Source organism: Staurois parvus, unplaced genomic scaffold (assembly GCF_062004578.1).
Source record: "Staurois parvus isolate SC_StPar_1 unplaced genomic scaffold, SC_StPar_1.0 ptg000618l, whole genome shotgun sequence".
NCBI classification, from domain to species: Eukaryota; Metazoa; Chordata; class Amphibia; order Anura; family Ranidae; genus Staurois; species Staurois parvus.
In genome coordinates this window covers 3,607,808-4,761,240 of record NW_028318414.1, presented here as the reverse complement: position 1 = coordinate 4,761,240, position 1,153,433 = coordinate 3,607,808, and the positions used below count along the sequence as shown (strand labels likewise).

The 1,153,433-nt window shown below is 40.4% G+C and overlaps 3 protein-coding genes and 1 pseudogene across 8 annotated transcripts; 2 read left to right on the top strand and 2 right to left on the bottom strand.

The window, feature by feature from the left end:
* Positions 1-59,377: 59,377 nt before the first annotated feature.
* On the bottom strand, positions 59,378-198,572 carry VCAN (versican). Of its 2 annotated transcripts, XM_089693245.1 has the most exons (16): positions 198,156-198,572; positions 185,305-185,380; positions 153,523-153,900; positions 152,490-152,664; positions 147,732-147,859; positions 137,239-137,526; positions 122,535-124,856; positions 104,112-109,871; positions 102,960-103,076; positions 101,755-101,868; positions 98,912-98,962; positions 92,957-93,115; positions 92,770-92,852; positions 63,272-63,416; positions 62,846-63,028; positions 59,378-61,966 (listed from the first exon to the last, which is right to left on the bottom strand). In XM_089693245.1, exons 2-16 carry the CDS (start codon positions 185,372-185,374, stop codon positions 61,836-61,838), a joined length of 10,104 nt encoding a protein of 3,367 aa, XP_089549371.1. In that variant the 5' UTR covers positions 185,375-185,380; positions 198,156-198,572; the 3' UTR covers positions 59,378-61,835. The 2 variants fall into 2 exon arrangements, with proteins under 2 accessions (XP_089549371.1, XP_089549372.1); XM_089693246.1 differs by lacking the exon at positions 98,912-98,962 and having other exon boundaries at positions 198,156-198,563.
* Positions 198,573-364,360: 165,788 nt separating this feature from the next.
* XRCC4 (X-ray repair cross complementing 4) lies at positions 364,361-842,004 on the bottom strand. 5 transcript variants are annotated; one of them, XM_089693241.1, is made up of 8 exons: positions 841,826-841,980; positions 740,564-740,723; positions 726,708-726,898; positions 576,286-576,452; positions 573,553-573,696; positions 565,544-565,653; positions 492,990-493,143; positions 364,361-364,779 (listed from the first exon to the last, which is right to left on the bottom strand). In XM_089693241.1, the coding sequence occupies exons 2-8, from the start codon at positions 740,700-740,702 to the stop codon at positions 364,668-364,670; spliced, it is 1,017 nt and encodes a 338-aa protein (XP_089549367.1). In that variant the 5' UTR covers positions 740,703-740,723; positions 841,826-841,980; the 3' UTR covers positions 364,361-364,667. The 5 variants fall into 5 exon arrangements, with proteins under 5 accessions (XP_089549367.1, XP_089549365.1, XP_089549368.1 ...); XM_089693239.1 differs by having other exon boundaries at positions 565,544-565,656; positions 841,826-841,952; XM_089693240.1 differs by lacking the exon at positions 364,361-364,779 and adding an exon at positions 485,801-486,312 and having other exon boundaries at positions 841,826-842,004.
* A 17-nt stretch (positions 842,005-842,021) lies between these two features.
* On the top strand, positions 842,022-891,224 carry TMEM167A (transmembrane protein 167A). Its single transcript, XM_089693244.1, has 4 exons — positions 842,022-842,169; positions 881,475-881,584; positions 887,825-887,859; positions 890,840-891,224. The coding sequence occupies exons 1-4, from the start codon at positions 842,167-842,169 to the stop codon at positions 890,908-890,910; spliced, it is 219 nt and encodes a 72-aa protein (XP_089549370.1). The 5' UTR covers positions 842,022-842,166; the 3' UTR covers positions 890,911-891,224.
* A 225,004-nt stretch (positions 891,225-1,116,228) lies between these two features.
* Positions 1,116,229-1,119,069, top strand: LOC149449468 (uncharacterized; annotated as a pseudogene).
* Positions 1,119,070-1,153,433: the final 34,364 nt, after the last annotated feature.

Here is a 1,153,433-nt window from a genome sequence, read left to right as displayed (position 1 = left end):
AAACAACACTATGTGAAGGCCTCATCATTCACACAAAAGTAGCCAAAAATACCTGCAATGTTTATAAAATGTCTGTTTCTGTATGCTGTTGTGAATGTAACATTCCCTAACCTTCAATCCTAAGAGAAAAGGCCTTAAGTGCATTCAAGCAGAAGAGCTAAAGAACCTTTGACCAGTAGAGAAAATGGTAAGACATTACAGACATTTGACCAGAAGAAGAAATGATATGAGGGAGACCTCTGTACTGTGTACAAAGTCTATGGAGATTCCTGTGCTCACCACCAACAGTGTAATGTATCAGCAATCAGTGCTATACAGAATTGATATAATGTTGCAGAGATGGATTAGTGGCAGGGGAGTTTACAGGCACTTGTGCATTCGGGAGACATGCTTTGGAGCATAAAAACACTCAAAAGGGCATTAATGCTTAGTATAGCACATTACAGTGCATTGATGCTAGGTGCGTTAATGTGCATCCCTGCATTACTGCATACTGGATAAGTCTGGCTAATAGAATGCATTCAAAGAACAGAGGTATACTGCTCAGGCAAACAATCAAGATCAATCCACGAGAGGTGCAGGCTCTGACTTGCCACCACACACGAGGCAATAGGAAGAAGGGTCAGCCGCACACCGGTACCATTTATTGCTATGATTAAGCACGAGATTGTGTGAAATGTGAGGTCCTGTATTTATGTCTTGGTGTTTTGCGTGTTCTATGGATCAATAATGCACAATATATCCATCAATCCTCCGGTGTGCGGCTGACCCTTCTTCCTGTTGCAATAGAATGCATTAACGCCAGATGCAGGAACACACCTTAACCACCTCCTGTCCGGCCGTTGTATATAAACGTCTGAACGGTGGCAGTGCAGGGTCGGGTGGCCGTTTATAAACGGCCCCTTCGCCCCCTGCTTGTGCACACTCCCTGGGATTGCACAGCACCGCAATCCGATGCCCACTGTGTCCTCCAGACACAGTGGAACACCGATCGTTGGACGGGACCTCTCTGCGAAGTCCCGATCATGTGATCACTGATTGGCCAATCAGTGATCACATGCAGAGTAGTAAGCAAAATGTCACTTCTGACATCATTGCTTACTATGTGTGAAATCTGTGAATGATCACAGAGGTCACATGGTACAAAGCTATTCACAACAGCCTTGTACCATGTGACAAGCTGTCACCAATCACAGCTCACACAGTAATTCTCAATGGCTGCAAGAATGCAGCCAGAGAGAAGGAGAAATTATTGCTTTTACAGCCTTTATGGGTGTAAAAACAAAGTGTAAAAAAAAAGAAAATCTTCATCACCCCCCACAAGTAGTACAGTGTCACCATGGACACTGTACTGCTAGGGTGACAGTATGTGAAAAAAAAAAACATAAATAATAATATAAAAAAATAAAATAAAAATAAAAAAAAATGTTTAAAAATTATCATTTTTGGTTATAAACTAATTTGGGCTATTTTTTTTTTACTAAAAAGATAACGGAATAAATTTTGGCCAAGATTTATGGTGAAATATAATTTATTTGCAAAATTTTATACACTTTTATTTCAAAATTTTTGGACATTTTCATTTACATAGCAAAGAAAATAAAAATCCCAGTGGTGAATAACAACCGCCAAAATAAAGCTTTATCTGTCTCAAAAAAATGCTAAAAAAATTCATATGGTACAGTGTTGCATGACCACACAATTGTCATTCAAAGTGTGATAGCACTGAAAGCTGAAAATTGGCCAGGACAGGAAGGGGGTGAAAGTGTCCGGACTGGAAGTGATTAAAACATGTGAACGCATGTTAGCGCCTAAAACTCAGCTTATTACTGTGTTTTTGATGCTACATACTCCTGAAGGAGAAAAAAAAGTTTTAAAGCTGACCGTGTGCATGAGGCCTTTTATAGTGCGAAAAGCAACAATTAGAAAGTGGCATTTCACAAATATTAGAAAATATTATAAAAAGAGATTATTTGTTCTTCTACGTGAATGTTTAGACATTCATGTAGCAATTTTACTTTATAAATAGATCCCTTAGAGTTATAACAAGAAAAGCTGCAAACCCAGAATACTTTCTCACATAGACTGTGAAAGTTCCTCATTAGAGATGAAACTCCTATTGCAGGAGATGTCTGTTATTTCACACCAAGCTCCGTGCAGACCTGCTGGAGGTATTTAAAAAAAAAAAAAAAAGCAAAACACCAAACACTGCCATTAAGACATTTAAAAAAAAGTCACTGGGAAGGTCTGTATCAAATCTGCCTAACAAATATAGGTTCTGCAATGAAGTTTGTTGAAATAATAAAGGAGCTGAAAGGGATTGATGTTTTTATTTCAAGCAGGAGTTGCTGTAAAAATCCCAGCAGCCTCAGTTCCCATCTAATATACTTATCGCCTACTAAATGCATTACCTATAGGTGTGGCTGCTGTATGGCAGTTCATACAATGTGCAGGATTTCTGTTGGAGATGACCCCTAGCAGCAGATTAGCATGGTCCAACACATGCTCAGAAGTCTTCTTGCACAAAGCAAGTCTTTTGGGTACTGAATGCTAAAATCCACTGTTGATCTTAAATTTAATGTTGAACATTGAGCCCGGAAACAAAGCGACAGAGAAATGGTTATTCTTACGGCTTATTTATTTTGTAATTTCCTGTTTTGCCTGAAGTTCTTTAAAAATCTGCAATATAAAAACATCTGTATTTTAAAAGCTACCCACCACTGACATCTAGTGGTACATTTTTAGAATGACAGACATAAAATATTTCTCCACAGTCAGCCTTGTTGTAGTCCTTGCTTCTAATTTACTAGGTAGAATTTTATGTTGGCATAATTCTGCAGGTCAGATGGCTTAGATATGAAATGGTAGCTATTAGACCTGAAAAGCTATTTCCAGCAAGAATGAGCTAAGGTGATAAAAATGTGATTTTCTATATTTTTTGGAATTCCATTCCATTTTATGTCCTTGCATATTTTCTCATAAAAGCTACATTGAAGCAGTTTTGTGGTAATATAAATAAATAAAAACACTAATTTTGCATACAAAAATTGTTTTTATCCTATAATATGACAATCTTTTTAAAGTTCAATTATGCAGCTGTAGCAGTCTTTTTATTAGTGAAGCTTTAGACTGTACAAAATGAAGGATTTTCTACAATGTCTGATAGTTGTCATTTTAATGTGCAGTTCAGTTAAAGTGGAACTCAGATTATTTATAACAAATCATGTAGCAAACAGGTATTTATTACATCTCACAGAGATCACATTAGTACCCCTTAAAATGCCCCTGTCTGCTATTCTCATGTGTCATCTTTATTCAGGCATCATCTATGGTCATCATCTATTTCTAGACTGCTTGGTCAGTAAATTCTAGTGCCTGTGTAGTAGCGTTGGGACAAGGCTCTTTGGCAATCATGGCATAGGTGCCAAAGTATGGCCCGCTTCCTACGGTGAGATGAACTGGGCTTCCATTTATGCAAATCAAAGCCTAGTACACACTGGGCTGGGTTGAACAGAAAAAGAAGGTGTACAAGAAGGCCTCTCCACCCCTCTATTTTAACTAGGTCTTCTTGTAAAGTTTCTATATGCTGTTGTGAAGTTATTGCATTGCTTAGCTTTGTATCATCATCAAACACAGAGATTGAACTATTTATTTTAACCTCTATATAATTTATTAACAAGTTAAACAGAATTGGTTCCAGGAGAAAGCTCACAAATCCAGACTTTTCAGAGAATATGCCATTAATCACCATCCGCTAGACAAGCTCTTGCAACTAGTTTCCTATCCAGGTACATACCATGTCATTAATGCCACAGAGCTTCATTTGCAGAATAGCTGTTTGTGGGGTTCTGTATCAAAAGCCTTAGTAAAATCTAAATACACTTCATTCAAAGGCCTTCCTCTATTTAATATTACAGCTCACCTCTTCATAGAACGGTTAAGGTTGATCTAGCAAGAATGGTTTTTCATAAATCCATGTTGGTTACAACTAATGACACTAATGATACCTTCTTGGGTATGGTCATTTATTATTCCTTCCAGTAGTTTACATACTATTAATGTTAGGCTGACTGGTGTGCAGTTACCAAGTATATATCTCATCCCTTCTTTTAATATTGGTACCATATTTGCTTTTTGCCAATCAGCTGGTGCCATACCAGTCAGTAAATTGTCCTTAAAATTAGGAATAATGATCTGGCTATGACATGGCTAAGTTCTTTGAGGACTTTCAGCCATCTGGTCCTCCTAATTTATTCGCATTAAGGCTTCATGCACACTATCTTTAACCTCTCTGGAGGTATTCCCGAGTGTAGCTCGGGGTAAAGTTTTTCAGCACCACAAGCGGTAACCCCGAGCTACACTCAGGAATACCTTGCAGCGTAGCTCCGGGATCTCTTCTGCACTTACCTTGTCCTGCGCTCCAGCGATGTCCTCCCTGCAGTGTCCCTGGCAATGTCCTCCGGCCGATGCCAGCATCTGTCTTCCGGGGTTCCGCTTCGGGATGTCAGAACGTCAGGACGTTCAGGGATGGAACTGGCGGGAAATTTTAAAATTTTAAAAGTGACATTCACTAAAATCACATAGTAAAACATTACTGTATCAAACCATTTCACATACATTTTGTCCCTAGTGCTTTGTCCTGTGCCCTGCCTGCATTTTTACTGTTCTTTCTGCCTGGAAACTGAGAAAAGTCCATGGCGTCCAAAAACATCCCTTTAGGTCAAAAGCGGTTTTAGACCAGCTAGAGAACAGCGATAGTAAATTAGAACCACTTGCAGAATTGAGTGATAATGATTTGTGGGGAAATTCGTCATCTGACACTGAAAACAATTTTGCGACTTTGCTCAGTGATGTGCGAACTTGGCGCTATATTTCAGATTTCAGTGTTTTTGTTTGATTATATTATGGAATTAAATTTATTATTATTATATTATTATTATTTTTTATGATTATTTATTAAATTATAATTTATGATTTCGTGTTTCAAATTTTAACATACCCAGAATGTTTACTAGACTCTTGTTCAGACAGATTTCAGTGAGTTATTCCTAAAAATTACACGCCTATAATAAAAAAAATACATATTTCAATGCAACAAAAGTACCGCTTTGAGCACAGAAATATGGACATAATCAGACCACTAGGGAGGCTACACTAAGCTCCTAGCAGCTACTTATGAACTTTTTTTTCTGCTCCTAGAAGCTGCATGTTTGGATAATGGTCTAGTATGAATTTGGAGGGGAACCACACTGGGTTTTTTTCTTCAAATTTTAATTGCCTGCAATTCTTTTGTTTACATTCAGCTGTCAATGGGTTGTTATCTGTTGTTAAGGACACGAGTGGGCCAGCTTGCCACCCGCTCCTTAACAACCAGCTATACACTGCAAAACGCCAGCAAAACACTGACACAAAAACAGAGAAACATTGGAAGAAATGCTCATACAAGAGTTTTTTATCCAGTGTTTTTCTGGTGTTTTTTTAAAGCTGCTAATGTGCATGGAGCCTTATGCAGCTCGCCAATTCTTAGATGGGATGGCTGCATTGTTGTTCTTTTTAAGTTTTCTTTCTTTTATTTTCACCTGGTGATCTAGACAGACTGTTGTTTTTCAACACAACAAGCTCTCCTGCAAATGTATCAATTTAGAGTCTTGGGACAAACCATTTAACATTCAAAGGGGTGCTTTACAATGATCAACATTTATTTAATCATTAACCTCTAACCCAAAAGAAAAAAAAGCTGTTCCTGCAATTGCTTTTAAACTGCAGTGTGAGCTGGATTTTGGTTTCAGTTTGTTAGTGTCTTTAAATTTGCTAATCCATCTAATGCTCCCTTCCTCCCAGAATAACAATGCTGTTGTCTACTGTGCCTCCAGTCCTCCTTTATCCAGAGTGGGGGCACACTAATACAGTAGGTGTGTTACTGGCCAGATCATCAGGTGAAAACAGAGAGAAAAAAGCCTTCAAAAAAAAGAAAACGAATGCAGCCACCACATCTATTGATTGGTACGCTGCAATATATTACATTTTTGGCTTAATACTGCTTTAAGTTTTTCTAGTCTTTTTTGAACACTGGTTTCTGTCCATCACAAGGGTACATTTAATATAATGATATTAACATTACTGTCTTCTTTATTATATCCTTTTCCATCATATAAAGGAGAAGAATATAGTTAATACAGTTGCCCTCTCCCTGTTACATGTGACCAATTTCTCCCATTCATCTTTTTTGTGGCCCATGTGTCTTAACCCAGCCTTTTTACTATTGGTATGATTGAAAACATTTCTGGGATTTTTTTCCTCAGCAATATGTCTTTTGTAATTTAGTTTAGTTACTCTGATCACACACTTGCATTTCTTATTGCACTTCTTGTAATTTGTAATTGAAATGCTGATGGTGACCCTTTGGCCTTATATTTATCAAAGGACTGTGTTTTTCTAATTATTATACCTTTTTAAAGTAGTGTTTAGCCAGCCAGGTTTAACTTTTGTTTTTTTATATTTGTTACCCAGTGGAATGCATTGACGAATGTTGTTTAATATGCCCTTAAATCACTCCTACTTATATTCAGTGTTCTTTCTTGCAATTATTTGATCCCGTTTAGAGTCATGTATGGATCCTAACTTATTAAAGTTGGCTCTTTTAAAATTTAGTGTTCTTGCCCTACCCTCATGTGTTCATTTCCTATAATTTATAGTAAATGTAATTACTCTGTGAGCAGTGTTACCTAAATCTCTTATTTCCACATCTGCAATCAGCTATTTGTTATTTGTAATTAGTTGGTTGGGAAAGCATAATCTCTAGTTGGGGCTGACACCATTTGACTCAAGAAATTGTCTTGCATTACATTCAATAAATTGGGTTCCTTAGTTGTGTGAGCAGTTCTGTCTGCCCAATCAATATCAGGATAATTGAAGTCCCCCATGATTATAGCATGCCTGGCTTCCCACCATCTCAAACTGTGAAAGCCTCCTCCTCCACCTTAATGTCAAGGTGTCTGTAGCATAGACCCACTAATAATTTACTGTTTGTTTTGATCCTTTGAATCTCCAGCCACAAAGATGCCACCTCCTTCACCAGCCCCATTAGCAATGTCCTTCCTTGTATTTACTATCAAATAGCTCTTCACATAAAATCACACTCTCCGCCTTTCCTACCCACCCTGTCCCTCCAATACAGAGAGTACCCCTGGACATGTGAGCTGTCAAACCATATTTTGTTTTGATTGTAACACTTTATGTTTAATTTATAACATTAATTTGTCATAACATTTAGCAGTCTGACCACTGGTGGAGAGGACCAAGGACCACCTGCAGCAGACCAATAACATTATGCCAGTCTAGGTAAATTCACTGGACTGAAGCTCAAAAACATCTTCTTAATGATAAAATGTATAACATTTTGGGAAAAATTATAATGTTTCTTTATTTTGTGACATCAAATCATTATTTTTGTGTCATGAGATTCACTATGCAAACTGCGTAGGCCATTTATTGATGCAAATGTGTGGTTTTAAAAATGTGTCTGAAATAAGTCTTTAGGCACTGGTAACATCCCCTTTAGCTACTGCCCATCCCAGTCAGAGAGATGATTAGGTAATCTTTACTTTAAATGGGTAGGAGGGGCCTGACCTACAGTCAGAATAAGGCAAAAAAGTGACTGGCAGGTTCAACCAAACACTTCATATGGAAGAATACATGAATATCATAGAGACTATGATTTATATAATACACATTTGTGAACATGTACTGTACATAGAAAACATAAATATTTAGGGTAACATACACTTTAAAGTGACACTAAACTCTGGTTTAAAAAAGAAAATTCTGTTCAAGTATGTATTCCTTTGCTCTTAGCCTCCGCCAAATCTCAATTTTTTTTTTCCTTTGATTTGACTTCCTATTAGAGTGGTGGCTACGTTAATTCCACATGGTCCCACTGTATGTAGGAAAATAGCAACCCTCTCCTGAGATAGACTAGAGACTATGGAGCTGATTACTAAAGGCAAATAGCCTGTGTACCTTGCAATGCAGTTGCTCCAGAGCTTAGTAAATGAAGGGAAGCTCTGCTGACCTCCATCATCAAATCATATGCAAAAAAATACTGTTGTTTTTTTTAAGTTTCCCTTGCATGTGATTGGGTATTCTTTGTAAAGTGAAGCTTATCTCATTTACTAAACTCTGGAGCAATTGCACCTGCAAAGTGCACAGCCTATTTGCCTTTAGTAAATCATCCCCTATGGAATATAGGCTAAGAGATTTGTAGAATGCACAGAGCAATGCACATGACTAAAACTGTATGTATTGCATGTTCCTAACAAATATCAGGGGAAAAGGGAGAGGTTTGAGAGCTCAAGGAGGATTTTACAAAGTGACAGAAGAACACAGTAAGAAATTATTTAGTGTTACTAAACCCACAACCGTAAAATCAGTCTGTATATGTAGTAAAGCATGCTTGTTATACTCACTGTGGAACCTAAGGGGTTAATCCTCTGCATTGTGTAAAAAGGCTGTTTTGATTCTTTCTTCTCTGTTCCTCCCCTTTTTCAAGCAACCACCACTTATTTCCAGACTGAACCATAGGCATGCACATGCTCAGTTTGGTGTATATTGATAGAGATTATTTTTTTTTTTGGGAGAGTGCATGTGACACTGTTCAACAAATATTTATTTTTTGCCAGTTTTGGAAACAAAAGGATCCATTTCTTAATGAATTTCTGAGTTCAAATATAACAATGAAATTTGTCAATTGGCTCTAGTTTTTCTGTAAACGGAAAGTTTTCTACTATAGGCGTAATGACTACATAATGCACAATAATTATATAGATAGATGTCTTTCCACAAATATAAAGCAAGTGATATTGACTACATAACAAAGCCTAAATGGCATAATATATTGCATAGGATTACCAAGAAAAATTATAGCCATAAGCTAAGTTGAATCATTTTAATACTTAGGATTCTCACTAGTTTTGTCTTCAGTTTGTGTCGGTTTTGCTTCTCTTGGCTTTTCTCTTGTATTCGAGGAAAGGGCTATCTCTTACAACTGCACGTGACTACACGCTTCAGGTTCTTCCTCACTTGACTCAACCACGAAGGATTCTGGTGCTTTAGGAATTGGTAGCCCCTCTCTATGAGGAACTGGATGTATTGCCGATGGAATATTTGGATAGTGCACAGATAACTTTTTCTTCTTATTTAGCCCTTTTACAATTGGAGGCACCATAAAAAAGTAACAATTACTAACATGATCTGTTGGCTCTCTCCAAATCATTGGCACAGCGAAAGGTATAGATGCCTTTTTTCCATTCAACCATTGCTCCAGTGCCGTCCCACAAGAATTGCAGCATATATGTGGTGCCCAGCTCTTGTCCTGGTCTCCTATCTTGCAGCCAAAATACAAGTTGTAGGCTTTCTTAACCTCCCTGGCGGTATGATTATTTCAGATTTTTGGTGCTGAAAGCGGTACCATTTTTTTGCATGGAAATATGTTTTTTTTTTATTGTAGGCTGTAATTTTTAGGAAAAACTCACTGAAATCTGTCCGAACAAGAGTCTAGTAAACATCCCGGGTATGATAAAATTTGAAACACAAAATCATAAATTATAATTTAATAAATAATCACAAAATAATATAAAAATAATAAAAAATTTAATTCAATAATATAATCAAACCAAAAACACTGAAATGTGAAATATAGCGCCAAGTTCGCACATTGCTGAGCTCAGTCGCAAAATCGTTTTCAGTCTCTGATGACGAATTTCCCCCATGAATCATTATCACTCAATTCTGCAAGTGGTTCTGATTTACTATCGCTGTTCTCTAGCTGATCTAAACCGCTTTTGACCTAAAGGGACACTTTTTGGACGCCATTGACATTTCTCAGTTTCCAGGCAGAAAGAACAGACAAAATGCAGGCAGGGCGCAGGACAAAGCACTAGGGACAAAATGTATGTGAAATTGGTTGAGACAGCAATGTTTTACTATGTAAAATGTAAAAAAAAAAAAATGACATTTTTTAAAATTTTTAAATTTCCCGCCGCCGGCGGCGCCCGTACGTCCCGACGTCACAGGGACAGGACACAGAAGCCGGATGCCAGCATCGGCCGGAGGAGATGGCCGGGGACGCTGCAGGGGACACATTGTGGGAGCGCAGGGTAAGGTAAGTGAAGAACACATGCCGGAGCAGTGCCGCATGGTATTCCCGAGTGTAGCTCGGGGTTACCGCTTTTGGTACTGAAATGTTACCCCGAGCTACACTCGGGAATACCGCCAGGGAGGTTAATCATTCCTGTTATCCTCCTTTTTTGTGAGATAAAAGTTATTTCACCGCAGATATAGCAGAAATTATCTGCTTTATTCACACAAGTTCGAGGCATTACTGAGTAGCCTATATAAGCATAAAACTAAATGTAAAGACGCTGTCGAACTACAATCAGCTACAGATACTGCAGCTTTTATGCAGTGAAGTGATGCAATTAAAGGCTAATATTGCATCATCTCAGTATACATGCAATTTTCTATTGGTCACCAGTATCAATTGCGCAATATGCAGCTGAAGTTGCATCATAATTTTGAATGGCTTACGTCATTAGATGGGTGAATATATCATGGAAACTAGAGCCAATCAACATTTTTTAGGGTCATTTTCGTTTTCAGCACCCCAAAATTATGTAAGATTAGCTAATTTTATGCCCAAAACTTTTTACCTGTTGAACAGTGTGATCAGCACAGGGCCAACCAGCACATTCCAGACAGAGGTCAGGGGATTTCCATCCTCCTAGAGCAGAAAGAAAACTCCTCCTACAAGCTTTAGCTAGTGCTGGACTGGACACAGATAGAAGCCACAAGACTGATCTAACTGCTGATGAGAAGAGGTATTTATCAGTTTATATTTACTAAAATAATTGCATTTCCAGGTTGTGTTTACTGTGGGAGACCAGATATAGTGAATTCAGGGTCCTGGGTTTAGTAATATTTTAATGAAAATTAGATTACAGGATCATTAAGTAGTGGATGTGTATGGATTATTTTTAGAAAATAAGGAAATTGTGTCACTTTAACCATTCAACACTATATCCAATAGGAGAAAATAAAAGGTTGGGGCTTCAAATGTTCTTTAACTTGAATTGCTGAATACCAACATGCCAAAATATTTTTCTTAGTGACAATTTCCCTTTAAATCACAGAGAAAATCTCTTTATATTTTATCTATACCATTATGTAGCCATTATTGTTTTCTGTTCTTTTTTGTTTTGTGTGTTTATTTTCTTTGCACAAAGTTAAGACAAATGAAGAAAGAGTAGATGAGAGAGCCCCACACTTGGTTGTAGCATTGGCATTTTGTTATCATTATCATGCAGCGGTAATGCATGGTAGGCAGCAAACATTGTAATCTCATAAATCAGAGCTCCATACACTGCTTTATGTATTCCACCGTGCTTCTTCTGAATGCAGCATAGAGACAGCTACAGCAATTACATATCAATCAGTTCTGAGTTTGCTGTACACATCTCTGATGAAATATGTAAATAAGACTGGATATATGTTATAACTACAGATATTTGGAAGAGAGCTGAAAAACTGATACAAAAACCAGAGAGACAGAAAAAATAATGTAAGCCTGTTAGGTAATGCAGTATTTGGCCTTTTATTTAATAAGCAACAAAAATGAGTACATGAAACATGAAATTATCTTTTCGTTCTCCATTTATTATGCAGCCAAGATCTGTCATCTGATGAGAGACTTGCCCACTACTGCTCTCTGTACTGGGGTATAGAACATAGTGCATTCTACCTTGTTCCTGTCTAATGACGTTTCAAGCCTTTGTCTTTTCCAGTTCACTGAAATTGTTACATGGATTCTTTAAAGATACTTTTCCCATTCAATGTGAAGTGACAGAGTCTCTGAAAAGCCCACTCCCATCTATTTATACTCATGTTTACAGATCACCCCCACCACTCTTTCTTCTATTGGTGTCAGGAATCAAAACATGTGTGTGCTACCTGTTGGATGGTGTCAGAGCTTACACCCTCCACCTCTTGTGACAGTGTTCAGGCCTGAAGATTGGTCAATCACACTCCAGAATTTCATCCAGGGAGGAAAACATATGCTATCCCATACCCACAAGTATTGTGAATTCCACAAGCATTTATACAGCACATAAAAGCAGTGGGATAGCGCTGTAGAGATAAGCATGAGTGGGTCATGGATGGGCTTTCAAGAGACTCTGTCAGTTTTCCCATTCAGTCTTTTGAAAGAAATCATATTTGTGGGGGACTGGGCTTGTTGTGTGGAGGGAGCTCCAGGAGAGGGATCACGGTGTTAGTGGGAAAGCAGTGCGGACAGGAAGGTGACAATTTTGGTAGTCTGGTGGCTGCGAAGAACCTTCTATGGCTGCTGAGAACCTTCTATGACTAGTTGTATAGTGTGACCTGGAGTGAGAAGGCCTGGGAGTCTGTGTAGGGGGCAAAAGGCAAGTAATCCATTATATGTTCTCTAGCCCTTTTCGCAAACATAGTCCAGTGCCACTGTCAACCTATATGCACATCAACAAGAAAGGTGATATTGTAGACATCAAGGGTACAGGCACAATCCAAAAAGCTACGCCACACAAGTACTACCATGGCAATCCTGACCAGATCTATAATGTCACACAGCATGCTGTTGGTGCAATTTTGAACAAACAATTCAAAGGTAAGATTCTTGCCAAAAAAATCAATGTCTGTGTAGAGCACTGACATCGCAGCACAACTATCAGCTTTTTCTCCTGAAAAACACATAAGTACCGTGTTAATTGTTCTTCAGGATGAACATCTGGGACCAGAGTGGACTTTCAGCTTAGTCAGAGATCAGTTGTGTGTACACACACAGGTTTGTGGTGTATACAGCAGTGGACTCTATGGGGTTTATTTACTAAAGCTGGAGAGTCCAAAATCAGACTCCCTTCTGCATAGAAACCAATCAGCTTCTAACCTCAGCTTGTTCAATGAAGCTTTGACAATGAAACCTGGAAGCTGATTGGTTTCTATGCAGAAGTGAGTCTGATTTGGCACTCTCCAGCTTTAGTAAATACACCCCTATATGTTTTCTTCCCTTCCTCAACTTCATCCACCACATCCCAAGTAGCAGAGCTGCATGGATTGTCTGTACTCAGAGCCACCCAAGAACAGCTTGGCTCATAGATATTATTGGTTAACCCATTGGTTATTTCTACAGTGGTGCTTAAAAAAGGAGTTATAAAAATATGAGTCCACTAATTTATTATTTTAAAGACATACAGTGGTAGGCAAGAGGTAAGGATTTAGGAAAACTGCAGAATTTTGACCTGTAAAATTTTCCATTGTATGTCGAGCTATTAATTTATTGAAAGGTTGTTTTGCCTCCCATATGTACAGGTGTTTTCATTCCTCACTACACTGCACTGCATATACCAAGTTACTTTGCTTGTGTTTGGGTGTTGGGTATTTTCTGTCTTAGTATTGCTGGAAAGACATAGGAATACCGTGTTTAATAAAGATTCCTCTTAGTACTTTTTAGCTTCTAGCAACATAGAGAATGACTATTACTTGATATATCCTACTTTTCCATTCAGTTTTATGGTCACATGTTTTTGCTTGTGAAAATTTTGACAAAAGCTGAGTCTGGTTAGTTACAAACTTTAAAAGAACTTCTGAGATGTCTGCGTCCTTTGTCTTTAGACTCTATTATCATATCAGCTCCATGCTTTTGAGTTTAATAACCCCTAGTTTGTCCAATCACATATGGAATAGAGAACCATTCCCCTCTCACTCTAGAGACAATTGCTTTATATTGAAACTAGCAAGGTATGTTCTTGTGCAATGAACTGTTTCACTTCCATGACATATAGAAACCTCATTTACTGGAACACAGCTATAGAAATCTGGACAGGTAGGACATTTAGTGAATGGACTTCCTACCTTAGCTATTCTTTTTGGAAAACATGCAGGCTCTTCTACTAACATGCAAAGGGAAGCAGTTTGGGTTATTGCATCATATATTATACCATCATTTTATAATTTTCTCACAGCCATCTACTTGTACATAATCAATTTTCCAATAAGTGGATATAAGCTTTTGCCAATTTTCTATTCTAAACTAATAATGCAATTACTAATTTCATCTGATTATAAATACTGAATATCTGATTTTCATAAAATTTTACTACTTTTTTATGACAATATAAAAATTTCTTATATACTTTTCTTCACCTCAGCAGATAAAACACTGTAAATGTGTGACATATTAAGTACATTTTGTCCTCGGGTGCTGGGCATTCAAGTGTTTAGTAATGGAGAACAAAACAATATATTATTCCATTTCAGCAACTTCTCTTCCACACACAGTTATAAAAGCTGAGCTCTTTCAAGGCTGCTGAGCAACAGTCCATTGGCATTTAAACATATTTATATGACTCGAGGATCACAAGCTAATAAATTCAAGATGCCCACAATGGTTTCATTCTAAAATTGATTGTCATTCCATTTGTCATTGTACATTAAAGACTTACCCACAGATAGATGACAAAGTCTACAATCATGCTTCTTAAAGCAAAAATAAATAAATAAACTTTAAGGGGTCTAAGTATAAAAAAAAATTGCTATGCGGTTGTCTTAAGCATTCGAACAAGCACTACAAATTTTTGTTGTATTGTTTGTAATATGACTCTACTACGATCGCCAGCTCTATCTAGAGGCCATAATGAGATTTTTTTTTAAGTACTTTAATTAAATAATGCCACCTTCCTTGAAACTCTGGCCATGCACTTCCTTACTCACATCAATGTGATAAGTGGCTTGAGAAGGCAGGATGGAGTTGAGCCAGGCTCTTGAGCTAAGTATTTTCATGCCTGAGTGCTCCACAATTTGGGGGCCTTCATTCAATGAATATGGAAACTGAATTGATAGACTGATACCTAGAGGTGCTTGCTATGTGCTCTTTAGATGCAATTTTTACTTCAAGTATACATTGGTGCCCATTTACACATCTACATTCCAATAACATGTGCAGTGACGTGTGAATTACCGCATAGCACATCAATACATGTTAAAGGCTCTGCTGCACTGCGTAGTGTAGTGTAAAGTGCGTTGCAGTGCCAAAAACTGTGCATATCCAATTTCTGGCATTTTAGGTACTGCTTTGGCAGTAGATGCATTTCATAATGTGCATTAACACACATGTGTTAGCACACTGCTAATGTGGAAATGGACTCTAAAGCTGCACTCCAGGAAAAAAGCCAAATGCACAGATAAAATATATATATGGGAGCTGTTTTAACAGCAAAACGATAATTATATTTGTCTTCTTATTCCTGAGATTTACATAGTCCTCCCAGATAATGAAATCATACTGGTGCTGAATTTGCGCTACTACAATTAATACTATTAGGTCTTATCCCTGCCTACAGTTATTGAATGGACACTGAAAAAAGAAGCAGCACACTGATGAACTCATCTCTTTTTCATATATCCACCCCCTACCCTCAGTGATTAAGAGGTTACTGATTCACCAAGAAAGTTAAATTGTAAATAAACACACAATGTCTTGACAAAATCCTTTATTAACCATTACAGGACCAAGCATTTTAATTAAACCACTGGTCAGCAATAGTGATTTTTTTTTATGCTTAAAGTGAAATATTAAAAATCCCAATTCCTCTAAATTACATGCCTTAGGTGTCCTCATCCTGCCTGTGAAGGGGTATATATCTGTGATTTACATAAAGTGTTGCAGCAGCACTGACATTTACAAAGAAAAAAAGTGTTTAAAATTGCCAGCTGGCCAGTGGTTGTGGGAGTCTGCAGGCAGAACTTTTTTTTTTGTGCAGGTCGGCGGGTGGAATTCATCGTGATTTAGTTCAAGGGACCTTTTTTTATTTTGCAATAAAGGACTTGTCAAATGCTAACTCTAAGTTTTTATGTACTTTGGCATGTATTTATTTGGTGAATGAGCAAGGGTATAATGTACCCCATACTCATTTGCATGGGAGGGCAGAACCTGGGGTCCCGTTGTTAAAGGGGGTTCCAGATTCCGATAAGTCATCCTCCACACCCTCACAACCACTGGGCTAGGGTTGTGGGAATGAGGGCCTTGTCCTTATCAACATGGGGACAAGGTGTTTTGGGCGGGAGTCCTAATAAAAAGGTGGGGAAAAGGGAGAATTAGCAATCCAAAAAACATGTCTTCTATGCACCTTAGAGGAGTTGAAGGATTCTAGTTAACTACTAACAAGACAAGGGAAAATTATTAATGGACTGTGTGCTGACATAATAAGCTTGATCCAGGTGACCAAAAAAAAACCATGCAAATAACTTCAGAGCAAAGACACCACAAAAAAAGCAATCACCAACCACAGGACCCTGCAGCATTCTATCAGCCACAAAAAAAAAAAGGAATCAGTCTGAGTAGCAAAAAAATGTTATTACATAAACTATGACATAAAATACAAAACATTAAAAACATATTTGGGTTCTATATAAGATGTCTGATATTTGCATTTGTAGGGGGAGGAGGAAAGGAGCAATTAACAGGCCAAAAAACATGACTGATATGTGCCCTAGAGGAGGAGGAAAATTAGGAGCTGTATTAGGAGTTCATAGAAATGGCTTATATGCATGATTTGGTGGGAAAGGACAAGGAGAGAGAGCACATTAGTAACACTTGCGGGCTGGTCTGTTTCCCACTTCAATACCATCTGCACCATCAAAACTGAAAAAAATCAGTTCCCCAAAACCACTCCGCAGTGTGACTCTCGTATATTTTTAACTGTTGAAGGAAGATTTGGGGAAGAGTGGGCAGGCTATGGCCTTCGTTTAAGAAAAGGGACAAGGTAGTATCTAGGCCTAGGCCTTTTTTTGTTATTGTATGGAGTAATTTTTTTTAAGTGTAAATAATGGCCAAAATAAATGTAAATAACAGCCAGAAACAACATCCAGATGAACCTCTTAGGCAGACTGTCACTGCCCCTGTGCCCATCATAGAAAGATTTGGGGATGGGCAGGAGGTCTATGGCCATAGGAGTATACACTTAACTTTTTCTACTGTCTGTCCTTCTCCTGGCCATAACCCCTCCTCCTTCTTTTCCTCCATGTTGTTTGCCCTTTCACCTGTACTGTGAAGGGTAGGCTGCCTTTTAAATTTATGCTAAACTCTTCCTCCTCAATACCAGCACCACATCCCTCCTCATTGCCAGAAATGCAACCTTCCTCCTCCCATGGCAGGATTAGAAGAGGAGGAGCTGCTTGAGTAGAGGGGAAAAGTAAATGGTGCATTAACAGTCCTAAATAAAATGGCACATTAGCAGCACTGTAAAAAAAAGTGTCTGCTGTGAATAATGGGGAGAATGTACCTTTTGTTGCCAACCTATCTTACTGAGATGCTGCCCCCATCTGTAGTGTAAATTAAGGTGTTCCCTCATGCTTGTGGTACCTAAATGGCTGGTACTTTCACCTTGGCTGATACATTGCAGGCAGAAGTTGCAGTCTACAATGTTGGTTGATACATTATTAAAATAGAAGTATAGCCAAAGCTTGTTTGGTCATACTTCTCATGTGGATCACTGGAATGCACTTACTTTTCCACTGTTGTGCCCATAATCAGCCAACAGCATTCCAAAGACCGCTGTCAGCTGACATCACAGAGCTGCTCCAGTCTCTGGATTTATCCCAAAAGTAATGTTGGGATTTAAGCTGGCTTAGCCGCTCAGCCTGCTTCTGGGAACCTGAGTCAGTCACTCATGCCCGCTGCACAGTCCAGAGTTCCAGTGCGCGTTGGAGGGGCAGAGCATAGAGTGGTGACTGACAGTCCTCGATTTGTGCTAAAAGTGGACCCAGGAACTGAGTGATAAGCAATCACATGGTAGCTCAGTTCTTGGGGTTAGAGCCAGCAGAGGACAGCTGCAGCACTGGACCCACACTGCAGCCATATAGGTGAGCACGTATGGCCCACACTTCAGAGCTCTTACTATTTGCTGCCTCTTCAAGTGATTATGTACTGCCCCGCTGCTAGCCAATTAGTGTAACAAACAAATGCCTGAAGTCTAAATTTGGAATATGTAGGGAATACTTCTCCATACAGGGTTTGGAGATGCTTTGGTAATTTTGAGTTGTGGTTTTGAAGTGTTTTTGTGCATTCTGTTTTGACTGTATTAAACATTTAGGACAATGCAGTGTGGTAATACAAAAATGTATTTTGCCACTAGCCAGTTTGTATGCAGTTGTAGGCTTTAGCTTTATTTTTTTTAAGAATAAACTTTCGTAACGGTTTTAGATCTGTTGTGGCCTGTACTTCTTATTACCGCTGGATAAAAGGCAGGTGTTATAGCCAAAACTACCTTAAAAAGTCCTTTTCAAGTTGTAATAAATCAGATTGGGTCACTACTGCTGTATTTAAGGCAAGATAAATGTAAAAGTAAAATCAATTACACAATGAAAAATCTGTGATGACAGAATACAGTATTGCTGATGCTGTCTGTGAGAATCCTGTGAGACTCATACTGTTATGTAACACTAGATCCAATTTAAAGGCTGAAAGGAATGATTTTCTTTTCCCCTCAGAGACCCCCGGTCTGTGGAGAGATTCCTGGTTTATCAGCAGAATTCTGGAAACACCCCTTGAACACGGAAATCACGACAGCTTATGTTCAGAGATGTTCAAAGTTTATTAGACATTAATAAGATTATATAGACTACAGATAATCATAAGGGAGGGGGGGAGCGAGTTTCAAAACTGTAACTTGTAACTTTCCATCATGAGCTAACTACATGAAACATAACATATACATTTCTTGGTACAAATTGTTTTGGCTAACTTTCTGGGAAAACAGACAGACAAAGACATTGTCAGGGTCGTGTTAGCTTCTGTTGATACATCCTTGAACAACCAAAAACAGTTTCATTAAACTTTTAATATCTCTACAAAAACTAACTTAATACTTAATACTTAAAATGGCGTACATAATACAAAATGGAAGTTATCTAGATCCTTTCAATCCCCTCTAAGATCATGAACATGATCTCAATTCTTTACATAGCCAGATAACCTTCATTTGTATTTTGCAGCTTTGTAGCTCTAGCAATGCAATATAATGAGTATTTAAACCATAGATATAAAGATAAAACAAAAAACAATATCATGACTATGCTTACAGCGATACTTTTCTTCCATGAAAAGATGGAACCAAATCCTGATCCTAACCAATCAAAAGGAGTCCATCCATCTTTCCTATAGCTCTAGCTTCTTCCATCAAGCCATCTACCTGTTCCCTGTGTTGCTTTATTATTTCATAATAATCTGGAACAGTCATTGCGGTATTATATATCCAAGTACAACATTCATAATCCTCTGTCATCTCACACAAACCTGTCAGAGCAGCACTCATGCTTTCAATAGCTAATTCTTGCATCTCCAGCTGTTTTCTAATAGCTCTGGTCTCAGTATTTAGCAACCCTATGTCCTTAGAGTTCCTCTCCAGTATATCATCAATAATGTTTGTGTAATTATTTAGAGTTAGTTGGTGTTTTGGGTATGTACTGGCTTTTACCTGGTGTTCCTTTGGGTCTATAGCTGCCATAATTGGCACTAATTGGGCTACATAGCACCAGCCCTGGACATTACTCGGTATCCAAGGGTAACAGATCTTACCACAACAGATATAGGTATTGTTTCCCAAGGAGATCGGCAATTTTTGTATTGCAGAATGAAATTCAGGGGTGACAACAAGTGTAAAATAAAAACTTTTCCAAACATAGTTTTCCCCACATTATCTTGTATCCCTTCTAAACTTTCATTCAGGGTTTTACCATTTACTTGCCAGAGTTTCACAGAAGAAGTTCCATCCCTCCTTCCAGGATCAGATATGTTTAATTTGGACTGAGAGCACATTCCCTTTCCCTTGTGAGAAGTATTCCCCAGTCTAAAACACCAATCGGGGAGTTGAGTGACTCCCAGAGTTGGAAAAGATATGGTGGCATTAGAAGTAATATTGGTCAAACCAATACTTACATTCCCTTTTATTAACAAAAATATTTTGACTGGAGCGGCCAGAAGAGGAATTTCATATGTGCTAGGATGTAACTTACTACAGATCCAACATTTATCATAACCTGACTTTTGAGCATAAGCATATTTAAACTGCATCATCAACATTTTTCCTGAAAAAGGATTGTTCTCTTCAAAACTTTCTTTTTGACTTTCTTTCACTTTTGGTTATCTGGGTCTCATTTAAAACTAGTCCTTGACCACAGATACCTTTTATTAGGCCCAAGTCCTCAGGGTGATAAATACAGTTAGTTAGGATTCATACTGGCAGGAAAAAGAGCACAGTCAGTGTGCCCAATAGGACCCAGAGTTTCAAAGCACCATGAGGGGCAGTAAAAAATTTCATCTTCAGGGCCTTTTTCACTTACTTCACCCACTCTTCGAGGATTTTTCTCTCATACTTCACCTCCTTTTTCCATCTCATGTTTCTCAGGTGTTTGGTTCACCTTCTTCACTCGACTAGCATGGATCCAGGACTGGGAATTCTCCACCAGAACAGCCGTTCTGGTAACCGCTATCACCGTAGTAGGTGGTCCAAAGGGGTAGCCTTGCTTCTTGTCTTTAGCGAGTTGGCGGACCACTACGACATCTCCCACTTGGAAAAGGTGGGTTGGTTCCTGAAAAATAAAAGAAAAAGTGCGAGCAACATTTCTTTCAACCTTATCTAAAATTTGAATCAATTTTCTCACATATTCTTGTTGTACCAGGTCAAGGTCCCCTCTTTCTAACATAAGTGGCTGTCTAGCCCAAGGATTGGGGAACGGTCTTCCCATTAATATTTCAAAAGGAGATAACCCTGTAGTCTTATTAGGTGTCATTCTTACCTCTGCTAGAATTGCAGGTAACATCTTCTTCCAGTGGGTATAGGTTCCTCCAGTGGCCTTCCTCAACTTATCCTTGATTGTCCTGTTTTTGGCATGTGGGTAAAATCTATTTGTAAATGGGTGAAAGGTGTAGTTGGGTACACTAGATGCTGGTGTTGTGATTTCTTTGGGTTCTGTGGATTGTTCCTTATACATGTAATGCACCTAGAAACATATTCTTTCACCAACCTAGATAAACCTGTAATGTAAAAATCCTGCAATAATGTTTCACATGTCGTTTTCCATCCTCTATGTCCTAGACCGTGGTACTGTGCAATGAACAATGGGGCACTTGACATGGGAATGCATGGTTTCCCCTCTAAGCACACTAGACCAGAAGCTGGATCTAGTTGTGCTCCAGAACCATCCCAGTCTGCTAAATCGATTTTCGTAGCAAATTTTTGTAAATCTGCATACATCTGGTTATGTGGGGTGGTTGTGATGCCTGAAGTGGGCATAGACATCTGTTCACTGGCCACCTTTTGTAATGCAGCTTCCTTTGCTACCTTATCTGCTAATGCATTTCCTTTGGCAATATGATCTCTGCGATTTGTATGTGCCCTGCAATGTAGAATGGCTAATGTTTTTGGTAACTGTATGGCTTTGAGTAGATCAGATATCAAAGAAGAGTGAGATATGGTTTTTCCATCAGCAGCAATGAATCCTCTTCTCTCCCAAATGACCCCAAAATCATGTACAGCACCATGGGCGTACTTGGAGTCTGTGTAAATGTTGACATCCTGTCCTGCAAATAATTGACATGCTCTTGTAAGGGCAATCAGTTCGGCTGCTTGGGCTGACTGATATGGGATTGGCTTTGCCTCGAGTATTTTGTCAGGAAGTTGCACAATGCTGTATCCTGCATGGTAAGTACTATCATTTGGCCTAGAACATGAGCCATCTACAAACACATCTGGGGCCCCATCAAGAGCCACAGCTGACATGTCGGACCTAGGGGAAGTGTCTTGCTGTATGTGGGTTATACAATTGTGTTCTGGTGCCACTTCATCCTGTTCCCCCTTTAGCCCCAGTAGGGCATTCAAAATTGGAACAGGACCTGAATTTGCTGAAGAATATTTAATAATCAAGTTGGAATCAGATAGAAGAATCACTTCATATCCGCTCAACCTTTGTGCTGACATGTGTTGAGTGTGTATGTTTTTCAGTAGTAAGGACACTTGGTGTGTGGTGTGTAGGGTAGTTTCATATCCCAATGTGAAAGAAATAGCCATCTCCACCAGAATTGCGCACGATGCAACAGCTCTCAGACAAGCAGGCATGCCCTGAACCTGAGTTGGCACTACTTTGGAAAAAAAAGCTACAGGGCGGAGCTTGCCTCCATGTTCCTGAGCCAGGACCCCCGCCATGGTTGTACAATTTTCCCTAGCATACAGATGAAACATTTTCTTATAATCGGGTAGTCCAAGACCAGGGGCCGTTACCATAGCATTCTTTAGGTACACAAGGCATCAACCATTTCATTTGACCATGTGAGAATGTCAGGTGATTCTGAAAGTGTGGCAGACCTCAGAGTGTGATCATAGAATGAACAATCAGGTATCCATTGGCGGCAGTAACCAATCATACCAAGAAAAGTTAGCATGTCCTTTTTCGTTTGTGGGCGGGGCAGACCCACAAGAGCCGCAGCTCTTTTGTGACTGACAATCCTCTCACCATGACTTAGAATAAAACCAAGGTATTCAACCTGATTTTGGCACCATTGCAATTTCTTTTTAGATGCTTTGTGACAATTCCCTGACAACCATTCTAACAAAGACCAACTATCCTCCTGACTGGCCTCCTGACTTGAACTACAAATCAATAGGTCATCCACATATATAATGAGGACCAAACCATTGGGAGGGGTCCAGGACCTCAGTGTGGTCTGGAGGGCAAGTGAGTAGACTGCAAACAAATCTACATAGCCCTAGGCATTCTACACCAGCTCATCTGGCAATTTTCAGAATATAAATACAAATAGCGCCCTTGTCTGGTGGTCCACAGGAACCGAAAAAAATGCATTTGTTAAATCAATCACTGTAAAGTATTCTGCATCGGACGGAATGGAGGTGAGGAGTGATGGCACATCAGGCACTATTGGGGCTAATGGAACCACCAAATTATTTATGGCCCTCAAATCTTGTACAAACCTGTAAGAGCCATCCGGCTTCTTAACAGAATTGATAGGTGTGTTGTAAGGAGAAACAGTTTCTCCTGCCTTCTGTTTACATGCTGTAGCAATAGGGAGGGAAGCCTTATTCTTGAAAACCCTTTTTAATTCTGTGTCAAGCTCCTCCCACATAGTTTCTCTCCCTTCTGTGGTATTCAATTTATAGGCAGTAGCCTGTGTATTACTTGGTTCTATGTGACTAATGCTTTTTACATTTATCCAATCCCAAGCTGGATTATTTCCCAGAATACCATCAATGATCAATCTCATATCTTCCTGCGTGTAATTTCTTCCTAAACATGCCTTTTTTAAATAAGCAAGTGTACCTCCAGGAGATACTGTAGGCTTGGGACAATGTTTAACAATCTTATTAATATCTTCTAATTCTATGGGTTTTTTTAGAATTCGTTCTCCTGCTGTGAGAAAAGGTAGTGTCAATATAGCCAACTCCTTTCCTCCTACGGCCCCCTCATCTTCTCTTTTTCCCTCTAGTTTCTTATCCATGGATCTAAGCTGCATTCTAAATTCCTCCACCTCTCTCTGCCCTTTCTATGACTGGTGTCACTTCTTCTCCATTGACCATCCTTTTCCTGTAATTTTATTATATTTACCTGTCCCTGTTCTTCGTATTCCAACTCTCCTTCGTTGTCATTATTCTCTGTAAGGATGCCTTGAACTTGGCTACCCTCCTCTGGTGATTTTATACTAATAATCTGTTTGGGTCTAGTGGAGGGGCCTGGCTGTATTGGTTGTAGATCCGGGACGGAAAGTGGCGCAGGGACAGGGGCAGGGACTGGAGGGGCAGGGGCAGGAGCTGGAGCTGCAGAGACAGGAGCAGGGGCTGGAGGGGCATTAGGCTGGGGTGTAATCATCCCCAAACTAATCAAAAAATCATCATCAGCAGCATTTTTAAAACCACTTAATGAAGGATATATATTATACGGAGGGGGTGGGATTGGTGTCTGAACTGTTTTCAGTCCAATCTTGGGTCTGCATGTCTTTTCAGATTGATGCTTTTCCTGGCATACTTTTAATGTATCCAATTTCAACTTCCTCTTTTGTTTTAAAGAGAAAATCAAATTGAACTTTCCCTTGCTATTATCAACCCAATACGGTGACCATTTTAACCAGTTTTCTCCCCCTTTCTTGGGAATGGGTCTGTACTCCCCATAGCTTCTGTCCAGCCTGCCATACAATCCACCCAGGGATTTATTAAATAATAGTCCGTTCCACAAACTCTAGCAACATAATCCTTACAATTTTCTCCCTTTTCTGGGGGACCTGGTGGGTAACTACCTCCTTGACCCATATTTAGACAGTGTATAAAACAATTTTAGCTTAAAATCTTATTTTGTTCTACACAACAAATTATCTTATACTTCTACGCAACAGAAAGAAAAAGCAAAAGACAGATAAACCAGAATCTGCTTCACAGACTTATTAACCTCTTGATAACTTCCCAAAAGTTATCTCTTCACTGTTTTACCAAAAACAGAGAACTGTGTTTACCAAAACACCTTTTTTTTTTATAGTGCACTATTTTGTAACTCTTACCAAAGAGTTAAGTCTGCTTTACCAAAAGCAGCTACAGGTTATCACGGGTCTATATAGACAATACAGAATGATTCAAGACCTTCCCTTCAACACAGGGCAAGAAAGAGCTTTTAGTCATAAAAAGACAAAAGGTTTACTTACCAAGTGAGGTGGGTGGTCATCCCGGACGAGCCCCCAGCTGAAAGGAATGATTTTCTTTTCCCCTCAGAGACCCCCGGTCTGTGGAGAGATTCCTGGTTTATCAGCAGAATTCTGGAAACACCCCTTGAACACGGAAATCACGACAGCTTATGTTCAGAGATGTTCAAAGTTTATTAGACATTAATAAGATTATATAGACTACAGATAATCATAAGGGAGGGGGGGAGCGAGTTTCAAAACTGTAACTTGTAACTTTCCATCATGAGCTAACTACATGAAACATAACATATACATTTCTTGGTACAAATTGTTTTGGCTAACTTTCTGGGAAAACAGACAGACAAAGACATTGTCAGGGTCGTGTTAGCTTCTGTTGATACATCCTTGAACAACCAAAAACAGTTTCATTAAACTTTTAATATCTCTACAAAAACTAACTTAATACTTAATACTTAAAATGGCGTACATAATACAAAATGGAAGTTATCTAGATCCTTTCAAAGGCATCTCCCAAGCATGTAATAGAAAGGACTGGTGTTTTCCCTATGGCACCTGTATCACTACCCCCTTAGGAGTCACTAAAGGTTTGGGTCCCCCTATAGTACTTCACAGCCAGGCAACACGCATTTTCTTCAGACCTTGCACTCCAGAGACAGTATAGAGTCCTTGAGCTTGTTTTTTTGGATTTTTTTTAGGGGATGATAACTTGTTTGGGGATGAGGGATACATGGGTTTCTCAAGGAACTGTAAAACTGAGGACAACTTCCTGGAACTATGTACAAGTAGTCAGAAAGGGCTTTCTCCTCTCTTCTTGGAGAGCTATCCAGCCTGTACCTCCTCAGACCCCAGATGAAATCTTCTCTTCACCCAGCTGCCCGAGGAAATCCCTGGCCAAGAGGTCCCAGAAGCTGCCACCTTAAATGAAAGCAGTCCCAGATTGGGGCTAGTCAGGTTTCCCACCCAAATGTCCTTTCCCTTTATCCGGCCCAGGGGGTGTGGGGTTACTCACTCAGTCTCTCCTGCAAGCTTGTGGGTTGCTGGCTGCCTTCAGGCCTTACACTGGGCTGGTTCCTTCCCTGTTTGACAGGCTGCCCTCTCTCAGGGGACGGTGAGGCTGAGAGATCCTGCCTTCCAGCTCCTCCATCTGTAGGTAGATCCCTCTCCTTGAACCCCTCCCAGGTTCCACACACCATCCTCCTCAGTCCATTTTCCACCCGAACTCTCCTGCTGCTGAGTAGGCTCTCTCTCTTTTAAGGGTTTTCCTGGCCCCATCCTGTTGGGGATTGGCCAGGATCCTTCAAAAGTGCTGATCAGCCACTCCCTACCTCCCCCCACTGCTTCTAGTACTTTCTCTAAAGTTCTAGTGCAGGGGGAAGTCTCAGAGAGTTGATTTGTAGAGCCTTTCAGCTCCTGACTACAATTTGACCCCTCTCACTATCACACCTGGGCTGTTACTCAGCCCTTATCTGTCAGTCGAATTATAGCTCCTCCTAGCTGCCTAGGAGGGTGCTACACACCGTTGGAGCTCTCCCCATTGTGTGGTAGTTTGTTTTTTTTTGGTATGTCCCCCATGACAGTACCCAGCTCCCCTTGTCTTTAATTTGATAACCCCTTGCCTATCAGCCTTGAAAATAGCCAGAAATGATTTTCAGGAATTGTTCTTCAAAGACTTCAGTGGTGTCCAGATTAAAGTCTTCAAATTACTGGCTTCACGATGGACACAACAAACAGCCTGCAAACCAAACTCAGGCTGATTTGCTCATCCCTAATAAACACATACCAGCATGAACTGGTCTTTTTTCTGCCAGAAGTTCAGCTTTAAGTTGTTTCTAGTTATATTTTTAACTTGATATGTACATTAGGACAGCCATATTATTTATGATACATGTAAGCTGTAATTCCTGCTTATTAGTGCAGCACAGTGACTGCATTTTAGTACTCCTCATATATCAGTAAGAGTGGCTTATCATGTAGTGTATTTATTTACAGAAGTCATGCAATTAGGATGCTTACCGCAAGGCCAGATATACAGATAGTCACTAGCAGAATAACCCACAAAGTCGCACATGATATATGACCATGATAACTAACACTGCAAGTAAATAAAAATGTAAAAATAGTAGCAAGATGTCTTTCAAGTGCGCATTCTAATAGTATCCTAAATCTTTTCTCCACTGAAAGTACTTGATTGTTTACCTTTAAAGGAAACCAGAAATTTTTTGAATCTATTTGTTTAACCACTAGCCTACAGGGCACTTATACCGCCTTCCTGCCCAGGCCAATTTCCAGCTTTCAGCGCTGTTGCACTTTGAATGACAATTGCGCTGTCCAACACTGTACCCATATGAAATTTTTATCATTTTTTGTGACAGAGATCTTTCTTTTGGTGGTATTTAATCACCAAAAGAAAAAAAGTTTTTTCTTAGTTTTGTTATAAAATTTTGTAAATAAGTGATTTTTCTCCTTCACTGATGTGCGCTAATGAGGCTGCAGTGGTGGGCACTGATAGGCTGCACTGATGGACACTGATAGGTGGCACTGATGGGCACTGATGAGGAGGCACTGGTAGGGGGCACTGATGGGCATTGACAGGCATCACTGATGGGCACTGAAAGGCAGCACTCATATATGGCACTGATAGGTGGCACTGATAGGCAGCACTAACTGGCACTGATAGGCGGCACTGACTGGCACTGTTAGGTGGTATTGACTGGCACTGTTGGCAGCACTGATGCACACTGATAGGCGGCACTGGCTGGCACTGATAGGCGGCACTGACTGGCACTGATAGGTGGCACTGATTGGCAGCACCGATAGGTGGCACTGACTGGCATTGATAGGTGGCACTGACTGGCACTGATGGGTGACACTGAAAGGCAGCTCAGATGGGCACTGATATGTGGCATTGATGTGCACTGGTAGGCATTGAAATGTGGCACTGATGGGCACTGGCAGGTGGCATGGATGAGCACTGACAGCTGGCACTGATGGACACTGACAGGTGTCACTGCTGGGGCTACACAGATCATCAGAGCGCACTGATCATCAGTGCCCTGATGATCAGTGTACATGTCCCCTCCGAGGAATGCCGATTACCGGCTTTCCTCTCCTCACAAGCTGTCAGTGTGACAGCGCGTGAGGAGAGAAATGCTGATAACCGGCTTTTCCCTATTTACATGTGATCAGCTGTGATTGCACACATCTGATCACATGAGCGAGCCAACATCTTCGGCTCTTTCCGTTGATTGGCGATCCGCTGTGTCCATCGATCACATGCGCGGTTAGAATGGTAGGATGCCATATGACAACCTCCCAGAACGAGAGAACCCCCTTGCACCCGTCATTGTACTATATGGCTGGCGGGAGGCGGTTAAAGAGACCCTGTCACCGCCCCATGCATGTGAGGATTAAAATATCAGGTTAACCACTTGACCCAGTTCTGACATTTCTCACATACATGTAAAATTCAGCATTTTTTTGCTAGAAAATTACTTAAACCCCCCCAAACATTATATTTTTTTTAAGCAGAAACTCTAAACAATAAAATGGTGAGTGTTGCTTTTTTTATGTCACACGATATTAGCGCAAAGTTTTTGGAAAAAATATGCTTTAATGCATTTTAGTGTACACAAAGACATTATACACAATTTTTGATGAAATATAAAAGAATATGTTATGGCAAGTAATTACAGTAGATACAAGACATGTCTTGCTTTAAAATTGCACACACCAGTGGAATGGGAAAAACCATGGTATATTAAATTACCCATAGGCATTGCTTTAAAAGCCTTTATAGGTCACCAATTTAGAGTTACATGGGAGGTTTAGACCTAGAATGTTTGCTCTCAATTTGGCTTTCATTGTGAAACCTCACATGTGTGGTGCGATTTCTGTTTACATAAGCTTGCACAACCTACATGTGAGTTCACCATTGTGCATGAGCACAGGAGGTTAGGCGCACTTCCACCACCTGTAAAAGTGATCCATTGGCTGTATAGCCACTTGGACCACTTTTACATAAAAAAGATATGTCTGATGTAAAAAAAAGTACAGGGATCATAGTTGTAGTCTCAACCATGATCCCAGTATAACCACCTCAATACAAGATTATATATATATATATATATATATGTGTGTATGTACAGCAGTATTACGGTGCTTAATCCAATCTACTCTATACAGAAAAGCCATGACTCCTTTTATTTATTAAATTCAAGCTGCTGGTATGCTGCACACCATTCCTCTACTCCTTATCCCAGATGCTCTGCATTTCAACCTGATGCCTCTGCACTCCCTCCTTGGTACTGATGCCACTCATACTCTTGGCAGTGTTCTGGAAAGCCTGGTGTGATCTCCAAAGGCACTCTTATCCACTCAAGCATAGGGTGGTGATGGGGTCACTTTAAGTTATGCAGGAATAGGAATTTGATCTACAGAATGCTAATATAAATCAATATTATGCACTAGTAGTTTTAAAACATACAGTATCTTCTTTCAATATTGAATAATTTTATGATCTGTGTAGATGAGGGCAGCTATATGTGTTTATTACTAATATTTTAGGTTCAAGGGAAATTCCACAAGCATGCTGTTTCAAGATTTGGTGATGTAGCTCAGGGCAGACTTGTAAACGGCTTTGTATGTTATTGTTAACGTTTTGTATTGCTTGGGTAATGGGAAGCCAGTGGAGGGATTGGCAGAGAGGGGTGGCAGACACTGAATGGTTGGTAAGGTGGATGAGCAGCAGTCCTGATAGACGGAAGAGGGGATAGCCTGTGAAGAGGTAGGTCTGTGAGGAGGGAGTTTCAGTAGTCAAGTCAAGAGATAATAAGGGAGTGAATAAGTTGCTTAGTGGTTTCAACAGTTACAAAGGGGCATATTTTGGAGATGTTACGGAGGTGAAGTCTACAGGATTTGGACAGCTATTGGATTTGGTGCTGAAAGGACAGGTCAGAGTCCAGGATAAATTTAATGTTCTCTGATTAGGTTCTGAGTAGGGGCCATATGTTTAGGAATTTATCATGCTTATCCTCTGAAATGGCAATCAGTTTTTCATTGATCATTGCGCCATTCAGCCAAGTTTTAGCCTGTGAGAAGCCCAACTGAGGTGATGTCCACAAGTGAACTATAGTTTCTTTAGTGGCACCAAATATAAATGCGATCATTTTTACTGTATTATGTCAAATATATTGAATCAGTTTCTACTTTAACTTTTTATCAATACTTTGAAGGTCAATGGAAGGTAATAAGAGTGCAAATCTTCACAATTATGACACAGGCAGGGGCGGACTGACCATTTGGAAACTTGGGCACTGCCCGAGGGCCCGGGGTCAGTAGGGGGCCCCATGTGATGCCCCTGGTACCTTTTTCATAGGTTTTTTTGAGTTTGGGCAAGGACACAGAGGCCAGGGGCCCCATGAGTTGTCAGTCCGCCCCTGGACACAGGTAATGAAACTACAAAGGATCTAACTCTTCTACACTCTATTCAATAACAGTTAATGGTTTGCCACATTGCTGGACTAAGCATGATACAGCACATATAACTTTGCACACCCTTAAAACTAAAATAACTATTTTTCATTGTTTTTCTAATGAAGATGTTTCCTTTCAAGGGAAGGAAAAGAAAGCACATTTCTGCTGTTTTGTTTTTTAGAATATTTAATTGCTTTCACATTAATATAGACCTAACCATAGACCCTGTAAACTGAAATTGACTTTAAGAAGATTTTTTACTGCAATTCAGAGATAGTTATGTACCTGAAATTGTTCAGTGCCAATGTGTCAGACGTTTCACAGAAGTTAAAATAAATGAAACACTCATCTGACAGTTTTATGTTTTTATAATAATCCTTGAAAATGCCTGCAGTTGTTCAATTTAAAAGAAAGATTTCAAACTTTTCTAGCAAATGTAGTATAAAGACTGCACAAAAGATTTGTTAGGGTGCAATAAGTATACTTCAGAAGAATAAAAGTTTTATAGGTTTACTCAATAAACCATAGTTGGAGCAGAATTCAGTAACCCATAGTGACTGATTAGAATTTATTTTATGGGACCAGAACAAGATTTTCAACTGGTTGCTGCAGGCATTTCCTTCTGTTCTTTTTTACCTTAAACTTTTTCATTGACTAAGTCCATAAATGTAATTGAAGGAATCATAATTAAACAAATGTGTATCTGTGTACAATAAAATAGTTTTGAACAGTCAAGACATCTTACTTTACTAATTCAAAAGATGCTTGTTTTAAAATAGAAAAACATTTTAAAGTGTCAAAAAATATTTAGCTTTCCAAATCTTCAAACTCTACCAAGGTCTCGTTATGATATTAGCAGAGAAAATAAATGTTTTATTGCATTATGAAAAATGGCCTTGATTTATAAAAGACAAAACGGAAGTTAATTTATTGCCCACAGCAAGCTGTCATTGTTCTAGCACCAGAGAGAAAATATGACACATCCAACAGATTGTATTAGAACAATCAAATGTTCTTTTAAAATGACTTGATAAACCTAGACCCTTGTGTAAAGTTTCTTTTCCCATAAGCCTTCTTGATAAAAAACCTCTACTGAAAAAATATGGAGGCTGTAAATAAAGAGTGTTTCCTTCATGAAGTACTAGTTGCCTAGTTGTCTTGCTGGTCTAATGGCTTCAATTGTTTTAAGATCATTGACAATTGTCAAACATCATTTCTGAAAAATTATTAGCAATAGCAGTGTCTATAATACTCTCAGTCCAGGTTTACTTTAAAGAAGGTCAACAAAAATATTCACACTGTGCAAAATCCACCTAAAAAAAATCTTGGTTACACTAATCACAATTCATCCTCGCCTGCATGTAAGAGTAATAACTCTCATGTACACCTCCAAATCAGCAAATTGGTGGCAGACTTCACATTACATTATTATGTCTCAATTCTTTGTATGGAGAATTGTGCCACAGTTAGTTTAGTGCTTTTATCCTCCTGGGCTTATCATTTGTACCATACATAGAAAACAGGTGAATATTCAATAGTCACATTGAATTATACTTGTTCTGTAACACTGAGGACTTTTCATAACTTCACCAAGCCATTTCTTTAATTCCAATAAATGACAACATGTACGAAAAGAACTCAATGGTAAAGATCAGAATGTTCAATACATTTGTACTTTTTAAATCATATTGCATTTACTGCCAACAGCATCCTTGTATATTCCTGACCCAGGTTTCACCCAATAGGATTTCCCACCAGTATTGTCTGTAGGGTTCCATATGGGGGTTCCACAAGTTCCCAGAAGCAAGTTACCATGCATTCCCTGCAATATGAATTTCAGTTTTGGTGAGATACTCCCAAAGGGTTAACTACTTCTAATGGAGTGCATTAACTGCAAGTTTCCTCATTGACAGTGCAACCGAAGCTTATAATGAACCAGACCCTCCCATTCATGAATCAGTATGGAAAAAGATGTTGAAACAAACAGAAAAAGGTAGTAATCTGCAACAACCTTTGTTAAAATCCTTACAATGTACATAGATTGCCTAAAGAGGATTATTTTTCCAACAAAAGTGGAGTTACACTTTAAGCTCTAGTATGACTTCCAGACATGGCAACTAGAGATGAGCGAATCGAACCAGGCGAAGTGGAATTCGTTTCGAATTTCAGGAAAAATTCGATTCGTGCCGAATCCGAATATTAGCCAACTTCGGGTGCGCGAATCGGATTTTTCCCGATCAGCCGGAAAAAAGTGTCCCTGCAGAGAGCTCCGCTATTTCTGACAGTTCTCTGACAGTTCCTTCACATTTACAGCGGTTGAAACATTGTATCTATTTGTTTCCATTTAGGATACAGATGTTTTTATTCGGAAACAAATGATACAATGTTTCAACCGCTGTAAATGTGAAGGAACTGTCAGAGAACTGTCAGAAATAGCGGAGCTCTCTACAGATACACTTTTTGCTGTACTGGAATACTTCTTCTTTTCATTCTTCTTTTCATTCTTCTCATTCTTCTTTTCATTCTTCTTTTCATTCTTCTTCTCATTCTTCTTTTCATTCTTCTTCTTCTTCTTTTCATTCTTCTTTTCATTCTTCGTCTTCTTCTTTTCATTCTTCTTCTTCTTTTCATTCTTCTTTTCATTCTTCTTCTTCTTCTTTTCATTATTCTCATTCTTCTTTTCATTCTTCTTCTTCTTCTTTTCATTCTTCTTCTTCTTTTCATTCTTCTTTTCATTCTTCTTCTTCTTCTTTTCATTCTTCTTCTTCTTCTTTTCATTCTTCTTTTCATTCTTCTTCTTCTTCTTTTCATTCTTCTTCTTTTCATTCTTCTTTTCATTCTTCTTCTTCTTCTTTTCATTCTTCTCATTCTTCTTTTCATTCTTCTTTTCATTCTTCTTCTTTTCATTCTTCTTCTTCTTCTTTTCATTCTTCTTCTTCTTTTCATTCTTCTTTTCATTCTACTTCTTCTTTTCATTCTTCTTCTTCTTCTTTTCATTCTTCTTTTCATTCTTCTCATTCTTCTTTTCATTCTTCTCATTCTTCTTCTCATTCTTCTTTTCATTCTTCTTCTCATTCTTCTTTTCATTCTTCTTCTTCTTTTCATTCTTCTTTTCATTCTTCTCATTCTTCTTTTCATTCTTCTTTTTCATTCTTCTTCTTCTTTTCATTCTTCTTTTTCTTTTCATTCTTCTTTTCATTCTTCTTCTTCTTCTTTTCATTCTTCTCATTCTTCTTTTCATTCTTCTTCTTCTTCTTTTCATTCTTCTTCTTCTTCTTTTCATTCTTCTTTTCATTCTTCTTCTTCTTTTCATTCCTCTCATTCTTCTTTTCATTCTTCTTTTCATTCTTCCTCTTCTTCTTTTCATTCTTCTTCTTTTCATTCTTCTTCTTCTTTTCATTCTTCTTCTTTTCATTCTTCTTTTCATTCTTCTCATTCTTCTTTTCATTCTTCTCATTTTTCTTCTCATTCTTCTTTTCATTCTTCTTCTCATTCTTCTTTTCATTCTTCTTCTTCTTTTCATTCTTCTTTTCATTCTTCTCATTCTTCTTTTCATTCTTCTTCTTCTTCTTTTCATTCTTCTTCTTCTTTTCATTCTTCTTTTCATTCTTCTTCTTCTTCTTTTCATTCTTCTCATTCTTCTTTTCATTCTTCTTCTTCTTCTTTTCATTCTTCTTCTTCTTCTTTTCATTCTTCTTTTCATTCTTCTTCTTCTTCTTTTCATTCTTCTTCTTCTTCTTTTCATTCTTCTTTTCATTCTTCTTCTTCTTCTTTTCATTCTTCTCATTCTTCTTTTCATTCTTCTTTTCATTCTTCTTCTTCTTCTTCTTTTTTTCATTCTTCTTTTCATTCTTCTTCTTCTTCTTATCATTCTTCTCATTCTTCTTTTCATTCTTCTTCTTCTTCTTTTCATTCTTCTTCTTCTTCTTCTTTTCATTCTTCTTTTCATTCTTCTTCTTCTTTTCATTCTTCTTCTTCTTTTCATTCTTCTTCTTCTTCTTTTCATTCTTCTTCTTCTTCTTCTTTTCATTCTTCTTTTCATTCTTCTTCTTCTTTTCATTCTTCTTCTTTTCATTCTTCTCATTCTTCTTTTCATTCTTCTTCTTTTCATTCTTCTCATTCTTCTTTTCATTCTTCTCATTCTTCTTCTCATTCTTCTTTTCATTCTTCTTTTCATTCTTCTTCTTCTTTTCATTCTTCTTTTCATTCTTCTCATTCTTCTTTTCATTCTTCTTCTTCTTCTTTTCATTCTTCTCATTCTTCTTTTCATTCTTCTTCTTCTTTTCATTCTTCTCATTCTTCTTTTCATTCTTCTTTTCATTCTTCTTCTTTTCATTCTTCTTCTTTTCATTCTTTTCATTCTTCTTCTTCTTCTTTTCATTCTTCTTCTTCTTCTTCTTCTTTTCATTCTTCTTTTCATTCTTCTTCTTCTTCTTCTTTTCATTCTTCTTCTTCTTCTTTTCATTCTTCTTCTTCTTCGTCGTGCCCCGTGACTGCCCAAATGAGTGAAGTGTGCGGTGATTCTAAGATCGACGGCACTCATCTGCATGTCATACTGACTGACAGTATTATTTCTCTTCCCCAGCAGACTCCAAGGGCATTTAAATTAAAGGTACAGTGTTCTGCACTAATATAAAGGCTCTCTGAAGCCTAGAAACCCTTTTAATTAGTTAAATTCGCAGCGAATAAATTCGCATCGAATCAAATTTCTCCCGCAAATTCGGCGAATCAGCCGAATCGAATTTTTGAATAATTCGCTCATCTCTAATGGCAACCCTCCAAGTCTGAGTAATATATTTAGTATCCTGCCTGTTTTTATCTTCTATCTTTCCATTCCTACACATATAAAACAAATGTTCAGCCTTCACACCACACCAGTCTGCAGGGTATCATGAGATCTCAGCTGGGGAAAACATTCCTGCCAAACAAGTCTCCAACCAATAGGATTTTGCATCTGCATTATACAGACTGACAGGAAGCAGAACTATACGCCTGACTTACATAAGTGTTCTTCTGCAGAGCTCGCACCAGTTAGGCCACAGTGTATGCTTCATTCTAACATCGATAATGTTCAGATACATAATGTTCTTTAACCACTTCCCGTCCACCTACCCACAAAGTACTGCAAACTGGCGGCAGCTGTTTGTTGCCTAGTTTGGAGTGCGCATGTGCGAGCCCCCCGCTGACCCCCGCCGTCTGCAGGACAGGACATGTTTGTCAGTAGGTCCTGGACAGTGATTTTGGATGGAACTCTGGTGATTTACAGTGAATGGAAAAGCAGAGCTGAGCTTGTATTTGTAAATACAGGCATATGATCTAGCTGGATCTTCCCACACCTTAGATAGACACATTTAACCCCATGATTGGCATTTTTAACCCTTTGATTGCCCCCTGTCACCCTGCCAGTGCCATTAGTACAGTGCCAGTGTATAGTATTTTTCACTGATCACTGTATTAGTGCCACTAGCGACATCAGATAGCGTTAGATAGTGTCAGGGTCAGTTAGCACCTCTCCAAGCCAGGGTCAGCTGGTGATTGCACGCACACTATCACGTTCAAGTTACAGGTCGCTGATCATCCCCATTACTAGCATAGTGTTTGTACGAATAAATATATTGATCACGAACAGAACTATACCAGTGCCCCTTAGTATTAGTGTCCCAAAAAACTCAGTGTTAGCAGGGTCAGCCTAGTTTGTTGCCAGCACTTGCTTTTAGCCCCTCCCGCCACCAGTAAGAAGAAGTGCAGAGTCAGTCTAATTTCTGATCACTGTCACCTGTGATACATTGCACACAAAATTGCAGCATTAGCAGAATCAGGCCAGATATCTGCTAGCATTAGCAGGTGAATTTTATTAGTAGCAGTTCAAGTAGTCCCTGACAGCCAGGTGCTCTTTTTCCCATAAGTTGCACTAGGTACCTGTAAATTTCCAAAATGTCCCAAAAGAGGTACACTAGTGAAGAGGCCTACAGGATTCTGGGCATGTCAAATGAGAGCGAAGGGGAAGTCTCTCTGACAGAATCTGCCTCAGAATATGAACCTGTAGAAAGCAGAAGCACCATGACAGGTAGCTTGGATGATGGAGAAGAGGTCCCTGTTAAGATCAGGCATACCCAACCCCATGAATCTGAAGTGCTAGGAACGCATGACTTTTGCTGAACGGGTGAGCACCAGTGACCAAGTGCAACCTGGTCTTTTTCATACCAGCACTGCAGTATCAATTGGTGATGGGCGAGTCCCACAAGTGCAGTACAAGCTGGTGAGGTGGCGAGCACAAGTAGTGTACCGCAATCACCAAGAATTCGAACACAGAGCCCATAGTGTCCTTCCAGACGTGCTTACAAATCCTGATTGGCAGCCCACAGATTCTAAAGCACTTGTGCTTCCCCCACTCACTGCCCAACCCGGAATTTAGGTGGAAACAGAAAATTTTACTACTCCCCTTAATTTTTTTGAGCTGTTTTTCACAGAAGATTTGTGTAATTTGATTGTGGGGAAAAGCAATTTATATCTTGCCAGACACTTTGCATGGAAACCTATCTCTGTTTTTAGATTTAAAACTGTTTTGGGCCTTACCCTCAACATGGGCATTACAAAAAAGAATGGATTGCAGTCATATTGGTCCAGAGACCCAATTCATCATATGCCCATGTTCCTTGCTGCCATGGCCAGGGGTAGATATGAGATGATAATGCGCTTCAGACATTTCAGTGATAACACACTCTGTAGTTCTTGGGATGACCCTGAACATGACTGGCTGTACAAAATTTGGCCCCTCATAAACCACCTCATTGAGAAATTTGCAGATGTGTATATGCCCCAGGAAAACATCTATGTGGATGAGTCCCTCATTCACTTTACTGGCCACCTTGCATTCAAACAGTACCTCCCCAGCAAGTGTGCCAGATCAGGGGTCAAATTGTATAAGCTCTGTGAGAGGACCACAGGCTATACATACAATTGTAGGGTTTACGAGGGAAGAGACAGTGAAGTAGAACCCCCCAACTGCCCAGACTACATGGGTAACCATGGCAAGATAGTTTGGGACTTGGTGTTGTCTATGATCTGCAAGGGGTACCACTTATATATGGACAACTTCTATACAAGATTGCCACAATTTAGACATTACTACAATCTTGGAATTGGCTCATGTGGCACCGTGAGACCTAATCACTGGGACTTTCCCCAATGGCTTGTAAACACCTGACTTAGAAAGGGAAAGAAAGTCTGTTTAAGAAATGATGAATTGCTTGCAGTGAAGTGGAAGGACAAACACAATGTTTTCGCCCTGTCTTCTATTCATGCAAACAAGATGACCAAAATTAGCACAGCATCTGGCATTGTTGATAATCCCCTCTGTGTCCACGACTATAACCTTAAGATGGGAGGGATGGACTTCAACGACCCAATGATGAATTCGTACCTAGTTTCCCACAAAGTTCGACACTGGCACAAAAAATTGTCTATTTGTTTGTTCTAATTGGCTATATATATAACGCTTTTGTAATTTACAAAGCAACTGGACAAAATATCAGGAGGAGATCATCACTGCCCTTTTGTATCCAGAAGGTGCTGTGGCCCAATTTCCAAATTCAGATGCAGTGAGCCGATATGAATGTGGATCGGCAAAATGACGGCGTCAGTTCATCAGATGTGCTAAATACGTATACAGTCTCCAACGCGTGAGGAGCCAGAGATAGTAGATATCAGAAATGATAAAGAATAGCCAAGTAATGCACTAACCAGATAGCGCATGTTAAAGCGCATGGGACATTTAAGACCTGTCCCTGGTACTCAGCCACTGTATCACTGGAGCAAGGCGGTGTCATCTATAGGGTGACCACTGTGTTAATGGATCAGGTGGGTGTCATCTATAGGGTGACCACTAGATGTCATCGGTTCCAGGAGAAGCTGTATCACGGATCCAGGGATGTCACTGCAGATGTGTTCTTGTTAGGCACAGTCCCAGGACCTTCTGGATTTACAGGCTCCCCAGAAATAAAGAGCCCGTGGAAAAAGGCCTCAAATAGTGTGATAACGTTTATTTAAAAATGGACAATCAGAAAAGAACTTACTAGCAAAAGGTACAGCTGCTTATAAACGGCCAGACCGGAGGTACAGTTGTGTCCAAAATTATTCAACCCCCACTGAAATTGAGTGTTTTGGCCAGTTTGACATTGCTTTTGATCATTCAGTCATCTTGCTTACATTTACATTAAAGAGGCACTTGTAGGTCAGACAAATATAACATAACAGTTATAATGAAATAACCACAAATGTCTTTTCTGTGCTCACAGCATTATCAGTTTTATTCAACCCCCAAGTGACATTCAATCTTAGTACTTAGTACAGCATCCTTTTACAGTTATAACAGCTTTTAAACGTGAAGCATAGCTTGACACAAGTGTCTTGCAGCGATCTACGGGTATCTTCGCCCATTCTTCATGGGCAAAGGCCTCCAGTTCAGTCACATTCTTAGGCTTGCGCACTGCAACTGCTTTCTTTAAGTCCCACCAGAGGTTCTCAATCGGATTTAAGTCTGGTGACTGCGATGGCCACTCCAAAATGTTCCAGCCTTTCCTCTGCAACCATGCTCTAGTGGACTTGGAGGTATGCTTGGGATCATTGTCCTGTTGAAAGGTCCAACGTCTCCCAAGCCTCAGGTGTGTGACGGACTGCATCACGTTTCCATCCAATATCTCCTGGTACTGAAGAGAATTCATGGTACCTTGCACACGCTGAAGCTTCCCTGTACCTGCAGAAGCAAAACAGCCCCAAAGCATGATTGACCCTCCACCATGCTTCACAGTAGGCAAGGTGTTCTTTTCATCATAGGCCTTGTTCTTCCTCCTCCAAACATAGCGTTGATCCATGGGCCCAAACAGTTCTAATTTTGTTTCATCAGTCCACAGAACACTATCCCACAACTTTTGTGGTTTGTCCACATGGCTTTTGGCATACTGCAGTCGACTCTTCTTATTCTTTGGAGACAGCAAGGGGGTACGCCTGGGAGTTCTGGCACGGAGGCCTTCATTACGCAGTGTGCGTCTTATTGTCTGGGCTGAAACTTCTGTACCCACATCTGACAAATCTTTTCTCAGTTCCTCAGCAGTCACACGGGGACTTCTCTCCACTCTACGCTTCAGGTAGCGCACAGCAGTCGAAGTCAGCATCTTCTTTCTGCCACGACCAGGTAGCGTTTCAACAGTGCCCTTTGCCTTGAATTTGCGAATGATGCTTCCTAAGGTGTCTCTTGGTATGTTTAACATCTTTGCAATCTTCTTATAGCCATTGCCCTTCCTGTGAAGAGAAATCACCTCTTCTCTTGTCTTCCTGGACCATTCTCTTGCCTTCACCATGTTTGTAACCACACCAGTAAATGTCTAGAAGGAGCTGAGTATCACAGTCATTTTAAAGCTGCCTAATTGGTGCTTATTATGCTTGATTGCTGCTCGGTGACATCCACAGGTGTTTTCAATACCTGATGGAAAGCACCTGTATGAACCTCTGTTCTTCAGAGTGGTAGTCTTTAAGGGGTTGAATAATTGTGGCAATGAAGAAACCACATAAGAACCATTTACTACTGTATTACATAAACAATTGATGTCATTTTAGTTGCATTTGGGTAGTTACAACGTCCTTGTAGGATTTGATTCTGAATACAATTCCAAATGTACACTATAGTCCCTAAACCCCTTTACAGCATTGGGGGTTGAATAATTTTGGACACAACTGTACATGTACATAAGATAGCTTGGCACTTCCCTAACGCGTATCGTGTAAGTACAGTGACATCCCTGGATCCGTGATACAGCTTCTCCTGGAACCGATGACATCTAGTGGTCACCCTATAGATGACACCCACCTGATCCATTAACACAGTGGCTGGATACAGCTTCCATCTGGACAGATGACATCTAGTGGTCACCCTATAGATGACACCGCCTTGCTCCAGTGATACAGTGGCTGAGTACCAGGGACAGGTCTTAAATGTCCCATGCGCTTTAACATGCGCTATCTGGTTAGTGCATTACTTGGCTATTCTTTATCATTTCTGATATCTACTATCTCTGGCTCCTCATGCGTTGGAGACTGTATACGTATTTAGCACATCTGATGAACTGACGCCGTCATTTTGCCGATCCACATTCATATGGGATCTATCATATGTGTAATCATTGTTTTAAGTTAGCGCTGCACTTTCATATTTTACCATTTACTCTGGAGGTTCACGAGGTGCCTTTTTGTGCCAGCAGCTACCCTATCTACATCCACATACTGCGCTCGATTTTATATATATTTTTTATATATAAGTTTATTTTATAGATGCAGTGAGCCGGCTGCATTTTCTGGATGTCCTCTCTGGTTCCCTAACCCAAAGATCACCCAAAAGAAGATGTCAAGTCTGTAGCAGACAAGGAATAAGATGCAACACCCACTTTTTTTTTGTCCCTCCTGAACTGGCCAACTTGGTTTCTGCCTCAAGGACTGCTTCCTTTGCAACCACACACTAGTGGAGTATTAGTATAGGGTACAGCATGGCACAGTCTAGGGCACATATAGTCATTTAGATAGTCAGGAATATGTCTATCACATATTGATACATGCTAAAATCAGAGGCTGTTCTTCAAAGTTACAAAAAAGTAAAAAAAAAAAAAAACATGAAAAAGTCCCCAAAAAATTCAAGTAAATAAACCTAAAAAAAAATTTGAGGTAATGTTCAATTTTTACTTTGTTTTATTGTTATCCATTGTTGTTTGCTTTGCAGTAACACCATTCAGTTGTTGTTTTATTGAGTTAATGTTTTATTGTTACTTTCTTTTATTGTTAATCGTTGTTGTTGTTTTCTTTGCAACAGGGTCTTGCGCTCAGAATATAGACATGCAGTGCTGTTGGATGAACATTTTCATCTGCAGTTAAAAAAACAACATATATGCCCAAGCATGGGGGCCTGGGGTGTTCAGTGGGCAGATTGCTCCAAGGCTTCAGCATATAAACTTGTAAATTGTTTGGCACAGATTTCAATAAAAAAAAGTTTTCTTTTATTGAGTTAATGTTCTATTGTTACGGTGTTTTATTGTTAACTGTTGTTGTTTGCTTTGCAGGAACACCATTCAGCTGCAGAACTGATCTGTTCATTCTGACCGCATTAAATAATACAATACACCAGGATTCCCAGAGCTCTGGGTCTGACAATACAATATTGAAATAATGACACAAATGTAAATAACGCTGACTCACTTAAAAATATATATGTGGTGTCCTCGGGACCCTAATAGTATATTAGATTAAAGAAAGAAAAAAAACACAGTGGGTAAAGAACCCACGGGTCAAGGGGTTCGAGTGAGGACAAACTGCAGCCTATAGTTAAATATAATAGACAAAAAATAATTTATTGCAGTAAAAAATGACACACATAAGGGGACATGTTTGGCATAGGGAGCCAAAACACAAGGGTTACCTCACCTCCACCAGGGGAAGGAATAGAGAAAGAATGGCAAGATCATCCACGGTGACGCTAGGCATTCAAAAGCCCCATAAGAAAATGATAAAAGAAGGATATGAAGTGGATATGGAAGTCAAAAGGATGGAAAAGATGAACATAGAAGAACGAAAAATAATTATATAAATGCAAACAATCCAAAAGAGTATTGATACGTAGCAAGGACAGCTGGGTCATGTAGATGCACCCAAAGGTGCATGATAAGTGATGGAAAAGACATAAAGCCCTAAACATGTCCATAAAAGTAAACCTCTAAACGAGGCAAGGAGGAGGGTTGCGGTAGTTCCTCTGGTAATATGTGGTATATACTAGTATGTATAATATAACAGGTCGCTCATCAAGTAGAGGCAGATAGGCTTGAAGTGAAGACTGGATGATGTAGGTCTCCTGCAGTAGTATAGATGGAACAATATAGTGAAAATATTCCCCTCAGTATTGCAAGGATGATATATGTGTGGCACTGATGGAGTCTACAGCAATCAGTCTTTCAACAGATCAATGGGAACATTATAGTATATAAGTCAGCAGATCTAGTGCTGCTCAACTGACACATTCATCTACCAGAACTTATCCAGTAACTTCTTGGGCAACAGTTGGAAGAAGCATAAAAACGTGTAGCTTATAGTACATAAGGTAATTTAAAGGAAAATACCCAATTGCATACAACAGCTAGTCGAGCACGCAGAACAAGTTGAGAAACCTCCTACATGTAACAATGCACAATCAAAACTGACAAAAAGACCAAGGAGAGGGGGAAACACACACAAAAAAGGGGGGGTTGTGGAAGAAGAGGGGATGGGGGGGTGATGAAGAGGGTGCGATATCTAGGTTCCAGTAGAAAGGAGATACCGTCCTGGAATAACCGAAAAAAAACAAAGTATGCAAATCTACGGCCTACGTCTGCAAACCTACAATGGCTTGGTATCCAGAAAAGCAAGTGAACTCCAGTAAAGAGCAAGTGAAGTCCAATAAAATCATGTTTTATATCAGCATTCTTCCCAATGGTTGGCTGTTACCACTAGCGATTCCATTTGGTGAATTTCACTCACCTTGGTGAACCACAGGCAAATGTATGAATCTGTGGCTTACTTCTAGTATAGCGAGATGCATGCTTTTGCCACATTTACTGGGTGTAATAATAGGGAGAGTTTATACTGGTTCATTGGAATTGGGGTAAATATAAAAGAAAAGCCATTGCCTCCAATGGCATCTGAATATCGGCAATCAACAAGACTCGGGCAGGACCAAAAGACATGAAACCTCCTCTCCGAACCTCCAGCACAAATGAAAACTCTGAGGGAACAGCCTGTGTAAGGTCACTGGGACCCTGTACCATATGATTAAAAAAATATTGTAGCCTGTCTCTTGAATTTCCTGACTTTTCGTCTGTTTCCAATTAAGGGTGCAGATTGGTTAAAGCTAAGCTTGAGGCAGATATAAAAAAATGCAATTTAATACACAACTGTATTTCTTTATAAATCATTATATTTACAGGATATCATTTTCATGCAACTAGTGTAAGTACCTGAATTTGACTTTGTATCAGCTCCTAGCAATCTTCTATACAGCAGCACTCTGACTATAAGAGAAAGTGCCAGGCAGAGCCAGTTCTATAATATTTTAAATATAAGTATAAATAGACCAGCTACTTGCACCCACTCCCCTTCCCCCTCCCCCCCAAAAAAATAAAAACCTGAACCCAGAGCTAATCCTTGCCAGTGTTTGCTGTGTGGAGACTGACTGGAAAGGTGGGAGGAAGTGATATTGCGAGCAACATGGCTTGCTCGGCACCTCATTGGCTGGATACCTCTTCTTCACGAATTGGCTGAAGTTTGCAGGAGACGGCTTTGTCTCCAGCTTACATCATCCAATCCTGTCTGGGGACAGTGACACTAGGACCCAGAAGTGATGTTTTAGACATTCCCTCCGGGTCATATACAAACAGTGGAGATCAGTGGACAGGTGTTCACTGATCTCCCTCCCTTCTACCTCCCTCCCACCACACTTTTACTGTCCCCCAACCACTCCCCATTATGTGGCAAAAGCACTGCCACCTTAGTACGGCAGTGGGGGGGTTTACACAACACCACACTACTATTACCATACTACTGTGGCAGTGCCTTTGCAGCATAATGGGGAGTGGTTGGGGGACAGTAAGAGTGTGGCTCAGCTGCACATTTTTAATGTCCCTCAAACACAAGTGTAGGATCTAACAGGAAGCACCTCACCGTTCTTATGTGATCATTATCGTTATCATGATGATGATCCTACAGTACTGAAAGGGTTGTATGTCTGTCTGTATACAGTGTATTGCTGTATCTCTGTCTGTGCCTTAGAAAACAAAAATTGGGAGCTTGCCTGTGAACTGGGTTCCCATTGCTGCTTGTGCCCTTGGCCACCTCTCTGTTGAATCACCTCCCACCACCAGGCTACAGCCTCGCCTTCTGCCCTTCTCAGCGTGGAAGGGATAGTCACTCCGCCAGTGAAAGAATCACTCCACCAGTGAAAGGCTGTGAGAAGCTGCTGGCAGTAGCCACTGATCAGCATTGCAAAATGCTTTAGCTGCCTGCGCACAAAAAGAAAAGAAGAGCTCATCTCTACTCCATGCCTCCTGGGCCCCTCTGGTGAACTGAAGTCACCCAGGGAAAATATAATTAATGTTGCAGAAAGATCAGCTGTACTACCCTATTGGCCACCCTGGCCATGGCTGCACCCTAGGTGGCAGAAGGGGCAGACTGACCATTTGGGCACTAGGGCACTGCCAGAGGGCCCAGGGTCAGTAGGGGGCCCCATGAGATGCACCTAGTACCTTTCATATGCCTTTTTTAGGTGTGGTTTTGAGTGTGGGTGAGTACACAGGGACCCCATGATCCCCTATTGCCCGAGGGCCCCATGAGTTGTCAGTCCACCCCTGGGTGGCAGTGTGCGTTAGGCAGCTGTCTAGTTTGCCTAGTGGTAGCTCCGGCCCACTACTGCTCGTTTACTGTCAAATCAGTAGGATGAGTGGAGAGAAGACACCATTGTATCCCTTCCATAGTCTAGAACTGTAACAGAGAAAGTAGTGTTATCCAGCTGGCTGTGCTGTGTAGAACAGAGAGCAGCAATGTGTATTTTTTTTTTGTTTTTGCTTTGCAGGGAGAAAAAAACAAACACATAATTTAGTAAAAGCAGCACTCATTACACACATTACACATTGTCAGGCACACAGTTAACCCTTTGATTGCCCCTAGATGTTAACCCCTTCCCAGCCAGTGTCATTAGTACCATGACAGAGTATAGTATAAGCACTGATAACTGTATTAGTATCACTTAGTCAGATGCCATTTAGTCAGTTCCTACCCAGCATCACTTAGTGTCAAAATGCCCACCAAACTATCACGGTCCCGCTATAAGCCAATGATCACCATTACTAGCATAAAAAACCCCGAAAATATCAGTATGTATACCATAGTTTGAAAACACTATAACTTTCATGCAAACCAATCAATATACTCCTATTTGGATTTTTTTTTACCAAAGAGATGTATCAAAATACATTTTGGCCTAAATTTAAGAAGACTTTTTTATTTTTTTAATTGGGTATGTTTTATAGCAGAGAATAAAAAAATTAGTTTTTTTCAGTTTATATATTAATACTACCAAAAGAAAGCTCTACCTGTGTGAAAAACAATTATAATAATTTCATATGGGTACAGTGGTACATGACCATGCAATTGCCAGTTAATTACACACTGCAGAATAGCAAAACATGTCCTGATCATGAAGTTGGTAAAATATTGCAGAGTTTAAGCAGATAATTGCTGTCTATGTCCCTCTGGTGAGATTCACTACTTGTCCACATTGTATCCATAACATTACTCTTCAAGATAAATATATATTTCATTAGGAAAGCTCTCTCATTTCTATCTATACTATATTCAAACAAATCTATATTTCTGCTAAGCTCATTTTGTTTCCTCTCAATTCTATACTTCATTTTTTTTCCATCAATATCAATTACATACAATCTAAAATCTTCCTGGAAAAGTTTCATCCTTTACTTCTCTGATCATATGACTTAATATAGAGAGATGTTTCTGATTTGCTTTGTCTTTTTAAAAATGCCTATTTTACTATCAGTGACCCAATGTTTCTAAGGGGGAAAGAAGTTTAGATAGATATCCAGTAGATATGATGAGCAAATTCAATTTAAAAAAAATCAAAATTATCTTGTTACATTGTAGAATATAATTAAAGAATTAAAAAAAGAAAGGCTGAAGTTGCTCTATAAATTGGATCAGATTCCGATCTTACAGAGTTGTAATAGAAGAATTAAGCTTTAGTAAATGTATAGGAGAAAATGCAGTGACAGATCCACTGATCATGAGTGAAGGGTGGGAGTCTAGTATAGCCCCACATAATCAGCTGCTTGGTACTTGGCAGATCCAGCGTATAACTGGAAATAATGATTGCTTTTTTCCTTCTCCTACTTGTTAGGGGCACAGCCACCAAGCACTTAGCACTTTTTACTTACTCAGCACCCATAGGCCTACCTTGCCAACCTCACCCCCAACTGCCTTTAAAAAAAGCCTTCACTTGCCACTATTCAATTCCAAGCTAGTTGCCTCCTTAGATGGTTGCTTCCTGAATATCCATATTTTCACTATTGTGTTAATGATCATATGCTATTTGATATTTGTGGTTTTTTTAAGTCACTAATATTTGGTTCCATTAACACTTTTGATTTTTTATATTTATTCATGTTTATTGGATATTGATGCATACAGTAGATGGTGGGATTTATTTATATTCACTACATTATACAGAACTGTGTTATAGAATAGTATTGCATATGTACTAATAGCACAGCACAGGTGATTTCATTAAGGCAAAAAATGGGGTCTTTAAGAGCTTTGACCCTACTATCTACATGGTGGTATGGTAACAGAGGTTCTGTTCTCTGATTGCAAATGTTCCTCTTGTTGGGAGAGAGGGTAAATGAGAGGAGTTTCAGGTGGTGTAGTCAGTACAAGAATCACTGACTGCAGGCAGCAAGGTACCATTGGAATATGTAGTCCTTAGAAATTGAAAGTAAACAGCAGATGGGAATCTGAAAAGCATGCAGGGAGTCTAGGAAGCTGTGGAAAGAGATGGCCAGCAGACAGGCAGGACTCACAACATGAAAGGGGATTTACTCAAGTAAGCTTATATTGGATTGTGAGATATAACTTTTATTTGCAATGCTGATGTTATAAGATGAAAGCATATACTGTAACTATATAATTATGTAAGGATAGAGGTGCTATGTGGCTTTATATAAGAGAATTCTTCACCTAGAAATACATAGTTATTGGTTTCCCTTGATTACAGAGGTGTTGGAGTTAAGAAGAGAATACTGATAGGGAAAGAATGAAAGACTAGGTATTATGGTTGGGATGAATAATCATTTTACTGTTTTAGGGAAACTTTGGGACTGTCACTTTGGGGATGTTTACTGTATATCTATTATTCCTTTAGAGCAGTGGTTCTCAACCTTTCTAGCGCCGCGACCCCTTAATACAGTTCCTCATGTTGTGGTGACCCCCAACCATAAAATTATTTTCGTTGCTACTTCATAACTGTAATTTTGCAGTAGGAGGAATAGTGCCACGTCATTGGTGTCATTGGGAGGAATAGTGCCCCATCATTGGTATCAGTGGGAAGAATAGTGCCCCGTCATTGGTGTCAGTGGGAGGAATAGTGCCCCCTTCATTGGTGTCAGTGGGAGGAATAGTGCCCCGTCATTGGTGTCAGTGGGAGGAATAGTGCCCCGTCATTGGTGTCAGTGGGAGGAATAGTGCCCCGTCATTGGTGTCAGTGGGAGGAATAGTGCCCCGTCATTGGTGTCAGTGGGAGGAATAGTGCCCCGTCATTGGTATCAGTGGGAGGAATAGTGCCCCGTCATTGGTATCAGTGGTAGGAATAGTGCCCCGTCATTGGTGTCAGTGTGAGGAATAGTGTCCCATCATTGGTGTCAGTGGGCGGAATAGTGCCCCATCATTGGTATCAGTGGGAGGAATAGTGCCTCATCATTGGTATCAGTGGGAGGAATAGTGCCCCATCATTGGTGTCAGTGGGGGGGAATAGTGCCCCATCATTGGTATCAGTGGGAGGAATAGTGTCCCATCATTGGTATCAGTGGGAGGAATAGTGCCCGATCATTGGTGTCAGTGGGAGGAATAGTGCCCCATCATTGGTATCAGTGGGGGGGAATAGTGTCCCATCATTGGTGTCAGTGGGAGGAATAGTGCCCCGTCATTGGTGTCAGTGGGAGGAATAGTGCCTCGTCATCGGTGTCAGTGTGAGGAATAGTGCCCCGTCATCGGTGTCAGTGGGAGGAGGAATAGTGCCCCATCATAGGTGTCAGTGGGAGGAGGAATAGTGCCCCATCATCGGTATCAGTGGGAGGAATAGTGCCCCATCATAGGTGTCAGTGGGAGGAGGAATAGTGCCCCATCATCGGTGTCAGTGGGAGGAGGAATAGTGCCCCATCATTGGTGTCAGTGGGGGGAGGAATAGTGCCCCATCATTGGTGTCAGTGGGGGGAATAGTGCCCCATCATAGGTGTCAGTGGGAGGAATAGTGCCTCATCATTGGTATCAGTGGGAGGAATAGTGCCCCATCATTGGTATCAGTGGGAGGAATAGTGCCCCATCATTGGTGTCAGTGGGAGGAATAGTGCCCCATCATTGGTATCAGTGGGGGGGAATAGTGTTCCATCATTGGTATCAGTGGGAGGAATAGTGCCCCATCATTGGTATCAGTGGGAGGAATAGTGCCCCATCATTGGTATCAGTGGGGGGAGGAATAGTGCCCCGTCATTGGTATCAGTGGGAGGAGGAATAGTGCCCCGTCATTGGTATCAGTGGGAGGAATAGTGCCCCGTCATTGGTATCAGTGGGAGGAATAGTGCCCCGTCATTGGTGTCAGTGGGAGGAATAGTGCCTCGTCATCGGTGTCAGTGGGAGGAATAGTGCCTCGTCATCGGTATCAGTGTGAGGAATAGTGCCCCGTCATCGGTGTCAGTGGGAGGAATAGTGCCCCGTCATCGGTGTCAGTGGGAGGAACAGTGCCCCATCATCGGTATCAGTGGAAGGAACAGTGCCCCATCATCGGTATCAGTGGGAGGAATAGTGCCCCATCATCGGTGTCAGTGGGAGGAATAGTGCCCCATCATCGGTGTCAGTGGGAGGAATAGTGCCTCATCATTGGTATCAGTGGGAGGAATAGTGCCCCATCATTGGTATCAGTGGGAGGAATAGTGCCCCATCATTGCTGTCAGTGGGAGGAATAGTGCCCCATCATTGGTGTCAGTGGGAGGAGGAATAGTGCCCCATCATTGGTGTCAGTGGGGGGAGGAATAGTGCCCCATCATAGGTGTCAGTGGGGGGAATAGTGCCCCATCATTGGTGTCAGTGGGGGGAATAGTGCCCCATCATAGGTGTCAGTGGGGGGAGGAATAGTGCCCCATCCTTGGTGTCAGTGGGGGGAGGAATAGTGCCCCATCCTTGGTGTCAGTGGGGGGAGGAATAGTGCCCCATCCTTGGTGTCAGTGGGGGGAGGAATAGTGCCCCATCGTTGGTGTCAGTGGGGGGAGGAATAGTGCCCCATCCTTGGTGTCAGTGGGGGGAGGAATTGTGCCCCATCGTTGGTGTCAGTGGGGGGAGGAATCGTGCCCCATCCTTGGTGTCAGTGGGGGAGGAATAGTGCCCCATCGTTGGTGTCATTTGGGGGAGGAATCGTGCCTCATCGTAGGTGTCAGTGGGGGGAATAGTGCCCCATCATAGGTGTCAGTGGGGGGAATAGTGCCCCATCATAGGTGTCAGTGGGGGGAGGAATAGTGCCCCATCCTTGGTGTCAGTGGGGGGAGGAATAGTGCCCCATCCTTGGTGTCAGTGGGGGGAGGAATAGTGCCCCATCCTTGGTGTCAGTGGGGGGAGGAATAGTGCCCCATCGTTGGTGTCAGTGGGGGGAGGAATAGTGCCCCATCCTTGGTGTCAGTGGGGGGAGGAATTGTGCCCCATCGTTGGTGTCAGTGGGGGGAGGAATCGTGCCCCATCCTTGGTGTCAGTGGGGGAGGAATAGTGCCCCATCGTTGGTGTCATTTGGGGGAGGAATCGTGCCTCATCGTTGGTGTCAGTGGGGGGAGGAATAGTGCCCCATCGTTGGTGTCAGTGGGAGGAATAGTGCCCCATCATTGGTGTCAGTGGGAGGAATAGTGCCCCATCATTGGTATTAGTGACACCAATGATGGGGCACTATTCCCACTGACACCAATGATACTTACCTTGCAGACCCCTGCTCCAGCCTGGGCTCGCTCGCTCCCTCCCTCTCCCATGGTACCGACACTTACCTGTCAGATGTCTTCCTTCTCCGGCCGCTCTCCTCCTCTTCACTCGCTCGATCTTCGCGGTGCCGCTCGGCTCCTCCTCTCCAAGCTCCACCTCCTTGCCGGTGATTGGCCGCCTGTGTGCCTCTCCTGAGCTACAGTGCCGGCGGCCAATCACAGGCGAGGATTGATCTCGAGGTGTGTCCAGATGACAGGGGCGGCATGTCATTCCGCCCACACCTGGAGACGGCGGTGGAGGCGGCGGCGGCGGCGAGGAGTGGTGTCTCGGTTCCTAAGACCATCGGAAATATGTGTTTTCCGATGGTCTTAGGTGACCCCTGTGGAAGCGTCGTTCGACCCCCAAAGGGGTCGCGACCCCCAGGTTGAGAACCGCTGCTTTAGAGCAAAACTCTAAACCAGCCTTTCTCAACCTTTTTACCTTAAATAATTTCCAGGTCTTGGGAAACCACGGATAAGTCCATTAGGGTACATTGGGAAAATGCCTCATACAGTGGGGGTGGTAAGTGTAAACAGTGTCCACCTTACAGGGTGGCCAAAATGAGATCCTTGCCGTCATGCTGATGACTCTGCCATGTAATGGTGGACCTGAAACTTTGCATAAGAGAGAAAATCAGTGCCATCTAAGTACAACAATAAAGGCAAATAATGTATTTCCACAAAATTGGCAGTAGTCTAATGAGTGCTTGCCAAACTGGTATCAACCGCTGTGCAACTCCTGGCTGGTCCCGCTGCAGGCAAGTCTCCAAAGCACTGTCCTTGGCTGTGCTGGTGGTTCCTGGTACTTCCTGGATCCTGTGGATCCTCAGGGAAAGAGGGAGTGATGTTAGGGCCAGGTACAGCAGCAGTAGCCGTGACATGCGTTTGGAACATGCATGCTCCTTCATCAGGTTATAGAGGGGGCATATATTGGCAAATAACAGTGGTGGACTATAGGGCCCATACAACTCATGGAGAGACCAAAGTGTCATCAGAGGTTAGTACAAAAAACATATCAAGCCTCCCTCTCTTAAACTAATTAGACTAAGCGCTTTTAAATTAAAATACAATAAATAAAATACAATAAACATATAAGGAGAATATTACGGGACAATTTTGCAAATTAGGCATGTATCTCACTATGCACTATAACATAGAGACCATAAGGGTCCTGTATTGATAAATAAATAGATATGTAAAAATAGAAATGTTTGTACATAAACAGGTGATTTCATATTATTGAAATGTGCATACAAAAATTCTAGATGATAATAATAATAATGCTACCTATGCCATTTGGGGAAATGAAAATAATGTAGAGCAAGAGAAAATAAAGGATATAAATATAATAACAAACTTGGCCAGCTACCAGAAATATTAGGAAATGGATGTAACTATGTAAAAGTACTAGAGGTATCAAGTGAGTAGGTGTAATCCTTGAGTATATGATAATCACTATCCGGCACAAATAAAGCATATGGTGTACAAACAAACATGTAACATGTGGATCAATTATAGTGCCAAGAGACAGACAGGAGGGGCGGTGGAACCCCCCATACAACTCCACCACTAAAAGACTGTCAGTTTGCCTCCCAAAAAAGGGGAGAACAATGGAGGCAATGCCAAGGAGACACATCCATAAAATATTTAGAGAATTGTGCTGACTTCAAGTTCCTCATGCAGTCTGCCAGGGGCCAAAGTGTCCAAGGTATAGATCCAAAATGCCTCTCTTACACAGAGACGTTTAAAATATTCTGCTGTTGGTAGGTCATGAGATATGACTTCAATGACCGAGACCATCAGACCCTGAGAGGATTTTTGGTGAAATTTCAGGAGGTGCCTGGGGATACTGTGTTTGTCAATGCCATCCTTGAAAAAAATGACTGTGTTCCCCAAACCTCTTCCTGAGGGTCTGGATAGTACAATCCACGTACAGCAAGCCACATGGTCAAGAGAGACAGAAGACTTCAGATGAACAGGTGTGAAACTCAGAGATGGGGTTAGTTTTACCCTTCATGGAGAAGTCTTTTTGTCCATGTCAGACATGCTTGCACATAAGACACCTGGGTTTATGGCACTGATACATGTCTTTGATGATAGAGAAGATTAGAGAAGGACCTGTCTTGGCCTGGATACCTTTGACCTTACTTAGGGGCTATTTTACTTTTAATATTTCGGGCCCGTCTATAGGAAACTTTGGGCTTGACTATAAGTGATGATTTTAGATGGGGATCCTCAAGCAGTATGAACCACTGTTTTTGTAATATATGTTCCATATTTATGAACTGCATATGGAACTGAGAGGTTGTGGAGAACAAGTGGGTGTCTTGCTTCAATCTACTTTGGCACCATCAGTGAGATATAAGGAGAAGGGCTCCTCCACAAGTGTGCTGGGGTAATCTTTCTCCAAGAATTTGTCTTCTAAAGAGTTATCATGGGTAATATAGTCTGTATCACAGGTACAATTGTGTCTGAGCCGACAAAACTGGCTTTTCGGTATGTTTTGTACCCAACGAGGATGGTGGAAACTCTTAAAGTATAGATAAGAGTTGCCTGCTGTGGGCTTGGTATAACATTGGGCAACAATTGTATTACCCTCATGACATAGTTCCAACTTCCAAATCTAAAAAAACCATTTTTTCTGCATCACAGACTGAGGTAAAGGACAGCCCCATGTTGTTGTTGTTACAGTGTGCTACTTTGCTTTGCAGATATGGGCCCTTGGCAAAGGTGGGGTTAAAAATGGATCTCGGTCGGAGGCCTGTATGTTGGACCGGGGGGGAGAGGTGGAAAGATGTTGGGAAAGGAACATGTGATAGTCTTCATCATCCTCTATATAAAGGTCCTCCAGATGAGCCAGGGCCTTATCATCTAGTGACATGGTTTCTAGTGAATTATCTGGAAGAGAATTATTACTAGTATCACTACCATTGTTGCTTTTGAGAGCTTGGATGTTGTAATAATGTTTGACTGTGAGGTTCCTCATAAATCTGTTTAAATCATCAAAAAGGGTAAATGGGTTAGGCGGTGCGGAAGGGGCAAAGCTAAGTCTCCGATGTGACAGATTAAATATTTTTACAGTCTGAAAAGCTTTCCTCTCCTTTTTATGTCTTCTAAACTTTCTTTGGTGGACAAGGGTTTTTTTTTTTAAAATACTCTGGCTGTGGAGGTACTGTATGATTAGCTATTGTGATCGATTCTGCACATGTTGTAACACCTATATTGCCCATGGGTGGACCATTACATGTGACATAATTGTTGTCGTGACAAACAAGACTGTTGGCTGTATGTTAGAGTGCATAGTGAGTCACATGCCTAATTTGTATAATTGTCCCTCTATATCCTCCTTATACGTTTATTATATTTTATTTATTGTATTTTAATTTAAGAGCGCTTAGTCTAATTAGTTTAAGAGAGGGAGGCTTGATGTTTTTTGTACTAACCTCTGATGACACTTGGGTCTCTCCATGAGTTGGCTGGGTGCTATAGTCCATCACTATCATTTGGCAATATATGCCCCCTCTATTACCCGATGAAGGAGCATGCGTGCTCCAAACACGTGTCACACCTACTGCTGTATGTGGAGCTGACAACACTCCCTCCTGCTCTGAGGATCCACAGGATCCAGGAAGTAATGGGCACCACCAGCACAGCCAAGGACAGTGCTTAAGAGACTTGCCTGCAGCGGGACCAGCCAGGAGTTGCACAGCGGTTGACACCAGTTTGACACTCATTTGACTACTACTATTGTGAGTTGCCAGTTTTGTGGAAATAAATTATTAGCTTATATTAGTGCACTTAGATGGCGCTGCTTCTCTTTCTTTTGTGGTTCTTTTGAATTGGCTGCCACTGTGTCAAGCATTGTTGGAATATCCCTTAACCACCTTTGAACTTTACTTGTGTGGTTAATGCACAAGCCATCACAGTATACATCTGTTTTTTTCTTCTTAGTGCACCAAAAATGTCTTTTGTTCTTGAAACTATGCATGCATGCACCATCAGATGGAAGCCCAGTTAACCACAGCTCAAGGAACCCCTAGCCACCCCTGGAGGAATCCTAGGGTTCCACAGAACCCTGTTTGAGAATGGCTGCTCTAGAGGCTTAGTATATAATTGAAATGTATGTTGTATATTTACTGTTTTACCTGCTAAATGATTTGTACTCTTGTACAATCAATCTTGTGATTTACACACATATTACACTGCACTCTGTTCAATGAGCAAGACCTAAGAAGCTGTATTGCTGACCCAGGAGTAAGTATTGCTAAACCAGGAAGACTGGCTAGCAGGAGTGTGAATATCACACAATTGGCCGGACAAGATAACAAATTATTTGGTAAGTAAACAGTAAATATATGTGTATTTTACCTGTATACTTAGCTGTTTAACTAGAGTTCAACTTTAACTTGTGAGACACGTCATCTTTTTATATATAGTATGTTTTGTTTACTGTAGTATATTACCATTTGTTGTTAACTGTCATTATATATACATATTCTTTCCATATTACATTTAGCCATTTCGGCCAATTTAAGGCCCTAATCTCATCTCTTTTTGCATTTCTCATGCTGCTCTCTTGCTTAAGTTCTGGGACCAGAGACAGGCATTCAGTTCAAAGCAGCCATCTCCTTGCTAGCTGCAGTGTCATGGAGTTGCCGGGGGGTGCCCTATCTTTTTAAAGTGACATCAGTCAGTACTTCCATGTTTAACAGCCCCAAACAAAAGCTAAATGGTACTTTATAAGCTTCAAAAAAGCTTTTTGAAACTTTTTGAAATCTTCGCAAATGGTGTGCAAATGCTTTCTGAAGGTTTCACAAAAGCTTCTTATACACACTGATCTTATACTTGTTGAAGCTTATGTGAGAAAAGCCCTTGAATTTCAGCTGAATGCTCCAAATCTGTTGGTTAACCCATTAAAATCATGGTAAAAACTTGCTATTTTCATAGACAAAGCAATACACAAATGTTCAAATAAATAAAAATGGTTGCGTAGTAAAAAAAATATATATCTTTTGTAAAATGCGTGTTAGGCATACATCAAGAGCAAAATTTGTAGTGCTTAACATATGTGTTTCACACTGCCAAGCACTACTATGTGTAGCAGTTAAATAAGACATTCCCAACCAGATTGTGGTGGAACCTAGGTTTCCACCAGAGGTTGGAAGGGCTTCCGTGAGCTGTGGGTGATTGACCTTCCTTTTGATGGTGCATTCATAATTCTGGGGCCAAAGCCACTTGGCAGAGTCAGTGGCATGACACCAATGATCTTTTTTTTAACTCTCTGTGAGTGTAGCAATCTGATCACCAATGTAATAGCCATTTTCCCACTGATCCCCAACAAATTACTTTTACCAGGGGCTCCCTAAGGCCTGAAATGTATTTAACCACTTGCCCTCCACAGGATTTACCCTCTTTCCTGACCAGGCCATTTTTTGCATTACGGCGTTGAGTTGCTTTAACTGACAATTGCGTGGTCATGCAATGCTGCATGCAAATGAAATTTACGTCCATTTTTCCCACAAATAAAGCTTTCTTTTGGTGGTATTTGATTGCCTATGCGTTTTTTATTTTTTTGTGCTATAAACACAAAAAAACAACAATTTTGAAAAAAAAAAATATTTTTTTAGTTTTTGCTATTAAACAAACATGTCCAGTAAAAAAATTAAAAAAATCAAATTTCATCATAAATTTAGGCCAAAATGTATTCTGCTACATGTGTTTGCTAACAAAAGTCCCAATACATGTAAATTAATTGGTTTACGTGAAAGTTATAGCATTTACAAATGGTGGTATATGTACTGGAATTTCCTTCTTTTTTTACTAGTAATGGTGGCGATCAGCGACTTATATCGGGACTGCGGCGGGCATTCTGATACTGGGGGGAACTGACTTGGTGTCACTAACATCCCCAGTGACATCAATACAGTGATCACTGCTAATAAAAAGCACAGACATTGTACTAATGGCACTGGGCAGGAAGTTGTTAACATGTGGGGTGATCAAAGGGTTAACTGTGTGCTGTCTCACAGTATACTGTGTGTGCGTTCCACTGTAAGCACACTGCTTTGTATGGCTTTGCTATGCAGAGCCATACAAAGCAGTGTGCTGGAGCTGACAGGGGAGAGAGCTGTATTGTTCTCTCCCCCATCGGTAATGCTTGGCAATCACGGGATGCCAGCTAGTAATCACCGGCCAGGACCCAGTGAGTGACAGCCGAGGTGTGTGCCCACTACCTGGAACTGCAAAGTTACATATATATACGTAATTTTGCACACCCTGCCTCCCTGTAGCAGTATGGCTGCTATAGGGTGGAGGGGAAGTGGTTAAAGAGTTTTCCTGGGGTAAAAAAGGTTGAAAAGGGCTGCATTGGAGGATATTGAGTATAACGGATTATGACACACAAGCTCATTCATAATGAGGTGCGCTAAAATAAACTTTGTCTTCACATCAATTGCCAACAGAAGCTCTAGGACTCGTTGAATTTTTTTCATCAGAACACAGTTACATTATTTTGATATTATTTGATTTTCTTCCCATGAAGTTCCCTAGCAGAATATAGTTTTGTGGAGGACAATTTGCATGGTTTTCCAGCCCTTTATCCCTAAGAAGTGTAACAGGTTTATGACATGTTTGATGCCCTCAATATAACCAATGTGGCTGTTTACTAAATTTTCATTCTCTTTCATTTAAAGCTTGAAATGAGATAAAGGGGTTGATTTACTAAAAGCTATTAGGCTGTTTACTTTTCAAGGATAGTTACACTTGGCAAGGACGTTTTCACAGCTTAGTGAACATGGTGAAATTTTACTTTGCAAAGTATACCCAATCTTGTGCAAGGAAAATAAAGAACACAACATTTTTGCTTGCACATGATTGGATGATGAAAGTCAACAGAGATTCACTTCATTCACCAAGCTCTGGGGAAAATTCCCTTGCAAAGTGCAACCTCCCTTACTAAGTTAGCAGTCTACTTACCTCTGACAAATCAAACCCTATGTCTAAGGACAATAAGAGCAGAATAATGCGTATAATTTTAATAAAAACTATTTTCTAGTTTAGATTTTCACAGTAACTCCAAAATGGATACAGACCTCAGAACTGGTAGGATTTTATAGTGTTCTCTGGGAACACTACATATTATATAATATATATAGTTATATATATTTATATATATATTGTACTTACACGCTAAGAACATATTCACACATTAGATCAAATAAATGTCAGGATAGCTCAGAGGGATGGAAAGGCAAACTATAATAAAACTGTGAAATACAATTTGTGAAAGCTGTTTACCCAAATTCTACATGGATACTAAGAAAGTTAGACTGAAAGGAGCTTCTTAGCTCATCTACCTCTTTTTAATTAACAAATATAAAAGTTAAAACGGGGTTAGGGACTGCACACATAGGCATTACATACAATCAGGAGAGGAAATAATATACTCTTCTGGTCGAATGATTATAGCCTATAGTGCTTGTCTATTTTCTCCAAAATGGTTGAATGTTAACTCTTCTGGTCAATTGTTCTCAAAGCATTTTTTTCTCTTCGGATCAAATGTATGGGAATGTTACATTTGCCCTATGAAAGGCAAAAATGGAAACGACAATTCACACATGTTGCAAACATCACAGGTAGTGTTCATGACTTTCGCATAAAAGCAAAGTCATTCACAAAGCTTATCCCTATGTTCTTGCATTGTTCCTCCTTTGTATGTGAGCAGAGACAAAATGTACCAATACACATATGTGGTTATTTTGATGTCGTCAAGAGGTGGAGGCATTTATACCTGCCAGTGAAGACAATGAGACCTATGCAGAGACTGAACTCTTGTTCTCAGCTGGAAAATGAGTAATACCACACCTGCAAAATTGTTATACATCACATGGCATTATCAGAAATACCATCAATATGAAGCAGAACTTCCAGTTCTTACATTTGCTCTAAATGTTACAGCAAGGCAAAAATATGTCGCTTCTATAATTTTTAAGCTTTAAAGTAGATCTATAGGCAAAACTTTTTTCTATTTTGGATAGATTAAGGAAGGACCATACCCCTGTCTCCATTGGGGAGATTTCTCTTCATTTACTGTCCAGTAGCCAAAACAGGAATTGAGAAGAAATCCCTGCAAATTAAGGGAATCCCTTGGGGACCCCAAGGTCACCAGAATTAGGGTTCCCATTGGATGATTTCCCCCAAAATATGGAATTTTCTTTTACTTTCAATGCTAATGGAATAAAATAGAATGGAATGGAATAGAATAGAATAGAGGGTAACTCTCCCTAACGGGGGCACAGTAAAAACTAAAAAAAGTTGAAAACAGGTGTTCTAATCCATCTTCACTATATCCAAAAGTAACAAAAAAAGCTTTACCTTTAGTTGTACTTTAAAGAGACTAGACTCAATAGAAAGGGGCAACACACTGGGGGTTATTTACTAAAACTACAGAGAGCAGAATTTGGTAAAACTCTGCAGAGAAACCAATCAGCTTCCAGGTTTTATTGCCAAAGCTTAATTAAACAAGCTAAAGTTAGAAGCTGACTGTCTACCATGCACAGCTGCACCAGATTCTGAGTGCACCAGTTTTAGTAAGTCTCCCCCTATGTGTGGTATGAATATTAATTTTGCTTTTTTTGGGAAACTTTGGGACTTTCACTTTGAGCTGTTTACTGTATATCTATTATTCCTTTATAGCAAAACTCTAAACCAGACTTTCTCAACCTTGAAATAATTTTCGGGTCTCGGGGAACCCCTGGTAAGATATGTCCATTGCGGGTCATTGGGAAAATACCCCGTACATTGGTGGTGGTAAGTGTAAACAATGTCCACTTATAGGGTGGCCAGAATGACATCCTTGTAGTCATGCTGATGGCTATGCCATGTGATGTTGAACCACCAAATGAAAGGTCAGTTAACCACAGCTCACAGAACTATAGCTAAATTAGGGAATGTTGAGCTCTAAACCGTTTTGCAGAAGAGAGAATATTTTACACTACAGTTTCACACATCTGTCTCAGTGGCTGGGTGTGTAAGGGAAACCACCGATGAGTGAGCCAAGAAGGTGCAGCAAATCCATTGAGTGATATCAGTAAGTCATATAGCATACTGTGAGCACCGAGGCACTTTCAGTCTCTCCCTACTTAAGAGCTGCATGATACCTGCGGGAGACACATGTACATTTCACTGTTTATTTTTGTTTCTATAATTACATTTTTCTATTTATAAAATGATTCCAAAAAAAATTAGAATAAATAAAACACTATAAACGATAGACTAGCAAACAAAACAAAGTTTCTTTGGTGAAACAAAAGCAGATATAAAAGTTACAAAGATTTAGTCTTTCTTTCACAAATACCCAAAGGTTCACATTATATACTATACAAGTAATAATATAAATACAGAAAAAGTATTATGTGCATTGTAATAGTAGAAAAAAACATACAGGTCAACACTGTGGTGCATTGCTGTCAAGTACAAAGTATAATAACACAAGGTGCAGCAGTCATAGGAATGCATCAATCACACTAGGGCTGTATGTAATAATAACACTGCTATTAACAACAATGTGCAGCCCTTTAAAGCAACCAATAAGATTGTAGCTGTCATTAGTTTGGCACCACCAGATTTATGATAGCTGAATTCTGATTAGTTGCTGAAAGATGCTGCTCCTTTTATTATATTAAATTAAATGGCATAACTTATTAGTACTGTTTGCTGAGAAGCCATACTACCTATTTTTCATTTTATGAAGTGATTATCTGCCATCCATACATCAGTATATTTATATATACAACTCAGTTGGATAATTACAGGAAATTATTTGGTCATCTGAACATTAGCAACTAAAGATGTGCTTCAGCACCCTATAGGTGTGAAACTGTGAATGTTTCAAAAATGTCACCATATTAGCATATAATAAATGTATTAAACAAAACATAAAATTGGATTAATTTTTTACTTGTAACTTTGAAACATACACACAACTGTATTTTTATAGAAATGTTTATTTCTTTTTACATTCATTCATTTCCGCAATAGATTCCACAATTTATTTTTCTTGAATGAAGTAATGTGAACATTACAGACACAATACTTTACGTAGGAAATACAATGCTTCTTTCTCCTCTTTTAAAGTGCACAAATCATCTACACACATAGAAGGCAGCCATTTTAAGGGATAATATTAATATGCAATTTCTGGCTATACCTAGTCATTTCAATGGTTCATAGTAAATGGATAGGCTGAATTTACAAGAGCATTGGCTCACTATAAAATGGCTGCCCACATTGTGGCACACTTCTAAACAAAAGAGAAAATAACTTAAACCTATATATTTTTTTTTATATTTCATTATTACTAAGCCACTACTGAAAGCGAACCATTCCTAAATGTCATGTGCCTTTTGGGATATCACCCTGAAGCTAAATGGATACTACATATTTATTTCAAGTGAACAATTATCCTGAATTTACTTTCTTGTAAACTTACAGTATTTAAAATATATTCCCTACTTGCTCATAAAACAAGAGATGACATACTGATGCTTAAAAAATTATGGTCGGCAAGGAAGCAGCAAACGAAAATCAGTATGGCTTCCTACATTTGTATCTGTACTTTTCACAGCTGCCGCATTTATCAATAAACATTCATAATTTCATTAAAAAAAACTAGAAAATGATTATATACAAAATTATTTACTTTTTTTTTTTTTTTTTTTTACAAAAATTGTAAAATGCACCTTCAAAATACACCATGTAGTGTGTTGAAGACACAGAACAATGTTCCCCCGCTTGTGAAAAAAAGGAGAGTTTTCTGTGATGCAAAATCAAAACTGACTCAGTTTGTGTTCCTTATATCTATTTGTGCAGCAGTCATGACGTCATTGTAAAAAAAACTTGCATCAAAAAAAGTGATGCAGCTGTATGTAGAAAATGATGCAGAAAAATGGTGCATCCAAGTCAGGTCTGAGTTTGCATCTGTGGCTTTTAGCAAAAACAAAAGAAAAAAAACTCTCCATGAATTAGCAGTATAAATTCTAAAAAAGCTACAGACTTACACAATGAAAAACAATTCATCCAACAAGTCCATTTTTTTCTGAGTGGTCATGGATGAATATTAACATTATTGTTATTGCAGTCAACAAATAATTCTTGATCCCCGTAATGTGAAAATTTTGTTCCCTTATTTTTTTTTCCACAACACAAAAATGGTACATGGCACAGATGTTCAAAGGATGTACCTTTGAAAACAATATTTCCATCTGGCACTTTTTAAACCAAGTTTTTCTCCAGCCTCAGCCAACTATTATTTGCATAATTAGTGATTTAGTTTTTAAGCCTTTATTAAATATGCCTGACTTTAGTTTGATTACTTAAATTTTATATACATGATTAGAAAACATATTTAAATCATCTTATTTACAAACAACATCCAAGCTAGGCTCAAGCTGTTTAAATATTAATGAAAGCTTGCATTAATACAATATCTGTTCGCCTTGGTGACATAAACTAAATGTTCTATTTGGCTGGAATTAATTTTATATGCTGCTTTAGTTCCCTATAATTAACACTTGAATTGAAATTTCTCTCTTGTTTTTCTTGGTGGTCTTTAGAATGCCATTGTCCAGTCCTGGATTAAATCAGATACATATTTTTTGTTTAAGTCTAGTGAAAGGCACTGTAATACAGGACTTTGGCAGTTAGGATGTCCATTGATGATAATCTGGGAATACTCAGCGTTGTGAATCTTGCCAAGTCCTGCTCCAACGATGATGATGCTTGGGTGTATATAGTGGAGTCCTCAACTCAGGTGGACTAAATTTGTAGTAATATTTCTTGGAATAAGTCCTTTGGTATGCAGAAGCTAAAAAATATAAAAGAGATTAATGGTAACTTCTGTATGCAATATATGTACCAAAATTAATGGTAACTTCTGTATGCAATAAATGATAAAAAAATCTGTGCTATATTAATGAATGAATTAAAAGAATATTTGACCAATAATATGAATAATAACATTAAATGATATGTAAAACCTTAATTTATGTTTTAGCATGATTGGCATCATACCACACTGTATGCAGTTACAAATATAGTTTTATTTTTATTATTTTTAATTATTGTTATTTTTTTTTTATTTACAATTTCTCACCTTGAAATCCTGCTGGTAATGCTAAACTACTGCTACGCAATTATTAGCACCATTGTCTGCGTTCTGTGTGCGAGGCTTCAGTTGGTCATTGGGCTGTCTATCAGATAGGTAACATAACAGACAACTGAAGGAGTTTGCACAGCAGGCAGAAAAAGCTGTTGCTAATTGAGAGGCAGTGGATAAGCACTGTCAGACAGCAACAGCAAGTGCTGTTACTGGTAGGATCTCCAGGTAAAAAAACTTTGAAACAGATTCTAAAACTATTTACTTAAGAAAACTGTATACAGTGAGGTTTGATGTTAAACATGCTGGAAAATAGATTTTAGGTTTACATATACTTCAATATATCATATTTATGATGCACAGAATATTTATTATATAATAGTATCTGTTATTTTCTCTAGCACTATCAACAAATGCTACTAATTCATAACAAAATTAAAAATGATGAGTTATTAAAATGGCATCAGAAAAATAAGAAATTGTTTCTGCATTCGAGACAGAAAATGTCATCTTATTAGTTTAGTTTATATTTAATATTACTGTATAGTAATCTCCTCAATGTCAATATATAAGTAGGAGAATACTTACGTTTAAGACACATAACTTTAGGAAGGTCCCACCTTCCGTCGCCTCTGCATCGTATGGTTGGCATATGCCTCTGAATGAAGCCATCTTTGCAGTGGTATCGAATCATGGAATTTATTTCATATCGTGGTTTTGCCTTTCCAAAAGTCCTTGCATTTTCAACCAAAGGAGGCTGTCCACAGGCAACTAAAAAAAAGTAAATCACATTATTTCCCTTGCAGTGATATGCCTTTACTTGTATCATTACATTTTCAAAGAATTGTAGCTGGTATAATTAAGAGGATGAATTGCTCCAGAATGTCTGCAGTCATAGAAATTAATGAGGGTTTGTTTTAAAGCTTATGTATTGCTTCATAAAAAGATATAAATATTGGATGCCCACCGCCTGGCCACGGTTCTGTTTAGATATAACAATAGTGAGAAAACTACCTGTTCCCTTCTTGCAGGTGTATGTGAGATGATAGTTGCATGGCACATCATTCCATTGCCCATCCTCATGCCAAATTATTACGACACAATCTTCACCAGCAGAAAAGAAACTGTCTGGTTGGTTTGGTCTCCAGTTTTCATATTGCTGAAACGAAAAGATATACATAGTTTACTGAGTAAGTAAGACATCCTATTATTTAATTTTTTTATTATAGGTACTTAGCACCTTCAATTTAAGCAGAGCTGTACATATATATATATATATATATATATATATATATATAGTACATTCACATCAGTCCCTAACCCTCCAGGACAGTACAATCTAAAGTTGCTAACTCACATTCATACATACACATACTAGGACCAATTTTGACAGCAGGCAATTAACCTACCAACAGATCTTTGGAGTGTGGAAGGAAACCAGTGTACCCAAACAAAATCCAGAAAGGCACAGGGAGAACATGCAAACTCAAGGCAAATGGTGTAATGGTTATGATTACAAACCAATGACCCTAGAACTGCCAGGCAGAAGTGCTAACCATTTATCCACTGTGCTTTGTACTGACTAGTAGTAGTTAGTCACATTCAACTGGACTTAACTTTTTTAACTTTTATTTAACACTTAAGATGCTTTGCAGTTTATTCAAGCAGCTTCTTCAGTTCTGCTATACTTAATAGTATAGTAGAAACAATCAATGCTGGTTCAACCAATCAGAATAATTTAATATCTGATTTCCTGCTTTGACTTTATGCACTAATTTATTATACTGTATAATCTTTACTTGTTCCCATTGATCTAGAATTTATGATGGTGATGCTAATATTGATGTTGACGTTTACTATTAATATTTTTATTATGTCTTCATATATTTCTGTTTACTTCAAGTTTAATAACTGCATGAACTGCATAAAGGCTTCATCAGTATAAGTTAGTAGGGGAAATACTTTGTATTTACTTTCTAGATCCAGTTTTACTTATATGGTTAAGAATTAGTGAGCTCCAGAGTGTTCATGTTTTTTCAGCATGCCCATGAGTGACATTTTATTACTTCAGATGTGATTACATCATCAAACACCTTTATCTTGACTTAACGGCTTTGGTTTTTCTCAAGGTTAATGCCAAAAAGCTTTAAGAACAAGTTTGGTTTCTATTCCGTATTTTTTATCTTCTCTTAGCACCTTGGCAGGGTTCCCAATGTGATACTTAGCCATGATTTCAAAGATAATAACACAAGTACCACATATAATTCAGCTTTTTTTTTTCAGTTTCTAGACTTAATGATTACATTTAGTGTTAGTTTTGTGACTCATACAAAAGTTCAGTAGGTTTGTTATTTTTGTTTTATTATAATTTGTATGGTAAGAACAAATATACTATGGATATGCTACAGATTAAAACAGAGGAAAAAATTCTGCAGAGAAAAATATATCCATATATTCAGCACATCCTTGTAATGGAGGAGACCCCTTTTTGGACACTAGATCTGTCCCTAGTTTGCAAGCTTATAATAATAATAATAATAATAATATCCCTTGTCCAAAATATCTGAGAACCTTGCCATACAATAGCCAAACTTTTTTGCATATTACACCTAAAAATGCTAGTGGCTTACAAAGTTACCTGCTAGTTCTGAATGTAGATCTTACATAATATTTTAAATCTTTTAGGATTTTAGAAAACAAAATCACTACTTTGGGGCACATTTATAATGGAGAGTGAATGTTGTCAATAATTCTCTGCTCTACATTGCAAGACTTTGCAACTTCACATCATGCATTATACAGTCCATTATTTAAAATGTAGAGCAGCAGAAAGAATGTTATTGGAGGAAAGGCTGATCGTAAAACTTTGATAGATCACATGACTATGATCTCCATACTGAGGAAACCAAAGCAGTGAAGAATGGTGCAAAATAACAACTGTGTTTGGTAACTCTATGACAACAATCAACCATTGGTTTTCTATTGACTTTTTTTTATATAATTGTATTTTTATGGTGAGTACAAACATTGCCTATAAGGTCAAACACTATAAATAGTTGAGAAAAACAAAGAATAGGTTTGATAATAAATTCACATGCTCTGGAGATGCCCTAAATTGTACAGGTATAGGAAGGAAGTAGTAGGAACAATAAGATTGGTATTTGGAGTTAATCTTGCAGTAGAACTGAAACTCTGTGTATTGGGCCATATAGTGGGTCATGGGGCTTCATCGTTGATTCAATTGGCATTCTTGAAGTGTCTTTATCAAGCTGGAAATCTAATTGCTAAAAAGTGAATGGCTCCCTTACCATACTCTCATGCAGATTGGTTAAAAGGGGTCAATAATATGTTGATAAGGGAAAAATCTGACAGTGTGGGAAAATTTGAAAAGATGTGGAAACCATGGGATGATGCCTTCAGACTGGTACCCTGATATGGGATAGTATGATGGTGTCTCTGACTTCTTGGGTTTGATATGAATATGGAAATAAGTGTTATGTATTTTGGGATGTGTGTCTTATAGTGGGGGGGGGGGCCATTTTTTTTCTTTTCTTCTCTTGAGAGGGAGGGGTAACAAACAACCAGATGATTAGAAGAGGATAAGGCACTTTCAGAGTATTAGAACTGCCCCATCCACAAAATCCAAGATTTACATGTTTTTTCAAAATTAGGGTAACTGTTACGTCTCATAGCTAATAACTTTTCATACACATAGTGGGTTTTTACTAACTGTACAATTTCTGAAGGATTTGGTGCTAATTATTGTTTACAATATCTAGTAATTGTGATGCTGGCATCTAAAAGGTACCAACTGTGAACATATTAGTATGATATTTGTCAATTCCTAGATTAAGAATTGCTAGAGATGGAGTAGGAGAAGTCGGTTCACCAGTAATTTCTGCCTGTATTTTGAATATTTCTCTCCATAAACTGAGGTGTATGTATTTACAGACCAGCGGATCCACAGTTTCTCCAATAGAGAGGGGACTGTGAAGGATAAAATTTAGGCAGACGAAATGGGGTTGGGTACCACCATAATGCAATTTTTGGGACATTTCCCAATAATTGATAGAGTTTGTCTCCTTATAAATAGAAGTGAAGGCTTGGCACTATTGAGAAATGGTGAAAATGGATAGATCTGGGGTTTTCTATAGATTATTGAACATTAATGCATGTAAATACATTTATGTGTTAGAGCTGTAGTTAGAGAAGTTGTTCTAAAAGACGCCTTTCTATTTCCAATTTCCAACAGATATCTAAGGAAAAAGTGTGGCCTGTTTCAAAACACTGCACATATTTGTATAGATTGCATATTGCAGGTTTGGTTTAAAATGATTATATTTCCCTATGCTAAAATCTGGACCAATGTTCTCTAAAAACCTCCAAAAATTATTTGTAACTACAGCAATGCTAAAAAAAAATTAAAAAATAATGTTTTAGGAGATTATTGCAAATGGCAGTTTTATGGAGTCAGTCATAAATATTCGAAAATGCATCGTTTATCATAGTAATTTCTCCAACTCAGAACAGCAGCTCACAGAATTCTCCTTGACACAGCATTTTTGGTTTGAGGCATAAAGTTATTTGAGTTCCTTAAATGTCAATGCTGAAGCCACTCTGCTCAAAATAGAAAAAAAGTATATTTCATCAAATAGCAGAAAATGTAATATTGAGCTGTTCAGCTCTATTCTTTTTTATCCAGTGTGTTCAAGATTAAATGGCAGTCTTTGCATTTATTGTTAGAGATTAGATGTCAGGAAGCTGAAGGCATTGATCGGAATTCTGGGTGAGCTCCAGGAACTGTTATATTTTATCATGTTTGCCCTTGAAATTACTTTACAATATTGTTTGTTACTAGGTGTAAAGTTTGAAGAAAAGATCAAAGTAAACCCAATGTGGAAAGAAATCTCAAGCCTGAATAGTCAGTGGAACTTCCATTGAACGAAACCACTTACAAATTACACCTACCTTATGGGATAGTTTAATTAATGAAGTAGTTTAAATTATAGTTCTACTCAAAACAAAATGTAGTATTGCAGATAAATTCACTTGGATTCACAAGAGACTTAAGCAAATATAAAGGAACACACTTTAACCTCCCTAGCGGTATGATTATTTCAGATTTTTGGTGCTGAAAGCGGTACCATTATTTTGCATGGAAATATGTAGTTTTTTTTATTGTAGGCTGCAATTTTTAGGAATAACTCACTGAAATCTGTCCGAACAAGAGTCTATTAAACATCCCGGGTATGATAAAATTTGAAACACGAAATTATAAATTATAATTTAATAAATAATCATAAAAAATAATAATATAATAATAATACATTTAATTCAATAATATAATCCAACCGAAAACACTGAAATTTGAAATATAGCGCCAAGTTCGCACATTGCTGAGCAAAGTCGCAAAATCGTTTTCAGTGTCTGATGACGAATTTCCCCACAAATCATTATCACTCAATTCTGCAAGTGGTTCTAATTTACTATCGCTGTTCTCTAGCTGATCTAAACCCACTTTTGACCTAAAGGGACACTTTTTGGACGCCATGGACATTTCTCAGTTTCCAGGCAGAAAGAACAGACAAAACGCAGGCAGGGCACAGGACAAAGCACTAGGGACAATATGTATGTGAAATGGGTTGAAACAGCAATGTATTACTATGAAAAATGTTTTTGAAAAAAATGACATTTTTTAACATTTTCAAATTTCCCAACGTCACAGGGACCGGAACACAGAAGCCGGATGCCGGCATCGACCGGAGGAGATGGCCGGGGATGCTTCAGGGGACACATCGCAGAAGCGAAGGACAAGGTAAGCTCTGCAGGGACTCCCTATGCAGCGCCGCATGGTAAGCCCAAGTGTAGCTCGGGGTTACCGCTTTTGGTACTGACATTTTACCCCGAGCTACACTCGGGAATACTGCTAGGGAGGTTAATTCAGTTACAAATTCCTTTTAAAGTTAAGAAACCATACTTGAATATAGCTATTGAAGTAATCAAAAACCTCCCATTATATTGAGCTTTGCCAGCTGAAAACTGAAATAACGCATGCACTACACTATGGTATTATGATCCAGACACAAATTTATCCAAATGTAAATTCAGATGGAAGACTGTACACAAATCCAACATATTTCAGAGGCAAAGTCTACTAGTACTGTTTCACCAAGGTATTGCTGATGAACATTGCACCAATCTATACAACAGTTTGTATACAAAACAATTTCATTACTATCAAGTCTGGATACATTGTTTCCTATCACTAAAGCCCCGATGGGAAAGGGCAAGGTTTAACCCCCAAGATGTATTGGGTTTGTGTACAGTCTCCCATCTGATTTTACGGTGGAATAAACTTGGAATAATCTGGATCATATCATCACTTTTGTAGATTCACTCCTCCACTCACTACACCAAGGCAAAATGTTCAAAATGTTGCACTTTGCTGACGTCAATAAAGTCAGTTCCTTTTGGATAAGTTTAGGTGTGCTGGCAACATAAATACTTGCTGGAATTAACCTTCCTAGCAGTATGATTATGTTAGTATTTCTGTGCTCAAAGCAGTACATTTTTTTGCATGGAAATATGTATTTTTTTTATTGTAGGCCTGTAATTTTTAGGAATAACTCACTGAAATCTGCACGAACAAGAGTCTAGTAAACATCTCGGGTATGTTAAAATTTGAAACACGAAATCATAAATTATAATTTAATAAATAATCATAGAAAATAATAATATAATAATAAAATTAGTTCAATAATATAATCAAACCAAAAACACTGAAATTTGAAATATAGCGCCAAGTTCGCATATCACTGAGCTTAGTCATAAAATCGTTTTCAGTGTCTGATGATGAATTTCCCCACGAATCATTATCACTCAATTCTGCAAGTAGTTCTAATTTACTATCGCTGTTCTCTAGCTGGTCCGTAAAGGGACATTTTTGGACGCCGTGGACGTTTCTCAGTTTCCAGGCAGAAAGAACAGTAAAAATGCAGGCAGGGCACAGGACAAAGCACTCGGGACAAAATGTATGTGAAATGGTTTGATACAGTAATGTTTTACTATGTGAATTTAGTGTATTGAGTGAATGTCACTTTTTGTCATTTTCAAATTTCCCGCCAGTTCTGTCCCCCATATGTCCCGGCGCTCGCAGGGGACGGAACCCAGATAACAGATGCCGACATCCACCGGAGGACATTACAGGGGACACTGCAGGAGGGACATCACGGGAGCGCAGGACATGGTAAGTGAAGAACAGATCCCGGAACAGCGCCGCATGGTAAGCCCGAGTGTAGCTCGGGGTTACCGCTTGTGGTGCTGAAACTTTACCCCGAGCTACACTCAGGAATACCGTCAGGGAGGTTAAAGAGTATGTAAACCTAGCATTTCATATTCCTGATTTGTGCTTACTATGTACTTGTATGAAAAAGTATCTTGTTCTCTTTACATTGCTTCCTTTTTGTGAAATCAGTGATCATTTTTTTGGCCAATCAGTGATCACATGAATAGTAGTAAGCAAGATGTCACTTCTGACATCATTACTTACTCCTAGTGAAATCTGTGAATGATCACAGAGGTCACATGGTACAAGGCTATTCACAACAGCCTTGTACCATGTGATAAGCTGTGACCAATCACAGCTCACACAGTATTTCTCAATGGCTGCAAGAATTCAGCCAGAGAGAAGGAGAAATGATTGCTTTTACAGCCTTTATGAGTGTAAAAGCAAAAAACAAAAAAATCTTCATCACCCCCCACAAGTAGTACTGTGTCACTATGGTGACACTGTACTGCTAGGGTGACAGTATGTTAAAACAATAAAAAAAAAAAATAATTTAAAAAAAAATTAAAATGTAAAATTTTTTTTACAAAATTATAATTTTTGGTTATAAACTAATTTGAGTTATTTTTTTTTTTACTAAAAAGATAACCGAATAAATTTTGGCCAAGATTTATGAAGAAAGATTATTTATTTGCAACATTTTATAAGAAAAACACTTCTTTTCAAAATTTTTGGACATTTTCATTTATATAGCAAAAAAAAACAAAAATCCCAGTGGTGAATAAATACCACCAAAATAAAGTTTTATCTGTCTCAAAAAAATGCAAAAAAATTCATATGGGTACAGTGTTGCATGACCGCGCAATTGTCATTCAAAGTGTCATAGAGCTGAAAGCTGAAAATTGGCCTGGACAGGAAAGGGGGTAAAAGTGTCTGGACTTGAAGTGTTTAATGGACAAGCTGAAGTTAGAAGCTGATTGTCTACCATGTAGAGCTGTACCAGATTCTGAGTGCCCCAGTTTTAGTAAATTTCCCCCCTGTGTGTCAAATGCTGATTTTGGGGCAGTGATGCTAAACCTATGCACTGCTCAGCAACTAGTTTTCAGTGCATACTGTTTTGTTTTGTATCACAGCCCAATCACACTGATATTATATGTCACTAAGTCTGATTTAAGCAAATGACCTTTAATAACCCAACTGCCACATTAGGAGCTCATAGAACTACACAGAATCAGGGGCGGACTGACCATTTGGAAACTCGGGCACTGCCCGAGGGCCCGGGTCAGTAGGGGGCCCCATGAGATGCCCCTGGTACCTTTTTCATAGACTTTTTTGAGTTTGGGCAAGGACACAGGGGCCCCGTGATCCACTATTGCCCGGGGGCCCCATGAGTTGTCAGTCTGCCCCTGCACAGAATAAGTCTTTTTTTTGCCAGGATACCTTTCACATGTTAAAACAAAAAAATCCTTTTTAAGGTCACTACCTGGTCACCCTGTAGACACAGAGACAATCTACTCTGCAATCACTAAAAGGCAAGTATGAAGTAAATGACACTTGTAGCACAGGTAAAAGCCACTTCATCTAATTACATTATCTACAGTAATAAAGTAATCTCAGAATCTGTCAACCTTTATTAAAAAATGATGCAAAAGCTTTTAAAGCCTTGATTAAAGCATGCCATTTCCTTATATGGCTGTAATGATTTGTGTGCAGATATCTATTCAAAGAGGAAATTAACATTTTGCTTCATGTCATAATGGTATTAAAGTACATTAAATTCTTGTATCTAAAATCTTCTCGTTACTTCTCTTTATGTGAAAGATGCACAAATGACTATTCCCAAAGTCAGTCTGGGAGGGATACTGCCACCTAGTGGTCTCAGTAAAGTTCAAAAAATAAAATAAATGTGTGTACAGTATATAGTATATATATCCGCTTTCCCGCCGCCCTATAGGAGAAATACTGCCACAGGGCAGCAGGGCTGTGCAAAATCACGTATATATACGTGATTTTGCTTTTCCGGGTAGAGGGTACCTGAACCACCATTGGCAAGCCTCACCTGTCTGTCACTGGGTCCCGGCCAGTGATTCCCCGTCGGCACCCTGCGATTGCCGTGTATCACTGACAGGGGAGAGACCTGTATGTAAACAATACAGATCTTTCCCCTGTCAGCTCCTGCACATTGCTTTGTATGGCTCTGCATAAACAGTAAAGCACACACACAGCACACAGTAAAACAGTACACAGCATACAGGTAACCCTTTGATCACCCCAGATGTTAACCCCTACCTGCCCAGTGTCATTAGTACAGTGTCAGTGCATTTTATTAGCACTGATCACTGTATTGGTGTCACTGGGGATGTCAGTGACCCCAAGTCAGTTCCCCCCCAGTGTCAGAATGTCCGCCGCAGTCCCGACATAAGTCGCTGATCGCCGCCATAAGTAGCTGATTGCCGCCATAAGTCGCTGATCGCCACTATTATTAATATATTAATTTAAAAATTCTTTATCTATACGCCATTTGTAAACACTATAACTTTCACGTAAACCAATTATTTTTTTAGCAAAGACATGTCGCAGAATACATTTTGGCAGAAATGTATGATGAAATTAGATTTTAAAATTTTTTTACTGGACATGTTTTATAGCAAAAAGTCCAGAATGCCCTCAGACCCGCTAAAAGTTGCTGATTGCCGCCATTACTAGTATAACAAAAAAAATTCCAGTATCAATACCGCCATTTGTAAACGCTATAACTTTCACGTAAACCAATTAATTTATACATATTGGGATTTTTTTAGCAAAGACATGTCGCAGAATACATTTTGGCCTAAATTTATGACGAAATTTGATGTTTTACATTTTTTTACTGGACATGTTTAATAGCAAAAAGTAGAAAAATATTGTTTTTTTTCTCAAAATTCTTGGTCTTTATATTTTATTGTGCAAAAAATAAACAACTCAGAGGCGATAAAATACCACCGAAAGCAAGCTCTATTTGTGGGAAAAAAAAGGACAGAAATTTAATTTGGGTGCAGTGTTGCATATTCGCAGAATTGTCAGTTAAAATAACGTAGCGCCGTAGCACAAAAACTGACCTGGCCAGGAAGGGAGGTAAATCCTCTGGAGGGAAAATGAGAAATACTGCTACAGGGCAGCAGTACTGTGCAGAATCATGTACATATACACGTGATTTTTCATTTTCGGGTAGAGGGTACCCGCGCCACCATTGGCAAGCCTCACCTGTCGATCACTGGGTCCCAGCCAGTGATTCCCCTTCGCACTCGGCGATCACCATGCATCACCGACAGGGGAGAGACCTGTATATAAACAATACAGATCTTTCCCGTTAGCTCCTGCACACTGCTTTGTATGGCTCTGCATCTTTTAGACATGTTATTATTATTATTATACAGTATTTATAAAGCGCCAATAGTTCGCTCAACGCTGTACATTACAAAGGGGGACAGAACATGTGACAGAACAATACCAATACAATGTGATACACGAGGGGTTCGAGGGCCCTGCTCTTTCGAGCTTACAATCTAGGAGGGAGGGGGTGGTGGCACAGGAGGAGATAGCTGTGGGGGATGGAGTGGTAGGAGGGGTGGAGGAGGTCGGCAAGTTAGCAGGGGGTGGGGTAGGCTTCCCTGAAGAGATGGGTTTTCAGGGTGCGCCTAAAGGAGAGGAGAGTAGGTGATAATCTGATGGGTTGGGGCAGGAAGTTCCAGAGGATGGGTGACACCCTGGAGAAGTCCTGGAGGCGGGCATGGGAGGAGGAGACCAGGGAACTAGAGAGAAGGAGGTCTTGTGAGGAGCGGAGTGTGCGTGTTGGGCGGTACTTGGATATTAGGTCAGTGATGTAGTTCGGGGCAGTATGGTGGACAGCTTTGTACGTCAGTGTTAGGATTTTGAATTTGATCCGTTGTGCAATCGGAAGCCAGTGGAGGGATTGGCAGAGAGGGGTGGCGGAGACAGAGCGGTTGGAAAGGTGAATGAGTCTGGCAGCCGTATTCAGGATCGACTGAAGCGGGGATAGCCAGCGGTGAGGCAGGCCAGTGAGGAGGGAGTTGCAGTAGTCAAGTCGTGATATGATGAGAGAGTGGATGAGCTGTTTAGTGGTTTCTGGGGTTAGGAACATGCGGATTTTGGCGATGTTGCGGAGGTGGAGTCTGCACGAGTTTGTTAAAGATTGGACTTGGGGCTGGAAGGATAGGTTGGAGTCCAGAATGACACCCAGTACTCTGGCCTGCAGGGCGGGTTTGATGGTAGCGTTGTTGGATGTGACGGAGAAATCAATGGGGGGTGGTGTCCGGGCTGGGGGGAAGACAAGAAACTCGGTTTTGGAGAGGTTCAATTTAAGGAAGTGGAGCGACATCCAGTCTGATATCTCACTCAGTAGGTGTGTGATTCGGGCTGAGACCAAGGGGGTGAGGTGGGGGGTTGAGAGATAGATTTGTGTGTCGTCGGCATAGAGGTGGTAGTTGAAGCCGTGAGAGTGTATGAGTTGGCAAAGGGAGGAGGTATAGATGGAGAAGAGAAGGGGCCCAAGGACAGAGCCTTGAGGGACCCCAACAGAGAGGGGGAGTGAGGTGGAGGTGGTAGCATTATAGGTAACGCTGAAGGAGCGTTGTGACAGGTAGGATGAGAGCCAGGAGAGAGCAGAATCTCTGAGGCCGAGGGAGTGTAGTTTTTTGAGGAGGAGGGGGTGGTCGACTGTGTCGAAGGCCGCAGAGAGGTCAAAGAGTAGGAGCACTGAATAGTGGCCATTAGCTTTGGCGGTTACATGTCATGTCTAATCTTTTAGACATTAATGGTTGTGTGCAGGGGCGGACTGGCAACTCATGGGGCCCCGGGCAATAGGGGATCATGGGGCCCCTGTGTCCTTGCCCAAACTCAAAGAGCCTATGAAAAAGGTACCAGAGGCATCTCATGGGGCCCCTTACTGACCCCGAGCCCTTGGGCAGTGCCTGAGTTTCCAAATGGTCACTCCGCCCCTGGCTGTGTGTTGAGTTATTTTTGATGGGACAGCAAATTTACACTGTTATACAAGCTGTACACTCACTACTTTACATTGTAGCAAAGTTTCATTTCTTCAGTGTTGTTACATGAAAAGATAGAATAAAATATTTACAAAAATGTGAGGTGCGTACTCACTTCTGTGAGATACTGTATATATTTTGGCTATACACGCACTTACACCATTTAAATAATTGAATCTATGAAAGTTTTGGTAAAGAAGCACAAAATACACCAATGGAGCAAACATGACAGAAGAGGAAACAGAAGAATATTGGACTGCAGGGGTTAAAGCTAAAAATGGTCCAAATCCCAGGAACTAATTACCATCTTTTAGATTGTAAGCTCTCATGAACAAGGCCTTCTAAAACATCTTGTAAAACTGAGATGTATTGCCGCTATACTGCCTCCCTCTATTTTGTAAAGCACTGTGCAAACTGTTGGCACAAAATAAATGCTGACTAATAATAATTCATTATTAATTAATAATTTATTAATTAAAGATATACTTAAAAAAAATGTACCCTGCCATAAACTGGTGGGTTTTTTACATTGCTAAGTCAGCATTTGCATCAGCTCTAACCTTGTGGTACCTCCCATAGGTAATACGTCAATGCTCCCATTTGATGATATGGGTCATATCTGTACACATCTAATGTGACAGTCACAATGACCAGTGACCCCAGCCAAGGAGACAATGGTGTGTGACATTACTTAGGTGAGGGAGACGGATGGCTGGCTTCTAGGCACATCACAAATAAAAGTGTTAAGCCCAAGCTAGAGACACAGTTTATGAGGATTTTCCTTTGTGTACACAATTCTCTTGCGGGCATCAAGCTCTATTGGAGGGTTATATAAATAGTTTGCTGGACTTGGATATATTTGAAGAGCCATATAAGGTAACTGATTTTCAGAAAGAGACTTAGGTCTATAAACATCTGTTTTATTCATTTAAAATGTAGAAAATGCTTGCTAAAGCAAAAATATATTAAATAACTCAAGTTGGAAAAAAAACTGCCTCCTTTCACTTTTTTTGTATACTTCATCTTTGCATTTTTTTCAATTGTTTTTTATGTTTTTAGTTTTGGATAAATTAGGTAAGAGTTAAAATAATTGTCATGTTTGTATTTATGTCTGTGACTCCATTAAGAAGATCTTCCCTGCTTCCTGTCCTGTCTTACAATCATATTACATATATGCCAGGGCTAAGTGTATTTATTTATTTCAGGTACTTATATAGTGCTGTCAATTCATGCAGTGCTTTACATATATATTGTACATTCACATCAGTCCCTAACCCACAAGGGGTGTACAAACTAAGGTCCCTAACTCACATTCATACATACTAGGGCCAATTTAGACAGGAGCCAATTAACCTACCAGCACGTCTGTGGAGTGTGGGAGGAAACCAGAGTACCTGGAGGAAACCCACGCAGGCACAGGGAGAACATTAAAACTTCAGGCAGGTGGTGCTGTGATTGGGATTTGAACCAACGACCTTAGTCCTGCCAGGCATTTAGCCACTGTGCTGTCTTTATACCATGCTAAAATTGTTCTCAAAAGTGATATGTACAAGTGTAGTGAATGAATATATATGAACTATGTACAATATTAACGTCTTTGTGAATCAAAAACTAATTCTCCAAAAAAAAAACCAAAAATAATCTGCTATTGGGCAGCACAGTGGCTAAATGGTTAGCACGTCCGCCTGGCAGTACTAGCGTCGTTGGTTCGAATCCCAGCCATGGCACCTCCTGCCTGGAGTTTGCATGTTCTCCCTGTGCCTGCGTGGGTTTTCTCTGGGTACTCAGGTTTCCTGCTACACTCCAAAGATATGCTGGTAGGTGAATTGGATCCTGTCTAAATTGTCCCTAGTATGTGTATGAATGAATGTAAGCTAGGGACCTTAGATTGTAAGCTCCTTGAGGGTTAGGGACTGATGTGAATGTATAATATATATGTAAACACTGCGTAAATTGATATAAGTACCTAAAATAAATAAATACATTTGTTCAGTTCTCTGTTGTTCCCGAAATAAAAAGAATCTCCATCATGTGACCAATGATATCTCATATATTGAAGGGAGCTCACCAGTATCAATTGAATCCTTAGAAAGTAGCGACTTAATAACAGCGCCTTCCCAACTGGGTGTCATCAGTATTTGATTCATAAAGACTTTATGATTGGATATAGTTTATTTGAAATATGTTCATTTGTTACACATGTACATGTCACATCTGAAAACAATTTAGCAAATTATAAGTATTCACTTAGCACTGGTATTTGTATAATATAGTAAAAAAAATTGTCAGAGGTTTCAGCCTTTAACTGTAAAATTAGTTTTTGTGCGTGTCCCAGTTGGTCCTAATAATAATTCCTGTAATAGCTCACTTATTGCAATACAGACATCAATAAAAGTCTCAAGGAAGCACTAACCCTTCCCCATTTCATCCAAAACAAATGGAAAGGTTTTTGGATGGAATTGGACTTTGAAATATTTATGAGCATCTGAGCTCATGCAGGCCAGATTTTAGCACTTCACAACATTTCACATATCCTGAACTGTAATGACATTACTGTGATCCTGTCCACAATGGGGTCTATACCATTTCATCATGCTTAAGAACTATCTGACAGCAATCATCTAGAATCATTTATAGAACCATAAATCGCTAATACTAATAAGCTCACATGAGATCCAATTAAATACCTAGTACTCAATTGATCGAGCCACTTTCAAATTACTAATGGACCCTATCGTTTGATACTTGAGACACTGCCATATTTATCAGATGGTACTAGGGGCGGACTGACAACTCATGGGGCCCCCGGGCAATAGGGGATCATGGGGCCCCTGTGTCCTTGCCCAAACTCAAAAAAGCCTATGAAAAAGGTACCAGGGGCATCTCATGGGGCCCCCTACTGACCCCAGGCCCTCGGGCAGTGCCCGAGTTTCCAAATGGTCAGTCCGCTCCTGGATGGTACAAGACAGCTGGGACCTTGAAGAGCAGGTAAGGAAGAGACAGCATATATGTACAGCATTAGAATGTAAAACTCTGGATTAATCCAACTGGAGAACTGGGCTGGGGCTTTTTCTGTTCTTTTCTCTTTTTCTGTAGACTTTTGATTGTTGAACAAAGCAGTATTAAACCCCAAACCAAAAATGTAATATATTGCAGCTTACTAATCATTAGATGTGGTGTCTGTATTTGTTTTCTGTTTTTTAGGCTTTTTTTCCCCTCTGTTTTAACCTGGTAATCTGGCCAGTAACACACCTCCTGTATTAGAGTGCCTCCATCTGAATGAAGGAGCACAGGAGGCACCTTTGGACAGCAGCATTGTCAGTATGGAGGAAGAGGGGTGCTCAATGTATCAGCAGATTTAAATACACTAACAAAATTAAGCTAAACTTCAGCTAACACTTTAAAAGCAGTTACAGCAGACATTTTTTTTTCTTTTAGTGATCAAGGATATACATAAATAAATAAAAATATGATCAATGTAAGCACCCCTGTCAGTGGTAAATAATTTGTCTCATATCCGTAACTGCTACATCTGCAGGATAACTTTTTCTTTTGACTTGCTGGCCAGATCACAGTGTAAAAATAAAGGAAAGAAAGTCAAAAAAAGAAAACTAATGCCCACATCACATCTAAGAATTGGTAAGCTGCAATATAATAAAAATGTTTGCTTTTGGGTTTAATCCTGCTTTAATTAATATTGTAAGAAATATGTAACAATGCAAAAGAAGTGGTGCCTGTGAAGAACTTATCGTTCACATTGGCCATAGCAGCAGGCAATATTTGACCAGATGTAGTGCCAGCTACTAGTGATACAGGAAAACAACTACTGGCTATACATTGCACAAGCTATACAATAAAAAGTATGTACATAGTTAATTATCTCACTATTCAGCATTCAATATCCAAATGTGGATTTTTTTTATTTCTAATCGGACATCATTACAAGAGTTATAGGTACAAGAGCTGTAGAAAGGTATTTGCAAATATAACGTATTTCTAAACTTATTTCATATCATTTTTACATTAGCAAATCTATCCTTTAGATTTTGAATTGCAGTGCTGCATTGTCACCACTCGATGGTGCTGTTTCATAATAAGGAAAATCAAAAATTTGGTATACTGTAGTGAAATGTATGTGACAACCTATTATTAGGCATTTATTTTTACATTTGGGTGCTTTTTTTTTAGCTGTTTATCTACTGAGATATCATATCCAAGAATAGCAAGACCATTTGAGCTTATCTTCATGTCCAAAGAATTCAGCTTAAGTCCACAAAATTAGTGTGATTGTTTGAAGGGGAACTCCAGTGTCAATGTGCTAAATATATATATGATTAAATATACATTATGCCTGCCAAGAATTAGTAATTTGTTTAGAAGGTCTTGAGACACACCGGGGAAGATTTACTAGAACTGGTGCGCACAGGATCTGGTGTAGCTGTGCATAGAAAACTTACTTAAAGAAGCTAAAGTTAGAAGGTTTCTAGACACAGTTGCACCAGATTCTGTGTGCACCAGTGTTAGGGCTCTTTCACACAGGCATTCGGTTTGTCCGTTTTTCATCTGTCCATTTCTATTTGTATTTGTATATTTGTCCCTTGTATTTCTATGGACTAGCAGATGTAAACAGATGATCATCTGTTTATGTCTGTTAATGTTCGCATCCATTAGCATCCACATTGCTGATCAAACCCTTTGGCGCTATATAAATACTGTATAATAATAATAATAATTAACATCCGGATGTTGAACAGAAGAAAAGCCTATTTTTCTTCTGTAAAAAAAACCCAGAATGGACAAAAAACGGATGTAAATGTACAAAAAACGGATGTAAACAGACAAAAAAACTGATGTAAATGGATGTAAACGGATGTCAATGGATGTAAATGGCCATACGGTCCATTTTTACATTGCGGTAAAGGATGTAAACTGATGAAAAATGGATGAAAAATGGATGTGAGCTGATTTGTTTTTTTCTTAGAAAAATGGTGACTGAACCGATGAAAAAAACAGAACGCCTGTGTGAAAGGACCCTAATGCAGGCCATACATGGTCTGAATTCCGAATGATTTTTCGTCAGAAAATCGAAACTTCCTTTGTTCTGTAATCCGATGGTGCCACCAATGAGTTCGAAAATTGGTAGTTTTTCATGAATTTTCCAGCATGCTCGATAAACGAAATGGGGAGGAACCACGAAAATCGGCCGATGCCATTGCCTCATTAACAGAGCGAAAATCGGTCGATTATTCTTAGGCCCGATTTGCGTAGGAAAATCATTCAGAATTCAAAGCATGTATGGCCTGCAATAGTCAATGTCCCCCACCTTATCAAACTCAATAGTAAGCAGAGTGCCACCACTGTATATTGCTGCATTTTTACGGCTTCCTCTGTCACCTGTATGCTAAAATGTAAGTGGAACTGCACTGCATCTGAGCACCACAAACCACAAAGGCTATTTAGTTCATTTTTAATATTCAATGCAAACTCAGCCATTCATCCATGTCTCCATGCTTTATTTTACTAAGAAATCATTTTAAAAAACACTGCCTGGCATTCCTGGCTGTGGCCATCTTGAGTAAGGGCAGATGATTCATGTATCATTTACTACCTGGAATCCATCTGCACTTAGCTCAGGCATCTACCCTCCTGAAGATTCCTGGGATGTATGACATCATTTGCCCAGGCATGGAAACCAGGAACTAACTGAAGAAATGTAAAAAAACATTTAGAAAAAAGTAAATATGATGTACTTTCCTATCTATTTACTAATGCTAGCACCATAAGCAATAGTCAATTCTGATTGAGAGAGTGAAGTTCTGCTTTAAACTATGAATGAGCTTCAGTACACTAGTAAGATTTTCTGCTCCATTGCTGTCTACACACTTTGATTTCCATCCTGGATCACATTGGGAAACTGCTATATTACCGGGCAGCACAGTGGCTAAATGGTTAGCACTTCAGCCTGGCAGCACTAGGGTCATTGGTTTGAATCCCGGCCACGGCACCACCTGCCTGGAGTTTGCATGTTCTCCCTGTGCCTGCGTGGGTTTCCTCTGGGTACTCCGGTTTCCTCCCACACTCCAAAGACATGCTTGTAGGTTAATTGGATCCTGTCTAAATTGGACCTAATATGTGTGTGTATGAATGTGAGTTAGGGACCTTAGATTGTACGCTCCTTGAGGGTTAGGGACTGATGTGAATGTACGATATATATGTAAAGCGCTGTGTAAATTGACAGTGCTATATAAGTACCTGAAATAAAATGTGAATGTGTTAGCCTAAAACCTGCCATATATGATTACATATTTATGTGAACCCTTGTAGAAAAATTGTCAGAACATTCTTCTTGACTTCATTGAGTCAACTAGATTCACTCAAATGCCCTTACAGCTTTATCCAGACCATAAATGGAATCATTACAGCATGTGCGATTGTTCCTGAAATCAAAGTCACTGTTCAGAATTTTGTTTATTCTAAAAAAAATCATCTTTAAATTGTCTTAACACTACAGTCAAAAGCTATCATTGATTTAATCCTACCAACCATTTGAAAATGGAATGGATGTTTAAAAAAAAAAAATTCAAACAAAATTCTTCTGGTGTACAGCCAGCTTTAGCCTCAGCTTCCCCTACCCTCCTCTTCCCTATTGACATGAACTATCTAGATTGGCAGATAAACCTTAAGCTGGCCATAGACAGATCAAAATTTCCATGCATCCATTCAAAGATCCATGTATGGGAAGGCTGGATGTACTAAGGCCTATCAGGTTTTTTTCATTCAATGACTACCGGTGGCTATAGCCCTTGGCAGTGATCATTGTATTCTGATAGCTGGAAAACCTCCCACTGTCAGAATACAATAGGTCCGCAGGTGGGATTCCCTCATCCACACTGACTGTGTTGTTGGGGGAATCAAGCCATTCTCTTTCCTGCGTAATGTGGTTGCAGAACAAAAAATGCTTAATGTATTATTATTATTATTATTTATGGTACTTTATTATTTATGGTAATGTATGGCCTGCTTTACATGTTTATGGATCGCTTTGCCTAACTTGCAGATTTGTAGTTGTGTGGGCAGTTGAATCATGCTTGAACGTATGGCTGCCCATAGATGAATCTCTAGGGGCAGCTTCAGAATAGTAGTAATGTGCAATTGTGCAACGTCATCAAAATGTAAACGGTTTGCAGTCAATAACCCGTCACTCTGATGACTGCCCCTGTCCAGGGAACTGTGGGGAAATAATATACAGTGCAGAGGGATTTAAGCAGTTACGTGGTTCATATAGTGAACTCGGTGTAGAGCTATTCACCTTGAAGTCATCACAGAGGATAAGGGGATACTCTTTACGTCTGGAGGAAAAGAAATTTAATCTCCAAACACGGAAAGGTTTCTTCACAGTAAGAGCTGTGAAAATGTGTAATAGACTCCCTCAAGAGTTGGTTCTGGCCAGCTCAGTGGATTGTTTTAAAAAAGGCCTGGATTATTTCTTAGATACACAGAATATTACTGGATACTAACATTTATAGGTAAAGTTGATCTAGGGAATATCCAATTGCCTCTCAGGGGATCAGGAAGGATTTTTTTTCCCTGCAGGAGCAAATTGGATCATGCTTTGCTGGGTGTTTTGCCTTCCTTTAGATCAACTGTGGGTATAGGATTATAACTTTTATGGTTGAACTGGATGGACTTTTGTCTTTTTTCAGCCAAACTAACTATGTAACTGTGTAACTATGTAGTATTTATCCTGATAATCAGATAATGGCAACTTCTAAAGCTAATCACATGGACAGTAACCCTAGGTTCACACCTAAGTGTTTTCTGCAGCATTTTGCAGAAACGCAGTACAGTCCATTTAGCATGATTTCCTATGGGACATGTTCCCATCTCTGCATTTTCACCCGGTGCATTTTTTAGAAAGGGTCAAGGACTTTTTTGAATGCAAAAAGTTGCATTTTTGGTTATATAGACTTCAATGGAAATGCTGCAGAACAGCATGTATTGCGTTTTTGATGCGTTTTGCATTTTAAATCTGCCTGGAAACAAGAAAAATTAAAAAAAAAACGCAAAATGTGGCAAAAACGCAACTCAAAATGCAATGCAGAAATGGATCAAACGCAACCTGCATAGGTGTAAACCTAGCCTAAATTGGTAAGAGGCTCTTTAAAGAGTACCTGTCATATTTAAACAGAGACACTGACCAGAATGTATCAGGATTATAGAAATTAGAACCGGTTATGAAGTAAACCATGTTAATCCAAATGAGCAGTCTCTCCATGTCTATATTGCTGACCATGTTTCTGTATGTTGTAGTGGAGTTACCATGGCTGGTTAATCTTCATCCTCCACACTTCCTTCCTATAGGCATTCTTTGAGCTATAGACAATGTGGTGTGGGACAGAAACCAGCCCACTTGATAGAAAGCTAATCTTACTGCAGAAAGCAGAAACTTTGCCATATAAGTGGTAATTATCAACAGTGTTTTTAAGTAATATGAATAGCTCTTTGTGTGACTTCTGGCATTTTCTGTTTAATATATTAGCTTGTCCACCAACAATATTAAGCACATAGGTCTGTTCAAACAGTCCCAATAACATGAGGTGGTATTAAAATTACTTACATTAAACAAGTATTATTTTTGACAATGATTTGTATGCTGAAATCATGTATGTTCTCATCAGATCAGAATCCAATGCCTTCACTTTGTCATAGCAGATCCAGCATATAAAACCTGCGCTATACTGGTGGTTGTGTTGTAAAGCTGTATAGGTTTTAATCTTTTCACCTTTTTACATATGTATGACATTGCCAAATACGTGCTTACAAAGTAACAGCTTTCTGATCGAAAATGCATTAACATACTGTTTCCAAATGTCTTCCTCAGAAATGTCCCAGCATCGATCTCAGGCTCCTTGACTGCTATTTTAAGCCAGTTTTGTCATGGCATTTTATTACAGAATGGGGAGAATCTTAGATATGTGACTGTAAATAAACAATGCTGTTCAGTGTTTTGGGGCTTGTTAAATGTGTAAGAGAATGTGAAGCCAGTGATTGATGAGTATGGTAGGTTATGTACATAGCGTAAAGGGGGGCTAATCAGTGAATCAGATTGCTTTTGCCTAAAACACGGGTGTCAAACTCATAGCCCTCCAGTTTGACACCCCTGGCCTAAAAGATGAACTTTGGAATGATAGCTAAATAAACAGCTGACATCCTTATGTGATCTTCCTTGGCACTATGCCAGACAGCATGGCTAAGGTGGTGACCTCACTTTTTTGCATTTTAGGTAACCAAAACAGCTTGGTCACCCCTAGCCCTTCTCAGATCCGACAATAAAGAACACTTCTGGAGTTATCCTCCTACTCTCCTCTTCTATAAGCATTTTTAGGAAGAGAGACTGACAGCATTGTGCAAAGCAATAGAGCCTTCAATAGCTTACAATGCTGCTCCTCCTCCACCTTCCTTTATACTGCTGTTAGATTGAATAAGTCAGATTCTGGAACTTATACGAGTTTTATGTAAAAGCGACTTTAATGATAATTGACTGCCAATAAAATTTTATTTAATGCTGGCTGTTTCTAACTGGCTTGTGTTGAGCTTTAGGTTTAAGCCTTAAAGTCAAAAACACGTCTTCAATTTTCTGCTGAATTGGCTGAAATGTGAGTCATGGTTGCCCTTGTAGGCACCACCTGGTTAGACAAAAGTTGATTGTTCAATTGTATCCAATCAGATGCAGACACTGTTTAGGAAATGTGACAGCCATAGGTACTAGTATACCCATGACTGAAGATTAAGCTTTTTACACTGATTTTAAATGATCATTTTGGTTATCCTTAAATGCTGGTTTACATCCAATCTGCATGACATGTGAAATAACATTGCTTCCTATGGTGCCTGTTAACATATGTCCGGTGCACTGGCAGTGTGGATTTAGTGTGGTTTGAAAAAGAGTTCCGTCTGATTTCTGAGCAGTGCGGTCTGGTTCAGGTGCAAATTACAGGCTATTGACATCTATGGCAACCGTTTCTAAACCGCATATGTGTGAATAGGATAAAATCCTGACCTATTCCTGTCCTGAACCTGATGTAAACCTGACCTTAACCGCTGAACTACTTTGTCAATTAGCTGTGAAACCTGAGCTTCAATCTGCACCGCTCATATGTGAATCAGCTCTAACTCAGCACTTATTTCAAGAACAAAATGGGTGAGAGCTGATCATTATTTTAAAGTGTTACTAAACCCAGGACCCTGCATTCACTATATCTGGTCTCCCACAGTACACACAACATGGAAATACAATTATTTTAGTAAACATAAACTGCTAAATACCTTTTCTCATCAGCATTTAGAGCAATCTTGTGACATCAGCAGAGCACACATTAAAGTTTGTAATAAGAGTTTTCTTTCTGCTCTAGGAGGATGTGAAAGTCCTGACCTCTGTCTGGACAGTGCTGATTGGCCCTGTGCTGATCACATGAACTCTCCCAAGAAAAAGAAAAAAACCTCTCTAGCAATACACACCAACTGAGCTTGTGCATGGGACTACAGATTCAGTCTGTATCAGGTGGTCATTTCAGCAAAAGGAGGGGCAGAGAAGAAAGGATCAAACAGCCTTTTTACACAATACAGAGGATTAACCCCTTAGGTTCCACAGTGAGTATAACAAGCATGCTTTACTGCATATACAGACTGATTTTACTGTTGTGGGTTTAGAAACACTTTAAGTATATATGTGTTTGTTTTAGGGCAGGCTTCTTTTCAGAAGACAGGTGCTGGCTTTACTAAAGACTAATAGACTGTTCACTTTGCAAGTGAAGTTGCACTCTGCAAGGGAATTTGCCCCAGAATTCAGTGAACGAGGTGAAGTTCTACTGGCTTCCAACATTCAATCATGTGCAAGTAAGCATGTTGTTTCTTTTATTTTCCTTGGATATGATCAGGTATTATTTGCAAAGTGAAGTTTCACCACATCCTTTAAGCCAGGGACCAGCAACCAGTAAATCATGATCTACCAGTAGATCTTGGCCAGGTGACTGGTAGATCTCGGTCTGAGCTTGCTGACACGCCATCCCAGAGCATCAGAGTGCAATGCAGAGGAACTACTTGTAAAGTTGGAGCTGTAGGAGGGAGCAAGAGCCACATAAGTTGATGTCTCCTCTGTAGTGCTGGCTCCTATGATGTGTCATGGTTGGTAGGTGTAGCACCTGCCAAGCATGACCCATTCAAATGAATGAGGCCACTCTGCAAGGGCCCTGCAACCTTGTGCAGTACAGCAAGCAAAGGGTTAAACAGACAGTGGTGTGTGTTGCTTTCTCCTCACCTTCTTTAAACCATTGGACCCTGCAGAAGCATGCAGTCACAGGTCACCTGCAGTGTGGCCCATATACTTGAATGGGTCTCGGTTGACAGGTGGTAGCACTCACCAAAAGCAACAGGGAATGTATTTCCTGCTGCAGCATGTGTATACCTTTGGCTGCTGCCTCAGCAGCTAAAGGGGGTAGGGATTGGGGGGTGGTAAAACCATGCAGTTGAATCAACTTTACATGTGAACAAGCTCTTAGGGTGCTGCTGCGGATTACAACTAAGGGCTCATTTGCAGTTGCAGTAGGCACTGCTGTTCCTCTCAAAGCGATCCCAGTGCGTTTGACAGGTGGTGAGGAGACAATATGTTGCCTCCTCATCACCTGATTTAAACCCATGATTGCCATGCAATGCACATGATTGTGACACGGTACTACAGCAATTAGAGGTTTAAGTCGGGTGTGAGGAGGCAACACAGTGCCCGGAGATCTTTGACTTCTCCCATGTTGTTCAGGTAGATCTATACCTCTTTAAGTTGTCTATCCCTGCTCTAAGCTGTGGGGCAAATTCCCTTGCAACATTCCCTGCAAAGTGAACAGTGTATTTGCCTTTAGTAAATCAATCCCCATATTGTTGTTACCTGTGTTGTAGCTGTAAACTTCCATTATAAGAATTTTTTTTCACATTTAGCTTCTTTTTGTAATTTCCAGATGTTAATTTTTATAAAAAATATTATTTGTTATAGCCCTTTCCCTGTTTGTGCTTCTCTGTTTATAAGCCACAGGGCAATTCAGTGGTTTCAATTACGTTGTAATTCTCACCCTAATTCTTATTGGTTGCTCAAAACTAAAAAACAATTGAAACCCTGGGTGGCAAATTGCTGTGATTGAAAGATGATGGGAATCTCCTAAACTGCCAAATGTAAAGGCAGCATTACTGCTTTGTCTACACATGCAGTGTTCTTGAGGCAGATATAGGTTCTGATGGAAATGGCTTTTTAGTTCCAGTGTGGAAAACCTTCAGAAATAATGATGTCATGTGACTGAGCTCCGTCTGTGTGTTGAACACATACAGATGTTTCAGCCAAGGAAAAGAGGTGGTTCCTGCCTTTGGCAAAACACACAGCGAAAATGTTAACAACCTGTTCCATTATATGTGATGGAGTTAGGACATTTAACCCTACTAAATGCAAAAATGTAAAAACAAACACATTAAGCCAAAGCTAAACTTGTTTAGCCAAAACAGCTTCATAACACATCCATTTAAAATGTAGGGCAGGGCCAAAGAAAGTATAAACCTTGTAAAAATGCTCATTACCTAATTTGCTTCATTATGCCTGGACAGATGTTTCAAGTATGGTATATGTTGTGTTCAGTTGGATGTCTATTATTTTGGCTTGTCGCCTTGGAAGTCTGTATGTAACAGTTAGCAATTGTTTATGTATAACCAAAGGCAAAACTTTTTTAGCCTTGGGTAGAGTGGGGAGTGATTAAAAGAACATCAAGTTTTTATTATTCTATGTGTCTCCATTAGGGAGATCAGCTCTCGCTAATTGCCCTGATCACCAATGTCACCGGGAATGAAAGCGAGTGTAAATCCTAAACATTGACTTTCCACCAGAACAGGAATAGAGAAGAAATCTTGCAATAGAGAATATTGTTCCCTCACATTGAAATAAAATTCTCTCACATCCTGTTAATTCGAAATCTCCCGAATCAGAAGAAAAAATGTGGTGTAAACCAGGGCTTAAAATTTCAAGTCCTGAGCTACTAGCCAGGCCTTAGAGTTACTTGCCACCAACAAACACACACAAACAGAGACACCTGTACATACACATACACACACATACACACACAGAAACATGTACACATACGCACAGAGACACATGTACACACACACACATACAGACACATGTATACACACACAGGCACGTACAGACACGCATACTCACAGATACATGTACATACACAGAAATACACACGCACATACACACAGACACATGCACATACATACACAGACACATGTACATACATACACAGACACATGTACACACAGACACATGTACGTACATACAAACACACACAGACACATGTACACACACACCAACATGTACATACATGCAGACACATGTACAGATACACACATGTACAACATGTACATACACACAGACACATGTACACGTACACACACGTACACAAACACACACCACACACACATGTACACGTACACGTATGCACCCCCCCCCCAATAAAATGTTGCAGTACTTCATTGTTCACTCACAGATCCGGGTACTGCACTCTAGGGGGAGGCAGAGAGCACAGCACACACTCCTTGCTTTGCTTTCACTGCGCTCAGCTATTGAGCAGTCTGAAGGCTCCCAATGCCAATGACAGATCCGGCCTGAGCTCTGAGCCTGCTCAGCAAGATGGCCCTGGGGGACACACTCGCCCCCACCATAATTTCCACTTGCCATTGGCGAGCAGGTGAGTGGAAATTTCAAGCCCTGGTGTAAACCTTCTCCTACCCTATCTGAAGTGAAAATGTTGGTTTTAGATATGAGTTAACCGCTTTTCTGACGCACTATAGCAGAAATACTGCTACAGGGCGGCAGGGCTGTGCAAAACCACGTATATATACATGATTTTGCATTGCTGGGTAGGGCTACCCGTGAAGCCATTGGCGGCCTCAGCTGTCGATCACTGGGTCCCGGCCGGTGATTCCCTGCCGGCACCCGGCAAACGCCAAGTATCACTGACAGGGGAAAGACCTATATGTAATCAATACAGATCTCTCCCCTGTCAGCTCCTGCACAGTGAAAGACACACAGCACACAGTAAAACACACACAGTTAACCCTTTAATTGCCCCAGATGTTAACCCCTTCCTGCCAAGTGCCATTAGTACAGTGTCAGTGCTTTTTATTAGCACTGATCACTGTATTACTGTCAATGGGGATGTCAGTGACAGTTATATACCCAGTATATATACCACCATTTGTAAACGCTGTAACTTTCACGTAAACCAATTCATTTACACGTATTGGGATTTTTTTTTAGCAAAGACATGTATCAGACTACATTTTGGTCTAAGTTTATAACAAAATCTGATTTTTTTTAATTTTTTTGCTGGACATGTTTAATAGCAAAAAGGCAAAAATATAGTTTTTTTCTCAGAATTGTCGGTCTTTTTTTTGTTTATAGCCCAAAAAAATTAAAACCACACAGGTGATCAAACACCACCCAAAGAAAGCTCCATTTGTGGGAAAAAAATTTCATTTGGGTGCAGCATTGCATGACCGCACAATTGTCAGTTAAAGTAATGCAGCACTGTATCGCGAAATATGGCCTGGTCAGGAAGGGGGGTAAATCCACTGGAGGGCAAGTGGTTAAAGTATATCTGAAGTAAAGATAGAGTAGAATATTTTTTTCCATCTGTGTCCTTGTGAAGATATTTCTAAGAAACACAACTAAGAAGTAAAAGTAAATCTCTCCAAAGTATAGGAAATCCTCTCTTAGACAGCTGTCACCCAAACAAGTGTCCCCAGAGAAGATTTCCCCTTTGTTCCAGTGGCATCTTGAAATGTAGGATTCTCTGTCAATTTCATTCCTGGTGACAATGGACAATACAGCCAATCGAGATCTTGTGACTGGCTGCGGGATCATGTGACTGGAACGACGTGGATTAAAAATAGTACACACATCTTTGTATACAGGTTAGGCATGGTAGGTAGGAGAAAGGGGAAGGAACGTTTTTAAAGAATAGATAGTGTTAGGTTTTCTTCTACTTTAAGACAGAAAGCCCCCATGAAACTTTAGTCAGAGGGAGTTTCTTAAGTGTGTTCTATGGACAGCAAAAGGTATTTGCTTTCAGACAGTCTCTTTCTAATTGAAAGTCAGTACAAAAACCAACACAGCAGGCAGGGAGAAGGGATGACAAAAGAGGGGGGAGTCTGAGTTAATCCTCTTACTCATTCCATTTTATTATATGCTAGCTGTAAATATAAATATGAGACTTTGTATGCAAAAAAAAAAATTAGTCTAGAACATAAAAAGAAAGTGTGTGTGTGTATATATAGACAGGTAGATACATTCGATAACAATGATTATAGCAAGACAAATATGTCTACTAATGTCCTTAGCCATTATTTTAGGTATCTTGCAATCCTGCTGGAAAGAATCTTGTGTTATGTAGTGATGTTTAGTAACTTTAGCTTTAGCTAGGCAAGTAATTAACTTGAACTGTTTCCAAACCTCAACTCTGTCCTGTTTCCAAATATCTAGATTTTGGTTTCTAAGTGAGTCTGACAAAATGGCAATCATCCCCTGTGTAGTGCATAGGGAAAATGCTGAGCTGTGAAGAACAGTTCAGATGCTGCAATGCCTTTCCATCTGCCAGATAGTGTACCCTGGCACAACATACGCGATGTTCTGTAAAATTTATGTATAATTAAATGCCGGGATCTGCTGTTTATGGAAAAGTGGCACTTGGCTCAGTGGAGGCTACAGCCTCGCTGAAGATTAAGTGATCTCACTGAACAATTTTATGACAGGCAGTTTGAGACTCTCCAGCTGGGACATTGCCTATTATTGCAATACTTCTATTTACTGGTAAAAAAATAATTGTGCCTTGGGAGGAAAGATATTGACTGATACATATCTAAAAAGACCAATTTTAAGGTGCAACAATTTGATAAAAAAAAAGTGAGGTACACTGGTGTGTAAACATGTCCAAAAAAAAATTTGTGTTGTCCAATTGGTCAAATTTTTTCTTTCATTTTCCAGCTGTTCCTGTGGGTTGGGTTATGCAGGTGTATTTTGCTTCTGCCTGAACTCTAGTTATTGGTCCGTCTAACAGACAATCAAAAGTGAAGTGGTATCCTTACTAATCATAAGAGGACCCTGTCATAAGACTCATGATTAGCAACTGGGCAGATCCCACAGCAGACAAAAAAAGCCATGGCCAGTAGATCTCAACCATCAATTACAGAGGGATAGCATAACAAGGTCCAGCACCCAGATTTACCCTTTCCTGCTTATGGACAAAAGCACAGCACTTTCTGATTTTTTTTCTACATAAGACACAATGGGGTTGATTTTTTAGAGTAGTAAAAAGTGTCCACTTTGCAAAGTGAATTTTCACTGAGCTTAGTGAATGAGATGGAGATGTGCTGATTCAATTGTCCAAAGTTAAAATTCACTTTGCAAACTGAACATGTTCTTGGCCACATGCCAAGAACACATGCCAAGAACCAGCTGCCTCAGCTTACCAATAAAAACAAAATATGCTAGGAGGTAGAGTTTTATTAGCAGAAGACAAGTTGCATGTCTTTTCTGCCAAACCATTTTACCATAGCACCAAAGTAATGCGATGAAGAGTCTTTTTGTCATGTGAGTGCCACCCACAGGTAATATCTGGTAGTGAGGCTCCACAGGCCCACCAGTGATTTTCTAGGAGAATGTATTTAAGCAGTGCAAACAACAATGGAATGGGGGTCAATTTTATTGATATTGTGGTTGTGGGAGGAGGAGACCCCTGACTTTTAAACCCCATAGACAGGAAAGAAAAATGGCGTTTGTTTTGATTTAAATTGGTAACTCGCTTGAAGAAGGGTTTTTTTTTTAATGGACCCTTATAGAACATGGACCAGTCATTTAAAGTAATTTAAAATGAACTCCTAGATTGTAAGCTCCAAGGAGCAGGGCCCTCCTTTCCCTCTTGTATTGAACTGTATTGTTGCTGTATTGTCTCCCGTTATATTGTAAAGCGCTGAGCAAACTGTTAGTGTTATATGAATCCTGTAAAATAATATAATAACTGTACAGTGTTCAAACTTTCTAAAACTTAGCTATTGTGACCATCCCTATTGTGTTGCAACAGCCTAAGAGTGGCCACAATAATTGCATCTTCTTTCACATTACATGAGGATTTCCACAGTAACCCAAAACTGGACACCTCATTAATCAACAAGTCCCAGTTTAGCCATCTAGGGCTTTAAGACAAAGTGCACTTATCCTTTGTACCTTTTTTTCCTTGACCTAACCTAACCCATCCACCCCCTCCAAAAATGTATGCTTACCTCAATATAATGGCCAAGGCCTCCAATGTTAGTTTACCTCCAACACCACAATTCTCACTGTCCTGGTCATGCCCATGCATTACAGCTCTACAGACTTCTAAGGGGTCAGGTCCGGCCTCAGGACACAACCTTATATAAGTCTATGAAACCATAATGCATAGGTGCAGACAGGACAGTGAAACTTGTTTCACAGGTTGTAAACATATAGTGGAAGTGGCGCTGTCAGGTCAAAATAAGTATGCATCTGCGGAGGCTGAGAGTAGGTTGAGTTAGGTATGCGAAAAGGAGCAAAAAGTATGTGCGCACTTTGTCTTAATGCCACCATCATGGATTCCTCACCACCATGCCTTTATAGGTAATGTGTCCTCCCTGCAGCACTCGAGATTACAGTTGCAGGTTGAGACACTGTTTATTATACACACTGCAAGATCAGATCAGATCAGTTACTATGACAAGTACTGTTTATATTCCACAGTTTGTTACGGAAATTGCACATGATTATCAACAGACTGAGATGAAAAGGCTAAAGTGTCAAAATGGGATGGATAAAGAGTGGGGTTAGCAGGTCAGACTGACACTGCCACTTGAATGCAAGGACTGTGAAATTCCAGATTGATTTATTGCCCATTGCTGCATTGTTTGGGATCAGGGAGCACTTTGTTTGAGAGCTATGTTAATGCTTGTTAAACATACAATTAGTTTGGTGTCCATAGTTTGGCAACAGGTTCACTTTAAGTTTAAAAAATGCTTATAAATCATATTCCGATGGATTCAGAAAAAGGCAAAACATAATATCAATTTAGTTGGCTTACCAATGTGCTTCCATCAGTCCAGCGGAAATCATGCTCAAACATCTTATCGTTCAGGCCAATCCACTGGTAATCATGGCCCAGCCCTTTTAGAGAGAAGAAGAGGCATAGGGCATAATAAAATTAAAAAGGCCAAAAAAAAGGAAATGATTATGCATCATAAAAAGATATAAACTAATCTAGAACTTACGGTTCACAAAGTTCTGTTCATCCTGTGACAAAATGCTGGTCAGGTGACCTCCTTGCACACGACACTCTCTCTCTGCTGCATCCCAGGTGCGTCGGTGAGCAAAGTATTTATAGCAATGTCCTTGGAATTTGTGCCAACCATAGTCACAGATCTCTGTATCTGTTTTGAAATTTAATAAATTATAACAAGATATTACCCTTTGGAACAAATATTTTTATATAACAATGGATTGGTTATTCAGCACATAGTGGGGACATAATGTTTAGTACCAGTGTTAGTAAATGCCTTTGAATCATAGTCTGTTAATTTGACAAAATACAGCAGCACTTGACAGCTGACCCCAAGGTAGCCTATTAACTCTCATGGTTAAATGTTCTTAAGATATTTTTCTGTTAGAATCAAGTGATAGGGGTTGTTACATTGCCCGGTGAAAGGCAACAGGAAAACTGATACACACATACTACAAACATTACACAAATTATTCAATATGCTCACATGAATGTTGAAACATTCACAAAGCCAATTTTTTTATAAATAGGCCCCTAAGTGTCGTCCAAAACTTCACTTTTATATTTCTTAGATCTCCAACTGAAGCTGAATTGTAATCACAAAGTGTGCGTGATTCATCGCTGCATTCTAGGCATACGCAAGTTCATTCTAATTTAAGAACTAGATATAAGTTAGTATGCCAACTACCTGGTCTATTTAATATCTCACATCCAGCTGGTCAAAAGACTTCTCAAGAGTGATGGTCTATTTCAACATGACAACTAGTATATGATATATTCACTAGCAAGCTTTACACAAGAAAACACTGCCTACATGGAAGATGGAATGTTGTAAAAATGCACAGTATTGCTTCTACTTATTCTTTGTTTCAATGTAAATCGATGGCCTAAGCAATACAGTTATGCAACGTGGCATATAAATTAGCAAGCACAGCACCCATCTGGCTCAAGATGGTCAGATGGTATTGTGTAAAAAATTCTGCAACTATGCACAGAATTTAATAAATGCTAAAACAATGTTTAAGTGCTGTATAGGAAAAATGTAATGAAGACACAGTTGCGAGAGACCGTAAGTGCAGATACCTGACAGAGAATTAAAAAAAACGAATTTCCAAAAAAATGTAGCTTAATTTTTAACAAAACTTAAAAACATCCATGGCTACAAAATGTATTCTCAGGTTAAAGTGGTTGTAAACCCTTACATATACTAAGTGAAGTGACTGGCTTCAGGAGATACAAAGAAATGAAACAAATCCTTCTACATAAGTTGTACCTGTCTATCTGCAGTCCTTTCTTCTTTAGATCATAGAAAGTGCAGAATTTTAAAGCTTGTCTTGGAGGGTTTGTTTCATCTCTGTGTGTCACCTGAGGCTAGTCACTTGATACCTTTCAGCCACATTGAAAATGCAGCTTTCTATGTTTACACTTCAGTGGTCTGTGCTGCCAGAGCTCAGTAACAGTCACTTCCTTTATCACAAGTGTCCTCACACAGACTTGTATTGTAGAGAAGGGGAGGAGGTGTGTCCTACCAAGTCTGTTACTGAGAGATGATTACAGAGGACGCTAGGTCTAACTAGTGTCAGTTGGACTGCACAGTCACATTTAGGTTCATCAAGACTATCAAAATGGAGAAAGAAAGAAAGAAAGAAAGAAAAGTATTATTAATAGACCTATTTGTCCATTCTTTTGCTTTGGTACATTTCTTTTTGAGTGTTTAGTCATATGCGACATTACTAGAATTCATAGTCATAAGCAGTGTAAAGGAAACTTTTAAATGTGCGTAAATACAAGAAGCTGTTTAATGTTTTACCTATTAGATCACTGGAGAAGTTTATAGGTGTGAGTGCATTTTAGAACCTTAAAGCACATATTGTTGTAAGTGAAATGTAGAGTTTGACAAACTGCAAGTAGTAAAAATTAATCTGAGCATTAACCCACACCCATCCTGTGGTACAATGTGGTACACGATCGATCTGCTTGGCAGTTCTTTAAATCCAATGAATTTAGGACTGACGCGGCAAAATGTAGTCTCCTGCCAGACGAGTGTGTCTACATTGCTAATACACTTTTATTTTGTCTGGCAGAATGGAAATTTGGCTAGGGATTCTTTTTCCAGTTCCCAAACCACTGCAGAGCCCTCAGTAAAGGGAAAAAATGAAATCCAGAGACAAGAAACCAAAAATCTGTTACTAACTGATAAAATGGGAAACTTTTAACCAGCTACAGAAGCAGCCTGTCTTGTTTCACTGACTGACCTGGGATAGTGAGTATATTTCAGCTTCCACTATATTTTTTTGCTATTTTATTCTACAGACATAAGGTGCCCTAGAGGTAAAAGTTACATCAACAATAGCTTTTTTTCCACCACTTTAGTGAAATGGTTTTATCCAAAGCTCAGTCAACAGGCTGCGAGTGAAATAAAGACCACAAAATTCCATCCTGATGTTTAATGTTCCATCAGTTTGGAGAATGGAAGACCTGAAAGAAACTGCAGAAGGTTTACTTGCAGTGTTTTTCTTTTCCATAAACAATTTTCTATTTCCTTGCAATATGTCTCTACAGTTGTGAATTTGGCTTTTTCGCGCAGAGTCAATTACCCAGCACAGCCCCCTTCTTCCATGCATGGCATAGCCCTCTGTTGTTCTGGGAGTGTATGATTTCTCACCACTCTACATGATCATTTATGTATCTGCCAAGGGAGGAATGAAAGATACCATAGGTTATCACTTCAGTAACAGTTCTGAGTCTGCTGGGGCTGTTGACATCAGATCCGAGATGACGGACCTCATCAGCAGTTTTGGATTTTAGTTGACTACACAAGGGAGGCTATAGATGATGTGGTTCTCTTTCCTGCAGCCACGGGTTGCCGGAAAGAAAATCGCTCGATTCCCCCATCAACACAGTCAGTGTTGATGGGGGAGTCCCTCCCACAGAGCTATTGTGTTCACCCGATGGGGTCAGGGTGCTGGGAGCCGTCCCTGTAAGGAGAACACAGTTATTATTTCTAGCAGCTTTAGCCACTGGCAATAATGATGTGCTAGAAACCCGAAATGTTGGAGTACCCAAGTTGATCCATCAACTTGGGTAAAATCAGCCTGCCCATAGATTTTATTTTTTTATTTATTACAGGTACTTATACAGTCAGGTCCATAAATATTGGGACATCGACACAATTCTAACATTTTTGGCTCTATACACCACCACAATGGATTTGAAATGAAACGAACAAGATGTACTTTAACTGCAGACTGTCAGCTTTAATTTGAGGGTATTTACAGCCAAATCAGGTGAACGATGTAGGAATTACAACAGTTTGCATATGTGCCTCCCACTTGTTAAGGGGCCAAAAGTAATGGGACAGAATAATAATCATAAATCAAACTTTCACTTTTTAATACTTGGTTGCAAATCCTTTGCAGTCAATTACAGCCTGAAGTCTGGAACACATAGACATCACCAGACACTGGGTTTCATTCCTGGTGATGCTCTGCCAGGCCTCTACTGCAACTGTCTTCAGTTCCTGCTTGTTCTTGGGGCATTTTCCCTTCAGTTTTGTCTTCAGCAAGTGAAATGCATGCTCAATCGGATTCAGGTCAGGTGATTGACTTGGCCATTGCATAACATTCCACTTCTTTCCCATAAAAAACTCTTTGGTTGCTTTTGCAGTATGCTTTGGGTCATTGTCCATCTGCCCTGTGAAGCGGCGTCCAATGAGTTCTGAAGCATTTGGCTGAATAAGAGCAGATAATATTGCCCGAAACACTTCAGAATTCATCCTGCTTCTTTTGTCAGCAGTCACATTATCAATAAATACAAGAGAACCAGTTCCATTGGCAGCCATACATGCCCATGCCATGACACTACCACCACCATGCTTCACTGATGAGGTGGTATGCTTAGGATCATGAGCAGTTCCTTTCCTTCTCCATACTCTTCTCTTCCCATCACTCTGGTACAAGTTGATCTTGGTCTCATCTGTCCATAGGATGTTGTTCCAGAACTGTGAAGGCTTTTTTAGATGTCGTTTGGCAAACTCTAATCTGGCCTTCCTGTTTTTGAGGCTCACCAATGGTTTACATCTTGTGGTGAACCCTCTGTATTCACTCTGGTGAAGTCTTCTCTTGATTGTTGACTTTGACACACATACACCTACCTCCCGGAGAGTGTTCTTGATCTGGCCAACTGTTGTGAATGGTGATTTCTTCACCAGGGAAAGAATTCTTCGGTGATCCACCACAGTTGTTTTCCATGGTCTTCTGGGTCTTTTGGTGTTGCTGAGCTCTCCAGTGCGTTCCTTCTTTTTAAGAATGTTCCAAACAGTTGTTTTGGCCACGCCTAATGTTTCTGCTATCTCTCTGATGGGTTTGTTTTGCTTTTTCAGCCTAATGATGGCTTGCTTCACTGATAGTGACAGCTCTTTGGATCTCATCTTGAGAGTTGACAGCAACAGATTCCAAATGCAAACAGCACACTTGAAATTAACTCTGGACCTTTTATCTGCTCATTGTAATTGGGATAATGAGGGAATAACACACACCTGGCCATGGAACAGCTGAGAAGCCAATTGTCCCATTACTTTTGGTACCTTAACAAGTGGGAGGCACATATGCAAACTGTTGTAATTCCTACACCGTTCACCTGATTTGGATGTAAATACCCTCAAATTAAAGCTGACAGTCTGCAGTTAAAGCACCTTCTGTTCGTTTCATTTCAAATCCATTGTGGTGGTGTATAGAGCCAAAAATGTTAGAATTGTGTCGACGTCCCAATATTTATGGACCTGACTGTATAACGCTGTCAATTTACGCAATGCTTAACATATATATTGTGCATTCACATCAGTCCCTAACCCTCAAGGGGCGTACAATCTAAGGTCCCTAACTTACATTCATACATACACATACTAGGACCAATTTAGACAAGATCCAATTAACCTACCTAATAAAAAGTTTAAACAAGGATCCAATTAACCTACCAGCATGTCTTTGGAGTGTGGGAGGAAACGGGAGCACCTGGAGGAAACCCGCGCAGGCACAGGGAGAACATGCTAACTCCAGGCAGGTGGTGCTATGGTTGGCATTTGAACCAACGACCCTAGTACTGCCAGGCGGAAGAGATGGATCGAATCTCACACTGTCTCTGCTGAACTGGCCAAGATTCAAACCATCTATGATCAGGTTTACTGTTAAATAGCATGCCTAAAATAAGTTAAATGCATATACGTATATTCTCATGCGAAAATTACTATTGAAATGAATAGTCAGGCGAAAGACATGTAAACCCAAAGGGCATGTCTGTCTAAAAGGTTTTATGTAGGAGATAATACTTATAATATATAATTATTATTATTATTATTATACAGGATTTATTTATATAGTGGAAACAGTTTTTGCAGTGCTTTAAATTATAATATAATTTAATCCTATAATATACTAATATAATACTTTTATTGCTTCCTGATTCATGGCATGTATTTTGAATGTTAGTGTCCAAAGCCAAACAGTTGTGCATACAGAAAGGTTAAAACTATAAGCCTGCAGGGTCCATAGCAACCAGCAGCAAAATCTAGTGCAGAAGCTGTCAGTGGTTATATTGCAAATCTTACTGGATTACTACTTACAGTGTACATTGCAGTGCAGACAAATTGCATACATAAATACAGCTTGCAGACAACCAATGAAAACTTCAGTAAATGCAGACAATGTGGACAAATACACAATTCAAACTGCCAGCATTAAAGTGTATGGATTTGCTGAGAGTGTAGCATAGCTGAGTCTTTTACCACCCCGATAAAAATAATGACCTTTACCCGAGAAGCAAATCACCAGGACAAGTAAAGATAGCACACAAAGTATGGAAAAATTAGACACAGTCATCTAAAAGAGATTTACAACTTAAAATAGGGGATTCCACCATCACCACACAAATGAGGGTCTAATGATCTCACTATTGTATGAAGGTCCTGTTGGCTGGCACCTTTCTTGTTGTTTGACTTTCTCTGCATAAAGTATAACAAAAATGCTGACTTACAATAGAGAAAAAAATTATTTAACAACACATCTGTTTTTCTTTATTCAACAGTTTTCAGCACTACAATCCCTGTTGCCTTTATAACCAGTGATGCTCAACAGCACCTGATGAATGCAGGCCACACCTGCAGCTGTCAGTTATTCCACTGGTACTAAAAAAAAGTTTTTTTTACCCTATTGGTAAAAAAAACAATATTTACCCTATTTGTAACCTACCTAATTAAAAAGGATCATCTGGTGAAAACGCACATAAAACGGAACATTTATTGTAAACCTAAAGGGTTAAGTGAGTTTTGTATTAGCAGTAGTGTTAGGCTGAATGTTCGAGTTGAACCTAAGTTTGATCCGAACGTTGACCGAACAATACGGGCTTTCGGCAAGCTGTTCGCCCGCCGTGCCCTAAGTGCACTGCGCCCTGACAGCGTATTTTGATTGGTCAGGTGCAATGCTTTGGCAAATCACAGCACAGAATGACGTCACAAGGGAAGTCATGACAGTATTTAAGAACTGTCATTGTGGCACAGCTGTCAGACGGCTTGAGCCAGCGTCGCAATCAGAGCGGGGTTTTTCTTTTCTTTTTTCGGGAAGAAGCAGCAGGAGGCATTGTGATTGGCTCCCTTGTTAAAGGTGGCTTCCAAATTCCACTAAGCACCCCGCCTGCAGACCCCCGTAACCACAGCCCAGGGTTGAGGGGAAAAGGCCTTTGTCCCCATCAACATGAGGATAAGGTGCTTTGGGGGGGAGGAGACCCCCTGCCCCAAAGCACCCCCCCATGTTTAGGGCATGTGGCCTGGTATGGTTCAGGAGGGGGGCGGGCATTTACTCATCTCCCCCCTTTCCTAAACTGCCGGGCTGCATGCTTGCATAAGGGTCTGGTATGGATTTTGGGGGGGACCCACGCAATATTTTTTTCAATTCCCCTCAAAATCCATACAAAACCTGAAGGGCTTGGTATGGATTGGAGGAGGGACCCAAACCAGTTTTTTTTTTTTTTTTTTTTTTAATTGTCGTGCAATGCCGGCAATTCTTTTTACATTCAGCTGTCAGCGGGGAACCCCACTGACAGCTGAAACAATTATGAATGTTTCATTACTAAAATACTGCATGACTTAATAAAAAATGGTAATATTTAGGAAATGAGAGTGTATGATCAGCTAGTTTCATTCTTACTACGTATGCAAACTGTTATCCTGTGACTCACTACTGCCTAAGCCACCTCCTATGTCTACTCTATAGAAATATCAAATGTGCCAAACAAACTTTTGATACTGAGTTGATACATCACACTGCTGTGTCTTGTGACTCATTATCCTGAGCTCATGGGAGTAACTGATTCAGCAAAAGGGAAACACAGCAGAGTTAAACCATGGGTTATTACTGACTAACCCAACAAGCTTTGGTGGCAGCGCTGGGATTGAAACCCATGCTACCAAAACCACATGTTACAATGATCTATAGGTCCATAAATATAGACAGCTGAAGACATATGGAAAAGTCAATGTTTCCTGTAAAGACTGAACTTTGGCACCAACCCTCTCAGATTCTAAGTTTCCCTATTGGTAAACTAATGCAATAGACAGCCTCCCTGATCAAAAAGGAGGCTTGGGAATCTTGAAGAAAGAGAGTCAAGATTACCTTTTACAGGAAAAATACAAATGGGACTTTAAAATGAAAGCATACAAAATTTAGCCATATGTTTATGTTTTATTGTACAGGCCAATACAAAATTGTAGGCATTGACAATGGACACACTTATTTGTGAGCAAAGTCAAGGTGCCATTGTAAAATTTTATTCTCAATTACCGACAAATATAAAGTACTGTTTTTATTTCCATTTATGGTTTTGGTACATTTCCCTCATTGCTTCATTAGGAAATCACAATATTCAATAGAAACACCTGTTTGCACATGCCTTAACACACCCTGGGGAACTTGTGGACCCCCACGGGATAGAGACCCCCCCCCCAGGCATACAAAACCAACTAAGAGGGAGGAGCCACAAGTGGACTGCAGCCCTCCAGCCCAGGGACGCCTGTACTCATTATGCTTGCAGTGAACATAAATATCTCCTTTGTTCATTCAGATGGCTGGCATTTACTCTTCCCCTTGTTTTGACTTTCAATAACTGGTTTTAATAAAATACACTTCTATATCTCCTCCTGCAGTCCATTTGTGACTCCTCCCTCTTGGTTCGGCATGGGATCTCTCTCCTGTGGGGGTATATGGGTTCCCCGAAGTGTGCTGAGTCGTGTGCAGACAGGTGTTTCTATTACAAACTGTTGCATCCTGATGAAGCAATGAGTGAAACATGTCAAAACCATCAAAAGAAATTTTAAAAATGCTGATAGTACTTCAAATTTGTCTACAACTGAGAATGAAACTTTCCAATAGCACCTGGTATCTGCTCACAAATAGGTGTCTTCTTGCCCAGTTTCCATTGTCACTGTTTTACATTTTGTATTCGTCTGTAAAATAAAAATGTTTTTTTTAATGATTAAAATTTTGCATACTTTCATGACAGCACCTTTAAAGTTCCATTTGTATATTTTTTGTTTTTTTGACTAAATAGTTGGGTATGTAGCGTCTGATTTGGCTCTCCCTCCACTCACTATTGTAATAAATAAATGTTTTACAGGAAAAGTTGATCATGTGAGTTAAGCTTATGCATTTAACATCTTATACTCAGTTTGAATCGTCCATATTTGTAAAAAGATTACTTTAACTCATTCATTCATTTTACTTTCATTCATTTGTCACTTACCTTGTTCACAAAGTGCTCCACTGTAGCTAGGAAGGCAAATACATGCAAATGAGTTTATGCCATCAACACACGCGCCTCCGTTGCGGCATGGATTGGACTGACATTCATCAATATCTGCATAAAACAAGAGTTCAGATAAGGAAGACAGTCATAAAAATGGTATGCAGAAATTCAGAGTCAAGAATTAGGTACATTAGGATTATTCAATAAGACAGTGCAAATAATTTAATATGGTAGAGCAGTAATTTATGACAACCATAATTCTCTTAATCCGCAGTTTAAATTACCATATTCAGTGCTACCCCCACAGGAGCTGCTGTGACTGTCCAAAGGTTCTTTTCCCAATCAGTGCAGGTAGCCAGGCACAAAGCAGCATCTCATCCACACAGGCTCAATAACCAGTCCAGGGGTATATTTTTGTAGTTAATTGCTCAGTACTATGAACTTAGGAGGATAGTAGGGTGTGAGATATTCTAAAATGCTTGAGGCACAAATTACAAAGGCCCTTCTCTACCTTTTAGCAGCAGCTCTACTGTTTTCTCTCCAGCTGGGGACCAGGGGGATTGCTGAATAGGATTTAGGATTCAATAGAAAATGGGCTGAAATGATCTAGCTTCTGGTAGCTGCAGGACCATTAAGCACTGCATACAGAGGGGGTTTGGCTCTACTCACAGATCCCATCAGTCCAGAAATGCATTCTCCAGCAGAGTAGCCCAGCTTTCACTCCAGGAAGGGGGGTCCCAAAGGCAAGCAGTCCCCCTTCACTAGGTACAGTACATCCCCACAGGGGGAGAAGAGAATAGACTCTCCAGGGTTCCAGCCTATTTAACAGTACCTCGTCCACCATCTGGGCACACCTCCCCAGGGATTGGCTAGGATCTCCTAAATATTTAAGCCAGTAATTTGAATCCTCCCTCCCTAAGCTTCTTAAACTTCTTCCAGAAACAGGGGTAAGAAATCAAACTCCCATCCTGTGAAACCTAACCAAACTGTACTAAACAATTCCTGCTTTGGTGTCTATAGCAGAAATTAGCACTAGATTTACCTAACAACCTAGTTATGAGCGTGCTACACATACTTTTTTAACCAAGCTGGCTGTAGGAAACCAAACCTGTTTGGTTGCCTTAGGTTACTCCATGATGAAAATCTTATAATTTTACTTGCACTGTTCCTTTAAATAGGTCAGTAGGTGCTCTTCAACATACCAATTTCACAGAGTTCTCCACTGAAACCAGGCATACAAGTGCACACATATGAAGAGGTTCCACGAGCGTAACATGTTCCACCCTGTTGGCATGGATTCACCTTACATGGGTCTTGAGCTAAAGTAAATCAAAATATGGAAATATTCCTCAAAAATAGGTCAAAATATTGGGAGACAATTGCAGCTTAACTGATACATACATACTGTACAACAAACTCATTCACCTAAATGACTAAGAAAAAAGCATACCAATGGCTAATTTTTCCTAAGCAATAAATATAAATGCTATTAGAAACCTATGTGGAAACTGTTTCTGACTTAATGTTATTGCTTCATTATTTCATGGTGGCCAGGTGCAGCAAAAATGTCTATCTTCTTTAATTCCAGAAGTAAAGATTATTTAAATTGTAGAGATGCATGTTTTAGACTAAAGAAAGCCTTGGGGAGCCTAAAAAGTAATAAGCTTCTTTACAAGAAAATAGTTTCAAATCATGTATTAATAATTATAGGAATTACCCATTCCCAATGTACATATATTACGAGTCTTGCGACATTTTATACGAGTATTTTTTTGTACCGCAGCATAGTTGCATTGTAATCATATTAAGTAATGGTTGGGGGTTATGGTAGATAATAATGCAGAAGGGTGTGGACGTGTGCAATGGCCCCACTAATAAAATGTGCAATGGCCCCACTAATAAAATGTTTGTGAAACCATGGCATGTGTCAGTCCTTTAAACAAAGTCTAAAGTGTAGTTTAATGTCTGTGCCCAAGACAGCTCATGACTTGAGATAAAACATTGCAAATGCACATACATATGATTTCATGAGCTGAAATGAATAACATCAATTGTTACATGTTATTAGTAATACTAAGTTAACAATGAGGTTGAACTGTATACGCCATTAACTACTTTAAATACAATGGTATAATAGGTTATACCAAGGTTAAAAATAGTAATTTAAAAAGTCACATGAATATGGCATATGAATGATGAACACATATGTATGCATACATACAGTACATACACACACACACATAAACAGTGTATATATATATATATATATATATATATATATATATATATATATATATATAGATATCTGTATATATAAAAATAGCTATAACGTAAAAAGCATGATTGGGCCTTACTTGTTATCTGCAGCTCAGTTCCATCAACGTTATTACTGGTGGAGATCTGGATATCAAGTTCTGGTAGTGGTGTTATGCCCCTTGCATACTTTTCTTCTTCACTCTGTGTTGTCTGCTCAGCAGCATGTGAGGGAGCAGTTGATGCCTCTTGTATAATTACAACAGGTTGAGTTTCGGCATGATCTTCATCTGGATCAGCACCAGCTGAAGGTGGTGTTTCAGGCTCGGGAGCAATTGAAGCAACTGTTTCAATAGGTGTTTCATCAGAAAAAATGAGTAGCGCAGGCACCTGTGTAGTGGTGTCATCAAGGTCTGTCTCGGTGTCTGGATCACCTGTGGGTTCAAAGATGTCAGATCTGACTGAAACCACAGCAGGCTGTGGAGAGGAGGAATCAAATATGTCTTTATCAGAGACTTCTGGAGGACTGTCTGTTGCATCAGATGGCTCGGTGCCTGTTGGTTTGTAGGTAGCAGTGATGTCAGCACTAGCTTCCTGTCCTGATACATGATAAGTCTCAGAACCAGCAGAAGGTAAAGTACTTGGAATAATTTTTCCTGTATAGTCATATGCACCATTGACCAGAATCACAGTTACAGGAGCCGTGGGTTCTTCTGTACCCTCCATGACACCTTCCTGCTCTGTTTGTTTGATTATTGAAGATGTCCTATCCTCATAACTTGGAATTATCACATCTGCAGGGGAATACTCAATTTCTTCTGTACCTTCTGTTAAAAATGTTGGTGGCTGGGCTGATGTGCCAACAATGGTGCCTATTTCTTCAGGTGACAATTTTGTACTAAATATCTTAGCTACAGGTTTCTCAGTGGTGTCTTTTGGAAGAGAAGTTGATAATGATAGATCAGGCTGCTTTGTATCAAGCTTTTGTTGTGATGTAGCAGTATCCACATGAATAGAATCTGTTGGCACAAGATCTTTACTGGAGTCTTCAGTAGGAAGAACAACTTCAGTAAATTGATCTTTGTCTTTCACATCAACAATAACAGTTGATGTAAGGTACAGCTCTGGTTCTGTTACTTCATGGCCTGCACTGGGCTCATCTATAGCTAAGATTTTAGTTGTACCTGGTGTACCTACTGCTTTGGGAAGTTCAGTGCCTACTAAATAAGTGGTCACTGAATCACTTAAATCCTTAATCTCAATTAGAGGTGCTGTTACTGTGGACTGGTCAACAGTTATTTTTTCTGTTGTATCATCCACTTTATGTATAGTTACACTGGGTTGACTGACTGACAAAATATCTTCTTGTGTTTGTGGCTGTTGAGAGGATTTGGCTGTATCGGAAAAAATTTCAAATCCGGATCCCTCTCCTGAACCATCAACTATTTTACTGAAAGGTGTTGAAAAAGTGTCTTTCAATGAAACTGTAGCAGTTTCTTTAGTCTTAGGAGGAACTACAGTTGTTACTCCAGATGGTATATCTGAATGCTGTATCTCTTTAGTTGCAGCAGTTTTAGATACTTTGGCAAAAGCATCTTCTGTTTCATCCTCAAAGCTTTTGGAAGTTGTTTCTATGAAAACTTCACTGTGAGGAAGAGTGGAAAATTCAGTTAGAAGCAAAGGTTTTTGTGTCTGTGGAGCTACTGTGTGAAACTCAGCATCTGTTTGAACTGGAATCAATGGAGAAACAGTAGTAATGAATGGTTCATCAGGAAGAGCACTTTCTCCGGAACTTTGACCTGAAAATGATTCTACAAAATCTTTTACTTCTGGCTCAAAAGAAGGTTGTATGGATTTAGAAGTATCTGTAACTTGAGAGGTACTTGCAGAAACAGTTAGAGGAGTGCTATCATCTTCTTCAAGACTTGTCTTGCTGGCCTCAGTAGAAACGTCTTGAGGTCCTAGCAAGATATCTGACACTTGGGTAGAAAATTTAGAATCTATACTTACTGTCTGAGGGCTTTCTGTACCTTGGGCATCTATTAAAAGTTCAGCACTACCTCCTTCCTTAGTAGGTCCAGTAGTGAAAGTGAAAATGCTAGCAAATATATCTCCAGATCCATCCTCTGATATTTTTTCTGCTGTCAAAACTTCCTCCTGAGGTGTAGCAAGAGTTGACTTTATTACCAGCCTTGCCTCTGAGGTTAATGATTTTGGCTCCTCTGAAGTTCCCATCTTTGATTTGTCATCCAAGAAAAATTCTGTAGCAATGGGCGTAGAACTAACAACTTCACTTATGGTATCATTAGGTTGTACCCAGATGCTGCTGCTTGTGCTTTCTTCAATTACTTCAAAACTAGGTGTTTTACCAGTACCAATGATGTAGTCACCTTCATCTTCAACACTTATAGGAGAATCTGTTACCACCTTTGTTTGCAAAACTTCTTCACTAAAGGGTTTTGTTTTATCTGGAAATAGCTGAGATGTACTAAAGATGAAACTAACTTCTGATTGCACTGCTACAGGTATTTGGGTTAAGCTTTCCAGCTCACTGGCTGTTTCTATTTTTTCTGCGGGTGGAAAGATGGTACTAATCTTCTCTTTATGTTGTGCTGAAACAGGAATTATGGTGGTAGATTCTGTGTATGGTTTGTCTTCCTCTCCAGAACCTTGATCAATCAATGGCACATCAGGAATAGTTGTTTTGTGTACTGTATGAGCATCTGTAGCTTCTGTTTCTTCTGTTGAAGTTTCCTTTTGTGTTGTGCTCTCTTCAGATTTGATGGATGGTGGTGAGACAGTAGAAATTGTGACTAGATCTCCTGAGCCCCCCTCAATAAACAGTGATTCGCTAACAGTGAGTTTTTGAGGTGAAGCATCAGTGCTGGTCTCCAAGATGATGGCAGGTTGATCTGTGGTAAGGTAATCTGTTTTAACCACTACATCAGCTGTTTCTGTTGGTACCCCTTCTGAGAATTCTGTAGCTGGTGAACTGCCTTTTATTTCTATTTCTTTGAATTCAGTTCTAAGAACCGGAGTGGTAAACAAAGGTTCTTTGTCTTCTTGATCTCCAGAGCCAAGATCAACAAATGATGATGGGGTACTAATTTCTTCTTTGAGTAGTAGTGCACTAGTCTGGGTCACCACACTGTCTTCAGATTCCTTATCTGAAGAAATTGTTGTAATGTATACCTCTGATGCTACCAAAACTTTTTTAGGAGAAGGTGAAAAAATGTCTTCCTGATCTCCTGAGCTTTGTTCTATAAATGGGAGAATTGTGCTGGTTTTCAGTTCTTCCTTAATGGTTTCCATTTTTATGCTGAATACCAAATCTTTAGCTGGTGAAAGTGTGGTAACAACTCTAGTGGGTTCCACTTCAGTGGAAGAAGTTGTAAACAATCCAACCTCATCACCTGAGCCTTGTTCTGTAAAGTATTTGTCAACTGTATCTTGAGATGTAACCTTTGGTATTGGTTCCTTTGTGCTCAGGATAGGCACTGGTGCTTCCTTTGGAGCCAAAAGTTCAGGTCTAGATATTTCACGTTCATCTGTACTTTCCTGAGGAAGGCTTCCCACATCAGGTTCTAATTCTGTTTTTATTTCTTTTAAACTGTCTGTTATTTCTAAAGCTGGCAAAATAGTAGTAATATTTATAGATTCCTGGTCAGTAGGGGATTCTGGACTGCTCACATATAACAATGTAGATGCTTCACTTTCCTCGCCTGAACCTTGCTCTAAAGATGGCAAAGCAGTGCTAATAAATATTCTGCTGGTATCCAAAATATCTGGGCTTGATGTGGCCTTTCTAACTTCAGCTTTCACAGCCGCAGTGGATACTGGCAGTGGAGGAATACTAAGCTCTTCTTCAACTTTTGATGCATCAGTTTGAAACTGAAGAAGAGCCTTAGATGTACTTGTATCAGTTTCAAAAACAGATCTAGGCTCGCTAGTGCTGGAAATGTCTTCAAGTAAGGGTGTTTTTGTGTCTTTTGCAGAAACTGGAGCTGAGATTACATACAGTTGAGAAGATGACTCACTTTCAGAAGGCTTGGAAATAACTTCTGGCTCATATCCAGAACCTGCTTCTAAGGTAGGTAACAAAGTGCTTATAATTTCTGAGGTAGATACTCTTAGGCTTACAGTTTCCAGAAAGGAGGAAACACTTTCATACTGAGAAGTGAGTTTAGCTGAAGATGTACTAAAGGTTTCTTTACCTTCTGAGCCTTCTGAAGTCTCCTCCCCATCACCTGACCCCAATAAAAAGTATGATTTGTCTTTTTCAGCTGGTAATGGTGAAGTGTATTCAGATGAAATAGAAACAGGTGGTGAGACTGTTGTTGAAATGCTTGGCTCACTTTTATATTCTTTCTCTGTTGTTTTTTTGTCAGGTAATTCTGTACTAATATGCAATGGTGGAACATGGGTTGTAATAAACCAATCAGTGAAAGTATCCTCAAGATCACCTGAACCTCGATCAACAAAACTCTGATCAGTTGTAATAATTTTTTGGGTTGGAACTTCTGAGGCAGCCTCTTCACTAAAGACTTTGGTTGATTCAGTTGCACTTGTTGATTTTGATGTGGCATCTAGCTTCTGTTCCGTAATAACAGGCTCAATGGACTCAGTTTGGATCTCTTTCACTTCTTCTTTAGATTGTGTGCTTGTTATATAATCAGTGACATCTTCCAGACCCGAACTTTCTTCTGCCACCTGAACAGATACAGAACTTTCTGTTGAAACTTCAGGCAATGATTCTGCTTTGGAACCTAATTCAGCCAGTTGTGAAGATTTTGTTACTAGTTCAGTTGCTTCTGTAGAAAATACCTTGATAGTAGAAATAAGTTCACCCAAATCATCTATACCTGAGCTTTCTACTTCATCTTTTTCCAGTTTTTCTGGTGGTTTAGTGTACAAGCTATCTTCATCAGTTACTTCAATAAAAGTAGTAGTGATTTCCATACCCTTTGTCTCAGGGACCAATGGACTAGAAGGAGAAGGTAACTCTTCTACTTGAGGAGACTCTGTAGACACAATAGCTCCAAGTTCCACTGTTTCCAGTGTTGAAGGTAGTTTGCTTTCTTGAAAAACAGTAGCTGTTATGTTAATAATGGGCTCTATTTCTGGCTCACCAGAACCTTCCTGAATATAAAATGCAGTTGAAGGATATTCAAGCTTATAAGGACCTGTGGTTGGTACAACTATTCTTCCACTTGCATCTTGTGTTACTGTTTCGAATACCATGTGACTTGATACTAATTCAGCAGAATCAGTTGCTGCACCTGCTTGAGGGACCTCAGCATATTTTGTGGTTGGTTTAGTGCTGCTAATTACTGTAATATCAGATTTTACATCATCAGATGATTCTATTGTGAACAAAGGAAAGTCTTTTTTTGGTTGAGCAGCACTGGAATGGGATAGTATGGCAGGCTCTTGAGTAGTTGGCTTTTGAGTCACTGACGATGCTTGTGTAGATGGCAGATCCTTAACTGTTACCTCAATGTCTCCACTTGATTCAGGTTCTTCTAATTCAGAAGAAGTGAGATCTGGTTTATCTGTTGACAGTACACCTTGTTCAGGAGCTTCACTCAACTGAGTGACTGATGCATTCACTGATGGTGTAACACTTTCAATTAGTTCCCCTTTAACCTCTTCTGCTTTTGAATCTTTGGGATCTGGAGTAATTTCTTGTTTCCCATTAATAAATTTTAAAGATGGGGAAGTCGGAGCAGCAGTGGAGTTGTCACAGTCACTCTCCTCCTCTGAAGAACTTGGTAAAAAGAGCAAAACTTCTTTGCTAATACCTTCACCGGAATCAGATGTTTGATTTAAACCCAATATTTTAAGCAGGTCATCCACTGGGCCTGATGAAAAACAAATAATGGTTTTAGCTTGTAAATATGTTAATAATTCATTGTACATGTTGGCAGTATTGGCAGTGAACTATAAATTTAGTTCATGTAGTTAATAAACAAGACTTTTACTATGAATGAACATGGCAGACAAAGACAATGGAGCAAAGCAGACAACATTATCAAATGACAGTGGGAAATGTCTGTTGCACCCAGTAAGATTTATGATTCAGAAATTAGTGTTTATTATTTTGCTAATAAGTTGCTTTTATACAGAGTTTTAAATAGGTGTTCTCATTAATAACACTAGAAATCAACCAATAATGCATCACTTTACTACTTAATCACTTACATTTTTTCCATTCCTTTTTATAGAGTCTACATATACAAAAATAAGCACAACATTTTTGAGGAATAGCTTAAAAAACTTACAGTAACAGGACCTCATCTTGGATTACTTATGTAAAATGCACATTGTGTTTTGAATGTATACGACATCAGTGCCAACCCATAGTAACCTATCAAAATCAATTTCAAGTTTTTTAACTATGGTAAACAAATTTTGGTTGGTTGCTATGTATTGCTGCTCATCACTGCTTTGTGCAGCATTATTAAAGAAAGTCAGCAGTGTTCCCTTCCCAATTTTGCACCGCGGTGTGAATATACAGGTATGTACTGTATATAACAGCACACAAACTATGCTATAGAATTAGAATATAACTGTAAAAACAGCCTCCTTTGTCAAATTTTTTGTTTATTGCTTATTAGGATGACAGTGATGTCACTCCAGATCAGTACATGCTTGTCCTCCACAGTTAGCCGCTCATCACATCACTGGCAATCACTGTTATAGGAAAAATGAATAGCAGCACACCATCATGACTACGGTAAGCACCTGCATGTGTGTGAAGCGTGTCAGAAGTCCCTGCTCATCTCCTATTCAATTGATATTATGGATAAATAAAGTAGCCACTTTTGCAAATGTTTGTTTACTACTTCCCATTTTTCCTGTAACAGTAAATATCAGAAACATTTGAGCAAAAAAAACAACTAAAAAATAACTTAAAAATGTTCATCTGTAACGCTTTTTATACATTCCAATACCAACATACATTGCAGACATTAGAAGACTTTAGGAAATCTCATATATTGCACTTTCTCCACTAAGGATCTTTAAATTAAGTATTCCATCACTGAAGCCCTTTTTTCCCTCTAAAACATTTTAGTAACACACTGAAGCAGATTTAATAAAGAATTTCAGAATGAACACACAAAAAATGTGTGAATATTTACTTCAAATATCCAGTCATCTTTAAAGCAAATTCTTGTTTCCTGTGAATGAATGCCTGCGTCAATCATTGCGTCCGATGACTTAAAGCTTTCAATGGCTCTGGTAGTTCATCTTCCTGACCTCTGGTAAGTGCCTGCCAGTACAAGGTATGGGCAGACAGCTATCCTGAGAGTCTGCAGGAGTCTGAGATTGCACCCACAATCAGCAGATGCTCTGTAGGCTTCTTGGAAAAAAAAAATGTACCCACAAAACATGCATTTATTTATTTTATTTTTTTTCAAAAGATAAACGTATCCTTTAAAATCAAATTAATATTTCAACTAAAATCAACAATGTTTGTGAAGTTTTGGAGTGTACTAAGGATTTTTGAAAATCTACTAGTGTATGGAAAGCTTAAGAAAAAAATGTCTTGATGCTCATGGCAACCATTCAGGTTCCAGCTGTCATCTCTAAGGTTCAGGTATGAAAATAAAACAAGAATTTTAATTGGTTGCTAGGTGTAACAAGATATTTTCATTTTGCAAACTTTCCATACATCAGCCCTTGACTTGTTTAAAAATGCATCTTATTGGAAAAGACAAATTACAAGCATGTACTGTATATTGCTCTCAAAAGACATGTACTGGGTGGGCAATCTACTTACTGGAGTGTCTCTATAAAAACCATCAATCCCAAAGCCTCGGATTGCAGAAGGTTTTTTAATTATAATCTTCCCACATATACTTTTTCAAATAGCTTGGAAAGGAGGAAAAAACACCTGTGTAAGTAGGTATAACACATGCAGACATCTGTTTTCCATAGGGCTTTACGACCTGGGAAGTAGTTTATTTAATAGATCTGTGCACAGCCAGGGCACACTAGACCTATCTTCTGTACTGGGAATTCACAATTAAGTGATCATGTTCTGTTCTGTGTGGAGTTTGCTCATGCGTGTCTATAGAATACCTAATTATAAAACGTGAACTTTTCAGTTCTCCAACAAAGACAAGTTTGGGAGATGAAGTGCTACAATAATTCATGGAACATAAACTGACAAGACCTGTCATGTCAGTGCTATTTAACCATTCCTCAAAAAAAACTGAAGAGGAAGCTTTATCTATCTAATATGCACCAAGTATAACATTTTTGCAAGCCCTAATTCAAGACTAATTTTAATAGGCCCCAAGATTTGGCTTGGAAAAATGTGAAAACAAAGCTTCCAGAAGTAATTAAGTACCCATTAAAATACATTTAATAAACTCACAATGAGCCTATGTTTGGTTTCAAAGAGACCTTTATTAAACAATTTCTTGAATGAAAGCTCTTTGCACCATCCTATATTGGATGAATAAACTCACTAGGGGTTCCCAGAGTTGTGATGTTGCTTCATTCTTTGCTAGAATAGTATTATTATTCTAGAAAAATGTATACTCCAATCTAGCAATTTTTCAGGATGATATAGTATCATTCTATAATACTGCTTAAGCTACCTGCACAATATAGGGAACTAGGAGAGCACTAGTACATACACTCTTAATGTTTTAAAAGAATGGGATTTGTTACACAGACAAAAGGTATGGGTTTATAACTCACAATTAATACCACTCAGAAACACAAAATATTTTATTCCGGGTAAAGAAAGTATAGCAGGGAAATGGATAATAAAACAGGAGGCGCAACTGAGAGATATAATGATAGGTGAGGATATCGGGACATATATGGATATGGAGGAAAGAAAAGGAGAAGTCTTTAATAAAAAGGATAGATTAAGATACTACCAACTGAAATACTTTTTTGAGAGCCTTCCAAAGATTATTTGAGTCACGGGGAAATGGTAGACACAGAATAGCAAAAATACACAAGATATTAATGGAATTTGACACTGACACTAAATTAACGCACATAGAGAATTGGGAAAGAGATATGGGAAGAGAAATAGAAGAGGAGGAGCAGAGAAAAATGTTCACATTAATACACAAAAATATTAGTATGAGGGAAGTAGAAATAAATTATAAGTGTTTGAATAGATGGCACATTACACCCAATATAGAGCATAAGATGAATATGGAAATTTCACAGATGTGTTGGAGAGGCTGTGGAGAGGTGGGCACGTGGTTTCATATGTGGTGGGAATGTCCAGAAATACAGATGTTCTGGCGGAGGATAGTGTATTTGATAAGAAAAATTACTAAAATCAATATAGGATTAGACCCAGAATTATGTCTCCTCCATATCTCAGAGCTCTCAGTGAAAGCATATGAGAGTTCTGGAATATGGCATTATTTGACTGCAGCAAAGAGCCTGATACCCAGGTTTTGGAAGAAAAGAGAGGTGCCAACTGAGGAGGATTGGATGGGAAGAGTAAATCAGATCTCTGGGACAGAAAAATTGTACTATATGCACATGGACAAGCTAGAGATGTATAATAAATAATGGAAAGGTTGGGAAGAATATAGGAAACAGGGGAAATACATGAAGATATAATATTCCTGGAAGTGGGTTCAGAATTGGGTTGAGGAACAACAGAACAATAGAGAGCTAAGGAGAGTGAGCGTGGGAGGGGGAGGGGAGGAGGGTGGGGGATGGGGGGGTACGGGAGGGGGGGTAAGAAAATGAAGTTATAATTAAATTATATAAGGAGAAAAGATGGTTATTGATAACTATTTTAATAGAAATGTTGAAATGAAATGTATATGATGTGAAAACTAATAAATATTTCTAAAAAAAAATAAAAAATAATACTGCTTAAGCTGGCATATCCCTAAAAATTCATCAGCCTAACTTTTTGAGTCGATATATCTTTACCAGACCACCATGTGTCTTTTCTTTAGTCTAAATATGTAACTGTGATCAATCTTGATTAAATATTGATATGCTTAAGGAGGACAATACGTGTATAAGATGAACACCATTAAGCACTGTTTATATTTAAGATGGCCACATGACATAATCCCAAATTTAATTTCTAGATAAACAAAAAAAAGTTTAAATCTTTAAAATATTTAAAGAAAGAGTACATTTTTATGTTGTGTCCCTAAGACGGTCCTGAGTATTTCTAGTGATGCTCCCAATTCAAGCTTTTGAAGGTGTTTTCAACTTGTCAAAAGATTGCAGTGCAAGAAGGGCCTAATCCTTCAGAGAAGGAGGGACTGTAGACTCCATATGCACTACATAGTCCATCAGCTAAAAATTGCAGGTTGCTGTCAATACACAAGTGACAAGAGCATGCAAATGTCTTCCATTTCACTTATTACTTTATCCCTACTCTGTAACAGATACATTCCCATCTAAGTGCAACCTCACTGCACAGATCCATTGTCAGAAACACTAGCTCATGTGTGTGACCACTTCTCCTCCTTCTGACCATGTCACAAGTAACTAGGTTTGAACTAGGAAAAATTAGGCTACTGCAACTGGAACCTTTGCTGTTCTGCACTGTGTAAGTGAAATTTTCATCTGGATGATGAAGTCAACTGAGCTGCCATGCTTTGTCCTCTATAAATGTTTACAGCTGGTAAAAATACACAGTGATGAGTGTACAGTAGATGTTGAATGTAAATTTAACAGACAATGACTTGTAAATAGTGTCAGCGCCTTTCTTTACACTATTAACTCAAAGCAGCAGTCAATCCTGTCTTATTATAACTCTCTTATTTCAAAGGGAAGCTCACATCTGTGTTTCCCATCCTCCAGGCTATAGAATGGGATGTATGGTAATTGCTTTTGTGATGCTTACCTTGGAGTCCTCACCTGGGCATGAATACTAATCGGAGCATGTCAAGCATGAAATGCACTAGCACTACTGTGGGAAAATAAGATGAAAGGCCATAAGATTTACTCACACAAAGACCCTAAAATTACTTGAAATAACTCTACTGTTACTTTCTCTAAACTTCTGCCAATGCAATTTCACGCTAATAAGAGATAAACAAAGTACCCACACATTTTTAATTGAAAGATCTAATGATGATCAGTCTGACCAGGTTAGACATGACATGATACATCAGATGGAAGATGTGATCACCACACAATCATCGAATTGATATCCTTACACTGTACAGACAGCTATAGCCTTATTTAGATAGAATTGATTTTGATGGAATGGTACCAGCACAAAATGAGTTCTAATTGATTAGGGGTTTTGCACTTAAAACAACATTAAACCCTCCAATTTTACTATTTCCCAAAACAGTTACATTCAATGTATGCATGTTACAGTTACTAGTGTTATGTTAGCTCTCAATTGGCTGGTGTCATAGTTGATTACATATGCATCATTGTAGCAACTGCAATCAGGCTAAGATGACAGCTTTCTTGGCTGTAAAACATAGGTGGGTTTAGTTCCATTTTAACCACTTGCCCTCCAGAGGATTTACCCCCTTCCTGACCAGGCCATTTTTTGCGATACAGCATTGAGTTACTTTAACTGACAATTGCGCGGTCATGCAACATTGTACATAAATTAAATGTATGTCCTTTTTTCCCACAAATAGAGCTTTCTTTTGGTGGTATTTGATCGCCTCTGCATGTTTTATTTTTTGCACTATAAACAAAAAAATACCAACAATTTTGAAAAAAGATAAATTAATTGGTTTACGTGAAAGTTATAGCGCCTACAAATGGTGATATATACTGGAATTATTTATATTTTTTTCTTTTACTAGTAATGGCGGCGATCAGCAACTTATTGTGGGACTGCAGTGGTATTCTGACACTGGGGGGGGGGTACTGACTAACTGACACTGACATCCCCAGTGACACTAATACAGTGATCAATGCTAATAAAAGGCACTGACACTGTACTAATGACACTGGGCAGGAAGGGGTTAACATCTCGGGTGATCAAAGGGTTAATTGTGTGCTGTGTGTGGGTTACTAAGGAAACAAGCTGCTTTGTATTGCTCTGCTGTGCAGAGCAAGACAAAGCAGCCTGTTCGTGCTGACAGGGGAGAGATCTGTATTGTTTACTTACGGATCTCTCCCCTGTCAGCTCCGCCAACAATCATTGAATCCAGACTGAGAATCGGCAGCCAAGACCTGGTGATTGACATGCTGAGGAGCCAATAGTGGCACAGGAAGGGAGTACACGCACGTACCCCCCCCCCATATATATATATATATATATATACTTTATATATATGAATTTGCACATCCCTGCCACCCTGTAGCAGTACTTCTGCTATAGGACGGTCAGGAAGCTATTAAAAGAGAAGTGTGGGGATTTAAAAATAAACAACCATACTCACCTAGGTGGATGCAGCATTGGTCCAATGCTGCATCTGTACCCTGCCACCTCTAAGATCAAGAACTAAGCAATCAAAGACCACTGATCACTCAGTTCTCAGTCTTCGCTGAGCAAAGAGTGATGATTGCCAGTCACCGCTCTGTGCTCTGCCCCTCCAGTGCTCAATAGAGGCTATGCAGGGGACCAGCTCAGGATCTCAGTGGCATGCTACTCAGGCATCTGGGTGGATCCTGATGTTAAAGTTGGGATCCCTTCAGAGTCTGGACCATCTGAGTGCCGTCAGCCGACAATTGACTTTTTATTATTGCATTACACTATTACATTACATTACATTATTAGATTTTTTTTTTTATTAAAAGGATCACAAAGCACATTGGGGCAACACCGGTCTGAAAGATCTGTACAGCTGTTTTGCAAGCAATCTCTGAAAATTGGAGCACTTACCATGGAAGTCATTTTTGATCCTTTTAATAATAAACACTGATTAAATGGATTTACACTATTGCTGGCCTCTTTTGGGGCATGTTATATGTGAACCTGAAAGGCTAACCACTTCATGCCTGAGAGGATCTTGCTGGAGGATACAGATATGGGGCCATTATGGCACTCATAGAGAAACTGAACAGGCTCAGGCTCTGTGCCTTTGAATTAGTATTTAGTCTGGGAAGTGCAGAATTGTATTGCCAGGGAGGTTCAAAGTTTGTAACACACCAATCAGTATGATAGTGAGTGGTGATATTATATTGTGAGTTATTTCAGTGGACAGGAACTGTTCTGAATGGATCTATGTACTCTGTAAAAGTATATGTCAGCCTTAAATAAATATTGGCAATATGTAAATAGTCAGCAAAATGGGAAATTCCCTTTAACATTTGTATTAGACTTTAAGAAAAAGCACAACAATTTGTTTGTGATGTTTAACTGACAACTTTATAGACAACTCCTAGAAGCTGAACTATGCATTAATGCCTATAGGTCACCCTTCTGGGCCCTCTAATACTTACAAATGTATTTTATTCAAAAGCTCTAAATTTATTGTATTGCAATAGTGACTATAAAGCGATGATTTCCATTGGAGTAGAGGACTTCAAGTGTGTAATCGCAGTGTCAAACACTGAGCTGTCTCCTTGGTAACAAACAAAAGACTGGGAGGATTGCGTATGTTACCTAAGAACTGTATGCGATATAGCAGCAACACATCTTTGTATCTAAGGAAGCCTACAAAGAAGGTAAAATATGGGAACCCATCTAAATGAAACCCCTAAATTATGAATGGATATGGCTGATCTCATAAAAGAGGATTCAGCTTGTTAAGCAGTCTCAATACTGCTAAAGGGAAAGCAGAATACAGAAGTCTATTCAAACAGTTTTATGAAAGTTTTTTTTTCTAAGCTGTAAATCCAATGCAGTGTCGCAGTGAAATCTATTCTTTTGTGAGTCAGTAAAATTCAGTAGTGACAAGTTTTAAAATACCCCTCAGACACCAGGACTATGTGAAGTATGCCAGTAACAAAACACTGCTATGTAAAACCTCTTTTTCACCTTAGCAGCTGTTTCACAGGTTTATTAGCTGCCCTGTTACCAAATGCGAGCATGGCTAATAAGAATAAAAAGTAGACACCTTATAACTTCAGGCTTTTGTCTTGTAAAAACTAAGCCAATTTTATCAAATGCTGAAGGGGGTCTTCATTTACAACAATAAAAGTGTCAAATAGCTTTAATCCTCAACAGGACTTGCCTGACCTTAGGTGATCAAATGATAACAGGTGCTCTGGGACTCATTATGATGAGTAGATATCCAAATTCTTAATTTTTTTGGAGGAAGTAAGCAATTTGATTTAAGTTTATCTAACTAACTCTACCCACCAAAAAAATACCACTAGAAATGAAAAAATGCAGAGTTGGTAAAGAATAGGGATGAGAACTTTTACAGATGCCCAGCTCTTGCAAATATTAAAACTTACCCACACTACCTCAATCAACGCTAAGACCCAGGAAACCAGTTATAAACTTCTAGTACAGAGTGCCTTCCCTTCCCGATGGCTAGCTAGGGTCCTCTCTGTGTTGGAGAGAGATGTGGGATAAACTTTGTTGCATGTGTGGTGAGACTGTCCAGTACTTTGCACTTTTTGGCAAGATATTAAAACACAAAAAACTTGTTAGTATGACAGATTCAGTGGTATATGTGTCCCTCGCATCCACTAACTGCTTATCTCTCAATCTAGGTAAAGTAGCCCACTCTGGGACATTGTGGCCCCTAGGTCCAACCCATCCCTTCCAAGTCTCATGACTTTATTTTCTTTTGGCCAAAGGTATTTATTTATAGAGAATGCAAGGAGATGTTTCATGCTGCAGTAGTTTATTTTCAATTCATCCACCTAATCAGAAATGTATTGGGACAGTGTCACTCATCCTGGTGAAGTTTCTTAAATATATTTTCAATAATATGCAAAATGATGGCACCAACTCAGTTGTATGCATTGTCCAGGTTAACTTTATTTGTTTTCTGCAACCTTGTTCCCTTTTGCCAATGTGCATGTTTGTGCTGTTTCACATTATAATATAAAAACTAAATAATGATATAGATATTAAAAAAATGCAGAGCTGTGAGCAGGCTCTAAGAGATCTAGCTAACTGACATTTGTTTAGAAGAAGGGATGAGCAATATTTCCCCCAATGAAGAGGATTACTCTTAACTTATTTAAATTAGAAAATCTCTTTTCTGTCAAAATCAACCAACATCAAAGATAAATTTAGCTACTTTATTTTTACTTTCCCACACTATTTTCGTCTAATGTACCTCTGTCCTCACGTGTCATATGTCCCTTAGGGAATCAAGTACACTCATCAGCTGAAATATTCTGTCATGTCAGAAATGTTTTGAGCATGTAAAAGGATTCAAGTTGTTCTACTCATTTTGTAAAGCGCTGTGCAAACTGTTGGCTATATAAATCCTGTACAATAATAATAAGTCACTTTTCACTACCCCTGCCCTTGCTTTCTGTGGTTTCATGCACAGGCCACAACACAGCACATACTTAAGTGGACATCAGCTTCTATTCTCAGCTTGTTCAATTAAGGTTTGACAAACAAACCTGGAACTCTTCAGTTTTAGTAAATCAACCTTATAGGACCAATATGGAGTAATTTGACACAGTTGGAGGAGAGCTACAGAACCCGATAAGGTCCCTGACCTACGTTGTATATGTAATAAAACATAGTGAAAATGCAAACAGCAGACAGGTACTGTATATTAGTCATAAGGTGCTAAGGGGTTGTAGAATACTAAGATTCTCAATTGACCCTCTGCATATTGTGATTAAATATCTTTTTTTCCACATTGTCCTGGTTAGAGTGGGTTACTGTTTACATCATGAAAAGGCTTACAATGCTCAGCACAATAATCTTAGGATTCTCTTTAATATTGCTAATACATTAATAGGTAAAGCTATGTGTTAATGTTCTATTGCCCTCAAGATCTAGCTAGACTTTGAAAAATGACTCACTCTGATCAATAGATGACTCATTCAGTCGCCTTTTTTTTCTAGACTTTTAGCAGATGTTCTCTTGAGGATCTTTTATAGTATAAGATGCTTACCTCCAACTTTCCAGCTGTTGTAAAGCTACAGGTCCTAGCATGCTTCCTGAATTTTCTACTCCCAGCACAACTGGCAGTATGTGGATTGTTCTCTTTTCTATGAAAAAAAGTTACATCTCCAGCCATAGTTATTTTAGTGATTGATCCAGGAAGGTATTGAACTTCCTCTGTTATAGTCATGAAAGGGAGGTATAAAATGGTTGTTGTTTCACTGGGGCTTTGCTTTACCTTTCTAAAGGTAGTCTAATTTTGTATTAATATATTGGATCAAATACACACTATTTGGCATAAAACCAAAAATTGAATGCTATTAAATCTAATTTAACCTTAAAGTGCTGAGAGTATGCAAACATGCAGCCTCTCGGTGGGTGGGCCTTGATGCCGAGAGGCCGCGTATTTACGTACCAAAATGTAAACAAACCTGTTCCAAGAGCACGTGCCCTGTGCGCTCCTGGCACAGTTACCAGCGCCTAATACAAAGCTCCTGATAGCTACTTGCGATTGGAAACTTTCCGATCATGTGACCACTGTGACAGCCATTCATGGCGGTCACATAATGATAAACTCTGCCCCGTCTCACAGCAGCAGAAAACCCTTAAAGGGTTGGGAGGCGCTGGCATTAAAGGGTTGAAGGGCTGTGGCAACTTTCTGGACAAAGCAATAGGTTCATTTTGGAAGCTCACCTGACCCACAATTGATTCCCATCTTTGCTACACCCACCTGTTGCTCCATTTCTCTGTGCAAGCCATGGGTCTAAATCCTGTGTAAGCACCAATATAAAGCTTACACAGAGTTTAGTCACATTTTGTTCCAAATGGCCCGCTGCACATGGCCTGCTCCACCACCCTACCTGACAGTATTTGGCCTAGGTGGTAATGGAGCAGCAGGTGAGCCGGTAGAAGGTGAGTATTTGTGTGTGTGTGTTTGTAAGGGGGGTGTACTGGGGGGGTCATTTTTTCTTGATGGGCAAAGTGACATATTCTCTTTAATAACTTGATTCATAAGATCCAGCTTAAAAGTATCAGTATTTCGTAGTGATTTTGTGGGACAATGCTTAAAGACAGGAAAGTATATTATATTTACTTGCTCTTATTTTTTTTTACAAACAGATGTTTTCTTGTTTCTACGCTTATTCAAGATGGCCATGGATATAAATGCTAAGGGGTGTTTTTTAAAATGATTTCTCAACACAATAATTGCTGGAGACATGGATGAATGGGTGACTTTGCTTTCAATATTAAAATTGAAATCAAAACTGGTGATTTCAGTTTGTGGCACTCAGATACAGTTCCGTTATGCTTTACATAAATGCTACAATACACTATTGGTAGCAGTATGTGGTCTTACCCTTATAGTTATCTTTATAGTGCTTTACATGTTGTTAGAGACCAGAGTTAAATTATGACATTCCCCATCCTTCCCCAAGCCATCATTCCAGCTGCCCAACCTTTGGTTTGTATTCTGCTATTTTATAAAGCAGCACATGACTACTACTCCAACTCTGTGGGCTGATAAAACTAGTGTTAAGTGAATAAAAAACCCAATGCATTTATAATAATTTCTGACTTATATAAACTATACAAGTATAATTAATATACACTGTACTCTATAGCACTGTAAGTGGATAATAAAGTAGAAGACACTCTCCAATAGAGCCTGGCTGTAGTATGCACATTTTTTAATACATTTTTACACCTGCAATAGACCTGTTCCTGTCACACTAGAACACTTGTGTCATTTATTTTCCTTATTAGAATATGCACCTGCATCCACTGCCATAATCATGCTCTTATGCAGCGACTATAAATGTACACAGCAAAAAATGCAATTTTTTGGGACTCAGAACACATACACAGAGGTGTTCTTTCATACTTGTTTCTGAACCTGGCTTATAATTAATAAATATGAATAGCATCCTAAAACTAAGTAATGTTGAGGAAAAGCAAACTCTAGTCTAATTAAACAAACAGGATATTGTATTAAAATTAAGAGCTTTCAAAATCACCAATAACAGCCATTTATCACATTTTCAGTTACGTATCTTGCAATAGGAAAGCAGTAATATGTACACATAAACCTGACATCCTCACAGACTAAAGACCAGTGCCTAACTCACTCCACTACATCATACTAACTGACTGTCGTTACCTATACATGGCAAGGAAAGCTGTCTGTGTTTTTCATCATTCAGACTATTCGACTATGAAGTGTACATAGTCCTAGCAGTTAAAAGAATGAAAACATCAGAAGTAGGAGTGCAAAGTTATGTTTACATGATAAACCTGTGCATATTGAGTAAATAGCGTAGTTCTTCTTTAAGCAAAAGTAATCTCGATGTGCATTAAAAATGTAAAATGAAAAGTAAAATAACAAACTAGTTGTTATCGTAGTTACTTTGTATGAATATTAGCCTATTGATCCAAAAGTAAATGTTCTCTCTCTGTTCTTTTGACAGGAAGGTAAAATAAATGAAATTTCACTAATTTCTCCTTGCATCAAAAACACAAACCAACATCTGGTCATATCATTACAAAAAAAATAGCAAGGGATTAGAAGGCATACCTGTTTCGTTTTCAGGAATATTGACGATGATGAAACCGATAGAAGGTATCTGCTGAATATCTTTTTCAGTGGATCCAGTTGAAGATGTAACAGCGGTGTCATCACAAGGTGGTTCTTTTGTTTGTTCTTCTGAACCGCCACTGGTGATATATTCTGAATCAATTTCTGCTACTGGCTTTTTACTTGTCAGATCAGATTCAGTTGTGGTCTTTATAGGAGCAACAGATTCACCAATCACTATTGTTCCTTTGCTTGTCTCCTCATCAGGCTCCCTATCAATCAAAATTGGTTTCTGAGTGCTAGTTGATGGGGGCAATGTCCTAGGTTCTAGTACTATTTCTTTTAGTGGTGTAGTTGCATCTCTATCAGTCACAGCAGATGATGGAACAATAACATCTTCACCAGAACCTTCAGTAACATCTTTAGGTTGATCTGTAACAGCAGCAGGAATTTCTGATGAAGACAAGACAGATGGAGGACTGGATGGGCCTTCTGTTATCTCTATACCTTCTACAGATTTTTCCTCCACTTCTGATGTAGCCTTAGTTTCTGGTTGTACCTCTGTGACTGTTTTTTCAGTTTCATGGTCCACCTCTGCAGAAGAAATGGGTATAGAAGCAGGTGTAGTCTCCTCTTTGATAGCTGTTACCTCATCTTGAACTTTAGGAGCAGCAGTTGTTTGAGGCACCTGTTCTTCTGTCTCATCTATAGTTGGTAATTCAGTCCCTGCAACATATTTAAGCCCATCTTGAGAAATTGTGCTTTCTGTTTCACCTTCATCCATTTTATCAGTGGGAATAGCAGTGATTGCAATCCGTGTGCTTACTGTAGTTTGCTGGCCCTCAGCTGTTACAATTTGCTCAGTTTTTTTATCCTGCTCAACACCACTTCCTTCAAAAACAGAATCTGTTGGCTGAGATGATATAATTTCTGTGAAAGGTACAGATGATTTTGGTGTAACCACTAGCTCTGGTTTGACAGCTGGTATCTCTGATGTTTGGCTTTCCTGGGCTGATGCAGTTTCAGTCAAAACAGTTGCAACATCTTTTGGTGATGCAGTACCATCTTCTGAGGTTTTCTCAAATGATGCTTGCGTAGCTGATGGAAATTGGTCCGTTTTGTCTGGATCTGTCCCTTTAGAAAGCACATCTTCTTCAAGCATTCCTGAGCCCTCTGTTTTATCGGATGGGTAAACTGTACTTATCAAAACTTCATCAGTCACATCATACTTAATTTGAAGTGGTGATCTTGTTGTTAGATCAGTGGATTCTGGTTGATCTGGTTCCAAAGTAGAAACTGTTTCAACTGGCGATGGAGTTTCAATTTTTTTAGTGAAAGTACTTTCTTCTATGGGTAGGCTAGTTGCCTGTGCCTGCTCCTTGACAGTTATAGCTGTATCAGTTGATTCCTTACCTTCAGAAGGCAATTCTGCTTTTTCTACGGGTTCACTGATTGTAGCTTCAGGCTTCTTTTGCAATGTGCCTTCTTCATCAGTGACTTCTGCAAATTTATCAACAGATGTGGATGTTTTGATTGTTTCTGTGACTTCATCTAGTGTAGATTGGGTGCTGGTGTCAGGTTTAAATACTGTGAATACTTCCAGCTTGGTCTGTACACTGAAATCCTCTGGATCTTTTGGTGTGAGTGATTCACTAGAGGTCACAGCAGCCTGCTCATAGCTTTTCCCTGGCACAGTGTTATATGCAAAACTGTCAGTCACCTCTGGAGCAGATGTAGCATCAGTAAAGTCTTGTATAATAACTGTTGGAAAACTTTCTTCACTTTTTGCTTCCATTGTTTCATGGGAAAACTGGGAGGTAAGATCTTTTGGGGAATATGTTGATATTTCTGGTGTTTCTACATGGGCTATGTCAGTAGAAGCAGATGCTTCTTGATCTTGATCTTTGTCGACACTTGGTTGAATACTTGTAGCTTCAAACCTCTGTGGGGGTTCTGGAGAACCTGGAGGAAGAGATGAATCTTCGTCAGCAGTCTTTGAAGGTGAAGTTATAGCTTGTTCTCTTTGACCTTCAGTCTGTTCTATGTCGGTAGCCAATGGAGTCACTGTAATTTGTTCTTTTTCTAACAATGCTGGAGATCTTTCTGAAGGTTCTGATGGTTTGCTGTGAGTATCTTCCACAGCGCTAGACTGTACAGTAGACTGCACTTCAGCTTTTCTCACAGCTGGTGGTTTTGTAGGAACACTTGGCTTTGGAGTAACCTTTACTGGCTGTATTTCCACCTTACTCAGGATGCTTTGAGTCACGGCTTCTGTCGGTAATATCAATTTAACTGAGACTGATTCAGTGATATTTTTTTTATCTGCAAAGTTAAAACAAAAATGTAATTAAAAAATAATCAAAATTGTACTGTTAATGTGCATTATTTTCCAGTCAACTATTTTTATTTAAAATATATGTGGGATCTGTTACAATAAATGTGAAATAAAGTTGTATTTTACGATGTTGTTTCAGTAGCTTGTAAAGGATTTTTGCCAAAATATTACTTAAAAAATAAACAATATTCAATGGTTTCCCTATTTTCAGAAATTATTGCCAAACATTTATACTTTTATATTGCATTTTTTTTTTCATTTTAAACAGCAATTTCCTGTTCTTGTAAACTGTCTCGAATCATGTGGTAAATACCTGTGCCGTCTAAAGACAGACTGATCATGTTTTTAAGCCTATCTGCATTGGGTTATTTTCACAACATACCATAAGTTAGTTGTACCATAAATGTTGTGGTTGTTATTTCAGGTTCCAGCTTAACATACATTTCACCAACAGAACACTTGGTAAGAAAATACTAGTTTGATATACAGTCAACAAGCATACAATTATATTTTAGAAAGGGAGTTTAAAAAGACATTGAGGCAAAAGCTACTTTTAGTTACTGTATGTAATGTGTTGTTTGTTAAAAGCTCTCTATTACAAACCCGATACACAGCAGTGCAGCAGTATAAAAAGCAAAGTGATAACTGCAAAAGGATCAAATTAGAATTCTCATATTACTTAAGCCAGATGAGGCCAGGCAGGGCAAAATTGCATGTGGTAATTTAGCCCATGGTGGAATCATTACAGGTGCCATTCTACTATGGGGTAAACGTTAAAGCAACACATAATCACAGTGTCAGCTATTGTAGGGAGCACCCAATGGTCATTTTGAATATGCCAGCTTCTACCACAGCACAGGCCCCTGCATTGAACTGGTAAGAGGACTAGGAAAAACCTTGGCAAGTTCAGAATATGTTTTTCCTATTTGCAGAACCATAAAATTTATTCTACACCTAATCACAATACACAGGCATGCTAATTACAACTCCAACCCTGAAGTCGACTCATTTAAGATGACTACTCAATAATTGCTATGGATACTGCACTTTGTACACAGTAGTTTGGTACTTCCACTGTGTTACTGAAGAAGTCCTACAATTATATTATATATGAGTACTTAAATATAAGGAAAAATGCTGTTCCCAGTTTGCTGGTTCACATCAGAACACTGTGTGGGAAAGATTAGTTCCTTGCGATTTTCCAGCACCATGTTCAAAACGCACTGCCTTTGTGATCTGTTGCAGGTGCCAGTATATTGTTAATGGCAACCCCAAACAAGGGTTACAAATGTGGTGCATTGGCAGGCACCAGACTACGTGGTACCACAGTACCATGCAATTTGGTGCGGCACGTTTTTCAAAAGTAGTGCGTTCACTACTTTTTCTGCAGTCTGTTGCAATTTTCAGCCCATTCAAATGAATGGGCTGCCAAACTTCACTGCAGGGGAGTGCACAGGAATTTCACAGGAACTCGGAGTGTGCTCCTGTGCGATTCGGGTGTTAACTGGCCCTAAATGATCTATATATAGTTGGGCAGCAGTAAACACACAGTGACCTGGGGTAACCGATGTATTGAAGAACTTGCAAACAGCACAACAACTTGGCAGGGAGCTCACTTGCCCAGAAACTTACAGTCAATGCAGTGGAGAGTCAGCAGTAGTAGGCCTGAACCGAAGACAGTGCTTGGTAAGGGGGTGGGATGCAGCCCGGCCAGTCCAACCCAAAAGGGAGCTTGCTGAGGTACAGATGTTGGCCCTGAGCTGCCCCCCTACTCCTTCGAAACCTGTCACTACCACTAGTGCTGTCCCTGACTTAAAAAGACTCTGTGCGACCCAAGATGGCCACAAGGGTTACCTGGATGCAGGGTAGCCAACCAGAATGCTGTTCCAGTGGACCAAGGGGATCATAGAGAAACCGAGTTTCTCTTGAGTTCCCTCTCCAGATGCACTACAGCTTGGGATGAGATTCACCTACAGTGGAATAACTAGACTGCACTTGCCTATAAACCTACCCAAAAATTAGAGGATTGAAGCATCAACAGAACGTACATAGTAAATACAAATTACACTTACTTTTATGCTAAGTCCTTGTAAGATTCTGGGCATCAAGATGTAGTGGAAAATGTGGGGCAAGAATTCACATATTTGCCTGGTCAGTCCAACCCAAAAGTGAGCTTGCTGAGGTACAGATGTTGGCCCTGAGCTGCCCCCCTACTCCTCCAAAACCTGTCACTACCACTAGTGCTGTCCCTGACTCAAAAAGACTCTGTGCGACCCAAGATGGCCACCAGGTTTACCTGGATGCAGGATAGCCAACCAGAATGCTGTTCCAGTGGACCAAGGGAATCACAAAGAAACCAAGTTTCTCTTGACTTCCCTCTCCAGATGCACTTCCACTCAGGATGAGCGTCACTTATAGTGGAGTAACTAGACTGCACTTGCCTACAAACCTACCCAAAAATTAGAGGATTGAAGCATCAACAGAACGTACATAGTAAATACAAATTACACTTACTTTTATGCTAAGTCCTTGTAAGATTCTGGGCATCAAGATGTAGTGGAAAATGTGGGGCAAGAATTCACATATTTGAATGTATTTGTGTATTTCTTCTCCCACACACTAGTCCAATTTACCAAGATTTGCACAACTTTTAGTTTTAGAGTAAAATGATAGTAAAGGGGAATTTAAAGTAAAAGGAAATCTATATTTATTTATGAACTTTGCTATGTACACATAACAGCTTTACAAAGACCAGGAAATGCATTTCCAGATGTTACCTGGCGCAACACCTGCTTATTAAACATTATTATGATTCCAATTAAGAAGTAAAAAATAAAATATATTGTTCAGCATTAGCAAAGTAATGTTTGGATGGTACCTCTTAATCACTAGTGGCATTCCTCTTGCTTTTTTAGCTATACTGTATAAAAACTGATAAGGACTATAGCAGATGGTTTCCATAAACATTACCAATGCGTTTTCACTGAGATTTCTGTTACATGCCATGTGTATTAATAAATCATTTGATTGAGATATTTAAACCTGAGTGACTTGTCACCGTGTACCTTTTTAGTCAGTGTTTCCCTGCTGAAATCCAGATGTGTGTGATGTCACCCTGAGATTACAAGGCAGCAAAGTATGAGGGTGTGCCACATCCCTACAAGTTCAAAGGAAATAAAGTGCCTTGATTTATCTTAGAACTGGTCAGTTGTGAGTGAAAGCTGACATTTTAATCTATTGCCCTGATCTTCACTAATAACATTATTCTTGACTCAATTACACATATAAAACAATGGATACAATACATTCCTTTGCTATGAGAAGATATATTCCTATTACTGGAAGGAATCACCTAAATATATTTAAATTATTTTAAGGTGACTGGTATGTAGATGGGCAGCACAGTGGCTTAGTGGTTAGCACTTCTGCCTTGCAGTAATTGGGTCATGGGTTCAATTCCCAACCATGGCGCCTCCTGCATGGAGTTTGCATGTTCTCTCTGTGTTTGTGTGGGTTTCCTCCGGGTACTCTGGTTTCCAACCACACTCCAAAGACATGCTGGTAGGTTAATTGGCTCCTGTCTAAATTGTCCTAGTTTCATCCCTGGCCACATGGGATTTCCTGCATGGTAGGGGTTGTGGAAAGACCTGGCAACCTACCCTGTAAAATAATTGCTAAGAGAATTCATGGAAAAAGTTGCTTACAAGTGATGTTCCATGCAATCGTCAAGGGTTGGATATGACTAGATAGATCAGCAATGGGCAAACTAAGGCCCGCGGGCCGTATACAGCCCGGCAGACCTTTTAATCCGGCCCGTGGAGCTAGGCTCCCGCTAGGCTCCTCTCACAGTCCGCCCTGAAGACCGGTGTAGCATGAAAATCTGTCTCCTATGAGGATCTGTCCCCCTCGACGTATCTGTGCATGTGCCGGAGATCGCCGATCGGCTGCTAATGCCTGAAACTGGCACATGCGCAGATACGTCGAGGGGGACAGATCCTCATAGGAGACAGATTTTCATGCTACACCGGAACGGCGCGGGAACACGGCGAGAGGAACGCGCGGAGCAAAGGTAAGTGAATTGACACAGGGGGGACTTGGGGACTTAATATGGGGGATGAATTAATATGGGGAATGAATTACTATATGGGGGATGAATTACTATATCGGGGATGAATTACTATATGGGGGATGAATTATTATATGGGGGATGAATTACTATGGGGGATGAATTACTATGGGGGATGAATTACTATGGGGGATGAATTACTATATGGGGGATGAATTACTATATGGGGAATGAATTACTATGGGGGATGAATTACTATATGGGGGATGAATTACTATGGGGGATGAATTACTATATGGGGGATGAATTACTATATGGGGGATGAATTACTATATGGGGGATTAATTACTATGGGGGATGAATTACTATGGGGGATGAATTACTATGGGGATGAATTACTATATGGGGGATGAATTACTATGGGGGATGAATTACTATATGGGGGATGAATTACTATGGGGGATGAATTACTATATGGGGGATGAATTACTATATGGGGGATTAATTACTATGCTTACTATGGGGGAATATTACTATACTTACTATGGATGACACATACACATCATTCATCTACTCTTGGTCCGGCCCCCGGGTCCAACATATGAACCCATTGCGGCCCTCAAGTCAAAAAGTTTGCCCACCCCTGAGATAGATAGATAGAGGTATGTACAGTAGATAAGAGGATGTATGTTACCTACAATGATGCCTTGAATGTAGGTGTTTTGAACCTGGTGTTCCAAGCCTGCAACTGGTCACATATGTTTGCTTCATGTGAAGTAGAACAAGTAGGTGCACACATTTTGGCTTCTTAGAGCTCATTCACACGGGAAGACAAATGCTGCATTTAGATGCATATAGCAAATTTGTACACATCTAATAGCAGCACTACAGCAATCAATCAGCCCATACCTATATATGAGTGTGTGCGCTGCGTTTAGCTGTGCACAAAAAAAAGTAGGACACAGCTGCAGATTTTACATGTACTGATCTGCCGATTTTACACGCATACAGTGAAGGAAATAAGTATTTGATCCCCTGCTTAATTTATTTCCCTCATGAACATGCAAATCAGTGCATCATTTGTTAGACATGCATTTCTTTTGAATTTGTTGTTGCTATTCTGTCTCTCAGTGTTACAATACATCTACCATTCGATTTTTAGACTGATCATTTATTTGTAAGTGGGCAAACATTCAAAATCAGCAGGGGATCAAATACTTATTTCCTTCACTGTATGTGCATAAACATGCATAAACACAAGTACTTTAGGTGTGTATTTTACACAGGATCTTCTAGCTCTACCAGGCAGAACTCTACCAGGAGAGGAGGCAGATAAGCAGAGCTTCCACTTTTGGGTGGAACTCTGCTTGAAAGTCTGAGTAATGTCCCTCTGCTATGATCATCTTTGCTACACAGAGCACTTATATTGCTTGTTTTCCAGGTGGTAACCTGGCTTAGAATTTTGTGATAAAGTGTTAAGTGTATGTCAAGTCAAAAACTTTTGTTTTAGTTGTCCAGTGGGGACTTTCGTTCTGGTGACCTGGGTGTCCCCAAGGGATTTCCTTAATTTGCAGGGATTTATTTTCACTTCCTGTTTGGCTATAGCACAGGAAGTGAAGGTAAATCTCTTCAATGGGACACAGCTGGCAAAAAAATTTGATGGATTATAACCAAAATGAAAAAAAAATGCCTATAGTTCTGCTTTAAAACCCCTTGTGGGTTTAACTGCTATCTGCAACAGGGACACAGACAGAAGTTAAAGTCTGACAGGTGTTCATTTGTTTTCCTATCTGTGCCGCTTTTGCTGAGCTCTCTTCACTTCCTGCCTGGTAAAATATTGTCAGCAGGACAGGAAGCGAGGATAAATCTGTCTATCAAAACCGTGGAAAGCAGTAAAAGCTCAACATGGGTTTTAAACCTTACATACGCTATTTAAAACACTTTAGCGAACTTATATGAAATTGTTCAGTTGTTGCTGGGAAGGATCTACTGTTGAGGGAGGGGTCCATTGTTGCTGGCTGTTGGGAGATATAGTGTTGCTGGGGGAGATATATTGTTACTGGGGGGGTTGCTGTGGGGGGGGGGCTTTTGTTGCTAAGGGGTCTACAATTGCTGGCTGCGGGGGATATACAATATTTTATTGCTTTTCTTGCTATCAATAGAAAATCCATACAAATTAGTTTGTAGTTTGTATTCACTAATAGGGCCATACTAGCTGGGAGGTGGGTAGGTGGTGGAACCAAGAGACGGTGTTCTGAAGTGGGTTGGTGGTGGAGACAAGGGGTGACTAGGAAGAGGGGGTACCTGTACCTATTCTCTGAGAAAAAAAACATGGATGTGTACAGTATATATTAGGACACATAAATTGAATACTGGTTACAGGGTGGTGCCGTTTTTGGCAGGAGAGCCAAATACATTTAACTTCACTGCTCAAAGTTTTCTTTTTCATAAAAAATAGGCCACTGTAAAATAAAATGAAGTTGACCATCTATCTATGTATCTATCTACTGTATGTAAGTTTGGTGTAGTTTATTTACTTCATTTATATTTGTATAAGGTCAATAGACGTTCCCAGTTTAGAATTTGCAAACAAGTTCTGCGTTTTTCTTAATACATTGTAGCAAAGTGGTGTTTTGAAGCCTAAGACAGAGGGTTCTTTACACTGTCCTCTCCATTCAAAAGCAGCTGACATGATCACTGATAGACCAGATTGGCAACTCTTACAACACTGGGATGTTGCCTACTGAAAATGTGTGTCCCTGTCACATATACAAACAATAATACAAGAAGCTACAAAAGGACAAATTGAAATGGATGTGCCATGCACCTTGATGAAGTATCACACCTTGATGTGTTTGTATCCCCAATATACGCATTTAACTTGCTAATTTTAATTCTCTATATTCAGTCTCTAAAACCATCATAGCTGCTTCAACTACAGCACTCAGAAAGTGACCTAGAAACAAAGAATTTATAAAAAATTATGTGTGTTAGATTATTTTCCTAATATTACAGCTGAACAAAATTTCAAACACGAATAATAAAGGTCACAGGGATTTAGTTGGTTGTCAAGGGAGGAGTAGAAGGTTTTTACTGTTACACAGCTGCAAAAGGTGACATCATTCCTCTTTGTTAACATCTGGTTCACAGACCTTACGTTAAGCTAGTGTAAATGATAGCATAAAACTACTTTTTCCAGATTTGCTCTGAAATCAACATAAAAACACAGAGATCTTATCAGGTCTGAAGAAGGGTATTTTTAAATACTGATTATTTACACTGCCTGTAAATCAATGTGTTCTGTACCACCATTCAGGCATACAACACAATTGAAGATCAAAGACCATCTGACCAAGTGTGAAGAGATGCATGGTCAACTTCCGAACCACAGACAGTGCAAATAAGGATACCGTCTTTGATCCTTCATGTTGTTAACACGTGTTCTGCTTTTATACTATGATTACATGGCCAAGATTGAAAGATAGTACAAATCCTTTTTCATTTTGCTACTATAGGTAAAAAGGTTGTAACCTTTGTATCTGCTCTTGTGTTTAGAAATGTTAACAATAACAGGAAGGATTTGATTTGTATTGAAACAGAATTAAATCAATTATTAAATTAAGTTTATTAACCAGTTCCCACCCGGCCTATAGCCAGATGGCAGCTGGCGAACAGCTCGTCCCTGCGGGTGGACACCGTTTCCGGAACGCACATTGCACACGCCCACAGGGCCGCGCTGTGGCGAGATCTGTCACCGGCCTTGTACCTGGGACACGGCCGATGACAGATCTGTGTACCATCAACTATGAGCCACAAATGAATCCAGCCATGCTGCTAGTAAACATGAGTGGAGAATACTATAAATACACCCTGAAAGGGGAGATCAGCGTACAGGAGCAGAACAACATCCATGACAATGGAATCCCCAAGAAGGCTCCATGGTTAGTGTGCTAACTCGTTGAAACAGTTCTTTCCACACAACCTTCTCTGGGTTTAAAATTATTCCTGGAGGATTTGGGTATTTTCTTTTCTCTAGGTACTTTTGTTGTAGACAATATATCTGGCACCAAACAAAAGGACACTCACCTTGTGGTTATGGGTGAATTCTCAATTGGGACTATATGTGCAAGGTTGAACTTAAGAAAAGATTCTGCCCTTTTGTATTTCTCACAAACCCCAGTCAGAACTGCACCTTTCTTCTTTTGGGTGTGCACTGCTCTTTTGTCTGACAGCAGAAGTATTTTTTCTGCTTTGCAAAGTTTTATGAATCAGTTAGTGCACCTCGTTAGTGCACCTTGTTGTTCCTCCTGATAAAACACCCACCACCACCTTCTCCAGCAGAATCTGGAGCAGAGAAGTTTAATATATTTGATTCTGTCGTAAACCCTCCAGGGGACTCATGGTCAGATTCTGAAGCCCTCCCTTCCAGGGGCAGACTGACAACTCATGGGGCCCCCGAGCAACAGGGGATCATGGGGCCCCTCTATCCTTGCCCACACTCAAAGAACACCCAAAAAAGTCTATAAAAAGGTACATGGGGCATTTCATGGGGCCCCCTACTGACCCTGGGCCCTCAGACAGTGCCAAAGTGCTCAAATGGTCAGTCCGCCCCTGCTCCCTTCTTTAGAGAAGGAGACCCCAACAGCTAAACTTCAGTCAGCAGATGTTTTTTTTTATAATTGAGGCTGTAGGCTCTATCCAATATGGGGAATTTTGTCATGAAATGGTATACTCCGCCTGTAACTGACTCGTGTGTCTTCCAAGAGGCTCTGTCTTTTAAGGTCCCCGCTGAAAAGAAGTTGAAAGCACTTTCTCTATCCATCTACTCCTTGATTACAAGTGACCTTTCACCCATGTTTGCCTCTGCACTCATTTCTAAATCTTGGGCTGACTGGTCTTCACTGGTAATCGAGGATCTGGAGGTTACTGGTGTTGATACTTAACATATTGATTGCATTGGCTAGATGTTTGTCACATTGAACTTTATGTATGACGTGGCACAGGATGACTGGGTCAGGTCTTGCTTTTTTCTTTCTCCTGTCCAATTAGGCGGGGTGTTCTGACTTCATTGTTGATCAGATGAGCAACAGTGTAAGAAGGTTTTGTTAAGACTAACCTTTGTGGGAAACTGACTTTTAGTCTCTTTGCTGGTTGAAATCACTAAAGTGTGATGAGGTAAGTGTACTCAATTACCCCAGGCGCACAAAACTAAGGTTTAACAGTGAAGACTGACACCATTCTATCCTGCATCAAAGCACTTCTCTTGTTCTTACAAGTCAGATTCCAGTTCCCAGAACAAAAAGTCTTCTTCCATCTTCTCGGATTTAGTGATTTTTATACATACTTTGTAACACTAGGGTTCAAAACTGGAGTGTAATCCACCTCAGTGTTAAGGTCCACCCCCACCATCTCTATCAGAGATGAAGAGACCCCTGACGGCTTTTGTGGAGATCTGGGAAGATTGCATAGCAACCACATTGGTATAGGAAAAAATATGGATCTTCTTGTTCCAGAGTTATTCCAGTCATTGGATACCTAGCTGACCGGCCGCTGCAAGTGCAAACTTTTTTTTACCTTGGATTCAAATGTGTCAATAACAATTGGTGGACTATGGATGGGTCCAAAACTTCAAGCAGTTGACTTCTGTTCAAAACATTTGGAGTATTTGTGCCATCTCCTGGATACCTTTTAGACCAAATCTTCATACCAGAAATGGACAAAACTGCAGGATCAGGTTTGGCAACTTTGATCTCGATGTCTCAGTCTTCAACTACAGTGCTCAATGTGAGTGTTGCAGCAGCAACAAAGGAGTCTATTCTGTCCTGGATGAAATGTCATGTTTAGAGCATTTTCCATGGTGCATGTTTCTGGAGAACTGGAAGGCAGATTGTTTCAACAGAACAACATCTGGATGGGGAAAAATATCTCTCCATCCAGAAGTTTTCTGAGACATACATTTGCATTGAACAGCGTCTTGGGGAACACTAGCATCTTGTAGGGATCCTAATTTGATCTTACACAAGATTGTTTGGAGTCCAATAACCCACATTTTATCCAAAGTGTTGTTTTGCCTTTCACCCGAATGAACATATTGTGTCCAGCAACCATTCACCCCAAGGAGATTTATCTTCATTGCCTGGATGTAGTGAGAGCCATCAGGGTTTACCTTTCTGCTATTGCTTCTTTTAAGCAGACTGATTCCCTTTTTGTCATTACAGAAGGTCCTAGAAGAGGTGTTCCAGCTTTCAGATCCACTATCTCTAAGTAGATTCAGCAGGTTATTGTGCAGGCCTATTAGTTACAAGATAAAGTACCTCCTTATATTAAGGTCCAGTCCACTAGGACAGTGAGTGTTTCTTCATCTTTCCATCACCAGGCATAAGTGTTACAGATTTGTGAGGCTGCAATCTGGTCTTCTGCACATATTTCTGTTAAAGTGGTTGTAAAGTCTAATTTAAAAATAAATAAATAAACAGGTTTATACTTATCTGCTCCCCAACCCACCTCCCACTCCTTTGTCACAGGATTTGGCTGACAACAGGGGGAGTCAATGGCTCCTGCTGCCTCAGCAAAGCCTGTGAAAGCGGGATGAGAAGACAGAGTCGTTACAGATGGGCCACAGCACTGGATCCAGTGAGATGGGGAATGCATTACAGTGCAAAATGTTTAGGCTTTAGAACCACTTTAAGCTTTACAAGGTCAATATGTCTGCTTGTGCACATGCTTGTTTCAGGCGAAGGGTTCTGCAAGAGCCTGCTTAATGTTCCTGATTTCACTTTGTGTTTTTTTTCTTGTTGGATTGGTTTATCCAAAAAAAAAAAAAGCAGTCCAAACTAAGGGGTATGAGTGTTTCTGCCTCTAATTAGAATATTTTTTGGACTTCCCTAAGTTGCTCAGTTATCATCAACCTGTGTCCCTCAGAGGGCAATAGAGAAAAGAGGGGTTTTTGTGTACATATTTTATATCAAATCCTTTTCTCAGAGCCATAAGGAGACACAGCTTCCTCCTCTTACGCTACCATTTTCTCTTTGGACTGCTTGCTACAGCTGAGCAGGTGTGAGATAGGAGTGGTCATAGGATTAAGGCAGCTGGCTTTCAGCTTCTTATGTGCACAATATCCTTTTCTCCTGTAGACAGCAGTCTAAACCTAGGCTGCTTAATTATCATCAAGCTGTGTCCCTCACTGGACTCCAAGAAAATAAATATCCTATCGTTATGCATTATAATATTGTAAGTAATATAAAACACTATATAGTACTTAGTTTATGTTTACTTTTATGTTAAGTCATTTGACCCAAGCTTTATATGCAAGTATATGGTTATTTCCAAGCTGAAATCCTAGCAGATGAAAAAAACCAACAATTTATGCAGGTATGGGTTCATTACAATTTTTCAATTAGTGTATTTCTAAAAGCAGCCAGCATATTATTGGAATTTGATATTTAAGCTTCTTATCTGGTTACTAGGTACACTAAAGTCCTGTATCCCCTTTTTTCTTTTGTGCTTTTGTATACTTCAGCCCCAGTCCTCTTCTTCTCGGGTCCCCCGTTGGTGCTCCTGGCCCCTCCTCCTTGACCTGTACCCCCAATAGCAAGCTGCTTGCTATGGGGGCACTGGTGCGTGCTCGCTGCCGAGCCCCCCTCTATGCATCCAAAATAAACATAGAGAACATGTCTCAGCCCTGCCCCCTGCTCTAACCTTATTGGCTCACTGGCTGTGATTGACTGCAGTGGGAGATGACTCCCCCTACTGTGTCTCAGCCAATAAGGAGAGAGAGAAACGGGACAGCCAAGGTTCCCATGCACATCACTGGATCGAGAGGAGGCTCACTTGAGTATTCGGGGGGGCTGTGGGGGGAGCAGTCAGCACACAGAAGGTTTTTTACTTTCATGCATAGAATGCATGATGGTAAAAAACTTTCAGTTGTTACAACCACTGTAATTTAGTATGAGCCTTTTGCAGTTTCCTGTATAGCTGAGCTCAGAGAAAAAGAAGGAAAAGCAGCACAAGGAGACAATTAGGTGTGCTGCAATGCTCACATGCTAACAAGAATCATGCGGACTGGAAGAGAGGTGATCCCATCAGTCTTCTTCTTCACTGTCCAATCACTGTCTGGGGGCAGGGACAAGACCTAATTGTATTACTTAACTGCAGTAGAAAAAGGTCAGGTCTGAAGTCATTTAAACATTTCCCTGGAGTTCAGATTAAAAACTGGAGTTCCACTTAAAATAGAAACAGTTGTCAATATGGGTTAAAAAAATAAAAGTAGGCAAGCAACCCTGCAAAGTAGTAATTTCACTTACTCTGAACACAGTAGACTGTATACTTCTCCTTTGACTGAGGAAAGTATGTCTGATTGCTGAAGCGATATTTAGTCCTCACACCAAGGAGTCCACCACCACACTGGGGTCTTGCAAATGACACAGGATAACGTACACTTCCATCTGCAAGCCAGCCATAGTCGCACTGATCAAAGCCTGTCCTCCAAGCAGCATACAAGTCACCAACAGTTGCTATAGCTGCATTCTTTTTCTCGCATTCTGTTTTAGCTTCCTCAAATGTCAGCCTTTTGGGAACATGGAATAAGTCACCTGAAAAACAGAAAAATATATATACTGTACATGAAAAAAACATATGAAATAAGAAATATGTGAAACTGTTATGCTGAAACACAAATATATAGAATGTATTACAGGATCCTTGCAAGCTACAAGGAATAGCTGTAAGAACAAACTAAAACTAACAATCCCATTTTTGGCTTGATCAGCATGTTATAGTCTTGATAGAAGCTTTCTATAACTAAGCCAAGCCTAACATAACAATAAGATGCTGTACTCAAATACCATTTTATGTAAATTTGTAAATGTTCTCCTGCGTTAAGAATGTAATATATTTTACATTTTAATAACAAACAAAACACAGCTGTGTGCAATCTACTAAGGCCCCTTTATATGTTTTTTATATTTATCTTTTTTTTTTTTTACTTTAATGTACATTTTGTTTTGAATTTCTATATGCTTTGTCACATATTTTAGGAACGTTTAAAAAAAACAAATAAGGAAAAAATATATATTGGCTCAAGCTACACTGCTACAAATTTTGAACTGAAACCCCCAGGTACCAAGTACAAATAACTGCTGCACATACTTCCTTCAATATGAATCTGCTTCAGTCCTACAACAATGATTTTGGCAAGCAAAAAAATTGTATGCAATGCAAAGAAAATGTTATTATATCATTTAGCCATTTAAAAACAATAATACCACATGGCCAAATTTGTGCTAATGCTGCATACGGTATTGCCTGCACAAAAGTGTCCTATGGACCACAACGCAAAGATTCCACAGGTTGCAAGAGTTTTGGAGTGAACACTAAGAATCTGCATAGGTTCCTATATGGATGCCAAAATCCAGTGACATGCCACAAATGAAACTCAGTGAAATCCTAGGACTGTGAACACTGTGAGGCTGATTTACTAAAGGAATTGAGAATGTTCACATGATAAATTGTGTGAAAATTCACTTCCACGATCCAATCATTTGAAAAGCAGACCCGCGCTACATGCTATTTACTAATTGACGTTAAAATGTACATTACGTCCCATTTCCAAGGTTTATTCTTTGATTTTATCAACCATCTCTACTGGCCTTCCTCCTTGTACTACCAAATGGGCCTCCGAGCTTGGCCACTCACTCACTGACATGGACTGGTGGAAAGTTTTTCTTACTACACAAAAACCATCCATGTCTTGTTCCACACAGGAACCCAATTATAAGGTACTCTCATGGTGGTACCTTACTCCATCTAGATTACACTCCATTTAGTCTTCCCATTCGGACTTCATTCATATCTGTTGGTCTTGTTGCCCTATATCTCAGCTCTGGGGCCATGATATTGTCCTTTACAATTTATTTTCCCAGGAATCTATCACTAACTCTTCCCAACTTGCCTTGTTTAACCTGCTACCTTAATTGTTGTCATGGGTGAAAAACGCCCTTCTCCAATTTTGTGCTCTGACATTTGATCCCAAGGCATTGCAAGCCCAATACTGTTCTCTCCATCCCTGAATGGCTAGAGACTCTCAACAACCTTATGCACATGGTAAAATTGATAGCTGTGGATAAGAACACCTATGACAAATTCACACAGATCTGGATGGCTTGGATCTTGTTTGAAGGCTCTCATAAGCAGCAGGAATTTCTAGTGGGTCTTCCCTAGGGCCCTCCTCAATGCTGTGTAGCCCCTTACTACTAAGTTTTTTTCCTGGTCCTGTGTCATTGCACACTATTACAGGATATATTCACTCTTCTTTCCCCTACCATTTTATGCTAAGTACATCCTCTAGCAAGTACAATTTCCAGACCCCCTAACTGGTCTTAGGTTTCTTCTCTTTTATTTTTCTGCTGAATTTTTTTTTCTCTTTTCTATCATTTAGAGAGTACTCTCCTGTGACATATTATCTACCTTAATACTCTGTGTTCACTTTGTAGGAATGAAAGACTCCCTTTATTGTTATGTGTAACTCTCATTGTTCCCAATAAAAATATATTTGCACAAAAACGTACATCTGGGCATAGAAGGCATGGATTGGCTAAACTGCATTTTTACAGAACACAATAAGCTAATTCATAGAAATAAAAAATGTCTCACTGAGCTGAACAAAATGTATGAGAACTCTGTCTGTGCGTTTGAAGACCAAACTGCAAAGGATCAACTGAACCCTTATTTTGCATTATCAGCTATTTCAGGCTCTGAACAAATTATATGACTTGAGAAGTCACTGCAGAAATCTAATTACATTTGTAATCTTATTTCATGCATTTTCATTTTTGATAAATCCTTTTTTTTTCTACAAATATATGTCTAATATAATTCAGTTTGTTCATGTGGCTTTTTATGGTCTTGTATTGGACCCCTTACCAAAGGAATTTCCTGAAACTTGATTCTAATTAAGCCAATACGGCTAGTGAAAAGACTGTTTCCCTGAGTAATCTCATTTCAAAAGTATATGAGAAAGGCAGCTCACCATCTAATAAAGATTTTCTTTTTAAATATTTGCTATGTTGCCTCAAAGCTTTAATTGCTGAATAAGCCACTGCCTCAAAGCTTTTGTGAAACTGCTGCACCAGCCATATATACACCAACAAAGAGGTTTTTTGGTTCTAAGGCATTCTCATTGGGAACTGTTGGTAGTTGTGAGTGGTGCACTGATGTGTGAATGCCAGGCTACACCTTCACCTCATGAAATGAAGAGCCAGACAAAAGGGTCCAATAGTAATAACACATGAATCAAAGAATGTCCTCCAACTGCTTTCCTCTAACTGCTATTTTATTAAGGCTGTTACTGGCAATGTACTCTCTATAAAACAAGACATGGCTAAATGAAGTATTTAGTGGGTTAGCACAAGCCAGTGGTGTCAGACATTCATGGCCTCTGAAACATTGATTTGTTAAGACACCAAGCTATGTAGTTGCTTGTGTGTACATGTGTGCCAGTGTGTGTATATTGTTTCTTATTCGTTATATGAAAGCTGCGAGTGGCCTGCCATTTTAACCATTGAGATAGTAAACTGACCCATAAGTAACTACTGAGAACATAAGAGACTGGATGGAGACAATAGTAGAAAAAAAATCAGTACCAGCAACAATCAAATCCCTCTTCTATTACACAACCCATGCATTAAACAATGCTTAGAATTAACAGCCACAAGAAGGGGTATATCTAGCTGTATTTATTTGAATTATGCATTGGGTCACCCACTACATACAGTAAACCACCAGTCCACCCTTCTACACCAAATAAACCCACCAAAACTGAAAGGTGTGGTTCACAATTTACGTGTTCATTCTATATGTACACTGTACTGCATGCTCAAAATCCAGTGTATGCAACATTTTTGCACACTTCCATGGTTGTGCAAGAAAAGGCATCAATCCACTGATGAACAGCAGCACTCGTGTAAATGAACCCTTAAAATTACGATACAGTGTTTATATAAATTGTATTTCTAATTCAATTGACCTTTAATTAATTAGCATATACTCTAATGATGCATTAGTTATTTTTAAAGAATACCTCCAAAAAAGTTTGAAATAAGGGGCTACTGAAATCACTAAATATTACCAGTAACTTAAGTTTCTACCTTCCTTATAAAGAAAGTGAATCTAATATTTAGCTAAAGTACCTGGCACCCTGGAAATTATTTTATCCATGCCAACCCCTCCACAACTCCATGAAGATTGGCAGCAAATCCATCACAGAGCAGGAGGCAAGAAACTTTAACTGCAGTATGGGGCAGGTTTTTCCTAGACCTTCCTAAATAGGAAATGCTGCAGTAAAAGTTACATTTTTTTTAACAGCTACCAATTGGAACTGATAACGAACCCCTTGGCAATTTACTTTTGCAACTGCAGAATGCCATCAGGGCTCCCTGTTACAGATGGTGATGTCTAATTAAGGAAGTATAGTATATTCTTTCTAAGGGAATCTCACCCCACTATTGCCTGCAGTCCTTGTATATAGACAGTAATGGGATCCCCACTGAAGATGCGAATACATGCTCTTCAAGGAACTGATGAGGGGACAGATGAAGTTGAGTGGACCCCTTCACTAGTTTAAAATATGACTGTCAATGGTAAAAAAGGGACCACACACACATCCTGGGTTTCTACAGACATCTAATTGTAAGATCCCAACTACGGCACCACCTGTCTGGAGTTTGCATGTTCTCCCTGTGCCTGCGTGGGTTTCCTCTGGGTACTCTGGTTTCCTCCCACACTCCAAAGACATGCTGGTAGGTTAATTGGCTCCTGTCTAAATTGGCCCTAGTATGTGTATGCATGAATGTAAGTTAGAGACCTTAGATTGTACACTCTTTGAGGGTTAGGGACTGATTTGAATGTACAATATATATGTAAAGTGCTGCGTAAATTGACAGCCCTATATAAGTACCTGTAATAAATAATAAATAAATAAGAAGCCTTGCTTCTTCCTTTTTTTTTTAAATATCATGTTGTTCTGCTGAAACAGAATTTTAGTTATAATTGGCGGTCAATTTAGATGTAAACAGAGCTCAGCATAGTCGTTTAAAGTGTATCTATTGTTCAAATGTAAAATCATATATTCAAAATTCAAATGTAAATTATTTCTAGCCTACTCTCATTAATCTGAATGAACTTAAACTTACTTTATAGGGATCCTCACACATTTGTTTTCTTAAATTCTGTGACACCTCTTTGGAATGCCCTGTGAGTAGGCACTGCAGTTTCACACATTTCACAGAGCCTGCCTCCTGAACTACAGAGGTGCTGAGAGGAGGAGTTTCAAAGCAGGAATTACAAGGTACCATGAAATATGTAGTCCAGGGGCGGACTGACCATTTGGAAACTCAGGCACTGCCCGAGGGCCTGGGGTCAGTAGGGGGCCCCATGAGATGTCCCTGGTACCTTTTTCATAGGCTTTTTTGAGTTTGGGCAAGGACACCGGGGCCCCATGATCCCCTATTGCCCGGGGGCCCCATGAGTTGTCAGTCCACCCCTGATGTAGTCCTTAAAAAACTGAAAGTAAACAGCATAGGAGAAGCTGCAAAGCATGCCGGGAAACCAAAAGAGATGTCCAGCAAATAGACATGCACTTTGGAAATGTTTGTTTTATTTTGGATGCATTCGTTCATTGAAGAATTTCATTTAGTTATATTTGTTATGTTGAACTGAGTCATTTTTGGAATTGGTTTCGCATCTTCGGCATTTGTTTTGTGTATCAGACGTTAGTCCAATCCACCAAGAGAAATGGCATGAGCTGATTGGACAATATCGACTGGCGTCATGTACATCCGAATTAACGAACGGAACGAAATTCAGATCCATTCATTATCTGAGTCCGAATTATCGAATAAATTTGAAAATTGCAATAATTTCCCCATGGGCCTGAACTACTATTGCATCATGTGATGTCAAACAAATGAAACTAAAGTATTTGTTAATTATGTTACAACTTTTGGATTCATTGACATTTGTTACTATGTCCATTCAGAGATTTGTATATATCCAAATCACTAAAAATGAAATTTTCATCTGAAAAACGAATCAGAACGAACCAAAGCGCACATGTCTACCAGCAGACAGGCAGCACAACATAACATTTTTCAGGTAAGCTTATATTGAATTGTCAAAAAATAACTATTGTTTGTATTGTTATTACAATGCTGAGGTTATGAAATGAAAGTGTATGCTGTGACCATAGATTACCTTTAAATGACTGGGGATGCTAGCTGTCATTTCTGCCACACCTATGGTTAGATCAGCTATTTGCCAATGCGCTTTTAATAAGGAATGTTGTAGCCTGGATACATTTCCTTTGATGAACCACATAAACATATGTTAAGGTTGTAGTTCTATGAAGAATTCAAGCATGCCATTACCATGATGTCACCTCAATGGCTGTTGCAGTTTGTACTTTTACATTTTTAAACAATGTCGTACTTTGCACTAAATAATAAAGGTTACACAATTTTGTTCTCTGAAAAAATAATAGCCAAAAAGAAATAAAATCTGTTTGATATTGCCAAATTATGATTTCCTGGATATCACAGAAAATTAAAAGGGGAGCAAAATGTTAAATGTTTTTATAGCTGGATTATGGAATAATCAGGGAGGTACAATAAAGCTCAGAGCACATATGCAATAGAAGCTCACATTGTAACTCTGTCATTGCAGCCCAGAAAATGGAAACCATGACAGTGTTTATGTTACAGACAATAATGCAGTGTGTGTTAACCTTGGCAGCCTCCTCTAGCCAGGTTGAAGTCAGCAGCGAGAGCGCCCAAAGAATTGACGGGATTTTCCTGTGCTGCTTATGTGCGCGTTACTATTGAAAAAAAAAACACCTGACTATTTAAGGTTTGGTTTTTTTATGGCTGTTAAATACCACAGACTAGACTTATGAGCCAGGTTCTCGACTCCAGACAAAGGCTGATTCAAAATCATCTCTGGAAAGCGCTAGACGCTGTCTTATTAGCCTATTCTTCAAAAGTCTGTCAAACCTTAAGCTTCTGGCATTACATTTCACTTTCATCTTTCCTTATTAATACTGCCCCACCTGTTTAGGTTGCCTCTTTATTTATCCCAAAACATATATGCAGGAATTTTATGGTGCCAGGAGAATATTGCCTAGACAGTTCGCAAACTGAAGGAACTTTGCATGGCCTGCAGTTTATAGATTCATACTTGTTTCCATACAATGTTCATTTTCCGTTATTGCAACTTCTAGGCAAAGAGCTTCATAGGCACTGGCAGACCTATTGCTGTAGAAGCCCATGCAGCTGTCCTTGTCAGAGGTGTAAGTGCAGTATATGTCTTGGGACCACTACAGCAAAACTATTCTAGGGTCACTTGTCTCGCCAGCAGTTATCTTTAAAGCATTTCCACTGCTAAAATCAGTGGAACCAAGACACTTTAGGATAGGCTTTTTAGTAGAAATATGATAGCAATTTCTGAACTGTATCCAGTACATGTTCATTTTGTCCAAAATTATTTATCAGTGTATCATTATTATTGCAGGCAGATATTGTTAGGACACCATTCTGTTCAGTCCATTAAGCAGTTGTTGTGTGCACAAACTTGACCACTAACCAATATATTTACAATGTTTTTAACTGTTGAGTCATGGGTTGTGATACTGACCTCATTAAAGGAACTGGTTGGTCTATATGAAATTGGAGTATGTTAAAAAAAAATGGGAAGACTAGTTGGCTGAATATTTTGTATCCTATTTAATACGCATGTTCAGTAAATTACTTTGGTGTTCTGTCTCACCTTCTTCCACATAGTCTTTCACTCAGCCCCAGCCAAATTAATGCTGCTTGTTTCCTGGCAGAGCTGCATGCTGATGGCTTCATATTTGTCCAACTGTATCTAAGGAATTTACAGACTTTGTGCATACTTTGAGATGTATCTGAGAGATTTACTCATCCTGGTGATCAATGTCATCAGGATAAAAATGAAACTGTACAAAAGAGATACTATGGCTAGCTGACCATAGACTATGCAATTTTCTTCCCTTCAATCATGGCTTGAAGGAAAGAAATTGCACAGTCAGTGTTGTTTGGGGAATCTCTCCTGCAGTGTAATTGTATTCTGACATTGAGAGGCTTCCCCTCTGTCAGAATACAATGATTACTGCTGGCGGCTATATAAAAACTGAACCATGTATGGCCAAATTTAAAGGTTGCAATAGATGATATATCTGGAAATAGCTATATTTGATCCCCTGCAGATTGTGTAAGTGTGCACACTTACAAAGAAATGAAGGGTCTATAATTTTTATCATAGGTGTATTTTAAATGATAGAGACACAATATCAACCAAAAATCCAGAAAAAAACACATGATACAAATGTTATAAATTGGGTTGCAGTTCAGTGAGTAAAATAAGTATTTGATCCCCTACCAACCAACAATAATTCTAGCTCCCATAGAAGGGCTATGTGCTCATATGGTACACAGATTAGTCCTGTCAATTTAAGAAGGTGCTCCTAACGACAACTCGTTATGTGTATGAGAGACACCTGTCCACAGAATATCTTTCTTGGGCACCACCATGGGCAAGACCAAAGAGCTGTCAAAGGACGTCAGGAACAAGGTTGTCGACATGCACAAGGCCGGAAGTGGCTACAAGACCATCAGCAAGAAGCTTTGTGAGAAGGAGCGATTATTCGCAAATGAAAGAACTACAAAATAACCATCAATCGCCCTTGGTCTGGAGCTCCATGCAAGATTTTGCTTCATAGGGTAAGGATGATCATGAGAAAAGTGAGGGATCAGCTGAGAACTACATGGGAGGAACTTATGAATGATCTCAAGGCAGTTGGGACCGCAGTCACCAAACAAACCATTGGTAACACAATACACCACCATGGATTGAAATCCTGGAGCAACTGCAAGGTTCCCATCCTCAAGAAGGCACATGTACAGGGCAGTCTGAAGTTTGCCAATGAACATCTAAATGATTGAGAGAAGGATTGGAGAAAGTGATGTGGTCATACAAGACCACAATTGAGCTCTTTGGAATTAACTTGACTCGCTGTGTTTGGAGGAAGAAAAATACTGACTATGACCCTAAGCACACTATCCCTACAGTCAAGCACTGGTGGAAACATTATGCTTTGCCGCTGTTTTTCTGCTAAAGGTACAGGCCAACTTTACAGCATTCAGGGGCCAATGGATGAGGCCATGTATTGTAAAATATTGGATGAGAACCTTCTTCCCTATAGAAAATTTATGAAGGGAGCTGAAACTTTGAATTGCCATGCAACCGCCAAGAAACCTTAAGGATTTAGAGAAGATTTGCAAAGAAGAGTGGACCAAAAATCCCTGCAAAGATCCCTCCTGAGATGTGTGCAAACCTGGTAACCAACTACAAGAAATGTCTTACCTCTGTGCTTACCAACAAGGGTTTCTCCACCAAATACTAAGTCATGTTTTGCTCAGGGATCAAATACTTATTTTACTCACTGAACTGCAACCCAATTTCATAGCATTTGTATCATGTGTTTTTTCTGGATTCTGTCTCTATTATTTAAAATACACCTATGATATAAATTATATACCATTTGTTTCTTTGTAAATGGGCAACCTTACAAAATCTGCAGGGGATCAAATAATTTTTTTCCCCAATGTAGTTTTAAAATGCACCACTTTTACATTATGTTGCACTGAATGCTCCACTTTTATATTGTGTCACATTGAATGTGCCAAATGTAAAATTGGAGCTAATTAAGGCCAATTCTCTTTTGGAGTACAGAGTGAAAAACTGCCTCAAACATATTTGCGAAAAGTGTCTCCTGTGCATTCTACAATTGGCGCAGCATGAGCCAAATTCAAGTACAAAATCTCTACAGGTATATGAATTTGGCGCATACTTCATCACTTTTAGAATGCATGAGAGACAGTTTTGCTAAATTTGTCTGTGCCAGTTTTTATGAATTGCAGGGACTGTCTCATATAAAAAGCAAATACTAATATGCATAAATGCATATTTAAAATTTACATACATAGAGATATTTAACACTTTAGTAAGGTGTTTTATTGTGGCTAAATGCAAACTGCTTCTTTATGTTTTCACCCATCTAAGACTGAAATTTTTTTTTCTTTCTTAACTGTTGTTCTTCATATGAAATCTTAAACAAAAAAACAGCTGTGTGTTGGAACATATGTCTTTCCATGTAAACTTTTCAAATTCGTGTCTCCTGGAGGTCTTTTTAATGAACTAACCTACCATGTTAACTGCTCCTTTAAGAGCAATCTTTGCAAATTCTTTAGAGGCTCAGTGTGGAATCCGAACATACTAGGCCACAGACAGTTGAAAACCACTATTTAGGTTTGCTACCTTATATAGCACAGGAGAAGGTTCTGCCTTCCTCATTGCAAGTGTTCATTATTGTGCCAAGGTCACACAAAGCCAAGAGCATTGGAACTCTCATAGCCAGCAAGAGAAAACATCACAATATCCACCATGAAAAATTCTTATAGTCTAATACAGGTTACATGTGTTGACGTTAGATTTCACTGTAGCCCCACATTGAGTGAATATGTTATATTAGGTAGCAAACCTGAATAGTCTCTTCTAACCCTCCTACCTCCACACAGAGCTTTAATTGAATCCTCACTAACCACATAACTATAGGGTTGGGTCAGCTGTTGTTTTTTGCTTAACATAAATGAAATACACTAAAAGCAATACTTCCTGAGTTTTGTATCACTTTGGTCTGGAAAAAAAGAACACAGTTTTAGAATCTCACCCTGAAGTTCATCCACAAAACAGTATACATCATATTTTTCTTCTTCTGGACGTCTTCCGTAAGTTCTTATTCCTTCTTTGCCCTTCTTGTCACCATAGCATCCAGCTCTTGGATTGCGGATTGGGTATCTTTAAAACAGACAAGCAGTAGATGATGACTTCTACCTTTTTTTTAGTAGAGATCATAATTACATTCTTCTCTTTAAAAGCACTCAAAAATAAGCAAAAGTGTATGTGTAGCCAAACTTTTTTTCAGTTTTGGATAGAGCAGGGAAAAGTTTAAAACTCCTAACAGGTTTTTTTTGTTTGTTTTTTTTTGCTGCCTATGTACCATTTGTTAATTTTTCTTTAAATTAAATTTTCAGAGGCACAAGAATTTAATGGAAATTGGGAATTCACCTCTTACACAGTTGTCCCCAGAGCAGATGGCTCTACAATTTGGAAAATATAACCTCTGAAATTGTAAATTTCCCCTCAGAATAAAAATAGTCATCACTTCAAATAGAGGGTTGCATTTCCCCAATGAGAACTGAGACCTCATGACGTGAGAGCAATAAAAACTTGACTTGATGGCACTATCCAGAAAAAAAAAAAATGTTTTTCTACAGTTACAATTTAAGATGTACAGTATGTGGCATTAATGAATAATAGTGTCATATATTTAGACTATTATGCAGGTATATATGTGTCCAAGAATGACATGGGACATGGACATATCTGCCCATCTTTGTGTAGCACTGTCGTAGTTAGGCTGCTAGGTAAATTTAGTTCATGGCTCCTAACTATTGAGAAGGGCCTAGTCAATCCCTGGGGGGGGGGGGGTGTACCCAGATGGTGGATGGGATGCTGTTAAGAAGTTTAGAGCCCTGAGGAAATTAGGACCTACAAGCAGAAAGATTTCTCATTCATTTAATTATATGGAGTGCCTCTGACTGCCTGAAGCACTCATTATCATTTAAAATCAGGCTCACCACTTGCTAAAGTCATTTATGATAAACCTTTAAGTGGACCTAATCTTAGTATATGAGGATGTACTATTTAGAAATGGTAATTGTGCGTAAACAGTATACTTTTCCTTCTTGAATTCCTCCTGAAAAACAGTGATGCACTTACTGTGTCTTTAGCCTCATAGCTGTATATCTAAGCTGTACCCGGAGACCTGCAGGGCAAGGATTTCTCTGCTTCTTTCATTATGTGGATTTGTGCTTCCTCTACCTCTCTTGCTGCTGCTTGACTATGCTTCCACTATTTATTCCAATTACTTATATAACACCATCAATTTACACAGTGCTTTACATGTATATTATATATTCCAGGGGTGTGGAAATTCTTTTTAAAACTGCTTGTTTAAGGGACTAAAGCAGGGCCCTTATCTACTTGTGACAATGTTCTTGTCCTGATTAAAAAAAAATATTTTAACCAAAGCTGTATTTAAATAAGGTTTTTAACATTGCGCTGCTTATCTCCTATTCACCTCCCTGCCTGCCTCCAGCACCACACCCAGGGACAAGTAGGGAGGGGAGAGACTTTGCAGTGCGACAAGCACCAATTGTGCTCATCAGGAAAAGGGAGTGTCAAGCTCTCTTTAACGGTCAGCAGATCGCTTCTGCTGAGCGAGTAAATAAGGCGCTAGCCCCAATGAGGAAAAAACAAAAGTCATTCCTTTAGGTTACCCTGCACATGGAAGAGCTTTGATGCTCAGTACAAGTGCATGCTGAGCAGCCATATCAAGCTCCGTGAGGCTCCATTCACACCTGGGCAGAATTGCTCCGATTCTGCCCACGATCTCAAAACAAATTACAATCACAAAACACAGGTTCAGGTGCCATTATTTTAGATGGCATCTAAAACGTGGTATGTTTTTGGCATGATTGTCACATGATTTATCATGTGGCAAATCGCATCACATGGAGGTCCATCTCCTTTTTGGGCAACGAGCTTCACACGATGCAATAAACCGCGTAATAATCTCAGCAAAACTGCTCCGCAGTTTAAGTGCCACTGAAAATAAAGTCACTTGTACCTGCATTTTGTGATTGTAGTGAGTTTTGAGATTACAGGCAATCACAGAGATTCTGCCACAATTCAAAACGCCCAGGTGTGAATGGAGCCTTAGTCCGGGTTCACACTGATGTGAATCTGATGTGGATCAGAAGTCATCCGAAAAGCCTAGATTCGCATGGTATCTGAAAATACTTTGCTTTCAATAAAGGATGTTTGAATCTATGCAGTGAGATTCTGATCTGGTAAAAAAGGGTCCTGTGTGAGTTTGGAGCGATGCCTTCCAAACTCGCACAGCATAGAATATAGTGGCAATCTCAGATAACTTTTCACATAGGATGCAGTTTATAGCTGGGTTTGCATAGAAGTGGCTAGAAGACAGATTTGAATCACACTTGAACAACTACCTTTGACAATTGCACTGAACACTGACATGAAAATTGCATGGCATATTGTAAGCCCTGCTGCTTGTCTACAGAAAGGCTAAGTTTAAAAAAAAAAATCACCTGCCCAGCGTTGCCTGTTCCAGGCCTCATGCAATATGATTTGCACATCCCTGCATTCACATCAGTCACTGCCTTCAAGGAGCTTACAATCTAAGGTCCCTAACTCACAATCATACATACTAGGGACAATTTAGACAGGAGCCAATTAGCCTACCAGCAAGTCTTTGGGAGAAAACCCACACAGGCACAGGGAGAGCAAGCAAACTCCAGGCAGGTAGTGGCGTGGTTGGGATGCAAACCAATCAGGTGGAAGTGCTAACCACTTAGTCACTGGGCTGCCACTAGCAATCAGTTTGCCAGTCGTCAGGGGGACAACACTAACATGACAAAGCAAAGCCCTGCTTCCAAGAAGATGGTCACCTCCATACAGAGGATCAGCACAGAATAAGGCCTGATGCACACAGGCATATTAAAATCTTCCTTTGTACCCTGGATCTTCTGCCAAGAACTGCCAGAAAAATCCAGCTTAAAAAATACTGTGTTCGGCACTTAATTATGTGCTTTTAAACACCTGTATGCGCATAAGCACATTAGCTAACATTTAGCTGCATTCAGAGATTTAAATAAAAGGCCAGATGCCAATATATGTGCATAAGGCCTAAGACATGGTAAATCAATAATAGGGGAGATATTAGCTGCAGAGACAACAGGCTGTACTGTTAACTAGTCCTTTACCCTTTCTTGGCCATAGCATCCACTGTACACATCCTCTTTGGTCACTCAGGATGCTTCTGGTTGAACTATGTTTCCAGCTTAATGCACATCCACGATGTAATAAATAAAAAAGCGCAATCAAATTGGCTCTTTTTAAAACTTTACCCATCAAATAGCAAGAGCAAATCAGCAATTACACAGAAACTGATGCAATTTGGATAAATGTTATGTGCTTTTGTGAAATGCTTCTGAGTATAATATGATTTCTTATTTGTACTTGTCATTTCAAAAATTAAATTTATAAGATTCTTTTGGATATATGTTTGGAGATGCAGTTTTCAAATAGCTGCGTTTTCTTGGGGGAAATATACAAAGTGCCATATGGATACTGCCAATGCAAACATATGATACAATAAAAATGTGTATGACACTGTAAATTTCCCACAGTTACAGCAAAAAATTAAAAAAAGCATTATAATAGTGAAAAAAACAATTATACGTGACTTTGAGGAAAAGTACAGTTCACTGAGGCCTCCAAGTTGATAAGATTTTGGGAACTCTAAACCGGTGTCTCTCAACCTTTTTCTAGTCAAGGCACCCTTTAAATTAATGCTTAAACTCAAGGCACCCCATTCTAAAAAGGAAAAACTAAACTAACAGTTTTACATAATGCAAAAGCCTCTACCCATGCAGGACATCCAACATTAGAGGTAATTTTAAACAAAGCAATCTACCTTTGAACACTGGTGCTGACTAGTATTCTTTCTTCCTTCAGTTTCTCTCCCTCATTCAACTAACATGACCCCAGTGCTAATGTAATAGGGCAGGGGAAGGATATCCTCAGGTGCCCAATGTCCTCCTTATCAACCTTTGATGGCATCAGCTGTTAGGAAGCTGTCGGCTGGCCTGCACGGTGTCAAAGGTTGTAATGCTGCACAATGAAATCCTGTAGCTTTGTGTAAGAAAAAAGGAAAACTTCATCCTCCTGCTGGCTTGATGACAATTTTTGAAAATTTGGGGCAATTTTTAGGCAATTTGCAAAGGCGCCCCTGAAGGCCCAGAAGGCACCCGGGGTGCCATGGCACCCTGGTTGAAAAAGGCTGCTCTAAACATGTAAAGTTGGTATACAATAAATACTGTAAATAATTTTGTTCTGCCAGCTTCGTAAATTCATGCACCCCTACCGCACCGCATAGACAGACAGGTGACATCCTTATTTCCTGATTTAGCCTTGCAACTTTCTGTGCCACCTCTCCATCTCCAACCCACACCCTAAACTGAAAGATCTTTGTCTCTTCTCTCCAATAACCAGTTATGATCACATATCAGTCAGCCTAGAATAAGGAATACGTTAGGACTACGGAACACTCCCTTTCTTCATCTCCATAACATAGATGGATGATGTTCTGTAGTTCACAGAGGTGCACTGGGCAGGGCTGATAACAATGTCTGAGGTTTCAGTGGAACATTGTTAGCTTATTACAGTAATATATTTTTATGCTATTCTTTACATACTGTGAAATTACTATTTCATCACATAATTTGAAAAAACACCAGAATTACATGGACATTTGTCTCTTGAATACCAAAATATTTACCTAACAGTTTGGTCTGACAGCCATCCAGCATCACACTGCTCAAAACCATCTTCGTAGGCAGCTCTCAGTTGTGCTGGGGTTGCAATAGAGGCACCATTTTCTGTACAGGCTTTCTGGGCTCCTTCATAGTCTAAAATGTACTTGTCTACAGATGCACGATAGTGGAACACAACACCTACAAAATAAGGAATTCTCTATTAACACAGTGCTGCAATACAAACCATTGTGACATTTATTACAGTAATTTCCATTAGAAATATCAGTACTTGCAGTAAATCCTTTGTTTTAACTGTGCTCAAAAATGTATTCTGGTCAAGCAGTAAAACTAACTGAAAACACCTCAATCACCTCTGTAGATATAGGCAATGTAGAGGAATTCATCTTCAAAGTTCACAAAGAGGCAACAAAGTCCTAGCTCTTTTCTAATTACTTTCTTTTGCGGCATCATATTGGCAGCCTGCAAGCCCTAATGTATTTACACAGAAGGTTTTTCTAAGCTGATAGAAATTGGTTAAGACCCCATCTTTGGAGTCTTTGAGGATGAACAGTAAAAGCAGCTGGTGAGGTCATAGATAGCTTGTTTTAAGTTTTTTTTATACCGCCTAGAGAGAATATGTGAATACTTATTAATATTCTTATTGCATTTAGACTTTTTTGCTGCCCATTAATCTCCCCAACAGTGACATACAGCACTAAAATACTAGCACAGGGTTTCATCCACCCTCTGTTATGTCATGACATTTTTTTTATATCATTTCACAAAATTGAGAGGTTTGATCATGTCCTGTCCAGAAGCCAGTGGTCACTGGAGCAGAAAGTACAGCAAAATATCCAAAATGGGTAGAGGAGCATCTATGAGAGCTTAAAGCCCAAAGGTGGGCTCAACCCCCCGGCATCCTATCAACTTCACACCTTCACCCTTCCCTCACCCCACCTCAAATTGTAACTTTCCTGACTAACTGAAATCTATTTATTTCGAGCAGACATGCATCTCTGTATTACAAGAAGTATCAAATATGCCAATAAATCTCACCGGAAACATCCAGGGAAATTGTATCTTGAGTATCTTCAATTCCAAACAGCACTTCACATCGGTAAACACCTGCATCACTGGCACGGAGCTTAACCATCGTTAATGATGCATCACCAATGTCTTCTGGGTGGCTGGGCACAGATACTCTGCCCCTGTAATTTTGGCCAATTTTGATACCACCACTTTGGGCAACTAGAACTGTTGTTTCCTTTGGGTCTTTTCCATCTCGGCTTTTCTCAATTTTGGTCCATTTTATCCTCAAAAATTCATTTGTAATGTTGTAGCTTGGTGGTAATGTAGGTATTGTTGAGAAAAAGCACGGTAACGTCACTCTCCCTGACAATGTTCCCTTGACTGGTGGACTCTTTTCCAATTTAACTGAAAAGAAAATAAAGAGAAAGAATAAATATTTCATTTGTTATATCTCAAATATAACTTCATTAAATAAAGGAGTTCTTTCTGTACAGTTATGATACTGTTGGTGGTGGAATAAACCATTTTTTCAAAATGATTTTGATGATGATATGCAATATACCATAACCATCCACTTGGATGTACTGGATTCAATATATACTGTATACATATATACAGTGCAGTATATACTGAATATATATATATATATATATACAGTATATATATATATATATATATATATATATATTCTGAATATACAGTACTGTATACAGCATACTTTATTCAGATTGGCAAGGACATTTTTCTTTGGATGGTTGCTTTGGGTTCTGGTGCACCATCATAGCACCTTCTACTGGTTTAAGTGCTAAAGAAATTAAATCTGACATGCCATCTACGGATCACATGCTTTTCAAATGTTATTCATTCATTCATTCATTCATTGAGTGTGCATTATAAAATTCATTGTTGGGCATCCCTCATGTTACCATCCTTATGTGGACATTGCCAGAGCTCAAAGCATGTTACATGCTTTAGTTGCTATTAATTGAATAAATACTACTAATATTGCTGTAGTTTTTTTTTTAATCGTAAGATTACTCACCCTTTCTTTCTCAAAATAACGTTGTCACAGCTCAGTTTTGTTATTCTTATCCTCAGGTCCTACTAACAGTGATCAGGGACTGATCTGACATGAAGAAGCAATGTCCTCCTTCTACATAGATGGCTGTCGTCACACAGAAACACAATGCAGAAGAAGACATAGAGGAGAGTGCAAACTCTGGTGCATATTTGCATAGTAATCAATCAACTTCCAGGTTTTATTGGCAAAGTATAAATGAACAAGCTTAAGTTAGAAGCTGATTGACTACTATGCACAGTTGCACCAGATTTTGCACTCTCCAGTTTTAGTAAATCAATGAGGAAATATTAGCTACAGGTTGACCAGAGACAATACTAGTGACTAGTCCCTTGCTCTCTGCCTATCTTTTTTTTGGGCTTCCACGGTTCATTTCTGGATTTAACATAAAAAATATGCATGTAAAAATGGCCACAAACATGTCAGTTTTCAAAGTCAGTTACTATATTAATCTGCTCAAAGATTGCATGTTCATATTTCTCTATATATGTACCACTGGCCTGTATGCATGAAGAATCATCCATTCCATATACATAAATAGACTGTGGTTTCATTATTTTACAACTTTCCTTGAACAAATTACATCACACTTGTCTGGAATGTATAGGAAGTAAGGAAGAGCTGCCAAGAGATTTGGATAATGGTTTAACTACTTTGCTCTGCATAATTGCATGAAACAATAATCCCCATTGTCATCTACCAAAATCATTGTGAAAATGATTTCCTATATAGCTGCAGGACCCAGAGAAGTCCTGAAGGAGAACAATGATACTAGCAATACTTCAAGCAAACATTCTGTCCTTTTCCAGCTGAAACTTGTGTCTACAAGGCTTTCTAATAGACTGTGCAACGAGATCCAGATGTGAAGCTGCTATCCTTAGGCGAACCCTTCATATATTTCATGTAATCATTTCATACTTTGGAAAGCATATCACCATTGCAGTAGCAGCATCTTAGTTGATATGTCTGATGTACCTTAAAATACAATATTTTTGCTTTCTTTTTTAATAGGCTAAAATGATTATTTTACTTTAGCCTCATTTACATCTGTGGGTTGGGATGGTGAAAACAATGGGTTGAGCTGTATTCTACTGCCCGCAACCACTACCCCTTAGGCTGAAAAGGCAATGGGTGGGGGTTCATACATGCTGGGATCGTGATGATTTGCATAACAAGGCAACAAAAATGATCCTCTCTGTTGCATTCAAGGCAGTACTGTCCACTGAATGTGACCCATTCAACTGAATGGGCCACACCAGAACTGCATGCAATGCATGTGAGTGTGAAGCAGTATTACAGGTTTTTGGGGTTAAAACAGGTGGGTGAGGAGGTGAAAAGTGCTCGCCACTGCTGATCAACCAACACCACCAGTCATTCATCAGAGGGCAACACCAGTGTAAACAAGCTCTAAAAACAAGCACCACTTCGCCATGTGGTTGCAGCCCCAATCAGTGAATGGATGAGAGAATCCTTTGATTCATCAGGCACTTCCCCATTTGGAGATCATGTTATATGCAGTGTACACTATGAAACAGCTTTTTCCAATGGAGGAGGAGGGGACTGGTTCCCATCAGGAGCTAGTTCACTGCAGCTTCAAGAAAAACGTGGAGCTATTAACTTCCTCAATGCTGGATGTTAAGCAGCAGGAAGAGGACAGGACACCCTGCACAAAATATTATTTTCTGGATAAACTTCAGGGTTACTTTTGGCTGTAAATTGCATTTTTAAAACACAAGTATTCAGTGTTGCTTCACCCTGCTTAAAGTGTTACTAAACCCAGGACCCTGCATTCACTATATCTGGTCTCCCACAATACACAGAACATGGAAGTGCAATTATTTTAGTAAATATAAACTGCTGTATACCTTTTTTCACCAGCAGTTAGAGCAGTCTTGTGACTTCTATCTGTGTCCAGCCCAGCACTAGCTAAAGCTTGTAGGACGAGTTTTATATCTACTCTAGGAGGATACAAATCCCCTGACCTCTGTCTGGACAGTGCTGATTGGCCCTGTGCTGATCACATGCACTCTCCAAAGAAAAAAAAAACCTCCCTAGCAATACACACCAAACTGAGCATGTGCATGCCTATAGTTCAGTCTGGAGAAATGTGGTGGTCGCTTGAAAAAGAGGAGCAACAGAGAAGAAAGGATCAAACAGCCTTTTTACACAATGCAGAGGATTAACCCCTTATGTTCCACTGTGAGTATAAAAAGCATGCTTTTCTGCATATACAGACTAATTGTACTGTTGTGAGTTTAGTAACACTTTAAGGGGAGGAGGTCTTGCCAGACACCGGTGATTGAACCCATGCCATTGTCCATCATGCTTCCTAAGTGCTGGTGCCAAGGAACAGGTGAGAAAGCACATGGATATCAGATGAGCTAAAGCAGGCCATAGACAGTTCAAAATTTGGCCTGTGCAGCAGGGAACAGATGAACTTCAATCAATGTGTGGTCACCCCTGTTTGGCAAAAGTCGATCGTGAGATTAACTTCTGTTTGTGGATGGAGGAATCTGTTTATTTTTTGTCATCTATGGCCAGCTTTAGTCCCAGATCTGTGTTTTATACTGAAAGAAGAATCCAACCCCACAGAATACACCCCACCAGGATCATAATTAATGAGGGAGGGTATGGTTGTCTGAAATATATTTGTAAATATTGGTTAATGTAAAAAAAACCCTAGATATACAGAACCAGAATCCCAGTACTTCTTTCATGCTTACATTTGCAGAAAAGCCATCAGCCTAAACTAGCACATCTGCTTTTGATTCAGCAACACAATTAATGATGTAACATCTTTCAAAATATGTTAAGACAGATCAGAGGGACTTGCTAGCTAAACCCACAATTTTATGTTCATATTACAACTCTATTGTTGAGTGGCTGAGCCTCAAAGAAAATGTTACAATAATGTTTCCACAACAAACACTACACATATGTAATGTAATGATTGGGATTACTATTCGTACTCTTTAATAATTAAAGAAAAACTCCAGGCAAACAGCTAAATACACAAATTAATGAATTCAAAATATCCAGTATCTCCAAATGTTAAAATTCGATACATTGGCATACAAGTGGAATGAAATATCAAAAAATTACAAAAAGTTGTCAAGTTCATGATATGTATTAAACACTCTGATGAATTATTTTGCTGAATTTTCATATGAATGTTCAAACTAAATTCTACTGGTATATGACTAGCTCAAGTTATCCTCCTGTACCATGATCTTTGAATATTTTTATATATTATTTTTCTCAAATTAATCATGCCATTTATCTGGAGCAGTGAAAGAAAAACAAAGTAAGATTTAAGATAAGATGTTATGATAAGATTAAGATAACCAAAGACATCTGTGCAAATCTTGATGGTGCCAAGGCGTTAGTTCAGTGCTCCACTTTATAGTCCAAGTCTTGTTTTGGGCTAACATTAAAAAATGTCAATTTCTGAATCTCAACATTTCCTGTACTGTTCTTTCCTGCCTGAATAACGCTACTACTAGAGCCCTTCTTTCATTGGTCATATAATGCACAAGTTCTTGAAAGTTTTAATAATGAAGCTTGCTGTCAGGAAGTAAAAAAAATGATTTTCTGTATTTTGATATTCAACACCCGCAAAGAAGGCTGCTGCAACCAATCTGCTTGTCTACATTATCATAATTTGGTGCCACTGAAGCATTTTATGATACCGCTGTGTTTTGGATTGGTTCAGATGACAACTGATTAGTCTTCAGGTACCAAGGATTTCTACAGGTATCCTCCCTGAAAAACATTTTTGTTTTCAGTGTCCTTGCAGAGATAAGCAATAGCACTACATGGTACAATAGCACTACATGGTACAGAGTACAACCAATAGGGCTGCATTTTTCATTGTTTCTGTGAATTAAATATGAAACCTGAATATTTGCTGTGAATCATAGCTCCACTGTGTTCCTTTTTTTTTAGTATATGCAGCAAACCTATATCAGCGTATCTCAGGTGACAAAAGAAGATCTTCAAGTAGGTGTATTCTTATTTAGTACCCAATTACCTTTTCCAGTTTTTCCAGAGAACCCTTCACAGTACTCCAATCAGAAGTGATGTTCAAGGAGCATGATCACTGCTGATTGGAGTGCTGTGACGGGGATGTGTTTGACAGCTGGAGACCCGGACCACTGCACTTAGCTTAAAGCAGCGGTTTGGCTCTCCAGCATGCTGCAGATACAGGGCAGATTCCTACATTTAAAAACAAACATACTTTATAAAATAAATAGCCACAAAATAAACCATAACCTGACTCCATATTCTTTATTTGTGCAGATTTAAATTTCTACTTTCCTTTCCTCATTCCTTTTTTCTACCAGAGCCCTGTAATACTTGTTTATATTGTACAGATTTTTAACTTAAAGGGAATACAGTATATTACTTGTATAACAAAACATAGCAACCAATAAGAAACTAGGGTTGCCACCTCATCCCTTTAAAAATGAACACATATTAATTACACAGGTTCTGTAGCTGATTATGGTGGTAATTAAACTCAGTGCCGTATGTGCATTAAATTAGCCCCAGAACCTGTGTAATTAATATATGTTCGGTTTTAAAGGGATGAGGTGGCAACCCTATATGGAACTATATTTTGCTGTTCATACTATTGCAAACTGAAATCCAATTGGTTGCAGAGGGTTGCTACACTGTGCCATTCATTTTTGATTTTAGCTATGCTTTACTGAATAATTACAAAAGAGTAAACTGTTAAAAATAAAGGATTCTGTTGATATAATGAGCACTAAAACAAAGCAGGTATGCTGTAAAACAATAACTTCTACCATAGAGTAGGGAAAATATAATTATTTGCCACATGCTAAAATGTAAATAATAACATTATTCTATCCTTTCACAACAGAGAGAGCAGAGGAATAGAGTTGTTGTAGCTACATTAATTAAAACAGGTATAAAATCTCCCCTAGCAGCTTTGGTTATTAATTATCACAACATCTTCATAAATATTCATGATCATGAAATAACTGGACATACTCTTTGAGATTTCAGTAATTCATATTTTACATCTGACTGATAATCAAGCTCAGCAGGATTAAACTGAGTTTTGTGTACAATGACGAAATGAAAGTGACAAACCAGCATATGATCGATAGCATTCAGCAGGTTAGAAAATACCTGACTGCTTGCTATGGATTATAACGAAGATCCTCCTGCGCTTGAATGGAGTCCTAACCTTGAAGCTGCTGACACTAACCTTATACCCAGTAAGTGAATAAACCAATAAAGTTCCCCCCGCGTACTGACGCGTTGCGTCACGTTTACCACGTGACTTCCTCAGGGTCAGGGCGTTACCCTGAGGAAGTCACGTGGTAAACGTGACGCAACGCGTCGGTACGCGGGGAGGAACTTCTGGGAATGTGGTGACATCATTTCCGGCGTGGGGGCCATATTGGATCACCTTTTGCTGATACCCATGCAGTACACGCATAGCATGTGGTAGATGAGCTGGAAACAAGATGATTGTTATGTGAGTGGGCATTTTTTATTTGGATTATTCATTTAATAAACTGGTTACACTATGGAGGGTCTCTGCTTGTATTTTACTATGATCCTGGGAGGAGCTGGCTGTTAGTGGTTGAAGGCTGGAGACGCTTGCCATCATTAACGGGAACCCTGGGAGGAGTCTGTCCTTGTAGGGTCGGTTGATCCCTAAAGCGAGCTGGCCTTTTGGGGTCTAAGTAAGGAGGTGAGGGGGCATTCTGTCTATTGGAGGATTGTCACTTGTGAATCACCTACACAGCACGACTATTGCATGAGAGTGAAGTGGGAGTACCACTATATGTGTTACTATTTTTGGGACTATTTAACCATTTGTCCACAGTTGGTTTGCACATTTTTTGTGTGTCATTTCACAGTATTGTGTTACGGTTTATATTTTATAATCCCCTATCACTGTGCATTCCCAGTGATAGGGGATTCACTTATTACACAATTATTTATATAATATACAATTATTTATTTATATGTAGATTTCCCTGATGTGGGTATCAAAGGGATTGATTGTTATGTACTTAGTTGGTTTATTTTCATCACCATTTATTTACATATTTCCATATTTATTTATTTATTTATCATTCAATTTTGTCAGCGCTGCACTGTTGTATTTATTGCTATGGATTATACTTTCAGTTTTTTTATAAAGCAGACCCAATGAACAAGAATAAGTCAACAGTAGGCATTCTCAACCAGAGTGCATTGGAAGCCTAGGGTTCCTCCAGAAAGTGCTAAAGGTTTCTTGAACAGTGGCTGATTGACCTCTCATTTGGTGGTGCCATTATAGTTCCAGGACCTCCACTGTAAGAGGGACAATCTTCCTACTTATCGTAAATGTATAGGGGAATTTTACCCATTGGCCCCCAATTAAATGGTTTTAGTAAGGTTCCCCAAGACCTGAAAGTTATTCTAGGGGTTCCCTTTGGGTAAAACAATTGAGAAAGGCTGTTCTACAGTGCCAATACCTCAACCAATATGTCTGTCACTGATACTATTTGCAAGATTGATCTAGGAGATAATCTGAATGCAAAATCTCAGATATTGAACACATTATAACATATCATATTGTAAAGAATATTTTTTCTCTTAACCCACCCTTTCCTCTAGAGAAGGCTTAAAGCAGTTTTCAAGGCATTTTTTTTTAATTAAAATAATTTTATACTCACCAGCACTGTGGGGTTCCCTGGTGATCTTAGCTCCTATTGTTCTTTGTCTGCCCCACAGCAAGCATTTTCTTTGGGACAGATGTGCATGCTCGTTCCCAAACCAGGCTATGTGCATCCATTGACACAGACAGTGTGGCTCAGCCACACCTCCCACTGTTTCCTCCACTGTTGACTGAGAGCAACAGGAGCCAAGTTTGTGACAGCAGATATAGAGGAGAGAAAACCGCCAGACAGGCACTGTGTTGGACTAATAGAGGACTCAATACAGGTATGTATTTTTGGGGGGGGGGGGGGGAGAGCACATGAAGTGGCAAAACATTTTCTACCTTTAGGCTTGGTTGACACTAGTCTGTACGCTGTGGTCTGGTTGCGGGTGTGGGAATCGATGAGATTCCTCTACCTGCATTCACCTGCAGCTGAACTGCGTTTCTCTTGTGAGACGTGGGGCGGTGTCATTCATTCTGGCATCTCCACACATCTAATCCTACAGTGGGATCATGTCTGCAGAAACCGCACGTAAACCGCATAGCCAAAAAGACCAGGCTGTTTCAATGCAGATGCGTTTTGGAAAAGGCACCTTTTCCCTGTGTAAAATGCCGGCACAGCAGCCCTTTCAAATGAATGGGCTGCCATGTCCATGCAAACGCGGGCTCCACGGCCCGTACTAATGTGAACCAGTGGTAATGCAGAGAATGCATCAAGGTAAAAAAAAGTTTTACCTTTAGACGCATTTTAAAGAATGATATATGCGCCTTTAACTTTTTTTTCAGTGAATACGTAAAAAAAAAAGTAACCAAACTCATACATAAAACTAAACATTTAAAACCAACATTACAGTACCAAAGAGAAACCACAAAAGGAGACATTTGTTTTCAATTATTATCATTAGCAATCTGCAAAGCTCCCCCTATAATTTAGCCATCCAGGCAAATTTTTAAGCAAAATGAAACAAGTTTAACTCAACAGAAACAAGTTTTAAGTCTCATTTTAATGTTTGAAGCACTTTGGCAGCAAAATCCTGCTATTGTTAGATAAAGCTGATGAAATACTAAATTCTTTTTAAATGAGAGGGCTGGGTTTTTTTTCGTAACAAACCCAGCTTATAAATCACTTTTCAGTCTGCTAGAGAGGCTGTTAGAATTTCCCAGGCATTAATGGCACTTACTGGCAAAGTAGATGGCTTAATAGAACTTCCCTAGAGACTGCAAATAACTGTTGTTAGGGGCTGTAGCAATAGCTAAACTTATTTCCATAAAAAGTAACATATGGACCTATGATATCTGTGTGGAGTGGATCAAGTGAGCACAAAAGGCTTCATTAAGTGCTTAATGGTGTCATTCCATAATCACAATATCACACATTGACAAGAGGGAAATAGCTGTCAAACTGTCACTCCATTGTATAACATGACCCCAGTCAAAACACTCAGACACAATCAACATCTTCCATGTTAACAGGAACACATGCCTGACTGTAATACCGGACATATTACTTTTCCGATACAATTATATTGTGTTCAGCCATGGAGGTGTTACTCTGATGTTAATGCAATGAACATTTTCTAGCATTACAGCAGCTCTTATATGTTTTATGGTATTGCTCAAAAACAAAGTGAAACTGTTGTAATAAATAAATGATGCAACATACTTTTAGGCAGTTTTCAAATGTAAACTAAAATCTGAAACCAGTCAGCATAGAAAATTGTGTAAGTCTTCAAAAGCACCCAATTTGAAAGTGAAATGTACTGTTTTCTTTTCTGGGTAGAGAATTCCCAGACTTTAAAGTGCAAGGGTTCTTTTACTTTACAAAGTATTTTATTAAGTTTTTAGTATTTTATAGAAAGGAGGTACAAAGCAGACAAATACACTTGAAATCAGCATACAAGGAGCATCGGAGGCAAGAAAAGTGAATATACTTCATCAATCATGAGCTAGTAGCACGTAAGAGTTATGGTTTTACCCAAGGATGATAACAAGCACATTACTGAGACATCAGTATGACTACAAAGAAAAAAAGAAAACTGGTCCAGTGGCAATAAAGGCTACCAGTCTAAACTTTGCCCCATCAAAGGGAAGAAAAGGGAAGAAGAAAGGGAAGGAAAGGTGAAGGGGAAAAAGAAGGGGAGTTCCGGGCCATGGGAGGGAACAACATGAAAAAGAGAAGGGGGAACGGAGTAGATAAGAGCCATCCAGACTCCTCTCGGGCAGCAGAACAGGGAGAAAAGAAAACAGGAGGGAAAGGTTGCCTGGGAAAGGGAGAGGGGACAGGCAGAGTTCCCATGTGTTCCAGCCCCTTACATTGAGTAATGGAAAATCTCCTCAAAGTGTAACAGAAAAAACCTGACACTGCGCTTTAACCATTCTTTACTCCAAAGCTAAAACTATCTGAGCTAGAAAAAAATGGCTTTTGGTTCACTTTAAAGTCTCCTTATATCTGTCCTTAGTGTCCAATAGCAAAGCAATACTTACTTAAAAGTTGATTTGTGAGTGAAAATGAAAATTTGCAAAGGAGTTTGTGCAAGTTTGCTTTAAATATGCCATATTGTATGCAAAGAACAACCCAAGGGGTTAGATCCAACAACGACCCAAAATCACCATTGCGCAAAAACACCATTACAATGGGCTTCATGCAACACTTTAGTTCTTTTATTCAACTACCAATTTAGCCATATAATTCTTTGTATGAACAATCATTTCAGCAATAACATAGTTTCAGATTCAGTTCACTGTTATATCAGGAAGCATGCCAACATCCTCCTATCAGCATGTTTCTTGTAACAAAACAGATTTTGTGCTGCTTTTCCCTCTACCAGTCTGAGCACTGTTGTATGGGGGAGAGGCTGATGCCAAATCGAAATCTGGCACTTACACTTTTACATTATGAATGCAGAGCATTTGCATTTATGTCTTGTGTATCTGCCTAAAGTGCAAGTGTATATTATATCTGTGTAAGGTGTTCTAAAAAGAAAAAATAAACATGACAAATTAACAGTTAGCTACCCTATGACCTGTGCTACCTTATGTCCTTTAGCTTTATATGTATGTTGCTCTATCCATTTCTTAAGTCTAAGACCAGCTGCAGCAACCTTCAATGCACCATGTCTCCTTATAAATTCTGCATTACTCGACAGCGGTCATGGCTAACATGTCCGACTAATATCTGCTCTGTTTAATCAAGAAATCCTTTTTACGCTCATATTTATAGCACTGTGAAAATAAGAAACGACGCCAGTAATGTGTTCTTTCTGGAAATCGTTCAATTTCCCCAGCTAAGCATACAACAGTTCACTATTTTGGAATAATTGGGAATTGAATTTTCACACTTTAGAATGTAACAATTTGTCATTTGCAGTTTGGGAGAGAGAGTACATCCAACAGGAACAGAACTGGGGTTTGGCCATGTAGGCAATAAATAGTGCCGGAACAAAAGCCTCAGTGTTTTCACCAGATGGATTGTGGCGAAGGCTACGATACTATAAGGAGAAGGATGTTAAACAGGCATTAGGTGCTGAGGGATCAATTACTTGATGTAGACTCTCTATAAATCATTGAAAACCAAGCTAATTGAAATTCCATCTGCACACATCATCTTAACTTTATGACCATTAACTAGTCCTAGAAAGACACAGCCTAAGCTGCTACTGTGAGGATTAACTCGGCCGCTACTTCCATGGGCTCTGCTTTAAAGTTCTACTAATAAAGCTCAGACATCATATTAGAAACCTTCAATTTAACAGAAAAAATGCTGCCTGGGACCATTTATTTATTCATTTAAATACTTGTAAAATAAAGGGTTTAGGCAACATGTAGTACCACTACAACTTCCAGCAGGCTTTGCCAAACTGGTGGGCTAGTGGGTGGTCTTTTCCTTCTGCAGGAGTATTGCAAAAGCTGTTTTTATTACTTATTGGTATGATATTAAACTGCCTGTGATGACTGTATTGCCTAATTAACAACACATAATATATCAAAAACATTTTTTTATGTATCAGATTGCAGCATTGCAGCAATACAGTAAGACATATTAAAGCAAAATGAAGCCCTAGGAAAGGTATAAGCTTTGGTTACCCCCAGCCCTTTAACTGACAATAATAAGAATCGCAAGAGACACAAAGAATTCCCAACCTACTGTACAGGCCAGGGGTCTCCAGACTTTTTAAACAAAGGGCCAGTTTAGTGTCCTATAATTGGTATTAGTGGGAGGAATAGTGTCCCACCATTGGTATTAGTGGGAGGAATAGTGTCCCATCATTGATGTAAGTAGAAGGAATAATGTCCCATCATTGGTTAGTGGGAGGAATAGTGTCCCATCATTGGTGTAAGTAGAAGGAATAATGTCCCATCATTGGTATTAGAGAGAGGAATAGTGTCCCATCATTGGTATTAGTGGGAGGGATAGTGTCCCATCATTGGTATTAGTGGGAGGAATAGTGTCCCATCATTGGCATACAGTTGTGTCCAAAATTATTCAACCCCCACTGAAATTGAGTGTTTTGGCCAGTTTGACATTGCTTTTGATCATTCAGTCATCTTGCTTACATTTACATTAAAGAGGCACTTGTAGGTCAGACAAATATAACATAACAGTTATAATGAAATAACCACAAATGTCTTTTCTGTGCTCACAGCATTATCAGTTTTATTCAACCCCCAAGTGACATTCAATCTTAGTACTTAGTACAGCATCCTTTTACAGTTATAACAGCTTTTAAACGTGAAGCATAGCTTGACACAAGTGTCTTGCAGCGATCTACGGGTATCTTCGCCCATTCTTCATGGGCAAAGGCCTCCAGTTCAGTCACATTCTTAGGCTTGCGCACTGCAACTGCTTTCTTTAAGTCCCACCAGAGGTTCTCAATCGGATTTAAGTCTGGTGACTGCGATGGCCACTCCAAAATGTTCCAGCCTTTCCTCTGCAACCATGCTCTAGTGGACTTGGAGGTATGCTTGGGATCATTGTCCTGTTGAAAGGTCCAACGTCTCCCAAGCCTCAGGTGTGTGACGGACTGCATCACGTTTCCATCCAATATCTCCTGGTACTGAAGAGAATTCATGGTACCTTGCACACGCTGAAGCTTCCCTGTACCTGCAGAAGCAAAACAGCCCCAAAGCATGATTGACCCTCCACCATGCTTCACAGTAGGCAAGGTGTTCTTTTCATCATAGGCCTTGTTCTTCCTCCTCCAAACATAGCGTTGATCCATGGGCCCAAACAGTTCTAATTTTGTTTCATCAGTCCACAGAACACTATCCCACAACTTTTGTGGTTTGTCCACATGGCTTTTGGCATACTGCAGTCGACTCTTCTTATTCTTTGGAGACAGCAAGGGGGTACGCCTGGGAGTTCTGGCACGGAGGCCTTCATTACGCAGTGTGCGTCTTATTGTCTGGGCTGAAACTTCTGTACCCACATCTGACAAATCTTTTCTCAGTTCCTCAGCAGTCACACGGGGACTTCTCTCCACTCTACGCTTCAGGTAGCGCACAGCAGTCGAAGTCAGCATCTTCTTTCTGCCACGACCAGGTAGCGTTTCAACAGTGCCCTTTGCCTTGAATTTGCGAATGATGCTTCCTAAGGTGTCTCTTGGTATGTTTAACATCTTTGCAATCTTCTTATAGCCATTGCCCTTCCTGTGAAGAGAAATCACCTCTTCTCTTGTCTTCCTGGACCATTCTCTTGCCTTCACCATGTTTGTAACCACACCAGTAAATGTCTAGAAGGAGCTGAGTATCACAGTCATTTTAAAGCTGCCTAATTGGTGCTTATTATGCTTGATTGCTGCTCGGTGACATCCACAGGTGTTTTCAATACCTGATGGAAAGCACCTGTATGAACCTCTGTTCTTCAGAGTGGTAGTCTTTAAGGGGTTGAATAATTGTGGCAATGAAGAAACCACATAAGAACCATTTACTACTGTATTACATAAACAATTGATGTCATTTTAGTTGCATTTGGGTAGTTACAACGTCCTTGTAGGATTTGATTCTGAATACAATTCCAAATGTACACTATAGTCCCTAAACCCCTTTACAGCATTGGGGGTTGAATAATTTTGGACACAACTGTAAGTGGGAGGAATAGTGTCCCATCATATGGTTGTGGCTGGACCGCATGACATTCACCAGGCACTAGTCTCTTGCCTATGTTGACTTGTGGATGATCTTGCTTTGATATGCATTAATGGTGAAAGTGGACTGGTGACAACAGGATAGTCAATATTGGACTTTTTTAAAGCTACAAACTTCAAGCCTGTCAATCTGATCCTGGCTTCATCCTCAAGTTTCCACTGCCCTGAAATATGCATGCAACCACTGATGTCTGAAAGTCTGAACTCCTTTCCTTGCTGATGGTTTCAGGTTAATGAGGTTTAAAAGCCAAGATCAGGATGAAAGCACTGGAGTATGCACAAGTGAGCAATGGCAGCTCCCATACTTGTAACCTGTTCTAAAGGACAATTAAAGCAAATGACAGAGCTAATGGTGCATGCAGTTTAAAACATAAGCAAAATATTATGGTTATATATATATAATGGTCATCTGCTTCCTTATAATGTGAATGGTTAGCATGTTAGTAAGTCATTTTATACAACTATGAGTGCTTCAATAACTAGAGTATATGATACACATAAAACAGCACTTGGTTTTTCTTTCCAAGGAGTACCGTGGATTTTTCTCTTGTCAGAGCTAAGTGAACAAAGGAGATCAATAATGTCCAGAGTGTGGGGATGAAAATGGTTCTTCACTAATGACTCCTGGGATATTGACACCTGCCACAAATGAAGTGGACTAGGAAATCCAAGACCATAAACAGTTTCCTTGTTTAAAAGAGATAGCAACTGAGAGATAAGACACTGTTGATAGAAAACAGGCAGATTATGACTAACACACTGGGACAAGCTTAGTGGAAGGAAAGGCTATTAAGCAATAAAAAGATCCATACTTGCACAAGCTTAACAATGCCTTTAAATAAGCAATCACTTCAGTATATTAGGCTCATGTTGAAAAGCCACTGAAACAGACCAAACAAGATTTGTTGTGCAGAATAAATATATCTAATACTTAACGGAAGCCAAAATCCATAGAAGTAGAGCACAATTACGCTTAGACGCAAAAAAAATGTGTCCCTTAGGAGCAGTTAATCAGCGTTTATGTCAAAGTTCGTGTGCATGTGTCCTGAAGTCATTTTTGATTGACAGGTTGGAAATGAATAAGTAAAAGCCTGAGGGACTGGGTATGTCCAAATAACTGAGGTTAAAAAAAAAATCTACAAAATATATTCTATTATAATTATTGTTATTTTAAACAGTGCCATGACCTCTTATTACCAATATTCTACTTTTATATCACCCTGTATACTGTTCTCTGTGTTCAGTGTAATTAATGTAATACATGTTCCTTGACATTAACCAGATATCTGATTACTGATTACTAAGAACAAGACCACCTGGAACAATGCTAATGATACACAGGGCTATTATCATGTCTTTCAAAGAGAGATCAGGCTGAAATGTAGAACCTTTATGCCTACAGGTTTTAAATCTAGCTTTAATGATGCTTAGGAAAATACTGTATAGTATACAACACCCATGGATGCCTTTTAAAGTTATGCACTTTTCTTGTCTTGGACCCACTGATATGAAAGCCCTTTCCCATGGATGGCATTTCTACTATGTGTTCTATTATAACTGTGAACAACTAGCAAACCTAAAAGATGGATCAGGTACACTTATGGTAAGCGAAAAAAGGTAATTATGCCCCAAACCATTTATTACTTGGCTGGGTAAGTTGCTTACTGGGCCAAGTAATGAATGGTTTGGGGCATAATTAATACATCTAATAACAGTAAAGTAACAGGCAGAGAGGCCATCAACAAGTCTTGACCATCCCTCTGACTGGATGAATTGCATTCATTACAGCATTCATCTTTCTCAAGGACTGAGTTTTATTGACACATTGCCAATAAAATGCCGTTGATTTGATTTATCTCCACTGCAAGACCAGTGAGCACCTCTATTCTTTATGGATTTATATGCCTATTTCTTTCTAGATGAGCACATGGCCATTTATCTCACACATAGCTTGTGCTGGCTACCCTTTGTTCTATATGCAGTGTGCATATACAGTACAGATATATATATATATATATATATATATAGACTTGTGCCACCTTTGATAGAAATGCAATGCTTAAAGCAGAAATGCACTCTCTCAATCGACATTGAGTGTTTTAATCCTTATGCTTAGCATTAGTAAACAGATAGGAAAGTATATCATATTTGTTTGATTTAAACCTTTGTTTTTACATTGCTTCAGTTACTTCCTGGTTTCCATGCCTAGGCAAATGATGCCATACATTCCAAGTGTCTTCAGGAGGGGAGAAGGGCATTTCTCAGCTAAGCACACCTTCCTGCCTGCATGCCTGAGCTAAGGGCAGATGGACTCCAGGAAGTAAATGTTACACAAATCCTCAGTCCTTATTTAAGACGGAAATGCTAGGGGGGTGTTTCTCCAAGTGATTTCTCAGCAAAATAAATCAGGGAGACATGAATGAGTGACTTTGCTTTGAATATTAAAAATGAATGAAATGCTTTATTGGGATTTGTGGTGCTCAGATGCAGTGTAGTTCCGCTTTAATTATATAATTTTATTTTGTCAGCTGTAAACTGTACATAAAAAATCTACCCACAGTGTCTTAGCAGAGCACTGTTCATTTCAATGAGAAATACAGTGCAATGTATCTTCATGGCAGTAAGATCAATGGTAGTGCCACATGGCTGGAAAAGCTCCCATGCTCACAACATGCTGTTGAAAACTTTTAACAGTGTGTTGTTTTAATTAACAGACCCAATGCTTAATTGGGACTAATAGAATTGTGAGTTAATATTTTAAGATGATGAGCTGGTGAAATCACTTGAAAATACTTTTACATCTTTTCCCATACAAAGCCCTCCACACCATGAAGAATATGTGAATCCATGCCCACCCCTTCCTCCACATCGTAATTACGGATAGCATAGATAACAAAGAACAAGTAGGACTACCTCCTCTTGTTTTAGGAGAGAACAGTTTTTTCCTGGCACAGACTTTCTTAGTTATGGTACAGTATATTGGAGTATTGGTCACATACAAGTTTTATTTTGTTTTCCTCATGTGCCTGACTTTTAGAAGAACATTAACCTACAGAATTTGGGCAGAGTGCTTTTTAAAGTGTTCTACAGGTTGTAATTAAAAAAAACAAAAACAAGTTATACTTATCTGCTCTGTGCAATGGTTTTGCACAGAGCAGCCCTGATCATCTTTTTTTGGGTCTCCTGCCAGCAGTCCTGGCTCCTTCGCTTTGACCTCAATAGAAAGCCTCTTGCTATAGGGGCACTCGAGCAGGCTGTAGCTCCCAAGCTGCACTCCTGTGAATGGACATTGTCTATTCACACACAGAGCATGGCTCGGCCCTGCACCCCGCTCTCTCCTCATTTGCTCACTGGCTACAATTCACAGCAGCAGGAGCCAATGGCTTCCACTGCTGTGTGAGCCAATGAGTGGAGAGAGACCTGAGACAGCTTCGGTTCTCATGCACATTGCTGGATCAAGATGGGGTTCAGGTAAGTATAAGGGGGGCTGAGATGGGACCTGCACCCAGAAGGTTTTTTACCTTAATAAATAGAATGCATTAAGATAAAAAGCCTTGTGCCTTTAGAGCCAAAGAGAGGAAGATAAAATTTCTTAATATTTCTCTATATGTTATTCTTTAAAATGCACCTTTCGGTAACTTTACAGGTCTGCATACATACAGTGAGGGAAATAAGTATTTGATCCCCTGCTGATTTTGAATGTTTCCCACTCACAAAGAAATGATCAGTTTGATAGTTGGGATGGTGTTCTTGGGGTCATAGGCAGCATTCCTCCTCCTCCAAACACGGTGAGTTGAGTTGATGCCAAATAGCTCAATATTGGTCTCATCTGACCACAACATTTTCAACCAGTCCTCCTCTGCATCATTCAGCTGTTCAGTGGCAAACTTCAGAGGGGCCTGGACATGTGCTTTCTTGAGCAGAGGGACCTTGCGGGCACTGCAGGATTTCAGTCCTTGTCGGCATAGTGTGTTACCAATTGTTTTCTTGGTGACTGTGGTCCCAGCTGCCTGGAGATCATTGACAAGATCCTCACGTGTAGTTCTAGGATGATTCCTCACTTTTCTCATGATCATTGACACTCCACGAGGTGATATCTTGCATGGTACACCAGACCTAGGGAGGCTGACAGTTGTTTTGTGTTTCTTACATTTGCAAATTATTGCACCTGTTGTCACCTTCTCACCAAGCTGCTTGGTGATAGTTTTGTAGCCCAGTCCAGCCTTGTGTAGGTCTACAATCTTGTCCCTGACATCCTTGGACAGTTCTTTGGTCTTTGCCATGGTAGAGAGTTTGGACTCTGATTGTTTGATTGCTCCTGTAGACAGGTGTCTTTTATACAGGTAACAAAATGAGAATAGCAGCACTCCCTTTAAGAGACTGCTTCTAATCTCAGCTTGTTACCTGTATGAAAGACACCTGGTAGCTAGAAATCCTGCTGAATGATAGGGGATCAAATACTTATTTCCCTCGTGAACATGTAAATCAGTGCATAATTTGTTAGACATGCATTTCTTTTGAATTTTTTGTTGCTATTCTGTCTCTCAGTGTTACAATACACCTACCATTTGATTTGTAGACTGATCATTTCTGTGAGTGGGCAAACATTCAAAATCAGTAGGGGATCAAATACTTATTTCTTACACTGTATAGCTCTGACGTGCCATAATGCATTAAAATAGTATTATTTTAAAAAAAAATTATCTATAATGTATCAATACAAAGCAGCTGTTGGTTCGATGATGCATTTCTTCAGTCTCCTCGCCCCCAGTGATCAAACATTGTAAAGCTGGCCATACATGTACAGTATATATTTATTTCCGCAGGCTGAATGAACGATTCCTCCATCCAGGCTGGATAGACAAATTCCCCTGGCCACGGTAATGTATTCTGACAGCAAGTGTTTCCGATAGTCAGAATACCCAAACAGTACCTGCATCTGATTAAATGAAGACACCGTTCAGCGCAAAACTTTCCACCAGTCACCTTTGACAGAAGTTGATTGAACGATTGACTTTTAACAAACAGAGTGGTCCTGGCAGGGTAATACAGTGCTTCATTGTTGGCTGAATCAGTAATCAGTGGAATTTGATCAGTGTATGCCCAGCTTATCTTTGTAGCAAGTCACAAGGTGAGAGGCTGCAGCAAAGGGCTAATCTGTGTCAAAAATTGTGAATGCAGCCTAAAACAGCACAAGCAATAGGATTTACATGATTATGTCATCTCTGAGCTTGCTGAATTACTGAGTTGAGAATCTTCACTCAATAAATTGAGCTAAGAATCACTTAAATATTATATGCATGTAAAAAACATATTCCTGTTTATTGATTATGCTTTGAGTGAAGATTCTCAACTCTTTTAATAACTTATCTTATCTTAGTCCAGGAAGTAGATGATGACCCTGGATAATGCCCAAACAATGATGATTCCATCCTTCTGGAAATGGAAGGGGCTAAAGGCACTGTCAGGGGAGTACTGTGATCTCAGGTTACCTAGCTTACCTTCACTTAAAGAATATGTAAACATTAAAATTCTTGATTTGTGCTTGCTGTATCATGTACTTATCTGAAAAAGTATCCTGTTTTCTTTGTATTGCTTCCATTGTGTGAAATCCCTGGTTTTCCTGCCAGTCCCACTGCTTTCCTTTTTTAAAAAAACTGTCCACGCTAGGCCCGAGAGCACACTGTGGTCAGTTTTCTGGCTGTGCTGAGAACACAGTCTGATTTTCTGTAATGGTCAGATTTCTGCTGACAACCCTCCCAGACAGCCATTTACTGGGAAAATCAGTGTGCTGCAGTTTCTCCTCCACCATCTCCTTATGCAGGCAGAGGAGGGAAGGGGAAAAAAATATTTATAATGTTTTTTTATCTATGCACAAATGTTTTGCCTTTCATTTCTATTTAAACTGACCAAGTTGTTTTACAAGGTGAGGGTTTACATATACTTTAACTTAAAAGATATATACAGTGGGGCAAAAAAGTATTTAGTCAGCCACCAATTGTGCAAGTTCTCCCACTTAAAAAGATGAGAGAGGCCTGTAATTGGCATCATAGGTAGACCTCAACTATGAGAGACAAAATGAGAAAAAAAATCCAGACAATCACATTGGCTGATTTGGAAAGAATTTATTTGCAAATTGTGGTGGAAAATAAGTATTTGGTCAATATCAAAAGTTCATCTCAATACTTTGTTATTTATCCTTTGTTGGCAATGACAGAGGTCAAACGTTTCCTGTAAGTCTTCACAAGGTTGGCACACACTGTTGCTGGTATGTTGGCCCATTCCTCCATGCAGATCTCCTCTAGAGCAGTGATGTTTTGGGGTTGTCGCTGGGCAACACGGACTTTCAACTCCCTCCAAAGGTTTTCTATGGGGTTGAGATCTGGAGACTGGCTAGGCCACTCCAGGACCTTGAAATGCTTCTTACGAAGCCACTCCTTCGTTGCCCAGGCGGTATGTTTGGGATCATTGTCATGTTGGAAGACCCAGCCACGTTTCATCTTCAATGCCCTTGCTTTTGGAAGGAGGTTTGCACTCAAAATCTCACGATACATGGCTCCATTCATTCTGTCCTGTACATGGATCAGTCGTCCTGGTCCCTTTGTGGAGAAACAGCCCCAAAGCATGATGTTGCCACCCCCATGCTTCACAGTAGGTATGGTGTTCTTTGGATGCAACTCGGCATTCTCTCTCCTCCAAACATGACGAGTTGTGTTTCTACCAAACAGTTCTATTTTGGTTTCATCTGACCATATGACATTCTCCCAATCCTCTTCTGGATCATCCAAATGCTCTCTAGCAAACTTCAGACGGGCCCGGACATGTACTGGCTTAAGCAGGGGGACACGTCTGGCACTGCAGGATCTGAGTCCCTGGCGGCGTAGTGTGTTACTGATGGTAGCCTTTGTTACGTTGATCCCAGATCTCTGCAGGTCATTCACTAGGTCCCCCCCGTGTGGTCCTGGGATTTTTGCTCACCGTTCTTGTGATCATTTTGACCCCACGGGGTGAGATCTTGTGTGGAGCCCTAGATTGAGGGAGATTATCAGTGGTCTTGTATGTCTTCCATTTTATAATTATTGCTCCCACAGTTGATTTGTTAACACCAAGCTGCTTGCCTATTGCAGATTCAGTCTTCCCAGCCTGGTGCAGGTCTACAATTTTGTTTCTGGTGTCCTTCCACAGCTCTTTGGTCTTCACCATAGTGGAGTTTGGAGTGTGACTGTTTGAGGTTGTGGACAGGTGTCTTTTATACTGATAACAAGTTCAAACAGCTGCCATTGATACAGGTAATGAGTGCAGGACAGAGGAGCCTCTTAACCTCCCTGGCGGTATGATTATTTCAGATTTTTGGTGCTGAAAGCGGTACCATTTTTTTCCATGGAAATATGTATTTTTTTTATTGTAGGCTGTAATTTTTAGGAAAAACTCACTGAAATCTGTCCGAACAAGAGTCTAGTAAACATCCCGGGTATGATAAAATTTGAAACACAAAATCATAAATTATAATTTAATAAATAATCATAAAAATAATATAAAAATAATAAAAAATTTAATTCAATAATATAATCAAACCAAAAACACTGAAATGTGAAATAGAGCGCCAAGTTCGCACATTGCTGAGCTCAGTCGCAAAATCGTTTTCAGTTTCTGATGATGAATTTCCCCCACGAATCATTATCACTCAATTCTGTAAGTGGTTCTGATTTACTATCGCTGTTCTCTAGCTGATCTAAACCGCTTTTGACCTAAAGGGACACTTTATGGACACCATGGACATTTCTCAGTTTCCAGGCAGAAAGAACAGACAAAATGCAGGCAGGGCGCAGGACAAAGCACTAGGGACAATATGTATGTGAAATAGGTTGAAACAGCAATGTTTTACTGTGTAAAATGAAAAAAAAAAAATGACATTTTTTAAAATTTTTAAATTTCCCGCCGCCGGCGGCGCCCGTACGTCCCGACGTCACAGGGACAGGACACAGAAGCCGGATGCCGGCATCGGCCGGAGGAGATGGCAGGGGACGCTGCAGGGGACACATCGTGGGAGCGCAGGGTAAGGTAAGTGAAGAACACATGCCGGAGCAGCGCCGCATGGTATTCCCGAGTGTAGCTCGGGGTTACCGCTTTTGGTACTGAAATGTTACCCCGAGCTACACTCGGGAATACCGCCAAGGAGGTTAAAGAAGAAGGTACAGGTCTGTGAGAGCCAGAAATCTTGCTTGTTTGTAGGTGACCAAATACTTATTTTCCACCATAATTTGCAAATAAATTCTTTCCAAATCAGCCAATGTGATTGTCTGGATTTTTTTTCTCATTTTGTCTCTCATAGTTGAGGTCTACCTATGATGCCAATTACAGGCCTCTCTCATCTTTTTAAGTGGGAGAACTTGCACAATTGGTGGCTGACTAAATACTTTTTTGCCCCACTGTAACTGATGTTAGGATTAATTCAATGACTCCTCAGTCTCTCTTCCCACACTTTCTTTCTGATTTATATTTCTTTTTGCTGTAGTGTATTCATTTGATTTAAGTTAAAACCACTAATTATTAAAAAAAAAAATCTTTGATATGTACCATTTCCTATTCCCTGTCCCAATATGTAGGTCATGTTTAATCCTCATGACCTACTGTGAGTTTAATGAAGGGTAGAAAAATATAAAGCAGCAAACATAAGAATGATATTTTTGCTACCTTTTTGCTTACACAATTATTTTTTTCCTTCAGATAACAAGAGATTTATTTCCACCTGGCACGAACATAAAAAATTTCTATAATTGGCAGCTTTCAAGCCATGGAATAGTTTACTAATTGTCCATTTTCATAGAATAATGACATTTTAATCTTGTTCCATTTGTCACACTAGATCATAATTACTGTATAAGCCATAGTGAAAATATAAAGAATTCTGGGAAAACAAAGCTGAACATCTTAAAATCCTGGAGACCGGTGACCTCAGCTGTAGCCTTAGAGGTATTTCTCAGCTGTAGCCGCAAAATTCTGCATGTTAGCATGAATTAATGGACATTCTGCCAAAATACTTACACGAGGATTAAAACATGACTGACGTTGTTTAACAAGTCAAAGAGCTATGCACCAAGTGCAGTCACATGTACTATACACTTTAGTAGCAGTAGTAGAGTATTTGTTAACCATCGATCAATGTAAAATGTTTGGAGTGTAATTGATAGCTTTAATGGCTATCTTAAAGCTGAAGTATAGCTAAAAAACATTTTTTTCTCTACAGTTTAATGTAAATCCTTACCTGTAAAGAGATATGTCCCTTGATGTGCAGGCTGCTGGATTATGTAGAAATCTTTACTGCAGGACTGTCCTGTCCTCTTCCTGCTGCTGAACTTTCAGTGTTGTGGTGGTTAACACCTTCAAATCTCCGAGCTTAGTTGCATTTAAGAAGACCCAATAGGGACATGCCCCTTCCTGCCCTTCCTCCATTGAAAAAACTTCTCTCACTGATTACACTGCCTGTAACATGATCTGTGAATGGAGGAGAGAATCCTGTAACTATTCAAAATATCTCCATACACAGATAATGTTACAGACAGTGTAATCCATGAAGGATCTTTGTTCAATAGAGCAGAGGTCAGGGGGAAGTCTCCTGATTGGATCATCTTTAGTGCAGCTAAGCCTGAAGACCTGAAAGTGTTAACCCCCACAGCACAAGAAGTGCAACAACAGGAAGAGGACAGGGCAGCCCAGCAGTGAAGATTCCTACAGAATCCAATAGCCTACACACTATGGGACATACTTCATTACAGGTAAGTAAAGTAACTACAGCTGTACAAAAAAAGATGTTTTTTCAGCTAAAAAGATGCAAGCTTTTGGGATAACATAGATTCCTTCTTCAGCCTGAAGAAAGTATCAAAGTTACCCAAATAGCTTGTATCCTTAATAACTTAAGTTAGCCAATAAAGGATGTCACTTAAACACCAAATCTTCTGCATTATACAATTTAGTACAAAGTTACAATCCCACATCAGAAGACTCTTGTTTATATCAGAATCAGGTGATTTTAAGGGTCCATTCACATCAAATATGGTGGGACTGTGGTGGGAAGCTATTCCAGCCCAGTCCAAACACAAGACAGGGGGAAATGCCTTGTCTCCTATGTGCCTGGTTCACACCACCACATTGTGGGCAGTGGTGCATTTAGGTTTTGTGCTGCCCTAAGCAACACAAAAATCGGGTGCCCCCCGATGGAGAGAACCTGACATTGATCAACAACACCCCCCCCCCCTCATCGAGAAAGACACCTTCACAGCTTCAGATATCCACAGGAACAAGTATTGGGTTCTGCATACACCATCAAGCAGCCCACAACCTCTCTCAGATCCCATCTGGTCCCTATGCCGCATGTGTTCCTTCTTCCGTCCCTTCTCCCGGGGGGCAATGCTGCCCCCTCAAAAATGCCGCCCTAGTCAAATGCCTTGTGCTAACTATGCCCCTGATTGTGGGTGTGTGCTAGTATGGCCAGCCATACTTTTTTTTTCAGTGCAGCACAGTGCAAGGCAATCCACTACCTCAATCTGCGTGGCGGGCAATAGAACTTAAAGTGTCACTAACTCCATGACCCTGCATTCACTATATCCAGTCTCTCACAGTACACACAACATGGAAATGCAATTATTTTAGTAAATATAAACTGCTCAATACCTTTTCTCATCAGCAGTTAGAGCAGTCTTGTGACTGCTATCACTGTCCAGCCAAGCATCGGTTAAAGCTTGTACGAGGAGTTTTCTCCCCTGATTGTCCCATGACTCTGCATAACCCCTGACCTCTCTCTGGATAGCACTGATTGGCCCTGTGCTGATCACATGCACTCTCCCAAGAAAAAAGAAAACTCTCTAGCAATACGCACCAAACTGAGCATGTGCAGCTTGCCCCCAAGTCTCTGCTCTATCAGCAGATTGGGGACAGTGGAAGAAGGGGAGGATCAGAGAAGACAGGATCAAAAAGCCTTTTTACAGAATGCGGAGGATTAACCCATTAGGTTCCACAGTGAGTATTACAAGCATGCTTTACCGCATATACAGACTGATTTTACTGTTGTGGGTTTAGTAACACTTTAATAATCTGTGACTGTGTCACATTTCAATAAAGTTTGTTTAAACAACAAAAAAAAAGATTGTGTGATGTGCCACAATCGCACATTGGCACTGCAGTTATCCAATCGGGTAGCACTATACAATAGCCACTGAGATGTAATGCAGCAGCTGGTGTGAATGGACCCTAAAGAAAAATCAAGGGCAAAACCTTTTTTTCATTTTGAACAAAGTAAGTAAGGGTTATTATCATCCCTGTCAAGATTGTTTTGCCATCTGTGTACCATTGAGGAGATTTCTCTTTACTTCATCTCATATAGCCAAAAAAGTAAGTGCGAGGAAATCCCTGCAAAATTAGGGAATCCCTTGGGAACTCCCAGGTCAACAGAACTAGTGTTCCCATTGGAAGGATTTCCCATTTGAAGGCTTCCCCACTATTACATTTCAGAAAGAAGAAATTTCTCCAGAGTGAGGGAATCTCTGATTCTCACCAGAACTAATGTCCCCATTGTAAAACCTTCCTTTTACTCCTGTACTGGCGACAACCCAAAATGTGGGATTTTCACTCTTGGTAATAATGGTAAATAGAGAGGGTGAATCTCCCTAACGGGTACAGGCAGCAATAAAACCTTACAGGGGTTCTAATCCCTCTCCACTCTATCCAAAACAAAAAAAAAGCCTTTTAATTTTCCTTTAATGACACTGTCCAAACTATATTCAAACCTAACATGCTTAAAGTGGATCTAAAGGTTACACATGCATTCCCTGCATTAAATTCACCAGCAATTGTATCACCTCCCTACATACTTACAGTCCTATCTCAATCCAGCACTGTGCCTGTCTGCAGCGACACTGGTGTGTGTTCCTCTCCTCACAGAACACAGGCAGCCATTGGCTCCTGCTGCTGTCAATCAAATCCAGTGAGGAGGGAACAGGGGGTGGGGCTATGTGTGTCTATGGAGGCACACAGCCCAGCTCAGTAGTGAGCCCGCAGATGTGCCCCCATAGCAAGGGACTTGCTATTGAGGCACACACAAAAGAGAAGGAATTAAGAGCACCAGCGGGGGTTCTGCAGAGGAAGAGGTTAGGGGCTGCTCTGTGCAATGCCATTACACAGAGCGGGTAAGTATAACATGTTTATTATTTTAGAAAAAAAGCCTTTATAATTGCTTTATTTAATATGCTACGCATGATCAGATGAAATCAGTGTATGCTGATCTAGCTGTATTTAGGCTTCATTGGATGATGATTTTTTTTTTTTTTGTCTGTGGGTGGCCCAATGTCACAGGCACAGTGGGGGGTGGTCACAATTAGGTCAGAAAAACTAGTCTGGTGCACCCATCCTTTCCTCCCCCCTTCCCTCTCCATAGAAGTAAACATGTTTGCTCAGCTTTTTGTGGAACGTTCTGCAGCACCTTTCCCTAACTGAGATCCGCTACCTTCTAAAAATCAGCAATTCAAGCTGAAAACACTTCAACAGAGGTTACCTGGAGAGTGAAAGTCAAACTACAAAATAGATCCAGAGAAATCGCTAGCTGATATTCTATGTAAATTTCAAACACTCCTGAAAAAGTCAAGCTTGGCCTCTCATCATCTGGTCCTCCTATTGGGTCATCCATCACAATAAAGTAGTAATAAAAATCTCAAGCTCAACTGCTGAAGGCAAAGCTTTGAATGTATCATCAGCCGCCTATATCTCTACAGTAGATCTAGGGATCGCTAGTTTTCACTCCACCTATGTGCATGCGTTGTGTCATTATGTACTAAGATCAAGTATTCGAGTTTTTGTCCAGGTATGCTGACAAATGAATCTGATGTCAGATATAACATTAATGTTAGTTGTTTTCACTACTGCATGGTGACAACCACTAACCCAAAGAAATCAATGGGAAACCCAGCAGCCCCTACAAGGCTAGAACGTTAAAACCATTTTTATATATAAAGCCAATTATGTACATATTGCCAATGCAACTGTATATCTCTTAGACTGTAAGCTCCAAGGAGCAGGGCCCTCCTATCCCTCTTGTATTGAACTGTATCATTGCTGTATTGTCTCCCTTTATATTGTAAAGCGCTGAGCAAACTGTTGGCGCTATATAAATCCTGTATAATAATAATAATATATGTTCATGCAAGGATTGTTCATCTGAATCATTGTTTTGGTAAGATCTTCTTTTTTGTCTATGGCTACCTTAAAGCAAAACTGAAGCCACAGATTTAATGGTTTCCCAAAACAGTTACATTCAAGGCATGTTGTGAATGATAACTGTCACAGTTGCTTGTGCTCTTAACTGAACTGTCAAACATCAAATGGCTGGTGTCGCAACTGATCACATGTGCAGCACCATGGCAACTGCATATCAAACAGTATGTATCAACTTTGTACTTAGCTATTTACCTTGAGTTCTGTTTTAAAGGGAACTGTTACTTAGTATTTCATTTTATTTAACCACTAGCCTACAGGACACTAATGCAGGCCATAGATGGGTCGAAAATCAGCCGATTTTTCGGCCGAAAATAAAATCGGCCGATTTTCGGATTGTTAGTGGGGTATTTGTTCGGCCGTTTTTCGGTATTTTGGCAGATTTTTTTTATCGGTAAAGTTGGAAAAAAATCAACCGATTTTGCCGATCGGCCGATTTTCGCGGCAATGATGGGCAAATCAGCCGATCTTTTTACCGATAAAAAAATCTGCGCATGAGCAGTGACCTGCAAGAGGAAGACAAAAAGAAGAAGAAAAAAGAAGAAGAGGATGAAGAAGAAGAAGGACAAGAAGAAGAAGAAGAGGAAGAAGAAGAGGATGAAGAAGAGGAAGAAGAAGAGGATGAAGAAGAGGAAGAGGAAGAAGTAGAGGAAGAAGAAGAATAGGAAGAAGAAGAGGATGAAGAAGAAGAAGAGGATGAAGAAGAGGATGAGGATGAAGAAGAGGATGAAGAAGAGGAAGAGGAGGAAGAAGAAGAGGAAGAAGAAGAGGATGAAGAAGAGGATGATGAAGAAGAAGAGGATGATGAAGAGGAAGAGGATGAAGAAGAGGAAGAGGATGAAGAAGAGGAAGAGGATGAAGAAGAGGAAGAAGAAGAATAGGAAGAGGAAGAGGAGGAAGAAGAAGAGGATGAAGAAGAAGAATAGGAAGAAGAAGAGGATGAAGAAGAGGATGAAGAAGAGGAAAAAGAAGAGGAAGAAGAAGAGGAAGAAGAAGAGGATGAAGAAGAAGAGGAGGATGAAGAAGAAGAATAGGAAGAAGAAGAGGATGTAGAAGAGGATGATGAAGATGAAGAAGAGGATGAAGAAGAAGAGGAAGAAGAGGAAGATGAAGAAGAGGATGAAGAAGAAGAGGATGAAGAAGAAGAGGATGAAGAAGAAGAGGAATTCCAGTCCGGCAAAAAATCTCCCTGCAGAGAGCTCCGCTATTTCTTTGACAGTTCCTTGACATTTACAGCGGTTGCAACAATGTATCTATTTGTTTCCGAATAAAAACATCTGTATCCTAAATGGATACAAATACATTGTTGCAACCGCTATAAATGTCAAGGAACTGTCAAAGAAATAGCGGAGCTCTCTGCAGGGACACTTTTTGCCGGCTGTAGACAGGATGAAAATCGGGCGATTTTTTTTTACCGTTGCTGGTAACGTCGGCCGCTTGAACGACTGATTTTTCGGTTTTTTTAAAGAAAAATCGGCCGATTTTCGACCCGTCTATGGCCTGCATTATACCCCCTTCCTGTCCAGGCCAATTTCCAGCTTTCAGCGCTGTCACACTTTGAATGACAATTGCACGGTCATGCAACACTGTACCCATATGAAATTTGTATCTTTTTTTGTGACAGATAGAGCTTTATTTTGGTGGTATTTAATCAACTCGGGTTTTTTTATTTTTTCTTAAACAAACCAAAAACCACTGAACATTTTGAAAAAAAAAACACGTTTTTTTCTTAGTTTTTGTTTGTAAATAAGTGATTTTTCTCCTTCACTGATGTGCGCTAATGAGGCTGCAGTGATGGACACTGATAGGTGTCACTGATGGGCACTGATGAGGAGGCACTGGTAGGTGGCACTGATGGGCATTGACAGGCATCACTGATGGGCATTGAAAGGCAGCACTCATATATGGCACTGATAGGCGGCACTGACTGGTACTGATAAGCGGCGCTGACTGGCACTGTTAGGTGGCACTAACTGGCACTGTTAGGTGGCACTGATAGGCAGCACTGACGGGCACTGATAGGCAGCACTGATGCACACTGATAGGTGGCACTGACTGGCATTGATAGGTGGCACTGACTGGCACTGATGGGTGACACTGAAAGGCAGCTCAGATGGGCACTGATATGTGGCATTGATGTGCACTGGTAGGCACTGAAATGTGGCACTGATGTGGCACTGGCAGCTGGCATGGATGAGCACTGACAGCTGGCACTGATGGACACTGACAGGTGGCACTGCTGGGGCTACACAGATCATCAGGGCATACTGATCATCAGTGCTCTGATGATCTGTGTACATGTCCCCTCTGAGGAATGCCGATTACCGACTCTCCTCTCTTCTGTCAGCGTGACAGCTTGTGAGGAGAGAAATGCCGATAACCGGCATTTCCCTGTTTACATGCGATCAGCTGTGATTGGACACAATTGATCACATGACCGAGCCGACATCGTCAGCTCTTTCTGTTGATCGGTGATCCGCAGTGTCCGAGGGACAGCGCACCACCGATCACCGCGCTGCGCGCTCCCGGAGCCACGCATGCATGGTTAGAACAAGAGAACCGCCTTGCGCCCGCATTGTACTATATGGCGGGCGGGAGGCGGTTAAAGGGTAACTCCACTTTCATGGTAAAAAAATAGCAAATGAACAAAAATAATATGGCATATAATAATGTGACTAAAGTCATGTTGTAATTTAATAAAACGTAGCTTTCCTTTTCAGTCTGCAACACTGTAGTTTTCTGTAAAATGCAATGCAACACGGCTACCTGGAGGCATTCTGTATACAGATGTTATACAGAACACCCCCTGAAAATGTCATGTTCTGCTTGTATGATTGGCTTACTGATTTTCCCAGAAATCTGCACTAAGATTAAAGTCAGATTTTTGGCTTCCCCTGCAACAAAAATTTAATTGTTGATAAGATACTCCCAAAGGGAAATCACATCTTAGTCTAAGTTCACACCTATGCGTTTTCCGTTCCGTTTGCAGAAATGCACAGCAGTTCATTTAACATGATTTCCTATGGGTCAGGTTCACATCTCCGCATTTTCCCCCCGGTGCATTTTTCAGAAAGGGTCAGGGACTTTTTTAAATTCAAAACCTTGCATTTTTGGTTCTGTAGAGTTCAATGGAGATGCCGCAGAAAGGCACGTAGTGCCTTTTTGTTGCATTTTAATCTGCCCAGCAACAAGTTGGAAAAAAAAACGCAAAAAGCAAAATGCATCAAAAACGTGGCAAAAGCACATCAAAAACACATGTGCAAAAATGCAAACTGCACCGCAAAAAAGCACTGTAGAAACTAATCAGACGCAAACTGCATAGGTGTGAACATAGCCTTAAGGGATGCAGACACTGCCACTTTCCTCATTAGAGCTCTGCAGGTGCAGCAACTGATTGACAATGATAAAATACAGATTCACTCTGCACATGAACACAGACAAATAGCTATTTCTGAAGAATACCGGAAGGTAGGAATCTGCCCCAAAGTTTGCAATGTACATAGATCACCCAGAGGGGAATGTTTTTTTCTCAACAAAGGTGGAGTTTCTCTTTATTATTCATGTACTCATGGACACGTTTTAGGTCTGGAGGAAAAGAAATTTAATCTCCAAATATGGAAAGGTTTCTTCACAGTGAGAGCTGTGAAAATGTGGAGTAGACTCCCTCAAGAGTTGGTTCAGACCAGATCAGTGGACTGCTTTAAAAAAGGCCTGGATTATTTCTTAGATACACAGAATATAACTGGATACTAACATTTATAGGTAAAGTTGATCCAGGGAATATCTGATTGCCTCTCAGGGGATCAGGAAGGAATTTTTTTCCCTGCAGGAGCAAATTGGATCATGCTTTGCTGGGTTTTTTTGCCTTCCTCTGGATCAACTGTGGGTATAGGATTATAACTTTTTTTTTTTCTATGGTTGAACTGGATGGACTTTTATCTTTTTTTCAGCCAAACTAACTATGCAACTATGTAACTATGAAACTATAATGTTTACTCAGCCAATCTTGTGGTTCCAGAACCCTGCAGACTAAACTGCTGTTGAGCCTGATCCAGGACGCACCCTACCCTGTGAATGGACATAGAATGGGCAGCAGTATACTCATAGGGTCATCTCTATACATATTCACTGCAGTCAATGATCTTATTTAATTATTTCAGGTACTTATATAGTAGCCAGGGGCGGACTGACCATTTGGAAACTCGGGCACTGGGTCAGTAGGGGGATCCATGAGATGCCCCTGGTACCTTTTTCATAGGTTTTTTTGAGTTTTGGCAAGGACACAGGGGCCCCATGATCCCCTATTGCCTGGGGGCCCCATGAGTTGTCAGTCCGCCCCTGATAGCAGCGTCAATTTAAGCATCACTTTACATATGCGTTTTACATTCACATCAGTCCCTAACCCTCAAGGACTTTACAATCTTAAGTCTCTAACTCACATTCATACCTAGGGCCAATTTAAACAGGAGCCAATTAACCTGTGAGCATGTCTTTGAAGTGTGGGAGGAAACCGGAGAACCTGGAGGAAACCCACACATGCACAGAGAGAGCGTGTAAACGAATGGATATACAGTATGACTAAACTACATGGTGTTTTTATTTCCATTTGGGTTTATCATTTCAATAAACAAAATTCTTACCTTCACGGAATGCATAGGAAAGGTGGAATGCTGAGCATATCCAAAATATATATTTTATATCTAACAACATATTGACCTGGAAAAGAAGAAAACATGTATTAACATGTATCAAGTGATGAACTTCAGCATAAATCAACAAACAGCGGTACTTGGCATTAAAGCTGGCATTTGTTTCTTGTACAACCACCCGCCTGTGGGAGACCTAGGCTTACTGACAGTCAGCTGCTCTGGCCTCCTCCCCATGATGATGTCAGAGAAATGAAAATGAGCTCAAGGAGAGACGCCTGGGAACCTGGTGTTCTGCTCATTGACAGTAAACAGATGTCAGGAAAGGAAACACCTTCAAGAAATCCATGTTTTAAGTGAAAGTTGAAGCGAGAAGCTGGGATTCATTAGAAGGTCTGGACGCTAGTCAGTGACAAGTTTATAAACGTCATAGACTTTGTACGAAAATAATTACATGAATCACGGGCTTAGGCTTATCAAACAGACTTAGCAATGTAATGTCTCAATTTTTGGAGATATATCATTGGAGTTTTACTATATACTCTCATAAGGCCTGATATTTTACACTGTATCTAAATTCAGTGATCTTTTTATTTTATTTTGTTCTTGTTGGGGAGATTATCCCATCTATTTAACCTGGTGCCCATTGTCATTGGGACCAAAAGTGATGGGAAATCCAAAATTTTGAGTTGTCGTTGGAACAGAACGTGTTGTATAAACAGAAAATGTCTGATTTATGCCTTTAGATGGAGGGTAAGACAAACAGGCACTGCTGGAGGTGATAACAGAGGTATATGTCTTCTAACCCATTATTCTTCACCCCAAGGGGTTAATCAGTGGGCATTTGCCCACCTCCAAGGAGATTTTACTTAATTTGGCTCAAGTCAGACCACTTTCCTCTCATCTATAGGTAGCAAGGGCGGACTGACCATTTGGAAACTTGGGCACTGCCCGAGGGCCCAGGGTCAGTAGGGGGCCCCATGAGATGCCCCTGGTACCTTTTTCATAGGCTTTTTTGAGTTTGGGCAAGGACACAGGGGCCCCATGATTCCCTATTGCCCGGGGGCCCCATGAGTTGTCAGTCCGCCCCTGATAGGTAGCCTAAAGGAAACCATCTCAAGAGAAATATAAAATACAGGTCATCATTAGCTGACTTCCTTAAATGGTCCTGCTGAATCAGCCAAAATTTAAGCCATGGGTGCCCCTGTTGGCTTCTGATGTGACAGTTCACAGCAGAAGCGATCAGCCGGCAGTGAGCATGCGCTGTCGTGAGGCGGAAGTGCAAAATCACGTATATATACATGATACATATACACATATATATATACACGTATATATGCATGATTTTGCACAGGAGGCTGCCCTGTAGCAGTAAAACTGCTATAGGGCAGTCCATAAGTGGTTAAAGCGGAGCTCCACCCAAAGGGGAAGTTCCACTTTAAGCCTTTGTTCCCTGCTCTCCATTAAGGATTGGTAGAGTGGAGGGGGGGGAGCAAGTACCCGAATTTGACAGGTATGCGCACCCACTTGCACTACGATTGCCTAGGTGATCGGAAGCAGAAGTTGTCCTCCTCCCCATAGTCTTCTGAGTCACGTGACAGGCCCCAGAAAACTACGGGCCATTCACAAAGCGCAGTGCTTCTCGTGCATGCGCAGTGGGCACCCGGCTGTGAAGCCGCAAGCTGTCACAGCTGGGTGCCCACACTGAAGATGCCAGTGCCAGGGAGAGAAGACAGCCGGTGAAACCAGTGGTGGTGAGGACACTGCTGAACCGAGGGACAGATAAGTATCTGTAATTTAAAAGTCAGCAGCTACAGTTTTTGTAGCTACTGACTCTTATTTTTTATTTTTTTTCAGGTGGAAATCCGGTTTAAATCAACTTTTGTCAAAGGAGCTAGGAGGAAATTTTTCAGCTGAACAATGACTGCATCCAAATAATGCAGTCACTGTTTAGGTATTCTGAAAATCACAGGTGACAGTTGTAAAAATACATCAAGCCAGCAGGGAAGGTTCTTCCATCTGCACTGTTTAGGGCTGAACAGAAAAATCAATGTGAGCATGGATAGCTTAAAGTGGTTGTAAACAGGGGCGGACTGACAACTCATGGGGCCCCCGGGCAATAGGGGATCATGGGGCCCCTGTGTCCTTGCCCAAACTCAAAAAAGCCTATGAAAAAGGTACCAGGGGCATCTCATGGGGCCCCCTACTGACCGAGTTTCCAAATGGTCAGTCCGCCCCTGGTTGTAAACCCTCACATATACCCAGTGAAGTGAACTATCCTCAGGTGATACACAGAGATGAAACAAATCTTCCTGCAAACGTACCTTTTTATCTACAGTCTTCTCTACATTCGTTCAAAGTCAAGAATTTATAAAGCCTATGTGAGCTGTCAGAAAAAAGGGGGCGGAGAGCTGAAGTTGCATTCTGCGGAGCTAAGTGAGGAGAGCTCAGAATGCTGATTGGAGGGAAAGGGCTTACCCAACTTCTCACAGTACACAGAAACAGAGCTGAAGCTGTTAATCAGTTGGATCTCCCTCCCCTGTCACCATTTTTCTCTTAGTGTCAGGAAAACATATCCAAAGTGACTTATGCTGATAATAGAGGAACAAGCCATTTGACAGAAATGACATTTAGTGCTCTTAATTGAGACAAATACACACTATAGAGGAACATGCTTTGTTCATGTCTGAGGTTTACAACCACTTTAAAGTGAAACTAAACCCATCATTTTAACAATAACAGTTACAGTGAGGAGGCATTATGTTACCTCCTCATTGCCTGTTTAAGCCCTAAAAACCCACACCACCACCCTGCAACCATGTGCATTGCATTGTGGTTGCAGAGCCACTCCTTTCATTTGAATGAGTTGCGTTCGGCGGGTGGAACTGCTACCAAACATGAGAGGGGGGATAATTTTTGCATGTGTACACCCCCAATCATTGCCTTTGCAGCTTAAGGGGGAGTGGTTGGGGACCTTACACCTGCAGTTGGGGAGGGGTGGTAAAAGCACACAGTTGAATGAAAGCTCTAGTCAAGTGAGTTGAAGCCAAGCGAGTTAAAGCAGAGTTCTAGTCATTTTTGTGTGTATTAAAGTCAGCAGCTATAAAAACTGTAGCTGCTGACTTTTATTAAACACACGCTTACCTGTCCCGGGGTCCAGCGATGTTCTCACCCATACCATCCCTTCTCTCCCCAGCACCGACATCTGAACTGTGGGCACCAGGCTGTGACAGCTTGCAGCTTCACAGCCGGGTGCCCACTGCACATGCGCAAGTCATTCTGCACATCCTGATTGGTCCGGCAGTCTTCTGGGACCTGTGAAATGTCCCAGAAGACTGCGGAGGGAAGGAGGGGGGCTGAACGTCTGGCTCACTTCACCATGCTGAACTGAGCAGGAAGTGGGAATGGGTACCTGTCAAAAACAGATATCTGCTTCCCCTCAAAAAAGTGCCAAATATGGCAGTGGAGGGGGGAAGGAGGGAAACAAGCGGAGCTTCCACTTTTAGGTGAAACTCTGCTTTAAGAACACACTTCCAGGCTGCTGATTGGACAGTAAAAGTGCACAAGCGAGGTGGATGGAGGATGCTCCCCCCCCCCCCCCAGGACATTGTATTTTGACAACGGGACTTTCTGGTGTCAGAAAACACTGATCAGTGGCTGGTTGAAAAAAGCTTTCTAATATTCTTGTTCAACAAAAGTCAATCTAAAATTGTCTTCTATAGAACAGGGATGGGTAAATATGTTTTGAAATTTGTCTGATCCCTACTGAACAGGCTGAATATTGGCAAGGTCTATGTAGGGAAATACAGGATGCTCATATGAAGACAGGTACTTACAGTTGCTGTCTTAAAAAAATATTAAATGCAAAGTGGTTGCAAAACATTATATATATGTAAAGTAACTGGCCTCAGATGATACCCAGAGATGAAACCAATCCTCCTACATAAGTTGTATCAGTTTATCTACAGCCGACTGCCCCCTACATCCATTCAAAGTGCATACATTTACACAGCATCTCTCAGCAATTAAAAGCAGGGGGCGGGGAGCTGAAGATACACACCTACTGAGAAGAGCTCTGAGAGCTGATTGGAAGGAAGGGACACACCCACTTCACACAGCTCACGAGAACGGAGCTGAGGATGTCAATCACAAGCTGTGCCCTCCCCATCATAATTTTTTGCTTAGTGTCAGGAAAACTCATTAGAAGTGACTCGTGCTTATAGCAGACGGCTGAGGCAGCAGAGAGGAATGACACTTAGTGCTCTGGGTTGAGACAAGTACACACTTTAGAGGGATATGTTTTGTTCATATTTCATGTCAGAGGTTTACAAGTACTTATACTACTTTAATTGGTGTTTTTTTTATCTGCATGGAGCTCAGCTTTTACTCAACATCCACAAGAAAATGAACAATTGTGGGCAGAGGTTTTCTTTAAAATGTAGATTTCATGGGCTATACCTACCACACAAAACCTATGATTATTCTTTATTTCCCAGCTTCAAATGTGGCTCCAACTAAGTCATGTATAAATATAAATAAACTAAAGGGCATGCTCTCAGCACATAATAAATTAGGCTACACTTTCTGCCCATTTAAGGGAAAATAACTCCAAGTAAGGAAAAAAAAAGAAAGGCATATTGTGCTGTTTGAATTTGGAAACGTGAGCAGTACACCAAAAGCACTATTAAATATATCTATGAAGCTGAATTGGCAGACTGCCCTAAATCACTTTTTAATTGTGGCTTACAATACATTGCATTTCTATTTCATTACAATAATCAAGCACTTCTAACACAGATCCATCCCTGTTATTATCCATTTTATAGCATCCCAGCTAACAGACAGAGAAAACAGAATTTTAAAGATATTTGGAAGCTCATGTGCATAAATGGGAATTCTTTCTATGTGAAAGGGTCCATATTGTCTTCAATGATAATAAGCTCCGCTGATTTAGGTTGGGCAGTTTGATCTTCTTTTGAGTTCCTTCCTGCTCTTTGAGATCCCAGAAGAACAATTTTCCCCATCCCCAGCACAACACTGGAGCCAAGCTAAACTTTCCAGCTAAGCTACTGTTGTCAGTATCCCAAGTGAATGATCCATGTATTCCTATAGCAATCCACTAGAGGGCACAGTTATTAGGTTCAATGCTGATCACTTCCTAATAGATTATCTATATCTGCCTGGTCTGTCAGAGCCAGGGGCGGACTGACCACTCATAGGGCCCCCGGGCAATAGGGGATCATGGGGCCCCTGTGTCCTTGCCCACACTCAAAAAAGCCTATAAAAAAGGTACCAGGGGCATTTCATGGGGTCCCCTACTGACCCCAGGCCCTCGGGCGGTGCCCGAGTGCTCGAATGGTCAGTCCGCCCCTGGTCAGAGCTGTAATAAACTTAATGGTTAATCTCACTGCTGGGGTCCTCGTAACTTATAAAGACATGGTAAATAAAACTATTATAGTACGGTATGGCGCTTCACATGTATGCTATACAAACAATATTCCAACTAACATACTGTAACATAAACAGAAACATAAAGTGATATGGATCAACAAGTCCAAAAACAAAAGTCCCATACCAAATTGTGGAACAAAAACAGTGCATAATCTTCTAGTGCCCAATAAGTTGCCTCATGCAGATCTTCTGTGCTCCACCACCATATGCCAATACATTGCACTCACCAACCATCCATGACCTCTTAAGCTCTCATGCACTTTGTGTCCCCAAGGCTTTGGACCATCAGTGGATATCCTCTCAATAGTCTCCCAATTTTACTCCATAAGATCATCATAAACCAGAAGGAGAAATTTTGCATAGTATAGTATGTTTATTGTAAAAAATAGATAAAACCAACAAGACTATGCTCACATTAGTTGGTGACCAATCCTCAGCACTAATACACTCAGTTTAAACCGCTAACACCGCTCATGTGATGGAATTGGCGTGTGTTCCTTTGACCGGAAGCGGATGTCACTTTACCGGATCCGGATGTAGGCTGGACACGACACTCTGCCTCTACATGTTTCGCCAATCAGGTATCTTCAGGAAGTTCTCAGATTGGTGAAACATGTAGCTTCCTGCATATGCCTGATTGGCGAAACATGTAGAGGCAGAGTGTCGCATCCAGCCTACATCCAGGTTCGGTAACGTCACATCCACTTCTGGTCAAAGGAACACACGCCAAATCCATTACGTGGGCGGTGTTAGTGGTTTAAACTGAGTGTATTAATGCTGAGGATTGGCCACCAACTAATGTGAGTGTACTCTTGTTGGTTTTATCTATTTTTTACAATAAACATACTGTACTATGAGTAATTTATCCTTCTGATTTATAATGATCTTGGATTATGGAGTAAAATTGGAAGACTATTGAGAGGATATCCACTGATGGTCCAAAGCCTTGGAGACACAAAGCGCATGAGACCTTCTTTTAATTAAGAGGTCATGGACGGTTAGTGAGTGCAATATATTGGCGTATGGTGGTGGAGCACAGAGGATCTGCATGAAGCAACTTATTGGGCACTAGAAGATATGCATTGTTTTGATCCACAATTTGGTGTGGGACTTTTTTGGGGGGATATATATTTTTGCAGGGATAGTATGTATTGCTTGCATGGTAAGAAAAGGTGCTTATTCTTTTAATCTAATGGCAAATAAAACACTACCACAATTCATCTAAAACAGAAAATTCTGTTTTGGGTGGAATTGCTGATTAACAAAAATGGTGACCCATAAAAAAAAAAAAAATTCCAGGTGTATCTAAACCAAAGGTGTGCTAAGTCTTAAAGCGGAACTGAATCCCAGCAGGCAGGCTTTTATTACAAAAGAGACATGCACTGTCTCTTCTGCAATAAAATGCCTCTGCATGCCTGCTTGCCATTGCCTCCAGCACTGTAAACTGAGCTGCACATGAGCAGCTCTCAGCTTACAGTGTTAGGCAGGTCTCCGAGTGCCAGGATGCACGCCTCCTGCCCATACGCAGAAGTGATCTCATCCCCAGAAGGCCAATGAAGAGGCCTGGATCCCAGCACTTAGAAGAAGATGCTGATGCCACTGCAGGACCATTGAACAAGTAAGTATAGAGACTTTAGATCCGCTTTAAGGCTTGTTTTCTTCAGAGACCAGCCACAGCTTAAGTAGAAAAGCCTGTCCCCTGGGAGCATGGTGAGGAGAGGGACCCTTGCTCTTGATGTGATGATATGAAGGAAGCTGTCTCTTGAAGAGGTCTAAACAGAAGAACAAACAGGGTGCTGAATTAAGATTTTCTAAGGGTCATTGAAATTGTCACTGGACACACTGACTTTGGTTCAGCAGCACTCCAAAAATGGGGACAACCCTCAGAAATAAAGGAAAGAACCCAGATTTTGGAATCCACACACATACAATCCTATGAGAGCACCAAACAAACGTCCACATTTCCAAGGTAATTTAATGATAAAAATGTATTCGTAGCAGAATAGAGCCAACACGTTTCGGAGGCCAGACACACTCCTTCATCAGGGAAAACATCTATAGCTACATTCATTAGCATTAGTGCAACCTGCCCTCCTAAGACTTTCCAAGCAGTAAATCACAGCCTTGATGAAGTGTGTCTGCTTCCCAAACATGTTGGCTCTATTTTGCTATGAATTTTATCATTAAATTGCTTTGGACGTTGGGACATTTCTTTGGTGCTCTCATTGGATTGTATGTCTCTGCAGAGGTCCCCATGCTGAATAAAAGCTATAGTTCTCCAATTATATACAGTAATTCAACAGGGAGCATGAGTTTTGTTGATTGCAGAGAGACTGCTGCTTCCACACAAAGAGCTAAGGTCCTTCTGTACAGCATGCTGGCAGGATTTTCTACTCAAGTTGTGGCTGCTTTCTAAAGAAAATAAATAATATGACTGCAAACTTTTTTTTTTAGTTAGCTGATTTAAAATGAAAATTCATTTAGGCATTAAAGGAGATCCCCAGCCTAAAGGGAAAATAAACCCCTACATCAGATCCCACTATGTTGTGAAAGAGGCGAGTGAACATCTCTTAAACCCCCCTCCCAACAGTACAAACTCTGCCTTACCGCTGTTACATCCAATTGGTAGTCTATAAATCCTGTGTTTGGACAAAGGGACATAACATAAGTCTATTACATCTGAAAAGATGAACTGTAATACCAATTTTCTCCTGAACAGGCACTGCTGCTGAAAACGTAGAGGCTCCCTGTTGGAGATAATGAAATAGGGAGGGCAGGCCATGACCTTTCTGCATTGATAAAGAAGTGATCCCTTGCAGTTCACACATAGTAAAAGTGTAAACTCTTTAAAATGGAAAGCACATCATTAAAATAAAAAAAGCAGTCTATGCACTACCTTTTACTAGCCTGTTTGCCTTTAGGGCAAATATAAATATTTAAACACCAATGCCTGATATATTAATGGCTATTGCAGCCCAACAAATAATGCATCCTAACTCTTTGAAGTCAGAATAAATCCAGTGGAAGTTCCCTTTTGTGTCCAGTAAAGAAACTTTAAGCGACAGCTATTTGATTGTGAACCATGACATCACTGTGACTATGGTGCTGCTCCAGTGACCCAGGCTAATCCTTACCTCTCTATGTACTGCTCTGATCCTTTCCCCAGCAACCTCCTCCTCTGAAGTTTGCACATACACCTCCTCCTCTCCCTCCCCCTGACTGGTGCTATTTAACAAAAAGCAGTTGTCAAGCACTGCCGTTTCCTCTAAGTGGGTGGTTGATATTATGGAATTGTATAGGCACTAATTTATTTTATTTCTGAAAAGAAGCTCCTCTAGCTCCCATTCAGTGACTTGAAACAGGCTTGGCTACCAATTGTACATGCTGAGTCCAAAAAAAATTAATACAAGTAAACATATATATATATATATATATATATATATACAGTTATATGCTGTGTGCTCAGCATGTTGATGGCCTTGCATATTTTAGGTCAATGGATGGGAGATGATAGGACTCTTTTTCAGAAACAGTTATAATTAGTTATATATATATATTTATATATATATATACACTGTACATACGACCATAATAATTAAATTGTAAGCTCATAATAATTTGATTGTAAATTGTAGGTTTCCTGAGGGTATGGACTGATGTGGCACTATATAAATGGCTGTAATAATATTCAGGCTGTTCATATGAGTATGATAAAGTATGGAATGGGTGGTTGAATGCCCAGGCTAAGCGCCAGTGGACCTACAGTAGTAACATACGACTAATGTAAAATGGTATTGTATGTAAGACAACATTTGGGACACTAGATTTGATGCCAAGGGGTGAGTTGCATCCCAAGAAAAGCACTACCCTACAGCTGTGGGGGATCAGGTTCTTTATGTACACATTGATTTCAGCTTGTGTAAACTATTTGGATATTCTTATACTAAAATCAGTTAATGACCTGTGTCTTTTGCTGTATAGAAACTCTGGAAGGCTCTTTTTTTTTCATTTTGTTTTTTTTTTCTCAATAAACTTCTTGATGATTAAATAAATATATTTAGAGGAAGGGGTAAAAGTTTCCATTCTATAGCAACTATGCCTTTAGTGGTCAGTCTAATAGACACCTCATTGCACTCTATGCCAACTTGTACAATATTTGATCCGCTATTAAAAAAATATCACAATTCACTGTAAGAACATGTTTTAAATAATTAAATTTTAAGTTGATCATTGAATTAAACTGTAGAAAAATTTTAATTTTGTGCCAAGCCAACAAATGTAAAACCAGGTGGGAAAAATCAGTGCGGGCAGGCGTAAGACACAAGTAAGTGACAAGTGATGTGTTTGCAGCTTTCATGTAAATGATGGCAGTGGGTTTGAGTGAAGGGAATAAAGGCCACGCTGTATTGTATTTCCCTAGTCCACGTGGCGATTGATAAAATGAATATTCCCTGGACATTGTCCGATTGTACACTGCAGCTTCCCTCCCTCCCCTCTTTGCAGTCACCGCCCTAGATGTGGCTCATGGAGACAGCTGGCTTTTGTTAGGAGAGACTCATCTGGGACTACATCCTTCCAGAGGTGAAATCAGATCCCAGCCAGGACTCCCCAGTGCTCCATTCAAAGGACACCAGCGTCCAGTGTGCTTATCCTTCATCCATTCACTGACCTTTATGACACCCAGTAGAACTGTTACTTTTTATATGTATACATCTTCACTAAAATCCATATATATATATATATATATATATATATATATATATATATATATGTATATATATATATATATATTGCAATAGTCATCTGGACTAAATACAACCCAAAAGCAGAGTGCAACTCTTATTTCATTGTCCTCTGTCTCCTCTTGGCACATTACACCCACACCAAGTACACTATGCCCCTACAGACCAAAGCTGGCACAGCTTGCTGGAACATGCACTTTTTCAACAGCTGATTAGGCAGGTAATGGATGCCCTTTGCAGCATTAACCCATCACTGCAGAAAAATAAAAAGGTTGTGGCTCCATTTTGGCGCTAATAAATACAAGCTAAAGCTAGCATTACCACCTGCGCAGGATCATGAATGCCCACTAATGCATTAACACAATCACTGCTAGACTGCATCAGATCAGAAGCCAATATATCTCAAGCAAGAAGCTACACTTTGATTTAAAGGCAACAAAAAAAATGGTTTATAGAAAAATCAAGTCTGCCTATTTTCGACATGGTCCAATTGATATCTGGCAATGGGTAGATGAGGAAAATGAATGATTCTCAGCAGAGTAGACACAAAGGGGGTGTGTGAGAACCTCGTGGACAGGAGCTTTGCAGTGGGGATGCTGCGAAGTGCAGTGCTTTATCCGTCCAGCAGGGGTCACCTTCACCCTCTTTAGTACTCTGCACATTCCTAGACATCGCAGGATCCCCAGCAGCAGCAGTAGAACAATGCAGCGCTGACTCTCATAAAACACATCAGCCTGGCTACAACTGATCAGCAGCAGAATGGGGCACAGCAGGTTCATTTACAGCAACTACCTCACTAAATCTAAGTGACAAGGTGTTGACTGGCTTTTTTTTTAGGATACTCTTTTTTTCTCCTTGGCTGGAGTAAATCCTTAGTCACTCTGTCACACATAAAGTCACTCTGTTACTGGTACCCTTGAATGGGGTGATATTACTTTACACAGAGCTATTGAAATGCAACAATACAGCTTAACATCTGCGAAGTCAATATCTCCTCTTAGGATCTAGAGAGCTCACACAGCATGGGCAGTGTACATAAGCCTTGGGCAGCAACAGGCTTAGGAGAAATGTACTCATTAACTTGGAACAAGAGCTGACCCCTGCACTAGGTGCCATCCATATAGGATTGTGACTGGCAATATTTAACTTGGGGGAGAGGAGCCTGCAATGCTACATAGCAGATTATTGCCGCATGCCATCAGCTTGTCTTCACACTTTGCATGCTTGTGATACATAGTAGTTAGTTTCTATTTAAAGCAAATTGGAGGTCTGTAGACTTTACACATCAGAGATCTACAATCTTGTGTTCTCCTTGCACTAGATGCCATCTGTATGTGGCAATATTTAACTTGGGGAATAGAAGCCAGGGCTCCATTCAAATGACACCAGTGTCCTTATCATTCATCCACTCGCTGATTTGTATGACACCCAATAGAACTGTTACTTTTTATATAAGATTATATATATATATATATATATATATATATATATATATGTATCAATAATATATTCATTGCAGTAATCATCTGGACTAAATAAGCACCAGGTGCCATCCATATGGGATTGTGAGTGGCATATTTAACTTGGGGGTTAGGACGCTCCAGTGCTACATGGAAGATTATTGCAGCATGCCAGCAGCTTGTCTTCACACTCTGCATGCAGTTACTTTTTATTTCAATTGAATTGGAGATCCATGGGTGATCTAAAATGCTGTGTTCTCTCTGCATAAAATGCCACCCATGTGGGATTGTGAATGGCAGAATTTAACTTGGGGGGGTTAGGAGCCTCCAATGCTACATAGTAGATTATTGCTCCATGCCATCAGCTTGTATTCATACTTTGCATGCAGCTATATTTAATGGAATTGGAGATTCCTAGAGAGACTACAATGCTATGTCTCCTAGATTGTAAGCTCTAACGAGCAGGGCCCCCAATTTCTTATTGTACCAAATTGTATTGTAACTGTAATATCTACCTTTGTTTTGTAAAGTGCTGCGCAAACTGTTGGTGCTATATAAATCCTGTATTATAATAATAATATTAACCCTGCATTTTATGCCATCCATATGGGACTTTGAATGGCAATATTTAACTTGGGGAAGAGGAGCCACCCCCCCATGCTAAGCCAACAAATGTATAGAAAAGTATTGCACGTCATCAGCTTGTCTTCAGACTTTGCATGCTTTTAGTTTTTTTTTATTTTAATGGAATTGGAGGTCCATGGACTTAATACATCAGAGATCTACAACGCTGTGCTCCCTCTTCAGTAGAACATGAGCCCCCTTTGTGGTTCCCAAGCTTTGGACAAAGGCAGATAGTCTGCAGCTCCAGAGAAAGGAGTTTGCTTTCCAGGAACACGAGCAGAGTAGTGCCTGATATCAGATAGGATCACACACTGCCAGATGTCATCATCTGTCCTGAAGATCTCTAGCTCCATCCTCACTGTGTGCATCCCTACCACATCTCTACACACCTTCTCTATTGTGCTGCAGAACAATGCACCCCAAAGTTACATGCAGCCTGCAATGGGCTGCATGTGTGTGCCTAGATCCACTCCTAAAAGGATGAGGGGACATCTAAACTACTTTTAGGATGCTTCATTGAATGAATCCATTGTCAAAAAAAGACAAAAGAGCCAGTAAAGTCTATTACCTTTAAGGATGACTTCTTAGTGTCTTGGCTGCATCAAGTCCAGTGTTGTCCAGTGCTGTGTTCTGGTATTCCAGAGTTGCCTGTGGATGATGGCTTAGTATATCCCTGGGTCAGAGGCTGCAGGAGGATGCTGTGGGGTTAGCTTCTGGCTGTGCTTTTATCACCCTAGAGAGTTCCTCCTTGGACAAGGGCAGCTGGTGGCAGACCTCTGTCTCCGGCGTGTGTCTGTAATGAGTCCTTGTGAAAGAAGAACCAGAGTCTTGTTGGCTGCAAGTTCAAATGCGGGATCTGACACCCCTCATGATTATATCATTATACCGTCAGCAGAGTGAGAAGGAGGGGCGCTCTGTACAGAGGAGGGCTCACTCCAAGGAGTCACACATCCCAGCCTCCCACCTATGGATCCCATTATACACACTGCTCCACTTTCCTTACCACCAGCCAGGACAATAGTGCCCTGCCTAGGGCACCTTCCATCTCCTACTCCGCAAACTGCAGGCTGATCATCTTCTATACAATGTCTATAGAATAGGGAGAAAGGGGGGCTGGAGACTCCAAAATCATCTGTCCTCTTATGCTGTCTGCCTACCCACTTGTATCATAGTTATCAAAAACCAGAACTGAGTGGGAGATCTTAAAGTTAATCTATCTATCTATCTATCTATCTATCTATCTATCTACCTATTTATCTATCCATCTACTTATCTTTCTTTCTTTCTTTCTTTCTTTCTTTCTTTCTTTCTTTCTTTCTTTCTTTCTCTCTTTCTTTCTTTCTTTCTTTCCTCTTCTGCTGTCTGCATTTCATAGTTATTAAAAAACATATATGAGTGTGTGATCTTAAAATCACTATCTTCTATACTACGATCTCTATTTATCTCTATTTGCCTGTCTGCTGTCTTCTAGTTATCTAAAAGCTATCTATTCATTAATCTGCATCATTTATATAATCTACATGATATGATATCATCTAATGGATAAATCATATGTGCCTATATGATTTTAACCTATCTTTCTATCTTACTGATACATGATAGTCATTTGTCAAGATAGATAGTTGAAACTACATATCATATGTGTCTGTGTATTCTTTATGTAAATCTCTCTCTCTCTCTCTCTCTCTCTCTCTCTCCCCCAATCTCTCCCAACCCCCCATCTCTCTCTCTCTCTCTCTCTCTCTCTCTCTCTCTCTCTCTCTCTCTCTCTCTCTCTCTCTCTCTCTCTCTCTCTCTCTCTCTCTCTCTCTCTCTCTCTCTCTCTCTCTCTCTCTCTCTCCTTTATTTCTCTCCCTCTCTCTCTTGAATGTATATATCTGCATACCATATATTATAAAATGCATTCATCCCTGTGTTCTGTGCCTATACTTGCACATCGACAAGATGTTAAGTGTATTATGTGTACACAATGATGAAGCCGATGTTACTTTTTATTCAATGTTTGTAAACAGTAAATCCACAAATCCGGTATGTCAGTCTTTGCTGTGAGGATGCAACAAGCTGAGTAGACCGTTGCAGGCTCATCAGATCATCCCCAACCTCAAATACACAGGGAGATCCTCAGATACAATGTAACAAGCTGTGTGGATCTTTGTAGGCTCCTCAGATCATCCCCAGCCTCAACTACAAAGGGAGATCTTCAGATACAATGTAACAAGCTGTGTGTAGCTTTGCAGGCTGATCAGATCATCCCCAGCCTCCAATACAAGGAGAGATCCTCAGTTACAATGTAACAAGCTGTGTGGACCTTTGCAGTCTGATCAGATCATCCCTAACCTCCAATAAACAAGGAGATCCTCAGATGCAATGTAACAAGCTGTGTGGACCTTTGCAGGCTGATCAGATCATCCCCAGCCTCCAATACACAGGGAGATCCTCAGATACAATGTAACAAGCTGTGTGGACCTTTACAGGCTGATCAAATCATACCCAGCCTGCACTACACAGGGAGATCCTCAGACACAATGTAACAACCTGTGTGTATCTTTGCAGGCTGATCAGATCATCCCCAACCTCAAATATACAGGAAGATCCTCAAATACAATGTAACAACCTGTGTGTATCTTTGCAGGCTGATCAGATCATCCCCAGCCTCAACTATACAGGAAGATCCTCAGACTGCTGATAACATTCACAGACTGCTCTAGCTGGGACATCCTCTCTCATGTTCTGTCATCTGCTCCAAGAAAACGCCCAGGACTATCCAGTCCACAGCCAGGACTGTGTCCCCCCACATCCCCTTTGGCCCAGATTTTTCATATTGCAATAAACATTTAGTACATCTGCTGATTACAGCTCCTGGCAGGGAAGACTTCTTCCTGGGAGCAGATCACAAATACACACAAGCACACATTGATGCTGGAAAGGAACATCCCATGATGTCACTATTGTCTTAGCTGGTTTACATGGCATTGGCATCTTTGAAGTGACACCTCCTGCTAGTGGGACAAATCAATGGGATGCTCACCCCTATACTGCACCTAATGTGATTTTAATGAAATATGAGTCTTTTCAGCTGTCACCTAGATAAGCCATGTGCTTGTAGTAAGAAAAAAAGAGATGAGTTTTGTGTAACCACAAAGAGAGGACTGGGAAGGGAGCCAGAATCGCCCTGTAATCGCTTTGGATTCATTCATGAGAGACAGTCAGCCTTTAGTAGATGAAATAAAGGGAAGTGGCTGCAAGAGGTGCATGGAGTCTGTCTCTGATTGGCTGCAAAGTTTTTGCTTTGTGTAGATAATTTCCTTCTTCTCCCCATGGAATGCCTCTTGTAGACGTGTCTTAAGCTAGCCATCCATAGTTTAATTTTTGTTTGAACGTTCATAGAAAAATCATTGGTCAGAACAATTTTTCTTGCCATTGCTGAGTCAACCAATTTTGTTTGAAAACTGTAAAGCAGGCCATACAAGTAACGAAAACTGAACAGATTCCTTCATACACACAATCAAGGCAGATGGGGGAAGTCTCCTGGCTGTGTCATTGTATTCTGACAATAGGACTCCCCTGCCTTCACAATACATGGGTCAGCACTGAAACTGATTGGCTGCGATGCTGATCAAAGCAAAATTTTCCAACAAGCCTTTTCCAGAGCAGATGGTCTTCATATTGACTGCTCTCGAATGGGAACAACCATAAACTGATTGAAATTCGGCTGGTCCCTGCTCAACCAACCAAATTTCGATCCATGGCCAGCTTAACCTCTTGGTGCCGGCACCTCCCGGCCCTTTAAGGCTTTAGGGTCAAGTGACCGCCATGACATGCCGTCACGATTGGGAAAGGTCCCGATCAAAAGAGGAGATCGGGACCTTTCCGTGAATACTGGACAGGTGTGCTGGGAGAGCGCAGGGCGCGCACTCTCAGCACATATGGTTTTTTTAAATAGAACGCAAATGTGCGGCCGCTCGGCGTCTAGGCCCAGATGCCGGGAGGCTGCACATTTGCGTTCAGCCGGCGCCAAGAGGTTAAAGTATATTTAAAGGCAAAACGTTGTTTTTCAGTTTTGGACAAAGTGGAGAAGGATTAGAACCCCTGCCAGTTTTTATTGCTGTCTGTGTCCCTATTCAGGAGATTCACCCTCTCTATTTGCCCTGTTTGCCATTATCATTGAAAGTGAAAGTAATAGAAAATCTAAATTTTGGGTTGTCCCCTGAAAAGTAATAGAGGGGAAACCTTTCAATGGGGACACTAGTTCTGGTGACCTAGGGGTCCCCAAGGGATTTCCTTAATTTGCAGGAATTTCCTCCCATTTCCCATTTTAGCAATGGGACAGGAAGTGAAGAGAAATCTCCACTGGACACAGATGGCAAAAAATAAATGGACAAGGGTTATATCCCTTTCTTACTCTATCCAAAATGGAAAAAAAAATGTTTTGTCTATAGTTCTACTTTAAGTTCACTTTTTTTTACAAAAAATGTAATTAGCTGTCACTACCCTCAAAGACAATGCAGCGGTCCAAGGATTTGATAGATGCAGTCTTCTTCTGGAACAGATCAGAATGATTCTGATTGGTCAGGTGCTGGTATGTGACCATTTTGACCAATCCACCCCAACAAGGGAAGAAGAGGAAGAAGTACAAAGGTGAATATACACTTTAAAGTTTCGTCCAGATCTATTATTTAAATGGAATACAGGTTTCATTACAATATGTACAGTTTTTCTAGAACAAAAACCATATTCACAACATTTTTCTGTCCTGCTACTTAGAATTTGCTCATTACTACAGTGCAAAACAAACATCGATTTGACCCCACTAGCCATTAGAAAATTGAAAAAAAAGTCCAAAAGTAAACATTTTTTCCATGAAATGTTACTGATGTATGGCCAGCTTTAGCTTTCCTCTTTGTACACTTCACTTTAAATACCCCCTGCCTGTCCACACAGGGGATCCTATGTGTTCACACCTGTTGGAGTCAATATACAGCAAACAAATAAATGGATTTAGTGATCCTTGTTAACAGCTAGCCCTAATGTTCGTACAGTAATAAAGCATTCAGTGCCTTGTTGGAGCCCCAAACAGCTATGATTCAGACACAAAGGTTAAGCAAGCAATGCTGGTCACGTATAGATGGAGGTAAACAGACTTGTGCTCTTCCCACCTATTCACCAATGCACAATGCAGTAGACACAGGCAAAGCTTGACTCACCCCTGATCACAGGGGCAGACTAGTTAAGGCTCTCCAGATGTTGAACTTCTGTTTGATGATGGGAACATCATTGTGGAGTAGAATTTCCTGGCTTTGACTGTAAAGGTCCACTAAACAAAAAAGTATGCATTGATTTTTTTTTAATTAAATTGACATTAATGAGGTTGTATTATATTAAAGCCCAATTCCAGGAATTAAAAAAATCTGGCCCCCCCCCTTGCAAGATTCGTTTAGTCTAGGGGTGTAGGAATAAGGAATAATACTTGCCTTAAAGTGTTACTAAACTCACAACAGTAAAATCAGTCTGAATATGCAGCAAAGCATGCTTGTTATACTCACTGTGGAACCTAAGGGGTTAATCCACTGCATTGTGTAAAAAGGCTGTTTGATCCTTACTTCTCTGCCCCTCCTCTTGTTCAAATGTCCATGCTGATAAGACATACTGAACCTGTAACCCTTCTGCACATGCTCAGTTTAGTGTGTATTGCTAGAGAGGTTTTTGTTTTTTTTTCTTGGAGAGTGCATGTGATCAGCACATGGCCAATCAGCACTGTCCAGACAGAGGTTGGGGGTTTTGCATCCTCCTACTCCTACAAGCTTTAACCAGTGCTCTGCTGAAGTCAGAAGACTGCTCTAACTGCTGATGAGAAAAGGTATTTAGCAGTTTATATTTACTAAAACGCTTCCATGTTCTGTGTACTGTGGGAGACTAGATATGGTGAATGCAGGGTCCTGGGTTTAGTAGCACTTTAAACCTTGGTCCTGTATGCTCCATCCATCTGTGTAACCACTGGGAGCCTCTTCTCTAAGGTGACTCCAGCAAGTGCCAGGGAGAATGTCACCAGCACACCAAGGATCACTAATATGGGTCCAAATGTTTTAATGAATGATCACATAGTTACAGCAAGGCAACATTTCTGAGTCTCGCAGGACCCCTTCATCATCATCACATGCCTGATGGAGGGGTCCTCCGAGACTCCGAAACGTTGGCTTGCTGTAACTATGTGATCGTTCATTAAAAACGTTTGGACCCATATTGGTGATCCTTGGTGTGCTGGTGACATTCTCCCTTGCTGCTTCTGTTCGGTTCCAGCCGACGGTCCGTGCAGCACCCACCTATACACACAGCCATTTTTAATGCAGAAACATGTGCATTTGGATTGTACATTTGCATCCCTGCCAGGGCCACACACCTGCACCCTCCATGTACAATGAAGGGTTAATAGCTTTGTATGTAATGATGCTGAGGGACCCCCACAGCCTGGAATGTCAGGGAGAAAAGGATGGCACTGGAGCCTGCTGGAGAGGGGAGCCAGGGTAAGTAATGCAGCTTCTTCAACTCCCCCTAGACCTAATAAGCATTTGACCCCTGCAGTATTTGGGATGGGGGGGGGCAATGCAAGGATAAATCATGTCTAATTCCTTTCCCAATGTTGGACTTTAAAGTAGACCTGTTATTAAAAATATTTTCAGTGCTAAGGGCATCCATGTTAACTAATGTGTAAGTGTAGGTTATTACTACTTAAAATGTATACAGCACCAACAGTTTGAGCAACACGTAACAAGGTTTGGAAGGCCAAGAGGACCTTATTCATAAAGGCTTGCAATCTAAAAGGAGGGGCAAGTGATTCCAAAGGCATTATAATAATACTCACTCTAACAGAGTCTCTTCTCTCCAGAAGGACAGCACTACTTTATTCAGGCATCATCCAGGGTCATCCTTTACTTCCTGGACTGAGATGCTGGCTCATAGGTGACACAATCATGTAAATTCTGTTGCCTGTGGTTTTGCTCACAGATGTCTGAAATGGATCAGCTCTTACTACAGCCTCTCACCTTGTGTCTCGTTACAAAGTTATTATATATATTATAAAGTATATAAGTAAGACAACCCATACTTTTTAAAACAGAAATGAAAGGTAAAACATTTGTGTACAGATATAAAATCCTACTCCCTCTGTTCTCAGCTGCTTAAGGAGCTCAGAGAGCTAGGGGAGGAGAAATAGCACACTGGTTTTCCCAGTGAATGCCTGTGCGGGAGGGGGGGGGGTGTCAGCACAAGTATGATAATGGGAGGAAAGCTGGCTGAGTTCTCACCACAGCTAAAGAACTGACCGCGCTGGGCGCGTATGCATAGTGTGGTCAGTTTTACTAGGAGAGCAGAGGGACTGGCAGGAATGGCAGGGATTTCATACAAAGGGAGCAATACAAAGAGAACAGGCCAGCCAGCCTAAAGCCTCATATACACACTCAGAATATCGGACAAATGATCGTCTGGTTTTTTTTTTGGGGGGGGAGAGTTTGCATGCTAGTCTCATATTATATTGAAAATGAAGAGGTTTATGGTTTAAAGCGGTTTTAAATGCAAAACCAAAAATGTAATATAATGCAGCATTAAAGTTATTAGATGCATTAAGCCTCATACACACAATGAGAAAATTGGACGAACGATTGGCCGTTTTGTTTTGCATGCTACTCTCATATCGAAAATGAACAGGTTACCAAAGTAACGAAAATTCTCATACAACAGAATACAACTTTGTGAAGTGATGTAATATATTGTATTGTAATGTATTCTTCCATTTCTGAGCATGTGTGGTCCTGGTCACTTGATTTTTTTCTGACAAATACTGTACTGATTAAACAAAATTCGTTTGTTTCAGTATTGTACAAGAAAAATGATCATGCATGTTCCTTCAGATAATTTCACTGTCATCATTTGCTCTTGAAAGCTGTGTACTAACGATCAGATTATCAGACGATCGCTCTGAACGCGGTATTTTTTCATCCGATTTTCTCATTGTGTGTGCTAGGCTTAAGGGAGAGGAGACTGAAGGAATGTCTACATTAGAATAATAACATCAGGTCAGCCTAGGCTGTCTTTAGCCTGGAATAAAGAACTACTTTTTTTTTTAATAATAAAGTTTTTTTTTTTATTGTTCCTGCATATTATAGCATTTCAGAAATTTATGGTGGCATCCTTTCAATTAACGCTATAAAAGAATTTTGACATTTGACACTTTTTAAGCCTTTTCTTAGCCTTAAATGACAGCTTACAGTGTTTTGACAACAGAGATTTACAATGTCAAAAATGTCATGATCTGCATTGCAACTTTTACTATACAGTATTTCTGAATGTTACCAGATCCTTTATGGAAAAACCCCTTTGTGTTGCAGTGGGGTCTTAGCCATTGAACCACATCATATGGGATATACCATTTCCCTCCTATGAAATATGGAAGAAGAAGAAAAATGAATGGTAAAACACCACAGTGGGCAGAAGTATTCTTTATTATTAGGGTTTATTGTTCCCAGAATGAAACTTTCCTTATCCATCAGTTTAACAAGCAATAAAGATGTCAAGCCCTGATGCTACTGACAGATGTCAAATACTGGACAAGTGGGTCTTATAAAAACAGATACCTCCCATGTGGAGTCCTAGTGACCAACTGCTTTCCCACAGTCCCCCTTGTTTTTGGAATACATGACAGACCACCAACTTTACTAGACACTCCCCTGACCAACAATGGAAAATGCCAGTCCCCAAAAATAGACTGTCGCAGCAGTGAAAGTGACAGCTAAAAATAGCTGTGATGACGTCACCTGCTACGTGCAGCACTACAGTATAGGTTTGCGATGTGCAAGTCTCTTCATTTCCTTTCGACACTGTTGAGTATCCAGGCTTCTACAGCCAGCTGATATACATACCTTTTATCTTTCACAAGGGTAGTATGACTTTGGCTGTCTTATCCCAGCTTTGATTGCCACAGATCAATGCAGTACAAGAGCTAAATCAATGTGGCTTGTGCTGCAGGGTGATCGGATATCGTAGAAGAGCACTGAAGGAATCCTATGAACCTCTAGATAAGCCTCTGATTTCTGCTTTATCACCAATATCCCTCTGTTAACAACAAGGGCAAGGCTAGGAGCACAAAGAAAAGCCAGACACAGCAGATGTGTACCTATTATTAATGGCACACACATAAAACCCTGGCACAGCAAGTCTATCTTTATCCTGTAGTTTAATGAACACATTTGTGTGCCCACCATAACAGTAGTATCTGCCCTGGATTTATATTTGCAGAGGGGGAAATGCTGGTGTATGCTGAAATGAATGGACAGTATCTTCTAGCTGTGGATGGGGCACAAGAGCAGAATGTTAATCATGGCAACTGAAGTCTTTTTTTTTTTTTTGGAAGTGACTTCTACATGTAAGACCATCAGAGCAGCTTTCAAAGGGCATATTCCTCATTCCAGATCCTTTATATTGCAGCATGAGCTAGACTTCCATCTGAACACAAGGAAGCAGCAGAGATCTTAAAACTGAAGACTTCTTCTGCATTGTAAAACTGCTGATAGGTTACTTGGTTCTCCTTGTACCTAGCAATCACCTGTATTTATATAAATAGAATAGAATTATATTAATAGCCTACAGAACCCTAAATCACCAAAAAGAAAGCCCCCTTTAAATTACTAACAGGGGCTTATATAGTGCTGTTAATTTATACAGTGCTTTACATATATATTATACATTCACATCAGTCCCTAACCCTCAAGGGGTGTACAATCTAAGGTCCCTAACTTACATTCATACATACACATACTAGGGCCAATTTGGACAGGATCCAATTAACCTACCAACATGTCTTTGGAGTGTGGGAGGAAGCTGGAGTGACTGGAGGGAACCCACGCTGGCACAGGGAGAACATGCAGGCTCCAGGCAGGTGGTGCTGTGGTTGGGATTTGAACCAATGACCCTAGTGCTGCCAGGCAGAAGTGCTAACCATTTAGCCACTGTGCTACCCCATATATATTGTACATGCACATCAGTCCCTAACCCTCAAGGAGCTTACAATCTAAGGTCCCTAACCAGTGGCATCCCGAGGCAGGTGCGGGGGGGTGCACGCCGCACCAGGTGACACCTACCGCATGGGGTGACACCGGACCTGCTCCATGAAAAGGTAAGTTGTAAAGCATGCCAATGATCCCTGCAGGATGGATCAGATCTGCGGATTGGGGAGCATAATGGATCGGACTCCGATCCATTATGCCCAATCCGCAGATCCGAACCATCCTGCGGGGATTGGCGGCATGCAACCTATACCAGGTGACACTGGACCAGCTCCACGAAAAGGTATGTTGTAAAGAAAGCCGACAATCCCTGCAGGATGGATCAGATCTGCGGACTGGGGAGCATAATGGATCGGAGTCCATCCATTCTGTGGGGATCGTCAGAGGGGGTGACACCAGCCCTAGGGACACCCCTGTCCCTAACTTACATACACATACTAGGGCCAGTTAAGACAGGAGCCAATTAACCTACCAGCATGTCTTTGGAGTGTGGGAGGAAACTAAAGTACCTGGAGGAAACCCACACAGGTAGAACATGCAAACTCCAGGCAGGTGGTGCTATGGCTGGGATTTAAACCAATGACCCTAGTACTGCCAGGTGGAGGGGCTAACCATTTAGCCACTACGTTGCCCTTGTTAGTATACAGGATTTATATAGTGTGAACAGTTTGTGCAGTGCTGTACAGTAGAAAGGGAGACAGTACAATTACAATACATCTCAGTACAGAAGAAATAGGAGGGCCTTGATCATGGAATTTACAATCTAAAGGACAATACATTTATTTTTAATTTTTTGCACCCCATTAAGACTTGACTTTCATTGTGCTAATAGAAGACAATACCTCTGTCCAATTAAGGGTTAATTTATGGAAATGCTAGTGCCTCCCCATTTCCCTCTCTTTCTCTGCTCATCCTTTGTTGTCTGTTAATCTCCCAATTCCACAAATCCCTACACACCCAGAGCTCAGGGTTTTGTCTTCTCTGTCTCCCATGTAGCATCAAGTCATGGAGTCACATCAATCACACCACTATTGTATCTCCTGAGCACTAATTGCTTCCTATTAAGTGCTGCTGCTGCAGTGGACAATGGCAGAGTGGAAGGAGAAAGGTTGGGCATGGGGCTCTTTGATTTGTAAAAACTTGCTCACATTACAAGGACATTGTTTGACAATCTGCTTGCACCAATGCAGCTTTTGTTTCTGACATTTTTCATGTACTATGTTTTGCAGTGAAGTGGTAAGCAGTGGCATGCATTGCTTATGTAAGGATTATGGCCGCATGCACACTGTATTCTCTATGATGCCTTTTCTCCTACAGGAGTTTAGCAGCAGAAAAAAGCATTAAAAAGTTGCAATTTTGCATGTGCGTTGACGCATGTTTATGTGCATTCACACATTTGGCGTTAAATCATTCCATTGGCCAGAACGTAAATTTATTCTGGGCATTAGAATATATTAACTCACAAATGCACATAAACTCATCTAGCATTACTGCACATTTATGCACATTTAGGCGCTTTTGAGCATTTTTTTTTGCTCAAAATCTCATCTCCTGAATTCAAGTTTGTTATCCATGCACACTGGTTTGAAAATCTCTGCTTCTACAGTTGTTTTGTGTTTTGCCTGTAGAAGCAGCTCAGTGTAAGTCTTCACGCACTCTGGACATTTTGATAACGCTGGTAACGTTAGCTGTGTAAAGTCACGCTAAAAACTTGAGTTTTTCAGCTTCTTTTAGCATTTTTGCATTAGCATTTAGCAACGTTTTTCCATGTTTGCATTTTTAGTGTTTTCTTGACCCCCCCCCCCCCCAAAATTTTTTTTGGGGGGTGGTCAAAAAAACACCCAAAAACGCCGGTTTGCAGCAGTTTTTCAGCATTAGAGTGTTTTTACAGCTAAAAAAACTCCTCTAGAAACCTACTAGTCCTGGATTGTTTTTCTAGCCAAAAAAACCTCCCTGCCAAAAAACGTTGATTACAGTTTATGTGTGTATGGACACATAGGATAACATGCTGGGGGGTTTATCAGCTGTAGAAAAAAACATCTAAAGCCAAAAACAGCAACTGTAAAAACGTCCAGTGTGCATGAGGACTTTCACATGGACGATCCATCCCTATCCTATGTCCTCTTTCATTGCCATCCCATCCAATTTGATAGATGGAAGGGGAATGGATCCCCATCCATCTCTTTTTTGTGGATCAGATCGGATTGGATTTCGGTGGGTGTAAACGGAGACATATCCGTTTACACCTACCACTCCATACAGGAAAACAGAGGTTCCAATCTGGTCCGCCTGGCCATTTTTCAGGTGGACCCGTTTGCAACCTCTGTTCACCTGTATGGAGTGGCGGGTGTAAACCGATATGTGTCCATCTACACACACCAACATCCAATTCCATCTGATCCACCAAAAAGAGATGGATGGAGATCCATTCCTCTTCCGTCCATCGGAATGGATGGGATGGCATGGAATCGGACAGGCAGTTCTTTTCTATCTGACCGCCCATAGAGGACTGTGTCTGTGTTCACTTTGCAGCAGCGGAGAGGACACAGACCTGTCATTCGCTTGCTCAGCGGCGATCAGCGGAGGGATCCCCCGCTGAGCAAGCGGATCCAAGCGCATGTGTCCTGATGTGCCCTGATGATCAGTGTAGCCCCATCAGTGCCACCTGTCAGTGCCCATCGATGCCACCTATCAGTGCCTACCAGTGCACATCAATGCCACATATCAGTGCCCATCAGAGCTGCCTTTCAGTGCCAACTATCAGTGCCAGTCAGTGCCACCTATCAGTGCCAGTGAGTGCCACCTATCAGTGCCAGTCAGTGCCACCTATTGGTGCCAGTCAGTGTCGTTTATCAGTGCCAGTCAGTGCCACCTAACAGTTCCAATCAGTGCTGCCTATCATTGCCAGTCAGTGCAGCCTATCAGTGCCCATCAGTGCCACCTATCAGTGCCATATATGAGTGCTGCCTTTCAGTGCCCATCAGTGATGCCTGTCAATGCCCACCAGTGATGCCTGTTAATGCCAATCAGTGCCACCGACTAGTGCCTCCTCATCAGTGCCGCCTATCAGTGCCCATCAGTGTAGCCTCATTAGCACACATCAGTGAAGTAGAAAAATTACTTATTTACAAAATTTTATAACAAAAACTAATAAAAAAATTTTTTATTTTTTTTTAAATTTCAGTCTTTTTTACTTTTTTTGCAAAAAATAAAAAAACACCAAAGGAAAGCTCTATATGTCTAAAAAAAAAAGGAACAATTTTGTTAGGGTACAGTGTTGTGTTACTGCACACTTGTTATTAAAGTGTGACAGTGCTGAAAGCTGAAAATTAGAGTGGGCAGGAAAGGGGTAAAAGTGCCCAGTAGGCAAGTGGTTACTATGTTACTGTAGCACTGGTCCCCCACACCCCCCGATCCCCTGTTGTGACAGTGAGCGGGTAATCTTCCCATCTCCGGCCTGGCCGCATAATTCATTTACAGGGTTCTGTGAATGGGAAACTACAAGTACAGACAGTCTTTGTGGCTGTCAGCTTGTAATTCTCAATGAACTACCAGGGCGCTCTTGAGCACTCTGGTAGGTCGTCATTGATTCTTCCTATCAGTGTAAAACTGCCTGTCTCTACAATGTATGATGTATGGTCGCTTACACTGACAGTCTGCAGGAGTCCTGCATGGCACCAGCGATCTGCTGATTGTGGGTGCAATGCTTTCCAGGCTCCTATAAAAAAAATAGTAAATGCACATTTTTTTAACTGCAAAAAATATGCATTTATTTATTTTTTTAAAAAGTGAACTTATCCTTTAAAGCAGTAATAAAATTAAAAATTAAAAAAAAAATTCTGACAGGCAGGTTTTCTTCTGCCATAAACACTTCCTCCTGCCTGCCAGCCATCATGTATATTGAGCCATACATGCGCAGCTCAGAGTACATCACAGCAGCTGCTCTGTGCCGAGTTGATGTGACTCCCATGTGCATGCATAAGAGTGATGTCATCACAGCCTGGCCATTCAAGTGGCCGACAAGAGAGCACCCAGAAGGAAGAACGGGTAAAGATGGAAGCATCCTTGCATTGACAGCCTAGCACTGGAGGTCATAACGACAGATAAGTCTGTCGCTATGTGCTAGTATGTGGTGCATATTGGTACATTATGGCATGAAGCTGAAAGTGGCCTGGAAAAAAAATGAAATGTTTACTACCACTTCAAGCTGGCCATACACTGTTATTTTTCTAGCCAGCAGGCAGATTTCTCTATCCACACAAATGAGATGGAAATGCCACAACCATGACCTTGTATTCTAACAGTGGTACCCATCAGTGTCTAAAGTCAATGATTGATGAAAGATTCCCAGCATTAAAATTCATCCGTTCCCTACTGAATCAGGTATGGTCAGCTTTAGACTGTCCCCTACTAGTGCCTGTCATGCAGAATTAGAATTCTTTTTGGCAATTTTCATTTTTGGAATGTTCCTTTGATATGCTAATGGTTAACGGGGTCAGACCAATGTTTGTCTTTGATCACAGTGACAAGAAAATTTGGAGGAGTAGGATGGAAAATTTTTCTCAACCATACCAAATCCTAACTGTGAATGTGGTTTCCATTCGGGAAAAAAATGTTCATATTGTAATAAAACATGTTTAATATGTCTGGTATTCCATTCAGATGGCAGGTCTGGATGAAATTTTATGGCTTTCAAATGTAATTAGTCGACTCAGTGATGGGAAGAAATAATGTTCTGACCAATGATTTTACAGAATTTCAGTTGAATGAACATCTAACCATGTATGGCCAGCCTAATATTTTAGTGTGCTATGTATTGCAATGAATTGATGTGATGTGAGACGTAGCATGCACTGCTTATGCAAGGCTAATTAGACTGTCACTGATTTGTTTGTGTATTGACAGGCATAAACATCCTTTGACATCACCTGAGCTGATAAAATACATAACATTATTAAACTAGGTTTATTGCACTATTGGTGGTCTGGTGCTTATGTTATTGATGTCCCATTTTATTGACATTGTTAATAAACAAGGTTTATTGCACTTATGCTGACACTGTTATTAGTTTTATTGATGTCCCATGTCAGTTTCCAAGCATGGTGTGACATTGGAGTTGATTTACTAATGCTGGCCATACACTCAGTGAATTTCATCCAGTTCTTGATGAACAAGCTGAAACCCTCTTAGTGGGTGTCCCTGCCAGCCCCACCCTGTTCAACTAAAGTTGCTTAAAGTGGTTGTAAACCTCAGACATTTATTATGAACAAAGCATATCCCTCTATAGTGTATACTTGTCTCAATTAAGAGCACTAAGTGCTATTTCTGTCAGCTGCTTTGTTCCTCTGTTATCAGCTTGAATCAATTCTGGCAAGTTTTCCTGACACCAAGAGAAAAATGGTGACAGCAGATTGACAGCCTCAGCTCTGCTCCTGTGTGTTGTGTGGAGGGGGTGTGTCACTTCCCTCCAATCAACTCTCAGAGCTCCTGCAGAATGTAACTTCAGCTCTCCATCCTGTTTTCTGAACTCTCAGACAAGCTTTAACCAGTTGCTGACTGCCCCATAGCAGATGTACTGCTACAGGGTGGCCACACTGCAAAATCACATATGTATACATGATTTTTTATTTCTGGGTAGGGGGACGCGCACTGCTCTACATACACTGTCTTTGGCTCCCGGAAATGTGGCCCAATGGAAAATTTTCATACAAACATCAGCTGTATCCAATCAGATGCAGCCATGGGTTGGATATTCTGAGAGCCACTGCTGGTGGTTATCGGTGGTTATCATCACAAAATATCCCAGGAAAAGAATTCATCCATTAATGCTGTTTAGCGTAAATGGAGGAATCTGGTTTCCTTCATTCAACCCACAGATCCCTCTTATCACACTAACAAGCATAGCTGGATGAATTCTCCTTATGGGCAGGGCTGGTGCTTCTACTAGGCAAACTAGGCAGCCGTCTAGGGCGCACTGCCACCTAAGGGTGCCTGGGCACAGCACAGGCCAGCACTCTCTCTGTGTTTGATGCTGCCATGTTTGATGCTGATCATGAATGATCCTTCAGCTGAGGGGAAGGGCAAGGGAGGGGTGGTAGAGGGGAGGAAGAAAGGGCAGAGAAAGATTCCGGGTGTCTGGGGCCAGTGTAGCAACTGAGCTGCATGTCCTTCCAGTGTTCCTCTCAGACTCAGTCCCTTACTGCAAGCCGGCTCATGGCTGCTGATCACTGTGGAGTTCCAGCCCTTCTCTTCCCATTCATCAGTGGAGGTGGAGCTGCACCTACGGAGGAAGATAATGTCTAACTCTGATGTTTCGAGTCGTGTGAGTGCAACCCAGCCAGCCGGCCATCAATCACATGTGCAATGTGTCAGTGAGTGATGACATCATCATGATCCCACAGCCTGCTCTTCTAGTGCCTGCCGGGCTTGCTGATCTGTGTCAGTGTTGGTGGTGGTGTATTGCGCTGGATCTGTCACTGTGTGGGATCACTCAGTTCAGGTGTGCTCTGTGTGTGTGTGTGTTGGGGGGGGGGGGGCAGGGCTGCCTGCTGTCACAGTGTTTTATCTTCCCCCATTGCCTGGGGATTTCCAGCCTGGGATCTGTCAGAGTGTGCATCCATCATTCTCCACTCACTGCAACTGTCATCCTGCCACTGCCAGCCACAGGTACAGTCCATCCGTGACACTAATTTTGTCTTTAATATTGGTGCTGGCGGCATCTTCTGGCGCTTATTTTTGCAAATGAAAAGAAATCTAGCAGTTTCATGTTTTGCTGATTTAATATTTTCCACTGTTTTTTTTTATTTTTTAAATGTATTTATTTGGGGGAGGGGAAGCAAGTAGCTGGTCTTACCTAGGGTGCAAATTAATCTAGCACCAGCCCTGCCTCTGACATCTGCTGGCAGGGGCTGTCAGAATACTCTAACTGTGGCTATACCTGACTGGATGCAGCTGTTGTTAGAATTGTCTTAATGAACAAGGTAAAAACATACCTTCATCTTTCCTACCCACTTAACACCTTTGCACCCCCCAATTGCACATTTATGTTTTCCCCCTCAATACTTTTTTGGGTCATCTCCCAGCTATTCTGGGATTCTTGTTGAAATGAGAATGACATCCCATTTGCCTGCAGCCTCCAGGGATACTGTTGTCACACATCCCAGGAGGACTCTGGCTACTCTATTGGGGGGGAGCTGCAAGAACCTGGAAGAGACAGCAGTTACCTGATGATGTAAAAAAGATGGTGACACAATGCTGGAATCCCTTGATGAGTGAGTAGGTATTTTGAGTACAACCCAGAAAACCAGGTAAGAGGGGATTTAAATAAAGGGAGGTGTGGGGGGTTTAAATGGGGTGGTGGTGATGAAGTTCCTCCTGAAGTTGTGGCCAATTTAAATACTCAGTCTTGTGTCCGGGAAACTAAAGCAACCCTGTAACTAAAACTGAATTGAAAGCTGGCACCAACACAAGGAACACTTTGCATTAAATGTAAGTACCATCCCTTGTGCTGATTTTATTAAAAACATACCTAAGTTGAGGCTTTAAGACCCATAGTTAGTTATGTCATTTGTTATATGGTCAATATTATTAACACTAATGGCATATTAAAGGAGGTCTTCATGGCCATCTTTCTAGCAGTAGTTTCCCTGGCTCTCCCGCTCTACCAAGCAGTAAATGCAAAAGTGTCTACGGAGTTCAGACCCAGCAGGCAATGTTCAGAGGAATATTATGAAGTGCTGACTAAATTGAGTATTTTACTATGCACTCATGTGTACTGAGCCATTTGTTTCTTTACACTCTTTCAGGCCAGGAACAGGAAACAACATCTATGAGCACCACTGACTGCTATAGACATTCCTGCACTAATGCCTGAGGCAAAGTTCTGATGTTTGGGACAGATTTTTCTGAACGATCAGAATTGGTACCCACTAACAAGGCAGTAGCCAAAGGGGGTCTTATACTTCTGGCTGGTTGGTTCTGGGTGGTGTAACTGTCATCAGATATATTATTCAGTAGTCAAATATTCTGAACACCATCTCATACTATATCTATGGGCCCATATTGAAACACTGCTGTCTTGCCCACATCCACAAAACAATATAGGAATGAGCCTGGGATGCAGAGGATGTTCAGGACCAGCTACAACCTTCATACTCCTGCAGTAAAGGGAGAGTGCAACTGGTCAAAGCTGTGCAACTGCATGCCAACTTAAAAGGAGGATGCACTTGTAGGTAGTTGATGCCTACTGTAAACCTTACAAATTTCAGGTGAAGGGATAGAGGGGGGAGGACAAACCTTCTATCTTATTTAGAGCTCTCTGCACAGGCCAGTGATGATGCCACTGTTACTTTTACAAGGTAATAACTGGGTTTGTAAAGGCCTTTGAGCCACCCAAAGTACATTTAGATCATTTGTGACTGCCGAGCAGTACTGTATATTTGAATTAAAGTTTATGGGTCTGCTGATAAATATATTTTAATGTTAATGCACTTTGTAATATGTGCAAAACTGTAAATATTGGTAAGGAAAGTTCTTCTGGTAATGCAGAGAATACTTGATACTAGTAAGTGCCTAGTAACACCATCTCAAGCAGCCTTAGCAGGTCAGTCAATGCTAAGTATGAATGTTTGTGCAGCCTAGCTAATAGACTTATAGACTCAGCAAGAAATGACATGGCAAATAGGGCCCTTATGGCTTATTTATGAGTGTAATATAGAAAAAATTACAGGCGTGCCTATTTGCATTTACAGTCAGGCCAGCACCTGGTGATTTGTATGATATATAACAAATTGAGGTCAATTCAGGTCAGTCTGAACATGGTTATATAAAAATGAAGGTGATAAGGCATATTTATAAAGCAGAATAAGACCCATAAAGTTGGTGCATTTGCAGTATTAGTCCAATACATAAAGATGAGGTGCTCAGTAACTGAGACACTAAAATTGGGCCCCCAGTATAAGAAAAGTTGAAAAATGGTCTGAATATCCTTATTTTACAACTTGCCCTACGAGTGGATAATGTTTACAGAGCACCTTGATAGGTTAAAAGCCAAATCCCAGAAGCAGTTCTCAGGTATACAGTAATATATATATATATATATATATATATATATATATATATATATATACACACACACACACTATATTGCCAAAAGTATTAGGATGCCTGCCTTTACACACACATGAACTTTAATGGTGTCCCAGTCTTAGTCTGTAGGGTTCAATATTAAGTTGGCCCAATCTTTGCAGCTAAAACAGCTATAACTCTTCTGGGATAGCTATCCACAAGGTTTAGGAGTGTGTCTATGGGAATGTTTGACCATTCTTCCAGAAGAGCATTTGTGAGGTCAGGCATTGATGTTGGACAAGAAGGCCTGGCTCTAATTTATCCCAAAGGTGTTCTATCGGGTTGAGGTCAGGACTCTGTGCAGGCCAGTCAAGTTCACCCCAAACTCACTCATCAATGTCTTTATGGACCTTGCTTTGTGCACTGGTACGCAGTCATGTTGGAACAGGAAGAGGCTATCCCTATCAGAAAGTTGGGAACATGAAATTGTCTAAAATATCTTGGTATTCTGATGCCTTAAGAGTTCCTTTCACTGGAACTAAGGGGCCACGCCCAATCCCTGAAAAACAACCCCACACCATAATCCCCCCTCCACCAAACTTTACACTTGGCACAATGCAGTCAGGCAAGTACTGTTCTCCTGGCAACCACCAAGCCCAGACATGTCCATTGGATTACAAGACAGAGAAGTGTGATTCGTCACTCCAGAGAACACGTCTTTGCTGCTTTAGAGTTCAGTGGTGGCGTGTTTTACACCACTGCATCCAACGCTTTGCATTGCCCTTGGTGCTGTAAGGCTTGGATGCAGCTGCTCGGCCATGGAAACCCATTCCATGAAGCTCTCTATGCACTCTTGTGCTAATCTGAAGGCCACACGAAGTTTGGAGGTCTTTAGTTATTGACTCTGTAGACAGTTGGTGACTTCTGTGCACTGTGTTCTTCAGCATACGCTGACCTCGCTCTGTCATTTTACATGGCCTACAACTTCATGGCTGAGTTGCTGTTTTTCCCAGTTGCTTCTACATTGTTATAATACCACTAACAGCTGACTGTGGATTATTTATTAGCAAGGAAATTTCACGGATGCACTTATTGTATAGGTGGCAACCTACCACGGTACCATGCTTGAATTCACTGAGCTCCTGAGAGCAACCCATTCTTTCACAAATGTTTGTAGAAGCAGCCTGCATGCCTAGGTTGCTTGATTTTATACACCTGTGGCCATGGGGGTGATTGGAACACCTGAATCCAATGATTTGGAGGGGTTTCCCAATACTTTTGGCAATATAGTGTATAGATAGATAGACAGACAGACAGACAGATCTCTGTTCTCCCCACAGTATGAACTTTCTGTCTATATACAATATATACAGTATCTAACTCCTTCCGGTGCATTTCGCGCTCTAGCACATCATCAGGGTTTTTTCACCTCTGATGATGCACTAGAGCGCAAAATGTATTGGGCAGGGTTAGAGTGCTGATGCAACGCCACCGCATGGAGCTTATGTGGTGGCCACATTTGTAAGTGCTGGTGACTGTGCTTATTACTTTTATATTCTATATCGGATGCTGACTGATTCTAAAGAAATACTACAACATAAAAGTAATATTTGGCTCCACGTGGTGGGAATTTATCCTATACAGCTACACTGTTTACTTGTTTACCCTGAGCTGTGGTGACCTTATTCATTTAAAGGGACCGCATCCATAAGAGAATTGCTGTTGTTTGGATGACTACATAGAGCGCTTTTTCTGCGTATAACCTATGCAGCCACATGTTCCAATGAGTGCAAAGTGCTGGTGGTAGTGTTGACACAGTGGATATTTGTAGTTCACTTTTTACAGAAAGGATTAAAGGAGAGATTTTTGCACTTCATTTTTATGAACTGGTGGAATCACTATATATTTTGGCACATGGACTGTTTATTTTATTGTAATTTATTTTATTTTATATATGAATTTATTCTATTTATCTCATTTTATATATGAATTCCTTTTGCTCGTATGTTTATTTATTTATTTACGGATTGAGGAAGCTTATTTATTCATTGCATGTATTTTTGTGATTTATGTATTTACGTTTTCACCCATTCTGTATTGATTTCATTGGGGGATTGGGGATTGGGAGTATTACATAGTTACATAGTTAGTCTGGCTGAAAAAAAACAAAAGTCCATCCAGTTCAACCATTAAAAAAAAAAAATAAAATTATAATCCTATACCCACAGCTGATTCAGAGGAAGACAAAAAAACTGAGCAAAGCATGATGCAATTTGCTCCTGCAGGAAAAAAAAATTCCTTCCTGATTCCCCGAGAGGCAATTGGATATTCCCTGGATCAACTTTACCTATAAATGTTAGTATCCAGTTATATTCTGTGTATCTAAGAAAGAATCCAGGCCTTTTTTAAAGCAATCCACTGAGTTGGCCAGAACCAACTCTTGAGGGAATCTATTCCACAGTTTCATAGCTCTCACTGTGAATATGCTGTTACACAGTTAATATTTATGATAATGTACATGAGAATTCATATAGATTATTTTTTGTACCATTTCCTATGGACATTTCTATAGTTAGTTATGCTGCCATCCAGTGGCCTTATTTGGTAATGCATTTGTTTTATATTACCTCCCTGAGATCTATGACACAATTCCTTTGTATATGAAGCTCCTCCCTTCTTCTTGAGTTCAGCACTTCCTGTGTCTTGGAGGCAGCTAACAGTCCACATGTAACAGAGACACATGTATTCTGCATAGTACGCTACAGAAAGTATCATCTTTTGACCGCATAATACTGGAAACATTCATTCTGCTGTATCCTGTTGTCACATGTACAGAATAAAGCAACTTCTGGATGAACACAGTATTGGTGAGTTCAGCTATCTGATAAGGATTGTCCACAATGATTATATCTGCTTATACAGGCTAGGCAGAGAGGTCTCAAAAGGGATAAATTGCTATCACAACAATCTGAGTCAGAATAGTGAAGAAACCTTTCCGTGTTTGGAGATTACATTTTTTTTCCTCCAGACGTAAAGAGTGCCCCCTTGTCCTCTGTGATGACCTCAGGGTGAATAAGTCTACACCGAGTCCACTATATGAACCACTGATGTATTTATACATGTTGATCATATCCCCGCTAATCTCCTCTTCTCAAGAGAGAATACATTCAGTTCCTCTAATCATTCCTCATAGCTGAGCTCCTCCATGCCTCTTATCAGTTTGGTTGCCCTTCTCTGTACTTTCTCCAGTTCTCCAATGTTCTTTTTGTGAATTGGTGCCCAAAACTGAACTGCATATTCCAGATGAGGTCTTACTAATGATTTGTACAGGGGTAACATGATATCTCTCTCTCTGGAGTCTATACCTCTTTTAATACAAGAGAGGATGTTGCTCGCTTTAGAAACCATAGTTGCCCAATTAAACAGTGCATTGAGGTCAGCATGGAAATTGAAGACATCCTGTAAGGACATTATTCCACTGCACAGCTTGGTGTCATCTGCAAAGACTGAAATGGGATTTTTAATCCCAGACCCTATATGATTTATACATATATTAAAATGTAAGGGTCCCAACACTGAACCTTGGGGTACACCACTGACAACCCTAGACCATGCAGAGTATGAGTCATCAACCACTACTCTCTGAATACAATCTTTTATCCAGTTTTCTATCCATTTACATACAGATTTTTCCAAGCCCGTAGACTTTACCTTACACATTAGCCGTGTGTTTGGGGAACTGTTTCAAACGCTTTTGCAAAATCCAAGTATATCACATCCACTGCCACCTCATTAACCTCTGGTGCCAGCTGCTATTGTCCTCCACTAAGCTTTAACTGAACAGTTTTATTCACAAATCTTTTCTAGATAGACACATTAAGCATTGCATTATAAAAGCTTTGAATTTAATGACAACTACACTGTGATGTCACTATATGGAAACCTAACCCAATTTAAATTTTAGCTATAATTCCCAAATATTAGCATTATGTACTATTATGTCCTTAAACGAATCTTGTGGACAAGCCCATCAGTTATTTTATTTAGATTTCCTTTTCTATTTTGACTGGTGTATACTTTTAAATTGTTGTAAACCCAATCTTAGACTCATCTCCAACTAGAGGACTTCTACCTGAAGTTTGTATGTTCTTCTGATCAACTCCAACAGTGCTAGGTCACTATGATTAATTTGGCAGGGATTCACAGTTCCTTCCTCTGTACTAAGAACTACTAAGCATATCAGGACCATATAAAATGCAATCACTGCTCTACATTTTATTTTCCAGTGAAATGATGGGTTTCTTTGAATTGAAAGCCTTTAAATTGAACTGTCACTAGGGGCGCTGTTCTATTACGAATCAATGTTGGTAAGCTTGTTCTGATTTGCTCCCAGTCCACTGGACCATTCTCACTGGCTCACATGATGTGATATAAGTCTCAGCAGAACAAAGCCAGCATGTAATGATAGCCAGGGGTTTTCCTACAAAATGTCAAACATGTGTCATCATTTCCAGGCGAAAGTTTTAGATTAGGGCCAGACTTTTTTTTTCACATCGCTGAGTGGAGAGCTGCAGTACTGTAATCCTTATTTCACAATCAGTATTGTTCCTGAGCTAATTTATCTTGTATATCAGAACTGCTAAACTGTTCTGGAGGACATATATTAATACAGAATAAAAACTTTAGTACTGATTGAAGGGAATTTGCTATCAACAAAGCAGTACTTTGATATGCAGCAACTCACTGTTTAGTCATTATAACATAGTTTGCTTAATTTATCAGAGCTTCCTTTATGTAGAAACATGATAGAACATCTGCTTTGGTCACTGCCATGTTGGATCATTTACAATATCCTCCTGAAAGATCTAAAATTTATCTCCAAGAAGGTTAAACCTTTCCCCACTCAGCATAAAACTGAACTCTAGGCAGATACAACGTATAAAAGACACAAAAGACTGCAGTTTTGTAATCATTAATAAGCAGTAATCAGTGTAAGTTCCTGAATTTGGCCAGTTATCAGCTTCTTACAGTCAATGTATAGCTGCAGATCCAGAGTGGGAAAGGAAGCAGCAGTATAAGCAGCCTATCAGTTTGTTTGACAACAAGCATGCTGATTGGAGGTGAAAGCAGAGAGACAGAGAGATGCACTCTTCACTATGCTGCTTCTCCTTTCACTGTCCAGTCACAGGTTGGGGAGGTTCCAAGATGACATGGGCTCCAAGGACGTGTTGAATGATATTGGCCATTATACTGCCAGTAGTCTTAAAGAAGAGCTGCAGTCAGTTCATAAAAAAATAAATGTTTGCAGCTACAAATACGGTAGCTGCTGACTTTTAATAAAAGGACACTTACCTGTCCAAGGATCCAGAACTGTACCGAACCGGACCGGCTCTTCACTGGTCTTTGGTTCTCCGGTCTCTTAGATTGTAAGCTCCAAGGAGCAGGGCCCTCCTAACCCTCTTGTATTGAACTGCATTGTTGCTGTATTGTCTCCCTTTCTATTGTAAAGCGCTGAGCAAATTGTTGACGCTATATAAGTCCCGTATAATAATAATAATGTTTACTGTGGGAAGCCAGCTGTGATTCCCTGCAACTTCACAGCCAGATCCCCACTATGCATGTGTAAGCTACACTGTGCTATCTAAATGGTCCCGCAGACTCCTGGGACCTGTGACGTGTCCCAAGAGATTGAGGGCACGGGAGGGGAGAAATTCTGCTTCGATAGTCAAGGTGGTTGGATCAGAAGTGGGAAGCAGGTACCTGTCAAAACTAGGCACACCCTGCTGCAATATAATACATTTTTGGTTTGGGGTTTAATACTACTTTAACCACCTCCCGCCCACCATATAGTAATATGACGGGCGCAAGGCGGTTCTCTCGTTCTGGGAGGACGTCTTATGACGTCCTCCCATTCTCACCACGCATGTGTGGCTCAGGGAGAGCACAGCGATCGGCGGTGCGCCGTGTCCCTTGGACACAGCGGATCACCGATCACGGAAAGAGCCGAAGATGTCGGCTCGGTCATGTGATCAGCTGTGTCCAATCACAGCTGATCACATGTAAACAGGGAAATGTCGGTTATCGGCATTTCTCTCCTCTCGAGCTGTCACGCTGACAGAGGAGAGCCGGTAATCGGCATTCCTCGGAAGGGACATGTACACTGATCATCAGGGCACTGATGATCAGTGTGCCCTGATGATCAGTGTAGCCCCAGAAGTGCCACCTGTCAGTGTCTATCAGTGCCTTATGTCAGTGTTCATCAGTGCCACGTGCCAGCGCCCATCAGTGCCACATCAATGCCACATATCAGTGCCTACCAGTGCACATTAATGCCACATATCAGCGCCCATCTGAGCTGTCTTTCAATGCCGCCTATCAGTGCCAGTCAGTGCCGCCTATCAGTGCCAGTCAGTGCCGCCTATCAGCGCCAGTCAGTGCCGCCTATCAGTGCCAGTCAGTGCCGCCTAACTGTGCCAGTCAGTGCCACCTAACAGTGCCTCCTATCAGTACCATATATCAGTGCTGCCTTTCAGTGCCCATCAGTGATGCCTGTCAATGCCCATCAGTGCCACCTACCAGTGTCTCTTCATCAGTGCTCATCAGTGCCACCTATCAGTGTCCATCAGTGCAGCCTATCAGTGTCCATCACTGCAGCCTCATTAGCGCACATCAGTGAAGGAGAAAAATCACTTATTTACAAAATTTTATAACAAAAACTAATCTTTTTTTTTCAAAATTTTCAGTGGTTTTTGGTTTGTTTAGGAAAAAAAAAAACCCAGAGGTGATTAAATACCACCAAAATAAAGCTCTATCTGTCACAAAAAAAAAATGATAAAAATTTCATATGGGTACAGTGTTGCATGATTGTGCAATTGTCATTCAAAGTGTGACAGTACTGAAAGCAGGAAATTGGCCTGGGCAGGAAGGGGGTATAAGTGTCCTGTAGGCTAGTGGTTAAAGCAACCTGACAAATAGAAAAACATTTTTTTTTTTTTTTTTATAAATAAACTATCTTCCTACTTACTCCTTATTATCCCTTAGGTAATCCAAGTCAGCCCTAGTTAACTCCTTCTTCCGCTTCTGCAGTTATTATTTTCCTGCTGATTTTTTTCAGTGAAATGGAATCTTCCCACAAGGACCAGAGAGAGTAATAAAATTCTGCCAGAAGCTATAAACTTCTGTGATCTACAAAAATATGAAATGTTTTGGTTAGGATTGAGCTTTAAAGTGATCCTTTTGCCAGTACATTGAGTTCAGAAAAAATATTCCCAGAAAATGATATGTACATTTAAGATTATATTTGCATTAGATGTACATTTTATAAGTGTTATTTATCTTTAGAAGCCTACTTTATGTAGACATCCAAATGCCCTGAGGCTGCTGCTGGGAACTGCCTTCTTAGATGTGATGTCAGCAGTCCCAGCAGACACAGAGCTGTCACTCAAGTGACACACTATAGTATTCTCCTTCACTCCTCCCCTGACATCTACATATAAGGTCATGTAGAGAGGTAGAGGCAGGGGCAGAGGAGCTGGCACAGCACAGAATAGGCGAGTTTTATGATACACAGGAAGAAAAGGGGCTATTTTAGGGAGTTGATTGTGCTGAAGTAGTCAAATTTTTGTGAAAGTTTAGAGACATATTATAAGTGAATAGATAATTCCAGGTAAAGGAAAATGCTGCAAGTATGCACTTATAATATTTGATTTTTCATGTTTTACCTGCAATTTTTTAAGTTGATGAAGGGGTCTCTTTAACCACTTCTGCACCATGCTATAGCAGAAATACTGCTACAGGGAGGCACAGGTGCACAGAATCACATATTTACATGATTTTGCAGTTGTATGGGGTGCACCCTGCCGCACTACCTTTCGCGGCCTTGGCTGTCAATCACTGGGTACCGACCGGTGATTTCCCGCCGTCACCCGGCAATCTCCAAGTATTACTGATGGAAGAGAGACCTGTGTATAAACAACACAGATATCTCCCCTGTCAGCTCCTGCACATTGCTTTGTATGACTCTGCATAGCAGTTTAAAGCACACACACAGCACACTGTAAAACAGCACACAGTTAACCCTTTGATCGCCCCAGATGTTAACCCCTTCGTGCCCAGTGCCTTTAGTACAGTGTCAGTGCTTTTTATTAGCACTGATCACTGTATTGGTGTCACTGGGGATTTCAGTGACACCAAGTCAGTTCCCCCCAGTGTCAGAATGCCCACCACAGTCTGCAGTCCCGCTATAAGTCGCTGATCGCTGCCATTACTAGTAAAAATAAAAAAACAAATCCCAGTATACATACAGCCAGTTGTAAACGCTAGAACTTTCACGTAAACCAGGGGCGGACTGACTGTTTGGAAACTCTGGCACTGCCCGAGGGCCCAGGGTCAGTAGGGGGTCCCATGAGATGCCCCTGGTACCTTTTTCATAGGCTTTTTTGAGTTTGGGCAAGGACACAGGGGCCCCATGATCCCCTATTGCCCGGGGGACCCCATGAGTTGTCAGTCCGCTCCTGACGTAAACCAATTCATTTACATGTCTTGGGATTTTTTTTAACAAAGACATGTAGCGGAATATATTTTGGATTAAATTTATGATGAAATTAGATTTTTTTATTTTTTACTGGACATATTTAATAGCAAAAAGTCAAATATATTGTTTTTTTTCACAATTGTCGGTCTTATTTTTTATAGTGCAAAAAATAAAAACTGCAGAGGCAATGAAATACCACTGAAAGAAAGCTCTGTTTGTGGGAAAAAAGGACATAAATTTAATTTGGGTGCAGCTTTGCATGACTGCGCAATTGTCAGTTAAAGTAACGCATTGCCATAACGCAAAAATTGGCCTGGTCAGGACAGGGGGTGAATCCTCTGGAGGACAAGTGGTTAAAGCTGTCTGTCTGTTTACTGAAAGTTGCAAGGCTCATTGTTTCAGGGAAATCCATGCATTCACTTTTATTTATGCAGATTCCTTCTATATACAGTAAATATGTATCAAGAAGAATACACTCTTTTACAACGTTACATTTTAATTTTACTGATTGTTAAACTCAGTAAAGCATAATGATGGATATGCAACATTTTACAGAATTAATGACAGAATGTGATGTGGCAAACTATTTCTATGTAACTATGGTGATGAAACAATGAGCCATTGATGTCGCGCAAGTTATTAATAGAGGATATTAAGGGGTTGGTCACTTAAGTCTCAGTTGCACTAAGCAACACATAGGACTTTATGGGAGCTCAGAAAAGTAATTCCAAATAAACTTAGTGGCATTATTTAAATCAATATAATATACAAACTGGGCTTGCTAAAGCTTTCAGAGGATCATATAGAAATAATAAAGGCCTTTTCACTAATGCCTTGTAAAAATCGTTTCACATGAAAAGTTAAATTGTATTAGTAGTTTGGTTAGAAAGGCTTTAAGGGATGGAAGACGCTGCAAGCTCTTGCCACGGCGGTCATTTTCATGTGTATTTTATGGGTATGGAAACTAATCTGTCCCGTAACTGGAGAAGTATTAAAGCCTAAGGGTGCGTTCACACTAGAAAATGCACCCGAACCATCAGCGATTAGATGCGAGTACCCCAGCGGGGGTTCCCATGATTAGCTGCTAGAGGCAGGCCCATTGGGAGCAAAGGGAGGCTATCAACAACTGCAGCTAATCATGTCCACTCACATGTAATGGCTCGCAACCCATGGGATCACTGCATGAAATTACATGTAAGTGAGCATGATTAGCTGCAGGAGCCAGCAACCTCCCTTTGCTTTCAATGTGGCTGCCTCTTGCATCCAATCATGGGATCCCCCGCTGGAGTCCTAGCATTTAACCAGACTGATTAAAATGGGGCTTTCTCACAGCTAATCCTGGGACCCCCTCATTGGGATTCTTGCACCTAATCGCCAAGCGGATACATTCACAAGTGTGAATGCACCAGTGCCTCTTCACACTAGAATGCGGTGCAGGAATCCTGCATTCTGTGCATGTTTCCCGCACCATTTTCAAAATGCACTGCAGTTGCAATCTGTAGTGGGAGCCAATGTTAAGATAATGCCACACCAATCGCAGGTCACATAGACTATGCATTTACCTGCACCGTATCATATGTTACAGAAATGCAGTGTGTTTTTTAAAGTAGTGTATGCTGCCCTACTTTTTGTACAGCCCAGTGCGATTCAGCCCATTCAAAATGAATGGCATCAAAGTGCACTGCACTGCACTGCATGTGAATGGCATTGCACTACATTCCTGGAGTAAACCAGCCCTTAAAGTGGAGTTCCAGTTGATTTAAAAAAAAAATAAAAGTCAGCAGGTACAAAAACTGTAGCTGCTGACTTTTAAAATACAGCCACTTACCTGTCCCACGATCCAGCGGTGTCCTCACCACAGCTGGTTTCACCAGCCGTCTTCTCTTCCCAGCACCGGCATCTTCAGTGTGGGCACCCGGCTGTGACAGCTTGCAGTCGGGTGCCCACTGTGCATGCGTGAGTAGCGCTGCACTTTGTGAATGGCCCCGTACTCTTTTGGGATCTGTCACGTGTCCCAGAACACTACGGGGAGGGAGGGGGAGGACAACTTCCATTTCCAATTGCCTTAGGCGATCGCAGCAGAAGTGGGAGCGGATACCTGTCAAATTTGGGTGCCCACTTCCCAAAGGTGCCAATCCTTAACGGGGAGCTTAAAAAGGGCTTAAAGCGGAACTTCCCCTTCTGGGTGGAGCTCCGCTTTAAGCCCTGCTCAAATCTAGCGATTTGGGATCACAGCGGAAATCACCGTGATTCTGCCCAACATTCCAAATCACACTGAAAGCTTGTCTCCCAAAAGAAGCTCCTGCTCCTTTTTTAGTGACAATTTTCACACATGCGGTTTGCCGCAATTGCCCTGCAATAAATCACGACAAAATCAAACCGCGATTTAATGTCATTGAAAAGGAATGGCAGAAAAACAAGCATGATGTGTTTTGTCAGCATTGCAGTGCGATTTAGAATCGCGCAGAATTGCATCGATTCTGCAACGATCCCAAATCACTAGATGTGAACGGGGCCTGAGTGTAGCTAAAATAATTTTTTTTTCTCAACAGCTTTGTTTAAATGATTTTCCTGTAATGAGATATGTCCATTATATTATGGGTTTTCTTCTATATAACTTAGATTGTACACCCCTTGAGGGTTAGGGACTGATGTGAATGTACAATATATATATAAAGCGCTGGGTAATTTGATGTCACTATATAAGTACCTGCAATAAATAAATAAATTGTAATTGTCCTTTGCCTATCCAAGTTAATGAGTAATAGGTACAATGATTGCACACAGTAGGCACACAAGAATCCATGTGAAGTCTCCTATCTTAAAGAAATGATCTGCTTTGTGTCTTATTCAATGGGCTGAACTGTGCACAACATTTGGTAGCAGTATCTATTTTTGTACACCCAGATAAACAATTCATGGTGTTGTCTATTCAACATCTTCACTATACTTCACACCACACTGATGGGCTCCATTGTGTCACTTTGTTGTTTGTGTGTATTTCACTTTGAAGTGGGTGGCAACACAAAACAACCCATGTCACCCTAGTGAACAATGCAAGCTCCCTGTCTCAAATATTGACATTGACATGCAGATTCTCATGCCAGTAGCATGGCTAAAAGTGTGTGCAGACCCATCAATGAACTTTTCCTATTTGCTCCCTTTTGGTCTGTTAAATGCCATTGAAAGTATTTTAAATATACCACTGAAAACTGTTTTTAAGGGCAAAAAATACCAGTTGACCATGTCAGAAATATGGAATAGAGCTGTCATGTGTCATGTGCACACTTCATGTATTATCGTATACAGTCTGTTTAGCCTATCAGTTCTTATATTGGAACTGCAAGTCGGGTATTTTTTTTATTATTGTACAGGACTTACAGTATATAGCACCAACAGTTTGTGCATCCCTTTACAATATAAAGGGAGACAGTACAGCTACAATACAATCAAAACAAGATTAGATGGCCCTACTTGTAAGAGCTTACAATCTACTAGAGTAGGGCAAGAAGTTCAAAAAAAGGTTATAACTGTGGGGGATGAGCTGATGGAAGTAAAAAATGTCTATTCGGAGGTACGATAGGCTTCCCTGAAGAGGTGAGTTTTCAGGGATCGCCTAAAGGCAGCCAGAGTAGGAGATAGCTGGGCAGATTGAGGTAGAGAGTTTCAGAGTATGGGAGAGGCTCTGGCAAAGTCCTGGAGATGAGCATGGGAGGAGGAGACAAGGAAGCTTGAGAGCAGGAGGTCATGAGAGGAATGGAGAGGACAGTTTGGGTGTTACTTGGAGACAATATTGGTGATGTAGCTCAGTGCAGAGATGTGAATGGCTTTGTATGTTTTTAGTATTTTGAATTTAATTCCCTGGGCAACTGGAGGCCAGTGGAGGGATTGGCAGAGAGGGGTGTCCAACACTGAGCAGTTGGTAAGGTGGATGATTCTGGCAGCAGCATTCATGAGAGACTGAAGAGGCAATGTCCTATGGAGAGGTAGGCCTATGAGAAGGGAGTTGCAATAGTCAAGGCAAGAGATAACAAGGGAGTGAATGAGTAGCTTGGTGGATTCACTGGTTAAAAAGGGGCACATTTTAGAGATGTTACAGAGGTGAAGTCTACAAGCTTTTGACAGTGATTGGATTTAGGGCCAAAAGGACTGGCTTGAGGGGAGGGACTGATAGTTGTACTATTGATCTTGATGGAAAAGTCATGGAGGAGGGCACAAGCAAGGGGGAATATTATGAGCTCGGATTTAGAGCTCATAATATTCCGCTGCACAGAGTCGTGCTACAGGTTCCTCCAGCGTTCAGTCATTGGCAGATCTTTCCAGTATCCTTGGTGACAGGTTAGGCAGAAGGAGCGCTTCCTATTGGAGAGAGCTGCACTGGATACATCCACCTTATGAATACATCTAGGTGTGAGAAGCTTTTACAGCATTACCACCATGCAGTGGGACATATAAGTGCTGGAACTAGTGGAAGCAAAATTGTGGGTTTGTCTTTAATCCATTGGTTAAGCTGATGGCGTCTGCCATTTATAAAATCGGCCCATGATGCAAGATTATTGCAGTGGATGTATTGAACGTCTGTGAATCCTGAGCGAGTTTGGATAATTCCTGATTTTATGGATATTTGCCACCCTCTAAGTTGTTTTACCAATTTTAGCTGTGGTCGATCACTGGGACTGAGCCCCCTATGGTCCAGGTGAAACGCATCAGCTGGCATCCACAACTCTGCCCCCAGCTACATCACCAACCTGGTCTCAAAATATCAACCAACCCGCTCTCTTTGATCCTCCCTAGACCTTCTGCTCTCTAGTTCCCGTGTCACCTCCTTTCATGCTCACCTCCAGGTCTTCTCCCGAGCTTCTCCCATCCTATGGAACTCTCTACCCCAATCTGTCCAGCTGTCTCCTAATCTATCCACCTTTAGATGATCCCTAAAAACCTTTCTCTGTAAAGAAGTCTATCCTGCTTCTACCTAGTAAACCACCATTTATTTCCTCCATCAGCTCATCCCCCCCACAGCTATTACCTTTTGTATCACGCCACCCTTCCTCCTAGATTGTAAGCTCTAATGAGCAGGGCACTCTGTTTCCTCTTGTACCATATTGTATTGTAACTGCAATGTCTCCCTTCATTTTGTAAAGCGCTGTGCAAACTGTTGGCGCTGTATAAATCCTGTATAATAATAATATAATAATGGCATGGCCAGAGTTACGGCTGAGGTCACTTACTACACACTGTTCCTCTTTGACTCCTGGGGATCGGTCTGAGCGGCGTCCACCTTCCTATACATTGTCAAGTCTCTGGAATTATTTGGGATGCTGCTCCCTATTCTCTCTGTTGACAGGGTGATTACTATTTGCTGTCAGCCTCGAGCGGCACCAGAAGCACACTGATGGAGTCTGCCATTTATAATATTGGTCCCTAAAACAAGATTATTGTAGTGGATGTATTGAAGTTCTGTGAATCCTGAGGGCTTTTTTATTTATTTATTTCAGGTACTTATATAGCACTGTCAATTTATGCAGTGCTTTACATATGTATTGTGCATTCCCATAAGTCCCTAACCCTCAAGGGGTGTACAATCTAAGGTCCCTAACTTACATTCATAAATACACATACTAGGGACAATTTAGACAGGATCCAATTAATCTACCAGCGTGTCTTTGGAGTGTGGGAGGAAACCAGAGTACCTGAAGGAAATCCACACAGGCACAGGGAGAACATGCAAACTCCAGGCAGGTGGTGCTGTGGTTGGGATTTGAACCAATGACCCTAGTACTGCCAGGCGGAAGTGCTGACCATTTAGCCACTGTGCTGCTTTTGGATACTTTCTGATTTTATGGATGTTTGCCACCCTCCAAGTGGTTTTACCTATTTTAGCTGTTTTATTGTATTTTAGCTGTGGTCAATCACTGGAACACCACTTTAGACATTTATGACTGGTCCATTCACACAGACTCTGGTGCCAGATTCTTTAGATGCTACAAATCAATCAGTAGATCGATCCCATATATGGATCAATATTCAGCCGGTCCCTGCTGAACTGGTCAAATTTAAATCCCTCTTTGAGCAGCTTTAACCAGTTGTGATCAGCACAGTTCTCACCATTGGAAGATTTCCCTTCTACCGGCCCTGGTTTCAGCTGTGGATTGTAAGCTCCATGACGGCAGGGACTGATGTGAATGTACAATATTATTATATTATTATTATACAGTATTTATAAAGCGCCGATAGTTCGCTCAGCACTGTACATTACAAAGGGGGACAGAACATGTGACAGAACAATACCAATACAATGCAAAACATGAGGGGATCGAGGGCCCTGCTCTTTCGAGCTTACAATCTAGGAGGGAGGGGGTGGTGGCACAGGAGGAGATAGCTGTGGGGGATGGAGTGGTAGGAAGAGTGGAGGAGGTCGGCAAGTTAGCAGGGGGCGGGGTAGGCTTCCCTAAAGAGATGGGTTTTCAGGGTGCGCCTAAAGGAGAGGAGAGTAGGTGATAATCTGATGGGTTGGGGCAGGGAGTTCCAGAGGATGGGTGACACCCTGGAGAAGTCCTGGAGGCGGGCATGGGAATATATATGAAAAGCTGTGTAAATTATTGGTGCTATGTAAGTAACGATAATAAATAAATCAATAGGCTTCCCCTCATTTCTCTTCTAGTGAGAATAGTCATCAGGACAAAGAGAGAGTGAATCCGCCCAGCAAGGACACAAACAGCCATAAAAACTACCCAATTCTTCTATATCCAAAGCTAAAAAAATAAATACATTTGGGTTTAGATATGTTAATATTTGAATGTACCATTTAGTCAAAAAACCGAATAGTTTACAAGGTCAGGGGACTGTACCATATAAATGAAATGAATCTCATACAATGACCAGTTTCTCTGCTTAGAACAACGAACCAACCATTGAACACAATGTAGTTGCAGCTAACAGCAACCCCTCCCCCACCCACAAAGGATGCCTGGGCATGTGTTTAGAAGTTGTTTGCAATCAATGAGCAGAGATAAAAGCACAGCTGTAGCTCATAAAAGAAAATACACTGAAAATGCACATAGCCCAGCACTGTGAGAGTTGTTAGATCTTCCTATCTATTCTGGAGTTCTCTCCTAACCTCTTGCCAATCACATAGCACAAAGAGGGTGAGCCTTAATACCTACATGCCACACATACACATCCATGGCAGCAAAGCTTTCTGTGCTGAGGGCACGCTTACTGAGCACTCCTAGCACAGTGACTGAGCTGTCGTAGACAGCTCCCGGTCTCTAGCTTTGATCTGAAGCTGGCGGAACAGGCCCCGGATCATTTGACCACTGTGACAGCCAATCACGGTGATCACGGGAAGTCCACCCCTTACATCTTAAGAGTGTAATTTCAGCTCTCCACCTCTTTTTTTCTGAACTCTTAGACAAACTTTATCATTTCAGCTCTTTATTATTATTATACAGGATTTATATAGCACCAACAGTTTGCTCAGCGCTTTAAAATATAACGGGAGACAATACAGCAACAATCCAGTTCAATACAAGAGGGATAGGAGGATGGATGTAAAGAAGAGAATACTACAGATAAACAGGTACAACTTATGTAGGAAGATTTGTTTCATCTCTGTGTATTAGCTGAGGCAAGTCACCTCACTGGGTTTATGTAAGGGTTTACACCCACTAAAGGCAGACCAGGCACGAAGGAGTTACCATATACATATATCTAAGGCCAAATGTTTTTACTGTGGAAATGCTAAAACCCCTGTCAGGTTTTTATGGCTGTCTGTGCGGCCATACTCACTGGGGAACCTAAGTGGTTAATCCTCTGCATTGTGTAAAAATGCTGTTTGATCATGACTTCTCTGATCCTCCTCTTCTTCCAGTATCCCCCTTTTATCTCCTGATAAAACACATCGTGTGGAGTCACTCTGCACATGCTCAGTTTGGTGTGTATTGCTAGAGAGGTTTTTTTTTTCTTGGGAGAGTGCATGTGATCAGCACAGGGCCAATCAGCACTGTCCAGACAGAGGGCTGGGGTTCTGCATCCTCCTAGAACAGAATGAAAACCCCTCCTACAAGCTTTAACCAGTGCTCTGCTGGACACTGATACAAGTCACAAGACTGCTGTAACTTCTGGTGAGAAAAGGTAATTGCAGTTTATATTTGCTAAAATAATTGCACTTCCATGTTGTCTGTACTGTGGGACAATTTACAAGGTAAATTGCACTTTCCAAAAGATTTTTGTTTAGTGAGTGTGATGAAATTTGTATTTTTTCTGGAGAAAATCCCCTGGCAAAGTACGACTTCCTTTGGAAAGTGAACAGTCTATTTGCCTTTAGGAAATAAACCCCATTGTTTTGCGCTGTGAGAATCTGTGCCATCTAATTTATGTAATTCAAACCCCACATCTCATATCTTTAGTTATTATTACTGGTGTTTAGATATTTTATCTTAAAATGCCCATTTGGGGTAGTCTGAAAGAAATTCCTTGCCATACTTTGCAGGTATGACTGCTACTTCAGGGGAACATTATGGCTTCAATTGATGTGTTACACCATGAGCTCCATCAAAAGGTTGTCTGCCAGGGGGTCACTGCGGTATGTATATGGTGGATGCTTAAAGTGGTATTAAACTCAAAGCAAACATCAATTATATTGCAGTTTACCAATTAATGGTGGCTGCTTTAGTTTTCTTTTTTTAGGATTTCTTTCCCTTATTTTCATCTGGTGATCTGGCCAGTAAGTCTGTTGTTTTTCAAGAGACCCAGTTCTCTTGCAGATGTAGCATTATTAGAGGGATAAGACAAATTATTTACCACTGACAGGTGTGCATACAATGATCAGCTTCTATTTATTAATGTAAAACATTTATTCAAAAAGGTTAAAAAAAATTGATGCTATAACTGCTTATAAAATGTGACCTGAAATTTGGCTTCAATTTGTTACAGTATTTGAATCTGCTAGTGCATCTAACACTCCCCTCCCCCCCAGATTAACAATGCTGCTGCCCAAAGGTACCCCCTGTGCTCCTTCATCCAGAGTGTGGGTACTCTAATACAAGAGGTGTGTTACTGGCCAGATCACCAGCTAAACCATAGGGAAAAAATCCTAAAAAAAAAAAAGAAACCTAAGCCCTCATGCACACTGGACGTTGTGATTACACTGGTAATGTTAGCTGTGTAAAGTCAGCTTTTTTTAAGCGCTTTTACATTAGCGTTTAGCAGTGTTTTTCCCCATTTAGCTGTGTTTTCCCACGTTTGCATTTTTAGCGGGTTTTTTTACCCCCAAAAAAACTCTGGTTTGCTGTGTTTTACTGTGTTTTTCAGCTTTAGAACATTTTTACAGCTAAAAAACTCCTCTAGAAACCCACTAGTTCTGTTTTTTTACAGGCAAAAATTTTTGGTTTTGGGTTTACTACCACTTTAAATGTGACTATTCTAAGACTTCTGAGAGTCGTATGCTGTCTTAACAATATGATGCCTGTATTGCTACCAAAGACTTGTTAGGAGTGAACTACCGTATTTGCCGGCGTATAAGACGACCCCCTACTTTTCCTGTTAAAATATAGGGTTTGAGCTATACTCGCTGTATAAGACTACCCCTCTTCCAAGGCACACCAAATAAAAATGAAAAAACATCAGATTTGATTTCAATATGGTATGCTATTTCAGTATGGTATTCCAATGATGGGGTGCTATTCCTCCCACTGACACCAATGATGGGGCACGATTCGTCGCTCTGACACCAATGATGAGGCACTATTCCTCCCACTGATACCAATGATGAGGCACTACTCCTCCCACTGACACCAATGATGGGGCACTATTTCATCCACTGACACCAATGATGGGGCACTATTCCTCCCACTGATACCAATGATGGGACACTATTCCTCCCACTGACACCAATGATGGTGCCCCATCATTAATGTCAGTGTGTGAGGAATAGTGTCCCATCATTAGTGTCAGTGGGAGGAATAGTGCCCCATCATTAGTCAGTGGGAGGAATAGTGCCCCATCATTAGTGTCAGTGGGAAGAATCGTGCCCCATCATTGGTGTCAGTGGGAGAAATAGTGTCCCATCACTAGTGTCAGTGGGAGGAATAGTGCTCCATCATTGGTGTCAGTGGGAGGAATAGCGCCCCATCATTAGTGTCAGTGGGAGGAATACCGCCCCATCATTGGTATCAGTGGGAGGAATAGCACCCCATCATTGGTATCAGTGGCAGGAATTGCGCCCCATCATTGGTGTCAGTGGGAGGAATTGCGCCCCATCATTGGTATCAGTGGAAGGAATAGTGCCCCATCGTTGGTATCAGTGGCGGGAAAAGTGCCCCATCATTGGTATCAGTGGGGAGAATAGTGCCCCATCATTGGTGTCAGTGGGAGGGGGGAATAGTGCCCCATCATTGGTGTCAGTGGGGAGGAGGAATAGTGCCCCATCGTTGGTGTCAGTGGGGGAGGAACAGTGCCTCATCGTTGGTGTCAGTGTGGAGGAGGAATAGTGCCTCATCGTTGGTGTCAGTGGGGGGAGGAATAGTGCCTCATCGTTGGTGTCATTGGGGAGGAGGAATAGTGCCCCATCTTTGGTGTCAGTGGGGGAGGAATAGTGCCCCATCGTTGGTGTCAGTGGGGGAGGAACAGTGCCTCATCGTTGGTGTCAGTGGGGGAGGAACAGTGCCCCATCGTTAGTGTCAGTGGGGGAGGAACAGTGCCCCATCGTTAGTGTCAGTGGGGGAGAGGAATAGTGCCAGGAGTGTCATAGCATGGTGCTGCTGCACACTTACTGGCCGCTCCCTCACTCGATTTTCGTGGGGCCGCTCGGCTCCGCCTCCTCGCCGGTGATTGGTTGCCTGTGTGCCTTTCCAGTGCTGGCGCCCAATCACCGGTGAGGAGGTGGAGCCGAGCGGCCGCGCGACCATCGAGCGGCCGAACTGAAAGAAGGAGCAGCCGCGCTTCCTGGACCGGATCGTCATGGGACCGGGACCGGAGCCAGGTAAGGTACAGCAGCCCCCTGCCCGCCCCTGTACTTAGTGTCCCTTCTGCCACCGCGCCGCCCCTCGAAAAAGTGGCGCCCTGACACCCGCTCTCCGTATACCGGCGTATAAGACGACCCCCGACTTTTCAGAAGATTTTCATGGGTTTAAAAGTTGTCTTATACGCCGGCAAATACGGTATCTCTTATACCCCATCAATACAATATGATATATTATTATTATTATTATTATACAGTATTTATATAGCGCCAACAGTTTGCTCAGCGCTGTACATTATAATGGGAGACAATACACAAGACAGCACAGTAACAATACAATACAATACACGAGGGGTTTGAGGGCCCTGCTCCTTAGAGCTTACAATCTAAGAGGGAGGGGATAGTGGTACAGGAGGAAATAGCTGTGGGGGATGGAGTGGTGGGAAGAGCGGAGGAGATCAGCAAAATTAGGTGAGGGCGGGGTAGTCTTCCCTGAACTGATGGGTTTTCAGGGTGCGCCTAAAGGTGAGGAGGGTAGGTGACAGTCTGATGGATTGGGGTAGTGAGTTCCAGAGGATGGGGGAAGCCCTGGGGAAGTCCTGGAGATGGGCATGGTAGGAGGAGACCAGGGAACTAGAGAGTAGGAGGTCTTGTGAGGAGCCGAGAGTGCGTTTTGGGTGGTATTTGGATATCAGGTCGGTGATGAAGTTTGGGGCAGTGTTATGAACAGCTTTGTACGTCAATGTTAGTAATTTCAATTTTATGCGTTGGACAATCGGAAGCCAGTGGAGGAATTGGCAGAGGGGGGGGGTGGTGGATACGGAGTGGTTAGTAAGGTGGATGAGTCTGGCCGCAGTATACAGGATAGATTGAAGCGGGGATAGCCTGTGATGAGGTAAGTCGGTGAGGAGGGAGTTACAGTAGTCAAGTCGTGATATAATAAGGGAGTGTATGAGTTGCTTTGTAGTATCTGGAGTTAGGAACGAACGTGTTTTGGAGATGTTGTGGAGGTGAAGTCTACATGAGTTTGTCAGCGATTGGACCTGGGGCTGGAAAGACAGATCGGAGTCTAGAATGACTCCTAGTACTCTGGCTTGCGGGGTGGGGCTGATGGTGGCGTTGTTGGTCGTGATGAAGAAGTCGGGGGGGGGGGGCTGGGGGGAAAACTAGGAGCTCGGTTTTGGCACGGTTTAATTTGAGGAAGTGGAGTGACATCCAGTCTGATATGTCGTTCAGAAGGCTAGTGATTCGGGCGGAGACTGAAGGGGTGAGGCGAGGGGTAGAGAGGTAGATTTGAGTGTCATCGGCATTGAGATGGTAGTTAAAGCCGTGGGAGTGTATCAGTTGGCCTGATATACCTCTAAAAGGTATATATACCTCTAATGATCTTACTTTGTCTTCAATTCAGGTTCAGGTTTACTACATTTTTAGCCCCAGTGGGGGGTGTTTTTCCATCTGAAATGCGGGTTTCAGAACTCTGCCACTTATAAATTTTACCTGCACTATAAAAAGGAAACCTTTTGGTCCTCTGATATTTTTCTACTCATAGATTCTGTTACATTTATCTCGTCTAGGACCATGGCACATTGGAGAGCCACCTGGAACCATCAATCATTTAAAGGCCAAGTTGAAATACTTATCTACAACACTGGCCAACCTGTTTCCCTATTCACATTTTAAGATAGCATGTAAAGAAAATCTTTATTGTAAATTTGTAATAATTAGGCCAGCATATCTATTTACAGGTGACCAGTAAACAAAACTGAAATTTCCTTGAGGCCACATTAACTGCCTGACCTCTTAAAGATTTCCACCTTCCCATACACAGATTGATTACTCGTGAACGGCATGTATGTGGTTACCAGCTTAAGCTAATAGGAAACAGAACAGAGATCAGATTTTGACTGTTCTCTTATTCCAGTTATTAAATCCTGGTACAAAATCTGGATGTTTTCTTCTTTTAGTAATTGTCTGATAATTTGACCTCCTCTACTTCAAGCTACTTTTGCATTGTCATGGACTTGAATAGGGAATGATGAAGTTTTGACATGAAAAAGAGCCAATCAACTCTGGCCCTTGTCCAGGGAACCAATCAGAATCCTTCCTTCGCTTAGCCAATGTGGTATATAAAATTCAACATAAGATCTGTCTGGTTGAAATCTACACTCCCTTTCCTTTATTCTAGTATCATTGGTATAATGTTTGCTTTTTGCCTTTTAACATCTGAAAAGTAATTTCTAATACGCTTTTACAAAATGTATTTTTTCTGGGCTATGGTGTTCACACATGACACTTCTTAAGAGTTTGTGCTAGTGCTTTGTTTTCAAATTACTGAGTTGCTAAGGAAGCACAAATGAAAAACCAGTGATTCCTAGGACTGTGGCCATGTTGAAACAAACCATGCCAAGCTGGCTTGACGTTCTGTTAGCCATGCTAATACCACATCAGTAATATCAGCTGTCTAGATGAGAGGAAGAAGGCTATAATGGCCAGGCCTGGGTGTGAAATTTAGGATCTCTTTAGAAATTTGGCTTCTTGCTTTGTCTTTTACCACAAATTATTGGCAGTTTGTGAAATATATGCTCAGCATTCATCCAAATTTGTTCCATAATTGCATTAGACTTATATAAAGAAATCCAAGATTTATAAAGAGATAATAAACAACTGGAATGAAGAGTGTTTTCTTAATCTAATACAGATTTAATATAATGCTGCCTGACAAAAGGTATATATCATGTAGGAGCAGTTGAAAATCAGATCTTTGAGGAATAAAATACTGACAGAGGTCAATGGTTAATTCCAAAAGAGTGCCATTCCTTTAACATTAAATTGGAATTCCAGTTTATACCTCACTAGCCTGAAAACTGTCCCCTCCCCCTTATAACACCTATGCTAACTAACCCATATAAGAAAAATGTAATAAGATAAGATTTAATAATAACTATTTTCAGGCCCCTCTAGTCCGGTCACATGATCTCCCCTGTGTCAGCCAGTGGCGATTGTGGGAAGAGGGGATAGTAAGGTCTGGAGCAGTGACATCACCCATAGGTTTCAATGGTCCATCCACTGTCAGTTCTCCCTCCTTTCCCCTGCAGCCATGCTGGTGGACACAGGAGATCCGGATCACGTGACCAAACCAGAGGGGCCTGAAAATAGGCGTGTATATCTTTCTTACACAGGTTATCTAGTGTGAGCATCTGCTGCCATGTACTGTCTGTATTTATACATTGATGTGTTGTGAGTTGTTTATCTGAATTACTTTCTGTCTCTAGGGCTGAGTTAAAAAAACCTTGAGGGGAGAAGTGCAGAGAGAAACTGGGCCACATGACTTTACACACAGGAGCTGTTGCTGCTGTTGTATTTCACTCAGACCAGAAGCAGAGACTATTATGCAAGTATATCTTTGTTTTAATAGTTTAAGTTTAGCTGCTTATATCTTCTTGAGTGTGTATCTGAATCCTTGTGACAGACATCTCACATGCACAGTGTCAGATTACTAGGTCTGTGCTAATGTATGTGCGTAGTAGTCATCTTCCAGTATATTAGTAGGTGAATCTCTTTATTAAAATAGAGTTTATATGTAGCTCCTGTTTATTTTAACCCTGCCCATTCTGGTCTGGAGTTCTATAGCTAATTTTAGCTCAAGGCTCAATACCCAACATAAGGTAGAGCAAGGTTAGGCATCCAATGACCATTTTTGGTAGTTAGAGGTACGGTTGCATGCCAGGTTAGAAGCTACTAGGGAGTGGATAGGCTGCCTTTGAGTTCCAATGACACACTATGGTTTCTGTTTTGACAATCTACATTCCAGGCTGGTTGGACAATGGCTGGAGTGTCTCCTCATCACCGCAGACCTTGTCTTCAGGTCTCCAACACCAAGAAGAATGGCACATCCTGATCATCCTCAGGGGCTCCTGCAACTGGACTTTGCTGCAACATTCACCTCCGTTTTTATGGAGGTATCTCTATTAACAATTGTATACTATATATCTGGGTATACAGCATGTGCACAATTCTGCTGGGACTCCTATCAGGCCCTTTGCTGATAATACATGTTTTCACATTGGATATACTGTATGTACTATTATTAACCACTTACCCTCCAGAGGATTTACCCCCCTTCCTGACCAGGCCATTTTTTGTTATATGGTGCTGCGTTACTTTAACTGACAATTACGTGGTCATGCAATGCTGCACCCAAATGCAACTTACGTCCTTTTATTTTATTGCCTCTGAGTTTTTTATTTTTTTGCTATAAATAAAAAAAGACCCACAATTTTGAGAAAAAAAAACTATATTTTTGACTTTTTGCTGTTAAACATGTCCAGTAAAAAAAATGTAAAAATCAAATTTCTTCATAACTGTAGGCCAAAATGTATTCTGCTACATGTCTTTCCTAAAAAAAATCCTAATACGTGTAAATTAATTGGTTTACATGAAAGATATAGTGTTTACAAATGGCGGTATGTATACTGTTTTTATTTTTTTTATTTTTTAATAGTAATGGTGACAGTCAGTGAACTATAGCGGGACTGCGCCGGGCATTCTGACTCTGGGGGGAACTGACTTGGTATCACTGACATCCCCAGTGACACCAATACAGTGATCAGTGCTAATAAAAAGCACTGACACTGTACTAATGGCACTGGGCAGGAAGGGGTTAACATCTGGGGCGATCTGGAGTTAACTGTGTGCTGTGTGCCGTTTCGCTATAGGGGCTGTGTGTGCTTCACTGTAAGCACACTGCTTTGTATGGCTTTGCATAGCAGAGCCTTACAAAGCGGCATGCAGGAGCTGACAGGGGAGAGATCTGTATTGTTTACATACAGGTTTCTCTCCTGTTGGAGATACTCGGCGATCGCTGGGTTCCGGCGAGTAATCAGTAAGCATTGGCCGGGACTTGGTGATTGACAGCCAAGGCGACGAATGGCAGCGTGGGTAGGGTGCTCGATCCCCCTACCTGGAACTGCAACATCACATATATAAATATATATGTGTGATTGTGCGCACCTGTGCCACCCTGTAGCAGTATTTCTGCTATAGGGCGGTGCAGAACTGGTTAATCTTTTCTTATATAAAGTTTCTCTTACTTTCCTATTGGTGTGTATCTATATTCTCATGGTTATTGCTGTATGCTGGTTGCAGTAGTTCCTCTGCGCCCAATTGCTTTGATTAGATTACTGGTTCATTTCCTGGGAAGGGAATCCTCTCTGTTCACAGAGGCCCCCATCCTGAATGAAGGCTCAGCCAGCTTTATTAACAAACCCACCCTTGCATTCAGCGAAGGTTCTGGTTTTCTTGTTTTTCTACAGGTTTAGCGCAATAACCTGTTTGGGGAAGGGTATTTATTATAACCCCCCCAAAAAAGAGGTCTACATTAGCATAGGTGTTAGGAGGGGGAGGGGACAGTTTTAAGGCTAATTAGGTGTAAGCTGGATTTTCTGGGCATGGGGCATTTTCATCCATATCACTAAATGTATTTCCCCTACAGGGTTTTCTGCATGGTCACCTTTAGAAATCAGACCACCCTGGTAGTGCTGACTTGTCTATAAACAAGGGTTTATTTGGCTATAAACAGGTGTAGCCTTATCAGTTTAACACCCAAGGTGAATTTATTATGTTTTTATTAACAACAGAAGTGACAATATAAGAACAGCTTAGTCATGCAACCTAAAATAAAAGTAAACCCCAATTGAATGACTTTCAGAGTATTTAGAGCAGAGAGTGGAAAGTACTACTCGATCTCTGCTATATACCACAGAGTTACCCCACAATGCAGCCTGCATTTTACAGCCCATTCATAAAATGCAAGAAATGCAAGAAAACTCTGTGACTGGATGAGAGGCTGGTCACATGACATTTGACATTTTTTAACCTCCTTAGTGGTATGATTCTTTCCGATTTTTTGTGCTGAAAGCGGTACCGTTTTTTTGCATGGAAATATGTAGTTTTTTATTGTAGGCTGTAATTTTTAGGAATAACTCACTGAAATCTGTCCGAACAAGAGTCTATTTAACATTCCGGATATGATAAAATTTGAAACACAAAATCATAAATTATAATTTAATAAATAATCATAAAAAATAATAATATAATAATAATAAATTTAATTCAATAATATAATCAAACCAAAAACACTGAAATTTGAAATACGGAGGCAAATTCGCATATCGCTGAGCAAAGTCGCAAAATCGTTTTCAGTGTCTGATGACGAATTTCCCCACGAATCATTATCACTCAATTCTGCAAGTGGTTCTGATTTACTATCGCTGTTCTAAAACCGCTTTTGACGTAAAGGGACGCTTTTTGGATGCCATGGACTTTTTTAAGTTTCCAGGCAAAAAGAACATTCAAAATGCAGGCAGGGGACAGGACAAAGCAGTAGGGACAAAATGTATGTGAAATGCATTGAAACAGCAATGACAGCAAAAATGACATTTTTAAAAAATTTCAAATTTCCCGCCGTACGCCCGTACGTCCCGACGTCACAGGGACCGGAACACAGAAGCCGGATGCCGGCATCAGCCGGAGGAGATGGCCAGGGATGCTGCAGGGGACACATCGCGGGAGCGAAGGACAAGGTAAGTGCTGCAGGGACCCCCAGAGCAGCACCGCATGGTAAGCCCGAGTGTAGCTCGGGGTTACCGCTCTTGGTATAGAAATTTTACAGAAACAGTAAGGCCATTGTAATGCCACCCTGCTGAGTTATAAATGCAACCTTTAGTTTACCAAAGCACCGTGTATCATACAATGGTAATTTTTTTAAAAAATGAAATATTACTTTCCCCTTTTTTTCCCCTTGTTGCGTCTCAGTGTTGCTAATCTCCAGCAGCCTCTATGAAACCATTTCCTGCCTACATGCACTCCAGCAATACCTGCATGGCACTTCTTAGAATGGGTTCCTCATGACAACAGTAGACCATGCCTGTGTGATGTGTGTTGAAATAACCACTTATAAACTTTAGCAGAAGCTCATATGACAATGCAGATATGAAATTAGGAGAAATCTGCAGATTTAAATATATTGAAATATTTGAAAGTACATTAACATTTTAACAACTTGAAGACCGCCCTATAGCAGCTGCCAATCTAAGAACACAATTCTTCACTCCCCCTCGTACAAGCACCACCTAGTGTACACTAGGCACACATTTAACCCTTTGATTGCCCTAAATGTTAACCCCTTCCCAATCAGTGTCATTAGTAAAGTGATGAGTGCATATTTTTAGTACTGATGACTGTAGTAGTGTCACTGGATCCCACAAAGTGTCAGTTAGTGTAAAAATGTCCATCGCAATATTGCAGTCCTTGATCGCCGCCATTACTAGTGCATTAAATAAATAAATTCCAGTGTATGTCCCATAGTTTGTAGATGATATAAATTTTGCATAGATTAATCAATATACACTTATTGGGATTTTTTTTTACCAAAAATATGTAGCAGAATACAATTTGACCTAAATTTATGAAGAAATTTAATTTTTTAATTTTTTCTTGGATATGTTTTATAGTAGAAAATAAACAATATTGATTTTTTTTGCAAAATTGTTGGTATTTTTTGTTTTATAATGTAAAAAGTAAAAACCGCAGAGGTGATCAAATACCACCAAAAGAAAGGTCTATTTGTGGGAAAAAAAGGACATACATTTCATTTATGTACAGTGTTGCATGACCACGCAATTGTTTTACCACGGTGATGACCGATGAGAATGTGACCTGTTTTGCTTTTGTTCACTAGTACCAAGATTTCCCAATCTTCTAAGGGCTGCACCTCAACATTTGGCGTTTAAAGTTATCCTAGTTTCCATGAAGATTCGAGCTCTGGTTTCATTTGTCTGTTAGTTAAAGAAATGCAACGCTGTATCGCAAAAAAATGGCCTGGTCAGGGCGGCTAATGGTTAAATAGCCCATTTGGCTCCAGCATTAGTGATAGGTGTGTGCGAGTGCGTATGCGACCATGCACATTTGCCTGGCAAGTTTCCGGTCTGCACATGATCATATTTATGCACCGAGAACCTTCATCTGGACTATGGGCAAGCCTTCCTTGACAGCAGGGTTCTTGCAGTGGGGTTTGATGTGTAATCGTTCCTTTGTGCATGAGGCCTTTTCTATGCTTTTTGCCAGCCTACCCAGTCTTGAAGATCATGTAGGGGGTCTTATGATTTATGTGAATTGTACAGACCCCATTTAATTACGAATTCCAGGAGAAAACCAGGATATCATTTTAAAATAAGAATGTGTTTAAACCATATAATTTAAGAAGCAATGTGCTTGTACAACTTCATTTGACTTTGCTGCACAAATCATGTGCAGTCCAAGACCTGTCACTCTCAAAAATGTTGTGTCTGCATCCACTCCATCCATTGTATGTAATCCATTGTATGTATGGTGACAGTAGCTTACACTTTACATACAGCAGAATAGTTGAAGCTCCTTTTCCATGATGTAATCTAATTTTTTTCTCCCTTCAGACCTGTACACCTCTAATATGCTGAGGAGGAGGAGAAGCTGTGAGCCCACTAGTTAGGGACAATGGGGCACTATAAAAGTAACTAGGCACTATAAAAGTAAGGTAACAATAGTACAATAAGTGGGATTGAACTCTTTTGTTAAATGATCCCTATTCTTCTGAGCTCAGCAGTCCTGTAACTGATTATTACACATAATTCAGCATGAATAGAGTGGGTAGTTATGTTTCTTGGTGGTTTAAAAAATGATATATTACACGCACAGTCTTCCCGTTTCACCAAATATAACAAGTTTTATCAGTAAAACAGCATTACATGAAAAGCATGATTTTTCATACAATTATGGCAAAGTTCAAAATTCCAGTACACTATTCAGTAACGTATTGAATAGACATATTTTTTGTTCAGACTTTTCTGATGTGCAATCTTTTCATATTTGAACTGTTAGGCAACCCCTTTCCAGTAATCCCCGCCTCCCCTTCCAGCCAAATTGTAGTGCACATAAATCACTGCCCTCATATTCTGCCAATAGTACATACCAGTGGTGGCCGTCAGGGCTAGCAAGGCCTTCTCTACTGGCCTAAACTAAAGTGCCTAAATTATCAGAAACACAAACTTACATTTTAATATATGTTCCCAATATAGTTGATCTCTTCATTTCATAGCTGTGGTCTTGTTTTTGCTGCTCCCAGAAGTGTACAGTGGCATTGCTATGGGGGTGCGGACCACACCCGGGTGACACCCGCCATACGGGTGAGGACATCAACTAGGAAGGGGCAGACTGACCATTTAGGCACTCTGGCACTGCCAGAGGGTCCAGGGTCAGTGGGGAGCCCCCTTAGAGGTGTTCAATGAAGAGGAAGTTACACTGAGTGCCAATCAGTGTACAGCAGGGGCAGACTGACCATTTGGAAATTCAGGCACTGCCCGAGGGCCCGGGGTCAGTAGGGGGCCCCATGAGATGCCCCTGGTACCTTTTTTTTTTCAAAGGTTTTTTTGAGTTTGGGCAAGGACACAGGGGCCCCATGATCCCCTATTGCCCGGGGGCCCCATGAGTTGTCAGTCCGCCCCTGGTGTACAGATATCAGTGTTATATAAAGGTAATAGCACACAATGCATAGAGATCAGTGTTTTATATATATATATATATTCAGTGTACCAGGGATGGACTGATCAGGCACTACCCGGATGGCAGGGGGAATTGGTGCGGTGAGGAAGGGGGGCTATTACAGAACGATTCTGTGTGTCTTTCCCTGCAGCAGCTGAAAGCTGGTTTCTCCCCCTCTCTCTCCCGTGGCCTTCAACTGCTGCAGGGAGACACACACACAGGGCATCATTCTGCAATTGCCCACCCCCCCTTTCCCCTGCCATCTTTCCTATCCTGCCCATATCTGATTCCCCACTGTGTGCCCAGGCAACCCTTCCGCAGCTCTGGCTGGCTCTCCTGCCTGCTCCTGCGGGTACACAAGGGAAATCCTAATGCTCAGGATGGAAATGGACTTACTGTTGGAACTGAAATGCCTGTCCATTTCCATCTGCCTGTCATCCAATCCACCAAACGGATGGGGAATGGATCCCCATCCATCCGTTTTTAGCGGACAGGATTGGATCGGATGCCTTTTGGGTGTCAACTGACACATGTTTGCTGATATCCGCTGCTCAATAGAGAGCTATGGTCCATCAGTGTGAAAGGGGCCTTAAGTGAAGGTGAGAAGAAATCTTCAAATGGGAACACATGTTTTGGTAACAACTGTCTAAGAAGGGATTTCCCCTCTTTTTGGAAGAATATTTACCCTCACTTGCTATTGTGTCTATGGGGACAAGAAATAAACTACATCTTACCAATAATAAACAAACAGCAAAAAATAAAATTGACCAGAGTTTTGACTATTCCTTACTCTACTCATAACTAGTAAATAATGTTTTGGCTTTAGAGGCACTTTGAGGTAACATAAAAAGCTGAACTTGAAGCAGATATAAAAGACCCATGTAAAGGATGCAGCTCTGTAATCAATAATACATCAATAAATGTGTATTTAATGTTAGCAGTGTAAGTACCTGAATTTGTCCTGGCAACAGTCTCTTGTAGTCTTTGTATAGCAAGGGTGGAGTGTGAGAGGAAGAAGCAGTACAAGTAGTCAGTTCATCTGCTGACAGTAAGTATGCTGAGGTAGGAGAAAGCTGAGTGACAGAGAGATGAGCTGCTCACTGTGGTGCTTTTCCTTTTTACTGTCCACAGGCTGAAGTGGGTCCAAGACAACATGGACTCAGAAGAAGTGGATTGATTGATGCTAGCTATCAGTCTGAGGATATCTAATAACAGAAATATATACCACAAGGGAAATCTCTGGACTGAAGGTGAATATTGCAGCAAAAGCCCTATTTGGTATTTTATCCTTAAATAGGCTATGCATTGCTATGTTGCTGCACTATAGTGCCAAACGTAGTGGGACACCCCTCCAAATCATTGGATTCAGGTGTTCCAATCACCTCTATGGCCACAGGTGTATAAAATCAAGCACCTAGGCATGCAGACTACTTCTACAAACATTTGTGAAAGAATGGGTCGCTCTCAAGAGCTCAGTGAATTCAAGCGTGGTGCTGTTACCACTTGTGTAATAAGGCCATCTGTGAAATTTCCTTGCTACTAAATATTTCATGGTCAACTGTTAGTGGTATTATAACAAAGTGAAAGCAACTGGGAACAACAGCAACTCAGCGACAAAGCGGTAGGCTACGTAAAATGACAGAGCGGGGTCAGCGCATGCTAAAGCGCACAGTGCGCAGAAGTTGCCAGCTGTCTGCAGAGTCAATAGCTAAAAACCTCCAAACTTCTTGTGGCCTTCAGATTAGCATGACAACAGTGCATAGAGAGCTTCATGGAATGGGTTTCCATAGCTGCATCCAAGCTTTACATCACCAAGTGCAATGCAAAGAGTCAGATGCAGTGGTGTAAAGCACTCCGCCACTGGAATCTAGAGCAGTTAAGACGTGTTCTCTGGAGTGATGAATCACGATTCTTTGTCTGGAAATCCGATGGACGTGTTTGGGTTTGGCGGTTGCCAGGAGAATGGTACTTGCCTCACTGCATTGTGCCAAGTGTAAGGTTTGGTGGAGGGAGGATTATTGTGTGGGGTTGTTTTTCAATGGTTGAGCTTGGCCCCTTTCCAGCAAAGGGAACTCATACCAAGACATTTTGGACAATTTCATGCTCCCAACTTTGTGGGAACAGTTTGGGGATGGCCTTTTCCTGTTCCAACATTACTGTGCACCAGTGCACAAAGCAAGGTCCATAAAGATATTGATGAGTGAGTTTGGGGTGGAGGAACCTGACTGTCCTGCACAGAGTCCTGACTTCAACCCAATAGAACACCTTTGGGATGAATTAGAGCAGGGACTGCGAGCCAGGCCTTCTCGTCTGACATCAGTGCCTGACCTCACAAATGCACTTCTGGAAGAATGGTCAGACATTCCCATAGACACACTCCTAAACCTTGTGGACAGCCTTCCAAGAAGAGTTGAAGCTGTTATAGCTACAAAGGGTGGGCCAACTCAATATTGAACCCAATGGACTAAGACTGGTATTCCATTAAAATTCATATGCGTGTAAAGGCAGGCGTCCCAATACTTTTGGCAATATAGTGTATGTTTGGCTGGAATTCTGCTTTAAGCCCATATTCACATATCATTTTAGTGAACTTCAGCTAGCAAGGAATATTTATAGAGTATTTTTTAACATTGTAATTTTGAATATTTCGGTACAAGGCTGTTGTCAAAACATCATTAATAGTAATGAATAATTTCTCCCATAACTGAAAAGTTCATTCACTAATATGGTTTCTTAGTGCTTATAGTATGAATACATAAGGGTGTGATAGAGTGAATGACTAGTACAAAAACTGAAAATAAAGGTTGGCCTCAGACATAACTAAATCCAGACAATTTCAACAGCTTACTCATTGCTATTATACCTTGCCCAGTTCATTAAAGGAAGCTTTCCTGCCAAGCATCACTTTGTATGCCTTCGTCTGCTATAGGTGGGGTTCTGGAATGGCTGAAATATGCAGTCAAACTTCATAAAATTTGAGGGCAACCCATCACACACTGAGTAGCTGGCCGTGACTATGTGAATAAATGCATCTATGACTAGGCTTACTGTAAAAGAGGAGATGATGGTGACCATAGCTATGTTAGCAAGTGTCCAGAAAAATACAAATGTACACATTATTTATCTGACTGTCCAATAAATACAAATGTATTGTTTGTGGCAACAACTCCTTTATTAAATCATCCCTATACTGCCTTACCTCCAGTCTTGTTTTGTTACTTATTATGTCACTGCTCTGCATCTAAATAGTCCCGTAGATTTCCCATAGGATTACTTTTCAGTGGGAATGTGTGGTAACATAGTTCCGGCACCTCCAGCATTGGATGTATGTAATGGCAAGGGGTGCTGGGCTGTGCTGAAGAGGTTATTGATGCTAGCTACTGAGGAATCTATTGTTGCTGGAGAATATCTATTTTTGTGGAGGAGGGTCTATTGTTGCTGATGGGGGATCTATTGTTGCTGGTGGGGGATAGTTGTTGCTGGGGATGTATTGTTGCTGGGGATGTTTCCTTTGTTGCTGGGTGTTCAATTGTTGCTGGGAGGAATCTATTGTGGCTGGAGCGGTATTTTGTTGTGAAGGAGGGGGGACCATTGTTAGTGGGAAGGTCTACTGTTGCTAGGGGGATTTATTCTGCTTTTCTTGCTATCATTACCAAATTCCATACAAATTAATTATCATCACAAAATGATACCTGGATCTGTATTCTATAAAAGGGGCAGTACTGGGAGGTGGGTAGGGGGTTGAACCAAGGAATGGTGCTTGGAGGTAGGTAGGGGGTGGAAGACGTGACTCAGAAAGGGGGATTTTCTGCACTTATGCAGGCCATAGACAGGTCGTTTATCGTCCAAATTTTCGTCCGCACGAAAAATCGGCCGATAATCATGTCGTTAGTGGGGCCAGCCTGTCGGCGATTTTTCGCTGATTTACTCATTTATTTTTATCGGTCATGCTGAAAAATCCGCAAAAAACGGCCATGGCAGCATCAGCAATGGGGCCGACCGATTTTTCGTTTATCGGCCGAAAATTCAGCCAATAAAGGGCCCGTCTGCCTTATTCTCTGACAAAAAAAATCCCTGCCCATAGATATACATGATTGTCATTCAAACAAAATTGACAACGTTGAAGCATAATCTAGAGACCCATAGGGGGTTATTTACAAAAAATGGAGAATGCAAAATCTGGTGCAACTCTGCATAGAAACCAATCAGCTTTCAAGTTTTATTGCCAAAGAGTAATTGAACAAGTAACTTAAAAGCCGATTGGCTACTAAAATTTAGTAAATCCCCCCCAAGTAACACTCTTTAACACGCCATGCGTGCATTAGTGCACTATGATTCCGTTTATTTTGAATGCTCCCCCAACGCATTAAAGAAATGTGCTTGCATTGCTGTACACAACAATATATTGTAACAAAGTGCTGCTTCAAGAAAAATAGTGCAGGTGCTTTTACTGGCCCACTGTGGTGCACAGACCCCTATTCAAATGAATGGGCCGACTTAACTGAACACACCTCTAATGAAGTTCTCTAATCAACACCGCCTTTCCGGCACCAACACCCCCACCTCAGCCTTTTGCTCCTGAAGCAGCATCCCGTAAAACATTTATTCCACTTCCATCAGAAAACCTTTTCAGTGCTGGCCACTCTTGCCCACTGAGGAATTATAGGTATTATAGGGCCATACCACAAGGAACATCAGTTGCCAAATGTTTAAGAGTTTTTTTCCCAATAGGGAAAAAAGGAGTGAAAATAAAAATATGACAGACAGTATGTAAGAATGTGTTAGTGATTTTTTAAATTTTAGTTTACTCTTTTATGCACTACACATTAAATAACAATAAAATAAATGTAAAATGTACACATAAAATGAGAAAGGGGAAACACCAGCACATTTTTGTTTACTGCCTCTTTAAAAATTTTCATGTTACTATTTTGGCACCTTTTTATTTTTCAAATGAAGTCAAAATACACAAAAAATAGGCAAAAGAACACAGAGAAAAACATATAGAATAGTTTATTTGGTGTGGTTCATTGTTCATTATTGTTTGATATTGGTGAATGATCACATATATATTCTTAGAAACAAAGCCACTGAACACCATGTCTTTGTCTGACTTGATGATCATCATTGTCTTTGTGTGATAAACAAAATCCATGTGATCACAATCACCAAATCACTTTGTTCATTCTTACTGCTGCAATAGCTGCTGCAGCAGGGGGAGAAGTGAAATGGTGGCATTTTTAACACACAGGCCATCAAATATTTAAATATGTAGCTTTTTTTAAAGTGAGTTTCTTCTGTACAGGTGACCTTGTGGTGACAGCATCACTTAAGTAATATAATGACTTAAGCCATATCATTTAGACATTTTTTATTGGTAGAGAAAACAGAAGAACTGCGACTGATATTTAAATGTGACCTATTTTTATTTTATTTTTTAGATCTGTTTAAATATTCAGGAGTTCAAATTTCAAGTGACTTACTGTCAAGATTAAATTGCCATCCAAAGCAAACCTGCCCTGCTAGGATCACCTCTTTTACACAGATATTCTTTTTTGGTCTGAAACAATTGAATATTGTGACAAATGTGTAAGGCAGGCCATAGACGGTGCACATTTCTTTCGCACGATTCCCCCATCAACACAGACAGTGCTGACAAGGGAATGCCACCTGCCAAGCAATTATCTTCTCCCAACGGGGGCGAGGAAGAGAGGACAGTGATTATTACTAGTGGTAATAGCAGTCATTAGCAATAATCACAAATGAATCAGGCAAGATGGTTGTACATTCAGCCTGCCCACACTTGGTTCCAATATCGCCCGGTTCCTGCTGAACCAGCTGAGATTCAAAGCATCTATGGCTGGCCTAAGTCCATAAAGAAGTCTATTTCTTCTGATTATGGGAAATAAATATGTGACAAATATGTACAAGACAAAGTCACCCTTATCTCTACCACCTATAAACACAGGCCTACTATGCCTAATGATAAATATGGCCCTGTTTACTTGTAGTGTTGGCTTGCCTATAACAGATTTAGGTGCCTGATATTCTCAAAATTGTTCCAATATGCTAAATATAAAACCTTTAGAAAATATTGAAGCCCCATTGCAGAATAATAAACCACCCCAGTATGTTAAATGAATGTTACATAGTTACATAGTTAGTCTGGCTGAAAAAAGACAAAAGTCCATCCAGTTCAACCATTAAAAAAAATGTATAATCCTATACTCATAGTTGATCCAGAGGAAGGCAAAAAAAACCCAGCAATGCATGATCCAATTTGTTCCTACAGGGAAAAAAAATTCCTTCCTGATCCCCCGAGAGGCAATCTGATATTCCCTGGATCAACTTTACCTACAAATGTTAGTATCCAGTTATATTCTGTGTATCTAAGAAAGAATCCAGGCCTTTTTTAAAGCAATCCACTGAGTTGGCCAGAACCAACTCTTGAGAGAGTCTATTCCACATTTTCACAGCTCTCACTGTGAAGAAACCTTTCCGTGTTTGGAGATTAAATTTCTTTTTCTCCAGTGCCCCCTTGTCCTCTGTAATGACCTCAGGGTGAATAGCTCTACACTGAGTTCACTATATGAACCACTGATGTACTTATACATGTTGATCATATCCCCCTTTAATCCCATCTTCTCAAGAGAGAATAAATTCAGTTCCTCTAATCTTTTCTCATAGGTGAGTTCCTCCATGCCTCTTATACCCACAGTTGATCCAGAGGAAGGCAAAAAAACCAGCAAAGCATGATCCAATTTGCTCTTGCAGGGAAAAAAATTGCTTCCTGATCCACGAGAGGCAATTGGATATTTCCTGGATCAACTTTACCTATAAATGTTAGTATCCAGAATGTACTTCTTTTAAAGTTGCCATGCTTCCAGTTATCACACATATATCGAAGAAATTAAATTGCCTGTATCTGGCTACTTCTCCTTCACCCTACCAACCCAATTTCCTTCATTCCAATCTCATCCCCTCTCACAATCTCATTTTTATAATCACCTTTTTTGGGGGAACGCTTTCTGGATCATTGCCTAGGCAAGAATGATGTAATCAGCTACCCAGCAACTCCTAATATACTTCTGCCATGCATGTCAGGAGGTCTTGGGGTACCCCATAGTGCATGTGCCACAGTGCATCACAAGGAGTCCAGCTGTCTTCTTGCATTTGGCTTCTGATGACATTGGAGAAGGTGGAGGTGTAGTATTGGCTGTGCAGCAGTGAAACACCGGACCACTATGGAACACCACTGCATATGTTGGGCATGTGAGTATATTTTTTGTGGATATGCTGAAAAAGATGGTGGGAGGAACCTGAGGGGTGGAGGGAGGGAGTGAAGGTCTTTAAGCAGGAACTTCTTTAAGCAGATCTGAGCCAAGGTTAAATAGAAAAAACTCAGTAGGAGCTTGACCTATTCTGCTTTGTGTAAGCCTTTCTGTCAGTCTACATTATGCAGTAGGATGGGCACAGGCATAACATTTTTGAGGATGTCAGACACTTAAGTACATATCAGCTATTGTCCCAGGTCAATGGCAATTGTTTTTATTTACTGATTTCAACAGCTCCTTATTCTGAAGAAAAATCTCAAATTTTACTTAGCATAGAGTTTATAGAAACCATTACCAGTAGTATCTGGTATGGGCTGGACACTCTTGGCATGGATTGCACAGGGAAAACAGAATCTCTGACCAGTATATTCCCAGCTTCTCAGGCAGAAAGTCTCTCATAACAGACTGGAGTAGGTGGTCCCTCATATTTATTTTTTCTTCTCATCTACAATATTGGAAGAAAAAATGAAAAGGGAAAATATGAAGTGCTCTTTGTTATATGATATACTGAACTCCAGTCATTAAGAAAAGATATTATAGGCGGAGGGAGGAGGGAGAGGCCGTAAAGAAAACATTATTTGCTCCATATATGCAGATAGAACTTAAGGAAGCCTGGGAATGAGGCAAAGAAGTGCCTGTTGGCAAGAATGGGGAGAGAGCAGGAAATGAGAACAAGTTTTGCTAAACTGTTGTCCTAGTTAAGTGAGCCCATTTCCAGGATAAGATATTTATATTGCTCACTCCCTTTTGGGAATAGTATATTTACAATGGATTACTTCTACCTGTCATTCAGCACAATCTGCAAGTGTTTATTAAATGTATGTTTAGTTGGAATCATTTTGACACAGAAAGAAGATAAAGTGACTTTCCCAAACTTATCACAGCAAGCCAATATGCTTAAAATGTCATTGATAACATAGTATAATTTCTAAGATACAGAGACAAATATGAAAAGGATGGTGTAGGGTTATTATACAGCCTTTATAGTTATAGACATATAGAACTACTCTGAATGAGCTGCTGGTTAAGATGGATACTCTGTTCTCTGCCACAACCTTCCGCAGGCCTCAACCACTCTGATACACCACGTTAACAGAGAGAAAGAGCAAGCAACACACTTGATATCCCTAAAAACCCAGTATTAAGACTAACCTGTGTGAGGCACCAAAGCTGCTGAAAAAAGGTAAACTTGTATATTGTTATTCAGAAATGTTGATAATCAAACAAATGCAAACAGAACATAATTTATGGTTATGCAATCCAGCACACTGAGCAATTAACAAAAGTTAGAGGGTAAGGCATTATTATTATTATTATTATAATACAGGATTTATATAGCGCCAACAGTTTGAGCAGCGCTTTACAATATGAGGGAGACAGTACAATTACAATACATTTCAGTACAGAAGGAATATGAGGGCCCTGCTCATGGAGCTTACAATCTAAAGGAAGGGGGAGATATATTGTGTGATACCCCTAGATCAGCATAAACAGTATCAGTGCCACCCAGGACACCAAACAGGTCATAAACAGATTTTTATTTAACAGTACAGGAACTTTACTTTTTCTATGTTCTAATGGTGACTGTGCTAGTCCTATACCAGCTAAATGAACACAGTCAGCGTTAAACAGCATAAATAGTGTAAAGAATAAGGGAAGGATATATTCAAATTAGTGAAAAAGGCAGTATCTAAGGTGGGTCTTCTGCTGAGTAACGTTGGGGCCCTTTAAAAAACTGTTGGTGCACTAAATAGGTCTACTACTCTGCAAGCAGTAAGAGGTGCAGCTTTAGCCAAGGCAAGGCAGAACCAGAATGAATTAAGAGATGCACAGCAAAGCTGTAGTATAAAGGCAACCCTGAGTTTTCAATGGCATGGTGTGAGCTTAGGTGGCCAAAATATCACATTGCTGTGACTGGATGTGAGTTGAATGCTGTCAGTATCCTGCTCTCAGTGATATGTCTATTGTTATTGATACTGATGGGCTGGAGGTCCTCTCACCAATTTTCCTTCATGGTGGTAAAGTCTCATGATGGAAGGGGCCCCCTCTTGTTCTGGTCCCAGTGAGATTGTGACTTGCATGACAGATCAGCTGGTCTGGTGAAAGCTCTGGTCTCTAGGCAGAAGCCCTGCAGGGTGGACTGAACAGACAGCGATTCCGGTCCCCGCAATCTATGGCCTATGCCCCCCCAAACTTTCTGGATGGTTCTATCTCTCCTTGCATGTTCCAACAGGTCTGGATGCACAGATTCCCATGGCACAAAGAGAGCAGGCTTTTCCCAGGCAACAGCATATAAAGCCCTTCAGGTTCCTCCTGCAGCACACTGGACAGGCTGTTGGGATCTATAGTTCAGAAAGACGGTCATTTAATTACATGGCTACCCTCTTGAACTACACCTTCCAGGATCCCAGACATTCTGCATGAAGTCCATAGGCTGGTTGTGTCTTCACTCTCCTCCAGGTGGCTGGAAGAGAACTGTGCTGGAGCATTAACAGTTCAGTAGAAGGGAGCAGAAAGAAAAATGCATTCAGCGCAGTCTTTATCTCTTAACACTGTTGTCCAGTACCTGGCTACAGATAACAAGCATAGCCATGTAATTAAATATAACCTTGCAAACCTTTGATGGAAAGTTTGGGTTGGCAATGGCAATTTACGGAATTAATTTATGACTCTGGATCCAGCAGTATACTGTATATAAAGGAACGTTGGACTGATGTTAACTACGTGATGCTTGCTATTGCACAAAAAAAACATACTGTAAGAGGCACACACAAGATGGAAATATGTCTGAGCTGCGATTCCCGTGAAAACATTAGAAGCCTTTAATTAAATAAAAGTAAGTGCTTTTCCATCTCTAATGATAAAACTTTTCATATTTATGCAAGTACAAAAATTGAGTAAGAAATGAATGGCTAAAACATCTAGAGCAGTCTTTTTCAACCTATTGGTCATCTAATGATTGCTACTGAGTCACCTCTGCCTCTTAGATATGTAACCACTGACAACAATAATTTTTTAAGCTGCCTGTAAAGCAGCTTAAAAAATAATTTCCAAATGACCACCAATGGAAGGCACATTCTTCCCAAATGACCACCAATGTAAGGAACATTCTTTCATTCTTCCCAATGACCATCAAGCGAATGTACTGTGAGCTATAGATATAGTAATAATTAGCCAGAGTTCAAAAAGTTCCGAAAGACTGATCTAGAGAGTAACAGGAAACCCCCCTCTATGTAACAAATTTTAAGTGAAACTTTAAATCAGAAAATGTAAATAGTCAGAAAATTAAGTCCTGCTAGATCTTGTCAGGCAGGCTCCCTTTTGCAGGTATAACATTAAAGTGGTTGTAAAGGCTGAAGGTTTTTTACCTGCATGCTTTCTATGCAGTGCTCCCAGACCTCTCAATACTTACCTGAGCCCCATCGATGTGCACAACAGCCTCGGCTGTCTCTGCTTCTTCATTGGCTGAGACAGCAAGCAGGAGCCATCGCTGCTGTCAATCACAGCCTTTTAGCCAATGAGGAGAGAGGGGGGCGGGGCCAAGCACTGGCTCCGTCTGTGAATGGACACACAGAGCAGCAGCTTGGGAATAGCTTGCTTTGGTGCCCCCATAGCAAGCTGCTTGCTATGGGGGCACCCAACAGAACGGAAGATCCAGGAGCACCAGCAGGGTACCTGATAAGAGGGGGATTCAGGCTTCACTGTTCACCACTACACAGAGCAGGTAAGTATAACATGTTTATTTTACAAAAAAAAAATTAACCTTTAGTATCACTGTAAAAAGTGCCTATACTGTACAAAATCCTAATACACTAAAACATTGTCTCACTCTGCTCTGCACATGCTCAGTTGCTCTCTATTTTTGGCACTGTGTCAGATTTGTAGAGGCTGAGCTGCTGACAGTCTAAAAATGTAATGCTGCTTGGGATTCTGGACTTCAGCAGCCCCCGGCAAGAAGAAACAGGAACATTGCTGAAGGCAATTTACAGCACACACTCATTTTGGTAGTATAATAATTAATGTGGAATATACAGCATGTTCCTTGCTAAAGAACATTTTTTTATCAAGTTATTTGTTAATGGTAAAGTTCTGCTTTTAGCTAAATAAAATAGATCAGGTGCTCCTAGGGATCAATAAATGCACTGCCAAAGTGATGATGTTGACAAATTAGTTGTCCAAAGCCTGATATCAGAAAAGTTTGCAGGGGAAAAACACATTCAAGCTATTAATGGTGTAAAATATATTTCAAAACTGATACATTTTGGTCAAAAGTCAATTGCTCCCTATGTCAGCGATGCTAAATGCAGATGCATGGCGAGATTGTTACCTAATATCCAAATATTATAAGTTTTAGCTGATAAGGTATATACAGCAGAGTTTCTATAAATGATCAGAAAATGTGTATGCAAGTGCCATTAGTTTATTTCATTAATGAAAGAGCATAAGCTCATTTTTATTTGGTTCCCACATTATTAATTTAGATATAGTATGTTATGTTATTTATCAAGTACTTGACCAAGCCCTCCATTTCTTAGTTTTAATGTGTAAAATGTTTGAACCAAGTTTTTAATAGGGGATTGAAAATGATAACAGAAAAACTAGTTTAGCAAGTGTTTTAAACTTGAAATGTTAATGATTATGTATTTTTCTGTGCTCAGGTTTTGAGGCTTCTTTTAACTATGTATTAACACTGCCAATCACCAAATGAACCCTTTGCTGTGTGATTCTTGCTGCTGGCAATAAGTCCTAAAATCCAAGAAAATGTGTAGCTAGGTGACATATTTGAAGAAATACTTTTATTTCAAAGAGTGACATTACCGAAGAAACAATCTCCACTGAGATGTGAGGCTTCACTTTGGGTACCACTTTCTCCAGTTCTACATTGTCACCTCTCTTTAGCATACAGTATATTTCATCAAATGTAAAAGTAAAACAGTTACATCGCACCATCAATGTAAATTTCTGCCTACTGCCCTGATTATCCACAGTAGTTCCTTGAAAACCCAACATTCTGATATAGGGCAAATGTATTCCAACCCTTATCCCACAATACGGCATTCACTGCCTAAGGGACCAATCGGCAGGTCAAACTAGTACCATCAAATGGAGGTACAATTTGATGGGCTCAGCACGCCATTTAGAAAATCTTAGCATCTTTGGTGGCCTTCCACTGCAATAAGAAAACTCACTAAATGCATGGTGTAATCTGATGTGATGCTTGCTATTCACGATCATTTTGCATCGTGTGACCCCATTACAGATGTGCTTTAGCAGTGTGTATTTCACAGCAGTCCAAGTTATTTATTTACTTTTTTAACCTTCACTTGCCAAAATACCCTTTCAACATAAAGTCAAACTCAATTTGAAGTCTATTTTATTACTTGATTTCAGGGCTAAATTTCTGCACCTTTGGTTCACCAGCAACATTGGAATGAACTTCACAACTGTCCCAATGTCATCAGCATACTCTGCAACACATATTTTTCTAATTTCCCTGTCTTATTCTACATTAGAAGAAATTTTCAATGTCTTACTTAATAAGAAGCAGACACCAGTTGTGATGTACTATATAGCCATTCAGATAATAATACAGCTCAGGGCCACTCTTGATTCTGGAGAGGTGATGGTGATATAGCTGCTCAGCTGTTCACAGAGCGCACAATGGGTGTTGACAGCTAGCTGACAGGCATGTCTTTACACAACACCAATGAAACAACAGCTATCTGGATCAGATTTTAATTTTCAACTTCCTCAGATAATATAACGTTGACAATCATTAGTGTCATTATTTGCTGTGTGCTACAGAGTCCAGCCCTCACTTTCTAATGTCAGAGTGCAACTCACACAAAGAAATTCACCTAAAGCATTTTAATATGTTCTTAAAAACATTTTCAAGATTTTTTTTTAAGAAATGCTGCACAGTTATGAAACCCAGGTTCTGGCTATATTGATAAGCAATATTATTTTGATAACCGTAAAGTAATCAAAGTGCAGCGCTAAGAAAAATATGTATGTGACTGAAAATAGAAGAAAGTCAATAAAGTATCCACAGTGTTTCTCTGGAGTAATGCGAACTTCCACAGCCTTTACTGCCTCAAATAACAGAAATGCGCCTCCCCTCTGATGATGTGCCTATAGCACAAAAGGCCTAAGGAGGAGCTGTGCAGAGCGTGACGTCATCTCACCGCCGGAGCCACGAGGAGGCCCGGCGGCCATCTTTACTGGGGTCAGTACTGCTGCTTTTCCTGTGCATACATGAATTTGAATGTGCATACTGCCCTGCTGTGTTCTTTATAATAAAATTTTCTGGGAAATACTACACTATCTCTGGCATCTGTTTTCTGGGGCTCCTATGTGGAGCTATTACCCCCACAGAGAAAGCATTTTGCCACCCAGAGAAGAGATTTGTGTGGAGTACCTGGCTGACCTTAAGGGAACCCCTGGATCTGATTAAGGAGACTCTGATGACCCACCATGAGGGAGATGCCTGCTGCCTAACCTTTGATGTACCTATCATCTGGAATGTTTGATCATATATGAGCATAACCCATGCGTTTCTGGTGAGTGCGCATTTCTGTTATTTGAGGCTGTAAAGGCTGTGGAAGTTCGCATTACTCCAGAGAAACACTGTGGATACTTTATTGACTTTCTGCTATTTTCAGTCACATACATACTTTTCTTAGCGCTGCACTTTGATTACTTTATGGTTATATTGTGATTTTAGAGGTATTGTGGTTACCTGAAGTGTTCTAGCTGCTGTATATATAAGAGCGCTCACTATCCTTCATGCTGAATATTATTTTGATAGAAGGAATGTTTGAGATATTATGCCAATGTACATGTGAATGGCAGTAGCAATGCAAGGAGGTTATGAGCTTCAAAAAATAGTACAGAGATATCACACAGTAAATAATCACGTGCAAATGTTAGAGATGACAAACAGCATATTTCAACCTAAGGCTGTACAACTAGGGTGGCAGCTATCTTCACTTTATTCAAACCTCCCAAAGGGAAAGGAGAGGAAAATGGGACGGGCACCCTAGAATTCTTTAGTAGTCTTCAGATTTCATAATGCCATGCACACGGTCAAGACATCCAATACCTGATGCAGCAAAGCAACTCCAAAACATCCTACATGGTGAACCTACACCATGTTTGACTGTAGGAACTATATTATTTTCTTTAAAGGCCTCGTTTCTTTTTCTGAAAACAGTAAAATGATGGCCTTTATCAAAAAGCTGTAATTTTGTTTCATCTGTTCACAGCACACTCTCCCAAAAGGATTTTGGCTTCCTCAGGTACATTTTGGCAAACTCCAATCTAGCTTTTTTATGTTTTTATGTCAGCAGTGGGGTCCTCCTGGGTATGCTACCATAGTGTCCCTTTTCATTTTCAGGGATTTTATTCAAGTTTTTAAGAAGATACATATAAACAAATCAGTAGACAGTGACATAAACAATTTACATTCTGGCAAATGGGATTATGTACCCTCCAAGAAATGGGGGTATAGAGGTAGAATGGTTACCTGTTCAAAGGAGTTTGGCTGTATGATGGAATTGTCAGTGGACCGTTCTTTCCTCTCTTTTCCGCTAATACAGTGAATTAAGTTGAACAAGGTGTGTAACAATTGAGAATATACTGAATTTCTGTAGAGCAATAAAAATCAAAAACAGTAACAAAATGTATGCTCATAACATGGAGCGTCAGTCTAAATAAAAAAAAGAGGGGATGGGGAGATCCCAGTATATGCTAGGTCGTAGTCATGGGGGTAGTCCAGATTTCAGATTATGGTATGATAAATGGACAGAGCAGCAAAAAGGACAATTCCCGTATGCCTACTGGTTTTGTGTTGGGGTGTTGTCACCATGACATTAGAGTGGGACAATCAGTAAGAGAAGAAAAGAGAGGAGAGAGAAAAAAAAAGGAGGAGAAGGTATGGGAAAAAGAAAAAGGTAGGGGGGCTCAACCCTCTACTATTTTTTAGTTGTGAGTCTGAGTGAAACATGGGCTCATCAGGTGTTGTGCATAGTCTGGTGAATCCACATACTGGTGCCAGCACGCCCATGTGGCTGCTTATAGTGCGAGCTGACGCAATTGTACGCTGTGCCTGAAGGTCAGCTTGAATTTGTCTGGAAGTTAATCACAGTTCTTTATTACCATTTGAATAATCCTTTGTTGAATTCTTTGATCTTTGGGGGGTTTTTTACGTGGAATGTGTCATATTTGACTTTTTGCTTCACCACTTTTTTGTGTCATACCAATACAAACAAAAGAAATAAATGAGAATGCCTAAACATTTGTAATTGCAACAATTTTCTGGGCAAAGTGGTGTATTATCTGACAGAATTGCAGGGTGCCAATATTTTTGGCCATGACTGCCTGTGGTGGCTGCATTATTTTTTTTTTTTTTCTGGGCTTTATTCCTTTATTTTCACGTGGTGATCATGCCAGAAAAATACCCTAAAAAATCCTTGCACTAAATGCATGATAAAACATAAAAACAGTGCATTAATCATTCGAACACTTGACATAAATATATAAACGAAAACTTTAGGTGACCTATCCCTTTAAATGATTCTTAATAACCTCTCAACTAAACATAAAACATTAAAATGAGTGAATAAATTATTATATCAAATCCATATATAAAATCAATGTGGAAAGTGCTAACAACTAGCAGTGCAAGTCCCATTTATAAAATTAAATAAATCTTGCGATAATCAGATCATCCAATCTTGTGAACGAACCAATGCACCCATGACAACACAACAAACTGATATGAGCTTCGCAGTGTTCAACCACGCTCAAGAGCTCCTTACCAGATGACTTGGATCTCAGGAACAAGAGATCAGTTGTGCATGGTGTCACCTTCTTATCCCTCTGGGATTGGTCATTCCATTTTTTAGCCATTCTATTCATAGGAAAAAATTTTCATATCATAGCGAATACATCTATATCATGATCCATGTATCATATTTTATCACGAGATTGGCTTACAGTCTATTTTATTCATTGATCCATATTCTCATTTCATATATATGGTCTTATTCTTATTATGTTCAGAGCAGTTTTATATTTAGGATCACATTTCATATTTTTTACTCCTATGTTAGGATTAGATTTGTATGTTTTTATATGTATTTTAGTTCTTGCATTGTTATAACCAGCACACATAATGAGACTCATTCTGATCATTATGATTTGATTTTTTATATACGGTTTTCCCTTAATAGATATATGCCTTTTTTTTATATTTACCTAGAGTGCCTGGTTTTGAGGGAAATCTATTTCATATAGATCATTATGATACCCATAATAGGAAAGTTTATATAATAATCTTTTCCTCATTTTTATAAGCACCATTATTGTCATATTATAATGGTGGTTACCAGATGACCATAATTTTGCACATTTTTATAATTTTTCCCGCTTTAAGTACATGGAGTTTTATCTCAATGTAAGAACAATCACCAATCAGTCTTTTGTCATGAAATTATTTTAAGCTACACTATGAGAGCATATCTAGCATATAGCCTTTTCCCATTCCATGCAAAAGTTTTCGAGTATTGCACTGAGGAGTCTTTGTTTGTGTTGCTGGTATGTTGGTCCTCGAGAAAATGGCGCCCGTCTATACATGCAGGCTCTGGGAAAATGGCACCCGCTGTCACATGCATGCTCGTGGTTTAGTCTTTTGTCATATAATCATTGGAAGCTATACTATGAAAGCATATCTAGTACATATCCTTTCCCATTCAATGCAAAAGGTTTCAGGTATTGCTTCTCCCTCCACTGAGGAGTCTCTGCTTTGTGTTGCTGGTATGTTGGTCCCTGGGAAAATGGCACCCGTCCACAAATGTGGGCTCCGGGAAAATGGCACCCTCTGACGATCACATGCTCTGGACTATAAATAAATTTGCATAGACGTCAATTAGCAGGCATATCCCTCTGAAAATGTGAGTGCGCACAAAACGCATCAAGGAAGGAGCCTGCGCATTGACGCCACACCTCCGGGGCTGCACGACGGTCCGGCAACCATCTTAATGAGTTGTTTTATACTGTTTGTTTGTACTCTCCACGTGGATACTCTGAAATAAAGCTGATTTTCTCCAGCTCTTTTGTGAGCTAACTCCTCAGGGTTTCTCATCTCGGTTTGCATTCTCCTTGGTGTCATCATCCCTACCTGAGATCATCCTGGCCTTCATGGTCCTATGACTGATGGGTGTGCTTCCTGACTTACCTGGGGAATTAAACAGCTGTTCATGCGCATTTTATATGCACTTCTGGTGAGTGCATATAAAGGAATACTTTTCACGGATTCACCAACACTGGATGTCACCTGTTCACGGATTTATTTTCTGGACCTTTTTATAACTATTGTTTATTGCAATTGTGTCATTTGATATATGTTCACTATCAGTCACTATTCATTTTATATCACCCAACGCTGACCACTCAGTGTCACAGATACCATCACCACACTTATCAGTATATTAATTATTGTTATATTAATAATTCATGAACTCTCACACTTTAGACTGGTAGCGCTGATCAGAGCGGCTCACTGTGTCTGCTTTTTAATATTGCTGCTATTCATTCTATTGCTGCTTCTATTTACCTTATCATTATTTATTTATGTATATGCACATGTTTTAGAGTTTCATTTGATTCATTCATTACTTTAGCGCTGCACCTTTTATATTTCATTCAATTGTGCATGGCTGCACGCCTATGTTATCTTAAGACTCTTTGGAGATCCATCGCTCCACATAAGTCACACAGAGCATATAGAGAACATAAGGGCAAACCCCATAGTGTAGTAGTTTGAAATAAAATCACATTTATTCAAAATACCACTCACAATTGGAAGATGAAAGACCGTCAGGTACAATAAAGAGCTTTGCTCCAAGTCCACTGGTGAATGTGATGACTTCACAAAGCAAGCCCCATCCAACGTGTTTCGTCTCTACATAAGGCAACACATGGTAAATGTCATGACAACAGTGGACAATGCCTGCATAATGTGTGTTAAGGCTGTCATTTGTAGTCTGCATTAGAGGCCTGTACAACAGGGTGATAATGTAGTAGCACAACATGGGTGACAGGGAATATGGGCCTTAAGGATAGTATAAGCAAGAATGTTTTTGAAATTTGCAAATGTAAAAATATTGAAAACAACTTTTAAATTAGTTTAACATTTTAAAGCTCACATGAGAGGGAAGTTCATTACAATAAGGGAGCCTTTTATTCAAACTGTGATTGCAATTTGTCTAAAATTGTAAAATGTTCACCTAATAAACTAAAGCCCTTAGTTAATGGAAAAGTTCAGTCTATTTCAAAGTGTGTCAATATATGAGGCACTGTGTGAGCTATGAAAAAAAATTGGTGGTGTACTGTCTGAGAAAAGGGTGTAATGGCAAACCATTTATTAGGACAGGAGCAATAAGAGTCCTTTGATTTAGCTGCAAGTGTACCAGTACACATATTAGTCAGAGAAGCCTCAATGGGATTCTGGGAGTGGTGTCCGCACTATGGTCAAACAGGCAATGATGGCATATTATGTGGTTTTAGTGTCTGTGTTTTCACATGGTACGTCTCTAACATAATCTACTCTTTCAGTTGACTTTAGTGATCTCAAACAATATAAAACTATAATAAAATGAGTGATAAAAGTCAATAATTTTAAGGGTTGTGCTAAGGAAGAATTTTTACTTTTCACATGAAATTATGTGCTCACTTTCAAACATACTGTATCTAGTTAATGGAGAAACTCTGTTCCAAAATTAAATTCATCTTAACTTTATTATTAGTGTTTGAGCCAAGCACAGGTGTCCTGTGCTGGTATTTATAGTACCCCTATAATATGGAATATTATTATGAAGGGCAGCTTTGATATTTGTCCTCACCTCATGTTATTGTTTTTAAACATATATTCAAATATGAATTTTCTAACAGGTCGGGTCAGCATAGCCCCTAGAGCTTGATAATTAGCACACATGAGGACTACTCCTCAGATAGGTAATTTATTTTCTTGTTTGGCTGATCTCTTTGCCGAAGCCAGTTGCCAATTTAACCACTTGCCCACCAGAAGATTTATCCCCCTTCATGACCAGGACATTTTTTTCTATACGGCGCTGCCCTACTGTAACTGACAATTACACGGTCATGCAACACTGTACACAAATGAAATTTATATCTTTTTTTTCACACAAATAAAGCTTTTGGTGGAATTTGCTCACCACTGAGTTTTTTATTTTTTGCTGTATAAATGAAAAAAAAATTAAAGTTTAAAAAAATATATTTTTCACGTTTTACTATAAAACATATCCAATAAAACCCAACCCTACAGACTAAGTCTGGAATGCCATTAAAGTCCATGTGCGTGTAAAGACAGGCGTCCCAATACTTTTGACAATATAGTGTGTGTGTATATATATATATATATATATATATATATATATATACACAGTATGTTCGGTGGAATGGTTATGATTTTCTGAGATATCACCCAATGTTATTTTTGATTGGTTGAACAATTGGTAAAGTTTTTGTAAAATTGGTTGATGTGATCCATTTTTTCTTTTTATTGTTCTGCCAGCTGGCTATTGTTACATAAATGTTACATAAAAGGTAGAAAGTTCACTGTTTTAAATGTATTGAAATGTATTTTAACTGAATGGTTTGCAATGGCTATAATTATAAAAATATAGAAAGCATGAGATACTAAGTGGTATTTGATGTCTGTACCCAACTTCGACAGTCTGCACACATATGGTTAATCCAGAATACATTTTCTATTGCATAACGTCATATGAGACATTAGACAAGAAGCAAATGTATTTTGGATTAATTTTCTATTTGTGAAAAACCACTTTCTGCATCATCATACTTCACCTTGAACTCCACAAAAGCACTTGTATAGACAGACTTCAGGTTGAAAAGGAAATTAAAGTGGTATTAAACCCAAAACGAAAAATGTCATATATTGCAGTTTACCAACCTTTAAATGTGGTGGCTTCAGAAGTTTTTTTTTTTTTAGGCTTTTTCCCCTCTGTTTTCCCCTGGTGATCTGACCAGTAACACACTTCCAGTATTACAGTGCCCCCACTCTGGATGGCACAGGGGGCACAGCAGAGAGCAGCATTGCCAGTCTGGAGAGAGGGGAGTGTTAAATGTACTGGCAGATTTAAATACCTAACAAATTGAGGCCAAACTCCAGCTCACACTTTATACTGTTACAGCAAACTTTTTTTTTCCTTTTGGGATCAGTCTCGGTTCATACTACTACAACCTGAAAGTTGCACGTCTTACAGTGCAACTTTGCCAGGCGACTTGAGTACTACTCTGGAGCAACTCTGAAGCATCTTTCAGGGAATGCCTGGATAATCTTCCTGTAATGCTGGATCTAAATCACATCACTATAGATGAGGATCTGACTTGGAGGTGACTTTCATTTAAGTCTATGGGCACAAGTCGGATAGAAGTCACCTTGAAGTAGTACAGGAACCTTTTCTAAAGTCGGAGCAACTTCAGTAGTGCTAATTAAGATAGCTCTCATTGACTAACTTGGGATTTCACATGTCATGTGACTTGGGGGTCTTACAAATCGGATCCCAAGTCGAGGCAGTGTGAACCAATCCTAATTTTACCTGATTAAATCAAAGCTGATCATTGTAGTACCCCCCCCCCCATTCCCCCATCTTCCAGTCAGTAAATGTTTTGTCTCATGCCTGTAAACTGATACATCTGGAAGAGAATTTGTTCTTGAAAAACAGACTTCAGCTGGCCATACATTATACAATTTTCTTGAGAATTTTGCTTTAGATTTACCAAAAACCATAGAATATGAGGTCAAACCTACACAACACTTCCAACCAGGGGCGGACTAACCATTTGGAAACTCGGGCACTGCCCGAGGGCCCGGGGTCTGTAGGGGGCCCCATGAGATGCCCCTGGTACCTTTTTCATAGGCTTTTTTGAGTTTGGGCAAGGACACAGGGGCCCCATGATCCCCTATTGCCCCATGAGCTGTCAGTCCGCCCCTACTTCCAACTGTATACACTTAGGCGGGCCCTTGCACTACATAGTTGAAGGTAAATCTAAAGGAAATTGGACAGTAAATTGTAAGAAAATTGTATAGTGCATGACCAGAGGAAGACAGAAGAAAGAAAGCCAGAAAAAGAAAACAGACATCACTTCTAAGAACTGGTAAGTTGCAATAAAATAAATGTTTACTTTTGGGTTTAATCCTAGGTTCACACCTAAGCATTTTCCGCAGCATTTTGCAGAAACGCACTACAGTCCATTTAACATAATTTCCTATAGGACACATTCACATCTCAGAGTGTAAGGAGCTGCTAAATCAAGCTGCAGGTGTGTGGGGGGACAAATGAGGCTAGGTTCACACCAATGCAGTTTGCATTTGATCCGTTTCTGCAGTGCTTTCTGCAGTGCGTTTTGCACATACATTTTTGACATGTTTTGCTAGGCAGCTTAAAATGCAAAAACACACTACATGCTTTTTTGCAGCATCTCCATTGAAGTCCATAGAACCAAAACTGCAACTTTTTGTATTTAAAAAAGTCCCTGATCCATTCCAAAAAACACACCGGGTGAAAACGCGGAGATGTGATTGTAAGCTCCAAGGAGCAGAGACCTCCAAACTCTCTTGTATTGAACTGTATTGTTGCTGTATTTTCTCCCTTTATATTGTAAAGCGTTGAGCAAATTGTTGGCGCTATATAAATTCTGTATAATAATAATAAGATGTGAACGTGTCCCATAAGAAATCATGTTAAATGGACTGTAGTGCGTGTCTGCAAAACGCTGAGAAAATTGCTTAGGTGTGAACCTATACTAGGGCTAGGTTGCCACCTATGCAGTTTGTGGTTGATCCATTTCTGCAGTGCTGTTTGTGGTGCGTTTCTGCAGCGTTTTTGATACAATTTGAGTTTTGCATTTTTTAATTTTTTTTTATTTTTTTCTTGTTGCTAGGCAGATTAAAACTCCAAACACAAAAAAAGCATTAAAAACGCTCTAAAACACATAAAAAATGCAGCAAAAAATGCACTACATGCTTTTCTGAAGAGTCTCCATTAAAGTCTATAGAACCAAAACTCAATTTTTTGCATTTAAAAAAGTCCCTGACCCTTTCCAAAAAACGCACCAGGTGAAAACGCGGAGATGTGTACGTGTCCCATAGGAAATCATGTTAAATGGATTGTAGTGCGTTTCTGCAAAACACAAAACGCTGTGGAAAATGCTTAGGTGTGAACCTAGACTTAGACACAAGAAGAAACTCTCACACCTTGCTATAAAAGGCAGCATGCATCTATAAACTCACTATAAGCCCAAAGGTCACCATATCTATAAATGAAGAAAGACTTTAACAGTCACTTCTTAATCCTGCTTAGCAAAACTCCTTTATTTGTCTCACCAAGGTTTCCGTTTTAAACAGTGCATATTCCATACCTATAAAGTGTGCTTTACGAAAGTGCTTAGCATCCCAAAGCAAGTGGACAGAAAAAAAAAAGAGAGAGCCTGGTCATGTGACCTACATATTGCCAGCTTCTTCCAATTGCAAAGTTCTCTCTGCTGTTGTAAGCATTAAGAATTTCATAGGATACCATATGCTCCACAATGTTTCCTGTATTTTAGGAATGGGCTTTAAGACTAGGTTCACACTTGTGTGGTGCGTGACACCACAATCGCACCACATTCCTGTGCACATCACATGCAAAGTCTGTGCGCTGCAATCTGAGCCACACATGTTGTATGGCTCAAATCACATTGCATCCTCTCCAAAATTGTTCCAGGTCCTTTTTTTCCTCAAACCTGAATAACATGGGTGTTCATACCCATGCGATCAGATTTCTGGCAATCGCACTGCGTTTTGCAATCTGTTTCAGGATGTCGTTAATTTAACATTTAAATATCAAAATATATGCAGCACTAAAACCAGTAAAGATCAATAAATATCAATAAATAAACTGATAAGTAATATCACAAAAATGTATAAGAAGCATAAAACTGCGCTCCAAGGCGCTATGGACAGTGATGTGAAACAATGTCACAGCTTGACATTAAAGTGCATATAGTGACATAAATAATATCAAAAAGTCAATAATTTCCAAAGTCAACTGACAATATAAGGGTGAAATTCCGTGACTGCAGTGGCTGTGAGAATAGATGTAGATTGCACTAACCAGAAAGCGCAATCTAATGCATAATTTGAGTAAATTAGGACCAACTCCTGGTCATCTGGATCTGGAAACATGTCACACGGGGTCATCTGGCAAGGGAGGTGCCCTATTCGGTGACGTCATTCCGCACGGCCCACGTAAACAACCGGCGGCCATCTTGGTTTCCTGTCATTTCCAGATCCCCCCTTCTAAGGTGAATCCGTGTGACCAGGCATATACCTATGTTAATGGTTCCCCTTGCTGGTTGATGATTGCATCTCTGGAGCCTGGATATCCTCCTATGGTGTGTTACCTGCCTTGCTGACACTTGCCAGATGACCCCCTGTGTGACATGTTTCCAGATCCAGATGACCAGCAGTTGGTCCTAATTTACTCTGGTTAGTGCAATCTACATCTATTTTCACAGCCACTGCAGTCACGGAATTTCACCCTTATATTGTCAGTTGACTTATTGACTTTTTGATATTATTTATGTCACTATATGCACTTTATCGTCAAGCTGTGACATTGTTTCACATCACTGTTCATAGCGCCTTGGAGCGCAGTTTTATGCTTTTTATATGTTTTTATGATATTACTTATCAGTTTATTTATTGATATTTATTGATCTTTACTGGTTTTAGCGCTGCATATATTTAGATATTTAAATGTTAAATCAGTTTATTTATTGATATTTATTGATCTTTACTGGTTTTAGCGCTGCATATATTTAGATATTTACATTTTATGAGTAGGTTCCAGAGGTTTACCTTTTATGCAAGCAGCTTTTTCTCTTTACTTCGTTCTATTTTACCCAGCGCTCGTTTACCAATTCTATTGTTAATTTAACATTGACACCCTCAGCAGATCGCAGGGGCACCGTGTGATTGCAATGCATTGAGGGAATCGCACAGGATTCACTGCATTTTCGCACATCACATCAGTGTTAACCATGCAACTTGTAAAGTGTAACAATATTCATTATTTGATACTGGCTCACTTGTAACTTTAATCCGGCACTGACAGACTATGTTACTTTATCTAATCTTTCTGCATGCCCAAACTCTTATTTCTTGAATTCAGCCACACACAAACTGATTTTCTTAAGAACGTCCTTGCTTATGCTAGTTTCCTGATAAAAATACAGTACAATTTCTGTGATTGATGCTGATTTTTTTTTGGTCTATTTGGACTTGCTGTCTCTTGCTCTATCTACAACACCCCCAATTTTAGAAGCGCTCACAGAACCCAATTTTCACAACCATACAGTAGATGCAAGTTTTGCACTGTAGTGTAAGCATTCCCTAGAGACGAGAACAGGAACATATGTTTTAATCCTAAGGAAATACAATTTTTATGGGACATGGTCTTTCATGAAGCAAACTGAAAGACTAAATGTAAAATGGTCATTCAAAACATATTCCCATCCTGCATAAAGTAATTGTATGCTGATAAAACATAAATGGGGCCCCAGCAAGAAACCTATGTAAGAAATGATACTTCAAAAGAATTCAATTTAATCCAAAAATTAAACGTGAGTTAGAGTCTAAGCTCTTTTGGCCATACTTCTCCTATGGGTCAAAGGAGTGCACTCCTGTGATCTAGATCCAGCCAACAGCAAGTTAGGCTGGCCATACACTATACAATTTTCTGTCCAATTTCTGCCCAATTTCCTTTAGATTTACCTTCAACTATGTAGTGCAAGAGCCTGCCTAATTGGATACAATTGAAAGTGTTGTTAGGTTTGACCTCATATTATATGGTTTTTGGTAAAAAATCTCAAAAGAATTGTATAATGTATGGCCAGCCTTAACCATTTGCCGCCCTCCCTATGGCTGAATGGCGGCCGGCAAATGTCATCAGCATTCCGGGTGGACGCCATATGGCGTCCTCCCGCACATGCGCAGATTGCGCTCCTACAGAGCCACGCAGCGGCGCGATCTTTCACCGGCCGTGTACCTCGGACACGGCCGATGACAGATCTGAGTATCGGCCCTCGTTGCCAGTACCATGTGACCTGCAGGTCACATGACAGTTGTATACAATGGATGGCTTCATTCATGCCATCCATTGTATACTAGTGTCTAGCTGTGAATGGTCACAGCTAATCACATGCACATGTCATGTGATTTGCTGTGGCCAAATCACAGCTAAGCACAAAAAAAAAAAAAAAAAAAAAAAAACCTGAATGAATCGATGTCATTCAGGTAAATGCTTGCTTATAGTAAGTAAATACTGATCACTTCCCCAAAGTAGAACAATGTTACTATGGTAACATTGTACTACTTTGGTCATAGTGAAATATGAAAAAAAAATCTTAAAAAAAAAAAAAGTTTAATAAAAAATAATAAAAAAATATATATATATATATATATTTTTTTTTTTGCATACTGTCACCAGTCAGTGTCCCTGATCACCGCCATGCCAGTTATATGATGACGCTGTACTGCACTGGTGACAATATGTAAAAAAAAAATAGTGAAACTATTTTTTTTCATTTTTTTATTTTCCAAAAAATTATGACAAAAAAAATACAACTTCAAAAAACTCGCCATGCCTCTTATGAAATACATCGGACTGTCTACTCTGCAAAAAGGGGTCATTTGGGGGATATCTATACTGTTCTGACATTCTTGGACCTCAAGAAATTAGATTGGCCGTCAGTACTTCAGGATTGATCAATATTCAGATATATCCCATAGTTTGTGAACTCTATAACTTTCCTACAAACTAAAAAATACATCCTAATTTGGGTTATTTTCACCAAAGACATGTAGTAGAATACATCTCGGCCTAAATTTATGAAGAACAATTATTTATTTGCAAACTTTTATAACAGAAACAAAGAAAAATGTGTATTTTTTTCAAATGTTTTGGTCTTTTTTTGTTAATTTAGTAAAAAATAAAAACCCCAGCGGTGATTAAACACCACCAAAATGAACCTCTAGTTGTGTGAAGAAAATGATAAAATTTTAGTTTGGGTACAATGTTGTATGACGCGCAATTGTCATTCAAAGTGTGAGAGCGCTGAAACCTGAAAAATGGCCTGGGCAGGAAGGTGTAAAATTGCCCGGTATTGAATTGGTTAAAGTCCACTTTCAGCTGACGTCACAGTGCTGGTCCAGTTTCTGCAGGGATCCTGACAGTAATGTTGGGATCTGCTCAAATGCCTGGAATAGCAATTGGCTCAGCCTCAGCACAACTTAAAGCCTAAGCCAGCAGCTTCCTCTCCCATCAAAACATTGTGATCCAGTGAGCGCTGGAGGGGCAAAGCAGAGAGTTGGTGACTGACAGTCACCACTCTGTGCTCAGAGAAGCTCCGTTCTTGGCGTACCAGCACAGGATACCTTTGCTTGTCACAAAAACTAATAAATACATTAAGATGAATTTAAAACAGAGCCTTTTGTCAGACTGTCATATTCTGTGTGCTTTCGATTTATCTTTAATTGTTATCATGACTAACAAAAGCGCTTTGTACTCAAAGGGGAGATTAACTAAAACTGTAGCTTGCAAAATCTGTGGCAGCTCTGCATATAAACCAGTCAGCTTCCAGGTTTTATTGCCAATGCTTAACTACTTGCCCTACAGAGGATTTCCCCCCCTTCCTGGCCAGGCCATTTTTTGCAATACGGCGCTGCGTTACTTTAACCGACAATTGTGCAGTCATGCAACACTGCACCCAAATTAAATTTATGTATTTTTTTTCCACAAATAGAGCTTTCTTTTGGTGGTATTTGATCACCTCTTCGTTTTTTATTGTTTGTGCTATAAACAAAAAAAAGATAGACGATTTTAAAAAAAAACATTTTGACTTTTTGCTATAAAAAATATCCAGTAAAAAAATTTAGAAAATGAAATGTCTTCATAAATGTAGGCCAAAATGTATTCTGCTACATGTCTTTGCTAAAAAAAAAAATCTCAATACGTGTAAATTAATTGGTTTACGTGAAAGTTCTAGCGTCTACAAATGGCGGTATGTACAGTATACTGGATTTTTTTTTCATACTAGTAATGGTGGTGATCAGCAACTTATAGTGGGACTGTGGGACTGAGGTGGGCATTTTGGCACTGGGAGGGAACTGACCAACTGCCAATGACACTAATACAGTGATCAGTGCTAATAAAAAGCACTGACACTGTTCTAATAACACTGGGCAGGAAGGGGTTAACATTTGGGGCATCAAAGGGATAACTGTGTGCTGTTTTACATCATGTACTGTGTGTGTTTTACTAGAGAGACATGCTGCTGTGTATTTCTCTGCTATGCAGAGAAATACAGAGCAGCATGTCCTTGCTGGCAGGAGAGAGACCTGTGTTGTTTACACACAGGTCTCTCCCCTATCAGTTTTACTCAGTGATCGCTGGGTGCTGGTAGAGAATCTACATCCATAGCCGCCAATGGTGGTGCGGGTAGGGCGGCTCGCACACCCCCAACCCAGAAATGCAAATCATGTATATATACGTGATTTTGCACAGCCCTGCCTCCCTGTAGCAGTACTTCTACTATAAGGGTGGCGGACAAGCGGTTAATTGAACAAGCTGAAGTTAGAAGATGATTGGCTACATGCACAGCTGCTCAAGATTCTGAGTGCTCCAGTTTTAGCAACTCTCACCCAAAATGTTGGCTTTACAAGACTTTCTAGTGAGCCATCCAAAGGTATTATTGTAACCATACTCATGCTTTCTTTACCTGCAATTATTCCCAGGTAACATTATAACATATGTTTGATTTTTACCTCTTTACAACATGCTGGTAAAAGTCTTCAGCCAATACATTTACTCCATGGAAAATAGCAGTGGTGGACATAGTCATCAAAGCACCCCTGTGCACCAATAATTTTTTTGCCCCCCCCAATTGATTATTGATCAATTGTAAACACTTATTCACACTTTATAGATATAAATATATAGACATATGCAGGCAGAGCATAGTCTGCCCAGAGCTCTCTGCCTGCAACTGTGGTCAGATAGTGAACACCATCCACATACCAGTGTCAGCTTGGTGAAAAAAAAATGTATAACGGGGCCCCTGTGTCCCAGAGGGTCCTTGTGCAGCTGCACAGTTTGCCTTAGAGCAGGGGAATGTGGGAGAGCTTGAGTAGTTAAAATAGTAGCAAAATATAACTGGGAAGGGCTGACACCTCATTATCCACAAAATCAACATGTGTTGTCGACCAACAACATGACTTAGAAGCTGAGTGCATTTCTGGCAGATGAAATGTATTTATCTGTACCTACAGGGTCCTTAAAGTGCTTGTAAGCCTCAGACATGAAATATGAGCAAAGCATATCCCTCTATAGTGTGTACTCATCTCAGTTAAGAGCACTAAGTGTCATCCCTCCCTCTTAGATTGTAAGATCTAACCAGCAGGGCCCTCTGATTCCTTTTGTACCAAATTGTATTGTAATTGTAATGTCTTCCTTCATTTTGTAATGCGCTGCGCAAACTGTTGGCACTATATAAATCCTGTATAATAATAATTTCTGTCTGCTGCTTCGTTCCTCTGCTATCATCATGAGTCGCTTGACAAATTTTCCTGACACCATAAGAAAAAAGGTGATGGGGAGGGACATCCAGCAGACTGACTGGTGTTTCCATTCCCTCCAATCAGCTGTCAGAGCTCTCCACAATCTCTACAGAGAGTAACTTTAGCTCTTCACCCCCTCTTTTCTGAACTCTTAAGCAAGCTCTATAAATTCAGCACTTTGAAGCGATGGGCAGCACAGTGGCTAAATGGTTAGCACTTCCGCCTGGCAGTACTAGGGTCTTCGGTTCGAATCCCAGCCATGACACCACCTGCCTGGAGTTTGCATGTTCCCCCTGTGCCTGCGTGGGTTTCCTCCAGGTACTCCGGTTTCCTCCCACACTCCAAAGACATGCTGGTAGGTTAATGGGATCCTGTCTAAATTGTCCCTAGTATGTGTATGTATGAATGTGAGTTAGGGACCTTAGATTGTACGCCCCTTGAGGGTTAGGGACTGATATGAATGTACAATATATATATGTGTAAAAGTCCTGCGTAAATGGACGGCGCTATATAATTACCTGAAATAAATAATAAATAAATAAATGTACAGAAGAGAATACACAGATAAACAGATACAACTTGTAGGATGATTTGTTCCATCTCTGTGTATTACCTGAGACCAGTCACTTCATTGAGTATATGTAAGGGTTTACAACCACTTTAAAGAAAAATAATAATATGAGAGATGTGTATGTACTGCAGAGATATACAGCATTTTGTTAAGGTTACTTTGCCCTGATGTACACTTTAAGAACTCCCTGAACACTGGAGAGCCCTGCTACACATTAGCGGTGTTACCACACTGCCTGCATTCTCTCGAGCTTGATGGAGTAACCTGAAAGGCATTTGGCATTTTATCATGTACAAAATTTAAAAGAAATCATTTAAACAAATACTTTCTTTGTTCTCTGAAGCAGCTGATTGTCTACAAAGAGGTTTCCTTCTCAAGATCTATTTTTATTTCACAGCATCTTAAATCCAGGAATATGGCCAACCAGTTCTTAATTATGAGAAGTACCATTAAAGGAAACCACAAAACTTACTCATGTCATGATTCAGCTGAGTCCCACCTAGATATATGGCTGGATACAGAGTGTCAAACTCCCTTATATCGTTGGCTGAACCCTAGATTCCCAGACCATGAAGCTATCATTTTGGAAATGGATAAGTCCCACCAAAACACTGTGTGATGCTGATGCTTGTTCTGTGCTGTGCCAGATAATCAATTGCCTCTGACCCAGGAATCTAAATCACTGCGGAGGATCACCCAGGAGTTTATGCATTGCTAATGCTGTCTGCTGCTATCACTGTTTTAAATGTTGGTGATGCATAAAATCCTCTGTGTGCTCACTCAAACAAGGAAGGAACGCAACAAACCTTTTATGCCTTTTTCCAGTCAGTTAAAATGACCGCACCAATTTTACAATGTGACAGATACACGGGCGCTCCCGTCTAGGATGGAAAAAGCTTGGTGCCTTGTCTTATGGTTTAAAACACCCTTTATAGGAAAAGTAGCTTTGTTTTTTGTTTTATTCCTACGGTATAATTTTTCTACAACCACTGCATACCAATTTTAGAAATCAGGTAAATTTTACATGGAAATGCTTACTAGCAATCAAAATCTATCTATCTATCTATCTATCTATCTATCTATCTATCTATCTATCTATCTATCTACACTATATTGGCAAAAGTATTGGCTTTACACACGCATGGACTTTAATGACATCCCAGTCTTCGTCTATAGGGTTTAATATTGAGTTGGCCCACCCTTTGCAGCTATAAGAGCTTCAACTCTTCTGGGAAGGTTGTCCACAAGGTTTAGGAGTGTGTCTATGGGAATGTTTGACCATTCTTCCAGAAGTGCATTTGTGAGGTCAGGCACTGATGTTGGACGAGAAGACCTGGCTTGCAGTCTCCACGCTAATTCATTCCAAAGGTGTTCTATCGGGTTGAGGTCAGGCTTCTGTGGAGGCCAGTCAAGTGCCTCCACCCCAAAGTCGCTTATCTACGTCTTTACGGACCTTGCTTTGTGCACTGGTGCACAGTCAAGTTGGAACAGGAAGGGGCCATCCCCAAACTGTTCCCACAAAGTTGGGAGCATGAAATTGTCCAAAATGTCTTGGTATGCTGATGCCCTAAGAGTTCCCTTCACTGGAACTAAGGGGCCAAGCCCAACCTCTGAAAAACAACCCCACCTCTACCAAACTTTACACTTGGCACAATGCAGTTAGGCAAGTACCGTTCTGGCAACCGCCAAGCCCAGACACGTCCATCAGATTGCCAGACAGAGAAGCATGATTTGTCACTTCAGAGAACGTCTCCACTGCTCTAGAGTCCAGTGGCAGCATGCTTTACACCACTGCATCCGATGTTTGGAGGTCTTTTGCTATTGACTCTGCATACAGTTGGTGACTTCTGCGCACTGTGCACTTCAGCATGCGCTGACCCTCTCTGTCATTTAACGCAGCCTACCACTTCGTGGCTGAGTTGCTGTTGTTCCCAGTTGCTTCCACTTTGTGGAATACCACTAATAGTCAACCGTGGAATATTTAGTAGGAAGGAAATTTCACAGATGGACTTATTGCACAGCTGGCAACCTATCACGGTACCACGCTTGAATTCACTGAGCTCCTGAGAGCGACCCATTCTCAAATGTTCGTAGAAGCAGTGTGCATGCCTAGGTGTCTGATTTTATTATCCTCTGGCCGTGGAGGTGATTGGAACACCTGAATTCAATGATTTGAAGGGGTGCCCAATACTTTTGGCAATATAGTCTATCTATCTATCTATCTATCTATTTGGCACCTCTGTAACCAAGCAGAGTAATATTTGCTTTTTTAGGTCTGCTCTGGGCTCTATAGGTATGGCTTCAATTAATTCCTCCTGTCTCCCAGGGGATCCTGGGTAGGAGAATCATGACCTCAGTCTGCATGGTAATTTTTCCGCAGCCAATCCCTGGTCCATATGGCAGGTAACCAGCAGGGGGCTGGTATAAATATTCCAGAGTCCAGAGCAGAGGGGGCTCTAGTTCCTGGGGGAGTAAGATACTGCCAGAGGGGTCCCAGCTATAGTCTGGCTGGGGGACCCCTGTCCTCTCCTGGAGCATTCCCCGAAAGCCTCTCAAAGATCCAGGATACAGGCTGTTAGATTACTGAGGTTGACTGACCCTGCACATGGCTGCCTAGGAATCAGGAAACAGTGAGTACCAGCCTTTTGGATATAAAGACTTTCCTTAGCACTCCTGGGAGAACATTAGCTACTACTTTATACATTCAAGACTGCATTCCTGTTTTGGGATTCCTGTTTTTTACTGTTCACCTATACACTTCAAAGGGGGTGCCTTCATCCCGACATCTTACTGCAGCGTTCTTGTCCTCATTTTCAAGTTTTCAGTTACTGAAGTATCCCTAGGCTCACCCTTACCCTATCCAAGTTCTACTCAAAGATCCCATTGGGGGTTTTCCCTTGCCTTCTCTCCCTGTAATACCTGTAGAAGAATATTAGGTGTGGTTATAACTGGAATAGGCATGGACAGCATTAAAAACACTGCCAAGAGCCCAAACTCTTTCTCATGCTGGTTTTGTGTTATATGTGTCCACACTGGACAAATATCCTATTTTGACAGGGAGTAAGGATACATCTCCAGAATAGGAGAAAATTTAACAAAAAAAAATAACAAAGGTTGTAAATATTCCAAGCTCTATCCAAAATTGGAGTTGGGCTTTATCAGACTTGAAAAGAAAATATAAAATGTGGCAATAGCATTTGTTTTTGGAACTTTCTAGTTAATCTGCTTGATTTAGTTTAACTAAAGTTTTTTTTTTTTAGTTTTAAACAGAGTAGAGATGGATTAGAATACCTGTCAAGTTTTTATTGCTGTCTGTGCCCTGTTAGAGAGATTCACCCTCTCTATTTGTCTGTTTACTGTTATAATCAAAAGTGAAAGTAAAAGACAATCCCAAATTGTGTCCCCAGAACAGTAATAGAGGGGAAATCTTCCAATGGGATCAATAGCTCTGGTGACCTTTGGGCCTCAATGGATTCCCTTAACCACATCAAGTCCGGACACTTTTATCCCCTTCCTGCCCAGGCCAATTTTCAGCTTTCAGTGCTGTCACACTTTGAATAACAATTGCACGGTCATGCAACACTGTACCCATATGAATTTTTTAGCATTTTTTTGAGACAGATAAAACTTTATTTTGTTGGTATTTATTCCCCACTGGGATTTTTATTGTTTTTGCTATATAAATGAAAAAGTCCAAAAATGTTTAAAAAGTGTTTTTCTTATAAAATTTTACAAATAAATAATCTTTCTTCATAAACCTTGGCCAAAATTTATTCAGTTATCTTTTTAGTAAAAAAAATAACCTAAATTAGTTTATAACCAAAACATATAATTTTTCTAAATTTCTTTTACATTTTTATTTTTTTTTTAGATTATTATTTATGATTTTTTTTTTTTACACACTGTCACCCTAGCAGTACAGTGTCACCATACTGACACTGTAATACTTGTGGGGGGGGGGGGGTTATGAAGATTTTGTTTTTTACACTGATTGCTTTTACACCCATAAAGGCTGTAAAAGCAATAATTTCTCCTTCTCTCTGGCTGTATTCTTGCAGCCATTGAGAAATACTGTGTGATCTGTGATTGGTCACAGCTTGTCACATGGTACAAGGCTGTTGTGAATAGCCTTGTACTGTGTGACCTCTGTGATCATTCACAGATTTCACAAGTAGAAAGCAATGATGTCAGAAGTGACATCTTGCTTACTATGCTTCATGTGATCATTGATTGGCCAATCAGTGATCACATGATCGGGACCTCACCCCTCCGGAGGACACAGCGGGCACCGGATCGCGGTGCTGCGTGCTCCCAGGTATCACGCACAAGCAGGGGGCGGGCAGGCCGTTTATAAACGGCCACCCACCCCTGCACTGCTTTTGTCCAGCCGTTTATATACATGGGCTAGACGGGAGCAGTGCAGGGGTGGGTGGCCATTTATAAACGGCCTCCCCACCCCCTGCTTGTGTGCGCTCCCTGGGAGCATGCAGCACTGCGATCCGGTGCCCGCTGTGTCCTCTGGAGTGGTTCATTTTCAGAGATTTCATCTCACTTCCTGTTTTGCCTGTGGTACAGGATGTGAAGGTAAATCTTCCCAATGAGACACAGATAGCAAAAAATTGACTCGGGTTTTAACCCTCTTACTCCATTCAATATAAAAAAGACTATAGTTCTACTTTAAAAGTTCTAGAATTGAACTGAATTGTTGGGACTTAATCCTGGTTGGGTTCCAGAGTTTGAAAAATTCTCTGACTTTAGAAGTCGAATTAAATCTGAAAACCAAGACAAATATTCAATAGATTAATCTATAGACTGCTCAGATACTGTATATACTGTAAATCCAAGCCAAGCTTGTGCCTTGTCAAAAAAAAAAACATTTACCTGTATTACATACTCTATCTATCTATCTATCTATCTATCTATCTATCTATCCACACAGTTGTGCTCAAAGTTTGCATACCCTGGCAGAAAGCATAATATTTTGGCATTGATATTGGAAATATGACTCATCATGCCAAAAAACTACCTTTTATTTAAGGATAGTGATCATATGAAGCAATTTATTATCACATACTTTTTTTGCTCCTTTTTAAATCATAATGATAACAGAAATCACCCAAATAGCCCTGATCAAAAGTTTCCATGACTAGTGTAGAAGAGTGTTGTCAAATACTAACACCCCCAAAAACCTACCCAACTTCCGAAAAAAACCCCATTTCCCAACACTCCCTCCACCAATACAAGGAGACCACACTTTGTTGGAGTAAAATGGCCTTCACGGCCTTTATTAACAATTTAACTTAAATATACAGAAAACATTCCCTAAAACAGAGCCTCCATAAACTTACAGAATGAGTTGTTGGTCTAGACAGGCACCCAAAACAATATTGATCTCCCCCTGAGGAACCTTCATCTTAATGTTCCTACTAGGCCTCCAGCCGCAACGCACCAACTCGGAGACAAGGACACACCTTCTGCAGGTAGACCTCCACCTTCCAGTTAAACATCCGTTAACTGGAATTTACCCAGGCACACCATACCACAGATGGGTCCCAACCATACACTTATCACCACAAACCATTAACAACCTACCAAGACCAACAACTGCCACCAAACTAAACAAACCAAACAGAACAAACACCCCAGGGGAGGGTGGGCGGGAACTTCTCTCTTCAGCTGCTAACCAGCATTGGCTCATCCGACCCCCCCACCACTCCCCCAAGATTCAGGATGATCCTACCCAAACCTACTAACACCAATCAGGTAACCTTACTATCTTTTTTAACCCTTCCCCTTTAACTTAACCCTTTCCTGTCTTTTCTCCCTCTTCACCTAGTCATGTCTGCCCTGTGGTATTATTCTCTTTCTTTCTTTTGCTACGGGCACCCCTTACCTTGCAATGTTTGGCCTTGGTGCAGACACAATTAAAGGTTAATTTCCCACATCTGTGACTTTTTAAATTGCAATTAGTGTCTGTGTAAATAGTCAATGAGTTTGTTAGCTTTCACATTGATGCACTGAGCAGGCTAGATACTGAGCCATGGGGAGCATCCTGAGGTGACCTCAGGAGAAATACAGGCTGCTCTGGAAAAAGTTGGTGTGGTTGTTTTTAAAGAGCACAATATGAAGATACTGGTTGAGGTACCATAAAAAAGCCTTTACTGCACCAATACCACAAAAAAAGCCATGATACAATATGCCTGACAACACCTTGACACACCTCACCTCACTTTTTTTAGCATTGGTGCAGTAAAGACTTCTTTCTGGCAACTCAATGTTGCAGCTCATTTTTGTTCAAGTATCATCGTATAGTGCTCCTTGAAACAACCACACCATCTTTTTCAAGAGCAGTCTGTATTTCTCCTGAGGTTACCTGTCGGTTTTTCTTTGTATCCCGAACAATTCTTCTGGCAGTTGTGGCTGCAGTCTTTCTTGGTCTACTAGGCCTTGGTTTGGTATAAAGAGCTCCACAAATTTTCCACTTCTTAATAAGTGATTGAACTGTACTGACTGGCATATTTAAGACTTCGGATATCTTTTTATATACTTTTCAATCCACATAAAGTTCCATTATCTTGTTATGCAGATCTTTTGACAGTTCTTTTCTGCTTCCCTTGGCTCATCCATGCATCCATGTGAGAGCTAACAAACTCATTAACTATTTAAACAGACAGTAATTGCAATTTAAAGTATGGGAAATTAACATTTAATTGTCACCTTATGTGTCTTTAAGAAGGCCAAACATTCCAGGGTATGTAAACTTTTGATCAGAGCCATTTGTGTGATTTCTGTTATTATAATTTAAAAAGGAACCAAACAACCATGTCATAATAAATGGCTTCATATGATCACTACCCTTAAATAAAAGTTTATTGGCATGATCAATCATATTTTCAATATGGATGCCAACATTTTATTGATTTCTGCCAGGGTACCAACTTCAGAATGAGGAAGAAAGGGGATTTAAGTACTTTAAATGTGGCATGATTGTTGGTGCCAGGCGGGCTGGCCTGAGTATTGAAAACAACTGCTGATCTACTGGGATTTTCACACACAACCATCTCTAGGGTTTACAGACAATGGTCTAAAAAAGAGAAAATATCCAGTGAGCGTCAGTTGTCTGGACAAAAATGCCTTGTTGATGTCAGAGATCTGAAGAGAATGGGCAGACTGGTTCGAGATGATAGAAAGGGATGCTATCATGTCAGTATGGATGAAAATCTGTGAGGAATGTTTCCAACACCTTGTTAAATCTATGCCATGAAGAATTAAGGTAGTTCTGAAGGCAAAAGGAGGTCCAACCCCGTACTAGCAAAGTGTACCTAATAAAGTGGCCAGTGAGTGTATATATTGTATATATAGTATATGTACTGTGTATATGTGTGTGTGTGTATATATGTGTATATATATATATATATATATATATATATATCTCAAAACCTCAAATGGACCAGCAGGGGCATTTAGCTGTAATGGGAGCAGTGCTGCACCAGTTCACTGTGCAGCAATGCTTGAGGAATATGATTTCCATAGGAAAGGTAGTCAAAATGAAACTTTACCTTTAAACTCATCGTAAAAGTCAACATTAAGGAAAGCCATTTGGATTTAGGAATCCCATCCTGTGGCCTTGCAAATCAAAAATAGCCATTGGCACATCTGAAGAAATTAAAGATACGCATTTGTATGGGTGTGAATCTCCTATGCTACAGGGTTGTATAGCAGCCAGTAGCACAGGTATAGAGCTGAATGGCTTCTATTAAATAGCAAATTCTAATTTAATGTTATTAAAATCATAAAGCTTAAAGGAGGTTGGGTATTTCATCGATTTGAAAGGAGATTGGGTATTTCAAGGAAATAATTCTAAACACATATGAAAATCAAGCATGGTGTCCTTCAATAAACAAAGTATATAATGGTCATTACAGTCTCCAGACTTGAACATTGAGAAATGATGGGGTTGCTCTCACACATGCAGTATGTGCAAAACAATATTTATGCATATTTCCGAACCAAGAGTGGTTGCCAAGAAAGAGTGTGAAAATTCTAAACCAAGAACTGAAAATGGTTGTACATTTAAGTTTGAACAAAGATGGTAGGGATGTTTTCAATTATTTTCACTATTAAAAGAAACAAAAAATAGACCAGGAGTGTGCATGAGTTATTAAATGTGATCTGCCTTCCTCTCCCTTCCTTACCTCAAAATCCAGTCACATGAAATACTGGGTCCTGATTTGAGATTCTCCTGGTCTGTAGTGTTGGTCTTTCTTTCAGCACCCTCACTGGCTCCCAAGTTACAAGGGTGCTTCCCTTTGGATAATGATGCCCATCACAAAGGTCTTTGCCGGATCCTTATCTTTAAAAGAGTGGCAGAATTTTGTCACAATGTAGTTGGCAACAAGACTGGGGTTGAGCTTGGACTGCAGCATCTCTACTGCCAAAAGAGGAAAACACAAAAGGCCACTTGAAGGTGGACTTGGATAAGTAAAAAAAGTGACTTTGAAGGGTTTTTCAAGTGTGTGAATTGGTAGGAGCTGATGGGGTGGAAGGAAATTTTTGCCTGGAAAGGCCTGAAGATAAATGAGAGGTATCTTCCTGAAGCACTGATATCACTTGTGTTTTATTCAACAAAATATTTTACGTTGATTTAACCCACTGGCCTTGGTTACCCTTATTATCTTTATTTAATTTTAATTCTGCCAAGTTGCGGTGCTGTCATTATCCCTGTTGGGGAGACTCCACCCTCTATTTGACCTGATGACCAGGGAGGGAAAATCCACATTTTTTTAAAGTTGTCTCCAGTACAATAGGTGAGAATAAGTCTCTCAATAGGAACACATGTTCTGGTGATAACTGGACAGAATGGAAATTCCCCTTCCTTTGGAGACATTTTCTCTCACTTCCTGCTGTGTCTATGGGACCCAGACAAAAATACATTTTAAGGTTTCAAATCCTTTCCTATCCAACACAATAAAAAATTGGCTATACATACACTTTAAAAAGGTTGATATTAATTGCATGCAAGCATTGACTTCACATGCCTAATTCTACTTAAAAGAAATGTATAAGGGTCCATTTACATTTTTGTGGAGCGTTATGTTGTGTGTTAACATGTGTTGCGCTAAAGAAACCCACTGAAAATATTGGACTGCCATTCCTCAAGGTGTGGATTCAGTTTGCTCATCCCTCCATGCATACAGAAAGCTATACCTCTCTATAGGGCTTGGGTGTCTTCTGCATTCTCTTCCTCCTTTTTTGTATTTTTGTTGACTACAATATTTACACAAAATTTCCCAGTTCAGCTATTCCACTTTCCATCTACAGAGACTTTACTGCATTGAATTCTGTAGATAGTTTCAGAAAACCTCCTGTATTTTGAGTCACTGCTCTCGTTAATATAGTTACCAATCTGTAGTAGTTACTATAGTTATACTTGGGGGATTTTGACATGAATTTTATTGTTTTGAAAAAAGATCCAAGCAAACAAATGCAAGTACTGATTGATATTAAATTAGTTTGTTGTTAGTAGTAGTTAGGCACATTCTACTGAATGTGATACTCATTAGAACCAAAGACATTGATTGGATAAATAGTTGAACATCTTTGAGAATGCAGAACAAGTTTGGTTAAAGTGGTTCCAAAGGCTCAGGTTTTTTACCTTCATGAATTCTATGCATGAAGGTAAAAAAACCTTCTCTGTGCAGCATCCCCCCAGTCCCCCTAATACTCACCTAAGCCTCCTCTCAATCCAGCAATTTGCACTGGAGACTCGGCAATCCTGGGACTCCCTCACCTTATTAGCTGAGACAGCAGCGGGAGCCATTGGCTCCCACAGCTGTCAATCACAGCCACAGAGCCAAAGAGCAGGGAGAGGGGATGGAGCCAAGCCATGGCTTTGTGTGTGTATGGACACACAGAGCAGCGGGTGCCCGCAAAGCAAGCTCTGGGGGCACCCGACAGGAGGGAGGGGTCAGGAGCGCTAGTGGGAGACCCGAGAAGAGGAGGATCTGGGCTGCTCTGTGCAAAACCACTACACACAGCAGGTAAACATGATGTATTTGTTATTTTAAAAAAAATTAAGCCATTAATATCACTTTAAATGTAGCTAACTACTACTAGCCATACCGTGACCTGAATACATAATTCACAGACAAAAGTTCACCATGTTTTATGAATATTACATTCTGCACAGAAATAAACAGTCCTTGAGCTGTTTTTTCTTTTAATTTTATTATGGGTGTTGAACTTGGATGGGGTAGAAGGGTGTAGAGGACAAATAGCTTAGCAACTATGTACAATTCCGTTAGACAGCAAAGTCTCTTGGTTGAAAGAGCTCTCCAGCTTTCCAAGTGTAACACCCCAGACCCCAGATGAACTCTCCTTTTCACCTAGTTGCCTGAGGCAATCCCTGGGCAAGGGGACCCAGAATCTGCCATCTTTAGATTAGCAGTCCCAGATGGGGGCTAGTCAGGTTTCCCACCAGAATGCCCTCTCCCCTTATCTAGCCCAGGGGTTGAGGGATTACTCACTCAGTCCTTTCCTGCAAGCTTGTGGGTTGGTGGCTGCCTTCAGGCCTTATGCTGGGCTGGCTCCTTCCCTCATTCCCAGGCTGCCCTCTCTCAGGGGACGGTTGAGGCTGATTGAGCTTACTTTCCAACTCCTGCCCGCAGGTAGGCCCTTCCCAGGCTCCACACTCCAGCCTTCTCACTTCATCCTCCACCCGGAATCTCCCTGCTACTGAGCAGGCTCTGCCACACTTAAAGGCTGCCCCGTCCCCATGCTTAAGGATTGGCCAGGATCCTCTAAGTGGCAGGCCAGCTCTTCCTCACCTCTGCCCACTTCTTCTAGGACCTTCTCCAAGTTTCTAGAGCAGGGAGAGGCATCAGGAAACTGACCTGCAGAGCCTCCCAGCCCTGACCTAAAATAACCCTCTAAATCAGCCCACCTAGCTGATAAAAATCTAGCTAGCTCCCCTAGCTACCTAAGAGGGTGCTACATATCAATGGTGTGATCAAAATCATTGGCGGTACTTTGTACAATAACCAGCCAATGCCCAAGTTGTTGAACAAACCTATATGCAACAAAGGGCACACTATTGAGAAAAGCTAATAAAATTTGTGATGAGAGATTTAGGTAAAATCAAATATTAAATGACATTGTAGGAAGCTAAGAATGAAAATGGAAATTAAATAAGTTACAATCAGAGCAAGTGACTCTGATCATATTCAGTATTCGACACAATGGTTTCAGAGCAATTAAAAACATTATAAACCTTCCACCTTGTGTTTTTTACCTGCAAAATATGTACATCAATAATGTAGTTCCATAGTGTCATGTTCTGTCCTTTATATACAACTTATAGAAGCATAAACCTTCACATGACACTGCACAAGTTAATGCATGAACTCTGTCTGTAGTCTAAGAACTGACACTTCCTGTGAAGAAACGACATATCACACAATCCCTGGTTCTCTCTAGTCTAGTGTTCTGCAGGTGGGAGTGGAATTAAACTCTCCTAATCAACATTTACTATTTTTAATCTGTATGCTGCTAGCTTTAGTAAATTGATAGGAAAGTATATCATATATAGTTGGTGCAGATGACCTTTTCTTACCTAACTTGGATAAATGGTTGAATGTGGAATAAGTTTTGGAATAGTTCTAATGAATCCTCCAAGTAGTATGCTTCAACTTGTGATTGAAAATCAGTATGTTGTAAATCACTGTGTTATACATCAATTCCTATAAATATATATTGAAATATGATGTATGCTCACTGCCCCCCATAAAGTGCGAAATCACTGAAATCAAAATAACTGGATGAAGGTCCAGTCACCAGGGTTTATGCTCACAGTAGATTTTTTCTCTATATTCTCCTAATGAATCCACAGTTTCAGATCCACATAAGTCAGAAAAGAGAACTCTTATAGTGTAAATCTACTGTGAGCATAAACCCTGGCGACACCAAGCGCTATTGACCTTCTTTTAATTAAGGGGTCATGGAGGGTTGGTGAGTGCAATATATTGGCACTTGGTGGTGGAGCACTAAGAGATTTCACACAAAGATATATACCAAGCACTAGAAGAGTATTTTTGGCACCAAATTTGGAGTGGGACTTTCGAATATTTATTATTTGTCACATTTTTCTATTAAACTATTATGTCCAATAAAAAAATGTAAATAAAATAATACATTTTGGGCAAAATGTATTCTGCTACATGTCTTTTCTAAAAAAGAATCCCAATACGTGTAAATTAATTGGTTTACGTGAAAGTTATAGCGTTTACAAATGTCAGTATATATACTGGAATTTTTTTTTTACTAGTAATGGCGGCGATCAGCGAATTATAGTGGGACTACGACGGCCATTCTGTCACTGGGGGGGAACTAACTTGGTGTCATTGACATCCCCAGTGACACCAATACAGTGATCAGTGCTAATAAAAAGCACTGACACTGTACTAATGGCACTGGGCAGGAAGGGGTTAACATCTGGGGTGATCAAAGGGTTAACTGTATGCTGTTTTACTATGTGGGCTGTGTGTGCTTTACACTGTAAGCACACTGCTTTGTATGAATGAGGAAAGAACAAAGAGAGGGCACACAGGCCTAGTGCATTACCATAAAAAATGTTTATTAAGAAATAAAATAGGTGTTGTACTCACAAACGACAATAAAGTCAAGGCAAATCATAAAGAACAGCTGGGTCAACACCGCGCTGAGTAACAGTCCGTAATGGGGAATGTAGACATCCAATAGACTGACACGTTTCGAGGACTTGCCTCTTCCTCAGAGCCCTGGGCTCAAAACGCGTCAGCCTATTGGATGTCTACATTCCCCATTAAGGACTGTTACTCAGTGCGGTGTTGACCCAGCTGTTCTTTATGATGTGCCTTGACTTTATTGTCGTTTGTGAGTACAACACCTATTTTATTTCGTATTAAACATTTTTTATGGTAATGCACTAGGCCTGTGCACCCTCTCTTTGTTCTTTCTTCATTCAGTATATTTGGATTCCCCCGGTCTGTTGAGGGCAGCAAGGTGTGCATGTTCCAGGACATTCTTAATGTGGTTGCAGCCTGCATCGAGTCCATCCCCAAGCGCAGGAGCATTTGTGTTTGCTATGCAGAGCCACACAAAGCAGTGTGCAGAAGTTGACAGGGGAGAGATCCGTATTGTTTACAAACCCTCAGAGATCGGCGGGTAGCGGCAGGGATTCACCATGATTGACAGCAGAGGCCGAGAATGGAGGCGTGGTTAGAGTGCGCACGACTCCTACTCGGAAATGCAAATTCACGTATATATACATGATTTTGTGCCCCCGTGACACCCTGTAGTAGTATTTTTGCTATAGGGAGACACAGAAGTGGTTAAGGCTCTTTAAAGCTGGCCAAAGATGGATTGAAACTCAGCCAGTTCAGCAGAGGCAGGCTGAATTTTGATCCATCTATGGCTGTTCCCGTTACAGAGCAGTTGATCTAATGATTGACTTCTCTTGAACTGGCTTGTTGGAAAGATTTCCTTTAATCAGCATTGCAGCCAATCGGCTATGAGGCTGATCAGTGTATTCTAAAAGTTAATGAGCCCTGAATACACACAGCAGGAAGGATTCCTCTATCTAACCTCACCTGTGTAGGTGGAAGGAAACCGACCATACTGATCCATGTATGGCCAGCTTAACCCTGTGTGTACCCAATAACAAATACTACAGAAAGTTTAGTGCAGCTACTGGAACATCTAATTAAATATGGAGGGAATCAGGAGAAGGCAGTACAATATGGAGATGTGTCCTTAAGTTGCTGAGTCAATAATATCCCAGAAAGACTCTGTCTTAATGTTTGCTTTGGCACAAATATTTTTTGTACATCTATACTCACAAATTGGAGAATGTAAAAAGGCCAGGACATCTGACATCTGACCTTTTTTTCATGCATAAGAGAAATTCTGCGTATCTTATAATACAGAATATGACTAAGCCATAGTGATATTGCTGCAATCATTCTGTTTGTATTGGAGTCAGGCATGGCTCTTATTAGTGCTATATAATGAAACTGTTAGTGTGAAAGTAAATGCTTGAAGCTCTTTTTCCCTTTTTTGTAGGCATTTTGCAATTATCTGCTTTCATTGTTTATCACTATAGTATTCATACATTTCTTGAAAAATCCCAGGGTTTTCTGTGATGTTTTCATGGTTACAGTATCCAAGATCCACAAGGCTCATTTTGCTTTGTTTCCTAAGGGTCAAAACAAGGAGATATACTGTATGTTAACAATGAACATTTTCAATGTGAGAGAATTTTACTGATGAAATCCAATTTTATGCTTATATAGTCCACTATAAAAAAATATTGATTTATTTATATAATGAATAATTTACTTACACAATTTCAAATACACAGTATATTTTAGAGGTTTTAATATAAAATAGCAACCCATGAGAATTGAAATGGAGGTTTGAATTTCTACAAACAGTCTGCAAAGCAGCACTATCATTACAAAGCTCAGGGCTGTATTTTCAAGGCATTGTATTTCATTGTAGCTTGTTTCTAACAATATGCAGAGAAATGTGTGCCTGCCAATAGGGAATCCATTTTGTTTACCCTAGTCTGGGATACCTTCAAACCAACTGAAAAGCTGAGAGAATTATTAAAGCATAACAAAATCCAATAACAAAAATGGAATACTGTACGTATATTGCAGTTAAGGCTTTCTGCCCCCCTACCACTTTTGAACATATTTCTTGGGGGGGGGGGGGAGCGGGTATCTGGTTCGAAGTTGCAAGGAGTCACAGCCAGCTTGGCAAACACACTGGCACCGGGGACCCAAAGACTGGAGAAGAACTGGCCTGGGTGGGCCCAGGCAAAGAGCAATTCAGCAAGTATAGAAAATATCTGTTGATTTTGCTAGAAATGCAGTGTCTTTCGTATTTCCTGTGTAAAAACTACTGGACTCATCACCCCCTCTCCCCTTCCCTCCATGTAATGGAGATGAACAAATGTGTGAAGTCCAGACTGCATGGCAACCATTGCTCCCTCCATATACACCCCTCACATTTTTGTAAATATTTTATTATATCTTTTCATGTAACAACACTGAAGAAATGAATTTACATTGTAGCAAATGAAAATTTGCTACAATGTAAAGAAGTAAGTGTACAGCTTGTATAATAGTGTAAATTTGCTGTCCCCTCAAAATAACTCAACACACAGCCAATAATGTCTAAACTACTGGCAACAAAAGTGAGTACACCCCTAATTGAAAATGTCCATATTGGGCCCAAAGTGTCAATATTTTGTGTGGCCACCATTATTTTCCAGCGCTGCCTTAACCTTCTTGAGCATGGAGTTCACCAGAGCTTCACAGGTTGCCACTGGAGTCCTCTTCCACTCCTCCATGATGACATCACGGAGCTGGTGGATGTTAGAGACCTTGCGCTCCTCCACCTTTCATTTGAGGATGCCCCACAGATGTTCAAAAGGGTTTAGGTCAGGGGACATGCTTGGACAGTCCATCACCTTTACCCTCAGCTTCTTTAGCAAGGCAGTGGTCGTCTCAGAGGTGTGTTTGGGGGTCGTTATTATATTGGAATACTGCCCTGTGGCCCAGTCTCCAAAAGGAGGGGATCATGCTCTGCTTCAGTATATCACAATACATGTTGGCATTCATGGTTCCCTCAATGAACTGTAACTCCCCAGTGCCGGCAGCACTCATGCAGCCTCAGGCTATGACACTCCCACCACCATGCTTGACTATAGGCAAGACACACTTGTCTTTGTACTCCTCACCTGGTTGCCTCCACACACACTTGACACCATCTGAACCAAATAAGTTTATCTTGGTTTCTTCAGACCACAGGACATGGTTCCAGTAATCCATGTCCTTAGTCTGCTTGTCTTCAGCAAACTGTTTGCGGGCTTTCTAGTGCATCATCTTTAGAAGAGGCTTCCTTCTGGGACGACACCCATGCAGACCAATTTGATGCCGTGTGCGGCGTATGGTCTGAACACTGACAGGCTGACCCCCCACCCCTTCATCCTCTGCAGCAATGCTGGAAGCTCTCATACATCTATTTCCCAAAGACAACCTCTGGATATGATGCTGAGTACGTGCATTCAACTTCTTTGGTTGATCATGGTGAGGCCTGTTCTGAATGGAACCTGTCCTTGTAAACCACTGTATGGTCTTGGCCATCGTGCTGCAGCTCAGTTTCAGGGTCTTGGCAATCTTCTTATAGCCTAGGCCATCTTTATGTAGAACAACAATTCTTGTTTTCATATCCTCAGAGAGTTCTTTGCCATGAGGTGCCATGTTGAACTTCCAGTGACCAGTATGGGAGAGTGAGAGCGATAACACCAAATTTAAACACACATGCTCCCCATTCACACCTGAGACCTAGTAACACTAGCGAGTCACATGACACCAGGGAGGGAAAATGTCTAATTGGGCCCAATTTGGACATTTTCACTTAGGGGTGTACTCACTTTTGCTGCCAGCGGTTTAGACATTATTGGCTGTGTGTTGAGTTATTTTGAGGGGACAGCAAATTTACACTATTATACAAGCTGTACACTCACTACTTTACAAAGTGTCATTTCTTCAGTGTTGTCACATAAAAAGATATAATAAAATATTTACAAAAATGTGAGGGGTGTACTCACTTCTGTGAGATACTGTAAATGGTGGAGGAGTGTGCATAGACACCCAGGGGCAGAAAGTGTATTTTTATATATATATCTATATTGTACATTCACATCAGTCCCTAACCCTCAAGGGGTGTACAATCTAAGTACTTCTGTTCAATATTAGATATTTCCTGACCTTGTCTTTTTCCTAAATTCTGCTGTGTGCCAGTTTAGGTGGTTGACAATATTATGGTACCCCCCCCCCCCTTTCTTACTGGTGAAGTAATTATATTTTGATTTTGTGATAATAACCAACTGCCCACTCACTTGGCCATGACCAATTGTTCTCTAACAAACAGTACCTACACCAACACTTTGCACATCACTTTACTGATTTGTACCTTTGTACTAATCTTTATATTTGAATGAAGAAATATTAAAATACATATATAAAAAAGTTGGCGTGCACCCAACTACCATCAGCAGCTTTGAGAGAAAACTACTACAATCCTAGTATAAGAGGCCCTACAGAATAAGTATTGGAAGTATTGCTCATTTATCCAGTATATTCATTTATTTATTCATTTATTTAATTGCAGAATTTCCAGTTGCTGTGGATTTGGCTACCACATTCCCCAGTGCTTTCAGTGATAGCAGAGGGGGTTGCCGGTCAAACGAACCGCACTATACTGTTAAATAAGGCCAGACACTGGAGTCACTGTGATGTGGTTTTAAAGCACTTTGTTCCCCTGTGAGTTGTTGGCATGCAGGTACTTTGAGGTTTTTTTGAACAGACCTGCAGTAAAATGGAAATCAGTACACTTTCAGGAAAGTGTCATCTGCTGGAAATCTGACTGTAAATATGCACCACTAAAAATACAGGCAAACTTTGATACATCCACATAAAAAAAACAGATAAGTGTATAGTGGGTGATCTCCTCTAGAAAAACAACATAAAACAGGGTACCATACATGACAAATAGGTATTTAAAATAAACTTCAGTTTTAAGGAAGAGAGAGCAGGTACCTATCAATAAAAGGTACATGCTGCCTGAAAAAAAAAAGCAATTTAGATAGTGGCTGATGGGAAGAGGAAGACAATAAGAACTTTCATTTTCAGGTGAAAGTCTACTTTCAGAAACTCACTTTCTGATACCCCACTATCATTTGAAATATATTTAGTTTTAGCTATTTCCTTTCTGTATGTGTTCATAAAAGCATTTTATGAATCCAATTTCTAATTAACATATAATGGACCTTTAGGCAGAGTATCAAGTACACTGTATTTTATTTTTAACAACACCACTTTGTAATAATTTTACAATCCCCATTTCCACATATAACATTCTCTAGTACAGTCATTGTGACACGCTAGTAAGAAAGTATTAATCACAGGGTGGAGTGGGCAGATGTCCCTCTGTTAACTATGGCCCGTTCAAGAGGAGTGCAGGTGCTTAATTAAAGGAGAACACCTGCAGACCATTAAAGAAGAATAAATGGAGATCCAGACCGCCACGTCAAACAGGATAAGAAGCTGGCACTCAGCCCTAAGTAACTTGTAAGACATACTACCGATGAAAATTGGTAAACCTTCTCACCACAAGTTTCTATTTTATTAACTTTACATGTTAAATTCTGTTTAATAAAGACCCGCATTTTGCTGGCATAAATACAGTAAACTGTACTTTAAATTTCATTCTGCGACACAAATACAAGCTGTATCATACATAGACTTAGTGGGATGTGCAATAGAGTTTGGTAGTAGATAAAGTATAAAGTACTAAATAAAGTAGATAAAAATACTAACTAAATGGCATTTAGCTTGCTAAAGTACTATGAGTAAAAAAAAAAGAAAAATACATCTTTAAAATAAATTACTTGCATTCACCTTTTTGTCATCCTTGGTGCTGCAGATCTCTTGCAACCACTTTCTGTCTATTTGCACTCTATATGCATTTCAGCAATGGCTGCATTAGGTTGCTAAAGCCTTCTTCACGTGAGATTAGGAACGTGGCAAAAACAAGCATTTTAGCTATATATTTAATGCTCCCATACCATCTCCCAACTCGCTAAGTGATTAAAACAGTTGCTGGCAGACTGGACAGTATACACATCACTGCTGCATTGAAAATTTTAGGGCATGACACGTTGTATAGCCTTTTCTGCAGCCTGTTGTCTCCATTGCATTCAACTGCCACACATCAAAAATGCTCCTGTATTTATTGTGTACAGCATGTGATGAAAACTGAAAAAGAGGTGGCATTTGGATAATAGTTATTAATGCACTGTAACACGTGTGAAACGCATCTTGAACTCAGGTTTACACCATAGCCAAGTTTGTCCTTTTGCCACATCTCTAAGCCCATGTGAAAAAAATCTCAAGATGGGTGACAGTTTACCTGTACAATGTATGCTCAATATCTGTTTGATCAGATGCTTTGGGGGATAGAGCAAATGTGAATGCCCATGTAGATCCTGCTCTCCTATGTAAATAGTGATTGCACTACATGTGAGGTATCCCTGCAAATGTCAGAGCAAGAGGAATAATTCTAATTCCAGACCTCCTGTGTAACTCTACACTGTTAAACTGTAAAGGCTTTTAGAGCGTTCCCTTTAGATTTTTAGGTACCGTAGTTTGGTGCCATTCCACAAGTGTAAGCAATTTAAAATAAAGAGTGACATGTTAGGTATCTATTTACTCAGTGTATCATCATTTATGTTGTATCAAAAAATTGGGCATTATATTGTGTTTGTGTGCACTAAATCTCATTAAAGTGTATCTTTTCCTAAAAATTTGCATTCAATAAACCCCTGTGCAAATAACTTGAGACATAAAAAAATTGCAGCAACAACCATTTTATTCTCCAAGGTTTCTGCTTTAAAAATATATATAATGTTTAGGGGTTCTAAGTAATTTTCAAGCAAAAAATTCAACTTTGAGCTCAATGCACTGTTTATTTGGACAACTATGTGGCAAATGAGGTTTAATGTTGATAAATGTAAGGTTATGCTTTTGGGGGCTAAGAATATGCATGCATCATACATACTAGAGGGAATATCCGATTGCCTCTCGGGGGATCAGGAAGGAATTTTTTCCCTGCAGGAGCAAACTGGATCATGCTTTGCTGGGCTTTTTTTTGCCTTCCTCTGGATCAACTGTGGGTATAGGAGTGTAACTATGTACCTTTTTACATGTGTGAGAGAAATGTCAGAATTTGGATGAAATGGAACTGGTTAAATTGGTAGCAAATTTGGATAAATATGTTTTATTTCCTTGTTTTTTGCCCCGTGAAAAATAAAATAAAATGCAATTTTTCCCAATGCAACATTTACATAATTTGCAAATATATTTAACCCAAAATATAAGCCACAAAGTCTGCTGATTACAAATATATCACATTAGTACAATTTATATGTAACATAGTGGAGTGGTACAGCTCAAAGTGAACATATGTGTTTTACTTTATAAAAGCTGGATTCCTCTTTTCAGTCTAAGGACTGGGAGTTCAACATAAGCCATTTCAAAAGCAATATACCAAAATAGACAAAACATAGATCCATAGAGCCCATGGAATGTAAACTCATTCGTCATGGTCAGAGCCTAGATAGCAAGCTAAAGAAAGTATGCTTGCCATCTGTAATTTTACCAAAATAATAACTCAGAAGACAACTTTTCAACATAGAAGGCCAAATTGTCAATAGATAGAAATAAAAGAGACAAGCAAGGAGAGGGATGGGGAAAAGGGAATGCTTTCTCCCACAAGTGCACATTTGATGCATATTTCCTTGAGCAGGTAAAAAAGTCCAATAGAACCATTTATGTCTGAATTTCTCCTTTGTGCCTCAAAGCAACCCTATAGTGCTTTTCACTAAGAGAATTTGTGTTATTTTATTAGACCACATGGAGAGCAATGGGGAGGTCTCCTGTTTCCAGAATAAAGGTATGCAGGCCTGGGCAGCATTCAACAGGTGGACCAACACAGACATTTTACAGCATTTTCTAGAGAGGTCAGAGTGGTGCAGTAAGTACCTGTCTTGGTCTTCCCCTAAGTCAATATCTGTCAGATGTCTGACAGTCTCTCTGACTTGAGACCAAAAGTTGGTCAGCTTGCTACAAGACCAAAAGACATGAAGGATAGTGCCCTCCTCTTCATTGCAGCACCAGCAAATATGCATTGCTTCTAGGTAGAGCTTCCTCAAAAGGGCAGTGACCCTATACCAGTGGGTGAGCAGTTTATATCCCAATTCCTGGTATTTGCTTGTAATGGAGGAATAGTGAGCAAAGTACATAATATGGTCCAGTTGTTTTGCAGAGAATTCCTTACCCAGATGCCTCCCCCATTTAAGTAAATATGGAGGTACAAAAGATTTAGCAGGTTGGCTTAGTAGTTTGTAGGTAGCTGAGAACGCATGGGATGTAGGATCTGGGACCAGACAGAGATCCTCAAAGGAAGTATTGGAGTGAGTGTTAATCCTTCAACAAAATAAAATTGTACGAACATGGATAAGGGGCAATGAAAACAGCTCCCGGATAGCCGATGGAGCTTTTATCTCCGGACCAGACATGAAATTGCAAAGTTGAAAAATGCCTAGAGGTATATGTTGTTTGAATTTCACATCTGTTAACTCCAATAGAAAAGTTGGGTTACCAATCACTGGATATAATCGGGACAGGACAGAGTTTAAGATGCTGGCACCCTTGCAATGTTGCAGGACCCTCAGAGTAGCTCCTATAAGGGGATGACGTCTGATGACATGCAAACTGGGAGGTTCAAGCTATGGTAGACATTGTAGGGAGATATCAGTGGAAGATTGTATAAGATAAAGTCACTGTTTGAGACCTTTGTCTTTGCACCAGGAGAGTGCTCTGGAAAGGTGAACCACTTAAAAATATCAAAGAGGATCTGGGAAGGCCATTCCTCCGTAACTCTTTGGCATGAATAGGCATCCATGTGAAAGACTAGGCACTTTTTTAAGAAAGGACAAAGGAATCACAATAGAAAGCATCTGAATTTAGTAAATGAGCCGAGGTATAATATTCATCTTGGGGATGGAATTTCTTCCCATCCAAGAGTGAGATTGTTGGCCCATTTGTGCAAGTCTTCCATTATACGGTGTAAGATGAAGGAAAATTGACCTTGCAAATCTTGTCAAGGATGGGGGTAACTTAAGTCCCAGATAGGTGATAGAAGAGTTAGACCACTGAAATGGAAAGGAAGAACAAATGGCTCAGGACCTGGTCAAGGACAAGGAGATATTTAAGAGCTTTGATTTGTGTGTATTTATTTTAAAATTTGGGAGAGCACTATATGGTCTAAATTCCTCCAGGAGGTTTGGAAGAATAACCTCCGGGGATGCAACAAAGAACACCAGGTCATCAGCAAAAGTTGCCACCTTATGCTCCATGGGGCCCACCAGGAAACCCCTGATATTCTGATTTCAGTGTACATATCACAGAAAAGACTACAAGGACAAAATAAATATTAGGGCGACAGGCAGCACCCCTAGTGATTACTATTGGACAGTGGGAAATTGGCAGAGGTCACCTCATTGGTTTTCAACGCAGCTGTTGGGTTGGAGTAGATGGCCTCATTCTAAGTAAGAAAGTTGGATCCCACTCCTATGTGGCTAAGGATCACCTTCAGGAAAAGCCAGTCCACCCTGTTAACATGTTCTCAGCATTTGTGGAAAGCAAGCACAGAGGAATATTCCGTGAGTGAGCCAGATGAATGACTCTCAAGACCCTGGCGGTGTTGTCTTTGGCTTCTTTGGTAGGCATAAAGCCCACTTGATCAGGGTGGACAATTTCCTGAAGGAGAGACAACAGAGGAAGTGAAAGGATTTTAGTAAAAATCTGTGTTCAATAGTAAAATCAGTCAATAATTTTATTCTGATATATTTTTACTACGCCCAACAAGTTCAGTAAGAAAATGTTCTACTTTTTTGACTTGAACTGGTAATTTGGCTGAAGTGCTTGTATGCTGAGGGCTACATTCATGCTGGTGAAGTGCTTTATGTAAGAAGCTGCATTATTTTAAACAACAACCTATCACAGCAAAAAACTGCAGAAATATTCCGCATTCCCACGAGCAGTGAGAGGATGAAAATATGCAACTTAAACTAAACAGTTGAGCAGTTACTACAGACAAAACCTTCACTTTTCCATTCCTTACTCTTTATTAAATACTTGACTGGATAGATGACTCCCCTTCTGCACCATCCGTCTCTGTAAATGTGTTATTGGTGGATAGATCTGTGGATATATTTGCATTTCTAAGCTTAGCCTGGAAGACCTTGGAAGAAGAAATGTCATATTCTAGACTCTAACCTGACATCAATAATGCTTAAATAGCACCCAGTATACTTCACTGCGTGACTGTATTTCATTTTCAGTCTAAGTTAGCCTAGATTTAAGTCATAGTTGCTCATAAGTTAATTCAGCCAAGCCTAGTTTTTCCACATCTGCCTCCAAGGCTCTTCTCCATGGTTTGGCATGACATAGTACAGTGTAATCTTAATGAGTACATTGTGGAGGAGAGTTATGAGATTGAAGATATGGCAGAGGTTTGAAATACATTAACGGATTTAGAAAACCACAGGACGGAAGCTCATTTCTTGAAGCAAGCTTGCTTGGATACAAGGTCATGTGGTACAGCTGCAGGTCAAGGGGAAAGTGGATTGAGGGACACCAAAGACAATAGGGGAATTCAAATATGCTTTGGTTTATGTTTATAAAAAAAAAAAAAATCTGGATCCATTTTATATCTTAGCAGCGGCATTGGATTACTGTCATAAAAATCATTTCACAGAAAATGTCATTTTAAAATTGTAATCCTAATAAAGTAGCTCTCGGATATAAGTCAGGCATGTGTATGTGAACATTTCAGGCTTTCATAAAAGTGTGAATCCTTGTAAATTGCAGTAGTATATCTTCCTGTGTCTAAGCATATACCTGTACTAATCTCTCCCAAGTCTATTAGGTTTATACAATAAAATGGGGCAAAAAGGAGTGTAAAAAGTGTTGTAACTCTTCTAACCAATCAGAATCCATCACACTGACTTTGGTAGGCAATGATTGTTTACTATGGATTGCTATAGTGTTTGCATTTTGAGTATGTTCACTTCCTTTCCTATTGAATAAGCCTGGTTATATTACTATTACTTTGTCACTGGCTCTTTTAGAGATAGGCATAAGGGGTCTCTTTGTGTATGCTTTAACGCACACATTATCATACACTGAAGACAGTTTATACATTCTGGAATGTCCCAGCAACACATAAAAAATGCACCTGTAACAATTTTGGCAGCACTCCACAACACATGGTATGTGCATTGTGTTGGGTCTGTTGCACAGGTGCATTAACAGCTGCCATATATGTGAGCATTTGGGTGGTATTCTAAATAAATGCCACTACAACACAATGCACATAGTACTATGCATTAATGTGCATTGTGGTAACAGATGGTAAAATACAAAATGTGAATTACTGCAAGTAGTGATGAACATCAAAGGGCAAATGTTTAATATTCAGAAAATGTTCATCTAGCAGTGAATCATATTGAAGTATAAGGAGGAGCAAATCCTGCTAGTAAATTCTGGTCATTTTTAGGGCTAATAGGTAGGCTATTCACAAACAGGTGGCATTGGAAGGTACTGCTTTTGGGGACATGTACCAAGGCAAAAAGTAATTTAAAAAATACTGTACAGCAAGGAGACAACATTAGAAAACATGAATTTCCAATTTACAGGCTTAGGGAATGCCTTAAAACTGCACAGGGTTTTAAGTAACAGTACAATTTTCACAACAGCGTAGTCTTGGAACACATTTTGCTGTAAAAATATTTTTTTTCCTTTTGCAATTATCTTGACTTACATACAGCAGCACCCCAATCTGATTTGTTTTAGGCTTTTTTGATTAGGGGATAGCAATTGACCAGCGGTTCGCTGAGGCTGTTCCCGTTCTTGCTCATGCAAAATTGTGCTGCTACTAGCCAATTTCTATCAAACTTTCACTAAGAAACACATGATAAAGAAGTGTAATAATAGGTCAGTGACAGGACATTTTTGAAGGCCAAAAATGTAGTAGTGACATAGGGTATAGACAGTTTTCTACTTTCAAGAATTAAGAGCATCAAACCAAACAGCTTATATATCAGCTGTGTGAAGGTGCTGGGAAACTTTTAGACTTGCATGTGTAGTCAGATGAAGGAAAACTTCAAACAAGCTCAATAGGTCTGGTGAGGCAGCACCCAATGGGCACCCAACAGTAAAGTCCAAATTCATTTTCTTTGTTGATAAAAAAGTCATATAAAAATAGCCATCATATTTCGGGGGCAACACCACTTCTCCTTCATCAGGGCTCAACACAAGATAAACTTTGGATGGACTCAGAGAAACTAGTGACTTCATATATCTACAGTATGTTAGAACCAGCAATGAATTCGCCTCATGGAGGAACAACCTGAAAACAGTTGCAGAGCAGAACTAAAAAAATGGGTCACGGTATATTTAATGAGCAAGACTAGGCTGTAATATACTTAAGACACAGGACACAGGGAGGTGTTTTCCAACAAGAATTAAAAGACCATAGGTGATAAAGTGATCTTTTGATTACGAGGTGAAGCAAAGAGAACCCATCAAGCACAGAACTTCTTTACGTCATTGTATATTTGAATGTCATACTATTTAAAGTTTACTTCACTTAACCTCACATTACGACTCAATCAGCCCCTTGGCATTAAATCCACTGTCATCAACAAAATCACACTTGCAAAATATTGTATAGAACTCAGAACTCAGTTTATAAGACACTCAACCACATCATCACACTGCTAATGTCAGATTAGTGGTAATGGTTAAAGTATAGTATATTTATTTATTTTAACAAGAGCTGTAAAGTCAGCAGGCCCGGATCTAGGGGGCTGCTGGGGTGGGCTATGCACCCCAAGATTTAATTGTGCCCCCCCCCAGTTCTCTGGGAATGCATCCACTGGTCCATGAGAACATTTTTTTTTACTTCACCCTCAGATTAGATTAGATCCAGTCCTGATTGTCAGACAGTTCTGTGGTGTCCTGCAGTCACCTTTTTGGCTTCACATTGAAGTCTGCTATGGCTATACCATCTAGTCCTAGAACGGGACTCTAAGTTTCATGCCTCAAATGAAAAGGAAGGTAAGGTTGATCACCTTTTTTCAGTTGCTATCTTCCTTTCAGCATTTGGTGGTTCAGCATAATAACCCTGCATGGACAATTTGTACAGAGATGCTATGTGTGCTCTTTTACTATGCAAAGTTGTTGTGTCTGCCAACCTCCATTTTCAGTACAGAGTGGGAGGAGGACTGAAAGCTGAATTCAAATATTTTAGTGAATGCATACTAATGTTTCTTGCAGGATTGGACTCATTCAGTACAAAAGGTTAAGCCTTTTGAATTGGCACATTTATAAAATGCACATATAATGCATAATGTTGTTCCATTACTGCACATGCTTGATGTCTTAAAGCGATAGGACATTCACAGCATGTTGTGGGACACTTTGTCAGTAATGTCAGAGTTAATATGAATTCTCTGGTTTATGCATTCTAAACAAGCCATACAAGCACTTTAAAACAACAAGCCCTAGTTCACTTCTGAATATATAGGTATTGTGGAAAAATTAATTTTATAAGTCCAGAACACAGGAACTGAATTCTTAGTTTTTCTTTGTGAGAACAGATCTTGACTGCCTTCTAATATTAACAAACTTCTGGTGTTTCTAAGCTGTTGAATTTGACTGAAACCCTACTTTAGTGTCTTTGTTGTGATCGTAGAACATTTTTTAAATTAATAACTTGACCTTAAAAGCAACTAGAGAGGTACAGTATGTATTCATAAAATAGGATAGTATTGTCTTAAAGCTCTTTTATTTCTTATTAAAGCGGAGCTCCACCCAAAAGGGGAAATTCCACTTTAAGGCCTCATACCACCTGCTCCCCATTAAGGATTGGCAGCTTTTGGAAGTGGTGGGGTACCCGATTTTGACAGGTATTGGCTGCCACTTCCGTTGCAGTCATCTAGTTGTCCTCCCTCCCTGTAGTCTTCTGGAACATGTAACAGGTCCCAGAAGACTACAAGACCATTCAGAAAGCGCAGTTCTACCTGCTCGTGCACAGTGAGTAGCCGGCTGTGAAGCTGTCACAACCGGGTGCCCACACTTAAAGTGCCGGCACTGGGGAGAAAGGATGACCGATGAAACCAGCTGCGGTGAGGATACTGCTGGATGGAGGGAAGGTGAGTATCTGTTTTTTAAAAGTCAGCAGCTACAGATTTATACCTGCTGACTTTTATATTTCTACATTTTGACTGGAGCTCTACTTTAAGTAAATAGTTAAGGTCCTGTTAATACCTGTGTAGAATTTTTTAGGTACATTGCATTTTAGTTGTGGTTTACACACGTTTTTGGTAAGTTACCATTGAACTCAATATAATGTGCATTTTGATGAAAGTGTACCAAAGATGCCAGCATTCAGGATTTTTTTTTCATCATACTGCACCTAAAACACACAGGTGTGACACAGGCCCTTAATATTCATAGTATGGGCACAGATGCACTTTAAATTAGATCATAGCAATGTTCCGTATTATATTATTACTTAGTATTATACTCATAGGTATTGATATAATATATTTACTTACCAATGGGAAATTATTTCTATGAATGTTAGCAAATTATTATTATTATTATTAATAATAATAATAATAATAATAATAATAATAATATAATTATATCATTCTTGCCTGAATATTAGAAACATTTTTACTGTTGACTTTCCCTTATTATTTAGTTCATTCATTTAAATGTTGGTAAACCTTTTCCTTTTTTCACTTTAGTTTAAGTTTATTTCTCTATTCTGACCCATCAGTAACACAGAATTACTAATAATGATGACAAATGATAGACTCACCATTTGTTTGCCTAATAGTTAACATTTTCCACTTACGTTTTCATTCTTACAACATAGTTTTGACTTCCTTTTTTTAATTTTTCTCAGTTCCATAGGTCAAATCACATTTTATTGGTTGCTACAATACATTAGGTTAACAATTATCACATTTTTTTCCATTTATAATCATTATCAGTACCACAATGAAGTTCGTTTTTAACACAAAAAGACTGTGATTTTCTTATGTAATTGACATACTTGTGTTAGGTTTTACACATCAAGACGGAATCTAGGCAAATATGCTTAGAATGTGACTGAAGAATGCATGAGTAGATAAAGTCAGCAGGTGTCCTTGCAATACTGACATTAAGGGACCTGAAATGGAAGTCATATGCAAGGCATATTGGGAGAAAACACTGAAGAGTTTTTTTGGATTATAGTAGGCTCCAATTCGTGGGTTGACCACATAGTCTTAAATCAAAGACAGGAGATGATAACTGTAATTTTAGTAGGAAGTTTTTTTCTGTAGAGGTACCTATACACTTACCTATTATTAAGACCTCCTTTTTAAATAATAATCCCACATATGGGCAACTGCATTCTTTCAAGGCTGACACATATTTGCTTGGATATTCAACAAAATAAAGTGCAGCGCTAAATGTTCTTATTATGTTATAAATAGTCCACACAAAAAAATCGATCTGGATATATAGTTCATATAATGAAATCCACTTATTATAGCAGAGATATCAGGATGTTGAGGCGAGAGCAAATAGTAAAAATGTGCACTCACCGGACGCGCATAAATATAGCGCATGTAATCAGTAACCACCGAGATCACTTAGGCAGGCGGAGCGGATGATCTTCCAGAACAGATCATCAAATCTTGGTGATGTGTGGTTATACTGCTAGGTCCAGAGGTCCCCTTAAGGTTGGACAGGAATCAGCCTGGATACAGGGCTCCCTCCCTCTGGTGGTAGTGGATTGAGCGGGGTGTCTTGAAAATTAATAGGCTGACACTCTAGTGAGCAATAACCTGCTTCCCAAGTAACAAGTGGGAAGCAGGTTATTGCTCACTAGAGTGTCAGCCTATTAATTTTCAGGACACCTCGCTCAATCCACTACCACCAGAGGGAGGGAGCCCTGTATCCAGGCTGATTCCTGTCCAACCTTAAGGGGACCTCTGGACCTAGCAGTATAACCACACATCACCAAGATTTTATGATCTGTTCTTGAAGCTCATCCACTCTGCCTGCCTAAGTGATCTCGGTGGATACTGATTACATGTGCTATATTTATGCGCGTCCCGTGAGTGCGCATTTTTACTATTTGCTCTCGCCTCAACATCCTGATATCTCTGCTATAATTAAGTGGATTTTATTATATGAACTATATATCCAGATCGATTTTTTTGTGTGGACTATTTATAACATAATAAGAACATTTAGCGCTGCACTTTATTTTGTTGAATGTTGTTTAAGGTTTGCTGTGATTACCTTTAGTGCATTGGCTGCTGACAGGAGAGCGCTCACTTTGATTTCTATATATTTGCTTGGATAGCCTGTATATAAGATGCAGTTTTAAAAGCATAACATTTATGCAGTTCTCCTAATTTCCCCATTGAGACATGGGTTCCAGTCTGTCAGTGTATAGCCTATATGGTCCAAGGAAATTGCATCAAACAAACTGTAAAAGATGGTAATGGAAATGCTCATGCTCATCTCAACAGTGGACTGCCGACATCAGCAGAAGATGACGCCTCCTAAATAGACCTCTTTGCTTTTGGGATCAACATGAGGCAACTGTGGTTTCAAGCTACTCAGGTGCCTTGGTGGTGCAGCAGTGGATCAGTGCCACCTATATTTTAAAGGAGCAATGTTAACCCTTCCGCACGTGAAGCATCTCCTGAACTTTGGTATGTGTGAGTGGGGCACCTGACCTAAAACACCAGACAACCTTAATGTGCAAGGTCAAGCTAGAAGAGTGACCTCCCAACTAGGCAAATGCACAGATTAAGTGGGGTGATAGGGCAAGTGAGGTAGAAAGCTATTAACCTGAGTTGTAGTGTTTTCATCATTATTATTATTATACAGGATTTATATAGCGCCAACAGTTTGCTCAGTGCTTTACATTATAACGGGAGACAATACGGCAAAAATACAGTTCAATACAAGAGGGAAAGGAGGGCCCTGCTCCTTGGAGCTTACATTCTAGGAGATCTGCTATCTTTAGCTGTATTACCCATTTAGTGGAATATTGTCCAGTTGTGTCAGACCTGGCCAGTTACCAGTTTAACATGAACACCATCACTCATCTTGGTAGAAGTATAGAGCCATTTCCAATACACTTCATGACAGGAATAAGAATTCTGAGGATTTAAGGAAAAAGTAAGCATTTGTGATATCTGTCTGACACTTCAATCATCATTGGGTAAGTGATTTGACTTCTATAATCTTACACAGGATGGGTCTCCTTGCTGGAGCAAAGACCATTAAATTAGAGCTTGTAAACTAAATTCCTTAGCCAATTTACTGTGTGAGTGGTGAAAACAATAGTGCTAAAGATGCCTGTATTACCATTGTATGTGCTCTGGATACAATTCCCTGGCTCATATTATGGACTTTATAGCTGGAGTGGCATGCTGGAGCTTGCAGTTCCATAGTAGATGGTTATCTCTTGTTTGCATGTTACTGCAGCAAACAATGTATATGGGAAATGCGAACATTCTAAAGTCCATAATAGTGTTTAATCCCTAAGCCTCTACAGATAGAATTTCGGCTTATACTCTTTAAAGAGTTGTTGAAGTAATCACAACCAAAGACCATGGCAGATAATAGCAAAGGGAATGCTTTGAGCTCTATACTAAGAAACTGAAGAATGTCCAAATGTAGACACCAGTGGGAAAAGAAGATGAGATCAGGTAACATATATGTTCATTGTAGCCTCCAACTAAATAACTTGCTAAGAGCAATTACAATGGCAAAGAAGAAACATTTCATATTTAGTATTATATGAAATTAAAAAGTAACTTTTAATAAGTTATAAAGAATTTCCTAGAATTACATTTACTGAGGATGCTGGTTGCTTAATTTTAAAGCCTATGTGACTCCTAAAATAACTTATAAGGTGCACTAACTTTTTAAAACTCCAACCAGGGATAGCTCTCCAAAACTGGGAGCCCCAGATTAGGTAAATCAAGTTAACATATAATGTAGGGGTTGATTTACTAAAGGCAAATAAGCTGTTTGCTTTGCAAAAGATTTTCCTTTAGCTTAGTGAATGTGGTAAAAATTAATTTTGCAAAGAGCACCCAATCATGTGCAATGAAATTAAAAAGAGTATTTTTGCTTGAACATGATTGGATGATAGAGGTCAGCAAAGCTTCAACTCATTTACTCAGCTAAGTGAACATTGCCATTCAAAGTCAAAGTAAATCAAACCCATTGGACTTTTTACAAGGTCTTCTCAATACATTTAATCTGTAAGAAGATACCAGATAGCCACATCATGGCTCATTCAATATGCCCATCCAATATGCCCATCAAGTGTTTGTACCACAAATCTTTTCTGGGCCCCAAAGGTCTTTTGCAATGGCCCAACTAAATAACAGCAGGAGTTTACAAAACAAATAACGTAATTTGCGACAATCAATCCATAAATTTTACATTCACTGATACAGATCCTCAGCATAGTGTTGTCCCAAAGAAAGATATATCTTTACCTGGCTAGGTATGGAAGGCATCTGCAGACAAACACCTGGCTACCAGAAACAAGCTGAGTAAATTCAGCAAAATGAATTCAGTCATTGGCAAAATGTTGCTTTATTTAGAGGGTATGGTTTTCTTTTTAGGTGGAAGTTTAGTTGAATATATTTTACTTGCTTATCTGTTCATTTGTTTCTGTGAAAAATGTGAAATAATAAGTCTAAAAGGTAATGGAAAAAAGCTTCTGTAACCTTCAGGGGCTATTTAAAGCCCACTCTTAAAAACCACCAGAAACGACATTGTCTAAACCCAAATACAAAAATGTTATCAAGTAATACTTTGAATATATTTGTTGCTTCCTGTCTATGCTCTTTTTGCTGCAGTAACTACTGAAGGAGCCATGGTTGTCACACAGGCAAGGAGCATCACCAGCACATAATAGTTCCTTTATTAGGCAGACAGTGAATTTGAACATGTCTGCCTTTGTTCCATTACAAGGTAGAATGATGGGACTAGTAGCTTCTCCATTATATGGTTGTTTGAGGGGGGAATAGTAGTTTACAAACTAGCGATAACATGAATTATACACCCTTTTCAGCTCTCTGGAAGTAACAAGGACACTTCTGGCAAAATCAACAGGTAATTTTTTTACTTGAAAAAAATGTTCTAAGCATGAAAAAAAAATAATGTTGCAGCTACCACGTCTAAGGATTGGTAAAATGATTACATGTTTGTTTCCGGGTTTAGATACATTTGAATTTCGCTTTGCCCATTAATTATAAAGTATATTGCTTAAATAAAATCTTTTGATTTTTGTTCGAATATCAGGGTATTTAAAACTCTTAGATTCGCTCAGTTTAATTCATCCGAATTCGCTACAGTACAAATGCCTGATTCTTTGATGACCATCTAAATAGGGCAGCACAGTGGCTCAATGGTTAGCACATCTGCCTTGCAGTACTAGGGTCGTTGGTTTGAATCTCAACCACAGCACCACCTGCCTGGAGTTTGCATGGTCTCCCTGTGCCTGCATGGGTTTCCTCCCACACTCCAAAGACATACTGGTAGATTAATTGGATCCTGTCTAAATTGGCTCTTGTATGTGTATGTACAAATGTGAGTTAGGGACCTTAGATTGTTTGCTCCTTGGGGGTTAGGAACTGATGTGAACGTACAATATATAAATATGTAAAGCACTGTGTAAAAATTGACAGCGCTATATAAGCACCTGAAATAAATAAATAAACAGGAGGCCTAAACTGGGGCCTGGAAATCCCAGAGGAACCCTCTGAACACTGCTAATTACCCTAAACTGGGCCCTGTCCAGTGTGAACTAGCTAAATTCCATTCAGTGGTTTGGCTCCACCATTCTACAAAAGTTGATCTTTTAATCGACTTTTGTCAAAGGGACATGTTGGAAATTTTCCATCAATCAGCAGCTGAAGCCAATCAGCTGTGTGGATGGAGGAACGTGTTATATTATTATATTACATTATATTACACAATGCTCCTTTCACAAGAGACTATCTTGGGAATGGATTGTTCGTAAGCTGGTTGGAAAGTTGAGCTGGGAACTTTCTTTTCTTTTTGACATGCGTTGCCTGTCCATGTGTTCCTTGCTGTAAAAGCCAGTTATAGACCAGGGCAGTGGACATTTTTTGTACTTTTGTATCTTGGGAATGCCACCTATGGGATATCTTGAACTCCTGGACCATGACCTGAGGACCTGTATAGTATATAACCCACTGTGACTGAAGGATACCTCCATGGCAAACAGTAATGTCCAGCTTATGGGATGGGACCTCAAAACTCACTGTATATATTTATAAAGTTTCAAACGGTACTGACAGTATTGTTTGGAATAAAGCCCATCAACAAATGTTCCTAGCATAGACATAGAGTGGAGTGTATAGCTCCCATAAAACAATGTAACCACTGCGGAGTAAGTCTAGTCTGATCAAGCTGTTTTATGTATATCTTGTTTGACCCTCATTTTTTTTTGGCACTCCAGGCCATGACCTTGAACTATTTCCTAAGCTCCTAAAACTGCTGTCAGTTGAAAATCACTTGTGAATTCTCAGTAACCTATTTGTTTTCATATTTGGGAGTTCTTTCTGAATATCTTGCGTTGGATTCTGTAACAAAGTTTACTGTAACATTTCGACACAATCCATTATGTGACCCATTTTTCTAAATACGTTGTGATCGTTTTTTTACATATAAATTGTATATTCACATCATATAAAATTCAAAATACTAACCACAGCTTACAAAGCCATCCACAACACTGCCCCTAGCTACATCACCAACCTCATCCACAGATATCACCCAATTTGCCCACCCCGCTCCTCCCAAGACATCTTTCTCATCATCTCCTCCCACGCTCACCTCCAGGACTTCTCCAGAGCCTCTCCCATCCTCTGGAACTCCCTACCACAGTATATCTGGTCAGCCCCTACCCTGTCTGCCTTTAGGTGATCTTTGAAAACTCACTTATTCAGGGAAAGCCTACCCCACCTCCACCTAAGAACTGTACTTGAATCACCTCCACCAAATCATCCCCCACAGCTATCACCTTTTGTACCACCTCCCCCTTCCTTTAGATTGTAAGCTCTTTGAGCAGGGCCCTCATATTCCTTCTGTACAGAAATGTATTGTAATTGTACTGTCTCCCTTATATTGTAAACTGCTGTGCAAACTGTTGGTGCTATATAAATCCTATATAATAATAATAATAATCAGTCCCTGCCCCCAAGGAGCTTACAATCTAAAGTCCCGAACTCACATTCATACATACACATACTAGGGCCAATTTAGACAGGAGGCAGTTAATATTTCAGCATGTCTTCTTTGGAGTGTGAGAGGAAAACAGAGTACCCGGAGGAAACCCACGCAGGCACAGGAAGAACATCCAAGCTCTGTGCATTTAGTGCTGTGGGTGGGATTCATACTGACAACCCTGGTGCTGTCCAGTGGAAGTGCTGTACAGTATAAAGGAATTGATACAAAAATGTACAAAATATAACATATACCATTTAGGAAATGTATTCATATGATGCTAATACAATACTCTATCCAATAACATGTTTAAATCCGCACTCTGGGAGGCTGTTAAATTTGCCTATGCAGTGGCGTCCCCCACACTGCATAGGATCGATGATTATTTGGCTAGAGGGTAATTAAATAAGTACTTACATTATTCTGCCTTCCAGCAGGCTTCCTCCTTTTTGTGTGACTGGTTCCCCGAAACCATTCAACCTCACTGCCTGGTCAGTCACAGCTCTCTGAAGTCATCACATACAATGCAGGACTGACAGTTCTTCACTGTACATGAGGAGTGTCAGGCAGAGGAGGAGAGTGTCAGCTGCCAGGGGAGCAAGGCATAATAACTATGGTTTGGAATATGGTTTGACTACTGTTTGTGATGTCCAGGGGCGGACTGACAACTCATGGGGCCCCCGGGCAATAGGGGATCATGGGGCCCCTGTGTCCTTGCCCAAACTCAAAAAAGCCTATGAAAAAAGTACCAGGAGCATCTCATGGGGCCCCCTACTGACCCCGGGCCCTCGGCAGTGCCCGAGTTTCCAAATGGTCAGTCCGCCCCTGGTGATGTCTATATGTACACAAATATGTATGGGCTTCTGTTTTTGCATTTATATTTGAACAAATATAGGAAAACAGCTGGAAAGCTGGCAGACCAGGGCCAGAAGGCAGAAGAATCATGAAATTGGGAAGGCAGAGCCAGTGGTGTATTTAGTTTTCGTGCTGCGTTAGGCAACGCAAAATTCGTCTGCCCCCACGGACACTGACCAACACCTCCCCCTTCCCCCTCCCACAGAGAGAGCCTGACAATGACCAACAATACCCCTGCCCCCCATCTGGGAGAGCCTTCTACTACCCCCCCCCCCAGTGATAGAGAGGAATACACCCATCTTCACAGCTCCGTACATTCCCAGGATCAAGAGTCAGGCTATACATACACCATCAAGCAGCCCACAGCTTCTCTCGAATCCCACCTCGTTCCCATGGTGCGTGTCCCTTCTTCTGGGGGGAGGTGCTGTCCCCCTGAAAAATGCTGCCCTAGGCAAGTGCCTTGTTTGCCTTGTGGTAAATACGCCGCTGGGCAGGGCTACAAATGTGACTTCTTATTAGATCTGTTCCTCGGCCTTCTCAGTTAAAGCCAGGTAAATTTCACAGCAGCCTGAAAGTGAGACTGTACTTCAAACAAACCTAGTAATGTGGGAAATGTGAGTTATGATATATATTTAAATCTCTATGATAATTAGTTCAGGAAATATAAAATATTTTCATGGAAAATGAGTTGCAGTTATGTTGAAACAGCTTTTGTGTTGTGTATGTTACTCTATTTTTACCATTTGAATAATCTGGTTCCTTTAACTTTCTTCTATGGTCAAAAAGATCAATTCACCCAAAAAGTACTTTCTTCTTTGGAGAGACTCATTTGCATCAAATATTATTGGACAACACCTTGTAAACAGTAGTTAAAATGTGATGAAACAGATTAAGGAAAAAAAAAATGTCTGGTAATGAAAAAAACTGGAGGTGGAGATTGCAGAGTCCCAAATGCAATGACGGCTGACAGAGCGGGCTTTGTGGCTCTAACACACAGGATGTACCAGCTGCTTTTCTTATCACACGCCTTCTGAATAAATTCAATACACTTTTTGTAATTCACATAAGTTGGGTCACTGTTTCCTTTCCATTTCTCATGCATGTGATTAGATTAGAAATGAGTGCATAATATTATTCTTGAATATAGTGTGAATTGTCGCTTTATTAATTTTCGGGTGATGGTAAGGGCAGACTGGCAGTTTTATGACTAGGAAGAGGGGATCATTAGACTGGCTGGCACACACAGCAATCAGTAGCCTTCACAGTTCACAATCCAGCGTACAACGGGTAGAAAATGAATGGTTTGATGGACTTCTAAAGCTCTCAGTTGCAGCAGAAAATGCTGATTAGGAATAGAAAAACACATTTCCCAGCACAAAAAAGTCTTCATGGCAATGTAGACTAAACACCCACTAATAAATTAGCCATATCTAGTTTTAGACGTGTGAGTGAAAATGAAGTGGCAATACCTTATTTCTTGGCAATCTGAACTTTTGCTACCCTGTCATTTTAAAGTAAAAACTGAAAATGAAGTTCGACTTAAAGCCCAAATGAAGCCACTTTATGTATTACATTAATGCAATCAGGCTGCATATGCAGTATGAATATGCTTTTTTCATCTTTTTTTTAACCTATGCTGTCAGCACTAATAGAGTTGCAGCAGTTCATGTCTCTGACGTGGCATGCCTACCTCTTTTGAGAGCTCTGTGACGGGCACGGCGTCAGACCCTAGTCCTTCTCACCAACTTGTGACTGAAGGGCTAGCCAATCTAAAACCGTGCTGCCACTTGCGTAACAATGCCACTCTCAGCTGCCCTCTGCACAAATATTTTCCAGCTCACTGGACCCCAATCTAGGTGCCAACAGCCAGAGAGCTATTGTTACTGGGTCAGCTTAATTACGCAATTAACCCTTCACACTGCCACCACCACCTTTTTACAGAGAAGGAGGAAAAATCAAATCTTAGCAGTAACACTATGATGTTTGAATAAGCGTCTGTATACACACTGTCACCGCAGACAGATGTATTCAGAGGTTTTAAAACACACAGTAGCACGCTTCAGAGACAGGGATTCTTAGTTTGCATTAAAGAGCTTTAGAAACAATTCAACACTTTTCAGAAAATAGGATTTATTACTAAAAAGCTCAAAATGGTGCAATAAAAATATTTATAGAAAAGATGTAACCAATATATATAAATAGAGAGAGCAATAACACAACAGAGAGATAAAATAAAGAAGTTTAAGAAGGTAGAATACTTGCAGAAGTCCTGGTTTAAGCAGAGTTCAAGTGTCCTGAACAAAAGGGTACCTTTTCTCCCGAAGTTGGTTCCTGATGTTAAAAGGAAGAATCTCTTCATCTTCTCTCTCCAAGCATGACAGCCTGTTTTCTAGGAACCCAGCAGGGTGTCTCCTTAAAGCAGAGAACCAATCACCTCATTTGGGGAGGGTTGTTTAGGCGGAGACCCAGGCTCTGACCCTCCCAAGTTTATACCATGGTCAATAACCTTCCATAGGTGCATGCAGCAGCCTAGCCACTGGCAGGTTAATATGCAGAACCATATTCTGAACGTCCAGACATCAAATATGACATATCTGGCTGTGACGGTTAAAGAGATATCGCTTTCTGCTCTCTGGTAGATGTTATCTAGGGGTGTGAGGTATCAGGTGACTCGTATTAAACTGACCTATCTGAATATATGCTTTGATTTATTGTACCTTATTCCTGCCGGGATTTTATGAAATTGTATGAAAAAGTGGTTTCAAGTGGGATGTATGTTTTACTGCCACTCTAGAATGCTTTCATGTCCAGTGACTGACTGGTTTATAGCTTTACGACCCGGCCAAGGCAAGGGTCTGTCAGACATCATGGAACCAGCTAATTGGGTTTACCACCATGAAGTGTAGCCAGCTGTGCCCGATGCCCTTGTGACCTCAGCATACACACACACCACATGCCATTCAAAAAAAAGGGAGGGGGACTGATTTGGAGTGAGAATGACATTTGCAGAGTTAGATCCAAATTATTAGTCATTGTCCATATCTGTGCGCACAATTATCACAAGCTCTGCTTAGGAAGCATAGAAAATGCTGGTTAAAGTAGTGTTCAGTGTGATGTATCAGAATGCAGGAGAGCTTGTGTGTGAAAGCTGGGGTCTGACTCTCCTATGTGCTGACAGCACAGAGTTTTTTTCCAACCCTTTCTGCATCACCTATCCCATAGAAAAGTAAAACATATGCATATTTTTTACTGTATGTACAGTCTGACTTTATTACAATAATGGGTCAAGAGGGTCCATTCGGGATTTAAGAGCTGGCCTGGTCCTGAGGCTGCCCAGGGTCCCTGGCTACAGAATTCCGTTTATCTATCTATCTATCTATCTATCTATCTATCTATCTATCTATCTATCCATCCATCCATCCATTCAGTCGTCAGTTTATTATAGCAACCAGCTATATCACTAGGCAATTTTAAGAAATGTAACCTTCCCCTCTACTTTGATATCACACACTATTGGGGTCAACATTGTGAACCATGTGAATCAGTCATTCTGCCCTACATAATATGGGATTGATTTACTAATTAGCGCATGCTCACATTAGAAAATATTAGCTTAGTAAATCAGGTGAAGATGTTACTTCAAACATCCAGTCATATGTGAGCAAAAATCCTGTTTTGTTTTTTTTTTTAATTTTCCTTTCTCTTGGATCTACAAAGTATATGTCCACCTGGCTTCACTTTATTCATTAACCGCTTTCCAACCACCCTATAGCAGATATACTGCTACAGGGTGGCAGAGGTGTGCAAAATCACGTGTGTATATATATGTGATTTTACAGGTTTTTGTCTTTAACATTGAAGTGTTACTAAACCCAGCACCCTGCATTCACTATATTTGGTCTCCCACAGTACACAGAACATGGAAATGCAATTATTCTAGTAAATATAAACTGCTAAATACCTCTTCTCATTAGCAGTTAGAGCAGTCTTGTGACTTCAGCAGAGCACTGGTTAAAGCTTGTAGGAGGAGTTTTCTTTCTGCTCTAGGAGGACACAGATTCCCTGACTTCTATCTGGACAGTGCTGATTGGCCCTGTGCTGATCACATGCACCCTCCCAAGAAAAAAAAAGAAAAAAACCTCTCTAGCAATACACACCAAACTGAGCATGTGCATGTGACTACGGATTCAGTCTGTATCAGGTGATCCTTTCAACAAGAAGAGAGGCAGAGAGGAAAGGATCAAACAGCCTGTGTATACCAAGCATGCTTTACTGCATATACAGACTGATTGTACTGTTGTGGGTTTAGTAACACTTTAATAGATTTATTATTGGCAAAGGGGGGGGAGGGGGGGTGACACAGGAAAGTAGAACTCTGGGCAGATACAAAAAACACAAAGATGTGTTTTCCAAATGTGTCCCTGAATTTGACCTGCTTCCAGCCTCTTGCATTTCCTGTACAGTTTTTACAGCTGCTTCTAGGGGCATCAGACATTTTTTTTCCTGCCTCCAAATTCCCGTCCATGTTAGCCTATGTGTCTGTGCACACATAGACTTTTAGCAGCGTTTTGTAGCAGGGGCTTTTAGAGGCAGAAAATGGGCCTAAACTCTACGTGCATTTAATGCTGGAGTGTTAATTCATTTCAATGAATAACTAATTTCAATGGTGAGAATAAATTATTATTCTGGCCAATGATATGAATTAACACTCAAGCGCTTGACGCCTGTAAATGTGCCTAACCACGCCTACACTTTTACAAGCATCAGGCATTTTTTTCTGTCAAAACACTGCTACCAGGGGGACAGTAACATGAGGCCTTAATGTGCTGATAGGAAGAGAAAGCAGAAAGACATAGAGATGAGCTCATCACCATCATCACTTCTCCTTTTATTGTCCTGTCACAGACTGGGGCAGGCCCAGAATGACCTGGGCTCACAGAAAATGAGTTGAATGATGTTGGTCACCAGGACACCTAGTGGCAGAAAAAAAAGTACTGCAGGTGAAATCTCTTGTTCCCATGTGAATTTTGCAGAAAAAAAAGTTTTTTTGACAAGCTATTCATTTCTTATTTTTTGCTGGAGTTCAGCTTTGAAATGTTACTAAACCCAGGACCCTGCATTCACTATCTCCGGTCTCCCACAGTACACAGAATATGGAAATGCAATTATTTTTGTAAATATAAACTGCTAAATACCTTTTTCCATCAGCAATGTATAACAGTCTTGTGATTTATATCAGTGTCTAGCTGAGCACTGGTTAAAGCTTGTAGGAGGAGTTTTCATTCTTCCCTGACTGTCCTATGAGGCTGCAGGACTCCTGACCCTTTGTCTGGACAGTGCTGATTGGGCCTCTGCTGATCACATGCACTTTCCCAAGAAATAAAAAAAACTATCTAGCAATACACAGCAAATTGAGCATGTGCAGCTTGCTCCGTTCTATCAGGAGATGAAATGGGAGCAGTAGAAGAAGGGGAGGATCAGGATCAAACAGCCTTTTAACACAATGCAGAGGATTGACCCCTTAGGTTCCACAGTGAGTATAACACTTTACTGCAGGGCTTAAAATTTCAAGTCCTGAGCTACTAGCCAGGCCTTAGAGTTACTCGCCACCAACAAACACACACAAACAGAGAAACATGTACACACACACAGACATGTACATACACACACAGAGAAACATGTACACATTCAGACACATACACACAGAGACACATGTACACACAGGCACGTACAGACACGCATACACACAGATACATGTACATACATAGAAATACACACGCACAGACACATGTACATACATACACAGATACATGTACATACATACACAGACACATGTACACACAGACACATGTACGTACATACACACACACATGTACATACACGCACAGACACATGTACACACACAGACACCTGTACACACACATACATGTACATACACGCAGACACATGTACAGATACACACATATACATACACACAGACACGTACAATTGTACAGGCATACACAGACACACACAAACATACACACATGTACACACACACACACAACCACTCTCCTCCATAAAAAGTTGCAGTACTTCGTTGTTCACGCACAGATCTGGGTACTGCACTCTAGGGGGAGGCAGAGAGCACAGCAAACTCTCCTTCCTTTGCTTTCACTGAGCTCAGCTATTGAGCAGTCTGACGGCTCCCAGTGCCAATGACAGATCTGGCCTGAGCTCCGAGCCTGCTCTGCAAGACGGCCCTGGGGGACACACTCGCCTCCACCATAATTTCCACTTGCCATTGGAGAGCAGGCGAGTGGAAATTACAAGCCCTGCTTTACTGCGTATACAGACTGATTTTACTGTTGTGGGTTTAGTAACACTTTAAGTGGACTGTGCTTGTTAGTACAAGGGTTGTTTAACACTGGGAACATATCTCACACCAACCGGATCACCTTTACATGTAAAAAAAAAACAAAACCCGTCTATGCCATTTACATTTGTTGTATAGTAGCTGAGGAACGTCTCCACTTAGAACAACTGCTCAATCCCTACAATTTAGGAAAGCTTATTACACGCACAAGGAATTCAAATCACCCGTTTTATATTTTGTTCCAGGCCTTGAAAGTTAAGGGGTGGAGGGGAAGGTGAACATTTTTGTCACTAGATCTATTTCAGAATAATGAACATACCTCCGTGGAAACAGAAAATCCGTAATGCCAATGCAGCAGAATGTCTCGGAATTTTATGACTTATTTTATAGATTTTTATTAAGTTTTGGCTGCAATGTAAGAGATTATTTAAAGCTACAATGTGCCGTGTACTCTGGGAAATCAAGCTTTGCTGAGCTCCTGGAGGGCCCTGCACCATTATCAATATTCAGCCTACGGGAGGATATTAGATCGGCCCAGACTATGGCTTTTATTGACCGGCACCACAGAATGCACAGGATGAGAGGGAGTGAATGTGTCATTTAATGAAAAGGAATAGGATTTTCCCACATGGGCTTTCCTCGGACCTCAACGAGTGTAAATATTTTCTTTTATTTCCAAGAAGGAAACTGAAACACGTTTTGTCAAACAGACCTCCGAGATTCCTTTTTTCACTCGCAGATGTCTCCTACTGTTTATCTTTGTCAGTCCCTTAAGTAAACTGTGTTTTTGTTGTTTGCTTTAAAGGCTCTTATTTACAATGGCCTGCCCCTCCGCTCTGGCAAAAAATGTTGAGAGTGATGAGATCCCCACACCGGAGGCCTGAAAAGCACACAGAGGGAGGAGAGGAGCTGGAGAACATCACATTGCCTACAGAACTGCCCATACATTGTTCGATTTTCATACAAAATATTTTATTTGATCCTACATTCAATAATGCCATCAGAGACGCGGCGAATGTTGTTCGAAGGTACTTCCAAATATCATTTGCTTTTAACATTTGATTTTGGAATGAAGACCACATTCACTGTTAGGCTGCTTTCATACTGCAGCACATTAATTTTTAAATTTCAACACTTAGAAAATGCACTGATCACTGTACAGGACCTCTGTGTGAGGTTCCGATTCATGTGATCACTAATAAAAAATGGGCTTATAAATAGCAGCTGATACACTAAAAGGAAACCACAAACCTTCTAAAATCAAATAGTAAAAATGTAGTGCAGCGCTAAAAATTATAAATGGCATAAACGCATAAAATTACCAATATAAACGCATAACCTGCACAAGGTTAAAATGCAGTATTAAAACCAATAAAACTGCCAGAACGTGTAAGATAAGCAATGGTATATCACGTAGTGCAGTACCACAATGGGTGACATATAATATATGATGATAAATAGTTCAATATAGGTGTAGTTAAATATTCCAGATAGGTGACTCTAATTATCCCAGTAGAGACATATAATCCAGTGACATGCGATGAATAGTAAAATTACACACTCACCAGAAGCGCAATTTATATGTGCATTATATTATATAACAGCTAGAGGTCCCTTCTGTAGTGGAACAGGATGCAGCCTGGTATGAAAACCTCCTCTGTGGATCTGGGCGGTTGAATGTTAATCAGAGGTCCCCTTTAAAAGTGAGCTGCGGTGGGGTCTGGTAATGGATCTCTCTCCTCTGGGCCCTGGGATGGTCATCTGGGATCCTGGGGGGTTAGATGCTCGGTACAGAGCAAAAAATAATGGTGCCCATAGTGTAGTATTCTTAATAAAGGTTTATTAAATTGATAATCCAAATGGAGATGAACACACTTTAAAAGATATCTTCAATGGCTAAATGACATGCAGCTAAAGCTGCTTAGTACACTGACCAGCTGGTTACTAAAGATGGCCGCCGGACCTCCGTGATCCAGCAGCGTGACGTCACGGCGTGCGGGGCTCCTCCTTAATGCGTTTCGTACAAAATGTACGTTCTCAAAAGGGGTGTTGCCTGGACAGGAAGGGGTTGAAAGTGTTCGGACTTGAAGTGATTAAAAGATATAACCAATAGCTACTCACAAAAGTACAAGGAACTAGGGAATAGAAAAACTGTCTTCGAGTTGGCCAGTGGAGAGGCCGGTGGTGTTGGATGGAGCATTGGTCCTGGGAATGGAAAGGAGAGTGAGCTGTCAGCGGAGGACGCCAGAAACTTGTGCCGTAACCAGTGTGGAGCGCATGGAAGTCCGCACCGAGCGGGCGACCAATGGGAGTGCGAAAGGCACCTTACTCAGCGACAGTTAATGTTTGTTGTAAGATGTCACCATTGGTTTTCATCCAATCAAAAACTGCAGACCAGACCAAGCTGTAAAATTAACCAGTCACAGCTTTATTGTAATCATGTTTTTTTGTGTTGGGGGGGGGGGGGTTTATTACAATAAAGCTGTGACCTGTTTCATTTTACAGCTTGGTCTGGTCTGCAGTTTTCTGCATCTGCAGTTTTCTCCATCGGACACCACTGGCCTCTCCACTGGCCAACTCGAGGACAGTTTTTCTACGCCCTATTTCCTTGTACTTTTGTGATTAGCTATTGGCTATATCTTTTAATAAACGCTTTTTAAACTTACTGCACTTAGGTTGGTGCCCCCTTGTGTTTTCTTACTGCATGCAGCACATACAGCCATATGCTGGTTAAGGATACCATCTAGGCCGGCTCCTTAATCACTTGCCCTCCAGAGGATTTACCCCCCTTCCTGCCCAGGCCATTTTTTGCATCACCGCGCTGTGTTACTATGAAATTCATGTCTTTTTTTTTCCACGAATAGAGCTTTCTTTCAGTGGTATTTGATCACCTGTGTGGTTTTTGTTTTGCGCTATTATAAAAAAAAACTTAAATTTCATCATAAATTTAGGCCAAAATGTATTCTGCTGCATGTCTTTGCTAAAAATATCCCAATACGTGTAAATTAATTGCTTTATTAGTTGGAAAGTTATAGTGTTTACCCAGTGATTGACAGCCGTGGCCGCTATAGCGCAGCGCTAAAGCAGTTAACAACGAACTATTTATTGGTTGTTAAGGATGCTGGCAGGTGGTTGTTAAGGAGGCGGAACCTGCCAGGATCCTAAATAACCAGTGATAATGCCTCATGATCAGCATGTTCCAGCTCAGGGGTGATGCTACCACCTGAGGGGGAAGAAGGTGGAGAGACAGCAGGGAGCATCAGCTTCCAGAATCTGAGGGACAAAAGCAGGGAATTCCGGATCTAAGGGGGGAAGGCAAGGGAAGGCTGGACCAAGCTACTTGTGAGTACCAAGGGAACAGGAAGCTGTGCAGGGGGGCACTGTTTACATCTCCGCTGATTGTTAACCACTTGCCCTCCAGAGGATTTACCCCCTTTCCTGACCAGGCCAGTTTTTGCAATATGGCGCTGCATTACTTTAACTGACAATTGCGCGGTCATGCAACACTGCACCCAAATGAAATTTATTTCCTTTTTTCCCACAAATGGAGCTTTCTTTCAGTGGTACATGTCTTTGTTTTTTTTTTATACTAGTAATGGCAACGATCAGCGACTTATAGCGGGACAGTGGGACTGCGGTGGACATTCTGACACTGGGGGAACTAACTAACTGCCACTGAAATCCCCAGTGACACTAATACAGTGATCAGTGCTAATAAAAAGCACCGACACTGTTCTAATGACACTGGATAGGAAGGGGTTAACATCTGGGGCAATCAAAGGGTTAACTGTGTGTGCTGTGTGTGTTTTACTAGGGAAACATGCTGCTTTGTATTGCTCTGCTATGCAGAGCAATAAAAAACAGCATGTCGGTGCTGAGAGGGGAGAGATCTGTGTTGTTTACACACAGACATCTCCCATTTCACTGTTTCTCGACGATTGCTGGGTGCCGGCGGGGAATCTCCAGCCAGGTCCCGGTGATCGACAGCTGTAGCCACCAATAGCGGCCCGGGTAGGACGGCGCATGCGCACTCCCTAACCAGAAATGCAAAAATAAGTATATATATATATATGTGATTTTGCGCAGCCCTGACGCCCTGTAGTAGTAGTTCTATTATAGGGTGGTCGGGGAGCGGTTAAGGAAGCTAGCACGTGCCAACTCTTTAACAATCAGCTATTCACTGGTTGTTAAGGGTGGGTGCATTTTTGGTGCATTTTCGTTGCGGTCCCCATTAACTTCATTGAAAGGTGCATCTTTGGTGCACTTTTTAAAAGTGCACCAAAGATGCAGCATGCGGGACTTTTTTTAAACCGCAGCAAAAATACAGCATAGCAATTTGAAAAGTCTCATAGACTTTAAAGGCAAATAATTTTTGATGTACTTTGTCCCGCTGGAAAGACAAAAGCGCATCATTGGGAAAGGGCCTTGTTCATATATCCATGTGAGGGGCCATGTTTTCCCACATGGGGTCCCTGATGACGTCACCTATGATGGAATGCATTGGGCGGAGCCAGAACACACACTATTGCATATGCACGAACTAGTTGTGGCCATCATGGTTTTGGGAAAACAATTGATACATGTAATTTGAAGTGCCTGTTTACCTTCCTTCCATTGTAAGTGCAGTTACCTTTTTTAAATCTGCATTCTCTACTGGTTTACACTATGGGAAGTGATTTTTTCTTTCTTGTACATGAGTCCATTTGTACACTGACCTATGAGAATACAGCGGTGCAGTTGTTTGACAAACCATCCAGGAGCAGTTGGATATCCTTGTGGATGATATAAAGCGTTGTTTTACCATTCACTACTGTGGGTCACTCAATTCTGGGATGCCCCCCATGTTTTTACACACTTATGTGGTGTGTGGCTTCACTATGTGGAAGTTTAGAGCCAGTTGAGATCCACAACTATCCTTCTCTTGCTATTCATAGAAGACCACTGCATTTACCTTTCGGCTCTTCAGCTGGGACTGAAATTCTCATTTTAGAATGATTGTGTCATATATTTTCATGATTTGATAGTTCACTTTATTGTAATGTTATGGCGCTGCACTGTTGCTTATTATGTTTTGTGGGCACCATGTATTAGGATATTGTGCCAGCTGCTACTTATCGTTTTACACATTGGAGCCCTAGCACAGTTTTTCTTTTAGGTTTTAAGTTGCAATAAACGTCATCTTTGTTTTGGGGTTTAAGACAACACATACTGGAAAGATAAATGTTGTACGGTTACCCAAAACCTCCAATTAGACTTCATTCATCATCAGCACAATGTAACAAAAACTCATTTAAAAAAAATTCTTATTGGCTGCTATTTTCCCTGCTTTCCAGGAGCTATTCCACTGTAGAAACTCATCACTGGAAATGTTTCCCTAGAAAAGATCCTGAATTCGAATACTACTCGTCCTGGCAATAAACTTGTATTTTTGTTTTACATCCAATTTTTTACTATTTGCTGATTTTGGCTTTGATATTTATTGAAAGGGGAAAGTTTGAAAGAAAATCTTATAACTTGTGGATTATGTGGTCCATCTGCAGTGTATCTGGTGCAGTTTGGTGCCAGTGCTTGTTGTCATTGATGGAAGGAGGTATAGAGACCTGGCCTGATCTGTACAACAAAGTGAATCAGGACTTGACCATATGCTGATTCAATTGCTATGCAGCAGATGTGCTGTCACTGTCTTCGGCAGTCTGCTGACTGTCATGGAAGTTAGATGCATTTCTGCAGAGCTACTTCAGATTTTACAGCTACCCCAAGGACAGAGGGGTGAACAAAGGGGAATCAAAGTAAGGCCTCATGCACATGGGCAGAAAAAGCACAGTTTTTAGAGGCTATATTTATTTATTTATTTATTTTTGTGCCTCTGAATGCAGCTCCATGTCAGCCATAGGGGTGAATTTACTAAAGGCAAATAGACTGTGCACTCTGAAAAAGCAGTTGCACAAATTTTCCCTCCAGGCTTAGTAAATGTACTAAAGCTTAATTTTGTAAAGAATATCCAATCAGGTGCAAGGAAAATAAAAAACAGCATTTTTGCTTGCACTTGATCGGGCGTGATTGGATGATGGAGATCAATACATTCACTAAGCTCTGGGGAAAATTGGTGCAACTGCACTTGCAAAGTGCATAGTCTATTTGCCTTTAACCACTTGCCCTCTAGAGGATTTACCCCCCCCCCCCTTCCTGACCAGGCCATTTTTTTCAATACGGTGCTGCGCTACTTTAACTGACAATTGTGCGGTCATGCAAAGCTGCACCCAAATTAAATTTATGTCCTGTTTTCCCCACAAATGGAGCTTTCTTTTGGTGGTATTTGATCGCTTCTGCGGTTTTTATTTTTGCGCTATAAACAAAAAAATACAACAATTTTGAAAAAAAAACCAATTTTTTTTACTTTTTTCTATAAAACATATCAAGTAAAAAGAATGTAAAAAATCTAATTTCATCATAAATGTAGGCCACAATGTCTTTGCTAAAAAAAAATCCCAATACGTGTACATTAATTGGTTCACGTGAAAGTTATAGTATCTACAAATGGTGGTATATATACTGGAATTTTTTTTATTTTTTAATACTAGCAATGGCGGCTATCAGTGACTTATAACGGGACTGCGACAGATATTCTGAAACTGGGGATGAACTGAATAACTGCCACTAACATCCCCAGTGACACGAACACAGTGATCAGTTCTAATAAAAAGCAAGCGCTGACACTGTACTAATGACACTGGGCAGGAAGGGGTTAATCAATGGGAGGCAAAGGGTTAACTGTGTGCTGGGAGTGTTTTACTGTGTGCTGGGAGTGTTTTACTGTGTGCTGTGTGTGTTTTACCATGTAAGCATGCTGCTTTGTATTGCTCTGCTACGCAGAGCAATACAAAGCAGCTCGCTGAAGCTGACAAGGGCAAGATCTGTGTTGTTTACATACAAACCTCTCGCCCGTCAGTGTTCCTCGGGGAATCTCTGACTGGGACCCGGTGATCGACAGCTGTAGCCACCAATGGTGACCCGGAAATACAAGATCACGTTTATATACATGATTTTGCACAGCCCTGCCACCCTGTAGCAGTAGTTCTGCTATTGGGCGGTCGGAAAGTGGTTAATACATCAGTCCGTAAGTGTCCATGCACATTGTGGCATTTAGCTTCGTATTTTAGAGACGTGTTCAGGGGCACTAAAAAAATGTCTAGGGTGACAACACTGTTCTTACATAGGTACAGTATGGGGAGTGTTTTTAGAAGACAAGAAATGTGTTACTAGCAGGATTACAGGTGAAAATAAAGGAAAAAAAAACATTAAAAACAAAAGTCAATGCAGCCACCGCATATATGAATAGATAAGCTACAATATATTACATTTTTATTTTTGGGTTTATATACAAATTTAAAAGACATTTACTGATGATCAAAAGGCAGACAATATGGGGAGATTGACTAAAACTGGAGCACTCAGAACCTGGTGCAGCTGTGTATGGCAGCCAGTGATTTCTGTGTAGCTGCACCAGATTTTGCACTCTCCAGTTTTAATAAATCCCCCCATTGCATATGACACCACATAATCTCCAAACATTATAGCTGGACAAATATTTGACAGAGATCAGGAATTTGTATGCTGTTTTACCATTGATCCGGTTGTAAAGGCATGACGGGATGACCTATATACAGTATATATGAGATCTTTTAGTGTATGTGTGCTTTTTTTTTATAACATTCCACTACCAATTTCATCTAATAAATGAGAAATGCATACACTCATTTCATACATTATTTACAAATGGACTGCAACAGCACATACGTAAACGAACTTAACATTTGTTTTCCACTCATAAATCACACATCTACCCCAATGGACACAATTCTATCTGAAGATACTTTAAAATGCAAAGCAAAACCAGGAATTGTGTCCTAATTCTTTGGGGTCCTGCAATTCAGTTCAACATCTGGGAGCAAGGCTGGAGCCAAATGTGCAGTTCCAGAAAATAAGCGTTAGTCTCTTCTGTCCAGATTAAAGTGGAACTACACTGGATCTGAGTACCACAAACCAAAAGCGATATTTCATTCATTTTTTTTATTATTGAAAGCAAACTCCGTCTTTCATCCATGTCTCCATGCTTTATTTTGCTGAGAAATCATTTAGAAAGACAACCCCTAGCATTTTTGGCTGTGGCCATCTTAGTAAGGGCAAATTCATGTAGCATTTCCGTCCTGGAATCCACCTGCCCTAAGCTCAGGCATGCAGGCAGGAGGGTCTGCTTAGCTGAGAAAGCCTCCTCCTTTCCTGAAGACTCTTGGGATATATGACATAATTTGCCTAGACCTGGAGACCAGGGAGAAACTAAAGGCATGTAAAAAAAAACATGTTTAAAACATGTAAATTTGACATACTTTCCTATCTAATTACTAATGCTAGTAGTATAAGGATTAAAAATAGTCAATATTGATTGAGAGAGTGAAGTTCCACTTTAATTTGGATATGTATGCCTAGGTTCTGCAGCTCTTTGACAGTGTCTGAACTAGCAACAAAGAGAATATAAAGTAACATTTAAAATGTAATCTCTAACTAATATATATCTAAGAAAATTATATTATTACATCATTTTTTTATTACGTGTTTATCCCGTTAGTACATCTGCTATGTTCCTGTTTCCTGTAAGGGCTCATTTACATAAGTGTTACCCTCTCAAGAGCAATCTGCAGTAGATTGATTTTCAGAGGGTGTTTGACAGGCAGTGAGAAGGTGAAATGTTGCCTCCTCACCTCCTGTTTTAACCCCTAAAAACCTGCACTACTGCACCTGCGGATGACGTGCATTGCCACCCACTGAATGTACAGGGCGATAGTTCTTGCCATATTGCAATCAAAACATTGTGTTCATGGCAAATTTGCTGTACAACCCCTCCTGGCTGCCCCCAACCGCAAGTGTAAACATAGCCTTATAGACCAAGCTGTCCAGCATACAGGGGTTGGGACAAACTGTATAACACTGACAGGAGTGCTTATAAGGGTCAGCTTTTATCTGTTTGGTTTTAAAAGTGTTTCCAAAAGGAAACAAACATTTGTTGCTGAAACTGTTGTTTCAATCTGCTGCTGTTATTGCCTCCTGGGGAATCAGGAAGGAATTTATTTCCTGTGCTGGAGCAAATTGGATCATGCTTTTATTGGGGATTTTTTACCTTCCTATGGATCAAGAGTAGGTATAGGGTTGTGTATATGGTAGTTTTCTACATGTGAGGATGGGTTCTTTTTTTCGATTGGTTTAACTTCATGGACTTGGAACCAGACTAACTGGTAACTAACAGGACAACCAGACTAACTGTGTAACTATGGGGTTGATTTACTAAAACCAGAAAGTGTGAAATCTGGTGCAGCTCTGCATATAAACCCATTAGCTTCCAGATTTTTTTAGTCAGAGCTTAATTGAATAAACTGAAGTTAGAAGATAAGTGGCTACCATGTATAGTTGTGCCAGATTCAGAGTGCTCCAGTTTTAGTCAGTCTCCCTCTATGTAACTGCCTAAAAGGTGAGGATCCCCATACAGGGATCGGGTCCAGCATTTGCCTCCCCACTGCTGCACCCATCACCCTCCCAGTGCATCATGCATTTCCCCCTGCTGCCCAGGTCACTTTGTGTGCCTCCACCCCCACAGTGCTTCCGGCTGCCCTCCTCTCCTTCCCACTGGCAACTGCCAGTACACAATGGGATCCTTCAGGATGAAGAGTGGGGGAAAGTCCCGGGAAATTTGTCATAATTACCAGCTCCTTTCTTTCCTGAATGAAATGAATGACTAATCAGTACCGATCACTGGCTGTGTTCTTTCATAACTGAAGCACAGTAAACTGTGTTTTTTGAGGGGGGAGGGGGGCTGTCATGTTGGCTGTATGGGGCACCATGGTTTCTAACAGCAACCCTGAGACCTGGCCCTAGTTTCAAAAACCTACTACTAAAAAGAACATACAAAAAGATTCTAATTCGCTTGACTTTACTAAAGCTTATAGAAATTGAGAGGAGCACCAACAATGTGTTCTATGTGGGAACTCCTCAGAAATGAAATAATTAAATGTGAGCTAAAAGGCATCTTTGAACAAAACACCCAGAACATGAAACCAAACCCGATGGCAAGGCAGAATGCTTCAGTAAATAGTGTTTCAACAGTGGAAGGGTCTGAGCAGAATCAGCAAGTGGCTGTGGGTAAATAGACAGCAATATACAACTAGTTAAAGCAAATTTTTCTGTAGTGGGTACTATGTGTAGTCTTTAGTCTGAATTGCACCAGAAACCTTTTGGGGTCCAGTGTAGATGGGGGAAAGGCTTAGCTTTGCCAAACTTCTACTTAAATAACATAGCAACTAAATTCACTCCAAATCATGACTTTACCATGGCAAAATAATGATGGCACTTGTGGTGGAATTTATTGGTCAGTCAAGCTCTATGTCTTCAGTTTGTATTGGATGGATTTGCAGCATTTGTATTGAGACTAGACTCACTGACCATGTGGTATAGGGGTTAACATAAATTAGAGAGAGCCTTTATTTCCAAAACAAGATGAAAAGTGTTGGCTAGATTTTTGCTTTAATGCTTGGCATTTAAAATGTCATCTCCATGCAAGACTACCCTGTTCACATGGTGACAGTCTTTAAATTTGGGTCCTATTTGATGTTCAGCATTATTGTTCCTCTTATCTTCATTTCAAGCTGCTATCTGATAAGGCTCTTCATTGGTACTTTACATGGCACCTACAGTATATTATATCTACATTATGACTGCCCATCTCCTCATTGACTAACCCATTGTTTCCTGTCCTCGTTGGCATTGCCACCTTGGCTTCTGAACAAATCTCTTTCCCAATCTATAGCACCAGAATAAAGGAGAAATCTAAGCAGTAACAGTACAAAAATAAATTGTGACAGTACAATAAAATCTAGTCACATGATTTAGATGCCCTGCTTCTTTTTTAAAAAGTTTAAAATGGTTAGCGCAGAAGCTCAAGATGGAAGCATGTTATGTAGTCACATGACAATGGGCGGTTTGCTGTGAAATAGGCATTACACAGGGAGGAACTATGCTGTTAATCAGTGTTTCGGGGAAGTATTATGATACAGGAAAGTAGGCTGCCATACTATTCTTTTTGGCCAATTGACAGCAGAGGGAGGGGTATGGAGCCGCTGATGTCTTCTAGATTGTAAGCTCTAACGAGCAGGGCCCTCTGTTTCCTCTTGTACCAAATTGTATTGTAACTGTAATGTCTACATTAATTTTGTAAAGTGCTGCGCAAACTGTTGGCGCTATGTAAATCCTGTATTATAATAATAATAATGTAACTGAAGGATTACTCCTCCAGTCTTAGAAGTCTTAGTCTTGAAGTGGAAGAATCACTGTCATTTTATTGGAGTGCCACAACTACAGTCCAATGGATCTGTTACATGGATTATGATTGACATTTAGTTCTTGACCAATTAGGAATCATAGGAAAGGCTTTCCTAGTTCTTGGACAAGATCCATCATTGCTGTTTCTCTGGACTGATCCTGATAGCTCCATGTGTTTTGGACCTTTGTGAAAAATCATCACAAACTGCCAACTTTTTGTACGCATCAGACAGACTTAAAATGATTTGATTCTTCATGGATTTCAAATATAGCCCAGATTTATGGCTTTATATATGGTATTTTGCAGTAAATAACAGTTGCCAATTATCCTCTTTTTATTTTCCACAAAATAAAATTTAGAAGGGCATCATAATTGACAACCACATATGCCAAAGATTTAAATAACCTACCATGGATTCCAACATATGCCTGATGGATCACTGGTGATTGAATGGGTATGCTGATAAGAATGAATGCATCATTGTTTCATAGTCCATGTTACCACCCAAGGGAGTAATGGAAATGTTAAACTTTTTTTTTTTTTGTTTCCTAACATCTGTTTTAGTGATCCATTTTGGGCGTTGAGCATATACAGTATGACCTGCTCACACACACACAAACACACACACAAACACTGGTGTTTATGTAAGTATATATTGAGAAACGCTCAATAGCAAAATAAACAGAAAGAATGGATTCTTTCAACAAACATGGTCGCGGTCTGATTTCAGTTTGAACCCCTGGGCTGTTTTGCACCATCAGTCAATGTCCAACCAGTTATCTTGTCATACCAAAACAAAAGTTATTATGTGTTAATATTTTAAAATGTGTTATATTTGTGTTGTATGTTTAATAATGCTTTCATCTGGATTATCAACGCATGTCAGCAAAAACACTTGGAACCAGCAACATGTTGGAAAAACTTGACAACCTGCATTTTATTACTGGATCTCTTTGTTCCTTCCTGATGAATTTACCAGTTTTCAATTGTTGCATTTGACTTGGGTGATCCAAATTATTTACATTAGGCTTTTTTTTTAGTTTTGAATAGATTGGAGAAAGGTTAGGATCCCTTGCTGGTTTCTACTGCTACCCAGACTCGGAACAGTTCCCTCATTTTCAGTACTGGTAACAACAGGAAGTGGGGGAAAACTTCTAAAAGGGACATAGACAGCTATAAAAAGTAGCCTACCACAACTCTACTTTAAACAAAAAAATATAAAATGGAAGCTGCATATAAGAAAAGAACAAAATGAGCAGAAAGAATAATTGAAGATTAATCCCACACATGTATTTGAGCTGTATATATACAGTACATGTTTGCCTAAAGGTTAACTTAGACATTTCTGACCTTACTGTTGACCCAGAAAAAGCCAACATGTAACCTCAGTAATTTGGAAACATGCCCTTCTGACCACAGCATCAACCAGATTAATTCCCTCATTTTTGTACTGCACTGATGGATGGTCATACGGTATATCAGCACTGACAGATTGCAGTATTACATTGGGTTAAAAGTTTTTTTGCTCTTAAAAAAATAAAACCTGATGCTCCTCATCTCCCAACCTGGGTGGCCTAGATCACATGGTCTTGAGCTGCCAATCATTTCTGCAGAAACTGTTGTTTTCTGCCTAAACTGAGAAAAGGGAATCAAAAGGCTATTACCAGTTACATAAGAAACCACCTACAGAAACAAGGTTTTCATTAGAGAATCACATGGATAATATTGCTAAACTGTGGCCAGCTTATGGATATCTAAACATATATAAGCTTTACAAACAGCCCTCACTTACCTCTGTAAGTGTAGGCACTGTGCAGCAATTCATCCCTAAAGTTCACAACAGAAGCAGTTGAGCTGTTCAAGTTGGCTGGAAGATTGCAAACCCACTGCTGGGAGGCAGATGCTACTTAAAGTGTGTCTAAAGGCACATTCTTTTTTTTTAGCTTTGGATAGAGTGGTCAAGGCCTAAAATCCCTGTCAGGTTTCTATTGCTTGTTGTGTGCCCCTCTTTTTTTGTTTCTCAAAGTGAGGGAAAGTTCCAAATGTTTAGTTGGGATGATGACATTAGTATGATGAAACATATGTCGAGGCGGGGTTACAGGAAGGAACGTTGGTCCATTGGAGACACCGGCTGTGGTGAGAAATCCAAGCAATCGGAGACACTAACAAGGCTTGCTCTTGTCACAGTGAAACCAGTTTTGTATAACAATGCTGCATAACCCAGGTACAGGGCAGAACGCACGGTCAAAGGTGAGCATGACAGCTTATGGATTTTAAGTTGTATATGTCAGTCGCCTAAATTAAAAAGGTTTTTCACACTATTGGAGTCCTTTATCTCCTCTGTTTTATGGAATCCCTGATTGTGGTGAGAGGAAGGAGTGGTGGTACCTTGGATGATTAACCCCTTGGGGGAAAGCGCTGATTCACCTACTCTAGTAGGGGGTCAGTCCTATCCAGTGGGTTTTCACATGTGGTGGTAGCTCACTGCTGAATACGAGTGCACTTTCTGAAGGACATTTTATGATTAGCATCATTTGGTTTGCACAGTTTGCATGGAGCACTTTTTGAACCGTGTTGCACAAGATAATGGATAGATGCAAGCAGCACTTGAAGGACGTTGTTAATTAATGGACACTTTTATTTAAAGTTGCATTACATGGGATACTATATATTTAATAATTTAGTAAGTTAGTATTGCACAATTGTTGGTTGTTGGTTTAAAGCGCTGTGATTTTGGATGAAACTTGTTCCAGTTCAAAGACATTTCTTCTCATGTTCTTTCTATATAACAGATAAGGAAAATGTAGCCAGTAAGACACAGATGGCAAAAAACTGGATTTAATCTCCCTTCTCAATCCAAAATGAAAAAATGGCATTAGATACACTTTAATTCAGAACTAAACCTTGTCATTTTATCCTCTGTCTGATGTACAGTTGCAGTGGTGCTGCACATGTGATCAGTTATGACACAGCTATTTGATTGCTTGACAGTTTGGTTAAGACCAAACATTAGAAAACTATAAGGCTTCGTTCACACCATACATGTTGAAAAACTGATGGAAACTGATGTGCAGATTTCACTTGCAGAAACATCCATTTACATCAGTTTTCATGCGTACTCAAATGAGTTATTACACCTCTCAGATTTCAGTGCAGAAAAAATCTGCACATGATACTATTGTTGTGGTGTGAACGGGACACATAAAGAACAATTGATTTTACTGTGTCTTTGCAGACGCCTGCAGAAAAACTGACGTCTCTGCACCATAGTGTGAATGAGCCCTAAATGACACTGGAAGTACTTTCTACTGTGGATTTTGAAAATGAATTACTCCTCAGTGTTTGCAACTACAGATATCAGAGAGGGCTTGTCCTAAAGTATATTTCCTGATTGAATATATAAATATTTGAAAGTCCATTGCCTGATTACAGTTTTATTTTAAGTTGATATACTTCACTTGGCTATCTAAAAACATTAAAAGGATTATAGATATATACAGTATATTATTATACAAGATTTATATAGCACCAACAGTTTGCGCAGCGCTTTACAAATTTATATGCTATTGTCCATCACTGCTGCCACTAACAAGCTTGACCCTACTAAAAGAATAAATTATTCTAATGTGCCACTTTAAAGGCATAGACTCTCTGGTCAGCATTTTTTATTCAATTATTACAGTATTTATAAAGTAACTCTTATAATAAGCAGTCATACTCCTCAGTGTAGCTGTATTTATTTGCTTTTCTTAAGAAGTTTAAGGTCCTTTGGACTATAGCCAACCTCCCTGAACATGGCCACAAGAGGGAAACTGACCCCAGATTTAGTAGAAGGATAGTGTAAATGGTAGACAAAGAGCTAAGGAAAACGTGCTACAAGCGGAATTCTTTCAAGGTATATCAGTTTCTGATCACACCATATGTTGCTTTTTGAGCAACAGTGGGCTCAAAGGAAGAGGACCCAGGAGGGTCTTCTTCCTTTAAAAAAAGAAAATTGTAAAAAACACACTGGAATTTGCTAAAATATCTTTTGGCAAGCCCCAATGCTTCTGGGATAATATCCATTGGACATATGGGACATAAGTGAAGCTTTTTAAATAGTAATATCAGCTTTATGTTCACAGAACAAAAAAATAGACTTTCAAAGGAAAGAACACCATAACGACTATGTTTGGAGGCTGCTCTGCTGCATCTGCCATGGGATGCCAATCTCAAGACTATGAAGGCATTCTGGAGTGACATCTACTGCCCCATACCAGAAAGTTCTGTCTGTTTTGCAGGTCATGGGTCCTCCAACAGAAATATAACAAAAAACACACAGCTAAAAGTATTTAAAAATGGCTAAGAACAAAATACTGGATTATTAGAAAGTGGCTTTCTTTTAGCTCTGATCTGAATCCTATTGACCATCCATGAAAAGAGCTGAAGCATGCAGTCTGGAGAAGGAACCAAACCTGAGACATCTGGAGCACTTTTCTCAGGAAGAGTTGGCCAAGCTACCAGTTTGCAGGTGCAGATGTCTAATTGAAAGCTACAGCAATTGCTTGCTCACAGTGATTTCCTCTGATTTAAGTTACGGTTCCCATCACTGGTCATAAAAACAACACGAAAAAAAACAAAACAAAAGCAAATGTTTTAATTTTTGGCATGTTAATGGGGACTTAGATACCCTTTAATAGAGTCATGTCATGTAAATTTTATTACTGATTTATTTTTCATAGTTTTTCCCCATTGTTCTATGAGGGGTGTTCAAATCAAACTGTGACTTTTGAGTTTATATAATAAAAGAACAAATTTAAAGTAGAGGAAACTGCATTCATTTCTCAACATACTCCCCTGCTGCATTCATACAATTATCCCAGTGTTTAACTTATTTAACTAATGCCTGGAAAGCTTCGGCACAGAAAGATTTGTCAGTACACCTGAACCATCCTAGGACAGCCTGCTTCACTTCGTCATCACTGCTGTTTGTCCCAGTAAACACTTGCCATCACTGTACCTGCAGACACAATTGTTTAAAATTTTCTGGTGGTGGTGTGTCCGCATGCTTCCCCTGTTTTGATGCTCATTTTGATTCTAGAGTGAAATGATGTGCCCAGATTTTATCACATGTAATGATGTGATCGAGAAAATCCTGGCCTTCCCTGTCAAAAGGCTCCTTCAATGCAGTGCAGACTTCAACTTCTCTGCCAGTCAAAAGCAGACTTGGTACCCAACGTGCGATAACATTTTGAGACTGCAAATGTTTATGAATAATTGTGTTCATCATTCCCACAGAAAGATTTGCCACTTGTGCAATTTCCCAACAGATTATGTATTGATTATACAGGATCAACCATTCCACACGCTCAATGTTCACAAGAATGACTGCTGTAGGCTGGGAACCACCACAGTCAGGATCTTCACTGATGGATGTTCGGACATCTTTAAAATGTTTACACCATTCATATGTCTTACTGCGGCTGAGTATCTCATCATTGTACCATGCTTGAAGTCTTCTGTAGATATCCATGGGTTTTACGCCTTCGTTCACAAGAAACTTCTTCAGCACATGCTGTTTCATGTATACACTAACACTGTTGTCTGACATCTTGATTAACGGTCTCTGGACTGGCCCACGACATGTGCGGCGCCTATCAGTAATAGGACACACTTGCCACTTACTACTGCATGTAGTACCACTATGCTAGCATCCCTTTATATGCCTGTAAAATTAAAAGCCCCGGTTTGACTTGAATGCCCATTGTACTTTAAAACAATATTATCAGCCATGAGTTTGTTTGAAACGCTTTGATGATTATGATATATCCCACACATCACTATATACTTAGGATAGGGACAGCCAGGATCAATTATATCCATGGCAGTTAAAGAGTTAAAGCACCATATCTTAATGAGTTAGTGTGGACCATCATTATAACCAGCACATAGTGTGGCCTTACCAAAATAACTTAAAAGCAGCCCATGTTCCTCATCAAGGTCCCCCTTAGAGATGTCAAGGTTTTGATTTGTGCTGTTTCCAGATTATAGTGGCATACAAGCAGTAGAAAAGCAAAACTGTATTTTGTAAACAAGCTGTAAACAGGGCAGGGGAGGTTCAAGAAGAGCTGAAACAATGACAGTTGGTCAGATCAGACTGAGTAGAACACACGCCAGGATCAAAATCAAAAGAACAGGCAGTGAGCAGATTTTTCTAATATGATATCAGGACAAAAAAGTGCAGTGTGCCTGGTGAGACATAAGTAGGATATTGGTTGGCCAGGAGGACTGGCCATCCTAGGTTCCACAAGGGGAGAATTCTGGTCAGTGGCCATTGCAGTAGGTCAGTAGGTACTGTGTTGATAGATGAACCTTCCTTATACCTAACCCAAACACATCATTTACTGGAGTAATGTTGGTGAAAAATTACCAAAAGAGAAGGCATACATATCTTCTTCAGTTATCCAGGATTCCGCATTGTAGAATTTTGAAATCTAATTGGGTTTTTGTTTTTTTTGCTTTGGCAGAAGGTTTTAGGGAACGTAAATTAGGCAGTAGGAGATTATATGAAAAGAATTGCCTACAGTATGTAGAAGAAGGAAAGAATCTTGAACTGCCAACAGAGTTAATTCAACAATCTATGTAGTGCAATAAAGCAAGGAACCAACCTGAAGGTAGAACATCCTTAGAATATCATTTCAGTAAACATTTTAGCTCATACTGTCTATTTTATGATTATCATTATAATAAATTGGGTGATGGCAAGAAGGTCAGAGGTATGTGATATTTGTGGTAAAGCCAAGGCAGTAACAACACAATGCAGGTTTTTGAGTTGGATGATATTTTCCGGAGGTATTTCTCATGAGCTCTTCTTCTTTGTAGCAGTGAAGTAAATTATACTATTGTCATTAAAATGAATTAATCAATACATTACATGACGCACTAAATGTGGCCACTACAATCCCAGGGAAACAATGCATGCCATTCTTTCATTTTCAAAGCCCATCCATAGAATATATTTGAAGGTGTCATTTTGCATTGCGCTTCAACTGTTTCTTTAACCACTTGACCCTTTGACCTTGAAGGTTTTACTAGACATGTGCAGAATGAAAAAATGTTGCTTCAGATTGGATCGCATCATTAGTTTAGATTTGTTTTCGGCCGGATTCAAATTTTTTCAATGGATTCAAATTATTCAAATGAAAATATTGAATCCAAATTAATTGGAAAGAATAGCTGGTTCTATTCTATTAAAATTCAAAACACGGTTATATTCTATATTATACTATTCTGTTTTTTCTATTTTATTTTATTATTTTCAATTCTATTATAATTATATTATAGTCTATTCTTTCCTATTCCTTGATGTTCTATTCTATTTCATTCTATTCTTTTATTTTCTATTCTTTTCTGTTTTACGCGATTATTTTCTATTCTATTCTTTTTCACTCTATTCTCTTCTGTTTATTCTATTCTATTTTTTTCGAAAATTTGATTTTCAAAAGACAGCCGTATTCTATTTTATTCTATTCAAATCTCTTCTATTTTTTTTCTATTCTGTTCTGTTTTATTCTGTCCAGATTTATTCTATTGTATTCTTTTCGAAATAAAAATTTCTGAAGCTAGCTATATTCTAACACTAATACACATAGTCTTTGAAGAAAATCAGCAATATTTGGCAATATGTTTTTATATTTTGAATTTGTTTTCAAATTCAATTCAAATTTCGGACTCGTTTTAATGTTCTACCTTTGTAATTCAGAAATTCAGATACATCTGAATCTCAAAATAATGAACATTTTATCAGAATTTCGATTTGGAACAAAACGGATCAAACATGTCTAGGTTTTATCCGCTTCATGGCATTTATTGCATTATGATAAAAAACGTTTAGGTAAAAGTATTGCCCCCTCACCCCCCAATAATTACCTGAGTCCTCACTCAATCCAATGCTGTACCCTTAAGCAGTGGCTCTCCTCTCACTTCTCGGTCTCACCGGCTTTGCTGAGATAGCGAGAGTCATTGGCTTGTGACAAGGGGGTGGGGCAGAGCCACGCTGTCTGTGTCTATGGACACAGGTAGCGCAGGCCAGGATTGAGCCTGCAGGTGTGCCACAATAAGAAGCAGCTTCCTATGTTGGCACACCAGAAAGAGGAGGAGCCAGGAGTGCCAGCAGGGGACTCGAGAAGAGGAGAATAAGGGCTGTGATTCCACAGAGTAAGTAAGTATACCGTATTTTTCGCCGTATAAGACGCACCTGACCATAAGACGCACCTAGGTTTTAGAGGCAGAAAACAGGAAAAAAAAATTCTGAACTAATGGACTGCAGACACAGTACAGGAGATGATCAGAGACTGCGGACAGCACAGGGATGACCAGAGACTGCGGAAAGCACAGGGATGACCAGAGACTGTGGACAGCACAGGGATGACCAGAGACTGCGGACAGCACAGGGATGACCAGAGACTGCGGACAGCACAGGGATGACCAGAGACTGCGGACAGCACAGGAGATGACCAGAGACTGCGGACAGCACAGGAGATGACCAGAGACTGCGGACAGCACAGGGATGACCAGAGACTGCGGACAGCACAGGAGATGACCAGAGACTGCGGAAAGCACAGGGATGACCAGAGACTGCGGACAGCACAGGGATGACCAGAGACTGCGGACAGCACAGGGATGACCAGAGACTGCGGACAGCACAGGGATGACCAGAGACTGCGGACAGTACAGATGACTGCTGACCTTTGAGGAGGTGGGGAGCGGGTACCTGAATTTGACAGGTACCCGCTCTTACTTCCGCAGAGCTTTTGTTTGATCTTACCTGTTCCTCGATCCAGCCGCGCGCTGTCTTCCCGGCTTCTGTAATGGCGCTCGGCATGACAGCTGGGTGCCCAGTGCGCATGAGCGAGAAGCACTTGCGCTTTGTGATTGGTCCGGAGGCTTCTGGGATCTGTCATGTGTCCCAGGTACCGCCTTACCATTCACAAAAAGCACCGCTTCTTGCGCATGTGCACTTGGCACCCGGCTGTCATGCCCAGTGCCCACACTATAGAAGCCGGGAAGACAGCACGCCGCTGGATAGAGGAACAGGTAATTTCCCGCTGCAGAGCTGAGCGGCCGGCCCGGTATTCTGACATGGCCGCGGTGGAAATACCGGACCGGCCGCTCCATATTCGCTGCATAAGACGCACTGACATTTCCCCCCCCAGTTTTGGGGAAGAAAAAGTGCGTCTTATACGGCGAAAAATACGGTACATTTTTTGCTATTTAAAAAAAAAATAATAAGACTTTACAATCACTTTAAACTAAAAACTCCTAAGCATAACTTTAACTCCAGTCCTTAACCCCAAACCCTTGATTCTAACCCTAAAATGTACAGTATGTAAAGCCATATACTGTATTTTTTTTCTTTAGGATAGAGTGATGAAGTGTTTTAAATTCTACAAAGTTTTATAGCTGGCTGCATCTCTGCTGGTTAGGATTCCATTCACAATTTGCCCTTGTGATCATGGTCTTCAGTACTCGAAGTGGTGAGAAATCTAAAATGAAAATTATACAAACAGACTTAAATAAATACACCCAAAGTCCAAAAAAAGTCCAAAGAAAGTCCAGAATTTGGAAAAAATATGCACATAAAGTCCTCAGTCTTGATCAATAGATACACACTGATCCAGATGATTGGTGATGAATCCCCAAACACTCTTCATATACCTCAAAGAAAAAAACCTAGACATAGTGTATTATCTTAGGTTTCAAAGAGGTGCCACACGTGCAGCATGCAAACACTCCAGTGCCACAGCAATAGTGAGGGATTAGCTACAAACCGTTTACACCACAGCAAACAATATAATAAAAGTGCATAATTACCCTAAAGTAAATAAAACCCACATATAATCCATGAATGGAGTTTCCTCAGAAAGACGTCATCTTCTCCAGACACTTCCCATAGACCTCACAAACAGACCAGGGATCAGCGTATGTATCAAACCACATACAAATTTTATTGTAGTAACTTACATTAAAACCGATAAAAACAGCTTCCAGATCATATAGGTTGTATATACAGCGATAATACCCAACGATGGCTCCAAAATGATGGTCCTTAAGCTCTGGAAGGATGCCAGATAGAGACTGAAAGTCCCAGGATATGACCAACCATGTGTTCCAGACTCCAAAATGGCCACCATGGCACTTACGGGAACGTCAATGCGTCACTACGTCACATTCCGAGAAATCTAAAATGTTAAAGTTTCTTCAGGAACAGGTGGTGAAGGGAAATCTTAACTCAATTTGGAATGACTATCTCTTTCTTACTGCTCAGTGAGCTGAAGACCCAGAGTGCTGCAGCCTGGTAAGCAGCGGCCTAGCTTTCCAGCATGCTACTAGCACAGGGAATTACCCCTAGCTGCAGCAAATATAGGTAGAGAAAATGATGGCCACAGTAATAAATGTTTATGTGTGTAGACTACATTACCATAATAATATACAAAGCTTCAGCTGAGACAAATGTAATATAATATATTACAGGGCGAATTCTCTCTGAACTAATCTTTTCACAAGATGCAGGAAAGGAAAGCTGAAGTATAATCATACAATCTGTAATTGTATTGTTATGTTTTATGTCTATGAATAAAGCAAATTGTGAAGAAAAATGTCGATAATTAATGTAAATGTTCCATTTTTTAGTCTGGGACTAATTTAAGGAACACTTTGAAGTTGGGTGAGCCCCAGCTTCCAAACATATGGCTGCCATGCCTTGAGAGTGCACGCAGGTAAACACTTACCATAGTAAAGAAAGATATTTAAACAAATTCATAGGAATAAAAAAGAAATTAATGTTGATCTATAAGGTTTCTATTTTCCTTGCATTATTAAAATAGCCTGATAAAAGTATCATTACAGAATAAACCAAGGTATATAACATATTTATCTCTAGGGGGCAGTTAAACATGATACCCCATGGCTGTCTTTTTTTTTTTTTTTTTTGAAGCTCTTCACAGAAGGCTGGTAGCAACACAGCAGGGTCTTACAGATTAGCATTTCAGTGAATGCTCTAAAAATTTATTATGGCTGTCAACAAACTGTAACATTTCCTATTAATCCAGAGACTACCTATGGCAAAGCAACAGCTTTTAAGAAGAAACATTCCAAGGAGTCTGTTTTGTGTTTCACAACATTTTAACAGCACTTAATACCCCAACCTCTGTAATTTACAGAGTCTATAACTAGTAAAATAAATCTACGGAGATCTTCAATTGAATCATAGTCCAATGGGAGAAGAAAAGCGTTCTTAAATGCGAAGATATTGTTTCTTTTATAGCCATGTGAGTTTTTATAGGGAAGGAGGTTAGGTTATCTTACAAGACAGCATTGGCATTTAACTATTAAGCTGAATTCTAGACAGATATTAAAAAAACGACAATTCACACAGCTATGTTTTTAATTTAAAAAGCATGACATTTATTTAACATGAGTAAGTACCTATATGTATCTTGTAATCAGTCTCTTGTAATCTTCTGCAGATAAGAAAAAGACTGGGGGGGGAGCAACATGAGCCCATCAAGTGTGTTGCCAGCACCTTCTTAGAAGGAACCAGGTCCTGCTGCTCTTTCACTGTCCAGTCACAGTCCAGGAACAGATGACCTAGCTATAAGTGCTTAAAGCTGAAATAAATTGTATCTGAGCACAACAAACTGAAAACACTATTTAATTCACAGGAAACGTACCCATCAATCTTAGTCGCCATGCCTTTTTTTGTTGAGAAATCACTATGATAAACACCCCCCCTTCCCGGGCATCTTGAGTAAGGGCAGATGATTCATGTAGCTATTTACTTTTTGGAATCCAACTGCACTTAGCTCAGGTATACAGACAGGAGGCATTCTTAGCTAAGAATGTCCCTCCTCTGCTCCTCCAGAAGAAAGAAAAAAAATGCCCACGAAGACCATTTTGGCCTAAGCCAGAAGTAATTGAAGAAATTTAAAAACATAAAAAAACTTAAAATAAATATGTTTAATATACCTTCCTCTCTATTTACCAAAGCTAGAAGCACAGGGGATACATTAACCACTTGTGCTCCTGAGGATTCACCCCCCTTCATGACCAGGCGCTGCATTATTTTAACTGACACGCGGTCATGCAACGCTGCACCCAAATAAAATTAAGTCCTTTTTTCCCCACAAATTGAGCTTTCTTTCTGTGGCATTTGCTCACCTGTGTTTTTTATTTTTTGCGCTATAAGCAAAAAAAGACGAACAATTTTGAGAAAAAAAACAATATTTTGGACTTTGCTATTAAACATGTCCAGTAAAAATTTTTAAAAAAATCTAATTTCGGCATACATTTAGGCCAAAATGTATTCTGCTACATGTCTTTGCTAAAAAAAATCCCAATATGTGTAAATTACTTGGTTTACGTGACAGTTGTAGTGTTTACAAATGGCGGTATAGATAATTGGATTTTTTTTCCATATTCTCATACTTCACCAAATGAAATAATTGTCATATGGAGTATATCTTCACCTGAGCACAGGATTTTATCTCATGAGCACAAGATTTCTACTTCACATTAATTAAGGACAATATCACACTCACACTGGACTTTTATTTGATTTATTTAATTATTTATGCATTTATTCATTGCATATTGCCATATTATTTATCCCTTAGCATATACACACTTGGCACTTTAACTTTTTTTCATCATTTGCAATATCATTGGTTGTTTTCTTAGCGCTGCATTTTCTGATTACATTTGTAAATTATTTGGTTTTCGTGAAATTTATAGTATCTACAAATAGCGGTATAGATACTGGAATTTTTTTTTTACACTAGCAATGGCGGCAATCAGCGACTTATAGTGGGACTGCGGCAGGCATTTTGACACTGGGGGGGGGCTGACTGTCACTGACATCCCCAGCAACACCAATACAGTGATCAGTGCTAATAATAAGCACTGACATTGTACTAATGACACTGGGCAGGAAGGGGTTAACATCTAGGGTGATCAAAGGGTTAACTGTGTGCTGTTTCACTGTGTGCTGTGTGTGTGTTTCATTGCTATGCAGAGCAATACAAAGCATAATGCAGGAGCTGACAGGGGAGAGATCTGTGTTGTTTACATACAGGTCTCTCCCCCATCAGTGATACTCGGCAATCGTCAGGTGCCAGTGGGGAATCATCGGCTGGGACCCGGTGATCAACAGCTGAAGCCGCCAATGGCAGTGTGAGTAGGGTGCATGCGCCCCCTACCCAGAAATGCGAAACCATGTGTATATATATATGTGATTTTGTGCAGCCCTGTTACCCTGTAGCAGTATTACTGCTATTAGGCGGTGGGAAAGTGGTTACTATAAACAGTTCAAGTGCTGGAATACAAAAACACTGCATAACTGTCATTCCCTATTAGATTGTAAGCTCCCAGGAGCAGGGCCCTCCTAACCCTCTTATTTTGAATTTGTATTGTCTCACGTTATATTGTAAAGCGCTGCACAAACTGTTGGCGCTATATAAATCCTGTATAATAATAATTCCTTTAGATGTATAAGTATCTTGTCATAGGGATGTGACAGGGATAGAATTCTTCGTTCACAGGTAGATTATATTGCCTATTTTGAAGTGTATTACCCAATTTGATATTTTTCCGTTCATTCTCAGTTTACTAGATTGGGATGCTGGAAGATAAAGACATTACAAAGACCATAAACTAGCAGTGTATTTGTGTGTACAACACTTTTTAAGGATGCCCATGCAGTACGGGTGCCTCACAAATCCAGCTGGTCAAATGATATACTAGACAGAAGTAAGTGGTAATAAAACACAGATGGTCTTAATAAAAGACATGTTCCACAAGGAACGCCAAGGGGATCCTTTTAATGTGAACTGCTTAAATCAAAACTCTGGGCATTTTTTTCCCCCATGCAGTGGGGCTGTGCCTGGACTGCATGGGTTAACTACTTGTTTTGTCTAGAGGGTGAACACAGAGTTCACCTGATCCTTCAATCTCCTGGAAAACGGTGCTACCCCACCTCCAGCAGTGGACTGTTCCTGACGTCCTCATGTCCAGAGCTGTTCTATGTGCATGATGATGTCAGGAACAGTCCACCGCCAGACCACAGGGGGACAAGAGCAGCAGGGACCGGTCTTGTGCTGGGAGGATTGGCAGATTAGTTGAGTATATCTTGGCTCTCCAATCCTCTAGACAAAAACAAGCAGTTAACCCATGCAGTATGGGCACAGCCCCACTGCATGGGGGAAAACAGTTTGCCTGGAATTCAGCTTTAAGATATTAGTATATATTTTCTTTAATGTAAAACTCGAGGGGGGCACAATTAGGATTTTTATTGTTGTCTATGTCACTTCCGCTCTGTGTCTGCTGGCATCTTCCTCTATGTAGAAGGGTAGGGCTGTATCTCTGAGTTGGCTTCATTTGACCAACACACAGACTAACATGATACCAATGAAGGCACCATGCACGTTACACTAAATATTTGCATCAACTATATATCCATCCTTTTCTATATAAGGCTTTACCCATCTGGATTGGGGCAGAGGGTACACTACTTGCTGTCATATTTTTCTTTCACTATCCCTTTGGGCCATGATGTGTTGTGCATGTGAGCAGCCATACCTTGCAACAAATAATAGTCTCTGCTTTGGCTAAAGCAAGAAGAATTGTGAGATCACTTTTTTCAGGACATTCCGTCTTACCTGTAGCACTGATTGCTATTGGCCCATTTATAGATAGGGCAGGGAATTTGCAGACATTACAGATAAATGTTACTGATGGCACATAAGCAAAAATATCAGTTAATTATGATTTGTGTTGGAGTTTTTGCTGGCTTTGTATTCAGTGAAATGTGTATGAATCTGCCCTCACAGTGCATAGGTACTGCTCAATCAGTGCCAAAAACAAGCCAATAGAAAAAGTATTGCCATCAATCTTCACTAGCTTGAGGTTGTTCCTGAAGTTTTTGTAGTTCATTTTTGTGGCCGCATCCCTGCTCCAACGATGATGAAAATATCTTAGGATCAATACAGCAGGAGATTAGATAGAACTGTTGATGGATTTGTTAAAGTAGAGTTCCAGTCAGTAGCTACAAAAACTGTAGCTGCTGACTTTTAATAAAACACACACTTAACTGTCCCGGGGTCAAGCTATGTTTCCACCCGTGTCGTCCCTTCTCTTCCTCTTCTCTCCTCGGCACTGACATCACAGCTGTGGGCACCAGGCTTTGACAGCTTATGGCTTCACAGGCGGGTGCCCACTGCACATGCGCAAGTCGCACTGTGCATTCAGATTGGTAAAGCAGTCTTCTGGGACCTGTGAAGGTTCCCAGGAGACTGCGGGAGGAAGGAGGGGGCCAAATGTCCGGCTCACTTTGCCGCGGCAAACTGAGCCGGAAGTGGGAGCGGGTACCTGTCAAAACCATGTACCTGCTCCCCCCAAAAAGGTGCAAAATATGGCAGTGGTGGAGAGGAGGAGGCAAAAAAGCAGAGCTTCTGCTTTTGAGTGGAAATCTGCTTTAAGCTATTCATATTCTACCCAAAGTTAACTTTTTACAATTTGATGGAAAATACATATTTTGTGAGTACACCTCTTCTGACAGTTTGCTCCTCCATAATCATTTCATAGCAATCTGGCAATGTCTGGAATATTTTTTTCTATTCCAAAACTCTATCAATATTTCAAAGTTCAAAAGATCCTGGAAATGTAAATTCCAAAGCTGGGCAAAGCTTCTGGGTTTGATTAATGTTTGTACTGGTGCAATAGTCATTTTCAGTACCAGTATTCTGCATGTGTGTCTTCATAATATAGGATGGGAACTTGATCACTGTAATTTACATTTTCATATTACAGTTTAGCAATGAGGAATTATATATCTAGTAGAAAGTAAGAACAGTGGGTGGGAGCTTTCATACTAGGGTGCAAAACTTGTGAAGAAAGTTATATTGCATCAGTAAGAATGTACAAAGATCTAGTTATCTTACTTTTGTAGAACAAGCAGAGGCAAACAGCAAATCAACATACATGTATCTAAAATAATTCTTACAGTTTCTGGGTTTCAATTTTATGTCCTTGACTTTAAACATTTGGTGGCTTAGGATTACACTGAAAATCTCATCAAAATCCATTGCCTCTTTAAACGGTGAAAATGTATTTTTCGATAGCTACATAGTTAGTCTGGCTGAAAAAAGACAAAAGTCCATCCAGTTCAACCATTAAAAAAAAAAAGTTATAATCCTATACCCACAGTTGATCCAGAGGAAGGAAAAAAAAACGAGCAAAGCATGATCCAATTTGCTCCTGCAGGGGAAAAACATTCCTTCCTAATCCCACGAGGCAATCTGATATTCCCTGGATCAACTTTACCTATAAATGTTAGTATCCAGTTATATTCTGTGTATCCAAGAAAGAATCCAGGCCTTTTTTAAAGCAATCCATTGAGCTGGCCAGAACCAACTCTTGAGGGAGTCTAGTCCACATTTTCACAGCTCTCACTGTGAAGAATCCTTTCTGTATTTGGAGATTAAATTTCATTTCCTCCAGACGTAAAGAGTGCCCCCTTGTCCTCTGTGATGACCTCAGGGTGAATAGCTCTACACCGAGTTCACTATATGAACCACTGATGTATTTATACATGTTGATCATATCCCCCCTTAATCTCCTCTTCTCAAGAGAGAATAAATTCAGTTCCTCTAATCTCTCCTTATAGCTGAGCTCCTCCATGCCTCTTATCAGTTTAGTTGCCCTTCTCTTCTCCCAAAAGCCATATATAGTGTAGTATTTATTAGATTAAACTTCTGCTACATTAAAATATAAACATCTTCCACATAGAATATTAGAACAAACAAATGCGGTTGGACATACCAAGATGGCTGCCGATCTGGGACTCGGACACAGCGGCGGGACGTCAGCACGTAGGCTCCACCCGATACCAAGATGGCCACCAATCCGGGACTTGGACATGACAGCATGATTTGATTCTCTAGGAAGAATTAATGAACTACCAGAGCACTCCCATGGAAGTTTATTGAGAACTACAAGCTGACATCCGCAAAGGACTTTGGGTGTTGTAGTTAATTCATTCACAGAACATGACATTACAACGTGGGTGGAGCCCTGCATGGCTGTGCTCTTTTCAAAAACTGACAGCTGCTATTAGACATTCTCCCCATAGTGCTGTCACACAGAGGGTTCAGACCGCCAAGCCACTGCAGGAGCAGAAACATGTTACATGTTCCATCCTAAAACAGGTGGAACATGTAACATGTTTCCAAAGGTGAACTTATCCTTTAACTACTTGCCTACCGGGCACTTTTACCCCCTTCCTGCCCAGACCAATTTTCAGCTTTCAGTGCTCTCATACTTTGAATGACAACTGTGCGGTCATGCAAATCTGTACTCAAATTAAATTTTTCTAATTTTTTTGAGACAGATAGAGCTTTCTTTTGGTGATATTTCAGCACCACTGGGGTTTTTACTTTTTGCTAAACAAACTAAAAAACTACCCAAAATTTTTTAAAAAAAGTTTTTTTTAGTTTCTGTTATAAAGTTTTGTAAATAAGTAATTTTTCTCCTTCACTGATGGGCACTGATGAGGAGTTATTGATGGGCACTGACAGACTGCACTGATAGGCGGCACTGATGGGCAATGTTAGGCGGCACTGATGGGCACAGTTAGGCAGCACTGATGGGCACAGTTAGATGGCACTGATTCAACTGAGGGGCACTGATGTTCACTAATTCAACTGATGGGCACTGATTGCCAGCACAGATGGGCACTGATGGACACTATTGGCTGTACTGATAGGGCTACACTGATCACCAGGACACTAATGATCAGTGCCCTGATGATCAGTATAGATGTCCCCCCTGTGAAATGCCACTCACCGGCTCCCCTCTCCACATACACTGTCAGCATGAGGATTGGACACAGCTGGTAAAAGTGGTAAAACATGGTATAAGTGGCTGTGATTGGACCTTTCCTTAGTCATGTGATCAGCTGTGTCCAGAGGAGAATCGCGCGCAGTGCATGCCCCAGGGGGCTCGCAGGGGGTGTGGTTCTGGGAGTTTGTCCATGAACGCCCTCCCAGAACTAGCCAATCGCGTTGTTGCCGTCTTTTGGTTATAGCGAGGTCAGGAACTGATTAAAGCTGGCCATAGGTGGGTGGAATTTAGAACTAAATTTCTTATTAAAAAAAAAGTGTTTTTTAATCATTAGTGAGCCAAATTGACATTCGTTTTCGATGGCATGAAATTCCAAAATAAAATGTTAAAAGAAAACAAAATCTTTTGAATGATGTTCCAATGTTCTGAGAATTTTTGTTAGAAATTCTATCCATTCTTGGCCACCAGGATTTTCCAAATATTTTTGCACTGATTTATATGTACAGTTGGAATAAATTAAAGAATGAGACAGTCACCTCAAAATGCTCTGCACAAAACTAATTTTTTAATAAGGCCACACAAAAGTTTATCAAGAAACTATGAGTGTGAGATTACTGAAACAACCTATTCAAATTTACCAAAAGAAGAAGTACCTTGTACTTCATAGTTGTCAGTAAAGCTGGCCATAGATGGGTAGACTTTCAAGCAAACATTCTTGGGAAAAGAAGGTTCTAAGAAAGTTTGTTAATTTTTTCATTAGTGGGTCAAATTGTTTGTTTTCGATCACAGTGATGGATTTTGATTTTTCTCAAATTATTTTCTAAGGGTGTATGTGATTTTTGTCCAGTAAAGCCCATTTATTTCAAAATCAAATGTTAAAAGCAAACAAGATCTTTCTAACAACAAACTAATGTTTTGAGAATTTTCACACACATTTTCCTAACGCTTTTTTTTTTAAACTCTATCCATCTATGGCCAGCTTAAATCTAAAACTTTTCATACAAATAGATTGTAGTGTGTGATGCCAACCTTAGGTCTAGGTGATGATTTGTTTCAAAGAGCAATAAAAAAGGAATGTTTATAAAACCTAAAATATAGGTACAAATATAGACATAGATTCATCCTCCATTTTCAAGCAATATACTGCAGAAAGATTTCTGGCAGTAGCTGGCAGAAGGAGGATTCCAGTTTATGCAGAATAAAATTTTAACCGGCAATTAAATGATCAAGCACAGCAGGTCTCTATAGGGAATCAGCAATAAACTCGATATTTTTCCTGTTGGGAAAAATATAAAATGTAATTTGTACATGACGATGTGTCCTATACATTTTGATTTCCAATATTTTTTTATAGAAAAGTGTTTTTGATGTATACATTTTAATAATTCATCATGGGCATGAAACCAGGATTGGGTCCTGGAAAGCAGATAGGTTTCCCTGCTATTTGGGTTGTGGTCCTTTTAGAGTACTCAGGGGTTCTGGGGTGGTCTGGTTGCAGAGGAGAAAACAGATTTACATTTCTTTCAGGATTGGTAAGTTTTCAGCCCTGACTACAGGGACTTTGGTCCTAAAAGGGTTAAACCATCTCCAGGAATGTCTAGAAAAGGAACAGAAACCTCCTGCAGGTGTCTGTGAGGTGCAGGGTGCAACAGCAACAGCTGTGTTAGTACTGTAGGCTGTTGGTCAGCTGAGACTGCTAGGCTTTTTTGACTTTTCCAGACCCCTGGAACAGGCAGGGACTTTAAAACAACCCTGTTAAAGGATGAATGTTACTGGAGGCAAGCCATAATTTATTTTTGGCATACCAGAAGTGGATGCACTATTTTGTTTGTTTTCCCAAGCTGAGGATCAGCTGTTTTCTGTTGGCCTGCTTTGAAAATAAGAGGACTGTTTGCTTTTACCAAGTTGCCTGGCTGGTGATCTCAGGCTTCCACATATTACAGCCCACTTTAAGTTATAATTACAGAAATTAATTTTTTACATTTATTTGTTCATTTTCTCAAAATGTTTTATGTTTATTCCTTGCCTATTATCAGCTTTAGTGGTAAATATTTTTACTTTATACAGTAAATGTTTATTTGATACATTAATTTGTGTTTGTCTTTTTATTTAAATTCAATAACCTAAGAAAAAGTATATTTTCTTGTTAAAATGATCATAGGTACTAGCTTCCTAACAGCTAAGGCAGTCTTTGAAGAATGATATATGGCTCTAGCATTCAGTCAAGTTAAAACATCTAGTAAAGAGCACATCTGATTTGACTTTCCAACTTTTCCTGCAGATGGCAGATATGGCTGAATTGCTGTACAACAATTTACAGATCCGTGACTTGGAATCTGGACTCACTAAACTCTTATCTGACCCTAAGGAAGAACTAGACTTCCAGGAGGATGCCTTGTAAAGTTTTCCACCCCCAAGCTGGCATCACACAGAGGGCTGTATATAATTAAATCAGTAAAAAGCCTCTTGGAATATGTTTAGTTCTATGCTTGAGTACTATTGGTTTTCTAATGGTAACATTTATATTAGTGTCTTATTAAAATTTGAGGATTTGATCACAGAATTTTATACTTTGTGCTCCTTTCTTAATTTAATGAATAGAGTTCCAACAGCACTATGTTATGTGCAAATGCATGCTATGCATAAGTGTCATATGTAAAAAAGCAATCTACTAAAGATAGCAACCTCATAGAATCTGTTTTATGTAGTGTTGCTTTACTTATTATGCAGTGCTTTACAGATTTATTGTACATTCACATCAGTCCCTGCCCTCAAGAAGCTTACAATCTAAGGTCCCTAACTTACAGTCATACATACACATACTAAGGCCAATTTAAAAAGGAGCCAATAAACCTACCAGCGTGTCTTTGGAATATGGGAGGAAACCAGAGAAAACCTATGTAGGCACAGGGAAAAATCATGGTTCATTTTTAGGATTTCTGAAGACAGAGGTACAGCAGCAGAGGAAATGGCTTGGTTAAAGATTAATAAAGCAATGAGCCCTGATGGTATTCATCCCAGAGTTCTAAGATAATAAGGTATAGTTGTTGGACCATTAACTGATCTTTTTAATCATTTTGTTCTAACAGGAGAAGTTCCCCATAACTGGTGGACAGCTAATATTGTATCTATCCACAAGAAGGGCAGCAAGGTAGAAGGTGGCAATTACAGGCCAGTGAGTTTAACATCTGTTGTAGTCGAGTTAATGGAATCACTCCTGAAAAGAAGGATCATTGATCAACTAAAAACTCACAACTTGCTGGATCCAAAGCAGCATGGCTTTACTAAGGGTAAATCATGTCAGACTAATCTGATTGGATGTTTTGACTATATTACCAATGTTTTGGACCAGGGGTGTCCTGTGGACATAGCATATCTTGATTCAGCAAGTCATTTGATACAGTTCCACATAATGACCTAATACAAAAGTTGTACAAGCTAGGACTTAACCCTTGGTTGTTTCAGTGGATATGTAGCTGGCTAAAGCATAGATACCAGAGTGTGGTTGTAAATGGGGTTCACTCGGAAAAGAGACCAGTCCCTAGTGGTGTACCAGAAGGCTCTGTACTAGGTCATGTTTTATTTATTCTATATGTAAGTGACATAACTAAAGGTTTGTTGGGTAAGGCTTTTTGCTGATGACACAAAGGTGTGCAATAGGGTTGATATCCCTGGAGGTGTATGCAATATGGAACATGATTTGGCATGGCTGGAAAATTGGTCAAAAAAGTGGAAATTTCAGTTCAGTGTCTCTAAATGTAAAATAATGCACCCAGGGAAAAAGAATCCCTTGGGATTTTAGGGTACTTATTTTAGATGATTGCAAAATAAGCAAAAAGTTTGGCCAGGAAGTGAATTGAATTCTAGGATGCATCACTAGAGGGATCACCAGCAGGAGGAAGGAGGCCCTGATTCCCCTATATAGATCTTTAGTTAGACCTCATTTAGAATACTGTGTCCAGTTCTGGAGACCTCACTTACAAAAAGATATTGATAAGATAGAACGAGTCCAGAGACAGGTAACAAAAATGGTAAAAGGTCTGGGGGGATAAAACATATCAAGAGCGACTTCAGGAGCTTTACATACAGTCTGGGGGAAAGAAGGGGACGGGGATACATGATTGAAACCTTTAAATACATCAAGGGGGTGAATAAGGTTCAGGAGGCAGTATTTTCAACATGAAACCAAAATCAATAACACAGGAACATGACCTTAAACTAACTGGAAGAAACTTCAAAACTAATCTCAGAAAGTACTATTTAAATGAAAGAGTAGTTGATGCTTAGAATAAATTGGTAGTAAAAGAGGTAGTGAGCCAGTCAACAGTAAACAGCCGCAAACATGCTTGGGACAAGCATAGATCTACACTCAGACAAAAAAAGTTAACAAAAACCAAGCAACCCCCCGCCCAAACCCCCCCCAAAAACAAACAAAAAACCCCCCCAAAAAAACAGGCAGACTCGATGGACCACTCGGTCTTTTTTCTGCCATCACTTTTCTATGTTTGTAACTTTTCATATTCAGTGAATACCTCAATATGTATGAATAGTGTTGCATAGTAGTAATCAAAAAATGCTAAATACTTTCATAATGAGCTCAAAAAACGAATATACTTCTTGAAAATAGTGTTTGGAAACAAATAATATCCACATGTACCTATTCAAATATCCACATGTGTCACTTTAAATGTAAAATGCACAACCACAGTACCAGTTGCAATCTCAAACGTGTCAAAAAATGGAAAAATATACTGGAAACAAAATATGCAGTACCTCTTCGAATATCCACATGTGCTACTTTAAATATGAAATGCACAACCACTACGACAGTTGCAATCTCAAATGTGTTCAAATATAAAAGAAAAGAAAATTAAACTATAAACAAAATATCCACGTGTACTTATACAAATAGCCACGTGTACCTCTTTAAGCGTGAAAGTGTACAACTGCAATAACAGTAGCAATATAATCATACAGATATGTTGTCCTCCTATTTTAGATTCATCCGCATGTACCACAACATGTATGAGTATCCAATCTTTTCCACTTATCACCGGTGCTTTAAATTATATATCTCATACCACGTCCCACCATCCCAAAAAGCAGTCACCTTGATCATAGACCTAACATATAGTAGATCATGTGCTCTTGCCCCTTTAAGTGGGGTTCCTATAAATCACAGCACCTAACTCCCCTATAGCTTCCAGGTCCTTTACAGTCTAGCATCATCCTCCAAAATTCTCCAGACCAGAACAAAGATAAACTCAGAAAAGAGAATAGAATATAGTGCACTCTGCTTCCCAAACGTTATTTTTATTAAAAAGTTAACTTAACCACTAGGGGACCGCCCGCAGTAAATATACTGCTAGAAGGTGGCCCCTGTGTGCAGGATCACGTATATAAACGTGATCCTGCTTTCCAGGGTAGGGGGCACGCGCGAGACCGCCCTATCCGCGGCACCGGTCACGTCCACCAATCTCCGGCGATTGCTGGCAATCACTGACAGAGAGGAAGGCTGCATTGTTTTCAATGGAGCTTTCCTCCCTGTCAGCTTTCAGCTCACTGGGATTGCTGGACACAGCCTTCCGGGACAGCTTGTAATAGAGAGGTACACACCCCTGCCCCCTAGGAAACACTGCTCTCACACAGTTAACCCTTTAATTGTCTCCAAAATTTAACCCCTTCCTCCCCAGTGCCATTAGTACAGTGTCAGAGTTTTTTGTTTTTTTTACACTGTTCACTGTATTGGTGTCACTGGGGATGTCAGTGACCCCAAGTCAGTTCCCCCCCAGTGTCAGAATGTCCGCCGCAGTCCCGACATAAGTCGCTGATTGCCGCCATAAGTCGCTGATTGCCACTATTATTAGTATATAAAAAAAAGATTCAGTATCTATACCGCCATTTGTAAACACTATAACTTTCACGTAAACCAATTAATTTACACGTATTGGGATTTTTTTTTCGCAAAGACATGTCGCAGAATACATTTTGGCAGAAATGTATGATGAAATTAGATTTTTACATTTTTTTACTGGACATGTTTTATAGCAAAAAGTCCAAAATACTGTTTTTTTTTCTCAAAATTATTGGGCTTTTTTTTTATAGCGCAAAAAATTAAACGCATAGGCGATCAAAAACCACCAACAGAAAGCCCAATTCCTAGGGGAAAAAAAGCTGTAAATTTATTTTGGTGCAGCGTTGCATGACAGCGCAATTGTCAGTTAAAGTAACGCAGCACCGTAACACAAACCGCTTATGTAACCACTTCCTGACCGCCCTATAGCAGAAATACTGCTACAGGGCAGCACAGGTGCTCAAAATCACACACACACACACACACACACATATACATACGTGATTCATGCTCCTGTGGTTTTAATGCCCCTCCCAGATGGCATCAGATTGCCCCTCAGTACACCAGTCATATTTAACCCCTTGATTGCCAGGAAGACGCTCATACACAATAAACCTCCATTGCTAGTATAGTGTCTGAACGGATCAATATCTTTGATCAGATCAGCACTATATCAGCGTTCACATTAGTATAGCATCCCCAAAAATGCAGCATTAGCGGGATCAGCCCCGGCACGTGCCAGCACCTGCGTTTAGCCCCTACGCTTACCCCCCCCCCTTCTCCCCCAGCAAGTGCAGTGTCAGTAGGTCACTGTCACTTTATACATTGTGCACAAAACCGCAGTGTTCGCAGAATCAGGCCTGATCTCTGTTAGCACTTGCCGGTAAATTTTGATGACTCTCATATGCAGCAGAGTGCCAGTACTAGTGCCACGCTACCTTTTGGTGAACTGGCGAGCATCAGCAGTCTAGCACATCCTGGTCTTTCACATGCCTCTTAGATTGTAAGCTCCCAGGATCAGGCCCCCCTAACCCTCTTGTATTGAACTGAATTGTTGCTGTATTGTCTCCCATTATATTGTAAAGCACTGAGCAAACTGTTGGCGCCATATAAATCCTGTATAATAATAATACCAGCACTGCAGTATGACTTGGCGACGTAGCGAGTCCCATAAGTGTAGTACAAGCTGGTGAGCACAAGTATTGTCCCACAACCACCAAGAATTTGCACACAGGCCCATAGGGCTCCTAGTAGCCTTCCGATTGGCAATCCACAAATTTTGCAGCACCCGTACTTCCCCCATTCACTGCCCAACCTGGAATTCAGATGGAAACAGCAAATGTAACTACCCCCCTTGATTTTTTGGAGCTGTTTTTTATGGAAGATCTGTATGCATTGTTTAGATCAAAGCATTTCATATGCACAACAATGTATCGCTGACAACCAAAATTCAAACCTTGCCAGACCATTCGCATGGAAACCTAGTAAGTTTTTCGAATTTATATTTTTTTGGGGCCTATCCCTCAACATGGGCATTACTAAAAAAAATTAATTGCAGTTGTATTGGTCCACAGACCCAAATTATCATATGCCATGGCCAGGCATAGATATGAGAGTATAATGTGTTTTATGTATTTCAACAACAATACACTCTGTCGTCCTTTCGGTGACCCTTAATTTGACAGGCTCCACAAAATTCAGCCCCTCGTAAATCACCTTAACCAAAAATTTGCAGATGTCTATACTCCCCAGCAAAAATTCTGCGCTGATGAGTCCCTCATTAATTTTTCTGGCCGCCTTGCTTTCAAACAATTTCTCCCCAGCAAGCATGCCAGATATGGGGTCACCATGTAGAAGATCTGTGAGAGGACAACAGGCTAAACTTATAAGTTTCGGATTTACGAGGGAAAAGATAGTCACGTGGACCCCCCTCGGATGCCCAGACTACATGGGGAGCAGTGACAAGATAGTTTGGGACTTGGTGTCATCCTTTTTCCATATGGGGTACCACTTATACGTGGAGAATTTTTATTCAAGCGTGCCACTATTTACACATTTGTACAATCTTGGAACTGGCACATGTGGCAAAGTGTGACGCTGCGTGAGTACTATGTGACAGAAAAAATTGCAGCACCCACCATTTTATTCACTAGGGTGTCTGCTTTAAAAAAATATATAATGTTTGGGGTTTAAATTAATTTCCTAGCAAAAAATACTGATTTTTTTCTTGTGAACAAAAAATGTCAGAAAAGGCTTGATCTTAAGGTGGTTAGAAGAGTGAGTGATGTGAGGCATAAACTTCTAATGCTGGGCATATAACGCCCCCACCCCCCAAAACGACCCCTTTTTGGAAAGTAGACACCCCAAACTATTTGCTGAGAGGCATGTTGAATCAATAGAAGAATTTATTTTTTTACCACAAGTTTTTGGAAAATGACATAAAATTGTTTTTTTTTTTAATACAAAATTGTCACTTATATGATTTATTGCTCACACATGCCATGGGCATATGGGGAATTACTCCCCAAAATACATTCTGCTACTTCTCCCGAGTATGGGGGTACCACATGTGAGAGACGTTTTGGCAGTCTAGCCAAGTACAGGACCCCAAAATCCAATAAGCACCTTCAAGCTTTTAAAAGGACTTTTTTTCCTCATTACACATCCAGACTACCTATCACAGTTTCGGAGGCCCTAAAATGCCAGGATAGCACCAACCCCCCCCCCCTCCCCCAAATGACCCCTTTTTGGAAATTAGACACCCCAAGGAATTTGATAAGAAGCATGGTGAGTATTTTGCAGATCTCATTTGTTGCCACAAGTTTTTGGAAAATGAAAAAAAACAAAAACATATTTTTTCTTTTTTTTTAATATATTTTAAAACCTTGTGAGAAAAAATTATATCTGCAAAATACCCACTATGCCTCTTTTTAAATTCCTTGGGGTGTCTACTTTCCAAAAAGGGGTCATTTTGGGGGATTTGGTGCTATCCTGGCATTTCAGGGCCTTTGAAACTGTGATAGGCAGTGAGGAAGTGAAATGAGGAAGTTACGCATCTTCAGGCTTTCAAAGTGGTCATTGGATTTCAGGCTCCTGTATGTGGCTAGGCTCCCAAAAAGTCTCACACATGTGGTATCCCCATACTCGGTAGAAGTAGCAGAATGTATTTTGGAGTGTAATTCCACATATACCCATGGCTTGTGCGAGAAATATATCATTTAAATTACAACTTTGTGTAAAAAAATATATATATTTTTGTAATTTTCCAGAAACTTGTGGAAAAAAAATAAATCTTCCATGGACTCAATATGCCTCTCAACAGATAGCTTAGGGTGTCTAGTTTCTGAAAAGGGGTCATTTGGAGGTGTTTGTGCTGTCCTGGTATTTTAGCACCTCATGAAATATGATGAGCAGTCAGAAAGAAAAAACTGTGTAAATTCCATTATCTATACCATAGTTTGTAGATGCTATAACTTTCACACAAAGCAATCAATATACACTTATTGGGATTTTTTTAACCAAAAACATGCAGCAGAATACATTTTGGCCTAAATTTATGACAACATTTTATTTTTTTTGGATATTTTTTATACCAGAAATGAGAAAATATATATTATTTTTTTCAAAAAAATTTTTTTTTCTCAATTTTTTTTGTTTATAGCGACAAAAATAAAAAGCGCACCGGTGATCAAATACCACCAACAGAAAGCTCTATTTGTGTGAAAAAAAGGATATAAATTTCATTTATGTACCGTATTGCATGACTGCGCAATTGTTAGTTAAACTAGTGCAGCGCTGTATAGCAAAAAAAGGCGTAAATTGCAGTATCTATACCATAGTTTGTAGACGCTATAACTTTCACACAAAGCAATCAATATACACTACACTACACTATACATTATAACTAACTTTGAGTTTACTATATTTTTCTTTATAGCCGAAAGTAAAAAATATTGTTTTTCTTCAAAATTTTCAGTCTTTTTTTTTTTAGCATGAAAAATAGCACACAGGTGATCAAATACCACCAAAAGAAAGCTCTATTTGTGTGAAAAAAAAGGATGTAAATTTCATTTGGGTACAGCATTGCATGACCGCGCAATTATCAGTTGAATTAGTGCAGCTCCGAGTAGCAAAAACAGGCCTGGTCATTAAGGGGGGTAAATCCTCTAGAGGGCAAGTGGTTAAAAAGTGCACTCCATATCAGTACACTGAAGAAACTGGCATACAATGTATGAAAACCTCCAAGAAAATGGCAGCTCACACACTTCCAGATAGAGGCACAATGTCACCAATTCCACCCTACGCGAGTCGTCAATCATGTGACTTCCTCAGGGGAGTGTATGCAGCAGTATATAGCCTTTCAATATAATTGGTAGGTATATGTGATTGCGCTTGGGTATGTTTAATTGATTTTTTTGGTTCTTTTTCATATTTAGCGGATAGTTACTTCTTTGGGAAATTTCTTTCTTGACTTCCATTTATCTGCCTTCAATTTATCCTAATTAACCATCTAAATGTATGGCACATTGTAAAATGCAGTTAATGCAGAATTCAGCAGCAGACCTCCAAGTGACAGGTTTCTGCATAACCAGTATGTGGCATGCCCTAGGGCAGTGGTCGGCAAGCCGCGGCTCGCGAGCCACATGCGGCTCTTTACACGCTTTAATGCGGCTCTTGTGTGCCGGGCGCCCGCTCCCCTCCCTCCTCTCGGGCGGCAGGAACTCTGCAGCGTGATCCAAAAAAAAAAAACAGCCAGGGCAGCGCGCTCAAATGCAATGATTGGCCAGTCTCGCTACCACTCACATCCTGATAGCCAGTGATTGGCTGTCAGGATGTGTGTAGGCAGGGCAGCGTGATGAACGTGAGAGGAGCTAGGCTCCTCTCACAGTCCGCCCTGAAGACCGGAACGGCGCAGGAACACGGCGAGAGGAACGCGGGGAGCAAAGGTAAGTGAATTGACACAGGGGGGACTTGGCTTACTACTTGCTACTTACTTACTACTACTATATGAGGGATGAATTACTATGGGGGATGAATTACTATGGGGGATGAATTACTATAGGGGGGATGAATTACTATATGGGGGATGAATTACTATAGGGGGGATGAATTACTATGGGGGATGAATTACTATATGGGGGATGAATTACTATATGAGGGATGAATTACTATGGGGGATGAATTACTATAGGGGGGATGAATTACTATAGGGGGGATGAATTACTATGGGGGATGAATTACTATATGGGGGATGAATTACTATGGGGGATGAATTACTATAGGGGGGGATGAATTACTATAGGGGGGGATGAATTACTATAGGGGGGATGAATTACTATATGGGGGATGAATTACTATAGGGGGGATGAATTACTATATGGGGGATGAATTACTATATGAGGGATGAATTACTATGGGGGATGAATTACTATAGGGGGGATGAATTACTATAGGGGGGATGAATTACTATATGGGGGATGAATTACTATGGGGGATGAATTACTATATGGGGGATTAATTACTATATGGGGGATGAATTACTATGGGGGATGAATTACTATATGGGGGATGAATTACTATATGGGGGATGAATTACTATGGGGGATGAATTACTATAAAAACTTATTGAAACTAAAAACAGTGTACCATCCTATGTATTTTCAGTTTTAAAAATGTGGCTCTCAAAATAAATTTCAATCGTGGTTTTGGCAAGATTTGGCTCAGTTGAAAAAAAAAGGTTGCCCACCACTGCCCTAGGGTGATCAGGAGAAAGACACACTACCACGTCATGCTGCTGACAGTTAACAACATTCTGTCATATATAATAAATGGTTCCAGACTTTTGCTATGCCTGCCAGTACCATCAGACTGGATCCATTGTATCCATCACTATGATTTCTGACCTAGAGTGGGAAAACTGTCTCTTCCATCCTCTCTATCCAGGGCCTAAGTATAATGTTTGTGGTTATAGTGTTATACTGTACAGTTGTATTCAAAAGTTTGCATACCCTTGGAGAATTTTGTACTATTTGTACCAATTTTAAAAGAAAACATGAGTCAGCAGCCAAAACACATTTCTTTTATTTCTTATGGGATTCATATTCAACTGTAGATCATAACAGAATGGCACAATCATAAAACAAAACATGGCAACAAGTAAACAAATGAATGACCGCTGGTCAAAAGTCTGAATACCCTTAGTTCTTAATATTGTGTATTGTCCCCTTTAGCATCAATGACAGCATGCACTCTTTTGTAATAGTTGTCTATGAGGCCCCAAATTCTTGCAGGTGGTATAACTGCCCATTCATCTTGGCAAAATGCCTCTAGGGCAAAGTCTTTGGTCGTCTTGTATGAACCACACATCTCAGATCTCTCCAGAGTGCCTGGATGACATTTAGGTCAGGAGACTCTGATGGCCTCTCCACAACCTTCACCTTTTTCTGCTGTTACCACTGGAGGGTCAACTTGGCCTTCTTCTTAGGGTCATTGTGGTGCTGGAAAGTCCAAGAGCGTGCCATGCACAGCTTTCGTGCAGCAGAATACAAATTGTCTGCCGGTATTTTCTGATAACATGCTGCATTCATTTTATGTTGTGAAAAACCTTGTGAGCTGGTATGCAATTTTATCTATTTAAAAGCTGCTAGCACCAAACACAATCCCATGAATTGTATGTGCTAAAATAAATACAAATACAGTATAGTGCTGCGCTCTTAACCTCCCTAGCGGTATTCCCGAGTGTAGCTCGGGGTAAAATGTCAGTACCAAAAGTGGTAACCCCGAGCTACACTCGGGCTTACCATGCGGCGTTGCATAGGGATTCCCTGCAGAGCTTACCTTGTCCTGCGCTCCTGCGATGTGTCCCCTGCAGCGTCCCCGGCCATCTCCTCCGGCTGATGCCGGCATCCGGCTTCTGTGTTCCGGTCCCTGTGACGTCGGGATGTACGGGCGCCGGCGGGAAATTTTTAAATTTTAAAAAATGTCATTTTTTTCCAAACAAATATTACATAGTAAAACATTGCTGTTTCAACCCATTTCACATACATTTTGTCCCTAGTGTTTTGTCCTGTGCCCTGCTTGCATTTTGACTGTTCTTTTTGCCTGGAAACTGAGAAAAGTCCATGGCGTCCAAAAAGTGTCCCTTTAGGTCAAAAGCGGGTTTAGATCAGCTAGAGAACAGCGATAGTAAATCAGAACCACTTGCAGAATTGAGTGATGATTTGTGGGGAAATTCGTCATCAGACACTGAAAACGATTTTGTGACTTTGCTCAGCAATGTGCGAACTTGGTGCTCTATTTCAAATTTCAGTGTTTTTGGTTTGATTATATTATTGAATTAAATGTATTATTATTATATTATTATTTTTTATGATTATTTATTAAATTATAATTTATGATTTTGTTTCAAATTTTATCATACCCGGGATGTTTACTAGACTCTTGTTCGGACAGATTTCAGTCAGTTATTCCTAAAAATTACAGCCTACAGCCTAAGTTTGGTGTGTATTGATAGATTTTTTTTTTTTTTCTTGGGAGAGCACATGTGATCAACACAGGGCCAATCAGTACTGTCCAGACAGAGGTCATGGGTTCTGCATCCTCCTAGAGAAGAATGAAATCTCCTCCTTACAAGCTTTAATCAGCGCTCTGCTGGACACTGATAGAACTCACAAGATTGCTCTAACTGCTGATAAGAAAAGGTATTTAGCAGTTTATATTTACTAAAATAATTGCACTTCCATGTTCTGTGTACTGTGGGAGACTAGGTATAATGAATGCAGGCTCATGGGTTTAGTAACACTTTAATCTCAATTAGGTTTTAAAAGACAGCATGAAAACAAGAAGCGCAGAGTTGGTTTTCAAAGCAAATACTCTGGTGTCTGGAGTCCCTATATAGTTAACGTGATCATTTATTAACCACTTGCTAACCACGCTATAACTGAATTATGGCTACAGCGTGGTTGTCCAGTTCTGGGAGGGTGTCAAATGATGTCCTCTCACACGCCCCCAGAGGCGCGCACCCACCGATCTCTGTGAATGTTGTGTCCTACGGACACAGCTGGTCACGTGATGAGGTAAAAGGCCAATTACAGCGGCCTTTTACCACTTGATCAGCTGTGTCCAAGGACACAGCAGATCACAGAGTAAATACAGTTGCCGGTTATCGGCAGTACTTTCCTCGAACAGCGTGAGAAAAGTACTGCTGATAACCGGCAAATGTGACAGAAAAGATCGGCACTGGTGATCAGTGCCCTGCAGTGCCTCCCACCAGTGCCCATCAGTGCCACCCATTGGTGCTGTACAAGCAGTTACGCCCATCAGTGCCCAGCAGCGCTGCCCATCATTGCTGCATGTCAGTGCAGCATCATCAGTGCCTCCTCATCAATATCAATGCCCACCAGTGCCACGTCATCAGTGCAGCCTATCAGTGCCCACCAGTGCTGCCTATCCGTGTCCATCAGTGCTGCCTTTTAGTGCAGCCTCATCAAAACACATCAGTGGAGAAAAATTACCTGTTTGCAAAATTTTATGATAGAAACAAAGAAAAACTTTTTTTTTCAAATGTTTTGCTGTTTTTTTGTTTATAGTGCAAAAAATAAAACACCCAGTGGTGATTAAATACCACCAAAAGAAAGCTCTATTTGTGTGAAAAAATGATAACAATTTCATACGGGTACAGTGTTGCATGACCGCGCAATTATCATTCAAAGTGCGACAGCACTTAAAGCTGAAAATTGGCCTGGGCACGAAGGGGGTAAAAGTGCCCAGTAGGCAAGTGGTTAATCATGTATGTAAATGATGAATGTATTGTATATAAATCTAATGCAACCACCTGAATATTGTGCTATATTTGCTGTATTTCTCTGTTCAGAGGGATTCACACTGGTACAAGAGGGGCTAGAAATTTGAACTCATTGGTGTTCTATAACTTTGTACAATGCTACTGGTGTAGTACTAGGAACACACCCGCATGAGGAAAAAGCACATCTATGACCTCAATGTGCTTCTGCTCCTTTGTTGTCTAGTTTCTAAGCTATGATAGGAAGAGTTACTTAGGAAGAACTTCAGCAGGCATTTTTTCTTATAGTCCATTACCATGATTTCAAGTGAGAAGGGTGTTAAACTGTGGAAGATACTTGCAACAATAAGTATAAGCTTCTATATATAAGAGATCACAATTTCTTTTTTATGAGTTCTATTTTAAACAAAGCTTAGACATATTAAATTTGTAATTTTACAAAGAGTGTAATTATAATACTAGAGGTTAACTACATAATTCCTGATTGCAAAGCTAACAAGATGTGAGCTCAGTGACTGACAGGTGTGGACATCAGTACAAACCATTCAAGCCCAACAGAGCAATAGTAACTGCCCTGAAGACCTTACATCCAAAGCTTGCATCAGCTGAGGGCTGAACACCTGGTAAAATGTATGCAGAAGACCAGGTGTGGCCTTGCAAATCTGAGGAACAGATGACCAATGATGAAAAAATAGCACTTACAGACTAGTACAGTGAAAGGAAAGGTGGTATCAATAGGTTTGAATGATGATCTGTCTGAGCCACCAAGAGTTGGTGGAGAGATAGGCTGGTTCCCTTCTACAAAGACCATCATGAATGACAAAGCCTTGCTAAAGAAAGTAGAGGCTGAAAGATAAACACAGACAACATGAACCATATTCAAGCAGTTAGGGCAAATCTCCTTTGGATGTATCTGGGGTGGACAGAGGAATGGAAGCAAAATGTCCTAGTTCAGGTGAAAAGCATAAACTACTTTAGGAATAAAGAAGGGTTTGAGCCTCAAGTCAACCTTGTAAGATTATACATTTTTCTTTAGAAAACAAGGCAGTGAGCTCAGACACACACCTTGTAGAGGTGATGGCAACAAGAAAGACATTCTTTTGCTAAATAGAGGAAAGGGGAATAGCCCTCCAATTCAAAGTAAGATCCCATGGAGTCACTGGTGATTGTAGAGTTGAGGCTATATAAGAGAAATCCTGTACAAATGCCTTAACCAAAGGTGTGGCATGCAGTCTTTGGAACAAGATAGCAAGGGCTGACATTTGACCCGTTATGGAACTGATGGGCTAATGCTGATCCAGGACAGATTGCAAAAAAAGTCAAAGCTCTTCCCACAGAGTATTTCCTGGAATGAAGAATTCATACCAAGTGAAGCGTGCCTTCCTTGTGTGATAATATACTTTGTGAGAGATAGACCTAGCTTTTAGCAACATAAGAATCACCAATTCAGAAAGGCCCCTAACTCTGATCTGGAGTTCAACACTGTCACAAGGCTAGTGTCAATGAAGCAGGGTGGTAAACTTGGGTGCTTGGGAGAGAGGGTCTGCTCTTGAACATCACTGCACAGCAGATGAGGAAGGTGTTTCGGAGAAGGAAAGGTAATGATCAGGTTGTACTGATCCCATGGAGCCACCAGAGCATCCACTGCTACCTCCAAAGGATGTTCACTCTTGGAGAAAAACTTGATCAGCTTATTGTTGAATCTGGAGGCCAGAAGATCCACATCTGTTATCCCATATCTACAACACAGGTCTTGAAACACTTTCATGTGGTGTTTGGTGGAGACCATTCTTCAGGGTCCATGTGTTGCTTGCTGGGATAGTCTAATTGCCCACGCCTGGAATGTGAACAGTAGACAAGGCTGGAACATGAAGTTCTACTTAAGACAATTTTTTTCTGTCTTTCTTTCTACAGCAAGACTGATGGTCGATGTATGCCATTGCTGTAGCATGTCCAGTTGAGTCTTGATTAGCAGGCTCTGACTTTAAGCAGTTGAGTATTGAAGGGACAACCATATCCCTCAGATCCAGTATATTGATCAGAAGAATAGCATCTTCTGGAGACCTAATTTCCTTGACTGACAGGGTGTCAAGAACTTAACCCCAGCCTGTCAGGCTAGCATCCGTCAAGAGAATCTTCCAGAATATCAAAAGGAAGGCTTTCATTGATTTCAGGGCTGGATTCCTGAGCCATCAGACAAGTGATAACCCTTGGGTGTCAGGTGCATCGGTTGGTTAAGAGACTGCATCCTCTTGTCCCTGGCAGCCAGAATATTGAGTTTCAATGGTCTGGAGGAGAATTGGGCAAATTGGACTAAAATCAAGCTACCATCAAGCTCAGAACTCTCATGCAAAAGAGAAGAGTTGGATGGCTCTTAGATCGTGAAGTCTGAAGCTGGGAAAAGGAGGGTGTGCAGTTTGTCTGGACTGAACAGTATACACAATGAGACTCAGACACTCCACTTTTTATGCAAATTTCTGAGGGATCAGGATCTAACTAAATGTTTGCATTGTCTGAATAGTCCTCACCACATGACAACAATCCAGACTATTGGTGTCAGTTCCCTGAAGAACGGCAGTGCAAGCTATCCCAGAGCTGTTGATGGATTGAGAGATGGAGGCCAGTGGGACCACTACCTTTGCATTTTAGATCTGGCATGTTACATTTCAACTGAAAAAATTCATGTAAACACACCAAGAGGAAACCGTGGTTACCTACAACCTGTTGCTGTGGGCGGGAAATGTATATAATGGATGGAGGTAATGGAGTCACTCTAGGGGACAGTATGGACAAATGAGGTAATAGCCATGTGTCCCTTGCATTTGGAGCAATAGCAGGAAGAGCTGCCTCATTCTAAATTTGGAAGAGATAGTTTGGAACGTGTATGCAACACTGCAGGCAGTGAAGCAGCGCTAATTTCCCTAACTTGTTAATCCTTTACTTAAGAATGAATGGAATAGAAAGAAAGTCATGGTAGTGCTGAACAGTGAAAGAAAACAGGACAGTTTGCCATGCTCATACATATGTAGGACAAGAGTCCTCAGAGAATTACCATGATCTTGAACCTGAAGAGGAGCTCCACTTGCAGAGCCCAATGCTCGAAGGTCTTTAACCTGTTCATGGGTCTACCCACTAGTGAGTACTCGTGTGTATTTTAAAACCTTGTAAATTTCAGCTTAAGCGTTTGATCTCTGTATACAAATGAAAACATATTTGAAAAGGAACCTAAAGTTCCACCTGCTGGCTGGATATGAACATATAGTGTAAATAAATGTGCAATAACTGATATTAACCTTGATTCATCCATGACCATAAACAATAAAGAAAATATATATCAAACTAGCCTATTCTCCTAAAATCCTCAGATTTAGTTCTGAGGGTGTTTATCATCCCTGCAATATGTCCCATGCTTTGGGAAATATTGTTCTCGGATTAAGGGAATGGAGTACACTGAAAACATTTTATCTTTGAACTCAATTTCCCATGCATCCTAGATGACCTTCTGATAGAGTATGTGATTTGGTCAATGAGTCTTTTTCAATTAGCACTAAGAAAGAACTGTAAATATAAGTTATTAAGCTAATAAATTACCAAATGTTCTCTCTGACAAGTCTTGGAATACAAAAACACCATTCACACCCTGTCCAATATGTAAAAACCCGAGTAATATATTGAAAATGTCTTACTAGCAGTCAGTGTGTTGTATATATGTTGTCATAAATGCAAATCATTCACCCATCTTGGCATCATGTGAGCTCCACATTAGTTAACATTAGTGTTTAATTCTGGCATTGTTACCAGGACCAGGATCATTCAAATAGAATTTAGAGTCCAAAGCAGTACATTCACATTATTTGATGTTTTTACTTTGAGACATGAGCAAAATGCTAGGGAAACTAAAACAACTCATACATTTATTTTAATTTTTGCTGTTTACAAAATTTTTACTCTACATTGAAATAAAAACATATGTTTGAAAAAAAATTTAAACATTTAAAATCCCTACAAAAATATCCTGGAGATCACTCTAACATCACAAAAATGGAGTCTGTCTGTGTCACAAGTGGTCCATTTGTAGAAACATTATATATTTATCACAAAATAATTGCTCCAGGTCTGTTTATTTAAGCAGAAGTGGATTAGGGGTTTAACTAAATGTCACTGAAAAGGTCATCAAGATCTGGAGTGTTTTTTGATGTTGGTAAGGGCAGATTTTCTGATGAAGGATTCTTGCCAGTTGTCTTAGAAGGGGCTGCTTCACATCTGTAAGAACAATGAATGTTAAAACTGTTAGTTTTTTATTCTCTGCATATCTTTTAGTGTCAGTTAATACAATATGAAATATACACAGTATATTAAAGCAGAACTGCAGCCTCTCAGTCAACACTGACTATTTTTAATCCTTATGTTGCTAGTATTAGTAAATACATATGGAAGTGTATCATATTTACTTGGTTTAATTTTTTTTTTACATGTTTTAGTTACTTCCTGGTTTCTATGCCTGGGCAAATGATGTCATACATCCAAAGAGTCTTCAGGAGGGGTTTTCTTAGCTAAAAACACCCCCCTGCCTGCATGCCTGAGCTAGGGGCAGATAGATTCCCAGGAGTAAAAGCTACATGAATCATCTGCCCTCTCTCAAAATGGCCACGGCTAGAAATGCTATGGGGTGCTTTTCAATGTGATTGTTCAGCAAAATAAAGCATGTAGATATGAATGGATGGGGGAGTTTTCTTTGAATATTAAAAATGAATTAAACAGCGTTTTTGGTTTGTGGTGCTCAGATGCAGTGATGTTCCATTTCACTTCTTTCATTTCTCCTGCTGTTTCTTAATTATTGCCATATCAGTCAGGGGAGCAGCTCTGACACAAGGAAGCCAAGCCTTCCCTTTACCAAGATGGCTGCCTCCACACAGAACACCGTGCAGAACAAGGCATAGTAAGTCAGTAATGTGGAAAAGATCAGCTGCAAGGAGACCACAGGAAAAACCACTGCCTAGTATTCTGCACTGCTTACATTTTTCAAGCACAGTTTATACAGTTCAGTTATTTTTCATATGGTCACTTTCTTGGTACTAGAGGTATGATTTTCAATTACTTTTTGATTCCTGGTAGACAGATACCATGATATACAGGCCTACCCCCCCCCCCAAAAAAAAAAAAACCTTTATCTCAAAAGCATTTTTTGAACCTTTGTCATCTTAAACTGTTACCATTATCTGACACTGTAGGGCATATTTATAAAGCAGTGAATCTGACAATAATCAGACATTCATTGCATGTGGATCTTTCAGGTGCATATATGAGGGGGCTTCAAAAAGGTTTTGCACTTTTAATGTTAAAAAAAGTGTGGAAACTTTTTGAAGAAGCCTTGTATTTTAAATGACAGTGATTGATTCACCATCATTGAACTTCAGGGGGAAGTCACGTTAACGGTTTTAAACTATATTCCTTAGATTTCTAAAGTATATTTGCACTGAATTAGAAATATTTACATGTAGTTACCATGTGCAGTATTTACTGGGCAGAATAGTAGGGCCTCAGATACTTTTTATTTGGTGTACAGAACCCCCATCTGAGGTTTGTACCAGCTGCCTATAATAGACAGACCAACAGGCAAACCTGTTTCTTTCAGTTTAAATTTTTTTCTGTTATTTTGTAAATATTCTTTCATAGATTAAAAAACGAGATCCCAATCCCAGGATCTAATCATTGATATGTATTGATACTAGATAGTGACAAAAATATTCCACACAAAATTTAGAGCCACACAGACCCATATATAATATGGAACACAATAATTTCTGGTTTAAAAAATAGCTTGAGGCGATTGTAGACCACACTTTGGGAGACCTCAATATCTTAGTTATTAAAGGAAATTTCAGATCCATTCAGGAAAGAAAAACTTTTGAACTAAGAATGATAATTCTATTTGACACAAGAGATACCGGCCTGAATTTGGACATGGGATTCCTCAATCATTATCCAACAGTTTTATGACTATCACCTCAAGCATGACTGCCTCTGTGAGTGTTGTCTTCCCCCCCCCCCCCCTCAAGACTTTGCTTTTCCTGTGTCTTATCTCTGTTCTCTTCTCTCCCTTTTTTTTTTCCATCCCCTACATTTCTGCTAACATTCTGCTAAACCTTTGTGATCAGTACTGCTTGGACCTTGAAGAAGGGGACACCCCCCGAAAGCTTGTCCTCAAAATTGTTTGTTAGTGCATATAAAAAAAGTATCACGGACAGTACTCAATTGTTTCTGGATTAAAAAAAAAAGCAAACATAATACACAGCTTTAATTTTCTTAAGAGTAAGACATCCAAAACACAAGGAAGGCGTAAACAATAAAATGAATATACTTGTGCTTTTATGCTTTTTATACCAAAGAGAGAATTTAGCATGAATCAAAATAAAGGATAAACAGTCCGACTTTAACAAAGCAGACTGAGTTAGCTAGCGGCACCCTATGCAGATACTAAAAGATAAAATGAAAATGATAAATCACAGAGCACTTAAAAGCTCAAATAGGTTTTGGCACTTGCATACTTCTAATCTGCTTTTAATCTTCTCCTTGGCCAATTTGGAACATGTTTCTGGAAGCAGGCTGAAATCTATCTCTTGGAGACAAGCAGCTTACCAAAACAAGCAAAAAATCTGGCTGCTGTAAGTATATGTTTAGACATATCTCCCTAAATACAGGCCTTTTCATACAAGTGAGCCTATGACACCAATAAAATATGAAAATAATGTCTAGGTATTCCAGTATAATAACATATTTAGCTAATAAACACAAGAGTTGGGGTTGTTTTGCTAATGTGTGGTAAAGCTGTGTTTTCTCAAGAGTTTTTGTACTAAGTTATTAAACAGTAATGTCAGGTTATACCATGTTGCTTTCAAAAAGCATAAAAGTCCCACTTTGTGGTATGTCTAAAGAAACTGTAACCTATTAAATGATTAAGCCATAGTTCCCTTTGTCATAGCTGCCTGCATGCTTGGCATCATCTGCCATTAGCATGAGCCTCTGTAAAGCTATAATACATTAATTGCCAACAACAATGACCTATAGCTGGTTTGTAAAATATAACATTATGATTATTGAGGTAGTCTTGCTGATAAACAAGAGGTAATTAAACACGGCATGCTGAACTGCTTGTATTGCCAACCCCATAACATGTAAGGAAATAGCTACAACGAAATGAGGGCCTAGGCTCCAATCAATTTTGCATGTTTAAAGGATAAGTTCACCTTTTGGACAAAAATAATAAATATTATACTTATACATATAATAATATATAAAAAATAAATAATAAATACATTTCGCAGGTAAAAAAAAAATGTGCATTCATTATTTTTGTCCAAAGGAGCCTGGGGAGCATTGCACCAGCGATCAATAGATCACTGATACCATGCAGGTCTCCTGCAGATCTGTCAGAATGTCTGCTAGCTGTATGGGATGTATGGCCAAGCAGATATACTGACAGGAAGCTTCAATAAACTACCACTGAAAACTACAAGCTGACAGCCGCTAAGGCTGTCAGGACTTGTAGGCACTCATTCACGGAGCCCCGCACGGCCGCAGTGTTTTCAAATCTGACAGATAGTACGAGGAGAAATTCCCCCGTACTATCTGTCAGAGGGAGGTGGGGGGGGGGGGGGGTAGTGTGATAGGTGCAGCTGCAGCTATGGGAACATGTTACATGTTCCACCCTAAAAACGAATGGAACATGTAACATTTGGTGAACTTATCCTTTAAGGTGTAGTTTGCTGCACATTTTAAAGAGGCAGTAAACTCCGCTTTTGAACATGTACCTACAGGTAAGCCTAGGACTTACCTGTAAGTACAGTGAATATCTCTTAAACTTGGGGTGCTTAGGAGATATTCACAGGGGAAGCAGCCAGTGGTGTCACCAGCGCACGTGCTCTTAAGGGATGCATACTCATGCCATCCCTTCAGAGTTCTGTGCTGTGGCTGTGACTCCCACATGCATAAGTGGGAGTGACGTCATCACAGCTCACCCATTCAAGCAGCCACAGCCAACAAACCCAGAAGGAAGACTGGGTGAAGATGGAAACCCTGTCAGCGGTGACAGAATGCCGCTGGATGGCTTTTTTTAAGGTAAGTATGCCATAATGTGCTAGTATGCAGTGCATACTAGCACATTATGGCTTAAACTACCTGGGACCCATTTTTCTAACCGCTTACTACTGCTTTAAGTTTGTTAGCATTGAATTCTTATGTGATGTTAAGATGTGGCAGTTAGGAATTTTTCTAACTCACTACACCTGAACTATACCTAAAACAGCATGTTGCTGGGTTCCTGGGTCAATTTTCTCAAGCAATACAAACTACAATATTTGTTTGTAGTTTGTATGTTCTCCATATATTTTTGTGGTTTTCTTCAAGGTGCTCTGACTGGTTGCCACAATTAGAAAACAAATAAAAGGGTTATTTGCTTTGCACCCAAATGGACTCTAGTATGTTGACTCTAGAAGCACTTAAAAGGTGTTTCAAATATAAATAATCTGAAAATAAGAAAAGTGCGTATACGGACAAAAAGGAGTCACTTGTTGATGAAAAATCAAATGTATAAAACTGTTCTGCAGCTTACAATGCTATCACCTGACCAACTTCTATGGAACTACAAACACCTTAAATAAAGTTGAATAAGAAGAAACAGCAGTGAGCGCTAATCCTGAAAGCGGCTAGGCACTCTAAGCAACCAATAACACTTAAAAGCAATAACATAAAATAGTGCAGCGCTGAATATATCTCCTCGTATATATATCTCCTCGTATAAGAGGGGTGATACCGGGATAATGGCTGCAGCTGTAGCCATGATCCTGCTAACATTCTTTAGAGCAGGCAATGCGCTTTCTGGTAAAAGCATCTCTACAACCACCCAATCACTTTCAAAGGTAATAGAAGGGGGTCTACCCTCCACCTTTCCTGTTCTCTCCTGTCTCTCTGGTGAGCCCAGGACCAAACCTGTAAAATTGGATGCATTGTAAAGAGTAAGATGAACTTCCATTCCTTCCCCTCCTCTGTGACATGAGAAACTGGAAGCAACGAGGATATGGTCACTTTCAGTTTTCTTTTTTTTTTGTTCGTTTACAAGCCGTTACCGGCTTGTAAGCAGCCAATCAAACCATGAAAAGGGCATGTTGCGGCTCATGCTAAGGGATATTGTTCATCCCTTGTGATAGCAATAAAGTTCAATTAACCACTTGCCCTCCTGAGAATTTACCCTCCTTCATGACCAGACCATTACGGTTCTGTTACTTTAAGTGACAATTGTACGGTCATGCAATGTTACACGCAAACAAAATTTACGTCCTTTTTTTCCCCACGAATTGAGCTTTCTTTCAGTGGTATTTGATCACCTGTGCAGTTTTTCTTTTTTGCGCTATAAACAAAAAAAGACTAACAATTTTGAGAAAAAAAAATATTTCTAACAGTAAAAAAATTTAAAAAATCTAATTTCATCATAAATTTAGGCCAAAATGTATTCTGCTACATGTCTTTGCTAAAAAAATATCCCAATACATGTAAATTAATTGGTTTACATGAAAGTTATAGCATTTACAAATTGAGGTATAGTTAATGGGATTTTTGTTTGTTTTTTTTTCTACTAGTAATGGCGGCAATCAGCGACTTTTAGCAGACTGAGGCAGATATTCGGACATTGGGGGGGGGGGGGGACTATCTTGGTTTCACTGACATCTCCTGTAACACCAATACAGTGATTAGTGCTAAAAAAAGCACTGACACTGTACTAATGGCACTGGACAGGAAGGGGTTAATGTGAGGGGCGATCAAAGGGTTAACTGTGTGCTGGGTGTGTTTTACTAGGGGGCGGAGGGTGTGTTCTTCACTGTAAGCAAACTGATTGGGATGGCTGTACTGTGCACAACCATCCAGAGCACTGTGCTCGAGCTGACAGGGAGGAAGATTGTTTGTAAAAACAATCTTCCTCTCGGTAGGAGATGTTTGGTAATCACCCGGTGCCGATGGGTAATTACCGGCCGGGACCCGGTGATTGACATCCGCGGTGCAAATGGCAGCGTGGGTAGGGCGCATGCCCCCTACCAGGAAATGAAAAATCACGTGATTTTGAGCACAGGTGCCACTCTGTAGACAGTGTAAATAAATAATTTTAAATAAAACTAATTTTTTTTAAAGCACCCGTCCCCCCGTGCTCACAGGCAGATGCAAACACACACATAGGTACTAAGCATATGTAAACAGCGATCAAACAACACATATGAAGTATCGCAGAGAACATCAGAGTGAGAGCAATAATTCCAGCAACAGACCTCTTCTGTAACTCTAAACTGGTAACCTGTAAAGGCTTTTAAATTGTTACCTATGTATAATTTAATGTACTATAGTTTGTTGCCATTCCACGGGTAAGCGCGTGACATGTTCGGTATCTATGTACTCGGCATAACATCACCTTTTATATTTTACCAAATAGTTGGGTTCTATATAGTAATTGTGTGCACTAAAAAGCATTAAAGTGTATTTTTTATTCAGTGCTTTACACATTTATATTGTACATTTACATCAGTCCCTGCCCTCAAGAAGCTTACAAAGTCCTTAACTCATATTCACACATACTAGAGCCAGTTCAGACGGGACCCAATTAACCTACCAGCATGTCTTTGGAGTGTTTGGTTTTTGACTTTCCAAAGTCTACCAAAAACTGAAATATAATTTTTTGGACCCTTTCTGACCCTTTAATGAAAAGCCTTTTGAAGACTTTTGCCAATAGGAGGCAAAATAGAAGTCTGCACCAATATACAAGTCTAAATTTAGGCATCACTTGCTATTGAAATGTTAGTTAGTATTATTATACAGAATCAACAGTTTGCGCAGTGCTTTAAAAATAGTACAGTTACAATATAATTCAATACCAGAGGAATCAGATTGCCCTGCTTGTTAGAGATTGCAATTTAAAAGGGAGGGTTAAGTGATGCAAAAGCTATTAATTGTGGGGGAGGAGCTGATGGAGAAAACAAAAATGTAGTTATTAGGTAGAGGCAGGATAGGCTTTTCTAGAGATATGGGGTTTCAGGTGGATACAGTAGAAGATAGCTGGACAGATTGAGGTAAGAAGTTCCAGTGGATGGGAAAGACTCTGCAAAAGTCCTGGAGGCAATCATGGGAGGGGGTGAAGAGGGAGCTAGAGAACAGGAGGTCTTCGTTTTAACTACTTCTAAAGGAATGCTGATACTGCAGCTTTTCTCATCAGAACATGAAGAATGCACCAGCTGAATATAATGAACCAGATCATCCCATTCTAATTAAGTATCCAAAGTACAAAGTGGGACAAACAGCATTTTCTTCAGATTCTGTGGGGTTGATTTACTAAAGGCAAACAGGCTATTCATTTTGCAAGAGAATTTTCCCTTAACTTAGTGAATGAGGTGAAGCTCTGCTGACTTATATCCTACAATCATGTTCAAGTCATTTGCACTCAGCTGAGAAATAACACTTCATTTTCACATAAAGAGCAACACACATTATCAGTTATAGTGGTGTGACCCTCCTGCGCTCCAAGTGTATAAATCAAATAAATATGTGTATAAATCCCAAAGGGAGCTGCTAGCATTAAATCATATACCAGTGATCAAGTAAATATAAAACATAAGGAATGCTGCGCTACATTCAAATCAACCAAATTGTGAATGTGGGATCCCAAAATATCAAATCAAAAAATGTGACAATGTTAACAATATTAACAATGCAAATCTATGCGTGCTTGCTGATAATAACAACAATCAAATAAATCACTCAAAAAATGTAAAAACACAAAAAAACCACAAAAAACCACATCTATATGTATGTGCATGAACCAAAAATACACATACATATAATTAAATCACACGTGCCTATTGTGAAGTGAAAAAATAACCATAATAATGGTGACACAAACTAATATCTCAAAGTCCAAAAAATATAAAATATTGTTGGTGAACAAAACAGTGCTTCCAAATTATACTGTTAGTGACCACAGGTGAAAACTCGTGTAGGTTTCTGGGTGTATATAGATCTACGAATCCAACCACCTTCTGGATTAGCCTCTCACCTCATCCCTTCGACCCTTGCGGATCAAAGAGCAGTAGTGGATCCCTCTCACAGATCCTCCAGGTACCAAAGCACTCCAAGACAGCTTTCAGGATATAATATTCCCACTGTGGCTCTTCTCCAGGAAAGGTTGTAATATCAATCTCTCAGAATAAGACAAAGGAATCCTCCCATAGTGTAGTATATTTAATTATACCATAGGAACATGTAGCATATTTAAATAAAAACTTACGTAGCAGCCAGTCCACACTAAAGCCTCATGCTTTCAGATGAGGATATATCTGTTGGGTGTACAGCTGAATACACAGGTGTACCAAGATGGCCGCCACGCCGGAAATACGTCACCGCGTTAAGCCTATGGTATAATTAAATATACTACACTATGGGAGGATTCCTTTGTCTTATTCTGAGAGATTGATATTACAACCTTTCCTGGAGAAGAGCCACAGTGGGAATATTATATCCTGAAAGCTGTCTTGGAGTGCTTTGGTACCTGGAGGATCTGTGAGAGGGATCCACTACTGCTCTTTGATCCGCAAGGGTCGAAGGGATGAGGTGAGAGGCTAATCCAGAAGGTGGTTGGATTCGTAGATCTATATACACCCAGAAACCTACACGGGTTTTCACCTGTGGTCACTAACAGTATAATTTGGAAGCACTGTTTTGTTCACCAACAATATTTTATATTTTTTGGACTTTGAGATATTAGTTTGTGTCACCATTATTATGGTTATTTTTTCACTTCACAATAGGCACGTGTGATTTAATTATATGTATGTGTATTTTTGGTTCATGCACATACATATAGATATGGTTTTTTGTGTTTTTTTGTGTTTTTACATTTTTTGAGTGATTTATTTGATTGTTGTTATTATCAGCAAGCACGCATAGATTTGCATTGTTAATATTGTTAACATTGTCACATTTTTTGATTTGATATTTTGGGATCCCACATTCACAATTTGGTTGATTTGAATGTAGCGCAGCATTCCTTATGTTTTACACATTATCAGTTTCCCATTTTCTCAGATTCAGCGTGCACAGTGAGGGTCTGCAGTGGAGGGCTTTCTGAAGATAACCCACTATCATGCAGACTAAAAAAAAAGTTTGTATCACACTCCACAGACACTACTGTGAGTAACATACTAACTGATGAAGTGGAATCCCTGAGTCCAGGGATTCTGTGTGTACAAGATGAAATGGGCCTTTCGGAAGTTGTTTGAGCCACAGACACAGATGATGCATCTGCTGCGATTAACTGCTCTGGGACCTGTCTAAGGTCTTGTTGACACTGGCATTAAAAGCAATAGTTCGGGGTGCATTTTAAATCTCCTCAAACTCCTAGTAAAGCAGTCTGCAATTAATACTATGAACAGCACATGCAGCATTGGCAACACATTGCAGCGCTTCAAAAATTAAGCTTCACTTGGAGTTTTTAAGGAGTTGAAGCATCTCAACACCTTCTACTCAAGTCTTTGGCAATGCACCATAAATGCACCTGCATATGTTTGCAGTGAGTTTGCAGCACATTAGACCTTGTTCACAGCAGCCAAGAAAAAAACTTAGGCATCTAGGGTACATTTTTAACGCTCCTAAAATGTGTGTCAAATGCACAAAGGGGATTTGGGTGTGTTAAAGGCAAGGCAAGCTCAACAAACTACTCGCATTAATGTTATAGGTGTGTTTGTTAAGCATCAGTGTGAATAGCCTGTTTGTGCAAGTGTAAACAAGGACTAAGATAGTCAGTGAGTATTGTGGGAGTCCTGTCACACAGAGAAGAATTGGGCTGGATCCTATGATGTTAAATTAAAATGTGAGGGGAAAACAGAGGGGGAGGGGGCAGCACAATTTTCCTCCAAGCACTAGAGGTAGAAGCAGAACTGACAGAAAAAGGTGAGGCTGGAGTTCTGCCTTAACAATTTACTAAATTAAAATTTAATAAAAATAAAAATGTGTGTCTTTTATATCTGCCCATAGTTCTGTTTAGCTGTTATCTCCACTGCGTAACTTCTGCTGTACTATGCTTCTGATTGCAATACAAGGCTTCATGCAACTAGAATGTAAGGGATTTCCGGCAAAGAGAATCGCGATCGGGAACGCGCATGCACGAAAGAGATTCCGCAGAAGAGCTGCGCACATGCACACGCAAGGTCAAAGATTGGCGCCAGACGAGCTATTTAAAGAGGGTCTCTGCTCTGGTTCAGTGCTGACTGGTCTTCAGCTCCCCCTGTGTCCTGCTTACTCCTGTACGATTCCTTTGTTGCAGACCCGGCATGTTCCTGACCCAACTCTGATTACTCTCCTGCTCCTGGTTCCTGACTTCGGCTCTGCTCCTGACTTTGGCTTTTCCTACTGATTCTGTATCGCGCTGCCCGACTGTTGATGACCCTGGCTATCTTATGACCCTGCTCCTGTCCTGTGTCCTGGCTACCTACATTGCTCTGCTGCACATCTGGCATTACCCAGAACCTGCTCTGTCTGCTACTACGGTCCTCAAATCAGAGGAGATTCTGCATTCCAAGGTCATCATCTGCAAGAGCCGCAAGCAACAACTACTGGCGCTCTTGTCCCCCTGGTCCCTAGACTCCCTCTGTTCCAACCTCAGCGGGGTCAGGGCTAGTGACACAAGTGAGGCCGACCTTGTCAATTCAGTTTCCTATCAGGTACATGACATAGAATAGAAGTGATCAGGATGAGTTTCATGCAAAAAAAAAAAATCTTTATTGTTTCATTTCTGAGGCTATATTCACACTCAGCTGAGCATTATAAGCTGTTTTTTTTAAAGCATGTTTTCCAGGCGTTTTTTTTTAGCAGATTTGCAAATATTATAGGTGTTTTTTCAGGCTTTTTTCATTTTGGCAACTTGCTGTGGCCAATAGAAACCTGTGTAGATGTGTTCTAGGCACATACAACAGGAAATCAAGATCAAGCACACGGCTGCTGTACACAGAAGTTCTGTACCTTTCTCCTTTATCTGAGGAGCAGTGTAGCTGTTCCATTTGGGCAGCAAGTTTCGCCCCACTTCCTCCAAGACTTTGGTGGTTCTTGCCTGGCTCCTATAGTGGGGATCCCTGGGATTATAGATGCAAAAGTGGCCAGGAATGAGAGAAATGATTGTCTCAGCTTCCAGAAGCAGACTCTTCTCCATTTTTATCAGAAAGTGTGTGTTTATAAGGTGTGGAGTGGTGCTAGAAAAGGGTAGGGAATCCGCTGTTTGACCTGAAAAAAGCTTTAAAAAACGCTCATTTCTTGCTGTTCAGGCATTTTTCATTGAAGTCTATGGGGAGAAAAACGCTCAAATCTGCCTGAAAAGTAGTGCATGTACTGTTTTGAGCAACAGCCCTTTTGCTACAGGTAAAAAAAGCTCAAATGTGAACAGAGACCATTGAAATGATTGGGATTTTCCTTGTTGAGTATTTCTGAGAATTGAGCTTCGAGCTTAAAACCACTCAAATGTCAAGGTTGCACAGAGAGATGTGTTAAGATAATGAAGGTAAAATCTTACCCATACATTTTTCCACCACAGGCCATGACCTCTTTTGCCTTATCAAAAATCCAGCGAGAAACTGGTATAGGATATGGTAAAATGAATGTCTACTGAACAGATCATAAATAGTTAAACCGACATATTACAGTTCATGGAAATACATATAAGAAACCAGTTACACTACAAATTAAGGTTGGTATTTTCCTGTCTTCATTTACTAAAGCTGAGAACCTGGTTATTCCAAATGTAAATTACAAGTCCTGGTTTATGTTTACTGGACAACTTAAATGACAGGTTATCCCCTGAACTGGTACAGCTGGGCAAAATACTGATGTGATGCCAATTATTATTTGCAGTTCCTAAGTTCAAGACATTAAACACTGTGAATACAGGTGCAAAGTCTGCAGTTCACATGCTTCCATAGACATGTAATTAAAACTATATACTCTGTTCAAATATATAAAAGCCATTGAAAATTAAATATATTTTTAAACAGTACTAGCAGAATGCCCGACTCTGCTCTGGATACAACTTTGTATAATGTCAGTCTTAGCAACACTCAAAGCTGGGAAAGGAACAGTCAACAATCCAAGCCAATCAGAGCTCTGTTGATTTTCATGGTCAGCCAGCAGTGTGAGAATGCTTAAAAAAGAGGAGGGCCCAGGACTGACTTCATTAGTGTGTTGCTTTTCTCACACTAAAGCAAATGTACACATCACAAAACAAACAGTTCACATCACAAAAGAAAACGCAACGGTTTGAAGCTGCAGAGGACCTCTTTGTCAGGCATGCCTGGCGAAGGGGTCCTGCGCGGCTCCAAAATGTTGCTCTTTTTGTGATGTGATCTTTTTGCAATAAAAACCTTTTTTGGACCATATTGGAGATCCGTGGTGTGCTGGTGAATATGTACGTTTGCTTATGCTGTTTACAGTCCCAACTGGTAGGCGCTACAGCACCCGCCATTGATAAGCCATACTTCCAGGAATGGGTGCGAAGGGAATATAGTTAAATCTTTTCTCACACTGTCCACACATTAATGGCTGAGGCCTGGGGGTAGCTTGTTGACCAAGCAGTATTTCTTAGCCATAGCAGAGAAAAGAGGGTCATTAACCTGGCTAGGCTGTCTGGCAGGGGTTCTTGGATCACAGGAATAGATGAGCACAATTAGGGCTCATGTATACTGCAGCTGATAAACTCACGTTTAGGAGCTGTTCAGCATTTTTTACAGCAGCCCCTGAACTCACCCTAATGTTTTCCTATGTGTCAATGTACACATCTTCGGTTACAGTCATTTACAGGCATTTGAGTTTACATTCTTTTTTTGAACGCAGAAAACTTGCGTTCAGCAGTCGATTTTATCAGTGTTTCAAACACTAAACGCATCTAAACAAGGCAAAATCGCATTTATAAGTGTTTGCGTCTGAAAATCTTTTTTAACTCTTCCAGTTCCCAATGCTGTCCAGAGCCTTTTTTCATCATGGAAAATGCATGCAAAGTGTTTTCAATGTACTCAGATGGACAAAACACTTAACACAGGATGTTCCTACCAACCTTGTCACACATTGTAATGACCAATTTACACCTCAGACCTCTCCCACCCTTGGAAACAAAAGATATGTCAATGACCATTTACACCTCAAATTCCTCATGAAGACCCCCTGCCAGGTGACCTTAATGACTCACTCCACCAGACACCTTTCCACCCTTGGAAACAAAAGAAATGTTAATGAGCAACTCACACCTAATTATCTCAACACATACTGTTGGCTCTGCTTCTACTCTCTGTATTCCTCTGAAACAGTCTGAAATAGTTAATAATTTACCATTTTTCAGTGCATTCTGGGCATTTGGGAGGTTCTCCTGTGCTTATCTTTAAAAAATGCTTCTAAACGCAAACGCACATAAACGCGTTATGCAAACATGGCTAAACAGACGTTTTTTAACCTACATTTTCCAGCAGTCAGTTTCCATCGTTCAGAAGTGTCCCGTGTACATGGGGCCTTACAATTCTTGTGCTACGCAAAACAATTAATGAGTATGTTTTAAGCTTAATGTATTTAACTGTTTTCTGAAAATTCGGCTTGAAATATACTTCCCATTTACATAAAATTTTAGTCATAATTAAATACATTTCCAGTTTTGTATTATGTACTGTTTTAGGGTGATGTTTGTGTCAAAATTTGTGGCAAAATTTACAAAGTTTACATTACCAAAGATAAAACAAGTAATTTAAATGCTGTTCAGCCCGTTATACATAAAATCCCCCCCCCCCCCAATTTTTTTTATTTTTTATGAGAGCCCATTTTGATGTATATAGTTTCAACACATGCCATTTTGTAAAAAAAAACAAAAAAACTGCACAAATGTAAAATATACTCTTTTGCAACTATGGCATCCTGGGGGCATCCTCACTATTAATCTTCCTTTGCTTCATTCAGCTGTCTAGAGAGATTAGAAATAGTTACAATCATTCAATCATTGCAACATTCCTTGTTATACAACATTTGGGGGACAGTTTGGTTACATCTACCCTGACCATTCCCTTATTAAGCCAGATTAAACTAAAACCAATACAAATGTCACCCATCTGCTAGTTTAGGGCATTATTTGCAATCAATGCATGCAACACATTACACACTACACAAACATAAATAGAAATATGCACAGCAGTAAATACATTGAATATAAGCCATCGAATGCACACTTATGAGTCCTAAATAAACCTTTTGTCTGGCTTCTGAGAACTCCATAAGTCAAAATTAGCTTGGTGGATTGAAATGGTATGCGATCATAGATATATGTCAGAAACCTAAATGGCATATGTGAATTTGACAAATGAGGCAGAACGCATGAAATGTTTAGTCTCAGAAACATTTTCTTGTTAAAAAAAAAAAGAGGGGGAAAAAATAGAACAGCTTAATGGAAATCTGCCAAGCTGTTGCAAAAGAGTGAGTGACATAATTTTCTCCTTAAACTCACTTTCACGAACACAGATACATGACAGTGAATTGCTGTGCCACCTGGTTTAAAGGACATGAAATGATGGAATATCAAAGCATAGCAATCATTCCAATATAATACTAGTAGAACAGAACAAGTGTGTCAAACTTGGACCCTTTCAATGTTTCTGAAAATGGAAGTGGTCCGAGGAAGAAGGAAAACTTTAACTGGGTGGATTGTTTGTGACAACATATTTACTTAGTGGAAAGTATGAGCTGTTTTAATCCGTGTTCTGATTTTGGGTTAAAAAAAAATATGCCTGAACAGGCTCATGGAAAGAGAAAGGGCCTGACTATACATCTGCTCTACCAGCTTTATTAGGTGAGTGCAGATGTCAATCACGATTCAGGAACCACTGTACACATTGAAACCAGATGCTGCTAATGCAAAATAACCCAGGGTGTTATACAGATGAATCACTGAAAACTTAATTACACTTCAGACTTCACTATTAGTAAAACAGGAGAAGTTTCTTGAAGTCCTTCTGTTATTAACTTCTGGGTTGACTATAAAATCTCAGCAACTGCAAGGCTATCTACTCAGAAGTATGTACTACATGAAATATTTGGTTTACTCAGATACCCAGACTCTCCAGTCTGGGTTATGGTTCTGATGACTCAATGGAGTAACCTATATTATCTTGTGATTACAGTTGATGATTAGACTCAATTGCATGTTATGAGGTCATCCCTTGCGTAAACGGAAGTCTGCTCTTACTGCAATAGAGAAGTGTAAGCTGACCTACAAATAACAAAGTTCAGCAATTTATATCATGTCATGGATATACAGGCTACCCACAGACATAGCATTTCCACAAATGTTATCTAGTTACTGTGTGAATACAGGGTGCAAGTACCAACACAAATCTTGATTGAAATTAGGTTGTAGGAGTTTGACATGGGTGCTCCTACATTGACAAACATTCAATATGATTTGCCACCCCAAGAGAGGGTGTTGATATACAGTTTCTGATTGACAGGGCCACCGGGTACCATAAGAGGAAAAAGCAAGCAAAAATACAGAAAACAAAACCAATACAGTCATCTCAGCTGAAGGGAAAACAACCATTTGCTTAAATTTAATTTGAAAGCCTAGTACACATGGGCTGTCAGGTGGCATTGGCCGGTTCAATATAAACTGGCCGACATTCGGCCTGTGTGTACTGCAGCCAGTCCGACAAAAGACGGCCATTCGCCTGTCTTCTGTCGAAGGGGCATGACTGAATAAGGCCTACCAATCGGTTTCTGTGCTGACTGGAATGTTCTGGGGATGGGGGACACAATAGCACAGTGGGTGAGATCGCTGTACTAACAGTTGATGGAGATAATAAAAGTACAGTTGTTAGGTGGAGGCAGGATAGACTTTTCTTAAGTGAAGGGTAGTCAGGGATCATGTAAAAGTGGCCAGAGTAAGAATAGTTGGACAGATTAGGGTAGGGAGTTTCAGAGGATGGGAGAGGCTTGGTAGAAGTTCTGGAAGCGAGCATGGAAGGAGGTGACAAAGCAACTAGAAAGCAGGAGGTCTTGGGAAGAACGAAGGGAATGATTAGGTTGGTATTTTGAGACCAGATTAGTAATGTAGTTGGGGGCGAGTTGTTGAAGGCTTTGTAAGTTATTGTTAGTATTTTGAATTAAATTAGTTGGGTGAGCAGAAGAAAGTGGAGGGATTGGCAGTGAGGGGTAGCAGGCACTGAACGATTGGCAAGATAGATGAGTCTGGCAGCAACATTCATGATAGACTGAAGGGGGGTAGCCTATGTAAAGGTAATCCAATGTTGCAGTAGTCAAGTCAAGAGTTGACCAGGAACTGAAAGAGGAGCGTTTGCACTGTCATTGGTTAGAGAGAGGCGTATTTTGGAGATGTTACATGGGTTGAGGCAGCAAGCTTTGCATATTTATTGGATGAGGGGCCGAAAGGAGAGTTCAGAGCCCAGGATTACATCTAACACCTTTGCATGCAAGGATGGGTTGATAGCTGAGCTGTCAACCTTGACAGAGAAGTCAGGGGAGGGGGCATGTGGGGGAGGAAATATTATGAGTATATATCATATGTTATTATAGATTGAATTAAACGGTCTTGCGTTCAGATGCTGAAGATTCTTCAGTAAGCTTATCTGATAAAGAGTTATAGGTATTTTATTTTATTGCAGACAAGACAAGTCCAGCAAAAGAGACAGTGACACAGGGAGGGACAAACTGAAGCATAACCATTGTTTACAGCTGCAGCAACCTGTGGTGTATACAAGCACCCTTTAATAAAAGTGTACACCATTCGTAGCACTTTCATTCTAATCTTGCACTGTAATTGGTTGTAGACTGGCCTATTTTTTCTATGGAGCAACTCATTTGCTCTCTGCATTCATTTGTTGCTACCTTAGTAGTACCCATAGCCGCTCCAACAGAGTGCAGCATAACCAAGTTTACCACTCTCCACTCCCCCATGTCTCTTTGCACACAGTGTGTATTCTTGCCCTCTGTATATGTACTGTAATATTATCATTACTCTATAGTAACACAAATGCTCTTAATAAATATAGAACTCGTTTTTAGTCAATAAATGTCAGGCCTAAAACATCTGTATAAAATGTGAAAGTCCACTGAAGCGACATTAAAACGGTATAAAATGCTCGGCATGTGGACAACTTTTCTCAGCTTGGTTCTCCTTGGTCAGAGCCCTTGCTTGGCTAAGCTCAATGTATTCTGACATCACTTGAGCAATGAAGTGTTCTGTTTTGCCTCTAAGCCGGGAAAATTCAACCACAATTGATTCAGTAATTGATTCGTTAGTATTCAGAGCTGGATTTGTGAGTTTGAATAAAACAGTGTTAATATAATCAGATCAAATGTCCATTTTTTTCTGTAAGACAAATATATGTAATTGTGTGGGAACCTGAAAAGCCAAAATGTAGTTGTGAAATTGGGAAAGCACTCTTGAGGTAGAAAGCAATTCTTCAGAACTGAACAATATATAATATTTGAGATTGCAGTACTGTTGCACTTTATGAAAAATGGGATTTAATCTGTTCATTATTCATCGCACACAATAAATAAAGCTATGCAATCATAATTTACAGACAGTATCTTATGAAGAAAATACACACAGATAGGAAAGCAGAAATGTGATGGTTTTTAGTCTTTGTGTATTTTTATAAATAGCTGCCATATTAAAACTATCTACATTATCTACAAGCATGGGTCTGGCTTTCATTTGTGTAAAACAAACTTTTGAGTGTTGATAGCATCACAACATAACATACCAATGCACAAACCAGTTATAAAAAAAATCTGTGCCTTTAAGTAGCCTTTATAGGGCATGCCAGGGTGTGACAATTGAAATGCATTTCATTTGTTCGTGTTTTACAATATTTCTAGCAAATGACCATTTTCTATGTTAAAGAAAAACCCCAAAAACATATTTTTACATTTGCATTCTCTTCTTAGTCTCTACATAAGGCCTGAATCATATATTCTGCTCCCCTAGACTGTCGTGTGTGTCTCCTGAGCTTTATAAACTATGCTGCAGCACTATTTCTTAAAGTGGAAGTTTACTCATAACAACGTGTTAAAAAATAATGTTCTTTAGCAAGGAACATACATTCCACATTAATAATTCTGCTACTAAAATTAGTGTGCACTATAAATTGCCTCCAACATTATTCCTGTTTCTTCTTGCTGGAGGCTGCTATTTTGTTGAAGCCCTGTGCCCCTGAGCAGCAGAAAATCTTTAGGCTGTCAGCAAATTGGCCTTTACATTTTCGGCACGGTGCTGAAAATAGAAAGCAACTGAGCATGTGCAGAACAGGGTGAGACAGTGTATTACTGAATTTTAAACAGTATAAGAACTTATTGTTCAATGTTTTACACAGCTATATGTGCAAAAGGGGCCAGCATGAAGTGATCTACAGGACTTAATTTTCTAACTAAAGTCCCACTTTAACATTACTCTTATGTAGCATAATGTGTTGGATTTTGGCTCCTGTTGGTTTTTAGTTTAGCACTGAAAACAATTGTTAAAATTGAGCCCCACACCCCCTGATCCCTAACTGTAGCATAATTCCTAAGATGACTCTTACACATTTTAAATCTTAACCTAACTCCTGAAACTAACCCTTAGTGCTTAAACTCTCTAAATTCAACCCTGGAACCCAACCCTTAATTTCAACCCTTAACCACTCTTCACACTAATCCATCCCCAGCACTGAAAATTCATTTTTAACACATAGCCTTCACCCTTCTAACCCTAAGATTAACATTTGATTTCAAACCTTTAACACTAAAGCCATACCAGCCTTTGTCAGTTTTGAAATTATCTGGCAACCTTTTGCTCCATTTGGCACACAATGATCCCAAGTGACATCAAGATCCCAGCACTGGAAATCACTACTCAGCTTTTTAGAATACTGTATAACAGCACAGGTGCATTGCACAATTTAACAAAAGTCTAAAAGTAAATCTGAGCATCATTCTCTCTGCAGACGTAACACCCCCTCAACAGCCACTTATACAACCCCAACTATCTAGAAGTCATACATACCTTACCTTCCTACCCAATCATATACTGTATATACTATCCTCCCTTTCTCTCCCCCTATATATACACACTATCCTCTCCATGAACATATATCCCGTCAGCCATATACAGTCAGGTCCATAAATATTGGGACATTGACACAATTATAACATTTTTGGCTCTATACACCACAATGGATTTGAAATGAAACGAACAAGATGTGCTTTAACTGCAGACTGTCAGCTTTAATTTGAGGGTATTTACATCCAAATCAGGTGAACGGTGTAGGAATTACAACAGTTTGCATATGTGCCTCCCACTTGTTAAGGGACCAAAAGAAATGGGACAATTGGCTTCTCAGCTGTTCCATGGCCAGGTGTGTGTTATCCCCACATTATCCCAATTACAATGAGCATATAAAAGGTCCAGAGTTCATTTCAAGTGTGCTATTTGCATTTGGAATCTGTTGCTGTCAACTCTCAAGATGAGATCCAAAGAGCTGTCACTATCAGTGAAGCAAGCCATCATTAGGCTGAAAAAACAAAACAAACCCATCAGAGAGATAGCAAAAACATTAGGCGTGGCCAAAACAACTGTTTGGAACATTCTTAAAAAGAAGGAACGCACCGGTGAGCTCAGCAACACCAAAAGACCCGGAAGACCACGGAAAACAACTGTGGTGGACGACCGAAGAATTCTTTCCCTGGTGAAGAAAACACCCGTCACAACAGTTGGCCAGATCAAGAACACTCTCCAGGAGGTAGGTGTATGTGTGTCAGTCATATATATACACACACACACACACACACACACACACAGTACATACAGTGAGGTCCATATATATTTGGACACAGGCACAATTTAAATTTTTTTCAGGTATTTGCCAAAATATATTCAAGCTATAATTATATAATGGATATGGGCTGAAAGTGCACACTCTCAGATTTAATTTGAGGGTAAGTACATCCAAATTGGAGAAAGGGTTTAGGAATTACCGCTCTTAAGAGTAGCCATCCCCCCTTTTTCAAGGGACCAAAAGTAATTGGACAATTGAATCAAAAGCTGTTTCATGGCCAGGTGTGAGCTACTCCTTCATTTCTTCATCAATTAAGCAGGTAAAAGGTCTGGAGATGATTTTAAGTGGAGTATTTGCATTTGGAATCTATTGCTGTCAACCTACATCATGCATTCAAAGGAGCTGTCCATGCAAGTGAAACAGGCCATTGTAAGGCTTCAAAAACTAAACAAATCCATCAGAGAGATAGCAGCAACATTAGGAGTGGCCAAATCAACAGTTTGGTACATTCTGAGGAAAGAAGAATGCACTGGTGAGCTCAGCAACATAAAAAGGCATGGAAGTCCACGGAAGACAACAGTGGTGGATGATCGCAGGATCCTCTCTATGGTAAAGAAAAACGCATTCACAACATCCACACAAGTGAAGGACACTCTCCAGGAGGTGGGCGTATCATTGCCAAAGTCTACAATCAAGAGTAGACTTCACGAGAGCAAATACAGAGGGTTCACCACAAGGTGCAAACCACTCATAAGCCTGAAGAATAGAAAAGCCAGATTAGACTTTGCCAAAAAACATCTAAAAAAGCCAGACCAGTTCTGGAAAAGCATTCTTTGGACGGATGAAACGAAGATCACTCTGTACCAGAATGACGGGAAGAAAAAAGTGTTGAGAAGGCTTGGAACAGCTCATCATCCAAAGCACACAACGTCATCTGTAAAGCATGGTGGAGGCAGTGTGATGGCATGGGCATGCATGGCTTCCAGTAGCACTGGGTCATTGGTGTTGATGATGTGACAGAAGACAGAAAGCAGCTGGATGAATTCTGCAGTGTTTAAAGATATACTGTCAGCCCAGATTCAGCCAAATGCAGCAAAGTTGATTGGACGGCGCTTCACAGTACAGATGGACAATGATCCAAAATACACTGCAAAAGCAACCCAGGAGCTTTTGAATGAAAAAAAGTGGAATATTTTGCAATGGCCAATCACCTGATTTCAGCCCGGTTGACGATACATTTCTCTTGCTGAAGGCAAAACTAAAGGCAGAAAGACCCACAAACAAAGAACAACTGAACACAGCTGTAGTTAGAGCCTAGCAAAACATCAGAAAGGAGGAAACCCAGTCTTTGGTAATGTCCATGGGTTCCAGACTTCAGGCAGTCATTGCCTGTAAAGGATTCTCAAGAAAATATTAAAAATGAACATTTTATTTATGATTATATTCATTTGTCCAATTACTTTTGGTCCCTTGAAAATAGGGGGGGGGGGAGGGTAAGGGGGTGGCTAATATTAAGAGCTGTAATTCCTAAACCCTTCCTCCAATTTGGATGTACATACCCTCAAATTAAACCTGAGAGTGCGCACTTTCAGCTTATATCAATTATATAACTGTATCTTGAATATGTTTTGGTAAATACCTGAAAAAAACTAAAATTATGCCTGTGTCCAAATATATATGGGCCTAACTGTGTATATATATAGGAACAGAAGTATTTGAACACCCTGCGATTTTGCAAGTTCTCCCACTCAAATCATGGAGGGGTCTGAAATTCACATTGTAGGTGCATTCCCACTCTGAGAGACAGAATTTAAAAAAAAATTCAGGAAATCACATTGTATGATTTTTAAAGAATTTATTTGTCTTGCACTGCTGAACATAAGTATTTGAACACCTAAGAAACAGCAAGAATTCTGGCTCTCAAAGACCTGTTACTGTGCCTTTAAAAAGTCCACCTCTACTCCACTCATTAATCTAACTTAGTAGCACCTGTCTGAGTTCTTTAACCATTAGCCGCCCGGCCAATGGCCGTTTGGTGGCTTCAGATGTGTCTCTTCACTCCGGGTGCACGCCATTTGGCGTGCTCCCGCACATGCGCAGTTTGCGCTAATGCAGAGCGGCGCAGCAGTGCGATCTGTCACCGGCCAAGCACCTCGGACACGGCCGATGACAGATCCGAGTACCGGCTCCCGTTGCTGGTACCATGTGACCTGCTGTGACCAATCACAGCAGGTCACATGACAGTTGTATACAATGGATGGCTTCATTCATGATGCCACCCATTGTATACTAGTGCCTAGCTGTGAATGGTCACAGCTAATCACATGCACATGTCATGTGATTAGCTGTGACCAAATCACAGCTAAGCACAAAAAAAAAAGCTGAATTAATCGATTTCATTCAGGTAAATGCTTGCTTATAGCAAAGTAATTCTTTGCTATAAGCAAATTGTGTAAAAAAAAAAAAAAAAAAAAAAAATACTGATCACTTCCCCAAAGTAGTACAATGTTACTATGGTAACATTGTACTACTTTGGTCATAGTAAAATATGAAAAAAAAAATCTTTAAAAAAATGTAATAAAAAATTAAATATAATAAAAAAATAAAAATTAAAAAAAAATATATATATATATATTTTTTTCATACTGTCACCAGTCAGTGTCCCTGTTAACCGCCATGCCAGTTATATGATGACGCTGTACTGCACTGGTGACAGTATGTAAAAAAAAAAATAGTGAAAATAATTTTTTTAATTTTTTCATTTTCCGAAAAATTATGACAAAAAAATACAACTTCAAAAAACTCGCCATTCCTCTTATGAGGTACGTCGGACTGTCTACTCTGCAAAAAGGGGTCATTTGTGGGATATCTGTACTGTTCTGACATTCTTGGACCTCAAGAAATTAGATTGGCTGTCAGTACTTCAGGACTGATCAATATTCAGATATATCCCATAGTTTGTGAACTCTATAACCTTCCTACAAACTAAAAAATACATCCTAATTTGGGTTATTTTCACCAAAGACATGTAGCAGAATACATCTCGGCCTAAATTTATGAAGAACAATTATTTATTTGTAAACTTTTATAACAGAAACAAAGAAAAATGTGTTTTTTTTTCAAAGTTTTTGGTCTTTTTTTGTTAATTTAGCAAAAAATAAAAACCCCAGCGGTGATTAAATACCACCAAAAGAAAGCTCTAGTTGTGTGAAGAAAATGATAAAATTTTAGTTTGGGTACAGTGTTGTATGACCGCGCAATTGTCATTCAAAATGTGAAAGCGCTGAAACCTGAAAAATGGCCTGGGCAGGAAGGTGTAAAATTGCACGGTATTGAAATGGTTAAACACACCTGTCCACCCCACAGTCAGTCAGACGCCAACTACTACCATGGGCAAGACCAAAGAGCTGTCAAAAGACACCAGAGACAAAATTGTGGACCTCCACAAGGCTGGAAAGGGCTACGGGGCAATTGCCAAGCAGCTTGGTGAAAATAGATCAACTGTTGGAGCAATTGTTAGAAAATGGAAGAGGCTAAAGACGACTGTCAGTCTCCCTCGGACTGGGGCTCCATGCAAGATCTCACCTCGTGGGGTATCACTGATGATAAGAAAGGTGAGGAATCAGCCCAGAACTACAAGGGAGGAGCTGTTTAATGACATGAAGACAGCTGGGACCACAGTTTCAAAGGTCACTGTCGGTAAAACACTATGCTGTCATGGTTTCAAATAATGCATTGCACGGAAGGTTCCCCTGCTCAAGTCATCACATGTCCAGGCCCGTCTGAAGTTTGCCAATGACCATCTGGATGATCCAGAGGAGGCATGGGAGAAAGTCATGTGGTCGGATGAGACCAAAGTAGAACTTTTTGGTCTAAACTTCACTTGTCATGTTTGGAGGAAAAAAAGGATGAGTTGCATCCCAAGAACACCATCCCTACTGTGAAGCATGGGGGTGGTAACATCATGCTTTGGGGGTGCTTTTCTGTGAAGGGGACAGGACGACTGCACTGTATTAAGGAGAGGATGAAATGGGCCATTTATTGTGAGATTTTGACCTTCCCTCATTCAGAGCATTGAAGATGGGTCGTGGCTGGGTCTTCCAACATGACAACGACCCGAAGCACACAGCCAGGATAACCAAGGAGTGGCTCCGTAAAAAGCATATCAAGGTTCTGGAGTGGCCTAGCCAGTCTCCAGACCTAAATCCAATAGAATATCTTTGGAGGGAGCTGAAACTCCGTGTTGCTCAGTGACAGCCCCAAACCCTGACAGATCTAGGAGGAGATCTGTGTGGAGGAGTGGGCCAAAATCCCTGTTGCAGTGTGTGCAAACCTGGTCAAGAACTACAGGAAACGTTTGACCTCTGTAATTGCAAACAAAGGCTTCTGTACCAAATATTAACACTGATTTTCTCAGGTGTTCAAATACTTATGTTCAGCAGTGCAAGACAAATAAATTCTTTAAAAATCACACAATGTGATTTCCTGAATTTTTTTTTAAATTCTGTCTCTCAGAGTGGGAATGAACCTACAATGTGAATTTCAGACCCCTCCATGATTTCTAAGTGGGAGAACTTGCAAAATCGCAGGGTGTTCAAATACTTCTGTTCCTCAATGTATATATATATATATATATATACACACACACACACACATACAGTATATAGCCATATATACACTATGCACCCAGCCATACCCAGCAGCCATAGGTACACACCACCATTCACCTTCCTTCAGTCATATATTGAGAAACTACTTCTTCCCCACCCAGCAACCATACAGCAAGTAAACAGTATCCTACCACCACAGTCATGACCCAGAAGTAATATTACACAGTACTTTTCTGCCCACAACCCCAGCACCCACAATTGCACAAAACATTTGTGCATACTCTCCTCCTGAAACAGCTTTACTTTCTCATCCTCTGGCAGGTGCTTGGGTCGGCATCACAGTGGAGTGCCTTGGCCGGTGACTCACAAAAACTCTCTAAAAGGTGTACTAAAATGAAAAGAACTAAAGAATGACAGGCTCCCACTAGCAATTGGCTGCCTCTGACACCCCTGCTGCCGCAGACTATGGCAAATCTGGCCCTACCTTCTAAAAACATTGCATAAAATCCTACAAATGGCAGAAATGCCCCCTTTGTAAAGGAGCCTTTCTTTGTGGTCAATGCTTGGAGGTGAGGGGGCATTTCTGCCATTTGTAGGATTCTTGTCACCTGAGTGAAGACCACCTAATCACGTGCACAATTGTGTGGGTTTGAAGTCATCAGCTATATGATTTTGGACATTGATATTGATTCATTTATGTGCTTAAATGTTTGTTGGACTTTCATTCGTTTATTATGGACACTGGTCACTTGGACTTGTTTTTCATACCCCTCCTGAGGGGTCACATATTAACCACTTCAAGTCCCATTTGGGGACAGGGGGAGGTTTGTGTTTATTTCCATCAGGAAAAGGGATCCACTTTCTTTGTTACAGGATATCCTGTAAACTTCACCTTAGTTGCACCTATTGGATCCAATTAAATCAGAACACTGAGTGAATATACTGCACTGATTTTTTAATATTTTATGCGATTATTATTATTATTATTACCATTTTATGTGTTTTTTATTAGTGTGGCCACTCTCCATTATCAATATTTATTCCTATATCTGTTATTAGGAGCGCTTCACCATTTATTTTATTATTGCCATTTTACCTATTAAGGCCAGGTTAGGTGATAGCAGCTTGTTTGTAGGTATCCATTTAAGCTCAGGAGTTTTTATATAACATTACTGAACATGTAATGGCTTTAAGTGATGCTAGAAGATGGATGACATCCAAGGCTTCTTGAAAGACTGGATTAAAAGCACTGGAATAATGGAATTTGTTATATACATTTTGTTATTATCCAATAGTATGATATTGGTATGACTATAGGTGACCTGAATATTAGCTTGGCAGTTTATACAAATGGAAGGATTTCCATGGTCACCTTGGGTTATGATGAAGACAAAAAAGTCTAGAATTGAAGCACTACACCATAATATTCAGATCCAGATATAAGTTTATTCTAAAAGTCTTAGATTGTAGGTTCTAATGACCAGGGCCTGCTGAATCCTTCTGTATGAATTTGTATTGTAATTGTACTGTCCTTATTGTACTGCCCTTATGTTGTAAAGCGCTGCGTAAACTGTTGGAGATATATAAATCCTGTATAATAATAATATTAATAAAAACTAATGAGCTGAGCTTCCCCTCTTCATCAGGACTGGAATGTAACATAACATATACAAAAATAAAATGATAATGGTAGGTATCGGGATCAAATACCAGTGGGGGCATTTAAAAACTAGTAAGAATATGTACTGGTGGTGGTAAAATGATAAAGGTGTACTCTTAATGTTAACAGTGAAATAATATTAATATTATTATAATTTTGATAATATAAATTATGGTGTATCAAAATACAATACAAATACCTAGTATGAATTCTGAACAATGAAATATTGGTAACAGGGATAGACATGAAGAAAATATGAGAAACAATGTATGAAATATAATAAAACATGACAATAAAAAGACACTGCTTGACTGAGTTCAGCTTGAATGAGTGGTTGGAAATCTTTGGACAACATTCTAGTCTTGTTTCCTTTATAAGCAAAGATATGTCACACGTTATGCTCTGTGTGAGCTCCAAGCAGATGAGCCTGTCGAGGTTGTGGCTTCTCAAGATTAAGCCAACTTGTAAATTACTAACACACAAAAAAAAGATGTGTATTTCTGCTTACATGCCCTAGAACTTGCACCAGCCAAAAATGGCAACTCACATAGTTTTATTCCAACAGTTTTTCTTTAAACACAAATCTTTCTGACTTTTGGGACAATCCAGTGCAATGACTCAAACTGCAGTACCCTAATTACTTCCATAGCAATATGATAGAGATGCCTGATTTAAATATACGTTAGAATTAATCCAGCATTTTTTGCCAAATGCTACAGCTGCCTGGATAAGGATGACCGCTGATAGCTCAATAAAAGCATTGTGATTATCAGGCTTATTCTGCTCTCTATTCTACAAGCAGTTGGAAGCACTCGTTACTGCACAGAAAGTTTTTCCAACAGGCACATACCTATCCTTGCCTCTCCATGAAAAGACTGACATCTACTCACCAGGTGAACTGCATGACAAAGTCTCTGATAAGAAAATTCAAATTCATTTTATTTTACAATGCACAAAGATGGTGAATATTAAACCTTTGGAAATATCATTTTAAAGAATTTTGGTAAATTAAAGTTTCACTTATTTTAAATCAGGAAGAGAGAATAACATGAAACAGATTCAAGGTTTGTGATTTTATTGCCGCTGTTGTTCACCAATAAAAATGATTTCCAGTCTTTAAAGCATAACAAATACAGTACACGTGCATTCGTAAGACAGTAAGACACTTGGCCTAACCAGCTGTTAACACTTTTCTCCCTTTTGCAACCATGCTTCATGTTTGACTCCCAGAACAGAACATTAAAGCATATTGCCACATTTTATGGTGATCCTGCTGTAACATCCCCATAAAGATTTAGGACAGCAAATAGGAAGCACATGATCCTGAATCAGTCTATTTATTATCTTAGATCTCATATTTTTTATTTTCCTGCAGCATGTTTACGGTTTATTTTTATTGCTCATCATACCGTGGCAATCATTTATTTTTAAGGCAGCCAACTACAGTGCTAAACTGAGCACCATGTAAAGGTACAGGAGTAGAAGGAGTTCCACTTAAAATGATCTCAAATAATTTTTCTAATTAAAGTTATGTAATAGAAACAGTTGCGCCTAATTTGTTTTTGATATTACACTTTCATTATTATTATTATACAGGATGTACAGTGGGGCAAAAAAGTATTTAGTCAGCCACCAATTGTGCAAGTTCTCCCACTTGAAAAGATGAGAGAGGCCTGTAATTGGCATCATAGGTAGACCTCAACTAAGAGACAAAATGAGAAACAAAATCCAGATAATCACATTGGCTGATTTGGAAATAATGTATTTGCAAATTATGGTGGAAAATAAGTATTTGGTCAATATCAAAAGTTCATCTCAATAGTTTGTTATATATCCTTTGTTGGCAATGACAGAGGTCAAACGTTTCCTGTAAGTCTTTACAAGGTTGGCACACACTGTTGCTGGTATGTTGGCCCATTCCTCCATGCAGATCTTCTCTAGAGCAGTGATGTTTTGGGGCTGTCGCTGGGCAACACAGACTTTCAACTCCCTCCAAAGGTTTTCTATGGGGTTGAGATCCGGAGACTGGCTAGGCCACTACAGCACCTTGAAATGCTTCTTACGAAGCCACTCCTTCGTTGCCCGGGCGGTATGTTTGGCATCATTGTCATGTTGGAAGACCCAGCCACGTTTCATCTTCAATGCCCTTGCTGATGGAAGGTTTGCACTCAAAATCTCACAATACATGGCCCCATTCATTCTGTCCTGTACATGGATCAGTCGTCCTGGTCCCTTTGCGGAGAAACAGCCCCAAAGCATGATGTTGCCACCCCCATGCTTCACAGTAGGTATGGTGTTCTTTGGATGCAACTCATCATTCTCTCTCCTCCAAACACGATGAGTTGTGCTTCTACCAAACAGTTCTATTTTGGTTTCATCTGACCATATGACATTCTCCCAATCCTCTTCTGGATCATCCAAATGCTCTCTAGCAAACTTCAGACGGGCCCGGACATGTACTGGCTTAAGCAGGGGGACACGTCTGGCACTGCAGGATCTGAGTTTCTGGCGGCGTAGTGTGTTACTGATGGTAGCCTTTGTTACGTTGGTCCCAGCTATCTGCAGGTCATTCACTAGGTCCCCCCGTGTGGTCCTAGGATTTTTGCTCACCGTTCTTGTGATCATTTTGACCCCACGGGGTGAGATCTTGCGTGGAGCCCCAGATCGAGGGAGATTATCAGTGGTCTTGTATGTCTTCCATTTTCTAATTATTGCTCCCACAGTTGATTTGTTCACACCAAGCTGCTTGCCTATTGCAGATTCAGTCTTCCCAGCCTGGTGCAGGTCTACAATTTTGTTTCTGGTGTCCTTCGACAGCTCTTTAGTCTTCACCATAGTGGAGTTTGGAGTGTGACTGTTTGAGGTTGTGGACAGGTGTCTTTTATACTGATAACAAGTTCAAACAGGTGCCATTTATACAGGTAATGAGTGCAGGACAGAGGAGCCTCTTAAAGAAGAAGGTACAGGTCTGTGAGAGCCAGAAATCTTGCTTGTTTGTAGATGACCAAATACTTATTTTCCACCATAATTTGCAAATAAATTCTTTCCAAATCAGCCAATGTGATTGTCTGGATTTTTTTTTCTCATTTTGTCTCTCATAGTTGAGGTCTACCTATGATGCCAATTACAGGCCTCTCTCATCTTTTTAAGTGGGAGAACTTGCACAATTGGTGGCTGACTAAATACTTTTTTGCCCCACTGTATATAGCGCCAACAGTTTGATCAGAGCTTTACAAAGGGAGACAATACAGCAACAATACAGTTCAATACAAGAGGGTTAGGATGGCCCTGCTCCTTGGAGCTTTCATTTGTTGTTTTTTTTATAATATTATGATATATATTTTTTGGTATATTTAAGCACTGCCCAGTTTTCACTTTTAGACTGGGTTCACTCTAATGCTGTGTGGGAAAAACAGCGAATCCTGCACCGCATTGCAATCCCATGGCGTTCATTCGATCTGGCATGGGTGGCAATGTTAAATTAATCACACCCCGAAACAGATCGCAAAACATGATGTGACTGCCAGATTCTAGTGCAGGTTAAAAAAAAGGGTCCTGTGCCTTTTTGGTGTGGATATGATGCGATTTGAGCCATACAAAATGTATGGCTCAAATCGCACCACACAGACACTGCATGTAATTCACTGTGCGATTTCTGTGCGAATTACATGCGATGTCCCGCACTGCATTGGTGTGAACCCAGACCGAATTATTTAGCTATGAATATAATAAATGTACACATATTGCATGGAAAGGAAAGTGCACCTAATTTATGAGCAAATTGGCATCAGCTACCATGATCAAGCTATAATTTGGTCTCAGACAAGGCCCTAATATAAAATGTTGGTAGGACACTTTAGGAAGTGTGAGGAAGCAGAGTTAATTGGTGTGTGCTGCTGAACAAGTAAGTATTAAACCCTTTCCATTGAACAATCTGTATATTAATGTTCCCCAGCACAATGCCCTGTGCCAAGAATACATGAATATATTTTCCCACTCTTTCAGAACTAGAACTAGCAGCACCTGACACTTCAAATTGCTGCTTGCTCTCAATTCTGCCTGTCATTGACAGCCAGGATGTCCATTGATGATCAGGAACCAATCAGATCATGTGATCACTGTGTCAGCTCTGACACAGAAATTGTATGCAGGCTGAAGGCTCCGTTACAGGGGCGGACTGACCATTTGGAAACTCGGGCACCGCCCGAGGGCCCGAGGTCAGTAGGGGGCCTCATGAAATGCCCCTGGTACCTTTTTCATAGGCTTTTTTGGGCAAGGACACAGGGGCCCCATGATCCCCTATTGCCTGGGGGCCCCATGAGTTGTCAGTCCGCCCCTGCTCCGTTGACAAAAATAAAAGCCTATAGTCCACAGATGAACATTACCACTTTCACGTGGCAATGTTTATCTTCATTACCATCTATTTAGAAGTTTGCCTGTCAGCTATAATAAATTATTTAAAAAATAGGTATAAAAATGCAAGATGGTAGGTAATGCTGCTGAAATTGACCTGGGTATTTAGACATCAATAAACTTTAATCATGGAAGTGACACTAAACGATTTCCCTATTCTCCAAAAATAATCCATACACATCCACTGATGGCCCTGCAAACAATTTTTCATGAAATAGTTTATTATTGTGTTTTCATGCATCCTTTTAACATCCTTTGTGAGCTTCCAAACCTCTCCTTTTCCCCATCACTTCCATTTGTTTGGAACAAGCAGTTTACGTTACTTGCGATCAAGTGCACTGCTCTATACACACTACACATCTCATAGTTCATAGTCCCTAGTGTATTGCAGAAGCAAGTGAGGGTGAGTACGTTTCTACATTCCGATCACAGAAGCAAGAAAAAAATAGGATTTGGAGATTTGAAGGAGGCTGAAAAACAATAGAAGGTACTTTGTCACAACCCCCCCCCCCAAAAAAAAAAAACACAAAGGTGTCCCTGCTGCCTGTGCCACCAAAGAAAATTCTCTGCCTAAAATGTGTGCAGAAACCAAGGGATCCTCTGATCCCTCACTGTACTCAGTAGTTCCTCTCTACATCACTACTGTGTTTCCTACTTTGCCTGCACAGTACCTATGATAGAAACAGATCATTTTATATATAGTATAAAACACAGGGGTGTCAGGAAAAACTTGCTTACCAAGTTATTTAGAATGATATGTAATTTGCTCTTTCTCAAAGCCTTATATATACTGTACTGGCAATGCTGAGAAAAACGTATACATCTGACCCCTGCACAGATCTAATTACAACCCAACAAAGAAAAGCAGACTGAGACCTGAAATTATTTGATTCATTTTAAGTATTCAATAAACCAGGTCTCTCTGTCCTGTATGAATGTAACTGACCAGACATTTTCAGATAGGAATTACAAGACCAGCTGAGTCATTAGGTTATCTCCAGGAGCAGAAGACACCTAATATCCTCCTCAACTGTTGACACACAAGGGCAGTGAAGAGACCATGAAATGGAACTTGGACAATACCAAATATAACATTTTTTACTCCAGCTGACCTTCATTATTAACAAAAATGACCAAAACATTTTAAGTGAGTTTATTACACTGCATTTCTGTGGAAATCAGATGTTGTTTTACGTCTTTGTTGACCTCAGGAGAGTCTATTATATTCTCCTGTAGACTTACAATTCACCTACAGATGAAAGGTAATTTACAATATATCCTACTTAGTATTCATATTTATTAGTGTCCTGGCTTGTGTTTCATTTAAAAATGATATACAACAATAATAATTGAGTCTCTATTTGATGCACTTTATTTGATTAGCTATATTTTGGAATTGTTCTTTGGATTGTCATGTATATTAACAAGGATGAGAAAACCACATTTGATGGTCTAATATTTGATCTGGGTCACCTACACTCAGTCTAACCTTACAATACAGTAAAACAGGAGGCTGTGGTGATCAGGAGGGGCAGAGCAGGGCAGAACCTCAGAGCTTGCAACTTGCATGTTTATCCAATATTGCATGATTTCCAATGAGCTACACTGAGGGTCAATATCAGGCACATAACCATGTGTGGTGGTGCCCATAGCAAATCCATTAAGCCCCCTCCCCCCCCTCTGTAATACCTATTGTGAAGGCAATTACGTGGCAAATTAAAATACTAACTATTTCAATAGAAATCATATAAAAGCATCCAAGTATATTCATTTTATTCAAGTGCTCTGTAGACACAAATCTTGTATGTTAAATTTTCCTACCTAACCTTTAGATGTTAAATTGCCTACAAACATCAGATGGTGGCCAGCCATGCAAGCATGACCCAGCCCTCAATCAATCTTCCTAATGAAGGAATATTGTACAAACATGCACATTCTCCAGCTTTAGCATTAGAAGCAGAAAGGGGGAGCATAATGCAGATCTATCAAAGGGTAATCAATAGCAATTGGTCAGGAAAATCTATTTGCTGACAGTGATCATTGAGGCTTGGTTAGGAGTTGCAGTTAGGGCTTACAAACAAATGTTCTCTGATCTGGCTATAAACAGCTGAATTGGGAGAATGCCAGGTCTGTAGACCTCCTGGAAAAAAGGTTTGCATTGATTTAGATCATGTTGAACTATAACACTATCCACAATTTTCTACAAGCATTGGATCCAGCAATCTGTTCACATGTAGAGCTTCCCTGCATACTGTACACATTCTATTCAATGGAAGTACATGTTTGTGTTGTCTGAAACAAGCCAAGCCTTCACCAGATTTTTACAGCAGGTTCTCACAGTGTTTCTCTATTACCACTTATTATTTTAGTGAAAATTACAGTACATGTGTCAACGGTGACTTGAGATTGTGTGCTGAGAGTGCATTTACTGCATGCTGACAGCACATTGACTAAGCTGCCACTGACAGCTCTCTGTCAGTGATTTTCCTTACACTTTCCAATATTTACCTGTACCAAAATTGCACAGGTAACAATGAAGTCAATGCTTACTTATTAGGCCAACAATACACTGAGAAATCTGGTAATTTTCCAAGTAAGTGGACCTCAGGATATCCTCTCTTCACTTATCCACAGTTCATATACTGTATTTTCCCCATTCATCAGCAGACATGGATAAAAAAAAAAAATCAGATTTTCATGAATGATCTAGATTATTCAAAGAATATGATGAAACAGTAGATTCAATATTAATTCCATGGGGAGAGCAATTTTGTAATTTACACGATAGATATGGCTAAATCTTGCAGCATTTTACTGCAAACAAATGTGTTTTTTTACAAAAAATTAGGTCTTGCAAAACATAAAACAGTCACATAAGTAATTTAGAAAGTCAATAAACTGTTAAAAAAATCCCTTAAGATACATTTTCCAAGAATTTCACACATGGCACACTCTAGAAACCGTAATGGGAGCCATTACATTATTCTATGAAGTGCATACAAGGTACCATGTGTGCATTAAAAGCAGTGAACTTCCAAGAACCTTGCTCACAGTAAGTGTGTGCCATTAAGTTCCAAATGATTTTAAGGGAACGTTACAAATACTTCATTTTTATGACTGAATGAATTTCTGTAGCAGCTAATGTAGTGGATGCTTGTTCTAAAGACCGATGCTAAATTATAGCTGGGCTTCATAAAATAAAGTAAAAAAAAAAAAAAAAAAAAAGATGGTATCAATCCTTGAAAACTATCCTTCAAACACTAGTAAAAACCTGGAGCCTAAGAATACTATTTCTTGTGAGAAATTTCCCTGCAAATTTTAGCTATGTTTATAATAAGGAAAAAGCTAGTAATGAAGTAAAAATAAAAAACAAAATAATATTATGCCAATATCTAATCGTAAGAATGTCTACAGTGATTTCAAACCCAACTCCAGCCAAAACCTTTTGTTTTGTTTAGAGCAGGGAGAGGTTAGAACCTCTGTCGAGTTAATTGCTATGTCCTGTTGGTCAGATTCCTATGTGGAAAATTGTTCCAATGGGGACACAGGCAAAAACACATTATTATTATATTATAATACAGTATTTATATAGCGCCAGAAAGGTTTGCTCAGAGATGTACATTATAGTGGGGGACAGTACATGAGACAATACAGTAACAAAACAAAACATGAGGGGATCAAGGGCCCTGCTCTTTCGAGCTTACAATCTAGGAGGGAGGGGATAGTGGTACAGGAGGAAGTGGCTGTGGGGGATGGAGTGGAAGGAGGAGTGGAGGAGGTCGGCTGTTAGGTGAGGGCGGGGTAGGCTTTCCTGAAGAGATGGGTTTTCAGGGTACATTATTAGTACAGTGAGAAAAGGTTAGGACTTCTGACAATGTTTATATTGCTGCTTATGCCTTCCTATCCTGGTGACACCCACATGTCCTATTTATTGTGCAGGCCTCACAGGGACAGGCAGGGAAGAAAACTCTTGTCAGTGAGACCACAGTCAGAAATACAAATCAGGCAGAACTGTTAAAAAAAAGACTGGTTGGATTTAAGGGCTAGGCTGCCTGAAAAATTTAGTTTTTGTTATGTGAAGTCTAATGAGTTTGGTCCTATAATGACTTTTTTATTTTTAAGAGACTCTAGCACAGTGGTCTCCAAACTGTGGCCCTTGGCTTGCCTTTATCCAGCCCTTGAGGCTTTATTCTTTTCACTGATGCCAACAATGGGGCATAATTCCTACCACTGACACCAACGATGGGGCATGATTCCTGCCACTGACACCAATGGTGGGGCATAATTCCTCCCACTGACACCAACAATGCGCACTATCCCTCCCACTGATATCAACGATGGGGCATTGTTTACTCCCATTGAGCACAGTAAAGCCCCTGCAAAGTGTGAAGGGCAGTAAACTGGCCCTTTGCTTAGAAAGTTTGGAAACCCCTGCTGTAGCAGTAAGATCTTCCACAATTTATAATCTATTATTGTCCACAACACATGTGCAGAAGTGGCAACGCAAATGCAAATACCTCGCTACCAGAGTGCTTAAAAGATATATATATAAAAAAAAGAACATTATATCATGGGTGGACAAATAAATATGGAATTCAGGAGACAGTCTTTCTAATTCAAGAAACAAACAGGACTTGTTTTACGAGCCAGTCCCATTGCAAAAAACCTCTCATTTTTAGGGAGCACTGACTATCAGGCTCCTGGAATTTGAATAGCTCTGCATTAAGTGGCCAAACTTCTCAGTAGTCACCAAAAACCTAAATGCAGTTTTTAGTGGATTGGCAGTTTTAAATATATTTTAACCCCTTCCCACTGCCACCTCATGGCCCTTTAACTAGATTGAAGTGTCGGGAGGTGGAAGCAGGCATTCCAATCATGTGACCTCTGTGATTGACAGTCACATGATTGGAAAGCTCTCGATCGCAAGTATGAATCGGGACCTTTCCATTACATGTTGGTTGCTGTGCACAGTAAATTGTTTACAATAGGAAGCATATATTCAGCTGCTCAGCATTAAAGCCCACACACTGAGAGGCCACGTATATGCGCACGTCAGTGGGAACAGGTTAATTAAAAATACAGTTACTGATGTTGTTCTCATGTTCTTAATTTTACTATCATTTTTCTTAGGAATTCAAGGGCAGAGATCAGTTAATTTGCAAATACTAGGGAAAACAAAAAAACACCTATATGAGTGAGTATAACTTCTCATTTGATTTTTTTAATTATTTATTTTGCTTTTTTTTTATTTTTACACTGTCCCTTTATTTTTTTAGACACTTTTATTGTTATCACAGGGAATGTAAATATCCCCTGTGATAGCAATAGGCAGTGACAGGTACTCTTTTGTCAGATATCTGGGGTATATTAGACTCTAGATCTCTCCTCTGCCCTTTTGCAAATTAAAAGTGGTGCTGTTTATATCCAGTAAAACCGAAATGATGAAATGGTCATGGCTTCCGGTTTCTTAGACCATAAAGATGCTTGGAGCCATTCCAGTCTCTAGTCAGCTCTATGGTCAGCTGGCGGATCTGCCGGCTGCATTCTCAAGTTCCCTGGTAGAACCTGAAAAAGTCATGTAAGGATGCGGGGGGTGTGGAAGTCCGTTCCCGCTGCTTGTAAATGCAATCCAGTGGCTAATTAGTAGCTAGGATTGCTTTTACATGAAAGCCGACCTCCAGCTGAAAAAAACAATATCAGGATGATGCCTGTAGCTGCAGGCATCATCTTGGTATAACTACTCAAAGTCCAGCGATGTACCAGTACGTTGCTGGTCTTTGTTGGACATATATGTAATATTCTTTTTTTATTATGAGAGTGTTATCACTGAAATGCATTAAGAGTATTATCGTCTCATATTAATGCCTGGCCCTGGCAGCAGGGAGCATAGGCATATGATGAATCGGGTCTGTGGACCAATATGACCGCAATTCATTCATTTTTGTAATGCCCATGTTGAGAGTTAGGCCCAAAAAAGTTTTACATTTGGAAATTGTGATAGGTTTCTATGCGAATTGGCAAGAGCTGAATTTAGGTGGGTGGCATTGTATTGTTGTGTGTAAAAATTGCTTTGGCCCACAATCAGCTGATAAAAGGGGGGGGCTAGTGCTGGCAGCAAACAGGGCTGATCCTGCTAACACTGAATTTTTGGGGACATTATTATATGCACGCTCACATCCGTAAATAGAAAGCAGCATAAGGGTACATTGCTTTGCCCAGAGCCGCCGCTTGCTCGCACATTAATTTTTTTTCTTAATTTTCTCAATATTTTAACTTTTTTACATTATTTTTCTTTTTTTCAAAATTTAAAAAATAATACTTTCATCAGAGTAGTTTACTGTTACCATAGTAACATTGTGCTACTCTGGGAAGGTGATCAGGGATTTTTTTTTTGCACACTTTGCATTGAAGGTTCACGACAGTTCAAAATACTAGTGATCTATGATAGGCTACAGCTAATCACATGGTACAGATTGCTGTGATTGACCCATGTACCATGTGAGAGCTGTGGCCAATCACAGCTCACCTGGAAGAGAAGCAGAGCTGTTATGAATCAGATTCAGCTTTGCTGACATTGTGATCAAATTCTGCTGTGTCTGGAGAAGGGGAAGGTGGACCTCCCCCCGACTGTGTTAGTACAGTCAGAGCAACATACCAGTATGCCGCTCTGCCTGTACATGCTGCCCATCAGCAAGTGAAGGGAGAGGTTTCAATTATGGGTGACTTCAACATGCCAGGAACAGGGATGTAATGGAGGCACTGAATGGGGTTTTCCTGAAACAATTAGTAAGAAGCCCATTCCAAGGTGATTACATTCTAGACCTAGGACAAATGGGGATCGATTGTCTAATGTTGAGTTGGGAGAAAATTTGGGTTCTAGTGATCACCAATGTTTTTAGTTAGATATCAAAACAAGAACTGAATAATCATATTCAAAAACAAAGTTTTGTATTTCAAAAGGAGAAATTTTGCTGAAATGGGTGAATTTGTAAAAAAATAATTAAAAGGATGGTGTAAAACAACAGAAGCCAGTATTCGGTGTTAAAGGCTACTATCTTGAAGGCAACTGTTATATGTTAGGCAAATTAAGATAAAACAAAAGAAAAAAAAACAATATGATTCACTAAGGCCCAGTAAGAAGCTAGAAATGCTCTGAGGGGGCGTGTCTAAGATGGCAACGGGACCAGCCGTGTAAATCGGAGCTCCGGCAGAGACCTCGGCAATCCGCTGCCATCCAGGCAACAGCGGACTCGGAGCACCAGCTGGAGGTCCCGCAGCACTTGCGGGTGTGCAGCGGAGGGCAGCCGGGTGACTTTGGATTTAGTGCGGCTTGCTAAAGCCGCAGCGGCTGCCGGAATCGTTCCCGCACAGGAGTCGGGTGAGTGCGGTTTGAGGTGGGAGGGGGCGACTGTGGATCAGCGCCCCCTCCCTCCGGATCATCGAGCAACCCCCCCGAACTATCGGGCCTCCCCCACTCGGACCCAGGGATACGACCTATGATAAAAGCCTTGATGCTCTACCACATCAACAGGCCTTACGGAACCCACACCAGGCCTGTAGGCTATCCCTTACCTGACGCTATACATCTGGGAGTTACTGAGGTGCTCCCTGCACCCCCCCTGCAGGGCCCCGAAGCCAGTAATCTGAGGAGTTTTCTCAAGTGTCAGCCCCTGTGCCCGCTTGCCCCACCACACAGTCTGAGGCCTACACTGGGGCCCCCGGTCTTTCTGAAGATCATACAAGTTTAGATTTACTGGGGGGCAAGGCTTGAGCCCAGAGAAAATGGTAGCTTAGCTCCTGGAGCCCTGACACACGGAGGTAGAAATACGTGATATCAGGAGAGATGCCGCTGAGATGGGGAAGACTGATAGGAGACCCGCCGCCCCACGTTCAAGATACCCCTGCCGGTCAAACGGTCGCAGCATTCGGGAGTTGTTCCGATCCCAGACCCCAGAACACACTGACGCCTCCACCCCTGCTTCTCTCATTCGCCTCCACCCCTGCTTCTCTCATTCGCACTACAGAGCATCCCAATCGCAAAGCAGGAGTCCAAACACAAAGCCCACAGCCTGCCACTTTGAAGCCTCCCCTCTTACTATTGGGGATCTGATAGCAGTAGCATCAGATATCAAAGAAACCGCTGAGTTACATATCGATATGCAGGAAGTGGCTAAAAGTGGAGGTTATCACGCAAGACCTTGCCATCCATGATATGTGCAAACTGGTAGATACACACACCATGCATTTCAGAGAGTTTGATCGTCACATCGAGGACCTGGACAACAGGGGAAGACGACATAATTTAAGGGTACGCGGTGTCCCTGAAGCTATTGAATCGGGCCAACTATCTCAAACACTTTTAGCTATCTTTAATGATCTTTTGGAAAGACCACAGGAGTCTCCTATTGAGAACAAACGCCTCCATAGGGCTCTGCATCCTAGAGGTAGAGACACTGATCCCCCAAGAGATATAATTTGATGCCTAATCGACTTCCGACTTAAGGAAGAAATATTGCGCAAAGCACGAGATCGAAACCGGGTGATATATAATGGAGCAGAAATCAAGTTATTCCAAGACCTCTCCCACCTCACCCTAGAACGCAGAAAACATTTACACCCTTTACTGGATCTATTACGCTCCAGAGGTATAGCATACCGCTGGAGATTCCCGTTCAGTCTTTCAGCAACACACATGGGGCGATCTGCTCTCCTGCGATTCCCAGAAGATGTCGCACCATTCTGTGAGATCTTGGATGTCCCAATGGTGGAAATACCTAACTGGTCCGGTGATTCCAATCTTCCATCTTCGACGGATGAAGATCCAATGGAAGCCCAATCCACTGGACACCATGGTGGAGCAAGGCGCCACAGCCCATCTAACCACACCTTGTCCTCTTCCGTTCGACGACGGCTCATCACTGGAGACAGTCTACCAGCTTCACCAGCTCATCGCAAGGCACGTCATGAATAACTTTTCTCCTTTCCCCCTTCCCCTCTCGTGCATCACACCTGATCTGCTATACAAAGTGACAGAGAAGGAAGGAAAAAAAAAAGAGAAAAAAGAAAAAATTTGGTTTTTTTTAACCTTGGTCCCACCTCCCCGTCAAAGGACAACATTCTACCTGCACTGGAATAAGACACTTGGGTAGGTGTATCACACTAGATATTATAACTCTCAAATATGCTATCCGCTCATTTTATGCTTACACCAATTTTGAATGTATATAATGAGACTATATTAACCTATGCTCTCTGCAGGTTGCATGGTAGTGCTAATAGAGCCGTAGTTCATATCCCTGCTGGCCCTGGAATTTGTTTGGGACGGTATTGGCCTTTTCCACCATACCCGCGGCATCGGCTGAGACCGGAGTCCTTTTTATTAAGATTCAGGGATGCAGTTCGCTCACTCACCCTGACAGGAGCCTGACTCACTGAACCTCATCACACCTTGCTATTGTTGTCCTTAGACAGGAAATTTTTATGTGATTAAGCTCTTGCAGCTGTACTCCTACAATTTATTAAGGCCTTCTCGCATTCGGAACATATTATATGGTCCTTGAACAATCCCAGACCGAGCCTTCTCACTCTTACTTAATGTTTCTATTTTGGTTCTTTAGTACACAGTGACCATGTCATACCTTGATACACATTGTGACCCTAGTATCTCTTCATGAGCTTCTTAACTACACATGAGCTTATAGGGACCTATATCCCAGTGTCAGGCTCTCATGCGCATTCAAGATCATGCCTAGATTGATGCGTGAACACTTGCAATAATATTTGTAATACACTCACACCCTTTGCCTTCACCCCCGCCTTTCGATGCATATCGTCCTTCTCTTCTCCTACATTATGGGTGCCTGTATTTTCTGCTCAGTATAAGGTATGACTTCCTCCGATACCCAGGTTCCTAATCCTCCTCCAATGCCAATCCCCCACTATCCCTGGATGAGGTGTTACGGTATGACCAAGGCATGGGATTCCTTTATTTGTTATTAATATTACCAGTTCACTCTATGATTGTACAAGTTTTATATATATATATATATATATATATATATATATATATATATATGTACATAGCTTGCTATAGATCACGCTCTCGACAGACCACAGCTTCCTGATGCCACTTCATTGATATATCACATCATCACTAATTCTGGGGTTGACAGACTTCCAGTGCTGATGACCTTCCGCACAGCGTGGGGCGCCTCGGTTGGGACTAATATCTCTATTATGTCAGGGTGTCGGAATTGCAGTTTGACCAGATAGTATGCCCTTGCCCTGCATTTCTGAATATTAATGCGTTATGTAACAGTTGTTTCTTTGCAAGATTTCATATAAGGTTAATACTCTCAGTTTTCACTGACACAGTATAAAGGGACCTTTTCGTATTGTCTCTTTTGATAGCATTGTATGGCTCTGGGTTAAACACAAAACGAAATCTATTATTGATGTATACTGCTTATCTGGTGATATTTAAATAATATAAATGTATGACTATGCCACGTCCTATTCTATAGCCGTACCTTGATGTCCTCCCAAGACGACATTACATGACATACAACCAGACACTTAGGAACCATCCTTCAAAACATTGTATCTTCGTATTCCTTAGTGAGCATCCCTAAACTTGCTCTTTATTATCCACATTATTATAGCCAACACACCTCTACATATAAATTCTCCTATTTGCACCCCTTGTTATAAACTGAACACCTCTCCCTATAACAATTTGCTAACATCCACCTATCTCCGTGTGTCATTGCTACCTTCTGTTAGACCCCATCTTATACCCACTTTTTATCCTTCCTACCCATTCCCCTTACCCCCCCCCCTTTTTTTTTTCTTTCTCCCCCCCCCCACTACCTCACGTTACATTCCCATTTTTCTTGCTAGCTATTCTCTTTTCTTTATCTTAAGCCTCCCAAATCCCAACAAATATGGCATTTTATCTCTTATACAAATGTGCCTGATTTCACATTTCACTTTAATTCTGCAGATCACTGGGAATACACTAGGTGTGCTTGGTAAATCATATGCTGTGCAACTGCTTCCTAAATCCGCTAAAACAAGGTTTTTACAGAAAGCCATGTCTCTTGATGATTTGTCCAGATAACAGATAACCCATTATAACTTTATAATGATGATGACTATAATTTAAAGCCCAAGTGAAGTCACTAAAATGGATATGCAGTCAGACAGACATGGTACTAACAATCCTAACTTTCATATTCTTGCCTCTCACTTTCTAGTTTAAGCAATTGTACAGGGTGTCCTAATTTGACTGTGCAGTCCAATAGGCACATGGGTTAAACCCAGTGCCTGCAGTAATGGACACTCAGTAACACATAAATACATATATACTGTCCTGCAAAACAAGGGCACTTGATTTTTGGGGGTTTCACATTACTCAGCTATGTCAACAATAAAAAATGTCAAAAAATATACAGAACAGAAAAATACAGAACTTTTAGGAGGTTTTAAATTATAAGTTGCATTTTAGGTGATTGTTTCATCTTTTACCATAGCAATTTTAACCACTTGTCCTCCTGAGGATTTACCCCCCTTCCTGACCAGATCATTTTTTGCGATACAGCGCTGCGTTACTTCAACTGCCAATTGAGCGGTCATGCAATACTGCACCCAAATTAAATTTACGTCCTTTTTTTCCCATAAACAGAACTTTCTTTTTGTGTTATTTGATCGCCTGTGTTTTAATTTTTTTGCGGTATAAACAAAAAAAGTCAATTTTGAGAAAAAAAACTGTATTTTTGAACATTAAACATGTTCAGTAAAAAAAATTAATAAAATCAAATTTCGTCATAAATTTAGGCCAAAATGTATTCTGTTACATGTCTTTGCTAAAAAAAAATCCCAATACATGTAAATTAATTGGATTACGTGAAAGTTATAGCGTTTACAAATGGCGGTATACTGGAATTTCTTTTCCTTTTTACTAGTAATGGTGGTGATCATCGACTTATAGCGGGACTGTGGTGGGCATTCTGACACTTGGGGGAACTGATTTGGTGTTACTGACTTCCCCAGTGACTCCAATACAGTGATCAGTGCTAATAAAAAGCACTGACACTGGGCAGGAAGGGGTTATCATGTGGTGCGATCAAAGGGTTAACTGTGTGCTGTTTTACTAAGTGGGCTGTGTCTGTGTTTCACTGTAAGCACACTGCTTTGTATGGCTCCGCAATGAAGAGCCATACAAAGCAGTGTGCAGGAGATGACGGGGAGAGATCTGCATTGTTTGCATACAGGTTTCTCCTCTGTTGGAGATACTCTGCAATCACTGGGTGCCGGTGAGTAATCACCGGCTGGGACCCGGTGATCGACAGCGAGGCCACAAATAGCGGCGTGGGTACGGCGCATATACGGCTCGCATGCACCCCTACCTGGAACTGCAAAATCACATATATATATACACGTGATTTTGCACACCCCTGCCACCATGTTGCAGTATTTCTGCTGTAGGGCAGAGGGGAAGCGGTTAATGTCTGTACAGTAGTTCTGCAAAAGTTCCATTCATTACATAAAAAAACTGTGAATCCATGAAGCAATTCTACCCTTCAAATTACCAACTACACTCATGCAGCTAAGTCACAAGAAAAGGTGAGGTCGGCAACAAGAAAAGTAACTCTAAAAACACTCAAGAACAGCATAAAAAAGTCCACGGAAACCAATCTAAATGTCAGCTGTCATTTTAGCTATTGCAGGCTGAAACATGAACTGGGCATATCACACAATACATATCTTATACATTAAAAAGGCAAAAGCAATAAATGATGACACAAAAATCTGTGACAACGCAAACTATATTTTGTTTAAAACCTGAAGATTATGGAAAGTCTACATTTAGTATCAGATCATTTCAAGGACAAAATATTCCAAATCGAATTAGACTTAACATTTCTAGGTGTTAGCTCACTTCTAAGGAAAGTAAATTAAACACGGCAGTGATATAATCTGAAACATCATGTTAGCAATAAAATCATGTCTTCAACCGATGAAAGATGCCATCTGTTCCCATTCAATACCCGTTGTGAAAATTAGGCCTTTTGGGATTTGCCACCATACCTTATGACTTTTAATACATCCTCAAGGTTAAAACTCCTGTCATTTATAAAGGCATTTGTACTCTTTTAAATATACATTTATGGCATCCATATGAGTAGCAACTATTATGCCTGAGAGGTGGTAGCAACAGCAAAAAAAAAAGTTCAATGGTTTCTTTGGAAAAATCCCTAAAAATCAAAAGTTAAATTCTAGAAACGATACACTGAGAGCTACTGTACACTACAATTTACTATGACAATGCATGCTTTTACAAGAGTATAAAGCCATTGCTTTTTTGTTACTTTTGCTAAAGTGCATAAAATATATTGTTTACATACTTGTGAAAGATTTGAGCATCAACTGCATCAGTGAAAATTGCCATTTTGGGAATTTACATCATGAAATTGTTATTAAGTTTACAAGGTTAGTTTCTTTTATCTAGGATGCTTGAGGTGATTGTAGCCGTGTTAGTGCACTTGCGACAGAAACAATTGAGTACTGACATGATACTTTTTTTATTTGCACTAACATACAATTTTGAGGACAAGCTTTCAGGGTATGTCCCCTTCTTCAAGGTCCCAGCAGTACTATTACAAAGTTTTAGCAGAATGTTAGAGGAGATGTGGGGGATGAGAAAAGAAAAAAAAGGCAGAAAGAAACACAAGCCTAGGGTTAGACTAGACATAAGACACAGCAAAGCAAAAGCAAAGACTTAGGGGGGGGGGGAAGGGGGTGAGGGGGAAGAAAAACACTCACAGAGGGAGTCATAAAAATGTTGGATAATGATTGAGGAATCCCATGTCCAAATTAAGGCCCTTATCTCTTCTGTCAAATAGAATTATCATTCTTAGTTCAAAAGTTTTTCTTTCCTGAATGAATTTGAAATTTCCTTTAAGAACTAAAACATTGAGGTCTTCCATAGTGTGGTCTGGTTGTGCGAAATGGTGTCCCGCAGGTGTGCAAAAGTCATCTTCTTTATGTTCCTTGATGGTATGTCTGTGCAAATTCATCCTTGTTTGCAACTTCTGTCCTGTTTTGCCAACATAAGATCCTTTGCTACAATTTCTGCACTGGATAAGGTACACAACATTACTAGAAGTGCAGCTGTATGATCCGGAGATATTGAAGATCCCTTTTGAGTGTCTGACACTTTTTGATGGATTGATTTGGTTGCACGGTTTGCAGCATTTTTTATTGCAGGGTTTGCTTCCATTATTTGTGACCTCATAATCAGAAGGAAGTTTCCTACTGATTAGTTTATTTCTGAGGTTGGGGGGTTGTCTGAAGGCCAGTATTGGTGGTTGCTGAAATATTTCCTTCAGGGTTCCATCCTCTGTTATTATGGGTTGTAAATCTTTGATTATTTTTCTTATTCCTTCTAGTGCGCTGGGTTGTATGTGGTTACTAGAGGTATACAGTTGTTTGTTCTTTTCTCTTTGTACTGAAATAGATTTTCCCTTCGGGTTCTCAAGGTTGTGTTTATGCTGGTGTTGATAGTTTTGTCCTTGTAACCTTTCTTATGGAAGGAGTCTGCTAGTGTCCCAAGATGTGTATCTCTGTCTCTTGGATCAGAACATATTTGGTGGTATTTAATGGCCTGACTGAGTATGATGGCACGTTTCGTGTGTTGGGGGTGGAAGCTAGAACTGTGGAGGTAGTTGCATCTGTCAGTGGGTTTCCTGTATATTGAGATGTGAAGCGTATCATCCCTGATGTATACTGTGGTGTCTAGGAAGTTGACGTGTGTGTTTGAGTATTCCAATTTTAGTTTGATTGATGGATGAAAATTGTTGATCAATGAGTAAAATTGTTTTAGGTTTTCTTCACCTTCTGTCCATATGATGAAAATATCATCAATATAGCGATAGTATCTGTATGGTTTTTGTTCCATGCTGTTCAGGAATTTTTCCTCCAGGTCAGCCATAAATAAATTGGCATATTGGGGTGCCATTTTACTTCCCATCGCAGTACCCATACATTGAAGATACTGTAGATGTCATTATTGAAGGCAAAGTAGTTGTGTGTAAGTATGAATTCAATGAGCTGTGTAACATCCTCAGCAGTGTATTTGTGGTTTGGTGTGGATGATAAGGATCTGTGACATGCAGCTAATCCATCCTTGTGAGGGATATTACTATACAGGGATACTACATCCATAGTCACTAGAGGTGTATTAGATGGTAATTGCTGTATGTTGTTGATCTTGTTCAGAAAGTCAATTGTGTCTTGCAGGAAACTAGCAGTATTCTTGACTAACGGTTTTAAAATTTTTTATGATGGGTCTGCCTGGATTTCCTGGCTTGTGGATTTTGGGTTAGCATTTAGAAGTCCCCGATTTCTGGATGATCCGGAATCGCATTTATAAGTTCTGAATGTAGGTGGGCTGGAAGTGTTTTAATGAGGCCTTTTAATCGCTTTGTAAAGTCCTGAGTCGGATCATAATCCAGTTTTTTATAGTAGATGGCATCTTCCAGCTGCCTCTGGTCTTCTTGTATGTATTTGTTTGTATCCATCACAACAACTGCTCCCCCTTTATCCGCTGGTTTGATGGTGATGACCTGATTATTGCGCAAATCGTATAGTGGTGAAAGATTGTACAGAATTTTCTTTTGCTGGGTGGATATCAGGGATGTAGCTCGCAGTCTGAAGCTATCAATACAGGTGTCCAGTTTGGGGGTGCGTTCTTGTGGGGGTGGGAAGCAGCTGTTCTTTTTGTTTGTGTAGCATTCCATTGTCCTAGGATTCCTTTCATTACTGTGGAAATATTCTTTGAGCCTTAGTTGCAAACAAGGATGAATTTGCACAGACATACCATCAAGGAACATAAAGAAGATGACTTTTGCACACCTGTGGGACACTATTTCGCACAACCAGACCACACTATGGAAGACCTCAATGTTTTAGTTCTTAAAGGAAATTTCAAATCCATTCAGGAAAGAAAAACTTTTGAATGATAATTCTATTTGACAGAAGAGATAAGGGCCTTAATTTGGACATGGGATTCATTATCCAACATTTTTATGACTCCCTCTGTGAGTGTATTTCTTCCCCCTCACCCCCCCCCCCCAAGTCTTTGCTTTTGCATTGCTGTGTCTTATCTCTAGTCTAACCCTAGGCTTGTGTTTCTTTCTGCCTTTTTTTTTTTTCTTTTCTCATCTTCTAACATTCTGCTAAAACTTTGTAATAGTACTACTGGGACCTTGAGGAAGGGGACATACCCCGAAGCTTGCCCTCAAAATTGTATGTTAGTGCAAATAAGAAAAGTATCACGTCAGTACTCAATTGTTTTTATCTAGGATTAAAGAATCTTTTTGACCCCTTCCCCCCCACAATCTGTAAATTAATGTTACCCATGCTGAAGGTACTGTACAACATACAATAATTTCCCATTTGATAGGCAGCAGCTGACATTTTGCATGGTAGCTACCTGTCGGACATAGCCGTCACTGATAGCTAATCTCACCAACAATAGGATACCAGTCAGACCGGTTGCCAATCATGTGATCACTATTTCAGCTATAAAACATGCTAGTAGAAAGCTTCATGCAGTCTGTAGGTGGAAGCAGTCTCTGTTTAATACTGATACAGATAGAATGAACGTATAATAAAAAAGCTTTTTTTTTTCTTTTTACATTTTTTGTGAATTTGTCTACTTTCCTGTAGGAAGTGGGGTTTTCCAATAGGGTCACAGGCAGCAATAAAAACCGAACAGAGGCTGTTACCCTGCCCTTCTCTAAAATGTTTGGACTGAAATTACGCTTTAAACATGTGTCCTGTTGAGTATTAGTAGTTCACTGATTGGTTTGTTTCCTATATTCATATTTAAAGATGAGCTACAGGCAGGTATTAAATAAAAACACATTTTAATGCAGTTGTGTATTTCTATAAAAAATAATTAAAACTATTTAAACATTCAGCTAGCATAAGCATCTAAATCTTTCTTAACTTCAGGCTTCCTATTATTTCCAGTAAAGTAGCAATCAGACTAGAAGAGGAAGAGGGAGAACTAGCATCTAACCAGGCTCTTCTGCATGCACATGTGCTGAATGAAAACATGTTGACAGAAGAATATGGCAGAGTAAAACCTCAAATAAACAATGTCTTACTTGGTCCTTCCTCTCTCCCTTTTCCACAAATGCTGAATATGTTTATTGTACTTGTGAACTGTCTTTTTTTGGTGAATTTTTCACTACATATTATTATTATACACCCTGTTCCAAATTATTATGCAAATTCTATTTAAGTGTCACAAAGATTAAATATTTTGTTTTTCAGTTTAACTCATGGATGGCATTGTGTCTCAGGGCTCTTTTGATCACTGAAAACAATCTCAGACAACTGTGATAATTAGATTGGCCGGTGAGCCCAATTTAAGGAAAAACTACTAAAGGAGGGTGTTCCACATTATTAAGCAGAGCACCATTTTCAAGCAATATGGGGAAGAAAAAGGATCTCTCTGCTGCCGAAAAGAGTGAAATAGTTCAATGCCTTGGACGAGGTATGAAAACATTAGATATTTCACGAAAACTTAAGCGTGATCATCGCACTATTAAGAGATTTGTGACTGATTCAGAGCACAGACAGGTTCGTGCAGATAAAGGCACTTTGAGGAAGATTTCTGCCAGATTCGTGCATCGGATCAAGAGAGCAGCTGCTAAAATACCATTACATAGCAGCAAACAGATATTTGAAGCTGCTGGTGCCTCTGGAGTCCCGCGGACATCAAGGTGTAGAGTCCTCCAGAGTCTTGCAACTGTACATAAACCTTCTATTCGGCCACCACTAACCAATGCTCACAAGCAGAAATGGCTGCAATGGGCAGAAAAATACATGAAGACTAATTTTCAAACAGTCCTGTTCACTGATGAGTGCCGTGCAACCCTGGATGGTCCAGATGGATGGAGTAGTGGATGGTTGGTGGACAGCCACCCTGTTCCAACAAGGCTGCGTCGTCAGCAAGGTAGTGGTGGAGTCATGTTTTGGGCCAGAATCATGGGAACAGAGCTGGTCAGCCCCTTTAGGGTCCCCGAAGGTGTAAAGATGACCTCTGCAAAGTATGTGGAGTTTATGACTGACCACTTTCTTCCCTGGTACAGAAGGAAGAACTATGCTTTCCGTAATAAAATCATCTTCATGCATGACAATGCACCATCTCATGCTGCAAAGAATACCTCTGCATCAATGGCTGCTATGGGGATAAAAGGAGAGAAAGTCATGGTGTGGCCTCCATCCTCCCCTGACCTCAATCCTACTGAGAACCTTTGGAGCATCCTCAAGCAAAAGATTTATGAGGGTGGGAGTTTACATCCAAACAGCAGCTCTGGGATTCTATTCTGACAAATTGCAAACAAATTCAAGCAGAAAGTGTCCAAAAACTCACAAGTTCAATGGATGCAAGACTTGTGAAGCTGCTATCAAATAAGGGGTCCTATGGTAAAATGTAACGTGACCTGTTATAATGTTTAAAAAGTTAAAATGTTGTTAAAAGTTTGACTGAAATAGCTTTTGATTTCAGTAAATATGCTGCAAACACAATAATTGGCAATTTTCAGTTCTTTACAACCTATAAAGTGTTTTGAAACTTACTGTGCGCAATAATTTGGAACAGTGCATTGTAAGCTTTTTATGTTTAAAAAAAATACTGTTATCATTAGGAGGTTTGTTCAGTAAAGTTTGAATTGTACTCTTAATAGTTGATAACATGAGAATTATGCTGACTGTTATTTACATCAATTATTTAGGTAAATGAGAAAAATATAATTTGCATAATAATTTGGAACAGGGTGTTATACAGGATTTATATAGCACCAATAGTATGCGCAGCGCTTTACAAAATTAAGGTACACATTACAGTTACAATACAATTTGGTACAAGAGGAAACAGAGGGCCCTGCTCATTAGAGCTTACAATCTAGGAGGATTTCTGTTTCTTTGCCTAGGCTGGGCCCCAGATGTCCACACATGCACACAAATATATTTGATAATAGTCTTGCGCGTACCCTCTAATATGTGTATTAACCGGTTGCTGACCAGCCACAGTACATATACTGCTGCAGGGCGGCACCGCTGGGCAAAATCATGTTTATAAACCTCATTTTGCAAATCAGGTAGGGGATGCATGCGACCGCCCTAACCGTGCTGCCGATCGCTGCCGCGGGTGTCAATCACCGGGTCCCGGCCGGTCATTACCTGATGGGTCCTGGTGATTGCAGACAAACAGTGACACAGAGCACAGCTACATTGTTTTCAATGCAGCACTGCTCCCTGTCTTTCCGGGACAGCATGCAACACTGAAGTACACCCCCCCCATCCACTAGTAAAACACTCCCCTCACACAGTTAACTCTTTGATTGCCTAACAAAGTTAACCCCTTCCCCCCCAGTGCCATTAGTACAGTGTCAGGGTTTTTTTTTTTGCACTGATCACTGTATTGGTGTCACTGGGGATGTCAGTAACCCCAAGTCAGTTCTCCCCCAGTGTCAGAATGTCCGTTGCAGTCCCGCCATAAGTCGCTGATCGCCGCCTATATTAGTATAAAAAATTTAAAATCCATTATCTATACCGCCATTTGTAAGCGCTATAACTTTCACGTAAACCAATTAATTTACACGCATTGGGGATTTTTTTTAGCAAAGACATGTCGCAGAATACATTTTGACCGAAATTTAAAACGCACAGGCGATCAAATACCACCGAAAGAAAGCTCAATTTGTGGGGAAAAAAAAGGATGTAAATTTAATTTGGGTACAGTGTTGCATGACCGCGCAATTGTTAGTTAAAATAACGCAGCAATGTAACACAAACCGCTTCTGTAACCACTTTCTGACCGCCCTATAGCAGAAATGCTGCTACAGGGCGGCATGGGTGCACAAAATCACATATATATACGTGATTCGCGCTCCCGCGGTGTTCACGTTCAGCACTATACCAGCGTTTACATTAGTATAGTGACCCCAAAAACGCAGCATTAGTGGGATCAGCCCCGGCACCTGCCAGCATCTGCGTTTAGCCCCTACGCTTACCCCCCCTTCTCTCCTAACAAGTGCAGTGTCAGTAGGTCACTGTCACTTGATACATTGCACACAAAACCACAGTGTTGGCAGAATCAGGACTGATCCCTGTTAGCACTTGTCAGTAAATTTTGATGACTCTCATATGCAGCAGAGTGCCAGTACTAGTGCCACGCTACCTTTTGGTAAACTGGCGAGTTTTAGTGGCCTAGTACATCCTGGTCTTTCACATATCTCTTAGATTGTAAGCTCCCAGAATCAGGCCCTCCTAACCCGCTTGTATTGAACTGTATAGTTCTGTACTGTCTCGTTATATTGTAGCGCTGAGCAAACTGTTGGCATTATATAAATCCTGTATTATAATAAAAATACCAGCACTGCAGTATGACTTGGTGACGTGGTAAGTCCCATAAGTGCAGTACAAGCTGGTGCGGTGGCGAGCACAAGTATTGTCCCACAACCACCAAGAATTCGCACACAGGCCTGTAGAGCCCCTAGTATCCTTCCAGATGTGCTTGCAAATCCTGATTGACAGCCCACAAATTTTGCAGCACCCATACTTCCCCCATTTACTGCCCAACCCAGAATTCAGGTGGAAATAGCAAATTTAACTCCTCTCCATTTTTTAGCTGTTTTCATGGAATATCTGTATGTGTTGATTGTGGATCAAAGCAATTTATATGCACAACAATTTATCGCCACCAACCCAAATTCAAACCTTGCCAGACCAGTCACATGGAAACTCATTACGGTTTTCGAATTTACATTTTTTTGGGGCCTAACCCTCAACATGGGCATTACTAAAAAAAATTAATTGCGGTTGTATTGGTCCACAGACCCAATTCATCATATGCCCGTGTTCACTTCTGCCATGGCCAGGCATAGATATGAGAGTATAATGTGTTTTATGCATTTCAACAATACACTCTGTCGTCCTTGAGGTGACCCTGAATTTGACCAGCTCCACAAAATTCAGCCTTATAAGTTTTGTTTTTTACGAGGGAAAAGATAGACACGTGGAGACCCCTGGATGCCCAGACTACATGGGGAGCAGGGGCAAGATAGTTTGGGACTTGGTGTCATTCTTTTTTCATATGGGGTACCACTTATACGTGGACAATATTTATTCAAGTGTGCCACTATTTAGACATTTGTTCAATCTTGGAACTGGTGCTTGTGGCAAAGTGTGACCTAATGTGTGCCCACCATTAGAAGTGGGTGGATGCAGGGTGGTATATTCTAATGGTGGGCATATCGGTACATCACTGGATTTTGAATGGTTATACCAGGATGATACCTACAGCTGCAGGCATCATCCTGGTATCATTTTTTTCAGCCGGCGATCGGCTTTCATGTAAAAGCAATCCTAGTGGCTAATTAGCTGCAGGATTGCTTTTACAAGCAGCGGGAAATGATGATCCCCTCCCCCGCTGCCTTCCACGGCCTTCTGGGGCAGTACCATGCCATCGAGGGAACCTGAGAATGCAGCCGGTGTTTCTGCCAGCTGACCAAAGAGCTGATCGGAGACCAGAGTGGTGCCAATCATCTCTATAGTCTAAGAATTCGGAAGCTATGAGCATTTCATCACTTCAGTTTCGCAGGATATAAACAGCGCCATTTGTAAATTGGGAAAGCATCTGATCACACCAATTTTGGTTTGATTAGATAATGTAAGGGCAGAGGAGATATCCAGAGTCTGATAGACCCCAGATTTCTCAAAAAATAATATAGGACAATGCCCATTGAAGTTATAGGGGATATTTGCATTCCCTGTGATAGCATTAAAAGTGATCAAAAAAAAAAATGAAAGGTACAGTGTAAAAATAATTTAAAAAATCAAAATAACTTAAAAAAAAATAAACTCGCCCCTCCCATGCGCGCAATCTTCTGTGCACAAGCGTTGACCCTGTGCCGATATGTAAACAGCGGATGCACCGTGCATGTGAGGTATCGCCGTGAACGTCAGATCAAGGGCAGTAATTCTAACACTAGACCTCCTCTGTAAATCTGAAATGGTAGCTTTTAAAGGCTTTGAAAGCGTTGCCTATGGATATTAAAAATTTATGCAGTTTGTCGCCATTGCACGGGGCATGCGCAGTTTTAAAGCATGTCATGTTTTGTATCTATTTACTCGGCATACCATTATCTTTTATAGTTTACCAAATAATTGGCCAATATATTGTGTTTTTGTGCATTAAAAGTAAAAAAGTTTATTTTTTTTTTTAAATTTACTTTTGAAAAATCGCTGCGCAAGTACTATGTGCCATAAAAAATTGTAGTACCCACCATTTTATTCACTATATGTTTGGGGGTTTAAATTAATTTCCTAGCAAAAAATACTGAAAAGGCTTGATCTTCAGGTGGTTAGAAGAGTGAATGATGTGTGGCATAAACTTCTAATGCTAGACATAAAACACCCCCACCCCCTAAAATGACCCCTTTTTGGAAAGTAGACACCCCAAGGAATTTGATAAGAAGCACAGTAAGTATTTTGAAGATCTCATTTGTTGCCACAAGTTTTTGGAAAATGAAGAAAAAAAAACAAAAACTTTTGTTTTTTCTAAACAACTAATTTTTTCTAATATTTCAAAACCTTGTGAGAAAAAATGAGAGCTGCAAAATACTCAACATGCCTCTTTTTAAATTCCTTGGGGTGTATCTTTACAGAAAGGGGTCATTTGGGGGGGGGGGGTGGTGCTATCCTGGCATGTCAGGGCCTTCGAAACTGTGATAGGTAGTGAGGAAGTGAAATGAGGAAGTTACGCACCTTCAGGCTTTCAAAGTGATCAATGGATTTCAGGCTCCTGTATGTGGCTAGGCTCCCAAAAAGTCTCACACATGTGGTATTTGCATACTCGGTAGGAGTAGCAGAATGTATTTTGTTGTGTAATTCAAATAATTTAAATGACAACTTTGTGTAAAAAAAAAAAATGTTTTTGTCATTTTCCAGAAACTTGTGGAAAAAAAATAAATCTTCCATGGACTCAATATGCCTCTCAGCAGATAGCGTAGGGTGTCAAAAAGGAGTCATTTGAGGGTGTATGTACTATCCTGGTATTTTAGCACCTCAAGAAATGTGATGGGCAGTCAGAAAGTAAAAGCTGTGTAAATTCCATTATCTATACCATAGTTTGTACATGCTATAACTTTCACACAAGGCAATAAATATACACTTACTGGGATTTTTTAATCAAAAACATGTAGCAGAATACATTTTGGCCTAAATTTATGACGAAATTTTAGTTTTTTTTTTATATTTTTTATAACCGAAATGAGAAAATGTTTTTTTTTTAAATTTTTCTTCAAAAGTTTTTCTGTTTAGAGCGCCAAAAATAAAAAGTTTACAGGTGATCAAATACCACCAAAAAAAAACTATTTGTGTGAAAAAAAGGACATAAATTTTATTTATGTACCGTATTGCATGACTACACAATTGTCCGTTAAACTGGTGCAGTGCTGTATAGCAAAAAAATGGCGTAAATGGCAGTATCTATACCATAGTTTGTAGACGCTATAACTTTCACACAAAGCAATCAATATACACTTCTTGGGATTTTTTTTACCAAAAACATGTAGCAGAATACATTTTGGCCTAAAGTTCTAACTAACTTTGAGTTTACTATATATTTTTTATAGCTGAAAGTAAAAAATATAATTTTTTTTCAAAATTTATGGTGTTTTTTTGTTTATAGCGTTAAAAATAAAAAGCACACAGGTGATAAAATACCACCGAAAGAAGCTCTATTTGTGTGAAAAAAGGACGTAAATTTCGTTTGGGTACAGCATTGCATGACCGCGCAATTATCAGTTGAATTAGTGCAGCGCCGAGTAGCAAAAAAAGGCCTGGTCAGGAAGGGGGGGGGGGGGGGTAAATCCTCTGGAGGGCAAGTGGTTAAGCAAATTAAATGATCTATAAATTCATAAATAAACAGTGGCTGCAAACATAAATTTTTGTACCCACAAGTCAACAATAAATTATATATATATATATATATATATATATATATACACAGTGGGGCAAAAAAGTATTTAGTCAGCCACCAATTGTGCAAGTTCTCCCACTTAAAAAGATGACAGAGGCCTGTAATTGGCATCATAGGTAGACCTCAACTATGAGAGACAAAATGAGAAAAAAAATCCAGACAATCACATTGGCTGATTTGGAAAGAATTTATTTGCAAATTATGGTGGAAAATAAGTATTTGGTCAATATCAAAAGTTCATCTCAATACTTTGTTATATATCCTTTGTTGGCAATGACAGAGGTCAAACGTTTCCTATAAGTCTTCACAGGGTTGGCACACACTATTGCTGGTATGTTGGCCCATTCCTCCATGCAGATCTCCTCTAGAGCAGTGATGTTTTGGGGCTGTCGCTGGGCAACACGGACTTTCAACTCCCTCCAAAGGTTTTCTATGGGGTTGAGATCTGGAGACTGGCTAGCCAACTCCAGGACCTTCAAATGCTTCTTACGAAGCCACTCCTTTGTTGCCCAGGCGGTATGTTTGGGATCATTGTCATGTTGGAAGACCCAGCCACGTTTCATCTTCAATGCCCTTGCTGATGGAAGGAGGTTTGCACTCAAAATCTCACAATACATGGCCCCATTCATTCTGTCCTGTACATGGATCAGTCGCCCTGGTCCCTTTGTGGAGAAACAGCCCCAAAGCATGATGTTGCCACCCCCATGCTTCACAGTAGGTATGGTGTTCTTTGGATGCAACTCAGCATTCTCTCTCCTCCAAACATGACGAGTTGTGTTTCTACCAAACAGTTCTATTTTGGTTTCATCTGACCATTTGACATTCTCCCAATCCTCTTCTGGATCATCCAAATGCTCTCTAGAAAACTTCAGATGGGCCTGGATATGTACTGGCTCAAGCAGGGGGACACGTCTGGCACTGCAGGATCTGAGTCCCTGGCGGCGTAGTGTGTTACTGATGGTAGCCTTTGTTACGTTGGTCCCAGCTCTCTGCAGGTCATTCACTAGGTCCCCCCGTGTGGTTCTGGGATTTTTGCTCACCGTTCTTGTGATCATTTTGACCCCACGGGGTGAGATCTTGCGTGGATTCCCAGATCGAGGGAGATTATCAGTGGTCTTGTATGTCTTCCATTTTCTAATTATTACTCCCACAGTTGATTTGTTCACACCAAGCTGCTTGCCTATTGCAGATTCAGTCTTCCCAGCCTGGTGCAGGTCTACAATTTTGTTTCTGGTGTCCTTCGACAGCTCTTTGGTCTTCACCATAGTGGAGTTTGGAGTGTGACTGTTTGAGGTTGTGGATAGGTGTCTTTTATACTGATAACAAGTTCAAATAGGTGCCATTGATACAGGTAATGAGTGCAGGACAGAGGAGCCTCTTAAAGAAGAAGGTACAGGTCTGTGAGAGCCAGAAATCTTGCTTGTTTGTAGGTGACGAAATACTTATTTTCCACCAAAATTTGCAAATAAATTCTTTCCAAATCAGCTAAAGTGATTGTCTGGATTTTTTTTCTCATTTTGTCTCTCATAGTTGAGGTCTACCTATGATGCCAATTACAGGCCTCTTTCATCTTTTTAAGTAGGAGAACTTGCACAATTGGTGGCTGACTAAATACTTTTTTGCCCCACTGTGTATATATATATATATATATATATATAATAGAATATATAAATATATTCAGCCAAATGTGTATTCAAAGTGCTTAGGGCACACAGGGATTCCAGTCAGATCTCTTAAAGGGACCACACACCTGTTTTTCCTAATGTGACATATGGTAGACCAGACAGCCAGAAAAGGGAACAACACCAGAGTTACTACTGAAGTGGAAACTGGATTGATCCCCAGAGGGGAAAGGCGCATTTGACCTGATTTTCACAGGTACAACGCTTGAGGTGAGCGCACAGGCACAGTGGTGGTGGAAGTCACAACACAAGACAGGATTGCACACGGTGCAAGAAAAGGGACTCATTAAATCCATATACGAGAGACTGTTTTCAATATTGAAATGTTTATTGTTTACATACATATTTGAAATTCAGCACTTTAGTTATTGAAGCACTTTGAATACAGATTTGATTGAAGTTGGCGCAGCATAGATATAAAATTATATGGTATATGCTGTATATGTTATTTACACACACACTCAAATGTCTCGGTCACTAAAATGCCCATTCACCAGAAGCTGGCAGGAAATCTGCCATACATGTGCAGACACACATCTGTCTCTGCAGCTCCCGAATGCCTGGAAGAGAATGACAGCGTATATGCACTTTTTTTTAATAAGAAATGGCGTTCCCAAATGGGGCGGAAGAGGTCATTTGGGAGTGGCCGAGTTCTTTTTTTTTTCTGCTTTAATGACTTAGGGAGGTGTCACGGCTGTACTAATTTACTGTAATCAAGAGAGTGGTGTCACCTTCCTGGATGTACTGTCAGGACTGCATAATGAATTAATGATTTACAAAAGAGGCTTGATAGAATATTTAATATAACATTTCTCATTGGGATAAACGGAACCTTGATGTTTAAAATAAACAATTTATGCGGTAGCCATATTTACTCATAATATACTGTATATAGAAAGTGGCTTCTAAAATTCATAGCATCATATATATTTTTTGATACATGCAGGGCAACCATATATAAGTTGAATAAAGTAATAGGAAGCAGCACTCCCCTTACAATGCCTTTATCTGCTTCTCTCTTCAGAAGGTGGAGTCATCTTTGTTCAGGCATCATCCAGTGTAACTGTATACTCCATGGATTTAAATGCAAGCTCATCAATCACATGTCATGTAAATCCTAATGCCTCTGCAGTTCTTGACTGTGTTCACAAATATCTGACACAAATGAGCCCGTTACAGCCTCTCACCTTTCTTCAAAGTTATAATGTTAAAGTCTGATCACTAAGGCAGCTAAGGAGGAGGAGACCTGGCTGTAGCTGAGTGATGACATAATTTCCGTCTAGGCAAAGTCGTTGGCTTTTAGCTCAACAACTACATTTTAATAATAGAACATATGGATTTTTTGAAACATTATACTATTTCTGTATAAAGTGATAGGTCATGAATTTGAAGGTCCTCTTTAATTTCATCAGCATTATCTACAGTAATTTTTACTTTGACAGAATACTAAAAAATCACTTTGATGAATTATACTTCTCTCATTGATTACTTTCTTATAAACACAGGATCGAATGTCACTGAAGTTTTGTCAAGCAATATTTTATTTATTGTATTGTTTTTATTTTGAGCTTGATAATAATTGCCTTAAACAATGTTATAACATTGTTCTTTTGGTTGAAGTTAGGGTGTACAAACACACATGGATAACATCAAATTGTCTACCCAGCCATTTTAATTAGTCGCTGCTCTTAATTATTTCATGTGCAGTATTGTATTCAAATACAAATTTGCAAATTAGTGTAAGCATGTCTATGCTGTAACTTTCTACAAAAGAAACACTTTGCCTTCTTATTATCATTCCTTTGGTTGACACCTTAAACACAACACCATTTAAGCAGGGAAGAATGCCTGAAACATTGTAATTACTTCCTAAGTGAGAGGATTCCACACCAAATGCTTTCTGTGCCATTCTGTTTTCTCTGGGCCAATTGGATCATTCGCTAAACATATGTTACTACATGTCACTAGAGATGAGCGAAGAAATGAAAAATTCGATTCGACTGATTCGGCGAATTCGTGGACAATATTCGATTCGAGTCGAATAAATTCGCTGTGAATTTAACTTAAAAAAGGGTGTTTCTAGGCTTCAGAGAGACTTAATATTAGTGCAGAACACTGTACCTTTAATTTAAATGCCCTTGGAGTCTGCTGGGGAAGAGAAATAATACTGTCTGTCAGTATGACATGCAGATGAGTGCCGTCGATCTTAGAATCACTGCACACTTCACTCCTTTGGCCAGTCACGGGGCCAAAACCAGTGTTTGGAGCCACAGTGTGGCGGTGGAGGCAGCAGCAATGGGAGGCCATACAGCAACCTATGACAAAATGGAAACCAGCAGGAGCGTGAGGAGACCTGAAAGTGGCACATGGCAGAGTGGGAGCAATGGGAGGCGGTACAGGGACCCAGGTCACACTGTGGGCCCAGCAGCAGCGTGACCAGGCGGTACGGGGGCCCATGGCCGATATGGGGCTTGGTGGCACCTATGGAAGGCCTGTAATCTGCCAGCAACCTATGACAAAATGGACAACCGCAGGAGTGTGAGGAGATTTCAAAGTGGCACATGGCAGAGTGGAAGCAATGGGAGGCCGTACAGGGACCCAGGTCACACTGTGGGCTCAGCAGCAGCGTGACCAGGAGGTACGGGGGCCCATGGTCGATATGGGGCCTGGCGGCACCTATGGAAGGCCGCTAATCTGCCAGCAACCTATGACAAAATGGACAACCGCAGGAGTGTGAGGAGATTTCAAAGAGGTACATGGCAGAGTGGAAGCAATGGGAGGCCGTACAGGGACCCAGGTCACACTGTGGGACCAGCATCAGCGTGAACAGGCGGTACGGGGGCCCATGGCCGATTTGACCTCATTCATCCCATAGTCCTGCCGACTCACGAATAGCGTGGCCTCCTCAAAGGGCCTGAGCAAGCGCAGGTGTCACACATGAGCTGACAATGGCTGACATCTAAGTTACACAGGGAGTACCTTTATCCGCTTTTAACATCAGGAAATCTGTGATGGCCTTTAGCTGTTCGTAAAGGCGGTCTAACATATGTAGGGTTGAATTACACCTTGTTGCAACGTCACAGCATGAGGAGTCGGTACGGGGGCCCATGGCAGATTACATGTCTGGCAGCAGCAATGGGAGGCCCGTAATCTGCCAGCACCCTATGTCAAAAAATTTAACACACCAGCAGTGTGAAGAGACCTGAAAGTGGCACATGGCAGCAGAGTGTGGCGATGGAGACAGCAGCAATGGGAGGCCGTACAGGGACCCATGAGAGACTCTAGACTTGGCAGCAGCATGAGGAGGCGGTATATAGGGGCCCATGGCAGATTAGGGGCCTGGCAGCAGCTATGTGAGGCCCGTAATCTGCCTGCACCCTATGTCAAAAAATTTAACACACCAGCAGTGTGAAGAGACCTGAAAGTGGCACATGGCAGCAGAGTGTGGCGATGGAGACAGCAGCAATGGGAGGCCGTACAGGGACCCATGAGAGACTCTAGACTTGGCAGCAGCATGAGGAGGCGGTTTATAGGGGCCCATGGCAGATTAGGGGCCTGGCAGCAGCTATGTGAGGCCCGTAATCTGCCTGCACCCTATGTCAAAAAATTTAACACACCAGCAGTGTGAAGGAGACCTGAAAGTGGCACATGGCAGCAGAGTGTGGCGATGGAGACAGCAGCAATGGGAGGCCGTACAGGGACCCATGAGAGACTCTGGACTTGGCAGCAGCATGAGGAGGCGGTATATAGGGGCCCATGGCAGATTAGGGGCCTGGCAGCAGCTATGTGAGGCCCGTAATCTGCCTGCACCCTATGTCAAAAAATTTAACACACCAGCAGTGTGAAGAGACCTGAAAGTGGCACATGGCAGCAGAGTGTGGCGATGGAGACAGCAGCAATGGGAGGCCGTACAGGGACCCATGACAGACTCTAGACTTGGCAGCAGCATGAGGAGGCGGTATATAGGGGCCCATGGCAGATTAGGGGCCTGGCAGCAGCTATGTGAGGCCCGTAATCTGCCTGCACCCTATGTCAAAAAATTTAACACACCAGCAGTGTGAAGAGACCTGAAAGTGGCACATGGCAGCAGAGTGTGGCGATGGAGACAGCAGCAATGGGAGGCCGTACAGGGACCCATGAGAGACTCTAGACTTGGCAGCAGCATGAGGAGGCGGTATATAGGGGCCCATGGCAGATTAGGGGCCTGGCAGCAGCTATGTGAGGCCCGTAATCTGCCTGCACCCTATGTCAAAAAATTTAACACACCAGCAGTGTGAAGAGACCTGAAAGTGGCACATGGCAGCAGAGTGTGGCGATGGAGACAGCAGCAATGGGAGGCCGTACAGGGACCCATGAGAGACTCTAGACTTGGCAGCAGCATGAGGAGGCGGTATATAGGGGCCCATGGCAGATTAGGGGCCTGGCAGCAGCTATGTGAGGCCCGTAATCTGCCTGCACCCTATGTCAAAAAATTTAACACACCAGCAGTGTGAAGAGACCTGAAAGTGGCACATGGCAGCAGAGTGTGGCGATGGAGACAGCAGCAATGGGAGGCCGTACAGGGACCCATGAGAGACTCTAGACTTGGCAGCAGCATGAGGAGGCGGTATATAGGGGCCCATGGCAGATTAGGGGCCTGGCAGCAGCTATGTGAGGCCCGTAATCTGCCTGCACCCTATGTCAAAAAATTTAACACACCAGCAGTGTGAAGAGACCTGAAAGTGGCACATGGCAGCAGAGTGTGGCGATGGAGACAGCAGCAATGGGAGGCCGTACAGGGACCCATGAGAGACTCTGGACTTGGCAGCAGCATGAGGAGGCGGTATATAGGGGCCCATGGCAGATTAGGGGCCTGGCAGCAGCTATGTGAGGCCCGTTATCTTGCAGCACCCTATGTCAAAAAATTAAACACACCAGCAGTGTGAAGAGACCTGAAAGTGGCACATGGCAGCAGAGTGTGGCGATGGAGACAGCAGCAATGGGAGGCCGTACAGGGACCCATGAGAGACTCTAGACTTGGCAGCAGCATGAGGAGGCGGTATATAGGGGCCCATGGCAGATTAGGGGCCTGGCAGCAGCTATGTGAGGCCCGTTATCTTGCAGCACCCTATGTCAAAAAATTAAACACACCAGCAGTGTGAAGAGACCTGAAAGTGGCACATGGCAGCAGAGTGTGGCGATGGAGACAGCAGCAATGGGAGGCCGTACAGGGACCCATGAGAGACTCTAGACTTGGCAGCAGCATGAGGAGGCGGTATATAGGGGCCCATGGCAGATTAGGGGCCTGGCAGCAGCTATGTGAGGCCCGTAATCTGCCTGCACCCTATGTCAAAAAATTTAACACACCAGCAGTGTGAAGAGACCTGAAAGTGGCACATGGCAGCAGAGTGTGGCGATGGAGACAGCAGCAATGGGAGGCCGTACAGGGACCCATGAGAGACTCTGGACTTGGCAGCAGCATGAGGAGGCGGTATATAGGGGCCCATGGCAGATTAGGGGCCTGGCAGCAGCTATGTGAGGCCCGTTATCTTGCAGCACCCTATGTCAAAAAATTAAACACACCAGCAGTGTGAAGAGACCTGAAAGTGGCACATGGCAGCAGAGTGTGGCGATGGAGACAGCAGCAATGGGAGGCCGTACAGGGACCCATGAGAGACTCTGGACTTGGCAGCAGCATGAGGAGGCGGTATATAGGGGCCCATGGCAGATTAGGGGCCTGGCAGCAGCTATGTGAGGCCCGTTATCTTGCAGCACCCTATGTCAAAAAATTAAACACACCAGCAGTGTGAAGAGACCTGAAAGTGGCACATGGCAGCAGAGTGTGGCGATGGAGACAGCAGCAATGGGAGGCCGTACAGGGACCCATGAGAGACTCTAGACTTGGCAGCAGCATGAGGAGGCGGTTTATAGGGGCCCATGGCAGATTAGGGGCCTGGCAGCAGCTATGTGAGGCCCGTAATCTGCCTGCACCCTATGTCAAAAAATTAAACACACCAGCAGTGTGAAGAGACCTGAAAGTGGCACATGGCAGCAGAGTGTGGCGATGGAGACAGCAGCAATGGGAGGCCGTACAGGGACCCATGAGAGACTCTAGACTTGGCAGCAGCATGAGGAGGCGGTTTATAGGGGCCCATGGCAGATTAGGGGCCTGGCAGCAGCTATGTGAGGCCCGTAATCTGCCTGCACCCTATGTCAAAAAATTTAACACACCAGCAGTGTGAAGAGACCTGAAAGTGGCACATGGCAGCAGAGTGTGGCGATGGAGACAGCAGCAATGGGAGGCCGTACAGGGACCCATGAGAGACTCTAGACTTGGCAGCAGCATGAGGAGGCGGTATATAGGGGCCCATGGCAGATTAGGGGCCTGGCAGCAGCTATGTGAGGCCCGTAATCTGCCTGCACCCTATGTCAAAAAATTTAACACACCAGCAGTGTGAAGAGACCTGAAAGTGGCACATGGCAGCAGAGTGTGGCGATGGAGACAGCAGCAATGGGAGGCCGTACAGGGACCCATGAGAGACTCTAGACTTGGCAGCAGCATGAGGAGGCGGTATATAGGGGCCCATGGCAGATTAGGGGCCTGGCAGCAGCTATGTGAGGCCCGTAATCTGCCTGCACCCTATGTCAAAAAATTTAACACACCAGCAGTGTGAAGGAGACCTGAAAGTGGCACATGGCAGCAGAGTGTGGCGATGGAGACAGCAGCAATGGGAGGCCGTACAGGGACCCATGAGAGACTCTGGACTTGGCAGCAGCATGAGGAGGCGGTATATAGGGGCCCATGGCAGATTAGGGGCCTGGCAGCAGCTATGTGAGGCCCGTAATCTGCCTGCACCCTATGTCAAAAAATTTAACACACCAGCAGTGTGAAGAGACCTGAAAGTGGCACATGGCAGCAGAGTGTGGCGATGGAGACAGCAGCAATGGGAGGCCGTACAGGGACCCATGAGAGACTCTAGACTTGGCAGCAGCATGAGGAGGCGGTATATAGGGGCCCATGGCAGATTAGGGGCCTGGCAGCAGCTATGTGAGGCCCGTAATCTGCCTGCACCCTATGTCAAAAAATTTAACACACCAGCAGTGTGAAGAGACCTGAAAGTGGCACATGGCAGCAGAGTGTGGCGATGGAGACAGCAGCAATGGGAGGCCGTACAGGGACCCATGAGAGACTCTGGACTTGGCAGCAGCATGAGGAGGCGGTATATAGGGGCCCATGGCAGATTAGGGGCCTGGCAGCAGCTATGTGAGGCCCGTAATCTGCCTGCACCCTATGTCAAAAAATTTAACACACCAGCAGTGTGAAGAGACCTGAAAGTGGCACATGGCAGCAGAGTGTGGCGATGGAGACAGCAGCAATGGGAGGCCGTACAGGGACCCATGAGAGACTCTAGACTTGGCAGCAGCATGAGGAGGCGGTTTATAGGGGCCCATGGCAGATTAGGGGCCTGGCAGCAGCTATGTGAGGCCCGTAATCTGCCTGCACCCTATGTCAAAAAATTTAGCACACCAGCAGTGTGAAGAGACCTGAAAGTGGCACATGGCAGCAGAGTGTGGCGATGGAGACAGCAGCAATGGGAGGCCGTACAGGGACCCATGAGAGACTCTGGACCTAGCAGCAGCATGAGGAGGCGGTATATAGGGGCCTATGGCAGATTAGGAGCCTGGCAGCAGCTATAGGAGGCCCGTAATCTGCCAGCACCCTATGTCAAAAAATTAAACACACCAGCAGTGTGAGGAGACCTGAAAGTGGCACATGTTTGAGGCATGATTCATGGCGGATTTAGTCAGTTGTGTCAGGAACTGGTGGTTTGAAATCCAGACTAATCCACGCCTGATTCATTTTCACAAACGTGAGTCTCTCCACACTTTGGGTGGACAGTCGTGTCCTCCGCGGAGTTACAATACCTCCTGCCGCACTAAACACGCGCTCCGATGCCACGCTACTGGCCGGGCATGACAGCCTTTCAAGGGCAAATTCAGCTAGTTGGGGCCAAAGGTCAAGTTTCGTTGCCCAGTAGTCAAGGGGATTGTCTACCTCGGTTGGCAGGGTGCTGTCCAAGTAGGCCCAAGCCTGTTGTTTGAGCTCCTGCTCCAGGTCCACCTGATGCTGCTGCTGCGGCTGGTTAGTAGTTTCCTCACTGCGCTGGTGAAGAAAGCTACTCATCATCGACTGCAGACTGAGGCAGCCACTGCTGGTGGAGCTGCCACTGCTCCTACCACCCCACCCCTCCCCTGCTGCCATGCCAGCGGAACGCGAGCGCACAGGGCCCACAGTGTCTGAGGATGGACGTTGGCGCACAAAGGCAGAGACCAACTGACTACATAGGTGGTTTTTATAGTACGTAATTTTGGCCTCCCTCTCAGCAGGTGTGAAAAAGGCCACCATTTTGGACCGGTAGCGAGGGTCCAACAAGGTGGACAGCCAAAAGTCATCCCTCTGTCTGATGGTTATTATTCGGCTGTCGCTACGCAAGCAACCGAGCATGCTATGGGCCATTTGTGCCAAGGAATGCGAGGGACTCCCTGCCTCCATCTCCACAGCATACTGCCACGGTGCGTCTGGGTCCTCTGTCTCCTCCTCCTCCTCCTCTACCAGATGCTCCTGCTCCTCCACTCCTGTCCGCTGAGTGGAAAAACCACCCATTTCACTCAATAATTCCTGAGCACAAATGTCCTCCTCTACCTCCTCCTCTTCTTCCTGTCCTGCCCCCACAGGGGTCATGTGGCGTTGAGATCTGTGCGCCACGTCTACCGCACCCTGACCAGCCATTGTTAACAGCATTTGTTCCAGGACGTGCAACAGAGGAATGACGTCGTTCATCCCATAGTCCTGCCGACTCACGAATAGCGTGGCCTCCTCAAAAGGCCTGAGCAAGCGGCAGGTGTCACGCATGAGCTGCCAATGGCTGACATCTAAGTTACACAGGGGAGTACCTTTATCCGCTTGTAACATCAGGAAATCGGTGATGGCCTTTCGCTGCTCGTAAAGGCGGTCTAACATGTGTAGGGTTGAATTCCACCTTGTTGCAACGTCGCAGATCAGGCGATGCTGTGGAATTCCGTTCTGCCGCTGCAGCTCAATGAGGGTGTTCTTTGCGGTGTAGGAATGGCTGAAATGCATGCACAGTTTACGTGACATTTTAAGGATGTCTTGCAGTGGGATGGTGGATTTTAGGAACCGCTTGACAACCAGATTGAACACGTGAGCCATGCATGGCGCATGGCACAACCTTCCTTGACGCAGAGCAGACACCATGTTCTTTCCGTTGTCAGTCAACATGGTTCCGATTTTTAGTTTGCGCGGAGACAGCCATCTGTCGATTTCTCTGTTCATTACACTCAGCAGTTCCTCCCCTGTGTGACTACGTTCGCCAAGGCATACCAGGTGCAGCACAGCGTGACACCGTTGCGCCCTGCACATGTGATATGCCGGTCGGGTAATGGGACTTGGCACGGGGGTGGCGGCTGAGGACACGGCGGAAAAAGAGGTGGTAGAGGCGGACATGCTTGCTGGACCAAGGACGTGCAAACGTGGAGGCAAAAGCGTCGTGACCTGTCCAAGTTGCTGGTGCGGCTGTGCCGGCACCACGTTCACCCAGTGGGCCGTAAATGACATATACTGTCCCTGACCGTAGTTACAGCTCCACACGTCGGCGCTGCCGTGCACTTTGGCAGAGACCGACATGCTCAAAGACTGGCCCACCATCTCTTCTACATGTGAATGCAGGGCTGGCACTGCCTTTTGGGCAAAGAAATGACGGCTTGGCACTCTCCACCGCGGCGCGGCACAAGCCATCATTTCTCGGAAAGGTGCTGAGTCCACCAGTTGGAAAGGGAGGGACTGCAGCACCAGCAACTTGGACAGGAGGACGTTCAGCTTTTGCACCGTCGGGTGCGTGCTCGCAAACTGTTGTCTCTTGGATACGGATTCCAAGAAAGACTGTTGACGGAATCCGAGAAGAGGAGTAGCAGGAGAAGGAGCATCTGAACGAGTGGAAGATGCCAACGAGCGACAACTCCCCTCAGCAGAGGTGTTGGAGCCTTGACTGGCTGATAGAGGGCGATTGACGACGTCGGGTGACGGAGCAAGTAACGGAGCGGGTGATGGAGCGGGGGCTGGGGCAGGCAGAACCGCCGTATGTTTATCACGGTTTTCCCAGGCCACCGAATGGTGACGCTGCATATGCTGACGCAACGCTGTAGTCCCAACATGGGCCCCCTGGCCACGCTTGCATTTCTGGCCACATAGTCGACATACGGCTACGTTTACTTCCTCGGGCGGCTTGAGGAAAAATTGCCACACCACCGAGTAGGAAACTTTGCCCCCGCTACTCTTCACTGGCTGACTGCTACTTCCTCCGTGCGCACCGGCACCACTACTGGCCGTGGTGGTAGGCTGCAGTGGAGCTGGTGCTCTACTCCGTGGACGTTTGGCTCCACTGACACTGATGCGACCCTGCTGCTGTCTCCTGGGCAACCCACCGACTGTTTTGCTCGCTGCCAAGCTGCCACCCTCTTCTCCTGATGATGCGGAAGAAATTGCCTGATGACGACGAGGCTGCCAAGTGCGATCAACCTCCTCATCATCAAGTAGGGTCTCCGCCTCACTACTAGCCCCCTCGGCTGCGTCTGGGTCAGGAGACAGACCTGTCTCTAGACCGGCTACCGAGCCACTCTCCTCGCCAGTACTTGTTCGCTTGGCTGCTGAAAAGGCCGATGTCTCCCCCCGTTCCTGACCGCCCTCTGTTAGCTCTTCCTCACTGTACAGTGGGGCTGAGCCCACAGCATGCGATACTTCGCTTGGTGAGGGAACAGCAAAGGACAGGGGCAGGTAGAGGACACGTGATTTCAGTGGGCTTGCTCCCGGGCCATGCCAACTAACGGTTGTGTCTGACGTACCCACCGACCGTTGGCTGTAGGTGTCAGAGGTGACCTGGGAAGAGGAAGACGACCGAGCCAACCAATCAATGACGGCAGGGTTGTCGGTGGAGACACGACCGCTGGATGACACCGGGAGCACTGGCCTCTGGCTGCGAATACTGCTGCCTCGACCCCTTCCTCTGCTGCCACGTCTGCTCGCTCCTAAAACATTGCCTCCTCTGCCACTCCTCTGCATGTTGTCTGACATACTATTTAATTCAACGATTAGGTGTCCCTGAGTAACAATTCTCTGGCACTCAGTAACAATTCTGTCTGTCCCTGAGTATGAATTCTGTGGCCCTGAGTAACAATTCTGTGTCTGTGCGAGTAACAATTCTGTGTCTGTGCGAGTAACAATTCTGTGTCTGTGCAAGTAACAATTTTGTGTCTGTGCGAGTAACAATTCTCTGGCACTCAGTAACAATTCTGTCTGTCCCTGAGTAACAATTCTCTGGCACTCAGTAACAATTCTGTCTGTCCCTGAGTAACAATTCTCTGGCACTCAGTAACAATTCTGTCTGTCCCTGAGTATGAATTCTGTGGCCCTGAGTAACAATTCTGTGTCTGTGCGAGTAACAATTCTGTGTCTGTGCAAGTAACAATTTTGTGTCTGTGCGAGTAACAATTCTCTGGCACTCAGTAACAATTCTGTCTGTCCCTGAGTAACAATTCTCTGGCACTCAGTAACAATTCTGTCTGTCCCTGAGTAACAATTCTCTGGCACTCAGTAACAATTCTGTCTGTCCCTGAGTATGAATTCTGTGGCCCTGAGTAACAATTCTGTGTCTGTGCGAGTAACAATTCTGTGTCTGTGCAAGTAACAATTTTGTGTCTGTGCGAGTAACAATTCTCTGGCACTCAGTAACAATTCTGTCTGTCCCTGAGTAACAATTCTCTGGCACTCAGTAACAATTCTGTCTGTCCCTGAGTAACAATTCTCTGGCACTCAGTAACAATTCTGTCTGTCCCTGAGTAACAATTCTCTGGCACTCAGTAACAATTCTGTCTGTCCCTGAGTAACAATTCTCTGGCACTCAGTAACAATTCTGTGTCTGTGCGAGTAACAATTCTGTGTCTGTGCAAGTAACAATTTTGTGTCTGTGCGAGTAACAATTCTCTGGCACTCAGTAACAATTCTGTCTGTCCCTGAGTAACAATTCTCTGGCACTCAGTAACAATTCTGTCTGTCCCTGAGTAACAATTCTCTGGCACTCAGTAACAATTCTGTCTGTCCCTGAGTATGAATTCTGTGGCCCTGAGTAACAATTCTGTGTCTGTGCGAGTAACAATTCTGTGTCTGTGCAAGTAACAATTTTGTGTCTGTGCGAGTAACAATTCTCTGGCACTCAGTAACAATTCTGTCTGTCCCTGAGTAACAATTCTCTGGCACTCAGTAACAATTCTGTCTGTCCCTGAGTAACAATTCTCTGGCACTCAGTAACAATTCTGTCTGTCCCTGAGTATGAATTCTGTGGCCCTGAGTAACAATTCTGTGTCTGTGCGAGTAACAATTCTGTGTCTGTGCAAGTAACAATTTTGTGTCTGTGCGAGTAACAATTCTCTGGCACTCAGTAACAATTCTGTCTGTCCCTGAGTAACAATTCTCTGGCACTCAGTAACAATTCTGTCTGTCCCTGAGTAACAATTCTCTGGCACTCAGTAACAATTCTGTCTGTCCCTGAGTAACAATTCTCTGGCACTCAGTAACAATTCTGTCTGTCCCTGAGTAACAATTCTCTGGCACTCAGTAACAATTCTGTGTCTGTGCGAGTAACAATTCTGTGTCTGTGCAAGTAACAATTTTGTGTCTGTGCGAGTAACAATTCTCTGGCACTCAGTAACAATTCTGTCTGTCCCTGAGTAACAATTCTCTGGCACTCAGTAACAATTCTGTCTGTCCCTGAGTAACAATTCTCTGGCACTCAGTAACAATTCTGTCTGTCCCTGAGTAACAATTCTGTCTGTCCCTGAGAATGAATTCTGTGGCCCTGAGTAAGAATTCTCTGGCACTCAGTAACAATTCTGTCTGTCCCTGAGTAACAATTCTCTGGCACTCAGTAACAATTCTGTCTGTCCCTGAGTAAAAATTCTGTGGCCCTAATAACGTTTCTGTGGCCCTAAGTAACAATTCTCTGGCACTGAGTGAAAATTCTGTCTGTCCCTGAGTATGAATTCTGTGGCCCTAACTAGCGTTTCTTTGTCCCTAAATAACGATTCTGTGGCCCTCATTAACAAGTCTGTGTCCCTGAGTAATGGTTCTCTGTCCCTAAGTAACTTCTCTCTGTCCCCAATTCTCGTTTCTGTGGCCCTAACTCTGTCCCTGTCCCTAGTACAGAGCGGTCTGCCTCTGTTCAATGACTGCAGGCAAATGAAGATTTCCAAAATGGCCGCTATATATACCTCGACCATTACACAGTGCTGGCTGGCTGGCTGCTGATTGGCTGATGCGATCACATGTCGTTGAGGAATGCATTATGGGGCAGCGCGCCTTGTCTGCGCGCCTTCCCCGACATCCCCGCTCCGTCGCCGCACATGTCAGCCGCCATTTTCGGAAAAATTTCGATTCGCGCGTCCGAATTAGGCTGTTTTTCGGATTCGGCACGAATCGAAATTTTTCCGATATTCGACTCGAATTCCACTTCGGATACTTCGATTCGCTCATCTCTACATGTCACACTAAAGACAAAAAACTTCTTACTTTCATCCGATGTTTGTTAGTAATGAAAACATGTAATTAAGTTAATTTTCATGATTGACCTGGTTCATGGGAACATTCTTCCATGAGATATTTACTGACTATATCTGAATTTAGTACTTGAAATTCAATTGAAAGGCCTTTATAGTCACACAAAAAAAATCAATGCATCAAGATTTTTATTTCTACTGGTAAATGAAACATACATTGTTTCAAAGAAAACTATGACTGACATGAGAATTTACAAAAAATGGACAAGAGGTATTGTAAATTAATGAATATTCTCTCAAATATAAAAATTAACACAAGGAAAAAAGTGTTTAGTCAAACTAAGCTGAATTTCTTTGTGCTAAAAATACAAATGACCGTATTTGCCGGCGTATAAGACGACTGGGCGTATAAGACGACCCCCCTACTTTTCCTGCTAAAATGTAGTGTTTGGGCTATACTCGCCGTATAAGACTACCCCTCTTCCAATGCACACCAGTGGGAGGAATAGTGCCCCATCATTGATGTCAGTGGGAGGAATAGTGCCCCATCATTGATGTCAGTGGGAGGAATAGTGCCCCATCATTGGTATCAGTGGAAGGAATAGTGCCCCATCATTGGTATCAGTGGGAGGAATAGTGCCCCATCATTGGTATCAGTGGGAGGAATAGTGTCCCATCATTGGTATCAGTGGGAGGAATAGTGCCCCATCATTGGTATCAGTGGGAGGAATAGTGCCCCATCATTGGTATCAGTGGGAGGAATAGTGCCCCATCATTGGTGTCAGTGGGAGGAATAGTGCCCCATCATTGGTATCAGTGGCAGGAATAGTGCCCCATCATTGGTATCAGTGGCAGGAATAGTGCCCCATCATTGGTGTCAGTGGGAGGAATAGTGCCCCATCATTGGTGTCAGTGGGAGGAATAGTGCCCCATCATTGGTGTCAGTGAGGGGTGGAATAGTGCCCCATCATTGGTGTCAGTGGGGGGTGGAATAGTGCCCCATCGTTGGTGTCAGTGGGGGGGGGAATAGTGCCCCATCGTTGGTGTCAGTGGGGGGGAGGAATAGTGCCCCATCATTGGTATCAGTGACACCAATGATGGGGCACTATTCCTCCCACTGAGACTTGCTGACCCTGTTCTCGTATGGTGCTGCTGCAGCCAGCATATGTGGTTGCAGCAGCACCTCTACACAGAACACTTACCTGCTGCTCCGGCACTCAATTTTCGCGGGGCCGCTCGGCTCCGCCCCCTCGCCGGTGATTGGCCGCCTGTGTGCCTTTCCTGAGCTACAGTTCTGGCGGCCAATCACCGGTGAGGAGGCGGAGCCGAGCAGCCGCACGAACATCCAGTGGCCGAACTGAAGGAGACGCTGCGCTTCCTGGACCGGATCGTCGTGGGACTGGATCCAGGTAAGAGACATCAGCCCCTGCAAACCCCTGTACTTAATGCCGCAGCCCCCCTAACATGTGTACCGGCGTATAAGATGACCCCCGACTTTTGAGAAGATTTTCAAGGGTCAAAAAGTCGTCTTATACGCCGGCAAATACGGTACTGAAAGATTTGCTTCTTTCATTGACATCATTGGATGATTAATGATCACATGCATTGCAAGTAAAGTGTATATAAATTCAAGAACAAACATGTATAATATACTGAATCTTACTAATTTGATGTGATGGCTACATTTGTTGTCTGATTTTTTTTCTCTTTATTTTACTTGGTGTTCCTGAAAATTATGCTCTTGCCATTCTATGATGACAATGTGCACTCACTATACTATTACCAAGAAAGAGCAGCATTGCCACCCTAGGTTGCCCCCCCCCCGACCTCCATAACCACTGCTTTAACACAGGCAGAGAACACAGGAAGTTATCAACTCGGGGTTTCCTGCAAAATTAACAGGTATTTTTTGTACTGATTGAACAAATAACAAAAGACTTTTAATAATGTATTAAAGAGGAGCTCCAGTCTCTTCCCAAACAATGAACATTACAAATACTGCTGACTTTTAATATAAGGACACTTTCCTGTCCAGGGATCCAGCGATGTTTTCACCCAAGCTGAGTTTTCAATCAGCTTTGGGTGCAGGTGCCAGCATCTTAGGTAAGAAAAAACAGCAATGAAGCCACCCTACTATGCATGCGCGAGGCACACTGCAGTTTGAGAATGGTCTCACAGTCTTCTGGGGCCTGTGATGTGTCCCAGAAAGCTTCGAAGGTAAGAAGGAGGGGATGAAGGTTGCTGTGGCGAATTGACCGGAAGTGGGAGTGGGTACCTGTCAAAACCAGGTACCCACTCTCCCACCAAGAAAGTGCCAAATGTGGCAGTGGAGGGGGGGGGGTGTGTGTAGACAAGTGGAACTTCCCCTTTTGGGTAAAGTTCCACTTTAAGCAGACCAATAGTGAGCGAATAATAGAATGTGATGTCTTGATTGCCTCACAGACATACATGTTCAAATCAAACTAATTTGTTTATGCCTATATGCTATGCAGATACACCCAGCTCCAGCCTTGTCAACCGGAACAATAGCAATTGCCTGAACAAATACATGAGCCTTTTCCCCTGTGAAAAAAATACTGCTGAAATCATCAGAATAAGCTGACATCAAATATCTTCAGGTAGATTTGGATCCAATCTGTTATCAACAAGTTTGCAATATGGCAAATGGAAAAACGTATGTGGATGTCAAAGGGGCAGAAAAACTTTTTGTTTATATGATAGTCATATTTGATCTTGTTTATGATTTTTGCATGATTAAGAGCACAACTTCCAGATTTATTACATTTATCTATACATGTGTGTTCATGCTTGAATGTTCTTTTACGGAAAAGTAAAAAAAAAAGCAGTCAACAAAATTGAACTGAATATAGAATGGACTATTGAATTCTAGTTGTAGAAGATATAAGACACGTGATATCACTACACATATCTTGTTTCTACACATTTCCTTAACATAATGTACATGGCAAAGTCTGCTGTTGAAATTAAAACAAAGAACATATCAAACTGCGATGTGTAATTGTTACTTGAGCTAGACCAGTGGTGGGCAACCTTTTTTTTCAACTGAGCCAAATCTCGCCAAAACCATGATTGAAATTTATTTTGAGAGCCACATTTTTAAAACTGAAAATACATCTCCCATATAGTAATTCATCCCCCATAGTAATTCATCCCCCATATAGTAATTCATCCCCCATAGTGTAATTCATCCCCCATAGTGTAATTCATCCCCCATAGTGTAATTCATCCCCCATAGTGTAATTCATCCCCCATAGTAATTCATCCCCCATAGTAATTCATCCCCCATAGTAATTCATCCCCCATAGTAATTCATCCCCCATATAGTAATTCATCCCCCATATAGTAATTCATCCTCCATATAGTAATTCATCCCCCATAGTAATTCATCCCCCATATAGTAATTCATCCCCCATAGCAATTCATCCCCCGTATAGTATTTCATCCCTCGTATAGTATTTCATCCCCCGTATAGTATTTCATCCCCCGTATAGTATTTCATCCCCCATATAGTATTTCATCCCTCATATAGTATTTCATCCCCCATATAGTAATTCATCCCTCATATAGTATTTCATCCCTCATATAGTAATTCATCCCTCATATAGTATTTCATCCCCCCATATAGTAATTCATCCCTATATAGTATTTCATCCCCCCATATAGTATTTCATCCCCCCATATAGTAATTCATCCCTCATATAGTATTTCATCCCCCCATATAGTATTTCATCCCCCCATATAGTATTTCATCCCCCCATATAGTATTTCATCCCCCCATATAGTATTTCATCCCTCATATAGTAATTCATCCCTCATATAGTAATTCATCCCTCATATAGTATTTCATCCCTCATATAGTATTTCATCCCCCATATAGTATTTCATCCCCCCATATAGTATTTCATCCCCTCATATAGTATTTCATCCCTCATATAGTATTTCATCCCCCCATATAGTATTTCATCCCTCATACAGTAATTCATCCCTCATATAGTAATTCATCCCCCATATAGTATTTCATCCCTCATATAGTATTTCATCCCCCATATAGTATTTCATCCCTCATATAGTAATTCATCCCCCCATATAGTATTTCATCCCCCCATATAGTATTTCATCCCTCATATAGTAATTCATCCCTGATATAGTAATTCATCCCTCATATAGTATTTCATCCCTCATATAGTATTTCATCCCCCCATATAGTATTTCATCCCCCCATATAGTATTTCATCCCTCATAAAGTAATTCATCCCTCATATAGTATTTCATCCCCCACAGTACTATTCCCCCCCCCCCCCTTCTAGTAAGCCAAGTCCCCCGTGTCAATTCACTTACCTTTTGCGTTCCTCTCGCTGTCTTCCCGCGCCGTTCGGGTCTTCAGGGCGGACTGTGAGAGGAGCCTAGCTCCCCTCCCCTCACGTTCGGCACGCTGCCCCGCCTACACACATCCTGACAGCCACATCCGCAGGCCGGATTAAAAGGTCCGCGCGGACTTTTGGGGCTGCCAACCGAGAGGAGGCAGGGGAGCGGCCGACCGAGAGGAGGGAGGGGAGCAGGCGCCCGGCACACAGAAGAGCCGCATTAGACTGGGTAAAGAGCCGCATGTGGCTCGCGAGCCGCGGCTTGCCGACCACTGAGCTAGACAATCTGAATGGGTTAATTTTCAAGCATTAAAACCTCAATGTGTATATTATTGCCATTTAGCATAAACATTTTCCACAGTATTATTTGTGCAACTTCTTTTGAAGCTACCTGCTCCCAAGATTTATTTGGGATTGGGAAAGCTAATATTTTATGGGTATCCTACATATCAGTTATCAACTTCTTAGTAAACTTAGTATTTTCTTCCTTCAAGATTATACTTGTTTCACTAATTAGTTTTACTGTTTTTGTTGAGTAAAAGAACCAATAAAGCAAAAGCACAAGTTGATGTTGGATGTGCCATTTAGTGTGTTTGCCAATGCATCAACATTCTCTTTTGATTAATTCATGTTCATCATAAGTCACTATAGAGTGCTTTATGTACTAAAGCAATTATTTTATGAGAAAACCTGCTCAATATATCATTACATATTACTTTGAAAGTGTCATAAGTTAAACAAAGTATTACATACTGTTATATAAGAAATGTTTGAAAAACAAGGGACACATTTACAGCATCCTTGGCAAAATGTGATGCAGGAACAATCTCCATGCTGCCTTTCACAATCAGAAAGGCTGGAGTAAGAAAAATATCAATAGTTAATGTGGAACTTTAATTTTAAAAGAATAATTGTGAACACACAGGTTTTTTAATGCAGAAGTTGAATTTCAGCATCTGGAGAGATAAATGAACTCTGGCCCAGCCAATCAAAAACAGAAGATCTGAACACAGAAGAAGACTGGCCCAAGGTGTCAGTGGTTGGAGAGGGAGCTCTAGGACACCACAGTACTAGAGTGGAATGGAGTACAGTTCCGATTTAAGTTGGTTTTCAAAACCAGCCTTGGAAATGTAAAGGTGGAAGTTTGAATGTGATTGGTGATGTAGGAAGTAGAAAAAGAGAGGAAGTTACATAGCACAGGCTTCAAGAAGTACAACTTCCACTTTTCTTGTGATGTCTGTGTGTATTGTGGATGCAGTGAAATAGTTGGATATACAAATTATTTTTTATTTTTAGATTTTTTTTATAATTGGTGGTAACTAAAGAAAACAAATAATTTGTAATTTTTTTTTTAACTGTACATTGTTTAGTCCTGTACCATACTAGAATGCACTAAAGAAAATCTATCAAGCAGCAATAAAATCTGAGCAGTGGATGTTGAAAATTCTTTTCTGTCATTGTTGGCTGTAGCTCCACCCCTCCTATAGCCTAAAAATGTTGATGCCAGAACTGATCCCCATCCCCTCTACATTCTGTAGTTTCTGTCCCCTCATTTTTCCTCTTTATTTTACAGAGTCCATATCTGCAGCCTACTATTCAGGACAAATCGAGAGTGGAAACTGTTACCTTGTGTTGTGAATGATGTCAGCTCAAGAATTGCCCTTTCATTCACAAAAACACAATCAGACAACAGCACAATCTAGGTACTACACAATTTCCAGCCTAATATATTGCACTCCTCTCAAGCTGCAATCATTCACAACACAAGCTGAGAGTTTCCACTTTCTATGTGCCCTGAATAGCAGGCTCCAGACTCAGTGTATACGAAAGATGAGAGAAATGGAGTCAGCACTGCAATGTTCTGTCTAACAGTTTAGGACAAGTGGGGCAGGGGCCCTTCATTTGTCTAACATGGTAGCTAGCATTGTTTTAAACACTTGATTAACAATGAGCAATATTTTGTCCTGGTTCAAACATTATTTTGCATAGGAGCCCAAGATGTTTTTGTGACCATGGAGCTAACAATTGGGTTCCAAACTTTGTTAAACTTTGATAACATTACAGAATGACTGATTGCTCTGGAAGAATATTTCAGAAACATTGCGAAAAATTCGTAAACCGAAATGCGGTTTCCCATAGGAATGTATTGAAAACCAATTCATCCTTTCCAGAGGTCAGAAAAAAGTTAAAAAAAAAAAAAAAGTCTTATCTGTTCGAAACTCTTTATACACTTTAAAGGCATAAATACTGTACAGGGACATGATTAAAATAAATTAGTAAATGCATTGAAAACCAATTAATCCATTCGTATTGTGAAAAAAATTTGTAAACCGAGGCATTATTTTTAATGGATTTTCATTTGTAAACCAAAAATTACGTTAACCTAGGCGTTCGTAAACCGAGGTATGCCTGTAACTGTATTTCAAATACATATTTAGATATTACCTGGAGTAACTTTAGTTCCAAATACCATTGAAGTCTATGTTTAATCACTATGTGATGAAAATAGTGTTCCTAACATTAAAATGCAATTATCTGCAGACAATTAATTCAAATTTATAAATAACCATAAATAATTACCTTTATTTGGCTTTGGAGGGCCAATTCCTTTTTTTGTATGTGATTCTGCATACTTTGAAAATATATCTATAGATGTTATTGTAGTTTCAGTAATATAAATGTTACTATCACTGGCAATATTCCAGCACTAAAACAGGCATCTGAAAAAAATATAAGCCACAAAATAATGTGGCTGCAAAATTTAAGGCTACTAATGATAAACTGGCAAGTGATTCAACCCATTCTACAAGGCTGCTGCAAGTTACCAAAATGATAAAGCCACTATGTGAATGCCGGATACAAAGAGGAAATTGTCTCTTGTTTAAGAACTTCAATTGCACTTAAGCTAAGACAAATAAAGCATTACTGTGTATCCTTTATACTCTCACTGTCTGACCCATTAATACAGCACTGCTGTTTATCTTTTTATTCTTATGCATGTTCACAAAGCCTTTGCATTTGTTTGAAGAGGATTCCAGCTAACAACTCTAGCTTTATAACAAAACACTGTTTTATACCACAGATGTGGTATACAAAATGAGGGAAAGAAGGAGCACCTCTGTCTGACATATTCTATGCTTCAAGTCCTGTATGTACTCCATTATACCTTGACAGGGCCTCCATGTTTGAGAGAAGGTAAACATATGAGCCATTACCATTTCCTTAACCATTTCATCCTGTTAGCTCCTACATCAATTGCAGATTTCACCTTTGTACTTCAGGCTGAGCCATGAATAAAAGGATTACATGGCTTTCAGAAAATGACCTGATTAGTAAACTGCGGACTACTTTCATGTAGTGTGTAGGACGTATTGATGCTGCCATGTGGGGTGAAAGTCCAGCTGATCAGCACAGAAGGCTGATCTTGTGTTCCAGAAAATTACTGTGCAATCAACATTGACCTGCTCTTCCCCTGCTAAACATAAAAGTCAAGTAAATGGTACATGGGAGGAGTTATTTACTAAGACAACATCAACAGAATGGAACTAGTCTGTGGTTTTGAACACATACATTTATTACTCAGACCACCAACTGCACGAATATTTTAGTGGACCACATGTGTTCATTCTTATTTTTCTCACACTTTCAATTGTTATATATTAATGACTTTTACAGCTATAGGAAATTTTGAACAGTAACAGTAATTCTCTCGTATAGCAAACAGGACAGATGGGTCAGATGGGATGTGATTGCTTTACTGATCTAAAGCTTTATAACTGACAGGCACATTGGACCTTACTCACCAATGTCAGAGAAACAATCAATTATAGTCTTTTGTTTAACACTTTGTCCTCAGTCCCGACCTTGAAAAATGGCAATGTTATAAATTCCTATGGACTGTTTGGAAAAAGTTGTATTTATCATAATCTAAAAAAGACCTAAGCTGGCCATATAAAGAATGAATTTAGGCTGGTTCCTGATAAACCAGCCAACATGCACTCTGTAGTTGGCCCTGTCAGCATCCTCCTGCCTGATACCTTTCAATTGAAAAGGAGCCAGTTGGAAACTTGCTGGCTGAACAGCACCATGCTATTCAGCTTGGATGGAGGAATCTGTAAGATTTTTTTTTGTTCATCTCACAGTGTATGGCTAGGTATAGAAACAATTTTCTTTAAATGTAGGTGTAGCACACCCTTGGGTGGAACTTAGCTAGATATATAGGTTTAGCTCTCACCTGAATCTGGTGACACCTCCGATTATACCCAGAACACTCCGACACTCTGAAAATATTTTATATGGGTTTTATTGAAGAAACAAACCCTGAAAAAGAACTAGCTGATTTAACAAAGGTAATGTACATAAAACACAGATACCACTTTGCATAACACAGTTAGTAAGAAGTCACAATTCACTCGCCAAAGGCTCCAAAACTGACTAGTATCACACTGACTAGAGTGACATTGACACATGAAACAATAACTGTTAATGAGATTTAGCAGCTTATTGACATTTGCTATAGCAGTACTATCTAGAGCAGAAATGTCCTACCTAACCACTGGCCAGTGGGATGAAACTTAAAGTCTCTCAACGTTGGGGCCCTTTAATCAATGGAAGTGCGCTCACTCTCTGCATGGGAGAGTATTTGTAATCCAGGGGTAGCAGGATAGCACAGTCTCCTTTAAGCAGAATCTTCCAGTGAACATTGCAATAGAAGAAAAACAACACTTCAGCCAATCTTTACCATACAGGTGAAATCCTGATATACTGATACTTGCTCAGTATATTCACAGCAGCAAGCTTCTGTATGGACTAGTGTGATACTAGTCAGTTTTGGAGCCTTTGGCGAGTGAATTGTGACTTCAAACTAACTGTGTTATGCAAAGTGCTATCTGTGTGGCCTAGCCAGTCTCCCGATCTCAACCCCATAGAAAACCTTTGGAGGGAGTTGAAAGTCCGTGTTGCCCAGCGACAGCCCCAAAACATCACTGCTCTAGAGGAGATCTGCATGGAGGAATGGGCCAACATACCAGCAACAGTGTGTGCCAACCTTGTGAAGACTTACAGGAAACGTTTGACCTCTGTCATTGCCAACAAAGGATATATAACAAAGTATTGAGATGAACTTTTGATATTGACCAAATACTTATTTTCCACCATAATTTGCAAATAAATTCTTTCCAAATCAGCCAATGTGATTGTCTGGATTTTTTTTCTCATTTTTTGTCTCTCATAGTTGAGGTCTACCTATGATGCCAATTACAGGCCTCTCTCATCTTTTTAAGTGGGAGAACTTGCACAATTGGTGGCTGACTAAATACTTTTTTGCCCCACTGTAGGTATGACTCTGGTTGGTTGTTATAGGTAAAACTAAGTTACGATCATTACTTTTTTAGTAAAGTGAACCAGGACATTAGGGTAAAATTTTTGAAAAACAAACTAGAAACCCCTTTAAAGCCTTAATCCAGCCTCATTTTCTTATACTTTTTTATTTTCATTTTACATGTGTGAAAGAGCTGAAATTGAATTTATGTTTTTATTTCTGTCTGCAAACCCATTGGGGAAATTCTTCCTCTCTTCCTGTGACACCCATACACAAAATGGGGGTTAGGCAGGGTAGAGGTGGGTGGGATGCCACAGCTGGAACCTGGTAAAGATGTAATCTAAAGTCTACACCTCTATGTAATTTTCTAATTTTCTTTTAAAAGCATGCTTACATTTTAAACTGAAATACACATACTTGTGGCACAGGCACCAATGTTTTAGCTGACGCAGTGTAGATTCTGATGACAGATGGTCACCATATTGGGAACAGGCAATAGTGCTGTTGAAACCTAGGTATTTCCCAGTTTGATATGTCAAAATTCCAGCAGCATACAATTACAAAAGACAGGTTCCTTATATTGGCTCCTCCAGTATCACATAAATGTTTAATACAAAGGTGAAAAAGCACTCTCATAATATTAGTGCACATTAGCACTATAAATAACAGCATGCTCTGGTTTCTGCTTTACGCCCACATTCACGTTGAGGATCAGCTCACTACACAGCACTCCAGGGGTGGACTGACAACTCATGGGGCCCCCGGGCAATAGGGGATCATGGGGCACCTGTGTCCTTGCCCAAACTGAAAAAAGCCTATGAAAAAGGTACCAGGGGCATCTCATGGGGCCCCCTACTGACCCCGGGCCCTTGGGCAGTGCCCGAGTTTCCAAATGGTCAGTCCTCCCCTGCAGCACTCCTTTTCTGCTTCAGCCGTCCAGGTTCAGCTGCACTGAATATGATAGGACGGGGACCTGCCCCCTCATCCTCCATTGAGAAAAGTTCCTTTAAAGATTACACTACCTGCAACACAAATTATGAACGTGAGAAGGGTCTGATCATTCATAGGATTCTCTCTCCCATTCACAGATTGTGTTACAGACAGTGTAATCAGTGAAAGAACTTGTCTTAGTGGAGAAGAGGGCAGAAGGGTACATGTCCTTGTCAGATCATCTGTTGTGCAGCTGAGCTTGGAGAACAAAAGATGTAAACACCCACAAAGCTGGAAGTTCAGAAGCAGGAGGAGGACAGAGCAGCTCTGCAATGAAGGTTTCTACAGAATCCAGATGCCTGCACACTGTCATTACATTAATTGTAGAGAAAAAAAATGTTTTTTCAACTGCGCTTCAGCTTTAATGGAAAAAACAAAATCTTCCCTCTTTTAAAATCTTCAGACTCTGCAGCACAGAATGATTAAGGTAGAGAGGACAAATTAACTTTTCTGTCCATCACTAACATCATTCAGCAGCTATACCAAAAAGTAATACTTGAAAAGCAGGCCAACGATCAGGAACTTTGCATAAGCCATAGCTACATAAGACTGACCATGATCCATAGCTGAACTTGTTGTAAATATCTGTTACTGGAAATGAACTGACAACATTCAGCAGAAATACTGTCTCCTACATTTTTGACTGAAAGGGCAAACAGATTTCACAAATTTGTATTTTACTAGATACACAAACCTTTTACATTTGCAAGATGATAAATGCCATAAACAAGTAAATATCTGTAAAATATGACAAGAAATCCAGAAGTTTCATAGATTTATAACAATCATGGAGGCTGTGTTTTTAAATCCTCAATTGCTCGGCTCCTATTGTAAATTTTATTTTTCTTAAGGGTTTCCCACAAAATTCAAGTACTCAGTAACGTTGCTCCATTTTACACCAATTCTGACCAACAAGCAACAAATAACAGTAATCTTTAAGAATATGAGGCCAATCTGAGGATCACAAACAGCAATAATGCAAAAAAGGTGTTAATAATTCAGTGGCTACATGTCCATGAAGGAAATGGGCTCATTATGTACATTTACTATTCCTTCCAGCATATGAAAGAATTCTTTGCATTAAAGTGAGACTGCTAGGACAGAAATATGAAATCTGCCAATGTGAATTTGCTATTTTATTGTGCAACCTCTGTTATTGTCAACCTTATCCTTGGTTCACACTAGGATAGGAACAACAGCCCTGCATCATTGCCTGCATCCTATAAAATAAGTCCGCAATGGTAACTTCCATATTTTTCTACTGATAGATTCCTTTTAAGACATGCTCTCTTCACTCCATAGGAAAAAAAAGAAGAAATCGCTCATTTTATTTACTTTTAGAGTAAAGTATCTAGAATCAAGTCAAGAGGTCTTAGTGTTTTCAGCAGCAGAACCATTGTAAAGAGGGCCATCTGTCTTTAAAAGTGATGGCAGATAGGTCTGTTTTGCGAGCCTTAAGAATAAACTACCTCAATGAGACTTACAGATAAATATTTCTTGTTGACCATGTTATAAGACACTATTCAGCTATATGAGACCCTGCATTTCTCAGTAATTCCATATTAGCTGTATGAAATCACCCAGTCATCAGGGAGAAACTATTTATTCTCGTAGAAAGCCTCCACACAAGACTGCTTTGGAAGAGAAGTCATACCTCAACATCAGTGACACCTTCAAATGAGAAACTACCACTGTTCTGCTGACTGTGGACAAGGCTGCTGGATGAAATGTAGAAACGGAATGCAATACTTCCCTTTTCTAATGCTGCATCTTCATTATCTTACCTTGCACATACTTCAATATGTCAAGAAACAGATTTCCTAAAAATGTCAATATTCCCGCATGGCTGTTGGAAACAATGAGTCTTGCTTAGCTTAATGTCTGTACTACAGTTATTTATCTAAGAAAATCTGTGTAGAGACAATATTAGATACTTTTACATATCACTTGTATAAAGGTGTGCTGGGAACAACACATATCCTGTGCCTGAATGTATTTTTATTTCTATAGCAGTGAAACTATAGCAGTATAGACCCAGCCGCAGGGGCTCTGTGCCCCCTACACTGTACCATAAGACTCATATACACCATCCATTAACACTACCACCCCCTTTCCAGTAACAGATATTTACAACACGTTTAGGTTGCAGCTCCTCAACTGCAGCCTAAGTGTCTTTAAAGTGGAACTATAGGCAAAACCTAAAAAAAAAATATTGGATAGAGTAAGGGAAGTTTATAACCCTTGCAAGGTTTATTTTTGCCATCTCTGTCCCATTGGGGAGATTTACCTTCACTTCCTGTCCCATAGCCAAAACAGGAAGTGATAGGAAATTCATACAAATAAAGGGAATCCCTTGGCCTGCTTCCCTCTCCTCAGGTCACCAGAACTAGTGACCCCATTGGAAGATTTCCCCTCTTTTCTGAGGACAACCCAAAATTTGGGATTTTCTTTTTCTTTAATTTTCAATGATAATAGAAATCAGGACAAATAGAGAGCATGAATCTCCCTAACTGATGCACAGACTGCAAAAAAACTGATCCCTCTCCACTCTAGCCATAACAAAAAAAAGCTTGGCATTTAGTTATGCTTTAAATAAAAAGGGCTATGTGTATTTCCGTGGTTATGACTCTTGCAGCAGCGTATGATCCACGATCAATGTCTTTTTTGGGGAGAAGAAGTAGAGAAATCAGGTTCTATATTGCTAGGTTTTCCAACTTGTTGAAAAAAAAAGTAATTAAACTGACTTTTCCTTTTGCCATTGTTTCCAGAAACCACTGCAAAATATTAAATAATCAATTGAAAAACAGCTCTCTGGTGCATAATCAGTGGACAAAAATTAAAGCCCTAGTCTTTCCAGACACCTGCTTTTCTCTTACTGGGTGCTACAGAATTGCCTCTAAATCAGCCTGAAGAAGGCTAATCCAGGTGTCACCTAAACTCACTATTACAGTCACTGCTCTATTACTATGTCAACAGCAGGGGGAGTGGTTAGAATTAGAGATTACGTTTTAGCTCTTGACTCTCAACAAAAGGTCAACAGTTGCATATTATTAGCAGCACTCTGCTTAGTCTGGTTATAGTGTACCTTACGAAGGAAATTGAATGTGGTTGAAGCAGCTTTTGTATTATGCATTTATCAATGTTTCATACTTGGAGAATGCAAAGGTTTACATCAAAACGTATCTTTAGGATTTTTTTAAGTGGTTGTAAAGGCTGAAGGTTTTTTACCTACACAGCCCCCCCCCCCAATACTCACCTAAGCCCCTTCTCAATCCAGCGATGTGCATGGGAACCTTGGCTGTCCTGAGCCTCTCTCTTCTCATTGGCTGTCAATCACAGCCAGTGAGCCAATGAGGAGAGAGCGAGGGGCAGGGCCGAGCTTCGGCTCTATGTGTCTTATGGACGCACACAGTGGGGCTCAGGAATGAGCACACACTAGTGCTCCCAAGCGGCTTGCTATTGGGGGCACTAGTCAAGAGGAAGGAACCGGGAGCACTGGCAGAGGTTTCGAGAAGAAGAGAATAACAAACATGCCATACTTACCAGCTATGTGTAATAAATTTGCACAGAGCAGCCCTGCTCTGTACAAATCCATTACACAGAGCAGGTACTGTAAGCATGACATGTTTGTTATTTGACAAAAAAAAACAAAACAAAAAAAAACCTGAAGCTTTAATATCACTTTAATCTTAGATTTAGTGTGGGTAAAAATTAGAACATTTGTCAAGCTTATATAGTTCTCTGTGTCCCCCATTGGGAAGAGACACCCATCTATTTGTACCACTGATCCTCTAGGTTCCCGTTGTCTCTGGAGAAGTGAAAGAATTTTCTCCGATGGTACACAGACCAAAAAAAAATATATGGGTTTTAACCCTTCCCAAAATTATTTTAAAAAGTGTTGGCTGTACATAAACTTTAAGAGCACTTCAAAAGCAAACACAGTTCATTAGTTTCAAGTCCTTTATAATGGTTTTGGCTGGACATCACAGTTTAGATTGGTTCCAATTCCTGTGAATATGGATTTGTAAGGGTCTAAGGTTTGTACAGACAACATGAGAGTTCAGTAACACAAAGCAGGCGATAACTCCCGAACACGATTGTGCTGAATGCCAAAATTCTATTTGTATCTGACAAAGTTGACAAAATGTAGTATGTTAGGAAAATAGCCTTTATAGGGACGGATGTGTTGGAGACATATTGGAGATGTGTCCCTATTCATGTGGTTTTACAAAGAAAAAGCTGTCTATAACTTCAAACACATATACTAGTAAGAAATTTAACATTGAAGGACATCTCTGCACATATACATCTAAAATGCATTTACCTTGCGTGGTTCAGTCACAATGGAGAAGGTCTCAGTATTGTTGAATTGTCCTTGCTCGTTCATTACATTTTAACAAAATAACTTAAATGCTATTCTCATTTTCAAGGCAAGTCAGACTTGTATACAGGTATTCAGCTGGATCAGAGAAAAAGGTTCACATGACAGAACCTCTGTATGAAGGACAAAACAGCAAGGTCACTAAAAGCAAAAATCTAGATGAGTTGGAAAGACTGTGAATTACATCTTCACTTGTGTAACCATGATTACTTGTTTGTATCTGGGTAAAACAGAAAGAAGGGATGACTCCATGGAACAGATGATTGTCTGGGCCTTCTACCAATTACTAACAACCTGATTCCCTGATAATCGCGGCAGTTGAACTGCTAGGATACACAACGCTCCAAGGATTTAAGATTATTAAATGTATTGCAAATTACCACCCTCTAGTATTTTCAGAATCTGTAGTTGTTTCCCAATTCCCAGTGTCATTTAACTGTTCCTAATTGGATAAATTAATAGTTATAAGGAATACTATATTTAAATTTAGAGAGCAAGTCAGAGCTTAAAGGTGCAGGCAGCTAGCAACAGGGTAAATATACAAACCGTTAGTGAAAATCAGGGCTTAAAATTTCAAGTCCTGAGCTACAAGCCAGGCCTTAAGAGTTACTCGCCACCAACAATACACACAAACAGAGACACCTGTACACACACACACACAGACATGTACTTACACACACAGAGACACATGTACACATACAGACACATGTATACACACACAGGCACATACAGATACGCATACACACAGATACATGCCATACACAAAAATACACACGCACAGACACATGTACACACACACACACACATGTACATCATTGGTGTCTGTGTGTGTGTGTGTGTGTGTGTGGGGGAAATAGTGCCCCACCATTGGTGTCAGTGGGGGGGGGGGGGAATAGTGCCCCATCATTGGTGTCAGTGGGTGGGAATAGTGATCCATCATTGCTGTCAGGGGGGGGGGGGAATAGTGCCCCATCATTGGTGTCAGTGGGGGGGGGGGGGTAAGGGGATAGTGTCCCATCATTGGTGTCAGTGGGGGAGGAATACTGCCCCATTGTTGGTGTCAGTGGGGGGAGGAATAGTGCCCCATCGTTGGTGCCAGTGGGGGGAGGAATAGTGCCCCATTGTTGGTATCAGTGGGGGGGAAATAGTGCCCCAACATTGGTGTTAGTGGGAGGAATAGTGCCCCATCATTGGTATCAGTGACACCAATGACGAGGCACTATTTCTCCCACTGACACCAATGATACTTACCTTGCTGACCCCTGCTCCAACCTGGGCTCGCTCCTTCCCTCTCCCATCCACAGCCAGCATACCTGGCTGCAGCAGCAGAACCATCTGCATGGCACAGACACTTACTGGTCAGCTGTCTTCCTTCTCCGGCCGCTCTCCTCTTCACTTGCGCCGGCTGCTCCCTTACTTCTTTGATCTTCGCACTGCTGCTCGGCTCCTCCTCTCCAAGCTCCGCCTCCTCGCCTGTGATTGGCCGCGTGTGTGCCTTTCCTGAGCTACAGTTCCGGCGGCCAATCATCGGCGAGGAGGCGGAGCTTGCAGAGGGAGGGACACGCTGCCATAGGCTGTTGAGTGATCCGAGAGGTGTGGCAAGATGACAGGGGCAGCATATCATCCCGCCCACACATCACGATCAAGGGAAATGAAGACACCGGACCCGCTGACAACCTCCCTACCCCTCCTCCAGCAGCACCTCGTGGACCGGATCAACGTGGGACTGGGACACGGAGTCGCGGACCCAGGTAAGACACAGCAGCCCACCCCTGAACTAAGTGTCCCTTCCGTGGGAAAGAGGAGGGGGCAGCGTTGCTGCTGCGCCGCCCCCCTGAAAAGCGCAGCCCTAGGCAAACGCCTTGTTTGCCTCGCGGCAAAAACGCCCCTGAGGGACACACTCACCCCCACCATAATTTCCACTCGCTGTTGGTGTGAAGGCGAGTGGAAATTTCAAGGCCTGGTGTAAATCATAAAACAAATGGTGCAGCGCCTCATGCAAACAATCATATACAAACAAAAGATTCTGACAAAAATCAGAAGGGGCGGTGGAAGTTCAGCTTTTTGGGATGGCAGCCATACCAGTGAGTTTGGCTGATTCTTTGTTTGTCAATGTTGGATTAATTTCTGTGCATTTTTGTAAAACATCTGACTTTTAGAATCTTTTATTTAATAAATACTACACTATATTTTATATCTTTGGGGCTCCGTGTGAGCTGTTTTTATACAGCATCCTGCCCAGATGGTTACCCCTTGGTGGTGAGGAGTGAAAACTGTTGGTGATTGCCACAGACAGATTGGAGCTGATTTATATTACATGCTGTCTCTGCTGTGTTTACCTGCAGCTTATTATCTGGTGAGTTCATGTTGGTGGAGGAGTAGTGGAACCAACGGTTATATCTGCATGTGGTACATCCACTTTACTATGGTGGAAGACATCAAAGTATTATTAAGGCTCAGATCATGGACTGGAATTTTGATTGCTTTATTGGTTTATGTTTTTTTGTGTGCACACAGACAAGCTATAATCATTGTTTAAGAAATGTTTTTCATATATAATCTTTTGTTTGTATGATTGTTTGGATAGATTGGTGCATGAGGAGCTGCACCATTTGTTTTATGATATATTTAAATGTACTTTTATGTGTCTTACCTTGAGGAAAGGAATATCAGTTTATTCTAAGAACCTTGTTAATAAGTAAAGTACTGCTTTTTTTAAAATCTGTAGTCAATATTTATTCACTTTTTTGTTGCAAATCATTTTTCAAAGAGTTACGATGATACATAGGATATTACAATAAATATCTCACTACAAGTTATTTTTTTCAGGATATACAGGAGTACAGAAGGGAGAGAGAGTATGAAAGTCAACCCCAGGCTCCTGGAGCTTTTTTAGTTAGGTATTTTTTTACCTAAAAAGCAAGGTGGTTGGTCACTGTCTTTACATCCAAGTCACTGTTTTTTTGCATTCAACTAAGTAGAGTGGGATATCTTTGACCAGCAATTCTGTGTCCTATGGAGGAGCTTGTAGCAAAGGGGGAGGTTAGTAGAGGGTGTGCAAGAAAAAAACCTTAAGCGCTAAGGGGGTGTGGTAAGACAAGGGTACAAGAGAAGGGCAAGGGGTTTTGTGCTTGGATGATGGATAGCTTAGGGGGGTAGTAAGTTGGGCTCTGTGGAAGGGGAGGGGCCATGAAGCCACCCCATTATGGATTTTTGGTATGGCACTAGTGTGGTTAATATTCCTCCACCTATCCTCTATTAGCTTGATTGTGTAAAGGATCTGTAATTGGGTGCATTAGATTGCAGAATGTCTCCATTGATGTGGCAGTAAAGACTTTGCAGTTAGTTATGTATGAGTGTTTATAGTGTGTCATGATCATGTTTGTATGATGGAGAAGAAAAGAAGCAGGTTGGGAAAGAAAGGATAACGTCAGTGATCTCTGTAATAAAATGAACTGACAACCAGATCAACTGAATCAAGGCAATGCCACCATATATGTAAAAGGGAGGCCATTTTGTTATTGCATTGCCAGTGTATGTCAGGTAATGCAGACAAAATGTGGTGCAAAACCACATTGTAGGGGTATAGTTGGGAATGTAGGGAGCCTCAACTCTCTCTATATATGTTTACACCACATTTTGGTTGACAGATTTTACGCCATACCATAGAATTTCTTAACGCTTATTGGCATATATAATTTTTTTTGAAGCTATATTCAATTGAATATAGTAGAAATCTTGCCCGACCCAACAATCCTTCTCAACTCTATTGAACATCTTGAGGTTTTAATGGATCTATTCTCTCCATGCGAGTTTCAGTCATTGGTCATACTGATTTGCTGTTTTTATGATCAACATTCTCATCTATATTAGGTATGATAACTGTTATAAACCTAAGAAATGGATTTATTAAATTAACATCTGAATTATTGGTGTTGATATTCTGTTTAACATTCCATTTCTGTTACTTCATAAATTCCTGATGAAGTGGGCTTTGATCCATGAAACGTGTTGAAGGAATTAAGTAATTATTACTGTAATCCAATACATCAAGTTAAAACTCTTATCTGATGTTCTGTATGAGATAGCAGCTATATATGCTGTATATGATGATACATTTTTGATGTGTTTTAATATAAATGTTTTAAAGTTTGCACCAATAAAATTGGATATTTTTTATACATGGAATTGTGGTTCTGTTAACGTCCTATAGTTTCTTCTTTGTTAGGGTTGGTTTGTTTGAGTGGTGCAAAACCACCGGAATCTGGTAGCAAGCGTGTAGTTAATCTCCTGGGTGTTAATATTGATAGGTCTTTTGAAAGACAGCAGATTTTTTCACTCCCATTCCTCTTCTTTGAAAGACAGATAAGGTTTGTGACCATTTTCACGAGGATGAGATGTCTGTCAGAGAGTTTTTGGAATTGATAGAGATATACCATCGATATGAGATGTGACAATAGCGTGGAGGGGATTGAAAGTAACTTAAAAAGGGTAAGTGCACACGTGTGTTATGATCTGGTATGGGGGTCATTCAAAAAGTGAGAGCTGGAAGTAGGACAGGTTGGCAAACGGTTGCCTGCTCTTGGCATTCAATATGTACCATTCACGAAACATGCCTTTGTTAAATAATATTCAGGCTCTCAGATTTCAGTCAGGGTGTCAGTGAGAAAGAAAGGTCTTGGCCTGACTTGGAGGAAATTCCAAGTTGTCTCATACAGGGGTTAAAGTGCCTGTCAAATGGGAAACTGCAAACTTCTTGCATGCAGAGGAGAACACTGTCAGATTAGCTCCCATGGTGGGTGTGAAACCGCAGAAGAGGGCAGGTATTGTTTCTTTATCCAGGGGGCAAGGGTTCATGGAACTGTTACAAATAGTTCTGAGTATCCAGTCTTTGTAATGGTGAATGTTCTAAACTATGATTCTTGTCATCGTATGCCCAGAAATAACCTTTGGTGACAATAATGCTTTTTTTTTTTTTTTTTTTAACAGAATTCAATAGTAGTACACAGTCTGCAGCTGACCATGTATATCTGTCTGCAGAATTATTCAATTATTCCTCCCCTTTCCACCAGGCATAGACTGTTGACTTGAATGTGCTCCAACTCCTCTCATTCACTTCCCCTCAGTGTAGCACCAGTGTAAAATATATATAAAAAACTCCACATCACATCCACATAAACAACGCCACATCACTTACATATAATGGTCTACTCACAATACAAAGACTACAACAATCTCTCGTTAGAAGGCTCACCAGATATTTATGATCCTCTGGTTATAAGCAAGTCAAAGGCGTACATGTCACATAAACTCAGCAATATATTCAAATTGTTCTCCTCTTTACGGAGTCATTCCTTGTACATACAGGACTGTAATAACCTCCACTCTTATCATCTGCTCAGAGCTGGCATTAAAACATAAACAGACTCATGGTGTAACATTTTATTATCCAAAATAGCAATTCATGAAATGTTACACTCACAAACTATCACCATACCAACCTTTAAGAATACATGCTGCAGGCACTGTAAATGGAAGTCTTAGCGGACATTTGTGAAGTAACGGCAATTAAAAGGACCCTCCAGGTCATCCCTGTCTCCACTAGGAAGCCACCACAGACCACTCAACTCCACTCTCCAGGCACAGTTACCCCCTTGCTTAATAACAAACCAGGATCAGTGTCAGAACAACTTCTGCCCCCTTAAAGCTTCCACTGCTCAGGACATGCATTAAAACAGAGGCATCTCCATAATGTAACCAATTTTAAAACACAAAGTGCTGTATTGCATAATTATACTCACATAATAAAAAACTGACAAATCCTCATTAAAATTGTAGAGACCAGCACTTTCGGTTGTGCTTGATGCCAATTTAGCTCAATGCATTTTGTCACTAGGCTTTCTCAGGATGTTTGATTCATATAGTTTAGTGATTTGTACAATTTCCATAGGTATAGCTGTGGAGCTCCAAGCCACTGTGCCTTGTTGCTAGAACCATAGTCTTCCAAAAACTGTATCCTGTGCAATGGTTATTTTAAACTCATGAACTCACCTGAGTGCCATCCTCTAGCATCAGCTTCATCATTGTAACCACTCCAATAACACATCTGAGATACTCCAGATTTCTCCTGTCCACCATAGCATATTTTCCTTTGGCTCTTGGAAGTGTTCCTAGTCCTCAATACAGTTTGCCAGGTCCTATTTACTTTCACTTAACCCATTATCAAAGACCTAAGCTGCAGCCTTGAAGACATAGGATTGATTCCTTGGTAAGGCAAATTGAAACCGACTTTGCTTAGCACGATTGTAGCAATTTCTTTTTTTCTCACAAGTTCACCAACATACACAGAACACTGAATCGCTATTTAAAATACATTGTCCAGTAATCTACAATAAGGTACACTTAAACTCTGAAATATAATGGTGAAAATAACAGCAACTGGGAATTTCAGCAGTGGGAAATAGATACATGTGATCCACTAAAATAGCCAATATAAATATCTAAAATGTATGAAATATTTCTAGAAAAATATGATTAAAATGAAAACTGAATGAAACATTTGTAATATTTTTTACAATGGTGATGAGCAAAGCTGAACAAAGACTGACACCAGACCTGTAGAGTACAGTTCTCTGTCTTTTACCCTGTAAGGGTCACCATGTACACCATGATCCCTTTGAGTGTCGGTCACAGATTGTTAAATATTTAGGACCCTCACATATCAAAAAGTAAAAAAAGAAATATCTCTTGCCTGGAATGCCATATGCTTATAGGCTGTCATTCAGAATTTTGAACCCTAGTACCAAGAACTGTAAAAGTAGAATTGTAGCGCTGACGGTGGTCCTCTAGGGTTGCCAAATGATCACTTGTAACAGATTAAAACTGTTAAATGTGTGACCCAAAGAAGGAAAAAAATAATAGAACAAAGCTTTATAAGTCAGTACGGGACAAACTGCATATTACTTTTTTAATGTACTTATGTTTATATTTATTGACACAAATTAAAAAAAAAAAGCATAAACTTTGTAAGTCATAGAGCATATTTGTATTAATAGCCATGTGTGGAAGGATGAATGAAACAGATGCAAATGCTTAGAATCTTTGAAGACATGTGCACTGTTTAAAGTGCTATTATATATAAATATGACTACTAAATTAGGCTGATGAAAACAATTGACATCTTTATCTTTGTGGGGTATCTGGAAAAGACCTCTTTGAAAAATTATATCAGGGATACAATTTCAGTGCACATTAGCTGAAATTTGGTGTAACAAGAATCATCTGTTAAATAGCTCCAACTCAGGTCACATGGTCACTGCCCTTTAATATGCTTGTATTCACATTACCTCACATCTTAAGGCCTGGATATAATAATATCAGCACATGCTTGTAATGTTAAGCACTTGAAACACTGCCCAAATTATTTGGTGTTCTCAGGACAAATAACTGCTTTAGCCAAAATGGTTACTAGATATTTATAGAATTTACAACCAGGCTTAGTTATGCTTAGGTACCCATACAAAGATTGAAACTTTCTATCTTCCAACATATTATAATCTGCAACAACAACAGTTTAAAGTAGACCTAGCCTTGCTGGAATTATTAACTAAAGAGTAAGGAGCTGAAATACTTACCTTTCCTGGAAAGTATACTGTTCCAGGTTGATTCCAATGCTGCTCACATAACAAAATGTCTTAGCATGGACCAATTGTCCTCTTCAGCAAATATCACATGAGCAAAGGCTTCTGGTTATATAAACAGCACTGCAAAATCTGGAGAAGTATAATTGTCATGAAAAGGTAACAATTTCAACCTTCTAAGGAATCAATCCAAAGTAAAACACATTTTGTCTGCTATTTTCTGGGGATTGAATGGAAACTTTTGGAAGGCAAGATATTGATGTGCAATTTATCCAATGAATTAGGTGCACAGCAGTGCAAAAGTATTCTACTAAATGGTATATTGACAGACTGCAATGAAGAAGCACAATGTTTGGAAAGTATCTGTAGATTGATCTCTGTTGGTGGTGTACAGATCAGCGCGGTCAATGAGGAGCTTGTTTAACCTCCCTGGCGGTATTCTTGAGTGTAGCTCAGGGTAAAGTTTCAGTACCAAAAGCGGTAACCCCGAGCTACACTCGGGCTTACCATGCGGCGTTGCACAGGGATTCCCTACAGCGCTTACCTTGTCCTTCGCTCCCGCGATGCGTCCCCGGCCATCTCCTTCGGCCGATGCCGGCATCTGGCTTCCGTGTTCCGGTCCCTGTGATGTCGGGACATACGAGCGCCGGAACCGGCGGCAAATTTGAAAATGTAAAAAAAAATGACTTTTTTTAAAAACTATTATTTCATAGCAAAACATTCCTGTATCAAAGCATTTCACATACATTTTGTCCCTACTGCTTTGTCCTGTGCCCTGCCTGCATTTTGACTGTTCTTTCTGCCTGGAAACTTAGAAAAGTCCACGGTGTCCAAAAAGCGTCCCTTTAGGTCAATATCGGTTTTAGACCTAGCTAGAGAACAGCGATAGTAAATCAGAACTACTTGCAGAATTGAGTGATAATGATTCATGGGGGAAATTCCTCATCAGACACTGAAAATGATTTTGCGACTTTGCTCAGTGATGTGCAAACTTGGTGCTATAATTCAAATTTCAGTGTTTTTGGTTTGATTATATTATTGAATTAAATGTATTATTATATTATTATTTTTTATGAGTATTTATTAAATTATAATTTATGATTTTGTGTTTCAAGTTTTATCATATCCGGAATGTTTACCAGACTCTTGTTCGGACAGATTTCAGGGAGTTATTCCTAAATTACAGGCCTACAATAAAAAAAATACATATTTCCATGCAAAAAAAAATCTGAAATAATCATACCGCCAGGGAGGTTAAGATACACTCAATACAAGAACTTTCAAAAAGAATAATCAGAATGTCCTGTGTACAGCAAGGTTTAGTACAACCTGATTAAGGTTGTATATCACATAGCAGTTCAGGTACAGCTTTCATAAATATTGGCTGCAAATAAAAACATAGTGAAGGATTCTGAATAAACTTTACAGTATATATCTTCACTAAGGAGTAGAAGTCACATTTATGTCCTCTGTTGAACCTTTTATCGGCTGTATGTTCATTTGCCAGTGTAGCCAACAGTCTTTTGCCTTTGGATGGATATAGACATAAAAACTATATAAAAACTCCATGGATATACTTTTAAAGAGAAAACCATTGGTAACAGAAACTGCAACATCACTGCAACACTTAAGTTATCACATTACCACTTTCGCTGAAATCATGTCACAGTGCACACAAACATTTCCCCACATGATGCTATTGAACTTTTTTTTTTTTTTACCTTTGCTCATAGCAGACATCACTAGAAGCTTCACCATGGACACCTCTATGGTAAGGAAGCCCACAATTCCTCCCAGTGGCAGACAATATTTGTAGCAACACTGGCCCTATATATCTTCAGCCAGTACAGGAAGTAGTGTGGGAACAATAACTGTCTGACTGGAGTAATGTGCCTTCTAGCCACAGCTGTTTCAGACGCAACTCATCAAGATTTGATTTAGATACAGTAAGGCTTGTGGTCTGCAAGGGAAAAGTACTTCAAAGGTTATGGATTGTATGATAACAGTAAATCTGTATTCCTAATTATGTGCCCAGAGGAATGTATATATATTCCATAAATGCTATTTAAATATTGCATCCTAAGGAATATGGGGTTAAATCCACATACAGCAATATTATCTAATTTATGTGTGGTATGCTTGGGAAATATCATTCTGATAGAAGTATGAAACAATGCATGCAGGGTACAGAAAATCATTTACCGTCAGCAAAGTACATGCCCATGTTACATACTAAACAATCTGGCAACAGTCTTCCTAAATAAGAAGTTTAATTAGATTACATGATAAAAGCTGGTACAGCAGACCATACTTTCTGTTGTGCTCTTCTTAACAAGCAGTGAAATATCCGCAAGCAACCCAACCTCTCTAGCTGCTTTTAATGTGAAAATGAGGAGGTCCAGCGTTGCAGAGACAAGCAAATCACCCTTAGCTCAAGGATGTTGTCCTGAAGCTGGGATTCTGCTGATGGCCAAATCTCAACTGCAGGCTGGCAGGCTGACATCTGTTGTTAGCATCTTCCAAGATAAAGAGAGAAAGGACTTCCCACAATTCCAGCAAATGAGATGATCTAGAGAACGTGTCTGCTTGTCTCACATAACCAGAATGTAGCAATAATATAGCTTGGAGTGAATTTGCACATACAGCACTGCCTCGAAGGAAGCTAGTATTAGGCCAAAGACCCAGATACAAAAATTAATGCTGGAGTATCCCCTGGACTGTAAGAACTAAACATGGGAGTGGAGGGACAGGAGCCTATTCAGAGGAAGAAAAACCTTGGACAGGGCTGTGTGCACAATTTTGATACGCCAAGCAGTTGGTCAGTTCCAGTGCAGACTCCTTGAGATTTAAAATCCACCTGAACCTCTGCAGGATCTGCACCATCCAACAGAGATTGACTGAAATGTTGAGACTGACTCTTGTCACTAGGTCATCTAAGTATACAACCATGAGGACAGCCTGAGCATGTAGCAGACCTAGAACAGGAGCTAATGCTTTCATGAAAACCAAAGGTGCCGCGGACAGGTTAAAGGTAAAGGCAACAAACTGTTAATGTTGCGTGCTTTCAAAGAGTATATTCATGAAACACTTCGAGCATGGAAGTTGTACAGACCAACACTTGAGCCAAAAGATCCTTCACAAAAGCAACGCAAGTGGGCTAATTCTGATGGGACCCTGGACCTGTATAGCATTCCGGGGTTAATTCATGTTGTACTACATGCCCAGGTGGGCATCAGATGCAGGGACCACTGCCTGAAGCAACATTATGGCTGGCCCCGCATTTTCTTGCTGACAAGGTCTAGGGGTCCCTTGAGGTGCAGCAAAGGAATCAACTGATCTGGAAAGCTGCAAGGTGAAAGCTGCAATGGCTATGAGCAGCTAGTAGACTTGCTAGATGAGTATTAATGTAAAAATAGCAAAGAAAAAATAAATTAACAAAAAATAATTTGCTTCCTCAGAGCAGAGAGAAGAAGGCCATCCTTGCATTTATTTCCAGTTTTCAATCACTTGAAAGCAGCAGCAGAACCCATGATCTAAGACCACAACGCTGTTACAAATGCAAATAAGTGATCACCAGGTGAAAATTAAGAAATAAAAGAGAAAAACAATACAGTCAACACTAATAAGCTCCAAAATATTGAATTTTGTTTTTTGAGTTTAGATACATGTTAACAGTTAATTGTTTCAGTTAAACCTCTAAATGATAGGTTGACCAATGACAAGAGACTGAGACTTTTTTTTTTTTGCTTACACAAATCAACTATTATGGCTGTATTTTTAGCCAAATGGCTACCCCAATATAAGTATAATAATAATGATAATAATGGTTTCTAACATTATTTTTACATTACAACTGACTAAACTAGCTAATTGTCAAAGTCAAACTTCGGAGGCAGAACTCCTTCAAATTCTTAGCAGTTAGGCATATGATACAGTGCATTAGATTAGTGGTGTCTTTAAGCACAGTCATGAATCAAAGCAACAGCCTCTTCCTGGGAAAAGCGAGCTCACCATGAAAATTTACAGCAGAAGGTTCATGGAGGTGCTGAGACAAAATATGTTTCAGATGTGGACAAAAATTACAGGCAAGCAATGTCAAAGACAAGCAGCTGCATTTACTGGAGGTATATCCAGGGTCATTTTAATGCTCATTCCCTGAAGTGACAAAACAATTGTGTCAGTCATGAAAACTATAATAAGCAGGGAAGTAGAGCAAGATATTTCATACTTTAAGTTGCTTCACACAATAGAGTATGATTGTACATACAGATACCAAAGATTATAAATTCTCATTAAAATCAAAAGGGTTTCTGTGTCACAACTCTTATTTCTGCTGTTTAGGTAATGGCTCCTGAGATAAGTGTGAATTATTGTGGCAATTTCACTTTGGTGCCAGCTAGAAAGGAAACAGAGAAAACAACTGGCAGCTAGAGGCAAGAGCTGAGCTGAGAATAAAAATGATAAAGTAACTAAAGAAGAATTCAGATATCTGAACTGCATTCATAACATAAGCACATTATAGTGACTTACTATATTTCTTCCTTTTTATGGACTCCTTGTGACTTTATTAAGGCATGAAATGTGGAAAAGCTTGTATTAGTGTGAGCAGCCACTTCCCCTCTTCACCTGAGAAGACCTAAACCTAAATGTCACGGATAGTAGTATAATATCTTTACAGTGTGACTTTTTACTCTTGGATTTGGCACTGCATGGCAGAAAAGTCATAAAGTATACTGGGGCAAAATATATTTATTACCTATCTTGTTCTATTGTTTCTATACAAATGTATTTAAGCATTCAGTGCATCTTATAATGACTAAGCTGTGATTGTTCCATAGAAATAAGTCCAGTCAGTGTTCAGTATTTCAAATACTTGCGTAACAATGCCACTCTCAGCTGCCCCCTGCACAGAGATTTTCCAGCTCACTGGACCACAATCTATATGCCAGCCGCCTGAGAGCAATTGTTACTGGGTCAGGTTAATTACGCAATTAACCCTTTACACTGCCAAGACCACCTTTTTTTTACAGAGAAGGAAGAAACTCACTAATCTTAGCAGTAACACTATGATGCTTGAATAAGCATCTGTATACACACTGTCACCGCAGGAAGATGTATACAGAAGTTTAAAACACACAGTAGCGCTCTCCAGAGACAGGGATTCTTAGTTTGCATTAAAGAGCTTTAGAAACAGTTCAACACTTTTCAGAAAATAGGATTTATTACTAAAAAAGTCAAAATGGTGCAATAAAAATATTTACAGAAAAAGATGTAGCCAATGTATGTATGTATGTATGTATGTATGTATGTATATATATATATATATATATATATATATATATATATATATATATATATATACAGAGAGCAATAACACAACAGAGATAACAGAAAGAAGTTTAGAGAGGTAGAATACTTGCCAGAGTCCTTGGTTTAAGCAGATTCAAGTGTCCTAAACAAAAGGGTATCGTTTCTCCCAAAGTTGGTTCCTGATGTTAAAAAGGGAGGATCTCTTCATCGTACTTCTTTAGGCCTGACAGCCTATTTTCTATTCCCCTAGCAGGGGGTGTCTACTGAAACCAAGGGCCAATCGCCTCATTTGGGAAGGGGGTTTAGGCGGAGACCCAGGCTGTGACCCAAATCCCTCGCAGTTTATACCACGGTCAATAACCTTCCATAGGTACATGTAGCATCCTATCCACTGGTAGAATAATATGCAAAATCATCTGCTGAACGTCCAGACACCAGATATCGCTTTCTGCGCTCGGGTAGACGTTATCTAGAGATGTAAGGTATCAGGTGACTCACATTAAACTGGCCTATCTGAATATATGCTTTGTTTTATTATACCTTTTTCCTGCCGGGAGTTATGAAATTGTATGACAAAGTGGTTTTCAAGTGGGATGTATGTTTTACTGCTATTTCGGAATGCTTTTCAAGTCCAGTGACTGATGGGTTTATAGCTTTACGATCCAGCCAGAGCAAGAGGCTGACAAACACCCTGGAACCAGCTAATTGGGTTTACAACTATGAAGTGTATCCAGCTGTTCCCTGTGCACTCCTGAACTCAGCACACACACGGACCACATGCCATTCAACAAAAAGGGTGGGGGACTGATTTGGAGTGAGAATGACACAAGATGGTGGATCTTTAGCAAAATGGATGTCCGCGTCCATATCTGTACGTATAATTGCTACAGGGTTGTGCTAGGGATTTTAGAAATTCCATGAATGGTCAACTGACAGACTGTATTTTGAGCACTTGGAGGATTCACTGATCAGACTGTGAGTTGTTAAGGTTGAGCAAAAGCCCATTGTATGGATTCTGATGTATTTGCTGAAGCAAGAAGGACTTTGTTTTTGTTTGACTGCTTAAATGAATCATAGTTCTGTAATTTTGGTATACAAAACTAAATGTAGGACCAGTAAATCCCCCAAAAGACTGTTGTATGGAGTTGTACTGTTACAATATGCAGATTGCTTTTCCTGTATCATTAGTAGCAATGCAACACTAGAAGTGGTAAATTGTTTTAAAATAAATGTCTATTTTGTCTTTTTATCACATAGCCAAACAAAGAAAAAGCTAGGGGAGAGAATCTCTCAAAAACCAACATTCAAAAGAGCAGTGACGTGTCCACACTAAAGGTACAATTGTGTTTATGGTCTAAACATAAAATGATATATTAATTTTCACTTTAAATTTTAATTATTTCTATCCTACTCCTATTAATCTGAATGATTTTGAAGTTTGGAATATACTTTTTGAAGAACTACACACAATGACTTCTTTGAATTCTGTAACACATATTCAGGGTTCTTGCATACTAGCTTAAAAAAACGCTGCTCCTAGAGGAGTTTAACATTTTGCCTGTAGAAGCAACTAATGTTATGCTATGGGTCCATGCATATTAGGTTGTTTATAGGCATATTTTAAGCTTGGCGTTTAGAGGCAGAAAAAAAACCCTTCTGTTTTGCGTTTTTGAGAGTGGTTTTTGGCAGAAAAAAATGCTAAACGCTCTTAAACACTAGTACAAATACTCAAAATTATTGTTTTTCTTCTGCAAAGAGCACTGGTGATTTTTTAAACTACTGTGCATGGACCCTTACTATGCCATGTGAATATGCATATCTTGTGTCACACATTTCACAGAGCCTGCTGTGTGAACTACAGACACACTGAAAGGATACATTTTAGGAGACAGTAAGTACAGGATTGACTGCTTGCAGCCAACAAGGTACCATGGGATATAAAGCTCTTCGAAATCAAAATTAAAACCAAAATAATGAGCAGAGGAAAAGCTGCAAAGCATGCAGGAAATATGGGAAGTTGTTGAAATAGAAGCCAGCAGATAAGCTACAATCACAACATGAAAGGAGATTTTTCAAGTAAGCTTATGGTGGACAGTGAAAAATAACTATTATTTCTATTGCTATTACAATGCTGTTGTTATAAAATGAAAGTGCATGCTGTGAATTTAAATTTTCTTCAAACTGTAACAGATTATTAATAACTCCTTCATAAATAACAATAGCAAGTTTACAAAAACTAAGCTTGTGTGCACCAGTCTGGATATCTCAGGGGTCACACTTTATTTACCAAGTAGACCATTAATGATGTACAGCAATCCCTATTAAGAGACCTAGAAAGTCTCAACTGCCTTTGAAATATAACATACAGCATAACCACAGCAGTGTAATTAATTTTCCTTTAGGCAGAAATTTTTATAAAAGCATACCCTGCTTCATAGAGGACCCTGAGGTTCTTAGAAATCAGCAGGCAGCCCATCAGTGAAATAAAATGATCACTTAGCAACATTAACTGATCATTTAACAGCATTAACTTTTTTCTACTTTCTGGATTTTGAATATCCCTAATAAAGGGTTTAATAATGTCCAGTATACTTGTGTAAATTACAAAGTTATTTGGACCCAAAGGGATTCACTGAAAGGACAACCACATACAGCTGCTACAAAGTATTCACCCCCCAAGGTCTGCAGCTACCATATTACCTTAGAATTTGCAGGGGGCATCCAGGCAGGCCAAATATGTCATGGGCTGCTTTGTATTGCACTACAATAGGTAACTGATGATTTAGATGATATTTGGTAGTCTTCTCTGCTGATGCGCTCAGCAGGAGATGAATGATTGCTTCTTATTAACTGATCTACAAGCCCCTGTGATGTCTATGGCTGTCATTGTGTCCTATGTCCCATCACTCCACTATTTCTACAGTAACTTTATGAGACTTGTCTACATGGAATGTACATATGTTCTAACATAAATCATGCTTCTTTACTACAAATGCATGGATTTCACAAATGGAAAAATGTATGGAGAGATAGAGATTTGTGACAGATGTCTCCATTGTGGATCAGAAAATAATAATATGGGATTAAAATAATAGTCACTTCATTTCCCTTTAAATTTTTCTTTGCCCCTGAGGGTGGCCAGATGCAGAAAATCCTAAATATGTGATCTCGACTTATTGTTACTACCAATTTTTGTATCAATATTGGCTACTAACAATTAAGAAAATGCAGACGTGCAAATCAAAAAAGTTGAACCCAATTTTGCTTCTGGTTGTATGATATCAAACAAGACAAACATCTTTAGTAACTAATAAATCCAATGGATCCAAATGACTTTCCTTTTAAAGAACACCTCTTTGACCAAAATCAGAGAGTGGACATTGCTCTCTTGTTTTTAAAAGTGAAGGATGCAGAGTCAACAATCTTATTATTGCTTTACTACATACAATAGTAAGTCATTGGCCTTCAACAAGCATAAAGCCACTGAAATTAGAATCACAGGGTCATTTTTACGTAAAAAGTAACTCCACTTTTGTGAATGAAAAAACAATCTTTTATGGGTGATCTATGTACAATGAAAATATTTTAACAAACTTTGTAGCAGAATCCAACCTTTTTCTTTTCTTAAGAAAAATCTGCAGGTTAAACAATGTCCTTGGAAAGTGTTCATTCCAATCAGCTGACGAACTTACTGTGTTCTACTGGGCAAAGTTGCAGTGTCTGCATTCCTTTAGAAGTAATTAAACCTTAAGGAGTATCTTACCAAAAATATAATTCCTATTGCAGAGGATGCAGTGTGGGAAAAATCAGTGAGCCAATCAGACAAGCAGGAAATTACATTTCTGGGAAAGTTCTGTACCCCAACTGTGTACAGAAGGCCTGCAGGTTGCTATACTGAATTGGACTTTACAGAAATTTACAGGGTTTGAGATTGAAATGAAAGGTAATGTTTATTATCATTGAATTACAAAATGGCTTGTGTAGCAATTATATATATAAAATATTTATTAGATATACTTAACTATATAGTAATATATACTTAACTATATACATATCTATATATACACATTTATTTATTGGGGAGTTACCCCATGTATTAACCACTTTATGACAGCCCAACACATATGAGCAACAGCAAGAGTGGTCTTTAACACCCAAACTCTGCAAATACAGTGGGGATCGAAAGTTTGGGCACCCCAGCTAAAAATTTGTGTTAATGTGCATAAAGAAGCCAAGGAAAGATGGAAAAATCTCCAAAAGGCATCAAATTACAGATTAGACATTCTTATAATATGTCAACAAAAGTTAGATTTTATTTCCATCATTTACACTTTCAAAATAACAGAAAACAAAAAAATGGTGTCTGCAAAAGTTTGGGCACCCTGCAGAATATATAGCATGCACTGCCCCCTTTGCCAAGCTGAGACCTGCCAGTGTCATGGATTGTTCTCAATCATCGTCTGGGAAGACCAGGTGATGTCAATCTCAAAGGTTTTAAATGCCCAGACTCATCTGACCTTGCTCCAACAATCAGCACCATGGGTTCTTCTAAGCAGTTGTCTAGAAAACTGAAACTGAAAATAGTTGACGCTCACAAAGCTGGAGAAGGCTATAAGAAGATAGCAAAGCGTTTTCAGATGTCAATATCCTCTGTTCGGAATGTAATTAAGAAATGGCAGTCATCAGGAACAGTGGAAGTTAAAGCAAGATCTGGAAGACCAAGACAAATATCAGACAGAACAGCTCGCAGGATTGTGAGAAAAACAATTCAAAACCCACGTTTGACTGCACGATCCCTCCAGAAAGATCTGGCAGACACTGGAGTTGTGGTACACTATTCCACTATAAAGAGATACTTGTACAAATATGGTCTTCATGGAAGAGTCATCAGAAGAAAACCTCTTCTACGTCCTCACCACAAAAATCATCGTTTGAACTTTGCAAATGAACATATAGACAAGCCTGTTGCATTTTGGAAACAAGTTCTGTGGACTGATGAAGTTAAAATTGAACTTTTTGGCCGGAATGAGCAAAAGGTACGTTTGGAGAAGAAGGGGCACAGAATTTAATGAAAAGAACCTCTGTCCAACTGTTAAGCATGGGGTTGGATCAATCATGCTTTGGGGTTGTGTTGCAGCCAGTGGCACAGGGAACATCTCACGAGTAGAAGGAAAAATGGATTCAATAAAATTTCAGCAAATTTTGGATGGTAACTTGATGCCATCTGTGAAAAAGCTGAAGTTAAAGAGAGGATGACTTCTACAAATGGATAATGATCCTAAACACACCTCGAAATCCACGGGGGATTACATCAAGAAGCGTAAACTGAAGGTTTTGCCATGGCCTTCACAATCTCCTGACCTCAACATAATTGAAAATCTATGGATAGACCTTAAAAGAGCAGTGCGTGACAGACAGCCCAGAAATCTCAAAGAACTGGAAGACTTTTGTAAGGAAGAATGGGCAAAGATACCTCTAACAAGAATTGAAAGACTCTTGGCTGGCTACAAAAAGCGTTTACAAGCTGTGATACTTGCCAAAGGGGGCAGTACAAGATATTAACTCTGCAGGGTGCCCAAACTTTTGCAGACGCCATTTTTTTGTTTTCTGTTATTTTGAAAGTGTAAATGATGGAAATAAAATCTAACTTTTGTTGACATATTATAAGAATGTCTAATCTGTAATTTGATGCCTTTTGGAGATTTTTCCATCTTTCCTTGGCTTCTTTATGCACATTAATACAAATTTTTAGCTGGGGTGCCCAAACTTTCGATCCCCACTGTATATGTTTCTGAGTGGTCGATGTTTATGTGTTGGGGGCACACTCAAAGATAGCTCTTGATCCGGGTAAAGATCAGTAGCTGGCAGGACTGGTTTCCGATCATGTGAGCAGTGTAACAATGGGATGGGAAGGGGATAAAAACCTTCCACTTGGTTCCCTATCTGCAACATGTTTTCTATACTTCTGGATGTGTAGAACACTTCTCCCTGCTGACCACTGCGGTTCCTCCTGTGGCTTGTATATCAATACAGAAGGTACAAACTGGTAGAAGGAGTCACATCAAGTGAATGGGGGGGGGGCAATATTCTACTCAACTGGCCAGTTAAATACTTGAGCAGGTGGCAGCAGAGAAGCGCTGGCTCTTCAAAGCAAAGGCTGCGGGAGGGGAAGCATGTCCACCCTTATTTTACAGGTGGGCCATTCAGTGTCAGCATATCACAAAGTGGTAGAGTAAGGATAAGAAGTATAGTCTTCATGGCTTCTTTCATATTTCTATTTCAAAGGGTTCCCTTTCATTTTTACTATTCAAAAAATACAGTATTATTATTAACACAAAGACATTCAATGCTTGTGGTTTCATATATTTATGTGGGGAGCCATTTTCTATTTATAGATCAAAGCCCAATTGCAGTTTTTTTGTATTGAGGTCTCACCTTCTGCCATAACCAGTATGGTAAGTTGAGCTATGCATACAAAAGGAGACATTTTCTTATCAGTATACTTTTTGTTATATCCTTCCATGTTTTCAGTATATCCTTTTTAAAGTAAATGACAGATTTAATCTGATCCAATTAAGTTAAGACCTGGGTCCTCTTTTTCTTTGGGCATCCCTTGAAGCAACAATTGCATGTGAGAAACATAGAGGCTGCCATTATTAATCTATCTTTTGGAAAATGCTACTTGCCTAGCTGTCATGGACACCACAGTTGAAACACGTATACAGATCAGGTAGGTCAGAGAAAAGTAAAAACCTGCATGCTGGTTGTGATCATGTGACTCACTGGAGCCAATTTACTAAAGTAGAAGTTAGAGGCTGTTCACGTTGCAAAGCGTAATGTTCGTGAAAATGGTGAAACTGTATTTATTTTGAATACCTAAACAAGTACTAGGGAACTTAGAAAAACAGGATTTTTTTAGAACATGGTTTGCTACTCAAAGTTAATGCAGTTTCAACTTAATCACCAATATTCATTAGGCAAGGTGAACATTAATTTTACAAAGTTAACATTCACTGCACCCTCAGTAAATTAGTCCCAACTGACTTAGAAAGTCAGCCAGCTAACAAGCATTTTCAGAGGGAGATTAGTAATGGCCATCCCAATACTTCTCAACACAGGTTTACTTAAAGTGGACCTTTACCCCCTGAAACACAAAAGTAAATGTTGCATGCAGCACTGCAGCTGCTTAAATATCATGCATTTAATTTGTACAATGAGATAATTTTGGTAAACTTACATTTTATTTTTGTACTTCCTGGTTTCACTTAGACACTGGTGATGTAGCCATGGCCTCACAGGTGCACCCTGGGAAGTCTATGCTACCAGTGCTTTAAAAAGAAATCTTGCCTGATCTTGTACAAGCACTGTACGAGATTGGGGGATGCAATAACAAGCCACCCCTGATCTTGAATGGTGTATTTGCCAGATGCCGTACGGCAAAATTTGTGAGATCAGGTGGGTTGTCACAGAACAAGCAAGAAAAAACTGGTGACATATTCTATTAAAAATTGTGCCACTGTGCATTAGCATGTGGTAACAGCATAAATGAGGCAAACAATTATTTTTAAATGTGGTTATTTAAATATTTAGAGTACATTGATAGTGGCATTATCAGATGGGGGGGGGGGGGGTTTGCGAGATTTAGCTTCAGTGTAACAATAGAGGCGAACTGAGGCTGAGAGCTAAAAAGGCTGCCTGCATTTTTTAAGGGGTGATGCTATCACACATTTAGATCTAAAGCATAAATATACCAGTTATAAGAGGTTTTAATAAAACAGACATGCATGCACTTAAACTAAACTAGAAATTCTGCAAATCTTAAATGATTTACATTTTGACAACAGTACTGTCTCTTTTGTATTCCCAGACCATAATAATGATGTACTTTGAATAACTGGCAAACTGCCCATTTTTTTTCCAAAGGTGCCAGTAGGTTTTTTCACTCTCTTTATTGTCAGAAATATTATTCCAATTACTGGAATCTACTGATAGTCTCTTGCTGTTGTGTCTGCACAGCAACCCAGACAATGTTGTGTACAACACAGCAAACATTTCACAAGTCTCTGATATACTCCAGGTAGACAATTACTAACTTCTTCCTTGTGGAGGAAGATACAGGAGATTCATTTAGGAATATGTCTGAAGGATGATTGAAGTGTCTACAAATAAAGTATAATATGAAACCGTTACACAAAGCAGTAAAACCACAAAGCCCTCTGAGTAATTTCTGTGCAGGAACTGATTATACTATTGCTATACTGATTAAACATACAGTGATGAGCATGTGGAGAGGAATGTAGAAAACCTATATTTCTTAAATGTATTTCCAACAATGTGTTATAATGACTCACATACAGGTGTCTACCCTCAGAGATAACAATGACACTTTCCTTTAGAGATGTGGAGGCTGTCATTGGCAACCTCCATCTGAAATTTCACTTCAATACGGTCTCAGTTACTGACACAGAACAAGCACATAGACAATGTTTGTAGAGAACAACTGTGGGAGAAGTCAGCCTACATATTTCCCTCAGTAAAGATTTCATTTAAAGTGTCACTAAACCCACATTAAAACCTATCGATAAATGCTGTATTATATGCTGTTCATACTCACTCATGCACTATGGGATTAGTTTTCTGTATTCTGCAAAAAAACCTGGTTGATCCTGCTGTTCTCTATATCCCCCTTTTGCCCATGTCCCCAATGCAGTTGGAGATTCTGCAGAGCCGTGTAGGCAGCAGTACACATGTTTAGTTTTCTGTGAGTTTCTACGATGAGCATTTCCTCCCTATCACATCTGAGCAACCCATGTGACTATAGAGTCACACATGTGGGCGGTATACACAGTAATAAATGACAGCCCACTCCCTCCCTCCTCCTCCATGTCACCAACCAGCTAAACAAAATGGGGCTGAAATATTACATCTTGACTGAAGGTGGCTTCACCTCCCTTTTATTCAAGACACAGGCTGGAGGGGCGGGAAACAGCCTGTGACGGGCAGAAATCCGATCACACCATGTTATTGTCAAAAATAGTGAAGATTGCATTTCAAATATATATTTGTATGTTGATTTAAAACAGTTTATTAAAAATGAATTATTAATTTCTACTCTGTATCCCAAAAGCTGTTTTTTTCCCAGCATGTGACAGCTGTATATTGATTAGGAAAAATGTACTTAGCTGTTTTTTTTTTAATAATTACAGTGCCATCATCCACATACAGAAAGAGAAGGGAAAACATACTGTAAATTAAACAGTATGTGTTTAGCATCACTTTGAGGAAAAGAAACACCAATTCAAGTAAAGGCAAAACACAAAATATACCAATAAATATCAAATCTGAAAAACATTTTCCTTTTTTTTTCTTGGAATTGCAGTATGAAAGAAAATATAATGTGTAATGATGCCAAATTTTGTGAGCTGCAGGGGGAAATTAATTTCCCCAATAAATGTCATGATTCTGTAAATTTTAGGGAGCAATCAAGCCATTAATACAATGCACTTAAATGTGGCAATAATTCCTGAACGTGCAGTGTGTTGTGGAGCACTAGGTTTAAAAGAAAATATGCAGATCCAGGTGGTGAGGAGCATTATACCGCCTCTTCACCACATGTATTAACCCCTAAAAGCCCACACCACTACAACAGCATGCACTGCAAGTGGTTGCAAGGAAGTTGTGCCTTGGCCCCATTCACATGATGTAGGGGCCAGGTATTTAAATGGGACCTATAACCAATTTACGTTAACGAGTGATAAGTTGTTCCCATACTGGTGTCTCCCAGCAGAGATAGTGATAAAAACCCAAATAAATTGAACAGTTGAGGATAGAATTACAGGAGCCGTCACTGCTGATATGTATTTACAGATGCAGACTCCAGAGACCTGAAACAAGCTTGGTTCAGGATAATGGCCTCAGAGCCTGCATCATTTTGAACAAATGAACAGTAGCTGTTGATGTGAAGTGTGTTTCACCCATTTTTCTTCAGGGAGTTACTTGTGTGTGAGCTAAGTCATTGTCACACATCACTGGAAATGGGTTTAGAAGATACAGATTTTCATGATTTTAATTATAAAGAACTAGGCTATACAATACATTCCATAGCTGTCAAAAGATCCCAATTTTCAGGTAGTTTACCTAAATTTGGATTTTAAACTAATCTAGCAAAATTATTTTCACTCTGGTAACATAGAAAAGTGATGGCAGAAAAATACTGAGTGGTCCATCAAGTCTGTTCGTTTTTTTGTTTTTTTTTTTTGGGGGGGGGGTTCTTTTGTGTTTTTTGTTAACTTTTTTGTCTGAGTATAGATCTATGCTTGTCCCAAACATGTTTGAAGCTATTTACTATTGACTGGCTCACTACCTCTGCTGGAAGTTTATTCCAAGCATCAACTACTCTTTCAATTAAATAGTACTTCTGAGATTAGTTTTGAACTTTCCTCCAGTTAGTTTCAGGTCATGTCCTTGTGTTCTTGATTTTGGTTTCGTGTTAAAATATTTCCTTCCTGAACTTTATTCACCCCCTTGACGTATTTAAAGGTTTCAGTCATGTATCCCCTTCCCCTTCTTTCCTCCAGACTGTACATGTTAAGCTCCTGAAGTCGCTCTTGATGTTTTATCTCCCAGACCTTTTACCATTTTTGTTACCTGTCTCTGGACTCTTGCTATCGTATCAATATCTTTTTGTAAAGGAGGTCTCCAGAACTGGACATAACTAAAGAGGGAATCAGGACCTTCTTCCTCCTGCTGGTGACCCCTCTGTTGATGCATCCTAGAATTCTATTCACTTTCCCCACTGCTGGCCACACTGTTTGCTTATTTTGCAATCATTTGAAATAAGTACCCCCAAATCCTTTTCCTCTGAAGTACTGACCAACACTGTACCCCCAATGTTGTACTCTCTCAAAGGATTTTTTTTTCACCTAAGTGCATTATTTTACATTGTACTGCAGTTTCCACTTTTTACCATTAGTGATATCACTTACATATAGATTAAATAGAACATGACCTAGTACAGAGCCTTGTGGTACACCACTAGTGACTGGTCTCTGTTCCCACTGAACCCCATTTACAACCACACTCTGGTATCTATCTTTTAGCCAGCTGCATATCCACTGAACCACACAAGGGCTAAGTGGAACTGTATAAAATACCTTGCTGAAATCAAGATATGCTATGTCCACAGCACCACCCTAGTCCAAAACATTGGTAATATAGTCGAAAAATTATCTGCCCTCAGTAAAGCCATGCTGCTTGCAAAGCAAAACTGCTTACAAGAAATGAAAAGTTGTGCTGCACTCAATTTCAGCTGAAATGTAAGTACACTGCTCATCCACATGCACAAAGTTGATGAGGGGGAACTGTCATGGAGACTAATGGCAGTCTGTCGAACTTACAACAGGAACCGCTATTATTTTCTATGCCAGTTCCTCATTATCACCCCATGGGAAGTACTTACCTATGCCCTTCCAGTTTTGACTAGAAGGGAATAAAGCCTGGATTAGCTCCAAGCAAGACACTGAAAATCATAGGTTAACAAGAGCTCTTTACAAAGGGTGACTGCTGCTGAACCCTCAAGAGAAGAATTCTGGGGGGATGTTATCTAATGGAAAATATTATTATTGTCAATATTATTTTCTTTCTTTGAAAGATACAGGACTGCTTTAGTTTTATTGGATGATAGCAAAATGTACTTCAATTGCTGTTTGGGACTCTCTTTAAGGCAAAGTATAAACACTTCCAATTCAGTTCTGGCCTTAAGCTGCAGGGCATCCTGCCAAAAGTTAGCAGTACAGTGCTCCACCTGGTACTGTATTTCCACTATCCTCCTTAACACATGCAGTAATTCTTCCAATGTGCAACAGTTAAAACTAATGCTGTTGTAGCACTACTCCCTTAGGAGTCGCTGAGTTTAGGGTCCCCTAAACCCTGCACAGTCAGGAAACACACATTTTCTTCCACACTGCAGTCAGTAAACAGTCCTTGAGCTTGGTTTTGTGATTTTATTAAGGGGTTTAGAACTTGGATGGGGTTGAGGGGGTATGGGATGTCCAAAAAACTGCAAATTTGAGGACAAACTCCATAGAAACTATTTACAAATGTGGACAAAATAGTCTCTCCTTTAAAAGCATTCTAGCTCTCTGGTGTACCTCCTACGACCGCATATGAATCCCCCTCTTCAACCAGCTGCACTGAGGGTATTTCCTGGGCAATGGGGCCCAAAAACTGCCAATTAGCACAGCAGCCCTGGATGAGAAGCTAGTTGGGTTCTCCACCTGACTGCACTCTCCCCTTATCCGGCCCAGGGGGTGTAAGAGTACTGACACTATCCTTTCCCGATAGCCTAATGGGTTGGTGGGTGCCTTCAGGCCTTTTGGTGGGCTGGCTCCTTCCCTGCTGTTCAGGATCTCCTCCCTTGGAGACGGTGGTACACTGGAGATCCTCTTCTCCAGCACCTGCCTGTAGGTAGGCCCCTTCTCCTCCCAGGCTCCACACTCCAACCTCTCACTAACATCTTTCACCCGACACTGCTGCATTCCACCCAGGCTCTGCGATACTTAAGGGTTGCCTTGGTCACCACAGCCAGCCTGCTGCTAGGGGATTGACCAAGGTCCCTCAAGTATGCATATCTGAGCTTCCTCCCCTCCTCCATCAAGCTCTCAGGTTTCTGGAGAGGTGGGAGGGCTCCAGAAGCTCTGATCTTCAGAACCTCCCTTGTCTGTCCTAAGGTAACCTCTCTACCTCACTCCCAGTCTGACTCATCCCAGGATGCTACTCTGCCTCCGCCTAAAAAATAAAACAACAAACTGCTATCTGGCTAACCTGGAGGGCGTTACACTGTGGTTTTGTGGAGAGTTTCAGTGGACAATGCAGCAGGTCAACAAGAAATCTGACCCCAAAAGATCTTTATAGAATGGCACCCTCTTCAACCACACTGCTCACAAGTTGGTAGGGTATTAGCTATATTCCTATGAGAGTGAGCATCAACAACTCAATTAATGTTGTCATGCTGTACATGATGAAGGCGGTGAGAGCAAACTGTAACCAAAATAAAAATGATGTAATTCCATTAGAGTTACAGAAGTTCTCAAGAAACCACAAGCTATGTAGTAGCCAATTCAACAAACTAGATTGAGATAAAAGCTTGAGGCTCACACTGTTTCAGTTTCCAGAGATGGAATTGCATGCACAAAAGCTTCCATCTAACACTGTCAAAACGTAGCAGCAGATTTTCCTTTGGTGTCCTGTATGCCAAATTATTTTTGGAAATGTTGAAGAAAGCTTAAAAGGGAATAATATTTATCTGGCTATAGCATTTTCTTTAGTCCATAAACAGTGAACTGATATTTCTAGTGCAGAAAAGTACCCTGACAAGTCTATAAGCAAGCTGCCTAAGTAGGAAGAGTCCAGATGCAGATTTTGTCAGGTATGGGCTGATTGTTGAGTGCTGAGAAACACAACATAAAAGCACATTCACAATTCAACAAACATGACCTGGGTAAAACAACTGTACTGTACTAAGAGTGAGTATGAATACAAAAGGTACCTATCAGGATGCTCATAAAGTGCTACACAAAGGTGTCTGATTGTTCATTTTATAACCTTTTTAAAGGCTTATAAAAAACCTTTTCTATTCTAATACTGACCTTCTGGTGGGCATAATAGCCACCCACGTTGAGATTGAAGCTATGAAGTAATATATCCTCCAGATTTTTTTAATGTTGTCCTTTCCCATATAGAGACAAAACAAAAGCTTAGCTGGATGATAAAGTACTGATGCTCTGTGTACTATGTCTATAAACTGAAGATAAAAAAGCTTTTGACTGGTATTATAATGCAGATAATCAAATCCATGATATGTTTTTGAACTTGGGCAGTTTGAAGCAGAAAGCCTACCCAAAAAACAAGATAGCAATTAGCCCATTTAAAGTGACACTAAACTCAAGATTAAAATAATGAAAAAAGTACCGCGTATTTCTCTTAGCCACATCCAAATCTCTACACTTCTTTTCTCTTGCTACTGTGATCTAGCTGCAAGCTAGAGGATAGCTACATTCAACCACCATGGTGTCCCTGTATGTGAGAATGTAACTACACTCTCTTGCTCACTCTCAAGATGGACTACAAACTAATGTGCAGACGCTCTTAACTCTTGACCTCTGTACAAACATATGTGGCCTCGTGGAAATGGATCTCTATCCACGAGGCTGCATATATGCGCACTTCTCTTTGTGGTGGGAGTGCACCACATGGCGCGCTCCCGGCACAGACACTGGTCTCTCACCAAGATCCCTGGGTCTCGTACTAACTATCGGGACCCGAGATTCCCAGTCATCTGATCACTGTGATAGCCTCTGATTGACTATCACAGTGATCAGTCACTGTGTAGCCCATCCTAGTGTTTTCTTTCTTTTCTGAATGGAGAGAAAGATGTAAACAAACAAAATTGTGTAAAAAAAAAATAAAAGAATAAATGGCTAGATCAAGGTTAGTGTAAGGGTCAAGGTAAGGGTCAAAGGTCGGGTCAAAAGTCATGGTCAGTATATTTTGGAAAGGTTGTTTTTTTTAAAAAGTATTTTTAGTATCAGTGTCAGTTAGTGGCATTGTCAGTGTGTTTAGGCAGGAGAAAAAAAACAAAACAAAATGCACATTATTGTTTCCGGGCCGCACTCAGGGGCATATTTACCACAAGGCATTTGCATAGGGCAGCATTCTTTAGGGGGGCAGCACTGCCCCACGGAAGAAGGGACATATGTGTATGCAGAGCCCGACTGTCGCTCCTGGGGATGGCCAGAGCTGTGAAGGTGAGTGTCTTGCTCACTGTTGCCGGGGAGGGGAGGGGTGTGTCAGTGGAAGGCTCCCTCCGCGGGGGGGGCAGGATCTGGTGTTGGTCGGTGTCAGGCTCTCTCTGCCGGAAGGGGGGCGTCCAATTTTTGTGTTGCCTGGGGCAGCACAAAACCTAAATACACCATTGGCTGCACTACTGGTACACACAACAAATAACATACACATACACATTTGTGGTATTGCTGCAATCATCAGGAGCAGAATTTACTTTGGGTTGTTCTTTGGTGGTAAGTTATGGTAATGGCAAGACATATACAGCTAAATTAAAAAATATATATATATTTTTTTTAGTATTTTGGGAGTTTTCTTTTGGTAATAATAATATGGAAAAAAAAAAATCAGGAGATATGTTACTATTTACCTCCAAAAGAATGCCAAATTTGTCCTGAAAAACACAAGTTCTAATCCACCTGGATACACAGAGTAGTTGCAATCATATATACAGTTTTACTAACACATGTTAAAGTTGCAAAATTGTGTTCAGGTATTAACATTTGTTTTACACTTAGTCATGAAGGCACTATGAATTATTGGATTTGTATTGTGCATAGAGCTGTGCACACAACAGGACCTTAAGCGCACTGCTAATTCCAAACAACAAAGGTGAGGGCGGAGACACATTCAGGAGCTGGCAGAGAACATTACAAAAAGACAGAAAAACAAAATAAGCAATGATTTTATGAGAAATATATTACAGCATCATTCAGCTGGTCATGTTTATGGTTCAGTTCATGAGAAAAGGGAAATTGTTTAGTGTCACTTTAAAGCTAAAAAACCCCCACAAAACTTGCTTTAGCCCTAATATCCAGCTTCAACCCGGAGAGAACCTTTTTTTGCCCCTAGATGTCCTTAATCTTATAACCATCATCAACCAAACACTTCCCCTGAGCCCAAGGCCATTTGGGCCCATCCTGTGACTAGACCGTGAAAGGAGAGATAGCAAGGTGATGAGCTGAGCTTTTCAGCACATGAACTGATTGACTTCTGTAAGGTTCTAAAAGGTTGGCTTTATTGTGCCACACCACTAAACAATCAATCAAAAAGAACCTTTTTTTTTTTAAACAAAGCAGGATTTATGAGGCAACTGATTGGCTGTTTGTGCTGCTTCTTTCTCTCTACTCCAGCCCTGCTTTACATAATTCAGGTACTTACACTGTTGTTTTTTTTTAATAAATATGATATATTAACAAATACAGAGCTGCATCAAGTTGTGTCTTTTATATCTGCTTAGAGCTCAACTTTAATTCACTATCATTTAATGTGGATACAAGAACAGAATTTGAAAAAAAAGCATTAATGTTGAAAAGTCTATGTACCCTGCCAATTGTGTCTTTATCTGTTGCTGAACACAGCAAGTCATAAGCGATAGGTCACCTGGGTTCAGTATACCTTGTGATGAATGGAATTCAACTCAGTGAAATGTAGAGCAGAGAAAGCAACACACTAACCCCTTTACTGTCCAGCATGACTAGCCATGCAAGCACATTCTTTTCTGAATTAAAATTGAAACACAATTTAAATGATCAAAAATTGTCCTTCCAAAGTAATGAAATGTTGCTGCCAATATATTTCTCCAAGTTTATTCATGCCTAACTGGCTGTCTATAAGATGTCGAACTAAAGCTCTGGTACACCATATGTGTAGTGATATGGCATCTGGGTGACATCTGGAAGCTGAAGAATAGATGCGCCATACATATGTTTGATAGCCAGCAAGGGACATATGGAGATTCATGTGCTTACAAATAAAAGGTAAGAAAAGTAAGCAGAAGCGGTGAGCATGGCGTAAATGTTATATTCTCTGCGGGTGAAGAAAAGTGATTGTATCACAGAAGACAGGGTCAAGTTTCACCCAAGTGAACTCTTACTGGAAAGAATTATTTCATGCTTCAGACAGTAAAACTTGCATGTGTATGCCAAGTTGGATTTTAAGATAAACATGTTACCTGAATCACCATACCTTCAAAAAGTCTTGCACTAGAACCAGAAAATATGCAAAGCATGACACACTCAGACAGGAGTCAGCTATCAAAGGACTAAAACCGCATTTCCTAATTTAACCTATCTGCATGTAGAGCGCGGATGTATTATGTTTTATATTTTTGTTTCAAGTCTGTACAATTGGTTATGAACACAGAGCTACAACGTGTTTTTATTAAATAAAGTGGTGTTAAACCCAAAAGCAAACATTTATTACATTGCAGCTTACAAATTCTTAGATGTGATGGATGCATTAGTTTTCTTTTTTTTAGTCTTTCTTTTTTCTATTTGTATCTGGTGATCTGACCAGTAAGTCTGTTGTTTTTTAAAAAAACAAGCTCTCCAGCATGTATCAGTTACAGAGATGAAACAAACCGTTTAACACTAGCAGGGGTGTTTACAATGATCAACTTTTATTTAGGTAAAACCTTGATCCCAAAAAGAAAAAAAAGTTTGTTGTGACTTCTTATAAAGTATTAGCTGGAGTTTGGCTTTAATTTTTAGTGTATCTAAATCTGCTAGTACATCTGATAATCCCCTTCCCCCAGACTGACAATGCTGCTGTCCAAAGGTGCCCCTGTGCTCATTCATCCAGAGTGGTGTCACTCTAGTACAGGGGGGGGGGTGTATTACTGGCCAGATCACCAGTTAAAAACAGAAGGAAAAAAGCCTAAGAAAACAAAACTGCTGCAGACACCACTTCTAATGACTGGTAAGCTGCGATATATTACATTTTTGGTTTAATAATGCTTTAATGAATAACTGTTTATTCAGATCCAATTTTTTTTTAATAGAAGAATATTTTTAATTTTTGTGCATTGTATTTACCCTCTTTACCTAATTTAATGTTTGTGTTTTTGTGTTTAAAAGAACTCCACTGAACACAACTGCATCTAAAATGAGCACTAACATAACCCAAATTTAGATACAGTACAGAAAGAAAATATGAAAAGCAAATGTTCATTTTACATACAAGCATATCTAATCTATTCTGCTGTGGAGGGGGATAGAGGCACCAAGTCTGAAAGAGGCCAGCTTGAATGCACTGTACCGCAGCATGTACGTGTTCGTGCCCTGTGATTCCTTTCATTTAGAATTATTATTTTTATTATTCAGGAAGTGCACTTCCTGATGACAATCCATTGATCGAAACCGGTCGAGGTTTCAAGACCCAACTTCTGCTGACGTCATTTCCGCCGTTTTGGTACGCATGCTGGAACACTGCGGCCATCTTGGTCCCTATTCACAGGCAGCAAGGTTGAATACACTGAGTGCCAGGTTATGGGCGCTTTGCTTGTGAGTTTTATTCTTATAATTTCTCTACATCATTAAAGTTTTTTATGGTTTTGCACTATGGGATGTTTGCTTTTGTTTCTGTTCAAATGCTGAAACTTGGTTTACTGCCTGGGAGGAGAGGAGAACGTTTAAAAAGGCTCTTTTGAAACTACACTGTCATTTATATCCACGCTGGTCATCATCCTATTGGTTACTATCAGCCAGATCGCATGATTCCCAGGAATGAATATTGCTGCCATTCTTGCCATCACGCATTGGGCTAGTCCCAAACCAGGCGCTTCAGACCAACCTAGAGATAGGTGGTCCACAGCTAATGGTGAGTGCACATCCATGAGGGGCACTGATTGAGCACAGAGGGGTACCTGTCATTTTTTGCATGAAGTTCACCAATTATTATTCAACACTTGGGCACTTTATTTTTCCAAATTGGGACAGAATGTTACAATTATTCACTTTGTATATGTGAAGCATTATTACTCACACATGGTATTTTGTGTAGAATAATAAACACACCATACCCACCTGCTCTGTGCAATCGTTTTGCACAGAGCAGCCCAGATCCCCCAGTTCTCAAGTCCTCCGCTGGTGCTTTGGCCCCTCCCCCTTGCCAAGTGCACTCATGCCTGCTTGCTCCCGAGCCAGCTGTGAGTGTCTATTGGACAAACAGAGCGTGGCTTTGTCCCACCTCCTGCTCCCTCCTCACTGGCTGTGATTGATAACAGCGGAAGCCAATGGATCCCGCTGCTGTGTCTCAGCCAACAATGAGAGAGATCCTGGAGAACCGTTGCTATCATGCATATCATTGCAATGTGATCAGGCTCAAGAAAGTATTGGAGGGCTGGAGGGGGGAGCTGCACGCTAAAGGTTTTTTCCCTTCATGCATAGAATTCATAAAGGTAAAGCCTTCAGAACCAATTTACCTACAGTAACCCACAGCCTCCGATTGCTTTCAATGGAGCTGCATCCTGCTGCTCATCATTCGAACCCCCCACTGGGGTTCTTGCATTTACATGCTGTTGATTCCTTTCACAGGTGTAAATGTAGCCTAATGAGTTGTGATGGTAAGTGTATTTTTAACTGGTTCCAGAGGATGTTGGCTTGTCAGTTCCCAAGCACATCTCTTTGCCAATGTAAATTACTTGGAAAGAAAGGTTAAATGTATCACTAGACGCTGTTATCTTAACTGCTCTTTAGGTCAATTTCTGACAAAATGTACAATTTACCACTCAATATTGATTATGAACTATTCTTACAGGGAGAGATTGTCTCTTTGTATATTGTTTTAAATTCAATATGTAATGCAGAACAAATGTGTACACATGTGCAAGATTATTGTGTCCATAAACAAAATAGATACATTTATTGATTTTGTTGGCCTGGCTGTAAATGGACCCTGTTAATCATTGGAATTCATCTTCTGACAACTAGTGCAGTTTTCACCTCTTTAATCAGAAACCATTTTAGGCTCATTTATCATTTTTTTGCATGACAAATTTTCCTGAATGGCAATTAGTTTCAGCAAAAATATAGACTAAAATATCAAGTCAGAGACAGTTACATCAGCTCTTTGAACTGCAACATTGTACAAAAGATAAAATAAGGTTAGAAAGATTGCTTTAACAATAGCAGAACTGACAATAATTAGGTAAATGTAGGTAATTTAAATTATTAGGAGTGAGGTCATTACAGATATCCCAGCTGCTTCACAGTAGACCACCATTTTCTAAACCTGATCTGGTCACATAACACCATCACAACCATCACTGCCATGTCCAACTGCCACCTGCAGTCATGCCATTCACACTGCAAGGTATGGTCTTTACAGCACACATGTACAATTTATATTGTTGTACTACATTTTAAAGCGGTATTAAACCAAAAAACAAAAATATTGCATCTTACTATTCTTTAAAGTGGTTGTAAATCTCAGGCAGAACTATGAACAAAGCATATCCTTCTATACTGTGTACTTGTCTCAGTTAAGAGTACTAAGTGCCAATTCTGTCTGCTGCTTCATATCAGCATGAATCACTTCTGAGAAGACAGGGGAGGGAGCTCCAGCAGATGAACCTGTGGAGGAGAGTGTGTACCTCCTCTCCTCTGCAGTATAATGTCAGCTCCCTGCCCTCTTTATAAATTCTGGACTTTGAACGCATGTAGAAAAGAGAATCGTACAGATAAATAGGTACAACTTAAGTATGAAGTTTTGTTTCCTCTCTGTGTATCACCTGAGGCCAGTCACTTCACTGGGTATATGTAAAGGTTTACAACCACTTTAAATGTGGTGGCTGCATTATTATTTTTTTTTTGGTTTTTTCTTTTATTTTCACCTGTAATCCAGAGAGTAACAAACTTCCTGTCTTAACAGTATCTCCACTCTGCATGGAGGAGCGAATGAAGCACTCTTGGATAGAAATATTGTCAGTTTGGGAGGAGGGTTTTGTTAGACTAGCAGAGTTGACTAACAGACTTGACTAACAACTTAAAACTGAACTCCAGCTAGAACTTTATAATCAGTTACAGAAAACAGTTTTTTTTCCTTAGGGATAAATATTTTTTACGTAAATTAATAAAATTGACGTGGTCAGTGGTAAATGGTTTGTCTCAACCATCAAACTGCCCCTTCTGCTGGATAGCTTGGTCTGTTAAAGGAAGTTGGAAAAAACAGACTTCCTGACCAGATCATCAGGTGAAATAAAGTGGGAAAAAGAACGAAAGAAAGAAAACTAATGCAGCTGCCATATCTAAGGATTGGTAAGCTGCACTACAATAAATTTTTGTTTTGGGGTTTTGTACCGCTTTAAGCTACACTATTTAATATTGCCAGCTCTCAGTCATCTATTCACAGTATCTCCTTAATCCCTTGGTGGAATATCCTACTATCACAATAGTAACCACCCTTTTATAAATCAAGCACCTCTTCAGAGTCCACCGCAGAAAATATTGGTGAGACACATTTGGTAGCTGGATATTTAGTAGTTCATAAATAGGATATTGGAAAACCCGTATAGTAGTTTGATCAGAAAGTGGTGCTTATGCACTGACCATTAATTTATAGAGCATAGATACAGTGAGGCAAAAAAGTATTTAGTCAGCCACCAATTGTGCAAGTTCTCCCACTTAAAAAGATGGGAGAGGCCTGTAGTTGGCATCATAGGTAGACCTCAACTATGAAAGACAAAATGAGAAAAAACATACAGACAATCACATTGGCTGATTTGGAAAGAATGTATTTGCAAATTATGGTGGAAAATAAGTATTTGGTCAATATCCAAAGTTCATCTCAATACTTTGTTATATATCCTTTGTTGGCAATGACAGAGGTCAAACGTTTCCTGTAAGTCTTCACAAAGTTGGCACACACTGTGGCTGGTATGTTGGCCCATTCCTCCATGCAGATCTCCTCTAGAGCAGTGATGTTTTGGGGCTGTCGCTGGGCAACACAGACTTTCAACTCCCTCCAAAAGTTTTCTATGGGGTTGAGATCTGGAGACTGGCTAGGCCACTCCAGGACCTTGAAATGCTTCTTACAAAGCCACTCCTTCATTGCCCGGGCGGTATGTTTGGGATCCTTGTCATGTTGGAAGACCCAGCCACGTTTCATCTTCAATGCCCTTGCTGATGGAAGGAGGTTTGCACTCAAAATCTCACGATACATGGCCCCATTCATTCTGTCCTGTACATGGATCAGTCGTCCTGGTCCCTTTGCGGAGAAACAGCCCCAAAGCACGATGTTGCCACCCCCATGCTTTACGGTAGGTATGGTGTTCTTTGGATGCAACTCAGCATTCTCTCTCCTCCAAACACGACGAGTTGTGTTTCTACCAAACAGTTCTATTTTGGTTTCATCTGACCATATGACATTCTCCCAATCCTCTTCTGGATCATCCAAATGCTCTCTAGCAAACTTCAGACGGGCCCGGATATGTACTGGCTTAAGCAAGGGGACACGTCTGGCACTGCAGGATCTGAGTCCCTGGCGGCGTCGTGTTACTGATGGTAGCCTTTGTTACGTTGGTCCCCGCTCTCTGCAGGTCATTCACTAGGTACCCCCGTGTGGTCCTGGGATTTTTGCTCACCGTTCTTGTGATCATTTTGACCCCACGGGGTGAGATCTTGCGTGGACCCCCAGATCGAGGGAGATTATCAGTGGTCTTGTGTGTCTTCCGTTTTCTAATTATTGCTCCCACAGTTGATTGGTTCACACCAAGCTGCTTGCCTATTGCAGATTAAGTCTTCCCAGCCTGGTGCAGGTCTACAATTTTGTTTCTGGTGTCCTTCGACAGCTCTTTGGTCTTCACCATAGTGGAGTTTGGAGTGTGACTGTTTGAGGTTGTGGACAGGTGTCTTTTATACTGATAACAAGTTCAAAAAGGTGCCATTGATACAGGTAATGAGTGCAGGACAGAGGAGCCTCTTAAAGAAGAAGGTACAGGTCTGTGAGAGCCAGAAATCTTGCTTGTTTGTAGGTGACCAAATACTTATTTTCCACCACAATTTGCAAATAAATTCTTTCCAAATCAGCCAATGTGATTGTCTGGATTTTTTTTCTCATTTTGTCTCTCATAGTTGAGGTCTACCTATGATGCCAATTACAGGCCTCTCTCATTTTTTTTAAGTGGGAGAACTTGCACAATTGTTGGCTGACTAAATACTTTTTTGCCCCACTGTAAGTTGATAGCACACTACACTGGAAAGCTGGACATAAATGGATTAAAATCTCTGTTGAATCGGCTGAATTTCGATCCATCTATGGCTGTTCTGGTGATCATCTTCTCATGAATGGGCTTTTTGGAAAATTTTATGTCCAGTCTGCACTGCGGCCAATTGGCTGATCAGTGTATTTTGACAGTGGAGAAGTCCTCCATCCACCTTGCTTGTGTGGATGAGGGAATCCATTCACTGACCCATGTAATATTATTATTATACAGTATTTATAAAGCACCAATAGTTCGCTCAGCGCTCTACATTACAAAGGGGCACAGAACATGTGACAGAACAATACCAATACATTGCAAAACATGAGGGGATCGAGGGCCCTGCTCCTTGGAGCTTACAATCTAGGAATGTGTGCCCAGCTTCAGGTATACCGTTGTGTGACAAAAGTTTCACTTTATTCCAGTCTGTATGGACTTTTGTCTTTTTTCAGCCAGACTAACTATGTACCTATGTAACATGTGAAAACAAAGGGATGCATCTCACTAAAGAAATTCCACCATGAAAATTTGTTCTATAATATTTATTTATATGCAGCTTTGACAGATGTGAAAATACAGAACATTAAGGCTGAACACCAGGCAACTATCCTAATACATAGTCAAAATATTTATAAAGGGAGCTGTTTTAGCTATCAAAGGATTTACATTTTTGTCCATTAAAGTGGTTGTAAACCTCAGACATGAAATATGAACAAAGCATATTCTTCTATAGTGTGTGCTTGTTTCAGTCCAGGGCAGTAAGTCATTTCTGTTCACTGACTCCTTCCTCTGCTGTAAGCATGAGTCACTTCTGATGAGTTTTCCTGACATCAAGAGAAAAATAGTGACAGTGGATTGCACAGCCTGTGATTGACAGCTCAGTTTCTATTTGCTGTGTGAAGGGGTGTGTCCGTTCCCTGCAATCAGCTTTCAGAGCTCTCCTCACTGATGTAACTTGTAGCTCCCCGCCCCTTGCTTTTCGGAGCTGAGAAATCCTGTGTAAATTCTGCACTTTGAATGGATGTAGGGGAAAGGTGGCTAGAGATAAAGAGGTACAACTTATTTTGAGGATTTGCTTCATCTCTGTGTATCACCAGGCTATTCCCTTCACTGGGTATATGGAAGGGTTTACAACTACTTTAATGCTTGAGGTTTGCACAGCTCTGTCCCAATTACTGCCAGGTGGATGATGCCATTTAAACTGTTACAATTACAAAGAATATACTGCTAGCATTGCTCTGCATCCACCCTGCTGATGTCAAGGTGAAGAAGCAGCAGAAGACTGATGAGATCAATCTTCTGTTAACTCTGCTCTCTCCTCCTGTCAGATTGTTCCTTGTCGGCGTCTATGCATGCAGCTCATCGGATTGGCTCCCAGTAATGTCCCACCCCGTCTGTGAGCACCTTTACAGTGGATTAAAAGGGGCTGAAATCAAGTCAAATTTACTTATGCTGGTTACACTTAAAACAATACATTTAATAATGTATTGATGAATTACTTTACTGCATTATTTGTGTATTTTATATCCCCCTGGAGAGTTGAAGAACAAATTGTAGCACATTAAAAACCATCCAAGTTAAGTAGAAAATATCCTTTGAGACACTTTTTCTTTGACAAACACGAGTCATCTCAGAAAAGGAAAAGGTGAGAGGGTCAATGTCTCACATAACAAAACATTATTGCAGTGCATGGTCTCTACACATAACTATTTCTCCAATGTCTCTAACCCATATAAATCATACATTCACAGATACCGGGTTTTTAGGTACAGAAACTGACAACAAAACAGAGAACTAAAGCTGCTAAACATTCATGGCTAACTACCTATAAATTATTTTTAAGGATTACTTGTTATTTTAAAGATGGGCATGCTGGTGCAATATGTCTACTCCTAGGGCAGAAGAAGACAACTGCCAACTGAGTCACAGACTGCTAGTTGGGGGGAGTGGAACTTAAATTAGATACAGAGTTATGCTTTAACCCTTTCGCTGCCAGGCTCCACTTTTAAGCCTCGTCCACACCATACTAAAGTGTACACTCGTGGAGGGCTGTGTTGACCTGCACAGGGATGCCCAGGTGTTCCAAGCATCCCCATGCAGGCAGTCCCATTCATGTCAATTGGGATGCAGTGGTTGCATGGCCACAGCTGATGCTCCCAATCTGAGATCCGTGTGGTTGTGAGTGCAGGTACACAGCCACGAACACAGACAGTTTGAGCTCAGAGACATGCACTCGGACCCACATGGATGTCAAACTGGGAGCAGCGACTGTGCCAGTGCAGTTGCTGCATCCCAACTGACATGAATGTGACGGCTTGAACAGGAATGCATGGAACACCTGGGTATCCCTTTACAGGTAAATATGGTCTTGCAGGGATGTAACTTGTGTATGCCCTGTGTGAACAAGCTATTTTTTTTTTACAACTTTATTATTAATATTTTGTACAATTTTTTTTTTTTGTTTTTTTTTTTTTAGAGGGGGTGGGGATGGGGGGGGCAGTTGGTGAGATATTAGAGGTCTAAACAGACCCCTGATGTCTCTTTCTTGAGACAGAGAAAGAGACTGAAGAAAGAGTTTAGTCCCTTTCTCTGCAGGCTCAGCAGCAATGCATACACATGAATAGAGGTCTCTGCATAGAGGCTGCTATTTATTCATAAACTGAGGCATAGTACACACTGTTGTCACAGTGCTGAATGAAAATATGAGCGATTGATACCGATCACTCACTGTGTTTATCCAGGAAAGTACTAGTGGAGGATAGGGGGGGGAGGAATAACTCTGATCAGTGGATTGTCATCCACTGATCAGAGCTATTGTTTTGCTTAGAGTCTGCTGACCATTTCTGCTATAGGTTCATGATCACTGAAGTGACCATGAGCTTATAGCAGAATGAGGAATGTCAGGTCTGTTTGGTGTACGGACCTGGCCAGCTGCAAGCAGTGCTGTACACCATACAGACCCGGCAGCAAAATGGTTAAAGTAGAACTAAATGTAAAACTTTTTTCTTTATTATTATTATAATTTTGGAAAGAGTAAGGCATGGTTAAAACCCCTGTCAGTTTTAATGTATTTATTTATTGCTATATATTTCCTATTGGAGAGATTTCCCTTCTTGTCCCATAGCCAAAACAGGAATTGAGAGGAAATCCCTCCAAAGTGGGGGAATCTCTGGTTGTTGCCAGGACTCATTGTCCTCACTGGAAGATTTACACACTATTACTGTTCTTTTGGTGATAATGGTAAACAGGACAAAATAGAGAGGAGTGAATCTCCTCAGCAAGGGCACAGAAACCAATAAAAACTGACACGTTTTCTATTCCCTCTCCAATCTATCCCAAACCAAAAAAAGTTCTGCCTTTAGTTATACTTTGATTAAAAATAAAATATCCATAACCATGTTATACTTTTGTGTCACAATACCAGTCAACTCAAAAAGCAATAACTGCTCACAAAGTCTGCACACTGAAGAGTGCGCAAGTCTTAGTCTGCAAAAGTGCCAGCGTCAGCAAAAAAAAAAAATTAAACCGTTTCAGCAGTATCCAAACTGAAAAATCACAGAGAGATTATGTTTTGTGAAAGGTATTACAGGATGAGGTCTGCAGACCCGAAATCTGGCTACAGAAATATTTACTCAAACATCTATGTGGTTAGGAAATGGTCTAATACAACCCTGAAAAGCTGAGAGCTGTCTTGTTTAATCTTCCATCTTTCCATGTACCCTCAGCCCAAAATTACAGCCATAACCACTTTATTCTTCCTCACTTTGGATGCTGATGAATATGTTTCAATTTTGTACTGAAACATCTGGGTGACCGTAACGTACACCAGCCTGACAGACGGGCTTCGAACGAGGCGATGACAAGTCGTTTGATTGACAGTCCATACAAACTGAACTTTGACAGTTTCTAGATTCTACCTTAAATGACACTTGAATGGTACTATACAGAAGACATTGGCTAAACTATGAAACAAAAGGGATTGCAAGTAAGGTTTCATGTTGACATCTGAAATTCACAAAGTTATTAGAAAAATATTAACAACAGAAATTGACATAACTAATACACCTTGAAACAGATAAGGAATATCTATAGTGGACTTTAACATGGTTTATATTTCCACTTCAAACACTCAGCCTTGACCATTTCCTTACAATGGCACTTACTATATAGTTAAATGACAATACTTTAACATTTCTTCTCCACCTGGATGTCTTTTTTTGATTTATGTAGAAGATGTTATAACAGGAAGAGGTACAAAGCTATTACTGGAGCATGTCCTGTAATGTCAAGTGCTACAGGCTTCCTGCCACTTACATTGCTGCTGTTTCATGGTATTCCATGAAATCATATTGTACATCACAAAGTAAACCACACACAAGAATGTGGTTCAGCACGATGCTGCTTTTCATGTTCTGAGAACACTCACTTAGCAGGTCATTATAACTGAAAAAAAAGGATATGAGCACAAAGGGGGAGTTGTTGCCAGGATTAACCAATTAGGTTCATTTCCAGTTGTATACTAAATTTAAACAAAAACTCTGTTTGTTCTCTATGTGAGAAAACTTTTGCGCTGATCTTTTCTCCAGCTTTAAAGAATCACCGCCTTAGCATTAAAGATTTAATTCACATTTACAGAAAGATATGTAAAGAGTTTACCTTTACATCAAACATCCTGCCCATCCCTGCTGTACTTACCTCCAGGACTACTGATTTGATATCCCTGCTCTTCTCTCTCTTCTATGTGCAGTGGTTTCTGGGATGGACCAGATCATTTCTGATTGGTCAGTGCCATCATAGTAAACCTCTGGTCTGGTCTGTCCTGGAAGCTGCTGCACAGGTAACAGGGAGAACAGTAAGGATTGTTTTTCAAATGCCCAGACCACTGGATTGGCTGCAGGGACACTGACAGCTCAGCAGCTCCAGGGGTAAGTACAGCAGTGACCGAGGGAATGGGGGGGGGTTTGGTGTTAGTTCACTTTTACTTTTTTCTTGAAAGGTGAGCCGATTTTTAATGTTCCTGAATATATTGGCATTGTGGTATATTGCCAATATAATCAGGTCAAGTATTTTAACTTAAAAAGAGCACAATTTAGGCACCTCTCACCTGGCCACTAAACATAAACAGCTGGGAGGGAGCCACTTTGGTCCTATCATTTTAGATGCTGGTGGCTGCTCACCTTCGCGATCTGTAATCAATCACAAATCAGGGTACAGGTATGCTGTGATTGGCACCCTGTACGATGTGATAGCTGTGTCCATTCACAGTGGAATACATGTGAACAGACTGCAATGCAATGCAGCATGTCTGGTCTCCCCTCTCACAGAGATCGGCTGTGGGAGAAGAGAGACAGTATGAAGTACAGTGCTGGGAAGTATGGCAGGAGTTTAATTCCTGTTGTGGCATGTATACACCCTCAGTCACTACCTTCCTAGCTAAAGTGGGCGCAATTAAGGGGCAGTAAAATGTGGCTGAAGTACAGGGTTTTTCAAAAGCTTGTTCCAAAAAAATTAAGTCTTCAAAAGACCATGCCTCTAAAAAAAATACCTCGATGTGTTTACTTTTCAAAATGTGGTCATTTTGTGGGTGTTTCTACTGTCCTGGTGCTCCAGGGACTCCAAAAATGTGATAGGTAGTCAGGAAATTAGACACTGATTTTATGCGCTTAGAAATCCTAAAGGTGCTCCTTTGATTTTGGATTCTTCTATGTGGTTAGGCTGTGAAAAAGTCTCACGTGTAGTTTCGCCATACTCAGGAGTAGTAGAATGTGTTTTTCACTCATTGAGAGAAAACATACAAGAGACAGAGATAGATATATAAAAGGTTTTTTTAATTTTTAATAGAATTTGCTGCTGTTAATTATGGGCTATAGGTCAGAACGCCAAAAAGAGGCAATGTCTTTATAAAAGGTTCATAATAGGTCATTCAGATATTCAGAAGGAAGCATAAACATCTCAGACTAGCACATAGACCTTCCTTCGGTTGCAGGATTCAAGGTCACATTCTTTCCTTAAAAGTGCAAATTGATGCCCCAATCAACATCCAAACTGTTTGAGTCACAGATATGTAGCCTTGGCAATAGGGTACATGAGAGGAATGGGTACTGATATGGGGTCCTTTATGATCAATTTCTGTCAATGAACGATCTAGCAGTCTTTCTTAATAATGAGGGGTATGAGGCACATTTGAAATAAAAATCAATGCTTAAACAATGGTGTTCTATGAAGTCTTCCTTGATAGAACATGCTGCTGAATTAGAGTAATAACCATCTGTCATTAGTAAGATTCAGTGAAATTTGTAAAAACAAAAATATATATATATATATTTTTAAATTTACTAAAAGAGTGTGTTGTTTGGAGAGTATATCTAGGCTAGTTCAGTTTATTTAATGTATTTTTGTGCCCTTATTCCTATTATGAGACTTTTTTAAAATTCTTTATTTAGAAGTTTTTGTCAGAATTCAACCCATCGACTGAAGTAACAAAGCACTTAACATCCAGAATGAGTGCAGTCAACTATAAAACTATTAACATACTTGTATTGGTGCACATACTATAAAGGACACCTCCCACTACATTTCAGCAGAATCCGGCAAACACCAATTTTCTTTTCTTTTTTTTTCTTTTTACATAGGTTTAGATTAAGGAGGTTTACTATGGTATAGGGAAGGAAAAATATGGGCATATGGAGTTAGAAATATACCATTCACTGGGGCATTTAGGGAAAAAGGAAAGAGAAAGAAAAACGGAAAAGAAGAGAGCATAGTGGTGGTGAGGTGCCTTTTTTGACATAAGGACAGGTTCTGTCTAGTTGAAATGTGCTACTGTAATTCTCAAAAGCCACAAAAAAACCTATGTCATCCTTAAGGCCCCATGTACACGGGACACTTCTGAATGATGGAAACTGACTGCTGGAAAACGTAGGTTAAAAATCTTCTGTTTAGCCGTGTTTGCATAACGTGTTTATGCGCGATTAGCTTAGGTGTGAGTTGCTCATTAACATTTATTTTGTTTCCAAGAGTGGGAAAGGTGTCTGGTGGAGGGAGTCATTAAGGCCACCTGGCAGGGGGTCTTCATGAGGAATTTGAGGTGTGAATGGTCATTAACATGTCTTTTGTTTCCAAAGGTGGGAGAGGTCTGAGGTGTGAATTGGACATTACAATGTGTGACAAGCTTGGTAGGAACATCCTGTGTTCAGTGTTTTGTCCATTTGAGTACCTTGAAAACGCTTTGCATGCATTTTTCATGATGAAAAAAGGCTCTGGACAGCATCGGGAACTGGAAAAGTTAAAAAAAAAATTTTTTCAAATGCTTATAAAAACGATTTGCTGCATTTACAAGCGTTTTGCGTTTGAAACGCAGATAAAATCGGCTGCTGAACGCAACTTTGCTGCGTTAAAAAAAAATGACTATAAACTCAAATGCCTGTAAATGACTGTAAACGAAGATGTGTACATGGACACATAGGAAAACATTAGGGTGAGTTCAGGGGCTTCTGAAAAAAAAGCTGAACAGCTCCTAAACGTGAGTTTATCAGCTGCAGTGTACATGAGCCCTAAAAACCAATCAATGTTTTTTTGTCAAAACGGAAACATTTCCTGGAGCCTGCTAATTTTTGCAATCATTTTGAAGACATGAAAACTTTCAAGAAAGCTCACAAGCTTGGCATGCTACACACCTTTCCTGGTGTATACATTATACAGTAAAATTATTGTACCTTTGATTCACATCTTCAGGCTGATTAACCTTTTCCTTTACTTCTGTATACAAAATTTTTTGCCCCCGTTGTCTCCGCTTTCTGCTTGGTGCAATATCCGGGGAATCGTCAGGACTGTGCACTAGAGTTCGGCGTCTTGATAAAGGAGGTGGAACTAGAAAATACAAGATAAATGCAACATACATCTATAAATAAACTCAGTAACTGTGTTATATTAAATGTCTTATATTTATTTTTATGTATTTATGTATACATATTTTATATGCCGCAACAGTATACTTTAGGTAGGTATGTGTGGTATGAAACATGCACAGGTACAGTATCTCACAGAAGTGAGTACACCCCTCACATTTTTGTAAATATTTTATTATATCTTTTCATGTGACAACACTGAAGAAATGACACTTTGCTACAATGTAAAGTAGTGAGTGTACATATTGTATAACAGTGTAAATTTGCTGTCCCCTCAAATAACTCAACACACAGCCATTAATGTCTAAACCACTGGCAACAAAAATGAGTACACCCCTAAGTGAAAATGTCCAAAATGGGACCAAAGTGTTAATATTTTGTGTGGCCACCATTATTTTCCAGCACTACTTTAACCCTCTTGGGCATGGAGTTTACCAGAGCTTCACAGGTTGCCACTGGAGTTCTCCTCCACGACGACATCATGGAGCTGGTGGATGTTAGAGACCTTGCGCTCCTCCACCTTCCATTTGAGAATGTCCCACAGATGCTCAATATGGTTTAGGTCTGGAGACATGCTTGGCCAGTCCATCACCTTTACCCTCAGCTTCTTTAGCACGGCAGTGGTTGTCTTGGAGGTGTGCTTGGGATCATTATGTTGAAATACTGCCCTGCGGCCCAGTTTCTGAAAGGGGGGGAACATCCTCTGCTTCAGTATGTCAAAGTACATGTTGGCATTCATGGTTCCCTCAATGAACTGTAGCTCCCCAGTGCCCGCAGCACTCATGCAGTCCCAGACCATGATGCTCCCACCACCATGCTTGACTGTAGGCAAGACACACTTGTCTTTGTACTCATCTGGTTGCTGCCACACACACCTGACACCATCTGAACCAAATAAGTTTGTCTTGGTCTCATCAGACCACAGGACATGGTTCCAGTAGTCCATGTTCTTAGTCTGCTTGTCTTCAACAAACTGTTTGCGGGCTTCTTGTGCATCATCTTTAGAAGAGGCTTTCTTCTTTAGAAGAGGCTATCCACGCAGACCAATTTGATGCAGTGTGTGGCGTATGGTCTGAGCACTGACAGGCCCCTTCAACCTCTGTAGCAATGCTGGCAGCACTCATATGTCTATTTCCCAAAGACAACCTTTGGATAGGACGCTGAGTACACACACTCAACGTTTTTGGTTGACCATGGCGAGGCCTGTTCTAAGTGGAACCTATCCTGTTAAACCACTTTATGGTCTTGGCCACCATGCTGCAGCTCAGTTTCAGGGTCTTGGCAATCTTCTTATAGCCTAGGCCATCTTTATGTAAAACAATTCTTTTTGCAGATCCTCAGAGTTCTTTGCCATGAGGTGCCATGTTGAACTTCCAGTGACCTATGAGAGAAAGAGTGATAACACCAAATTTAACACACCTGCTCCCCATTAACACCTGAGACCTTGAAACACTAATGAGTCACATGACTCCGGGGAGGGGAAATGGCTAATTGGGCCCAATTTGGACATTTTCACTTAGGGGTGTAATCACTTTTGTTTACAGCAGTTTAGACATTAATGGCTGTGTGTTGAGTTATTTTGAGGGGACAGCAAATTTACACTGTTATACAAGCTGTACACTCACTACTGTACATTGTAGCAAAGTGTAATTTCTTCAGTGTTGTCACATGAAAAGATATAATAAAAGATTTACAAAAATGTGAGGGGTGTACTGTATATAGTATGTTTTCAGGATTGTACTGTATAATGATGGGCTGCCAACCCCATAGTAGCTGTCTTAAAAACATACAGGCTCTCTGTTCTATCAGTATTACCCTGTAAAACCTTCATTTTCAGGTGACTGCTTTAAAAGTGAGTCCAATCAACTGGATATCTTACGAAGGTGGTATGGAAAACAGATGGAAATCATGTGCAGTAAACAGGCCCCTAATAAATATAAAAAGTATTTAATGTAAACCAGGCCATCCGTCTTGCTATCCAATCCTAAAGTACCTTGCGTAGAAGCTGTTTTAAACTTCTTCATTGCTCCCTATTTTATGTCACAGCTCTTTAGCAATTCTTAGCAGTTGTGAAACTCTACATTAGTTACTTCCTTCATCTTTCCTTTGCCCATTGTCTGGAATTATACTTTTTTTCTGTTGAAAGATGTCAGCTAATTGGGAAAGAAAAGATAATGTCATCATATTCAGAAAAACTGTGTAAGAATGTTCAAAACTGATTTTTCACAGCAGCTGTCTAGAGATTGCTAGACATTTGTGACATGAGAGGGGGCTCAGTTTAGACCTTACAACAGTATCTATGCACATTTGTTATTAGATATTATTAGGATAGCAAGAGAACTGATAGGATCACTTTAAGATTAACAGAGTAAGAAATGCATTGTGGAAATCTTTCAAAAATGTGTACCCTACTGTAATTAACCTCTGAGACATATATCCAGACTGAGGCTGTAAATCCCTGAAGGAGTTTTATTCCTCTAATTGTAATCCTAGATGTAATTTTTTCATGAAAAAATACCCAGAGCTTACCAGGAAGGGAAAACACCATATATAGTTATTTTTAAAATGGTAATAAACACATTAAATAAACAGTGAAATAAACAGGTAATATTGTGTTTTTCTTTTGTATAAACTTTATATAGCCAGTGTTTGTATTTTCTACTCTAACTAGCAGCAGGGTGAGAAGGCAAAGGGGTCCAATGTAAACCTTAAAAAGTTCAGTGAGGTAGTAGGTAGAAACTTGCTGTGGACAGCATAGTTGCCCATAAATTATCCCCCAATTACTCGTATTAAAAGAGATCAAAACATTTTTAATGCCCAACACTGCAACTGTAACATAACAAGAGAACTGCTGAAAATGAGTTATGCTAGCTTAGCTATATGCACAAGCGGAAAAAGGATCGCTATATCTACTGTTAGAGTTTCTTGCTAGTAATAATAAGTTAACCCCTTCCCACCTGAGGGTAAAACAAATCTTAACGCCTCAGCACAATTTTGCAACTTAGGCATGTGTTAGCAAAACTGTACATATCATTACAACTACTTTGTGTATCCAGGTGGATTATACCTTGTTTTTTTCAGGACACATTGAACTAAATGGTAATGGATATGTCCTGATTTTTTTTTATTATCAAAGGAAAACTGGCCCAAAATAGTAAAACAAAAAAAAACATTTTAGCTGTATATTTCTTGCTACTACCATAAACTACCACCAAGGAATAACCCAAAATAATTTCTCCTGCTCCTGACAATTGCAGCAATACCACATATGTGTATGTTAGTTGTTGTTTGTACTCGTAGTATGGCCCAGAAACAACAGTGCGCATTTTGCTTTTTTTTATCCTGCCACTAACTGACATTGATACTAATTTAAAAATTAATTTTAAAAAATCCTGATCAAAAAAAAAAAATACTGACCCTGACCTCGACCCAAACACTAACCTTGATCTAGGTAATTTTTAAAAAAATGTTTATTATTTTTATTTATTTATTTTACACACACACTTTTTTTTTCTCCCTGGAAGGACAGAGGGAGATACAATGCATCCCTCTCCTCCATTCAGAGAGAGAAAAAACAGGGGCGGGCTTCACAGTGACTGATTACTGTGATAGCCAATCAGAGGCTATAACAGAGAACAATTGGCCCAGAATCGGGAGTTCCAGGTTCCGACCGTTAGAATGGGACCCAGGGCTTTTAGTGAGGCCCTGGTCTTTGTGCTGGGAGCGTGCTGTGCGGCGTGCTCCCAGCACAAAGACAGGTACGCAAAATTAGCGCCCTCATAGAAAAAAGCCCAGTCCAGCGGGGCCGCTAATTTGCGTACGGTTGGTGTGAAGGGGTTAAGTTAAAATGAACACCAAAACGTGGTCATTTTCTGTTTTTATTATTATTATACAGTATTTATAAATAGGGAACATTTAGAAAAGTTAAAGTATAACTATAAGTAAAACTTTTTTTTTTTTAGTTTTGGATAGAGTGCAGAAGGATTAGAACACTTGTCAGTTGTATTGCTGTCTGTGCCCCCTTTAGGGAGATGCACCCTCTCTATTTGTCCTGTTGACCATTATCATTGAAAGTGAAAGTAAAAGAAAATTCCACATTTTGGGTTGTCCCCAGAAAAGTAATAGAGAAATCTTCCAATGGGGACACTAATTCTGGTGAACTGGGGGTCCCCAAGGATTTTCCCTAATTTGCAGGAATTTCCTCTCACTTCCTGTTTGGCTGTGGGACAGGAAGTGAAAGGAAATCTCCGCAATGAGACACAGATGGCAAAAAAAAAAAATCTCACAAGGGTTAGAACCCTACCTTGCTCTATCCATAATTGAAATAAAATAGCCTTTAGTTCTACTTTAATTGTGCATAAACATCACCCTGAAAATGTATCTTTTATCTTTAATTCCTCCTGAAAAATAGCAGTCCACTTATGTGAGGGGGCCTAGTCAATCTTGTGCCTTTATCATCATAGCTGTATATCTGTGGCGTGAAATCATCGAAGGCCCTACTGCATCTGACTGCTTGAATTAGGGGATTTGGAGTCAGATTTAGTATTGTCATGACCGCTCTGCTCACTGTTCTTGTTGGTAGCTCTGAGAGGCTCTAACACAAAGAAGAAAAAACGTCTTCCTCTACCAAGATAATTGCCTTCACACTAAGACACAGTGCAGAAGTGCATGGTAAGTCAGTACTGGGGATAAAATAAGCTGCAGCAAGCCCATGGACAAAACTGCTGACTAGACCCTTGCCCCCTGCCTGCTTTTTTGGGAATTTTAATGGATGACGCAACTTTCATCTTTTCTAAATTTTGACAATCAGTAGATGACATTTACATGGAAAGCTAGAACACACTACCTTGGTGTTGACAGCCCAACACACATACAGTATGTGAGAGCTGACAGAGTGGGAGGACCTACAGATGTGCCCTGCTGTTGTATCCTGATGTTAAATCAAGTAATAGATTTGTTTTATTTTTGGGGGTGACTATCAAGCAAACATGAATTTTCTTCAAAACAGTGCAATATGCAACAAAAATGGATGTGATGGTAATTATGGTCTTATTTGTTCCAGAGTATCCACTTCTGCATGGAGTTTACTTTCCATTTCAATAAATTCCACAGAGGGAGTCAGGATAGTACACAATGAGTGAAACTGACCAATAACTGATGCCAGCAGTCAAAGACAAATCGAAAAGAAATTAGCAAACCTACAGAATACCATTAGGATAGCACAGAAAAAAGCAGGCGTGAAAACATCGTAGGACTTGATAACTTATTTTTTTTTTTAATTCAAATATTTATTAAATTTTCATATTTATAATTAAATATAAAAAGAAAAAAGAGGAACATGAAAGAAGAACATAATACATTTCATCTACATTCTCATATAAAATTCTTACTCTTATTCTCTTTCTATTACCTCCTTTTTCTTCTTTTCCCTTCCCTCTACCCCTATACCCTACCACATCCCTCCACCCTCCCACTCTGCATTTTTCTCTTACTTCCTTCTCTATAAAATTAAGAATCTTCTCTTAGCATTACTTCATATATACTCCTTTGGTGTACAAAATCTTCCCATTTCTCCCATCTCCTATTATATATCTCCATCTTATCTTCCTGGATATAGTATAGTTTCTCCATCCTACTAATCTGATTTACTCTCTCTACCCAGTCCTTCTCTCTCGGAACCTCTAAGCTATGCCAGAATTTAGGTATCAAACCCTTCGCTGCATTCACAAAGTACCATATACCCGAGTTTTTATATTTATTCACTGGTAAATCTGTTTTATGTAATAAACACACTTGTGGGTCTAATCCTATCTTTATTCCTGAGATTTTCTCAATTAAGTTGACCGTTGTCTCCCAAAAGTTTTGTATCCTTGGGCACTCCCACCAAATATGAAACCATGTACCAATCTCTCCACACCCACGCCAACACTCTTGTGTTCTCTCTATACCCATTTTGTGTTCCACAATTGGTGTAATGTGCCATCTTACTAAACTCTTATAGTTTACCTCCACCTCTCTCATGCTAATGTTCTCGTGTGTGAGTCTATATATCTTCCTCTGTTTATCCTCATCTATCTCCACTCCCAAATCCCTTTCCCATTTTTCTATATAGCTTGGTTTTAGTTCCGTGACTAACTCGGTGAGAATTTTATAAATTTTTGCCGTGCCCCGTTTTCCATCTCCCCGTGATTCCAACAACCTCTCAAACAAGTTCCACTCCTTTCTCCCTCTTATGGGTTTCGGAAGACCCTCAACAAAGTGATTTAATTGGTGATATTTCCACTCATCAATCTTAATAAAAAGTTCCCTTCCACCTTTTTTTAAATCTTTCAATGTTTTCAATTTCTTTCCGTCCATAATATCCCTTAGTTGAATGTCTTCCTTTTTGATCCATTTTCCCATATTCCCCTCAATACCTGGTGGAAAATACTCCATATTCCTTAGTGACATTAATTGTGAATTAAAATCCCAATGCATATACTTGTGTAAATTATCCCAAACCTTTAAGACATTCAATGTAAACACACTCGTGGTTTCCTTTAAGCCTCTATATTGTGCTGGTGCCCATATATTTCTACTCAGGTCAACTCCACTCAGATCATTCTCTATCTTCACCCATCTTTTCCCCCTTATATTGTGTGTCCAATCATAAATTCTTGTTAAAATTACAGCATTATAGTATCTCCTAAAATCTGGCACTCCCAGTCCCCCTCTCTCTTTACCTCTACTCATCAAATCATACGATATTCTAGATTTTTTATTTTTCCATATAAATTTTGTTATCATCTTTTTAATTTCTTTAAAAAATGCTTCTGGGAGTTTTATTGGGATCATTTGATATTTATACAAAACTTTGGGTACAATTATCATTTTTATCAGATTTATTCGTCCTAACCAGGAAGGGATTCCTCCTCCCAATTTCTTCAATTCCTCCTTAATCTCGTTTAAAAGGGAAATATAATTTAATTTATACAATTTTGAATATGAAGCATTAAGTTTAACTCCTATATATTTTATCTCTCTATCTCTCCATGTAAAAGGGAATTCTTTTTTATCTTTTCTTTCTCACTATTCGGGAGATTTATATTCAAGATCTCGGTTTTTGTCGGGTTGATTTTTAAATTTGATATTTCTCCATATTCTTTTAAGCTTTTTATTAAGTTCGGGAGTGTTATTTTAGGATTACCCACATAAAACAACAGATCGTCTGCAAAAGCTGCCACCTTATGTTCCGTTTCCCCTATTTGTATTCCCTTTATATCTACGTTCTTCCTAATTGTTTCTAGTAAAGGTTCCAATGTTAACACATACAATAATGGGGACAGTGCGCATCCCTGTCTAGTCCCATTTGACATCCTTATAGGTGCAGATTTTTCACCATTGACCAAAATAACCGCGGATGGCGTTTTGTACAATTTTCCTATCCATTCCCTCATTCTACTACCTACCCCCATGATCTCTAGGGTGTCCATCATAAAGCTCCAGTTTACTCTATCAAAAGCTTTTTCAGCATCGATCGAGAGAACCACTGCCGGGGTTTTCCCTTTCTTAGCTTTCTGGATCAACAACAGAGTTCTAATTCCGTTATCTCTACCCTCCCTCCCTGATACAAAACCAACCTGATCTCCCTGGATCCATTCTGGCATTAAGTCTTTGATCCTATTTGCTAAGACCTTTGCATATAACTTTGTATCTACATTTAGGAGTGCAATTGGTCTATAACTTGAACATTGAGTAGCATCCTTCCCTTCCTTGTGTATAAGTGTTACATGGGCTTGTAGGGATTCCTGTCTAATCTCCATTTCTCCCCCCAGGGCATTCATATATTCCTTCAACTTTGGTATTAATAGTTCGCTATATTTTTTATAATACCTCACGGTGTATCCGTCTGGGCCAGGACTTTTCCCCACCTTAGTATCTTTTAGTGCTATTTTTATTTCCTCCTGTGTGATTTCTATTTCCAGGGATTTCAATAGATCTTCATCTATCTTTGGTAGTCCTGCATTTTTTAAATATGCCTTTCTTTTTTCTCTGTTCTCATTTTCACTATTATTTACTAAGTTTTGAGACTTAATATTATACAGCTTATTGTAATAGTCCTTAAATACCTTCCCAATCTCTTTAGTAGAGTGAGCCATTTCTCCCTTGGGGTTTCTTATTTTTTTCTATGTAATTTCTATTTTTCTTTTTTCTCAGGGCTTTCATTAAATATTTTCCTGGACGATCTCCCCATCTATACCTCTCCGCTGCAACTTTATTGAGTACTCTCCTCCTCTCTTCTTCCATTAATATCTCCAATTCTTTCTTCTTTCCTATTATCTTCTGTCTTATCTCACATGTTATTCTATTTTTATGGATCTGTTCCAGGTCATTTATATCTTTTAAGAGCCCTGTCATTTTCTTACTCCTTTCTCTTTTCTTTTTTGCCCCTAACGCAATCAATATACCCCTAATATATACCTTATGGGACTCCCAGACAGTGGCCATTGAGACATCTCCTGTTTCGTTCTCCTGAAAATATCTTTCCATTTCCCGTCTGATCTGCTGATCAGTCTCTTGATCTAATAGAAGGGCCTCGTTTAACCTCCATCCTACCCCTCCTGTCAGTTGTCTCCCCCATCTTACTTTCATTATAACTGGGGCATGGTCTGAGAGAGTCATTGTCTCTATTTCTACTTTAGCCACCCTCTCAATAAGTTGATGTTCTACCATTATATAGTCCAATCTTGAATAAATCTTGTGTGCATTAGAGAAGAAGGTATAGTCTTTTTCCTTTCCGTGCATTATCCTCCATATATCCACTAGTTGACCCTCATATATCTCCTTCTTCAAGATCCTCATAGACCTACCTCCCTCTCATTGCACACGAGAAGTTGTATCCATCTGTGGATCCAGACATAAATTCAAGTCTCCCGCCATTATCAGTCTTCCTTTTTTAAAGTCCCTCAATTTTCTTAATATCCCTTTCAGGTATACCTCTGGTCTCTTATTTGGGCAATAAATATTCGCTATTGTACACTCTATTTCCTGCAATCTACCTTTCAAAAACAAGAATCTCCCCTCAGGATCTGTCTCTCTCTCCTCCACCTCCCACCTTACATTTTTAGCGAACCCAATTGCCACCCCTTTAGCTCTCTTAATTGGGGAATCTGCATAGAACCATGTTGGATAATTTCTAGTATTTAATTTGATATTTGACTTAATCTCAAAATGCGTCTCCTGTAAAAAAACTACCGAGGCTTCTCTATGTTGCAACTCCTTAAATAGCTTAAATCTCTTCCCAGGACTATTCAACCCTTTTACATTATATGTTATAAATTTTATATCTTCCATAATTCTTGAATACATCTCATCCCTATGCAGAGTATTTTTAAAACCTTCCCCCTATACCATCTTTCACCCCCTCCCCCACCACAACCCTCCCTCTTCTCCTCCCCCCTCCCCAGCATCCCCCTCCCCCCTCGACAACCCTCTTATCCCTCCCCTCTCCCCCCCCAACCCCCCCCCCCCCCAACAGGCCTATTTTTTGCCATCTAATCCTTTGTGAGCTTACTGTCACATTTGGATCTTAGCCCTGAGGTAGAACTCTAACCTTGTACAGTTCACCGTCCCTCCATTTCCCTCAATGTTCCCCTTTCCATCCCTTCTTTATTCTTTCTTCTAACTTGCTGCCATTGCTCTTTTCCCTTGGCGTTTTCCCCTCCCTCTACCTCCCAACCTGGAACCCCTACTCTTTGAATGTTAAGTTTGTCAAAAAAGTCTCTCAAATCCTCAGGAAATCTCAGGTATGCAGTAACTCCATTCTTCCATCCGATTAGACACATTGAGCCGCTCCATCTATACTGTATATTTTGTTTTTTCATCTGTTCTATTAAAGGTCTCAATGATCTCTTTCTCCATAATGTCTCGGGTGTCAAGTCTGCAAAGATTTGTATATTTTTTCCTTCATACTCAATATTATATCTTCCTTTTATCTTCTTCCATATTTCTTCTCTCTCTCCAATTTTATTAAATTGAACCACTACATCTCTCGGTCTCTCTTCCGCCCGATCTCGTTGGGCCTTTCCTGATCTATATATATTATCTAATAGGAATATCTCTGTTCTAGATCTACCCATAATGGAGTTTAAGATTTTTTGTATCGTCTCTCTTAAATCTTTATCTTGTGTAAGCTCCGGAATTCCTTTTATCCTGAGATTATTTTTCCTGTGCCTGTTACCTTGTATCTCCAATTTATATCCCAGTTTTTTCTGTTCTTGCCTAATCTCCATTATCTGATTTTTCAGTTCAGAAAGAATTTGAGCATGTTTATTGATTTTTTCTTCTGTTTCTTCTACTCTAGTCAAGAGATGTCCCAGATCTTTCCGAATAATTCCCATTTCCTGTTTAATTGATTTTTCCAGATTTCTAAACATTTCTGCCATCTCCTTTTTATTTGGGATTTGTAGTTCTCCTTCATTTTCTTTTAACTCTATTTCCCCTGATATTTGTTGGTTATTATCCATTTCCACTGGAGATCTGGCGCTTTTATCCATACTGTTCTCCGTTATACTTTTTTCACCTGCCCCCTGAGTTCTTTCTGGGGTCACATTACCTTGAGATGTAAATTTTCTAATTGTTCCTGATTGGGCGTGTTTGGGGGCATTCCCTTTACTATTTTTGCTCTTCATATTTTTAAATGTATCCAGGTTCTCTTCTTTTAAACTTTAAGATATATGCTGAGAGTAAGTCCTTTAGGTGAGTTCTAATTTCTTCAACCTATTTGGTGGTTCCCCCCTTTTCTCTATATATATTTCTTCTGCCACGCCAAGAAGCTATCCATGAACAAGTTTAATACATAGTCCAGATACTCTCACTCACCCTCCTTCCAGCTGCTTCACTCCAGTGAGGCTGTCAGCATTCTGGTGTGGCTCTGCTCCTTTTCCCTTCAACTGAGGGGGGGGGGAGGGGGGGAGAGGGGGTAGAAGAGGAGGGGGGAGGTGGGGGGGGGCTTCTCCGAGTCCCTTTTCTTCTCTCTCTCTCCGTTTCACTCCTAGATACCGACAATCATGTGGACCACTCTACCACAGCGGCTTCGATTTCAAAGAAAGCCAGCTGTTTTTCTCTCCTTCCTCTCCTGCTGAGTCGGAAAGCCGGCGTCTCCCCCTGATTCAGGAAGCCAGCCGGCTTCTCTGTCTCCCAGTACTGCCCTTCGGCGGGTCACGTGACTGCCTCCCGTCACCCGCACTCCCAGCAATCACAAGCGAGAGGTTCCCAGCCGTCTCGCCGTCCAGGACTCCCGCAGTTCCGTCTCCTCCGCTTCACTCTCGGGACCCCCCCTCATCCGTAAGTTCTTAGCCGGGGACCTTAGCAGCTTCCATGGGGAACATAAAGGGAAGGAGGGCGGTTATCCTGCGGAGAGCGCTCACATCGCCCTCTCTCACACCGCCATGATTAGGCTCCTCCTCCCCAGGACTTGATAACTTATAATCAGATCTTGGAGACAGGCTTGTTTGGACACAGTATAGGTACTCAGTGTTTGGGTCCAAACGAGACCTGAAAAGAGGTTAATAGATAAAGGAGGTCAGGAATGACTGCAATGAAAAATAAAGCATCTAAGAGGCAGTGAGACATTATTGTAAATTATTATAAATTAGTGAGAGGACAAAACCATTTACAAAGCTCACTGGCCCAGGTTATCCTGTTCACCGTAAACAAGGATACCCTCCAGTAGGTGTCCCAGCAGGTTACCAGAATAAAAAAAATACAGTAGAGGAAGGAGAGCTAGACCAAAAGATAAAAAGAGTCCAAATCCATTTATTAGTTTATACTAAAAAAAATCCAATGCATTTTGTGGGTCAAAAAAAACCTCACTCTTCATCAGGACTTCAGTTAAGATAATAACCTTGTATTGAACTCAAATTAATTTATTTTGTGAATCAGTGTAGGGAAGCCAATTTCTGGATCAAGAGACTTATTAACCAGCAGTATCTGCAAGAGCAGCTCTGGAGACGTCCTGGAGGCGATTACTGGGGGTGGTGAAGAGGAAGCTGGAGAGCAGGAGGCCATGGGAGGAGCAAAGAGAACTGCTTTGTTGGTATTTTTAGACAAGGCTGGTGATGTTGCTGGGGAATGAGTTGTAAATGGCTTTCTAAGTTGTTGTTGGCATTCTGAAAATTTGTTGTGGAGTGGAAGCCAGTGGAAGAAATGCCAGAGAGGGGTACCAGACACTAAACGGTTGGTAAGGTGAAAGATTTTGGCAGCAGCATTCATGATGGACTGAAGGGGGAATATCCTGTGTAAATGTAAGCAGATAAGGAGGGAGTTGCAATAGTTGAGGAAAGAGATAACCAGGGAGTGACTAGAAGCTTTGTGGTGTCGTTAGTTAATAAGGGGCGTATTTTAGAAATGTTGGAGGTTGAGGCATTTGGATAGTGATTGGATGTGAAGCTGAAAGGAGAGTTCAGAGTTCAGGATTACATCTAACACCCGGGCATGTGGAGTGTATCCAGAGCAGTGTGTCCACTAATGGAGACCAAGAATTTACTTTCAAGACACACACCCTCTTCTTCTCTTTGTTTAAAATAAAAATTTCACAACAAAGTTTAGCCAATTCAGAATAAGTATGGAATGAAATATATGCAGAATGAGAGGCTGTGATGAGTGAAACACAATAATCTGTACACCTAGTTTTTTTTAGACAACTACCTTATTACTCAATTAGGCTACCCATCACATTAAAGGAATAATGAAGAGGCTCAGGAAGTATGAGGGGTGGGGCACACTTTACAGGAACTTTGAGATTTTTACATATATCTTCTGCTGCCAACACCTACTTATAATTTTTGTGGTTTTAACTGAAGTTAAACTTTGCTGAGCAATTTTTAATTTAAATTTGTGAATTTTTCAGTGTTGTGACAGGTTTACATACTTGTTGTTCACATAAAATAATGTGAATAATTATATGCTATATGTGATTGGTTTACTTTTAGGTGCCAATTCTTCACCAATTTCTGTTATTTTTTTTTTACTAAAGACCCCCCCCCCCTCCCTCACCCACCACACACACTAATTCTTCAATGGTGTGCTCATTGTACACTTTTTACAATATTAATAAAAACCTAGCTAAAAAAAAAAAGTGTCATTTTCTACACATATCACCCCCTATATACTATGCCATTACTATTGGAATGCCTGGTATATTTCTAAGAGAAGGCCTTTGTAGTCATTTATAAGAAAGAACTTTATTCATTTAAAGTGAAAGGATGGGTTGTAAAATTGATTACTCATAAGGGCAGCTTATGTTGAAAATGTCTTCCGCAGAAGGAGTTAACTTTTGAAAATAGACATAATCTTTCAAGTTCACAAGCATCTCCCCCAATCATTAGCTGTCAACTTGTTCTGTTTAATCTCCCTTCCTTATAGATAAGGGCATTCTTAGAGCAGACACATTGATTTCTTGGGTGCCTTGATAAGTGCTCAAATGAACCAAGAACCAAAGAAAAAAAAAGTTGCTGAGATTTGTTGACATAGATGTCAGATCTGCAAAAAGAAACTTCCACTTTTAAAAAACCATGACTGAAATAGACCTCACATATACCCTTCTTATGTAAATGTCTGGACTATAACTCAAAATGATTAAAAATCATCCACATTAGTGACTGAAGTGTACAGTAAGATGAAAGGATTTGATTTAGTGCATATGCTGAGGAATAGTGGCCACCTCCTTGCTCACTTATCTGCTTTTTCATTTCCCCTTGTATATTCTGTTAATTTCTTCTCTCATGATTCTGGCTTGAAGAAGTGCAGAAAGCTCTTAAGAGAAGCAAATAAACAGTGAACATGATCTAGTGAAGAAAGCAGAGGGGCATATGGATTTAATGTTTATTAAAATATTCATTTTCATTATTTTAATTTATTTTTTTAATTTTAGGAGTATATGACAATTGAGGGCAGATCACATGATCCATTCCATTCTCGATTTTTCTTCATCCCTTGTGAAAAGTGAAAACCTGCGCTACACCCAACAAATAATAAAGGTGAAAAAAAAAATCGAATGAATAAATAAATAAATGAAGTGAACTGCCGCTACTCTCTTCCTGAATGCCAGAAGAAAACAAAAATAAAACATGAGTGTGCTGTACACTATATAGACCTGACACAATAATAAAACATAATAAACCAAAAATGGACCACAAATTAACATATACAAATACAAATGTGCAAAAAATACATCTAAAGTGCTATAAATCCATGTTCATGGTATAAATTATCAACAAAGTCCCAAATCGAATGTGAAAGTGCTGCGTGCTGAAAATATTCTCCAACAAAGTGCTATAGTGTCCACAAGTGCTTGCCACAACAAACAGATCAGCCTCTTACCAAACAAATTGATCTCCAATCAAGAGATCAAACAGGCAGATGGTGTCCAGATTCCACACTGACAATTGTGCTAGCAATATCGAGGGAGATGGATGGACAGCAGCGGACTTGCCCAAACGAATTCCTCACAATGAATCACTCTCCATATAGTGTAGAGAAGGATTAAAACAGAAGAGACTTCATAGTGCAACCCGATAGAACTCAAAAATGTATTCAATAAAAGATTGCACTTACATGTGATCAGGGTTGGCAATTGTTAGTACATTTATGGACAGTTTTTAAATTTTTTGGCAATTTCCAAACTGTCCATAAATGTTAATTACAGACAATGTTAATTTGTTGACTAACTGGCAGAGAATATAGCTAAGCTCTGGTCCCTGACTTTCCATGCTAGGGCATGTGTCATGTAGGATGCCCCAGAAGAAGCTAGGAACCAAAGACTTCCTGGTATCTGGTTGCTGAGTACAGCAGAGGTATGAATGGGGTCAAAGGAAATTTGAACAAATCTTTCTTGTAAAATAGTACACATGGAGTTTGGGTGCCAGTACTGCTCTGAAGTCTGCATGAGGGTAATTAATACATCTTAAAGTAGAGGTTTGGGTAAGAGGTTTTTCTGTTGTATCAGTGCGGGGGCGGGGGGGGGGGGCAGTGTTGCTCTGGTGACCAAAGACCCCTTACATCAGAGTTTCTCTTTACAACACAGTCTGCAGCGTTCCCCCTTTACATCAGGTTCCACGGAGTTCTCCCTTGCACTGTAAGGGGGAACTCTGCAGACTCTGATGTAAGGGGGAACTCTATGATGGGTTATATTAACCTGACCTTCATGTAATTTGAGAAATATGTTTTTTGCTTTTTCTTATACCTAAAATACATTGCTAATAGCACTAGCTGTAGCTTAAGCTTAGCAGCTTAAATACCAATATGTGCACTGTTTTTCAGTGAAAACGTTTATTATATAGACTTTTTTGAAGTGAGTGAAAAAAAAATTTGTCAGTAAATTTCATGAGTTTTGTCAGAAAAAAATTAGGTCCCGTCAGTAAATTTCACTTCAGGAGGCTGGCAACACTGCTTCTGATGGTACCCAATGTGGATGTATGGAGAGAGTGAATAGGGAGAGCATGGATAGGGAGCTGTTCCTGGTGCATGGTCTCATAATTGGATGTAAAAGCATGGTGGCAAAAACTGAGAACAAAAGGGAGAGTGGGCTGCTCTAAGTGTAGTGTTATTTATTTATTTTTAAATAAATTATAAAAATGCACTCACATTTAGTAAGTAAAGCAACAGGCAATATGCCAAAAACGTACAGCATTATATCACTGTCCCAATGGATAGTCAGTCCTGGATGGTCATACGTGGATAAGTATGCCAAAAAGCACTATAGTGGCTCATAGGAACCCGGAAGAACCCACATGGTGTGTTTGTTTGGAGGCCACTCCATTGGGTAACATCTGAAAGACGCCACCTGCTGGACACAATGCCTGTGTTACACTATCTTCATGTGAGTGTATCTCCTTATTTTTTTGTACAGTGCCTTTGATTAATACTGCACAGAGTGGTGTGCTTCCCCTCTCTCCTTTTTTTTTTGTTTTATATTCATCTGAGTATTCTTCAGAAATTGCCATCTATTGATGTCTCCACTGAACATACAGATACATTGTGGTTTATCCATATGTATGTGAGTGCAATACTTATCACTTAGTTTTTTTTATTGATTTTCCTATCACTACTACGCTTAGACAGTGGCGCTCTCTGTCTTCCTCTGTTTTTTTGTTTTTACATGACCATTGGCAGGAAAACTCCAGAACTCACTTGAAGGAGAGACTGCTGACACTGTAACAGCATGTTCTTTCTATTGGATTTATTTTATTATAAGGACTTTATTTTCATGTACATTGCCTTGAGATTTAATAATAATCACCCCTTGTGCTGTTACCTCTGAGGGTGGTATACTGGATTTCAAGTAAATCCCCTTGTGGTGCCATATTTGATATTGTTTTTCACCACAGGACGTGGAAGACAGTGAGGATCCATATGCTTCCACAGGGAATAGCCAGATATAGAATATGTATACTTACATTGGTTCAAGCTGGACAAATGTAACTATGCAAAACAATCCATACCTGGAGTTCACCTAAGATTTAAGTATAAGAGTTAAGATTTTTGTATAAACTGCTGCAGAAAGATTTTTTACTTACATCTAACATGCTTTAGTTTGAAGATGGCAAGCTGGCATCAGATGAGATCTGAACATCCACCTGGTGAAACCTAGACAAAAATGTGCACAGACAACCAGGTGGCAGCCTTGCAAATCTCTGACGCCTAATGTTGAAAAGCCCAAGAGGCACTCATTGATCTAGTTGAGTGTGCCTTGGTAGGAAAAGGTGGAAGCCCTGATTCAGGTTAGATATATTGTTTAATATAAATGGTGACATAATTATACAAAATTACATATACAATAACCACAAATAATAGTGCTACCCTTAAGTAGAATAAATAAATACATAAATCATTAAATCCACCACCAAATAAGTGCATAAATGTGATAAGACATATATCAAATTAAGGGTCCTCATAGAGTCCATTCAATAAAGTCCATGCGCATAAAATTGCTTATGAGCCTCAACAAATGAAGCTATGAAGTCTTCCTTCACCAGTCAAAATTCAGTGTGTTAACACCCCATCAAATTGAACACTCACCAAAAGCTGGTGATAAACCAGCATATCAATGTAAACCAGCACTCCTCTGCTCAGCTCCACCTTATGGATATCCAAACAGCTCAAAGCTGGTGATAGACCAGCGTATCTCTATTAGCCCAGCACTCCACAGCTCAGCTCCAGCTTAGAAATATCCAGACAGCTCCATATAGTACATGCAGATATAAAAGATACTCGCCATAGTGCAATAACGTATAACAAAATTTATTCAAATACTCCCCCCATAAAATACACTCACATTGAGTACAAAAATATCCAGCATTTGTATAAAAGTGCAACACAAGAGCTTCCAGCCCTCTCAGCAGCGTCTCACCAGCCTGCCTGCAATCAAGATGGCGTTGTTGCGGTCACGTGATCTGGACACGTGGGTTGGCGTGCGTGGTGAAGTCACTGACAAACCACACCCTAATGCGTTTCGTCATACGACTTCATCAGAGGGAGACTCCTCTTTAGCAGCAAGACTAGTACGGTCACCACCTCTGTATAGTTTTCTTGGGAAATAAGCTGACTTCATTATGTCTGCATTTTGGGGAACTGTGGGTTGTTCCCTTAATACTCCCTTGCAACCTCCTGCTTGTCTTTCCATATGCCCACCCATCTGCTGTCCCTCAACATCAGGCCCTCTCTAAAACTGTGTACATGTCCACCCAAGTAAAGCCCAAAGAGGAACTAACGTCCTAGTGCATGCTGGGATGTGTAGTTTACTGTGAGACAGGTTGTAAATGACATGTGACCCCACTCTGTGCCTGCCCATTTAACCAGGGGAACTGTGAATGAGATGCAGCCACTTATGACATCACAGGAACAGAGTTTTTATGATTTTAGCTATAAAGGTACATCAGATTAAAATATAGGATCAGTATTAGATTTAGGGAACGATTAGTAAGCTTGGGAGAATTTGATCAATAAGCTGTCTGAGCCATCTAAAAGGTGTCAGGTTGTCCCTTATAGGGAACTAATGGAATGAAGAAAAAGGAGTTAGTCAGTCTGAGGAAGATGTAGTTGAGAAATAGCTGAGTGAAATTGTCAATTTAGAAATTTGCTTTGTACAGGTGAGAGCAATAAGAAAGGTACTTGTATAGTAAGAGTTGTTACAGGAATAGCTCAGGTTTATATGGTGGTTTTTGAAAAAAGTCAACAGAACCAGATTGAGATTCCACGGAGTCACAGTTGGATGTACAGGTGGAACTATATATGCCACATCCTGTACAAAGACCTTTAGCAAAGAGTGAGCAGCAAGTGTTTTTTTAAAAAGAATAGAGCTAAGATGTATCCCTTGATGGTGCTCATTGCCAAGTGTTGATCCAGATTAGATTAAATAAAAAGTCAGGATGCATCCCATGCACTATTTCCCTGGATGAAACTGCCTTGCCTTACACCATGCGAACTCTGATTTCCAAGTGCAATTGGTGGATGTCCTAGCTTTTAGGAGTGTAGGAATAGCTAGAAATCCAATATGCTTCTATCCCCTATGACCCAGACCTCAACAGCCAAGCTGTAAAAGCCAGCACTAGTGAAGCAGAGTGGAAAACTGTTTTTTGGGACTGAAGACCTGGATGATCTGGAACAGCCCACAGGGTGTCTGCCAGGAGGAAAGGCATAGAACAGAGTGAACTGATCCCATGAAGTAACAAGAGCATCCACTGTTGTAACTAGAAGATCTCATGACCTAGAAGTAAACTAGCAAACTTGCTCAGCTAGCTTGTTGTTGAATCTGGGTGTGAAACAGGTTTGGCTTCAGTTGTTGACTGAGGTGGCCAATTTTCCATGCCTGCATTATGTACGGGGGACAGTGAATGTGAAGTTCTACCCAAGTCAGAATCTTGTCGGCTTCTCTGTGAGCTGCAAGACCGAAGGTTCCTTCCTAACGATTGATGTATGCCAAATCAAGATTCCGCTGGCAACCAAGTCATTTGTACCATAAGAATGTACAGGACTCCTCCCTAGCCTGTCAGTCTGACATCTGTCATGATAATCCTACAGACCATAGGAAGGAAGGATTCTCTGACTTCTGGATTCATGAGCCCCCATGCTAGAGACAAGCAGGTTCCACACAAGGATGCTGAGTTTCAACAGTCCGGAGTGGAATTGGGCTAATGGGACTGCTACGAAGGAGGTTACCCTCAAACCCAAAACTCTGATGCAAAAGCAAGGAGTTGGATGGCTCAGGGCCTGCAAAGTCTGAGAATCAGAGCAGAGAGTCAGGAATTTGGAAGAAGAAAAACTGTGGACTGAGCAGAATCTAGGAGAAGACTGAGATACTACAAGTAATGAGACACTTCCAGTACTGACTTCTGAAAGTTCAAAATCCATCCTTTGCAGAGTCTGTATAGTATTTTGGACATCAACTTATAGGGTCTGAGCCGACTATTTTTACAGCAAGTGGTCATCCAGATATCCCCTTGTGGGAACACCCTGTGAGCATAAGAGAGCAAGCAGAGGGGTTACACCTTTCTTGAATATGCGAGGTCAAGCAGACAGACCAAATGGGAGTGTTGTATGACCACAGCAAAATGCAGATAGTGTCAATGAACTGGAAAGACAGGAACATGCAATTTAACATCCTTAATGCCTGTAAAGGCCAGAAAATCTTCCATATGGAGGGAAGTAATGACTGAACTGGTGGACTCCATGTGGAATTCTTGTAAAAAGACATACGGAGCTTTTAGATCCAGATTTGGACATATGCCCATTTTGCCTTGGGAACGGTGAATAAATTTGAGTAAGAACCCTGAAATCTTTTCTATTCTGGAGCAATAGCAATGGCTTCCTGAAAGAGGAGCTGTGCCAGAGCAGCATAAGGTGCTTTTTGATCCAGAATGGGACATATGCCCATTTTGCCTTGGGAACAGTGAATAGGTTTGAGTAAAAACCCTGAAATATTTTCTATTCTGGAGCAATAGCGATGACCTCCTGAAAAATGAGAAGTGCCAGAGCAGCATGGAGGTCTGTTAGTCATTCCTGAGACAATGGCAGCATGAACACACAAAAAAAGTGATGGCAGAGACTGAAACTCTAGCTTGTAGCTGTTGATACCACGTCTCGCGCTCGAGATGCTTATGTTTTAGGTGATCACAAAAGCTAACAGACTTTCCTCCATTTGAATAATAGGTGTGTCCTTTCATTGTAAGAAGGCCTTGCTCACAGGCTTGGAAGATTTGGGAGTTCAAGGCTTTTGATACAACTAGGTTCTGGAATTAGAATACATAAAAATAGTGGAGCGCTATAAATGTAGTGAAAATTGATATGCAAAATTATCTAAATGACTATACGTACAGTAAAACAGTCAATATGTAAAGGATAATAAAATATTGAGATATTATTAAATGTTCCATATTGTCACTGTCAGGAATGGGCTCACCTGCCGTGTGGGCTGCAGTACCACTGCTTGTCAGCGGGTGTAGCAAACTTGCTCATCAGAGTTGGACGCGGAGTTCCCCCTTTTCTTTTCTTTTAGTGGAGTATTCCTCGATCATTCACTCCCTACCCCCTCCCTTCCTGAGTGACAGATGGTGGTGGGTCAACCACAGGCTAGGCATTCCTAGTTTGGTGCCAGTCGTCTGCGAAAATGTAACCTTTCTCACCTACACATCATAAAACTGACCAGCAGTAATTGAACATTCCTCAGGTCAACTGTATGTTTCATATCATGGAGTATGAAGCTGTTAGTTTAATTCAGAGTTCCCCTGACCCCTCCCAACACAGCGTAGTTAGAGCAACGCCCCTTTCAGAGGGATTTTTAAATAGGACAGGCTGCAAGCTTGAAAGTTTTAAGTTTTACACAGATCTCCCAGCTAACATCCAAGGAGGAGGTCAAAGAACCTTCCTGCTCTGCACCGTGGATCTGCTCACAAACCAAGGCTTAAATTGGCAAGTAACTTAGCCCTGTAACTTCTTTCCTATTACCTCTTTGCTGTATCTTTATATCCATATATATATATATATATATATATATATATATATATATATTTTTTTTTTTTTTTTTGTGACATCTCTTTGTAAGTATTTTATTGCACCTGTTTGACTCTTTTAGTAATAAATCTTTCTTTCTGAAAGTGTTAAACTGTTTTTAAGCGCTTACCTGCAATTCACAAATTCCTGCCTATTGAAGAGACGCTACTGTGTTTGTTTAATTCTCTGCCCAATTGACCATATTGGACAGGTGACTTTTCAATCATTATAGTGGATAATTGATAACGGGAGTTTCCCAGTCTCCTTTAAAAGTGGTGGTGGCAGTTTGAAAGGGTTATTTGCGTAATTAACCCGACCCAGTAACAAGCGCATTCAGGCTGCAGGCACCGATTGTAGTCCATTAGCTGGGCAATCGCTGTGCAGGGTGCAGCTGGGTGGGGCCTTGTTACACGCGTCACATCGTGGTTTTACATCGGCCGGTCCTTCGGTCACGAGTTTGGTGAGAAGGTCTGGGGTCTGATGCCGCGGGCGAGACGTATGACTGTTGGTCGCGGTCGTGCGATTGTCGCATGTTGGTGGCGGCGACTGTGTGATCGTGACAGCGGGTGCTTTCAGCAGTTTGCGCGTTTGCGCACGCACTTCTTCAGAGGCAGAGGCTGAATGGCGCCATGATCGTGAGGTCAGCTATTTATACGGAAAATGGCGCATGCGCAATTAATCTGCACCATTTTGCCGAAGACCAACGTGCCATTAATATCTGTGAGCGTGCGCTGCACCATTTTACCATAGGTGAAAAAGATCTCATCGAGAAATCGATAGCCAGATGCTCATGTGATAACGCAAATGGTGTTAAAAGTTACCCGAAGGAGATGTTTATGAACTTGGTACTTCATACCCAGCAGGACTCAATGTGGAGATCGATATAAATTGCTTCATTGACAACAGTTGAGTGTTCTCACCCATTTACTTTCCATTTATTTATTATTAATACCTTCTGGGTATATTAATCCCTTTATCCTCCTCCACTATTCATTTTATTCTTATAATATAATGACTTATTTTATTATGGTTTGCATATATTCAGGTTTAGTTGTCTTGTTATTTATTACACCTTCGATATTCAGGGCACCATTGTTATATATTTATTATTAATATTCTTATGACGTCTTTTTGCCTTTTACCATGGAGTTTTTATGCCTATTGATCAATTGTTAGTTTTATATTTTAGTTTTTGATACCTATTATCAGTTGCAAATGTTACCTTTTTATGACTCATTTACATTACTGCCGTTTTCTCCATTATTACTGGCAGTCCTCTGTTCTTCCCCCTTTCTTTTATGATTACATTTGCCATCACCTATACCTCCCTCAGGTATAACTTGTGTCATCACTTGCGTTTTTATATTAGCATTTGTCTATGCACTTTATTATTATACTATTGCCGCTTATGTCATCACTGGCGTTTTTATATTAGCATTTGTCCATGCACTTTATTATTATACTATTGCCACTTGTGTCATCACTGGCGTTTTTATATCAACATTTGGTTATGCACTTTTACTATTACACCATTGCCGTTTTTTACCTCCATTATTGGCAGTTCTTTTCCCTTACGATTACATTTGCCATCTCTTACATCTCCTTCGGGTAACTTTTAACACCATTTGCGTTATCACATGAGCATCTGGCTATCGATTTCTTGATGAGATCTTTTTCACCTATGGTAAAATGGCGTCGCGCACAGATATTCATCGCGCGTCGGTCTTTGGCAAAATGGAGCAGATTCATTGCGCATGCGCCATTTTCCGTATAAATAGCCGACCTCACGATCATGGCGCCATTCAGCCTCTGTCTCTAAAGAAGTGCGTGCGCACAAAATGCGTCAGAAGGGGCTAAGACGCCGTGACGTTAAGCCGCCGAAACCACTTGGAGGCCAGGCGGCCATCTTGCTTTCTGGACGATTAGTCCGATGCACACCGCTGTCATACTCTGCAATGTTCATTGTGCTGCACACTGCTATTTTAATCTGCATTCATTTTAAGTGAATTACATTTGTTTTTTTACCATGGTTACTTTCTTTAATAAATGTTACATTCATTAATTACTACACTATGAGTACTTCCTATACTTCCCCTGGTGGAGTTATTTATTTATAGCACCTGCCTGATCCAGCAACATTAAGGATTCCAGAGAAGGGAGATCGTGTACCCAGGCAAACTGCACCCACCTATCCCTTAAGGGGACCTCTGGCCAGCTGGATCTTCTTCTTATCATCCTGTGTGCCTCCACCACCACCACTATCCACTTAGAGAGAGGATCATCTCCGCATGTTCCTGACCAGACCAACCACCCAGAGGGAGGACATCTTCCCCTATCCCAGACCAGACCCTAAAGGAGGCTTCTGCGGATTTTACTTAATGCACATTTACATTGTGCATCTGGTGAGTGCACAATCTCTCTACATTACTGGGAACACCATCACGGATTATAAGGAGAGCACTATATAGACTATTCAGTAGCCTTTAGTGACAATACGGAACATTTATTAATATCTCAATATTTTATTATCCTTTACATATTGACTGTTTTACTGTACGTATAGTCATTTAGATCATTTTGCATATCAATTTTCACTACATTTATAGCGCTGCACTATTTTTATGTATTCTTTATAAGGCTTTATTTTGGTTTCCTTGAGTGTCCAGCAGCTTACCCCATAGAGTGCTCATGTTTATTGCTATCTTATTTACAGGTTCTGGAATTAGACTTGAATTCCTGGAAAATGAAAGGAACCACTCTGAGCTTCAGAGGTAGGAGTTTATAACACCTGAAGTGTAAATTTCATTAGATACGGCAAAAGGGTGCTGTTTCCCCTAGTGATATCTTTGATAAAGTTACCCTTGGTACATACCAAAAAGACAGTCTCCACCAAAACGCAAATGCAGTGTGCGTTTTTGCACTATTGTTCTGCAGATCAATGTTTCAGCCAAAGAGTCCTCCACATATGCACAGACTGCATATGAGATATTCAACATCCAAGCCAATCAACACAGTGTGTACGGAAACAAGCTGCAAAACCAATCAATAATTTAAGATCCTTTCAGGTGTCGTAGTTATATCCATGGTCCATGCTCGCAAAGGTTTAGCAAATGGGCATGGCAGCAGTAATGGGTTGCAGCGCAGGGCCTGCCAGGAAAAGAGATACTTAGAAGAGTTTCCAGTCCATTGTCAACTGAATCCTGCCCTGGTTCAGAATAAGAAGGGCCCACGTCTTAAAAAATACCTCATTAATTGGGTATTGCTCAGCAAAACACTAGGGAAGAGAAAATAGCTTGTCAGGATTAGACCAGTCACTGTACAAAACAGTTTGTAGTAGGGAGTGTGCTGGGAATGTTTTGACAGGTTGAGAACTTTAGAGAATTCCAAAGCAGTTTGCGCCATATCCAGGCATGTATGTATTGCGTAAAAAAACCCCCAAAATTCGGTGGTTGTAAAGGCAGAAGATTTTTTACCTTAATGCATTCTCTGCATTAAGGTAAAAAACCTTATGCATGCAGCTCTCACCCCAGCTCATCCTTATACTTACTTGAGCCCAGTCTTGATCCAATGGTGTGCACGAAAGAATCAGCTCTGTCCCTCTTCATTGGCTCAGAGACAGCAGGGGGAGCCACTGGCCCCTGCTGCTGTCAATCACAGACAGTGAGGAGGCAGCCAAGCCGACACAGCTCTTGCTGTGTGGGCACTCAGCAGGGGGAGGGTCCAGAAGCATCTGTCCATTCCCCTAGGATCCTAGCAAAAAAAACTGAAGCATGATGGGAGGGAGAGGGGTTATTTCTGGGTGACAAACAACTTGTGTTTGCCAGTGTCCAATTCTCCTGTAAACAGCTGTATAATCCATGCATCTCAAAAGTTCTTCTAACCCTATGTCTTTTAATGAACAATTGAGAAAAATACTTGACAGTGGCTCTAGCTTTTTCCCCACTCTATCCAAAACAAAATAAACAGTTTTTGCTTGACATGGGCTTCAAAAAGCATTCTTGTGTCAGCATACAAGCATATAAAAGCATATTGCTTTAAGTTACATATTTTTATCCATTAAATATAGACAAACTTGGGAACTTTGTGGCTACCAACAATTGTAATCATGCAAAGAAAGATACCATAAAGAAGGTACACCTTATTTAAAATTGCCATTCAGACCAGAGTAATAATTGTGTGCCAGAATATAACATTAACCCGAAAGAAGAATTCTTAGTTTGACTGATTTTTTCTGGTAAGCAAACAAAAACACTGATCATGAGGTAGAGCATGCAAGCAGTTTACTGTACATTGATTGTAGAATGGCAGTGGAATCACTGCCACATATGTTTTGAGCGCTAGACGCAAGTAAACAAATCGTGATTAGAACCACTCTGTTGACTTACATGCTGTTGATATTTTGTAATATGTTATGGTTAAGTTTTGCTGGCCTAGCAGACAATAGGCCACTCAGAACATAAGCAAAGCAGTTATTATGTAACTCATGTTGATGTATTTGAAATAACACATATTGGGCTTAAACATGATCAAACTGTTTGACCTATATAGCGGTTTATTGATTTTAAAGTAAACAAAAATCACTTATTCTTTGCAAATTCTACATATAAGAAGCTGGTTTGTTACCAGCTTCTCTTTCATGGTCCATCTACTTTTTCCCCAGACTTTAAAGTACATTTAAGGCCTCATTCATACAGGAACACTAAAGCATAAACCTGTGCGAAGGGCTGTGTTTGCCCGCACAGGATGCACACATAGCTCCCAACTGTCAATGATTTGGAACAAAGTCCCTCTGTCCTCATCATTTGTCCCCCATTTTGGTCTGATTTATATAGTTGTATATAAAATGCACTATTTATCTCTCAAAAATGTTTTTTCAGTGCTAAACTTTTCATACAATATCTAAATTGCTGCATTTGTAAATTTCCAAAGCCAATATAAAGGAATAGTAGTGGTCAAAAACTAGTGGGTTTAACCGACAATTTGTTTGCATAATCCTCCATTAAGGGGGGCATGTCCTATGCCAGGGGTCTGCAACCTTTAAGACATAAAGAGCCACTTGGACCAGTTTCCGAGAGGGAAAAAAAGACTGGGAGCCGCAAAACCATTGCAACATTTAAAACAAATCCGACACTGCATATATTGCAAAAAGCGCTCTGGTCATGAAGGGGGTTTAAGGGCCCAGTAAGCAAAGGGTTAATCAGGGCCACAGTGTATCGTCATAATCACAATCATAGCCTTAGGTCAGTGGTGGGCAACCTTTTTTTTCAACTGAGCCAAATCTCGCCAAAACCACGATTGAAATTTATTTTGAGAGCCACATTTTAAAAACTGAAAATACATCCCCCATATAGTAATTCATCCCCCATAGTAATTCATCCCCCATATAGTAATTCATCCCCCATAGTAATTCATCCCCCATATAGTAATTCATCCCCCATAGTAATTCATCCCCCATATAGTAATTCATCCCCCATATATAAATTCATCCCCCATAGTAATTCATCCCCCATATAGAAATTCATCCCCCATAGTAATTCATCCCCCACATAGTAATTCATCCCCCATAGTAATTAATCCCCCATATAGTAATTCACCCCCCATAGTAATTCATCCCCCTCTCGCCGTGTTCCCGCGCCGTTCCGGTCTTCAGGGCGGACTGTGAGAGGAGAGGAGTTCGTCACGCTGCCCCGCCTACATCCTGACAGCCAATGTTTGCCACGCTCCGCGGGCCGGATTAAAAGGTCCGCCGGGCCGTAGTTTGCCCATTGCTGGGCTAGCTGCAGAGTCCTGACTTTTGGGGCGGCCGCCCGAGAGGAGGGAGGGGAGCGGGCGCCCGACACACAGAAGAGCCGCATTAAAATGTGTAAAGAGCCGCGGCTTGCCGACCACTGAGATACGGCAACCCTATTGCCTGTCACCTGGTGGGCAGTCTGCTCCGGAGCCGCAGCAAAGGTGAAAAAGAGCCGCATGCGGCTCTGGAGCCGCGGGTTGCCGACACCCGTCCTATGCCTACATATTTTTGCTAATAGGTGTCCCTTATTCCCATCTCAGAAAGTTGGGAGGTATGTGCATAGGTATTCCATGCATCTGCATGCAGGCATTCATGTCAAATGGAACACAGCAGCTGACGGGACATAGCCGCTGCTCCCAATCTGACATCTGTGTGGGGGCAGGTGTGTGTCCATGAGGTCATACTGTCTGTGTTCGAGGACATACACTCAACAAAGGCCTAAAGCCAAACATGTGAACGAGGTCTAAAGCCAAAACATTTTTTTTGCTGTAAATAAGTAGGCAATTGTTGCTCTATTGGGGGGGGGGGGGCATCACTTGCTGTCCCCTATACATGACAGGAAGTAAGTAATATCTCCAAAATAAGGGCGCTTTCCTCTTACATAGTTTGTCTTTTTTTCAGCCAGACTAAGTCCATCCAGTTCAACCATAAAAAAAAAAGTTACAATCCTACACTTACAGTTGATTCAGAGGAAGGCAAAGAACCCCAAAAAACATGATCAAATTTACTCCTGCAGGGGAAGAAATTCCTTCCTGATCCCCCGAGAGGCAATCAGACATTCCCTGGATCAACTTTACCTATAAATGTTAGTAACCAGTTATATTCTGTGTATCCAAGAAAGAATCCAGGCCTTTTTTAAAGCAATTCACTGAGCTGGCCAGAACCAACTCTTGAGGGAGTCTATTCCACATGTTGACAGTTTTTACTGTGAAGAAACCTTTCCATATTTGGAGATTACATTTCTTTTCCTCCAGACATAAAGAGTGCCCCCTTGTCCTCTGTGATGACCTCACGCTGACTAGCTCTACACCGAGTTCACTATATGAACCACTGATGTATTTATACATGTTGATCATATCCCCCCTTAATCTTCTCTTCTCAAGAGAGAATACATTCAGTTCCTCTAATCTTTCCTCATAGCTGAGCTCCTCCATGCCTCTTATCAGTTTGGTTGCCCTTCTCTGTACTTTCTCCAGTTCCCCTATGTTCTTTTTGTGAATTGGTGTCCAAAATTAACCTGCATAATCCAGATGTGGTATTACTAATAATTTGTACAGGGGTAAAATGATATCTTTCTTTCAGGAGTCTATACCTCTTAATGCAAGAGAGGATTTTGCTCGCTTTAGAAACCACAGCTTGGCATTGCATGCCATTATTAAGCTTATGATCTACCAGAACTCCCAGATCCTTCTCCACCATTGATTCCCCCAGTTGTACTCCTCCTAGTATGTATGATGCATGCATATTCTTAGCCCTCAAGTGCATAACCATACATTTATCAACTCTTACTTTTACAACGGTCACAGAAAAAAAGTGCCTGCATTGGAAGATTTCCTCTATATTCCTGTTCTGACAACTTTGGGTTTTTTCCTTACTTTCAGTTTTTTTTTCAGTTTTCCTTACTTTCCCCACCGGGAATAGAGACAGCAGTAAACACCTGACAGACGTTCAAACACTTCCCTACTCTATCCAAAACTTAAAAAAAAAAGAAAAAAAGAAAAAGAAAATAAGAATCATTCTAAAGAGCAAGTTAACTAATTACAGAATTCTTATCGTTTGATGGATATCAGTGGGTAATGAAACCTTTCAGAGTCCCCCAGTGGTGATATCTCTCTAGAGTGGCCTGGCTCTTTTTACTCATAACAGCCATAATGTGCAGAATTTTTATGTACAGTTGGGCAATGTGAATATATATATATATATATATATATATATATATATATATAGTAACCACAAGTGATAAATACAACAGTGGCAAGACTGAGTAGCTATGATTTTCAGGAGCGCTACCCTGCTGAAATCCAATGTGTTTTTAGGCACAATGGGTTGAACTAGCAAGCAGCCAGTCCTGATAGTCTAGACGAAGGGCCTTAGATTTCAATCAGTTTTTAAAGTGGGCTGGCCATATAGTCACACACAGGCTCTGATTTATAGCTCAGAGTTTACAGGTACAGCAGATCCGATGCATTATGCCCCACCTCAGATATAAAAACCTTTTTCCACTATGGCTGCCTTGCATACTACAGATTCTACTCCACAACTTGGTGTACCTTGAGGAAGAATGTGAGTTGAGCAGGAAACACTGGATGTGTCTATATAAACAGTGCAGAGAACTTCTGTGACTGTAATTGCGTCCTCACTCTGTAGAAGAAGGAGCTGCACAAAGTCTGGCGGTACTGGCTGTTAGCACGCAGGCACAAGTTGGATTCAGATTACAAATTACAGCAACACTGCAAGAGGGAAAGATCAGCAATAGTTGTTTGCCGACCAGAAACTTGTTGAAGTGAAAATAGTGTCAAGCTTCTCTGACAGTGGTGCCTATAGGCATGTTTACTATAATACTGGCATTCATGTTACAGCTGACAAGAGATCACATTACCCAACATATTTCATGCTTCTACTTTGCTAATTGACACAGAGATAATATTGTGCGGGTTTTTTTTCTTCATTTTTTAAGGATTTCTTTTCAGTCAAAGCTATAGTTACTAATTCCTGACAAACTGGATTGGGAAACAATATGAAACGTTGACAATCACTCTGAACTTTACAGAGGCACTGTGGCACAATGATTTCAGAGGAAAAAACTTAAAATGATTGCTTACTATTATTCACCTTGTTTGGTTAGTGTATAAACATGAACATTTGGGTAATTACTGCTGAACAATGTTATGAAAACGTTTTGTTTTTTTTCATTTACTTAGCTTTACTTTGTCTAAACCTGACACTACAACTTGACTGCCCAGGGTCAGTTACCACCTAAACCAATTGGCCTCAAACACGGTCTCCAAAATTCCAAGGTAGTTAAGTTGAACATAGACAACTCATATTTGACACTGTTATGTGCTCTGAAGTCGGAAGACTGTGTGTAAGGTCAGGAATCTAACAAAGCAATGTCAGGAGATTTCTGACATTAGAACGGACGTATCATGCTCAAACTAAAAGAAAAAGACTTGTGAAAAAGACTAGCTACAAAATATGCAAATACTCCTTTGCAGGTAATGCTGCATAATTAGCTGCACAGGTACAATATTTTAGGATAAAATAATTACATGCTTGCAAAGGCTTAGTGGTTACTGGTTCTTCTTTAAGAAAATGCATTCATTCCACTGGTTTAGGAACTTTTCCAATGTACAGACAGGTACAGCAGCAAGAACAGCACTGTGATAGAAGGCCAATTCCACAGAAGGGTTACATCAGAGGTGACATTATTACCACTCCATCCCTAAAAGATGGGATTTTCAATGACATTTTAACAGAAATAAAGTAAACTAATTCCATGATGATCTATTCCCTATATTATACGTTGTACAGCAAAAGATGTCAATATGCAAATATGTATGTTGCGTATGGATATTGTTAATATCCGTGACTGCTGCCCCTCTCTGCCAATCTCTTCACTGGCTCCCACTAGCGCAATTTATAAAATTTAAAATACTAACTTCAACGTACAAAGCCATCCACAACATTGCGTCCAGCTATTTCACCAACCTCACCTGCAGATATTGCCCAAATAGTTCTCTCTGCTCCTCCCAAGACGTCTTGCTTTCTAGCTCCCTTGTTACCGCCTCTCATGCTCACCTCCAGGACTTTTTCAAAACCTCTCCCATCCTCTTGAACTCCCTACCCCAGTATGTCCAGTCAGCTCTTACCCTGTCCGCCTTTAGGCGATACTTGAAAACTCATTTATTCAGAGAAGCCTACCCCCGCTCCACCATAAAGCCATACTTCAGTCATCTATATCAGATCATCTCTTGCAGCTATTACCTTTTGTATCATTACCCCCCTGTTTAGATTATAAGCTCCATGAGCAGGGTCCTCTTATTCGTTCTGTATTGAACTGTATTGTAATTGTAATGTACTTTATATTGTAAAGTACTGTGCAAACTGATGGCGCTATATAAATCCTGTATAATAATAATAATATCCTCAAGAAACAAATTACCTTACTTCTCATATAGTATACTGTTTCACCTGCTTTCAGTCCTAAGCAGCAGGACTTTTGGGTGGGAAGGTTTACTTGGTAACCCAGCTAATAAGTGATAACGTTTGAAGCAGTGTATAACTGGATTATCACAATTTATGAAAATGGGCAAATAACGTTACCTAGAACATACTGCAACCTATCACAGCCAATCTGTAACAATAGTTTATTATTCTGACTTCAGCAAAGTGAATTCTGATTGGTCCTTTAATATAATGTTCCTTTCCTGGAATGTTTTGGATTAAAGTGGTAATAAACCTGAAAACAAAAATGTAATATTTTTTCTTCTTTAGAATTTGGCAGCTTATCTTAACTGGCAGTGACCGTACTCACAGATGACAGTTATAGGAAAAATTTTTGTGATTAAAAGGAAAGTTGTAGCCATTTGTTTACAGGTTGTAATCTGCCTAGAATGTTTATTTGTAAAAACTATTGTGTTGGTATAATATATACACTGTATATACTTATATATAGTACAAAACATCTTTGTAAATGAACTTAAAAACAATTTAATACACTTAAAGTGGCATGATAATGAGACGAATTCCCCCAGAAGCTGGGAAACGTTGGAGAGGATAGTGATAGGCAGGGTCACAAGCAGCAGGTGGTTGTCTACAAAGAGCATGCACATGTGTTGTTTTCCTATAGGAATTGCGATTGCTGGCATTTCAATTGAAATTACAAATAATAAGGATGATAATGGGCAAGCCTGTCTGAAGCCCGTTTGTATCTTTATAGGGTCTGACTCTAGCCATTAACATTTATGTTAGCAGGTGGACTCGAGTATAGAGTGTAAATTAGGACGGAAATTCCAATGGTGCAATACGGCAAAGAGGTATGGCCAAGACAGAGAGTCAAAAGCTTTATGCCGATCCAGGGATAGCAACATGCCCTGTTTGGTCTCCGCTCAGTCCCATTTGCACCAAAGCAACAGGGCGATGTTTAACCGACCTTTTAATTTGGTCTCCCGCTTGGTGCTTAGGCACAAATCTGACTTGATCTATGTGAACATAATATTCTAGAAATTGGTCGATTCTGTTGGCATATATTTTTGTTAGTAGTTTTAGACAGTTGTTTATGAAGGAAATGGCCCTGCAATTTGACACATTGCAATGGTCCTTAGGTTTGGGTAGCATACATATGGTAGTTTTATTAGATTCGGATTGGATGCAGGTGGGTGTAAAAGGACACATGTGACTGGCAGAAATCCACCCACACCATGCTATTGCCAAAAAATAATAAAGATTTGATTTCAAATATATATTTATATGACACTTTAAAACTGTTTATTGATAATAATTATTTATTTTTACTCTGTATCCTAAAGACTTTTTCTTTTAACGTGACCAGCAGCAAAGGAGTAGAAGCTCCTCTTGCCACTGTTTCCCAGCAGACAGGATGGGAAAGAGCTGGGTCATGTGACAGTATATCCGTTAAGGAAAAAGGTACATAGATTTTTTTTTTTTAAATTAAAATAATTACAGTGTCATCATCCACACACAGAAAGAGAAGGGATAATGATAATGCAAATAAAACGGTGTGCATCACTTTAATCTACTATAGTAATGGCTGACTAGGCTGTTTAAATAGCCACTGGTTTATGCTGGGAGAAAAAGGGGTGATGGCCTAATTACTGTGGTACTGGTCCTTCATTGTCCAATAAGCAAGTTGGGAGTATGTGACCTAGTAGGTTAACTGACTGCATAAAATTATAAATCGCTCCCCTGTACTTCAAATTTGTATATTGCTGCTTACCTGAAGTACAGTTGTAAAGACCATCTCCAAGCAAAAAGTTACTGTAATTACCTCCTACACAACCTGTCTTTCTTTTTAAAGCAAATAAAAAACACCCAAAACATATTTTTCTTACATGATCCTCTGCAGCGCTTTCCTTAGGGAGTATAGACTGCTGATCCACTGCTGACTGCTCTTGTTGCCACCCCTAGATTCTACTGCTGGAAGTCCTCATGACCCTGGTAAGTCTACACCGCCAGGAAGAAACATGGGCACTAGAAGGAGTTTCCCATACTACAGTTGAGAAAAAAAAAAAATCCCTGTCACAGGAGCACTGATTAAGGCAAGTATTTTTTTATTAAACTGTTCGATTATTCTCCCCAACCCCCCTGAAGATTGCTGTGATATACTGGCCTCCTGGATCCATTTCCCGGTTCTTGGATGACTTTTCCTCCTGGCTACCCTTCTTCCTCTCCTCTGAGCTACCCACCATCATCCTTGGAGATTTCAACATCCCTATCAACCTCAACAACCCGGCCACATCCCATCTCCTCCACTTAACCTCCTCCTTTGCACTTGCACAGTGCATAAACCCACCACCCACTCCGACAGTAATATCCTTGATCTCCTCTTCTCCAACCGCTGCGCTCCCCACAACCTCACTAACACCCCCTTCCTTCTCTCTGACCACAACCTGATTACCTTCTCTATCTCCTCGCCCTCCAACGCCTACCCCTCCAAATGTCACACTACTACCAGTCGTAACCTCCGCAACCTAAAACCTGCCCCCCTCCACTCTGCAGCTGATCAAATCCACAACAGCATCCTCCCCCTGTCCTGCCCTGACTTGGCTATGACTGCCTATAACAACGCGCTGTCAACAGCCCTTGACTCACTAGCGCCATTAACCACACGCAACATCAGACCCCGACCGCTGCAGCCCTGGTAGACTGATCACACCAAAACCCTCAAATGACACAGTCGTGCCCTGGAGCGACTATGGCGCAAAACCAAATCACAAGCAGCCTTCACCCGCTACAAATCTGCCTTCCACACCTACACCTCCTCCCTCCACGCAGCCAAACAAGCCTACTTCCTGACCCTCATCAAGGCCCTCTCCTCCAATCCTCGCCGACTCTTCTCCACCTTCAACTCTCTACTCTCTCCACCTCCACCTCACTCACCGCCCTTGAGATTGCCAATCACTTCAAAAACAAGATTTACACAGTTCGCAAGGACATCGCCGCAACTCACACTCCCTCTCAACCCATCCCCTCTCACACAGATCCCCCCTCTCCCTCGACATAACCCGCAGGGACTTCGTCACTGCTCAAACTCCCTCCAACCCCGTTCCCCCTCACTCAGCTACCCCCTCATCACCCCTCTCCCACGGCCCCACCACTGCTCTGACCTCAACTTCCACCGCCCCCTACATTCCTCATACTGAAGCCCCCTCAACACTCCACACCTTTGACCTTACTACCATCGAGGAAGTCTCCAAGGTCCTCTCTGATGCCCGCCTCACCACCTGCCCCCTCGACCTTATCCCCTCACAACTCCTACAACCTCCTTCCCCCTCCATCCTATGCTCCCTCACCCACATCTTTAATCTCTCCCTCTCCTCCGGCACTTTCCCCTCCCCTCTGAAGCATGCACACATCACCCCCGTACTTAAAAAGCCCTCCCTGGACCCCAATGACCCGAACAACCTCAGACCCATCTCCCTGCTCCCATTCACATCCAAACTCCTCGAGTGCCTAGTCTACACCCGCCTAAGCTCTCACCTCAACGACAACAACCTCCTCGATCCCCTACAGTCTGGCTTCCATCCTCTACACTCCACCGAAACTGCCTTACTCAAACTCTCCAACGACCTGCTAACTGCCAAAGCTAATGGCCACTATTCAGTGCTCCTACTCCTTGACCTCTCCGCGGCCTTCGACACAGTCGACCACCCCCTCTTCCTCAAAAAACAACACTCCCTCGGCCTCAGAGATTCTGCTGTCTCCTGGCTCTCATCCTACCTGTCACAACGCTCTTTCAGCGTTACCTATAATGCTACCACCTCCCCCTCACTCCCCCTCTCTGTTGGGGTCCCTCAAGGCTCCGTCCTCGGGCCCCTTCTCTTCTCCATCTACACCTCCTCCCTTGGCCAACTCATACACTCTCACGGCTTCAACTACCACCTCTATGCCGACGACACACAAATCTATCTCTCGACCCCCCACCTCACCTCCTCAGTCTCCGCCCGAATCACACACCTACTGAGCGACATATCAGACTGGATGTCGCTCCACTTCCTTAAACTGAACCTCTCCAAAACCGAGTTTCTTGTCTTCCCCCCAGCCCGGACCACACCCCACATTGACTTCTCCATCATGTCCAACAGCGCCACCATCAAACCCGCCCCGCAGGCCAGAGTACTTGGTGTCATTCTGGACTCCAACCTATCCTTCCAGCCCCAAGTCCAATCTTTAACTAACTCATGCAGACTCCACCTCCGCAACATCGCCAAAATACGCACGTTCCTAACCCCAGAAACCACTAAACAGCTCATCCACTCCCTCATCATATCACGACTCGATTACTGCAACTCCCTCCTTACTGGCCTGCCTCGCCGCTGACTATCCCCGCTTCAGTCGATCCTGAATACGGCTGCCAGACTCATTCACCTTTCCAAACGCTCCGTTTCCGCCACCCCCCTCTGCCAATCCCTCCACTGGCTTCAGTTTGCGCAACGGATCAAATTCAAAATCCTAACACTGACGTACAAAGCTGTCCACCATACTGCCCCGAACTATATCACCGACCTAATATCCAAGTACCACCCAGCACGCACACTCCGCTCCTCACAAGACCTTCTTCTCTCTAGTTCCCTGGTCTCCTCCTCCCATGCCCAACTCCAGGACTTCTCCAGGGTGTCACCCATCCTCTGGAACTCCCTGCCCCAACCCATCAGATTATCACCTACTCTCCTCTCCTTTAGGCACACCCTGAAAACCCACCTCTTCAGGGAAGCCAACCCCACCCCCTGCTAACTTGCCGACCTCCTCCACTCTTCCTACCACTCCATTCCCCACAGCTTTCTCCTCCTGTGCCACCATCCCCTCCCTCCTAGATTGTAAGCTCGAAAGAGCAGGGCCCTCGAACCCCTCATGTTTTGCATTGTATTGTTATTGTTCTGTCACCCTTTGTAATGTACAGTGCTGAGCGAACTATTGGCGCTTTATAAATACTGTATAATAATAGTAATAATAACAATAGATTGGATACAAGGGTTCTCCTCCCTTCCCCATCAGGAGATCTGGATATTTAACTCCTATACAACCTATTGCTAGCAAAATCCATGATAAACATGAGAAAGCCTTAGTCCACACAAGTGAAGCACAGGTTAGCTAGGTGTAAACCCAATCAAATTTCATATAGTTTTTTAAAAAGTGAAGGTAATTTCAAAAGCCATTTTCAATCCTAAAAGAAGAACTCCAGGAATTAAGTCACTAGTTAAAATGTGCTAGCTTTCAATGGGGCCAACTTGTACATTTTACTCTTTTATTTACTATTTATATTTTTCTGAGTTCCGAAAGTCTAGTTAATAGGGATGTGCATGGGTTCAGCCCAAACTTGCATTTGTACCAAACCCCGAAGGGAGTTGTCTTTTCTGCCCACTGCTGCTCAGTTGCTTCCATGCCCCGCAACTGCACATACACAAAGGTAAACACATGTTTGTGCCAAATTCGTGCTCATCCTTAAATGCTATAGCTATACTTTTGGATGCCCTAAAAAGGACACCTTCGGGTCTCCTACACAGCAGAATAGACTGCCCACCTCTGCTCTTACCCAATCAGAGAAAACGTATTATGTGAGCCCATTCACAATATACAAAGCCTTCTGTGAATGGGCAGGAGCTATATCTCCTGTTAGAGCAATAGCTATACTGCCAGTGCTCAATAAAAATTTAAAAATGAGAACTTCACAAGATGGCATACACCTTGTTGGACTTAACTTATTGTATGCCAACAAATTTTAAATAGTGAGTTAATGTCTGCAATTTTTTTTTAAATCTTCAACTTTCAACTTTTCAATAATGCATGGTAATTATGTCATGAAGGTCCTTGTTGAGGAACTTCCTGTAATGTGCAGAATACATCCTGTCTTCCAATTGCTCTATTGTGTTGTCGATTGTGACCTCCATTGAAGCCATTCACCATCAGAAGGCCCATCCTGAGCACTGATGAAGTTGCTGCTGGAGTGCATGCATGTACATAAAGTCACTGAAAGTTTGGAAAAGATCAGCTACATGGAGAAGCAAAAAAGGATAAAGCAGTTTATTCCTCATCAGTCACTGTCATCTCTCCCTGGCTACATCTGGGTACCAGGCTTTCAGCTTCTTGATTGGCCAGTGGTGGAATGATGTCATTACACGTATGCGTATCGTAGTCAGTCATTCTAGCATGGTCAGAGTTTGGCGGGAATGCACGTTGAGACGCGCATTCAATAGAAGACTTTAAACAGGCAGTGTTTGTTATTGCAGAGACATTGCATGTCTCTTCTGCAATAAAGAGCTGTCTTGTCACAAAATATTAATAGTTAAGCTTAGTTCCACTTTAAATAAGTGACAGATCCAACAGTCTGAATTTCCTGACAATAAATATTTACAACTGCATGCAGGGAAATCAAATTTCTAATTAACAGTAGCAAAAAAACCCCCATTAATATAGAACTTGCTTCTGAGTCCACAGGCTTTCAGAATTTTGCTATATATTAAATGGCACTTGAAGTGACAGTATAAAAGACTCAATGAAGCTGTTCTTGAGCTCCTGACATATGATAAATGGGGTACACATTTATAGGTCTCTAAAAAAAAGTCAAGCTCCACTCACACAGCACAGCTGGGGATAGCTTTTTAATAAACCTAACTATCTAATGTAACCTGAGATATTTGGAGAAATTTAACACTCTCGGTCCTATGGGTAGAGTCATAAAACTGTCAAAATAAACCAAGACTATCAAAAAGCAAAAATGAACAGTGTTTTATGTATATTTAAACAACAATTTATCCTGCACTTCCTGCACTTGACATGCATTTGTTGTAAGTTCATGTCTTGCTTTTCTTATAGCGCCATGTAATGTACTCCCTTTTCTTGTGCCCACAATATTTTTTTTAAACTCTCTATATTTTAATGAGACAACTGAGGTGTCTATGATAAAATAAGAAATGTATTTCTTTTACAGATTTACAGTACAAGTGTCCAAGCAGTACAAGTACCCCAAAATGTACAAGGCGTACCCATGGATCCCATAAAATGTATTATCCGCATCCCTGGATCTCACAGATGAATGAGCAGCTAAACTGGGCAGATGTTCTTACATGTACTAAAATGTATATGTTACAACAAGTAGATATAAAGGGCTCCTGGAAAGGATTTTACTCACTACGCATTTTCTTTCACTACCTATGGTGTCTTCAGATCATGCTGCCCTGACAGAAAATGTTGTACATGGGGAGTACATAATCTAAACTAAGTGGAAATTATGAGAAATGTGTAAACTGATACTAAGTATATTTTGAAGCTATTTATTAATTGCAATTCCATTTTGATATGGAAATAAACCTTACAATGCTCAACTCCCCTCCAGCGATGCAACATCCCCGAAGGTTTCTCAACGACGACTTCTGTTTGGCTTTCTCTGGCTTGAAGGTCTTAACCATCTTAACTGGCCAGGCCAGGATGACATAATTCCAGTTTTTAAAGTCAAGGTCAAATTCCACTGTAAACAATCACAGTCCATGCTGGAAAATTACATGAGCTACAAGCTATCTGCAGCGGTGGATGATGGTACTTGTAGTTCATTTATTATCAGGACATTGTGAATGAATGATGCTGAGGTGTAGGTGGAGCCGCACTGTTTTTGAATTGTGACAGCAGGTGCTGGGCCAATCACATGGTACAGGGTGCTGTGATTGGTCAGGTACCATGTAATAGCTGTGGGCCAATCACAGCATCACTATAGGAAGCACAGCTGTTATGAATAAAATTCATTCATAACAGCTTTCTTGACATTGTGATTAAGCAGCTGGGTACCGGGAACCATAATCCGCTGTGTTTTGTGGACACAGTGCTTACAGGAGCAGTGCACTACAAACCCCAAGGGGAGTACCAGTGCACATTTGCCAGGCAATGTATTTTTACATTGCTGAGACTGGCTGTGTTGCCCATCCACAGTAAAAGTACTGTGGGTGGGCAGCAAATGGTTAAAGCATCTAAACCCAAAAATAAAAAATTATTATATTGCAGCTTACCAATCCTTCGGTGTAAAGGCTGCGTTAGTTTTCTTTTTTTAAGCTTTTTTCCTGGAGATTTGACACAGTAACACAATTCCTGACTCTTCCACTGTATCTATAGAGGAGCAACTTAGCCAGCCTGGAATAGCAGCACTGTTAAACTGTGGAGAGGGTATTAATATTATTATTACTGGTACTTATATAGCGCCGTCAATTTTATGCAGCACTTTACATATATATTATACTGACTAGAAGATTTAAATGTACTATACATAAGTGACTAACACATTAAAGATTTACTCCAGCAAACATTCTTTAATCAGCTACAGAAACAGTTTTGTTTTTTCTACTGGGATAAAGGTTTTAACTAAATTAACAAAAGCAACCCTGCCCGTGTCAAATGATTTTGCTCAGTCATTGCGGTGTGGGGGTTGCCAGCACAGGTCTGAGCACTACAGTACAATACATCTAAGGACTGGTAAACTACAGCATATTTTTGCTTTTGAGTTTAGATATCCTTTCAGGTGAATGAACATCTAGACCTTTGTAAATGCTTCTGTAGCCATTTCCAGCTTTAATCTTCTGATTTTTTTTTAATCAGTGAATGGCACACATGAACAGAGCTTTATTGAGTACACACAGCTCTGTCAGTAACCACATTTTTAATGGAGTGCATCAGGCCACAGCAGCATTCTGAAGGGGCACCTGGCATCTGGAGAGCACCAGGCAGTGCCGTGTTCACAAAGTGGTGTGTCAATGGAGGCAGTGGGTACTTCGGCAGCATATCAGGCATTAGTTGTGTAGAGTTCTGCAGTGCACCTGAACAAAAAAACATTCAGTAAATGAAAAGGATATGTCAAAGCATGTCCAGCTATTTTTTGTTCTGTAGTTTACTTATAGCAGTATTGTAAATTGATTAAGGGAGTCTCACCATGGGCAGGTAAGTTGCAACTAATGTCCCCTCCTCTTTATGTGATTATTACATAAAATTTCAAGTCATCATTGCAGCAGTAGAGCCCAGTGCCTGTCAGTCTTCTGCTTTCAGAGGGAGTTCAGTTTATCATGCATTCTTTGAAAAGCAAGCACCTGATGCATGGATGAATATGGACTAGTATCAACACAGCAGGAATCCCAGCCCTCTTGCTTAGTAACCCTCAGGAACGCTGGCAACACTGTGTTGTAATGAGTGGAATTGTCATCCAGGTAGTAAAGACCACAGAATACATTTTACAGAGTGTCTGGGAGACCCCTAGGCCCCTCAGAAACATTTGTTCAATGTCTTTATAACTAATGCTTCTATGCCTCAGAAGGTTGACAAAATAATTTCTGTAGCTGTAACAGCTAAATTATATGGTTATACAGTAATCAGTAAGATATCAGTTTAATCCAAATAGCATTTTGCACAGTAGTAGTATTGTTAACCACCCAATTCTATGAGTTTTTATGGTTGGCTCTGAAAATACCTACCTTTAAAATCACATTCTGTTTAGTGAAATTCTTCTATACCACTTACCAGTGGACAGTCATAACAATTAAAGTACTAAACAATGGATTCAAATTCTTTGCAAATTAGATATGGGAAACCATTCTGAAAATACAATATGGAACAGTAAAACAACATTTTTAGAAGAAACAATTAGGTGCCGTATCTTGCTAACTAAGAGAGAAGAAAGAATGCAGAAATGCCAACATTACCATTCAATCTGTCAAGATACTATAAATAATAAACTATGGAAAAGCACTTTAGTGGATAATAGGTTTCAGATAACTGAAATACAACTTCTTAGCTTTCACCGGCTGTATAATTGGGGCCTCTATCTCTGACCCATGTCAGAGAGTGTTTTACAACAGTATAATGCAGCCATTGTTGCACTGTAAGTCAGGTAATGTCTTCTGCAGCCCTGTCCACGTTCCTTTATGCTCATAATCACACAATTTCACATAGCAGGACCTGCATGTAAGTAAGGAGAACGTACAAACTGTTTGGCCATTTTATTGTAAGCCATAGTTCTAATTTCTCCCAGTGTTTGTTATTAGCTCTACTAGATGATGCTTTGGATAGTTTGCAAGTTCAAATTATCTCTTATAATATTTTTATATTAATATCACTATAATAATATCTTAAATATCTGAAATCGCATCATATTATGTGGGTTGGATCACTGGTAGACCAAGGATACTCCAGAACTTTTTCAGGATGTAATTTTCACAAGCAGATTAGCAGCCTACTTATATTAACCCTATTGAACATTTTAAATACCATTTTATGTACATGATCTGCTACAACAAGACAATTGCATATTGAGACTATACATTACATAAAAGTAGCAGTGGAAGCATTAGATGAACCAAGATATGCTATGTGATGATATTTCCAATCACCTTGTGTTCTCTTACAGCCATACTATAGGAAGGAACAAATGAACTCTATGTGCCAAGCTTTGAACACCTTGCAGACATGGAGAAAGATATTAGGCAGTGATGCTGGTGTAAGAGCACTGTAAATCTGAGGAACTGTGGATGCAGTGGTCAGGGGACAAAATTGTAGTGTAAGTCTAGGCTTGGCTAGCCTTTTGCTCTGCATATACACTGATCAGCCATGACTTTATGACCACCCACCTAATATTGAGTAGGTCCCCTTTTGCCTCCAAAACAGCTCCCTTGCTGCCAAAACAGGCCTGACCCATCTAGGTACAGACACCACTAGACTTCTGAAGGCATGCTGTGGTATCTGGCACCAAGCCATCAGTAGCAGCAAAAAAGGAAAACAATTACCGTTCCTTTTCAATCGGCAGTGCTGTAATTTTCTGCAAAATGCAATGTGATGTGGCTGCCTGGAGGCATTCTTTACAAATAACGCCCCAAAAATTTAATTTCCCGCTTGTGTGATTGGCTTGCTGATTTTTCTTACTGAAGATACAACTCAGATTTTGGGCATCCTCTGCAACAGACATTTCATTTTTGGTGAGATACTCCCAAAGGGAAATCACATTTAAAGGGATTCAGACCCTGCCACGGTAATTATAAATTCACTCCCATTCACATGGACACAAACAGCTATTTCTTCTGAATAACAAAAGGTAGCACTCTGCAACAAATTGTGTTAAAATCCTTGCAATGTACATAGATCACACAGAGGAAGGTGTTTTTTCTCTACAAAAGTGGAGTTATTTTTTTAAGTCCTGTAACTTGCGAGGTGGGGCCTCCATGGATCCTACTTGTTTTTCCAGCACATCCCACAGATGCTTGATTAGATTGTGATATGAAGAATTTGGAGGCCAACTCAACTTCTTAATATCATTGGTGTGTTCCTCAAGCCATTCTTGAACCATTTTTGCAATGTGCCAGGGTGCATTGCCCTGCTGAAAGAGGCCACCACCATAAGGCTTTTCATGAAGGGGTGTACTTGGTCAGCAACAATATTTAGGTAGGTGATTTGTGTCAATATACCATCCACATGAATAGCAGGACCCAAGGTTTCCCATCAGAACATTTCTTAAAGCATCACACTGCCTTTACTGACTTGCCTTCTTCCCATACTACATCCTGGTTATATTTCTTTTTGCTATGACTGATTACAGGTTTAAATAATGCCTGCTCATGTTGCCTGTATCCTGCCTTTGCTGACTTAACAATAACATATTGTTGTCAGCTATCTCCAAAGACTATAAAACCACAACCCTCTACATTATGAAGAATATAAAAGGGTTGGTGTTCCCTTGTCATATCTTGTTCCTTTTGCCCTGGTATAGAAAGGTGAGTAAAGCTGGCCATAGACTGGCTGTTTTTTTTGGTTCAACCGGTGGGTTCCTGTCCACACATTTAAGATTAATTGGGGAATCCTCCCTCTGTGCCATTGTATTGTGACAGGTAGGAGAAATCCTCATAATACACAGATCAATGCTGATCGAGAAAAAAATTTGTAGCATAGTGGTAGTAGAAAAGTCACAGTGCCCATACATGGATTAAAATTCATACGGTGCCTGCTGAACTGGCCGAATTTCAATCCATCTATGGGCAGGTTAAGTGTTGTCATCCTTGGTCTGGAATTGTGTCATTGGCAGAATCACTAGATGAAAATAAGGGGAAAAAAATTATGAAAAAAAAGAGAAAACCAATACAGCTACCACATCTAAGAACTGGTAAGCTGCAACATAAAAAAAAGTTTGTTTTGGGATTTATATATGCTTTAACCAGTTGAAGTCCCTGACTTCCTGTGCAAAATCACGAATATATATATGTGATCCACGCTCCCGATGTGTCCCCAAGCTGTGGGTGCATGCACCCATCGGCCCAGTGGTGCTGTGATTCAGTACAGCATTGATTACTCACCGGAACCATGCCAATATTTTTCAGATTTTTGGCACAGATTTCAATCAAAAAAAGTTGTTTTATTGAATTAATGAGTTTATTGTTAACCATTGCTGTTTTCTTTGCAGAAACGCCATTCAGCTGCAGCACCGATCTGTTTATTCTGATAGCAACAGGGTGTGCTCTCAGAATATACAGTATGTCAGTGCATGCAGCGCTACTTAATGAGATTTATCATCCACAGTTAAAAGAAGAACATACAGTATATGCCCAAGCATGGGGACCTGGGGTGGTCGGATCGCTCCCATGCTTCTGCATATATATTTTTCACAATTTTGGCACAGATTTCAATAAAAACAATTGTTGTTTTATTGCGTTAATGTTCTATTGTTACTGTGTTTTATTGTTAACTGTTGTTTTCTTTCCAGGAACGCCATTCAGCTGCAGCATCGATCTGTATATTCTGACAGAGTGTGCTCTCAGTATATACGTCAGTGCGTGCTGGATGAGATTTATCATTCGCAGTTTAAAAAAAAAATGTTGGATACAATGTTGCATGACAGTGCAATTACCAGTTAAAGTTGCACAGTGCTGTATAGCAAAAAATGGCCTAGTTATGAAGGGGGGTAAATCTTTTGGAGGTCAAGTGGTTAAAGTCAAGGTCAAGTGGTGAGAAGCCGTACATAGTGGGATGAATGGATCTGGGTATATGTTGGTACATTGGTGGAGTGCAGGCACAGTAAATCTGGGAAGAGACAGAGTCTGGCTGCACACAAAGATAGGGTCAGGCTTTGCTTGGCACACTACAATTATAGTACCTTGTCTTGCTGCTGAATGCTACTGGCTGTAACACATAGGTTTTTATTTTTAGTAAAGTAATTGTTAGGATCAGTAGGATCCTTGGTAAACATTAGGTGCACATGAAAAAGTGGTTATACATCTGGTGGACTTGCCCTAAGGTTAGCAGATTGTGGATTAGGGTTTATGCCCTTCTCCGCACTATGTTTCACGCAGACATTAAGCGTAACCCGTAGGAAGCGCACATATTTAAACCACTGGCGGGCCTTCTCCGCCCTGAACGGCAGCTGGCATCATATTTATTTATGGCTACTAAATTGACAATCGCGAGGGCTTGAAGGACTCCTCCCCTCAGCTTCGAGGCTGTCAAAAACCGGATGAACTTCATAATGGTTAATGAAAAACTGTCGGCTATACTGTTGGATACCCATACAAAATTTCTGCAGATATGGCGTCCCTGGCTGGATACAGCCCAACCTTCGAGATTTGACCGGTCCCTTCTGTCGATATGAGAATCAATTCTGTTGCGGTTGCCCTGGAGCCACTTTGTGATTGGTTTGTTGTTTTTTTTTAAGTTTTGCTTTTGTCTTTGTCTTCCCATGGACTGTCTTTCTCTATCCTTCTGTCCAATCTGTTCTTATGCCAATTGTAATGTTTGTGTTCTTTGCTCTGAGTGCTACATCTGCAATACTACCTAGGCAACCTGGACTCCTTTGTGAGCCCAATGTCTGGGATGTATATTAACCTCTGGGGAGGCTTCACTTCATGCCTCTCCTGTTTTCTGTGTGCTGCTATAGCAAAAAAATTTCTCTTAGAGTTTGCATTGTCATTGACCTCCAAATGTTTGCTCACCATTTCCCCCTTACTCCCCTTTTTTTTCTCTTCCCTTCCCTGTCTTCTCTTCCATGGCACTTAAATATTCAGTTTATACTTATGCTTCTACCAGTACATGCTCTGAAATATTTCTCAAACGCCATGTATGTCTCATATTTGTTGGTCAATGTATTTGTTTCTTGAATGTTGGTTTATCTCTGCATATTCTATAATAAAACCCTTTGTAAAAGAAAAAGTGGTTATAAGTCATCATTTGTGATAAAAGACAACCTTCTGATTGAAAAAAAGAAAACCCTGTATAAAACATAATTTAATTTTGAATCAAACACAACAAACACTTTACTCCTGCACTAGGAAAGGACTCAGTAGATCCAATAAGAATGTTCTGGAATTTTCTGGAATATGCACTGCTTGCTGCCCTCAACAGACCGTGGTGGTCCGAATACACTGGATACAAATGGAGAAACAGAAAAAGGGCGCACCGACCTAGTGCATTATCGTTTAAAATAATTTATTAAAGAAACAAAAATAGGTATCATACTCACAATGGACATAACACAGGCATGTCAAACTGAACAAGGTGTATGATCCAAACAACATCTGAGTCCATACGATGGAACCCTGGATGACCAACTGGCTAACGCGTTTTGAGGACACAACCTCTTCCTCAGAGCCTGTAGTGTTGGCTCTGAGGAAGAGGTTGTGTCCTCGAAACGCGTTAGCCAGTTGGTCATCCAGGGTTCCATCGTATGGAGTCAGATGTTGTTTGGATCATACACCTTGTTCAGTTTGACATGCCTGTGTTATTATGTCCATTGTGAGTATGATACCTATTTTTGTTTCTTTAATAAATTATTTTAAACGATAATGCAGTAGGTCAGTGCGCCCTTTTTCTGTTTCTCTATTTGTATCCATAATTTAATTTTGATCTTCAAACTTTTCAAAATCTCCCAACATGTTACACAAGTAATATTAACCATTTGCCGCCCGCCCTATGGCCGAATGGCGGCCGGCAAATGTCATCAGCGTTCTGGGTGGACGCCAAATGGCATCCTCCCGCACATGCGCAGATTGCGCTCCTGCAGAGCCGCGCAGCGGTGCGAACTGTCACCGGCCGTGTACCTCGGACACGGCCGATGACAGATCTGAGTATCGGTCCCCGTTGCCGGTACCATGTGACCTGCTGTGACCAATCACAGCAGGTCACATGACAGTGTGACAATGAATCGATGTCATTCAGGTAAATGCTTGCTTATAGCAAAGTAATTCTTTGCTATAAGCAAATTGTGTAAAAAAAAAAAATACTGATCACTTCCCCACAGTAGTACAATGTTACTATGGTAACATTGTACTACTTTGGCCATAGTGAAATATGAAAAAAAAATCTTAAAAAAAATAAAAAAATTAATAAAAAATAAAAAAATAATAAAAAAATAAAAAATGTATATATATATTTTGTTTTCATACTGTCACCAGTCAGTGTCCCTGATCACCGCCATGCCAGTTATATGATGACGCTGTACTGCACTGGTGACAATATGTAAAAAAAAAAAATAGTGAAACTAATTTTTTAAATTTTTTCATTTTCCGAAAAATTATGACATAAAAAATACAACTTCAAAAAACTCGCCATGCCTCTTATGAAGTATGTCGGACTGTCTACTTTGCAAAAAGGGGTCGATTGGGGGATATCTGTACTGTTCTGACATTCTTGGACCTCAAGAAATTAGATTGGCTGTCAGTACTTCAGGATTGATCAATATTCAGATCTATACCATAGTTTGTGAACTCTATAACTTTCCTACAAACTAAAAAATACATCCTAATTTGGGTTATTTTCACCAAAGACATGTAGCAGAATACATCTTGGCATAAATTTATGAAGAACAATTATTCATTTGCAAACTTTTATAACAGAAACAAAAAAAAGTGTGTTTTTTTCAAAATTTTTGGTCTTTTTTTGTTAATTTAGCAAAAAATAAAAACCTCAGCGGTGATTAAATACCACCAAAAGAAAGCTCTAGTTGTGTGAAGAAAATGATAAAATTTTAGTTTGGGTACAATGCTGTATGACTGCGCAATTGTCATTCAAAGTGTGAGAGCGCTGAAACGTGAAAACTGGCCTGGGCAGGAAGGTGTAAAATTGCACGGTATTGAATTGGTTAATAGTAGTACAGGTAGCTTTAACGTGGATCTTCACCCTGAAATGAAAAGTTCCCCCTGTCCACCTCTCCTCCGCTCTGCTAGATCAATTTCATCATTCAAGTAGGCAAATGACATGTACTGTGCTCACTTCACTATGACATACATATCCCAGAAGGCCTTACTCTTTCTTCTCATAGGGGGAGGGGGAGGGCCTAGCAACACATCATGGGGAGGCCCACTGATTGAACCCTTGAAGAGCTGGCGGGCATCCCGATGATGTCACAGACAAACAAAGAGAAGCGTGACCCGAGTGGCAGTTGCTGAGAATAGGACCTGCCAGGACAATGCTGGATCTGCTGGTTGGGTATCTAAACTGTGGAGAACCCACCAGAAAGGTAAGCAGGGATTTAAAAAAAAAGGGTGGGGGTGGGGGGAATAAAGTGAATATCCACTTTAAGAGTCTTGATAATGTGTTAACCTGAAAGTTAAATCCTAACAGATGTGAATTGGTTGGTCTCACACACGTAAACATTTATATTTAACATTTGGGAATATGATCTGAACTTCTGAATTAAATTTCTTTATCTTGGAATATGTTTGTAAATCCTAATATATGAAGACCAACCATGTGTTCTAAATGACATTCTATATGCTCACAAGCCTTACTAAAAAATCCAGTACTCCAGACTGAAGCATAGGAAACACGTAAACGAAGTCTCATGTTCAGTTTAAAGTGATGAACCCTCTTGGGTGTGGGGATTATCATTCAGATCTGGTGCTCGTTAACTTGCATTTTATTATGCAATTCACACTGTAAATGACGTAGCGGGTTTTAAGTAATAAAGCGTGTTTATGGCCTGGACAGCACGACCTATTTCCCGGATAACACAAACCACAGCTTTACAAGGAACAGCCATGCAGAACTGATTAACCTTCTTTGAGGTTGCTTTATCTAACTACATGATCCTCTTGTTAAATTGTTCAGCTCAATGTTGCCAAATGTTTGGTCGCTAAAAGGGACATACATGATTTTATCATAAAGGTAAAATTAAAAAAAAAAAAGTCACAATCCATAAACAGAAGCCATGCAATTAAGGTGTTGAATAGGAAAAGTGGCTGTCATTGTCAGGGGTCAGGCTCAGAGACCAGCAGCTACAGCAGTGGAGAGGTTCACACCAACCAGCAGGATAAGTTCAATAACAAGTGGTTGCAGATTGAAATCAAGCGAAAATGAAGTCAAGGATCAAGCCATAGGTCAGTAACAAATGGTAAATATAAACACTCCACAGTGCAAAAACAATATAAATGTGTAAAAAAGTCCAAATAAAGTAACAAATGGTAGTGACGATAAGGACAACTGCAGGTACGCAAAGGAGAAAGTTATCAGCTGGAGAAAGCACAAAACCTAGCAAACAAGAAGTGCAGAGCCATGAATTAAATCAGGAAGTTCATGGGAAGAACAGAGTTCAAGGTTCACCAGAAACAAGATTCAAGGCAAGGCTGTCCAAGGGATCAGGTAGAAAGCTGTCCGTTGTCCAGGTGACAAAGCAAGAAGAGCTACAGAAGCCTCTGGTTAGAACTGGACCCTGACAGTACCACCGATAACCAAAATAGATATATAGAATCATATGCATTTATTCTATACAAGTAAATTTAAGGTTTTACAACTGGTATCTATTAACTCTATCTATCTATGTAGACCAGTTTTCCTACTTATGTTGTTGCAGTATGTTTATGAATATACTGTAAACATGATCCTTTCATTCCCTCACTTCCTAGAATACAACAGAATTTTTTTGGACTGACCAAACATATAAAACTTGGCTACTCCTTTTGTTCTACGATAGATGTTAATTACATTGACGATTAGCTGCAGGTCACAAATTATATCAGAGAGCTTTCCAGGAACCACTGTAACTGTGCTAATATCAGAAAGTTAATGCAATATATCTTAATATGGGTTTTTATTTTCTTAATGGTGGGAACAGACCCTATTGGAAGCAATGCAGTTTGTAAAAATTCAGCATTGCAACACTCGCGAACAGTGAGGAGCAGTAGGTCAGCAGAACAGGACAGTCAGAAATAATCTGCACACACCTAAAGTCTTACTAAACCCAGGACCCTGCATTCACTATATACTGTATGGTCTCCCACAGTACACACAACATGAAAATGTAATTATTGCCGTAAATATAAACTGATAAATACCTTTCCTCAACAGCAGTATAGAGCAGTATTGTAACTTCAGCAGAGCCCTGGTTAAAGCTTGTAGGAGGAGTTTGATTTCTGCTCTAGGAGGATGCAGATTCCCCGACCTCTATCTGGACAGTGCTGATTGGCCTTGTGCTGATCACATGCACTCTCCCAAGAAAAAAAAACAAAACACCTCTCTAGCAATACACACCAAACTGAGCATGTGCAGAATGGCTACGGGTTCAGTCTGTTTTACCAGGTGGACATCTGAACAAGAGGAGGGGCAGAGAAGTCAGGATCACACAGCCTTTTTACACAATACAGAGGATTAGCCCCTTAGGTTCCACAATGAGTATAACAAGCATGATTTACTGCATATACATATTGATTTTACTATTGTGAGTTTAGTAACAATTTAATGTCCTGTGCTTTTACAACATGGTAGCAAAAGACGGACTATTTTATTACCTTTATTATAATTGTTCAGAGAACCAATGGAAGATTTTTTGTTAACAAAGATTAGAAAAGAACATCTAAACATACTACAGTAGGTGCGTTATAATAAGGGCATGTAAAAAAGCAACACCTTCATATACTAAATAAATATCATAATATAAGATAAAAGATGGAGCTTTGTCTGCATTTTTCTGCATGAAATATATTACATTATAATAAAAATTATATTAGATGTCCAGTCCTGCAAACAACTACCTACATTTTAATAGTAGTATACTTTAATATAAGACAGCCTGGACGAGGGAGAGGCAATATCCAATTATTTTTTCCATATGCAAGTTTATAAAGGCTTATGAGCAGATTATAGATAACTGTTGGGGTGAAAAGGCCATAGTCGTATAAATGCAGATGCTTCTGTGCATATAAAATGCCTGCAAATGTTCATGTGCATGAGCCCAGAAATGTGGAAGCAGCCTAAATAAAAACAAGCAGCTCCCTAGTCGCTTGCAATATACACAGAAAGTTCAGATCTTGCCTTCTATTTCTAAACACATATTTCATCGATTACAAATGTGTGCTGGCACACTCAAAGTAGTATTAAACCCTCCCCTTTTTGTATTGTAAAGAGTTAACTTACACAAAGGCAACCTATGGCAGAAACTGTTTTTGCATAATAGCGTCACATACACAAATGCTTTCCTCAGTGAACCTCTAGTCAAGGCGGATGTAAACTGCACATGTACGCCTAATGCTCACTCCATAGGCATTGTATAATTGATCACATGATCCTCACATGACAGCCACCAATTACCATTGCAATAACAAAGCAACTGCACACCTGCCACAGGCTAGAGTGTGCATGCCACAGACAAAAGCTTGCATGCAATGGTGGTCCCATGGCTTCCTGAAAAGCAGCGCAGCCACCCTTAATACAGAAATGGAGAAAAGGGAGATATCAAAGGTATAATAACAGCATAATGATAGAAAGCAAAGAGCAAACAAGGCCTGCGGTATGCTGCTCTATATCAGATTTCACAGTGAGGGGTTAATAACACTTTAACCACTTGCCCTCCAGAGGATTTACCCCCCTTCCTGACCAGGCCATTTTTTTTTCTGTTCGGCACTGCGCTATTTCAATTGGTAATTGCTTGGTCGTGCAATGCTGTACCCAAAACAAAATAGATGTCCTTTTTTTCACACAAATAGAGCTTTCTTTAGGTGGTATTTGATCACCTCTGTAGTTGTGATTTTTTGCGCTATAAACCAAAAAGTTTTAAAAAAAAAATATTTTTCACTTTTGGTTATAAAAAATATCCAATAAACTCAAAGTTAGTCAAAAAATTTAGGCTAAAATGTATTCTGCTATGTCTTTGGTAAAAAAAATCTCAATACATGTATATTAAATTGGTTTGTGTGAACGTTCTAGCGTCTACAAACTATGGTATATATATTGAAATTTACATAGCTTTCACTTTCTGACTGCCTATCACATTTCTTGAGGTGCTAAAATGCCAGGGCAGTACAACCCCCCCCCCATGACCCCTTTTTGGAAAGTAGACACCCCAAGAATTTTGTAGAGAGGCATGTCCATGGAACATTTTATTTTTTGCCACAAATTTTATTTATTTATTTTTTTTTACACAAAGTTGTCACTTTAATGATATATTGCTCATGCATGCCATGGGTATATGTGGAATAACACCCCAAAACACATTCTGCAAGTATGGGAATACCACATGTGAGAGACTTTTTGGCAGCCTAGCTACATCCAAGCCCCCAAAATCCAATGACCACCTCCAGTCTTTCAAAGGGCATATTTCCTCATATCACTTCCCCACTACCTATCACAGTTTCGGAGGCTCTAAAATGCCAGGATAGTACAAACACCCCCCCCCCCCCCAATGACCCCTTTTTGGAAAGTAGACACCCCAAGGAATGATAAAAGGCATAATGAATATTTTACAGATATCATTTTTGTCATAGGGTTTTGAAAAAGTAAAGAAACAAAATGTTGTTTTCTTTCTTCATTTTCCAAAAAGGTGGCAACAAATGAGATCTGCAAAACACTCACCATTAGAGATGAGCGAATCGAACCAGGCGAACCGGAATTCGAGTCGAATTTCAGGAAATATTCGATTCGCGGCGAAACCGAAATTTTGCCTACTTCGGGTGCGCGAATCGAACATTTCCCGATCAGCCGGCAAAAGTGTCCCTGCAGTGAGCTCCGCTATTTCTGACAGTTCTCTGACAGAAGGAACACATGTTTAGCGGTTGAAACATTGTATCTATTAGTTTACATTTAGGATACAGATGTTTCAACCACTGTTCATGTGAAGAAGCTGTGAGAGAACTGTCAGAAATAGAGGAACTCTGCACATACACTTTTTGCCGGCTTGGAATTATTCTTCTTTTCATCCTACTTCTTCTTCTTCTTCTTCATCCTCATCCTCATCCTCTTCTTCTGAGGATGAGGATGAAGAAGAAGAAGAAGCAGTAGGATGAAAATAAGAATAATTCCAAGCCGGCAAAAAGTGTATGTGCAGAGTTCCTCTATTCTGCAGATACACTTAGAGGAGCTCTGCACATACACTTTTTGCCTGTTTGGAATTAATCTTATTTTCATCCTACTTCTTCTTCTTCTTCTTCTTCTTTATCCTCATCCTCAGAAGAAGAAGAAGAGGATGAAGAAGAAGAAGAAGAAGAAGAAGGAGAAGTAGGATGAAAATAAGAATAATTGCAAGCCGGCAAAAAGTGTATGTGCAGAGTTCCTCTATTCTGCAGATACACTTAGAGGAGCTCTGCACATACACTTTTTGCCGGCTTGGAATTAATCTTATTTTCATCCTACTTCTTCTTCTTCTTCTTCTTCTTCATCCTCATCCTCAGAAGAAGAAGAAGAGGATGAGGATGAGGAAGAAGAAGAAGAAGAAGAAGAAGAAGTAGGATGAAAATAAGAATAATTCCAAGCCGGCAAAAAGTGTATGTGCAGAGCTCCTCTAAGTGTATCTGCAGAGCTCCTCTAAGTGTATCTGCAGAATAGAGGAACTCTGCACATACACTTTTTGCCGGAAACCGCTGTATGGAGGGAATGTCCCAGAACTGTCAGAAATAGTCTATTTCTGACAGTTCTGGGACATTCACTCCATACAGCTGTTTCAACCGCTGTATGGAGGGAATGTCATAGAACTGTCAGAAATAGACTATTAATGGGGACAGTTCAACCGCTGTATGGAAGGACAGTCCCAGAACTGTCATTAATAGTCTATTTCTGACAGTTCTATGACATTCCCTCCATACAGCGGTTGAAACAGCTGTATGGAGTGAATGTCCCAGAACTGTCAGAAATAGACTATTTATGACAGTTCTGGGACATTCACTCCATACAGCGGTTGAAACATTGTATCTATTTTTTTCCATAAATGACATTCTGCAGATACACTTAGAGGAGCGCTGCAGATACACTTTTTGCCGGCTTGGAATTATTCTTATTTTCATCCTACTTCTTCTTTTTCTTCTTATGAGGATGAGGATGAAGAAGAAGAAGTAGGATGAAAATAAGATTAATTCCAAGCCGGCAAAAAGTGTATCTGCAGCGCTCCTCTAAGTGTATTTGCAGAATGTCATTTATGGAAAAAAATAGATACAATGTTTCAACCGCTGTATGGAAGGACAGTCCCAGAACTGTCAGAAATAGTCTATTTCTGACAGTTCTGGGACATTCACTCCATACAGCTGTTTCAACCGCTGTATGGAGGGAATGTCATAGAACTGTCAGAAATAGACTATTAATGACAGTTCTGGGACTGTCCTTCCATACAGCGGTTGAAACATTGTATGTATTTGTTTCCATAAATGGATCCATTTATGGAAACAAATACATACAATGTTTCAACCGCTGTATGGAAGGACAGTCCCAGAACTGTCATTAATAGTCTATTTCTGACAGTTCCATGACATTCCCTCCATACAGCGGTTGAAACAGCTGTATGGAGTGAATGTCCCAGAACTGTCAGAAATAGACTATTTCTGACAGTTCTGGGACAATCACTCCATACAGCTGTTTCAACCGCTGTATGGAGGGAATGTCATGGAACTGTCAGAAATAGACTATTAATGACAGTTCTGGGACTGTCCTTCCATACAGCGGTTGAAACATTGTATGTATTTGTTTCCATAAATGGATCCATTTATGGAAACAAATACATACAATGTTTCAACCGCTGTATGGAAGGACAGTCCCAGAACTGTCAGAAATAGTCTATTTCTGACAGTTCTGGGACATTCACTCCATACAGCTGTTTCAACCGCTGTATGGAGGGAATGTCATAGAACTGTCAGAAATAGACTATTAATGACAGTTCTGGGACTGTCCTTCCATACAGCGGTTGAAACATTGTATCTATTTGTTTCCATAAATGGATCCATTTATGGAAACAAATAGATACAATGTTTCAACCGCTGTATGGAAGGACAGTCCCAGAACTGTCATTAATAGTCTATTTCTGAAACAGCTGTATGGAGTGAATGTCCCAGAACTGTCAGAAATAGACTATTTCTGACAGTTCTGGGACTGTCCTTCCATACAGCGGTTGAAACATTGTATCTATTTTTTTCCATAAATGACATTCTGCAAATACACTTAGAGGAGCGCTGCAGATACACTTTTTGCCGGCTTGGAATTAATCTTATTTTCATCCTACTTCTTCTTCTTCATCCTCATCCTCATCCTCATAAGAAGAAAAAGAAGAAGTAGGATGAAAATAAGAATAATTCCAAGCCGGCAAAAAGTGTATCTGCAGCGCTCCTCTAAGTGTATCTGCAGAATGTCATTTATGGAAAAAAATAGATACAATGTTTCAACCGCTGTATGGAGTGAATGTCCCAGAACTGTCATAAATAGTCTATTTCTGACAGTTCTGGGACATTCACTCCATACAGCTGTTTCAACCGCTGTATGGAGGGAATGTCATGGAACTGTCAGAAATAGACTATTAATGACAGTTCTGGGACTCTGACAGTTCCATGACATTCCCTCCATACAGCGGTTGAAACAGCTGTATGGAGTGAATGTCCCAGAACTGTCAGAAATAGACTATTTCTGACAGTTCTGGGACAATCACTCCATACAGCTGTTTCAACCGCTGTATGGAGGGAATGTCATGGAACTGTCAGAAATAGACTATTAATGACAGTTCTGGGACTCTGACAGTTCCATGACATTCCCTCCATACAGCGGTTGAAACAGCTGTATAGAGTGAATGTCCCAGAACTGTCAGAAATAGACAGAAACTGTCACAGAACTGTCCTTCTTCTCATCCTTCTCCTTCTTCTCATCCTTCTTCTCATCCTTCTTCTCATCCTTCTCCTTCTTCTCATCCTTCTCCTTCTTCTCATCCTTCTCCTTCTTCTCATCCTTCTCCTTCTCCTTCTTCTCATCCTTCTCCTTCTCCTTCTTCTCATCCTTCTCCTTCTTCTCATCCTTCTCCTTCTCCTTCTTCTCATCCTTCTCCTTCTCCTTCTTCTCATCCTTCTCCTTCTTCTCATCCTTCTCCTTCTCCTTCTTCTCATCCTTCTCCTTCTTCTCATCCTTCTCCTTCTTCTCATCCTTCTCCTTCTCCATCTTCTCATCCTTCTCCTTCTTCTCATCCTTCTCCTTCTTCTCATCCTTCTCCTTCTCCTTCTTCTCATCCTTCTCCTTCTTCTCATCCTTCTCCTTCTCCTCATCCTTCTCCTTCTTCTCATCCTTCTCCTTCTCCTTCTTCTCATCCTTCTCCTTCTTCTCATCCTTCTCCTTCTCCTTCTTCTCATCCTTCTCCTTCTCCTTCTTCTCATCCTTCTCCTTCTCCTTCTTCTCATCCTTCTCCTTCTCCTTCTCTTTCCTCATCTCCAAGGGCATTTAAATTAAAGGTACAGTGTTCTGCACTAATTTAAAGGCTCTCTGAAGCCTAGAAACCCTTTTTATAAGTCATCTTCGTAGCGAAGAAATTTGCATCGAATCGAATTTCACACTGGAATTCGCCGAATCAGCCGAATCGAATTTTTGAGAAATTCGCTCATCTCTACTCACCATGCCTTGGAGTGTCTACTTTCCAAAAAGGGGTCATTTGGAGGGGTTGCTTCTACTATCCTGGCATTTCAGGGCCAACATTAGAAGCTTATGCCACACATCACCCACTCTTGAAGACCAAGCCTTTGCTAACACTTTTCGTTCACATGAAAAAACTGTTTTTTTGCTAGAAAATTACTTTGAACCCCCAAACATTATATATTTTTTTAAAGCAGAGGCTCTAGAGAATAAAACAGTGGGTGTTGACATTTTTCACACACAGTGTATGTGCAGCGATTTTTCAAATGCAAATCTTTTGGGAAAAAAACACTTTTTTGAATTTCAATGCAGAAAAAAACAATATATTGCCCAACTGTTTGATAAAATATAAAATATGATGTTACTTTGAGTAAATAGATACCAAACATGACATGCTTTAAAATTGTGCATGCCGTGCAATGGCAACAAAGTACATACATTTTTATTATTGATAGGCGATGCTTTAAAAGCCTTTACAGGTCACCAATTTATATTTACACAGAAGGTCTAGTGCTAGAATTACTGCCCTCGATCTGCTGTTCAGGGCGATATGTCACATGCATGGTGCAACCGCTGTTTACATACCGACAAGGAGTCAACGCTTGGGGGAAAGGGTGAATCTTTTTTTTTTTTTTTTAGTTAGTTATTTTGATTTTTATTATTTTTACATTCCCTTTCACTGTCCCTTTCATATTTTTTTTTTTATCACTTTTAATGCTATCACAGGGAATGCAATCCCCTATAACTTCAGTGGGCATGGTCATAGATTCTTTTTTGAGAAATATGGGGTTCATCAGACTCTATATAGCTCCTCTGCCCTTATATTATCTAATCTCACCAAGATCGGTGTGATCAGATGCTTTCCCAATTTACAGATGGCGCGGTTTATATCCTGCAAAATTGAAGTGATGAAAAGCTTGTAGCTTCCGATTTCTTAGACTGAAGAGATGATTGGAGCCATTCTGGTCTATGGTCAGCCAGCTGAACTGCCAGCTGCATTCTCGGATTCCCCTGTGGGACAGGAGGGCCCAAGAAAACTGTGGCAGACGGGGCTGATATGTCCCTTCCCACTGCTTGTAAAAACAATTCAGCAGCTAATTGGCCACTAGGATTGCTTTTACATGAAAGATGACTGCCAGCTGAAAAAAACAATACCACGATGATGCCTGTAGCTGCAGGCATCATCCCAGTATAACCAATCAAAGTCCAGCGATGTACCAGCAGTACATTGCTGGTCCATGTTGGGCATATATGAAACAGCAGAGAACATGGCCATACGATGAATCGGGTCTGTGGATCAATATGACCGCAATTCATTCTTTTTTGATATGCCTATGTTGACGGTTTTAAATTCAAAAACCGTGATAGGTTTCCATGCGAATTGTCTGGCAAGAGCTGAATTTTGGTGGGCGGTGATGTGCGTACAAATTGCCTTGGCCCACAATCAATTGATACAAATCTTCCGTGAAAAACAGCGGAGGGGCTAAATGCTAGTGCTGGCAGCGAATGAGGCTGATTCTGCTAACATTACATTTTTGGGGACACTATACAAAGGAGGCACTAGTATAGTTCTGTTCATGATCATTATCTTCATCCGTACAAACACTATACTAGTAATGGCGGTGATCAGCGACATATAGCGTGAGTGCGATAGTGTGCAAGCAATCTAACGTTTGCTGACCCTGGCTGGGTCTGGCACTTACTGACCCTGACACTATCTGACGTCACTAATGGCAGTAATACAGTGATCAGTGAAAAATTCTATATACTGACCCTGTACTAATGGCACTGGTTGGGTGACGATCAAAGGGTTAATAGGGGCGATCAAAGGGTTAAATGTGCTAATCTAACATGTGTGTGTAAAATGTAGTGCTTTTACTTGGTGCTGTGCTCTCTCTTCTCTCCCTGGACCGAAGGGCGGAAGGTGGGGGCAGGTGCGTTCATACCCAAAAGAGGAAGTGACGCTAGAAGAGCTGTTGTTGGCCTGCAAAATGCGGGTAAGCGGTTGGCAAGTAGTTAAAAAAAACTACTTTTTTTTAAATTCTCAATATTTTATTTTTTTTTGATACTGATAAAACGTTTACATATTGGTATATGATAATAAATTTTTTTTATCTTGTTCCATCAGGAAAAGAGTAGCCTGTATATGCCCCTTCATTACCAGGCCATTTTCCAGTGATGTGATGGTACTTAAAAAGTAGTGATATTTTATTTATAACAAAAAAAAACCTTTAACTACTTGCACTCCTGAGGATTTACCCCCCTTAATGACCAGGCCTCTTTTTGCTACTCGGCGCTGCACTAATTCAACTGATAATTGCGTGGTCATGCAATGCTGCACCCAAACAAAATGTACGTCCTTTTTTTCACACAAATAGAGCTTTCTTTCGGTGGTATTTGATCACCTGTGAGCTTTTTATTTTTCACGCTATAAACAAAAAAAGACCAAAAATTTTGAAGAAAAACAATATTTTTTACTTTCAGCTATAAAAATATATAGTAAACTTAAAGTTAGTTATAAATTTAGGCCAAAATGTATTCTGCTACGTTTTTGGTAAAAAAATCCCAATAAGTATATATTGATTGCTTTGTGCGAAAGTTATAGCGTCTACAAACTATGGTATAGATACTGTAATTTACGCCATTATTTTGCCATACAGCGCTGCGCTAGTTTAACGGACAAGTGCACGGTCATGCAATACGGTACACAAATTAAATTTATGTCCTTTTTTTTCACACAAATAGAGCTTTTTTGGTGGTTATTGATCACCTGTGCACTTTATATTTTTGGCGCTATAAAGAAAAAAAATTTTTGAAGAAAAATTAAAAAAAATATATATATTTTCTCATTTCGGTCATAAACAATATCCAAAAAAAACTAACATTTCGTCATAAATTTAGGCCAAAATGTATTCTGCTTCATGTTTTTGGTTAAAAAAAATCCTAGTAAGTGTGTATTTATTTCTTTGTGTGAAAGTTATAGCGTCTACAAACTATGGCATAGATAATGGAATTTACACAGCTTTTACTTTCTGACTGCCCATCACATTTCTTGAGATGCTAAAATACCAGGATAGTACAAACACCCTCAAATGACCCCTTTGTGGAAAGCAGACACCCTAAGCTATCTGCTGAGAGGCATATTCAGTCCATGGAAGATTTATTTTTTTTCCACAAGTTTCTGGAAAATGACAAAAACATTTTTTTTTTTTACACAAAGTTGTCATTTAAATGATTTATTTCTCGCACAAGCCATGGGTATATGTGGAATTACACCCCAAAATACATTCTGCTACTTCTACCGAGTATGGGGATACCACGTGTGAGCCTTTTTGGGAGCTTAGCCACATACAGGAGCCTGAAATCCAATGACCACTTTGAAAGCCTGAAGGTGCGTAACTTCATCATTTCACTTCCTCAATACCTATCACAGTTTCAAAGGCCCTGACATGCTAGGATAGCACCAAACCCCCCCAAATGACTCCTTTCTGGAAAGTAGACACCCCAAGGAATTTAAAAAGAGGCATGGTGAGTATTTTGCAGATCTCATTTTTTCTTGCAAGGTTTTGAAATATAAAAAAAGAATAGAAAAAATATGTTTTTGTTTTTTTCTTGTGGCAACAACTTAGATCTGCAAAATACTTATCATGTTTCTTATTAAATTCCTTGGGGTGTCTACTTTCCAAAAAGTTGTCATTTGGGGGGGTTAGGTGCTATCCTGGCATTTCAGGGCCTCCGAAACTGTGATAGGTAGTCTGGAAGTGTAATGAGGAAATAAAGTCCTTTAAAAGCCTGAAGGTGCTTATTGGATTTTGGGGTCCTGTGCTTGGCTAGACTGCCAAAACGTCTCTCACATGTGGTACCCCCATACTCGGGAGAAGTAGCAGAATGTATTTTGGGGAGTAATTCCACATATACCCATGGCATGTGTGAGCAGTAAATCATTTAAGTGACAACTTTGTGTAAAAAAAAAAAAAACTTCCCAAAAACTTGTGGTAAAAAAATAAATTCTATTGATTCAACATGCCTCTCAGCAAATAGTTTGGGGTGTCTACTTTCCAAAAAGGGGTCATTTTTGGGGGTGGGAGCATTTTATGCCCAGCATTAGAAGTTTATGCCACACATCACTCACTCTTCTAACCACCTGAAGATCAAGCCTTTTCTGACACTTTTTGTTCACATGAAAAAAACTGTATTTTTTTCTAGGAAATTAATTTAAACTCCCAAACATTATATATTTTTTTTAAATCAGACACCCTAGTTAATAAAATGGTGGGTACTACAATTTTTTATGGCACATAGTACTCGCGCAGCGATTTTTCAAATGCAATTTTTTAAATAAAATACACTTTTTTTTTTACTTTTTTACTTTCAATGCACGAAACACAATAAATTGGCCAATTATTTGGTAAGATATAAAAGATGATGGTATGCTGAGTAATTAGACACCAAACATGACATGCTTTAAAACTGTGCATGCCCTGTGCAATGGCGACAAACTGCATACATTTTTAATATTCATAGGCAATGCTTTAAAAGCCTTTAAAAGCTGCCATTTTAGATTTACAGAGGAGGTCTAGTGTTAGAATTACTGCCCTTGATCTGACGTTTACGGCGATACCTCACCATTGGTCCTTGCTCTACCTCAGAAGAAGTGCGTGCGCACGAAACATGTCAGGAGGAGCCTGTGGACGTCGTTGACACTAAGCCGCTGGTGCCATGTGAAGGCCCGGCGGCCACCTTTAATTTTAAGAGGGTCAGTGGGTCACTTTCACTTGCCACCTGATTACATGTTTTTTACTTGTTTTTTTAAATAAATTGAAGTAATATACTACACTATGAGTATCTCTCTGTGTCCTCTGTGAGGGGTCTCTCTCCCAATTTCACAGCCACAGAGTGATTTCAATCCCAGCCCTGGTTCCCTTGAAGAGGAATATCCTATCCTGGGAGCTTCCTGGCCTGCAGGATTTCGCTTTTCCACAAGAGGGCGTTATCATCATCCATTTCAGCACATATCCATTTTCTGACCAGAAGGAGAGAGGGGAATCTCTAGGATTTCTTACACACATGCTGAACTTTAAATGCGCTTCTTGTTAGTTTGCATTCTTTCCATTGACACTGGGAATTAATGAGCACCTTTTCAGGACTATTATTGTGTTGATTTACATGATTTGATCATTTTACAGCGCTGCATTTTATATGTATATGTTTTATTGAGGATTTTTATATGCGTTTATCCTGGATGTTCAGCTGCTGTTTCTTTGAGAGCGCTCACTGTGTGTCTTTTACCTATAAACTGAAAAATGTTTGAAGATTTTGCTTTCCTTTGAATCACTTAATTAATATTTAGTTGTATAAGCACTGTTTCTGAGAACTGCTGTACATCTGTGTTGCATGGAGTCAACCAACTTCTGGCACCTGTGAACAGATATTCCAGCCCAGGATGATTGGACTACATTCCACAGTTCTTCTCTATTAATTGGTTTTGCCTCAGAAACTGCATTTTTGATGTCACCCCACAAGTTATCTATTGGATTAAGATCCAGGGATTGGGCTGGCCACTCCATAACATCAATCTTGTTGGTCTGGAACAAAGATGTTGCACGTTTACTGGTGTGTTTGGGGTCGTTGTCTTGTTGGAACACCCATTTCAAGGGCATTTCCTCTTCAGCATAAGGCAGCATGACCTCTTCAAGTATTCTGATGTATTCAAACTGATCCATGATCCCTGGTATGCGATAAATAGGCCCAACACCGTAGTATGAGAAACATCCCCATATCATGATGCTTGCACAACCATGCTTCACTGTCTTCACAGTGTACTGTGGCTTGAATTCAGTGTTTGGGGGTCGCCTGACAAACTGTCTCCGGCCACTAGACCCAAAAAGAACAATCTTACTTTCATCAGTCCACAAAATGTTGCGCCATTTCTCTTTAGGCCAGTCAATGTGCTCTTTGGCAAATTGTAACCTCTTCAGCATGTCTTTTTTTCAACAGTGGGACTTTGCGGGGGCTTCTTGCAGATAGCTTGGCTTCACATAGGCGTCTTCTAATTGTAACAGTACTCACAGGTAACTTTTGACCTTCTTTGATCTTCCTGGAGCTGATTGTTGGCTGAGTCCTTGCCATTTTGGCTATTCTTCTATCCATTCAAATGGTAGCTTTTCGCTTTCTTCCAAGCCTTTCAGGTTTTGGTTGCCATTTTAAAGCATTTGCGATCATTTTAGCTGAGCAACCTATCATTTTCTGCACTTCTTTATATGTTTTCCCCTCTCCGATCAACTTTTTAATCAAGGTACGCTGTTCTTCTGAACAATGTCTGGAAAGACCAATTTTCCTCAGAATTTCAGAGAGAAATGCACTGTAACCAGCATGTACAACATTTGCTGCCTTCCTTCCTTAAATAAGGGCAATAATTGCCACCTGTTTTTCAAAGAATGAATGACTTCACTAATAGAACTCCACACTGCTATTATTTGAACATGCCCCTTTCAATTAGTGATTCAATTACACAGAATCAGCAGCATGCATGTCATGACTGTTGGGTCTGTTGGATTGCTATTACTCTACTACACCTGCTAGTAAATCATTTGCCATGTAGAAATATCATTTCTACCAAAAACAATGATTGATCAGGTTAGTGATGTCTGACTGCTATTATTTTGAACACAACTGTAACATTCAATTTGATCTGATTGTATTACAACAGTTACTTTATTTCACTAGTTTCAGGTGAAGTCAAATATACCAATGTGTACATGACAACTCCCTGACTATTTATGGCTATTTGTGGACAAAAAGCAAACGTAGTCCATGACTACTGAAGCCAGATTACCTTTAAAGATGCAGAAATAATTTTTTGAGTTTGCTAAGAACAGTCTGGGCAATGATGAATACTGTAGAGACTCAGAGCCCAAACACATATTGCACATGGGATTGAATGCAGTTTTTATATATTTCTCAGCTGTGTTATTATTTATGTTAATACAGAAAAATGCATGAAATCCCATATTCAGGGATTTAACATTTGATGAGGAGAAACCCTAACAATGAATTTTAGCACTAGGTCCTTGGAGCAGGAAACTTGCTATATTCTCACCAACAGAAATGAAACTATTGTCATTTACATCAAACAGGTAATTACTTACTGTGAGATATGACTACAAAACACACATCTTATTCATGTAACATGAAAAAAACAAAATCATAAGGGTCATCAGTGTCTGTTCTTCCTGAACAGTATATGACAAAGCAGAGTTTGCAGCTGTGTGATGGGTTACTTTAATGAACCCTGCAGAAAAACATCACTTGTCAACACTTACACACTTTCCCATCAATGCCGGGCGTGTGAATAATATATGACATCACATAAGCAGAATGAAAATTCACATTTTCCAAACACCTTATTACACCATATAGTACAGTGATCATACTTGACAATAAGCCATGCATTCATGTACCAGAGTACGACAAGAGATTTGTAAAAATTGTGTACATGGTCAAAATTAACTTGGACCAATGGATCCCGTGGCATAAAAACAAAGCGGCCCAGTTTGAATTGCTACATACAGGTGAAACTCGAAAAAGTAGAATATCGCGCAAAAGTTCATTTATTTCAGTAATGCAACTTAAAAGGTGAAATTAATATATGAGATAGACTCATTACATGCAAAGCAAGATAGTTCAAGCCATGATTTGTCATAATTGTGATAATTATGGCTTACAGCTCATGAAAACCCCAAATCCACAATCTCAGAAAATTAGAAAGTTGTGAAAAGGTGCAATATTCTAGGCTCAAAGTGTCCCATGCAATCAATAAAACAAGGATTGTACATAGAACAATATCGGACCTCTGAAAAGTATAACTATGCATATGTACTCAGTACTTGGTTTGGGCCCCTTTTGCAGCAATTACTGCCTCAATGCGGCGTGGCATGGAAGCTATCAGCCTGTGGCACTGCTGAGGTGTTATGGAAGACCAGGATGCTTCAATAGCGGCCTTCAGCTCTTCTGCATTGTTCGGTCTCATGTCTCTCATCTTTCTCTTGGCAATGCCCCATAGATTCTCTATGGGGTTCAGGTCAGGCGAGTTTGTTGGCCAATCAAGCACAGTTTCACCTTTTATTACTGAAATAAATGAACTTTTGCACAATATTCTAATTTTTCGAGTTTCACCTGTATAGCTCTTCTGTCCTTTGAAAATTAAAGTAAGGAACAAACTAAGCCCATATAGCATGCAATCAAGCAGGCAGCACGTTAGCTAGTTTGGTTGCTTAGTTGTAACACCAGCTCTATAAAAACCAAGATACAGAGGTTTCAGCCTTCTAATACAATGCACACATAATTCCATAATGCAGAGCATAACTCAGATAAAACTGTGAGCATTACTTTTCTAAATAAATGTCAACTTACAGCCATATACTGTGTGTTACAATATTTTACAGCTGATCTGTCAGCCAATTAAACAGAAAATGCTTGTTGCCACAAAGTTGCTGGAGAAACTTCAGGTGAGTGAGGTATCTGCCCAGTGCCATGAGGGGGGGGGCCTGGAGGGGGGAAGGAGTATGTGCCTGGTTGCAATGTTATTTTGTAGAAGGGAGGGAGAAGTGCTCTGAGAGCTTGTGACCTCATTTTCCAGCTGCCTCACTGACAGAAGTGACTGAACTGTCTCTGCTGTCAGAAGGAGCAGGGGCCTCGATAGCTTCTGGTTGGAGGATTCTGCTCTTTCCTCCATTTAAAAGAAGCCTATTGTGGGTGGAAGAGAGGAGGTCACCCTCTGAAAACATACCTCCTTCTCATTAGGGGTGCCTCACTCACCTTCCGCATTCTTACATAGAGCCATGCTGAACTGTAGCACCCCCAGCCCGCCCCAGCCCGCCCCTTTCACTGGTACAACATTTGAATTTGGCCAGGAGAGAAGACTGTTGTTTCAAAGGTCGGATCAAGAGATAGCTAGACAGGTAAGCACTCTTGTTCAGTGGCAAACTGCATGGGGTGAGTGCTTCAGGGAAACTGTCTAGATTTTGGGTTAGACTAACAGACAAAGCTAATAAAGACAGCCTGTCTAGGAATGGCCATGTTTAGTTAAATGCACCCATGACACCACTGATGCAGCAGCAATTTTTCCCTACCAAAACAGATGTAAGGACATTTTTTTCCTTCCAGTGACACCTTGGTACTAGGACTTATTTTCCTTCCAGTGACACCACTTAAGCAGGGACATTTTTTCCTCACATCAATTTTTCTGCTCCCCTTTATTTTTCTGCGAGACAGAATGTAACACTAAACTCTGGTTAAAAAAAAATTGTATTCAAGTACTGTATGTACAAGGATTTGTTTCACCTCTGTTCATCACCGGAGGCTAATCACTTCAGTGGGTATATATAAGGGTTTACAACCATTTTAAGGCATGATAGGTTCACTTTATCCAATACATAAGTGGATGAGAACAAAATAAAAATGTAGTAGAACAATCACCTGGATAACAGACATGATTATATTACTCCCTGATATCTCAAAACGTATACTGAAAGTAAAAGCAATATACTTTGCTTTGCCACACAAGCAGCATCTTTTGCATCAATGACACTATCCTCACAAAGACTGTTTGTTCTCCCTGTTTTTATGTAGTTTTCCACTAGGCGCACCACTTACCTATTACAATTCAGATACATGGTTGTTGGTTAGGTTATCTAACTTCTACCCAAAAACTACCCTCCTGTCTATGCATAAATGATGGCTTTGGGAGAAACATCACACGGTAAGCAACTTTGAGACATGCACTACAGTAAAATTGGCAGTTTTCTCTTTAAATTGCTGTGAGAAAGAGCTACACAACTTAATATATCTGACTATGTTTGGTATTAAAAATGTAACAATTTGCCTTGAAATTAAGTTATCCCTTAAGCAAAGAACAAAGTTGAGGAAGGGAGAATGATGCGTGGGGAGATATCTGATGTGACTCTCTGTGATCTGTCTCTGTGACTCATCCAATGAACAGATGTATGCGCATTAGAAGGTTTAATCCCTTTTCTGGGGAGAAAATGGTACAACTGGTCAGTTGTCACAGAAACATTACAATATCCAGAGTAGGAAAATGGTGTGCAAAGACAAGGGATGCTTTACTCGATCACATTACTCAGGCTGTGTATTCAGACATACCTGAAAAATTCTCCTAGTTGTCTTCTGTGACTGCAGCTAAGTGAAACAGCCAATTGAAAAACAGCAGGATCAAGAAATGCGCCTACTAATAAGTAAAAAAATAATAGTTTGCACTTTTCCAAGAGACAAAATACTGCAAATTTAGCAAAAAACAGACTTAAAACAGGTACTGATTAGAATGTGGGAGGATAAAATTATCGCTATATAGACAAAATTAGGCTGCATTTTCAAAGGACCTTTAGCTGTTAAGCGACAGACATAATTCCATTATATAGCTTTTCAAAATTTTAAGACTGAAATGAGCTAATAGAAAGGACAGAGGTTACCAATAACAAAGGGTTATCCTACATAACTTTTGATGTCCATCATACAGTTTGTTTTGTTCAAGCTTTTCTCCATAGGCTTCTTATCAGCGCACAGATAGCAAAGAAATCAGCTGAATAAACCGCATCTCATGCTTCCTGCCTATGCTGCGGAAAGTGATATATTGTCTCCATTGACAGAAATTACTTTACAGAGTCACTCAGAATATCAATTTTACTATGCATTCTTCAAAAATTGATTAAAGTATCACCATGCCTTTTTTCTATACAATGCCACTGATCAGCACTACAGTGGTAATAATGCCGGGTGTTGAGTACAAAGATAAATGACTTATTACACGGTACTGTAATCCACAGTACAATATAAAACAAATAAAATAAAATAAACAATATACAAGCTGACAGAGAATATAAAGCAGCTAACACCAATAGGTAGTATACAAGTCTAAATATATAACTAAAACATAACGTGTAGTGACAAACATATGATAGTGAAACTGAAATGTATCAAAACAAATATAATATGATAAATGTGCGTGATATAAAAAAAAAAAAACAATAGTGAAAGAAATTGAAATAATGTCCATCCGCCACCATAAAGTTCTCTTGCTTGCAGCAAAACAATTCAATACAAGATTGCTGTCATCGTCTCCCGAACACCAACATATATAAAGTTCCTCACTCTGCCATGCCATATATTTAGAGCATATGAAGCTATTTTGACTAGCAAAGCTAAAATACTAATTTTAGTTTCAGAAACCTGAATTTTATTTACATCAACAACTAAACATGAGAGCACAACATACAGCCCCATCTTTATATCCATAACTACAGGCATGCACAGTGAAATTATTAGCACCTGGGATGAGTACACAAACAATGACGACACACTTAGACCACCTGTTATAAACATGGCCTAAAGGATCATTTTTAGTAGATATAGTTTAATGGTATTAAGTGGGTAGGGCAAAAAGGCTAACTATCCTAAAATAGCACCTGCCCTATGGCTCACAGAAGGGCAATTTTGTACAGGTGATCAGCAAGAAATTTGGGGGATGGAGATTTATTCGATGGCCACAGTACGAGGGTGGCCAACAGTGATGATGTGGACTTAAAAAAGGTAGAGGACAGTGGAAGTTGACATTCTTACCAAAGTTAGTGTAGAACTAACACTAGAGGGAACAGCACAGCATTGGCAACTTATATGCAGACAGTGGAAGTCAACTGGAGTCAAACGAGACACAGGTGATAACTATATTTGTTTGCTGTACATGGCTAATTTCCTGAGCGTACCTGCCATAAAAAGCACATACATTGTAACCCAAGCACTGGAAAGCCTCACATAATACATTCTTTTGCACACACAACATGCCAGTCTTTAAAATAATATAATTTCTAGCACCTGCTGTATAATTTTTAAGTGTGATTTCTTAACTCCTAAATGCACTTTACAAAACGTCACAAAATCTAACACTGCCTCGTTTTTTTCTCTATTATAAAATGATGAAATCAAATAAAACTGCAATGTATAATCATAGATGGGTGTATGACCATAAAAAGTGATGGATTATTAAAACAATTAATCAAACCAAAATGTAATGTTCAAACAAACCAACTCCCTGAACTTGATGAAAAACAAGCAGCATGTTAGCTCTCTGTGAGACTAGACTAAGAACACAGCTGCCAAGCTTTACTAAGAATCGTGATTGAGCACGAAATGTTATGTTAAGAGTAATACAACGTGTAAAGTGGTGTAGGTGACCCATGAATAAACATAACCCCTTTGTACACTTGTCAAACAGAAAATACTCATGTGCCAGTGTATTTCCATCCAGGGTAAACTACAGTCTGCTCAACAATTAAATATTTTTTTTTCAACTCTAAAATAAAGTTATCAATGCATACATAAGAAGATTTGCTCTATGTTACAAATAAGTTTGATGCAATTGTGTGACAACCTGGTAGTATATGCTGGTATAACCCTCACTTTAAGACACTACATAAAAACAAATTGGAAAATTCAAGTTTGTTTTCACCCCCTTTACCCCCACCATATTATCAATAAAAGTATGGACCTCAGCTCAGATGTTTAATTCTTCCAGGTATCAGAGTCAAACAAGACATCAATGCTGCTCAAAGATGCACCCAAGTCTGGGCAGCCATTTAAAGTCTATGGAGCCCATTAGCCAATGTGCAGTACTCTGCCCAGCCAATTAGAAAGATGCGATTTATTAAGGCAAATAGACTAAATCAAGCAAGAAGGAAAATGTTTTCTTTTTCTCCATATTCCCCAGCTCTGCATATGCTGGTGTCTGACAATAAAGTCCACAAGAAAATTACTAGACATGTACGCTGTCAAACTGATGCGCATGTTAAATGAAAGATTTGACAGCTTAGTCAGAGCTTACATGGATAATGAATGCTGGAATGCAATGATTGAAAAGTATTAGAAAGCCTGCAGAACAGAATAAACATATTCCAGTGGTCAGCACATCATGGCCAGTTAGGTGCAGGTGCAGGTTACTTGCTGACCTGCCTTGGAAATGTTTAAAGCACTGCTGTTGTTTTCTGGACAAGTTACAGAAAATTCTTTCCAGTATAGATAAGTTGTAGTAATAGCCTGAAAAGGAAGCAGGTGTAGAGCTATATTTACATCTCTCAACAAAGTTCACAGTTTGGAGATGACTTGCCATCCTGCTTTTCCTGCTATATTACAGGGCTGACATTGCACAACACATATTTCACATCCCCTCACTCTGACTGTATCAGCAATTGTAACGCCACAAGCACATTCGAAAATCATTCAACATATCAGCACATTGTTACCAGGAAAACATGAATAAGCAATAGCTGTTTCATATTGTCAGCCATTGTCAGAATCTCCATTCCTAAAGTGGACATATACTTACAATCTTAAGTATTTCTTTCTAAATAAGATTCATGATTACAATTTAATGTGCAAAAAAAATCAGTATTGTGAGATATATATGAATTGTGACAAATACAATAATTGTAATTGTTTGCCATGTTTTAAACTTAAAAAAAATGATTTAATGATTTGAACATACACAGTGGTAGAAAACTGGCAGGAAAAACTGTTAAGAAAAAACCCTTCCTCCAACCCAGTCCCACTCCAAGAGACTTGCAATACTCCAAATGTCTATGAGGATATGCAAAATAGCAGATGCACCAAATACTGCTATAAAGTTTTGTATTAGATAATATTTATTATGGAACACAAATGAAAATCTAACACATGAACTGTCAACCTTAACTATGTCATGACTACTATTATTCAAGAATGTTAACCCCTTAGTGATGGAGGGTAAAATAAATGTTAATGCCTGAACACAATTTTTCATTTTTGAGATGTGTCAGTAAAGCTGTCCATATCATTGCAACTACTTTTTGTATCCTGGTGGATTATACCTTGTTTTTTTTCAGGACAAATTGGGGTTTCTTTTGGTGGTAAATGGTAATGGATGTCTCCTACTTTTTTCATTACCTAAAGAACACTGGCCCAACATAGTAAAAAAAAAATATTATATATTTTATATATATATATATATAATATTTAGCTGTATGTTTCTTGCTATTACCATAACGTACCACCAAAGAACAACTCAAAATAAAATCTCCTATTCCTGACAATCGAAGTGATACCACATATATGTATGCTAGTTGTAGTTTGTACCTGTAGTAGGACCTAAAACCCATGGTGCACATGTTGCTTTTTTTAATCCAACCTAAAACACACGGACTCCAACACTAACACAAATTTAAAAATTAGTTTTTTTTAAATCCTACCCAAAATATACCTACCCTGGCCTTTGACTGTTACCTGACCCTAACACTAACTCTAGCACTGACCTAGATCAAATCCTAATCTAGCTACATGTAATACATAGGGGGGAGATTTACTAAAACTGGTGAACAGAATCTGGTGTATGAGTGTATAGTAACCAATCATCTAGTTTTTTTGTCAAAGTTTAATTGAACACGCTGATGTTAAAAACCGATTGGTTACTATGCACAGCTGCACCAGATTCTGTGTGCATTAGTTTTAGTAAATCCCTCCTGAGCTCTTTTCAACTATCAAAATTAAAAAATTTCACTAGGGGTACATAGAGAAGGAATGACTTCAATAGCATTGAAAATAATCATTTTGAGGATGTTGCACAATTATGACTAAATGTGTAGGAAGGGACTTCCGGTTACATCATTTCTGCTTCCTTGGAACACTTGCTAGTGGGCACAGTGGCGTTTCAGGTTTCCTTTTGTAAGGTCTCGATCTGCAGTTAACTTCTTATAAGTGCAATACATATTTTAATTGGTGAGCTTTAATTAAAATTGATTACACTATGAGAGGCTTCCCCTTCTCTTTTTGATGGTCCTGCTGCATAATGTCTGAGAGGACTTAAAGAAACAGTGGAGCATAGTGAGAAGTCAAAAATCACTTATATGTCAATCCACAAAGAGGTCACCACCCAACCTGGCACCTTCCTATAGGATCATCTCACATTTACATGAGCAAGATCAACACATGGTGTTGTAAAACAAGGTAAGACAAAAATGCTCCAATAGTGTAAATCCGGTATATATTTAGTTTAAAAGCAGTTAAAAACACTCACATGGATACTATGCATGAAAGCATATAAGAAACGACACATCCCAGAATTCCTTGAGGTTTCCGCGCATGCGTGTTGAAGTCACGACCTCTAACTCCAAACTCCACCAAACACGTTTTGTCATAAATTACATCATTAGGGGCACTGGATTTGCAGTATTGGGGCATACTTGCGTTGCCTTTTTTAACACATCATGTATCAATCCTGCTCATGAACATGGGAGATGATCTTACAAGAAGGTGCCAAGCCGGGTGGTGAGAGCTTTTTGGATTGACACACAAGCGTTGTTTGACTTCTCATGGGAGGGTCACAGTCTCTCTATAAAGCCTCAGAATTGTTGGTGCAGCACATGGGGTGTTTTGAATGCACATAACACTGAATCTAGGAAGGATCTATTTCTTTTTGGTCACTTTATCTAATTCACCTGATGGAAGTCACTCATACATGGAACTTTGGACTCTAATTTTGATTTGGTTAAGTTTATGAGTTTTCTTGTTATCTATATGTTTTTAGTGCTGCACTAGTTGTTTTTTTTATTCAAGTTATATTTGACCTGCCTCCAACGTCTATAGATTCTATTAGAAAAGGAAATACTAATTGTACTTTCAACATATGTAACCCTCTGATTATTAAAGTGGAAGTAAAGGCAACACCTAACTAACTCTAAACCTACTCTCAGTTGCATTCTAAGTCTCATCTATCTAGCCCTGTAAAGAAAAAAATTGCTATACTTACCTGTTCTGCAGCAGCTCCAGTACAGTCTCCAGCGGTGCTTTCTGTGTGCTGGAGACAGCCGACAATGGCTGCCTCTCCTACACACGCCTACAGACTGAATCCGGCACTGACAGCTCAGTGTAGGACCGGAACAGCTGCAGAACAGGTAAGTACAGTGATTTTTTTCTTCACAGGGCGAGATAGATTGGGCTTAGAATGTGGCTGAGAGTAGGTTTAGTTAGTTAGGTTTTTCCTTAACTTCCACTTTAATGTTTGCAAGCATATCCCCAGTCCGAATTACCCAGGCTTGTAGCAGAACTCCAGCCAAACACACAGCTGTATACAAGCTGTTTTATCTGCATATATTTGTAAATCTGTTCAGCACTTCTGTGATTGACATATCTCATCTACATTGCATGGCTAGAAAGTAACAGTACTCTTCACTACTGCAACTGTGTTTGACATCCGCCTTCTTACAGATTGTGAATAAGTATTATCATACTTCATCCCCCTTCTCTGGTATGTTACCTAAACACCTCTTCCTGCAGTCAGATTGGGCTATTGTACGTCAACAGACCCTGATTGACTTACAGCAGGAGTAAAAAGTTTATTTTTGCCTGGAGCTCAACTTTAAAATACAGACATTTATTTGTAAGTTATTGAGGTTTTCATTCATACCAGCCTCCATTGTGACTTCAGGACTTTTACTTTCTTCATCCGTTGAGGCATCATAGTCATCATTCTTTATGTCGCTGACAGGAACAGTGTCAAATGGAATAGAACTGTTGCTGCTGGGAATAAAGTATAGACCAAGGAAAATTAAAAGTAACACACATATAACATTACTCATGTTCTTTTGTAATTCATTCTATTGTAAAGGTATGAGCACACTTTCCACATAATTTTTTGATAAGGATTTAGGTAATCTTTTTTGTTGACAGGAAACTGGGTGCTGCCTGCCTTTTTCTATCCACATCATTTCATAAATTTTGGCATTATCTGACTTCATTTACATCTCAACATTTGACAGTTTGATTCCCCTGGTTTCTATCTCTTTTGTATTATAGTTGATGGTAAGCAGATTAAAGAAGGATTGATGAAAGTAAAACATTTTGTATCAGTTCTTGAAGATGGGATGGCTGCTATAAGGAACAGCATGAATTGTTTACAGTATTTAATGTGTCTATCACTCAATGATCAACCTAAATATAATTGACCTAAATTAGAAAATTGCTATTTTGTGCAAAAACACAAATTGTAAACCCCCAACACATTCATTAAAATGACAAAGAGGCCACGTATACTGTACTGGATATCTATTATGTTCATATAGTGCCTCATATTCTATTCTCTCAATTTAAATTAAGCATACTGGTCTGTCTTACTTTAAAAATGATACTTTGTTGAAGTAAATATCATTGTCATCGTAATTCATATAATTTGGCTTCAAACATCACTGTATCACTGCATTAAAATATATGTAAACCTTCAACAAGAACCCATTAATTTTAAATAGAAATAAACAGCAAAACATTTATGTACATGTAAAAACATTATAAATACCCTTTTCCCCTTTTTATAAGTGATCATATGCCCTCTGTTCTCAGCTGCATAAGGTGCTCAGGGAGGAGAAAAAAGCAGCGCACTGAGCTCCCAGCATAGCCAGAAAACTGATCACATTGTGCCTACTGTGGTTAGTTTTTAATTAGAAAGCAGAGGGGATGGCAGGAAAACCATGGATTTCACACAAAGGAAGCAACACAAAGAGAACATGATACATTTTCATACACATACATGGTACAGCAGGCACATATCAGGAATATGAAATATTGGGTTTATATATTCTTTAATTATAGGACAATGGAAATGTATGTATTCATAATTTTACTGTTCATGAATACAAGGTACAATTTACTGTGATATGGTGTGAACTGTCATAATAAAGGGAATGCACGCATGCAGCAATTGTGACTGCAGCATCTTGAAGGAGCTTTGCATGAGCTGGGGAAACTTGCCAGCTTTAAAAACGTTTCTGTGCCCGCATGACTCTTCGACCTACGATTTGGAATACCTTCGATTTGGAATACCACTTCTACTCATATAGCAACATGGTTATTCTGAATACTAAAGCCACAGGTAAATTTAGTCATTAAGGTCCTAGCACAAGCAACCAAGATGGTCGGCAACCAGTCTCAGGACCCCTGCTACCAAGGAAGACTCATACCACAATAAAGAGCCTGCTAACTCCCACTACGTGGACTTGCTCCCTACTTCTCCAGACTCTGACTCCTATGCACCCTTTGAAGATATGTTTTATGGCTAGTCATGAAATACCTTACGATCCCTTTTTTTTTTTTAATCTAAAGAGAGACAGCGATCCACTGAAGAGCTTATTCAAGATCTCAACATTAGACAATGCACACACACACATACTGTATGTGTGTGTGGCGTTCATTATTTTTATATTTAAAGTGGTTGTAAAGCCTTAGGGATTTTTATTTTAATGCATTCTATGCATTAAGGCAAAAAACCTTCTGTGCTGCATGTGTTCCCCCTCACTCATCTTATATTACCTAAGCCAGATCCTGATTCAGCAAAGTACATGAAAGTAGCGGCTCTCCAGGCTTTGTCCTGCCTCACTGCACAGATTGATAGCAGCTGGACCCATTGGCTCTTCGGATCTGACGTGGATTGTGGGGGACCCCCACATCGTTTTTTTAATTTTTTGTTCTGGGTTCCACTCATAATCCATGCCAGACCCAAAATGCCTGTTATGGTTGTTAAGGACGTGGTTCCGGCCGCAACAATCAATGCAATTCCGAATGAAACTAAATTAATGCAGAAGCTACAAAACGAATCCTGAAAATGAGGTCTATTAACGAATACATCGGGAAATTAATTTTTCAATTGCCCTCCTGAGGCTTTACCCCTCTTCCTGACCAGGCCATTTTTTGCATTACGGCGCAGCATTACTTTAACTGACAATTGTGCGGTCATGCAACGCTGCACCCAAATGAAATTTATGTCTCGTATTTCCCACAAATTTAGCTTTCTTTTGGTGGTATTTGATTGCCTGTGCAGTTTTGAGTTTTTGCACTATAAAAAAAAAGAACGACAATTTTTGAGAAAAAACAATATTTTTTACTTTTTGCTATTAAACATGTCCATTAAAAAAATTTAAAAAATCTAATTTCATCATAAATTTAGGCCAAAATTTATTCTGCTACATGTCTTTGCTAAATAAAATCCCAATATGTACATGTAAATTAATTGGTTTACATGAAAGTAAGAGCGTTTACAAATGGCGGTATATATATACTGGATTTTTAAATTTTTACTAGTAATGGGAGCGATCAACAAATTATAGCGGGACTGCGGCAGGCATTCTGACACTGGAGGGAACTGACTTGGTGTCACTGACATCCCCAGTGACACCAATATAGTGATCAGAGCTAAAAAAAACACTGACACTGTAATGGCATTGGGCAGGAAAGGGTTAACATAAGGGGCGATCAAAGCGTTAACTGTGTGCTGGGTGTGTTTTACTATGGGGCTGTCTGTGCTTCACTGTAAGCAGACTGTGCACATGCTGACAGGGAGGAGAACTGCTTTGTTTAAAAACAGTTCTCCTCCCTGTCAGAGATTCTCGGTAATCACCGGCCGGGACCCGGAGATTGACAGCCGCAACCGTGAATGTCGGCACGCGCCCCCTACCCGGAAATGAAAAATCACGTATATATACGTGATTTTGCGCACCTGTGCCGCCCTGTAGCAGTATTTCTGCTATAGGGCGGACGGGAAGCGGTTAATGAATGGATCTCAAAACAAAACAAAATTTTCCAGTGTACACATGTCTACACCCCAGTACCTTATGAGAAACAACAAAGATGGGAATCATGAAAAGAGTACCTAAAAGCACTAGAACAACTTCAAATACAACATGTTTTCTCTGATGCTTCAATTGAAGCAATTGCTCCAGTAGACTAACTCAAAGTTATAGATCCAAAATACAATGTAAGTGTTGGCTTTGTACTTAGTGAGGCCAAGGTGACCCCAAAGCTAGCACATACCATGTCAAGGCTTGAATTTTGTACAGCCGTATTAGTTGTTGAAATTGCTGAGCTTATAAAACATGAAATAGACTTTGAAATAAACTCTTTTCACATTTACACAGACAGCAAGATAGTATTGGGATACATACACAAACAAACAAAAAAACTGCTCTATGAGTATGTCAGTAACAGAACAGAACACATAAAAAGGTACTCCAATCCTGATCAGTGGCAATATGTGCCTATGGACCAGGGGCGGACTGATCATTTGGAAACTCGGGCACTGCCCGAGGGCCCGGGGTCAGTAGGGGGCCCCATGAGATGCCCCTGGTACCTTTTTCATAGGCTTTTTTGAGTTTGGGCAAGGACACAGGGGCCCCATGATCCCCTATTGCCCGAGGGCCCCATGAGTTGTCAGTCCGCCCCTGCTATGGACCTCAACCCAGTTGATTGCAGCACCCGTGCAGTACCACCCGCTGCATTTCTGGACATTTCATTGTCATCCCCACCTGCCTTACTGAATAGTGTCCCCATTATAATTCACACTAATTCTAAATTTAAACAGGCTGATCCTGAGTTTGACAAGGCAATCAGAGCTAATTCCATTACACTCAACATCTAATGACTTTACGGGTTTTACAGCATGTTAATGTTTGCATTCTTCTTGTTCTCCCATTTTTCTTCTCTTTCAGATGTTCCAGGAAAAGAGTATTCACTTGTAATGTTTTAATTCATTTCTTAATTTGTTTAATATTTGAAATAATAGATTTAGATGGGGAGTATCATGGTATACATGCATTGTCTATTTGACTTTAAGAATTTAGCCCCTACTTCACTCCATAGCTAGGGGATGCTCTGTGTAGTTAGTCCCACCCTTCTTTTTCATGCTTTAGCCTCCAATTAGTACATGTACTGCATTCTGCTGGCACTAGACACACTATGATTTTTTGAACTATCTGATGTTCATATGTTCTGCACAAATGTTTTGATTAAAGCTTTCTACTGAGCTTCTGAGACTATATGTTAAAGCAGTATTAAACCCAAAAGCAAACATTTATTATGTTTATTATGTTTCAGCTTACCAATTCTTAGATCTGATGGCTGTACTAGTTTCCTTTTTTAGGCTTTGTTTCTTCTATTTTCACCTGATGATTCAGCCAGCAAGTCTGCTGGTTCTCAGACACTCAAGCTCTCTAGCAGAATTTATCAGTTGCGATCAGTTTATCAGAAACTCAAAAACGCACAGGCAATCAAATACCACCTGTCACGGTATAGAGGGGCCTGGCCAATTATTAATTCCTGATTAATGTCCCCAATTATTAATTCCCTCATTAATCCCTCCTGGCCATAGGAAGAGCATCCTCCAATTAGTATTCTACTCCTGTGTGCCAAAGGCCCCTAGCTGTAATTAACACGCCCCCTCCACAAAAGGTCCCAAATTCAATTAGTGTATTCTCCCCATTGTTATCCTGTTTACAGCTACAGTACAAATTCAATTATTGTGTTTCCTTCCCTGTCCATCTTGCCCGTCCTGGTTTGTGTCCAAATGTATACTCTTCCCCACTGTTATCCCGTTTACAGCTGCAAATCCAATTACTGTATTTCCTTTCCTGTCCATCCCCTCCTTTGTCGTCAAAATGTCCACAAACTCAATTAAGGCCTTCCCCCTATTGTCACCCTGCTAATGACCCCCCTCCACCTCTCGTCCTGCTCTGGGGGTTTAAGAGGTCAGTGCTGGTCTCTCCTGATCAGTCATTCTGCTGTGCAGCCACAGAGGGATCCAGCTGCGGCTGGACTCTAGTGGCCCAGACTCTGCCTGAGCCCCATTGGAGGAAGGGGGACCCCAGAAGCCACATCAGCTCTGCCTGAGCTTACCACACCAGCTCTGCCTGAGATGCTGCCAGCTCTATCTGGGATTATTACATCAGCTCTGCGTGAGTGTATGCTTCTCCTGTGTTAACAGACCTGTTTATGAACTGCCTCTTACCTCCCTGTTGGATTACAAACTGCTGTAGAGACTTTAACTTTGCCCACCGGGACTGAATTACAAAGTATTTTGGGCTCTCTCTCTGCACTACTCCCCATTGAGTGACTGTTGTCTGTTTCAATAAAGCTTTAAGTGTTTGCCATCTGCCTTGTGTGTTCTGTCCCACTTACCCTCTGTCACACCACCGAAAGAAAGCTAAATTTGTGGGAAATACAAGACATAAATTTAATTTGGGTGCAGCGTTGCATGACCACACAATTGTCAGTTAAAGTAATGCAGCGCTGTAATGCAAAAAATGGCCTGGTCAGGAAGGGGGGTAAAGCCTCAGGAGGGCAACTGAAAAATAATTTCCCGATGCATTTGTTAATGGACCTATTCGTTTTCAGGATTCGTTTTGTAGCTTCTGCATTAATTTAGTTTCATTTGGAATTGCGTTGATTGTTGCGGCCGGTACCACGTCCTTAACCATAACAGGCATTTTGGGTCTGGCATGGATGAAACAATTGATTTACCCCTCCTGGTAGGGGTGATTAACCACTTCAATACTGGACACTTTCACTCCCTTCCTGCCATGCCAATTTTCAGCTTTAAAGTGGAGTTCCACCTGAAAAAAAAGAAAAAAAAGTCAGCAGCTACAAAAACTGTAGCTGCTGACTTTTAAAATACAGACACTTACCTGTCCCTTGGTCCAGCGGTGTACTCACCATGGCTGGTTTAACCTGCTGTCTTCTCTCCCCCAACTCTGGCATCTTCAGTGTGGGCACCCGGCAGTGACAGCTTGCGGCTTCACAGCTGGGTGCCCACTGCGCATGCATGAGAAGCGCTGCGGTTTGTGAATGGTCCCGTAATCTTCTGGGATCTGTCACGTGTCCTAGAAGACTACGGGGAGGAGGGGGGAGATCACCTAGGTGATCGCAGCGGAAGTGGGCGTGGGTACCTGTCAAATTTGGGTACCCGCTCCCCCAAGGTGCCATTCCTTAATGGGGAGTGGGGGACAAAGGCTTAAAGCGGAACTTCCCCTTTTGGGTGGAGCTCCGCTTTAAGCGTGGTCACACATTGAATGACAATTAGTCATGCAACACTACCCAAATGAAATGTTTATCATTTTTTCACATAAATAGAGCTTACTTTTGGTGGTATTTAATTACCAATGAGTTTTTTTTATTTTTTGCTAAATAAACGAAAAAAGACCAAAAATGAAAAAAAAAGCCAAGTTGTTCTTAGTTTCTGTTATAAAATTTTGCAAATAAATATTTTTTCTTTATAAATTGAGGCCAAAATGTATTCTGCTACGTTTCTTTGGTAAAAATACAGTAGTGTATATTATTTAGTCTTATAGTTTCCACAAACTAGGGTGTATATATATTTTAAAATTGATCATTCCTGATGTACTGATGGCCTTCTCATTTCCTGAGGCTCTAAAATGCAAGGACAGATGAAATTAAAAAAAAAATTGTTTTTGTTCAATTTATTTTCCACATACTGTCACCAGTGCTGTACAGAGTCATCACATCAGGGACACTGACTGGTGACAGGATTTTTTTTTTTTTTTTACACACTATGATTGCATATAGCAGTGATAATCACGGTTATAAGCAGCCACTTTTTATTAATGATATCCATTCATATAGTGTGTGCTATTGTGAAGCTGTGATTGGCTACAGCTATCATATGGTACAGATGCACTCTGATTGGGCCTGTCTGTACCACGTGATCACTGTGACCAATCACAGAGATCCATACAATAGTATACAATGAATGGCTATGAATGGATTAGTTACAGCGATCACATGGTACAGAAATCGGGCCGGTACACTGATCTGTCATCGGGTGACAGATCCCACCGCAGCGTGGCCTGTGGGGCGTATTCGAGGCGCGATCCTTGGAGACGTCATTTGACGTCCACACAGGATGGAAGTGCTCCCGCTCACCTGTCATACTATTATAGGCTGGGCGGTAAGTGGATAATATGATCAGCTTTTTCATACAAAATCTTTATCCCAAAAGGAAAAAAAACTGTTTGCTGTAACGGATTATAAAGTGTTATCTAGAGTTTGGTTTCAATTTGTTATTGTGTTCAAATCTGCTATTTAACACTCTCATCCACCCCAGACTGACAATGTTGCTGTCTGCTGTTTCCTGTACTCATTTCTCCAGAGTGGTGTCTCACCAATACAGGAGGTATATTACTGGACAGATCACCAGATAAAAACAGCAGGGAAAAAAAACAAAGAAAACTTGATGCAGATATCACATCTTGGAAAGCTGCAACACAATACAATTTTGGTTTAATACTGCTTTAAGCTTTCTCACCACAACTGGATCAGTTATTATTATTATACAGTATTTATAAAGCGCCAATAGTTCACTCAGCGCTGTACATTACAAAGGGGGACAGAACATGTGACAGAACAATACCAATACAATGCAAAACATGAGGGGATTTAGGGCCCTGCTCTTTCGAGCTTACAATCTAGGAGATAGAGATAACACTTTCAGCGCTCAAATTGTGGAAGAACAGTATCAAGCTATAAGTAATAAAAAATGTCACAACACTTGCAATGACAAAAATGTAGCAGACTTTTGACTAGTTTCTGATTTTATGTTTTTTCCAGACTGGACAAAAAGAGTAAAAGTACAAAACTTACCTTTTTTCTGGCACTCTCTTTTGAGACTGTGACAACTTTTCATTTAGACTCCTTATCTTAGCTTTCTTTTCATTGAGCACACAGGTAAATCGAGTATAGAGATCTTGCTCCAATTCTTCCTTACTGCTCACAGATTTCTCAAGCCTGAAAAGGAATATAACAATTTGTGGTCATTGCATGTATTTGGTATATACAGTAAATACAAATAATCTGCTTGACAAAATAAAAAAAACAAAACAAAAAAAAACAGTGTTTTCCATTTTCAATATTTTCATCAGAAACATAACACATAATTCCATACAAACTTAATTTCCTTTAGGTCAGTGTTTAATTATCATCTTTGTCCCTATTGGGGAGATTTGCCCATACTTTCAGTCAATAAAAGAAGTTATGAAAAGTCCCTCTAGGACAGGGATAAAAACAAAAGCACATTTTTAGTGCAGTTAGGAAGAGTTAGAATAGTGATGGCGAACCTTTTAGAGACTGAGTGCCCAAACTGCAACCTAAAACCCACCTATTTATCGCAAAGTGCCAACTTTGCAAATAAACCTGAATACTGAGGTTTTAGTTTAGAAAAAACAGCCCATACATTTACATCATTTGTCTTAAAAGAAAAACACAATAACAGAGGTTCCACTGACCACCAGCACAAGGGAGCAAAGTTCCACTGACCACCAGCACAAGGGGACAAAGTTCCACTGACCACCAGCACAAGGGGGCAAAGTTCCACTGACCACCAGCAAAAGGGGGCAAAGCTCCACTGACCACCAGCACAAGTGGGCAAAGTTCCACTGACCACCAGCACAAGGGGACAGAGTTCCACTGATCACAAGCACAAGGGGACAGAGTTCCACTGACCACAAGCACAAGGGGACAGAGTTCCACTGACCACCAGCACAAGTGGGCAAAGTTCCACTGACCACCAGCACAAGGGGACAAAGTTCCACTGACCACCAGCACAAGGGAGCAAAGTTCCACTGACCACCAGCACAAGGGAGCAAAGTTCCACTGACCACCAGCACAAGGGGGCAAAGTTCCACTGACCACCAGCACAAGGGGACAAAGTTCCACTGACCACCAGCACAAGGGGACAAAGTTCTACTGACCATCAGCACAAGGGAGCAAAGTTCCACTGACCACCAGCACAAGGGGGAAAAGTTCCACTGACCACCAGCACAAGGGGGAAAAGTTCCACTGACCGCCAGCACAAGGGGGCAAAATTCCACTGACCACCAGCGCAAGTTAAAATCTTGTGTTAATAAAAAAGAATGTATTAAAACTCACAGCCAGTTCAATATATATATCCTTGGCAGAGCAATGACCGGCCATGCGAAAACTTGGATGAGTCACGGCTAATAACGCGGCAATGTTTTTCCTGCAACATTTCCACTGAAGTCTATTGAACCAAAAACACACCTTTTTGCGTTCAAAAAAATCCCTGACCCTTTCCAAAAAATGCACCAGGTGAAAATGCAGAGATGTGAATGTGTCACATAGGAAATCATGTTATATGGATTGTAGTGCATTTCTGCGATTAGGTGTGAACCTAGGGTAAGTGCTGCTTCAAATATATGCAGATTGGATACGGTTTGAACTGCATCCAATCCGCATGACATGTACAATAAAATAGCTTTCTATGGTGCCTGTTCACATACGTCCGGTGCACTGGCAGTGCGGATTCAGTGCGGATTGAAAAAAAGAATCCTGTCCCATTTCTGAGCAGTGCAGTCTGGTTCAGGTGCGGATTACAGGCTCATTGACTTTCACGGGAACTGCTTCTGAATCGCACGTCATGAGTTTGTGAACACAAATTAGGCTGGGTTTCTCTCTTCAAATCCTGACTTGAACTGGACCTGAATCTCTGAATGACTGCTTTTCAATTGACACTGAAACCGGAGATGTCAAGCCACACAACACATATGTGAATTACCACTTAAAAGGAGCTCCAGGCTCCCCCCCAAAAACTTAAAAGTCAGTAGCTACAAATACTGTAGCTGCTGACTTTTAATATAAGGACACTTACTTGTCCAGGGGTCTAGTGCCATCCTCACCCAATTTAGTTTTTCAGTAGCCTCCGGGTTCCCCTGCACTGCATAGCAAATAAGGGAAACCAGAAGTGAATCCTTGCGGCTTCACAGCTGGTCTCCCGCTGTGCTGTGTGAATGGTCCCGTAGTCTTCTGGGACTTGCGAAGTGTCCCAGAAAACTGCGGGGGTAAGGAAGGGGGCCGAATGTCGGCTCGCGTGTACTTGTCAAAACCAGGTACCCACTCCCCCCCAAAAAAAGAGCCACATGTGGCAGTGGAGGGTGCAAACAAGCGGAGCGTCCCCTTTTGGGTGGAGCTCAACTTTAAACATGCATGAACATTTATATGGCTAGTTAGAATCAGTGGTTATGTAATCTGAAGAACTTTATCTACTGACTTGTTGACAAAACAGTTTCCGAATTCTACATTCAAAGATTTGTGTGACTACTTCTGTGTTCTGCTGGTAGGTTAAAATCATGTATAAAACATGGTTTCCCTTGCATGCCCCTAATGTGAATTGTGCTTGTCTCATTCAGCCACTAGATAGATTGATCAATGCCCATAGTAGGTATATATAAAATTTAGCGCCATTAACTGGGATGGTAGGGAGGCCCTAATTTACATAACCACTTTTTTCACAGTTCAGCAAAGAATATTACTTCATATTACTATAAACTTGACTCAACATTAAAAAAAAACAAAACATACTGTTCTTGCATATCAAGCCAGTCACGACGTAACCTTTCATTTTCTTTCTGCAGATGCTCATTTCTGCTATGTAGTACTGTTGCAGTATTTAGACAATGTGTAATTATTTCTCTGATTATTTCAGCTGGTTCCTTGATCATTTTGAGTTGCAGTGATCCAAGTTTAAACTGAAAAATGCAAAAAAAAAAAAAAAGACAATTTACTGAAGATCAGTGACTATCAGGAGAAAAATTGCAAATTTATCATTTTGCATATAACTAAATACCCCACACAATTACACCAATCAACCATAACATTATGACTACTGACAGATTATGTGAATAATATTGATTTTCTTGTTACAGTGGCATCTGAAAGTGGGTGGGATATATTAGGCAGCAAGTATGTTGTCTAAGAAGCTGGTGTTTTGGAAGCAGAAAATATTACAGTATATGGCAGTGAGGGCAATTTCACAAAGCTTATTCCAAACCCACTGATGAAACACAAAATAGGAAAAGGGATTTCCATTTTTTACAACAATAGTAGAAACACAGTTACTGGTCAACAGCATGTTCTTGTCACAACAATTTTTTGCCCAATGTGTTTGAAAAGAGAAAGTGTTTACACTAAAGTGGCAAAATTACAGAACACCAAACAAGTGCATACATAAAAAGTATACAATGAGCGGAATTTACCAAAACTGAAGCAGCCAAAATGGAAACCAATCAATTTTACGCTTTCATTTTTAACTACTTTAATACCAGGCACTTTTATCACCTTCCTGCCCAGGCCAATTTTCAACTGTAGCACTTTGAAAGACAATTACGCAGTCATGCAACACTAAATTTTTGTCTTTTTTCACACAAAGCTTTCTTTTGGTGATATTTAATCATCACTGGGTTTTTCATTTTTTGCTAAAGGAAAAAAAAATGAAAATTTAAAGAAAGACATTTTTCTTTGTTTCTGTGATATTTTGCAAATAATTGTTCTTCATAAATTAGTCAAAAATATATTCTGCTACATTTCTTTGGTGAAATGTACCCAAATCAGTGTTTATTATTTAGTCTGTAGGAGTCCACAAACTATGGTATATATCTGAAAACTGGTCTATCTAATTTCTTGAGGCTCAAAAATGTCAGGACAGTACAGATACCCCAATGACCCTTTTTTGGAAAGTAGATAGTCCAAGGGATTTAGTAAGAGGCATTGCAAGTTTTTTGAAGTTGTAAGTTTTTGTCATAATTTTTTGGAAAATGAAGAAATTAACCACTTGCCTACCAGGCACTTATACCCCCTTCCTTACCAGGCCAATTTTCAGCTTTCAGCGCTGCCGCACTTTGATTGACAATTGCGCGGTCATGCAACATTGTACCCATATGAAATTTTGATCATTTTTTCTCACAAATAGAGCTTTCTTTTGGCGGTATTTAATCGCCACTGGGCGCTTTACTTTTTGCGATATGAATAAAAAAAGTGCAAAAAATTTGAAGAAAAAAAAAAGTTTATTTGTTTCTTTTATAAAATTTTTCAAACAGGTATTTTTTCTCCTTCACTGATGTGCGTTGATGAGGCAGCACTGATGGGCACTGATAGGCGGCACTGATGGGCACTGATAGGCAGCACTAAAGGGCACTGATAGGCAGTACGTCATTCGGCTACGCGCGGTCGGCAAGAGGTTAAAGAAAAAAACATTTTTTTGTTTACGTACTGTTACCAGTGCAGTACAGTGTCATCATATTACTGGTGTAACATTTGTTTTTTAACACACTGTGACCAGAGCAACATAATGTTACCATTGTACTACTCTGTTGAAGTGATTAGGATTTGGGTTTTGTTTTGTTTTTTACACATTATGATTGCTTAGTGAATTTCACTATTAGCAGGCATTTTACTGAATGAAATTGATTCATTCAGTGTTTGCTGTGATTAGCTGTGATTGGCCACAGCTAATCACATGGTATAGATGAGCTGTACAAGGCTTATTCTGAGTGGACATCATAAGACATCCACCCAGAATGCTGAAAGTCCCGCTCAGCCTATAGCAAATTGATTGCTGGGTGGGATGTGGTTAAACCTAAAAATCGGAACTAAACCCTCCTATCCTTTAAAGTCAAGGAAGTTGCCATCTTGGCCTCTACTTGATCTGCAGTTGCCATGGTGCTGCATATGTGATAAGCTATGACACCAGTCATTTATTGGCTTGACAGGCTGAGAAGCAACATAAGAACACTAGTAGCTGTAACAGTTTCTATTGAGGGCATGCCTTGAACGTAAATGCTTTGGGAACTGTTTGTGTATTTAGTTCCAAATTAACTGAACAAGCTGTATATAGAAGCTGATTGATTAATCCAGATTTTGTCTGCTCCAGTTCTGAGATACTACCCTCAATATTCTTGTGAAGGAAAGTAATATAATAAAATATTCTTGCAATGCAAGATGTACAGTATAAGCATATCCATTTAAATAACGCCTATTGTGACTATTGTTGCTTGTCTCCCAACCATTCAAAGATATACAAATGACAAACTGGGACTGATCCCCATAGCAATCATCCTGATTTAGGTTTCTGTGTTTAGGTCTTTGCACAGCCAAAATAGGGGTGAAAAGGAAAACATTATAGACTGCATGGGTAGAACAAATGTGTTAAGTAGATATTCTATCACAGAGATGCTTGCTAAAACCAGTTAGGTGAGCCAACCATATATTGCACGGATGTACTGTATCTCTGATCTCCAAGTCCATATTTCAAGGCTGCACCCTTAATCCCTCAACATCTCATGTGTAACGTGATTATGAAACCGTGTCACAGTTTTTAAAAAATATAGCCAGGAAATGTCATTCTTCGATAGGTCTTCATATTTCACTTGAAGTATTCATTAATGTTATCTCAACTTGAACTTTCAATTTCATACTAGGAAAAGTCAATATACATGATTAACAGTATCATGTGTGACTTGTCTTACTCTTTTATTTCCAATGAAGTAACTACCTATACATTTACAGTATGCCGATCAGATATCTTTTAATCAGAATGAGAAGACTAATGACCAGCCAGTGTAAGTGCATTATAAGCCATATTTGTCAAATGGAAAATCTAAATGGAAGAGAAATCATATCAGTTATAGCGAAGTTTCAGATCATCCTTTAATCTTTTAGCAAACCAGTCTAAGGATGATAACATTCAGTATTCTTTAAGGCATTTTGTACTTGGAAATGCAGAAGCTGCTGTTGTACTCTGAAAATTCTAGTTACTTGGCTTGTTTCTCCCTGTAATACTTTCTGAGTCACCAATGAAACAAGCATGCAGATATAAAGACAGAAAGAGGAAATCAGAGCGCCTAATTTGCATAGTTGTTCCAGGGTCAGTGACTGAAAGACACTTTTTTTTCCATAAAGTTTATTAATAAACTCAGCATACAATTAGTAAAGGTAATACAAGGTATCAGTCAGAAATACAATAGGAGGTAATGCACATACAGCGAACAAAAAGATACATAGCAATACATAGACAAAAGAATCAGACGTAAGTCAGCCCAGGGAAAAGAAAACGGGAAAAATTAGAACATGCGAGCGCATGAACATTAAAGGCATATCTGGTCTCAAGCCCTTTTTCAGCATATTGGAATCACAGCACTGGCAGGGTCAATGATATATAACCTCAGTTACTGAGCAGCAGCAAAGAGCAGGGCCAGTGAGTCAAAGGTATGTGTTGGAAATGTATACAGTAGGTGTGGAGGGGGGGGGGGTGCAAGGGCTTGTAGGATATGGGCTTGTACTTTTGATGAAACTGAGGTAACCCACTACAGGTTGCCAGCACGTGGGTAAAGGGTTCGGGAAAGGAGATATGTAAAAGTAAAACATATGTGCAGCTGGACTGCAGATAGGGAGTAGGGCTCCTATGAGTAGAGAAGTGTACCAAAATAGAAAGGGGAGAATGACAGCTAAACTCTGAGTAAGAAAGCAGGGAAATGGGGATTAAGAATTTAAGAATAAGCATGAAAAAGAAGGGAAGAGAGGAGAAGAAGAAAAAGAAAAAGAAAAAAAAAAGGGGGGGGGGAGGGAAAGGGTCGGACAGGGAGGAGGTGTGGAGGAGTAGGAGGGTAGGTAAGTCACCTTTACTCTAGACTCCCAGGACATGAGAGAGACATGAGAGATACGCGCAACCCTGGCAGAGAAGCGAGTTGGGGACAGTTGCAGGCGTATCAGGGTGCCAAGCGTAGCTTGCTCCAAGCAGTACAGGACATCGAGACAAAGGACCTCAATCACAACCTTGAAAAAACAGAGAGCCGATATATCACCAGAAACACTACGGGGTATCAGAGAGATTCAGAATCAATCAGCAAGGCCCATGAAATAACGATATTCAGGGGTCGTTCGGAAGTGAATCCAACAGGACCACGTATGAGAAAATTTAGTAGGGTTATCCAGAGAAGAAGAAATCAGCTCTTCCATTTCAGCAATTCTGTTCAAGCGTATGAACCAATCTCGCACTGTGGGGGGGGGGTGAACAGACCCCCAGAGAACCGGTAAGCAGATTTTGGCTGCGTTAAGCATATGCATAGCCAGAGATTTGAAATATAGACGCTTGGGAAACGGAGTGTGGTGGAGGAGGAGTTGGGCCGGAGAGAACTCAATATCAAGAGTAGACACTGAAGAAGTAATCCGATGTACCTCCTGCCAAAAGGGCTGAACCATAGGGCAGTCCCACCAGATATGAAGAAGAGATCCAACAGGAGCCCCACATCTCCAACAAATACTGGGTCTGGATGGATTAAAATGATGGATTCTAGAAGGTGTATTGTACCAACGTGTCCCCAACTTGTATCCGTTTTCTTGTGCCGAAACATTCAAGGAGCACTTATGAGAAAAGGTAAAGATTTGGTCCCAATCAGAGGAAGGAAAGTCAATGTTTAAGTCTCTTTTCCAAGCTTTGCAGACGGGAAGTGAATCAGAGGTTCTGTCACCAAAAAGAAGCAGATAGGTAAATGATACTAAATGCCTCGGTGCTTCAGCCTTTAAACAGAGTGACTCAAAGGAGGTGAGAGGGCAGACCCATTTATGGCGATATGCAGGAGACAGAAGAAAATGTCTGATTTGAAGATAGGCCCAAAAGAGAAAGGTGAGATCACCCATAGTACTTGCCAGGGAAGAACAAGACTGCAGCTGACCTTTGTGAAAAAAATGGTTCGCTAAAACTTGACTGTGTGGCCAATGTGCTGATGGAAAGGACTTATGCATACCAGGAGGGAAGTCCGGATTGAGGCGAAGAGAAGTTAGTGGGTTGGGGGCATCCGAAATAGAGGCCGATTTACAGGCTAAGCGAAAGGTTTTAAGGGAAGGACAGATTATTGGATGTAGGAGGATTTCTTGAGGAATGTGTTTGGTCAGAATCCACGGGATCGATGCCAAGGGGGAAGTGGAACAAGAGTGTTCCAGCTGGACCCACGCTTTGGTGGTAAAGTGAATATTCCAATCGATTATCCTAGTAAGATGGCAGGCCCGATATTAGAGTTGCAGGTCAGGTAGTCCAATCCCCCCTTTGGATTTGGGGAGCACAAGTTGGGAGAAGGAAATACGTGGTCGTTTATGATTTCAGAGAAAAAGAGAGCACATTCTTCTGCATGAAACAAAAAAGGCGAGTGGTAAATGGATAGGTAAGGTTTGAAATATATAGAGGAGGCGCGGGAGGATATTCATTTTTAGTACAGCAGCCCTACCAAACCAAGAGAAGCATGGGTGATGCCACCTAGTTAGGTCTGCTCGGATGGCACAGGGTTGGAAGAAAGTTTTTGACATAAAGATCAGAGAGGTTACTCGTAAGCTGTATTCCCAGATAGGTAAGGGAGTCTCTTTCCCATTGAAACGGGAACTGTGACTAACAAAAGGAAACCAGGTCTGGAGGAAGAGTAATGTTTAAGGCATAGGATTTGGAATGATTAATTTTGAGGTTCGAGATATATTGAAAAAAGGAAAAATACTTAAGTTGGTTGGGCAAGGTGATCCGGGGCTCCGTCAAAAACAAAAGAATGTCGTCTGCGTAGGCAGCAAGTTTGTATTCCTTGTTTGCCACGGAAATACCCCTGATATCTGGGTTTAAGCGGAGTTTGCGTAACAATGGTTCTAGTGATATCACAAAAAGAGCGGGGATAGGGGGCAACCTTGGCGCGTACCATTCCCAAGAGGGAATGGATGAGATAGATGCCCATTCACACGGACCTGAGCTGTTGGACCAGAATACAGTGCCATAATGAAATTGAGCATGGTGTCCCCTAAACCAATCACCTGTAGGGATGCCTTTAAGTAATCCCAGGACACCCTATCAAAAGCTTTCTCGGCATCTAGGGAAAGAATAAATCCTGGACTGCAAGAATCATGAAGCCGGTGGAGAAGGTTAAGAGCCTTGATGGTCTTATCCCTTGCTTCCCTTCCCGTGATGAAGCCCACTTGGTCAAGGTCAATCAGGGAGGGTAACAAGGGAAGGAGACGGTTGGCTAGGATCTTTGCGTAGATTTTGATGTCTACGTTCAAAAGAGAGATGGGTCTATAATTGGTAACCAAAGTGACATCTTTACCTTCTTTGGGGATGACAGTGATATGAGCTTCCAGGAGGCGATAATGTTCCATGGAGGGTGAAGAGAAAGTGTTGAAGGCGGAGAGGAAGGGTCCATCAAAATATCTAGAAACTCCTTGTAATATGCCGCAGAAAGACCATCACGGCCCGGGCTTTTACCAGGTTTCATTTGCTGGATGGCTTGGGAGAGTTCCTCCGCCGTGATATGATGTTCCAAATCCTGAACAGTATCATCAGGTACAGTGGAAGGACTATAGAGGCGAAGAAAGTCAGAGATTAGGGTGTCTCTAGGCTTATTGGCCTCAGAGGGGCGACGTTCTGGAGGGAGATTGTATAATGTTTTGTAGTATTGCTCGAAGTGAGATTCTATATCAGCATTTGAGGTGGCCAAAGAGCCATCCGAGCCCCTTATCTTGTGAACCGTTAAACTCAACTTTTTTGTCTGGAGGGATCTGGCTAAGAATCTCCCACTTTTGTTAGCAAATTCATAAAAAAGTTTGTGCGACAAAATGAATCTGCACTTAGCTGCCTTCCCTAGTTCGTTTAAGAGCTGTGTACGGGTGTCCGTAAGATCAAATAAAGTCGAGGCGGCCTGATTATGTTTTTGCGCCTTTTCCAGGAATTTAATGCCATCTAAGAGTTGTTGTAAGCGAGTCTGTCTCTCTTTTTTACATTTTGTGCCCATAGCTATTAGGACTCCTCGAATGACGCATTTATGTGCCTCCCATTGAGTTAACGAAGAGGTCTCTGGAGTTTAATTGTTCGAAAAGTAGTCCATTAATTGGGAGCAAACCTCTGCTTCATTGGCCGAGTCAGAAAGAAGAAAGGCATCCAAACGCCATATCTTAGAACGGGAATGTTTCTCCGGAAATCGTAATGTCATAGTGATAGGGTGATGATCAGAGAGGATCATCGGTTCGATGGAAGAATCATGGAGGAAAGAGGTCAGCTTGCGTGATAAAGAGGTAATCGATTCTGGAGCGGAAAAAGGATCCCTGTCTAGTGTTCGGTGCGTAAAGATTTGCTAAAGTGATGGGCCTATTGGCAAAATTACCTTTTAGAAACAGGAATCTACCATCCGGATCCGGAAGTGACTCTGAGATAACCAGAGGGAGGTGCTTTGCAAACAAAATGGAAACGCCTTTAGATTTAGCATGAGGGTTATGCTGCTTGATAAACTGTTGGAAAACGGGAGTTAGTAAGCTTCGGTATGGCATCGTGACGGAAGTGCATTTCCTGAAGAAAAACAATATCTGCTCTCTGTTTAAAAAGGTGCGAAAGCAGGGGAGAGCGCTTTTCAGGGGTATTCAGACCCTTCACATTAATAGACAGAACTTTCAGCGAAAGATGTTCCGACAGGGAGTTAAGAGAAGGCATGTCCAGGAGAGTAAAGGGAACCTAAAGGTATGGGAAAGGGGGTATGGGGAAGAGAGAGAAGAGAGGAAAGAAAAAAAAAAAAAGGGGGGGAAGGAAAAGAAAGGAAATGAAAAGGAAGAGGGAAACAAGGGGAGAAAAGAGAGAGAGAGATAACCGGCAGTGGGGGTAGACCAGCTGACCCACCAGGATACGGGAAGGAGGAAAGAAGAAGGGGTAGGGGGGAAATGGCAGAAAGAGGAACAAGGAATGAAAGGAGATGAGAGGCAGAGGACAAGGAAGTAAAGACGGGCGGAAAAAGTTCAGCGAGAGCTCTCAAAGCTCGCTGTGTGGGGAACACGGTGGACTTAGATCAAAAAAGAAAGAGTCCGCCAGGCCATGGACCTTAAAAAATGCAAGAATCGGGGAGGGAGGGTGAGCACAATTCGTTTGAATGAAGATATTGATGGGGGCACAACCGCCATCATCCGACATAATGGGTGAGGTAAGACGCAGCAACAAGCTTACGGATATCAGAAGGAAAATTTAATAAATGTCATGAGGGCAAGGAAACCGAATATATATCATTAGGGCGTATAGTGGTGGAAGCACTGTATGTAGGGAAATGAGAAAATGCACATCTAAGTGGAATGCAGTCGTGGCATGATCCTAAAGTTATGGGCAAAGTTGTGGTATCGTAGGTGTGCCGTGGTAGGGCCAGTGTGCGAGTCCATGCTGAAAATAAAACATCAGTGAAAGCCAGATGGAAAACCTGCATCTCATTAAGATGAAAAGCAAATCGTATCATAATCTGTTTATGGCAAAAACAATGCAACATCACAGAAACAGCAGGGCAACCATTCAAAAAAAAAAAAAGCAACCATCATAGGAAACAATTGGGAAAAATTAGACATAGTGCACCATTTCTTTTTGGAACCCTAAGGTATCTCCCATCTGTCCTAACTCTTCTCTTCCCGGCTCCCTCTCAAAAACTCAAACCATCCATCTCCCACCCCGCTCCCGCAGGACTCCACAACATTCTAAAAATCAAGTAACACCTCGTGTCTAAAAAGAAAAAAATAGCAGTAGCTAGGCAAGGGGAGAGGGAAGAGGATGGGACCGGGGGGCTCAGCAGAAACTCCGAATGATGGTTTCAAAACCTGTTAGCAGTAAATGTGGTTTAGATGGGTGTTATGACATTAGGTGAAGGAGGGGGCCGGACCCTGCAGGGAACAACACCTGGAGAGTGTAACGAGGTGATGCTTGATTTCAAACAGATATTTAACATAATAATAGTATGGAAATGACAGCCCGGGTCCCGGATCCCCTCCTCCCCCCAACCCAGTCTCCCACCATCCCTGGAAAAGGTATAAAGGCGAGCTGGAGTATGAAACCTCTCACAGTAAACTCTAATGAAGAATAATAGGGATCATGGTCAGGGAAATACAGACAATATGTAATGGAGGGCATGGAATTCACCTCTGACCACTGCAAGATGATCAAAAGACCCCTGGGAGGCCATACAACCAAATAGGGGCCGGGCATAGAGGGTCTGGAGATCCATACTCTCCAGAGACTCTATGCAGCGGACAAATCAGCATATACAATACAAACAGGGCTAGAGAAAGACTGTAGGACCATCCCCCAGGCTTCCATCAGAGGTAGTGAAAATGCAGCAATAAAAAGGCCAGTGACATGGAGGGTGCCTGCAGAGGTACATCAGGACTGGTGGTCCATTGAAGAAGCTGAGACGGAGAGGGAAAAGGTCTTCATGATCGATGAGGCGAATTTGGCAACATCTGCAGGGGCATCAAAAGACCTGGACCAGGGCGGATGGGTTAGAGAGCAGAAAATGAAAGGGTGAAGGTGTCCAGTTAAGGGGCCAAATAGGACCCGAGGTGCTACTGGCATGGTCCTGGAGTAGGATGAGAGGGATCCGATAAGATCATAATCTGGATAAGTATTGCTGATGAGAGAAAGTCAGGGAAAAGATCGAAGAAAGGCCTTTAGGAATCATGGCAGGGTCTGCGATGTGCAGGAGAGGCCGCCGGCTGTTGTTGGTGGTGGAACCTCTGGCAGGAAGTCTCGGAGGAGTGGAAGGGACCGATCGGCGGCGGTGGAGATGGGGGCCTTGCCAATCCATGTCACTTGGTACTCGACCAGATTCAGTAGCATTTGGAAGACGCAAAGATCTGTACCAATCTGGAAGCTCAACTAGAGAAATGTCCAGTGCGGAACAGAAGCTGGGGAGATCCTCTGGAAGTCGCAGGTAGGCTGTGCGCCCCTGAGCTTGAGCGGAGAGGAAGAATGGAAATCGCCACCTGTATGGTATGTTATAAGAGTGAAGTGTGTCCAGCAGGGGGCGAAGTTCTTGTTGCAAGGTTATGGAAGAGAGGTCCTGGAACAGGTGTATCTCATTACCCTGAAATAAAAGGCGTTGTTTTTCTCTGGCCCTTCTGAGAATGTCTTCTTTGATTGGAAAGCTAACCAAGCAACACACCACATCTCTTGGGGGGTCAGAATCTCTGCCTTTGGAGTGAAGCGCTCTATGTGCACGTTCCAGATCAATGGGTGCAGCAGGTGGATGGCCCAGCAGATCATTGAAGATCGCAATTACTGTTTTGGGGCTGTCGCTCGGCTCCACAGATTTAGGCAAGCCACGCAATCTGATATTAGTGTCTGTGACCTCTATTATCCAGATCTTCAATCTGTCTATAAAAATCACGGGTATAAGATGTGTGCGATACTGACAACTGCTGTATCTCCACTATGGCATCAGGATTAGATCTGCTTGTGAAATCCACCTCCTCTATTCTTGTACTTAACAAATGAAGGTCTTCCCTTAGGTCACTGAGGGCTGTGGTAAAAGTAGCTTTAATGTCAGCTGCAACTGCCTGCAGATCTCTTAAAGAAAGTGTATGAGTGTCTGAAGAGAGATCATGCTGTGGGACAGATCAAATGCCAGCCCCAGTGTCTGTGCTCTGAGCACATGTTGCTGTAGTAGAGGGAGGAGGGGGGGGAGGGGGATGCTGCATGTGGCCTGTCCCTCTGCTGAGAGCTGAACAGCTCCTGAATATGTCTGGACTGCTGGGGGTTATGTGCCCGCAGAGAGCGGTGACCCTCCGGTCCGCTTTCCTCATCAAGTAATGGCTCTGTCTCACCCGCTCCTTTGCTAATATCAATGCAAGGTCTCTGGCTGGCAGGAGCTCCTGTATCATACGACCATCTTGGATCTCGGCAGACCATGCCCCATAGCTGTTTAACTATAACAATGTACATTATAAAAATAAAAGAAAGCTTTATATCTTTTATTATGCGTCCATGTGACCTTACAGACTACCCAAATAATCCCAAGCATTTCATTAATGCATTAAGGTAAAAAACCTTGTGTGTGCAGTGTTACCATCTCCTCCCATACATACCTGAGCCTGATCTCAGATCAGTGCTGTGCCAGAGAGAAGCAACTCCCTGCTCTCTCTCTCTTCGCTGGACAGAGAGAAAGCATTGGGAGCCATTGGCTCCTGCTGCTGTCAATCACAAGCCTTGAGGAGAGACAAAGGACACACATAATGGCTTGGCAGTAAGCCCGCATGAGTGCCCACATAGCAGGTGACTTGCTATGGGGGCACGCAGAAGGGGGAAGAATCCAGGAGCACCAGAAAAGGAAGATCGGGGTTGGTCTGTGCAATATCACTTCACAGAACAGGTAAGTATAAGATGTTTATTATTTTTAAAAACAGTATCTTTAGAATCACACCCCAACAGATTTGTTAGAAAACCTTACCTTTCCTTTCAGAATCAACATTTTCTATGTGACACTATACTACAAAATACTCCCAAAAATGTGGGCCATTGATTGCAAACAAGATTTGTTAATTTGCACACACAAAAAGGGAGTTCACCAAAATTAAATATAGAATGAGGTGTCTCCAGATATACCTGGTAAGATGTTCCAAGAACAATACAAGAAAAAAACCAAAGAAAAAGAAAATAGGCTACACACCTAAAAGGCTAACCTCATAATTTATTATAGCCAATAAACCATACAACATAAAAATACATGCATCGGGGATCCAGAGATCACTCTCAACCATAAAACCCCTACTCCAAACATAGAGGGGAACCTCACAAAATATGCACTCCCATGATGGTACCAGGGAAGGTACCGAATATGCCCCGGTGCGTAACCACTGCATTTGCACCGCCCTTAGAGACCATCCCCTCTCCCCCAACACCACAACCACCTCTCAAAAATGCCTCCGAAGGTCATCCAAACACCCCTCCCACAAGAACCCTCCTCCACCCACCCACCCGACCACCCCCCCGCCCCAGAAAAAGAGGGAGCTGAGGTATAACACTCTCCCACTAAAACCCCCCTACCCCCCAGACCCCGCCTGATCTATTAACCCATCCACCAACACACTGCATGAACAAGACACTGAATAAACAATCCCATAGATAAAAAAATTGACTACAAAAGGGACAACCTAGGTACCAGATAACTAAATCAGCGATCAAAGACCTGAAAGGGAATACCATACCACGTAAAAAGGGCTATTGCCTCTGAAGTCCAATCAGGTCAATAGTACACAAAAAAAAAAGAAATGTAAATGTGGCCAATTCAAGGGGGAAAAAAAAGGGAAGCCCTTGCAAATAATGTCCAGCAAAATGTGTCCACTGAGATAAAGTCTATGTATATGCTCCATGTTATAAGATCCACATACAGCCTGCAGATATGAAATCAGGCTGATGACCAAGCTCTAATGACACAGCAGCAATCTTCAAAGGAAAGCCTCCAAGGTGGAAATCAACCAATGTTTTGGTGGTATGGATATAGATCGTGACACAGCCAGCGAAAATAGACACAATGTTGTGATGCGAGTACCTGCCACAGCAACCTCAATGTGTGTAACCAGTCCAGCCTGTACAAGCCTGCACAGCTGATACGACCTAGATATCAACACTGGGTCACCAGTACTCAATAAATGATGGGACCAGCGAGGTCCTGTGAATCAAGCCGCGGCTTGTGGTCCCGATTGTAAGACCATGTCTTGTAGAGGCCCTGCTAATCATCCAACTGTCCCTGCTAGCCGTGCGTCATGAAGGAAGATGCCGTGTCCGTGCATAATGAAGTCTGATGGAGACACCATGCAGTGTGTAGGTGATGTGCGGGGAATGGAGGTAGGGGGCATGAAATCTCGCTGATGCGTTTCGTCCCGCCTACTTCCGGAACTTCTTCAGAGCAAAAAATTAATACACCCCAATGAAAGTCTTGGAAGCAACGCTAAATTTTAGACAACAATATCCTAATTAACAAGAATTCAACTACAGGTGAGTCTAATTATTCATTAAACTGGTGTCCAGCACACAGTTGATTATAAAAAGTGTTACTTAAAGAAAACCCCTTCCCATTTCATGCTGTCAGCAATAGCACCACGTGGAAGATGTCACAAGGCCTGAGAACAAAAGCATTCTCTACACAAGAAAGGTGAAGGCTACAAGAAGATCAGCAAAGCTTTACTTATCAGTCAGAATACCGTAGCAAAAGTGGTACAATTTAAATAAAATTTAACAAAGATGGAACTGCAACCATCTCACAGAGACATCCAGGCTGTCCACTGAAGTAACACCTCGACAGGAGCATCTTCTGATGAGAACGGTTGAAGAAAACTGCCATGCAATTTCACTGCAGTTCGCTAAAGTAGAAAGCCAAAATAGGGTGATTGTTTGCCATGACACAATATGGCATACACTGCAGAGGAATGGCATGCATGGGTGTTGTCCAAGAAGGAAGCCTCTCCTAAAGCCCATGAACAAAAAAGGCCGCCTACAAATTGCCAGGGCCCATGCTGAAAAGAAGAAGACTGCTGGGACTCTGTATTCTGGAGTGATGAGGCCAAGATAAATGTTTTTGAAACTGATGGCTTTGCCAAAGTGAGGAGTACAAAGACATATACATGGCGCCTACAGTGAAACATGGTGGTGGAAGTGTCCTTCTGTGGGGCTGCATGAGTGCTGCTGGTGTCGGGGAGCTGCATTTCATTGATGGTATCATGAATTTACAGATGTACCACTCTATATTGAAAGAGAAGATGCTACCATCACTCCATTCCCTTGGTCGTCGTGCACTTTTCCAACATGACAATGATCCAAAACACACATCTAAAGCCACTGTTGCATTTCTGAAGAACAGGGTAAAAGTGATTCTGTGGCCAAGTATGTCTCCTGATCTGAACCTAATGGAACAACTATGGTAAATTCCAAAGAGAGAAGTTGAGCATCACTCTGCATCCAACATCCAGGCTCTAAAAGAGGTCGTTCTTGAAGAATGGAAAAGATAGATGTTGCACTATGTCACCAGCTTGTTCATTCCATGCCTAGAAGACTTGGTGCTGCCCTTACAAATCATGAAGGTCATACAAAATACTAGATGTAGTAGTTTTTGTTGTGGGGTGTATTCATTTTTTCATCAACTAAATTGAGTAAACTAAAGATTTTGTAACCCAAGTTATATTGTTAACCTTCTTTTCATGTAATGAACTAAACAAATGTTCTATGGAGCTCAGTTTTTTCAACATTTTGGAAATTGTTCTTGTGTTCATTGAGATATTGATTAAAATCCTACTTTTTAAAAGGGGTGTACTCATTTATGCTGAACACAGTGTGTATATATATATATATATATATATATATATATATATACACACACACATACACACACACACTAAAGTGCTGAAGTAGGGTATTTCTCAAGGAGATTCCTGTCAGTCTTTAGTGCAACTGGAGCACCACTATACAACTGTATATAAAAAAAAAAAAGATGACCAAATAGATGAGTTGGAGGAGGGAAACACTTTTTAACACCCATATGGCACACTCATTGGAGACAGATAAAACATTCATGCCACACGCTGGGTTAAGTCAAATTAGCTGTGTAAATATGCAAGGACAGATAAGTGCTGGTTTCTAATCTTCCAAATTAAGTGACGGATTAAATACCTAATAAGTCCAGACATGTCAGATTTGTGAATGAGTGAGAGCGGGAAGTGAAGTGTTTCTTGGTGACTAATGGTAATATATCATTGGAAGGATGTAGACTGGCAGGACCCAGGGATCAGATCCACAGTAATCCCATTAACAGGTCAGATGAGTGCTGCACTGCGACCAGATTTGCTTGACAGACGTGTATAAGAAGTAACGGATGGACATAAATTCCAAAAATAAAAAATGATAAAAACAAATCTGTTGCAAAACTAAGTGCCCTTAATTACGCACATCTTAGTGCATTTAGGGCAAAGTAATTGTTGACTTCAAAATCCAAAGAACAAAGAGTACATTGTTTTCTTTCTACGTATTGCCAAACCTGCTGGGGTCCTACAAAGTTGCTGTGTAAATTCTAACTCAGAACTAGGTTTGCAACTTACATAGGGCTAGAGACCCTCCTCATTGCTCTCATAAAAGTGTCTCAGCTGGGCAACTAGTTGCTCAACCACAGTGTGGCATCACAAGAAAAAATGAGAAAGAGTCTTGTACACTCTATTATTGCACTTTTAGTGTTATTTTCCTGATCTGCTTGGCAAACAGTGGAAGGAGCACAAAAAGACAAATAGACACTCTTATTGCTCCAGAGAAACCCATTTACTTGCCATAAATTGTCTTAAAGGTTCACTTTAAAATTAATCTATTATTTCTCAGGCCTGATATTTCAGTAATACAAAAGAAGACTCACTTGCAAGTATTCTCTACATATAACTTGCTAATTATTTTTCAGAAATATTTCAATAAATGGCACTGCACAAGTGCATCCTATCGCCTACCCATTAAATTGGGTTATTCAGGGGCAATGTACATTCTGTGAATGATTGAGAACATGAGGTGTTGCTGTTTCATCTGAATAACAGCTTTCAACATCTTATCGGTCTAAAAAGTTCACTGTCATAAATTTGATTGGATTAGCTAAAACATAAACATCCAGAACTAGGAAGGTGAAAATTGTTAAAGCTAAGTGTTCACTGTGAGGAATTGGGAATACATAAAGGAATAAGTTAAAAAAGTTGTTTTTTTTTGTTCCACATTATACTTACCTACATGGATGAAGCGTCGGCCTGATGCTTGATCTGTCACCCAGCGGCTTGAAGAGTGAGAACTCAGCGATCACATGACCACTGCTTGCTCCATTCTCCTCTCTGCTCTAAGCAGAAAGCGGGACTGTCAGTCACTGCTGTCTGTTCAGCCCCCCCAGCGCTCACTGGAGCGCTGGGCTGTGGAGGGGGAGGGAGTAGCTGGCTCAGGCTCTCAGCGCTTTGCTAAGAGGCTGAGCCGGGTGCCGCTCCAGACTCTGGGGTGGATACCAACTGTGAAGTCGGCATCTTTCCCCAGCCTGGACTGTCTGAGTGTCATCAGTCGACAGCGGACTTCAGTTCACTGTCAGCTGAAAACGGGTTACAGGAGTGCAGAACAAACTGAACTCCTGTGAATCACAAGAGCTTTAGCTGTACTTCTCTATTAAGTGCACTTTTTTGTGACCTGTCCCGAGTACTACAATTTACAACTAAAAGACAAACTCCAGGTTTACTTTTGCTTTAATTTTTTTTTTTTTTTTATAGAAATAGTGTTATGTTTTTTACCTTAATAAATACATTATGCAGATCATGGCTGATGGGAGGGGCTGGGAAGGTGATGTACATAGCCTCCTGACACCTTCACAGCACCCTGCCTCAGTACTCCTCTTAACACCCTGCAGCACTAGTGCAACCAATGGGCTGGGCCTTGGGAGGGGTTATGCAAATTCTAATATGTCTTCATGGGTGGATGTCAGTTTGGAGGAGTGAGCATTGCTATCCAGCTGTGTTTGTATGCAAACTGTCCCTGGGTAATGCCCACATGTAATGTTAAACCTTTGTGAATAAAAGAACTGAAATCCAATAAATAAAATGGGTTGGGCCAGTAACAGTCAAGCTGGGAGAGAAAGGGCTAGATAATTCTGAACAGCCTCCAGGCAGGAAATGAGAAGGGTTCTATCTGACTTGCTGTTGAGTAAGCAATTTCAGTGCAGAAGAGGAGTCAGTACAAAATGCAGGGCTAAAGGCATGGTTGGAGTTCAGCTTTAAGGAAGTGCTCCAGTAAAAGCACCTCTTTCAGAAATAAATATGTTTTGCACTGAGCTATAGCTGACCATACCGTTTGTGAATTTCAGACGGTTCCTGATAATCTGAAATAAAAATTAAAAAAAAATCACTCAGTGGGTGTCCTATTGGCTCCCTCCCGCCTGGCATCCTTTATTGTAAAATCGAAGGAGCCAGATAGAACATTTTTGGCCACGGGCAGCCGTGGTAGCTTTCATAATATAATAGTGGCAGCAGGACATTCATCCATCTATACTGTATGATGTGGATAGAGGAATGTTTTTGATTTTTTCTTTTTCATCCCTCAGGATGTGTATGGCTAGCCTACCTGTCTTTTGGTGCTTTGTTGATGTGGATTGTGCATTCTGTAGGGTCAATTAGGTTTACTTGTCAAAGTAATTTAAATTAATCAGCATCTGAATAACTATTTTAGTTTTGGAGGATGCTAGCAGACTGAATAATTTACCAGAACCTTACATCTCTGTGTGACTCCACCAGCCATATCACCTAGCTCCACTTACTTATCCATCACCAGTGTGTCTATAGCTCTCTTTTTTTTAGGCATTAGATCTGCAGGCTTATCCCTGATGAAAAGTAAATTCCCTTATTACCATTTATCTGTCCATCCCACCAAGACTATTAATATAACATATGAAACTGCAAAACTCCCAAAACAATCTACAAACAAGGTGAAACTATATGCATTCACCTTGGAGTCCCTGATTTTGCAAATGAGTGTGAGATGACAAACCTTATATTTGCTTGAGGTTTACTTTAATTACTATAGACAATTGGTTTCAGAGTCAGTGCCAGCTTCCACAGACAAGGGAAAGTTTTGTAGAATTCCATTGCTATACAGATGACAATGACATTAAAAGAAAGACAAATGCCTCTATCAGATATACTACTTATGAAAACCTCCAATATATCATATTCATTGATTTAAACAGTCCTTTTATGTTTGAACATAGGTAGGATCAAATTATTTAGAGCTGTTTAGAACATTAAAAAGAAGCAACATGTTTTATTAAAGAAACAGAACATAAACCCTATGGGAAAGAGAACTCACATATAGACTTCCAAGAAAACATATTAGGGGATGGATTCCTGGAAAAGTCAACTACTGTTAAATAAAGTTACCCAAAGTTGTTTTAAAAAGGGCATGCTAAATGAACTATTCTGTTCTGCTTTTCGCTCTATGTTACTTAGTAAAACATTTCAGGAAGAAAGAAATTCAAAGCTAAACTAACTTTGCCATTTCAGAGGAAATAAATAAATTATTAACTGAAAATAATCCTGTGACTTACCAAGAAACATTTGTGTGACATGGTACAAAATAATATTGTGTAAAATCAGATATTAGTGAATTTATAACAGCCCATCCCTTCCCAATAAAAACAAAACAAAATAATAAAACCAAGATTTTATTTGCACATTGTATTTTCATCACTGTTAAATTCTGAACTTTCTCAGGTCACATACATTTCAATATAATGCAGATCTTTGGGTTCACACACAGGTCAGTTATCTGAAATTGGTAAATTTAATAGATCAAATTTGCTGATAATATATAAATATGAAAAAATGAGAAACAAGAACTGCCGCTGAGTAATATTCACTAGTATATTGAATGGATGGAATGGATAACAGTTTGCCTATGTATGCTGCCATTAGTTGGTATTTACTGAACACACACACTCTGTGGATTGACAAGTATATTAAAATGAGACTGGATGAAATCCCCAGCACCCACAAGATAGTAGTTATTAGATATAGAAGGCCCTAATGCACCTTTTAGTCAAAATTTTAAAATCTATTTAAAATAAAAAACAGCTCTGTCTGCAATACTTCCCCTGTGTCCTGCAGACTCCATGATTTATCGTTAGTCCTCTTTGAGTTGCATGACACCCAATGTCATCCAACCAAACCAACTTCCTGAACATCGCAGCACTCACACACAATTGCCTGCTGCCAAGGAGGATAGATTGACCACTGCCACCTGAGAAGGGGAAGGAGCCATGACATCCCTTGACTGTAAATAAATGTATTAAAAAAAGGAGGTGTTGTGTGTACTAAAGTGTGGAGTTATATATATATATATTAACAGTTTGGCTAGTGTCTGAAATCTGACCACTGTCTAAAGTCTAGAGCAAGTAATAGAGATCAAAGTGGTTATAAAGGCATAAGGTTTTTTTTTTTGTTTTGTTTTTTTACCTGCCCCCCCTTCCCAAACATTTACCTGGCTCTCCTTTGAGCATTGTGCCCATCTGTAGCAGCACTGCTTCCTAATCCTGTATTCACAGAACACAGAGTCAGCAGCGTGAGCCATTGGCTTCTGCTACTGTTAATCAAATCCTATGAGGAGGGAGTGGGTGGCCGGGCCAAGCACACAGTCCAGCTTGGGAGTATACCCACACAAGTGCCCACACAAGTTCCCCCACAATACCGGCAAAGGACCCCAGAAGAGAAGGTAAGGAGCTGCTCCCTGCAAAACCATTGCATAAAGCAGGTAAGTATAACATATAATTTTATGTTCAATAGTTTTTTATAAAGAGAAATACAGTGCTCAACATAAATAAGTACACCCCAACAAATTTGTCAGAAAACCTTTACTTTCCTTTCCTTTCAGAATCAACATTTTCTATGGAACACTATGTTAAAAATACTCCCACAAATGTGGGCCATTGATTTCAAACAAAATTTGTTAACTTGAACACAAAAACAGTATTTTTCCTAACAAATTCATTCAAGACCATGATGGCAATAAATACACCCCAATGGAAGTCTTAGGAGCAAAGCTAAATTTTAGACAAAATTCTAGTTAACAAAAATTCAACTACAGGGGAGTCTAATTATTTATTAAACAGGTGTCCAGCAGACAGCTGATTATAAAAAGGCGTTACCTAACAAAGAAAACCCCTTCCCATTTCATGCTGTCAGCAATGGTACCACATGGAAGAGAAATGTCACAACGCCCGAGAAAGAAAATAATTTCTTAACACAAGAAAGGTGAAGGCTACAAGAAGATCAGCAAAACTTACTGATCAGTCAGAACACTGTAGCAAAAGTGATACAAAAATTTAACAAAGATGGATGCAACCATCTCACAGAGATGTCCAGACTGTCCACAGAAGTTAACAGCTTGACAGGAGCGTCAAAGGTTGAATAAAATTGCCATGCAAATTCACTGCAGTTAGCTAAAGTAGAAAGCCAAACTGGGGTGATTGTTTCCCATGACACAGTACTGCTGGTGTTTGGGAGCTGCATTTCATTGATGGTATCATGAATTCACAGTTGTACCGCTCTATATTGAATGAGAAGATGCTACCATCCCTCTGTGCCCTTGGTAGTTGTACCATCACTCTGTGCCCTTGGTGAGGAGTACAAAGAAAATTGCATGATGCCTACAGTGAAACATGGTGGTGGCAGTGTCCTTCTGTGGGGGTTGCATGAGTACTGCTGGTGTTGGGGAGCTGCATTTCATTGATGGTATCATGAATTTACAGATGTACTGCTCTATATTGAAAGAAAAGATGCTACCATCCCTCTGTGCCCTTGGTAGTCGTGCACTTTTACAACATGACAATGATCCAAAACACACATCTAAGGCCACTGTTGCATTTCTGAAAAAGAACAAGGTGAAAGTGATTCAGTGGCCAAGTATGTCTCCTGATCTGAACCCAATCGAACAGTTATGGGGAATTCTGAAGAGACAAGTTAAGCATCACTCTCCACCCAGCATCCCGGCTCTAAAAGAGGTTGTTCTTGAAGAATGGAAAAAGATAGATGTTGCAATATGTCGTCAACTTGTTTATTCCATGCCTAGAAGACTTTGTACTGTCCTTACAAATCATGGGGGTCATACAAAATACTAGATGCAGTAGTTTTTGTTGTGGGGTGTATTCATGTTTGCAACAACTAATTTGAGTAAAACTGAAAATTTTGTAATCTAAGTTATATTATTAACCTTACGTTCATGTACTGAGCTACACAAATGTCAAACAATTTTGGAAATTGTTCATGTGTTCATTGAGATATTAATTAAAATCTTACTTTTCAAAACGGGTGTATTCATTTATTCTGAGCATTGTAAACCATACATGAAATGAAGGCAAGTATAGCAATCTCAAATAAAAAAAACCCAGTATCTAATTCAGAAATTATTTCATATAAAATCCACAATTACAGAGATGGGGTAGTCCAAAGGATATGCTATTACAAGTATTTTAGTCATAAGTACAGAAGTAATCCATCTCACAGCATAAACAGACCCATAAGGTGCTTGGTCTCAGGTTAGGATCACAGTAAGACAATAAAACTCACATAAGAAAAAAGAAATGGAAGAGAGAAAGAAGAAGAAAAAGCAGGAAGGATAAGGAAGCACATAATGAGTGGTCAAGCCTAGAGTTCTCCTGTATAAAATAAGGCTTATTAGAATTTGTCAACCAAGCAAATCTTCCTATACATGGCCCAGGGAGTCCATGTTTTGGTAAACTGTTTTACCTTGTCAAGTATCTTGCTTGTTTTTGGTCATAATCCAGAAGATTTTATACTTGGTATGAGCGCCATGGAGACAGACCATTTTTTCCATGCTACAGCTTTAGTGCATTTAACTGCAAGAAACATGAATGATGCCAATCTTTGTTTACTGCTGGAAAGTGCAGGAATAGGTTCATTTAAAAGAGCATACTGAGGACACTGTGGGATATCTATACCTAAAACGTAGGTGAAAGACTCTTTTTCAATATCCCCTATGTTTGGAGCACCCCCACCAAAAATAAATATAAAACATAAGATGGAAAAAAATGAAATGAATTAGATGGAATCAAATATATGGAGAGATAACACAGATGCATATATGGGAATGATTGGTGAAACAATGTAACAAAAGGAAATGATATGATATGGTATGGCTGGTACTACATAACATGGTATGAATTTATCACATCATACGCATGGATAAATAATAAATATATACATTAATGTCCCAAAATGTTAAATGAAATATACATAATAACAATAAATAACAATTTGCCCTGATAGTTCTAAGAATACGGGAAAGATGGGGGGAGGGAGGAAGAGGGGAAAGAAAAAAGAAAAAAAAAAGGGGGGAGGGGAAGACACTAATATTGTTAGTAAGGATGAATACATGTGGTTAATGTAAAGAGGATTCCATCTAATTCATTTCATTTATTGTTAACCTAAGTTACCTTCCTTTTTTTTTTCCATCATACGTTTTATATTTATTTTTTGCATTATTATTTTTAATTTTTTGTCCATTTTCACGTCTCTTTTTGTAGTTTGTATGTATTCACATGACACCATTACACATACTATTCCTTCCACTCTGTCTCCGTTCCCCGACTAACCTTCTCCTTCATGTTCTCCTGTTCCTGTCTTTTGTTCCGCCCATCATTCCTATCTGTTCCCCATATAAGGCTCCTATCCATAAGGTATCTTATGCTTGAGTGCCGGTCTACATCGGACCTTGTGCATGCTCAGAAACATGTCACATTTTACGACGTCAGACGCCGATGCCACCACTCCGGACTTTACAGTGGCTATTGCAGCAGCATCACCTGGAGCTCTTCTCCCTCTTCAACACTCCCCACTGTCCTGCCTGTGCACATCCATATTGTGTTTTACCACCTGGCGATGAGGCGGTCTGAACATCCTTCCTATATGAGCCTGTTTGTCACAATAAACATGTGAGTTGCAAACTTACTTTTTAACTATTAAACCTGATATACAGTCTACACTCAGAGGCGCTGTGTTTCTTCTTGAGAAAAAGATATCAGAGCTTTGGTAGGATGATAATTTTTAAAGAATTAATTTGCCCTAACCACGAAAAATGACCATTTATCAACTTCCTCCTCCAATTGCCTATATGTACAGTAGTGGGATAATTAAGATGGTAAAGCTGACATGTAGAGGGGGAAAGATGAACCATGTTTACTATTTTAATTTAAAAAACATATGCTTTTACTACCACTTTACATTTAAGCTAAACTCCAGCTTTACCTTCAGTTTTACACAGTTGTACAGATTTCTTTCCTATACTAAAATTGCTTAGTCTGATTTCACTGCACACTGTGAGCTTCTTCAAAGTTTGCATCAAAAGCTGCAGAATGTCAGAGACAGGCCTCCTAATTTCCAGGCTGTAGAACTTTCAACATCAACTAGCTCTTTCCTCCCCAACCTTACTTACATGGTCTATCACTTTCATTCACTGGATTTCAGTTGCTTCAGTGATGGGTAGCCTGCATGCCAATGCAGCCTGCCTAGGAATGCCCACACCTCCACAATGACATCCACACATAAAGGTATTTTCATAACTCTACACAAGAGCCAGCCCACTGCTTGCATTATGGTCTGAGGACTCTTGAGAGGAATACTGAGATAGGGTGCTGTAATGCTTTCAGTAAACTATGTGTACGGCAGGGGTGGACTGACAACTCATGGGGCCCCTGGGCAATAGGGGATCAAGGGGCCCCTGTGTCCTCGGCCACACTCAAACCACACCCAAAAAAGCCTTTGAAAGGTACCAGGGGCATCTCATGGGGCCCCCTACTGACCCCGGGCCCTCCCCTCGGGCAGTGCCCGAGTTCCCAAATGGTCAGCCCACCCCTGGTGTATGGCACCTGTCTCTCCCTCCCACCAGCTTGCATAGTACAAAGAACATGGAGAGCCAGTGATGACATAATGGAGTCTAAAACAAGGTATGTAATGAAAAGGAAAAGGTTTTATTGTAAACATTTCATTATCATATTGATGAAATTTGAAAGATGGAACCATGGATGGCAAAATAAAGGCAGATTAAGGCTCCATTCACACTTGCACAACTTTGATGCGATTTTACACTCTCTGGCACTAAGTAACATCAAAGTGGTGCAGGCACCTTTTCAAAGTTACCGTGACTTTAAGTCGCACCGATCTGAACGGGTGCAATTGAAAACAATGGGCTGCAACTTGTCATGCGACTTTCTGTGTCCAAAGTCACATGACAAGTTGCACAAGTGTGAATGGAGCCTAAGACATTGCCGAAAAAAACCCATGCAATTAATGATTTACTATATAAATAAAAATATCTAAACAAAATTGAAAAAAAACTAAGTAGTGAATAAAAAGCAAGACGTTTTGTTTCTTTGACATACAGCATTCCCTCTCTTGGCACACAACATACATTTTACTTGCAATGGTAAAATCTAATCCTTCTATTGGCAGCTACCATGGTGTCCACCCTTTGGCTGAATGACGACATGCTGGCTTCTTTAAGACAGAATGCTGCATATTGCATTAGATATGTGTGCGACTGTTTGGTCTGTTACTATATACCCTAGAGGAAAAGGCGCTGCTGTTCTTACGGCAAGTTTCTTGCTTGCTTAAAAGGCGTTTTAGTGAGTTACCATCTGTATTCCCAGCGTAGCTTGTGAAATATGTATGTTATTCGATTAAAACGTAACAGAAGCTCACAGCTTGAAAACACTGTATAATCCCTTTGGAGACATTCTGACAAACAGCAAAACTGGATTTTGAAAAAGGATAAGAATTAGGCAAGTTCTCTTTGTGATTTTTGGAAGAAACTCTATGTTTATAGCTAGCCCATCTCACTCACCATCATTACATAGAAATGTTATACTGAAGTCCAAAAAGTAAAAAGGGGAGTCATTTGCTACCAGCACATATAAAAGGAGATTGAATTTCAATACATAAATATTAGATAAGTTTATAGAACTCCAGAGCTCTACATCCACAACCAGAGAAACGTCATAACAGATTCAGCTTATCCACTTCAGTCAAATTCCCCAATAAACATATACTGTGCACTGGGTGATGATTCAATGTGTGTATTTATGACCATATCTGCGGTATGCTAGATGGCACTAAGGTATAATATTTTAACCACTTCCCGCCCGGCCCATGTACATAAACGGGCAGACGGGAGCAGTGCAGGAGCGGGTGGATGTTTATAAACGGCCTCTGCATTCACTGCCTGTGCGCACTCCCTGGGAGTGTGCGGCACCACGATCCAGGGGGCCAACTGTGTCCTTCAGACACAGAGGAACACCAATCACTGTACGGGACCTCTGTGTGAGGTCCTGATCATGTGATCACTGATTGGCCAATCAGTGATCACGTGAATAAAAGTAAGCAAGATGTCACTTGCTGACATCATTGCTTACTACTAGTGAAATCTGTGAATGATCACAGAGGTCACATGGTACAAGGCTATTCACAACAACCTTGTACCATGTGACAAGCTGTGACCAATCACAGCTCTCTTAGTATTTCTCAATAGCTGCAAAAATGCAGCCAGAGAGAAGGAGAAATGATTGCTTTTACAGCCTATATGGGTGTAAAAGCAATCAGTGTAAAAAAAAAGAAAAAAATCTTCATCACCCCCACAAGTAGTACAGTGTCACTATGCTAACACTGTACTGCTAGGGTGACAGAATGTAAAAAAAAAACAAATAATATAAAAAATTAAATAAAAATTTTAAAAAATGTTTTGAAAAAAATATAATTTTTGGTTATTAACTAATTTGGGTTATTTGTTTTTACTGAAAAGATAGCTAAATACATTTTGGACAAGATTTATGAAGAAAGATTATTTGCAAAAATGTTTGGACTTTTTCATTTATATAGCAAAAAAATAAAAATCCCAGTGGTTAATAAATACCACCAAAATAAAGTTTTATCTGTCTCAAAAAACGCTAAAAAATTAATATGGGTAAAATGTCGCATGACCGCGCAATTGTCATTCAAAGTGTGATAGCACTGAAAGGTGAAAATTGGCCTGGACAGGAAGGGGGTAAAAGTGTCCGGACTTGAAGTGGTTATAGTCTATAGTCTAGTGGAACTCCAGCCTAGTTCTGGTTACAGAGGGGAAGTGCTAGAACTGCTGTCAGGTTTTTATCACTTTCTGTGTCACCACTAAGGCCTAATGCACATAGGATGTTTTAAAAATGCTGCTCCTCTTGGCAGCAGTGTTTTGGCAGAAAAAAAGCATGACGCTTGCAAAAGTATCTAACGCTTTTACAAATGTTTAGGTACATTTACAAGCGACAAGCACTTGGGTGTTAATTTCATTGGCCAGAATAATAATTTATTAAACTGAATTAATGCTCAGGTGCTAAAAAGGTGCGCCTAGTGTTAACACATTTAGATGTGTGGACATGTGTTTACACTCAACAAGTGTTTTTTTCTACCAAAACGCTGGTGCTCCAGGCAATGGGGTTTTTTTTTTTTACACAGCTCCTAAAAGCCCCTGCCACTAAAAGCTTCTACAAGTCTGTGTGTGCATGGACACATAGGATAACATGAAGGGGTTTTTGGAAGCTTTACAAAAAAATAAACCGCCTGATACCCCTAAAAGTGGCTGCATGAATGCCCTGTGTGCATGAGGCCTAAGGCAGTTTATTAAAACATTGTGTACTGGAGAAAAAAAGAGAACGTGAAAGTGAAGGAATACCAAAGGAAGACCGGAAGTGACAAAGTCAGTGATGTCATCACGCTCAGTTTGGAACGCACTCCACTCCCAGAACACCGGGAGAGTGTGAGGACTGAGCACAGTATCTAGTGCCGGGGTAGCACCATTAAATGTGAGCTGAAGTTATTTTTTTTGCTTTTAATAATAAATATATAATATACTACTGGCACATTCTCTCTTGTGTGTTATTTTTAAAAGAGATGTATGGCCAAAACTTTTTTGGGCATACTTCTCTTGTGGGTTGCAGGAATGCACTTACTTTTGCCCTCCTGTGACTCAGAATCAGTTGACTGCAGGCTATTGCCCATCATCAGCTACCCCAGAGCAACTACAGGCTTTGGAAAGATCCTGACAATTTTATCAGGATCTACCCGGTTGCCTGAGTGACAGCTCTAGCTCTCAATGCACAGCTAATAGCTGGAGCCAGGTGCCTCCCCCCCTTCCTGCCTGTCGCTTGTTTGAGCACTGCATGAGCAGAGTGGAGAGCTGGTAGTTGACAATCACTGCTCTTTGCTGTGAGCGGACTGAACTGTGAGATCAGCAGTCATGTGATTACTCTTAGAGCTGATCTCTTAGATCTTAGAGGTCTTAGAGTTGCCATGGGACAGCTGCAGCATCACACCAATGCTGCAACATAGAGGTCAGTATATACAGTATTTTTTTTTTCTTTTGGCAAACCTCAAACTTCTTTAATATAGAGAGGTTTTTTTGTGGAATACTGAAGGAACAGAAGATATTTATGGGAAATACAATTCACACTGCAGAATGGGAAAAGCACATAAGACCAGTAATTTAAAGTCTTACTTTTTGGTTAGTCCAGCCCACTGGGTGGCTGTCAGCCGTGTGTCTTAAAGTTTAAAAGCACTTTCTGTTGGGTCACACAGGAGGATACTGGAATAGAATACCAATGCACCCATCATTTTTAAATTTATTGTTGCTATGGACAATGACAAATGCACAATTATTCCCTTACGGTAACTGTTTTGATAATATATTGTTAAAAGCACTGTTTGTACTTATTAACACATTTTAATGCTATTATCATTGGTAATTATTTGAATTACCAATTATTTCAATCTTTTGAATTTTGATTATACATAATTTTTGCATATTTTAGATAGTATATTCTTTTCTATGGTAATTATTGTATGATCACTGCACAATTCATGGTTTTTCATGTATGTATTTATAGATAAAGCTCAAGAAGATTTTAGATTTTGGGTACATACAGCATGATGTACTGTTCACATGTCACTAACACAGGTGTCCTCATTAAAATTTCCCCTTCCAGCCTTGGCTAATTGCATCTGTAAAATGTTTCCCTTCAATTAATGTCCTAATGACAATGGCCACTAAGACAACAAAAGTGAATCTCTCAAATGGGAAAACACGCAACAGGAAAAATTTGACAGACCTTTCATCCCTTTCCTACTGTAGCCAAAAGTATAAAACAGTTTTGGCTGGAGTTCCATTACAAGGTATAACTGCATTAATAAAACACACCTCAATATAAGAGTCTGATAAGGGAAAATGTTATCATAGAACAACGTTCCTGTTGGTAGCATTCTACTGGAAGGAAAATAAAGTACCACACAACATTAAAATATTTATAGAATAGGTCTATAACATGTAGCTCTACCCAGCAAATCAAAGCCTTTTCGAGGAAGAGCCTATGTCATTTAGCCTGATGTAGTAAAAGAGCAAATCGATACCTAATTCAAGTGAATCTTAATTGCTCGATTGTCCTGAATATTTGCATACAGCTTTTGTTTTTCCAAGCTCCAAAGAAACTCATAAACCATGACTGAAAACACATCTTACCCAAAGCTCAACTGCTCTGTGGAGGCAGGAGGTCAGTGCACTGGCTAAGGTGGTCACCCCTCACCCATACATGTGTATGCTACAAGGATAGCCTGGTAAGTCGAAACACATTCGAATTTGGATTATGTATTTATGTAACTAATAAAGAATTTTCATGAAGAAGTTCCCGAGTTGCCGGCTACCTATATTGTGGATCATAAACCATGACTGTCTGGATTCTTGAACTGTATAATTTACCTAAACTGGGCAGATCTAACAAGAGTGAATTAATGATTCCAGCGAATCCTTCATCACCAGCCAGTTGTATTCCTACTCCACACTGTAGTTACTTTCTCTGATCCACCAATCAGGTTAAAATTTGCCCTGAAAATATGAATCTGATTGGCGTCTATGGGGAAGTAACTCCATTTGTAACACAGTAACAGCTTAAGTTGATCACTGTTTCCAAAATAAGCCACTCTACTGGCATAACATAATAGTACAGAAATGCAGTGAAATACCAACAATGGTGACAACAAATTATCCATTACAGCTATATTTTTTAAAAATGCAATCTGCATAAGGACTACCCCCACTCCTTTACCAGATATAATTTTCTTGCATATCCTACACAATTGTGTAGTTCACAGAACAGATCAATGTATGCTTTCCTATTCCCTCCAAAGGCATCAGTCATGTATTTCTGTCTATATGTTAACATCCTATTTGTACATCACTCAGCCCTGGTGTGGTTGTACATTTGACAGTACACTCCAAAACTCCTACATGAAGCAATTTAAGTATCATTTGAATTGGATATTTGATCTCCACAAGAAAACTTTGGACCTTTAGGTGCTTTTACCCTGGATGGTTCAGAGCTATGGTCTCAATGAAGTCAAAAAGCAATATTAAACCCAAAAACTTCATTACATTATATTTTTGCTTACCAATTCTTACATGTGGTGGCTTCAGTTTTATTTTTTCACCTGTTGATCTGGACAGTAATTCTGTTATCTTTTAATGTGGTTGTAAATCCTTAACCTATAGGTGATACACAGTGATGAAACAAATCCTCCTACACCAGTTGAACCTGTCTATTTGCCATATTCTCTTCTCTACATTCCTTCAAAGTCCAGAATTTATACAGCGTGTCTGATATTTCAGAAAACAAGGGGGAAGGGAGCTGAAATTACACACTGCAGAGATCAGTGAGGAGAGCTCTGAGAGCTGACTGGAAGGAAGAGACACACCCCCTTCAAACAGCACACAGGATCAGAGCAGCAGCTGTCAATCTGTTGTAAGTACCTTCAGTGTCACCATTTTTCTCTTGGTGTAAGGAAAACTTGTCAGTGATTCATGATAATATCACAGGAATGAGGCAGCAGACAGAAATGACATTTAGTGTTCTGGATACAGACACATTATTATAGAGGGATATGCTTTGTTCATATTTCATGTCTGAGGTTTACAGCTATTTTACCTTCCTTTGACAAACCATTTAACACTGACAGGGTGCTTACACTGTCCAAAAGTGTCTATGTTGGTCCTCCATCCAGAGTGGAGACACTCTAAGACAGGGAATGTGTTACTGACTGAAACACCAGGTGTTTACCACCAGGTAAAAGGAAAGGCTTAAAAAAAGAAACCTAAAGCGGCCACATTTAAGGATTGGTAAACTGCAATATATTACATTTTTAGGGAGATTTAATACCACATTAAGTTAGCTATACACATTAAAATTCCATCTTGTTCACTCAATTCCCCCATTCATGCTAAACAGCATGGATGGAGGAATCGCATAATAAGGAAAGAGAGAGAGGCGCCTTCTAAGTGCAGTATAAAAAGATATTTAATAAGCCACAAATGGTAAACTCACAATGTGGAAGAGATAAAGTAGCCCATCAGTGTAGCCGTGATCACAGTCCTGCAGGAATCTGTCCAGTGGGGTGCTAACCACTATAGATGGTGGAGGGGATCCCAAGCTGCTCTGGATGGTCAGGATTCCCAGGCACCATCGTCCGACTGGAATTGGAAGTACCTGTAACCAACGTGAACCGCAAGCCAGGTGGAAGAGACATCACACAGGAAAAGTTTGGCCGACAGAAGGGAAGAAACAAGGCTACGAGCTCGGGGCCAACTGCTCCATCTATCGGCCTAACAGTGTATTGTCTACATGTTCTATTTATAGGGCTAAAGCATCCGGAGGATTAAAAAGCCCAACGGACCATATAATCACACAATAAATGAATAAAATCACATATATACATAAATGCAGAAGACAAAATGTGTCAATAGATGTGTCAATCTATTGTGATTTTTACATTTGTGGCTTATTAAATATCTTTTTACACTGCGCTTAGAAGGCGACTCTCTCTCTTTCCTTATTATGCATACAGAGTTGGCTCACTCTGGGATGGCTGCCACCTAAAGTGGTTACCAACTACAGACTTAATTGGGACTCATGGACTGGTTACAAATACATTAGTGTGCTGATATGTCTTCTTTTTTATCGATGGAGGAATCGCCCCTAATGGTTATTGCATTCCAACAGATGATGCCCGCAGCTGTCAGAACATTAAACAGTGACTGCATCTGACTGGATGAGGTTGGACCGAGCATTTTTCACCCAGCTACTTCAACTCTCAGATCATAGTTTGCAGAGCTGGGTGTTGCCGATGGGGATATAATCCATGTATAGCTAGTTTTACTGTTTCTAGCTCAGATGGCTGTTTGTCTTCAGTATCCATAAAACAGATCCACAAACTACCTTGATATTCATTATAAATGTTTCATGATAGAATACCGTATGTGACTGAAAAACCATATAATTATCACTTAAAGCAGTATTAAACCCAAAGTAAACATTTATTGTATTGCAGCTTTCCAGTTCTTAGATGCGATGGCTGCGTTAGTTTTCTTTTTTATGCTTTCTTTTGTCTATTTTCATCTAGTGATCCAGCCTGTAAGCCTGTTGTTTTTCAAAAGAAAAGTTCTACAATTTACAGGGATGAGACAGGCCACTTAACACTGGCAGAGGTGCCTAAAATGATCAGCTTTTCTTTATTTATGTAAAACTTTTATCTCAAAAGGCTAAAAACTGTGTGCTGTGACTGATTATAAATTATTAGCTGGCGTTCAGCTTCAATGTATTAGTGTATTTGTAGTGCTAGTACTTCTAACACTCCCCTCCCCAAAACTGTGTCTCCAAACCTGACAGTGCTGCTGTCCAAATCTGCCCCCTGTTCTCCTTCATCCAAAATGGTGTCTGTATAAAACAGGAGGTGTGTTACTGGTCAGATCACCAGGTGAAAAAGGGGAAAATGCCTAAAAAAGATAACTAATTTAGCTACCACATCTAATGATTGGTAAGCTGCAATATATTACATTTTTGGGTTTGGGTTGAATACTGCTTTAATAAAAAACATTTATATTTTATCTACATGTTAACCTACCAAAACATGTATATAACATAAGAGATTACCATACAACTGAACAAGGCTCATTATTAAAATTCAATAAATTGTGGAGTTTAAAGTGGAACTGCACTGCTTGTTAGCAACACAAACCAAACATTCTACTCCATTCATTATTAATATTCAAAGCAAACTCACTAATCCATGTCTCCATGCTTTATTTTGCTGAAAAATATTTTTGAAAAACACCCCTGGCATTTCTGACAGTGGCCATCTTGAGTAAGGGCAGATGATTCATGTAGCATTTACTTCCTGGAATCCATGTGTCCTTTGTTCAGGCATTGGTAGAGCTGAAAACCCTCCCCTCCCTGCTGAAGACTGCTGGGAAGTATGACATCATTTGCCTAGGCACGAAAACCAGGAAGTAACTGAAGAAATGTAAAAAAAAAAGTAAAATAAGTAAATATAATATACTTTCCTACCCATTTACTAATGTTAACAGCATTAGGGATAAAAATAGTCCATATTGATTGAGAGAGTGAAGTTCCACTTTAACGACTTGAGCTCCGGAAGGTTTTAAACCCTTCAAGACCAGGGTTTTTTTTCCTATTCAGCACTGCATTATTTTATCTGGCAGTTGCTCAGTCATGCAACACTGTAACCAAAAGAAATGTATATAATTTTTTTTTCACAGAAATAGAGCTTTCGTTTGGTGGTATTTAATCACCACTGGGTTTTTTATTTTTTGCTATATAATCTTTCTTCATAAATTTAGGCCAAACTGTATTCTGCTACATTTCTTTAGTAAAATAACCCAAAGAGAGCAGACCTGGGCAAGGTTGGGTGGGGCAACTGGTGGAGAGTAAGTTTTGTGACCGGCTAGTAGGTCTGGACTCTAAATTTTAACCTCTGATCTATAGTATATACAATGTGTGCATAATTATTAGGCAAGTGAGTATTTTGATCAAATCATCATTTTTAAGCATTTTGTCCAACTCCAAGCTGTATAAACTTGAATGCTGACTGGATTTAATCATATAAGGTGTGTATTTGAGTAATGAGGGAGGGTGCGGCCCAATGAGATCAACACCCTATATCAAAGTGTGCATAGTTATTAGGCAGCTTCTCTTCCTCAGACAAAATGAGCTAAAAAAAGAGATCTAACTGACTCTGAAAAATTCTAAAAAAGTCTTTCAGATGCAGCACTCTTGAGATTGTTAAGGTATTGGGGTGTGATCACAGAACCACCAAAGTTTTGTTGAAAATAGTCAACGGCATCACTAGAAACGTGTTGAGAAAAAAAAGACGCAAATAACTGTCAAATATTTCAGAAGAATCAAACACGAAGCTACCAGGAACCCATTATCCTCCAGTGCTGTCACATTCCAGAACTGCAACGTACCTGGACTGCCCAGTAGTACAAGGTGTTCAGTGTTCAAAGATATGGCCAAGGTAAGGAGGGTTGAAATCCGACCACCATTGAACAAGACACATAAGTTGAAACGGCAAGACTGGGCCAAGAAATATCTGAAGACAGGCCTTTCAAAGATTTTATGGAAGGATGAGATGAAAGTGACTCTTGACGAACCAGATGGATGGGCCCATGGCTAGATCAGTAATGAGCACAGAGCTCCACTTCGACTCAGACACCAGCAAGGTGGAGATGGGGTGCTGGTATGGGCTAGTATTATTAAAGATGAGCTAGCTGGACCTTTTTAGGGTTGAAGAGGGACTAAAAATCAACTTTCAAATCTATTGCCAGCTTTTGGAAGCCACTTTTTTCAAGCAGTGATACAGGAAAAAGTCTGCATCTTTCAAGAAGACCATGATATTTATGCAGGACAATGCTCCATCGCATGCATCAAAGTACTCAACTGCGTGGCTAGCCAGTAAAGGTCTTAAAGATGAATCATGACATGTCCCACTTCCTCATCTGACCTAAACCTTAGTGAGAACTTGTGGGCCCTTCTTAAAAAGGAGATTTATGGTGAAGGAAAACAGTATACCTCTCTGAACAGTGTTTGGGATGCTGTGATTGCTGCTGCACAAAAAGTTGATCGTCAACAGATTAAAAAACTGAGAGACTCCATGAATGGTAGGCCTATGTTTAGGAAGGCTTTTGGTTATTGAAAAGAAGGGTGGCTATATTGGTCACCGTTTGTTTTTGTTTTTTGTTTTTTTAAATGTCAGAAATGTTTATTTGCAAATTTTTAATTGTTTATTAGGCCCCTTTCACACTGACAGTCCAATCAGGTCCGCCTGTCAGTTTTTCAGGAGGACCTGATCGGACCATCCATAGCTCTCTATGCAGCGTCGAGTGCCAGCAGACTTGTACACTAAAAAGAAATAGATGAGATCAGATGACAGTCGTGTGGAAACGGACAGATTGTCCATTTCCATCTGCCCACCCCATTGCAAACAGTGCCCTGTGTCTGTGCCCACTCTGCAGCAGCTGAGCAGACACAGACCTGTCATCCACTTGCTCAGCGGCAATCCCCCGCTGAGCAAGCAGATCCGGTGTCAGGGAGTGTGGAGCCAAACACACAAGGAGGTGCAATTAAAGGTAGGTTTATTAATATAAAAATAAGACAAGAGTCTATGCAAGTCCAACAGTGGAAATCGTAGCCAAACCGGGGATCAAGAGCCAGGAAGAATCGTCGCCAGAGCCGGGATCAGGAGCCAGGAAGAATCGTCACCAGAGCCGGGATCAGGAGTCAGGAAGAATTGTCACCAGAGCCGGGATCAGGAGCCAGGAGGAATGGTCGCCAGAGTCGGGGTCAGAAGCCAGGAGGAGTCTTAGCCAAAGCCGAGTCGGTATCCAGGAAAGCAATGAGTAGCTAAACAGGAGCTTGCTGCTGTGCAAGAGACAGGACACGAATGCAATGGACAGCCACAAACTGCAGACTTATATGTGATAAGCCACCACCTCCTGGGGGAGGAGCCACAGAGGGCTGAAAGCATAAAGGATCCCACAATGCTTTGCAGACACCTAAGATGGATGCCAGCACATGGAGCAGCACAAGGTCTGAGGAAAGGTAGGACCTTGACATCCGGTAACAGGTCCACCCCGCCTGAAAGGGGCTTATTGTCACTTTAACAGATGAAAATAAACAAGTGAGATTGGAAAATTTTAATTTTTCACTTAGTTGCATAATAATTCTACACACTAATAGTTGGCCAATAATTGTGCACACATAGATATTCCCCTAAGAAAGCCATAGCCTCACTTTTACTTTCTGAAATATTCAGGTCTGAGGTTTACTAACATTTTGGAGTTACCGAGAATACTGTAGTTGTTCAATGATGAAATGAATCCACAAAAATACAACTTGCATACTAATTGTGCACACAGTGTGTGTATGTATGTATGTGTATATATATATATATATATATATATACACATACACACACACACACACACACCGGCCACTTTATTAGATACACCTGTTCAACTGCTTGGTAACACAAATTGCAAGTCAGCCATCACATTGCAGCAACTCAATGTATTTAGGTATGTAGATATGGTGAAGACAACTTGCTGAAGTTCAAACCGAGCATCAGAATGGGGAAGAAAGGGGATTTAAGTGACTTTAAACGTGACATGATTGTTGGTACCAGACGGGCTGGTCTGAGGATTTCAATTACTGCTGATTTACTTGGATTTTCATACACAGCCATATCTAGGGTTTACAGAGAATGGTCCAAAAAAGAGAAAGTACCCAGTGAGCAGCAGTTGTGTAGACGAAAATGCCTTGTTAATGCCAGAGGTCAGAAGAGAATGGGCAGACTGATTTGAGATGATAGAATGGCAACAGTAAGTCATATAACCACTTATAAAGCTTATAAACGTGCCTGTAGTAATCTGAGAAATTATCTTCTCTACAAAGATCCTAAAAAGAAAGCACCACATGGTCAGACTAGGATTATCATGAAATTCTCTAACCAACACAACCAAATAGAAATATCAACCAAAAGTATTGGAATTTATTACCTATAGATCCTCTGATAGGTAAATTCATACCTCCCACCCCTTTAATCACCTTTAGAAGGGCCACATTTATAAAAGATCGTATTATACAACATGAATACAGCGGTGACTATTTTAGAGATCTGAATATAAAGTTGGAATCCTTCCGAAGCTAGTTCTAATGAAGTCTCAAGTAATTTTAGCGATAATGCCATTCAGAAATGCAGTATCGGCCAACTCATAAAATTGATTATTGAATTTGTCAATTACATCTGATGAGATCCTACGATACCAATTTCTATTGGAAAGAATCTTATTACACGTATTGACATATTGGTCATTGTTCATTATGACAATGTTGCCTCACAAGACTTAATGACAATGGAGGTATTGGCCGCTAGACGTTTCAAGGCCTGTTGTTCACTGGAGTTTAAATTGTTTTTTCCTTTCTGATTAATTTTTAATTTTTAAATTTCTCCACACACCAATTTCAAAAAGTCTGCTATATGAGAGTTGGAGCTTGGAGGAGGGAACAGATCCGATTTTTTCTTCTTCTTAGGAACCAGGCCACAGTCATAAACCTGAGTGCGCCTAGAGATTGATATTTCATCTATACCTGGAGAAGAGTTTAAGTGGGAATATTGAATTCTGAAAAGCGTTTCTGGAGTGCTGTGGTGCCTGGAGGATCTGTGAGAGGGATCCATTATTGCTCTTTGATCCGCAAGGGTCGAAGTGATGAGGTGAGAGGCTAATCCAGAAGGTGGTTGGATTCACAAGTTCTATCTACACTCAGATACCTGCACGATTTGTTTCACCTGTGGTCACTTTATAATATTATTGGAAACACCGTTTACATTTTTTCACCTTTAACATTTATATATTGGACTTTTTTTGCGCTTAATAAGTAAATATTATTTCACTTCACATTTGCACGTGTGATGTAACTATATGTATGTGTAATTTATGCACATGCGTATAGATTTAAGTTTTTGTTTTTTCATCTTTTGGGTGTTTGATTTGATGATTTTTGTTATTATCAAGCACTTATATATTTATTTCCATATTATTGTCACTATATTAGATTTGTGTCATTGGATTCCACATTCACTTTAATTTGAATGTAGCGCAGCATTTATATGGTTTATTTTCACCCAGAGGGGTTATAACGGTCTCCTTTACTGTGTAAATTATTTTTTGGAGATTTTTTTTATTACTCAAGCCCTCTGTTGCAATTATCTGGGTGGCCCTTGTGATCCGTTTTGAGGGGGCCCTGGGTACCCAAGACTCACCGGTTCCCTGGATTATGAGTTGGCAGACTGAAGCCTTGTTTTTAAGTGTGGTTGAAGATTGATTCATGTCTTCTCACTCTTCTATTTTGTGAGTATGGAGACTTGTAACTATAAAAATATTGTCAATGGACCTAAGTAATGCTCTAAACAAATATATTTTCAATTTTGTAGATTATATCACCCCTAAGCAGCATTCTCTTTTCCCTGAAGAAGGAGTAAAATCACTCCGAAACGCTTTGAATCTATGTAAATCGCCTCTGTAATTTTAAACAATATATCTTGACGGTGATGTTCTAATATGATCAGAAATGGTTTATTATGTATGGTCACACAAATTATTGTTACCAAACAAACAGCCTTGATGGTGATGTCATAATATTATCTTAGATGGTCTGTTACGTTATAATTCTTATGTGTGTAAATTTGACAAAATCAATATTTCATATTTTTAATTTAATCTATTATCTTTGCCTTCAAAGTCTCAATCAATTTAGGGGTTCCCCTTTTCATGTTTAATTCCGTATCTGCTCCTTTGTGCAAGGAGGAACAGGATGAGCCCTACAAAATGACTTCCAGCAGGCCACTAGTGTGAATGTCTCTGACCAAACAATCAGAAACAGACTTCATTATTGTGGCCTGACGTCCTCTAGTGGGCCCTGTGTTCATTGCCCGGCACCATAGAGATCAATTGGCATTTGCCATTAAACACCACAATTGGCAGCTCCGCCACTGGTGTCCTGTGCTTTTCACAGATAAGAGGAGGTTCACCCTGAGCACATGTGACAGACGTGAAAAGGTCTGGAGAAGCCCGTTTTGGTGGTGGAGGGATGCACAGACCTCTACAGGCTAGACAATGACACCGTGACTGCCATTAGGTATCGGGATGAAATCCTTGGACCCTACGATGGTGCAGTGGCTCCTGGGTTCCCCCTGGTGCATGACAATGCTAGGCCTCATGTGGCAAGAGTATGCAGGCAGTTCCTGGAGGATGAATAAATTGATACCATTGAATGGCCCCCACGCTCACCTTATCTAAATCCAATAGAACACCTCTGGCATATCATATTTCGGTCCATCCAATGCCGCCAAGTTGCACCTCAGACTGTCCAAGAGTTCAGTGATGCCCTGGTCCACATCTGAGAGGAAATACCCCAGGACACCATCCATCATCTCATTAGGAGCATGCCCCGACATTGTCAGGCATGCATACAAGCACTGAGGGCCATACAAACTACTGAGTACCATTTTGAGTTGCTGGAATGAAATTTCAGCAAACTGGACTAGCCTGCTGCATCATTATTTCACTTTGATTTTCGGAGGAGTCTTTGAATTCAGTCCTCTGTAGGTTGATAATTTTCATCTCCAACAAACAATGGGGCATCCTTACATTCCTAACACACCACCCAGTCCATGTATATATATATATATATATATATATATATATATATATATATATACACATACATATATATATATACATACATATATATATACACATACATATATATATACACATACATACATATATACACACACACACACACACACTCCCCCACAACATTACACCACCAGCCTGAATCGTTGATACAAGGTAGGATGGATCCTTGCTTTCATGTTGTTTACACCCTACACCCTACCATCTGTCCATTCTCCTCTGATCTCAATAAGGCATTTTCGTTCACACAACTGCCACTCACTGGATATTTTCTCTTTTTCGCGGATCATTCTCCGTAAACCCTAGAGATGGTTGTGTGTGAAAATCCCAGTAGACAAGTTTTTGAAATACTCAGACCAGCCCTTCTGGCACCAACAACCATGCCATGTTCAAAGTCACTGAAATCTCCTTTCTTCCCCATTCTGGTTTGAACTTCAGCAAGTTGTCTTCATCACGTCTACATGTCTAAAATTTGTGTTACCAAGAAATTGAACAGGTGTACCTAAGAAAGTGGCCAGTGTGTGTGTTTGTGTGTATATATATATATATATATATATATATATATATATATATATATGTTAATCAGAGAAATTCACCTAAAATGTGACGACCCCCCCCAACTCAATGCCTCCTTTCTGCCTCTCTCCCCCTGCTCCTCCTCCATATTCCTGCCACTAGCTAAAATGCCTCCCCCCTTACTGTCCCTTCCTATGCTGTTCTTATCACCCTCCCAGCAATGCCTAACCCCCCCTGCCAACACCGATCCCCTGTGTCTTCCCTCCTCTGTCCTCCCCTCATCAGTACCCCCACCCACACACACATTCTTGGCAGTCCCTCCATTCAGCGCTGCTGCAGTGGGGGGCTGGTAAACATGTTTGTCAGCCCCCTTTCTTTCCCGAATGAACACAGTCAGCAATCGGCACTGATTGCTCCTGTTCCCTTTCATCACTGTGTTTACTAAGCTTCAGTTTGTGAATGAATAGGAATCTTTACACAGAGATGTCTTTTTATTCATCCACAGTGCAGTGGAGGCTGCAGAAAAAGGGGTTGATATCAGTCCCATTCTCTGTCTCAAGAAACATTAGAGGTCTGATATCTCTCTAAAGCCCCCCCCCCAAAAAAAATGTAATAATGTTAAAAATAAAATTGTACCTGTTAAAAGAAATAAATAAAATTGTAAACAACATAGTAAGCACATGTTCACTTTACAAGCTTTTACACCTGCTAGGGAGGAAGTTCTTACTAAAGTGGTTGATTATCCCCTTTTAAAGCACCTAGCGGTATTTTACTGTAGTTTTTTTTTACTTTTTATGCACTCACCATAACTCAATTGGTCATACTGTCTCGTTGCTTTCCAGGTCCCATTCTGTAGTAATGAGGGTTAAAAAGGCATTAAACAGCTGCATGTAATTGAATGGAAGGTGCTATATTTCAGGCTGTTTCTGTACTATAAAACAATCATTTTGAAAATAGATGGTTAATGGGGCATAAAGAAATAATAAGAAAGGGTCTGCCTGCCATCCCTAGATGACTATAGACCTTTAATTTAGAATATTAGATGAATGTGATGTCATAAAAATATCTTCTGTTTTAATAAAACAATGCTGTATTTTACTGAAGCCCTTTGTAGTTACTTTTTACCCCCTCACCATGAAATTTACTATATTCCTTTCAGAGAAATAATTAATCAAAACATTCAAACCCAGATGTGATTTTTATTTTAGCTTTAGAACATCTTGGTGAGTCATCCAAATCAGACCAAACCTGTACAATAAGCAGCGATAGTACCAAGGCTAAAATATAACAAAATAAATTGGCCCCTGAAACAAACTTATCTTCCATTCCATTACAACCTAACCACTTGAGAAATGGCCTGCTAAACCTCCTTCCTGTCCAGACTATTTTCAGCTCTCAGTGTGACACTTTGACTGACAATTACTCAGACATACAACACTGTACCCAAATTGATTTTATAAATATTTTTGAGAAAGATCTTTCTTTTGGTTGTATTTATTAAACGTGTTTTTTTTACACTGTGAATTAAATCAGAATTTAAAAATTTGAAAAAAAACTTACTTTCTGATATAAAAAAAACTATCAAATAGATGGATCTTTCTTCATAAATTTGTGGGGGGTTTTTTAACCAAAGAAATAGCTGAATAGATTTTGACCCAAATCAGTGTACATTTTTTAGATTGTATAAAAGTTATAGAGTCTACAAACTATGGTATATACAGTTAGGTCCATATGTATTTGGACACAGGCACAAATTTAGTTTTTTTCAGGTATTTACCAAAACATATTCAAGCTATAGTTATATAATGGATATGTGCTGAAAGTGAGCACTCTTAGGTTTAATTTCAGGGTATATACATCCAAATTGGAGGAAGGGTTTAGGAATTACAGCTCTTAAGAGTAGCCATCCCCCTTTTTCAAGGTGCCAAAAGTAATTGGACAATTGAATCAAAAGCTGCTTCATGGCCCGGTGTGGGCTACTCCTTCGTTATTTCATCAATTAAGCAGGTAAAAGGTCTGGAGTTGATTCCAAGTGTGGTATTTGCATTTGGAATCTATTGCTGTGAACATACATCGTGCGTTCAAAGGAACTGTCCACGTAAGTGAAACAGGCCATTGTAAGGCTTCAAAACTAAACAAATCCATCAGAGAGATAGCAGCAACATTAGGAGTGGCCAAATCAACAGTTTAGTACATTCTGAGGAAAGAAGTACAAACTGGTGAGCTCAGCAACGTAAAAAGGCGTGGACATCCACGGAAGACAACAATGTTGGATAATCGCAGGATCCTCTCTATGGTAAAGAAAAACACATTCACAACATCCAGACAAGTGAAGGACACTCTACAGGTGGTGGGCATATCATTGTCAAAGTCTACAATCAAGAGAATACTTCACAAGAGCAAATACAGAGGGTTCACCACAAGGTGCAAATCTTTCATATGACTGAAGAATGGAAAAGCCAGATTAGACTTTGGCTAAAAAACATCTAAAAAAGCCAGACCAGTTCTGGAAAAGCATTCTTTGGACAGATGAAACTAAGATAAATCTGTACCAGAATGACGGGAAGAAAATAGTGTGGAGAAGTCTTGGAACAGCTCATGATCCAAACCACACAACATCATCTGTAAAACATGGTGGAGACAGTGTGATTGCATGGGCATGCATGGCTTCCATTGATGATGTGACAGAAGCAGCCAGATTAATTTTTTTTGGGAAAAAAGAAAGACAAAAAAACCACCTAGGCTATCGAAAGTGGAAATTCCCCCCCCCCCCCCCCCCCGCAGTCTTCTGGGACACATGACAGGTCCTAGAAGCCTGCGGGACCATTTATGTGCGCCACAGCTCGCGCATGCGCAATAGACACCCAGCTGTGAAGCCACAAGCTGTCACAGGTAGCTGCCCACAGTTAATATGCCGGTGATGGGGACAGATGACAGGAGGTGAAAATGGCTGGGGTGAGTGGTTGTTTTTTAAGCTGCAGGCTTTTAATTTTTACACAAGAGACTGGAGCTCCTCTTTATGTAGAGACCCTAGAGAATAAAATGGTGGGTGTTGCCGTTTTTAATGTCATGTGGTATTTGTGCAGCGGTTTTTCAAACACACATTTTCTAGACAAAAAATACACTTTAATGAATTTTAGTGCACACAAACACAATACCCATTTTTTTAAAATAAAAAATATGATGTTATGCTGGGTAATCAGATACCAAACATGTCATGCTTTAAAATTGCACACACCTGTGGAATGGCAGCAAAACAAATGGCAACAAACAGTACATTAAATTATCCACGGGTGATGCATTAAAAGCCATTACAGGTTAAAATTTTAGATTTACACAGGGGGTCTGGTGCTAGAATTATTGATCTCTCTGATTTACACCCTGTTTACATATGCGTAAGGGACCAGCACGTGTATTTGCCTTTCCACAGGAGCATGGGGAAGGAGGGGGCTAATTTTTTGTTTATTATTATTTATTTATTTTTTTTTTATTTTTACACTGCACATTTTTTTGATCATTTTTTTATTATGAACACAGCATCCTTTGTGATAGCATGGGCCAAGACAGCTGGAGTCTGATAATCCCCAGATCTCTCCTCTGGCCTCCAAATCTACAGCGGTAATAGCTAGTAAACAAAAGAACCAAATCCAGAAATGACAAAAACCTTGTCATTTACAGTTTCTGATGCCACACATGGTAGTAACAAGATCAGTTCCTCTCACTGTGTTCGGGGAAGCAGATGCCGCTGGTGGCATTCTTGCCGGGCTCCCCAATCACTTGGGAGAACCAGGTAAGGGCAGCAGGATTAGGACCCCCTTTTGCCACCTGTAAAAGTAATCCAGAGGCTTCTTAGCCGCTAGGATTACTTTTACTAAAAACTATATCTCAGTCATCACTGCATCGATGCTGCGATGACCAAAATATCACCCCTCAAATCCAATGACATACTGGTATGTTGCTGGTCATCAAGTGGGTTAAGATAGCTAAAACAGAAAGTTATTGTTTAGACAAGTGATGGAATAGTACAGAATTCTATATTCTGTACAAGTAACAGATTTTATTTAATAGATTTAAAAAAAAAAACCTCTTTCTGGAAATCTGTGTTGTTCCCAGCAATAGCAATAATGAAAATTGCTGCAAATTATTATTTTTTTGTATTTGCTAAAATCTTCCGCACTCGATACTGATTTTCACAAAGCGACTTACAAGTTAAATAAACAAACAATCAATGTGCCTCTGAGCAATACTGACATTCTGCTAGTCCCACAGTGAAACTATTATTCTAACAGATTTTAGTCTGGAAAACATTAAGATTTCTTAGTTCCTTAATCAGTCAGTGAAGTGCGCTTGCCTTTTTCTTTTTTTAATTCTGAGCCACTATTATCTCAGGGGAAATTGTGCAAGAGTAGCCATGACGCTCATAGGTGTGGTGTGGAACCTCAGTAACTGAGTGTTACATTGTCATGAAAATACAGTAGCTTATACCATTTACTGGCAAAACGTGGAAAGCAAGGCGAGATTTGATGCCAAAAACAGCAGAATTGTGTACTGGCAGAAAGGACTGTAAACTTGTCTAACTGCAGACAAGCCATTTTCTTAAAGATGAACTATTGCTTCATATAACTAAATTATTGACCTTATATTACGCGAAACAAATTGCATTTTTTTAAATTGACTTTTTTTGAGGGTTCCACAGTTAACATTACAGTCTTGCATTGTTAACATACATCTTGTTATCAAAACATATCATAAAAGTTAGCCTCCCTAAAGGGACAGTTTATACAATGCGATTCAACAGAACATTTGGAACAATTCATTACATTATAGGGTCCAATCGTCAGCAACGCAAATCAACATGCAGCATTGATTATGTAAGCATAGCTAAGCTAAAATCAACCCAGTAGGGTGTTTATCAAGTCAAATTTCCCAGGTATACCTTGGGGGCCATAAATAGATTATTTCATACAAAACATACTATTAAAGTGGTTGTAAACCTCTGAAATGAAAAACAAATAAAGCATAACCTTCTATAGTGTATACTTTTCTGTCTGCTCTATCCTCCCTCTGCTATCTGCATAAGTCACTTCTGACAATCTATGCCGACACCACTGAATCCCGGGAGATTGCCCCACCCCCTCCTGTACATAGGGGATTTACAACCTGAGGTGTGCATGTTTTTCTATCAGATTGTGTAGAGGTGGTGTCTATTCTCTCCACTCAGTTCTCTGATTACACTCAGCTCCCTGCTCTATGCTGTGCAACACCAGATCCTCGCCCCCTGCCTGCTGGAGCTAAGGAATGCTGTGTAGAATGTATGCTTTAGAAGTCTGTGAAGGAGAAACAGTTGCATATAAACAGGTACTACGTATGTAGAAGTATTTGTTTAATCCCTGCGTATCAAGTGACACGAGTTACTTCAATGGGCATACAACCACTCAGAGTGGAGGTGGAGGGGCCAGGAGCAGGTAAGTATGACATATTTTTTATTTATGAAAAAAATCTGAACCTTTAGTATCACTTTTTAGTAAATCTGCCCCACAGAATTGTATTTTTATGGAACACAAATTTTTTTCAGTTATATTCTGATTTTCTAACCTTCAATGACAGATGTAAAATCAACATGTTTTGATCAGCAGTAACAATGTGTGATATGTAAATATACCAGGCACTTATGATGATCTATTTGCTTTCCAAGTATTATCCCAGAAACAATGAGTTCTTCACTTACAATATACTGAACCAGCACTAATTACCGCCCACCAAGGAGGAAGGAACCGTTTTCAAGCCAATAAGTGGGATTATTTTAACGATTTTACCTTCAAGCCCACCCAGTAAAGAAGGAAACTTCTAGGAATTCAGCAGGAGTGTAACCCCTAGGGGAGACCCTCCATATGTTACCTTCACATGGAAACAAATAACTACTTTAATATGCTACTAACGCAGCAGGGGAACTGCACAGTATGCTATTACCACATCCCTGCCATGTCAGGTAGAGTGCTCAGATAAAGTGCTGAAACTTTCAACATAACTACATGAAGAACCTGTCATCATGGTCAGTGTTAGAGTTATACCTCTTTATTATGCAATATCTTAAGACTTCCTATTAGGAAACCTGGTTTCTATCATTATCATTTTCAAGGAGGGCACAATATAATACCACATGTACTCAGAATATAGTGTAATGACAGAGAGGTATACAGATGTCTGTGCCTCTCTAGAAATGCTTTGCATCTAAAGCTGCTACTTTCTTCTTAAACAAAATGCCCTCACTTGGGTGACTGTCCAGCAGCAAATCTGATTAAACATACAGTAGTTTATAAAGAAAGACACAGGTCCATCCAGTTCACCGTGTATGTGTGTGTGATTATTGTTCTCTAACAATTCCCATTGCCCTATTTATACTTTTTCCTGAGGAAGACATTCAAAAGTTTTTTGCCGCTGTCATCAACTGTCAGCTAGTAACACTTCCTGGGAGAGAGAGTTCCTTATATTTACTGTTCTACAGTAAAGAACCCTTTCTGCAATCTAACGGTAAACCTCCTTTCTTCTAACCTCAAGTCGTGGCCATGTGTCCTCTTCAGTGACAGTGAACTGTCTATTACAGTTACTAAAGTAACCTTTGTTATATTTGTATATTGTAATCATATCCCCCTTAAAGTGGTTCTGAAGGCTGAAGGTTTTTTATGCATTCTATGCATAAAGGTAAAAAACCTTCAGTGCGCAGCCCCCCCCACACCAACGTGCCTGAGCCCAATCTCGATCCAGTGATTTGCATGACAGCCACGACTATCCCGTGTCTCTGCCTCCCCATTGGCTAAGACACAGCAGTAGGAGCCATTGATTCCTGCTGCTGTCAATCACAGCCTGCGAGGAGGGAATGGGGGGCAGGGCCAAGCTGAGCACACAGAGCCAGTTCAGGATTGAGCATGCACAAGTGCCCCCAGAGAAAGCAGCTTGCTCTGGGGTCACTCAGCCAGGGGAAGGGGCCAGAAGCACAAGCGGGGGACCCAAGAAGAGGAGGATCAAGGCAGCTCTATGCAAATCTATTGCACAGAGCAGGTGAGTATGATGTTATTTAAAAAAAAACCTTTAGTATAACTTTAAGCACTAAGGTTCAATAAACTACATGAACAATTCAAATTCATAAATACTGGCTTAAATTTTTTTTTATAATAATACACAATTTACGTTAGCATGTTTACACATGGTTGGTATGGTTTTATTCATTTAAGAACATGAATAGTATCAGAAGCACTGAGCCCTGCCATGTAACAGGTATAGAGATAAAATACACCACAGGAACTAAGTATCCTATGGATGCAGGAATAGAGCCTATCCTTCCAGGTATTAAAGCCCAACTCCAGCCTAAAAGGTTTATGTAGTTCTGGTCAGGGTGGAGAAGGGTTAGAACATCTCTCAGGTTTTCAATTGCAGTCTAATTCCCCATTGAGCAGATTTTCCTTTTGGTTCTCTAGTGGGGACATGGCCTGCAACAAAAACATTTTAGAAAAACGGGGGTGAGTTAAAAGCTTTTTTTTTTAGGTTAATACTGCCCTTCCCATTTCTTGCCCTGCTAACAAAAAAAATAGATATAGCTCTCTTTTCAGACTCTTTGTATATTTTTACCATGTGAAAAAATGACCTTATTTCACATTTACTAATAAGGAAATGTACTGGATTAAAATTTTCATAATAACATTTCATACATATACAGTGAAGGAAATAAGTATTTGATCCCCTGCCGATTTTGAATGTTTGCCCACTCGCAAAGAAATGATCAGTCTAAAAATCGAATGGTAGGTGTATTGTAACAATGAGAGACAGAATAGCAACAAAAAATTCAAAAGAAATGCATGTCTAACAAATGATGTACTGATTTGCAATTTCATGAGGGAAATAAGTATTTGATCCCCTTCACAAAACATGATTTAGTACTTGGTGGCAAATCCCTCGTTGGCAATCACAGAGGTCAGACGGTTCCTGTAGTTGGCCACCAGGTTTGCACACATCTCAGGAGGGATTTTGGCCTTCTCGTCTTGGCAGATCCTCTCCAAGTCATTAAGGTTTGGTGGCTGATGTTTGGCAACTCGAATTTTCAGCTCCCTCCACAGATTTTCAATCGGATTAATGTCTGGAGATTGGCTAGGCCACTCCAGGAACTTAATGTGCTTCTTGAGCCACTCCTTTGTTGCCTTGGCCATGTGTTTTGGGTCATTGTCATGCTGGAACACCCATCCACGACCCATTTTCAATGCCCTGGCTGAGGGAAGAAGGTTCTCACCCAAGATTTGACGGTACATTGCCCCATCCATAGTCCCTTTTGATGAGGTGCAGTTGTCCTGTCCACTTAGCAGAAAAACACCCCCAAAGCAGAATATTTCCACCACCATGTTTGACAGTTGGGATGGTGTTCTTGGTGTCATAGGCAGCATTACTCCTCCTCCAAACACGGTGAGTTGAGTCGATGCCAAAGAGCTCGATTTTGGTCTCATCTGACCACAACACTTTCAACCAGTCTTCCTCTGCATCATTCAGATGTTCAGTGGCAAACTTCAGACGGGCCTGGACATGTGCTTTCTTGAGCAGAGGGACCTTGCAGGCACTGCAGGATTTCAATCTTTGTCAGCGTAGTGTGTTACCAATTGTTTTCTGGGTGACTGTGGTCCCAGCTGCCTGGAGATCATTGACAAGATCCTCGCGAGTAGTTCTGGGATGATTCCTCACTGGTCTCATGATCATTGACACTCCACAAGGTGAGATCTTGCATGGCGCACTAACTGTTTTCACCTTCTCACCAAGCAGCTTGGTGATAGATTGGTAGCCTAGTCCAGCCTTGTGTAGGTCTACAATCTTGTCCCTGACATCCTTGGACAGCTCTTTGGTCTTTGCCATGGTGGAGAGTTTGGAATCTGTTTGAGTGCTCCTGTGGACAGGTGTCTTTTATAAAGGTAACAAAATGAGAAGCAGTCTCTTAAAGGGAGTGCTGCTAATCTCAGCTTGTTACCTGTATGAAATACACCTGGTAGCCAAAAATCCTCCTTAATGATAGGGGATCAAATACTTATTTCCCTCATGAACATGCAAATCAGTGCATAATTTGTTAGACACGCATTTCTTTTGAATTTTTTGTTGCTATTCTGTCTCTTAGTGTTACAATATACCTACCATTCGATTTTTAGACTGATCATTTCTTTGTGAGTGGGCAAACATTCAAAATCAATGGGATCAAATACGTATTTCCTTCACTGTATAAAATTGCAAATGCAAGCAGATGGACTAATTGGTATTCCAGATATCATTGTCTGTCTTCTGTAGAAACCTTTTCTGGTCTGCCCTGTATAAAGTTATATCCACAGACATCAGTCCTTTGGAAATATACAAATAGTCAGAAACAATTACTTTAAGCAAATGGATAGGTCAAAGGCTTATATCATGGGGATTTTTACTCAAATGTTCCTCCCAACGATGGCTAGCCAGTAGCATCAGAGGTTCTGCAGGCATGAGGTCATGAGACAATCTGGCTAAATAATTACCATCAAAGGCAACTATCATCTTATTTTTGCAGCTAGCTCTAGGAATGACTTAAAAAATATATAATGGATTAGATTACAGCAAGGATGCTGATGTAGATGCATGTTATTTTGTTCCAGTCTAGTTCAAGCATGAGCTTATAACAACAGTCATAATGTGACTGCTGAAGGGCCTGGTAACACAAAGGATCCAATATAATATGCCCTTCACTGGTAGAGGTGGCAGATCATTATTTGATTAACTAAATGTAGCTTTAGTTCAGTGACAAGCAGTTAGTATGCTGCAGATGTTACTTATAGTTTTAGGGTAATGGAACTGAATTTAGAGTTAGTGGGCACATGCCTATGACTTTGAATCCAATTTCTACTATAAACACTAGGATGTGAAAAAAAACCACGCATGAAATAGTGTCACAGTTGCCATCACATGACATCTCCATAGCTATGACATGGTAGATGTCATTGCAGACTTCTTTCTTAAGGCACAGGATTTTCAGCTATCACCCGAATCCTTAATTTATAACTTAGTGAGTCAAAGACCTTGAACAAGTATGCGCCCATCATGTGAACCAACACCTCTACCTGAATACTTATCTGTATCAGTAAATAATTAACGAAGTCAGGAGATCACGATAAATGGCTGACATAGATCATGATATAGTTGACATTCTAAAGTGTTTCTAAACCCAGGGCCCTGCATTCACTATGTCAGGTCTCCCACAGTACACACAACATGGAAATGCAATTGTTTCAGTAAATATAAACTGCTAAATACCTTTTCTCATCAGCCGTATATAGCAGTTTTGTGACTTCTATCAGTGTCCAGTCAAGCACTGGTTAATCTTTTAGGAGTTTTCATTCTCTCTGACTGTGCTATGAGGCTGCATTACCCCTGACTCTCTGTCCAGACAGCGCAGATTGGCCCTGGCCTAATCACACGCACCCTCCCATAAGAAAAAAAAAAGCAAAAATAACCAAACATAGCATGTGCAGATTGGCCACTGCTGCTCTGTACTTTGGCAGATGGATTGGGGACAGTAAAAGAAGGGGAGGAGCAGAGAAGACAGGATCAGTCTTTTTACACAATGTGGAGGAATAACCCCTTAGGTTCCACAATGAGCATAACAAGCATGCTTTACTCCATATACAGACTACATTTACTGTTGTGGGTTTAGTAACACTTTAAAGAACAAGATAGCAATGGCAGCTGATGATTGTACCCTTTTATGGATCTCTGGATTAAATGTGTCTCTCATTGCTGGCAAAGGTAAACAATACGATTATTGTTTCATGCTATCTATGTACCTGTTGTAGAGATTTTATCTCACTTTAGTAATTTCACTGGGACAGCAACCATCTCCCTAATGGAGATAGACAAAGCAATACAACGTTGACATAAATGCCAGCCCTTTCCAATTTCACTGACAAAAAATTGGCTTGAGTTTGCTAGTAATGGAGAACACTCAGCTTTTCATTTCAAATAGGTATTCAGAAAACTTAAAAATAGATTTTGGTAACAATTCTAGAGGAGCATACATACTCTAGAAACACTTTCAAAAACTGGTTGTATCATTATGCAGATATGGGTCTGTGGGTCACAGCTTTAGAATTATAATATTATATATAGGGAGAGTCAAAAAAATCTGACTATCTGCAAGTCACATCAAAAATTATTTTTCAAGCTCACTAAACTAGAACTACTCAAAATGTGCATTCATTAAAAATATAGTACAGTGCATTTTAATATAGCAAAGAGCAAACTCAATAGTATGGTTGTGCTAAATCTATGGCTGTTTGGTTGCTATGTGTTTCAGTAGTGTGTACATCATCGCTGCTCTTTTACACTGCCATATTACCCTTAACAGGTCACCATAGGGTCACTTTTACCTAATTTGTAAAGAAAGTGTGGCTATATAAATCCCATGTGGCCCATGTATTAAAAAAAAAAAACATTTCTCTGCTTCCCAGCCACTGCGGGTATACAACTGGTTGGATGAGTAGGATACTTGCTCTCCACACTGACTGCTGCAGTTCCTACCACCAGCTTTTATGTCCTGTAGTGATTTGCGAGCTGGCAGGAATGCTAGTATTCTATACACCCAAAGTATAGATTACATGTAGCAGTTAGAGAGCAGAAAAAGAATTTCTTTTCATTGACATGGGCTGCCAGAAAAATAATTATATTCATGTTTCCTACAGGTGAACTATTCAGTTAAAATCACCCTGTGGTGACAGAGTCAATGTTACCATTTCTAGTCAATCAGGCTAAGCGACGTACCTGTATATGGTACCTGTACTAGCTGACTGGATACCATGCACAGCTGCACCAGATTCTGAGTGCTCCAGTTTTAGTAAATCCCCTCCACTGCCACACAAACTGTGATTTCTGATGTAAAAAATGTAAAAAAGTTTCAGTGTAAAAGTAAAAACAAAAAAACCCCCCCACAACTTCCACATGATACGAGCATTGCTTATTTTGGCGAGTAGCTTCCTACACATGCTTTGTGCATGAATCAAACTGGAAAACATCCTGGTTTACACATTTGTAACAGAACCTTATCAGTACAGAGAATTTCCCCTTTTCTCTATGCCCTACTTCAGGCATATTGGGGGTTAAGGAGAATTGTTAGCAAGGATATTTTTTTTTCTTTTCTCTGCTTGGAAACTACGCTGTATGCCCGTGTGAATTAAGTATGAGATAATGCCTAGACTGAGGAAAAATAAAAGTTTTACCAAAATGTGCACTACAAACAATTTTCCAGAATGAGTAATAGCATGGATTTAATGTGAACAAACCACGGACTGTTTGCTTGCACTCGTTCTACTGTTCTAAGAACAGCTTAGAGACTCCACCTTGTGAAACTGTTATTTATATAAGCATCCTAGGAAAAAAAAACTAAACTTGCCCTACTTTTAATATCATGTGTGGCTTGTATTGACATTTTTTTGTCTTGTAAAAAAATGTAGCTGCCATGTTTTCATAGGATATGCTAAACAAGGAGATTTACACTCACCAGCAACTTTATTAGGTACACATGTCCAATTGCTCTGCAACACAATTTGCTGATCAGTCGATCACATGGCAGTAACTGCACTTAGGCATGTAGACATAGTGAATATAACATGTTAAAGTTCAGAATCAGAATAGGGAAGAAAGGGGATTTAAGTGACTTTGAACATGGCATGGTTGTTGGTGCATGATGGGCTGGTCTGAGTATTTCAAAAACTGCTGATCTACTGGGATTTTCACACACAACCATCTCTAGGGTTTACAGATAATGGTCTGAAAAAGAGAAAATATCCAGTAAGCAGCAGTTGTGTGGATGAAAATGCCTTGCTGATGTCAGAGGAGAATGGGCAGACTGGTCTGAGATTATAAAAAGACAAGAGTAACCCAATGTCAATATGGACCAAAGGAATGGACTGAGGAATGTTTCCAACACCTTGTTAAATCTATGCCACAAAGAATTAAGGCAGTTCTGAAGGCAAAAGAGGGTCCAGCCAGGTAGGTGTATCTAATAAAGTGGCCAGTGAGTGTATAATTGCAGGAAAATGTTCAGGCCATGTCAGACTTCTTATAGGATAGCAGAAAAAGTACAGAACAGTAGTTGTAAAGATGTGAGGAACCGACAAATAGAACAAAAATAGGCTGCACACCAATTATGTCACTCCACTGTCAGGCTAGAGTCACAACTAGCATTCGGCAAACACGCGTTTTTGTGTGTTTTTTTTTCAACGGGCTGCCTTATGCGCGCCAAAGAAGCTCTTATACTTTTTTGGGTATTCAACTTTGAGTGTCTGCTTCTTGCATTCTGGGTGACATTAATTATGAAAGGTGAGACTGCAGCCTCAAACTTTTTTCATCTAACAAAACACACCGCAGGTGCCCACCTGGACACTACCCCTCCTCCAATGCTTTTCACCCGTTAAAGCGTAACCTCCAAGATTAAGCCTGTAAGGTTGAAATGTTCTACTGAGTGAAGAATGTGTTAGTGCATGAAGAGTGGATGGGCTTCTCGGCCAGCACCCAGCACGATCACAGTGGATTGAATGCAATCGGAGTATGGAGCAGTGAGAGGTTGTGTCGATTTCTGCACTGTAAAGATGTATGGTTTAATTTTCTAGTACAAATTAAAATTGTACCTCTGTTTGTGACAACTATGTAGCAGCATGTGCTGCTTGTGTAATATCTGACATGCGTAGGAAGGTTTATTTGCACCCAAAAAAAAAGGCTTGATGAAAGGAGGTCAGGGGGGTATTGCACTCTCAGTTCATGACTCAGGACATATATGCTGCTGCAGCAATAGCTCTGTGACTACCTTATCTGCTTACAGCAGTGGCGTCACTATGGGGGTGCAGACCTCACCCAGGTGACACCATTAAGTAGGTATAATCTAGGCTATGACTGGAATGAGGTGACAACACTGGATGAGGGAGGACATGAATGGTCGGTTCTCTGTCCACCCCACATCCCCACTGCAGAACAAGTCGGTCTCCTCCTCCTGCACGTAGTGGCTTGGGCTTCCCTGTTGTCCTGGTAACGGGTGGATGTTTACTAGCCAGAGCTGGACAGAGTGAAGGCGGCCGGGGTAGAGGTCAGAGAGAGGGAAAGGGGCGTGCAAGAAAATTTTATGAAGTGTGAGATTATGGAGCACAGGAGAAATAAAACTGAAAAGGGGGCTTGTGGCTGCATGGTAATTCTAATTGTGGGGGAAGGGTAAATATAATTAAGGGGGGAGGGGCTGCAGGGGAATTATAATTAAAGGAGGGAGAATGATCATTTGGGGTGCTGCAGGAGAACTATAATTGTGTGTGGGGGAGGGTAAATATAATTGAGGGGGGGGCTGCAGGGGAAGTATATGTAACAGAGGAGGATATGTGAGGTGCTATAATGGTGGGGGGTGTTGTGGGGCAATTATAACAGGCTGGGGGTATGTGGGGTAATTTATAATGGAGTGGGGAAGGAATTACGGGTCATTTTAATGTGATGAGCATGGAGGAAAGTACCATAGGGTAATTATAGTAGTGGAGAGGGGGATTTATAATGGGGGGTGAGTGTATTTGTAATTGGTGAAATACTCCAGAGTAATTATAATGGGGAAGGATTGTGGGTTGATTAGAACTATGAAGTGTGTGTGTGGGAGGGAAAAGTGATTAGATGCAAAGTGAGGTAGTTATAATTGGGGAGGGGGTCCAGGGTATTTATAACGGGGAAGGGGAGGTTGCAGGGTATATATAATTGGGGGGGGGTAGTACAGAGAATATATGTAACAGGAGGAGGATGTGTGAGGTAATTATAATGGGGGGGGGGGAGTTGTGGAGCAATTATAAAATTATGGAGGGGGAGTTTTACTGCATCAGGTATCACCAACCCTAGTGACGCCCCTGGCTTAAAGTGAATTGAACTCCAAAAAAAAGGGGAAAAAACCACTGACAGGTAGGGGTTTTTTTTATGACAGAAGAGACCCTGATGGTCGCTTCAGTCTTAAATGATTCTCCCTGCCTGTCAGTGGCGATGCATATTTACAACATACTCTCTGTGCCGTGATGATATGATTTCTGTGCGCATACACAAGAGTGACAGCACAGCAGAACAGATCAAACATGGAAAGAACACCTGGGGAAGATGGAAGCACCCATGACAGCAGAGAGCACTGAAAGTGCAGTGCTGGGGGGGTGTCGTTTGACAGGTAAGTCTGTCATAATGTACTTGGTGTATACTAACACAAACAAAGCGTTTGAAGGCTCCTTTAATTAAAATAAATAATAGCAGAGTTAAATTTTAGTTTAATAAACTTGCAGCAAATATTGTTGAGCCCAAATCTAGTAATTGGAGCAACAGTCTCTGGTTGGACCAAACAATGGAAATTGTGCTTTTAACACATACCTAGTAATGAAGGATAGTTCTCTGTATTGTGTTATTGCTCCCGTTGAAAATTTAAAAGGGGCTTAGTTCTCGAACTGCAAATTCCATAACTACCTGAGCTTCGGAAATGCCAATATCAATTAAAACTTTTATAACCCTTCCCGGGAAAATGCAGGTGGGGTAAAAGTAATCACAAAAAGTCAGGATCTACTGTATAGTTTATCATACTTTATGTTTAAAATTTTCTTTATCAAATTAAGGCAAGGTACAGAAAGAGAATTTTTTTTTGTTACAATTTTTTTTATATTGTACATTATACTTTTTTGAATCACATTTTATTTAAAGACTTTTTCCTAAAGTAAAAAAAGACATATAGACAAACTGTCACAAAGATCAACAGAAATTAAAAAAGCCAAAAAAAAACCGCATAAAAACAATATACAGCACTAAGCCCACAAATTGATTTCAAAATAAAGTTAATTTATAGGTACAGTATATACAACTTATATTGCTGGAGCAAGTTTTGTTTAAAGGATATGTGTACCTTTGGGATCATGGTACATGTTCCACCCGTTTTTAGTGTGGATTATGTAACATGTCTGCGCTCCTACAGCTCTCCCCCCAATCCCATGACGTAGAGTTCTGTGAATGAATGCCTACAAGTACCTTCATCTTTGTAGCTCTCATAGTCCACAGAGCTTAATGTCATTCAATAACTGCCTGCCCGTATTGGAGGTACGTGCAGACAGCTACACTGCAGTCTGTAGGAGTCTGAGACTGCACCTGCGACCTGCTGATCATGGGTACAATGATTTACAGGCTTTAACCGGAAACAAAATGTGCATTTGTTATTTTTTTTAAAGGTGAACTTATCCTTTAAGAGAACCTCTGTAGTTTGAGAACTTTGAATCATAATGACACAACCTAAGGAAAATGAAACAAAAGTTCCATGGCAATGAACATTACTTCCTGTATCACTGAATATTTTGGGTGTTATATTTCCTATAACATCTGTTTGTAATGACTTAGGAAACATATATTTGTATTCTATGAGACAAAGTGATGGGTGCCAATGATGAATGTTTTATTCAGATGTATACAGAAACAGTTATTCATAAGTCTGCTTTAATATCCACAAAGGGAAATTAGGCCGATATGACTAGTTCTCTTTCCCTGGTACAGTGTTTACATTGACTTTAGTCCATTACATGTTTCTCCAGAAGGACAGCCCCAAGATAGCAAAAATGTAACCAGGAAAGAGAACTGCATTGAATAGAAGCTGGACCCTGGTGTTCACTGTAAGGGACATTTCACTGTATATAAAAAATGATCAAAAATATTGGTTGCCAATAAAATTAATAAAGTCATATTCAGAGATCTCCTCAAATTAATGTAAACAAATATTGTACTGTATAGTTTAATGTCCAGGCACTTATTTCTTTCCTAAAAATGTGACTTGTCATAAAAGCATTAGACGTGCACACAGGAAATGCTTGTTTTTTTGTTTCGGATGCATTCTTTCATTGAAAAATTTTGTTTAATTATATTCATTATGCTGACCAGATTCGTTTTTGGAATTCGTTTTGTATCTTGAGCATTTGTTTTGTATCTTTGTTGGTCCAGGTGGATTCAAAAAATTTTGCTATATATTCCATATATTATCAAATCAGAAAGATTAGAATGGTAAGGATTTAATATTTTCGGATGCTAGCCCAACACCCATGTGTTGACCGGACAATATCGACTGGAGTCATGTGCATTCAAATTAATGAATAGAACAAATTTGGATCCATTCGTTATCTGAATCCGAATTATGGAACACATTTGAAAATTGAATTTATTTTCCCATGGGCCCGAACTACTATCGCATCATGTGACGCCATCCAAATGAAACAAGTGAGATTAATGGACATGGTAATTTCATTATAACTTTTTTTTTTTTTTGATTCACTAACATTCAGTACTATGCCCATTCAGGAAAATCGTATACATCAGAATCTCCAAACATAAAATTTTTGCCCGAAAAACAAATTGAAACAAAATGCATATATCTAAAAAGCATACAGAAGTAGAGTGAACTGGAGCCTAGAGACAAGAGTACAAAATGAGATCTGCACACAAAAGCATACACCAGAGGTTGCCTGCACGTATTAATAATTGTAATCCCAGTCCCACAGCTAAAGTCACAAAATCCCATGAATTCCCTAACAAAAAAAAACGTCCTATCGCTCAGTCACGGTGACACATTGATCAGAAATCGAGTATGTTAAGTAGCATGCACAATGGGGTGTGCCTATGCTCCACAATCGGGAGGTAGAAACTATTTGTGGACATTTGTGGGGATCCTTGGGTGCAGTGGTGGGACCATGACTAAAAGAGCCAGTGTGGGCAGATAGCATAATGGCTTCATCCCCTTTTAGACTTTAAATAACAGCAGTTTACCCACTCTGAATCAACATATACAAACATAAGTCTAGCCATAATAAACCAGTTTTCATAGGGCCCAGTAAAATAGTAGTGCCTGGCTACAGAAAGACTTAAAGGAGATGTATGGGATGGGTTTAATATTTAGCAAATATCACCATCATCACAAATCAGCTGCTGTTTATTTCCTACCTCCTTTTGTGTTTCCAGCAGGTGCACTGCATCTTCCATGCAGCTCCCAGTAGCTCTTGAGTTTGAAAGTTTACAGGGGGTGGATACAACTTCAGCAATCCACCCCCTCTCTCTGTCCCTCCTTCCCTGGGAGTTGTGGATGAGCTTTCTGTACAGGCACACATCCAAGCAGCAAACTAGAGTGAGCACGTGTGTCACACAGAAAACAGAGGCTGTCTGGCAAGATGGTAAATGTTGTGCTGTCTAATTTATTGCTTGGACAGAAGTGTCGTAAGCATGTCCAGATCTGGGGGTGTTGAGGAGAGTTTCTGCTCCCCCAGATTTAAGTTGCACCCACTCTTCCTTCTGTGGACACTCTGGCTGCCCAGCTGCTCCTCTCATCCTGTCACACAGCACTTATCTGAGCTCCTCCTCCCCACACTGCAGTTATTGAGTTCTCTTACAGACAGCTTGGATTTGCACTTGTGTATACAGACACAGCCTAGTTCCTCCCATTCTTTATACAGACACAGTCTATCTCTGCCCCCTTTTTATATCAAGTTTTAAAAATATATTGTTTACATTATGATTTTAGCAGAAATATTGAGTACATACTCATACACAACACCTTCAGTGACTTCTCTTACCCTACAGCAGTGCTTCTCAAATAGTGGGGCGCGCCCGAGGCTCCGTCAAGGGGGGCACGTTTGACCTCGGGGAACATACCGTATTTTCCGGCCGTCCCCCCCCCTTCCGACAGAAGGGACACTAAGTACAGGGGTGGGCAGAGGGCTGCTGTCTCTTACCTGGCTCCCACGATGATCCATCCAGGAAGCGCTGCTCCTTCCGTCACTCCGCCCACTCCCTCACTCCTGCCGCTCGGCTCCGCCTCCTCACCGGTGATTGGCCGCCAGAACTGTAGCTCAGGAAAGGTACACAGGCGGCCAATCACGGGCGAGGAGGCGGAGCCAAGCGGACCCGCGAAAATCGAGTGAGGGAAAAACCGGTAAGTGTGCAGTGCAGAGGTGCTGCTGCAACCACATATGCTGGCTGCAGCAGCACCATACTGCAACAGGGGTCAGCAAGTGTCATTTACAGTCGCGCGGGGGGGGCGCACAATGTTTTCTTCTTCCTAGGGGGGGCATGACAGAAAATAATTGAGAAGCACTGCCCTACAGTCACTGAAGTGCTGCTATTGCTTCTGTTTACTGAAGACTGGAACAGGCTGATCAGAAGGGAGCGGTGAAAATGGTGGGGGAGACCATCTGTGATCTGTCTCGGGAGCAAGCAGACAGCCCAGACCTGATATCATCATCAAAGAGAGGAGAGGAAAGGGGGGTGGATCCCAACCTGTATGTGGGCATGATACTACAGAGGAGATTGTAGCCCCTCCCACAGGTATTTAACTCGATTTTAACAGAAAGGGTGCACTTTTGAGAGGTCTGGAAAGATGTTTTACTTATTAGCAGCTGACATTGTATAGGTGTAAGCTAAAAAAAGGAAACCTATACTCCTCTTTTAAAAAAGGAACACAAATTATTTTAGTAAACTGGATTTTTTTTACTTACCTGTAAAATCATTTTTTATTGAGTAAATTTCAGGACACTTCTTAGTTTTAGACAATGAGTTATGCAGCAGCTTTCAGGTGATAGGACACCGGCAAACAAAACTGTAATGACAGGCATGGCATAACCTCTCCCACTCCCAATTTACTGGCAAGCAGTAGGTAGTGAAATATAAAGAACAGAGAGGAGGGACATGGTGTCCTATAATGTAATCCAAGAAAAGGATTTTGCGGTCCACAGGATCTTAATCTTAAAAAGCAATGCAAACAAGGGATGGGCAACACTGTAAACAAACACTAACAGGCCCACATAACAAACGTGCAAATATAGCATTTGAAAACCCAAAGAGCAGCCTAGAGCACCTTATGCCCAAAACTAGCATTATAAGAGGTCTGAACACTCACCTAACAAAATGTAATCAAGGTGTGAACAGAAGACCAAGTGGCACACCAGGATGCACTGACAGAAATGGTAAGGTGTGCCTTAAAGTGTTACTAAACCCACAACAGTAAAATCAGTCTTTATATGCAGTAAAGCATGCTTGATATACTCACTGTGGAACCTAAGGGGTTAATCCTCTGCATTGTGTAAAAAGGCTGTTTGATCCTAACTTCTCTGACCCTCCCCTTCTTTCAGTATCCCCCTCTTATCTCCTGATATGACACTCTGACCCTCTGCAGTGTGATCAGCACAGGGCCAAACAGTGCTGTCCAGACAGAGATCAGGGGCTCTGCATCCTCCTAGAGTAGAAAGAAAACTCCTCCTACAAGCTTTAACCAGTGCTCTGCTGAACACTGATAGAAGTCACAAGACTGCTCTAACTGCTGATGAGAAAAGGTATTTAGCAGTTTATATTTACTAAAATAATTGTGTACTGTGGAAGACCAGATAGGGGGAATACAAGGTCCTGGGTTTAGTAACACTTTAAACAGGAAAAGAAGGAACCTTATCCTTTAGACTATAGGCCTCAAAGATGATTTGTCTAATACATCTAGGAACAGTGGAACGAGAAGCAGGTTGTCCCTTATAGGGGCATTCAGGAATGACAGAGCAATTTTGAAGGTAAAGGTGGATTTGCACAGTGACTACTACATCCAGATAGTGGACAGAAATGTCCCTAGATATTTTTGGAGCAGAACAAAGAAAGGGAAGAACAATTTCCTGATTAAGACAGGAGGAGAAATGCAGGCTAGTAACAAAAAAGGTTCTTTACAGGATTAGGTCGCTAACTCCAAGGCATGTCTGGCGGAGGTTATAACAATGAGGAAGGTGACCTTGTAAGTTAGGGAAGGCACACGCACATCCTTTATAGGGACGTTTCTGAAGAATCAACAAAGCCAGGCTGAGGTCACATGGTATCGCCTGGGAAAAATGTAAGCACAAACCTGCACAAAGACTTACAACACTGAATTAAAGGCAATCGGTCTCAAGAAAAAAATATCTAATGCCAAAATTTAGGACTTCAACAGCCATGCTATCTTGCTGTTGGAACAAAAGATTTGGGCATCTGAGAGGCCCACAGAGAGCCTCCTAGAAGTCTTGAGTATGTCTGACCTCCTGGGCCAGTTCACTGTAGTGAGGATCAACAGAACACCAATCCTCTTAATCATGTCGAGCAGACAAAAAATCTTTAGTAGAGGGAATGTTGAACTGATCCCATGGAGTCACCAGGGCCTCCACTGCAAAGCCCCAGGGGTCCCTTATGTTGCCAATAAACCTGTCCATTTGTTAATGAACCTAGATGTCAGATACCCCATTGTCTGGTGTCCACCACCTGTGACTGTGGTCTTGAAACACATCCAGGTGAAGAGACCATTACCCTGGAACCAGACATTGTTAACTGAGAAAGTCCGCCTGCCAATTGGAGTTTCACCCAAGCTAGAATAAGATTTGCTTCTCTTTGAGTTACGCAAGTTCTTGTACCCCCTTGATGTTTGATGTAAGCCACTGCTGTGGCATTGTCCAACTGATTCTTGGTCATGTGACCTCGTAGTTGAGAGGTCCAACGGTGCAGGAAAATATGAATTGCCCTGAGTTCCAGGATTTTGATCAGGAGTCAAGCATCCGCCAACAACCAAGTCCCCTGCAAAAAGAAGGCATCCAAGACTCTAACCTAACCTGATGGGCTGGCATCTATCATGAGTAAGAATGAGCTGAGTGTTTGGTTTGAACAGTCAACAAATGGTCAGTTATTTAGCCAATTCAAAAACTTTTTGACTCAAGGAGTAGTACGTGGCTGAATTTGGGTAGCTTATGACAATGTTGTCCTCAGTGAGCACAAGGAGACGGGTCCCCCTGCATTCAGTAATTTTGCAGCGAATGGGCTCCCTCATACTCCAGAGCCTGTAAAAGTACTTTAGGATTCAGAACATCAAGAAGAGGGACCATTACTGGTTGGCAAATCTCCTTGATCTATGTTTCAACGGGAAAGTAGCGGAGCTTATCCTGCCCTCACAGAGGGAGCACAGGATGAAACATCTGGAAGATGTGCTACATATGAACCTGTTTCACTCATTTCCAGGGGCTGACAGAATGATGTTTCACAGATAAATGTCTCTGAGCCTCCAGTCAGTGAAATAAGGAGCTGCATGGGGGGTGGCTGCCAAAACAATGCCTTAAAATAGGTTTCAGTCCTCAGTGCTCATGGCTGTCTGCTACCAGCACCTATTGGCAGTGACTGCAGCACAAGGTAGTCGATTAACGGGGACAAGAGCAGATGAATAGACCATCCCTTGACTACTGGGTCACGTAGATGGACCAGTGGCCAAAGCTTGCCCAGTACGCAATTCAGATTCTGGGCTGTCTTGCAGCCAGTATGCTCTCCGAGTGTGCATTCAGTGCTGTGGGGGGGCTTTGTGATAGAAAAAAAAGTGCATCTGCCCACAGACACTGCTGACATTTGTAAATTTTTTGCAGCTAAGAGACAGTTGCAGATATGTTGAATCATTGTTAAAGTAGAGTCTATCCTGTGCTCTGTAGGAATTTTTCTGTGGGGTTAACACCCTATACACAATTATTTTCAGCTGTATACTCATAGCACAAAATATACAATTTTTAGCCAGGGTTGATGCGTGTCCCAGAATGAATAAAATTTAGTTTTTAGAATTGTAGATAGAGCCCGCTTGCTCTACCCTTTTCAAATTGTCTCTGAAAAAAAAATATTTACATTCTGCACATAAAATCAGTGTGATTTCTAGATTATTTGTCAGAAAAATAATAGTCTGATTTATTATTGCTGTCTGAAACATGACATCTATCCGATTTCTAAATTGCCTACTCTTAAAAAAAAAGCATTAAATGTGCATCAAATATGTGAAATAGTTGTAGAAATAAACTTTCTGTCTCCATATTAGCCTAATCTCAAAAAAGTATTAGATTATGCTCTACAAATATATGTGAGTATAACCTGCGCAGAGGACTGATCAATTAGACTGGCTGCTGCTAGCAAAATCACAAATGTGTACCGCAGCAAAAATGTGTGAGTGCAAACATAAAAAACAATTGGTCTAGGGGTGTTTCCACTATGGAGTATGTCATCAGCGTATAGAGGTATCAAGACCACACAGACGGCCAACTTTGCTGCAGGAGAACGCTGCAACATCTTATGCGATATTTGACTTACCATTCCAGGTGGTCAATTATCTGTGGTGAGTGGGGCTCTGGAGGTGGAGCAAGTACAGAGAATTGCTATGGATAAGAAAATTTACTACTGTATCACTTAGTATTCACATTGAATGTGGATGGGGGTTTCTTTGGGATTTTGTTTGGAACTTTAATATGTTTGCACAATTATTGGAACTTTAATATATATATATATATATATATATATATATATATATATATATATTAGTTTTACACAATTTCACTGTATACACAGTTTGATGGCATTGTATATGTGCTATTTTCAGCACTATTGTCGTTTAAGCACATTGAATTTACATATTGTTTATTTATGACTTAGTCACTGGCAAGGAGGGATGTAATTGTCAGCCCACAGGGCATTGTAGTATTTGCACATTTGTAGGGATCCTTTATGTAGTAGGGAGTTCATTTATTTATTTATTCATTTAAAGTATTTTTGGTAGAGGCAGCGCAGCAATTTTTTGTTTTTATGTTCTAAAAATGTGTACAATTTCCATTGTCGATGTGCACCTAAATATACTTTCCTTTACAATTTCAGTTTGAAATAAGCCAACTCTCTTCAATTTGGTCTCCTATTAATAAGTTTAAGATTCTCTGTCTTATATTTGTACAATGCCTAAATACTATCTCTGCAAACATGCAATCTAATATTATTCAGTATTAAATTTGCCTGCTTTATCCCTCAAAAATAGTGGCCTTTCCAAAAGGAGTATAAAAGCTGTGCTGACAAGTACTTTAATTCTATCATCTTCTGCAATTAAAAAAATATTGTATGGTGTAATCTGCATGCTCTCTCTCTCTCACCAAATAATAGACCGTGTGAAAAGGTTTATAAAGGTGTGTATGTAATCTGTAAAATTTGACATTTTTTTGGACACGTTGCGACCTGGTTACGCTCTCCCTCATCAATTGCAGCCTTACAATGAAGGATTCAAGGTTGTTTTGCAAAGATGTTTTCTGTTTGCATCTTCAGTGTCCAAAATAAGCACATGGACATAAAATTCCCTGGTGTAAAACACATGCCAGCTCTATCCCTCCAAAATTGCAGACTGTCCATGCTGCTTTGCATTGCTAAGATATATGCTTTTTCCATTCTCAGTGTGCAAACACTCTGATTATTTATTTCCTGAAGCTAAATGCCCTCTCAATCACTCAAATTGCAGCCTGTCCAAACAGGCTTTGTAGATTGTGGTGCAAACCTGTATGTTATTTCCATTGTCAATGCTCAAAAAATATTTTTTTTTTATGAATGCTAAGTCACTCTATTGCAAGGTATCTACACAGCCTAAATAACTGTGCTGCAAACCTCACATTTCATTCAGATTTAGTCTTCAAAAGAAAAAAATTAGATGTCAAGGTACAATCTGACCTCTCTCCTTCCAAAATCTAAAAAAGGCTTATAAATTGTCCTTAAAAACTGTTACATTTGTTTGGACTTCAAACTTGCTAAATTTTCTTTTTTTTTACACATACAAGCTGCTTGCTTTCTCCTTCTGGAATAGTGGAGTAGTTGTCTGTATCAAATGTTTACAATTGTTTAAGTCTACGATCTGAAAAAAAAAAAAATCATTGTGATTTGTTTATCCCAAGATAACTGGGATATCCCAGATTTACTGGATCCCCCAATGACATATAATCTTAGCAGACAATAAGGAGTACATGCTATCTAGATAATGAGTTGAGTTTTACTGGCCTGCATCTCTGAATGTATATTTTAAGAGGACTGAATCTGCCTAGTCTCCCCATTTTAAATTGTGGCCTAGTAAAAACACTTACATGGTTGCTGTGTGTTTGTACAATACAGTTGTGTCCAAAATTATTCAACCCCCAATGCTGTAAAGGGGTTTAGGGACTATAGTGTACATTTGGAATTGTATTCAGAATCAAATCCTACAAGGACGTTGTAACTACCCAAATGCAACTAAAATGACATCAATTGTTTATGTAATACAGTAGTAAATGGTTCTTATGTGGTTTCTTCATTGCCACAATTATTCAACCCCTTAAAGACTACCACTCTGAAGAACAGAGGTTCATACAGGTGCTTTCCATCAGGTATTGAAAACACCTGTGGATGTCACCGAGCAGCAATCAAGCATAATAAGCACCAATTAGGCAGCTTTAAAATGACTGTGATACTCAGCTCCTTCTAGACATTTACTGGTGTGGTTACAAACATGGTGAAGGCAAGAGAATGGTCCAGGAAGACAAGAGAAGAGGTGATTTCTCTTCACAGGAAGGGCAATGGCTATAAGAAGATTGCAAAGATGTTAAACATACCAAGAGACACCTTAGGAAGCATCATTCGCAAATTCAAGGCAAAGGGCACTGTTGAAACGCTACCTGGTCGTGGCAGAAAGAAGATGCTGACTTCGACTGCTGTGCGCTACCTGAAGCGTAGAGTGGAGAGAAGTCCCCGTGTGACTGCTGAGGAACTGAGAAAAGATTTGTCAGATGTGGGTACAGAAGTTTCAGCCCAGACAATAAGACGCACACTGCGTAATGAAGGCCTCCGTGCCAGAACTCCCAGGCGTACCCCCTTGCTGTCTCCAAAGAATAAGAAGAGTCGACTGCAGTATGCCAAAAGCCATGTGGACAAACCACAAAAGTTGTGGGATAGTGTTCTGTGGACTGATGAAACAAAATTAGAACTGTTTGGGCCCATGGATCAACGCTATGTTTGGAGGAGGAAGAACAAGGCCTATGATGAAAAGAACACCTTGCCTACTGTGAAGCATGGTGGAGGGTCAATCATGCTTTGGGGCTGTTTTGCTTCTGCAGGTACAGGGAAGCTTCAGCGTGTGCAAGGTACCATGAATTCTCTTCAGTACCAGGAGATATTGGATGGAAACGTGATGCAGTCCGTCACACACCTGAGGCTTGGGAGACGTTGGACCTTTCAACAGGACAATGATCCCAAGCATACCTCCAAGTCCACTAGAGCATGGTTGCAGAGGAAAGGCTGGAACATTTTGGAGTGGCCATCGCAGTCACCAGACTTAAATCCGATTGAGAACCTCTGGTGGGACTTAAAGAAAGCAGTTGCAGTGCGCAAGCCTAAGAATGTGACTGAACTGGAGGCCTTTGCCCATGAAGAATGGGCGAAGATACCCGTAGATCGCTGCAAGACACTTGTGTCAAGCTATGCTTCACGTTTAAAAGCTGTTATAACTGTAAAAGGATGCTGTACTAAGTACTAAGATTGAATGTCACTTGGGGGTTGAATAAAACTGATAATGCTGTGAGCACAGAAAAGACATTTGTGGTTATTTCATTATAACTGTTATGTTATATTTGTCTGACCTACAAGTGCCTCTTTAATGTAAATGTAAGCAAGATGACTGAATGATCAAAAGCAATGTCAAACTGGCCAAAACACTCAATTTCAGTGGGGGTTGAATAATTTTGGACACAACTGTAGTTCTACATTGATTCTGACATAATAAACTTTTCTAAATAAAATATGCCATATCCCTTCTTCTTACATAGTGGCCAAGTGCAAATGCTTGCTTAATAGGCAGTGAAACGCTACAATATTTGGGCTCACCATGTCTGGAAAATCATATTCAAATTGTAATTTGTTAGAAAAACTCATCTATCCCTGTTAAATTGCTGCCTTAACCCCCAATAAATTGCTTGCATGCTCTCCATCTACTGTGTCAAGTGTTTTGATTTTGTCTCTGAAGCACGGCATTGTAATTCTATTTTCTTGTTCAGTAAATCAACTGCCTCAGCTGAGCAATATGGGTTTGTGCTTTGGAGATGTTTTATTTCACTGTGGGTTGGCATTTTGTTTAACTTTGTACACAATACAGTGTGTTACTTAATATCAGATCACAACGAGCTAAACACTGTAAATAGTTTTGCCCCTGCAAAAAAGGCATGCTGGAAATGGGAGGGGTTATACCAGACTGGTCATTGTTGTGTTTTTTTTTTGTCACTGCAGCCTTTGGATGAGCTGCATTGCTGAAATCTGCAGCGTCAGCATTTTTTCCTTCTGGCACCACAGCTCACCTGGAGCTCAATTTCTGTCTGTGTTTCTACGCACTGCATCTCAGCTGCATTGCAGAGAAACAAATGACATATCACAATGTGGTAAGACAAAAAAAAGTAAGTATGTAAGTAAATGATGCTCTGCACTTTAAAAGCACAAGGCACCCCTGGCCAGAACAACAGTGTGACCCAGCACCTAAATTGACAGTAAGCTCTGGTTTAAAAAGACAAAATAAATCAACTTTGTGTTATTGCTATAACTTTTAAAATTTCAATAAAAAGAATTTTAAAAATTCTATTCATGTATGCATTCCTAACTTTGTAAAATATCTTTTATTTCTCTCATCCTCCTCCAAATCCACATTTTTTTCCTTTGCTGGAGTGATCTGACTTTCTCTTGGGGGGTGGCTATGTTCATTCTTCTCCATGGCCCTACTGTAGGAAGAAAAGTAGCTACCCACTCCTGCTCAATTCAGAGATGGACTACAAACTGAAATTTGCAGTGTGCACATGATCACAACTAAAACGCATTGCTTGTTACAAACAAATGGCAGTGGGGATGGGGATAAAGGAGAGGTTTGAGAGCCCACTGAGTATATTACAAGGAAACAGAAAAATAAATTACAGAGCCATTAAGTAGTGGATGTGTAAGGATTATCTCTGAAGAATACGAATATTGTTTAGTGATGCTTTAATGAACGAGAACATTTTTTATTAGATTTTTCTGGTACATAATAGGGTATTGTTTTCAAAGTGAATGTTTTGTAAATCAGCCCATTATCTTAGAATTCTCAGCTGTTCATTTACTTGCCCCTCCCCCGGTGCTTTTTCCATACATTCCTATTTCTGCAGGTTTGATTACTTTACAACAAATTGATGATATAAAAATAGATTTTGCAGGTTACAAAAGTAATCTGCAAAGTCTGACTGTGATGTGTTGTAATATGTAAAACATTTCATTAAGCTTTCTGTGAAGTATAGCTTTTCCATGCCTGACATTTAATTGGTCGTCATCAATATCTTAAGTAATCTTGATGTAAAGATAAAACTTATGATTCCCAATAATGCGAGTCAGTATTCATGGTGCATTAAGTAGCAGTTGTTTGAATATAAGAAAAACTAATGCTGGAGCAGATCTACCATGCAAAGAATCTTTAATTGCTAACAGCCCACACATGGAATCAATTTATTTGCCCGCACCCAGCCCTTGATTAGGAAGACACAAATGACCTGATGAATTCTGCAGTAGCTAGTTTGTGCAATAGACTTTTTTCTGAACTCCCTATAAATATGAAAAATACAAACCTAATAATACAACAGGAGCTTTACCTATTCTTCCTGTGTATACTTGTGCTGTTCATGAGCACAATACTGGGAAAGGGGTTATAGGTGCCAGCTAGTAGACTGTCCAGTAGTTCTCTTGCTGGAACGAAAGGAATCAAAATTCTAATTACCCACTTTTATTTATCTCAACATTGATTGACTTTAGACACATGGGCAATGAATCACTTATAGCGTTAATGATCCATTTTTTGCAGCATCTCACCTCCCAGGTGAAGATTCAAATATACTTTAAGGGTACCCAGAGTCAGACACTGGTCAGAAGCAGATGAACAAAGGCCAAAATACAAGTGACACAGGATTCCCTGGGTCTTAGCTTTCTATCCTTGCACCAAGCAAAGTAAGCCTTCCATGTGCATATTTTGCAGGAGTTGGATTTTCTTGCTCGGAGAAAGGTAGTAATAACAGAACTACACCTAGGACTTGGGTCTGAACAGGCATTTGCCTAAAGTCAGCAACAAAGAAACAGGGATTAGGGGACCTTGGTCTAGTATAAGTCTGGTCTGTTTGGAAGAGGCCAAGGCCCGTTGCCAGAAGTCCAAGTATGTCTTGTACAATGTTCTTCTGAGCCAATTTGGTCCAATATGAATCACCAAAACCCTTTCCTCCCCCATCTTGCGGAGCAGTTGAAAGAGGATCTTTATTGGAGGGAAGGCATAGATCAGCTTTAATGGAGTCAAAGGAATCACTAGAGCATACACTGTGAAGGTTAGATGACCCCCGGGTCTTGGACACACATTTGTTCATCTTGTTGTTGAATCTGGAGTTCAGGATGTCCACATCTTGTTTTCCCCACCACTGACAAAGATTTTGAAATATCTCCGTAGAATAACTCTCAAATTCTCTGCCTATAAAACCGCATAGTGTGTTAGGACTGTGTTACAAAAAGCAAGGAACCAGTGTCAAAATACAGGGAAACACTGTATTATCCTATTCATGAAGCTGTGCCTATTACAGGTTCAAGCTTTGCCCAACACAGTAGGCATACCTCAAAAGGGGTCTTCAGGGTCTGGGAATCATAGAAAAGGATCCTGGCCTTGACCTGTTTTGGCCCTGAGATTAACTATACATGCTGCACTACATGCCATGGTGAGCACCTAACATAGGATCCTTTGTCCAAAGCAAACACTACTGATCAGGGTGTGGTCCCCAAGGTACACACAGAGGGTAAAAAAATCCAGAAACCTCTAGGTAGCTGAGGGCAATCAGCATTCAGATCTTGATAGACGCTTCAGAGGAAAAAAAATGGTTTATAAAGAAAATGTGGGTGGGATTAGAGATGTAACATTTGCGGAAATTTTGAAACCATGGGAAAAAAAAGTTTATTTCCAGAAAAAATTTATATTTGTGAAAGAATTAAAAAAAAAACCCAGTGTGGAGTAGTTTTACAAATTGAAAGTCATTTTGTGACATTGGGAAGGTGAAATGCAGTGTATATATAAAAGTATTATGCTCTAAATAAAAGTACAGCCTATTCAGTAAATAAACTAAACTTGCCTATTTTTTTTTTAATTACAAATGGAATAACAAGAACTGCAGATGTTAAGAATATTTCAACTATGTATGAAACAAGTAACCACCCCCCTTTCACTTGTAATAAAGTAAAAGCTTCCTGCCAATATGCATTTTCAGTTATTGACAATACTGTTACAGAAGCAAATATTTCTCTTGCAAGAGCTTGGTCAATGTTCTCCTGATTTTACAATGTCATTTTACCTATAAATAAAGAGATTGTATATTTTTGTGAGGCAGTGGTTTGTAACACTTTCTTACTTGAAGATGCTGCTGGTGGAGAAACATTTTGTGTAGATCCAGAAACATTAGAAAGAGTGATTTTGGAATGAGAACTGTCTAGGGAAAAGCTACTTGTACTTTCATTATGGTCCTCATCATTTATTTCCTTTAAGTATTTGCTAATGTCTTTAGGGAAACTTTGGCATGCAAGGATGCATTTTGTTATCTTTGTAGCATTTGGAAAATAATATTTTTTTCTCACAATATTTGTAAATTGCATCTTTGCTCTTGGCAGAAATCGCACTGTGGAAATGTTTCCAAACTGTGTAGATGTTGGTCTCACCATTTTACTGGGAAGATGAAAATAAAATAAAAATGTACTAACCAGACTATAGGTAAACATTATGCTGTGATGGTGGAGAACATTATTAGGAATCATTTAAAGGTTAAAAAAGATAAACTAATTTGTCAGACAAATTTATCCAACTGTAGGAGGTAGCAGATGGAGCCCATAAGCAAACATACAGCAGTGCCCAGTGGCAGAAATGCATATTTCTCTGGTTTGAGAACTGCACTGAGAAGTGCAATGAATGCATTGCAAGAGAACTTGCAATAATTTAAGACTACAAAAAATCTCATAAATCTCTCATTAAGGTCTTCATGTTATATAGTTTGAATATCAGGTCATAGATATAATACTTATCATTGTAAAAGAACATATTCCATACTTCCAATTTTTCAGGAAAAAAACAAAACGGCTTTAAAAAAAAAAAAAAAAAAAAAAAGGAAAATTTTTTTTCCAAATCTTTCAGTTTTTTTCCCAGGCCACCTTTTTTTCTAGGTGGGATTATGTGAGTGCGCTCTAGGGGCAGTCCAGTGTCCAATCACCTAAAGGTATCACATAAATATAAAACCGATGGTCTATGAATATTAGTGCCATGTACTGTGCGATTAAGATAACATTGCATGAGCAAATGTATGGGCAGCACAGTGGCTAAATGGTTAGCACTTTCACCTGGCAGTATTAGGGTTATTGGTTCGAATCCCAACCACGGCACCACCTGCCTGGAGTTTGCATATTCTTCCTGTGCCTACGTAGGTTTCCTCCTGGTAGTCCAATTTCCTCCCACCCTCCAAAGACATGCAGGTAGGTTAATTGGTTCCTGTCTAAATTGGCCCTAGTATGTGTATGTATGAATGTAAGTTAGGGACCTTAGTTTGTACGCCCTTTGAGGGTTAGTGATTGATGTGAATATATATATATATATATATATATATATATATACATACAGACACACACATGTAAAGCTATTGATGGTGCTATATAAGTACCTGAAATAAATAAATAAAATAAATAAATCCATCAAGAGTAGCTAAACTCAAAATAAAAAATGCAATATATTGCAGATTACTAGTCCCTGGTGCGGTGGTTGCACTCATCTTCACTTTTCAAGCTTATTTTGCTTTGTTTCTCCCTGGTTATCCTGTAAGTAACACACGTCCTGCTCCTGGTTGGGTGCATCACTTCTCCACTGGATCTATGAACGAAGCTACAGTATGGTTGTCACCATAAGCTGTTCTCCTAATAAGCAATAAAAACATGGCCATATTTTCATCTCTATTACATGGCTGGCAGGGCAATTGGCAGTTTACAGAAGATAGCTAAGAAGGAAGATATTCTTCTGTGCAGCTCACAGTGGCAAGGACACAGAATTTCTAACAAAATTTCAGGCATTTTGTGTATTTGCTGAAAATGTTCTTACAGCGGAGAATCACCCAAACAGGGAAGTTCTGCTTTAAGGCATCATCCTCCACTCCCCGTTAAGGATTGGGAGCAGGTACTCGAATTAGAAAAGTACCTGTTCCCACTTCCGTTCAATCGCCTAGGCGGTCGGAAGCAGACGTTGTCCTTCTCCCCATTTACTTCTATACTGAGCTGCACAAGCAAAACCACCTCTAACCTGAAAATATCAACCCCTAAAGAAGGCAGTGTCAGTCAACCTAAATGGATGTTTTTAGACTGGCCCTTAAAGTAACTTTATATCTGTTCCTTTTGCACTATATGCCACATGATGGACCCCAAAATAAATGCTCACAGTAAGCTCTATTGCCAGTTCTAGTATGTTCCAGCATTTCCTTATGTTAAAGGATCAGTCACCCAACAAGTGAAGTTTTATTTATAAGTTGAGCCTGGTGGGCCAAATCCTGGCTCTATGTATGTCTTGAGTAATTTAGTAGGGTGATCTCTGGACATAATGTCTGACTCACCTACCCGACTTTATCTGACAACTTTGGAGTCTGTAATGTTTCTTTCCACTTTTTCATGTCACAGCACCTCCTGTTACATTCTGCATAATACAGAATGTAAGGAAAAAATGTAAATAGGAGAGTGGGGCCCCTCAAAAATAGCCAAAGCACGTGTGCAGACCCAGAAACTCAAATGCAGAAATCTCACATAGATATAAGAAGTTCTTATTAATATTGTAAGATATTGTACCTACCATCCACACCATATTCTTTAAACTTTCTGTATTAATGTGACAAATAACTCTTATTATATTCATTTATTGTTGTTTTACAAAATAATTAACTATAAGCTCCTTAGTTTGTAAATATGTTTATCTACAACAGGAAATAAGCTAGTGAACTAGGACATTATTGCCTGGATGAGATGATGTGCAGTCAATTTAAACCTACTGAAAAACAGTATACCTCTGTCACCTTGTTCCCTGAACTATTTGTTTTACTTAACTTTTTGTTCCTTCTCCAAATTCCCTCAGTGTGTTACCTAGTTCTCATACTGCTTTAACATGTAATCACCGGGGATCCTTTGTACTATGTTTATTTATGGTCCCTGCATTATGCCATACTTCCTTTAAACACCCCCCAAAGCTGCCAATTTAGAAAACTGACTGACCTTTCACTAGGGTGGTCCTGGCTTCATCTGCAAGAGTTAAAACAATAAAATGTAGCAAAATTAAATCTCATAGCAACTACACAATTTTAATTTCTGTTTTGAAATATCAAGTTTGATGCACAACATTAGTGTAAACCTGTCAAAACTATGGGAATTTCAAACTAATCACACAGTAAAAAAAAAAAGGCTCAAGGAGGGGTTACTTTCAGTGAAAACTAATATGTCAAATAGATCAGTAAATAGAGATCTAGAGGGAGGCAAATTATTAGCAAATCTGCAGTTTGTCTGCAAAGGTTTAGTCTAGATGTCTTTTTCCCCCTCCTACCACCTGCTAAGATGGGGTGGGGACAGGCTCAATGTTAAAAGGAAGTTGAGATTTGCATATAAAAACAGCTGCTTAACCCCATCGCGCCTAAGGGTAAAAAAAAAACTTAATGGCTAAGAACGGTTTTGCAACTTTGACATGTGTTAGCAAAATCGTACATATCATCACAACAACTTTGGCCATCCATGGGTTTATACCTTGTTTTTTTTTTTCAGGACAAATAGGGATTTCATTTGATGGTAAATGGTAATGGATATCTCCTGATATTTTTTTTTATTATCAAAAGAAAACTCGCCCAAAATAGTAAAAAAAAACAATTTTTTATTAAATTTAGTTGTTTATTTCTTGCTACTACCATAACCAACCACCAAAGAACCCAAAATAATTTCTGCTGACAATCGAAGCGATACCACATATGTGTATGTTAGTTGTTGTTTGTACCCATAGTACGGCCCAAGTGTACATTTAGCTTTTTTATCCTGCCACTGACACAAATTTAAAAATTAGAAATACTGTAGCTGTTGACTTTAAATATTAGGGCACTTACCTGTCCAGGGAGTGGTGTCCTCACCCCGAGCCAATTCTTTGAGCGGCCGTCGGGTGTTGGCGCTGCCATCCTGTCTAAGGGAAACTGTCAGTGAAGCCTTGCAGTTTCACAGCCGGTTTCCTACAGTGCATGCGCAAAGCGTGTTGCACTATATGAATGGGCCTCAGTCCTCTGGGATCTGTGAAGTGTCCCAGAGGGCTGTAGGGGGTGGCTGGAGAGAACGTTCGGCTCAGTTCACCACGGCAAACTGAGCCAGAGGTGGGAGCAGGTACTTGTCAAAAGCAGGTGCCTGCTCCCCCCTCCCCCCTCAAAAGGTGCCAAATGTGTCAGTGGAGGGGAGGAGGAGGCAGATAGGCGGAGCTTCCATTTTTGGGTGGAACTCTGCTTTAAGCAGTATTTCAGCTTTCTGAACACAATTTTACAGCCATAAGTTTATGACCACCCACCGCAACCTGTCGATGCACGGATTCCGCTAGACCTCTAAAAGGTATGCTGTGGTACCAAGCCATCAGCAGCAGATCCTTTAAGTCCTTGTAAGTTGCGAGGTGGGATCTTCATGGATTGGACTTTTTCCAGCACATCCCACAGATGCTTGATTGGATTGAGATCTGGAGAATTTGGAGTCAGCACCTCAAACCTATTGTCTTGCTCCAAAGGGCATTTCTGGATTCATCAGACCAGGCCAACTTCTTCCATTGCTTCTGTGGTCCAGTACTGATGCTCACATGCCCATTACAGGCACTTTTGGCTATGGACATGGGTCAGCATGGGCACCATGACCGATCTGCGATTACGCAGCCCCATATACCATAAACAGCAATGCACTGTGTGTTGTGATATCTTTCTATTGGAACAGCATTAACTTTTTCAGCAATTTGAGCTACAGTAGCTCTTATTTTGGATCAGACTATTATGGCCAGACTCCCCATGTGCACCAATGAACCTTGGTCATTCATGATACCATTGCTGATTTGCCACTTTTCTTCCCTCGGACCTCTTTTGGTAGGTCCTGACCACTGCACACTGGGAACATCCCAGAAGAGCTGCAGTTTTGGAGTTGCTCTAACCCAGTCATCTAGCCATTACAATTTGGCCCTTGTCAAAGACGCTCAAATCCTTACGCTTGCCCATTTTTTTCTGCTTTCAACACACCAACTTCAGGAAACAACATGTCCACTTGCTGCCTATTATACAGCACCCACTTTCAAATGCCATTGCAACAAAATAATCCGCATTATACACTTTATCTGTCGGTATCAAAATCCATGCCATCTCATTGTGGGAGACACAGGCATCTAACACTCCAAGTAGTGATGAAAGCTAAAGAGCCTGCTAAGGCTTCAGCCCTAAAACTGAGTGAAGGTAGGAGACACAGGCCACTGGAGAGGTGGGTATAATGGCTCTTGCACGGAACCTCAATTTGGTATTTTTAAGGGACTGACAGGTTTGCTTTAGGGTCCCATTCACACCAGGTGAGGTGGGACTACATTTGGCAAGGTTGTTCCCTAACAGACCAGCTCACACCATGGCATGCAGTACTTTTTTCAGTGCAGCATGGTGCAATGCAATCAACCACACAGCACCATGCTACGGCCAATAGAACTTAATGAAATCTCACTTGTGACGTTTCAATAAAGTTCTAACCAAAAAGTAAGCTATGCACTATTCCCCCCATCACACAACAGCAACCTAGTGTTTAGCTCAGCTGCTGGTGTGAACGAGCCCCTAAGGCATGATTTGTGGGTACAAGGACCATGGTATATGTGTGCAGTGTACAAACTGAGCAAATTAAAGGAGAAGTACAGCCAAAGCTCTTTTGGCTGTACTTATCCTGTGGATCACAGAAGTGCAGTTTGTTGAAGCCTGCTGTTGGCTGGCGTCACTCAGCCAGTCCAGGATGGGGAAAGATCCCGATTTTATAGGCGTGGTGTTGAGAGCTTGAGCCAGCCGCTCCATCCCCTTCACAGCCCAGTGATGCAGTGAAGGAAGTTGGAGGGGCAGAGCAGACAGCAGTCACCGCTCTCTGCTCACAGTGGCGGTGAGAACTTAGCGATTAGCGGTCATGTGATTGGTGAGTTCTCATCCTTAGAACTGGCAGGGGACAGATGCAGCATCGAGCGGATGATGCATCCACCTAGGTAAGTATAATTTGGGGGGGCGGGGAAAAGCCCACACATCTCTTTTAAGTAATTTCAGACTCTACATAATCATGCCCAGTTCACCGTTCAGAAAAGCTACACTCACTGTTCAGCATGGCAAATTAAGCATGACGTGCATTTAGTTCTTTTTAGTGAGCCCAAGGGGGCCCCAAGTTTTCACAATCCTAGTAATGCCCCTGGGGCTTTTCCCACTCATGTTTTATGTCAGCCAGCACGATAAAGGCCATTCAACTACTAAATTATACAATTGCTCTCATTACTTAGTAATGTCTGAGCCAATACATTATTGCTGACATTAAGAACACACAGTTTTTATCTGTCATGCACTGTACTTTCAGAAAACTGCTTTTTACTGCTATGCCTGGCAAGGCCTCTACTTACAACGTCATGCTCTAAGGAATGTATGACTCTCAGTAAACGTCATTTTACAATACAATGCTATCTACTGTCTAGTTTCCTAAGTAATAAGTATGTTTATACCAACAGAATGATGTGCACTTCCCTATATATCACAGAGACTTGGAAGTCTCATTTATGTTTTTTTTTCCTTCTTACAACATGAGCAAAGCCTCGTATGTCTTCATTAAATTTACATCAGTATCATAGCCATCAATGAAAAATGTATCCAGTACTTAAATGTGAGAAAAAAGTGAATACAGAGGCATAGTAAAGTGCATCCGCTTTAACTAATAACGTAAAAAAAAGTAACAAATCAGATTGCTACTTTGCAGCTCTAACCATGTCTGCAACAACTTTTATGTAAGCCAGGAGAAATCCCTTTACACAGCAAATGTAGCAAAGTAGCTCAAATGACTGAACACGGACAGGAGTGCTTACAGTGGTCAGCTTTTTATTCATTTATGTAAAGCCTTAATTTCAAAGTTAAAAAATAAAACTGCTGCTGTTACTGCTTAAAATGCTAACTGAAATTCTGCTTTAATTTGTTAGTCAAACCCATCTAAATCTGCTAAATGCACATAACACTACTGTTTCCCCAGATAGACAATCCTGCTGTCTAAAGGTGTCTCTGTTGCTTCTCCAGTGGAGTGGAGACACCCTGAGACAGGAACTGTGTTTTCTCTCATCCTTAAATAATGTGTGTTAAATGCGCCTTATAAAACATAAAAGCATAACACCTTAAAGCATATGTAAATGAAAAAAAAGTCATATATTGCAGCTTTCCAGTCCTGTAATATCTGCATTAGCTTTTTTAGGCTCTTTTCATCTGTTGATCCAGCCAGTAGGTCTGGTATTTTTTAACTTCCTTTAAAGCCGAATTAAACTCTCATTTAAAAATAGAAATGCTGGTAGGGTTTTTATGAGACAAGGGACACTGCTGCCTTGTCAGTGGTAATGTACAGTGAGCCATGCACTCGCAGAGTAGATTTACAGCACCGATGTGTTCCGTGATGAAGTGACGCCTGTACGCATCTGCTGGAGTGACATCATCACAGCCCAGCCATGCTTGAGGGCATCATTTGACAGGTAAGTCTACCATAATGTGCTAATATGCTGGGCATACTAGCACATTGTGGCATAAACTTGAAGGCTCATTTAAAAAAATATATGGCAAGGTTAATTCCACTTTAACAGACCAAGCTGTCCAGCAAAAGTAGCAGTTAGAATGTTAAAATAAACCATTTAATAATGCCAGGGGTTCTTCCATTGTTGACATTGTTTTTATGTAAAACCATTATCCTAAAAGGAAAAAAAAAACTGTTGCTGTAACTGCTGGAGTTCGTCTTTAATTTGTTAGTCACTTCTGCAGACTCCATCAAAATCCTTGTAAATCGGCTAGTCCATCTAACACCACATTATTATTATTATACAGTATTTATAAAGTGCCAATAGTTGGCTCAGCGCTGTACATTACAAACATCGTTGACAAAGCTAGTTCTACATAAAGTGGAGGAATGTAAATAAAAGGAAAAGAGCCTTAAAAGAAAACTAATGCAGCCACCACATCTAAGAGGTGGTAAGCACCAATATATTGCATTTTTGTTTTTCAGTTTTTATATGCTTTAATAACTGTACTACTTAAGCCTTGCTAGATTTTTAATTGTAGTTATTGTAATCAATGGGAAAATTACTTACTCCAGGTGGTTGTTTTTAACCCCTTCCCATCAACCATATGCATATATGCGGTCTTACTAATGCTTTTTTCCATGGGGCAGCATATATGCATGTCTGCCTTTGTGCTGGGAGTGCGATGCACTGTGTGCTCCCAGCACAGAGATCGGGTTCTCACCCAGAGTGCCATACTAATGATCAGGAATTCCTGGTTCCAGGTCACCTGATCGCTGTGATAGCCTCTGATTAGCTATCACACTGATCGTCACTTTGCAGCCCACCCATGTGTCTACTTTGTCTCTGAATGGAGAGAGAGATACAGTGGATCTCTTTGGCTCCTTTCACACTGACAGTCCAATTGGGTCCACCTGTCAGTTTTTCAGACAGACCCGATCGGACCATCCATAGCTTTCTACGGAGCGGTGGTTGGTGTCAACGGACATGTGTCCACTGATACCCGCTGGCATCTGAGTCGATCCTGTACACTAAAAATAACAATGGGGATCCGTTCCCCATCCGTCTGGTGGATCGGATGACAGTCGGATGGAAGCGGACCGTTTCCATCCCACCGCCCCATAGAGTACAGTGGGCTGTGTTTGTGTCTACTCTGCATACTGGAGTGGGCACAGACCTGTCATCCGCCTGCTCAGTGGGGATCAGCAGAGAGATCCCCCGCCCCACTGAGCACGCAGATCAGGTTGACAGAGTCTATCCCGTCTGAAAGGGGCCTTTCTCTCCTTGTAAGGAGATGTGTAAACAAAGAAATGTGTGTAAAAAAATATAAAATTAATACAAAAAATAAACAGATCAAGGTTTGGTCTAGGTCAGTGCCAGGTTTAGTATTTAGGTCAAGTAATCCTCAAAGCTCAAGGTCAAATGTCTGGATCAAAGGTCATAGTATTTTTTTGGGCAGTATTTTTTTTAGTGTGTTTTAGTTAGTATAAAAAAAAAAAAAGCAAAATGCGTGCTGTTGTGTACAAACAACAAATAACATACACATATGTGGTATAACTGCAATAGTCACGAGCAGGAGAATTTATTTTGGGTTGCTCTTTGGTGATAGGTTATGGTAATAGCAAGAAATACAAAATTTAAAAGATGATTTTTTTTTTTTACGATTTTGGGACAGTTTTCCTTTAATAATAATAATAAAAATCAGGAAACATCATTTACCATTTACCACCAAAAGAAAACCCAATTTGTCCTGAAAATAACATGCGGTATATTTCACCTAGATGCACAAAGTAGTTCAAATAATATATATGGTTTTACAAACACATATCAAAGTTGCAAAACTGTGTTCAAGCATGAACATTAGTTTTACCCTCCATCACTAAGGGGTAAAGTAAACCTGTAATCAGGGCAGATTGCACAAAATAAATTATTTTACTGCTGGAACCATAAGATGTCTTCTCTTACCTTCACTTTCCCTCTCCTCTTGGATCCACTGCTGGAACACCAAGAAAAAACACAAACTTCATCAAACACCTTCCCTTATGTTATAGAGACAAGGACTGGGGTGGCTATATACAGTTGTGACCAAAATTATTCAACCCCCACTGAAATTGAGTGTTTTGGCCAGTTTGACATTGCTTTTGATCATTCAGTCATCTTGCTTACATTTACATTAAAGAGGCACTTGTAGGTCAGACAAATATAACATAACAGTTATAATGAAATAACCACAAATGTCTTTTCTGTGCTCACAGCATTATCAGTTTTATTCAACCCCCAAGTGACATTCAATCTTAGTACTTAGTACAGCATCCTTTTACAGTTATAACAGCTTTTAAACGTGAAGCATAGCTTGACACAAGTGTCTTGCAGCGATCTACGGGTATCTTCGCCCATTCTTCATGGGCAAAGGCCTCCAGTTCAGTCACATTCTTAGGCTTGCGCACTGCAACTGCTTTCTTTAAGTCCCACCAGAGGTTCTCAATCGGATTTAAGTCTGGTGACTGCGATGGCCACTCCAAAATGTTCCAGCCTTTCCTCTGCAACCATGCTCTAGTGGACTTGGAGGTATGCTTGGGATCATTGTCCTGTTGAAAGGTCCAACGTCTCCCAAGCCTCAGGTGTGTGACGGACTGCATCACGTTTCCATCCAATATCTCCTGGTACTGAAGAGAATTCATGGTACCTTGCACACGCTGAAGCTTCCCTGTACCTGCAGAAGCAAAACAGCCCCAAAGCATGATTGACCCTCCACCATGCTTCACAGTAGGCAAGGTGTTCTTTTCATCATAGGCCTTGTTCTTCCTCCTCCAAACATAGCGTTGATCCATGGGCCCAAACAGTTCTAATTTTGTTTCATCAGTCCACAGAACACTATCCCACAACTTTTGTGGTTTGTCCACATGGCTTTTGGCATACTGCAGTCGACTCTTCTTATTCTTTGGAGACAGCAAGGGGGTACGCCTGGGAGTTCTGGCACGGAGGCCTTCATTACGCAGTGTGCGTCTTATTGTCTGGGCTGAAACTTCTGTACCCACATCTGACAAATCTTTTCTCAGTTCCTCAGCAGTCACACGGGGACTTCTCTCCACTCTACGCTTCAGGTAGCGCACAGCAGTCGAAGTCAGCATCTTCTTTCTGCCACGACCAGGTAGCGTTTCAACAGTGCCCTTTGCCTTGAATTTGCGAATGATGCTTCCTAAGGTGTCTCTTGGTATGTTTAACATCTTTGCAATCTTCTTATAGCCATTGCCCTTCCTGTGAAGAGAAATCACCTCTTCTCTTGTCCTCCTGGACCATTCTCTTGCCTTCACCATGTTTGTAACCACACCAGTAAATGTCTAGAAGGAGCTGAGTATCACAGTCATTTTAAAGCTGCCTAATTGGTGCTTATTATGCTTGATTGCTGCTCGGTGACATCCACAGGTGTTTTCAATACCTGATGGAAAGCACCTGTATGAACCTCTGTTCTTCAGAGTGGTAGTCTTTAAGGGGTTGAATAATTGTGGCAATGAAGAAACCACATAAGAACCATTTACTACTGTATTACATAAACAATTGATGTCATTTTAGTTGCATTTGGGTAGTTACAACGTCCTTGTAGGATTTGATTCTGAATACAATTCCAAATGTACACTATAGTCCCTAAACCCCTTTACAGCATTGGGGGTTGAATAATTTTGGTCACAACTGTAGTTCAGCAAAGAATCAACTGGCAGGAGCAACAACAACTGAGATTTCAGTGCAACAGAGGCATCGCTTTCAGCCCAGTACAGTTAGGAGCTCACTGGATTTCTGCACTTGAAGTGTTTTTAAAGAGACAAAAAACATGGTAAATGTGTATATAACAACAAAGCGCTGCGCAAACTGTTGGAGCTATATAAATCCTGTATAATAATACTAATAATAGTATAAATGTGTGTCAGAGGGGAAACAATAAGACATTTTAAACAAATATGACAGGATCTTTTAACAAACAAGCTCTATTTCACTTCAAAAGCTAAGGGATGGGAAATCAGCCAACACGTCAAAGTTAATATATAAAACTATAAAGTTATTATTTCTCCCGCACTGCTACCCTGTACCCTTTGTGCAATATTTTGTAGATCCAGCCAGAGCCTATGTGTAATTCACACACTAAATCAAAATTAACTAAATTCAAAATATTGCACCACAGTGCTGTCCATGGAGCTTGGTGACATCACAACACTATAGCAGTGGATGGGAGAGCCGGAAGTTGTAGGTGCAGGAATGGATGGCTGCAATAGTGATGCTGTTATATTTATATTGCACATGGCAATGTGCACTATTTTAACCAATTGACACCAGTAATCTGAACGGAAGAACAGTTGAAAAGGCTGGAGAGTATATGAAGCCCTAAAAGTGGGGGAAAAAAACAAAAACAAATGTTGAACCTGATACATACAGGTGCAAATGACAAGCCAATTGACATTGATAATCTGAGCGGAGGACAAGCAGAGGAGCCTACAGAGCTTTTGTAACCCCTGAAGAGGAAAAAAGTGAGTGTTGGACAATTTTGGTTCAAATGGCAAAATCAAGGCACACCTTGGATGACAGTTGATCATGGAGTGAAGGTGTATAGGAGTAATTTGTAATGCAATTATTCACAGGAAGTGGAGGAGTGATTATGGCAGATTTTTGAAGGACTGCTTTTTTTCATTGCTTGTCTGAATTTCACAGACAGGACTGGAGTCATTTATTGTTTTATATGGATGAAAGGTTGTATTACAGTTATTTGTGTGATTTATTACACTATGTTACACTATGTTATTAATAGAGGGTATATATTTAAATAGGAAAGGACTGCAGTGGAATATTTAGCATTTGTTTAACTTTAAAATATATGTAAACCCTCTCCCTTGTAAAAACAACCCATTCAATTTAAAAAAGAAATAAAAGGCAAACCATTATATATACCTTTTTTCACTGTTTTACAAGTGATCGCATATCCTATAAGCTCCATATGCAGCTGCGAACAGAGAGCTGGGGGAGGAGAAACAGCAGAATACTGAATTTCCAAGTGGATGATAGTACAGAGGGGGGGGGGGGTGTCAGGACAAGTTGTTGGCGTACAGCTAAAGAACTGACCACATTATGCTATCATGCTTAGTGTGGTCCTTTTTTTGTATTTCAAAGTTTTTAAAAATTTTTAAACAGTATAAAACAGAGGCAACAAAACACGCCCATGCAGGGGCTATAAATTGCACAGATAAAAAATGTAAAATAGAAAAACAGTGCTCTAACACCAACAGAGCAAAAAGTACGCCCACGCAGGGGCCATCAGTGGCACATAAGCTACAATAACATTAATGTAACTGACTGAAACAAACGAAAGGCAGCTATCCACTGTCATACTAAAAACAAACAGAGAAAGAAAGAAAAGAGTACAAAGAGAGGAAAAAAAAAATCAAAAAGCAGGGGTCCAAGAACGCCAATACCGAACGCCATCACATCCCCAGACTAGTCGGGGGGAGCGTGGGAAAAGCATATTGCAACCACGGCTCCCATATTTTCAAAAATGTACGGTGGGAGTCGTTGCAGATACTCAACATCTGTTCGTTGAGCATCATAGTGGTCATACAATCTTGCACCCCCTGAAGAGGGACAAAAGGGCTCTTCCAGGCCTGAGCAATTTTTCTAGTGGCCGATAAAAACAAATAGGAAGCCAACTTATGCTGGTGAGCCAAGAGGCCCGGTATGGGGCAATGAAGCAAAGCATACCGAGCATCCCGGCGTATGGAGAGATGGAAGAAGGTGAAAAGGAGGCCAAACACACGAGACCAAAAACGAAATAGTCTCGGGCATGACCACCAGATATGCAATACGTCTCCACGATGGCCACAACCCCGAAAGCAGCGATCACTACAGGCAGGATTTGCCTGGGCCAAGCGAGCCGGAACCCAATATCAACGAAACAATAGTTTATAGGCTGCCTCCAGCGTGGTCGTATTAAATGAGCATTTAGCTATGAGTGACCAGGCCTTATTCCAGTCCTCCGGATCCACAGCCATTCCCAGGTCGTGCTCCCACTGAACAACATATGAAAGAGAAGTATGCGACGAGTGTCTGTTCAAAGCTGCATAAAGAAGAGAGACAAGGCCCGGGGCACCCGGACGCTGCTGGCAAAGCTGTTCAAAAGCAGATTTCTGGTACAGGAAAGCAGAAGTGCCCCGCAGCGAAAGCAGCCAGTGCCGCAACTGAAGGTATCGAAAAAATTGCGCCGGGGGGACATTCCAGGACTTCCGAAGAGAATTCCAGGTGGGGAAGGACCGAAAAATCAAAAAGTGTCGTACCTGCAACCATTGGCCACCCACCAAGAAAACACCCTTGGTTGATCTAAACCCGGTGGGAAAAGAGGGTTGTTAATAATCGGGAGCAAAGGCAGGAAAGGTGACATCAGGCCACTGGAGTAACGTACCGAGTCCCAGACTTGTAAGCCATGGAGCAACATCGGACTCAGTGCCCTAGGGCACAGGGCAGGGTGAAGCCATAGAAGCATTGATGTTGCGATAAGGGCACAATTAGGTAGTTCTAGCAGGACCCAGAGAGGAACGTCAGAGGAAGCATGCAACATAGACAGCGGGGCAATCTGGCTCGCCTGATAATACTTAGTTACATTAGGCACCCCAAGACCACACTGGAATCCATGAACAAAAAGCGTATTTCTGAAGACTCTGGGGTGCTTATCGGCCCAGATAAAACACATAATCTTTGCTTGAATCAACCAAAGAAAATGAGGGGGAACCCGCACTGGGAGAGTGCGAAAATAATATAACAATTTCAGCAAGATAGTCATTTTCACTGAATTAACCCGTCCTATACAGGACAGGTGCGGAAATTGCCAAGAATGCATAAGAGAAGATAGAGAGCTAAGCAATGGATAAGAATTTGCAGCAAATGGAGTCATAAGTGGGGTCAAGCGAATGCCTAGGTATTCAAGAGAAGGGGAAGCCCATTTGTAAGGGAAGTGGGACTGTAGGCGCGAAACCAAATCTGAGGCCAAAGTAATATTGAGAGCAACAGTCTTATCCAAGTTAATACGGAGACCCAAAATCAAGGAAAAGTGCTCAAGAACCTGTTGCAAATTAAGAAGCGTCGTCAGAGGATTAGTGAGAGTCAAGAGGGCATCGTATGCAAAAAAGTTCAGCTTAAACTCCTGTCCTGCATATGAAACCCCCGATACATTGCAATCGGTCCGGAGCGCTAAAGCCAGCGGCTCAAGTGCCAGGACAAAGAGCGCCGGGGACATGAGGCTAGGTATCATGGAGATATGCGCTCTAAGCGTGTCCGGAGAGGGTAAGGAGCCCTGTCGTAACTCATTAAAATAGTCAACCAAAAAGGGCACCAACAGGGCTGAACATTTCTTATAATAGAGACCGGAGAAGCCGTCGGGACCTGGGACCGCAAAGATTTGATAGCTTGGAGCACTTCCGATACGGTGACACCGGCGTTGAGGGCCACCTGTGCTGCCTCAGATAATCCAGGAAGTCGGAGATCTTGAAAGAATGCTTCTGCCCGAGCCACAGGGAAGGGATCTGGTTTAGCATAGAGATGCGAAAGGAAGTCTTGGAAACAATCTGCTGGGGATTAGAAGTACAGCCACCTGCGGGAAGTCGCAGTCGGAACAGTTTATGGGGTTTCCCCACAGAATTGAGCTTCCTGGCCAGCATTGGGCCCAGCTTATTAGCACAGGAATAAAATTTGTGTTTAGTCCAATGCAAGGTCCGTTCCACCTCCAAAGAGGCAAGTAAGTCCAACTCTGCCGCCAGAGCATCCCGAGCGCGTTTGTGGACCGCAGATGGAGATGACTTCCAACGCGCATCCGCAGAGGCCAGGAGAGAATGAAGCTCCAAAAGTCGGCGCTCCTGCTCCCGGACCGCTGCCAGTTGTATAACCTGACCCTGCACCGTGGCCTTATGTGCCACCCATAGGGGCACCACCGAAGAGACCGATCCCGAGTTTTCCGTGAAGTATGTTCGTAAGAAAAATTCTATTTGTTGACAGGTAGTCTGAGTGGTCAATAAAGAGTCATTGATGAGCCAATGAAAAGGGCGCCATTCCGACCCAGAGAGGGTAAGGAGGAGTACCAAGGGATCATGGTCCGACCAGGGTGAGAAGGGAATAGCAATCCGCCGGAGCAAGGGAAGCTGCTGAACGTGCATAAATATATGGTCAATTCTACAAAAACTGGCATGAGGATTGGAATAGAATGTAAAGTCATGCTCAGTAGGGTGAAGTTCCCTCCAGACGTCCGCCAGCCCTGCCGTCTGCAAGAGAGAGCGCATACGTTCCTCCAGCACTAAGTCGTGAGAAGGGGCCGCCTCCCGGGCGTAGCGCCTATACAACGTGGAATCCAAGGTGACATTTGAATCTCCCAAAAGAAGAAGACGGCCCTTGGAGTGTCAGGAAACAATGGTGCAAAGATGAGAAAAGAATTTGTGCTGAAAGCGATTAGGAGCGCAGTAAGAGACAAAAGTAACCTCCTGGTCCCAGAGGGTGCCTTGCAGAAGCAGATACCTGCCCATGGGGTCTGCTATATACCCAGCACAGACAAAAGGGAGATTGCGTTTGAAAGCTATCAGTACACCCCGACGCTTCTCAGGAGCCGAGGCCCTGTAAAAGGTGGGATAGTGAGGTGAAAGATAACGCGGAGCGGAGGACTGAGAAAACCTGGTCTCTTGTAAACATACCACACCGATTTGTTGCGATAGTGTGGTCATTTTTTAATAGCAAAGCAGAGGGACTGCCAGAAACTCCAGGGTTTACATATTTATTATGTAACTTTGATTTACACATCTTTGCTAAAAAATGGACTTTAATGGCTCTGTATTGACAAATTACCCAAAAAAACAATGACAGGAGTAAAGCTAAAGTGATGGACTGTACTTGAGATTAGGGATGCACCAATATTTTGGCGGATTAAAATAAGTGTTCTCAGCAGTTTGCCGATAAGGAAAAAAGTGCCGATAATGGCTGCCAAAAATGCGCGACTTACCCATGATTTTACCACGTTTATGCGTTTTTCATAGGTCATGTGACAAAAAAGCATCAAAACATGTGTACATTTTTGATGGGCTTTCAATGCATTTCAGGCCTAGTTCACACCAATGCAGTTTGCGTTTTGTCCATTTTGCAGTGATTTCTGCAGTGCGTTTTCCATTTTTGCATGCATATTTGTCATTTTTTGATGTGTTTTATTGAATGTTTGTTTTTGGTCAACTTGTTGCTGGGTAGATCAAAAATGAATTAAATGCGTTTTTGATGCGTTTTTGCTGTGTTTTCAATGCATTTCACGCCTGGTTCACATTAATTTAGTTCGCATTTTGCCCATTTTGCGCTCACATTTTTTATGCGTTTTTGATTTTTTTTTGGCCAACTTGTTGCTGGGCAGATTAAAAATGCAAAACGCATCAAGAACGCAACGTGTGTTTTGGATGCATTTTAATGCATTGCAGGCCGGTTCCCATCAATGCAGTTTGTGTTTTGTTGGTTTTGCAGTGTGTTTTGTGTTTTTGCCACTTTTTTATGCGCTTTGTGTTTTTTTTTGGCCAACTTGCAGAATAAAAACACAAAATGCTGCAAATGTGTTAAAACGCTTAAAAATGCACTACATTCGGTTTCTGCAGCATCTCCACTGAAGTCTATTGAAGCAAAAACAAGTCCCTGACCCTTTCCAAAAATGCAGCTACTCAAAGAAGCATAGATGTTAACGTGTCCCATGTTAAATGGACTGTAGTGTGTTTCTGTAAAAAGCCCTAAAAAACCCATTGGTGTGAACCAGGCCTCAATGGGGAAGTGCATTTTTGTTGTGTTTTTTTTGGGGGGGGGGGTTTCTACTGGACAAATATGAACCAAAAATGCGTCAAGCAGGATTTTTAACAACGCAAAGGAAGCACAACGGACCAGTGTGAAGACATAAATTGAATTTAAAGGAATGCATTGTACTTGTGCCTTTTTTTTTATTAAGCAAAAGCACTGCAAAAACTGCTCAGTGTGAAAGAAGCTAATTGGCCAAAGGGTGCTAAAAATAAATTCATATTCATTTAAATTCATGATATTAATTAAAAAGTCGAACATAACACAATTATATATAAAAAAATATATTTTAAAAAACTGTCCATTTCAGTTTCGGTTTTCAGCCAAATGCATCCTGACTTTTTTTGGTTCAAGAATTTTAATTTCGGTGCGCCACTACTTGAGATTAATAAATACGGCCCATATACCCCATGATTATACAACATGTAAACTAAATAGTGAAACATTGCGCATTTCAACCATACAGAGCTGCATAGAAGAATGTTTAACCTCAACAAATACACCAAATGTTTGAAACCCAATGCCGTTGCAGACTTTGTCAAAAAAGCTTAAAATATGGCCTGATTTGCATTAGATTGTGTGGCCTATCTATCACACTCACATGATGCCCCACCACAGAGTAGAATAAACACAACCAATGGCTCCCAAATATTGGAAACATAATTCACATTTCAGTGTAAAATGAATGAATTCTCCATGCACAAAAAGGGCTGAAATAGTCAGGATACTGCAACCCGAATCCTTCACAACGGGAGAAATAGGTTACTGTTCTAGTAGTAAGACCTTTTTTTACCTTTTAGTCCTCTGCCACACAGAACTATACACAAACACATACTATCAACACTGATAAAGATAAGGTCAATCATAGCTATACTGTACTATCACAATTGTATTGCATGGTAAACATGATTAACTAACTTGATTGATGCTGTGTTCACTCCAAACCAAGACTTTGAAAGTAAATGCATTTTTAACACACCTTAGCTCCTTTAATATAACCAGGATAATCAATCAAGTTTTCAAATGTAACCTTTACCCTGTTTCTCATTCACACTGTCCCCTGGGACAACCCTCACTACTTTTGCAATTTAAGATTTTCTGACTGATGCGTGGGAAATAAAGCATTTCTTCTGATCTGCACGTCCCTGTGTTATATTATACTACAAAACAATTTGTCTCTATCATATTATGCAAAGTATATTTAAAATTTGTATTCATAGATTACATATTCTATTTACATTTTGCTGTTGCAAATTGTTTTTTGCATTTAAATATAGGTCTTTGAAATTCCAATAAGAATATACTAAATTTTCATTGTTCAAAAGCAGAGACACTTTTAGGGATAGATTGCTCCATAAAGGAAATACAATTATTAGCTATTGGTCCACTAAGATGAACAAAATCAGGGCACAAGGGCCTCTCAAGAAATATTGAACTGCATGCTACCTCTTATAAATGAATGCAACCTTTCTTCCTCTACCTACTCAATAGTTTCTTCTCCTTATACTTGTATATTCTCTCACCCACTTCAGTAGAATACAACACTACACAGAAATGAAATGTTAAATTGGAACTAAAGGCAATAAAAAAAACAACAAAGAGGCAGGCTCTTTATTGCAGAAGAGAGACACAATCAGGGCAAAACAGCCCTAACCCTAGGTTCACACCAATGCGTTTTCTGCCGCGTTTTGCGGAAACACAGTACAGTCCATTTAACATGATTTCCAGTAGGGACAGGTTCACATCCTTGCGGTTTCACCATTTTGCATTTAAAATCTGCCTAGCAACAAGAAAAAAAATGAAAAAAATAAATGCAAACGCATAAAAAATGCCACAAAAATGCAAGTGCAAAAACGCAATGCAGAAACGCATCAAACGCAACCTGCATAGGTGTGAACCCAGCCTAACTGCATATTTCTGGCATTATTTCCTTTAAGAACTACCTGCACCTAATTTAGGCAAGCATTTGTGCCAGTGTCGGCAACTGTACAGATGCATGCAGCAAATTCAGGTAGTTCTTACTACTGCCATTGCTATGACAGGAAAAAATTCTTAAAGAATTACAACCAGCTCTCAGATTAGGGAACTGGCATTAATTAAGACCAACAAGGGTACGCCAATGCTCAGAACGGGCTGTGCCTGACTGTGTTGAGAAGCTCTCAGTGCTGTAATCCCGGGTAAATTCCCCAGCCAAAAGCTAAATGGAAACCATACAGAGGTGATGTCATTACCCAAATGGATGATTCTCTTATTAGGGAAATGACTTGTCATGGGGGGAAACAAAGCCTGATGGGTAATTGAGAGACTAGTACCCTCTTAGGTCTGTTTCATGGAAGTGGTGGTGGTGGCAGTGGTCAGACTTGAAAGCAGCTAAATATTGCTAGGAGTATGCCCACTACCATGTACTGTCAAACAAAAGTAAACTAGACCTGATAAGGAAGTAGTTTTTAAACTCCCCATCCTCATGCCTGGCCCACCCCAGTTCAAAACTACTTGGCCATGTGCTTGTCAGTGTAACAGTTGCAGTGGCTGGGAAGGAAGGGGGGATTACAGTGAGTACACCAAGGAAGGAGTGTGCAGCAAAGACATTCCTTCCTCAGTGCAGACACAGACAGAATTTTGTACCTGCGTGTAACAGGTACATGAATCGACCACTAGCACCAACACTTTTAGTGTTTTTCGCCCCAACAGAATTCCAAAGAGTGTCTACCAGGTACCTGCTATTCAGTTCAACTTTAAGATCTAAACCCTGTCACTAGGATGAAAACTGTAAGTCAGAAAGACCCTTCAATACCTCTGAAATAGGTGAGTCAAGTCTTCACTATCAGGGACCTTTCACACTGATGAGTTTTTCAGTTAAAAAAGTGGAAGAAAAACGCATAAAAAAATGCATCCCTTTAAAACCTATTGAACTCTTCACAGTGGTCAGTTGCATTTCAGTTCTGTTCTTGGCTGCCTTCACACTGCTCTGTTGTAAAAACACATAATCGTCTGCTTTTTTTTTTAACTGAATAACTGATCATAAACTGAAAAGTGTGAAATGGCCCTAATAAGCACCAAACACGCACCAAGAATGCAACAAACAGAACTAAAAACAGGAATAAACCCAGCACCCTGCATTCACTATATTATCTCCCACAGTACACAGAACATGGAAGTGCAATTACTTTAGTAAATATAAACTGCTAAATACCTTTTCTCATCAGTAGTTAGAGCAGTCTTGTGACTTCTTATATCAGTGTTCAGCAGAGCACTGGTTACAGCTTGTAAGATGAGTTTTCATTCTCCCCTGACTGTCCTGTGAGGCTGCATAACCCTTGACCCTCTGTCAGCACTCCGCTGATTGGTCCTGTGCTGATCACATGTACCCTCCCAAGAAAAAAAAAACTCCCTAGCAATACACACCAAACTGAGCACGTGCAGCTTTGCCCCCAATGCTCTGTGCTATCAGCAAATGGATTGAGGGCTGTGGAAGAAGAGGAGGATTATAGAAGACAGGATGAAACATCCTTTTTACACAATGCAGAGGATTAACCCCTTCAATTCCACAGTGAGTATAACAAGCATGCTTTACTGCATATACAGACTGATTTTACTGTTGTGGATTTAGTAACAATTTAACCTTTGTGACAGTCTGAGGCCTGGTCACGGTGTTAAAAGCAGCCCGGATAGGATTTGGAGAGAACATGCACTCCAATGATGCTGGTGTGTGCTGGGTTTTCAGGAGAGTCAGGATTTGAGTTCAGCCCCCTCCCCCCTCCAGAGCGGTATTTATTTATTGAGTGAACCTTTTTCAACTCTTTTAGTAAATGAGTCCCACTATTTATACAGAAAAATCTTTGCAGACACAGCCATTTTGTACAAAAGTAGAAGAACCAGTTTGTAGGCAACTGAAGAAGCCACAAAAGCAGCAATGACCTACAAATAATGCATGCACTATCTTAATACTACTGTGTGAACAGATTTTATTTACACATAGCAACATGTACATTTTCTCCTAAAGAAACGTTGGCTCATATTGCTATAAACAGATGTTTCTGATTTCTCCATCACGGTCACCTGTTTACATTAACTTTCCAGTAAGGATGTCCATAGTTTGAAAATGCACTGCAAAAGATCTGAAAATACAGTTTTATATATCATTTGCTTTTGCTCTGCTGTGATCATTATTAAGTTACTAAACATATGGTTAAAATCTAGCCAAAAAGCAATACACTGAGATTTAAATTAGAATGTGAACACACACCAGACGCAGGCCTGTCGAGAGCTGGAACGATGACACAAAGGATTGTTGCTCATGTACCTCAAAGGGAGGTGCCGAATGAATGTGCTGTGTACAACCTATGTCCAGAGTCGCATCAAATCCACAGACTTGTATGGAAAGTTTTAGTGCATATACAGTGTTATTTGAATCACTTCTTCTCTTTATATCATGATACTATGGAAACATGATGGGAAGTAATAATGATGTGTAAATTTATAGTGGGATGAAAACAAAAATATCACTTCTCTGAATTAGCAGGTTTTTGTATAAACTGGTATCAATAACATGAAGATCAGAACTTTCAGATTGTTATAATGACCACTGTCTACCTGCAAACTCTTCATTGGAGCAGCTAGTCCTTGGTTCCATCAGCAGTTTCCATGGTATATAGCTAACTTACTATGAAGACTGAGACTCATGGGGGTTTATTTACCAACGATGGAGAGTGCAAAATCAGGCTCACGTCTGCATAGACACCAATCCGCTTCTAACCTCAGGTTGTTCGATTAAGCTTCGGCAACAAAACCTGGAAGACGATTGTTTTCTATTAGTGAAAATGAAAATTCTGGACCGAAACTGAAAATTCAGGATGCACTTGGCCGTAAAACAAAATGGACAGTTTTTAAAAACATATTTTTTAATATATAAATTGTATTATATTCAACTTAACTTTTATTGAAAGTAACACACAAAAATTGGACAGAAAATAACATGAAATATATATATATAAACTTAAATAGAGGCATTTTTGCATTGAAGTCAATAGGGGACATTTTTGCATTGAAGTTAAATGGGTTTGGTTTGAAGTCTCTGGGATGCGATTTTGCTTTGATGTCAATAGGATGCGTTTTTGCATTGAAGTCAATGGGACATGATTTTGCATTGAAGGATGCATTTTTGCATTGAAGTCAATGGATGTGATTTTACATCGAATTCAATTACCATTATCGGTACTTTTTGTGTTTTTTTTGGTATTGGCAAAATGCTGATAACTCTATTTTCAGTAGATAATGTTAGGTGGCAGATACAGTCATGGCCGAAATTGTTGGCACCCTTGATATTTCTCCAGGAAATCATGTATTTCTCACGAAACGTATTGCATTAACACATGTTTTGCTATACACATGTTTATTCCCTTTGTGTGTATTGGGACAAAACAAAAAAAGGGAGGAAAGAAAGCAAATTCGACATAATGTCACACAAACCTCCAAAAATGGGCTGGACAAAAGTATTGGCACCCTTTCACAACTGCGGATAAATAAGAATGTTACAAGCATGTGATGCTCCTGTAAACTCACCTGGGGCAAGTAACAGGTGTGGGCAATATAGAAATCACACCTGAAAGCAGATAAAAAGGAGAGACGTTCACTTAACCTTTGCATTGTGTGTCTGTCTGTGCCACACTAAGCATGGACAACAGAAAGAGGAGACGAGAACTGTCTGAGGACCTGAGAACCAAAATTGTGGCAAAATATCAACAATCTCAAGGTTACAAGTCCATCTCCAGAGAACTAGATTTGCCTTTGTCCACAGTGCGCAACATTATCAAGAAGTTTGCAACCCATGGCACTGTAGCTAATCTCCCTGGTCGTGGACGGATGAGGAAAATTGATGAAAGATTGCAACGCAGAATAGTCCGGATGGTGGATAAGCAGCCCCAAACATGTTCCAAAGACATTCAAGCTGTCCTGCAGGCTCAGGGAGCATCAGTGTCAGCGCGAACTATCCGTCGACATTTAAATGAAATGAAACGCTATGGCAGGAGACCCAGGAGGACCCCACTGCTGACACAGAGACATAAAAAAGCAAGACTACAGTTTGCCAAAATGTACTTGAGTAAGCCAAAAGCCTTCTGGGAAAACGTCTTGTGGACAGATGAGACCAAGATAGAGCTTTTCGGTAAAGCACATCATTCTACTGTTTACCGAAAACGGAATGAGGCCTACAAAGAACAAAACACAGTACCTACGGTAAAATATGGTGGAGGTTCAATGATGTTTTGGGGTTGTTTTGCTGCCTCTGGCACTGGGTGCCTTGACTGTGTGCAAGGCATCATGAAATCTGAGGATTACCAAAGGATTTTGGGTCGCACTGTAGGGCCCAGTGTCAGAAAGCTGGGTTTGCGTCCAAGATCCTGGGTCTTCCAGCAGGACAATGACCCCAAACATACGTCAAAAAGCACTCAGAAATGGATGGCAAAGAAGCGCTGGAGAGTTCTGAAGTGGCCAGCAATGAGCCCAGATCTAAATCCCATTGAACACCTGTGGAGAGATCTTAAAATTGCTGTTGGGAAAAGGTGTCCTTCCAATAAGAGAGACCTGGAGCTGTTTGCAAAGGAAGAGTGGTCCAAAATTCCGGGTGAGAGGTGTCAGAAGCTTATTGATGGTTATAGGAAGCGACTGATTTCAGTTATGTTTTCCAAAGGGTGTGCAACCAAATATTAAGTTAAGGGTGCCAATACTTTTGTCCAGCCCATTTTTGGGGTTTTGTGTGACATTATGTCATATTTGCTTTTCTGCCTCTGTTTTATATTTGTTCCAATACATACAAAGGGAATAAACATGTGTATAGCAAAACATGTGTTAATGCAATACCTTTTTTGTGTGAAATACTTGATTTTCAGGAAAAATATCAAGGGTGCCAACAATTTCGGCCATGACTGTATATCGGTGCATTACTAGTTTTCTATGCAGAAAGTGAGCCTGATTTTGTACTCTCCAACTTTAGTAAACAAACCCCATATTGTCTATGTTTGGAATTCATAACAAGTGTTGTAGATATCTCTTAGAATTCTTTCAGCCACTGTACCAAAAATTTGCGGTGCAGGTGGCCTACAGCTGTACCTGTCAAAGTTTTACCACATTCTTCTTTTTTGAATGTTTTTTGAGACATTTCTACATTTACTTAAACCTATGCAAACACTGCTATTTTACTATGTTCCTATCACATACCCTTCATTCTAACAAAACTTTGCTATTCCACACCACTGTCAACTTTATTTACCTTTTACATTACATCTTTTCATATACAGAGGTAGTGTCAGGAGGGCTCATAGCTGACGCCTGCTGGGTTGGACAAAAAAACTTTTAGTGTATACCCAGTTTTAGGGAGGGCCCTCTTATCAGTTCAGTCTCTAGTAAGTACGTGACACAATCCACTGTTGGCTATAGAATCCATCCACTGATAATCACAAGGAGAGAGCAGACTAAGGCATCTTGCACACTGCATGGAAAAGCTCAGTACAGCATTTTTTTTATGGAGGTAAAATGTAGCCAATTATTTACAATGTGCATTTGCACACAGGCACGTAAAGAAACGCCGTGTATTCTTCGGTAAAAAAAAAGAAAGAAGGAAAATATGCATTTTTGGTCAGTAATTTACGCCACGTTCGTGCCGCATTTGCACGCCAATATGTGCATATGAGCATACATATTAATGAATTTTCCCCTAAGAATATATTGGGCGAGAAAATGCGCGAGCACGCATTTGAGCACAAATACGCACATACATACGGGCAAATATGCGCTAAACAAAGGCCTGAAATTACATCCAAAAAAGCAGATGCTCAAACATCAGTACCATGTGCAAGAGGCCTAAATGGGGAACTATTGTCTCAGCTTTCCCATCATCCCTCACGCACTGCCAAAAACAGTTGGTACTTGAATTCATTTAATTCAAATTTTAAAAAAACAACAGCCAATTAGCTGGATTAACAAATGTCATGTTAAGAGGGTGGTAGTTTTGAACAATGCTGTAAATATTAAATTATATTTATTCCCAATCTATAGTCTGCCCTCAAACATTCATGTTTTCACTTTTTGAACTATACTCATTCACATTTTTATTATTTGTTACACAATATTTTCTCTCTGTAGTAATATCTCTCAGTTCTCACTCCAGCATAGATCTTTATTAATTCCAGGTGAAGTGAAGCCAATATGTGCTCCAAGGGGGTCTTGTTAAAAGGAGGCCCATGTTTTACATAGCTTGTCATTTTTGGAGGGTGTTTAAAACCACTGAGTCTCTTTTGTCTTTGAAACATATGGTGACTGTAGAAGAAATGTCCATATTCCATTCATACATTTCCTGTTAGCATTGTTTGTTCTTTTTCATCTCATCCTTTAATATTAACCATATATATATATATATATATATATATATATATATTGAGAGAGAACACATACACACACACACACACATATATACTGTATATATATATATATATATATATATATATATACATATATATATATATATATATATATATATACACACACACACCTACAGTTGTGCTCAAAGGTTTGCATACCCTGGCAGGAATTGAGAAATTTTGGCATTAATATTGAAAATTGAAAATCAATAATGCCAAAAATGCTCTTTTATTGAAGGATGATGATCATATGAAGCCATGTATTATCAAATAGTTGTTTGGCTCCTTTTTAAATCATAATGATAACAGCAATCACCCAAATGGCCATGATCAAAAGTTTACATACCCTGGAATATTTGGCCTTCGTAGAGACACACAAGGTGACCCACGGGTTAATATGCCAATTAGAGGTTAATGTTCCACATCTGTGGCTTTTTAAATTGCAATTAGTGTCAGTGTATAAATAGTCAATGAGTTTGTTAGCTCTTGCGTGGAAGTACTGACTAGTCTAAATACTGAGCCATGGGGATCAGAAAAGAACTGTCAAAAGCCCTGTGTAACAAGGCAATGGAACTTTATAAAGATGGAAAAGGACATAAAAATATGTCAATATATATTTGGGGACAGGCACAATTTAAGTTTTTTCAGGTATTTACCAAAATATATTCAAGCTATAGTTATATAATGGATATGGGCTGAAAGTGCACACTCTCAGGTTTAATTTGAGGGTATGTACATCCAAATTGGAGGAAGGGTTTAAACATTACAGCTTTTAAGAGTAGCCATAAAGAAAAAAGTCTCTAGCAGTAAACACCAAACTGATCATGTGCAGGGTGTCCCTGAGGCTCTGTTCTACCAGGAGATGAAATGGGGAACATGGAAGAAGGGTGGGGGGGATTTTTACACAATGCAGAAGATTAACCCCTTTGATTCCACAGTAAGTATAACAAGCATGCTTTACTGCATACACAGACTGATTTTACTATTGTGGGTTTAGTACCACTTTAAACCCTCTGACCCAATGTCTACCTAGCTAGCCTTTTAGCGCTGGTTCTTCTTTTTTCATGCAAGTGCACCCACAATGTACCAATCTGCACAAACTTACGGTTCATATGTGAATACTAAAGCTTCAATCTGGTACTGCTGATCGATAAGAGTGCTGGCAATTTTAACATTTACAGTAATCTCTAAGACTAAAAGCCTGAAACAGTTGCCTGAAAACTGTGATAAATTATTCCAATGCTAGGCTGGGAATATGTTAGGCTATATATGTTCTTTAAAGCCAAACTACAGGCAAAAATAAATTTTGGTTTTATTTTGAATAATGGGATAAGAACCACATCTTTTGTTTTTGTCTTGGGTTGTGTTGGAGAAATTTTCCATTGTTACCTGTCATAGTTGCCTAACAAAAAGTGAAGAGATCTCTTGGCAGGGGGCACAGCAAAAAAAAAAAAAAATGAACCATTCTTATCCACTCCACTCCTTAAAATATTTTATCACTGTCAGTGCCCCCATTAGAAAGATTATGATCACTTACTGTCTTGGTTACTACACAAGAATTGAGGGAACATTTCCACTACAGCTACAGAAAAAGCAATAAAAAACCCTACATAGGTTTTAACCATTTCCCATTATGTAAAAAAATATTTTTGCTGTAGTTGGCAAGAGGATCAAAAAGAAAGATAAAATAAGATTATGGTGTTGATTTACTAAACCTGAAGAGTGCAAAATCGGGTGCAGCTTTGCATAGAAACCAATCAGCTTTTAACTTCCGCTTGTTCAATTAAGCTTTGACAATAAAACCTGAAAGCTGATTGGTTTCTATACAAAGCTACACCAAACTTTTCACTCTCCAGTGTTAGTAAATCAACCCCTATATAAACACCTTTCTCTGCAGTATTTCAGTAGAGGGATTTTACATTCCTTTTGGGGTACAGGAAATAATAAATACACTACTTCATGACAACACTGTATTAAAAAATAATGTCTTTATTGAAAAAAATGTATTTTAAGCAAAGCAGAAAATAAGAAACAAATAACAAAACAAAATTCAGCCAAAAGCCTACTTGTTTGTTTTTTTTTTTCATCCAGATTTCACTACTATTGTGAGCATTATTTTGTGACCAAGCACAATCAGGAGCTACAGTTATGGACTGAAATAGCTCCACACTGAACATGTACTGAACTGGCCTCTTGCTTAAATATCAGCATTGATCAATGACATTTGATAACCTATTGCCACTATTCAGCCTAACAAAGCATATATCTCTTACTTTCTTCACTCTGCCATGTTAATGTGAATGACTTAGCTTATCAATACTAAATTTGAAAGGATAATCTGACTACCTCTCAGAATCTCAATTGCTTTTTATGTCTATCGCTCATTCCCAAACATATGTACAATATATTCCCCGTCTGTGTTTAAGTGGCTGTCTACCTTTTTGTTATGTGAAATCTGTGTGGGCACAGACTTCACGCAGCATGGCCCAGCTTGAGATGCCCTATTTCCACGGCTTGCAGCAAACTGATCCTCCACCTAGACATTGAATGCTGTCTTCCTACTTTAGCTAAAGCTATCACTTCCTGCCAGAGGTAAAATGCACAGTCAAGTTAGAATATCCAAACAAATCCTGAAGTAAAGAGAGGTCTTTTGTTTGCCAAGAATTAACATATGGACAATTAAGTTTGAAAATGGTAAACATTACAAAATTAAATAAAAACAAAAATAGTATGCACATAGTTAGCATGTAAGTTTTCTTCCATTTCTATAGGTTCATGCACATGGGCATGCAATACACTGTGTTCAGATATATAATGTATTCAGATCTAAACGGAGCAGTATTGTATGCTATAGTCCATTCAAAGAGCTTCATTTTGGTCCACAGGATTTAGCTGTGAAGAACCAAGAAAAGAAAAATATGTACCAGCAGTTTGATTAGAACTGTATTTTATGCTGTGGGCATATAAACATTTGTGCAAACATTTACATGCATACAGTATAAATGGACCTGGCCGTATATGCTGCTGCAGCTGCCTACGTGCACATCAGCAACATGTTGGTAGCAGTGCAAAAGGACTTCAGCCTTTAGTCATTCTGCCTACAGTGACAACGTTGACATCTTTCCCTGAATGAGTTATTCTTGTGGCAGCAGTGCTCAGCAACATCACTCTTCAATCATTTAGATTGTGTACATGAGGCCTAAAAGGTCCAGAGTTGGGTATGGGTGCTGAATGACTGCATTTTGCAGAATTTTTCATTAGTATGCCTAGCCAAATCTGTACTACATATGATGTGTAAAAAACAATGCATGCAGGTATATATAAAATAAGAATGAATAAATATACAGCAATCCCCAGCACACAGGAACAACCCCAAAAATATACACCCAGGTAGTAGAATGCAGCTGCACACAGGTAATGAACACCAAAACATAAAAAACAAATAAACAGAGCAAATCAACACCTCCAACAATGCCTTAAATATAGTGTGAAATTCAATAAACATATGAGATACTCAAATTAATTAATTAAAGTGAACTTTCAAAGGAAAACTCCTTTTCAAAAATTTAATTCATATTATAGTGTCCAAATAAAAGAAAAAGTACTTTCTCCCCAATAGATTGTAAAAAAACAAATATTCAAACGAAATAATGCTTCCACCAATTGCCAGTGAAAAACCAACATCAACCGCACTCACCAGATGATGGTGAGTATTGCGCCTTTTAGGATGTTATGGGCTCCTAGACCCCCTTTATAAACTTTCAGGGCTCCTTCCCACCGTATAGGATGTAAAGTATTTTATTCCACTCGCTCCTGCCTTCTCCTCTCACCAAACTCCACAGCAGTGCAAGGGAAAAAATATATAATAGTGTAATACTGCTAGTAAAAATTGCAATATTGGTAAAAATTGCCAGACCACTCACATTTGTTAAGATGAATAAAAACATCTATTTTATTGCCTCCATAGGCTTAAATAAGTTCCACTGCTTCCACATCTCATACCAGAGACCTCACGGTCTGGTTGTAGCAAGGGACGACAGGATATAGCTCCAAAGATGGCCGCTTGGAACGCACTGCTCGGCGTGCATTCCACTCACTGGAAGTGACACAGGACGTCAAGACGGCAGACCGGATATGCGTCAACACGTTTCGCCCCACCCACAGGGCGTTCTCAAGACCTGTTTTTTCACAATCTATTGGGGAGAAAGGACTTTTTCTTTTATTTGGACGCTATAATATGAATGAAATTTTTAAAGAGGAGTTTTCCTTTGAAAGGTCACTTTAATTAATTAATTTATCTCATATGTTTATTGATTTTCACACTATATTTAAGGCATTGTTTGAGGTGTTGATTTGCGCTGTTTATTTGTTTTTTATAAAATAAGAATGAGTCAATGTATTTTTAAATACTAGTGTAAGTACCTGAATTTGACTTGGTATTAGCTACTTATATTCCCTACACTAAGACTGAGAAATGGAAGAAGTGCCCTACAGACCAGCAGGTTCTGTTTCATGTACTTGTGCCTAAAAGAAACATGTTGACAGGAAGAAAGAGAAAAGCAAACAGAAGGTTGCTCTCACCAGTCTGCCATTTCTCCTTCGCTATCCAATCACAGGCTGAGAGCGTGGAGGTGACCAGCTGTATTGCCTAACTTCATCACAGAAAAATCAGATCACTAACCTGGTTCTGTTGTCTGGTATGGCTTTATTATGAGAGGGGAATGAGTAGAACCTCAGGTTTTTTTTGCTACCTGTTGGGGAGCTTCCCACTCATTTCTTTTCTTGCTATCCACAAAAAAAGTAAGATCCGGTTCACACCACAATGCTCACAATCTCATATGTTTTTCCACGCTCCCGCCAGTCCTGTTTTTTACAGCCTATTTATTTCAATGGACTGCCAAACACACAGCAACACACAAACAGCACAGTAGGCGTAACTCACCACACCAAACCATATGGTGCTAAGGTACCAAGCATTTTGGTGGCTGCGACGTGCACACATTTGCTAGATGCATTTGTGGGCCATTAACAATTAACAGCACCGCTGCATGTCGAACGAGAGCAGCGCGTTCCCATGTGGTAAGAGAAAAAAGCACATAGAAATTTGTGTTTTCCACACTACAATTGGCGTGAACGGGCCCTAAATGTAAACTCTTCAAAGGCAGTAACAAAACCTGATATAGGATCCAACTGCCCCCCCCATCCAAAGTATTTTAAAATGTCTAGCGTTAATTGCTGTCTACCATCTAATTGTTTATCTATATCATCTGATAGTTGTACCTAATCAAACTGAACAATCTTAACGTGGTTGCTTTACACTGCATTGTGTGATATTATTTTCTGTGGAACATGATGTAAGAATTCATTCAGAGCATATCCAAGGAGAAAATGTAGTTCTTTAGAATCACAGTCAGAAAACTTTCCAGCTGTAAGCATGTTTTCCAGATGCTTTTTCTATAACAAACTCCCCTATCAGGAAGCTTCCTGTTGAGAGCTGTCATGGGAATAATAAGCAACTCTTATACCAATTTCTGGCATGACTGTTGGATGTACACTTTCACCCCCTCCTCTTTCTTACATGGTATACAATGTATGTGGATCAGCTTCATCTCTCATCTCCCTTCTGGATCTTCTATATCCTAAATCTATATTCCAAATACAGTGTTAAAAAAGAAGTAACTTAACAGGCTGAATTATTTGAGCTACAAGACAAGCATTTCATATCAACAGATAACAAGAATTATATTATCAAAATATGAAAGATAACCACACGCATTTTACAGGTTGTGCCTGCTTCATACCTCAACTAATACTAACAGTGTTTCAATAAAACAGCTGCACATAATGCTTCTGCCCATTAGTACTCATGGCATGTAACATGGAGGACAATTTATGATTGCCCAAAAAATCTTCAACTTGGCTTGTCTAGCTTTGTGACAGAACAGGTAATTCGTTGTGGTGGCGAATACCGTCAGGCCAAATGATACTAATCTGCATGTTTTTAGTGTTTGACAAATTAAATGCTGTATTTCAACCAGCACTGATTGTCTAAAAACAGCATGCATGGGGCAAAACAGATACAGGTTCTACTGCACATAATTTTCCAGGAACTAAAATGAACAGGCACTCTTCATTTAAAATGTTAATAGTGCACACTGGTGTCAACTGAAGAAATAAGGCATAAGACAAACTGCCTTAATCTTGCTTTAGGAAACGCAGCCTAACACTGCTGAGGTAAATGGGCCCTGAGCACTGGAGAGCAGTAACAACCTGTCAGAGGTTCTAGCCTTTCCCCAATTTATTTTGCAACTTAATAAAATGTGTCCTCTAGAGCCAAGATCCTTATTTCATTCTGAAAATATTTAGAGTTTTGCATAACAAGATTTAAGAAAGAAAGCGAAAAGAAAAGAAATTATATTATACTGGTTATAATAAACCACGAGGGAGCTGCCGGTATGTATAATTAAAGGATCAAGAAATAATAAAAACCTAAGGCTAAACCTCTATCTCACCATATAGCCTCTCCAAGACCACTAATCACTGTATATGAGACCTGGGGCACAGCTCAACATATGTATGAAACCATAAAGTTTATTAATATCAATACATACAAAAAATACAAAGGCAAAAATATAAATCACCAAAATACCACAATAAAATCATAATTGACCAATTATAAGAACCAGCAGCTGTGGAAAAACACTGGAATCCCCCCTGAGAAGTATTGTAAACTGCAATGAAAAAAATTGTAATTGTTAGTGAAACATAGCCCCCAAAAAAGGGACATAGTCCATGGTAATAGTCCACTTAAGAAGAGCCTTAGGTTTTTATTATTTTTGAGCTTTTACCAAACTATCCAAAACTGCAGGAAAAAAAAAAAAAATTTGCCTCGACATTTACTTTAACTTAGTCTTTGGGACTGGAGTTCCTGGTTCTGCACACTCCTTAATAACTCAAACATTTAGAGTGGAAGTAAACCTACTTTTGCATCTTTTACCTACAGATAAGCTTGTAATAAAGCTTACAATAATGAGGATCTTATGCGGTGCCAAAAAATGAATAAAACTAAACTAAAAAGCAACAAGCACCGTAAAGTGTTCCACCACTACACATAAGTAAATAAAGTAAATAGATAGTGTTGCGCTATAACTGACCCCTAACTCACTGCGTAAGAGAAATATTAAATACATAAATCAGTAAAATTAAAAAAGTAAACATCAGACAGAGCATCCATCAACCATATGATGAATACCCTTCAGGGTATCAATAACTAATCTATGCCCTATCCTAATAAAAGATAAGACCTACTAACCATGGTGTAGAGTGACACAAAAATAAAAATAAAGTGACACAAAAGAAAACAAACACCCAGCTGGCCCTCTGCCAGGAGGTGTAAAAAAAACACTACGGATGAGGCACCGAAAATGTGACAAATGTGATATTAAATCATACATGAATAAATAATAATATACAAAGTGACTAAAAAGTGAAATGACAACAATAAAGTTCATAAAGGTGACAGTCCGTAATGTTGGTAAATACACAATATGTAATTCCATTAATCTTCCCCTTTGGTGTACTGTGATATCCACCACCACCAGGCATGTATGCTCACCTCCACAAGTTGACCCACATCACATAGGTCAAACTAGGCATAACTCCAATCCCTCATTCCTCCATGCGTCCTGGCTGCTGGAAACACCAGAACCCACAGAGTATAATATTCAGATATGCAACCCTCAAACAGCATGGACTAAGATAAACAAAGATGGCGGTGATTGTCAGCATACCAGAAATTACGTCACCATGCTTCCGTCCGATACATTGCGTCACGTGACTTCATCAGGAATAGGAAGCAGGTAACAGACATCTTTATAGTGACATGAAAACCTAGGTAACTAATACTTCTGGGTAATCGCCATATTATTGAAGTCTAAATGGCAACCACTCAAACAACAAGGGGTATCAATTCTCATATGAAAAAATATATACACAAAGGTGCTACATAACCCATATCCACATCTCATAAGTATAGATGCAGCCCTATATACACAAAATACACTGCCAAACAAAAATAATACAAAAATATAGTAATAATAAAAAAAGGGGGGGTTTGTAAGAGAACACTCCACTGGTAACAATAACAAAAGAGACCAGATAAGGTCCTCTATTAAAGGGTAACTCTGCATTAAAAACATTTCTAACTTATAAAATAGGTAACATTTGTAAACAGGGGCAGAAGTAACAAATAATATATATATATATATATATATATATATATGTGTGTGTAAAATCAAACCACATTAGCAATATCACAATTCCTCACAGATAAGGGGGAGACAAGACAAAAGGTCACTAAAGGAACTATATATATTCAAATCCATAAAGAATAACAGAAAGCAATAAATCCTACTAAATTAGCAATAATGAAGCTCTTTCATTCATAAATGGGAGGGGAGACTTAAAATTCACTAATAAAGGAATTTACGTCAAATTCTATAATATGGCCAAATAGCGCTAGGGTCTGCAGATCATAAATCCACCTCGATTCAGCTTGACTAAGGTCCTTGACTTTATTGCCTCCTCTCCAGTGGGGGTGATATTTCTCAATCCCCCAAAATATGAGACCAGATGGGTCCCTGTTATGATATAAAGCAAAATGTTTATATATACTATGTTTAGTAAAACCCTTTTTGATGCTCTGTACATGTGCTCTTAAACGCTTCCATAAAGGTCTTTTAGTACTTCCAATATACTTAATTCCACAGGCAAACTGGAGGGCCTATACAACACCTCAGTTCTACATGTAATACAGTCTCTAATTTGGTAGTGAATCACCGTTACATTTGAGGTAAAACTCTCTCTTTTGGTGTTCAGTCCCCTGGTGGCTAAACATGCATATGAGCGCTTACAGGGGGAAAAATCTTTTTGATTGAAAAAGGAGAAATGTTGTTTTTGTGGGGTTCAATAACATTTCTGGCAATCCTGAGTCTTAATGTGGGAGCATTTCTATATACTAATTTAGGGTAAATAGGTAGGAAATATTTCAAATGTCTATCCGCTCTAAGGATTGGCAAATACTTAATGAAAATCTTCGCAATCTCCCTATGATGAACATATAACACATAACAAATGGGACCTAGTGGGTAAAAACATACACTAGACACCCATAATGTTCCCAAACGCATATATATATATATATATATATATATATTATAAATAGTCAATGAGATTGTTAGCTCTTATGTGGAAGCACTAACTAGGCTAGGTACTGAGCCATGGGAATCAGAAAAGAACTGTCAAAAGTCCTATGTAACAAGGTACTGGAACTTTAGAAAGATGGAAAAGGACATTAACCACTTCCCGACCGGCCGTTGCATATAAACGGCCGGACGGTGGCACTGCAGGGTCGGGTGGCTGTTTATAAACGGCCTCCCTGCACCCTGCTTGTGCGCGCTCCCTGGGAGCGTGCAGCACCGCGATCCAGTGCCCGCTGTGTCCTCCGGACACAGTGAAACACCGATCGTCGGACGGGACCTCTGTACGAGGTCCCGATCATGTGATCACTGATTGGTCAATCAGTGATCACATGCAAAGTAGTAAGCAAGATGTCACTTGTGACATCATTGCTTACTACGTGTGAAATCTGTGAATGATCACAGAGGTCACATGGTACAAGGCTATTCATAACAGCCTTGTACCATGTGACAAGCTGTGACCAATCAGAGCTCACTCAGTACTTCTCAATGAGTGCAAGAATGCACACAGAGAGAAAGAGAAATGATTGCTTTTACATCCTATATGGGTGTAAAAGCAATCAGTGTAAAAAAAATCTTCATCACCCCCCACAAGTAGTACAGTGTCACCATGGTGATACTGTACTGCTAGGGTGACAGTATGTGGAAAAAAAAAATAAAAATAAAAAATAATATAAAAAAATAAAATAAAAATGTAAAAAAAATGTTTAAAAATTATAATTTTTGGTTATAAACTAATTTGGATTTTTTTTTTTACTTTTGGCAAAGATTTATGATGAAATATTATTTATTTGCAAAATTTAAAAAAAAAAACACTTTTTTTCAAAATGTTTTGACATTTTCATTTACATAGCAAAAAAAATAAAAATCCCAGCGGTGAATAAATACCACCAAAATAAAGCTTTATCTGTCTCAAAAAAATGGTAAAAAATTAAATTGGGTACAGTGTTGCATGACCGCGCAATTGTCATTCAAAATATGATAGCGCTGAAAGCTGAAAATTGCCCTGGTCAGGAAGGGGGTAAAAGTGTCCGGTCTGGAAGTGGTTAAAAGATGTCCAAAGCCTTGAATATGCCAATCAGTACTGTTAAATCACCTATTAAGAAGTGGAAAGTTTGGGGATCTCTTGATACCAAGCCAAGGTCAGGTAGACCAAGAAAGATTGCAGCCATAACTAACAGAAGAAGTGTCTGGGATTCAAAGAAAACCCCACAGGCAACATCAAAAGAAAAACAGGTTGCTCTGGAAAAAGATGGTGTGGTTGTTTTTAAGGAGTAAAATACGGTGATACTTGAACAAAATAAGCTGTTTCGTCGAGGTGCCAGAAAGAAACATTTACTGCACCAATGCCACAAAAAAGCCCTTGACATGCCTAACTGGGCCTTCTTTTGTCATTGATGCAGTAAAGGCTTCTTTCTGGCACCTCGACCATGCAGCTCATTTTTGTTGAAGTGTCATCATATTGTGCTCCTTCAAAACAACCACACTCTTTTTGCAGAGCAGCGTGTATTCTTCTTGTGGTTACCTATGGGTTTCCCCTTGTATCCCAAACAATTCTTCTGGCAGTTGTGGCTGCAATCCTTCTTGGTCTACCTGTCCTTGGCTTGGTATCAAGAGATCCCTGAACTTTCCACTTCTTAATAGGTGATTTAACAGTACTGATTGGCACATTCAAGGCTTTGGACATCTTTTTATGTCCTTCTCCATCTTTATAAAGCTCCATTACCCTGTTACGCAGGACTTTTGACAGTTGTTTTCTGATCCCCATGGCTCAGTATCTAGCCTAGTCAGTGCTTCCACATAAGAGCTAACAAACTCATTGACTATTTATACACTGACACTAATTGCAAATTTAAAAAGCCACAGATGTGGAACATTAACCTCTAATTGGCATTTTAACCCATGTGTGTCACCTTGTGTCTCTGCACCAAGCCCAAACATTCCAGGGTATGTAAACTTTTGATCCGGGCCATTTGGGTGATTTCTGTTATCATTATGATTAAAAAAGGAGCCAAACAACTATTTGATAATAAATGGCTTCATATGATCATCATCCTTCAATAAAAGAGCATTTTTTGGCATGATCAGTCATATTTTCAATATCAATTCCAAAATTTCACAATTTCTGCCAGGGTCTGTAAACTTTTGAGCACAACTGTAGATGTTGTTTAGTTGAGCTTCTAACTTCAGCTTGTTCAATTAAGCTTTGACAAGAAAAACACCGAGAAGCTGATTGGTTTCTATGCAGAGCTACACCAGATTTTGCACTCCCCAGTTTAATTAAATCAGCCCCAAAATTATGTAATTTTAACTAAAACAAATTAATTTAGAACACAACATATTTCTTCTAAAGAGTTAAACACATGAATTGGAACAACTTTTCCGGCACCCAGGGAGATGTTCCTACTCACAGGATCTGAAGATAAAAATTCCGCCTCTACAAGCTGTATAATGGAAAACATGTTTGTTTAATGTAGGGTAAACTACAAAACAACTAACAGCTTATACACAACATGAAAAGTAGCCCACTGTGCAGCGTTTTACAAAGTGTACTCACAACATTCTTCTATAAACTACAAACTGCTACCCTTCCATAAACTGCAAACTTCCCTGGAGACAAGTCAACAGGAACACAATAAAGAAATACAGAAAATTATACATTTTGCCCTAAAAGGTTTAAGCCCCCGTTCACACCAATTCGTCTTGTCTTGCAATTTGACAGTTCAAATCGCATGACAAGTCCCACCCAATGATTGGCAATGGAGCCATTCTAATTGTTGCGACTACAACTTTATCAGAGTCTCACCGATTTGAAAAGTAGTTCCGGCACTACTTTTGGTGATTTCGGGTGCGACTTGCACAAACATCTGTGCATGAAGTCACACAGATGTGTTACAAGTCGCACCTGAACTCGCACTGACATCCGACTTTAAAATCGTGAGACTTCAAATGAAGTCGCAGGATTTCAAAGTCGTATTCAGTGTGAACCCAGGCTAATCCATCTAAATCTAATATTTCAGTGTATAGCGAATGCTGTAGATTTAAATCACCTAAAGTGTTACTAAACCCACAACAGTAAAATCAGTCTGTATATGCAGTAAAGCATGCTTGTTATACTAAATGTGGAACCTAAGGGTTTAATCCTCCACATTGTGTAAAAAGGCTGTTTGATCCTGTCTTCTCTGATCTTTCCCTTTTTTTTACTGTCCCCAATCCATCTGTTGATAGTACAGAGCCTTGAGAGCAAGCTGTGCATGCTCAGTTTTGTGTGTATTGCTTGTTTTTTTTTTTCTTGGGAGAGTGCATGTGATCAGCACATGGCCAATCAGTGCTGTCCAGACAGAGGGTCAGGGTTCCTGCAGCTTCATAGGAAAGAATGAACACTCCTCCTACAATATTTAAGCAGTGCTTTGCTGGACACTGGTAAAAGTCACAAGACTGCTATATATTGCTGATGAGAAAAGGTATTTAGCAGTTTATATTTACTAAAATAATTGCATTTACATGCTCCATGTACTGTGGGGGATCAGATATAGTGAATGCAGGGTCCTGGGTTTAGTAACACTTTAACAGTTTCTTTCATTTCTCTGTCATTATGAGGGGTTTCCATTTTTCCTGCTGCATTTGTAATTCACTTTTAAATGCCAACTTTGGGCTACTATAAAATTTAAAGCTCGGGCATTTTATTTCGAATACCCATTAAAGCAGTCCGCCATCTGATTTAGCCAACAATGGCTGTCCCTCGTGGTCCCCTCATGCTAAGGTCACTAATGACTCCTCTACCAGATCCTGACAGGAAGTTGCCATTGGACAGCGAATAGGAAGTGTCCATGTCATTCAGGCAGTGACATGGACACCTGAAGAGGGACCCTTCCTCCTGTAAGCACAGCATGAATGTCACGTAACCACAGATTTTAGGTGGGGGGGGGCAGGTGTGGCAGGCAGCCAGCTGAAGAGGAGTTTTAAATATGCAGTGCACCCCTTTCCCTGCACGGGTTAAATACTCATTTAAGTACAGATAAGTACAAATTCTTACCAAATTCTTTACTCCTGCAGACTTCTTTCATGCTGCAGGACTGGCTTCCCAAAGGTGCTTCTCTTCACTACTCTGGGAAGCCAGTCCTGCAGCATGAAAGAAGTCTGCAGGAGTAAAGAATTTGGTAAGAATTTGTACTTATCTGTACTTAAATGAGTATTTAACCCGTGCTTCTCTTCACTACTCCACTGGTTGGAGGCTGTCACATGTCATTGTGTATACTTTGTACTTGTTGATTACCCTCAACGAAACAATCATTTAAACCAAGCAGTGCAGGGGGAGCTGGTGGATAAAGGTTAAATTTTACCCCAGGCTGGAGTTCAGCTTTAAATTACGGAATATCCAGTGGCAACATCCCAGGGTGGATGGAAACAGCCAAACTCAAAAGATGTAGAAAATGTTTTTAAAAATTTCACATACAAAAAAACAAATAGCTGGCAACTCTACTGAACATGAGTAAATAAATGCATACATACTGCAAATGCATCTTGTAAACAAAGCAGAAAATGCCCACAGCTAATTTTGTGTCAGACACAGTCCATTCAGTAGCCAGTAACCGTTATTTTGACTACAATGCTTGAAAAAAGCCAAAGGTCTGGTCCTTTGATCTTGTATAACTGGAAAGCAGGCCATAGTGACAAGTCCTGACCAAACAAATTATATTTTTTGGGTATCCATGTAACGATTTTATTTAACTATAAGGGTATGACATATATTATACCAAGCCATGCATACATCAGACCCATATTTATGTGCATGCTGCAGAATGCCGCTACTGGCAATGACAAACAAAATGTTCCTATATAATACTAGCCACTAGTATTGCATGAGCAGATGATGTTGTTATAGCCTTGTGCCAATTTTGTGGATAGACATCTCTCTTTCTAGAACAATCCTGTGACAGTGAAGAAGCAGAGGTGAGTTCATGTTTCTTTGGGCGTTTGTTATTTGAATGACCCCTTACAGAGTAGTGTGTGTGGCCCAGTTTGCAGCTGGCTTGACATACTAGCACTTATGTGTACCCAAGGCACCTAAGCCATTGTTGTTTCAGTGTGACACTTTACAACTGGTTCTCTTCTAATTACCCTAATAGCAGTACTTCTTGCCTACAGCTAAACCATTTATAATAAAGAAAATAGTTTATCAGAAAGACTGAGTCTATGGGAATCACAGATCTGTGGTTCACTGGAAATAAATATTTGTGTTACATTTTGACCTTTACGTTAATTGAAACAATTTTTTTTGACTGAATAATTACTAAATAGCTTCATCCTGCCTCACTGTGCATTAACAAAAAATATCAATGTGTCTATTGAGGGTTCCCGAAGATGAGACAAATCAGGTTCATAGCCAGAAGCAATTTTTTTAACGAAACTTCTCAGTTAAGTTGAAAAGTAGCCATGTTAGAATACTTAAATAAGTCTCTTATGCCTTTATTTAGTTGTAATTACATACATAGCTGCGTAGATATTAAAAAATAACCTATTAACAAATGTTTTAGTTTTTAAAGCTGACAGGTCCAATGGTATGCAAATTAGCTCAATTCCAAACCTGTACCATTTGATGTGTCTCCACCCTGCCTTAAAGGATAACTCTACTTTCATGGGAAAAAAATAGCAACAAATAATAAAAAAATAATACGCATATGCAATTCCTACACAAGTCATGTTGTATTTGAATGTTATTAAAAAATTACCTTTCCAATCTGCAGCACTTTAATTTTTGGTATGCAATGCAATATGGCAACCTGGAGGCATTCTGTACACTGAATATATATATAAATATATGGAGCGATATTAGATTTTGGGCATCCCATGAAACAATATGTAATTTTTGCTAAAATACTCCAAAAGGGAAATCACATCCAAAGGGGTGCAGACCCTGCCACTTTCCTCAGAATTTTGCAAGTGAATCAGCTGATTGATAATTATAAAGTCACTCCCGTTTGCATTCACTTTGCACATGGACACAGACAAACAAACAGCTCTTTTTCAGAATAACAAAAGTTAGGATTCTGTAACAAAGTTTGCTAAAAAAGTTTGCAATGTACATAGATCATCCAGAGGGGAATGTTTTTTTTCCGCACAAAAGTGGAGTTACTCTTTAAAGTCATTCTGTCTTAAAAAAAAAACTGCAGCAGTTTAAGGCCTCATGCACACAGGACGTTTTCTTAACTCTCCTAGAAGCTTTTCATCCTGGCAGCAGCATTTTCGCCAGTTAACGCCTGACACTTGTAGAAGTGTGTAACACCTTTAGCCATGTTAATTAGCGCCCAAAGCATTTTGGGCGCTAATTAATTTCATTGGCCAGAATAAATAATTTATTCTGGCCATTTAAATGAATTAACGCTCAAGTGCTAAACAAGCCTAGCATTAACGCATATTTAGGTGAATTTACATGCTTATAGAAGAGTCAAACTTATTTTCTGACAAAATTCTGCTGCTCCTGAACACACTAGCCCTGGGGTTTTTTTTCATGCCTCTACACTCTCCTGCCACTAAATGCCTCTAAAAGTCTGCATGGACACACGGGCTAACATGCAGAGGAGATTAAAGGGAGGAAAAAAAACACCATATGCCCCTAGCAGCAGCTGTAAAAACGTCCATTGTGCATGAAGCCATATAGTGTGGGCACCTAGAGGTGCCTGCATATACTTGCGAAAAAGCAGGCAGATATGGCTAAAGGCCAGAATGCTTTGACAAGCAAAGTTTATAGTGCCAAAACTAGGCTGCTTCTTCCTATTGGCCAGCACACCAGCCCAATTTAGTGATATGCATATAGGAATGTACTGTAAGTGAATGGGACTTGGCAACAAGCGCCAATGCTATCTGGAAGTGCTGGAGTTTTGCCTGTCAGAACGTTTTGACAACCGTCTGAATCTGCAGGCATGTGCAAATGTTTCTGCATTTTATACCTGCACCAGTTTTTGTGTTAATACTTGAAACAGTATCTTTATAGAAATACTGAAATTAGGTATAAAAATAAATTAATCCTTTATATAAGACAAATTAATTAATCAACAAGTGAATTACTTAAAAAGCCTTCTGATGTAGTATGGTACTCTTGCTCATCTACAATTTCATTGCATACTAATGCTTTCGTTTGTAAGCTGCAGAAAGAATAAATTGATTATAGTATATACATTATATTGCCAAAAGTATTGGGACACCCCTCCAAATCATTGGATTCAGGTGTTCCAATCACCTCCATGGCCACAGGTGTATAAAATCAAGAACCTAGGCATGCAGACTGTTTCTACAAACATTTGTGAAAGAATGTGTCTCTCTGGAGTTCAATTCAAGCATGGTACCGTAATACAGTCAGGTCCATAAATATTGGGACATCGACACAATTCTAACATTTTTGGCTCTATACACCACCACAATGGATTTGAAATGAAACGAACAAGATGTGCTTTAACTGCAGACTGTCAGCTTTAATTTGAGGGTATTTACATCCAAATCAGGTAAACGGTGTAGGAATTACAACAGTTTGCACAGTTTGGACCTGACTGTAGGTTGCTGCCTGTGCAACAAGTCCATTCATGAAATTTCCTTGCTACTAAATATCCCCCAGTCAGCTGTTATTGGTGTTATAACAAAGTGGAAGCAACTGGGAACAACAGCAACTCAGCCACGAAGTGGTAGGCTACTAAAAATGACAGAGCGGGGTCAGTGCATGCTGAAGCGCACAGTGCACAAAAGTCACCAACTGTCTTCAGAGTCAGTAGCTAAAGACCTCCAAACTTCGTGTGGTCTTCAGATTAGTACAACAACAGTGCACAGAGAGCTTCATGGAATGGGTTTCCATGGCCGAGCAGCTGCATCCAAGCGTCAGATGCAGTAGTGTAAAGTACGCCGCCACTGGACTCTAGAGCAGTGGAGATGTGTTCTCTGGAGTAATGAATCTCACTTCTCTATATGGCAATTTGATGGACGTGTCTGGGTTTGGCGGATGCCAGGAGAACGGTACTTGCCTTACTGCATTGTGCCAAGTGTAAAATTTGGTGGAGGAGAGATTATGGTGTAAGTTGTTTTTCAGGGGTTGGGCTTGGCCCCTTAGTTCCAGTGAGGGAACTCTTAAGGCATCAGCATACCAAGACATTTTGGACAATTTCATGCTCCCAACTTTGTGGAAGCAGTTTGGGGATGACTCCTTCGTATTCCAACATGACTGTGCACCAGTGCACAAAGCAAGGTCCATAAAGACATGGTTTAGCGGGTGGAGGAACTTGATTGCCCTGACCTCCACCCGATAGAACACCTTTGGGATGAATTAGAGTGGAGACAGCAAGCCAGGCCTTCTCTTCCAAAATCAGTGCCTAACCTCACAATTCCACTTCTGGAAGAATGGTCAAACCTTCCATTAGACACACTCCTAAACCTTGTGGACAGTCTTCCCAGAAGAGTTGAAGCTGTTATATCTGGAAAGGGTGGGCCAACTCAATACTGAACCCTACGGACGAAGACTGGGATGCCATTAAATGTCATGTGCCTGTAAAGGCAGGCGTCCCAATACTTTTGGCAATATAGTGTATCTACCTGTGATGTAATCAGCAGCCCACTGAGTTCACAGCTGCAAAATGAATGCCCATAGCAGGGTTTTTCAGTTGCATCACTCAGTTTACTCTTCTTTTCTGGAACCATATGTCCCATGATTTCTAACAATTGTTTAGTGTATTTGGTCTGAACTACGGGTGAAATCATGGGTGGAGTGGATGGAGTCATGTGCTGAGTGGTGCTATCCAGTAAAAAGTGAAGCACTGGGAAGCAATAATTATAAAATGTGATTGAGCCATAACATGAAGTGTTTGAAGAGCTAGTAGTGTATTATAGCTTATCACTGTGGTACTGCGACCATCTCATCCACAGTGCTGCACACAAAAATTAAAGGAACACTTTTTAATCAAAGTATAGCATTGAGTGAATTAAACTCCTGGGATATTGATCTAGTCAGTTAAGTAGCAGAGGGAGCTGTTAATCAGTTTCAGCTGCTTTGGTGTTAATGAAATTTAAAACGGGTGCACTAGACGGGCAACAATGAGACGACTCCCAAAACAGGAATGGTTTTACAGGTGGAGGCCACTGACATTGTTTTCCTACTCATCTTTTCTGACGGTTTTTCACTAGTTTTACATTTTGCTATGGTCAGTGTCACTACTGGTTACATGAGGCGATACCTGGACCCTACAGAGGTTGCACAGGCAGTCCAACTCCTCCAAGATGGCACATCAATATGTGCCATTGCCAGAAGGTTTTTGTGTCTCCCAGCACAGTCTCAAGAGCATGGAGGAGATTCCAGGAGACAGGCAGTTACTCTAGGAGAGTTGGACAGGGCCGTAGAAGGTCCTTAACCCATCAGCAGAACCGGTATCTGCTCCTTTGTGCAAGGAGGAACAGAATGAGCACTGCCAGAGCCCTACAAAATTACCTCCAGCAGGCCACTGGTGTGAATGTCTCTGACCAAACAATCAAAAACAGACTCCATGAGGGTGGCCTGACTGCCCGACGTCCTCTAGTGGGCACTGTGCTCACTGCCTGGCACCACAGAGCTCAATTGGCATTTGCCACTAAACACCAGAATTGACAGGTCCACCATTGGCATCCTGTGCTTTCCACAACTGACGGCAGGTTCACCCTGAACACATGTGCCAGACGTGAAAGGGTCTGGAGAAGCCGTGGAGAATGTTATGTTGCCTGTAACATCAATCAGCATGACCATTTTGGTGGTGGGTCAGTGATGGTCTGGGGAGGCATATCCATTGGAGGGACACACAGACCTCTACAGGCTAGACAATGGCATCCTGACTGCCATTAGGTATCCGGATGAAATCCTTGGACCCATTGTCAGACCCTACGCTGGTGCAGTGGGTCCTGGGTTCCTCCTGATGCACAACAATGCCAGGCCTCATGTGGCAAGAGTATGCAGGCAGTTCCTGGAGGATGAAGGAATTGATACCATTGAATGGCCCCCATGCTCGCCTGACCTAAATCCAATAAAACACCTCTGGAATTTCATGTTTCTGTCCATCCAAAGCTGCCAGGTTGCACATCAGACTGTTCAGGAGCTCAGTGATGCCCTGCTCCAGATCTGGGAGGAAATAACCCAGGACACCATCTGTCATCTCGTTAGGCGCATGCCCCAACGTTGTTAGGCATGCATACAAGTACGTGGGGGTCATACAAATTACTGAGTACCATTTTGAGTTGCTGCATTGAAATTTCAGCTAAATGGACTAGCCTGCTGCATAATTTTTTCACTTTGATTTTTAGGGTGTCTTTGAATTCAGTCCTCTGTAGGTTGATCATTTTCATTTCCATCAAATGATGGGGCATCCTTATGTTCCTAACACATTACCCAGTCCATATCAGTATAGATATCCAGCATGATGCCACACAGGGGCAATCATAGAACTGGTTCCTATGCAGATAACAATATGCTATAAAATAATTGTATGATATTTAGAATTTTATTTAAATTGCTCTTTTGAAACTGTATTTTTAGTATCATGACTGGCACAGCACAAATCAGGGCTATGCAGACAGACTCACACTGTAGTGAAAGAATTCTCACCCAAATATGTTACCCTGCAGATGCCAAAGAACAGGGAAGATCATGTGACCACTCAACAGTGCTGCAGGAATAAGGCACTTACATGATTTAAAAAAAAAAAAACCCCAAAGTACATTAGCATGATATATATGATTTATGTGAAAGCATTAAGGCAATTAACACTTCTCTGTTTAGTATCACTTTAATATATAAAGCAAAATGCAATCAGAGGTGAATACTTATGACATTGGGTATTTAATGTGAACAGAACACAACCTTATGTACAAAGCTAAGTAAACATACAGTACACTTTGCAAACTGAACATTCACTTTAACAGTCTTTACAACTTGAATAAATTAACCCCAATGTGTCTACTTCTCTTTAGTGTACTCCACTGTGCTATGATAAATAGAAAAGTAGAGGCACAATGCACCTTATCTTCTAAAAAAATTTGTACAATAACATATAGGTATCATAAAAATTGTGGATATATTTAGTAATCTTACTTGGATTTACAATATAAACAATAAGAGAAGAAGTTGAAAAGGATTCACAAAGGTCTACAGAAAGGCCATCCGTTTTAAATAAAAAACAAACTGGAATTGTGTAAATTCACAAAATCCCCATATGTAATGAAACATTAAAGATTGACAAATGTTTATCTAAAATGGAAACACTGAGCTGCCAATTGTATTACCGCATATGTATGGCATTTCTGCTGTGCTAGATGTCATGTCTGCTAACATGGGTAGATCATGCTCTGTATTGGAAGCTCTGCTGTCTGAGGTCATTGACTACTCCTAATGACTAAGGATCTATGGAAAGGGCAAATTGTCTAGGTCAAATTATTTGATCTGTTCTACAAGGACATGTCTGTGGGCTTTAAAAATAATAATAAACAATGTGGTATAATCCAGATATTTTGTAGTTTTTTTGGGTACTTGTGGAAGGTGTGACAAACTTTGACGGTCTCATTCTGATCATTTCTCCTGAAGGTTTCAGAGTTGACACAGAGATCACAAAATCATGAACTGAATTATTTCAACTGACATTTTAACAATAGTCAGTGACAGAAAAAATGTTGGCATACAGAAAGGCTACCACAGTGCCATTAACCAGTCCACATAAAACAAATACAGCAGGACTCTGGAGGGCTGAGCCAACCACTGACTTGCTTTGTGTCCAAGGATCTCTGGTAGTAAAGTATAAACATGGAAGATACTATAACTGCTAACATCTATAAAGTATAACCATGGAAGATACTATAACTGCAGACATGCTTTGTCTCTTCTGCATTAAAGTTGCTTACCTGCCAGTCTGCCCCTGTACAGTGAGTTGCACACGTGCATTTCACTGTAGCAATTTGGCAATGCCATAGCTGACTACATACCAACAAGGTCAATAAAAGCATCTGACGATTGAGACCTTGAAGCCAACCGCCCAAAGATGTGAGTGGCCAGCCAGTGAGCTCCAGGATGCCACATAGCTGGATCCAAGGTGAGTTATAGTTCTGCTTTAAAAACTCCCAGGGGGCGGGGAGCAGCAATTACACATTGAAGAAGAGCTGTGATTGCTAATTGGAGAGAAAGGACAACCTTCACACAGCACACAGGAACAGAACTGAGGCTGCCAATTAGCTGGAGCTCACTTCCCCGTCATTTTCTTATCTCTAGGTGTCAGGAAAATGTGTCAGAAGTGACTCGTGCAGAAAACAGAGGAACTAGACAGCAAAGATAAATTACACTTAGTGTTCTGGAGAGAGGCAAATAAACGCTATAAAAATGTGTGCTTTGTTCAGATTTCATGTCTGCGGTTTACAACCACTTTAAGTATTTAAAAAGAAAAAAATCTTAAAGCCTCATTCACACCACACTTGCATACAAACTGATGGGAAACTGTTTTCAGTTTTCACGCACATTTCAGTGAGTTTTATACACGATGCAGATTCCTGCACAGAAAAAAATCTGGAAGTGATACTAGTGTTGTGAACAGGGCACATAGAGAACAATTGTTTTCTTTGTGCCCTTGCAGAATGTGTGCAGCAAAACTCACGTCTCTGCACATGGTGTGATCGAGGTCTAAAGCGGAAATAAACCCATCAATGTACCTGTTTTCCAAAACAGTTACATTCAAGACATGCTGCTTCTGCTCTGAAACAAACTGTCAAGCCATCAAATGGCTGGCGTCATAGCTGATTAAATGTGTGGCACCATGGCAAATGCAGATCAAACAGAGGCTAAGATGGCAGCTTTCTTGGCTGTAAAGGATACAAGGGTTTAGTTCAACTTAAAGGACAACAGTTAAAGTGGAACTAAAACCTCAGTTATGAAACCAGTCACTTGATGGCTTGACAGGTCAATTGAGCAACGGTGACAGTTATCATTCATGGCCTGTCTTGGATATCACTGTTTTGGTAAACAGTTAAACCGATGGATTACATACTTAATCTGGCTGAAAAAAGACAAAAGTCCATCTAGTTCATTTCTTTCACTGCCAGGTCCGTACATCGTTGCACCCACCAGGCATGTGTATAAAAATGATAGGCAGTCTCCTGCCTGTCAGTGCCACCCGATTGCTACCACAGCCCCCTGTACCAGGGCACCCGATATGCATCTAGGCCCTGCTTGCCCTTTTGTGGGCCCGGGGAGCACCATGGGGGGTAGCAGTGGGTGAAGGGGAAAGAGGAGAACTGACAAACATCTGCTTTCCTCTCCTTCTTTCTGTGACCTGGAAGGCAATGTGTATGATAACGTGACCTGCATTGTTATCCATCCCGTGGAGCCCTGCAGGAGACATGCAGTTACATTTAGACCCTGCATGTCTCAATAAAGAGAACATACCACCAAAAAATCATCACACAGGGGACTTTCCGATCCCTATATTATGAAATAAAAAGTTGTCTTTTTTTTAATTGTAAAAAAATAAAGTTACAACCAAGGACCCAAGGACACAACATCAACCCCCCCCCCAAAAAAAAAATTTTTTTGAGGCCTCCTCACCCCCACATATACGAACGTAAACACACGTCAGGGCGCCTACATGTAAACACATCGATTGCGACACATGTTACATATCGCTGCGCATGCCGGACTGAGAAATAATTGTAGTACAAAGCCTCCTCCGTAACGCTAAATTGATGACCTATAGGGGCTTTTGAAGCATCACCTATAGAAAAATATAGGGTGCTGAAGTTTGTTGCCATTTCTTAGGCACACACAAATTTAAGGTTTGGCATGTTGGGTATTTATTTATTGGGCGCAACTTCGTCTTTTATATTTTACCAAAACTTTGGGTAATTTATTGTGCTTGTTTACCCTAAAATTCACTTTAGTGTGTTTTTTTTACTGAAATTTTGCATTTCCTAGACTTTTGCAGTAATATCATGTAACATAAAAAATTGGAACTATCACTATTTTATTCTCTAGGGTGTCTGCTTTCAGAAAATATATAATGTTTGGGTGTTTTGTCAATTTCAGGTCTAAAGTGATTTATTAAACATGTGCAAAAATGTTTCTGGCAGCAAAAGGGCTAATCACGCTTTAACCATTTCTAGAAGACATCTATTCAGATCTTTTTACAACATGAGAGGTTTTAGGACTCTTTGGAATTCGTATTTCAGGAGAGAGTGGATGCAGACATAGTGCTGAAGTTTTCAGTTCTAACATACTGCTATAAGCATTCAGAGCAGGAATCTGAACCGAGTTACAACCAAGAGCAAGAAGAGGTTCCCTTCATCATGAACAATGACCATAAGACAGATATTTGTAACTTTTTACAATATACTGGTTGATCAGTTTTAAGCATTTACATAGGACTGAATTATTACATTTTCTAATAGAAATATACCAAAAGGCTATTTTAATCGATAACCGTTGGTCTGATCTGAAACTTTAAAAAAAAAAACCTTTTAACATACCTCTGTTCTGCAATAATTCTTCATAATGCCTATAAACAAAGCCAGTACAATATTTCCACTCCTAAAGTGCTTGACATTGCATAGGATGCTGATCAATAGCTTGAAATGTACCGGTGGCCAAACACCATACCTCTCAACTTTTGAACTGCAGAATGAGGGACACTTGAGGGAGGAAGTGACCTGAGGCGTGTGTTGCGCGCTGTGGCAAAAATGGGTGTGGCCAAATGCTTACCAGTGGGAGGGACCTAAGGGGCATGGTTAAACAAAGCCCAGGCTTCCTTGTGTCTATAAAATATGTTTAAATTGCTGTGCCACAAGAGTCTCACCGACACAAACCTCAGCACAATCATTTGAAAAAAAAAAGAATAAAAAGCTTCCATTACAAATGGTTTTGCACAAACTGTGGAAGAGTTCATTACACAGAGTGTGGGAGGATTCAGGAATGTAGTATGCAGTGTGCAGGATTCAGGAGTGTGCATCATACAGAGTGCAGGATTCAGGAATGCATTACGTACAGACTACAAGGTTCAGGAGTGCATTTCCTACAGAGTGCAGGACTCAGGAATGTGTTATGTACAGAGTTCAAGGTTCTGGGGTTTGTTTCATACAGAGTGCAGGATTCAAGGATGCATTACGTACAGAGTGTAAGGTTCAGGAGTGCGTTTCCTACAGAGTGCAGGACTCAGGAATGTGTTATGTACAGAGTGCTAGGCTCTGGGGTTTGTTTCATACAGAGTGCAGGATTCAGGGATGCATTACGTACAGAGTGTAAGGTTCTGGGGTTTTTTTCATGCAGAGTGCAGGATCCAGGGATGCATTAAGTACAGAGTGAAAGGTTCAGAAGTTAGTATAAACTGCAAAGACACCAATTGAGCATACACTTAATAAATAAATAAATACATGAATAGTGATCATATAAACCAACTTAGTGCATAATATTCAATCCCCTTGATATCCACATCAGGGAGATCCACATATAAATAAAAGTGTATATTAATATATAAATCATTGTGTAATATGTGAATCCCCTCTCACTGGGAATATACAGTGCACATAGTGAAATGTTAACCATACACACAATACTGTGAAATGACACACAAACAAAATGTGCAGACCAACTGTAGGCAAATGGTTATAAATAGTCCCAAAAATAACAACACATATAGTGGTACTCCAACTTCACTCTCATGCAGTTGTAGTGCTGTGTTGGTGATTTACAAGTGACAATCCTCCAATAGCCAGAATGCCCCCTCACCTCCTTACTTAGACCCCAAAGGGCCAGCTCGCTTTGGGGGATCAACCGATCCTACAAGGACAGACTCCTCCCAGGGTTCCCCTCAATGGTGGCATGCGTCTCCAGCCTTCAACCAACTAGCAGCCAGCTCCTCCCAGGATCATAGTAAAATACAAACAGAGACCCTCCATAGTGTAACCTGTTTATTAAGTATATAATCCAAATAAAAATGCCCACTCACATAGTAATCTTCTTGTCTTCAACTCATCTACCACATGCTATGGGTGTACTGCATGGGTATCTGAAAAAGGTGTTCCAATATGGCCCCCACGCCGGAAATGACATCACCACGTTCCCGGAAGTTCCTCCCCGCATACCGACGCGTTGCGTCACGTTTACCACGTGACTTCCTCAGGGTAACGCCCATAGTGGCTGGAACTTCATTTTATAGGGGAGCTGACATCCAATGCTAATCTGGAGGCGGACCTCCGGCGGCCAATTTGTTGGAGTCAGTTCCTTACTACCAAAACTGACAGACGCTGACATCCAATCACAGTCCAAAGGCAAACTTCCGGTAGCCATTATATTGGAGTCCGTCTCTCACTAAAAAACTATATAGACGTGGTGACATTCGCCAAATAAAATAAATTAAATAAATACTACAGGTGGAATAATCGACATTAAAAACAAAGTGCCCAAATACTACTATGAATAATAATAATGTGCTAGATGTTCACACTGCTGCAGGTCCTGCTAGGCTCGGAAATTAGCATATAAAGAATAGACAGAGTTATGTGAGACAAAGCCCCTGTACACAAAGATGGCGGAAAAAATGCCAGAAAGTCCCACCCAATCAGGGACTGTTGGGAGGTAGGCCAAACACACAACCCACAGACACACATACATATATTTTAGAATGTTATTGTAAGTGATTGTAAGTAATTCTAGGCCTCACTATTTGATTGTTGGAATTATGGGTGGTCTCAGCAAGTAGTGGATGGCAAGAGAGGAGAACCAGAACAAGCAACCTAATGTTGCATGCTGTCACTTTAGCCAAATGCCCAACTTTTGTACCCAAATGTACATGCATGTACTTGGAGGTGCAAACTACATGGGTTAGTTACATGCAAAGAGGTGACTTTTTCAAGAGAGATAAAGACACATTGAGGAGGAGTGAGAATATTTTTTTTGTTGAAAGAAGTAACTCAAAAATGCCATATTTCATCAAAGCAAATTTTTAGACTGTAGCAAACTGATGAATAAAATAATATTCAATAGTGATATTTCAGATCCAAGAAATTAGAATAGTTGTAAAGGCTTGAAGGTTTTTTTAACTTAATGCATCATCTGCCACAGCTGAGGGGTGCAATGAACACACAGAGCAGGGCTCGAGATCGAGCTTGCACGTGTGCCACCATAGAAAGCGGCATCCTATGATGACATCCCAGAGAAGAGGAGCACAGGGGACCCCAGAAGAGGAGAATTGGGGCTGATTTGTGCAAAACCATGGCACAGAGCAGGTAAGTATGACGTTTGTTAGAAAAAAAAACTTGCTTCTCAATCACTTTCAGCACAAATGCAGCGTTATCTGAACATTCCAGTAAACTGTGTTTTCCCTTGCCCTTTGTAGCCATAATTATATGGCATGTGGCTTTTAGCTGTGACTTTGAGGTTAAACAATAAAAAAGCATTTAAAAGATTGTAAGCTCCAAGGGGTAGGGCCCTCCTGACCCTCTTGTATTGAACTGTATTGTTGCTGTACTGTCTCCCGTTATATTGTATAGCGCTGAGAAACTGTTGGCGCTATATAAATCCTGTATTATAAATCCTGTATAATAATAATAACAGATGCAGAACAATATTATTGTAACATGCACAATACTTTTAACATTTCAGTCTTTAGCAGTTCACTAAATAAGTATTCTTTTTAAAAGTAAGGCCTCATTCACTTGGGCATCCTGAGCTTGTTTTAATTAACCATTAGCCGCCCGGCCAATAGCCGTTTGGCGGCTTGAAAAGCGCTGCAGCTTTCCGGGTCCACGCCATTTGGCGTGCTCCCGCACATGCGCCGTTTGCGCTATTGCAGAGCGGCGCAGCAGCGGGATCTGTCACCGCCCGTGCACCTCGGACACGGCCGATGACAGATCCGAGTACCGGCTCCCGTTGCCGGTACCATGTGACCTGCCGCGACCAATCACAGCAGGTCACATGACAGTTGTATACAATGGATGGCTTCATTCATGATGCCATCCATTGTATACTAGTGCCTAGCTGTGAATGGTCACAGCTAATCACATGCACATGTCATGTGATTAGCTGTGACCAAATCACAGCTAAGCACAAAAAAAAAAAAAAAAAAAAAAAGCTGAATGAATCGATTTCATTCAGCTAAATGCTTGCTTATAGCAAAGTAATTCTTTGCTATAAGCAAATTGTGTAAAAAAAAAAAAAAAAAAAAAATACTGATCACTTCCCCAAAGTAGTACAATGTTACTATGGTAACATTGTACTATTTTGGTCATAGTAAAATATGAAAAAAAATCTTAAAAAAAATAAAAAAAAAATGTAATAAAAAATTAAATATAATAAAAAAATAAAAAAAAATTAAAAAAAAATATAATTTTTTTTTTTTTTCATACTGTCACCAGTCAGTGTCCCTGTTCACCGCCATGCCAGTTATATGATGACGCTGTACTGCACTGGTGACAGTATGTAAAAAAAAAATAGTGAAAATAATATTTTTCATTTTTTCATTTTCGGAAAAATTATGACAAAAAAATACAACTTCAAAAAACTCGCCATGCCTCTTATGAAGTACGTCCGACTGTCTACTCAGCAAAAAGGGGTCATTTGGGGATATCTGTACTATTCTGACATTCTTGGACCTCAAGAAATTAGATTGGCTGTCAGTACTTCAGGATTGATCAATATTCAGATCTATACCATAGTTTGTGAACTCTATAACTTTCCTACAAACTAAATAATACATCCTAATTTGGGTTATTTTCACCAAAGACATGTAGCAGAATACATCTCGGCCTAAATTTATGAAGAACAATTATTTATTTGTAAACTTTTATAACAGAAACAAAGAAAAATGTGTTTTTTTTTCAAAATTTTTGGTCTTTTTTTGTTAATTTAGCAAAAAATAAAAACCCCAGCGGTGATTAAATACCACCAAAAGAAAGCTCTAGTTGTGTGAAGAAAATGATAAAATTTTAGTTTGGGTACAATGTTGTATGACTGCGCAATTGTCATTCAAAGTGTGAGAGCGCTGAAACCTGAAAAATGGCCTGGGCAGGAAGGTGTAAAATTGCACGGTATTGAAACGGTTAAACACAAGAAAAATTTCTCTGGGAAGTGCAGTGTTTTGTTTTTTGTGCAAAATGTCCATGTATTTACATGGGTTTACATATAATACAGTTTACATGTGTTTAGGTGTTCTGTAGAGACCTTTTCCCTCCAAACTTGCTCTTGTTTGCATTTACATTGCTTAATCACGTTCGGAGTATCCAATCTGCTCCTCCTGGAGGCACAGAATTTCATTCTTTCAAAGCCCAATTAAACTGAATCCATCTGAATGCATGTAAACAGCACAGTGTGCATTATAGCATTTCAAATGATTACATGTGTTTATATAAATTTAGAAATGTCCTATAAACGATTATAAATGTATGCCATACCCAAGTGAATGAGGCCTCAGTCTTGTTGTTGAAGCAGTCACTACTATTGGTCTACAAAAGATAAAGTCTGCATGTTGAGATGTGCATATAACTGTCTACACTTTTCAAGAATTTATTGAATGCTCCCCTAAGTATGTAAAGTGTGGTGGTAATTCAAAAGAAGTCAAGCGTCATGCCACCGGTCAGCAATTACAAGTACATGTGGGATGCTTTTACAACCTTAGCATGCCCCCTGCTCACTAAATGCAGACGTCCAATAAAACAGTCAATGTCAGTGGCTTCTGATCTGGCCGCTTTAATTTAATTTTTGAGCATAGTCATGTATAAACCATAACAGAAATAAAATCTGACTTAGATGACTGTGATTCCTTGACTTCCATAAGATATACTATACATACAAAATACTGTGATTGGCCAACCATGCACTTGCTTTCATTTTATAAGAAAATGAACAAAGTAGAACCTTTATAGAACACTAGAGAAAGTCTTTTTTTCCTTTAAACTCCTTTTGTTTCCTTTAATACTTTCTCACATAATCTTCACAGTTATACTTATGAGAAAAAGAGAAAGAAAAAAGTACCAGATTCTAAGTTACCACCACTGACCAAAGGTAAAAAAATGAATACAACATTCAGAACTCAGTCCAGTTTGGGGCCATTGTTAGGAACCAGGGCATGTGGGTTTCTATTGAAAACAGGAAGGGCTTTAAAGTGTTATTTACTTACTTTTAGTTTGCTTGCCGGTCACCTGGCTACTAGGATTTATTTATAGATACTCTAGACCAGGGGTGTCCAACCTGCAGCCCAAGATAACTATGAATGAGTCCCAAAACCAAATTGTACACTTTCCTAAAAATGTTGATTTTTTTTTTTTGGAGGATTTTTTTGTAAAAATGTGTTTACACTTAGCCAACACATGCAGAAGGAAAAAAAATTTGACAGTCTCATTACCAGACTTTTATAGATTTGATCTTCCCAAAGAAAAATAGCCCACTCTTCACAATCTTTGCCCGTTTGTGTCATCAGTTTTCAACAGCACCTATATTTGTGGGCAACTACTTGCAAGGATGAAGCACCTGAAGGGCAAAATTACAACCAAAATAACTGATAAGCACCTTGAGAATTCATTGAGAATCACTATTAAATCCATCAAATCTGATACTGATGTGTTAGTTTATCAAAAACAGACTCACACTCGTTTTATGTTGCCCTCTTTTACTTTTATAATAAAAAATTAAATTTTGTATCTCAATTAAGTATATTATCTATGTCAACGATCGTTAACTTGTCATGATCTGCCTGACTTTTTCTGGTCATCAGCTATCCTTATTGTTAGCGTATTTTGTGCGTGGTCCAGGACAATTGCTCTTCTTCAATGTGACCCAGGAAAGTTAAAGTTTGGACAACTCTGCTCTAGACAAAATATGATCGTAAGACAGATGTACCGAATTCAGGGGTGATCTGATGACAATTGTTGAGCTTACAGTGTGACTAAACCCACAACAGTAAAATCAATCTATATATGCAGTAAAGCATGCTTGGTATACTTGCAGTGGAACCTAAGGGGTTAATCCTCTGTATGGTGTGTAAAAATGTTTGATCCTGTCTTCTCTTATCCTCCTCTTCTGCTACTGTCCCCAATCCATTTTGCTGATAGTACAGAGCTCTGGGAGTCATTCTGCACATGCTCAGTTTAGTGTGTATGGCTATAGTTTTGTGTCCTTGGGGACGGTGCATGCCATCAGCACAGAGCTGATCAGTGCTGTCCAGACAGAGGGTCAGGGATAATTAGAGTATTTGCATTGAGAAAGGAGTGTCTAGTGTAGACACTCTAACTTCAACATCAGGTATGATAGGTACATGAATGAGGCATGCAGCTGTCCAACCAAATTTAAGCCTACAACATTTTTTTTAAACTCCCCCCAGCCTCTCGAATATATCAATCAATTTCTGTCCTCTTTAAAGATCCCTAAAAGTATTCAATATGCCCTTTGAGTCACCAGTGAGAAAAGTGTTACAGAAATCTTTAGTTATGCACTGATATATCGGCTGCTGAAAATTATCGTCCGAAATTAGTGTTATCTGTATTTTGCTTTGACAGCTAGTGGGGGATCTTCTGCTCTGCCTGCCCAACCACGTCACTCATTCACAGCATTCTGTGAATTATTATTATTATACAGGATTTACATAGCGCCAACAGTTTGCTCAGCGCTTAACAATATAACGGGAGACAATACAGCAACACTACAGTTCAATACAAGACGGATAGGAGGGCCCTGCTCCTTGGAACTTACAATCTAGGAGGCAGGGGCTAGTGGTACAAAAGGTAGTAACTGTGGGGGACGGACTGGTTGGAAGAGTAGAAGATTCCATTATTGGCTGAGGGCACGATAGGCTTCCCTGAAGAGATAGGTTTTCAGAGATCGCCTAAAAGTGAGCAGAGAAGGAGATAGTCTGATAAATTGTGGTAGAGAGTTCCAGAGGATGGGGGAAGCTCTGGAAAAGTCCTGGAGATGAGCATGGGAGGAGGAGACAAGAGAGCTAGAGAGCAGGAGGTCTTGCAAGGAGCGGAGAGTGCGGTTTGGGTGATATTTAGAGACAAGATCGTTGACGTAATTTGGGGCAGAGTTATAAATGGCTTTATACGTTATTGTTAATGTTTTGAATTTTATCCATTGGGCAATGGGAAGCCAGTGAAGAGACTGGCAGAGAGGGGTGGCAGATACAGAACGGTTAGTAAGGTGGATAAGTCTGGCAGCAGCATTCATGATAGACTGAAGAGGGGATAGCCTGCGATGAGGTAGGCCAATGAGGAGGGAGTTACAATAGTCAAGGCGAGATATAACAAGGGAGTGAATAAGTTGCTTAGTGGTTTCCGAGGTTAGGAACGGGCGTATCTTGGGAGATGTTGCGGAGGTGAAATCTACAAGATTTGGACAGTGATTGGATTTGGGGGTGAAAGGACAGATGGGAGTCTAGGATTACACCTAGCACCCTGGCATGAGGGGAGGGAATAATGACTGTGTTATTGATCTTGATGGGGAAGTCAGGGGAGGGGGCACAGGCTGGGGGGAATACTAAGAGCTCAGTTTTGGAAAGATTGAGTTTGAGGAAGTGGAGAGACATCCATGCCGATATGTCGCTTAGTAGGTTAGTAATGCGAGAGGAGACTGAAGGGGTGAGGTGAGGGGTAGAAAGATAGATTTGTGCGTCATCAGCATAGAGATGGTACATAAAGCCATGGGAGTTTATCAAGTGACCAAGGGAGGAGGTGTAGATGGAGAAGAGAAGGGGTCCAAGGACAGAACCTTGAGGGACCCCTACAGAAAGAGGGAGTGAAGATGAGGAGGCAGCATTATAGGTTACACTGAAGGAGCGCTGCAATAGGTAGGAGGAGAACCAGGAGAGTGCAGAGTCTCTGAGACCAAGAGAGTGGAGTTTGTTGAGGAGGAGGGGATGGTCAACCGTATCAAAAGCCGCAGAGAGGTCAAGTAGTAAGAGTACGGAGTATTGGCCATTGGTTTTAGCTGTTAGTAGATCATTAGTGAGTTTTAGTAGGGCAGTTTCAGTGGAGTATGTGACGATCGCGACGTCAGATCCCAGCCTTCACACCAAACTCGTGACCGAAGGACTAGCCAATCTAAAACCGCAATGGCATGTGCGTAACAATGCCACGCCCAGCTGCACCCTGCACAGTGATTTTCCAGCTAATGGACCACAATCGATGTACCGGCAGCCTGAGCGCGATTGTTACTGGGTCAGGTTAATTACGCAACTAACCCTTCACACTGCCACCACCTCCTTTTTGTACAGAGAAAGAGGAAACTCGGCAATATCAGCAATAACACTATGATGGTTGAAATAATCTTCTGTATACCACTGTCACCGCAGGCAGGTTATACAGAGGGTTAAACACACACAGTAGCGCTCTTCAGTGGCAGGAATTCGTAGTTTGCATTAAAGGCGTTAGAAACAGTTCAACACTTTCAGAAAGTAAGATTACTAAAAGGTCAAAAGGGTGCAATAAAAAATATTTACAGAAACAGATGTAGCCAATATATATATATATATATATATATATATATATATATATATAAATATATATATAAATATACAGAGAACAATAGCACAGCAAAGAGATAACAGAAAGGAATTTAGAGGGTTACAGTACTTGCCAGTCAGCCTTGGTGTAAGCAGCTTCAAGTTTCAAGTCAAAAGGATTTCTTGCCTCTACTGTCAGTTTCGATGTTAACACAGCAGACTCTTTTTTTCATTCTCACACTCCCCACTCCAAGCATCACAGCCTTTTTCTAGGATCTCAACAGGGTGTCTCCTTACAGCAGAGAGCCAAGTGCCTCATTTGGGGAGGAGTGTTGGGGCGGAGACCCAAGCTAGAACAAAAATCCCTAGCTTATATTATGGCCCATAACTTTTCCTCCGGGCATTTAGCAGCCGTGCCACTAGTAGATTAATATGCAGACGCATCTGCGAAACGGTTAAATATGAAATATTCACGTGAATGTTCAGGAGATATAATTTTCTGCTTTTCTATATATGCCAGCTAAGGGGTGTGACCTATCAGGAATCTTGTATCAAAGTGGCCAATCGGAATATATGCCTGGTTTTTATGTAAGTCCCATATTCCAAGATATGAAATCATAGGGGAAAATGGATGTTGGATGTGGTGTCTTGTTTTATGCCTTCTTTGGAATGTCTTTGAACTCCCCTTAAGGGCTTGGTTTACGCTTTTACGATATCCCAGATTGCACAGCTCACAGACAGCTAGGCACTTAGCTAGTGAGGTTTTATAGCCAGGACGCCCTCCCACTGAGTTTGGTGCCTGTGATCTCTGCAAACACACCAACCACATATCACTCAACAGAGAGGGAGGGTGATGATTGGAGGAGAAAGCCTGTTTTGGGAGAGAGGTGAGACAACATGGAAAATTCTCAACAAAATGGAGGTCCGCGTCCATCTCTGTGGGCACGATTGTAATGAGCGAAAGCCAGACTGTAAAGGGTCAAGAAGGTTGTTGTCGGTGAGGTGGGAGCTCAGGCGATTGTAGACTAAGCGTTGTAGGAGTTTAGCAGTAAATGGCAGCAGGGAGATGGGTCTTAAGTTGTTCAGGTTGGTGGGGTCAAGGGAGGGCTTTTTAAGTATGGGAGTGATGTGCGCATGCTTTAGAGGGGAGGGGAAGGCACCAGTAGAGAGGGAAAGATTGAAGATGTGAGTGAGGGAGCATAGGATGGAAGATGGTGACCATAGTAGTTGTGAGGGGACAGGATCCAGGGGGCAGGTAGTGAGACGGACTTCTGAGAAAACCTTAGTGACCTCTTCGGTAGTAGCAAGGTCAAAAGAGGAAAGTGTTGAGGGAGGTTTAGTATAAGGTATGCTAAGTGTGATGGATGCCTGTGCAGTGGCGATGCCCCCACGAATTGCGTCAGTCTTGTTTTTGAAATGATTTGCAATCTCATGAGCAGTGAGTGAGGTACTGGGTGGAGGTGGAGAAAGTAGAGAGTTAAAAGTAGAGAAGAGACGACGAGGACTGGATGACAAGGTATTAATAAGAGTGACAAAGTAGGCTTGTTTGGCAGCATCAAGGGAGGAATTGTATGTTAAGAAAGCAGATTTATATCGGGTGAATGCTTGCTGGGATGTGGTTTTACGCCACAATCACTCCAGCGCATGACTATGTCGTTTAAGATTTCTGGTGTTGTCAGTCTGCCAAGGTTGTAACGGTCGGGGCCTGATGCTTCGTGTTGTTTGAGGAGCAAGTGAGTCTAATGCGGATGAAAGTGAACTGTTGTAGACAGAAGTGGCCAGGTCAGGACAGGACAGGGGAGAGATTCTGTCATAGAGTTGGTCAGTTGCAGAGTGGAAAGGAGCAGGGTTCAAGTTGTAAAGGTTTCTGCAGGTAATTGTTTGCTGCTTGGAGGGATAGGTGTTTGAAGACGAGGACACTGTGAAGGTGATGAGATTGTGATCAGAGAGAGGAAAGGGGGTGTTTGTGAGGTTATAGGGAGTGCAAAGACGGGAGAAAACAAGGTCTAATGTATTCCCAACAGAGTGAGTGGAGGACTGTATACACTGTGTTAATGCAAAAGACGAGGTTAGGTTGAAGAGTTGGGATGTAGCCGGGTTGTTGACATTAATAGGGATGTTAAAATCTCCGAGAATGATAGTGGGTAGTTCAGAGGAGAGAAAGTAGGGTAGCCAGGTGGAGAAATCATCAAGAAAGCGGGACACCGGTCCAGGAGGCAGATAGATCACTGCAATCCTCAGAGAAATGGGAGAAAACAGCCAGATGCAGTGAGTCTCGAAAGAAGAGAAGGATAGAGAGGGAGGGTTAGGGAGGCCTTGAAAGATGCTCAGTGGGGATAGAAGCAAACCAACCCCACCACCTTTCCAACCACTGGGTCTGGGTGAGTGGGTCCAGATGAGGCCATTGGAAAGTGCTGCGGGAGAAGCAGAATCTGCTGCTTGGAGCCAAGTTTCTGTAATTGCTAGTAGGTTAAGGAAGCGGGAGACAAAAAGGTCATGGACAGAGGTGAGATTATTACAGACAGAGCGGTCATTCCAGAGCGCACATGAAAAAGGGAGGGTGGTTTTTGTGAGCACGGGGACCGATGTTAAATTGAGGGGATTGCGGCTATTCCCGGAAGAAAGAGGATGCCTGGTGAGGGGGTGAGATACTGGAGGACCAGGGTTTGGGGAGATATCCCCAGAGGTTAGAAGAAGGGTGAGGAAAGTAACAAAGGAGCGGGATGTACACGAGCGCACATGCCTTCCAGTCCTGGTGTTTGGGTCAGCAGGAGAGTGAAGTGTCAGCAGGAGGTGATGAGAGCAGTAGTAGGGAGATGGTAGCAGTGAGGTTGAGATGTACAAGTTTTGGGGTGGAGCAGAGGGGTAAAGAAGTGAGATCTTGGGAACGCAGGAAAGCAATATGAAAAGGAGGAGCAGAGGGGACATATTAAAAAGGTACACGGAGTGGGACTCAGACGTGTAAGAGATGTTTCCCAATGTTTGCTTGCAGTCTATCCAGCATGCAGTAGAGTTTCTTGTTGTTGTATCTTCCTGCTGCTTGAGTTATCCTGCTTTAGTTAAACTGTTTAACTGCGTCTTAGCACTCCATCAACGCAGCACTCAAGCAACAGCAGCAGCCCATCTGTGACTGTGCCCCCCATCTGTGATTCCCTCCATGAGCTGATCTAAATTTATAGGGAGATGGTCAAATGAGCACTCTTCTTCGCCCCAATTAGGAACTGATAAGGATCACATGAATGGGGGGGGGGGATGATTCTCAAACAGACCAGACACAGACTACAGTCATAAAAAGAGTGCAACTAGAGGTGAGAACTAATCAACATATACAAAAATATATATACACTATTTGCTCTGAAATTAACAGGAGTCTATGCGTTTTTGTAGTTAAAAGTGAAGAGGAGATAGCAGCATTTACCCAGTGAAAGCAGGAGCCTATGCGTGAATGAGAAAACTACAAGTCCATAAAGCCTTAGTGGCTATTGGCGTGTAGTTCTCAATGAACTAAAACGGCGCTGCGAGGGTTCTTCTTGTCATATGTCATATGAGTGTATCGGCTTGCTCATATAGACTGTACAAGCAAGCAGATATACTGACAAGTCTGCAGGAGTCCTGCATGGCATCTGCTGATTGCTGGTGCAATGCTTTACAGGCTCCTGGAACAAAAAATAATAAATGCACATTTTTTTACCTGCAAAAAAAAAATTTGTATTTTTAATTTTTTGTCAAAAGATTACCTTATTTAAATTATTGTGCAGTGTGTGTGTATATATATATATATATATATATATATATATATATATATATGTATATATTTATATATATATATTTTTAATAAAAGTTATGTTATGTTAATGGATATGTATAAAAAAAAATATATTTTTAAAATACTGTCAATTTTGGTTTTAGTTTTCGTACAAGTGCATCCTGAATTTTCTGTTTCAGTCAAGAACTTTCATTTTGGTGCACCACTAACAATGTTAATATTATTGCTATTATTCTGGCCTGTCTGGTGATGTTGCAGGTCCTTACTCTTCTAATTGGCATCCTTCTTCCTGGACATGATGTAATGATGTCTGAACAGGTCTACTATAGCCTTGGATTAAAAGGTGATGAGTGTTACAGTCATAGAAGGAATTCCATTATAGAGGTCTGCTATTAAAAACTCATGAAACGTCTAAGCCAGGTTTGAATTTGGTTGGTCATGAGCAAAATCTTAGTACTAACATTTGTTTGAAAAAAAAATGGCTCAATGCATATAAACATTTAGCAAAGCATTGACCTGTAGAGGTAGATTAATGTTTTGCTACATATTAATGTGCATTGAGCCCTCTGGCTGCATGCACACTGTAAAGACCTCTGCAACCAGCGTATGTGTCAACCCATTCTCCTGTCCAAGGGAAAGGGAAGGCTGTCACTCCCCCTCTATGGCAAGGGGAATAGTGAGAAGCAGAGCTGGAAGATTGGGTTGTTAGTAAAGCCTGATACCAAGCTGTCAGTAGAGTCTAGTACCAGGTTGTGGGGCAGGATTATGGACAGGGTCTGAGCTGTGGGCAGGGTCTGGTGCCAGGCTATGGGCAGGGTCTGTTGAAGGGTTATAGACAGTGCCTGGTGACTTCAATTTATTGCACAGTACAGGAAGAGTCATTGGATCACTTCAATGCATGCTTCCTGTGGACAGGTGCAGGTGAAACGGCTCCCTGACGCTAGCTGTCTGTCTCTGCATATGCTGATATCTGCATAGAGGTCAGCTTTAAGCCAATGTTCTCCCAGAAACTTTGCAAGCAAGCCTCTCCTAAAGAGCACAGGACCACTGGGTTAATGTCATTTTTTTACATGGAAATCCTGTAACCAAATTCCTGACTTACAGCTATTTGACCCCTTCCTCCTCCTCCTCCTATACTACCTGCAACATATACCTTACATCTTTCTTTCATACCCTATTCCCTTATCCACTGCTACCTGTCTCTGTACTTCATGTTACCTAGTCTCTTGCCTACTTTAGCAGTTATTTAGAAGTAAAAAATACGTATGGAAATGACACTGGCCCTACAAATCTTTCTGCAAAAACATTATATATGACTATATACAGATGAAACTCAAAAAATTAGAATAACGTGCAAAAGTTCATTTATTTCAGCAATGCAACTTAAAAGGTGAAACTAATATATGAGATAGACTCATTACATGCAAAGCAAGATAGTTCAAGCAGTGATTTGTCATAATTGTGATAATTATGGCTTACAGCTCATGAAAACCCCAAATCCACAATCTCAGAAATTTAGAATATTGTGAAAAGGTGCAATATTCTAGGCTCAAAGTATCCCACTCTAATCAGCTAATTAAGCCATAACACATGCAAAGGGTACCTGAGCCTTTAAATGGTCTCTCAGTCTGGTTCAGTAGGAATCACAATCATGGGAAAGACTGCTGACCTGACAGTTGTGCAGAAAACCATCATTGACACCCTCCATAAGGAGGGAAAGCCTCAAAAGGTAATTGCAAAAGAAGTTTGATGTTCCCAAAGTGCTGTATCAAAGCACATTAATATAAAGTTATGTGGAAGGGAAAAGTATGGAAGAAAAAAGGTGCACAGGCTGCAGGGATGACCGCAGCCTGGAGAGGATTGTCAGGAAAAGGCCATTCAAAAGTGTTGGGGACTTTCACAAGGAATGGACTGAGGCTGGAGTCAGCGCATCAAGAGCTACCACACACAGACGGATCCTGGACATGGGCTTCAAATGTCGTATTCCTCTCGTCAAGCCACTCCTGAACAACAAACAAAGTCAGAAGCGTCTTACCTGGGCTAAAGAAAAACAGACCTGGTCTGTTGTTCAGTGGTCCAAAGTCCTTTTTTCTGATGAGAGCAACTTTTGCATCTCATTTGAAAACCAAGGACCCAGAGTATGGAGGAAGAATGGAGAGGCACACACTGTAAGATGCTTGAAGTCCAGTGTGAAGTTTCCACAGTCTGTGTTGATTTGGGGAGCCATGTCATCTGCTGGAGTTGGTCCAGTGTGCTTCATTAAGTCCAGGGTCAACAAAGCCGTCTACCAGGAGATTTTGGAGCACTTCATGCTATCTTCCACAGGCGAGCTTTATGGGGATGCTGACTTCATTTACCAGCAGGACTTGGCACCTGCCCACACTGCCAAAAGCACCAAAACCTGGTTCAATGACCTAAGGATTACTGTGCTTGATTGGCCAGCAAACTCGCCTGACCTGAACCCCATAGAGAATCTTTGGGGTATTGCCAAGAGAAAGATGAGAGACATGAGACCGAACAATGCAGAAGAGTTGAAGGCCGCTATCGAAGCATCCTGGTCTTCCATAACACCTCAGCAGTGCCACAGGCTGATAGCTTCCATGCCACGCCGCATTGAGGCAGTAATTGCTGCAAAAGGGGCCCAAACCAAGTACTGAGTACATATACATGCTTAAACTTTTCAGAGGTCCGATATTGTTCTATGTACAATCCTTGTTTTAGAGATTGTGAGATTGTGAGATTATTGATTGTGAGATTGTGAGATTATTGATTGTAAGATTGTGGATTTGGGGTTTTCATGAGCTGTAAGCCATAATCATCACAATCATGACAAATCACAGCTTGAACTATCTTGCTTTGCATGTAACGAGTCTATCTCATATATTAGTTTCACCTTTTAAGTTGCATTACTGAAATAAATGAACTTTTGCACAATATTTTAATTTTTTGAGTTTCACCTGTATAGAACATAAATAATCCCACATTGAAATGCATTCAAAAATAACTATTCAAATGTCCACACCAACTTGAGAAAGTCCCCAATCACCAATATTTTGTGGAAAGAAGACTGATGAAAGTGACCATATTATCTTCTACAAAACAAACCAAATGTGCTCCACTGTATGATCAAAAACAGCCAAAAAGCAATACGGATGAAGTCCTGTGTCTAGGAAATTATCTCTTCTCCATAGGATAGGGCCCTCAATCCCCTCTTGTTTTGCATTGTATTGGTATTGTTCTGTCACATGTTCTGTCCCCCTTTGTAATGTACAGCGCTGAGCGAACTATTGGCGCTTTATAAATACTGTATAATAATAATAATAGGATACCAAGACCACACCACTCATGAATATCATAAATGGAAGACCCTCATAAGTCCAAAGATAAATGAAGAAAAAGCCCAAAGACAATATAGCTTAGTGCCATAATTTTATTTAACATTAGGAAAATAAAAAGCAAAGATCGCAATGCACTCACATGGTATAGGTGCCAAGGGGGCACCAACACAAACATCTCACTAGGGGGATTTGTTCCTTCAGTCCACCCCCCTTAGGCTCAGAACCACATCATATGACATTGGTGGTGTGAAGGAAAGGATTTAAAGGGACAGATACTGTATTGATACTGTATTGGTGATTGGGGACTTTCTCAATTTGGTGTGGACATTTGAATAATTATTTTTGGATGTATTGCAATGTGGGATTATTTATTATATTATGTTCTATATATAGTCATATATAATTTTTGCACAAAGATTTAAAGGGCCAGAATATTAGTGTGGGGTGCATTTAAAAAGGGCAGCTGCCTTAAATTATTTCAACTATGCATCACTGTATTGTTCTTTATTTTTGATTTTATCACATTTATAGTTTGGTGCTTTCACATTTAGACTTCAGTTATTTAGAAGATGCCTATGTTTTGCAAAATCAAAAGTTTCAGCATGCTTTGACTAGCACTATTACATAATAAGAAGAGTCTTTGATTATCTGATGTAGCTTGGTTATCTAGCCTATTGACCACAGTAAGCCATGGAACACAAAATCCAAGAAAGCAGATACAGTATATGCAATTCCACAGCTTACAGAAATATATACTGGGACTCACAGTTCCAAATTCTCCCCCCCCCCCCAGTATTTGTAAAGGTTTGGGAAGCAGTCTAGGAATGCTCATAGTTAAAATACTGCATATAATTAAAAATGGGGGGGGGGGCTTTATATTTACCAGCATATATATATATAAATATTTTCAAGAGGAGGTGTAGAGTATAACAAAACAGGGAATATGTAGATATACTGAAGTGTTGAAGAGAAAAATAGGACCACTTGCCCTCCTGAGGATTTACCCCCCTTCCTGACCAGGCCATTTTTTGCATTACTTTAACTGACAATTGCGCGGTCATGCAATGCTGCACCTAAATGAAATTTATGTCACAAATTGAGCTTTCTTTCTGTGGTATTTTTCACCTGTGCATCTTTTATTTTTTGTGCTATGAATAAAAAAAAAAGACCGACAATTTTGGGGAAAAAAAATATATTTTTGATTTTTTGCTATTAAACATGTCCAGTACAAAAATGTTAAAAATCTAATTTTGTCATAAAATTTACACCAAAATGTATTCTGCTACATGTCTTTGCTAAAAAAAAGAAAATGTGTAAATTAATTGGTTTATGTGAAAGTTATAGCGTTTACAAATGGCGGTATATATACTGGAATTTTTTGTTTATTTTTACTAGTAATGGCAGCAATCAGAGACTTATAGCGGGACTGTGGGACTGCAGCAGACGTTCCGACACTGGGGAGAACTGACTTGGTGTCACTGACACCAATACAGTGATCAGTGCTAAAAAAAAAACACACTGACACTGTACTAATGGCACTGTGCAGGAAGGGGTTAACATGAGGGGTCACCAAAAGGTTAACTGTGTGCAGGGAGTGTTTTACTATGTTTTACTATGGGGCGGTGTCTGTGTGCTTCACTGTAATCACACTGCTCTGGATGGCTGTGCTGTGCACAGCCATCCAAAGCAATGTGCCTGAGCTGACAGGGAGGAGAACTGTTAGTAAACAAAACAGTCCTCTTCCCCGTGGGAGATATTTGGAAATCACTGGGCGCCGGTGAGTAATTACCATTCTGGGACCCTGTGATTGACAGCCGTGGCTGAGTTTGCGCCCCCGTGCCGCCCTGTAGCAGTATTTCTGCTATAGGGTGGACGGGAAGAAGTTAAATATTTTCAAGATGAGGTGTAGAGTATAACAAAACAGGGAATAGGGAACATGTAGATATTGAAGTGTTGAAGAGAAAAATAGGATAGAGGGAGCACTGATGAAAGAAACAGGAAGGGAGGAGTATACAAGAGGGACATAGAAGCAAAAAAAAAAAATGATGTACAGTAGATACTGAAGGAATTAGGCAATGCAGAACAAGGAAGATGGAGATAGCAAGCAGGTAATAAGGAATATGAAATAGTGGAGAGAAGATAGGTAGCACTGACAAAAGACAGGAAAAAAAGAGCACACAAGATGGAAAAAGCAGAGAACCTTTTGTCAAGAACATGGGATTTTTGCAAGAAGGGGCGGACTGACCATTCAGGCTCTTGGGCACTGCCCGAGGGCCCGGGGTCAGTAGGTGGCCCCATGAGATGCCCCTGGTACCTTTCATAGGCTTTTTGGGTGTGGTTTGAGTGTGGGCGAGGACACAGGGGCCCCAAGATTTCTTATTGCCCAGGAGCTCCATGAGTTGTCAGTCCGTCCCTGCTTCGAAGGAAACAAGTGCAAATGTTTGGAGGGTGAGGAGGATGTAGAACAGGGTTTAGGCTTATATAGGACAGAGTTCTGCAGGAGAGACAATCTAAAATGGACACTGTTCAGGTAGTCTCCATCAATGTTTGGCTAGCTTTGGAAATGTCGCTGTGCATTTCTGTGCCCTAGAAATAAGCAATCTAGTTATTATAAAATATTAGCCTTTACATGCATATAATGTACACGCAATTCTAGTTACTAACTAAACTATAGAAGTTCAAAAACATTCATTGCAATCTTTACATAAACCACAAAATAAGCACCTGAAAATTATTTCTGTGTGCTATAAAAAAGTTTTTCGTGAAAGTGGTTTGATAGAAACATTTGGTCATCCTAAGCTTTTTACATAATGCAAGAACGAATATGACACAGAGATTTTCTGATGAGAAGCACAGATGACAAATGTTAATAAACTATCATTGAACATCTCTGTGTCTGAAGTGCGAGAGCTTAAGTAAACACATCTTCATGGAAAACACATGCTGAACCTTATGCAGAACCCCTGCTGGATGGCTTTGTTTTTTAAGTCAGGAAATAAACAATTCTAAACAATAAGAAAATACAGTGCATCCATTTCCTGTTGATTATTTATATTGTAATTCATGTGAACAAAGAGCTTTTCTGAGGTAAAAGGACCAGAGTGAGATTTGTTTCCAGAAGGTGAATTGGGGGTTAATACATAACCATGAGGTACACTGACAGTTTCTTCTGGAAATCTTTATATGAACCCTAGCACACATTTGTAATAAGAAGTATATTTACAGCATACAATTTAAGCCTACATATAGACATAAAATAACATTCAGACTCCCCTGGGGTTAGCCTTATATTGGGTAAACAAAAATGCTCCTTTGAAAAGTCTACAGCAAATGCTAAATTTTCCCCCTGAGACAAGTTGGACAGGGGTTGTATGGAGAGATGTCCATAGACACATGACTGTTTACCAAAGCCACTGAACCACTGAATAGGTAAATGATTGTCAAGTGCCTATGAGTAGTATAATGGGGCAAACATCTTTTTTGTTTGTTTTATTTACTACAAAATACTGTAGTTTTGAAAAGATTTTTAATGTGACATTCCATTATATTTGTGATCAAGTTACATAAAGTCACTATTTAAAAAAACAAAAAAAAAAATCACCAGTGTTCATGGCTCTTCGATCACAGTGTAATCCAACGCATTCAATATGCCTGGCCCAGCAGTTTGTTCCAATCGCTTGGGGCGCAAAAATAACCCTAATTTTCTCTGGTGGGTATCCCCTATTGAATGGTTTTCCTATTTTCTTATAATTAGGATAAGATAAATAAGTGATTATAGTGAGAGTTGACAAACACAAAAATGCATGGAGAGAATGAGGTAGTAGCACAGTGGCAATCTCCGAAAACTGGCAATTCAGCAAAAAAAGGGTTATATTTAAAACTCAAATCTATGCTTAAAGTGTTAGTTCACCTCTACCAGAAACCTGCCTATGCAGGGATGTCTGTGTATAATAACAAACTGTGTTTCTCTAACTAAAGTTGAATAATACCCTTCCTATAGGTGTAGGCCATTTACAGTGAAGGAAATAATTATTTGATCCCCTGCTGATTTTGAATGTTTGCCCACTCACTAAGAAATGATCAGTCTAAAAATTGAATGGTAGGTGTATTGTAACACTGAGAGACAGAATAGCAACAAAAAATTCAAAAGAAATGCATGTCTAACAAATGATGCACTGATTTGCATGTTCATGAGGGAAATACGTATTTGATCCCCTGTCATTCAGCAGGATTTCTGGCTACCAGGTGTCTTTCATACAGGTAACAAGCTGAGATTAGAAGCAGTCTCTTAAAGGGAGTGCTGCTAATCTCATTTTGACACCTGTATAAAATAGACACCTGTCCACAGGAGCCATCAAACAATCAGATTCCAAACTCTCCACCATGGCAAAGACTGTTGTCACCTTCTCACCAAGCTGCTTGGTGATAGTTTGGTAGCCCAGTCCAGCCTTGTGTAGATCTACAATCTTGTCCCTGACATCCTTGGACAGCTCTTTGGTCTTTGCCATGGTGGAGAGTTTTGAATCTGATTGTTTGATTGCTCCTGTGGACAGGTGTCTTTCATACAGGTAACAACATGAGATTAGCAGCACTCCCTTTAAGAGACTGATTCTAATCTCAGCTTGTTACCTGTATGAAGACACCTGGTAGCCAGACATCCTGCTGAATGATAGGGGATCAAATACTTATTTCCCTCATGAACATGCAGATCAGTGCATAATTTGTTAGACATGCATTTCATTTGAATGTTATGTTGCTATTCTGTCTCTCAGTGTTACAATACACCTTCCATTCGATTTTTAGACTGATCATTTCTTTGTAAGTGGGCAAGCATTCAAAATCAGCAGGGGATCAAATACTTATTTCCTTCACTGTATGTACCTCATGAAGCCTGACTGGAATACTCCCAGGACATTGCTAAGTGGGGCCTAGTCATTACTGCTCACCTTCACCATCACAAATCAAATCCCCTCACATGCTCTCTCTCTCCCCTGATGCAGTAGCTCTGAGCTCGGCATCTGAGACTCACTCCTGTGAAGGTGGAGGTGAACAGTAATGACTAAGCCTTACCTAGCAATGCCCTGGGAGTTTTCCAGTCAGGCTTCAGGAGGTATGTAAATGGCCTAAACCTATAGCAAGGGTATTATTCAACTAGTCAGAGCTGCACAGTTTGTTTTTATCTACAAACACCACTGATCTGCATTAGCAGCTTTTTGGTAAAGGTTAACTATCTCTTTAAGCAGCCATGCATAACCACTAGCCATCCAGTGTACATATATAAATGTCCAGGATGGCTAGTGGCTATACGAGGATCATAGGTGCAGATGCAGCCATCATATCATCAATTTGTATAGACGTAGATCAGCTTTTATGTAAACATGATGCAGACAACTTCAAACTGGCCAATTGCTTTACAGTACTTGGAACCCAGCACGCGTTTCCTCCACCAGCCACATTGCTTCTCCAGCTCTCCCATTCTACCTGGGAGCCTCGTACCTCAGTAAGCAGGCAGGAAAGCTGCCCACAAAGAAGATGGAGAATATTCCATTACCCAATGTCCTCTATGATCCTGGAAGCGAGGAGGATTTTATCACTTCCAGTTTCAGAGCTTTCATTTCCTGGCTGTCACAGCCAGAAAAGTGGCTAACCAAACACGATCTGTGTTTGGTAAGCTGCTTTGAAGGGCAGGGGAGATATCAGGAGTCTTAATAGACCCATGATGTCTCCATAAAGAGTACCTGTCACTTCCCAATGCTATCACAAAGGGGCTTGTTCACCCTCTTGTGATAGCAATACAGCTATATGAAAGAAAATAAAAATTAAATAAACAAATAAATAAAAATTAAAAGCACCTGTCACCCCAAGCAAATGCAAATACACTCATAGATCTGGCATGCATATGTAAATGGTGTCTGTACCACACGTGTGCTATCGTCACAAATATCGGAGTAAAAGCAAAAATTCACGAATAATTCTTAACCGATAACCTGTAAACGCTTTTAAAGCATCGCCCATGGACAAATTTAGGTACCATAGTTTGTCACCATTTCACAGGCAAGCATAATTTTAAATCTTGACATGTTTGGTATCCATTTACTCAGTGCAAAATCGTCTTTTATATTTTACCAAAAATTAGGTTATATATTGTGTCAGTGTACACTAAAATTCATTTAAGGGTATTTTTTTCTGACAATTCATTTGATGAACAGCTACACAAAAATACTGTGACATAAAAATTTAAATATAATATTTTGGGGTTCTAAGTAGTTTCCTAGCATGGAAAAAAAGGGCTGATTTTAACATGTATGTGAAAAATGTCAAAATTGTAAGGCAACAGTTACGCCAGCTTAAGACAAACTGACGAACAGCAGACAATATTAGAAAGAAACAGTAGCATCAAACTGTAAACCTAACTTAGAAGGGTCTTCAAAGGCCTGCCGATGTCAAATAGTATTGTAGGTAACTCAGTAATACACATTTGTGAGAATGGGGTTTTGACCTATAACTGAACTTTTGTACATCCAAACACACTAAAGAGTCAAGAAAAGCTGTTACATTAGCTGCGTGGGCTTTTGTTTAATGTCAAAACTACCAAGTCACAATTTTAAGGGTCAGATTTCATTTACTCTGCAAGCGATCCAAACTCTGCACTGAACCAAAGACCAAGCAGATTATACCTTAAAAAAATTTTCACTTTTAAAACTTTTTTATTTTACTGTTGACTGTCCGCCAGGCTAAAGAGGGGCAGGCACAGTGGGATTTGGCTATGAGCTATTGACTGAAAGCCGGAGCAAGCTGCCAATAAAGCAGCTGGTGGAACCCGACAATATGGTTAGGATCCTTGTAGAGTCTGGAGCAGCTCTGTGACAACAACCTACAGCAGCCTTTAGGCCACTGTCAGCTGATTCTGGGTTACAAGAGTGCAAAAGTCAGACCCAGGAGAGAAATATGACCAAAAAAGTAATTTCTCTTTTGAAGAACTTTTCCTCTTTACATTTCTGTCTAGGTATGGCAGTGGGTAATAGAAGGTCAGGATTGCAAAAGTTAATGCACTGAACAGTGCTTGTTTCCTATAACTGCATTCCCGCCACCGTTTAGCAGAAATACTGCTTCAGGGTGGCAGGGCTGCGCAAAATTCAGCGTATATGCGTGATTTTGCATTTCCAGATAGGGGGTGCATAAGCACCCTACCCACGCCTCAGCTTGTGATCACCGAGGCTCGGCTGGTGATTCCCAGTCACCACTCAGTGATCATCGCGTATCACTGACGGGGTAGAGACCTGTATGTAAACAATACAGATCTCTCCCGTCAGCTGCTGTACATTGCTTACAGTGTAAAGCACTGTAGCCCACAGTACAACAGCACACAGTTAACTATTTGATCGCCCCCAGATATTAACCCCTTCCTTCCCAGTGTCATTAGTACAGTGTCAAGGCTTTTTATTAGCACCGATTACTGTATTAGTGTCACTGGGGATGTCAGTGACAGTCAGTTCCCCCCCAGTGTCAGAATGCCCGCCGCAGTCCCACTATAAATTCCAGTATATATACCGCCATTTGTAGACACTATAACTTTCACCAATTAATTTACACGGATTGGGCTTTTTTTTTTTTAGCAAAGACATTTAGCAGAATATATTTTGGCCTAAATTTATGAAGAAATTTGTTTTTTTTTACTGGATATGTTTTATAGCAAAAAGTCAAAAATATTGTTTTTGTCTCAAAATTGTTAGTCTTTTTTTGTTTATAGAGCAAAAAATAAAAAAAACGCAGAGGAGATCAAATACCACCTGCATTGCCTATGAAATGTTTTGGCCTTGGACCCTTTGTTTCTTGGGGAATTTTTACAATAAACCATCATTGCCCATATGCCAGAAGCACGAGAAATTACATTGATGTCATTTCTCTAGGCTAAAGGAACAGAGTCACAAGACATTAAACTGCTTAAAACAGATAGGAACTTGTTTGTGCATTTAAAAATGTTTAAAGTTAGAAATCTTTTAAGTTAGGGTAGATAAGGAGGTTATTTGTGACAAAAGTGTGATATTAAGAGATAAGACGTTGTTTCCTAGTAAAGTGGCTAGGTGTGACTAACAGAACCTTTCTGCTAACGCCTCCTAGAGTGGGCGTGGCACCCACCCATTTCAGGAGAGTTGCCAGAAGACTTTAACGGGGAATATAAGGAGAGGCCGAACACGGTCAATTTGGAAGCCTTCCCATGCAAAAGGTGACTGGCGCTGACTCTGGGACTCTTACCAAGGCTATATGGGTTCATCGATTGGTCGTGTTTAAGGCTTCTCTATGATCCCCTGTGCACTGTTCCGATGGGGTCTCCTTCCCGTCTTCCCATAGCTTTGGTAATGTATTAATTCTATGCTGTGATGCTGTCAAAAGATGTGTGCATCTCATGCTGTAATGCTCACATTATTATTGGTATGTATTATTATGCAGATTGTGATGACTGTAAGATATATCCTCCTGTGTGTTGTGTTTAAATAAAAGTGGAGGTTTTGACAGTGCAAAAATACTGCAGTTGGATTCTATTATTGCTTGGAGTGCAGAGTGAATGCTATGATGTGCAAGGGCAGGTGTTCGTTTGGTAGTGGGTCTCTCATATGCTTAGAATAATTATTGGTGTAAATGCTGGTTAAATAGTACCTGTGTGGTGTGTGTGACTTGTTCTTGGTGTTTTAGTCCAGCATTGCATTACACCACTGAAAGAAAGCTCTATTTGTGGGAAAAAAAGGACATAAATTTCATTTGGGTGCAATGTTGCATGACTGCGCAATTGTCAGTTAAAGTAACGCAGCGCCATATCACAAAAATGGCTTGGTCAGGAAGGGGGAGGGGGTAAATCTTTTGGAGAGCAAGTGGTTAAAACATATGGTGGCAGTTACTGTGCATGTGTGTAAATGGTTAACTACTTGGTTAACCTGCTCCAGGGGCAATCTTCCTCAGTCTATTGGTGCTTAGATTGTTGTCCAGTGAGCTAGAGAATATCTACACGGAATGAGGCTAAGAGGTAAAGGTCACACTTAGCTGTATTTTCTCTAAGACGAAAAAAAAGGCTCAGAAAATTAGCAATCTGGCTTATTGATTAAAACTCATCAATATTCATCATGTGACTGTGTACCAAAACTGTAAAATGCAGGACTCAAACAAATGTATCACAGATGAGGGTAGTAGTGTGAGCAGAACCACTGAAAAAAAAAAATGGTACCAAATTATTTTATGTGCTTTAGACTGTCCGTACCAGTACTTATGCTGGCCCTTTAACACTAAGAAAAACTCTTCTGAGACAGCCTTTACCTGGAAACAACAATTGGCCAACTCCCTGCTATCCATGTTTTAAAGCACCTGTTTCACACACCACAAGTGCTTGTTATAGCGGAAGATACCTGGTGTACTCTTGATTGATCCAGTTTGTATTTGTTCTGTAGATATCAGTGTATGAATCAGCTTGCTCTGTACAACCCTACTTTCTCCACTGTGAATCCTATTGTTTTGTACTCTGATCTACTTGTGTATGACCCAGCTTGTCTAGACAAGCTTTTTTTCAACCTGGGTGCCTTAAGGTTTCTTCAGGGGTGCCTTGGCAAAATGTCTAAAAATTGCTCAAAACTTGTATACAAACCAGCGGGTGGAAAAAGCCTGCCTTTTAGGTACACAAAGCCACAGGTTTTCATTGTGCACCATTACAACCCTGTAACCACCGGCATCTGGACAACCAATGACATCATCAGTCCATAAGGAGGATGGTTGGTTGCCTGAACAGCATCCTTGTTTGACTCTCCCCTACCTCAGTACACATTAGCTCAGTGATGGAGAAAAACGGAAGGAGAAGACAAACATTTGAATATTAGTCAGTACCAGTGTGCAAAAGTGTATTTGCTTAGGAAAAATACATCACCTTTAACGTTGGGTGTCCTACGTTTATGGATATTGCTGCATTATATAAAACAATTAGAACAGTTTTTTACATTTTAAAATGAGATGCCTCAAGACTGCCCATAATTTTAAAGGGTGCCTTGGGACTGTCCATAATCTTAGAGGGTGCCTTGACATTGTCCATAATTTTAAAGGGTGCCTTGACTAAAAAAAGGTTGAGAAACACTGGTCTAGACTACACTTCCGCCAGACCCTCCTGTTATATCAGACTCTCTGTTACCTTTTGGTCTGCTCTGACCTGCTCCATCCTTGCATCAGTCCTTGCTACCCCTGATGACATCTGTGGTGGTGCAGCACAAGCACCAGCCAGCCTGCTTTGCCAACAGTCCTGCTTGTGGTATCTATTATTAACTGTCTGAATATACTGCACTTCTGAACTGTTTTGCTAAAATTTAAACTCCTGAACGGACATAGATGTGCTTTACAGGTTCAGTAAAAGGCAAAAGGGCCAACTGGTCCTTAAAGCTGAACTCCAGGATCTAGCTAACATTGTAAATGCATGTCCCTCTCCCTAATCTCTGTTACACGGCTGACAAAGTTTAAATCATAGTTACTTACTTTACTTCAATTTAAAAATTTTCAGTCCCAGTAATGTCATGAAATCCTTGGAAAAGAAGGCTCCTTCCTGGCACTGGGAGGAGTATTTTATATCTCTTGTTGCACATCATATCCATGTGGGGAAAGAAAACTACATTTCCTATTATGCAAAGTGCAAAGGGAAATGCAGGAAGTCACACACAGCGTGTGCACTGAACGTAAGGAGGAGTGGAGGGCGGAGTTCATAATGGAAGTTAAGGCTTCAGAGTCTGCCCACTACAGCGAGCAGGGATGTAGTAGTAAAGAACTACAGTGGGGTAGAGGCAAGACTGGTGGCTGCCGTGATACACAGCATAGCGGCTGCTGGTCCTACAATGCAGATGTAACAGAGAATGAAGCCTTAATTCATATAATGCACACTGGATTTCTTCAAGAGGGTGTGGGGAAAGAAACAAGCGGCATATTGTATTAAGGTACAAACCCTCCCACACTGCCAGCTGATAAATTTTCTGCTTTAGTGTGTACAAACTATGGAAACATCCATACATTTTCATCAGAAGTCAAGGCACCATATAGTCCAATTACTTAATTATTTTAGCAAATAATTTGTGAAAGTACTGTAAATTTGTCAGATCACTTGATTTTGCTGCTAAGTGTCCTCTTTTAAAACATGCAGCCTAGGAGCGAGTAAATACTGCAGATGCTCAAGTTGATAAAATGTAATGTAGTTACATGACACTGAAAATCTTTCCATATATATGACACAAGGAGAACAAGGCCAAAAGACACCGATATCACTGAAGCTTTCTGCCTCTAGTACACAATTTGAGCTATAGAGGAACCTTTACCTGGATCAGGAGCAAGATTTGCTACCGGACAATTGAAGAATGTTGATTATAAATCAATAATGGAAATAGCAGGGTACATTTATTAGGGGTAAGGATTGCTGTAGATGAAAAAAAAAATTGCACTGACATGGGTTTAGGTCAAAAAAATAATTTGAGTATTGTAGCATTAAGAAAAAAACAAGAATACACAGTTTGATATGGAATTTCATGGCTTGTAGCAACAGTGTTACCAAATAACAGAAGACTGAACATTCTGAACAACCAACTTACATGGAAATGATACAATGAGTCATCCCTATACAATAATAAACTTAGTACCAGAAAACAATAGCCTTTACATGTAAAAAACCTCTTTCACTGTCATTACGCTACATCAGCAATGGGCAAACTACGGCCCGCGGGCCGTATACGGCCCGGCGGACCTTTTAATCCGGCCCGCGGAGCTAGGCTCCCGCAAGGCCAGTGGTCGGCAAGCCGCGGCTCTTTACAAATTTAGATGCGGCTCTCCTGTGTGCCGGGCGCCCGCTCCCCTCCCTCCTCTCCTCCTCTCCCCTCCCTCCTCTCCTCCTCTCCCCTCCTCTCTTCTCGGATGGCCGCCCCCCCTCTCGGATGGCCGCCCCCCTCCCTCCTCTCGGACGTCAGGACTCTGCAGCTGTCAGGATGTAGGCGGGGCAGCCAGGATGTAGGCGGGGCAGCGTGACGAACTCCTCTCACAGTCCTCCCTGAAGACCAGAACGGCGCGGGAATACGAGAGGAACGCGCGGACCAAAGGTAAGTGAATTGACACAGGGGGGGGACTTACTATATGGGGGATGAATTACTATATGGGGGACTTACTATATGGGGGACTTACTATATGGGGAATGAATTACTATATGGGGGACTTACTATATGGGGAATTAATTACTATATGGAGGACTTACTATATGGGGAATGAATTACTATATGGAGGACTTACTATATGGGGAATGAATTACTATATGGGGGACTTACTATATGGGGGATGAATTACTATATGGGGGACTTACTATATGGGGAATGAATTACTATATGGGGGACTTACTATATGGGGGATGAATTACTATATGGGGGATGAATTAATATGGGGGATGAATTAATATGGGGGATGAATTACTATGTGGGGGATGAATTACTATGTGGGGGATGAATTACTATGGGGGATGAATTACTATATGGGGGATGAATTAATATGGGGGATGAATTAATATGGGGGATGAATTACTATGTGGGGGATGAATTACTATGTGGGGGATGAATTACTATGGGGGATGAATTACTATATGGGGGATGAATTACTAGGGGGGATGAATTACTATGGGGGACGAATTACTATATGGGGGACGAATTACTATATGGGGGACGAATTACTATATGGGGGATGAATTACTATATGGGGGATGAATTACTATGGGGGATGAATTACTATATGGGGGATGAATTACTATGGGGGATGAATTACTATATGGGGGATTAATTACTATGGGGGATTAATTACTATGCTTACTATGGGGGAATATTACTATACTTACTATGGATGACACATACACATCATTCATCTACTCTTGGTCCGGCCCCCGGGTCCAATATATGAACCCATTGCGGCCCTCAAGTCAAAAAGTTTGCCCACCCCTGCGCTACATCATTTCTATGGGAAATAAATCAGTGAGACTTAATTGATAGCAAAGGAAAGACACTGTAGGAAACATAAAGAGGTGGCATTATGTGAACCATAACAGACACTTGATACCTGTTTTTTAAAGGTTCAGCTTTGGCCTTCTAGTGTCTTCAGATAATACAGCATGTTGCTTTCCAACTGTTGCAAGCCACTGAGGCATATTTCCCTGAGAAAGCCAAAGACTGACAATCTCCATTCTAAACTAAATTGTCCATGACAAGATAGCAGGAAAGGTCATTTAGTTATCTTATTTTCTTTCTTTTTTTTTTTCATTCCAATTACTCGTGCCAGTGTCTATTCAAAGCCAAGTTCACTATTAAAGTGTATTTCCCTTTTTGCAGTCAAATTGTGGTAACATCTCTTTATATTTGTTACGGGTTCCCATTCACATAGCATAACTTAAAAAATATTTAATCATTGCTGCTTATATTTTTACACGCTCTTTTCTGAAAACGCCCAAACTGACCTTTTCTCATTGTATGTAATATTAACGAGGGAGCTGGAAAGTTAATGTTTACAATAATTTACCCTGTCTGTACTGTGCCCTTCATTATCAATTGCAAACTAGGTTTGAACACAAAAAGTTAAATACCTTTGGGCTTGAATTCTGAATGTTATGTTAATAAGAGGAAACTCAGCCTGCCCCACCTATGTCCCTCCACTTTCACTTTCAAAACTGTTCAGAGCAGCTTGCAATCTGCCAACAGGCATGCTCCAAAGAAACAATTAGAAAGTTACAAATTATTATTAGTTATGCTGTATGAATGGGAACAAACACATGGTGTTTTTTTTTTTTCAAACTTGACTGCAAAATTGGAAATGCACTTTAAGGGTGGACTTAAGATGATCTGTTGATTTTAACCAAGATTTCATTTCATTTTCCCTTTCAAATTTTGGCTTGTGGAATGTATAGTTTCATGAATTACTTACCTCTGCACTATATTGCAACTTCCTGAGTCAAAGGGAAAGAGCTATCACCTTTCAGAGCTTGTGAATAAGTGTCACCCCAGATTACTAAATTTTATACTGTGTTACCACTATACTTGATACAAGCAGTAAGAGAGCTACTAAACAAGGAAGGTAATTTTTAGTTTCAATATTGTTTTTGATTAATTAGGTATAACAAGCATATTCAAAGGCTGGCGAAGAAATACATGTCAAAGATGTAACTTCAACTTACTGTAGTAGAGGAGATACAAAATGATGTAAACCAGCAATGATCCCACAATGAAAGGAAGAAATGTTTTATCTCCTCACTGAAGTTTTTTTTTTTATTACATTTTCTCTATAAACACTATTAGAATGGTATTAAAATAAAATTAAGCTGATCATGGAGGGCTTTCTGTCCTTTGTTAGTTTGACTTTCTATGTTACTAATGTGACATTTCAAAAATATTTAGCTCATATTGTGGCATGCTATGTCAACATTTGGATAACGATCAGGACCCATGGAATAAAAGCAATATTATTTCAGTTGTGACAAGCACTTAAACTGCTCACTGGCTCTTCAGCAGTAAAATAAACACATTAATATAATTCCTGAAATAAGCAGCCCTCCATAAACACCAATATTGCTGGTCTGATTGGTTTATTAATTCTGTTGTACAATGTAGAAATGAAACACCTCTAACTTATAGTAGAACTATAGGCAAAACTTTTTTTTTTTTCTTTTTGATAGAGCAGGGGAGGGTTATAACCCGTCAGATATTTTTTCACCATTTGTGTTCCACTGTAGAGAGTTCCCTTCATTTCCTGTCCAATAGCCAAACAGGAAGTGAGAGGAAATCCTTGCAAATTAAGGTAATTCATTGGGGACCTCCAGGTCACCAGATCTAGTGTACCTATTGGAAGATTTCCCTCTCTATCTATTACTTTTCTGGGAACAACACAAAATTTGGGATTTCCTTTACTTTCACTTTCAATGATAATGGTAAACAGGACAAATAGAGAGGATGAATCCTTAATGGGGACACAGACAGCAATAAAAACTGGCAAGTGTTCTAATCCCTCTGCACTCTATCCAAAACTACAAAAAATGCCTTTAGTTATACTTTAACTGTGTAGTGGTTTAGCAAATATTATATTGTCTGTAAATTATAGTTTTGTTTATTATAGTTATGAGAAAAAATATTGTATATTATATTAATATTATGCAATCTTCAATCCAGCCAGCAGGGGAAACTGATGTATTATTTTCACTTATTAGCATGATTATGTTTCAGCTGTGCTGAACTATACCTCCTGTTCCCAAATCCCAAATAATCATGGCAGTGACTTATCCCTTATCAGAGGGCCAAGTCTGAGAGGTGAAGCATGCCTCAAGCAGGGTCCTACTGGTGTATCTCTGGATATTTCATAGATAGATATAAATAGACAGACTAACCAACCAACCGACCAGCAGACAGATAGTTTAAAAACACAACAACTAAAATGAAAATGACCTAAAAGCATTATAGGTTTTCTTTAATAGGAGATAAAAAATGATGGGAGGAGGTTAGGCTGAATTGTAATATAAATTGCTAATTTAAACTTTGATTTACCCCTAGAGTTCAAGATTTTATGAGCAAACTGATATGTACATCCACTATTCCCCAGTAAAAACTTAAGTTTGCCTGTCTACCAACAATTAAAAGTTCTACTTACCGAAACGTCCTTTAATTTTTTCTCATATGTAAAGCAATATGTGTCATAAGCACTTCCATCCTTTACAAGATCAAAACTATATTTGCTAGCTGGCAGTGTTGCAGTAATCAGAGCTTTTTTTAACTCATCAACATATTTCGGCCTTTCCATCTCCATATCTGCTGCTTCCTTGGATATATCTTCTGCAGACACTTTTAGAAAAGAAAAAAAAAAGGAAAAGAAAACATTCAGGAGGTAAAAATTCCATATGTGAGCAAATTACCCCTGGATCATTCTGTGATCTTAAAACATTGTGAACAACCCTATTCTTCTGTTCTTTCTTATTTTTCATCTACTAACTGCACCAGTTTTCTATAACTTTGTATTGTGTTGACTCCTCAAACACTGCTTTTTTAAGGTATTAAAATTATTTAACATTGATTACAGCAATCAGATAATCCAGGCAGAAGGGAAAAGAAAACAAGGACCGATTCTTTTGTCGTGTATGAAGACTGCAAGACTTGCACAGTAACTTGCGTCATACTTTTGTTGCTCAGATGGATTGCATCTCTGTAACATAAATAATGGCAAATTACAGCATAAAGCACAGAGACTGACATTTTGTTATTATGTTGCTGCAAAGTATACCTCTCCCATATCCTACTCTTACAATAACAATTCCTTATATTTAAACTAAAACACGCATTATAAAATATGTGAAATATTAGTTTTCTGTATAATGGAGATTTAGTTCTCTATGACCACCAACATGGAGCAAAACATTTTACACAAATAGAAAATTACAAAAAGATTCCACCATGTCATGTCATAACAATACTTAAATTACTTTACACTTTCATGTAGATTTGTAGTATCAGCTAACTAATCACATTTTATTATGTTCCTCTCAAGAATTTTTTATCATCTAGTCTAGTTGGATATACTGTATTTTTTATTGCCAGATTTGTTTATTGAAGATATAGAGCATAACAAACAAACAAACAAGAATGTGTGCAGGTACAATTTCCGAGATGCCAATAAACAATGTAAAAGGGAGACAAAAAGCCAGGTTAGTAAAACGCTTCATACAATCTGGGCATAAACATATATGTAAGCCCTAACTGAAGTGGGTGCGCCATTTCAACATCATGGCAGCTTATAAAAAGGGGGTACATGGTAACCAAAAACAGAGCGTGAAAGTACCCCAGAATATGGGGTGGGGGGTGAGGTAAGACCTACAGAACCCCTTAAGTGCAGCACAGGGCTCGATGAGCCATATTTGATCTATACACACTGAAGCTGGAGATACCGTATTTTTTATTGTTCTTCAGTATGGTATGTTAGTACTTTAAGGATACAACTAATGAAATGATCAGTCTATTGTGATCTGTGGTTTACCCACAGGTAAAAAGTTGACACTTGTCTGGGGGGAGAAAGAATATGAATAGCGCTCTTCACAAGAGTGGGCATGCTACCTGTGCTGCTGCACAACAGTCCTACAAGAAGAGAGGACCTCTCAGGCCAAGCTAAATGCAGGCAGATAAACCCTCAAAAGGGCGTGTTCACTTTTAGTATTGTCCTTTAATAAATCTCCCACCTCCTAAGTGCAGCCTACCATGTTAAATACTTACCTTCCTCCCCACTCTGGTGATCTTTACTGTTTGGAACTGCTTGGTGCTGTGCAGCCTTTCTTCCAAAAAAACACTAGTCTTTTTAGTGCGCACAAGCGCTGCAACCTCATTTATTCCAGTAAGTGAGCAGTATTTCAAAGGACAGCTTAGTGTGCTTTCACGCTGCCCCGCTGTGGTTTCCCCTCACTATGGCTGCAGTGCAGTGAAGTGCAACTGCACTTTCCCTGCAGGTTACCTTTGATTTCCCATAGACTTCTATTAGATAAGGCATTTTTGCGTGTTCTGAACTCTCATCAAAAGTCCAGCATGCTGAAAAACACCTGATTTAATAGAAATCTATGGGAAAGCACAGATAACCCACAAGGAAACCACAGATATACTGCGCCCACGCTGTGGGGAAATTGCAGCAGGGCAGTGTGAAAATGCCCTAACACTCAGGGGGATACAGGGCTTTATTAGACAAGTTTACTAAAATAAATTTGTCCTTGAATACACACATTAATCTGTAAAGTCATAATGAAGGTTTCTTATTTTAATATAAATATTTTACAAATCATTAAAACAGTCAACAGTAATATTACAGAAATACATGTCAGTATATTATATTATAGCTGACTTAAGATTTCATATTGTGTTCTATCTGTTGTAAAGTCATCAGTAGTGAGCCATATTGCACTACATTCACCAGAAATAAAAACTTGGGTCTTCCTTAAAATAGTCACTGGGACATAATTATGATCTTGTAGTGTCTGCTGGACAGTTGTAAATTGTTAAATTTTCCATATAACACACTAAAGGGTAAAACTGCATCTGCACTGTGAAACCCTCACATGTTTAGATATTGGGAGTCTTTTTGAGCCCTTCATGCAGATATGATTAATACATGGGTGGTTCTATGTTTAATATAATCAAATGATCCTTCGTAGTGTTATTATAATAATTGGATCCCTGCGAGTATGAAAGTGTCTTATAAGTTACCAAACACTTGGCAAGGTAAACCTAAGAACATGTGCCCAGGAAAACCATAAAGAGTGTCAGTTTTACATACTTTGTAACGTGTTAAGAGCGGGACTCACCAGACATAAGCACCCTTGGTTTGGGTAGTGAGCTTACATATTCTGACCAAAAAGACAATGATTAGCTCATGATTATGTGTGTATTGGTATAACCGCTTGCTTTACTGCTACAGTGCAGGCCGGCAGCACAAAATCAGGTACGTATAGGTGATTTTGCTTTACTGGGTGGGGGGCGTGCATGCCAGTCTACCCGTGCTGTCACTGGCTCCCTGACATGCTGATAATTTACAGCCAGGACCCACTGATCTCTTCGTGAGCTAGGGGGATGTGCTGGTTTTTGTCTCAGGCACACAAAACCTGTCACATCCCCTAGTAAAACAGTACACAGTACACAGATCACATATAGTTAGGCACACAATTAACCCTTTGATTGCCACAAATGTTAGCCCCTTCCTGCCCAGTGTCATTAGTACAGTGCCAGTGCATTACATTAGCACTGATCACTGTATTAATGTCACTGGTCATGTCGGTGTCAGTTAGCCAGTGTGAGAATGTCCGCTGTACTATCACAGTCCGGTTATAAGTCATTCGTATTAAAAAAAAAACAAAACAAATATTCCAGTATATATACCATCATTTGTAGACGCAAACCAACTAATATACAGTATACTTATTAGGATTTTGTTTTACCAAAGACATAGCAGAATACATTTTGGCCTAAATTCATGAAGAAATTTAATTTTTTATGGAATATATGTTTCAGAGAAAAAAAAATAAAAAATATTTTTTAAAAATGTTGTCTTTTTTCGTTTATAGAGCAAAAAATAAAATCAAATACCACCAACAGAAAGCTCTATATGTGTGAAAAATGATACAAATTTCATGCCACCTTCCTCACCCTTCTTCTCCAAACCTCTGGGGATATTTCCTCCATTACTTCGCCCACACTCAAGACATCCTCTTTCTTCTGGGAATTGTTGCAATCCCCTCAATCTAATATCTGTCCCCTTGCTCCCCAAAACCACCCTCCTGTTTTCATGTGCACTCTGGAACGCCCACTCGGTCTGCAATAAGCTCACCTCTATCCACGACCTCTTTGTCTCCCGCTCCCGACACAGTCGTGCGCTGGAGCGATTATGGCGTAAAACCAAATCTCACCAAGCGCTCACCCGATATAAATCTGCCTTCTTAACATACACTTCCTCCCTTCACGCTGCTAAACAAGCCTACTTTGTCACTCTCATCAATACCTTCTCTTCCAGCCCTCGTCGGCTCTTCTCTACTTTTAACTCTCTACTTTCTTCGCCTCCACCGCCACCTATTACCTCATTCACTACCCACGAGATTGCAAACCACTTCAAAAACAAGATTGACGCAATTCGTAGGGACATCGCCACTAAACAGACATTCACCCCACTTAGCATTCCTCATACTAAACCTCCCTCAAACACTTTCCTCTTTTGACCTCGCTACTACCGAAGAGGTCACTAAGGCTTTCTCAGAAGCCCGCCTCACCACCCGCCCCCTGGACCCTGTCCCCTCACAACTCCTTCGGTCAAACTCCTCTTCCATCCTATGCTCCCTCACTCACATCTTCAATCTTTCCCTCTCTACTGGTGCCTTCCCCTCGCCTCTAAAGCATGCACACATCACTCCCATACTTAAAAAACCCTCCCTGGACCCTACCAACCTGAACAACCTAAGACCCATCTCCCTGCTGCCATTTACCTCTAAACTCCTGGAACGCTTAGTCTACAATCGTCTGAGCTCCCACCTCACCAACAACAACCTTCTCAACCCTTTACAGTCTGGCTTTCACCCCCTATACTCCACTGAAACTGCCCTACTAAAACTCTCTAATGATCTACTAACTGCTAAAAGCAATGGCCACTATTCAATACTCCTACTACTTGACCTCTCTGCGGCTTTTGATACGGTTGACCATCCCCTCCTCCTCAAAAAACTACACTCTTGGCCTCAGAGACTCCACTCTCTTATGGTTCTCCTCCTACCTATTGCAGCGCTACTTCAGTGTTACCTATACCGCTGCCACTTCCTCTTCACTCCCTCTCTCTGTAGGGGTCCCTCAAGGTTCTGTCCTTGGACCCCTTCTCTTCTCCATCTACACCTCCTCCCTTGGTCAATTGATAAACTCCCATGGCTTTAAGTACCATCTCTATGCTGATGACACACAAATCTATCTTTCTACCTCTCACCTCACCCCTTCAGTCTCCACTCGCATCACTAGCCTACTAAGAGACATATCGGCTTGGATGTCACTCCACTTCCTCAAACGCAATCTTTCCAAAACTGAGCTCTTAGTATTCCCCCCGGCCCGTGCCACCTCCACTGACTTCACCATCAAGATCGATAACACAATCATCAGTCCCTCCCCTCATGCCAGGGTCCTAGGTGTAATCCTAGACTCCCATCTGTCCTTCCAGCCCCAGATCCAATCACTGACAAAATCATGTAGACTTCACCTCCGCAACATCTCCAAGATACGACCGTTCCTAACCCCGGAAACCACTAAGCAACTTATTCACTCCCTTGTCATATCACGCCTCGACTATTGTAACTCCCTCCTCATTGGCCTACCTCATCGCAGGCTATCCCCACTTTAGTCTATCATGAATGCTGCTGCCAGACTCATCCACCTTACTAACCATTCTGTATATGCCACCCCTCTCTGCCAATCCCTCCACTGGCTCCCAGTTGCCCAACAAATAAAATTCAAAACACTAACACTGACATATAAAGCTGTCTGGCGGCCATCATAACAAACCAGCTGGTTAGTGCTATTCACTATTGGAATTGGTATAGTAGCCTGTTTTGCTGCTACTATCTACGTTTGACCAGTTCTTTAAACCATATTAGCCTGCTTATCGATACTATCCATATAGGGACCAGTTTAATGCTCTGGTGTTTGGTTTTACTAATTTTTTTACTAATAAATACTATCAACATACTACACTATGGGCGTTTTTGTTTTTTGCTCTACACCGAGCAATTGAACCTCATCCCAGGACCCCAGGTGACTTATCCGGATCCCAAGAGGGAAGCATATGACCAGACCCCTCTGATTGACATCCCTAAAATCCATCCAGAGAGGAGGAGATTCTACACCAGGCTGTACCCTTAAGGGGACCTCTATATTTGACCAATGCGCATTAAGATTGCGCTTTCGGTGAGTGAGCATTCTTACAATTTTTGTCACTCTTCACCGGATCACCATTTGTTCACACTGGGATAATATAGCCGTTACATCTGCTATCAATATCGATTTGGACTTTTTATCACTTGACACCTTGTCACTTTATTATTGCTTGTTTTATTTATACCTTGGAAACACTGTTTATTTACCACTGGCATTTTTATTATCATAGGAATTTTTCATTGCCACTCAGGTTTACTACTGTTTTAATTGCTTTAGCGCTGCACTGTGTTTTCTTTTATTATTTCTGGAAAGGTCTGTGGTTCCTTTTTGGTGCTATAGCTGCTAACTGTAAGTGCTCGCTAAGTTTTTCCTTTTTTATCTAAAGCTGTACATTACACTGCCCCAAATTACATAACCGATCTTGCCTCTAAATATCACCCAAACCGTACTCTCTGCTCCTCGCAAGACCTCCTACTCTCTAGCTCCCTTGTCTTCTCCTCCCATGCTCGTCTCCAGGACTTCTCCAGGGCTTCCCCATCCTCTGGAACTCCCTACCCCAATCTATCAGACTATCGCCTACTCTGCTGACTTTTAGGCGATCACTGAAAACCTCTCTCTTCAGGGAAGCTTATCCCACCCTCTGCTAATACTGGAATCCTCTAATCTCCCAACCACTCCATCCCCACAGGTATTACCTATTGTACCATTAACCCCTCCCTCCTAGATTGTAAGCTCCAAGGAGCAGGGCCCTCAAATCCCTCTTGTATTGAACTGTATTGTTACTGTATTGTCTCCCACTATAATGTAAAGCGCTGAGCAAACTGTTGGCGCTATATAAATCCTGTATAATGATAATAATAATAATAATTTGTGTACAGTGTTGCATGACCACACGAATGACAGTTAAGGTAGCACAGCACCATACATCACAAAAAATGGTCTGGGTATGAAGGGGGGTAAATCTGCTGGAGGGCAAGTGGTTAAAAGGCATACAAGGTGACTGCTTAATAAATGTTATCGGCAACATTATGAGACTGGTTACATTGTGCATCCCCCACTGAATTCTGTTTTTTTGTTATAAGCAATCGAAGGATTACCTTGGTTTGGTCTGGGTCTGAGCTCAGTTAATCAATAAAAAAGTCAGTTTGTTTTGTTCTCCTCTACAACTAAATACACTATCAGCTGGGAACAAGACCTAGGGATGTCTATCTCCCAAAAGGACTTGCAAGAGATCTGGCTTAATACTGCAGAAAGCCTGATTAATGTTTCTAGCTATTGAAACAAATTACAAATTGCTTATTCATTAGTACCTCATCCATTCTTGATTCTTGCACTCAATCACCGATTATCCTTCCTAGTGCTTTATTGGGTATAATTCCAAATGCATATTCAGACACATTTGGTGCGATTGCCCATAAAGTAAGTGAATATGGTATATATGTATCAGTTGCTTTACACTTTAAGGGCTCACTGAGACAAGAGCTGAGACCCATTCCCCTTGCTGACCCGCCTTTTGCTGCATGTGTATCCATCTCAGAGCTGCGTGCAGACAGCCCATAGAAGAGGATGCAAACACTGTAGCTGCATGGACACAGATGTATGTCAAAATTTGGAAAGCAGGCAGAAGCAGGTGCTTGGACCTGAACTGTGCTTTTGGATCCATACACCCGTTCCTTCCCACATTTAAAAAATTGACATGCATCTGTGTCCTTGCAAGCTCTATTTGTACAGCTCTGAGGTGAATGTACATGTAACAAAAAGCTGCTAAGCATGGAGGCTATGTCTCAGCATCCATCTGAAAAAACCCTTAAACAAACATACTTAAATTACACAATACACAAAATTTGGAATCCTTTAGTCACACACTACTCACCAGCAGATTTGGACCATTCTCTCCTCACAATTTAATTTTCCATTTGAATCTGACACAACGCTGCCGAGCCTCCCTCTCTTTCCCCCTTCCTACTGTTTCCATTTTCCCTCCCCTTTTCCCCTCTTTCCCCCCCTCCCTTCCCCATTCTCCTTTCCTAATTCATTGCACCCCACCCCCCTCTCTTTTTCCTTAGCCTTTGTTATTCTCTAGTTTTCTTTCTTTTTGTTACCCGCCACATTTGCTACCTTTCCATTAGGATCTTCCATCCCTTGACTTTTACTACTGGGACTGCTAGTCCCCGGGAATTATTTTCTTACCTAATACTACAGTCACCAAAACAGAATATTGTTATGTCCTGCTAAGTTGGTTATGCACCTTGCTAGGCATTTTTAATACAGTGTCCAGCTTGCACTATGACTCTTTTCATACTTGTTTTAAAACAAAAAGTGCCAGTTTTTTTTGTAACCTAAGAGCAAGGGACAAGAGACAAGGGATATCCTTTTCCATACAAAATAGCTTCTGAGAAAGCCTATTACTGTGGGTATAGAAAAGATTCACCCCCTATAAAATAATCACATTTTGTTGCTTTGCAGCCTGAAATGAAAGCAGACACAGTTTTTGTTTTATCCAGCTGTCTTTACCCAGTGCAACCTATAACGTCCAAGTGAAAGGTAAAACACCAAAATGTCCGGAAAAAAAACAAAAAACAAAAATAAAAAATCTCTGAGATGGAAAAAGGATCACCCCCTTTTTTCAGTATTTTGTTGCACCACCTTTTGCTTTAATTACAGCCTTTAGTCTGTTGGGATATGTCTCTACTAACTTTTCACATCTAGACTTTGCAATATTTGTGCAATCTTCTTTGCAGAACTGCTCAAGTTCAATTAAATTTGATGGTGACCGTTGTGGACTGCAGTCTTCAAGTCATTCCACAGATTTTCAATGGGGTTTAAGTCTGGGCTCTGACTAGGCAATACAAGGACATTCACCTTTTTTTTTTCAACCACTGCGTGGTCATTTTTGCTGTGTGATTTGGGTCATTGTCATGTTGGAAGGTAAAACTTCCCACTGACAACTTTCTAGCAGATGGCAGCAGATTTCCCTTGGCAGTATTTTGTCCCATCCATTTTTCCTTCTATCCTGACAAGTGCTTCAGTCCCTGCTGCAGAGAAGCATCCCCATAACAAGATATTACCACCTCCATGCTTTACTGTAGAAATGGTGTTATTTGCATGGTGAGCTATATTGGACATATCGTTTAGTGTTGAGGCCAGTTAATTCAATTGTAGTCTCATCTGACCATAACACCTTTTTCCATGTGGTCTCGAGACTGAATGTAGCCTTTATTGAGGAGTGGCTTTTTTCTTGCAACCCTCCCATACAAGCCAGATTTGAGGAGAACTTGTGATATTGTTATCACATGCACACAATGGCCACTCTTTGTCACAAATTCCGGCAACTGTTTCAGAGTTGCTGTAGGCCTCTAGGTAGCCTCTCTGACCAGTTTCCTCCTGGCTCTTTCATCCAGATTGGAGCAATGTCCTGATCCACGGAGGGTCTATGTTGTATCAAATACCTCCCACTTCTTAATAATATACTTCACTGTGCTTCTAGGCATTGATAAAGCCTTTGACATTTTTTTGAATCTATCTCCTCCACAACTTTACCCCAAAGATCTTTTGACAATGCCTTGCCATCCATAGTTGATTGTTTTCTCCATTTGCCATTCAGGGACTGAAATGCTCCAGGAAAGCTCTTTTCATGCGGAGCTAATCAAAATGACCACAGCTGATCATAGTTGAAAGTCAAATGGCTTGCCACTGAAAAGGTGACTAGCCATATCTGATTGAGTTTACAAGTCATTTTTAGGAGGGGGGTGATCCTTTTTCCAACTAAGTGACTCCGTTTTTTAATTTTTGCTATTTTGTTGGTGTTATATCTTTCACTTGGCTGTTATAACTTGCACTGAGTAAATACAGCTAGCTAAATAAAAACTGTGTCTGTCTTCATTTCAGGCTGCAAAGCAGCAAAAAGTGATTATTAAAAGGGGGTGATTATTTTCTATACCCACTGTACATGCCGTGCTGTTTTTGATAGAGTGCTAAGAAGCAGTTGAACACAGCAGTTTAATTAAAGCAGGATAACTCAACCAGCAGGAAGACTCTACTGCGTGTTGGACAGACTGCAAGCAAACACCCTGGGAAACATCTCCTACAAGTCTGAGTCCCACTCCGTGTACCTTTTAATATGTCCCCTCTACTCCTCCTTTTCATATTACTATCCTGTGTTCCCAAAATCTCACTTCTTTACCCTTCTGCTCCACCCCAAAACTTGTACATCTCACCCTCACTGCTACCATCTCCCTACTACTGCTTTCATCACCTCCTGCTGATACTTTACTCTCCTGCTGACCCAAACACCAGGACTGGAGGGCATGTACACTCGTGTACATCCCGTTCCCATGTTACTTTCCTCACCCTTCTTCTCCTAACCTCTGGGGATATAGTGAGGAACAGAAGTATTTGAACACCCTGCGATTTTGCAAGTTCTCCCACTTAGAAATCATGGAGGGGTCTGAAATTCACATTTTAGGTGCATTCCCACTCAGAGACAGAATTTAAAAAAAAATTCGGGAAATCACATTGTATGACCTTTAAAAAATTTATTTGTCTTGCACTGCTGAACATAAGTATTTGAACACCTAAGAAACAGCAAAAGTTCTGGCTCTCAAAGACCTGTTACTGTGCCTTTAAAATGTCCACCTCTACTCCACTCATTAATCTAACTTAGTAGCACCTGTCTGAGCTCTTTAATGACACCTGTCCACCATACAGTCAGTCAGACGCCAACTACTACCATGGGCAATAACAAAGAGCTGTCAAAAGACACCAGAGACAAAATTGTGGACCTCCACAAGGCGGGAAAGGGCTACGGGGCAATTGCCAAGCAGCTTGGTGAAAACAGATCAACTGTTGGAGCAATTGTTAGAAAATGGAAGAGGCTAAAGACGTCTGTCAGTCTCCCCCAGACTGGGGCTCCATGCAAGATCTCACCTCGTGGATTATTACTGAGGATAAGAAAGGTGAGAAATCAGCCCAGAACTACAAGGGAGGAGCTGGTCAATGACATGAAGAGAGCTGGGACCACAGTTTCAAAGGTCACTGTCGGTAGAACACTACGCCGTCATGGTTTCAAATCATGCATTGCACGGAAGGTTCCCCTGCTCAAGTCATCACATGTCCAGGCCTGTCTGAAGTTTGCCAATGACCATCTGGATGATCCAGAGGAGGCATGGGAGAAAGTCATGTGGTCAGATGAGACCAAAGTAGAACTTTTTGGTCTAAACTTCACTCGTCGTGTTTGGAGGAAAAAGGATGAGTTGCATCCCAAAAACACCATCCCTACTGTGAAGCATGGGGGTGGTAACATCATGCTTTGGGGGTGCTTTTCTGCGAAGGGGACAGGACGACTGCACTGTATTAAGGAGAGGATGAATGGGCCATTTATTGTGAGATTTTGAGCAACAACCTCCTTCCCTCAGTCAGAGCATTGAAGATGGGTCGTGACTGGGTCTTCCAACATGACAACGACCCGAAGCACACAGCCAGGATAACCAAGGAGTGGCTCCGTAAGAAGCATATCAAGGTTCTGGAGTGGCCTAGCCAGTCTCCAGACCTAAATCCAATAGAACATCTTTGGAGGGAGCTGAAACTCCATGTTGCTCAGCGACAGCCCCAAAACCTGACAGATCTAGAGGAGATCTGTGTGGAGGAGTGGGCCAAAATCCCTGTTGCAGTGTGTGCAAACCTGGTCAAGAACTACAAGAATCGTTTGACCTCTGTAATTGCAAACAAAGGCTTCTGTACCAAGTATTAACACTGATTTTCTCAGGTGTTCAAATACTTATGTTCAAGAGAAATAAATTCTTTAAAAATCATACAATGTGATTTCCTGAATTTTTTTTTTAATTCTGTCTCTCAGAGTGGGAATGCACCTACAATGTGAATTTCAGACCCCTCCATGATTTCTAAGTGGGAGAACTTGCAAAATCGCAGGGTGTTCAAATACTTCTGTTCCTCACTGTATCTCCCCAAACCCTGGTTCTCCAGTATCTCACCCCTACATCAGGCATCCTCTTTCTTCCGGGAATAGCCGCAATCCTGGACCGGTGTCCCGCTTTCTTGATGATATATCCGCCTGGCTACCCTACTTTCTCTCCTCTGAACTACCCACTATCATTCTCAGAGATTTTAACATCCCTATTAATGTCAACAACCCGGCTACATCCCAACTCTTCAACATAACCTCATCTTTTGCATTAGCACAATGTATACAGTCCTCCACTCACTCTGATGGGAATACATTAGACCTTGTTTTCTCCCGTCTTTGTACTCCCTACAGCCTCACAAACACCCCCTTTTCTCTCTCTGATCACAATCTCATCACCTTCACAGTCTCCTCATCTTCAAACACCTATCCCTCCAAGCAGCAAACAATTACCCGCAGAAACCTTCACAACTTGAACCCTGCTCCTTTCCACTCTGCAACTGACCGCCTCTATGACAGAATCTCTCCCCTGTCCTGCCCTGACCTGGCCACTGCTGTCTACAACAGTTCACTTTCATCCACACTAGACTCACTTGCTCCTCTAACAACACGAATCATCAGGCCCTGACCATTACAACCGTGGCAGACTGACGACATCAGAAATCTTAAGCGAAATAATCATGCGCTGGAGCGATTGTGGCGTAAAACCAAATCTTAACAAGCATTCACCCGATATAAATCTGCTTTCTTAACATACAATTCCTCCCTTCATGCTGCCAAACAAGCCTACTTTGTCACTCTTATTAATACCCTGTCATCCAGTCCTCGTCATCTCTTCTCTACTTTTAACTCTCTACTTTCTCCACCTCCACCCAGTGCCTCACTCACTGCTCACGAGATTGCAAATCATTTCAAAAACAAGACTGACGCAATTCATAGGGGCATCACCACTGCACAGACATCCATCCCACTTAGCATACCTTATACCTCAACACTTTCTTCTTTTGACCTTGCTACTACTGAAGAGGTCACTAAGGCTTTCTCAGAAGTCCGTCTCACTACCTGCCCCCTGGATCCTGTCCCCTCACAACTACTACGGTCACCCTCTTCTTCCATCCTATGCTCCCTCACTCACATCTTCAATCTCTCCCTCTCTAACGGTGCCTTCCCCTCCCCCCCCTTTAAAGCATGCACTGATCACTCCCATACTTAAAAAGCCCTCCCTGGACCCCACCAACCTGAACAACTTAAGACCCATCTCCCTGCTGCCATTTACCGCTAAACTCCTAGAACGCTTAGTGTACAATCGATATATAGACCTCCTACTCTCTAGCTCCCTTGTCTCCTCCTCCCATGCTTGTCTCCAGAGCTTCCCCCATCCTCTGGAACTCTCTACCCCAATTGATCAGACTATCGCCTACCCTGTTCACTTTTAGGCGATCTCTGAAAACCTATCTCTTCAGGGAAGCCTATCCTGCCCTCAGCTAATAATGGAATCTTCTACTCTTTCAACCAGTCCATCCCCCACAGTTACTACCTTTTGTACCATTAACCCCTCCCTCCTAGATTGTAAGCTCCAAGAAGCAGGGCCCTCCTATCCCTCTTGTATTGAACTGTATTGTTGCTGTATTGTCTCCTGTTATATTGTAAAGTGCTGAGAAAACTGTTGGCGCTATATAAATCCTGTATTATAATAATAATAATCCATAGGCAGGTGGGATGAGGTTTGCATGACAGGAAAAAAAATATTACTTTTTTGGGCAGAAAACTTTCACAGGCTGACAATTGAAGTGGAAAGGCAATTGTTAGTACCATTATATAAAATTGAGTCATAACAATTATACAGAATATTAGAATATCAGAACAACTAAATATGTTTTTTTATGCTCCTAGTGTACAATGTTGTAAACTGAAATTTAGTTATTAACAGTTGCCAATGAAGTTTATTCTAGAACTCAAAAATATTAACCTGTGCTGCCCAACTTTACATTGGTATTAGTCATGCATTTATAACTGGATCATCTGGCCAGATGAATGATTACTGTTCTGCTCCAAGAGGATGAGTATAAATGTATGGCCAAACTGTACCTAGAATATCCATTTGGTCTATACATGCACACACTGTCCATAGTTAAAATTTCAAAGTATTTTACCTTCACCAATCCATGCAGTTTGTCCATCGCAAAGTGTTACAGTAAATCCTTTCTCTAAATCTTCCTTCCAGCTAATCTGTAAGAAATATGTTCCTCTTGGATTGGAGGCAATAACAATCTTCTGAACCATTTTCTCCATGGTCTGTATTTTGAATACCAACTACAAAGAAAAACAATTTAATTTAATTAAATACATTTAAACTAACCAGTAAAGATCAGCTTTGTATAAAGTATATGTATGCATTCAGAAAAAGGAGGTTGGTGCGGTGTACCAGTATGCACATTTCTGCACTGTTAGTTCGCCAATCTCCTGCTCTCTGATCTCCGGCTCCCTTTCCAGATTCCTTTCCAGATCCTTTCACCAAACCCAAAGTTGTTTGTTAACAAATGAGATCTAACTGATTATAAATGTGAACATATTCAGACCCAGAGATGACACTGGTCTTCAAAAGGTCCCTTTCATTTGCAGTACCTCCAAGATGTGGTTGTTGCACAATTCTGTAACCATTTATACTTTATAGACAACCCAGCCAAAGTATACCTAGTTACAACTGTTGATCTACTGAATTTTTTTTAGATAACAATTACCCTCAGCAAAGAGGTAGTTACAAAGTTAGGTTGAAAAAAGACATAAGCTAAAGAGTATGTACACCCAACATTTCTTATTCCTGATATGTGCCTGCTGTACCATGTACTAGTATGAAAAAGTATCCTGTTCTTTTTGTATTTATTTATTTATTTTTTATATCTATACACAAATGTTTTGTCTTTCATTTATATTTTAAACTGAATACACTTTAACTAAATACATTGAAAATCCCTATACACAGAATCCCTAAACCCACAGTTGACTCAAAGTAAAAAAAAAAAAAAAAATCTTATAAAGCATTGCTCAATCTGCTTCAACAACAAAAAAGGCAATCCTAAGGCAATCAGAAATGTCCTGGATCAACAATCTCTAGTGTTATTACTTAAAAATATTAATAGCCAGTTATTTTCTATATTATAAAAATTATGTACAAATAAAAATGAATCCATTTTCCAGCTTGTGGTTCAGGCCTACTATTATATCTTATTAGCAAAAATAAAGACATAAATGCAAAAAATAATGTTGCTCTATAGTCTAGAATGTCATTAAATTTCCATGCTGCTGGAAGAGGTTTTCCATTAACACTACCATCCTTTCTCAGGAGAAGATAACAGTTACTACCACAGGGTTCCTAATTCTTCCCTACCCTATTAGGTTGAGCAGTAAAGTTTTGGTCTGCAGAATATAACTCTGTGGGCTAAACCTGAATGAAGGTTTGTCCTGAAGCACAAGTATACCTACACCGCTAACTTGCATATGCATATACATATATATGTGACAACCTCCATGCAAGGTAAAGGTGAATGGTGATCATCTTGCAGTTGCCAACCCACTTGGAATTTTTGCCGTGTCCTGTGTGATGTGGTTTCAAGTCTTACTATAATAGACCTATATGTTTTAATGTACTTGCCAGCTGTAATCAGTTTTAAAACATACGATCTTTAGCTGGGGCTACATTAAGAAACAGACTGATACATGTGTGGCCAGCTTCAGAGGATCCTGAAGTCTCAGAAAACAGCTTCACTGAGGTATTGAATATCAGGCAAATAAACATGGAGCAGACAACAAGACTCCAACTCTTGTGGTGGACAGATTTCACCTCTTTACTATGTTTATTTTTCCCTAATGTTAGAACAATTGTCTCATTTCTAGTTGAAAAGTCACACCTTTATATTCAGAATGCTACTGCAATAGTATGCTAAAACTGCACCATATACAAAATAATAAAATAGCTAAGATAGCAAAGATATGTTTGTAGATATTCTTCTACACATGAACAATGGCTAAATGTAAACTACTAGAAAAAAAAATATTTTATTTTAATTTTTTATGATGTGGTATAAATTGTTTTATTCTGCTCTTTCTAAAAGAACCAAATATGACTCACTATACATAAAAAAGGAATAAGAATATAGTAGATTATTTAACTACATTGCATTGGTACAATATAAACTAACATCACAGGTTATTTCATCATAAAAAAAATGACTAAAACTTATTTTTTTCTTCTCACTGATACCACACATTATAAAAAATAATCCAACACAACTTCTTTGAGGTGCCACATTGAAGAACATCTCATCAAGAGTCAACATATCCCCCCTTCCTCCCGAATGATGTACAAAAAGACATCCCTCTAAACATTTTCATTCTCTCTTTTGCGCCAGTAAACTATTATTATTAGAAAAAAAAGCCATTATTTATTTCCTTTAAAATTCAGAAAAACATCCTTTTAACACCAGGGGGATTGTATGGTACTTGGGGCAGAACAGACAACTTTACAAAGATGTGAAAAATAAACAGCGCAAAATAGATATTATTAAATAACAAAATATCAAAACCCCATATCACTTAATACATATTTGTGTCAAAAAAACTCATTAAAAGTCCCTTGTAGTGCAAAATAAAGACCTCCAAATCAAATTCTTAGCCTTCCACCTTTCACCCGTGCACACCAACATCAAATGCACTCACCAGATTAAGGTGAATGTAGAGCCTTTGGGATTTTAATAGGGAATCCCACGCCCTCTTTCCATCCACTCAAAATTAGCCTCCCAAAGATAGGATCCTCTTTCAGGTCCTCACCGTGGTCTCCTCGCTTCCTCCACCGTGTTCTCAGAGAAAAAAACTTACATAGTGTAATATTGCCAAGATCATTCTGATCCTATATTGAACAAACTCCAGGCCACTCACATTTCAAATGAATAATAAAAGCACATTTATTGGGCCCAAGACAGCCAGATAATCACAGCCAGCAAATCCTCCAGGGTTCCCACATCAATGCAGCCAGTTGACGTATTTCCGGTCCATTTGCTGTACGTCTGACGTCACTTCCGGTGAGTGGAGCGCACGCCGAGCGGTGCGTTCCAGCGGCCATTTTGTGGGATTCGTGTTGAATATTGGTTAAGTCTCTGCCTCATCTGGCTGCATTGATGTGGGAACCCTGGAGGATTTGCTGGCTGTGATTATCTGGCTGTCTTGGGCCCAATAAATGTGCTTTTATTATTCATTTGAAATGTGAGTGGCCTGGAGTTTGTTCAATATAGGATCAGAATGATCTTGGCAATATTACACTATGTAAGTTTTTTTCTCTGAGAACACGGTGGAGGAAGCGAGGAGACCACGGTGAGGACCTGAAAGAGGATCCTATCTTTGGGAGGCTAATTTTGAGTGGATGGAAAGAGGGCGTGGGATTCCCTATTAAAATCCCAAAGGCTCTACATTCACCTTAATCTGGTGAGTGCATTTGATGTTGGTGTGCACGGGTGAAAGGTGGAAGGCTAAGAATTTGATTTGGAGGTCTTTATTTTGCACTACAAGGGACTTTTAATGAGTTTTTTTGACACAAATATGTATTAAGTGATATGGGGTTTTGATATTTTGTTATTTAATAATATCTATTTTGCGCTGTTTATTTTTCACATTTCACTTGTTTGTGTATTCACAATTTTTGTACAGCAGCAATTTAGAAGAGTGATTTATTTATTCATTTATTTGATCTTGATTGGCGCAGGGATATATTTTTTCTTTTAACTTTACAAAGATGTACCATTATAATCCAGACCTGGTTAGTGAAAAAAAACAAAAAAGAAATTTTTACTTATGTAAATTATATATTTTGTACAGGACACAGGCTGAACATTCATAGATCATGGGTTATAGGCTTGTAGCTTCAGGTGATTGGAGGATTATAGGAATCCTGTGCTTTTGAGCAATGTTACCTGGGGCTATTTGATAATTATTAACAAGTGGTCAATCAAATCAGTTGAGTGAGATATACCACTGGCGTATATCGTGAAGGGTGTGAAGCACAGGCATGTGGAAGATACAATTGGATTGACTCTGCACAATTTATTTTTTATTCACTGCATTGGATGGACTACTGATGTATTGATTTGATGCACCTTTATTTTGTATACACAAGAGCCTGCGCTCCTTTTACTACCAGAATCTAAATCCCAAGCAGCTGGAAGGCTTTATCCCCTTGGATTATGAAATATAAACTAATTATTATACCAGTGCTACAAACCATAAAAGTGCTAAGTGAATATAATGCATGAAACAATACAAATAATGCACAGTGATATAAATTGACTCCCAAACACTCCCCAACTTGTACAAACCTGTACAAGTGATATGTGTATATTTTATATAAAAAATATTATAATTCAACAACATTGTAATATAGTTCACAGCAATTAAAGTGAAAATGAATGTGCTATCCCATAAAATGGATTTTAAAAGTCTACCAAATCTATAACAAAATCAATACAGTCCTTTAATCAGTTTGACTCCTATCCACACATAAGAACTGCTTTTCAAAGTGTATCATGCAATTCCAATCCCCCTTCCCCTTCTTCACTAATTTGCACAACATTTTTTTGTCATAAGATACTTTTTTAAAATATATTTATGAATGCATTGATTTATTCATTTAATGCACTTCTTTGTATTTGTATAGATTATTTGCTATGGTATGAATGATTTGTTTTTTACATATTTATTTTTGGGTAGCTCTATAATGTTGCATATGAAGATTGGAAACTAGCACAGCTTTTGAGGACAATCCCCAAGCACCTCCCCTATAACCATACCCTACTCTGTAAGTCATCAGTTTTGTAGCATGCAATGCAGAGCAACCAAGGAATAGAACAGGGCAAATAGGTAATCAATTTCCTGATACAAGCTTTTGTTTTGAGGTACGCCAGGCAATGTAAGTACATTACATCCACATCAATAAAGAGCATTTTCTAAATCTTCATTGAAATGAAAGTCTGATAAAACAATGGGGAGAAAGGATGGCCTTGTGTGTAAGACTACCTTGGTATTATGAAGGATGAAGAATGGCTCTTTGTAGGAGTGAGATACCAACTCTGAGACACATTTAACAGATGTGACCAGAAAAGTAACCTTGCGAAATAGGTCATCTGAGGAAATATCCCTGCTGGGTTTAAAGGGTGGTTTCTGCAAGGCAGAGAGAGAACCATGGTGAGGTCCCAAAGAATAAACAGAGTGCTGTAAGAGGGGACTGATCCAAGAAACACCCAAAATAAAGATGTTGACAAGGGAGAGTAAAGCCAGAAGTTTTTGAAAGAGAATAGACAAGGCTGAAACCTGTCCTTTCAGGGTGCTTAAGGCTAAGTTCTGCTAAAGTCTGGACTGGAGGAAGGCCAGAAAATCTTTGGGACTAAAGCATTATGGTGTTTAAATTTGCAGGCAGGATTTCCAGGTACAATATTTCTGGAAGTGACTTTTCTTACTTTTAGCAATGTAGGAGTGACAGACTCAGGGAACCCTCTCTCTCTTTCTCTAAAGGCCTGGGCTTCAGCAGTCATACTGTTACAGCTAGTGACTGAGAAGCAGGATATAAACAGAGGTTCCTGGGACAGCAGCTCTGTCCTGTTGGGAAGAGGGTAGGGGTCATCTCTTGTAGTCTGAGCATGTCTGTGCACCTGGTTCTTCTGGCCACTTCAGTACATGAGAATCACTAGCTTCTTATTTTGCTCTATTTTGTGGCGCAGATTAGGTCAAATTAAAGGGAAGGTATAGACTAAAGGGAAGGCATAGAATAGCCTGAACTGAGACCAGGGGATAATTAAGTTATCAGATGATAGTGTTAGAGGATCTTTTAGAGACCTGTCCACAAAGAGAGGATGTTTGTTGTTGAGTCTGGAGGCCAGGATATCAACATCTGGGGTCCCCATTTCTGACATATCAGGTTAAAAATGTCAAAGTGAAGGGTCCATTCCCTTTGATCCAGGTGGTGACAGCAGGGGTAGTACATTTTTTCCAGTTGTCCACTCCTGTGATGTGGACTGCAGAGACTGTTGGACAGTGAGTTTCTGTCTAAGAGATACTCTGGCTTGCTTCCCTCAAGGCTGCAGGACTGCTGGTGCCCTTTTGTTGGTTGATGTAGGCCACAGTTGTGGCATTGTCTGATTGCTTCCTGATGGGATATCACTGTGTGCATTTAACAAACACCTTAATGGACACAACCTCCATCAGCAGTGGGTCACTGATATCTCTAAGAATCTAAAAATAATGGAAAAAAATAACCAGAAAAAACTGTAAATCCCCAACATTCTTCTGGATTGGAACAGCCAATCTGAAATGTTAGCCATGGAAAAATGTTAGATATGATGTATTTTATTTCCTGTAATTGTATATAGCATTGCTTTTGATACATCATACAGAACTTTATAGTGTACATAAAACCATTCGGATACTATAAGTCCCTTCCCCTCAAGGCCCTTCCAGGCTAATGGACAATAATGGTACGAGTATGCAGACACTGCTGCGCCAATAAAAACAGAACACTTTTAGACTGCAGGATAACAACAGAGCACCTGCAGGCAACCAACATAAACTTGGGGGGCATGCAAATGCTATGTATGCAATTTCTCTGGTGCAAACCAAACTCAGTAGCACAGTTCTGAAAGGTCACAGTGCTAATCACCTTGTTGTCATGAGGTCAGACATCTCCAGCTGCAACAAGGGCAAGTTCAGATGAAATCTAACTTACCAGGTCCAGATAAGCATTTACTACTCAAACAGAGTAATGTTAAAACAAAAATACACACGCACCTCAGATGATAAGAATTTCAGCAGTTTAGAACAATCTCTTCTAGCAAAAGCTATGTTATTCTTACCACACGGCCAATTTAGCATAACAAGTTATTTTCACTGATCACAGGTATAGTTTAAGAGTTTCTTGATTATCCATAAATATTAAGAGAGTGATATGTTTTTGAAGATCTGTTTCAAGTGTCAGGTGTAAAACAAAAGCACAGACAGTAATCCTATACAGGAAAAAGAGGAAGAGAGATTTATAAGATAAAGAAAATCCCCTAAACATATGGGTTTAGTGATCTTTTGATGTATTGTTGCATCAATTTAAAATTTCCCACATAACTATTGCCATATTATTCCCAAAACAAAAATTAAATTAGCTTAACATCCTAAACCTGTTACTTTGTGAATGTGCCAATGACCAAATATTTATTGTACAAATAAATTGATACTAAACCTGATTTTATAGATTGTGAATACTGTTAACAAGCTTCCCTTATCTTAAGGAACAACAGAATAATTCAGAATATCTTATCCTATTAGGCTACCTTTAAGTTAAACTGCTATATAGCAATTTATTTGCTATTTTATGTCAAAATGTATTGGGCTCTGCTCATTCACAGGCATCTTCATCAGTAAAAAAACCCTAGATGACCCTCTGGAGATGCATGAGTCAAGAGTAACCTCTAGACAGTTTAAAATAAACTCAGATTCTCAAGAAAAGAGACCCCTCCTATTACATACATTACATACTTGGATAACAGAAATACAGTATAATGAAATTAATTATGTAGAAAGTCAATGTAACTACCTATACTGGAAGAAGACTATGCTATCCTATTAGTAAATATCACAGTTGTAAAGGATTTAACTGCTTGGAAAATATAGTCCAAAAGTTAATTCATCTTTCTTGATAATTCAGATACAGACAGAGACACAGTCACAGTATAGGCAGTATAATATAGGCTGGATCTCCAAACATATTCTTATTGGTGGATGCGCATGTTTAAAATAAAAAGACAGTTTAACTACTTGCAGCTCTAGGACAGCAGATCTACTGCAGCAGGGTGCACATGCAAGTCCCCCCCCTCAACCAAGGTAGTAGCTGATGACAGGATGCAAAAAAAAAAAAAAAAGTTTTAATTGAATTAAAACTTTTTTGATTTTTGTTTCAGTCAGTATACCTGATCACCGCCACATATATCATTATATGACGACAAATAAAAAACATTCTGATCCGTGACATGCTCCTTCCACATATTATGCCTCCATTGGACCTTTAAACTCCTGATCCGTGCAAAATAAAACAAAAACATACCATAGTGCAACACGTCACGGATCAGTAATTTGGAGACACATATTCCTTATAAAGTGTGTATGACCTATTATAATTTATAGGCCAATGGTCAAGGTGAGCAAGGAGTGGGGCCACAATTCAAGCACGATGTTGAATATTACTGGTTGATAAAGCAACATATAATACTGGACTGGACGTTTATTATTGTATTATTTTTGTTATACAATAATTTTTTGGACTGTCACTTCATGCTTTCAAAGTTTATTGTTTTTATGTATGAGGAGGTAGCGCACGTTTTTCATTTATCTAATTTTGAGTGTGAGTACACATTTTCCAAAAAATTGTGACAAAAATATAACTTCAAAAAACTCACCATGCTTCTTAGTAAATACATCAGAATGCATAATTTAAAAAAAAAAGGAGTCGCTTGGGGGGGTATTTGAACTGTTCTGGTGTTTCAGAAATGTTCTGGCCTCAAGAAATGAGATAGGCCGTCAATACATCATGACTGATCAATTTTCAAAACAGTTTGTATAACTTTCACACAAACCAATTAATATAAACTTATTGGGATTTTTTTTTTTACCACATACATGTAGCAGAATACACTTTGGACTAAATTCATGAAGAAATTAGATTTTTTTACTTTTTTTAGTGGATATGCTTTATAACAAAGTAGAAATTGTTTTTTTTTTTTTTTTTTTTTTTTAAAGGTTCAGTCTTTTTTTTGTTAATATAATAAAAAAAAAATCCAGCAGTGATCAAATAAAACCAAAAGAAAGCTCCATTTGTGTGAAAAAATGATAAAAATCTAATTTGGGTACAGTGTTGCATGAGGGGGGTTATGGTGTGCGGTTGTTTTTCAGGGGTTGGGCTTGGCCCCTTCATTCCAGTGAAGGGAACTCTTAAGGCGTCAGCATACCAAGACATTTTGGACAATTTCATGCTCCCAACTTTGTGGGAACAGTTTGGGGATGGCCCCTTCCTGTTCCAACATGACTGTGCAGCAGTGCACAAAGCAAAGTCCATAAAGACATGGATGAGCGAGTTTGGAGTGGAGGAACTTGACTGACCTGCAAAGAGTCCTGACCTCAACCCGACAGAACATCTTTCAGATGAATTAGAGCAGAGAGCCAGGCTTTCTCGTGCGACATCAGTGCCTGACCTCACAAATATGCTTCTGGAAGAATGGTCAAACATCCCCACAGACACACTCCTAAACCTTGTTGACAGCCTTCCCAGAAGAGTTGAAGCAGTTATAGCTGCAAAGGGTGGGCCAACTCAATATTGAACCCTACGGACTAAGACTGGGATGCCATTATAGTTCATGTGTGTGTAAAGGCAGGTATCCCGATACTTTTGTCAATATAGTGTATAATTATAAAACCCTATATCCTATACCTTTTCCCTACTTTTTTATAATACATAATCAAGCAAAGATATGTTCTGTTTCATCACTGTTTTGACTGCCTCTATACTTGATACAGAATTCTAAGCTATATAATAATTGTAACAAGCTTGCAGTGCTGCTCAAAGTTGGACAGTATATGATTGCCATGCTGCTACTCAGAAGACAGAAGCAGGAGTCCATGCACCAATCCAGGAGTGTACGAATGCGGGGAGGGTGGACGCCGCTCAAACCAACTCAATGGCTGGAGCGGTGGCTGAGGCCAACACTATTAACAACTTCATTGGGTTGATTTGAGTGGGTGTCCACCCACTCTTCCGAGTATATATTTGTATTTTAAAAGGCATATGTGTTTTTGTTTTTCTGTTTATTTTAAACTTCTAGAAAACAAAATACATTTACAAAAGAAAATCTCTCTGCGTACAAAGATCTTAATATAATACTGCTGTGACCTCTTTAGGACAGTGCTTTCACCTATTTCTTTTTAACTTTTTAGTCTGTATTATGGTTATTAAACAGCATTTGTACTATTCATAAATCTATACCCTGTGCTGTCAGACAATCCTGATTCCTGAAGAGCATTCATCTCAAGAAGAAAGTAAGTATGAAGATCATAGCCTTTAATGACAGCAGTGACATTAGATAAAATAAATCACGTACTGTGGCAGACAATCATGGGGTCAAAAGAGCAGAACTGAGCATACTTTACAACATGCAACAAAATGAAAGAGTTACACAGACAAACAGAAGGCAAACACTGTCTCCTAGAAACTTGGGACACGCATGATCCAAAAGGATGACCTGTCACATTTTACAGGATTTACACATTTTAGAAAAATGTATAGTAAAAGCTGCACATTTGACAAGCAATATATGCCTTATTTACTTAATAATTCACCCAACTTATTTATTAGTAAGATAGTTTACATTGCATTTCCAGTGATGCTCAGCATAAGCATGCAATTCTCTCAAATCCTGCTATAAAATGCAGTCAGTTCAGCTCTTCTGGAAACACCATTTATACTCATGCAAGCATAAAAATAAATAAAGTCTGATTTCCATATACTGTGCAGGATTTCAGTGAGTTTCTGACGATTAAAAATAGCAAAATTTATCATGGAAGTCACAGAGCTGTTAAGGCGGATCTTTACCTTTAATTTTTGCTGTAAAAGCTTCAGGCCTGCCCGCCTCATGCACGTCACTCACCTAAGTGAATGACATGCATTATGCCCGCTGTGCCTCCAGGAATATGCATGCCCATATTCCAAAAGGCCTTCATTAAAAAAGGAGGAGGGCAGGCCTAGTGGTTTTCATCGTGAGGCCTGACAGCTGAACCAGGAAGAGTTGGTAGGCCTCCCAACATCACGTAAGAAGATGCAGGGGCAGAATTCTGAAAGAATTCTGCAGGACACCGTTAGGTCCACTGGGCAGGTGAGCATCTGAAATGTTTATAACCCACAACCAGGGTGGATTTGATTTAAATCAAACTGATTTAAATCACGATTTAAATCACTAGTCAGTAAGGCTTGATTTAAATCCTAGTTTTCTACATAAAGACTAATTCTTGCTGGTATAACTTTAATATGCAAGTAGGTGAAGATTTTTAGAATAACAACTTTTCATATTAGTTTTTTTATCCCCAGTTTAATAGGTTAATCATTCATATTTGGACAACTTTTCTGTTGTACTTAGGAAGGAGAAAAATAATCATTACCTTAATAATAACAATTTAAATAGATTTATTCAACTGAAACAATAACATTACAGCATATGTGATTTGCTTAAACAAACATCCATGTTTGTTAACTAATTTGGCTAAACAAAATATATATATTTTAAGAAACTTAGACTGTCAGCCCCTTCCTCCTCACACTTAGTTTCACTTTCTTCTTGTGCACATCTATTCCACTCCAAACAATCAGGAAAATATTGTTTCTATTCTATTCACTGAACTTCTTGAAACTTAGCACTGAAGGGGTTGATTCTGTATTCATAGGTTTGTAGAAGTTAGGATGAAGGTCTTTTTCTTAACTCTGTTCATGTTATAACATTTTTGCTGTGAAGAAGAGGCATGTGATCTCCGCTGAGTCAAATTCAGTTTTGAGAACTGCAAAAGTAAACCAAGCATCTGTGATAATATCTTGTAGGCAGAGAAACTGCCCAATAATCTTACAAAAACCTCTGGAAGAGCATGACATTGTGAATGGATTAATGGAATTTATTTACCAAACAAATTAAACATATGCAGCCTTATTCTACATAATTAAAAAAGTAATCTTTATTTCATGATGGAATAACCTTTGGATGGTAATATATTTTCCTCAAAAAGCATTTTATTTAAAAAAAATCTGATTTAAATAAAAAAAATCCGATTTAAATAAAAAAAATCAATTGTTTTTTATTTTTTTAAAAAAATCATTGATTTGTATCCACCCTGCCCACAACGCATTTTGGATTTTGTCTGAAAAAGAAAAATGGGGTGGAAAAGGTGGAGATCCGCTTTGACTAATATCTATTTAAAACCCATCTCCAGCCAAAACAAACTCCCCCCACCCTCCTCACAAAAAGAGTTTTTTCCTTAATACCTTCTAAAGCAATCATCCAATCAGCTAAGTTGGCTGTCCATATCCCTCATTGATGCTGTTACAGGAGTCAGGGAACTGGTAATCCTGTACTGCAGATGTGCCTGCAGTCTCTCTTTTGTGGGTCATCAACAGCTGTTATACCTTCCAGGTACATCCTGGTGTGTGATGGTGTCACCCAAAGCTCCACCCAATGCATTTCATCACCGAACGCGCAACTTCCTTGCTGATGACCCACTTGTATAGTGTTCTATTAAATGTGATTGTAAAAAACCTGACTAAGGCTCTATCTCTACTTCTAGTATATAACACTCCCCAAGACAGCTATATGTACCTTATGGAACCTGGGAGACAACTTGGGATCATATACATATAAAACCATATGCTTTATTCATATATAATAATACTAATAAAAAACAACACACTATAAACAAATACCACTATTAAAATCATAATTGGCCCACTATAAAAATCCACAGCAGCTGCAGAATAAAAATCACCCACAAGAAAAAAAAAGTCCTTGGAATTGTATAACATTAATAGCCCAATATCACATAAGGGTTAATGCAATCCCAGGAAAGGAATAGAGAGTCCCAACTTGTAATGAAAATTTGACCAAACCATTTACAGTGCCTTGAAAAAGTATTCATACCCCTGGCAGAGACACACCCAAGAAGACTGTAATTGCAGTAAAAGGTGATTCTACAAAGTACTGACTCAGGGGGGCTGAATAGAAATGCATGCCACAGTTTTAAAAATTTTGAAAACTATTTATCATTTTCCTTCCACTTCATAATTATGCGCCACTTTGTGTTGGTTTTTCACATAAAATCCCAATAAAATACATTCGCATTTTTTGATGTAACATGACAAAATGTGGAAAATTTCAAGCGGCATGAATATTTTTTCAAGGCACTGTATATAATGTATCCTTATTCTTTTGATTGATATACATGAAATTCTGAGGGATAGCAAAACAAGTCTGAACTTTGACCTCACTGAGATCTCATATTGTAGAAAATTGTATTACATATGGGTACATATAGACGGGACCAAATTGACCTGTGAGAAGAGGAACATATGGATGAGACCACAGATATTGGTGAAGAATTTGCTAAATTAATGTTAGATTTTGTTTTGGAGGTTAGCGGTGAACCACTATAAGGCAATGAGCCACTGATGAAAACCACCAAACTGAGAGATGTCAAATCTTTTCCCCCTTGTTGGCAGTACCTGGCATCATGTTTTGTGAGGGCGGTAATGCAAGAACTTCGACTTTTAAACCCAAATGTTGGGGCTCGTGACAATCTGAGCCCCCAGGAATGGGAGGCCCATAGAGAATTGAGTATGAATACCGATTTCATTGTCAAGACAACGGGGGCAACATAGTAATTATGCATAGGAGTAATTACACAGTTATGTGGGAACGTATGCTGAAAAATATCATATGGTATACCCCTATCTCTTCTATGAACATGGAACAGGAAAAGAAGCTACTGTTCAATATCATTGATCGGGTGTACAGGAGCCAAGTCATTGATAAAGAAACAGTAGAATATTTAAATGTAGATTTTCTGAGAATTCTGGTCTTCTATACGGTCCCCAAAATCCACAAATCTGTACAGAATCCACCTGGATGCCCCATTATTCCTCGGCAAGGTTTTCCTTGCTGAACACGTGTGTATATACTGTAGACCTGATCTTCCTGCTATTTGTGAATAAAGTAACCTTCGTATGTGAGAGATACTTTACATTTGTAATCATTGTTACATGATTTGGTGGTTCCTGACAATACCCTGTTGTTCACATTGGATATAAAAGCTCTGTATTCATCTATACCACACAGGGATTGCAGGTGGTCGATAAGGTCCTCGAAACATGCTCCTTGAGTTGATGGGAACATAATTGAATTGTGCTAGAGCTGTTACAATTCTTGCTCACTCAACCAATTTAAATTAAATTTCAGTTTTTTTAACCAGATGCAGGAAACCACCATGGGTACCATGTGCTTCGGCCTACGCAAATGTCTACCTGAGTGACTGGGAGGGATTTTATCCTGGTACAGTTACATCAATGATGTCCTCATACTGTGGACAGGTACCAAGAGCGAGGATCCAAATTTTGTCATGAGCCTTAGAATAATAAGTCTGAAATTTACCAGTGATTTGGTGATACAGTTGTGTGACGACCACAAGATTAGGACCAAGCTATATAGGAAACGAACTTCAACTAACAGCCTTTTATATGTGAACAGCTTCCACCCAAAATCACTAGTTCGTAACATCATTTCACTAGTTCGGGACAACATTTGTGTGCTGGTCGCAATTGTACAAATGATACTGACTTTGAGGTGGAAGCTGTTAGCTTGAGAAACAAATTTGTTCGACACGGATATAGAAAAAGATGGTTGGCCTAATGCCAGGGCCAGTGCTTCCACTAAGCAAACTAGGCAGCTGCCTAGGGTGCACTGCCACCTGGGAGCACCTGGGCTCAGCACAGGCCAGCACTCTCTGTGTGGGACTCCACCACGTCATGAATGTTTCTTCAGTTGAGGGAAAGGTCAGCAGAGGGGAGGAAGAAAGGACAGAGGAAGATCCCGGGTGTTTGGGGTCAGTGTAGCAGCTGAGCTGCAGCTACTTCCAGTGTTCCTCTCAGACTCGGTCCCTTACCGCAAGCCTGCTGTTGGCTGCTGCTCACTGTGGAGTTTGAGCCCTTCTCTTCCCATTCATCACGAAGGTGGAGCTGCGCCTGCAGAGGAAGGTAATGTCTGGCTCAAGTGTGGTACAAGTGTGGAGAGGATGACCATTACGAGATTGAGTTTACTACATACAGGTCTTGTGCCCAGGATCAAGGACATCTGTTCCTCTCACTGGCACCTTTTAAAGGAGGATGATGTGGTAGACAAGTATGTACCCAAGTATCCGCAAATTAGTTTTTAGGAAAGCACGTTCTTTGGGGGACTTGCTTATCTACAGTGATATATCTAGGAGCCCCTATCAAAATGTTAGATATAGGGGTATGAGGAGATGTGATGCCTGTGACTTCTGTACATTTATGATTGAGGGTGACTCTCTTAATTTGTATAATGTGAGAACCTCAAGATGTAGAGATCAGGCTACTGCAACACATCTGGTGTTATATATTCTGATTCTGTCTGTGGCACCTATTATATATGGGAAAGACAATCCGTACAGTTTGCAGAAGGCTACAAAATTACTTATATGAGATTTCTACTTATCATTTGAAGGAACCTATAGCAAGACATACAGTATATGTCTGACTCACAATAGGAAGAAAAGGTGAAGTGTTGGGTAGTAGAGGTTGTGAAACTCAGCCCCAGAGGAGGTAATTTTCATCAAACCATACTCCAAAGACAGTTTAAGTGGATTTGGGAATAGGGGGCACCAAAATCCCCCTGGTGGAAATGACAGATTATCCTTTGAGCTCTTCTTGAAACCACATCAGAACTGAACAGCTGCCTAACCATTCCAGGGTATTGTCAGCAAACACCAAATCATGTAACAATGATAACAAATATAAAGTGTCGCTCACTATGAAGGTTGATTTATTCACAACTGGCTGGAGGATTCAGTCTATACACTCATGCATTCTGCACAAAATAATGGGGCATCTAGGAGAATCCTGTACCGATTTGTCGATTTTGGGAGTGTATAAAAGACCAGAATCCTCAGAAAATCAACATTTAAATATTATACTGTTTCTCTATCAATGACATGGCTCCTGTACAACCAGTCAATGACATCGAACAGTAGCTTCTTGTTCTGTTCCATGTTCATAGAAGAGATAGGGGTATACCATATTCTATCAGTATATGTTCCCACATAACTATGTATTTACTCCTATCCATAATGAATATGTTTCCCCCATTGTTGGCTGTCTTGACAATGAGACTGGTATTCATACCCAATTCTCTACGGGGCTCATGCTCCTGAGGGGCTCAGATTGTCATAAACCCCAACATCCGGGTTCAAAAGTCAAAGTTCTTGCACTACCTCCCTAATAAAAACATATGATACTAGCTTACTAGCTAATGTTGACAAGGGGGAAAGGATTTAGATCTTTTGCACAGCTCTCAGTTTAGTGGTTTCATCAGTGGCTCAGTGAGTTCTAGTGGTTCGCCAGTAACCTCCAACATCAATCCTAACATTTAGCAAATTCTTCATCAATATCTGTGGTCTCATCCATATGTCCCTCTTCCCACAGGTCAATTAGGTCCCATCCATATGTACTCGTATGTAATAACAATTTTCTACAATATGAAATCTCAGTGAGGTCAAAGTTGGGGCTTGTTTTGCTATCCCTCAGAATATTATGCATATCAATCAAAAGAATAGGGACACATGAGATAAATGGTCTGATCAAATTTTCATTACAAGTTGAGACTCTCTATAAAGTACTGATCTGGAATCCATTTATCATTGAAAACACTAAGTTTCTTTCTTGAGATTACATTAAAGTGTTACTAAGCCCATGACCCTGCATTCACTATATCTGGTCTCCCACAGTACACAGAACATAGAAATGCAATTTGTTTGGCACTATAAACTGCTAAATACCTTTTCCCATTAGCAGTTAGAGCAGTCTTGTGACTTCTGTTAGTGTCCAGCAGAGCACTGGTTATAGCTTATAGGATGGGTTTTCATTCTCCCCTAATTATTCTATGAGGCTGCATAACCCCTGACCCTTTGTCTGGACAGTGCTGATTGGCCCTGTGCTGATTATATGCACTCTCCCAAGAAAAGAAAAAAAACTCTTTAGCAATACACACCAAACTGAGCATGTGGAGCTTGCCCCCAAGGCTCTGTTCTATCAGCAGATGGATTGTTGATAGAAGCATTGTTTACTGCATATACAGACTGATTTTACTGTTGTGGATTTAGCAACACTTTAACCCTTATGTTGTGCCGTGCAGTAATCAACCACAATGCATAAATGTGAAATGAAAACAGATTAAAAAATCTTACATAAATGAAATACAAAAATGTATAAAAAAAAAAGTGTCCAGGTATTTACTCCTTTGCATTCACAAAGTGGCTCTAAAAATGACAGAACTATAAGATAGCATCCATGTGTGCCCAATTTGTTCTATTTGTAATTTCTCATTACACATGTTCTCAAGAAGTATCAGCAATACTTCATAAACCTTCTGATTTCAATATCTTTACACTTCCACAAGTGACTTAGAATATAAAGTTCATCAAAAGTGCAAACCCCATCACCATACTGCTTATACTCTCACCTCTGGACTAGACCTAACATATGTTAGGTCATACAAGCCTTGCACTATAAATGGGGTTCTTATAAGCCACAGCAACAATCTCTACTCCGGAACTCCGTGGTACACAGGAAATACTGAGTACATGTGGACGCTGTCTTATTGTTCTGTCATTTTTAACCTCTTGCCGCCCAGCCACTGTATTAAAACGGCGGCAGGGCGGCACGGCTGAGCAAAAGCACGTTTTTAAACGCGCTCCGTGCTCCCGAGTTCAGGCTCAGAATACGAACCTATAGACAGCAGCGGCACCCTGACAGATAGCTCAGACGAAGGAGAAGAACTCTCTGCTAAGATCAGGCGTACCCGACCCCATTCCCAGGTTGCTGAGGTGGTACAAACGCATGATGACTCTCATATGCAGCAGAGTGTCAGTACTAGTGCTGCACTACCTTTTGGTGAACTGGAGAGCACCAACGACCTAGTCCATCCTGGTCTTATACATACCAGCACTGCAGTATCACTTGGTGATGTGGCGAATCAAATAAGTGCAGTACAAGCTGCTGCGGTGCCGAGCAAAAGTAGTGTCCCGCGGCCACCAAGAATTCACAGACAGGCCCATAGAGCCCCTAGTATCCTTTCGGATGTGCTTGCAAATCCCGATTGGCAGTCCACAAATTCTGAAGCACACTTACTTCCCCCATTCACTGCCCAACCCGGAATTCAGGTGGAAACAGCAAATTTAAATACTCCCGTTGATTTTTTTTAGCTGTTTTGCACAGATGATCTTTATGCATTGATTGTGGATCAAAGCAAATTATATGCATGACAATTTATCGCCGCCAACCCAAATTCAAACCTTGCCAGACGATTCGCATGGAAACCCATTACGGTTTCCGAATTTAAGGTTTTTTTGGGCCTAACCCTCAACATGGGCATTAATAAAAAAAAATCAATTGCGGTTGTATTGGTCCACAGACCCGCTTGTTCACATGTCCGTGTTCTCTGCTGCCATGGCCAGGCATAGATATGAGACGATAATGCGTTTTATGCACTTCAACGACAACACACTCAGTCGTCCTCGGGGTGACCCTGAATTTGACCGGCTCCACAAAATTAGGCCCCTCGTAAATCACTTTAACAAAAAATTTGCAGATCTGTATACTCCCCATAAAAACATCTGCATCAATGAGTCCCTCATTCAATTTTCTGGCCGCCTTGTAATCAAACAGTATATCCCCAGCAAGCGTGCCAGATATGGGGTCAAGATGTATAAGACCTGTGGGAGGGCAACAGGCTTTACATGTAAGTTTCGGATTTACGAGGGAAAAGATAGTCACGTGGAGCCCCCCGGATGCCCAGACTACATGGGGAGCAGTGGCAAGATAGTTTGGGACTTGATGTCATCCTTTTTTCATATAGGGTACCACTTATACGTGGACAATTTTTATTCAAGCGTGCCACTATTTAGACATTTGTTCAATCTTGGAATTTGCACATGTGGCACTGTGCAATCTAATCGCTGGGGCTTCACCCAACGGCTTGTAACTACCCATCGGTGGATGGCCCCTATGCTTCGGCATATATATTTTATATTTGTTGGCACATTTCATGTGTGCCCACCATTAGAAGTGGGTGGATGAAGGGAGGTTTTCTAATGGTGGGCATACCACCACACACTTTTCCTTGCAGAGATATTTAAATTATAAAGTTGTTTTATTGAGTTTATGTTTTATTGTTAACCATTGTTGATTTCTTTGCAGGAATGTCAAACTGCAGCACCGACTTGTTTATTCTGACAGCAATAGAGTCTTGCTTTCTGAATAGACATGCAGTGGGGCAAAAAAGTATTTAGTCATCCACCAATTGTGCAAGTTCTCCCACTTAAAAAGATGAGAGAGGCCAGTAATTGGCATCATAGGTAGACCTCAACTATGAGAGACAAAATGAGAAAACAAAATCCAGACAATCACATTGGCTGATTTGGAAAGAATTTATTTGCAAATTATGGTGGAAAATAAGTATTTGGTCAATATCAAAAGTTCATCTCAATACTTTGTTATATATCCTTTGTTGGCAATGACAGAGGTCAGACGTTTCCTGTAAGTCTTCACAAGGTTGGCACACACTGTTGCTGGTATGTTGGCCCATTCCTCCATGCAGATCTCCTCTACAGCAGTGATGTTTTGGGGCTGTTGCTGGGCAACACGGACTTTCAACTCCCTCCAAAGGTTTTCTATGGGGTTGAGATCTGGAGACTGGCTAGGCCACTCCAGGACCTTGAAATGCTTCTTACAAAGCCACTCCTTCGTTGCCCGGGCGGTATGTTTGGGATCACTGTCATGTTGGAAGACCCAGCCATGTTTCATCTTCAATGCCCTTGCTGATGGAAGGAGGTTTGCACTCAAAATCTCACGATACATAGCCCCATTCATTCTGTCCTATACATGGATCAGTCGTCCTGGTCCCTTTGCGGAGAAACAGCCCCAAAGCATGATGTTGCCACCCCCATGCTTCACAGTAGGTATGGTGTTCTTTGGATGCAACTCAGCATTCTCTCTCCTCCAAACACGACGAGTTGTGTTTCTACCAAACAGTTCTATTTTGGTTTCACCTGACCATATGACATTCTCCCAATCCTCTTCTGGATCATCCAAATGCTCTCTAGCAAACTTCAGACGGGCCCGGACATGTACTGGCTTAAGCAGGGGGACACGTCTGGCACTGCAGGATCTGAGTCCCTGGCGGCATAGTGTGTTACTGATGGTAGCCCTTGTTACGTTGGTCCCAGCTCTCTGCAGGTCATTCACTAGGTCCCACCGTGTGGTCCTGGGATTTTTGCTCACCGTTCTTGTGATCATTTTGACCCCACGGGGTGAGATCTTGCGTGGAGCCCCAGATCGAGGGAGATTATCAGTGGTCTTGTATGTCTTCCATTTTCTAATTATTGCTCCCACAGTTAATTTGTTCACACCAAGCTGCTTGCCTATTGCAGGTTCAGTCTGCCCAGCCTGGTGCAGGTCTACAATTTTGTTTCTGGTGTCCTTCGACAGCTCTTTGGTCTTCACCATAGTGGAGTTTGGAGTGTGACTGTTTGAGGTTGTGGACAGGTGTCTTTTATACTGATAACAAGTTCAAACAGGTGCCATTGATACAGGTAATGAGTCCAGGACAGAGGAGCCTCTTAAAGAAGAAGGTACAGGTCTGTGAGAGCCAGAAATCTTGCTTGTTTGTAGGTGACCAAATACTTATTTTCCACCATAATTTGCAAATAAATTCTTTCCAAATCAGCCAATGTGATTGTCTGGATTTTTTTTTCTCATTTTGTCTCTCATAGTTGAGGTCTACCTATGATGCCAATTACAGGCCTCTCTCATCTTTTTAAGTGGGAGAACTTGCACAATTGGTGGCTGACTAAATACTTTTTTGCCCCACTGTAAGTAGGTGTGTGCAGTGCTGTTGGATGAGATTTTTCATCCGCAGTTAAAAAAAAAAAAAACACATATATGCCAAAGCAGGGGGCCTGGGGTGGCCAGTGGGTGGATGGCCCCTATGCTTCGGTATATATATTTATATTTGTTGGCACATTTCATGTGTGCCCACCACTAGAAGTGGGTGGATGCAGGGAGGTATTCTAATGGTGGGCATACCACCACACACTTTTTCTGGCAGAGATTTCTTCTCTTTTTTTTCATTCAGCCCACAGGCTGCATAAAGAAAAAAAGAACATAGCATATACACCCAACAAGGACCAGCGACGTACTGGTACATCACTGGACTTTGAATGGTTATACCAGGGTGATGCCTGCAGCTGCAGGCATCATCCTGATATCATTTTTTTTAGCCGGCGATGGGCTTTCATGTAAAAGCATTCCTAGTGGCTAATTAGCTGCAGGATTGCTCTTACAAGCAGCGGGAGAAAATGCCCCCCCTCCCCCTCCCTGAGATAGCATTAAAAGTGATCAAAAAAAATTAAAGGGACAGTGTAAAAATAATTAAATAAATCATAAAAAAAAAAAGTACCCTCACCCACCCACGCATGCGCGCAACTGCGGTCGTGAGCGTTGACCCTGTGCCAGTATGGAAACAGCGATTGCACCATGCATGTGAGGTATCACCACGGACATCAGATCAAGGGCAGTAATTATAGCTCTAGACCTCCTCTGTAAATCTAAAATGGTAGCTTGTAAAGGCTTTTAAAGCGTTGCCTATAGATATTAAAAATGTATGCAGTTTGTCGCCATTGCACAGGGCACATGTCATGTTTGGTATCTATTTACTCAGCATAGCATCATCTTTTATATCATACCAAATAATTGGCCAATATATTGTGTTTTTGTGCATTAAAATGAAAAAAAGGTGTACATATTTTTTAAAAATTGCGTTTGAAAAATCGCTATGTAAGTACTATGTGAGATAAAAAAAATTGCAGCACCCACCATTTTATTTACTAGGGTGTCTGCTCTACAAAAAATATATAATGTTTGGGGGTTCACTTTAATTTCCTAGCAAAAATACTGATTTTTTTAATGTGAACAAAAAGTGTCAGAAAAGGCTTGGTCTTCAGGTGGTTAGAAGAGTTAGTGATGTGTGGCATAAACTTCTAATGATGGGCATAAAATGCTGGGCTGCCCCCCAAAACTTCTAAACTTCTAATGCTGCGCTGCTCCCACCCCACAAAATTACCCCTTTTTGGAAAGTAGACACCCCAAACTATTTGCTGAGAGGCATGTTGAATTAATAGAAGAATTTATTTTTTTACCACAAGTTTTTGGAAAATGACCAAAAAAAAAAAAAATTACACAAAATTGTCATTTAAATAATTTATTGCTCGCACATGCCATATGTATATGTGGAATTACTCCCCAAAATACATTCTGCTACTTCTCCCGAGTATGGGGGTACCACATGTGAGAGACATTTTGGCAGTCTAGCCAAGTACAGGACCCCAAAATCCAATAAGCACCTTCAGGCTTTTAAAGGGCTTTATTTCCTCATTACACTTCCTGACTACCTATCACAGTTTCGGAGGCCCTGGAATGCCAGAATAGCACCAAACCCCCCCCAAATGACCCCTTGTTAGAAAGTAGACACTCCGAGGAATTTAAAAAGAGGCATGGTAAGTATTTTGCAGATCTCATTTTTTCTCACAAGGTTTTGAAATATAAAAAAGAAAAGAAAAAAATGAGGTCTGCAAAATACTTAACATGCCTCTTTTTAAATTCCTTGGGGTGTCTACTTTCCAAAAAGGGGTCATTTAGGGGAGGGGGGGTTGGTACTATCCTGGCATGTCAGGGCCTTCAAAACTGTGATAGGTAGTGAGGAAGTGAAATGAAGAAGTTACATACCTTCAGGCTTTCAAAGTGGTCATTGGATTTCAGGCTCCTGTATGTGGCTAGACTCCCAAAAGTCTCACACGTGTGGTATCCTCATACTCAGTAGAAGTAGCAGAATGTATTTTGAGGTGTAATTCCTCATATACCCATGGCATGTGCGAGAAATAAATCATTTAAATGACAACTTCGTGTAAAAAAAACAAAAAAAAAGGTTTTTGTCATTTTCCAGAAACTTGTGGAAAAAAAAATAAATCTTCCATGGACACAATATGCCTCTCAGCAGATAGCTTAGGGTGTCTACTTTCCAAAAAGGGGTCATTTGGGGGTGTTTGTTCTATACTGGTATTTTAGCACCTCAAGAAACGTGATGGACAGTCAGAAAGTAAAAGCTGTGTAAATTTCAAATTATTTATACCATAGTTTGTAAATGCTATAACTTTCACACACCACAATCAATATACACTTATTGGGATTTTTTTACCAAAAACATGTAGCAGAATACATTTTGGACTAAATTTATGCCGAAATTTTAGATTTTTGGATATTTTTTATGACGGAAATTAAAAAATATTGGAGTTTTTTTCAAAATTTGGGGGGTTTTTTTGTTTATAGCGCAAAAAATAAAAAGCGCACAGGTGATCAAATACCACCAAAAGAAAGCTCTATTTGTGTGAAAGAAAGGACATAAATTTTGTTTGGGTGCAGCTTTGCATGACCGCGCAATTCTCAGTTAAACTAGTGCAGCGCTGTATAGCAAAAAATGGCATAAATTGCAGTATCTATACCAGCAATGGGCAAACTACGGCCCGGCGGACCTTTTAATCCGGCCCGCGGAGCTAGGCTCCCGCTAGGCTCCGGTCACAGTCCGCCCTGAAGACCGGTATACCATGAAAATCTGTCTCCTATGAGGATCTGTTCCCCTCGACGTATCTGCGCATGTGCCGGAGATCGCCGATCGGCTGCTAATGCCTGAAACTGGCACATGCGCAGATACGTCGAGGAGGGGACAGATCCTCATAGGAGACAGATTTTCATGCTACACCGGAACGGCGCGGGAACACGGCGAGAGGAACGCGCGGAGCAAAGGTAAGTGAATTGCCACAGGGGGGACTTGTTGACTTAATATGGGGGATGAATTAATATGGGGAATGAATTACTATATGGGGGGTGAATTACTATATGGGGGGATGAATTACTATATGGGGGGATGAATTACTATATGGGGGGATGAATTACTATATGGGGGATGAATTACTATATGGGGGATGAATTACTATGGGGGATGAATTACTATAGGGGGGATGAATTACTATGGGGGATGAATTACTATATGGGAGATGAATTACTATGGGGGATGAATTACTATGGGGGATTAATTACTATATGGGGGATGAATTACTATATGGGGGATGAATTACTATATGGGGGATGAATTACTATGGGGGGTGAATTACTATGGGGGGTGAATTACTATGGGGGGTGAATTACTATGGGGGGTGAATTACTATATGGGGGATGAATTACTATATGGGGGATGAATTACTATGGGGGATGAATTACTATGGGGGGTGAATTACTATGGGGGGTGAATTACTATATGGGGGATGAATTACTATGGGGGATGAATTACTATATGGGGGATGAATTACTATGGGGGATTAATTACTATGCTTACTATGGGGGAATATTACTATACTTACTATGGATGACACATACACATCATTCATCTACTCTTGGTCCGGCCCCCGGGTCCAATATATGAACCCATTGCGGCCCTCAAGTCAAAAAGTTTGCCCACCCCTGATCTATACCATAGTTTGTAGACACTATAACTTTCACACAAAGTAATTGATATACACTTATTGGGATTTTTTTTACCAAAGACATGTAGCAGTATACATTTTGGCCTAAATGTATGACTAACTTTGAGTTTACTATATATTTTCTATAGCCAAAAGTAAAATATACAGTTTTTGTTCACAATTTTTGTGTTTTTTTGTTTATAGCGCAAAAAATAAAAAGCGCACAGGTGATCAAATTCCACCAAAAGAAAGCTCTATTTGTGTGAAAAAAGGACGTAAATTTAATTTATGTACAGCACTGCATGACCGCGTAATTGTCAGTTAAACTAATGCAGCGCTGTATAGCAAAAAAGACATAAATTACAGTATCTATACCATAGTTTGTAGATGCTATAACTTTCACACAAAGCAATCAATATACACTTATTGGAATTTTTTTTACCAAAAACGTAGCAGAATACATTTTGGCTTAAATTTATGACTAACTTTGAGTTTCCGATATATTTTTTATAGCTGAAAGTAGAAAATATTGGGTTTTTTTCAAAATTTTTGTGTTTTTTTGTTTATAGCGCAAAAAATAAAAAGCGCACAGGTGATAAAATACTACCAAAAGAAAGCTCCATTTGTGTGAAAAAAAGGACGTAAATTTTGTTTGGGTACAGCATTGCATGACCACGCAATTATGAGTTGAATTAGTGCAGCGCCAAACAGCAAAAAAAGGCCTGGTCATTAAGGGGGGTAAATCCTCAGGAGTTAAAGTGGTTAAAGACACTGTGAATTTAAAAGGCATGCTTTTTTTTCCTGCAGCTGTTATGGATTTTTGTAATTGGCCAATTATGTTTTGATAGTGGTATTAGTGCGTTGGTTTTTATTTGTAACTTGATATATGAATATATATACAGTGCCTTGAAAAAGTATTCATACCCCTAGAAAATTTCCACGTTTTGTCATGTTACAACCAAAAATGTGAATGATTTTATTGGGATTTTACATGATAGACCAACACAAAGTGGCACATAATTGTGAAGTGGAAGGAAAATGATAAATGGTTTTCAACATTTTTTACAAATAAAGATCTGAAAAAGGTGGTCTGCATTTGTATTTAGCCTCCTTTACTCTGATACCCCTAACTAAAATCTAGTGGAACCAATTGCCTTCTGAAGTCACCTAATTAGTAAATAGAGTTCACCTGTGTGTAATTTGATCTCAATATAAATACAGCTGTTCTGTGAAGCCTTCAGAGGTTTGTTAGAGAACATTAGTGAACAAAGCATCATGAAGGCCAAGAACACACCAAACAGGTAAGGGATGAGGTTGTGGAGAAGTTTAAAGCAGGGTTAAGTTATAAAAAAAGTAAACTAATCCTGCACATCACCCTGAATACACCATCCCCAACATGAAACATGGTGGTAGCAGCATGATGTTGTGGAGATGCTTTTCTTCAGCAGGGACATTGAAGCTGGTCAGAGGTGATGGGAAGATGGGTGGAGCCAAATACAGGGCAATCTTAGAAGAAAACCTGTTAGAGTCTGCAAAAGACACATACATACAGCCAGAGCTACAATGGAATGGTTTAGATCAAAGCATATTCATGTGTTAGAATGGCCTAGTCAAAGTCCAGACCTAAATCCAATTGAGAATCTGTGGCAAGAGTTGAAAATTGCTGTTCACAGATGCTCTCCATCCAATATGACAGTTTTAGATATTTTGCAAAGAAAAATGGGCAAACTTTTCACTCTCTAGATGTGCAAAGCTGGTAGAGACATACCCAAAAAGACTTACAGCTGTAATTGCAGCAAAAGGTGGTTCTACAAAGTATTGACTCAGAGAGGCCACACTTTTCAGATATTTATTTGTAAAAATTTTTGAAAACCATTTATCATTTTCCGTTTACTTCACAATTATGTAGGGCAGCACAGTGGCTAAATGGTTAGCACTTCCACCTGGCAGTACTAGGGTCGTTGGTTCGAATCCCAGCCACGGCACCACCTGCCTGGAGTTTGCATGTTCTCCCTGTGCCTGCATGGGTTTCCTCTGGGTACTCCGGTTTCCTCCCACACTCCAAAGACATGCTGGTAGGTTAATTGGATCCTGTCTAAATTGCCCTAATATGTGTATGTATGAATGTAAGTTAGGGACCTTAGATTGTACACCCCTTGAGGGTTAGGGACTGATGTGAATGTACAATATATATGTGTAAAGCGCTGCGTAAATTGACTGCGCTATATAAGTACCTGAAATAAATAAATAATAAAATGTACCACTTTGTGTTGGTCTATCATATAAAATCCGAATAAAAAACATTTACGTTTTTGGTTATAACATGACAAAATGTGGAAAATTTCAAGGAGTACGAATACTTTTTCAAGGCACTTATAGTGGTCTTGGGGAGTGTTGTTATCAAAAAGAAGTAGAGGTAGAGCCTCAGTCTTTTTACAATCAGGAATCCTGATAGTTTTCACAATACGACCATTTGTTTGCAACTCACGCCGCCCATTGACATTCATTGAAACTGCACTCTAGCCACCTCAAATTTGAAGGGCAATTTCTAAACTGAGACTGTGCCTTCATTTTTAATATTTACTCAAGCCACTCCACCCAGTTACTCCGCCCACTCCAGTTGTAGACTACTGGTGGAGGCAAGAACATTTCACACAATTTCCCCAGAAATTGCAGCTTTTCTACAATTACTTAGACACAGATGTTATCATCAGAAAGTTACAAAAATTGCTAATGAAAGCTGATCTATGCAATCATATGTGAAAAATAAAATTGTTAATCAATAATTTCAAGCAGTTAATTTGCAACATTAACCACTTGCCCTCCAGAGGATTTACCCCCTCTTCCTGACCAGGCCATTTTTTTGCATTATGGCGCTGCGTTATTTTAACTGACAATTGCGAGTCGTGCAATGGTGCACCCAAATGAAATTTATGTCCTTTTCTCCCCACACATAGAGCTTTCTTTCGGTGGTATTTGATCACCTTCGTTTTTTATTTTTTGCAATAATTTTGACTGTCAATTTTCAGGAAAAAAAAACAATATTTTTTTACTTTTTGCTATTAAACATGCCCAGTAAAAACATTTAAAAATCAAATTTCTTCATAAATTTAGGCCGAAATGTTTTTGCTAAAAAAATCCCAATACGTGCAAATTAATTGGTTTATGTGAAAGTTAAAGCAGTTACAAATGGTGGTATATATACTGGGATTTTGTTTTTATTTTTACTAGTAATGGAGGTGATCAGCAACTTATAGTGGGACTGAGGGACTCTGGCGGGCATTCTGTAATGGGGGGGAACTGATTTGGTGCCACTGACAGCCCCAGTTACACCAATACAGTGATCAGTGCTAATAAAAAGCACTGACACTGTACTAACGGCAATGGGCAGGAAGGGGTTAACATGTAGGGCGGTTGAAGGGTTAACTGTGTACCGTTTTGCATACTGGGCTGCGTTTGTGCTGCACTGTAAGCACAATGCTTTGCACAGCCATGCAAAGCAGTGTACAGGAGCTGACAGGGGAGAGAACTGTTTGTTCAGTTCTCCCACCATACATCCCCCCCCCCCCCGGTCGGAGATGCTCGGCAATCATTGGGCGCCAGCAAGTAATCACTGGCCAGGACCTGGTGATTGACAGTCGAGGCCACGAATGGCGGCGCAGGTAGGGCATGCGGTTTACGCACGCCCCCTACCCGGAGATGCAAAATCACGTATATATACGTGATTTTGCACATCCGTGCCACCCTGTAGCAGTACCTCTGCTATAGGGCAGACAGGAAGCGGTTAATTAATATATTTTTAAAACAGTTTAATGGTATCTTTATAAAAGAAATATACAAATTCTTTAGGAAAACAGATACATTTGCAATTTCTATCTTTTGAATCCTATTGTATATTTGCGTGCCATATGCAGCTATAGATGCTCATTAGACAAGCAGACTGTCTTTCATGCTCAATAGTACAGTAATGTACAGGGCTTCAAAAAGACACATACCTTTAATGTAGAGTTAAACTTAATTACTAAAATCTCAAATATACTTTAACATTTCAGTGTAATTTCAAAAATGTTTAGTCTTCTTTTTAAAAGAAAAGTGTGTGTTTTATTAAAAAAAATAAAAAATGAATATATATATATATGTATATATACACACATACACAAACGGTCCTATGCTGCATCTGCCCCACGCCGCTTCTAAGCGATTAAAGAACGCAGGTAAATCAGTTCTCAGCATTCAGTGAGCAGAGTGCAAAACACAGACAACAGGGAGAGCACCAACCTAGTGCATGATCCCACAGCATTTATAATAATACAAACATCAGATAAGAAATAGCTTGTCAAGCTACTCGTCCGTGGCTAAAAAGTCAATGCGACTCAGCAACCACCAAAGGCCAGGAGGACCTCGGGATCTTAAATGGGGTCTGCCAAGGGGAGGGACCAACCCAGAAATCTCTATACGTCAATCAAGTAGAATAGTCCAATACCGATAACACCACCAGACAAAGCAAAAAAGGCATATGCATGTAAATATAAATTATCCCTTTCAGAACATATACAAATATTTACATTGATATCAATAGCTGGAAGAGCCCAAAGGATAGGTGTCCTCACTGCATTTGCAAAGTTATCATTAGCAGTGATTAATTGATCATAGTACATACCATGCTGTTGAATACTGGTCCTCTGTGCCAATATTGGTGGTGTAAAAGAGGATTCAGCTTATTAGCATATGTGAATCTGCATATGTTTAGATGGAAACTGTCTGATACATGCACCCAAAATGGCTTCTGGTATCCATGGAAAGCAAGCCATAGCACTGGACCGGAAGTTTCAGCCAGAAATGCAGTCAGGAGATCAATTCCGGTCCGGGGCAATGTCACTTCTGGTCCATCTTGGCAAACACATCACTAGAGGTAAAATATAGGGCCTACTGTATTCAATACACAACTGGAATACATAAGTGTCACTTTTGCCGCAACATACTTCCACACAGTTCTCTGGCTACATCTGCATCCACAGTAAAAACCAAACTACACATACACTATGACTGAAAATAGAAATAATTCAAAACAAAAAATATCTAAAAATAAAAATTGGTACTAATAGAGAGGAATATAGAGAAAGATGATCTGATAAAGCACTTGCAGGGTAAATATAGGCAGTCATGTGATACCAACAGATAGATAGAGAATATATATATATATATATATAAGCAATAATTTCAGCGTGTTACATGTCATTAACACCAAAAATACAGGCCCAGGCCAACCGACTCTACCTAGTCCTCGTCTTTTGCTACCTTGCGGGGCAGGTGATCTGGAAGGAGCCCTAGAAGCGATCGGGCCCGGTGAGATGGAGTGGCGGACACACTCCTGCTACCAGTAGGCGGACATGACTCAGGCCGGGACATCCAAGATGGAACCTGGATCCGCTGCACAGTCATGCGGTCTGTCTCCTCACTTGCTGGGGGATGGAGGGGGGACCCGTTAGACCTACTGGACACTCAGAGCACTCATGTGAGAACCCCAGCTTATATTAGGGATTCACCAGCTTCTATGGAGTCCCTCAATGACCACAATATGGGTGATCTGGTTCTCTCACAGCCTAGGCCTTCCAGGCCTGTACCCCCTGACCCAGGTACAGGTTCTACACTCTGCAGCTGCATGGATGTAACAGGCATGTTATTTAAATTTTGTGTCTTGTAAGACACTGTGGCTCAGAACGTGGTTTCTTGCTTGGGGACCACGATTTCTCAAGCTGCAGACAGTGTGGGCTGGCTGGTCCTCTCCTACACGCCGTATATTATTTGGTTGCATTTCTGTATGTTTTTTGTAGTCTCTTCTCATCCTGCTTCTTTTTTTTCCCTCTTTTGTCCAGAGACAAGGGCCCCCCCGAGGTTTCTCCCTGTAGTTCAGAGTTCATGCTGGTACAGAGGTCTGCAGTCTTCATGTACGGGAGTGGTGGTCTGTTGTCTGAGCATGTCTTCTCTTTGGCCTTTTATTATGAGTCCTCTCAATAATTCACAGTTGAGAATTAACTTTCATAACAGACAGCTTAAATTCTCCTGTGAAACAACGGAAAAACATTTTCAGAATTACCACTCACAGCATGCTGATGTGGTTCTCCTCCAGGAAACTAATTTTCCTAGCTCTCTTCATCCAACATTTATACATGCTAAATTCCAAAACCTTTTTCTCGCAAATGCTTCTGATAAGACTAAGTGAGTCGCCATCTTTTTTTTGAAGCGGGCAGTCTTCTCACCCCTCAAGGAGTTTAATGGCTGTTACTTATTCCTGACCGGCACCATAGATGGCCACCTGTACTCATTGGCATCCTATTATGCCCCCAATGTCGGTTAACCTGCCTTCTTTTCAGAAACGTTCCGTACTCTTTCCTCACATTTGGAGGGCACAGTGGTTTTCAGGGGCATTCCAATATAACTCTAGATCTTAGTTTAGACAAGTCCAGAACGACTTTGGCATCCCCTTAAAAAGAGCATAGACATCGCTAAAATGATTAGCTCATTGGGACTTGTGGACATTTGGCGGGAAAGTCACCTCACGGGGAGAGATTATACACATTGCTTGACCTTGCATGCTACTTATGCTTGAATAGATCATGTATTTATATCAAGCACTAGAGTTCCTGGTTAAGAGCTATATTAGGGAAACGGCATTGTCAGATCACTCTATGATCTGTGTGGTCTTCTCACAATCTCAAAAGAGGCTGGGTCCCTATCGTTGGCGATTAAAGTCGCTTCTTAGTGACCCGATAATATGTACGGAAATAGTTACTGCCTTGTGTGAATACTTTCAACTAAATTACACGGCTGATGTTTCACCGGTCACATTATGGGCGGCTCACAAAGCTACCATGAGAGGGAAGCTTATACAAATTTCCTCTCAGGTCAAACTGAAATGTTGCATAGGCATAGAGAGATTGGATGCTGAATTACACTTGCTTAGCAAAATTTATAAATGCAAACCCAATAGGGACACCCTTGCCAAACTGGAATCTACTAGGCTGGCATTGAATTTAGTGCTGACGACTAGGGTCGAGAAGGACTTGAGGTGGACTAACGCTTGTTTCTACTACCAACGGGATAGAATTGGCTTGATGTTTGCTGCTAAACTAACGCCTAAGGCTCGGTTCCATACATTCCCAAAAATAAAATCTGTCCTGGAGGGTTATACCCAAAATCCACAAAAAATAATGGAGGAATTTCTTGCCTTTTACTCTATGCTATAACAGTCAGGGTCCCCGGTCTCCAGGGAAGCTGTTGATGCCTTTTAGCAGGACTTACCACTGCCCTGTCTGACGGTGGCTCACAGAAACAAGCTGCAGGCCCCTATCTCTGGGGAAGAGGTTATCAGAGTAATCAAGCAGGCCAAAAAAGGCTCTGCCCCAGGCCCGGATGGCTTTTCTTCGCTGTATTATAAAAAATTTGCTCCCACCCTATTACCATATTTAGCATATTTCTTTAATTCCCTATGGGACGGGGAGCCTCTGTCCCCAAACAAGCTAAGGATACCAGAGATGTTAGTAACTATAGACCTATTTCAGTGATCAATAACGATTTGAAACTTTTGACTAAAATCTTAGCTAATTGCATATCCTCTTTTATTAACGCTTACTGTATATTATTATTACTATATAGGATTTATATAGCGCCAACAGTTTGCGCAGCGCTTTACAATATAAGGGAGACAGTACAATTACAATACATTTCAGTACAGAAGGAATAGTTGGGCCCTGCTCGTGGCGCTTACAATCTAAAGGAAGGGGGAGGTGATACAAAAGGTGATAGCTGCGGGGAAGATCTGGCGGAGGTGATTCAAGTACAGTTCTTAGGTGGAGGTGGGGTAGGCTTCCCTGAAGAAGTGAGTTTTCAAAGATCGCCTAAAAGGCAGACAGGGTGGGGGCTGACCGGACATGCTGTGGTAGGGAGTTCCAGAGGATGGGAGAGGCTCTGGAGAAGTCCTGGAGGCGAGAGTGGGAGGAGGTGATGAGGAAGCTAGAGAGGAGGATATCATGGGAGGAGCAGAGTGGGCGATATCTGTGGATGAGGTTGGTGATGTAGCTAGGGGCAGTGTTGTGGATGGCTTTGTAACCTGTGGTTAGTATTTTGAATTTTATACGTTGGGTTAGTGGAAGCCAGTGGAGGGATTGGCAGAGAGGGGCAGTAGTCGCTGATCGGTTGGTAAGGTGTATGAGTCTAGCAGCAGCATTCATAATAGACTGAAGGGGGGACAGCCTGTGTAACGGTAGACCAGTGAGGAGGGAGTTGCAGTAATCGAGGCGGGATATATCCAAGGAGTGGATAAGTTGTTTTGTGGTGTCATTGGTCAGGAAGGGGCGGATTTTGGAAATATATGTATATACATAAAGATCAGGTAGGTTTCATACCAGGGAGACAGGGACCAGACCAGATCCATACAGCAATTAATGTGTCCCTGCTGCGCTCCCACTAGGATGGTGGTCCCCCCCATGAAGGATTTATACTATCTATTGACTTACAGAAGGCCTGACATGGTGTCTTGGCCCTATCTTTTTAGAGTCTTAGAGGTCTGGGGGTTTGGTCCATGTTTTTTAGGCATACTACAGGCCCTTTATGCTTCCCCGCTAGCACAGGTTCTCTTGCAAGGTCAGTACTCCCAGTTGATCCAGATCACTCGGGGTACTCAGCAAGGGTGTCCTTTATCCCCCCTAATTTTTGCCATAGCAATTGAGACCGTTGTGGTAGCAATTTAGACTGACCCCTATATACGCAGGGTAAGCTGCAGTCCACAAGAACGCAAGTGCGAGCTGTTCGCGGATAACCGTTTGATGTTCTTGACCTCTCCGTTAACCTTTGCTCCCAAGGTAGTCCGCCTATTATGGGATTTTGGAAGGGTGTCGGGTTTGGAGGGTAATATGACATAAGCCATTAGCTCTCAATGTGTCTGTTCCAGCAGGATTACTCGACTAAAGGATTAATTTCCCTTTGAGTGAAGTGACTCCCACATTCTGTATTTGGGGGTGCAGCTTATGGCTACTGTGGAATCCCCTTCTACATTTAATTATCCACCACTTCTTCGCAAACTTGAGGCAGATTTACAGAAGTGGTTGGCACATAATCTTTCCTGGCTGGACAGACTACATTCAGTTAAAATGACCTTGCTCCCACAGCATCTATATTACTTTAGGTCTCTCCCCATTCCTGTCCCAAGAATGGTGTTGCAGAAATTTTACTCTTCAGTAATTAGGTTTGTTTGGGGCATCAAGGGCCATCGCTTTGCTAAAAAGATCCTCTGCTGACCTAAGACAAGGGGTGGGTTAGTACTCCCGGACTTTCATAGGTATTATCAGGCGGCACAACTGACCCAACTTTTGGTGGTATATAGGAGAAGTAATAAATCAGTTTGGGTCTGTATGAAGAGGATGGTGGCTCCCAGTTTCACATAAGACAATTTACTTTGGTGTCTCCCTCGGAACCGTTCGCCTATCCTGGGCCAATGTTGTCTCAATCGTTTTCGTTATGGGACAAACTCAAGGATAATTCTGCATTGGTTTCCTCCTTCTGTCTGCTGGCCCATATTTTTAATAATCTTCACTTTCCTCCGGAGAAGGATATTAAGGAATTTAAATGGTGGCTTGACGAGGGGCTATATCGGATTGGGCAGTGTTTTACCCGTAAGTGGCCTTTTATGCTATGCTATTGTATCGGGGTTCTAGAAATGCCCCAAACGAAATGGTTCAGTTTCTTTCAGATCTCACATTTTTTGCAATCCCTCGGGCCCAATAAGTCAGATCAATGTAGGGTCACTCCATACTAAAAGTGGTGCACACAGGACACAGGCCAAAGAGGGTGTATCTCTCTCATATACAGACTGCTACTGGCTTCTCCTTCGAAGTTTTCTTATATGTCTGACTGGGAGAAGGATCTTGGGGAAGAGGTCAAGACTGAAGTGGTTTTTTAAGATCCTACTCTGGAATTATGAATGAAACTTTAATAGAAGCTAATGTTAAACTACTTACCATATGGTACTTGGCTCCAATACGTTTAGCTAAAATGTATCCATCATCTTCTCCCCTTTGTTTTAGGGAATATGGCATGAATCGATCCATGTTTCATGTATGGTGGGAATGTCCATGGCTAAGAGGTTTTTGGAATGGTGTCTTTCCTATGTTGCATAAAGTTACAGGGCTGTCCTATCCTCAGACTCCTTCGGTGGCTCTACTTAATGCTGCAGATGAGGATGCTCCTCGACATTTACAATGCTTGATTTTCTTTGTTCTACTGGGGCAAAGATGACCAATGCTAGAGCATGGAAGTAACCCTCAGTCTCTTTGACCCAAGCGATGAAGAAATTACCTGGATCATGTTGCAGGAGAACGCTGTTAGTATACTTCATGATACAGTGGCTAGATCTGAAAAATACGTGAAAACAATGGGCTGAATATATGAATGTTGCTTTAGGATTGCTCAGTGGGGACGGGGGAGGGAGGGGGTATGTGCCACCTTAGCATTTTGCTCTGGACCTGTCTGACTTCTTTTCCTTTCCTATTTCTTTCTTTTCTGGTAGTCTGTTACCAGTTTCTAAAGTTCAATGTATATTTAGGGCAGACGCTTGTAGCATCTGTTACTAAGTGCTTCTTCTCTTGGAGATAACTGTGTGGTACATAGGGGATGATGAATATTGCCCTTTCTATGATTTTCTTGAGCTTATCTGTTATTGCTGGAATCTATCGGATTCTGTGCACCCCTCTGTATTTATTATGTGTTCATTATCTTCTTATCTCCTGTGCTAATCTATTTTGATACTGACGATAGTTAATTGTTTTGTTCTGTCAAAACTTCAATAAAAATCTATTGAAAGTAAAATATGTAGAATCTGTTTGTTTTGTCTTCTTTAGCGCCTTCTCATATAATATGCAATTGGTATTTTTGAATGTACGTAGTTGTATAAATTACTCTCGAAGATATATTTTGTAGTCATGGCACAATTATTGTACATTTTCTTACTGTTATCTTTGTAGAGCCATATTATTTGTTAAAGTAAGGGTGTGGATTACAAGAAAGCAAGACCATCACAAAATGCATTGATCCACTACGCCAACTTGGAACTACAAACATGAGCTTATTGAAGAAAATTAGATAGGTCAACTGTACTTTCTGTAATTTTAATGATGTTTTAACTATATAATAAAGTTGTTGATTTTTTATTTATGGAGAGATGTCCCTTTTGTGGCACATTCAAAGTACATAATTTGCATTTTCCACCTCTAACATACCTGTATGCGAGTCTGGAGAAATGATATCATATGAACAATTTAAGTAACACCCTATACAAAGGCATGTACCTAGAAAACAAGTGGCCCCTGAAAAAACAAAAAGACAAAATTTGCCTCTTGACTGTACTCAAGGTCAAGCACAGATAAACCTCCACTGGAGTGAAAAACCTCCATTGGCCCACATCATACGTGTGAGGATTAAAATTCCTAGCCTCACAACAGGCAATATAAGATCTCTAGATCCTGTGATAAATCTTCCTCGAAGTAGCCTTTCTGGCTTTAAAAAGGTAGGAATAACAGAATCAAAGATTCTCCTGTCTCCTAAGACTTTGGCTTTATTGGTAAAGCCAGCGATCGTAAAGAAGGATGAAGATTGGACCTTTGCGACAGGAGATTGGGCCAATCCGAAAAGACCCAAGGACTGTACACTGACATGATCATCACAATGTCAGAATACCATGTTCTCCCAGACCAAGTTGGGGCAAACACAATCACAAGTATTCTCTCCACCAAATCCTGTGGAGTAGACATTGAAGAAGTAGCGGGGGTAAGGCATAAATCAGTGAGATCTGATTCCAAGGGATCACCAGAGTATCCACTGCAAACGCTTGAGGATACGAACCAGTCTAGTTCTGCACTGAACCTACACACCAGAAGGCCCACATCTGGCATGCCCCACCGATCTCTGAGAACACCTCCAAGTGGGCAGCTCACTCCTCCCAGCAACAACTGCTGATGGCCGAGGAAGTCTGACAGCCAATTTTTCACTCCGGAAATGAGAACTGCAGACAGAGTGGGTACATGAAACTCCACCCAAGATAGGGTGAGATCCACTTCCCCCTGGACCGACCAACATCTGGAGCCTCTTTGATGTTTTATGTACGCTATGGCAGTGGGTTTTTTTTGATGGAATCTTTGCAGAGAGACCTTGCAGTTGCGTCAACCAGTGGAAGAGTAACAGGTGAATTGCCTACAGTTTCAGAGTATTGATTGGCAATGACCATTCCTGTGAAGACCAAGCTTCCTTCAGCAAAAGGTGAACCAGAACTCCCCCCAACCCAATAAGCTGGGGTCCATCATCAGCCCCTTCCAAGAGAGGGGAAAAAAGGACTTTCCCTTCTCCAGCAGCTGCAAAGACATCCATCAGTCCTGAGATTGTAGAGTACTGAAATGTAAGAACCTTGCATTAGAGAGTTCAACTAAGTTCCTCATTAATATAGCTCCATGTTAACATTTTATCACTGATTTATTTCATGCAAGGATTCTCTTTGCATTTATAGATATAAAAAAAGACCACTAGAGAAAGCCTTCATACATCTAAATATGATATAAAATGATACAAACACTAAAAGGTATATAAAATATTCAAACTCTACTCAACTTTTCCCACCCTATCTGAATATAAATTTTTCTACATGCAAGGGGAAGGCATGATCATTTATGTGCAAAGTGTCATTTCTGTGTTACAGCGTAACTAAACCCAAAACCAACAATTTTATATATTGTAACTTACAAATCACTGGACGTGGTGGATGCATTAGTGTTCTTTTTTTCAGGCTTTTATGCCTTTATTTTCACCTGGTGATGAGCCAGTAACACACCTCTCGTCTTAAGGTGACTACATTCACTACTCTACTGAATCAACAATGCAACCACCCTTGGACAACAGCATTGTCAAGCAGTGATGAGGGTAGCGTTACACAGAATATTAGGTTTAGATGGACTTTACATTAGTGACTAACAAAGTAAAGTCCAACTCCAGCTAACATTTTTTAAGCAACTACAGCAATAGTTCTTTTTCCCTTTTAGGATAAAGATTTTACATAAATAAATACAATCTTAAAATTGTAAGCACCCCGTCAGTGTTAAATGGGTTGTCTCTAATGTCCACTTTTGCTGATAACTTGATGTGTTAAAGGAAGTTGGAAAATAGCAACTCTTTTCTGCCTTTAACTCTCTACTATGTCCCTTATAACCTCCATCCACTAACCTACTCACTGCCCAAGAGATTGCCAATCTATTTCAATTTGTGATGAAATGTCCACTTTCCAGCTATCCCTGCAACCAACCAGGGCATTCAAAAAATTCCTTTCTGGACCCTGTAGCTGCTGGCAAATCTAATGAGGCCCACTTAACCCACTGCTCACTCAACCCAAATATTTTCTCACAGCTACTACAGTCACTCCCCTGCTCTATTCTACACTCTCTAAATCTGGCCATAAATGAATCTCGGCCTGTTCAGCAGGAGTGTATGTGAATGTACCCATCTAACATCTTCAATCTCTGCCTCTCTATCGGCAACTTCCTCACCCCTCTCAAACACACACTAGTCACCAACCATACTTAAAAATAACCTCACTAGACTCCCATCAATTTGAACAACTTACAACCCATCTTTATGCCCGTTTGCCTCTAAACTTCTTAAATACCTTTTCTACAATTGTCTGAGCTGCTACCTCACTGATAACAACCCTATGGACCCCCTACAGTCTGGCTTCAGCCCACGACATTCCGCTGACACTGTCCTACTAAAACTCACTAACAACTTACAAATGACTAAAGCCAATGGCCACTACTCTATACTAATACTCTTGGAACTTTATGCTGCCTTGTTCACTACCCACTCTCTGAAATAACTCCACTCACTCTCTTGGCTTCCCTGACTCTGATCTTTCCTGGTTCTCCTCCTACTTATCTCAGAACAGCTTCAGTGTCACCTACAACTCTATCTTTTCCACTCCTGTTCCTCTTTCCCTTTGGGTCATCCAGGTCTCTGTCTTTCTATTCTCTCTCTACAACTCTTTCCTGAGCCAGTTAACCTCCCATGGCTTTCAATACCATCTGTATGCCAATAACACACAAATCTACCCTCTACTCCTCAGCTCACCCCTTCAATCTCCTCATGCATCATAAATTGACTGACTTATCAGTATAGATGACACAGCACTTCCTTAAACTTAATCTGACAAAAAACAAGCTCATAATATTTCCTTCCCCTCCCTTGATTTTACCATCAAGATAAATAGCAGAACTATCATTTCCTCCACCCATGCCAGGGTGCTAGGTGTAATCCTAGACTCTCACATCTCCTTTGAGACTCACATCCAAACACTACAAAGCTACTAAACGACCCCCTGGTTATTAACCTCATTAACTATTGCAACTCTCTTCTCACTGGCCTATCTTCACACAGGCTATCCCTTCTTCACCCTAGACTGCACCTTACCAATCAACCCATGGTTGTCACTCCTCTATGGCAGTCCCTCTACTGACTTCCACTACATCACTAACCTCATCTCAAAATATCACTCAAACCATCCACTCTGCTTCTCCCAAGACTTCTTTCTCCCTAGCTTCCTCATCTCCACCTGCCAGCTCACTCTCATCACTTCTCCAGTGACTCATCCAACCTCTTGAACTCCCTACCGCACTCTGTCCGGCTAACTCATACTGTGTCTGGCCTTAGGCAATTCTTGAAAACCCATCTTTTCAGAGAAGCCTATCCAGTCTCCACCTAAAAACTATACTTCTAGCTTCTCCATAAGCTTATCCCTCACAGTTATTACCACTTGTACACTTGTCCCTACCTTTTAGATTGTAAGCTCCTTTGAGCAGGACCTTCCTAATGCTTTTGTATCAAAGTTGCTCTGTCTTGTTTTAGTTTATAAGGAGCTGCAAAAACTGTTGGTGCTATATAAATCCTATATAATAATAATAATGTTAAAACAAAGCCTCACAATGTGTTCTTACTGAAAGTACACTACAGTTTTCCTTTAAGCATGCTTAACAGTGCAGCGCAAGTGTCAAAATGCACTAGCTGTCATTGATTTAAAACACAGATAACTTCTCATCCCATGCCTTGCTGCTATGACATTTTTATTTCTTTTCATATATAACTTTAATCTAATTCTATCACATTGCTTTTTATAGGACTGAGAAGAAACTGGCACTAGCCTCACTGCCTCTTACAAGAGGCGTCTGCACTTTAACCACTGTCTGCTTACAGACAGATTCATTGTGCCTTTTAAAACTACAAAGCATTTCCTGGTCTGTCATCACCCATTTCTGAAGTGTAACCTCTCTGCTTTGCCAAATCACTGCAGTACAAGGCTGTGCATCTGCACAATTTATTTCATAGCAACAGCAGCAGCAATCATTTGGTTCACTTCCTTTAAAAAACTGTGGCTTTACCAGCACAAAGGCTTAATATATCATCAGCAAGCTAGGATGCAAAACGAAGGCTCTTTGGTTGCAATCTGCATAGGCTTGAGGCAGAGAAGTCTCTACAAAGAACGCTTGTAACTGCATTTGTACTATCAATTGCCGTGACTGTTAGCCCACTGAGATAGTAATAAGAAAGTCAAAACAATGCCTCATGTGTACACACAGTTAGGAAGCACAAACATAGCTGCACTGGAGGAAAGGAGAGACATTGGGAGCCTAATAGAGCCCCAATATCTCCAAAAGAGTACCTGTCACTTGCCTATGCAGGTGAGGGTTTGTTAGCCCCCTTGTGATAGCAATAAAGTAAAAAAAAATTGAAACAACAAAAAAAAGAACAGCAAAAATATTTTTTAAAAATGTAATGCACCCCCATCACCCCTGTACACACCCCATAAAAAAGTGCAGTATACGGTGAGCATCTGTATGTAACAACAACTGTGCCACACATGTGAGGTATGGTCGCAAATGTTAAAGTGAGAGCAGTAATTCTAGGGCAATAATTCACAGTTAACAGTTAAAATGATAACCTGTAAGTATTTAAAGCGTCCCATATAGAGGATTCTGGATACATAGTTTTTGTGATTTTATGGGTATGCGCAATTTTACAGCTTGACATGTTGGGCATCTATTTACTCGACTCAACCCCATATTTTACATTTTACCAATAAAATGGGTATTATAATGAGTTTGTTTGCACTAGTTCTTGAAAATATGCGTTTGACAAATAGATGTACAAATATTGTGTGACATACAAAGTTGCAACTACATTATTTTCCAGGGCCTCTGCATTTAGAAAATATATACTTGAGTGGGTTGGGGGTTAATTTGTAAATTCTATGTACAAAATAAGCACACAACTGATCCATCCAGTGCTCAGGAAATAAGCCCATAAACTGTAAAGTTCATCTACTGTAGTGAAAAGCAAAGTCCATAAGAAATGATTCTGTCGCAGGTGTGCACATCAGAGTAATCAATCCTACAGCTCCTCAGAAAAGATCAGGGGGCAATCCAGCAAGCAATATGAAAAACAAAGTGCAAGGGCGCAGGAATTAGATAACTAGTAGCAAGTTTATTTACAAAACATAGCATCACTGACAGTACATGGAGGTAGACTGTGTAATGCTCAGGGGGCATAGAGGCAGATGTACAGCAAAGGAATCGATAAGCCATTGGTGTGACAGACCCAACCAGGACAGGGACTTTTGGAGTGGACTAGGGGCTAGCCTTCTACCCACTAATTATGACCCATGGAGGAGGCTTGGATTCATTCTCTGAATAAAGACAATCAAGCTTTCCTTCTGGAGTGGATGGAACGGTGTCATATTAATCTTGTACAAGTTAACGATCAGAGGAAATATGGTGGCCCTCTTGTCGACTGGGCTGGAGAAGCTCCTCCACTTGGGACAGAAATATTTTTCAACAATCTCCCTCAAGAAATTTATGAAGAGTTTTGTCTTATGGTGACTTTTCTGGTGGACAGATTATACAAGTGAAAGGCAAACACCTGAAAGACAGCATGTGTAATATACTTTGTATATCCAGGGGTGTGGGTTTGATGCCAATCTGTCTGTGGTGGGCTCCTGGCTGTTGATTAGCCTACTGTTTGATTAGATCACAGTTAAATGTTAGTTGTTCATTATATGCACTGATGATATCACTGTGTACAGTTTGCATTGTTTAGGATAACGTGATCAAACTCTTTTCTGTGGTATAAATTCTGTGTGAGTTGACAGTAAAGAGAGTCCCAGTTGCACATAAGCTAGTGTTGTCTAGTTCTTGGGTGCAATGCCCAGCTATAATACCTTGTTCCTCTGTTCCAGCGGTGACAAAGCAGTTCTCTGACGAAAGCACCCAGGTGGGGTGCCAGGTGGTCTGTCACATTTGGTGGCAGCAGTGGGATGCTTCCTGCAGTCTGGGACATCAAAACCACCACCAGGATTCAAGGTCCGGTTAGCAGAAGAGGAGAGGTACAGATACCAGCCGCCATGAAGGAGGAATTCGGAGGCTGAGAGAGATACGGATGCAGCACAGGGGACCAGTGCCAGAACAGGTCCTACTGGGATGGTATGATTCCGTACGCTGGCAACTCTGGAAGGAAGCGCTAGACCGCGAGCAGCGCCACAGGGAAAAATTTTCTTCTCCATCCGGGATGCATGTTTAGGGTATGTTTAGGGTTGTTATCCTGCTGGAGGGTGAACCTCTGCCCCAGTCTCAAGTCTTTTGCAGACTAACAGGTTTTCTTCTAAGATTGCCCTGTATTTGGCTCCATCCAACTTCCCATCAACTCTACCTAGCTTCCCAGTCCCTGCTGAAGAAAACCATCCCCACAACATAATGCTGCCACCACCATGTTTCACGATGGGGATGGTGTGTTCAGGGTGATGTGCATTTTCTGCCACACACAGCGTTTTACTTTTAGGCCAAAAAGTAAAATTTCGGTCTCATCTGACCAGAGCACCTTCTTCCACATGTTTGCTGTGTCCCCCACAAGGCTTCTCGCAAACTGCAAACGGGACTTCTTATCGCTTTCTTTCAACAATGGCTTTCTTCTTGCCACTCTTCCATAAAGGACAAATTTGTGGAGTGCACATCTAATAGTTGTCCTGTGGACAGATTCTCCCACCTGAGCTGTGAATCTCTGCAGCTCCTCCAGAGTTACCATGGGCCTCTTGGCTGCTTCTCTGATTAATGCTCTCCTTGCCTGGCCTTTCAGTTTAGGTGGACAGCCATGTCTTGGTAGGTTTGCAGTTGTGCCATACTCTATTTTTGGATGATGGATTGAACAGTGCTCCGTGAGATGTTCAAAGCTTGGGATATTTTTACAGCCTAACCCTGCTTTAAACGTATCCACAATTTTATCCCTGACCTGTCTGGTGTGTTCTTTGGCCTTAACGATGCTGTTTGTTCACTAATGTGAACTAACAAACCTCTGAGGGCTTCACAGAACAGCTGTATTTATACTGAGATTAAATTGCACACAGGTGGACTCTATTTACTAATTAGATGACTTCTGAAGGCAATTGGTTCCACTAGATTTTAGTTAGGGGTATAAGAGTTAAGCTAGGTTCACATCTGTGCGGGTGGTGCCGCTGCGGATCTGCACGAAAATCTGTGCAGCCGCACCACCCGCACAAAGAAATGCGGACCCACAGGCAGGTGCCATTAGTTCTAATGGCACGCCGCCCGCACTGGAAGACACAACTGTACTTGGAACCGAGATTCCTGTGCGGGCTGCATTTTCGGAAGAAGTGCAGGGACTTCTTCCCTGCGTGTCACGGGGCACAGGAGTCCATTCAAATTAATGGGCTCTTGTGCCCATGCAAAAAGCGGCCTGCACGGCCGCATATATGTGAACCGGGGCTAAGGGGGGCTGAATAAAAATGCAGGCCACACTTTTCAGAAATGTATTTGTATAACATTTTGAAAACCATTTAACATTTTCCTCCCACTTCACAATTATGTGCCACTTTGTGTTGGCCTATCACATAAAATCCCAATTAAATACACCTATGTTTATGGTTGTAACATGGCAAACTGGAAAATTTCAAGGAATATAAACATTTTTCAAGGCACTGTGGAAGGAGCCACAGTAGCTATGGTGCAACCAGAAATCTTGATAGAATAACCCATGGTTAAAGACTAAAGTTCCTGTGTCCGGTGCTGTGAGACTAGAAAAATGTATGTAATGTAATGAGTACTGCTGTAAACACATAAAAAAAACATCAATGCGACAAGTTAATAAATACACATCAACACAATGTAATAAAATAAAATAAACAGATGTCGATGCACATCAAGTTAAGTTCATTTAATGTGTGTAACCACAAGCACAGTACTATGGACACAGTGAAGCCAGCCACCGTGTTAAGTGGAATCAAGTGTTAGGTGCACATGGGTGACTAAATCAATTTAACCACTTGTTAGCAATCACCACATTTACAGCATATTGATTTTGAAGAGTCATGGCATGTTAAACGCTAATGAAACAAACCAACATAGGATACATAGCTGCAATGTTTTGTTTTTTTTGCACCGCACCTAAACCACACACAGGAACAGGGAGTTAGAGATAAAAGTCACAGTTATAAAGTATACAGTATATTAACACAATGCAGCAGTACACGAAATATCACAATCTCCCACATTTATTCTGTGCCACTCTACTCTTTTTCTGAGTTTACTGATTTGTTTAAACTACCCCTTTCCACATATACAGGTGAAACTCGAAAAATTAGAATATCGTGCAAAAGTTCATTTATTTCAGTAATGCAACTTAAAAGGTGAAACTAATATATGAAAGACTCATTACATGCAAAGCAAGATAGTTCAAGACATGATTTGTCATAATTGTGATGATTATGGCTTACAGCTCATGAAAACCCCAAATCCACAATCTCAGAAAATTAGAATATTGTGAAAAGGTGCAATATACTAGGCTCAAAGTGTCCCACTCTAATCAGCTAATTAAGCCATAACACCTGCAAAGGGTTCCTGAGCCTTTAAATGGTCTCTCAGTCTGGTTCAGTAGGAATCACAATCATGGGAAAGACTGCTGACCTGACAGTTGTGCAGAAAACTAACAGTGGTGCTTCAAAGTTTGGGCAATCGTTTGAATTTTCACTATTTCTGCATGCACATAACCTAAAACGTGATCTGTTCTTATACAAAAGTCCTAAAACTAGATAAGAACCCAAAATAAACAAAGGAATTAAAAACATGATTGCTCATTTACTGTGGAAAAGGATCAAAAGTTAATGAACATATTGTTGTGGCAAAAGTTAATCTTCAATAACTGGTGTGCTTTCCTTGAGCAGCAATAACTGCAGCTAAAGATTTCTCTTGAACTTCAGTTTACGGATAGATACCTTTACATTTTCAGTAGAATTTGCTAGTACAATTCAGAATTAATATTTCCATCAATGATAGCAAGCCATCCTTTCCCAAGGAAACAAAACAGGCCCAAAACACGATACTGCCACACGCTTTTCATTCAAGTCGAAAAGTTCTAAGTTGGTTTTATTCTACCACACAGCATTGTTCCAATAGTATTTTGACTTACCCGCATGGTCTTTAGCAATTCATAGATGGGAGACAATGTTCTTTTTGGATAGTAGTGAGTTTCTGCTGTCCTGCATGCACACCATTGTTCAGTGTGCTCATGAACATTAATATTTACCAATGCATGAGAGACTTTGCCCTTTAGTATAAGGTTTTTTGCTATTTCCCAGGGTTGAAGTGATCTTTGCTGATTGGCCACTTCTGGGGAGGGGGTGTTCGGGTGTTTCATTTATTTCATTTGAACGCAATCTGCCTGTCATTAAATCAATGTAGTCTAAAATCTTTAAGAAAAAAGTTTTGTAACCTTTTCCAGCCTAGTGAGTGTCCTTACAGGATGACTTCAACTTACAAGCTGACCTCAATGCACTGTTTAATTGGGCAACTATGTGGCAAATGAGGTTTAATGTTAATAAATGTAAGGTTTTGTACTTGGGAGTTAAGAATATGCATGCATCATACATACTAGGGGGGGTACAACTGGGGGAATCAATGGTGGAGAAGGATCTGGGAGTTCTGGTAGATCACAAGCTTTATAATGACATGCAATGCCAAGCTGCAGTTTCTAAAGCGAGCAAAATCCTCTCTTGTATTAAAAGAGGTATAGACTCCAGAGAGAGAGATATCATATTACCCCTGTACAAATCATTAGTAAGACCTCATCTGGAATATGCAGTTCAGTTTTGGGCACCAATTCACAAAAAGAACATTGGGGAACTGGAGAAAGTACAGAGAAGGGCAACCAAACTGATAAGAGGCATGGAGGAGCTCAGCTATGAGGAAAGATTAGAGGAACTGAATTTATTCTCTCTTGAGAAGAGGAGATTAAAGGGGGATATGATCAGCATGTATAAATACATCAGTGGTTCATATAGTGAACTCGGTGTAGAGCTATTAACCCTGAGGTCATCACAGAGGACAAGGGGGCACTCTTTACCTCTGAAGAAGAAATTTAATCTCCAAACCAGGGGCGGACTGAGAACTCATGGGGCCCCCGGGCAATATGGGATCATGGGGCCCCTGTGTCCTTGCCCACACTCAAAGCACACCCAAAAAGCCTATAAAAAAGGTGCCAGGGACATTTCATGGGGCCCCCTACTGACCCCGGGCCCTCGGGCAGTGCCCTAGTGCTCGAATGGTCAGTCCGCCCCTGCTCCAAACACAGAAAGGTTTTTTCACAGTGAGAGCTGTGAACATGTGGAATGGACTCCCTCAACAGTTGGTTCTGGCCAGCTCCGTGGATTGCTTTAAAAAAGGACTGGATTCTTTCCTAGATACACAGAATATAACTGGATACTAATATTTATAGGTAAAGTTGATCCAGGGAATATCCCTCTCTCGTGGGATCAGGAAGGTATTTTTTTTCCCTGCAGGAAGAAATTGGATCCTGCTTTGCTGGGTTTTTTGCCTCCCTCTGGATCAACTGTGGGTATAGGATTATAACTTAGTTTTGTTTTTTTTAATGGTTGAACTGGATGGACTTTTGTCTTTTTTTAGCCAGACTAACTATGTAACTATGTAATAATAATTTTTTGGATGTCCTTATATAATAAATCTTTAAAAAGGGAGGCCTCTCATACTTGCATATTATTATTATCACATGGATTGAAACACTTAAATGTTATTTTTTTGTTCAAATGAACAGAGACTCAGAGGTTCACATATTTTTGCAACATACAAATACGTAACTTTGGAACATTTTCAGCAGTACATAAATTAATAAATATAATACTTTGACTTTGTTTAATTGGGTTCTCAATATCTACTTTTAGAGCTTGCTTGAAAAGCAGATGTTTAAAAAATATTTATGCAGAAATATTGAAAATTTGAAAGGGATTTATAAGCGTAAAGCACTAATGTAACATAACAGAACCCTGATAAAAGGAATGTACACAACTACAGGGCTTTGTGTTTGACACTGTTATGGTTACTTAGAAACTGGAAGACAGCATTAGTTATGCAGCTTATATGGAAGTGAAAGACCCCAAGGGCCTCTCACCTTTGACTATTAGCTCCAAGAGTCATGCTTAGCCAAACTAAGTAAATCTAATTAGGGGCACAAATTAAATTCTGTCATTAAAGAATATGTAAACCCAGCATTTCATATTCCTGATGCACCTGCTGTACCGTGTACTGGTCTGAAAAATATCCTGTGCTTTCTCTGTGTAAAATCACTGGTGTTCCTGCCAGTCCCTCTGCTTTCCTATTAAAAACTGACCACACTAGGCACGAAAGGAGTGTGCTCTCCTCCAACGATCAGACTTACCTCTAATATCTATGCCAGTTTTTAGAATAATCATTACGATACAAGTTTACTGGTAATTCACTGATAAATATTTGATCACTGGGTTATCGCACTCTTTATATTACTCTTATTAACACGTTCCCGTCTGGCACATGCCGATAAATGGCCGGATGAGAGCACTGCCAATGCGGGGGGACGTTTCTAAATGTCACGCCGCATCCATTGCCTGTAAGCGCTCCCTGGGAGCGTGCAGTGCCACGATCTGTGCCTGCTGTGTCCACCGGACACAGCAGAACACAGATCAACACAGATTTCTGTACGGGACCGCTGTGTGAGGTCTCGATTCATGTGATCACTGATTGACCAATCAGTGATCTGTGAATGACCACAGAGGTCACATGGTACAAGGCTATTTACAACAGCATAGTACCATGTGATAAGCTGTGACCAATCACAGCTCTCACAGTATTTGTCAATGGCTGTAGGAATGCAGACAGAGAGAAAGAGAAATGATTGCTTTTACAGCCTTTATGGGTGTAAAAGCAATCAGTGTAAAAAATAAAAATCTTCATCACCCCCCACAAGTAGTACAGTGTCAATGGTGACAGTAAGAAAATAAATAAATAAATAATAATATAAGAAAATAAAATAAAAATGTAAAAAAAAAATTTTTTTATTATTTTATTTTTATAAACTAATTTAAAAACAGCTGAATACATTTTGATCAATACATATGAAAAAAGATTATCTATTTGCAAAATTTTAGAAGAAAAACACTTTTTTTTTCAAACTTTTTGGTCTTTTTCATTTATATAACAAAAAAATAAAAATCCCAGTAGTGAATAAATACCACCAAAAGAAAGTTGTATCTGTCTCAAAAAAAAAAATGCTAAAAATATCATATGGGTACAGTGTTGCATGGCCACGCAATTGTCATTCTTTTGAATGTGATAGCGCTAAAAGCTGAAAATTGGCCTTGACTGAAAGGGGGTGAAAGTGTCCGGACTTGAAGTGGTTAAAGCACCTGTACTGTGAGGCACTGCTAAGAGTCCATCAGTCGATGATCAAGGCCAACACTTGGAAGAAGCACGAGCCGAGTTTCCTTTGCACCAAAACTCCCTGCTTTCTAGTCTTTTCCAGGTTAGGTTTTGAGGTGGTAGCAACTGTAAAGGGTCTGAATTTACTTTTTTATTTAATTGCATTCTAGGTGAAAATGGTTGTTTTAATGGTTGGTTAAAATCAATAAGTCTCAATCTGCACCCATTAACTAACCTTTTATAATAAATATAGATACATATTATGGATGACTCCTCTGGGTCCTTGGAAAGCCAAGTTTATCCTTCATATACACTTTCCCTTTAATAATCATGCCACTGCAAGGCTTACAGTAATTCTGTCCTCTCGGGCCTTGTGTTCCATCTGAATATAAATACTGTTGGGACCATTCAGCTTCTACTGTTGGAAGCATTCATAAAATGAAAAGATTAATTCCCTTTCTTTCCTACAGTATGTATAATGAATAAAGCTCAATCTGATTGCTTCATTAGAAAAACACAGTTAGCTCTTTCTAACAGGCAGGGTTGAATGTGTCTGACCATAGACGTTTAGGGGACACCTGCAGCCAAAGCAGTCAGGAAAGAGGGGAAAAAAAAAAAAAAGACATGAAGAAAACTAATTTTTTGCAATCAATGACACTTTGTTATAAGTAGCTGTAGTAGATCTTGCAATGCTGGCTTCCGCACTCTACCCTGAAATCATTCAATAGGAGAAAGGATATTCTTTGTAAGTTAATTTAAAACATGTCTTGTTTATTCAGAAGACACTGTATAAGGCAATTGTTCTCAGTGCAAACCCCTGTCAATTGCAAATCAGCCAACAGCTGATTTTTTTTTCCCTTTCGTTGTAACATTACTTATTTTAGCTTACATGAGCCAAAGGAAATGAAGAGACAGTAAACGTAGTAGATAAACTCAGTCTTCATCTGTGAAAGCCTAAGTACGCTGGTGATTTACACTTATGGAGTGGAACTTACATGTGCCCACCTGCAAGCTAGCTAAGAGTATCTTCTTCTTACATGGAGAAGTGGTGATATGTGATGTGACCTCTGCTCCCTTGCGAACAAAGCGTTGACTCTATGCTCATTGTAGCCTGTCAGTTTGTGTTCAGACATCTGTTATGGCAGGTCGATGGCCAAATTTAATAATATTCCTGAACTTATACCTTGGTAAAGATAACAGCTTATTGTTAATTGTGTATATTTAAAGCTGAACGCCAGAAAAATATACAAAATTAAAAATGATAAATTAGTGGATTCAACTAAAAAGAAAAGAAATTCACGTATTTTTACATACAGCTGAAATTTATGCTCTCTTAAATTGGTTGTAAATGCTCAAGGTTTTTTCTCTTCATGCAATCTGTGCGCGAAGGTAAAAAAAAACCTTCTGTGTGCTGTGCAGCAGCTCCTACAACCCCCTAATACTTATCTGAGCCTCAACTCGATCTCAGGATGTGCACAAGAGCCTTGGCTCTCTGGGGTTTCTCTCTCCTCCTTGGCTGAGAGAACAGCAGGAGCTATTGGTTCCTGCTGCTGTCAATCACAGCCAATGAGGAGAGAGGGGGGCTAAGCCGCAGCTCTATGTGTGAATGGACACGCAGAGCAGCGGCTTAGGAGCGAGCCTGTTCAGATGCCTCCAGAGCAAGCTTCTTCCTCTGTGGGCACTTGGCAGGAGGGAGAAGCCAGGAGGGCTGGCGGGGGACCCGAGAAGAGGAGAATCAGGGCTGCTCTGTGCAAAACCATTACACAGAACAGGCATGTATGACATGTTCTCCATTTTGTTTTTTAATTGCCTTTAATATCACTTTAATAATTACTCCTACAACCCACTAGCCTGGGGAAACAGCATTGTAAGCAAATCAAAATCTACTGTGTTGCACATTGCTGTCTAATTAATACTGGAAGATTTATGATAGGAGGAGGGAGTAGGGTAATGATCCTATCAGTGTGCTGCTGCTCCTTCACTGTTCAGTCACGGGCTGTGTTATGTCCTTTTCCAGTCTATATTACTAAACTGCAGTCTGACCAGCAGGGTTATTTTCTGTATACATGAAAAAGAAGTCAACTTGTAGTAAATAATACGATCAATTATAATTGCACATGGGAAGCCATTTTTACTTATACATGCAAGCTGCATCTCAGTACAAAAGAACAGTTCAGGTGGAAGATACGATAAGATAAGAAGAAAAGTGATCAAAATTTTGATATGATTTGTTATCAAAATCACAAAGCAGAACTCAAAAAGACAAGACCTAAAAGCAGCAGAAAGTGATCAATTTCTACAAAATTGCTGTCATTATTTTCTGTCTTGATTTAATTTCAATTTGATCATTTATAAAACTGTTAAAGCCTTCAATTCATTGCCCAGTTTTGACTTGACAATTGATCAAATTTTGGCGGTCAAGAGAAATCACGGGTAGTAAATTGCCTCAAATCGACCTTCACCCTCCTCACCCTCTTTCTTCATTTCATTTCTACCCTTCCTCTATCACAAGCGATCTCTTCCTGGTTCTAGCAACTGGCCTTCTGATGAAACATAGGTGCGTATGCGTGTCATCAGTGGCCAGATGAAAAAGAGATAGCTGGGTCATGATGATGTCAGAAAAGAAGATGGTGACATGGGATCGGGAGTGCAGCAGCAGCACATCACTGAAAGGATCTAGATAACCTCCATTTTGTTGATGTACGCCATTTTAAGTATTAAGTTAGCTTTCTGCAGATATATTGGAAGTTTAATTAAACAGTTTCAGTTTGCTGAAGGATGTATAAACAATGATAAGATGAACCTGAAGGTTTCTATGTCCAGCTAATTCTCAGAAAGCTAGCAAAAACAGTTTATACCAAGAAATGTATATGTCATGTTTCATGTAGTTCGCTCATGATGGAAACTTACAAGTTACAGTTTTGAAACTCGCTCCCCCCTCCCTTATTTTTTCTGTATCCTATATAACCTTAGTAATGTCTAATAAACTTTGAACATCTTCTGAACATAAGCTGCCGTTATTTCTGTGTTCATGGGGTGTTCCCAGAATTCTGCTGATAAACCAGGAATCTCTCTACAGACCGGGGGTCTCTGAGGGGATAAAGAAAATCGATCCTTTCCATCATTGATTTGCTGGCTGTGTGAGTATGTGTTTGTTTAATAACACAGCAAGAAAGGTAAGGGGGAAAAAACAACATGGGGGGTGAAATTCCGCTTTAATTCCTGGCAATTATTTTAAAAAGTATTTCAAAAGTCCTAATGGCTCTAAAGTAGTTAAATTAAGTTCTAAAAAAAATTTAATTAGTAAAAATTGTCAACCTTACAGCTTTTTGCCAGAAGCCAAAGCAAAAAGTTGGTAAACTGGCAAAAAAATCATATGTGGCTCATTCCTGCCCCAGCAACTGTTAAGAACAGAAGCAAATGATTGCAAATTAATAAAATATCAAGAGGGAGGAAGCAGACATTTGCACTATATTTTAATTTCATAACTTTTCCACGCACTTCACATTAGGTCAAAACAAGAAAAAGTTATAATGCATTACTGCATGTAAACATGTCAGGTACAGAACAAGTATCATTTCTTCCCACTGCAATTATCACTGAGAGATGCAATATAACCTTCATGTGCTTTACAGTGTTGTGATTACATAAGAAGCCACTGCAGATCTGAAAGGGTGTTCCATGGGTGTTTCAGACATATGTGTAATTGCAGCAGTTAGGGGTGTCTAAAGGCAGACACAGGAAGTGGGTTCTGGAATTTAGCATTGGCAACTGCCATTCATCTGTGGCCAAGGCACACATTTAGCACAATTTATCCAGTGTTTAAAGATATAAAGCATGAAATAAGTGGCAACTGTACTCAGACAAAACTCAATTGTTATCAAGCTACATGTATTTCAGCGAGTGCTTTCTAATTGTCCATGACAAGCTTAAGAGCCAATGACCTTGCAGATGTTTTAGAACTATAAATCCCATCATGCCCCACCAACCAAAGCTTTCTGATTGTTAACATTTCAAAACAGCTGCAGCTCCCCATGTTACCTAAGATTACTTGATTTTTGCCTTGATTAAAGTTAACCATACCTAACCAATAACCTTTTATTATTTAAAGCAAAAACAAAAAAACATGCCTTGATAACACTTTAACCACTTGCCCTCCTGAGGATTTACCCCCATTCCTTACCAGGCCATTTTTTGCGTTATGGCGCTGTGTTACTTTAACAACTGCGCGGTCATGCAACATAGTAACATTGTACTACTTTGGGAAAGTGATCAGTATTTTTTTTTTACACAATTTGCTTATAGCAAAGAATTACTTTGCTATAAGCAAGCATTTACCTGAATGACATCGATTCATTCCGATTCATTCAGGGTTTTTTGGGTTTTTTATGCTTAGCTGTGATTTGGCCACGGCTAATTACATGACACAGCTGGGCTGTGATTGGCCCAGCTTGTGCATGTGATCGCTGTGACCATTCACAGCTAGACACACTAGTATACAATGGATGGCATGAATGAAGCCATCCATTGTATACAACTGTCATGTGACCTGCTGTGATTGGTCACAGCAGGTCACATGGTATTGGCAATGGGGCCTGTACTCAGATCTGTCATCGGCCGTGTCCGAGATACACGGCCGGTGACAGATCGCGCCGCTGCACGGCTCTGCATGCACACAAACTGCGCATGCCCCAAAGGACGCCATATGGCATCCACCCGGAACTCTGAGTGATTTTTCCGGCCGCCAATGGGCCATTGGCCGGGCGGCAAAGGCAAATGTCATCATAAATTTAGTCCAAAAATGTATTCAGCTACATGCCTTTGCTAAAAAAAATACCAATACGTGTAAATTAATTGGTTTATGTGAAAGCATTTACAAATGGAGATATATATATATATATATATATATATATATATATACACACACACACACATACTGGGATTTTTTTTAATTTTTACTAGTAATGGCAGCGATTAGCGACTTATAACAGGATTGTGGAGGACATTCTGACACGGGAGGAGCTGACTTGGTGTCACTGACATCCCCAGTGACACCACTACAGTGATCAGTGCTAAGAAAAAGCACTGGCCAGAAAGGGGTTAACATGAGGGACGATCAAAGGGTTAACTGTGTGCTGGGTTTGTTTTACTATGGGGCGGTGTCTGTGTGCTTCACTGTAAGCACAGCCATCCAAAGCAGTGTGCCCAAGCTGACAGGGAGAACTGTTAGTAACCAAAACAGCTCTCCTCCCCGTCGGAGATCCTCTGTAATTACTGGGCGCTGGTGAGTAATCACTGGCTGGGACCTGGTGATTGACGGCCGCGGCCGTGAATGGCGGCGCAGGTAGGGCGCGTGCGCCCCCTACCTGGAAATGCAAAATCACATATATATACGTAATTCTGTGCACCCGTGTACCCGTGTAGCAGTATTTCTGCTATATGGCGATTGGGATGCGGTTAAATGAATTAAAAATAAATAAATGAGGATCTTCAGTCTTCCCCTCCCCCCTAAAAAATAAAAGTCAGCAGATACAAATACAGTAGCTGCTGACTTTTAATAAAAGGACACTTACCTGTCTAGGGATCCAGCGTCGTCCTCACCCAAGCCAGTTGTTCACTGGTGTTTGGGTCTCTGGGCCGGCATGTTTACTTTGGGAAGCTGGCTGTGACTCCTTGCTGCTTCACATCTGACTTTCCACTACGTATCCTTCTAGGACCTGTGACGTGTCTCAGAATGCTACAGGCAAAGAAAGCGGAAGTGCGAATGGGTACCTATCCAAACTAGGTACCTGTCCCCCCCCCCCCCCCCCCCCCAAATAAAAAAAAAAAAAGTGCCCATAAGTGGAAGAGGATGCTGGGGAGGAGGCGGAAAAGCAGAACTTCCCCTTTCAGTTGAAGTTTTGCTTTCTTTAACAGTGAAGTTTCAGTTTCTTACCAATGCCCACCAATACTTGGCTGGTTCTCTTTTAAAAAGAGACCCCTTACCTACATAGGGAGTTTTCTCGAAAAGGCAAATTAGACTCTTTAAAGCTAACTAAATGTTATTCACTTAGGGGTTACTTCTTTCAAGAATATTTATTTAACATATAATATATAGATAACCATAAAACTGAAACATGTTCAAATTAGGTCCAGGATATTTGCAGGTTAGGTTATTTTTATGAAAACATTTGCATCATTCCCTGCGAAAGACTGACCTCACACAATGGGGATAAACAGGAATAGAAGGGATTCTGAAAGGCCTGTGTCCAGTGGGTTGTAAAGAAATCCCTGTACAGACATTCAGGCCAGTGATAAGATGATGCTAAGCTCTCTTTAGTATGTGTTAAGTAACTGATAAAAGAGAGAAAAAAAGAACAGGGTTTAAGATTAGATGGGAAAATGTCTAAAGATAAAACACATGGCCTATACGGATATAAAAATACATTATAGCAAATTAATTATTTAAAAAAAAAAAAAACACAGAAAAACATTTATCAAAAACAATACCTAAAATATTTAAATAGAATGCATGGTACGTTACACTGTCCGCTATCCACTGCCTACAAATTCACGTTTCAATTTTGTAAACAGATAATAAGATTATTATTATTATACAGTATTTATATAGCGCCAACAGTTCGCTCACGCTGTACATTACAATGGGAGACAATACACGAGACAGCACAGTAACAATACAATGCGATACACGAGGGGTTCGAGGGCCCTGCTCCTTGGAGCTTACAATCTAGGAGGGAGGGGATAATGGTACGGGAGGAATAGCTGTGGGGATGGAGTGGTAGGAGGAGTGGAGGAGATCGGCAATTAGCTGAGGGCGGGGTAGGCTTCCCTGAAGAGGTGGGTTTTCAGGGTGCGCCTAAAGGAGAGGAGAGTAGGTGATAGTTTGATGGATTGGGTAGGGAGTTCCAGAGGATGGGGGAAGCCCTGGAGAAGTCCGGGAGATGGGCATGGGAGGAGGAGACCAGGGAACTAGAGAGAAGGAGGTCTTGTGAGGAGCGGAGAGTACGTTTAGGGTGGTATTTGGATATCAGGTCGGTGATGTAGTTTGGGGCAGTGTTATGGACAGCTTTGTAGGTCAGTGTTAGCATTTTGAATTTTATCCGTTGGGCAATCGAAAGCCAGTGGAGGGATTGGCAGAGGGGGGCGGCGGATACGGAGCGGTTAGTAAGGTGGATGAGTCTGGCTGCAGTATTCAGCATAGACTGAAGCGGGGATAGCCTGTGGTGAGGCAGGCCAGTGAGGAGGGAGTTACAGTAGTCAAGTCGTGATATGATAAGGGAGTGAATGAGTTGCTTAGTAGTTTCCGGGATTAGGAACGGACGTATTTTGGAGATGTTGTGGAGATGGAGTCTACATGAGTTTGTCAGCTTTGTGAATTTATTAGACTACAGTATCACGCTGCACAGTAGTTAAATGCTGTCTACACATACTGTGGCCAATCAGCAGCAGCTGTCAGATTTGTACTCTTTACAACTCAATGTCCATCACGTTCATATTGAACTGTTCATCTGAATGGTTACATTGGAATAGAGCCTCCAACCAACCCAAAACGCAGACGGTGTTTATTCAGGCTTGGTGATTCTGAGAAGTTCTGGCCACTCACAAACTGGTCATAGCTAATGATCTATTTGTATATGGCCATTGCACAGTGTCCAGGGGTGGCATTTAGCCATCTCTGAATGCAACAAACTACGCACCCCTGGAATCCCAAGTAAATGTAGCCTTACTGAGCATGACGTGTCCATTTCCTTCATTTGTTACATAAGAACTTATTCTTACTGCCATGGCGTGACATTTTAAACCAAAAAATTACAACTATGCTAAACAGAATATTCAGCAACAAGGAAAATATCCTAATCTAAGCTGTTTTTTTCAAAGCCATTTCTGTTTTTTTCTGGAAAAAAAAAGGATTGTGGAATGCTCTTTCACAATGATAAAAAATATATCTGTGACATGATATTCAAACTATATTTATTTATTACAGGTACTTATATAGTGCCGCCAATTTACACAGCGCTTTACGTGTCCATTAACCCCCCCCCCCGTTCCCTCATCACAAAATTTGACTGACATCAGTGGGAACCAATGGCTCCTGCTGATCTCAGCAAAGCCTGTGAAATTGGAGAGAAGAGCAGAGAGCTGCTGCAAATGTGCACAGTGCTGGATCAAGTGAGGGCTCACGTAAGTATACTTCAACTGTTTTCCCGCCACCCTATAGTAGAACTACTGCTACAGGGTGGCAGGGCTGTGCAAAATCACGTATATGTATATGATTTGCATTTACGGGTAGAGGGCACCCATGGGCACCATTGGCAGCTAGGGATATCAATCACCGGGTTCCCAGCCAGAGATTCTCCAACGGCACCCGGTGATCATTGGGGAAAGCTAACAGGGGAGAGACTTGTGTGTAAACAACACAAGTCTCTCTCCTACCGGCAATGATATGCTGCTTTGTATTTCTCTTTGCTTGGTTCCTGCTAGTCAGGACTCTGGTTTTCCGATTTCGAAGTTCACACACAGAAGTATATACTATCTGCTCATAAGATCACTTCCCTATTGTCATCCAGCTACACCAGTAAGTTTGTTTTTTTTTTTTACATATGAAATATGGCTTTAATCCATGTTTAGTCCACATCTTATATGTGGTTGTCTTTTTAGGCCTACCAATGCCCTTTTGGGTCAATCCCTGTCTCAAATTGCCTCTAGCTTCTACATTTTGAACCTTCATTATTTCAGCTATACGTGGGCACAATATATGATCATTGTATTTGTCCATATACTTGGCTTAAGCATTTGGTAATGAGTACACCTAGACCCATAATATAACTATACTGTTTGCTGGTGGCATCATGTCCTTCCTTTATAGGACTCTAGATATATGTTATAAGGCTCCCTGGTTTGTTGCTGTTTTCAGCACTTGAGTCTCCAATGTCCGCCCCCCAGACTAGATATCACTGGCTGCCGCTTCCTTATGTAAGCCCAATGACTGTTTTTGTTTATTATATGTATACTGTATACTACTTTGTTGTATATAATTAACTGTGTACATACTGTTTGCTTTCTTACATACAGTAGTACTGCTCTCCTTTATGCAGAAGTCACGGTCCTGAAGAAGTCATATATTCAGGCGAAATGCGTTGAACGTTTCTTATCCTTACGCTTTACTCTTTTGGAACTACAATCTATTCAATAGGTGACATGTAGTACTCAACATGCAAAGGGATATGCTATGTACTATTTCTCCCCCCCCCCCTGTTCTGTTAGGGGGTTTTGCAATTCCTGTTCGAATTTCTCTGTGATCATTTTTTGTTAATAAATTGTGATTTATTTTTTATGATAGTGTGGTCTCTCATTGTGCCTAAAACAATATGCTAGTTTGGACATACAATCTTTTGTCCAGCAGCTTTTTCTTTTTGCTTTTTATTAGCACTGACCACTGTATTAGTGTCATTGGGATGTCAGTGGCAGTTAGTCAGTTCCCCCCCAGTGTTAGAATGCCTGCCGCAGTCCCGCTATAAGCCACTGATCGCTGCCATTACTAGTATATACCGCCATTTGTAGATGCTATAACTTTCACGTAACCAATTAATTTGCATGTATTGGGATTTTTTTTTGGCAAATACATGTAGCAGAATACATTTTGGACTAATTTTATAAAGAAATTAGATTTTTTTTAATTTTTTTACTGGATATGTTTTATAGCAAAAAGTCAAAAATATTGTTTTCAAATTTGTCAGTTTTTTTTGTTTATAGTACAAAAAATTAAAACTGCAGAGGTGATCAAATACCACCAAAAGAAAGCTCTATTTGTTGGGAAAAAAGGACATAAAGTTAATTTATGTACAGCATTGCATGACCGCACAATTGTCAGTTAAAGTCACGCAGTGCCATATCACAAAAAATGGCCTGGTCAGGAAGGGGGTAAATTCTCTGGAGGGCAAGTGGTTAACCTAAAAATTTTTACTTTAATGCAAGAAATGCATTAAAGGCAAACATGTTTAGGCTCTAGAAACACTTTAAAGGGTAAGTTCACCTTTGGGAACATGTTTCAAGTTCCACCCGTTTTTTCCAGGAGGCTCCTTTGCCAAATAAAAGCTGCATTGACAGGATTGCCATGAAACTAATGCTTGATGAATGAACTGCCTGTTATTTGCTCACTATTCACAAAGCTGATCTTCACACACTAAAGATGCATCTTTATCAAACATCACATTATGGGCACAGGTTTTGCAAATATTCATCGTAATTTGCCTAATGTTTAGTAACTAGGTCTTCTAATCATATACCAGCTTTAACATTAGGCCCACCCCACCACCAAGTTGGATATACCACCACCATTTTATATACCTGTGACACTCTGGTATTGAGAGTTCTCCAGAAAGTTTGCTTCTCATTTTTTCATGCAATGCAATAAAAGAAGATGACATTCTTGCAAATGGGATCTGTAGTTAGTGGTTTACTCTAAATTATAGAGACTTCATCAGCAGAATAAAACAAAGGGGGAGATTTACTAAAACTGGTGCATTCGGCATCTAGTGCAGTTGTGCATGGTAGCCAATCAGCTTCTAACTTCAGCTTGTTCAATTAAGCTTTGGCAATAAAACCTGGAAGCTGATTCGTTTCTATGCAGAGCTGCACCAGATTTAGCACTCTCCAGCTTTAATAAATAAACCCCATAATCATTTTTTTTTGCTTTGTAATGGTTTCAATAAGTGGCAGGATCTGAGAAGTTTAGTAATGGCAATTTGTAACTAAACTGTCAAAAGATATTCAGGATAGTATGTGATTCACCTTAGCAGCAGCCATGACAAATTTAAACATATTGGCACAGCTGGCTTTTGAGGTTCTAAAAAAAAACCAGCAACAATTTTATATATATATATATATATATATATATATATATATATATATATATATATATAAAATATTTTCTCTAATAATAAAGTATTATTGACCATCCACTAAGGCTTGAGAGGATGGTGTAACAAAAAAATGCATTTCTAGTGTAGCCTCCAGTGTTCTCATGATCAAAATCTTAGGTCACATAACCCTTCTGAATGGAAGGATCAGAATGGCTAAGTTTTGCTCCTCCCCTTCAGCAAAGCGCAAATGCCAGATATCCAAGGTTTTCTTTTTTCTCCACAAAAGGTTTCTCATCACTTTCATACAGCTCAATTAGGGGGTAAATATACATTTTTCATAACTAAGCCTGCAAAAGCCCAGCTGAGAATGCTCCATCTAAAGTAGTTATGAATGTAAAATGTTATAGACCCATTCTAATACAGTTGTAACTATGCAGGAACCGTAACTACTTTTGCTTAGTTCTGTCATGTGACCATGCATCTCTTCTTGCTGAGAGGGGGGGGGTTGGGGTTACAGGATACTGTGCAGACCACCAGTGTGCCTGTATTCCATAATCTGTTCATCTTGAGGTAAAACACTGGCTGTGCCTGAGTAGCAGGCATGTTGAAGTAGCAGGCTATGATTGGGAGAAGTGTGTGCCAGAGTCAGGCTATGATTTTCCAGGGTTGTGCTGGCTGAACAGATTAGACACACAACACAGCATGCCTGTATTGGGTAAACAGTGTAGTGTACCTCCGAATGGCCAACCAAAGGATGAAAACTGACCACAGTAACACAGCTCAGTTACTGTGCTTTGTGTAGTCAGTTTGGAAAAAGGAAAAAGGTGACTGGCAGGATCAACCAGGCACTTCAGAAGGAAGAAAACATGAAAATGATAGAGACTTTGATTTATAAAATACACATATGAACACACACGTAGAAATAAAAAATATTTTGGGAAACGTACACTTTAAGCTGTTTATGTACAAAAAATGTCTATTGTATGATGGGTACACAAATATGTATGTAACAAGAATGGATTTTACTCAATAAACGAACATATTTCACAAATGGCCCCTGCAACTGTTCTTTACACGTGTACGAGTCCAACAAGTTTACATAAATCCTACTGCGCCAACTGTTACAAACGCAGTCCTTGTATTCAGATATGCCCAAGCTGTTTGTCCTCACCAAGTTTGTAAATCAAGCTACGGGCGAGTTTTGTTCTTTAAATTCAGCATTACTTGCTGAAACAATGGGCACTCAGAACATTTATCGGGCTATGTCATAGTCTTCATAAACAGAGAGAAAAATATTTAGCTTGTAGTGACAGGATATCCAGGAACATCTGCTCTATCATAATGGGGCACTGTGCTGAAGTAAAATATTTTACTGTCCTTGGCTTTAGTAATTTACGTGAGGCTCCTAGTTTTATGGGTTCAGGAAACATCTTTTGAAGACTGCTTTTTTAGGCCTGTTTAACAGTGAAGAAAATATTTGTATGAAGATAACAGACATAAGTTGAGTTGCTATTAGCAAATGACAGTCTGCAATGATTGGAAAGAAAAAAAAAATTACCAAAGCATTCCAATTGCCAGTAATTTATTAACTCTGCATTTATCAAGTGGAGCATAGATCCATCATGTTTACCTAATCCCAACATGCTAAAGCAGTGATGATAGACCGGGGCCAAGCAATATCTCATGCAGTTGGATAAACTTATGTGAACATTATTTATACAACAAAGCAAGTAGCATTGCAAACATGAAGTAACAATAGTATACTCTTAGGTTGAAAGTATATTCAATATGTAAATATTTTGGCGCTGGAGGGGTAAAATGGATCTACTGAAAAGTCCAAAAATCCAAAAAGTCCATCAATAAAGTCCAAGGGTGGGGGGGGGGGACAAGCTGTGAGCAAAGGACAGCAGCATCAGTGGCAGCACCCTCAGAGTAAACCAATACCAAATTAAAAAAGAAAAAAGCGCCACTTACAAAAAACACCAAAATGTCAGCAGCATATCCCACCCAAAATACATTTTGGCAACAATAATCCAAATTAAAAGGTATGCGCTAATAACAAACTTATACAAAAGTGTATATCATCATCCAAAAAACATTAGTGTTTTAAATAAATAATTATAGTGTCCAAACATAAATTAGTGTCCAAAATATATATATATATCTTCAGTGACTTGAACCAATTGTGAAAAATCCACCACCAAAAGGAGATTAAATGAACTCACCAGAGCTAATGGCTGGTCAGATTATAAACCAGCAACAGCGCTTGTGCTCTGGGAGCAATGAACCCGTTGTCCAAATAGATATGGTGATGTTTCAGATACTTCCAGATAATAATAATCACAGCCAAACAACTTTGCAGCCCAAGCTCTTATGATGAACTTCTCCACTCTTTCTCATACCTCCATGAGAGCATGCAGTACACGCAGATCTCTCCCATACAGCACAGAACAGCAAGGCTCTCTAACGTCCACATCGAGTAGGCTATGCCCAACCGGTTTCGTCACACCGACGTCATCAAGGGGCGACAAAATGACGTCGGTGTGACGAAACCGGTTGGGCGTAGCCTACTCGATGTGGACATTAGAGAGCCTTGCTGTTCTGTGCTGTATGGGAGAGATCTGCGTGTACTGCATGCTCTCATGGAGGTATGAGAAAGAGTGGAGAAGTTCATCATAAGAGCTTGGGCTGCAAAGTTGTTTGGCTGTGATTATTATTATCTGGAAGTATCCGAAACATCACCATATCTATTTGGACATCGGGTTCATTGCTCCCAGAGCACAAGTGCTGTTGCTGGTTTAGACCCTCAGAGTAAAGCTGGAATCCTTGAAAGTATATTCAGAAACACGCTACTATTCACTAGAAATGCAAGCGAGCCAGTCCAATCCCAGCAACCTTTTCCCCTCCTCATCATCATTAACCAATTCAATACCGGGCAATTTTACACCTTCCTGCCCAGGCCATTTTTCAGGTTTCAGCGCTCTCACACTTTGAATGACAATTGCGCAGTCATACAACACTGTACCCAAACTAAAATTGTATCATTTTCTTCACACAACTAGAGCTTTCTTTTGGTGGTATTTAATCATCACCAGGGTTTTTATTTTTTGCTAAATTAACAAAAAAAGACCGAAAATGTTGAAAAAAAACACATTTTTCTTTGTTTCTGTTATAAAAGTTTGCAAATAAATAATTGTTCTTCATAAATTTAGGCCGAGATGTATTCTGCTACATGTCTTTGGTGAAAATAACCCAAATTAGGATGTATTTTTTAGTTTGTAGGAAAGTTAGAGAGTTCTCAAACTATGTATAGATCTGAATATTGATCAATCCTGAAGTACTGACAGCCAATCTAATTTCTTGAGGTCCAAGAATGTCAGAATAGTACAGATATCCCCCAAATGACCCTTTTTGCAGAGTAGACAGTCTGACGTACTTCATAAGAGGCATGGCGAGTTTCTTGAAGTTGTATTTTTTTTGTCATAATATTTCGGAAAATGAAAAAATAAAAAAAATTATTTTCACTATTTTTTTTACATACTGTCACCAGTGCAGTACAGTGTCATCATATAACTGGCATGGCGGTGATCAGGGACACTGACTGGTGACAGTGTGAAAAAAAAATAAAAAACTTTATTTTTTCATTATTTTACATTTTTTATTACATTTTTTTTAAGATTTTTTTTTCATATTTCACTATGTCCAAAGTAGTACAATGTTACCATAGTAACATTTTACTACTTTGGGGAAGTGATCAGTATTTTTTTTTTTACACAATTTGCTTATAGCAAAGAATTACTTTGCTATAATCAAGCATTTACCTGAATGACATCGATTCATTCAGGGTTTTTTTTTTTGGTGCTTAGGTGTGATTTAAACACAGCTAATCACATGACATGTGCATGTGATTAGCTGTGACCATTCACAGCTAGACACTAGTATACAATGGATGGCATGAATGAAGCCATCCATTGTATACAACTGTCATGTGACCTGCAGTGATTGGTCACAGCCAATACTCAGATCTGTCATCGGACTTGTCCGAGGTACACAGCCGGTGACAGATCGCGCCGCTGCGCGGCTCTGCAAGCGCGCGAAAAACGCATGTGCGGGAGTACGCCAAATGGCAGCCTCCCGGAAAGCTAGTGCACTTTTCCGGATGCCATACGGCTATTGGCCGGCCATCAAATGGTTAAAGTATGGCCTTCCATTATAAGAAAAATTGCGCTGCTTCACTTAACTATCAATGCATCTGTGCTTACAGAGTTCTATTAGTCTCCCTGCAAAGTCCCACAGTTACCTGTTAAGACTGCCAGTGTAGTCTACGCAATGTAATTTCTTGCTATGGTGTGGCAATAATGCTGCACTGCTGCTGAAATTAGAGCAGCATTGTCACTCTCATGTAGGTTGTACCTGCCTGTACTACAAGGTAAAAAGCCTGTAGCTTGTCAATGAGCACTTGGCCACACCTAGTCCTGTCCATTGCTTTCTGGATTGATAGCACTGCATCTGTTGCTGAAACTCTCCATCTGTGAGCTGCAATGTCTGCGTAGGGGAACATATAAAGCAAAAAGGAAGATTTGGCTCTGGGAAGGATGTTTTTTTTGTTTCCGCTATGGACTTGGTATTTGCTTAGACTGTCATAAAGGAGCCTTAAATTGCACTTAGAAGTAACCTGTCAAGAAACAAAATAGCATTTAGCTATAGTATGTATAGCCAAAACTTTTTTTTTATATGCATAAAGTGGGAAAGGATGAATACCCCTGCCAGGTTGTATTTTTGCTGTCTGTGTAGCATCAGGGAAATATCCCTTTACTTCCGTGACACGACAAGAAGTTTGTGGAATTCTCCCAAAGTGAGACAATTGACAATTTTCCCCAGAACAAGTGTCCCCATTTAAAAATGTCACCTCTTTTTCTGGAGACAGCTCTATAATTTTGAATTTCTCCTCACTTTCGTTCTCAGTGGCAATGATCAATAGTACATCCAGAAGGGCGAATCTTGTCAAAGGGGACACAGACAACAATACAAATTTGACAGAAGGCCTAATCTACAATGCACGGACAACAGTGGCATTTAAGCAAATATTAAAGGAATAGAAGAAAAGATCATAAAAGTCCTGGAAAGATAGACCAAGGCTAGAAAAAAGTGTCCATCAATATAAAAATGGCCCAAAATTTTAAAAAAAGACCACCAGAATCTTCAGATAACATTTCTTTTTCTACTGCTTTGTATTTTCTCTGTATTAAAGTGGTTTTAAAGGCATTAAGGTAAAAAACCTTCTGAGAGCTGCCCTACCCCCAGGGCCCCTCATATACTTTCCTGAGCCCCGTCTCGATTCAGTGGTGTGCATGAGAGCAGTGGCTCTCCAGGGTCTCTCTCTCCTCATTAGCTCACACACACCACTGGTTTCTGATGCTGTCAGTCACAGCCAGTGAACCAATGAGCATGAATGGATACACAGAACGTGACTCAGAAGCAAGCCTGCTCGAGTGCCCCCATACCAAGAGGCTTGCTAATGGGGGCACCTAGCAGGGGGGGAAGCCAGGACCACCAGGAGGGATCCAAAAGGAAGAGGATCAGGACTGCTCTGTGCAAAACCATTGCACAAAGTAGGTAAGTATAACACGTTATTTGAAAAAAAAATATTTCTTTTAGAATCACTTTAATTGAACCTACAGGTTCAGATATTTGGATAAAGCATCCAGTAAATGGCATGACCATTATATTCAGCTTTAAGATGAACTCAAGAAGGATGAAAGAATCAAGTAATGGGTTACTTAAAACATAATTAAATTCACTTTTACATACTGCTGGAAAAGTAACTACATTTCTCCTAATATTATCCTCCTGTAGTGCCCTGTACAGTGGACTCAGACCAAAAGAGTAAGGGAAAACACAGTGAATTCACACATGTCTGGTGCGAATTAAAGCTCTGTTTTCACAGCTAATTGACATATGACTGGATGTAGCCCCAGTTTGGCTGACAATTTTCTGCTGGACTCCCTTAAATTGAAGGATGTTGGGCGAGGGAGAATCAACAGGACCACTCAAGAAGCAATTTTCAGCCAGTTCCTGATTAAATTTGCATAGTGTATGGAGAGCTTAAACCAGTCAGGTTCTACGGCACTGCAACAGTGCTGCAAATCTTGGATTGGTAAATTGCTGAGAAAAGGAAATCGACAGCATGAGAACAGTAGTGATTTGTTTATTATTCTGCTTCACCTACATCATAAAAGCACAGGTTGGGGCAGAACAAGGTCTAAGAGCCTGGCTCTGTTTCCTAAGGGAGGTACCTGGATCACTAGACTGGGTAGTATTTACCCATGTACAGTACTGTGCAAAAGTTGCAGGCAGTTGTAAAGCCAGAATACTTTCAGAACCAGAAGTGTTAATAGTTTTTTTTTATCATTTAAAGTGATTCTAAAGGCTTAAATAAAAAAAAACAAAACAAAAAAAATGTCTATACTATCAGTTCTGTGCAGTGGTTTTGCACAGAGCAGCCTGGATCCTCCTCTTCTTGGGTACCCTGCTGGCGCTCCTGGCCCCTTCCTCCTGTCAGGTGCCCCCACAGCAAGCAGCGTGCTATGGGGGCACCCGAGCATGCGCACTCCCCAGGAGCAGCTTGGCCCCGTCCCCTCTCTCTTCCCATTGGCTTACTGGCTGTGATTGACAGCAGAAGGAGCCAATGGCTCCCACTGTTGTCTCAGCCAATGAGTAGAGGGAGTCCCGGGATAGTCAAGACTCCAGTACACATCGCAGGATTGAGAAGGGGGCTTAGGTGAGCATTAAGAGGGGCTGGAGGGGATGATGCAAAGAGAAGATGTTTTACCTTCAGGCATAGAATGCCTGAAGGTAAAAAAAAAAAGCTTGAGCTTTTACAACCACTTTTACAAAATGGAAAGTAAAAGAACAGAGGAAAAATACAAATCAAATCAATATTTGGTGTGACCACCTTTTGGCTTCAAACTAGCATCAATTCTTCTAGGTACACACAGTTTTTGAAGAAACTCTGCAGGTAGGTTGTTCCAAACATCTTGGAGAACTAAACATTCAAAACTTTAACTGCGCATGTCACAAATAAAGTCCTAATACATTATATCTGATAAATATTAACCAGCAAAATCAGTCCAAATATAATCCCAATTGGTGCAAAAGTGCCGGTGCTTCTATTATTAATGTAGTGCTCCACTTGACAGTGCTGTTGTGCCCCACATGAACTCACACTCACCCTATGCCGGTGACCAGATATCGCTAGTATGGTGAACAGCGCTTGTAGGGCATACCCCTATACAGCCCCCTCCATTAGATTTGTCCAGGAAAATATGCAGCATACAGGAACAGATTCTCTTAGAGCTGTGTGCCGCGACCAAGACTCCCGGGCGCATACGTAGGAGTGACGTAATCGCAGCTTGACCATTCAAGCGGCCAAGGTCCACGAATCCTGAAGAAGGTCCAGGTGAAGATGGAAGCCTCTGCAGCAGTGACACCTCACCGCTGGGGGCTTCGTTGTCAGGTAAGTCTTTCATAACGTGCTAGTATGTGATGCATACTAGCACATTATGATATTGCCTTGCAGGGAGAAACCTTTTTTTTTTCTTTAAACAAGAGTTTACTACTGCTTTAAAAGCAGCAAGGCTCATATAAGAAAATGAAAGTAATAGGGCTTACATGTTAATTTACATACAGAAAAGTTTGCAGAGTTCTGCTTTAAATCAGGCTCTATGAACAAGTCTGTATGCGAGCGAAATCCGAGTGAAACTGTTAAAAAGGAAGCAATTTTAATTGGAAAGGTCACTGAAATAGCAGTTAAAGCAAGCCTTTCCCCACTTTCCTTTAAAGTGGAGTTCCAGTCATTTTTGTGTTCATTAAAAGTCATCAGCTACAAAAACTGTAGCTGCTGACTTTTAATAAACACACTCACCTGTCCCAGGGTCCAGCTCAATTGAGCAGTCTCTTCTCTCCCTGGGATCTCAATTGTAGGCACCAGGCTGTGACAGCTTTTGCTTTCACAGCCGTATGCCCACTGCGCATGTGCGAACTGAGCAGGTAGTGACAGTGGGTACCTGGCAAAATCAGGTATCTGCTCCCCCCAAGAGCCAAATCTGGCAGTGGAAGGGGGGGGGGAGGAGGCAAACAAACGGAGCTTCCACTTTTGGGTGAAACTCTGCTTTAAATTCGCACCTGTAGGCATCTCTGCATTCTGATGTGAAATTGCCTAACACTTTGTTTTATATTATTATTAATTTTAGTGCTTTACTTGCTTTTTGTTTTCCACTTCCTGGTTGTCACGGTCGCCCGATCGCCACCCTCAACATGCGACAATTGCACGACCGCGACCAACAATAATACGTCACGCCCGCGGCGTCAGACCCCAGACCTTCTCACCAAACTTGTGACCAAAGGACCGGCCGATCTAAAACCGCGGTGTCACGCGCGTAACAAGGCCACACTCAGCTGCGCCCTGCACAACGATTGTCCAGCTAATAGAACGCAATTGACGCACCGGCAGCCTGAATGCGCTTGTTACTGGGTCGGGTTAATTACACAACTAACCCTTCACTGCCACCACCCCTTTTTGTACAGAGAAAGGGGAAACTCTCTTTATCAAATATACACTGTAAGGGTTGAAAAGTCGCCTGTCCAATACGGTCACCGCGGTCACCGATTGAGCAGAGGATTAAACAAACACAGTAGCATCTCTTCAGAAGGCAGGGATTCATGAATTGCAATTAAGCGCTTTAGAAACAGTTTAACACTTTCAGAAAGAAAGATTTATTACTAAAAGAGTCAAACAGGTGCAATAAAATATTTACAGAAAAAGATGTAACTAAGATATATATATTTATATTAAAAAAAATAGGAAACAGCCCAGCAAAGAGATAACAGGAAGAAGTTAAAAGGTTAAGTTACTTGCCATGTTAAGCCTTAAGGTAAGCAGAAGTTGCAGAGTGGAAAGGGTCTTTGATCTACTGCTGTTACGATGTTAAAATTAGGAGATGTCTTTAGCTTCGCTCTTTAGGCCTGTTACCTGAGTTTTTAAAAAGTCCCCCAGCAGGGGGAATGGCTCTCAGTAACTGACCAATACGCTGTTTAGGGAGGAGTCAGTCGGGCGAACTCTGAATTAGAACCGACATCTGTCATAATCCATGACATGAAACATAGGGGAAAACCAGATCTGTTAAAAAGTTTATCTTGTTTGTGCTTCTGGGGAATGCCTTGAACTTTTGAGAAGGCCCTGTTATCTTTTCCAGAGGTGCGAAGTTACACAGGTTTTGGGACAGAGTCTGCTGTCTCTATGGGGGGGCTTTGTAGTTCTGGGCCCCCTGCTGTTCCAGCCTGCCAGCAACTTTTAACACTAACACAGAATAAAGGATTGAGGAATACTTCTAATAAAAAAGGGGAACTCCGCGTCCAACTCTGATGAGCAAGTTTGCTACACTAGTTACTCTGTAGGCAGTGTTGACTTAGCCCCAGGCCCCCTGGGAAAGCAACATCACAATTGCTCCTTGAGGGAACTCCTACATTTAAACTGCGAGATCTTGCAGTATTGTTATACTGCACAAGCGAGAGAAGAGCATTAAAACATTCACCTCAGTTTGCTTAAAGCACTATACGAAATTACACATTAAGTTGCTGGTAACAAAAAAACTACTCCCCAGATCCAACAAGAAGTTTTTTTGTCAGATTTATAAAGTGTGTGTGTGGTGGTGGGCATCTAGTCATCTTTAAGCAGTGGGAGACTTAAAAAGTCTTATCCTTCTACTTTCAAAGGCATATTTAATGTTTTGAAACTCAGGCAAAGTTTTATGTGTGCATAAGCAACCAATAATTCTCCTACATTTTAAAATAACACAATATCCCTGGTGTGTAAAGAAACCCAATAGGATTCAATCATTTCATTAAACTTCTTCAATCTGTGAATATGTAAATATTTTAAATACTGAAATTCTTGTGGATGTTCATTTTTCCGAATGTATAGGTGGGACCGGATCATACTTTGAGTGTTTTATAGTACCATTCTCTCTACCAGAATTAACATAAATTTTCATATAGCAGAACACCCTCTACCTGGAAATAAACTATACCTCTACACCATGCAACTATGACATACATTTATTTTCTCTTTAGCAATCGTGACCCTTCACAGCGTATAAAGCTCTCATAAGAGAGCAGGTTTATCAACAGTTTCACTTCTCTTCTCTGACTGAGAAAAGAAGTAAATTAAATATATAGTGAATGGCCAGAACATGTAGTAGAAGTGTGACTTTTGCCCATGATCTCAGGAGATTGAGGGCTCAAATGCTTCTGAATTTTAAAAAATATGAAAAAAAAAAATTGACAAAATGACAGTTAAAAAATAAAATTAAAGTTAATCAAAGACCTGAGTGAAAGGGACCAATCATTAATAATTAATTATGTTGTAACCAAGTATATTTATATAGCCATTGTCATATGGAGCTCAGGATCACCACCATATGCTTGCAAAAGTGACAGTCTTTGCAAGCAATTACAGAAAAACAAAAAACAACTTACTTCACCGAACAAACATAAAAATAGTTCATAACTCAAAAACAAGATGATGCATCACTGCCACCATACTGTCTCATGCTGGGGTTTTCCCATCTGCTTCAGGGACTCTAAAGAGGAGGTTTTCACAGATCTGCCACCGTGGCTCAGTCCCAAGCTTAGTTCACCCTACTCACTCAGGTGAGTCCACCTCTTCCTCTCACAGCAAGGGGCCATTTCCTCTTCCTTTTCTGGACTCTGATGCACCCAACGTTAACACATGCAGGAGCAAAGTCCCCGTAATCAGGGTTTAGAGGTTCTTCCCACCGACAAATCTCTAAAATTTAGAAATTCTGGGTCCCTAACAGGGGCTTAGCAATTCAGAGAGTACTGAAAATCGGTCTTCTCCTCTCCAGCCCGACTAGTCCAGAACGCCTCACCTGCATGGGTGAAAACCACTGAGTACTTAACATTACCTTCAAATCCTCTCAGTTCAACTCCTTCTCGCCTGGACTATTGTGAGATGACAGCCAAGTAGGATCCCTATTATCCTGGGAGGACATCATATGACATCCTCCCAGGATCCCCGCAGGCTTTTCTCCAGCGCGATCTGTCACCAGCTGTGTCCACCAGACATGACAGATCACTACACTGGCTTGTTGCCAGTATCATGTGATCACAGTGACCAATCACAGCACATCACACGACAGCTGTAAAAAATGAATGGCTTCCTTTCATGCCATTCATTGCTTACAACGGTTCTTCTAGCTGTGATTGTCTACAGATGTCACATGTACAGACTGGGCCAAACACAGCCCATCTGTAGCATGTGATCAGCTGTGGCAAACCACAGCTGATCCCAACAAAATCTACTGAATGAATCAGTTTCATTCAGTAAAGATACTTGTTTATAACAATGAAATTTGTTGGTATAAGCAATCACAATGTGTAAAAAAAATTATCTTGTTCACTTGCCTACAGTAGTTCAATGTTCTTATGGTAACATTGTATTGTTCTGATCATAGGAGTAGAAAAAAAATCATAATTTATTTTAAATGTAATTAAAAAATTAATTTTTTTTTAATTTAAAATGTTTTAAAAATTATTATTTTAAAAAAAAATACTGTCACCAGTCAGTGTCCCTGCTCACAGCCACATCAGTTATATGATGACGCCGTACTGCATTGGTGACATTATGTAAAAAAAATAAAAATAGAAATAAATAATTACATAGTTACATAGTTAGTTTGGCTGAAAAAAGACAAAAAGTCCATCCAGTTCAACTATTAAATAATAAAAAAAAAAAGTTATAATCCTATACCCACAGTTGATCCACAGGAAGGCAAAAAAAAACCCAGCAAGGCATGATCCAATTTGCTCCTGCATGGAAAACAATTTCTTCCTGATCCTCGAGAGAGGCAATCGGATATTCCCTGGATCAACTTTACCTATAAATGTTAGTATCCAGTTATATTCCGTGTACAGTGAAGGCAATAAGTATTTGATCCCCTGCTGATTTTGCATGTTTGCCCACTAACAAATAAATGATCAGTCTAAAAATCTAATGATAGGTGTATTGCAACACTGAGAGACAGAATAGCAACAAAAAAATTCAAAAGAAATGCATGTCTAACAAATGATGCACTGATTTGCATGTTCGTGAGGGAAATGAGTATTTGATACCCTATCATTCAGCAGGATTTATGGCTACCAGGTGTCTTTCATACAGGTAACAAGCTGAGATTAGAAGCAATCTCTTAAAGGGAGTGCAGCTAATCTCATTGTTACCTGTATAAAAAGACACCTGTCCACAGGAGCAATCAAACAATCAGATTCCAAACTCTCCACCATGGCAAAGACCAAAGAGCTGTCCAAGGATGTCAGGAACAAGATTGTAGACCTACAAAAGGCTGGACTGGGCTACCAAACTATCGCCAAGCAGGTTGGTGAGAAGGTGACAACATTTGGTGCAATCATTCGCAAATGGAAGAAACACAAAACAACTGTCAGTCTCCCTAGGTCTGGTGCATCATGCTAGATCTCACCTCGTGGAGTGTCCATGATCATGAGAACAGTGAGGAATCATCCCAGAACTACACGTGAGGATCTTGTCAATGATCTCCAGGCAGCTAGGACCACAGTCACCAAGAAAACAACAGGTAACACACTATGCCGACAAGGATTGAAATTCTGCAGTGCCCGCAAGGTCTCTCTGCTCAAGAAAGCACATGTCCAGGCCCGTATGAAGTTTGCCACTGAACATCTAAATGGTGCAGAGGAGGACTGGTTGAAAGTGTTGTGGTAAGATGAGACCAAAATCGAGCTCTTTGGCATCAAGCCAACTCACCGTGTTTGGAGGAAGAGGAATGCTGCCTATGACCCCAAGAACACCATCCCAACTGTCAAACATGGTGGTAGAAACATTCTGTTTTGGGGGTGTTTTTCTGCTAAGGGGACAGGACAACTGCACCGCATCAAAAGGGATAATGGACGGGGCAATGTACCGTCAAATCTTGTGTGAGAACCTTCTTCCCTCAGCCAGGACATTGAAAATGGGTCGTGGATGGGTTTTCAAGCATGACAATGACCCAAAACACACAGCCAAGGCAACAAAGGAGTGGCTCAAGAAGAAGCACATTAAGGTCCTGGAGTGGCCTAGCCAGTCTCCAGACCTTAATTCTGACTGAAAATCTATGGAGGGAGCTGAAAGTTTGAGTTGCCAAACGTCATCCACCAAAAATTCATGACTTGGAGAGGAGTGGGCCAAAATCCCTTCTGAGATGTGTGCAAACATGGTGGCCAACTACAGGAAACTTCTGACCTCTGTGATTGCCAACAAGGGATTTGACACCAAGTACTAAATCATGTTTTGTGAAGGGGATCAAATACTTACTTCCCTCACTGTATCTAAGAAAGAATCCAGGCCTTTTTTGAAGCAATCCACGCAGCTGGCCAGAACCAATAGGGAGTCTATTCCACATTTTCAAAGCTCTCACTGTGAAGAAGCCTTTCAGCATTTGGAGATTAAATCTCTTTCCTCCAGACATAGAGTGCCCCCTTGTCCTCTGTGATGAACTCAGGATCAATAGCTCTACACCAAGTTCACTATATGAACCACTGATGTATTTATACATGTTGATCATATCACCCCTTAATCTCCTCTTCTCGAGAGAATAAATTCAGTTCCTCTAATTTTTCCTCTTAGCTGAGCTCCTCCATGCCTCTTATCAGTTTGGTTGCCTTTCTCTGTACTTTCGCCAGTTCCCCAATGTTCTTTTTGTGAATTGGTGCCCAAAACTGAACTGTGTATTCCAGATGAGGTATTACTAATGATTTGTACAGGGGTAATATGATATATCTCTCTCTGGAGTCTATACCTCTTGTCGCAAACGTGCGCAACACACAGTGAAGGACGCAGACTTCTTTTTGCTAAGAGTATCCATTTCTCCCTTGTTCTTCCCTCCCCCTCTCTGAGAGGAGACATTTGGCCAGCGTGTGTGTGTGTGTGTGTGCTGGTTGTGGATCACTGGTAGGCCAAGGCAGCAGGGAACCCCAGCGCTATAAACATCTCTGAGCTAGGTGCCTAGCTGTCTCAGAAAGCTGTCCCATTTCACACCTTGGAAGAGATGAGGCAAGCTTTCCCAAGAGTTGAAAGAGATTCCGACCTCATAAACCTAGCTCAGCATAGGTGATAGAATCAGCTAACCTCTATTAAAACCATGTTTTCCCCTATGTCTCATATCTTGGAATATGAGAGACTTACATAAAAACCGGACATATCATCAGATGGCCAATGAGCAGGCGAACAGTCTGATGGGTCACTCGCCTGGTCTTGGACACACAGGGAAGCAGAACAATAGATCTCGTGAACCGTGCAGTATATAATTTCATAATTCATATCTAATTAATCCTCAGACTTGTCTGCATAATAATCTACGCAGAGGTGGAATGTTCCTTGTGCAGGTGAACAGTTATGGACCAAAATATGGTATGGGAGATTTTTGCTCTAGTTGAGGCATCCACCCATAACTACACGGTATTGGTCCTTTACTTCAGAGCCACCCCCTGCTGGGGACTTTAAAACAGGCTGTCAGGCCTAAGAGTAGGAAGAAGTTGAAGACGTCTCCCATTTTTAACATCAATACCACCTGGGTAGACCCGTGGCCCTTTTGCTCTGAAACTCGGATCTGCTAACCCAGGACTTTGGCAAGTACCTTAACCCTTTCACCTCTCTCTGATATCTCTTTTCTGTGCTATGGTTTTTTGTATATATATATATATATATATATATATATATATATATATATATATATATATCTTAGTTACATCTTTCTCTGTAAATATTTTTATTGCACCCGTTTGACCTTTTAGTAATAAATCTTTCTTTCTGAAAGCGTTGAACTGCTTCTATAGCTCTGTATTGCAATTTACGAATCCCTGCCTCTAAAGAGAATGCTACTGTTTGTTTAACCCTCTATATAACAGACCTGTGTTATGACCGTGTTATGTAGTCGATTATTTCAATCATAGTAATATAGCTGATAACGCCGAGTTTCCTCTTTCTTTCTACAAAAAGGAGGTGGTGGCAGTGTGAAGGGTTAATTGCGTAATTAACCTGACCCAGTAACAATCGCCCAGGCTGTGGGTACATCGATTGTGGTCCGTTAGTTGGAAAATCTTAGTGCAGGGTGCAGCTGGGTGTGGCATTGTTACGCCCGTCACATCGCGGTTTTAGATTGGTTAGTCCTTCAGTCACGAGTTTGGTGAGAAGGTCTGGGGTCTGACGTCGCGAACGTGGGATTGTCACATGTTGGTGGCAGCGATCTTGCCAAGAGAGGATTTTGCTCACTTTAGAAACCGCAGCTTGGCATTGCATGCCATTATTAAGCGTGTGATCTACCAGAACTCCCAGATCCTTCTTCACCACTGATTCCCCCAGTTGCACTCCCCCTAGTATGTGTGATGCATGCATATTCTTAGCCCCAAGTGCATAACCTTACATTTATCAACATTAAACCTCATTTGCCACATAGTTGCCCAATTAAACAGAGCATTAACGTTGGCTTGTAAGTTGAAGACATCCTGTAAGGGCGTTATTCCACTGCACAGCTTGGTGTCATCTGCAAAGACTGAAATGGGATTTTTAATACCAGACTCTATATCGTTTATAAATATATTAAAAAGTAAGGGTCCCAACACTGAACCTTGGGGTACACCACTGACAACCCTAGACCATGCAGAGTATGAATCATTAACCACTACTCTTTAAATACGATCTTTTAGCCTGTTTTCTATCCATTTACATACCGATTTTTCCAAGCCTGTACACATTACCTTACACATTAGCCATGTGTGGGAAACTGTGTCAAATGCTTTTTCAAAATCCAAGTATACCACGTCCACAGCCACCCCTCTGTCCAAGGTTTTGCTTACCTCCTCATAAAAAGAAATCATATTTGTTTGACAACTTTCATGAATCCATGCTGTCTGTTGCTTAAAATATTTTTTTCCAGCAAGAACTCATCGATGTGGTCTTTTATTAAACTCTCCAGTATCTTCCCAACTATAGAAGTTAAATGAACAGGTCTATAATTACTTGGTAAAGATTTTGACCCCTTTTTAAATATTGGCACCACATTAGCCTTACGCCAATCCAGTGGTACAATGCCAGTCATTAAAGAGTCCCTAAAACTGAGAAACAATGACTTTGAAATGACAGAGCTCAATTCTTTAAGGACCCGTGGGTGTATGCCATCCAGTCCAGGTGCTTTATTCACCTTTATTCTGTCTAAATATTTTTGGATCATATCAGTTGTGAGCCAATGTGGATCATCTGGAGCTGTGTCAATACCATGCCCATTATGGACAAGAGCTCCCCCATGCTCCTTTGTATACACAGAGCTGAAGAAGGGATTTAATAAATGTGCCTTCTCTTTGTCTCCAGTCACCCACTCTAGATTATTTTGTAAAGGGCCTACATGCTCGGATCAGACCTTTTTACTATTAATATATTTGAAGAATTTTTGGGGTTGGTCCTGTTATCTTTTGCAATCTGTCGTTCGTTTTCAATTTTTGCGGCCTTTATTTCCTTTTTGCATATTCTGCTATATTCTTTGTAATGTTTATATGATGATAGCGTTCCTTCATTTTTATACTTAATAAAAGCTCTTTTCTTATTATTTATAGCTTTTCTAACTTTGGCCGTAAGCCACATAGGTTTGATTTTTAGCCTTTTAAACTGGTTGCCCATGGGAATATATTTTGCAGTGTGCTCACATACAGTCTTTTTGAAGAACTCCCATTTCTGTGTGCAAATTATTTTCATTTCTTCAATTTCCATAAAATTATGACGAAATATGCCAACTTAAAAAAACTCGCCATGCCTTTTACTAAAGACTGTCTACTTTCCGAAAAGTGGTCATTTGAGGGGTATTTGTACTGTCCTGGTATTTTTGGGCCTCATGAAATAAGATAGGCCGTCAGTACATTAGGATTTATGGATTTTTAGATCTATACCATAGTTTGTTGACTCTATAACTTTCCTACCAACTAAATAATAAATACTGATTTGGGTTATTTTCATAAAAGAAATGTAACAGAATACATTTTGGCCTAAATTTGTGTAGAAATAATTGTTATTTGCAAAATTTTACAGAAAACAGAAACAAAGTATTACACACTTTCTTTTCAAGATTTTCGGTCTTTTTTCATTTATAGCGCAAAAAATTTCAGATGGGTACAGTGTTGAATGTCTGTGCAATTGTCATTCAAAGTGCGACAACACTGAAAGGCAAAAAATGGCCTGGGCAAGAAGTGGGTAAAAGTGCTCGGTAGGCAAGTGGTTAAGGGACCACAACCCAAATAGTGGTGAAATATACCTTCTGCCCAGGACCCATTGCTGGCATCCTGTACACGATAAATACACTTGATTGCAAATGTCACTGAAATGTCCTGATAGAAAATAAAAACACATTTATGAATGGAGTCTCTCATTCATATATATATATATATATACACACATATACATACACACACACGACCCCAATACACTACTCAAATACACAATGATAAAAAAAAGTTCATAACAGTTTATGGTTTTCATAGCAGAAAATGTCCCATAGAGTGAAGCAAAATCTGCCAATCTGGAAAAGAAAAAAAAAACGATGTTGCGCCAACTGCAGTATTAAAATACTAGTTTATTAAAAAGCCAATGGGCAACTGACATGTAAGATGAGAAAGGCAGGCATGCCTGATTTATCTGCAGCCTGATGGTGGACACAAGGCAGATTCTCAAACTGGACTGATGTTTCTGTTCCTCACCATGCAGAAAGACCATGGGGGATCGCGACTGGAAGTAGCAGGGCCAGTTTGGAATGCAACCGAAAGTGTCCTCACCAAGGAGCTGCACGAAGGGGCGTGGTTATGCATTTTAAAGCTTCCACTTTTTTTTATCAAAACTGTTGCATGCTATGGAGAACACCCTTGCATAGGAATGAGCATGGGGCAAGGCCCCATAGGATGATGGTACTGCTCAATTCCAATATCAACAGTAGTCCACCTACTTTAAAGGGGAAAGAGCATCTATAAAGACAATGGATCAAATACCAATACAGTGTTGATAAAAACAGGAGTCAGGTAAGTGATAGGGAGGGGGAAGGGGAGCGGAAGAACAGACAGAGAAAGGATTTTGAAAACATCACAAACAGCGCAAATAATTAATATATACTTAATCAATATACAAAAATAAAATATAAAAAATAGTCCAACTCCAAAATTCGTGAAAAAATTATATATATAAATCACAAGTGCAAAAATAAACAATAAGAAAAATATATTCCAATAAGTCCTTGTTCCAAAGAAATGTACTTCCATAAAAAATTAGTGCTTAAACCAAAATATACTCACCAGATTCTGGTGAAATAACGCCTTTTAGGTATACATATACCTAAAAGGTGTTTATTTCACCAGAATCTGGTGAGTGCGGTATATTTTAGTTTAAGCACTGATTTTTGATGGAAGTACACTTCTTTGGAACAAGGACTTCTTGGAATATATTTTTCTTATCTTTTATTTTTGCACTTGTGATTTATATATATAATTTTTTCTTCGAATTTTGGAGTGGGACTATTATTATTATATTTTTTGTATTTTATTTTTGTATATTGATTTAGTATATATTAATTATTTGCGCTGTTGGTGATGTTTTCATATTCTTTGGTGTATATTGCACTTATGTACAGCAGCATTTAATTTTAATTTTGTATACTTATTTTTTTTGGCGCTGGTGATTTACGGTTACAGAGAAAGGATTTTGCCTTAATGCAGGCAATGCATTAAGGTAAAAAACCTTTAGAGTTTTGAACCACATTTAGAAAGTAGATGCTGTCCCAGAATAATTTACTAAGACTGAGCCCTCCTTCTGATGAGAGAAACAAATGAAGACATATTGAAGACAAGACTGATGTGAATGTACTATATGTGAAGCGCTGCGTAAATTGACGGCACTATATAAGTACCTGTAATAAATAAATAAAAATAAATAATAAATAAATATTTGGAGGAATTAGAGTTAATACATATCTCCACATGGACCTAGCCTCAGAGATATATCTCTGAAGCTAGGTCAATTTTACTATGTGTAGCAGCTCAATTGAAATCCAATTTAAGCCGTAGTGGTACATACATGTTCATAGCATTAAACAAAAAGTGCTTTTCTAACTCGCTTAAATATATGGACTCTGGAAAAATAATAAAGATATTCAAACCTTCAGGATATAACTGGTTAATTTACTGCTGGTATGCACAATGGCATTGAATGTCATTTAATTGGGAAGCAGAAAATCTGTTAACAGACTAGAACACATTATGAGGTGTCAGAAGGTCATGTACTACATTTTTAACTGTCTTTAAGTTCATGAAATATGCTGCGGGGTTAATGTGACATAGCTTTTCAAGAGGTCAAGGAGCAAAGAGGATCTTCTTTTTTGAAATGTCTGACATTGCTGACCTTTTTCAGTAGTGAAAGCTTTCTACAAATGGCTTACAAACTATAATTCAACATTAAAACATAAATTCTAAAAACACAATGAACTACGCTCAATTTGAATTTCTTTCCAAAAAATTATCCAGTTGGAAAATATAATCTGTAAATTTACAGAAAACTTCAGGATTCAGAATAGTTTATGCCAAAATAGTAAAAGATTCAATCAAGACATTATAAAGCAATTTGTTGCAGAAATACAAAGCTACAATATTTCCTCAACATGATGGTTTAATGTATGCTTACAGAATATTCCAGAAGAAATCTTTCTGGGGGTATGCATTTTTCCTGTTACACTTTAAACTATTTTTAAAGTTAAAAGTGAACTTCAGAAACATTCTAGTTATGCGCTTCTTAAAAACTGTTGAACTTTTTTGGATATAACTAGTAGATTGTAAATATTTAAACCTGTCTTTTGCATTAGCTTTCTGTAATCCCCTATACAGCAACACTCAAGAATAACATTGAGAACTAGTGTTCTGACCCATTCAGGGCTCTACTGAATTGCACAGTGCTGTCAGTCTAGCACTAGGAACATGATGACAGGAGGAGAGAATACCAGGATGACCATATTGATGTGCTCTTCCTCCTTCATCTTGCTAGCAGGTAATGGAAGAAGAGAGGACTAAGCAAGCAGAAACGCAGCAGTCTTTTATTAGATACCCATTACATTAATATAAAATCATTATCATGATTTCAGGGAGAGAAGGTTCTCATTGAACTATGCACATGGATGCTTTCAGCTTTAAAACATAGGTAGGGCATACATCTAAGGCAGAGAGATACTGAGATCCTGAGATCCGTATCTGCTGTAAAGCCGTATCAGCTGTTTTAATAACTTTAAAGCAAATGATGCATGGGAACAACAAAGCTACATCACTAACAGCCTAAAGTGTAAGCAGCCCCAGGCCAACAGGCACACTAGTGCTGCTCCATAGAGCATTGATGCATTTTTGTAGGCGGAAGAGACTGGTTGTTCAACACAAAACTCTGTCAAAATGCACCAAAAATGTACGTATATGTCTTTTTCATGCACTATCATACACTTCCATTTACATCTATGGGGCAAACAATGTACTATGCTGCACCAAAAGAAGCACCTCCACCACTATGTTGCATTGATGTGATGGGGCACCATAGAGAATGATGTGATTTCCATTGTCGTGCATTGCAGACCAACAGTAGACATAGGAAAATTTGCACTGATGTGGGCAGGGCCTAACAATAACTCCTCTCATTTCCTCCCTTTTCATCTGTTAACTCCTTCATGTCACCATCCCACTGCTTTTAAGTGAGCTTTGAGGCAGGGAGGTGGAGCAGCTTCCTGATCACGTGACCTCTGCGACTGGCTTTCACAGCAGGCACACGATCAAGAGTCTGTCCTTCTGGCTCCTGACCAGAATCCATGACAAAGCTGTCAGTGTACTGGGAATGTCCAGTAAGAAAGCTCTATTTGTCTAAGAAAAAATTCATCTGTGTACAGTGTTGCACGACTGTGTAGCTGTCAGTGAAACAATCACAGCACTGAAAGCTGAAAAATGGGGGCAGCACAGTGGCTAAATGGTTAACACTCTTGCTTGACAGCACTAGGGTCGTCGGTTCACTACCTGCCTGGAGTTTGCATGTTCTCCCTGTGCCTGTGTGGGTTTCCTCCCACACTTACAAATACATGGTGGTAGGTCAATTGGTTCTTGCCTAAATTGTCCCTAGTATGTGTATGTATAAATGTGAGTTAGGGACCTTAGAATGTAAGCTCGTTGAGGGCAGGGATGGATGTGAATGTGCAATATACATGTAAAGCTCTTCATAAATTGACGGAGCTATACAAGTACCTGTAATAAAAAAAAAAATAAATAAAAGGTCTGGACAGATAGGGAAGGTAACATGCTGATCCTAAAGTGGTTGAAGTAGTTGCGCACATGCAATGTTAGACACTTTCTAATATAGTTATAGGTATTCTGGTGCCATAACTGCTTTTGTGCACTTCAAAATGATCTTTAACTTGTTTTGCAATATTAAAAGGTTCTGTCATGTGACCTTGTATCTCTTCTTCTTGATAGTGGGGGGTGGAGATAGAGGACACTGTGCAGTATTCCATAGTCTGTTCAGCCTGAGCTAAGATGCAGGCTGTGCTTGAGCAAAGGAGGTGTTCAAGAGGCAGGCAGTGATTGGGAAGGGGCTGGGGTGGCTGAACAACCTACTAAATCAGGGGTCTTCAACCAGTAGATCTCAGCCAGGTGACTGGTAGATTACAGTCTGGACTTGCTGACCCAGCATTAAACAGAGTGCAGTGCAGAAGAACTACCTGTAAAGTTGGGGCTGTTGTAGGGAGCAAGAGCTGCATAAGCCGATGCCTCCTCTGCAGTACTGGCTCCTGTCCCATGCAGACTGACACCAACTGTACTCCACCTCTTATCCCAGAAAGTGGGATGTGGGGGGGACTGCCACTCAGGGTTTTATCACCCCTCCTCTCCAAATTTACATATGCACAAGCCCTAAAGGTGCCGCTGAGGACTCATTCCTGGAGGACTCACTGCTGCTCCTCTGAAAAGCAATCCAAGTGTTTGACAGGTGGTCAGGAGGCAATATGTTGCCTCCTCACCACCTGATTTAAACCCATGACTGCCGTGCATTTGCAACATGTTAGCATGGCAATTAGAGGTTTAAATCAGGTGTGAGGAGGCGAAACTGGGAAACACTGTGCCCGGTGATCTTTGACTTCTCCCATGTTGTTCAGGTAGATCTAAACCTCTTTAAAGTGTTACTAACCCCACAACAGTAAAATCAGTCTGTATATGCAGTAAAGCATGCTTGTTATACTCACTGGGGAACCTAAGGGGTTAATCCTCAGCATTGTTTAAAAAGGCCATTTGATCCTGACTTCTCGGCTGCTCCTCTTATTCAAGTGTCCACGTCTTATCTTCTAATAAGACAGACTGAACCGTACCCATTCTGCACATGCTCAGTTTAGTGTGTATTGCTAGAGAGGTTTTTTCCTTTCTTGAGTGAGTGCGTGTGATCAGTACAGGGTCAATCAGCACTGTCCAGACAGAAGTCAGGGGTCTTGCATCCTCCTAGAGCAGAAAGAAAACTCATCCTTCAAGCTTTAAGCAGTGCTCGGCTGGGCACAGATAGAAGTCACAAGACTGCTCTAACTGCTGATGAGAAAAGGTATTTAGCAAATTATATTTCCTAAAATAATTGTGCTTCCATGTTCTGTGTACTGTGGGAGACCAGATATAGTGAATGCAGGGTCCTGGGTTTAGTAAAATTTTAAGGTTGCCTACCCCTGTACTAAATACAGGCATGCTGTGTGTCTGCACAGTGTCCTGTACCTGTGGATGGCCAGCCAAAGGATGCAAACCAATCGTGCTACTACAGATCAGCTTCTCTGCTTTGTGTAGTCAGTTTAGAACAAGGAAGAAAGGTGACTGGCAACATCAACCAGCTACTTCAGATGAAAGAAGTACATGAAAATCACAAAGACTATGATTTATAAAATACACATATGTGAACATACACATAGATAAAAAAAATATATTTAGGGTAACATACACTTTAAATTGGGCAGCACAGTGGCTAAATGGTTAGCACTTCCGCCTAGCAGTACTAGGGTCGTTGGTTCAAATCCCAGCCTCGGCACCACCTGCCTGGAGTTTGCATGTTCTCCCAGTGCCTGTGTGGGTTTCCTCTGAGTACTCCAGTTTCCTCCCACACTCTAAAGACATGCTGGTAGGTTAATTGGATCCTGTCTAAATTGGTCCTAGTATGTGTATGTATGAATGTAAGTTAGGGACCTTAGATTGTACACCCCTTGAGGGTCAGGGACTGATGTGAATGTACAATATATATGTAAAGCGCTGCGTAAATTGACAGTGCTATATAAGTACCTGAAATAAATAAATAATAAGGCATCCTCCAAACCTGTAGTTTAAAGGATTTGTGTTTCCCCATGTCACCTTGAAGCTACATAAAAAGGACCAGCTCCCTGCTATACAGTATGTTCAGAAAATGTGTTTGTCATTGGTGCATGCCCTCCAAGGCAGTGCCCAGCTTTTCAAGCCCTGTTTGACAACAGCATGCCTATCAGCCCTAGAAATTGGCAGAAGTTCCAAACAAAATGTGGCCCCTAAAAATATATATGGAAATCGCCACAAAGATCAGGTTCGCTGTTCGATCAGGGGGGGGGTTAGCCATACTTCTTTGAAAAAAGGCAAGATGCCTGGTATCATGCTGGTGATTTGAAACACAATGTATGGTTAAATTTTACACCAGCCCAGAGTTTAGCTTAAAAACAGTGAGATATTATAGGACAACGCTGTAATAAAAAGTATTCTAAAACCTTTCTAAAAGCATGTAAAACAACAACTTATACACAGACACAAAAACTATACAAAACTGACAAGGATGTTTATTTGAATTTCTATACTGTGCAAATAAAAAGAATAACTGCATTTTATGTTACTGTACAAAAATATGTGCGTTGCAAAGCAGCCCATTAGTCAGCCTGGAAATGTGGGGAACAGATGTTAAAAAGCTCTAAACTGAGCAAAAGGAAAATAACACCATCTTTTCACTATATTATTATAATGCAATGCAGAGATGCAAGGTTGGTAATACATAGCACACTAAAGAGTTTAGCCTTCACTACTTACAGTGTCTCTACACAAGTAACCTATACACAAGAGAAACCCCAGTCAGTTACACAACACCAGTCAATGCCCACATATAAACAGATATGCTAAAAAGATGGTAAAAAAAGCTGTCGACTACAGTAACCAATCAAATGCTGACTCTAGTTGCCTCAACAATTAGATATGAAATGTCACAGGTTTCTGTTGGCAACACCTCTGCTTTTTCCATTTCTGCAGTTTTATAGAATCCCCACAGTATTATCCCTATAAAAAACTGATATGGTCACAGGGATATAAAAATTTTAAAAAAGACAAATGCACTAATGTGCAGTATTCATTAAGACGTAATAAACACTGAACGCCAAGCAAAAAAGCTAAACACAGATGATACAAACATATATGAGAGCTGTTTTATCTTCCAAAAGATATTTTACTTCTATCCATCCAGCCTTGAGCATTTTTACTTCTATCCATCCAGTCTTGAGATTTACACAGCAGTTGAATTTCTGCTGCAGTTTCACTTTCACATATAGACTTCCTCGCCACCACTAACCAGTAAATGGGCAATCAAAGGAAATTAAAATATTTACAGTAAGAAACTTCAGATTTTTATTTTAAGTCCTCAAGCACACTGGACGTTCTTACAGCTGCTGTTTCTGGTTTTGACGTTTTTTTCTACAGCCAGTAAACCCCCCAGCATGCTATCCTATGTGTTCATGCACACATAGACTGTAATCAATGTTTTTTGGCAGGGGCATTTTTAGGCTGGAAAAAAACCCAGGACTAGTGGGTTTCTAGAGGATTTTTTTAGCTGAAAAACGCTCAAACACAGCAAAATGTTAAAAAAGGCAAACATGCTGCATATTTGAAAAATCAGCTCCTTAGTAACGATTCAGTCAACACTTTTCTCAAATCATTTTCTAAATGCTATGCATATGGATCACAGACTGAACTGTAGAGAACATTCTGATCCACTTTTTCTTGCACTCTGCACTCTCGTTGGGTAGAAGATGTATACTGTTGTCACAACTGCCGATGACCATAAACATCAAATGTAACCTGTTCCCAATTTACTGTGCATTATCCATCTACTATAACAAACAGAACCATGGTTGTACAAAAGCCACACACCATGTATTGGGTGAATGGATCATGTTTATGTAGTTCATTAAACTGGATATAATGAAGTGTCTCAAGAATAATGCATGAAATGTAATATCTCTTTACATATACAGGAAACTATCTGACTTCCAGTTTAGATAGCATCCAGGTCAGTTATACCACTGCTCAGAGGTGTTCTGTGCTAGAATTTTTATTAACATGAGTATGGAACAGACACCATGTCTAGAGAAAGCTTCCTCCTTTACTATTCTCTGTGTGATAGCAGGATATTTTCTGACCACACAGAAGCAGCAAGAAACCTGTGAAGTTAAAAGGAAATTGTCATCAGTCCATAAGAGTAGAGCTGTTCTGGGTCACTGCTACTGTTTTGGGATTAGAATCCCCTGTGCAAATACTCATAATAAATTTATGGTAATCAGTATCTAACCCAGGGACTATATCACTGTTCAGAAGGGATTGAGCACTCTTACAGTCATCCTTTAAAAGTGTACTTAAAGCAGAATGTCACTCTCTCAATTAACATTGACTATTTTTAATCCTTATGCAGCTAGCATTATTATATAGTTAGGAAAGTATTTCATATTTACTTGTTTTATATTTTATCAGTTATTTTCTGTGATTAGTTACAGTACAAGCTAGTCAGCGGGTGACAGCCAATGATTGACTGCTGCCACCTGTTGATCGGCGAGGAGGAAGCTCGGGCAGAGTTCTGTCAATGTAGGCAATACAGAGCTCTGTCCTGTCTGTGGGGATGTGCCAGTTTTTGTCTCCCTGCTAAGCAGGGAATACAAAACGGCACATCTCTTAGTGAAAACACCTCACAATGTACACATAAGCACTGGTTAGGCACACATTCAACCCTTTGATCGCCCTAGATGTTTAACTCCTTCCTAGCCAGTGTCATTAGTACAGTGACAGTGTATATTTTTAGCACTGATCACTGTATTAGTGTCACTGGTTCCCAGAAAATGTCAAAAGTGACAGTTAGTATCAGATTGCCTACCATACTATTGCAGTCCCGATATAAGTCGCTGATCGCCCCCATTACTAGTATAAAATAAAAATAAATACAAATTCTAGTATATATACACCTTAGTTTGTAGACACTATAACTTTCGTACAAACCAGTCAATATACACTTATTGGGATTTTTTTACCAAAAATATGTAGCAAAATATATATTGGCCTACATTTATGAAGAAATTTTTTTTTTTTTTAATTTTCATTGATTTTGAGTTTTAGAAAGCAAAAAACATATATATTTTTTATTTTCATTTATAGCGCGAAAAAAAAAAAAAAAAAAAAAAAAAGGAAAGCTCTATATGTGTGCAAAAATTATATAAATTTCATTTGTGTAAAGTGTTGCATGACTGCGCAATTGTCAGTTAAAGTAACACAGTGACAAAAAGCAAAAAATGGTAGCATCATGCTGTGGAAGTGTTTTTCAGCAGCATGGACTAGAAGACTGGTCATGGTTGAGACAAAGCTGAATGGAGCAAAGTACAAATGTATCCTCAATGAAAACCTATTCCACAGTGCTCAGGACCTCAGACTGGAGTGAAGATTCACCTTCAAACATGACAACGATCCTAAGCACACAGACAAAACAAAACAGGAATGGCTTAGGGATATTCTGTGAATGTCCAAGAGTGGCCTAGCTAGAGCCCTGACTCTACTGAACATCTCTTGAGAGACATAAAAATGGCTGTCCACCGACGGTCCCCATCTAATCTGACTGGACTTCAGAGGATTTGCAAAGAAGAATGGCAGAAAATCGCCTAATCCAGGTATGCAATGCTTGTCATGTCATACCCAAAAAAAGACTCAAGGCTACAATTGCTCCCAAAGGTGCTTTGACAAAGTAAAAGGTCAGAAAACCTAGATACATGTGATATTTAAGTTTTCAGACATTTCTAAAATTCTGTCAAAGTGGTCTTATGGGGTACTGAGTGTAGATTAAAGAGGAAAAAAATAAGCAACTGTAGTATCAGGCTGCAACATACAGTAACAAAACGGAAAAAATGGAAGGGAGTTTGAATAATTCATGAATGCACTGTACATACACATAAATATTTTCTTCTAGTGTAGCAGTGCAAGCAGAATTACAGAACAGTTTTTTGTTATCTCATTTCTTTAATATCTGCAGACTGAAAAAAAAACTACTGTAGTAAATTGGGTGTCTGAAGTTTACCCTATGTACAATCTTGAGAGGATGGTTTCCTGTGAGGATGACAATATTGAGCACTACTACATGACTTGGACCAAATTGGGTAGATTTACTAAAACTGGAGCACTCAGAATCTAGTGCAGCTGTGCATGGTAGCCAATCGGCTTCTTAACTCAACTTGTTCAATGAAGCTTTGAAAATAAAACCTGGAAGCTGATTGGTTTCTCTGCAGAGCTGCACCAGATTTTGCATTCTACAGTTTTAGTAAATAACACCCTTTCGGTCCACTTTAAGTCCTCAGTAATATTTACTTCAGATCTAGAATACGACTGGTGTCATCATAACCTTTTCCTTCAACACATATTTTTTTTTCCTTCTTCTTCTGTTTTCTTTCGCTTTCCCTTTTCTTTTCTCTCGTCTTCCTCCTGTTACCATTGCCTCCTTCTTCCCCTGGCCCTCCCCTCCCCTTTTTTGTTACCCTAGTTCAGTGGTCGGCAAGCCGTGGCTCGCGAGCCACATGCGGCTCTTTACACACTCTAATGCGGCTCTTCTGTGTGCCGGGCGCCCGCTCCCCTCCCTCCTCTCGGGCGGCCGCCCCAAAAGTCAGGACTCTGCAGCTAGCCCAGCAATGGGCAAACTACAGCCCGGCGGACCTTTTAATCCGGCCCGCGGAGCGTGGCAAACATTGGCTGTCAGGATGTAGGCAGGGCAGTGTGACGAACTCCTCTCCTCTCACAGTCCGCCCTGAAGACCGGAACAGCGCGGGAACACGGCAAGGGGAACACGGCGAGAGGAACGCACGGAGCAAAGGTAAGTGAATTGACACAATAGGGGGGATGAATTACTATAGAGGGGATGAATTACTATAGGGGGGATGAATTACTATATGGGGGATGAATTACTATATGGGGGATGAATTACTATGGGGGATGAATTACTATAGGGGGGATGAATTACTATAGGGGGGGATGAATTACTATAGGGGGGATGAATTACTATATGGGGGATGAATTACTATATGGGGGATGAATTACTATGGGGGATGAATTACTATATGAGGGATGAATTACTATATGGGGGATGAATTACTATATGGGGGATGAATTACTATATGGGGGATGAATTACTATATGGGGGATGAATTACTATGGGGGATGAATTACTATATGGGGGATGAATTACTATATGGGGGATGAATTACTATATGGGGGATGAATTACTATATGGGGGATGAATTACTATGGGGGATGAATTACTATATGGGGGATGAATTACTATATGGGGGATGAATTACTATATGGGGGATGAATTACTATGGGGGATGAATTACTATATGGGGGATGTATTTTCAGTTTTAAAAATGTGGCTCTCAAAATAAATTTCAATCGTGGTTTTGGCGAGATTTGGCTCAGTTGAAAAAAAAGGTTGCCCACCACTGCCCTAGTTGGAAAACTTACCTGTTCTTCATGGCTGCCTTTCATTGACATGACTAAATGGCTTCCTTCTTAAAACATGATTTACAAAATAGTCTAAGCAATGTGGTCATAATCCCACATAGAACGTAGTTATTATGCTGGCAGTTGTTTAGTTAGACCCATTTTGTAATTGTTCTGCCTTGTGTACAAGCTCAAAAAGCACTATATTGAGACTTGTGTATTGTACTTTGTGTAATGATTGTCTATTTTCATGTGTTTCTCTTAAGCCGGCCACACATGGATCGAAATTCAGCCGGTTTACCAGCTACAGTGCTCTGTTTACCATATTACACTACTTAAATTTTTACATAGTAAGTTCAACCAACAGAAAAAAAAAATAAAAAAACAAAAGTAATAGAAAACTTCCATATACACAACCCTATGCCCACAATTGATGCAGAGGTAGGCAAAACAACACCAATAAAATATGGTCAAATTCGCTCCAGTAGAAGAAAAAAATTACTTTCCGATCCACCAAAATGTATTGCTTTGATCAACTACTCCTAGTGTTATTAGGTCTAAATGTTAGTATCCAGTTATATTTTGTGTATTTAGGAATGCATCCAGCTCTTTTTCAAAATCAATCTACTGAGCTGGCCAGAACTAGTTCCTGAGGGAGTCTATTCCACATTTTTACAGCTCTTACTGTGAAGAAGCTTTTCCATATGCGGAGGTTAAATCTCTTTTCCTTCAGATGTAGAGTGCCCCCTTGTCCTCTGTAATGACCTGAAAGTAAATAACTCCAAACTCACTATATGGACCACTTATATACATCATACATGGTGATCAAATCCCCCTTAATTGCCTCTTCTCAAGAGAATACATTCAGTTTAGCTAATTTTTCCATGCCTCTTATCAGTTTGGTTGCCCTTCTCTGCACTCTTTCTAGTTCACGGATATCCTTTTTGAGAACCGATGCCCAAAACTGAACTGCATATTCCAGATGAGGTCTTACTAATGATTTGTACAGGGGCAAAATGATGCATCTCTCTGGAGTCCATACCTCTCTTAATACAAGAAAATATTTTGCTAGTTTAAGAAACCACAGCTTGGCATTACATGCTGTTATTAAGCCTATGATCTACCAGAACTTCCAGATCCTTCTCCACCATTCATTCCTCCAGCTGTTCTCTTCTAGTATGCATGTTTTTAGCCCCCAAGTGCATAATCTTACATTTATCAACATTAAACCTCATTTGATAGTCCACTACAAAGCTTGGAGTGAACTACAAACACTGAAATCTACTTTTATTCCCAGAGATTCTATCATTTATAAATATGGTAAAAAGTAATGGTCCCCACACTGAACCTTAGGGTACACCATTAATAACCTTAGACCATTCAGAGTATGAATCATTAATCACTACTCTCAGACTACAATCTTTTAGCCAGTTTTATATCCATTTACAAGCCTGTAGACTTTAATGTGGTATTAAACTCAAAAGCAAACATTTATTATATTACAGCTTACCAATTCTTAGATGCAACGGCTGCATTCATTTTTTTTATTTTAGACTTGTTTTCTTCTTCTATTAGTTTCAAAATATGATCCAGCCAGTAAGTTTGTTGTTTTTCAAAAACACAAGCTCCTCATAAAATGCATCAGTTACAGAGATGAGACAAACAATTTAATACTGGCAGGGGTACTTACAACGATCAGCTTTTATGTAAAATCTGTATCCCACAAAGAAAAAAAACTTCTGTAACTGCTTATAAAGTATTAGCTTGAGTTTGGCTTTGATTTGTTATTGTATCTAAATCTGCTAGTACAGCTAACATTCCCCTCTCCCCAGACTGACAACGCTTCTGTCCAAAGGTGCCCCCTATGTTCCTCCATCCAGAGTGGAGGCACTCTAATACAGGAGGTGTGTTACTGGCCAGATTACCAGTGAAAACAGAGGGGAAAAGCAGGGTGGATTTAATTTAAATCAAGTTGATTTAAATAATAATTTTTAAAGAGCAACTGTCATCTTTGTTCCGAAGCAGCTCCTCCTCTGACCCACCAACAGTCCCATTCACTTTAATGGGATAGCTGGTGATGCGGCAGTGACACAACAAGGCGAGGGACGTGGCAGGTGAGTGGATGTCCGCTAACAGGCTCTGCCATGATGGATTTAAAATGACAGGTGCTCTTTAAATGTAAGGAATCTGACTCATTCTTGCTGGTAGTTAGGATCTTAAATATTTGCAAACAAAATGAAGGTTTCCTTTTTAGAATAATAAAGTGTCAGGTTAGTAAAACAGCGATATCAGAACCGATTTAAAGGTTAATAGGTTATTAACACATAGTTGGAGAACTACTCAAATTCTTTTATTTCATGTTTTTTTCTCATGGTTACTGGGAAATTGTGTGAACACATCAATGCAGTGCATGTTATCTCAGCTTGCAGAGCTTGGATTCATTGAATGAGTTTACCAAAAATGTAAATATTGCAGAATATACTGCCTCATGCTATATAACCAAGCTCCATTTCATGCTGAATAAACTAAATTGTTAATGTATCTTAAATAGAAAACTATCTTTAGATAGATTTTTACTCCGAAAGCATTATATTAAAATAAATTTGATTAAAAAAAAAAAATAAAAAATCTGGTTTCTTTTTTTTTTTTAAAAAATCAATTTTTATCCACCCAACCTTAAAGCATTCTATGTATTTAAGTGAAAAATGTTCTGCAAGCAGCTGCCCCCCCCTCACCTGATCCCAATTTCGATCCAGCGATGTGCACGAGAGCAGAGGCTCTCCTGGCTACCTCTCTCCTCACTGTAGAGAGAGGCATTAGCGGGAACCCTTGGCTCCTTCTGCTGTCAAACACAGCCAGCGAAAAGGGAGCGGGGGAAGGACACACAGATCTGGCTCTGGAGCAAGCATGCATTAATGTCCCCATAGCAAGTAGCTTGCTATGGGGGCACTTGGCAGGGGGAAAGGACCAGGAGAGCTGGCAAGTGACAAAACAAGAGGAAGATTGGGCTGTTCTATACAAAAACACTGCACAGAGCAGGTAAGTATGACATGTTTGTCATTTGTAACTTTAGAATCACTTTTAAAGAGCTCCAATTACCAGCTAGTAACACAGAGAATACACACTAACCTTTGAAAATACACAATGTCTTCAATGAAACTCTTCCTAAAAAAAAGGTCAAACTATAAAAAGGACTAAACACTATTGAAAAGAGAGGAAAGGACAATCATGAATGAACAAAAGGAACTGACAAGGCTTGTAAATAAAGCTGAATGCACTTCTTGAAGTTCTCCTAAGGCTGATGAAACTTAGCTGAAGGATTTCTGTGTAACAGATGGTGCGCCACATATTTTTCCTCCATCTAGTAACCTATGGTCTGAAAATGAGCTCCAGTCTGTTATCACAATGTTGTTAACCTGCAAAGAGGTTTTATAGTTAGTTTGTGTGGGAGAGCATTAAGACACACTCACAGTAGTGTTCTCAAGGGCATGTTAAACATCTTTAAACAGCTGTTACCCATCTTTACAACTTGGAGATATTTTACAGCTGCAAAGTCATGGCACGCATTACTTTTGGAAATGTGATTAGCCATTATTTTTTTGAATGCAGCTTTCTCTTTAAGTCAACTCCTTCAGGCCTCACGGTTGTGCTAACTATTGTGTGATAATCACTGAATATGGTAGTATCTTAGGATACAGAGCTCATCCCCTCGGTCTCCGCCCGAATCACACACAGACTGGATGTCGCTCCACTTCCTTAAACTGAACCTCTCCAAAACCAAGTTTCTTGTCTTCCCCCCAGCCCCGACACCACCCCCCATTGACTTCTCCGTCACATCCAACAACGCCACCATCAAACCCGCCCCGCAGGCCAGAGTACCTGGTGTTATTCTGGACTCCGACCTATCCTTCCAGCCCCAAGTCCAATCTTTAATAAACTCGTGCAGACTCCACCTCCGCAACATCGCCAAAATACGCACATTCCTATCCCCAGAAAACACTAAACAGCTCATCCACTCCCTCATCATATCACGACTCGACTACTGCAAGTCCCTCCTCACTGGCCTGCCTCGCCGCTGGCTATCCCCGCTTCAGTCCATCCTGAATACGGCTGCCAGACTCACCTTTCCAACCGCTCCATCTCCGCCACCCCCCTCTGCCAATCCCTCCACTGGCTTCCGATTGCGCAACGGATCAAATTCAAAATCCTAACACTGACGTACAAAGCTGTCCACCATACTGCCCCGAACTACATCACTGACCTAATATCCAAGTACCGCCCAGCATGCACACTCCTCTCCTCACAAGACCTCCTTCTCTCTAGTTCCCTGGTCTCCTCCTCCCATGCCCGCCTCCAGGACTTCTCCAGGGTGTCACCCATCCTCTGGAACTCCCTGCCCGAACCCATCAGATTATCACCTACTCTCCTCTCCTTTAGGCGCACCCTGAAAACCCATCTCTTCAGGGAAGCCTACCCCACCCCCTGCTAACCTGCCGACCTCCTCCACTCTTCCTACCACTCCATCCCCCACAGCTATCTCCTCCTGTGCCACTATCCCCTCCCTCCTAGATTGTAAGCTCGAAAGAGCAGGACCCTCGATCCCCTCGTGTTTTGCATTGTATTGTTCTGTCACATGTTCTGTCCCCCTTTGTAATGTACAGTGCTGAGCGAACCATTGGCGCTTTATAAATACTGTATAATAATAATAATGTGGTTTGTAAATGCTGGATTGACACTCAACCCTTTCACCTCCGAAATTAAAAATGATAGGGGATTCCCATTGCACACTGGTATTTTACAATGCAGAAAGATTGAAGTGATACCCTTTATTAGCTTACGTTACGGCTCATGCACCCAGGTAACAAAAAAAAAAAAATGGTGACGCTACAGGTGTCTGGCATTTTTTTATGCCCATTAACACAACTACAAATTTATTCTGGTGCCTGTATTTAATGAATATTTTAGCCAATAGAATGAGTTTACATTCATACGCTTATAAATGCCATATGCCTGTAAACTCTGAAAGAAAGAGACACCAGCACGGGCACAGCGGGATAGGACTCGGGTATGTATGGGGGGGTGAGGTGGGGATACTTCCACTGGATCAGTTTTTACCTTATTTCAGGGAATGCAATTAGGTAAAAATATTCTACTTTTAGAACCATTTTAAATACCACTAGAAGAAAGCATCTGTCTCCCAAAAAAATGAAAAATGGCTTGGACACGAAGTGGGTCAAACATGCCAGTCCTCAAGTCGTTTTTTTTTCCTTTAATAAATGTCATACTTACCTGCTCTGTGCAGCAGTTTTACACATAGCTGCCCCGATCCTCTTCTTTTTGGCTCCCCCACCAGTGCTCTGGCTCCTCCCCCTCAAGCAGTGTCCCCAGGGAAAGCTGCTTGCCCTGGAGGCACCGCTACGTGCTTGCTCCCAGGCCGCTGCTCTATGTGTCCTATGTGCCGTGGCTCACCTCATTGGTTCACTGGCTGTGATTGACAGTCAATGGGCTCCCACTACCGTTTCAGCCAATGTCCCAGCCAATGAGGAGGGACAGTCCCCATAAAGTCCAGGCTATAGTGGACATCGCTGGATCGGAGGGGCTCAGGAAAGGATTGGAAGGGCTGGGGGGGGGGGGGCACTGCGTACAGAAGGTTTTTTACTTTTATGCACAGAATGCGTGAAGGTGAAAAACCTTGAGCCTTTAGAAGCAGTTTAAACTAGAATACTTCAAATAAACTAGTATGCACACTGGAAGATCACAATGAAACATTTAACATGTTTTTTGGTATACAGTATTTATTAAATAAACTACAAGGTCTGTTAGATCCCTGGAACAGTTATATGCAAGGCTGCAATCTTTTCAGATGTCTCTGTTTAAAGCTGAATTCTAACTCCTTACTATTCTACACACATCTAAAAGAATAAAACTCTTAGTTATAGTTTAACCACTCCAATGCCAGGCACTTTCACCTCCTTCCTGCACAGGCCAATTTTCAGCTTTCAGCACTGTTGCACTTTGAATAACAATTGCGCGGTCATGCAACACTGTACCCATATTTTTTTTTTCACACAAATAGAGCTTTCTTTTGTTGGCGTTTATTAATTTTTCCTAAATAAACGAAAAAACAACAGAAAATTCTTCATAAATTTAGGCCAAGATGTATTCTGCTACATTTCTTTGTTGGAAATAACCCAAATCAGTGCTTAGTATTTAATCTGTAGGAAAGTTAATTCCACAAACTCCATAAAATATGGTATATATCTGAAAACTGATCAATCCCGACATACTGACAGCCTCATTTCTTGAGGCCCTAAAATGTCAGGACAGTACAAGTGACCCCTTGTTGGAAAGTAGACAGTCCAAGGTATTTAGTAAGAGGCAAGGGAAGTTTTTTTTAAGCTATAATTTTTTTGGAAAAAAAAAAGTACCACATCAACCTATAGTACAATACAATATCAGCATATAACCGGTGGAGGGGGGTCAGGGACACTGACTGGTAACAGTATGGAAGAAAAAAAAAGTATTTTCTTTTTTTATTCCTTTTTTTAACAATTTTTTTTAACAAAAACAGTGACCAGAGCAATACTATATTACCATAGTAACATTGTACTACTCTAAAGAAGTGATCAGGATTATTATAATTTTATTTTTACACATTATGATTGCTTATAGAGTGAATTTAATTTTTAAAAGAAAGGTTTATTGACTGAATGAAATCAATTAATTCGGTGTGTTTTGTTGTGATTAGCCACATCTAATCGCATGGTACAGAAGGGCTGTGGCCAATCACAGCTAGCAACACAATTGTACACAATGAATGGCATGAATTAACCACTAGGGGACCGCCCGCAGTACATATACTGCGGCAAAGTGGCCCCTGTAGGCAGGATCACGTATAAAAACGTGATTCTTGTTTACATGCTAGGTGGCACGCGCAAGGTGCACGACCGCCCTGCCCGCGGCACCAATTGCGGCCACGGGTGTGAATCACCAGGTCCCGGCGATTGCCGGCAAACAGTAACACAGAGCACAGCTGCATTGTTTTCAATGCAGCTCTGCTCCCTGTCAGTTCCCAGCTCACTGCTCCGGAGGCAGAGCTTATCTTTCTGAAACAGTGCAACAGTGAAGTACACCCCCCCCCGCCCACTAGTAAAACACTCCCCTCACACAGTTAACCCCTTGATTGCCTAAAAAAGTTAACCCCTTCCTCCCCAGTGCCATTAGTACAGTGTCAGGGTTTTTTATTGCACTGAACACTATATTGGTGTCACTGGGGATGTCGGTGACCCCAAGTCAGTTCCCCCCCAGTGTCAGAATGTCCGCCGCAGTCCCACCATAAGTCGCTGATCGCCGTTATAAGTTACTGATTGCCACCATAACTCGCTGATCGCCGCTATTATTAGTATACAGGAAAAAAAATCCAGTATCTATCCAGTATCTATACACTATAACTTTCACGTAAACCAATTAATTTACACGTATTGGGATTTTTTTTTAGCAAAGACATGTCGCAGAATATATTTAGGCTGAAATTTATGACAAAATTTGATTTATAATTTTTTTACTGGAAATGTTTTATAGCAAAAAGTCCAAAATATTGTTTTTTTTTTCAAAATTGTCAGGGTTTTTTTTTTATAGCGCAAAAAATAAAAAACGCACAGGCGATCAAATCCCACCGAAAGAAAGCCTAATTCATGGGGAAAAAAGGATGTAAATTTCATGTCTGTGCAGCGTTGCATGACCACAAACTTTTCAATTAAAATGATGCAGCGCCATAACACAAATCGCTTATGTAACCACTTCCTGACGCCCTATAGCAGAAATACTGCTACAGGGTGGCACAGGTGTGCAAAATCACATATACAGTAATACCTCGGTTTAAGAATTTAATTTGTTCTGCAGGACTTTCCTTATAGCGAAAAACTCTTAAACCAAAACGCCGTTTGCCATAGGAATGCATTGAAAACCAATGAATCTGTTCCGGAGATCAGAAAAAAGTAAACACTAATAAATACCGCATGAGTTATTTTATCAAGTCATGCAGCATTTTAGTAGTGACAACCATGTGTTAATATTTCAGCTGTCAGCAGGGTTCCCCACTGACAGCTGAATGTAAAAGAATTGCCAGCAATTAAAAAAATAATTTAAAAAACTGTGTGGGGTCCCCCTTCCCATCCATACCAAGCCCTTTGTGTCAGGTATGGATTTTGAGGGGAACTCCCACGCCAAAATTTAAAACAAAATGGCATGGGGGTCCTCCCCAAAATCCATACCAGACCCTTTTCAGAGCATGCAGCCTGGCAGGTCAGGAAAGGGGGGGGCTGGGGGGCAAACAATGTTTCTTTTTAGTTTCTTAAAAGAAACAACATTTCCGTTAACTTTGGGGAAAGTGACAGCTAATTCTGTGAGCTATAGTGAAGAAAAAAAAAAAAGAGCCAGCAATTGCATTTAAAAATCAGCACTGACATACTCTTCGTATTGCGAAAAAAATTCATACAAAATTTGTAAACCGAGGCATTATTTTCAGTGGATTTTCATTTGTAAACCGAAAATTACTTTAACCGAGGCGTTCTTAAACCGAGGTATTACTGTATATATATATATATATATATATATATATATATATATATATATACACATATATACGCGATTCGCGCTCCCGTGGTTTTCACGCACCTCCCAGATAGCATCAGATTGCCCGTCAGTACACCAGTCATCACATTTAACCCCTTGATTGCCAGGAAGACGCTCATACACAATAGACCTCCATTGCTAGTATAGTGTCTGAACGGATCAATATCTTTGATCAGATCAGCACTATACCAGCGTTCACATTAGTATAGCGTCCCCAAAATGCAGCATTAGCGGGATCAGCCCTGGCACCTGCCAGCACCTGCGTTTAGCCCCTATGCTTACCCCCCCTCTCCCCCAGCAAGTGCAGTGTCAGTAGGTCACTGTCACTTGATACATTGCACACAAAACCGCAGTGTTGGCAGAATCAGGCCTGATCTCTGTTAGCACTTGTCGGTAAATTTTTATGACTCAGCAGAATGCCAGTACTAGTGCCACGCTACCGTTTGGTGAACTGTCGAGTACTAGTGGCCTAGTACTTCCAGATCTTTCACATACCTCTTAGATTGTAAGCTCCAAGGAGCAGGTCCCTCCTAACCCTCTTGTATTGAACTGCATTGTTGTTGTATTGTCTCCCGTTATATAGTATAGTGCTGCGCAAACTGTTGGCACTATATAAATTGACATGAATAGGACTGCCTGCATGGGGGTGCACAGAACATCTGTGCATCCCCATGCAGGTAAACACGACCCTCAACAAATTTTTGTGTTACGGATCTGAACACAGAGGATGTTTACGCACCTGTGTGAATAAGGCCTTAAAGCGAAACTTAACCCTCTTATATTTTTTAGCCAAGCAAGCTGCCATCTTGACCTCTGTTTGGTCTGCAACTGACATGGTGGCACATGTGATCAGTTATGACACCAGATATTTGATGGTTTGATAGTTTGCTTGCAAACACAAGCAAATAAGAGTTCTATTGCTGGCATGACAGTAATATAACTGTTTCTTTGAAACCATTAAATCAGTGGATTTAATGCAGAACTTTACACATAACTTGATAAAAATCATGTTCTTTAGCAAGAAACATGCATTCTACATTAATAATTATGCTTATTATTAATTATGTAAATTGTCTCCAGCATTGCTCCAGTTTCTGCTTGCTGGAGGTTGCCATTTTGCTTAACCCCAGAGCCCCTGAACAGCAGTAGATCATAAAATTAACAGTTTCAAAAACCAGTTACATTCCTGGAATGCCATGAATGTTAATTGTCACATTTGCTTGTGTCATCAACCAAACTGTCAAACCATCAAATAACTGGTGTCTTAACTGATCACATGTGCAGCACCATGACAGTGACATGGCCATGACATGGCCTCTACAAATTCGGCAGTGCCTAAAAATAGAGAGCAGCTGAGCATGTGTAGAGCAGGGTGAGACAGAGTATTACTGGATTTTAAACAGGATAGACACTTATTTTTACTGTTTTGCATAGCTATAGTTGCACAAGGTGCCAGCATGAAGTGACAGCAGGACTTCATTTTCTGACTAAAGTTCCACTTTAAGGCTCCATTCACACTTGTGTGACTTTAATGCAAACTTATACTCTCTGGCACTAAGTCGCATCAAAGTATTGCAGGCACCTTTTCTAGGATGCATAGATCCGAATGGTTGCCATTGATAACAATGGGCCATGACCTGTCATGTGAGTTTATGTGTCCAAAGTCGCATGACAATTCGCAAAAGTGTGAATAGAGCCTAATACCGCTTTAAGTAAACGTCCCGGGGAATAGCAGGGAGAGGAGAAACCTTGCAGTGTGACCAGTACTGACTGGGTGCTCATCAGGAAAGGGGAGCGTTGGGCTCTCTTAATGCTCAGCAGAAGTTCATCTGCTGAGCGAGTAGAGGAGGCGCCAGCCCCAATGAAGAAAAAGAAAAAAACTTTATTCCTTCAGGTTACCCTCTCACATGGAAGCATTTGGGTGCTCAGTACAAGGGCATGCTGGCAGCCAAATCAAGCCCCAATGTCTGCTCCATTAACACCTTAGCGACAGAGTAACACAAATGTTAACGCCTAAGCACAATTTAGCAACTTTGATGTTTTAGTAAAACTGTACATATCATTGCAACTACTTTGTGTATCCACGTAGATTATACCTTGTTTCTTTCACAACAAATGGGACTTTCGTATGGTGTAAATGTTAACGCTTTTTTTTTTTTTGTAAACTTGGTGCCAGTGTGTTTTAGGTAGAATAAAAAAAAAACGCAAAATGCAGACTATTGTTTCTGGGCCCTTTTAAGGGTACAAACAGCAACTAACATACACATACGTGCTAACACTGATCGTTGGGAGCGGGAGAATTTATTTTGGGTAGTTCTTTGCTGGTAAATTATGGTAGTAGCAAGAAATATACAGCTAAATTTTTAAAAAAATATATTTTTTTTAAGTCTACCCAAAATATACTGAATGTGACCTTTGACCTTTACCTTAACCCTAACACTAACACTAACCAAGGCAAACCTTGATTTATTTTTTTTTTAAATTATTATTTATTTACACACTTTTATTTGTTTATATCTTCGTCTCCTATGAGAAGAGAAAGATACAATGCATCTTTCCCTTCATTCAGGAAGTATACACAGTGGCAGGCTCACCGTGACTGATTACTGTGATCGCCAATCAGAGGAGATCACAGTGATCAAGTGACACGTTAGTACGAGACCGAGACCTCTCGGTGAGAGCTTGGTGCAATACAATATAAAAAATTAACCTTCTCTGTGCAGCACCCCCCCACCAATACTCACCTAAGCCCCCTCTCGATAAAGCGATGTGCATTGGAGTTTCGGCTGTCCCCGGACTCCCTCTCCTCAATGGCTGAGACAGCAGTGGGAGCCACTGTCAATAACAACCCGTGAGCCAATGAGAAGCGAGAGGGGTGGGGCTGAGCCACAGCTCCATCTGTGAATGGACACATAGAGAAGTGGCTGGGGAGTGTGCATGCTTGGGTGTCCCCATAGCAAGTTGCTTGCTGTGGGGGCACCCAAAAGGAGGGAGGGGCCAGGAGTGCCGGCGGGGGACCCGTGAAGAGGATGATCCTGGCTGCTCTGTGCAAAACCACTGCACACAGCAGGTAAGTATAGACATGTTTGTGTTTTTTTGAAGCATGTAGAATCCCTTTAAGAGGCTGGGAAGTGATGGCGCCAAGGGGTTAAGTGCACTAGAGGAAGTTATAAGCTGATTGGCTACCATGCACAGCTGTACCAGATTCTGAGAGCTCCAGTTTTAGTAAATCTCCCCCTTATACTGGCCATACATTATACAATTTTCCTTTAGATTTACCAAAAACCATAAAATATGAGGTCATATCTAAACAACACCTTCAATTGTATCCAATTAGGTAGGCCCTTGCATTACATAGTTGAGCCCGGGGTTCACATATATGCGGTGCGGTATATCGCATGCGATTCCCACAGGAACCGCACTTCTCAGCAAATCACATGCGATTTGTGTGCGGTGCGATTGGAGTCATACATTATGTATGGCTCTAATCGCACCACACCAAAAACATGCAGGATCACACTAGAATCAGATCACATGGGTATTCACATCTATGTGATCCAAATCTGCACATTGCACATTTTACAGACCGCTTTTGGGGTGTTGTTAACCATTTGCCACCCGCCCTATGGCCGAAAGGCGGCCGGCAAATGTCATCAGCGTTCCGGGTGGACGCCATATGGCGTCCTCCCGCACATGCGCAGATTGCGCTCCTGCAGAGCCGCGATCTGTCACCGGCCGTGTACCTCGGACACGGCCGATGGCAGATCTGAGTATCAGCCCCCGTGGCCGGTACCATGTGACCTGCTGTGACCAATCACAGCAGGTCACATGACAGTTGTATAAAATGGATGGCTTCATTCATGCCATCCATTGTATACTAGTTGTGAATGGTCACAGCTAATCACATGTCATGTGATGAGCTGTGGCCAAATCACAGCTAAGCACAAAAAAAAACCCTGAATGAATCGATGTCATTCAGGTAAATGCTTGCTTATAGCAAAGTAATTCTTTGCTATAAGCAAATTGTGTAAAAAAAAAAAAAAAAAATACTGATCACTTCCCCTTTTATAACAGAAACAAAAAAAACATTTTTGGTGTTTTTTTGTTAATTTAGCAAAAAATAAAAATCCCAGCAATGATTAAATACCACCAAAAGAAAGCTCTAGTTGTGTGAAGAAAATGATAAAATTTTAGTTTGGGTACAATGTTGTATGACCGCGCAATTGTCATTCAAAGTGTGAGAGCGCTGAAACCTGAAAAATGGCCTGGGCAGGAAGGTGGAAAAGTGCCCGGTATTGAAATGGTTAAAATACACACCCGCAGCAGTTCGCATGAACTGGGTGCAATTTTGATGCGGTGTGGAATTTGCACAGAAAACGCTGAGAAATCCACACCGCATCAGTGTGAACCAGGGCTGAAGGTAAAGCTAAATGAAATTGTACAAAAAAAATGTATAATGTATGGTCAGCCTAGTGTCTGCGACTAGTTCTGTCTCCTGCTGCCACTGCCCAAACCAACCAATCAGTTCCTACCTTTCATTTTTTTTCACACGCACAACTTAGAAAATGTAGAAGCTGATTGGCTGTGCTCCAACTGAAACCAGGTTTGTTTCGGACTGTCTTAGTAAGTGAGCAGAGCAAGGCTAAGTAGACATTTATAATACGCCAGCTCACAGCCGCACTACAGTTCTATGAGGAGACTCTCCTACCTCACTAACCACAAGAACTTCTCTCTTCCGGATCCAGAACCAAACAGAAGAAACAGCGCGGTCTCTGCAAGCCAATTGGAAATTCTATTTACAGTGATGTCACTTCACATAGCAACCGTGAGCAGAGTGAGGGGAAAGACGCATCGCCAAGTGTCTGCAGTGCAGGAGCCGACTGTCAGAGTTAGAGTGTGGGTGTCAGTGACTTCCAGGCTACAGGAATATGGCCGCCGCAGACATGGCATACTGGAAAGCTGGCAGTTCTCCAATAGGGAGAGGCGGAGGTGACGTCACGGCAGCGACTCCCCTGGAAGTGTGATGTGGCTGAGTGGATCTGTAGAACCATGGTGAGTGTTCTGTGGACTGGTCATCTCTCCGCCGTGTGTATTCTGTGCATTGTATGAGAGTCCGTACTGTGTGCATTGACTGAGCTTCACATCATTACCTGTCCAGACATCCGAGCTCCCTGGATGGCTCAGGACTGGAGATCGCTCGCTGGCAGCTTCTCTACTTAATGAAATCCTAAACTGCTTTCTCCCTGCTGAAGGTGCTGGGCGCCTGGCTGTTATGCTTCAAGTGGTATTAAAGTGTTACTAATTCCACAACAGTAAAATCAGTCGGTGTATGTAGTAAAGCATGCTTGTACTCCTTGTGTAACCTAAGGGAATAATCCTCTGCATTGTGTAAAAAGGCTGTTTGATCCTGTTTTCTCTGATGCTCCCCTTCTTTCAGTGTCCCCATCTTATCTCCTGATAGGATATATGGTGTGGAGACACTGCACATGCTCAGTTTAGTGTGTATTGCTAGAACAGTTTGTTTTGTTTTTCTTGGGAGAGTGCATATGATCAAGCACTGTTCAGACAGAGGTCAGGGGTACTGCATCCTAGAGCAGAAAGAAAACTACAAGATTACTAGTGCTCCTAGATTGTAAGCTCGAAAGAGCAGGGCCCTCGATCCCCTCATGTTTTGCATTGTATTGGTATTGTTCTGTCACATGTTCTGTCCCCCTTTGTAATGTACAGCGCTGAGCGAACTATTGGCGCTCTATAAATACTGTATAATAATAATAATTAACCAGTGCTTGGCTGGACACTGATAGAAGTCACAAGACTACTCTAACTGCTAATGAGAAAAGGTATTTAGCTGGTTATATTTACTAAAATTATTATTATACAGGTTTTATATAGCGCCAACAGTTTGCACAGCGCATTACAATACATTTCAGTACGCAAGGAATAGGAGGGCCCTGCTCGTGGAGCTTAAAATAATTGCATTTCCATGTTGTGTGTACTGTGGGAGACCAGATATAGTGAATGCAGGGTCCTGGGTTTAGTATTTTCCATGTTCTGTGTACTTTGGGAGACCAGATATGGTGAATGCAGGGTCCTGGGTTTAGTAGCACTTTAACCATTGACCCCCCCAGGCCAATTCTGACATTCCTCCACATGTGAACATCAGCCTTATTTTGCTAAAAATTTACTTAGAACCCCCAAAACATATATTTTTTAAGCAGAGGTCCTAGAGAATAAAATGGTGGATGTTGCAATATTTTATGTCACAGTATTTGCGCAGAGGTTTTCCAAACACATTGTTTTGGGAAAAAATACACTTTAACCACTTGCCTACCAGGCACCTTTATCCCCTTCCTGCCCAGGTCAATTTTCCGCTTTCAGCGTTTTCGCAGTTTTAAAATTGCGCGGTCATGCAACACTGTACCCATATAAAATTTTTATAATTTTTTTACACACAAATAGAGCTTTCTTTTGGTGGTATTTAATCACCACTGGGTCATTATTTTTTGCTAAACAAATGAAAAAAGTCTGAAAATTTTGAAAAAAAACCATTTTTCTTTATTTCTATTATATAATTTTGCAAACGGGTAATTTTTCTCCTTCACTGATGTGCGTTGATGAGGTTGCGTTGATAGGCAGCACTGTGGGGCACTGACGGGAACATATTGACAGCACTCATGGGCAGCACTGTTGGGCACTTCTGGGGCTGCACTGATAATCAGTGCCCTGATTATCAGTGTAGATGTCTCCTTTCACAGTTGCTGGTCATCGACAGTCCTTTCCTCAAGCTGTGACTGCCGATTACCAGCAAGTGTATTTACATGGTGATCAGCTGTGATTGGACACGGCTGATTACATGGTAAAAGGCCGCTGTGATTGGCCCTTTACTGTGTCATGTGATCAGTTGTGTCCAAAAGATGCAGTGATCACAGCACGGGGGCGTGTTCAGGGAGGACGTCATATGACGCTATCCCAGAACTGGACGACTGCGCTGGAGCCATCATTCGGCTATAGTGCGGTCAAGAAGTGGTTAATGAATTTTGGTACACACAAACAATAAAATACCCATTTAAAAAATATATATATGTAAAAGATGATGTTGCGCCAAATAAATAGATACCTAACGTATCTTGCTTTAAATTGAGCACACCTGTGGAATGGTAACAGCTCGTTAGCAAATGCCACTGTCGTGCATCTTCTCAGGAGCAAATTTTCAGGCAGGAATACTCTTTAACCCCTTTCTATTCTACCGACCGCCTCTCAGAGCTTTAAAAGCCAAAAGGTGGACATTCAGGCCATGTTACTGATGTGATTGGCTGTCACATAATCAGAAAGTTCCCATTTGGGAGCTTACAGGTTACCGTGCTGGGGGCATGCAGGTAGTTCACTCTCAGCGTGCTAAGTTTCTTACACAGGGCTGAATATATGTGGCCACTTGGCATTGAAGCCCACCCACCGAGAAGCTGCATATATGCGTGCTGCCAGCGGGAAGTGGTTAATGAATTTTAGTACACACAAACACGATATAATACCTTTTTTTTTTTTTTTTGGTACAGACAATGTTGCGCCAAGTAAATAGATACCCAACATGTCTTGCATTAACATTGCACACACCTAGGTGCTCATGCGCAGGCTGCCAGAGCAGATGTCCCAAGTGAACTGCTCCGCAACCTCCCGTCACATCCAGCAACCTATAGTGGGCACCGGACCTCTCCCAGGCTCCCAACTGGATTTGATCACCTTCGGGCACTGTAGAGCCCTTCTCCATGCCGGGTCAAGCAGCTGGAAGGGGCTGGAGAGGCTCTCAACACTCGCTCCTTGTGGCGGGCAGGTGGGGCAAGATGGTGGCCAGCTCCGGTCCCACTGCTGGCGGTTCTTCCCTGCAAATTAGGCCTCTTCCACAGAGGACCAAGGCCTGCATTTCCTGCTTTGAGGTCCGTGATGTGGGTCCTACTACTTCTACTAAGGGGGTGAGTGAGCTTCTTCAATCCCCCCATCCCTCCTCTAGCCCTGCTGCATCTCCATCACAGGCCTCTTGCCTGCTCCTTAGGCCATGATTCCCACGCAGTCCTTATTGCCCGCTTTGCTGTTACAGCAGGAATTGGATAAGGCTACTACTAAGCTAGCCGCAGATTTAAAGCAGGATTTCCAGGAATTAGGCCAACGTCTGGATAGTATTGAATCTAAAGCAGATGCCACTGTCTATAATGTATCTCAAAAGTCTAACATGATTATTGAGTTGCAGGACCGACTGGAAGAAGCTTACACTAAAATAGACGACCTGGAAAACCGGACCCGACGCTACAATTTCCGTATCCGGGGACTCCCGGAATCGGTGAAAGATCTTACTACCCTTACTCATTCGCCTATGCGATCTGCAGTGCCTGAGATTGATGACCTCCATTTGGTAATTGACTGCATTTACAGGGCCCTAATTCCCCCTAGACCGGAGGGGCCTCCTAGCGATGTTATTGTCAAACCACACTTCTTCTGGATTAAGAAAGAGGTCATGAAATAGGCTAGAGAAAATCCAGACATGGAACTTGCTGGCCACAAAATTCTAATTTTTGCGGATATCTCTCAAACAACCATCCAAAAAAGAAGTTCCTTCAAACCGCTGCTCTCCTTGATGCAGTGGGACATTTGCTATTGTTGGGCTTATCTATTTCTGCTTCAATTTACCTACAATGGTAAACCCTACACTTTTTCTACATTTCATGAAGGGGAAAACATCTTACTCCAACTGGGCTTCATCTCCCATAGTCCTTCATCCCACACCCAATCCAGGTCCAGTGTTCTACCTCTGCTGCTTTTGCCTCTCTGGTCTGCCTCACCACCAAAGCAGATTAGACCTCTCGCCGAGCTACTTAAGAACCCTCCATTGATGTGCCTTGGATTTTCTATGTGGTAGCTTCTCCGTGGTTCCCTATTTGGACATTAGCTACCATTGTTAGTTTTTTTGGTTTCTTGCCTGTGCATTGTTCCCTTTCCGTTTTTGTTGCTTATGTCTTCTCCCCCTTTTTTTTTTTTCCTTTCACAAGAGTATGTTTTGTTTCTAGCTACGTGTCCATTTGCAGTTGCTTAATGGAGGTTTTCTATGTTATTGCTAATTTTGACGATTTTTTTTTGTGAGATATCAGTTGCCATTTATATTCTATACTGTATTTATTTTTGTGCCGGGAGGTGTTTATGTGCCCTTTCAGATTGGAGGACTCTCCCCAGGTTTTCTTTTGGAAGACCTCTTCCTTTCCAGGGCCACAGCCCTGGACTATTTGGTTAATTTTTTTACATGTTGCTTTATAATGTATGTTGTAATATTCCTGTTACGGATCTGCCAGGTGGTACCTCTGGCAGCCCACTAGGCGGAATCACCCGGAGCGTGGAGTCTAAGTCCCGGTCTGCGTTTTCACCAGGGCCCCTGATGGTGGGGATGGACTTGGAGCAGAACCAGGACTGGGTCACGACCTCCGAGCAAAACCACCAGTGGCAGAGGGAGCCTCCGGGGATGAGAGAGAGCCAGATGTGAGGAGGCCGGCAGGACCAGGCAGGATAAACCGGCGGTTGTCACCGTGGGGAATGGCGAGGTACAGAGACGGCAGGCAGAGAGTGGTCAGGTCACACGCAGGGTCAGTACCGAAGTCAGTCCGCAGAATGGTCAAACAAGCCAGGGGTCAGGATAGGAGAAGGCAGCGTAGTCAGGGGCAATCCGGGTCAAACACAGGGGAAGGCAGCGTAGTCAGATAATCCGGGTCAGAGCTGGAGCAGGCAGAGAAGTCAAACAATCCGGGTCTAGTATCACAGGGCACAGGAAAACTTCAGATAGCTGGTCAGACCTTGCGGCGATTTGTGACAGTGCAAGGCCTCTTTAAATATCGCGCCCTGCACTGTCATTGGCTGCCCAGGACGCGCCCCCGGGCTGTCATTGGCTGCCCGAGGCGCACCCGCGGCTCCTACTGCGCATGCGCGGCCTCCTGTCAGCCGCGGCCCGCCGGGACCTGGTGCTTGTGTCCCGGCGTGAGCCACCGCTAGTGCGCATGCGCCGAGGACGGAGCGGTCCCTGACAATTCCGTCTGACACTGGGTAATGTTTACCCCAAGTGTCTTGCCTCTATTCTTTTCTTATATTTTTCTAATTCTTTTCTTTCTCATTTCATGAGGGTCAGCCATGTTCTCTACCGGATACTCAGGATTCCTGCTGCTTCGCAAAGTTAGGTGAGCTTACATGTTCATCGGAACTTTGTTGCTAGCAATGTCTTCACATCGGTCTGACAGAGGTATCATTCGATTGCTTTCTCATAGTGTCCAAGGGTTTGGCTCGCCTTCTAAATGTGTTAAAGCCTTCTATCATTACCGCTCCTTAGGAGCTGACGTTGTGGCCCTCCAGGAGAAGCACTTTCCCCCTTCCTTTCTCTCACGATATGTGCATAAAGATTATTCTGTTTGCTATTTTACTAATGCTTCAGAGAGCAAGAGGGGGCTTGCGCTTTGCCTGTACCGGTGCTTATCTTTAATCGAAACTAAAGTAATTAAAGATTGGGAGGGACGCTATCTTTTGGTGAAAGGGCATCTGGGAGCAAATTTGTTCACCTTTCTGGTTATCAAGCACCTAATGCTAATCTGGTGGATTTCTTCCAATCACTGCTTTTCTCTTTGGCGTCAGAGTTTGAGGGCGATGTTATAATGGCTGGAGATTCTAATTTAGCATTGGACCAGATATTGGACAAGTCTTCTGCTGCCATGCTTAGATCCCCTTCCAGACAGAGCCGCAGGTTTACCCAGTTACTGTTGTTTTGGGCGATGTCTGGAGGGAGGCTAATCCAACTTCCCGAGATTATTCTCATTTCTCCAGAGCTCATAATTGTTATTCCCTCATTGATCATATATTTCTCATCTCTTGGCTGCTACCTAAATTGCTCACTGCTAAGTTTGTCTCTATATCTTGGTCTGACCATGATCCTGTCTATTAGAGCTTTCCACCTTGACAACTAAGACAGCTTACCCACATTTGCGCTTAATGAATCTCTCTTGAGCAACAAATCCTATTCTATTTTGAAACAAATAAAGCAGAGGACACGAAATCCTGTTATAAATTGGGCGGCCCATAAGGCCTTAGTTAGGGTCTTTCTTATTTGGCTATCCTCCCGACTCAAAAAGGCTCGTGATGAATTGATTTTGGCTAAATCCAAAGCTTATAGTGCTCTTGCTGCCCAACATAAAAAGACTCCCGACCCTGATTTGTTGGCTAAACTTGCCCATGCCCACACAGAACTTAATTTATGCCTCACTACTTCGGCAGATAAACAGTTACGTTGGGCGGGATAGTTTACAAGCCAGCAGGGAGCCAGGTCTATCTCCCACGCATTCTCATACAGCTCTCCCTAAAATTAGATTATCGACTGGTCACATGTCCCAAGACCCTTGCGAAATTCTTCAAGAGTTTCATTCCTTTTACACTGACCTTTATCGTCAACCCTGAGAAAATGCCTGTCTGTCTATTAATCATTTTTTTTACATCTTTGACTCTCCCATCTCTCCAGGAGGCTCATAGAGACCTCATGGACCAACCTATCACTAGTGAGGAAATCCAGAAAGCTGTTAGAACCTTAACTCTTCATAAATCACTGGGACCTGATGGTCTTCCCCATAATTATATGACCTTCTCAGATTTTTTGGTTCCATATATGGCTCTTTATATCAATCATCTATGGGATGGGGGTGTAGTGCCACACAATGAGAATAGAGCATATATTAGTGTTATTCCCAAGCCTAATAAAAAGCCACTGCTGTTCTTAATTACCGCCCTATTTCTCTGATCAATTGCAGCCTAAAGAACCTTAATAAGGTTTTGGCCTCGCGCCTCAATACTTTTCTAGCAAACTACATTCATGATGACCAGTCTGGGTTTATTCTGGGACGTCAAACATTTGATCAGATCCGTTAAACTGTAGCATAGATTTCACTGCAGATATCAAACTGGGATAATTCCCTACCAAGGGAAATCTTGCTGCTATCTCTGGATCTTCACAAGGCATTCGATAGTTTGATGTGGGACTACATATTTCATACGTTGAGCACCTTTTGAGTTTGGTTCCACTTTTATTTCCCTATTACGAGCTTTATATTGTATTTCCTCGGCTCCGGTTTCTATTCACGGATATAAATCGGCTCCTCTTCTTATCAGACACGGTACTAGACCAGTGGTTCTCAACCTTCCTAATGCCGTGACCCTTTGATACAGTTCCTCATGTTGTGGTGACCCCCAACCATAAAATTATTTTCGTTGCTACTTCATAACTGTAATTTTGCTACTATTATGAATCGTAATGTAAATATCTGATATGCAGAATGTATTTTCATTGTTACAAATTGAACATAATTAAAGCATAGTGATTAATCACAAAAACAATATGTAATTATATATTGTGAAATATTTTTATCACCCCCATAAGAATACATCTGCCCCCAATAATGATGATTACCCCACCCCCCTCTTTAATGACCTATCACCCCCATAAAAATACATCTGCCCAGGGGCGGACTGACAACTCATAGGGCCCCCGGGCAATAGGGGATCATGGGGCCCCTGTGTCCTTGCCCACACTCAAACCACACCCACAAAAGCCTATGAAAGGTATTAGGGGCATCTCATGGGGCCCCCTTCTGACCCCGGGCCCTTGGGCAGTGCCCGAGTTCCCAAATGGTCAGTCCACCCCTGCATCTGCCCCCCAATAATGATGATTACTCCACTCCCCTCTATAATGACCTCTCACCCTCATAAAAATACATCTGCCCCAATAATGATGATTACCCCTCCCCCATAATACCCTATCACCCCCATAAAAATACATCAGCTCCCAATAATGATGAATCCCCCCCAAATAATCTATCCCTATAAAAATGCCCCCCCAAATGATAATTTGTCTGCCCTTCTCCCCCCTCTATAATAATTTATCTCCCCCATAAATTATATATCTGCCCCCCATATTAATTTATCTGGGGGGGTACAATGAGAGCCCCTTCCACTGTACGATGGGGTAGGCACTAACCTGGATTTGCCCCCTGATCTTGTTGGGTGATCCGGGCATGACCTCGGCCACTTTCAGGCAGTTCATGGGGTCGATCGGTCGGCTGGTCAGGTCGGTCAGGGCCGGAAACTTCGGAATGATCGGAGCGGCGGGAGATCATTCAAACAGCTGCGCGTGTCCCGGCACAAAGCCCGACCAATCAGGGACGGACCGGTCTACCAATCAGCGAAGGCAGAGGGAGTTAAAACCCCCTCCCCCAGAGAGGGGGGCGTGCCCGGGAGTGATTGACATGTGTCTGACAGCTACAGATTGTATAGATTCTATCCGCCTGGAGACGGATAGAGGAGCGGTGTCTCGGTTCCTAAGACCATCGGAAATATGTGTTTTCCGATGGTCTTAGGTGACCCCTGTGAAAGGGTCATTCGACCCCTAAAGGGGTCGCGACCCACAGGTTGAGAACCGCTGTACTAGACAGAGGTGTCCACTCTCTCCCTTACTTTTCATGCTGGCAATAGAACCCCTTTCTATTCGTTTTCACCCTGACATTGCGGGTATCCAATGTGGCCGACAAGAACACAAATGTGCCTTGTTTGCCGATGATCTTATGTATGTTTCCAATCCCCGAACATCTTTGCCCAATTTGTTGACTTTGCTTCATCAATTTTCTCTGGCTTCAGGACTCACTTTAAACTCTTCTAAAACAACTGCTCTCAACACCTCTTTATCCTTTTCAGAGGTACACAACCTTCAGGACCATTTTGATTTTCTGTGGGCTGCCCGCTCCCTCCCTATGTAGGTGTCCATCTTACACACTCATTATATCGTGCCAATTATCCTCCACTTTTTAAATGACTCAAGGAAGACCTGCGTAGCTGGGCGGACTTACCCCTGTCTTGGTTCTGTAGAATCAACTCTATCAAAATGACCTTCCTACCAAGATTACTCTTATTTTTTTCGGACATTACCGATTTGCGGTCCCCAGTGGAGAAATTCTGCGGATTACAATCAGAAGTCTCTCGATTTGTGTGGGGTAGTAAACGCAAATTAATAATTCAACATTGTATTCCCAGAAAAAGCATGGCGGTTTGGGACTTCCCAACCTCTTAGACTATTTTCATTCGGTTCAGATAACGCAGCTCTTCTGCACTACGGCCAAGGGTCCTAAACCCCAATGGGTTAGTATTTAATCCCTACCGTGTCATCCTCATGCTATTGGCTCTATGTGGTTTCCCAATTGACTGTGTCCTCCCATTTTATGCCCTACGTTATCTTATTCTTTAACAGTATGGGATAGGCTGTGCATCCACAAATCCTTATCTTCCCTCCATACCCCCTTAGCTTCTGTTTTTTGTAATCCTGAATTTGTACCTGGGCTTGTGTCATCTTTATTTCAGTGGTGGGTCAATAAGGGCTTTCTACGTAAGGGGGCAATGGGGATCGTCCATTTCCTCACAATATTTTAGAGATATAGCACCAACTACCCCCTAGTGAAATCTTTCGATATAATCAAGTTGTGTCCTTTATCCAATCCAAACTTAAACTATTAACGGAAGTTTCAGAAGTTACCCTCGGATATCCCCAAGCAATTGTTCAAACTGATTCTTTACATTCTCCTGTCTGCAAGAATTACGATAACTTAAAGTTGGAAGTGGTCGGTGATACCACTTGATTATGTCAACAATAAACTTAATTGGATAATGGTTAACCACTTGCCCTCCTGAGGATTTACCCCCCTTCCTCACCAGGCCACTTTTTGCATTACAGTGCTGCATTACTTTAACTGACAATTGCACGGTCATGCAACGCTGCACCCAATTGAAATTTCCGTCCTTTTTTTCCCACGAATTGAGCTTTCTTTCTGCGATATTTGATCGCCTGTGTGTTTTTTTTATTTTTTGCTCTATAAAAAAAAGCGACAGTTTTGAGAAACAATATTTTTTACTTTTTGCTATTAAACATGTCCAGTAAAAAAAATTTTAAAAATCAAATTTCGTCATAAATTTAGGCCAAATTATATTTTGCTAAATGTATTTGCGAAAAAAAAATCCCAATATGTGTAAATTAATTGGTTTATGTGAAAGTTATAGCTTTACAAATGGCTGTGTATATATACTGGGATTTTTTTTTTTTACTAGTAATGGCGGCAATCAGCAACTTATAGCAGGACTACGGCGGACATTCTGACACTGGGGGGAACGGACTTGGTGTCACTGACATCAGCAGTGACACCAATCCAGTGATCAGTGCTATAAAAAAGCACTGACACTGTACTAATGGCATTAGGCAGGAAGGGGTTAACATGAGGGCCGATTTGAAGGGTTAACTGTGTGCTGGGTTTGTTTTACTATGGGGCAGTGTCTTCGTTCTTCACTGTAAGCACAATGCTACTGTAAGCACAATGCCAACTGTGCACAGCCATCCAAAGCAGTGTTCCCGAGCTGCCTGGGAGGAGAACAGTTCTCCTCCCCATCGGAGATCCTCGGTAACCACCAGCTGGGGCCCAGTGATTGACCGCCACAGCCCCTACCCGGAAATGCAAAATCACGTTTATATATACATGATTTTGCACACCCGTGCACCAGTATTTCTGCTATAGGGCAGACGGGAAGCAGTTAATGACAAGCTTACTTGTATTCTTAGTAATACTGCCTCAAAATTTGACAGTACTTGGGATCTGTGGATTTTATACCTCTCCATTCCTTAATGGGTTCATGGCTGACCCTCCTTTACTCCTTTTTTGTTTGTTTTTTCTCTTTTTCTTCCTTCTTTCTTCCTTATTTTTTATTTAAATTTTTTTATTCTGACAATTTAATGTTGCTGGATTATGTACTGGCATCTAACTACAGGTTGATTATGCTTATGGTTATTTGGTTCTCATTGTGGACTATATACCAGATTCCTGTTTACTGTTGCGGTTTATTCTCTTGGTCTGTAGACTGCACCAGAGGGACTGGCTGGTCCCGTACCTTAATTGCTCAGTCCGATTTATTTATTTTTTTTCATCCCTTTTTATTTAATCCCTGTGTCATTTATTTTCACAAATGACTATTGTTTGGAAATTTTTGACGTTCGTTGATCTTGTTGCTCTATATGTTGTTTCTTTTAATAAAAACATTGAAATCTAAAATTGTGCACTCCTGTTGAATGGCGGCAAGCCATGGGGCATTAAATTTATTCATAGGCATCATTTTAAAAGCCTTTACAGGTTACCAGTTTAGAATTACACAGGAGGTCTGGTGCTAGAAGTATTGCTCTCAGTTCATGGCAGTACCTCACATGTGTGGTGCAATCGCCATTTGCATAAGCGTGCAGGAATTATATGTGTGTTAGCCTTTGTACGAGAGCACAGGAGTGATTCGGGGCACTTACATTTTTTTTCTTAATTATTTATCTTTTTCTTTTTTTTTTAATCAACTTTGTTGCTTTCACAAAGGATGAACAACATCCCCTGTGATAGCCTGGGCTTTGACTGGTCCTCTCTATTGAGAGATCTGGGGTCTAGGAGACCCCAGATCTCTGCTCTGGCCATCGGAGCAGCCAGTCACACCGAAATCGGTTTGATCAGCTGCTGTAAGAGCCGCTAACAGCTTGTAAATAAACAAACGAAGTGACAAAATTCTTGTTGGTTCCAGTTTCTGACATCACACAGTGGGAGAAACAACAGCAGTTCTTTTCACTCCATGTACAGATTCCTATGCAACCAGTCGCCTCAGTCCCGAGATCCCCCGGGGGAGGAGAGAGCCTGGGAAAACTGACTCTGTGGGGATCCCCTTTCTGCCCCTGTAAAAGTAATCTGTCAGGAATGGACTTGCCAGTAATGGTGGGACCCACCTGCCTTGTGGGCTGCTGTACCAGGGCTGGCCAGCAGGTGCTCCCGGCAATCAGAGACTCAACCCTGCAGCCAGCCAAACACCTGAAGTTGATCATGCAGGTGTATTTAAGGGATGGCCAGACCTGCAGTCTCTGCCTTGGTGTGTGTTTTTCCTGGGCCCTGTATCTTGTTCCTGCATTTCTGTTCCTGTTCCTGTCCCTGTTCCTGTCTGACTGATTCGTTGCTGACCCTGCCTGATCCGGACCTCTGCTGACTTCTCCTGTTTCATCCCTGGCTTGTGACCCCGACCATTCTCTGCCTGACCCCCTGTACCTACCTGCCCGTTTGTTATTGACCCGGCCTGCCTGACGACGCTTGCATTATATGTACTGTTATCTGTGGGTGGTTTGGTTTGGTTCGTTTGCACTGTGTTATGTTTTAGTATTGCACTGCGTTTTATGTTTGTATTGTTAGTCTTTAATAAATTATATTGTTTATAACTTATCTGAAGCCTGCGTTTCCCTGCGTCAGTCACATACCTCTGGTCACACCCCAGAGCCCTGACATAATCCAGCAGCTTTATAGTTGAAAGAGGATCACCTACTGAGAAAAAAGGTACAGATCAGATGGTTGTAGCCTCAACCATGAGCCCAGTATAACCACGTCAATACGAAGCCATATATTTTATATATATATATATATATATATATATAATAGTGGTATTGAGGTGGTTAAACCCAAAAGCAAACATTTATTATATTGCAGCTTACCAATTCTTAGATCTGATGGCTGCATTAGCTTTCTTTGTATTTTTAGTAAGTCTGTTGTTTTAAACAGAACAAGCAGTCTTGCAAATGTATCAGTTAGAGGGTTGAGACAAATCATTTACCACTGACATGGATGCTTACAATGATCAGTTTTTCTTAATTTTTGTAAAATCTTTATCCCAAAAGGGAAAAAAATGTTTGCTGTGACTGATTATAAAGTGAAGTTTGCCTTAAATTTGTTTGTGTATCTAAATCTGATAGTACATCTAACACTCCCCTCTCCCAGTTGGACAAATCTTGGTTGCTTCTCCATACAGAAAGTAAGCATAACCATAACACTGGTGTTAGTAACAGGCATTTGGAGAACGATCTGACATGACCCCCCGCTGAGTCAGAGCAAACGCTTTCCTCCAGTCAGTGGGGAAATGGAACTTTGCTAATGGCAGTTATAGGTCTGACCCAGTCGGTGGCATGTTGGGCCTCTGCAGAGGGACCACTGCTTCCCCACAGAGAGGTCCTGTTCTGCAGCATTCTGGCATGACACACACTTTTATACTCAGGCTCTGGCTGCTTTAAAAAGAAAAACTGGAAGACACTCAGCAGTTTTTGTTTTGATGAACCTGGGATGTATTTAGCTGATTTATCTAGCTGAATGTTTGGGTGGGACTTAAAAGCCATTATACCTTTTAGTAAATTAAACTCCGTAACTGTACCATGATGAGAGTGGGATCTTAGATAACCCATTAATATGGAATAATTTATTGGGCGTATATAGCTAGTGTGATGTGTACTCTGCCCAGGAGGCAACTTTATGTCAGAAGAAATAAACTATGTAAAAATAGAGTCTGTGTTGACATGCTTTGGGCTTGTTTCAGTGTCGGTTCACACTGAAATGCAATGCGAGAAACCCACGTTCCACTCGCATTTCCTGCACTGTGTTCAAAGGGTGCTCCAGCATTGGTCCTGTTTCTTCTTGCTGGAGGCAGCCATTTTTCCGAAGCACAGAGGCCCTGAGCATCAGTAAATCTTTAGGAGATAAGTAGTTCAGCCTCTACATTTGAAGGATAGTGCATAAATATAGAGAGTATCTGAACATGTGCAGAAAAGGTTGAAACAGTGTATTACTGGATTTTAAACAGTATAAGTACTTATTTTTACTGTTTTAGACAGTTCAGCCTGAAGGGATATAGCAGTACTTAATATTCTGACTAAAGTTCCAATTTAACGACACCCTAACTGCAGATAGCAAACGTTTCCTGCATCGGATCACATTGTACCAAAGTACCATGCGATCCATTTACAGTGCATTTTTAAAAGTAGTTCATGCATTATTGGTGCAATGCAGTGTGATTTCAGCCCCTTCCTGCCCATTCGTGTTCCTGGTGTAAACTGGCCCTCAGTGACATCAGTTTGAGATGCTTCTAAGATCATTCAGAGTTCATTGACATGTGCATTTAACCTTTAGTTGACCTCCTCCTGACCTGCTTTAGGTGGGTCTTGCATTCCTACAGACCTGAACGGGAATACATTCTCATTGAGGCTGCAGCCATGATCCTGGTGTCATTTTTTTCAGACAGACAGTGATGCTCTTTAGTGTAAAAGTGATCCTAGCGGCTATACAGACACCTGATCACTTTTACAGGGGGCAAATGAATGTTTCCTCCCACTGCTGCTGCTTTTCCTCTCCTATTCCATCAGATAGTCTGCACCAGGTTGCATCAGAAGCACAATGAAGAGTGGAAGGAACTTCCATTCCCTGATCTCTTCTGTGATGTAAGAAACGGGTAACGACGAGGAGTTGTCCACTTCCTATTTCAGTTTGTTTACACGCCAGTACTGGGTAGTAAAGCAGCCAGTCATACTAATCTCGGTTTACTCGGCTACTTTGGAGGGCAGTGGAGAGATCTGGGGTCTAATAGATGGCAGATCTCTCCAAAAAGTGGACCTCTCACTGCCCATGCTATCAAAAGGAATGTTGTTCATCCCTTCCAAAAAAAAAATAAAAAATAGAACGAAACAAATACATTTAAATAAAATAAATAATATTGTAAAGTGCCTCGGTGCTCACATTTAAATGCATTCGTGCAAGTAGCTCTAGCACGCATAGTGAACAGTGAGTGAGCTATTACCTTAAATGTTGGAGTGATGGCAATAATTCCAGCACCAGACCTCTTGTTTAACTCTAAACTGGTAACCTGTAAAGGTTTTTAAAGTGTCACCCATGGATAATTGTACAGTAGTTTGACATCATTCCACGGGTGTGCAATTTTAAAGTGTGACATGCAGAGTATCTATTTACTCACTGTAACATCATCTTTCAAAAAAAAAAAAAGGGTATTCATATTGTGCTTGTGTGCACTAAAATTCATTAACCACTTTCCAACGGCTGTACGCGTATATGCGGCCTCTTGGTGGGTGAGCCTAACGCCGAATGGCCACATATATTCAGCCCTGTGTAAACAACTTACCAGGCTGAGAGTGTGCTCCCAGCGCAGTAGCTAGCGGGGATCATTAACCTCCTGTTGCATACTTGCGTTGGGAACTTTCTGATCATGTGACAGCCAATCACATCAGTCACATGACCTGAATGTTCGCTTCCTGGGTTTTAGAACTCTTAAATGGTTGGGAGTCGATTGGCAGGAAGGGGTTAAAGTGTATTTCTTTCTGAAAATGTGCCCCTTAGCAGATGCATGGCAGTGCATTCTTGATGGCACCCCCAAGTATCTGCTAGCACATGCATCAAAACTTATGATTCATGCGGTTTGGTGCTGAACGATTTTCCAAAAGGGTCCAGGACTTCTTTTGTGTGTTTCTGGTGCGTAGCGCAGTACAAATGGGCTGTCCTACACATAATGCATGGGAACAGCACACGTAGGGGTTTATTTACTAAAGTTGTTTCACTCAGAATCTAGTGCACCTGTGCATGGTAGCCAATCAGTGTCTAACCTCAGCTTGTTCGATTAAGCTTTAGCAATAGATCCTGGAAGCTGAATATTATTATTATACAGGATTTATATAGTGCCAACAGTTTACGCAGCGCTTTACAACGTAAGGGCAGACAGTACAACTACAATACAAATGAATACAGGAGGATTCAGAGGGCTCTGCTCGTTAGAGCTTACAATCTTAGGCTGGCCATACATTATACAGTTATCTGGAGATTTTTGGTTTAGATTTACCAAAAACTATATATCAGGAGGACAAACCTAAACAACACTTTCAGTTGTATCCAATTAGGCAGTCCCTTGCACTACACAGTTGAAGGTAAATCTAAAGGAAATTGGCCAGAAAATTGGAAGATAATTGTATAATGTATGACCAGCCTAAGAGGGAGGGTATTATTGGTTTCTACGCAGAAGTACATGAGATTCTGAGTGAACCAGCTTTAGTAAATAAACCCCATACTGGCTTGCATCTTCATGATGGGCATGGAATTTAATATAATATCAAGGCATTTGGCCCAGGGTAAATTCTAAATAGCTCATAAGAAAAGTCACTTTGGAATAATGTAGGCTCCATCTGTGTTAAAGGCTATGCCAATAGCTGCTGCTATGTCATACATTTGGTGCCATCACTGCTGGATAAGAGCTGGTGTCCTTCTGCTTCCATCATCTCTCACTAGGGCAGTTTTATCATTAAAGTTTGGATATTCTATTCTGTTTGAATTTCTAGTGCTGCATAGTCATTCTGTATTTGGAGAAGGGGGGTCAAGGCTGAATTCAGAGAATACTTTTGCACATAGTAATTACTTTCATAGATACAGTTTTGCCAAATGTGCATTAGGTTTTATTACTTGCATGCATGTTTACTCTTTATTAGTATTTTGGATGTCATGAAAGCAGGAAGAAAAGGAAGGATGAAGGGGCAGAAATTGCAAATGTGAAATATTTGCCAGATGTCAATATAAAGGCTGTTAGCTAACCCTGGGTCAGCCATTGTGTGCTCACGTTGTGTTTAGATTGGCGTTGATTGATGGATTTTCTTTTTCTTTTTTTTGTGTTCTTTGCCTAGAAACATTCAACTTTAAATTTGGGTATTTGATAAACAGCCTAATTCACCTTTAAACATCAGCAAAATCAGTATAGCGTTATGGAAATAAATTTAGATTGAGTGATTAATTGGTCTTTAGCAATTAGCAGTGCTTCAGGGCATAATACTTGTTCCTTGTGTGTTCTTATTTTAAAAGGTGGTGTAGCACTTTACTCTTTAAATTCATTTTCTCCAGCTGATACCCAGATTCTACTCCCCTCCCCCACCACACACACACACACTCACTCAGACCTTGTATACCCTGACCTTGGTTCCACCTAAAATCAACGTTGTATTTTTGTTGGTGATGTCCAGTCAACTCTTATGCTGGCCACACATGTTTGTTTGTCAACTTCCAACCACACAGGTTTCCCAGTTCTATGTGACCAAATGCTAAAATTCAGGTTGGAAAACATTTGAAGGGGGTTCGGATCAGGTCCCATACCATTTTCTATCATTGCTGGAAACTGAGAGTTAAAGTGGTTGACCGCTGATTGAAAACATCCAAATTGCCACAGAATTATTATTATTACACAGGATTTATAAGGCATCAACCGTTTGTGCACCGTTTTACAATATAAAGGGGGACAGTACAATTACAATACAGTTCAATATTGAAGGAATAGGAGGGCCCTGCTCATGGAGCTTACAGTTCAAAGAGAGGGGAGGTGGTACAAAAGGTAATAGCTGCAGGGGATGATCTGATGGAGGCGACTCAGGTACAGTTCTTGGGCAGAGGTGAGGTAGGCTTCCCTGAATAAATGAGTTTTCAAGCATCGCTTAAAGGCGGACTGGGCGGGAGCTGATCAGAAATCCTGGGGTAGGGAGTTCCAGATCACAGGAGAAGTTCTGGATGAGTCCTGAAGGCGAGCTTGGGAGGAGGTAAGGGAGTTAGAGAGCAAGATGTCTTGGGAGGAGCAGAGAGGATGATTTGGGCGATATCTTGGCTAAGGTTGGTGATGTAGCTGGGGGGACAGTGTTATAGATGGCTTTGTATGTTGTGGTTAGTATGCTCAATTTTTTACATTGGACTAGTGCAAGCCAATGAAGGGATTGGCAGAGAGGGGTAGCAGTCACAGATCAGTTAGTAAGGTGTACAAGTGATTAGTGTGTGGCCAGTTTAGATTAGCATGAATTTACTGTATATCTGATGAAGCTGACCTTTTTATTCCACAGAGCAGGTTTATATTTCTTACTTTACCTCTTTAGTAGGTTATGAAGGTATAGCAGAATATCTGCCTATATTCATAAAAATTTGTTCCATTGTGTGGTAAAATAATCCACCTGGACCCACTCACCCAGGCCCAACGGTCGTAAAGCTGGTGGGGTTGGCCTGCTCCTATCACCGCTGAGCACCTTCCGAGTCCTCCCAAACCCCCCTCCCTATCCTTCTCATCCTTCGAGGCCCACTGCGTCCGACTATTCTCCCCAACCCCCCTGAAGATTGCTGTGATATACCGGCCTCCTGGATCCATACCCCGCTTCCTGGAAGACTTCTCCTCCTGGCTACCCTTCTTCCTCTCCTCTGAGCTACCCACTATCATCCTTGGGGATTTCAACATCCCTGTCAACCTCGACAACCCGGACACAGCCCGTCTCCTCCACTTAACCTCCTCCTTTGCACTTGCACAGTGCATACAATCCACCACCCACTCCGACGGTAATATCCTTGATCTTGTCTTCTCCAACCGCTGCGCTCCCCACAATCTCACTAACACCCCCTTCCCTCTCTCTGACCACAACCTGATTACCTTCTCTATCTCCTCATCCTCCAACGCCTACCCCTCCAAATGTCACACTTCTACCAGCCGTAACCTCCGCAACCTTAACCCTGCCTCCCTCTACTCCGCAGCTGATCAACTCCATGACCGCATCCTCCCCCTGTCCTGCCCCGACTTGGCTATGACCGCCTACAACAATGCGCTGTCAACAGCCCTTGACTCACTAGCGCCTTTAACCACACACAACATCAGACCCCGACCGCTCCAGCCCTGGCAGACTGATTACACCAAAACCCTCAAACGACACAGTCGTGCCCTGGAGCGACTATGGCGCAAAACCAAATCCCAACAAGCCTTCACCCGATACAAATCTGCCTTCCACACCTACACCTCCTCCCTCCATACTGCCAAACAAGCCTACCTCCTGACCCTCATCAAGGCCCTCTCCTCCAATCCTCGCCGACTCTTCTCCACCTTCAACTCTCTACTCTCGCCACCCCCACCTCCACCAAGCACCTCACTCACTGCCCTTGAGATTGCCAATCACTTCAAAAACAAGATTGACACAATTCGCAAGGACATTGCCGCAACTCACACGCCTTCTCAACTCGTCCCCTCTCACACAGCTACCCCCTCATCCCCCCTCCCCCTCGACATAACCCACAGGGACTTCGTCGCTGCTCAAACTCCCTCCAACCCTCTTCCCCCTCACTCAGCTACCCCCTCTACACCCCTCTTCCACGGCCCCACCACTGCTCTGACCTCCTCTCCCACCCCACCCTACATTCCTCATACTGAAGCTCCCCCAACACTCCGCACCTTTGACCTTACTACCATCGAAGAAGTCTCCAAGATCCTCTCTGATGCCCGCCTCACCACCTGCCCCCTCGACCCTATCCCCTCACAACTCCTACAACCTCCCTCCCCCTCCATCCTACGCTCCCTCACCCACATCTTCAATCTCTCCCTCTCCTCTGGCACTTTCCCTTCCCCTCTGAAACATGCACACATCACCCCCATACTTAAAAAGCCCTCCCTGGACCCCAATGACCCGAACAACCTCAGACCCATCTCCCTGCTCCCATTTACATCTAAACTCCTTGAGCGCCTAGTCTACGCCCGCCTATGCTCTCACCTCAACGACAACAACCTCCTCGATCCCCTACAGTCCGGCTTCCGTCCCCTACACTCCACCGAAACTGCCTTACTCAAACTCTCCAACGACCTGCTAACCGCCAAAGCTAATGGCCACTATTCAGTGCTCCTACTCCTTGACCTCTCTGCGGCCTTTGACACAGTCGACCACCCCCTCCTCCTCAAAAAACGACACTCCCTCTGCCTCAGAGATTCTGCTCTCTCCTGGCTCTCATCCTACCTGTCCAAACGCTCTTTCAGCGTTACCTATAATGCCACCACCTCCCTCTCACTCCCCCTCTCTGTTGGGTTCCCTCAAGGCTCTGTCCTCGGGCCCCTTCTCTTCTCCATCTACACCTCCTCCCTTGGCCAACTCATACACTCTCACAGCTTCAACTACCACCTCTATGCCGACGACACACAAATCTATCTCTCAACTCCCCACCTCACCCCCTCGGTCTCCGCCCGAATCACACACCTGTTGAGCGACATATCAGAGTGGATGTCGCTCCACTTCCTTAAACTGAACCTCTCCAAAACCGAGTTTCTTGTCTTCCCTCCAGCCCGGACACCACCCCCCATTGACTTCTCCATCATGTCCAACAACGCCACCATCAGACCCGCCCCGCAGGCCAGAATACTTGGTGTCATTTTGGACTCCAACCTATCCTTCCAGCCCCAAGTCCACTCTTTAACAAACTCGTGCAGACTCCACCTTCGCAACATCGCCAAAATCCGCACGTTCCTAACTCCAGAAACCACTAAACAGCTCATCCACTCCCTCATCATATCACGACTCGACTACTGCAACTCCCTCCTCACTGGCCTGCTTCGCCGCTGGCTATCCCCGCTTCAGTCCATCCTGAATACGGCTGCCAGACTCATTCATCTTTCCAACCGCTCCGTTTCCGCCACCCCCCTCTGCCAATCCCTCCACTGGCTTCCGATTGCGCAACGGATCAAATTCAAAATCCTAACGCTGACGTACAAAGCTGTCCACCATACTGCCCCGAACTACATCACTGACCTAATATCCAAGTACCGCCCAGCACGCACACTCCGCTCCTCACAAGACCTCCTTCTCTCTAGTTCCCTGGTCTCCTCCTCCCATGCCCGCCTCCAGGACTTCTCCAGGGTGTCACCCATCCTCTGGAACTCCCTGCCCCAACCCATCAGATTATCACCTACTCTCCTCTCCTTTAGGCGCACCCTGAAAACCCACCTCTTCAGGGAAGCCTACCCCACCCCCTGCTAACTTGCCGACCTCCTCCACTCTTCCTACCACTCCATCCCCCACAGCTATCTCCTCCTGTGCCACCATCCCCTCCCTCCTAGATTGTAAGCTCGAAAGAGCAGGGCCCTCGATCCCCTCATGTTTTGCATTGTATTGGTATTGTTCTGTCACATGTTCTGTCCCCCTCTGTAATGTACAGCGCTGAGCGAACTATTGGCGCTTTATAAATACTATATAATAATAATCAAAGATTGTGGGAGCGGTTCATAATGGACACAGCAGATAAACAGGTTCACTTTTAGCATATTCTTACTCTGAGTAACTCCTTATCCAGGGTCACTTAAGTAAGCTAAACAACTTCTTAATATAGTGAAAACAGTTTCCTTGTCCAGTTTAGTGGACTATGTTACAATAACAATGAGAACAAAAAGCAACATAAATAATTTGCAACCCTCACACAAGTTTTCTAGCACACTGAAAACATTTTAGATCAATTTATATTCTAAGTGTTTTTGGTTCAAAACTAGAACCTGTATATGGGAATGGACAGTGGATGATAGTCAGCTCTTCAATATATGACAAAGGACAACAGTTAGTAGAGGGATCTTCAATCCACTGACAGACAGCAGATAGTAGTAGGCTCTTCAGTCTGAGAATGGACAGTAGCTAGTAGGCAAGTAAATGACAGTGGGTAGTAGTCATATCATCGGTCTATGACAATGGACTGCTGGTAGTAGTCAAATTGTGGGTCTGTGACAATGGGCTAAGGCTAGTAGTCAGATCACCAGTCTACAACAATGTACAGGGGTAGTAGTCGAATCATCAGTCTATGACTATGGTCAACAGTTGGTAGTCATATCAATAGTCAACAATAAAAGACTGTGGGCAGAGGATAGTAGTCAGATCGTAGGTCTGCAACAATGGACTGGAGATAGCAGTTGGAACAGCGGCTTCTGCCAATGAAATGTGTAGTAGCTGGACCACCAGTCTACAACAATGTACTGTGGGTACTAGCTAAATCATCTGTCTTTGACAATGGGCAGCTGGTAGCAGTCGGATCCCCAGTCTACAGCTATGGACAACAGGTGGTAGTTGGATCATCACTTCATGACAATGGATACCAGATACTAGTTGGATCATCATTCTACAACTATGAACAGAGGGTAGTAGTCAGATCGTCATTCTGTGATAGTGGACGATTGGTAGTAGTCACATTGTCAGTCTACAACTTCAATCAGAGGATAGTAGTCATGCCATCAGTTGATGATAATGAGTAGTGAGTAGTAGTCAGATCATCAATATATGATAAATGACAGTGGGTAGTAGCTGGACCATCAATCTATGACAGTGGTACCGCAGGTAGTAGTTAGAAGGTCATTTTGACAGTGGTGGGCATGTAGAAGTTGGATCGTCAGTGTATGATGGTGGATGACATGTAGTATTTGAATATGATAATGGATAGTAGCCAGATCATCAGTCTAAAACCGTAATACAGCAGGTAGAAATTAGATCATCAGTCTGACAATGGTGTGCGTGTAGTAGTTGGACCATGTAGTTGGTTTATGATCGATAGTAGCCAGATCATCAGTCTCTGACAATGGGCTACAGGTAGTAGTTGGATCCTTGGTCAGTAACCATGGGCAGTGGGTAGTAGCTGGATCAGTGGTCTATGACAATAGACAGTGGGTAATAGTTGAATATTTAGTCTTCATCAATGGGTAGTAACCAAATCATAGGTCTTTGGCAATGGACAGCAGGTAGTAGTTGGATTGTAGATATGAGAATGGTCAAGGGGTAGTTGTTGGATAGTAGGTGTATTACCGTGGACAGTGTGAATGTGCAGTGGCATTGATTGTGAATGGGACCACGACACACTGTAAAGCAGCTGCCAAAAAAATAGCAAAAATTATGCTTGTCCATTAATTTTTTTTATTGAGGTGTGTTGACAACCCATTCATAATGAATGAGCTGCCATAATGCAACATAGATAGATGCACTTTGCAACACCCTTTAAGTCTCGTACACGGGCCGTATATCAGGCAGCATTGGCCAATTCAACAGAATCCGTCCGACATCCTTTCTGTGTGTACGGCAGCCGGTCCGCATTCTGTTGAAGGGGCATGACTGAAAAAGGTCTGCCGATCGGCTTCCAATCAATGCGCTCAGCCATTGGCTGAGAGCGCTGATTGGTGTGTTCTGGTGGGGGGCAGTCCCCATAACAGATGACACAATAGCACAGCTGGAGAGATTGCTGTACTAACACCGCTAAGTACAGCGATCTGTCAAGTTTTTTTTTTCGCTCAGCCTGCTGGGTTGAACAAAAAAAGCTGAAGTTTGTTAAACTTTACCAGTAAAAGTACATCCCAACAGTGTCAAGTGCTGCTCCCTCCTTGCCAATGCCTACATATTCGTAGTAGTTTATCACTGTGATGGGCAGCACTGCTAACCAATATAAAAATGCAGAAGTGTGTTTTCTTCCCTCCACTGCTCCTGTTTACCTCTGTGATTTACGCTGCAGCCCCCTTTTCCTGTTATGTGGTACAAGTGTATGCTCCCCTTGATCTCCCACAATGCAGTGCTTGGTGCCTTAGCAGTAACATTTAGGCAGGAAATCTGCCTGTTCAACCATAAGTCCTCGGGTGTAGTCTGTGTTTGCAGAGGGTTAAATAAAGGTGTTTTTTTGTTTTTTTCTCTTTTTACAGATTTTTACTTTTTTAAAGTTTCAGCATCAACCATGCTTTCTTCTCAGTTGTTCTTCAAGAGTCCTTCTTTTTCAATATACTGTACAAAATAAATATAATGAATCCGATTCTATTCACATCTCTTTGTATCGTGTATCATACTTTTAGGAAGTTTTGCATTTAATACAGGTTTGCTTTAGAATTTGTCCATTGTCCATGTTCTGTGTATCCTAGACTATGTGCACTGGATGGTGAAAGTTTAAAACCCAACCATTTGCGAATTAAGGACAGGTATATTGTGGGCAACTATGTGGTTCTGGAAGCTGCTTAGTGACAAGACAAATCCTCCTGTGTTCCTGACCTAGAGAGCTTAACAACAAAATTCAGGGCTGAGTCTCCAGTTGGATTATTTGCTTTACTTTATGGATTGTAGATCTTTGATAAGTGAATCATTTCATATACAGATAAAAGGAAATTAATATAAATAGAACATTTCAGTACCAGCCTTAGCAGCTTTGGTGGCAAAACACACATTGCAACCTATACAGCTGTGGTTTAGAGTGGAACTAAACTCTATCTAAGCGCCACAAATTGAACATTTTGTTTAATGTGTTACTAAACCCAGGACCCTGCATTCTCCTATATCTGGTCTCCCATAGTACTCAGAACATGGATATGCAATTATTTTAGTAAATGTAAACTGATAAATATCAGGGGGATGTGCTAAAGCTGGGTACATGCTGTGAGTTTTTTTGTTTTTTCATTCAACCAGAAGGCTGATTCCTACATCCACATGAGCAATGTGAATGCAGGGATCTCCCCCACTGTGCTATTGACAGCGGGAATGCCTCCCCATTCAGAATACACTGTTCAGCATTGCAGTGGCTGATCAAATTCTGATTTTCAAGCAGCACCATTCGACAGAAACCAGTCTAAAAGCTTCTGTTGAACAGAGAGGGCTACACACAGAGACTTAATTTCGGCTGATACCATCTAAATCAGGTTGTATGTAGACCTATACCTTAGGCTTGATGAGCTAAGCTCCATTGTTCAATAGTCCAATGCAGCCTTTTCTTAACCAGTGGTATTTATGGACTCATTGGGCAGTGAGCAATTTCTGACACTCTGATAAATAACCGATGACCCAAGTAATCTTTTTAGTTATTTGTAAGTGGTTATTCTTTCCAATGACCACAAATGTAAGGAGCATTCTTCCCACTGACTATTAAGCTAATGTACTGTGAACTGTGCATATATAGTAATTATTAGCAGGGGTTCCCTGAAACCAGAAAGTAATTTCAAGGGTTTCTCCTCATTAAAGTTTGAAAAAGGCTGGTACAATGCACTTTGCAAGTGTTTAATTCAAAAAATTGTATGACAACTTTTATGGCGGGACTTCTGGACTTTTTTGAGACCTTTGCTGGTTTCATCAGAGAAGCTATTTTTTATGACCCCCGGGAGGGTCGGGAGCGAGCCCGCTTGGGTGCCCCCATAGCAAGCTGCTTGCTCTGGGGGCATTTGGCAGGAGGACCTGAGAAGAGGTGGATCGGGGCTGCTCTGGGCAAAACCATTACACAAAGCAGGTAAGTATGACATGTTTTTTTTTTTTTTAATTGCCTTTAATATCGCTTTAACTATGTCAATTGTCTATGCAACAAGTAGGACAACAGCAAGGATGACTAACATGGAATTCACTTTTTCATCGTAAGACCAGCTGTTCTTGTAGAAGTGAATTCGACTTTAGTATAAACTTATTTATATGATGTGTTCTAATGTACAGGCATTTGATTGATTTTTATAAGGTCAGGGGTCAGCGCTGTAAATTTCTTTCAGGCAAATAAATATAGATGGCTCATCTTCTAACACCCATGGCTGTTGTTTTACTCTGACCTTGTCAGGATAAAACCGAAGGTACTTCCTGATCACAAACATCCAAATCTTAAGTGGAAGAAGATTTTTATGAGATGAGCAAAGGAGTTAGAAGGAGATTGATAGGTAGCTGAGAGGCTCTTAAAAGCATTCTGGAGAGAGATAGTACGTGAGGCCAGAGATGTAAATGGGAGACTCAAGAATGCTTGTTTGATTAGATTATTGTGTCCTATGCTTTACAAGAGAAATCTAAAAGGTGTTATTTTCTTTCTAGACGACAGCTAAATGTATCCATAACGAAATCTCTCATTTCACGTGTCACTTTGCCAAAATAGCTGTGGAATGAAGAGCAACCAAAACTATTACAGAACTTCACTGGGCATTTTGTCTAAAAGCATGCTGAAAACACAACATCATTTTGTCAAAAATAAAATCCTTTCTGTGAAAATAAACTTAATTTCGTATTGACCTCATGCTCCTTTATCCAAAGCATGTAATAGCTGACAAGTTTTGGGGGGGGGGAAATCTGCAGTTCCATGATTCAGTAGATGATTCCCATCAGTGAGAAAGGTGAAAAAGAATAGGACCACAGCAACATTCTGCATTGGAAGTGGGAAAGGTGGTTAAGTCACCAGATGTAGTCCGGATGTTGAAATCCTTGTAGTGGATCTGCAAGTCCTATACCCATAGCCTGATTTTGAATGTTTTTGTTACTAAGGTCCAACTAGGGACCCTCTGTCCACAACTGTACCCATAACTTGATTTTACCACTGCTGTGTTAAAGGAGTTTTGTGATCACAACATATACATTTATTTTATAGTATCAGTATCTTAATAGCAACACAAAAATGATTAGTTTTGACAATTTTAATATAAACTTATGTGAAAAACTCCTTTCATGGTGTGAGTGCTGCCTGTCAGCCAGCCATCTCTTTCCACAACTTACTGGATTCTCTGCATGCTTTGCAGCTTCTCCTTTGCTGTTTAATTTCAATTACTAAAGGCGATATATTCCATGGTACCTTGCTACCTGCAAGCTGTGATTTCTGTACTGACTCCACCTCCGGACATCCTTCCTCTCATCACCGCTGTAGTTCAGAAGGCAGGCTCTGTGAAATTTGTAACACAGCAGTGCTTTCTCACAGGGCATAGTGAATACATGTCACAGAATTTAGTAAAGTAAATGTGTGGGGATCTTCACAAAGAATGTTTACCAACTTCAAGATCATCTCGATTAATATGGAAGTGAATATATATAATTAAAATGTTTGACCATATATACTTTAAGAAAATATAGTTGTCTTACCACAAGACTACTAGGTTAAAAAAAAAAGTGTCTTCCAGATACTGCCAAAGTTTGACAGCGCAAGTCATAAACTGCCAGATCTGCTCAAATTTGCTTGTCATTCCTTTAAAATTTTATTATACATAAAAGTTAATTTATATTTCTTCATTTTGTTTTATGTGTTCTCAAGCTCAGCTTGTATTAAACGAATGCAACTTGAAATGAAAAAAATGGGAGCTCCCACTTGCCCTCTGCAGCAAAAAAAGTAAATCTAAGTGGTTATTTCTATACACTGTCCAGCATTTTAGTAGTTGGCACATTTTTCATCACTTCCAGCTCCCAAAACACACCTTAAACTTCTGATTGCTTGCCAGGCCAAAGGGGGGGCAGGCCATAAAAAAGCTGAGCTGTGAAACTGTAGCTTTTTAAACTGAACTTATACCCAAATTATGAACACTCAAGTATTTATGTACATATTCTGCAGCAGTAAAAGCACTTTGCCCAATCCTGTGCAATTTGACAGGTTGTCCCCCACCCGGAAACCCCAAGTGCTGCGTATAGATCCCTGTAGATATACAGCGGGTAAAATAAGTATTGAACACGTCACTATTTTTCTCAGTAAATATATTTCTAAAGGTGCTACTGACATCGAATTTTCATCACGTCTGTAACAACCCATGCAATCCAAACATACAAAGAAAGTAAAACAAATAAGTTCAGAAATTAGGTCATGTGTAATAAAATGGAAAGACACAGAGAAAAAGTATTGAACACGCTAACTGAAATGCTTCATACAAAAACCTTTGTTGGTAATTACAGCTTCAAGACGGAGAAGATGGGTTGTTACCGACGTTGTAAAAATTGCATGTCCATTAGAAAAATATTTACCTAGAAAAATGGTGACGTGCTCAATACTTTGAAAATGTACTGAAAAACATAAAAAAAATTTTGTTTTTTGCATACCCCCATACACTATGCTTGTGTTCACAATAACATTGGCATATACCCAATTAGAGCTGCGCACAGCCATTCAAAATGATCCCACACTTCTAGGCATTCCTGTTGATGTCTACAGATCCTAAAATGCCTAAATACACTTAAAAAAAGCTCATGTGCTTTTTGGGGCGTAGAGTGACTGAGCGTTCAAGTGTGAGCAGGGAAGGTTAGGATGGGGTTCTGCGTAACTAGCAGAAAAACGCTCAAGTATGCTACCCTCTGTTAGAAAGTTGTCAATGGGAAGAAGGTTTACCTTCCAACATGACAATGACCCAAAGCACACAGCAAAAATGACCAACGAGTGGTTGAAGGAGACAAAGGTGAATTCCCTTGCATGGCCTAGTCAGAGCCCAGACTTTAAAAGAAAAGTAGGGCTTTATTTTCCCCATTTATACTTACCTAGGTGGATGCAGCATCGGTCCAATGCTGCATCTGTCCCCCGCCAGCTCTAAGTGTAAGAGCTGATCGCTGAGTTCTCACAGTTGCTCTGAGCAGAGAGCGGTGACTGTCAGTCACCGCTGTCTGCTCTGCTCACTGGAGCGCTGGGCTGTGGAAGGGGGGGAGCAACTGGCTCAAGCTTTCAGTGGCTCAATTAGAGGCTGAGCCAGGTGCCGCTCAAGACTCTGGGGTGGATCCCGACTTTAAAGTTGGGATATTTCCCCAGTCTGGACTGGATGAGTGACGTCAGCTGACAGTGGGCTTCAGCTGAAAACGGGTCACAGGAGGGCAGAACGAACTGCACTCCTGTGATCTACAGGAAAAGGACAGCCAAAAGAGCTGTTCTGGTCTCCAATAGCATGGTGGTTGTTGTGTTAAATGGTTGATATGGCAACCAGACTGTAGTATATTTAGAGCGTGATGCCGATTACCTGCTTGAGCCTTTGAGAAAGCCTGTCCGGATGCAATGCATCAGATGGGGCGGTGACGTCATCACTCTGGGCGTAGCCAGGACGCCATATGCATAAGTGCTCTGAGGTATGCCTATTTGTTTTTTTCCCAAAATGTGAGTGTGTTTTTAATTTTTTAATAAAACTAGATTAGCAGTCTGCATTATTTTGGTTTATTTATTGCTTCCCTTATGTTACATCTGGAGCTGAGAACCCAATGATTGGGATGTATGAAAGTATCGAGAGGAGCAGTGTCTTTGTGTTAACGAAATGCATCTAATATTATTGTTATTATTATAATACAAGATACTTGTATAGTGCCAACAGTTTGCGCAGTGCTTTACAAAATGAAGGTAGACATTACAGTTACAATACAATTTGGTACAAAAGGGAAACAGAGGGCTTTGCTCATTAGAGCTTACAATCTAAGAGGAAGGGTTGAGTGATACAAAAGGTAATAGATGTGGGGGATGAGCTGATGTAGGAAATAAAAGGCAGCTTACTAGTTAGAAGCTGGATAGGCTTCTTTAAAGAAAGGTTCCATAGGATGGGAGAAGTCCTGGAGGCAAGAATGGGAGGAGGTGACACGGGAACTAGAGAGCTGAAGGTCTTGGGAGGATTGAAGAGAGCAGTTTGGTTGATATTTTGAGACCAGGTTGGGGATGTAGCTGGGGCAGAGTTGTGGATGGCTTTTTAAGTTGTTAATATTTTGAATTTTATTTCTTGGGCAAGTGGAAGCCAGTGGAGGGATTGGCAGAGAGGGGTAGCAGACACTGATTGGATGGTAAGGGGGATGAGCCCGGCAGCAGCATTCATGATGGACTTGAGGGATGATAGCCTATGTAAAGGTAAGGCACTGAGGAAGGAGTTGCAGTAGTCAAAGCGAGAGATAACCAGGGAGTGAATTAGGAGCTTTGTGGTATCATTGGTTAAAAAGGGGTGTATGCTGGAGATTTTGCAGAGGTTGAGGTGGCATGATTTGGACAGGAATTGAATGTGGGCCTGAGAGGATAGTTCAGAATGCAGGGTTACCCCTAGCACCCTGGCATGTGGGGATGGGTTGATAGTTGTGCTATTGATCCTAACCTAGAAATCGGGGGAAGAGGCACATGGGGGAGGAAATATTATGAGCTCAGTTTTGGATCGAGTGAGTTTTAGGAAGTGGTGTGACATCCAGTCTGATATGTCTGTTAGTTAATCGGTGATGCATGAGGAAACTGATGGGGTGAGCTGAAGAGTATAGAGATTTGTGTCTCATCAGCATAGAAATGGTATTGGAACCATGGGAAGCTATCAGCTGGCCCAAGGTAAAAAGTGTATATCGAGAATAGAAGAGGTCCAAGGACAACCTTTGGAGACCCCAATGGTGAGAGGAGGAAGTAGTGTTGTAAGTAACACTGAAGGTGCGTTAGGTAAGATTCAAACCAACGGGCACAGTACAGTCATGGAGGCCAAGTAAATAGAGTTTTTTGAGGAGGAGGGAGTGGTCAACTATGTCAAAGGCAGCAGAGAGTTCCAAGAGTAAGAATACGGATAAGTGACCATTGGTTTTAACGGTTAGTAAGTTGTTTGTGAGTTTTAGGAGAGCAGTTTCTGTGGAGTGTTGTGGGCGAAATCCAGACTGAAGGGGATTCTCAGTGAAGTGGCAGCTCAGCCGGTTGTAGACTAGACATGCCAGGAGTTTAGAGGCAAACGGGAGTAAGGAGATGGGTCTTGGGTTGCTAAGATTGGTGGGGTCCAGCGAGGCCTTTTTAAGTATGGAGGTGACTAGTGCATGTCTTAGAGAGTTGGGGAATATGTCAGTAAACAGGGAAAGATTGAAGATATAAGTTAAAGGGTGAAGGATAGAACCAGACGGTGACCATAGTATATGTGAGGGGACAGGTGGTTAGGTGGGCGTTAGAAAAAAGTTTACCTACCTCCTCTATAGTAGCTGGGTTAAACTAGCGAATTCTAGATTGTGCACGTGGACAAGAAGTGTAGGGTGAGGGAGATATCTGTACAGTGGAGATCTCATCATGAATTGTATCAATCTTATTTTTTAAGTGATTAGCAATCTCCTGGACAATGAGTGAGTTAGTGGGTGGACTTAATGAAGGACGAAGTAGAGAGTTAAAGGTAGAAAAGAGTTGACAGGGACTGCATGAGAGGGTGTTAATGAAAGTGATAAAATAGTTCTGTTTGGTAGTGTAGAGACAGGAATTTTGTTTTTGAAGGGCAGAGCTATATTGGTTGAAGTCTTGCTGAATCTTAGTCTTATGCCATAAATGCTCAAGAGCACGGCTACGTTTTTTGAGGCATCTGCTATTGTCCGTTTGCCAGGGCTATAGTGGTCGGGGCCCAATTCTGTGTGTAGTGAGGGGGGGCCAATGTGTCCATGGTGGATGACCGTGAACTGTTGTAGACAGAATTGGCCGCGTTGGGGCAGAACAGGGCTGAGATTATGCCGTAGAGACAATCTGTTGCAGAAAAAAAAGAAGAGAAGGGTTAAGATAGCGAAGGTTTCTACGGGTAACTGTTTGGTACTTGGAAGACAAGGAGGAAGAAGCCAAGGAGAGAGTGGAGCTAATAAGGGAGTGATCAGAGAGAGGAAAAGGAAAGTTGGTGAGGTTGCAAGGAGTGCATAGGTAGGAGAATATGAGGTAGAGGCAGTTACCATTAGAGTCAGTAGAAGCATGTGTCCATTGTTTTAGGTCAAAAGAAGTGGTTAGGCTCCGAAGTTTAAAAGTAGCAGGAGTGTTAAGATTAACAGGAATGTTGAAGTGACCAAGAATGATTGGAATTTCAGAAGAGAGAAAGTAAGGCAGCCAGGCAGAGAAGTCATCAAGGAAGCTTGATACTGGTCCAGGAGGCCGATAGATCGCAGCAATTCTTAACGACTTCCAGTCCGGACACTTTTACCCCCTTCCTGACCAGGGCAATTTTCAGCTTTTAGCGCTATCACACTTTGAATGACAATTGCGCGGTCATGCAACACTGTACCCAAATGAATTTTTTACCATTTTTTTGAGATAGATAAAGCTTTATTTTGGTGGTATTTATTCACCACTGGGATTTGTATTTTTTTTGCTATGTAAATGAAATGTCCAAAAATTTTGAAAAAAAGTGTTTTTTTAATAAAATTTTGCAAATAAATTATATTTCATCATAAATCTTAGCCAAAATTTATTCCGTTATCTTTTTAGTAAAAAAAAAAAATCCAAATTAGTTTATAAGCAAAAATTATCATTTTTAAACATTTTTTTTTACATTTTTATTTAATTTTTTTATATTAATATTTTTTATTTTTATTTTTTACATACTGTCACCCTAGCAGTACAGTGTCACCATGGTGACACTGTACTACTTGTGAGGGGTGATGAAGATTTTTTTTTTTTTTTTTTACACTGATTGCTTTTACACCCATATAGGATGTAAAAGCAATCATTTCTCTTTCTCTCTGTGTGCATTCTTGCACTCATTGAGAAGAACTGAGTGAGCTGTGATTGGTCACAGCTTGTCACATGGTACAAGGCTTTTGTGAATAGCCTTGTACCATGTGACCTCTGTGATCATTCACAGATTTCACACATAGTAAGCAATGATGTCAAAAGTGACATCTTGCTTACTACTTTGCATGTGATCACTGATTGGCCAATCAGTGATCACATGATCGGGACCTCGTACAGAGGTCCCGTCCGACGATCGGTGTTTCACTGTGTCCGGAGGACACAGCGGGCACCAGATCGCGGTGCTGCGCGCTCCCAGGGAGCGTGCACAAGCAGGGTGCGGGGAGGCCGTTTATAGACGGCCACCCAACCCTGCAGTGCCACCGTCCAGCCGTTTATATACAACGGCTGGTCGGGAAGTGGTTAAAGAAACTGGAGAGAATAGACGAATACAGTGAACTGCAAATTTGGAAAGGGACAGAGAGAAAGGTGAATGAAGGACCTGAAAAGTGCTTTGAGGGGATAGGAGGATTCCAATTCCACCTCCTTTCCATTCACTAGGCCTGGGAGAGTGAGTCTAGAGGAGACCACCATGGGAGAGGGCAGCAGGAGAGGGAAAGTCAGATTCATGAAACCAGGTATCCGTGATTTCAAGTAGGTTAAAGGAGTTTGTGATAAAAAGGTCTTGGATAGAGGTGAGTTTGTTACAGAGAGAGCAGGCATTTCAAAGGGCACAGGAAAAGGGGAGGCTGGTTCTAGGAAGAAAAGGAATAGTAACCAGATTTTGTGGATTGCGGCCACTGTTAGAGGGTGTCGTGTGTGTTGGTCAAAGGAAAAAGATGGCAGCCCAGGATTTGGGGAAATGTCTCCAGATGTTAGGTGAAGCAAAAGGGTGAGAGAGGTAATATGGAAGTATGACTTATATGGAGGGACAGGTCCCAGTGTCCTGCAGGTTTTAAAAGTATGTGGGTTCAGAATTAGCAGCAGTTGATGAGTACAGTAATAAGGTGAAGACAGGAGTGAGGGTGATAGATAGAGATATAGATAGAGATATATCTATATATATATATCTATATATATATATATATATATATATATATATATATATATACAGTTGTGGCCAAAATTATTCAACCCCCAATGCTGTAAAGGGGTTTAGGGACTATAGTGTACATTTGGAATTGTATTCAGAATCAAATCCTACAAGGACGTTGTAACTACCCAAATGCAACTAAAATGACATCAATTGTTTATGTAATACAGTAGTAAATGGTTCTTATGTGGTTTCTTCATTGCCACAATTATTCAACCCCTTAAAGACTACCACTCTGAAGAACAGAGGTTCATACAGGTGCTTTCCATCAGGTATTGAAAACACCTGTGGATGTCACCGAGCAGCAATCAAGCATAATAAGCACCAATTAGGCAGCTTTAAAATGACTGTGATACTCAGCTCCTTCTAGACATTTACTGGTGTGGTTACAAACATGGTGAAGGCAAGAGAATGGTCCAGGAAGACAAGAGAAGAGGTGATTTCTCTTCACAGGAAGGGCAATGGCTATAAGAAGATTGCAAAGATGTTAAACATACCAAGAGACACCTTAGGAAGCATCATTCGCAAATTCAAGGCAAAGGGCACTGTTGAAACGCTACCTGGTCGTGGCAGAAAGAAGATGCTGACTTCGACTGCTGTGCGCTACCTGAAGCGTAGAGTGGAGAGAAGTCCCCGTGTGACTGCTGAGGAACTGAGAAAAGATTTGTCAGATGTGGGTACAGAAGTTTCAGCCCAGACAATAAGACGCACACTGCGTAATGAAGGCCTCCGTGCCAGAACTCCCAGGCGTACCCCCTTGCTGTCTCCAAAGAATAAGAAGAGTCGACTGCAGTATGCCAAAAGCCATGTGGACAAACCACAAAAGTTGTGGGATAGTGTTCTGTGGACTGATGAAACAAAATTAGAACTGTTTGGGCCCATGGATCAACGCTATGTTTGGAGGAGGAAGAACAAGGCCTATGATGAAAAGAACACCTTGCCTACTGTGAAGCATGGTGGAGGGTCAATCATGCTTTGGGGCTGTTTTGCTTCTGCAGGTACAGGGAAGCTTCAGCGTGTGCAAGGTACCATGAATTCTCTTCAGTACCAGGAGATATTGGATGGAAACGTGATGCAGTCCGTCACACACCTGAGGCTTGGGAGACGTTGGACCTTTCAACAGGACAATGATCCCAAGCATACCTCCAAGTCCACTAGAGCATGGTTGCAGAGGAAAGGCTGGAACATTTTGGAGTGGCCATCGCAGTCACCAGACTTAAATCCGATTGAGAACCTCTGGTGGGACTTAAAGAAAGCAGTTGCAGTGCGCAAGCCTAAGAATGTGACTGAACTGGAGGCCTTTGCCCATGAAGAATGGGCGAAGATACCCGTAGATCGCTGCAAGACACTTGTGTCAAGCTATGCTTCACGTTTAAAAGCTGTTATAACTGTAAAAGGATGCTGTACTAAGTACTAAGATTGAATGTCACTTGGGGGTTGAATAAAACTGATAATGCTGTGAGCACAGAAAAGACATTTGTGGTTATTTCATTATAACTGTTATGTTATATTTGTCTGACCTACAAGTGCCTCTTTAATGTAAATGTAAGCAAGATGACTGAATGATCAAAAGCAATGTCAAACTGGCCAAAACACTCAATTTCAGTGGGGGTTGAATAATTTTGGCCACAACTGTATATATATATATATATATATATATATATATATATATATATATATATATATATATCTATCTAAGCTGTGGGGTGGAGAAGAGAGGTGAGGTTTGAAGAGAGGGGATACAACTGTGAGAAGGAGGAGCAGGGAGTGCGTGTTGCAGAGTGGTGAGATGAAGAAGCAGACGGTAAGAGCTGGATGGGGAAACGTCACCTGTAGTCTGACATTTGAAGTTATCTGCTGAGTTTTCTCGCTTTGTGCTTTCGCTGAAGTGCAGAGCTCAAGTGCAATGCTCAATACTTTATCCAAGATGATCGTTGCCAATGCTGCCCCTGGCCTCCCTTAAGGAAGGCCTAAATTTATACTGAGTTGGGTGGGGGTTATTGCCAATTAATCAATTAGGAGAGACATGGCTACCAGGGCAAACTTCTCACACCAAAGGAGGACTACAAGAGACAATAAGAGAGCAGGAGGGCAGAGTTGTAGAGATTAGGATCAGCTCATAAATTTGGGTTAGACAATAAGAGCAAAATAAACACCACAGTAATATGGACAGAGTTAAAGATTTTGGAAGCAGTAAGAATTACTATTTAAGAACATTGATAGTTATGATTCAGCTTCAGTTAGAGGTGGATTTTAAAAGCAGTATAGATTAACATATAGCACAGCAGGCTGAATTAGCATTCATACTTGGCATGGGCGATAGTACAGGTGCATATTGCTCGCAGACATTTACCATATAGCTCAGCAGGTTGACCTCCTCTAGTACAGTAAGGTCCAGCAGAGAATGAAAGGATACCCATGAGGTGTGGTGAAGGGCACTGTATGTGTTCGTGGTGAAGATCATGTTCTGTAAATTGCTGATTCATCTAGGATTGCATTGTAATTGAATGGTGTATGGGACCTATATATGGACTTAATTCTTATTTTAATTTATGGGCTTTTGGTGATTTAGTGTAACTATGCAGTAGCATATATTTCTTCAGAGCTGTTCTCTACTTATATTTATTGCTCTTCATCTATATTTGTTTTTTATTTGTATCATTGATTAGAAATTAATGGGAGCGCTGCATTATTTGGGAGATACACACATGTGATAACACATGTGCGGTGCCAAAAGGTGGGCTTTAACGCCCAAACACATCGCAGTGCGTCAGTGGGAGGCCAATGTGTCTGTGCTCAGAGCGTGCTTCCAGCACAAAGACTGAGCTGGGATCTCTTAATCCCAATAATGATCAATATCTAACGAGACAGTCAACCACCGTGATCACGTGATCGGCCAATCTTTCCCACATTCAGGGGGAGCTCTTGCAGGAATACAGAGATCCCTCTATTGACTGACTTAAAGCGATTCTAAAGGTTATTTTTTTTTATTGTAAAATTATTATTAATATACAAAATTTATATAGTGCCAACATAACAATCATGTGCTGCTGTGTGCAATGGTTTTGCACAGAGCAGCCTGGATCCTCCTCCTTTTCCTTCTGTCTCCTCCTGTCTGTTGGGTGCCCCTACAACAAGCAGCTTGATATGGGGACACCCGCTGCTCAGTGCATCCATTCACACATAGAACCGCAGCTTGGCCCCTCTCTCTCTCCTCATTGGCTGACTGGTTGTGATTGACAGCAGCAGGAGCCAATGGCTTCCGCTTTTTGTCTAAGCCAATGAGGAGGCAGAGACCAGGGACAGCCGAGGCTGTCATTCACTTTGCTGGATCGCGATGAGGCTCAGATAAGTATTGAGGGGGCTGGGGGCACTGCTGCACACAGAAGGTTTTTTTACCTTCATGCATAGAATGCATGAAGATAAAAACCTTCAGCCTTTACAACCACTTTAAACTATCTGCATTTAAATACAACAACATTAAGGAAACGTTAACATATAAAACTGAAAACTGCATTGAAAGATGCATTAAAGTCTGCACTAACATTAAACACTGCAGTAACTCAGAATGTGTGCAAATACATTACCCTAAACTTTACCATTAAACATATATATATATATATGTATATATATATATATATATATATTATGGGTGTGGAAAGGGCTACTACCTTCAGCACTCCTTTTTTCAGAACTCTTGAATACATTTGTCACGTGTTAAGGAAGCCATGGCCTTTCTTTGCACATCCTTTCTTAACATGTAAATTGAACACGTAGAGGGAAAGGTCAGAATATTCATTGATAACATCCAGAGTAGATGCATTCTTTTTGCTCCTTGTGTTGAAAGACACATTTGGACATAAAGATGGAAGCCAGAAGTCTCTTTTCTCCTTGATCAGATAAGACACAAGGTTAGACTTGGGAGAGATGGTTCTGATAGCCAGGCTCTGGTATCCATTGCATTGACAGCTTTCCAAGTGGTGCCTAAGGCAATGTTAATGTTTTGTCTTTAGAGCATATCAAATGGTTAAATTCAATTTCGAGCTTCCAGTGCGGTACAAGTGAGGTCAAACAAAGTCAAAATGAAAGTGATCTGCTTCCCCTAGAGTCCATCAATCTGACCAGCAAGGTATTCGAACAAGAGAGCAATTGCAACTAGTCTGCCTGTGGATAGTCATTATGCCTCTATCTCTTTCTGTCACTTTTGACCTCTGTATGTTTCATGAGAAAAAAAAGCATGTGCATTTTTCCCCCTTTTGCATTGCCTAGAAAATCACATGTGATTGTCATTTTTTGTGACCTTAGTTTCATATGAACCCATATAACTTGGCTTCAGGCAGTTACAGAATATCCATTATAGGAGTATTTTACTTACTCTATAGTAATATGCATTCCAGCTGTGATTACAGGTCTTCTGTTGGCCAGGTTTACTTAAATGTAATTAATGCAATTATTGGGTCCAAACACATATATTTTTAAAAATATATATATCTATATACTTTATTTAAAGTACCAAACCTTTCATACTTACCTCCATACGTATGGAGGCACTTTTACGGGCTCACTTCTGAGTCGCCTCTGTGTGTACATAAGACACACAAAGTGCGGTACAGCCCCGCCCCTTGCTCCCACACTATGTGTGATTGACCGCAGCGGGAGCCAATGGCTCTTGCTGAAAATAACTTTATTTTCTACTTTCTGTTGTAAAACACATCCAATAAATTCAAATTTTTTCATAAATTTAGGCCAAATGTATTCTGCTACATGACATGGTGAAAACAAAATCCCAGTAAGTGTATATTAACTGGTTTCTGTGAAAGTTATAAAGTGTGTGTGTGTATAAATATATATATATATATATATATATATACACAGTTGTGCTCAAAAGTTTACCCAGGCAGAAATTGTGAAATTTTGGCATTGATATTGAAATTATGACTCCTCATGCCAAAAATGCTCTTTTATTGAAGGATGATGGTCATATGAAGCCATTTATTATCAAATAGTTGTTTGGCTCCTTTTTAAATCATAACGATAACAGAAATCACCCAAATAGCCATGATCAAAAGTTTACATACCCTGGAATGTTTGGCCTTGGTACAGAGACACAAGGTGACACACACGGATTAAAATGCCAATTAAAGCTTAATGTCCCACATCTGTGGCTTTTTAAATTGCAATTAGTGTCAGTGTATAAACAGCCAATTAGTTTGTTAGCTCTTACGTGGAAGCACTGACTAGGCTAGATAATGAGCCATGGGGATCAGAAAAGAACTGTCAAAAGTTCTGCCTAACAAGGTAATGGAAGTTTATAAAGATGGAAAAGGACATAAAAAGATGTCCAAAGCTTTGAATATGCCAATCAGTACTGTTAAATCACTTATTAAGAAGTAGAAAGTTCGGGGATCTCTTGATACCAAGCCAAGGACAGATAGACCAAGAAAGATTGCAGCCACAACTGCCAGAAGAATTGTCCGGGATTCAAAGAAAATCCCACAGGCAACCTCAAAAGAAATACAGGCTGCTCTGGAAAAAGATGGTGTGGTTGTTTCTAAGGAGATATGGGAAATTAACCTCAATATCAATGCCAAAATTTCACAATTTCTGCCAGGGTATGTAAACTTTTGTGTGTGTGTGTGTGTGTGTGTGTGTGTGTGTGTGTGTGTGTGTGTGTGTGTGTGTGTGTGTTCAAAATTGATCAGCCATGTGCTGATGGCTTTATCTCATTTCTTGAGGCCCTAAAATGCCAGGACAGTACAAATGACCCCTTTTTGGAAAGGAAACCTAACAAAAACTAATGCAGCCACCACATCTGAGAGTTGGTACATAGCAGTATTATAAATATTTGCTTTTGGCCTTAATACTGCTTTGAGAAAGTTGTCTTGCATATATTCAAAATTTTGGTGGTTTGTTCACTGCATATGTGCTTTCAGTAAATGTTTGTATTGCTGGTTTATTAACAATTTACTACATAGGCATTTATTGCTTGTTTTTGTACGAGACAGATTCCCCTCTCTTTTTATCCCTTTGACTGTTATCACCAGGTCAGAAACCAGTATGAAATCCCAAATTTTATAGTTATCACCAAAGTAGGAGGTGAAAAGAGATCTTCGTTTGGGAACACTTGTTCTGATGACAGCTGTGTCTAGAGAGGGGAATTCACTTTTTTTGTTTCCAGGGCAGGAAATGAGGGGAAATAGTTGTAACTATTCCCTACAATATCTAAAAAATGAAAAATGTTTTGCTTATAGATGAAGCTGATGGGCTAGAACGTATTCTTAGTTTCGCATTTATTGCTCTTGCATATAGGCCAAATTAAAAATGTAGGATTCATGGCCTCTCAAAGTTGACATTGTCAAATCAATTCACCTGATTTTAATTCTAACTTTTTTTTTCCCCAGTCTGCTATTTTTAACTTCCAGAGCTTATTGACAGTGATTCTGCTGCTGATATGCACATGTGCTTATCTCCGAGCTTTGGTACCCAATCTTCTGGACAAAAATAAAACTGGGTAAGTCACATTTAAAATTTTGATTTTTAATATTTCACAGAATCTTAGGGGTTCATTTACTAAAGCTGGAGAGTGCAAAATCAGGCTCACTTCTGCATAGAAGCCAATCAGCTTCCAGGTTTTATTGTGAAAGCTTAATTAAACAAGCTGAGGTTAGAAGCTGATTGGTTTCTATGCGGACGTGAGCCTGATTTTGCACTCTCCAGCTTTAGTAAATAAACCCCTTAAAGTCTGGAGACAGTGGAAGAGTCACCTTTTCATATTGCCGATCCTCTTCCATCATACCCAAACTTTAGAGAGAGAACGGTCATTTCTTAATCCACTTCAGATCCAAACCATTTATTAAGTGCTTGGATAGACTTTGTAGTGTGTACCTCTTTTGAGACAAAACATCTATACTAAACATGCTGTTTTACTGTAATATTCCCTCAACTGTTCTGTAGTTTCCAGTAAGTACAAGCTATTGAAAGGAATTTTATTTTTTTTTTATTTGGTCTGGAGAAAAATAGTTATTTGTTTTTAAACGTAGCTTTGGGTCTGCCAGACCTCCTCCTATCAGAGTTTTCTACAGTTTCCAGGTCTTATGGACTGATGAATCAAAATTTGAGACCTTCGGTTTATCATGCAGGGTTTTTATATGCCATTGAGTAAGTGAAAAGATGGTTCCCTGCTGTTTGTCAACAACTGTCAAACGCGGAGGAGAATACATGATGGTCCTGTGCTCCTTTGCTGGATCCAGAGTCAGCAACTTTCACATAATGATTGCCACTCTGAATCAGAATTACTACACAACATTTTGCAGCACCATGCAGTACCCTCTGGAATAGGCCTATTTGGTCAGGGGTTCATCCTACAGAAAGATAATGACCCAAAACATACCTCCAGGCCTGTGAGGACAACCTTAGAACAAGACGATAGGCTTTAAATCATAGAATAGCCAGCACAGTCTCCAGAATTAAACCCCATCAAGCTGTTTTGGAATGAACTGGACAGAAGAGTGAAAGCAAAGGAACTTACAAGAGCAACACATTTGTGGGAAACACTACAAGTTGGAAAGAACTTTCTGAACAATATTTGATTTCCGTTGTAGAAAGAATGACACGAGTGTGTTCGGCTGTTATATCTGCAAAAGATGATTACTTTGATGAGTCAAAAATTTAGATTACATTTTGTTAAAGGCAGTAATTCCATGATTTCTTTTTTATGTCCAATCGTTTATTTGTTTTATGCTTTTTCAGAGTACTTTGAGACGTTAAACTGCATACATTTCAATAAAAACTGGGAAAATTAGGTTGTTCTAAAACTTTTGAGCGGTTGTGTGTATGTATGTGTGTGTATATATATATATATATATATATACATACACATACACATATTTAACAATTTAGTAAATATCAAAGATTACCCTAAATCATTTGCTTACTTATATAGATTCCCTTTTACTTGTTTTGTCAATTTTTCTTTGTTCTCTTAAAAAGAGAAAAAAAAAATCATTCATTAGTAGATGCTCATCATGAAGTGTGTATTGGACATTTTATGGAAATGCTAGCTGTAGAAAAAGCAGTTGTAACTGACTGGAACGCATAGCGCAGTGTCCTCAGCAGCCTTGCTTGAATTCTGCATTAATACGATTTTTTTTTTTTTTTTATTCTGGCAGGTTGATCTTTGGTCTACCTGCATCCAAACACAATGTACATACAGTGGGGCAAAAAAGTATTTAGTCAGCCACTATTTGTGCAAGTTCTCCCACTTAAAAAGATGAGAGAGGCCTGTAATTGGCATCATAGGTAGACCTCAACTATGAGAGACAAAATGAGAAAAAAAATCCAGACAATCACATTGGCTGATTCGGAAAGAATGTATTTGCAAATTATGGTGGAAAATAAGTATTTGGTCAATATCAAAAGTTCATCTCAATACTTTGTTATATATCCTTTGTTGGCAATGACAGAGGTCAAACGTTTCCTGTAAGTCTTCACAAGGTTGTCACACACTGTTGCTGGTATGTTGGCTCCATGCAGATCTCCTCTAGAGCAGTGATGTTTTTGGGCTGTCGCTGGGCAACACGGACTTTCAACTCCCTCCAAAGGTTTTCTATGGGGTTGAGATCTGGAGACTGGCTAGGCCACTCCAGGACCTTGAAATGCGTCTTACGAAGCCACTCCTTTGTTGCCCGGGCGGTATGTTTGGGATCATTGTCATGTTGGAAGACCCAGCCACGTTTCATCTTGAATGCCCTTGCTGATGGAAGGAGGTTTGCACTCAAAATCTCACGATACATGGCCCCATTCCCCCATTCATTCTGTCCTGTACATGGATCAGTTGTCCTGGTCCCTTTGCGGAGAAACAGCCCCAAAGCATGAGTTTGCCACCCCCATGTTCTTTGGATGCAACTCAGCATTCTCTCTCCTCCAAACACGACAAGTTGTGTTTCTACCAAACAGTTCTATTTTGGTTTCATCTGACCATTTGACATTCTCCCAATCCTCTTCTGGATCATCCAAATGCTCTCTAGCAAACTTCACACGGGCCCGGACATGTACTGGCTAAAGCAGGGGGACACGTCTGGCACTGCAGGATCTGAGTCCCTGGCGCTGTAGTGTGTTACTGATGGTAGCCTTTGTTACGTTGGTCCTAGCTGTCTGCACGTCATTCACTAGGTCCCCCCGTGTGGTCCTAGGATTTTTGCTCACCGTTCTTGTGATCATTTTGACCCCACGGGGTGAGATCTTGCGTGGAGCTCCAGATCGAGGGAGATTATCAGTGGTCTTGTTTGTCTTCCATTCTCTAATTATTGCTCCCACAGTTGATTTGTTCACACCAAGCTGCTTGCCTATTGCAGACTCAGTCTTCCCAGCCAGGTGCAGGTCTACAATTTTGTTTCTGGTTTTCTTTCGACAGGTCTTTTGTCTTCACCATAGTGGAGTTTGGAGTGTGACTGTTTGAGGTTGTGGACAGGTGTCTTTTATACTGATAACAAGTTCAAACAGGTGCCATTGATACAGGTAATGAGTGCAGGACAGAGGAGCCTCTTAAAGAAGAAGGTACAGGTCTGTGAGAGCAAGAAATCTTGCTTGTTTGTAGGTGACCAAATACTTATTTTCCACCATAATTTACCAATAAATTCTTTCCAGATCAGCCAATGTGATTGTCTGGATTTATTTTTTCATTTTGTCTTTCATAGTTGAGGTCTACCTATGATGCCAATTACAGGCCTCTCTCATCTTTTTAAGTGAGAGAACTTGCATAATTGGTGGCTGACTAAATACTTTTTTGCCCCACTGTACGTAGTTACATCATGGAGGTTATGATGTGCCATTTTCAAAATTAGTACATGTGTGGTTGTGTAAGGAATGGTAGTGTAGGAGTAGCCAGAGTAAAATAAAAATGTCTGCTCATAATTGATTTGCAGCTTTGGTTTGGCTTTTTCTTTCACAAGCAGAAGAAGACTTAGGATCTGCTAATGACTTTAGCCGGCCATACATGGGTTGAATTCCAAAAGAATTTTCTTTTGAAAATCTTTTGTAAGAATTTGAATTTGAATTTCACACCATTACTGGGCCACAGCAACTGCCGATTTTTGAGCGACCATCGAATTTGAGTGATTGGCTTTTGAAAAATGACTGAATTTCTTGTCAATGATGGGAGAATCGTGTGAGAAGTGTAATTGAAAAAGAAATGAGCATGAGCTGTGACCTGGAGAGAAAAGAACATTCTTGACCACGAAAATTATTTTCTGTAGTAACTTGAGGTGAAATTAAAGGCTTGGTTGTTCGAATTTCGAAATCAATGGTGGCACCATTGAATTACAAAACACACACAATTTCCAATTTTTGTAAAGAAAATTCATTCAGAATTCAACCCATGTATTGCCTGCATTTGTCACAAAACGTGTTTCAGTAATCCTTAAATGCTGCCAGCTGTTTGCAGGGTGCTAGCCAGGGAGACCTTTCCCTGCAGGGCACTGATCACCTCATCCATAGGGTCAATTAGATCAAGACTATGGAATGTAGCTGATAACATCTAATGGACAAGAGCTTGAGATGCAGGTTGTCTTTTGACACGTAACTCTTATTTTCCTCATTATGCTAATATCCTACTATAACTTTTGCAAGCTCATGTAAAGTAGATCTTTACTCCCCTGTTATTATTGACTTGCAGGGTTGAATAAAAAAGTAATGGAATGGCTAAAAAAAAAAAAACTTCTCTTTTTTGTAGTATATGCTATACCTTAAAAATCGGGGAAAACCTCATATGTTTCACTTATGGTGATTCTTTATATTTTATACATTATAATTTCTACCCTTATATGCTTATATACATTCTTGTACACTTTAAATTATTCTTTGACTCAGTATTTATGTAGCTGGGTTTAAAGAGGACCAAAAAGAAATGTGCATTTGTAAGAATCATTTTTCTGGTTGATGTGCTGAGGCACCTACTTTAATACTTTGATCCTTTGACCAAAAATAAGTTTGCATTACTCCTGATTTACATAAAGTGTCTTAACAAGTGTTAACGTTGGTAGTCAACATAGCCAATGAACTAGCTTTTACTTTAAATTGGTAGAATAGTTCAGCCTTGCCTCTGAAGATCGTTTTGTAGATCCTTATCTATGTTCTTTTTCTGCCCTGGTTAGATCGTTTTGACTCCTTCCTCAGCTCAGGGCTAATATCTGACAGCCTGGGCTTCTGCAGGAAGATAAAACTGTCAGTTTACAAAGCATTTATTCTTAATTTGGGAAATTGACAACACCTGTTTTCATAACTTTAAAATGTTACTAATCCCACATCAGTAAAATCAGTCTGTATATGCAGTAAAGCATGCTTGTTATACTCACTGTGGAACCTAAGGGTTTAATCCTCTGCATGGTGTAAAAACACTGCTTGATCCTGACTTCTCTGATCCTCCCCTTTCAGTGTCCCCCTCTTATCTCCTGATAAAACATATCATGTGGAGTCACTCTGCACATGCTCAGTTTGGTGTGTATTGCTAGAGAGGTTTTTTTTTTTTTTTTTTTCTTGGGAGAGTTCATGTAATCAGCACAGGAACAATGAGCATTGTCCACACAGAAGTCAGGGGTCTTGCATCTTCCTAGAACAGAATGAAAACTTCTCCTACAAGCTTTAACCAGTGCTTTGTTGAACACTGATAGAAGTCACACGACTGTTCTAACTGCTGATGGGAAAAGGTATTTAGCAGTTAATATTTACTAAAATAATTGCATTTCCATGTTCTGTGTACTGTGGGAGACCAGATATAGTGTATGCAGGGTCCTGGGTTTAGTAACACTTTAACTTTCTATTCTTCCCTGGGCATGTGCGCTCCACTCTCCATTCAGTTTTATTGTGAGTTTGTATTCTACACTTATTTCTTAGAACAAGCTTTTCGAAAAATTGAATGGAGATTGCAGAGAGCATGTGTGGGTCCAACCAAGAATATATTTTTTCCCTCATTTTATAACTGCAGCCTTTTGCAAAGCGAAAGCAATCACAAGAGATGGAACCCTTGCATTGGAACCTAGTTTTTAGTAATTAAGTTCTTATGGGGGTTATTTCAGTGTAGCATAAAGTGTTAAGGACCTTGTTAATGGGGTAATGTTGAAAGTGACTGTTTGCTAAGTGTAGTAGATCACTCTTAAAGTTATTAAATTGGTGTTTAGTAGGGTTTTATGGCATATCCTTTCTAAGAGTTGTAATTATAAATGCTGGGGCTAGGGTCTTTGTCTTGGCTTGCTACTGCACTAAAAGTGTTAGTGAAATGTGCCATAGTCCATAGATGATAGTTTTTTTGTTTTGTTTTTTCTTTTCAACTAGGGGGTTGTGGATTCCCCTATTAACACACTTGATGTTGATGGGGCAATCCTCCCTGCTGAGCTATGGTATTCTGACAATGGGAAGACTTCCCCGCCACCAGAATACACAGATCAGCACTGCAGGCTATAGTAAAAATCCAACAGGGCAGTTGTACAGAAGCTGATTAGTAGATGGTGCAACCACCTTGCCACAAATGGATGGAAATTCGACCAGTCCCTGCTGAGGGCCAAATTTCAATCCATGTATGGCCAATTTTATTGGTACCTTATAGTCTAGTAACGTGAAAGCCCACATCTTTAATACACTTACTAAACTGTTGTAAGATACTATGAGCATTTCAAATACATTGTGTCCCATATATGACTGATGTCTCTGCTTTCTCTCAAGTAATCTTTACATAAACCCTTTGGGTTTTTTTTTGCAGAGTACTTGGAATATTTTGGAAGTGTGCACGGATTGGTAAGTTAACATTTTAATGTAGACCTGTTAGTCTAAAAACAAAAACCTCCTTTTTTTTCTGTAGCTGCAAGCTGCATAGTATAAAAAAAGGTGCCTCGTAGATCTTAAAGTGGACATGAGAAAACTTTACATATTAGAGGAGTTATACACACTGTAAAATGAGTAATGCCAGATAACTGAACTTGCCACATTGACTATTCCATAAAAATCATTATTTAAAAATAGGTTTAAGTAAAAGGAAAATTTAATATAAACTACAATTAAAATATTGCCCCCCCCCCTTCCCTCCAAGTACTGTTTTTTGAATAATCACATGACTGCGAAGCTCCAGCTTCTCTGTATTAAATGAGCTGCTGGTGGGAGGGAACTCTATCCCCTACTGACAACAGTTGTAGCAGTGAAAGTTGTCAGGTGATGTCATGGCTCTCTGTAATTCAGCCCTATTGTCAAGATCGCACCACTTCATAAATGAGCTGGAACTTCGCAGGCATGTGATCACTCCAAAAGAGTGTACACAGGGATTTTTTAACAATTGTATAGCGCTTGTGTAAGAGCCGTGGATAGACAGGGGTTTAAAGTTTGAATGATTTAGCCTTTTTTTTTTGTACTTTAATATATACCTAAAATCAGAACATAATGTAACTGGAGAGAGTGTGAAATATTTAGTAACCCGATCAATAAGTTAAGTTTTTATTGCTGTCTGTATCTCTGCTGATAAGTCCTGGTGACCGTTTTCACTGTGACTGAGGGAAGCCCCCAAATTTTACAGTTGTTACAGAAATAGGGGGGAAATGGAGGATTTTTCTCCAACGCCCTATCTGCTAAGGTGATAAATTAGGGAAAATCTCCCTAATGGAACACAAAGGGCAAAAAAAAAGCCAGCAGTTTTAACTTTTAACTATTGCTCTATTCAAAACTAACCCATTCACAACGCCACTTTTTTATTTGCAATCTCACGTGACATGCATAAGGTGATGACAAAGAAGCTATTGCAACATTTTTAGGTATGGAGCTTGGTGTGTTTTTTACTGGGCGTTTTCGCACGTTTGCTGCATAAAAAAAGTTTGTTTTCTGGTTGTGTTTCAGGTTCCTTTACCAGTTAATGACACTGCAAGCACGACATGCATATTCTGCACACTCCTGGAGTATGCAGATGTGAATACAGCCTTAAGGACCAGTTTACACTATAAAAACGCAGTCTAGATGCGTTACACAAGCGTTTCCGCATGCACGTTTTTGATGCGTTCCAGTGCGTGTTTTATGCACTGCAGTTCATTTTTTCCCCTCTCTTTTTCTTCAGTTTAAATAGGGACATGTGTGTTCCAGTGCATTTTGTATGCATTTCGGTGCGTTCCAGTGCATTTTTTTCATTCCAGTACAGTTCTGTGCAGGAAAAATGCAACATGTTCTACTTTTTTTTTTTCTGCAACCAGAAAGAACTGGAACTGCAAGCACTGATGTGAACATCGACAACCATATAATCTACTTTCTGTGTATTTTGGATGCAGAAAAAAAGCAACTGAAATGCATGTAGTGTGAACTGGCCCTCAAGGTTTGCCTTTAGATCTGCATTAGGTACCATATTGTACCATATTTGTGGCTATGAAACACTTTAATGGCTCTGGGAAAGTTTTATTTTGTGATTTATTTTGATTTTATATGTTTTTAGATATATGCATTTATTGTGTAAAAAAAATATCTGTATATATTTATGTATACACACATTTTGTATATATTCTGAAAATAAACATTTAATGCAAAGTGCATTTTTCATGTCATTGCATAAATTAATCCACATAAAAAGCCACTCTGCACTTTTAGGCATTATCGGTAAATAAAATCCTAGGTTAAAACATGGGTTGCATTCATTTTGAAGAGTGTATCATAGAACCGCTGCGCTTGACTGTTCTCAAACAGCACTGGGGTTATCATTTACTTCCAAGTTTCAGCACTCCTATACTGCCTCTGAAGTCACGTAAAAATTCAGACATGCTGAGATCAGTGTAAAGCTACACCTGAGGGTAGAGATATTTCTGGTATTATTATTATTATACAGGATTTATATGGTGCCAACAGTTTATGCAGCGCTTTACAACATAAGGGCAGACAGTACAATTACAATACAATTTAATACAGGAGGGATCAGAGGGCCCTGCTCGTTATTCAGCACAAAGCCGGCAGACCAGAAAGTGGTAGTTTTATATTATCAGTTTGGCAGTGAGATGTGCTAAGTTGCAATCGGTAGCATGCGCTGGATGGGGTCTGGCTCTTTCTACTAGGAATCAATGTTCATTATACCGGATAGAATTACATTTTTTTGATGCAGCATCCATTCTAAGCTTTGATAATGTAGCTATTAATGTAAAGCCTTTAAAATTTTAACTGATGAGAGACAAATTTTTTTTTTTTTTAACCGCCAAAGGACTCAAAGTAGACACCCTGTATACCTAAATTGAGTTTTAATCAGACACAGACAGGAACGACCTATGAATCTGAAGTGCATTTTCATAAATCCGTACATTTTTCTTTAGTGTTTAGCTGCCAACTTAAACAAACCACTAAATAAATAGCCTTAAATACAGTTTGGCTTCACACGATACCCACACTTGTCTAAATTCATCAGATGTTGTTTAGTTGTTCACCAGACATTAGAGCAATGTATTGTAATGTTTACAGTTATGATTGACATGTCATCTTGGAAGCAACTGGAATTTGTACATGCAGTGTATTTCAAGGTGACTTTTGCTGCCAAAAACATTTCAGTCTTGGATTGATTCCACAATTTGTGCAGACTTAGCTATTTTTTTATCTTTTTACAATTAACTCATGCGGTTTAATGTGTCATTGGCTGACATTTTAATATAATTTCTGTCAATTTTAAATGATAGGTGATTTTGTGAATTTATTTGATTTTAATTTCAGTCTTGTATTTTTGTTTTCCTCCCTTCACATATTTTGGTATAATATTTTCCCTTCTCAGGTGAACGGAAAAGTCCTTATGTTGCCATATGTTGTGTGGTGATGGCGTTCAGTATCATCTTTATGCAATGAACTCCCACGAACTTCAGATGCTCATTTTTTTTGTGGAATATATTTTTCACTTTCGACAATGTATGTACAGAAAATTGGGACCAACGGATCTTGCAGAGAAAATGCTTCAAATGTTGACAGTTGGAAGACAACGAAGCAGACATACTGTTTGTCAAATATTGTTCTGATTTTTTTTTTTTTTTAAGTTAAAACTTAGATTTCTTGTTGGAAAAAAAAACTTTTCAGAAAGGCTTGGTAAATTATTTCAAACAACGTGATGATGTTTTCTAGTTCAACTGCAGACTGAATTACCAAATAAAATTAATTTGATATTGTGGTGTTTTCCATTATTATAGTATTTTTTGGGTGAAAAAACTAAATGTTTTATGCAGCATATCTTAAGAATGACAAGAAGAGGACAGAAGATGCATGTTTGTGAAATACACCAATGAAATTTTAATGATAGTTACAAGAGTACAGAGGTTTGGTGCAAAGAAAACATTTGTTCATAAAAGGAACTATTGTTTAAATCAGTAAATATATAACATTAAATGTACATAGCACCAAAATTACACTAGGAAAGAGAACATGCAATATGGAAAGTTTTCAATGCCTATTGTTATTGGAATGAGATGTTCCAAAAAGCCATGTGGGTGTATTGGTTAGGTGTCTGCAGATTTTAGTATCTGCAGTTTCCGTCTATGCCAGGTATGTCAAACTCGGATGACCCAGTGGACAAATTAAGAGACAAGCAGAGAATCGCTTCTCGGCCTTTTGGCTAAGATCAAAGGTATCTGTTCTTATGAGTGTCCAGTAAGGGTGCTCCGCTGTCATTCTTGCCTTTTGGTGAGGATGACTGGCTGTATAGTACCCCTGCTGGTATAATGGGGGCTCAGAAGGCTAGTACCTGCTGGAACAGAAGCTGGGGCTCCCACAGGCAGTTGGGGTATGGGAGTAACTCCCCTGAGAAAACCGGATGGGCCCAGTTCCTCTTGATTTGATTGGGTCTACATTATCTGGACTGGGGAGGCAGAAAGTCCATGGAACTGTGCCCCCTGGGAGTAGTCGCCCCAGGGGTGCTCCTAATAACACTTGGGGTTTGGATCCCAATGTGTGAAAAGTGCACATGGTCACAGTTCTAAACACTTTTTTGCACTGCACTTTTTAGGGATAGGCCTTTTGGCTAAGTCCAGGGCAATTTTTGTGCTACGGGCCTTAGGGCCTAGCCTGTGCACTATTGCATGGCGACATATTTTATTTTTTTCTCCACTTGTTTGTCACCTTTCACGTGTGTGTGTGGTTTTTTCCTCACTGGATGGAGGGTGTGGGTCCTCAGGCCTGCCCTGACATCTAGGGGGAGGAGGTCTGGCCCTTAGGTTCCTTCCTCCCCTCATCCTTGGGGGGGGGGGGGGGTCTCTCTTTGGGAGAGCCACTCGACCAAGTATATAGTGGTCAGCTTCAGCTGACCACAAGGAAAGGGGTCCACCAGGCCTTTTGGCTAGGTGGACCATGTTGGAAACCCTTTGTCCCTGTCAGGAGCCTTGCACCCTGGGGGATCAGGGTAGAGGTCCTACCTCTTCTGGGGGTGGACAAAAAGCACACCCCTAAGTGCACTTTTTTGTGTTGGTGTTTTGCACTTGCACATTTTTTGTTCACTTACGGGTATTCATTTTTTCACACTTCAGAAAAAAAAACGTGGATAAATTTTGAGGATTAAATCTTCAAGGGAAAGCATTCTGTATACTAAGGATTGCATTTACGTGATTTCAGAAAAATATATTTCCTATCTTTAGTTAAGGGACACAAGATCAGTAGTTATTCTGATGCATTTGAATTATACTGCCCCTTTTAGGAGGAATTGAACACTAGCAAGCAAAAAAGCAATTGGCCAGCCATGTATAACCCCTCACACAGTTTTTTTTGCTAGTGTTCTAGGAAAATGTACTTCTTTTCCCAAGATATTTTTTTGCAATCAAGACTTCATCTGCTGTTGAGCCAAGATCACTGTGCAGCCATCTGGATTGACTAATCCTCTGCACCACTTTGAGTCTGTACCCAGACCCCACTGGACTATAGATTGCTGAGTTGCCTTGGAATGTGACCAATGCCAATGGTGATGTTTGGACTTTTGGGTGCTGTAGTAATTAGCTTCAGAGTGCTTTTCAAGTTCAGAGCCATGGCACTGTTTATCGTGTGTCCAGTCTCTCTAGGCTCTTATTAGTAAGCCATATGGAGCTGGACGGTAGGAGAAATCTTTTAGTTTTGGCATTTTACGTTATTATTATTACTACGAGTTTATATAGTGCCAAAGGGTTTGCTCAGCGCTGTACAATAGGGGGGACAATACATGGCACAGTACAACAACAACAAACAACGTACGAGGGGTAAGAGGGCCCGTTCAAAATGATTGCTCTCAAGGACCTGGCAGTTACAGGCTGGAAAGTTTTTACATGATCAAGTCTTGTGATTTCCCCCACCCTCTTTTTTCCTTTTTGCTTTATCCGGGGAGGAGTTCATATACCAAATTGGGAATGCAGAGGCTGTAAGCTTGCCTTCATGCCTTTCCACCTCCCTCTGCTTCAGTGCCTTCCTAATTCAGAGGGAACTCTTGCAGAAGTCCTTAATGAATTATTTTATTCCTGATATGCTTCAGACAGTTACATTGGCTTCCAAGCCTTCCAAGTTAGCGATTTCAACTAGTGCTGTCACCACTCGGGGCTCTTTTGATAGACCCCAAGCCTGTCAAAACTTTTCCAAATTAATACTTCCACCTGTTCCGACCTGTAGATCTGCATTACTTATGGATGGTTTGGCTAATGTATGCTCTTGTCTTCTGTCAGTTAAAATGCTGAGATTTTCTGTCTGACATGTTGGCCGGTGGAACAGCAGCACAATAAATGTTCATTAAATACGTTACTGGTGGTACAAATACTCACCACAATTGAAGAATCTTCAGCCTCAAACTGATGGATGTTCTGCATGTGAAGCCAAAAACAAAAAAATCCTCCAAGCCTACAGGAAATCCTCTTTAGCATCAAGGGATACGCCCTCTTATTCAATTGGGGAGATATCTATTGGTCTTTGCGGACACCTTGTCTGAAAGCCTCAGTAAAAGATGTGTCCAGTTGCTACAAGCTAGTTCAGCTCTCTACCTCTGCCCAGATTCCTGTTGTCCACTCTGCCTGTGTCTCCACACAGACCGGCAAGTCTTTTAAACCAGGGCTTGACAAATTTGCTTTGAATCTAGGAGCCAGCTAAAATAGTTAGGAGCCAGTTTTTTTTAACCACTTACCTACTGGTTACTTTCACCCCCTTCCTGCCCAGACCAATTTTCAACTTTCAGCGCTGTCACACTTTAAAGGACAATTGCGTGATCATGCAACACTGTACCCAAATTAAATTTTTATCTTTTTTGAGACAGACGGAGCTCTCTTTTGGTCATATTTAATCACCCCTGGGTTTTTTTTATTTGTTACTAAATACATGAAGACCGACATTTTATTATTTTATTTGTTACTAAATACATGAAGACCGAAAATTTAAAGAAAAAAAACCTTTTTCTTCAAATAAGTAATTTTTCTTCACTGATGTGCGGTGATGAGGCTGCACTGATGAAGCTTCACTGATGGAACACTGATGAGGTGGCACTGGAGAGGCTGCACTGATGAGACACTGGTGAGGCTGCACTGATGAAACTGCACGGTTGAGGCACAGGGAGGCTGCACTGATAGGGCCACTGATGAGGATGCACTGTTGGGGCCATTGATGAGGCTGCACTGATGGAGCCACTGATGAGACTGCACTTATGGGGCACTGATGAGGCTACACTGATAGGGCACTGATGGGGCCACTGATGAGTCTGCGCTGATGAGGACACTGATGAGACTGTACTAATGGGGCATTGATAGGTGGCCACACTGGCTGTCATGAGGATAGCTGGCTCCAGGGCTGCCCAGATGCCACAGTCTAAACCCGTCCAGGGTGGGAGCCGGAGCACCTGGGGCTTCCCCTGCGAGGGGGTGTCCAGCTTGGAGCCATTGCTGAGCCCATTCATAGCCGCCAGTTTTTGCTCCAAGATAAGGCAGAGAGTCTCCCCAGAGCTGCAGGTATCCCTGAGAGCCCCACAGGGACACTTCCTGCCAGCTCTGCTCATCCTCTGACCTGCCCCTCCTACTACTCTACAGCCTCACATCTCCCCTAACCCTTCCTTCACATTCCTGCTGCTCTCCTTTAACCTACCCTCACAGCACCACTCCTCCCTACCCCACCGGCTTGATGGCAGCGTTCTTCAAGTCAGTTCCACTCCAGACCCCTTCAATACAATCTTCTGTAGTCAGGACAAATTAGTTCAGTTTCTAGACAAACCAATTGTCCTGACAGCCAAAATGAGGTGGTCTTTGGCCTGGTGGCTCAGGAACGCAACTCTGGAATTGGAAAAATCCAACCTCCGACTGTCCTAGAAGATCAAAACAATGAATCGCAACCTGAAGGAAGGAGTCTTGGAGACCTTGTCAGTGCGGGGGTCTTGGACACCAGAGAAATTCCATCTGTCACGGTCCCCCGCTCCCTCTCTCTTCCCCCCCGGACCAGGGAGCTGCCTTCTGCTGTAGATTACCCACGCCTCTCCTCGCCGAGAAGTCTACCTCCCCACTATGCCTGCATGTGGATTCCCCACATGCAGGCCACGTGGATGTCGCCGTGTGCCCCCTTCCCTTGTCTCGGTGGGCACAGCGCGGCCCCGATGTTCCCGCGCTCTGCACCTGCCGGAGACCAAGGCCCCGCTCCCTGTGCATGGCTGGAGTGAGGGGTCAGGGGTTGTTGCCACAGGAACCGGACGCCAGGACGGCCGTTGCCTGGCAACGTGGGAGCGTCTTGCTCCGGAGATAAAATACCAGAGCAGGACCCGGGCACAGTGTGGTCTCCCCCCCGCTCTCTCCTCGCAAGCTAGTGTGCTGTTAGAGGTCCTGTACTGCGGCCAGACCCTACAGCCCTCTCCCTCCCAGGGCACTCGGACTTAACCCATTGCCTGCCAGTCTGCCACCCTGTTGTGTGCCACTCAGACTTAACCTATTGCTTGCCAATCTGTTGCCCTGTTGTTCCACTCGGACTTAACCCATTGCCTGCCAGTCTGCCGCCCTGTTGTGTGCCACTCGGACTTAACCCATTGCCTGCCAGGCTGCCATCCTGTTGTGTGCCAATTGGACTTAACCCATTGCCTGCCAGTCTGCCACCCTGTTGTGTGCCACTCAGACTTAATCCAGTACCTGCTAGTCTGCTGTCCTGTTGTGTGCCATTTGGACTTAACCCATTGCCTGCCAGAGACTTCTGCCCTGTTGTGTGCCATTCAGACTTAACCCATTGCTTGCCAGTCTGTCGCCCTGTTGTTCCACTTGGACTTAACCCATTGCCTGCCAGTCTGCCGCCCTGTTGTGTGCCACTCGGACTTAACCCATTGCCTGCCAGACTGCCACCCTGTTGTGTGCCAATTGGACTTAACCCATTGCCTGCCAGTCTGCTACCCTGTTGTGTGCCACTCAGATTTAATCCAGTACCTGCTAGTATGCTGCCCTGTTGTGTGCTATTTGGACTTAACTGATTGCCTGCCAGAGACTTCCGCCCTGTTGTGTGCCACTCGGACTTAACTCATTGCCTGACAGTCGGCCACCCTGTTATGTGCCACTTAGACTTAACCCACTGCCTGTCAGTCTGCCGCCCTGTTGTGTGCCACTCAGACTTAACCCATTGCCTGCCAGTCTTCTGCCCTGTTGTGTGCCACTCGGACTTAACCCATTGCCTGCCAGAGTATGCCCCCCCTGTTGTGGGCCCAGACAGTGCTACAGACTAACCCCCCTTTTTTGCCTCTCAGAACTCGGTGATCTTTGTTGTGTGTCCCACTCTGTGCTACAGACTTAACTTTGTTTTGCCAGAACCTTGCTATACAGATTGTGTGCCCTCCAAATCACTCAATAAAAGCCTTGTGTGTCCCACTGCTCTCCGCGTGTGTTCTGTTCCACCTACACCTCCATCACACCATCTATTGGTCAATATTCAGCAACTTCTGGGCGGTGCAGTTTGTCCCTGCAATGCTTTACAACTCTGCCTGGAGGGTCATCCAATCAGAATCCAGTTGGACAATGCCATGTAGTGGCATACACGAACCAACAGGATGGAACCAAAAGTCTGGCTGTGGCAAAAGACAGAGAAAAAATAATCTTGGCAGAACTCCACCTTCCAGTCTTATCCTTCTACCTTAGTCAACAGCATCTGGACCTGGAAGAATGTTCCCAGAAGTGGTCCAGGACATGTGACACAGGTGCGGGTCACTGGATGTGGACACTATGATTTCCAGATTCAACAACAAACTAAAAAGGTTTGTCCCAAGATACAGAGATGCCCTGGCAGCAGCGACAAACGCTTTGGCAGCTCCCTGGGATCAGTACAGCCTGATATACACTATTCTCCTGAAATTCCTTTCACTTCTACTCTGCAGTATCCAAATAAAGTACATTCCCATGATACCCATTCTTTCAGACTCAACGAGGTGGGTGTGCTACTGTGAGGCTGCAGACACCCCATGGGCGCTCCCAAATCGACTGTCTCTTATCTTAAGATCATTCTACCATCCTGCTTCATAGTTGCTGGACGTTGAAGCCCAAATTTTGAGAAACTTGTGTCTCTGATTTTCTGATTCTGATCCTGTTAAAAGCAAGTTTTACCATCACACCTAAAGGCTTACATTTCCTGATGTGAGCAAAGAAAGTTTCACCCCAGGAATTTGCTTTGTGGTACAAACCCTGACATTTTTGCATTTGGGTCTGGATCAACATTTGGAATCGAGTATTATCAAGGGACAATTCTTGGCCCTTGTGATCGTATTCCAAAGACCTCTAGCCTCTCATTCTTAGGTCAAGACTATTGTACAAGGTGTCTTAAATTCGGCTGCTCCTGTACAACATCCTATGACTTGTGGGATCTAAGTTTGGTTCTTGCAGTTCTTCAAAGACAAATCTTTAACCAATACACGGCAAAATGTACCGCATTTCCGGGTTGGACGCCAAATGGCGTCCTCCCGCACATGCGCACTTTTCGCACTTGCAGAGCCACGCAGTGGCGCGATCTGTCACCGGCCGTGTACCTCGGACACGGCCGATGACAGATATGAGTATCGGCCCCCCCGTTGCCGGTACAATGTGACCGGCTGTGACCAATCACAGCAGGTCACATGACAGTTGTATACAATGGATGGCTTCATTCATGCCATCCATTGTATACTACTGCCTAGCTGTGAATGGTCACAGCTAATCACATGCACATATCATGTGATTAGCTGTGGCCAAATCACAGCTAAGCACGAAAAAAAAAAATGGTAACATTGTACTACTTTGGACATAGTGAAATATGAAAAACAAATCTTAAAAAAAAGAAAAAAAAAGTAATAAAAAATTTAAAAAAATAAAAAAAATATATATTTTTTTTTTTCATACTGTCACCAGTCAGTGTCCCTGATCACCGCCATGCCAGTTATATGAAGACGCTATACTGCACTGGTGACAGTATGTAAAAAATAGTGAAAATAATTTTTTGCATTTTTTCATTTTCCGAAAAATTATGACAAAAAAAATACAACTTCAAAAAACTCGCCATGCCTCTTATGAAGTACATCGGACTGTCTACTCTGCAAAAAGGGGTCATTTGGGGGATATCTGTACTGTTCTGACATTCTTGGACCTCAAGAAATTAGATTGGCCGTCAGTACTTCAGGACTGATCAATATTCAGATCTATACCATAGTTTGTGAACTCTATAACTTTCCTACAAACTAAAAAACACATCCTAATTTGGGTTATTTTCACCAAATACGTAGCAGAATACATCTTGGCCTAAATTTATGAAGAACAATTATTTATTTGCAAACTTTTATAACAGAAACAAAGAAAAACGTGTTTTTTTTTCAAAATTTTTTTGATAATTTAGCAAAAAATAAAAACCCCAGCGGTGATTAAATACCACCAAAAGAAAGCTCTAGTTGTGTGAAGAAAATGATGAAATTTTAGTTTGGGTGCAATGTTGTATGACTGCGCAATTGTCATTCAAAATGTGAGAGCGCTGAAACCTGAAAAATGGCCTGGGCAGGAAGGTGTAAAATTGCCCGGTATTCAAATGGTTAAAGCGGTAGTAAAGTTAGTGTAAATGTTATAGGCAATGTTATAATGTGCTAGTATGCATGCTAGACTTGCCTTTAAACAAAGCCCTCCAGCGGCAAGATGCCACTGCTGACAGGGCTTCCATCTTCACCCAGTTTCCCAGTCGGGTTTGCGGGCTCCAGCCGTCTGACCAGCAGGCCGCAATGACATCCCGGGAATCATGATTTATGGCACAGAGCTTTGAAGGAACGGTGCGGGTATGACGTTTACATAGGATTCAAGATACAAAGGCATATGAAGTTCGCATTACAGAACGGGCAAGCTATATAAAATACATTAAGTCAGCACCTTCTTTGCACAGTCAGAAAAAGGACAGCAACTCTATTCCCATCTCCACCTAGTCAGTGGAAGGCAAGGGGGAATAACCCACATCTAGGTTACAGAGATATCATTTTACCCCTGTACAAATCATTAGTAAGACCTCATCTGGAATATGCAATTCAGTTTTGGGCACGAATGCACAAAAAGAACATTGAGGAACTGGAGAAAGTACAGAGAAGGGCAACCAAACTGATAAGAGGCATGGAGTAGCTCAGCTATGAGGGAAGATTAGAGGAACTGAATTTATTCTCTCTTGAGAAGAGGAGATTAAGGGGGGATATGATCAACATGTATAAATACATCAGTGGTTCATATAGTGAACTCGGTGTAGAGTTATTCACCCTGAGGTCATCACAGAGGACAAGGGGGCACTCTTTACGTCTGGCGGAAAAGAAATTTAATCTCCAAACACGGAAAGGTTTCTTCACAGTGAGAGCTGTGAAAATGTGGAATAGACTCCCTCAAGAGTTGGTTCTGGCCAGCTCAGTGGATTGCTTTAAAAAAGGCCTGGATTCTTTCTTGGATACACAGAATATATATGGATACTAACATTTCTAGGTAAAGTTGATCCAGGGAATATCCGATTGCCTCTCGGGGGATCAGGAAGGAATTTTTTCCCCTGCAGGAGCAAATTGGATTATGCATGGCTGTTTTTTGTTTGCCTTCCTCTGGATCAATTGTGGGTGTAGGATTATAACTTTTTTTTTTTAATGGTTGAACTGGATGGACTTTTGTCTTTTTTCAACCAGACTAACTATGTAACTAATAATTTGATTGGATTGCACGAGATCCGCAATAAACACAAGTTTACTACCACTTTAAATCCACTCTCATTCACAAGATTGCATTCATAAATGCCATCACCTATGCAAGATGCGTCTGAGCTGGCTGCCTTATCTTGTAAAGAATATTTTTGGCTTTACACAAGGATAAATTAGTCTTGAGGCCTTTCATCCTAAGGTAGTTTCAGCCTTTTACCTCAAGCAGGACATTTTTGTTTTTCCATCTTTCTGTCTGGGTCCTGGGTCCAATTTACCTTTACTACCTATGTGTAGTTTGTGCCGTATACATTTACATCCATTAGAAAGTCAGATATTTGCTTTGTGTTTCATGGTGGCCCTTGTAAAGGGAAGGCAGCTTCTCATTTCACCATTTTTCAGTGGCTCAGACAGTTCATTATTACTGCTTTTGGTTTTAAGCACAAGGTTCCAACTTTTACTGTCTAGGCACATGCTAATAGGCTTCATTTGGTTTCAGCTTCAGGAAGCTGTTTGAGGTGAAACACTGCTCTTTTTTCTTTGTTTCTTAATGCTTTAATATGTGTGCCTGTTGGCATTTTTTATTTGTGGTGTTGGCCACTCTTTTTTATGTCCCAAGTGTAGCAGTAACTACTAATCCTGTTTCCCTTACTGAACAATAAAAAAATACCTCTTGTATACCTCATGTAAAATCCTTTTCTTGAAGTTCAAGACAGTTCCCTTCCCTTTGTGTTTGCAATCTACTTATAAATACTGTTTTTTGTTTACAAAACCAATGGTGGAGTCACATTTCAAAGTAAACCAACAATCCTTAGTCCAGCGAGATCCAGGTACAGCCTCAAAGTGGTGCAGAGTATTAGTCTATCCAGATAGCTTCATACGTAGCTTGGATCAACAGCATGCAGATAAAGTCTTGATTGAAGAAAAAAAAATCTTGGGGAAAGAAGTCCTTCATCCTAGGACACTAGCAAAACAAACTGTGGGAGGGGTCATACCTGGTTAACAGCAGCTTTTTTTGTTTGCCAGTACCCAATCCTTCCTAAATTTGGCAGTATAATTCAGTTGTTTCAGGATAACTATGAATTATTTGTCCCTTTAATGAACAATAAAAAAGTAGCATTTTTGTACTACTTGTAAAATCTTCTTCTTGAAGATCATTAAGAGACACGGGCCGAAACCTTCTGATTGTGATCCACTTCTACATTCTCCTTTTCTATAAAACTGACGCATGCTGAGTTTGGGACAGATAATACCTTGCTTGTCAATGGCTTTTTTGTTTGCCAGTGTTCAATTCCTCCTTCAGGTTTCAGTAAAGACCACTTGTATCATAAAAACTACTGATTCTTTGTCCCTTAAAGGAGAAGTATAGCCAAAGCTTTCGGCTGTTGGCTGATGTCACAGAGAGAAGGTCCAGGCTCTGAAAAGATCCTGACCATATGGTCGGGATCCACCAAGAAACCTGGCCCAGAGCCATTGACTCCCACTGGTGTCAATCACAGCCAGTGGGCCAATAAAGAGAGAGCAGGGGGACGGGGCCGAGCCTTGGCTCCGTGTCTTTTGGACGCATAAAGTGGGGCTCGAAAGCGAGCATGCACCAGTGTCCCCATAGCAAGCAGCTTGCTATTGGGGGAACTGGTCAAGAGGAAAGAGCCAGGAGTACTGGTGGGGAACCTGAGAAGAAGAGGATTGAGGCTGTTCTCTGCAAAACTTACACAGAGCAGGTAAGTATGATTTGTTTATTACTTTTTTTTTTTTATTAAAACAAAGTTTTAATATAATGTTTAAAAAAACAATAAAAATTTAGCTAGGATTTTTCAAAATGTCACTAGCTCTTTGTGTTTCTTGTGATCAGGACATCCACAGCTCAGGCATATATTGTAGTAAGCAGTACCCCACACTATTTTTTAAAATGGAAAACTCCCTTAATTTCATTTTATGTAGCTTGGTAGCTCTGAATCTGATTTTAAGCATTAAACAATAGTATGCATTATGAGTACGATTTAATGGATATGTTTTGACTACAATACTCATACAGAAATTGTTGGCTTGTCTTCTATTAGGCTTTTGTGTGACTTCTGTTAAGAAATGCAGTGTGGATCCAGGTTCTCCTGGAGTGTAGTGACCATCCATTGGCTGAAGACCAAAATGCTGTATTTCTTCATAATCTAGATCTCTGTGTAGACGTGTTTTTGTGTAGCTATGTGGTGGCAAGGGAATAGTTACAGCATAAAGTGTGATTTGTGGTAAAGTATGCTTCCATTTAAATAAAAATTCTGGAATATAAACTCAGCACACTTCTCCTTCATCCAACGCTAGATTATCTTGTTTGTTTCATTTGTCTTATGGGACATTGGCATGGTTATTGGTTAGACATGTGAATAAAGGCTTCTTTGTCTGGCAACACGTGTCCTCTGGGATAGAGAGGCATTATACCAAACTGTCCATATAACCTAAACTGCTTACTTGGAGAAAAATGACCAACTATTTTTTACTCTTGTAAAATGGAGTATTTTATCTGCAGTAATATATTTAGCTGTGGAATAAATCAAGCCTTTTGTGAAGTAGTTGGTTTCATTACAGTAATAGGTTTGGTAGTGTTTTGATGCAGAACTGTGATAATTGTTTGACTGATAAAGTCTGGGATTTTAGGTGTTAATGTTAGTGTAAAGGCTTAAGGTTTTTTACCTTCATGCATTCTATGCATGAAGGTTAAAAACCTGTGTGCAGCAGTGCCCCCAGCCCCTTCAATACTTACCTGAGCCTCATCACGATCCAGCGATGTGAATGACAGCCTTTGCTGTCCTCGGTCTCTGCCTCCTCATTGGTTGAGACTGCAACCAATCACAGCCAGTCAGCAAATGAGGAGATACAGGGGGTGGGGCCAAGCCACGGCTCTGTACGTGAATGGACACACAGAGCAGCAGGTGCCGCCATAGCAAGCTGCTTGCTGTGAGGACACCTGATAGGAGGGAGGGGCAACGAGGGCCTGAAGGGGACCCAACAAGAGGAGAATCCAGGCTGCTCTGTGCAAAACCACTCAACACAGCAGGTAAGCATAGACATGTTTGTTATTTTGCAAAAAAAAAAAAAAAAAGGAACCTTTAGAATCACTTTAAGCTTATGGTTAATATTGCAGTTAGTAAGATAATTGTTTTGGTTAAGGGTTAGGTTAAACATAGAAATATTAGTTAGATTTCAATTTTTGGGTCCGAGGGGGAAGAGAATGTTAATAGGATACACATAGCATAACAACATTGTCTCTTTAACCACTTTTCTCCCATGGTACATCTTTGAAATGTGAAGTGGTAGATTGTTATTATTGTTGCCGTTATTGAATGGCACTGTATAACGCACTGCAATGGACAGACAGTGTGCTGGTTAATAGATATGTATTGAGCCATTATTAGACAGTTCAGTTCACAGATACAATGTACAAAGCCTATCAGATTGGCTCTGTACCTTGTGATGGCTGTGATGAGCAATCAATTGTAAACATATTACGGTTTAAAAATTTACATTGTTGATCCCTCCCCTTCTCCTATAAGAAGAATTATAGTAATTTATGAAATGAGAATGAATGATTGTATCAGGGGCAGCAACTAATTGATTGTGGGGGATTTTAATCTCTCATTTATATATTTAGTGCACCATTTCCAAACTCCATGTTTTAACCACCTAAGTACTAACATGTTTCTTCATTTGCAAAAATGTGGTAAAAGATCAGATCAACTTGATGTTTCTGCATTCCAAAATGGAGTCATTTTGGGGGTTTTCTTACTGTTCTGATTTTTTAGGGTTTTTCATAATCTTTGGTCTAACAAATAAAAAACTTGGGTTTTTACCACTTCCTGTCTGAAGACATTTTTTAAATTTTTCACATACATGTTAAAATCAGCATTTTTTGCTAGAAAATTACGTAGAACCCCCAAACATTACATACATTTTTAAAAGCCTTGGAGAATAAAGTGATGGTGTTGCAATTTTTTATGTCACTCAATATTTGTGCAGCTGTTTATCAAACGCAAATTTTTAGGAAATGATATACTAAAATAAATTTTAGTGCACACAAACACTTTATATAATACCCTTTTTTTTATAAATGTAAACAATGAGGTTGCACCAAATAAACATTTCAAGAATTGCATGCACCCAAGTTAATTGTGAATGATGGCCCTAGAACTATTGCTCTCACTTTACATTCATGGTGATACCTCACATGTGTGGTGCAATTTCTGTTTAAATATGCATGCAGGACCTATGCGCGTGTTTGCATGCATGCGTAGAGAAGAAGAAATACTTTATTTTATTCAAATTTATTTTTTTACACTATTTCCTTTTTTTTTTTCATTTAATTTTATTGCTATCACAGGGGTCCCTTATGTGATAGCTTTTGGCAGTGACAGGTACTTTTTATGGAGACATTAGGGGTTTATTAGACCCCCAATGTCTCCCCTGATCTCCAAAGCAGCTGATCAAGATCAGCCAGGAAATGACAGCTCTGAATCTGAAGTGATAAAATCATTGTCACTTTCGGTTTAATTTGTCATAGAGGAGGTTGGGGAGCAAATGTTCCTCCATCTCTTCTTGTGTGAAGGTATCCCAGCTGCTAAGTGCAGTCCTTGGGGGGGAGGGGGGGGGGGTAGCTGTAGAGCTGCCCGGATCACTTTGCTCATGTCCTTGTATTAAAATACATGTACCATGCTTTTATTAGGCCCGTATCACACGACTGTTCTGATCAGGTCCGCCTGCCAGTTTATCAGATGGTCCTGATCAGACGGTCCATTCATCCCTATGGACGGGTGGGTGTAAACGGACTTGTCTGTTTACACCCTCCTACCTCTGATTCGATACAATCTGCTAAAAACAAACTGAAGGGGATCCATTCTCCTTCATGTAGGCTGATCGAATCAGAGGTAGTCAGGTGTGAACGGACAGCAGAGTTCATTTAAACCTGGCTGACCATAGAGTACAGTGGGTTCTGTGTGTGTCCACTTTGCATAAATTGAGCGGACACAGACCTGCTCCAATCAGCAGGTGATCAGTTAGTGGATCCCATGCTAATCGGAACAGAGCCTGCCCCGTTTGAAAGGGGTCTTACTGTCTTTTTTTTAATGTAATGTTCGTTGTCTTGTAGATCTAGATGCACTAGTAGAATCTTAAGCATCATTTTCATTGAGTGTCGGATGCCTGCATCTCCCCACTGCATGCTGTGGTTCCATGCACTCAGACTAGTTACGTAGCACATAACAATTGGAACCATTACAGGCATCAGAGTAACACAAACATGCAACACACCTGGACATGTTGAATGCTGAAAATTCTTCCTGCATTTTTGACACTAAAAGGGAGTGAAAATGCACTTCACCGGAGGTCGTATTTAGTGTTTTGGACAAATGGTTAAAGTGGTTCTGAAGGTAGAGGGTTTTTTTATTTACCTTAGTGTATTCTATGAATTAAAATAAAAAACCTTCTGGGTGCAGCCCCCCCTTACACTTACTTCGATCCAGCAATCTGCATACCAGCAGCAGCTCTCACGGGTCTCTCTCTCCTCATTGGCTCACACAGAAGCAGGATCCATTGGCTCCTGCTGCTTTCAATCACAGCCAGTGAGCCACTGAGGAGAGAATGGGGGGCCGAGCCACTCTCTGTGTATGAATGGACAATGTCCATTCACAGGAGTGCAGCTCAAGAGTGCCCCCATAGCAAGAGACTTGCTATTGGGGGCACTCGTCAAGAGGAGGAGTCAGGACTGCTGGTGGGGGACCCAAAAAGAAGAGGATCGGGCTGCTGTATGCAAAAAAAGTACAACCTTTTAAACTTTAAGTTTTTTCTGTGCCAAAGCCACCAAGCTAAGAAGTACTCAGTAACACAAAGTAACAATAATTTTTGGGATCCATATAATAAATAATACTGCAAATGTGGCATGCCAAGAGAGGTAGTAAGTTTTATCCTGGATTTGTACGCCATCTTAAGGTCAGTGCATGCTCTTCAAAGCTGTACATCTTCCCAAACACAAATCTCAAAATAGTAGCTTTCCTCCATGCATTCTACTCTTTCCTGGTGCTACTCCTCCCACCAGGTTATCAAAACATTAATTTGATGGGCGTTGGAGGGCCCATCAATCAGGAAATGTCTGCACACAATTTATTTTTAAACCCTGTTTCATTATCAGTGTTAAGGAAAATGCACACTAACCAAACCAACAATTAGTATTGAGCTGGATTAATTGTTTTCTGGGAACTTCACACTGATTTTATTAAGTTCATGGTGTAATGTGCTTTACAAATGAGGAACAAAAGATGTGAGCATTTTCTCAAGACCCCTGTTAAATGTCGTAACCTTTTTTTCTTTACGTATAAATTAAATGTCAGCCAGTAGTTCTGCTGAGATTTTCACCTTTGGTGCAAAATGTGTAAAGTCAGTCATTTGTTTTTGATCATTGTAGCGTTTTAATCCTAATAGTTGTATACCTGTGTTATGAGGGACTCTGAGCCTGCTTTGCTGATCTCCTCCTGATAATTGTCTGGATGTCTCTCAATCTAAAATGGGATTGATTTGCTAAAGGTAAGTAAAGGCTGTACACTTTGCAAGGGGAATTTACCCTAGAGCTTAATAAATGAGGTGAGGCTTTGCTGACTTCCATAATCCATTCCTATACAAGCAAAAATTGTTTTGTTTTTTCTTTGTACCTGATTGGGTATTCTTTGCAAATTTACGTTTCCCCACATTCACTAACCACTGGGGTGAATTCCCTTGTGCAGTGCAACTACACTTGCAAGATGAAAAGTCAATTTGTCTTTAGTACATTAACCCCACTGAGTCATTTACCTGTAACAGTAATGCAGCAAGCAGTTAAATCATATTCACATACTCATTAAAAGTTAGACTTAAAGCTCTTGGATTGAAAAAGTAAATTGCATTTTTAGAAGGTGAGTTATGAATAGCAGCTTACATATTTCTATTTGAGCAAGTTATTTTTTTATTTTAAATTCTTTATAGTTTTTACATGTCATACACAAGTAATCAGGGCCTTCAGGCTCCGAAATAACAAGCGGCATAGGCAATGAGCATATTACACATATATATAAATGAGATAATCAGCAGTGCCAACTCGTAAAAAAAAGCCCAATGGATAGTTACAATATGCAGAAAGTGCTAGTATGCAGACCATCATATCAACAGCAGTACCCTTTAATCTAGTGACCTCTGATGAGCTTATCTTCTTTTTATTATGGACAGAAAAAGACCAAGAGGAAAAAAAAAGGGAAAAGAAGAGAGGAAGGGGGGAGGGGAACCAGACAATAGAAAATAAGGGAGAAAGAGGGAATGGGGATGGTGAAGTATGTGAGCGACCCGAGCATAGCTGACCAAACGGATTCTGGGGAGGTTTCAGGCACCACCACAAAGGGTAGGGCCAACGGTGTCATGGTTGGGGTACTAAAATATCCTGATATTTAAAGTAGCATGCATCCCAGTAAAACCATGTCTTACTGACCTGTTCCTCTCTGTGTTGTGCCGCAGCCACAAGTTCTTCCATCAATTGTTAATCTTGGCAAACCAAGTCTTAATGGGAAAGGAGTGCATCCAACATTGCAAAGGAGCACATACGACTGTTTCTTTCCAAAATAGTGGGATGCACTCCTTTGCAATGTTGAGTAAATAAATCAGTATGGAACGTTTATAGTACTTCAATGACATAGGGGTCAAATGTAATAAAAAGGCATTCGGATATTGGTAAATTTCAGAATCCAATATGTCACTTGTGACCAGAAATTTTCAAGACCCTCACAAGATCAGAAAATGTGGAGCATGGAGCCCAACTCTGACATCTCCAACACAGCAGGGTACAGTTTTTTTGTTTTGTTTTTTTAAAGCTATCAAAAAATAAACCCTACACCCCAAATACAAGTGACTAAAAAAACAAAAGATAAAGTTTGAAAAAAAAAAAAAAGACTCAGCCTGGCTTCAGACACCTCTGGCATGCATAGGTGATATCACCGTACCTCACCACTGCCTACCAGGTAAGATGGGAACTAGAAATCCTACAAGAATGTGCTCCAACCTATTACAACTGTGCATTGTCATGGGATTTTGAGCACCCAGCTCTCCCAGGAGGTACAATAATGTCACCCCCCAGGAGATTTGGAAGCAGGGCCAAAATACACATTAATGTTAACAAATACTTTGTTTGGACAAACATTTTTGTATGGCTTTTTTAAACTATTTGTGTTTAAGAGATAGGGATTTGTGAATAAAGTAGACCCTCCACTGGCTTGGATTGAACATTCCACATAAGAGAAAATACCTACACATGCATTTTGACCTTTAACATTTAAACCACAGTTTTCCAATTTTTACTATTATAGATTTTAGGTTATGAAAGAACCAAACTGAATTTGGACAACATCAAAACAGCAGTGGCAAAGCTTCCAATCACCCCAATTTATGGTGCAAATGAAAAAGTAGTATGGTGAAAGAGCAAAACCCAATGTAAACCAGAGCAATGAACTCCAGTGATTTATTAATCCTCAAAGTTAAGTGGAAAAAACATTTCAAAGGTACAATCCATCTTCATAAGATATGCTCGTTCTGCTGCATATTGATAAATCACTTCGATTCAAACCTCTGACTTGCAATTGAACTCATGCTTTCATCTTTTTTACCTTATGGGGAAAATGACTCAAAGATGTCTCCTTTGCCACCCCACACTGTTCTATGTATCCTCAGTAGCTGAGGCCAGCTGCAGACTGAGAAATATATTCTATCACACCTGTAGAGGGACAGTTCTTACTTTGTTCCATGAAAAGAATTGTTCTGTTTTTCAAACATCATTTCTTCAGTCTACAATCCAGCTTGACAAAACTTTTGTGTTTATAATCTTCACTTAAAAAAACCTAACCGATAAATACATCCTTGTGCTGTATGTAAAGAGGTATTGAGATGTTTGGGCAAACAAATCATTTGTAACGACAATGTAGAGACAAGGAAACATTTTGGATTTGCATAGTTGGCTGATGAGTGTGATAGAAACAACTTGAAAATCTTCACATCAATAGGAGAATATAAAAATGATTTACTGTATGTTGAAAGGCAGTGGAACTACACAAATATTTACTATGAGCAGCAGGGATGTAACAAATGTGAAAAGTGATCATCTGTTAAAAATCTGGTGAACTTTGAAAAAGGTGTCAAACAATAAGTGTCAACAAAAAGCCAAACATAACGAGCTGTGTCCTTGCCAATGTTTGCATTTTTGCCTGTTGTGCTTTGGCAATTATTTGTTCTGGACATCAATATGAGGATAGGAGTTGCTAAGAGCAATTCAATGCTACAAGTAAAATCCGTATACTGCTAAATATATAATAAAGTAAAGCAGTGGTCTCCAAACTACGGCCCAGGGGACAAATGTGACAAATGTAGCCCTTTATCTGGCCTTTGGGGCACTTTGCATCCCACTAATACAAGACATTCCTCTCACTGACACTAAGAATGGGGCATAATTCCTGCTACAGGTATCAACAATGGGGTGCTATTTCTCCCACTGACACCAATGACGGGGCGCTATTTCTCCCATTTACACCAAGGACAGGGCACTATTACTCAAACTGACTCAAACGATGGGGCACTATTGCTTAAATTGACACTAACAATGGAGCATTATTTCTTTCACTGACACCTTCAATGGGACACTATTTTTCCCACTGACACCAACAATGCGGCACTATTTTTCCCACTGACACCAACAATGTGGCACTATTTCTCCCACTGACACCAGCAATGGGGCATTATTTCATCCACTTACACCAACAATGGGGCACTATTCCACCCCCTGACACCAACAATGGGGCACTATTCCTCCCATTGACACCAACAATGGGGCACTATTCCTCCCATTGACACCAACAATAGGGCACTATACTTGCCACTGACACCAACAACAGGGTTATATTCTGTCTAATACCAAAGATGTGTTGATTACTCCCACTGATGCCAGGTCAGTTTCTACTACCAATGGCCACAGTCCGGTCCCCCTAAAGTCTGAAAGATGATAAACTAGTCCTTTCTTTAGATAGTTTGGAGACCTAAGTGTAAAAGGTAATTTTATTTACCCAATCATCTTTCAGGACAGCAACACAGGCAGAGAAGTAAAAAAAATCCTCCCATCTACCTCATTCTGCGATGAGATTCAGTTACTTAACTACTTGCCAACCGCAGATAGCTGAATGATGGCTACACTACGGCCGGCCAGTTCTAGGAGGGCGTCATATGATGTCCTCCCAGAATGTGCTCTCCTGCGCCCCCCCCAGGGGGCAAGCACCTGGCGATCTCCGTGATCGCTGTGTCCTACAGACACAGCTGATCACGTGATGTGGTAAAAGGCCAATCACAGTGGCCTTTTACCATGTGATTAGCTGTGTCCAATGACACGCTGATCACCGGGAAATGAAATCCGGTTCTCGGCTGCACTTTCCTCACGCTATCAGAGCATGAGGTAAGTACTGCCGAGTACTTCGGCAGTTGTCAGAGCAGGGATCAGCACCGATCATCAGGGCACTGATGATCAGTGCCCTGATGATCGGTGCCCAGCAGTGCCACCCATCAGTTCCGCCCACCTGTGCCCAGCAGTGCACCCTCCTGTGTCCAGCAGTGCACCCACCTGTGCCACCCAGCAGTGCCACCTACCTGTGCCCAGCAGTGCCACCCACCTGTGCCCACCAGTGTCACCCACCAGTGCCCATCAGTGCAGCCAGTCAGTGTCCAGCAGTTGCACCAGTCAATGCCTAGCAGTGCCGCCAGTCAGTGCCCAGCAGTGATGCCAGTCAGTGCCGCCTATCCATCACACGTCATTAGTGCTGCCTATCAGTGCCACCTATTATTGCCCATCAGTGCTGCCTCATCAACACACATCAGTGAAGATGAAAAATTACCTGTTTGAAAACTTTTATAATAGAAACAAACTTTTTTTTTTTCAAATTTTTTGGACTTTTTTTGTTTATAGCGCAAAAGTAAAGTGTCCAGCGGCAATTAAATACCACCAAAAGAAAGCTGTATTTGTGAGAAAAAAATGATAAAAATTTCATATGGGTACAATCTTGCATGACCGTGCAATTGTCAATCAAAGTGCTCCAGCGTGAAAGCTGAAAATTTGCCTGGTAAAGAAGGGGGTATAAGTGCCCGGTAGGCAAGTGGTTAAGCCAGTCATACAGTCACTTTTGGCAGAAGGGGTGACATACTTCCACGTCAGAACACAATGTGAGCACAGAATATCATGGGATGTTGATGAAAGATACAGAGGCTTAAGGTGGGAATACATGATTAGAAAATCGACCGATCGGATTTTTTTCGTATGACCATCATACCACCGCATAGAACATCAGTTGTTCGTATGCGAAACGACAACATTTTTCACTGTTGTTCAACCGTATTTTGTTTGTTCACAATATTGTTATTGGTTAAAACATCCTGCTCATCAACAAAGAGAAAATCGTTCGATCAGTGGTTCCGCAAAATTTTTTGTACGATTTTCTTACCGTGTGTACGGGGCATTAGGATGGCAAAGTGATGATGATCACCAGGCCAAATCCATGCACCAGGAGAATAAGTGTCCCTTCTTTTTTGTGTGGGCTTCTTGTCCACTAGTGTAATGGTGATTTACTCTGGTGGTGGGAAGAGATATGAATACTGTCAGGACTATAAGCACTTCCCTCCCACTTGGTCTGGACATCTGGGCACTTATTTTGGTATGTTCCTATACTTTTTTATTACGGGGCTCAAACCCTCAGCCCAGACTGCATGTGCAACTCTGTAGAATTTTGGCAATGCAGAGATGACTGAGCTCCCATGCATGTGTCAGGAGTGATGTAATCTTGGCTCAACCAATGGAAACGGCCAGGCTGTAAATGTCAGTAGGCAGTGGGAAGCTCCGGCACATAACAGCGCTGGAGAGAGTTGGTGAGAGTCGGAGAGAAGTGAGTATAGCTCCGCTTCAAATATCACATATATGCTTCAAATCAGCTCTTAATGCTTGTTTTATATGTTTTAGCTGCTTTGCTGAAAATGCCTGTTATACAGGGCTAATTAGTTCAAGGCCATATTTACACACAATTGAATAATTAGGGGAGTGACACACACACACACACACACACTCTCTTTTCATTTGGCATCTACAAAATTTTAATTAGCGTATGGAAGAAAAATCCTGCTTTGCGCTCTCTTTAAGAAACCCATAATGACTTGCAACACCTTTGTTATAGTGGGCATTCTTTATTAATTGTTTCTTTGTAAAACAGAGAGTTTTATGTATATATTTACAGTTGTGTTCAAAATAATAGCAGTGTGTTGAAAAAAGTGAATAAAGCTCAACATCCTTCTAATAGCTTTTATTTCCATACACACAAATGTATTGGGAACACTACACATTCTATTCCAAATCAAAACATGAACAAAAATATATCAAATTTGTGTTGTTCCTCTAAAAAAATTGAAGAAAAGTGAATATTAGACTGTTCAAAAAATAGCAGTGTTTGTATTCTTCTTTACAAACTCAAACATTCACTATATAAACTGAAAAATGTTTGAAGATTTTGCTCTCCTTTGAATCACTTAATTAATATTTAGTTGTATAAGCACTGTTTCTGAGAACTGCTGTACATCTGTGTTGCATGGAGTCAACCAACTTCTGGCACCTGTGAACAGATATTCCAGCCCAGGATGATTGGACTTCTCTATTTCTTGGTTTTGCCTCAGAAACGGCATTTGTGATGTCACCCACAAGTTTTCTATTGGATTAAGATCCATGGATTGGGCTGGCCACTCCATAACGTCAATCTTGTTGGTCTGGAACCAAGATGTTGCATGTTTACTGGTGTGTTTGGGGTCGTTGTCTTGTTGGAACACCCATTTCAAGGGCATTTCTTCTTCAGCATAAGGCAGCATGACCTTAAGTATTCTGATGTATTCAAACTGATCCATGATCCCTGGTATGCGATAAATAGGCCCAACACCGTAGTATGAGAAACATCCCCATATCATGATGCTTGCGCAACCATGCTTCACTGTCTTCACAGTGTACTGTGGCTTGAATTCAGTGTTTGGGGGTCGTCTGACAAACTGTCTTCGGCCACTAGACCCAAAAAGAACAATCTTACTTTCATCAGTCCACAAAATGTTGCGCCATTTCTCTTTAGGCCAGTCAATGTGCTCTTTGGCAAATTGTAACCTCTTCAGCACATGTCTTTTTTTCAACAGTGGGACTTTGCGGGGGCTTCTTGCAGATAGCTTGGCTTCAACTAGGCGTCTTCTAATTGTAACAGTACTCACAGGTAACTTTAGACCTTCTTTGATCTTCCTGGAGCTGATTGTTGGCTGAGTCCTTGCCATTTTGGCTATTCTTCTATCCATTCGAATGGTAGTTTTTCGCTTTCTTCCACGTCTTTCAGGTTTTGGTTGCCATTTTAAAGCATTTGCGATCATTTTAGCTGAGCAGCCTATCAATTTTTGCACTTCTTTATATGTTTTCCCCTGTCCAATCAACTTTTTAATCAAGGTACGCTGTTCTTCTGAACAATGTCTGGAACGACCCATTTTCCTCAGAATTTCAGAGAGAAATGCACTGTAACCAGCATGTACAACATTTGCTGCCTTCCTTCCTTAAATAAGGGCAATAATTGCCACCTGTTTTTCAAAGAATGAATGACCTCACTAATAGAACTCCACACTGCTATTATTTTGAACATGCCCCTTTCAATTAGTGATTCAATTACACAGAATCAGCAGCATGCATGTCATGACTGTTGGGTCTGTTGGATTTCTATTACTCTACTACACCTGCTAGTAAATTATTTGCTATGTAGAAATATCATTTCTACCAAAAACAGTGATTGACCAGGTTAGTGATGTCTGACTGCTATTATTTTGAACACAACTGTATATATATATATATATATATATATATAATATAGTAATGTAGCCACCCTGCCTTAAGCAGGAGTTTCTTTAAATTTAGTTCTGCATGACTGCAGTTAGACAATGTCAGTTAGTTCAGCCTGGCTGCCAGTTCTCCTTTCTGGAAGTAGGTTGCACTGTCACCTCTGGCATTAGTGTGAGATCATACAGTAGGTTTGGATTATGAATATACACATCTTTTCCCAGCCCACCACTAGAAGTTTCCTGTTACAGTGGTGTATTATGGGAAATGGTTTAAATATGTGCTGTTGGCTGGTTCAAGCTCTCTTCCTTCCAGGCTCTGACCTGGGGACGGTACATGTACTGGAGCTGTGTCTTGAGGCCTTTCTGCTGGAAGGGGCTGAGGTGTGCTTGGGCATGTGACTGTTCCTTCCTGGATACAGGATTGAGCAGGAGCTGGAGGTGTCTGCAGGGCTTTTACACTGGAACCTCATGAGTCTATCTGAAAGGCTTTGCCTCTCCTGGAAAAAGATGGCTACTGATCACATTGTTCACAGAAGGATGAGGATGCTAAAACACAGGAGTGTCGGTCTTGACTTAAAGTCTTTTTTCCTGGGCTATGACAAGTGAAGTGACTGAGTTTTGCCAAAATCCTGAGCATCTGTAGCACTTCCGCCTAGCAGTACTAGGGTCATTGGTTTGGATACCAACCATGGTGCTACCTGCATGAAGTTTGCATGTTCTCCCTGTGATTGTGTAGGTTTCCTCCAGGTACTCCGGTTTCTCTTACACTTCAAAGACATGCTGGTAGGTTAATTGGCTGGCTCCTGACTAAACTGTCCCTAGTATGTGTATGTATGAATGTGAGTTAGGGACCTTAGATTGTAAGTTTGTTGAGGGCAGGGACTGATGTGAACGTACAATATATATGTGAAATGCTGCGTAAAATTGACAATGCTATATAAGTACCTGAAATAAAGAAATCTGTAACCCTAAACCTCTCCCATGGACGGTGAGTAATACATTCTTTTTCACCTAAAAGCGACTGGTGCCTCTGTGTCTACATATCCCATTATGCCTAACTGATCTACCCACGAGGAGAAATGTCAATCCACCCTGTCACTGGGGGTACCACCATGCCTCAAGGTGTCGGGGGGTGCTACAGTAAGAATATATATAAAATATATGTTTAGAATCACACAAACTTAAAAGAAAAGACAATGTTCAGTTTCCCATTAAAAAAGGGCACGACTAGATAAACCTAGTTACAGACAACCTTGTCCTTTATCCATGTGCACACTAAGCATTGTACACAAATAGGCGGCTCTCTTTCTAGACCGTTTTGTTCATTTTTCAGACTAGCGGCACAGCAGTCCCTATGTACGTAACACATGCAGCCACTCAGAGAACAGAATGAAGTGTCTGCATTAGCAATTCAAATGTAGCTTTGATGTGTACTTAGAAATTTATTGGCAGAATTTACTAGCTACTGATACCTGAAGGGGGAGTAAACTTTAAAAGTCCTTTCTTGTAAGCTGGAAGCTTTTGGGATTTAAATTTTGACATCCACTTAGCCTGAAATCATTGGTGTGGCACCACTCAGAGCCTTTCATGGTGTCCTAGTAAAGGGAAGTGTCAAAATGACATCTGCACAATGGAATATTCTACATGAAAATAACTGTTTTGGCTAACATTTTAAGGTTACCTAAGGTCATTTTCTGATTTTACAAATACACACTTTTGTAACAGGGACTGACTAATAAATTTGTATCTATTATGTCTGGTGAACATGGTGAAATGTTTTTCTATATTATTTATACATAGATTTATTTGAAAAATACACATTCAGCAGTTATTTATTGTTTTAAAACATGGCATAAATAGCATTTCAGTTTAGCTTTTGGTTTGTAAGTGTGAAGTTCATATGTTCAGCCAACAGTTATTCACATGATCTTGCCTACAAACCATGTCAATTAAAAACATTATTTATGGCCAAAAGCTGAGCAGCATGGAAAGTTTGTATTGGTATTGTCCAAGAACAGAATATCTTAGCTTAGAGTCACTGGTCCCACTGTTTGAACCAAGAAAGATTACTCACTTCACACGTTTCACATGCAAAAATAAAAAAAGGATTGCAAAGGGCATTTAGTATGAATAAAAAGGACATCAAAATCAGACTGTTCTTCATAAGGGTTGCAGGAAATATCTCTTTCTGGAAAGCCAACTTAAAGTGAACCTGTGTCCAAGCTATGTAAATTTTTACATACAGTTGTGTTCAAAATAATAGCAGTCAGACATCACTAACCTGATCAATCACTGTTTTTGGTAGAAATGATATTTCTACATGGCAAATAATTTACTAGCAGGTGTAGTAGAGTAATAGAAATCCAACAGACCCAACAGTCATGACATGCATGCTGCTGATTCTGTGTAATTGAATCACTAATTGAAAGGGGCATGTTCAAAATAATAGCAGTGTGGAGTTCTATTAGTGAGGTCATTCATTCTTTGAAAAACAGGTGGCAATTATTGCCCTTATTTAAGGAAGGAAGGCAGCAAATGTTGTACATGCTGGTTACAGTGCATTTCTCTCTGAAATTCTGAGGAAAATGGGTCGTTCCAGACATTGTTCAGAAGAACAGCGTACCTTGATTAAAAAGTTGATTGGAGAGGGGAAAACATATAAAGAAGTGCAGAAAATGATAGGCTGCTCAGCTAAAATGATCGCAAATGCTTTAAAATGGCAACCAAAACCTGAAAGACGTGGAAGAAAGCGAAAAACTACCATTCGAATGGATAGAAGAATAGCCAAAATGGCAAGGACTCAGCCAACAATCAGCTCCAGGAAGATCAAAGAAGATCTAAAGTTACCTGTGAGTACTGTTACAATTAGAAGACGCCTATTTGAAGCCAAGCTATCTGCAAGAAGCCCCCGCAAAGTCCCACTGTTGAAAAAAAGACATGTGCTGAAGAGGTTACAATTTGCCAAAGAGCACATTGACTGGCCTAAAGAGAAATAGCGCAACATTTTGTGGACTGATGAAAGTAAGATTGGTCTTTTTGGGTCTAGTGGCCGGAGACAGTTTGTCAGATGACCCCCAAACACTGAATTCAAGCCACAGTACACTGTGAAGACAGTGAAGCATGGTTGCGCAAGCATCATGATATGGGGATGTTTCTCATACTACGGTGTTGGGCCTATTTATCGCATACCGGGGATCATGGATCAGTTTGAATACATCAGAATACTTGAAGAGGTCATGCTGCCTTATGCTGAAGAGGAAATGCCCTTGAAATGGGTGTTCCAACAAGACAACGACCCCAAACACATCAGTAAATGTGCAACATCTTGGTTCCAGACCAACAAGATTGACGTTATGGAGTGGCCAGCCCAATCCCCGGATCTTAATCCAATAGAAAACTTGTGGGATGACATCAAAAATGCAGTTTCTGAGGCAAAACCAAGAAATAGAGAAGAACTGTGGAATGTAGTCCAATCATCCTGGGTTGGAATATCTGTTCACAGGTGCCAGAAGTTGGTTGACTCCATGCAACACAGATGTACAGCAGTTCTCAGAAACAGTGTTTATACAACTAAATATTAATTAAGTGATTCAAAGGAAAGCAAAATCTTCAAACATTTTTCAGTTTATATAGTGAGTTTGTAAAGAAGAATACAAACACTGCTATTTTTTTTTGAACAGTCTAATATTCACTTTTCTTCAATTTTTTTAGAGGAACAACACAAATTTGATATATTTTTGTTCATGTTTTGATTTGGAATAGAATGTGTAGTGTTCCCAATGCATTTGTGTTTATGGAAATAAAAGCTATTAGAAGGATTTTGAGCTTTATTCACTTTTTTCAACACACTGCTATTATTTTGAACATAACTGTATTCCCAACAAGCTGGTAATGAACTTTAGAACAAACCATCACTGACCTTTGTAGCTTCAAGTACTGTTAAGAAATTCATCCTCAAAGTTTACAGCAGAAGCACTTTTTTCTTAGAACTTTATTGAGCTGTCAGAAGTGACACTCCATTAAGTTCAATTCAAACATCAGTGTTGTGATGCAGTAGTTTATGTGGCAACCCATTGAACTGAAAACCAGCACTGCATGCAGTACTATTTTTCAGCACACACTACTTCAACACAGTGATGTAACTGCTCTCATAAGGTAAAAGGCTTTTTGCATTGTCCTGTGCTGAAACTGTACTGAGCAAGGCTGCTCAGTTCACCTAGTGTGCATGAGCCCTATATGTGCTCAACATAGTGTGATAATCAAATGGCAAAAATTCTAATTGAATTCTTTTTACTTTCAGGTTGTATCATTACCAAATATGCAAGAGTCCCATTTGTTTGAATGATTTGTGTATTGTGAATATAGCGGGTTAAAGGTCTTAGTAATGTCTCAGTTATACTATATAAACTATATAATCAATAGTCTACAGTGCAACTGAGAAAACAAGTATTGCTTAGCTGATAAAATCACTCATGTGCTTTATATGCAAAGAAATAATATATAAAGTTGTACAAATAATATAGTACATCTATATAGCTACTTATTTGCGGTGTTTTGTGCGTATGCTATATGAAATGGCTATTCTGAGCATGCTCAATAAGACATTTGCTTTAGTTCAGGAGTAAATACTATACACTTAGAGGCAAACAGAAATCTGCAATAATTTGCCCAGCTGCTGCATCCGCATGTCGTCCCAAGTCAAAGTGTACAAGACCATAGCCAAATATGTGTACTTTCTCTGTCTCAAGGGAAGAAGACTCTACCCAAACAAGTCAGAGATGACATAATACCACATGGAAACTATGTTTTCTGGGCATTTTTTATTCTTAAATTTATGTTACATCAGCGCTACTGAAAGGTCCTGTCATTAAACCTCCACCCTTATTAATGTACTTAGAGCTAAGCATTTTAAGAGACATAACACTGGGAAAAATATTCTGCAAAGAAAACTAGTAGGAAGGCAGACATTGCGACATTGCCCTAGTTTTTTCAGTAATTATTTTTTCGAGGGTATTTGAAACATTGATCTTTACCTTTGTCAGTTGTAAGAATTAAACTACAATTATTCATTCTGACGTAGTCCCATTTCTTTCCTTAGAAGTGAGCAATAATTGTTTTGGGTCATTTTCTCATGCTGCCATTGTAAAGCGAATAGGTTATGTAGAAGATTGGTGTTGAAATGTTTTTGTGAGAGAATGAAAGTCAAACCTGTTATACCTAAAGCCTAGTACACATGATCAGAAAATCATGCAAAAAATACAGTTTTTGAAGCAATAATCTGATCGTTAGTACACAACTTTTGTCCAAAATTATTTGAAGGGACAAGCACAAAAATGTTTCTCATATGATACCAGATCGTACAATTTCCTTTTAATCAGTATAGATTTCATCTTAAAATATAATACAAATACATTACAATACATGACATCTCTTCTGAACTTTTATTCAATCCTACGAAAATTTTCATAACTTTAGTAACCTTTTCATTATTGATATGAGACTAGCATGCAAAAGAAAACGGACGATCATTCGTCCAATATTCTCATTGTGTGTACATGGCTTAAGGCTTCCACAGCCTGTTCTTGCTGCATTATCATGCTGAGGAGGGATACAGGATCAGATTAGATAATTACTTTCACTAAAACCTTCATGACTGCAAGAACCTATTACCTACCTTCCCCACCTTCTGCCTTCACGAGATTTTATTCATACTTTTTATGATTGAACATTAAATCACAGCAAATATCATAGCTACTTCTCCCATGATGATAAAAATTATTGTATTGTTTGCATGTACAATGACATATATTTGAATATTAAGACCATGGTATTGTAGCTTTAGAGGCTTCCAATGCCCTAGTGGCACTTAGGACATGTCATGGGTCATTGCAATCTTCTACATCTGCACGCTCCTGATGACGTCATATGACGAAACATGTAGGGCAGGGCTTGATAGCGCTACACTTGTCCTCTGAGAAGGAATTGCTTTTTGTTGGGATTTAAAGTGCCATACACATGGTTTTTATGTAAGTGCAATTTTAAATGTTTTTTTACCTAATAAATAAGCTATGGAAGTTTCCCTTTGATGTCTTTACGGTGGTGGAGGAGTACCGTGGAGGTTCTGGAGGAGTTTTTTTGCAAACAATTGATCTAGAGGTGTTTCCACTATGGAGTCTGTCAGCGTATAGAGGTGTCAAGACCACACAGACGGCCAACTGTCCTGCAGGAGAACGCTGCAACATCTTATGCGATATTTGACCTACCATTCCAGGAGGTCAATTATCTGTGGTGAGTGGGGCTCTAGAGGGGGAGCACTTATTGGAGCACCACACACAGAGAATTGCTATGGATAAGAAGATTTATTACTGTTCACTTAATATTCACACCGGATGCGAATGGGGGTTTCTTTAGGATTTTTTCACATTATTGTGACATATATATATATATATATATATATATATATATAATTTCACTGTATACACAGTTTCATGGCATTGTATATGTGCTATTTTTAGCATTATTGTCTTTTAAGCACCTTGTATTTACTTATTGGTTTATTTAGCATTTAGTCACTGGCGAGGAGGGATATAATTGCCAGCCCACGGAGCATTATAGCACATGCACATTTGTGGGTATTCTTTGTGTAGTAGAAAGTTGATTTATTTATTAATTATTTAAAGTAGTTTTTGGGAGAGGCAGCGCAGCAATTTTTATGTTTGCAATCTTCTACATTAACATCAGGGAAGGACTGAGAATATTTATGCTTTAGGCATACAAAATCGACTGGTCTTGTCATAGTAAGGACACTTCACTATATCCATTGGTCTAAAGCCAAAAGGTGGATGTCTTTATTGTGGCATACCTTTTGACACTCTATATTTGTTAGAAAAGGGGTTGTAAAGGATGGTAAGGAGCTAAACAAGAAAACTGTTGTTTTGCAATATGGCATAGACTCAACAAAATAATATGCTGAAAAAACATCCTCATCACAAATAATCTTCCTCATTGAGTTTCCTTTATAAATGAACACATCACCCAATACTGCAAAATATGCAATGGTAAAACAGAGCATAGAAAGATAAAGGACCCCCACTCTTTTTTTTTTTGAGTGAGGAGTAAATGTAGTCATTGTATAAATTACTAATTAAACCTCAGTCTCACTATACAGTTAAATGCATGAAGAGATTTATGCTATTACAGCCATTGGCACTAGAACTGTTTAAAGAAAATGAGTTGTGATCATTGACTATAAAGGCACAGCTGTCATCATGAATTTTGTCTGCAGTTTACTATGCATATACCTTTGTTGAAATACAAAGTGCAAAGTGTATTTTCTAGTAAAAACTCCCCATCGAGTATCAAGGATGCCTAACCTTTCCACCCTGTGCACCAGTCAAAGAAGACATACCCTTGGTTCCCACAATGAAGGGAGATGGCCCTTTCATTAATCTGGCTGTTCTCCATTCATAGAGTGCAATTCACTATGGAAACCAATAGTATTGCTTTATGAATGGATCTCAGGGCCTAAAAGGCCGGCATAGTCAACACTTGATAGGTGTCTGTCACAGGTACAGCCACTCATATTAACTCCTGCAGCACAGGGAGATGACCGCTGTGGGGGTATCCTAGGGCACAGATCTTCGGTTTTTAACTGAGCACAGCAGACACCAGCACACTGGACACTCATCATTTCACTAAACTTCATCTTTAAGAAGAACAGTTCTTGTTGTCTATAGCAGCAAAATGAATTTCTGTTATTTTGTAAATCCAATATGGGAGATTGAAAGTCATAGTGTGGGATGTCCCGCTCGGAGTGAAGAGGAAACCCCAAGGGAGCAGCCGCCGGGACCTACCTAAGTGTGGGTACGGTCCCCGGGGGTTGAGAGTGAGGCCCCTGTGGAGACGATTCGGGCGGCGGTCAAGGTCATGGCTGAAGGGAGGAGAGAGCGCAGGTCCCTGACAGCTGGAAGGAGCGGCGTGGACCCCGAGCGGTCATGTGACACGCCGCAAAGGAGTCCTGGGAGATGAGTGAAACCGGCCGGCACAGAGGAGTAGGGGAAGCAGCGGATCTCTCTCCCTTCTCTGTCCCCCCCCTTACTAATGGAACACAGCCGGATAAGTCGGGACCTCGGTGGACACACTGAGGGAGCCCCTCCCCGAAGGCTCACATCACCTTATATCACTGGATATTGAAGTGGCTGCCCCACTCACCCAGGAGAGAACATTGGAGGAACGTAGCGTGCGGTGTGGAGGAAGAAGGGGCCAAAAGGGTGAGAGAGTGAGAGACTGATGTGATGGAAATTGTATTGAAAAAATTTTACTGAGTGGTATGTGTAGTAAAATTGAGGGGGACGGCACCCACGGGACTCTACCTAGAGGGACTTGTTAAAAGAAGAAGGAGGATAAATTTAAACAGAGAGGATCCTCAAAGGGTTCTGGAAACTGATAGAGGTCCCAAGGAGGGGGGAGAGAAGTAGAGAAAGAGAGAATAACAGAAAGAATTACAACATTCTGAAAAATAAAGCGATAAAAGGAGGTGGGTCAAAGGCTCCCTAGACAAGTAAAAAATATATACCACAACTAGAGAAACAGACCCCCGAGAGACAACAAGGAATAAGCGGTAGAACTGAGACTGAAAATAGTAACGGAGAATGTTCTAGACTATCCCTGGAAATAACAAATATAAGTCAAGACATTGAGGAAGGAGACTTAGGAAAAATAGCGGATTCAGAGAACATAGAAGAACAAAATAAGAAGTTACAGTTGCCCACTAAAATAGAAATGGCAGAAATGTTTAAAGGATTAGAAAAATCAATAAAACAGGAGATAGCAAAACTGCATAAAGATCTGTGACAGGTATTATCGAGGGTGGAAGAGACAGAGGAAAAACTGGATAAACATGCCCAAACTATATTAAACATAGAGAGACGGTTGATGGCAATGAGAAAAGAACAGAGAAATCTGCTATATAAATTGGAAAATCAGGAGAACAGGGATAAAAGATGCAACTTAAGGATACAAGGTTTCCCGGAGATCTCCCAAGGAGAAAATTTGACAGATGGGGGTGAGGGGATGAGAGAGGGGGGGTGAAGAGTATGGGGGGCGGGGGGTAGGTAGGTTAAGACTCTGCGATATAGTAGGAGATACATTAGTCTGGAGAAGATATGGAAAATAGAGGAGGAGAGAGGGAATGGAGGAGAGTAAGGAAAGAATGGAAGAGATACAGTTTGTAACTTACAATGTTAATGGGTTAAACAGCCCTGGGAAGAGATTCAGGATATTCAAGGAGCTTCAACATAGATTGTCTTCAGTGGTTTTCTTACAGGAGACACATTTGGGGAGAGAAACAAACGTGAAATTAAATTCTAAATACTATCCATTGTGGTTCTATGCAGACTCCCCAATTAGAAGAGCTAAGGGAGTAGCAATAGGATTCGCGCAAAATATAAGGTTTGAGTTGGAGGACAGTTTGGTAGATCCTGAAGGGAGATTTCTGTTTTTAAATGGAAGATTACAAGAAATAGATTGTACATTAGCAAATATTTATTGTCCAAATAAGAAACCGGAGATTCTTAAAAAATACTCTGAAAAAATTAATGGATTTCATAAAAGGAGGTTTAATAGTGGCGGGAGATTTCAATCTTTGCATGGACCCTCAGATATGACATCTACTGTGCAGAGGGAGGAGGGTAGGTCTCTGAGAGCCTTGAAGAAAATGATATTTCAATTTCAACTTGTAGATATATGGAGAATTAAGCATACGAAGTTCAGAGACTATATGTTTTACTCTCATGCACATGAGATGTATTGAAGATTGGACTATATATTGCTGGAACATCGACTTATTGAGTCTCTGGTCAAAGTAAAAATAGAAGAAATGTCATCATCGGACCATGCTCCTGTTACAATGAAATTACTATCGGGAAAGGAGTTGAAGGGGGGAAAAGTATGGAGGTTAAATGAGACACTCTTCTCCTGGATCAAGAGACAGATCAAAAAATTAAAAAAGAAATAGAACAATTTTTTGAAGAAAATGATACAGGAGATGTGTCTGTAGCAACAGTGTGGGAGGCTCATAAGGCTTATATTAGAGGAATCCTTATTGCGATCGGAGCAAAGAAGAAAAGGGAAAGAAGAGAAAAAATGAATGGACTTCTTAGGGAACTCTCTGAACTTGAACAGACACATAAAAGTGGAGTAACAAAAGAGATCATGCAGAGGGTATAAAATTAAAGAGAAGAACTAAATAATTTTCAGGAAGAAGATAAGAGAAGAGTATTTAATAAAATGATAAGTGAAAAATATAGATGGGGAGACAGGCCAGGAAAGTATTTAATGAGGGCTCAGAGAAAAAAAAATCTAGGAACTATATAGAAAAAATAAGAGACCCCAAAAGAGAATTAGTGTACTCAAATAAAGACATCGCTAGGGTGTTTAAAGAATATTATAGCAATTTATATAATATTACTTCCCATAGTTCTATAAATAATGATGTGATAGGAAAAATGGAAAAAAGACAGATATATTTTAAAAATACAGGATTATTGAAAATAAGTGAGGTACAATTAAAATCCCTTGAATCAGAAATAACGAAAGAAGAAATACAATTAGTATTAAAAAGTACCATGGCTGGGAAAAGCCCAGGGCCAGATGGATATACGGTGAGGTATTATAAAAAATATAAAGAACTATTAGTACCTAAGTTAAGGATATATATGAATGCATTGGGGGGAGAAATGGAAATGAGGCGGGAATCCCTACAAGCACATGTAGTTCTTATTCATAAAGAAGGTAAGGATGTCACTCAATGTTCAAGCTATAGACCGATTTCATTACTGAACACAGATACCAAATTACATGCAAAAGTTCTGGCAAACAGGTTGAAAGACCTAATCCCTGACTGGATACATATAGATCAAATGGGCTTTGTCCCAGGGAGAGAGGGTAGAGATAATGGATTGAGATCTTTGTTCCTCATCCAAGAAAGCAGAAAAGAGAAAACCCCTGCAGTGGTGCTCTCGATCGATACCGAAAAGGCATTTGATAGGGTAGACTGGGAATATATGATGGATACACTGGAAGTATTGGGGATGGGAGATAGAATGAGAGAATGGATAATGAAGTTATATAGTTTATCCTCTGCTGCAATTATGGTTAATGGGGATTTATCAGGGTATTTCGGGATGCTAAATGGAACAAGACAGGGATGCTCTCCACTGTTATATATTTTGTCATTAGAATTGCTATTGTCTACAATAAGGAATAATGTGGATATAAAGGGAATACGGATAGAAGACACAGAGCATAAGGTGGCAGCTTATGCAGATGATATGTTGTTTTATGTGGGGAACCCTAGGATAACATTGCCAAATTTAATGAAAGCACTGAAAGAGTATGGGGAGGTATTACACTTAAAAATTAATCCAACAAAAACAGAGATCTTAAATATAAACCTTCCAAATAGAGAGAAAAATAGAATACAAGAGGAATTTCCCTTCATCTGGAGAGAAAAATAATTAAAATATCTAGGAATAAAATTAACTGTTTCCTCCAAGAACTTATATAAATTAAACTATATCTCATTGTTATGAGATTAAGGATGAACTAAGGAAATTAGGAGGGGGAACCCTGTCATGGATAGGTCATATAAATCTGATAAAAATGGTGATTGTTCCAAAAATCTTATATAAATTTCAAATGATACCAATTAAACTACCAGAAGTATATTTCAGAACAATTAAAAAAATAACAAGATATATTTGGAGGAATAAAAAACCAAGAATAAGATATGAAATCTTCTGTAGAAATAAAGAGAAAGGCGGATTGGGAGTTCCAGACTTGAAAAGATACTATAACTCGGTAATAATGGCAAGAATGTATGACTGGACACATAATGCAAAAGGGAAAAGTTGGGTTAAAATTGAAAATACACTAAGTAATACTAATCTAAGTAGGATTGTTTGGCTGCCCACACAGTACTGAGGATTAGCAGATAGCACAAGTTAGTTTACATTAAATGTTTTGAGAGTTTGGGATGTTTTGCACAGACAGGATGGGAATTTAACTCACTTCTAATGCCCTTAGGGTCTACAGAGTTTTTTCCCCCGGGTAAAGAAGGTATCACAGGGAAGTGGATTAAGAAGGAAGATGCACAATTGAGGGATATAATGGCGGGGGAGGAAATGGGTACACTCAAGGATTTGGAAAAAAAAAGGGAGAAGTTTTCATGAGAATGGATGAGTGGCGTTATTTTAAATTAAAACACTTTATAGGGAAGCTTCCAAAACCTTTAAGAATAAGAAAGGATTGGAACCCCTTTGAGCGGTTATTAGACACACGGGGGCATGGCAAACGGAATTTCTAAAATATATAAGATTCTCACTGAAATAAACACAGATATAAGGCCCATATATAGAAAAATGGGAAAGGGATGTAGGTGTAATAATAGATGTGGAAAAACAGTGGAAAATGTATAGATTAATCCATGAAAATATAAACATGCGGGAGGTAGAAATGAACTATAAATGTTTGGCAAGATGGTATATTACATCGAGTGTGGCACATAGATTGAGTGGAGATAATTCAGCTTTGGCGGGGATGTGGAGGTGGAGGCACTATGTATCACATATGACGGGAGTGTCCTAAAATACAGGCGTATTGGGAAAAAATAGTGAACTTGATTCATAAAATTACAGAGGTTGACATTATATTAGACCCAGAGACTTGTCTTTTCCATAGTACCAAGCTATCAGTAAAAAAATATAAAAAATCTGGTGTATTATATTATTTGAATGCAGCAAAGGGCTTGATACCTAAGTTCTGGCGGAGACAGGAGGTGCCGAAAATAGAGGATTGGGTAGACAGGGTGGATCAAATATGTAGGATGGAGGAACTTTACCATATGAACAAAGATAAGATGGAGAGTTATCATATAAGATGGAACAAATGGGAGGAATTTAAAAAGTTAAAGTCAAATATAGAGTTTATGGGGGAATAATATAGAGTGACACGGTTATACTTTTCTCTTGAGGACATGGACTTCCAGAAAGGAATAGGAAAATGCAGAGCAGAGGGGGTGGGGGGGGGATGGGTGGTATTTAGGTAGGCAGGGGGGGGGGTGTAGGGGGAAAGAAAAGGGGATATGATAAATGTACTGAAAATGTGTCAGTGTTTTTAAAGGAGTATGTTTTGTACAATTTATTTCTTTGAAAAATCAATAAATATTTAAATAAATAAAAAAAAGAACAAAAGAAAGTCATAATGTGGTGTACTATGCGTGCTAGAAACTGCTGTGTTTTCAGACACTTTTTTCCTTCTCTTTAAACAAGTACACATATACATTCACTCTCTTCTGTTATTAGTTACTCAGTAACTAGTTCATGTCACAACTGTACAGATAGCATCAACTAAAAACACTTAAAATTAAAAATGAACTTATGGACTCTAAAGTAAAATCTAGTTTATTTTATATAACACTGTAGTTGGATCTCGACTGGAAAGTTCTCAAGTTAAGGAACTTGAGAACATGCCAAACGTGGCTTCTCAAGTGCAAGAACTTGTCACCGAACCTCGCAAAAATGGGAGGAAAACATTTTATTTAGTCATATTTCCAGTTTGTGTTTTTATTTGCCTTAGTAACATGCAGCACACGTATACACTAAAAGCCCTTAGAACTTGCAGCTTCTCTTTCCTGAAATGATCACTTTATAGCCAAGCTAGCTGATACATCTGTGGTGTCACATTATTTTAGAACATGTTCTAAATTTTATGATTTGTACACTAGTACTCTGACCTATAAAGCAAAAAACAGTGCATCAAAATCTGCAAATAATATTACTTGATCATTTTTTTTTACTGTGTAGCTTGTTCTGCAAACTGAACATTTGTTTTTCCTGTGGATCTCCTGACACATTACAATATAATAAAAAAAAATCAGCACTGGTTGCATGCCAGATGTGAACATACATATTTTTGTCCTGAAAGGCCAAACAGACCCTGCCATTGAAGCCCTGGAGGTAAGTGAGCAACTGACGTCTGATTTAAAACAATGACCTTAATTCACTGAGCTACAATAAGTCTTATTTGGACACAGTACAGAAGGGGTAGGGCATCTATCTAGTTTTTATTGCTGCTGTGTCCCTGCTGGGGCCCCCCTCTCTATTTCTTGTGGTAACCATTTTCAGTGGAATGAAAAATGATGAGAAATCCAAAATGTTACAGTTGTCCCTGCAACAGGAGGCAAGCGGAAATCTTTTAGTGAGAGCACCTCTTCTAGGGATATAGTAACTGTGTAACAGAGGATTTCTCCTCACTTTGGAGAGATTTCCTCTCATTTCCTGCTATGTGTCTGGGAGCAGACAATGAGACATGAACAGCAAAAAAGTAAACTCACAGAGGTTTTAACCTTTCTTTATCCAAAACAAACCAAAAGTCTTGTTTAGGAATACACCATGAAAGAGAATTGTGGCAAAGCTTCTTTGGCCATGCTTCTCTTGTGGATCACAGGAATGTACTTTTCTTTTACTCTCCTGTGACCCAGTGTCAGCTCATAGATGACCATTGCTTGCTATCAGCTGATGGAGAAGAGTAGCTCCAGACCCTCGAAGGATCCAAGCAATATTGTTGGGATCTGCCTGGCTGCCTAATTGGTAGCTGGCTTTGCCCACCAACTCCTCTGCTCGGCACTTCAGTGAGTGCTGAAAGAGCAGAGTTGGAGAATGGTGACTGAGAGTCCATGCTTTCTGCTCCAAGGAGACCAAGGCCTGAGTGATTAGCAGTTATGCAATTGCTCAGTTCTTGGTCTTAGAGCTGATGTGGGACATTGATGATGCAGCATGGGGGTGAGTATGTGTGTTTGTTTTTTCAAACTCCATACTTCTCATTTACCCACTTTACACCCACCGTATAGCAGTTTTACTGCTACAGGGCAGCTCTTCTGTGCAAAATCATGTGTGTATATGTATATGATGTTGCACTTCTGCTTCACAAGGGCATACACGCACTGCCTGTGGTTCACTTCTGCTGTGAACTGTCCCAGCAGAAGCCGATTTGTGAGTCCTGGTGAACAAATTTTCAGGCAGGAAGGAAGAACAGAGCTGTGCCTATGTTTACATGAGCTAGGAACATGATCCATCACTTCCTCTTGTTCCAGCACCACCTTCTGTACATCAAGCACATAGCTAGGCACACACTTAACCCCTTTGATCACCCTAGATGTTAATCCCTTCCCAACCAGTGTCATTAGTACAGTAATCAGTGTATATTTTTAGCACTGATCACTGTATTAGTGTCACTGGTTCCCAAAAAGTGTCAGTATGAAAATGTGTGTCATAACATCACAGTCCTGCTATAAGTCACTGATAGCTGCCATTACTAGTATAAAAATAAATTGCAGTATATGTCACATAGTTTGTAGACGCTATATAATATAATATATTATAACACAAAAAAGTAAACACTGCAAAGGCGTCACCAAATGTCACCAAAAGAAAGCTCTATTTGTGGGGAAAAATACATTTCATTTGGCTACAGTGTTGCATGACTGTGCAATTGTCAGTTAAAGTAATGCAGCACCTTATCACAAAAAATAGCCTGGTCAGGAGGGGGAGTAAATCTTCTGGCGCTGAAGTGGTTAAGGTGTGCTACAGAAGTCTGTCGAGCAATACTCACATGTGAAAATATGGCTTGGGAGGCCTTCTTAGCAAATCTAAAAGGGAAAAATAAAATTTTTCCCCAAAATAATTTACTACATAATTCCCCAGAGCTCTATGGGTTTGCTAAAGAAGATCACATCACTTTAGTGGTTCTCTGATGGAGCCATACACTAAGGGATAAATGTTCCTGACACCAAGAGCAAAAACAGTGATGGGGAAGGCAGGGCATGTGATTGACAGGCTCTGTTCCTGTGTGCTGTGTGAAGGGAGGTGTGTCCATTCCCTCCAATCAGCTCTCAGACCTCTTGTACAGTGTGTAACTGCAGATCCCCGCCCCCTGCTTTGTGAGTCTGAAAAATCCTTTTCTTCTCTGAGTTTTACAAACATGTACAGGACAAATGGCTGCAAATAAACTGGTATAACTTTTATGTAGGAGACTGAGTTACATTTAGGTTGTTAAAGCCTTGTCTATCATAAACATTTTACTTTTTTCAGATTGTTTAATTCTTTGTTGCAACTCAGTGCTGCAGCTTCTTTGCATTCACTTTCTGTCTACAGTTGTGCACTCCAGCAATGGCTGCATTGCACTTTTCAGGTAGGGTTTTTCTTTATTATGACATCAGAGGAACATTTCTATGTAATGATACAACCACTTAAGATCCTTATCAAACAAATAGCTCTGGTGCAGATCTCAACATAGAAGCAATTCCAAGTGTGTATAGTAAAGGACCATTCAGAATCCCTCAGCCGGCATATCAAGGGAGTGGGTTTTCCAGCAGTCAAATTCTGCTAAGTATGTTATGGTAAAGAAGGTTTATTCTTTGAAAAGTATTACCGCCCCCTCCTTGCCCTCCCTCTATTTCCTTCCTGCAGTGTATGGAGATCAACGAGGCAGTGTCAGTGGTGTTGGCCATTAGCAGAGTTTGACAGCTGTCGAACTCACTCCCTTGATATGCCGACTAAGTGATTCTGAATGGTCCTTTACTATGCACACTTGGAATTATGTTTTATTTATTTATTTCGGGTACTTATATATCGCCATCAATTTACACAGCGCTTTACATATATGTTGTACATTTACATCAGTCCCTAACCCTTGACTATTGTAACTCCCTCCTCATTGGCCTACCACATTGCAGGCTATCCCCTCTTCAGTCTATCATGAATGCTGCTGCCAGACTCATCCACCTTACTAACCATTCCGTATCTGCCACCCCTCTCTGCCAATCCCTCCACTGGCTTCCCATTGCCCAACGGATAAAATTCAAAACATTAACAATAACATATAAAGCCATTTATAACTCTGCCCTAAATTACATAATCAATCTTGTCTCCAAATATCACCCAAACCGTCCTCTCCGCTCCTCGCACGACCTCCTACTCTCTAGCTCCCTTGTCTCCTCCTCCCATGCTCATCTCCAGGACTTCTCCAGAGCCTTCCTCATCCTCTGGAACTCTCTACCCCAATTTATCAGACTATCGCCTACTCTGCTCACTTTTAGGTGATCTCTGAAAACTTATTTCTTCAGGGAAGCCTATCTTGCCCTCAGCAAATAATGGAATCTTCTACTCCTCCTACCAGTCCATCCCCCACAGTTACTACCTTTTGTACCACTAGTCCCTCCCTCTTAGATTGTAACTTCCAAGGAGCAGGGCCCTCCTAACTATATTGTATTGAACTGTATTGTTGCTGTATTGTCTCCCGTTATGTTGTAAAGCACTGAGCAAACTGTTGGTGCTATATAAATCCTGTATAATAATAAAAATATAATAACCTTCAAAGGGCATGCAATCTAAGGTCCCTAACTTACATTCATGCACAAGGGCCAATTTAGATAGAATCTAATTAGCCTACCAGCATGTCTTTGGAGTGTGGAAGGAAACTGGAGTACCCGGAGGAAACCCACACAGGCACAGGGAGAACATGCAAACTCCAGTCAGGTGGTGCTGTGGCTGGGATTCGAACCAACGACTTTACTACTGCCAGGTGGAAGAGCTAACCCTAAATGTGCTGCCCATGAATTGCTTCTATGTTGAGATCTGCACCAGAGCTGTTTGTCAAGAACTTTACACGTGAGTGTACTATTTTTTAATTGTTCAATGAAATTACGTGGATTGCTGACGGAGATCCCAAGCTGCTGTTCCTTTGTTTCATCAAGCTAATTTTGGATCTTCCTGGGTCTATTGTTAGCTGCAAGATCCTTTGGCAATTTTCATTCTGAGATTCGCTCCCCCATCCCCGCAGTCAATTGGACATTGGAACTTGGTCCAAACAAGGTACCTACCTCACTGACAGATGCAGTGACTGTGTGCGCTGTATAAAGTGTATGTAGCCTCAGCTACATACAATATACAATGCTGTGTTCTGGCAGTGGGATGGAAACTTCCTGTCCTGCTCCCAAACCAAAATAATGTCAGGTTGAGCACTGCTCATCCATTCACAGGGAGCTTTGTATTCTAGCAATGAATACAAGCTTCCTCTAAATGACTGAGCTGGAGATTTTGACCTCATCCACCCATCTCTTTGTCTCAACTAACCAGAGGAAGCTTTATATTCGTTCACCTCTCAGCCTCACTCTATTTTGTTCTGGGAGCCAGACAGGACTTTCCAATCCCACAGACAGAACACAGCATTGTATAGTGCATGTAGCTGAGGATACAATACAGTTTATTCAATGCTCATAGTGTGAATATCTAGTAGTGAAGATAATAGACCATTTGGACCAGCTTGGTCTAAATGAACTATTTAAACTTCACAAAAACATGGGGATGAGCCTTATGTATGAACTGCCTGACTAAAGAACAGTCTACATTTTCCTCTTAATAAACGGATCAGGCTCTCCTTTCCATGCTCTATCCTACTTATGAAGAGGAAAAAGAGAAGCTAACTGGATGCTGGAACAGCAATATAAACATTCCTACAGTCAGATGATTCTTAAACCAGCCATAGATGGTTTGAATCTCAGCCGGTTTAGCAGGAATCAGCCAAGATTTGATCTATGTATGGGCATGCTGATCATACCCACATCGATCCATCGATGAACTTGGGTGCAACCAGCATGTCAAGTTTTTAGGATGCAATTATTGCCAGCGGCTATAGGCGCTAGCAATAATCGTTCTGTTCTCCTAGCAGGTACAGCCCCCTCCCCTTCCTGCTGAGAGAACGTAATAGCTCCGCGGGAAGGATTCCCCCATCAACACTAACAGGTAAGAAAATCGCATCATCTAATAGAGCAAAGGTAATTGGAGTTTTCTTTACATATGTATTGCTAAAATGTGGGATTTGAGTTCTATTTTACATCTATACTTAGATCTATTGACATTTGCACATCCATCAACCATTTACTGAATTTCTCTCTCCAGAGATTCCACTGGATTCTGCAGTCTTTCTTTCAAATTAAGAGGTTTTTTTGTTATTGCTAGTGTCTTCCTAGGATTTCCCCCATCTGTAAGAACCGCACCCTTCAATTCATAAACTAAAAGGCTCTCAGACATCCCTCGTGATTTTTTAAGTTATTTTTTGTTTACTGTATTCTGTTTATGACTAGTTGGTTTAACTGAAGTAGTCAGTTTCCATAACCTTGTCATCCTGCTTCTGACAGAGGACAGAGTTATGTGACATACTCACTGCTGCTCCACCCAAACACTTCACTTTAACTCTGTTTTTCTCAGGCTCAACAACGGCTTTCTGTTACGTTGAGCTCAGCCACTCATTTCCATTCTCTGTTCATCATTAAATATACTCTTTAAGAGTTGATGTTTTTATGATACTGTCTGTTATTATGTTAGCTTCCATAATCTCTACAGTTAATTTGAACGAAAAAGAAAAGATAATCTATGTGTTTGTACAAAAGGTAAAATAAAAGTGTTCCAAACCCCAGCAATACAATAACAAAATTTTTCGTAGACCCAGAGATGAAAGACACTGACTGAATGGGTCCAAGTCCCTACTACACCTTTAAATTGAGAGATAACATCACTGAGTAACAGGGGGGCTCTGGAAGCAGATCAGCTCTCACAACTCTGTATGAGAAGAGATTGTTATTATTATTATTATTATTATACAGGATTTATATAGCGCCAACAGTTTGCTCAGCGCTTTACAATATAGTGGAGACAATACAGCATCAATACAGTTCAATACAAGAGGGTTAGGAGGGCCTGATCCTTGCAGCTTACAATCTAAGAGGTAATTTCACATACCCATTTATTATGTATAACAAATTGAATCTTCCTTGTTATTAAAGTAATTCCAGACTATGCACAATAAAGTGTTTATATACAGTAAACACATTTTACAACAAGCCCTCATTTACCTCTGTAGCAATATACAGGTGCAAAGTGAAAAAATAATTTTTCGAGTTTCACCTGTACATTGAGGAAAATGCACAGTTCACAACAGAAGTGCTGAAATCCTAGCAGTTTTCCTATTATGTTCAATTGCACCAGAAACCAAATGAGGCCTTAGAATCTTTTTTGTCATTTTGTTAGGATTTTTTTAAATCAAATACTTCACAGTACATGTAGCTAGAGATGTCAGAGGGCTTGTATTAAAGCTCTTCTGCTGATTATTAGGAACATGTAAACACTTAGAGTGGAATTCCAGCAGCTTACACCTAACAAACAGCTCCCCCCCCCCAAACACCTATGCTAACTAACCTGTCTAAGAAAATGTATATACTTACCTATTTTCATGCTTCTCTGGTCTGGACACATGATCTCCCCAGGCATGCAGCTGCCGGAGAAAGGAGAGAGGGCTCTGACATCAGCTAGTAAAGCCTGAAGCAGTGACATCACCCTTAGGCTGCAATGGCCCATCCTTTGATGTTCCTTCCTCTGCTCTACAGTTGCGCTGGCTGACAAAGGGGAGCCGGATCACATGACCAGACCAGAGCATCCTGAAAATAGGTATGTATGTACATCGTTCTTGCACACTTTAGTTATCATAGGTGTTAGGATTAGGAGGGGAGCAGTTTTAAAGTTAGTTAGGTGTAAGCAGAAATTCCACTGTAAAAGTTCACAGTCTGAGCATAGATGTACTTCAATTTTGGTCTGCTCTGTTTGGCAACATAAAAACTGTGTTAATATTATTATTATACAGGATTTATATAGCGCCACCAGTTTGCTCAGCGCTTTACAAAATAACGGGAGACAATATAGCAACAATCCAGTTCAATACAAGAGAGATAAGTCCTTGGAGCTTACAATCTAGGAGGGAGGGGCTAGTGGTACAAAAGGTAGTAACTGTGAAGGATGGACTGGTAGGAGGAGTAGAAGATTCCATTATTTGCTGAGGGCAAGATAGGCTTCCCTGAAGAAATAAGTTTTCAGAGATCACCTAAAAGTGAGCAGAGTAGGCGATAGTCTGATAAATTGGGGTAGAGAGTTCCAGAGGATGAGGAAGGCTCTGGAGAAGTCCTGGAGATGAGCATGGGAGGAGGAGACAAGGGAGCTAGAGAGTAGGAGGTAGTGCGAGGAGCGGAGAGGACGGTTTGGGTGATATTTGGAGACAAGATTGATTATGTAATTTAGGGCAGAGTTATAAATGTCTTTATATGTTATTGTAAATGTTTTGAATTTTATCCGTTGGGCGATGGGGAAGCCAGTGGAGGGATTGGCAGAGAGTGGTGGCAGATACAGAATGGTTAGTAAGGTGTGTCTGGCAGCAGAATTCATGATAGACTGAAGAGGGCATAGCCTGTGATGAGGTAGGCCAATGAGGAAGGAGTTACAATAGTCAAGCCAAGAGATAACAAGGGAGTGAATAAGTTGTTTAGTAGTTTCCGAGGCTAAGAATGGACATATCTTAGAGATGTTGCGTAGGTAAAGTCTACAAGATTTGGACAGCAATTGGATTTGGGGCTGAAAGGACAGATGGGAGTCTAGGATTACACCTAGCACCCTGGCATGAGGGGAGGAACTGATGGTTGTGTTATTGATCTTGTTGGAGAAGTCAGGGGAGGGGGCACGGGCTGGAGGGAATACTAGGAGCTCAGTTTTTGAAAGATTGAGTTTGAGGAAGTGGAGTAACATCCATGCCAATATGTAACTTAGTAAGTTAGTAATGCAAGAGGAGACTGAAGGGGTGAGGTGAGGGGTAGAAAGATAGATTTGTGTGTCATCAGCATAGAGATGGTACTTAAAGCCATGGGAGTTTATCAAGTGACCAAGGGAAGAGATGTAGATGGAGAAGAGTAGGGGTCCAAGGACAGAACCTTGAGGGACCCCTATCACTTATTCTGTTACCTAAGTGGTGCATAGAGCAAAATAGCTTTATACACATGAATGCTTAGTGGAGCATTAGCATAGCTAGATACAAAAGCGTTTGTAGTACCTGAGATGTTTGACGTTGGGGCAGTAGTACCTATGCAAAGGTCCTGCAAGAATTTTCCTCTCATTCAGGAGCAGAGATATGCCTTTTGTTTTGATTCTTTTCTCAGACAAAAATTTCGTTTTTTGGAGTCTCGGAGGCGGATGCATCCATTTTATTCGGATGACATCATATGATGCAAAAGTAGTTTGGGCCCAGGGGAAAACAAATTCAATTTTCAAATGATGCCAGTCAATATTGTTCACTCAACTCATGCCATTTCTCTTGTTGGGTTGGACTAGTGTCTGAAAATATCAAATCCATTCAATCTGATGACATATTGAATATATAGCAATCTTCTGGAAAAATTGCAACTTTTTCAAATCCACCGTGACCAATGATTATAAAAAATGAAGATACAACACAAATTTCAGAAACAAATTGGGTCAACATAATGAATATGAGGAAACTAAATTCTTCGATGAACAAATGCATCTGAAACTAAATGAAATTAAAATTTCTGGCGGGCACATGTCTACTCAGGATATTGATGACATCATGGTTGGGCAACAGGAACATTATGCAACCAACCCTTCTGTCTACTTAGCCTTACTCTGAGAGTGATGAACCTATGGTGATCACAGTTGAAAAGTAGTGCAATATTGTCCTAAGCGGTCTCATTTTAGTGCACTGTCATATTATTGCAGTTTTTTCAGTGTAATTGGTGTAGGTTATATTATCAGAAAGTTTAAAATTTAGTGGTGTTTTACCAATTTTTGTTAAAGTGTAACAAGAAAATAATTATTTAAAAAAGCCTGCATGGACTGTCTAATATTCACCCATATGTTGACAATACAAGAAGAACCCTATATAAATGTTTTGGATAAATCATGGTGTATATAGGTCATACAAACTCAGAATTGTGATTTATTTAACGTTTAACACCAGTGTCTTACAAAGGACCAAACAGAATCAAGTGTTATAATTTCCTGTAACAGATAACAAACAGCAGACGCAAACTTTGACTTCTGCGGAAATGTTGGTCCACATTTTGTGTCTTGATTTGATCTTCTGGGAGAAGCTGTGCAGTGACCATGCTAAATATTAGCCTCTCCTGATTTGCTGCTGACAGATGGTCCCCAAAGAGTTTACATATTCCTAACATTGGAACACTATGGATTGTCTGATTTGCTTGTGCCAACATATTCCAGAATCAGAAAAGTCAGTCAGAACTCTTGAATATCTTTCTTATAAGAATCCCAGACTTGATATCCCCTTAGGAAATTGCATTGCATGTACTTTGAGGGCCAACACAAAATGGGAAACAGATTTCGTCTTACCACAACAATGGACACACAAGAAGAGAAAAAAAAATTCTTAAAGGTACATTCCCACATGGAAGAAAAATATATTTGAAACATATTTTAAAAATATTCTTCCCAAATATATTGGCATATATTTGAAATGCTACAAATGAGGAATATATTAAAAAATACATATTTTTTTAAAAATATATATTTTTTAAATATATTCTTCAGATTTTTTTAACATATAAAAAAGTAATTTTAACATATATTTTTACATATATTTGTAAATGCATTCCAAAAATGTAGATTTGTATTTTTAAAGACATACAGTATATTTGAAATGAATTTTTAAAAATATTTTTCAACATGATATATATATATATATATATATATATATATATATATATATATTTATTGAAATATATTTTGAAATATATTGAATATGGCCAAAATTGTAGCATTTCAAATACAGTTGTGGCCAAAATTATTCAACCCCCACTGAAATTGAGTGTTTTGGCCAGTTTGACATTGCTTTTGATCATTCAGTCATCTTGCTTACATTTACATTAAAGAGGCACTTGTAGGTCAGACAAATATAACATAACAGTTATAATGAAATAACCACAAATGTCTTTTCTGTGCTCACAGCATTATCAGTTTTATTCAACCCCCAAGTGACATTCAATCTTAGTACTTAGTACAGCATCCTTTTACAGTTATAACAGCTTTTAAACGTGAAGCATAGCTTGACACAAGTGTCTTGCAGCGATCTACGGGTATCTTCGCCCATTCTTCATGGGCAAAGGCCTCCAGTTCAGTCACATTCTTAGGCTTGCGCACTGCAACTGCTTTCTTTAAGTCCCACCAGAGGTTCTCAATCGGATTTAAGTCTGGTGACTGCGATGGCCACTCCAAAATGTTCCAGCCTTTCCTCTGCAACCATGCTCTAGTGGACTTGGAGGTATGCTTGGGATCATTGTCCTGTTGAAAGGTCCAACGTCTCCCAAGCCTCAGGTGTGTGACGGACTGCATCACGTTTCCATCCAATATCTCCTGGTACTGAAGAGAATTCATGGTACCTTGCACACGCTGAAGCTTCCCTGTACCTGCAGAAGCAAAACAGCCCCAAAGCATGATTGACCCTCCACCATGCTTCACAGTAGGCAAGGTGTTCTTTTCATCATAGGCCTTGTTCTTCCTCCTCCAAACATAGCGTTGATCCATGGGCCCAAACAGTTCTAATTTTGTTTCATCAGTCCACAGAACACTATCCCACAACTTTTGTGGTTTGTCCACATGGCTTTTGGCATACTGCAGTCGACTCTTCTTATTCTTTGGAGACAGCAAGGGGGTACGCCTGGGAGTTCTGGCACGGAGGCCTTCATTACGCAGTGTGCGTCTTATTGTCTGGGCTGAAACTTCTGTACCCACATCTGACAAATCTTTTCTCAGTTCCTCAGCAGTCACACGGGGACTTCTCTCCACTCTACGCTTCAGGTAGCGCACAGCAGTCGAAGTCAGCATCTTCTTTCTGCCACGACCAGGTAGCGTTTCAACAGTGCCCTTTGCCTTGAATTTGCGAATGATGCTTCCTAAGGTGTCTCTTGGTATGTTTAACATCTTTGCAATCTTCTTATAGCCATTGCCCTTCCTGTGAAGAGAAATCACCTCTTCTCTTGTCTTCCTGGACCATTCTCTTGCCTTCACCATGTTTGTAACCACACCAGTAAATGTCTAGAAGGAGCTGAGTATCACAGTCATTTTAAAGCTGCCTAATTGGTGCTTATTATGCTTGATTGCTGCTCGGTGACATCCACAGGTGTTTTCAATACCTGATGGAAAGCACCTGTATGAACCTCTGTTCTTCAGAGTGGTAGTCTTTAAGGGGTTGAATAATTGTGGCAATGAAGAAACCACATAAGAACCATTTACTACTGTATTACATAAACAATTGATGTCATTTTAGTTGCATTTGGGTAGTTACAACGTCCTTGTAGGATTTGATTCTGAATACAATTCCAAATGTACACTATAGTCCCTAAACCCCTTTACAGCATTGGGGGTTGAATAATTTTGGCCACAACTGTATATGGCAATATATTTGGGAAGAGTATTTTTAAAATATATTTCAAATATGTTTTTCTTCCATATGGGTTTCCAAACTGCAAGTATTTTCATACTTAATTCTGAGACAGGTTCCATTTCTAGATGACTTTGTGATGACTTTATGAGAAATGGCATATCAGTCCATTATTGCTATGCCATGCAAAGGCCAGGATATATTGTGTTTCCTGCTCATTCAGACTGTACTTTGTTTAGCATTTTTATGCTGTTCAGTATTCATAATGTGATATGACAAAATAAGTTGACTGTGATTGGTTTCACATTTACTGGTAGTAAACATTTTCTGTAGAACACGAATAAGGTACAGATGTAAGTGACGTAAAATACAAAATAGTCATGAGCAAGGAAAAACCAGTATTTAGAAATTCTTAACTGGTAATCTGTATGCGTTAGCAAACAGATTTAAAACTGGTAATGGGATCCTTTGTACTCCTTTGCTTTTGAATGGACTCTTTGCTCGTTCAGTGAATGCAATATGAACTAATTACTACTATCACTACTTTCTGTCTGATTCTTCCGCTAACAACTATGTTTGAAAGACTGAAGACACTGGAAACACCACAATTAAAATCAACATTTAAGTCCTCAAAGGTACATCAGATTAATTTCCCAAGCATCCAGTTTTCTTACTGGTACTTCTGTGGTGCAAAAGTCTCCTAAAGTGCTAAACCCTTACTAAAGCAACAGAGAACCCCCACTTTAGTACTGTCAGTATGAGTAGCCTATCCTATATGCCTAGTAATTAAAAGATAACCTAATATAGATGCCAAAAATTCTTACTTGCATGACATCCCTGATATATCCAGCTGTTAAACACAAAGGAAAGAAAATAATTAATTACTTATAGACAAGGGTACCATGTGAGACCTTGTAGGTACAAAAATAACATATCCAATCCTATCACAGTTGTATTTCCTATATTGTCATACAAAAACAATTCACATTGTAAACAAATGTGGGTAGGTCTTGGAGACACTAGATTCACTTCTTCAGAAGACAAAAAATGTGGAGACATTTATATAATGTCTTTGCGGTCCATGTAAAAAATTATTATAATTATATTATACAGGATTTATATAGCGCCAACAATTTGCACAGCACTTTACAATATAAAGGGAGACAATACATTTACAATACTATAAAATACTATAAAATACAAGATGGTTACGAGGACCCTATTCATAAAAGCTTACAATCTAATTATTATAAAACTAGAATTGTATAGTACAAATCAAGTTGTTATCCACTGGATAGGGTTAGTCCTGGAAGATTACAAGGATAAAGGCCATCCCTTTGTACAGTGTATGTAGTAAAGATCATCCCAGAGAGTGGCCACTTGCATATACTGTATGCCAATATCCCTCAGGGCAACACTTCCTGTCTATGAAGGTCATATTACCTTCTTTATAGGTTAAATTGTGGAAAATGCCAAAGAATACCTGATATCATCCCTGCACTTTTGCTCTGTATATCAGGCACCCAAAAACCACTTCATGTAGCTGTGTTATTGATGGAAAGTAGTGAGTTTGCCACCTTCTCCAAAAGTTATCTAAAGATAATCAAAAGATTGGCAATCTTTTTTGTCTTTTACACAGTGACTAGGCTTTGCCATTAAAACATCTGTATGATCTCCGACTTCTTCTTGTGATATTAATAAACTTAAATATAGACCTCAGATGTAAGCTTCTGTTTATCAATTTCGATACATTGGCACAATTGCAAAAAATGCCAGCTCACAGGAAAATGAATAAAAAAAAATGCCTGTCCTGGAAATGTACATCTGATGTCTTTTTCATGTTGTATATTTGTTGAGGAGGGCACATGGGAGAGGGGGTCATATGGTAATTGTTTCGGGTAAGCTGAAGTTACACTTTAAAGTCTTGACCTATTACTACTGTTATCAAGTCCTATTTTAGCACCTACTATGTGACTGAGAATCCTTTCATCTCATATAAAGAGTAGTTGCTACAGAAATTGCAAGGATATTTGCAACTTGTTTCAGAAGTGTTGTTTTTCAATTATCATGGATCTCTGCATCCTATGAATAAAAATTGTGATTTGCTACAAAAACTATATCAACTGCAGTAAGAGTGAGACAATTCTGGGTCATGCAACAAGCAATGACTGCAGAATTAGTTATGTAGCCAGGCCTTCTTTTTCTTAGGCACTTAGTTTTGGAATTTTGGTTATTTGAGTATGCCTATTATTTCATGGCTCCTTATATTATTCTTACTGATCAGTCTGCTGCTTATAATTCTGGCTGGAATATTGTACAATATGTGAAGTAGATTTAAAATGTGTGTATTGCCATTTTTGTTTTCAGTTTTGGATATCATAAAGAAGGATTTAAACCCGTCAGGTTAATATTTTACTGTCTGCGTAGCATTGGGGAGATTTTCCCTGCAAGGACTTAGAGGAAGTCTCTTAAGGTGGGGAGATTTCTAATGGTCACCATTACAAATATAGGTATGCTACTCCTTTTTGGGGCAGAGACAGCAATAAAAACTTGTTAAAGAGCCCAACCTTTCCGCACTCCAATCAAAACAAAAAGTGTTGTCTTTACATATACTTGGAATTTTTGTAATTTATGGTGTGTAAACCTTCCTTTATGTCTGATAAAGGAACCCATTCACAGAACATGGTGCTCTGTGATTAGAAAAGGGGAGAGGAGGACACAGGAAGAAAACTGGTGCTTCCATCTATGAAACGCACTGCTCTCGTATCTAGAGTGGACTAGAAGTATAGTGGGAGCTGTACAATCTGGCATAAAGAAAAATATAAAGGTTTTTAAGTATGGAGTAGAGATCTGTCTGTGGCATACACCTCAGCAGAGGTAACATTTGTTTACACACCAGAAATTAGAGTGTAGTGTTCCCTTTTGGCCTCATCTATACTGCTGCTCCTAAATGTGAGTTTAGTAACCATTGGCATTTTTTTGCCAAAGCCCCTGAACTCAACTCAATAAAAGTCTATGTGTCCATGTACACATAGGCTTTTACCAGAGTTTAGGAACAGCAAAGTTTAGGGGCAGTTAAACGTTCCTCACTTGAACGCAGAATAGCATTCAGGAGAGGAATATTTTGGCCAAAAAAAGGCTAAACGCAGAAAAAATGCATGTAAACAAGCCTAAACACTAGCCATGTTTAGCGTTTTGGAATTTATTCATGTCGATGAAAATACTATGGCCGATCAAATTAATAAACATCCACGTGCTAATCGAGTTTAGCGTTTTCTGCTGCCAGAAGAGCCTAACTTCTGGGGGATGTGTACATGAGGCATTGCATTGGTGGTAAGTGGGGAATGGTCCCCTCCCATTGGGGGTACAGGGAGGATGGTCCCCTTAGGCTGGTGGTCAATAACATAGAGTCTCTTTTTATTATTGCTGCGAAAAGAGTTGAAATTGAAGTGCACTACTGCTGAGAGGTCTAGATTCAACTTTATTCCATTAAAGGTCAGGGGTACAATTCACAAAATAGCCAATGTGTTTTGGGGGTCTAAGTGCCTCTTTCATCAGGGCTAGGAAGAACTAAAGTCGATACAATATCTCTTCCACAGGGTCAAAATTAAAACCAAACAGTCAAAAGTAATGAGAGTGTCAAAATAATTACACAAATATATGAGTATGGGTGCTGAGAAAGAATAATAATAATAACAACAGTAATATTAGCTATTATTAAACTTATACGTTGTGTTTTTATATTTTTTGGCATTGGGGAAAGGCCCTATTACATTGGTAGTTAGTGGAGAGACACTTATACACTTCATGACACCTTATATAAGAAGATACTTTCTTACATTGCAAATCATTGTAGAAAGACCCCTTACATTGGTAGTCAGTGGGAAATGAACACACTTACATAAGTAGTCAGTGGGAGAAGTGTACCCCTTACACCCGCAGTCAGTGGAAGGAATAAATCTTACATTGGTTGTCAGTGTAATGTGCCCTTACATTAATGGTCAGTGCGAATAATTCACTCTTAGATTGTAAGCTCCAAGGAGCAAGGCCCTCCTAACCCTATTGTATTGCATTTTATTGTTGCTGTACTGACTCCCGTTATATTGTAAAGCGCTGAGCAAACTGTTGGCGCTTTATAAATCCTGTATAATAATAATGCCCCTTTAAATTGGAGATCAGTTGGAAAAATCACGCTTACATTGGTGGTCAATAGGAAGAATGCTACTTTTACAGATAACTAAAAAAATCATTGGTTATTTACATGAGAGACAACAGAAGAGGTTGTACTTGTCCCACCACCAATGGGTTGATCCTGGAATTGTGCAGACACGATTAGGCAGTAGATTAATTTGTCACTGACCCCTGCTCAAGGAACCCCTAGCAGTCCCTACAGGAACCCAAGGCTGAACTATACAGACAGTGTACAATTGAAAAAATGCAGAATACAAATACACACAGAATCAGTTGGTTTTTGCACGTCAGATGTTCTAGATGTGTTTGTGTTTGACTGTGTTGCTTTATTTAAAATGTAATTTGTGAATTTATTTACTATATGGGAGTGTTGTTTCACTGTTAAACCCTGCAGAATTAAAATCAATCAAAAAGTCATTTGTAGCCTTTGCTTTTTCTCAGCAAACAGGAAGTGATTATTTAGAAAATAGGATAATTAATCAGCAGTTAGAGGAAGCATTAATTATAATGTAATATGAAGATATATGAGCTTAAGAAAATATTTCTCTGTCATTCACTGGAACAATAACAGCTTCTACAAAAGGCCAAGACCACATGTGTGTCCAATGGTAGGGGAGCCTGTAAAAGAGAGAGAGACAAGTCATCAATAATTTACAATATATGGAAGGCAGTTATGTATAGAGAAGTGATTTATATGCCTATTTATTTATGAATGAGTGGTACATATTAAAAGTGATTCATCAGACTCCCAAACAGCTTAGGGGAGTCATTAAATTCAGTTTAAAGTGCTACTTACACTAGGGGGCTTCTTTACCCAGTTAACACGATGTCAGCAAATATATTATGTAAGGGGTCCTTTTCCCGCTAACAAACTATCAACAGATATATTATACGTCTGTGAATGTGCAGAATACACAGTTTTTCTGATTACGCAACGTGCACAAACATTGTAAGTCTCATTAACGAGTGAGGCAATGCCTTTGCATTGAAAATACAAACTGCGAATGCTTTCCTTGGAAAGACATGACAGGACACTGTATATCTGACAAATATACAAAATCAAAAATGATTAAAAATGGTATATTTAGTAAATTACTTGATGAACAGCAACGGGTGAATATTTTGATGGCCAGTGAAAAGTCTGATCATTTACTCAGGGTTTGTTCGCACTTTCAGGGCTAATTTACTAAAGGATTTGAGGATTCCCACAATAAAAAATAAATAATATAAAATGAGTGCAGATACATTATATTTATCCATTTATTTGAAATGAAAATCCCTGTTTACTTATTTCATCTTCACATGCATGGGTATTTGAAGTGAATTTTCACAAAGCTTTTTATGTGAATATGTAAAAAAATGTATTCTTGCAGTGAACCCCCCCCCCCCTTCGCCTGAAAAGGTTAAATGGTTGTTAAGTCTAGGGTGCCAGAATCAGGAGTAATATTTACCTTACTACTTAGACTCACTCAATCTGTGCGAACGGTCCTGCACTGCCCTTTCTCTAAGGTACTCTGGATCCGGGTTGCACTGCTGCCTCTTACATGTACAATGCAGGTTTAGTAGCCTCGTACATGATGACATCAAGGTGCTGCCCACAGCCCAGCATGCTAGGGAGAGGAGGTAAAGTAAGTAATACAGCCTCTTCTTCTCCCTCGTAGAATAGACAAACATTTAACCATACTGCCTATATTTTTGTGAGAAGAAAGAAAGCACATTTTACTATAAAGTATGAAGGCAAAAGACACATAAGGGGTTATTTACTAAAACTGGAGAGTGCAAAATCGGGTGCAGCTGTGTATAGAAACCAAGCAGTTTCCAGGTTTTATTGTCAAAGCTTAATTGAACGTCTCCCACTAGAGCCATAAATTAAAAAATTAAATTGAGTGTGAGAGGATGGGTGGAGTCTCCTCTTACTGCAACAACATGATTATTCCTTATACGAATTGATTGTTTTATGGTGTTTTCTGCCCTTGTCACTATGTGTAGTAATACACATATGATGTTTCTGTACTCTATCATGGCACAGTATCTGCGATTATGTGCTCCTCATTTTATATTGGAGACGATGAAGAATGTAATTTGGGTTTTTTGCTGTGTTACAGGTGGGGTGGGCATATATACTTTCTTTCTCCTGAGGAGTGGGGTGTACTATATAGGCTACAGGTGTATTTGATTAGCATTTCCCTCATTTTTCTTTTTTTTTTTCTTCTTTCCTTTTTTTTTGTTGTACCTTAATTTACAGGTTCATGTTAGACCAACCGCCTTCTACTGCTTAATGTAAAACCAATAAAAATAATGAAAAAAAAAAAAAGCTTAACTGAACAAGCTGAAGTTAGAAGCTGATTGACTACCATGTACAGCTGCACCAGGTTCCGAATGCACCAATTTTAGTAAATCTCCCCCGTACTGTACCTGTAATGCACCAACATTCCGTCATTGAGTTTTTGACAAAGGAGTGCAGGCTGCCTGTCATACACAAAAGGCTGCAGAATGTTTACAAAAGAGGCCATTGACAAGAGTCACCAATGACAAGCCATTGCCCTTATCAATGGTGTCTTATTCATAAACATTCTGCAGCCTTCTGTGGATATCAAACAGACTGCACAGCTCTTTCATTAAGAAATCAATAACAGGATGTTGCTTCTGCTTGGAATCCATTATTAACCTGCAGTGAAGAAGCACAGTTAATATAGATGAAAATTTACTCTACCTACATGTAAAATTTGAACAGCCTATGTAAGTTAATATAAAAGTTATGCCCACTTTTATATTACTCTCGGTACAGCCCTTGTTTAGATATATTTGCAGTATATGCATATGCTTATATATACAGTGCTCAGCATAAATAAGTACACCTCAACAGATTTTTCAGAAAACTTTTACTTAACTTTCAGAATCAACATTTTCTATGGAACATTATACTACAAAATACTCCCACAAATGCGGGCCATTGATTGCAAACAAGATATTTTTCCTAACACATTAATTTAAGACCATGTTGCAAAAATGAATGCACCCTAATGAATTTCTTAGGAGCAGAGCTAAATTTTGAACAACAAAATCCTAATTAACAAGAATTCGACAAACAAGTGAGTCTAATTATTCATGAAACAGGTGTCCAGCAGACAGCTGATTATAAAAGGGTGTTACTTCCCATTTCATGCTGTCACCACATGGAAGAAAAATGTCACAAGGCCTGAGCAAGAAAATAATTTCTTTACACAAGAAAGGTGAAGGCTACAAGAAGCTCAGCAAAGCTTTATTTATCAGTCAGAATACTGTAGCAAAAGTGATACAAAAATTTAACAAAGATGGAACTGCAACTATCTCACAGAGACGTCCAGGTTGTCCACAGACGTTAACACCTTGGCAGGAGCATCTTCTGATGAGAACGGTTGAAGAAAATTGCCATGTAAGTTCACTGCATTTCGCTAAAGAAGTAGAAAGCCAAACTGGGGTGATTATTTCCCATGACACAATACTGTTTACACTGTAGAGGAATGGCATGTATGGGTGTCATTCATGAAGGAAACCTCTCCTAAAGCCCATGTACAAAAAAAGCCCACCTAGAGTTTGCAAAGGCCCATGCTGAAAAAGAAGAGTACTGGGACTCTGTACTTTGGAGTGATGAGATCAAGATAAATGTTTTTGGAACTGATGGTTTTAAAACTGTATGGTGTCGCAAAGGTGAGGATTACAAAGAAAAATGCATGGTGCTTACAGTGAAACATGGCAGTGTCCTTCTGTGGGGCTGCATGAGTGCTGCTGGTGTCAGGGACCTGCATTTCATTGATGGTATCATGAATTCACAGATGTACTGCTCTATATTGAAAGAGAAGATGCTACCATCACTCTGTGCTATTGGTTGTCGTGCACTTTTCCAACATGACAATGATACAAAACACACATCTAAGGCCACTGTTGTATTTCTGAAGAAGAACACGGTGAAAGTGAATCAGTGCCCAAGAATGTCTCCTGATCTGAACCAAATCTATAAAGAATTCTTAGGAGACAAGCTGAACATCACTCTCCATCCAGCATCCAGGCTCTAAAAGAGGTCATTCTTGAAGAATGGAAAAAGATAGATGTATATATTATGTTGCCAGCTTGTTTATTCCATGCCTAGAAGACTTGGTGTTGTCCTTACAAATCATGGAGGTCATACAAAATACTAGATGGAGTAGTTTTTGTTGTGGAGTGTATTCATTTTTGCATCAACTAATTTGAGTAAAACTGAAGATTTTGTAATCTAAGTTATATTATTAACCTTACGTTCATGTAATGAGCTAAACAAATGTTCCATAAAACATGTGAACATTTTTGGAAATTGTTCTTGTGCTCATTGAGATATTGATTAAAATCTCACTTTTGAAAAGGGGTGTACTCATTTATGCTGAGAACTATATATATATAGGAGGAACTGCTGAGCCTTCAGCAGTGAGTTAATGAGCCCAGCTGAAGGTAGTGGGCTCATTAGGGCCTCTATAAACCTTCCCAGCCTGCTTAGGGAGTTGCTCCATCTTGGAACTAGATCTGTGCCTGAGTAGACTGGGGAGCACCATAATTATCTGTGTGGTGAGACAAAGGCCTGTGTGGCTAGCCTCCAACTGATAGGGACTGGGTGTAGCATAAGGCTGTACCTAGTGGATAGCTAGGGAAGCTATTGTATAGTAAGTGGCCAAGTTGGCAAGGATTTAATTTCATGTTTCTTTTTGGTTTGATGCTTTCTTGTAAATAGTGTAAATAAACCGCCCCTTTTTATTTTTCACCTACACTGCTGTTTTGCTGTGCCTATTTTTTTGTGTTGTGAACTCACCCAGGGGGTCACACACACCCGCTGCCGAGCAAACCCCGTTACAATATATATATATAGAAACGAGTTGTGTAGCGAGCGCTTACTGTGATGAAAATTTGGTACAAGCCGCTAGAACACCAAAAAAGGTAATCAACATAACCTTCCAAGATAATATATAGACAAAAAGGTGCAGCGCTAATGATGAAAAGGTGAAATGTCAACATACACTCAGTTACAAGAGTAGAAAGATGTGGACATTAGATCATATATTCGTCACAAAAATAAATTTGATGTTCAGTCTAGTGTCCACAAACATATAAAAGGATGTGATGTGCAAATTCTGCCGGGTCTCCTTTGCCAATCAGAGTGAATGATCCAAAAAGTGAGCAGGAAATAAATTAAATGCGCACTCACCAGAAGTGCGTTTAAAATACGCATGAAAGAAGTTTCCTCTCTCATCAGGTACATCTAGGTTCTCCGCACTCAGGTAAAGCTGCGCTCCCTGGTCCTCACTGGTCATCCATCCTGGTCAGGTTCCCTGATTCGTCAGACACTCATACACCTCTGGAGTCCCTCCTTAAACTTGGTAAAAGCTACTGGAAGAACTGGATTCCTCCTAAAATATCAGGAAGAGATCATCATGTCCCTTTTGTATCCAGAAGGAGCTATGGCCCAGAGCCCGAATCCAGATGCAGTTCGAGAGGCATTTTCCTGATGTCCTCCCACCTACCTCGACACAAAAGTCACCCCAAAAATGATGTTGTGTCTCCTCTGCTGCCACTTCCAGCAATGTCTCCTCTCTACTTGGAACTAGATCTGTGCCTTAGTAGACTGGGGAGCACCATACTTATCTGTGCGGTGAGACAAAGGCCTGTGTGGCTAGCCTCCAACTGATAGGGACTGGGTGTAGCATAAGGCTGTACCTAGTGGATAGCTAGGGAAGATATTGTATAGTAAGTGGCCAAGTTGGCAAGGATTTAATTTCATGTTTCTTTTTGGTTTGATGCTTTCTTGTAAATAGTGTAAATAAACCGCCCCTTTTTATTTTTCACCTACACTGCTGTTTTGCTGTGCCTATTTTTTTGTGTTGTGAACTCACCCAGGGGGTCACACACACCCGCTGCCGAGCAAACCCCGTTACAATATATATATACATACATTCCAGGCTCAAACAGGAGAGTCGGTATATTTCCTAACTTTCTCTTTTCCAACATGTTGATAGGTTCACGTCACTAGTGCACTGTGAGAATGTGTGTAACTATTGTGTGGCCAGTGATTTTTTTCCCAAAAAAAGTTTTCTAATAACAGCAATCAAACGATCAAACATAAAGTACATACTATGTACACTTTGTACTCGGTTAATACGTGTTTTGACACCCAGGCAGTTTATATGGTAAAATATGGAAAATGTCTTTATTAAAATGAAGACATGAAAGCAGGCTTTGGCTACATTCAGTGGATATAAGCAGCATTTTCTCTGTTACGTTAGTAAAATCCCTAGCACACAGAGTGGATCTTTTGTACAATGTATTGCTTTTGCACATTTAACAAACAATTCCGCTGGGGAAATAGAGGGAACTGCCATGAGTCAGCAGGAAAAAATTTAAGAAGGTAATAAACACCAACAGTTTTCATCAGGTCTGGAGCCGTGCCACCTGGACACACGGGCAGCTTGTAAAGAGGATCAAGTCCCTGGTGTGATGATTTTTTGCCACCAAATTAGAAAACAGTTCATGTGTATGTTGAAACAAATTTGAAATATTTGTGTTGTTGAGTATTTCGATATGCCAACAACAAAAACTGGAACAAGAAGTAGTACTCTGTTTATATTAGTTATAAACCTCAGACACCTTTTCTGTGTATCTGTCTATGTACTAAAGCATGAATGCGTGTTTATTTGGAAAATTTGACAGTGATGTATGTAAGCAAAATGAAGGAAACAAAGTTGCTGTTTGTTATGTCTGCTAAGCTTCTGTTGTAAATGACATTCTGGTATCACTAAGTAGCTTATAGAATACAAGCGGAAACCAGATTGTTCTTCGTTATTGTATTTTATGTTCCAGAATTTGGTCAGTTGTGTACTCCACCATATGACAGGTACCACCCACCTACACTGCTACAACACCTTTTGCCCTAAACTGACTGGTAATAAACAATCTAACAACTCACGTCTGCTTCTCATTGGGATACTATCAGGCATAACTTTCATTTCTACACCTAAAAAGGTCAATAATCTACACTCAAAAAATGGTAGTATGTAGTATGGATATTGTCCTTCCCAAAACGGCTGTGTAAGAATACGCATCCACTCTACTGGTTAAATCAACATGACTCCTCTAATTCAGCCATTTCCAGATGAAACTAAAACTAAACCTAGAATTTATTAGCGTATCACCTTGAGTGGGTATGATTTTGGATGTGCGAAGGTACAAGAGAGAAATAAATGTAAAGTGAACCTAGCATCAGATAAATTTTCTCATGTAAAGTGCATACATGCTATATAATGTGTATGTGTACCAATTATGGCTATTAATTATGTTTCATAGAGATCATTCTCCCTTTTAGTGCTTTCATTTTTTTTTCTTTCCAGAAGAACAAACTCATCCTTGCTCAGGTATTATCCAAGATCATCATCTACTTCCTGGACTGAGATGCTGGCTCAGAAATGTCAAAGTCATATATACTTTGGTGACTGTGCAGTTCTTGGCTATGTTTAGACATGTTATCTTACACAAATCAGCCTCATACTACTGCTGCTTCTCACATTGTGACTTGCAACAAAGATATGATGTTACAGTCTGATCAATGGTGGAGAGAAGATTGAGGAAAAGCTTCCACATAGCTAGAACAGAGTGTTGATATCATCTCAGCCTTCATAAGTCACTTGACTAAAGTGCAACGTTTGCTTTTTTCAATTATATAAGGTAGAGCTTTAAAAAAAAATAAAAAATTAGTTAATTAGATGACATTTTTTATATATATATATTTTTGTTGTATGTTGTGGGATTGCAGGGATGCATTTATGTAGACCTGGAAAGTCTACATAATGGTAGTATGTAGTATGTAGTATGGATATTGTCCTTCCCAAAACTGCTGTGTAAGAATACGCATCCACTCTGCTGGTTAAATCAACATGACTCCTCTAATTCAGCCATTTCCAGATGAAACTAAAACTAAACCTAGAATTTATTAGCGTATCACCTTGAGTGGGTATGATTTTGGATGTGCGAAGGTACAAGAGAGAAATAAATGTAAAGTGAACCTAGCATCAGATAAATTTTCTCATGTAAAGTGCATACATGCTATATAATGTGTATGTGTACCAATTATGGCTATTAATTATGTTTCATAGAGATCATTCTCCCTTTTAGTGCTTTCATTTTTTTTTCTTTCCAGAAGAACAAACTCATCCTTGCTCAGGTATTATCCAAGATCATCATCTACTTCCTGGACTGAGATGCTGGCTCAGAAATGTCACAGTCATATATACTTTGGTGACTGTGCAGTTCTTGGCTATGTTTAGACATGTTATCTTACACAAATCAGCCTCATACTACTGCTGCTTCTCACATTGTGACTTGCAACAAAGATATGATGTTACAGTCTGATTAATGGTGGAGAGAAGATTGAGGAAAAGCTTCCACATAGCTAGAACAGAGTGTTGATATCATCTCAGCCTTCATAAGTCACTTGACTAAAGTGCAACGTTTGCTTTTTTCAATTATATAAGGTAGAGCTTTAAAAAAAAATAAAAAATTAGTTATTTAGATTACATTTTTTATATATATATATTTTTGTTGTATGTTGTGGGATTGCAGGGATGCATTTATGTAGACCTGGAAAGTTACCTAAAGGTCCACTTTAATTATTAGAAGATAAAATGCAGGTGGCGAGATCCATAAACATCATGTGGCCTACCATTGATTGAAATATGTATCTGGGAGAAGACTAAGGCATACAGCAAACGTTTGGCCAGTCAAAACTTAAGGGGGGAGATAGACAATGGGTAGATCAGTGCATTAAAGAGAACTTATGTATTAGTTACTCTTTTCTTCTGTGTCAAAACCTATTCCAAACACGGCTTTTCTCTGAGCACAAAGATCGTCTCAGACTCAGGAGAGAGGCATGTGAGCATCAGGTTTCTTCTGAGGAGGAATAGCTCTCTGTTCATGAGGAAGATGCTGCTCAGAGAGCACATATTTTAGTGGCCCAGAGAACCAAAGAAGGGATGGGTGAAGGCTTGTCATATGAGCACAGAAGTTAGAAATAATTTCCCAGAAAAGCAAGCTTGAGCCAAAGGCTAGTGCTAGACCGCACCAACTGGGCCAAAGGCTAGGCAAGACCGCACCAACTGGGCAAAAAGCTAGGCTAGACTGCATCAACTGACAACACCCTCACTCTCTCATTGAAGTGTACTTGTTTACTCCATCCTCACACACCTGACGTATCATTCAGAAGTAGATATGCAAAGGTGTTCCGATGAAGATAGAGGGTACAATTGGTAATTGAGCTTTTGGTATTTACTGGCATACTTTATTGAAAAATGGGAACAACATCCAGGCTTAACTGGCACAAAACGTAAAAAAATTTCATAAAAATTTCCAGGTCGTCTTAGCATTGCAGAGCCCTCAAGACGCTTTAAGCAGAGGTAATGCCTGTAAAATAATTTTAAGGGTTATTTTCTTTTCCTAATAAGGATATTCTAAAGTACGTAGTGGTAAACAAACATACTTGTTTTATAGTTGCCTTATCACTGCCAAAAATGTTATGAGGATATAATACCACTGACAGTTTAGTAATAACCAATACTATAATTGTGGTGCCAATTAGTAAGTATTATAGCATGCACACTTTTTTGTTTTTGTCCATTTCTCTTGGTATTTTTTCTAATATGTTTTCATTGTGATTTGCAGTCCTTTGGAGGAGTTGGGAGCCCTAAAAATCTAACAGGTCCCTATGCGGATCTATATTGTATATACACAGCAAATATTGGATAAACCAAAATGTTTTCTAAGGTGGAAAATGTCAGTTCTATGCATGGGGTAGCCTTCCATTACCATAACTTGTCATTTCCTTCTCAATAAATAAGTTGTGATTATTGGCTCAGTAGTAAATCACCATAGTGGCAATCTTTCGAAACAAAGCTAAAACAGATTTTTAATCCCCCATCAAATATTAATTTCAAATGCTTGCACCAGATGTCATTTTTTTAACAAAATACAGTATTATGATAAAAAGCACAAAATTTGTCTAATTCTACCAAAGAGCCTAACAAATAAATAGATGAAAAATACAATTTGAAGTAGGTGGCTTTTGTTTGAAGGGGATCCTAAATATAGTTGGTTTAGCTTTTTGTGTTCGCTTTTACGCTTCTGAGATAATTTTAGACTTTACAGTTAGACTTATAGAAATTTGATATACTGTACATTGGAAAGTCTAATGGCAATACATATCCCTAGAATTTCCAGGTCTGGCAACCCATTGAGGTATGTACAAAGTTAACTGTTGTGCTCCCATGATGAATTCATAAATAAATATTTGGGGAGCCTTGCTGCAACAAGATGACACTCTTGGATTTGTAGCAGTGGGTGAAGACACAAAATACTATGGGATAATCACTGAAAACTGACATATAAAGAGTATTGAATAATTCAAGTCAGTGGCTATCTGAAGCTTAAATATCAGTTTAGCTGTAAAAACGCTCTAACACTGAAAAACGCGGCAAAACATGGTACAACGGGTTTTTTTTTGTTGGTAAAAAATAACGCTAAAAAAGCATATACGGAAAAAAGCGGGAAACAGCTACCGTTAGCAGCGTTACCAAAATGCCCAGTGTGCATGGAGCCTAATACATGTAAAGCTGACCAAAAACACTAGAGGTGCATTATTCAGAATAGGTATACACACACATGCAAATAAAGTCTCCAAATGTTGCCACTGGAAATGGTTTATTTATGACCCAATAATTACTGTATCATAAGTACTGAATGGAATGCCACTTACAAATGTGTTATAAATCTTTATTCATGCTGTTAATATCCATAAAACTAATAAAAATGTGATGAATTATGCAGACTCTATAAAACATTCCATAAATGGAACACATGCATTTTCATTACGTAGTTTTAAACAAACATTTGCGAAGAAATAGATTCAGTCTATGAGTCTGAATTATTCTTGAAATTGAAAGGGTAAAATTCAAAGTTCATTTTGAAGGCAAAAATGTCTTCAGTGAAATCTGTGTCTTTAGCAATGCTGCTAAAGCTGAAATTTAAAAGAATTAAAGTGGTTAAAGAACTCTAGCGCTGTATAACTTGAAGAAGCTATACGTGTCAAACAGTTGGTACATTTTAACTTCTCTCTATCTATTTTTCTGTTTAAAAAAAGTAAAAACAAGCACTCCCTGCAAAGAAAAGGCTATACTAACCTGTCCCACCATCCATTTTTTTTTTCTGTGCTGGCTCTTATGGCAGTATTGTGTCCTGTAGTGAACGGAAGATGAAACCACAGAGCAGCAAAGGGGTACCAGGCATCCCACAACACCCAAAAATGTTGGATGCAGAGGATGTTTAGCAAGATTATCTCCCAAAGATCACGAAGTTTGGCAGTGCAGGTGATGAGTCAGATAAATACTAAGCATTTTCGTTAAAGGCAGTGCTTGTTTCTACTTTTTAAAAATAAGGAAATTGGATAGTGGTGAGAAGTCAAAATGGCATTCGATGGATTCCAGACAAAACTGGAAATAAATGAAAATCTACCTAACAGTAATCAATAGATGCCTGACTGAGGTTCTAAGTCAAACCATTCTCCTTTATATCCAAATCTAACACGACCTTCCAAAAAGGCACATTTATCAAAATGACAACCATGTTTGTTAAACTATACTTCACTTCAGTTTCTTCTCAAATTTTCTGTTTCAGTCATTTTACTGAAAGTTTTAGACAGTAATGACAATGATAAGCATATATAAATAAAACTGAAATTAATGTTCTAAGCTACATGCAGAAAAGTGAAAATAATGATCAAACCTATACAAATTGTTATACATTAGATCAATGTAAAAACAATAACATTCAAAATAGATTCAGATGTTCTGGACATATTTCAGTGGTATTCTAGTTATGAATAGATAAGTATTTCAACCTACACATCAATTATACAGTATATAGGTTAAAAAGAGTAGTAGTCTGTTCATTGAGAAGAAGAAACTCATGAAATGCAGGCTGTTAAATGGTGGTACTTTTTTTTAAAATGTTATTGTTACTTTATATTGTGACATGTCAGAAATGTATTCATACAGACTTGTAAAGTTAATGAAAGGTCCTCTTTCAATTACTAAAATGTTTTGTAATATCCCAAATTATGAAAAGCAGTGACCTTAGGTCCAGTGGCGTACTGACCATTTGGAAACTCAGGCACTGTCCGAGGGCCCGGGGTCAGTAGGGGGCCCCATGAGATGTCCCTGGTACGTTTTTCATAGGCTTTTGTGAGTTTGAGCAGTTAAATAATTCAAGATAAACTTAGAAAGGGATCAATCGATAGATGCAAAGTAGAGTTAAAGGGGCTATCTGTTAGAATAGAAAATATTTATGAAGGTCAGGAACACTACGGGCAATAGAGTTTCTGTGGGTCTACATGGACTTGCAGGACCTATGTTTAGTTCTCTAGTTTTGGAATGCTTTAAATGTAGTAGCTTTTTATATGGAGGATAAGAAAGTAATATAAGATGGGGAACTAGGAAAACAGACATCCTAATGGTTTTACATTTTTTTATTTATTGAAAAAGGCAGGCAGCTTGCAGTGTATAAAGAGACAGAGATTATCCTGATGCCAAGATAATCAAGATATGAACAGGACTAGAAGAAGGGAGGCTATAACTGCATGGGAATAAATATTTAGAGAAATAAATCTTTCATTATTGATGGTGAGAGAGAGATGAGAGAAAATACGTTGAATATGTCTAAAAGATTAGGCAAAATTGGGCTGTGTTGTGATAAGTGAAATGTTATCCTTAATTAAATTTATTTTGCAATGAAGCCATGCTATTTTAACTTATCTAATATCCAAATACCCAATAAGATGTGCTAAGAGTTTCATTGAAGGAATAAATAATATAGTGGGGAAGGAATATCATTATCTTATGCCCCTTTCAGTCTAGAAAGATATCCTACATACTGGACTTGTGTAGTTAGGCATGTATAATGTTCTGTTTATTTAGAGAGGAAAGTCACACCTGCTTAAAATATATTTCAAATAATGTTATAAAATTGTTTCAAACAATCTGTTAAAGTCAAATAGCTGTTGTAGTTCCTGGATTCTTCCTTGGTTTAAGAACCCATTGAATCTATTGAGAAGAATTTTAGCTATTAATTGGAGACCAGCATTTAGTAGTGGTTTCATTTTAAAGTTTTTCTGCTCTAGGGACTCCTTCTGAAGCCTGGAGATCATAACTAAATGTGCAGTGAACTAAGAAATAATCAACCAGGAGTTTTGAAATGGGTGAACAGATCTTACCTCCTTACTACTTATATTGAAAAGTGTGAGGAAGTCATTTTTGACTGATATTCTGCTAAACCAATGTCAGGTTTAGCATGATAGATCAATAAGTCTGTTATTTTGAAAAATGTGTCCCCCTTCTAAATACTGAAAGGGTAAGGGTCTAGTGTATTCTTAGATTGCAATCTCTAACAAGCTTGTACCAAATTGTATTGTGAATGTAATGTCTACCTTCATTTTGTAAAGCCGTGTGCAAACTGCTGGCGCTATATAAGTCCTGTGTAATAATAATAATAATAATATAAGGATGCTAAATTAGAGCTAAAAATGTGTATGTTTTTTGGAGTTAACTGTGACAGTTTGTTGGGGGAATCCAGCAGAACTGGTCCAAAACTGTTAAAGCAGAACTAAATCTTCCTACCCTCTTGCAGCCACAGATGTTGCCATCTTAGCCTCAAATTAGATCTGCAGCTTGCAATGAGGCTGTGCATATGACCAGACATAACACCAGCCATGGTGCTTGGAAATTGAAGGTTAAACTGAAACTTGTCATTAACACAATGGTGACAGTGATAGTTTTCAACACAGCAAATGGAATGCTTGTTTGGGGATTTATTAACATTTATTGAACATTTTTAACTTAAGCCTTCTTTTGGGAAACATTGGCTGGTGGATTTAGTTTAGCTTTAAGCTGTGATATAAGTAAGTTCGGCCCAACATTATTGGTATGTGTAACAGTTTTTATTATTCCTGGGTAATTAATTCTTGTTTGTAAAGGTTAACCACTACTTGCCTACTGGACAGTTATACCGCCTTCCTTACCAGGCCAATTTTCAGCTTTCAGCGCTGTTGCACTTTGAATGACAATTGCACAGTCATGCAACATTGTACCCATATGAAATTTTTATAATTTTTCACACAAATAGAGCTTTATTATGGCGGTATTTACTCACCACTGGGTGTTTTCTTTTTTGCGGTATAAACAAAAAAAGAGCAAAAGTTTGAAAAAAAAAAGTTTTTCTTTGTTTCTATTATAAAAATTTGCAAACATGTAATTTTTTTCCTTTGCTGATGTGCGTTGATGAGGCTGCACTGATAGGCGGCACTGATAGGCAGCACTGATGGGCACTGATAGGTGGCACTGATGAGGTGGCACGGATAGGCAGCACTGATGGGCACTGATAGGTGGCACTGATGAGGTGGCACGGATAGGCAGCACTGATAGGCACGTTCTGGGAGGACGTCATATGATGTCCTCCCAGAACTGGCTGGCCGCAGTGAAGCCGTCATTCAGCTATCTGTGGTCGGCAAGTGGTTAAACTCTGATTGGTTCTATGGACATGCAGTTCTAAAGGTTTGGCTTTATTTTTTGATTCTAATTTAGTCAGCTTACATGAGAGCTCATACAGATTTTGTAACCCATTTTTGCTATGGGAGTCAATTATAGTGGCACCAATTAGTCTCAACTATTAGTTTCTATTTTGTTCCATAATTTTGGTTTTATTTTATGGTTTAGCATATACCAGCTTCAGAAATAAAGTGTTTTAATTAAGTGGAGCTGTTTCCACACCTCACTGTTACTTTACCCCAAACTCTACATCCCCTCTCACAAAGCTTACACGTTTTTGAAGCTGGATTCCAGTGAATGTAATTAATCCAGCATCCACACCAAACTAATATAATTTTTTAGTCATCAGTATTTCTTCCATAAAATCCAATTTTTATTACAATGTGTATGCACAAGGGAAAAAAAAACTATATATATATATATATATATATATATACAGTTGTGTTTAAAATAACAGCAGTCTGACATCACTAACCTGATCAATCACTGTTTTTGGTAGAAATGATATTTCTACATGGAAAATAATTTAATAGCAGGTTCAGTAGAGTAATAGAAATCCAACAGACCCAACAGTCATGGCATGCATGCTGCTGATTCTGTGTAATTGAATCACTAATTGAAAGGGGCATGTTCAAATAATAGCAGTGTGGAGTTCTATTACTGAGGTCATTCATTCTTTAAAAAACAGGTGGCAATTATTGCCCTTATTTAAGGAAGGAAGGCAGCAAATGTTGTACATGCTGGTTACAATGCATTTCTCTCTGAAATTCTGAGGAAAATGGGTCGTTCCAGACATTGTTCAGAAGAACAGCGTACCTTGATTAAAAAGTTGATTGGACAGGGGAAAACATATAAAGAAGTGCAGAAAATGATAGGCTGCTCAGCTAAAATGATCGCAAATGCTTAAAAATGGCAACCAAAACCTGAAAGACGTGGAAGAAAGCGAAATATTACCATTCGAATGGATAGAAGAATAGCCAAAATGGCAAGGATTCAGCCAACAATCAGCTCCAGGAACATCAAAGAAGGTCTAAAGTTACCTGTGAGTACTGTTACAATTAGAAGACGCCTATGTGAAGCCAAGCTATCTGCAAGAAGCCCCCGCAAAGTCCCACTGTTGAAAAAAAGACATGTGCTGAAGAGGTTACAATTTGCCAAAGAGCACATTGACTGGCCTAATTATTATTATTATTATTATACAGGATTTATATAGCGCCGACAGTTTGCTCAGTGCTTTACATTATGGTAGGAGATAGTACAGTCACAATACAATTCAATTTGAGAGCCCTGCTCTTTGGAGCTTACAATCTAGGAGGGAGGGGATAGTGGTACAAAAAGTAATAACTGTGGGGGATGGAGTGGTTGTGTCAGGAATGGACTTGCCAATAGTGGTGGGACTCACCTGCCTTGTGGGCTGCAGTACCAGGGCTGGCCAGCGGGTGCTCTCAACAACCAGAGGTTCACTTCGGCAATTAGCCATCACCTGGGGCTGATTGCAGGTGTATTTAAGGGATGGCCAGACCTGCAGTCTGTGCCTTGGTGTGTGTTTTTCCATGGGCCCCTGTACCTTGTAACCTGCATTCCTGTTCCTGTTCCTGCCTGACTTGTTGCCGACCCTGCCTGATCCTGACCTCTGCTGACTTCTGTTTTATCCCTGGCTTGTGACCCTGACCATTCTCTCCGCCTGCTCCTCCTGTACCTACCTGCCCGATAGTTTTCGACCCGGCCTGCCTGACTACGTTGTGCTCTATATGTGTATGTACCTGTGTATCTATACCAGTTTACGTTTGGGTTTGTTTCACCTTGTTGTATGTATTTGTGTTAGCTTGGGGTTTGGTGCACTGCGTTTATGTTTGTATTGTTAGTCTTAATAAATTGTCTTGTTTATACCATATCTGGAGCCTGTGTTTCCCTGTGTCAGTACACACATCTCTGGTCACACCCGCATCCCTGACAGGTTGGAAGAGTAGAGGATTCCAGTATTAGCTGAGGGCAGGGTAGGCTTCCCTGAAGAGATAGGTTTTCAGAGTGCTCCTAAAAGTGAGCAGAGTAGGCGATAGTCTGATAGATTAGGGTAGGGAGTTCCAGAGGATGGGGGAAGCCCTGGAGAAGTCCTGTAGATGAGCATGAGAGGAGGAGACAAGGGAGCTAGAGAGTAGAAGGTCTTGTGAGGAGCAGAGAGTACGGTTTGGGTGATATTGGCCTAAAGAGAAATGGCGCAACATTTTGTGGACGGTTTGGGTGATATTGGCTTAAAGAGAAATGGTTCAACATTTTGTGGACTGATGAAAGTAAGATTGTTCTTTTTGAGTCTAGTGGCCAGAGACAGTTTGTCAGACAACCCCCAAACACTGAATTCAAGGCACAGTACACTGTGAAGACAGTGAAGCATGGTTGCGCAAGCATCATGATATGGGGATGTTTCTCATACGGTGTTGGGCCTATTTATCGCATACCGGGGATCATGGATCAGTTTGAATACATCAGAATACTTGAAGAGGTCATGCTGCCTTATGCTGAAGAGGAAATGCCCTTGAAATGGGTGTTCCAACAAGACAACGACCCCAAACACACCAGTAAACGTGCAACATCTTGGTTCCAGACCAACAAGATTGACGTTATGGAGTGGCCGGCCCAATCCCCGGATCTTAATCCAATAGAAAACTTGTGGGTGACATCAAAAATGCCGTTTCTGAGGCAAAACCAAGAAATAGAGAAGAACTGTGGAATGTAGTCCAATCATCCTGGGCTGGAATACCTGTTCACAGGTGCCAGAAGGTGGTTGACTCCATGCAACACAGATGTACAGCAGTTCTCAGAAACAGTGCTTATACTACTAAATATTAACTAAGTGATTCAAAGGAAAGCAAAATCTTCAAACATTTTTCAGTTTATATAGTGAATGTTTCAGTTTGTAAAGAGAACACAAACACTGCTATTTTTTTGAACAGTCTAATATTCACTTTTCTTCAATTTTGTTAGAGGAACAACACAAATTTGATATATTTTTCTTCATGTTTTGATTTGGAATAGAATGTGTAGTGTTCCCAATGCATTTGTGTGTATGGAAATAAAAGCTATTAGAAGGATTTTGAGCTTTATTCACTTTATTCAACACACTGCTATTATTTTGAACACAACTGTATATAAAATTGTATTTTATTTTTTTCCCTACAATGTCGTCTTAGAATCTGTCGTCTTAAAATTTTCATTTCATCACTGCAGACCACCTGACTGATCTAATTTTGTTAACTGCTCACTACAAGCTGGCACTGTGTAAATATAATTGTACAAAGTAATGAATTCAATTAGATGAGAGTGATTGATAATGTAACAAACTGACAGGTATATATTGCTTTGTAATGGATATCACATTGAGCCAACAGTCTCCAAAGGGGGGGGGGGGATATATGCTTACTTTAGTCTGGAACCCTCTTATCTGATCAGCATTGGGACATTTCAGAAAGTAGGGTATTATACACAAGGACTTCAGCGAAAAGAGCTGTCATTAGTTTTGACTTGATATATAATGAGTATGCCTTTGGCAGACACTTAAACCGGGGATAATTGGAAGCATTTACTGTAAGATAAACCAGGTTTTGTACAAGCATTTTGTCTTCAGGTTCAGGGTCAGTACAAAATATTTCATTTCCATGACACTTGTTCACTGAAACCACTTGCTAAAGCCTCTGGTTCTCCAGTTTCATCACTTGTCCATTGCATAATATTGTGCAATGATTTGAATAAAAAATAGTCTGCTGTCAAATACAGGATTAGCTAGTGAACTACTCTGCTGAAAAGATAATAGTAGGGTCATAGTAATAGAAGAACTGTTTTTAACCAGACAGATCAGCAAACTTCTATTTTTGATCCTTTTGAATATATGCATAAAGATTTTTACAGTCAATATAAAACCAAATAATCCATGAAGCATTATTTCTTTGGCTGCTACATATGATTTTCTGCAGAATAGGCTTATCTAAATGGAAACCAAGAAGAACCAAAATTTGTTGAGTCAGTGTTTCTCCTGATACGTTCATCCCTCAAAAGGGCAGTGGTTTGGAAAGACGATGAAGCTAAAGTGCACCTGTGCCCAGCATATAGATTTAAAAGTTTACATATTCTTAATACGTAGCAAAAGAGCTTTGAAACAAGCCACTCCTGACCTCTCTAGCTGTATGTATTGTGAAGTAATTAATTCTCAAAGATCACAACAAAAACTCTCTAGGATGTTTACACATTAAATGGGAAAGTGGTTTATTTTTTATACACACAAATTTGATTTATTATTCCAACATTAACTTTATTAATCTTTTTTTACCTTGTTTTGGATAGAGGATTGATTGTAGACGCTGTCAGGATTTTATTGATGTCCGTGCATGTTCCTATTGGGTACATCAAACCTGACTGTTTGTCCTGGGGACTATTGCCACAGGTAGAGAAACTGAAGGGGAAATCCTAACTGTTACAGTCATTACTGGAAAAGATGTATTGGGAAAACTGTCCAATGTGGACCTGGACTACTTTTCAATATGTTTCTAGAGACAGGAAATGCAGAGAAATTTGCCTAGATGGGGATGCAGACAACAATATAAACATGACAGAGGTTCTAACCCTCTTCTACTCTATTCATAACTTAAACGAAAAATTTGGGCTGTGAAAAAACTTTAAAAGACGTCCTTTAGCAAATGTATACTATTCACAGTGATTGTTGACATGCCTTTCACATTTTTATGAGTTTAAATGCAAAGAATAGTGGCTTCATAAATAAAATCTAATGTATACACAATTTTTTTCTTCATCATACATGTTCCCCATACCTTGGAAAAAAACAGACAATATTGGTATTATTTGATTTCAGATAAATAAAAAAATTATTTCAGAAATAAAAAGCAAGCAAACACTGTGTCTTGTCTTTTACATTTTTATATGGTCAGAATCACCAGAATATAATTTTTCCCCCCATAAATGTTTTTATTGGTAACATATGGAAACAAGTACATTGCAATAAAGTTCAGCGGATAGTAATAAAAAAACAAGATCATGAAGTCCAGCACAGAAATCCAATAACAAATTTTAACATTACTCACAAGTATTACTAGGGCTGCTGATAAAATAGGAGCAGGAAGGGTTAGGCAACATACATTGTTGTAGGATGTATTGATTAAAGACGTAATATGTCAGCTGATTTGCATTAGAACACATTAAGGGTGATATGTTAAGAAGGAAACTGCAGATGAGAAGGAAGGGTAGGAAAAGAAGGGCAGCACAGTGGCTAAATGGTTAGCACTTCCGCCTGGCAGTACTAGGGTCGTTGGTTCGAATCCCTACCACGGCACCACCTGCCTGGAGTTTGCATGTTCTCCCTGTGCCTGCATGGGTTTCCTCCGGGTACTCCGGTTTCCTCCTACACTTCAAAAAGACATGCTGGTAGGTGAATTTGATCCTGTCTAAATTTTCCCTAGTATGTGTATGTATGATCGTGAGTTAGGGACCTTAGATTGTATGCCCCTTGAAGGTTAGGGACTGATGTGAATGCACAATATATATGTAAAGCGCTGCGTAAATTGACAGCGCTATATAAGTACCTGAAATAAATAAATAAATAAGAAAGAAGGGTGAGGGGAGAGAGATAGTCAACTCATTCTTCTCCAGTCCCTTTTGACATCTATAGTGTGGGCAAAGGAAAAACGAAAGGTCACAGGATAGATGTACATGTACAGGAGGGAGATCCTCAACAGTTCCCCAAGTAGCACTCAGAGATATTGAAATGAGTCCAGCAAAATCAGGTATTCGAAAAATTTGTGCAATCGCTCCTGAGAAATATGGAAAAGTCCTCCATTTCCTCTATTCTGTTCAACCTCCAAAACCACTCCCCCATCGTTGGAATTCATGTTGATCGCCAGTTGATTGGTATACAAAGCCTAGCTGCATTTTTCATGTGCATGGCTAAGAACTTAAAATATACACTTTTTGGAAGGGATATATGATGTAGGAGGTACTGAGATGGGGTATATTCCAAAGAAAGAGAGGTGACCTTCGAAGTGATTTTATGAATTTCCCACCAAAAAGGAACTAGGAGTTCGCAACTCCACCAGATATGTAACATAGTGCCATTTGCTTGACCACATCTCCAACATAGGTCAGAGGTATTAGGGTAACATCTGTGTAAGAGGGAAGGGGTTCTGTACCAGCAGGTTCTGATCTTATAAGCATTTTCTTGAGTTGTAACATTCAGTGATCCTTTATGAGCATATTCATTAATTGTGTCCCAATTGTCATCTGAGAGAGAAAGTTGGAGATCTTTTCCCCAAGCTATACGGGCGGTGTTTGCAGGTATAGGAGAATCCTCTAATAAAATGGCATAAATAAGCGAAATCAGGTGGTGTTGGGGCGTTTTCTTCAAGGTAAAGCCATTCAAAAGAGGTTAGTGGTCTATTCCATGTTCAGGTCATGTCAGGAGAACGCAAGAAATGTACAAGTTGTTTATAAGTCCAAAGGGAAAAGGTCCCTATAGAGGACGTGGCAGTTAACTGCACAAGAGACAAGAGTTTACCTCTGACAGACAAATGATGGGCCAAGACATCATCATGGGACCTACTTAAAAAACTATGGGAGAGCCCTGGCGGAAAGTTTGGGTTATTTTTAATTGTAGTCATGGGCCCCGGTGAGGATGAAAAGGTGGTAGAATTGCAAAGTTTGTGAAAGCAGAGTATGGAGGGACCTATGATAGGATGTGTAAGAGTTTCTTTTGGGCAGTGGCATTGTGGGAGCCAAGGTAGAAGGTGCAGTGTATGTGGACTTACTGTGGGTTCCAGACCTACCCAGTCTTTCTGTTTAGAATGGATATTCCAATCTGCTATAAATACCATCTGGCTCGCTAAATAATATTTATAGAGATTTGACAGTTCTATGCCTCCTTTCAGTTTTGGAAGAGTGAGGCGTGAGTATTTGATCCGTGGAAGGGAGTTTTTCCAGAGAAACAGTGAGCATGATCGCTTATAAGTGGAGAAGAAGGAGTTAGGAAGCAATATCGGAATAGTCTGCATTAGATAGCGCAATCTGGGTAACACATTCATTTTATTAAACTCCGATCAACCAAACCACAAGAGATTAAGGGGTGACCAGTCTTGCAACTCATCTTGGATTTTATGTAAGGGCTTATGGAAGCTTCTATTATAGAGTTCTCCGAGCAATTTTGGTATCTGAATGCCAAGATAGGTTATGGCTTTTGGTTGCCAAACAAAAGGAAAATTATCTTGGCACTGGAAAACTATTGAGTATGGAAGTGATATATTAAGAGCATGTGATTTAGCATAGTTAATCTTCAGGTTCTAAATACGCCCAAAGCGATTCAAGTCAAGGAGCAGATTATGCATCGAAATTTGTGGGGAAGAAAGAAACAGCATAAGGTCATCCGCAAATGCCACCACTTTGTATTCTTTATTTGCCACCATAATGCCTTTGATATTTGGGTTGGATCTCAACTTATTAAGGAAAGGTTATAATGTTAATACAAAAATTCGTGGGGAAAGGGAACAGCCATGACGGGTACCATTACTAATGTTAAAGGCATTTGACAGGTGGCCATTGACTCTCGCACAAAAATACAGCCATAAGAGTAGGCTGTGAAAAGAATGGGCAGTGGGGTAGGAATACAGTGCTAGAATATTTGTTAACATCTTGGGACATTACCCAAGGGCTTGAAGTGCTTCCCGCATATAATCCCAGATGCACCCGGTCGAATGCATTCTTCGCGTCAAGTTATAGTAGAAAACCTTGTGTTTTACCTTAAGACATCCAGTAATGAAGATTTAAAACTTTTTAATGATGTTATCTCGGGCTTTTCTGCCCTGTATAAATCCCACTTGGTCTAGTTTTATCCATGAGGGAAGCATGGGTAAAAGTCTATTCGTTAATATTTTAGCATAGATTTTAATATCTGTGTTCAGGAGGGAAATGGGCCTATAATTCTCAACTTGGGAAGTGTCATTTCCTTCTTTGGGAATGACTGTGATGTGGGCTTCTAGCATATGTTTGGAGGTAGGCATTTCAGTGGGTAAGGCAATGAGAGTAGACAACAGCCTAGGAGCCAGGACTTCTCTAAAGCACTTATAGTAGTGTAAAGGTAGGCCATCGGGACCAGAACTATTACCAACTTTCATCTGTTTCATGGCTTTTTCTAATTACCCTAGTGATAGGGAGCTCTCTAAATCCAGGGCAGACTGTTGTGAAAGGGGCTTCAGGCAGTATTTGGCTAAGAAGGCTTTAATCTGTCCAAGATGAGTGTCTTGATCAGAAATATCAGGGTCTCTCTGTTTTAAATTATATAGCTTTGTATAATATGTTTCAAATTGCTTTGCAATTTCATCATTCCTTGAGAGGAGCTTACCCCCCCTCTATCGCGGAGATGATGACTATGTAGCGGAGATCTTGAGACTTGGGTCACACGAGCCATTAGCTTACCACACTTGTTGCCCTGTTCATAAAATATTTTCTGGCCTAACACATATCTCTGTCTGTCTTATATATACAGTGTATATATATATATATATATATATATATATATATAGCTAATCCAATAAGATCATCCTGCCAGCCATATTACTTTTGATATTTTGAAAACCCTCCTCTGCATGCTTACTTCTTTGAATTTATCATTAGTTTGTTACTTATTGTTTGACAATTAGGATATTTTGTAATAGGCAGTTTTTCAACAAGGGAAGTTGCTGGGGCTGTCTTGCCTGACTTCAGGACTCTCCAATTGCCCTTTCCCTGTCCAGTTGGCCAATAAAGTGCTCTCACTGGAAAATGGACAAGAAGCTCTCTTTAAAATAAAGATGATACACCTTCTATAATTTTTTGAAATCTGGCATTTCTTTGAATGCCTTTGGACAGCCCAACCTTTTCAACAGCCATACATTTCTTTTTAATCACTATTAAAAATATAACTATAATATAGGTTTGCAATGCTAATATATAATTTTTCTCTTCAAAAATGTTCTTTTCATTTACTCTACAAAACCCATGATTGTTTTGAGTTTCAGCCACATTTCTAATCATTCTAAAGGGTATAAGCTCTCCAGGTCCTCCTGAGTCATTTTTCTATACAGCTGTTGATATTAGACGATTAGACAGACAAGATACATTTTATTTTAGTTTAGTCTGGTCATGGGAGGATTTAAGAATTTGCCTTGAAGTGTTTTTGGCAGAAATGTAATAGTAATATATAATCTCCATTCCTCTGACATGAATCTCCTGACCTCTTTGTCTAGTTTACCATGATCCTTAAATGAGGCGGTTTAATCCCCATTGAAGGAATCAAGCCCCCATTCCTTCTTGCTGGGCTACTGTATTGCTATCAATTAACAGCTGACTTTTAGGTTCTAGATCTTGTCCTTTTCACACTAGGGTTGGGCCTCAAATGAAAGTGTTAAACCTTTACAGCTCTGTTTCATAAAAGTTAGTCTGGGTTAATCTGTCCTTAGGTCTGCCTTCCCCAAGTCAGTAACAGATGTCTGCCATAATAAATCTCAAAAAGTAAAACAAAAATGTATTGTTTAAACATATACTGTCACTAAATAAGCAAATAAGCATGATTTATCTTGTGTTTCCAAACCATCTGCGTCCTTTATGAAGAAAAAGTGCATCTTATGTTCAGATGAAGTTTAATGACATAAATACGACTACATGTAGATTGGATTGTTTACAAAACCTTCTTTTTTATTCTAGCGCTCTCATTTCCGTCAATGTTTATTTTAAAGTTTAGTTGAAGCTGTTCAAGTTATACTCTTGATGGTCTGAAAACGCATGTGTTTACAATCTATGCCACTATGCCAGCTTGATTTATTTAACCACTGCTGTGCCAACAAGGCAACCATTGCTGTATAAAATACTCTTAGAATTCTGCCATGCCTTCACATGATAAATGTTGGTGAGAATGACAGATTCATATACTTGTTATAGAAAGAAACATGAATCAGGGGCACGCACCATGCTGGGAGGCACACTGAGACTAGGTGTCCATACAGGCACTGCACCTCTATGCCACTCCATCTGTTAGACATTTATACCTGACACTAATTCCTTACCTTGTGATTGACAGCAGACAGTGGGCAGATCCATAGCCAATAGGCAGCCTACTATTGGCTATAGAATCTGCCCACTCTCTGCTGTCAATCACAAGGTGAGTAACTAGTATCACATTTTCCCATCAGGCTCCACCCACTGCAGAGTCACTGGTTACTAGGATGCTGTCAGCTGTGAAGCTGACAGCATCCTTAATAACCTGTGACAGTGAGAGGGACAGGCAGCAAATATGGCACTCTTTTACACTGCATACAAGGAAAGGCACATTGCCTGTCTCTGTATGCTAAGTTAGAGTAGGTCTTAATTACCTTCAGTTTCATTACTTATGAACCAGAGGTAATTATTTTTAGTTTGGTGCATTAATAGCACCACTTTACTATTACAAACTACCTGAATATGTTGCACGTGTCAGTAGAGTTCCTGAAGCAGACAGTAGAGATTTATTAATCTGGTGCAGGCCATTTTAAAGGGCACTGATAGGCGGCACTGATAGGCAGCACTAATGATGTGGCACTGATAGGCGGCACTGATGAGCTGGCACTGATGAGCTGGCACTGATGAGCTGGCACTGATGATGGCTACTGATAGTCGCCACTGATAGTCGGCACTGACTGGCGGCACTGCTAGGCTGCACCGATGGGCACTGGTGGGCACTGCTGGGCACAGGTGGGTGGCACTGCTGGGCACAGGTGGTTGGCACTGCTGGGTACAGGTGGATGGCACAGGTGGGTGGCACTGCTGGGCACAGGTGGGTGGCACAGGTGGGTAGCACTGCTGGGCACAGTTGGGTGGCACTGCTGGGCACAGGTGGGTGGCACCGCTTGGCACTTGTGGGTGGAACTGGTGGGTGGCACTGCTGGGTCGATCAGTGCCGATCCCTGCTTTGACAACTGGCAATTCTCGGCAGTACTTTTCTCAGGCTCTGACAGCATAAGGAAAGTGCAGCCAAGAACCAGCAATTGCATTTCCTGGTGATCAGCTTGTCATTGGACACGGCTGTTCACGTGGCAAAAGGCTGCTGTGATTGCGCTTTTACCACTGCACGTGATCAGCTGTGTCCGTAGGACACAGCGATCATGGAGATCGCTGGAGGCGCGCAGGAGAGCGTGTTCTGGGAGGACATCATATGACTCCCTCCCAGAACTGGCCGGCCGCAGTGCAGCCATCATTTGGCTATCTACAGTCGGCAACTAGTTAAACAAAAATTGTAAGATCTGGTATAGTTTGAGAACATTTTTTGTGCTTGTCTCTTTGGACTTTGTTGCATGAGTTGTCGTGTTCAGTTCTCAAACGTTGTGTACTAACGATCAGATTATTGGATGATAGGTCCTCGTATGAAAATTTTCGTACAATTTTCTTATTGTGTGTATGAGCATTATTACAGGAATTGTGTTACTGACAGCATAACCAGGATAAAATATTGGAAAAATCTTTAAAATAAATCTAACATAGAACTTAGTCCCATATCCAAAGGGATAGTGAAATGCAATATATTATAATTTTGTTTTTGTTTTAGATACACTGTAAAGTTGTCACTGGCTTTGCTATATATGTTGTCACTACTATGGCTTATGGTTTTGGCTGTGGGCACCTGCAGAATATAGCAGATGCTTCCAGCAGAATGCTCTTGGTAAAAAGCCGATTGACTTCTTTCCAACTTCAAGCCAGTTACTAAGCTGAGTATACATGGGGATACTGATTATTTGGGGGTAAATTGTGTAGACCCTTAGATGATTTTCTCTCAATAATCAGAGCATGCCTAGGAGACATGCGAAAAAGTAATCCAGAGCATTGGCCATCTCTGTTTATATTGACTTTTTTAACATACAGTTGTGGCCAAAATTATTCAACCCCCACTGAAATTGAGTGTTTTGGCCAGTTTGACATTGCTTTTGATCATTCAGTCATCTTGCTTACATTTACATTAAAGAGGCACTTGTAGGTCAGACAAATATAACATAACAGTTATAATGAAATAACCACAAATGTCTTTTCTGTGCTCACAGCATTATCAGTTTTATTCAACCCCCAAGTGACATTCAATCTTAGTACTTAGTACAGCATCCTTTTACAGTTATAACAGCTTTTAAACGTGAAGCATAGCTTGACACAAGTGTCTTGCAGCGATCTACGGGTATCTTCGCCCATTCTTCATGGGCAAAGGCCTCCAGTTCAGTCACATTCTTAGGCTTGCGCACTGCAACTGCTTTCTTTAAGTCCCACCAGAGGTTCTCAATCGGATTTAAGTCTGGTGACTGCGATGGCCACTCCAAAATGTTCCAGCCTTTCCTCTGCAACCATGCTCTAGTGGACTTGGAGGTATGCTTGGGATCATTGTCCTGTTGAAAGGTCCAACGTCTCCCAAGCCTCAGGTGTGTGACGGACTGCATCACGTTTCCATCCAATATCTCCTGGTACTGAAGAGAATTCATGGTACCTTGCACACGCTGAAGCTTCCCTGTACCTGCAGAAGCAAAACAGCCCCAAAGCATGATTGACCCTCCACCATGCTTCACAGTAGGCAAGGTGTTCTTTTCATCATAGGCCTTGTTCTTCCTCCTCCAAACATAGCGTTGATCCATGGGCCCAAACAGTTCTAATTTTGTTTCATCAGTCCACAGAACACTATCCCACAACTTTTGTGGTTTGTCCACATGGCTTTTGGCATACTGCAGTCGACTCTTCTTATTCTTTGGAGACAGCAAGGGGGTACGCCTGGGAGTTCTGGCACGGAGGCCTTCATTACGCAGTGTGCGTCTTATTGTCTGGGCTGAAACTTCTGTACCCACATCTGACAAATCTTTTCTCAGTTCCTCAGCAGTCACACGGGGACTTCTCTCCACTCTACGCTTCAGGTAGCGCACAGCAGTCGAAGTCAGCATCTTCTTTCTGCCACGACCAGGTAGCGTTTCAACAGTGCCCTTTGCCTTGAATTTGCGAATGATGCTTCCTAAGGTGTCTCTTGGTATGTTTAACATCTTTGCAATCTTCTTATAGCCATTGCCCTTCCTGTGAAGAGAAATCACCTCTTCTCTTGTCTTCCTGGACCATTCTCTTGCCTTCACCATGTTTGTAACCACACCAGTAAATGTCTAGAAGGAGCTGAGTATCACAGTCATTTTAAAGCTGCCTAATTGGTGCTTATTATGCTTGATTGCTGCTCGGTGACATCCACAGGTGTTTTCAATACCTGATGGAAAGCACCTGTATGAACCTCTGTTCTTCAGAGTGGTAGTCTTTAAGGGGTTGAATAATTGTGGCAATGAAGAAACCACATAAGAACCATTTACTACTGTATTACATAAACAATTGATGTCATTTTAGTTGCATTTGGGTAGTTACAACGTCCTTGTAGGATTTGATTCTGAATACAATTCCAAATGTACACTATAGTCCCTAAACCCCTTTACAGCATTGGGGGTTGAATAATTTTGGCCACAACTGTAGATGAGCAGCAAATCAGATGAAAACATAATTAAAGTGTTACTAAACCCTGAATCCTGCATTCACTCTATCTGGTCTCCCACAATACACAGAACATGGAAGTCCATTTTTTTTTAGTAAATATAAACTGCTGAATACCTTTTCTCATCAGCAGTTAGAACAGCCTTGTGACTTCTATCAGTTGAGCACATGTTAAAGCTTGTAGGAGGAGTTTTTGCTCTAGGAGGATGTATAACCCCTTACCTCTGTCTGGACAGTGCTGATTGGGCCTGTGATCACATGCACTCTCCCACTCTCCCAAGAAAAAAAAACTCTTTAGCAATACACACCACACCGAGCATGTGCAGAATGTCTCCACACGATATGTCTTATCAGGAGTTAAGAGGGGGGCACTGGAAGAAAGGGGTGGATCAGAGAAGTCAAGATCAAACTGTACTTTGACACAATGCAGATGATTAACCCCTTAGGTTCCATAGTGAGTATAACAAGCATGCTTTACTGCATATACAGATTTTACTACCGTGGGTTTAGTAACACTTTAAAACAATAGTTATTTGGGTTTTTTTTTGCAAAATGCAATATATCTAGCCTTTAATCTTCCTTTTCCCTGGTGACCTATGGTCTTTTGCAGTGACCGCTAAGCAAAATGGTCCATTACAGGGAGTCTTTGGAAAGTTGTTCTTTATGCTACAGTATTTCACTGGCTTTCTCTTGCCACCAGCACTTGTGCATACAGGTTTTGGTAAGCTGTGATACGTTGTGGTAAACTGGCTGCAGAAATGTCACAGCTTACTTTTAAAAGTCTGATTTTCATGCTGAGTTTTCACAGCTGCTATCTAGTGATTGCTAAAGAGTTGTGACACGAGGGAGCAATAGAATGCTTTCAGCATCCACTTAGCTAAATGGAATAGCAATAGAATCAGTGTGGTTTACTTTATGTGAACAACTTTCATCTGGCTTACTATATGGACTATATTTAAATATATAATTAAACACAGAGATCATTTTTTTTTTTTTGCTAAAATACTATTTACGACTAAAGGGCAAGAAATTGATCCCTAACTAATTTTCTTTATCCTTAATTATATTGCAATTGTTGTCTTTTCTGTGCCCCTTGCATATGCTTTGATGCTCTTACCAATTTAAGCTCTAGCAACATCTTGTGCAGAAAAAAACATCTTTTTTTGAGTTGATATTTAAAATGCAATGCCTGGGTTACAAAGGACCAACATTTTTCATCAGTACGCCTGTCCTCTGGATGGGTATTGCAACATATGTGAATGTTCTATTGAATCCATATTTGGATTGCAGCCCTCCTGAAGGCACTGAATAATTTTCAAGTAATGATCTACTTTACATGAATGGGGCTGGTTAGAGGATGTACATTTGCAGAGCTCCCTGTAAGCTCCTTCTGAATGTGTCATTGATCATCTGGCTAAACAAACATCCTGGTTGCTGCTTGTAGCCAAACAAAATGGCCCCGAGGGATGGCTGTTAAAAGCTGATATGTGTCTCCCCCCAGATGAGGATGACTAGTGTCTGTGCCGAGACTGTGTTATAGAATGCACACAATCCATAACAAAACACAAATGGGAAATACAGTTGGGCATACTGTAGCCTCATATTCCCTTTGAAACCTGGAACTTTACAGCAACTGTGCTATTAAAAATGATGGATGCCAATAGCTTGAAGCATACTGCATACATTAGTTATTTATGAAGTTGAAATGTATGTATGAAACAATGTATCAATAACAATGCAATAGAACTAAATTATATATCCTAATGTATTACAAAAGAATATATTGTACAGATATGACTATTGTTGTATGTATACTGTACAATATTATTATAAGAATATATGTTATTATTACCCTTCATAGTAGTAGTGAACAAAAACTAAATAAAATTAAGGGGCTTCAAGTGCGACCTCTGACATTGCCACATAATACTCGGTGAATATAATGCTGCAGAAATCTTTCAGACTGTAGTCATGTAAGAGGGGATGGTCAGAAACTTGGGATATGCTTCAAGAGTTAGATATAGACAAGAGGTACATTATGATGAGACTGCTAGAGATCACTGCTATTATAGCCCTGTTTTACACATTTATGTTCTGTACAGCTTCATTAAAAATTACTTGTGCAACATTTGCTATTTCTTTCAGTGAGACCCATTGGTAATGATAAAAGCAAAAAAAAAACATAAAAAGAGGAACGGAAATGACAGATCAGAAAAAAGTATAAGAGCGTGAATAAAATAGACCACACAAGTTAACAACTAGAAGCCAGTCTAACCACTGGCGGACCAACGATGTACCCGTATGTCACTGGAGTTCAAGTGGTTATACCGGGATGATGCCAGCAGCTGCAGGCATGATCCTGGTACCGTTTTTTAGAGCTGATGGTCGGCTAACTAGCCACTGGATTGCTTTTACAAGCAGCGAGAGGGAACGCCTCCCCCCCTCCACCTTCTGTGGCTTTATCAGGCTGTCCCATCCTACCTGGACACCCGATTGACCAGCCAGCACTTCTGCCAGCTGATCATAGTGGCGAACAATGACCAGAACCTCTCTGTTCATCTCTATGATATAGGGAGCCAGAAGCAATGACCTTACATCACTTCCAGTTTACCTGGATGTAAACGGCACCATTTTTAAAAATGAAAAGCATTTGATCACACCGATCTTGGTGTGATCAAGTGCTTTTAAGGGCAGAGGAGGCATATGGGGTCTTATTGATCCCAGATCTTTCCATAAAGAGTACCTGTCACATTCCTTTTGAAAGCAATAAAGTAAAAAAAATGTAAAGCGACAGTGTAAAAAAAAAAAAAAAAAAATTGCAATTGTAAAGGATTTTAAAGCATTGCCTACGGATAGTAAAATTTACATCATTTGCTGCCATTACACGGGTGTGCCCAATATTAAAGCATGACATGTTTGGTATCTATTTACTCACCGTAATATCATCTTTTATATTTTACCAAAAATGGGTTATGCATTGTGGGTTTTTTTGCATTAAAATTCAAAAAAGTGTATTTCTTCCAAAAACATTGCATTTGAAAAACTGCTGCGCAAATACCTTGTGACATAAAAAAATTGCAACACCCACCAATTCATTCTCTAGGGCATCTGCTTTAAAAAATATGTAATGTTTGGGGGGTTCTAAGAAATTTTCTAGCCAAAAATACTGATTTTTAAATGTAAACAAAAAGTGCCAGAAAAGTCTTGGTCTTCAAGTGGCAAAAGAATATGCACTGTCTTGAGAAAGCATCAAAATACATGCTACTGTCTGCAAAGGCCCAAAGGGTTGCATGTGGCCCCTGTACCACAGGTTGGACAACAGGGCTTCATATAAAGCCACCACAGATAATGCAGCTAAATTTCATGTGACACCTCCTGGCTACTATATCACCATATTCTCATAACATAATATACAGTCAGGTCCATAAATATTGAGACATCTACACAATTCTAACATTTTTGGCTCTATACACCACCACAATGGATTTGAAATGAAACAAATAAGATGTGCTTTAACTGCAGACTGTCAGCTTTAATTTGAGGGTATTTACATCCAAATCAGGTGAACGGTGTAGGAATTACAACAGTTTGCATATGTGCCTCCCACTTGTTAAGGGACCAAAAGTAATGGGACAATTGGCTTCTCAGCTGTTCCATGGCCAGGTGTGCGTTATTCCCTCATTATCCCAATTACAATGAGCAGATAAAAGGTCCAGAGTTCATTTCAAGTGTGCTATTTGCATTTGGAATCTGTTGCTGTCAACTCTCAAGATGAGATCCAAAAAGCTGTCACTATCAGGGAAGCAAGCCATCATTAGGCTGAAAAAACAAAACAAACCCATCAGAGAGATAGCAAAAACATTAGGCGTGGCCAAAACAACTGTTTGGAACATTCTTAAAAAGAAGGAACGCACCGGTGAGCTCAGCAACACCAAAAGACCTGGAAGACCACGGAAAACAACTGTGGTGGATGACCGAAGAATTCTTTCCCTGGTGAAGAAAACACCCTTCACAACAGTTGGCCAGATCAAGAACACTCTCCAGGAGGTAGGTGTATGTGTGTCAAAGTCAACAATCAAGAGAAGACTTCACCAGAATGAATACAGAGGGTTCACCACAAGATGTAAACCATTGGTGAGCCTCAAAAACAGGAAGGCCAGATTAGAGTTTGCCAAACGACATCTAAAAAAGCCTTCACAGTTCTGGAACAACATCCTATGGACAGATGAGACCAAGATCAACTTGTACCAGAGTGATGGGAAGAGAAGAGTATGGAGAAGGAAAGGAACTGCTCCTGATCCTAAGCATACCACCTCATCAGTGAAGCATGGTGGTGGTAGTGTCATGGCATGGGCATGTATGGCTGCCAATGGAACTGGTTCTCTCGTATTTATTGATGATGTGACTGCTGACAAAAGCAGCAGGATGAATTCTGAAGTGTTTCGGGCAATATTATCTGCTCATATTCAGCCAAATGCTTCAGAACTCATTGGATGCCGCTTCACAGTGTAGATGGACAATGACCCAAAGCATACTGCAAAAGCAAGCAAAGAGTTTTTTAAGGGAAAGAAGTGGGATGTTATGCAATGGCCAAGTCAATCACCTGACCTGAATCCGATTGAGCATGCATTTCACTTGCTGAAGACAAAACTGAAGGGAAAATGCCCCAAGAACAAGCAGGAACTGAAGACAGTTGCAGTAGAGGCCTGGCAGAGCATCACCAGGGATGAAACCCAGCGTCTGGTGATGTCTATGCGTTCCAGACTTCAGGCTGTAATTGACTGCAAAGGATTTGCAACAAAGTATTAAAAAGTGAAAGTTTGATTTATGATTAGTATTCTGTCCCATTACCTTTGGTCCCTTAACAAGTGGGAGGCACATATGCAAACTGTTGTAATTCCTACACCGTTCACCTGATTTGGATGTAAATACCCTCAAATTAAAGCTGACAGTCTGCAGTTAAAGCACATCTTGTTTGTTTCATTTCAAATCCATTGTGGTGGTGTATAGAGCCAAAAGTTTTAGAATTGTGTAGATGTCCCAATATTTATGGACCTGACTGTATGTTCACTTTACTTGCCAAATCCCATGTCTGTGGGAAGCCTACAAAACCAAACCTTTGAAAGCTAAAATCAATAACTGAATTGAAAAGAGCACATCTGCTTAAGCCATAATAAAAGTGTTTCCAGTCTTTCTGTTGGAGTATTTTATTATTTTACATCATGATGACTATAACAGAAGGAGCTGCAATGCCCGGAGGTGGGCAGGAACACCTTTCTCAAAGCATCACTAATTTTGCCAGCCTTTGGTAGTAGCTCCATCTATTACTATAATACAATTTTAAGTAGGATTATTTATTACAGGTGCTGATATAGCACTGTCAATTTACACAGCACTTTTGTATACAGTATATTGTACATTCACATCAGAGCTTGCAGTCTACGGTCCCTAACTTACAGTCATACACACACATACTAGAGCTAATTTACACAGAATCTAATTAACCTACCAGTAACCTACCAGCATGTCTTTGGAGTGTGGAAGTAATCCCATGCAGGCACTTGGAGAATACACAAACTCCAGGCAGGTAGTGCTGCTAGGCAGAGGTGCTAACCACTTAGCTGCCCTTGATTCCCTCTTTAATGTATTTGAAGTATCTGTGTTAGAACTGCAAGGTTCTGGACTTAATTGCCCAGATGATGGATAGGGTTTTGCTATAATGTGAAGTATGCACATCATGTTTTCACTTTGTGGCACAGTTACTTGCTAGAGCATCCTGCCCTGCAGTGACGCAACATCTATTGCTCCGTCACTGCTCCGTACATCCTTACCTAGTCTTTTGTGTTAGACATCTACTGTCATCTTGACTGGCCATTCACACATGGCCTAACACTGGTGTATGTGCAAAGGAGTTAATTCATCCTGGCACCCAAGGCATGTCCAAATTGTACATTAAGCTGTGCATGCAATGTACAACAAGCAGAATACAGGTGAGAGGAAACGTCTATGGCGAGTCTTTTCTACTAAAAACTCCTAGTGCAATGCAATGCTAGCACAGTGTGTGTTGCTGCTTCTTGTATCTTATCACAACTCTATAAACTGATATCTGTGAACAGACTTTTATTCAAAAGAATTAGTATCCTCCATTAATCCTCTGCACACTAAATAAAATACCATGATACACATATCTAGCAAACCTTTGCATTGAAAACTGTGATTCTTAGTTTGCCTATATGTTATCATGCTGTTTGTATAGACCAGACTTTTTCAACCAGGGTGCCCAGGCACATCGGAGTGCCTTGAAGTTCCTTCAAGGGTGCCTTGGCAAAATGCCTAAAAACTGTCCAAACATTGTACACAAGCCTGCCTTTTAGTTACGCAAGCCATAGGTTTTCATTGTGCACCATTAAACCTGCTAGCCACCAACATCCTAACAACCATTGAAGCCATCAGTTGATATGGAGAGTGTCTGTCGCCTGCATGGCATCCTTGTTTAACCCTCCCATGCCCCTGTCTGTCAGTAATGGAGTCAAAGTAGCTTGAGAGAAAATGAGGGAGAATAGAAACAATGGAATACTTTTCAGTACCAGTGTGCAAAAGAATATTTGCTTTTTAAGAATAAAATCACCTCTAATGTTGGGTGTCCTACATGTGTGGGTGTTTATGCATTAAGTAAAACTATTAGAATAGTTTTTTACATTTAAGAATGGGGTGCCTTGAGACTGTCCATCATTTTAAAGGGTGCCTCAAGAATATTCATAACTTTAAAAGATTCCTTGACTGAAAAAAGTTGAGAAACACTGGTAAAGACATTCAGTAATGGCAACACTGGGATAAATGCAGAATGGCTACAGAATCAGGTCCAGTAAATATACTGAATGATAAACTGAATAAATTAAATTATATATATATATATATATATATATATATATATATTTATTTATTGTTGTACATTTATGGTTGTTACTATTAGGGGTGGCACAAATCTGCAGCTGAAATGAACAGTAGAAATGTAGTCTTTATCATTAATGCAATGCCCCTGAAAAAATCCATTGAATATTATGCAGAGATGTGAATTAAAAGGGAATTAATGCCATGTCAAGTCCTTTCTTGATTCAGGCCAACTTTGCTATTGTTTAATCAATCTGGGCATAAATAATTTAAGCAGAAATGCTACATGATACTATCTAGCATCGCTGTGGAATAATTTTGATCTTTGCACTAGCATATCAAGAGACTTGGCAGTGAAGATAATGTGTTATGCACAAACAGTTATGCTTTGCAATCAAATGTAAAGCTAATCCTTTCAGAATCTTAAAACGCTTCAGCTGCATACAGAGAAGATCGTGCGATAACACTGTCAGACTGACTCAAGGGACTAGCCGCGATGGTGACAGTCCCCTATTAACTGGCTTTCTCTATAGATCACTTTAGCACTTCTGTTTTCTTTGATGTCCCAAAACTTGTATAAATCAGCTCACCTCCACAAGCAGTTCCATTTATTTCATAATTCCAGAGGTCTATAATATTAACTAAAACCAACAGGCTGACCGTGTACGTGAGCAATATCCTATTAAATGAAATACACAGCTGTTTAGTGTTCAGCTGTTTAAAGTGAAAAAAAACAAAAACTTTGAATTGAGTTACTATGGACCTTGCGCTGACCCATAGCACTGCATTTCCTCCTGACTCTATAGTTTCCACGTCTTTTATGTCTCCTACTTCCTCCTCGTATCACTGGAGGGGACATGGCCTTTGAAGTTTCAGATTGTTTCCATAAACTACAGTGAAGCCTAATTTTTGTGATATATGCGAGTGGTAATGAGTAATATGCAGCCTGTGGCCATGGGCTAATCTATGAACTTTAACACTTTCATGGGAGCCCCAGTTCTTGAAAATCTGTTTGATTATAAAAGGGTGGAAATGTTTAATATACTGTGATGATTTTGGTTGGTTTAAAGCAGTGTTGTCACCACTTCCAATAAATGTAAAACAATATTCAGACTCAGATTGGCAGCTGGGTGAATCAGATGCGAGCAGGGAGGATGATCGGCACAGCTGGGGGGCAATTACTGGAAGTGATCCTCTGTATGGCTCTCACTTCCCTGTGCACCATACATTTCCTCCAGTTGCCCAGGCCCCCCTGTGTGCCCCCACCCCTGCAGTGCTGCCAGCTTCCCTCCTCACTTCCCACTGGCAGCTGCAAGCACACAACAGGATCCTTCATGATGGAGAGTAGAGGAAGGGTCCGGTAAAATATGTCACATTTATCAGCCTCTTCCTTCCCAGAATTAACATGTTAATGATCAGTACCAATCACTCAATGTGTTCATTCAGAACTGAAACATAGTAAACTGTACTTTTTTTTTTTATGGGGGGCCCTGTCAGGTTGACTGTATGGGGCCCCATGGTTTCTAACAGCAGCCCAGAATGTACCTGTAATTAAATAAAAATATACCAGTAATAACTTCAGTCTTACTTTTGTAAAGGTTCCTTCAGACAGGCACTGGCACCTGTCCTGCAATCTGCCTGTTTTTATTGCCCCCCCAGCCACCTGTGTGAATGAGGCCCAAGGCTTTGTTCAGACAGGCATTGGCACCAATCCTGTGTGCAGGCTACTATTGTTTTTTTGCCTGCATACGGCCTGAGCTGAGTGCAAGCAGTCTATAGAAGTGAATCCAGAAGTAGTGACAGCACAGACACAGCCTTAGGTCAAAATGTGAGCATCTGCACAGTGCAGGCAGTGTGCGTTCAGAGGCATGCAGCCACTTCTGCATGGCTGTCAAATTTTGACATGGGGCTATTTTCATGCACTTAGTACATTGTAGCTCAGGGTGGATAGAGGCCAAAAGCAAAGACAGCCTGCATGTTGGACAGGTGCTAGCAAAGCTGTAGGCCTCATTCACACAGGTGGCTGGGGGGGGGGGGGCAATAAAAACAGGCAGTTAATTTACATTTTACCCCCTGCCCCACCAACCAAACTTTGCAATGGCGTCTGGAGAGGGTAATACATATTTCTGTGGCTGTGAAGTTGTGTTTCACAGCATGGCAAAAATGTTTGGCAGGCAGTACCGCCACCAAACATGGCCTATGCAAGTGAATATGGAGTCAAACGCTTTGCTTGTGGTATTTCGATACAAAATTCCTGTTTGGCAGAACAAAAAAAAGGGCATTCAGAAAGCAGCAGTAGCCTGGCAATAGCTGCTCTACTGCCCTATAAAAAGAGATCCCTAAGACGAAATAAAAAAAAAAAAAAATACCAGACTACCAATAGTGAACATGACTGTAGCACCAGCAGTGGTCCAGACCTGCCTCTTGCAACACATGACAGCTGAGAGGGAAGGTGCAGGTAGTGTAGCCTTCTCGAGATGCATCGGTGAGGCCAAGTCTCTATCACTAGTGTCTTATTCAACAAGGAAGTGGGAAAACGGTAATTGTAAAAAAAAAGCAAAAAATGTTTGACCAATCAATGTAAGATAATTGCATTTCATTTGTGATTGTTAATGAAAGTGGCGAAGATCCACTTTAAAGTGGTTCTAAAGTCTATTTTTTAATTAAAATATTAAACAGGTTTATATTTACCTGCTTTGTGCAATGGAAGCAGCCCTGAATTTCCTCTTCTGGGATCCCCTGGTGACTTTTTGAGCTCCTCTTCTGCGGCTTGCTATGGGGGCAGTCATGCAGGCTCGCTCCTGAGCTGGACTGGTCCATAGACACAGACAGTGCGGCTCAGCTCCCCTTCCATCCTTCGCTCTCTGCTCACTGGATCTGACTGACAGCAGCGGGAGCCTATGGCTTTGTTCTCAGCAAACCCTGTTAGGCCCCAGGAAGAGAGGGAGAGCAGTCAAGTGCAGGAATCAGGTTAGTGTTGGGGGGGTGAACTCTCAGTGGAAGGTTTTAATCCTAATACAGAGAATACATTAAGGTAAAACAAAAACAAACAAATGTCGAATTTAGAACCACTGTAACTAGAGATTTGATTTCAATATTTCTTGATACACCCACTAGAGGTAGATAGAGACAGATATTCATTGTCTCATTTTGAAGTGCCTATAGGCAAGTGTTTAAATCACTAGTAAAGCCTAAATTAAATGTATCCTCTTCTATTATTTCCATAAACCCCCACCTTTTAAATCTCATGGGTAAATGAGGGAAATGATATATACATTTACTCTGCTAGGTCGGCGGAAGCCAGCACAGGAAATGGGCTGTGATGCCCAAGGCCAGTAGGAGGGGCTCCCTATCATGCAGTACTGTGATTGGCTGGACAATGTTGACATTATTGAAAGCCATCCTACTAGGTCCTGATCATCAGGAAGGGTTCTGCAGGGGTTCAACAAACTACAAAGAAATTTGGATGCTGAAACCGAACCCTTTTGAAATCAATAAGAGCCGAATTTTTCAAATTAAATACGCCCATTTTCTGAGCTAATAGGCAAGCGGGACTTAAATAAAAAAAATAGCTTGGGGGTTGGGCAAACATGCAAAGGAAAAATTAATTTTAAATTGTTGACAAATTATATGTCACTTGCTGTTTAAAAAATAAATGCAAACAGACCCCAAAGATCTCTCAAAATCCATAGCAGACTCATGAGGGCGTATGTATTGTGGGGGAATTTTGAAGGGGGCTGTGCGTTTTTTTTAAAGACATTTTTAAATGACGTTCTCTTTGTTGGCAATTTAAACTGTCATTTTTATTCTTTGTAAATGGTATTTTGCTATAGCATATCTTACAGCAAGAATGAAAAAAATGCCTAGAGCCCCCTTAAAATGCATGCCAGATCCTTTAAATCTGGTATTGAATTTATAGGGATACCTCTCACAAGAAGAAAAACAAAAAAAAATGTGTGAGGTCCCTTAGGAAATCCATACCAGATACTTAATCCGAGCATGTAGCATGGCTGGCCAGGAAAGGGGGGGGGGGGTAATGAGTGTGTGTTCCCCCCAACCACATCAGGCCACATGCTCTCAACAACAGGGTGTCTTGTCCCCGTGTTGATGAGGACAAGGGCCTCATCCACACAAACCTTGCTAGTGGGTCTGCAATAAGAAGGCCACCTTAGTAACCATTGACAGCTTGAAGCTGTCGTGTTCATTCACACCAAACACCCTAAACAGAATGGACATTAGGCTCATCCCGAATCATAAGTAGTGGGCCATGAGCTGTCTATGACAACTTGCTCGCAGTTCTGGGGGTGATAGAATGCGCCCCAGAACACGACACCAACACATTTATCTGTATTGATGACATAAAGGGGTTAATTCACAGCTTAATATGCATATGAGGAATACACACAAGAATAGAGAGTGCAGCAAATAATATCCATCCCAAATGCTTTGAGAAATATGGACTCTGTTGCTATGGATTACTGGAAATACTAGCTACTATATACACAAAATGCATGAACACATCTGTATTGCTTTCAGAAAAAATATATATTCTATTTATTAAAATGACAGATTTAATAAACTTTGGCTGATCCACTTACATCAGTGGCAGTTATGTGCTAAGTATAGTGATAGAGGTCCCATCTACATTACTATATTTATGTCGTATTATCTTGTGTTATCATAACACTTTACTCTTTACATTTCTTGTCTTTGTTGAAATTATGTGGAGATAGACCACCCAGTCTTTGGATTCTCCAAATATCAACCACTGCAACGTCCATCTGTAGAAGTCTGGAGCTGTGTGACTTCGTATGGAGTGATTTATTCTTCGGGGGCAGTTTTGACATACAGTTGCAAGAAAAAGTATGTGAACCTCTTGGGATTACGTGGCGTTTTGCATGAATTGGGCGTAAAATGTGCTCTGAACGTCATCTAAGTCACAACAATAGAAGAACACAGTCTGCTGAACATAATACTACACAAACATTAGATGTTGCCATGGTTTAATTGCACATAACATGTAAACATTCACAGTGCAGGGAGGAAAAAGTATGTGAACCTTTGGACTTAATAACTGGTTGACCCTCCTTTGGCAGCAATAACCTCAACCAAACGTTTCCTGTAGTTGCAGATCAGACCTGCACAACGATCTGGAGTAATTTTGGACCACTCCTCTTCACAAAACTGTTTCAGTGTAGCAATATTCTTGGGATGTTTGGTGTGAATCGCTCTCTTAAGGTCATGCCACAGCATTTCAATCGGGTTGAGGTCAGGACTCTGATTGGGCCACTCCAGAAGGTGTATTCTGTGCTGTTGCAGCCATTGTTTTGTTGAATTACTTGTATGCTTTGGGTCATTGTCCTGTTGCATCACCCATCCTCTGCGGAGCTTCAGTTGGCGGACAGATGGTCGTACGTTTTTCTGCAAAATGTCTTGATAAACACTGGAATTCATTTTCCCATCAATGACAACAATCCGTCCAGGCCCTGAGGCAGCAAAGCAGCCCCAAACCATGATGCTCCCTCCGCCATGTTTTACAGTGGGGATGAGGTTTTGATGTTGGTGTGCTGTGCCTTTTTTTCTCCACACATAGTGTGTGTTCTTCCCAAACAACTCAATCTTGGTTTCATCTGTCCACAGTATATTTTGCCAGTAGTGCTGTGGAACATCCAGGTGCTCTTTTGCAAACTTCAAACGTGCTGCAATATTCTTTTTTGACAGCAATGGCTTCCTCCGTGGTGTCCTCCCATGTACTCCATTCTTGTTTAATGTTTTCCTTATTGTAGATATGTCAACAAAAATGTTATCATGTGCCAGAGATTTCTGTAGGTCTTTAGCTGAGTACTCTGGGATTCTTCTTTACCTCATGCAGCATTCTGCTCTTGCAGTCATTTTTACAGGACGACCACGCCTAGGGAGAGTAGCAACAGTGCTAAACTTTCTCCATTTGTAGACAGTCTGTCTTACTGTGGACACATGAACATCAAGGCTTTTGGAGATACATTTTTTAAGGGCAGGACATCTGTCAGCAACACATCCAATATCATCACACTGATTGGCATCAAGGTTGGCTCACTCCTGGCTCCAATTAGCTCTGGGAGAAGTCATTAAGCTAGGGCCTCACATACTTTTTCCTCCCTGCACTGTGAATGTTTACATGTTATGTGCAATTAAACCATGGCAACATCTAATGTTTGTGTAGTATTATGTTCAGCAGACTGTGTTCTTCTATTTTTGTGACTTAGATGACGTTCAGAGCACATTTTATGCCCAATTCATGCAAAACTCCACGTAATCCCAAGGGGTTCACATACTTTTTCCTGCAACTGTATGTTATACCACCAAAGAAATAGCGTATAAACAAAGTAAAACTCTTTGAGTGGTACTTATCTAGAGAATGATGGCAATTAACCAACAACAAATCCAATTTAAAATTAATTGAAGAACACAATCAAAAGGGATAGAACTGGGTAAGATAGTTGGGCCCTGCATGCACTTTAGGGCAGTATGGAAATTTTGGGGAAAAAAAAGTGTAGATATGCTGTCCTACTAACGGTCAGCCGACAGCTAGCTAACAGAACTGACAGAAGCAGCGTTGTGTTTCATTCCAAAACTGGATTTACTTCTGTGAATAGTTCTGTAAATCTACTATACAATTGCATAAACTGACGTTACAATATTATTATTATTAATATACAGGATTTATATAGCACCAACAGTTTGCGCAGCACTTTACAATATAAGGGAGACAGTACAATTACAATACATTTCAGTACAGAAGGAATGTGAGGGCGCTGCTCGTGGAGCTTACAATCTAATATGCTTATATACTGTATATGTCTCTTTACAAATGCATACAATGAACACATTTCTTACAAACAGCTACCTACAAATCACATTGGATATATAGAAATGCGATATATATATTTAACTTTGACAAACACAATGAAAGAACTTAAAGGTATATGTGTATCAAGGGGAGAAGGGAAGCCTTCAATGGTGTGTTCTTCTGCAAGCAAAACTGGAACTGGACTGATGTGTGAGTGAAACTTCCTGTTTCATGTTTAATAAAATAACACACTGCAATTGCAGTGAATGCACAATAGATGGATCCCTACTCAACACAATGATGTGAATACGGAACAGTAGGCAAAAATATCTCGGAACATCAGTGGGGATGATGAACAGTATAATGTTAAGGCTATGTTGCACTTGTTATAAAATATAAATGCATGATAATAAATATACCATAATAAAAAATAACTGGCAATATACTGTACATAAGTAGGAGAAATATAATATTGCAGTGCAGTTGGAGTTACTCTATTTTCAGTGTGTGCATATTTTTTAATACTTTGTTATTACTAATTTCCCTGGCATTAACCCCAAGGATTACTATGGCTTAAAATTCAATTTAAAAACAGTTAAGCCTGAGTGTCACTCTGTATAACTTGTTTTAACACTGGATCCTGAGCCTAAGTAATGATTAGAATTAATGCCAGAGTGGTGATGGATTGGTATACATCTGTTCACCAATCCTCCCTCTTTGTTGTGGAACAAGAAGTGGATCCGAGTTTGTGCCCATCATATGAGATTTAGTAATAGTAATAGTGATTCTAATAAGGTAATAGTAAAACTGTGAAGCAATAAAAATTATAGTAAATTAAAAATGCAGTAAAAAATATTGCAATTAAATAAAAAATTAAACAGGCATACCCCCAAGATATACATATGTACAGTGGGGATCGAAAGTTTGGGCACCCCAGCTAAAAATTTGTATTAATGTGCATAAAGAAGGAAAGATGGAAAAATCTCCAAAAAGCATCAAATTACAGATTAGACATTCTTATAATATGTCAACAAAAGTTAGATTTTATTTCCATCATTTACACTTTCAAAATAACAGAAAACAAAAAAATGGCGTCTGTAAAAGTTTGGGCACCCTGCAGAGTTAATATCTTGTACTGCCCCCTTTGGCAAGTATCACAGCTTGTAAACGCTTTTTGTAGCCAGCCAAGAGTCTTTCGATTCTTGTTTGAGGTATCTTTGCCCATTCTTCCTTACAAAAGTCTTCCAGTTCTTTGAGATTTCTGGGCTGTCTGTCACGCACTGCTCTTTTAAGGTCTATCCATAGATTTTCAATTATGTTGAGGTCAGGAGATTGTGAAGGCCATGGCAAAACCTTCAGTTTACGCCTCTTGATGTAATCCCCCGTGGATTTTGAGGTGTGTTTAGGATCATTATCCATTTGTAGAAGCCATCCTCTCTTTAACTTCAGCTTTTTCACAGGTGGCATCAAGTTACCATCCAAAATTTGCTGAAATTTTATTGAATCCATTTTTTTGAGTATAGTAATTTTTTTACATTGTTTTGCAGGTGCACAAGGTTTAAAAGAGGTTTTGAAAGCTGTTTTTTTTTCTTAAAGTATTAAACAGGTTTTTATTTCCCTGCTCTGTGCAATGGTGTTTGGTATCCTGGCTCCTTCTCTTCTGTGTCTGTCCCTATAGCAAGTGGCTTGCCATGGGGACAGATGTTTGGGCTCACCCTCAAGCTGGGCTGTGTGTATCCAGAGACACACACAGTGCAGGTCAGCTCTGCCCCCCACTCTCTGCTCTCAAGAAAGAAGAACTGAAGCCGAAAACAGCGCTGGATCGATACAGGCCTCAGGTGAGTGTTGCTATTGGAAAGAATGCATTAAGATAAAAATTCTTTTGCCTTTACAACTACTGTAAAGGTTTGACAAGGTTGGTATCTATTTATTTGCCACAGTCCCATCCTCCAAATTTTGCATGTAAAATGTGCATCATTATGCATTTGTTCACTAAAATTAAAGTGATTCTAAAGCCTTAAGGTTTTTTACCTTAATGCATTCTTTGCATGAAGGTAAAAAACCTTCTATGTGCCACAGCCCCCCCCCCCTTAATATCTCACCTGAGCCCCCTCTCAAACCAGCAATGTACACGAGAACCTCAACTGTCCCAGGACTCCCTTACCTCACTGGCTGAGACAGCAGTGGGAGCCATTGGCGATCCCATTATAGCTGATCAGAGAATCACATTAGAGCTGTGTCCAGGTGGTCACATGGTCTTGTACCATGTGATTGCTGTGTCCAATAACAGAAATCACATGGTAAACATAGGGAAATGAATGTAAACATTGGTTCTCTCTGTTCTCACATAGATCAGCTGTGAGAACAGAGAGAACTGTTGCTGCAGTCTGTGAGTGTACAGCAGCCTCCATGCATTGCCAGACTGCCCCAGTATCCCTGATCACTGCCCCTAGTGTAACAACAAAATAGAGTGCAGCCAGACCCTGTCACCAGTGCTCAAAGTAACACCACCATACACCATACTAGCACCCTGATCAACGTCATACACCATACCAGTGTCCTGATCACCATCATATCAGCGTCCTGATCACTGCCATACCCCATACCAGCATCCTGATCATTACCATATTCCATACCAGTGGTCTGATCACCACCATATGTCATACTAATGTCCTGATCATCACCATACCCCAAACCACCGTCTTGATGACTGCCATACACCATAGCAGCATCCTGACCTCATACGAATGACCTGATCACCACCATACCCCATATAGCAACATCCTGATCACTGCCTTACCCCATAGCAGTATCCTGATCATCGTCATATGCCATACCAGCATCTTTTGCCATTTCATGTACAATGTACTGCCATTTCAGTACCAGTGTCAACAGAGCCGGTGCTACCAAATCGTTTCCACTGTCCTCGTTCTCCAAGGCCTCCAAAAATGTAATAGTCAGGGAATTAGATGCATAATTTATGTCCCTAGAATACCTTACCAGCTTCCTGTCCAGCAATGTACCAGTATCTACAATTCTGAAGCCAGTAAAAGTAAGCTAGGATAACTTTTATAGGCAGCAGAAGGCTCCCCTTCCGCTGCTGCCTTTACTAGGTTCTCCTGAGTGATCGGGGAGCTCAGTAAGGATGTGACTGGTGGCATCTAGCTCCGGGCGCACAGTGAGAGGAACTGATGTTGTTCCTCCCACTGTGTGATATCAGAAATCAGAAGTGACTAGGATTTTGGCACTTTTCGTTTTGGGTCTTTGTTTATCTGGCCGTTACCAGCCAGTGAAGCAGTCAATCAGACCTATCTGTGTCTGGTCAGCTGCACGGAAGCCCAGAGGAGAGGTCTGGGGTCTAATAGACCACAGATATCTACATAAAGAGGACCTATCACAGCCCATGCTGTCACAAGGGATATTGGTCATTCCCTATGATAGCAATAAAGTTGACCAAAAAATAAAAAATAAAGAGACATGCAAAAATGTTTTTTTAATAAAATAAATAATAAAATGAAAACATTTTTAAAGCACCCCTGTCCACCTGTTCCTGCACACAAATGTAAACTAGGTCCCGTACGCATATGTAAACAGCAATCGCACCAAACATGTGAGGTATTGCAGTGAACATCAGACTAAAAGCAATAATTTTAGCTCCAGAGCTCCTGTATAACTCTTTTCTGGTGACCTGTAAAGGCTTGCTTTTAAAATGTTGCTTATTTTTAGGTACTGTAGTTTGGCACCAATCCACGGGTGGACGCAATTTTAAAGCATTACATGTTTGGTATCTATTTACTCGGTGTAACATTATCTTTTATATTTTACTAAAAAATGGGCATTATGTTGTGTTTTTGTGCATTAAAATTCATTTAAGTGTAGAGGTATTCACCCTGGGGTCATCACAGAGGACAAGGGGGCACTCTTTACATCTGCAGGAAAAGAGATTTAATCTCCAAACACGGAAATGTTTCTTCACAGTAAGAGCTGTGAAAATGTGGAATAGACTCCCTCAAGAGTTGGTTCTGTCCAGCTCAGAGGATTGCTTAAAAAAAGGCCTGGATTCTTTCTTGGATACACAGAATATAACCGGATACTATAATATTTATAGGTAAGGTTGATCCAGGGAATATCCGATTGTCTCTTGGGGGATCAGGGAGGATTTTCTTTCCCCTGCAGGAGCAAATTGGATCATGTTTGCTGTGTTTTTTTTGCATTCCTTTGGATCAACTGTGAGTGTAGGATTATAACTTTTTTTTTTTATAAATGGTTGAACTGGATGGACTTTTGTCTTTTTTCAGCCAGATTAACTATGTAACTATGTACACAGAAAAAATCCACATGTAATACCAGTGTTATGGTATGGATAGGATACATTGGATAGATAGACAATTGTTTTCTTTGTGTCCTTGCAGAACGATACATACTAAATACTCAGGTTTCTTCACATGGTGTGAAAAAGACTATGCAAGTCAAATCTGCACGTTTCTTTCATCAGTTTTTATGCACGTATAATGTAAAAAAGGCTTTAGTCGTAGCTACACACTCTCCACTTCTTCCATGTCCCCTCAGTCAATGTTAGTTATTTACAGAGACAGGCCTTACGAGGGTCATTGTTTTCTTACACTTTGAAAGACTGGAAGATCATCATCTGTAGTAAAATTGGATTGGATTCAACGTCTGTGTCTTATTGAAGAGTTCAGCTGCCTATGGATGGTGACCATTCTAACAAACAGACTGGGTTTAAGGAGGCATGTCAATGCATAAAGTGGCATTTGAAACATAGCAACATTCCCTAGCACAATGCAAAGTGCTAGGAATAAGTGAATGAGAGCCACCAGCAGGTACTTTGCAGAGTTACTGGCTCTTAGTGATGGGTGATTGTGTTTGGGTTAGATTTTGCGGGCTTTTTGGCAACCTCATTGTAAAATACATCATTTGCCTTATTGAAGTCAATGGAAAGCAAATCTTTAAGTCTTGAATATCAGTTCTGGCCATTTGCAAGGCTACTAGTCAGGATATTTGGGTAGATGAACTTGGCCAAATCTGGTCCCTTAGTTTGTCTGATCCATGAACTGTGAACAGTAACAATTCATAGGCAAACCTTGCCTCTCCCTGAATGTGCATCTCATCCCTACTGGCTCTGAATCCTGAGTCCCCACTAACATATGGGAATCAATTAGCGTACTTCTTGGTCATGTGATCACTACATCATCTATGGAATAGTGACCATATGCAGGCTGGAGGCTTCATTGACAATGTAAGCCATCAGCCTGCAGATAAACACTGCCATCTTAGGGCTGCAGTGAGATCTGCAATTGTGTAATTACAATAGTGTAATTTGTGATATACAGCAATTATGTAATTTATAATAATGATACATTCATTTTGAAAAATAGGAAAAAAATTAAATGTTTCTTTTACATTTCTATGCCAATGTCAGCTTATAATAATATACAAAAAGTGTGCTTTTTTATGTAAAAGAAAGTGTAACACATAAGAATTTTATTTGCCCTTTGAAATATATAAAAATGAATAAGGTGTGCAACTTAGTTAACTAATGCATGCTTACCCTGCTAAAACTGGCTTACGCATCTAGGCCTCATTGGCTTCTGGTCTTGAAATGGTTAAAATAACTCCAGCATCTTAATGAATTGCTTACTATATCTGTATAATGCTATCACTGATAATTCTTACCATTTTTAATGTGGATTATATTTTAGGTGTAATCACCAATTTTTGTGTGCTGTTATTACGGTGTTTGCTTTGCAACATGTTTTTATTTTGTTATTTTCATACCTATAGGCACTAATACTAGAGAATATTTTTCCAATACCAAGCAAAGTATAATTTGCACTCTCAGTTAATAGTAACACCCATTTCCAGACCCCAAATATGTTTTACAAGGCTGTAAACAAAGTACAAAGCTTTTCTTGGGAGATCACAGCTGTAGAAAATCTTTTGTTTTTGTCACTTGCCAAACAGAAGTGTACCCATATTTTAAACATGTTACCCCTCGAGCCATCAAGATATTAGAAGCAGAGCCTGGCCCAGAGCAACCACCTTCTTTCTGTATATTGAAGAGGACACAGAAGGAAATCTTGCTTTTCTGAGTGAGATACAAAACTAGTGTAATACTGCTGAAATTCTATTAACATTTATGTGGTGGATACTGCATCTTTAAACATCATTAAAATAAGTCAAACGATTGCTGTGGAGATGAAAGCCGCAGTTGCTATCTCATGGATTTAAATGATCCAATTAAGCAGAAAGGATCTTCACCATCCATTGATGTCCCTTCAAGGCAGGTGGCAACCTGCTGGCAAATGCTCCCCTGTGTGTGGGGCACATCTTACCAGGAATATTAACTGCAGGATTGCTCCTGGCATGCTGGAGCTACAAAAACTGTTTCTGAACCTAATCAGGTCCTTGGAGATGAGTCTTAAGAGAAAAAAAGCAAACTAAAGTTTCATATTTTACCAAGAGTCACAACAAACAAGCATACAAAATTGAAATACAAATTACAGATTAAGGCACTTGCATGGTCTTTTATTTTATAACTATTATAATGCATACAAATCATACACTTCATATTCATACAAGTCATACACATTTTCTCAATGCAAAGGATAATTCAATGCAGGTTAGGTAATGTGCACTTAGTATTTCCATTTTTATGCAACCAAAACAGACTCAGGTAGACACCAGCACTTGTTACATATTTAGTGCTGAATTTTTTATTTTGCTTGCAGTTCTCTTATGTAGCATTTTTTTTTCTTTTAGCAAGGAGCAGTCATCCATTTAGCTACAAAATGTTTTAGATAAATAATTACGAAAAATATTTATAGGGGATTTTACTCAACCAACAACGTTTCAGATCATTCTGGGGGGCATTCTGTACACCATCTTTAAATAAGAATGCCTCCAGGGTGCCATACTGCATTGCATTTTACAGAAAACTGCAGCACTGCAGATTGAAAAGGAAAGGTAATTTTTTATAAAAATCGAATTACAGTATGACTTGTATAGCAATTATATATGCTATAATTTTTTTTTTCGTATTTTACATTTTTTGCCCAGGAAAGTGGAGTTACCCTTTAAGTGATCCTGCTGTGAAGCTTGAACTTCTCTACAGTGCCTGCAGCTAAAGAGCTCTTTGCTGACTTCTGTAACTGCCGCCACTGTGGAGTAATATATCCACAAATTTTACTGGCTTTTTTAAAGCTCACTTAATGCTTGGTAAAAATATGTAAATACTTAAAAATCTATAGCCTGGCCACAGGTTCATCTTATGTAAACTATAAAAAGTAGAATATATGCTTGCTTAAAAATGTATTTTAATTTCCTTTTTGAGCAATATTTTTTGTGCAAAGTACATCTAAATATTCACATCCAAAAGCTGTAGACAGGACATTCTGAACTGATGAATAGGCAAGACATTCAAATTTGTTTTTCAGATTTCTTTGAAATTTTTCAGGTTGCTCATATTCCTACTGAATGGATTTTATAAAACTGAGTTCTAAGAAATCTGACACAGTTCCTGGAAGAGTGTATAGGCTAATTTAACCCAGAGCAAAATTAGATCCTAGAAAGCGTAACATGGAATAATTATATCTGAGCTGTATATATTTTACTAGAGAAACTTAATGTATTAGAAGGAATTAAACAATTAACTCTTCCTGCCTTCAGATCCCTGTGTTTAAGATTGGAGACCTGGCTTGGAGTAAAGCCAAACTGATGTAATTTATTAGACTTTTTCATACCAAGCTCTCCGTAAACTAAGCCATCTGCGGCCATATCATTTCTTATGGTTTCTATTTCCTTTATTTTAGCCCAAGGAGCCTAGAAGGACCTAATGGTAATGAATCCCTTTCCTTTGCTTGTTACAGTAAACCTACAATGTCCATGGAAGACATAGAACCTAAAAAAAATAATCTACTTACATCATGTAAGAATTAGTATGTGTATAATGGAATTTAAAGAGGAGAATTAATGTCTGTTATTAACAAGGTAAAACACCTACCTAAAACAGGAAAATCTCTTCCATGTGAGTGTGCCTAACTGTCTTTAAGATTTGAATGAAGTTATATAGATTAACCAAGATACCCCACATTTAACACTGCATGCAAAAATCAACCCATGGCCTTAAAAAATTAGCCTAAATTTTTAGGCCATGTCCAGACCTTCACTGTTTGTTATATCAAAGATTAACATGCGCTACAGTAAGGCAGCCTTCTAATTTTGAATAGGTTGCCAAAGTACAGCTAACCTTTAATGGACCTTTTTTTTCCTGGGGCACCACAATGCACCAATTTACTTACATATTATGTCACACTTACTGTCTAGTGTGCCTTCCTCCACTGATGCAACAACCTCTTGTAGCTTTCGCCGACATCTTCTGCTGGTTGTCATTTAAATCTACTGTCTTTTGGGATCACCATTGGACAGCCACTGATGATATAACTCCTGCGTATGTACACTGTAGTTATATGAGTCCAATATCTAACTCCATTTTGATGTTGTATGGATGCTGGGTGGTGTACTCCGCAGTTAACACTGGAAGTGTTCACAAAGAAAAAAGGAAAATTTGCTTGGAGCAAAAGGAGTTTTTTGCAAAAGAAACTTTACAAGTCTCTTCTGCCAAAAAAACCTCTAGCTTTTTTTAAATTATAAAACTTTAGTTTTGCTTTAATCATCATCTTCTACTTTATTAATCAATTTGAGTGGACTGTTCTCTTTCCCAAGTTTTTTTATGGAGCAAAAAAAAGGGGCCTTTTCAAAACAGCAAGGTATGTTTATCAAGGGCTAAATTCATACAAACTCTTGAAGTTCTGTAAAAATTATTGACAAGTTAGAGGTTTACTCAATTCTTCATTCTTCAAAGAGGTCTTCTGAAGTGTGTGAAATCAGATTTATTCTCTGAAATGCATACACTAAGGAAGGTGTATTAAATTATCTACTTACTTCATTGTATACAGTTACAAGCTAACATGGATTTCATTGCAACTTTGTTTCATTTGTAGATTTTGTCATGTATAACATTTAGCCAGTCCCTAACCAAGAAAACGAATAAACCACGAGATCAAAGTGATCAGATCTATGCAGAATCCTTTAATCTAATTTTTCTACGATATCCACATGTAAAACATATGGCTTAATATTAGCCAAGGCCTAACTCACACACAAAAAATCCCCAGGAAAACCCAGATAAGCTCCTAATATGTGCCATATTTAAAATAACATACTTTTACACTGGAAATCAGAAATGTAAATAACATAGGTATACAGTACTTATGTAATAATAGATAGGGTTTGATTGCTCTAGATTTCTAGAAGTGGAAATATAATTAGTTGCTATGAGATACACCTCACCTTTTTACATTATACTCCAGTTTTAGTAAAAACCTGCTGGGAGTTAATGAAGTCTTCAGTGTCTACAAATACTTTAAATAAATCAGAAAATATAATTGTCATCCAAAGCAAAAGTTGATATTTTATGGGAAACTTATTTTGAATTTATTTAGTTTCATTGTTTCATAAGATTTTAATGTGATTTAAAGATTTGATGTGATTAAAGATTTAAATGTGATTATATTACTGTATAACAACCTTTGTTTTCAAATAAGCATCCAACACATGATGAAGGACTCACTGAGCAGCATGTTAGCTAATAGGACAGTTCAGCAATCATTTCCTTTGAGACAGCACATCTCTTTAACTGTGGACTTTGATGAGTGATTGAATGCAGTGAAGTGGATACAACATGTAGTGCATTGGATCCAATTAGGACATGCCCCTTAGATGCAAAGTAATATCGCATGTATCCTGTGTGCAAAATGTGATATTGTGGGACAGCATAAATGACCTCACAATTGTATGCCATATTAGATAGGCATGCATTGCTACAGTGCAATGCTCATACACTATATTCCTGGCATTAATGCTGTTCTGTTGAGTGTAGCAGAAATGCCAGCTGAGTATGCATGCCATACAAAAAGACAATGGTGTTGATTTACTAAAACTGGAGAATGCTAAACCTGGTGCAGTTGTGTATGGTAGCCAATCAGCTCCTAACTTCAGCTTCTTCAAATAAGCTTTGACAAAAAATCTGGAGGCTTATTGGTTTCTATGCAGAGCTGCACCAGACTTTAAACTCTCCAGTTTTAGCAAACCAACCTCAATGTTTCAGCAATAAAGCCAACAAAGATGGTTAGAATGCATATCTTAGTTGGTCATGACATGCATGATCCAAAAGGTGTGGTGATCCAGGTTTTCAGCCTTGTATGATGTGTGCAGAAGCGCATCAGAATAGTCAAGCAAAAAGCTCACAGGTATAGCACAACCTCTGTATATTACATATCAATAAGTATCACAGTCTGTTGATAGATCTGTCAGTATGGTGCCTTGATGAGCCTCCTCCAGGTCTATACACATCAGCACACATAATGAATAAATCAGTTGCTGAAATAGCAGGATACTACCATCCACTGAGTCAAGCAAGTGTCATGGATCTTAATACCTCCATAAACAGATATGTGGATAGCAAAAAATGGACAAGCCAGGATCAGAGATACAGTCCCTAGCTGCTGAGATACGCATGTCCTTGGTACATTTTAGAGCATTTAGTGGCTTCCTCAGAAGGGCACATCATATGATAAAAATACAATATAATATTCATATGCAGTATTATATATTTACCAGATGAATACATAAAATATTTAATCCTCACCCTAACAAAAAAAGATAAAATTTGTACAGTACTATTAAAGCCAAATGTATGTTTACCAACTGCATTCTCAAAGCAGCATCCAGTTAGATAATATGGTGTGCATATATAGTTTCCCACATAAGTGGAGGTGCAGTAACAACTTATAATTTAGAAAGATAAATCACCTGGTCCAGATGGACTCCATACCCTTGTATTTAAAGTTGAACTCTTGACAGATACAAAATACACAAACAAATGCAGCTTTACACTCAAAAATACATCATTAAATGTATTTTTAATTGCAAGCAGTGTAAGCACCAGAATTTCACCTCTCACTATATACAGTTGTGGCCAAAATTATTCAACCCCCAATGCTGTAAAGGGGTTTAGGGACTATAGTGTACATTTGGAATTGTATTCAGAATCAAATCCTACAAGGACGTTGTAACTACCCAAATGCAACTAAAATGACATCAATTGTTTATGTAATACAGTAGTAAATGGTTCTTATGTGGTTTCTTCATTGCCACAATTATTCAACCCCTTAAAGACTACCACTCTGAAGAACAGAGGTTCATACAGGTGCTTTCCATCAGGTATTGAAAACACCTGTGGATGTCACCGAGCAGCAATCAAGCATAATAAGCACCAATTAGGCAGCTTTAAAATGACTGTGATACTCAGCTCCTTCTAGACATTTACTGGTGTGGTTACAAACATGGTGAAGGCAAGAGAATGGTCCAGGAAGACAAGAGAAGAGGTGATTTCTCTTCACAGGAAGGGCAATGGCTATAAGAAGATTGCAAAGATGTTAAACATACCAAGAGACACCTTAGGAAGCATCATTCGCAAATTCAAGGCAAAGGGCACTGTTGAAACGCTACCTGGTCGTGGCAGAAAGAAGATGCTGACTTCGACTGCTGTGCGCTACCTGAAGCGTAGAGTGGAGAGAAGTCCCCGTGTGACTGCTGAGGAACTGAGAAAAGATTTGTCAGATGTGGGTACAGAAGTTTCAGCCCAGACAATAAGACGCACACTGCGTAATGAAGGCCTCCGTGCCAGAACTCCCAGGCGTACCCCCTTGCTGTCTCCAAAGAATAAGAAGAGTCGACTGCAGTATGCCAAAAGCCATGTGGACAAACCACAAAAGTTGTGGGATAGTGTTCTGTGGACTGATGAAACAAAATTAGAACTGTTTGGGCCCATGGATCAACGCTATGTTTGGAGGAGGAAGAACAAGGCCTATGATGAAAAGAACACCTTGCCTACTGTGAAGCATGGTGGAGGGTCAATCATGCTTTGGGGCTGTTTTGCTTCTGCAGGCACAGGGAAGCTTCAGCGTGTGCAAGGTACCATGAATTCTCTTCAGTACCAGGAGATATTGGATGGAAACGTGTTGCAGTCCGTCACACACCTGAGGCTTGGGAGACGTTGGACCTTTCAACAGGACAATGATCCCAAGCATACCTCCAAGTCCACTAGAGCATGGTTGCAGAGGAAAGGCTGGAACATTTTGGAGTGGCCATCGCAGTCACCAGACTTAAATCCGATTGAGAACCTCTGGTGGGACTTAAAGAAAGCAGTTGCAGTGCGCAAGCCTAAGAATGTGACTGAACTGGAGGCCTTTGCCCATGAAGAATGGGCGAAGATACCCGTAGATCGCTGCAAGACACTTGTGTCAAGCTATGCTTCACGTTTAAAAGCTGTTATAACTGTAAAAGGATGCTGTACTAAGTACTAAGATTGAATGTCACTTGGGGGTTGAATAAAACTGATAATGCTGTGAGCACAGAAAAGACATTTGTGGTTATTTCATTATAACTGTTATGTTATATTTGTCTGACCTACAAGTGCCTCTTTAATGTAAATGTAAGCAAGATGACTGAATGATCAAAAGCAATGTCAAACTGGCCAAAACACTCAATTTCAGTGGGGGTTGAATAATTTTGGCCACAACTGTATATAAAAGATAGGGTGGGTTCAGGAAGACCTTTAATTACATTAGGGATGTGAATATGGTTCAGGAGGGCAGGATTTTCAATACAAAACTAGGCCAAGAACACAGGGACTTGACCTCAATCTAGCAAGAAGAAAGTTAAAGTTAAACAACACTGCATCTGATCACCACAAACCAAAAACACTATTTAATTCATATTTAACCACTTCCTGGCTGCCCTATAGCAGGGCGGCCTATCTGCCCAAAATCACACATATATATATATATATATATATATATATATATATATATATATATATATGTGATTGCACATTTCTGGGTATGGGGGCAGCCCTACTCACACTATCATTGGCCCCCAGAGATGTCAATCACCAGGACCCGGCCAGCGATTCATGGTTGGGACTCAGTGATCGGCGAAGCAGCTGACAAGGGAGAGATCTGAGCGTAAACAACACAGATCTCTCTCCTGTCAGCGGGGACATAGAAAGCAGCACGTCCCCTAGTAAAACAGCACACATTGAGCACAAAACAGTACACAGTTAACCCCCAGATGTTAACCCCCTTCTGCTCAGTGTCATTAGTACTGTGTCAGTGCTTTTTATTAACAATAATCACTGCATTAGTGTCCTAGAGATGACAGTGGCAGCTAGTCAGTTCCCATCCAGTGTCAGTTAGTGTCAGAATGCCAACCGCAGTCCCTCTGTAAGTTGCTGATCACCACCAATACTAGCATAAAAACATATTTTTTTTAAATTCCAGTATATACAGTATACTGCCATTTGTAGATGCTTTAACTTTCATGAAGAGCAATCAATATACACTTATTCAGATGTTTTTCTACCAAAGACATATAGCAGAATACATTTGGCCTAAATCAATGAAGAAATTAAAAAAAAAAATTTATGGGGTGTGTTTTTTAACCACTTGAGCTCCAGAGGATTTACCCCCCTTAATGACCAGGCCTCTTTTTGCTACTTGGCGCTGCACTAATTCAACTGATAATTGTGCGGTCATGCAATGCTGCACCTAAACGAAATTTACGTCCTTTTTTTCACACAAATAGAGCTTTCTTTCGGTGGTATTTGACCACCTGTGCGCTTTTTATTTTTTATGTATTCTGCTACATGTTTTTGGTAAAAAAAATCCCAATAAGTGTATATTGATTGCTTTGTGTGAAAGTTATAGCGTCTACAAACTATGGTATAGATACTGCAATTTACGAAATTTTTTTGCTATACAGGGCTGCGCTAGTTTAACGGACAATTGCGCGGTCATGCAATATTGTACATAAATGAAATTTATGTCATTTTTTTAACACAAATAGAGCATTCTTTTGGTGGTATTTGATCACCTGTGCACTTTTTATTTTTGGCGCTATAACCAGAAAAATTTTGAAGAAAATTTTTTTTTTTGAAAAAAACAATATTTTCTCATTTTGATCATAAAAAATATCTAAAAAAACTAAAATTTCGTCATATATTTAGGCCAAAATGTATTCTGCTACATGTTTTTGGTTAAAAAAATCCCAATAAGTGTATATTGATTGCTTTTTGTGAAAGTTATAGCGTCTACAAACTATGGTATAGATAATGGAATTTACACAGCTTTTACTTTCTGACTGCCCATCACATTTCTTGAGGTGCTAAAATACCAGAATAGTACAAACACCCTCAAATGACCCCTTTTCGGAAATTAGACACCCTAAGCTATCTGCTGAGAGGCATATTGAGTCCATGGAAGATTTATTTTTTTCCACAAGTTTCTGGAAAATGACAAAAACTTTTTTTTCTTTTTTTTTTTACACGAAGTTGTCATTTAAATGTTTTCTTTCTCGCACAAGCCATGGGTATATGTGGAATTACACCCCAAAATACATTCTGCTACCTCTACTGAGTATGGGGATACCACATGTGTGAGACTTTTTGGGAGCCTAGCCACATACAGGAGCCTGAAATCCAATGACCACTTTGAAAGCCTGAAGGTGCGTAACTTCCTCATTACACTTCCTCACTACCTATCACAGTTTCGAAGGCCCTGACATGCCAGGATAGCCCCAAACCCCCCCAAATGACCCCTTTCTGGAAAGTAGACTCCCCAAGGAATTTAAAAAGAGGCATGGTGAGTATTTTGCAGATCTCATTTTTTCTCACAAGGTTTTGAAATATAAAAAAAGAACAAAAAAAATATGTTTTTGTTTTTTTTCTTCATTTTCCAAAAACTTGTGGCAACAAATGAGATCTGCAAAATACTTACCGTGCCTCTTATCAAATTCCTTGGGGTGTCTACTTTCCAAAAAGGGGTAATTTGGGGGGGTTAGGTGCTATCCTGGCATTTCAGGGCCTCCGAAACTGTGATAGGTAGTCTGGAAGTGTAATGAGGAAATAAAGCCCTTTAAAAGCCTGAAGGTGCTTATTGGATTTTGGGGTCCTGTACTTGGCTAGACTGCCAAAACGTCTCTCACATGTGGTACCCCCATACTCGGGAGAAGTAGCAAAATGTATTTTGGGGAGTAATTCCACATATAACCATGGCATGTGTGAGCAGTAAATAATTTAAGTGACAATTTTGTGTAAAAAAAAAAAAATTATTTTTGTCATTTTCCAAAAACTTGTGGTAAAAAAATTAATTCTTCTATTGATTCAACATTCCTCTCAGCAAATAGTTTGGGGTGACTACTTTCCAAAAAGGGGTCATTTTGGGGGGTGGAAGCGTTTTATGCCCAGCGTTAGAAGTTTATGCCACACTTCATTCACTCTTCTAACCACCTGAAGACCAAGCCGTTTTGTTCACATGAAAACAATCAGTATTTTTTGCTAGGAAATTAATTTAAACCCCCAAACATTATATATTTTTTTAAAGCAGGCACCCTAGTGAATAAAATGGTGGGTACTACAATTTTTTATGGCACATAGTACTCGTGCAGCGATTTTTCAAATGCAATTTTTTTTAAAAAAATACAATTTTTTTACTTTTAATGCACAAAAACACAATATATTGGCCAATTATTTGTTAAAATATAAAAGATAATGGTATGCCGAGTAAATAGATACCAAACATGACATGCTTTAAAACTGCGCATGCCACGTTCAATGGCGACAAACTGCAAACATTTTTAATATCCATAGGCAGCGCTTTAATAGCATTTAAAAGCCACCATTTTAGATTTACAGAGGAAGTCTAGTGTTAGAATTAGTGCCCTTGATCTGACATTCACGGCAATACCTCACATGCATGGTTCAACCGCTGTTTACATAACGGCACAGAGTCAAGGCTTGTGCACACAGGTGTGCGCACATGGGAGGGGCAATTTTTTTTTTTTTTTATAGTTATTTTGATTTTTTTTTTATTATTTTTACATTGTACATTTCATTTTTTTTTTTTTTAATCACTTTTAATGCTATAACAGGGAATGTAAATAACCCCTATAACTTCAATGGGCATTGTCATATATTCTTTTTTGAGAAATCTGGGGTCTATCAGACTCTAGATATCTCCTCTGCTCTTACATTATCTAATCAAACCAAAATCGGTGTGATCAGATGCTTTCCCAATTTACAAATGGCGCTGTTTATATCCTGCGAAACTGAAGTGATGAAATGCTTGTAGCTTCCGAATTCTTAGACTATAGAGATGATTGGCATCATTCTGGTGTCCAATCAGCTCTATGGTCAGCTGGCAGAAACACCGGCTGCATTCTCAGGTTCCCCCGATGGCACGAAACTGCCCGAGAAGGCCGTGGAAGGCAGCGGGGGAGAGGGGACATAACCTTCCACTGCTTGTAAAAGCAATCTTGCAGCTAATTAGCCACTAGGATTGCTTTTACATGAAATCCGATCACCGGCTGAAAAAAACGATACCAGGATGATGCCTGCAGCTGTAGGCATCATCCTGGTATAACCATTCAAATCCAGTGATGTACCAGTACGTCGCTGGTCCTTGTTGGGTATATATGCTATGTTCTTTTTTTTTTTGTATGCAGCCTGTGGACTGAATGAAAAAATGAGAAGAAATATCTGCCAGAAAAAGTGTGTGGTACGCCCACCATTAGAATATACCACCCTGCATCCACCCACTTCTAATGGTGGGCACACATTAGGTCACACTTTGCCAGTTCCAAGATTGAATAAATGTCTAAATAGTGGCACGCTTGAATAAAAATTGTCCACGTATAAGTGGTACCCCGTATGGAGAAATGATGACACCAAGTCCCAAACTGCTCCCCATGTAGTCTGGGCATCTGGGGGGGCTCCACGTGACTATCTTTTCCCTCGTAAATCCAAAACTTATAAGTATAGCCTGTTGTCCTCTCACAGGTCTTCTACATCTTGACCCCATATCTGGCACGCTTGCAGGGGAGAAATTGTTTGAATGCAAGGTGGCCAGAAAAATTAATGAGGGACTCATCAACACAGATGTTTTGCTGGGGAGTATAGACATCTGCAAACTTTAGGGTAAGGTGATTTGCGAGGGGCTGAATTTTGTGGAGCCGTCAAATTCAGGGTTACCCCGAGGATGACAGAGTGTATTGTCGCTGAAATGCATAAAACACATTATACTCTCATATCTATGCCTGGCCATGGCAGCAGAGAACACGACATATGATGAATGGGGTCTGCGGACCAATACAACCGCAATTCATTTCTTTAATAATGCCCATGTTGAGGGTTAGGCCCAAAAAAAATTTAAATTTGAAAACCGTAATGAGTTTCCATGCGAATGGTCTGGCAAGGTTTGAATTTGGGTTGGCGGCGATAAATTGTTGTGCATATAAATTGCTTTGATCCACAATCAACGCATACAGATATTCCATGAAAAACAGCTCCAAAAATCAAGGAGGTATGTGAAAGACCAAGATGTACTAGACCGCTGGTACTCGCCAGTTCACCAAAAGGTAGAGCGGCACAAGTACTGGCACTCTGCTGCATATGAGAGTCATCAAAATTTACCGACAAGTGCTAACAGAGATCAGGCCTGATTCTGCGAACACTGCGGTTTTGTGTGCAATGTATCAAGTGACAGTGATCTACTGACACTGCACTTGCTGGGGGAGAAGGGGGGGGTAAGCGTAGGGGCTTAACGCAGGTGTTGGCAGGTGCAGGGGCTGATCCCGCTAACACTGCGTTTTTCGAGACACTATACTAATGTGAACGCTGGTATAGTGCTGACCTGATCAAAGATATTGACCCGTTCAGACACTATACTAGCAATGGAGGTTTATTGTACATGGGCGTGCTCCTGGCAATCAAGGGGTTAAATGTGATGACTGGTGTACTGTCGGGCAATCTGATGCTATCTGGGAGGGGTGTGAAAACCACGGGAGCGCGAATTACGTATATATATATGTGATTTTGCGTACCCATGCCGCCCTGTAGCAGTATTTCTGCTGTAGGGTGGTAAGGAAGCGTTTACAGAAGAGGTTTGTGTTATGGCGCTGCGTTACTTTAACTGACAATTGCGCGGTCATGCAACACTGCACCCAAATTAAATTTACATCCTTTTTTTTCCACAAATTGAGCTTTCTTTTGGTGGTATTTGATCGCCTGTGCGTTTTTAATTTTTTGCACTATAACAAAAAAGGCTGACAATTTTGAGACAAAAAAACAATATTTTGGACTTTTTGCTATAAAACATGTCCAGTAAAAAAAATTAAAAAATCTAATTTTGTCACAAATTTCATCCAAAATGCATTCTGCGACATGTCTATGCTAAACAAATCCCAATACGTGTAAATTAATTGGTTTACGTGAAAGTTATAGCGTTTAAAAATGGCGAGAAAGATACTGGGATTTTTTATTTTATTTATACTAATAATGGTGGCGATCAGCAACATATTGCGGCGATCAGCGACATATGACGGCGACCAGCGACTTATGGCGGGACTGCGGGACTGTGGCGGACATTTTGACACTGGGGGGGAACTGACTTGGGGTCACTGACATCCCCAGTGACACCAATACAGTGATCAGTGAAAAAAAACCCACTGAAACTGTACTAATGGCAATGGGGAGGAAGGGGTTAACATTTTAGTGTTCACTGTGTGAGGGGAGTGTTTTACTAGGGGGAGGGGGTGTGTGCTGGAGGGGGGGGAGGGAGGGGGGAGCTGATAGAGGCAGAGAAACCCTCTGCAGCTTGTTACAAGCTGAGCAACTGACAGATAACAAGGCTGTGTGTAAACAATGCAGCCATGTTATCTGTCAGTGATCACAGCTCATCACGGCCAAAAAGCCGGTAATCACTGGCCGTGACCCGGCGGCTGGGACCCGCTGATGACACCCGCGGGACAGGTAGGGCGTGCACGCGCCTCGCGTGCGCCCCCTACCTGTTTTGCAGAACCACGTTTTAAAACGTGGTTTTGCCTGTGAGTGCCGCCCTGCCACCGTATATCTACAGTGGCTGGGCGGCAAGTGGTTAAAGTGTAAAAAGTAAATAATATTATTTGTTTTTAATTTTTGGTCTTTTTTCATTTATAGTGCAAAAAATACAAAACCCAGTGATGATCAAATATCACCAAAAGAAAGTTCTATTTTTGTGAAAAAAATGATATAAATTTAGTTTGTGTACAATGTTGACCATGCAATTTTCAGTTAAAGTAATACCTTATATCAAAAAATGGCCTGGTCATGAAGAGGGGTAAATCTTTCGAAGGGCAAGTGGTCAATATCCATTTCTAGCACTTTTTGTTTACATGTTAAAATCAGTATTTTTTGCTAGGAAATGTCTTAGAACCACCAAATATTAGATATTTCTTAAAGCAGAGGTCCTAGAGAATAAATTGGTGGGTTTTGCATGTTTTTATGTCATATGGTATTTGCACAGTGGTTTTTCAAACGCATTTTTTTTCCAGAAAAAAGATGCTTTTTTGAGTTTTTGGGCATTCCCCAACTCAAAAGAAAGCACAACATAGGGGTGTGGATGCACGTTAAGTTTTGTTTATTTATTATTGATTCTTTTATTTTTTTTACACTATCGTTTTAAATTTTTCTTTTTTTTATCACTTTTATTGCTGTCACAAGGTATTTAAACATCACCTGTGACATCAATAGACACGTGACAGGTACTCTTAGTTGAGGGATCCAGGGTCTATAAGACCCCAAATCCCTCCTCTGCACTTACAAGCATTCAAAACACCAAGAGCAGTATTTCTGAATGCTTTCAGTTTTTTAAAAATGGCGCCGATTGTTTTTGAGTAATCCAGAAATCATGTCAGGTCACCGTAGATAAACATAGATCAAACATAGATCTATACTAAAAAGTACAATAAAACAAAAAAAGAAAAGAAAAAGTAAGTAAGCAAATGATGCTGGCCAACAGACTGACGACATCTAGTAGCAGAAAAAAGCACTGTGTGGGAAACCTCTGGACTGAAGGTGAATACTGCTGTAAAAGCTGGTTTTGTTATGGTATCTTTCAATAGGCTATTCATTTTGATCCTGTCTCAGATTTCTGCTTCAAGCTCAGTAATTGATTATGACCCCTAAAGTAGATGAAAACTCAAGGACAGAGAAATGTGCCAATAATAAAAGCTGCATAAATATATATTTTTTAATAATAATAATAAAAATAATGTAGCACTACCCCCTTAGGGGTTGCTGATGAATTTAGGTCCCCCTTTAGTCCTGCACAGCCAGGCAATTAGCATTTCCCACGCAGCTTTCATCCACAGACAAAAATCAGACCTTGAACTTTGTTTTTGTTGTTTTATTGAGGGGATTAAACTTGGATAGGGTATAGGGGTGTATAGGATGCCCAAGGCAACTGAAATCTGAGGACAACTTTCTGAACTATTCACAGATTCTTTTCTCTGACACACAGGGGCTGATTTACTAAAACTGGAGAGTGCAAAATCTGGGGCGGCTGTGCATGGCAGCCAATCGGCTTCTAACTCAGCTTGTTCAATGAAGCTTTGACAATAAACCTGGAAGTTGATTGGTTTTCATGCAGAGCTGCCCCAGATTTTGCACCATGTAGTTTTAGTAAATCATCCCTACAGTCTCTGTTGGAGTGCTAGCCAGCAGTGCCAGTTGTATTACCCCAGACCCTACATGAACTCTTCTTCACCCAGCAATCTGGAGACTTCTTCCTGAGCAGGGGATCTGGCTCCTGTTCCTTTAAATTAGGTGCACACTCACTAGCAGAGGACTAATTTGGTTTCCCCCCACAGTGCTTCTTCCCCTATCTGCCCAGGGGGTGTAGTTGTATTCATTCAGATCCTCTCCTGCACCGCTTGTAGAATGGCTGCTACTACCAGGCCTATCAGCTGGGCTGCTCCTTTCCTACAGGTGGTCCTCTCTTACCCTAGGTTCACACCTAAGAGTTTACTGCAGCATTTTGAAATGCAGTACAGTCCATTTAACATGAGTTCCTATATGACATATTACATCTGTGCGTTTTCACCTGGTGCATTTTTTGGAAAGGGTCAGGGACTTTTTTGAACGCAAAAAGTTCTAAAGACTTCAATGGAAACACCACAGAAAAGCATGAATTGCGTTTTTGCCATGTTTTGACACGTTTTGATGTGTTTTTTGTGTTATGCATTTTAAATCTACCTAGCAACAAGAAAAATGAAAAAATGAAAAAAACCCACAGAACACACCACAAACGCGGCAAAATGCGTAAAAAATGCAGGTGCAAACATGCAACGCAAAACGCAATGCAGAAACAGCTCAAACGCAACCTGCACAGGTGTGAACCTAGCCTTAAGGGCCCAGTGAGTCTTGAGTTTTCCTCCTTTCCAGCTCCAGGCTCACAAGCAGGCCCCTCTAGCCTCACATCTTTCTGCTTCTCACTCCTCTCCCACCACCACTATCCTTCTACTGAGCAGACTCCAATACTTTTAAGAGAATCCTGCCCCCTGCCAAGCCTCCTGTTGGGGATTGGCTGAGGTCCCTCAAAAGTGCACCCAACCACTCCTTGAATCCACCCACTGCCTCCAAGGCCCTCCTCTGAAAGTCTCAGAGCTGAGGGAGATTCCAGCAGAGTCTCTCAGTCCTGATCAGAATTTGACCCCTCTGACTATCTCACCTGAGCTGCTAATCAGCTCTTCTCTAGCCATTAGATTCTAGCTCCCCCTAGCTAAATCAGCAGGGTGCTACAATAATAATGTGTGTGTGTTTTTTTTAAGGAGTTTGTTTTTTAGAGTCCTCAGGTACTGAAATGAGGTGCAAATAATCTAGGAACACAGCCCTAGATTATCCACTTGCCCTCTGGAAGATTTACCTCCCTTCATGAGCAGGCCATTTTTTGCTATACGGCTCTACGATACTTTAACTGACAATTGCGCAATCATTCAATACACATTCATAAAATAGCAAAACAAACTACAGCGAACCATTAAAACTTTAAATCCCTCTCATCCTGGGAGTTCTGATATCCTATGTCCCTGTCATCATGGTCCTAAACTTCAGAATAATTTATTAGCCACTTCAAGTCTGGACACTTTCACCCATTTCTAGTCCAGGCCACTTTTCAGCTTTCAGCAATGTCAGACTTTGAATGACAATTACTCATTCATGCAACACTGACATTTTTTTTTAATCATTTTGTTATACAAATAGAGCTTTCTTTTCATAGTATTTATTCACCACAGGTTTTTTTTTTTTATTTTTTGCCATATAAATGAAAAAATACATTTTTGAGAAACGATTATTTAGTCTGTGTGAAAGTTATAAAGTCTACAAACTATAATATATATATTTGAAAATTGATCACACCTGATGCACTGACTGCCTATCTCATTTCTTGAGACCTGGACGAAATGCCAGGACAGTACAAATAACCCCCAAATGATCCTCGTTTGAAAAGTAAACAGTCCAAGGTACTTAGTAAGGCATGGTGAGTTTTTGAAGTTGTGTTTTCTTTGTCACAATTTTTGGAACATAAAGAAAATACATTTTTTTTGTCATAAAGTTGTCATTTTAACAAGTTACTTCTCACACACAGCATGGGCATACTTACAGTTACAATCCAAAACACGTTCTGCTATGCCTCCTGAGTATGGGAATACCACATGCGTTTTACTTTTTCACAATTTAGATGCATAGAGGGGTCCAAAATCCAAACCTTCAGGCTTTCCAGGGGCATAAATGTAAATTTACTTTCCTGACTACCTGTCACATTTTTGGAGGCCCTTGAGCAACAGTACAATGGAAACACCCACAAAATGACCCCATTTTGGAAAGCAAACACTCCAAGGTATTTTTGTGTAACACTCTGCTATTATTCAGACTGCAGGATGTTAAAAGAGACACAAGGTGGCAGTGTCCTGCAACTCAGTTGCACACCTTCTGGTGAAAAGCTCTATGGATTTTGTAGGCTGAACCACCAGACTTTGCTGTAGGGCAGTTAATTAGAACACTACATTTCGTAGGGGAGCTGGCATGTGGGTGAAGGCATATATGTGCAGAAACCCGGGGAAAGGAAGTGAGCTGGGAGTGAGTTTGAAGGAGGGTGTGAAGAGAAGGCTGTGCAGAACACCCGAGGACTGGACCAGGCCGCAGAGTGAGAGAGTGGACAAAAAAGGAGGAATAGTTGATCACTGACATCGCATAACAGTCGGAAGAACTACCCTTTCGGCAGGTGACCTGGAGTGCTGCTGTCACGGGTGAACTCTGCAGGAGGAACCGAAGGATCACAGGGGGTCTCTCTACGGAGAGACTACCAGTGACCCGAATGATCCCAGAGATTGAGTGATAGAGTCCCATTCTCCAGCCAATTAAGCTGTCACTGACATTCTTTCAAATCAGCCATTCTGTATCTAGTTACTGACATTGTTCACAAGTTACACAAGTTGAGGCTTAGTTCACCCGGCCTCTTAGCAAACACATCCTGAGCATAATCCAGTTATCAGAGCCTACTGCAGTGTTCGCCCTCTGTGGGCCATGCCACACCACTGTTTCTGTTGCATTTGGCCCATATTCCTCAAGGGACACTTTCCATTGTTGCCATTTGCTATGGAGGCCTAGAGAGGGGTCAACCTTTACTTCTTCCCATTCCTCAAACCTCCTGCTTAAAATCTTCAACTCAGCTTGTGTATTAAAGGGGTACTGCACATCCCACTTGACTATGTTAAAAATAAATTGAACTGGATTATGATTAACGACAAGCTCACCTGCATGTTACATAATAATACTAAATAATCTTACAAAACATAGGGCCTGTGGATTCAATATATTTCTGTGCCTTGATGTCCCTCATCTTGACCCTCTCCTTCGTTCTCTCCCTCGCTTTCTCTACTCCCTTTTCTTTATCCTGCCTAACTCCCTCTGTTGGTTTGGGTGAGTTACACCCAATCCCTATTTATATTGCAATATTTGTCCTGCCTTGAACGCTGATTACGTTGTAACGATCATTGTTATTTGTGGTGTTCTATACCTAATACTTAATTGATGGGACATTGTTCATTTGTATCACTTGTTATCTGAAAAAGTATTCAATAAAAATTATTGGAATATAAAGGGGTACTGCCCAAGTTGAATATTGCTTAATGGGGTAGTTCCTGTTCTTGCTATAATTCTTTAAGGAACTTCCACCTATTGCATCCAAGGAGACCTGAATTCTTGTAGTGCGCCAACTTGGGTCCCAAGGAGCATTCAGAAGATCCTACACTCTAGTTAAAGGGACATTTGTTTCCTGTTTTAAAGAGCTCTTTCTTTCTCTCAGAGTGCAACCTGGTCACCAGCTTCTGAGGTTCCAAAGTGAGCTAGCCTTCCACTTTGGTAGTTTTTTTCTGCTCACTGGGGAAAGAGCTGAGGCCTTTTTAAATTCTGAATTGCAGGACATATAAAACTGATTGAGATTTTTGCTGTGTGTATTGACTTTTGCTTAAAAACTCTATGTTGCTTTACTGTGCTCACATTCAATTCCAATATGAACAAAACAGCAGTTCACTCTAAACTGTGTGTGGGTCTATTTTCTGGTAATATTCAGAGGGTTTACTCTGGCCAGAAGTGCACAGTGGTGTCAGCAGGGGTTGGGCTTTTAGAGTGGGGTCAAGAGGACAGGGAACCCGAAAATAATTCAGCAAATCCTAAGGGGGTTGTGCTACATTCAGAAAGGCATAGTGACTCTTTTTGTATATAGACATTTTCCAGCGCTATGGATATCTACCTGTGCAAAAAAATAAATAGGAAAACACACAAAAAAACTAAACAAAACAAAAGCAATGACTAAGGTTGCTGATGTTATGCTGTGTAAAAACAACTGAAAACTGAAAAAATTATCCCCACCTATTCCATGGGTAACAGCGCAACCTATACCATGCATTCTAAACCATATGTGAAAATCTGTATCATGCACAATCATAAATTATATGCACTGATAAATCATATCACTAACAGGGGTGGACTGACCATTTGGAAACTCGGGCACTGCCCGAGGGCTCAGGGTCAGCAGGGGGCTCCATGAGATGCTCCTGGTACCTTTTTCGAGTTTGGGCAAGGACACAGGGGCCCCATGATCTCCTATTGCCCAGGGGCCCCAGGAGTTGTCAGTCTACCCCTGATCACTAATAAATGTCCAAAAGTGATAACATCCACTGTGAGCCAGTATTATTCAGCTGACAGTCCACTCGTCAAACACAGTGCTCCAAACACAAAGACAGAAACAAGATGTGCTCCACAATGTGTTCTCCAGAATATCTGATTACATACTGTAAATATCACACCACACTCACTGGAGGATTTTGACTCCTTGTACAAACAAGAGAGTCAAAACCAGCATATGTTGTTGTATACAGGAGATTGCAGCTTCTGTGTGCTCCAAAGGGCTCTTTCCTCTATTTCAGTCAGAATGGTTGTCCTGGCTTAGATTAGGAAAAGATACTCCATATCCAATCCATGTGCACATGAGTATTAGCATACTGTGTGTGCTCATGAGCGGGAACGTGCTTGATTGAAGGACTTTGGCACCCAGTGGCCTATTTAAAGCCCTACAGGACTCAGGATCATTGCTGAGTGGTTGTCAGCTCTTTCTGCTCTTGACTTGATCCAGCATACATCCGACATGGCTTGTTGATCCCGCTTGTTCCTGAACATCTGTTGCTGATTCTGGTTTGTGACCCAACCTTGCTTCCTGCTTGCTGTTCAAGCACCCTCTATGCCCATGCTGAACTTGGCTTGGCTCTGACTCCGCTCCTGGTTCCTGACTCTGTACTTCTGCTGCCTGATTGTTCCTGACCTCTGCCAGTCTGACTATGCATCCAAGATGCAGTATCTGCCTGCTGCCAGCTGGCCTGCGTCAGCTCCGCATCTGCTACCAAGATATTCTAAACTGGATCTCCCACAGGCACCCATGCCACTCTGTGCCCAGCTATACCCTGCCATTATCCCCAGAGGAAACAGGGCAAGAGGTGTAAGGGCAGTCCTCTTGTCAATTCGGCCACAGCCAGGTGACACAAGTTATAATACTATACTCCTTTGAATTTTTGAATCACTAATATATATTCCTGTTTAGTATCCTTTAGTGGTTTCATCTTCGGTACAGCATTTTATCAGTTTTTTAAGATTTTTTAGTGCATTCTATTAAATTTTTTAGTGCATTTTATTCATTTTTTAAATTTTTTTTACATTACTCTCTTTTATGTGTCTTTGCACTTTATGCTATATTTTATATACGATTGTACGTTTTTACTGACCTGTTTATCCATTTGTTGTAATTTTATTTCTATTTATTGCATTGCTATGCTATTAGTATTTTTGCCATAGACCGGTTTTATAATACGCATTCCTGGCACAAAAACATTTTTTTCCCCCACTGGGAAGTAAATTACTTGTGGGCAATGTTTATGTATGTATGGGTGGGTTATTCCATCCCAGAATTATGCATATTGTATGCCCCACTATCTTTGCTGTGTTATTTCTTCCCATTTACATGCATTGTGCATAGCTGTTGGAGTTGTCCTGGTAACAGGACACCAGCCTCTGCACTTCCCAATCGGGCTATGGGAAAATGGCGACCGTGCTTGCGCGTGCGGTCATCCCTATATCACCCTTATATCGATATGGGTAGTGTCTGTATTTGTCAAGGTGGGCTGTTGTTTTTCCCACCGTTGTCCTCATTACATGCTTGACTATGCATTTGGGTGTTTTTATCACCCATATAGAAGTCCCAATGCAGCCGTCATCACTGCTCTGCTCAGTGAAATCAGCCTGTCTAATCTCTAACCGGACTATGGCAAAATGGTGCTCGAGCATGCGCGGCCGGCCATTTCCGGGTTTCGGCAATATGGTGCGGATACACTGCGCAATCGCAGGCTCTGATTTACCAGGACACACATACCCACCGCGCGACAGCGCGGACACACTGGGCATGCGCGGGCATCCTAAATCAATGTGTAATTGCATAAACTATATAAGGACATGACGCACGGCACTGGCGTGATGGCCATTCCTTTCTGATGAAGTGCTATCGCATGAAACGCGTTAAAGGGGCCCTCACGCCATGATGTCTTGCCGCTAGTACCTGGTATAGGTCCGGTGGACATCCATTCACTGCACATTGGTCAGTAAATTTTTTACTCAATTTTAACTACATTTATGGTTTTCTTGCCTTGTGGATTAATAAATTTCAATTTTAAACTACTACACTATGGGAATTTTTTTGTTGGCTCCCTGGTGAGCTAACATCTGTTCTAGAGCCCAAGTCTCAAGACGCAAGAGTTGTAACATCTGACACTAACCCAGAGGATGCCGCACATTCTGCTGTAAGCTGCCCAGTACCCTGTCTATTACCAATAGGGAGACAACTGGTTGGCTGCCCAATTTCCAGAGGAAGGAGAGTCCGTTAAGACAGCCCAGCTCATCCATCCCATCCCATGGTTTATTTATCATATGCGTATTAAAAGATACGCATCTGGTGAGTGCATATTTTTACTATTTATCACCAAACCACTGGATCATGAAGTCACTAGCAACTCCTGTATTGATCACTCATCACAAACTGTCACCATTTTACCTATATTTATTTTAATATTATTTTATTATATTATTTACTTTTACTGGACTGGAGCACATAATTAGTATTTATAATATGATTTTATCTTTCTATTTATATATTATTGGACTGGAGTATATACTTTTTAGCGCTGCACTTTTTTATACACATTCTACTACTTCTCTTGAGTATGATGATACCACATGTGCGAGACCTTTTCGGTGTCTGGACTGAATATGTACCAGACATTATATCTCGTGTATCACAAAAATCAACCAGTTGTGTCAATACCAATGTACTGTAATGGTCACCTCTGTGATCAGGGAATATAGCTTAGTGTAGAGTCACCTATAGCAGTCCCCATTCCTATAAGCCAAGCAGAAGCCTAGCCTACTGGTATGTGGCTGCCCCTAGGAATGCCATGTTCACTGGCCGGGAAGTACAGAACAATAAATGGGAGACAAGAGAACAGCAGCAATGCTGAGGGCCCAGGTAGCAGAAAGAAGTGGAACCTGGACAAGAGGGGACACGGGGGTGGTAATTACTAGAACAGATTAGCCCTATATTCCTTCTGCATCCACTGAATGCTGACAGGAGGGAGAGGTAGAGAAGCTGGCTTTCAGCTGTAGCAGGAGAAACATACAGCTGATTGTATCTAGTAAATGCTGCCCCCACCACCCTCCTGTCCAGGGGTGACAGGGAGGCCATACAGGCCCCCTGTAGCATGCACATAGTGGTGTCTGGGGCACATATCCCTCCTCCCCCTCAGTTTCCAACCTGCCACGGGATAAGTAGTACAACGTGGACACTGTACATGAGCAAGGAGACCAATTTTTGCTAACCACTCCTGTGTATAGTAGAAACCATGAATTAATATAAACTGAATCAGTTTTTCCACTGTGCCAATAGTTCTATCTTAGTTTGTTTTAGTCCAGTCCATCTAGCTCAGGGAGGGAATATGTTGTCTCCATTTTGAATAAGAAATAGAGAAGTGATTGTGTTGCTTGGCTTACAAGAGATTTCAAACATTGGTGAATACTTTCTCTTTGTTTGGATCTTGGAATTATCTGTATGATCATAAAGTTTCGTTAACTGTGGGAACAATACCTTGTGGTTTTGACCTACTGGCACGTGGGCCTGATATGTCCTAGCTGATCATGAAATCCCCATATCGATCAAGAATTTACATTACTTTGCATTGAAGGAATTCTCCAGGTAAGCTAGTGTGTCATTTGCATACAGAGGGATTCTCTCTTCCAGAGAGTTTCACCTAAAACCCATAGCTGCAGACAATTGCCATGCCAAGGGCAAGGTTCCATAGCAAAAGCAAATAGAATCAGTGACAATGGGCAACAGTGGAGGGTTCTTTGCCAGAGAGGGCAGGCCAGACACATAATTGCTGAGTCATCCATAGCAGATGGGCATTTCCCACATGCCGCAGACCTGCTCATTGGAGGAGTCCCATTTCACAGAGTCAAAACACTTTCAAACCAGCACATTGGCGTTCCTAGAAATGTTTATGTATAGCCATCTGATGTTACTGATGTTGGTTCTTCTAATCCAAACCATATGCTATGATTTGGTAGTTAGTTCATTCTGAATATCCCACTGTTTAACCACACCTATTTAATCCTTTCAAACCTGTGTTTGCTCCACAATAGAATATGACAAAACATTCATTTATTTAACACTGCTGATGAACAGTGCATTGAATGGATTCACTGTATTAATACACAGAGTCAAAACACTTTCAAACCAGCACATTGGAGTTCCCAGGCAGAAATGTTTATGTATAGCCATTTGATGTTACCTTGAGTACATTTCCCTGGCATAAAGATACCTTGCTAAAAGTTTTGTGACGATCTTTACATCTCCATTAAGGAGAAAAATAGGACTGTATGAGTCAAATATTTCCTTGTTTTTCTTCAGCTATGACAAAAACACTATCCAAGCCTCATTCATGCATCATGAGAGATCATTGTTCTCATATTCCTCTTCAAAAACCTTCAAGAATGTAGAAGCCAGGAAGACCGTGTTTGTGTCATTCCATTCTAGTGGTAACCCACTCTGACCTGGGATTTCATTAGCCAGAGAGGTCATTACAGTCTCCTCAAATTCTTCAACCGTAATAAGCGTATCTATGTACAACTGATGTACAATTGAGTGTTTGATAGCTTGGGGAGAGGTCAGTAGTGCTACCAGGGGAGGGACTAGTGTCCATTGTGTTCAGTGCTTTCCAAATTGTGTCTACTATACAAGGAACACTGGTGGTTCCACTCTCCCCAGGAATGCCAGAGTCTTTCCATTTTTCTAACTCAAAAACAAAATGCTAAAAAGTAAAGGCAATCAACTAAAGTATCTTCCTATGAACCAGTTCCATGGTCACAACATCTAAGGCAGAGAGGGGTTGATTTGCTAAAACTGAAGAGTGAAAAATCTGATTCAGCTCTGGATAGAAACCAATCTGCTTCCAGGTGTTATTGTCAAAGCTTACTTGAACAAGCTGAAGTTAGAAACTGATTGGCTACCATGCATAGCTGCACCAGATTTTGAACTCCCCAGTCTTAGTGAATCAACCCCATTATGTAGTAGCAACTTGCAACAATTTTGGTTTGGATGGATTAAGGGGATATTTGTTTCTAAGTGACCTTCCTCTCTAGTTCTATAATTTGGCTGGGGGTAATTTTTCTGTAGGTTACAGTGTAAGATGTATAGTTCTAAATGCATATCAACAAATTGGATAGGTTTTATTTAAAAAAAACAACCCAGCAGTCTTTTAGGTGACAGGAGGAAACTTACTTCTCTTGTGAAACAAAAGTTTGTGCACACAAAATTCAACCTTTCACAAAAAAGAGTTGTGAAAGGTTGAATTTGATGGACATGTGTCCTTTTTCAACATAATTGATTATGTAACTCTACAGATGCAAGTGGGTAATATAAAATGACCAATTCTGTGTGGTCCTCTTATGATTAGCAAACATTGTTATGCATTAGGGAAATTTGGAAACTTTATTACTAATAAATAATTTTGTATTATATTTATTATGCAGTAAGTACACAGCTCAAAATGTATAGTGAATATTTCTCAATTTAAAAATTCAATATACAGTATTAGAACTTTATAAATGTATCAAGACAGCAAGATCACGTTAAAAATTGCAAAACTGAATTCAGAACAATTAAGTGGTCCATTTAAGAAGAAGTATGGCCATACTTTTGCATTGGAAAAAAGAGACAAAAAACACACTACAGATTTATATAGGCCCAATATGGTAATTTAAAACAAGAACTGGAAAGCACTAAATAGTAATATAGTAATTCTGTTCTTGGATATATATTGCTATGCTGGTGATACTTGGACATTATTTTACTCACAAATGGCAGCTCTAACTGTTGACCTGTCACTTTAGAACCCATAAAGACCTGAAACTGTACAAGGTGAGGCTAATTTACTAAAGGATTTTAGAGTGTTCACAGATTAGAATGTGTGAAAATCCACTTTAACCATTTGCCATCTGGTAGATTTACCCCCCTTCATAACCATGCAACTATTTTTTTACACAAATAGAGCTTTCTTTTGGTGGTATTTGATTACCACTGAGTGTTTTATTTTTTGCGCTATAAACAAAGAAATACCGTAAAATTTGAAAAAGAAAACTTAATTTTTTTTAGCTATAAAACATATCCCATAAAAAATAAAAAAAAATGTCTTCATACATTTAGGCCAAAATGTATGTTTTTAGTAAAAAAAAATCCCCAAAAGTGTATATAGCACTACCCCCTTAGGAGTTGCTGAAGATTTGGGTCCCCTGCACAGCCAGGCAACATGCATTTCCCTCACACAAACTTGCATCCAGGAGACAGTAACCAGTCCTTGAGCTTTGTTTTTAAGTTTTTTTAGGGGAATTGAACTTGGATAGGGTATGGGATGTATGGGCTGCCCAAGGGTATAGCAACTGAGGACAACTTCCTGGAACTATGTACAAGTCACTTTACAGCAAAAGAATAAATCCTTCTTCTTGGAGAGCTAGCAAGCATCTCCTGTTGTATCACCCCAGACCCCAGATTCTCCTATTCTGGCTGTCTGAGGGAATCCCTGGACAGGGAATTCAGTGTCTGGTGCTTTAAATGTAAGACAGTCCTGGGTAGTAAGCTAATCCAGTTTCCCACTGAAGTGCTCCTTCCCTTTACTGGCACAGTGGGTGCAGGTTTACTTACTCAGTCCTCTGTCTGTGAGCAGATTGATTGCTGGCTGTTACCAGGATTTCTAGCTCAGCTGCTCCTTCCTTGCTGCAAAGGTGGTCCTCTCTCTGGCGGGGGGGGGGGGGGGGCGATGAGGGCTGAGCCTTCCTCCTTTCCAGCATCCCTGCCTGGAGGTGAGCCCTCTCCATTTGGGCTCCTTCCCAGGCTCCTGCTCTCCAGCCTCATTTCTCCATCTTCTACCCCACCTCATTTCTCCATCTTCTACTCTCTCCTCTCCTCCAGCTGAGCATGCTCAATCACTCTTAAGTGCTGTGCTAGCCCCAAGCTTAGCCTTCTGTTGGGGATTTGCCAGGATCCCCTGAGAGTGAAAACCAGCCACTCCTCACTCCCTCCCACTGCTTCTAGAACTTTCTCCAAAGCCCTAGTGCAGGGGGAAATCCCAGAGAGCTGATCTGCAGAACCTCTCAGCTCCTGACTGAAATTTGACCCCCTCTAACTATTACACCGAGGCTGCTACTCAGCCCTTCTAACTGAAAATTAGAACTATAACTCCTCCTAGCTAACTAGGAAGGTGGTAAATGTATATTAATTGGCTTGCATGAAAATTATAGCATCTACAAATGATGGTATATATACTGGATTTTTTTTATACTAGTAATGGAGGTAATCAGCTTATAGCAGGATTGTGATAAAACGGCAAGCATTCTGACACTAACTGACACTGAGTAATTGCCACTGACATGACCAGTGACACTAATATAGCGATCAGTGCTAAAAAAATGTACTGACACTGTACTAATGACACTGGGCAGGAAGGTGTTAACATCTGGGGATTTCAAAGGGTTAACTGTGCCTGACTATGTGTAATGGGTGACTGTGTGCTGTCTTACTAGGGGATGTGACAGTTTTTGTCTCCCTGCAAAGCAAGGGGAAAAACACAGATCTATGTCCTGTCGCTAGCTCCAACAATTGGTGGGTCCCAACCGTGAATCACTGGCCAGGACCTGCTGATCGGCATGTCAGGGAGCCAATGACAGCGCAGGTAGGCGGGTGCTCGCCCCCTATCAGGAAAAGCAAAATCACTAATATACATGATTCTGTACAGCAGGTACAGTCTGCCCACACTGTAGCAATAAAGCTACAGTACATAGTCGGCAACTGGTTAACTATCAAATCATGTGTAGATGAAATAAACAAACAGGAATGTTCTTTTCTCACAATTGGATAATTGAAGTGAAGTGGCTGTAATAAGATAATCAGTTCTGGACAACCAGTTGATCTCTTTCTTTGTCAGTTACTTTGTGGGCTTTTTCAGAATTGCTCTTGTATTCCTGTCTTTAGTGTTTTCTTTTTAATCATTTAATTTATTTCAGGTACTTATATAGCGCCGTCAATTTATGCAGCGCTTTACATTTATATTGTACATTCACATCAGTCCCTAACCCTCAAGAGGCGTACAGTCTAAAGTCCCAACTCACATTCATACATACACATACTAGGACCAATTTAGACAGGATCCAATTAACCTACCAGCATGTCTTTGGAGTGTGGGAGGAAACCACAGTACCTGGAGGAAACCCACACAGGCACAGGGAGAACATGCAAACTCCAGGCAGGTGGTGCCATGGGTTGGATTCAAACCAACAACCCAATACTGTCAGGTGGAAGTGCTAATCATTTAGCCACTGTGCTAGAGTGTAAATTGCCACATTCTGCTATAATCCTCCTTTTCCTACTTTGCATCATACAGCTCACTAGTTCACCTCTGGCAACTTCAACCTTTCTAGGATTGTTTTTCACTCATTCACCTTGGACACTGTTTATTTTTGGATTTCACATGGTTAGCCATGTGACTGATATTTTAGTTGTTTGGTATATATTTTTTTATTGTAGTCAAATATTTTGGGTGCCCTGGTCTGTTATCCCTGCTCTGCAGTCTTTCTGGTGACCCCCTGCCCTTTCCACAGCTCCTAGACAAGAATTTCCTCATGGTGCTTTCCCATCACATTTTCATTTTTTTTTTTCGCCAGAGAAGGATTGTATATACATTTTTTTATACATGTTGTGTGACTGGTGGGTAAGTTAATATCTTTTTGTTCTGCTCATCAACATGTCTATGAAAAGGGTTTTTTAAAAATATTTTCTCCGGTATATATCTCTTTATTATAGTATACTAATGACATGGTTTCCATGCAAATATCCCATCTAATTGTACTATTTCCTGAAGAAGTGAACTTTGTTTCATGAAACACGTTGAGTTGCAGAATATCAAATGATCATCTTTCTATATATATGTTATAACACAACTATTTGTTACTTTTGGATACATTCTATGTAATTTTAATATGATTTTAATCATGTGTGTGAATAAAAATTGGATTCTTTTTAGAATGTATTGATTTGTTTCTGGTGCAATTCTTTCAAGTCACTGGGCAATGTGTGTTTTTTTGAGAGTTCTCATATGTTTAGGGACTGAGCTACACCTACAGTTACATGGCCAAAAATATTGACACCCCTTCATTTCTGTCAGATAATGCACCACTTCACCAAGAAAATTGTTGCAATTACAAATGTTTAGGCATTCTCATGTTTATAAGCCAAATCTGACACATTCCATGCGAAAACCCAAAAATGGACTGGACAAAATTATTGGCACCTTCTCAAAATTGTAAGAAATAATTGCCTTCCACGTTTGTGATGCTCCTGTAATTTGTAATTGAAATCACCTGTATCAATTAACAGATCTTAATGTTCCTGTGTCCACTGTGTGCAACCTCAAGAGGTTTACAGTCCATAGAACTGTAGTTAATCTCCCTGGACATGGGGGAAAGATAACAACTTGATCAAAGATTGCAACAAAGGATTGTTCGAATGGTGGATAAAGAACCTTGATCAACTTCCAGACAAATTCAAGCTGACATTCACACAGGGTACAACTGTGTCAACTCGCACTATGTCACCATCTGAATGAAAAGGAACTTTATGGTAGGAAACCCAGGAGGACCCCGCTACTGACAAAGAAACATAAAAAAGACAGATTGGAGTTTGTCAAAACTTACCTGAGGAAACCAAAATCCTTTTGGGAGAATGTGCTGTGGACAGACGAAACAAAATTACAGCTTTTTGGTAAGGCCCATCATTCTACTGTTTTCAGAAAAGGCAATGAGGCCTTTAAAGAAAACAATACAGTACCTACAGTCAAACATGGTGGAGGTTCTCTGATGTTTTGCGGTTGCTTTGCTGCTTCAGGCACTGGATGTCTTAACCATGTGCATGGTATTATGAAATCTGAAGACTACCAAAGAATTTTGTGGTGCAATGTAGGGCCCAGTGTCAGAAAGTTGGGTCTCCATCAGATGTCATGGGTCTATGTGTTACTATTATAAACAAGGTCTGTTCAATATTCTACAATTAAGCAATTTGTTAGGCTTTTTACACAAGATGATAGAAGCCATAGAAAAGTGTAAATGGATTAAATGGTTTTCTTCTCATTACTGAAAAACTTTTACTCCAATATTCACTGATAGATGAATATAGATAGATAGTTAGTTTAGATAAATAGATAGTATAGATAGGTAAATCTCTACACTCCTTTTCACATATTTTAATCTACAGTATTTACAGGCTGTTGGAAAAAAAGCAGTGTTAACATACCTCAATAGCTCAAGCAGCAATTTACACACCGAACTGAATAACTAGCCACAGTGTCTGATTCCTTAGATGACTCAATGCAAATTTTCAGTCAGACAAATTGAACCCCAAACAGCCAGTATTTGGTTTATTGGCTCTTCAGCTAACACATAGTTATCTAGGAATAATGCTTTCTCATGCATAATTTCCCCCTCACTACTTGTTCTCTTACTTCTTGCTAAGAAGTGATAATAAATCTTGCAAATATAGTCACAGGCAGCAATAAAAACCCAGCAGAGAATCTGAACCCTTTCCACTCTGCTAAATAAACTTACCACACAGGAAGCAGGTTATTTAAAATGCCTCATATATGAATGGATGTCATTGAGGCATTTTCAGCAAGACAATGACCAAAGCTCTTTGACCTTGGTTCTCCTATAATCCATATTCAGCTGACAGTGGGCTAATTCTGGGTCTGACATCTCAGAGCCAGTCCAGGCTCTGTAGGGATCCTGACAATAATGTTTGGATCTGCCAAGTTGGAACACTGGACTGTGGAGGGGGTGGGAGTGGCTGGCTCAGGCTCCCAGGGCGAGCCTGAGCCAGTCGCTTCCACCCCATCCACAGTCCAGTGCTCCAGTGAGCGCTGGAGGGTCTGCACACAGAGCGGACCCCAGCACTGAGTGATTAGCGGTATTTGATGGTTCAGTTCTCGGTGTAGAGCTGTCAGGAGACAGATGCAGCATCCACCTAAGTGAGTAAATCCTGCACTTCTTTTTTAAAGACATCATTACCTTTTTAACCTATTTCATATCAAATAGGAATGTATTATGCATTTGTTATCCAAATATTTTTTTCCTAATTCACATTTTTGTCAGCTTTATTCAGATGACACTGTACATATTGTGGTGTCAATGATAAAATAAATGTTTACATGGCACCAGCAGCAGTAAGGCTGGATCTTCTCAGCCAAACCATATGTTATGATTTGGTAGTTAGAATTTCCAAATATTCATTTTGAATATCCCACTGTTTAACCACACCTATTTAATCCCTTGTATAAAATCTGTGTTTGCTCCATAATAGAATATGACAAAACATATTTTTTTTAACATTTCTGATGAACAGTGCATTGAATAGATTCAATATATTAATGCATCAAAAATTGACATAAAAATATATGTATAACATGAAAAATGTATAGTCAACATTTAATGTTATTTACAAAACCCCTGTTAACTATTGATTTTCTTTACAATGTTCTTACCTTAAGATATCAAAATCATAGCAGATATAATTGTGCAGAAAATTGAAAATAGTTGGATGTATGTACAGTTTCTCACCACTATTTACTGTCAGTGGAAATTCAAACTCTTCTGTTAGATATACAGTGAGGAACAGAAGTATTTGAACACCCTGCGATTTTGCAAGTTCTCCCACTTAGAAATCATGGAGGGGTCTGAAATTCACATTGTAGGTGCATTCCCACTCTGAGAGACAGAATTAAAAAAAAAAATCAGGAAATCGCATTGTATGATTTTTAAAGAATTTATTTGTCTTGCACTGCTGAACATAAGTATTTGAACACCTAAGAAACAGCAAGAATTCTGTCTCTCAAAGACCTGTTACTGTGCCTTTAAAAAGTTCAACTCTACTCCACTCATTAATCTAACTTAGTAGCACCTGTTTGAGCTCTTTAAAGACATCTGTCCACCCCAGACTCAGTCAGACGCCAACTACTACCATGGGCAAGACCAAAGAGCTGTCAAAAGACACCAGAGACAAAATTGTGGACCTTCACAAGGCTGGAAAGGGCTACGGGGCAATTGCCAAGCAGCTTGGTGAAAATAGATCAACTATTGGAGCAATTGTTAGAAAATGGAATAGGCTAAAGATGACTGTTAGTCTCCCTCGGACTGGGGCTCCATGCAAGATCTCACCTTGTGGAGTATCACTGATGATAAGAAAGGTGAGGAATCAGCCCAGAACTACAAGGGAGGAGCTGGCCAATGACATGAAGAGAGCTGGGACCACAGTTTCAAAGGTCACTGTCGGTAGAACACTACGCCGTCATAGTTTCAAATCATGCATTGCATGGAAGGTTCCCCTGCTCAAGTCATCACATGTCCAGGCCCGTCTGAAGTTTGCCAATGACCATCTGGATGATCCAGAGGAGGCATGGGAGAAAGTCATGTGGTCAGATGAGACCAAAGTAGAACTTTTTGGTCTAAACTTCACGCGTCGTGTTTGGAGGAAAAAGGATGAGTTGCATCCCAAGAACACCATCCCTACTGTGAATCATGGGGGTGGTAACATCATGCTTTAGGGGTGCTTTTCTGCAAAGGGGACAAGGCGACTGCACTGTATTAAGGAGTGGATGAATGGGGCCATTTATTGTGAGATTTTGTGCAACAACCTCCTTCCCTCAGTCAGAGCATTGAAGATGGGTCGTAGCTGGGTCTTCCAACAGGACAACGACCCGAAGCACACACCCAGGATAACCAAGGAGTGGCTCCGTAAGAAGCATATCAAGGTTCTGGAGTGGCCTAGCCAGTCTCCAGACCTAAATCCAATAAAACATCTTTGGAGGGAGCTGAAACTCCGTGTTGCTCAGCGACAGGCCCAAAACCTGACAGATCTAGAGGAGATCTGTGTGGAGGAGTGGGCCAAAATCCCTGTTGCAATGTGTGCAAACCTGGTCAAGAACTACAGGAAATGTTTGACCTCTGTAATTGCAAACAAAGGCTTCTGTACCAAATATTAACACTGATTTTCTCAGTTGTTCAAATACTTATGTTCAGCAGTGCAAGACAAATAAATTCTTTAAAAATCATACAATGTGATTTCCTGAATTTTTTTTTAAATTCTGTCTCTCAGAGTGGGAATGCACCTACAATGTGAATTTCAGATCCCTCCATGATTTCTAAGTGGGAGAACTTGCAAAATTGCAGGGTGTTCAAATTCTTCTATTCTTCACTGTATGTCATAGCAGGTCGAGCTGGGACAAGGGGTGGGCAGGAGGGACAACTGCCCCAGGCGCAGTGAAGCAAGGGGGCAAAGATTGGATGCAGGGTGGTACAAGTGGGGGCACATTTCTGAATCCTTGCCCTGGGCACTGGACGACCCTGTCTTTGTAATGATAGCAGGTACAACTTTTTGTGGCACTATTGGAAATAAAGTCAAAGCATCTCCCCCTCTTTCAAAACTGCCCACACTAGGAAGAGGTATATGGCTAAAAAGTAGTTACAAAAGTACATGAAGGTTTTTTTTATAGCACTTATCATGCTGCCTCCTTTCAGGTTTGCCTCTGCTCCAGTGGCCATCTGTTGCTTTAAGAAATTAATGTTATATGATTTCAGATCAGCATGCAGAGGTGCATTTTTGGCAAGAGAAAGCAAAGGCCTGCTTTAAGCAAGGTTTGTTGTTGAGAGTTATAGTTGGCAGAGAGGAAACTGATTACAGAATACTGAGGGAAGGTGTTGAGCCAGACCTGTTCATGGACTGTAAGGGAATTTAAAGGAGTCAGAATGGACTAAAGAAGCTGGGTTGTGGGGTTTTAGGGAAGGGTATTGAAGGGGAGCACAAGTGTGCCAAGAGAGCTGATGAAGTATTGAGAAAATTAAAAGGCAGAAAGTAGGGGAAGGCAATGTAAACATCGTGTGAGCTGATTAAGGAGGAAATAAAAAAGAGGTGGCAGAGAGGAGACAATCGCAAAAGGGAGAAAGAAATAGGAAACTGCTGAGAATCAGATTGATGAGAGGGATGATGGAGGCAGTGTGAGACATGATTATGCATAATTTGGACACCTCACTTCCACCCAGCTATCATAATCGTCCACCCTTACGTTATACCCCATCTCTCAGGATAGGCAGATCATCCCAGCAAAACAATACTTGCCCACAGGGGTGGACTGACAACTCATGGGGCCCCCGGGCAATAGGGGATCATGGGGCCCCTGTGTCCTTGCCCACACTCAAAGCACACCCAAAAAAGCAAATAAAAAGGTACCAGGGGCATTTCATGGGGCCCCCTACTGACCCTGGGCCCTCGGGCACTGCCCGAGTGCTCGAATGGTCAGTCCGCCCCTGCTTGCCCACCAACAGGACAGTAAATGGAAATGCTAAAGGGTGTATCCAGAGGGAGGAAACAAGCAGTGCAATACAACAGGGAACAATGATCAACTCTCCCCTGACCGTAAAAGTAAAAAAAATCATGGTGTATAGGCATATTAACATCAATCTTGCTGTGTTATTATAGATTCATCTCTCATATGTTCCTGAGGAAGCTAAATAGGATCTTTGAAATGTGTTGAAAGCTATCCCCATCGCATTGTGATAATTACCCATTATTGAACAAATACAACATATAGTTAAAAAATATGTATAATATCTTGCTGACCAGTAATGTAAAGAGTACATTAGGTATATGTGGTCTACATTTACATTCCTGCCATTGAAATAGTGTTTCTCTTGTTTTGAATAGGATTTGGTATGTGGTGTCTAGGTTGAAGACTGTCCCAGACATCATTAACCTGCAAGCCCAAACACTGAAACATAAAAGATATACCCAAAGACATAAAATTACCTGATCATCCATTTGTGTTATCCACCTCTTTTTCATAGGAGCTAAATGTGCTTTCTAGAGGAAAGAATAATGCAAACTCGATCCAGGTCCCCGTGCTTGCCTTATTACCGAATCCTGAGCCTGCCATTTATCTTGTCCAGAGCTTGAGAGATCCAAATGAATGAGTGTGTGAGCCACACACCAGCTGGTGATCCCATGTACAACCAAGAGTCAATGAGCAGTCTGTCCAGGCTACTCCCTCTAACAAGTCACTGCAATAGAGCATAGTATTTTCCTTGTGTGCTACTAACAAATTTGTTTCTTTTTGTGGTAGTATTGAAAGATACGGAAGGTGGGCGGATGCATTGCTGACCAACTTTATATGTCTTTCTGACCACTTTTACTCTTATTTTTTAAAAGGTTTTCGATCTTAAAAAGCCAATACTTTTTCATTTATAGTGGATGTATATTATTTTAACACAGCAATTTATCTTTTAGATGAAAGTATTATTTTAGAGAAGCTAGCATATCAAACAAATACACACTTTCATGCATGTACTGAGATAGTCTTCAATGGGCCATAATCAAATGAAGTAGTGCCAGTTCAAAACAGCTTTAATGAGTCACAAGACAGCAACTGTGCTTTGGACTGCAAGACAAATACAAATACAATAATGTAAATATATATAAATATGAAAATTGTAAGTAAAAAAAATTGAGTTCAATAGCCACTTCTATATATTGCCTAAAACAGCATACTATGAACAAATCTAAAAAAAAAGTTTTGTTAGTGATTAGTGATCCCATAACTTTGTGATTTACAGTTTTCATTTTTACATCTTTGTATTTGTGGCCCTAATGAAAGGAGAGAGTGTTTGGTACCCGGAACACATTGGCTGTATTGTTTTGGACTCCTTTATTATTTTGGTCTGGCACTCTTCTTATAGATTAAGCTCTGATTGACCTTCCTGGGTACTCATTGGAAGGTATGCATGTGAGCCACCTAACCAGAGCCAATGAGCTCTTCAAATTATTGTCTTCTTTCCGTTTATTTCTCTGTATCAGTATGTATTGAAGTTCCAGAGCTTCATGGAGGCATGCCCTTGAACAGTGTTTGTCAAGTTCACATACCAAAGGGCCAAAGGTTGAGCACAAATGCCCTTGAATCTATCATCTTCAATGGAACAGGTTTTAGTTAATTTTATACTGTATGCTTCTGACCCATCCTCCTATAACAGAAGTTTGTGCCTGTCTGCATTATATCTATACTCTCAAAAGCAATTTGTCAAAAAGAAAGAAAGGAGAAAAGGTCATGTAGCAATATATGTCGCTCTTAAAAAAAGAGAAAATGACAGACAAATGGACAGCCAAAGGTCCAGCCCTTTTAATCCTCAAACATCTCAAAGTATTTAATATGTCAAAGTAAATTATTACCCTCACAGTTTCAGTGTGAGCACTGAGAATATGGATTGTTTAACATAGCTTTATAATTTTAGAAGTAGCATTTTCCTTTAAAAAATGGTAGAAATATATTTCTTCTTTGTTACCTTGCATTAAGTTATTACAACAGTGAATATCAGTGTTTTCAACACTCTTTTCTGTGAACATTCGCCATACTTCAAAGTGAGCTTTATTTAATGAAGGTGAGGGACTGACATACAGGCTTATAGATGAAAGTATGGATTCCTATAATTTATTCCTTCTTTCCATGGTCAGGAGGTTACACTTTGTAAAGGATGGCTTGCATAGTTTCTCACTCATTTTCTCTTCACAATTATGTTGACTGCAAAATAGATCAAATAAGTGACATTTTTCTCAATAGCAAACAGGTGTATCCATTTTTTAAAAAACAAAAGACCTTATCTATTCAAAAATACATGTTGTAAATTGTTCAGTCTACAAAAACAATCAATTTTCCTTTAATCTACCACAGGACTGGAAACTATAATTGCACTTTATATTTTATACTCATATACTGTGTGTAGTAAATGCTCACCTATACAGAGAAAAGTTAGATTCAAGAGAGGCTGGAGTGGGCATTATAAACTTTAAAACAGTAACATAGTGTAAACTCAAAACTTGTAATTGAAGCTCAGATGAACTTTTAGTTTAAATCAGCTAAATTTATATTCCAGGTGCATCAAAGCAAAAGATGTGTGTCGTATTACTTAGCTACCCACCTTTGGACCCTAGTTTCGTGGTCCGCCCAGCACCCCCCTAATAAGTGGACAGAGATTGAATCTCTACAACTCAGTCCAGTACACCCTTGTTCTCTTCTATGGTCCACAACCAACATTGATTTCTCCTCTCATAAATGCTTCCTACTAGGACCCATGCAGTTTAAGCTGTCTATATGGAGGAGGTGTAAGGTTAGATTTGCCTTAGACTCCAACTGTTCCCCCTTGACCAACATTATTTTTAACCCAAGTCTCCCGGACAGTGTGGCCATGGGTCGAGTGCGCCCCTGGGCCGAGGCTAAACTATTTCAATTGCGACATTTGGTCACTCTGGTGACTCGCAAGTTTAAATCCTTCCCTGGCATACAAAAAACTGCTTGAATACCAGCTCATCAGTTTTTTGTTTATCTACAGTTATGCCACTGTTTGCCTCCAGAGCCTCCTCGCTGACTCTGGATAAACCTACCCTTTTTGAGCATAACTGTATCTAGGGCCCTAATTTCAACTAGGTATAAATTGCTTTTGGAATCCTGCCCTTTTTCACATGATACTCATCTTTATATGCGTAAATGGTCCTGTTTTATTCAATGCGATATTGGTCTGGATCAATGGAATAAGATCTGGGAGGCTGCTTCTAAGTCTTCTATGTGCGTAGCGTATAAAAAAAATACTTATAAGATGCTGATGCTCTGGTACAGAACTCCTGAGGTTCTACATTCTCGGAATCCAAGTGTTTCTTCTGCCTGCTGGTGTTGTGGGATGAAAATTGACCCTCTCTTCCACATTTTTTGGGATTGTCGTTTCATTGCACCCTTTTGGAGAGAGATCCTTACCCTACTACAGCTACTTTTGGTAATTCCCGTCCCTTTTGAGCCCGTTTATTTTTTGTTAGGTCTACCTTTTGCGGTTCTCTCTAAATGTGTACGGAAACTTTCAACCCACATCTTGACAGCAGCCAGAAGAACCATTCCAATGCATTGGCTCTCTTCTATCTTCCCCACACTACAGGAACTGATAAGGGTTGTAACTGAAATTAGAAAGATGGAATATCTAACTGCTTTACATGCTGCTACTGTCCCTGCGTTTGAGGCAATTTGGGATCCGTGGGACACTTTTAACATTGATTTGTCTGCTCCGCTTGCTTGTGATTGATTGTCATTTTGCCATACCACTGTTTTATTTTGACATTGTATGTACTTGTATACTTCTCATCGATGAGCTTGTTTCTTACCTTCATTTTTCTCTTTATTATACGTTGTGAATGTGTTGTAATGTGAATGAAAATCAATAAAAAGGTAATTACAAATAAAACAAAAGATGTGCAAAGTCTTACAATTCATTTTCTATAGAAAGACCATGCTGTAGAGAGACTTTTGCTCTTTGTGTGGAAGCGGTGATCTCTGTGCAGAGGACCAACACACCCCCTGCTTATTCAGAGATATAGCTCTCCAATCCGCCATTCAGCAGTGAATGTGAGCTTTGCTGTTTGCAAAACTATAGAACTGATTCAGCTGGGGGCATGTAGGACCTCAGCAGAGCGCCAAGTACTTCTTTGCATTACACTGCCAGAGAACAGACTTTTCTACCAAGGGGTGATTGCTATGCAATGAAAGAATTGTACATCTTTTGTTTTGATCTAACTGGAATATACACTGCTCAAAAAATTAAAGGAACACTTTGAAAACACATCAGATCTCAATAGGGAAAAATATCATGCTGGACATCTATATTGATATGGACTGGGTAATGTGTTAGGAACGTAAGGATGTCCCATCGTTTGATGGAAATGAAAATTATCAACCTACAGAAGACTGAATTCAAAGACACCCCGAAAATCAAAGTGAAAAAATTATGGAGCAGGCTAGTTCATTTTACTGAAATTGCATTGCAGCAACTCAAAATGGTACTCAGTAGATTGTATGGCCCCCACATGCTTGTATGCATGCCTGACAACATCAGGGCATGCTTCTAATGAAACGACGGATGTGTCCTGGGGTATTTCCTCCCAGGTCTGGACCAGGGCATCACTGAGCTCCTGGACAGTCTGAGGTGCAACCTGGCAGCTTCAGATGGACCAAACATGATATCCCAGAGGTGTACTATTGGATTTAAACAAACAAGTGTGGGGGCCATTCAATGGTATCAATTCCTTCATTTTCCAGGAACTGCCTGCATACTCTCGCCACATGAGGGCAGGCATTGTCGTGCACCAGGAGGAACCCAGGACCCACTGCACCATCGTAGGGTCTGACAATGGGTCTACGGATTTCATCCTGATACCTAATGGTAGTCAGGGTGTCATTGTCTAGCCTGTAGAGGTCTGTGTGTCCCTCCATAGATATGCCTCCACAGACTATCATTGACCCACCACCAAAACAGTCATGCTGAACGATGTTACAGGCAGCATAACATTCTCTATGGCTTCTCCAGACCCTTTCACATCTGTCACATGTGCCATGTGTCTGTGACATTCACACCAGTGGCCTGCTGGAGGTCATTTTGTAGGGCTCTGGCAGTGCTCATCCTGTTGCTCTTTGTACAATGGAGCAGATACTGGTCCTGTTGATGGGTTAAGGACCTTCTACGGCCCTGTCCAGCTCTCCTAGAGTAACTGCCTGTCTCCTGTAATCTCCTTCATGCTCTTGAGACTGTGCTGGGAGACACAGAAACCTTTTGGCAATGGCACGTATTGATGTGCCATCCAGGAGCAATTGGACTGACTGTGCAACCTCTGTAGGATTCAGATATTGCCTTATGCTATCAGTAGTGACACTGACCCGAGCCAAATTTAAAACAAGTAAAAAACAGTCAGAAAAGATGAGTAGGGAAATAAATGTCAGTGGCCTCCACCTCTAAAAACATTCCTGTTTTGAGGGTCATCTCATTGTTGCCCATCTAGTGCACCTGCTGTTGTTTTCATCAATACCAAAGCAGCTGAAACTTATTAACAACCCCCTCTGCTACTTAGCTGACCAGGTCAATATCCCAGGAATTTAACTGATTTGATGCTATACTCTGATTAAAAAGTGTTCCTTTCATTTTTTTGAGCGGTGTATTTAGCTGAATTAAACTGAAAATTCAATTGGGCTTTGAAGATGAACTCCAGGATAAGTCATGTATATTCTCAATCGAATCTGGGTGTGCTGTATAGGAGCTCATGTTGCTCTCTCTCCTAGTGCAGAGTAACTGGTCTGGTCTCTGCCCCCTCCTGGACTTTTCTGAAGTCAGCCTATAGTGGGTGGCCCTGCTGGGTCCCTGTCACATAACTCACTGAGGATCCCGAGAAGACTAGGGTGGCCTTTTGCACAATTCCCATCCAAGCACCCCTGATGGTGGAGACAGGGACTGCCAGGGCAGGGCAAGAGTACAGGTGTCAGGAAGTTAATTCAGATGAGCAGAAGGGAGGGTCAGTTCACAAGCCAAGGTTGGTTTCAGGCAGGTAGGTATAAAATCACAATCAGAAACCAGGTCAGAAACATGCAGGGGTCTGCATCATGCTGACATTGAGGTACAAAGTCAACAGGCAAAATATTAGTCAAAGGTTCAGCCTGGAGTCAGTAACATGGATCAGTACCAGACATAAAACAGGCAAGAGAAAACTGAAAAGCAGTGCCACATGTAGCAGGGTCAGTTTCAAGGGTTTCAGGCATAAAGAATACAAGGAACAGAACTGAAGACAATCCAGCAATGAGGTTAGGCATGTCTCAGGTTTTAATAGGCCACAGGCTCCAGGATCTCTTTGCATGCCTGTGCGTGCTCAGGGGTGCTGTAAGCGTGTGCGCATGCATTCTTGTCCTTGTTATATGTCTGTGCTCATGCCCCTGTGCATGCACACGAACATTTGCTGCAGGAAAAAGAGCACTTACTACACAAGGTTCCTGACAGTCCTGTCCACAGCTCTGCTCTCTTCACTTGCTATGTACAGCACCGTAATGACAAAAATTGGTAATAATTTGTAGATATTGAGGAATATATTTGAATGGATGTTTTTTTCTGACCAGAGATCAGTTTTAAGCACAAAACCATTTGGTGTCATGATTTAGCTTGCAGTATTCCTGACTGTAATTCTTACCTCCTTGCTGCAGTGTTTCTCTTAGACTTGTGATTCCATTCACATGTGTTGTTTGGCTTCTGTGCTCACCTATGGGTGTCACTTGCTATTCTGTGGGTTTATATTTCTTTCCCTTCCATCACTTCCTAGTCCACCTCCCAGTTTGCTTCCCATATAAGTTATGTTCAGTGCAGTCCACATTGCCTGAATAACTTCACAGTTCTCTGAGCTCCTGTTTGCCTACTATTATGAGTATTCAATGTCTGACTTCCCCTCTACCAACCCTGGCTTAGTCTACCATTTGTGCTTGCCTGCCTCCTGCCCTAAGCTCGGCTTGTTTCCTGGATTTCCTGCTGTCTCCTGTACTCTGCACGCACTATTGGTCTTTGCATCCTCAGCCGGGCATACCTGGAAACTGCTACCTGGTTCTAGTTTTCTGCAAGTCTGTCCCCATTATCAGGAACCGTGGTGAAGCAGGCTACAGCTTAGATGCCGCACCCTGGGGAACCCCAAGTTGGGGATCTGCATGGGCTCACTATCACAGACTCCTGACATTTGGTCCTTTTCACCCAGTACAGTTTGTATTGTTGTTAAACAAGCTTGATTGCGATTTGTTCACAAAACTTGCCCATTCTGCCACACAATAATTTGATATCTTCCCCTCTAAAAGCTTATCAGCTTGTATTTATACATTTCAGATATAATAAACATTTTTGCGGTAAATAAGGTAAATGAAGGCATCCTGGCAGGTATTCATTTTTTAAAGATTGCTCAAAATTTCTTCCATGGTAGCCAAACTCTACCAAAAACAACTCTAATTCCAACTAATGCATGTTTCGCCACAATCCTATATGGCAAATCAATAATACCATGCATTTCAATTACCCTCTTACTGCAGAGTACCAACTAATCCTATTACTTCAGTAAAAATCCATTGCAATATGGGCAAGTCAATTAAGGGGGCAGGAGTAAGGTTATGAAGCAACAAATAAATAAATGAAAGCAGAACTGAATAAATGGGAGATTGTACATTTAAGTACGACAACAGAAAATAAAATCCCATAGTAGTACATGCTTTCCTAATTTGAACCAAACATGGAGTAGATCAGAGGTGACCAGGGGTTGACTTCCTATGCCAGATCAAAGGAGCAATTTCATGAAAGTGATACACACACAAATATGTGCACCAAAGCATTAGCAGTGTCAAGGGACACTCAGAACACTTTTATGCTACATTCAGTGTCACACTCAATTCAGTCACTGGGGAAGATCACAGTTTTATGTTTTGCCATTTTCTGATCAAAAAGTTAGAATTTAAACAATGCATCACCTCAACCATTATGACATAGAGAGCCCATCAACAAGGACAAAATAGTGTGGTCTGAAACGTTTCAACCAAACCATTCAGAATTTTAGTTGTTGAGGATTATTAAAGAACATGAAACTGAAACTGTCTCCCTTATTTATAGCTATAATATATATATATATATATATATATATATATATAGTGACAGTATGAACAGCGAGGTGATAGATGGACGCTATGGGGTTTATTTACTAACGCTGGAGAGTCCAAAATCAGATTCACTTCTGCATAGAAACCAATCAGCTTCCAGGTTTCATTGCCAAAGCTTCATTGAACAAGCTGAGGTTAGAAGCTGATTGGTTTCTATGCAGAAGGGAGTCTGATTTTGGACTCTCCAGCTTTAGTAAATAAACCCCTATGTGTCACTTCGCATGCAATCATACTTTGAAGTGTAAGGTGGAATCCACTCCGGGTTTTCGGGGCCACAATTGCAGAGGTGGTTCCGGAACGGTTGTTGTGCTCCGCTGATGACCACCAACAGTTGGTATAATTAAAGCAGGGCTGGAGCAAGGAGCTGCTTGTGGCCTGGGACTCAGACAGCCATTCCTGAGAGAGCTGTGCATGAAAGTGATTGTTATACAAACAAGAGAAAAGGTTTGCCTATGGTTTTGTTTTGGTTGGTGACAGGGAGAAGCCCTTCACCAGTGAAGTTCTATGTTTAGTTAGTGCCTGGATGGCAAGGGTTTATTTTGCTGTTTTTTTTGTTTTGATATTTTGCAAACCTTTTAAATAAAACTGACAACCAGTCAGATTTTGAAGAAAGCCTGCTGTGCGGTCTACCTTTTTCCCAGGGAAGGAGATCCCCCACCTGAGCTACCCCCACATATGGTGGAATTTGGCAGGCAACTTCCTGAGCAAGTGGGAAGATAGAGGAAGTAATAAGAGCCTTGCTGCAGGCCAATGCAGCACAATGGGAGGCGAATTGCCAGTTTTCGGAGGCCCAACAAGCACAACAGGAAGTGAATTGCTGGTTTTCGGAAGCCCAACAAGTGCAACAGGAAGTGATTTGCCAGTTTGCGGAAGCCCAACAAGCAGATCGAGAGCTCCTTAAGCAGGTGGCTCAACACCTATTGGAATTAAAGAAGGAGTCTGCAGATCCGCTACCAGTGGAACAGAAAATGGCGCGGGCCAGCTCTTTTTTGCGAAAATTGATGCCTGCAGATGATGTGGAAGCCTACTTCACAACTTTTGAAAGAGTTGCTGTTCAGGAAGGATGGCAAAAAGAACAATGCTTGTACCATTTTTGACAGGTGAACCCCAAAAAGCCTATTATGACCTGGAACCAGATGCTGCCCAGGATTATGGGAAGCTGTAGGCTGAGGTCCTTGCACACCTGGGGGTCACCATTGCAGTCCAGGCTCAACGCATGCATCAGTGGCATTATAATACTGACAAGCCACCCCGCTCCCAGATGTTTGACTTGATCCATCTCACCAGGAAGTGGTTCCAGCCAGAGGTATTGTCAGCCCCTCAGGTTGTGGAGCGTGTGGTCATGGACCGGTATCTAAGTGCACTCCCTGCCACTTTGAGGAAGTGGGTCGGCCATAAAGACCCTAAGTCGGCAAACGAGCTGGTGGACCTGGTGGAGAGATATACAGTCGCTGCAGACTTGTTGCACTCATCTGGGCCATATCCCAAAGTCGCTAGGGCTGGAAAACTACCCGGAGGATCCGGTAAGACTGTTTCAGGGGTCAAAGGCTCAGGGAAAAATAACAAGACTATTGTTTCAGATAATGAGACTGTAGGCTCAGGACCTAGAGACTGGCCTTTTAGAGGTCTAGGTGCAGAACATATAAAGTGTTATCATTGTCATGTGTTAGGTCATATGGCTGCAAACTGTTCCTTAAATGATGAACCTATGCAATGTGAAAATGCTTATTTAGGGAAACGCATGTCTCTTTTTGCACAGGTGGTATGTACTGCAGCATGTCAGAAACGCATGGGAAAGCAAATCTGTGTGTGATTGCAATTGATGAAAAACCAGTAACTGCTCTGCTAGACTCGGGTAGTGTTGTGACCTCAGTCAAAAGTGATTTGGTAAACCCTGCAAGGTTACACCCTAGCACTATTGGGGTTATTTTTATTCATGGTGATACACGTAATTACCAGACTGCTATGGTTGAGATTGATACTCCCTGGGGCCCTGTGACACATTCAGTGGGAGTGGTGCCTTCTCTGCTTCATGAAGCTATAGTGGGGAGAGATTTTCCCCATTTCTGGAGGTTATGGGACAAGGAGAGGAGTCAGGAACACCGAGCTCCCCCTCCTGGGGAAACACCTGAACTCAATCCTGACCCCTTTGACTGCAAAATGGAAGTGGAAACTGTTGGTATGTCCGAGGAAGGCGTAGATCTTTTCCCTTTTTCCGTAATGGCTGGGGAGCAGGAGGTGTTGGATCCCAACCCACACATTGAGGATACTGAACAAGAGATTATCTCTGGCTCTAATGAGAGTGGACAGAATGAGGTGCCTGACCTAGAGGTCAGAAAGGAGGATTTTTGTACGGAACAGCTGAAAGATTCCACGCTTCATAGAGCCCGAGAAAACATTAAAATGATTGATGGGGAACCAGTTGAAAATGATGTAGGGGTGTCTTTTCCCTACATGGCTCTTAAAAATAACTTGCTGTTTTAAGTGGTAAAGCAAGGGGAGGAGGTGGTAGAACAGTTAGTGGTCCCCAAACCCTTTCGCTGGATGGTACTAGATTTAGCCCATGGGCATGTAATGGGTGGACACTTGGGTGTAGAGAAAACTAAGGAGAGACTAACCAAGAGATTCTTTTGGCCAGGCTTACATGCAGATGTCAAAGTGTATTGTGAGTCGTGCCCAGAATGTCAATATTCTGCACCTTTGCCCCATTTTTGCAGTACGTTGGTACCTTGACCCATAATTGAAGTACCTTTTAAAAAAAAGTGGGCATGGATCTAGTGGGTCCAGTAGTAAAGTCTCTCCGGGGCCATCAGCACATACTAGTGATACTTGACTATGCCACCCGGTATCCAGAAGCCATTCCCTTGCGTAATACCTCTGCTAAGACTATCGCCAAAGAGCTTGTCTGGGTATTTAGTCGTGTAGGTATTCCAAAAGAGATATTAATGGATCAGGGCATGCCATTTATGTCCAGAGTCATGAAAGAATTATGCAAGGTGTTCAAAATCTCCCATCTCCGTACCTTGGTCTACCACCCCCAAACCGACAGGCTTGTGGAGAGATTTAACAAGACACTTAAGAATATGTTAAAAAAGGTGGTGGACAAGGATGGGAGAAATTGGGATTTTTTGTTACCATACCTCATATTTGCTATACGAGAAGTACCTCAGGCATCTACAGGGTACTCGCCTTTTGAACTACTGTATGGTAGGCATCCCAGGGGGTTGCTAGATGTCGCAAAAGAAACCTGGGAGGGAGAGACCATGCTCTATAGAAGCATCATCGAGCATATTTCACAGATGCAGAATTGAATCGCAGCTATCATGCCGCTTGTACGGGAACACATGGAGCAAGCCCAGGAGGCGCAGAGAATGGTTTATAACCGGGGTGCCAGGATTCGTACCTTTAACCCTGGGGATAGAGTGCTAGTGCTAGTTCCCACCGTGGAAAGTACCTTTGAAGTTAGGGAGAAAGTAGGTGAAGTAAACTATAAAGTTTGCCAGCCAGGGAAAAGGAAACCCGAGCAAATATATAACGTGAATCTCTTAAAACCTTGGAAGGATAGAGAGAGTTTATTGGTAGTACAAAGCCCCCAAAAAGTTGTGGTCCCCGTGGCCCCTCAGGTACCTATAACTGAAACCTTGTCCGTAGCCCAACAGACTGACGTTAAGGAGTTTGTGAGACAGAATGGCGATTTCTTCTCTCACCTACCTGGAATGACTACAGTAATACAGCATGACATAGTTACCCAGCCGGGTGTCCGTGTAAATGTAAAGCCCTATAGAATACCTGAGGCCAGGCGGGAAGCAGTGGCAAATGAAATAAAGGACATGTTAGAGTTTGGAGTGATCAAGGAATCGCACAGTGATTGGTCAAGTCCCATAGTGTTGGTCCCAAAGCCAGATGGAACAATTCAATTTTGTAATGATTTCAGGAAATTGAACAGTGTGTCTAAATTCGATGCGTATCCAATGCCTCGGGTGGATGAGCTCATTGACAGGTTGATGAAAGACTATTGGCAGATTCCCCTAACGGAATCTTCAAAAGAAAAGACCCCTGAGGGGCCCTTCCAATATAAGCGGATGCCGTTTGGTTTGCATGGTGCTCCTGCCTCATTCCAAAGAATGATGGACAAAACATTAAGACCACATCGCCAATACGCAGCTGCCTTTTTGGACGATGTCGTCATCCACAGTCCAGACTGGGAGTTTCATTTGTCCCGCTTACAATCGGTAGTAAGTTCGCTTCGGAAAGCAGGTCTTACCGCCAACCCCAAAAAGTGCGCCATAGGCTTGGAGGAGGCCAAATATCTTGGCTACATTATTGGTCGAGGTCTCATTAGGCCTCAGATCAATAAAATTAAGGCGATTCAAAAGTGGCCCCAACCTGTAAATAAAAATCAAGTCCGGGCATTTCTTGGGATCACAGGATACTACAGGTGATTTATACCCAATTTTGCCACCATTGCAGCACCACTGACAGATCTGACAAAAGGTAGGTGATCGGTCATGATTGAGTGGAATCCTGAGGCGGAGACAGCATTTCAAAGGTTGAAACAAGCGCTTTGTGCCCAACCTGTGCTTGTGACCCCAGATTTCACAACAGACTTTGTGGTACAGACTGCTGCCTCTGATGTGGGACTCGGTGCTGTACTGTCCCAAATCAGAGGAGGCACCCCGTGGTCTTCCTAAGTAGAAAGCTTAACAAACATGAGAGAAATGATGCCATATATATATATATATATATATATATATATATATATATATTTATATATACAGTATCTCACAGAAGTGAGTACCCCCGTCACATTTTTGTAAATATTTTATTATATCTTTTCATGTGATGACACTTTGCTACAATGTAAAGTAGTGAGTGTACAGCTTGTACTTGTATACATTTGTTGTCCCCTCAAAATAACTCAACACACAGCCGTTAATGTCTAAACCGCTGGAGACAAAAGTAAGTACATCCCTAAGTGAAAATGTCCAAATTGGGCCCAAAGTCACAATATTTTGTGTGGCCACCATTGTTTTCCAGCACTGCCTTAACCCTCTTGAGAATGGAGTTCACCAGAGCTTCACAGGTTGCCACTGGAGTCCTCTTCCACTCCTCCATGATGACATCACAGAGCTGGTTGATGTTGGAGACCTTGCGCTCCTCCACCTTCCGTTTGAGGATGCCCCACAGATGCTCAATAGGGTTTAGGCCTGGAGACATGCTTGGACAGTCCATCACCTTTACTCTCAGCTTCTTTAGCAAAGCAGTGGTCGTCTTGGAGGTGTTTTTGGAGTCGTTATCATTTTGGAATACTGTCCTGTGGCCCAGCCTCCGATGGCATGCAGGCATTCATGGTTCCCTCAATGAACTGTAGCTCCCCAGTGCCGGCAGCACTCATGCAGCCCAGAGCATGACACTCTCACCACCATGCTTGACTGTAGGCAAGACACACTTGTCTTTGTACTCCTCACCTGGTTGCCGCCACACACGCTTGACACCATCTGAACCAAATAAGTTTATCTTGGTCTCATCAGACCACAGAACATGGTTCCAGTAATCCATGTCCTTAGTCTGCTTGTCTTCATCAAACTGTTTACGGGCTTTCTAGTGCATCATCTTTAGAAGAGGCTTCTTTCTGGGACGACAGCCATGCAGACCAATTTGATGCAGTGTGCGGCATATGGTCTGAGCACTGACAGGCTGACCCACCACCCCTCAACTTCTGCAGCAATGCTGGCAGCACTCATAAATCTATTTCCCAAAGACAACCTCTGGATATGGTGCTGAGCATGTGCACTCAACTTCTTTGGTCGACCATGCCAAGGCGTGTTCTGAGTGCAACCTGTCCTGTTAAAGCGCTGTATGGTCTTGGCTTCCATGCTGCAGCTCAGTTTCAGGGTCTTGGCCACAGCCTAGGCCAGCTTTATGTAGAGCAATAATTCTTTTTTTTCAGATCTTCAGAGTTCTTTGCCATGAGGTGCCGTGTTGAACTTCCAGTGACCAGTATGAGAGAGTGAGTGCAATAACATCAAATGTAACACACTTGCACCCCATTCACACCTGAAACCTTGTAACACTGAGTCACATGACACCGGGGAGGGAAAATGGCTAATTGGGCCCAATTTGGACATTTTCACTGAGGGGTGTACTCACATTTGCTGGCAGCGGTTTAGACAATAAAGGCTGTGTGTTGAGTTATTTTGAGGGGAGAGTAAATTTACACTATTATACAAGCTGCACACTCACTACTTTACATTGTAGCAAAGTGTCATTTCTTCAGTGTTGTCACATGAAAAGATAGAATAAAATATTTACAAAAATGTGAGGGGTGTACTCACTTTTGTGAGATACTGTGTGTGTATATGTATGTGTGTGTATACAGTCAGGTCCATAAATATTGGGACATCTACACAATTTTAACATTTTTGGGTCTATACACCACCACAATGGATTTGAAATGAAATGAACAAGATGTGCTTTAACTGCAGACTGTCAGCTTTAAGGGTATTTACATCCAAATCAGGTGAGCGGTGTAGGAATTACAACAGTTTGAATATGTGCCTCCCACTTGTTAAGGGACCAAAAGTAATGGGACAATTGGCTTTTCAGCTGTTCCATGGCCAGATGTGTGTTATTCCCTCATTATCCCAATTACAATGAGCAGATAAAAGGTCCAGAGTTCATTTCAAGTGTGCTATTTGCATTTGGAATCTGTTGCTGTCAACTCTCAAGATGAGATCCAAAGAGCTGTCACTATCAGTGAAGCAAGCCATCGGTAGGCTGAAAAAAACAAAACAAACCCATGAGAGAGATATTAAAAACATTAGGTGTGGCCAAAACAACTGTTTGGAACATTCTTTAAAAGAAGGAACGCACCGGTGAGCTCAGCAACACTAAAAGACCCGGACGACCACGGAAAACAACTGTGGTGGATGACCGAAGAATTCTTTCCCTGGTGAAGAAAACACTTTTCACAACAGTTGGCCAGATCAAGAACACTCTCCAGGAGGTAGGTGTATGTGTGTCAAAGTCAACAATCAAGAGAAGACTTCACCAGAGTAAATACAGAGGGTTCACCACAAGATGTAAACCATTGGTGAGCCTCAAAAACAGGAAGGCTAGATTAGAGTTTGCCAAACGACATCTAAAAAAGCCTTCACAGTTCTGGTACAACATCCTATGGACAGATGAGACCAAGATTAACTTGTACCAGAGTGATGGGAAGAGAAGAGTATGGAGAAGGAAAGGAACTGCTCATGATCCCAAGCATACCACCTCATCAGTGAAGCATGGTGGTGGTAGTGTCATGGCGTGGGCATGTATGGCTGCCAATGGAACTGATTCTCTTGTATTTATTGATGATGTGACTGCTGACAAAAGCAGCAGGATGAATTGTGAAGTGTTTCGGGCAATATTATCTGCTCATATTCAGCCAAGTGCTTCAGAACTCACTGGACGCCGCTTCACAGTGTAGATGGACAATGACCCAAAGCATACTGCAAAAGCAACCAAAGAGTTTTTGTAGGGAAAGAAGTGGAATGTTATGCAATGGCCAAGTCAATCACCTGACCTGAATCCGATTGAGCATGCATTTCACTTGCTGAAGACAAAACTGAAGGGAAAATGCCCCAAGAACAAGCAGGAACTGAAGACAGTTGCAGTAGAGGCCTGGCAGAGCATCACCAGGGATGAAACCCAGCGTCTGGTGATGTCTATGCATTCCAGACTTCAGGCTGTAATTGACTGCAAAGGATTTGCAACCAAGTAATAAAAAGTGAAAGTTTGATTTATGATTATTATTCTGTCCCATTACTTTTGGTCCCTTAACAAGTGGGAGGCGCATATGCAAACTGTTGTAATTCCTACACTGTTCACCTGATTTGGATGTAAATACCCTCAAATTAAAGCTGACAGTCTGCAGTCAAAGCACATCTTGTTTGTTTCATTTCCAATCCATTGTGGTGGTGTATAGAGCCAAAAATGTTAGAATTGTGTCGATGTCCCAATATTTATGGACCTGACTGTATGTATGTGTGTGTGTGTATGTGTATATATATGTATATATATATATATATATATATATATATATACGTATGTACGTTGGCTCATAAAGATTTGCAGTCAGCACAGTACATGTGAAGAGAGAAGAATCTGATGGATTAAATTATGTGTATATTATATAATGTAGGTACACAGTGGGAGCTTGTCAGCAAATCCTGGCCAATGATTCACAGCTATATTTATATATATATATATATATATATATATATATATATATATATATTGTTTAACTTCTTTATTTGCTATATTTTTCCACGATAATGTAAAGTTACCTTTTAAGCTTTATGGAAATCGCAAAATTATATATATGTATGGCCAGGCTGAAAGGATATCTGTGAGAGTAAATTAATCAAACTCCTAGTCTTGCTGATCTGTGTACCACTTACATAGTAGAAATGTAAAGGCTGTGTGTAGCTAGCTCTGGCTGCTCATTGTACCTGTATTCTGTCTCTTGCAAAAAAATATTCCCCCGTATAAATAGGACTTTTAATATATGGTGTTTCTGCCTTGAAAGTACAATACTCTTTATGCCATTATCATCATAAAAATTATTTTCTTATATTAAAAGATTGTTTGTTACAATATATTTGTACAGACTCATAATACATAAAGCACTGAGCAAACTGTTGGCGCTATATAAATCCTGTATAATAATAATAATAATAATACATAACTATGTTTTCAAGATTTTACATGTTTACAAAGATGCAAGGATCAATACCCAACGCGTTTCAGAGACTATAGCTCCTTCATCAGGGAAATGTATACAAACAATGCAGTCTTAATCTGAAATAACGTACATCATTACTATACACAAGCATGTACATATCAATTATAGGTTGTAATCATGTAGTACTCACATGTGTTCAAAACCTATATCGATTAAAATGTACTAAGGAAATCATCTTCCCACTAAATATGGAAATGAGTTTCTTTGTGGCAATCATTTTTGGAAGACTATTTCCTTAGTACATTTTAATCGATGTAGGTTTTGAACACATGTCAGTATTACATGATTACAACCTATAAATACTAAATATGCAATGCACATGCCTGTATATCCTAATGATGCATGTTATTTCAGATTAAGATTGAATTGTTTATACAAGTTACTCCTAAATAAGGAGCCATAGTCTCCAAAATGCGTTGGGTATTGCTTCTTGGATCTTTGTAAAGATGTATAATATTGAAAAATTTGTTATGTATTATGATTCTGTACGAATATATTGCAACAATCTTTTAATATAAGAAAATTATTTTTAGGATAATGCAATAACGAGTATTGTACTTTTAATACATGGTGTTTCTGCCTTGAAAGTCCCATGTATAAAGGGGAATCTTTTATTGCAGGTTCCTTTAAATAGGGATGTTGGCAGGTGTATGGGGGTCTTCCTTTACCTGCTATTGTATTCTGTCTCTTGATCTTATATATTTTTTACTTTTTCATAGACAAGCTATTGCTGTGTAAAGTACTATGCCCAGGAATCCACAGTTTGCTGTTTGCTTTTTGTAGGCTTAAGGCAGCCTCAGTTTTCTTCAAAATATAGAACAAAACATTCTGAAGGAATTTGCAGTACAAATATTGTTGATTTGCTTGCAATGCTGTCTTTCACATTGTATATACTGGTATGTGTGAAACTCAAAAAAAGCAAAGATTAAAAGCAAAGAATAATGAACAAAGCTCAGGAATCCAAAGGTGACTTCTGATTGGGGAGTATGAATAGCGGCATACAACTCTTTGTCTCCCCTTATTCATTATACAAATATGTCCTATTGGTAGGAAATGTTTCAATGTCTTGTAAGACAATGGTTGGTTTAAGCTAAAATGGAAGTATGCATCATTCTCAAGATAAGTAATACCCTTGTATAATACAGCAGACACATATTAGGCTACAAGTATAAAATAAACACTTAACGGAATACAAAACATTGAAAAAAAAAGCTACAAGATGAGCAAAGAATCCAGTTTTTCTTTACAGCTGTGAAGATACTGACACATTGTCACCCAATCCTAATGAGCAGATGTAGCAGATGCTCTCACCCAGAGGACAGGCCTGTATACAGGATAAGGCAGTCACTATTGACCAAAAATCACAACCTAAACGTAGCTTATCAAATGCTTAGAAGCAGACAGTACATTGTAGGGGAAGAGTAGGCTGTGGTCTGTCTTTGTGGTCATTAAATATGCCAATACCAGCTGTGATTTTCCCCCTTATTCCTAAAGCCTAACGTATCAGACGGCTCTGTAATAATCTTCCCAAGTTCAGGTCAAAATTATTAAAGAAAATTACTCATGCAGTAATAAAATGATAAACTCTGCTTTCAAATACTTAAACTATTTACATATTTATCAGATTGTGTAGGGCTATGGGTGTGTAGTTGATGCATTCATTGATGCTTCTGAGTTTTGTTTTTTTTTTGTAGGAGGAGACGGATTGTTAAACATGAAACCCTACCCAAAATGCACAAAAAATGCATATGCAGTTCCATTGAGGTGAAAAAATTTGTAAGTTGCACGATTTCAAAGTTGGTATGTTATTGCGATCTGAGGTGTGATTTGCAAGCCATCTGACACATCTGATGTCTATGCAAATTGCACCAAAAGTAGCGCATGCACTACTTTAGGAATTGGTGCGGATATGACCAAGTCAGAACCATACCGATATGACCGCTCTAATTGTGGACAATAGGGTGCAAATTGGCATGCAAATCGCATGCCAAGCCGCACCCAGTGTGACCGGGGACTTAAAGATGGAACTCTAGGCCAATATAAGTAACAGTCTTTGGGTCCTGATATGTTACATAGTTAGTCAGTCTGAACAACCTATAAAGCATGTATATAAAAATGCAGCGCATTGGTGGAACCTCTGAAGAAGTGCGTGCGCACGAAACGCGTCAGGTGGACCTGGGACGCCGTTGACACTAAGCCGCCGGTGCCACGAGGAGGCCCGGCGGCCATCTTTAAATTCCAAGGGGTCAGTGTATTCATGCATACCTGTCTACACCCGTTTTATTGTGCACCTATGTTTTTATAATAAAAGCCTATCTACTACACTATGAGCACTTCCCTGTGTTCCCTGTGAGGAGCTTCCTCAACTTTTACAGCCCCAAGGGATCTCCTGGTCATCTTCAGTGAAGGGGGAAGGCTTACTCTGATTGGCATCGTTCTGACTTGCTGGACCACTCTTTCACCACAAGAGGGCGCAGGACGTCTATCCTTTCCAGCTATCTATTTGACCAGATCTGAGTGCAGAAGGGGATTCTACAGGATATGTACACATGCGTATAATTTTACGCTATCTGGTTAGTGTAAATCTTTACCATCTGCACTAGGAACACGGAGCACTTTTTTTCACTGGACTGTGTCTTATCATCACCTTTCTTCTCAAGCGCTGCATTTTTATATACATGAATTGTGGGACTTTATATGAGTTTTCCTTTATGTTCAGCTGCTATCACCATTGACGAGCGCTTACTGTATATTTTACCTTAAACCTATAAAGCATGATCCAATTATAATTTAAATCATAAAATGCTATTGTAAATATTGCTAGTATCATTTTTTTGTAATCTGATGTTTTAAAAGAAAAATGTACCATAATTCTCCAGAATATCAAAAAAGACTTCTTGATATTTGGGATAAATCAAATCAATATTTGGCATGTCCACCCTTTAACTGTGCAAGGGAGAATTGATGCTGTTTCAAAGGCAAAGTGACTGTAAAGTGTAGAGCACCCCCCTGACTCCCCTGGAGACAAGATAGTGTCTCCAAAGGGCAGGGAGTGAGCTAGCATATACCAGAACAGAAATTGGGCGCCAATCACTTTAGGTCTTTTTCAAAGATTTAATATTGATCTTGAAAGGAAGTGGAAGGAGAGGGTTAGGGATTTCAGATAGCACACAGATCACTTACAAACTTCTTGGATGCAGAATAAAGTCTAGCTTCACAGTCTCAGAACCTTTAAGCCGAACCCGGCGTCAGGACTTGTGTCATCACCTGGGTTGCCTGCTGGTTCCCAGAGTCAAAGAGCACAGTTCCAGTGACTACCCATGACTGAGGTTCGGTGCTTCAGTATTCCTCTTGCAAGCTGTGTCCCTGCCTGAGCCTGAACCTTGTTCCTGTACCTGCACCTGACCCTGAGACCTGTTCCTGTGACCATCCAGCTTTTCCTGTACCTTGCTCCCTGCTCCTCTTGTTTCCTGTCTTAGTCCTGACCTTGCCCTGCTTGTGTGTGCTCCTTTCATTTGTATATAGGTATTTAGGTTATCCTTTGGTTTTTTGCACTTTCACATGTATTTTGTCACTTTACATTGTTATGGTTTATTTGTGTTGTTGTTGGTATTGTAAGAGTGATATTTATGTTAATAAACTCATTTAAAGTGGAGCTCCACCCAAAAGGGGAAGTTCCGCTTTAATGCATTGTACCCCGCTCCCCAATAAGGATTGGTACCTTTTGGGGAGCGGGTACCCGAATTTGACGGGTACCTTCTCCCTCTCCTGCTGTGGTTGCCTAAGGTGATCAGAAGAGGAAGTTGCCCCCTCCCTCTCCGTGGCCTTCTGGGACACGTGACAGGTCCCATAACTCTATGGGACCATTCACAAAGCGAAGCGCTTCTTGCGCATATGCAGTGGGCACCTGGCTGTGAAGCTGCAAGCTGTCACAGCTGGGTGCCCACACTGAAGATGCAGGCACTGGGGAGAGAAGATGGCTGGTAAAACCAGCCATGGTGAGGACACCGCTGGACCAAAGGACAGGTAAGTGTCTGTATTTTAAAAGTCAGCAGCTACAGTTTTTGCTGAGTTATGTGCATCTATAGATACTCACAGCATAGCTTAGCTCTGTCCCCAGGCCCTCCTCACAGGATTTGACTGCTAGTGGCTCTTGCTGCTCTCAGTAAAGCCCATGAATGCAGGAAGAAAGGAGAGTGGAGCTGCCGGGGAGACAGCACTGGATTCAAAGTGGTGTCAGGTAAGTTTTTTTAAGAAGGCGGGAGGCACAGACATTAGAATGTTTTATGTTTTTTTTTAACCTTAATGCAGAGAATGCATTACAAGGTCTCTCACAGGCAGAAACAAGGCAGAAAGAAACAAGCAACATCAGAAAACAGCAGCAGATGAAGGACACATCATGCTGACTTTTCTTCACAGTTGGTTGATGTACCATCAGTTCATACTTGGCAGAAACCAGTGGGACACTGGTACAGCCATCTACAGTTCAGAGAATTCTCAACTATGACTCAGATATGGACTCTCATTTTATTTTTTTGGGTGGTATAATGTAACTAGTTCTTCCTTGCTTTCTTTTCAGTTTAAATTCAGATTTTAAGTTTAGACTGTATCCTTTATTGTCTGTTTTTGACAGGGACATATTCCTAAGGGGTTTGAATTCACCATACTTTTAGAAACTCCATAACTGCTTTCTGAAACCCTGGTAGGGAAATGTACTGTGTGCTCTCAATTTATCCAGGTGACCATTTGTCAGTATGACAGAAGGTGATAGAAAACCCAAAATGTCACCAGAGCAAGAAGCTAAGCACAATCCTCCAATTGTGATAACTGTTTCTATCAAAACTCACTAAAATAGGAACTCAGTTTGAAAGGTTTCCTCTCATTTGCTGTTGCATCTTCAAGACATGAAGTTTTGAGAAATCACCACAGTGGGACAAAAGCAGCAACAGTAAGTAAATAATCTGATAGGGGTTTTAACTCTCCCCTACTCTCTCTAAAACTAAAAAAAAAAAGTTTTGTCTTTTACATACACTTTAGCACTTCCTTTATCTTATTCTCAGCTACACAAGTACATAGAATGCAAATGAAATACCATATTCCAGCAAGTGCCTACATATTTGCCATCAGTGAATATATGGATAGGGAAGGTTTCCACTGTTGCATGAAATTGTACAGAAGGGCAATTTTTTTATTTTGAAAGTTAGTTTTCTCAATCCAAACCACAAAAACAAAAAGGGGATCCAGGTAAACCGTTATTCGCATTGTAATTATATTACTGAAAAATTACTATATAGTTCTATTTTAGATATTTTTAATCAATATTTCTAGAAAACAAGATCTTTCTCAAGAGTTGCTGACGTTGAGTTCATTTTGGACTTATTTTTCTCTCAGGGTTCCCTGAGGAAGTCACGTGATAACGTGACGCAACGCGTCGGTACGCGAGGAGGATTCTGGGAGCGCGGTGACGTCAGTTCCGGCGTGGCGGCCATATTTGGGATCCCTGTATCTAATACCCATGCAGGATATTCACAGCATGGGGTATTGAAGGCATGTAATGAGAGATAACAAATGTGAGTGGGCAATTTGTTTTATATCTATATCAGTAATGATTAAACAGTATTACACTATATAAGTTCTTTTGTCCGTATATGAAACGAGGAAGAGGCGGCTGATAAAGTGTAAGAGGCGGAGGAGGACCTGGTGAGTCATCAGAGTGGAGTCCTGGTTATAAAGTGAGCTGACCCTGTGGGGTCTTGGCAAGGAGGTGAGGGGCCACTTCAGCTATTTTGGATTCACATTGAGTGGACACGTGTGAGCACATGCATGAAGATTTGTGTGTTTTTTGTCGGATTTGGACATTTTTTTTTCTTTATGGACGATATTTTTACAGAAGTGTGCAGTGATTTTTGCTAATGATTGGCACTATTGCACTTTATTTATAGTTGGCAGTACACGGATTGCACAATTTATATATTATACTATATTATATTGTTTTGCACATATTGCACAGAGACTTTGCACTTTAGTGGTATTTATAGAACACTGTCATATTTTGATTAGTTAGTGGTATGGCATATATTTAATTATTTTAGGGATAGCGCTACACCTGTATGTTTATGTTTATTTACTCATTTTGGTAAGGAGGTTTATGTTAGCAGCTTGGTAAATAGGGTCCCAGTCTTAGCGCAGGAAGTTCTTCTGTTTTTTTCTTAGTAATGTTTACAGACCCTCTGATGAAATTGAAGCTCTATTCAAGTCAGTTTTTCAAGGGAAGGGCTTATCAATAACTTGATGTATTTATGAAAATATGTATTTGAACTCCCATAGTAGCCTTTTAAAAGGGATGTTTTCACAGTAGTGGTTTCTAAAGATTTTTGCTTTTGGATCCGGTTGTAGTTTTGAAAAAAAAAAAAAAAAAAAAAAAAAAATATATATATATATAAAATAAAAGATCTAGCACTTTTTCTGAGCATACCTTAACCACCTCCCGTCCGGCTGTTGTATATAAATGGCCAGAGGGTGGCAGTGCAGGGTCAGGTGGCCATTAATTAATGGCCTCCCCTCCCCCTGCTTGTGCGCACTTCTCTGGGAGCGCGCAGCACCGCGATCCAGTGCCCGCTGTGTCCTCCGGACACAGTGGAACACCAAACATCAGGCGGGACCTCTGTGCGAGGTCCCAATCATGTGATCACTGATTGGCCAATCAGTAATCACATGCAGAGTAGTAAGCAAGATGTCACTTGTGACATCATTGCTTACTACGTGTGAAATCTGTGAATGATCACAGAGGTCACATGATACAAGGCAATTCACAACAGCCTTGTACCATGTTACAAGCTGTGACCAATCATAGCTCACACAGTAGTTCTCAATGGCTGCAAGAATGCAGCCAGAGAGAAGGAGAAATGATTGCTTTTACACCCATAAAGGCTGTAAAAGCAATCAGTGTGAAAAAAAAATCATCACCCCCCACAAGTAGTACAGTGTCACCGTAGAGAGAGAGAGAGAGAGAGAGAGAGAGAGAGCAATAACACGACAGAGAGATTAAAAGAAAGAGGTTTAAGAAGGTAGAATACTCGCAGAAGTCCTTGTTTAAGCAGAGTTCAAGTGTCCTGAACAAAAGGGTTCCTTTTCTCCCGAAGTTGGTTCCTGATGTTAAAAGGGAGAATCTCTTCAGTATCCCTCTCTGCAGGCATGACAGCTTTTTTTAGTGTCCCAGCAGGCGGTGTCTACTGAAGCCAAGGTCCAATCGCCTCATTTGGGGAGGGGGGTTTAGGCAGAGACCCAGGCTGTGATCCAAATCCCTCCCAAGTTTATGCCATGGTCAATAACCTTTCATAGGTGCGTTCAGCAGCCTAGCCACTGGCAGGTTAGTATACAGAATGATATTCTGAACGTCCAGACACCAAATATGACATATCCAGCTGTGACGGATAACAAGATATCGCTTTCTGCTCTCTGGTAGACGTTATCTAGGGGTGTAAGGTATCAGGTGACTTGTATTAAAATGACCTATCTGAATATATACTTTGTTTTATTGTACCTTTTTCCTGCCGGGATTTATGAAATTGTATGCAAAAGTGGTTTCAAGCTAGATGTATGTTTTACTGCCACTCTGAAATGCTTTCATGTCCAGTGACTGACTGGTTTATAGCTTTACGATCAGGCCAAGGCAAGGGTCTGACAGACATCATGGAACCAGCTAATTGGGTTTACAACCATGAACCGTATCGAGCTGTGCCCAATGCCCTTTTGACCCCAGCATACACACACACCACATGCCATTCAAAAAAAAAAGGGAGGGGGAAGACTGATTTGGAGTGAGAATGACATTTGCAGAGTATGATCCAAATTATGGTTGTCATTGTCCATATCTGTGAGCTCAATTATCACAGATACCATTTTGTGCGTAAGCTCCCGAAGATTAACACATCTAGTAGCTGAAAACACATTTTCGAATGCACCTTCCTACTGCTCCTTAGAGATTTCAGTCTCTAAGTCTTTTTCCCACTTGATTAAGGGAGTAGTCTTATTAAATTCTGATTTACATTGTAGAAGGTTGTAAAATAAAATATGGTTATACTGCCTGATTTAAGAGTAGCGGAGCTCTAGAACTGTAAAGATACTTTGGGTATACAGTATATATTGTTTTTACTGGATGTTTCGATTCATAAGGAATTCAAAATTTTTTATGTTGTTTTTAACACAAATATCTTGTATTGTGTGTATGCCATTATGATTCCAATTCAAGATATTTATACTAGGCATTACGACTTCTAAGGCTGTCATAGGTATATGAAGAGGACTTATTCAGAGAGGATCTATAGGCATGGAGCTTAAGGATTTCCAGGCTTCAATTGAGACTTGTATAGATGGTGTTGTTTTACTAGTGGGAATCCTTTGCCACGAGCTCGCTAGTAGTATGGCGCTTAAATCTGTAGTAGAGGCTAGAGTTTTCCAGTTATCATCTTCCACTAGAAACCAATGTTTAAGTTGGTCTAATAATGATGCTTTCTGATAGTCCCTAATGTCAACAAATCCCATTCCTCCTATTTTTTTGTGTTTGATTAATATATTATGTGAACATCTAGGTCTCATATTTCCCTAGACATATTTTTAAGCATAGATTGTAGTTTTGTTAGACATGAAGATTTAATTGGGATTGAAATTGATCTAAATAGATATAAAACCTGTGACAATATGAACATTTTAAATGTGGCCAGTCTGCCAGACCAGGATAGTTCATGTTTAGCCATTTGATTAAGGTGGGTTTGAATTTTTGGAATGAATTTAGAATAATTGAGAGTTCCTAGGTCAGAGGTTTTGTTTGCCAACAATATTCCAAGAGAAGGAATGGCTTCATTTTCCCAGATGTAGGGAAATTTGTTTAGGAGGTGCATTTTTAGAATGTGACCTACACCTATATTTAGGATATTCGATTTGGATGCATTTATTTTATAATATGAAATATTACTGACTTGTATTAGAGTTTGTTGAATTGCTGCTAAAGAAGTAGAGGAATTAGTTAGCATTAAAATGTCAACCGGGGAGAGCGCATGCGTGGACGGCCGGACGGGATGTTCCGGCACTAGCTCCGCACATCCCCAGACCCAGTGATAGCCCGTGCACGGGCATCGATCCCCCGCTGCTTCCAGGATTTCCCCCGGGTGTTGCCCGGACTTTAGTACCCCCGCACAATGCCGGGCGGACGGCGGGGAAGAGCCGCGGAGGCTCACAATCATTACTCCCTGCGGGGAGGAAGGGACCCAAGATGGCGCCCGGCTCAGCGTCTGCGGCTGGTGCCTCCTCATATGCTGTCTGCAGAGCTGCACCTCTCCCACAGAGGGTGACACGGGACCCTGCTTCTCCCTCCATCATGGGCCGGGACCGGACCACTGATGTTGCGTAGGATGGGGTGAGTGAATCTCGACAGCCCCTCAGTCACCTTCCAGCCCTGCGGTACCCGAGTCCCAGGCTTCGGCCTGTTCACTGGGCCTTGATTCCCCTCTTTCCTCACCACTGGGAAGCGAGATAGCGGCCATATTTTCTAGCCAGCATAGTGGCCCCGAACCCGAGGACGCCAGCCCTGCTCACTCGCCAGCAATCCATCCTGATCCACCACAATATTCGAGTGATGCAACCCTAATAGCTCGGTTCGCTGATTTACTGCAACGCAAACTGCATAGAGCTACTTCAAAATAGGCGGCCGACCTCAAACAGGATTTTCAGGAGTTGGGCCAGCGCCTAGACAGTGTTCCCAAAACTCTAATATGATTACCGACTTGCAAGATTGCTTGGAGGAGGCTTACTCTAAAATTGATGATTTGGAGAATCGGGCTAGGCGCTATAATTATCGCATTCGAGGTCTCCCTGAATCGGTTAAAGATCTCACTAGCTGCGCACACACCCTCATGCCATCTGCAATACCCGATATCGATGATCTCCATACTGAAATCGATTGTATCCACAGAGCGCTGATTCCCCCTAGACAAGGCGGGCCTCCTAGAAATATCATCGTAAAGCCTCATTTTTTCCAGGTCAAGGAAGCGGTAATGAAGTATAGCAGAGAGACTCCGGATCTGGATTTTGAACGTCATAAGATACAAATTTTCGCTGATGTTTCTCCGACCATTATCCAGAAACGGCGATCCTTTAAGCCTCTACTTTACCATTTGGTGCAGAAGGGTATCCGGTTTCGCTGGGCCTTCCCCTTTCACCTACAATTCAATCTTACTGGAAAGTCTTATGGGTTCTCCACATTCCAGGATGGCGAGCAATTGTTATTTCAATTGAGCATTATATCTCAGAGTCCTACATCTCATTCCCCAGCAAGATCGGCTTCTCGACCTCAGTCGCTCTCACCTTTGTGGATTGCTTCAAATCCTCGAAAGACCGGGCCGCGGAGATCGCCCAGGCAGACTTCCTAAGTTTCTACAGCTTTTCATGGGACTCCTTGGGTGTTTTTTTTTTCTTTTTCTTCCACGGTTGGGTGGTGGCCTCAGGAACATTGGCCACTACTTTTCTGCTGTTGTGGGAGGTTTGTCGGGGGGAGGGGTCTTAGGGTTACCTCTTATTTATATGCTGATTTCTTTATTGGAGGGATCTGTTGCATTTTTGACTACTAATTGTTATGTTATTGGTGGGTTGTTGTTGGTTCCGGGGAGTGTCTATGCGCCCTCCCTGATTGGAAGACTCTTCCCTGAATTGTTTTCTCCAGGTGGACTCATTCCTTTGCAGGGCTATTGCTCTGCTATTACGGGTGTGAAGTTTGATTTGCTTATGTTACAAAAGTTTGTATATCACCTTCAGTTGCTTAACATGAAGATTTCTCTATTCCAAATGTCTCTTTTTCCTTCTTTTTTCCTTCCTCTCTTTTCTTTATTGTCCTCCCTCCTTTTTTTTTTTTCTCTCCCAGGGTCAGCCGTCAGTGTATCTGGATCCTTTGGACCCTTTTTATGCTCCAGGAGCGGAGGGTCCCCATTCTATCTAGTTTTTTTAATTGCCGATTATGTCTTCCCTACGGTCTCATAGCGGAATGATCCGTCTACTTTCTCATAATGTTCAGGGGCTTAACTCCCCCTCCAAACGCATAAAGGCCTTTAATTCATACAGCTCTTTTGGGGTGGACATACTCGCCCTACAGAAGACGCATTTCCCACCTTCATTTACCCCACGATACGTACATAAGGATTATCCTGTCTGTTATTTTGCTAATGCCTCAGAGAAGAAACGGGGGGTTGCTCTTTGCTTATCTCGCCATCTTTCCTTTACTGAATCTAAAGTTATCCGGGACAAGGAGGGACGGTATCTTCTTGTGCAAGGACACCTGGGGGGACACTTGATTACTTTTTTAATTTACTACACTCCAAATACCAACCAGGTGGCATTTTTTCATTCCCTATTGAACTCTATTGCTAGCGAATTCAAAGGCGATGTCATTCTGGCTGGTGACTCTAACTTAGCTTTAGATCAGATTTTGGATCGTTCCCGAACCGCCGTGCTTCAGCCTCCTTCTAGACAACGCCGTAAATTGGCCCAGCTATTGTATCAGTTTGACTTTGTTGATGCTTGGAGGGAGGCTAACCCAACCTCTCGAGACTATTCCCATTACTCTAGGGCTCATAATTGTTATTCCCTGATATCCTGGTTCCCCATATGGTTTAATATTTTACTTATCTACGGGATGGGGGACTGGTGCCCCCCGACGAAAATAAGCCTTTCATTAGTGTCATCCCCAAACCCCTCAAAGATGTTTCTATAGTTTCCAATTACCGGCACATCTCATTAATTAATTGTGATCTAAAGATTCTCACAAAAATTTTGGCCTTACGCCTCCATGAATTCCTAGCACTGTATGTTCATGATGATCAGTCAGGATTTATCAGCGGTCGACAAACATCTGACCAAATTTGACTTTAGCTTTGCTGTCAGCCGTACATTCTAATTGGGACAAATCTTCACAGAGGGAAATTTTATTGTTATCGTTGGATATTCATAAAGCGTTTGACAGTCTATCGTGGGACTACCTATTTCAGATGTTAGATAGGTTTGGGTTTGGCCCTTCTTTCACGACCTTGCTACGGGCCCTCTATTCTAATCCTTTGGCTCAAGTTTCCATTCGTGGTTATAAGTCAGCCTCCCTGTCGATAGGGCGTGGTACTAGACAGGGTCTCACTATTGAAGTCACGACGCACGTGACGCAACGGGTCGGAACGCCATTCCCAGCCCAGAGACACATCACTTCCGGTCACGTGGATACGTATGTCCGAACATAGTGGCCATATTGGTTTCCCTCCTTGCATGTGAATGCACCCATGGAATGAGGAGGATAGCGGTTTGCAATAGGAAAACATGTGAATGGAAACGATATGTTGTATGGAATGTCTTAAATAAACGGTATGTGGCACTCGGTGTGTGGCACTCTATTAAAATGACTTTTTTACTGCGCCTATTGTACTACTTTAGGACGTTACCGATCATGATTCCCAAACGGGAACTGCTACTATTACAGGCTGCAGTTAACTTGTACTACAGCCAGGAGTTATGTCCCCCCAGTGGGTTGGCATTGAGGCCTTATCCTGCCATCCTTATGCTATTGGTGCTCTTATGTGGCTCCCCAGTCACTTACGTCCTCCTATTTTGTGTTCTACGCTGTCCTATTCGTTGATGGTTTGGGACAGATGGTGGGCTCGCAAACCTTTCTTCTCCCCACATACTCCATTAGCTCCAGTTTTTTATAATCCTGAGTTTATTCCTGGGGGTGTCACCATCAATATTTCAATGGTGGTTGAATAAGGGTTTGCTGCGTATTGGAGACTTCCTGGATGGACTTTGTCTTCGTCCTCTCCAGTATTTTCTGACACAGTACCAGATGCCTCCTGGAGAATTGTTTTGCTATTATCAAATTATCTCATTTATCTCTAGCAAACTTAAATTAAGCGCGGAACTTTGTACACTCACTCTCCTGTGGGGCAACTGGGTTGATGAGGGGTTGTTTGTCCATTGTCTATGCTTCCCTTGTCGATCCTCTCACTAAATTATCCTATATGACTCAATGGGAAAGGGACTTGAATAGCTCCTTAGATCTGGAAAGTTGGCAGACTGCGGCCCATTCTCTATCAAAGATATCGATTAATACTGCTCTTATTGAATCCAATTACAAAACGCTACTTCGTTGGTACTTGGTTCCTACGCGCCTTGTTAAAATATGTCCTTCAGTATCACCTAATTGCTTTCAGCACTGCAGACAAGAGGGAACTATGTTCCATATTTGGTGGAAATGTCCATTAGTGAATAGATTTTGGATCCAAATGTTTAATTTTATCTACTCGGTTACGGGAATTAATATTCGTAGAAGTGGCGTTATTTCATCTGCTACCTACTACCGTTCCGAAAAAATCGACTAAACTAATTCATTACCTCTTACTGGCGGCACGTATTACCATAGCTAGAAGTTGGAGACAATCATTGATTCTGCTAGACGGGGTTAAACAAAAACTTAATTGGATAATGGTAAATAAGTTAACTAGCATTGTCAATAATGATGAATCTAGATTTGAGGGAACGTGGGAACCATGGATCAGATATATCTCCATTGCTTAACAACACCGCTGCTGACTCTCTCATTTTCTTCCTCTTCCCCCCCCCCCCCTTTTTTTTTTTCTTTTCTTTTCTTCTCTTTTCCTTATCTTATTCTAGATCTTTTCTTTCCATCTCCCTATTCTTAACTTTTTTTCTTTTGAATTGGGGTTTTATATTGGTGGTTAATTTCTCTGGCAATGCCCTTGTCCATCGTCTGTTGGAATGTTTGCTACCTGGTATGAATGCTGGTTTTTATATATATGCTTATATGTTCTATGACTTTGTTTATTCTCACCATTTCGCCATGTGGGCGGAAATTTTTTGTGGTGGTTTTTACCTATAGAGGAGCCATGTATATCTGGATTGTTTCTTATAGTTTCAGCAAGAGGTTCAATTGATAGGTTAAAAATTTGTGGCGACAATGGGCATCCTTCTCTGGTACCATTCGTAATTAAGAATGGTTTGGATAGCCTGTTAGATAGATAGACTTGGATTTGAGTAAAGTGCTGAAATAGCATTAATAATTGTAAGTCATTAAGCTGTTTATTTCTTTGCTTTTTAGCTTTAGCACACATTTGTAAAATTATACCATGCATATATGCTTTGTGAGCGCACCAAAGGGTGCCAGAGTTTGATGCAGATTGTGAATTTATATGGAAGAACTCCTCAAGATGTTTTTCAAGTTATTGTTGGGTATTTTTATAATGGATGATTTTATGTGCCAGAGGTTATGTGGTTTCAATAAGTGGTTATCTGAAATAGTAACTGAAACTGACGCGTGGTCTGACCACGTTATATTGCCTATGGTTGATGTAATAACATTTTGCAGTAGCCATTTTATCTACCAAAATAAGGTCAATTCTCGAATAAGATTGGTGTCTACCAGAAAAAAAGGTGTAATCTCTTTCCCTTGCATGTTGACACCTCCAAACATCATACACATCTTCATTTATTAGAATGTTGTATAGGGTTGGGGTAGTCTTTTTTTGAGATTCTGTTGAGTCTGGGTTTCTGTCAACTGTGAGGTTGAAGTCACTGCATAGTATAAGGGAACTAGAACGATTTTTGGAGATTAGTTTGAAGAGCTTGGTAAAGTATCTTTTTTGATGAGTATTAGGTGTATATGAATTACAATAGTGTAATCTGTATTATCAATAGTACATATAAGAATCTGGTAAAGGCCTTCGGGTCTGAGATTTTTATGAAGAACAAAGTTTAGTGTAGCTCTAAAAGCAGTGAGTACTCCTCTTTTTTTTCAAAGGCATTGGCAGTATAGACATGTGGAAACTTTTTGTGTGAGCATTTAGGATGGTCCAAATCTACGAAATGAGTCTCTGGAACACAGAGCATATCACATTTATCTTGAAATGCCTGTTTCCACATGTTTGTACATTTGGCTGGATGATTCAAGCCATTGACACTAATAGAGATAATTTTTATACCCATTGAATAGATATATTTATTAATATTATTCGGGGCTTAACCAAGGGGCCCCTAAAGTGGTAATACATTTTTATGCACATGTCAGTTAAACCATTTAGACTATCAGGAATTACACGGTAGTAGAAAAAAGGAAAGAAATTAACAAATACAGATAACTGAACAGATAACAAATCAGTAAAAACTAGGATCTTAGCCAAGATCTGAACGCAATGAAAATTGCGTAGTACTTTTGGGGGAAAAACAAAACAAGTGATCTTACTATTGGCAGGTATACTTACAGGTATTGTGTTCGGTAAGGGTAGTTCCCTCAGTGCCTTGCTTAAACATGTGAAATTACATCTAAGCGGGACCATGAAATAAGATTGCAAATATACGGTCAATGTTAAGTTTGGCATTTGTGAGTGACCAGGTTCCACTCTGGAGACGTTCTGGTGACAGTAGAATGTTGTGGGTCGCTTTCTGGGAGAATGTCCTACTTTCTAAGACATTGCAGACCTTTCTCTCGGCTGTTGATTGTGATGATTGAGTCATTTCTGATGGCGATCAATTTAGTGGTCTGACCCCAATGATAAATAATTTTGTGGTTTCGTAGAGCTCTTCTTATTGGGAGGAGATTATATCTGAGTTGCATGGTGCGTTTAGATAAATTATATCTGAGTTGCATGGTGCGTTTAGATAAATCTGTGAAAAGCTGCAAAGAGGAGAATTGTGCAGGCAAATTTTGCGGTTTGCACGCAATTTCCATAATTTTTTCTTTGACATGAAAAAAATTAATTCTCATCAAGACATCTTGAGGTATTTTATCTGGTAGATAGGAGGGTTTTAGAAGGCGATGTATACTATCAATGGTCAGATCTGTGTTTGTAGCCTCAAGTAGGAGGGCACAAAAGAGCTCTTGGGTATATGCTCTCAATTGGACAGATTGTATCGTTTCTGAAATGCCTCTTATTTTAATGTTGTCACGTCGAGATCAATCCTCCAGATCTGCGACTTGATTTTTGAGCCATTCAATTTCTTCATCCCTTTCGTTGTGGGCGTCTACTAGGGTGTTAAAGGAAGTATGGTGTTCTCCCATTTTTGTTTCAACATGGTCAACTCTGTCTCCAGGATCATTAATCTCTGATTTTATTTGTTGCATAGGGTTAATGATATCTGACTGTATGGATGATCTTAATGAAAGGAGCATCTCCTTCATTAATGTATCAGAAATAGGCTGACTCGTAGTAGGAAAGTTAGCCATTGGATCAGAGACATCACTTGCAGAATGTGAAGTATTAGTGAGAGATTCTGTTACAGCATGCTGTGGGTTAATATCTGTCATTCTAGGTTTAGATTTTGCTGGGCTCTCAATAAAGGAAGTAGAGAAAGCAGGTGAGCCAGGCTGCATTAAAAGAGCTGTTTTTCTGCTTAACAGGTGTCACAGATGAATCTGCAGAGACTTGCCTGTGTGCCGAGTGAGAGGATCCTGAGCTGCTGCTGCCATGTTGGGGATTGCTGTGATCCGGCCGATGGGGAAACTCTGTTAATTTCAGGAGTTTCCTCTCAGCTTTTCTCTTTCTGATGGTCACTGGGCTGTTGCCTCTCCTCTGGTCTGTGCTTTTGGAGTGTCAGGTCCTCCGCTGCGGTGTGCTGGCAACAAAACAGAACACCTGTGTGAAAGGGGCCTAAGGATGTTCTAATTATTGGCACCTAATCGGGAACACCTAATTCTAACATTCATGGATTTGAAAGGGTGGTGAAAATGTAAGTCTTTACTTAATTTTTCCATGACAAATGTGCATTTTTGTTCATTTAAATGGGGAGAATGAATACACCATGTCAATTTTATGTGTTCAAGCATATTACCTTTATCTGTAGGCAATGTTTGAATAAAAATCTAATGTTTGCTGCTTCGGATATATTGAAAGAGTAAAACATTTTTATGGGGTGTACTTACTTTTTGTCTTTGACTGTATTTGTGGTATTCTCTATCAGTGAAAACGTATACCTGTGTCATCCTGTTTACATAGGAAAACAATGTTTTGTGTCATTAGAGAAATAATGCATAAATCATTTTATCTAAATAAAATAGGATGTATAAGATGTATGGTTGTCATCTTAAACAATACATCATGACTGTACAAAGGAAGTAGCCTATTACCATACAGTGCTACCATTTTCCATGTGGTTTTTATATTACGGAAAATCTAAAAGAGCCTCAAAGCAGATGAAAAGCTGCATGTTCTTTGTCAGAGTAAGTTCAGCTTAATAAGCCAAATGGTGCGTATAAACTCCCATGACCTATAGATTATTTCAGTTATCTAGGGCAGTAGTCATTGTAACCTTTCCTATTAATTTTATGTCAGGTTAAGCAAAAACATAAACTAGTTATGTACAGTAGCTGAATACTGTACAATCATATATACTATCATGTCCCTGACACATACATTTTGCTCATTACGTATTTTACTCATAGTATTTTTTATATTTCACTACTATTCGCATAAGCTAGCAAATCTTGGAATATAAAACTAATTTAATAACATTGTCTTATAGACTTTAATCCTTTTAAAGTGGTAGTAAAGTCGTTTTTTTTCACTTGTACCCACAGATAAGCCTATAATAAGGCTTACTGTAGGTACTGTAAATATCTTCTAAACGTCCTCCATTTAGGAGATATTTACCTGTAAAGGAGCACTGGCACATGAACTCTGAAGGAATGGCTTGCCCATAACATTTGACTCCTGCGCACGTGAGATTGACGTCATTGCAGTTTGGCCATTCAAGCCGCTGGAGCCCATGGACCCGGAAGAAGGACCGGGTGAAGATAGAAGCCCTTTCAGTGGTGACAGCATGCCGCTGGAGGGCTTTGTTTTAAGGTAAGTTTCACATAATATACTAGTATGCGATGCATACAAGCACATTGTGCCATTGTCTTGCAGGATTTTTTTCTTTTTAAAACAAGGTCGTGGTGTACTACCGCTTTAAACAGCATGGACAACATCTCGATCAGGAAAGAAGATGACACTTCCCAACACCCCATGACTTTATAGAAAGCTCCCCTCTCCCCCCTCAACAGAATTGAAAATTTAAGCTAAGCGCATAGAGGATTATGTTAAATGGATTTCAAAATATGCTTTGATCCTGAAGTTGTTCCTCCTTTGGATTCCTTAAAGTGTTACTAAACCCAGGACCCTGCATTCACTATATTTTGTCTCCCACAGTACACAGAACATAGAAATGCAATTATTGTAGTAAATATAAACTGCTACATACCTTTTCTCATCAGTAGTTAGAGCCGTCTTTTGACTTGTATAAGTGGCTGTCTGAGCACTGGTTAAAGCTTGTAGCAGGAGCTTTCATTCTCCTTTGACTGTCCTATGAGACTGACCCAAACTGAGCATGTACAGAATGTCTCCTAGGGCTCCGTACTATCAGCAGATAGATTAGGGATTAGGATTAACCCCTTGGGTCCCACAGTGAGTATAACAAATATGTTTTACTGCATATACAGACTGATTTTACTATTGTGGGTTTAGCAACACTTTAATGTAATTGTAACATCATTTTTTTAAATAATAATAACAAACTTATAATATTTGTCTTCTTTGTGCAATTGAATTTCACAGAGCAGTCCTGAATCCTCTGGGGTCCCCCGACAGCTCTCTTTGCTCCTCCTCTTCTCAGTGTGCCACCATAGGAAGCCACTACCTATAGTGGCACACCTGCGGGCTTGATCCCAAGCCGATCTGCCTGCATCCTTAGATGCCCATTGACATCCATAGCCTCTGTTTGCACGTGACCACAGAATAAAATGTTGGACCTGTTTGAGGATTCCTTGGTGTGCTGTGACATTTCTTCACATAGACACCTGTCAAACTCAGCATGCCAAGTTCAATATTTTGCAGCCTCTCTGGCTGTATATTATGGTGCAGGTGAGCAGTAAGGGGCAGTAAAACTGTGGATCAACCACCTGTATTTCCTTCCCACCTGGCCACTGGAGTGAAATATAAAAAAACGTTAAACAATCTTTTCCAGAAAGAAACATGTAGACTCACATTGGTGACTCCCTTGTTTCCAGAGGCGGCTCTATAATTAGGCAAATTAGGCGGTCGCCTAAGGCCTTGCACTTACATGGGCCTCACGGCTGCCTAATTTGCCTATTAACTTTTAGGGGCTGGCCTGGACTCTGGAGAGCTGTTACAGAGTAAGCGGAGTGGTGGTCGCTGCGCTGTCATGGTGCCACCGCTTAAGCCGGCAATCAGCAATAACTAGGGGTCGGGCTTCGGTCGGCTCAGCAGCCTCAATACTGCAGTGCAGCTGAGTGATGGCTCAGCTGCACTGCACTCACTGGAAGTGGAAGGGAGGCAGAGATATCAACCGCACTCCACCTTTCTCCCTCTGTCTGCAGACTCTAACCATCCCCTGTACTGTGTCCATAGCCTCTAACCATCTCCTGTACCGTGTCCATAACCTTTAACCATCTCCTGTACCGCGTCCATAGCCTCTAACCATCTCCTGTACCGTTGTCAGGAATCTAGTGCAGCCAATGCTAATTCTTCTACAGTTAATGCTAATTTTTCTGCAGCTCATGTGGGTTCTTCTTCAGCTACTGCTTATTCTCATGCAGTTAATGGTCATGTACATGTACCAGCACACAGACGGGCCCAGGCTAATATCCAGCGTGCACCAATGCTTAGACTCATTTCTATGCACCATCTCACATTGCTGAGCACATCTTTCCACATTTGCACCAAGCTACCTATTTAAAGGAGACTCTGCTGTGTACTATTCACTGGATGTTCTCCAGCTTCCTGTGATCTGTGTAAATGTGTTCCTGATTGCACTGATTGACCTTCCATTGCTGACCCGGTTTGTTCCTGACCTTGCTCTGTGGATTTGGATTCTAATCTCGGCCTTAGACTACTCTCTGCCTGATCTCCTGGTGCTGACCTTGGCTTGCCTCTGACTATTCTCTGCCTGATCTCCTGGTACTGACCTAGGCTTGCTGCTGCACCTTGCTCTGCTTCCTAACCTGGTACTGACCCCAGCCTACCTTCTGACCACACTGCTGTCTCACTATGTATGACCCCGGCTCACCTTGACTATGTCCCTGATTGTGGCCATCACCTGCTATCAAGCTATTGACACCCGTGCTTCTTTGAGCCCTGTACCTCTTGCACAACATTCAGGGGTACTTGGAACAGAGCCGCAAGGGAAGAACTCTCGCCACCCCGGCCTTCAACCAAGGTACGTGACAACCGTGTCCACAGCCTCTAACCAACAACTGTACTGTATCCACAACCTCTAACCATCATCTGTACTGTGTCTGCAGCCTCTAACTATCATCAGCGCCACTCAGCCAGGAGCCAGAGCAGAGGACTGGATGGGGAGGTGGGAGAGCCGTCCACCAGGCATCTGTTAGTGTCACTGAGGTGACTGGTGTTGAGATTCTACCTATATCATGTCCACAGCCTCTAACAATCTCCTGTGCCGTGCCCGCAGCCTGTAACCATCTCTTGTGCCATGCTTGCAGCCTGTTACCATTTCCTGTAGTATGTCTGCAGCCTCTAACCATCTCCTGTACTGTGTCCACAGCCTCTAATCATCTCCTGTACTGTGTCCACAGCCTCTAATCATCTCCTGTACTGTGTCCACAGCCTCTAATCATCTCCTGTACTGTGTACGCAGCCTCTAACCATCTCCTGTACTGTGTCCACAGCCTCTAACCATCTCCTGTACTGTGTCCGCAGCCTCCATCACCTGTAGCATGTCCGCAACCTCTAACCATCTCATGCAGTATGTCCGCAGCCTCTAACCATCACCTGTAGTATGTCCGCAACCTCTATCCATCTCATGTAGTATGTCTGCAGCCTCTAACCATCTCCTGTAGTGTGTCTGCAGCCTCTAACCATCTCCTGTAGTGTGTCCGCAGCCTCTGACCATTCCTGTAGTGTGTTTGCAGCCTCTAACCATCTCCTGTAGTGTGTCCGCAGCATCTAACCATCTGTAGTGTGAGTCTCTGACCATCTCTTGTATCATGTCCGCAGTCTGACCATCTCTTGTATCATGTCTACAGTCTCTGAGGGGGAGCCTGGAGAGGAGTCAGGAGCGGGAGCACCACTGGAACGGGGGTCATGGGAGGAGTCAGATGTATTACTTTGAGAGGAGAATATAGGATGAAACCAGTGCCACCAAGCTGCAAACCAGAGAGAACTGTCTGACTGAGCCCTGCACGGTGCACCTGAGAGGAGGTCAGTGACAGTGCCGCCAAGTCAGTCTGAGGGGAGGGTTAATGATGTAAGGGTTGACTGAATGCAGTATGGTAAGGGGGGGAGGTACTGATATATAGGTTCCCCTTATATCTCTAATCCCCCTTACCTTACTGCATTCACTCTGCAGAAGTTGGTCTGTTGCAGTTTTCACTGGAACAGGTGGTGAGGGGAAGCCCTCACATGGGGACATCTGTCCGACTGAAAACTGCTGCAAACTTCTTTAACAAATTCTTACCTTAACAATGCATTAGCATTATTGCAGTGGTGGAACTACTGGGGTTGCAAAGGTCACTGTTCTGCCCATATTGTTGAAAATAATGTATGTAATATACTGTAATGTTATGTGATGTTGCTGCCATCTATTGGTTAGAGTTATTATGCCTAGTTGTATCAGGATTTGTCAGGAAGTGGTAATTTTCACATAGAGGCAATAACCTCTAACCTGGAACTTCCTATCCTCCATTTTGTGACTACTTCTGGAGCCAACAAGCAGCATACAGTGGAGCTCTGAGCTATTCCTGGACTTATGGTGGAATTGTCCGTGAGTACACTCACTGATGGGATGAAGCTGTTGTATAATGTTTAATGAACTGACACATATGTTTTGTTTGTGCTTATGTTGTAGTTTTACAAAGTTATTCAGAACAAAGAATACATACAGATCTGATGTCTCAAGTTTCTTGACTTCTGAATTATTATTAGACTGTCTGACTAGTGTTATACAACAGTTCAATAACACAAAGCAGAACAGTAAAAGGACACCCATGTGGCGGTCTGGAATAAACGAAGACGCCATTACTACAGCATAAGTCTAAGATCAGGAACAATGTACCAGGCTGATGACACACTACTGCCGACACAGCGAGGTAGGGATAACATCCCCAGCGCCCAGCAAGACGATGCACAGTCACAGGTGTCCAGATCTTCACGATCTAGCAAGATGTCCTCAGCAAGTTCCTCAGCAGTTAGAGCTCATGCCAAGGTAGAAGCTGCCCTTGTCCAGCTACAGTACGCAGAAAAAGAAGCCATGATGATTATTATTATTATTATACAGTATTTATAAAGCGCCAATAGTTCGCTCAGCGCTGTACATTACAAAGGGGAACAGAACATGTGACAGAACAGGAGATAGCAGCTAAGAAAGCTGCCACAGCAGCTAAGAAAGCTGCCATAGCACAAGAAGAGGCGGAATTAGAATCAACATTGCTTATCCTGCAGCGACAGACTGCAGTTGCAGTTGCTGAAGCAGAGGGCACTGCCTACATGGGAACAAGCCGGTCAGAAAGTGAAAAAGCATATAAAGACAAAAAGGTTCCAGAAAAACCTCTATTCTCTGCAGATCGTACAAGTGAGTACGTCCAGAACCTTACTGATGTACATACCAAGGAACAGTCTCTTAAACCTGAAGCAAAGGAATTCAGGCCAAGATCTATAGACCCCCTGGGCAGGCCCAATCAACCACAAGAGGTCAGTGGCTGCCAGCAAACCAAAAATAAAGCACCAGAATCCCCTAGGAACAAAAAACAAGTGTTCCCACCACCTCAACCTAAAGATTATATGTGCGAACAACAATGTGCAGTGGATGTCACCAAATATCTCATCTGAAAAGAAATGGTCAGCTCAGGCTTTCTCCAATTTGATGACTGTCCTGAAAACTATTGGGCATGGAAAGCTTCATTTCTGAATGCCACTGGAGGTCTGAACTTATCACCAGCAGAAATGCATGATTTAATGATAAAATGGCTTGGTACCGAGTCAGCAGAGCATGCAAAGAGGATGAGAAGAGCAAACCTGTTCAACCCTGCAGCAGGACTCAACATGACCTTGAAAAGACTAGAAGAAACATATGGATCCCCAGAGGTAATTGAAGGAGCACTGTTGAAAAAAAGTCTTTCCTAAGGTGGGCTACAGAGACAACGTGCGGCTACAAGAACTGAGTGATCTTCTGCTAGAGACAGAATATGCCAAAGAGGATGGCTACTTGCCAGGGCTTTCATATCTAGATATGGCCAGAGGCACTAATCCCATAGTAGAGAAACTACCTCCAAATCTGCAAGACAAGTGGATGTCTGTGGGAGGTAAATTCAAAGAAGATTATGGAATCGCTTTTCCCCCTTTCTGTGTTCTCTAGGTTTGTCCGACAGCAAGTGAAAATCTGAAGTGATCCCAGTTTCGCCTTCACCACCAGCGGCAATCAATCGCAAAGACCTCACGGTAAGACTTCTGTATCCACACACAAAACAGTTGTACCTTCAGAAGTCACAGACTGTCAAAGCACCCATAAGGTACATACAATAGAAAACCCAGAGAGACATTGCCCAATACACACAAAACCACATCCACTAAAGAAATGCAAAGGCTTTAGAAGCAAACCTATTGCAGAGCGGATGCCCTTCCTTAAACAAAACGGCATCTGTTTTAAGTGCTGCGGATCTTCTTACCACTTTGCCAAAGACTATAAAATACCAGTGGAATGTACAGAATGTGGCAGTGAGAGACATATTGCAGCTTTGCACCCTGGCCCTGCTCCTGCACCACTAGAGACTGTAGAACCCATGAAAGATCAGGGCAGGGAGAAACAAGAGACCCCACTCTCTTCAGTGATGTCGAATTGCACTGAAGTATGTGGACAAGGCAAGAGTTCACGATCATGCTCTAAAATATGTTTAGTGACTGTATATACCACTGGCAAGAGAGAAAGGGCAGTGAAAATGTATGCAGTGCTGGATGAACAGAGCAACAGATCCCTTGCAAAGTCAGACTTCTTTGATACCTTTAACCTTAAGGCAAGTGCAGTTTCATACACCCTAAGGACATGTGCAGGGACAATTGAAACCGCAGGGAGAAGAGCTTCTGGCTTTACCATTGAATCCTTTAATAAGAAAGTGCAGTTCCCACTTCCTACCCTAATAGAGTGTGGCATGATACCTGATGACAAAAAGAGATTCCCTCTCCAGAAGTAGCCCATCATCACCCTCACCTCCGCTCAATTGCTCACCTTATCCCAGCTGTTTAGCCAGATGTTTCTATCCTTCCACTTCTTGGAAGAGACATCCTTCAGGTACACAAGATGCGCCAGCAAATCAATGGACCTTACAATACCCCCTATGCACAGAGACTGGACCTGGGGTGGGTCATTGTAGGAGAAGTTTGCCCGGGGACAGTGCACCAGCCTGACAACATTAGTATTTTGAAGACATCTGTGTTAACAAATGGACGCACATCTCTTTTCAGTCCCTGTCACAACAGCTTCGTTATCAAGGAAAGCTTTGGCAGGTCAACACAACACTGGGACTCTTCTACACTATATGGCAAAGAAGAAGTCAATTCCGACATTGAGACAGACAAGCTAGGGATTGCAGTGTTCCAGAAAACTAAAGATGATGATAAACAGGCCCTCTCTATAGAGGATCAGACCTTCTTACAGATTATGGATAGAGAGGCCTACCAAGATGACAATCACAGTTGGGTGGCCCCTCTCCCCTTTCGCACACCAAGACGTGTCTTGCCTTGTAACGGAGCAAGCCATGAAGCGTTTGCATTCAGTCAGCAAAACACTACAGAGAAAGCCAGAAGCGAAAAGAGATTTCACTGAATTCATTAAAAGGATGCTGGACAACGATCATGCTGAAGTTGCAGGACCAATGGAGGCAGATAGGGAACACTGGTATCTACCCATGTTTGGTGTTTACCATCCACACAAACCTAACCAAGTCAGAATAGTTTTTGATTCCAGCGCAGAGTATGAAGGAGTTTCTTTAAACGACGTACTGTTAAGTGGCCCTGACCTAAACAATACTTTGCTAGGTGTCCTTATGCATTTCAGAAAAGAACCCATTGCTTTCACAGCAGATGTGCAACAAATGTTTTATTGCTTTCTTGTCAAAGAAGACCATAGAGACTCTGTGGTATGAAGACAATGACATAGACAAGGAAATTGTCGAGTACAGAATGAAAGTGCACTTATTTGGCAACAGGCCCTTTCCTGCTGTCGCTATATACTGTATGCAAAAGGCTGCCCAGAAAAATGCGGAGTTCTATGGACAAGAAGCCAAACACTTTGTATTGAGGCATTTCTATGTGGATGATGGACTTGCTTCTGCTAGCACGCCTGAAGATGCAATTTCCATCCTCAGTAAAGCAAAGCAAATGCTGGCAGAGTCCAATCTGCGTCTTCATAAAATCGCTTCCAACAGCCAAAGAGTAATGGAAGCCTTCCCTGTAGCAGACAGAGCTAAAGATCTTAAAGATCTTTGCCTAGGTACAGACACCCTGCCTCTGCAGAAAAGCCTAGGCCTGAGTTGGGATCTAGAAACAGATAATTTTGTCTTCTTCAGGGGAAAAGCCCTTTACACGTAGAGGAATTCTATCCACCGTAAATAGCCTCTATGATCCCCTAGGATTTGTGTCACCTGTGACAATAAAAGGTAAGGCCTTAGTTTGGGAACTGTCATCTGGGAAAAGTGAATAGGAAGCATTGCTTTCAGAAGGGAGACTGTGAGTGGGTTCACTGGACAGAATCCTTGCAAGCGTTAGAGCACCTAAAAGATAGACAGATGCTATGTTCCCATATCTCTATCAACAGCTCGCAGGAAAGAACTGTGCATTTTCTCAGATGCATCCACCATAGCAATAGGTGCAGTGGCTTACTTGAAAGTAATTGATGCAGAAAATGTGTGCCATGTTGGATTTGTTATAGGAAAGTCCAAATTAAGCCCTAAACCAGCCCACACGATTCCTCGTTTAGAGTTGTGTGCTGCTGTACTTGCAGTCGAAATGTCTGAGCTAATCACTTATGAACTAGACACTGACTTTGATGCTGTGAAATTCTTCACGGATAGCAAGACTGTCCTAGGGTACATTTGCAACACCACAAGGAGATTCTATCTGTATTTCTCCAACAGAGTGAATAGAATCTGGCAAGCTACACGCCCAGATCAGTGGTTCTATGTATCTACAGAGCAAAACCCTGCAGATTTTGCCACTAGACCTACTCAAGCAGCATGCCTGCAGAACTCTATATGGTTCTCAGGCCCATTCTTTCTGTACCAACCACACTGTGAGGATATAGACACTGCTAATGTTTATCCACTAATAGAGCCCAAAGCTGACCCTGAAATCAGATCGGTTTCAGTACCAAAGTTTCTGAAGCACTTCATTCACATTGCTTTGAGAGATTTTCTTGCTGGAAGATATTAGTTAAAACCCTAGCCAGACTCATCCACGTCGTTAAAAGCTTCTGGAGGTTAACCAATAGCGATCAGGTCAAAAGGCGGGAAAGTTTCCATGAAAAGGTCAATCTAGAAGAACCTTCTTGGGGAAAGTCTGTTATAATTTCTTCTGTTCAAAACAAACATTTCCAGAAGGAAATTGACTGCATCACAAAACAAAAGACATTCCTAAAACAAAGCCGTCTTAGGAAGCTCAGCCCCTTCGTAGACAAGAATGGGTTGTTGAGAGTGGGTGGATGTTTGTCTCTTGCCAAACATCCAAAGGTTGAGAAAGGCTGGTATACCGTATATATACTCCGTTTTTGGTGGGATAATGGTTGAACTATGACATTATAGTTTTAGTCTCAGATTAGTTAGGATTCCAGTTTCCCGTTGTGTGTTTTTTCTGCGTAGCAGTTGTTACATAGGTAGTGGCATAATAAATTATGCCAGACAGGGAGTGTTCTGCCCATATTGTTGAAAATATTGTATGTAATATACTGTAATGTTATGTGATGTTTCGTAACTACTCCATTTCGTAACTACTCCATTTCGTAACTACTTCTGGATCCAACAAGCAGCATACAGTGGAGCTCTGAGCTATTCCTGGACTTATGGTGGAATTGTCCGTGAGTACACTCACTGATGGGATGAAGCTGTTGTATAATGTTTAATGTACTGACACATATGTTTTGTTTGTGCTTATGTTGTAGTTTTACAAAGTTATTCAGAACAAAGAATACATACAGATCTGATGTCTCACGTTTCTTGACTTCTGAATTATTGTTAGACTGTCTGACTAGTGTTATACAACAGTTCAATAACACGAAGCAGAACAGTCACGCTTTTCCCATTATGGACATGAGTGGAGCCTCATGTCTAAGTTTTGCCTAAGGACTCACAAAGCTTAGAGCCACCTCTGCTTGCTTCAGTACTTTAAAGCACCCCTATCATATTAATGCATGTGATTTACCTGGAGCAAGTATATACTGTAAATAAAGATGTCTGACTTTGTTCTGAGTTTACTGATCTGCCTACTTGTTATGTGTCAGTAAAGTACGAAAGTCAGAGGGTCAACACAACAGACAGCATTTAGATAAGGAGATCAACAATCACAGCCTCCATATTTCTCTTTAAAGAGGGGTTAGTGTTCAACTTGCTCTCTGTGTCATACAGCCTCATTTCATAAAAACATTCAACTCCATCTTCCACACAGTCTGTCAACTGGCCAAACCTTAACAACTATTTCATTTTTTAGAATTTGCTTTTGACGACCGACATATTTTTCTTCCAATCTTGGCCATGCAGCAGTTTTCAGTGATTCAGTCAGTCTGACACCGCCCATTCATGCTGTAAGCTAAATTAAAAGTATACGCAACAATGTCCCATTACATATGCTATAAAACAGAAATATTCCTAGTTTACAGATTCCAGGCCACAAAATAAAATAAAGTATTTCCTTTGTGTTTTGCCCATTCAACATGTTTGTGTTTCAGTCATAATTCTTAGAAAACATATTCACAGACCTTGTTACAATACTTCCTATATATACATGAAGTATATAGCCAGTGTTTGGGAAATGGAACATGTGCATTTCCTGTATTTCCATACTCCAGTACTACATTAAACTACAACTGAAATAAAATATTGATACATAAAAGTTTATGCGAAGTCACTTGGGTGCCACATCCCTATTACGATAAACATAGAAACAAATCATTATAAATAATGGGAATAAAGGTACCAACTAAATAGAAAACAAAGTTACACCCTGTTCCAAATTATCATGCAAATTCTATTTAACCATTAGCCGCCCGGCCAATAGCCGTTTGGCGGCTTGAAAAGCGCTGCAGCTTTCCGGGTCCACGCCATTTGGCGTGCTCCCGCACATGCGCCGTTTGCGCTATTGCAGAGCGGCGCAGCAGCGGGATCTGTCACCGCCCGTGCACCTCGGACACGGCCGATGACAGATCCGAGTACCGGCTCCCGTTGCCGGTACCATGTGACCTGCCGCGACCAATCACAGCAGGTCACATGACAGTTGTATACAATGGATAGCTTCATTCATGATGCCATCCATTGTATACTAGTGCCTAGCTGTGAATGGTCACAGCTAATCACATGCACATGTCATGTGATTAGCTGTGACCAAATCACAGCTAAGCACAAAAAAAAAAAAAAAAAAAAAAGCTGAATGAATCGATTTCATTCAGCTAAATGCTTGCTTATAGCAAAGTAATTCTTTGCTATAAGCAAATTGTGTAAAAAAAAAAAAAAAAAAAAAATACTGATCACTTCCCCAAAGTAGTACAATGTTACTATGGTAACATTGTACTATTTTGGTCATAGTAAAATATGAAAAAAAATCTTAAAAAAAATAAAAAAAAAATGTAATAAAAAATTAAATATAATAAAAAAATAAAAAAAAATTAAAAAAAAATATAATTTTTTTTTTTTTTCATACTGTCACCAGTCAGTGTCCCTGTTCACCGCCATGCCAGTTATATGATGACGCTGTACTGCACTGGTGACAGTATGTAAAAAAAAAAAATAGTGAAAATAATATTTTTCATTTTTTCATTTTCGGAAAAATTATGACAAAAAAATACAACTTCAAAAAACTCGCCATGCCTCTTATGAAGTACGTCCGACTGTCTACTCAGCAAAAAGGGGTCATTTGGGGATATCTGTACTATTCTGACATTCTTGGACCTCAAGAAATTAGATTGGCTGTCAGTACTTCAGGATTGATCAATATTCAGATCTATACCATAGTTTGTGAACTCTATAACTTTCCTACAAACTAAATAATACATCCTAATTTGGGTTATTTTCACCAAAGACATGTAGCAGAATACATCTCGGCCTAAATTTATGAAGAACAATTATTTATTTGTAAACTTTTATAACAGAAACAAAGAAAAATGTGTTTTTTTTTCAAAATGTTTGGTCTTTTTTTGTTAATTTAGCAAAAAATAAAAACCCCAGCGGTGATTAAATACCACCAAAAGAAAGCTCTAGTTGTGTGAAGAAAATGATAAAATTTTAGTTTGGGTACAATGTTGTATGACTGCGCAATTGTCATTCAAAGTGTGAGAGCGCTGAAACCTGAAAAATGGCCTGGGCAGGAAGGTGTAAAATTGCACGGTATTGAAACGGTTAAGTGTCACAAAGATTAAATATTTGGTTTTTCAGTTTAACTTATGGATGGCATTGTGTCTCCGGCTCTTTTGATCACTTAAAACAATCTCAGACACCTGTGATAATTAGATTGTCAGGTGAGCCCAATTTAAGGAAAAACTACTAAAGGAGGGTGTTCCACATTATTAAGCAGAGCACCATTTTTAAGCAATATGGGGAAGAAAAAGGATCTCTCTGCTGCCGAAAAGAGTGAAATAGTTCAATGCCTTGGACGAGGTATGAAAACATTAGATATTTCATGAAAACTTAAGCGTGATCATCGCACTATTAAGAGATTTGTGGCTGATTCAGAGCACAGACGGGTTTGTTCAGATAAAGGCACATTGAGGAAGATTTTTGCCAGATCCATGCATCAGATCAAGAGAGCAGCTGCTAAAATACCATTACATAGCAGCAAACAGATATTTGAAGCTGCTGGTGCCTCTGGAGTCCCACGGACATCAAGGTGTAGAGTCCTCCAGAGTCTTGCAACTGTGCATAAATCTTCTATTCGGCCACCACTAACCAATGCTCAGAAGCAGAAACAGCTGCATTGGGCAGAAAAATACATGAAGACTAATTTTCAAACAGTCTTGTTCACTGATGAGTGCTGTGCAACCCTGGATGGTCCAGATGGATAGAGTAGTGGATGGTTGGTGGACGGCGATCCTGTTCCAACAAGCCTGCAACATCAGCAAGGCGGTGGTGGAGTCATGTTTTGGGCCGGAATCATGGGAACAGAGCTGGTCGGCCCCTTTAGGGTCCCCGAAGGTGTAAAGATGACCTCTGCAAAGTATGTGGAGTTTATGACTGACCACTTTCTTCCCTGGTACAGAAGGAAGAACTATGCTTTCCGTAATAAAATCATCTTCATGCATGACAATGTGTCAGGGCAGGGGCCGAGGAACGGACAGGCAGGCCTAACAATGTAATGCACTGGCTGATGACAACCACTACCCACAGACCGAAGTCCCTCAGGGCGCGGAGTCTAAGTCCCAGGCTGCCCTTCACCAGGGCCCCTGATGGTGGGGATGGACTTGACGCAGCCAGGAACCAGGTCGCGGCCCCCGAGACACCTCAGCTGCGGTAATGGCCGCCGCCAATGGCGTGTAGCTGGTGGAAGAGACAAAAGAGTAGTCAGACAAGCCGGGTCAACAACAACAGGACAAAACAGTACAGGACAGCAGACGAGAATCACAGGTCACGAGCCGGGTTCAGCAACAGAGGATCAGATCAAGGGAGAATACAAAGAATAGTCAAGTCACAAGCCGAAATCAGAATACCAGGAGAGTCACGAGAGTCAGAACAGAGTAATAGCAACACAAAGACACAAGACACAAGTGCAAAGAGCATGTGCGGGCCACAGGCTTATATGTCATCAGCCACACCCCTCTGGGGGATGGACCACAGAGACCTGAAGGCATAAAAGGATTCCCATCATGCACAGCAGAATCCAAGATGGACGCCAGCACATGGAGTAACATAACCTCAGGGAAAAGGTAGGACCTTGACAGTATGCACCATCTCATGCTGCAAAGAATACCTCTGCATCAATGGCTGCTATGGGGATAAAAGGAGAGAAAGTCATGGTGTGGCCTCCATCCTCACCTGACCTCAATCCTATTGGGAACCTTTGGAGCATCCTCAAGCAAAAGATCTATGAGGGTGGGAGGCAGTTTATATCCAAACAGCAGCTCTGGGAGGCTATTCTGACATCTTGAAAACAAATTCAAGCAGAAACTGTCCAAAAACTCACAAGTTCAATGGATGCAAGACTTGTAAAGCTGCTATCAAATAAGGGGTCCTATTTTAAAATGTAACGTGACCTGTTAAACTGTTGTTAAAAGTTTGATTGAAATAGCTTTTGATTATAGTAAATACGCTGCAAACACGACAAATGACAATTTTCAGTTCTTTACAACCTATAAAGTGTTTTGAAACTTACTGTGCGTAATAATTTGGAACAGTGCATTGTACGTTTTTTATGCTTAAAAAAAATACTTTTGTCATTAGGAGGTTTGTTCAATAAAATGTGAATTGTACTCTTAATAGTTGATAACATGAGAATTATGCTGACTGTTATTTACATCAGTTATTTAGGTAAATGAGAAAAATATAATTGGCATAATAATTTGGAACAGGGTGTAACGCTTGACCACGTCCTGGCAGAGGTACACATATATGCGGCCTCTTGCTGTGCGGGCTTTAATGCAGAGAGGCTGAATATATGCCTTGGTTGTTGGTATCTGTGCTCCCAGCACAGGTACCAACATGTACCAGAAAGCTCCTGATGCATACTTGCGATCAGGAGCTTTCCGATCACGTGACCTCTGTGACTTCCAATCACAGTGGTTACATTATTGGAATGTCTTTCTCCACCTTCTGGCATTTAGAACCTCTTAAAGAGCTGGGAGGTGGCTGTGCGAAGGGGTTAAAAGATACTTTATTTCAATATGTATCAATCCTTAGAAATATCATAAAAATAATACATTTTTAGCCTGGGTTTACATACTGTATATGCAGTGCGGTATATAGCAAGTGATTTGACCAGGAACCGCACCGCATTCCTGTGCAAATCACATGCGATTTGTGTGTGGTGCGATTGGAGCCATACATTTTGTATTGCTCTAATCAAACCAAAAATGTGCAGGACCCTTTTTTTGGTCCTTACTAGAATCGGATCACATGGGTATTCACACCTATGCGATCTGATTCTGCACATCGCACCGCGTTTTGCAGACCACTTTCGGGGTGTTGTTAACTTAACATACACACCCACAGCGGTTTGCATGAATGGGGTGTGATTTTGATGCGGTGTGGAATTTGCACAGAAAATGCTGAGAATTCCGCACATCATCAGTGTGAACCAGGGCTTAGGGTATATAAATGCTTGTAACAAATCCCTTGTACATAGGCCTTTAACATAACCTATACTGTCAGTAAAATGTATTTAATTAAATTTGACATTACAAAATATAAGTGTTGATGGAATTGTAACAAGTAGTTTCTTCAATGTGTTTCATAATGAGATTCTTTATGAGCTACTTGACAAGAATGTGTAAAGCGCACTCAAGGAGAAGGCGTTCTGTCAAAGGTCACATGGTTGAGACAGCCACAGTCATTACTCAGACGGGTATAAGTGGACCGAAGAAGGTGCAAACAAACTAAGTATCCCCGAATTAAATTAACAAAGAACAACGTGAGTAGGGGGTGCAAGAAAGATTACTCAGAGAGGTGCTTACAAAATCCAACAGAACATGAAAGCAAGGGGAGCTGGCCTCAGTCATACACTCACGCAAGATTATTGGTAACTGCACCTCACGGGTTGGATAAACATGTAGCTGTGTCCCGCTGGCTCCAACTGTGCCTAAGTAATAAAGGGATTACAGCAATTTTCAATATAAAAAAAGGTACAGATCCCTGCCAGATTAGACCTGGCATTTGGGATGTAAATGGTCTGCTGATAACTTGGCAGACAGCTCACATGCCTCTCCTTTCACTGTTTCAATGATAAGAGTTCTAATCTTTAAGGACAAGTCCAAAAATCAAATATTACCAAATAACATGATTATGATTCTATTAAAAGCAAATATATATAATGTATTCATTATTTATATCATAGAGGAAGTGATATCTGTTTCTTGAGATTTTCATCAACTGTCTGATCAATTGTCATGCACTTTTGACACTGGAATTGTGCACAAGTGTCCTTTAATTACTTAGCAAAGGTCAAAGCTATTTCTTCCTAGTACTTGAAAGATCTTATGTCTCCATATCCATAATGATATAATTTACATATGTCTAGATAGTGACTATTTAAATAAAAGAACCCTAAACATCCAAAAGTAGCAAAAAAAAATGGAAATCCTGATCAGATTAGGACTGCTTCTAACAGCAGTTGCAGCCTGTTCTACTCCTGGAAAATTGTAGACTAGACAGGTCATGGATACCTATTTACCAGGTTTAATGGATATTCATTATAAAGTGAACCTGTGCTTTGCCAATGCAGAAAAACACTCAGACACTCAAATGCCTGGATGTTGTCCCTGTTAACCCTGTAAATGCAGGGTTAACAGACTTCCTCCTCCCTCCTGCTCTCAGCTGAGTGAGGGGTGGGGTGGGTAGAAGTAGCTGGAGCAAACAGCTCCGAATCTCCTGCTCTCCATGCCATGACTAGCACAGACACAGCATAGAAAACAGAGCAGATCACTCCTAATTAACAAAAGGGCTTGTGCCCTCTGTGGACCAATGAATTCCTGTACTAGTTTATTTCCACAGGGTGGATGGTTACACCTGTCCCATTCCCGCACATGCTCCAGAGAACTATAGCCAGAGAACTATAGCTAAGAGCCTGATGCAATCAGAATTTGAATGCTGTTTTGAGATGATGGCCCAATGCAGAAGGGTATATGACTTTTTTATGTAAAGCAATTTTGTTGTTGTTTCTGGTGACAATTTTAGACTGTTTTGAGTCTCTTTTTCCATCAAAGATTTAAGCCAAACTAAGCAAACTGATCCATGTTCTGACTTTTACACTGCTGAAAATTATTTTATACTCCTAATGAATGCAGTGTTTCAGTATCTGTCTGCATTGGCAAAGCACAGGTTCACTTTATAGGGAATTTCCATTAAATCTGGTAAATAGGTATCCATGACCTGTATATTCTATAATTTTCCAGGAGTAGAATAGTCTGCAGCTGCTGTTAGAAGCAGTCCTGATCTAACGAAGATTTCCATTTTTTGCTACTTTTGGATGTCTAGGGTTCTTTTTTTTAAATAGTCACTATCTAGTCATATGTTAATGATATCATTATGGATATGGAGACATAAGATCTTTCAAGTATTAGGAAGAAATAGCTTTGACCTTTGCTAAGCAATTAAATGATACTTGTGCACAATTCCAGTGTCAAAAGTGCATGACAATTGATCAGTCGATGAAAACCTCAAGAAACATGAATACATGTTCTATCTATCTATCTATCTATCTATCTATCTATCTATCTATCTATCTATCTATCTATCTATCTATCCTGCTTGCTTTTAATAGAATCATAATCATATTATTTGGTTTTTGGACTTGTCCTTAAAAATTGGAACTCTTATAATCCAATAAAATAGAGCATAGGCTATTCAGTTTATACCATATGGGCCTCAATTTATTAAAAAGAAAATGAGAAAAAAATGAATAATCTGATCATCTTTTCAAAGTCCAGAGAATAAAAGATGAGCTATGATTGGTGGCCATGGGTAACTACTCTATTACTTTGTTTTGCAGTTTCTTTTCTTAAAGTGTGACTAACCCTAGGACCATGCATCCACTATATCTGGTCTCCCACAGAACACACCATATTGAAATGCAATTATTTTAGTAAATATAAACTAAATACCTTTTTCTCATCAGCAGTTAGAGTATTCTTGAGACTTCTATCAGTGTCCAGCTGAGTACATCTTAAAGCTTGTAGGAGGAGTTTTCTTTCTGCTCTGGGAGGATGCAGAACCCCTGAAATCTGTCTGGACAGTGCTGATTGGCCCTGTGCTAATCACATGCACTCTCCCAAGAAAAAAAAAAAATCTCTCTAGCAATGTACACTAAGCTGAGCATGTCAGTGTCTCCACACAATATGTCTTATCAGGAGATAAGAGGGGGACACTGGAAGAAGGAGAGGATCAGAGAAGTCAGGATCAAACATCCTTTTTACACCATGCAGAGGATTAACCCCTTAGGTACCACAGTGAGTATAACAAGCATGCTTTACTGCATATACAGACTGATTTTACTGTTGTGGGTTTAGTAACACTTTAACCATATTAGGCTATTTATACCAAATATTAAAGGATAAGTTCACCTTTTCGGGCAGAATTTCACTTTTCATAATAAATAGAAACGTTTTCCAATGCATTTCTGGCCCAGCCATCCAAATTAGCTTTTCTCTCACTTACCTCATCCATAGGACATTTAATTTTTTGTCAGTTCCTGTGAGATTTTGAACAGATTTTCAGATTGCATAATTTCCTGTTGATATCTCAACATGTTTTCCTGTAGGTCACCTCCCAGAAGCCTTCACTTCCTTATTGCATCACAGAAGAGGGTGCGATAGGGTGTGTTCACCACTCTGGACCATGCCTCCCTTGTTACAATACTACTTTCCACCCATCAGCTATGTAGTACAAGGATCTGTCTGACTTGATACCAATTGAATAGATTGTTTTGATGTGTCCTCCTATTCCATAGTTCTGCTAAATCTAAAGGAAATTGCACAATCAGATTACATAGTGTATGGCCATCTTTATAAAAGTACATATGAGGGAGTGGATGGAGACACTCAGTTATCAGGCCCTGTTCACATCTTCACATAGTGAAGACTCACATTCCCAAATGTTTGTTTTGGGTGTTTTGAAGCGCTTTCACCCGTCACGCATAGAGCAGCCCATTCACTTGAACAGGCTGCTATACACGCAACAATTGCCCCAAAAAAGCTGTTTGATGTGTTTGCCGCACTCGGGGTGCCTTTAACATGTAATGACAACACAAACACGATGCACATTTGCAGCGTATTTCTGAAACGCATGGCAAAGCATGTATTTTCTGTGCAGTTTGCCATGCATTGGATACACACAGATGTGAATAGAGCCTCACTGTTTTGTGTAAACGCATCAATTTCACTTTCAGGCTCCATTCACACTGAGAGTAGAGGGAGAGCATGTTTTTTGGCTTGTTTTCCCAGTGACACACACACAGAGCGTTGATTACAATGGGCTGCGCTACACATTGCAAAGTAGCTCTTCGGACATTTTGGCATGATGCATGTTACACGGTTTTTACTGCATGTTTTGCTGCGTTTATCACCCATTTTTTAATGTGGCAAAATGTGTGCTTGTTTCTGTGTTTGATGCACCGTTAACAATTAACGACACTGAAAGCGCAACTAGTTAATTTTAGGTGTATAAAGGTTGCCATACATTATACAATCTGATTGTATAATCTCTGTATTATCTCCTGTAGATTTACCAAAACTTTATAATAAGAGGACACACCATCTATCCAATCACTCTATATTGAATCAAGCAGCCCTTGCACTACATCAGGGGTGTCCCATGGGCTGCATGTGGCCTGAGCCAGTCTGTAGAGACGCTGGGGTAGCCAGGCAAATGCACATGGGGAGAGATCCCGGGGTTGCTGTGAAAAAATAGTTGATGGGTGAAGGGGGTGTGGTAATTGAGGTCAGTACAGGATGTGTGTGCTAATGAGATCAGCTGGTAAACTGCTTCCAGGGTCCTCCTGGCTCCTCTGTCCTCTGTCTACATTCCGAGAATTGAAAAAGCTTTCTAAGAATTTTTCCAAAGGCTAAGGTAAGGCCTTGTTTTCCAGATCAAAGAGAGCTTGTATGTTTTTGCAACTAAGATACATGGTATATTGGTGCATAAGAGAGCTGGATTTTAGAAAAAAAGGTGAACTTAGCCTTTTTTATTTCTATATAGACTAATAGAGAAAACATCAGAATTAATTTTTGTGAAAATGAGTACTACACCCAAAATACTGGACACCATGAAAAGTACCATTGCACAATAATCCACTGTTCCCACTGACACACTTTCATGTGTCATGATAAAACATCCATGTTTTTGCCATTGTCCTAAAATTAGTTGCAAACTTTCTACTTCTATCTCCAGGCCATTTTGCACTAAAAGCTTGCCTGGGCGATATCTTATTAAATGTACCTAAACTGGAAATCAAAAAGATAATATATTGCATCTTACCAATTCTTAGATCTTGTGGCTGTATTCTTTTTTTCAGGCTGCATCCAGCTGTGTCGCTCAAGCTGAAATCCATTGGCCCAGTTTACATCAATATGAGCTGGGTGAAAATGGAACATGCTGCATATAGACAAGGAGCAACAATGCACTGCATTGTATCAAAGTGTACTGCAGTGTGTGTTAGGGGGAAAAAAAAGTATATCAGTGCACATCTGAGCTGCCTATCAGTGCCATATGAGTACTGCCTTTCAGTGCCCATCAGTTTTGTTTGCAAATGCCCACCAGTGATGCCTGTCAATTCCCATCAGTCCCACCTACCAGTGCCTCCTCATCGGTGCCCATCAGTGCCCATCACTGCAGCTTCATTAGCGCACATCAGTGAAGGAGAATAATTACTCATTTACAGAATTTTGTAATTGAAACTAAGAAAAAAACTTTTTATTTCAAAATTTTCTGTTTTTGGTTTGTTTATCAAAAAATCAAAAACCCAGTGGTGATTAAAGACCACCAAAAGAAAGCTCTATCTGTCTTAAAAAAAATTATAAAAATTTCATATGGGTACAGTGTTGTATGTCTGTGCAATTGTCATTCAAAGTGCGACAGCACTGAAAGCTGAAAATTGGCATGGGCAAGAACGGGGTGAAAGTACCTGGTAGGCAAGTGGTTAATGAATTTAAGTGAACAGAAAGGCAATACAATGCCCACTATTTGGTAAAATACAAAAGATGTTACGCTGAGTAAATAGATACCAAACATGTCATGCTTTACAATTTGCGTATGCCCATGGAATAGTGCCACACTACGGTACCTAAAAATCTACATAGGCGATGCTTTAAAATAATTTACAGGTTACCAGTTTAGAGTTACACAGGAGGTCTGCTGCTAGAACTATTGCTCCTGCTCTGATGTTAGTGACGGTGTGGTGCAATCACTGTTTACATATGTATGCAGGATACTATTATAATATTTATTTTATTGAAAAACCTTTTTTACACTGTCTCTTTAATTTCTTTTTTTGATCAGCTTTATTGCTATCACAAGGGATGAACAATATCCCTTGTGATAGCATGGGCCATGACAGGTCCTCTTTATGGAGATATTTGGGGTCTATTAGACCCCATATCTCTTCTCTGGCCTCCAATGCATCCGATCAAACACAGATCGGTCTAATTGGCTGCTTCAGTGGCCAGAAATCTGCCTGTAAACAATGAACCTCACAGAGAGGGAGGAACAACATCAGATCCTCTCTCTCTGTTTAATGCCAGAGATGTCGCCAGTTGGTGCAGTCCCGGGCTCCCTGATGTTATGGATGAGCCAGGGAAAGGATAGAGATATGGCGCCACCTGTAGAAATGATCAAGTGGCTGTATTCACTGCATGCACACTTTACATGTGCACCACTGTAAAGACTAGGCCCCAGTGGCTGAAAAGCTAGGGCTAAAGACTGCTCATTCAGATAGCAGCTTCACAAGAACTTTGCCTATTGTCCTTAATAAGAGGTACCTCTGTAGGTAGTCATAAATCTCATCACTGCCATTCATATAAACTGCACTCTAAAGTCAATATAGCCTACTGTTTACAGAGGAGCTATTGCAGTATTGATTATCATTGCTGTTACTGTTTACTAATGTCATTACTTATCGATAATGTTATGTATTACCAGGTTTACTCTAATTTAGCTGCGTAGAACTCCATTCTATGCTCCTATAGCCCAGTGAACATAATGTCTAGTGAACTGTGATCTACATAATCCTTTACTTACTCATTTATGTGCATTCTGCTATTTACTTCAACCTGTGACAATATATTCCTTTACCACTAACCAGTCTTATGTTTTCTTTTTGATACCAAACCTTAGTTGTGTGCAAGGTATCTATATCTGTGCTCCCAGTAGCAGTGCAGTATCCGTTTGCTTAACCTGGCGTGTCAGTGGGGCTGAGGTTGTTCTCAGAGTCAAGGTTGAAGAACAGAGAAGCAACTTGTGCATGCATCCCACAACAGTGCCTACTAGAGTTTGGAATTAAGAAATATTTTTCCTTAAAGAAACTGATGTAAGAAGATGATGGACAAAGAAAGGGTTAAACCCATGTAGAAATGGGTACAGAGCTTTCTAAATAAAAAGCCAATAGCACAAACTGGACAAGGTACTTCACCTGGGGATGGCACTAAATCTCCACTACAATAGGACAGGCCCAACATACCACTTTCCTTTGAACAATTAATGCATAAAATCCTGTTCTAGGAAAAAATTGTGAACCAGCTATAATAGAAGTGATTTTTAGTGTACCTTTACATATCATTAGCAATGTTCATTTGCTAGGGGAAGTTTAGTTTGCACGTGTGTGTGTGTTTGTGCCACTCTGTATCTTTTGTATTGTTTTCCAACAGCAACCATTGCTTGTATATGAAACATTCTTGTTTAACAAATCTACTACAGAGTTTTTAGTTTCCTTGCTTTCCTGCAAAGTAGCCAAACAGATATAAACAAAACAAGGGGAATATTATCATTATATTTTTGTTTTTGGTTTAGATACACTTTAAGCCAACAGAAAACAATTATTGTGAGTTTAAATCATCACACATGGCTGAAAGCTTTACCTGGTATATTACTGATATTCCTCTTGGGAAGTCCTTATGGTCTAAGTTAAAAATGTATAATTATTATGAAGCAATCTAATGCATTTTCATGGTGGCACATGCTTTAACAATAACACCCACAATATTTAACAGGTTTTGGAAGTATTCTGTTTTTTTGAATATGTGCGGATTATTCAGTTATCCCAAATATATTTGTACTCCAGATCCCTTTATTGTAATTGGCTCAAGCTCACCATGCACATTACAATCTGGCTGTTAAATCTAATTTTTGATTGATTTGCTATTAAATATGTAGTACAAGGACCTGATTTAATACACATAATTGGCTTAAAACATGTAAGGCAAGCTTTGGAATGACAGTGTAAAATCGAATGCTTTTCTCTTAAAACTGAAATATACAATACAGTCTCAAATACTGTAGTAGCAGGAACATGCTTTCTATCTTAAGTCATTATGCTTGGAAACATATAACATAACCTTTTGTTGTATTTTTAATTAGGTGATTATGAAATGTTGCATATGCGTATTTCATATACTACAATTTACTGCTGTGTTGTGAGTAGTCTGAATTACTAATGAATGTTATCTGATTTCTTGTATCTCACAATACACACACAATAAATTATAGAGAAACACACCAAGCTCCCTGATTCTAGCTTATATGTCTTATGGACATTAGTAGGTAACTAGTATTTTATTTTGACAAATGCACTGGGCACTAGTTATCACATTGGTTATTTGATTAATGTGATGATTAAAGTAGACAAAGTTTTTTTTTTTTTTTTTATCTTGATTTAGAAATTTAAAAAAAATGAGACAAAACATTTAACATAAGTAGGCCATCAACAACACGCTACAGTTGGTGCTGGCAGACCCCTACCCCCAGTATAGTAATGTTTTCCTGGATATCCCAGGAAAATAACTTCAGTTTGAAACACAGTCTATTGAACACCAGGGTCGTAAGGTACAATAAATGGTAACAAATGCAAATATTTATTTAAAGATAATATGCAATTGTGAGAAAGAAACAACACATTTACATTGTTATTTGATAAGTGTTCTTTTGTGTCTTTATGTACAGGCTGACTTTTAAGGAAACCTGTCAAGAGAGAAGCATTGAGACCCTCAGTGCTGGCCAACCTCCTTTACGAAAATGCTAGTTCGCTGGTTGTCATGCTTGGGGGATAGGCACCAATGACAAAATTAGAAAAAAAACAATACTCCAACACAAACTGACAATATGGCTGATACATGTCCACCCTTTTCTAGAAAGTTTGTTCCTTATTTCTGGTAGCAAATCTGAAAATGTTTCAGGGAAAAGTTTAAAACTCACGATAGCGGCAAATACTAACCTCATTCCTGGTCACTAGTTGCAGCCCCCATAAATCTCTTATGGTAAATTTACTTTGATATGAGTTTGTGATGCAAGGAGAAATGAAAATCTACAGTACACTGTATCAGCTGTGTCTGTAATCCCTGTGCTTCTGTGTTCCTGCAGTGGCAGTGTCTCTGTGCTTAAGATGTGGAAAGTTGAATTCAAATGTAGCTACGCTTCCCTGTTTGGACATCTGTAATCCTGTGCTTATTCTCTGTTGGCCAGCTGTGACGAGGGTGGAGATCCATATACACATGCTGGGAGAGAACAGAAGATGTATGTCTAAAGCTAAAGGCCACTGCATCCTTGTTATAGGGAAACAAAATGTCTGTAACAAAGTAAGAAACCCCAACTAACTCTTTCCTTCAAATTAAAGGTAATTCATTATTACTGAAAGCAAGAAAGGAGGGAAGTGCACATCAGCACAGCCAATTAAACATTTTCATATAGGAATATTCTAATTAGCAGCTTATATTTACTGAAATAATTGCATTTCCATGTTGTGTGTACTGTGGGAGACCAGATATAGTGAATGCAGGGCCCTGGGTTTAGAAACACTTTTTAATTATAAAGGTAAGCAGCATAGGAAACCTCTACAAGCCCTAAACTTGATACAAAATATATGTAAACAAGTAGAGAAATTAAAACATATGCTATTTTCTTGGAGGATGAAGAATGTTTTTATTTTTTTTAAGGTGATGTAGGTCTAGTGATTTTTAGAGCTCTATGTACTGCTGCATTATACAGTATATTCTGTTTTTTATTCATGAAACATGACATAGCACTTGTTTAAATTTATCATTGCTACCCAAGAAAACAGCTGATATTGCCTAATGATGACAAGACATGCAATACTATATTTGAACTTTCCTATAACACAAAATGAATCAGAAAAGTTGGGATGATGTTCAAGTGTACAGGTCACATTTTACCATTTAAATTAACAGAGGAAATTGCTATTGAGCAAAGCCATATAATTCTCCTAGCCTTAGGCAACCAATATAGGTAATTATGCTTTACTTGTGACATCTCATTAACATCGGGGTCATTTATTTTAATGAATTTGCTAATCTACCCATGATCTAGCTGTGAACATTAATATGAAATACATTGAAAAGATAATGTAGAATGTTTGAATTATACCTAGTAAAGAATCGGAAACCCTGAAATTGGCAATATTCATGAGCCGGACAGCAGGAAATGATCAGACCTCTGAATTTCTGTGTAGCAACCAGTTATAAAAATATATAATAAAATTCACAGGAAAACTGTGTGAATCTGAGTAAATGTTGTTTGAATCTTGCATGAGAACATGTATTAATAGACCCCTAGGTGCCTGTTATTTCCTTTTAAAGTGATTATAAAGGTGTTTTTTTTTTTATTAACCACCTGTCAACTTCTCACAGTAAATATATTGCGAGTGGGCAGCAGATGCAGGCACAACTACCTACACGTCAGTTCTTTTTTCCGGGTTCAGATGCACACATGTGTGCTCTTCCTGCGGACCCTTGCTGTGTTTGGACACAGCATGAGTTTGGCAGCTGATTTCAACCAATGAACCTGAAGTCAGCTAATTGTGTCCAATCACATGAACAGTTCAGTGTTTTCAAATCTGTGTACGTCCTCCCAGAACGAGAGAACCGCCTTGTGCCCCTCATTTCCTTATATGGTGGGCGGGAAGCGGCTAAACATCACCCTGCAGCCCTTGCATTTCCCATTACCCTGCAACCTCCAATATGCCTCATTCTGCACCCCCTTGACACACATCATTCTCTGACATATTTTTGGACTCTTCCCATCTTCAGGATTTATAGTAAACCTTCATCTGGAGGGGGTGTGCCCATTGGCCCTTCTGTAGTGTTGTTGTTGTTGTGCCCACAACTTTGTGAGATGCCCACATGCAGTTCTTGTTGGCACCCCCTGCTGACCTGATGTACTTGAGATACAAGATTTCCATGCTCATTTTCATTTCAATAAGTTTTTTTTTTTCTTTACCGTTTTGTTTATTATATATTTTTCATTTTAAAGGCTAAATTTACCTTTTCCAGAAAACAGCCTTTAGATTGTAAGTGCCCAAGAAGATATAAAAAATATGTAGCTATGTAAACAGTTCATTAATTTTATTGTCCTGCCTGTAGATCATTTGGGTCCCTATAGGAGCCTGACTGAAAAACTCTGTTAGGACACAAAAACATTGTTTTTCCCTTTTTATAATGATGAGAGAGTGATTGTCTTAATGTTTTCACCTGGCAGTTTTTCAGCCAAGCTTCTAGGTGGGGGCCCTATTGGCCTACAGGTGTGATCATAACCTCTATAAACACTTTACAAGTTTTTTTAATATCTACTGGTTTCTTTTGACTGCACAGGCTATTTTCTAGAAAAGGTGAATGTAGCCTTTAATGTATGACTTTCAGTTGATTCCATTTGAATAATACATTTTATATTTGCATACTGGAATTGAAAACAATCTGTTATACCCTGAGCTTGATTTAATACATTCTGGTAAGCTGAGCAGTAATACAAATATACATATAACTGAATGTTGCAAATGGTTTATTGCTTGATTTATTAACATTGGTATAAAATTACAACCTGTAGTGGAATCTCAGTTATTAATGACTTATATGGCAACCATGCTTTTTACAGGCTTACCACTTGAGATTAAGTATAAACAATAACCCCCTTCCCCTGAGATACCATGCTGATACACAAGATATATGGTCCATGAGTCCTGTAGTTAAAGCACTATGACCCTGTTGGTCCCCACAAGATTAAGGGCTCAAAAAGCATTGTTGAGACCCACTCCAAAGAACATCAGCTCATGCTTAAGGAGCACCAGGCTCTTCCACACAAGGGTCCTAAAGAAGGTGAGAAAATGCTATGGGTGGGGTATTACTAAGGGTATGCAGTTTTCTTTACCTTCTGATCCTGGTGAACTGAAAATAGGTCTTTAGGCCCCCTTGCTCATTCACTAAATTTGACATTTAAAGCAAACTTTTACAGTCTAGTGCGGTGCTTTAATGTTGCACTTTAACTTGTGTTACATTAAGGAAGCCCATTCATTTGAACCCACCACAATAGACCAAGAAACAGACCAAGTCTGAAGGCTGGGATTGAACTCTGCTGGCACTTTTGTAGAAGTTGTTTTCTTATTTTGGGTCATAATCCTGCGCAATGTCCATTTTTGTCTCTTTCGGTTGACCGCGTCAACTACACTTGTGCTTACAGACAACATTTTCCTGGAAACTGTATATGCTGACATAACCTTTAATACTGTACGTCACGACATGGCAAATAAAATGACAACTTCAGTCACAGAGGGCACAGCTAAGTGGGCACAAACAATTTTCCCTCTTTGAAGCTCAGTAAGCTCTAACATGACTCCGCATTACTAGCAGCGCACGCAATGAATGACGAAAGTGAGGTTTCCCACCTCTTAGGTAGGTATCTCATCAAACAGCAGAAGCAAGAGTGTTACATCACTTCCGCTTTCAAGGTGAAACATGTCATCAATTTCACACCTGCAAACCATGTAGTGTTTCCATTTTTTGTCCAACCCCTGTATTTTTTATTGATTCCTAAAAATATATTATTCAAAAGCATTAGCTACACAGAAATATGCCAAGAGTATCTCTCATTCATTGTTAAATAAAATTCCTCTAGGCCTTTGAAAACAAATTGCAGGGTGCCAGGCTTGTTCTTCCACTTGTTGTGGGCTTGGTAGTCCCAAATCTAAATCATGAAAACAATAGTTCTTCACAGGTAACACAAGTGTCAATACTCTTAGACACTATACTGAGTACTGAAAGCAAATTTAAATGGAGTTTGTCAACCCCCTGAATTGTCCCTATGCATGCAAAAGCTCCAAGCAATCCCTGCTCTGAACAGTGGGGTGAATTTACTAAAACTTGGTGCACTCAGAATATGGTGCAGCTGTGTAAGGTAGCTAATCAGCTACTAAACTTAGCTTGTTTAACTAAGCTTTGGCAATAAAACCTGGAAGCTGATTAGTATCTATGCAGAGCTGAACCAAATTTTGCACTCTCCAGCTTTAGTAAATAATTCCCCTAGTGTGCCCACAGTAAGTGATGCTTTTGCGTGGGTGTAACAGAACGTTATTTGTTTCTTTGTTATTTTGTTACAAGCTTTGAGCTACAAATTACACATTATTGCCTATATCCACAAATGGAATCATAATGGTCTTAAACCCACATTTGGTGTAGATTGTTCCTTTTAGATCTTCAGTTAATTGCTATGGGGTATGTTTAATGAATCAATTGTTACTCTAGCCTTTTCTTTCAGTGAAAACCCTGTTCTTGCCTAGTAAAGGCTAATTGAAGTTGTAGCAAAAGCCAATGAAAATCTTATTAAAACAGGCTCTCAAAAGAACTGCAGGACTTAATATGACAAAACAGTTGCTGGTTCTGCATATTAAATATTATATATTTGTTCTCACGCTTGGAGACTTTCTAATATAAACCCAGCACACAATTTTGGATCAATATTTATATGGATTGTTCCTACAGCTGTTCTCCTATATTTTGTTTCAAAAGCAAACCAGATGGGTCTGTCATTGAATCAAGGCAAAATGCCAAATTCCTGTTGGTTTGTTGATTAAACTTCTTTCTTTCCTTTAAAGGTATACTCTATATATTGTACTTTTTCCTATCATTCATGAGCTCATTCTTATTTTGAAACCCATAAATTACATATATTTTATTATTTCATAGCCAGCTGTTTTCTTCATTACAGGTAACGTCAAAGCAGTTTGACAATTACCAATTGTGTATTCATGCAGCAGCGAAGAATTAACTCTCTGTCTCGAAGGAACTCTCTGTGTTCAGTTGCCCTGTGTTTTACAGGTGTGTACATAAATAAACCTAAACTTCATTACATCTTATCCATGTTTCAGCAACTGGTTTTGATTGCTTTTAATTACATGGAAGAGAAACTAGATATTATAGAGGCACGCACAGGTGGAAACCACAAGTCATTTAAATGCGTAAAAAAAAGCTTGTGAACACAGAATGGAGGTAATAAGACCTATTTTAGTAGAGGGCATGTGGAATCTAAAATAGTAAAAATAATTAAGCTAACAGAAACTAATTATGTATATTTCAACAATATCTCCTGCGAAGTTGTGTTTTGTTCAGTAGAACGTTACTGGTTAATATAGCATGCTTGAATTAAGACCGCAAGATGGGCATCTGAATGGGTCTATTTGAAAGGACTGCTTGAAAGGTCCATATAGGCAAACATTTTTTTTAGTTTTGAATAGAGTGTGTAAGGGTTATATCCTCTGTCAAGATTTTATTGCTAGACATAAAACAATCAAATCATCCAGGAAATATACTTGCAGATTATTTTAGCAGCAGAGTCTGATGCCTTCATATGTAAAATTACAACTGGAATACATCCAAAATGGTTTACACAGTAAAACCACATGAGGATATATATAAAATGTACCCTTTATTAGTATAAATAATTTATACCACTCATAAGACACAATCTGGTATTAACTCTTCCCCATAAAGGAGGAGATATTTCTAAAGTTTTGCAAAACTCTGCTCATGTAAAGATAATTTTTCAGACCACCTATATGATGTGTCAATGAGCATTAGTAACATGGTGCAGCTTCACTTTGCAAAAAAAAAAACTAAACCGCATGCACATGATTGGATGATGGAAGTCTCTGCTGACTTCCATCATCCAATCATGTGCATGCGGTTTAGTTTTTTTTTTTTTCAAGCTCTGGGCAAAAATTCTCTTGCAGTTGCAAAGTGAGAAGTCTGTTTGCCTTCAGTAATTCAAACCCACTGTATCTTCCTTCTCTGACTCTATGGGTGCCTTAATGGGTAACTTTTCTTTTGTGAGAGAAAAATAGCAAATAAAAAAAAAATATATAGCTTATACAATTGCGACTCAACTCATATTGTAATAGAATGTTATTAAAAATTACCTTTCCTTTTCAATCTGCAGCACTAATTTTTCTGTAAAAGGCAATGCAAAATGACTACCATTTTTGCCACCATGTGATATTAAGCACAGCTTCTCACCACTACCTGATATGATTTAAAATTTTCCATACTTCTGAGGAAGCTCTGTAGTTGGAACGAAACATGTAGAGTTATTTTCTTTTTTGGGGGTCATTTGGGAGCACTTTTTGAATGCACATGGTACTTACTCCTTTTTGGAGTGGTCTGCACTGCGCATGTTAGTGCATTATTTGCATTCCACAAGATAGTGAGGTATTTTTGACTGGATATGGTGATTTATGGGGCTTGTCCATTAGAGGCGAATATTGAGGCCCATGTATGAGTGACCCGTATTACATATCTGTAGCAGAATAGATCATATTGCCTATTTAGTTCTTTCCTGGGGAATTTCTTCAGTGGAGAGTGTATGTATTCTATCTGATAGGCATATGATCAAACCAAAATTGATTTAGCCACAATTTCATCCAGACATATTATGTAATCTAACTTAGCTTGGTGCTGGCAACCATTTGGATACAAGGGATGGGTCTACTGGCTAATCGTAATGAATTTAGTTATGAGATTGTAGTGCAGTGCATTCAAGTCTATAAGGTTTTGAATTAAATACAGTTCAGTATATACATTTTTTATAAAAATCCCAATAAAGGTTATATTTTATATTTATTAATTGGCTAATTTGTGCGTAGGGACATGCACCCTCATCCAGTACACAGTTGTTAAAAAAAAAAAACTAAACAGCGTGCACATGATTGGATGATGGAAGTCAGCAGAGCCAAGCTCTGGGCAAAAATTATCTTGCAGTTACAAAGTGAAAAGTCTATTTGGCTTCAGTAATTCAACCACACTGTATCTTCCTCCTATGACTCTATGGGTGCCTTAATGGGTAACTTCACTTTTGTGGGAAAAAAATTGCAAATAAAAAAAAATATAGCTTATACAATTGCAACTCAAGTCATATTGTAATAGAATGTTATTAAAAATTACCTCTCCTTTTCAATCTGCATCACTGTCATTTTCTGTGAAATGCAATATGGCTACCTGGAGGCATTCTGTACACAGATGCTGTACAGAATGCCCCCTGAAAATGTCACTTCCTGCTTGTGTGATTGACTCACTGATTTTTACTGAAGTACAAGTCAGATCTTTGGCATCCCCTGCAACAAAAATGAAATTTTAGGTGGGATACTCCCAAAGGGAAATCCTGTCTAAAAGAATGCTGACTTTCCTCATTAGAGCCCTGCAGGTGCAGAAGCTGATTTATCATTATAAAACCACTCCCATTAGATGCACTCTGCACATGGACACAAACAAACAAATATTCTTCAGAATAACAAAAAGTAGGAACCTGCAACAAAGTTTGTTAAAAACCCTGCAATGTACATAGATCACTTAGAGGGGAATGTTTTTTTCAAAAACATGCAGTTCAGTATCCACAAAGGTTCTGCCACTTCAAATAACCAAACCTTTGTTATACCAGGCACATTCACCACCACATCAATTGTCCTCAGCTAAGGAAAAACCTAACAATAACAGAAAATACTAATAAAGCTCAAGCTGGTCACAGCCTATCTGCAAGCATCACTAAATTTAGCTAGCAGCACTCCAGCTTAAAGAGTAACTTCACTTGCTGAGTAAAAAAAAGAACATTCCCTCTGGGTGCTCTATGTACATTGCAAGGATTTTAACAAATTTTGTAGCAGAGTCCTACCCATTTCTGTTCTTAAGAAAAAGATACAGTATATGTTCTACTATGTCCTGGAAAGTCTGGTTCTTAAGCTTGGGTTCACACTGATGCGGTGCAAAATTTGCACTGGTTTCTGTGCGAATTCCGCACCACATCATAATCGCATCCCATTCATGCGAACCACTGCGGGTGTGTATGTTAAGTTAGCAACACCCCGAAAATTGGTTTGCTATTTGTTCTGATTTGCAGAATCCAAACACATGGGTGTGAATACCCATGCGATCCAATCCTAGTGTGGACAAAAAAAGGGTCCTGCACCTTTTTGGTGCGGATGCGGTGCGATTTGAGCCATACAATAATTATTACTGAAATTGCACCGCATAGAATTTGCATGTGATTTTCACAGGGGTGCAGTTCCTGTATGAATCACATGCGATATGCCCCACCGCAGAAGTGTGAACCCAGGCTGAAAGGCAGTTTCTGTGTTCAATCTAATCAGCTGATGCACTTGCCGTCTTCTAATGAGGAAAGATACAGTGTCTGCATCCCTTTAGAAGTAATCAACCCTATGGGTTCATTCATACCAGAACATAGTGTGGGAAATCTGCATTCCATGTGTGTTTCCCACACCATGTTCAAAACGCACTGGGTGTCAAAATAATCGTAACGACACCCCAAAAGCAGATCACAAATGCAGTGTGCTTGACTGCACCAGATTGCAAGATACTGCAGTACCATGCAATCCAGTGCAGTGCGTTTTTGAAAAGTTGTGCATGCACTACTTTTTGTGTGTTCCAGTGTTATTTCAGCCTATTCAAATAAATGGGCTGAAAATCACACCGCACTGAATCGCACAGGAATGCAGATCATGTTTCTATGTGATTCGGGTGTGAATTGGCGCTTGTGGAGTATCTCATAAAAAATTAAATTTTTACAACAGAGGATACCTAGAATTTTATATGTACTATATATTGCCAAAAGTATTGGGACACCCTTCCAAATCATTGGATTCAGGTGTTCCCAGGGGCGGACTGACCATTTGGAAACTCGGGCACTGCCCGAGGGCCCGTTGTCAGTAGGGGGCCCCAAGAGATGCCCCTGGTACCTTTTTTAATAGGCTTTTTTGAGTTTGGGCAAAGACACAGGGGCCCCATGATCCCCTATTACCCAGGGGCCGCATGAGTTTTCAGTCTGCCCCTGGGTGTTCCATTCACCTCCATTGCCACAGGTGTATAAAATCAAACACCTAGACATGCAGATTGCTTCTACAAACATTTGTGAAAGAATGGGTCGCTCTCAGGAGCTCAGTGAATTCAAGCATGGTACTGTGATAGGTTGTCACCTGTGCAAGTCCATCCGTGAATTTCCCTTGCTACTAAATATTCCACAGTCATTTGTTAGTGGTATTATAACAAAGAGGAAACAACTGGGAACAACAGCAACTCAGCCACAAAGTGGTAGGCCACGTAAAATGACAGAGCGGGTTCAGTGCATGCTGAAGTGCACAGTGCGCAGAAGTCGCCAACTGTTTGCAGAGTCAATAGCTAAAGACCTCCAAACTTCATGTGGCCTTCAGATTATCACAACAACAGTGTGTAGAGAGCTTCATGGAATGGGTTGCCATGGCCAAGCAGCTGCATCCAACCCTTTCATCACCAAGTGCAATGCAAAGTGTCGGATGCAGTGGTGTAAAGCACGCCACTACTGGATTCTAGAGCAGTGGAGATGCATTCTCTGGAGTGACGGATCACGCTTCTCTGGCAATCCGATGGACGTGTCTAGCTTTTACTGTTGCCAGGAGAACATTACTTGCCTGAATGCATTGTGCCAGTGTAAGGTTTGGTGGAAGGGGGATTGTGGTGTGAGGTTGTGTTTCAGGGGTTGGGCTTGGCCCCTTAGTTCCAGTGAAGAGAACTCTTAAGGCATCAGCAGACCACAACATTTTGGACAATTTCATGCTCCCAACTTTGTGGGAACAGTTTGCAGATGGCCCCTTCCTGTTCCAATATGACTGCACACCCATGCACAAAGCAAGGTCCATAAAGACATGGATGAGTAAGTTTGGGATGGAGGAACTTGACTGGCCTGAACAGAGTCCTGACCTCAACCCGATAGAACTTCTTTGGAAATAATTAGAGCGGAGACTGTGAGCCAGGCCTTCTCGTCTGACATCAGTGCCTGACCTCACAAATGTGCTTCTGGAAGAATGGTCAGACATTCCCATAGACACACTCCTAAACCTTGTGGACAGCCTTCCCAGAAGAGTTGACGCTGTTATAGCTGCAAAGGGTGGGCCAACTCAATATTGAACCCTACGGACTAAGACTGGGACGCCATTAAAGTTTATGTGTGTGTAAAGGCAGGCGTCCCAATACTTTTGGCAATATAGTGTATCTTAGTGCAGACTTCTGGGAATATCAGTGAGCCAATCAAACAAGCAGGAAATGACATTTCTGGGCAAGTTCTGTATACCGGATCAGTACAGAAGGCCTCCAGGATGCAATATTGCATTTTACAGAAAATTACAACACTGCAGATTAAAAAGGAAGGGTAATTTTTAATAACAATACATGCATGTATATGCAAACATTTCAATACCTCCTTTCAGAGTAAGGAGCAGTGTTCATTTCTTACTTTAGAAGAGCCTCTGGAGCTCTTGAATGTACTTTTGGTGTGGGGGGGGGGGGGCATTACATGAAATTACATGTTTGTGATGGGGTTAGCCTGCCTAATGTGCTAGCTGCTTAACATTTGGTCTTTCTTTTTATTAAAATAATAAATGTTATACTTACCTGTTTTGTGCAATGGTATTACGCAGAGTGGCGCAGACCCTCCTGCTCTGGAGATCCAACCAGCATTTTTGGCCCCCCTCTTCTATATCTGTACCAAGCCAGTGAGCCAGGAGAGTGTGGGAAGGACCAAGACACACTCTGTATGAACACACAGAGCAGCAGCTCGGGAGTGAGCCTGCTTGGGTGCCACCATAGCAAGCTGCCTGCTATATGGGCACTAGGCAGGAGGAAGAGTCCTGGAGCACCGGTGGGGGACCCCAGAAGAAGAGGTTCGGGACTGCTCTGTGTAAAACCATTGCACAGAGCAGGTAACTATAACATGTTTGTTATTAAAAAAAAAAGAAAATATATATCATAATATAATTTTAGGCTTGAGTGGTGTAACATGGAGGACATCTTTTGCGCTATTTCAGTTACCAACATTTATAATGTCAATATTTGCACTGTGTCACAAAGGTTAAGCCCCATACTCAATCCACCATTCAACTCCTTCTCAATTGAGGACAACCTTATTGGCCACTGAAGGTAGCTAGGGCTTGGTTCTGGGGAGAGGTTTATCCCCAGTGTCAGGTAAGCTGAGCCCTTCAGTAAAAAAATAAAGTGCACTAAAGAACAAAAGAGCATATTATGAACAATAGTAATAGCAGGCACCTTGGGATGCTTGTTCACAGATAGGATTTTTTAAAGGCTAAGTCCCAACCCTCAAGCCACCTTCTACCTCTATGGAAGCCTAAGGTTCTTCTCTCTTTTGGCTCCAATCAAATGTGAAATTGGTGCAGCGGTGTGTAAGTTGTGAATGCAAAAACACAAGTGAGGTGACTGCACTGCACTCATACAGTCCATTAAATATACAAAGGGATAAAAATGCGTTGTCACAATCGCGGCGTCAGACCCCAGACCTTCTCACCAAACTCGTGACCGAAGGATGTGACGTGCGTAACAATGCCAAACCCAGCGGCACCCTGCACAATGATTTTCCAGCTAATGGATACCGATCGATGTGCCAGCAGCCTGAATCAATTGTTACCAGGTCAGGTTAATTACGCAATTAACCCCTTCACACTGAAAAGTAGTGCCGCGCCCTTATGTAAACACTGTGAATAAATAAATAAAATCAATTTATAGTAAATAATATTCAATGATCTATAAATAATTTCCCCTTAATTACTCCAGATAAAAAAAAATAAAAAAATCATATCCCCCGGACGAAGCCACGTGACCCTGTGGCGCAACGCGTTGGGGAGGGGCACCGGCGTCACCACGTACCCGGACTCCGATGCACGGCGAGTATAGGCAGTGTGAGCCTACACGCCGCTCAGGCTGAATACAGTTTTTATATCAAAAGCGCTTTGTTGGCTTTTATCTAGTAAGTGCGCAATTGGCACTAATAAATCTCTATGCTTATCAAGGATAAGGCACTATTCCTTTCTTGTTTTTTTCTGGCAATACGCTGAGCAACAGGGAGAAAATAAACAGCAACTCTTGGAGGGAAGATCTAGTCCAGGATCTATTTACGGCAGATCAGTAGGAGCAAAAGAGGAGAAACATTCAGTCTTCTACTAATAGAAGAACACCAAGTACCGTATATACTCGAGTATAAGCCGACCCGAATATAAGCCGAGGTACCTAATTTTACCACAAAAAACTGGGAAAAACTATTGACTCGAGTATAAGCCGAGGGGGGAGGAATAGTGCCCCAACATTGGTGTCAGTGGGGGGAGGAATAGTGCCCCATCGTTGGTGTCAGTGGGGGGAGGAATAGTGCCCCATCATTGGTGTCAGTGTGGGAGGAATAGTGCCCCATCGTTGGTGTCAGTGGGGGGAGGAATAGTGCCCCATCGGTGGTGTCAGTGTGGGAGGAATAGTGCCCCATCGTTGGTGTTAGTGGGGGGGAGGAATACTGCCCCATCGTTGGTGTCAGTGGGGGGAGGAATAGTGCCCCATCATTTGTGTCAGTGTGGGAGGAATAGTGCCCCATCGTTGGTGTCAGTGGGGGGAGGAATAGTGCCCCATCGTTGGTGTCAGTGGGGGGAGGAATAGTGCCCCATCGTTGGTGTCAGTGGGGGGAGGAATAGTGCCCCATCGTTGGTGTCAGTGGGGGGAGGAATAGTGCCCCATCGTTGGTGTCAGTGGAGGGAGGAATAGTGCCCCATCGTTGGTGTCAGTAGGGGGAGGAATAGTGCCCCATTGTTGGTGACCCCTGCTCCAGCCTGGGCTCGCTCGCTCCCTCCCTCTCCCATGGTACACACTTACCGGTCAGATGTCTTCCTTCTCCGCCCGCTCTCCTCCTCTTCACTTGCTCGATCTTCGCGGTGCCGCTCGGCTCCTCCTCTCCAAGCTCCACCTCCTTGCCGGGGATTGGCCGCCGGAACTGTAGCTCAGGAGAGGCACACAGGCGCCCAATCACCGGCGAGGAGGTGGAGCTTGGAGAGGAGGAGCCGAGCGGCACCGTGAAGATCGAGCGGGTGAAGAGAAGGAAGACATCTGACCGGTAAGTGTGTACCATGGGAGAGGGAGGGAGCGGCGAGGATTGATCCCGGGGGTGTGTCCAGATGACAGGGACGGCATGTCATCTGCAGACGTTGACTCGAGTATAAGCCGAGGGGGCCGTTTTTCAGCACAAAAAATGATATATATACTTATACTCGAGTATATACGGTAACTCATTTCATCTTGAGAGGTGTCATTTTGGAAATCATGTGAACAGTCCATTTGCAGTATATAGTCCCACTTAGATGGGATTTGATATATGAAAGGATTTTCAATTTTTATTGGACATTTATGAATTACTCTTTCTAAATTTATTTAATTATTCTTTCAATTCTATTGAACATTTATGAATTATTCTTTCTAAATTTATTTATTTATTTTAATTAATTAATATCAACTATTTTTTAGATTATTTATTTATTTATTTTTATCTGGAGTAATTAAGGGGAAATTATTTATAGATCATTGAATATTATTTACTATAAATTGATTTTATTTATTTATTCACAGTGTTTACATAAGGGCGCGGCACTACTTTTCAATTTTTTTTGCTAATGTTTGTATATTTAATGAGAATATAGCTAGGTGCTAGCAAACTTATTCTAGAACAAATATTTATAGTGGCTCATAGGATATTTCTAATTTAACCCCTTCACACTGCCACCACCTCCTTTTTGATCAGAGAAAGAGGAAACTCGGCATTCAGCTATAACACTATAATGGTTGATATAATCGACTGCATAACCTGGTCATAATACAGGCCTGTTATACAGAGGGTTAAAACAAACAGTAGCATCTCTTTAAAGGCAGGGATTCATAAATTGCAATTAAGAGCTATAGAAACAGTTCAACACTTTCAGAAAGAGAGATTTATTACTAAAAGGGTCAACCAGGTGCAATAAAATTATTTACAGAGAAGATGTAACTAAGACATATATATATACATAGAAAACAGCACAGCACAGCAAAGTGATAACAGGGAGAAGTTAAAGGGTTAAGTTACTTGCCATTAAGCCTTGGATGGAAGCAGATCAGGTTTCAGAGCGAAAGGCACAAGTCTCCCCAGGTGGTATATTGATGTTACAAATGGGAGATGTCTTCAAAACTTACTACTCTTAGGCTTGACAGCCTGCTTTAAAGTTCCCCAGCAGGGGGTGGTTCTGAAGTAAAAGACCAACCCCCTGTTTAGGGAGGGATCATCAGGCAGAACCCTAAACTGGAGCCCACATCTTTCATAATTCATATTCTGGTCCATAACTTTCCATCAGTACAAGCGACAGTTGCCCCGCGGGTATATTATTATGCAGACAAGTCTGAGGATTATTTAGATATGAATTATGAAATTATATATTGCACGGTTCACAAGTTCTATGTTTCAGCTTCCCTGATGGTCCGAGATAAGCTAGTGACCCATTGAACTGTTTTCCTGCTCATTGGCCATCTGATGAGGTGTCCGTTTTTTATGTAAGTCTCTCATATTCCAAGATATGAGACATAGGGGAAAAATTGATTTGAGAAGTGTTCATCTAATTCTGTCACCTACGCTGAGCTAGGTTTATTAGCTCAGAGTCCCTTTCAACTCCTGGGAAGGCTCCGCTATTCCTTCACGAGGCGTGGAATTACACAGGTACTTTGGCCAGTGAGACTCCAGCTCTCTTGGGAAAGCTGGTCCTATCTCTTCCTAGGTGAGAAAGGATACAGCTTTCACAGACAGCTCAGCACCTAGCTAGAAATGCCTTGGCTGGTCAGTGACCCATAAACAGTACACACACACATCTGTCACTGTGCCTCTCAGGAAGGGAGGGGGAAGGAGAATGAGGGAATAACATGCTACTCTTAACAAAATGGCAGACTGCGTCAGTCTCTGGCGTGCACATTTGCGACATGCGCTACCTGCAATAATGTGCTCAAAACCTAAAATAAGGTGAACAAATGTGATGCCAACTGTTGCTAGCATCAAAATTGTGTTCCCACCATCAAAACAGTGAAATAAATAATATAATTCCGTGCTGCTATAAATTTGAACTACGGCACATGCAGTGTGGTAACCATACCAAAATTATGGACATTATGATTAATTGGACATTGTAAGTAGTAGTTGGATAGTGATTGCATTCTCAAGGAGCACTGTATATGTTTTCACAGTATTTACAATATATATTGATGTATGCACTTAAACACGTTACTACCTTTGTATATTTTTTCTGCAATTATTCATCCATGCATTCTTGAATGATATTAGGTGCATATTTTAGTAGATGTTTGGTATGGTTACCACACTGCATGTAACTTAGTTCAGATTTATAGCAGCGCGGCATTATATTATTTATGTCACTCAACAGTCCATTGACACCCCCAGCAGCCCTGTAATTGAAGGTCCATACCCAGGTACATACCAGTAGCTGCACTTAGTCTGCAGGAGCCTGTGCATTGCAGGCACTGATCGTGGGCACAATGCTTCCCAGGATAAAAATACAATTTAAGAAATAATAAATATACTTTTTTAAAATGAATAGGTGTGTTTTTTTTCCCCAAAGGGTGGATTTATCCTTTTACGTTCAAATGTGTAAATTGGCTGATATGGATTACCTTATAACATCTAGCTCAATTTAGTTGCTCAGATCTCCAGCTCATCCTGTCATATAGGTTTATGTTATTTCTTGCCAAGTTTAAACACCCTGTACCATATGTTGTACTATTTGTTGATATGTATAATATGTTATCTTATTATCGGGCAGCACAGTGGCAAAATGGTTAGCACTTCCGCCTTGCAGTACTAGTGTTGTTGGTTCGAATCCCAGCCACGGCACCACCTGCCTGGAGTTTGCATGTTCTCCCTGTGCCTGTGTGGGTTTTCTCTGGGTACTCCGGTTTCCTCCCATACTCCAAAGACATGCTGGTAGGTTAATTGGATCCTGCGCTACTAAGCCTATACTAAGAAGATCAAATGAAGCTGCCAACACCCAGTCATATACCAGATGAAAGCCCAGTGGAAGTCACAAGACACACGTGACGTAACGCGCAGGCGTGTGGTGACGTACTTCCGGTCGGACGCCATCTTTGTGCACCCATTCAGCTACACCCATTGTGAAGGGAAATATCTGTTTATGCTGTTTACAAGAAGGAGGATTATGTGAGTGTATATCTTACTGTTACCTACATTTATTAATAAAAGCAGTATTACACTATTTGGAGCTTCTGCTTATATTCTATGAGAGTTACTGGCCATACTTACTACACTACGGGAAAGAGGTCTGCCATTACATATACCAGTCTGAAAGAGGGATGTCATCCAGGAGAAAGTGACGCGGTCATGGAGGAGCTTTACACATGAAGGATCCAGTGATAGAGATCCTAATACCGTTGTGACCCTTTACGGGTCGACGCGGGGAGGTGAGAGTACATTTTTTTCCATTAGTGGACGCCCTCTTGTCACCATCTGCACAGATCACTCAAGTTCACAAGATTTCATATTTTAAGTGTATTGCACCCATCTTGGACATTTTTTATTATATTAGGGTGTGCTATATATATGTATGTTCTGCACGGCATGAGATATATTTTTTTGCACTATATGCATGTAGATATATTGATTTGTGTTTTTCATCGTTTTATTAAGTATTTGCACGAAATGTGATGTGTTTTTTCACATATTGATTTAGTGGGTTGGTTCATTTTGTATATATGTTACATGTACATGTGTTTTGATACTTTATGTGGGGTTTTTTTTTGAAAAATTTGGAGCACCTCTAGTAGTCCTATCATTGGATTACTCACGATCATGTGAAAATTGGACATTCAGTCCAGATTGGTGTGAGTGTTGTGTGGTTTGTTTTCTATGCACATACACTGCGTTTAGGCATCATTATCAGCTTATGCATGGTCCTTTTTCACTTATATAGTTGGCATTGATCACATGCACTATAATATCACTTTATTTGTGTATTCATTTCATTTCTTTTATTGTGGATATTTACATGCATTTATGAGTTTATTTTTACAGGTTTAGGGTTTATTCATAGGTAGCAGCGCCACATCATTTCCTTTTTCATTAATTGGCTCCTGTCTAAATTGGCCCTAATATGTGTATGTATGAATATAAGTTAGGGACCTTAGATTGTACACCCCTTGAGGGTTAGGGACTGATATGAATGTGCAATATATACAGTCATGGCCGAAATTGTTGGCACCCTTGATATTTCTCCAGGAAATCATGTATTTCTCACGAAACGTATTGCATTAACACATGTTTTGCTATACACATGTTTATTCCCTTTGTGTGTATTGGGACAAAACAAAAAAAGGGAGGAAAGAAAGCAAATTCGACATAATGTCACACAAACCTCCAAAAATGGGCTGGACAAAAGTATTGGCACCCTTTCACAACTGCGGATAAATAAGAATGTTACAAGCATGTGATGCTCCTGTAAACTCACCTGGGGCAAGTAACAGGTGTGGGCAATATAGAAATCACACCTGAAAGCAGATAAAAAGGAGAGACGTTCACTTAACCTTTGCATTGTGTGTCTGTCTGTGCCACACTAAGCATGGACAACAGAAAGAGGAGACGAGAACTGTCTGAGGACCTGAGAACCAAAATTGTGGCAAAATATCAACAATCTCAAGGTTACAAGTCCATCTCCAGAGAACTAGATTTGCCTTTGTCCACAGTGCGCAACATTATCAAGAAGTTTGCAACCCATGGCACTGTAGCTAATCTCCCTGGTCGTGGACGGATGAGGAAAATTGATGAAAGATTGCAACGCAGAATAGTCCGGATGGTGGATAAGCAGCCCCAAACATGTTCCAAAGACATTCAAGCTGTCCTGCAGGCTCAGGGAGCATCAGTGTCAGCGCGAACTATCCGTCGACATTTAAATGAAATGAAACGCTATGGCAGGAGACCCAGGAGGACCCCACTGCTGACACAGAGACATAAAAAAGCAAGACTACAGTTTGCCAAAATGTACTTGAGTAAGCCAAAAGCCTTCTGGGAAAACGTCTTGTGGACAGATGAGACCAAGATAGAGCTTTTCGGTAAAGCACATCATTCTACTGTTTACCGAAAACGGAATGAGGCCTACAAAGAACAAAACACAGTACCTACGGTAAAATATGGTGGAGGTTCAATGATGTTTTGGGGTTGTTTTGCTGCCTCTGGCACTGGGTGCCTTGACTGTGTGCAAGGCATCATGAAATCTGAGGATTACCAAAGGATTTTGGGTCGCACTGTAGGGCCCAGTGTCAGAAAGCTGGGTTTGCGTCCAAGATCCTGGGTCTTCCAGCAGGACAATGACCCCAAACATACGTCAAAAAGCACTCAGAAATGGATGGCAAAGAAGCGCTGGAGAGTTCTGAAGTGGCCAGCAATGAGCCCAGATCTAAATCCCATTGAACACCTGTGGAGAGATCTTAAAATTGCTGTTGGGAAAAGGTGTCCTTCCAATAAGAGAGACCTGGAGCTGTTTGCAAAGGAAGAGTGGTCCAAAATTCCGGGTGAGAGGTGTCAGAAGCTTATTGATGGTTATAGGAAGCGACTGATTTCAGTTATGTTTTCCAAAGGGTGTGCAACCAAATATTAAGTTAAGGGTGCCAATACTTTTGTCCAGCCCATTTTTGGGGTTTTGTGTGACATTATGTCATATTTGCTTTTCTGCCTCTGTTTTATATTTGTTCCAATACATACAAAGGGAATAAACATGTGTATAGCAAAACATGTGTTAATGCAATACCTTTTTTGTGTGAAATACTTGATTTTCAGGAAAAATATCAAGGGTGCCAACAATTTCGGCCATGACTGTATGTAAAGTGCTGCGTAAATTGACGGAGCTACATAAGTACCTGAAGTAAATAAATAAATTTGCTGTTTTTTAGCCTATGTTGGCTGCATCTTATTTCATACTGATTTGTGTTTGAATCCTGTTTATGTAAAATTTTATTTAAAAAAAGTGAACAAGAAATTGGCTGATGTGTTCACTTTGAACAAGACAGATTGTATTTCTGTTTCCCTGATTTTTAATGTGTAGTGGCTGATAGTCTGATTAAGAGTTTACGCAGAAGAAGTTGAGCATGTCAAAAAAATAACAAGGGGTGTTCAGAGAAAACGATTACCAACTTGGCAAACACCAACCACTAAAGTAAAGGTTGTTTAGGGGTGGAAACCATGACTAATGATGAAACACATATATGAATGAGTTAATACCCACATAAAACAACTTCATTTCCTCAAGGGCACCTTTAAATAAACCTGGAAGATGTCCAGTGTGCAGACTGTACGTGAGAGTGCATTCCTAAAGAGGGGCTTTTAAATAAGTGATAAAATCACTGCACTTAAAGCCTTGAACCCAAATAAATTACATTTTGACTTCCATTTCAGTCCTGTGGCATGCAATATGTGTTTGACTTACAGCGTTTAAATTTTAATTAATAAACCAATTGTCATTAATGGTCCTAATTAGTAAACTCCTTTTATTAAAAAGGCAAAGATTAGTTATGTATGGCAGCTTGGTATATGGTAAATAAAAGCTGAAACACACTTTTTAATCAGGTGCATTGAAGTAACACAACTTATGTGCTTTATCACATGTTTGTGATATTCAATTGTGTGTCGGAGCTAAGACAATGCAGCTCTGATGCACATGCATTACAGCACACAATAGAGCAAAGTAATGTGCTACCATTCATTGTGTTGTGCTGGAATAAAAAAAAATGCTGAATGTCTATTTTTTGGTCTGCTCCTTTTCGTACTCAGTCAATTCAGAATGAATGACACAATGTAGATTAACGAGTGACACCATGCATGTTAATGCAACACACAGAAATGGAGAAACTCCCAGTGTGGCCAAATTTCAGGATCCAATATTTCTTAACAGGAATGTTCTAAAGCAGGGGTCTCCAAACAAAGGGCCAGTTTACTGTTCTTCAGACTTTAGAGGCTGGATTGTGGACATTGGGAGTAGAAATTGTCCTGGCATCAGTGGGAGTACACAGTGCATCCTTGGCATTAAGAGGATAAATAGTGCACCTTCGTTGATGTTAGTGAGAACAGTGCCCCTTCATTGGTGTCAATTGGGAAAAATAGTACCACCTTGTTGATGTCAGTAACAGGAATTATGCCACATGATTGGTGTCAGTGGGAGGAATAGTACCTTGCATCAGTGCAAGGAAAAGTGCCTCAAGGGCCGGATAAAGGCAAGCAAAGGGCTGCATCTGGCCCCCCAGCTGCAGTTTGGAGACTAAAGAACAAGTAAACTCAACCACCCAAATCTCATATACTTTTTACCATGTACTGTAATTTCAGAAGTAGTTTTTAAGTTCCATTTACACCTAAGCATTATGTAGCTCAAAGGTCAAAGCTAGAAAATGCTCAACATGAAAAATGCCATTGCTTTAAACTGATTTTCAGAAGATTTGGGTGTTCTGCCCCTCAGACTTTAATGGGAGTTTCTGGAAAAACATGTCATGAACATTTTTTAGGTGCCCTATAATAGGGCTAAAAATGGGGCATAATCCTTCTCTAAAGAAGCTCCTGTGCAGCACAGCACAGCACTCTTGAAACATGGAAAAAATGTTTACAAAGTGTTTAAAACCACCTGAATATGTTATGCTTGAGTGTGAACATAGCCTTAGCTACCTGTTGACCACTGACAGTAAATATACTGCGAGCGGGAGGCAAGTACAGTCACATATACAGTATGTATGTTATCTGCCTTCTTATGAGTTATGGGCACACATACGCACACCCTTGCTGACCCATGCTGTGATTGGACAGAGCACAAGTTTGGCAGCAGATTTCATTCAATGACTTTGGCTGAAACCTGCTGTGACGAACATGGTGCCTGCCCCCTGCCCTTCTTACCAGCTCATGACAAAGGACCAGCCAATCTCATACCACACTGTCACTTGCGGAACAATGCCAGTCTCACGTGCCACTCTCAGCTGCATAAAGATTTTCCACAATCTAGATGCCAGCAGTCTGAGAACGATTGTCACTGGGTTAAGTTGACTAAGCAAATAAGTCAAGCTACCACCACCACCACCAACTTTTGACTGAAAAGGAGGAAACTCATAATCTTAGCAAGAACTAATATGAAAAATATTATTTCATGTCCATGGATACCAAACACAGAGTATTTCAGATGGGTCTGTCACCCAGGAGGTAGGAGACTGCTTTCTCCCCTTTTGTATGTGCTAGCTTGGCCTTGATTTGTTCAGTATAATATTCCTCATTCAAACATATACTTAATATTAATGTGTCTGGGTCCTGTTGGATTTTATGAATTGTGTGTGGATTTTGTTAAGTTGTGAATCGGGAAGAGGTCTTGGAGAGGTCGCTCCCACACTTGGCTGCTTTCTGGGTAGACGTTTTATGACACACTATGTGTTGCTAGTCCATTAATTGCCCTACAAACCATGTGTGACGGAACCGAAGGATTTTGTCATGATAGGTCAGAGGGAAGTGTTAATCTGTAGTTTTTTTTAGGCATTAGAAACTAACACGGATCTTGCCAGGAATAAATTAGCTGTTTACAGCTCTGACCAAGGCCTGTGTGCTGGTGCCTGCTGTCCCTAACTTGAGATAACAGGCTCTTTTGAAGTGTGTTTAAAGTTAAGGCTATGGATTCCATAGATTGCAAAAGGAGGGAGAGGGTAGGATCACTGGGCTCATGAATAACATAGTGGCTGAGATCCGAAAAAGATGGATGTTGTCTACAGCTTTCATGTGCCTAATGCATACACACAGAACTCTGTGTGCATTGAACAGCGATCTGGCTGCTTTTTCTCCCTGAAAAGGAGGGAGAAAAAATAGCCAGGTTAGTAAGTAAATGCAGCACACATTACACTAATTAGACACACAGTCAACCCCTTGATTGCACCTAAATGTTAACCCCTTCCCAACCAGTGTCATTAGTACAGTGTCAATGTACAGTATTACCACTGATCGCTGTATTAGTGTTACTAGCAACATTAGTGTCAGTTAGTGATACTCCAAGCCAGTGTCTGTTAGCATCAGATTGCCCGCCACACTATCACAGTCACACATTAAGTTGCTGATCATTGTCATTACAGTATAACGTGTATAGCTGCGTAAATTTCAGGATATATACACAATAGATTGTAGACGCTATAATTTCCACACAAACCAATTAATATACATTTATTAGATAAAAAAAGAAAAACCCAATGTTGATCAAATACCACCAAGAGAAAGCTCATTTCGTGTGAAAAAAATGATGTAAATTTAATTTGCATACAGTGTTGCATGATTTCCAGTTAAAGTAGTACAGTGCTAAATATAAAAAAATGCCCTAGTTTTGAAGGAGGTTAAAACCTTTCGAAGGTCAAGTGGATAAATCTCTTTTAAGTTGACAGGTTTCACTAAAATAATACCTGGTGATCTTGCAGTGTTCAGGCACTTCCTAGTATACAGTGACCATGCTCTGTCCCTGTTTCCCAATTATTGCCGGTGGTGACTGCAAGTAGCTGTACAAGTGCATGCATATAGAAACGATGTGGCTGTAGAGGTGCAGAAGGAGGTGAACAGCAACAAAAGTTAATAAGAGGTAAAGAAAAAAAAAACAAAAAGTTGAAAAAAATAAAGTATGTCAAATATTTATTATACACAGTGCCCTTTAGCAAACTAAATGCCATCTATTTAGGGAAAACATCTACTTTAGGTACCATCCATGCTGACTGCTTGTTGCAATCAGTTTAATTATACCTGTGATGTATGTATTTCAGCACTTTGAGCGCAACAAGTAAATATGCTTAATCATGTATAATATAATACATATTAGCAGTGTAGTAACAAAGCATGCAGGCTTCTGTTTATTATGTATCTAAACTGCTCAAAAAAATTAAAGGAACACTTTGAAAACACGTCAGATCTCAAGTGGGAAAAATATCATGCTGGATACCTATACAGATATAGATATAGACTGGGTAATGTGTTAGGAACTTAAGGATGCCTCATCGTTTGATGGAAATGAAAATGATCAACCTACAGAGGACTGAATTCAAAGACACCCCGGAAATGAAAGTGAAAAAATGATGCAGCAGGCTAGTCCATTTTGCTGCAATTTCATTGCAGCAACTCAAAATGGTACCCCGTAGTTTGTGTAGCCCTCACGTGCTTGTATGCATGCATGACCCTGACCACGCTGGGGCATGCTCCAAATGAGATGAAGGATGGTGTCTTGGAGTATTTCCTCCCAGATCTGGACCAGGGTATCACTGAGCTCCTGGACAGTCTGAGGTGCAACCTGGCAGTGTTGGATGGACCGAAACATGATATCCCAGAGGTGTTCTATTGGATTTAGGTTAGGCAAACGTGGGGGCCATTCAATGGTATCAATTCCTTCATCCTCCAGAAACTGCCTGCATACTCTCGCCACATGAGGCCAGGCATTGTCATGCACCAGGAGGAATTCAGGACCCACTACACCAACGTAGGGTCTGACAATGGGTCCAAGGATTTCAGCCCGATACCTAATGGCAGTCAGGGTGCCATTGTCTACCCTGTAGAGATCTGTGCATTCCTCCATGGATATGCCTCCCCAGACCATCACTGACCCACCACCAAAAAAGTCATGCTGAAGGATGTTACAGGCAGCATAACGTTCTCCGCAGCTTCTCCAGACCCTTTCACGTCTGTCACATGTGCTCAGGGTGAACCTGCTCTTATCCGTGAAAAGCAAAGAGGAGCCAGTAGCAGACCTGTCAATGGCAAATGCCAATCGAGTTCTATGATGCTGGGCAGTGAGCACAGGGCACACTAGAGGACGGCAGGCCCTCAGGCCGCCCTCATGAAGTCTGTTTCTGATTGTTTGGACAGAGACATACACACCAGTGGCCTGATGGAGGTCACTATGTAGGGCTCTGGCAGTGCTCATCCTGTTCCTCCAGTCCTGTTGATGGGTTAAAGACCTTCTACAGCCCTGTCCAGCTCTCCTAGAGTAAACTGGCTGTCTCCGGGAATTTCCACCATGCTCTTGAGACTATGCTGGGTGACACTGCAAACCTTCTGCCAATGGCACGTATTGATGTTCAATCCTGGAGGAGTTGGACTGCCTGTGTAACCTCTGTAGGGTCTAGATATCACCTTATGCTACCAGTAGTGACACTGACCCTAGCCAAATGCAAAACTAGTGAAAAACAGTCAGAAAAGATGAGTAGGGAAAAAATGTCAGTGGCTTCCACCTGTAAAACCATTCTTGTTTTGGGGTTGTCTCATTGTTGCCCATCTAGTGCACCTGTTGTTAATTTTATTAACACCAAACCAGCTGAAACTGATTAAAACCCCCCTCTGCTACTTAACTGACCAGATCAATATCCCAGGAGTTTAATTAACTTGGTGCTATACTCTGATTAAAAAGTGTTACTTTTATTTTTTTGAGCAGTGTATATTGTGTATGTATGGAGTATACTATGGACACAGTCAGTTTTCAGTAAACTTTCCTAACCTTCCAAAACATTCATAATAATATTCATATCCTCTTCGTATAATGCAAAGTATACTATCACAAAATGAGAACAGACAGCACTACACTGAGTTGGAATATTCTTTCCTAAGTAAAACATAAATAAGTAAACAGGGATATGGAGATCACACCAATGTATTCAAGCTTAGTCACACAATATTGGCGAGCCCGATGGCTTCCATCTGCAAATAAGCCATATTTCTGTGCTGCACTTTCATGGCACACAGGTCAGTGTGCAGGGAAGCGAACCCTGGTGAGCTGTGTTGCTCTGGCTACATCTGTTGCTTAAAGCAAAGTGAATCATAATTTAAAAGCAATGAGTTCAGCTGATACAAATGAGAGTTTCCTGGATCGTGTCCTTTCCAACTGTTGGAATATTGCTTTGATGATTTCATTTATGCATCGTTTAGATACGATTATTTACACTGGACTTTACTCAGGCTGAGTCAATGTATTCTGCTGCAAATACATGGGTCTATTTGAACTGCAATAAAGTAGAGAAAATTGTAATTTCTAAGACCTTTTTCTGAACAGGGTGTGGACTAGATGTATTTACAGAGGTAGGAAAGAATTAGAAGACTCCACTGCCACATGGCTTACACAATCATGAATGAACTGTAAAGGCATGCATGTGCATGACTGGTCCAGACAATCCCAATGCTAGCCTAATCTTTGGGGAAAAAAATAGCAACCATTCAAAAACATTCAATTCAGACATTTGATTTAATCAGCCAAGATTGATTAACCTGTGAGTATCTGCACATTTTGGGAGTAGCCCAATAGTCATACAAGCATAGGCAACATTCATGTTACATGTATGCAAATATATGAACATATAAGCACTGACTTGGATGCCACCAAAGGTCATACAAATGTAGCGCTACCCTTGCAGGTATCTTTCTCTCAAATCATCACCTGCAGCCAAGCACACAGTATTTCCTATAGCCAGGTGCACACAACTTCCGCTCGTTACTCCAATGATCAGTCTAAGGGTTGTAGCTTTTGTTGTGTTTATTTAGTTTTAGAACTGGGATAGGCAAGGGATATAGTGGGATACTCTGGTTTGAGCTATTCACAGTTGAGGACAGCTTTCTCTAAATGGATGTGTCCTGATCACCGATCTCACCGGGATAGAAAGTGATGGAAGATCCACCAGGACAGGAAGAGAGGAGAAATCTCCCGATGGGGACACGGCTTTCGGTGACAACTGTCCGGGAGGGGTATGGTCTCACTCTGGGGAGATTTCTTCACTGTGTCCCCAGAACAGAGAATGAAGGGAAATCTCTCCATGGGGAAACAAATGACAATAAAAAACTGATCGAGGTTCTACTATTCCCTACAAGTTTTGGCTTTAGAAATATTTGTTACAATATAGAATATATTATATATTCCAGTGACTGCAGTATCTATGCGCAGTGTATTCTGGAATTAGGCTCAGACATGGTTTCCCCAGGACCCTTTAGGCCATGCCTTATATTGAGCGCGATGTCTCCATGGCCACACCTATTTTTAGCACATCTGGCACCACGTCTCACCGTATAGTTTATATAAGAAGATCCGTTTTTATGAATGGCAGCGGTAGAGCGGCGGTTTCAGTGCATTTGGGAGGTGATCCTGCCGCCTCCTGTATGGGTTTTTTTTTAATTTTTTTTAAATCCCAAGTGGGATTTTGTATTGAAATACAGTGCTGCAGTTGTGATCAGAGCGCAGTGGTATGATCCTATTGACCTCAATGGGCAAGTTTGTGTTGATAAATCCCAATCAAGCCTGCGGTGTCTGTACCGCCCCTTCTGGCTGCTATGGTAGGATTTAGGTGGGCTGCCAGAGGTGGTAAAAATGCAAATCAAACTTTCTTTTTTTTTTTTTTTTTACCACCTGTGTGAAAGGGCCCTGCCAGTGTTAAATGGTTTGTCTCTGCCTTCTAACCGTCACTTTTGCTGGACAGCTTGGTCTGATAAAGGAACTTGAAAAAATAACATACTTACTGGCAGGATCACCAGTGAATGAAACTGTTACAGGGAGACCCAGAAAAACAAGACGTGTTCATATCAGTGTCAGTATGCTTCACAGAAGTCATTTTATTTTGATCAGCGTTAGGTATGGGGATTCAGGGAAGGTGGGGGGGATGGGGGCTAGCTGCTAGGGATGTCACAGGGATTTTAACATTTCCTTGTTCTGGAATAGAAAACCAGGCACTGAGAATGGACCCCCAAATCCACAAACCCCCCAGAGCAGAGAACTCCCATATTGTCCATGTATATAGAGAATCCCAATAAAGGGCGACACATAACACCAGATTATTCCCATAACACTCATGACACTTATATATGTAAAACACAATCCATCTACATGTGCACAGATTCTGTGTAATATCAATGGCGTGTATAGAGCAAGAATAAAAATGACTGTTTTCCCTTCTCTCCAGGACAAATTGATGAACGTCTCGACGTCAGGACACCTTACGTGATGGAGGACAAACAAACACCTCCATCAACCATTGAGGACCAGGAGACTGTACAAGCCTCACCCATGGAGGAGAACGACATGCCTGTCACTCCATGCACTGAGGACGAGGATACTGTACAAGACACAACTATGGAGGACGAAGAAAAAGTCACTCCATCAACCAGTGAAGACCAGGAGACTGTACAAGCTTCACCCATGGAGGAGAACGACATGAGTGTCACTCCATCCACTAATGAGTGCCAGGAGACTGTACAGGACACAACTTTGGAGGACGAGGAAGCACAAGTCACTCCATCAATCTGTGAAGACCAGAAGACAGCACTGGCTGCAACTATGGAGTCCTTCTGTAGCGATGTAAGAGACTAAAAGGAAAGTTGCTCTTCGGGACACCAGCTAGTGTCCCCTCTAGCTTACACCCAGAAGCTGACTGCAGGTCCAGAGGGGGTTAAACAGCAGAAGTCCCAGAATCCCTTTTGAACAGTCTGTACTCACAAGGCCCTTGCTGTAGATCACCTTCCTCCATGAATCCTAGTCAGGATTTGTAGACAGCCCCTTCAGTCAGCTCCCAAAAGCACCTTGAGTTTCAGCCTTCTGGCCTTGGATCGCCCACCTGAGGCCTCCTGGCAGCACATGCCAGGGAGGCAGCAGCCTCCTTGGCTGGAACTCCCTTCTCAGAAGGAGAGGAAAAAGAACCCAGATCCCATGTGCTCACTGAATATAAATACTAGCACCCAGCATGGTTAGGGGCACCACTCACTGTAATTGGCTTTAGCTGCATCCATATTCATACTGCTCATCTGCATGAGTCATACTATGCACCTAAATCCTTCCTTGGTTATCTGAATACAGATCAACCTTCACTAGGATGCAGCAGCACTGTGAGTCCCACAGGACGAACTAGCTAGCAATTGCAACCCTTCTGTTGAGCAGAGAGAGAGGTACTAAATTTGCCTTACAATCTCCTGTTAAGCAAAAGACTATACTATGCTATACTTAACTATGCTATATAAACATAACTAAACTTTTGATTAAAAGCTTTAAACCAGGGGTGTCCAAACTTTTTTCAAAGAGGGCCAGATTGGATGAAGTGAACATGGTGGAGGGCCGAACATTTTTCAGAACATTCTTTGAACCATTACAATTAAATGCAAATAAATTATTTTATGCCAAGTTAATTGCAAACGACATACTTTTCATTTCATAACATTAAGATCAACTGACAGCTGAGTTTTCACAATGTATTGAAAATAAATTTAAAAAAAACTTACCTGCACTAATGTGAAGGGTGAAAAAGGTAGCTGGAGCTGAAGTCTCTGCTCGGCAGCCGGGAGGGGAAGAGAAACACACTTCACGCTGGAAGCCCGGCCCTGACGTCACCGCCCTCTGTCGCTCCTAACGCGGCGCAGTCACGCATGAGCACTGCTCTCAAGCAGAAGACTGTCTGCCACAGAAGGTAGGGCCGTGCGACAGCCCAGGGAGAACGCGCCGCAGTCAGGCATGCGCACTGCCCTCTGCTCTCAAGCAGAAGACTGTCTGCCATAGAAGGGAGGGCCGTGGGAGGACCACATTACACAGAGCAGGGAGGGCTGTTGGAGGGCCATATTAAACCAACCCCCAGGCCTTAAATGGCCCGTGGGCCGGACTTTGGACATGCCTGCTTTAAACCAAAAGTTATCTTCACATGTTGAAACAACTGGCAATCTACAAGATAATGGCAGAAGTTACAAATCAGTGAATATTTTGTTAGACATGCATTTTTTTTGAATTTTTTGTTGCTATTCTGTCTCTCAGTATTACAATATACCTACTATTTTATTTTTAGACTGATCATTTCTTTGTGAGTGAGCAAACATTCAAAATCAGCAGGGGATCAAATACCGTATTTTCCAGCGTATAAGACAACTTTTTAACCCTTGAAAATCTCAAAAGTCGGGGGTCGTCTTATACGTCGGTAAATGGCATGCTGACACTTGGTATCAGGGCGGCACTTTTTAGGGGGGCGGCACGGTGCCGCCGCAGTCCCCCCCCTTCCAACGGAAGGAACACTAAGTACAGGGGTGGGCAGGGGGCTGCTGTTTCTTACCTGGCTCCGGTCCCAGTCCCACGACGATCCAGTCCAGGAAGCGCGGCTGCTCCTTCATTCAGTTCAGCCGCTCGATGTTCGCGCGGCCGCTCGGCTCCGCCTCTTCACCGGTGATTGGCCGGCAGAACTGTAGCTCATGAAAGGCACACAGACGGCCAATCACCGTCGAGGAGGCGAAGCCAAGCGGCCACACGAAAATCGAGTGAGGGAGCGGCCGGTACGTGTGCTGTGCAGAGGTGCTGCTGCAACCACATATGCTGGCTGCAGCAGCACCATACTGGAAGAGGGGTCAGCAAGTGTTATTGGTGTCAGTGGGAGGAATAGTGCCCCATCATTTGTGTCATTGATACTAATGATGGGGCATTATTCCTCCCACTGACACCAATGATGGGGCACTATCCCCCCCCCCCCACTGACACCAACGATGGGGCACTTTTCCTCCCCCCTCACTGACACCAACGATGGGGCACTATTCCACCCCCCCACTGACACCAATGATGGAACACTATTCCTTCCCCCACTGACACCAATGATGGGGTACTATTCTTCCCACTGACACCAATGTTGGGACACTATTCCTCCCACTGACACCAATGATGGGGCACTATTCCTCCCACTGACACCAATGTTGGGACACTATTCCTCCCACTGACACCAATGACAGGGCACTATTCCTCCCACTGACACCAATGACGGGGCACGATTCCTCCCACTGACACCAAAGATGGGGCACTATTCCCCCCACTGATACTAATGATGGGGCGCTATTCCTCCCACTGACACCAATGATGGGGTGCTAATCCTCCCACTGACACCAATGATGGGGCACGATTCGTCGCTCTGACACCAATGATGGGGCACGATTCCCCGCTCTGACACCAATGATGGGGCACTATTCCTCCCACTGACACCAATGATGGGACACTATTCCTCCCACTGACACCAATGATGGGGCACGATTCTTCCCACTGACACCAATGATGGGGCACTATTTCTCCCACTGACACTGATGGAGTACTATTCCTCCCACTGACACTAATGATGGGATACTATTCCTCACACACTGACACCAATGATGGGGCACCACATGAGGGGGCACGGGGCACACCATTTTTGTGTGGGGTTGTTTTACAGGGATTAGCCATGGCCCCTTAGTTCCAGTGAAGGTAACTCTTAAGGCATCAGCATACCAAGACATTTTGGACAGTTTCTTGCTCCTAACTTTGTGAGAACAGTTTGGAGAAGGCCCCTTCCTGTTCCAACATGACTGCACACCAGTGCACAAAGCAAGGTCCATAAAAGACATGAATGAGCGAGTTTGGGGTGGAGGAACTTGACTGGTCTGCACGAAGTCCTGACCTCAACCCAACAGAACACCTTTGGGATGAATTAGAGCGGAGACTGTGAGCCAGGCCTTTTCGTCTGACATCAGTGCCTGACCTCACAAATGCACTTCTGGAAGAATGGTCAACCATTACCATAGACACACTCCTCAACCTTGTGGACAGCCTTCCCAGAAGAGTGAAACTGTTATAGCTGCAAAGGGTGGATCAACTCAATATTGAACCCTACAGACCAAGACTGGGATGCCATTAAAGTTCATGTGCATGTAAAGGTAGGTGTCCCAATAGTTTTGGCAATATAATGTGTACATGCTGTGTGTGTATGTACAGTATATATAAACTCACTCATTTATTTTAACCAGAGTATATGATCCAAGTCAAATGTTAGGCATCCCCTGCAACAGGAATTTAATTTTGGTGAGATCCCTATGGATCAGGGGCGGACTGACCATTTGGAAATTCGGCCACTGCCCGAGGGCCCGGGGTCAGTAGGGGGCCCCATGAGATGCCCCTGGTACTTTTTTCATAGGCTTTTTAGAGTTTGGGCAAGGAAACAGAGGCCCCATGATCCCCTATTGCCCCATGAGCTGTCAGTCCGCCCCTGCTATGGATTATCTACTAATGGGATGCAGACACTGCAGCTTTCTGCATTAAAACTCAGAGGTTTGCTCTGGTGGTAATAATGAAAACAAACCCTCTCATTCAAGAATAAGTCTTGAAACATGTTGAAACAAACAGCTATTTGTTCAGAGCAGAGAAAGGTAGGACCCAGCCTACATTTGTTATAATACAGTACTTACAATGTAGAAAATCATCCAGTGGATTTTTTTTCCTCAACAGAAGTGGAGTTTACGGGGTTAAATTTAGGATTTTGGTTGATGTTAAGGACCAGGAAGTGACTAAATGTTTTCGGGTGTTATAAAGCAAAAGGTATTAGTACAATAGATGTGTGTGATGAAATCCTCCATGCTGAAACACCCATGCCAAAACAACCACATTATCAGTAGTTGAAAATAAATGTACCAGTCAACCAAATGTCCTTTTTTTCAAAAGATCTGTACTCACCTGTGACCCCATATATGTCCCTTTAAAAGTCGCAAGAGAAAACTTAAGCCCTAATGTACCACTCAGAAAGCTCTGCCTGCAGCAATAAGTTTATTATAATAACAGAGGGCATGAAGATGGTTGTGCTTGAGGCTTACTGTGCTAATAGTTAACAGATCGAATGATGTCAGACAACATTTTAAGCTAATGAAATATTATGCAAGAAGATTGAAATAAATTTTCCATCTACAATTACATTTGAAAAAAATACAATATAAGAAGGAAGGAATATATTAAGGGACTGCGGTTTTTGGTTTTTTTTTCTACTGCTGAAAGCTGAGAAAAACTGCAAAGATGAAGTGAGAAATTAAATTTTGCAAACAATGTGTTTCATTTTTGTTATGAATCTTGATTTTTACAACAGAACAAATGGGCTTTGTTGAAAAATGTATATAAAATTAGATCTTCTATATGTTGTTATTGTTATTGGGACCTGATTTTTTTCTTGACTTTATAGCTGAGCCCTGCTAACTGCCACTCCACTCTCCAATGACAGTACCTCAGTAGCCAATAAGAGCACTCCCACTAAACAGTGGAGTGGCTGTAGACAAGGTTTAGCCCCATTCACAATGTAAACGGGTTTTAAACCCAAGGACAACATTTTAAATATTGCAGCTTGCCAATATGATGGCTGCATTTGTTTTCTTTTTTTTAGCTAAGTATATTTTCTGCAAGGATAGAATATTACCTGTTGGTCTTACCCAAAATCCAGTAGGCTTGTACATTTCTGAAATTTGTTGTCAGCTTTCCAAACAATCTTCTGTGAACTACACAACCCCTCCTTCCGACACAATGAAGACGTGGTGTTTTTAGTCCAAATCGGGAGAGCTGGGTTACCTAGGGTGCCAGCACTACTCCTTCATTAATCCAGTACAGTAACGGAGTGTTGTCAGAAAAAAAGAAATCAAATGCAGCCACCACTTTAGAGAACTGGTAGACTACAATATACAGTATGTAACTTATTTGTTTTCTGTGTTTAGAGGGGCAAAAATGATTTGTCTTTATAACTACTTGAGACATTGGAGCTTCTCCTGGTAGGCATTGGGAACTGCATGCATTTAGGCACTTCCTGGAGCAGTAGAACAAATGAGCAAGTACTGTATTTTGAGAGATGTTCTCCTGCTATTCACATATACTTGTGCTGCCACGCAGCTTTACTGTTTAGCAGTTGTTATTTACATGTTATGTTATAATGTTATTTGGTATCATCCACACACCCCTGCTGTTTCTGACTAGTTGGTTGCTTCCACCCTTCATTTCCTGTTGTAACGCCATTTTTTTTTAGTGGTTATCAAGATGCTGTAGAGTGAGGAGGCTATGTACAGCACTGGAAATTTACCTATGAAAACACCTTTATGTTCATACCTTTGCTACCTTGAAGCATAAAGAAGCATTGGAAAATACCTCTGAAGTTGTTATTCATTGAGTAAACTATCTGTTGAGGCGATCATTCAACTTGCTGCACACATTCTGACAGACTGGGTCTAAACGAATCTCGCCACAAGTACAACCGATGCCAAGACAGAACAGTAAATTTCCAGTAAATCTCCATGAGAATTCATCACACAGCCATCTCTGCAGCTTCAGAACTGTGAGTAACCATTCTCCTGTATGAAGAACAGTAATCTTGTCTGTGCACTGAGTGGAGCATCCAGTGTGAGCCAGGCTGCTGCTCTAGCTGCCTCATTGCAATAGACATTCAGCTCCCCAGCTCAGCCTGCTTGCAAATAAAAGTAACTACAGAGCTGAGCTTCTGCAGATTTCCAACAAGACACTAAAACTACAGCACTTGTCATTATGTCTGACAGAGATCCCACTCATGAGTCACCTGCATGTAATCAAGATAAAACAGACACCATGCTGCATTCTGCTCGTCCTGTTAGAGCCCCTCATCCATCTTTGAAGGCAAGGGAGGCTTATGATGCAAGTAAGGAAGAGACATACAGTAACCTGACTGCATTATGGGAGAAAACTTTAAATTGTATAACAGCCAATAATGAAACTAGCAACAATTCTGAGCAATTGAACACTGCCCTCTCAAGGGTTAAGAAGGCATTTGAGAATTATAAAAGACTTTCTGAAAAGTACTCTTCCCTTTTGTCACATTCCAATGTAGAGGAAGCTTCAATAGAATTAAAGAACTTTATTCCTACTGACCAGCAGAGACATATCACTTATCTTGAAGCAAAGACACAGATAGAGGGTAGATTAGCACAACTACATGAAACTACATCCTGTATATCTGCTTCTTCCAGACACTCAGGAAAATCAAATAGATCTGCCCGCTCATATCATAAATCATTTTCTAAGTCATTGCGGTCCTGCTCTGTAAGGTCAACACTGAGCGACCAAATACTCAAGGCTCGCCAAAAGGTTGCAGTAGCCCAGGTTCAAGCCACCTGTTCTGAAAGAGAAGCAGCCTTCAAGGCCCAGCTAGAAATCCTTCAGAAGAATAGAGAAAAGGAAGTAGCCTTAGCAGAATTATCCGTCTTGGAACAAGCCCTTTTAGAAGAAGAAGGAGCATATTGTCCCAGTTTGGCTGCTTGTCAAGACCCTGTTGAAAGGACCCTACAGTTTGTCTTAACCCAGAACCACGACGGTACAGTTCCACCTACAGTTGGAGATTCTTCCTATAATCATCCAGCAAGTCAATCAGAAGGCAACATGTTGTCAAAGCAAGCTGACCAACCCGACGCACCTTCCAACAGAGACACTCCACAACTACCGCGTGCCAAAAAATTAAGTGTACCAACTTATCCAGCTCATGTGCCACCACAACCATATGTGAATAGAGATTACAAGGACACAACAGAAGACTACAGAGTGAACTCTATACCTCCTTTAATACAGTTAACTTCAACTTCAAATGCACAGAGATCTTCAGACACCAGACCCTTACCTGGATTGAACCCATCTGCAATACCTTTCTCTCCACCTATCAGCCAGCATCAGATACCAACCATGATTCAAAATGGTGCACCATCAGTATCACCTGTGCATGTAAAAACTGAAAGGATTGATATTGCAGAGTTCAGCAAGTAGATGATTCGGCGAGAGTTAATTACTACTGGACTGTATAGATTCGATGACCACCCAGAGAACTATAGGAGTTGGAGATCTACATTTAAGGCGGTAACCAAGAACTTGGATATTGAACCTCAAGCAGAACTTGACTTACTAATAAGGTTGCCAAAGACATGGACTCTCATGCGATTTACTTGTGGTTCAAACAAGTAAAGAGACTTAAATCCGTCTACATTTATAACTTTGAAGCAGGCCTTAATGCTGCCTGGGAACGTCTGGAACAAGACTATGGGAGCCCCGAAGTCATTGAATCTGCCTTATTCCAGAGACTAAAAGACTTTCCTAAGATTTCTGTTAAGGACAATCATAGGCTTAGAGAGTTAGGTGACCTCCTTCATGAACTTGAAATTGCTAAGTCAGATCCTAGTTTGCCAGGTCTTAGCTATTTAGACACTGCTCAGGGCGTAAATCCTATTGTAGCAAAGTTGCCTAGTCATCTCCAGGGAAAGTGGACTAGCGTAGGATCAAAGTATAAATATGAACACCATGTTTCTTTTCCCCCCTTTTCCTATTTTGCAGGGTTCGTGAGGAATATCGCAAGAACCAAGAATGACCCAAGCTTCCTGTATCCAGATACAACCATCTTTCCTTCAACTACTTCAAAGGGTATTGCCACCAACAGTAAATTCAAGGACTTAAGGCATCCTATTGCCGTGAGGAAGACCGCTATCACGTCCAACGTCTTGGCTACAGACACTAAATTACAAGATACCAAGGCAAGCAAGCTTGATCAACAGTGTCCCATTCATAATGCGCCACATTCTCTCTCCAAATGTCGTGCATTTAAGGACAAGCCTATCGAAGAACGCAAGACATTTCTCAAAGAACATGCTATAAATAATAAATACTTGTGAGCTATTATAAATAAGGTTTTCAGTGAATAATTACTATATAACTATCTACTAGTGTCATGCGCTTGGTGCGCTGGCACTCACACAAACTCACTTACTAGTGTTCATACAATAACAAAAATATATTAATAGTGCCGCGCTCCTATTGCTATATATATTGTGATGTAAATTCAATATACTTTCTTCCAATAATTATATATATTGAAACCTCATCAGAATCTATAAATCACTATACTTAGTGGGTAAAAAATTATATAATCACTGTGACAGGTGAATCAAAAAATGGTTGTATAAAACCTTAATAAATTAAGCTAATATCAATCAGATAATAACTAATAAATTAACATAAGAAAGTTTATATATACTTGGTGCCACTCATCAATCCATCAATATTGTGCAACAACATATATTGATATTAATGTGCAAGTGCAAACTTAATAATACATAAATAAATAAAAAGTCTTTTGAAGTAAGTGCAATGTGCAGGTGAGTTCCTTATTCCCTTTTGCCTCAGGTGCCTTGTGATCTCCCTATGTGCTCACCTTAATATTTGCCCAAATAAATTCAGGCAAATAAGCTTTAAATCCTTCCAGGATTGATGGAATAATACTGCTGTATAGGATGTTTCCACGAGGTAAGTGTAGATATATTATGGATACTCCTGTACTCTCCTCTCTCTCCTTAAGCTGCTGTTCACAGGTGAATATTTAAACCAGCTCTATAGGAATCTCCTTGTTCCCCTCCTGGGGCCACCTCCTTCTCATATCCTCCTTTCTCCAATGTTGGGAATATAAGTCAGACAAAGAAAAAAGACCATGGTGCCTTATCCTTTTTTGTAGCAGAATTTTATTGCTACTGATAGTGTTATTTCACAGCGTTATAAGGTTCCCTGGTGATCCAGGACAGCATAAACAAATGCAGTTAGCAGTGAGTGAGCAAACCTCCTCCTCTGTCTCTCTCTCTCTGCCTGCCTCCGTCCGTACTGAAATCTCCAAGCCTCTCCAATGCAACGTCGTGACGTCAGAGCCCCTCCCCTACGCGTTGCGTCACAGGGTCACGTGACTTCATCAGGGGGAAATGATTGGATCTCTCAAAGAACATAATATCTGTTTCAAGTGTTGTGCATCCTCCGATCATTTCGCTAGAGACTGTAAGATCGCCATCCGATGTTCCCTGTGCAACAGTGTCAAGCATGTGGACGCTCTTCATTCAGACCTGTTCAAAAGGAAACCTTCACCCGGCAGCAACCCCAAGACCACCTCAAATGACGGCGGGGACAGAACTGAGCAACATGCCAACCCCGTAACCACAAGATGTACAGAGGTGTGTGGAGAAGGGCTTCATAGCAAGTCTTGCAGCAAGATATGTCTTGTAAGGGTTTTTCCTGAAGGATGTCCACAAAATGCCATAAAAATGTATGCCATACTCGACGATCAGAGCAATCGCTCGTTGGCAAGTACAGAATTCTTTGACTTATTCAACATTCATGGAGAGGCCTGGTCCTATACCTTGCAGACATGCGCAGGAATGGTCAATACTTCTGGAAGAAGAACCCATGGCTTCATAGTGGCATCAGAATATGAGAACATAGAGTTTCCTCTTCCTACTCTAATCGAATGTGATCAACTACCGAACAACAGAGAAGAGATCCCCACACCTGAGGTTGCACGTCATCACCCTAATTTGAGCCACATTGCTAAATGCATTCCTACACTTAACAAGGATGCGAAGATCTTGATTCTTCTAGGGAGAGACATTCCTAGAGTTCATAAAATAAGAGAGTTATGTAACGGTCCAGATGATGCTCCTTATGCCCAGAAACTTGATCTTGGATGGGTGATAATAGGAGAAGTTTGTTTAGATTAATCTCACAAGCTCTCGGATGTAGCTTCCTACAAAACTAATGTGGAGGGATCATACACCTATCGATTGATGAAATGTCCATTGCACTATTATGTGAAGGAAAGACTTGATTTCAATCCTGAAGTTCCATATCAAGCACTCCAAGGCATTACTTGCAAGCTCACTTCTCACAAGGATCTTGGTGATGCAGTGTACCAGACTACTTGTGATGACACCAAGATTGCTCCTTCAGTCGAAGACAAGGAGTTCATCAAGATTATGAATGAAGAGTTCTTCAAGGACAACTCCAACAGTTGGGTAGCTCCATTACCCTTTCGTGTACCAAGGCTTACTCTCCCTAACAATCGAGAACAAGCTTTAGCCAGATTTGCTGCACTTAAGAGAACTCTACACAACAAACCTGAGATGCAAGAGCACTTTCTAGCATTCATGCAGAAGATTCTAGATAACCATCATGCTGAGCCAGCACCAGACCTTGAAGAAGGTGAAGAATGCTGGTACCTTCCATCCTTTGGAGTCTACCATCCTCGTAAACTGGAGCAAATCAGAATTGTGTTTGACTCAAGCGCTCAGTTCAAGGGAACTTCTTTAAACAACGTTCTTCTAACAGGTCCAAATCTAACGAACAACCTTGTAGGAGTGTTGATACGGTTCAGGAAGGAACCCATTGCCGTGACAGCTGACATCCAACAGATGTTCCACTGTTTCGTAGTCAAAGAAGACCACAGAAATTATCTCAGATTCTTGTGGCACCGCAACAATGACATTAATGATCAGGTGATAAATTATCGCATGAGAGTCCATGTCTTTGGCAATAGTCCATCTCCTGCCGTGGCAACTTATGGACTGAGAAGAACAGCACAGGAAGGTGAAAAGGAATTTGGATTTGCCACCAGGCAATTCATTGAGAGAGATTTCTATGTAGATGATGGTCTGAAATCCTTCCCAACACCTGAAGAAGCCATCAATCTGATAAAAAGAACTCAACAGCTCCTGTTGACTGGTAACTTAAGGCTTCATAAGATCGCATCTAATAGCAGTGAAGTAATGAAGGCTTTTAATCCAGAAGATCATGCTAAAGATTTGAAGGATTTGGATTTGGGAGTAGATGCCCTACCCACGCAAAGGAGTCTCGGTCTTCTCTGGAATGTAACTTCAGATGCATTCACCTTTCAGGTCTCTGACACCAAGAAGCCATTGACCAGACGAGGAGTCCTGTCAACTGTGAATAGCCTTTACGATCCCCTAGGCTTCGTGACTCCAGTTACCGTCCAAGGGAGATCCATACTTCGTCAGCTTACTGAGAGAGTGACAGATTGGGATGCCCCTCTACCAGTAGACCTACTACCTAAATGGGAGAAATGGAGAGTCTCCTTGAAAGTATTGGAAGAACTTAATATCCCACGCTGCTATTCACCTACTTCAACTTCAAGAAGTCAGAGGAAAGAGATTCATATCTTTTGTGATGCGTCCACTGAGGCTTTAGCGGCCGTGGCTTATCTCAAGATCATAGATCCCTCCGGGAGATCCCATGTTGGGTTTCTTCTAGGAAGAGCCAAGTTAGCTCCAAAACCGGCTTACACTATTCCAAGATTAGAATTGTGTGGAGCAACCCTAGCTGTCGAAGTTGCAGAATTCCTGCAAAACGAAATGGACACTGAAATTGATCAGGTTAAGTACTACACTGACAGCAAGGTCGTACTTGGTTACATATGCAACAGTGTAAGAAGGTTCTATGTGTATGTGGCTAACAGGGTAGAACGAATAAGGAAAATCAGTAGACCTGAACAATGGAACTATGTCCCGACTGGTTTGAATCCCGCCGACATTGCCACGAGGTCAGTGCCAGCAGTTGTCCTCACACAAACCATTTGGTTTACAGGACCCAAGTTTTTAACAGACCAGTCTTCTACAAACTCAGAAGAAGATATCGATTTCTACCTGGTGGATCCAGACACTGATCAAGAAATCCGCCCTGAAGTTACAACATTGAGTTCTAACATCTGCTCAAGAAGAAACTTGGAGGTAAGACGTTTTGAACGTTTCTCTTCTTGGAAAAGATTGGTGAAGACTATAGCAAGATTGAATCATATTGCATAGATTTTCTGCAAGTCCAACCAGACATCGTCTTGTCATGGATGGCACACTTGCAAGGAGTCACCCAATGCGTTAGTATGAGAAGGCAGAGTTATTCATCATACGTCGTGTGCAAGAAGAAGTCTTTGCAGAAGAGATTAAGTGTTTGAGAGGCAATAGACCAGTCTCAAAGGGTAGCCCACTATTCAAACTGAACCCAATAATTGACAAAGAAGACATGCTTAGAGTTGGGGGACGACTGAATAGGTCAAACCTGCTAAGAAGGGAACAGAACCCTTTGATAGTACCAAGAAACCACCATTTGGCAACCTTGATTATCCGGCATTACCATGAGAGAGTCAGACATCAAGGAAGACACTATACCGAAGGTGCTATTAGAGTTGCAGGGTTCTGGATAATTGGAGTGAAAAGACAAATAGCCACGATTATCCATAACTGTGTCAAATGTCAGAAGTTAAGAGGTAGACAGCAGTATCAACAGATGGCTGACTTACCCGCAGACAGACTGAGTGAAGATGCACCCTTTGCATATGTTGGGATCGATGTGTTTGGACCATGGATAGTAACGGCCAGAAGAACTCGTGGTGGTGAAGTCAACAGCAAAAGATGGGCTGTAATGTTCACTTGCTTAAGTGTAAGAGCTGTACATATCGAAGTGATTGAGTCAATGGACACTTCAAGTTTTATCAACGCTCTAAGGAGATTTCTTGCTCTAAGAGGTCCTGTGAAGTTGTTGAGATCAGATTGTGGAACTAATTTTATTGGTGCTTGCAGAGAGTTACAGATAGACCAACAACAAGTTGTAAATTATTTGAGTGATCAAGGCTGCGTATGGAAATTCAACCCACCACACTCTTCGCACATGGGCGGAGCATGGGAATGCATGATTGGGATGGCAAGGCGCATACTGGACTCAATGTTGCTTGACGTGAGTTCTTCACGCCTTACCCATGAGGTGCTCACCACATTCCTTGCTGAGGTCGCAGCAATAATCAACTCAAGACCATTGACTGCCGTATCTACAGACCCAGAATTTCTGACTATCTTAACTCCAGCTACATTATTGAGCTGGAAGATTGGACAGATTCCAGCGCCAAAGGGTATTTTCGATGAAAAGAGCGTATATAAACGTCAGTGGAGATACGCTCAATACCTTGCAGATCGTTTCTGGGACAGATGGAGGAAGGAATACCTCACACTTCTCCAAGGACGTAAAAAGTGGCAAACCCAGAAGCCCAACTTAAAGGAAGGGGACCTAGTCCTGCTAAAAGACCAGCAAACTCACCGGATCCAGTGGCCAGTTGGACTTATTACAAAAGTCATCGCCAGTGATGATGGAAGAGTCCGAAGTGTGGAAGTCAGGATCATTAAGGACGGAGACTCAAAAACCTTCTTCAGACCAGTCACTGAGATTGTCCTAATTATGCCTGCTTCTAGTAATTCTGATTCAGTGTTATGTGAGGGAGTCACTTAAGACCTCTAATATAGCTAACTTGCAGAATTGAGAAGGTTAGATAGTATTTTACTGTATGCAATGTTAATAGTATTTTAAAAAGAAAAAAAAAATAATTGTGTAGTGGTATCTCTCGATACCAGACGGGGAGTGTGCTGCCACGCAGCTTTACTGTTTAGCAGTTGTTATTTACATGTTATGTTATAATGTTATTTGGTATCATCCACACACCCCTGCTGTTTCTGACTAGTTGGTTGTTTCCACCCTTCATTTCCTGTTGTAACACCATTTTTGGTTAGTGGTTATCAAGATACTGTAGAGTGAGGAAGTTGTGTACAGCACTGGAAATTTACCTATGAAAACACCTTTATGTTCATACCTTTGCTACCTTGAAGCATAAAGAAGCATTGGAAAATACCTCTGAAGTTGTTATTCATTGAGTAAACTATCTGTTAAGGCAATCATTCAACTTGCTGCACACATTCTGACAGACTGGGTCTAAACGAATCTCGCCACAAGTACAACCGATGCCAAGACAGAACAATACTGTTATTGTAAATTAAATCTAATGTGGCCAGAGGTTAAAAATAGGTGGATGATATTTGTTGCAATTAGCTATTTCAAGACCTCTTGATGCATAATGTCTATAAAAGGGGTAAATTAACTTTTCATTGACTTTTTCAGGCAAAATACATGTATTGGATTTTAGTTATATGCACTAGAATCCAGTTATTCAGTTGTACATTACAAGCATTAATACATTTTCTCTCACTTTGGACAATTCAGTGTATTTCTGATTACTTTTTAGTAGTGATGAGAACTTAAAAAGTGTGTGACCCTATATATTTTAATTAATTGAATATGGCTTGCAGAGGCAACAGTGGTGTAGATATGGGGGCTCCAGGTTATTCACAGACCCATGTGCTGTTTAGGGAAAAAAGCAACTGCACACCTACGGATTTTATAGTCTTTTTTTATTGCTTAACATCTTGGCGACCACATGCTGCGGCAAAGAGGAAGGGCTTAAATGCCCCCGCATTTTATACATTTATATTAACAGACGGCAGAGGTTTCTGTGCTGACAGCTCACTCACTGAACACAGCACAATGACCGAACTGCCAAAGACAGCTCCCAATCTCTCTGTATGAATGGAGCCAGCAGGTCTAGGTCACGATCATGTGACTGCCAGTCACAATGGTCATATGATCAGGCAGACCTTTCCATCGCCTGGGAATAATAGCCAGATTAAGGGATGCTGGGGCTGGACAAGATGGCATTAATAGTAAAAAAAATACTTTAATAATCTTGTTATTCATAATTTTTAATCACTCTCTTCACCACTTCTGACCAATTCATTTCTGTCCAGAATGTCTTGTGAGTGATTACAGTGGGATGAACACAAAATGAGAGTTGACTCTCCTAGAAGTCACTTTGGAGGAAAGGATAAGCAGATTTATGAGGCACCCACTTAACATATTTCATAAAAACTTAATTTTATTTGATACACTGTTTTGATAAAATATCCACTTAAAAACAGCCAAATATAATTGTAATAACCTATTTATACTAATTGCTTCATCACCCACTATATCATTATTGGGCTTAAGTGTGGATGGTTTCCAAGTTCAGTCATTTCCATCAGTATAAGTTAAGTAGTTCAGCTTCTTCAGGAGTACAGGTTGATAGTATTCAACAAGACCTGGGAGTTGTGTTTAAAGGTTCTCCACATGGACCAGGAAGGACACAGGCCTGATATCAAAGACGTCCATAACTGGTATTTTTAGAATTGTATCACAATAATGTATCTGTGTTTCTTGTGAATCAAAATGTCACAGCAAGTCCCCATAAAGACCTCCATAATTCCATGGTCTTGTGGTCAGAGCTGTATACACCATAAGGCTTACTCAATGCCTGGGGCATTAGGGTCAAAAGGGGCAAAATTAACAATAACATTTCTAAACTTTGCTCACTTTTTCCTTATGTTGTCCACTTCAGGATATTTGTAGCTACATTTTGTAAAAGAACTGTGGAGGGAAATGGGTGTAAGGGATGGTAAAAGGAATCAAATTACTTTCTTCAATTCCGGAAAAGTGAAACCATCTCTCCTTTTTTTTGTTTAATGGTCTACATAGTTGATAAATAGTCCTACATTTAAAGCAGCCCACATGCTACACCCAATTATGCGAACCTTTACAAAAATTCATCATCATTCAAGTTTGTTAGGGCAGTATAATGTCTAAACACAGCCATTTTTATGCTACATTTTTGTTGAGACTTTCCAATTAACTACTTCCTGGCTGCACTATAGCCAAAAGACAGCTACAGCTGTCATGGATGTCCTCACAGAACCCCGACGTGCCCCCTGGGGGTGAGGGGAAATTGGGCACGCTCTGTGATCATTCTGATCACAGATCAAGGAAAAGGGTCAATCACAGCGGCCTTTTACCATGTGATCAACTGTGTCCAATCACAGCTGATTGCATGTAAACAGACTTGCCGGTTATCAGCAGTCTTCTCCTCACACGCTGTGTCTGTGTTAGGAAAGGAAAGACAATAACCTGCAAAACTGTCAGTGCATGGTTTACAATGATAGTCAGAGCACTAATAATCAATGTCCTGATAATCAATTTAGCCCCATCAGTGCAGCATATCAGTGCCCATCAATGCAGCTTATCAGTGCCACCTCATTGGTGAAGCCTCATCAGTGCACATCAGTGCAGCCTCATCAGTGTGGTCAGTCAGTGCCCATCAATCCAGGCCCATCAGAGCACATCAGTGAAGAAGAAAAATTACTTATTTTCAAATAGTAGCACTACCCTCTTGAGGGCCACTGAATTGTTTTTGGGTCCCCTTAAGCTCTGCATGGCCAAGCAACATGCATTTTCCACACTTGCACGTTCAAAGTCAGTAAAACAGTCCTTGAGATGGTCTTTAGTTGTTTTGATTAAGTGGTTAACAACGTGGATGGGGTCTAAGGTTATATGGGATGCCCAAGGAACTGCAAACTTGAGGACAACTTCTTAGGAACAATACTTTACAAAAATGTGGATCAAAATAGCAACTGTTTCTGTTAAGGAGCACTGAAGTCACCTTGGTATACCTCTTCAGACCCCAGATGAATCCTCCTCTTCACCCAGCTGCACTGAGAGTATCCCTGGGCAAGGGATCTAGCACTTAAATAGTCCCAGATAAGAACTAGTTGGGTCTTGCACCTGACCACCCTCTCCCTTTATCTGGCCCAGGAGGTGTAGGAGTGCTCAAACTGCCCTTTTTGCTGGGCTGGCTCCTGAAAGTGCCCAGTACTGAAGTTGTTAAAAATGTTTTTCCATTTTCTTCCTCCAACAGTTTGCTGGATGAATAAAATAATCAGATATGGCAGCATATGACTACAATCTCACAAGTCAGCTTTATCTTAGGCTGAAAACACAAAGGTCCTTGGTATTTTATTCATCATATCTCTTTATGGCTTCATTTGTGTTTATAATAGCATCTATATTACAAACTGGTAGTTTAACATTGTAAAAGTTTTGAATGTTGTTTTAAAAATTTGTAATTAGAGCACAGTGTTCTTTAGGGGTCTATTCACACCATATTTCTGCAATAATGCACAATGTGCGCCAAAGCAAACAGCATGTGGTGGATTGCCAAAAAATGCTGCTGCAATGCATATCTGTCAGCACTGCATCAGTGTAACATGCCTTGACCTATACTGCAGTAACATATGTGGTAACCTGCACGTTACAACAGAAATATTCTGTGAACTGGCAATAAGAAGATGGAACGTTTTTGACTTTTTCCTAAAAAGTAATTGCAACTTGAGGCCCCAGTAGCTGTATTGCAGTGGTTTAACTTTACTCTTGAATTAGTCATCACCTCGAACTTGTGCTTCCTCTGCATGGGTAGCAGTACCAGAATATAAAAGCACAGACCCATGTGTACTCTTGTGCTATTGAGATAATATGCAGTGCTTCATTTCTGTTCTATACCCCTCAGAGCGTGATGAGATGCCAGAATGGAAGCAGATGGAAAAGGAAATGGCAGAAAATGATCAACATATGCCTATTTTCTTCTTGATTGTGTTTGATTGATGATCTCAAACAACTTAGTACAGTATTGGTCAAAGTTAATGAAAGAGTAGTTAGCAAATTATTTCCTTGTTCATAAATCAGATCCAAATGTTCAGCACTTCCAGCAGTGTGTAGTCTAAAAAGGAAATGTAGATACATTTATTTCCTTTAAGTTTTTACACATTTCAATGTTAACCAATTATTTGAAGTCCATTATCAATTAATTTCATCATTTTGGTCAAGTGTGCTAATTGCAACAAATTATAACTATTTGCTTTTATGGCTTTCTTCTGTTGAGTATTGTGCTATAGTATCGTAAGAACCTGGAGAAAATGTTATAACCAGTGGATAAATATAAAGCGTGTGTGTATGTATGTATGTGTGCGTGTATATATATATATATATATATATATATAAAATAATACTTTTTACATTTTATTCCTTTAGCACAAATACATTGACCTATTTATCCCAGCCACTTCTCACGGGGGGCTAAATAAACAATTGAAATCCACATATGCAAACCGTTTATTCTGCTACAAGATTTGTAATTCTGTCCAGCTACCTTTGTGATTCATACATCTCTTACAGAGAGCACAGCCAGGAAGGTCACAGCAAGTTAACGGGAGGCTGTGGAAGCTAGCCAAGAGTATTGGATTATTGACTGTAGGCTCCCTGCCACTGACATTTTCCTAATTACTGACTAACATGCCTTGTACTATGTCTGTGTTTGGGGTCAGCCATCTTGGTAGAGGCAGGAGGTAAGGTACTAATTAGGTATGGTTAAAGACTTAATTTTTTTTTCTAAAAACAAACATGGCTATACTTACATGCTGTGTGAAGTGGTTTTGCACAGAGCAGCCTGGATCCTCTTCTTCTCGGGTCCCCTGCAGGCTCTCCTGGCAGCTTGCTATAGGGGCACCCATTGCTCTGTTTGTCCATTCACACACGGAGCCGTGACTCAGCCCCACCCCCTCTCTCTTCTCATTGGCTCACTGGCTGTGATTGACAGCCAATGAGGAGAGGGAGTCTTGGGATAGCCGAGACTCCAGTGCACATTGCTGGATTGAGAGGGGGCTTAGATGAGTATTAGGGAAGGCTGAGGGGGATGCTACACAGAAGGTTTTCAAAAAACCTTGAGCCTTTACAAGCACTTTAACATTTCTAGATAAGGTTGCCCCTTCCTCTACCAGTCTGAGTACTCCTGGGCAGGAGATGACAGGAGACTGGTACCCAGACAGATTTGGGCTCTTAAAGTGACTGTTTTAACGCTTCTCAAACGCCTATGCAAATGATACTATGGACAGCACACAGTGCTATTCACATTATCAAAACAATAAGTGTTAGCATCGCATCACTTCAAAGTTGAAGACTTGTATCGAGTTTGAAGAAGTATGAACGCCTCCCATTCAGATCTATGTGGCAGTCTGTGAATGTGCTGGCAGGTGTTTGAGGGGTGATTGCAGTGCGGTTGCAGAGCATTAATAACATTACAGTTTATTATAGGCATTTGTGGTGAGGTTTTAATGCTTGTAAAATGCATCAAAACTGTGCATAGGGTATTTGGGGAGTGTTTTTAATGCTTGTAAAATGCCATTCTAACGCCCATACTAAAGTTCATTAACGCCTGTCTAACACCCATACTAATGCTATAGGAGTGTTTGTTAAGAGTTAGAAATGTAGGAAAGTGTGAACAAGCCCTAAAGGAGCTCTATTCAAAGAAAAAACTAAATACCTCTCCTGTTGCCCACTCTACCGATCACTGCTCTAAAGTAGAGAAGGTTGTGCTTAGTCATTCTTTCTGCTGACTCCTATGAATGACTATGAACAGCACAAAACCAGGAACACTCCCGTAAGTGTACTTTTCTGAAGAGGCTTCACATTTCTCTACATTAAAGCAGCATTCAGTAGCATGGACAGTGGGAGAGAAATGTACTTTTTTTTTGCAGGGAGCTTGTACTGGAACTTCAGTTTTAGCAACAGAGCCACTTTAATACATTTCATTATTTTAAAGTAATTCATGGCTGCGTTTAGATGCTGCTTCTTTATTTTTCTGGGGTTCAGCTTTAAAGCCTCTTACTCCAATTCTAGCATATATACCCTTTTATAGACTCATCAAAGAGAAGAAAAGGTGCAGCTCACCAACCTAATGCATTAGTATGTAGATGAATGTGGCCTCAGCCAGCACTGCTCCAGCCATGCCCCCTGACATGTTTCGCCCCGCCCCCCAAGGCTTGGTCACCCCTGTGACCAAGCCCCAGTGGGCAGGGCAACACATGTCAGGGGGTGTGGCTTGAGTGTTGCTGGCTGAGGCCACATTCATCTACATACTAATGCATTGGGTTGGTGAGCTGCACCTTTTCTTCTCTACAACTACTTGCCCTCCTGAGGATTTACCCCCCTTCCTGACCAGGCCATTTTTTGCATTACTGCACTGCGTTATTTTAGCTGACAATTGCGCGGTCATGCAACGCTGCACCCAAATAACATTTATGTCATTTTTTCCCCACTAATTGAGCTTTCTTTCAGTGGTATTTGATCGCCTCTGCTGTTTTTATTTTTTGCGCTATAAAAAATAAAGTCCAACAATTTTGAGAAAAAAATATTTTTGACTTTTTGTTATTAAATATGTCCAGTAAAATTTAAAAAAACAAATAAAATTTCATCATAAATTTAGGCTAAAATTTATTCTGCTACATGTCTTTGCTAAAAAAAAATCCCAATACGTGTTAATGAAATGGTTTATGTGAAAGTTATAGTGTTTACAAATGAAGGTGTAGGTACTGGAATTTTTTTTTTACTAGTAATGGCGACGATCAGCAACTTATAGCGGGACCGTAGGGGACTGCGGTGGGCATTCTAACACTGGGGGGAACTGACTTGGTGTCACTGACATCCCCAGTGACACCAATACAGTGACCAGTGCTAAAAAAGCCACTGACACTGTACTCATGGCACTGGGCAGAAAGGGGTTAACATGAGGGGCGATCAAAGGGTTAACCTCCCTAGTGGTATGATTATGTCAATATCTCTGTGCTCAAAGTGGTACATTCTTTTGCATTGAGGATATGTTGTTTTTTTATTGTAGGCCTGTAATTTTTAGGAATAACTCACTGAAATCTGTCCAAACAAGAGTCTAGTAAACATCCCGGGTATTATAAAATTTGAAACACTGAATCATAAATTATAATATAATAAATAATCAAAAATTATAATATAATAATAATAAATTTAATTCAATAATGTAATCAAACCAAAAACACTGAAATTTGAAATATAGCGCCAATTTTGCACATCACTGAGCTTAGTCGCAAAATCGTTTTCAGTGTCTGATGATGAATTTCCCCACAAATCATTATCACTCAATTCTGCAAGTGGTTCTAATTTACTATCGCTGTTCTCTAGCTGGTCTAAAACCACTTTTGACCTAAAGGGACGCTTTTTGGACGCCATGGACATTTCTCAGTTTCCAGGCAGAAAGAACAGTAAAAATGAAGACAGGGCACAGGACAAAGCACTGGGGACAAAATGTATGTGAAATGGTTTTATACAGTAATGTTTTACTATGTGATTTTAGTGTATTGAGTGAATGTCACTTTTAAAATGTTTTAATTTCCCGCCAGTTCCGTCCCCGTACGTCCCAACGCTCACAGGGAACAGAACCCGGAAGACGGATGCCGCCATCGACCGGAGGAGATGGCCTGGGATGCTGCAGGGGGGACATCGCGGGAGCGCAGGACAAGGTAAGTAAAACAGGGATCCCGGAGCAACGCTGCAGGGTATTCCCGAGTGTAGCTCAGGGTTACCGCTTTTGGTACTAAAAGTTTACCCCGAGCTACATTCGGGAATACCGCCAGGGAGGTTAACTGTGTGCTGGGAGTGTTTTACATATGGGGCTGTGTCAGTGTGCTTTAAACATTTTGAAAAAAAAAAGTGTTTTTCTTAGAACATTTTGCAAAGAAATAATCTTTCTTCATAAATCTTCGCCAAAATGTTTTCATCTATCTTTTTAGTAAAAAAACAAAAAAAACAAATTAGTTTATAATCAAAAATTATCATTTTTAAAAAATGTTTTTACATTATTCTATTTTTTTTCATATTATTACTTTTTTTTTTTTTTTTAACATACCGTCACCCTACTACTTGTAGGGGGTGATGAAGATATTATTTTTCTTTTTTTACACTGATTGCTTTTACACCCATAAAGGCTGTAAAAACAATCAGTTCTCCTTCTCTCTGGCTGCATTCTTGCAGCCATTGAGAAATACTGTGAGAGCTGTGATTGGTCACAGCTTGTCACATGGTACAAGGCTGTTGTGAATAGCCTTGTACCATGTGACCTCTGTGATCATTCACATATTTTACAAGTAGTAAGCAATGATGTCAGGAAGTGACATCTTGCTTTACTACTATTCACGTGATCACTGATTGGTCATTCAAGGATCACATGAATCGGGACCTCACAGAGGTCCCGTACAGCGATCGGTGTTCTGCTGTGTCCTGCGGACACAGCTGGCAAAGGATCGCTGTGCTGCGCGCTCCCAGGGAGCCCACACAGGTAGTGAATGTGGGGGCCGTTTATAAACGGAGACCCGCTTCGGCAGTGCTCCTATCCAGCCATTTACGTACATGGGTCAGAGGGGAAGTGGTTAAACCTGAACTCCATGAAAATATAAATATAATTCAACCTGTGTTGCCATTTGAGATGTCCACCACTTCCTGACTTGAAGGGTACATCTTTCTAATGAAAACAGCAGTTAATCTGACAGGGGTCCTAGCCCTCCCCCACCATTTTCAAAACCATAAAAAAAGTCTTGGCTGGACATCTGCTTTGAATGTTGTTTTTTTCTGCATACAGTATAAGTATTTGAATTTATATCAGCCTCTTGCGATCTATAGCACTGCAGGATTCAGAGAAGAGGATGGGAAAGGCAGCACAAGAAGTGTGCTACAGTGCAAAGAGCTTGCTTGTCAGAAGACAGACCAGAGTGACAGGTACATGAGCTCATCAATGTGCTGCTTCTCCTGTCCAATCACAGGGTGGAGGTCCCCTTGTAGGTGGTGCCTAACTAGTATACACAAGAATTGAGTCAACACATATAGATACTTCAACTTTGTTTATATTGTAGAATATTGCAGGTCACAGCAATGGCACCACAAATGTTGCAGGTTAACCCCTTGGCGCCAGCGCTTCCCAGCCCTTTAAGGGTTTCAGAAGCCTTAAGGAGGGGCAGGGTTTAAGGTCATGTGACCGCAGTTATTCGCCGTCACGACGCTCACATGATCGGAAAAGTCCAGTTTGAAAGAGGAGATTGGGACCTTTCCGTGAGTACCGGACATGTGTGCTGGTAGCGCTCAGGGCGCGTGCTCTCAGAACATATGTTTTTGTTAATTGCATGTAAATGTGTAGCCGCTTGGCGTCAAGGCCCAGGTGCCGGGAGGCCAGACATTTGTGTCTGGGCGGCGTGAAGAGGTTAAGCACTTCTTCAGACAGAAGAGGAGGCTAATTATCCACAAGACACTTTTCAATAGTAATATATCAAGCACCTACATACAACAGAATGCCAGAAGATTGCTTCCCTAGGATGGGGCTATGATATTGCTTGGTCACACTGTATTAGGAAATTTGTAACTGAGTGACACAAACTAGGTCCTCATAATTACTATCAGATTTATCTTTAACTGTGATTAACACTGTAAATGTCTGGCTGCCAGTTGAAGACTGTCTCAGGAATCTGACTGAGGAGATACCCTGTAATGGGAAACCTATTCTTTCCCTCCTTAACAGGTATCACTCCCTCATACTATCCCTACTCTCTCCCTAACCAACAAGTTATCTTACATCCACAGTGCAGGCACACCGAATGACATAAAATATCCTATTTATGGAATTACTCAAGATGGTTGCTCAAATCCTATGTGATTTTGGCATCCAGTAGGATTGCAGTTCCCCCCAAGATGACTGTCTGGAATCCATAGAAGGGGACAATTAGTTCTCAATAGGCTCCTAGCAGCCTGAAGAAAGTGAACAATGCCACGTTCGGGTTGGAAAATTTAATGCAGTCTCAATCTTCCTACACTCTTCCCTGCCAGAACTGTATAGTGTTGCAGAGCTAGGTACATCTCATGGCTGGACGGGCAGAAATACAAAGACTTTGCTATATTAAAAAAAAACCCTCATACATCTGTGTCATCTGTGAATTTGGCTGTCCGCTGGAGTTCAGCTTTAAGATACATCATTTGTTATGGGACCCCAAGTACGTGCAAGCCCCGTTTCACTCCTTAAAAAACAGACAAGGCTTTAATATTTACAGAAAAGGACAGAGGAATCCCTAGAGAAAGGATCATAGTTAAAGGGAAATCTGATAGTAATTATGAGGACCTGGTTTGCGTAACTCAGCTACAAATTTCCTATTGCTCCTTTGAAACTTTTCTCTGAACTTGTCCCTGTTTTATGAAACAGTTAACCTTACTTAAAAGTTGTTCGGAAGGTTTTAAATCAACACACATATTAACACAACAATTATACCTCGACTATCACAAAAAAGAGGCACAACTGTATCCAGCTGTTAAGATGTTTTAATCTTTAAAATCCTCTTGGAGCAATCACAGATGGGCAATGAAGTCATATCCGTGTGAGCCCAAGATGATTCCACAGCTGGTGTCACTTTTTTCCTCTTTCATTTGTTTTTTATTTTATTCCTTAAAAAGTTTTTATGTCACCACCTTTTTCAGGGACCTTGGCTGTGCATTATACTAAAGTTATTATAATTAGAAGAAACGTTTGCTATAAACTTCTGGATACAAAGTTGGAAAAGGTAATCAGTCACTAAAATCAATTTATCAGTGTGGCAAGTTAGAAGTTCGCATTAATGTTTTTATTAAGCAATAATTCACTCTCCTTCTATGCTTGGTCACAATTTAACATATACACTGCTCAAAAAAATAAAAGTAACACCTTTTAATCAGAGTATAGCACCAAGTTAATTAAACTCCTGGGATATTGATCTGGTCAGTTAAGTAGCAGAGAGGGTTTTTAATCAGTTTCAGCTGGTTTAGTGTTAATAAAATTAACAACAGGTGCACTAGATGGGCAACAAGGAGACGACCCCCAAAATAAGAATGGTTTTACAGGTGGAAACCACTGATATATTTTTCCCTACTCATTTTCTCTGAATGTTTTTCACTAGTTTGGCATTTGGCTAGGGTCAGTGTCACTACTGGTAGCATGAGGTGACACCGGGACCCTACCGAGTTTGCCAGAAGGTTTGCTGTGTCTCCCAGCACAGTCTCAAGGGCATGGAGGAGATTCCAGGAGACAGGCAGGTACTCTAGGAGAGCTGGATAGGGCCGTAGAAGGTCCTTAACCCATCAGCAGGACCGGTATCTGCTCCTTTGTACAAGGAGGAACAGGATGAGCACTGCCAGAGCCCTACAATATGACCTCCAGCAGGCTACTGGTGTGAATGTCTCTGACCAAACAATCAGAAACGGACTTCATTAGGGTGGCCTGAGAGCCCTACATCCTCTAGTGTGCCCTGTGCTCACTGCCCTGCACCATAGAGCTTGATTGCCATTTGCCATTGAACACCACAATTGGCAGGTCATCCACTGGTGCCCTGTGCTTTTCACAGATGTGAGCAGGTTCACCTTGAACACATGTGACAGATGAGAAAGGGTCTGGAGAAGTCGTGGAGAATATTATGCTGCCTGTATCATGGTTCAGCATGACCATTTTGGTGGTGGGTCAGTGATGGTCTGGGGAGGCATATCCATGAAGGGATGCACAGACCTCTACAGGCTAGGCAATGGCACCCTGGCTGCCATTAGGTATCGGGATTAAATCCTTGGACCCACTGTCAGACCCTACGTTGGTGCAGTGGGTCCTGGGTTCCTCCTGGTGCACGCCAATGCCAGGTCTCATGTGGCGAGAGTATGCAGGCAGTTCCTAGAAAATGAAGGAATTGATACCATTGAATGGCCCCCACGCTTGCCTGACCTACATCCAATACAACACCTCTGGGATATGATGTTTTGATCCATCTGATGCTGCAAGGCTGCACCTCAGACTGTCCAGGAGCTCAGGTCCAGATCTGGGAGGAAATACCCCAGGACATTGTCAGGCATGCATACAAGCACGTGGGGACCATACAAACTACTGAGTAGCATTTTGAGTTGCTGCAATTACAGTTGTGACCAAAATTATTCAACCCCCACTGAAATTGAGTGTTTTGGCCAGTTTGACATTGCTTTTGATCATTCAGTCATCTTGCTTACATTTACATTAAAGAGGCACTTGTAGGTCAGACAAATATAACATAACAGTTATAATGAAATAACCACAAATGTCTTTTCTGTGCTCACAGCATTATCAGTTTTATTCAACCCCCAAGTGACATTCAATCTTAGTACTTAGTACAGCATCCTTTTACAGTTATAACAGCTTTTAAACGTGAAGCATAGCTTGACACAAGTGTCTTGCAGCGATCTACGGGTATCTTCGCCCATTCTTCATGGGCAAAGGCCTCCAGTTCAGTCACATTCTTAGGCTTGCGCACTGCAACTGCTTTCTTTAAGTCCCACCAGAGGTTCTCAATCGGATTTAAGTCTGGTGACTGCGATGGCCACTCCAAAATGTTCCAGCCTTTCCTCTGCAACCATGCTCTAGTGGACTTGGAGGTATGCTTGGGATCATTGTCCTGTTGAAAGGTCCAACGTCTCCCAAGCCTCAGGTGTGTGACGGACTGCATCACGTTTCCATCCAATATCTCCTGGTACTGAAGAGAATTCATGGTACCTTGCACACGCTGAAGCTTCCCTGTACCTGCAGAAGCAAAACAGCCCCAAAGCATGATTGACCCTCCACCATGCTTCACAGTAGGCAAGGTGTTCTTTTCATCATAGGCCTTGTTCTTCCTCCTCCAAACATAGCGTTGATCCATGGGCCCAAACAGTTCTAATTTTGTTTCATCAGTCCACAGAACACTATCCCACAACTTTTGTGGTTTGTCCACATGGCTTTTGGCATACTGCAGTCGACTCTTCTTATTCTTTGGAGACAGCAAGGGGGTACGCCTGGGAGTTCTGGCACGGAGGCCTTCATTACGCAGTGTGCGTCTTATTGTCTGGGCTGAAACTTCTGTACCCACATCTGACAAATCTTTTCTCAGTTCCTCAGCAGTCACACGGGGACTTCTCTCCACTCTACGCTTCAGGTAGCGCACAGCAGTCGAAGTCAGCATCTTCTTTCTGCCACGACCAGGTAGCGTTTCAACAGTGCCCTTTGCCTTGAATTTGCGAATGATGCTTCCTAAGGTGTCTCTTGGTATGTTTAACATCTTTGCAATCTTCTTATAGCCATTGCCCTTCCTGTGAAGAGAAATCACCTCTTCTCTTGTCTTCCTGGACCATTCTCTTGCCTTCACCATGTTTGTAACCACACCAGTAAATGTCTAGAAGGAGCTGAGTATCACAGTCATTTTAAAGCTGCCTAATTGGTGCTTATTATGCTTGATTGCTGCTCGGTGACATCCACAGGTGTTTTCAATACCTGATGGAAAGCACCTGTATGAACCTCTGTTCTTCAGAGTGGTAGTCTTTAAGGGGTTGAATAATTGTGGCAATGAAGAAACCACATAAGAACCATTTACTACTGTATTACATAAACAATTGATGTCATTTTAGTTGCATTTGGGTAGTTACAACGTCCTTGTAGGATTTGATTCTGAATACAATTCCAAATGTACACTATAGTCCCTAAACCCCTTTACAGCATTGGGGGTTGAATAATTTTGGTCACAACTGTACATTTCAGCAAAATGGACTAGCCTGCTTCATAATTTTTTCACTTTGATTTTTGGGGTGTCTTTGAATTCAGTCCTCTGTAGGTTGATAATTTTCATTTCCATCAAACGATGGAGCATCCTTACATTCCTAACACATTACACATGTGTTTTCAAAGTGTTCCTTTAATTTGTTTGAGCAGTGTATATATAGTTTTCTTTTGTATGTACATGAATATGTATAATTTTCATGTTGAAACAGAAACACATAAAATAATATGGCATACATGTTCAAACTGAAACATATTATGTTTATGAAGAACAAATCCTCTTGCACTGCCAAACCTAATATAATAAACTAAGAATGCCTGCAAACACCAAATTGCTTTCCTACAACACTAAAAAATAAATGAATAAATAAATAGGGCTGAGCTACTCACTAAACCTAACCATAAAGTAAAGACACCTGACAGAGCCCCTAACTATGGTAATATAAGTGCATACCTTGAAAATAACCAAGCACAAGTGAGTGAAAATATCCAAAAAGAATAGATGCCAAATATGAACAAATCAATATGTGCAACTTCAACATATGTTCAAATAGATAATCTGAGTAATATACACTATGTTGCCAAAAGTATTGGGATGCCTGCCTCTACATGCACATGAACTTTAATGGCCCCCCCAGTCTTAGTCCGTAGGGTGCATTATTGTGTTAGCCCACCCGTTGCAGCTATACAGCTTCAACTCTTCTGGGAAGGCTGTCCACAAGGTTTAGGAGTGTGTCTCTGGGAATGTTTGACCATTCTTCCAGAAGAGCATTTGTGAGGTCAGGCACTGATGTCGGACGAGAAGGCCTGACTTGCAGTCTTTGCTGTAATTCATATGAAGGTGCTCTAGAGTCCAGTGCCGGTGTGCTTTATATCACTGCATTTGACGCTTTGCATTGCACTTGGTGATGTAAGGCTTGGATGCAGCTGCTCGGTCATGGAAACCCATTCCATACAGCTTTCTACAAACTGTTGTTGTGCTAATCTGAAGGCCACACAAAGTTAGGAATTCTTTAGCTATTGACTCTGTAAACAGTTGGGGACTTCTGTGCACTGTGTGCTTCAGCATACGCTGACCTCGCTCTGTCATTTAATGTGGCCTACTACTTCATGGCTGAGTTGCTGTTGTTCCCAGTTGCTTCCACTTTGTTATAATACCACTAACAGTTGATCATGGAATATTTAGTAGCAAGGAAATTTCATGGATGGACTTATTGCACAGGTGGAAACCTATCACAGTACCACACTTGAATTCACTGAGCTCCTGAGAGCGATCCATTCTTTCACAAATGTTTGTAGAAGCAGTCTGCATGCCTAGGTGCTTGATTTTATACACCTGTGGCCATGGAGGTGATTGGAACACCTGAATCCAATGATTTGGAGGGGTGTCTCAATACTTTTGGCAATATAGTGTATATCAAGGCATAAACGATAATAATATGTATAACAAAACACACAAAATATAAAGAAAATATTAAATAATATTAAATTAAATAAACACCCAGCTGAGCCCTCAACCCAGTGACAGTCTGTGAATAAATGTCCATAAATATAGTAAAAATCAAGATCTGCAATTGCAAAAAATCTTCAAATCTGCATATATTCCACACGTGACTTGAAAATCTTCCACCAGCTACCGTGCACACTCACCTCCTATTTTGACCTATAGGGAATATAGGTCAAATACACTTTAATATCAACCCGAAATCCAACCAGCTCTCAACTGTAAGCATACTTTACTGGCTCCTTCTCCAACTCCTCATCAGAAATCCATGTTCGAAAAAAATCAAAGTACATCTCATAGTGTAATACATCCATATTTAATGTATAAAAACTGGGTACAGAATATTCAACTTTTAAAAATCGGGCCAGCAGACCCATACAAGCATTTGTAATAAAATACATAGGAACAGGTGTACCAAGATGGCGGCTGCCGTCCGACCAGAAATGATGTCACCACACTTCTTTCCTACATGTTACATCATGAATCACGTGACTTCCAGTAAAGAAAAGCAACTAACTTTTTCAACAAATTGTATGTGATACTGCTATAGAACCTTCAATTACATAAAAACTGTACACATTTTAATAATTAAAATGCATACTTTTATAAATATAAAGTCCTCCAAACTTCAGAAAAGTCCATAAACGCTACAATAAATGTTTCTATGCTTTAATTCTATTACCTTCTATGTACACTCACCAGCTACCTTATAGGTACACCTGTTCAATTGCTTGTTAACACAAATTGCTAATCAGCCAATCACATGGCAGCAACTCAATGCATTTCGGCATGTTGAAGAAGACTTACAGAAGTGTAAACCAAGCACCAAAATGGGGAAGAAAGGGGATTTAGGTGACTTTGAACGTAGCATGATTGTTGGTGCCAAATTAGTATTTCCAAAACTGCTGATCTACTGGGATTTTCATGCACAACCATCTCTAGTGTCTACAGAGAATGGTATGAAAAAGAGAAAATATCCAGTGAGCGGCAGTTGTATGGACAAAAATGCATTGTTGATGTCAGAGGTGAATGGGCAGACTGGTTCGAGATGATAAGAAGGCATCAGTAACTCAAATAACCACTTGTTACAACCAAGGTATGCAGAATAGCATCTCTGAATGCACAACACGTGAAACCTTCCAGCAGATGGACTTCAGCAGCAGAAGACCACAGCAGATGCCACTCCTGTTAGCTAAGAACAGGAAACGGAGGATACAATTTGCACAGGCACACCAAAATTGGACAATAGAAGATTGGAGAAAAGTTGCCTGGTCTGATGAGTCTTGTTTTCAGCTGCAACATTCAGATGGTAAGATCAGAAATTGGCCTAAACAATATGAAAGCTTGGATCCATCCTGCCTTGTATCAATGGTTCAGGCTGGTGGTGTAATGGTGTAGGGCATATTTTCTTGGCACTAGCAAGGTGTACCTAACAAAGTGGCTGGTGAGTGTATGCATTATAAGCAAAGGTATATTGTGTTTATTTTAATATAAATAATAAAGTAGCATCATTTATTTTTGAAAATAACATTTTAAATCTTGGTTTTTTTTTTCATTGTTTAAGTTGATTTAACCTGCTGGACTCAAACCAGTGAGAATGAGGGATGACCCTAACTGTGAGTGGTTATAAGTGTGCAGAAGGTGTCTTGCCAGGATCCTCATTTTACATTGTGGGTGTGATACCATTTTATATAATAAATATAAACATAATTTATCTTATTTAGACATGCTTGTTTAAGGCCATTGATGCGGTAGGTAATGAACAGGATTTGTATTATAGGTCTAAAGCCTGCTTCCTAATTGCCATCCTAATGGAAATACACTTACAACCTAAATATCTTTGACTGGCAAACTGTTTAGAGCCTAGTTTGTAGAACTCAGATAAATTCTACTTTTGGAACTGACATTTTTTATTTTCTTTGGATTCCAACTACTTGCTTTAAAAAATAAGGATAATATTAACCCTCCTAAGTTCTATGGCATGGCACCAACTGCCTCTTTGTGGTTGCTTAGTGCATGGAATCACTAGTAAAATATGCCTTTTAAAAGATCTATTTTAAAGCCAGGTACATCTCAGCAACTATGGCACACAGCTCACTTTACCGGAGAGCCCACCATATCTATGAGTGCATGGCCCTTGGAGCCACTTCCAATTACGGCCTTGGGGAGGTTTCAGGAGCAGTGACCGATTCGAACTACAGAGGGAAAGAGTGAATGTATAGGTGAGCTGTGTGTAGAGCATGTCAGCCTGCAGTTCTAAGTAACATATTGCACAGGGTACATCATTGCTCCTACAGTAAAACACTAGTGTTGTCACCACAACATAGAAAGTACCCTGGCTGGCAGGATCACCAGGTAAAATAGGAATTTGTCAGCTATAGACAGGCAGCACATTTGAGGTTGAGATTAACCCATTAAAGAGTAATAGTATTAATCTATTAAAGAGTAACTTTGTTACAAACGCTTTATTTGGAATATGTAACACGAGAACATATGTAGGTAGATAAGCAATGCAGAGTTTGTGAAAGGAAAATCTCTGTTATCCTTAACACTTTGTTATGCTCACCAACATTTCACACCTCATTATAAAGAGAACTTCAAGCAGCATCTGACACACAATATTCCTGTTATTGTTTTATCATGCTTGCTGTACAGCTGTCCCAGCATGTTGTATTAGGCCAAATCAAAAGCGATAGTAACATGTGGTACTGTGTCTAGATTCATACATGTGACCTGACACTCTTGGAGGCAAATACAAATTACATTCATATGTTGACCAGATGGGACTCAGCACACCGGACAGTCTTTGTGTTGCCTGAACAGTAAAATCTGTCTAGATCAGAATCTTACATATTACGATTTACCCCCCTGAAACTTATAAATAGTCTTTGGCTGTACATACTGTTCATATTCACTGCTGTGCACTATAATGTACTAGAATTATGTCTGATCGTAAAAATGTTAAGAAGACAATGAAAATCAAAGTACTGAAAAGATATACAACACTCACCTAGGATACAAAGAAAGCAACACATATATAGCTCAGGAAACATGTCCCAATAGATCTTTGACTTGCATCTTCTAAAGAAAATGAGGTGGATTTATCAATTTATTGACACAAACAGTAGAGAACACATCATTATAAATTAAATCTTCATTCACAAGGTAGATAGGACTAATCCTATACACGCACTAGTAATTTTATTAGGTACACCTTGCTAGTGCCAAGAAAATATCCCCCACACCATTACACCACCACCAACCTGAACCATTGATACATGGCAGGATGGATCCATGGTTTCATGTTGTTTACACCAAATTCTGATCCTACCATCTGAATGTTGCAGCAACCAGTCTGCCCATTCTCCTCTGAATGCTGATATCAACTAGGCATTTTCATCCACACAAATGCCACTCACTGTATATTTTCTCTTTTCGGACCATTCTCTGTAAACCCTAGAGATGGTTGTGGGTGAAAAACCCAGTAGATCAGCAGTTTTTGAAATACTCAACCAGCTACTCAGACCAGCCGTCTGGCACCAACAACCATGCTACATTCAAAGTCACCTAAATCCCCTTTCTTTCACATTTTGATGCTCGATTTAAACTTCAGCAAGTTGTCTTCACCATATCTAGGCCTCAAAATGCATTGAGTTGCTGCTATGTGATTGGCTGATTAGCAATTTGTGTTACCAAGAAATTGAACAGGTGTACCTAATAAAATGGCCAGTGAGTGTACGTACCCTTGGGGCCAACAAACATAGAAACTTTTGGTTCTCGGAAGAGGGAAACACATGAATCTTGGAAACTTCATAACTGCCATACCTACTTCTCAAAGATCTCTTTTGAGGTAGCATATCTGTGACAGAAGAGAAGACAAGTGTAAACCTATTGTGTTTGTGCTAACACAGAAACTAGCTTTATTGTCATTTGTTAATTTGTGAATTGTTATGTTCTACTGGAGGTTTTCAGATCGAAAATATTTTTTTACCTACAAGATAAAATATCCTTTGTCAATAAACTACATTGAATTCCAATGCAATGGGACTTGACACTACCTTGATCTTGTTGAGTCAGCACATACTGTTCATACAGACTGGGTCTCAGGTAGTATGTCATTTTCATAAAGCTACATTTAGGACAGAACTTTCTTTCTATGATCCTGCTTTATCTCCTGCATATCCCAAGCAGATAAGGACTCTCTTTTGTATAGATGTCATGCACATGAAGAGGCTTGTCTTGCATCTCTTGTCCAACATCCCTGGTAGTTGTGACATGGGATGTAAGGACACAGAGTAGCTCAAGAGCTGATGTAGTGGACAGTGCCAGCTGTTGGATGTGAGACACAGAAAACAGATAAGGACCAGATGCAGGAACATGGTAGCACCTGCTTAGTAGACAGGAACATAACCAGGACACAAGCCAGAGGTCATTGACAGCTAGGCAATGAAATACTGATTTAGGAGGCAGGGACATCATCAGAATACAGGCCAAGATCATCAAAAGCCAGGCAGCGAGGTACAGGAACATAGGTAGAGACAGAATTGGGATACAAGCCTAGATCAGTTCGTAGCTGGGCATTGAAGTACTGAATTAGTACACAGAATGCAGAGTCCAAAATACAGACTGAGGTCACAACAGGTAGACAGGTCAAGGGCAAGCTGGATCATACAAGAGAAGGCAATAATAGCAGGTCAGGTCACACGTAAATTAGGAACTAACTGAAGATCGCTCAGCAATCTATCCTTATCAGATTCCAGCTGAAATAACATGTTTGGCACTAGGGGCAGACTGACAACTCATGGGCAATAGGGGATCATGGGGCCCCTATGTCCTTGCCCAAACTCAAAAAAGCCTATGAAAAAGGTACATGGGGCATCTCATGGGGCCCCCTACTGACCCCGGGCCCTCGGGCAGTGCCTGAGTTTCCAAATGGTCAGTCCGCCCCTGTTTGGCACCAATACTAGTGCCAAGCACATACATGTGCCTATGTGCATAATAAAATGTGCACACATGCATGCTGATACATATCTTGTAGTCACTTTATGCTTGAAAAATATGCACATGCATGTTGTATTAGCACACACTGGACATTTTTTACAATAGACTAGCTGCAATCTACCCATGAAAATGTAATGTCTTCTTACATTTATGACTCACTGAGTAATATATCACTATATTTCCAAAATGAAATCTCCCCACCAGGGGCGGACTGACCATATGGAAACTCGGGCACTGCCCGAGGGCCCGGGGTCAGTAGGGGGCCCCATGAGATGCCCCTTGTATTTTTTTCATAGGCTTTTTTAAGTTTGGGCAATGACATAGGGGCCCCATGATCCCCCATTGCCCGGGGGCCCCATGAGTTGTCAGTCCGCCCCTGCTCCCCAGTGACAACAAAGACAAAAAGCTAAGGTTCTAACCCTTCCTACTATCAGCAAGTTTAAAAAAGTAAATATGGTTAGGCTGGAAACAGACTGCACAAGTTATTTTCCAAAAAGGATCAATAGCTGATCATGGACACTTCTATTACTTGTTCTATTACCAGGGGCGGACTGACCATTCGAGCGCTCGAGCACTGCCCCAGGGCTCGGAGTCAGTAGGAGGCCCCATGAAATGCCCCTGGTACCTTTTATGGGCTTTTTTGGGTGTACTTTGAGTGTGGGCAAGGACACAGGGGCCCCATGATCCCCTATTGCCCGGGGGCCCCATGAATTCTCAGTCCGCCCCTGCCTGTGCATTACTGCTAATGCAAAGAACAGAGAGTGTATAGACACCCCCAAGTCCAGTCCTATCCATTAGTTAAATAACACCTATCCAAACAATTGACTCTGACCTCAGGAAGGATCCAACTGGCATGTCTGTTACTACCAACTGGATAAGGAAATGATCATACCTATGGGTAGTTTTGGTGTAATATTTGGTTGGACACCACTGTTTATTACATTTAGGGACTTCCTGCTGAATTCTTAAGAAGAATAAATAACCACTATATTCTGAACTGTGAGACCACATTGTGTAACATGTGATCTGAGTGAGGCTTCAGCAAGCTTGTCATGAACACATTGACTTGGCATCTCTCATAAAAGCATTTTGCAAAGTGTTAACCTGTGCAGAATCACTTCATATATCCTTGGCGTATGCCTTGCTATGTGTGAGCACATGAAAGACTACATCTGTGCCAAGAGAGAAGAGGAAGTAAACTAGCAACTGTTCATCTGTTTTCTACAAATTACAGACACCTTGTTATAGCAAGCAATAATTCAATAAATACTTTATGAAAGCAGCATTGGATATCGCGCTTATCCTATCTCCTTAATCCTGGGACTAATGTGTGAACCTATGATGAAGCAAAATAACTTTCTGAGAACAGTTTCATTTATTTGTTAGTCTTTATTCTTATGTTTTAGAGATGATAAGCACACTTGAACTGTAATTTAACTGGTTCTGTCCCAAACTAGTGCAGAGGATCGAGGCATACAGCAACAGGCTATACACTCCTGCTCAATAAACAGTCTAGGGGATGTCTTTTCTTGTATTTATAAACATAGAGAGGGTGTAAGGTGGGAAAATACTACATAAGAACAGGACACACTACATTGTGCTAAGCTTCTCTGAACAGTCCTTGCACTAGAAGCAAAGTAAGATAGCCAGAAATGAGATCTTGCAAGGGCTGTCTCAGCCAGAGTCACCACTGACACACTCACCAGAGGACATCAGCACACAGCCAATAGAACCTTGAGCTCAGGTACACACTATGTCACAGGATAACCAGATGCCTCCTTCCAGTATCCACTAGACACTCTTCAGTGAGGGAGAAGCCCACAATGCCAGAAGACATCTAGCCCCTTTCCAACCTCCCACAGGCACTCTTCAATGAGCTATCCAGACCAGATCCTTAGCTCCAGGAAGATTTAGAAATTGGCCCCCAGCCATGCAACAGCTAGAACCTCGATGACCATTGGCTTGAATCCACAGAACTGCTGCTAGGGGTAGACACCCCCACCCAGCTGGGTAGAATCCCTTCAACAAGAAGACACTGCTGTTCTAAAGCTCAGACTATGTATATGCCTCTCTAGCCACATGCTGGGCACACCTCCCCAGGGATTGGTTGAAGTGCTTTTTCAGATTGCTCATTTGAATTTCAAGCTAACTATGTTCTACAAATGTCTAGAATGTAGGGGGAAACAATCAATTCTGCAGCCAGTGAGATCCAGAACAACCTAAAGCAATCAATAGCTGTTTGTATGATTACAGAGAAGTCAAAAGAGCTAAATTTACCTAACATCCTAGCAACCTATCTAGGAGAGAGCTACATAGGGATAAGGCATTAACCCTAAAATCAAGGATAGCCTAGGACCAAGGCGACAACCTAGGCTCCCACATTAGAAAGGTTGCATGCCCAGATCAGATTTTATGTAGTGGTATACTCCGTGGCAAACCCACTTCTCCACTTCTATATATAGTAGAAGAAATTGGAACCTGCAGTCTGCTCACCTCTTTAAACTAAAAGTACTGGGCTGCCCCCTGTTGTGACATAATGGTGGCAGGACACTTAGAGATTTAGGCTCTGACTTCAAATTGCCTGAACCCCTTAAATATAAACTTGATTGTAAATAATCATGAAATATCAAAAAATATACAAGACCCATCAATAACTGGGTATAATTCATTCACACACATCAGCAATATAATCAAAATTTATATTAAATCTCTGCTGCCATGATTGTAAATCTCCAGCCAACATTATATTATATAATCCACCAACTGCCATTATAACCACAGCAGAATAGAACTGGCATATACAGTAAGTTTACTTGTTTTAAATCTGCACAGAAAAAAAAAAAATTCTCGGAAAACATCTGGAGTATGCCGTCAAGTTCTGGTTACCAGTCCTCAGAAAGGATGTGCTAGAACTGGAAAGAGTACAGAGAAGGGCAAAAAAGGGGCCTGGAGGATCTCAGTTATAAGGAAAGGCTACACACATTACACTTATTCTCCCTGGAGAAGAGAAGTCTGAGAAGAGATATGATAGTGATATACAAATACCTCAATGGCGATTCTACCATAAGGAATAAACTATTCTGTCTCTGTCTGCATTTTCATTGTCAGGGCAGTAAGGATGTGGAACTTACTTCCACAATCGGTGGTGTCAGCGGGAAGTATTGATAGTTTCAAAAAAACTCTTAGATGGGCATCTTAGTGAACACAATATACAGGGATATAGGATATGAGATTTTGACATGAGCTCACACATACCCCCACACAGGTTGAACTGGATGGACTATTGTCTTTATTCAACCTTACCAACTATGTAACGATGTAACTATGTTAAACAATGTCACCAAAAACAATGAGATGAGAAAATAGTGGGTGGCAGGGACCTCTTAGAGCACATACAAAAAAAAGCACAAAAAATTTAACAAAAAATATTAATACTCCAAAAGTTAAAACACAGATAAAATTACATAGGCCATGAGATGTTGTACCTCATGTTTGGGTAGTGTATATCATATTGTATATCCACATATATGGCACCAAAAAGAGCAATCAAATCCAAAACATAACAAGTATAGTGCCCACATGCCCAATCCATTTTTAGACTTGCTCTTCCTCAAGGAAAATCTGATAGACCTTCATGAAGAAAATGAAAAATGTAATACACAAATAATTAGCCCAAATTCTTTACATATGTCCACAACACAGTAAGGCAAACAGAGCTACTTACAAAGAAATGACCTGTGATCAAAAATGAAAAACATCACATTCCATGCATGCCCAACCCAGTGTAAGCCAAGTGGAGAAAGGGAAAGAGTGGCATGTTACCGCAGAGATTCCAAGGGCATCTCAAATCACACATTGCAGTTATTAGCAAATCAATGAAACAGATCTCTTTGGCAAAACAGTGAGTGTGCACATCGCAGGACCTCTGTCATAATGGTTCCAGTCACCTTATAAGCAGATAGGTGCCAAACCAGTCATGATGAGCATAGTCGAATGCAGTCATCTAGAACTGGCAATATAAATGATATATTATGAACTTGGGTTATGGAGTCTTTTAAATATTTGAAGAGGAACTGGTCACTATAAGCTGTGCCCCAAAAAGGGCAGGCAAAGGGCAAAGGACTACCAGTGTTGCCTGTGGTATTTCTGCAGCTGATCTGCAGATATACAGGATACATAGGAGTGTCTAGGTACCCTCACATACCAGGAAGTGCACTGTTATATTTCTAGAGGTTTTCAAGACAAGAAGGTGGAATTTTTCAGGGTATTCAGGGCACAATTTACATTTTCCCTATAACATAGCAAATCTTTACTTTTTGAGTACATTTGCACTTTAGCTAAACTGTAAGTACATAATGGCTCCTAAACAATGCACAACTTTGATAAATAGGGCAAGACCTTCAAAAGTCTCCATGCTATTCTGTTTCTGCAGTTCCAAGTAATGCTCTAATAAAATGTGCAGTCTTTTATTTATTCATAAATACGCAAAGCTTGTTTAAATAAACTAATGGTGGTACTTATCACTGATGTATGATACCTTAGTGATGTACAAATTGTACATACTTCAGTTAGACATAGACTTCAATCAGATACCATTGCCAAGTACTATTGGCACTTTCTAAATAGGACCATGGAGGATTCTTTCTATTATGGCCTTAACTTTCTATGCGAAGGTTGTGGTTGGGTTTTGCTATGGGTCTTCTAAGTACAAATTAGTTTATATCTCTGTATCAACTCATGTCCCTCAAAAATCATTATTATAGAACAACACAACAGCTATGTTCAAACAGAAAATGCAACAATACATATTTTCTAAAAAAAACTATTACCTGTAAAATATGTATAAAGTATCCAAGCACATTTAGCAATAATATAAACATAATAAACAGCTTTTACAAACTGTGCTTGATTGTCTCCTAGTAAAGCTGGCAAATGACTGTATTTTCATTGGGATTCTCCCAAACCGAACATTCCCTGCTTACATTTAATTCATTGTAGAAGTGTCTGCCAAAATTAGGAAGTGCCATGTCTGGTCTTCCTCCAAATTAGTGTGAAAAGTGTACCACTTTCTTGGCTTGTCATCTGGGTCAGCAATAGCAATGCGATGAAGTCCAACTTACGGGAGTCTCCAACATATAGAAGGCGGCAATATGGGGGGGTTTACTAAAACTGGTACACTCAGAATCTGGTGCAGCTGTGCATGGTAGCCAATCAGCTTCTAACTTCAGCTTGTTCAATTAAGCTTTGACAATAACACTTGGACGTTGTTCGGTTTCTATACAGAGTTGCATTAGATTTTGCACTCTCAAGCTATAGTAAATAAACCTCTATACATTTTAAAATGTTGAAAATGAGGGTAATAACTGTTTACATTTACAACTAACCACAATAGAAGTTATGAGTATTTTAATGATTATTTGAAGCATCCAAATGGTTTTGTACTGTGTTGCAGGGATATGTACTTGTAAAGTAGCCACAAATCCATATTGCCCTGGTTCATGTTATTTTTGCAGACCATGTCAAGGCTTCTTGTCACAACCACATTAGCAAACTGCACTCATACTTCAGCTATTATTTAGCCAATTCTAGAGTTATCCCTTCATTTCTTACATTTTGGCATGAAACCTGCTGGGAAAAAGAATCTGTAGCTGCTGACTTCTCATTCTGAAGATCCAAGATGCTCAGGCTTGGACACCATGAGGGAGATTTCCTAAATATATCTGGTGCACCTGTGCACAGTATCCAATCAGCTTCTAACTTCAGCCTGTTCAATTAAGCTCTGACAATAGAACCATGAAGCTGATTGGTTACTATGCAGAGCTGCGCCAGATTTTGCACCATGTAGTTTCAGTAAATGATCCCTTCTCCCTTTACTGGAAGTCACAAATGTTTTTTTTTTTAAAGAATGTTTATTGGGTTTTGTTGTTTACACAATATCAACCAACGATAACTTTCAAAGGTATAGCATGGCAACATAACAGTGTAGAAAATATTTCAGACAATTTAACCAAAGCAGGGAATATGACATTCACATATTGACACTTAGGTGGCCCCTAGGATGGGGAAGATAAGGACTAGTAACTTACAATGATCATGCCCCAATAGGAGCAGTGAAGAATGTCAGAGGTATTCTACTTTGGGGGCCATTAGAGTGGGAGAGATAAGGTGTTAAAGTATGTGATGACATAAATAGTATTTCTGGGAGATAGATGTGTAGCAATATGTTGACCAATATCCATTATAGAAAATGAAGGTAGTTATCATGTATGTAGGCTAAGAGGAAGAAGATAGAGAAAGAAAATGTTTGAGTTGGGAATAGAAGAGTGGGGAACAAGAGGGAGAGAGAGAGAGGGAAGGGAATGGGCAGAGCAAAACTACCCCAAGAAGCCAATATCTGAGGCAGCGAAAGGCAAGAAAATAGAATAATAAAATAATAAAATATTGTAAGCCCTCACAGATTGTTTGTGGAAAAAGAGTGAGATGTATATGAAGAAAAAAGATAAAGGAGAAGAGGGTTGAGTACCTGATAAAGGTGGAAGAGCAGCATAAGAATGTTTTTTAAGACAACAGTTACAATTGGAAAAAAACAGTTTCTGTACATTCTGACATGTCTAAAGTTTCTGACAAGTCCACTTTACCAGAAATAATGAGGTACCAGTGAAGAAATAAATACCAGAAGGTGCTACTGCTTGGATCCAAGTTTCAGCACATATTCCTGCAGGCAGCATTTTCACAAGACCTGGCAGGTTTACACTTTATGTTCCCTAAAGATGTTCTAATGACCATTCCACCAACACCACATACTTGTTTTACTATTTCCAGGTTTGTGCCAAATACTATAGTGAACATTTCACACATTCTTTTGACATTTTGGTTTTCAGTGTGCCAGTTGTAAATTCCAAATTCTCATAAGGCTTGGGTAAACCTTTTTATTTGTAGGTAAAACATCTCTGGTTCATAAGGTGTAATGAAAGCTAGAAAATATTTTAAATGCTTTAATGTCCCAAAATGATGTGTAATGTATTCTGACCACCTTGTTTTTGTTCTTTTTTCATATTTACACTAGACATAGAATATGACTTCTAAAGTGCATCTATGGTAAAAATTTAAAATCATGTATTAATGTTCACATTGTATTTCAATTAATAGCCTACTCCAATTACTCTGAACGATCTTGAAGTTTACAAACTTACTTTGTGAAGATTCCCACATATTTACTTCCTTGAATTCTATGACATGTAATCACTATGCCCTATGAGTAGGCACGGCTGTGTCACATTTCACAGAGCCTGCCTTTTGAACTACAGAGGTGCTGAAAGGAGGAGTTTCAAGAGGCGGAGTCAGTACAGGAATCACTGTTTGCAGGCAGCAAGGTACCATGGGATATATAATCCTTAGTAAAACAGCATGCAGGGAATCGAGGAAGTTGTGGAAAGAGATGACCAGCAGGCAGGCAGCACTCACAACATGAAATGAGATTTTTCAAGTAAGCTTATTTTGAATTGTCACATGTGTAGCACCCTCCTAGTCAGGTGCTAGGATTTGTATAGTTAGGTTAAGCATAGCTGTGTTTCTCTGCTTACCAGAGAGGCTGTCAGGTAAATTCAGTATGGTATTCTGCTTATCAGAGTGCTGTGATTGTTTAGTCAGGTCTGGTCATGATGCTCTGGTGTTGTTGGAGTTTGTCTGAGTTCTGCCTGCCTTCAGGAAGCTATGAGAGCCTTCCAGAACATGGGTAGGGGCTAGAAAAATTAACAGCATGAATATGGATACAACCCTAGCCAATTGTAGGGGAAGGTGGCTACATTGCATGCTGGGAGTGGTATTTATGTTCTGGGAGCACATGGGTTCAGGGTCTTTCCTGGGAGTGGATTGCACCAAGCCAGGCTGGAGGCATGCTTGCCTCACCTGGCTCTTGCTGCCATGTGACCTCAGGTGGGTCGATCTGAGGACCTGAAGCTAGAGAGAGTGACTGTGGTTCTTCAGTAAGCTGACTGAGGGGAGCTGTCTGCAAAAGATCTGTCTGGTATTACTGGAGAAAGTTGCTTGGAAGATTGGAAGAAGGAAACCATTCTGTACTTGAATTTGTGAGTACAGACACTGGGGACTCTGAGTGCTTTGCTACCCCTCTGGTGCTTGATAGTAAGCATGGGTCTGCGAAAGGGAACACTGGCTGGTGTTCTGAAGAGCTTGTCCAATTGATGCTACTGCAAAAGGACTTTTCTCTGTTGCTATCACTTCTAGACTGTCGTAGTCTGCCGTAACGGGCCTGTACCTGAGGAGCTCAACCCTGTTACTACTACTACAGCTAAAGGGACTTAGCTCATACCTAAAACTAGAAAATGTATATTATATAGGGCGTGCTTGTTAGAGTCCAGCCTCTGTAGCTGTAGGATAAAGGTGCCAGATGGATATCAGGGATGGATGGATGGGAGCAGTAACACTGAGGCAGCTCTTCTTAGAGTGGAAGCAAGGCTCTAATGCAGTAAACATGAAAAAGAGAGGAAGGCGCCTTTAAGTGCAGTATAGACAATTTATTAATGAACAATAGATAAATTGCACTTACAAGATAAATAGTTAAAAATACTCATCGTGTGGTGTAATAAGATCCAGTTGAGACATCCAGCCGTCCAGCAGCAAACTCTGTCTATAGGATCAGGAAGTAAAGCCTAGGATGTGTCTGTGCATCAAAATGAGGCTTGGAGAGCAGAGACAGATGTTGAAGGTAATGTGGGCGGTGGAAACAGACCACGGCTCTTTGAGTTTTGTAA

What these genes read in the sequence shown, in the direction of transcription:
- VCAN (XM_089693245.1), bottom strand. Translation starts at nt 185,374, where the DNA reads ATGTTGTTAGATATAAAATATATATTTTGGATATGCTCAGCATTCCAC. An exon ending in AACAGGACCTTCATACAATA is followed by an intron (nt 93,116 to 98,911) that starts GTGAGATCATTA and finishes ATTTCAAAACAG; the next exon opens with ATACAGAGATCTGTGACTAT. An exon ending in TGAACAGAACTTTGTGAACC is followed by an intron (nt 92,853 to 92,956) that starts GTAAGTTCTAGA and finishes TCTCTCTAAAAG; the next exon opens with GGCTGGGCCATGATTACCAG.
- XRCC4 (XM_089693238.1), bottom strand. Translation starts at nt 740,702, where the DNA reads ATGGAGAAAATGGTTCAGAAGATTGTTATTGCCTCCAATCCAAGAGGA. An exon ending in AACTGCATGGATTGGTGAAG is followed by an intron (nt 726,899 to 740,563) that starts GTAAAATACTTT and finishes CTTTTCTAAAAG; the next exon opens with TGTCTGCAGAAGATATATCC. An exon ending in TGAAGTCACAATGGAGGCTG is followed by an intron (nt 493,144 to 565,543) that starts GTATGAATGAAA and finishes TGTATTTTCTAG; the next exon opens with TTCCACCTCCTTTATCAAGA.
- TMEM167A (XM_089693244.1), top strand. An exon ending in CTGGACAAAAATAAAACTGG is followed by an intron (nt 881,585 to 887,824) that starts GTAAGTCACATT and finishes TTTTTTTTGCAG; the next exon opens with AGTACTTGGAATATTTTGGA. An exon ending in TTGGAAGTGTGCACGGATTG is followed by an intron (nt 887,860 to 890,839) that starts GTAAGTTAACAT and finishes TTCCCTTCTCAG; the next exon opens with GTGAACGGAAAAGTCCTTAT.